This window comes from Tenrec ecaudatus, chromosome 1 (genome assembly GCF_050624435.1).
Source record: "Tenrec ecaudatus isolate mTenEca1 chromosome 1, mTenEca1.hap1, whole genome shotgun sequence".
Classification (NCBI taxonomy): Eukaryota; Metazoa; Chordata; class Mammalia; order Afrosoricida; family Tenrecidae; genus Tenrec; species Tenrec ecaudatus.
The window spans coordinates 309,451,951-310,590,776 of record NC_134530.1 but is presented as its reverse complement, the minus strand read 5'-3'; the positions used below and the strand labels follow the sequence as shown (position 1 = coordinate 310,590,776).

The 1,138,826-nt window shown below is 42.3% G+C and overlaps 23 protein-coding genes, 40 non-coding genes and 7 pseudogenes across 66 annotated transcripts; 44 read left to right on the top strand and 26 right to left on the bottom strand.

Annotated features, from left to right (window-relative positions):
- Positions 1–1,130: 1,130 nt before the first annotated feature.
- Positions 1,131–16,841, top strand: ZNF391 (zinc finger protein 391). Of its 3 annotated transcripts, XM_075532945.1 has the most exons (3): positions 1,131–1,275; positions 4,672–4,799; positions 11,380–16,841. In XM_075532945.1, the coding sequence occupies exon 3, from the start codon at positions 11,441–11,443 to the stop codon at positions 12,515–12,517; it is 1,077 nt and encodes a 358-aa protein (XP_075389060.1). In that variant the 5' UTR covers positions 1,131–1,275; positions 4,672–4,799; positions 11,380–11,440; the 3' UTR covers positions 12,518–16,841. The 3 variants fall into 3 exon arrangements, with proteins under 3 accessions (XP_075389060.1, XP_075389058.1, XP_075389055.1); XM_075532943.1 differs by lacking the exon at positions 4,672–4,799; XM_075532940.1 differs by lacking the exon at positions 4,672–4,799 and having other exon boundaries at positions 1,131–1,441.
- A 23,929-nt stretch (positions 16,842–40,770) lies between these two features.
- On the bottom strand, positions 40,771–62,878 carry ZNF184 (zinc finger protein 184). The gene is made up of 6 exons (XM_075532927.1): positions 62,762–62,878; positions 61,968–62,116; positions 57,040–57,128; positions 48,335–48,461; positions 47,949–48,032; positions 40,771–43,170 (listed from the first exon to the last, which is right to left on the bottom strand). Exons 2-6 carry the CDS (start codon positions 61,972–61,974, stop codon positions 41,195–41,197), a joined length of 2,283 nt encoding a protein of 760 aa, XP_075389042.1. The 5' UTR covers positions 61,975–62,116; positions 62,762–62,878; the 3' UTR covers positions 40,771–41,194.
- Positions 62,879–65,775: 2,897 nt separating this feature from the next.
- On the top strand, positions 65,776–65,857 carry TRNAS-AGA (transfer RNA serine (anticodon AGA)). The gene has a single exon. It is a non-coding gene; the product is annotated as a tRNA-Ser (tRNA).
- A 2,984-nt stretch (positions 65,858–68,841) lies between these two features.
- LOC142441883 (cytochrome c oxidase subunit 7B, mitochondrial pseudogene) lies at positions 68,842–70,353 on the bottom strand (annotated as a pseudogene).
- A 5,351-nt stretch (positions 70,354–75,704) lies between these two features.
- TRNAS-AGA (transfer RNA serine (anticodon AGA)) lies at positions 75,705–75,786 on the top strand. The gene has a single exon. It is a non-coding gene; the product is annotated as a tRNA-Ser (tRNA).
- A 9,796-nt stretch (positions 75,787–85,582) lies between these two features.
- Positions 85,583–85,664, top strand: TRNAS-AGA (transfer RNA serine (anticodon AGA)). Its single transcript has one exon. It is a non-coding gene; the product is annotated as a tRNA-Ser (tRNA).
- A 16,601-nt stretch (positions 85,665–102,265) lies between these two features.
- TRNAQ-CUG (transfer RNA glutamine (anticodon CUG)) lies at positions 102,266–102,337 on the top strand. Its single transcript has one exon. It is a non-coding gene; the product is annotated as a tRNA-Gln (tRNA).
- Positions 102,338–106,586: 4,249 nt separating this feature from the next.
- On the top strand, positions 106,587–106,668 carry TRNAS-AGA (transfer RNA serine (anticodon AGA)). The gene has a single exon. It is a non-coding gene; the product is annotated as a tRNA-Ser (tRNA).
- A 2,316-nt stretch (positions 106,669–108,984) lies between these two features.
- Positions 108,985–109,045, top strand: LOC142438323 (U7 small nuclear RNA). Its single transcript, XR_012782721.1, has one exon. It is a non-coding gene; the product is annotated as a U7 small nuclear RNA (small nuclear RNA).
- Positions 109,046–117,126: 8,081 nt separating this feature from the next.
- On the top strand, positions 117,127–117,208 carry TRNAS-UGA (transfer RNA serine (anticodon UGA)). The gene has a single exon. It is a non-coding gene; the product is annotated as a tRNA-Ser (tRNA).
- Positions 117,209–120,272: 3,064 nt separating this feature from the next.
- Positions 120,273–120,344, bottom strand: TRNAQ-CUG (transfer RNA glutamine (anticodon CUG)). Its single transcript has one exon. It is a non-coding gene; the product is annotated as a tRNA-Gln (tRNA).
- Positions 120,345–125,729: 5,385 nt separating this feature from the next.
- LOC142437601 (dolichyl-diphosphooligosaccharide--protein glycosyltransferase subunit 4-like) lies at positions 125,730–125,853 on the top strand. The gene has a single exon (XM_075540700.1). It carries the CDS (start codon positions 125,730–125,732, stop codon positions 125,841–125,843), a length of 114 nt encoding a protein of 37 aa, XP_075396815.1. The 3' UTR covers positions 125,844–125,853.
- Positions 125,854–140,315: 14,462 nt separating this feature from the next.
- Positions 140,316–140,421, bottom strand: TRNAL-CAA (transfer RNA leucine (anticodon CAA)). The gene is made up of 2 exons: positions 140,384–140,421; positions 140,316–140,361 (listed from the first exon to the last, which is right to left on the bottom strand). It is a non-coding gene; the product is annotated as a tRNA-Leu (tRNA).
- Positions 140,422–144,522: 4,101 nt separating this feature from the next.
- TRNAM-CAU (transfer RNA methionine (anticodon CAU)) lies at positions 144,523–144,594 on the bottom strand. The gene has a single exon. It is a non-coding gene; the product is annotated as a tRNA-Met (tRNA).
- Positions 144,595–162,133: 17,539 nt separating this feature from the next.
- Positions 162,134–162,223, top strand: TRNAR-UCU (transfer RNA arginine (anticodon UCU)). The gene is given in 2 exon segments: positions 162,134–162,170; positions 162,188–162,223. It is a non-coding gene; the product is annotated as a tRNA-Arg (tRNA).
- Positions 162,224–168,120: 5,897 nt separating this feature from the next.
- On the top strand, positions 168,121–168,202 carry TRNAS-AGA (transfer RNA serine (anticodon AGA)). Its single transcript has one exon. It is a non-coding gene; the product is annotated as a tRNA-Ser (tRNA).
- Positions 168,203–178,299: 10,097 nt separating this feature from the next.
- TRNAS-UGA (transfer RNA serine (anticodon UGA)) lies at positions 178,300–178,381 on the top strand. The gene has a single exon. It is a non-coding gene; the product is annotated as a tRNA-Ser (tRNA).
- A 1,076-nt stretch (positions 178,382–179,457) lies between these two features.
- On the bottom strand, positions 179,458–179,529 carry TRNAQ-CUG (transfer RNA glutamine (anticodon CUG)). The gene has a single exon. It is a non-coding gene; the product is annotated as a tRNA-Gln (tRNA).
- A 10,077-nt stretch (positions 179,530–189,606) lies between these two features.
- TRNAR-UCU (transfer RNA arginine (anticodon UCU)) lies at positions 189,607–189,696 on the top strand. The gene is given in 2 exon segments: positions 189,607–189,643; positions 189,661–189,696. It is a non-coding gene; the product is annotated as a tRNA-Arg (tRNA).
- Positions 189,697–195,339: 5,643 nt separating this feature from the next.
- TRNAS-AGA (transfer RNA serine (anticodon AGA)) lies at positions 195,340–195,421 on the top strand. The gene has a single exon. It is a non-coding gene; the product is annotated as a tRNA-Ser (tRNA).
- Positions 195,422–206,254: 10,833 nt separating this feature from the next.
- TRNAQ-CUG (transfer RNA glutamine (anticodon CUG)) lies at positions 206,255–206,326 on the top strand. Its single transcript has one exon. It is a non-coding gene; the product is annotated as a tRNA-Gln (tRNA).
- Positions 206,327–209,397: 3,071 nt separating this feature from the next.
- TRNAS-UGA (transfer RNA serine (anticodon UGA)) lies at positions 209,398–209,479 on the bottom strand. Its single transcript has one exon. It is a non-coding gene; the product is annotated as a tRNA-Ser (tRNA).
- A 10,388-nt stretch (positions 209,480–219,867) lies between these two features.
- TRNAS-AGA (transfer RNA serine (anticodon AGA)) lies at positions 219,868–219,949 on the bottom strand. The gene has a single exon. It is a non-coding gene; the product is annotated as a tRNA-Ser (tRNA).
- A 5,592-nt stretch (positions 219,950–225,541) lies between these two features.
- Positions 225,542–225,631, bottom strand: TRNAR-UCU (transfer RNA arginine (anticodon UCU)). The gene is given in 2 exon segments: positions 225,542–225,577; positions 225,595–225,631. It is a non-coding gene; the product is annotated as a tRNA-Arg (tRNA).
- Positions 225,632–235,766: 10,135 nt separating this feature from the next.
- TRNAQ-CUG (transfer RNA glutamine (anticodon CUG)) lies at positions 235,767–235,838 on the top strand. The gene has a single exon. It is a non-coding gene; the product is annotated as a tRNA-Gln (tRNA).
- A 1,094-nt stretch (positions 235,839–236,932) lies between these two features.
- Positions 236,933–237,014, bottom strand: TRNAS-UGA (transfer RNA serine (anticodon UGA)). The gene has a single exon. It is a non-coding gene; the product is annotated as a tRNA-Ser (tRNA).
- An 11,071-nt stretch (positions 237,015–248,085) lies between these two features.
- TRNAS-AGA (transfer RNA serine (anticodon AGA)) lies at positions 248,086–248,167 on the bottom strand. The gene has a single exon. It is a non-coding gene; the product is annotated as a tRNA-Ser (tRNA).
- A 9,681-nt stretch (positions 248,168–257,848) lies between these two features.
- LOC142441867 (interferon-induced transmembrane protein 2 pseudogene) lies at positions 257,849–258,223 on the bottom strand (annotated as a pseudogene).
- A 12,799-nt stretch (positions 258,224–271,022) lies between these two features.
- On the top strand, positions 271,023–271,094 carry TRNAM-CAU (transfer RNA methionine (anticodon CAU)). Its single transcript has one exon. It is a non-coding gene; the product is annotated as a tRNA-Met (tRNA).
- Positions 271,095–275,013: 3,919 nt separating this feature from the next.
- TRNAL-CAA (transfer RNA leucine (anticodon CAA)) lies at positions 275,014–275,119 on the top strand. Its single transcript has 2 exons — positions 275,014–275,051; positions 275,074–275,119. It is a non-coding gene; the product is annotated as a tRNA-Leu (tRNA).
- A 3,050-nt stretch (positions 275,120–278,169) lies between these two features.
- On the top strand, positions 278,170–278,263 carry TRNAI-UAU (transfer RNA isoleucine (anticodon UAU)). The gene is made up of 2 exons: positions 278,170–278,207; positions 278,228–278,263. It is a non-coding gene; the product is annotated as a tRNA-Ile (tRNA).
- A 13,837-nt stretch (positions 278,264–292,100) lies between these two features.
- On the top strand, positions 292,101–292,173 carry TRNAF-GAA (transfer RNA phenylalanine (anticodon GAA)). The gene has a single exon. It is a non-coding gene; the product is annotated as a tRNA-Phe (tRNA).
- Positions 292,174–295,188: 3,015 nt separating this feature from the next.
- On the top strand, positions 295,189–295,262 carry TRNAI-AAU (transfer RNA isoleucine (anticodon AAU)). Its single transcript has one exon. It is a non-coding gene; the product is annotated as a tRNA-Ile (tRNA).
- Positions 295,263–297,621: 2,359 nt separating this feature from the next.
- On the bottom strand, positions 297,622–297,694 carry TRNAR-ACG (transfer RNA arginine (anticodon ACG)). The gene has a single exon. It is a non-coding gene; the product is annotated as a tRNA-Arg (tRNA).
- A 6,222-nt stretch (positions 297,695–303,916) lies between these two features.
- TRNAV-AAC (transfer RNA valine (anticodon AAC)) lies at positions 303,917–303,989 on the bottom strand. The gene has a single exon. It is a non-coding gene; the product is annotated as a tRNA-Val (tRNA).
- Positions 303,990–306,619: 2,630 nt separating this feature from the next.
- TRNAT-AGU (transfer RNA threonine (anticodon AGU)) lies at positions 306,620–306,693 on the bottom strand. Its single transcript has one exon. It is a non-coding gene; the product is annotated as a tRNA-Thr (tRNA).
- A 23,049-nt stretch (positions 306,694–329,742) lies between these two features.
- TRNAL-UAA (transfer RNA leucine (anticodon UAA)) lies at positions 329,743–329,825 on the bottom strand. The gene has a single exon. It is a non-coding gene; the product is annotated as a tRNA-Leu (tRNA).
- Positions 329,826–339,515: 9,690 nt separating this feature from the next.
- On the top strand, positions 339,516–339,589 carry TRNAT-AGU (transfer RNA threonine (anticodon AGU)). The gene has a single exon. It is a non-coding gene; the product is annotated as a tRNA-Thr (tRNA).
- Positions 339,590–341,099: 1,510 nt separating this feature from the next.
- Positions 341,100–341,290, bottom strand: LOC142438069 (U2 spliceosomal RNA). Its single transcript, XR_012782534.1, has one exon. It is a non-coding gene; the product is annotated as a U2 spliceosomal RNA (small nuclear RNA).
- A 1,546-nt stretch (positions 341,291–342,836) lies between these two features.
- TRNAV-AAC (transfer RNA valine (anticodon AAC)) lies at positions 342,837–342,909 on the top strand. The gene has a single exon. It is a non-coding gene; the product is annotated as a tRNA-Val (tRNA).
- A 15,433-nt stretch (positions 342,910–358,342) lies between these two features.
- TRNAM-CAU (transfer RNA methionine (anticodon CAU)) lies at positions 358,343–358,414 on the top strand. The gene has a single exon. It is a non-coding gene; the product is annotated as a tRNA-Met (tRNA).
- Positions 358,415–370,953: 12,539 nt separating this feature from the next.
- On the bottom strand, positions 370,954–371,025 carry TRNAQ-UUG (transfer RNA glutamine (anticodon UUG)). The gene has a single exon. It is a non-coding gene; the product is annotated as a tRNA-Gln (tRNA).
- A 5,480-nt stretch (positions 371,026–376,505) lies between these two features.
- LOC142427791 (histone H2B type 1-H) lies at positions 376,506–377,079 on the bottom strand. Its single transcript, XM_075532920.1, has one exon. It carries the CDS (start codon positions 377,064–377,066, stop codon positions 376,686–376,688), a length of 381 nt encoding a protein of 126 aa, XP_075389035.1. The 5' UTR covers positions 377,067–377,079; the 3' UTR covers positions 376,506–376,685.
- Positions 377,080–377,368: 289 nt separating this feature from the next.
- On the top strand, positions 377,369–377,785 carry LOC142427758 (histone H2A type 1). The gene has a single exon (XM_075532899.1). It carries the CDS (start codon positions 377,370–377,372, stop codon positions 377,760–377,762), a length of 393 nt encoding a protein of 130 aa, XP_075389014.1. The 5' UTR covers position 377,369; the 3' UTR covers positions 377,763–377,785.
- Positions 377,786–378,853: 1,068 nt separating this feature from the next.
- On the top strand, positions 378,854–379,750 carry LOC142427747 (histone H3.1). Its single transcript, XM_075532892.1, has one exon. The coding sequence runs from the start codon at positions 378,864–378,866 to the stop codon at positions 379,272–379,274; it is 411 nt and encodes a 136-aa protein (XP_075389007.1). The 5' UTR covers positions 378,854–378,863; the 3' UTR covers positions 379,275–379,750.
- Positions 379,751–379,824: 74 nt separating this feature from the next.
- LOC142427780 (histone H2B type 1-C/E/F/G/I) lies at positions 379,825–382,059 on the top strand. The gene has a single exon (XM_075532912.1). It carries the CDS (start codon positions 380,703–380,705, stop codon positions 381,081–381,083), a length of 381 nt encoding a protein of 126 aa, XP_075389027.1. The 5' UTR covers positions 379,825–380,702; the 3' UTR covers positions 381,084–382,059.
- Positions 379,930–380,407, bottom strand: LOC142427770 (histone H2A type 1-H). Its single transcript, XM_075532906.1, has one exon. The coding sequence runs from the start codon at positions 380,405–380,407 to the stop codon at positions 380,021–380,023; it is 387 nt and encodes a 128-aa protein (XP_075389021.1). The 3' UTR covers positions 379,930–380,020.
- A 2,949-nt stretch (positions 382,060–385,008) lies between the features above and the next one.
- On the top strand, positions 385,009–400,308 carry LOC142427736 (histone H4). Its single transcript, XM_075532884.1, has 2 exons — positions 385,009–385,861; positions 400,199–400,308. The coding sequence occupies exon 1, from the start codon at positions 385,009–385,011 to the stop codon at positions 385,318–385,320; it is 312 nt and encodes a 103-aa protein (XP_075388999.1). The 3' UTR covers positions 385,321–385,861; positions 400,199–400,308.
- LOC142427727 (histone H4) lies at positions 397,351–400,336 on the top strand. Its single transcript, XM_075532876.1, has 2 exons — positions 397,351–398,260; positions 400,199–400,336. The coding sequence occupies exon 1, from the start codon at positions 397,795–397,797 to the stop codon at positions 398,104–398,106; it is 312 nt and encodes a 103-aa protein (XP_075388991.1). The 5' UTR covers positions 397,351–397,794; the 3' UTR covers positions 398,107–398,260; positions 400,199–400,336.
- Positions 400,337–405,871: 5,535 nt separating this feature from the next.
- LOC142437600 (histone H2A type 1-D) lies at positions 405,872–406,408 on the bottom strand. Its single transcript, XM_075540699.1, has one exon. It carries the CDS (start codon positions 406,406–406,408, stop codon positions 406,016–406,018), a length of 393 nt encoding a protein of 130 aa, XP_075396814.1. The 3' UTR covers positions 405,872–406,015.
- A 224-nt stretch (positions 406,409–406,632) lies between these two features.
- On the top strand, positions 406,633–411,770 carry LOC142437598 (histone H2B type 1-K). Its single transcript, XM_075540698.1, has 2 exons — positions 406,633–407,167; positions 411,126–411,770. Exon 1 carries the CDS (start codon positions 406,672–406,674, stop codon positions 407,050–407,052), a length of 381 nt encoding a protein of 126 aa, XP_075396813.1. The 5' UTR covers positions 406,633–406,671; the 3' UTR covers positions 407,053–407,167; positions 411,126–411,770.
- A 14,413-nt stretch (positions 411,771–426,183) lies between these two features.
- Positions 426,184–426,254, top strand: TRNAG-GCC (transfer RNA glycine (anticodon GCC)). The gene has a single exon. It is a non-coding gene; the product is annotated as a tRNA-Gly (tRNA).
- Positions 426,255–426,651: 397 nt separating this feature from the next.
- TRNAM-CAU (transfer RNA methionine (anticodon CAU)) lies at positions 426,652–426,723 on the top strand. The gene has a single exon. It is a non-coding gene; the product is annotated as a tRNA-Met (tRNA).
- A 9,271-nt stretch (positions 426,724–435,994) lies between these two features.
- On the bottom strand, positions 435,995–436,376 carry LOC142437597 (histone H2B type 1-K). The gene has a single exon (XM_075540697.1). It carries the CDS (start codon positions 436,373–436,375, stop codon positions 435,995–435,997), a length of 381 nt encoding a protein of 126 aa, XP_075396812.1. The 5' UTR covers position 436,376.
- A 296-nt stretch (positions 436,377–436,672) lies between these two features.
- On the top strand, positions 436,673–437,065 carry LOC142437596 (histone H2A type 1). Its single transcript, XM_075540696.1, has one exon. The coding sequence runs from the start codon at positions 436,673–436,675 to the stop codon at positions 437,063–437,065; it is 393 nt and encodes a 130-aa protein (XP_075396811.1).
- Positions 437,066–438,388: 1,323 nt separating this feature from the next.
- On the top strand, positions 438,389–438,804 carry LOC142437595 (histone H3.1-like). The gene has a single exon (XM_075540695.1). It carries the CDS (start codon positions 438,389–438,391, stop codon positions 438,797–438,799), a length of 411 nt encoding a protein of 136 aa, XP_075396810.1. The 3' UTR covers positions 438,800–438,804.
- A 12,468-nt stretch (positions 438,805–451,272) lies between these two features.
- On the top strand, positions 451,273–451,584 carry LOC142437594 (histone H4). The gene has a single exon (XM_075540694.1). The coding sequence runs from the start codon at positions 451,273–451,275 to the stop codon at positions 451,582–451,584; it is 312 nt and encodes a 103-aa protein (XP_075396809.1).
- Positions 451,585–452,844: 1,260 nt separating this feature from the next.
- Positions 452,845–453,265, top strand: LOC142437593 (histone H3.1). The gene has a single exon (XM_075540693.1). It carries the CDS (start codon positions 452,845–452,847, stop codon positions 453,253–453,255), a length of 411 nt encoding a protein of 136 aa, XP_075396808.1. The 3' UTR covers positions 453,256–453,265.
- A 2,985-nt stretch (positions 453,266–456,250) lies between these two features.
- Positions 456,251–457,200, top strand: H1-5 (H1.5 linker histone, cluster member). Its single transcript, XM_075540691.1, has one exon. The coding sequence runs from the start codon at positions 456,276–456,278 to the stop codon at positions 456,951–456,953; it is 678 nt and encodes a 225-aa protein (XP_075396806.1). The 5' UTR covers positions 456,251–456,275; the 3' UTR covers positions 456,954–457,200.
- Positions 457,132–457,813, bottom strand: LOC142441851 (histone H2A.J-like; annotated as a pseudogene).
- On the top strand, positions 457,672–458,282 carry LOC142437592 (histone H2B type 2-F). The gene has a single exon (XM_075540692.1). It carries the CDS (start codon positions 457,828–457,830, stop codon positions 458,206–458,208), a length of 381 nt encoding a protein of 126 aa, XP_075396807.1. The 5' UTR covers positions 457,672–457,827; the 3' UTR covers positions 458,209–458,282.
- A 16,249-nt stretch (positions 458,283–474,531) lies between these two features.
- LOC142437590 (histone H2B type 1-C/E/F/G/I) lies at positions 474,532–479,567 on the bottom strand. The gene is made up of 2 exons (XM_075540690.1): positions 479,031–479,567; positions 474,532–475,156 (listed from the first exon to the last, which is right to left on the bottom strand). Exon 1 carries the CDS (start codon positions 479,524–479,526, stop codon positions 479,146–479,148), a length of 381 nt encoding a protein of 126 aa, XP_075396805.1. The 5' UTR covers positions 479,527–479,567; the 3' UTR covers positions 474,532–475,156; positions 479,031–479,145.
- A 222-nt stretch (positions 479,568–479,789) lies between these two features.
- Positions 479,790–481,271, top strand: LOC142437589 (histone H2A type 1-D). The gene has a single exon (XM_075540689.1). The coding sequence runs from the start codon at positions 479,790–479,792 to the stop codon at positions 480,180–480,182; it is 393 nt and encodes a 130-aa protein (XP_075396804.1). The 3' UTR covers positions 480,183–481,271.
- Positions 481,272–535,039: 53,768 nt separating this feature from the next.
- Positions 535,040–1,081,379, bottom strand: SLC35F3 (solute carrier family 35 member F3). 2 transcript variants are annotated; one of them, XM_075532778.1, is made up of 8 exons: positions 1,081,327–1,081,379; positions 1,080,715–1,080,944; positions 687,565–687,898; positions 551,458–551,677; positions 544,482–544,607; positions 541,276–541,468; positions 540,393–540,482; positions 535,040–535,275 (listed from the first exon to the last, which is right to left on the bottom strand). In XM_075532778.1, the coding sequence occupies exons 1-8, from the start codon at positions 1,081,377–1,081,379 to the stop codon at positions 535,040–535,042; spliced, it is 1,482 nt and encodes a 493-aa protein (XP_075388893.1). The 2 variants fall into 2 exon arrangements, with proteins under 2 accessions (XP_075388893.1, XP_075388896.1); XM_075532781.1 differs by lacking the exons at positions 1,080,715–1,080,944; positions 1,081,327–1,081,379 and adding an exon at positions 712,624–712,699.
- Positions 586,928–587,109, bottom strand: LOC142437931 (small Cajal body-specific RNA 2). Its single transcript, XR_012782430.1, has one exon.
- Positions 832,283–914,137, top strand: LOC142429881 (bcl-2-like protein 13). Its single transcript, XM_075535058.1, has 2 exons — positions 832,283–832,404; positions 913,251–914,137. Exons 1-2 carry the CDS (start codon positions 832,283–832,285, stop codon positions 913,816–913,818), a joined length of 690 nt encoding a protein of 229 aa, XP_075391173.1. The 3' UTR covers positions 913,819–914,137.
- On the top strand, positions 952,444–953,151 carry LOC142429874 (elongation factor 1-beta pseudogene; annotated as a pseudogene).
- Positions 971,321–979,682, top strand: LOC142429871 (chromobox protein homolog 3-like; annotated as a pseudogene).
- Positions 1,057,757–1,058,192, top strand: LOC142427669 (RWD domain-containing protein 1 pseudogene; annotated as a pseudogene).
- Positions 1,081,380–1,132,093: 50,714 nt separating the features above from the next.
- The window catches only part of LOC142441835 (lysophospholipid acyltransferase LPCAT4 pseudogene), a 7,036-nt pseudogene continuing 303 nt past the window's right edge, over positions 1,132,094–1,138,826 (top strand).

Genomic DNA, 1,138,826 nt, shown 5'->3' with positions numbered 1-1,138,826 from the left:
AGCACTTTTGTAATCAAAGTCACTTTCATGAGGGAAAGGGAAGGTTTGGGTAGTACAGTCTCAGACAGTACACACTATCCCTGGAAAGCAGGCAAGGCGGCAAAGATGGGGTTGGTGGGAGAGTTCAGGACCGATACTACCCTGTTTGCCCGAAAATAAGACACACCCCAAAATAAGACCTACTTATAGTTTTGCCTCTCTGAAATATAAGGCATCCCCCGAAAATAAGACCTCCCGGAAAATAAGGCCCCAAACTACCATAACTCTGGACTGGAGCGGTGGTTGCCACCTCGCAGCTCACTGTTGGCCACAGTGCAGCCAGAGCAGACAGGAAGTGCGAGGTCTCTTTTAATAAAACAATAAACAATAATTGTGTACTGTATTCTTCTTCGTGGATAAATAAGGCATCCCTGAAAATAAGACCTAATGCATCTTCGGGAGCAAAAATTAATATGACACTGTCTTATTGTAGGGAAACAGGGTAGCCGATTCAAAGGAGGGCCAACAACCAGGTGGAAAGTGGAGTCCACAGACTCAAAAGAGACAGAGAGGTGCCCCTACATGGTTGCAGGTATTGGCTCATCTTAGCAACTGAGATCAAGGGCATGTTGGGTGTGAGCAGTAATGTGGAAACTAGATTTGTCAATTTTTAGTAAACCTAAAAAATTAAGCCTATTTAAGCTTTAAACCTATCTTTTACTCTTTTTCTTGTTTTTTTAAAAAACCACGTTTTTATAAGCCACTGTTTTGAGCTATCGTTTGCAGAGCGCATAAAGCCTCCAGCCCTAATCTCGCAGTTTTGCACGCAATCAAAACAAAACAAATCCACTATGGCGGAGTGATTCGGGCGTAGGATCCTGTAGATCAGGCAGAGTAGAACTGGACCTTAGGTTATCCATAGTTCTAAATCTATTTGTTTAAATTAAATTTAATTTAATTATTCTAAGTCTTTACAGAAGCCAACAGTCGTAGGAGCGATCTGGTGTGTTGAACCGCCCGCTTGTACGTTCGTAGCCACGCTTAACCCCTGCGCCACCAGGGCTTTGCAAAGACCTCCAGGAAAGCCCGTCGGAGCGCCGCCTAGCGGCCCGGAGCTTAGGCGCATGCGCACAGCCTCGCCTGCCGACCGGGACCTGCGGTTTCGACGCTCCCCTGCTGTCAACCTTGCCGGCACTGTCACGTCCGGGCGATGAAGGACCCGGCCACCACATGGAGACGGGAATGACCAACGTTCTGCGTGGAAGGGTTGCTCCGACCCTGGGAATGTTGGTGAACGTAAGCCGAACAGCGGGCGGAGGCGCGGGTTCCCCTTTAATCCTTCCGGCTTTCCCTGACGCGGCGCGCTCGGGTTCCGTCCCCGGCGCAGGTTCAGGCGCGGGCCGGGATGGGCCGGGGCGCCGAGGCCCCAGGGCCTGGGGCGGGCCTGGAGGCTCTGATTGAGGTATGGAAGCACCCGGTTCCTTTGGAGGAGACGCGTGAGCGGGCCACGGGGGCGGGGGGTGAGTTACAGATGGCGCGAGGGGCGCCTCCCCAGGTAGGACGAGGCGCAGCGTCTCCGGACAGCAAGTAGCCTGCGGCGGGCCGGCTGGCCCTGCCCAGTACCCCTGCTGGCTTTCCCAGGTGTGCCCGGAGCGAGAGTACTTGCCGCATCCCCGAGGTGTTCCCGGAGCGAGAGTGCGTGTCCCCAGCCCCCCAGGTGTGCCCAGGAACGAGAGTGCGTGCCGCAGCCCGCCAGGTGTGCCCGGAGCGAGAGTGCGTTCCGCAGACCCCAGGTGTGCCCGGAACGAGAGTGCGTGTCGCCAGCCCCCCAGGTGTGCCCAGGAACGAGAGTGCGTGCCGCAGACCCCAGGTGTGCCCGGAACGAGAGTGCGTGCCGCTAGCCCTCCAGGTGTGCCCGGGAGCGAGAGTGCGTGTCGCCAGCCCCCCAGGTGTGCCCAGGAACGAGAGTGCGTGCCGCTAGCCCTCCAGGTGTGCCCGGGAGCGAGAGTGCGTGCCGCAGACCCCAGGTGTGCCCGGAACGAGAGTGCGTGCCGCAGCCCCCCAGGTGTGCCCGGGAGCGAGAGTGCGTGCCGCAGCCCTCCGGTTAGGCGAAGGAGGGTTCAGGATGGGTGTGCCCAGGTGCTCACCGTGTGCTTCGAGTTTTTACATGCATTTCATGTATTTAATCTTCGCCCAAACCCCGTGAGATAATGTAGGGCAATCGCCTCTCCAAATTACGGAGAAGGCATCGAGACTGCGTGAGTTCCAAACTCATGTCAAATTCACCGTGTGGAATCAGTTCTGACCCTTAGCGACCCTCGCTATAAAGCGTTAGGTTATGGAGCTGTTATTTCGTGTTAGCCTTTATTTTATGTTTCTGATGCCAGTGGGTTGTTGGTGGCACTTAAATACTTCAGGTGTTATTTACAGGCGAATGCATGAACAAATAAATAATGTGTACCTTTATGCGTGCATTTGTTATTTTGAAGCAATTTACATGAGCACTGTTGTTTGAAGCTCACCTCTTGGTAGAGTCGAAACTCTTGCTAGCATGATTGAATGGAGGAAGCCAGGCCTTCATGGTGATTCCTGTATACATTTGGCTAAGGGTCCGGGAAACAGTCAACCTAGTTAAACAAGCTGAGAGAAGGGCTATTTCAGAACCTGGTGCCTTTCAAATGAGGTCACTTCTCCAGATTGAGAACTCAAGAAAACCTCAAGCTCACTGCCACCAGTCCCACACAGCAGCTAGGTTGAAGGGAGGAGGAAGTAAGGGAGACTCCTTCCTGGATCAGGAACTGATGATGGGTGGAAGGGGCACTGTCAAAAGAAATTCAGGTGAGATTGTTCCGGTAACAGAAGGTGGGCCTGACCGGTCAGAGAAGGAGCAGATGGCTCTGCTGGTGTTGCAGTGCTTGGTGATTCTTGTACTTATAGAATAATGATTTAGCAGAGATGTAGATTTATAAAGCACTGAGGGAGAGGTGGCCCAAATAACTAAAATGTGAGGAAGAACGAAGAGAGCACTTCCCACATCATGGTGGATGAACTTGGGTAAGAGTGGGGCCTTGACCTTGTGGAGATGCTGGCCTCCTGGCTTCTCTGAAATATGTTTGGAGGTCTCCCTGAGGCATCTGTCACATCTTTGAGCCCATCTGTCCCCATTCATGTACATCCTCCAAAACCAGGAAAAAGAAAGCACCTTGTGCTCTGAGTCAGCTACTTCTCAAGGGCCTTGTGAAAATTCTCTGAGGGCATCCTTCTTAAAATGTTGTTAGTTGCCACCCAGTTAGTGAGAGAGCTCTTGGTGGCCTCACGTTTAGCAGAATGAAATGCTGCCCAGTCATGCACTATCTTCATGTTATGCTTAAAGCCACTGTTGTGGCAAGTGTGTCTTTTGAGTGACTTCTCATCTAAGAGGATTATCTCCCAGCACTAATGGATGGTATTCTGTAGCCCTCGATAGAGTTCCCATTGGCAAATTTTTGGAAGCATTTCACTAGGCCTGCCTTAGATTAGAAGCACCACTGAAATCTGTCCACCGTAACTGACCCTGCTGGTATTTGAAATATCAGTGGTATAGTTTTCAGCACCAGGACAACAAACAACCCCCCGCCCCCGCCAAGTATGAAATACTGACAGACAGATGGTGGTCCTCAAATGTACACCATCCCAGTTTTCAAATTAATGTTGTAAGGTGAGCTTAGGTTAAATATGAGGCTCTTATTTTCAAAATACCGTGTCATCTTCAGGAGCCATGGTGGTATATGGATTACTCGTTGGACTGTGATCAGCTTCTCCAGAGAAAGACTGGGCTTTTTACTTCCATAAACAGCTATACTCTGGGAAACCCACAGGAATCACTACGTATGAGCCAGCATTGACTCCATGGTAGTGAGTTTGGTGTTTGGTTTGCCATCTTTTAACCTCTCATGTTCACAAAATTTTGAGAAAAAACAAGTACTGGTAATGCTTTTTAACAAAAAACAAAACCTCTTGCTATCAAGTCAGATATGACTCGTGGTGACTCCATGAAGGCTCTTCATAGGTTTTATTACCTCCTTTTACAAACGGAGGTAAATTTTTCAGAAAGCTGAGTTTTGACCCTCAGGAGGAAGTATGGGGGCTCCTGCCACTTTCCCTGTAGACTCTTCTCACATGTAAAAAAGTTGACAACTAGGTGGAATTGTATGCCTCAGATCACCTGGGAGTATAGAAAGATTTGGCCCAGAGCCAACCCTTTTACCTTCACACATTAAAGGAAATAGGAATTTAAACCCAGCTACTGTGCTTTTCTTTGTCTATAGAAGTTACTCTAGGGCATACATCTTATCTTTCAGTACTTCAGGTTGTATTCATCTGCTCCAAGGTAGACATTAACTGCTAGGCTGGAAATTCTGGGTACCTCAAAGATAAGACAACTTTTTCTCTTTCCTCAGCTCTGCCCTTGGTGAAGAAGTATGCCAAGAGGAGGCAGAAGAGGGAAGGGTCATTGTTTACCTTACTGTAAGATATCTCCTGTGCAAATTTAGGATCCTTCCCTCTCACCAGATAATATTTATTTCTATTATCCTAGAACTTCCCTTCTTTGATGAGACTGCCAATTTTTTCCCGCGTGTGGGACTGTTCCTTATTTGTCAAGCACTGTTCTTAGTGTCTTTCCCCACTCTCTTCACTCTATTTCATCAGTAGGTGGTTGAAGAACACAGCTTTATTGACCTCTATCTTGAATGGTTCAGTTGGAACATGGATGTATATCACATGCCTCTGGGAATTTGAAAACTACTAGATTCATTCCACTTGCATCCCCTTGGAAATGGGTATGTGCCTCAGATTTTAGGATATTAAATAAACTGGCAGGAATCCTATAGCTTTGGACTATACACTCAAACCCAATCTCAGATGAAGAGACACGAAGCCCAAGTTGATTGGTTTCTATGTAACTACCAACAAAGCTATGGACAAAATTCCGATTTTCAGTTTAATGCTTCTCCATGTGATGGTTCTTTGAATTGTGCTAGGAAGTTACTTGCACTGAGGTGTAACTTCAGTGGCGTGTGGAGAGTCTATGTCTTATGTTACAGAGAGAGAGATTTTGTTTATAAATAATTTTATTGGGGGCTCTTGCAGCTCTTATAACAATCCATACATCAATTGTATCAAGCACATTTGTACATCTGCTGCTATCATTTTTAAAACATGTCCTTTCTACTTGAGCCAATGATAGCTTCTCATTTTTCCCTCCTTCCATCCTCATGAATGTTTGATAAATTATAAATTATTATTCTTCACGGGAGCAAATGAATGGGGAGGAAAAGAGGGTAGAGCACATCCTAGCCCACCAGGCCTGCAGGACGATATCCCCGCTGTGAACAGCCAATGCATAGAATGGACCATATGATTGATCCCACTATGAGACACTCATAGACACTCACTCACCCATGGCCCTATGGGGGACAACATTGGAGACTTAGTGTCTGGATTGTCCCAGACTGACCCTGCAACACAGAGGCAAAACACTAAAGGCATGTGGCAGAGTATCGGAGGAGCAGAGCAGGGAGCTCCCGAGGGAGTGCAAAGGATAGTCTCAGGGGCCAGAGTGTGGCACCCCATCGGACTTGACTGGAGGACACGCCTAGAGGTCAAAAAACAGACCTTGATCTATTTACAGGGTTTTCTTTCTTTTTAAATTTTTTTCTTTTTAAAATTAATTTATTCTTTTCTGGCTCATTGGTTTTCATTTTTGTTGTCATCGTTGTGTTCTCCTTTGTTGCTTAGTCTTGCTTTGCCTTTTTTGGGGTGCATATTATTATCTCTGCACATCCATTTAGATAAGATAGGCTGGATGAACAGTCTAGAGGAGAAAACAACAGGACCAACGGTTCTGGGGGGACATGGGGGAGGGGAAGGCGGGGCAGGGGAAGGAGGTGGTGTTGACCAACCCAGGGACAAGGGAACAACAAGTGATCCAAAATTAGTGGCAAGGAGGGTGTGAGAGGCCTGGTAGGGATTCAGCAAGGGCAATGTAACCCAGAGAAATAACTGAAACCCAAACGAAGGCTGAGCATGATAGTGGGACAAGAGGAAAGTAAAAGGAAATAGAAGAAAGAAGTAGGAGACAAAGGGTATTTATAGAGGTCAAAATACAGGCATGTACATATGTAAACATTTATATAGGAGGATGGAGAAATAGATCTATGTGCATATATTTCTAGGTTTAGTATTAAGGCAGCAGATGGACATTGGACCTCCACTCAAGTACTTACTCAATACGAGAACATTTTGTTCTCTTAAATTGGCATTCCATGATGCACACCTTCCCAACATGATTGCTAAAGACAAATGTGTGCATAAACAAAGGTGGTGAAGAAAGCTGATGGTGCCAGGCTATCAAAAGATATAACGTCTGGGGTCTTAAAGGCTTGAAGATAAACAAGCAGCCATCTAGCTCAGAAGCATCAAGCCCACATGGAAGAAGCACACTAGGTGCTGAAGGGAACAGTTATCAGGCATCAAAGAACAAAAAATCATATTGCGTACTTACCTCCCAAATAAGATCACTGAAGACAAATGGGTGTATAAGCAAATATGGTGAAGAAAGCTGATGGTGCCTGGCTATCAAAAGATATAGTGTCTGGGGTCTTAAAGGCTTGAAGGTAAACAAGCAGCCATCTAACTCACAAGCAACAAAGCCCAAATGGAAAAAGCACACCCGCCTGTGTGACCATGAGGTGTCGAAGGTCTCAGGTATCAGACATCAAAGAACAAAAAATCACATCATTGTAAATGACGGTGAGTGCAGAGTGGAGACCCAAAGCCCATCTGTAGGCAACTGGACACCTCCTTACAGAAGGGGGGTGAGGAGGAGACAAGCTAGTCAGGGTGCAGTGTAGCAACGATGAAACATACAACTTTCCTCTAGTTCTTAAATGCTTCCTCCCCCCACTATCATGATCCAATTCTACCTTACAAATCTGGCTAGACCAGAGGGTGTACATTGATACAGATAGGAACTGGGAATCTAGGGCGGATGACCCCTTCAGGACCAGTGGTGAGAGTGGTATACCAGGAGGGTGGAGGGAAGGTGAGGTAGAAAGGGGGAATTGATTACAAGGATCTACATATAACCTCCTCCCTGGGGGATGGACAACAGAAAAGTCGAACAGTATAAGATATGACAAAATAATTTATAAATTATCAAGGGCTCATGAGGGAGGGGGCAGTGGGAAGGGAGGGGGAAATGAGCTGACATCAAGGGCTCAAGTAGAAAGCAAAGTTTTGAGAATGATGATGGCAGCAAATGTATAAATGTGTTTGACACAATGAATTGTGTACATTGTCTGCTGTCTCCCTTCACCCACATTTCTGTTGTTCGTTCCCCTGTGGTGGGGGAGTTTATATCAATTCTTGCAATCGGTTCCCCCACTACTCCTTCCTCCACTACCTTCCCCCTAATCTCGTAGTATCCCTATTCCCATTACTGTACCTGAGGGGTTTATCTGTCCTGGATTCCATGTGTCAAGAGCTCTTATCTCTACCAGTGTGCATGTTCCAGTCTCGCTTGGTTGGTAAGGTAGAACTGGGGTCATGATAATAGGTAGTGAGGAAACATTACAAAACTAGAGGAATGTTGTGTGTTTTGTTGGTGCTACTCTGCACTCTGGCTGACTTGTCCCTTCCTTGTGACCTTCCTGTGAGGGGATGTCCAATTGTCTACAGATGGTCTTTGGGTCTCCACCACAACCTCCCTCAATTTCATCAATATAATTGTTTGTTTTAGGTCTTCTGATACCTGATCCCATTGACACCCCATGATCACACAGGCTTGTGTGCTTCTTTTATATGGACTTTGCTGCTTCCCTGTTGGATAGCTGCTTGTTTAACTTCAAGCCTTTAAGACCCCACATGCTATATCTTTTAATAGCCAGACACATCAGCTTTCTTCACCACATTTACTTATGCGCCCATTTTGTCTTCAGTGATTATGTAGGGAAGGTGAGCATCACAGAATGGCAGGTTATTAGAACAAAGTGTTCTTGTGTTGAGGGAAGGCTTGAGTAGAAGCCTAATGTCCATCTGCTTTCTTAATACTTAATATATGTATATATGTACAATAGGCCTACATCCCTATTATTACATATTAATATATGTACATGCTTATATTTATACCTCTATAAATGTCTTTGCCTTCTAGTGCTTTCCTCTATTTGCTTTTCCTTTTCTCCTGTCCCACTATCATGTTCCACCTTCAGTCAGCTCTCAGTGATCCCTCTTGGCTACATTGCCCTTGATCGAACCCCACCAGGCATTCTGTGCCCTCTTTGTCATTGATTTTAGATCTCTTGTTTTCCCCCTGTTTGTTGACCCCCATCTCCTTTCTACTCTTTCCCCCTCTCCCTGTCCCCCCAGAACTGTCAGTTTGGTTGTTTTCTCCTTGAGATTGTTTATCTTGCCTATCTTATTTAGATAGATATGAAAAAGAAGAAGAAATGGCCTATAAATAGTTCCAAGTCTGTCTGCTGACCCTTATGTATGTTTTACGATGGAGTCTGATGAGGTGCCAAACCCTGCACTCCAAGTCTCAAGTTTATTTTGGGGATTCCTCAGGGACTTCATTCTGTTTGCTCCCTTCATGTGTGTGTATGTGTGTGTGTCTGGGTGGGGTGGAATGTGTGTGTGTCAGACCTGGCACAATTCCCACACTTTATCTCCAGGGCTGTCCCCTGAAGCACTGTGGGCCATTTGGGGGATGTCATGTCTCATGGTGGAGCCAGCGCTACAGTACTCTCTGTACAGTACTTCAAGCAGGAGAGTTGTCCTCAGGGCTTGGTGGGCTGAAATGTTCTCTCTCTCTCTCTCTATTCCCCTCCCTCCCTCCCTCTCTCCCTTCCTCTTGGTTTTCTCCTGTGTGGTCTGGGCCAACCCACCACCCTCCTCTATAGTGCAATCTTCTGGTGAGTGGTCAACATAACTGGAATTGTACTTAGCCCCACAAACCTCTCTGTTAATTCTGTGCTTCATGCTGGTATGTTGCCCTCAAGGCTTGGTGTACCAGGTTGAGGTCTGGTCCCTCTCTCCCTTCCCTCTTAATTTTCTAATCTGACAGCAGGAGCACTGGGTGGGCGATTCTACCTGGATGTCTGGATATTATCTTGGAACCTCTCTGATAGGGCTTTTAGTGATTGGTGCTCACTGTAGCATCCCAAGGATTATCACTGCTGGGATAGTTTCTTGGCCATTTAGGGACCACAAGAATGGACAGTGATGCAGGTACCCTTTCTCTTCATTTTGAGAGGCAGTCAGTGCTGAATAGTGTAGTGAATTTTTTTTCCTTTTTAAAACATTTTATTAGGGGCTCATACAACTCTTATCACAATCCATGCATTTACATACATCAATTGTATAAAGCACATCTGTACATTCTTTGCCCTAATCATTTTCTTTTTTTTTCTTTCCTTTTTTTACATTTTATTAGGGGCTCATACAACTCTTATCACAATCCACACATATACATACATCAATTGTATAAAGCACATCCGCACATTCTTTGCCCTAATCACTCTCAAAGCATTTGCTCTCCACTTAAGCCCTCTGCATCAGTTCCTCTTTTTCCCCCCCTCCCTCCCCGTAGTGAATTTGAGTCCAAAATTTATCACTCCGTGTTGGGCCTAATTAACATCTCTGTGCCTCAGCATCTTCATTTGTATTACAGAAATAATGGTAGATAATAACCCTATCCAAGTTGTTGTGATAAAGAAATAAGTTAATATTCATAAAATGCTTAAAACAGGCAGACCCAAAGAAGGGTTTATCTCAGAGACCTCACCTCTAAGTTTCACAGTTTGGCTCTTTATTTTTTTTTAAATTTCCAATGTAACAAATTTCCCCAATGGAGTTCCTATGTGTTTATCATGAATGTCTAATACTATCTGGTAATCTTGATATATATATCCTTAAGGAAGATGCTAGACAGTGTAAGACATGGCAAAAATAATCATTTATAAATTATCAAGGGTTCATGAGGGAAGGGAATGGGGAGGGAGGGAAAAAATGAGCTGATACCAAGGGGTCAAGTAGAAAGCAAATGTTTTGAGAATGATGATGGCAACAAATGTACAAATGTGCTTGACATGATGGATGGATGTTTAGATTGTGATAAGAGTTCCATGAGCCCCTGATATAATAATTAAGAAATATAAAAAGCTATTATTCAACTTGTCAAGTACCACAAAGTTTTAAAAACACTTATTCTTGGGCCTCATAAAATTTGCTAGGTCTGAGGCAAGGCCAAAATATCTGGAATAATAAGTTCTATAGGTAGTTTTGGGGTGGAAAAATATAACTTATCTTATAGAATACAATGTTAACCCCTTTCAGAGACTCCTTTTCTTGAGTCCCTCCTGCCATAATTCCGGTGAAAGTCAGACTTAACCTTTATTTGTGTATCAAAGCATTGAGAGTGAGCTGTGAATAGTTCTGTGTCTCCAGGACCAACAGCCTTGTGTTTAATCATTTCCAATTAGTAGGAATCCCAGTATGTGAATTGGACATGATCATCAACTTGAAGGGTGAACAACTGTGGATATTGAATCTTCAGAGAGCTGAAGAAAAGATGGTCCCAATATCCTATCTGAGTGAATTGTATCTTTAAAAGACCACCAAACTGACAGTTATGAGATTTGAGTTCTAGTCTCAGCTCTTAAAAAATTTTAGGTGACGTGGTAAAGTTACTTAAGTAATTGTCTATCAAGTGAGCTTGGCCAAGTTGAGCAATAACTTCAGTTAAATCTCTGAGCCTATGACTGTAGATTTGTTTAAAAGAACAACTAAACTAGTCAGAAGAGTTGAGAGGTAGATGGGAGATCACAGTGTTGTAATTAATATTTATGACATTATGTCTTCCTTCAGATAGTCCAAGAAAATAGTCGCATTTAAGTTTGATACATTTTTTGCCTTTTTTTGGTGTGTGTGTATGTGTGACTTTTCTATACTTGAGAGTCTTTACTTTTCTAATCCTTTTCCTTTTGCATTCTTGTGATTGATTAGCCTTGGTAGCTCGTTTTACCTTTTAATTGCTTAATCTCTCTTCACCAGAAAGTATTTCCATTGGAGACGGGGGTGGTGGGGGGTGGTGGGTGGTGGTGGGGGGTGTAGATAGGGGAAGAAGAGGCACTTAGCATATTACTCAGTCATTCTTCCCATATTTCTTGATTTCTTTGTGCATACCCACTGCAAATACTCTTCTACATCTTTACATTTCTTCCACGGTCACTTTTTATTTTCTCCCCAGATTAAAATTGCTAATATACTTGAATTTCAAATTTGTTGAAATATTCTGAATTTTTGCTTCTGTATTCCCACAATGGACACAGGTAACTGTGCGCTTTAAATGTCTTTCAGATTGGAGAATTTGAATGGAAACCAAAGCATCAATACTAATCAGGCTATTTTTAAAGAACTAATGTGTTCAGGAAGAACAATGGAAAGTCTACGAGGAAATATGGATGGAGACATCTGTAAAAGTGAAGGCCAATTAACAAAGCATACACAAAGTACTACACAGGAGAAATGTTTTTTTGAGCAAACAAAAGTACAAAATGTGTCAGTGACCCTGAAGAAAATTTCTACTAGCGAGAGAGACTCTGAATCCAGTGAATTTAGTCTGAGGTCACACATTGATATACAACAAAAAATTTCAAAGGAAGATAGAGCACACACATCTAGGAAAAATTCCAAAGATAATTCAGACTTTACAAAACATCAGAAACTCTTCCCACAAAAGAAACTTTGTAAATGCAATGGATGTATAAAGTCCTTTGGTTACCAGTCAGACTTCATTGTACACAGAATTTATGGTGGAGAAAAGTCTCTTGAATGCAATGAATGTGGAAAACCTTTTAGCCGAAGTACACACCTTATTGAACATCAAAGAACTCACACTGGAGAGAAACCTTATGAATGCAGTGAATGTGGAAAAGCTTTTAGTCGGAGTACATATCTTAGTCTACACCAGAGAATCCATACTGGAGAGAAACCTTATGAATGTAGTGAATGTGGAAAATCCTTTAGGCGGAGCACTAACCTTAGCCAACATCAGCGAACTCATACTCAAGAAAAGCCTTACAAATGTGAAGAATGTGGGAAAGCCTTCAGTGATCGTTCAACCATAATTCAGCATCAACGAATACACACAGGAGAGAACCCCTATGTATGCAGTGAATGTGGGAAATCTTTCAGTTGGATCTCATCTCTTATTGAACATCAGAGAATACACAGTGGAGAGAACCCTTACAAATGCAGTGACTGTGGGAAAGTGTTCAGTAGAAGTTCGTCCCTTACTGAACATCAGAGAATCCACACTGGGGAAAAACCTCATGAGTGCAGAGAGTGTGGAAAAGGTTTCAGTCGGAGTTCATCCCTTATTATCCACCAGAGAACTCATACTGGAGAGAAGCCTTACAAATGTAATGACTGTGGGAAAGCATTCAGTCAGAGTTCAACTCTAATCAGACATCAACAACTTCACACGAAGGAGTAGTACCTGAGCTTTTTTTGTTTTGTTTTTAACGTTAGCACAATAGCACATGAGACTCCTTTAAAGATTTGTGGAAAATGAATTAAATTGTGTCAGTATGGATTGACTAGAAAAACAAATTCGTAGACACTATATGTATATAAGGAAAAAAGCTTTATATAAAGCAGTGGTTCTCAACCTGTGGGTCATGACACCTTTGGGGGGGTCAAACGACGCTTTCACAGGGGTCACTTGATTGATAGCAGTAGCAAAATTACAGTTATGAAGTAGCAACAAGAATAATTTTATGGTTGGGGGGGTTCACCACAACATGCGGAACTATATTTAAGTGTCATGGCATTAGGAAGGTTGAGAACCACTGATATAAAGAGTAATTGTATATTAAAAAAATATCCCAGCCCAGATCAAGTCCATAAGTCAAATATTAGCCCATATGTCCAATACCAGCCTATAAATTCCTCTTCAGACTCATGCAACATATGTAACGATGCCCCATGCAGGAAGATCATAGGCCAGTGGGTGAAAAGACTGTGGATCCAGTGGAAAAATCTCAGCACTGGCATGGGTCTCCATGTGGCTCCTCCAGCTCCAGGGCTCTGGTTTCATCAGTGTGTCTTCATGTGGCTTGTCAACAGAAAGACAGAAGAGAGGGTGTCTGGCCTTAACAAGCTGTTTATCTCTGTCGTGCCTCCAAATGAGGTTTGACAGACTAGTTTTCACCCCTTTCTCAAGTTGACAGTAGATTATGTAACTGCCACAAAAATTAATGGAGTTTTCTCACAAATTTAAAAAATTCCTACTGTCCACATAACTCTTCACAGATGGAATATAGATAACTTTTCTAGTTAATTACAAACTAATTTTAAACTTCCTTACCTTTTAAAAAAACTAATAAATGACCAATGTGTCAATGAGATGACTTTAAAAATCCAATATATCAAATGTTTCACATGTATCTTGTAGTTTCTCACTTTGTCTAGCCTTTGCGTCTGAGGCTCCCAGAAGGAATCAAGTGGCACAGAAGAGACAGCAGTTCCAATTCACCAGCTGCTCTGTGGGATCAAGAAGTAGCAGTTTGGTTCTGTAAAGATTACAGCCTTAGATGAGGCAGTTGTGCTCTGTCCTATTGGGTCAGTATGAGCTGGAATTGAGTTGATGGCAATTGATTTGTTTGGGGTTTATGAACAAGCAGGAAACCCTGTTTCTCATCCACATTAGCTTCTTCACTTGAAATTAAATCAGTGTGTGTGTGTGTGTGTGTGTGTGTGTGTGTGTGTGTGTGTGTGTGCGTGCACTCATATTTGCTTGCCCTAGTAGAAGAGAGGGATCTGGTTTCAGAGCAGGACTAAAAACTTCTTACCAATTTAAAGATAATAGTATTGAGGTAAGTTCAATTTAGAACTTATAAAGACACATTTTTCTCTTCTTCCCTACCTCTTCTTTTCTTATGACATACCAATAATAAACCACACTAGTTGTAGTGTTATTTGATCACATTTTTACCAAAAATTTCTTGAAAAACGTAGAAGTGTTAAGCTCCTCCACTATCCTAGAGAAAACAAAAGCTTCCAGTTGTTTTTTAAAAACAAACAAAACTCCACTGTATTTTATTTACAAAATCCATTAAACTTAAGCCCTCTCACATTTACCATGGCTGTTCCCCAGTCTTATAAAGTGATCTCTCAAAGACAGACACAGTACCTACTTCCCAATCATATTCTTGCTTGAATAACCAGAATTGGCACTTTAGTCCTTCTTTGAATGGGAGAGGGCACATTAAAACGTGAGCGTATTCTGAGGTACACATTTTTTTCTACTTTCTAGCATTTGTAATTCTATAAATGATCATCTCTATGACTTTGGTCAAGGATTAAATCAAAATATCATTTTATCAGGTCATGATATTTGAGGTTATTCAACTCGAGTATAAGCTTCTTGAGGGCAGAAATCATTTTTAGATACTATAGAACTGGGGTCCTCAAACTTTTTAGACAGGGGGCCAGTTCATTGCCCCTCAAACCCATTGGAGGGCCGGACTATAGTTTTAAAAAAACTATGAATAAATTCCTATGCACACTGCACATAATCTAATTTTGAAGTGAAAAACCAAATAGGGCAAAAACACCCAACAGGCCAGATAACTGTCCTCAGCAGGCCGCATGTGGCCCGCGGGCTGTAGTTTGAGGACCCCTGCTATAGAACATTGCAGGCTGCTAAGTAGCCACTAAATTTTCTGTGATTAATATTTATTGATTCTTTAGCTCCTATCATAAATTCACTAGACTATGTTTTCCTTAATTTTTTATTGAGCTATAATTAACATATAAATTTTGGTCACATCATGAAGGACTGTGCAGTCTGTGGGATCCAGCCCACATTTTAATGGGTCCTTAGGAGTAGTGTGTGAAATTAAGGAAAACATAAAAGAAGTGATGAGGTGACAGGAGCTTCTCACCCCAATGTTGGAATAAGAGGAAGAGAGCTAGTTTATTTAACAGTGAGTATACATAGTAGCCAGTGTGAAAGTCTTCATCAAGCACATATACAATAGAAAGGGCGAAGTGTGACTCTAAGAGAGCCTATATTTTTAGAAGAACACCTCAAAGGAAGCGTCTGGCAGGTGAGTGAACAATGGTGTCAATAGCTCCTTAAGAACAGTAAACAGCGGCAGATGTTTCTAGAGATAATCATCCTCTTAACAGTGCACGTGAGAAACCCAATGTTTGTAGGAGGTAACTATTTATAGAGGTTATATGTACAGAATATGTTCCCTGGAGAGGTGAATGCATCTGGACTTCACTGTAAGCACTAGGCAAATACAGAACAAAGGAGAAGCTAACTCCTAGCATGATAAAGACAAATGGAGCTTGCTTGACTGCTTTTAAAGATGGGCATCTTTCAGCCAAGTAGCAGGAGCCAGCCACCCCTAAAAGACAGCTTTACATTAGAATCTTAAAGGAGGGCAGCTGTGAAAGTCTTCTGAGCCCGGTGGTCATGAGCATAGAGATGAGACCCTTCACATTTTCATCTAGGTTTTCAACTTCCCACACCAATCATTACAATAAACTTTGGAGCTTCCCCACACCCTTTTTTTGGTGTGACCATTTTATTAGCACTTTATCCACATGTCATACAATTAAATAATCATCAAGAGTTGTACAATTCTTTATATATGTCATATATAGCATACCAATTCCATTCTAGAACAGTTTCCTCTTTGTAGTCATTGTTATTCACGCAATTATTATTTTTCTAATTGTGGCAAAAATATACACAACAGAATATTCTCCAATTCCACAGATTCTACTTGTAAAATTCAGTATCATTAATTATACTCTGTGCTATACAGCTATTATTGATATACTGTTACAAATTATTCTACCACTATTGATATAAATTCAATGCTCTCTACACAAAAACTCCCTTTCATCTTTGGTCAAGTTTGGTTTCTTTTCTCCCCCACCCCCCATGGTTTTGTTGATACAGTATTCACATATCATATACTTCCATGGTTGGGTTAGTCCAGGTTCACAAGAGAAACAAATTCAGTGACTATCGGGAGAGGGAGGAGTTTTATATAAAAGAGCAATGTATATTGAGAAAACATCCCAGCCCAGTCCAGATCAAGTCCACAAGTCCAATCTTAGCCCATATGCCCAATACTAGTCCATAAATTCCTCTTCAGACTCGCACAGCATATGCAATGGTGCTGAATGCAGGAAGATCACAGAATGGGGATCCAATGCCAGTGGGAGTATCTAATTGCTGGCTCCTCCAGCTCTCTGGATATCTTTTCTACAGAAAGGGGAAGCAGAGAGAGTGTGACCCACCTCCAGGGAGAAAGAGAGGAAGTTTCCAGAATACTCAAAGAAGGTCATGCCCTCAAGGGGATATCATCAGGCTGTGACCTGATTGATAGTCTAGACTCCACCCCTACACCTATTTATCAAGTTGCCGTGCAATTATATAACTACTACAATGGTTAAGTCACTTTTAAATTGAGTTGTGAAATCGCAATCAGTTCTAGTGTTCCCTTCCCCAACAAATTCATTGTTTGTTCCCCAAGTCCCCTCACCCTCCCTAGCTCCTACTGCCTTCCCCCATATCCCCTATGAACCCTTGTGTCAGTTATGATCTCTGTGCTTCTACTATGTTTGTGCTTCATAAACTGGGAAACCCCCAAAAAAAACAATAAAACAAAAAATAAAGTGGTAAGAATAAAATAATAATATAAAGATAAAAATACAAATAATGAGTAAGAAAGAAAATATCACCATCAATATTTTTAAGCCAGGAAGGAAAATTTTGTCATGGAACCAGCAAGAAATTACTCTATTTCAAATGACTTAATGAGTAATTCTTTTTACTCCTACTGCTCCTGTTAAGTCCTTAGTACTTTAGGCCTAGTTTACTATAGTAGGTGTATTTTTTCCTGTTCTTGTATGTCTAACTTTATCTAGCTGCCTGACAAAGCTACTTTATTTTAAAAATATATTCCACAATTTCCCACTGTCCCCAGGAAAATGTTCAAACTCCTTCATCTTCATGGCATTCCATTCACACTCACTGCCATCAAGTCAATTATGATTCATAGTGATCCAATAGGACAGGGTAGAACTGCCCCGGCAAGTTTCCAAGACTAACTTCAAGAGTAGAAAATCTCATCTTCTCCTAAAGATCTGGCTGGTAGTTTCAAACAGCTGACCTTGAGGATAGCAGCCCAACATTTAACTACTAAGCTACCAGGGTTCCTCGGGCCGTACACATTTGGGTATGTTCACTTTATTTTCCATTACTTCTCAAAACAAAGACATGGTGCATATGAGCAGACCTATCCTTTTTCCCTCTTCTCATACTTGTTTTTTCCCCCAAAATTATTTCATGGCACAGTTGATGTGTTTTACTTTCTCCTTTACATCTCCAGAAGTCCTAGTCACTGGTTTTTAATGGCCCCACTTAAGTCCTAACTCCTTTATGATACTTTCAGTCTCATGTTTTCTTAGAAATATTTTGTAGTAATGAGCTACATTATTCTACTTCATTCCACACGTTCTTATTCTATTCTCAAATTCTTTCAAGTTGCATTTTTCCAACTTGAAACACTTGTTCAAGCTGCCTAGGAGTTAGAAATTATCTTAAATATCTTATAAGTACCAGGTAATAGTTCGATGCTGACTTGAACTCTAGTTTTAATTCAAACCAAAAGGGTTTAATTTAGCAGGGCTATCTCAGGACTTCTGAATGGAGAGAAAATCTCATAAAGATTTTGGACTCTTATTTTACATTGAATTATGGGTATTACTTCTTCTTGGACTATCTCTCCTTTAGAGTTCACAAAATACTGGGCTCTTGGCTTTCCACTTCATAAGGTTGTAAAGATTGAATTTATTCATGTAAGGTGATGAAAACAGTGCCTGGAATGTAGTAAGTGCTAAATAAATCCTAGTTTTCAATAAATGCTAGTCACTATGATTCCAGTTTCTTTTCCCTTACTTGTCTGCATGGTTTGTAACTCCATTACTAGTTAATTACTGGAAAAGTAGGACCACAGTCAAATAAATTAGATGGCATTTCTTCTGTCATAATGGTCATCTGTTTTATTTATTACAAGTCAACTATGTCATAAAATACCCAAAGACAACTTACGAGATACAATAAGATAGAAAACCAAAAACACATGCAAATCAGCATTTGAGCAGAGAGAAAATCCTAAGAAAATCAAGCTCAAGATAATCCATGTTATACTAATTCAGTTAGAGATACAAGCTGAGTATCTGGCAACCAAAGTGAGATCATTTGCTTATGTTATATTTGAGCATGGGGGATACTGAGTGATTCATTACTCAAAGAAGGAAAACTCTTTCTAATACTAAGTGTGTTAGTCAGAGTACTTGAAAGAAACGAATCCACAGCAACTCATGTATTAGAGAGAATTTTATATAAAGGTTAAGTGTGCATCAAGAAAACATCCCAACCCGGTGCTGCCCCAGCCCACAAGTCCATCATTAACCCATATGTCCAACACAGTCCACAAAGTCCTCCACCTCACAAAACAGACACAATGATGCTGACTGCAGGAGGAAAACCAAATCAGTGAATGTGTAAGCATCTCAGCACTGGCAGGGGTCTCAACACGGCTGCTCCAGCACCCAGGGCTGCATCAGGGTAGGTCCATGCAGCTTCTCCTTGGTCATGTCTTGCAGCAAGTCAGCCTTACCAGCTGAAGCAGGGAACTGCTAAGACAGCTGCACCCTGGTCCGACCATCACAAAGCAAGAGACCCCAGAACTAGAAAGGCGAGGCTCACTGAGCCATTTATCCCTCTGCTCTTCCATTTACCCCACATGTGTTTATTGGCCAGGTTGGTACAATAAACTAACTAACCCACTTAGGTTAAGACTGATTTCTCCACTGGCCTTCATAATTACATAGTAATTATATAATGGCCTCGATAGTTTATGCAAATCATGGATACACCACAATACCAAGTAAACAACAGTAGGTTCTCCAGTGAATAAATATTTAGCTCATAATAGAAGGCCCAGAGGTTAGAAAAAGTGGTGGTAGTGTATATTAGATCATCAAGTATGGTTGCAGAGGATAACGTTTTTGAGTCGTTTATCACAGGCTGAGGCGAAGAGGTTTGTTGCTACTAGTTGCTGTCAGTAATCTTTACAAGAGCAGATTGCCAGCTCTTTCTTCTACTGAGTGGGTTTGAACCACAAACCTTGCAGTTGTCGATTAAGTACTTACCGTTTATACCACCAAGGCTCTTAACTGAAATATGCAGATATTAAATAACTTAATCAAGGGCCAGAATTTGTCCTCAGTTCTGATTCCAGTATTGGACTTCAGAAGAACACTGGAAGCTGGGCAAGAGCTGGAAAGTAAAATGAATTGTATAGGTAGATGCATTAAAAACCCTTCCCTCATAAGTGGAGTAGAAATGCTCCATAAAGTTTTCAAGATTGAAAATCTTTATGGAAGCAGACTGCCACATCTTCCTCCCACAGAGAGGCTGGGAGATTCAAAGCATTGACCTTGCATTTAAAAGCCCTGCATTTTCACCCCTGCGCCACCAGGGCTCCAGTAAAGAAAGATCAGAAAATGTGTTCAAATGTACAGAGTTAGATGTTAGATTTGAGAGAGTTGATTTGTACTGCAGGCAGGGAGGGATTTCTGATTCACACTCAGCAGTTAGCCCCAAACACAAAAGTCCAGGTCGAGTGTCTTCTAAGGTGTATCTTTAACAAGAAGTAAATAAGGAGAACCAAAATTTAAAGGACTTCTGTTAAAGGACAGTAAGAGGGTAAAAGAGATGGCAAACCACACTTTAAAGAGAAACAGGTGCAGCCAAAGTCATCATGACTATTCTCACAGTGAAGTTCGGCCTCATCAAAATAATCTCCTTCAAACAGATGAAGGAATTAAGAGGCAAAGGACATTTACAAAGGGCTAAATACAGGCATGTACATATGTAAATATATTTATATGTGATGATGGGTAAATAGATCTATCTGCATATATTTATAGGTTTAGTATTAAGGTAGCAGATGGACCTGGGGCCTCAATACTCCCTCAATGCAAGAACAACTTGTTCTATTAAACTGGCATTCTGTAATGCTCACCTTCCCGACACACTCGCTGAAGACAAAGCGGGTACATAAGCAAATGTAGTGAAGAAAGCTGATCGTGTCTGGCTATCAAAAGACATATCAAGTGGGGTCTTAAAAGGTTGAAGATAATCAAGCAGCCATCTACCTGAGAAGCAGCAAACCCCAAATGGAAGAAGCATACCAGTGTGTGTGGTCATGAGGTGTCAATAGGATCAGGTATCAGACATCAAAGAACAAAAAAATCATATCATTGCGAATGAAGGGGAGTGCAGAGTGAAGACCCAAAGCCCATCTGTAGGTGACTGGACATCCCCTTTCAGAAAGATCTTGGGGAGGATACAAGCCAGGGTGCACTATAACACCAATAAAACACACAACTTTCCTCTAGTTCTTTAATGCTTCCTCCACCTACTATCATGACCCCAGTTCTACCTTATAAATCTGGCTAGACAAGAGCATGTACAGAGGTACAGATCAGAGCTGGAAACTTAGGGAATCCAGGACAGATAAACCCCTCGGGACCAATAACGAGAGTGGAGATACCAGGAGAGTAAGGGTAAGGTTGAGGAGACAGGGGGAAATGATCTACATATGAGGTAGTTTATTGTGCCAGCTTGGCTGATAAACACATGGGATTAATTGGAGGGTGGGCAGATAAATGACTCAGTGAGACCCGCCTTTCTTGTGTCTTGCTCTTTGATCATCGGACCAGTGTGCCACTGCCTTGCTTGTTCTGTGCCTCAATTTGCAAGCTAAACTACCTGTGGGACACCTAACCTGTGGACTGTGTCACTGTAATTTGAGGTTCCTTCAAGACTTGCTTCGCCACACAATTGGAATTTACATCTCTTCAGCTGGGGACTGACTGTTGGTGACCTGACTGACTGTTGGTGACCTGGCTGAATGTTGGTGACCTGCCTTGCTGTTTGCTGCCTGTGCCCGGATAGTCTGAATTTCTCTACAGAGGACTACCTGGCGGCCCTCAAGACTTGAAGGATTTCCATTGTCTCACAATTGTCTCATGAGAGTGAGTTGCACTGAGCCATTTGTACTGCTTTATAATTTAACTGTTTATTTCTTGTGTTTTATATATATATATATATATATATATATATATATATATATATATATATATATATATATATATATATATATATATTTTTGTCTCTCTAGAGAACCCTGTCTAACACAACATATAATCCCTTCCCTGGGAGACAGACAATAGAAAAGTGGGTGAAGGGCAACATTGGACAGTGTAAGACATGAAAAATATTATATTCATGAGGGAGGATGGGGAAGGGAGGGAGTAAAATGAGGAGCTGATACCAAGGGCTCAAGTAGAAAGAAAATGTTTTGAGAATGAGGAGAGCAACAAATGTACAAATGTGCTCCACACAATGGATGCATTATTGGGTTAGGCACAGGCTGGGGACATTAGGAATAGCTTGCCCTGCCTTTATTGGACTGAGACAGCTAGCTTCAGGGCTACAGGACAATGAACCATCTCCTCGGTACCAGGCAGAACACTCAAGACATCACCCCACCTTGGAATTTCACAAATGGAATGGCTTAAGCCCCTGCTGCTGTAGCTTCTTCCCCCTCCTTCTTGATTACCCTCCTGACCAGCTTATAAACCTGCTCTTCACCACAGATAGGTGCGAATTCACTGACCCCACTCTCAGGCCTGTGAACCTTGCCCGGGAGCATAGAATAAACAACTTCTTTTCTCTGGCCTGGCCTCAGTTTATTTTTGCAGAGAGCCTAATAGTTGACACCAAAACCCATGGGGGGTGTGGGGGTGTGAGCCTCCTCTTAACTTCCCAACGCAGTTTCTGGGAGCCCTCTTCTCCCATTCACCCCAGGGATCCTCAGCCATGCTCCTATCCAGCAGCACAGACGGTAAGTCCCAACCTGCATCTATTTCTGGTGACACCCTACCAGCATCTCTTGTCTGTAAATGTATTGCCACATCAGAGAGAGCCCTCCGTTTTCCTGTCCCACCCAGGGTGGCAGTGAAGACATCCCTGTCAACCCTCCAGTCCTCCTGATTCTGTCCATAGCCAAGAGTAAACGATTGGGACGCTGGTCCTTTAGCCTTGACTATTGGTGTCTGGAGATTTGCCATGGGTAATCAAAATTCTAAAATCGATCCCCAGACACTGCTAGGGTACCTCCTAGCCAACCTCGCCAAACTGGAGCTAGTGCCTGACATTTGTCCAGAGCACCTTATCTTTTTTTCCACGGTTGAGTGGCCCCAGTATAATTTGGATAATGGTTCCAAGTGACCCAAACAAGGGACTTTTGATTTCAATATTTTAACTGATCTAAGTAACTTCTGCCAAAGGACCGAGAAGTGATCTGAGGTCCTGTATGTCCAGGCCTTCTTTTTTCTGTACTCCTGTCTGTCTCTCTGTATTTCCTGTTCCCCTTCCCAAGTCCTCTTGGCTAGAGAAAATTCCTCCCACCCTCCTGCTTCTGCACCCCTCCCATGTCCACCTTTTCTGACTCATCTGAGCCCTTCTCCTCACTTCCTACTCACCCTCCTCCCTATTACATTCACCCAGAGCCCCCAGCATCCCCTTCTCCTGATCCACGTGCCTCGCCGGGTGGACCCGAGTCTTTATTCACCTTGTCAATTAACAAGTACATGCAGTCACAAATCCTCCTCTCCTTTGTCCCCTCCAGGAGGTGGCCAGGGCTGCAGAGGTGGTCCTTGTTCATGTCCCCTTTTCTCTCACTGACTTATCTCAAATTGAAAAGTGCTTAGGTTCCTTTCTAATGATCCCACTACTTATATCAAGGAGTTCCACTATCTCTCTAAAGCCTATTATTTGTCCTGGCATGATGTTTTGTGATTCTTTCTTCTACCCTCACTGCGGATGAAAGGGAATGGGTCTGTTTGGTGGCCAAACAACATACAGACCAGGTGCACCTGACTCAAGCATGACTGTCGACAACAAGGACATCCCCAGGCATGAGCCTAGCTGGACCTATCAGATCGACACCCAAGAAGGCAGAAATGGGCAAGCAGGCTGAGGTAAAATGCTTCATTGTGTCCTGGCTGGGCCCCAGGCCATTTCCCATAAGGCGGTCAATTTTGATAAACTTAAGATGACCCAGAGCCAAACAAGAATCCAGCAGCCTTTTAAAGCCACCTAAAGGAGGCTTTAACTCAGTACACCCATTTGGGCCCAGCCTCCCCTAAAGAGGTCACGGTCCTGGCCACACACTTCATCACCCATTCAGTCTCTGATATTAGGAAGAAGCTAAAAAGGTGGAGGAAGGCCCTCAAACCCCAGTCTAAGATTAGTGAATATGGCATTCAATATTTTTAATAGCCTTGAGGAGTAGGCAGAGTCAGCCTGGGATGCCAGGTTCTGGCAGAAGGTAGAGTTTCAAACCCAAGCCTTAGTAGTAGCCCTGTGGCCAGCGGCCCCCTGTGATCCCAAAGGGGCAGCATGGGGCAGGAGTGCATGGGAACAATGACCGCCACCTAGTGCCTGCTTCAACTGAGGAGAAGAGGGTCACTGGTCATGAAAATGCCCCAGACCCAGAGTTCTAACCAAACCTTGCCTGGTGTGCAGTTAGAGCAGATACTGGAAGTTGGACTGTCCTTGGAAAAGTAACGGACCCTCTGGGTCTCCAGGTGGAGTGGCCACCGTTGAAACACCCGACCTGCTGTTGGTCCTGCTGGGGTTGGCCAAAGACTGATGGGACCTGGATTTCAAGACCCCATCACCCTCGCTGAGCCTAGAGTAATGCTCAAGGTAGTAGGTAAGTAAATCTCCTTCTTAATAGACACAGGGGCTACCTACTCTGTCCTGCCCTCATTTTCAGGGCCAAGAAGTCCTTCTTCAATCTCAGTCATGGGTATTGATGGCAAGCCTACCTGCCCTGTGTACTGGCGTGCTCGCCCTGTGTTTTGTTCCTTGGATAGTACACTTTTTACTTACTTCTTCCTTATAATCCCTTCATCCCTGGTCCCTCTGTTGGGAAGAGACATTTTTAATAAGCTAGGGGCCTCCTTACACCTTACTTCTAGTCTCACAGCACCTCGGCTCCTTCCCCTTTCACCCAACCTGGAGGAATCAGCCCTACAGGCCTCATTGCTAACCGATGTTAACCCAATAGTATGGGACACCACACCCCAGTTATTGCTACTCACCACCATCCAGTTCTTATATGCCTAAAATACCCCCATGGCATTTAAGGTACTCGGGGAACCCAACTGGCACCAAATCAGCCAGGTCAAGCAGGCAGCTCGCAGCAATGTGCCCTTGTACTCCACCCAGGTCTTGGGTTGTGCTTCCTAGTTGGGCTTCCCACCCAACTCATGTGTGAAGATTCAAGGTAAGGGAAACTTACCATAGGCACAACAACCCAATCACCCATTTAACTGGAACCAAGGATTGCCCCAAAACTGGTTATGTCGCTGCTTTAACCATCTCTCTCTCTCAAACACTATGTCAGTGGATATTAAGTGGAGGACCATGGTATGTTTCCTTTTTGATCAAACTAAGTGGTACTGCAAAAGCAGGCCAGAATATGGTGGGTGCCCCTACTGTTTTTTTTCAACCCACTATATGGAAATACCAGGATAGGGGACTGAGCCCTCAAAGCACATTCAGTTTTCCTACTCTGGTTCTGGCTCAATTACTTTACCATCGTGGACCTGTGGGATCAGAGATGGGTGTCAGGAGTAGAAGGAAAGTTTTACTATATTACCATGATGGACTCCTTTTACCCAAAGGGTTCCTCTTTAGCATAAGCCAGGAATTTTACCTGTAAGGTAACATCCCAGTTCAAGTATCAACAGATATACTGGATGCTGAACAAATACTGCAGAACCAGCTTCCCCAGGCCCCTCACCGAATAGCACCCACATCATGGTTACAAATGATTTAACATACTATTTCTTTTTAAAATGAAACATCTTCTTTAGGAAACCTTTCCTATTGCTTTTAATATACCTCTCTGAACTGGCCTCTGTTGGTTGCGGTCCCAACGAATTTTCCACTCTAACCTCTTGCCCAGAGACAGATTGTGAGCATCCACTCCCTAACATCCCTCTATGGGAATCAGAGGAGGTTAACCAATCTGCTCCTTGTCGTGCCTGCTTCCAGACCACCACACACAGCCTGGCACCAGAGTCCTGGTTACATGGTCGGTGCGTTTCCAACACCACTGTCCATCCATGGCATATGCCCTCACGAGCACCTATTTTTGGTGTAATGGTACTCTTACCACATACCTTAATTCCTCTTCTCCCAGCCCATGCTTACCTACTACCATAGTTCCCCAGCTCACTCTCTTTGGAGAGGATGAACTTGCATGGTTGCTGAGACCAGTCACTGTTTCCTGCCCCCAAAGGGCTGCCTTCTTGCTTGTAAAGTTGGGTCTTAGCTTAGCCTCTTCAGTCATGGCACCAGGTTTCTCCGGTGGGGCTTTAGGCCAGAGCATGATCCAGGCACACCACTTTAAGGAGAAGCTCCAGCTGGCTGTGGAATCCACCTCGGTCTCTCTAGCCTCCCTACAGTGACAGCTCACTTCCCTAGCACAGGTAGCCCTCCAGAACCGAAGGGCCTTAGATCTCCTAACTGCAGAGAAGGGCGGCACCTGCCTGTTCCTAAGGGAAGAGTGCTGCTATTATGTTAATGAATCAGGGCTGGTAAAACATAACATAGAGACCCTCACCAAATTGGCAGAAGATCTTAAAAACTTCCAGGGAGATAATCCTCACTACTCTTTTGGCTGCAAAATCCCACTTTAACCTGGATCCTCTCTTTAATTGGGTCATTTTTGGTTATGTGTTTCTTGTTACGAATACCCCCCCTTCCTCCCTTCCCCAATTTCTTCAGAACAGAATAACGGACATAACTGTCAACCAGCTTCTTTTGCACCCCTACAGCACCCTGCCTACCGAACCTGACCCAGTCCATTCTAGCCTTTAACCCCTTGCTATCCCCATCCATCAGGAAGAAGCCAGAGTAGCATCACCCCAATATCACCAAAAATATCAGAATGTTGGGTTAGGCACAGGATGCGGACATTGGGAACAAATTGTCTTGCCCTTATTGGAACGAGACAGCTAGCTTTAAAGGGCTCCAGGATAATGAGCCATCTCCTCCATATCAGGTGGAACAACCAAGACACCACCCCACCTTGGAATTTCACGGATGGAGATGGCTTAAGCCCCTCCCTTCTTTTTTTCCATTCCTGATTTTCACATGGCCCCTCCCTTCTTGATTACCTTCCTGACCAGCTTAAAAACTTGCTCTTTAACACAGATAGGCGGGACTTCACTGGCCCCACTCTCAGGCCTGTGAATCTTGCCTGGGAGCACAGAATAAACTTCTCCTCCTCTCTGGCCTGGCCTCAGTTTATCTTTGTGGCAAGCCTAATATGTATGGATTGTGATAAGAGATGTACAAGACCCCAATAAAATGATTTTAAAAAATGATAATCTCCTTCATTTCAGGGAACTCATGTAGGTGCTTTTCTGGGAAACCCGTAGGTGGCACTGGAGAAAGACACCTCCACTCGATGGTGCTCATCGGTATGCACCATCCTCACTCAGCCTTCGGGATTCACAGTGAGGAAAGGGCTGTGTGAGTGCTAACATCATAATGTCAATAACTGGGCTGGATGTGCTCCTGCCCCTTATTGTCACCAGAGGCAGGTGGTGACTGTAGTAAACAGCCACTTGTTATAATTGCTGTGACGGTTACTCCTGGAAGCCACCAGGTCATGAGCCCAAAATAATAAAAAAAAAAAACTCACTGCCACTGAGTTGCTGCCAATTCATAATGACCCTATAAGACAGGTTAGAACTGCCCCTGTGAGTTTCCTAGACTGTAACTCTTGAATGGGAGTAGAAAGCCCTATTTACCAGAGAAGCAGCTGGTAGTTTCTAACTGCTTACCTTGAGGATGGCAGCCCAACCCATAACCATGAGTCAAAAGCTGCACCACATTTCATTGTCCTTCTTATTGGGGAGGGGGGCTGTAGCTGAAGAAAAACTCACTAAACACTCAGGAGGGGCATGGGGTACTGCAGCTTCTTCAGCAGAGACCTGCCCACAGGCTGGTGGTCCCAAATCCCCAAATCCTAATCATGGAGGTCACCCACTTCCACCCCAGGGGTGCAGACCATTGAGAACCAAGCACAGCAGGTGATCAACTCTGCCTAACACTAAATGTGATTTGTCTTTTAAAGTAACAGTTTACTGCTTAAGACTGTAAAGACGAGGATTTAGCACATGCAACTTCTTGTTCTTCAGAGAGAGGATGTGAGCATGGTTTAATTTAGGAATGCAACCAGGACTCGCGATAAAGCAAGATTTGGAATAATAAGTACATTCACGTCGTGAGAAGGAAGAAATCTTTAGTACACATATAGTTGTCAGAATCTCAGGTGAATTGTGCACTTTTCTTTCACAAGAGGACTATTGCTTCTGATTTACTGTCTGTAGTTAAAAATAGCAGAAGGTGATATTTTTATTTAGAAAATTAACAAACATATACACTATTTCTTGATGGTAAAGGTGACATTTTAACCAAGATTGAGAAAGTAATTATTTGAACAATATTTAGAAAAAGATGTTCGCTTTGTTGCCCCCAAAGCGTTAAATTGTGTCACCTACAAAGACTCAACTTAGGCAATTTAAAACATGAAAACAAAAAGTATTTTAACTTCTAAATAAAGAATTGTTGTGAAGTTTGAGACCTTTTTTGTAAAAATGATTAAAATTCAACTCCTGACTGGTTTACAAAGACAGTAACAGGAAAGATCTACCTTTACTAGCAGAATATCAACACAAACTTTTGCATATAAATTCAATTGAAAAATTAGTATAATGATTTAGTAAGCATAGGCAACAATTTAATTTTTTTAATGAAAAAACAATGCCAAAATTAATTTAATTTGGAATCAATCTTCCAAATTACAGTTTCAAGATACAGTGTTGTTGTTGTTAGGTGCCATCGAGTCAGTTCTGACCCACAGCGACTCTGTCAAAAACAGAACCAAACACTGCATGGTCTTGTGCCATCCTCACAATAAACTGTTCCTATGCTTGAGCTCATTGCGGCAGCCACTCTGTCCATCCATCTTCTTGAGGGCCTCCCTCTTTTTCACTGACCCTCCACTTTACCAAACATGATGTCCTTCTCCAGGGTCTCGTCTCTCCTGACAACATATCCACAATATGTGAGATGAAGTCTTGCCATCAAGAAGCATTTGAATATTAAAATAATAAAGAGCCATGGTCAAGTTTTCTTTTAAAATCATTTACAAGTATTCTTCATAACTTTTTAAAATATACTGATTTCATCTTTAAAACTTTCCATTTTGTATATTTTTGTAATGTACAGGATACTATGTACATAAAATGTACATGTATTAATCCATATACACACATATTGACTTGCTCAAAATCCTATTACTTATGGAGAACTCAATTGAAAATGGTATGAACTGCTGCATTTAACAAGCGGTCACTATAACTTTTACAAGTAGGGCAATATGGGAATACAAAGAAATAAAGTCTTTGGTTACAGAGCTTACCAAGTGCTCATTCCATTATCCTCAAGATAATAAGTATTAAAATAAATATACTAAGGGGCAGAATGGTTAATGCCAGAAGAGATTGTTTGTTTGTTTTTTTAATGAGTTTGACAGTTTGGAGAGAGAAATCTGTTGCTGCCTCTGAGGATTGGGCAACAGCTTCTGTGGCTAAAGATATATAGAATTAGAATGGAGTCCCTAGGTGGTGCAAACAGTTAAGACACAGTGGGACCCTAACCAAAAGTCTGGTGGTTCTAGTCCATCCAGAGGCACTTCAGAAGAACGATCCATCAAGCTACTCTCAGGAAATCAGCCATTACAATCCAGTGAAGCACAGTTAAACTCTGACATACGTAGGGTTGGCGTGAGTCAATATTTACTCCATGGCAACTACTTTAGGGCTATAATAGACACTTTCCAAGGATTACCCACTAGTGTCACCTTTGGAAAAATTCATTTTCAACTATTTTGAATTTTACCATGCTTCAAGACAAAATTTCATTTATTTTTAATTAGAAATAAATATTTACCAATAAATAATTATATATTGTCTTTGTGATGAATCACTATACTTTAATTATGCTCAATTTGCAACAATGAAAATGCACCCTGCATATCAGATATTTACATGACGATTCATAACAGTAGAAAAGTTAGTGATGAAGCAGCAACGAAAAAATGTATGGTTCGCAGTAACCACTATATGAGGAACTATATTAAAGGTCGCAGCGTTAGGAAGGTTGAGAACCACTGCTGTAGAGCAACTCTACATGGTGTCCTATGTGGACACCATGAATCTGAATAGACTAGTTTGGGGATGCTCAATACGTCGATCTTAGATCTACTATTTGATCGCCAATGCAGTGTGGGTAGATCGCATGGCATTAAAAAAATAGATGTAAGCCTATCATCAATCCCGTTATTTAGTTGATATACAGCACAGCCAATCAGATGCAACTTTAGGTGTCAAACACATGCTCAACCAACAAAGTGCAGCAAAATTGACGAGCTAAGTTATCGCGAATTTTTAGACCTTGTTTTTTTTCTCTCTTTAATGTAAGAAGACATATTAAAATGAGCAGGGGGAGCTAGATCAAGTAAAAAGACAAAAACGTATCACTTTCATACGGAATGATTTTGACAGTAGAAGCCGACATTCAGCTGAAGTCCAAAGGGCATGAACAATTCTGGAACTTACTCGCAGGGGAAAGTACCCAAACATGAGAAAATGTGCTACCTCCTTGACTCTATTCGGCTCTTCTTATTTATGTGAATCACCTTTTCCCACAAAAAGATCATTAAGTCCAGGAACTATTCCACGATGACTGATGATCATTTGGAAGTGTGCTTGAGGCTGGCTGTCAGCAGCTACTGTCCGGACTATGCATCCCTGGCTCATTCCATTCAGCGCAAGTCATCAGAGTAAACTCAGGTCATGACAAAAAATGGACATAGTTAATTGTGTTGTGTTGTGCAGTATGGACTCCTGTGGTTATACAAGGTACATAAACATGCATTGTGCATATAAAAATTCTGAATGCATTTATGAATACACGCAATAAATAAATGTTTTGCATTTTTGTAGTTGGGAGATCATTTTGACTTGATCAAAGTAGCTGGCATGCTGAAAAAGAGTGAGCACCCCTGGACTAGATGGTTGTGGGTGTATTGAGGAATCTCAGAAAGGCTCAATCCCAGCAGTTTCAGCACATGCGTTCATGTGACTCTCCAGTTGTTTCTCACCATCTTGGGTTGAAAATGTGCAGATCAGGTGTGCTCTTCCTGGTAGAGATTTGCGTTTCCTAGACACAACGCCCCACCCGTTCCATCCAGTACCACTCCCTACAGTGTGGCCTAGACGTCACCAGGCGGCATTTGTTCCTGTCGCCAAATAAAGACACCAAATACTGTTTTGGATACAGTTTGACAAAAGAACTTTCACATATCAGACTTTATAAGCACTCAGCAATATCACACAGCCTTCTCCCTGTCATCAAAATTCGATTGCTTCCATGATGGGGCTAATAATCAAAATCTGGTCTGGGTCCCTCAGGCCCTTTAGAAGCGAGAGAGAGTAGATAATACCGATGGTCCTTTCTCCAAAAGCAGAGGAGTCCTCTGAAGAACAATGAGGGAGTCACTCCCTGTAATGGCGCTGTTTCCCTGTTGTGCTGTGGCTTGTCACGAAAACACGTCTGGATACTACAATTCCCAAGAACCGCGAGCTGCGCAGGCACCGCAATGCCTAGACACCATTCCCCCCCACCCACTCCTCACCCCCAAGGTCTTAGGACCCATTTGCGTTTTCGAGGAGTCTCGCGAGATGTCTCCATTTCCAGCCCCAGTAGCCCCAGGATCTGGGCGCAGTGGGGTAGATGGTGTGCAGGGCATGCTGAAGGGGTAAGAATCCCTTACTAGGGGTGGGCAGTGTAATCTGAAATGCTTCCTGTCACTTTTGTCTGTTTAACTAACTGATAAGTCAGAGCGAAGCGTTCACCTCTTGTTCTTGGAGACTGGTGTGGACAAAAATAATTAGAAAGTCAAGATTGCATTAGGCGTTTATGAAACTGTAGCAACCAGCAACGGAGGTATGACACAGACAACCAGGTCTCCATAAAGTACTTGCAGGGAAGACTTGGATTCAGGCAACAGTGTCCCTTCGAGTTGACAAAATAAACGGTTTGTGTAGGACTGCTATCTAAGTTAAGAATCAGTTTGTGTGTTTCTTGGGCAGTCATGTAGTCCCGTGGATTGCACATGTTCTTTCCTGGCCGTGGCGCGCTCGGACGTTTAAAATAAGCCAGCGGGACCAGTGCTTACTCCACTACTAAGAACCCTGATCTTGATAAGGAAACAGTCTATGAAGGAAGCAAGATCTGAGAAATGTCCTGGAAATAAGAAGGGCCACTCTTTCTTTGAGATGAGTTGTAATTGACTCCATGGCAGTGAGTTCAGGTTTTGCAGTGGGAATGCATCACGGTGACAACAGGCTGGGTCAGACCATGGACGTCTCTGTGTGCTATGGAGATGATGATGGAAAAGAAAAATCTGCATTTGATCTCTATCCTAGTTTGACCTGTACTCGCCGCAGGACTTTGCTGACCTCACTGTTCCAAAAGGAATGCTTGTTTTAAGTTTTTGTTTGTTTTTATTACAGAAATTTTCCAATAGTACGGTGAACTCCCATACATTTACCTTTATCCAGCTTTAAACAACTACCAATACTTTGCCAAGCTTATTTTGCAACCCTTATATCCTTTATTCATTGTTTTTTAAAATAAATCCCAAACACCATGTCATTTGACCTGTCAGTATCTCTTAACAGATACTTTTTCTTCTTTCAAACATAAGCACAATGCCAGTATCACAACTAACATTAACAATAATGGTAAAGTGTTTTAAAAATAGCATACTGAAGTATTTCCCAAGGATTCCACATGAAAACACTGGTAATTTGTGAGGAAGCCTGCACAGAAATGCTGATACAGAGGACAGGACAAAATTCACTGTCAATGTGCACAGTAAACATTTTGTTAAGTATACAGTAAACATATCCTTATGTGCATTATATGATGTATATCAGGGAAGGTAGAACATAATCCAAGGTACAGAGACTATCTGGGTGGTAGGGCATTACCAAGATTAAAGGCATCTTGCTTTTTATCTCTTTCTGCTTTTCAAGGTGTGTGTGGCGGGGAGCTGTAGAGAGGGGGTTGTGGGAAAAGCAGTGGCTTCTGATGGGACTGAATTAATATGATAGTGAAAAAACCATTTTCTAGTAGTTCAGCTTTCTTCAATCTCATGATCCACAAACGTCAAAATCCAAAAATTAAAAGTGCAGACTAATAAGTGTGTGAAATGCATAACTGAATAAAATCTAACTTGAAAGAGTGATGGTTATATACAATATGCAGAGGAATAATGGCTGCCAAAATGAAATTAATCAAGGAGGCAGGCATTATATGGAGAAGTCACCGGCGGCAGAAAGGAGCACTGCAGACACTAACAGGAGCAGGTCAACGTGACTTTGCAAAACGACTTGTGTGACCTAAGAAGTCTGTACCTCTGTTTTCTAGATCACAAGCATCCTCCTCATAAATGGCTGGTTCAAGTAATGACAAAAATGACCGAAATGGGCAGTTTTAGCACTAACCCATGGTTCAAAGAAGCCTAACTAGCTATGCTAAATATCCCAGACCCCCTTGCTATAGACTCCATTTTGAAGTTTTGGACTCCAACTTGAGCAACCAAATGTAGTGTTTTCTTTTACCATCTTCATGGTGCTCAGGGATTCCTGACCCATCCTGTCATTACTCTATTGCTTTTCCACAGCACCTCCAAAACTAAACTCAATGCCATTGGGTCACTTTCTGCTCCTAGGGATCTTATAGGACAGGCTAGAACTGCCCCTGTGGGTTTCCAAGACTCTAACTCTTCACAGGAGTAGAAAGTCTCATCTGTCTCCTGGATGGTACAGGGGGTTTCACACTCAGCCAGGGCTCCTGTGCATTTCAACTTCTCCTGGAGCATCGTACTTCCGTGCCACTCCTCAGATCTTGCTCTCTGCAAAGACTGCTTCCTTATCAAGATCAGTGTTCTCATTCTCCTGAATCCAAAGATCCTGTGGCGGATAAGCCCTGGTTACATTATAGAATTTCCAATACAGTTCTGCACCACACCTTTTCTGAAAGGGCCACTTCCTTAAGGCACCGGTCACATTATGGAGCAAACCTCTTGGCTGGCATATTCTTTATCAGCCTTCATCACCATCACCTGCCGGCTCATATGCCTTTTCATGTCTTAGTCCAACCTTGGTGACATAAATGTACCTAGCCAGAAAGATAGTAAATATCTGTTGACTGAATTGGCATAGAAGAGGATGAACTATCTAACAAACATTCTGCATTCACAGGGAGCCCTGGGGTTTGGCAGGTAGTAATGCCTTTGGGTAAAGCAACATCTGCTGTTTGTGCTTTTCTACTTCCACCAGTGAATCTAAGTCTTCCTATTAAAATTCTTGTCCCCAAAGCTTGCCTCCTCTGTTAAAAGGTGCCTGCCATCTGATCCCCTCCCACAACCTTCTGTCCTTCACACTGACCACATTCATGAATTGGCTCCCATCCTCCCCAATTTTGCCAGGTATAATTTCTTCTGCCTGCTCCATGAGCTTGCTCTTCCGTTTTCAGTGCCTTCTTTTCTAGGGGCTCAATGCATGAGTGTGGTCAGTGTGACGGACAGAAGGTTGTGGGAGGGGATCAGATGGCAGGCACCTTTTAACAGAGGAGGCAAGCTTTGGGGACAAGAATTTTAATAGGAAGACTTAGATTCACTGGTGGAAGTAGAAAAGCACAAACAGCAGATGTTGCTTTATTATGCTAAGCAAGTCTAGGTGGGCCTTGGGGACAGTTTCTAATGAATAGGAGAATAGTGGGAGAGAGGGTGTGTGGCTTGAGAGGCTAGGTCATGAAAGGCCTTGCACTGTTCTCTTTGGTTGCTTTCTTGAATCACTTGAATGTCCACTGCATTATTGTGATTATGTGTGTGTGCATGCGCACACACACACACACGCATGCATGGTCTGACAGAAATTCAGATAGAATCTATGCAAAATTAAACTTGCTAGAGATTAAATTTCTTGCCACTCCGGCCTTTATGAAAAACCAAAGAACATCAATATGCAGCCATTCCATTGCATTAATTATATAAGCCCTTTTGGCAGAGCCAGAAAATCGTTGTAGAACTATTCTGCTCAAAGGCTGTGTTTCTCAACTTGGCTTTGGGTTCTTCCTTTCTCCTGAGTCTGACAGTATTGGTGCTTATTACCATCATACTACAGGGCGCCATGTTCAAGCTTATCTATTTCACACTGTACTGAAAGCTCCTTGTGTGGTGATACCACATCACCCAGCAACTCTTTGGTACCCAAACTAATGTCTTAATAAATGTAAAATAAACGAGTAAATGATTGACTGATAGCAGATTGCCTCAGCCTCATAATCCTTCATGAAATGACCTACCAGTGTAATCAACTCCATGATGAGAAGTGCCGTGGGCAGCAAAGCAGTTGTAAAAGGATTTAGGGGAAGGGGTCCAGCCTCCTTATTCATGTCACACCCCTGAGGCCACTAAAAGGACGTTTCTTTGGGAGGTGTGGCCTGCTCCTTTTCAAGCAGACTCTGTGGGAAGACATCTCTCTTCATGCTGCTCTGGGTCCTGCACCTGTCTTATCAACCTTGGTTCTTTGGACTTGTGCCAGCAGCTCACTTTATTGCCTACAGACCCTGGATTCATCAACTTTGCAGTCACAAGCCTAATTTGTTGAGCTTGGGTTCATCTGCTTTTGCCCACGCCAGTTTATGGTCTTCCTGCTTCCTGGTTCTTTTTCCTGCTTGCTGGTTCAGCAGTCCCACCAGGATGTTAGGAAAAGCCTCCAGGTTAACATCTGACCCATGCACTTGAAATAGCCTGGGCTTACCCACTTCTACAACAATGTGGACCACTTTCTTGAATTAAGTATACATATATCGTTGGTACCATTACTCTATAAGACCCAGCCTAACACATGTGACTTAAAAAGTTCATGGGAAAAAAAAGAAACTAAAGTGCAAGGGAATTTTTCCATGAACTTTTTGAAGCCAACACACACATATTCAACTCTCTATATCTACATCTGAAGAATCAACCAATTTCTCCAAAATATTGGGGTGAGGGAACCATTATGTGATCAAAGAAATCCCTCAAATGCTAAAGGGGAGCAAAAATGCTATTTATATAGTATTTAGTATTTACATTAGATTATATACTGGGCTGCAAGGTCAACAGTTTGAAACCACCAGCCATTCTTTAGCTTGTTGCAGTCACCGTGCCAATCCAGTTTGCGGAGGTCTTCGTCTTTTTCACTAACCCTCCACCCTACCAAGCACGGATGTCCTTTTCTAAGGATTGGTCTTTCCAGAAAACATGTACAAAGTACATGAGATGAAGCCTTGGCATCCTCATTTCAAATGCATTGATTATTCTTTGGTCTTTTTTTTTTCCTTGTCCAGTTTTGACATGCATCTGAGGCAATTCAAAATATGGCTTGAGTCAGGCACACTTGAGAGGAAGATGAGGTTATGTGCTCCTATAGAAATTGACAGCCATCAACACCCTGAATAGAGTCACTATGAGTCAAGATCAACTTGATGGCAGTGGGTTTGAGTTTCGGGTGCTACATTGACACCTTAGGATCGTTTCTCAACCATCCTGTGTACAATAGCACCTTGGCCTCAGCACTCTCACAAGCTGTCTTTATCATTTATAAAACGTCACCACTCAACATTATTACAATACCATATGAACTCTATGGACACAGAGACTTGGTTCTATTATTTTCTGAACCTCGACCTCCATTAATAAAGTCAGTTACTTAATAAGCACTGGTTGTGATTGAATGATTTTAAATGAAGACTTAAATATTTAAGCATTCATGACTAGGTTACATGATACTTCTCCACTTCCCTCACCTATTTATTGGTAAAAACTTACTCAAGTGGTTCAATATCTATAATCTGATGGTAGCTAAGCAATTGTCAATCCAGGTCCTAGAGTGTCAAAGTCTGCATAGCAGTGAGTTTCTCATATATGATCTGACTTTGGATATATAATGTAGCCAAAGGTGAGTGGCTGTGCCACAATCTTGAAAGGGACTGGTCCATTCCTATGCAAATAGGAGTCTGAGAATCCATCTAATATCAATGACCCTGTGCAGTCCAGCTTATGGATTGGAGTTTTAGAATCAAGGTAGGTTTATATCAGGGCCAATCACAGTGAGGGATCTCACTACCGCACGAAGAGTCTGAAGCAAAGCACATCCATTGAGCTCAGTGTCCCTGTGCTGAAAATCCCCCAGACTCAGAAGAGAGAGCTGTGACACTGTGGAGAGTTCAAGACAGTGAAAAATGTCACCAAGCACAGCAGAGCCCTACAGCCCAGAGACAGTAACAGCAGTACAAATGGTGAGAATCAAGAGAGTTGCAAAACCTGGGTCAGATGGCTGTGGTGTGTTTGCTGGCCCAGAGAGTCCAGAATTTGGAGGTAGGCTGCTTTCTGGCAGAGTAGGTTGCCTCAATGGAGCTAAAAAAAAAGATCTAAAACTTGCCCAAACAGGGCAGAGCCCCAGCAGCATAGCCACAGGACAGTGGAAAGCTACCAAGAGGGCATAAGCTGATTATGAGCTGGATTAACTGGCAGCAAAGAGGCCACAAAGCCTGATGGCAAAGAAGGGCACATGTATGGCTGAGAGAAGGGCCTCAGGTGATTGGGCTAGCATGGCTAAGGAACTGTGAGATGTCTTGGTTGAAAGCTTTTTTGATTAATAAACTGTGATGTCTCCTAAATTGCATCCTGTTGTTTCCAAGTTAATCCTGATTCTAAATTTTAACCTGTTACTTTCCTAATAAACCTGTAACTTTGCGTATAGAGTTCTGTGTGGTCACTGAAGCAAGTTATTCAACCCAGGAGAGAAGTACAGAAGGCATAATGAGATGACTGGTGTCTGAAATGGTGAAGAATATGGAAGGTGGACACACGTTTGACTTCCACCTCATAGGAACCAGTTTTGCGGCAATCCCGATTATTTGTACTAAGGAATTTAGGTATGTTCAGATACTAGTCTCTATATTCTCAATCGTGGACATTGAAAAAAAAGTACAGATATTAGATTTTTAAAACTCTGCCATCAGGTAAATTTGGACTCATAGTGACTCTACAGGACAGACTAGAACTGCCTCTGTGGGTTTCTGAGATTGTAACTCTTTACTAAGATAGAGAGCCTCAAGTTTTTGGTGATTTTACTAAATAGCAGAAGTGGAAGGTGAAAACACGATGGAATCACTTATGTCAAGCCAAGAAAAGCATGGTTGCAACCTGGTCTCACAGGGCAAATGTTTAAATAAGCAACCTAAACCTTTCACATAATTGCTTATTTTAAATCATGTGTAACAAACCCTCTTGAAATTCCAGACAAGCTGGTTATCTGCAGGCACTGATTCCTCACACCTATGATGTCTGCCTTCTTAGCCAAATACAATTCTGAGAAGAGTTTAGTGGGATGTTTTGACATCTGGCAGACTCATTGAAAGCCTCACACCTTCCTGACTTTATTTTTTAGATTATAAATACCACAAATTGCCTCATCTCAGAAGTTGCATCCAGTCTCACAGCACATCCATACTGTGTTCTACAATTTGTGAATTGTCTGATGGACTAATAAACACCTAGGCTTGTTTTACCTTTGTTTCAATTATTTAACATTTCCCTCATAAAGAAATGGCCAGCACCCCCACTTAACTTTTAAGCCCACTCCAAAAACAGTTAGCTCTGATGACACGGCCCTGCTCAATATTCACTTTATGAAATAATCACTGGATGCTAGAACAAAGTGTAGTGAAGAAAGCAGACGGTATCTGGATATCAATCAGAATAGTGTCTGGGGTCTTAAAGGCTTGTATTCAAACAAGCAGCCATCTAAATGAGGAGGAAGAAGAGTCTTCGATGAGGAGTCACCCAAGTCCACATGGAAGAGTCACACCTGCTTGTGTGATCTAAAGATGACAGTAACAAAATTCAAATGTGATGAAGTATCAATTTTGAGAATCAAGACAGTTGCAAAACCTGGGTCAAATGGCTGTGGTATGTTTGCTGGCCCAAAATTCAAATGGGAAAAGTATCAGAGCTAAATTTGTGAATATCCAATTTGTAGAAGGCCCCAATCAGATCTGCAGAGTATCTAGTCATTTTAAATTTCTGGTAGATCCCAGTTAGCCACACACATGTCACTAATAGCTTTACTATCAGAATATGGTGGGTCCTAAGTCTAATCACTTTTGAGTGGTATTTTATAAAAAGAGAACACATGCACAGAAAGACAATGAGATCACATGAAAATCTTTCTACAAGTCAAGGAAACTCAAGGATTGCCAAGAGATGCTAGAAGTTGAAGCACCAATTACTTATCTGTCAATTTGGGACACTGTCTTTCATTTTTTGTGATGCTGAAAGCTAAGTCACTGGAATGTCATGTACCAGCAGGGTCACTTATAGTGAGCAGGTTTCAGTTTATCTTCAGCTGGACTAAGAACAAATAATTCAAGAGGAATAGCAATGCATTCATTCTCAAAAAGAACAATTCAAGATTTATCTTAACGTCTAATGGTGTCTGATAGGATAATATATATGCCTATAAGAAAGTTCCGTTAATACAAATACTATTCAAATTCACACCCTAAAATTTAATCATTAAAACTAGTGATGAAGAAATTGAAGAATTCTCCTCTAACTTCTTCACTCTGAAATTGATCAAGCATATCATTAAGATGCACTGATTATCAAACATTGTTAGAAACAAAGAGAATCAGCAGTTGGAAAATTACAAACAAAACTGGAGTCACATGGTAGAATTCTGCAAAACCAACAAGTTCTTTACAAACACCATTTTAAACCACGTAACAGTGATTATTCACATGGACCTCTCCAGGAAGAATATACAAGAATCAAATTGACTACATCTGTGGGAAGAGACAATGGAGAAGCTTGGTATCATCAGACAAAACAAGGCCAGGGGATAACTGTCGAACAGATCAGAATTCAATTGCTCAGATGTAAGTTCAGGCTGAAACTGACAAAAATTAAAACAAGTCCATGAGAACCAAAATATGGCCTTGTGTAGATCCCACTTGAATTGAATGTCCCAAGAACAGATTTGATGCATTGAACACTGATAAGACCTGACAAGTTGTGGGGTGACATTAAAAATTCATATATCAAGAAAGCAAAAGGCCATTAAAAAGTCAAGAAATAAAAGACCCACGTGAATGTCTGAAGAGACTTAAACTTGCTCTAGAATTCAGAGTAGCTAAAGTCAATGGAAGAAATGAGGTAAAGAGTTGAGCAGAAAGTTCCAAAAGCTCAGAAAGATAAAATATTGTAATAGAATGTGCAGACTTGGGAGTTAGGAAGCCAACAAGGAAGAACACAAGCAGATGTATCTGAATTGTGGTGGTGGCAAAGAATACTGAGAGCATCACAAACTTCGAGAAGAACAAACAAACGTCTTGATAGTACAGTCAGAATGCTCCTAGTGATAGTATTTTTTTATGTGTGTGCCAACATGGCACCTGTTAAGATGTAAGTTGAGTTTAGCTTGTCAATAAGGTCACAACTTCATGACATACCTTGGAGGAGCAACCGAGATATATTGCTCTCTCTGCCTTTACCTTCCTGCTTGCTGGCCACCCTGAGCACTGCTGGAGCCCTGTCATGTTTCCACTGATCTTGTATCCACACGACTTTGCACCTATCAGCCTGGGATATTCCTGCATTCTGCATCACTGCATATTAATGTGTCACACTGAAGAGGGACTTATGGACTATTATTGGACTTATGAACTTGAGTTAGACTGGGCTGGGATGTTTCCTTTATATATAATTACTTCTTGATATAAAGTTCTTATACATATATGTCACTAGATTTTTTTTCTCTAGTCAACCTGGCATGACACAACCTTAAAAGTGAGGAAGGCAAGACTTCATTTCACATACCTTGAACATGTTATCAGGAGTCTAGTCCCTATAAAAAGACACCATGTCTGGTAGATGGCCAAAGAAAAAAAGGAAAGCCCTCAACCACATGAGCTGACAAAATCTTCAGTAATGTGTTCAAACATAAAAGTTATGAGGATTGTGTAGGGCGGGGCAGTGTTTAATTATGCTATACTTAGGGTCCCTATTAATCAGAACCAACCAGGCAGCCCTTAATAACAACTGAAGAGACCAAAAAAATATAACATTCCCTTAAAGAGAGAATTCAGACCTCTGAATTTAGACTCTTAGCCTCTAAATCCATAATAAATTATTGATTTTTAAAGACACATACTGGTGGAATTTGTGTTCTGAGATCACTAGAAAACTCAAATATCTCTAGGGGTTAAAATACAGTAGAAGAAATTTTTTGAAGTTTTAATATTCTTAAGTTAAATTGTTATATGCTACTGCATTATTGACTTGCAGGTATTATGAATTCTTTTTATTAGGAAATGGTTACCTATATAATTTACGTATGCTAGAACACAGTAACAAACCTCCTTTATAGTTACTGATGCACAAATGTCTTCTATTGGCAAAACATGCATAAACACACATTCAAGATGTAATATACACATTCTAGAATTTATGATATATAACACTATTCAATAATATATTGTGGACATATAAAACTCCAAAGTAACTTTGACATCATATACTCCAAATTTTAGATTTCACAGATAAGGAAACTGAAGTTCAAAGTGGTTGGGTTTCCCAATGTCACATAATTGGATTAGTTTAATCCAATGTAGTTTGCATTCATGTGAACGTAAAAACTTAAAATATTTTTTCTCAACCCATTTTGATCCCTCAGCATTTAACAAAAAGATAAGCTAGATTAAATTTATCTCCCTAAATGAATGGTATTGCCAGAACAGTCATATACCAGGATGAAGACTCTGATGTTTGCTGAGACCAGAACGATATCTAAATGCTTTTCCACAATCATTACATCCAAAAAGCTTCTCTCCTGAAGGAATTCTCTGATGCTGAATGAGGTAAGTGCTCTGGCTGAAAGTTTTCCTGCATTCATTACAGTTATAAGGTTTCTCTCCTATGTGAGTATTCTGATGTTCAGTCAGATGAGTACTCAGACTAAAGGCTTTGTCAAGTTCATTGCGCTTATAGGGCTTCTCTCCAGTGTGAATTTGTTGATGCTGAGTCAAATGTGAACTCTGGCTGAAGGCCTTATCACATTTGTTACACTGATAGGGCTTTTCTTCTGCATGAGTTTTTTGATGTTGAGCAAGAGAGGAACAATGACGAAAGGCTTTACCACACTCAGCACACGCATAAGGCTTTGCTCCTGTATGAATTCTCTTATGTTGTGTAAGGTGTATGTTCTGGTTGAACGCTCTCCCACACTCATTACACTTGTAAGGTCTTTCTCCAGTATGTATTTTCCTATGCTGAATAAGGGATGAGCCGTAACTGAAGGTTTTCCCACATTCATGACACTGATAGGGTTTCTCTCCAGTGTGAATTCTCTCATGTTTAGCAAGCGATGAACTCCGAATAAAGGCTTTTCCACACTCCTTACATTCATAGGCTTTCTCTTGGGTATGAGTCTTCTGGTGTTGATTAAGGTTTGAGAGATAACTGAAAGCCTTTCCACACTCATTGCACTCAAAAGGCTTTTCTCTGGTGTGAATTCTACGATGTTGAGTAAGAGATGAGCAATAACTGAAGGCCTTCCCACATTCATTGCATTTGTAAGGCTTTTCTCCAGTGTGAATTTTCAGATGTTGAGCCAGGGATGACCAGTAACTAAAGGATTTCCCACATTCTGCACAATCATAGGGTTTCTCTCCAGTATGGGTTTTCTGGTGTTGAGTAAGGTTTGAGTGCTGGCTGAAGGCTTTCCCACACTCATTGCATTCATAAGGCTTTTCACCAGTGTGAATCATATGATGTCGGATAAATGTAGAAGGTCCATTGAAGGCCTTCCCACATTCATTACATTTATAGGTTTTCTCTCCAGTATGAATTTTTTGATGCTGAGTAAGATGTGTGCTCCTGGTGAAGGTTTTATCACATTCATCACATTTAAAAGGTTTTTCGCCTGTATGGATTTTCTGGTGTTCCATAAAATGGCCCCTCTGACTAAAGGCCTTTCCACACTCACTACACATATATGGTTTCTCACCAGTATGAATTCTATGATGCTGAACAAGATGGGTCCTCTGACTAAATGATTTTCCACATTCGTCACATTTATAGGGCTTTTCTCCAGTATGAATTCTTTGATGTTGAATAAGAGATGGTGCCTCAATGAAGCCTTTTCCACAGTGATCACATTTAAATGGTTTATCTCCAGTATGAATTCTTAGGTGATTTATAAGGTTTTCACTTCTGCTGAAGGCTTTCTCACATTCATTACATTTGTAGGGTTTTTCTCCAGTATGCGTTCTCTGGTGGCGAATAAGAGCTGAACAATAACTGAAGGCTTTCCCACATTCATTACACTTACAAGATTTCTCTTTTTTAATTGGATTTAAATTCTGTTTGACACTTGTTTTGCGTTCATTGCACTTAAGAGGGGTTTCTTTTGAAGATATTTCTGAGTGTGCTATAGGGTTTGAACTCATATCGGTGCTTTTCTTGTATTCATTATGTATAGGGCCTTGCTCCCAAGCAGGTACTATCTTTTCAGTGATCTTTATTTCCCTTGGAAGCGTTAGCTGATTTGCTTGTTGCCAATCTAGACTGCCTTCAGGTTCGCAAGTTTCTAACAGATTGGAAGTCCCATGATGATCTATTTTGAGTTTTTCCATTATTACTGATAGAGATGGTTTTTCTTCAGAAATGTTTAACTCTGGGACGGATGCATTATTTTCAGGCTTTATCTTCCACTCTGAAACAACAAAGAGAGAGAAAATGACAGTATTTTCTGACTAGAGAAAAAGAAAATCCGCTTATAGGAATGAACTAGAAAGACTAAAAAGGAATTCTGAGGGTTTTCAAATAAAGTCCTAGTATTTAGAGAGGAAGTTGGGAAAAGCTAAAGGAGAGGGAGGAGGTTAAGGAAAATACAGAACATAAAATAACAGGAGAATGGCTAATTTGATTCTATAGATAATCTCTAAGAGCTGGTAAGGGAACATCATTTGAGATACTAATTAAAAGACAAGGACAGAATGGCTTAAGAGAGATGCAGATAAACTGAATCTAAAGGACACATTCTGAATTGGAATCATTGACAATGAACAATAAAACAAAAATCCAAGAGCCACAAATTAAAGACAGGACAAGGGCAGTTGGGGGAGGGAAGGGGAAGAAATTGGGAGCTGATATTAGGGGCTCAAATGGGAAGAGAATGCTTTGAAAATGATGGTGGTGGCATATGTGCAAATGTGCTTGATACATTGGAGAAATATATCTATTGTGATAAGAGATGTAAGAGCCCCTAATAAAAGTATTTAAAAAAATAAAATATAAATAAAGACAGGACAAATGGGGAAAACTGGCTACAGTCCCACAGTTTTTAAGCATGAAAGAATGAATGAATACTAATTTTTTTAAATGGAGGGATGTAAGCAGAATAAACAATTTAATGGGCAAAGTATATCAAGTTCAAGTCTAGAATTTTGAGAATTAGGAAAAGAAATGAAGAATTAGACTAGTTTAATTAGACTAGTTAGAATTAGACTAGACTAGTTCCCTGGACTGATAGATGCCAAAAAGAGATTAACCAAAATGTTCTCATATAGGACAAGAAGTATCAGCTCAAAACAGAAACAGAAAGAATAGCTGAAGGCTAAGGAAATATGTGAGAAAGGGAAAGCCCATGAACATAAATTTAGGATAATTGGAAGAATAAAATATACTAATAAAGAAAGCAATATTATCAGCAAACTATCAGAAGAAAGAAAAATGGGGGGAGGGGAGAGAAGTATGTAACAAGAAGTAGAAAGTTGCCCACAAGAGCAATGACTACTTAAAAAGCAGGGTATTCAGCCCTTGCAGTTTCGGTAAGGAATAATGATTATACTTAAGATAACATTTCTTTGGATCCACTGGTAACAGAATATACACCAAACCCTAGAAAGTCCGGAATCTCTCTCATGCTGCCAGCCTAGTCACGATTAGTGCAAGGATGAAGCAAAGACTCAGAGCCACTTGTCATCATTAAGCATCACCATGTAGCATGATGCATAAGCATCCATACTTTCATATCAGAACTTTTCCAGCTGGGACAAGGACATCACTGCAACTCAAGTTTGGAAACAACCAAAAGAAACACTACAAGAAATAGATATGTTTTCATCAGCAAGCAAACTAGGTTTGTAACACACTGAATGCCTCCTGGAGTATTTTAAAGTGAAGGACATGGAGAGAAAAGGAGTTTGATATTATTAAAAGAAGCAAAGAGTATAGAAGTGGTTCCTGGGTTGAAGTTCCAGCTGAAGGCAAAAATAGGGTGCAATCTGTTACCAAATTGACCACACTGTTGAGTCCTTCATACAGTGTTAGCCTGGGTAGACTAGATAAACAAATTCACTGACACTCATATGTGTGTAAGAGAGAGTTTTATATAAAGGGTACTTGTACATTAAAAAAGCATCCCAACCCAGTCCAGATCAAGGCCCTATTAGCCACTATGTCTGATGCCAATCTATAAAGTCCTCTTCAGACTCACAAAATACATGCAATAACGCTGAATACAGGATGATCCATACATATGTCCCTTGTATCAAGCACATTTGTACATATGTTGCCATCATCATTTTCTTTCTACTTGAGCCCTTGATATCAGCTCATTTACCCCTCCCTTACCCTCCCTCCATCATGAACCCTTGATAATTTATAATTTTTGTTTTTGATGTCTTACACCAACCTGTTTCCCCTTCACCCATTTTTCTACTGTCCATCCCTTGGGAGGAGGTTATCATTGTGATTGGTTCCCTTCCCTCCCCCCCAACGTCCCCTTACCCTCCTGGTTTCGCTACTCTCTCATTATTGATCCTAAGGGGTTTATCTGTCCTGGATTCCCTGTGTTATGAGCAATGTCTGTACTCGTACACAGGCTCTGGTCTATCCAGATTTGTAAGGAAAATTGGGTCATGACAGTGTGTGTACGAGGTGGGGGAGGGTAAGCAAGAATTAAAGAACTAGTAGAAAGTTGTATGTTTTATCAGTGGTGTGCCGTACCTTATTGGCTCATCTATTTCTTGTGATCCTTCTGTAAGGGGATGTCCAGTTGTCTACAGATGGGATTTGGGTCTCAACTTTGTGCTCCCCCTCATGGTTTTTTTGTTCTGGATCTTTGATGCCGGCTACCTGATGCCACTGACACCTCATGATCACACAGGGTGGTCTCATGACCACACAAGCTGGTGTGCTTCTTTGAAAGTGTTTTGTTGCTTCTGAGCTAGATGGCCGCTTGTTTAATCTTCAAGCCTTTAAGACCCCAGACACTATATCTTTTGATAGCCAGTCACCATTAACTTTCTTCATATTTGCTTATGCACCCATTTTGTCTTCAGTGATATCTCAAGAAGGTGAGCATCACGGAATGCCAGGTTATTAGAACAAAGTGTTCTTGCATTGAAGGAGTACTTGAGTGGAGGCCCAATGTCCATCTGCTACCTTAATACATAACATATAAATATATGTACATAGATCTATTTCCCTATCATTATATAAAAATATATTTACATATGTACATGCCTGTATTTAGACCTCTATAAATGTCCTTTGCCTCATAGTTCTTTCCTCTATTTCCTTTTGTTTTCTTCTTGTCCCACTATCATGTTCAGCCTTCATTTGGATTTCAGTAATTCTTCTGGGTTACACTGCCCTTGATCAAGCCCTACCAAGCAGCCTATGCCCTCCTCACAATCAATTTTAGATCACTTGTTGTTCCCTTGTCCTTGTGTTTGTTGACACCCCTCTTGCTTTTCCCCACCCTCTCCGATGTCTCCCAGAACCGTAGGTCCTGTGGTTTTCTCCCTGGATTGTTTATCCCACCTATCTTATCTAGATAGACATGTAGAGACAATAATATGCACAAAAGCAAGATAGAGAGCAAAACAACAAAAGCAAACAAACAAACCCAATGACCTCCCCGCCCCCCGCAAAAAAAGCGCCTATAAATAGTGCCAGGTCTGTTTGTTGACCTTTCTGAGTGTTTTTCAGTTGAGTCTGATGGGGTACTACACCCTCTCCCCAAAGTCTGTTTTTGGTATTCCCTGGGGACTTCATTGCTTAAAACCTGGATTTTCTCTGTAGACATTTAAATGTTTTAAAATGATTTTCTATCTTGACATGTAAGGATTTCTGAAATTAATTTTTAATTTGTAATTACAACGTGATTTTCCCAAAATTAACAGACTGTAATCACCAGTCAATAAGCTCGTATTACAAAACAGTTCCATGAAACCATTTTCTAGAAGAACAAATTTAAAGATATAGTACGAAAAAGAATGAATATAAAATCATGGTGAGAAAGGATGAAAGAGAGAGAACTACGTTACAGTCTATGCCAATCTCTTGGAAATTTACAATGCTTATTTAAAGCCAAATTCAGTATTTTGAAAATTTGATCTCCCCCACCTGTCATCTTCATTAAAAAGTGCTCCCACTCCCAGTCTTCGGAGCCCTGGTGTGGGTCAAACTCACCAGCTGCTCCGAAAGGGAAAGATGAGGCTGTCAACTCCTTAAAGATTTACCACCTTGGGAACCCTAAATAGTGTTGCTATGGGTCAGAATCAACTGATGGTCATGGGTTTGGGAGGTCTTGGTGACTCATTGGCAAATGCGCAGCTAATAACAGAAAAGTCAGCAATTTGACCCCTTCAGCCTCTGTCCTGGAGAAAGATGTGGGATTCTGCTTTTTGTAATGATTTAATATCTAACAAATGCCATGGGGCAATTCACCCTGTCTTATAGGGTTGTTATGAATCAGAACCAACCCTACAGCAACAGATTTTCCCCATAAACTCTGGCTAGATATCCCCTTGACAGCAACTTTCCAGGGTCATATCTTTAAAATGGTCTTGCTGCACAGTTTGGGAACTTAGTTGGAAAGAAAGTTATTCTTAACTTTCCAGGGTAGTCTGATAAGATGAAAGGCTCAGAATCTACACATTGACATTAACAAAGTAATAGGTGATAAAGAAATGAAGGCTACTGGAATGAAAACTCACTTTTCCTGAGTTTAATTGAGAAGGAAGAGATATCGAGTTGTGGTCATAAGGAATAACTATGTTGAGTAAAGCAAACCGGAGATCTAAATTAGCTATTTCTGTTTTGAATCCAGTAAGGGGAACTTCGTGTAAATCCTGTAGATTCAAAAGAGAAAACTGAAAGCTCAAAGTGAGATTACGAATATGAGATCAAGATCCCAAAGGAAATGCAAAGAGATGAAATACAGTGGCCAAGTTGAGGGCTGGGCTTTAGGATAAGACAGGAAGAACACCTCCTCTGTAAGAAATATAAAAATAGAATATGTATGAGGGCAATTTGTGGTAGGACAAAGCATAGTAGAGTCTAGAACAAATGACTTCCCAGTTCTCACCAGGCAACACTTCAAAAGAGAAGGCACATCAATATTTCAGATATAAAATAGTCTCTTATCAGGTTGGCAGTTAGAGCTTAAGACACTCATGTAGCTAGGATTCCATGACTTACCTTCAAAAGTACCTACTCCCACCAGCCATGGCTCTGTCCCTTGTTCTAAATGGGAAATCACATCAGGTTTGGAAACTTGAAGTCCTGCTCATACAAAGGAAAAAGAAAAAAACATTTACCTGCAATAAGGGAAAAGCACAGTATCAAAATTCTTACCACTTTGTCTTTAAAGCAGAGTGGATAACTTATTAGCTTAAATGTTACAAATTCCCTGAGAGCTCATCCGAGTCCAGAAAAGTAATTTACTTGCTCTTCTACTTGGAACAGAAACCTTTTCAAACGTTTTGAAACTAGGAATCTCTGGTTCCTAAACCCAAAAGCAAAACCTGCCTAAGCAAAAGAGACTTACCGCCTACCACCAAAGATTATCTTAGAGTCCTCCTTACCTATAGAGAGCAGGTGTGCGTAATTTTCTAGGGTCACATCTCTGAAAAGATTTCTCTGAACAGGATCCAGTTGTTTCCATTCTTCCTGGGTAAAGTCTACAATCACATCCTTCAAGGTCAATGATTCCTGAAATATCAAATATTTCTGCTTAGCATTAAGACAATTATTTAGGAAAAGGATAAAGCTAGCAATACTTAGAGAAGTGAGGGTGACATTTGAAAATTAATTTTGACAAGAGTTCTACTGCAAAATGAATATAAAAACAACTAACTCAGAGTGGTATTGTAAGAAGAAGAGATGTTCAGTATGAAATGTCTCCTTTAAGGTACAGTCGGTATTGGGCATTGTTGTTCATCACCATAATCTGTGTTAGAAAATACAGCAAGGACTCATTGTATATCTAGTTTTACTACCTCTAATGTACAGGAATAGGCAACATATTTTGCAGTTTTGTGGTCAGGGAAGGAATTTAAATAAAATAGAGTAACAAAGTATAGAATAAAAGTCAAACAACAAAAGACTCCATGTTTATAAAAATTAATAGGATTAAGTAACTTCCAAATCAAGATAAAACTAAAATAGTCAATATAACAAATGACTACTCAAGAAAAGTATCTTTTACAGCACACACAAAAATTATTTCTAAAGATGGAGGGGGAAAATAAGGAGCTGATATTAAGGACTCAAGTAGAAGGCGAATGTTTTGAGAATGATGATGGCAACAAATGTACAAATGTGTTAGACACAATGGATGTATATATGGATTGTGCTGAGAATTATACGAGCCCCCAATAAAACTATTTTAAAAAGGAAAAGAGAAAAGCTAAACTCAGTGGCAAACTTGTGCCAAGAAAGTAAGGCAACCCTGATTTGTAGCTGTGGTGCAGTGGTACATTTAGTATGGTTCTTCTAGTCATATTCTGTGTAACTCCCACCAACGGACTGGGGATTGCCGTGCAGACGGGGTGTACTTCTGGGTAAGACAAGGGGGGAAAGACACCAGTATGAATATATGATGCAATTGTTATTAAGCATTAATTGTGGTTGGAAATCTTGGAATGCTAGGATTAATTTAGCCATCCTTTCTTTCTTGAAACTAGCATATATACTCGAATATAAGCCGAGGTTTACAGCACATTTTAAAGTCTGTTTTTGTGGTAAAATTAGGTGCCTTGGCTGATATTCGGGTCAGCTTATACTCAGGTATATATGAATCTTTTCTTTTTTTCCCCTTTTATTAGTTGGAATTCAATACATACAACACACCTCTCCATACTTCAATCAAGTAAAGGAGAACTGCATAATTGCCACCACAATCCGTTTCTAACCATACTGGCTGCACAGGGCCTCCTTGACATCGCTCCCGCTTACCCCCCTGCCACCACTGAATCCTTTCTATAATTATCACATCCTGCTACAAGCCCTACACATAATTCCAGAAATCACTACACTGAAGAGTGGTTATGAATACCTGGGAACATAATCCTGGATATCGGGGTGGGGAACCTTTTTTCTATTAAGGTTATTTGGATAATTATAACATTATTCTTGGGTCATATTATTCAAACATTTAATTAACTTACCCTACTGTGATGGTTAGAACTGCTTCTCTTTGGTGAGGCCTGTGATCTTAACTGGTATTGATGCTTTCTTGGGCCAGACTTTCCCCACCCCTACCTTAGGTTATATTATACTGGCCCTAACAAAAGCTGCAATTCAACACAACCCTCAAAAGGATCAAGTAGTAGCTAAGATGAGAATAAAAAGAACTGGATTTATCATCCTGAATGAACAACCAGCAAATCTGAAACAAAATCTATGAAACCATACCTTTTCTTGGGGAATAGGAAATGTAACAGGAGCCTAATCTATGAAGCAAAAACTTCGTGCAGGGTTAGAAAACGCAAGAGGGCCCAAGCAGACTCCTTGAAATGAAGAGATAGACCAAGAGTTTGGGGGAACTAAGGTGACTAGAGTTCATAGAACAGACACTGGGGAAGACACCCAAGAAAAGAGACACAAGAACTAATACTTTCTAGAGCAGTGGTTCTCAACCTGTGGGTTGCAATCCCTTTGGGGGTCGAACGACCCTTTCACAGGGGTCACCCCATTCCTAACAGTAGCAAAATCACAGTTATGAAGTAGCAATGAAAATAATTTTATGGTTGGGAGTCGCCACAACATGAGGAAGTGTCTGAAAGGGTCTCAGCATTAGGAAGCTTTGGGAACCACTGTTGAAGAGTATTCTGCAAGGTAGCACTCAGGGTACAGGAGTGATGACATATCTGAGGTCAAGGAAAGAATCATCCAAAGGACTGGAAGAGCTAGTACTAGTCAAAAGGGCTAAAAATGGAGTACGTTCCCATTAGCCAGTCTGAGTAGTTTTGTAATGAGGCATTCAGAAGATTCAAAATGGTCTTACCTGGGTAAGTGGGGAATAAATACTTTTATATAAGACACGGTTCTCGGCTCACCGTACATCTCTTCGAAGTAAGATTTGAAAGGAGCACACTGTTTACAATTGTATATGTTAACTACAACCCACAAAAGAGCTCAAGAATATAATAGTACAAAAATATAGAGCATTCAAAGCGAGCTAAAATTCACAATGTCTAGAAATAGCACAACCAGTAATATGAAAAATGTATCAAAACCAACTTAGAAATGACAAGATATTAGAATTAGCATATATTAAAAATTAATATGGATAGACCGTATAACCAATCCGGAGGAGAAAACAATGGGGCTCCAGGGGCACATGGGAGAGGAGGAAGTAGGAGAAAGTGGGGAGCCAACAAACCTAGGGGCAAGGGAACAATAAGAGATCTAAAATAGATGGCAAGGAGGGCGCAGAATGCCTGATGGGGTTTGATCAAGTGCAATGTAGCCAAGAGAAAGTACTGAAAGTCAAATAAAAGCCAAACGTGATAGTAGGATAAGAGGAAAGTACAAATAAATAGAGGAAATAACTAGGAGGCAAAAGACATTTATAGAGGTATAAATATAGGTATACATAGTAATAAATATATAATGGTAGAGATAGAGGCCTATGTACAAATATTTAATTGTTAAGTATTAAGGTAACTGACAGGCATTGGGTATCTACTCAAGTACTCCCTCATTCAAGAACACTTTGTCCTAATGAAGATATCGTTTTGGGGGTTTTTAAGGCTTGAAGTTAAAGACTCCAAACAAACAAATATGCTGATGCAAATGATGGGGGTTGGAGTGAAGACCCAAATCCCAGCTGTAGACAATTGGACATCCCTCTCAGAAGAGTCTCAAGGAAAGAACAAGACAGCCAGGGTATAGCATAGCACCGATGGAACACACAACATTTCTCTAGTTCTTTAATGTTTTCCCCCTGCCCCCACTATCATGACCCCAGTTCTGATATACTTTAAAAACCCAACTAGACTGGAGCACGTACACTGGTACAGATAAGAGCTCTTGTCACACTGAATCCAGGACAGATAAACCCCTGGGGAAAAGTAATGGGAGTAGTGATGGCATAAGGGTAGGAGGAAGGTGGGGACGGATGGGGAGAACTGGGGAACTGACTATAATGATTGACATATAACACCTCCCCCCCCAGGGGGATGAACAACAGAAACGTGGGTGAAGGGAGACAGCAGAAGGTGTAAGATATGAAAATAATAATTTATAATTTATCAGGGGACCATGAAGGTGGAAGGGTGGGGGAGGGAGGGAAAAAAGAGTAGCTGATACCAAAGGCTCAAGCAGAAAGAAAATGTTTTGAATATGATGATGACAACATAGTACAAATGTGTTTGATAACAATTGATATATTGGTTGTAAGAGTTGTTAAGAGCCCCCAACAAAATGATTTATTAATTTTTTAAGTCAATATAACTACACTATCTAACGCCTATACTCATGTATAAGCTTAGTTTTTCAGCACATTATAAATGCATTTTTTGTGGTAAAATTAGGTGCCTTGGCTGATATTTGAATGGGCTTTTACCTGAGTATATATGGTATATAAAAAAAGATAAATATAGACATGGAAGATATATTTAAACAAAAAAATGTTTTAAAGAATCAAATGAAAATTCTAGACCTGAAAATGGCAGTGCTCTGAATTGAAAATTGCACTTGAAAGTATTAATAGCAGATTAGGCAATGTAACAGGCAACTCAAATACAAAAACATAGAAAGTGTCCAAAATAAATCAGGAAAAAAATACTCCAAAAAAAGGAAGCCCTAGGAGCTTCTACTGGTTCAACAGATGTGTAATTGGAGTCCTTTAAAGAATGGGGGAGGAAAAAAAGCAAAACAAAATCTGAAGATTTGAGAGCTCATTGTTTTCCAGATCCTAGATTCCCAACACATTATCAACACAAGAAACACAAATAAAAATGTAATCAAATTACTCAAACCCAGGGAAAGAGAGAACAATCTTATAAATAAGGGGGGAAATGACATAAAAACAAATGAAAAAAAAAGGTTCTTAAATGATAGATTTTGTTGTTAGGTATAATGCAAGTAAGAAGTTAAGTGAGAACATCATTAAATACTGAAAGAAGAAAATCAGACTTCAATCCCAATAAAATATCTTTCAAAGGTGAAGGTGAAACAAAAACAACTGTCCTTTTCCAGAAATAAAAATAGAAAGAATTCATCACCATAGACTTGCATTACAAGAAATGTTAAAGTCCTTCATGAAGAAAGCAATTATACCGGATAGAAATAGGAATCTACATCAAGGTTTTCAACCAAAGATTAATACTTTTGATATATTGATATTTTTGATATATTTATACCATATTAATACTTCAGTTTAGATAGTGCCTTTAAGTTACAGTGGAACGTTGTCCTCTGTATACTGGGCAGCATTCTTGGGTGCAAACAACTAGATGCCAGTAGCACGCCTTCCTTGCAAGTTATAATGGTCAAACATGTCTCCATGGAGCAAAACTGCTTCTAATTGAGAACCAATGATGTACCTAAGGCATCATATGCTGGAGAAAGCTGGACAATGAACAAGAAAACCTGAAGAAGAATTGATCCATGTGAATTATGGTGTTGCTAAAGAATGTTGGAAGTGGCCTGGACTGCTGGAATAAAAAATTAATCTGTCTTGTTAGAAGGACAGCCAGGGTACTCCTTGGAAGCAAAGATGGCAAGACTTTGTCTCACAATCTAGGCCAGCGGTTCTCAACCTGTAGGTCACAACCCCTTTGGTTGTCGAATGACCCTTTCACAGGGGTCGCCTAAGACCATCAGAAAACATATTTATTATGGTCTTCCCTCCTCCCCCATGATCTTAGGAACCAAGACACTGCTCCTCTATCTGTCTCCAGGAGGGACCGCCCACATGCAGACATGCCCACATACCAGTACCCAGTGTGATGACATCATGACGCCAACCCCGTTACATACACCCCATACAAATACAGGTACATGTGACAGGGTTGGCACCATATTGTACTTATGTAGACCAGTCACACGTGTGTAGAGAGCAGCTACTGTGTTGAAAGCAGCTACACTGTTAAAAGCAGTTACTGTGTTGAAAGCAGCAGTATTGGAAGTAAAATGATGTTTCATGAATTATAATTACAGGGTAAATATGAAATCGTGTACTGTAAAAAATCATCAACTACTGACAAAAAAATCTGTACTATGAGAACGTAATCTGGATGCTGATCAGTCGTTTTATATTCACCTGTGGTTGATGTGAATACTGCCCTTTGGTGACAGTAACAGGTATGTAAAGAAAAACAACAGAGAATGGTAAATCATAGGAAACTGTAATGAACTGTTTTAACTGAACTATACCATGTATCATCTTTTGCTATTAAAGCTATTGTTAAAGATTATTTTCATTAGCAAACCATCCGATGACAATGGATTGTGTAGACAAGAACATTAAGAAAAGAAAATATAGTGAGAATTTCTTAGTATATGTGCTGCATATACTAGTGCATATGCACTAGTGAGGATTTTTTACAGTATTTTTTTACAGTATGGTTTTATCTCAATAATTACAGCAGGAATTGAGAAACTGCAATGTTATTTGTTGTGAATTTCTATCAGCAGAATCTATGAAGTTGAACAAACTAAAATACCATTTTGATAGCAAGCATCCAACTTCTGCCAGCAAGGATCCAAACTATTTTAGAAGCCAAACTAATGGACTCAAGAAACCCAGACTTGACACTGGTGGCAAGTACCACAAACAAATTTAGCAGCCGTTGAAGCTTCGTATTTGATGGCACTCAGAATCACCAGAGCTGTGAAACCTCACACCATTGCTGAGGATTTACTGCTGCCAGCAGCCAAAGACATTGTTCTAGTTACTCTCTGGGATGAATCTGTTACAAATTTGAGTGCAATTTCCTTATTTAATGACACTGTCTGCAGAAGAATAGATGACACGTCTGCCGATATTCTTGATCAGGTCATCCAGTACACTAAATCTGCTCCACTTCCAATATTTAGCATCCAGCTTGGTAAATCCACAGATGTTGCAAACTGTTCAGTTACTGGTTTACGTGAGGTACATTCATGATGATGATTTTAAAGATGAGTTTCTTTTTTGCAAACCTCTTGAAATGACAACTACTGCACATGATGTATTTGACACAGTTGGTTCATTTCTGGAAGAGCATAAGATCTCTTGGGAAAAGGTTTGTGGTGTTTGCACAGATGGTGCCCCAGCTGTGCTAGGATGTCAATCTGGATTTCATCATTTGGTACTGAATGAGTCACCAAAAGTCATCGGCACTCACTGTATGATTGATCAGCAAATATTAGCTATGAAGATGCTGTTACAAGAGTTACAAGAAGTAATGAAAAGCGTCATGAGTTGTCAATTTTGTAAAGGCGAGCATTTTAAACAGGACTGTTTTTGCAACTGTGCAAGGAATTGGATGCACCAAATAATGCTCTGCTATTTCACACTGAAGTGAGATGGTTGTCAAGAAAAAAAGTTTTAAAATGTTTTTGAGCTTTGTGATGAACTCAAACGTTTTTCATCAGAAAAAGCAAGACCACAGTTTGAAGCACTTTTTAGCGATAAAAGTGAACTGCAGAAAATAGCTTACTTAGTTGCCATCTTGAATGAGTTAAATTTATTACTGCAGGAACCAAAAGCAACATGCCTAGATATGTCTGAAAAGATCCAATCATTCCAAATGAAACTTCAGCTTTGGGGGAAAAAAATTGGATGAAAATAAAATTTACATGTTGCCTACCTTATCTGACTTCTTTAAGGAACATGACATTGAACCAGACAAAAGGATTACAATGACAATTTCTGTGAAAGAACACTTGCACATGCTTGCAGATGAAATTTCATCGTACTTTCCAAATCTACCTGACACCCCATTTTCACTTGCCGGATGCCTATTCACAGTCAAAGTTAAAGATGTTCCTGATACAGCACAAGAGGAGTTCATTGAACTTACTAACAGTGATGCAGCGAGAACTGATTTCTCCACAATGGCAGTCACAAAATTCTGGATCAAGTGTTTGCAATTGTATCCTGTTCTGTCTGAGACTGTGTTGGGCTTTCTTCTCCCATTTCCAACAACATATCTGTGTGAAACAGGGTTTTCCAGCTTGTTGGTTATCAAGTCTAAATACCGAAATAGACTTGTTGTGGAAGATGATCTTTGTTGTGCTCTTGAAAAAGACTGCCCTGAGAATTTCTGATCTGGTGAGAAAGAAGCTATTTCAACCTTCGCACTGATGTTGGCTTTTTATGCATACTGTTGCAAAATGTAGCACAGTAGTTTACTGTTGTTATATTAAGAGTGTTACCCATGCTACACCATGCATCCAGACAAAATTTCATTTATTTGTAATTAGAAATAAATATTTCACAATATATCATTACATATTGTTTTTGTGATTAATCACTATGCTTTAATTATGTTCAATTTGCAACAATGAAAATACATCCTGCATATCAGATATTTACATGATGATTCATAACAGTAGCAAAATTACAGTTATGAAGTAGCAATGACAATAATTTTTTGGTTGGGGGGCACCACAACATGAGGAACTGTATTAAAGGGTCACGGCATTAGGAAGGTTGAGAACCATTGATCTAGGCATATGTTATCAGGTGCAGCTAGTCCTGAAAAAGGAAACCATGCTTGATAAAATAGAGTTTAAGCAAAAAAGAAGATGACATTGTTGCCGTCCAACACTTTAAACAGGGAGCTGCTCCTTTTTCTTGCACATCTTATCATTAGTGATGTGGACCAAATACAACGTGCAGCACAGAATTTGCTGATATTATCATTCTCAAGTTAATGTCCACAGACAAATATTTTATTTATAAAGATAATGATAATAAAAGGCAATTACAATAATGAAAAGTGAAGAAAAAATTGAAGCATTCTACTTATGTAAGCTCGATTTACAACAGAATTTACAACGGGATCCCACGGTATGTAAGATAATACCTATACTCATTTCACCTTTCTTACATGACTTGTTCTGTTTTTTTAGCAGGCGTTTTGGCCTATTCGTGCAAAAGATGAAATTTTTGTACCTCTTTTGCTCCACTACCCCCGGAGCACAGTAAAATATAAAGCCTCAGGTGAATGGCAGAGCCAGGAAGGCGCTCACAGGGCATATAGAAATTCAAGCAAACATACTCCAATGCAAAAGAAGAATATACAACCTTACTCTAAGGATTAAAATGACATTTCCGGAAATTAAAACTCACCTGAAACCTGGCTGATGGGAGTAGAGGGGTTAGTCCCTCTTTATCCGTCTGTCCCCCTTGGAGAAGGACAGGGCCTGGACAGGGCAGATCTAAAGGAAGAAGAAGTCACAATACATCCTGACCAACTGAGCTACTCCCAGCAATCCATTAAAGTCAACTTACTTTGCTATTTGAAAGTAATCCTTAATATTACGTAGGGGAGATAACTTGGCAGGCTTCTCTGTTACATATACAATTTGAAGTCCTCAGATTACAGGCTAACAGGCTTCATACACCCTCAGAAAATGTTATGAACGAAAATGAAATATCACAATCACTATCCATCCACCAGAATGGCTACAAGTAAACAGACAGGGTCAATACTAACTGTTGACAAGAACACAGAGCAATTGGAACTTGTGTATAGGTAGACCTCATTTTATCATACTTTGCTCTACTGAGCTTCACAGGCATGGTGTTTTTCCAAACTGAAGGCTTGTGGCCATCCGGCACTGAGTCTATCAGCGCTATTCTTGTATAAGCATGTGCTCATTTCATGTCCATGTGTCATCTGGGGGGGCAATCTTCACTTTTTCACAATGTCATTACTCACGTAATAGACCATAACATAGCATAATCAACCTTTATATGCACTGGGAAAAATGCACTGGCATACTTTATTGCAAAATACGCTTTATTACAGTCTCTAGAGCTAAAGCCATAGCGCTCTGGTGGCAATAGATTACATGTTGGGCTGCTAACCACAAGGTCAGCATTGTGAAACCACCAGCCTACTCCTGTAAGCCTAGTCTTGGAAACTCTCTGCCCTACAGGGTCACTCTAAGTCAGAATCAACTTGATGGTAGTGAGAGTTGGAGAGGGCTGAACCTGCCTCCCCTCTGAGATATGCCTGTACACTGCTCTAGCAGTATACATTTATCAACCATTTAAGAAAACTTTCATACTATACAAAGAGGTACCAAAAAAAACCCTATTTTTTTCAAAACTCTGCATTTAAATTTTTTACAAAACATCTTTATCACCTTCAAAGTACTCTCCATTACACTTAATACATTTTTCAAATATGAGGTTCTACTCTTGGAAACATTTTTCAAACTCATTTGTTTGAATAGCTGACAGCACCTCCCTCATTTTTTTCTTCACCTCTTCTACGTTGTCAAATTGCTGTCCTTTCATGTCCCTCTGTGTTTGCAGGAACAAAAAGAAGTCGCACAGAGCAAAATCAGGTGAGTAAGGTGCATGGGGCAAGAGAGGTATGATGTTTTTTTGCCAAAAAGACACACAAAAATGCTGAGATGGCTGCATGAGCAGGTGCATTGTCGCAGTGGCAAAACCAGGTCCTCATCTGCCAAATCAGGCCTTTTTGGTCACACACTGTTACACTATCTTATTAGAACCTCTAAATAGAAAGATTGATTAACAGTCTCACCTGGTGGAACGAACTCCAAGTGCACTACAAGTCGGCATTTTTGTCTGTTCCAGAAGTTGACAGATATCTAAATGAGGTTTATCAACAATTGATATTTCACCTTTTTGGAAATGAGAAAACCACTCATACACTTGAGTTTTCTCCCATAGCGCTGTCCTTGCAAGCTGTGTTCAACTTCAAAACAGTTTCTGTGGCATTTTCCCCAAGCAGGAAACAAAATTTCACAGCCTCATGCTGTTTTCTTAAATCAGCCATCAAACACACACACACACACACACACACACACACACACACACACACACACACACACACACACAAAACAAGGTTCGAGTGAAACCACTTTTACAAAAAATTCCACTGTGACCAGAGATATCTTCCCAGGCAACACCACTGAGTGCACTAACTCAGAGCGAGTTACTTGATACTTGCCTATTGGGGAAAATGGGTACTACAAAAGCTCTGCTCTACCCAGTGTAATTGCACTGGGGGGGGGGTTACCCCCTCATATACTCTAAAGCTAAGCAAATGCCTATTCTCTGACTAAGCATTCCACTCCTGATCATATATACTTGATGGGGTTCTTCTAGTTATATGAAAAAATTAAGCCTATTGCCACTGAGTCAATTTGATGCATAGTGCCCCTTATAGAGTTTCTGAGGTTATAAATCTTACAGGAGCAGATAGCCTCAGCTTTCTCCCGAGGAGCGGCTGACAGGTTTGAACCACTGACCTTGCAACCACTGACCCAACACTTACCACAAGGGCTACTTTTTCTAGCTATCATCTTTGCAATGCCTATCAAATGACTGGGTAGGCCTATGCAAAGGCAAGGTGTTAGTGGCCCACCAAGGGGAATGAATTGATTGCTAATAATACAACTATAGTACCCAAGTGGGATGTAGTCACACAAACAGGGCGTATAGAATTGTAATGTGGGGATTAGTCAGTTTTGACCATCCTGCCAGATTTCAAATGAGCCACCACAGCAGTAGAGGTAGGGATCTCACTACCACAAAGAAAGTAGAGCAAAGAATGACATGCATCCTTTGGATCCTGAGATCCCTGTGCTGCTGAACCTCCTTGATCGGGGAAAGCAGATCAGGCGAAGCTCGAGAAGCGGCAGCTAAGCAGCAGGGAAGTGATGGCTGCAGGAACAAGAGGACTAAGAGCACAAGACCCATAGGGTGCTTCCCAGGCCCAAGTCCAACCAGAAAACTGAGTGTCTTCTGCCAGGTGGCTTCCTTCAGGAGTTGGGTACCTTTGAGGCATGTGTCTGGGGAGCTAGCTCTTCCAACACACAGGGCTAGAGCCTTCTGGCAGAAATTGTTCCATCATTTTGCTCTGTGTGTTGGCACACCCACTGCAGCCACCTCTCTCAAGCGCAGGGAAGGCCACCACGCTACTTTGTGCTGGTCTCTTGGCTCTGCGGCTGCCACTCCTTTCCATCTCCTGTGTTGCAGATCTGCCTCTTGGATGTAGGAGGTTCTCAGAGTAGGGATCTCTGCTTCTGGCTTCTAGATACTAGTGACATACCTATCCACCACTCCCCAGGGATTAAAGAAATGGAAAAAAAGAAGACAAGTTTTTTGTTTGTTTGTTTGTTTGTTTGTTTTTAAGAAGAGTTATGATTAACCCATGGTTTCAATTTGTTAAATGAGCCTCTGGGACGGCTCATTTTAAGCTTAGCCAGATGGTAAAAGAGGCCATTTTCCTCATTAGAGTTTCATACTTTTTATTTGCATGGTCTCACCCTGGGGGGGGGGTAGTAAGTTAATAGGTTACAGATAACTAGCTGCCTAACTATACCTAAAGAATGCAGAGGCAATGCTCGTGCTGAGGGAGGTCTGTAGTAACTTGTCACCAGGCTCTGAGTACACCTTGATCTGTTCTAGGGCATCTAGGACGAAAGAGAAGGAACAGAACCCATCAAACCTGCTAGTGACATAAAGTTGGGAAGAAGAGTTAAAACACTGGATAACTAAATTATGATAGAAATTATTCCTACAGGAAGGAACACATGGCCAAAAAAATTTAAACAACACCAATGCAAATTACTCACATGAAAAACAAAACAACCTTATTACACAAAAAATGTGTAAGTCTAGTTTGCTGAAGTTTATACATAAAAGGTCTAAGATTTACAGTACAATATAACTTTTTTGTTGTTGTTCTTCCTTATTTACTGACCAACTTCAAATATATATGAGCCAACTGAAAATTCCACGACTGGGTTAGGTGCATTTTAGTCCTCAAATGGCATATTTGCTTTTTAACACTCATAATTGCCTTGAATATTTATGTTTAGATACTTCATACAATATCATTTTTAAAGCACCTAAACTGTGACATTAGTCAGCAGAAGAATTAAAATAAGGGGTGGCATCAGAAAGTTTGTGGGTAAATTCCCTATCTTTCTATTCCCTTTTCCCACAAACTTCCTGAAGCCCTCACCCACCCACTCCCCGTTAGAAAAACAGTACATCTATATCTTCAGGCATTTTTCAAAGTGTATCTAAAGAACTAGTATGTTGATTTTAGGCACTGAATTTTTTTTTGAATTTTTAAAAGAAACTGATAAGAAGGACAGTTTCCAGAAAAATCTATATATCGTATCACAGGAAGACTCATCCAAGGGAGGCATACTCTTGCATAGAAAGCACGAAGTGTCGTGATTCATATTATCTGAAGGGCAGCCATGTGAGAGAAAGAGAAGTCTCTTTTGTGTGGGGGTAGAACTTAGAGCAACACAGAAGTTACAGTAGCAGGCAGCTCTCCAAATACAATGGAGGGACAACTAAAAAGGGACAACAGGGAAAAATAATTTTGAAACAAAACAACAACAAAAACGCCTACAAGTTTGTGTTCCAAGCTACAATTCTTCAGGAATGGGCTTAAGAAGAGCGGGGGGTGGGGGGTGGAGAATACACACAAACAACAGAAACGTTGGGAGAAGGGGGAAAGCAGTTGGTATAAGATATGAAAATAATAATAATTCATCAAGGGATCATGAGGGTGGGGGGGCGGCAGAAGGGGAAAAAGAGAAGCTGATGCCAAGGGCTCAGCAGAAAATAAATGTCTAGAAAATAATGATGGCAACATATGTACAAACATGCTTGATACAATTGGTGTATAAATTGTTGTAAGAGCTGTAAGAGCCCCCAATAAAATGATCTTTTAATAAAAATTTTTTTTAAAAAACGAAAAGTCCATCTGCCAGGGATATTTTCTTAACTGATCCCTATACTTGAAGGGATAATTACCAAGGTTTTATCTTATTGCAAGATTATCATTCTCATATTTAGCAAATTTACGTACACTATGTGCAATTACATTAACTCGTCCTCCAAGTCTATAAATAAATCTCTCCTTATAAAGTGTCATTGTTTCCTTTCTTTAATCCCTAACACACTGTTTGTTCTCCCTTACAGCCTCCTCCTCTCCAAGACCATTCTCTGGGCTCTTCCCTCCGCTCCCCTCCACCCCAATCCCTCCCCACTACCTTCCATCTCAGACGCTCATCCTGCTCCTCTTGAACATTGGCAAGTTTCCTAGACAGCGTCCCTCCAGGTGGGATCTCGGTCTTGGGTTTTGATGTCCAGCTCTCCTTGCAGGGAGTCCGTGCCTTTACACACACTAAGGTTGGCGACTCTAAAGGACACAGGGTGGAATCAGCAGCATCCCTTACACTTCAGATCATTAGAGAAGGGCCAACAGGTCTCAAACTAGACAAGTGACCCGCCCCCAAGAGCATAACTAGCAAGTGACGCTCGCACTGAACAAAACCAGAACGGAGATGGGCTGAGCTGGGTCAGCCCAGATCCCAAACAAAACCACGCCTTGATTCCCACCCTAGAGTCTGGCCAGAGGCGCCTACAAACCCAGTGTCCAAGGCCCAGTGGGTTCACACTGCCGCGGGTTCGAATACAGGAAGACTCATCTGCTGCAAGGAGGAAAAGGTGGCAGGTGGACTAGTCGGGTGTGGCCTGGCTACAACGGGGCTCTCTAGAGACCAGACCAAAGAAACAAAGCCCTTCAAAGTCTCAGGGTGGGTCAGCAAAAACTGAAGGAGGAATGAGGCATCCCTGGGCTCTCTAGACCTTTCCCGCAGAGGTCACTGGGCGTTTAGCAGGGTGACGTCATGTGCCCAGAGCGCCGGCGGTTGCCATGGTGATACCTGTTCTGCCCGTCCCCTCCACGCCCCCACGGGCTCGACCCACACACTCAGATCCCTACTCCGGAAGCACGCTGGCCGTGCAAAGGGGACCAAGGCAGCTGGAGTTCCCGAGCGCCCACCTCTTGTCACGCCTACAGCCTGCTTCAACGGTCACTTCCGGTCGGGTCGAGAAGGCCCTGTCCCCACTCTCGGCCTCTTTGGAGTACGCCGGGAGGGTAGGTCGAACTACTCTTCCCAGAATCCTCCGCGACGCGCCTAGATTCCATTTCCCAGAAGCCTTAGCGAGCCTGAGAGCTTGCGCCGCGCGAGACTTGCGTCTTGCCCGCCGGAATCCAAAATGCTGGTATGCGTGATAGTGGTGACCCTTAAATTTGTCTGGTCTGGACTGATTGTAAGACATCGTATTTACATGCGTGTAATTTCAAGGCGCAAGCAGCGTTTCGCGAAATAGTACTTATCTTTACAACCTGTCCATTGTCCTTTGTGGTTTGATCTTGATTTCAGGTGCGTTTCTCAACGCACATTTTAAAAACGACCTAACGAAATCAGAAGGTGGTGTGGTCACATGTTAAGAAGGAGGCTGTGGTTTTCCACCCTTAGATTTCAAGTTCTGCTGATTTTGAGAAATGTCCCCAGGCCCACAGTGGGCTTAATGAAACCGGCATCCAGTAGACGTTTAAACTTGTGGCACATTACAATAGCTGCCATCATTTTCTATTTCCTCTCCAACCCCTGCAAAAGTAATGTTCTTTTCTCCCGTATAAAGTCATATACATTCTTTCCACTCCCTGGTCTACATGCAGCATTTGGCATTTGGCCAGCTCAGACTGAACATAGAACGGGACTAGAACAGATAGCTGTAACCTCAAGTTGAACCCAAGAGCTAATAAAATCAGGCAGAAGACTTGACCCTGAGAAATAAGCTGCCCAGTGCATGCACACCATTCCATATTAAGTAATGATAACCCTCCCAGAAGCCTTTGCCACAGTCCCCATTTGGAACACCTATTGTGAATAAACCAAGTACCATAATCCCACCTGTATGGGCTCAATTCCTAGAATGCTCTACTTTCATTCATAAACATAATACCCTTTCCACCCAAACTCCCTTAAAAAACTCTTCTTGGGACAGAACAAGTTTGCCTCGGGGCCCAAACACCTCATCCTGCAGTCTCCCCTTGAGAGGTATTTCTCTAATAAACTCTGCTTTTTTGATAAGCTTGACTCCCACTTTGGTATCCTTACTGAGCAGAGATGAACCTTCAATTGGAAGCTTGTTCATGTAACAGCATACCATAGTGTTTTGCCCTGAGGTTATATATTATATGTCTACATCAGCAAAGGGGACCCAAGGCCCGTCTTTAAGTGTTTCTTTTGACCTATACAATTGGTCAACAGCATATGAAAATCCTAACACTGATTATATGAAAAATAGCTATAGCTATAGTTAATGGGCAACAACACATGTAAGTCCGGAAAGAGCCGATTTTAGGAAAGCTCTAATATAACTACAGAAGATTTTCAGGAAACAATTTGATATTGGTAGATTGGTAAACGGCATGTTCTGTATGGAACAGGAACAGGAAGCTGTGAACAAACTGGTGGAAATAAAAACTCAGTAGTTAAAAAGGGAAGCAGTACACCAGAGTGCTCCTTAGAGGTGAGATGGAGAGACTTTATCTTACACTAGTCATGTCAGGAGAGGACAGTCCCTGGAGAAGGGCAACTTGCTTGGTAAAGAAGAGGGACAGCAAAAGAGAGGAAGGCCCCCAACAAGATGTATCAACACTGTGGCTAGAAAATTGTGCGCAAGCACAGGAACAATTGTGAGGATGGCGCAGGACCATGCAATGTTGTGCACAGGGTTGCCATGGATCACAACTGAAAGGCACCCGACAGCAACCACAACAATGGAAAAGGGAGCTGAAACAGAATAAAAACATGTAGCAATTATACTTCAAATCAAGTAACCATTCTAGAGAAGACCTGAATTGATGTTGTGGAAAATGGAAACAGATGGTCTTAAAGAAATTTTTCAAATGGAAATAGAATAAAAGCAAGTGATCCATGTGAGAGGATGGAACGTCAACATGTGGATAATTGTCAATTAACTGGGAGACCAAGGAGCCCTGTGACCCTATGGGTTACATGATATGGGCTGCTACAACTGCTCTGTGGGAGAAAGCTGAGGCTGGCTGTTCTATAAACAGTCCCAAAAGTCTTGAATGGGTTGATGGGTCAGAACTGAATGGAAGGCAGTGAGTGTAAGCAAGACCAGATCAAGTTAACTATAACCCCACAATTTGTGTGTCCAGAAGTGTTCTCATTATTGCCTTACATACATCAATGTATCTAATTCTCAAAGCTTTATAAAGTTACTTGTGTTCTTACTGTACAAAACAAACAAACAAACACCAAAAACCAAAACAAAAGCCTGAGGCACTGGTAGAGTAATTTGCTCAATTATAGAAATGTAATTCCCAGCGGACTCAGGAAAACAACAATCAATTCCCTTGGGCAAAAAAAAGGAAAAGAAAGCTTAAAACATTGGTAAATTTAGTGACAAGAAGTCCCTGCTTTGGCCAAAAATCAAACTAGCATCTCCTTCCGGAAGGTAGACCAGATGGGGGTTCACGGGAGGAACTCACTAACCACCTGTAAAGTTCACTCTTCACATGACTGGAGTACAGAGAACACTGGAAATGGCAAAGCACCATGCTAACACCCTGGAGTTGATGGTGTGGGCATACAAGGGACACCAAACGGAGGGGATGCGAGGAAATCCACAGCATTTTCCTTTCCACCTGGGCTCAAATGAGCGGAAATAGTCCTTTTCCTGAACCCCAGAAACAATACCTGGAATTTTCCAAACAAAACCTGAAATATCAGGCCTATGGAGGCCTTAGATTAGTCAGAAACGCCTTTGCTTGGGACTCTTGCAGCGCTGTAGGTTTCCGAGAGAGGTTAATTTATCCAATTCACACTTGACCCAAGGATTTCTATATAACTGGCAGAGCACACATTTCTTGCATAAAAATGCATTTATAACCCATACACACACACACACACACACATATTACATGTCAGGGAATGACACTTCCTTTTATAAACTTGATAAGCAGACACTATTTCTGTAGTCGTGGCCGAGTGGTTAAGGCGATGGACTAGAAATCCATTGGGGTTTCCCCGCGCAGGTTCGATTCCTGCCGACTACGGGTTATTTTTGCTTCCGCCACCTGTAAAAAAAACTGTGTTCTCACTGCCCACCCACGTGTAAAAAGGAAAAACTATATAAAAATAGATCTCACCTTTCGCTCCTTACATGTCTGCATCCTTTCCACACCACCACCCCACCGGCTTAGCGATGTTCAGAGATCTACTCCCTGTGTGCAAACCCCACGTAGAAGCCTCGGTGGGGTGAATGGGCTCCCGTTCCAGAGTTTGGTAGAACTGAGAAACCCAAGTTCCAAACACAATATTGGAATCAGTGGCCCATAAAGAGTGAAGCTTCTTTTTTATTCATTTTTCTTTTACAGCTCTTAAAAAGCTCCATCGGCGACCGGCCCACGGCGCTGGCCTGTTCAGGGAGTAAGGGATGGGTTAAAACGGGCTCTGGACTGAGAGCGGACACTCAGCTCAGACGCAAAGTGGCACAGTATGTTTTCAATAGGAAAGCACGCGTCGGCCAATGACGTAATGGAAAACGGCCGTAAACAACTTTAGGGACATCCTTAAGAGGCAGTTTACCGTCACTTCCTCGTTAGTATAGTGGTGAGTATCCCCGCCTGTCACGCGGGAGACCGGGGTTCGATTCCCCGACGGGGAGAAGGACTTTACATTTTTTGTAGTTTTTAATCATTTCTTGTGACTAAATATTGGATTTCTTGTTTCTTCAATACATCTACAAAATAACGATGTAATCGTTGACCAAATAACCAGCTGTAGAAATCAGGAAACAGTACTACACACCCCCTAAAAAACAAAACTCCGCATAAACAATATAACATCTTAACCAATTAGTTCAAAGTTCACATCACCAGTAGTGGGACAAATAGGTCTCTGTATGTATCTCGTGATGTAATGTATGGGGAATGAGATATGCCTGACAAAAATGCCTAGCCTGAATCTAATCAGAGGAAACGGTACAAACACAAATTGAAAGGAATTTTAAAAATAACTGGCTTGCACTTTTCAAAATTAGTAATGCTAGGTAACTCACCAGGAAAGCTGACTGCATATTCAAGCTTAAAGAAGGCCATAAATGCATACTTTGTTTTAAATACTTTTATTTAAATTGCATGTACTTAACATTTTTATTTAATCCATTTTTACACACACCGAATGATCACTATAATGAGAGGAGACATTTTCATCACATCTGAATTTTCCTGTTCCCCTTTACAATCTGCCCTTGCCTCCACTCCCAGTCCTGTAGGTTAGCTGTCCTGGTATTATGATGAGAATCACTGACTTGGAGAGGAAAACACTATTCCAGTTGCTTCATCACCTCTGCACCACAGTTGCCGAATCTAGATCTCCTACTCAAAAAGAAAGTGCTTTTTATTATGATTGAGACCACTCCCCAACCTGCTTAGCTCTTCGTAATACTGTCAATTCCACAACTTGTCCAGTAAACCTACCATGAGAATATGAGATGCTGCCACAGGATGCTCACACATATATGTTAATCATATGAATATATAATTACATATATGTATGCATAAATACATCGTATCCAAATATGTATACATATATAAACACTATAAGAGCAATTGCATTAAAGCTTAAATTCTGAGTACTCTGTTTGCATGAGCTATGAATGACAGTGAAATCCAAAAATCTATTTCCAGAGTCTCCACGTGGCTTAAACCTCCACTGAATTCCTTCTGAACATTACCCAAGGTTGTATTCAGTCTTGCCCTCAGACAGAATGCATTGTTGGTGTTATTGTTAGGTGCTATCAAGTCACTTCCGACCCACAGTAACTCTCTATCTATGAACAACAGAACAGCAGGCTGCATTGTCCGGCACCATCCTCACATCTGTTCCGCTGCCTAAACCCATTGTTGCAGCCACTGTGTGAATCCTTCTTGTTAAGGGCCTCCCTCTTCTTTGCTGTCCCTCTACTTTCCCACATATGATGTCCTTCTCCAGGGACTTAAGCGCTCCTGACAACCTAGTCAAGGTATGTAAGACAAAATCTTGCCATCCTTGCCTATAAGGAGCACTCTGGCCATACTTCTTCCAAGACAGATTTGTTTGTTCTTTTAGCAGTCCAATGAAGTGTTCTTCTCAAGTTTATCCATAGTTTGGTATGACCCATACAGCCGAATGCCTTGGCACAGTCAATAAAACACAAGTAAACATCCTTCTGGTGGTCTCTGCTTTGAGCCAAGATCCATCTGAAATCAACAGTGATATCCATGTCCTCTTCTGAATCCAACCGGGACCTCGAGTTCAGTGGTTCGCAACCTTCCTAATGCCGCGACCCTTTAATACAGTTGCTCATGGTGTGGTGACCCCCCAACCATAAAATTATTTTCGTTGCTACGTCATCACTGTCATTTTGCTACCGTTGTGAATTGAGCGACCTCTGTGAAAGGGTCATTTGGCCCCCAAAGGGGTCGCGACCCACAGGTAGAGAACCGCGGCTCTAGCAGTTCCCTGACAAAACACTGTGGCAACCATTATTAGATGATCTTAACTAAAATTGTACTTGCAGGCAATATCAATGATATTGTTCTATAGTTTCAGCATCCTGTTGGTTTTCCTTTCTTTGGAGTGGGTACTAATATGGATCTCTTCCAGTCAGTTGGTCAAGGATCTATCTTCCAAATTTCCTGGTAGAGACCAGTGAGTGCTTCCAGTTCCTCATCAGTTTGTTGACACATTTCAATTGATGTTGCGTCAATTCCTGGAGCTTTGTTTTTAGCTAATGCTTTCAGTGCAGCTTGAACTCCTTCCTTCAGAAACATTGGTTCGTGCTCAATATGTTACTTCCTAAAATGGTGGAGTGTTGACTAGTTCTTTTTGGTACAGTGACTCTGTGTTTTTTATCTACTTTTTTTTTTTTTAGTTTCAAATGCATTTTATGTCTTCAATCATGCCATAGTTAATGGGTGTGTGGTGCTTTTACTTGAATCAATTTCAAAATTGGTTTTGAAACAATTCAGTATTATACTACCAGTGGATTTGGTTACTATTCTCTCCATTCCTTTGGGGCGACTCTACCAACAGGGGACAGGTTCCATTCGATTCCAATTTGTGTTGCTGTATATGTGCATACAGCAATACAGAAAGTAGCTCCACTTGCTAAAACAACATTACTGTATTTGTCATGGAAATCACGTGCCTGTTTCTGGTGGCTGTGCCTTGCCATTGCTTGCTGAATGCTTCCCACCTGAAGATGACAGTGTGTTTTGTTTTGTTTGTTGTTGTCATTTTATTGGGGGCTCATGCAACTCTTATCATTATCCATCCATAGATCCATTGTGTCAAGCACATTTGTACATTTGTTGCCATCATCATTCTCAAACATTTGCTTTCTACTTGAGTCCTTGATATGAGCTCCTCATTTGTTCCCCTCCCTGCTTGCCCCGCCCTCATGAATCCTTGATAATTTATAAATTATTATTATTTTGTCATGTCTCACATTGTCCGATGTCTCCCTTCACCCACTTTTCTGTTGTCCATCCCCCAGGGAGGAGGTTATATGTAGATCCTTGTGATCGGTTCCCCCTTTCTATCTCACCTTCCCTCTACCCTCCAGATATCGCCATTCTCACCACTGGTCCTGAAGGGTTCATCTGCCCTGGATTCCCTCTTTCCAGTTCCTATCTGTATCAGTGTAGATCCTCTGGTCTAGCCCAAATCATAAGGTAGAATTGGGATTTTGGTAGTGTGAGGGAGGAAGCACTTAAGAACTAGGGGAAAGTTGTATGTTTCATCATTGCTACACTGCACCCTGACTGACTCGTCTCCTTCCCATGGCCCTTCTGTAAGGGGATGTCCAGTTGTCTACAGATGGGCTTTGGGTCCGCACTCCACACTGTCCCTCATTCTCAATGACATGATTTTTGTTTTTAGCTGCCTGATACCTGATCTCTTTGACACCTTATGATCACACAGGCTGGTGTTGCTTCCATGTGGGCTTTGTTGCTAGATGGCTTCTTGTTTATACCTTCAAGCCTTTAAGACCGCAGATGCTATATCTTTTGATAGCCAGGCACCATCAGCTTTCTTCACCACATTTGCTTATGCACCCACTTTGTCTTCAGTTATCATGTTAGGAAGGTGAGCATCATGGAATGCCAGTTTAATAGAACAAAGTGTTCTTGCATTGAGGGAGTCCTTGAGTGGAGAACCAATGTCCATCTGCAACCTTAATACTAAACCCATAAATATATGCACTTAGATCTATTTCACCATCATCATATAAAATATATTTACATGTGTACATGCCTGTAATTAGATCTCTATAAATGCCCTTTGCCGCCTAGTTATTTCCCCTATTTTCTTTTACTTTCTTCTTATCATGCTCAGCCTTCATTTGGGTTCCAGTAATTCCTCTCAGTGTGTTTTTGGCCAAGGGAAACACCGCCAAGAAGTTCACAGAACAATGGCAACTGCAGCAGCTGGCTAGGAGAAATTCGCTTCTGGTACCCTTTCCATCTTCCTTGATGCTTTCTGCGTCATTCCATATTTTGCCCATAGAAGCTTTCAATGTTGTAATTCAAGGCTTGAATGTTTTCTTGAGCTCTTTCAGCTTCAGATATGCTGACTGTGTTCTTCCCTTTTGGTTTTCTAATTCTAGGTGCTTGCCCATTTCATGATCACATTTGTCTTTGCTTGAGCTATGACATTTTCTGTTCAGCTCTTTGACTTCATTCGTTCTTCCATGTGTTTTAGCCATGCTATGGTTAATAGCCAGTTTCAGCATGTCTTCTGACATGCACTTTGATCCTTTCTTTCTCTACTGTCTTTTTAATGGCCTTTGCTTACTTCATGAATGAAATTCTTGATGTCCTCCTGCAGCTCATCAGGTCTATGTCATTCCAGTTCAATGTGTCAAATATGTTCTTGGGATGTTCTGGAGATTCAGGTGTGATAGTCTTAAGGTTGTGTTTTGTCTCTCCTGGACTTGTTTTAATTTTCTCCAGCTTGCCCTTGAACTTACATATAAATAATTGTCAGCCCCTGGCCTGGATTTAGCTGCTCCAATGTCTCTTCCCCCAGATATATTCAATTTTAAGTCCATATGAATCCTTTTGTGTTGTTGAAAAAGATATTTGAGGTCTTCAGCTTCTTTTCTGCCACCAAATCCATATCTTACAACTATTTTTCCTCCCTCTTTGTTTCCAGCTTTTCCATTAAAGTCATCAATAATTATCAAAGCATCTTGATTACATGTTTGATCAATTTCTGACTGAAATCATTGGTAGAATTGTTTAATTTCTTCATCACTAGCTTTTGTGGTTCACGCATAAATGTGAATAGTAGCTGTATTGATTAGATTTCCTCGAAGGCTGATAGATGTAATCATATCGAAGACAGCATTATACTTCATGATTGATTTTGCCATGTTCTTTTTGACAATGAACACTGACTTTTCCTCTTGATTGTGTTGTTCCTGGCAGAGTAAATCGTATAGTTGTTTGATTCAAAATGGCCAATACCAGTCCATTTCAGCTCACTCATGCCTAAGATATTGACCTTTATACATCCCATTTCATTTTTGATGACTTCCAATTTCCCTAGATTTAGACTTTGTGCATCCAAGTTCAGATCATTAACAGATTTTTGAAGTGGGTTCTCCTTACACTGAGCCATGCCCCATCAGCAAATGAAGATTCCCTAGGACTCCACTCCCACAAGCTTTCCCCATTCGTCATTTCCCCTCCGAGGAGAAATCAGCTCCTCCTCAGTCACATTTTGAGTGCTCGCTTACCCAAAGGGCCCCTCCTCCGGGTTCTGCTTCCATTCGTTAGGCCGTTAGTGTTGCCATGATTTTGAAGCTGTGCATCAGGTTTTCAATGACTCCTTCCTCTGAAGTGGGGAGCAGAGTCCTTCTTTGCTGTCTGTTCTTATTCTGGAAGCTTCACATTAATTCAAGGTAAAGGTTATGGCAACTGTTTCCCAAAGGGATAATCTTGACAGATTTTCTCAAACGACACAGAAAATTGAAAACTGTCTTGGTGAGGAATAGTTCAGGAAAGTCGTGCCATGGAATCTCTTTTCCATCATAGTGCACATGTTCATGCTTGGAAGGTAACAACAAAGCAGGACCAATGAAAATCTCATTGGGGAACCTTACACCATCCACCTTACAGCCCAGATCTTACCCTTTTATTTATTTAGGGTTTTTCTTTATGTTTATTAAAATTGATGACATTCCCTTTACAGTTTTTTTAAGATCATTTTATTAGGGGCTCTGGCAGCTCTTATAACAACCCATACATCAATTGTAGCAAGGATATTTGAGCATTTGTTGCCATTATTCTTTTTTAAACATTTACTTTGTATTGGAGCACTTGGTATCAATTCCTCTGGTTCCCTTCCATTCCCTCCCACACTTGTAACCACTTGATAAATTATAAAGAATTATTTTACATCTTACACTGACCGCTGTCTCTCCCCCCCCTCCCCACACGGTTTCTGTTGTTTCTCCGCCTAGGGGGGCATGTGGTTATGTGTCAATCATTGCAATCGGTTCCCCCCTTCCTCCCCTCCTCTGTCTACTTTTCCCTACCTTCCTGGTACCCCTACTCCCATTTCTGTTCCTGAGGGGTTTATCTGACCTGGATTCCGTTTGTCATAGGTCTTATCTGTATCTGTGTACATATCCCTATCTAGTCTGAAGTGAAAGGCAGGACAGGGGACATGATAGTGGGGGGTGAGGAAGCCTCAAGGAACCAGAGGAATGTTGTGTGTTTCATCTGAGCTCTTCTGTGCCCTGGTTGACTCATCCTTTCCTTGAGACCCTTCTGTGAGGGGATGTCCCATTGTCTACAGATAAGTTTGTGGTCTCTTCTCCACCACTCAACCTTCTCAACAAAGTGGTTTTTGTTTGTTTTGAGTCTTCTGATGCCTGTTGCCTGATCCTGTTGATATCTCATGATTTCACAGAGATCTTGCCCGTTTAGACTTTATTTTATTCCCCAAACTTAATTTGAACATGATTTTAATCCCTTGAGGATGTCAAAACTGCTGTATTGAAATGTGGTGCAATTGAAAAACACAAAAAACTTCCCCCCAGGGATTGGTCTCTCCTGATAACATGCCCAAAGTATGTGACATGAACTCTTGCCATCATGCTCAATAAAATAGAGGAAGACCCTCGACAACATGGACAGACATGGTGGCTGCAACAATAGGTCCAAACATAAGGACAATTGTGAGGCTGTTACAGGACCGGGGCTGTTTCATTCTGTTGTATGTCAGGTAGCTCCAGCAGAACCAACTTGGCAAGCATTGAATAACAGCAGGTGGAGAACCAGACTCACTGAACTCATCAGCCCTGCTCTGGCCTTCCTTACTAATAACCACTCTCAGTAGTAAAAGCCTTCTCGGTTTCTAACACCAGATAGATATTTGTTTTCCCTGTCCCGAACCCTATATAAACAGAATCATGTGGTATTTGACATCTTTATAGCTGACATCACATCAGTATTCTGCTTGTGAAATTCTTGCAATTTCTGCGCAGTTATAATTAATTTTGTTATTGCTTTGTATGAAGACCCACTATATATTCTATTGATAATGGGCTTTGGGTTGTTTCCAATTTGGGGCGAGAGCAGCTAGACGAATCTTGCCCCCATTCCTTCCCCCGCAGAGCCTTGATTCTCTTCCTTTACCTGGATCTGTACTTTGTTTTAGGGCAAAGATCTGAAGGGGGAGAAAAAGAAACAAAGCTAAAATTCTCAAGAGTCTGTTCATTTTATTCTAAGCGAACACAATCAAATGGGCTAAAATTTCACTTCTACCTTTCGTCACTCTCCCTTTCATTTTTCCTTTTTTGTTTGCATGTCACTAAAGACTTCAAGTCCACTTCAGTTTTACTTTTCCTCTTTTTTTAGTCATTGAGACAAATATTTAGATCGGAAGGGTAAGGAATCTGGAGGGTGCTTTTGTTTTGTTTTTCATGAGGCAAAACTTATTTTCTTTTTGATAGTTTTCTGTGCTAAATCTTCCCACCCCAGTACCTGGCCTCCTCCTCATAATCAGTTTTATCTATTGGTGTATAAACCATATTTCTTTTCTGTTTGTTTTCTTTATAACAATGGCGATATTAAATCTTTGTCTGTAAGATTGACTGCGTTTGTGAAGCATAAGTTTCTCTAGTTTTGTCCGTGTTTTGCAGTGATTAAGAGAGTTATCATTTTTTTCTTGATGTGTAAAACTCCATAGTATGAGTGGACCAGAGATTGTTTAGCCACTTTCCCTTCCTGCTGATTTTTTAAGAATGAAAAACTTCCATTATATCTCAGCACTTAATGTCCTTCAAGTTAGACATTTAAACAAATTAAACCAACATGGTGTGTGCTTGTTTAAAGTGTCTACTCAAAATCTCACCGCCAGTCTCTAGTGAATCCCCACTTCCCACGGACTAGGAGTGTATACCGATTTAATGTCAGACAGAGGCCTGTAAAGAGGTTCTTTGCAGCTGCACTTAGCCTCGAACACCTTGTCATTAGAATTCCCTTGGGACCCACTTTCAACTTATCCCATAGGGGTCCTACTGACAACAGAATGAAACCCTGCGGGTTCTTCGCCATCCTCACAATTGCTCCTATTCCTGAGTCCCGTGTGGCAGCCACTGTGTCAATCCCTTGTGGACGAGCTTCCTCTTTTTCGCTGCCCCTCCAGTTTACCAAACGTATGCATTAAAAGTGTGTACAGCAAATAAAATGGGCCTCCCGTGACGTGATTATGGCAGCATCGGTATTAAAACTTGCACTAAATCTATGCCATCATTTCCAATGATTTATAAAGGCTGTGTGTGTGATTGAAATAACAGCTAAAACACTCGACAGTCGTCTTACGGGAGAAAGACCGGGCTTTCTACCATGAGCGTGGCTTCGAGTTTGGACTCCCCTTCACTTTCCTCTCGGTAGAGACCATCTTAAAGGTGATTTTTATCCCTATAAAACAGGAAGCGCTCTTCAGCCCGCCTCTCTCTGATTCTTCGCTTTTTTCCACTTCTCCCAGTTCTCCGTTTGGAAGTCGAGGTGAGGCGGACCCTGGGCTATTTCCCGCCACCGCGGCCTCCCTCCCCTCCCCCTCCCCCTCCAGCTCCTCCTCTTCTCACCGAAGGCCCCGCCCGCCCCGCGCCCGCTCAACATCAAACGGGGGACACAAATCACAATCACAACCCCCTCCGCAGGTAGACAAAGTCAATCTCAGGCTTGAGGAAAACATTGCGACGAAGAACTTATGTGGGACAAAGAGTATCTGAGGAGAAAGAAAGGAGGGAAGGAGAAGGCGCCCGGCCAGGAATCACTCGGCTCCTCCGGGCCGCCGTGCGTGCGCGCGCAGCCTGCTCCTCCTCCCGCGGAGCCGCTGGGGGTCGGGTCTCGAACCGCCCACCTGGATGTGCCCACAGCCCCGCCAGAGATTAGCGCCCCGGTGTGCTATCACCTTGCCACTCAGAAGCAGAAGGAAAATAGATGCTTATTTTCCTTTTAAATGAAAAGATAGGGGTGCACGGGAGGCTTTCCCGCTCCTTGGCCGCGCGCTTGCCGGGAGTTGCAGATCGGCTTGGGCGCCTGGCTCTGCCGCGGGGCAGGCTGCGCGCCTGCCTTCCTTCCTTCCTTCCTTCCTTCCTTCCTTCCTTCCTTCCTTCCGGGAGCGGCGGTATCGATCGCCCTCGACAAGCCGACCTGCGGTTTGCCGGCGGGTTCCCTCCTCGCTGTCCTCTGTGCGCTCTGCGACGCGTGGGACGTGGGCCACGATGGCCATCTACCTCCGCGAGAACATAGTTTTTATACCCAAGATCATTTTCAATTTGATTTAAGCCGTGTGTGATGTACGTCAATGCTGTAGAGAGGCCACATGTAAGCAGCTGTAGTCGTGGCCGAGTGGTTAAGGCGATGGACTAGAAATCCATTGGGGTTTCCCCGCGCAGGTTCGAATCCTGCCGACTACGAGTCCCTTTTATGCTAAGACCTGGGTTTACTTTGTTTTCAAATCCACTCAACATACATTGACGACCCAGAAACTTCTCTGTCCTAATTACGAAAGTCCTTGTCCCAAACAAAATCCCACTACTACTAGCTTCCCTCGGGTTTCCTACCAAAGAAATTATTACAAAAGAAAACTTCGTAAATTTTAGAAAACAAGTTTTTCTCAAAGCTGAACGCAGGCATATAGATATTGCCACTGCATTGTCACAGAAAGTCCGCCTCGGATCTGCTTCTTCTGGGCCCTGCGTCCTTGTTGACAGAACACTAATGCACAGCGAGGGAAACCTCGTGACATGCATGACTCCCTGCTCTGTTTGGGAGTCCAGTCCAGAACTATTCCAGGACCAAGAAACCAATTCTGTTCCACTGGCTGGGCACGGTCAGGGTTCTCAGATGTGGATGCTGGGAGATTTTTCAGAATTTTCACTGTGGTTAAGTGGTGTGTTTCCCTGACTGATACCTGGGATCTAGGGGATTGATTCTCAGAGGGGGCTCTGAACCTTTTCTTTCAGTTTTATATCGGTCTTTATGCTCCAACGTTACATTCTTCTTCTTTTGATTTATTCTTTTGAGGAAAAAAAAAAACTAAACAGAATGGGAATAAAAGTGGAGAGGGGTGATGCTACTGCACAACTAATGTATCAAAGGAAATTACTCATTATGTCTTTTCAAATAGTAACTTGATTATGGATCAATCTTATAAACACCACCTTAATCAATTGATGAGAGTTGACATTGAGAGTACTGTGACCAGTCAGAGCATCATGTGCCTCCTGAGGGGATGAACGGAGGATAAGCTTTACTTCTGTGATGTTCCTGGCAAAGTGCACAACTGAGAGGAGACTTCACAGACAAATGCTGAACACTCTACAAAACACCTGTCCTACTTATCCAGTATCTCCATAAAATGAAAGATCGATCGAGCTTTCCCAGAGTAAAGAACTCAAGAGCTGTAACAAGTTACTGAGAGGCATTTTCTTGACTCCAAAGGATTGACCCAACTTAGAAAACCTTAGTAAGGCCTTTAGATGGAATCAAAGTTTAATCTTGCTTTTATAATTCTTCCAGGGTTGGGAAAGCAAGGTCTTGCTTGTTTTCTTTAATCATTTTATTGGGCTCATACAACTATTATCACAATCCATACATACATCAATTGTGTAAAGCACACTTATACATTCGTTGCCCTCATCATTCTCAAAATTCGCTTTCCGCTTGGGTTCCTGGAATCAGCTCCTCATTTTTCTTATTCCCCTCCACCTCCCTCCCCGCTCCCCCTCCCTCATGAACCCTTAATAATTTATAAATTATTATTTTATCTTATCTTACACTGCCCAGCATCTCCCTTCACCCACTTTGCCCATCCCCCAGAGAGGAGATTATATGTAGATCCTTGTGATAGGGTCCCCCTTTCTACCCTACCTTCCCTCCCGGTACTGCCACTCTCACCGCTGGTCCTAAAGGGTTCATCTGTCCTTGATTCCCTGTGTTTCCAGTTCCTATCTGTACCACTGTGCATCCTCTGGTCTAATCAGGTTTGCAAGGTAGGATTGGGACCATGATAGTTGGGGGGAGAAAGGTCTTGTTTTTAGAAAATACACAATGACGTATTTAGTCATAAGGAGACATCTAGTCTGCAATTCCTTCCTTTAATTTAGAGAAATAATATACATATGGTATGGCATAAGTGTAAGCACCAAACCAAAGCCAAATCACCAATGCTAGGCCAATCTTGATTCATAGAAACCCTATAGAACAAAGAAATACACCATGGGGCTTCAAACGCTGTAAATGTTTAGAGAAGCACATTGCCACATCTGTCCCCTCGCAGTGATTGGTGGATTCAAACTTTTCTGATTAGCAGCCAAATGCTTCAACCACTGTGCCACCAGGGTTCCTTGATTTATTCACAAACTATATAGTGTTAGAGGAATATACAGATGTGTGATAAACTGTTAACATTTGAGAATATGTGGGTAATTTATCACATTACTTTAACTCTACTTAAAATGTTTTCTGTAAATCAGAAATATTGTAAACATAAAAAGTTAAATTAAGAAAATTTTGTCAAGAAAAGAGAAGTATTCAAAAAATTGTTTTAAAAAGAGTAGTACTCACTGATTCCATGTTAGATGTAAAAACACATATACTTTATCTAGATATTGGTATTTCATATCTGGTGGCTCTTAATGATTGCTAATAAAAAACTACCAAGAATTTAAAAGTATAACCTAGAACTCACATTCAAGGCACCATCAAGGTAATGAGAAACAGCTGCAAAAATCTCCTAATGATTCTAACTTGGAATACATGAAGTATAAGGAAAATTGAAAATAGTCAAAAATGACATGGAACCCATGAAAACCAATGCTGTAGACATTAGTGAACTGAAATGGACAACTTAGCCATTAATTATATAATTATAACTATATAATTTGAATCAGAAGATCATATGATTTACGATGCCCAGAAAAACACAGTGTGGTATTTATTCTTAGAAAGGATCATGCTAAACCCATCATGAAATATAATGTTGTGATCATATTATATCTATCCACCTTCAAGGAAATCCAATGACTACAACTATTATTCAACTTTATGCACCAACCAGAAAAGCTAGTGATGAAAAAAATTGAAGAATTCTACCAACCACTTCAGTCAGAAAGTGATCAACATGCAATCAAAATAGATGACTAGTTATTGGTTGTTAGAATGCAAAAGTTGGAAACAAAGAAGAAAAAGTACTTAGAATATAGGCACTAGGTGATATAAATGAAACTGAAGGTTGCATGACAGAATTTTGCAAAACCCTTGTTCATAGCAAATACTTATTTTCAACAATAAAAAAGGTGAATACACATATGGACTCCCCCAGCTGGAGTACACAGAAATCAAACAGACTACATCTGTGGGAAGACATGATGGAGAAGCTTGATATCAGCACCTAAAACCAGACCGGGGACAACTGTGAAACTGCTCATCAATTGCTTTTATATAAATTCAGGATAAAGCGGAAGAAAATGAAAACAAGGTCACAGGAGCCAAAATATAACCTTGAGTCTATCACACCTGAATCTCAAGAAGATTTCAAGAACAGATGTGATACATTGAACACTAATGAGAGAAGACCTAATGACTCTGGGAGGACATCAAGACCATCATTCATGTAGAAAGCAAAACTCATTGAAAGGACAGAAAAGAAACAAAAGATCAAAGGTTATGTCAGAAGAGACTCTAGAACTTGCTATTAATCATAGAGTGGCTAAAGCAAATGGAAGAAATTATGAATAGACAATATCAAAGGGCAGTTCAAGAAGACAAAGCCAACTATTATAATGAAATATGTAAGGACCTAGAATTTTAAAAAAAACAAAAGGGAAGAACATATTCAGCATATCTGAAACTGAAAGAACTCAAGAAAAAAGTCAAGCCTCAAACTGCAATTTTGAAAGATTCTAAGGGCAAAATATTGAATGATGCAGGAAACATTAAGAGATGGTGGAAAGAATACAGTCACCGTACCAGAAGTAATAGTCAACAGCCCACAATCCTCATGGAAGCAACATTCAAGAGATCAAAAGATGTATTGCATTAGGTAAATAGGCTGCGCAAGATGTTTTTAGAATACTGAAGAGCCCGGGTGTTACTCTGCAGGCTAACGTGCACCTGACCCAAGGTGTGGTAGTCTCTATTGCATCATCTGCATCTGAAAGTTGGACATGGAATAAGGAAGACTGTAGAAGAATAGATACCTTTGGATTGTGATGCTGGCGAAGACTATTGAAAGTACCATGGACTGCCAAAAGGACAAACAGATTGTTTTAGAAGAAGTGTAGTCAGAGTGCTCCTTGGACGCAAGGATGGCAAGACTTCGTCTGACATACTTTGGACATACTGTCAGTAGAGACCAGTCCCTGGAGAACAGCATGATATTTGGTAAAGTGGAAAGGCAGCAAAAAAGAGGAAGGCCTAGAATGAGATGGATGGACACAGTGGCTGCATCAATGGGCTCAGGCACAGGAGCAATTGTGAGGATGATGCAGGACTGTACAGTGTTTCATTCTGTTGTGCACAGGCTCGCTATGGGTGGGAGCTGACTCAATGGCACCTAACAGCAACCACAACACTACTCATATACGTATATTAAAACTGTACCTATTCGAGATATTCTCAAATTTTTCTAATAAAATGTATATCTGACAAACTGGCTAAAATACATTTTGTTAATGCTCTCTTACACACACCCAGCAGCATAAAAAAAAAGAAACATCTTTGTCAGAATTTTGGTAAACACTCAAATGTGCATAACAACTAAACAAATGCTTGAACAAAGAAAAAAGACAAGTATTTATGCCCCCTTCTCCCCGCACCCCCACCTGTGCTTCATCAACTCCCCAGATTGGAAGCAGACTTAAAGAAGTCAGTGCTTTCAGCTACCCATCATACTCCTTGGATCCCCAGAGCAAGCAAAATAGATACTGTTCACCAATTACTGTAGTTATTATAACCCATTGAGTAACTCCCTACAGGATTGAGGCAAACCACTTGTTTCAACCATCTCAGACTTCATTACTTGAGGCCAACACTGTACATACCTGAAGGAGGAAAATGTGTAATGGGGGGCATACAATAAAATGACAAAGACAAGGAGTAAACAACAAAGAGAGAGATTTTTGGGGGGAATTTAGGACATTGTGGTAGTTAGATAATCTGTTGTCAATTTGAGAGGATTAAGGGTGAAGGAGTGGAGTTTAGCCTATCAGGCATGTCGCAGCTGGATGACCTCATTTGGAGGAGCTAAGGAGATAAATAGCTCGCTGGAGGCAGGATGCAGGCTGACTCCCTGGGAGACATTCCAGCTGAGAAGACACATGGAGTTACAGCTAGTGCCCTGAGCTTTAGGAGCCACGTAGAGACTCCTGTCAGTGCTGAGATGCTTATGCTAGCACTGGATCCCCAAGATTTTCCACCCAGTGGCCTGTGATCTTCCCGCATTTGGTGTCATTTCATATGTTTCATGAATCTGAAGAGAACTTTTTAGATTGGTATCGGACATATGGGCTAATATCAGACTTATGGAGTTGATGTGGACTGGGCTGGGACGTTTTCTCAATATTCAATTGCTCTTGTATATAAAGCTCTTTCTTATACACTTATGAATGTCTCCCTGGATTTGTTTCTCTAGTCAACTCACACTAACACAAACATTCATACCGCACAAATAAAATGAGGATCTAGAAAGACATAGTACATGTCCAGAGCAAACAAGTGCTCAGAAAACAAACAAAAAACCTGAGACTCCCCTACCTCTCACTACAGGCTGATCTCGAGGACCTGTGTTGAAAGTGTTCAAACCCTGGACCAATCTGCAGATATTTGGAAAGGTGGTTTACTTTTTTGCTTCCCCCCCAACCATTGTTTTTCTTTTGAAGTTTTGCTTTGTGTTTAACTTTTGGTATTAGGGAAATCTGTCAGAATGTTAGCTGAACACAAACTTAAAGAAAGAAAGAGAGACTACAGTGGCAACATTCATCAAGAAATCTAATCTTTTCAAAAATGTTTTGACAAGTAACTTAACCAATGTACTATAACAATCTTCAAAAAGCAAATTCTGAAGAAGGTGGAGAATCTGATTTCCAGAGTTATTTCATTATAGTATCTAAACATCTTTTTCATCAAAAAGTGCCAAGGCATACAGAGAAACAGAAAAGAGGTCTTGTTCAAGGGAACAAAAGAAAGGAACAGAAACTATTCCTGAAAAAGCACAGGCATTGGACTCACTAGTTACAGACTACAGAGCAATTCTCTTAGATCTGCTCAAAGAGTTGAAGGAAGATTTAAAAGCTAAAGGGAAGCAATGTACCAACAAAATGGAAAAGGTGGTATCAATAAGGAACTAGAAATTTTACAAAGGAGACAAAGAGAAAATCTAGACCTTGAAAGTATAATAATTAAAGTGAAAACTTCATGATAGGAGCTCACCAGCAGAGTTGAGCCAGCAGAAGAAAGAATCATTGCGCTTGAATATGAGACCATTCAAATGGTCCAGACTGAAGAATCGAATGAAAAATATAGAGCCTCAGGGAGATAACATTAAGAAAACCAACATATATTTTATGGGTGTCCTAGAAAGAGGTAAAGCAGGAAACAGAGCTGAAGAAAATATGGCCCCCCAAAGTCCTAAATTTGATGAAAAACATCCAGGAACATCAATGGACCCAAGGTATATTAACTCAAAAAGATAAACCTCTAGATAAATTTTATTCGAACTGTCAAAAGACAAAGAGAAACTCTTGAAACCAGCAAGCAAGAAGTGACCCATCACATCCAAATAATCCTCAATAAGATTACAAGCTGACTTCTCAGCCACAATTTTTATATCCAGCAAAACTTCCCCTTAAACAATGAGGATAGCATGAAGATATTTTCAGATAAACACAAAGTTAAGGAACTCATTATCACTAGACCTGCCCTTCAAGAGGAAAACCGGGGTCCTTCCGACTGAAGTGAAAGGAGGCTAGAAAGCAACTTGAAGCCCTATGAAGAAATAAACATCTCTGGGAAAGAAACTGTACATGTGGGAATAATGTACAACCCAATAGTATTGGATTTTTGTTTGTAACTTGACTTCTTTTGTACCTCTTATGCTCTCAAAGACAAATGTATAATCGTAATGATAAATTCCAAGCAATTAGCCAGTAAGGGTAAATGGTGGTCTGTGCCCCCTGGGTGCCCCCTCTCCTGCCTGGATACCAGCGCAAGAGGTGTGGGGGGTCATCTGTCCACCTCTTTCCTAAAAATAATAATTAATTTATGTTATTGCATCAGGTGTTGTTTGTGACAACAATCTAGTGATAGTGTGGGTGAAGTTGTATAGGCCTCACTTTGATATATCACTGTTATAAAGTAGGTAAAGGTTGCCTAGTGGGGCTTAATCAAGGGCAATGTAGCAGCGAGGAATTATTAAACCCGAATGAAGGCCAAACATGATGGTGGCACAAGAGGAAAGTAAAAGGAAACAGAGGAAAGAACCAGGAGGCAAAAGACATTACAGAGGTCTAAATACCAGGCATGTACATATGTAAATACATATATAATGAGAGGGGACTAGAACTATGTATTCATATCTAAATGTTAAGAATTAAGTTTGCAGACGGACATTGAACCTCGACTCCAGTACTCCCTAAAAACAAGCACAGTTTGTTCTAACAATCGGCATTCTGTGATGCTCACCTTCCCAACATGATTGCTGAAGACAAAATGGGTGCATAAGAAATGTGGTGAAGAAAGCTGAGGATAAACAAGCGGCCATTTGCTGAGAAGCAACAAAGTCCACGTGGAAGAAGCACATCAGCCTGTGTGATCATAGGCATTGATGATAAGAGCCTGAAACACAGGGAATCCAGGATAGATAAACCCCTCAGGGCCAACAATGAGAGTAGAGAAACCAGGAGGATTAGGGGAGGGTGGGGGGAGACAGGGGAAATCAATCACAAGGATCAACCTAGAACCTCCTTCTAGGGGGATGAACAACAGAAAAGTGGGTGAAGGGTGATGGAGGATGATGTACGATATGAAAATAATAATCTATAACTTATCAAGGTTTCATGAGGGAGGGTGGGTGGGGGATGGAGGAGGAAGAAATGGGGAGCTGATTTCAGGGGCTCAAGTGGGAAGAGAATGCTTTGAAAATGATGATGGCAGCATATGTGCAAGTGTGCTTGACACACTGGATGAATGTATGAATTGTGATAACACATGTATGAGCCCCCAATAAAAGTAATAAAATAAAGACCAAAAAAAAAAGATGTCAAATGTAATCCACGTGGTGACCAAAAAGAAAAATCCACGAAAAGGGAAAAGAATTCGTTACAGATAACTGAGGTTCTCAGGGACTATTTTAAATCCAGCAGTGTGATTTTTCTGGGGGAACTTGGGATTTCTGCTGTTTAATTCTCAAGGAGGCAGGGTTGACTTTTTGTTATGTTTGTGAGGAAAAAGCAGTAGACACAAACTAAGCTCATTTCAGTCCAATTTATAAATGTCTCTCGTCTGCACACTCTCCGTATTTATAAAAGTCGCTATCAACCTTCATAACCATGTTCTGAGGGTTACACGAGGTCACGGATATAAAAGTATTTTCTAGAATGTCAGAGTTATCATTACTAGGTGCTGCCATGTTGGTTCTGACGCATAGCGACTGATGCACAACCGAAGGAAACACTGCCGGGTCCTGCGCTGGCCTCACAGCTGTTCTTGTGTTTGAACCCATTGTTGCAGCCTTGAGTCAATCAATCTTGTCCAGCGACTTCCTCCTCTTTGCTGCCCCTCCTCTTTACCAAGCAGGATGTCCTCTTCCAGTGACTGGTCTCCGCTGACAACGCAGTCAAAGTGGTGAGAGGAAGTCTTACCATCCTTGCCTCTCAGGAGCATTCTGGCGACACTTCTTCAAATACAGATCTTTTTGTTCTTTTGTCAGCATGTGATACTTTATATATATATAGGCAGCAGTGTAATTGAAAGGCCTCAATTCTTTTTTGATCTTCCTTATTAGAATTGCTGGTTACTAGTATTTTTATCACATTTATGTTCATGTCATACTAAGCTTTATTGTCTTCAAACAGGTGAAGCATATGGAATCAGTGAATCATTTAAAGCGCGCATGGGGACACTTTAAATCTCAACATGGAAAGAGACATATACTTTGCTAGAGTATCTGAGAAAGAAAAGTTGAAAGAAGAAATTGGATTATGATTGTAGCACTCCAAGAGAATTAATATTATTTTCCACTTAAAATTGTAGCACCCCAAATGAATTAGTATTATTTTCCACTTATACATATCTAGCTTTTCACTGTGTGTATATATGTAACCGTACGCTGTTTTAATCTGTTTTTCATTTATGATTTTCAATTACAGAAATCAATGCTGATCAAAAGTTTAAATAATGCAAACGTAATGAAGACAGATATTTAATCCTTCACTTCCATTTCACTTTACCTTCTTATTAGAGGGCTGAGTAAGCTGTCACATATTTTACATTTATTTGTTTAATTTGGGGTTATGTTTGATAGCCATAGAATTAGTTGAATTTGTTATTTTGCATATTAATGTTTATACATAATTTCATAAGTCAAAAGAAAACCTTATGTTTTAGACAGATGTTGGGTGGACCTCTCTAATAGAAATGCATAATAAATTTACCATTTTCTCTTTTTTTTAGCTTAATATTTTCTTAGTGATGCATACGTGATACCTTCGCCACTCCCGCCACCATCACCCCGCCCACTTTTCTGCTACCCAAACTCAAAACATGTAGATCCCCAGTCGTTTCTGGTTTGTGTCCCGTTTCTGCCGGGTCCAAGCAGCGAGGTTTCCCTTCAGTCAGATGTCCCACAAGCTACCCGGTTTCCAACCCACTCTTCAAGGTGCTTACGAGTGTGTACGTCATCGAACGGCAGCTTGGAGGGTAAGGTCTGGCTTCCCTGCGGATTAAGCAAAATTCAGTAACCGCCCGAGCTTCCCACTGCTTGGTTTTCGGGGGCCGCAGCTTGCTCCTCCACATTTCTCCACTCAAAGTTCGGTGGAAATGCTGATGTCCATTGTCCCTGCGGCACGACGGGGTTGCTTTTTGCTGTCGTTTTAAACCAAACCCGTATTTTACTTGAGTGGTGGGTGCTCGACTCCCTGGGTCATTGTTTACTCCCCATTTATCACACTTTAGATTATGAATGAAATGAATATTCCATTGTAGGAGGTATAAGTAGTCGTGGCCGAGTGGTTAAGGCGATGGACTAGAAATCCATTGGGGTTTCCCCGCGCAGGTTCGAATCCTGCCGACTACGGAGTCTTTTTCTGGAAGAGAGGGAACTGAATCTCTAGGAAACCAGATCTTTTAGAAAACTGAACCAAATTCCACCGTGTCTGCTTCTCCGAAGTAAAACAATTCAAAACCCCCCACTTCAATGAGGAGAGAAGTTATCACTAGTAGCTTGTCACCTTTTAAAAAATTTTTAAATAAAAAAAAAATTTTTTTAATCAAAGGGTCCTGACCCTTTCCTTGTCAGCCGGCCGGGCATTTACTTGCTCTCTAGACCCACTTGGACCATGTTTTTTCAAGACGACTCTTTCATAACGTCTACTTCCCCCACCGAGCTGCGTGTTGTTCAGAAATGGCACGTTTTGTGGGCTAGCAGTGACTCAGTGCCCCAGGGCTCAGATGCTCTGCTCCTGCGTTTGAATTTAAAGTCCGAGAAGTTGCAAATCTCCCGCGCAGTTAAAAAAGGGAAACCCCGCAACTCGGCTTCAAGGCAGGCCCAATTCCAAAGGGACTTTGACATTGTCACCTCCAGGAAGCAGCCCAAGCTTATTTCAGAGGCACCTGCCAGTGAAGATTTGAACCACAGATGCTGGGGCTCCCAGCTCAGCGGATCGCGCCACCCAGGGACCCACCCACCCAGGGACCCAGGGACCCACCCACCCACTCCCTTCTGGAATGCACAAGGGTGAATCGGGACCAACTCGACAGTGGGTGACCCGCAGGGTTCCCGTGGGGCTCAAAACCCCAGGGGAGTTCTATTCCCTTTGAATTTCATCCGGAAGCACCCTGTGGTCACGGTGCTTCAGATCAAATACTAGATTCCCTCGTCCTTTCCCAGGAAAGCTGCCCAAATCCCTCTTGTCAGGGAGCCTGACCAGAGGGCTCATGAAAAGACTTGCGATTCTACGGGTCTGCTGCAGCATCTGCGGTCCCCGGTCTCGTTCCATGTTGATGGCCACTACTGAGGGTCAGGACCCGCACTTCTCCCTCTCTCTCAATCCTTCTGCACAGCAACAATGCCCATCCTTTTTACTCACACCTTGTTTGGCCTGTTTCGAATAGAGGAACGTTTGAATACCCTTGCAAAATAACCAACTTCAAGGTCCAAAAGAGAATCTAGGCTTAAATGATACAGGGTTTAGAATACCCACTGAGAGTAACTAAGCATATGGTTGTTTGGCATCTGCCTGCATTTGCATGCTCAAAGAGAAATTCGGTATTCCAAGAGGTCAAAGAGCTCATCCTGTCCATTAGCATCGAAGAATTCATACAATTATGTACAGTCTGGGTTGGTGAGAAGTGTCTAGGGTCTTAGAAGCATGCAAGAAGCCATCTCAGATGCAACTTTTGGTCCCTATTGTGGGGAGCCAAAGAGAACGCAGGAAACGAGAGAGGCAAAGAAGAAACACGTCTGCAGGACAATGCCTACAGAACCACAGCCTTGTCTCCCAGGAGAGCTGGACTGCATGGGGCCTTGAAATCAATGGTCCCTGATAGAATGAGGGTCCAGTGTGGAACCCAGCCTCAAATTCCTTTAAGAAAAAAAGAAGTATGTATGGATTGTGATAAGAATTGTATGAGCCCCCCAATAAAATGATGGGGGAAAAAAGAAAATGACATAGAGGAAGGGTTTAGAATTACTGGGGAATAATGCCTGAACTTGCCTTGTAGCCAAATAGCAGATCAGTCCACAAACTAATGAACATCCCCTGTGAACAGTCCTATGAGACCAAACAGTCGATGATTACTTAAAACAAAGATCTTTAAAATGTAAGGGAACAAAACAATAATAATTTTTAAAACATCAAGGGTTCATGAGGGAGCGGGGAGCATGGAGGGAGGGGGGAAAATGAGGAGCTGGTACCAAAGGCTCAAGTAGAAAGCAAATGTTTTGAGAATGATGAGGGCAACAAATGTACAAATGTGCCTGACACACAATGTGGGTGTATGGGTGGAGTGTGATAAGAGTTGTATGAGCCCCCAATAAGATGATTTTTTTTTAATGTAAGGGGATAGGGAAACTTGATTGATAGAAAGGAACAACCAGATTGGAAATAATGGCAATGCTCATACATTGTAAAGCATGGTGCCAAGGCAATTGCACATGTTTAAAGGAGATCCTAAACTTGTGTAAACTTTTGCTGAAAATACAAGATGTTATTTTTTTAAGCGCATGCAGGTGTTTAATTTTTCCATTGTCCCAGGCATCAACTCCCCTGGGATGATGACACCAGTATGTCCCAGTGTGGAACTTGTACATATTATGTCCGGCTGCATCTGCTAACCTGCGCAGCTCCAAATTGGTACAGCCTGTGGACCATAAATAACAGATCAAAGGTGTGGAGGAGGGTGACACAGCAGTCCTCAGCTTACTGGAAGAGATCATCACTCTCTATGGGGAGGGCTAACGACATGATCTGAAGTTCCCCCTGAACGTGTTTGTGAATGTAGGTCAAACTGTAACGAATTGGAGACTGGGCCTTTTGGGGAGGGGGGGAATTACAAACTATTAGTAAGCCATAGCAGTCAAGGCAATGTCTGACTTCTCAGTGACAGAGGAGTAGACAAAACAGAGCAGAAGAAACCAACCTAAACAAACCCATCCAAACACAGTTACTTGATTTAAAACAGAGGCACCACTGGAGCATAATGAAAGACTATTTTTTTACTAAATATTGTTGGCTCAATTGGATGCACATATGGAAATTGATGTAGTACCAACCCTTCCTCACCTGCATACAAAAATTCAACAAATGAAATGTATATCAAAGCATACAACGTAGCACTTCTGGAAATGATCTTCATGACTTTGGGGTTGGAAAAGAGTTCTTTAAGAGAGCACAAAAGGAAAGGTGCGCTGATGTACACACAGGTCGTCTGTTCCAAACCACAATTTGCAAAGCAAAAGGCCTTAGCTTGGCTTCTTTTCACAATAATGTTACATATTTCAAGGCAACAATGACTCTGAATGGACTCGTATTCCAAGGATGAGACCACTAACTAGCTTCCAAGCATTTGCTTAGTTGAAAAATTCTAACCACACTCTCTTTTTTAAAAAAAAAATTAAATCATTTTATTGGGGGCTTGTACAACTCTTATCACAATCCACACATCCATCCATTGCGTCAAGCACTTTTGTATGTTTGTTTCCCACATCATTTTCAAACATTTGCTTTCTACTTGAGCCCTTGGTATCAGCTCCTCATTTTCCCCCTCCCCCTCTAATCACTCTCTTGACAGTCCATTTCTACTCATTTCTGTTCTAAAAACATCTTGCTCTCAAATGATCTTGCGGTTAAACCCAGCTCCCAAACTCACTTTAAAGCCTCCTTCTTTTACTTTGAGACACTTCTAAGACTTTCAGATCTGGGTTTTCCTTACTCAGTAAGTTTAATAAACCCATATTTTTTAAGTTCAACAGACTTCCCTGGTAATTTTTATATGAAGGCTTCAACATAGCTTTTGCTTTGAGTTTTCAGATCAGAAATATCTTGGGCTTACATGGGTTGGTTTTAGCACATACCTCCTGTCACTTTAACAATGTTTCCCACGATTTGTGCTCTGAAGTTTTTAAGCTGATAAGGGATCATAGATACGGTGCTCTTTACAAATTAATCATTTAAAGCAAGCTACTCTCCCTACTACTAACTTTCAAACACAAATAAAGGTCCATTGGCAAATAATCATCCCTAAGTCCAGGTTAACAAAAGCAGTGAATGCACAATGGGCCACACCGTTCTACCCCAGACCAGCAACGCAGAGTTATCCACAGAGTTCAGATTTTGAATAAGAGACTTGGGAAATGGAGTAAAACAAAAGCACCCCTGATCTTCTTCCCCTCCTCCCTGGGCATAGACACAAGTCTAGGCAGGGTTCAAGCCCAGCCCTACATTTACTTGCTGGAGTACAGAGGCGAAATGATTGAACTCCCTCGGACCTCAGTTTGCAGATTGGTAAAATGATGGTAATGGTGTTATTTCCTTCATAAGAATGTTGGCAGGCTCATACAACTTAACTACATTTGGAAAAATACATCTATAACAAGTGCTTGACTGATGGTGCCCGGCTATCAAAAGATATAGCGTCTGGGGTTTTAAAGGCTTGAAGATAAACAAGCGGCCATCTAGCTCAGAAGCAACAAAGTCCACATGGAAGAAGCAGATCAGCCTGTGTGATATTAGGCGTCGATGGGATCATGTACCAGGCATCAAAGATCCAGAACAACAACAAAAAACATATAAATATGAATGAGGGGGAGTGTGGAGTGGATACCCAAAGCCCATCTCTAGACCATTGGACATCCCCTTACAGAAGGGTTGCAAGGAAGAGACGAGCCAGTCGAGGTGCAATATAGTACCGATAAAACATAAAACTTTCCTCTAGTTCTTTAATGCCCCCCTAACTATCATGACCCCAATTCTACCTACAAATCTGGATAGACCAGAGAGTATACACAGGTACAGAAAAGAGTTGGAAACACAGGGAATCCAGGACAGATAATCCCCTCAGGACCAATAATGAGTGTAGCAATACCAGAAGGGTAAGGAGAAGGTGGGGGGAGAAAGAGGGAACCAATCACAATGATGTAGATAGAACCCCTTCCATGGGGGATGGACAACAGCTAAGTGGGTGAAAGGAGACATCAATCTGTGTAAGACATTATATATATATATATATATATATATATATATATAAATTGTCAAGGGTTTGGGAGGGAGTAAAAAGGGAAGGGAGGGAAAAATGAGCTGATACCAATTGCTCAAGTAGAAAGAAAATATTTGAAAATGATGATGGCAACAAATGTACAAGTGTGCTTGATACAATGGATGGATGTATGGATTGTGATTAGAGCTGGATGAGCCCCAATAAAATGATTTTTGAAAGGTTCTTGAAAAATAAGGCCTGATTTTAAAACCATTATCTATGATTACACTACACTAGAATTGAGCCTGATAAACACTGGTTTTTGTTTGTTTGGTTTGGTTTTTAAGATGCCTATAGCAATTATGAAAAAGGGACGTCACAAGCATATTCAGGAAAGTCCTTAGTCTAGATGCCATTTTGCTATTGAATTTTAGGCAAGTCGGTCTTTCATCTCTACATCTCTGTAATGGACCTAATAATCCTCTGAAAATGATTATGTTATGAAGTCTTGGAGAGTGGGGGGGGGGGAAGTGGAACAGAACCCAAAATCATGAAAGAGATAAGGCTTACTCTGGAGGATAGAGAGTGTGTGTGTGGGAGGGGGCAAGACTATGGCCCTCACCCCGACTTCCACATTGTTAGAATAATCCACCATGTAAGATCAGAAAGGCAGCATTCACCCAAAGACAAAGTTCTTTGAAAGAGAAAGGAGGAATGTACACAGAGAACACAAGGAGGAAGGGAGGTGAGAGGGTGTGCGGAGAGGATTGCAGTGGGTGAGTTGGATCAGAATGTGTGTGAAATGGTGCGTGTAACGCTATGATCTTTGCAAAGCTCCACCTAATTTACAATTTTAAAGTTTTAAAAACATAAAGTAGGTTTAATAATAACTGCCTGTTGGCTCAGTGGTTACGTGTTGGGCTGCAGAACCCAGGTCAGCAAGTCAAAACTACTAGGACCTCTGCAGGAGAAAGACCAGACTTTCTACTCTCACAAAGAGTTACAGTCTGGGAAGCCCACCGGAACAGTTCTACGGTGTCTTACAGCAGCGGTTCTCAACCTGTGGGTCGAGACCCCATTGGGGGCGGGGGGGGGGGGGCAAATGACCCTTTCACAGGGGTTGCCGGACTAATAACAGTAGCAAGTTTACACTGTTGAAGTAGCAACGAAAATAATTTTATGGTTGGGGGTTCACCACAACCTGAGGAATTGTATTAAAGCATCCCGGCATTAGGGAGGTTGAGAACCACTGTCCTATAGGGTCACTGTGAGTCGGAACCAACTCAGTGGCAATGAGTTTTTAGGTAGGATTATTTTGATGACAAAATAGATGGTTCATTTAATGCCAGATCGGGACCTGACATGTTGCAAGAGTTGTGTTTCGGTTTTTGCTAGAGTACATGCTCTGGAATAAATACTGAGCTCCTAGAACAGATTGTAGCAATGAAACTGGTTCAAATCTCAGGTCGAAAGCAGACGTTTAGAGAATGAGGACAGCAACAAATGTACTTGACATGTTTGTATGGATTGTGATCAGAGTTGTACGAGCCCCCAATAAAACGATTTTGAAAAAGAAAACATCTCCACCCAGCCAGAAGAGGATGGAGTTTGATACTTTGGAGGAAACCCGTTGGCTCTGACTTGTCATTGAGGAAGAGAATCGCCTTCCTCAATCATGCTTCAAGTTAAGGGATGCTCAGACACGTCATGGTCTCCTGGGTAATATCCACCGTTACACTTGGGTATCAATGGTCAGGGACGGAAGTCTCTGGGTGTGGGACAAATGCTGCCTGATGCAGGGACCGAGGAAGGTGGAAAGGGAGGCTGAGCAGAGAAGAAGACCGCTAGTACAGAGCAGCGTTTGCTGGCGTTCGCGTTGGCAACGTGCAAATGAGCAGAAAACACAGAGGAAACTAGCTGGCAGGCTTGGGAACAGCGCGGGGAAACCTCGTGGATTTCAAGTTGGTCGTCTTTATCACGGAGTCACAGTTTCCAGGTACACACATCTCTGAAGGTACAGTAGGAGGCGTCTGCTCACACGACTACACAGACAGATCTTTCTGGTTTGTAATAACTAGGTCACCGACAGGGATTTCCCCAGCTCCTCTCCAGGCTTCCCCCGCCAGGATGAAAGCCATCACCCACCGCAGCCAGTCCGGAGTAAAGCGAAGACGATGGAATTTCAGAGAGGAGAACTCAGCAGCCCAGACCGTCTCCACTCACTGGGCCCAGTTGGCATCGTGCCTGTTTCCAGGGGCTTCTCAGAATCAGCAAAAAGGGGCATTGGGAACCCACAGGTGGTTCTTTTCCTCGCCGGGGAATTCCAAAGGGGCACAAACTGGGCTGAAAGAAATGTGTGGGAATCAGAACGTGTGCAGAAATCTACGTTTGCTTTCAGCATTGAATACTGAAACAGAAATACCTACAAACGAACGGCTTCGTCCTTTCCCTAGCTCCCAGAACTGGTTGAAAACCCACTTGAGCGGGAAGAGAGGATGCAACTCACGTCCCAACTGGAAAAGGCCTTCATCCTCCAAGGAAGCACTTACTCCTCTCAGCCTTTCCCAGCGAGGGAAGCACATTCCAAGAGAGTAGGGAGTAACAAAGAGAAACCTGGACAACAGGTTTCCCAAGACTTATTTCTAGTTTGAACACGCTGTTCTGCCCAACTCCCAGGAACATATGCATGACAGACAAACTTTAGCTAAATTAGCAGGGTTGCTTCTGGGCTAGAGCAGTGGTTCTCAACATTCCTAATGCCACCACTCTATGGTTTACACACCTCAGGTTGTGGTGACCCCCCAACCAGAAAATCAATTGCGTTGCTACTTCATAACTGTAATTTTGCTTCTGTTAGGGATCATACTGTAAATATCTGATAGGCAGGACGTATTTGATTGCTACAAATTGAACATAATAAGTAATCATAAAAACAATATGTACTTATATACTGTGCAATATTTACTTCTAATGACAAATCAGTGACATTTTGTCTTGAAGCATGGTGTAGTGTGGGTAACAGTCTTTACGCCGATATGTGGGCATATCTGCATGTATGTGGACCCGCCTGGAGATGGTTAGAGGAGCAGTGTCTTGGATCCTAAGACCATCAGAAATATGTGTTTTGATGCACCCCCCCAAAGGCTTAGAGACTAATGGTCCAGCAAGAAGCCACCATAGGATCATTTTCTTTCTTTCTTTCTTGTTTTTGTTAAAATTTTATTAGGAGCTCTTACAGATATTATTGCAGTCCATAGTTTCATTAGATCAAGCATAATTGTACATTCGCTGCCCTCATCATTTTCAATACCTTTTCTTTTCTTCTTGAACTCCTTGGTATCACCTCACCCTTTATCCCTCCCTTCCCCACTAGATGACCCCTAACAACAACAACAACAACCATATCCCTGAAGGCTTGAGAAAGTGCACACTGTTTAAAGGTGTTGGCCTAGATGGAAACACGTTACTTGTAAGCATGACCCATTGAGATGTGAAGGTTCTGGGAAATGCAGCCAGTAACTGGGAAAACGATTTCCACAGATTACATATTATGGAAGAGGGCACGTGAATTCAGGTAGATATAATTGTGGTAGCTACATAATCGCTTGTCAATTTAAGACTTAAAATTGAAGGGGTGGAGTTTAGCCTGCCAATCAGGTCAAAGTTTGATGACCTCATTTGGAGCTGCTAAGGAGATAAACAGCTCACTGGAGGTGGGACACAGGATTACTCCCTGCAAGACATTTCTGATTTCTGTTGACAAGACACGTGGAGCTATGCTAGAGCTCTAGAGCTGGAGAAGCCACGTGGAGACCCCTGCCAGTGCTGAGATGCTTACATTGCCACTGGATCCACAAGACCTCCAATGCTGGCCTGTGATCTTCCTGCATTTGGCATCATTGCAGTGTTGCATGATTCTGAAGAGGACTTTATAGATTGGTATTGGACATATAGGCTAATATTGGATTTATGAACTTGATATGGACTGGACTGGGGTGTTTTCTCATTATTCAACTGCTCTTGTATATAAAGCTCTTTCTTATACACTTAAGAGTGTCTATGAATTTGTTTCTCTAGTTAACTCAGACTAACACAATAACTGTCATTGAAATTTATATACACTGAAGAGTTAGATAAAAAGTAACAGAATTTGTGGAAGGAATTAGGGTGAAACCAAATTGTCTGCAAGATGGGAAGCCAACAATGAAATAATTGTTATTAAAAATTTATGGAAAGGCATAGGAATCGGAAGAATTGTGTAACTTCAGACTCATTCATCTCAACTGCCCTTCCATCACTCAGATTGAAGACAGGAGATTGATTTTTAGGACAAAATTCTCCAGTGATGCTTTTGACTCAATAACACCAGGCCAAGCTGAAGGTGAGGAACTGAATGCTAGGTGATATGGGCTACTCCCCCCCCCCCTACCACCCCACTATTTGTGCTTGTTTCAGAAAGCATGGCCAGTTAACCTTATATAATTTCTGACTCTAGACAGGCCAAATACTGAGATATTGAAGAAAAACTGACAGTTACAGGAAAACTAATGCATATTGATACACCAGAGGTCCTAACTGAACTATTCTAAAAAGAGAACCACCTATTGGCATGTGGTGGCCACAATACCAATTAGAATTCGTTTGGGAGGAAGACTTCCTAAATATGATTTGCCTGCTAAATATCACCAGAAATCCAAGGAAGTCACAAAAGCAAAGAAAATGGAAAGAAAGATGTTGGTGAATACAGAGCACACAAGTCAGAGACAAAAGGGGGAAGTTTTCATCTACAAGATAATAATAACAAACAAAACAGAAAGCCTAACTACTATCAAGTTAATTCTCATGCTTAACACCTATATAGGAAAGAATAAATGGGATATCATTATTAAGAAAGAGTATTATGAGAATAAGAACTTATAGAAAGATTTAAAAGTGCAATATACATGTAGAAATTTGAATTAGTAGTTACTTTTGCTGTGCATATTCTTAATAACAACAAAGGTAATAATTTTTTTGAAAAGTGACAGAAAATGCTTATGGAAGGGTTGGGAGACAAATTGGGAAATTTTCTCATAAAAAGAAGCAGAAGCCGAAGATGGAAAAGAAGACTGTATCTAAGAAAATCGGAGGACTTATGTGGGTAGTCCAACAACATCTGACTGAACAGATTCTATTAAAAAAAACACTAGAGAAAACAGAAAGAATTGCAATGAATTGTTGTGAGAAAATTTCCCAGACCTGAAGATCAGCTCTCTACCCAGTACAATGAACGCCAAAGATTAAGAATCAACAGAATGTCTATTTACAAATAGCATTTAGCTTTACTAGAGTGCTGATAACCAGAAGTCAATGAAAATCCTCATATAAAATGGTTCTCATACTAAAACTCTCTATGGAATAAGGTCATACCTAATTTATGAGGTTAAAATAATCTTTTTCCAAAAAGCATTACATTCTAGGGCATAACCAGGAAACAGAAGCCCCACGAAGACTTAAAACTCAATCTTTAATACAAAGAACTGGCTACAAAAGTTGTGGAAGATTAGAGAAGTGAAATGGGGTGCAATTCGGTCCATCTAGAAATCAGAATTTGGTGTGTGTGGTGGGGTTGTTCACCCTTTGGGAGCCAGCAATTCTGGCAAGATCTACAGCCCCACAAAGGACATGGGTGTTTCCAGAGATGGGAGAGGAAGGAAGGGAAGCCAAGGCATGTACACTGGCTTCTCTCTTGCCTCTATCAGTACTTATTCCCTACATCCCACTGGATGAACCCCGCGGACACTGGGGAGTCTGGAAATTGCAGCCTTCAGAGATTAGACGTTTGTACAACTGACTGAGGCCGGAGGTGGGTAGAGGGGAAGAAATTCCCCTGAGAACGAATTGGCCCAAGACTAACAAATGTCAGTTCTCAAAACATTTCTGCTTGTCAAAAAGCAGTGGGAGGAACTTCTCCAGGAGATATGAAATTTGGCATACACAGAGGGTGTGGTGGTGTGTGTGTGTGTGTGTGTGTGTAACTCAACATAGGAAAGAGATAAACAGACTCTTCAGCAGGTGGAAAAGATCAATCAGAACAGACTGGACCAGTTAGTTATAGATACACTTCCAAAATATAAATTTAAGAGAAAAATGCTATTTTCACTGGTTTGTTTTGGGGGTATTTAATAGGCCTGTTGATCTACTTCCCTATTAAAACCATGTATTATGTCAATTTATTACTAATGTAATAATGACTCAAGTAGTTATATGAGAGACAGAGGTCCCAAATCAACTATAGTTCAGAGGGTCATGACTGGAATGGACCACACCTCTGATGCTCAGAATTTGGGAAGTTAGTCCTCCGCGAATACATGCATAGACTACATGCATATACATGTGAATACATGCATAGAATACATGCATGTATCCCCAGGGGATCGCATCTTGTTAATTAGACAGAATCGCCACTTAAAGAGAATCATATAAAACACATCACAACAAATTATCTCAGTAATGGGGTGCTCAGAGCAAAACCTTCCCTTCCTAGCTTGCTTAGAAAAGCCCTTTTTACAACAGATCGAAAAAGACCAGCTTTTCAAAAGTGTGCTGGAGAGCAGCTCATATCCAGGGCCACTAATCCAAGGGAAAAGCAACATCTGCTTTTAAAAACCAGATGCTCTGCTCTCAGCGTTTCCACTTCATTTCACACTGTGGCTGTCATTGCGGAGTGAGAAGAAAGAAATCCAAATATTTTCTTCATATAACTTTGGGTTAAAGAAAGATAAAGAAGTTCACCATCACTAAACTGGATAGATAGATATATGATATAGATAGATAGATAGATAGATAGATAGATAGATAGATAGATAGATAGATAAACTCTTTGGGACACACCGGATCTTTAAGTGACCCCCAAGGAAGACATGATACCAGCTCTTGAGTCCAGAGCACAATGGAATGGTTGTGTGCCTTGACTACTAAACCAATTCACCACCCCCAAACACCTTCTAAATATTTTTTCACACTTTATTTCTTAATATTAATGAGGTAGTTAGTTTATTATGCCAACCTGGCTGATAAACACATGTGGGGTTAATTGAAGGGCGGAGGGATAAATGGCTCAGTGAGCCTCCCCTTTCTAGTTCTCTGGTCTCTTGCTTTCTGATGGTCAGACCAGGGTGCAGCTGCCTTAGCCAGTTCCCTACTTGAGCTTACAAGGCTGACTTCCTGCAAGACATCCCCAGCAGAAGCCACATGGACCTACCCCGATGCAGCCCTGGAGCACCCGTGTGGAGATCCCTGCCAGCGCTGAGATGTTTACACATTCACTGACTCTGCTGTCCTCCTGCAGTCAGTATCATTGGATGTATTTTGAGAGATGGAGGAGGACTTTGTGGATTGGTGTTGGACATATGGGTTAATGTTGGACTTGTGGGCTTGGGCAGCACTGGGTTGGGATGTTTTCTTGATGGGCACTTAACCTGTTTATAAAACTCTCTCTTATACATAAGTTTCTGTGGATTTGCTTCTCTAAAGTAGCCAGACTAATACAATTAAGGAAAAGAAATACCTTCAGATGGGAATGCAGTTTATGAGCTAATTATAACGTGGAGGTAGCCAGTGTCCCCGTGAATGGAAAAGACAAAGCCCAAGAGATCTAGGTTGAGTTGACACAGGATTTAGAAAACTCACTGAGGGCTGAGGGAAAGTGGCTGCCGGCCATCTGTCTTCCATTTATGTGTCCACTTCCACAAAGATATAAGAAGAAGACAAAAAAGTTAAGTGAGTTCAGTGAGTTCAGATTCTGGAGAGCATGGGTGTGAGTCAAGGAAAAGCTGCAGGCCTATCTATTTCTGTCTGAGTCAAGTCAGGCCTCCCTATCCGCATTGTCAAGAATCCGCAAATCTAGAGCCCTCTGAAAGCTACTTCTTCTGGTCTCTCGGCTTCAAACGATCACTTTTGACCTCTTTACAAAACCAAGATTAATAAAACACTCAGACATAATTAAAAGATGATGTTACTTTAGCAGCATTATGATAAACTTCTGCTTAAACAAAATGCATTCCTTTTAAAATGAGGTTAGATGGCATAGAGGAGAATCAAATGCAGCCTGGGGTCCATAGACTTCAGGTGGTTTCATGAACATCCCGAATTAGTTTGTAAATGCCAGAGCGGGCTCGGCCCCCATACCAGCTCTGTGGACAACTGCGCCTCCCCCAAGAAGAATTTACTTTAGAGGACAGCACTGAAGCTGCAGCTCAGGGAGAGGGGCTTGTTTGATCAGAGCACATGGGAGCAAATGAAAGGGGAGGAAGAGAGAGTGGAGCACATCCTAGCCCACCAGGCCTGGAGGACAATATCCCCGCTCTGAACAGCCAATCCACAGAGTGGACGATATGGCTGATCCCACTATGAGACATGCCATCCCTTGATGGCCCAGGGCCCTAAAGGGGACAACACTAGATATTCAGTGTCGGGACTGGCCCAGACGGACCCCGCGACACCTAGGCAAACCACTAAAAGCGGGTGGCAGAGCAACCGTGGGAGCAGAGCAGGAAGCCCCTGAGTGAGTACAAAGGACAGACTCTGGGGCTAGAGCATGGTACCCCATCAGACCTGACTGAAAGACATGCCTAGAGATAAAAAATCAGACCTTGAGCTATTTACAGATTTTTCTTTCTTTTTAAAAATTTCTTTCTTTTAATTTATTAAATCTTTTATGGGTCATTGGCTTTCTTTTGTGTTGTCATCGTTGTGTTCTCATTCATCGCCTATCTTGCTATGGCTTGATTTTTGGTGCATGTGTTACTATCTCTACAGATCTATCTAGATAAGATAGGCTGGATGAATAGTCTGGAGGAGAAAACAACGGGACCAATGGTTCTGGGGGGACATGGGAGAAGGGAAGACAGTGGGTAAGGAGGTGGTGCTGAGCATCCCAGGGACAGGGGAGCAACAAGTGATCCAAAATCAGTGGCAAGGAGGGTGTGAGAGGCCTGGTAGGGATTCAGCAAGGGCAAGGTAACTGAGAGACATTACTGAAACCCAAATGAAGGCTGAGTATGATAGTGGGACAAGAAGAAAGTAAAAGGAAATAGAGGAAAGAAGTAGGTGACAAAAGGTATTTATAGAGGTCCAAATACTGGCATATACATATATCAACATATTTATATAGGAGGGTGGGGAAATAGATCTACGTTCATATATTTATAGGTTTAGTATTAAGGCTGCAGATGGACATTGGGCCTCCACTCAAGTACTTACTCAATGTAAGAACAAATTATTCTATTAAATTGGCATTCCATGATGCACACCTTGACACGATTGCTGAAGACAAATGGGTGCATAAGCAAATGTGATGAAGAAGCTGATGGTGCCTGACTATCAAAAGATATAGCGTTTTGTGGTTGGAAGGGGTGCCAGCCCCTCACCACTAATCATGGGTTCAATAGGAACAATTGTACAGTTGAGATATATAAGTATTATATTAAAGTCATCGAGAGCATGAAAGATAGAAGCGATATTGAAATAATGGAGTCAGACATATTTCATAGTAGCATACTCACCTCAGTCTGGCTTGTTGGTCCACGTGGAGAGAGGAAGGAGGACAAAGGGAAAGGGAACAGGGGATCTAGGATGAGAGAGGAGAGGGGAACCAATGAGAGGTCAAGGGAGGAGCCAAGAGAGTTCTTTCTTGCTAACCCAGGCCTGTATATGCTTGGCGGGAAGTGCAAGCCCACTAATTACAGGTAAAGACATACATCACAGGAAGGGGTTGCACTATAGGTTCTACAGCAATGAGAGGGGGACAATCTAGGGATATACTCGCAATAGGAAGAGGAGGGATTGGGGGGATATATGTGACAAGATGGGCGGATCCTAGATTCAGGATGGCAGCTTAACTTTGGATGTCTTGGAGCCGGTTTTGACCTGTTCCCTGACACCAGTTATAGGAACCAAGCTAATAGTCACAAGTCTTAGTCCACTGTGCCCAGCTGCAGGGAGCAGGCCGACCCGTGGTGGGACAAGACAGCAGTCTGGCAGCTGACTGCCTCAAGGGAAGTAGCTTTTACCATGAGCTGCAAGCAGTGTCCTAAGTCTAATATATTTGGGGGAGACAACTTTGGAGAAATCTTTCTGTTTCCCACAGCATCTGGGGTCTTAAAGGCTTGAAGATAAACAAGCAGACATCTGCTCTGAAACAACAAAGCCCACATGGAAGAAGCACATCAGCCTGTGTGATCACGAGGTGTGGAAGGCATGAGGTATCAGGCATCAAAGAACAAAAAAATCATATAATTGTGAATGAGGGGAGTGTGGAGTGAGGACTCAAAGCCAATCTGTATGCAACTGGACATCCCCTTACAGAAGGGGCACAGGGAGGAGAGGAGCCAGTCAGGGTGCAGTGTAGCAACAATGAAACATACAATTTTCCTCTAGTTCCTAAATGCTTCCTCCCTACCCACTAGCATGATCCCAATTTGACCTTACAAATCTGGCTAGATCAGAGGATGTACACTGGTACAGATAGGAGCTGGAAACACAGGGAATCCAGGATGGATGATCCCTTCAGGACCAGTGGTGTGAGTAGCGATACCAGTAGGGTGGGGTAGAGAGGGAGTACCGATTACAAGGATGTACATATAACCTCCTTCCTGGGGGGTGGGCAACAGTAAAGTGGGTGAAGGGAGACGTCGGACAGTGTAAGATATGACAAAATAAGAATTTATAAATTATCAAAGCTTCATGAGGGAAGGGAGAGTGGGGAGGGAGGGAGAAAAATGAGGGAAAATGATGCCAGGGGCTTATGTGGAGAGCAAATGTTTTGAGAATGATGAGGGTAACGAATGTACAATGTGCTTTATACAATTGATGTATGCATGGATTGTGATAAGAGTTGTATGAGCCCCCAATAAAATGATTAAAAAAGAAAGAATTTGTATCTCTAGTCTACCCAAAATAACATACTAGCCTTTAAAAATGTTCAACATAAGCTTGTGGCCTAGAACTGAAGTTTCTCCCAAAGTCTGAAGTACATGTAGGTTAACAGTGTTCACTATCCTGTTTCTCACCCATCCCCACCCCCCACCCCACCCCGAGGCTTCTGGAAATCACCCTTCTTTACCAGCCTTCTTCCTCCTGACGGATTGGACTGGGGGTGGAGGAGTGGGGGGGCGGACGGGGCAGAGGTCTGGAGTGCAGGAGATGCATGGACATGTTCCCTCCAGCATCCTGAAACCACTGTCACATCACACAGGAACCCCAAGGCAGGGGCCATTACTGGGTAGTGAGGGCACCCCTTATCCAAGATAAAAGCATTGCTTTGCATGGAACCAGATACCTTTGTGCAATAAAAAAGAGCCTTGTTCAAATTATAATGCCCCTCATGGGATCTTGTTGGGGAAGGTTCAACTCCTAACATCTGCGATTGCTTTTATAAACACCTTTTGCTTCTCATACCAGCTCCTCAGCTGGACCTTTGAGGTGCGCCTGCCTCCTGTGTGGCCGAGCCCGAGTTACAATATCGTGCCTTGAAAACATTGTAATTTTTTGCCTTGTTTCACCCTGAGCTTCTCCTGGGGAAGCTTCTCCAGGAAGAAAAGCCTCCGCCCTGAGCGCGTTTTGCAAGACCAGAAAGAGCCCGGTCTGGTCACCAAGTGACATGTGCACAATTGCCTGTAGAGGGCGCTGGGCAAGCAGCATGCCTCGCAGCGCCTCCGGCTACGCAACGCGCCTGCGCAGCTCCGCCCGGGCCTCCCAGCCGCCGGGCCCCGCGGGTAGCAGGAGACGGTAGAGGCGCGGGCTCCTTCTCGGTGTCTAGAAACAGATTTGCTTTTGGATTTTCATCAAGTAAGAGCTCTGTGAGCGAGGGAAAAAGCCCTGGCTTTTTCAATGGCGACGGTGGTAATAAAATATGAATTTAAAGTGTTATAAGAACTGCATTGTTTAGAAACGGAGCTTTATCCCATCAGGAAGGAGTGAGAGCTCGCTGAGCATCTGTGTGGTTCCATGGTGTAATGGTTAGCACTCTGGACTCTGAATCCAGCGATCCGAGTTCAAATCTCGGTGGAACCTAAACTTTTTGCCTCTGCTGTTGAGTCCAAATCAATTTGATGGCAGTGAGGTTTTCCTCCACAATCCCGTTTAAGTGTGCTCGGTAAAAAATTAGGTATTAAAAAAAAAAAAAAGGTGTTACCAGGAAGCCAGACAGTGTGACCTAGAATTAGAGGTGGAGGCCCTCTGCACTCACCTATGAGAATTTTGCATTGAGTGAAACATTTTTTGGTTTGTTGCTTTATAAAATATAGAGAATTTATTGCATGTAGAAGTAAGAAGAGCCTACAGAACTCAGTGAGAAGATAAATCTTAATGGGCCATCGTGCCCCCCATCCCCCACCAACACCATCCCCCAAAGAGAGAATGAATTTATGATGACCAGAATCGTGTTTCGTTTCTCATTGAGAAGTGAGGATTTGCGAAAATCTTCCGTTTGCCTTTTAAATGTAGACTAGTTTGCTCTCTCTCAGATATTTAAACCCCACTGGATTACCACGTGAAACACTGAAGCACTGCCTAGGGTAAATAGAGTCAGACACACACAGACTATTTCCACGCAGTTCCTTCCATTCTTTCTACCCTACACCATGCACACTTGCTGCTCCTGCTGAAGATGCCCTAAAGAAACCATGCAGTTTTAAAACTGTATGCTACACTGTCTCTGTAATCATTTTGTATTAATGCCTTCTTTTTGGGACTTAGCTGATTTGGGACACATATTTAAAGCAAGACAAAGACGTTCCTGGAGTTCTCAAGAAGTCCAAAATGTTGCTCTTAGTTTAATCTCATCTACAGCTATTCCTAAAACATTTATAATCTCAGATACAGAGTATCAGCCTATAGGTAATCTTAAAGACCTTCCTTCAGTCATTATTGTATTGCCAAAATTGTTGTCATTCGTTTCACTCATGCTGGCTACAGTGTAATCAATCTTCTCCCTCTTTCCATTTCTACTTTCCTGAAGTTACTTCATTTCCCAGCATTCCATTTTATGAATGTACTGCAGTTTGATCATTCACCTGTTGAAGGGCATATGTGTTTGTCGTATGACTATGTCGCAGTTTATTCATCATCTTTTAAAAATGGGAAACCCGCAGTGTTTTACTTCATTTGATAATATTTGATCATGTTGGAGGCTACAAAAAAATTCATGCATGCACAAGTTTATTCCAAACAAAACATGTTGAAACTTGATCTATGATCAGTGGATACTTGAAGCTAGGCCGCTCTATAATTCATTTGTCTTAGTTCCATTTGAGTGCCTTCTGAAAAGAGGGGGGTTGTTTTGTGTCGGGGAAAAAGTTAACTTTATGGATAGGATTAGTATTATTAAAAAAAAAAACTTAACTAGACAGCTTCCCAAATCATTGAAGCTTTGCCACGAGTGTACAGGAATGCTGCCACACATTTAAAAACAAACACGTTTTACATGGGTCAAGTGTTTGAAGGATAACTAGAGGGCCTGAAAAAATGAATTCAGGCCAGAAAGGTCATTTCAGAAGTTATGGAAACCATTTTTGGTGGATGTCGATTTGGTAATACTGATAGATATTCTCAAAGGATACTAGGCAATCACTGGGGGTTATTATTTTTTTAATAATTTTATTGGGGGCTCATACAACTCTTATCACAATCCATCCATTCATCCATCCATCCATATTGTCAAGCACATTTGTACATTTGTTGCCATCATCATTCTCAAAACATTTACTTTCTACTTGAGCCCTTGGTATCAGCTCCTCATTTTTACCCATTGCTCCCTGCTCCCGCTCCCTCATAAACACTTGATAATTTATAAATGATTATTATTTTGTCATATCTTACACTGTCTGAAGTCTCCCTTCATCTACTTTTCTGATGTCCATCCCCCAGGGAGGAGGTTATATGTAGATCCTTATAATTGGTTTCCCCTTTCTATCCCACCTTCCCTCCACCCTCTCGTATCACCACTCTCACCACTGGTCCTGAATGGGTCATCTGCCCTGGATTTCCAGTTCCTATCTGTACCAGTTCCTATCTGTACCTCTGGTCCAGCCAGATTTGTAAGGTAGAATTGGGATCTTGATGAGGGAGGAGGAAGTGTGTGTGGGTGGGGGGGTGACGATTTAAGAATTATAAGAAATTTGTACGTTTTATCCTTGCTACACTGTACCCTGACTGACTCAATTTCTCCCCACAGGGGGTTATTATGAACAAGTTTCAAGAAAACAGAAAATGACCTTGGTGAGGACCAGGCCAGGAAAGCTGTGCCCAGAAATAGTTTTCCATGGTGACAATGCACTTGCTCATTCTTGGAGGGTAGCCAGGGAGTGTGCTGTGAGACTTTCCTTGGGAAAGCTCCCCCTATGAACCCTACAGCCTTCATCTTGCCCCTTCAGACTTGCTTTTACTCCCCAGACTTACACAATATTCTAAAAGAACATAATTCTAATGCCTTGGAGATGGCAAAATTGTTTGTTTCTTTTTTTCAGTGTGTAGAGAGAAGAGCACTGAGTGAATTCTTTGGGAAGGAGTTAGGAAATAGCATTTTCAGAAGTATAGAGACCTCGATGGAATAGATGTTGACAGACAGCAGCTTCATATTTTCATATTTTTGCTTAATTAAGATTTCTATGATTTTGTAGCAGTACTTTTTTTACTTACCCTTGTACGGGTTGCTTGATTTTTTTCCAACAAACTTTACCATCAGATGTGAAAATGGTGGTTAACTGATGGGCAGGGCACATGAGAGGAGCTTGTAGAATGCTGGTTGTGATCTAGGCCACTTGTATGTGAACATGGAGAAAAGTCTGAAAGCACACTTAGGGTCTCTGCATATTTCTGCGCGTGTTTTATTACACGCTGTCAAAGCAATTATGGTCAGGGATGCTAGAGGAAGGCAAAAGGACATTCACCATTGCATATAGAAGATGCTCCACGGTAGAGAATTTTCTAACTACTTTGCTCATATTCCACCATCTCACCCTTGCTTTAAAGAACAGGAAACTGGGACACTGGTCTTAAGGCACACACTCACAATCACAAGTGATGTTTGGACTAAGCAGGGAGAGCTGGTGATTGGACCTATCAGGGAAGAAGCCCTGGAGACCGGGAGCATCCATCTTACCCTCACCTGAGGAGCAAAAAGTCAAACTAAAGTCGAGACTGATACAGGAATGGAGGAAGAGTCTGTCTACATATGCTAGAGATGTAGTCGGCTAAGAATTTGGAGAGTTGCGGGCGAGATATGAAATGGAGGGGAAGATAAAGGATGTTGCTGATGTTATCAACCCTTGAGCTGGAGGAGAGCCGTGGGCAAAGCAATCGAAGTTGCTCAGCTTTGGAGCGAGCACGAAACGCCCCGACAAAATTCGGCTGGACTTAGAGTTCCTGGACGTTTGTCCGCTCCCCTTTTCTTTCCTGGCTTTCTCTCTCCTCATCTTTCTTTCAGACGCAGACCAAACGAATGTAGCCAACCCCACTATTTTCTTTCCCAGAATCGCCGTGATGCTTCGCAGGCGCCACCGAAGTCCCCGAGAGCCCGGGAAGCAGGCGCCGCGCGGGCGGAGGGGGCTCTCAGACGCTGATGGGGGGCAGTTCGCACAATCGGTGCTTTCTGGTTTTCCCAACAGAAATGGCTCTGCTGAATTTGCCAACACCACCTCCTGCCCATCAGTAGATACGATTTGGCTCTGTGTAATTTTGTAAATCTCCCATTGTTGGGGAAATACGAGCCATTGCCAATTACTATTCCAAACAAGCAAGCAAATGAGCCCAGTGGCCAATCGCGCACTGTTCGGTGAGACGGAAGATGCTCCCCAACAGGAAACACGCGTCCCGACTGGGATTCGAACCCGCCTGAAGAGACGCCGCGGAAACGTCCATCTCTCTCTGAGCGATTGAACCGCGAGCGCAAGACGTGCGGAACATCTCGATGGAGGACACGGCGTCGTTTGAACAGCGGCAGAAGCTTCCACGCAGGCCGTCCGGAAACGGACGGTCATTTGGAGCGTTTCAAGTCGTTTGTGCCGTGGTGGGTGGGACGCCTGGATCCTCCTCAGACACTGACAGCAGACATGCAGGTGGCCTTTGGAAACGGCCCCTTTCGTTTCTTTCTCTCAGCCCTTCCCCCAGCCCTCCCAAAGAAACGGAATCAGAAAACCTCTCAAAAGTGAGATCAAGTATTAAGAACCCATTTGGGATAGCACCATCCAAGTAATAGCTTAGGATAAGATACTATCATCCTCACCTCAGCTACTTAAGTATAAAGAGAAAGAGATGTGCCCACGTAGTCGTGGCCGAGTGGTTAAGGCGATGGACTAGAAATCCATTGGGGTTTCCCCGCGCAGGTTCGAATCCTGCCGACTACGAGGCCTTCTTATTTGGATAGGCAGCTTATTGACCCAGTTGTAGTTTCTTACGAAAATCAAGTTTCATAATCAGAGATCCACTCTAGATTGGTATATTCGTCGTGTTTTCTTCCTAGTGTATTATAAAATAGAAAGAAAAATCTTGGAAAGAATGTATCCACTGAAAAGAAATCGGCGCTTTTCAGGAATCTTTTCCAGCCATGTATGTCTTGGTCCATGTAGAAAAGAAATTCTGAAGAAATTTAGGATGACATGCAAGGGAAAGCCAAGGTTAAGGTATGGTCACCAAGACGTGTATGCGAATTGAGGATGAATAAGTAAACCACTCCACAGATCAAGAAAGTCAATAAAGCAGTTTTCATAGCAAAGGGTCAAGGCTGTCACACTGAGCCTGTCCGGGGACCCCAGGTGGTGGTGAAGTGGGAGGGACTAAAAATGAGGTGTGACTGACTCAATCTGGGAACAGAGCCAGTAGTGTTTCCAACAAATTGTTGGATTAAAAAAACAGGGGTTGGGTGGCTGCCAAAGAAATGCTTGACTCCTTACTGAGACCTAGGATTAGGAAGGATGAACTTTGCAAACCTTTTCATTGTTGCGCCTCTTCATCCACGACCACTGCTGATGCCTCTGACTGGGAGAAACAATCTAGTATAATTCCAGAGAGTTCAAAGCCAGTGAAATAGTAAGATACTGCTGCGAAATAATTTCTAATTTTAGAGTTGTGAATGTCCTGCATCTTAGTACAGAGCTATTTTTTTTTTTTTGGCTGGGGGAGGTCGGATGTGGGGACTTTCTACTCCCCCAGAGTTACCGTCTCAGAAGAGTTACAGTCTCAGGGTCTCCATAAGTCAGAATGGACTTGCTGGCAGTGAACTGGTTTGGGGTTTTGCTGGTAGCATAAGTGGGAGCCCCTCTGGGAAATTAGGCTCAAAGAGTGGGACCGGAAGTTCTTGTTCTGGAGTGATCACGCTCCGGATTTGCTCTCTCTGGAGGAACTATTGAGTGATCTGGCTTCTGAGGACTGCTGTCAGGATTCTAGAAGGAATGTTCACCCCTGACTTTTCAAACCGCTGAGGTGACTAGTAGACAAGGGAAATGAAACTGAAAACAAGGTACTGGTGGACCGAGTATAAAGAGTGGAGGTGCAGTGACTGTAACAGAGCCATCAGTGAGAAAATGGGGACCTCCTGTGCCTCATTTCCCTCCCAGCAGTCAGTTTGCTCTTCAGAGAAGCAATCATCAGTGCCTGTCAATAAAAATATATGCAAACTACATGCATAATCAAAACTCTTCTGGTCACCAGGCATAATTTCCTTTAATAATATCCTGTACTTCATCCAGGATATCTTAAATATTAATCTTTTAACATGTAAGTGGTTTGAAAATTTTGCAATGATATATTTACCTTTTTCCCTTCTTTTGTACAAGATCATCAAACTCTGGTTATTTATACTTAGCACATATGCAAGCAGGACTTAATCTCGTTTTGGTGTGAATACTCCGTATGGATTGTGGTTAGAGTGTTGTGCATCACATTCCTAGAGTGCATGAAGGGAAGTATAAGACTGAGCTGATAGAAAATTGAAACAAGGGAATAGGAGGGAGCCCATACTCGATACAAGTCTCCTTGGCTGTGCAGTGTGTGTGAATCAGAATCTGTTACAAACCAGTACTAAACTCACAACTTCTGTGTGTTAACATCCTCAGAGTGTCTGCCCAAGCACAAAGTGTGTGCAACTCCCAGAACACCATTGTGGGCAGCTCCTACTCCAGTACTGTGGGCAGGGATTATTTCTGGGCAAATAGAGGGCAAGAGGTCTCTATGCCTCCTCTATGCATAAGCTTATTTATCTTTTTTATCCATGCATAGTGTTCATCATTATTGCTTAGGTTGCTTGAGGCAAGCCAAGGTAGGGTTTTCCAACTGCAGAGACTGAGAATGGCCTTTAGTGTTGGAGTCTCTCGCGCCAAGCGTCTTCACTTTGTGAAATGGTGTACATCCTTAGGAACTGCGCTCCAGGCCTCCTACATGGAAAAGTCTTCCTGTCCATTCCTCCTCCCCTCTCTTCTATGCCCTTTGTTGTGTCTTTGAGATAACACTGTTTAGGAAGAGACAACCTGCTGCTGTTGTTAGGTGCTGCCTAAACTGTTCCAACTCAGCAACCTTATTGTAAAATAGAACAAAACACTTCCCAATCCTGAACCACCTACACCAGCATTGCTATGTTGGAACCTCTTCCTGGAGCTGCTGTCTCCATTCAGCTTGTTGAGGGTCTGTCTCTTTGTCAAGCATGATGTCCTTCTTCAAGAACTTGTCAGTGTTACAGCTCTTTTAGAATTTGTCTAGCAGGTTTTCTGGTTTTTCCGGAAAACATGATAAAAAAAAAAGAACTTGTCATAAGCACATGAGACAAAATTTTACCATCCATGCTTGTAAGGAGTATTCTGGCTGTGCTTCTTCCCAGACAGATTTGCTCACTCTTCATGGTATATTCAGTCTTCTTTGCCAACCACAGAGGACTCCAAAGGCAACAATTTTAACTGTGTGCACATACCTCTTTAAGAAGTATTACTTGCAAGCTCTTCCAGAACATAGAAAAGGATGGTAAACTTCCAAACACATTCTATGAAGACAGTATCACACTGATGCCAAAAAGCAGGCAAGAATTTCACAAGAATACAGAACTACAGGCTGATATCTCTAATGGACATGTGCAAAAATCCTTAACAGAATCATGGCCAATAGAATACGAAAGTATATAAAAAGAATAATCCATCATGACTCAGTGTGTCTCATACTTGTGGAATAGTTGAACATCTGAAAAGCCATCAACATTGTCCACCATATTGACAAGAAAAAGGACAAGGTCCACATGATGATATCAATAGATGCAGAAAACGCACTTGACAACATTCAACACACATTCCTAATTAAGACACTCAAGGAGATAGGATTGGAAGGAAATTGAATATAATAATAGCTACAAATGAAAAACCAATGGCCAGCATGATAATCAATGGAAAAAAGACAAAAACACTCCCATTTAAATAGGGGACAAGGTAAGGATCCCACTTGTCCCTAGTATATTCAACATCGTCCTGGAGGTCCTACCTAATAATAGCAGACAACAGAAAAATATCAAAGGTATATGTCGGGAAAGAAGAAGTGCAATTATCATGATTTGCAGATTATATGCTTTTATATAGAGAGAACCCTAAAGGCTCCACAATAGGAATGCCAGAAGCAATATAGGAATATGATCAGGGGGCAGGATACAAGATCAACAAGCAGAAGTCAATTGGATTGCTATATACATTGGTGGGATTACAGAAAAAGAGGTCAGAAAGATAGGACCCTTCACAATAGCCAAGCAAATATTGAAATATCTAGGCATATAACCAACCAAAAAAAATCTGTGTGAGGAAAACTGCAGAACATTATTACAAGAAGCAAAAAGAGACCTTCACAAATACAAAAATACCCCATGCTAATGGATTGGAAGACTCAATATTTTAAAGATGTCAATCCTAACAAAGGCACTATATAAATTCAATGCAATCCTATACAAATACCTGCATATTTTTTCAAAAACATGGAAGAACTGACTACAAACTTCAGATGGAAAGGGAATAAGCCCAGAATTGACAAAGAACTCCTTAAGAAGAAGATTAAAGTGGGCAGGCTTACATTTCCTGACTTTAAAACATATTATACAGTCACAAATGTCAAAACAGCATGGTACTGATATAATGAGAGATACTCAGACCAATGGGTAAACAGTAAATCCAGAAGTAAACATAGCAGCATACAGACAACTGCTCCTTGATAAGGGCCCCCCAAATATCCAAAGGAAAGTGGATGCCCCTTTTAACAAATGGTGCTGGAAAAACAGATATCAGCCCGCAGGAGAATGAAGCAAGATATTTACCTCACCCCTTAAACAAGAAGAAATTGAAGGTAGATCACAGACCTGGAGGCAAACCCCCAAAGTATAAGGATCATCGATGAGAAAATTGGGAGAAATCTAAGAACAGTAGCACAGGGAATTCGTGGGCTATCAGAAATAAGGAAAGATACGCACCCAGAGGAAGATAAAATAGATGAATGGGACATACTACAGATAAAACACTGTGTACATCTAAAGATATCATCAAGAGAGTAGAAAGAGAGCACACAGACTGGGAAAAGATATTTAGTAATGACACATCAGAAAAAAGGGCTTATTATTAAAAGCTACAGATTCCTGCAAGTTTACTAGAAAGAAATGAATAGCCCATTGAGAAGATGGGCAAAAGAATTGAACAGAAGATTCACAAGGGAGGAAACCTGAATGGCTAGTAAATATATGAGAAAATATTCCCACCCGGGAAATGCAAATCAAAACAACTATGAGATATCACCTATCACCCACAAAGATAGCCCAGTTCAAAAGAACAAAAAGCAAATGTTGGAGGGGTTGTGGTGAGATAGAAAAATCTCACTCATTTCTGGTGGTAGTGTAGATATGTGCAGCCACGGTGGAAAGAGATGTGGTGATACTTAAAACAGATGGAAATTGAGTTACCGTACGACACAGCAATTTCATTACTGGACATATACCCAGAAAAAAAAAAGAAAGAAACAGATCACGATCAGATGTCTGCCCTCCAATGTTCATAGTTGCACAGTTCCCGATCATAAAAAAAAATTGGGAACAGTCTAAATTTCCATCAATAGTCGAATGGATTAAAAATCTCTGGTATATACACACAATGGACTATTATGCATCCCTGAAAAATAGTGGTGAAATAATGAAAGACCTCATTCGGTGGAAAGAGTTGGAGAATATTATACTAGTGAAGTTAGCCAAGCACAAAAGGGCAAGTACAGCATGAGTCTGCTGAGGTAAGCTCAAACAGCGGAGCAGGCATCAGGGAAAATACACACAGCACACAATTCCCGGGCTGAGGACTGGATACTCTGACAGGAGACAGACCAAATCCAATGATTCTCACATCACCAAAAACAGATAAACATAGTACCTGTGCTGAAAGACAGGCCCCACCCCCACCCCCACCCCTCAATTGCCTTTAGGGCCCACAGAGGGGTGAGGGAAGTAAAATGAGGGGGGGTGGAGTGGTCAGGGCACTATCCCACCCAAGGGGAAGGTCTTGTTTACATCTCCACAGGAAAGGGAGATCAAGAGCAGGCCTCATTCCATGGGCCCAACCTTGAGGGCGATGTTCCTGTGTGGAGCAGCTCGTTCCATGAGATGGCTGCAGAGCCAGCCTCAGCTCAAGACAAGAGGTCCTCTCCCCAGATGACAGCACTGCAGAGGACAAGCCTTGAAGACACAGCTCGGGGAGAGTGGCCAGTCTGACCCTCACACGTGGGATCAAAGCAAGAGGGAAGTGCAACAGACCAGTGATGGGAATGAAGCCACCAAGTCCCCCAGGAATCCTGGTTGTAGACTTCTGATTGGGGAGGGGGCAGCACTTCATCTAAATTGGTTGGGGGTTACTTACAAGGGGGCCATATTGAAAGTCTAAAGGCATAACTGGTGGGAGGAGAGGTGGGGGCACCAGATGGCCCATTCCTGACTGCAGGAATAGCAGTGGGGACTTTTCAGATGTGCTCCTTCAGACAGAAATACTGAAGGGTGCATGTGTTGTTAGGTAAGGGGTCCTTCGTTATGAAACCCTGAAAGAAATGGATTATGACAGGGCCGGCTTGCTATATAAAAGAGACATAATCATCTACTCTGTGTCAGGATCCCTGTTAGACTTGGGACTATATGTATGGTTCTCTCTCTCTCTCTCTCTCTTTCTCTCTCTCTTTTATTTATACAGATAGGTAGTATATGTAATCCCATGGAGACAGCTTCAGGACCCAGAATTGAGGGGAGGGGAACATTGGACAAGGGGGTGGTGACTAATGAGCAATAATGACAGGGACAGGGGAAGAGTAAGGGTTCCAAAATGGATGCCGGAAGAGAGTGTAGTGTAACTTTTCTGGTCATGTTTGATCGATCTTATTGTAGCTGAGAGGAATTATGAGAGGTGAACGATGGGTAAGAATGATTGTGGGGCAGGAAAAAAGAAATGGAGGAAAGAAAGAAGAAGGAAGAAGAAAGTATGTATATCGGTGTATATATATGTATGTATGTAAATACAATAAGGAAGCAACTGGACTTTGGGCTTCTACTTAGCCCTTAATTAAATATAAGGATGGTTTGTTCTGATTATGTGGCATTGGATGATACTCACCTCTGTGACACGATCGCTGAAGACAAATGGGTGCATAAGCAAATGTGAAGAAAGCTGATGGTACCCAACTAGTAAAAGATATAGCATCTGAGTTCTTTACAGCTTGAAGTTAAATAAGCAGCCATCTAGCAGGGAAGCAACAAAGTCAGCATGGAAGAAGCACGCCAGCCTGTGTTAACATGAGGTGTAAACAGGAATTGGTATTAGAATTTCAAAAACAAGCAACCAAGTTAATGTGAAGGGGTGTGGATGTAGTGGAGACCCCAAAACTACCTGTCAGATAATTGAACAGTCCCTGTCATAAGGGCCACAAAGAAGGGATGATGAATCCAGAGGGCTGTATGGCACTGGTGACACATGGAACTGTCCTCTAGATCTTTAACATCTCCTCCCCTTCCCATTATGGTTTTTATTTGTTTAACGTCTTCTATCATGTTAGCCTTGTATATGTTCATTAAGATTATTTGATACATGAAAGCCAAGATAGAAACAGTGACAGGAGATATGGTTTCCTGAGGGCAGGGGAAGAGAGGAGGGAGGGAGGTGGCGAGGGGGAGCTGACAGCCTTGATGACTCTATAACCCCTTCCTAGGGGAGCAAACAACAGAATTGTTTGTGAATGAATATATTGGATGGTGTAAGATATGGCATAAAATATAAATAAATAAATAAATAAATAAGGCTTTCTGGGTTATAAGGTGGAGAATGGAAGGTTGATAAAGGGGAGATCAAGAAGTTCAAGGTGAAAGAAATGTTTTGCGACTCATTGTGGTAGCAATTGAACAACAATAATGCTTGATGTGATTTTACTATGGAATGTTATGGTGTATGTAAGAGCTCCAAATAAAATGATATTAATAATAATAATTTTATTATTTAAAATACTAATAATTTTTAAAAAGCATTACTTTTTAATTGATGCCAATGACTCATTGGCTTTAATCTTGTACATTAGAAGACCTAAAGTGCACCCACACCCAACGCTGAAATTCTGGTCAAACCGGTTCTTGGAGGTCTCTGTCTTTCTCAGAGTGTAGGCCCTGACAATACACTGTGACACACTAACAGAAGACATAGATAGGTATGTCCAGCCGAATGAAGATTGATTGAAAATGATGGAAACTACTAGTAATACCCTGAAAATATCTACCAACCAACTTCTTTAGATACATACATTTGGGAAGGTTATTGGCTACCTGGACAAGAACAGAGTCCATTTTAAATTCATAAAGCAGCAAAAAGCATTGGAAAATGCAAACAACCATGAGGCGTTTTGCCAGGAAAGATCAAGCTCATCTTCCTGAAGGCTAAGTGTCAGAACACAGAAGCAAGAGGAGTTTTGCTCCAGGAAAGCTGCTCCTGGAGGAGGCCTGGCAGGGGCGCCACATCCCGGACCCACGTCGTCTTGCATGGCCGAGCTTCATGTCTCTTCGGAGACACAAGACATAGGAAGAGATCTGGTATTTTGATCAATAGTATTTTAATGATGATTCAAAGACTCTTAGCTGCGATACAATAACGCATGGCGACTCTGGATCTCCCCAAGAGAGCAGAGGACAAAAGCCCACAAATCTGCCAAGACAGGAGGAGACTCCTGAGAATGCCCAGGCATGCACTCAAGTGTGGCTGGCTAGGCTTCCTTGGGTCACCATGTTAATCAAGGCTTTGCCCCTCATTATGGGTTGGACTGCTAATCTCAAGGTGAGCAGTTCAAAACCACCAGCCTGTCGGCGGGAGACCGACTTTCCTGAAGACTTACAGTCTCAGAAATCCAGCAATCCCAGGGCCAGCTCTACTCTGTCCTGTCGAGCCACTATTGACTCGGGGTGGGCTCCAAGGCAGCGGGTTTTGTTAGTTGGTTTGTTCAGCAGACAGTGTGATACTGCCTCTGAGCTGGGTCTGCGCTCGGAAGGTGTCACCTCGGTTTTACCTTTGTCGCGTCATCACATCCTGAACTCTAGGACAAGCCAGCTTGCCCTGCGGTCGTAGACCCTTTTTGACTGGATCTCACCAAAAATATTTCCCGCCGTAATTTCTTTAATCACATTCGAGCTTTCTTATTAGTGCCCCGTTTGATTTCACGTCTCGCTGCCTTTTTGAGCTCTTTGCTTTGGTTGGGGGCTTCCTCCGCAATGGGAACGGGGACCCAGGGGACTGGAGAGGAGGCTAAGGCAACAACACGGATGGTCCCAGATCTTGGTGCAAGAAGTAGGAAGACTTCACGCCAACTTCACCTCTTCGACCATTAGGATTTAGATAGACTTTATTTAAGGACCAAATTCACAGTGAGTATTGTTTAGACAGCACAAGGATTTTTTGAAATTTGGCATTTTTAAATGAGATTAGAAAGAGAAGACGCTACGGGTCTGTGAGAGTTTGGGTTCGCTGAGTCTAAAACATCCTCTCCTCCAAATACGAGCGCTCTCGTGCCAAGCCAGGCAGGAAAGATGCGTGGTCAGCACGATTGGATTCTGCGCGGGAAACCCCAATGGACTTCTAGTTCATTGCCTTAACCACTCGGCCACGACTACGCACAAGACACATTCCTCTTAAGCATAAAGTAGCTGTGGTAAAGTTTAGCTCTTCCTTTGATTACATTTTATGTAGAGAGTATACTTGCTATCAATGTTTAATTTAATTTAGATAACCATCTTGCTGCTGAGCCAATTTTTCAAGTGGCACTTCATCATTAAGACCGAGAAGACCTCTTATTCTTGGTGGAAAAAGGCACTTCACAGTGGCCAGTTTTCTTCTCTGTCAGTCTCTAATGAAGCTCTTCGAGATATAGCCTAAACTTACACAGGTTCTCATGTTGACTGCGGAATTTTTGAGTTAAAGCGATGATTTGAAAAACTTGAAATGTCAGTGTAAGGCATGAAAAAACAATAATCTATGAATTATCAAGGGTTCCTGAGGGAGGGAGGGAGGGAGGGTGGGAAAGAGGGGGGAGAAATGAGGAGCTGCTACCAAGGGCTCAAGTAAAAAGAAAATGTTTTGAGAACAATGATGGCAACAAATGTACAAATGTGCGGACTCGATGGCTGAATGCATGGATTGTGGTAAGTGCTGTCTGAGCCCCCAATAGAATGATTTGAAAAAAAGAAAAACCTGAAATGACCTCTAGTGTCTGTAATGGTTCTAAAGAGAACTTCATGAAGTGCATACATGCAGCAGAAGAGTCCCCATGACGAAATGAAGGAGGGGCACGTCTACTGACTGACAGGCACTGGGAGATGACTAGTCTGTAATGATATGAGGCAGGTCCGTAGTACATGAACAAAGTCTAAGGTTTGCTCCCTGAAAACACGAATATATATTTTTTTATTTAAAAGGAGGCAAAAATAATGACAACAGTTTTCTTATTAAATACCGACTTCACAATTTAATCGTGTGGGTCCCACCTATTAAAAAAATTTTTTTTTGCTTACATATGCAGGAATGGTTGTGGAACCTGTCTCAAAGAAAATAATTCCACCAAACTTTTATAAAGTAAAACATTATATAACAAGGAACTCTTCTTTATACCCCACTGTTCTTTCAAAATGACTCATAAATGCCCAATTAAATGTCCAGAGACCCCCCCCAAAGTTAAGAAATCTTTATTAATTAACAGCAAACACTAACAAACATTATTTATTTGAGTGTACATGACTTTGACGTTTCAATTCTTTAACTTGGGTAATGGTGATTACTTCACGCAGTAGAAAGACAAAACAAATAAAAATAACTCAGATTCCACAGCCCAGGAGCCTCGGCGGCGCAGTGGAGCCACAGGAAAAAGAGGAAGCTATTAGCGTGCGAATCCCTGAGTCTCAGGGAGTCAGGGTCAACTGGACAGTAGTCGGTTTCGCTCACAGCCGAACAGGCCGGCACCAACTACGTTTTGAAGAATTTCTTTCTTCCCTGCCCCTATTAAAAAATAAAATAAAAATATTTATGCAAAAAATGTGTATAACTAAAGTGATGTTTATTGGATCCTGCTACTGTCGGCGAACTTTACATTATACTGACTTTGTAATGAGCTATTAGGCACATAAGAAAGACAAAACAAAAACATATTAATGAAAAACTATCACTGTATTCCTTTCATGGTCAGAGAAATAAACAATGGTTTGTGCATTAGATATTCTCTTTGGTTAACATTATTTCTAGAATGGGTCACAAACTATTAGCTGACGTCTCATGTCACTTCTCCAAGAATGTCATAGTCCTGTAGTCGTGGCCGAGTGGTTAAGGCGATGGACTTGAAATCCATTGGGGTTTCCCCGCGCAGGTTCGAACCCTGCCGACTACGATTTTTGCTACCAAATTGCCGCAACTTTCTCGGCTTCTTATGTAATAGAGCCACATTAAACCCAAGTCCCTGAGTTCCTGTTCGTTCATCCACAATGCCCATCAACCATAAGCCGTAGGATCAGATAACACTGCATTCTATCTCTATTTTTTTGGTAGACTATTTTGTGGACTTGAATCTTAAAATGAGCATAGACTAGGAAGACCACGGGTTGCTCTGGGATTAATACTACACAGAGCCGCGCAGACTGCGCTTTGCCGCTGTCTTACGCGGAGTGGAGCCGTGGCAGCGTCTTCAGGATCACTGCCAAGGGCAGGCATGATAGGTCAAAGGGAGTAACACCGACAGCTTTTTTCTTTTAATTTTTCAAAATGGAGTTTGAATTTTTTCCGACAACTTTTTGTAAACACTTAAGATGTACCAAATTATGAGTTAAGTAGGCATCGCCCCCGCACAATTTCCATCCCTGTTTTACATTTTAAGAAATTCAAGATTAGTTTGCTTATGGCCAAATGGTGAAAGCAAGAAGGCCTTTTGGCAGCATTGTGGATTCTCGGAGAAGACGCCTAAAATCATCACGTGGTTAGCAGATCCGGGGTCGGATTAGTTGGGACCCAAATGATAAACAGTAGGTCCTATTTTTCAAAGTCTTCTTAAATATCACTGCTCCAAAAGCTTTTCCACGCCTCATCCGTGTTACCTACTCGTTCTTCAGACCCGAGAACACACGGAGGTGAACACTGGGGCTGAGCTCTCAGAGCGGGCAGGTGGCAACTTGAGCCTTGTTTGTCTGGGATCCAGGGTCCTATTGCTCAACAGGTGTCTCGGTTTGCTCCTGCCTGTGCTGGGGATTCCCGCTCAACCTGCTTCTCACATTCCTAGTTGGTACACTGCTCCGAGTCTATCCTCCATGGTAGATGAAGCCGTTGGCAACTTCCTGATCAAGCCGCCAAATGATGTGATAAAAGCTGCTGGATTTGGCCCGTGGTGGAATTTTGTAGCCTCGTCTGAAAGACTCTTCTGCTACATCCAATGCGGGGACTATTAGTCCATGAGAGTTTACTAATTTTTGAAGTGTTTCTAAACCATCTCTAAAGATCTGTCAACTGTCATAATGTGTGGGCACATTAGATATTTTCAGACTATATAGTACTAACAATATTTGTTCTGGAGAGATACGTTCTAGTAAAACTACAAACATTACACACATTACACATATTTAAAATTATCCTTGTGAGAGAGATTGGAGGGAGTGCAGAATAAAGACAAGGGAAAGACAACCAATGAAAAGGTTTTTATACAGACCAATTTTCCTGTGAGATAAGCTAAAAATCCTATAGCTGTTTAAACTCATTATAATCTCTGAACACAATTTAAAACAATGATGTATCACTTGATACCCTTTACATGGGTGAAAATTAGACTGAAACAAGTTTCAGGGTTGAAAGGGTTATAGGAATACTCAAGTACTTGTGAGCCACTCCTTGGGAATTTATAGTGTAAGTTTGGTTGCATTCAATTAGATGAAATACAAATTCCAGGCTTACGTGGGCAGCAAATGTTTTGAGAATAATGAGAGTAATGACTGTACAAATGTGCTTTATACAATGGATGGATTATGATAAGAGTTGTATGAACCCTCAATAAAATTATTTTTAAAAATCAGTGTGATAGAGAAAAACAAAAAACAAATTCCAATGAATTTTCCCTAAAGGCAATAGATAGCTGTCTGTGCCTAAGTCCTGATACTGGTGAGATTCTTAGTCAATTTGTCTAGATTTTGATGAGGTGATAAAATGAGGGTAAGTACACACATTGCAGTATCGGATAGTAAGTGGGAGAAACAGGTTAAATGTTAAAAGAGAAAATAAGAGAAAAACAATTTGTATGGAATAAAACTATGTAAACAAATTTACACATTTCATCAGAAAACTTTCTACTGGGTTATATGTTAAGTTGTGAAGTAACTGTTATTGGAGTTAGAAGCTATGGAGTAGGTTAAGGTGTGAAAGAGAAAATGTCCATCAATCATAAAATCAAAGGAGGGACTTCACATGCACTAATAATGGTCATGTGTTTTGAAGTGTGGGACACAATTAACCTAAGTGTCTATGTTTGAATTTCCCCCACCTCAAAAAACTCCCACCCAATTATAACCTTTTAATGTTTTGTGGATAGTGGCGATGTCTTCCAGTCAAAGACCAGGAGGAATATACCTGTCGTTGAGGGAGTTCCATTTGCTACTACTGCAGGGCAGGAACACACGCAGTGGGGGGGATCCTGTGGCGCTTTAGGAAGTAGGTATTAGGAAACCCTATTCTGGGCTGAGTGATTTAGAGGAGGGAGTGGATCAGAAGCTTTAATTTGGATACTATCAGAAGTAGAAACTATATTATAACTATACGTATACCTCAATTAATCTTACAAAGAGTTAAATTAGAGCAAGGATAAAGTGTAACAAATCAAAGAAGAAATAACAGTCACTCATTTTAGCTGTGGAAAAGGGATGCTTGGTATTCTGTGAGTGGCATAGCAACTTTTTTTCTGGCTGTTGATAGATACCAATATGAATGGTACTCTTTCTCCTCATTTTATTATTGTCTCAGTAACTTTGTCTGCAATTTGTGCCCTATGAGCTTGCTTATGCTCAAAAGGAGAGCGGCATGGTCTTTATCTGGATGCCCAGACAACTTATTCTTTAACCCACACTTCTCTTATGACAAAACTCTGTTTTGCCTCTTAATTTCAAAATTGAAACTCAGTGCATCAAAAAATTTTGGTATGGGAATGGGAAATTGAGTTTTACCACTCTCTAGGGTTTCATCTCATAAGATGATCAAACCAAACACCGTGCCATGCAGATGATATCCAGAATCGCATTTTCCTCTCTCAGAATGGCCGGTGGTTTAGGGTAGCAGCCCAGCACTACACTACTAAAAGAGGAAACTCACTCCAATGACAATTCTGACCCATCTTGATCATATAGAGCAGGGTCAAATTGCTCCTTTACAATTTCCAGACTGTGACCGAGAGTTGAAAGTTCCTTAAAAATACAAGCACACACAGGTCCCACCGAGATTTGAACTCGGATCGCTGGATTCAGAGTCCAGAGTGCTAACCATTACACTATGGAACCTTAGTGTCAGAGATATCATCTCTAATGTATCCAATGAAGAGGATCATTAAAATCACTGTAAATGAAAATAGAAGAAAACAATCTTAAAATGAATCATTTGTTGTGAAATGAATACACTTTGAATTAATATAAAATCACTAGACAAGAAGAAACAGGTGCAAAAAATCTAATAATTGGACTTTGGCATGTAGGAAGGATGAATCTAGGAAAACTGGAAATCCTCACAAATGAAATGGAATGCATAAAAATCGATAGCTCAGGCCTGGGTGAGCTGAAATAGACTAATATTGACCATTTTGACTCAGAAGATCATATGACTTACTATGCCAGGAATAAAAAAATTCAAGAGCAACATTGCATTCACAGTAAAAAAAAACTACATATCAAGATGTATTCCGAAGTGCAATGCAAGGGGTCAGATAGGATGGTATCTATCCACCTTCAAGGAAACTAATCAATACAACTATCATTCAAATGTATGCACCTTCCTCAAAATCTACTGAGGAAGAAATTGATTAATTCTATCGGTGTCTTCAGTCTGAAATTGATTAAGTACACAATCATGGTGAAATGATAACTATTGAAGATTGGAATGCAAATTTGGAAACAGAGGAAAGAACAGTAATTGAAAAACAAACTCTTCCCCCAAGAATTGATTTCAGAAGACAGCACTGAAGGTGCAGCTCAGGGAGAGAGACATGTTTGATCAGAGCACATGGGAGCAAATGTAGGGGGAGGAAGGGAAAGTGTAGCATATCCTGGCCCACCAAGCCTTGAGGATGATATTCCCACTCAGAGCAGCCAATCCACATTAAAGACCATATGGCCAGCCCCACTATGAGACACGACCTCCCTCACTGACTCATAGGCCTACAGGGGCAACACTGGAGACACAGTGAGGGAATTCCGCCCGATCTGATCTCACCACACTGAGGCAAAACACAAAGGGCATGGAACAGAATAGCAAGGGGGGCAGAGCAATGAAGTCCCCAGGGAATACCAAAAATAGACTTTGGGGCCAGGGTTTGGCCCCCAATAGACTCGACTGAAAAACACTCCCAAAGCCCAACAAACAGTCCTTGAACTAACTACAAGCTTTTCTTTCTTGTGCTGTGTTTTGTTTTTGTCATTGGCTTGCTGTTGTTTTGTTGTACTTTGTTGTTTGGTTTTGCTCTTTCTTGTTTTTGTGCATGTAATTATCTCCAAAGGCTGGATGAAAAATCTGGAGAAGAAAACAATAGGAACGACAGTTCTAGGAGGACTTGGGAGAGCAGGAGGTGGGGGGAAAGGTAGTTGTGGTACAAACCCAGGGACAAGGGGAACAACAAGTGATCCAAATCGGTGGTGAGGAGAGTGTAGAAGGCCTGGAAGGGCGTGACCAAAGGTAATGTAACCAAGAGGAATTACTGAAACCCAAATGAAGGCTGAACATGATAGTGGGACAAGAGGAAAGTAAAAGGAAATAGAGGAAAGAGCTAGAGTGTAAAGGGCATTTATAGAGGTCTAAATAAAGGCATGTACACATGTAAATATATTTATATATGAGGATGTGGAAATACATTTTTGTGCATATATGTATAGATTAAGTATTAAGGTAGCATATGGACATTGGCCCTCTGCCAAGACCACTTCCAACCATGGGCTTTGACAAAGTCAACACATGGAGGAGGAGCATTCACAGAAGGCTCCACCAAGGAAGGTCTCTTCCGTGAACCCTTTAAAATTATTGGCCTGATATCATTTTGATCATTGTAGTTGCTCTATGGTTCTTGATAGTTTTGGTCACTTCCCCTTTTGGGGAAACAACTGACATCAGCTGAGGAATATTCCCCAGAAGTTGAGGTTACTCCCCTTCCTATGACTTTGAAAGATCCATGTCCTGACTACGTGCAATGTGTATTGTATAATAACACTAGAAACTGGAAGCCAGAAACCCCCCTTAAGGAATTTATGTTAGATCTTGAGCAGGCTGTGCTATTGCAACCGAAACCCACGGAAATCTCAGAGGCTCATTTGGAAGCTTTTGTGCAAGACTCTAAAAAAGTTTATCATCCTCTTCCCACGGTCCCCCCTCCCCCTCCTTATATTGGTTACCCCAGAGGGGGTAGAATATGACATCCCCCTCCAGGAAATAACCCAAAGAGAAATAGAGTTCCTGGTCCTGATTTAGCTTATACAGGGGCTTATCATGAAAATGGCATAAGAATAGTAGTTTAAGTTTTATGGAAAGGTTAACAAGAGGAGAGCTTCCGAGATGTTTGAAGTCCACTGACGCAAAGCTACCTGTTGTGAGGCAACTTGAAGTCCACTGAAGCAAAGCTACCTATTGTGAGGCAACTCATGCCTTGGTACAGAAAGACTTTTGGGAGTTTAATTTATGGGAACTTAGTGGAAAAGAAAGAACAAGAAATGAAAGTCCTAGAGGAACAGCCTAAGAAAGAACAGCCAAAGCCTGTTAAGTAATTTTTGATAATGAAATGTATTAATGCTTTATTGATTTCATAGTTAGAACAATGTGCCCTAGTTGGATGAAGTGTGCTCATTTATTGTTAGAAGGTATATGTCTATCACCTTTGTAGTTGAGAAAGTTTTAGTTTTAAGATGTACTAATTTTTAACCAAGAATCATGATGTGATTTATATAACTTGTTAAGGTCTTGTGGCCTGATAATTTTCTAATGTATGATCTCAGGCCATAAACTTTAAGCCAAGAAAAAGAATATATAAGTTGGAGCTTTGCATGAATAAAATGGAAACAGTCACCCGTAACCTTTGAGTTGTGTGGTTTCTGTCTCCCACTTGTCAACTCTGTGACCCACCTTGAGGGACCCCCGGACCTTGCTGCAGCTGGACTGTGACAGCCCTCCACTCAATTACTCCCTCAATGCAAGAATACTTTGTTCTATTAAATTGGCATTCCATAATGCTCACCTTCTGGACACAATCGCTGAAGACAAAGCAGGTGCATGAGCAAATTTAGTGAAGAAAGATGATGGTGCCTGGGTATCAAAATATATAATGTCTGGGGTCTTAAAGTCTTGAAGGTAAACAAGCGGCCATCTAGCTGAGAAGCAACACAACCCACATGGAAGAAGCCCACCAGCCTGTGCAATCACAAGGAATAAAAAATATCAGCTATCAGGCATTATCAGAACAAAAAATCATATCATTGTGAATGAGGGGGAGTGCGGAGTGGAGACCCACCAATCTGTAGGCAATTGGACATCCTGTCATGGAAGGGTCCCAGGGAGGAGACAAGCCAGTCAGGGTGCAGTGTAGCAACAATGAAACATACAACTTTCCTCTAGTTCCCAATGCTTCCTCCCCGCCCACTATCATGATCCCAGCTGTACCTTACAAATCTGGCTAGACCCGAGGATGTCCACTGGTACAGATAGAAACTGGAAACACAGGAAATCCACGGTGGATGATCCCTTCAGGACCAGTGGTAAGAGTGGCGATACTGGGAAGGTTAAGGGAGGCTAGGGTGGAAAGGGGCAACTGATTACAAGGATTTGCATGTGACCTCCTCACTGGGGGACCAACAACAGAAAAATGGGTGAAGGGAGCTGTCAGACAGTGGAAGATATGACAAAACAAAAATTTCTAAGTTATCTAGGGTTCAGGAGAGAAGGGAGAGTAGGGAGGGATGGGGAAAATGAGGAGCTGATGCCAGGGGTTTAAGTGGAGAGCAAATGTTTTGAGAATGATGAGGACAATGAATGTACAAATGTGCTTTACACAATTGATGTATGTATGGATTGTGATAAGAATTGAATGAGCCTCTAATAAAATGATTTTTTAAGTAGATAGGGTTTTAAAAAAAACATAGGCTTGGTGATAGAAATGACATTGGAGATTGCACAATAGAATTTTTCAACAACTTGTTCATAGCAATACCTTTTTCAACAACACAAACGGTGACTCTACACGTGGACTTCTCCAGATGGAATCCACAGAAATCAAACAGACTACATCTGTGCGAAGAGAACATTCAGAAGCTCAATCTTAGCAGCTGAAACCAGGCCAAGGGTTTCCTGTGGAGCAGACCTTCAATGACATATAAGTAAATTCAAGTGAAGCTGAGGAAAATCAAAACAAGCCTGGAGAGCCAAAGTATGGTCTTGAAATTCTCCCGCCTGGATTTTGAGAGCACCTCGAGGGCAGACTTGCTGCCCTGAACACGCATGACCGAGGCCTGATGGGCTGTGGGAGGACATCAAGGACATCATTCACGAAGAAAGCAAAAGGTCATACAAAATAAAGGAGAAGAAAGGAAAGATCAAAGTGAACGTCAGGCACTTGCTCTCTTCATTGTACATAGCTAAAAGGAATGGAAGTAATGATGAAGTCAGAGAGCTAAATAGAAAATTCCAAAGGGTGGCTCGAGAAAACAAAGTAAAATGTTATAATGAAATGTGCACAGTTCTACAGTTAGAAAATAAAAAAGAAGGATGTGTTCTGCATATCTTAAACTGAAAGAACTCAAGAAAAAAAGCTGAAGTCTAGAGTTGTAATATTAAAAGATTCTCTAGGCAAAGTATTGAATGATGCAGGAAGCTTCCAAAGAAGATGGGAAGACTATGCAGAGTCACTGAACCAAAAAGAACAAGTCAAAGTTCCACAATTTCATATGAGCAATAACCAGTGGTCCTGAAGGAAGAAGTTCAAGCTGCACTGAACGCATTAGCCATAAACAAGCCTCCAGGCATTGATGAAATACCATTTGAAGTGATTCAACAGACTTAGGAGTCACTGGAAGCACTTACTCCATGGAAAGGTGTCTACATTGTGTTTTATTGACTATATCAAGGCATTCTACTATGTGGATCATAACAAAGTATGGATAATCTGGAAGAATATGGGAATTTCAGAAGACTTCACTGTGCTCATGTGGAACTTGTACCAGGATCAAGAGGCAGCTGTGAGAATGGAACAAGGAAATGCTGCATGATTAAAAAAAAATTGTATGTCAAAGTCCTATCCTTTCACCTTAACATAATCTGTATGAGAAGCAAAGAATCAGAGAAGTGGCAGTATATGAGCAGAGTGTGGCATCAGGATGGGAGGAAGACTTGGTAACAACCTGTGATATGCAGATAAGGCAACTTTGCTTGCTGAAAGTGAGGAGGACTTGAAGCCCTTGCTGATGAAGATAACAGACTGAAATCTTCTGTATGGATATAACTCACAACTGGACCAAAAGATATCGTCATGATAAATGGAGAAAAAGTTGAAGTTGATGAGGTTTTTGCCTTGCTTGGATCCAAAATCAGTGCTGATGGATGCATCGACTTGATGGCAGTGAGTTTAAAATCAGTCTCTTTAGGTCGCGGACCACCAAGTTGTGCGCTGAGAGCGTTGGAGCCAAGCCGGGCTGGTCAGGATGATCACGGACGTGCAGCTCACTGTCTTCGCCAACATGGTGGGCGTGTCACTCTTCTTGCTTGTCGTTCTCTATCACTATGTAGCCGTCAACAATCCCAAGAAGCAGGACTGAGAGTGGCGCTTTCTCAGCTCCAGGGTTCCAGGACGTAGTCTGAGGCAAGATGGAGGGTGTGAGGGCCCGCCCTCACCCTTCAAGTCATCCCTTCTACCCATCACAACATACAAAGCAACTATAACTGGAGTTTTCCAAACAACTTTGATTTCCTCAAAGTCTTCCTTAACCCTATGGAACAAGACGCTGCCACTGAATAGGGCCCACTATAGGGGCTGCTGGCTTTTGTACCCCCCAACATAAAAATATAGATATATTAAAAAATCACTCTGTTTATATGAGCAATACTGTATGAACACTAGGTTCCACATCCTCTGAAGGTCAACAACAGTGTAGTTAGACCATAAGCGCTAATTCCCCAGCAAAAATTCCAGAAGCATTTTACAGTTCGTGACACAATCTGAGGAAGAAAGTCCACAATCCCTGATTTTAATTAGTGAGAAGTGTTTTCATCTAGCAGGAGAAACCTGACACAAACCCAAACGGAGCCAGACCCAGTGCCCAAAATTGGATTCCAACTCCCAGAGCCTGGGGAAGACAGAGTGGAACTGCCCCTTTGTGTTTCTAAGACTGTCCATCTTTATGAGAGGAGAGAGTCTCATCTTTCTCTCTAGTAGAACCATCACAGAACTCATTTATTGTGAAGCAGAACCTGCATCTGAAGGTTTACAGAAAGTAGACAGTAAGACCAGGTGGGGAGACTATGCATTCGGCGCACTTTGGAGTTAGTATGTATGGTATGGCGCAAATATGTGCTTTAAAAGCTCGCATGCTTCCCCAGGAAGAGCAATGGGGGTGCCATGAGGGTAGGGGGAAGGCAGGGGAGAAAGGGGGAATCAATAAAAGGATCCATGTATGCACCTCCCCACCTCCCCCCAGGAACAAACAACAGAAACATGGGTGAAGGGAAACAGCAGTCAGTGTAACATATGAAAACAATAATACTTTATAATTTTGCAAGGGTTTACGAGGGTGGAAGGGAAGGGAGGAGGCAACAAAGAGGAGCTGATACCAAGGGCTCGAGTAGAAAGGAAATATTTTGAAAATGATGATGGCAAAATATGTACAAATATGCTTGATACAATTGATATACAGATTGTTGTAAGATCTGTTAGAGCCACCAATAAAATGATTTATTAAGTAGAAAAAGAAAAAAAACCTCGCATGGCCTAAATTGTAATAATCCAGGCTGCAGATGGCTATGGATCAGAGTGGGAGTCCAAAATATGTTTGTGGGAACAACATAAGGAATAAGCCTCTGGTGATCCCCCTCATCCATAACTGCGGGGTGGGAAGAAAGTGTTACTAAACAGAGTGCATTGGAGAGCTGAGTCTAGAAGATCCAAGAGATAAACCTGGTTTGAACAGTTTAAACCTTGTCAGTTGATCCCCCTCTGATGCACGCTCGACCTGATCTGGTTTTCGACATTTCTGTATTTTGGTTTGTTCCGATTAGGATTTCTCTCAGAGGCGTTTTGTGTTTGGGCCTGGTCTGGTCTGTCCCAGAAGATAGCCTGCTGGATTATGCAGCCTCTTTCCCGACATTCCAAGAAGCTAGTCTGTGAACAAGCCTCCCTTCTCCTTATTGGCACAAGCACCTTCAGCTTTCTTCAGCTCATTTGCACATCTCCCTGCCCCAAATCCTACAATTATCCCACTGCCCTACATACCTATGGGCATGATTTCCCTGACCTAACTCCTTGTGTTGTGGAACCTACGCTCCAGCTCAAGACGGTCCTGTCCCTTTCTCTGCTCTCTTTTCCCCTCCCAGGAGATCTTTCCCTACCCTAATAAAGCCGACATTAACCTCTAGTTCTTTGTCTCAATTCTACTGTCCTTCCATTGCTCAGTTTGTACCTCTCATCTTGTCCTCGGGCTCCCCCTCTTGAACTTGTACTCATTGCTTTTTCTGTTTTCAGTATATGGAACACAGAATTGATGAACCCATGGAGACAGCAAGGAGAATAAGGGGTTTTGTTTGTTTGTTTGGGGTGTGTATCTGTGTGTTGGTGTTGTAAACGAGACACGCCAAGGAGTCCAGGAAGGAAAAGAGTGTTTGGAAACTGATTGTTGTAGCAATTGTAAAATACTGCTTGACGTGATTGAACTATGGAATAATAACTCCCAATTATACAAAGTAAAGCTCACATACATAACCTGGTATTATTAAGGGTATTTTCTGGAGTGGGATCCATCCCATCCTTTCTCCAGCATGTAATATCTGTACAGTCTACTCCCTGGGATGAAAAAAGGAAAAAAGAAAGTCAACAAAATCAAAACAAAGAAACAAAATGAGCTCATTTAAACAAAACAAACAACAACAATAAAAAAACTCAGACTCACTGCCCTTCAGTCGATTCTGACTCACAGAGTGACCCTGTAGGACAGGGGACATCTGCCCCTGTGGGCTTTTGAGTCTGTAACATTTTTAGGCTGTAACTTTTTGTGGAAGCAAAAAATTGTATCTTTGTCTCACAAAGGGGCTGAAGGTTTCACAGTTAGCAGGCCATCAGGCCAAATGCAAAAAGTAAAACACATCCCTCACATTTCAGTAAAGCCATACAAGTGCAAAGACAAAAATTTAAAAAGATGATACTGGTACAAAAATGTAATTAGTCACCAGTGTGGTGGTGAGAGGAGGGGGGAGGGGAGCTGATACCAAGGGCTCAATAGAAAGCAAATATCTAGAAAGGGAGGATAGCAACATATGTACAAGTATGTACAAATATGCCTGATACAATTGATGCATGTATGGATTGTAATTAGCATTGTAAGAGCACTCAATGAAATGATTTTGTCACACGTGTACCCCCAATCCCTCCCTTCCTATTGCAAATACACCCCTAGATCGTCCCCTCTCATTACTGTAGTACCTATAGCTCCAGTACTTCCTGTGATGTATGTCTTCACCTGCAATTAGGGGGCTTGAATGTCCCCCCAAAATATATAAGCCTTTGTTAGCAATAAAGAAGCTCTCTCTCCCCTCTCGCTCGCTCCTGAAATTCCCATCTACCATATCTCCACGTGGACCACCAAGTGGGGCTGACGTGAGCATGCTACCATGAAAGGTGTCAGACTCCATTATTTCACTCTCCCGTCTATGTCTCTTAATCTCTATAACTTTACTAGAATCTTTACTTATTATCGCTGTACAATTGTGCCGACCGAACCTGTGATGATTTGTTAGGGGAAGCGGCTCCCTTGACACCCTTTCAATTTTTACTTTAAAAATGTGTCAAATATGCAGATGTTTAAATATTAAAAATTTACCCATTGCCATTGACCCACGTCCGACTCACAGCAACCCTGTAGAACTAAGTCACATTGCTCCATAAGGTTTCTGAAACTACATCTGTAGAGGACCGCTTCACCCAACAGCGACATTTTGGTTAGCAGTCTAATACTTAACGCACTGCACCAGGGGGTGATCTTTAATATAAGGAGCTTCCAAAAAGTTCATGAAACAATAGAATTAAAGATAATGCAATTCTACCAGGGACTTTGTGAAGCCCGGCATGTACTCTTCAGTCACCGAAGTTCAGTTTTTTGTATTTGGTTCCGTGTGCCTGTGCGTATAATTGACATACATATGAGAGTACACATCTTCATTTCAGAGAACATTGGGGAGGTGGCATAGAAACTGAAGCTGTCATTTATGGAAAATAAATTTGCTGCTAACTGTACATATCCTCCTCTATCATTAGGTTTATGTATACCGCATGTTTACAATATTTAACATTTCCAAACATTATTTTTAAAGTTTTATTAGCACCTTATCCATGTCATACAAGTCAGTAATTAAATTATACCAAAGAGAGTTGTACAATTGTCACCATGTTCAATTCTAGAACATTCTCTTCTTCCTTGTTCTTATTATTCATGCAAATATTTTAATTGTGGCAAAAATAGACACAACAAAACATTCTCCAATCCCACAATTTCTACTTGTATAATTCAGTGCCACTGATTATACTTAGTGTTATACAACAATTATTGATATCCTTTTCCAAATTATTCCACCACCATTGACATAAACTCATGACCCTTAATCAACAGAACTCTTTCCCCCTCCTCCATGGTAACCATAGATCAAGTGTGCTTTCTTTTCTCTTTCTCTCTCTCTCTAAGTGGCTTTCTTGATGTTACATTTATTCACATATCATACACTTCCATGGGTTAAATCACTTTTTAAATGAGTTGTATATACGCCATCACCTTCAGTTCTAGTACTTCTCGCCCCTCCCACATTCACTGTTTGTTCCCCACACCCCCTCATCCTGTCCCCCCAACCCAGATAAACCATTGCATCATTATCTCTCTGCATCCACACCAATATTGTTAGTGTATAAAGAAAATAAACTTTATTTATTTATTTATTGAAAATAAACTTTTTTTACAGACACGGCAGGGAAGAGAATGTTTGTAAATCATTTTATTGGGAGCTCGTACAACTCTCATCACACTCCATACATCTATCCATTGTTGCCTTCATCTTTCTCAAAACATTTTCTTTCTCCTGAGCCCTTGGTATCAGCTCCTCATTTCCACACACCCTTTGCCTCTCACACCCTCCCTCCAGAACACTTGATAGTGTACAAATTATTATTATTTTGTCATGTCTTGCAGTGTCTGATGTGTCCCTTCACCCACTTCTCTGTGGTCCACCCCCAGGGAGGGGGGTTCTATGTAGAATTTGTGTTCGTTTCTCCTACATTTACTTCGGTGCTTCTCCTTTCCTCCTGCATGACACGAACGGCATTAAACAATTCTACTGCTGCCTGTGTGACCGGATGCTGGTGACGCGGGGTTTGATGAAAGGGCATGGGCAATTTGTATTTCTATTTGTTTATGTGGCTTACTTTGATATTGTTTCCTTTGTGTTAATTTGATCTCACAAGTGTTTTCTTGGAGGAAAAAGACCACATCAAACTTGAACTCAGATCAGAGTGCAGAGTGCTAGCCATTACACAGGGTACGTAATAATACAAGAAAGTCTGGAGTAACTAAGCTGCTAAGTAGCTTTTTAGTTGAAATATTTCGTCTGCGCCTACTCATTCACCCTTCCAAACAAATCCTTCAAATAGTTTTTTTCTTTTCTATTTTTTTTCCTGTCAAGTACTCAAACCCACACCATCTCCCTCACCCCCTGCCAATGAACTTAGAAGCTTGGTGGTCCTGGGCTTTGATTTCTTCTTAGGAAACATTGGGTGAGATCTTCTATATGCCAGCACTGAACTTAACCTTTTATATTTATCCTATATTTAATGTTAAAACCCAGCCAGGCGGCTCATTTTACTCTTCATATAAGAATTGAAAGTGAGGCTTAGAGACCTCAGGTCTACTGTCTGTAACGCTGCTCAATTTCAGCCAGACGATTTTTCCCCACAGAGATTGTTGCGATGCTAGGACCACTGCGGGAAAACAAACTTTAGTGCGGTAGGATCTAGAACATCCACGGGAGAAAACTAGCCATAAATTCTCTTAGCGATAAAACGAAAAGAGGTGCATCTGGGGGAAGAAAAAATCAAACAGAACTCTAAATCTTGTTTCGCGGAGGTAAAGGGGACATCAGAGATTGTAGATGGAATCAAAACCACCCTACCTACCTTCATCAACAGTAGGTGCCCATTGAAGGCGCCCAAACGTTTTCTGTGGGTGCTCTGCAGACCCTCCCCCCCCCCCCCCGCTAGAAACCGCGCACTACTTCTCAGGGCGAGGCCACGTCTGTGTCTGCAGTCGGTCCTAACATCTCTGCTCTCCAGGTCTCTGGTCTTGCAAAACACATGCATACAATTTCTCCCCATTTAGTGCATGAATTCCTTTCTCGGCAGCCCTTCTTGGTTGTTCTAAGAAGTTCAAACTCACTGCCAGCAAGTCCGTTGTGACGGGGCCTCACAGGACAGCCCCCCCGTGGGTGTCTGAGCCTGTAACTGCAGGAGAGCAGAAAGGCTGGTCTTTCTCTCATGGGACAGCTCCTGGTTTCGAGACTCTGCTATATTAGTTCAGGATGACGAGAGAGAAACAGATCCACAGACACTCATATTTGTGAGAGTTGTGTATCAAAGAGTAGCCTTCACAGAGTTCAAAATAAACGATCTTTAGATGCAAATGTTCGTTATTTCGTGGAGACAAGCAGGACCAGAAACTCCTTCAAGTCCGAGATCACATCCTTGTTAAGAACAGAATATATGTATCCAATCATCTTAGAACGCCAGCCAATTGTGCTTTACAAGTAGGCTCTGTGGCTCACTGGACTTCTAGCTCTCTTAGGTACATCCTTTTGTTTCTCTTTTCTGTCCTTTTTTGGAGTTGAGGGGCTTAAATGAGTGGTTTTAACATAATGTTAACCTTTTCACTCCTTGTTTCAACCTATATTTAAAACATATTTTATGTTTACAATATATATTTTGGACTTAGTAGAGTTTATTTTCAATTAACATGGTCACTTCAGGTGTAATGTGAAAATATCATCACTGCAGTTTCGAGGCTGTGCCTAACATTCTCAGTGGCTTCTTTCTCCCAGGTGGGCAGCAGCAAGGAGGAGAAAGGGCCTCAAGGAGATGTATTGACACGATGGCTGCACCGAGGGGCTCAGGCACAGGACTGATGGCAAGGAGGGCGCAGAACCGTGCCATGTTTGTTCTGCTGTGTGGATTGGGTCCCTGTGGGTCTGAACCCGCTAGATGGCAGCTCACAACAACGTTTCAACAGAAGAACTCCATGTAACCCTATCCTCTATTGCTTTATTATGCTCTGTAGTTGACTTTCATAGGTCACGAACATTATAAAGCACTTTAATTATTATTTTGGCTTCAAATGGTTGTTTTTTAAAACAGATTTAAGAAATGAAAGAGAGTAATTTTCATATTGACCTAAACATCAATGTCTAGTGATTTTTAAAAAATCGTTTTATTGGGGGCTCCTACAACTCTTATCACAATCCATACATACACTGTGTCAAGCACTTATGTACATTTGTTGCCTGCCATCATCATTCTCAAAACATTTGCCTTCTCCTTGAGCCCTTAATATCAGCTGCTCATTTCTCCCCTCCCTCCCCACTCCCCCTACCTCATGAACCTTTCATAAGTCACAAAGTATCATTATTTTGTCATATGTTACACTGTCCGGCATCTCTCACCACCCTCTTCTCTGCTGTTCATCCCCCAGGGAGGAGGCTATACGTAGATTCTTATAATCAGTTCCCCCTTTCTACCCCACATCCCCCCCACCCTCCAGCCATCGCCACTCTCACCACTGGTCCTGAAGGAATCATCTGTCCTGGATTCCCTGTGTTTCCAATTCCTATCTGTACCAGTGTACATCCTCTGGTCTAGCCAGCTTTGTAAGGTAGAATTGGGATCATGATAGTTGGGGGAGGGGGGGGAGGAAGCATTTAAGAACTAGAGGAAAGTTATTTGTTTCATAGTTCCTGCCCTCCACCCTGATTGCCTCATCTCCTTCCCTCAACCCTTCAGTAAGGGGATGTCATGTTGGCTACCCATGGGCTTTGAGCCTCCACTCTGCACTCACCCACATTTACAATGATATGATTTTTTGTTCCTTGATACTTGATATCTGATCCCTTCGACAGCTCGTGGTCACACAGGCTGGTGTTTTTCTTCCTATGGGCTTTGTTACTTCTAAACTAGATGGTCACTGGTTTATCTTCAAGCCTTTAATATCCCAGATGCTATATCTTTTGATAGCCAGGCACCATCAGCTTTCTTCAGCACATTTGCTTATGCACACGTTTGTCTTCATTGATCATATCAGGAAGGTTGGCACCTAGTAACACAATTTTTAGTTCTTTGATGTCTGATAATGGATCCCTTCTACACTTCGTGGTCAGACAGGCTGATGTGCTTCTTCGATGTGGGCTTTGATTCTTCTAAGACAGATGGTCACTTGTTTATCTTCAAGCCTTAAAACACAGACACTATATCATTTGATAGCCGGGCACGATCAGCTTTCTTCACCACACTTGCTTATGCACACATTTCTCTTCAGCAATCTGTCAGGAAGGTGTGCATCCTGGAATGCCAATTTACTAGAACAACATGCTCTTGCATTGAGTAAGTGCTTGAGTGGAGGCCCAATGTCCATCTGCTGTCTTAATTCTAAACCTATAAATATATGCACTTAGATCTGTTTCCCCACACTCTTATATAAATATATTTACATATGTACATTCCAGTCTTTAGACCTCTGTAAATACCCATTGTCACCTCATTCTTTCCTCTATTTTCTTTTACTTTCCTCTTGTCCCACTATCATGCTCAGCATTCATTTGGGTTTCAGTAATTTCTCTGAGTTACATTGCCCTTGCTGAATCCCTACCAGGCCTCTCACACACTCTTTGCCACTGATTTGGAATCACTTGTTTCTCCACTGTGCCTGGGTTGGTCAGCACCACCTCCTTACCCCGACTTCCCCCTCTCCCATGTCCCCCCGGAACCATCGGTCTCTTTGTTTTCTCCTCCAGACTATCTTATCTAGATAGATCTCTAGAGATAATAATATGCACCAAAAAATCAACCTATAGCAAGATAGGTGATGAGTGAGAACACAGCTCTGACAACAAAAAAGGAAACCAATTACCCAAAGAAGAATAAATTAATTGAAAGAAAAAAATTTTTGAAAGAAAGCAAATCCTGTAAATAGATCAAGGTCTGATTTTTGATCTCTGGGCATGTCCTTCAGTCAGGTCCAATGGGGTACCATGCTCTGGCCCCAGAGTCTGTCCTCTGTACTCCCTCGGGGGCTCCCTGCTCTACTCCCACTGTTGCTCTGCCACCCGCTTTTAGTGGTTTGCCTCAGTGTTACAGGGTCAATCTGGGCCAGTCCCGACACCGAGTCTCTAGGGTTGTCCCTCTTAGGGCCCTGGGCCATCAAGGGATGGCATGTCTCATAGTGGGATCAGCCATATTGTCCACTCTGTCCATTAGCTGTTCAGAGTGGGGATATTGTCCTCCAGGCCTGATGGGCCCAGATGGGCACCACTCTCTCTACCTCCCCCTCCATTTACTTCCATGTCCAGTGATTTTTATCCTTTCCTGGAAATTCAAGTTTTCTTCAGAAATCTTATTCATGAAATCTGGGGCACTTCCCTTAGTATTTGCCACATAAAATCGATAGGTAATACAGTCTTCAGGTCTTTCTTTCCCCGCCCCTCTGAGCCGATAAATCTTAAAAAATTTTATTTCATTTTTAAAGTTTTATTTACACACCGTCCACATTTCACACTCAGGTCTTCTTTACCTGAGAATGCATTTATTTACCTTTATTGTCGAAAGAAAGGTGTCTTCACTGGATAGAGAAATCTAGGTACATAGGGTGGGCTTTTTGGTTTTGTGGTCCTTGGTTTCTTTGCTTTTGCTTTAAAAATTATTAATTTCCATTGCACGTGTTCTAGCCTGGCACTAGTTCTAATGGAAGTCAGTTAATATGCTTGCTATTGTTTCCCTGTGTATAATTTGTCTTTAGTTCATGGTTGTTTTACAAACTTTCTCCTTATATTTGATCTGATCAGTTTGATTCTTACTTGCTTTGGTGTGGTTTTCTTTTCCTTTATTTTCACTTGGACTTGAAATTATTCCTGGATTTGTTAACTCCTGATTGTGTTATAATTTGAAGTCCTTAAAAAAATCATTTCATTGGGGCTCATCCAACTCATCACAATCAATACATACATCAATTGAGTAAAGCACACTTATATATTCATTGCCCTCATCATCCTCAAAATCCGCCTTCCGCTTGGATTCCTGGAACCAGCTCATTTTCCTTTGGTCCCTCCCCCTCCCTACTGACACCCCCTCCCTTAATAATTTATAAATTATTATTTTTTTTATCTTACACTGCCCGGTGTCTCCCTGCACCCACTTTCCTGTTGCCCATCCTTCAGAGAGGAGGTTATATGTAGATCCCTGACATTGGCTCCCCCTTTCTACCCCCACTTCCCTCCCTGTATCGCCACTCTTACTCTTGGTCCTGAGGGGTTCATCTGTCCTAGATTCCCTGTGTTTGCAGATCCGCTCTGTACCACTGTGCACCCTCTGGTCTAACCAGATTTGCAAGGTAGAATTGGTATCATGATAATTGGGGGGAGGTGAAGTCTTTAATTCTATTATTTCTTCAAAAAGTTTATTCTGTTCCATTATCTCTCTTTTCCTTTGAGAATTTCAACTACATATATATGTTAGACTACTTGATACTGGCCCACCATGGAAGTTCTTTTTAGTAACTTTTCTCTTTTTTCTTTCTTTGCTTCTACACCTATGAGTTCTATTATTTTGTAGGGTTGCTATGAATAAGAATTGACTCAATGACAGTGTGTTTGGAATTTGGTTTTGGTCAAGTTGGGTCCTTTTTTCTCTGTTGTATCTAATCTGATTTTACTTTCAGATATCACATATATTTTGCGTAACTCAAAACTTGCTGTGTTTGCATAAGACTAGAGAAACAAATCCATAGAAACCTATTGTGTATAAATCCCCATCTATAAAGTCCTCTTCCAAATAATAAAACACACGTAATGATACAAAATGCAAGACGATCACAGGCCAGTGGGTAAAAAAGGCTTTGGATCCAGTGGTGTAAGCATTGTAGTGCTGTCAGGGGTCTCTACGTGGCTTTTCCATCTCCCAAGGCATGGGGTTTATCACCTTAGTGCTACTTGTTTTGAAGTTAGAAGGTCCCTCATAGAGTGAGCCAGAAGATTCTTCCTTCCAAGGAGGGAATCCAGGAAATTTCCAGAATTCTCAAGAGAAGGCTATGCCCACACAGAGGTCTCATTGGTTATGTCTTGATTGACAGGCCAGGCCCCACCCCATTGACATGTAATCCTCTCAAATTCCAAATTGACACCAGACTACTTAACTACCACACTTGCTGATAAAGATCAACGCTGCAGCTGTTAGTGTGGATTACAATTCAATGTAAAACCCCCAATTCTCACAACTGGACCAATAGGTAACATCATGGTAAACAGATTGAGTCAATGAACAGGGTAGAACTGCCCCTGTGAATTTCTGAGAGCCTGTATAAAGACTCCAATCTTATAAATCTTTGAGAGCAGCCTCATTTTCCTAGGTGAACCGTGAGTTTGAACTTAGCTGAGAGTCAGTTGTTCTGATATTTGGACTGCCTTCCCTAGGAGATGAAAGACTCTAAAAATGATTAGTTAGAGAAGCAACTGAGAAAACGAGTACATGCTGGTAAGAAGAGTGAGTAGTGCACGCAAAACTCTTACCTTCTCCAGGTTAGGAAAGAGGGGACAAACTGATAAGCTAGGCTGAATAAGGGTCATCCCCTCACCTTAAGTAACTGAATATAGCACCCTCTATGGTTAAAAGGGATTTTGCAGAACAAGTTAAGGCTCTTGATATGGGGAGGTCATTTTAATTATGCAGGGGGCCAGTGTAATCACAAAGGGTGCAGGAAGATCAATGAGAAGATGTGAAGATAGAACCTGGAGCTTTAGCGATGTGCATTGGAGCCGTATGACTAAAAAGAATACACGTGTCTCCAGAAGCTGGGAGTCCAAGAAAAGTAATTGTCTCCCTAAAGTCCCTGGAGGAATGCAGCCTTGAAGATGCTTCCATGGTAAGCTGCTGATTTCCAGGATGTAAGAGAATTCATTTGTGTTGTCTTAAGCCACCACATTAACAACTGGTTAAAGCCATCAACAGAGTCAAATAAACTACTCCCATAGTGATTCCAAGGCAAGGAGAAGGGTTCCTTCTGGTCCAGGGTTTCTCAGCATTTCCGGTCAGATTTTTCTCAGTAGCTGGCTAGGGTGGTTAATAGCAACCCTGTTATTCACCCACTAGATGCCAGTAGCATGCCACCGAAATATTTCTAAGCCAAACCCCAAACCCTTTGTCATGGAGTCCATATGGACTCAGTGCCACCCTACAGTCCAGGGTAAAACCATTGTTGTCAGTTTCTGAGACTGTAACTCTAACTCACAAACAAAGCAGAATGTGGTGGAAGAAAAGTTAAAATAAACATGATCCCTGTGTTATAACCTAAATTTGGAGTACTAGGTTTGTGGAAGGCTTCAGTTTAGAGGGACAGACTTAAATTCTTATAGATCTCCATAGAAATTTATCCTCCACTGAATTTGTTTCTGTCCATTAACTAACAATGGGGTCTCTAGGGTTAGGGGATTTCATGGAGCTGCTAACCTCAAGACCTAAAAACCCCAGATGCTTTATCTTTTGATAGCCCAGCACCCCCCAGCTTTCTTCATCACATTTGCTTATGCACACATTTGTCTTCAGTGATCATATTGGGTCTTAAAGGCTTGCAGGTAAACAAGCAGCCATCTAGCTCAGAAGCAACAAAGCCCACATGGAAGAAGCGCACCAGCCTGCGTGATCATGAGGCATAGAAGGGACCAGGTATCAGGCATCAAAGAACAAAAAATCATATTAGTGGGTGCCCACCTTTCTGATACAATCACTGAAGAGAAATGTGTGATAGCTGAGCAACGTCAGCTTTCTTCACCACATTTGCTTATGCATGCATTTATCTTCAGCGATCGTATCAGGAAGGTGTGCATCATGGAATGCCAATTTGATAGAAGTGTTCTTGCATCGAGTAAGTACTTGAGTGGAGGTCCAATGTCCATGTGCTGCCTTAATACAAAACCTAGAAATATGTGCACATAGATCTATTTCCCCACCATCCTATAGAAATATATTTACATATGTGCATGCTTGTACTTAGACCTCTATAAAACCCCTTTGCCTCCTAGTTCTTTTCTCTGTTTTCTTTTACTTTTCTCTTATCCTACTATCATGCTCAGCCTTCATTTGGGTTTCAGTAATTTCTCTTGGTTATGTTACTCTTGATCATGCCCTACCAGGCTTCTCACACCCTCCTTGCCACTAATTTTGCATCACTTGTTGCTCCCTTGTCCCCGGGTTGGTCAACACCAACTCCTTTCCCCCACCACCCCCTCTCCCATGTCCCATGTCCCCGTGGAACCATCAGTCCCGTTGTTTTCTGCTCCAGACTGTTCATGCAGCCTACCTTATCTAGCTAGATCTACAAAGATGATAATATGCTCCAAAAAACATAGTGTAGCAAGACAAAGCCACAAAAGAGAACATGACGATGACAACAACAAAGAAAACTAATGACCAAGAAAAAATAATTAAAAAGAAAAACCAGTAAATAGATCAAGGCTTGGTATTTTTTACCTCTAGGTGTGTCCTCCAGTAGAGTCCGATGGGATGTTACACTCTGGCTCTAAAGTGTATCCTTTGCACTCCCTTGGGAGCACCCTACTCTGCTTGGCCCACACCCATACTCACCCACCCTGAAATCTGTTACCCTGTTTTGCCTAGGTGTGGTGTCCAATTCCAACACTGAGCCTCCAGTGTTGTCCCCGAAGGGCCATGGGTCATCGAGGGATGTTGTGTCTCATAGTGGGATCAGCCATGTGGTCTGCTCTGTGCATTGGTTGTTCAAAGCGGGGATATCATCCTCCAGGCCAGATGGGCCAGGATGTGCTCCAGTCTCTCTTCCTCCCCCTTCATTTGCTCCCATGTGCTCTGATCAGAATGTCCCTCTCCCTGAGCTGCAGCTTCAGTGCTGTCTCTACAGTAAATTCTTCTAGGGGGGTGGGGGGGAGCCATGACTCCAATTTGTTACATAAATTATGCATCTCCAAATACAAGAGTTGAACAATTCCACAAAGAAGTATCATGTCCATGTTACAAAATTGAACTAATTGTTTCTTTCCTTTCCTTGTGTGCCAATCATGTATAACCTCACATTCAGTTCTCTCTCATGAAGCATACACTAGCAGCACTATCATCCATGTGCTGCCAGAGCTCCTTGGATAACAGAAATACAGTTCTTGCTTTGTGGGTTAACTTTTCTTCTACTGAGTAAATTGTTGCATTAGAAGAGATGCAAGTGATTGTCAATATCATGTGGAGCCTTTAGAAAATGTAAGTTTAAATTTTCTGAGTGGTAAACAAACAGGATTCTAGAGCTAAAATGTATTCTTAGGGTGCAAATCAACCATTTGAGAATATTTGCACCAAGAGCAAACTTTAGGAGTCAGGCAGGGTTAGAAAGGGAAGGAGGGCCGAAAACAGAAAACACAGAACAGATGTGGGATAGGTGATGTTATATTTTGAGGATTGCAATTCATGACAGAAGCCAAAATATTTGTTGTTGAATAGAAAATTGATTTGTTCTGTATATCTTCATCCTATTCCCAATAAAAAGTTTCTTGGAACCGGGCATAGTGAGGGTAAAAAAACTTGGACTAGAAGCAGTAGAAGGAGACTGAAGGAGACAGGAGACAGTGGGATGGAAAGAAAAAAATAGGAGTGTTGGGCCACCATTTGGGAGACCCAAGAAGGGTGGGGTTTAGCAGGGCGGGCGAGTGCAATAGAGTAAAACAGACCTCCAAGGCTACATAAATTGTTGAAGGGACAAAATAAACTGCTATGTCAGAAGTGGGATTCGAACCCACGCCTCCAACTGGAGACCAGAAACCCCAGATAAGGGAAGCTATGCTTGAGTCTGGCGCCTTAGACCACTCGGCCATCCTGACAAGCCTGGTGGGGATTATGCAGGATGATAACTGCAGATCAGAAGGTTGCTTCTTCCCCGTGGTGGGGCCCTAGCTAACCACTTCGCATTTTTCCTACTGACTTCCCTGAGTCAGGCTGAAACACACCCAGTTATTTGATCAACCTTAAGAAGTAAGGCACTTTGGATACAGATTTCATCCACTCTGGATTGTAACAGTCTTTCAGCAGCTTCCCAGGAAATTCACAATCTTTCACCTACAATGTATTTTAAGAAGTGATATTAGTTGGAACTGGGGTCCTGGATGAGAATAAATTATTCCTTACACAAAACTATTATGATTTTTTGTTTTGTTTTCCTGCAAAGGCTCACGATGGGCTTTAATATTATCTGCACTCTTCCAGTTTCCTCACCTGCCATCCCCCCCGCCTCTTTTTCCTTCTTGCATTCCATCTTTCCCCCACCTCTTAGTTCCTTCTTCTCCTGTTGCCGTTTTCTTGCTTTTATCCAATATAACGTCTTTTATTCTTTCTTCCGACCATGGAGTTAGGTCGTGGTTATAGGACATGTCAGAAAAGAAATAGGAAACCTCAGAGCCCAACACAACAAAAGTCTTTGTCTAAAAAGCTATACAAGGGCGGGGGGAAGCTATATTGACAGAGATGGTAGCGAGATGACAGATAGATCCTTGGTGATTGCTTAAGGTGAACGGTATTACCCTCTCACTAAAAAAAAAAAACAAAAACAAACTCCCTGCCATCCAGTGGATACTTTGTTTTTTAAGGCAGTAATCCTTCCAGATCACCCATAGTTGATTCAAATCCTCCTCACTTTCAACCAGCAAGGTTGCATCATCGGCACACAGCAGGTTATTACTAAGCCTTCCTCTGATCCTGACGCCACATTCTTCTTCATATAATCCAGTGTCTCTGATTATCAACATGCAGATTGACTAAGGATGCTAAGAGGGTATGACTCTGATGAACACCTTTCCTGATTTTAAACCATGCAGTATTCATTTCCTTGTTTTGTTGATCCATGTACAAATTCCACAACTGCCTCTTGATCCATGTACTAATTCCATATGAGCACAATGTAGTGTTCTGAGATTCCCATTCTTCTACAAGTTATCCACAGTCTGTTATGACCCACACAGTCAAATGCCTTAGCATAGTCAATAAACCACAAGGAAACATCTTTCTGGTATTTCTGCTTTCAGCCAACATACATCTGACATCAGCAATGGGGTACCTTATTCCACATCCTCTTCTGAATGTGGCCTGGACCTCTGGCAGCTCCCTGTTAATGTACTGCTACAACCATTATTGCATGATGTTTATCAGAATCTTATTTACATGCTGTGGGATACAAAAATACTTTTCTCCAGCTTTTCACCCCCAAATATAGGTCAGAACTAGGACACTGCTTAGAACTAATGTTAGACGACTGCCAAGTTTTCTCCCTGTAGGCATCAGCCATCCAGAGCAAACAGACCCTTTTGTCTGTCCCAGCACAGGTAGGGCTCACTCCCTACTGTTCAGCACAGTGGGTTGCTACCTCTGAAAGCTGAGAATAAATCATGTCTCCAGCTGAAGACAATCAAGGTTAGGCTGCCATCATGAATCTAGTATCTTCCCATCTTGTCACTTGTGTACCCTTAATCCCTCCTCTACCTATAGTGTGTACACCCCTAGAGAGTCCTCCTCCCTTTGCAGTATTGCCTATGGTACAACCCCTTCCTGTGATGTATGTTGTTACCTGTTATTAGGGGGCTTGTATGCTCCCACAAGATATATAAGCCTTGGTTAGAAATAAATCGTTTTCTCTCCTACCCTCTTCCTCCCCGCACCTCCACGTGGACCATCAAGAAGGGCTGAGGTGAGCATGTTACTATGAAATGTGTCTGACTCCTTTATTTTACTCTCTCACCTATCACGTCTACTATGACTTTACTATAATTTTATATATCTTAACTCTACAGTTGCACCTACGAACCCGTGATAGTGTTAGGGCTGGTCTCCCCTCACACCATGTGATGTTAATGATATTGTTGTATGATTCAAGCATTCTATTATTTATCTTTCTTTGGAATGGGTACAAATACAGATCTCTTCCAATCCATTGGCCAAGGAGATGTCTTCTAAATTTCCTGGCAAAGAAGAGTAAGTGCTTCCAGTGCGTCATCAGCTTGTTGAACATTTCAACTGTTGTTTCATCAGTACCTGGAGCCTTGTTATGGCTAATGCTTTCAGAACCATTTGAACTTTTTCTTCAATACCGTTGGTTCTTGCTCACATGTTACCTCTTGAAATTGTGGAGTGTCAGCTAGTCCTTTTTGGTATAGGGACTGTGTATTCTTTCAATCTGCTCTTTATGCTTCCTGCATCATTAAATCTTTTGCCTCTAGAATTTTTCAATACTTCAGCTCAAGGCTTTAATTTTTTTCTTGAGTTCTTTCAGTTTAAGAAATGCTGAACGTGTTCTTCCTTTTTGGTTTTGTAGCACTAGGTCTTTACAGATTTCTTTGTAATATTTGACTTTGTCTTTTCAAGCTGTCATTTGGAATGTTCTGTTCAGCTCTTAGACTTATCGTTGCTTCCTTTTATCTTAACTGTGTTACAATTAAGAATAAGTGCTAGAATCTCTTCGGACATTCACTTTGATCTTTTCTTTCTTTCGTGGCTTTTTAATGACCCCTTGCTTTCTTCATGTTTGATGGTCTTGATGTCATCACAGAGCTTATGAGGTCTACTGTCATTAGTGTTCAATGTATCAAATCTGGTCTTAAGATGTACTTGAAATTCAGGTGGAACCCATTCAAGGAGATTCTTTTGGCTTTGGTGGACTTGTTTTAATTTTCTTTGGCTTGAATCTGAATGTACATGCAAACAGTTGACGGTCCCATTTACAGTTGACACTTGGCTTTATTTGAGGTGCAATATAGTTGGCCATAGAGGCAGTCAACTTCATTTCTATGTACTCCATCCAGAGAAGTACATGTGTATAGTTGTCATTTGTGTTGTTGAACAACATATGTTTGTGATGAAGAAGTCGTTGATCTTGCAAAACTCTACCATGCAATTTCAGCTTCATTTTTAGCACCAAACCATGTTTTTCTACTATTCCTTCCTCTTTGTTTCCAACTTCTGCATTCCAGTCACCAGTAATTATCAATGCATCTTGGTTGTATGTTTGATCGATTTCTGACTGAAGTCTCTGATGATAGAATTCCTTAATTTCTCCATCACTAGTTTTAGTGGTTGGTGCATACATCAGAATAATAGTTTATAGACTGGATATTCTTGTATGCAGATAGATATTGTCCTATCACTGACAGCATTGCGCTTCAAAATTTATTTTAAAAAGTCTTTTTTTTAAGATGAATGTACTGACATTCCTTTTGAATCTGTCGTTCCCAGCATAGTAAACCATAAGATTTTCTGACTCAAAATGGTTGATACCAGTCCGTCTCAGCTCGGAACGTCAATGTTTATGCGTTACATTTCATCTCTTACAATTTCAAATTTTCCTAGATTCATACTTGGTACATTTCAAATTCCAATTAAAATTGATGTCTGCATCTGCTTTTTTTTGGTTTTGTTTTGTTTTGTTTGCACAGTTTGCACATAGAGGCAGCATTTACCCAAGGACAAAGTGCAGAGGGTTAGGAGAGAACGAGGAATGGAAACGGAGAACAAGAGGGATAAAAGGTTGTATGTTGAGGGGATGGATGAGTTGAACAAGATGATATGATTTGTTGAATGTACCTCTCTTTTTTTTAAAAAAAAAAGGCATGGTGACAGCTATGGGGCTGATATCGCATAGCTACCACTGAACTTTTGTCTAATTTTTATGTCTTGTATTTTCTTAGGCATGGGTTTTATAATTGGAAAAAGAATTGCTTTTAAAGAGAGACAATAGAGATGCTTTTCTAGATCTAACAAGACAGCAAGTCTCTGACTTGTGAAATCTAACAAACTCCATATTTTAAGATCAGGAAGGACAAGACGGTGTCGCTTTGCCTAACGCTTAGATAGTGTTTGCTTCTCTGGTCCTATTGTCAGGAATCTGCTACAGCCTTGGGGAAAATTTAGGAGACATCAGCTAATTCAAATAATAAACTTAGCAGAGGATGGTTTCGATCCATCGACCTCTGGGTTATGGGCCCAGCACGCTTCCGCTGCGCCACTCTGCTCCTTAACTGTGCGAGGATCTTCGGCGCATTCCTAATGTTTATTTCTCGTTGTCTTTTATGAATTTGATCTAAGGTGTTTCCTTTGCTTCCCCCCACCCCACCTTCCTCTTTCTTTTTTTTCCACCTTTATCTTCTAGCCTTGGGCTTTCGTCTCAGAGTACTCTACGTCTCCTTGCAAACTGTTACTGAAAAGCAAGTTCAAAGATGTGTGGGCTTTTGCAACTGAAGAAAACCGAAGGTCAGAATCTCCCGGGAACTCGGCGCTCAAACTCCTTAGGGTTTCGTGCATACTGATATCTCGAAGTGGATTTAGAATTTAGATGTTGAGTTTATTATTCCCCATATGGAGCTGTTAAGGTTGAGCTGAGAATTGAGTCGCGCCTTCCATCGCGCACGGACTGGCTGCAGTCGGAGAGCCCGGGGTCTTCGCGGGGGCCAGCGGGGCCTTGAACCGGGCCGTGGGTGCGCGGCAGCGAGCAAGGGAAACCGACGGTGAGCAAAAGAGAAGGAAAAGCTGGTCCTTCTGAGAATCGTCTTTCAGGAGGAAGAAGTAGCCTTGGTGACGACACCCTGCCACCAGGAAGTTCCGTGCTCCGTTTCCCTCCCGCAATGGAACTGCTTCCCCAGAGTTGTCGGGGCGAGCTCTCGCTGTTTATCGGATTGAATGAGAGACAAGGACGGAGAGAGAGTCTGAGGCCCAGGGAGGGAGGGAGGGAGGGAGGGAGAGAGAGAGAGAGAGAGAGAGAGAGTGAGAGAGAGAGAGAGAGAGAGAGAGAACGCATTGACCATCTGGGCTATAGGTATAGGATCCCAAAAAAGGTTATAATTCCTTTCTCTTTATGCTTATTGACCGGCTTTTGCCAGCGAGAGTGACGTCATTTAAAGCTTTTCCACGTTGCGTCATTTCTCAGGCAGCATCCTCCCCCACGCCCCGCCCCCTTTTCTTCCGATTCCTCCCATCTTCTCTCCAGGGGTTTGAGTCCCACCTCAGGCCTTACCTGTCAGTTGTGTTTCAGTTAGAGCTAGGTAACAGCCGGTATGGGAGCCTTTCTGGATTTGTAATGCATGGCAGTCAAAACTGACAAAGCTACTGGCCTGAAAGGACTTACATTCGAGTCCCTTTTCATGTGTTTCCCTCTCCCAGTGTTAACTGCGTCATTCCTAAGTTACCAGGAGAAATAGAAAAAAGATATCCAGGTAAAAATAGTCCGCTGGTGTTAGAATTACTAGGAAGTAGACCCCTTGACATTTCTCTTGGGGTGGTTCACTAACCTGGGGTGGGAGCAGGAGTCCAGAGGAGCCCCACTGGAAGGAACATCTTTGTTCTTCCACCTCTAGAGCAGACCCATCAATACCAAGTGACATGGGACTTGCATGACCCACCTGGTTGGTTTGGGCTTTGTGTTTTTAAGTTTTTCTTGTAAATTAGATGAAGGCTTGGAGAGCAGATCATAGTTCTTACAGTCAACAACTTACATGAACTTTCTTTCAAGTTACTACTTCTAATGGGATCCTTTCCAGAGCAGTGGGTAGCGGTCGCTCGGCACTCTCGAGTGCTGGCCTCCGGGATGTGCAGACTGAGGTTTGTGTGGTTCGTTGGTCTATTGTCTTTTCATTCGGGCTACTCTTCTTTCCTCTGGCAGAGCAGGGACCCATGTCTGCACCTTACGTGGCTGCTCCTGAGATGGTAAGATCCCAGCTGCTTCTCAATTCAATTAGATGTTGGAGCACTCGCTTTGTGAGTTACATGATACCATTTCACCTTGGTTTCCCAAGACTCTGCTTCTGATCCCCTAGGCCCTGCGACCTGTTTCCTCAAGACATTTAGTTATGTCTAAAAGTTTTCAACACTGACTGGATGGCAGTGACTGAGAAGTTTTCATAACTTTCCCTCCTATGATCTCCACCATTTTCATGGATTCATTTACAGCAAAGATAAGTACACATATAGAAATGTCCCTTGTCAAAACTCTATGTATTTGTGGGTGTAAATACACATTCTCCCTCTCCCACCTGTTTAGCCTGAGTGTCTAGCCAAGCATCTACTTATTCATAGATCTTCACTATTGCAGGATTGTGTGCAAAACGGTATTTGCCTCTGTTCCCTTTAACTCTTGCAAATCTTAGTGTCTTCTCGTGACTCCATATTTTTTCTAGCTTCCTTCTGTCTGCATATATTTTTTCAAGTTAATACTTTCATCCAAGTTAATACTTGTCTATGTTTTAGTCTAAGACTACTCCTCACTCCCTTCGCCTCTCCTCTTTGTTAATCAACACAGAATGTTTCTTTTCAGGTGAAAACCTATTCTTGAAATTTAAAGAAAATCATTTTATTAGGGGCTCATACAGCTCTTATCACAATCCATACATACATCAATTGTGTAAAGCACATTTGCACATTCATTGCCCTCATCATTCTCAAAACATTTGCTCTCCACTAAGGCCCTGGCATCAGCTCATTTTTATAATGGTGGTTTCACGGTATTTGTCCTTGGGTAGGTTCATCTATGTTGTGTGGTGTTTTGCAGAATCCTTGTGATTCTTTAACATCATGTAGTATTCCACTAAGTGTACAAAAGTTTACCTTATGGATCTTTCCACTGCTGGGCATTTAGGTGGTTCCCGTATTTTTTCTCTTGTGAATTGTGCTGCCATGAACATGGATGTGCATTTATCTTTTCATTTTGTGGCTCTTATTGCCCTAGGCTATGTACCAAATAGAGAAAATGCTGCATTATACAGTATTTCTATTCCCAACTTTTTGCCAACGTGTGGATGTGTAACACCATGAAGTGTCTGTTCATGTCTTTTGCTCATTTTCAAAATTTGTCTTTTTCTTGTTGAAGTTTTCTATACATTTTTAAGGTAGGCCCTTGTCCGATATGTTATTGTCAATATTTTCCCTAGTCTGTGGTGTCTCTTTTACTCCTTTGGTATTTTTATGCACATGTTTGTCTGACTTTTAGGAAGTTCCCAGTCATTTATTTTGCCTTGTGATGTTCGTGTGGGGTTTATTATTTTTAGGAATATATGTATACCACGAATTAAGGCCACGAAGTCTGACTCTACTTTTTTTTCATTAATGCTCTGTAGAGTCCTGGTTTTTACATTTCAGCCTTTGATTGGTTTTCAGTCCACTTTTTATATGGTGTGAGGTAGGGGTCCTGTTTCATTCTTCTGCAAGTGAATATGCCGTTTTCCCAGCACCTCTTGTTAAAGAAATGATTTCTTCCTCATTGAATGAGTTAAGGCCCTTTGTGAATGATCAGTTTTCTGTAGGTGGAGAGATTTGTCTCTAGTTCTCAATTTGGTTGCATTGGTCTATGTAGCTATCTTTGTACCAATACCAGACTGTTTTCATTACCGCGCTGTGAAATTGAGAAGTTAGAGACCTCCTCCTTTGTCGGTGTTCTTTGGTAGTGTTTTGTTTATCCAAGGTCTCTTTCCTTTCCACATGAAGCTGGGGATTTGTTTTCCATCTGTTTAAAGAATGATCTAGCAGAATTCTTAATATTAGAAGTATCTGTGAAGGAAAAAAAAGTATATTGTAAACAATTTTCCAGTCCTGATAGCAGAATCTAGAACAAGACCAATTTTCAACACATTAAATGTGTGACAGACACTGAACCCATGTAAGTCTTTCTCCAGATCTCTAATAGCTCTGGTTATTATATACCCTAAAGAAGGCTGGCAGAAAACCATGGCACTATTTCAAAAACTAGGTCTGGGTGTGCTTCTAGACCCCAATAAGCATGCATCATGTGGCCACAAAAATGTAAATGGTCATATAGCCAGAGCATACCATAAGTCACTGGATTTGCTCAGACACACTAAAGGATAAGATCAGGAATCCATTTTACAATGAGAGATTCCTCCAGGATAGGAAACATGCAGGGCCAAGAGATCTAATCTAAGTCAGCTGCATAAGCATGTATTCCAGACCAGTGTTGTCAGTCACCGTGTGTCCCCCGTTCCTCTGTCTCAATTGAAAACTGCTGATTAAAGTAAGTCCTTATGACAGCTGTTCTCAACATTCCTAATGCTGCGACCCTTTCACACAGTTCCTCATGTTGTGGTGACCCCAACTATAAAATTCTTTTCTTTTTTTTTTTCAAAAAATTATTTTCGTTGCTGCTTCATAACTGTAATTTTGCTACTGTTATAAATCGTAATGTAAATATCTAATATGTAGGATGTATTTTCCTTTTTTTAAATAGTATGCATTTTCATTGGTAAAAAATTAAACATAATTAAAGCATCGTGAGTAATCACCAAACAAAATGTAATTATATATTGTGAAATCATTCTTTATAATTACAAATAAATGAAATTTTATCTTGAAGCATGGTGTAGCATGGGTAATAATGTCTTCACGCTGGGTCTGTGTACTTTCCGCATGTGGGTGAACCAGCCTGGAGCGGACAGAGGAGCGGTGTCTCGGTTCCTAAGACCTTGGGAAAGATGTGTTTTCTGATGGTTTAAGCGACACCTGTGAAAGGGTCTTTCGAGACCCCAAAGGGGTCGTGACCCACATGTTGAGAACCTCTGCCTTTCCATGACTAGCTGAAAGAGGAAGAAATCCAAGTTGTCTTCACAAAGGGGAAGCTTGGTGTGTAAATGCAAACACACATGGTCTAGAGCGCAGTAGTCCCACCCTCCCGTCCTTAATGACACGTTGAGGGGAAACATCAAGATGGATGGCGTGTCTTAGAATTTCTTAGTAAGAAACTTAGTTTCAAAAAAAAGAAAGAAGAAACTGAGTTTATGTAACAAACACCATACACTGTGTGACTTTAAAAAAGGAAATTTTCCATCAGCAAAGCTACTCTCTTTGTCACCTCAAGGGGACAAAATCCTCCCTAGTCTCTGTCAGCTCTGCTTCTCATGGGTATTAACCGCCATTCCTGGGGAGCAAGTGGATCGGCATGGACTATTCTCTCTCCTTCAGGGTGCGACTCTCTTTGTAAGACATGACTGGGCCAGAGGAGTCTCTGAGGACCAGTGCGGCTATGAATAAAAATGCAGTGACTCAAACCCATGCCGAGGCACCTTGGAAGAAAGCGCTGATATGATCTGCATCCTCCGAAAGTTCCCAGCCTTGTAAGCCCCATGGAGTGCGGTCCTACTTTGCACCCAAGGGGTTTCCATGAGTCAGCACTGACGAAACTGCAACTGGATTATTGGTTTGATTCTCCTTAGAGAGGATTAGGGCCCTGCACTGCCACGTTGTTAACTTAGCTCATAATATCTGCAAAACAAACAAGGAAATTGATGCACTTATTTTCCAGAGCAAAGTCACATTCATGGATACAAGTGTCAAAACTTCAATATATCTTTTTTTTTTTTAACAATTTATTGGGGCTGATACAATTCTTTTCACAGTTCATACATATACATACATCAATTGTATAAAGCACATCTGTACAGTCTTTGCCCTAATCATTTTTTTCTCTTTTCTTCTTTTACATTTTATTAGGGACTCAAACAACTCTTACCACAATCCATACATATACATACATCAATTGTATAAAGCACATCCATACATTCCCTGCCCCAATCATTCTCAAGGCATTTGCTCTCCACTTAAGCCCCTTGCATCAGGTCCTCTTTTTTTCCCCCCCTCCCTCCCCATTTCTCCCTCCCTCATATGCCCTTGGTAATTTATACATCATTATTTTTGTCATATCTTGCCCTATCCGGAGTCTCCCTTCCCCCCTTCTCTGCTGTCCCTCTCCCAGGGAAGAGGTCACATGTGGATCCTTGTAATCAGTTCCCCCTTTCCACCCCACTCACCCTAACTTCAATATATCTTTAGGGGGACTTTTATGAACTGAACTGTGTAGTGAAGGACTCAGTATGTATGGAATATATATTGGTAACAGTTTTGTGGACATTGACTTCACCTATACAATTCAATAGTTCAATCACATCAAGAAGAGTTGTGTAGTCATCACCACCATCGGTTTGGAATATGTACTGAAGGCCTGACACCTCTCTCTGTAGTTATGATGTGCTCAGCATAAACATGTTCTTTTATTATACTGATGAGGTCATATCAGAATAGGCCGGGTCCGAAATCAACATAGCAGAACATACAGAGACACGTGCAGGGAGAAGACAGTTGCCATTGAGAATGGAGGCAGATGAGCCTGCAAGTCCAGGAATCCAAGAACTGCTCTCTCCTAGAGACTGGATAGATGAAGGTCTTCCCCGGGGACCCAGGCTCTGAATTTGCACTTCTGGCCCTTCTGAATAATGAGAAAATAATTTTCCATTTTGAAAGTTATGCACTTGTGGTATTTTTGTAAATCTTACTATTTGTGTTCAGAATTATCTATCACCCATGATCTTTGCTGCTTTGTTTGGCAAAAGTACTGGACTATATAAGCAGAATTTCTCAACCTCTCTCAACATCTGGCTTCGAAATTGGTTTATCCAATGTTAGGCACTGGGATTAGAGGAAAGCATGGAGCATGACATGAAGATAGTACCTCCCTGCTTGGTCTTCTATTACGTCGCTCAATTCCTGAAATATCCCATGGACAACTTGACTGGTTCGAGGTTCTTCCAGGGGACCCGGGCTCTTGGTCTGCAGTGGATTCCGAGGACTACTATTGGTGACTGCTGTCCCCCTTGTCACATCAGCTTTTCCATCAGGAGTGTAGTCCATTTACTGTTTTGATTGTTTTTTTTTTCTGTTTTATTATCTAGAATAATATATACACAGGGTCCTGAGAGATTCACATACATACCGATGAGCTTTTTTCTTTTTTTCTTTTTGACATGTATATCCTTTTGGTATTAATTTACATCCAGTTTCCCATTTTTCCCTATGAGGCTAGTGTATTTTTCTTAGATCCATTTCTTAAATTGCCACAATTCTTTTCTTACTTGACATGCCATGTCTCTTAATATACCAAATGATATGAATGCATGGATCTTTTGCTGAACACTCATTTGCCACATTAAGATTCTACTTGCCCCTGTATTGCAATACTTAATAACTAGTGTCTTGTAAGACCTGCCAGCATATTGGCAATTACCTCTCTATTTCAGTCGAACATACCTTTGCTATTTTGGGTCCCATGCACCTCCATATCATTGTAGAACCAATTTATCAACTCTATATTATATATTATTGAAATTTATATTGGAATTTCATTGAACTAACAGATCAATTTAGGAGGCTTTCATATCTTTGAGATTAATTATTATTAATAAATGTGATACATTTCTCGGTTTATTTTCATCTTGAACGTCTGTCCTGGTGTTGGCCATTCTGTCCTTCTAGCTCTTCCAACAGTACCTAACCACTCTAACAACTTCTCCTATTTAAAGAAATTTTGTGTGTTCCACCTGCTAGTTATCTTCATCATTATATAAAAACATTTTCTTCTTCTTTTCTTTAGACATTCATTTCCACCATGTAGAACACTGGCAAACATGAGGATCTCCAATCAGGTATATGAATGTTTTAACTTAGGTTGTACCATTCATATCTCAGCTGATTTTTTTTGGGGGGGGGTGTTGTTTCTCTATGCCTCTCCTTTCACCTAAGAACTTATATTTATGATTTTCACATTCATATTCCCCCTTCCAGCAAGTCCAAAGTCAATATATGCCATGTCCCCCATGACAATCACTACCTTATTAGATTCAGGAATCTTGAACTAAAGGTGGGCATGAACTAACCCCTTGGCATATTAATAAGCAGGACATTTTTGAATCCAGAATGTTTGCCAATGTGTTTCACATTTATCTAAGTTTTTGTACTCTGAAGGAGGGTCATTATGAGTCAGCATTGACTCCATGGTGAGGTTTTTTTGGAAGTTGCGTTTAAAAAGAGTTTTCTATACATCATCGCCATCAATTGTAGTGCTCTCTGCTGCCTACTACATTCATTATTTGCTCTTCAATTGCCCCTCGCTGCCCAACCCCCGGGCCCCCTCTTCATTAATCTGTTATTGGGTCTGTGCATCATTCATCCCTTCTGTGCTTCATAACCTGGGAAACATAACAGAAACAATTTTTTTAAAAATAGAATAATAATATAAAAATAAAGAGTAAGAAAGAAAAGACCATCTGCAATATTAAAATAGGGGGGGACAAAATTAATTTCTGTTTTGAATCAAGCGAGAAATATATAAGGTTAAAGCAAATTTAGGTTGGGTCAAGAGGGAGGTCACCTGACCAAGTATCATTTCATACCGTAGTTCCATAAACCATAATCAAGTTTACAATAATCTCCGTCTGATAGGAAAGCGGCTCGTGAAGGACAACTTTCAGAAGAGCCCTGATACCACACTCTTCTCCCCAGATGACAATTATTAAAGCAATCATCCTATACAGATAGAACTAGACAGATATATTTTAGTCTGCAGGCAGCAGAGCCAGTGAGCAATGGAAGCTAGAGAAGACAGGCCGCTCATGGGTGACGTCATCTCTGACACATACTCACAAAACCAAGTGCGTGTGATCACACAGTAGAATTAGGATGGACAACTTTCTAATTGATAGTTGAGTGTCAAGTCTGATGATGCTGTTCACTTTCCAAAAAGTTATAAAATTTTTAATAAATATGTACTGTTCCCTAGGGAGAGGAGAGCAGGCACTCAAGGGGCCTGTTTGAGTAAGTGAAGGAGGGGAGAGTGACCCTGTGGTTTAGTGCGGGTCATGGGTGGAAGCAGGATTTCATACGCAGACAGAACTTCTTTCCTTTGAACTGCCTGCCATGGGCAAAGGGAGGGAGGGAGTCCATGAACTTTCTTGCTCTCATATGGGGCAAAATGGAAAGAAGGAATTGTAGGCTTAAAAGTTGTCAGCAAGTTAAAGATAAAAATGAAGACAGATTGTTTTAGGACAATGCTATCAGAATATACAGCATCTTCTGTTTTCTTTTTTCATTATTACTTTGCTTATTAGATTGCATATGTCTAATTAAATCACAAGGAACCCTGATGGTACAATGTCTTAGTATTCAACTGCTGAATGTGACTTTGAATGCACCAGCCCACTCACTCGTCAGGAGAAAAGACCTGACAATTTACTTCCATAACAATTTCAGCCTGGAAAATCTTCTGGGGGCACTTCTCTGCCTGACAGGGTCCTTCTGAGTCCCAACCAGCTTGATGGCACAGAACCAAGCAGCAGCAACAGTCACAACAAGGAAGCCTCATTTAGATTAAGTAAAGCAAGGTAGTATTTTTTCAATCAAATCCTGTACAGTTAGATAGCTTGAAGCCAAAATTCTTAAGGAAAGTATTGATCCATTCACAGATAAACACCTTTTTCTCTTGCCCGTCTGTCCTCATGCTGTGCAGGGAAGAGAAAACACACTCCAAATGATGAGACCTGTTCATCGCCATAAAAGGTGAAAGTCAAAAGAGCAGTTGCAGTGAACTAGAAATATAATAAATTCATTCAAATTATAGGATACTAAAGAAACATTTGGGAAGTGACAGTATTATTATTAATAGTACTGCTGTTATCATCAGTATTTTAATAATTAAATAATTTTATTGGGGGCTTGTACAAATCTTATCACAGTTCACACCGACATCCATTGTGTCAAGCACTTTTGTACATTTGTTTTCCTCATCATTCTCAAAACCTGTGCTTTCTACTTGAGCCCTTGGTATCAGCTCCTCACTTTTCCCTTCCCCCTGCACGCCTCCCTCCTCCTATTAGTATTATCATTACTGAGAACAGGAGATAGACATTCAACCTAACATTAGATGTTAGAGAATACTAGGTCAGAGTGAGTTTGTTTTTTTTAATGAAGAAAGGGTGAGGGAGTTGTAGTAGTTTCCAAAAGAGGACATTTTTCTTAGTTCAAATTCAGAGATTGCAAAAATGTCTCCTACACCCAACACTGGTGCCTTTCCCAATAATGCCTTTAGAAACAAATTTACAGTTGTGCATTGGGTGACAGTTTACAGAGCAACGCATAGCTTCACATTCAGCAATTCACATAAGTTGTGATTCAGCTCATCATTGCAATCTCCTCCGCGTCTCATAACGATTCTACTTCTTTCCTATGTTTCTTGTATCCATTGTTCCTCCTTTAAAAACCTCCTGAACTGTGTATTTGGGTAAATTCTGCCCTTTACCTCGTAAATGAGTTCAGTTCTAGGCTTGAAGGGTGACTAAGGGCCATAGACTTAGGGTCCAACTAGTCTCTATTTAACCAAGAAGGCTGGCCTTCTGAAATTCTCCTGAAGTTTCTTCTAAATTAGACCCTTCCTCTCCTCATTGCTTTCACACAAAGAACCTGCGTCGTGTTCTTCCTATGCCATTCCCCATTGCCCCTCTGCTCTGCCCAACTACCTGCCCACCTTTCTGCGATCATGGATTGCTTCCAGTGAAAATGCCCTTGAGTGGATTCAGCCCACCCCGAGTGGGACTCTCATCTTCATTTCCTCTGCGGTTATGCACATTAATGGACTATTCAACGAATGTACAATGTAGATGTTAAATGATTTGTTTTAATTTTATTCCCCTGCAAGACAAACAAAACTAGGACCAAGTTCAAGTCTCTAGGTGTTTCATCCAATTTTGGGGGAGATGCTAAAAGCCGTCAAAGACAGAGATTTTTCTAGCTCTTCTTAGAAATCCCACCCTTTCACAAACCAAATGAGAGCGCTGGAGACAGCCCAGTGGTTCAATCCAGCGAATAGTCCATGGTTCAGCTTTCACTGTTGAAAAGCTACTTCACATTTTTTTGGTCAGACACCTCTAGATAGAGAAGATTCCTGCTGTCCAACTCTCTGGAGGAGTTTTGAGGCACTGTTTAAGGGCATGGGACCTCACATTTTTGTAGATTTCTATTTCTTTGGGAGCGATCATTTCACTCTTCTCTGGAGGAGAATTGACCTTGTAAAAATGAGATAATGCGACCCTTCTCTGCATACATGGTAACACCACATGAAAATCAACTTTTTGTCTATTAACCTTTCAAAGTCCTTCAAAAGTCCTGCACAGGAGCGGGAGAGGTGCACAGAAACCCATTTTCAAATTTAAATCATCTAAATCCCAGGCGAAGGAGAGTACTTTATAATGAAAGGACTAATGGACAACCAAAACAACTTCAAGATGTGCTTACATCTTCACTTACCAATGGTTTGTGTGCCAACTGGGCAAAGCTCTGTACTAGGATCTGGTTTAAGACCTGCTACTCATCTCTGAGAGTTCATATTCTAGTAGGTCCAACCCAATCTGCATTGCACTCACAAGAGTATTTAGCAACTCCTCATCAGTCACAGAAATTTAGTATGAATAAAGAATAATCTGATCACAAATTAACTTTTGTGTTCCCTATTGTTCAGGATCCTAAATTCCCTTGTGAAGCATAGGAGTGGTTCAGTGAGGGGAGGGGAGGAACAAAAGGCAGACTCCCAATGCCTGAACAGGGACTTGAACCTTGCACCCTCAGAGTAGAAGGCTGATACTCTATCAGCTGATCTATCAAGGGCCCTATGGGAATACCATTTGGGATGATCAAGAAGAGTTTGAGGAAGAACTGCATCTCCCCCAATGTGTGCCTGAATCTTCTAGACCCCAGTATTCCAGAATGGGTTACCACCAAGCAGACATGTCATTGCCACGTAATTCAGTCATTAAAAGTGAACTCAAGCACACAATTGCAGGAAGAATGAAGATTATTTTACAGCGCCTTGTTCTTGAAGAGGGATCATCGGTCTGGCCAGAATTCCTCAGTGGCCACATTTACTCTTCAGACTTCTTTGAGGCGCAGTCAGTGGGGGGGCGGGGGGGTTGGGGGGTGGGGGTGGGGAGAAGACCATGTCATGAACAACTGGAAGAACTGAGTCCTCGCTGAGGTTCATTCCAGTGTGGATTGGTTCTTGAGACACTTTCTGAGCACCCATGGAGACAGACCAGGAAGGCAAAATGCAGCAGCTTAAAAAGGTGGCTTGAGAGGAAGATAGGCTCAGCCTTGTTTCATGAGGAACTGTGTCATTTTGGACTGCCTAAGAGCGGGCTACTTAATTTTGAGTGAATAATGCAGCTCTCATTTAAGACACCATTTATTGGTTTTTCTCTATATAGAGACAAATACAATTTTGACAAATATGCAGAAATAACACATAAGAGTCCTTTGTTATCTATGGTGACAATGATTACAAAAACAGTGTGTGTGGCATTTAATCATACAAATTAAACACAGACCACAGGCATTTAAAATATCAGGATATATATACACCTGGGGAACATATTTTATATATTACTGTGGAAGAAGTACAGCCAGAATGCTCCTTAGAAGCAAGGATGGCAAAAGTTAGTCTTACATACTTCGGACATGTTGTCAGGAGAGATCAGTCCCTGGAGAAGGACGTCATGTCTGGTAAAGTGCAGGTGCAGTGGAAAAGAGGAAAGTGCTCAATGAACTTGATTGAGACCATGGCTGCAACAATCAGCTCAAGCATAGGAATGATTATGAGGAAGGAGCAGGACTGGGCAATGCTTCATTCTGTTGTGCGTGGGTCGCTATAGGTCGGAACAAACAACAGATGTTAATCAGAGATCATTTTGACTTGACTTAAAAAACAAATCATCGCACCTACAAGGTTGGATTAATTTAGTTTTCCCAATTTCCAAAGAGCATAAAAGATAGATGTTCTCATTCTGTTATCTGAATTTCATGATATTTCAGATATCATTTTCTTCTCTCCAAGTTACTAATCAGAGATGGAGGAAAGGATAGGATGGGAGATGAGATGGGTCTTGTGGTGGAGACATAAGATAAAGGGTTGATGAGGCAAAATAAGGGAGGAATTGAGAGGTTTTGCCTGGAATGGGCTCAAATCAGAAAATGTGTTGAATTTGGTGTATTCCTCTTGTAACCCCAATCTCCATAGCTACTTTAACTGGGAAGTGTTTCATGACATTTAATGTCTGTTGTTTCAGGATGGCCAAGTGGTCTAGGCTCCAGACTCAAGCTTCAACTTCCCATTAATGGGCTTCCTGGTCTCCAGGTGGGGGTATGGGTTCAAATCCCACTTCTGCCATGTTTATTTTTCTTCTTCTGCCTATCTTGAGAAAAATTTCACTTCTGAGTTTATAACTTCCAAAGTTTTTTCCCTCACCCTTCCCCCAACGCAATTGCTCTCACTGACCAAGACACAGCCTCTCTCTTTGGCCACATCACCGAGTATTGTTCCCACTCACATCAGGTTCCCTCCAACTCCAAACGCACTGCCATCAAGTCTACTCTGAAACTACATTCGGTGCAGGTTAGAGTTACAGCCTTGGAAAGTGACAGCAAAGGTTCTACCCTGTCCCGGAGGGTGGCGTTGAGTCGGTATGGACTCCATGACAGAGGGCTTGGAGTTTGGCTTAGAAAAATTGCAGCGGCATGCTACTGGCTTCTAGTGGGTGGATAGATAAAAGGGGTGCAGCTAACCACCCTCGCCGGCTACTGAGAAGAATCAGATTGGAAATGTTGAGAAATCCTGGACTAGAAGGAACATTCTCCTTGTCTTAGAATCACTGTAGGAGTCGTTTATTTGATTCTGTAGATGGTTTGAACCAGTTGTCGTAAACGTGGTGGCTTAAAACAACACAAATGAATTCTCTTACATCCTGGAACTCACCAGCTCACGATGGAAGCATCATCAAGCCTGCATTCCTCCAGGGACTTCAGAGAGACCATTGCTTTCCTTGGACTTCCCAGCTTCTGGAGACACGTGTATTCTTTTTAGTCATACATCTCCAAACAAGGAGGCCTCTGTGTGGCCATGGCCTGCTCTTGAGTATTCTGGGATTTTCTGGATTTCCTCCTTGGAAGCAGGAGACACTCTCTCTTCCAGCTCACTTGCTGAGGGACCCTCTACTGACAAGACACAAGGCACTATGCTGATAGACTCCTTGCCCTGGGAATTGGAGAAGCCAAGTGGAGACCCCTGCCACCACTGAGATGCTTACAGCACCACTGTATCCAAATAATTTTTACCCACTGGCCTGTTATCATCCTGGGTTTGGCATCATTACAAGTGTTTTGTGAGTCTGAAGAGTATTTATAGATTGGTATCGGACTTATGGACTTGCTCTGGACTGTGCTGGGATGTTTTCTCAATATTCATTTACTCTTGTATATAAAACTCTCTCCTATACACAATAAATTTCTATGGATTTGTTTCTCTAGTCAACCTAGACTAACACAGCATGTTTTGAGTTAAGCAAAATATATATGATATCTGAAATTAAAATTAAATTAGATAGAACACTTTAACTAATCCCGACTCAAGGTCATGCAGCTGCAAGCAAAAAATCTCCCTTCCTGTTGTCAGCGCACATCTTCCTACCTCAAGCCCTATATATCTCCCAATGCCTCACTGACAAGCTGCGATTTCCCTGACCTCACTTGTTGGGTCTCAGAACTCAAGATGCTCCTGGCCCTTTCTCTGCTCCCCCTTCCCTCCCGGGAGCCCTTTCGCTACCCTAATGAAGCCGATGTTAACCTGACGTTCTTTGTCCCAATCCTGTCTCCGTTCAGTGTCTCAGTGTTGACCTCTCACGGGTAAAACTGCCCCGATAGGTTTCCGAGAGTCTTGTTAGATGCCATTGAATTGGTTCTGACCCAGAGCAACCTTTTACACAACAGAACAAAACACTGCCCAGTCCTATAGAGCCTCCCAATGGTTCCCACGCTTGAGCCCATTGTTGCAGCCATGGTGTCACTCCATCTGGTTGCGGGCCTTCCTCTCTTTCTCTGGCCCTCTAGTTGACCTAACGTGATGTCCTTCTCCAGGGACTGGTCTCTCCTGACAGCATGTGCAAGGTACGTGAGACAAAGTCTCGCCATGCTTGCCTCCACAGAGCACTTAGGCGGATAATTGTTCTAAGATGTCTGGGTGTCCGCTCCGCAGTCATGGTACTTTCAGCATGCTTCTCCCTCACCACGACTCAAACGCACCGATTCTTCCTCAATCTTCTTTATTCAATGTCCAACTTTCACATGCGCGAATCACGACTTGGGTCAGGCATCCCTTTGTTCTCAAAGTACCTTCCTTGCTTTACAACACTCCAAAGATGTCTTGTGGAGCAGACTTTCCCAGAGTAACTTGTCTTCTGATCTTACTGCTGCTTCCATGAGCCCTGATCATGGATCCAAGCAAGACTGAAAGGTTGGCCAATTCAACGTCTTCGCCATTTATCATGATGTTAAATGTAAGTCAAGTTGTGAGGGTGCTTGTTTTCTTCACATTGATTTATAATCCACACTGACAGCTGCCGTCCTTGATCTTCATCAGCAAGTACTTCAAGTCCTCCGCAAGTACTTCAGCAAGCATGTGAAGGCATCTGCATATCACAAATTGATAATTAGCTTTCTCCAATCCTGATGCAGAATTCTTCTTCATAGAATCCAGCTTCTCTGATGATTTGCTTAACATATAGGCTGAACAGTATGATGTGAGGATAAAACTCTGATGCACATTCCTATATTTAAAAATGTTTCTTGTTATTGTTTTAAATTTTATAAATCATTTTATTGGCAGCTCTTAGAACTCTTATAAGAATCCTTACATCAATTGTATCAAGCACACATACATGTATTGCCATCATCATTTTCGTTTTCTTAATTTTGAAACTATTTTATTATCTTTCCTGGCTTGAAACCATGCAGTAGTCCCTTGTTCTGTTCTCACAACTGCCTCTTGATCCATGAACAAGCTCACATGAGCACGGTGATGTGTGATGGATTTCCCTCCTTCCCAAGGCTCCACATAGTTTATGATTCACACAAGTGCCTTGGCATAGTCAGTAAAACACAAATAAACACCTTTCTGAGATTTTCTGCTTTGAGCTAAGACCCAGCTGACATTAAGAATGATAAGCCTTGTTCCACGTCTGCTTCTGAATGTGGCCTGAACCTCTGGCAGCTCCCTCTCAATGTCCTGCTGCTACCGCTGTGAGGTAGATGATCTTCAGCAACATTTTACTTGTTTGTGATCCCCGCGGTCCTGTTCTTAATGTGAGCGTTGTGTTGGATCCCCTTTCTTTGAAATGGTACAACTTTATTGAAATGGGAACGAGCATGGATTTCTTCCAGTCACTTGGCCAAGTAGCTGCCTCTCAGATTCCTGGTTGAGAAGAGCAAATGCTGTCGAACATTTCAATTGGGGTTCCAGGGCCTTCTTTTTCCGGGGGGATCGGCTGCTGGTTTCACACTGTGGACCCTGTGAGGCAGCTCAGTGAGTAGGTCTCCTGGCAACAGCAGGAGTTCTCAATTTGTGACAACTCTCTGCAAACTTACAGTCATGCAGTTGAATTCTGATTCATGGACAGAGTACAACTGCCTCTGTGGATTTCTGAGACAGTAACTTAGCGAGGACAAAGCGCGATCTCTCTCCTGCGGAGCGGTAGGTGGTATGGAACCTTCTCTGGAAGGCCAGCTTGAGAGGACTTGAGGGCGGTGATTGACAAGGGCGCTGGTGACATTACCTAACCACTTCTCACTGCACCTGGGAGCTGGAACGAGGCACCCTAGCCCAGCACGGAGGTGGCGGCCAAATGAGCGCACCCAGAGGAAGCCGGGCACGGAGTTGAGAGAGAGAGAGAGAGAGAGAGAGAGAGAGAGAGAGAGAGAGAGAGAGAGAGAGAGAGAGACAGAGAGAGAGAGAGAGAGAGAGAGAGAGTGTGTATGTGTGTGTGTGTGTGTGTGTGTGTGTGTGTGTGTGTAAATTGTCCCTTGCGAGCTGGTGTTTTGTGCAGCACTTTCCGCATCTGTTTCTTTAATCGTTTCACCTAGGAGCTGGGTGAGTCGGAGACCCAGACCCTGCCCGCCCCATGCCCCTCCTGGACGTTTTTTGCTGGGGAGTGTGTGATCGGGCGGCGCGCGTGAAGGTGGGTGTGCAGTCACACTTGTGGCCGTCGACCTGGCCACCTGTCAGTGACCTGGCCACCTACGAGGCTTGGTGACTGGTCCTCTCTTCTCCCCACCACTCTCCTCTGTCGCGCGGTCACCGCCGGGCGCTTCCACGCTCCGGGGACGCGCTCTCTCTGGAGCGCCGGCCGCCGCGGGCGGAGCCGAGAGTTCGGGGCCCGGTCCCACCGACAGTCAGGCAAAGCAAAAGATTCTCAGCCCAGGTTTACAACCGGGACTATGTCCCAGCCACCTGGACTCCAGCGCAGGCCTCCCAGGAAGAAGGCCGCCGTGGAACTGAGTCCCAGGCCGTTTTGCTCCGGCAGCGTGCCCAGCAGACCCCGCCCGCACGGAGCCGGTGGACTTCGATGTGAGCACCTTTCGTGTCCTGAGAGAGAAAAAGACGTGGAGTTCTGGCTCCTTGTTGAAAACGTCACACGCTGGAAGTCCCTCGAATTCCGTTTAATGTAACACAAGGTCTCGAGTGTAGACTTGAAAGAGTTCAAGTAAATGATCTTTAGACCCCAAAATGTTCGTTATTTCCTTGAGACAAGAAATCCCAGAAACTCCTTCAAGTCATGGATTACATCCCGTAGTAAGAACTGAATAAGTGTATCCAAAAACCTTAGGCCTGCCGCCAAATATGGTTCTCAATTGGGCTCTGTGGCGCAATGGATAGCGCATTGGACTTCTAGCTATTCTCAATGAGGGATTCAAAGGTTGCGGGTTCGAGTCCCGCCAGAGTCACAGGTGTTTTGGTTCGGGAGGAAACATAAGTGGCAGTTCAGAATCTCCTTTCATTACAAGACTGCGGGCAATTCAATTCTGTTTGTGGGGCTTCTTTAGGAACCATTCTATGCATAACAAGACTCGTGCAATCAAATACACAACTTTCAAGACAAAGATTACAGGCACACACACAGGTGTGCACGTAATTATTTTGAGGGGGGAGTGGGGAGGGAGGGAAAAAAGAGGACTTGATGCAAAGGGCTTAAGTGGAGGGAGGATGCTTGGAGAAAGATTGGGGCTGGGAATGTACAGATGTGCTTTAGACAATTGATGTATGTATATGTTTGGATTGTGATAAGAGTAGTATGAGCCCCTAATAAAAGGTTAAAAAATAATTATTGTAATTGTTTAGTGTGAAAAAATTTCCTTGGGGAGATCGATTTTTGTGTTTTTGCTGCCCCCTGCTTGAGGAGTGAAAAATGTGCCTATAAGAATCTCCTTAAACAAAACAAAACAAAATATTTTTTGGTTGGTTAAAATCAAGACTTTAACCCTGCCCTTTCTCTCCCCTGGTCAAACCCAATGAGTGGTCCTTGGAAGCTCGAAATACCCACCTCTAAGAACACAAATTTAATTTGATTAAAAATGAAGTCTTGTGGATGAGGATCTCTACAAATTATTTTGACCTGAACAAAAAACAGTAAAAGACCCCTTCCCCTATCTGAGAGCAAAAATGTCTTCAACTGCGGGTTGCAAGTCCATTGATAGTGAAAGTCACGAAAAAAAATCACAACAGTAAAATGTTTCTGGACTTTCAAGGACCAAAAATTAATTCCAAACCAAACATACAATGAATCCCAGGCATCACTGACAGCGCATGCTCTTTTTCCTAAGCCTCAGGTTGAAAGGGGTCAAGTGGAAAAAGTTAAAGAAGCTCCATAGACCACTTCTTCCTTAATTTTCTCAATTGCCACCTACTTTTGAGTATCTTGTGAAGCATCCTGAATACTTATTTTACAAAATAGAGCTCCAGTCAACCAGCCTTTTCTCATTTCATCTGACCACTTCTGTTATGTAATTGGCGTTTTCCTTTTTCACAATAATGCAGTTCTTAGTGACTGAACTAAAGTGTATCAATTTACTATTTGTTTTCTATTTCTATGTATCATCTTTCCTCTTTGTCCTTTTGTTTCTCTTTTCTGTCCTCTTTTGGAGTTAAGGGGCTTAAATGAGTGGGGTTTTATTATTAATATACATTTTTATTGGGGCTAAATGAGTGGTTTTTAAGACAAAGTTAACTCCTTCACTACTCTTTTTAACCTATAAACTTAAAAACATTTTTATGTTTGCAATATATATTTTGAACTTAGTAGAGTTTACTTTCAATTAACATAATCACTTCAGGAATAATGTGAAAATATCACTACAGTTTCAAAGCTATGCCTAACATTTTCAGTGGCTTCTTTCTTCCAGGTGGGCAACAGCAAGGACGAGAAAGGCCCACAACGAGATGTATTGACAGGATGGCTGCCCAGAGGGGCTCAGGCACAGGAATTATGGCAAGGAGGGGCACAGGACCAGGCCATGTTCTGTTCTGCTGTGTGGATCGGGTCACTGTGGGTCTGAACCCCCTACATACATGGCACCTCACAAACAACAACGTTACAACAGGAGAACTTCATGTAACCCCTATCTTATATTGCTTTATTATGCTCTGCAGTTTACGTGCATAGGTCATGAACATCACAGAACATTTTAATTATTATTTTGGCTTCAAATGGTTAGTTTTTTAAAACAGATTTAAGAAATGAAAGACAGTAATATCTCATATTGACCTACATATTTCAATGCCCAGTGATTTTATCCCTTCCTGGAAATTCCTTTCTTCTGCAATGTTATTGATTTAATCTGGAGCACTTCTTGTAGTATTTCCTATAGAGAGAATCGATAAGTAATAAATTCTCTCAGGTCTTCCTTTTTCCCCTTGTCCTCCCGAAGCTGTCAATCTTTTAAAATTTTATTTCATTTTTAAACTGTTTTATTCACATGACATTCACATATCATATTCAGGATTTTTACTTTAGAATATAATTATTTATCGTTATTTTTGAAAGAAAGGTGCTTTCACTGGATAGAGAAGTCTAGGTAATCTGATTTTAATTTCAGATATCATATATACTTTGCTTAAATCCAAACTTGCTGTGTTATTCTGGGTAGACTAGACAAACAAATCCATAGAAACTTATTGTGTATAAAAGAGAGTTTTATATACAAGTGTAATTGAATATTGAGAAAATATCCCAGCCTTGTTCAGTTCAAGTCCATAAGTGTGATACTAGCCCATATGATACCAGTCTATAAAGTCTTCAGATTCACGAAGCACTTGCAATGATGCCAATTGCATGAAGATCACAGGCCAGTGGGTAAAAAGCTTTTTGGATGCAGTGTTGTTGTAAGCATCTCAGTGCTGGCAGGGGTCTCCACTTGGCTTCCCCAGTTCCCAGGGCAAGGAGTCTATCAGCATAGTGCCTTGTGTCTTGTCAGTAGAGGGTCCCTCAGCAAGTGAGCTGGAAGAGAGAGTCTCTCCTGCTTCCAAGGAGGAAATCCAGGACATTCCCAAAATTCTCCAGAGAAGGCCATGCCCATGCAGAGACCTCATGGGTTGTATCTTGATTGACAAGCCTGGCTGCACCCTTTCACATGTAATCCTCTCAAATCCCAAATTGACACTAGATTTTGTAACTAGCACACTTGTTGATAAAGATCAAGATTGCAGCTGTTAGTGTGGGTTACAATTCAATGTAAAATCCTCACAACTGGACCAATAGTAAACATGGTAAACAAATTGAATCAATGAACAGGGTAGAACTGCCCCTGTGAATTTCTGAAAGCCTGTATAAAGACTCCAATCTTAAAAATCTTTGAGAGCAGCCTTGTTTTTCTAGGTGAACAGTGAGTTTGAACTTAGCTGAGAATCAGTTGTTATAATATTTGGACTGCCTTCCTTAGGAGATGAAAGACTCTAAAAACAATTAGAGAAGCAACTGAGAAAACGAGTACATTCTGGTAAGAAGAGTGAGTAGTGCATGCAAAACTCTTACCTTCTCCTGCTTGGGAAAGCGGGGGACAAACTGATGGACTAGGCTGAATAAGGGTCATCCCCTCACCTCAGAACACTGAATATAGCACCCTCTGTGGTCAAAGGGATTTTGCAGATCAAATTAAGGTTCTGGAGATAGAGAGGTCATTTTATTTATGCAGGGGGCCCAATGCAACCACAAGAGGTGCAGAACATCAGAGAAAGAAAGAGGACATGTAAAGATGGAACCTGGAGCTGGAGGGATTTGTGTTGGAGCCGTATGACTAAAAACAATGCACGCATCTCCAGAAGCTGGGAAGTCCAAGGAAAGCAATGGTCCCCCTGAAGTCCCTGGAGGAATGCAGTCTTGATGTTGCTTCCATCGTAAGCTGCTGATTTCCAGGATGTAAGAGAATTCATTTGTATTGTTTTAAGCCACCATGTTTACACCTGGTTAAAGCCATCAAACCAATCAAATAAACGACTCCTACAGTGATTCTAAGGCAAGGAGAAGGGTTGCTTCTAGTCCAGGATTTCTCAGCGTTTCCGGCCATATTCTTCTCAGTAGCCGGCAAGGATGGTTAGCTGCAACCCTGTTATCTATCCACCCACTAGAAGCCAGGAGCATGCCACCGCAATATTTCGAAGCCAAACTCCAAACCCACTGTCTCCAAGTGCAAACCCACTCTATGCCACCCTCTAGGGCAGGGTAGAACCCACCCTGAATGTAGTTTTGGAATCGACTTGATAGCAGTGCGTTTGGAGTTGGAGGGAAGCTGAGTTGAGCAGGAACAATACTCGGTGATGTGGCCAAAGAGAGAGACTGTGTTTGGGTCAATGAGAGCAATTGCGGTGGGGAAAGGGTGATGGAAGAATCTTGAGATGTTATGAATTCAGAAGTTGAATTTTTCTCAAGTCAGGCAGAAGTAGAAAAATAAGCTCCTCAGAATTGGGATTTGAACCAATGACTCAACCTGGACACCAGAAAGCACATTAATGGGGAGTGAAATCTTATTAGAAATAAATATTTTACAATGTATAATTACAATTTTGTGATTAAACACTATGCTTTAATTATGTTTAATTTTTAACAATGAAAATACACCCTGCATATAAGATATTTACATAACGATTCATAACAGCAGCAAATTTCAGTTGTGAAGTAGCAACGAAAGGAATTTTATGATTTGGGGGTCACTACAACCTGAAAACTCTATTAAAGCGTCGCGACATTAGGAAAGTTGAGAAGAACTGTCTTAAGAACTTACTTGAAGCAGCAGTTTTGAATTGAGAGGGTGGATCTGGGGGACACACGGTGACTGACAACACTGGTCTGGAATACATGCTTATGCAGCTGACCTAGATTAGATCTCTTGGCCCTACTTGTTTCTTATCCTGCAGGAATCTCTTTCCTTGTACAATGAATGGATTCCTGACCTTATCCTTTAGTGTGTCTGAGCAAATCCAGTGAATTATGGGACTCTCTAGCTATATGACCATTTTTGTTCTTGTGGCCCCATGATGCATGCTTACTAGAGTCTAGCAGCACACCCAGACCTAGGTTTTAAATAGTGCCATGGTTTTCTGCCAGCCTTCTTTAGGGTACATAATAACCAGAGCTATTAGAGATCTGGAGAAAGACTTACATGGGTACTGTGCCTATCACACATTTAATGTGTTGAAAATTGGTCTTGTTCTAGATTCTGCTATCAGGACTGGCACAATTCTTTACAATATACTTTTGCTACATATGTTACTTATGCTAGGGGTGTAGTCGGCTAAGAATTTGCAGCGTTGAGGGCGGGATATGAAATGGAGGGGAAGATAAAGGGTGCGAAGCTTGTTGCTGATGTTAACAAACCTTGAGCTGGAAGAGAGCGGTGGGCAAGTTGCTCAGCTTTGGAGCCTGCACTAAACGCCCCAACAAAACGCGACTGGACTTAAGAGTCCTGGGCTTTCTCTCTCGTCTTCTCATCTTTCTTTCTTTCTTTCAGAGGCAGACCAAACGAATGTAGGCAACCCCACTATTTTCTTTCCCAGAATCGCCCGTGAGGCTTCGCAGGCGCCACCGAAGTCCCCGAGAGCCCGGGAAGCAGGCGCCGCGCGGGCGGAGGCGGGTCGCCGACGCTGATGGGGGGGCAGTTCGCACAATCGGTGCTTTCTGGTTTTCCCAACAGGAAATGTCTCTGCTGAATTTGACAACACCACCTCCTGCCCATCAGTAGATACGATGTGGCTTTGTGTAATTTTGTAAATCTCCTGTTGTTGGGGAAATATGAGCCATTGCCAATTACTATTCCAAACAAGCAAGCAAATGAGCCCAGTGGCCAATCGCGCACTGTTCAGTGAGACGGAAGATGCTCCCCAACAGGAAACACGCGTCCCGACTAGGATTCGAACCCGCCTTAAGAGACGCCGCGGAAAAGTCCGTCCCTCTCTAAACGACTGAACCACGAGCGCAAGACGTGCGGAACAACTCCATGGAGGACACGACGTCGTTCGAACAGCGGCAGAAGCTTCCACGCAGGCCGTCCGGAAACGGACGGTCATTTGGAGCGTTTCAAGTCGTTTGTGCCGTGGTGGGTGGGAACGCCTGGATCCTCGTCAGACACTGACAGCAGACATGCAGATGGTCTTTGGAAACGGCCCCTTTCGTTTCTTTCTCTCCGCCCTTCCCCCAGCCCTCCCAAAGAAACGGAATCCGGAACTCTCTCAAATGTGAAGATCAAGTATTAAGTATTCATTTGGGGTAGCAACATCGAAATAATATTTAAAGCTAAGATATTATCATACTCAACAAATCTACTTAAGACTAAAATTAAAAGGTTACTTGCATGTAGTCGTGGCCGAGTGGTTAAGGCGATGGACTAGAAATCCATTGGGGTTTCCCCGCGCAGGTTCGAATCCTGCCGACTACGTGCCTTTCCTATTGGAAAGGAAGTTTATTGACCCATTGTAGCTTCTTACGAAAATCAAGTTTCCTAGTGTTTTCTTCTGACATCGGAAAAACAAATGGTGGTAAAAATGTTTGCATCGCCAAGAAATCAGCGCTCTTCAGGGATCTTTTCCAGCCTTGTACCTCTTGGTTTACGTAGAGAAGAAGTTGTGAAGAAACCCAGGATGACATGCACCGAGACATGAATACAAATTGAGGATTAATAAGTAAACCACTCCACAGATCAAGAAAGTCAATAAAGCAGTTTTCATAGCAAAGGGTCAAGGCTGTCACACTGAGCTTGTGTGTCCCAGGATCCCAGGGGAAGTGAGAGGGACTGAAAATGAGATGTGACTTCAGCTCATTCTGGGCACAGAACCAACTGTGGTTCCAATAAGTTGTTGGATTAACAAAACGGGGTCCCGTGGCTGCCAAAGAAATGCTTGACTCTTTACTCAAACCTAGGATTTGGGAGGATGAACTTGTTCCTTTTTTGAAAAATGATCATCATTGTGCCTCCTTCCACAACTGCTGGTAAGTCTGCCTGTGGAAACAATCTAGTATAATTCTATCTAATACAATTCTAATATAATATAATAATCTATTATTAAACAATCTAATATAAATCAAAACCAGTTAAATAGTAAGCTGCTGCTGGGAAATAATTTCTAATTTTAGAGTGTAAATGTGTACTGCACAAAAACACACAGAAGTGTTTTTTTGGGGGGTAGAATGGGGATGTGGGATGTGGGGACTTTTTACTCCTCCCAAAAGTTACAGTCTCAGGAGATTTACAGTCTCAGAGTCTTCGTAAGTCAGAATGGACTTGCTGGCAGTGAACTGGTTTGGAGCTTTGGTGTTAGCATCAGTGGGAACCCCTCTGTTGTCGATGCTTCCTCTTGGCAGAACCAATGGGAAATTAGGCTCAAAGAGTGGGACCGGAGATCCTGCTTCTGGTGGGATCACTCTCCGGTTTTGCTCTCTCTGGAGGAACAATTGAGTGATCTGGCTTCTGAGGACTGCTGTCAGGATTCTAGAGGGAATGTTCACCCCTGACTTTTCAAACCGCTGAGGTGACTAGTAGACAGGAAATGAAACTGAAAACAAGGTGCTGGTGGACCGAGTATAAAGAGTGGAGTTGCAGTGACTGTATCAGACATCAGTGAGAAAATGGGGACCCCTGTACCTCATTTCCCTCCCAGCAGTCAGTTTGCTCTTCAGAGAAGCAATCATCAGTGCCTGTCAATAAAATTATATGCAAACTACATGCATAATCAAAACTCTTCTGGTCATGAGGCATAATTTCATTTAATAATATCCTATATTTCACCCAGGATATCTTAAATATTATTTTTTAACATGTAAGTGGTTTGAAAAATTAGCAATGAGATATTTACTTTTTTCCCCCTTCTTTTGTACAAGATCATCAAAGTCTGGTTATTTATACATAGCACATATGCCAACAGAAATTAATCTCATTTCAGTGTGAAAACCCCATGTGGCATATGGCTAGAGTGTTGGACATCACAGTCCTAGAGTGTGTGAAGGGAAGTATAAGACTGAGTTGATAGAAAATTGAAACATGGCAAGTGGGGCGATTCTATACAGGATATAAGTCTCCTTGGCTGTGTAGTGTGTTTGAATCAGAATCAGTTACCAACCAGATAGGAAACGCACTACTTCAGCATATTAACATCCTCAGAGTGTCTGCCCAAGCACCCTGCGTGCAACCCCTGGAAGACCATTGTGGGTGGATCCTGCTCTAGTACTGTGGGAAGGGATCATTTCTGGGCAGATAGAGGGCAAGGGGTCTATAATTCTCCTCTGTGCATCAGCTTACTTTATCCATGCATAGTGCTCATCATTATTGCTGAGGTGGCTTTAGGCAAGCCAAGGTAGGGTTTTCCAACTGCAGAGACTGAGAATGGCCTTTAGTGTTGGAGTCTCTCGCTCCAAGCGTCTTCACTTTGTGAAATGGTGTACATCCTTAGGAACTGCGCTCCAGGCTTTCTACATGGAAACGTCTTCCAGTCCATTCCTCCTCCCCTGTCTTCTATGCCCTTTGTTGTGTCTTTGAGATAACACTGTTTAAGAAGAGAGAAGCCGCTGTTGTTGTTAGGTGATGCTTAAGCAGTTCCAACTCAGCAACCTGATTGTAAAACAGAATAAAACACTTCCCAGTCATGGACCACCCACACCACCATTGCTATGTTGGAACCACTTCCTGGAGCTGCTGTCTCCATTCAGCTTGTTGAGGGTCTGTCTATTTGCCACTGATCATCTACTTTACCAAGCATGATGTCCTCCTTCAAGAACTTGTCAAAAGTGCATGAGACAAAGTTTCACCATCCATGCTTGTAAGGAGTATTCTGGCTGTGCTTCCTCCCAGACAGATTTGCTCACTCTTCATGGTATATTCAGTCTTCTTTGCCAACCACACAGGAATCCAAAGGCATCAATTTTAACTGCTTACACATACCACTTTAAAAGTATTACCTTCAGGCTCTTCCAGAACATAGAAAAGGATGGTAAAGTTTCAAACACATTCTATGAAGACAGAATCACACCGGTGCCAAAAACTGGGCAAGGATTTCACAAGAATACAGAACTATAGACTGATATATTTAATGGACATATGCAAAAGTTCCTAACAAAATTGTGACCAATAGAATACGGAAGTGTATAAAAAGAATAATGCATCACGATCAAGTGCATGTCATTCAGGAATGCAGGAATGGTTCAACATCCAAAAAGCCATAAACATTGTCCACCATACTGACAAGAAAAAGGACAAGAACCACATGATAATATCAATAGATTCAGAGAAAGCATTTGCCAGCATTCAACACCCATTCCTAATTAAGACACTCAAGAAGATAGAATTGGAAGGAAATTACTTCAATAAAATAAAAGCTATGGATGAAAAACCAAGATCCAGCATTACAATCAATGGAGAAAAGACAAACACTCCCATTTAAAAAGGGGACCAGGTACGGATCCTCTTTGTCCCTACTTCATTCAACATTTTCCTGGAGGTCCTACCTAATAATATAAGACAAGGGAAGAATATCAAAGGTATATATCTGGGGAAAGAAGTGCAATTATCATTATTTGCAGATTATATGATTTTATATAGAGAAAGCCCTAAAGGCTCCACAATAATAGTGCTAGAAGCAATATAGGAATATGATCAGGTGGCAGGATACAAGATCAACAGGCAGAAGTCAATTGGATTGCTATATACAACTTTTGGGATTACAGACAAAGAGGTCAGGAAGGCAGGACCTTTCACAATATCCAAGCATAAATTGCCATATCTGGGCATATACCTAACAACAACAAGAACAAAAGATCTTGGCAGGGAAAAGACCTATAGAACATTATTACAAGAAACCAAAAGGGACTTTCACAAATGGAAGAATACCACATGTTAATGGATTGGAAGACTCAATATTGTAAAGCTGTCAATCCTACCAAAGACTCTATATAAATTCAGTGTAATCCGATACAAATACCAGTCTATTTTTTCGAACAAATGGAAGAACTGACTACGAACTTCAGATGGAAAGGGAACAAGCCCAGAATTGACAAAGACCTCCTCAAGAAGAAGGTTAAAGTGGGCAGGCTTGCATTACCTGACTTTAAAACCTGTTATACAGCTACAGTTGTCTAAACAGCATGGTACAGATATAATGATAGATACGCCGACCAATGGGTAAGGACAGAAAATCCAGAAATTAAAATAGCAGCATACAGACAACTGCTCCTTGATAAAGGCCCCAAAATATCAAAAGGAAAGTGGATGCCCCTTTTAACAAATGGTGCTGGAAAAACCATATATCAACTTGCAGAAGAATGAAACAAGATACTTACGTCACTGCTTACACAAGAAGGAATTGAAGGTGAATCACATACCTCGAGGTAAGCCCCCAAACTATCAGGATCATCAATGAGAAAATTGGGACAAAGCTAAGAACCTTAGCAAAGGGAATACATGGGCTATCGGAAATAATGAATGATACACCCAGAGGAAGATAAAACAGACCAATGGGACATACTACAGATAAAACACTGCGCACATCTATAGACATCATCAAGAGAGTAATAAGAGAGTCCACAGACTGGGAAAAGATATTTAGTAATGACAGATCAGAAAAAGGGCTTATTACTAAAATCTACAGATTCCTACAAGCTTAGTAGAAAAAAGTGAATAGCCCATTGAGGAGATGGGCAAACATCTTGATCCGGAGATTCACAAGGGAGGAAACCTGAATGGCCAGTTAATATATGAAAAAAGCATCCTGATCATTACCCACCGGGAAATGCAAATCAAAACAACTATGAGATACCACCTAATAACCACAGAAATAGCCCAATTCAAAAGAACAAAACACAAACATTGGAGTGGTTGTAGTGGGATAGGAACTCTCACTGACTGCTGGCAGTATTGTAGATATGTGCAGCCACAGTGGAAAGAGATTTGGTGATATCTAAAGGAGATGGAAATTGAATTACCTTACGACCGAGCAATTTCACTACTGGACATATACCCAGAATGAAGAAAAAAAAGAAACAGATCACGATCGGATATCTGTGCTCCAATGTTCCTAGTTGTGCAGTTCACAATCGCAAAACATGGGAAGCAGTCTAAATTTCCATCAATAGATGAATGGATTAAAAACTCTGGTATATACACACAATGGACTACTGTGCATCCCTAAAAAATAGAGGTGAAATCATGAAAGACCTCATTTAGCGGAAAGAGTTGGAGGATATTATGCTGAGTGAAGTTAGCCAAGCACAAAAGGGTAAGTACAGCATGAGTCCGCTGAGGTAAGCTCAAACAGCGGAGCAGGCATCAGGGAAAAAGCACACAGCACACAATTCCTGGACTGAGGACTAGATACGCTGATAGGAGCCAGAACAAACCCAATGATTCACACACTATCAAAAACATATGCAGAGAGCACATGTGCTGAAAGGCATCCCCCCTAACCCCCACAATTGCCTTTAAGGCCCATCAAAGAGTGGGGGAAGAAAAATGAGGGCATGGGGTGGTCAGGGCACTAACCCACCCATGGGTAAGTTCTTGTTTACTCCCCAGGAAAGGGAGATCAAGAGCAGGCCTCATTCTGGTGTGCTGAACCTTGAGGCCGATGTTCCTGTGTGGAGCAGCTTGCTCCCACAGATGGCTACAGAGCCAGTCTCAGCTCAAGACAATAAGTCCTCTCCCCAGATGACAGCACTGCAGAGGACAGCCTTGAAGACACAGCTCGGAGAGAGTGGCCAGTCTGACCCTCACACGTGGGGTCAAAGCAAGAGGGGAGTGCAACAGACCAGTGATGGGACTGAAGCCACCAAGTCCCCCAGGAATCCTGATAGTAGACTTCTGATTGCAAGGGGTGGGGGGCGGCACTTCATCTAAATTGGCTGGGGGTAACTCACAAGGGGGCCCCATTAGAATAGAAGTCTAAAGGCATAACTGGTGGTGGAGGTGAAGCGGGGGCACCAGATGTCTCCATCCCTGACTGCAGGACTAGCAGTGAGGACTTTTAGGATGTGTCCCCTTCAGACAGGAATACTGAAGGGTGCATGTGTAGTTAGGTAGGCAGTCCTGGGTTCGAAACCCTGAAAGAAAAGGAATACAACAGGGCCGGCTTGCTATTTAAAAGAGAAGTAATCATCTACTCTGTGTCAGGACCCTATTAGACTTGGGACCACTTGTATGGTTCTCTCTCCTTTATCTATACAGATAGGTAGGATAGGTGTTCCCAGGGAGACAGCTAAGGGACCCAGGAATGAGGGCAGGGGAGAATTGGAAGCTGGGCGGTGAGCAGTGAGCAATAATAGCAGGGACAGGGGAATAGTAAGGGTTCTAAAATGGATGCCTGAGCAGAGTGAGTGTAACTTTTTTGGTCATGTTTGATCAATCGAATTGTATCTGAGAGGAATTGTGAGAGGTGAATGATGGGTAAAAATGATAGTGGGGCAGGAGGAAAGAAAAAGGAAAAGGAAGAAGGTAGGAAGAAAGAAGAAGAAAAATATATAGGTATATATATATGTATTTATGTATGTAAATACAATAAGGAAGCAAGTGGACTTTGGGCTTCTAGTTAACTCAACTAATTACAAGGGTGGTTTGTTCTAATTATGTGGAATTGGATGATACTCACTTCTCTGACACGATAGCTGAAGACAAATGGGTGCATAAGCAAATGTGAAGAAAGCTGATGGTGCCCAACTTGTAAAAGATATAGTGTCTGCGGTCTTCACAGCTTGGAGTTTAAGCAAGCAGCCATCTAGCAGGGAAGTACCAAAGCCATCATGGAAGAAGCACACCAGCCTGTGTGAACCTGAAGTGGCAATGGGATTAGGTAACAGAATTTCAAAAACAAGCAACCAAGTTGATGTGAAGGGGTGTGGATATAGTGGAGACCCCAAAACCACCTGTCAGGTAATTGAACAGTCCCTGTCAGAAGGGCCACGAGGAAGGGATGATTAATCCAGAGGGCTGTATGGCACTGGTGACACATGGAACTGTCCTCTAGATCTTTAACATCTCCTCCCCTTCCTATTATGGACTTTATTTGTTTAACATCTTTAATCATGTTAGACTTGCATATGTTCATTAAGATTGTTTGATACATGAAAGCCAAGATAGATAACCCTTCAGAAACAATAACAGGAGAAATGGTTTCCTAAGGGCAGGGAAAGAGAGCAAGGAGGAGCTGATAACCTTGATGATCAAGGTGAACAAATGACAGAATTGTATGGGAATGGATATATTGGATGGTGTAAGATATGCCTAAATAAATAAATAAGGGTTTCTGGGGGATAGGGTAGGGATGGCAGGTTGATACAGGGGATATCGAGGAGTTCAAGGTGGAAGAAAATGTTTTGCAACTGATTGTGGTAGCAATTTTACAAAAATGCTTCATGTGATTTGAGTATGGAATGGTATGATATCTGTAAAAGCTCCCAATAAAATGAAAATAAAAATAATTTATTATTAAAAATAATAATACGTTCTAAAAGCATTACCTTTGAATTGAGGCCAATGACTCATTGGCTTTAATCTTGTAAATTAGGAGACCCAAAGTGCACCCACGCCCAAAGCTGAGATTCTGGTCAAACCAGTTCTAAGGGTTCTCTGTGTTTTCTCAGAGTGTAGGCCCTGACAATACACAGTGACACACGAACACAAGACATAGGCAGGTGTGTCGAGGAGATGAAGAGTGATTACAAAGTGAAGGAAACTACCAGTCAGTACCCTGAAAATATCTACCAACCAACTTCTTAAGATACATACATTTGGCAAATACTGGCTACCTGGACAAGAACAGTGTCCAATTTAATTTGGTAAACTAGCATAAAGGCATTTGAAAATGCAAACAACCATGAGGCATTTTGCCAGGAAAGATCAAGCTCATCAAGCTGGTCCTGGAGGAGACGTGGCAGGGGCAATGTATGGCAGACCCACGTGGTCTTGCAATGCCAAACTTCATGTCTCCTGGGAGACACAAAAAATAGGAAGAGATCTGGAATGATTCAAGGACTCTTAGCTGCGAGGCAATAACGTATGGCGACTCTGTGGATTTCCCCAAGAGAGCTGAGGACAAAAGCCCACAAATATGCCGAGGCACAAGGAGACTCCTTCTCCTGAGAATACCCAGGCATGCACTCAGATGTAGCTAAATGCTTTCCTTGGGTCACCATGTTAATCCAGTTTTTGCTCCTCATTATGCGTTGGGCTGCTAATCTCAAGGTGAGCAGTTCAAAACTACCAGCCTCTTGATGGGAGACCTACTTTCCTGAAGACTTACATTCTCAGGAATCCCCAGGGCCAGTTCTGCTCTGTCCTGTCCTGTAGCTATTGAGTCGGGATGGGCTCCAAGGAAGCAGGTTTGTTAGTTGGTTTGTTCAGCCAACAGTGTGATTCTGCCTGTGAGCTGGGTCTGTGGTCCAAAGGCGTCCAAATCTCACCTAGATGTTGCTTTCTCGCTTCATTACCACCCTGAACTCTAAGACGAGCCAGCTTGTCCTGCAGTCCTAGACCCTTTTTGACTGGATCACAACAAAAATATTTCCCACCGTAATTTCTCGATTACATTCTTGTTTCCTTATTACATTCTAGAATTCTTATTTGAATTCACATCTTGGTGCCTATTGTTTGGGCTCTTTGGTTTCGCTGTGAGCTTCCTCTGCAATGGGAACGAGGACACACGTGCCTGGAGAAGAGTCTAAGAGAACTACACCAGCGATCCCAAATCCTTCTGTTAGCAATGGCGGCCTCAGGTAGGATTCGGTTGCAAAATGTAGGAAAACTTCACGCAAACTTGAACTCTTCCTATAGGTAAAGGAAACACCATTAGGATTTAGATATAATTTCCTTTAAAGAACAAATTCACAGTGACTTCTCTTTAGGCAGTACAAAGGACTTTTCCAAATTTGGTCATTCTTAATGCGATTAGAAAGAAAAGACGCGCCGGATCTGGCAGTGTTTGGGTTCGTCGACAATAAAGCAGCCTCTGAAGCACCCGCAAATAAGGAAGCTCACAGGCTGAGTCATCATGTTTTTAATGTTTGCTATACAGTGGTGACCTACGTACTCATATAAATGTCCATTTTAGAGATAAAGAAATGGAACCAAATATATTAACCGCTTCTTCTTTTTAACAACTTTTTTTGTTCAATACTTTTGGTGGGCCATGTTATTGGAGTGGAAGTAATTGGAGCGATGTTATTGGTTTTCACTCCCAGAGGAGGGAAACATGGGACCCCGGGGGTGCGATGACCAGTGTGTGGCTGCTAACAGAAAGAGCAGCACTTCAGAAGGACCAGCCTCCCCCCAGAAGAAGGACATGACAGGCGGTTTCTGTAAAGATTTATAGCCTTGGAAATCTATCTACAGGAAGAAAGAACCTGAATGACAGGGTTGGTTGCTGTTTTGTTTTATGAGAGAGAGGCTATTCCATAAATATACAGATAAATAGAGCCTACAAAGGAAGAGTTTGAAGAAACTGCTTGTGGCTAGCAGGAGAATGGCAGATGTGGAGATCATACATGAAAATTAAAATGCTCAAATGCAGATGGAAAGGAATTGTAGATGATGTTAGGGAAAAGCAGCTGTTGTTAGTCGTGACGTGCCATTGAGTTGATTCCAACCCCTTGGGACCTTCAGCCCAACAGAAGGGAACACTGCCAGGCCCTGCTCCATCTTCACAATTACTCTTGTGTCTGAGCTCACTGCTGCAGTCTCTGTGGCAATCCAGCCCCTTGAGGGCCTTTCTCGTTCCTGCTGCCCCTGCACTTCACCCTGCCCATGTCCTCCAGGGCCTGGGAGAAATGCTAGTCTGTAATGACATGAGGCAGGTGCCTAGCAGAGGAACACAGTCTGAGCTTTACTACCTGAAAACACCAATGTATTTTTTTGTTGAAAAGGAATCAGAAATAATGACAATAGTTTTCTTATTAAATACCGACCTCGCAACATAATCGTGTGAGTCCCACCTATTTAATAACTTTCTTTTATTCTGCTTACATATGCAGGAATGACCATGGAGCCTGGCTCAAATAAAAAAATGCCACCAAATGTTTAAAAAGTAAAACATGATATTACAAGTAACTGTTCTTTATACCCCACTGTTCTTTCAAAATGATCCATAAATGCCCAATTAAATGTCCAGAGATCAAAAAAATCAATTAATCTTTATTAATTATGCCACTAGCAAACATTGTTTATTTGAGTATACATGACTTTGCCGATTCAGTTCTTTAACTTGGGTAATGGTGATTACTTCACACGGTAGAAGGACAAAACAAATAAGTGACGTTTATTGGATCCTGCTACTGTCTGCGAACTTTACATCACACCGACTTTGTAATGAGCTATTAGGCACATAAGGAAAAAACAAACAAAAACATATTCATGAAAAACTATGGGTATATTCCTTTCATGGTCAGAGAAATAAAAAATGCTTTTGTACATTAGATATTCCCTTGGGTTAGGATTATTTCTAGAATGGGTCTCAAACGCTTAGCTGACGTCTCGTGTCACTTGTCCAGCAGTGTCATGGTTCTGTAGTCGTGGCCGAGTGGTTAAGGCGATGGACTTGAAATCCATTGGGGTTTCCCCGCGCAGGTTCGAACCCTGCCGACTACGGTTTTCACTAGCAAAGTGACACAAGTTTCTCGGCTTCTTATGTAACAGAGCCACATTAAACACAAGTCCCTGAGTTCCTCTTGGTTCATCAACCATACGGAGTATCAGATCACACTGCATTTTATCTCTTTATCTTTTTGGAGACATTTTGTGGACTTGAATCTTAAAATGAGCATAAACTAAGAAGACCACAAGTTGCTCTGGGGTTAAATACTAAACAGAGCCGCGCAGACTCTGCGATTTGCCGCTGTCAAACGCGGAGTGGAGGCAGCGTCTTCAGGTCAAGGGAGTAACACCGAGAGCTTTTTTCTTTTAATTTTTCAAAAGGTATTTTGAATTTATTCCGACAACTTTTGATAAACTTAAGATGTACCAAATTATGAGTTAAGTAGGCATCATGCCCGCACAATTTCTATTCCTGTTTTATATTTTAAGAAATTCAAGATTGGTTTGCTGGAAGCGAAACGGTGAAAGCGAGAAGGCCGTTTGGCAGCATTGGGGACCCACGGGGAAGACGCCTGAAATCATCACGTGGTTAGCAGATCCGCGGTCCAATTATTAGGATCCAAAATGATAAACAGTAGGTCCTATTTTTCAAACTCTTCCAAAAGCGTTTCCACGCCTCATAATGTGCTGCCTACACGTTCTTCAGACCCGAGAACACACACAGGTAAGCACGGTATCTGCGCTCTCTATCAGGATGCCAGGACAATTTCTGGATGTCGTAGGGTCACTCTATTCTTGAAGCCACATTTCTCTCATGACAAAACTCTGTTTTGTCTCTTTATTTCAAAATTGAATTTCAATGCATCAAAAGTTTTTGTCATGGGAATGGGAAATTGATTTTTACCAAATTCTCTAGAGTTTCATCTCATAAGAGGACCACACCAAACACGCTGCCATGCAGTAGGTATCCAGAACTGTAAACCTTAGAGTAGTAGCAAATGGCATCATTCTTCGTCTGGTGGTTGAGGGGAGCAAGCCCAGCACTACAACAGTAAAAGAGCAAACTCCCTCCATTGTCCATTGCCCCTGGGGCTTGCCCAGACTTGGACTTAAAAACTACAACTACATACAGGTCCCACCGAGATTTGAACTCGGATCGCTGGATTCAGAGTCCAGAGTGCTAACCATTACACCATGGAACCTCGGTGCCCAAATCATCTGTAAAATAGCTAATAAGGAGAATCATTAAAATTACCCTTAATGAAAATGAAATAACTTTAAACGGAATCATTTGTTGTGAAATGAATAAAATTTGAACTAATATATAAGAATTAGGCAAGAAGAAACAGGTGCAAAGGTCTAATAATTGGAACTTGGCATGTATGAAAGATGAATCTAGGAAAATTGGAAGTACTCAAATATGAAATGAATGCATAAAGATCGGTAGCTCAGGCCTTAGTGAGCTGAAATAGACTAATACAGACCATTTTGAATCATAAGATCATTTGATTTACTATTCCAGGAATAATCAAATCAAGAGGAACAACGTTGCATTCATAGTAAAAAAAATACATATCAAGATCTATTCTGAAGTACAACTGGGGTTCAGTCATTGATAGAATTTTATCTATCCACCTTCAAGGAAAGCAAGTAATACAACTATTATTCGTATGTATGCACCAACCTTGAAAGCTAGTGATGAATTCTATCGTTGTCTTTATTTGACATTGATTAAACACACAATCATGATGAGCTGATAATTATTGACGATGGGAATGTATGAGGTGGAAACAAAGAGGAAGAGGCAGTAGTTGTAAAACATAGGCTTGGTAATAGAAATGAAGTTGGAAATTGGATGACAAAAGTTTTCAACAACTTGTTCATATCAATACCCTTTTCAAAAACAAAAAGGTGACTCTACACGTGGACTTCTCCAGATGGAATCCACAAAAATCAAACAGACTACATCTTTGCAAACAGAGCATTCAGTGGCTCAATATTAGCAGCTAAAAACAGGCCAAGGGTTTCCTGTGGAACAAACCATCAATTGCCTATAAATAACTTCAAGTAAAGCTGAAGAACATCCAGACAGGTCTGGAGAGCCAAAGTATGGTCTTGAAATTCTCCCGCCTGGATTTTGAGAGCACCTCAAGGGCAGACTTGCTGCCCTGAACATGCATGACCGAGGCCTGATGGGCTGTGGGAGGACATCAAGGACATCATTCACGAAGAAAGCAAAAGGTCATACAGAAGAAGGAGAAGAAGAAGAAGAAGAAGAAGAAGAAGAAGAAGAAGAAGAAGAAGAAGAAGAAGAAGAAGAAGGTGAACATCAGAGGAGACTCTGACAGTTGCTCTCTTCATGGTACATAGCAAAAAGGAATGGAAGTAATGATGAAGTCAGAGTGCTAAACAGAAAATTCTAACGGGTAGATCAAGAAGACAAAGTAAAATATTATAATGGAATGTGCACAGCCCTATGGGTAGAAAATCAAAAAGAAGGATGTGTTCTGAATATCTTAAACTGAAAGAACTCAAGAAAAAAACTCAAGGCTCGAATTGTAATGTTAAAAGATTTTATAGGCAAAGTATTGAATGATGCAGGAAGCATTCAAAGAAGATGAAAAGACTATGCAGAGTCACTGAATCAAAAAGAACAAGTCAAAGTTCCACAATTTCATACGAGCAATAACCAGTGGTCCTGAAGGAAGAAGTTCAAGCTGCACTGAACGCATCAGCCACAACCAAGCCTCCAGGAGTTGATGAAATACCATTTCAAATACTTCAACAGTCCTATGAGTCACTGGAAGCACTTACTCCATGGAAAGATGTCTACATTGTGTTTTATTGACTATATCAAGGCATTCTACTATGAGGATCATAACAAACTATGGATAACCTTGAGGAAAATGGGAATTTCAGACGACTTCATTGTGCTCATGTGGAACTTGTACATGGATGAAGAGGCAGCTGTGAGAAAGGAACAAGGAAATGATGCATTGTTTAATTTTTTTTAAATGTACATCAAGGTCCTATTGTTTCACCTTAATTAATTGGTATGAGAAGCAAATAATGAGAGAAGCGGCCGTATATGGAGCAGAGTGTGGCAGCAGGATGGGAGGAAGGCTTGGTAACAACCTGTGATATGCAGATAAGGCAACTTTGCTTGCTGAAAGTGAGGAGGACTTGAAGCGCTTGCTGATGAAGATAACAGATTGAAATCTTCTGTATGGATATAACTCACAACTGGACCAATAGGGATCATCGTGATAAATGGAGAAAAAGTTGAAGTTGATGAGGTTTTTGCCTTGCTTGGATCCACAATCAATGCTCATGGATGCATCGACTTGATGGCAGTGAGTTTAAAATCAGTCTGTTTATATGAACAATACTGTATGAAGACTAGGTTCCACATCTCTGAAGGTCAACCACAGTGTAGTTAGACCATAAGGGATAATTCCCCAGCAAAAATTCCAGAAGCATTTTACAGTTCATGACACAATCTTAGGAAGAAAATCCACAATCCCTGGCTTGAATTAGTGTGAAGTGCTTTCATCTAGCAGGAGAAATCTGACACAAACCCAAACGGAGCCAAACCCAGTGCCCCAAAGTGGATTCCAACTCCCAGAGCCTGGGGAAGATGGAGTGGAACTGCCCCTTTGTGTTTCTAAGACTGTCCATCATTAGGATAGGAGACAGTCTCATCTAATAGAATTGCCACAGAACTCATTTATTGTGAAGCAGAATCTGGATCTGAAGGGTTACAGAAAGTAGACAGTAAGACCAGGTGGGGAGAATATGTATTCAGAACACTTTGGAATTAGTAGTATGTGTGGTATGAGGCAAATATGTGCTTTAAAAACTCGCCTGGTTGGTTCCCCAGGTACAGCAATGGGGGTGCCATGAGGGTAGGGGGAAGGCAGGGGAGAAAGGGGGAATCAATAAAAGGATCCATGTATGCACCTCCCCACCTCCCCCCAGGAACAAATAGCAGACACATGGGTGAAGGGAGACAGCGGATGGTGTAACACATGAAAACAATAATACTTTATCATTTTGAAAGGGTTCACAAGGGTGGGAGAGGAGGGAGAGAGAAAAAAAAGAGGAGCTGATAACAAGGACTCAAGCAGAAAGGACCTGTTTTGAAAATGATGATGGCAACATATGTCCAAATGTGCTGGATACAATTGATATAGGGATTGTTATAAAGAGTTCTAAGAGCTCACACTAGAACGATTTATGAAGGAGAAAAAGGAAAGAAAAAAAAAAAGCTCGCATGGCCTAAATTGTGATACTCCGGATTGCGGAAGGCAGAGTGGGAGTCCAAAATATAGTTGTGGGAACAATATGGGGAATAAGCCTCCGGTGATCCCCCTCATCCATAACTGCGGGGTGGGAAGAAAGTGTTACTAAACAGAGTGCATTGGAGAGATGAGTCTAGAAGATCCAAGAGATAAACCTGACTTGAACAGTTCAAACCTTGTCAGTTGATCCCCCTCTGATGCACGCTCGACCTGATCTGGTTTTCGACATTTCTGTATTTTTGTTTGTTCCTATAAGGGTTTCTCTCAGAGGTGTTAAGCATTTGGGCATGGTCTGGTCCATGCAGCACCTTCCCGGGGCTCTCCCGGAAGATAGCCTGCTGGACTGTGCGGGCCCCTTCCCCCACATTCCAAGAAGCTGCTCTGTGACAGACTCAGACTCTGCAGCTGCAGCACCAGGAAGCCAGCCTCCCTGCTCCTTAGGCGTGCGCTCAAGCACCACCAGCTTTCTTCACCTCATTTGCACATCTCCCTGACCCAAAGCCTACAAGTATCCCACTGCCCCACCTACAGGCGAGATTTCCCTGCCGTAACTCTTTGGGTTGTGGAACCCACCTGGTTTTATTAGCACCTTATCCACATGGCATACAATTCAGTAATTCAAGAAGAGTTGTACAATTGTCACCATATCCAATTCTAGAACATTTTCTTCTTCCTTGTACTTATTACTATTCATGCAATTATTCTTAATTGTGGCAAAAATATACACAACAGAACATTATCCAAACTCACAATGTCTACCTGAACAATTCAGCGCCACTGATTATACTTAGTGTTGTACCACCATTATTGATATCTTTCCCAAATTATTCCACCACCATTGACATAAACTCATGCCCCTTAATCAACCACACTCCCCCCGCCGCATGATAACCATTGATCAAGTGTCCTTTCTTTTTGATTTCTTTCTCTCTCTAAGTGGTTTTCTTGATGAAACATTTATTCACATATCATACACTTCCATCGGTTAAATCGCTTACCGCTTTTTAAATGAGTTGTATATACATCATCACCTTCAGTTCTAATAGTCCTCGCCTCTCCGGCACTCATTGATTGCTAGCCAAATCCCCTCACCCTATCTCCCACCCCCACGCCCCATCTCAGATAAACAACTACATCACTTATTATCTCTATGCATCCACACCAATATTTTTAGTGTGTAAAGAAAATAAACTTTATTTAGAGTCAGAGCAGGTAAGAGCATTTTTTTAATCCATTTATTGGAGGCTCGTACAACTCTTATCAGAGTTCATACACACACCCACTGTTGCCACCTTCATTCTCAAACCATTTTCTTTCTACTGACATCTTGTGTCCGTTCCACTTTTCCACCGTCCCTTCCACCCTCCCTCCCAAACCCTTCGTAATGTATAAATTATTATTATTATTTTGTCATGTCTTACAGTGTCCGATGTGTCCCTTCACCCACTTCTCTGTTGTCCACCCCCCAGGGAGGGGGTTCTATGGAGAATTTGTGTTCGTTTCTCCTACATTTACTTCGGTGCTTCTTCTTTCCTCCTGCATGAAATGAACGGCATTAAATCAATTCTACTGCTGCCTTTGTGACTGGATGCTGGTGACGCGGGGTTTGAAGAAGGGGCATGGGCAATTTGTATTTCTATTTGTTTATGTTGCTTACTTTGATATTGTTGCCTTTGTGTTAATTTGATCTCACAAGTGTTTTCTTGGAGGAAAAAGACCACATCAAACTTGAACTCGGATCAGAGTCCAGAGTGCTAACCAATATAATAATACAAGAAAGTCTGGAGTAACTAAGCTGCTAAGTAGCTTTTTAGTTGAAATAGTTCGTCTGCGCCTACTCATTCACCCTTCCAAACAAATCCTTCAAATAGTTGTTTCCTTTTCTATTTTTTTTGGTCAAGTACTCAAACCCACACCATCTCCCTCACCCCCTGCCAATGAACTTAGAAGCTTTGTGGTCATGGTCTTTGATTTCTTCTTAAGAAAATTGGGTGAGACCTTCTATATGCCAGCACTGTATTTAACCTTTTATATTTATCCTTTTTAAAAAATAGTTTTATTAAAGGCTCATACAACTCTTATCACAATCCATGCATACATCAATTGTGTAAAGCACATTTGTACATTCATTGCCTTCATCATTCTCAAAACATTTGCTCTCCACTTAAGCCCCTGGCATCAGCTCCTCATTTTTTCCCTCCCTCCCTGCTCCCCCCTCCATCATGAACCCTTGATAATTTATAAATTATTATTTTGGCATATCTTGCCCTGTCCAATGTCACCCCTCACCCACTCTTCTGTTGTCCATTCCTTAGAGAGGAGGTCACATGTAGATCCTTGTAATCAGTTTCCCCTTTCCAACCCACCCTCCCTTCACCCTCCCAGTATCGCTACTCACACCACTGGTCCTGAGGGATCATCTGACCTGGATTCCCGGTGTTTCCATTTCCTATCTGTACCAGTGTACATCCTTGGGTCTAGCCAGATTTGTAAGGTAGAATTGGGATCAAGATAGTGGGGGAGGAGGAAGCATTTAGGAACTAGAAGAAAGTTGTATGTTTCATCGTTGCCACATTGCACACTGACTGCTCCTCTACTCCCTGAAACCTTTCTTAAAGGGATGTTCAGTGGCCTACAAATGGGCTTTGGGTCTCTACTCCGCACTCCCCCCATCATTCACTATGATATAATTCTTTGTTCTGATGATGACTGATACCTTATCCTTTCAACACCTCTTGATCACACAGGAAGGTGTACTTATTCCATGTGGGCTTTGTTGCTTCTGAGCTAGATGGCCGCTTGTTTACCTTCAAGCTTTTAGGACCCCAGACACTATATCTTTTGATAACCGGGCACCATCAGTTTTTTTTCACCACATTTGCTTATTCACCTGCTTTGTCTTCAGTGGGTGTTTCAGGATGCTGAGCATTATAGAATGCCAATTTAAAAGAGGAAAGTATTTTTGCATTGAGGGGGTATTTGAGAGGAGGCCCAATATCCTTCTGCTACCTTGATACTAAACCTATAAATATATGCACAGAGATCTATTTGCCCTGCCTCATATATAAATATATTTGCATATGTACATGACTTTACTTAGACCTCTATAAATGCCCTTTGCCTCCTAGCTCTTTCCTCTATTCCGTTGACTTTTCTTGTCCCACTATCATGCTCAGTCTTCATTTGGGTTTCAGTCATTCCTCTTGGTTACAATACCCTTGATCATGCCCTACCAGGCCTCCTACACCCACCTCGCCACCAATTTGGATCACTTGTTGTTCCCTTGTCCCTGGGTTTGTTAACATCACTACCTTTCCCCCAACTTCCCCCTCTCCCATATTCCCCCGGAACTATTGGCCCTGTTCTTTTCACCTCCATATTGTTCATCCAGACTATCTTATTTTGACAGACCTTCATTTTTATCCTATACTTAATGTTAAAACCCAGCCAGGCGGCTCATTTTAGTCCTCATATAAGAATTGAAAGTGAGGCTTAGAGACCTCAGGTCTACTGTCTATAATGCTGCTCAATTTTAGACATATGATTTTTTTTCCCAAAAGGGATTGTTGCGATACGAGGACCACTGTGAGAAAATAAACTTTAGTACGCTGGTTTCTAGTACACCCAAGGGAGAAAACTAGCCATAAATTCTCCTAGTGAGAAAACGAAAAGAGATGTGTTTGGGAAAAAAGAAATTAAACAAAACTCTACATCTTGTCTCAAGGAGGAAAAGGGGACATCAGAGATCACAGACACAGTCAAAACCACCCTGTCTATCTTCATCAACAAGTGCACCTTGAAGGCACCCCAACGTTTTCTGTGGGTGCTCTGCAGTCCCTCCCCCCGCTAGAAACCACATACTCCTTTTCAGGGCATGGCCACATCGGTGTCGCAGTTGGTTCTAAATATCTTTTCTGCTCTCCAGGGCTCTCTTCTTGCAAAACACGGACATACAACTTTCCCTCATGCAGTGCATGCATCCCTTTCTCGGCATCCCTTCTTGGTTGTTCTAAAAAGTTCCAAACTCACTGCCATCAAGTCAGTTCTGACTCTTGGTGACTCCACAGGGCTTCCCAGACGAGCCCCTGTGGGTGTCTGAGACTGTAACTCTTTAAGAGGGCAGAAAGCCATGTCTTTCGTGGTTTTGAGATGCTGCTGTGTTCGTTCAGGTTGACTAGAGTAACAAAATCATAGACACTTATAGTTGTGAGAATTTTGTAACAAAAAGTAGACTTGATAGTTTCAAACTAAATGATCTTTAGACCCCGAAATATTCTTTATTTCATGGTGACAAGAAGGCCCAGAAAAAGAACTGATATGTATCCAATCACCTTAGGACTCCAGCCAAGTGTGGCTACATCTGGGCTCTGTTTCCCAATGGATAGCGCATTGGGCTTCTAGCTCATCTCTATAAGGGAATCACAGGTTGCAGGTTCAAGTCCTGCCAGAGTGAAGGGTTTTTTGCACCTGAAGGACGCTTTAGTGGCAGCTCAGAATCTCCTCTCTGTACAAGACTCGCTGCAATTCAATTCTGTTTGTGAGGTTTCTTTAGGAACCGTCTTACGAATATTAACAATTATTTAATCAAATAAATAACATTCAAGAGAAAGAGTACCAGCACACAGTAGAATGTGAGAATAATTATTGTAATTGTTTAGTATGGAAAAATGTCCTTGGGGACATCAGTTTTGTGTTTTGCTGGATTTTGAGGATTCAAAAATGTCCCTGTAAGAATCCACTTAAAAAAAACGAAATAGAGTATTTTTTGGTTGGTTAAACTCAGGACCCTAACCCTGCCCTGTCTCTCTCCCTGTCAAACCCAACAAGCGCTCGTTGGAAGCTTGAAATTCCCACCTCTAAGAACACACATTTCATTTGCTTAAAAATGAAATATTGTGGATCAGGATGTTTACAAATTATTTTGATCCAAAACAAATATCAGTAACAGACGCCATTCCCCCTATCTATACTAATCGAGAGCAGAAGTGTCTTCACTTGCGGGTTGCAACCCCAATGATTGTGAGGGTCATGAAAACATTCACAACAGTAAAATGTTTCTGAGTGCTCAAGAACCAAAAATTAATTCAAACCCAAAATGTATCCCAGGCATCCTTGTCACGAAGATAGCACCAAGGCGAAGCAGGACGCTCCTGTCCCTCCCAAAAAGGAAGCCAAAGCAAAGGCTTTAAAAGCCAAGAAAGGTGCAAAAAGAAGATCCGCAAGTCATCCACCTTCCGGCCGTCCAAGACCTTGAGACTAAGAAGGCAACCCAAATACCCTCAGAAGAGAGCCCCCAGGAGAAATAAGCTGGACCATTATGCCATCATCATGTTCCCCTTGACCACAGAGTCTTCCATGAAGAAGATCGAAGATAACGACACACTTGTGTTCCTTGTGGATGTCAAAGTCAACAAACACCACATCAAACAGGCTGTGAAGAAGCTCTATGACATTGACATAGCAAAGGTCAACACCTTGATCAGGCCTGACGGGGAGAAGAAGGCATGTGTTCCACAGGCTCCTGACTCTGACGCTTTAGATGTTGCCAACAAAACTGAAATCATCTAAAGTGAGCCCAGCTGGCTAATGCTAAATATAAACTTTTTCAATATATATGTAAAAAAATGAATCCAAGGCGTCACTGGCAGCGCATGCTCTTTTTACTAAGGTTCAGGAGAAAGGGGGACAAGTGCAAAAAGTTAAAGAAACCCCGCAGCGTACTTTGTTACTTTTCTCAATTGGCGCCTAATTCTGAGTATGCTGCGAAGCTTCCTGAATATGTATTTTACCAAATAGACCTCCAGCCAAGGAGTCTTTTCTCCTTTCATGGGCTCACTTGTTATGTAATTATCATTTTAGTTTTTCACAATGCCGCAGTTTTTGATGACTGAACGGAAGTGTATCAATGTGCTATTTGTTTTCTATTTCTATTGATCATCTTTCCCCTTGGTCCTTTTGTTTCTCTTTTCTGTTCCCGCTCACCTCAACTCGCCTCCAACTCCAAACGCACTGCCATCAAGGTGGCTCCCAAACGACTTTGGGTGCAGATTAGTTAGAGTCTCTGGAAACTGAGGGCAACGCTTCTCCCCTGTGCTAGAGGGTCGCATCCACTCGGTACGCACTCGATGACGCTGGAGTACCGCTCATCTGTACAGATCGTTTCCGCATCGGGTTCTTTCCTCCTTGCACCAAGGAGCTGGGCGAGTCGGAGACCCGGACCCTGCCCGCCTCACGCCCACCCTCGCCGCCCTGTTGCTGGGGAGTGTGTGAGCGGGCGGCGCGCGTGAAAGTGGGCGTCCCGTCACACTTGAGGCCGTAGACCTGGCCACCTGTCAGTGGCGATCACCTACGTGGCTGCGTGGCTGGTCCCATCTTCTCCCCACCACTCTCCCCTGTCGCGCAGTCACCGCCGCGCGCTTCCACGCTCCCGGGACGCGCTCTCGCTGGAGCGCCGGACGGGGCGGGCGGAGCCGGGGATTCAGGGCCGGGTCCCACCGACAGCCCGGCAAAGGGAGAGCGTCTCAGGCCAGGTTTAAAATCTGGGCTACGTCCCAGGCCACCTGGACTCCAGCGCAGTCCTCCCAGGAAGAAGCCCGCCGCGCAACTGAGTCCCAGCCCTTTGCTCCCGGAGCGCGCCGAGCAGATCCCGCCCGCACGGAGTGGGTCGCCGACGACGGGAGCGCAGACCCAGGTGTGAGCACTTTCCACGTCCGGAGAGAGAAAAAGGCGTGGGGATGCGGCTCCTTGTTGAAAAGGTCACGCGCTGGAGTCCCCGGAATTCTGTTTTGTGTAACGAAAGATCTCCAGTGTAGGCTTGACAGAGTTCAACTAAATAATCTTTAGACCCCAAAATGTTCGTTATTCCTGGAGACAAGAAATTCCAGAAACTCCTTTAAGTCATAGATTACATCCCTTAGTAAGGACTGAATATGTGTATCCAATAACCTTAGGCCCGCAGCCAAATATGCTTCTCAGTTGGGCTCTGTGGCGCAATGGATAGCGCATTGGACTTCTAGCTATTCTCATTGAGGGATTCAAAGGTTGCGGGTTCGAGTCCCGCCAGAGTCGTAAGTGTTTTGTTGCAGGAGGACACTTTAGTGGCAGTTGAGAATCCCCTTTCTTTACAAGACTCCCTGCAATTCAATTCTGTTTGTGGGGCTTCTTTAGGAACCATTCTATGCATAACAAGAGTTGAGCAATCAAACACATAACATGCAACACACAGATTACAAGCACACACAAAGGTGTGAAAATGACTATTGTAATTGTTTCATATGAAAACATTTACTTGGGGAGATCGATTTTGTATTTTTGCTGCCCCCAGCTTGAGGAGTCAAAAATGTGTCTGTAAGAATCTCCTTAAACAAAACAAAACATTTTTTGGTTGGTTAAACTCAAGACATTAACCCTGTGCTTTCCCTCCCCTGGTCAATCCCAATAAGCGCTTATTGGAAGCTCCAAATTCCCACCTCTAAGAACACAAATTTAATTTGCTTAAAAATGAAGTCTTGTGGATGAGGATCTCTACGAATTATTTTGACCTGAAACAAAGATCAGTAAAAGCCCCCCTTCCCCTATCTGAGAGCAAAAAATGTCTTCAACTGCGGGTTGCAACTCCATTGATAGTGAGGGTCATGAAAAAATTCACAACAGTAAAATGTTTCTGAACGTTCAAGGACCAAAAATTAATTCCAAAGCAAACATACAATGAATCCCAGGCGTCACTGACAGTGCATGCTCTTTTTCCTAAGCCTCAGGTGGAAAGGGGGCAAGTGGAAAAAGTTTAAGAAGCTCCATAGATCACTTCTTCCTTATTTTTCCCATTGACGCCTATTTTTTAGTATCTTGTGAAGCTACTTGAATATTTATTTTACAAAATATAGCTTCAGCCAACCAGTCTTTTCTCATTTCATCTGATCACTTCTGTTATGTAATTAATGTATCAGTTTTCACAATGACGCAGTTGTTTTGACTGAACTGAAGTGTATCAATTTACTATTTGTGCACTATTTCTATTTATCATCCTTGCTCTTTGTCCTTTTATTTCTCTTTTCTGTCCTTTGTTTGAGTTGAGAGGCTTAAATAAGTGGGTTTTAAAACAATGGTAACCATTTCACCCATTGTTTTAACTTATATATTTTAAAACGTTTTTATGTTTTCAATATATATTTTGAACTTAGTGGAGTTTACTTTCAATTACCATGGTCACTTCAGGTGTAATGTGAAAATATCATCACTGCAGTTTCGAGGCTGTGCCTAACATTCTCAGTGGCTTCTTTCTCCCAGGTGGGCAGCAGCAAGGAGGAGAAAGGGTCTCAAGGAGATGTATTGACTCGATGGCTGCACCGAGGGGCTCAGGCATGGGACTGATGGCAAGGAGGGCGCAGGACCGGGCCATGTTTGCTCTGCTGTGTGGATCGGGTCCCTGTGGGTCTGAACCCCCTGGATGGCAGCTCACAACAACGTTTCAACAGGAGAACTCCATGTAACTCCATATCCTATATGGCTTTATTAAGCTCTGCAGTTTGCTTTTATAAGTCATGAACATCACCGAACATTTTAATTATTATTTTGGCTTCAAATGGTTGAGTTTTTTAAAACAGATTTAAGAAATGAAAGAGTAATTTTTCATATTGACCTACATATTTCAATGCCCAGTGATTTTTATCTCTTCTTGCCAATTCAAGTTCCTTCTGCAATGTTATTGATTTAATCTGGAGCACTTCCTGCAGTATTTCTTATAGGGAGAATCGATAGGTAATAAAATCTCTCAGGTCTTCCTTCTTGCCCCTCTGAGGCTGTCAAACTTTAACATTTTTATTTCATTTTTAACTGTTTTATTCACACTCCATTCACATCTCATACTCAGGATTTTTACTTTATAATATAATTATTCATCTTTACTTTTGAAAGAAAAGTGTTTTCACGGAATAGAGAACTCCAGGTAATCTGATTTTAATTTCAGAAATGATATACATTTTGCTTAACTCCAAACTTGCTGTGTTAGTCTGGGTAGACTAGAGAAACAAATCCATAGAAACTTATTGTGTATAAAAGAGACTTTTATATACAAGAGTAATTGAATATTGAGAAGACATCCCAGCCCAGTCCAGATCAAGTCCATAAGTCCGATAGTAGCTTATATGTCTCATACCAATCTATAAATACTCTCCAGACTCACAAAACATATGTAATGATGCCGAACCCAGGACAATCACAGACCAGTGGGTAAAAAGTCTTTGGATCCAGTGCTGTTGTAAGCATCTCAGTGCTGGCAGGGGTCTCCACTTGGCTTCCCCAGTTCCCAGGGCAAGGAGTCTATCAGCATAGTGCCTTGTGTCTGGTCAGTAGAGGGTTCCTCAGGGAGTGAGCGGGAAGAGAGTGTCTCTCCTGCTTCCAAGGAGGAAATCCAGGAAATTCCCAAAATTCTCCAGAGAAGGCCATGCCCATTCAGAGACCTAATGGGTTATATCTTAATTGACAAGCCAGGCCGCACCCCTTCACATGTAATCCTCTCAAATCCCAAATTGACACTGGATTATGTAACTAGTACACTTGTTGATAAAGATCAAGATTGCAGCTGTTAGTGTGGGTTACAATTCAATGTAAAATCCTCACAACTGGACCATTAGGTTACTCCATGGTAAACAGATTGAGTTAATGAACAGGGTAGAACTGCCCTGTGAATTTCTGAGAGCCTGTATAAAGACTCCAATCTTATATATCTTTGAGAGCAGTCTCATTTTCCTAGGTGAACTGTGAGTTTGAACTTAGCTGAGAGTCAGTTGTTATAACATTTGGACTGCCTTCCTTAGGAGATGAAAGACTCTAAAAACGATTAGTTAGAGAAGCAACTGAGAAAACGAGTACACACTGGTAAGAAGAGTGAGTAGTGCACGCAAAACTCTTACCTTCTCCAGGTTAGGAAAGAGGGGACAAACTGATAAGCTAGGCTGACTAAGGGTCATCCCCTCACTTTAAGTAACTGAATATAGCACCCTCTATGGTTAAAAGGGATTTTGCAGCTAAGGCTTGGGAGGTGGAGGTCATTTTAATTATTCAGGGGCCCAGAGTAATCACAAGGGGGTTAGGGGGGGCAGGCAGAAGGTGAGAGAGAGAGAGAGAGAGAGAGAGAGAGAGAGAGAGAGAGAGAGAGAGAGAGAGAGAGAGAGAGAGAGAGAGAGAGAGAGAGAGAGAGAGAGAGAGGAGATGTGAAGATGGAACCTGGAGCTGGAGCGATTCGCGTTGGAGTCATGTGACTAAAAAGAATACACGTGTCTCCAGAAGCTGGGAAGTCCAAGGAAAGCAATGGTCTCCCTGAAGTCCCTGGAGGAATGCAGTCTTGATGACGCTTCCATCGCAAGCTGCTGATTTCCAGGATGTAAGAGAATTCATTGGTGTTGTCTTAAACCACCACGTTTACAACTGGTTAACGCCATCAAACCAATCAAATAAACTACTCCCATAGTGATTCTAAGGCAAGGAGAAGGGTTGCTTCTAGTCCAGGATTTCTCAGCATTTCGGCCAGATTCTTCTCAGTAGCCGGTGAGGGTGGTTAGCTGCAACCCTGTTATCCACCCACTAGATGCCAGTAGCATGCCACCGCAATTTTTCCAAGGCAAACTCCAAACCCTCTGTCTCCAAGTGCAAACCCACTCAATGCCACCTTCTAGGAGAGGGTAGAACCCGCTCTGAATGTAGTTTCGGAGTCCACTATGACATCAGTGCATTTGGAGTTGGAAGGAAGCTGAGTTGAGCGGGAATAATACTCTGTGATGTGGCCAAAAAGAGAGGCTGTGTTTGGTTCAATGAGAGCATTTGCGGTGGAGAAAGGGTGACGGAAGAAACTTCGGATGTTATGAACTCAGAAGGGGAACTTTTCTCAAGCCAGGCAGAAGTAGAAAAATAAGTTCATCAGAATTGGGATATGAAAAGGCTTTACCTGGAGACCAGAAAGCACATTAATGGGTAGTGAAAGCTTAAGTCTGGCGCCTTAGACCAGTCGGCCATCCTGACACAGCAGACTGAAAGTACTGAAATCCGTCCCTGTAAATAATAGCTATCGAGCTTTTAATAATAGCTTTTGGGTACCTGGCATGAAGATTGTCACCCGTTACACCATGCTTCAAGACAAAAATTCATTTATTTGTAATTAGAAAGAAATATTTCACAATGTATAATTATATTTTTTGTTATTAAGCACTATGCTTTAATTAGGTTTAATTTGTAACAATGAAAATATACCCTGCATATCAGATATTTACATGACGATTCATAACAGCAGCAAAATTTCAGTTGTGAAGTAGCAACGAAAATAATGGTATGGTTGGGGAGTCACCACAACATGATGAACTTATGAAAGGGTCGCGGCATTAGGAAGGTTGAGAACCACTGCCATAAGGACTTACTTGAAGGAGCAGTTTTGAATTGAGACAGAGAAACGGGGGACACATCTTGACTGACAACACTGGTCTGGAATACATGCTTATGCAGTTGACTTAGATTATATCTCTTGGCCCTGCGTGTTTCTTATCCTGGAGGAACCCCTTTCCATGTACAATGGATTCCTGATCTTATCCTTTAGTGTGTCTGAGCAAATCCAGGGAATCAGGGGACTCTCTGGCTATATGACCATTTACGTTCTTGACTCTCTGGCTATATGACCATTTACGTTCTTGTCGCCACATGATGCATGCTTACTAGGTTCTAGCAGCACCCCCAGACCAAGGTTTTTAAATAGTGGCATGGTTTTCTGCCAGCCTTCTTTAGGGTATATAATAACCAGAGCTATTAGAGATCTGGGGAAAGACTTACATGGGTGCAGTGTCTGTCACACATTTAATGTATTGAAAATTGGTCTTGTTCTAGATTCTGCTATCAGGAGTAGCAAAATTGTTTACAATATGGTTTGCACCGTATGCTACCTGTACTAGAGGTGTAATCGGCTAAGAATTTGCAGAGTTGCGGCGAGTTATGTAATGGAGGGGGAGATAAAGGATGTGAAGCTTGTTGCTGATGTTATCTAGCCTTGAGCTGGAGGAGGGCGGTGAGCCAGCAAGAAACGCCAGGACAAAACGCGGCCGGGCTTAGCGTTCCCGCACGTTTCTCCTCTCCCCCTTTCTTACCTGGGCTTTCTCTCCCGTCTTCTCATCTTTCTTTCTTTCAGACGCAGACCAAACGAATGTAGGCAACCCCACTATTTTCTTTCCCAGAATCGTCCGTGAGGCTGCGCAGGAGCCACCGAAGTCCCCGAGAGCCCGGGAAGCAGGCGCCGCGCGGGCGGAGGCGGATCGCAGACTCCAATGGGGGGCAGTTCGCACAATCGGTGCTTTCTGATTTTCCCAACAGGAAATGTCTCTGCTGTATTTGCCAACACCACCTCCTGCTCATCAGTAGATACGATTTGGCTCTGTGTAATTTTGTAAATCTCCTGTTGTTGGGGAAATACGAGCAATTGCCAATTACTATTCCAAACAAGCAAGCAAATGAGCCCAGCAGACATGCAGGTGGTCTTTGGAAACGGCCCCTTTAGTTTTTCTCTCCGCCCTTCCCCCAGCCCTCCCAAAGAAACGGAATCAGAAAACCTCTCAAAAGTGAAGATCAAGTATTAAGAACCCATTTGAGGTAGCCACGTCTAAATAATATCTAAGGATAAGCTACTATCATCTTCACTACAGCTACTCAATGGTAGCAAGCATAAATCATCTGCGTGTAGTCGTGGCCGAGTGGTTAAGGCGATGGACTAGAAATCCATTGGGGTTTCCCCGCGCAGGTTCGAATCCTGCCGACTACGAGGCTCTCTTGTTTGGAAAGACAGTTTACAGACACATTGTTTCTTCTTACATCAAAAGGAAAATCTTGGTAAGGATGTTTGCATCTCCAAGAAATCAGCGCTGTTGGGCGCCTTTTCCAGTCATATACGTCCGCTGAGAGACATAAATAAGTTGAGGATGAATAAGTAGTAAAGTCTGTGTGTCCTGGGATCCCAGGTGATGGGGAAAGCAAGAGGGACTGAAAATGAGCTGTGACTTGGACTCATTCTGGGCGCAGGACCAGCCGTGGTCCTGTGTTCCAATAAACTGTTGAATTAATAAAGCAGGAGTGGCAGGGCTGCCAAAGAAATGCTTGACTCCTTACTGAGGATGAACTTGTTCCTCCTTTGCAAATCTTTTCATCGTTGCCCCTCTTTCTTCCATAAATAACTGCTGGTGCGTCTGCCTTGGAGAAAAAAATTTAGTATAATTCTATCTAATATAATAAAATAATCTATTATAAAACAATCTAATATAAATCAAAACGAGTGAAATAGTAAGATGCTGCTGTGAAATAATTTCTAATTTCAGAATTGTGAATGTGTGCCGCACAAAAAAACACAGAGGTGTTTTTTGGGAGGGTACAGTGGGAGGTGGGATGTGGGGACTTTCTAGTCCCCCAGAGACCAACAGTCTCAGAAGAGTTAAGGTCTCAGGGTCTCCATAAGTCAGAATGGACTTGCTGGCAGTGAACTGGCTGGCAGTTTTGGTGGTAGCATAAGTGGGAGGCCCTCTGTTGTTGATGCTTCCTTTTGGCAGAATCCATGGGAAATTAGGCTCAAAGAGTGGGACCAGAGCTCCTGCTTCTGGAGTGATCACGCTCCGGATTTGCTCTCTCTGGAGGAACTATTTGAGTGATCTGGCTTCTGAGGACTGCTGTCAGGATTCTAGAGGGAATGTTCACCCCTGACTTTTCAAACTGCTGAGGTGACTAGCAGACAAGAGAAATGAAACTGAAAACAAGGTACTGGTGGACAGAGTATAAAGAGCGGAGTTGCAGTGACTGTAAAAGAGCCATCATTGAGAAAATGGGCCCCTCCTGTGCCTCATTTCCCTCCCAGCAGTCAGTTTGCTCTTCAGAGAAGTAATCACCAGTGCCTGTCAATAAAAATATATGCACTCTATATACATAATCAAAACTCTTCTGGTCACCAGGCATAATTTCCTTTAATAATATCCTGTATTTCACCCAGGATATGTTAAATATTACTCCTTTAACATGTAAGTGGATTGAAAAATTGGCAGTGAGATATATACATTTTCCCTTCTTTTGTACAAGATCATCAAACTCTGGATATTTATACATAGCACATATGCCAACAGGAACTAATCTCATTTAAGTGTGGATACCCCGTGTGGCATGTGGTTAGAGTGTTGTACATCACAGTCCTAGAGCATGAAAGGTAGGATAAGATTGAGTTGATAGAAAATTGAAACAAGGGAAGTGGGGCATTCTCTACAGGATATAAGTCTCCCGGCTGTGTGGTGTGTGTGAATCAGAATCTGTTACCAACCAGATACGAAACTCACTACTTCTGCGTGTTAACATCCTCAGAGTATCTGCCCAAGCACCCTGCGTGCAACCCCTGGAACACCTTTGTGGGCAGCTCCTACTCTAGTACTGTGGGCAGGGATTATTTCTGGGCAATAGAAGGCAAGAGGTCTCTATGTCTCCTGTAGGCATCAGTTTATCTTATCTTTTTTATCCATGCATAGTGTTCATCATTATTGCTTGGCTTGCTTTAGGAAAGCCAAGGTAGGGTCTTCCAACTGTAGAGATTGAGAATGGTCTTTAATGCTGGAGTCTCTTGCTCCAAGTGTCTTCATGTTGTGAAATCATATACATCCTTAGGAACTGCGCTCCAGGCTTCCTACATGGAAAAGTCTTCCAGTTGATTCCTCTTTCCTCTCTTCTATGCCCTTTATTGTGTGTTTGAGATAACACTGTTTAAGAAGCGACAACCTGCTGTTGTTGTTAGGAGATGCCTAAACAGTTCTAACTCAGCAACCTTATTGTAGAACAGAATAAAACATTTCCCAGTCGTGAACCACCCACACCATCATTGCTATGCTGGAACCTCTTCCTGGAGCTGCTGTCTCCATTCAGTTTGTTGAGGGTCTGTCTCTTTGCCACTGATCATCTGCTTTACCAAGCACAATGTCCTCCTTCAAGAACTTGCCCCTCCTGAGACCACTGCTGGTGGTATTGTAGATATGTGCAGCCAATGTGGAAAGGTCAAGTACAGCATGAGTCCGCTGAGGTAAGCTCACACAGCAGAGCAGGCACCAAGGAAAAAGCACACAACACACAATTCCTGGGCTGAGGACTAGATACTCTGACAAAAGGCAGAAAAACACCAATGATTCTCACACCAGCAACTGTGCTGAAAGGCAACCCCCCCCCCCAATTGCCTTTAAGGCATTCAGAGGGGTGAAGGAAAATGAGGGCAGGGGGGAGGGGGTTAGGGCACTAACCCACCCATGGGTAGGTATTGTTTACAGCTCCACAGGAAAGGGAAATCAAGAGCAGGCCTCATTCCGTCCGCCCAACCTTGAGGGCGATGTTCCTTTGTGGAGCAGCTCTTTCCCAGAGATGGCTACAGAGCCAACCTCACTCAAGACAAAACATCCTTTCCCCAGTTGACATCACTGCAGAGGACAGCCTTGAAGACCCAGCTCGGGGAGAGTGGCCAGTCTGACCCTCACACGTGGGATCGAAGCAAGAGGGGAGTGCAACAGACCAGTGATGGGACTGAAGCCACCAAGTCCCCTGGGAATCCTGATTATAGGCTTCTGATTGGGGTTTGGCAGCACTTCACCTAAATTGGTTAGGGGTTACTCACAAGGAGGCCACATTGAAAGTCTAAAGGCATAACTGGTGGGGAGGTGAGGCGGGGCCACCAGATGTCTCCATCCCTGACTGCAGGGATAGCAATGGGGACTTTTAGGATGTGTCTCCTTCAGGAAGGAATACTGACGGGTGCATGTGTAGTTAGGTAGGCAGTCCTGGGTTCGAAACCCTGAAAGGAAAATATTACAACAGGGCCGGCTTGCTATTTAAAAGAGAAATAATCATCTACTCTGTGTCAGGATTCCTGTTCAACTTGGCACTATTTTTATGGTTCTCTCAGATTCTATTTAACCCTTAACTAAGTACAAGGACGGTTTGTTCTAATTATGTGGCATTGGATGATACTCACCTCACTGACATGATTGCTGAAGATAATGGGTGCATAAGAAAATGTGAAGAAAGCCGATGGTGCCCAACTAGTAAAAGATATAGCGTCTGGGGCCTTGACAGCTTGGAGTTAAGCAAGCAGCCATCTAGCAGGGAAGTAACAAAGCCAACATGGAAGAAGCACACCAGCCTGTGTGAACCTGAAGTGGCAATGGGATTAGGTATCAGAATTTCAAAAACAAGCAACCAAGTTGATGTCAGATAATTGAACAGTCCCTGTCATAAGGGCCACAAGGAAAGGATGATGAATCCAGAGGGCTGTATGGCACTGGTGACACATGAAACTGTCCTCTAGATCTTTAACATCTCCTCCCCTTCCCATTATGGTTTTTATTTGTTTTACCTCTTTAATCATATTAGCCTTGTATATGTTCCTTAAGATTGTTTGATACATGAAAGCCAAGATAGATAACCCTTCAGAAACAGTAACAATAGTAATGGTTTCCTGAGGGCAGCGGAAGAGAGGAGGGAGGGAGGTGGCAAGGGGGAGCTGACAGCCTTGGTGACTCTATAACCCCTTCCTAGGGGAGCAAACAACAGAATTGTATGGGAATGGATATATTGGATGGTGGAAGACACGACTAAATAAATAAATAAATAAGTCTTTCTGAGGTATAGGGTCGGGGGTGGAAGGTTGATAGAGGGGATATCAAGGAGTTCAAGGTGAAAGAATTTGTTTTGCATCTGATTGTGGTACCAATTGTTACAATAAAGCTTGATATGATTTTACTATGGAATGTTATGGTACATGTAAGAGCTCCTAATAAAATAATAATAATTTTATTATTTAAAATAAGAATATTTATAAGCATTACCTTTTAATTGAGGCCAATGACTCATTGGCATTATTTATTTATTTATTAAACATTTTATTAGGGGCTCATACAACTCTTATCACAATCCATACATATACATACATCAGTTGTATAAAGCACATCTGTACATTCTTTGCCCTAATCATTTTCTTTTTTTTCCCTCCTCTTTTCTTTTTTTACATTTTATTAGGGGCTCATACAACTCTTATCACAATCCACAGATATACATACATCAATTATATAAAGCATCTCCCAGGGTGGAGGTCACATGTTGATCCTTGTAATCAGTTCCCCCTTTCCAACCCACTCACCCTCCACTCTCCCATCCAGGGTGGAGGATACCTTCAGGACCAGGGGTGTGAGGGGCGACTCATTGGCTTTAATCTTGTAAATTAGGAGACCCAAATTGCACCCCCACCTAAAGCTGAGATCCTGGTCAAACCGGTCCTTAGAGGTCTCTGTTTTTTCTCTGACAATGAACAATGACACACTAACAGAAAGCTTAGATAGATATGTCCAGATTGCCGGAGCTCATTGCTGCAGTCACTGTGGCAATTCAGCCCCTTGAGGGCCTTTCTCATTCCTACTGCCCTTGCACTTCACCCTCCCCATGTCCTCCAGGGCCTGGGAGAAATGCTAGTCTGTAATGATATGAGGAAGGTACCTAGCAGATGAACAAAGTCTAAGTTTGGCTACCTGTAAACACGAATATATTTTTTGTTTAAAAGGAGGCGGACATAATGACAATAATTTTCTTATTAAATACCATCCTCACATTGTAATTATGTGAGTTCCACCTATTTAAAAACTTCCTTTTTTTTTCTGCTTACATATGCAGGAATGATCATGGAGCCTGTTTCAAATAAACTATTTCCACCAAAGGTTTAAAAATAACACATTATATTACAAGTAACTGTTCTTCATACGCCACTGTTCTTTCAAAATCACCCATAAATTCCCAATTAAGTGTCCAGAGAAAAGAAAATGTTAAGAAATCTTTATTAATTATATCACTAGCTAACAAACATTGTTTATTTGAGTATATATGACTTTGCCTATTCGGTTCTTTAACTTAGGTAATGATGATTGCTTCACACGGTAGAAAGACAAAACAAATAAAAGTAACTGATGATCTGTGGGAGGACATCAAGAACATCTTTTACGAAGAACGCCAAAGGTCATGCCAAATGAAGGAGAAGAAAGGAAAGATCAAAGTGAATGTCAGAGGAGACTCTGACACTTGCTCTCTTCATTGTAAAGTAGCTTCAAGGAATGGGAGTAATGATGAAGTCAGAGAGCTAAACAGAAAATTCCAAAGAGTAACTCAAGGAGACAAAGTAAAATATTGTAACGAAATGTGCACAACCTTACATTAGAAAATAAAAAAGGACATGTCCTGCATATCTTAAACTGAAAGAACTCAAGAAAAAAATTCAAGCCTCAGTTATAATATTAAAAGATTCTATTGGCAAATTATTGAATGATGCAGCAAGCATCCAAAGAAGATGGAAAGACTATGCAGAGTCACTGAACCAAAAAGAAGAAGTCAACGTTCTACAATTTCATACGAGCAATAACCAATGATACTGAAGGAAGAAGTTCAAGTTGCACTGAACGCATTAGCCATAAACAAGCCTCCAGGAGTTGATGAAATACCATGTGAAATCTTTCAGCAGGCTTATGAGTCACTAGAAGCACTTACTCCATGGAAAAATGTCTACATTGTGTTTTATTGACTATATCAAGGCATTCTACTATGTGGATCATAACAAACTATGGATAATCTTGAGGAAAATGGGAATTTCAGAAGACTTCACTGTGCTCCTGTGGAACTTGTACCAGGATCAAGAGGCAGCTGTGAGAAAGGAACAAGGAAATGCTGCATGGTTTTAAATTTTTTAAAAATGTACGTCAAGGTCCTATCCTTTCACCTTACGTAATCTGTATGAGAAGCAAAGAATCAGAGAAGCGGCAGTATATGAGCAGAGTGTGGCATCAGGATTGGAGGGAGGGTTGGAAACAACCTGTGATATGCAGATAAGGCAACTTTGCTTGCTGAAAGTGAGGAGGACTTGAAGCGCTTGCTGATGAAGATAGCAGATTGAAATCTTCTGTATGGATATAACTCAATACTGGACCAATAGGGATCATCATGATAAATGGAGAAAAATTTGAAGTTGATGAGATATATGCCTTGCTTGGATCCAAAATCAATGCTGATGGATGAATAGACTTGATGGCAGTGAGTTTAAAATCAGTCTGTTTATATGAACAATACTGTATGAAGACTAGGTTCCACATCCTCTGAAGGTCAACCACAGTGTAGCTAGACCATAAGCGCTAATTCCCCAGCAAAATTCCAGAAGCATTTTACAGTTCATGACACAATCTGAGGAAGAAAGTCCACAATCTCTGGCTTTAATTAGTGAGAAGTGTTTTCATCTAACAGGAGAAATCTGACGCAAACCCAAACGGAGCCAGACCCAGTGCCCCAAAGTGGATTCCGACTCCCAGAGCCTGGGGAAGACGGAGTGGAACTGCCTCTTTGTGTTTCTAAGACTGTCCATTTTTAGGAGAGGAGATAGTCTCATCTAGTAGAATCGTCACAGAACTCATTTATTGTGAAGCAGAACCTGCACCTGAAGGTTTACAGAAAGTAGACAATGAGACGGTTTATTGTGCCAACCTGGAAAATGAACACAAGTGGGATTAATTGAAGGGCAGAGAGATAAATGGCTCAGTGAGCCTCGCCTTTCTTGTCTCTCGCTCTTTTATCATCGGACCAGTGTGCGGCTGGCTGCCTTGCTTGTTCTGTGCCTCAATTTACAGGCTATACTAACTGTGTGACGCCTAGCCTGTGAACTGTATTGCTGTAAGTTGAGGTCCCTTAAGACCACACGATTAGAATGCATATCTCTGGAGCTGGGGACTGATGGTTGGTGACCTAGCTGACAGTTGGTGAGCTGCCTTGCTTTTAGTCCCTGTGCTAATATAACCTAGCTCACTCTATAAAGGACTAACTGGTTGCCCTTAAGACTTAAGGACTGCCAGTGTCTCACAACTGTCTCAGGGAAGTGAGTTGTTCTGAGCCATTTGTACTGCTTTATTATTTAACTGTTCATTTCTTGTATTATATAACTATGTATCTGCATATAATTTAACAGTTCATTTCTTGTGTTATCTCTCTCTCTCTCTCTATCTATCTATCTATCTATCTATCTATCTATCTATATATATATATATATATATATATAATTACTAGCAATCTGATTTTGTCTCTCTAGAGAACCCTGTCTAACACCGACAGTAAGGGCAGGTGACTGATCGGGAGGATCTGCATTTGGAGCACTTTGGAGTTAATAGTATTATGGTATGATGCATATATGTGCTTTAAAATCTTGCATGGTACCCCAGGAACAGCAATGGGGGTACCATGAAGGTATGGGGGAGGCAGGGGGAGAAAGGAGGAATCAATAAAAGCATCCATGTATGAACTTCCCCACAATCTCCCAGGAACAAACAACAGAAACATGGGTCAAGGGAGACAGCAGACGTGTAAGATATGAAAACCATAATAATTTATAATTTTGCAAGGGTTCACGAAGGTGGGGGCGGGGGGAAGATGGAGGAAAAACGAGGAGCTGATACCAGGGGCTCAAGTAGTAAGGACATGTTTTGAAAATGATGATGGCAACATATGTACAAATATGCTTGATACAATTGATATATGGATTATTGATCTTTGATCTTTCCTTTCTTCTCCTTTATTTTGTGTGACCTTTTGCTTTCTTCGTGAATGATGTCCTTGATGTCCTCCCACAGCCCATCAGGCCTCGGTCATGCGTGTTCAGGGCAGCAAGTCTGCCCTTGAGGTGCTCTCAAAATCCAGGCGGGAGAATTTCAAGACCATACTTTGGCTCTCCAGGCTTGTTTTGGTTTTCCTCAGCTTCACTTGAAGTTACTCATATGTCATTGAAGGTCTGCTCCACAGGAAACCCTTGGCCTGGTTTCAGCTGCTAAGACTGAGCTTCTGAATGTTCTCTTCGCACAGATGTAGTCTGTTTGATTTCTGTGGATTCCATCTGGAGAAGTCCACGTGTAGAGTCACCGTTTATGTTGTTGAAGAAGTTATTGCTATGAAAATGTTGTTGAAAAGTTCTACCGTGCAATCTCTAGCTTCATTTCTATCACCAAACCTAGGTTTTTCTCCTTTTTTAAAACCCTGTCTACTTTTAAAAAAATCATTTTATTTGGGACTCATACAATTCTTATCACAAGCCATACATGTATCAATTGTGCAAAGGACATTTATACATTCATTGCCCTCATCGTTCTCAAAACATTTGCTCTCCACTTAAACTCCTGGCATCAGCTCCTCATTTTTCCCCTCCTTCCCTGCTCCCCACTATCTCCTGAACCCTAGATAATTTAGAAATTATTGTTTTTTCATATCTCCCACTGTCCGACATCTCCCTTCACCCATTTTTCTGATGTCCGTCCCGCAGGGAGGAGGTCATATGTAGATCTTTGTAATCAGTTTCCCTTTTTGTCCCTACCCTCCCTCCACCCTTCCAGTATCACCACTCTTACCACTGGTCCTGAAGGGAACATCCACCCTGGATTCCCTGTGTTTCCAGTTTCTATTTGTACCAGTGGACATCCTCTGGTCTAGCCAGATTTGTAAGGTAGGATTGGGATCATGATAGTGGGCAGGGAGGAAGCATTCAGGAACTAGAGGAAAGTTGTGTGTTTCATCATTTTTACATTGCACCTTGACTGGCTTGTCTCCTACCCATGACCCTTCCATTAGAGGATGTCCAATTGCCTACAGATGGGCGTTGGGTCTCCACTCCACACTCCTCTCATTCACAATACTATGATTTGTTGTTCTGATAATGCCTGGTAGTTGATCCCTTTGACACCTTGTGATCGCACAGGCTGGTGGGCTTCTTCCATGTGGGTTTTGTTGCTTCTGAGCTAATTGGACGCTTGTTACCTTTAAGCCTTTAAGATCCCAGATGCTATATCTTTTGCTAGCCGGGCACCATCACCTTTCTTCACCACTTTTGCTTATTCACGCACTTTGTCTTCAGTGATTGTGTTGGGAAGGTGAGCACCATGGAATGCCAGTTTAATAGAACAAAGTGTTCTTGCATTGAGGGAGTACTTGAGTGGAGGCCCAATGTCCATCTGCTACCTTAATACTAAACCTATAAATATATGCACATAGATCTGTTTCCACATCCTCATGTGTAAGTATATTAACATGTGTACATGCCTCTATAAGTGTCCTTTAACTCCTAGCTCTTTCCTGTCTTTCCTTTGACTCTCCTCTTGTTCCGCTATCATGCTCAGCCTTCATTAGGGTTTCAGTAATTCCTCTGAGTTACATTATCCTTGGCCACACCCTATCCGGCCTTCTATACCCTCCTCACCACCGATTTGGATCAATTATTGTTCCCTTATCCCTGGATTTGTTACCACCACTACCTTCCCCCCCCCCACCTCCTGCTCTCCCATGTCCCCCCAGAACTGTCAGTCCCGTTATTTTCTCCTCCAGATTTTTCATCCAGCCTATCTTATTTAGACAGACCTTTAGACATAATAACATGCACAACAACAACCCGATGACAAAAACAAAACACAGCAACAAGAAAGAAAAGCTTGTAGTTAGTTCAAGGATGCTTTGTTGGCCTTTAGGAGTGCTTTCCAGTTGAGTGTGTTGGGGTGTGAAGCCCTGCCCCGCAAATCTTTTTTGATATTCCCTAGGGACTTCATTGCTATGCTCCCTTTGCTGTTCTGTTCCACGCCCTTAATGTTTTGCCTTGATGTGGTGTGATGAGATCAGGTGGAATTCCTTACCTGTGTCTTCAGTGTTGTCCCCTCTAGGGCTATGGGTCAGTGAGCGATGCCATGTCTCATATTGGGGCCAGCCATATGGTCTTTTCTGTGGATTGGCTGCTCTGAGTGGGAATATCATCCTCAAGGCTTGGTGGGCCAGGTTATACTCCACTCTCCCTTCCTCCCCCTTCATCTGCTCCCATGTGCTCTGATCAAACATGACCCTCTCCCTGAGCGGCAGCTTCAGTACTGTCTTCTGAAATCAATTCTTCTTGGGGGAAGAGTATGTTTTTCAATTACTGTTCTTTCCTCTGTTTCCAACTTTTGCATTCCAATCTTCAATAATTATCTATTCATCGTGATTGTGTGCTTAGTCTATTTCAGACTGAAGACACCGATCGAATTAATCAATTTCTTCATCATTAGATTTTGAGGAAGGTGCATACATTTGACTAATAGTTGTATTGATTAGTTTCCTTGAAGGTGGGTAGATATAATCCTATCTGACCCCTTGCATTGCACTTCGGAATACATCTTGATATGTCGTTTTTTTTCTATGAATGCAACGTTGTTCTTCTTGATTTTTGTATCCTGGCATAGTAAGTCATGTTATCTTCTGATTCAAAGTGGTCAATATTAGTCTATTTCAGCTCACTCAAGCCGGAGCTATCGATCTTTATGAATTCCATTTCATTTTTGTGGACTTTCCGTTTTCCTAGATTCATCCTTCGTACATTCCAAGGTCCAATTATTAGACTTTTGCACTTGTTTCTTCTTGCACAATGATATTATATTAGTTCAAAGTTTATTCATTTCACAGCAAATTATTCCATTTAAGGTAGTTTTCTTTTATTTTCATTTAGGGTGATTTTAATGTTCTGTATTATTAGATATATTAGAGAGAGCATTTCTTATGGCAAGGTTCCATGGTGTAATGGTTAGCACTCTGGACTCTGAATCCAGCGATCCGAGTTCAAATCTCGGTGGGACCTGCATAGCCTTGTAATTTTTTTCTTTTGTACTTACAATCATATGGATGTCAAAATTTCTACTTCTCTCTCAGTCACAGATTGGGAAACGCACAGAGGCAATGCGACCCTGCTGTCTATGATCAAGATGTGTCAGAATTATCATTGGAGTGAGTTTGCTCTTTTAGTGGTGTAGTGCTGGGCTGCTAACCACCAACCATTCTGAGAGAGAAAGATGCGATTTTCTACTCCCCTGAGATATACAATTCTGGATATCCACTGTATGGCAGGTGTTTGGTGTGGTCCTCTTATGAGATGAACTCTAGAGAGTTTGGTAAAAATCGAGTTGCCATTCCCATACCAAAACTTTTTGATGCATTGAGTTTCAATTTGAAATAAAGAGGCAAAACAGAGTTTTGTCATAAGAGAAATGTGGCTTAAAGAATAGAGTGACCTACGACATCCAGAAGTTGTCCTGGCATCAAGATAAAGACCATGTCACTCTCCTGTTTAGCATAAGCAACCTCATAGAGCACAAATTGCAGACAAAGTTACTTTGAGAACATAATAAAGTGAGGAGAAATATTACCATTCATTTTGTTATCTATCAACAGCCAGGGAAAAAAGTTGCCATGTCACTCACAGAATATCAAGCATCCCCTTTCCACAGCTAAAATGCATGACTGTTATTTCTTCTTTGATTAGTTACTTTATCCTTGCTCTAGTGTGCCTTTTTGTAAGATTAATTGAGATATACATATAGTTATAATACAGTTCCTACTTTCTGATAGTACCCAAAATAAAGCTTCTGATCCACTCCCTCCTCTAAATCACCCAGCCCAGAATAGGTTTTCCTAATACCTACTTCCTAAAGTGTCACAGGATCCCCCCACTGCGTGTGTTCCTGCCCTGCAGTGAGTAGCAAATAGAACTCCCTCAACGACAGGTATATTCCTCCTGGTCTTTGACTGGAGGACATCGCCACTATCCACAAAATATTAAAAGGTTATAATTGGGTTAATTGTGTCCCACACTTCAAAACACATGACAATTATTAGTGCATGTAAAGTCCCTCCTTTGATTTTATGATTGATGGACATTTTCTCTTTCACACCTTAACCTACTCCATAGCTTCTAACTCCGTTACCAGTTAATTTAAAAGTTTTCTGATGAAATGTGTAACTTTGTTTACATAGTTTTATTCCGTACAAATTGTTTTTCTCTTTTAACATTTAACCTGTTTCTCCCACTTACTATCCAATACTGCTAAGTGTGTATTTACCCTCATTTTATCAACTTGTCAAATTCTAGACAAAGTGACTAAGAATCTCACCAGAATGGGTCATATAGTCACAGATAGCTTTCTATAAGCTTTGGGGAAAATTCATTGGTATTTTTCTTTTTTTTCTATCATACTGATTTTTTAGAAATCATTTTATTGGGAGTTCATAAAACTCTTGTCACAATCCATCCATTGTATAAAGCACATTTATACATTCATTACCCTCATCATTCTCAAAACACTTGCTGTCCACGTAAGCCCGGAATTTGTATTTCATCTAATTGAATGCAACCAAACTTACACTATAAATTCCCAACGAGTGGCTCACAAGTACTAGAGTATTACTATAATTCTGCCAACACTGAAACGTGTTTCAGTCTAGATTTCACCCATGTATAGGGTATCAAGTGATACATCATTGTTTTAAATTGTGTCTCAAAGATTACTTTGAGTTTAAGCAACTATAGGATTTTTAGCTTATCTCACCAGAAAATTGGTCTGTATAAAAACCTTTTCATTGGTTGACTTTCCCTTGTCTTTATTCTGCACTCCCTCCAATCTCTCTCACAAGGATAATTTGAAAGATATGTAATGTATATAATGTTTGAGTTTTATTAGAATGTGTCCCTCCAGAATAAATATTATTAGTATTATAGGCTGAAAATATCTAATGTTCCCACACATTATGACAGTTGACAGAAATTTAGAAATAGCTAAGAAATAATTGAGAAATCAGTAAACTCTCATGGACTAATAGTCCCCGCATTGGGTGTAGCAGAAGTGTCTTTCAGACGAGGAAACAAAATCCCACCACGGGCCAAATGCAGCAGCTTTTATCACATCATTTGGCGGCTTGATCAGGAAGTTGCCAACGGCCTCACTTACCACGAAGGATAGACTCCGAGCAGCGTACCAACTAGGAATGTGAAAAGCTGGTTGAGCGGGAATCCCCAGCACAGGCAGGAGGAGACCGAGACACCTGTTGAGCAATAGGACCCTGGATCCCAAAGCAAACAAAGCTCAAGTTGCCACCTGCCCGCTCTGAGAGCTCAGCCCCAGTGCTCACCTCCGTGTGTTCTCGGGTCTGAAGAACGTGTAGGTAACACGGATGCTACAAATTGCGAGGCGTGGAAAGGCTTTTGGAGGAGTGATATTTAAGAAGATTTTGAAAAATAGGACCTACTGTTTATCATTTGGGTCCCAACTAATCCGACCCCGGATCTGCTAACCACGTGATGATTTTAGGCGTCTTCTCCGAGAATCCACAATGCTGCTAAAAGGCCTTCTCGCTTTCATAGTTTGGCCAAAAGCAAACTAATCGTGAATTTCTTAAAATGTAAAAAGGGATGGAAATTGTGCGGGGGCGATGCCTACTTAACTCATAATTTGGTACATCTTAAGTGTTTACAAAAAATTGTCGGAAAAAATTCAAACTGCATTTTGAAAAATTAAAAGAAAAAAGCTGTCGGTGTTACTCCCTTTGACCTATCATGCCTGCCCTTGGCAGTGATCCTGAAGACGCTGCCACGGCTCCATTCCGCGTACGACAGCGGCAAAGCGCAGAGTCTGCGCGGCTCTGTGTAGTAGTATTAACCCCAGAGCAACCCGTGGTCTTCCTAGTCTATGCTCATTTTAAGATTCAAGTCCACAAAATGTCTCAAAAAATAAAGAGATAGAATGCAGTGTTATCTGATCCTACGGCTTATGGTTGATGGGCATTGTGGATGAACGAACAGGAACTCAGGGACTTGGGTTTAATGTGGCTGTATTACATAAGAAGCCGAGAAAGTTGTGGCATTTTGGTAGCAAAAGTCGTAGTCGGCAGGGTTCGAACCTGCGCGGGGAAACCCCAATGGATTTCAAGTCCATCGCCTTACCCACTCGGCCACGACTACAGGACTATGACATGCTTGGAGAAGTGACATGAGACGTCAGCTAATAGTTTGAGACTCGTTCTAGAAATAATCCTAACCCAAGAAAATATCTAATATACAAAACCATTGTTTATTTCTCTGACCATGAAAGGAATGTACCGACAGTTTTTCATGAATGTTTTTTTTCTTATGTGCTCATTACAAAGACATTATGATGTAAAGTTCGCAGACAGTAGCAGAATCCAATAAACGTCACTTTAGCTATGCACATTTTATTTTTTGCTATGCACATTGTTTTTGCATGTGAAATACTAGGGGCAGGGAAGAAAGAAATTCTTCAAAATGTAGTTGGGCCGGCCTGTTAGGCTGTGAGCGAAACCGACTACTGTCCAGTTGATCCTGACTCCTGGAGACTCAGGGGGTTCCCAAGTAAATAGCTTCCTCTTTTTCCTGTGGCTCCACTGCGCCGCAAGGCTCCTGGGCTGTGGAATCTGAGTTATTTTTGTTTTGTCTTTCTACCGTGTGAAGTAATCACCATTACCCAAGTTAAAGAATTGAATCAGCAAAGTCATGTATACTCAAATAAACAAATTTTGTTAGTTAGTGGTATAATTAATAAAGATTTCTTAACATTTTTGGTCTCTGAACATTTAATTGGGCATTTATGGATCATTTTGAAAGAGCGGTGCAATATAAAGAAGAGTTCCTTGTTATATAATGTTTTACTTTTTAAAAGTTTGGTGGAATTATTTTCTTTGAGACAGGTTCCACGACCATTCCTGCATATGTAAGCAAAAAAAAAGAAAGTGTTTAAATAGGTGGGACTCACGCAGTTGTGTTGTGAGGTCCGAATTTAATAAGAAAACTATTGTCATTATTTCTGCCTCCTTTTAAATAAAAAAAATATATTCGTGTTTTCAGGCAGCAAACCTTAGGCTTTGTTCATGTACTAAGGACCTGCCTCATATCATTACAGACTAGCCATCTCCCAGTGCCTGTCAGTCAGTAGGCGTGCCCCTCCTTCATTTCGTCATGGAGACTCTTTTGCTGCATGTATGCACGTCACGAAGTTCTCTTTAGAACCATTACAGACACGAGATGTCATTTCAGGGTTTTCTTTTTTTCAAATCATTCTATTGGGGGCTCAGACAGCACTTACCACAATCCATGCATTCAGCCATCGAGTCAGCACATTTGTACATTTGTTGCCATCATTGTTTTCAAAACATTTTCTTTTTACTTGAGCCCTTGGTAGCAGCTCCTCATTTCTCCTCCCTTTCCCACCCTCCTTCCCTCCCTGCCTCACAAACTCTTGATAGTTCATACATTATTATTTTTTCATGCCTTATACTGACATTTCATATTTTTCAAATCATCGCTTTAACTCAAAAATTCCGCAGTCAACATGAGAGCCTGAGTAAGTTGTAGGCTATATCTCGAAGAGCTTCATTAAAAACCAACAGAGAAAAAACTGGTCACTGTGAAGTGCCTTTTTCCACCAAGAATAAGAGGTCTTCTCGGTCTTAATGATGAAGTGCCACTTGAAAACTTGGCTCAGCAGCAAGATGATTATCTAAATTAAATGAAACATTGATAGCAAGTATACTCTCTACATAAAATGTAATCAAAGGAAGAGCTAAACTTTACCACAGCTACTTTATGCTTAAGAGAAATGTGTCTTGTGCGCAGCCTAGTGGTTAAGGCGATGAACTAGAAGTCCATTCGGGTTTCCCGCGCAGAATCGAATCCTGCTGACCACGCATCTTTCCTGCCTGGCTTGGCACGAGAGCGCTCGTATTTGGAGGAGAGGATGTTTTAGACTCAGCGAACCCAAACTCTCACAGACCCATCGCGTCTTCTCTTTCTAACCTCATTAAAAAATGCCAAATTTCAAAAAATCCTTGTGCTGTCTAAACAATACTCACTGTGAATTTGGTCCTTAAATAAAGTCTATCTAAATCCTAATGGTCGAAGAGGTGAAGTTGGCGTGAAGTCTTCCTACTTCTTGCACCAAGATCTGGGACCGTCGGTGTTGTTGCCTTAGCCTCCTCTCCAGTCCCCTGGGTCCTCGTTCCCATTGCGGAGGAAGCCCCCAACCAAAGCAAAGAGCTCAAAAAGGCAGCGAGACGTGAAGTCAAACGGGGCACTAATAAGAAAGCTCGAATGTGATTAAAGAAATTACGGCGGGAAATATTTTTGGTAGGATCCAGTCAAAAAGGGTCTACGACCGCAGGGCAAGCTGGCTTGTCCTAGAGTTCAGGATGTGATGACGCGACAAAGGTAAAACCGAGGTGACGTTTGGACGCCTTCCGAGCGCAGACCCAGCTCAGAGGAAGTATCACACTGTTTGCTGAACAAACCAACTAATAAAACGCGCTGCCTTGGAGCCCACCCGAGTCAATAGCGACTCGACCGGACAGGGTAGAGCTGGCCCTGGGATTGCTGGATTTCTGAGACTGTAAGTCTTCAGGAAAGTCGGTCTCCCGCCGACAGGCTGGTGGTTTTGACTGCTTCCCTTGAGATTAGCAGCCCAACCCGTAACGAGGGGCAAAACCTTGATTAACACGGTGACCCAAGGAACCCTAGCCAGCCACACCTGAGTGCATGCCTGGGCATTCTCAGGAGTCTCCTCCTGTCTTGGCAGATTTGTGGGCTTTTGTCCTCTGCTCTCTTGGGGATATCCAGAGTCGCCATGCGTTATTTCATCACAGCTAAGAGTCTTTGAATCATCATTGAAATACTATTGATCAAAATACCAGATCTCTTCCTATGTCTTGTGTCTCCGAGGAGACATGAAGCTCGGCCTCGCAAGACGACGTGGGTCCGTGATGCGGAGCCCCTGCCAGGCCTCTTCCAGGAGCTGCTTTCCTGGAGCAAAACTCCTCTTGTTTCTGTGTTCTGACACTTAGCCTTCAGGAAGATGAGCTTGATCTTTCCTGGCAAAACGCCTCATGGTTGTTTGCATTTTCGAATGCTTTTTGCTGCTTTATGAATTTAAATTGGACTCTGTTGCTGTCCAGGTAGCCAATAACTTTGCCATATGTATGTATCTTAAGAAGTTGGTTGGTAGATATTTTCAGGGTATTGACTGGTAGTTTCCATCATTTTTAATCAATCTTCATTCGGCTGGACACACCTGCCTATGTCTTCTGTTAGTGTGTCACAGTGTATTGTCAGAGCCTACACTCTGAGAAAGACAGAGCCCTCCAAGAACCAGTTTGACCAGAATCTCAGCTTTGGGTGTGGGTGCAATTTGGGTCTCCTAATTTACAAGATTAAAGCCAATGAGTCATTGACTTCAATTAAAGGTAATGCTTTTAAATATTACTATTATTTTAAATAATAAAATTATTATAATTTTATTGGGAGTTCTTACGTATATCATAACATTCCATAGTAAAATCACATCAAGCATTATTGTACAATTGCTACTACAATCAGTTGCAAAACAATTTCTTTCACCTTCTCCTTGATATCCTCTTTATCAACCTTCCATTCTCTACCTTATATCCCAGAGAGCCTTGTTTATTTGCTTAGCCATGTCCTCCACCATCCAATATATCCATTCCCATACAATTCTCCTGTTTGCTCCCTAGGAAGGGGTTATAGAATCATCAAGGCTGTCAGCTCCCCCTCGCCACCTCCCTCCCTCCTCTCTTCCCCTGCCCTCAGGAAACCATTTCTCCTGTTTCTGTTTCTGAAGGGTTATCTATCTTGGCTTTCATGTATCAAACAATCTTAATGAACATATACAAGTCTAACATGATTGAAGAGGTAAAACTAATAAAAACCATAATAGTAAGGAGATGTTAAAGAACTAGAAGACAGTTCCATGTGTCACCAGTGCCATACAGCCCTCTGGATTCATCATCCCTTCCTTGTGGCCCTTCTGACAGGGACTGTTCAATTATCTGACAGGTGGTTTTGGGGTCTCCACTACATCCACATCCCTTCACATCAATTTGGTTGCTTGCTTTTGAAATTCTGTTACCTAATCCCATTCCCACTTCAGGTTCACACAGGCTGGTGTGCTTCTTCCATGTTGGCTTTGTTACTTCCCTGATAGATGGCTGCTTGCTTAACTCCAAGCTGTCAAGACCGCAGACACTATATCTTTTACAAGTTGGGCACCATCAGCTTTCTTCACATTTGCTTATGCACCCATTTGTCTTCAGCGATCATGTCAGTGAGGTGAGTATCATCCAATGCCACATAATTAGAACAAACCACCCTTGTAATTAGTTAAGGGTTAAGTAGAATCCCAAAGTCCATTTGCTTCCTTATTGTATTTACATACATAAATACATATATATACACACCTATATATATATACTTTCTTCTTCCTATTTTCCTCCTTTTTTTCTTTCATATTGCCCCACTATCATTCTTACCCATCGTTCATTTCTCACAATTCCTCTCAGATACAATTTGGTTAATCAAGCATGACCAGAAAAGTTACACTACACTCTCTTCGGGCATCCATTTTACATCCCTTACTTCTGCTCACCATCATTTGTCCAATGCTCCCTCCCCTCAACCCTGGGTCCCACAGCTGTCTCCATGGGATTGCCTATCCTACCTATCTGTATAAATAAAGAAGAAAGAGAGAGAGAGAGAGACAGAGAGAGAGAGAGAGAGAGAGAGAGAGAGAGAGAGAGAGAGAGAGAGAGAGAGAGAACCATACAAATAGTCCCAAGTCTAACAGGGATCCTGACACAGAGTAGATGATTATTTCTCTTCTAAATAATGAGCTGACCCTGTTGTAATATTTTCCTTTCAGGGTTTCATAACACAGGACCGCTTACCTAACTACACATGCACCCTTCAGTATTCCTGTCTGAAGGGGCTCATCCTCAAAGTCCCCATTACTATCCCAGCAGTCAGGGATAGAAACATCTGTTGCCATTCTCAGCCCTCCCCTCCCACCCCCCCACCCCCCCGCCACACACAGTTATACCTTTAGACTTTCAATATGGCCCCCTTGTGAGTAACTCCCAGCCAATTTAGATGAAGTGCTGCCCAACCCCAATCAGCAGTCTACAATCAAGATTCCTGGGGGACTTGGTGGCTTCAGTCCCATCACTGGTCTGTTGCACTCCACTCTTGCTTGATCCCACGAGTGAGGGTCAGACTGGCCACACTCTCTGAGCCCAGTCTTCAAGGCTTGTCCTCTGCAGTGCTGTCATCTGGGGAGAGGCAATCTTGTCTTGAGCTGTAGCCATCTCTGGGAATGAGCTGCTCCACACAGGAGGATCACCCTCAAGGTTGGGCCCACAGGAATGAGGCCTGCTTTTGAGCTCCCTTTCCTGTGGAGATGTAAACAAGATCTTACCTTTGGGTGGGTTAGTAGTTCCCTAACCCTCTCCCCACCCCACCCTCATTTTACTTCCCCCATCCCTCTGTGGACCTAAAAGGCAACTGGGGGGAGGGGAATGCCTTTCTGCTGTCTGCATTTGTTTTTGATGGTGTGAGAATCATTGTTTTATTTCTGCCTTTTGTCATAATATCTAGTCCTCAGTCCAGGAATTGTGTGCTTTTTCCTTGGTGCCTGCTCTGCTGTTTGAGCTTACCTCAGCGGACTTACGCTGTACTTGACCTTTTGTGCTTGGCTAACTTCACTCAGCATAATATCCTCCAACTCTTTCCGCTAAATGAGGTCTTTCATGATTATTTCACTACTATTTTTTAGGGATGCATAGTAGTCCATTATGTGTATATACCAGATATTTTTAATCCATTCATCTATTGATGGAAATTTAGACTGTATCCAATTTTTATGATTGTGAACTGCACAACTATGAACAGTGGAGGGAAGACTTCGGGTCGTGGTCTGTTTATTATTTTTTATGGGTATATGTCCAGTAGTGGAATTGCTGGGTCGTAAGGTAACTCAATTTCCATCTGTTTTAGGTATCACCAAATCTCTTTCCACATTGGCTGCACATGTCTACAATACCACCAGCAGTGAATGAGAGTTCCTAGATCAACACAACCCCTGTACCATTTGTTTTGTTTGTTTGTTTTTTGAATTGGGCTATTTTGTGGGTGTTCAGTGGTGCCTCATAGTTGTTTTGATTTGCATATACCGGTGGGAACGTTTTCTCATATATTTACTGGCCATTCAGGTTTCCTCCCTTGTAAATCTTCTGTTCAAGACTTTGGCCCAATCTCCTCAATGGGCTATTCATTTTTTCCCCAAGTAAGCTTGCAGGAATCTGTAGCTTTTAGTAATAAGCCCTTTGTCTGACATGTCATTAGTAAATATCTTTTCCCAGTCTGTGGGCTCTCTAAGTACTCTCTCTTGCTGGTGTCTTTAGATGCACACAGTGTTTTATCTGTAGTATGTCCCATTCATCTATCTTAACTTTTTCTAGGTGTGTATTGTTCTTATTTCTGATAGCCCATGTAGTCCCTATGCTAAGGTTCTTAGCTTTGTCCCAATTTCTCATTGATGATCCTGATAGTTTGGGGGTTTACTTCGAGGTCTGTTATCTACCTTCAATTTCTTCTTGCGTAAGGCTTGAGGTAAGGATGTTCCTTGATTCTTCTGTAAGTTGATATCCAGATTTTGAGCATCATTTGTTAAAAGGGGCATCCACTTTCCCTTAGATATTTTTGGGGCCTTTATCAAGGAGCAGTTGTGTGTATGCTGCTATTTTTATTACTGGATTTTCTGTTTGCCCTTTGGTATGAGTGTCTATAATTATACCAGTACCAGGCTAATTGGACAACAGAGGCTGAATGATATGTTTTAAATTCAAGTAATGCAAGCCCACTCACTTTAATCTTGTTCTTGAGGAGTTCTTTGTCAATTCTGGGCTAGTCCCCTTTCCATATGAAATACATAGTCAGTTCCTCGAAAAAAATATGCAGGTATTTGTATAGGATTGCATTGAATTTATATAGTGCCTTTGGTAGGATTGACATCTTTACAATATTGAGTCTTCCAATCCATTAGCATGGTGTATTCCTCCATTTGTGAAGGTCTCTTTGGTTTCTTGTAAAAAGGTCCTGCAGCTTTCCTCACACAGATTTTTTTTTTGGTTAGGAATATGCCTAGATATTTCTATTTATGCTTGTGAAGGGTCCTACCTTCCTGACCTCTTTTTCTGGAATCCCACCAATTGTATACAGCAATTCAATTGACTTCTGCTTGTTGATCTTGTATCCTGCCACCTGATCATATTCTTGTATTGTTCTAGCATTCCTATTGTGGAGCCTTTCAAGTTCACTCTATATAAAATCATATAATCTGCGAATCATGATAATTGTACTTCTTCTTTCCCCAGACATATACTTTGATATTCTTCCATAGTCTTATATTATTAGGTAGGATCTCCAGGATGATGTTGAATAAAGTAGGGACAAGGGGGCACCTTACCTGGTCACTTTTTTAAATGGGGGTGTTTTTGTCTTTCCCCCATTGATTGTAATGCTGGCTGTTGGTTTTTCATTTTTAGCTTTTATTATATTGAAGTAATTTCCTTCCAATCCTATCTTCTTAAGTAGTGTTTTAAGTAGGAATGGGTGTTGAATGTTGTCAAATGCTTTTTCTGCCTCTATTGATATTTTTTTTGTTCTTGTTGTTGTCGAGTCGTTTCTTTATTGAGAGGGAATGTCCATTTTAATCTTCCTGGACTGGTTTTTAAATTTTTTTCTTTTTCTTAGTGCTGTTGCTCTTGCTGCTAGCAGCCTCTATTGATATTATTATGTGGTTTGTGTTCCTTTTCTTGTTAATATGGTGGACAATGTTGATGGGTTTTCAGATGTTGAACCATTGCTGCATCACTGGTATGACACGCAGTTGGCCAGATGGATTATTCTTCTTATATACTTTTGTGTTCTATTGGCCCCGATTTTGTTAGGGATTTTTGAACATGTTCATTACAGATATCAGCCTGTAGTTCTGTAGTCTAGTAGAATCCTTGCCCAGTTTGGGGCATCAGTGTGATACTGTCCTCATAGAATGTATTAGAAAGTTTACCATCCTTTTCTATGTTCTGGAAGAGCTTGCAGGTAATACTTCTTAAAGAATAATGTGCAGGCAGTTAAAAATGTTGCCTTTGGAGTCCTGTGTGGTTGGCAAAGAAGACTGAATATACCCTGAAGAGTGAACATATCTGTCTGGGAAGAAGCACAGTCAGAATACGCCTTAGAAGCGAGGATGATGACACGGTGTCTCATGTACTTTAGATATGGTCTCAGGAGGGGCAAGTTCTTGAAGGAGGACATCGTGCTTGGTAAAGCAGATGATCAGTGGCAAAGAGACAGACCCTCAACAAGCTGAATGGAGACAGCAGCTCCAGGAAGAGGTTCCACCATAGCAATGATGGTGTGGGTGGTTCACGACTGGGAAATGTTTTATTCTGTTCTACAATAAGGTTGCTGAGTTAGAACTGTTTAGGCATCTCCTAACAACAACAGCAGGTTGTCGCTTCTTAAACAGTGTTATCTCAAACACACAATAAAGGGCATAGAAGAGAGGAAAGAGGAATCAACTGGAAGACTTTTCCATGTAGGAAGCCTGGAGCGCAGTTCCTAAGGATGTATACGATTTCACAACATGAAGACACTTGGAGCAAGAGACACCAGCACTAAAGACCATTCTCAATCTCTACAGTTGGAAGACCCTACCTTGGCTTTCCTAAAGCAAGCCAAGCAATAATGATGAACACTATTCATGGATAAAAAAGATAAGATAAACTGATGCCTACAGGAGACATAGAGACCTCTTGCCTTCTATTGCCCAGAAATAATCCGTGCCCACAGTACTAGAGTAGGAGCTGCCCACAAAGGTGTTCCGGGGGTTGCACGCAGGGTGCTTGGGCAGACACTCTGAGGATGTTAACACGCAGAAGTAGTGAGTTTCATATCTGGTTGGTAACTGATTCTGATTCAAACACACCACACAGCCGGGAGACTTATATCCTGTAGAGAATGCCCCACTTCCCTTGTTTCAATTTTCTATCAACTCAATCTTATCCTACCTTTCATGCTCTAGGACTGTGATGTACAACACTCTAACCACATGCCACACGGGGTATCCACACTTAAATGAGATTAGTTCCTCTTGTCATATGTGCTATGTATAAATATCCAGAGTTTGATGATCTTGTACAAAAGAAGGGAAAATGTATATATCTCACTGCCAATTTTTCAATCCACTTACATGTTAAAGGAGTAATATTTAACATATCCTGGGTGAAATACAGGCTATTATTAAAGGAAATCATGCCTGGTGACCAGAAGAGTTTTGATTATGTATGTGGAGTGCATATATTTTTATTGACAGGCACTGGTGATTGCTTCTCTGAAGAGCAAACTGACTGCTGGGAGGGAAATGAGGCACAGGAGGGGCCCATTTTCTCAATGATGGCTCTTTTACAGTCACTGCAACTCCGCTCTTTATAGTCGGTCCACCAATACCTTGTTTTCAGTTTCATTTCTCTTGTCTACTAGTCACCTCAGCAGTTTGAAAAGTCAGGGGTGAACATTCCCTCTAGAATCCTGACAGCAGTCCTCAGAAGCCAGATCACTCAAATAGTTCCTCCAGAGAGAGCAAATCCGGAGCGTGATCACTCCAGAAGCAGGAGCTCTGGTCCCACTCTTTGAGCCTAATTTCCCATGGATTCTGCCAAAAGGAAGCATTGACAACAGAGGGCCTCCCACTTATGCTACCACCAAAACTGCCAGCCAGTTCACTGCCAGCAAGTCCGTTCTGACTTATGGAGACCCTGAGACCTTAACTCTTCTGAGACTGTTGGTCTCTGGTGGACTAGAAAGTCCCCACATCCCACCTCCCAACCGTACCCTCCCAAAAAACACCTCTGTGTTTTTTGTGCGGCACACATTCACAATTCTGAAATTAGAAATTATTTCACAGCAGCATCTTACTATTTCACTCGTTTTGATTTATATTAGATTGTTTTATAATAGATTATTTTATTATATTAGATAGAATTATACTAAAATTTTTTTCTCCAAGGCAGACGCACCAGCAGTTATTTATGGAAGAAAGAGGGGCAATGATGAAAAGATTTGCAAAGGAGGAACAAGTTCATCCTCAGTAAGGAGTCAAGCATTTCTTTGTCAGCCCTGCCACTTCTGCCTTATTAATTCAACAGTTTATTGGAACACAGATCCATGGCTGGTCCTGCGCCCAGAATGAGTCCAAGTCACAGCTCATTTTCAGTCCCTCTTGCTTTCCCCATCACCTGGGATCCCAGGACACAGACTTTACTACTTATTCATCCTCAACTTATTTATGTCTCTCAGCGGACGTATATGACTGGAAAAGGCGCCCAACGAGCGCTGATTTCTTGGAGATGCAAACATCCTTACCAAGATTTTCCTTTAGATGTAAGAAGAAACAATGGGTCTGTAAACTGTCTTTCCAAAGAAGAGAGCCTCGTAGTCGGCAGGATTCGAACCTGCGCGGGGAAACCCCAATGGATTTCTAGTCCATCGCCTTAACCACTCGGCCACGACTACACGCAGATGATTTATGCTTGCTACCATTAAGTAGCTCTGGTGAAGATGATAGTAGCTTATCCTTAGATATTATTTAGACGTGGCTACCTCAAATGGGTTCTTAATAGTTGATCTTCACTTTTGAGAGGTTTTCTGACTCAGTTTCTTTGGGAGGGCTGGGGGAAGGGCGGAGAGAAAAACTAAAGGGGCCGTTTCCAAAGACCACCTGCATGTCTGCTGGGCTCATTTGCTTGCTTGTTTGGAATAGTAATTGGCAATTGCTCGTATTTCCCCAACAACAGGAGATTTACAAAATTACACAGAGCCAAATCGTATCTACTGATGAGCAGGAGGTGGTGTTGGCAAATACAGCAGAGACATTTCCTGTTGGGAAAATCAGAAAGCACCGATTGTGCGAACTGCCCCCCATTGGAGTCTGCGACCCGCCTCCGCCCGCGCGGCGCCTGCTTCCCGGGCTCTCGGGGACTTCGGTGGCTCCTGCGCAGCCTCACGGACGATTCTGGGAAAGAAAATAGTGGGGTTGCCTACATTCGTTTGGTCTGCGTCTGAAAGAAAGAAAGATGAGAAGACGGGAGAGAAAGCCCAGGTAAGAAAGGGGGAGAGGAGAAACGTGCGGGAACGCTAAGCCCGGCCGCGTTTTGTCCTGGCGTTTCTTGCTGGCTCACCGCCCTCCTCTAGCTCAAGGCTAGATAACATCAGCAAACAAGCTTCACATCCTTTATCTCCCCCTCCATTACATAACTCGCCGCAACTCTGCAAATTCTTAGCCGATTACACCTCTAGTACAGGTAGCATAAGGTGCAAACCATATTGTAAACAATTTTGCTATTCCTGATAGCAGAATCTAGAACAAGACCAATTTTCAATACATTAAATGTGTGACAGACACTGCACCCATGTAAGTCTTTCTCCAGATCTCTAATAGCTCTGGTTATTATATACCCTAAAGAAGGCTGGCAGAAAACCATGCCACTATTTACAAACCTAGGTCTGGGGGTGCTGCTAGAACCTAGTAAGCATGCATCATGTGGCGACAAGAACGTAAATGGTCATATAGCCAGAGAGTCAAGAACGTAAATGGTCATATAGCCAGAGAGTCTCATGATTCCCTGGATTTGCTCAGACACACTAAAGGATAAGATCAGGAATCCATTGTACATGGAAAGAGGTTCCTCCAGGATAAGAAACACGCAGGGCCAAGAGATATAATCTAAGTCAACTGCATAAGCATGTATTCCAGACCAGTGTTGTCAGTCAAGATGTGTCCCCCGTTTCTCTGTCTCAATTCAAAACTGCTCCTTCAAGTAAGTCCTTATGGCAGTGGTTCTCAACCTTCCTAATGCCGCGACCCTTTCATAAGTTCATCATGTTGTGGTGACTCCCCAACCATACCATTATTTTCGTTGCTACTTCACAACTGAAATTTTGCTGCTGTTATGAATCGTCATGTAAATATCTGATATGCAGGGTATATTTTCATTGTTACAAATTAAACCTAATTAAAGCATAGTGATTAATAACAAAAAATATAATTATACATTGTGAAATATTTCTTTCTAATTACAAATAAATGAATTTTTGTCTTGAAGCATGGTGTAGCGGGTGACAATCTTCATGCCAGGTACCCAAAAGCTATTATTAAAAGCTCGATAGCTATTATTTACAGGGATGGATTTCAGTACTTTCAGTCTGCTGTGTCAGGATGGCCGACTGGACTAAGGTGCCAGACTTAAGCTTTCACTACCCATTAATGTGCTTTCTGGTCTCCAGGTGAAGCCTTTTCATATCCCAATTCTGATGAACTTATTTTTCTACTTCTGCCTGGCTTGAGAAAAGTTCCCCTTCTGAGTTCATAACATCCGAAGTTTCTTCCATCACCCTTTCTCCACCGCAAATGCTCTCATTGAACCAAACACAGCCTCTCTTTTTGGCCACATCACAGAGTATTATTCCCGCTCAACTCAGCTTCCTTCCAACTCCCAATGCACTGATGTCATAGTCGACTCCGAAACTACATTCAGAGTGGGTTCTACCCTCTCCTAGAAGGTGGCATTGAGTGGGTTTGCACTTGGAGACAGAGGGTTTGGAGTTTGCCTTGGAAAAATTACGGTGGCATGCTACTGGCATCTAGTGGGTGGATAACAGGGTTGCAGCTAACCACCCTTGCGGGCTACTGAGAAGAATCAGAGCAGAAATGCTGAGAAATCCTGGACTAGAAGCAACCCTTCTCCTTGCCTTAGAATCACTATGGGAGTAGTTTATTTGATTGGTTTGATGGCGTTAACCAGTTGTAAACGTGGTGGTTTAAGACAACACCAATGAATTCTCTTACATCCTGGAAATCAGCAGCTTGTGATGGAAGCGTCATCAAGACTGCATTCCTCCAGGGACTTCAGGGAGACCATTGCTTTCCTTGGACTTCCCAGCTTCTGGAGACACGTGTATTCCTTTTAGTCACATGACTCCAACGCGAATCGCTCCAGCTCCAGGTTCCATCTTCACATCTCCTCTCTCTCTCTCTCTCTCTCTCTCTCTCTCTCTCTCTCTCTCTCTCTCTCTCTTTGACCTCTGCAATCCTTGTGATTGCATTGGGCCCCCTGCATAATTAAAATGGCCTCCTCCATCTCCTAGCCTTACCTTGATCAGTAAAATCCCTTTTAACCATAGAGGGTGCTATGTATTGTCAGTTACTTAAGGTGAGGGGATGACCCTTATTCAGCCTAGCTTATCAGTTTGTCCCCCTCTTTCCTAACCTGGAGAAGGTAAGAGTTTTGCGTGCACTACTCACTCTTCTTACCAGAATGTAGTCGTTTTCTCAGTTCCTTCTCTAACTAATTGTTTTTAGAGTCTTTCATCTCCTAAGGAAGGCAGTCCAAATATCATAACAACTGACTCTCAGCTAAGTTCAAACTCACGGTTCACCTAGGAAAATGAGGCTGCTCTCAAAGATTTATAAGATTGGAGTCTTTATACAGGCTCTCAGAAATTCACAGGGGCAGTTCTACCCTGTTCATTGACTCAATCTGTTTACCATGTTTACTATTGGTCCAGTTGTGAGGATTTTACATTGAATTGTAACCCACACTAACAGCTGCAATCTTGATCTTTATCAACAAGTGTACTAGTTACATAATCCAGTGCCAATTTGGGATTTGAGAGGATTACATGTGAAATGGTGCGGCCTGGCTTGTCAATCGAGATATAACACATGAGGTCCCTGCATGGGCATGGCCTTCTCTGGAGAATTTTGGGAATGTCCTGGATTTCCTCCTTGGAAGCAGGAGAGACTCTCTTCCCGCTCACTCCCTGAGGAACCCTCTACTGAAGAGACACAAGGCACTATGCTGATAGACTCCTTGCCCTGGGAACTGGGGAAGCCAAGTGGAGACCCCTGCCCGCACTGAGATGCTTACAACAACACTGCATTCAAAGACTTTTTACCCACTGGTCTGTGATTGTCCTGGGCTCGGCATCATTACATATGTTTTGTGAGTCTGGAGAGTATTTATAGATTGGTATGAGACATATAAGCTACTATCGGACTTATGGACTTGATCGGGACTGGGTTGGGATGTCTTCTCAATATTCAATTACTCTTGTATATAAAACTCTCTTTTATACACAATAAGTTTCTATGGATTTGTTTCTCTAGTTTACCCAGACTAACACAGCAAGTTTGGAGTTAAGCAAAAATATATATCATTTCTGAAATTAAAATTAGATTACCTGGAGTTCTCTATTCCGTGAAAACACCTTTCTTTCCAAAATAAAAATAAATAATTATATTATAAAGTGAAAATCCTGAGTATGATATGTGAATGGAGTGTGAATAAAACAGTTAAAAATGAAATAAAAATTTTAAAGTTTGACAGCCTCAGACGGGGAAGAAGGAAGACCTGAGAGATTTTATTACCTATCAATTCTCCCTATAAGAAATACTGCAGGAAGTGCTCCAGATTAAATGAATAACATTGCAGAAGGAACTTGAATTGGCAAGAAGAGATAAAAATCACTGGGCATTGAAATATATAGGTCAATATGAAAAATTACTCTTTCATTCTTTAAATCTGTTTATAAAAACCAACCATCTGAAGCCAAAATAATAATTAATTTGTTCAGTGATGTTCATGACCTATGAAAATAAACGGCAGGGCCTAATAAAGCAATAGAGGATAGGGTTACATGGAGTTCTCCTGTTGAAACATTGTTGTGAGCTGCCATCTAGGGGGTTCAGACCCACAGGGACCCAATCCACACAGCAGAACAAACATGGCACGGTTCTGCGCCCTCCTTGCCATCAGTCCTGTGCCTGAGCCCCTCGGTGCAGCCATCCTGTCAATACATCTCCTTGAGGCCCTTTCTCCTCCTTGCTGCTGCCCACCTGGGAGAAAGAAGCCACTGAGAATGTTAGGCACAGCCTCGAAACTGCAGTGATGATATTTTCACATTACACCTGAAGTGACCATGTTAATTGAAAGTAAACTCTACTAAGTTCAAAATATATATTGTAAACATAAAACATGTTTTAAACATAGGTTGAAACAAGGAGTGAAAAAGTTAACATTATCTTAAAACCACTCATTTAAGCCCCTCAACTCCAAAAAAGGACGGAAAAAAGAAACAAAAGGACATAGAGGAAAGATGAAAAATAGAAATAGAGCACAAATAATAAATTGATACACTTCAGTTCAGTCAAAACAACTGTGTTATTGTGAAAAACTGAAACACCAATTACATAACAGAAGTGATCAGATGAAATGAGAAAAGACTGGTTAGCTGAAGCTATATTTTGTAATAAATATTCAGGAAGCTTCACAACCTACTCAAAATTAGGCGTTAATGGGAAAATTAAGGAAGAAGTGGTCTATGGAGCTTCTTTAACTTTGTCCAGTTGACCCCTTTCCACCTGAGGCTTAGGAAAAAGAGCATGCGCTGTCAGTGATGCCTGGTATTCATTGTATGTTTGGTTTGGAATTAATTTTTGGTCCTTGAACGTTCAGAAACATTTTACTGTTGTGAATTTTTTCGTGACTCTCACTATCAATGGAGTTGCAACACACAGTTGAAGACATTTTTGGCTCTCAGATAGGGGAGCTTTTACTGATCTTTGTTTCAGGTCAAAATAATTCGTAGAGATCCTCATCCACAAGACTTCATTTTTAATCAAATTAAATTAGTGTTCTTAGAGGTGGGAATTTGGAGCTTACAATAAGCGCTTATTGGGTTTGACCAGGGGAGGGAAATCACAGGGTTAATGTCTTGATTTAACCAACCAAAAAATGTTTTGTTTTGTTTTGTTTAAGGAGATTCTTACAGACACATTTTTGACTCCTCAAGTAGGGGGCAGCAAAAATACAAAATCATTCTCCCCAAGGAATTTTTTCATACTAAACAATTACAATAATCATTTTCACACCTTTGTGTGTGCTTGTAATCTGTGTGTTACATGTTATGTGTTTGATTGCTCAACTCTTGTTATGCATAGAATGGTTCCTAAAGAAGCCCCACAAACTGAATTGAATTGCAGGGAGTCTTGTAAAGAAAGGGGATTCTCAACTGCCACTAAAGTGTCCTCCTGGAACAAAACACTTACGACTCTGGCGGGACTCGAACCCGCAACCTTTGAATCCCTCAATGAGAATAACTAGAAGTCCAATGCGCTATCCATTGCGCCACAGAGCCCAACTGAAACGCATATTTGGCTGCGGGCCTAAGGTTATTGGATACACATATTCAGTCCTTACTATGGGATGTAATCTATGACTTAAAGAAGTTTCTGGAATTTCTTGTCTCCAGGAATAACGAACATTTTGGGGTCTAAAGATTATTTAGGCGAACTCTGTCAATACTACACTGGAGACCTTTCGTTACACAAAACAGAATTCCAGGGACTCCCAGCGCGTGACGTTTTCAACAAGGAGCCGCATCCCCACGCCTTTTTCTCTCTCCGGACGTGGAAAGTGCTCACACCTGGGTCTGCGCTCCCGTCGTCGGCGACCCACTCCGTGCGGGCGGGATCTGCTCGGCGGGCTCGGGGAGCAAAGGGCTGGGATTCAGTTGCGCGGCGGGCTTCTTCCTGGGAGGACTGCGCTGGAGTCCAGGTGGCCTGGGACGTAGCCCAGATTTTAAACCTGGCCTGAGACGCTCTCCCTTTGCCGGGCTGTCGGTGGGACCCGGCCCTGAATCCCCGGCTCCGCCCGCCCCGTCCGGCGCTCCAGCGAGAGCGCGTCCCGGGAGCGTGGAAGCGCGCGGCGGTGACTGCGCGACAGGGGAGAGTGGTGGGGAGAAGGTGGGACCAGCCACGCAGCCACGTAGGTGATCGCCACTGACAGGTGGCCAGGTCGACGGCTTCAAGTGTGACGGGACGCCCACTTTCACGCGCGCCGCCCGCTCACACACTCCCCAGCAACAGGGAGGCGAGGGTGGGCGTGAGGCGGGCAGGGTCCGGGTCTCCGACTCGCCCAGCTCCGTGGTGCAAGGAGGAAAGAACCCGATGCGGAAACGATCTGCACAGATGAGCGGTACTCCAGCGTCATCGAGTGCGTACCGACTGGATGCGACCCTCTAGCACTGGGGAGAAGCGTTGCCCTCAGTTTCCAGAGACTGTAACTAATCTGCACCCAAAGTCGTTTGGGAGCCACCTTGATGGCAGTGCGTTTGGAGTTGGAGGCGAGTTGAGGTGAGCGGGAACAGATAAGAGAAACAAAAGGACCAAGGGGAAAGATGATCAATAGAAATAGAAAATAAATAGCACATTGATACACTTCAGTTCAGTCATCAACAACTGTGGCATCGTGAAAAACTAAAATGATAATTACATAACAAGTGAGCCCATGAAAGGAGAAAAGACTCGTTGGCTGGAGGTCTATTTGGTAAAATACATATTCAGGAAGCTTCGCAGCATACTCAGAATTAGGCGCCAATTGAGAAAATTAACAAAGTACCCTGCGGGGTTTCTTTAACTTTTTGCACTTGTCCCCCTTTCTCCTGAACCTTAGTAAAAAGAGCATGCGCTGCCAGTGACGCCTGGGATTCATTTTTTTACATACATATTGAAAAAGTTTATATTTAGCATTAGCCAGCTGGGCTCACTTTAGATGATTTCAATTTTGTTGGCAACACCTAAAGCGTCAGAGTCAGGAGCCTGTGTCTGACACATGCCTTCTTCTCCCCGTCAGGCCTGATCAAGGTGTTGACCTTTGCTATGTCAATGTCATAGAGCTTCTTCCCAGCCTGTTTGATCTAGTGTTTGTTGACTTTGACATCCACAAGGAACACAAGTGTGTCGTTATCTTCGATCTTCTTCATGGAAGACACTGTGGTCAAGGGGAACTTGATGATGGCATAATGGTCCAGCTTATTTCTCCTAGGGGCGCTCTTCTGAGGGTATTTGGGCTGCCTTCTTAGTCACAAGGTCTTGGACCGCCGGAAGGTGGGTGACTTGCGGATCTTCTTTTTGCAGCTTTCTTGGCTTTTAAAGCCTTTGCTTTGGCTTCCTTTTTGGGAGGGACAGGAGCTTTCTGCTTCGCCGTGGCGCCATCTTCGTGACAAGGATGCCTGGCATTCATTTTGGGTTTGAATTAATTTTTGGTTCTTGAGCACTCAGAAACATTTTACTGTTGTGAATGTTTTCATGACCCTCACAATCATTGGGGTTGCAAACCGCAAGTGAAGACACTTTTCTGCTCTCGAATAGTACAGATAGGGGGAATGGCGTCTGTTACTGATATTTGTTTTGGATCAAAATAATTTGTAAACATCCTGATCCACAATATTTCATTTTTAAGCAAATGAAATGTGTGTTCTTAGAGGTGGGAATTTCGAGCTTCCAACGAGCGCTTGTTGGGTTTGACAGGGAGAGAGACAGGGTAGAGTTAGGGTCCTGAGTTTAACCAACCAAAAAATATTCTGTTTCGTTTTGTTTAAGTGGATTCTTACAGGGACATTTTTGAATCCTCAAAATCCAGCAAAACACAAAACTGATGTCCCCAAGGACATTTTTCCATACTAAACAATTACAATAATTTTTCTCACACTCTTCTGTGTGCTGGTACTCTTTCTCTTGAATGTTATTTATTTGATTAAATAATTATTAATATTCGTAAGACTGTTCCTAAAGAAACCTCACAAACAGAATTGAATTGCAGCGAGTCTTGTACAGAGAGGAGATTCTGAGCTGCCACTAAAGCGTCCTTCAGGTGCAAAAAACCCTTCACTCTGGCAGGACTTGAACCTGCAACCTGTGATTCCCTTATAGAGATGAGCTAGAAGCCCAATGCGCTATGCATTGCGAAACAGAGCCCAGATGTAGCCACACTTGGCTGGAGTCCTAAGGTGATTGGATACATATCAGTTCTTTTTCTGGGCCTTCTTGTCACCATGAAATAAAGAATATTTCGGGGCCTAAAGATCATTTAGTTTGAAACTATCAAGCCTACTTTTTGTTACAAAATTCTCACAACTATAAATTTCTATGATTTTGTTACTCTAGTCAACCTGAGGGAACACAGCAGCATCTCAAAACCACGAAAGACCTGCCTTTCTGCCCTCTTAAAGAGTTACAGTCTCAGACACCCACAGGGGCTCCTCTGTGAAGCCCTGTGGAGTCGCCATGAGTCAGAACTGACTTGATGGCAGTGAGTTTGGAACTTTGTAGAACAACCAAGAAGGGCTGCCGAGAAAGGGATGCATGCACTGCATGAGGGAAAGTTTTATGTCCTTGTTTTGCAAGAAGAGAGCCCTGGAGAGCAGAGAAGATATTTAGAACCAACTGCAGACACCGATGTGGCCCCGCCCTAAAAAGGAGTATGTGGTTTCTAGCGGGCGGGGTGGGAGGGACTGCAGAGCACCCACAGAAAATGTAGGGGCACCTTCAAGTTGCACCTGTTGATGAAGGTAGGCAGGGTGGTTTTGATTGGGTCTATGATCTCTGATGTCCCCTTTTCCTCCTTGAGAAAAGATGTAAAGTTCTGTTTGATTTCTTTTTTCCCAAACACATCTCTTTTCGTTTTCTCGCTAAGAGAATTAATGGCTAGTTTTCTCCCTTGGGTGTACTAGAAACCAGCGTACTAAAGTTTATTTTCCCCCAGTGGTCCTTTTATTGCAACAATCTCTTTGGGGAAAAAAATCATGTGTCTAAAATTGAGCAGCATTACAGACAGTAGACCTGAGGTCTCTAAGCCTCGCTTTCAATTCTTATATGAGGACTAAAATGAGCCGCCTGACTGGGTTTTAACATTAAGTATAGGATAAAAATAAAGGTCTGTCTAAATAAGATAGTCTGGATGAACAATATGGAGGTGAAAAGAACAGGGCCAATAGTTCCGGGGGAATATGGGAAATGGGGAAGTGGGGAGAAAAGTAGTGTTGCTAACAAACCCAGGGACAAGGGAACAACAGTGATCCAAATTGGTGGCGAGGTGGGTGTAGGAGGCCTGATAGGGCATGATCAAGGGTAATGTAACCAAGAGGAATTACTGAAACCCAAATGAAGACTGTGTATGATAGTGGGACAAGAGGAAAGTCAAAGGAAATAGAGGAAAGAGCTAGGAGGCAGAGGGCATTTATAGAGGTCTAAGTAAAGTCATGTACATATGCAAATATATTTATATATTAGGCTGGGGAAATAGATCTCTGTGCATATATTTATAGGTTTAGTATCAATGTAGAAGAAGGATATTGGGCCTCCTCTCAAGTACCCCCTCAATGCAAGAATACTTTCTTCTTTTAAATTGGCATTCTATGATGCTCAGCATCCTGAAACACCCACTGAAGACAAAGCGGGTGAATAAGCAAATGTGGTGAAAAAAGCTGATGGTGCCCGGTTATCAAAGATATAGTGTCTGGGGTCCTAAAAGCTTGAAGGTAAACAAGCGACGATATAGCTCAGAAGCAACAAAGCCCACATGGAAGAAGTACACCAGCCTGTGTGATCAAGAGGTGTTGAAAGGATAAGGTATTAGTCATCATCAGAACAAAGAATTATATCATAGTGATTGATGGGGGGAGTGCGGAGTGGAGACCCAAAGCCCATTTGTAGGCCACTGAACATCCCCTTAAGAAAGGTTTCTGGGAGTAGAGGAGCAGTCAGTGTGCAATGTAGCAACGATGAAACATACAACTTTCTTCTAGTTCCTAAATGCTTCCTCCTCCCCCACTATCTTGATCCCAATTCTACCTTACAAATCTGGCTAGAGCAGAGGATGTACACTGGTACAGATAAGTACTGGACACCAGGAATCCAGGTCAGATGATCACTCAGGACCAGTGGTGTGAGTGGCGATACTTGGAGGGTGAAGGAAGGGTGGGTTGGAAAGGGGGAACTGATTACAAGGATCTACATGTGACCTCCTCCCTAGGGAATGGACAACAGAGGAGTGGGTGACGGGAGACATCGGACAGGGCAAGATATGTTAAAATAATAATTTATAAATTATCAAGGGTTCATGATGGAGTGGGGAGCAGGGAGGGAGGGAAAAATGAGGAGCTGATGCCAGGGGCTTAAATAGAGAGCAAATATTTTGAGAATGATGAGGGCAATGAATGTACAGATGTGCTTTACACAATTGGTGTATGCATGGATTGTGATAAGAGTTGTATGAGCCTTTAATAAAACTATTTTTAAAAAAAGGATAAATATAAAAGGTTAAATTCAGTGCTGGCATATAGAAGATCTCACCCAGTTTTTCTTGAGAAGAAATCAAAGCCCAGCACCCACGAACTTCTAAGTTTATTGACATTGGGTGCGGGAGACAGTGTGGGTTTGAGTACTTGACCACAAAACAAGAAACTATTTCAGGGATTTGCTTGGAAGGATGAATGAGTAGGTACAGACTAAACATTTCAACTAAAGAACTACTTAGCACCGTAGTTACTCTAAACTTTCTTGTATTATTACGTACCCTGTGTAATGGCTAGCACTCTGCACTCTGATCTGAGTTCAAGGCTACATGCACTTGTGATCTTTTTCCTCCAAGAAAATACTTTTGAGATCAAATTAACACAAAGGAAACCATAACAAAGTAAGCAACATAAACAAATAGAAAAACAAATTGCCCATGCCCTTTCATCAAACCCTGCATCACCAGCATCCGGTCACACAGGCAGCAGTAGAATTGATTAATGCCGTTCGTGTCATGCAGGAGGAAAGAAGAAGCACCGAAGTAAATGTAGGAGAATCGAACACAAATTCCACAAACAACCCCCTCCCTGGGGGGTGGACCACAGAGAAGTGGGTGAAGGGACACATCAGACACTGTAAGACATGACAAAATAATAATAATTTATACATTACCACAGGTTTGGGAGGGAGGGTGGAAGAGACAGGGGGGAAATGTGGAACGGACACAAGACGTCAGTAGAAAGAAAATGGTTTGAGAATGATGGTGGCAACAGTGGGTGTGTGTATGGACTCTGATAAGAGTTGTACGAGCCTCCAATAAATGGATTTTTAAAAAATGCTCTTACCTGCCCTGACTCTAAATAAAGTTTATTTTCTTTACACACTAAAAATATTGGTGTGGATGCATAGAGATAATAAGTGATGTAGTCGTTTATCTGGGATGAGGCGGGGGAAGGAAGATAGGGTGAAGGGATTTGGTTGGCAAACAATGAGTGCCAGAGAGGCGAGGACTATTAGAACTGAAGGTGATGATGTATATACAACTCATTTAAAAAGCGATAAGCGATTTAATCGATGGAAGTGTATGATATGTGAATAAATGTTTCATCAAGAAAACCACTTAGAGAGAGAAAGAAATCAAAAAGAAAGGACACTTGATCAATGGTTATCATGCGGGGGGAGTGTGGTTGATTAAGGGGCATGAATTTATGTCAATGGTGGTGGAATAATTTGGAAAAGACATCAATAATGGTGGTGCATCACTAAGTACAATCAGTGGCGCTGAATTGTTCAGATAGACATTGTGAGTTTGGATAATGTTCTGTTTGTATATTTTTGCCACAATTCAGAATAATTGCATGAATAATAATAAGTACAAGGAAGAAGAAAATGTTCTAGAATTGGATATGGTGACAATTGTACAACTCTTCTTGAATTACTGAATTGTATGCCATGTGGATAAGGTGCTAATAAAACCAGGTGGGTTCCACAACCCAAAAAGTTACCGCAGGGAAATCTCGCCTGTAGGTGGGGCAGTGGGATACTTGTAGGCTTTGGGTCAGGGAGATGTGCAAATGAGGTGAAGAAAGCTGGTGGTGCTCACGCACTGCTAAGGAGAAGGGAGGTTTGCATCCTGGTGCTGCAGCTGCAGAGTCTGAGTCTGTCACAGAGCAGTTTCCTGGAATGTGGGGGAAGGGGCTGCACAGTCCAGCAGGCTATCTTCCGGGAGAGCCGCGGGAAGGTGCCGCACGGACCAGACCATGCCCAAATGCTTAACACCTCTGAGAGAAACCCTTATAGGAACAAACAAAAATACAGAAATGTCGAAAACCAGATCAGGTCGAGCGTGCATCAGAGGGGGATCAACTGACAAGGTTTGAACTCTTCAAACCAGGTTTATCTCTTGGATCTTCTAGACTCATCTCTCCAATGCACTCTGTTTAGTAACACTTTCTTCCCACCCCGCAGTTATGGATGAGGGGGGTCACCGGAGGCTTATTCCCCGTATTGTTCCCACAACTATATTTTGGACTCCCACTCTGCCTTCTGCAATCCGGATTATCACAATTTAGGCTATGCGAGCTTTTTTTTCTTCTTCCTTTTTCTCCTTAATAAATCGTTCTAGTGTGAGCTCTTAGAACTCTTTATAACAATCCCTATATCAATTGTATCCAGCACATTTGGATATATGTTGCCATCATCATTTTCAAAACAGGTCCTTTCTGCTTGAGTCCTTGTTATCAGCTCCTCTTTTTTTTCTCTCTCCCTCCTCTCCCACCCTTGTGAACCCTTTCAAAATGATAAAGTATTATTGTTTTCATGTGTTACACCATCGGCTGTCTCCCTTCACCCATGTGTCTGCTATTTGTTCCTGGGGGGAGGTGGGGAGGTGCATACATGGATCCTTTTATTGATTCCCCCTTTCTCCCCTGCCTTCCCCCTACCCTCATGGCACCCCCATTGCTGTACCTGGGGAACCAACCAGGCGAGTTTTTAAAAGCACATATTTGCCTCATACCACACATACTACTAATTCCAAAGTGTTCTGAATACATATTCTCCCCACCTGGTCTTACTGTCTACTTTCTGTAACCCTTCAGATCCAGATTCTGCTTCTCAATAAATGAGTTCTGTGGCAATTCTATTAGATGAGACTGTCTCCTATCCTAATGATGGACAGTCTTAGAAACAGAAAGGGGCAGTTCCACTCCATCTTGCCCAGGCTCTGGGAGTTGGAATCCACTTTGGGGCACTGGGTTTGGCTCCGTTTGGGTTTGTGTCAGATTTCTCCTGCTAGATGAAAACACTTCACACTAATTCAAGCTAGGGATTGTGGATTTTCTTCCTAAGATTGTGTCATGAACTGTAAAATGCTTCTGGAATTTTTGCTGGAGAATTATCCATTATGGTCTAACTACACTGTGGTTGACCTTCAGAGATGTGGAACCTAGTCTTCATACAGTATTGTTCATATAAACAGACTGATTTTAAACTCACTGCCATCAAGTCGATGCATCCATCAGCATTGATTTTGGATCCAAACAAGGCATATATCTCATCAACTTCAAATTTTTCTCCATTTATCACGATGATCCCTATTGGTCCAGTTGTGAGTTATATCCATACAGAAGATTTCAATCTGTTATATTTATCAGCAAGCGCTTCAAGTCCTCCTCACTTTCAGCAAGAAAAGTTGCCTTATCTGCATATCACAGGTTGTTACCAAGCCTTCCTCCCATCCTGCTGCCACACTCTGCTCCATATATGGCCGCTTCTCTCATTATTTGCTTCTCATACCAATTAATTAAGGTGAAACAATAGGACCTTGATGTACATTTAAAAAAAATTAAACAATGCATCATTTCCTTGTTCCTTTCTCACAGCTGCCTCTTCATCCATGTACAAGTTCCACATGAGCACAATGAAGTCGTCTGAAATTCCCATTTTCCTCAAGGTTATCCATAGTTTGTTATGATCCTCATAGTAGAATGCCTTGATATAGTCAATAAAACACAATGTAGACATCTTTCCATGGAGTAAGTGCTTCCAGTGACTCATAGGCCTGTTGAAGTATTTGAAATGGTATTTCATCAACTCCTGGAGGCTTGGTTGTGGCTGATGCGTTCAGTGCAGCTTGAACTTCTTCCTTCAGGACCACTTGTTATTGTTCATATGAAATTGTGGAACTTTGACTTGTTCTTTTGGTTTAGTGACTCTGCATAGTCTTCCCATCTTCTTTGGATGCTTCATGCATCATTCAATACTTTGCCTATAGAATCTTTTAACATTACAATTTGAGGCTTGAGTTTTTTTCTTGAGTTCTTTCAGTTTAAGATATGCAGAACACATCCTTCTTTTTGATTTTCTACCCATAGGGCTGTGCACATTCCATTATAATATTTTACTTTGTCTTCTTGATCTACCCTTTAGAATTTTCTGTTTAGCTCTCTGACTTCATCATTACTTCCATTCCTTTTTGCTACGTACCATGAAGAGAGCAACTGTTAGAGTCTCCTCTGATGTTCACCTTCTTTTTCTCCTCCTCCTCCTCCTCCTCCTCCTCCTCCTCCTCCTCCTCCTCCTCCTCCTCCTCCTCCTCCTCCTTCTTCTTCTTCTTCTTCTTCTTCTTCTTCTTCTTCTTCTTCTTCTTCATGATCTTTTGCTTTCTTCGTGAATGATGTCCTTGATGTCCTCCCACAGCCCATCAGGCCTCGGTCACGCGTGTTCAGGGCAGCAAGTCTGCCCTTGAGGTGCTCTCAAAATCCAGGCGGGAGAATTTCAAGACCATACTTTGGCTCTCCAGACCTGTCTGGATGTTCTTCAGCTTCACTTGAATTTACTTATATGTAATTGAAGGTCTGCTCCACAGGAAACCCTTGGCCTGGTTTTAGCTGCTAATATTGAGCCACTGAATGCTCTGTTTGCAAAGATGTAGTCTGTTTGATTTTTGTGGATTCCATCTGGAGAAGTCCACGTGTAGAGTCACCTTTTTGTTTTTGAAAAGGGTATTGATATGAACAATTTGTTGAAAACTTTTGTCATCCAATTTCCAACTTCATTTCTATTACCAAGCCTATGTTTTACAACTACTGCCTCTTCCTCTTTGTTTCCACCTCATGCATTCCCATCGTCAATAATTATCAGCTCATCATGATTGTGTGTTTAATCAATGTCAAACTAAAGACACCGATAGAATTCATCACTAGCTTTCAAGGTTGGTGCATACATACGAATAATAGTTGTATTACTTGCTTTCCTTGAAGGTGGATAGATAAAATTCTATCAATGACTGAACCCCAGTTGTACTTCAGAATAGATCTTGATATGTAGTTATTTTACTATGAATGCAACGTTGTTCCTCTTGATTTGATTATTCCTGGAATAGTAAATCAAATGATCTTATGATTCAAAATGGTGTGTATTAGTCTATTTCAGCTCACTAAGGTCTGAGCTACCGATCTTTATGCATTCATTTCATATTTGAGTACTTCCAATTTTCCTAGATTCATCTTTCATACATGCCAAGTTCCAATTATTAGACCTTGGCACCTGTTTCTTCTTGCCTAATTCTTATATATTAGTTCAAATTTTATTCATTTCACAACAAATGATTCCGTTTAAAGTTATTTCATTTTCATTAAGGGTAATTTTAATGATTCTCCTTATTAGCTATTTTACAGATGATTTGGGCACCGAGGTTCCATGGTGTAATGGTTAGCACTCTGGACTCTGAATCCAGCGATCCGAGTTCAAATCTCGGTGGGACCTGTGTGCAAATGTGCTTTTTAAGTCCAAGTCTGGGCAAGCCCCAGGGGCAATTCCACTCAGAATTGGTCGGACACGGGAGGGAGTTTGCTCTTTTACTGTTGTAGTGCTGGGCTTGCTCCCCTCAACCACCAGACGATGAATGATGCGATTTGCTACTACTCTAAAGTTTATAGTTCTGGATACCTACTGCATGGCAGGGTGTTTGGTGTGGTCTTCTTATGAGATGAAACTCTAGAGAATTTGGTAAAAATCAATTTCCCATTCCCATGACAAAAACTCTTGATGCCTTGAGATTCAATTTTGAAATAAAGAGACAAAACAGAGTTTTGTCATGAGAGTAATGTGGCTTCAAGAATAGAGTGACCTAAGACATCCAGAAGTTGTCCTGGCATCCTGATAGAGAACGCAGATACCGTGCTTACCTGTGTGTGTTCTCGGGTCTGAAGAACGTGTAGGCAGCACAGATGTTACAAATTATGAGGCGTGGAAACGCTTTTGGAAGAGTTTGAAAAATAGGACCTACTGTTTATCATTTTGGATCCTAACTAATTGGACCGCGGATCTGCTAACCACGTGATGATTTTAGGCGTCTTCCCCGTGGGTCCCCAATGCTGCCAAAAGGCCTTCTCGCTTTCACCGTTTCGCTTCCAGCAAACCAATCTTGAATTTCTTAAAATATAAAACAGGAATAGAAATTGTGCGGGCATGATGCCTACTTAACTCATATTTTGGTACATCTTAAGTGTTTATCAAAAGTTGTCGGAATAAATTCAAAATACCTTTTGAAAAATTAAAAGAAAAAAGCTCTCGGTGTTACTCCCTTGACCTGAAGACGCTGCCTCCACTCCGCATTTGACAGCGGCAAAGCGCAGAGTCTGCGCGGCTCTGTTTAGTATTTAACCCCAGAGCAACTTGTGGCCTTCTTAGTTTATACTCATTTTAAGATTCAAGTCCACAAAATGTCTCCAAAAAGATAAAGAGATAAAATGCAGTGTGATCTGATCCTCCAACCAAGAGGAACTCAGGGACTTGTGTTTAATGTGGCTCTGTTACATAAGAAGCCGAGAAAGTTGTGTCACTTTGCTAGTGAAAACCGTAGTCGGCAGGGTTCGAACCTGCGCGGGGAAACCCCAATGGATTTCAAGTCCATCGCCTTAACCACTCGGCCACGACTACAGAACCGTGACACTGCTGGACAAGTGACACGAGACGTCAGCTAAGCGTTTGAGACCCATTCTAGAAATAATCCTAACCCAAGGGAATATCTAATGTACAAAAGCATTTTTTATTTCTCTGACCATGAAAGGAATATGCCCATAGTTTTTCATGAATATGTTTTTGTTTGTTTTTTCCTTATGTGCCTAATAGCTCATTACAAAGTCGGTGTGATGTAAAGTTCGCGGACAGTAGCAGGATCCAATAAACGTCACTTATTTGTTTTGTCCTTCTACCGTGTGAAGTAATCACCATTACCCAAGTTAAAGAATTAAATCGACAACGTCATGTATACTCAAATAAACAATGTTTGTTAGTGGCATAATTAATAAAGATTTATTGATTTTTTTTTGGTCTCTGGACATTTAATTGGGCATTTATGGATCATTTTGAAAGAACAGTGGGGTATAAAGAACAATTACTTGTAATATCATGTTTTACTTTTTAAACATTTGGTGGCATTATTTTATTTGAGCCTGGCTCCATGGTCATTCCTGCAAATGTAAGCAGAATAAAAGAAAGTTATTAAATAGGTGGGACTCACAGGATTATGTTGTGAGGTCGGTATTTAATGAAAAAACTATTGTAATTATTTCTGATTCCTTTTCAACAAAAAATACATCGGTGTTTTCAGGTAGCAAAGCTCAGACTTTTTCCTCTGCTAGGTACCTGCCTCATGTCATTACAGACTAGCATTTCTCCTAGGTCCTGGAGGACATGGGGAGGGTGAAGTGCAGGGGCAGCAGGAATGAGAAAGGCCCTCAAGGGGCTGGATTGCCACAGAGACTGCAGCAATGAGCTCAGACACAAGAGTAATTGTGAAGATGGAGCAGGGCCTGGCAGTTTTCCCTTCTGTTGGGCTGGAGGTCCCAAGGGGTTGGAATCAACTCGATGGCACCTCACGACTAACAACAGCAGCTTTCCCCTAACATCATCTACAATTCCTTTCCATCCACATTTGAGCATTTTAAATTTCATTTATGATCTCCACATCTGCCATTCTCCTGCTAGCCACAAGCAGTTTCTTCAAACTCTTCCTTTGTAGGCTCTATTTATCTGTATATTTATGGAATAGCCTCTCTCTCATAAAACAAAACAGCAACCAACCCTGTCATTCAGGTTCTTTCTTCCTGTAGATAGATTTCCAAGGCTATAAGTCTTTACAGAAGCCGCCTGTCATGTCCTTCTTCTGCGGGGAGGCTGGTCCTTCTGAAGTGCTGCTCTTTCTGTTAGCAGCCACACACTGGTCATCGCACCCCCGGAGTCCCATGTTTCCCTCCTCTGGGAGTGAAAACCAATAACATCGCTCCAATTACATCCACTCCAATAACATGGCCCACCAAAAGTATTGAACAAAAAAAGTTGTTAAAAAGAAGAAGCGGTAGAATTCCCCATGACCCCACTACCCTTTTCTTCCTTGTATTCATCCTTTTGTTTTCCTTTCCCCACCTCCTCCACCATTGTCTACCATGTACATCCCTGGTTTTGGTCTGGTCTCTTCCATACTACACCGTCTTCACCCCTAAAATGTTTGTATACAGTAGCTTTTTTCCCTATGCCACTTTTGCTTTTTAAAAAAAAATTTTTTAATTCTTACCTCAGCGGACTCATGTTGTACTTGTCCTTTTGTGCCTGACTTACTTCGCTTAGCATGATTTCCTCCAGCTCTTCCCATGCTGCTATGTGCCTCATACATTCATCACTGCTTTTTAGTGATGCGTAGTATTCCATTGTATGTGAGGGCGATGCTGGGAGAGTGGAGGGTGAGTGGGTTGGAAGGGGGGAACTGATTACAAGGATCCACATGTGACCTCTTCCCTGGGAGAGGGACAGCAGAGAAGGGGGGAAGGGAGACTCCGAATAGGGCAAGATATGACAAAATAACGAGGTATAAATTACCAAGGGCACATGAGGGAGGGGGGAAAGGGGAGGGAGGGGAAAAAAAGAGGACCTGATGCAAGGGGCTTAAATGGAGAGCAAATGCCTTGAGAATGATTGGGGCAGGGAATGTATGGATGTGCTTTATACAATTGATGTATGTATATGTATGGATGGTGATAAGAGTTGTATGGGTCCCTAATAAAATGTAAAAAAAAGAAAAGAGGAGAAAAAAATGATTAGGGCAGGGACTGTACAGATGTGCTTTATACAATTGATGTATGAACTGTGATAAGAATTGTATGAGCCCCTAATAAATTGTTAAAATTAAAAAAAAAAATTTTTTTAAGATAAAAATAAATAAATAAATAAAATGATTAGGGCAAAGAATGTACAGATGTGTTTTATACAATTGATGTATGTATATGTATGGATTGTGATAAGAGTTGTACGAGCCCCTAATAAAGTGTTTTTTAATTTAAAAAAAAGAAGCGGTTAATATATTTGGTTCCATTCCTTTATCTCTAAAATGGACATTCATATGAGTACGTAGGTCACCACCGTATAGCAAACATTAAAAACAGGATGACTCAGCCCGTGAGCTTCCTTATTTGTTGTTGCTTCAGAGGCTGCTTTATTGTCGACGAACCCAAACACTGCCAGATCCGGCGCGTCTTTTCTTTCTAATCCCATTAAGAATGACCAAATTTGGAAAAGTCCTTTGTACTGCCTAAAGAGAAGTCACTGTTAATTTGTTCTTTAAAGGAAATTATATCTAAATCCTAATGGTGTTTCCTTTACCTATAAGAAGAGTTCAAGTTTGCGTGAAGTTTTCCTACATTTTGCAACCGAATCCTACCTGAGGCCGCCATTGCTAACAGAAGGATTTGGGATCGCTGGTGTAGTTCTCTTAGACTCTTCTCCAGGCACGTGTGTCCTCGTTCCCATTGCAGAGGAAGCTCACAGCGAAACCAAAGAGCCCAAACAATAGGCACCAAGATGTGAATTCAAATTAGAATTCAAGAATGTAATAAGGAAACAAGAATGCAATCGAGAAATTACGGTGGGAAATATTTTTGTTGTGATCCAGTCAAAAAGGGTCTAGCACTGCAGGACAAGCTGGCTTGTCTTAGAGTTCAGGATGGTAATGAAGCGAGAAAGCAACATCTAGGTGAGATTTGGACGCCTTTGGACCACAGACCCAGCTCACAGGCAGAATCACACTGTTGGCTGAACAAGCCAACTAACAAACCTGCTTCCTTGGAGCCCATCCCGACTCAATAGCTACAGGACAGGACAGAGTAGAACTGGCCCTGGGGATTCCTGAGACTGTAAGTCTTCAGGAAAGTAGGTCTCCCATCAAGAGGCTGGTAGTTTTGAACTGTTCACCTTGAGATTAGTAGCCTACTGCATAATGAGGAGTAAACCTGGATTACCACGGTGACCCAAGGAAAGCATTTAGCTACACCTGAGTGCATGCCTGGGCATTCTCAGGAGAAAGAGTCTCCTCCGGCCTTGGCAGATTTGTGGGCTTTTGTCCTCAGCTCTCTTGGGGAGATCCACAGAGTCGCCATATGTTATTGCCTCGCAGCTAAGAGTCTTTGAATCATCACTAAAATACTATCGATCAAATACCAGATCTCTTCCTATTTTTTGTGTCTCCCAAGAGACATGAAGCTTGGCATTGCAAGACCACATGGGTCTGCCATATGTTGCCCCTGCCACGTCTCCTCCAGGACCAGCTTGAAGAGCTTGATCTTTCCTGGCAAAATGCCTCATGGTTGTTTGCATTTTCAAATGCCTTTATGCTAGTTTACCAAATTAAATTGGACTCTGTTCTTGTCCAGGTAGCCAGTATTTGCCAAATGTATGTATCTTAAGAAGTTGGTTGGTAGATATTTTCAGGGTATTGACTAGTAGTTTCTTTCACTTTGTAATCACTCTTCATCTCCTCGACACACCTGCCTATGTCTTGTGTTCGTGTGTCACTGTGTATTGTCAGGGCCTACACTCTGAGAAAACACAGAGAACCCTTAGAACTGGGTTGACCAGAATTTCAGCTTTGGGTGTGGGTGCACTTTGGGTCTCCTAATTTACAAGATTAAAGCCAATGAGTCATTGGCCTCAATTCAAAGGTAATGCTTTTAGAACGTATTATTATTTTTAATAATAAATTATTTTTATTTTCATTTTATTGGGAGCTTTTACAGATATACCATTCCATAGTCAAATCACATGAAGCATTATTATACAGTTGCTACCACAATCAGTTGCAAAACATTTTCTTCCACCTTGAACTCCTCGATATCCCCTGTATCAACCTGCCATCCCTACCCTATCGCCCAGAAACCCTTATTTATTTATTTAGTCATATCTTATACCATCCAATATATCCATTCACATACAATTCTGTCATTTGTTCACCTTGATCATCAAGGTTATCAGCTCCTCCTTGCTCTCTTTCCCTGCCCTTTGGAAACCATTTCTCCTGTTACTGTTTCTGAAGGATTATCTATCTTGGCTTTCATGTATCAAACAATCTTAATGAACATATGCAAGTCTAACATGATTAAAGACATTAAACAAATAAAGACCATAATGGGTAGGGGAGGAGATGTTAAAGATCTAGAGGACAGTTCCATGTGTCACCAGTGCCATACAGTCCTCTGGATTCATCATCCCTTCCTTGTGGCCCTTCTGACAGGGACTGTTCATTTACCTGACAGGTGGTTTGGGGGTTTCCACTACATCCACACCCCTTCACATCAACTTGGTTGCTTGATTTGAAATTCTGGTACCTATCCCCGTTGACACCTCAGGTTCACACGGACTGGTGTGCTTCTTCCGTATTGGCTGTGTTGCTTCCCTGCTAGATGACTGCTTGTTTAAGTCCAAGCTGTCAAGACCGCAGATGCTATATCTTTTACTTGTTGGGCACCATCAGCTTTCTTCACATTTGCTTATGCACCCATTTGTCTTCAGCTATCGTGTCAGAGAAGTGAGTATCATCCAATTCCACATAATTAGAACAAACCACCCTTGTAATTAGTTGAGTTAACTAGAAGCCCAAAGTCCACTTGCTTCCTTATTGTATTTACATACATAAATACATATATATACCTATATATTTTTCTTCTTCCTTCTTCCTACCTTCTTCCTTTTCCTTTTTCTTTCCTCCTGCCCCACTATCATTTTTACCCATCATTCACCTCTCACAATTCCTCTCAGATACAATTCGATTGATCAAACATGACCAAAAAAGTTACACTCACTCTGCTCAGGCATCCATTTTAGAACCCTTACTATTCCCCTGTCCCTGCTATTATTGCTCACTGCTCACCGCCCAGCTTCCAATTCTCCCCTCCCCTCATCCCTGGGTCCCTTAGCTGTCTCCTTGGGAACACCTATCCTACCTATCTGTATAGATAAAGGAGAGAGAACCATACAAGTGGTCCCAAGTCTAATAGGGTCCTGACACAGAGTAGATGATTACTTCTCTTTTAAATAGCAAGCCAGCCCTGTTGTATTCCTTTTCTTTCAGGGTTTCGAACCCAGGACTGCCTACCTAACTACACATGCACCCTTCAGTATTCCTGTCTGAAGGGGACACATCCTAAAAGTCCTCACTGCTAGTCCTGCAGTCAGGGATGGAGACATCTGGTGCCCCCGCTTCACCTCCACCACCAGTTATGCCTTTAGACTTCCATTCTAATGGGGCCCCCTTGTGAGTTACCCCCAGCCAATTTAGATGAAGTGCCGCCCCCCACCCCTTGCAATCAGAAGTCTACTATTAGGATTCCTGGGGGACTTGGTGGCTTCAGTCCCATCACTGGTCTGTTGCACTCCCCTCTTGCTTTGACCCCACGTGTGAGGGTCAGACTGGCCACTCTCTCCGAGCTGTGTCTTCAAGGCTGTCCTCTGCAGTGCTGTCATCTGGGGAGAGGACTTATTGTCTTGAGCTGAGACTGGCTCTGTAGCCATCTGTGGGAGCAAGCTGCTCCACACAGGAACATCGGCCTCAAGGTTCAGCACACCAGAATGAGGCCTGCTCTTGATCTCCCTTTCCTGGGGAGTAAACAAGAACTTACCCATGGGTGGGTTAGTGCCCTGACCACCCCATACCCTCATTTTTCTTCCCCCACTCTTCGATGGGCCTTAAAGGCAATTGTGGGGGTTTGGGGGGATGCCTTTCAGCACATGTGCTCTCTGCATATGTTTTTGATAGTGTGTGAATCATTGGGTTTGTTCTGGCTCCTATCAGCGTATCCAGTCCTCAGTCCAGGAATTGTGTGCTGTGTGCTTTTTCCATGATGCCTGCTCCGCTGTTTGAGCTTACCTCAGCAGACTCATGCTGTACTTGACCTTTTGTGCTTGGCTAACTTCACACAGCATAATATCCTCCAACTCTTTCCGCTAAATGAGGTCTTTCATGATTTCACCTCTATTTTTTAGGGATGCACAGTAGTCCATTGTGTGTATATACCAGAGTTTTTAATCCATTCGTCTATTGATGGAAATTTAGACTGCTTCCCACGTTTTGCGATTGTGAACTGCACAACTAGGAACATTGGAGCACAGATATCCGATCGTGATGTGTTTCTTTTTTTTCTTCATTCTGCGTATATGTCCAGTAGTGAAATTGCTCGGTCGTAAGGTAACTCAATTTCCATCTCCTTTAGATATCACCAAATCTCTTTCCACCGTGGCTGCACATATCTACAATACCGCCAGCAGTCAGTGAGAGTTCCTATCCCACTATCACCACTCCAACGTTTGCTTTTTGTTCTTTTGAATTGGGCTATTTCTGTGGTTATTAGGTGGTATCTCATAGTTGTTTTGATTTGCATTTCCCGGTGGGTAATGATCAGGATGCTTTTTTCATATATTAACTGGCCATTCAGGTTTCCTCCCTCGTGAATCTCCGGATCAAGATGTTTGCCCATCTCCTCAATGTGCTATTCACTTTTTTCTACTAAGCTTGTAGGAATCTGTAGATTTTAGTAATAAGCCCTTTTTCTGATATGTCATTACTAAATATCTTTTCCCAGTCTGTGGACTCTCTTATTACTCTCTTGATGATGTCTATAGATGTACTCAGTGTTTTATCTGTAGTATGTCCCATTGGTCTGTTTTATCTTCCTCTGGGTGTATCATTCCTTATTTCCGATAGCCCATGTATTCCCTATGCTAAGGTTCTTAGCTTTGTCCCAATTTTCTCATTGATGATCCTGATAGATTGCGGGTTTACCTCGAGGTATGTGATTTACCTTCAATTCCTTCTTGTGTAAGCAGTGAAATAAGTATCTTGTTTCATTCTTCTGCAAGTTGATATATGGTTTTTCCAGCACCATTTGTTAAAAGGGGCATCCACTTTCCTTTTGATATTTTGGGGCCTTTATCAAGGAGCAGTTGTCTGTATGCTGCTATTTTAATTTCTGGATTTTCTGTCCTTACCCATTGGTCGGAGTATCTATCATTATATCAGTACCATGCTGTTTAGACAACTGTAGCTGTATAACACGTTTTAAAGTCAGGTAATGCAAGCCTGCCCACTTTAACCTTCTTCTTGAGGAGTTCTTTGTCAATTCTGGGCTTGTTCCCTTTCCATCTGAAGTTCGTAGTCAGTTCTTCCATTTGTTCGAAAAAATAGACTGGTATTTGTATCGGATTGCACTGAATTTATATAGAGTCTTTGGTAGGATTGACATCTTTACAATATTGAGTCTTCCAATCCATTAACATGAGGTATCCTTACATTTGTGAAAGTCCCTTTTGGTTTCTTGTAATAATGTTCTATAGGTCTTTTCCCTGCAAAGATCTTTTGTTCTTGTTGTTGTTAGGTATATGCCCAGATATGGCAATTTATGCTTGGATATTGTGAAAGGTCCTGCCTTCCTGACCTCTTTGTCTGTAATCCCAAAAGTTGTATATAACAATCCAATTGACTTCTGCCTGTTGATATTGTATCCTGCCACCTGATCATATTCCTATATTGCTTCTAGCACTATTATTGTGGAGCCTTTAGGGCTTTCTCTATATAAAATCATATAATCTGAAAATAATGATAATTGCACTTCTTTCCCCAGATATATACCTTTGATATTCTTCCCTTGTCTTATATTATTAGGTAGGACCTCCAGGAAAATGTTGAATGAAGTAGGGACAAAGAGGATCCGTACCTGTTTCCCTTTTTAAATGGGAGTGTTTGTCTTTTCTCCATTGATTGTAATGCTGGATCTTGGTTTTCCAACCATAGCTTTTATTTTATTGAAGTAATTTCCTTCCAATCCTATCTTCTTGAGTGTCTTAATTAGGAATGGGTGTTGAATGCTGGCAAATGCTTTCTCTGAATCTATTGATATTATCATGTGGTTCTTGTCCTTTTTCTTGTCAATATGGTGGACAATGTTTATGGCTTTTTGGATGTTGAACCATTCCTGCATTCCTGAATGACATGCACTTGATCGTGATGCATTATTCTTTTTATACACTTCCGTATTCTATTGGTCACAATTTTGTTAGGAACTTTTGCATATGTCCATTAAATAGATCAGTCTATAGTTCTGTATTCTGGTGAAATCCTTGCCCAGTTTTTGGCATCGGTGTGATACTGTCTTCATAGAATATGTTTGAAACTTTACCATCCTTTTCTATGTTCTGGAAGAGCCTGAAGGTAATACTTTTAAAGTGGTATGTGCAAGCAGTTAAAATTGATGCCTTTGGATTCCTGTGTGGTTGGCAAAGAAGATTGAATATACCATGAAGAGTGAGCAAATCTGTCTGGGAGGAAACACAGCCAGAATACTCCTTACAAGCATGGATGGTGAAACTTTGTCTCATGCACTTTTGACAAGTTCTTGAAGGAGGACATCATGCTTGGTAAAGTAGATGATCAGTGGCAAAGAGACAGACCCTCAACAAGCTGAATGGAGACAGCAGCTCCAGGAAGAGGTTCCAACATAGCAATGATGGTGTGGGTGGTCCATGACTGGGAAGTGTTTTATTCTGTTTTACAATCAGGTTGCTGAGTTGGAACTGCTTAAGCATCACCTAACAACAACAGCGGCTTCTCTCTTCTTAAACAGTGTTATCTCAAAGACACAACAAAGGGCATAGAAGACAGGGGAGGAGGAATGGACTGGAAGACTTTCCATGTAGGAAGCCTGGAGCGCAGTTCCTAAGGATGTACACCATTTCACAAAGTGAAGACGCTTGGAGTGAGAGACTCCAACACTAAAGACCATTCTCAGTCTCTGCAGTTGGAAAACCCTACCTTGGCTTGCCTAAAGCCACCTAAGCAATAATGATGAGCACTATGCATGGATAAAGTAAGCTGATGCACAGAGGAGACTTATAGACCCCTTGCCCTCTATCTGCCCAGAAATGATCCCTTCCCACAGTACTAGAGCAGGATCCACCCACAATGGTCTTCCGGGGGTTGCACGCAGGGTGCTTGGGCAGACACTCTGAGGATGTTAATATGCTGAAGTACTGCATTTTCTATCTGGTTGGTAACTGATTCTGATTCAAACACACTACACAGCCAAGGAGACTTATATCCTATATAGAATCCCCCCACTTGCCATGTTTCAATTTTCTATCAACTCAGTCTTATACTTCCCTTCACACACTCTAGGACTGTGATGTCCAACACTCTAGCCATAAGCCACATGGGGTTCTCACAATGAAATGGGATTAATTTCTGCTGGTATATGTGCTACGTATAAATATCCAGAGTTTCATGATCTTGTACAAAAGAGGGGGGGCAGAAAATATCTCATTGACAATTTTTCAAACCACTTACATGTTAAAAGGATAATATTTAAGATATCCTGGGTGGAATACAGGATATTATTAAAGGAAATTATGCCTGGTGACCAGAAGAGTTTTGATTATGTATGTAATTTACATGCATTTTTATTGACAGGCACTGGTGATTGCTTCTCTGAAGAGCAAACTGACTGCTGGGAGGGAAATGAGGCACAGGAGGTCCCCATTTTCTCAATGATGTCTCTGTTACAGTCACTGCAACTCCGCTCTTTATACTAGGTCCACCAACACCTAGTTTTCAGTTTCATTTCCCTTGTCTTCTTGTCACCTCAGCGGTTTGAAAAGTCAGGGGCGAACATTCCCTCTAGAATCCTGACAGCAGTCCTCAGAAGTCAGCGCACTCAGTAGTTCCTCCAGAGAGAGAAAATCCAGAGCGTGATCCCTCCAGAACCAGGACCTCCGGTCCCACTCTTTGAGCTCAATTTCCCAGAGGGGCTCCCACTTATGCTACCAGCAAAACTCCAAACCAGTTCACTGCCAGCAAGTCCATTCTGACTTATGGAGACCCTGAGACCGTAACTCTTCTGAGACTGTAAGTTTTTGGGAGAGTAGAAAGTCCCCACATCCCACCTCCCCACCCTACCCCCCAAAAACACTTCTGTGTGGTTTTTTTTGTAGTACACATTCACAACTCTAAAATTAGAAATTATTTCGCAGCAGCATCTTACTATTTCACTCATTTTGATTTATAATAGACTATTATATTATATTAGAATTGTATTAGATAGAATTATACTAGATTGTTTCTCCCAGGCAAAGGCAGCAGCAGTCGTTGGGGAAGAAGGAGGCGCAACGATGAAAAGTTTTTCAAAGGAACAAGTTCATCCTCCCTAATCCTAGGTCTCAGTAAGGAGTCAAGCATTTCTTTGGCAGCCACGCACCCCTGTTTTGTTAATCCACCATTTTATTGGAACCACAGCTGGTTCTGTGCCCAGAATGAGTCCAAGTCACATCGCTTATTCAGTCCCTCTCGCTTCCCCATCACCTGGGATCCCGGGACACACAGGCTCAGTGGGACAGCCTTGACCCTTTGCTATGAAAACGGCTTCATTGACTTTCTTGATTTGTGGAGTGGTTTACTTATTCATCCTCAATTTGTATTCATGTCTCGGTGCATGTCATCCTGGGTTTCTTCAGAACTTCGTCTCTACGTAAACCAAGAGGTACAAGGCTGGAAAAGATCCCTGAAGAGCGCTGATTTCTTGGCGATGCAAACATTTTTACCACCATTTGTTTTTCCGATGTCAGAAGAAAACACTAGGAAACTTGATTTTCGTAAGAAGCTACAATGGGTCAATAAACTTCCTTTCCAATAGGAAAGGCACGTAGTCGGCAGGATTCGAACCTGCGCGGGGAAACCCCAATGGATTTCTAGTCCATCGCCTTAACCACTCGGCCACGACTACATAGAAATAACCTTTTAATTTTAGTCTTAAGTAGATTTGTTGAGCATGATAATATCTTAGCTTTAAATATTATTTCGATGTTGCTACCCCAAATGAATACTTAATACTTGATCTTCACATTTGAGAGAGTTCCGGATTCCGTTTCTTTGGGAGGGCTGCCGGAAGGGCGGAGAGAAAAACTAAAGGGTCCGTTTCCAAAGACCATCTGCATGTCTGCTGTCAGTGTCTGACGAGGATCCAGGCGTCCCACCCACCACGGCACAAACGAACCGCCACTGTGGATTGACATGTAGAGCAACCACTTGAAACGCTCCAAATGACCGTCCGTTTCCGGACGGCCTGCGTGGAAGCTTCTGCCGCTGTTCAAACGACGCCGTGTCCTCCATCGAGATGTTCCGCACGTCTTGCACTCGCGGTTCAATCGCTCAGAGAGGGACGGACTTTTCCGCGGCGTCTCTTCAGGCAGGTTCGAATCCCAGTCGGGACGCGTGTTTCCTGTTGGGGAGCATCTTCCGTCTCACCGAACAGTGCGCGATTGGCCACTGGGCTAATTTGCTTGCATGTTTGGAATAGTAATTGGCAATGGCTCGTATTTCCCCAACAATGGGAGATTTACAAAATTACACAGAGCCAAATCGTATCTACTGATGGGCAGGAGGTGGTGTTGGCAAAGTCAGCAGATCCATTTCCTGTTGGGAAAACCAGAAAGCACCGATTGTGCAAACTGCCTCCCATCGAAGTGTGCGAGCCACAGCTTCGATGGCGCCTGCGAAGCCTCAAGGGCGATTCTGGGAAAGAAAATCGTAGGTTTGCCTACATTCGTTTGGTCTGCCTCTGAAAGAAAGAAAGAAAGATGAAAAGACGAGAGAGAAAGTCCAGGACTCTAAGTCCAGTCGCGTTTTGTTGGGGCGTTTAGTGCTCGCTCCAAAGCTGAGCAACTTGCCCACCGCTCTCTTCCAGCTCAAGGTTTGTTAACATCAGCAACAAGCTTCACATCCTTTATCTTCCCCTCCATTTCATATCTCGCCTGCAACTCTGCAAATTCTTAACCGACTACACCCCTAGCATAAGTAACATATGTAGCAAAAGTATATTGTAAAGAATTGTGCCAATCCTGATAGAATCTAGAACAAGACCAATTTTCAACACATTAAATGTGTGACAGACACTGAACCCATGTAAGTCTTTCTCCAGATCTCTAATAACTCTGGTTATTATATACCCTAAAGAAGGCTGGCAGAAAACCATGGCACTATTTCAAAAAACTAGGTATGGGTGTCCTGCTAGACTCTAGTAAGCATGCATCATGGGGCCACAAGAACATAAATGGTCATATAGCCAGAGAGTCACATAATTTACTGGATTTGCTCAGACACACTAAAGGATAAGATCAGGAATCCATTGTACAATGAGAGATTCCTCCAGGATAAGAAACATGCAGGGCCAAGAGATTTAATCTAAGTCAGCTGCATAGCATGTATTCCAGACCAGTGTTTTCAGTCACCGTGTGTTCCCCAGATCCACCCTCCCAATTCAAAACTGCTGCTTCAAGTAAGTTCTTATGACAGTTATTTTCAGCCTCCCTAATGCCACGACCCTTTCATACAGTTTTCAGGTTGTGGTGACCCCCAAACCATAAAATTATTTTCGTTGCCACTTCGCAACTGAAATTTTGTTGCTTTAATGAATCATCATGTAAATATCTGATATGCAGAGTGTATTTTCATTGTTAAAAATTAAACATAATTAAAGCATAGTGATTAATCACAAAAAATGTAATTATACATTGTAAAATATTTCTTTCTAACAAGATTTCACCACCACCACCCGCCACCCCCGTTAATGTGGTTTTAAGTGTCCAGGCTGAGTCGTGGGTTCAAATCCCAATTCTGATTAGCTTATTTTTCTACTTCTGCCTGGCTTCAGAAAAGTTCCACTTCTGAGTTCATAACATCTGAAGTTTCTTCCGTCACCCTTTCCCCACCGCAAATGCTCTCATTGACCCAAACACAGCCTCTCTCTTTGGCCACAATCACCGAGTATTATTCCCGCTCAACTCAGCTTCCCTCCAACTCCAAATGCACTGATGTCGTAGTCGACTCCGAAACTACATTCAGAGTGGGTTCTACCCTGCCCTAGAGGGTGGCATAGAGTGGGTTTGCACTTGGAGACAGAGGGTTTGGAGTTTGGCTGCGAAATATTGCGGCGGCATGTTACTGGCTTCTAGTGGGTGGATAAATAACAGTGTTGCTGTTAAACACCCTAGCTGGCTACTGAGAAGAATCAGACCGGAAATGCTGAGAAATCCTGGACTAGAAGCAACCCTTCTCCTTGCCTTGGAATCACTATGGGAGTAGTTTATTTGAATCTGTTGATGGCGTTAACCAGTTGTAAACGTGGTGGCTTAAAACAACACCAATGAATTCTCTTACACCCTGGAAATCAGCAGCTTGCGATGGAAGCATCATCAAGACTGCATTCCTCCAGGGACTTCAGGGAGACCATTGCTTTCCTTGGACTTCCCAGCTTCTGGAGACACGTATATTCCCTTTAGTCACATGACTCCAACGCGAAATGCTCCAGCTCCAGGTTCCATCTTCACAACTCCTCTCCCTCTCTTTGACCTTCTGCCCGCCCCACTCCCCACCCTTTGTGATTACACTGGGCCCCTGAATAATTAAAATGACCTCCTCCATCTCCTGAGCCTTAGCTGCAAAATCCCTTTTAACCATAGAGGGTGCTATATTCAGTTACTTAAGGTGAGGGGATGACCCTTATTCAGCCTAGCTTATCAGTTTGTCCCCCTCTTTCCCAAGCTGGAGAAGGTAAGAGTTTTGCGTGCACTACTCACTCTTCTTACCAGTATGTACTCGTTTTCTCAGTTGCTCTCTAACTAATCGTTTTTAGAGTCTTTCATCTCCTAGGGAAGGCAGTCCAAATATTATAACAATTGACTCTCGGCTAAGTTCAAACTCACGGTTCATCTAGAAAAATGAGACTGTGCTCAAAGATTTATAAGATTGGAGTCTTTACACAGGCTCTCTGAAATTCGCAGGGGCAATTCTACCCTGTTCATTGACTCAATCTGTTTCCCATGGAGTGACCTATTGGTCCAGTTGTGAGGATTTTACATTGAATTGTAACCCACACTAACAGCTGCAATCTTGATCTTTATCAGCAAGTGGGGTAGTTACATAATCCAGTGTCAATTTGGGATTTGAGAGGATTATATGTGAAGGGGTGCAGCCTGGCTTGTCAATCAAGATATAACCCATGAGGTCTCTGCATGGGCATGGCCTTCTCTCGAGAATTTTGGGAATTTCCTGAATTTCCTCCTTGGAAGCAGGAGAGACTCTCTCTTCCAGCTCACTTGCTGAAGGACCCTCTACTGAAGAGACAAAAAGCACTATGCTGATAGACTCCTTGCCCTGGGAACTGGAGAAGCCAAGTGGAGACCCCTGCCAGCACTGAGATGCTTACAACACCACTGGATTCAAAGACTTTTTACCCACTGGCCTGTGATCTTCCTGCAATTGGTGTCATTGCAAGTGCTTCATGAGTCTGAAGACGACTTTATAGACTGGTATCATAGGGGCTGCTATCGGACTTATGGACTTGATCAGGACTGGGCTGGGATGTCTTCTCAATATTCAATTACTCTTGTATATAAAACTCTCTTTTATACACAATAAGTTTCTATGGATTTGTTTGTCTAGTCTACTCAGAATAACACAGCAAGTTTGGAGTTAAGCAAAATATATATGATATCTGAAATTAAAATCAGATAACCTAGACTTCTCTATCCAGTGAAATCACCTTTCTTTCAAAAATAAAGATAAATAATTATATTCTAAAGTAAAAATCCTGAATATAATATATGAATGTCATGTGAATAAAACAGTTTTAAAATGAAATAAAATTTTTAAAGATTGACAGCTTTGGGGGGAAGAAAGGAAGACCTGAGAGAATTTATTACTTATCGATTCTCTCTATAGGAAATACTACAAGAAGTGGTCCAGATTAAATCAATAACATTGCAGAAGAAAGGAATTGCCAGGAAGGGATAAAATCACTGGGCATTGAAATATGTAGATCAATATGAAAAATTACTCTCTTTCATTTCTTAAATCTGTTTTAAAAACTAACCATTTGAAGCCAAAATAATAATTAAAATGTTCTGTGATGTTCATTACCTATGCACGTAAACTGCAGAGCATAATAAAGCAATATAAGATAGGGGTTACATGGAGTTCTCCTGTTGTAATGTTGTTGTTTGTGAGGTGCCATCTATGCAGGGGGTTCAGACCCACAGGGACCCGATCCACACAGAAGACCAGAACATGGCCTGGTCCTGTGCCCTCCTTGCCATCATTCCTGTGCCTGAGCCCCTCTGGGCAGCCATCCTGTCAATACATCTCGTTGTGGGCCTTTCTCGACCTTGCTGTTGCCCACCAGGAAGAAAGAAGCCACTGAGAATGTTAGGCATAGCTTTGAAACTGTAGTGATATTTTCACATTATACCTGAAGTGATTATGTTAATTGAAAGTAAACTCTACTAAGTTCAAAATATATATCGCAAACATAAAAATGTTTTTAAATATATAGGTTACAAAGAGTAGTGAATGGGTTAACTTTGTCTTAGAAGCCACTCATTTAGCCCCAATAAAAAGATTTATTAATAAAAAAACCCCACTCATTTAAGCCCCTTAACTCCAAAAGAGGACAGAAAAGAGAAACAAAAGGACAAAGAGGAAAGATGAAAGATAGAAATAGAAAACAAATAGTAAATTGATACACTTTAGTTCAGTCATTAAGAACTGCATTATTGTGAAAAAGGAAAACGCCAATTACATAACAGAAGTGCTCAGATTAAATGAGAAAAGACTGGTTGACTGGAGCTCTATTTTGTAAAATAAGTATCCAGGATGCTTCACAAGATACTCAAAAGTAGGTGCCAATTGAGAAAATTAAGGAAGAAGTGGTCTATGGAGCTTCTTTAACTTTTTCCACTTGATCCCTTTTCACCCGAGGCTTAGGAAAAAGAGCATGCACTGTCAGTGACGCCTGGGGTTCATTGTATGTTTGGCTTGGAATTAATTTTTGGTCCTTGAACGTTCAGAAACATTTAACTGTTGTGAATTTTTTCATGATCCTCACTATCAATGGAGTTGCAACCCGCAGTTCAAGACGTTTTTGCTCTCAGATAGGGGAAGGGGGGCTTTTACTGATCTTTGTTTCAGGTCAAAATAATTCGTAGAGATCCTCATCCACAATATTTCATTTTAAATCAAATTAAATTTGTGTTCTTAGAGGTGGGAATTTTGAGCTTCCAAGGACCGCTTATTGGGTTTGACCAGGGGAGAGAAAGGGCAGGGTTCAAGTCTTGATTTTAACCAACCAAAAAAATATTCTGTTTTGTTTTGTTTAAGGAGATTCTTACAGGCACATTTTTGACTCCTCAAGCAGGGGGCAGCAAAAACACAAAAATCTATCTCCCCAAGCAAATTTTTTCATACTAAACAATTACAATAATTATTTTTTAACCTTTTATTAGTGGCTCATACTACTCTTATCACAATCCAAACATATACATACATACATACATCAATTGTCTAAAGAAAGGGGATCCAACACAATGCTCACATTAGTGAACAGGAACGCGGGGATCACAAACAAGTAAAATGTTTCTGAAGATCATCTACCTCACAGCGGGAGCAGCAGGACATTGAGAGGGAGCTGCCAGAGGTTCAGGCCACATTCAGAAGCAGACGTGGAACAAGGCTTATCATTCTTAATGTCAGCTGAGTCTTAGCTCAAAGCAGAAAATCTCAGAAAGATGTTTACTTGTGTTTTACTGACTATGCCAAGGCACTTGTGTGAATCATAAACTATGTGGAGCCTTGGGAAGTAGGGAAATCCATCACACATCACCGTGCTCATGTGAGCTTGTTCATGGATCAAGAGGCAGTTGTGAGAACAGAACAAGGGACTACTGCATGGTTTCAAGCCAGGAAAAATAATAAAATAGTTTCAAAATTAAGAAAAGAAAACGAAAATGATGATGGCAATACATGTATGTGTGCTTGATACAATTGATGTAAGGATTTTTATAATAAGAGGCCCCCAATAAAATGATTTACAAATTTAAAAAGATAATAAGAAAAATTAAAATTTTAAATATAGGAAATTGTACATCTGGGTTTTATCCTCACATCATACTGTTCAGCCTATTTATTAAGCAAATCATCAGAGAAGCTGGATTCTATGAAGAAGAATTCTGCATCAGGATTGGAGAAAGCTAATTATCAATTTGTGATATGCAGATGACTTCACATGCTTGCTGAAGTACTTGCGGAGGACTTGAAGTACTTGCTGATGAAGATCAAGGACGGCAGCTGTCAGTGTGGATTATGATTCAATGTGAAGAAAACAAGCACCCTCACAACTTGACTTACATTTAACATCATGATAAATGGCGAAGACGTTGAATTGGCCAACCTTTCAGTCTTGCTTGGATCCATGATCAGTTCTCATGGAAGCAGCAGTAAGATCAGAAGACAAGTTAGTCTGGGCAAGTCTGCTCCACAAGACATCTTTGGAGTGTTGTAAAGCAAGGATGGTACTTTGAGAACTAAGGGATGCCTGACCCAAGTCGTGATTCGCGCATGTGAAAGTTGGACATTGAATAAAGAAGATTGAGGAAGAATCGGTGCGTTTGAGTCGTGGTAAGGGAGAAGCATGCTGAAAGTACCATGACTGCGGAGCGGACACCCCGACGTCTTGGAACAATTATCCGCCTAAGTGCTCTGTGGAGGCAAGCATGGCGAGACTTTGTCTCACGTACCTTGCACATGCTGTCAGGAGAGACCAGTCCCTGGAGAAGGACATCACGTTAGGTCAACTAGAGGGCCAGAGAAAGAGAGGAAGGCCCGCAACCAGATGGAGTGACACCATGGCTGCAACAATGGGCTCAAGCGTGGGAACCATTGGGAGGCTGTATAGGACTGGGCAGTGTTTTGTTCTGTTGTGTAAAAGGTTGTTCTGGGTCAGAACCAATTCAATGGCATCTAACAAGACTCTCAGAAACCTATCGGGGCAGTTTTACCCGTGAGAGGTCAACACTGAGACACTGAACGGAGACAGGATTGGGACAAAGAACGTCAGGGTGTTTCCTTTCTATCTCACTCCCCTACCCCAGCCCCATTACTCAGCCTCATGTATGATCTTTGGAAGACACTGAACCACTCCTAGGCTTCCCAAGGGAATTTAGGATCCTGAACAATAGGAAACACAACTTAGTTTGTGATCAGATTATTCCTTATTCATACTAAATGTCTGTGACTGATGAGGAGTTGCTCAATATTCTTGTGAGTCGGTGCATTGGGTGGGATCTGCTGGAACATGAACTTTTGGAGAGCAGTAGCAGGTCTTAGACCAGATCTGAGTACACAGTTTTGCCCAGTTGGCACACAAACCATTGGTAAGTGAAGATGTAAGCACATCTTGAAGTTGTATTGGTTGTCCATTAGTCCTTTCAGTATAAAGTACTCTCCTTCCCCTGGGATTTAGATGATTTAAATTTGAAAATGGGTTTCTGTGCACCTCTCCCGCTCCTTTGTGCAGCACTCTGGACTTTTGCAGGACTTTGAAAGGTTATTACACAAAAAGTTGATTTTCATGTGGTGTTACCATGTATGCAGAGAAGGGTCGCATTATCTCATTTTTACAAGGTCAATTCTCCTCCAGAGAAGAGTGAAATGATCCCTCTCAAAGAAATAGAAATCTAAAAAATGGTGTGGCCCCACGCCCTTAAACAGTACCTCAAAGCTCCTCCAGAGAGTTGGGCAGCAGGAATCTTCTCTATCTAGAAGTGCCTGACCAAAAAATTGTGGAGTAGCTTTTCAACAGTGAAGGCTCAACCATATACTGTTCTCCACATTGAACCACTGGGCCATCTCCAACGCTGTAACTTGATTTGTGAAAGGGTGAGATTTCCAAGAAGAGCTAGAAAAATCTCTGTATTTGACGGCTTATAGCATCTCCCCAGTGATTGGATGAAACACCTAGGACCTTGAATTTGGTACCAGTGTTTTTGTCTTGGGGTGGGGGGGGAGAAAACAAATCATTTAATATCTGCATTGTACATTCATTGAATAGTCCATTAATGTGCATAACCGCAGAGGAAATGAAGCTGAGAGTCCCACTCGGGGTTGGCTGAATCCACTCAAGGGCATTTTCACTGGAAGCAATCCATGATCGCAGAAAGGTGGGCAGGTAGTTGGGCAGAGCAGAGGGGCAATGGGGAATGGCATAGGAAGAACACGACGCAGGTTCTTTGTGTGAAAGCAGTGAGGAGAGGAAGGGTCTAATTTAGAAGAAACTTCAGGAGAATTTCAGAAGGCCAGCCTCCTTGGTTAAATGGAGACTAGTTGGACCCTAAGTCTATGGCCCTTAGTCACCCTTCAAGCCTAGAACTGAACTCATTTACGAGGTAAAGGGCAAAATTTACCCAAATACACAGTTCAGGAGGTTTGTAAAGGAGGAACAATGGATACAAGAAACATAGGAAAGAAGTAGAATCGTTATGAGACGCGGAGGAGATTGCAATGATGAGCTGAATCACAACTTATGTGAATTGCTGAATGTGAAGCTATGCGTTGCTCTGTAAACTGTCACCCAATGCACAACTGTAATTTTGTTTCTAAAGGCATTATTGGGAAAGGTACCAGTATTGGCGACAGGAGACATTTTTGCAATCTCGGAATTTGAACTAAGAAAAATGTCTTCTTTTTGAAACTACAACTCCCTCACCCTTTCTTCATTTCCAAAACAACTCACTCTGAGCTAGTATTCTCTAATGTCTAATACAAGGTTAAATATCTATCTCCTGTTCTCATTAATAATAATACTAATAGGGGGCGGGGGAGAGGAGGAGGGGAAAATGAAGAGCTGATACCAAGGGCTCAAATAGAAAGCACAGGTTTCAGAATGATGAGGGAAACAAATATATAAAAGTACTTGACAGAGTGGATGTAGGTGTGGATTGTGATAAGAGTTGTACAAGTCCCCAATGAAATGATTTATTTATTTAAAAATATAATAACAGCCTTACTACTACCACTACTAATAATAATACTGTGGCTTCCCAAATGTTTCTTTAGTATCCTTTCATAGGAATGATTTCATTATATTTCTAATTCACTGGAACTGCTATTTTGACTTTCACCTGCTAAGGAGATGACCAGGCCTTACCTTTGGAGTATGTTTTCTCTTCCCTGCACAGCATGAGGACAGACGGGCAAGAGAAAAAGGTGTTTATCTGTGAATGGATCAATACTTTCCTTAAGAATTTTGGCTTCAAGCTATCTAACTGTACAGGATTTGATTGAAAAATACTACCTTGCTTTACTTAATCTAAATGAGGCTTCCTTGCTGTGACTGTTGCTGCTGCTTGGTTCTGTGCCTTCAAGCTGGTTGGGCCTCAGAAGGACCCTGTCAGGCAGAGAACTGCCCCCAGAGGATTTTCAAGGCTGAATTTTTTTTTTTTTTACAAACCAGGGCGCTTTATTGAGCTTGCTGAGAGATGGAAATACATGAAGGAATGGCTGTGGACAGGAACGGCAGCAGGCAGGTGAGGGGTCAGGTCATCCAGCAGGTTCAGGACACAGCATGGTGCAATGGCTAGTGGCCTTGCTGGCCCATCATCTGTGACAGGGCTTGGAAACTCATCCCTGTGCCCGTGGTGAGAAGAATGACGAAGATGAGGATTCCCAGGAGGCCGAGGACCGTAGAGAAGATGTTCAAGTACTTGGCAGTGGACGCATGGCTCTGGGCCCCAATCATGTTGCCCACCATCTTCTGATCCCTAGACTTCACGGAGTAGACATAGGCCATGAAGCCCAGGCAGCAGCAGTTGAGGAAGAGCGTGTTGAAGAGGGACCAGACGATGTGGTCAGGCACGTGGGGTTCACTCGGGATGTTGATCATGGTGGACTGCATGGGGGCGGCCTGGTATGGGGTCCGCAGCCCCCCCATCTTGAGCTCCTCTTGAGACATCTCCTGGGTGTGAGGACACAGAGACCTGCAGAATGGGAAAGGCCCAGGCTGGAATTTTTATGGGAGCAAATTGCCAGGTCTTTTCTCCTGAGGTGTGAGTGGGCTGGTGCATTCAAAGTCACATTCAGCAGTTGAATACTAAGACATTGTACCACCAGGGTTGCTTGTGATTTAATTGGACATATGCAATCTAATAAGCAAAGTAATAATGAAAAAGAAAACAGAAGATGCTATATATTCTGATAACATTGTCCTAAAACAATCTGTCTTCATTTTTATCTTTAACTTGCTGACAACTTTCAAACCTACAATTCCCTCTTTCCCTTTTGCCCCATATGAGAGCAAGAAAGTTCATGGACTCCCTCCCTCCCTTTGCCCATGGCAGGCAGTTCAAAGGAAAGAAGTCCTGTCTGCGTATGAAATCCTGCTTCCACCCATGACCCGCACTAAACCACTGGGTCACTCTCCCCTCCTTCACTCATTCAAACAGGCCCCTTGAGTGCCTGCTCTCCTCTGCCTAGGGAACAGTACATATTTATTAAAAATTTTATAACTTTTTGGCAAGTGTACAGCATCATCAAACTTGACACTCAACTATTAATTAGGAAGTCGTCCATCCTAATTCTACTGTATGATCACATGCACTTGGTTTTGTGAGGAGTATGTCTCAGAGATAACGTCACCCATGAGCGGTCTGTCTTCTCTAGCTTCCATTGCTCACTGGCTCTGCTGCCTGCAGACTAAAATGGATCTGTCTAGTTCTACCTGTATAGGATGATTGCTTTAATAATTGTTGTCTGGGAGAAGAGTGTGGTATCAGGGCTCTTCTGAAAGCTGTCCTTCACGAGCTGCTTTCCTATCAGATGGAGATTATTTTAAACTTGATTATGGTTTATGGAACTGCGGTATGAAATGATTCTTGGTCAGGTGACCTCCCTCTTGACCCAACCTAAATTTGCTTTAGCCTTATATATTTCTCGCTTGATTCAAAACAAAAATTAATTTTGTCCCCCCCTATTTTAATATTGCAGATGGTCTTTTCTTTCTTACTCTTTATTTTTATATTATTATTCTATTTTTAAAAATTTTTTTCTGTTACGTTTCCCAGGTTATGAACCACAGAAGGGGTGAATGATGCACAGACCCAATAACGGATTAATGAAGAGGGGGCCCAGGGGTTGGGCAGCAAAGGGGAATTGAAGAGCAAATAATGAATGCAGTCAGCAGGAGAGAGCACTAGAATTGAATGCGGCGATGTATAGAAAACTCTTTTTAAACGCAAGTTCCAAAAAAAACCTCACCATGGAGTCAATGCTGACTCATAATGACCCTCCTTCAGATTTCCAAGACTGTAAGTGTTTACAGGAGTACAAAACCTTAGATAAATGTGAACCACACTGGCAAACATTCTGGATTCAAAAATGCCCTGCTTATTAATATGCCAAGGGGTTAATTCATGCCCACTTTAAGGTCAAGATTCCTGAATCTAATAAGGTAGTGATTGTCATGGGAGAGGCTTCTAACCCTGAATATATTGATTTGGAACTTGCTGGAAGGGAAATAGGAATGTGAAAATCATAAATGTAAATTCTTAGGTGAAATGAGAGGCCTAGAGAAACAATACCCCCGCCAAATCAGCCAAGATATAAGGGGTACAACCTAAATTAAAACATTCAGATACCTGATTGGAGGTCCTCATGTTTGCCAGTGTTCTACATGGTGGAAATGAATGTCTAAAGAAAAGAAGAAGAAAATGTTTTCATATAATGATGAATATAACAAGCAGGTGGAACACACAACATTTCTAAAAATAGTAGAAGTTGTTAGAGTGGTTAGATACTGTTGGAAGAGCTAGAAAGATAGGATGGCCAACACCAGGACAGACGTTCAAGATGCAAATAAACCGAGAAATGTATCACATTTATTAATAATAATTAATCTCAAAGATATGATATCCTCCTAAATTGACCTATTAGTTCAATGTAATTCCAATATAAATTTCAACAATGTTTTATATAGACTTGATAAATTGGTTGTACAATGATATGGAGGTGCATGGGACCCATGCAGCCAACATGATAGTCAATGGAGAAAAGACTAACACAATCCCACTGAAAAGGGGGACCAGACAAGGATGCCCCTTGTCTCCACTCTTATCTAATAGCTGGAGCTTTTAGCTAACAGCATAAGGCAAAGAAGAGACATCAAAGGTATTTGTCTGGGGAAGGAAGAGGTGAGCCTATGGTTATTTGCAGATGATATGATCTTATATATGGAAAATCCCAAAAGTTCCACAAGGGGAGTGCTGGAAGCAATAGAGGAGTTTGGCAGAGTGGCAGGATACAAGGTCAACAAACAGAAGTCCATCAGACTGTTACATACATCAGATAAAACCACAGAAGAGGAGAACAAAAAGGTGGTACCCTTCATAATAGCCAAATACAAATTGAAATATTTAGGGATATACCTGACTAAAAAAAACAAAACAAAAGATCTATATGGGGAAAACTACAGAACGCTATTACAAGAAACTACAAGCGACCTCAACAAATGGAAGAATATCCCATGCTCTTGGATTGGAAGACTCAATATAGTCAAGATGTCAGTTCTGCCAAAGGCACTATATAAGTTTAATGCAATCCTGATACAATTACCCTCATCTTTCCTCAAAGAAATGAAAAAAACTGATTACCAATTTCATATGGAGAGGGAAGAAGCCCAGAATTAGCAGAGAACTCCTCGAGAAGAAGGACACCGTGGGACAGCTTGCTTTACCTGACTTTAGCACATGCTATGTAGCTACAGTTGTCAAAACCGCATGGTATTGGTACAATGACAGCTACTCAGACCAATGGAAAAGACCTGCAAACCCAGATATAAAGACATCAGCATACAGACAACTGATCTTTGATAAGGGCCCCAAAAATATCAAATGGGAAGCAGATGCCCTCTTTAAAAAGTGGTGCTGGAAAAAAATGGATATTTACCTGCAGAAAAATAAAACAAGACCCTTATCTTACTCAGTGCAGAAGAATAAACTCAAGGTGGATCACAGACCTTGAAGTTAAACCCCAAATTATTAGGGCCATCAATGAGGGAATTCGGACCAATTTGAGAATTTTGGCACAGGAAATACTTGGCTATCAGAAATAGGGAAGGACACACACACAGAGGAGGCACAAATTGACAAATGGGATATACTGAAGATAAAACACCTGTGTACATCGAAAGAATTCACCAAGAGAGTAATAAGAGAGTCCACATCATTAGCAATGACACATCAGACAAAGGCCTTATTACTAAAATCTACAATACTCTGCTAGCTTCCAAAAAGAACAAAACTAATAGCCCACTTGAGAGGTGGGCAAAGGACTTGAACAGAAGTCTCACGGGGCAGAAATCCGAATGACCAACAAACATATGAGAAAATGTGCCCAATCTTTAGCCATAAGAGAAATGCAAATTGCAACAACAATGAGGTACCACCTAACACCCTCAAAGGTAGCCCAATTCAAAAAAATCAGAAAGCAACAAGTGTTGGAGGGGCTGTGGGGAGACAGGAACTCTCATCCACTGCTGGTGGACTTGTAAGTATGTGTGACCACTATGGAAATCGACCTGGCGATATCTAAAACCGATGGAAATCGAGTTACCATACGATCCATTAATCCCCCTCCTGGGCATATACCCAGAGGAAGCAAGAGACAAACCAAGGCCAGACATCTGTGCTCCAGTGTTCACTGCGGCACAGTTCACAATTTTAAGGAGTCGGAAGCAACCCAAATTTTCATCAACTGATGATAGGATTAAAAACTGTGGTATATACATACAATGGAGTACTACACATCACTAAAAAGCAGTGATGAACGTATGAGGCACATAGTGGCATGGGAAGAACCGGAGGAAATCATGCTAAGTGGAGTAAATCAGGCACAAAAGGACAAGTACAACATGGCCCTGCTGAGGTAAGCATTAAAAAAATTCAAAAGGGGTATAGAGAAAAAGCTACTGTATACAAACATTCTTGGGGGAGGACCATGTAGTATGGCAGGGACCAGATCAAATCCAGGGATGCACATGGTAGACAACAGGGTAGGAGGTGGGTAAAGGGGGAAAAAAGGATGAAAATAAGGAAGAAATGGGTAGCAGGGGCATGGGGCACTAACCCACCCAAGGGGATGGTATTGTTTGTATCTCCACAAGGAAAGAGGGACCAGACTTCAACCCAGTGTCCCAAGGTGTGAATGCAACTTTCTGGTGTGGAGTAGGGAACCAGTGGAGAGGTCTTGGGGGCTGGCCCCAGTACCAAATACTAAGTGGATGCCTGCCCCTCTCCCCAGAAGAATTTATTTCAAAGGACCGCATTGAATCTGCAGCTCTGGGAGACAAATGTATCTGATCAGAACACACGATGAAGATGAAGGGGTAGTAGGAGAGAGTGGAGCACATACTGGCCCACCAGGCCTTGAGGATGATAAACCCAATTAGATTATCCAGTCCACAGAGAGGACCATATGGCCAGCCCCACTATGAGACATGACGTTCCTCACTGACCCATGGCCCTGCGGGGGACAGTACCGGAGACAAAGTGTGGGAATTGCGCCCGACCTCATCCCACCACACCGAGGCAAAGTACTCGGGGAGTGAAGCGGAACAGCAAGGGAATGGAGTGGCAAGGTCCCCAGGGAATGCTGAAGGTGAACTTTGGGGCCAGGGCATGGTGCCTCATCAGACTGGACTGGAAAATACTCCTAAACTTGAACAAATGATCCTTGATCTAACTACAAGCTTTTCTTTCTTGTTGTGTTTTGTTTTGTTCTTTGTCAGTGGTTTGTTGTTGTTTTGTTGTATATTGTTGCTTGGTTTTGCTCTGTCTTGTTTTTGTGCATGTTATTATCTCTGCAGGTCTGTCTAAATAAAATAGGCTGGATGAACTATCTGGAGGAAAAACAATGGGACCGACAGTTCTGGGGGGAAATGGGAGAGGGGGAGGTGGCAGGTAAGGAAGTGGTTGTTGAAGGCCATTAGGACTCAGCCTTGAAATGGCCGAGAAGTCTCATGACCTATGTGTCAGTGTTTGCTGATTTCTTCTGTGACTTTACGCTTGGAACAGACTGTCAAGGACAAGAAAGTATGAAAGGCCTCGGAAAAACAAGTGGCTTAATTTTCTCAAGGATGTCTGCCTTGGCAGAAAATAGGGTTGCTATGTGTATCAAATGTGCTTGCTTAACAATGAGATAATTAACCCTGGGTTATTTCTGCATGGATATGAGGAGCGTGTAGAATAAACTCGGGTGCTTCAGTCCATCAGACCGTTGCTCTCCCAATACTTTCTGTCTCTATTTTTTCCTTAATCTTCACTTCCCCTTTCAGGACTGTTCGCTGAAACCCAGGTGGGGACGGAGCATGATAGTGGGACAGGAGGAAAGTCAAGGGAAATAGAGGAAATACCTGGGAGGCAAAGGGATTTATAGAAGGTTAGACAAAGACATGTACATATGCAAATATATATGACGATGGGGAAATAGATCTATATGCCTATATTTATAGTTTTAGTATTAAGGTGGTGGAAGGACATTGGGCCTCCACTCAAGTACTCCCTCAATGCAAGAATACTTTCTTCTATGAAATTGGCATTCTATGATGCTCACGCTCCCGACACAACCGCTGAAGACAAAGCGGGTGAATAAGCAAATGTGGAGAAGAAAGCTGATGGTGCCCGGCTATACAGTGGCTGGTGTCTTAAGGGTTTGAAGATAAACAAGCAGCCATATAGCTCAGAAGCAACAAAGCCCACATGGATGAACACACCAGCCTGTGTGATCACGAGGTGCCGAAGGAATCAGTTATCAGACATCAAAGAACAGAAAAAAAATCACATCATTGGGTGCACACCTCCACGATACGATCGCTGAGGACAAATAGGTGCTTAAGCAAATTGTGGCAAAGAAAGTTGGTAGTGCCCGGCTATCAAAAGGTATAGCGTCTGGGGTCTTAAAGGCTTGAAGGTAAACAAGTGGCCATCCAGTTCTGAAGGAACAAAACTCAGAAGGAAGAAACACACCAGCCTGTGTGATCACGAGTTGTCGAAGGGATCAGGTATAAGGCATCTCAAAGAGGGAACCGATTACAAGAATCTATAATTGACCTACTCCCTGGGGGACAGACAACAGAAAAGGGGGTGAAGGGAGACGTCAGACAGGGCAAGATATGACCAAAAAAATTTATGAATTATCAAGGGCTCATGAGGGAGGGGGGAGCAGGGAGGAAGGGGAAAAAAAGAGGACCTGATGCCAAGGGCTTCAGTGGAGAGCAAATGCTTTGAAAATGATGAGGGCAATGAATGTATAGATGTGCGTTACACAATTGATGTATGTATGGATTGTGATAAGAGTTGTATGAGCCCCTATTAAAACATTTTTTAAAAAGAAAAAAAGAAATGGAACTAAGAAAAATATGCTAGACTCATAGGGAAAAATGGGAAATTTGATGCAAATTAATACCACAAGGATATACATGTCAAAAATGAAAAAGAAAAGAAAAAGAGCTCATCGGTATGTTTGTGAATTACTCAGGACCCTGTGTATACATTATTCTAGATAATAAAACAGAAAACAATCAAAACAGTAAATGGACTACACTCCTGATAGGAAGCTGATGTGATAAGGGGAACAGCAGTCACCAATAGTAGTCCTCGGAACCCACTGCAGACCAAGAGCCCGGGTTCCCTGGAAGAACCTCGAACCAGACAACTTGTCCATGAGCTGTTTCAGGAATTGAGAGATGTAATCAAAGGCCAAGCAGGGGAGGTATTATCTTGATGTCACGCTCTTTTCTTTCCTCTAATCCCAGTCCTTAACATCCAATAAACCCACTTCAAAGCGAGATGTTTAGGAAGGTTGAGAAATTCTGCTTACATACTCCAGTACTTTTGCCAAACAAAGCAGCAAAGATCATGGATAATAGATAATTCTGAACACAAATAGTAAGATTTACAAAAATACCACAAATGTATAACTTAAAAAATGGAAAATTCTTTTCTCTTTATTCAGAAGGGCCAGAAGTGCAAATTCAGAGCCTGGGTCCCCGGGGAAGACCTTCATCTATCCAGTCTCTAGGAGAGAGCAGTTCTTGGATTCCTGGACTTGCAGGCTCATCTGCTTCCATTCTCAATGGCAACTGTCTTCTCCCTGCACGTGTCTCCGTGTGTTCTGCTATGTTGGTTTCAGACCCGGCCTATTCTGATATGACCTCATCAGTATAATAAAAGAACATGTTTATGCTGAGCACATCATAACTACAGAGAGAGGTGTCAGGCCTTCAGTACATATTCCAAACCGATGGTGGTGATGACTACACAACTCTTCTTGATGTGATTGAACTATTGAATTGTATAGGTGAAGTCAATGTCCACAAAACTGTTACCAATATATATTCCATACATACTGAGTCCTTCACTACACAGTTCAGTTCATAAAAGTCCCCCTAAAGATATATTGAAGTTTTGACACTTGTATCCATGAATGTGACTTTGCTCTGGAAAATAAGTGCATCAGTTTCCTTGTTTGTTTTGCAGATATTATGATCTAAGTTAACAACGTGGCAGTGCAGGACCCTAATCCTCTCTAAGGAGAATCAAACAAACCAATAATCCAGTTGCAGTTTCGTCAGTGCTGACTCATGGAAACCCCTTGGGTGCAAAGTAGGACCGCACTCCATGGGGCTTACAAGGCTGGGAACTTTCGGAGGATGCAGATCATATCAGCGCTTTCTTCCAAGGTGCCTCGGCATGGGTTTGAGTCACTGCGTTTTTATTCAGAGCTGCACTGGTCCTCAGAGACTCCTCTGCCCCAATCATGTCTTACAAAGAGAGTCGCGCCCTGAAGGAGAACAGTCCGTGCCGATCCACTTGCTCCCCAGGAATAGCCGTTAATACCCATGAGAAGCAGAGCTTGGCTGATGGAAAGAAATTTCCTTTTTTAAAAGTCACACAGTGTATGGTATTTGTTACCTAAAGAAACTACTGGTAAGTTTCTTACTATGAAATTCTAAGACAAACTATCTTGATGTTTCCCCTCACCATTGTCATTAAGGATGGGAGGGTGGGACTACAGTGCTCTAGACCATGTCTGTTTGCATTTACACACCAAGATTCCTATTTGTGAAGACAACTTGGATTTCTTCTTCTTTCATCTAGTCATCGAAAGGCAGTGGTTGTCAACCTGTGGGTCGTGACCCCTTTGAGGGGCCGAATGACCCTTTCAAAGGGGTCACCTAAGACCATCAGAAAACACATTTTTCCAAAGGTTTTAGGAACCGAGACACCGCTCCTCTATCATCTCTAGGCAGGTCCACCCACATGGAGTTATGACCACTGATGAGTACCTGGCGTGAAGACTGTTACCCATGCTACACTGTGCTTCAAGACATTTCATTTATTTGTAATTAGAACTATTTCACCATATATAATTATGTTTTGTTTTGTGATTAATCACTATGCTTTAATTAGGTTTAATTTGTAACAATGGAAATATATCCTGCATATCAGATGTTTACATGATGATTCATAACAGTAGCAAAATTACAGTTATGAAGTAGCAATGAAAATAATTTTATGGTTGGGGGTCACCACAACATGAAGAACTGTATGAAAGGGTCGCGGCATTAGGAAGGTTGAGAACCACTGTCATAAGGACTTACTTGAAGCAGCAGTTTTGAATTGAGACAGAGGAACGGGGGACACATGGTGACTGAAAACACTGGTCTGGAATACATGCTTATGCAGCTGATTTAGATTAGATCTTGACCCTGCGTGTTTCTTATCCTGGAGGAACCTTTCCTTGTACAATGGATTCCTGACCTTATCCTTTAGTGTCTCTGAGCAAATCCAGTGAATTATGGGACTCTCTGGCTGTATGACCATTTATGTTTTTGTGGTCACATGATGCATGCTTACTAGGGTCTAGAAGGACACCCAGAACTAGGTTTTTAAATAGTGGTATGGTTTTCTGCGAGCCTTCTTTAGTTTATGTAATAACCAGAGCTATTATAGATCTGGAGAAAGACTTGCATGGGTGCAGTGTCTATCAAATATTTAATGTATTGAAAATTGGTCTTGGCCTAGATTCTGCTATCAAAACTGGCAAAATTGTTTACAATATATTTTTTTCTTCCCAGATAATTCTAATATTAATAGTTCTGCTAGATCATTCTTTAAACAGATGGAAAACAAATCCCCAGCTTCATGTGGAAAGGAAAGAGACCTTGGATAAACAAAACACTACCAAAGAACATCGACAAAGGAGGAGGCCTCTCACTACTCAATTTCATAGTCCGGTAATCAAAACAGTCTGGTATTGGTACAAAGATAGCTACATAGACCAATGCAACCAAATTGAGAACCAGAGACAAATCTCTCCACCTACAGAAAACTGATCGTTTACAAAGGGACAACTCATTCAATGGGGAAGAAATCATTTCTTTAACAAGCAGTGCTGGGAAAACTGGTTAGTCACTTGCAGAAGAATGAAACAGGACCCATAACTCACAACAAAAGGACTAAAAATCAATCAAAGGCTAAATTGTAAAAAACCATAACTCTAAAGAACATTAATGAAAAAAACAGAGACAGAATTAGGGGCCTTAATACATGACAAACATATATTCCTAAACATAATAAACCCCACATGAGCATCACAAGGCAAAATAAATGACTGGGATCTTTCTAAAAGTTAGACACTTATGTGCATAAAAACACCAAAGGGGTAAAACAGACACCACAGACTAGGAGAAAATATTGACAATATCATATTCAACAAAGGACTAGCCTTGAAAATGTATAGAAAACTTCAACAAGAAAAAGACAAATTTTGAAAATGGGCAAGAAACATGAACAGACACTTCGTGGTGTTACACATCCACAACAAGTTGGGAATAGAAATACTATATGATGCAGCAATTTCTCTATTTGGTACATACCCTAGGGCAATAAGAGCCACAAAATGAATAGATAAATGCACATCCATGTTCATGGCAGCACAATTCACAAGAGAAAAAAGATAGGAACCACCTAAATGCCCAGCAGTGGAAAGAACCATAAGGTCAACTTTTGTACACTTAGTGGAATGCTACATGATGTTAAAGAATCACAACGGTTCTGCAAAACACCACACAACATGGATGAACCTAGCCAAGGACAAAAGGACCAATGCTGTGTGAAACCACAATTACAAAAATTCAAGAATGGGTTTTCACCTGAAAAGAAACACTCTATCAAGGAGGAGAGGAGAAGGGAGAGAGGAGTAGTAAGACTAAAACATAGACAAGTATTAATTTGGATGAAAGTATTGACCTGAAAGACGACAACATCCAGTCAGGAGGAAGCTAGAAAAAAATATGGAGACATGAGAAGACACTAAGAGATTTGTAAGAGTTAAAGGGGGAGGGAGGGAAAAAAAAAAAGAGGACCTGATGCAAAGGGCTTAAGTGGAGAGCAAATGCTTTGAGAATGATTTGGGCAGGGCATGTATGGATGTGCTTTATACAATTGATGTATGTATATGTATGGATTGTGATAAGAGGTGTATGAGTCCCTAATAAAATGTAAAAAAAGAAAAGAGGAGGAAAAAAGAAATTGATTAGGGCAAAGAATGTACAGATATGCTTTATACAATTGATGTGTGTATATGTATGGACTGTTATAAGAGTTGTATGAGCCCCTAATAAATTGTTTTTTAAAAAAGAGTTAAAGGGAACAGAGGAAAATACCATTTTGCACACAATCCTGCAACAGTGGAGATCTATGAATAAATAGATGTTGACTAGACACTCAGGCTAAACAGGTGGGAGAGGGAGAATGGGGATTTACACCCACAAATACATAGAGTTTTGACAAGGGACATTTCTATATGTGTACTTATCTTTGCTGTAAATGTATCCATGAAAATGGTGGAGATCATAGGAGGGAAAGTTATGAAAACTTCTCAGTCACTGCCATCCAGTCAGTGTTGAAAACTTTTAGACATAACTAAATGTCTTGAGGAAACAGGTCGCAGGGCCTAGGGGATCAGAAGCAGAGTCTTGGGAAACCAAGGTGAAATGGTATCATGTAACTCACAAAGCAAGTGCTCCAACATCTAATTGAATTGAGAAGCAGCTGCGATCTTACCATCTCAGGAGCAGCCACGTAAGGTGCAGACATTGGTCCCTGCTCTGCCAGAGGAAAGAAGAGTAGCCCGAATGCAAAGACAATAGACCAACGAACCACACAAACCTCAGTCTGCACATCCCGGAGGCCAGCACTCGAGAGTGCCGAGCGACCGCTACCCACTGCTCTGGAAAGGATCCCATTAGAAGTAGTAACTTGAAAGAAAGTTCATGTAAGTTGTTGACTGTAAGAACTATGATCTGCTCTCCAAGCCTTCATCTAATTTACAAGAAAAACTTAAAAACACAAAGCCCAAACCAACCAGGTGGGTCATGCAAGTCCCATGTCACTTGGTATTGATGGGTCTGCTCTAGAGGTGGAAGAACAAAGATGTTCCTTCCAGTGGGGCTCCTCTGGACTCCTGCTCCCACCCCAGGTTAGTGAACCACCCCAAGAGAAATGTCAAGGGGTCCACTTCCTAGTAATTCTAACACCAGCTGACTATTTTTATTTGGATATCTCTTTTTCTATTTCTCCTGGTAACTTGGAAATAATGACTCAGTTAATATTGGGAGATTGAAACAAATTAAAAGGGACTCGAATGTAAGTCCTTTCAGGCCAGTAGCTTTGTCAGTTTTGACTGCCATGCATTACAAATCCAGAAAGGCTCCTATACCGGCTGTTACCTAGCTCTAACTGAAACACAACCGGCAGGTAAGGCCTGAGGTGGGACTCAAACCCCTGGAGAGAAGATGGGAGGAATCGGAAGAAAAGGGGGCGGGGCGTGGGGGAGGATGCTGCCTGAGAAATGATGCAACGTGGAAAAGCTTTAAATGACGTCACTCTCGCAGGCAAAAGCCGGTCAATAAGCATAAAGAGAAAGGAATTTTAGCCTTTTTTTGGGATCCTATACCTATAGCCCAGATGGTCAATTCGTTCTCTCCCTCTCTCTCCCCCTCCCTCCCTCCCTGGGCCTCAGACTCTCTCTCCGTCCTTGTCTCTCATTCAATCCGATAAACAGCGAGAGCTCGCCCCGACAACTCTGGGGAAGCAGTTCCATTGCGGGAGGGAAACGGAGCACGGAACTTCCTGGGTGGCAGGGTGTCGTCACCAAGGCTACTTCTTCCTCCTGAAAGACGATTCTCAGAAGGACCAGCTTTTCCTTATTTTTTTGCTCACCGTCGGTTTTCCTTGCTCGCTGCAGCGCACCCACGGCCCGGTTCAAGGCCCCGCTGGCCCCCGCGAAGACCCCGGGCTCTCCGTCTGCAGCCAGTACGTGCGCGGTGGAAGGCGCGACTCAATTCTCAGTCCAACCTTACACAGTTCCATATGGGGAATAATAAACTCAACATCTGAATTCTAAATCCACTTCGAAATAGCAGAATGCATGAAATCCTAAAGAGTTTGGGTTCCAGGGAAAGATTCTGAGCTTCGGTTTTCTCAAGTTGCAAAAGCCCACACACATTCCAACTTGCTTTTGAGCATCAGTTTGGGGCAGGAGACGTAGAGTAGGCCGCGACGAAAGCCGAGGGCTAGAAGAAATAGGTGGAAAAGGAAAAAAGAGTAAGGCAATAAAAAGAAAGGAAATACCTTAAATCGAAGATAACTAGAAATAAGCCTTAGCCAGGGCAGACAATACAGCAGCAAGCATGTAGCAGAGTGGCGCAGCGGAAGCGTGCTGGGCCCATAACCCAGAGGTCGATGGATCGAAACCATCCTCTGCTATCTGTATTATTTCAATGGAGTCCTACTCTCCTTTATTTTCCCTAATGTAGTTGCAGATTCCTTGCAATAGGACCCGAGAAAGCAAATACAATCTTAAGACTCCTGCAAAGCGACGCCATCTTGTTTTATCTGATCCTCAAATTTGGAGTTTGTTAGATTACTTTTTCTTAGATATACAAAAGCATCACTATTGTCTATATCTTTAAAAGCAATTCTTTTTCCCAGTTATAAAAACCATACCTAACTTAGAAAATATGAGACATAAGAGCTAGACAAAAATTCAGTGGTAGCTGTGCCATATCCACTCCCATAACTGTCTCCATGCCTTTATTTTTTAAAAAGAGAGGTATGTTCAACAACTCATCTCCTTCTTTTTCAACTCATCCATCCCCTCAACATACAACCTTTTATCCCTCTTGTTCTCTGTTTCCATTGATCTTCCTTCCCTAACTCTCTGCACTTTGTCCTTCGGTAAATGGTGCCTCTACACGCAAACTGTGCAAACAAAACAAAACAAACGCAGACGCAGACATCAATTTTAATTGGAACCTGGAATGTACCAAGTATAAATCTAGGAAAATTTGAAGTTGTAAAAGATGAAATGTAACAAATAAACATTGACATTCTGAGCTGATAGAGACTGGTTTGCATACAGCCAAGATGCATTGATAATTACTGGTGATTGGAACACAAGAGGAAGGAATAATAGAAAAACATGGTTTGGTGAAAAAATTAAGCTGAAGATTTCCTGATAGAAATTGCAAGATCAACGACTTTTTCATCACAAACATATTTTGTTCAACACCACAAATGACAACTATACACATGTACTTCCCTGGATGGAGTACATAGAAACCAAGTTGACTACATCTGCAGCCAACTCTATTGCAGCTCAAACAAAGCCAAGTTTCATCTGTAAATCAGACCATGGATTGTTCACATGTACATTCAGATTGAAGATGAAGAAAATTAAAATAAGTCCACAAGAGCCAAAATAATCACTTTGAATGTACTGAATTTCAGATTTGATACATTGAACACTAATGACAGTAGACCTCATAAGCTCTGTGATGACAGCAAGACCATCAAACATGAAGAAAGCAAAAAGGGCATTAAAATGACAGGAAAGAAAGAAAAGATCAAAGTGAATGTCCGAAGAGATTCTAGAACTTATTCTTAATTGTAAAGCGGTTAAGATAAAAGGAAGCAATGATGAAGCCTAAGAGCTGAACAGAACATTCCAAATGACAGCTTGAAAAGACAAAGTCAAATATTACAAAGAAATCTGCAAAGACCTAGAGCTACTAAACCAAAAAGGAAGAACACGTTCAGCATTTCTTAAACTGAAAAAACTCAAGAAAAAAATTAAAGCCTTGAGTTGAAGTATTGAAAAATTCTATATGCAAAAGATTTAATGATGCAGGAAGCATAAAGAGTAGATGGAAAGAATGTACAGTCCCTATACCAAAAAGGACTAGCTGACATTCCACCATTTCAAGAGGTAACATGAGCAAGAACCAATGGTATTGAGGAAAAAGTTCAAATGGTACTGAAAGCATTAGCCATAAACAAGGCTCCAGGTACTGATAAAACAACAGTTGAAATGTTCAACAAGCTGATGATGCACTGGAAGCACTTACTCATCTTTGCCAGGAAATTTGGAAGACAACCAATTGGCCAATGGATTGGAAGAGATCTATATTTGTATTCATTCCAAGGAAAGGTAACCAATAGAGTGCTCAAATTATACAGTATCATTAATCTCACATGTTGTGAGGGGAGACCAGCCCTAACACTATCACCGGTTCGTAGGCGCAACTGTAGAGTTAAGATATATAAAATTATAGTAAAGTCATAGTAGACGTGATAGGTAAGAGAGTAAAATAAAGGAGTCAGACACATTTCATAGTAACATGCTCACCTCAGCCCTTCTTGATGGTCCACGTGGAGGTGCAAGGAGGAAGAGGGTAGGAGACAAAACGATTTATTTCTAACCAAGGTTTATATATCTTGTGGGAGCATACAAGCCCCCTAATTACAGGTAACAACATACATCACAGGAAGGGGTTATACCATAGGCAATATAGCAAAGGGAGGGGGACTCTCTAGGGGTATACACACACTAGGAAGAGGAGGGATTAAGGGTACACAAGTGACAAGATGGGTGGATCCTAGATTCATGATGGCAGCCTAACCTTGATTGTTCTTCAGCTGGAGACATGATTTATTCTAAGCTTTCAGGGGAAGCAACCCACTGTGCTTAACAGTAGAGAGTGAGGCCCACCTAGGACGGGACAGACAAAAGGGTCTGCTTGCTCTGGATGGCTGATGCCTATAGGGAGAGAACTTGGCAATCATCTACCATTAGGTGCAAGCAGTGTCCTAGGTCTGACATATATTTGAGAGGGAAAAGCTGGAGAAAAGTCTTTTTGTATCCCACAACATGTAAGTAAGATTCTGATAAACATCATGCAATAATGGTTGTAGCAGTACATTAGCAGGGAGCTGCCAGAGGTCCAGGCCACATTCAGAAGAGGATGTGGAACAAGGGACCCCATTGCTGATGTCAGATAGATGTTGGCTGGAAACAGAGAATACCAGAAAGATTTTTACTTGTGTGTTTTTGGCTATGCTAAGGCATTTGACTGTGTGGGTCATAACAGACTGTGGATAGAGATTTTTTCTGCTGTGGATTGTTTAACAGTCTTTCAGCAGCTTCCCACGAAGTTCACAATCTCTCGCCTACAATGTATTTTAAGAAGTGATATTAGTTGGAACTGGGGTCCTGGATGAGAATAAATTATTCCTTACACAAACTATTTTGAGTTTTTTTGTTTTGTTTTCCTGCAAAGGCTCACGATGGGCTTTAATATTATCTGCACTCTTCCAGTTTCCTCACCTGCCATCCCCCCCGCCTCTTTTTCCTTCTTGCATTCCATCTTTCCCCCACCTCTTAGTTCCTTCTTCTCCTGTTGCCGTTTTCTTGCTTTTATCCAATATAACGTCTTTTATTCTTTCTTCCGACCATGGAGTTAGGTCGTGGTTATAGGACATGTCAGAAAAGAAATAGGAAACCTCAGAGCCCAACACAACAAAAGTCTTTTTCTTAAAAAACTATACAAGGGCGGGGGGAAGCTATTTTGACAGAGATGGTAGATAGATGAGAGATAGATCCTTAGTGATTGCTTAAGGTGAACGGTATTACCCTCTCACTAAAAACAAACAAACAAACAAACTCACTGCTATCCAGTGGATACTTTGTTTTGTATTTTAAGGCTGTAATCTTTCAAGATCACCCGTAGTTGTTTCAAATCCTCCTCATTTTCAACCAGCAAGGTTGCATCATCGGCACACGGCAGGTTATTACTAAGCCTTCCTCCAATCCTGACGCCACATTCTTCTTCATATAATCCAGTGTCTCTGATTATCAACATGCAGATTGACTAAGGATGCTAAGAGGGTATGACTCTGATGAACACCTTTCCTGATTTTAGACCACACAGGATTAATTTCCTTGTTCTGTTGATCCATGTACAAATTCCACAACTGCCTCTTGATCCATGTACTAATTCCATATGCACACAACGTAGTGTTCTGAGATTCCCATTCTTCTCCAAGTTATCCACAGTCTGTTAGGTCAAACTAACATCACTTCTTAAAATACATTGTAGACGAGAGATTGTGAATTTTGCAGGAAGCTGTTGAAAGACTGTTACACTCCAGAGCGGATGAAATCTGTATCCAAAGTCCCTTACTTCTTAAGGTTGATCAAGTAACTCGGGGTCTTTATGGGTGTGCTTCAGCCTGACACCAGGAAAGTCAGTAGGAAAAAGGTGAGGTGGGTAGTTTGGGGCACACCACAGGGAAGAAGCAACCTTCTGATCTGCAGTTCTCATCCTGAGCATGCTGCATACAGGTTGTCAGGATGGCCGAGTGGTCTAAGGCGCCAGACTCAAGCATCGCTTCCCTTATCTGGGGTTTCTGGTCTCCAGTTGGAGGCGTGGGTTCGAATCCCACTTCTGACACAATGTTTTGTCTCTTCAACAATTTATGTAGCCTTGGAGCTCACAGAATTTTGTCTGTTTTACTCTATTGCACTCTCCCACCCTGCTAAACTCCACCCTTCTTGGGTCTCCCAAGTGGTAGACCAGCACTCCTATTTTTTTCTTTCTGTTGTCCTACTGTCTCCTGTCTCCTTCCATCTCCTCCTACTGCTGCTCCTAGTTCAAGCTTTTGACCCTCACCATGCCCAGTTCCAAGCAACTTTTTTTTATTGATAGTTGGATGAAGATTTACAGAGCAAATCAATTTCTATTCAACAGCAAATATATTTTTTCTGTCATTGAATTGACCTCCTCAAAATATAACATCACCTATCCCACTTCTGCTCTGTTTTCTGTTGTCGGCCCTCCTTCCCTTTCTAAGGCTGCCTGACTTCTAAAGTTTGCTCTTGGGCAAATGTCACCTTTTATTCTCAAACGGTTGATTTGCACCCTAAGAATACATTTTAGCTCTAGAATCCTGTTTGTTTACCACTCAGAAAATTTAAACTTGAATTTTCTAATGGCTCCATGTGATATTGACAATCACTTGGATCTCGTCTAATGTAACAATTTACTCAGTAGAAGAAAAGTTATCCCACAAAGCAAGAACTGTATTTCTGTTATCCAAGGAGCTCTGGAAGCACATGAATGATAGTGCTGCTAGTGTATGCTTCATGAGAGAGAACTGAATATGAGGTTATATATGTTTGGCACACAAGGAAAAGAAAGAAACAATCATTTCAATTTTGTAACATGTACTTCATACTTTTTTGTGGAATTGTTCAACTCTTGTATTTGAAGATGCATAATTCATGTAGCAATAGGGAGTCATGACCGCCCCTACCCCAGAAGACAAGCTTTTAAGCCTCTAGACTCTATTCCTTCTGAGAGCCAGGCACCATCTGGTTTCTTCCCCACACTGTGCTGTAGCACCCATGTCTTTAGTGATCTTTTCATGAGATAGAGCATCAGGCAGGGCCATGTCATAAAAACTAATGGCTCTTAGATTGGGCTTAGCATTAAGTGCAAGCACCAAATCCAATTATATATGTATGCTTTATATATGTCTTTGATTCATCTCATGGGCATCATTGTCATTTTACCTTAAAAATATTAGCCAAAATGTTATTCTTATAAAGCCTATGTGGTGCCACTGATCTATCTTCCCTGAAGAAAGCTGTTATAATGTCCGGTGACATATAAATGCCTGCGAGTCTCTTAAATGTCCACTTGTTGCAATCAATCATATCTATTACTATCAGGGGTTCTTTTTTAGTCTTCCTTATTCAATGTCCAGCTTTCACATGCATCTGAAGCCATTGAAAATCCCATGGCTTGGGTCAGGCACCCTTGATTTCTCAAAGCAACATTCTTGATTTTCAGTAATACAAGTAGGTCCTGTGCAGCAGGACTGGTAAGTGGATAAACAAATCTGTCTCGGAAGAAGTATGGCCAACGTGATCCTTACAGGCAAGGTTCTCAAGACTTCGTCTCATATTCTCTGAACAGGTTGTCAGGAGAAACCAGTCCCTGCAGGACATCGTTCTTGGTAAAGTTGAGGGGCAGCCAAAAAAAAAAAACAGAAAAGAAGGCCCTCCAGGAGATCGATGGACACCGTGGCTGCAATAATGGACTCCAGCAAAGGAACACTTGTGAGATGGCACGAGGCTGGACAGTGTTCCATTCTGCTGTGCACAGGGTCGCTATGGGTGGAGCTCATTTGATGACCCCTAACGCCATTAGGGTCAATGGTCACCTACTTTCCTTACCTTCCCAAATGTTGGTTCTTTTTACCTAGACCTGGGCTGGGAAAATAACACCGTAACCGTTACTGGGAGGTTTGTAGGGATCACTTAGAACCGTGCACCACCCTTGGTGAACCCTATCCAAATGTTAGCTACTCTGGTTATTTAGAGAGTGAGTGATCTCTAGCGCGCCAGGCAGTCAAATCTCTCCCAGAGGAAGAGTGAAAGTGTAGGTAAGACGCTGGCCAACGTGCGGAGGGGATTTCTGGTGAATTGATCATTTACCAAAGAGCTTGCGTTGTTCCTCATTGTACCCCACTTTTGTCGTCGTCATAAAAAACCCCAAGCACCATCTCAAGTCCAGTCGTTACAATAGTCGCTGAGACTCTACTTCCTCCTCCTGCGCCGCATGGGAAATTTGTGATAGTTACTACGTTCTGGTTGTCAGGTACTAGGCCTGCTATCCCTTCTTGTACACAATCTCGTTGACAGGGACTCTTCTAGAAGAGCCGAAAGACTTTCGTATCTCGGAGGTGCATTCATATCCTGACGGTCGCAGGCTTTCCCAGATCAAAAACCAACCAACCAAAATGACTTAGCATCAGGGGTCCCAGGAAGGGGAAGCTAGTGTGGGGGCACTTTGTCGCAGACGCCAACTGCCCGTGATGAGCCTGTGAAGGTCAACTACGAGGTGGTGGGCGGTGGTTAACTTCTGCACCGAGGGTGGCTTCGAATAAGGTTTCCAGTCTGACGGGGGGGGGCGGGGGGGGGAGAGCATTTGAGGCAGACCCCCAAGGGATTAGGCGGGGTGGGCTGGCGAGGCTAGGGGCGGCCCGGAGGGCTGCGGGTGGCTGGAGACGCGCAGAGGGCGCGCCGCAGGCTCGGCCTTTCCCAGGCCTGGTGTCTCCAGAGGCCTCGGGGTGATGCGCGGTGACGCCACGCTGCAGCCGAATAGTCGGCGTCTCGCACAGCGGCCGCTGCTGCCGGGAGGAGGAGCTGGAGTCCGCTCGCCCTCTCTCCTCCGCTGCTTTCCCGGGCTTCCAAAAGGAGCATCCGGAGAAACGGGGACACCACGTGGCCCAGGGGGAGGATCAGACACGGCTCTCAGAGAAGATGTGCAGCGCCTGCTCAGAATGTGTTTGATTTGTACAGCCAGCCGGCGCCGGGGAGGGTTTCCGGCGGCTCCTCGTGCCCAGGCCTGGGCGCTAAGCGAGGGCTGCAGTGGGGTGCGGGGCGCCGGGCGCTCGTGACTGTGTAGAGAGCGCACGGAGGAAGTAAGGAAAGCATGCTCCAGTGGCGCAATCGGTTAGCGCGCGGTACTTATACAGCAGTATATGTGCGGGTGATGCCGAGGTTGTGAGTTCGAGCCTCACCTGGAGCATGTTTTCTTTCCGGTGAGATTTTTAGATCTAATCTTTATCACAAAGGAACAAGATGACTATATACATCTTTTCCTTCTCCCCAAAGAAAACGCTACAAGGAGTTTACTCAATTGTCTAGGACGAAACCGCGGAGATACCTGTGATGGAGTAAGGCTATTTGGATAATTTCAAGGATGGGAAGAAGACTGCAGACCGGAATGAGGCAAATTGAATTCATACCAGCAGATTCATTTCTCTTCCACGAGGAGACTGAACAGCGAGGTTGTACAGCGTCCAGGAAGCCTCTCTCCCCCTTTCCACTCCTTTCTTTACTCAGCTATTTGGGGACTGACAAAGGAGGAACTAGGCACTATGCTCTGCGATGTCTTACAGCTGTCTCTGGGACTCACCAATGTGCCTACTCAGCCCTGATTTCTAGGAAGTTTGCGGCAAGGGGCTTGCTGAGCTAGCCTAACCTAATCGTGCTGGCAGGGGAACGCCACTGCTTTCTTCACACAGATCCAGGCGGAAAACAGGAAGTGTTGATTGCTCACACCATAGAAACACACGACAGACCAGGGACAGTATGCATTTCTTGCCATTTCAAAGGGAAATACACTGATTTCTTTGAAGAACTACATTCATCCCAATGCTCGCGAAATAAATAAGTCAAGGTTGCTTTGAATTTCTTCTGTGTCGCAGGATTTTCCTGTTCTTCTGAGCCCTACATGCACCTCCAGCCTCCAACATCCGGAAAGTTCCCACAATTCTGTCCTTGGCTTTCTTCTGATGTAATATACACAGTGCTTAGATTATTGTGATGCTAACAACTTTGTAAATACAGGGGAAAAGCCTCCCACCTGGTCCTCTCATTTGAATCCAGGTCCATGCATCCTGCTGACCACTGGGCATTTCTGGCTGAGAATTCCCACAGGAATGTAATATGAATTCATTGCCTGCAAAAACGAGTTCATAATTATCCACGCTCCCTTTTGCCCTCTTTATCTCAATGAAGCCTGCTTGTTTCCTGATCTATTGTAGGTGCTGAAGACACAGTGGCTTAAAAAAAAAAAGTCTGTGTTCTTTGCAGCTTAAATTCTAATGGGGAAAGGTAAATAGTAACCAAATTATATATAACCCCACATAAATTGTTTTAGATGTCATCATGTCAAGTCTGACTCAACAACCCCATGCACAACCCAATGAACCACTGCCAGTCCACATGGTCCTCACAATCATTGTTATATTTGAGTCCATTGTTCCAGCAACGGTGTCAATCCATCTCATTGAGCGTCTTCCTTTCTCGCTGACCCTCTACTTTACCAAACATGATGTCCTTCTCCAGGGACTAGTCTCTTCGATAGCATGTAGAAGTAAGTGAGACAAAGTCTTGCCATCTTTAATTCTTTTTTTAAAATCATTTTATTAGGGCCTGATACAACCCCTATCACAATCCATACATACATCAATTGTGCAAAGCACATTTGTACATTCACTGCCCTCATCATTCTCAAAACATTTGCTCTCCACTTAAGCTCCCGGCATCAGCTCCTAATTTTTCCCCTCCCTCCCCGCTCCCCCTCCCTCAGGAACCCTTGATAATTTATAAATTATTATTTTGTTATATCTTGTCCTGTCCGACATCTCCCTTCACCCACTTTTCTGTTGTCTGTCCCCCACGAAGGAGGTTATATGTAGATCCTTGTAATCGGTTTCCACTTTCCAACCCACCATCTCAGTATCGACACTCTCACCACTGGTCCAAAATGGATCATCCTCCCTGGATTCCCTGTGTTTCCAGTTACTATCTGTACCAGAGTATATCCTCTGGTCTAACCAGATTTGTAAGGTAGAGTTGGGGGGTGGGGGGGAAGAGAAGCATTTAAGAACTAGAGGAAAGTTGTATGTTTCATTGTTGCTACACTGCACCCTGACTGGCTCATCTCCTCCACAAGACCCTTCCGTTAGGGGATGTACAGTTCCTACATATGGGCTTTGGGTCTCCACTCTGAACCCCCCCTCATTCACAATGATATCATTTTTTGTTCTGATGATGCCTGAAACCTGATCCCTTCGACACCTCGTGATTACACGTGCTGGTGCGCTTCTTCCAAATGAGCTTTGTTGCTTCTGAGCTAGATGGCCGCTTGTTCACCTTCAAACCTTTAAGACCCTAAATGCTATATCTTTTGATAGCTGGGCACCATCAGCTTTGTTCCCTACATTTGCTTATGCGCCCATTTGTCTTTAGCAATCGTATCAAGAAGGTGAGCATACAATGATATGATTTTTTGTTCTTTGATGCCTGATAATTGATCCCTTTGGCACCTCGTGATCACTCAGGCTGGTGTTCTTCCATGTGGGCTTTGTTGCTTCTGAGCTGGATGGCCGCCTGTTTACCTTCAAGCCTTTAAGACTCCAGACGCTTTATCTTTTGATAGCTGGTCACCATCAGCTTTCTTCACCATGCCATCCTTAATCCTAAGGAACATTCTGGCTGTACTTCTTCCAAGACAGAGTTGTTTGTTCTTCTTGCCAAATAAAACCAAAAACTCACAACCATCAAGTCAATTACAATTCATAAAAGAGTAGAACTGCTTCTGTGAGTTTCATAGCTGGTAATTCTTTATGAGAGTGGCAAGCCTCATCTTTCTTCCATAGAGTAACTGGTGGTTTCAAACTGCTTGCCTTGTGGTTAGCATCCCAACACGTGACCCATAAGGGCCAGGGCTCCTGTGATAATTTCAATGTTCTTCCTCAACACCATAACCATAACTCAAATGGACCTATTGTTTCCCCTTCTTTATTACTCATTGTTTCATTTTTACATGCATATAAGGTGATAGAAAATGCCACATGGCTTGAGTCAGGTGAACATTAGTTCTCAAAATGACCTCTTTACTAACACCTTAAAGAGTGGTCTGGGGGTGGGGGTGGCAGCAGATTTGCCAAATGTGACCCATTTCTTGATCGATGTTTCCATGAGTGTTGGTTATGGATCCAAGTAAATGAAACCCTTGACAACCTCAATATTTTCTCCAGTTACTATAATGTTGTTTATTGAGCCAGTTGTGAGGGGTTTTGTTTTCTTTACATTGATGTATAATCCACTCTGAAGGCTCTGGTCTTTGATCTTCACAAGTCAGTGCTTCAATTCCTACTCGATTTCAACAAGCAACGTAGTATTAGCTGCATATTACAAATTATTGATGAGCCTTCCTTCATATCCGGATTCCATGTTTTTCTTCATAGAGTTTAGTTTCTCCGATTATTTACTCAGCATGCAAAGCGAACAAGCAAGATAAAAGGATATGACCCTGATGTCAATCTTTCTGAGTGACTACCTCTTGATTTATGTTTAGGTTCCACATGAGCAAAAATAAGGTATTCTGAGGTTCCCATTCTTTGCTATGTTTTCTATAATTTGTTATGATTCACACAGTCAAATGTAAATAAAACATGTATGAATATCTCTTTGGTATTCTCTGCTTTCAGCAAAGATTCATCTGATGTTAGCAATGATATCGCTTGTTTTACATCCTCTTCTGAACTCAGCTTATATTTCCAGCAGTTCAATATCATCAGTCAAAACAAGGCCAGGAGTGGACTGTGAAACAGACTATAAATTGCTTATATGGAAGTTTAGGCTGATGCTGAAGAAAATTAAAATAAGTCCATATTTAGTCTAACCTATAACAACCCATGAATCACTGCCAGGCACGCACAGCCCTCACAATCACTGTTTCAATTGATCCAATTGTTGTAGCAACTGTCTCGATCCATCTCATTAAGGGCCTTCTCTTTCTCACATGACCCCTTACCAAGCATGATGTCCTCCAGGGACTGGTCTCTCCTGAGAGCATGTAGACGTAAGTGAGACAAAGCGTTGCCATCCTGGCTCGATCCTAAGGAGCATTTTGGTTATACTTCTTCAAAGATGCATTTGTTTTTCGGGCCAAACGAAACTAAAAGCAAAAATACAACTTCAAGTATATCCCACTTACATTTAGAGAAAATCTCAAGAACAGATTTGAAATATTGAACATCAATAAGAGAAGATCTCATGATGAGCTGTGGGATGACATCAAAGACATTAAAGATCATGTAAAAATAAAGGAAAGAGAGGACTAAATTGGACAGCAGTAGACCCTGTGAAACTTGCTCTTTAACTTATAGTAAAGTTTATGGGAGAAATGATAAAGAAATGAACAAGAAATTTTGAAGGGCATCTCAAGTATTAGTATTCTATGTCCTGCTTTCAAAAATTATAACATTTCAAGTATAAAATTTTATAATAAAATATGCAAAGACTTATATTTAGAAAAAGAGAGCATGCTCGGTGTATTTTTTTTATGCTCAGTGTCTTTAAAGCTGAAATAACTGAAGCAAAAACTCAAGCCTTGAATTACAATATTGAAGGATTCTATTGGCAAAGTATCGAACCATGCAGGATGCATCGAAAGAAGATGGAAGGAATACACAGAGTCACAGTGCTAAAAAGAACTGGTCAACATTCAGCCGTTGGAAGAGGTAGCATAGAATCAAGAACCAATGGTATTGAAAGAAGAAGTCTAAGCTGCACTGAAGGCATTAACAAAACACAGCTCTAGGTATCAGCAGAATACTAATTAAAATGTTTCAACACATTGGTGCAGCCCTGGAAGCACACACTAATCTATGCCAATTAATCTGAAAGACAGCTACCAAGCCAACTGACTAGAGGAAATCCATATTTGTGCCCAATCCAAAGAAAGTGAATCAACAGGATGCTATAATTTTCAAACAATATAACTAATATCATATACTAGTAAGATTTTACTGAAGTTAATTAAAAAATGATGCAGCGGTACGTAGACAGGAAACTGCCAGAAATTCAAGCCCGATTCAAAGAAGTGGCATGAGGAATAAAGTCCTTGATGTTAGATGAGCGGTGGCTAAAAGCAGAGAATACCAGAACGATGTTTTACTTGTGTTTTATTGACTGTGCAGGGCATTCAGTGGTGTGGATCACAAGAAACTATGAATAACACCGAGAAGACTTGAAACGCATTGTGCTCACGAGGAACGTGTACACGAACCAAGAGGCAATCGTTTGAACAGAACTAGGGTGTATTACTGTAAAGAGGTCTTGTGCAGCAGAGTCAACTAACAAAATGTGGCATTTGATCTCTGGACTGCTACGTCCATAAGCATTGATTGTGGATCAAAGCAAGAGAAAATCTTTAACCACGTCAACTTTTCCTCCATTTGTCATGATGTTACCTATTGATCCAGTTGTGAGAATGTTAGCCTGACTTACATTGAGCCAAAATCCATACTGGAAGTCGCAGTCAAGAGATCAAAAGACAAGTTGCATTAGGTAAATCTGCTGCACGAGACCTCTTGAGAGCACTGAGAAAGCAAGGGTGTTACTTTGAGGCCTAAGGTGCCCCTGACCCAAGCCATGGTATTTTCTTTTGTCTCATGTGCATGTGACAGCTGGACACCGACTAAAGAAGACTGAAGAATTGATGGCTTGCATTACGGTGCTGGAGAAGAATATTGAAAATCCCATAGACTACTGTAAGGACCAATCTGTCTGTCTCAGAAGAAGTACAGCCAGAGGGTTCTTTAGAGGCAAGGATGGCAAGATTTCATCTTACATACTCTGGACATATTGTCACGAGAGACTAGTCTCTGGAGAAGGGCGTGCTGCTTGGTAAAATGAAGGGACAGTGAAAAAGAGGAAGGTCAGTCAAGGAGATGGATTGACACCGCGGCTGTACCAATGGGCTCTAGCACAGGAATAATGGTGAGTTTGGCTCAGGACCATGTGGTGTATTGTTCTGTTGTGCATAGGGTCACTATGGGTCAGAACCAACTCCATGGCACCTAACAACAACAGAGACTGCTGGTTGTTTTAAAATCAGTTGGTGGACCAGGTAGTTGTTTCCCAAATTTCTAGGCAGTCTAATGAAGGCTTCCAGGAAAGCATCAGGTAATTTGTTGTTAGATGCATCAAATTATTGAAGCAATTGAGTTGGCATTCTTCTTACTTCTGTAGCCTTTTTTTTTTTGCAAGTACTTTCAGTGCAGCTTAGATGTCTTCCTTTAATACCATCATTTGTTGATCATATTCTACCTCCTTCAAATAGTTGGATTCTCATTGATTATTTTTGGTAACAGTGACTTTGTGTCTTCCTTTAATTTTCTATGGATGTTGCCTGTGTTAGGCCGTATTTTTCCTGAAGAATTTCTTAGTATTACGACTTGAGACTCAAGTTTTTTTCTTCGGTTCTTTCAGCTCGGGAAATGCTGAAGCATGTTCTTCCCATGTAGCTCTCTAATTCCAGGCCTGTGCACACTTCGCGACACTAGTTTACTTTGTCTCCTCAAGCTGAGGTTTGAAATCTTCTGTTCAGCTCTTTGGCTGAATTATTTCTCCCATTTGCCTTATTTATTCTATGTTCAAGTGCAAGTTTCAAAGTGTCTTCTGACATCCATTTCTTTCCTGTCTTTTTCATGACCTCTTGCTTTCTTCATGTATGATGTCCTTGATGTATTCCCACATGTCTGGTCTTTGCTCATTAGTGCTCAATGAGTCAAATTTGGTTTTGAGATGGTCTTTAAATGCAGGTGGGATACATTCCAAGTCATACTTTGTCTCTCTGTGGACTCACTTGTTTTAATTTTCTTCGGCTTCAATCTGAACAAGATGAGAAGTTGATGGTCTATTCTGTTATCAGTGCCTGCCCTCGTTCTGACTGATGGCATTGAGCTTCTTCAGTGTCTCCTTCTACATATGAAATTGACCTGATGCCTGTGTATTTCATCTAGCAAAGTCCACATTTATCGTCATTGTTCATGTTATTGAAAAAGGTATTTGCAATGAAGAAGTTGTTGGTCTTGCAGAATTCTACCATGTGATCTCTGGAGTTGTTTCCATGACCAAGGTGTATTTTCAACTATGTGAAGGGACTTCAAAAAGTTCTTAGAACCAAGCAATAGTTTAACTTAACCAGTAAAAAATTTCTGTCCTTTACATAATGTCATTTTTAGAACCATCAATATGGGTTAAAATTGGCCTCAGCAACTCAAAGGATGGGATGGGAACCTGAGATGGCAGTGAGGCTTTTTACAATTAAAATTTTTTTAATATTATTTTATATTTTTAGAGGAGGTGGCAGGAGGTTCTTCATAGGGAAAGATTTTGACACAACAAGAAAAATGTAACTATTATTATTAACCAAATTATGTGGAAATTGTCCAACAGAAACCTAATTTGTTGGGTAACTTTCACCATTTTTATTTTTTGATATTATTTTTGTTTTAAAAAGTTATGAGTCTTCAAATTTACTAGTGTTTACCAGGAGTAGGAGGGAGGGGAGAAAGGGGGACTTATTGTGTAGAAAATATTGAATTTCTGTTTATGGTGAAGGAAGTTGACGATGATTGCACAACATAATTAATTGGTATCACTGACCATACCCAAAAGAATGCTCAAACTATAGAACAATCACTGATATCACATGTAATATGTTAGTCTCGATAGACCAGAGAAACAAATTCATAGACATGCATATGTGTATAAGAAAGAGCTTTATATACAAGTGCAATTGAATATTGAGAAAACATCCCAGTCCAGTCCAGATCAATTCCACAAGTCCGAAATTAGCCCACATGTCCAAAAACAATCTATAAATTCCTCTTCAGACTCACACAACACATGTAATGACATTGAGTGCAGGAAAATCACAGGCCAGTGAGCGGGCAGTCTTGTGGATCCAATGGTGTTGTAAGCATCTCAGTGCTGGCAGAGGTCTCCATGTGGCCCCTTCAGCCTCTCTCCATGTGGATTGTCAACTGCATTGTCTCCCAGGGAGTGACCAGAGAGAAAGAGTCTACCACGTCCAAGGAGAAATACCAGAATTCCCAGAATTCTCAGGAGAAGACCTTGCCCACACATAGCCCTCACTGGCTATGTCCTGATTGACAGGTTAGATCCACCCCTTCACTCTTAATCATCTCAAATTGACAAACAATTACATAACTACCACAACATGCAAGTAAGATTTTGCTGAAGATTGACAGGGAGCTGCCAGGAGTTCAGGCCAGATTCAGAAGAAAACAGAACAAGAGGTATCATTACCAACGTCAGATGGATCTTGGTTCAAAGCAGACACTAATAGAAACATGTTTTCTTGTGTTTTATTGACTATACAAAGGCATTTGGATCATAACAAACTATGGATAACCTTGGGAAGAATGGGAATTCCAAAACACTTCGTAATGCTCATGTGGAACTTGTTCATGCATCAGGCAGCAGTTGTGGGATGAGAACAAGGAAATCATACATGGTTTAAAATTAAGATATAACTCGTGGAGGAGCCCTGGTGGTGTAGTGGTTACACACGGGGCTGCTACTGCAAGGTCAGCAGTTTGATCCACTCCGCAGAAGAAAGAGGAGGCTTTCTACTCCCATAAAATTAAGATATAACTCAGTCTGACTGCTGATCAAACAATCAGAGAATTATATGAAGAAGAATGTGGCATCAGGATTGGAAGAAGACTTAATATGGCCTTGTGATATACAGATGACACGACCTTGCTTAATTAAATGAGGAGGACTTGAAACACTTGCTTGATGAAGAATGAATGTAGCCTTCAGTGTGGATTACAATTTAAAGTAAAGAGGACCAAATTCCTCACAACTGTAACATCATAAGATTGCAGGTATAAAGTTGTTTTGCTTGGATCCACAATCAATACTCATGGAAGTAGCAGTCAAGAGATCAAAAGATGTGTTGCATTAGGTAAACCTGCTGCACAAAACCTCTTTAGATCGTTGAAGAGCAAGGATGTTACTTTGAGAACTAAGGTGCGCCTGGTGTTTTCCATTGCCAAATCATGGTATTTTCATTGCCACAAAGCTTGTGAAAGTTGGACATTGAATAAGAAAGACAAGAGAAGTATTGATATATTTGAAGTATGGTACTGGAGAATACTGAATGTACCGTGGGCTTCCAACAGGACAAACAAACAAATCTGTTTTGGAAAATATCTGGCCAGAGAGCTCTTAAAAGATAAGGATAGCGAGACTCAGTCTTTCATACTTGGGACATGTCAGGAGAGATTGATTACTGGAGAAAGACATCATGCTTGGTAGAGGAGAGGAACAGCAAAACAGAGGAAGGCCCTCAAAGACCTGGATTGACACAGTGGCTGCAACAATGGGCTCAAGTCTACGAACAATTGTGAGGATTATGCAGGACTGAGCAGTATTTAGCTCTGTTGCTCATAGGGTTGCTATGGGTCAGGATTGACTCAATGGCACCTAAGATCGATGGCAAACTATATATGTGAAAAATGCTACACTGGCTGACGCTGGGATATATAGAATGTATTTTTTATAATAAAGAATTTGGGGGCCTTTGGGGATTTATTAGGGTCCACACCACTAGATAAAAGCCACTCCTGAACATCTTTGGAATAAGTCCTTCTTTCATCTTGGGCTTTTGCTGAGATACTAAAAAAATGTCCTTAAAATCCGTGGAAGTCCTTTAACCTTTTAAGAGAACCTTTGGTCAGATTGAATAGAATTCCAAGTTTTTCCTAAGGTCTTACCAAAGAAGTTACAGTCATACGCTCAACTTCATCTTTGGTCGCTGGATCAGTTCTCTGGATTTGATCTTTGATAAGAATCTATTTCTTAATTTAGGAATCAGTTTTCATCAAGAGAGGATGGTTATTTCCACAACCACAAAGTTTTTTTTCTCTTGTTGAACAGTATTTTTTTTAATGTCCTTCTCTCCACCAAAAACAGATTATATATTGAGTCTAATCCGAGTCCTACCAAAAAGGCCATGCTAACTGAACCTCCTGGTGAACCTTACTCAGACCCGATGATTACTCATGTTTTGATGGTTCTGAGGACGCTTCCAGTGACAGTGACATTGTAAGACCAGTAAAGAAGCATAAAGTGGCAGTGCTTTCAAGTGATCCTGACTAACGATGAAGGTGATTCTGTTTTTGTGAATGATTCATTTTGTAATAATGTTACTAACGATTGGTGTGAAATTGACATTCCACCACGTTGGGAAATGTTTGAAGGTCATCCTGGGGTTATTACATTTCCAACTCAATGTGACTCTGTAGCCTCTGTGACTAGCCGCGTGTTTGGTGATGACTTGTTTGAATTGTTTTGCCAGGAGTTGTGCAGTTATCCTGATCAAACCTCAGTGACATGTAAAACATCACCTACATCGATCAAGTGGTCTCCCTTCACACAAAAAGACATGAAGAAATTCTTAGCCCTAATTCTTCTAATGGGACAAACAAAAAGATAGCTGGAAAGATTATTGTTCAACAGATCCTCTAAAAGCTACCCCAATATTTTCGCAGACTATGAGTCATAATAGATTTTAACAAATATGGACATTCTGGCACTTGAATGATAACACGAAAATGGACAAAAGCTCTGGAAAACTCTTTAAAATTCAACCTGTGCTGGATTATTTCCTCAATAAATTCAGGACACTTTACCGACCAAATCAACAGTTGTCTTTGGACGAGGGGATGATTCCGTGGAGAGGATGCCTGAGGTTTTGAACCTACAACCCAGCAAAGATTACAAGTGTGGCTTACTTGTTAGGATGGTGTGTGAGAGTGACACAGGCTATATCGACAATGTGGAAATGTATACTGGGGAAGGGAAGAAATTGGAAGAAACTGCTCTCTCAGTTCTTGGCCCTTATCTTCGTATGCGGCACCATATCTACCAGGATAATTACTGTAACAGTACCTCTACTGCCGATTTACTACTGAAAAACAAAACTCAAGTCTGCGGTACGATTAGAGTGAACAGAGATTTACCGCTAACCCTAAAAGCCAAAGCATCAAGAATGAAGAAAAGGTGACACAGTTTTCCGTAGAAAAGGTGACATTCTTCTCCTCATATGGAAAGACAAGCGAGATGTCAGAATGATATCACCAATTCATGACACTTCTGTCTCAAATACAGCAAAGAACAATAGAAAAACGGGAGAGGATATATTGCAATCTGTGTGTATATATACATCCATATAATGGCCACCTGAAGGGAGTTGATTGTGCAGATCAGTACCTCTCATATTATCTTATTCTAAGGAAAACAATGAAATGGACAAAAAAGTCATCCTTTATCTCATAAACTGTGAACTTTTCAATTGTTATAGAATTTACTATGCCCTGAATCCAGAGAAACAAATGAAGTACAAGTGTTTTCAGTACCAAACTACTGGATTACTGACGATGAAAATGAAGGCTCTCCAGAACCAGAGAGAGATATGTCCAGCCCAACCCCTAGGAGAGCAGGGAGAGCACCGCGTAAAGATCCACCAGAAGACTGTCAGGTGACATGAACCTGGGTTCATTTCAAGCAATGGTAAAAAGAAATTTCCTACCAGAGCCTGTAGAGTTTGTGCTGCCCATGGAAAAAGAAGTGAAACCAGGTATATTTGCAAATTTTGTAAGGTACTGCTTCACAGAGAAAAATGTTATATAAAGTTCCATACATTAAAAAAGTACTAGGAACCTTTGTTTATATATAGGTCCTATGCTAATTGCAATATATGAAATAATTATAACTGTTTAGGATAAGGTCTCCACAACGAATCAAAGCAAAGGGCTAGGAGATCAGTTTTGCACAGTGTTTCAGGGATGATATTTGCCCACTGTCTTTGGTTCTCAATGTAGCTGTATAGTACAGTTGTAGTACAGTAACAATAGTACCTTGCATAACAAAGGAACATATCAACAAATGAACACTGGGGAACAAAAAATGTATTTTTTGTTTGATATGCTGCATTTATTTTTACTGTTTTTCAAAGTAATATGGATTATGTTGATCATTTTTACAAGACGTTTATAATTTCATGAAGATTATAGTTAATAAAAGTTATAATGTTCCGCATACATTGCAACATATTGTTTCATAATGTGCGACAATGTTTTATATTCAAAAACTGAAAGTTATGAATAAATATGATGAAAAGTTGATTAGATGTAAACCCATTAATGGTTCAATGCAAAAACAAAACTAACAGCCCCAAAATACAAGACCACTTGGATAAGTTGGTAAAAAAGATATTCGGTCTTTAATGTGTAAGTATGGGTAGACTAGAGAAACAAATCCATGGGCACCCATATGTGTATAAGAAAGAAAATTATATTCAAGAGCAATTGAATATTGAGAAATCATCCCAGCCCAGTCCAGATCAAATCCCTAAGCCCGATATTAGCCCATATGTCCGATACCAATTTATAAAGTCCTCTTCAGACTCACAAAACACATGCAATGACACCGAATGTAGAAGATCACGGGCCAGTGGCTAGAAAGTGTTTGGATCCAGTGGTGTTGTAAGCATCTCAGCACTGGCAGGAGTCTCTACATGGCTTCTCCATCACCCAGGGCTGCATCAGGGTGGGTCCATGTGGCTTCTCAGCTGCTATGTCTCCCAGGGTGTGAAGTAGTGAGAGAGTCTCTCTTGCCTCCAAGGAGGAAAATACCAGATTTCCCAGAATTCTCAGGAGAAGGCCATGCCCACATAGAGGCCTCATTGGCTGTGATCTGATTGACAGGTTAGACTCCACCCCTACATTATCAATCCTCAAATTGACCAATGATTATATAACTGCCACCGGTGTATTTTTAGGAGGTTCCAGTTCTTTACTTTGTCTTCTGTTGTGTGCGCATTTCCATTATGTTTACTAGTATATTTTTGCCTTGTATTAGGGCCTTGATGTTTGTCCCGTTCCCCACCCCACCCCCACTGATGATTTTTACAATTTTTTAGTTTGTGTTTTGTATATGGTGTGAGGTTTGAGTCGTGTTTCACTTTTCTGCAAGTGGAAAGTCAATTTTGTCAGCACCTTATGTTGAAGAAACTATCTCTTTCCCATTTATCAAAAGAAAAACAAAAACCCCACCAATTGTTTTTAGGTATATTATTCTATTCCTGAGTTTTCTAATCTGTTCCATTGGCTACTTTGACTAACGTGGGTATGTAACAGATTGTAAAGTCAAGAAGTGAGAAGCCTCCTACTTTTTTTGCATCTTTCTTTCTGATAAATGAGTGTCATGTGCACTTAAAGCTAAGTATAAGAATGCTCAGGGACTGCTGGAATCCCAAAGTCCGTCAGCATTAGAATGAATAAATAAATTGTGGCATCCATTCAATAGAAGGAAATGCTCCTATCGAAAACAGATCAATCTCGAAGAGTATTGAGTTTAAGAAGTCAGACAGAATGCAGATTTTCTTTGTTTTGATGTATATGAAGCTTTTTAAAAAACAGGATATTTGTGATAAAAGAGTATTGAACGGTGGGAGGTATGGAATGAGAGCGAGCATAAGATAGCCAACTAACTCATGGAGGTTGTGCACTGGTAGAACTTAAAATTTGTCTACTTTACTGTATTTAAGTAATACTTCTTTAGACCAGCGGGGAAATGGAATTAAAACAGCTGAATGAATAAATGATAGTTGAGCACCAAATTAGAACTTACCCGAAATGGAGATGGTAATTTAGTGAATTCTGGGAACTTTCCCAATCTGACCAGAAGCTACTCAATTCATATCATTAGGAACTGTATATAAAAATTTCTCTGTCACTTAAAGAAATTATTATTATCATTCCAAGTAGAAGATTCCTCACTGTGTTTATTTATTTTAATAATTTTCATCTTGGCAGAGCAATTATTTCTCAATAGCAAAATCTTGTTTTCGGAAAACAAGAGTTCTCTAAAATGTGAAGTCCAAAAAAAAAAAAAGAGGGGAAGGTGGGGGAGCTGATGAGAAAAAGCTATTTGGATGTAATTGATAGATCAGGAGGAAGCAGCGGGCCGAAATAGCTCAGTTGGGAGAGCGTTAGACTGAAGATCTAAAGGTCCCTGGTTCGATCCCGGGTTTCGGCAATTTGCAGCTAAGCCTCAGCTTTTGCATGTGTTTGCATTCTCAATACTGACTCGTGGAGTTCGAGAATGGGAGCCAGTACCAATCGCTACCAAATACTAACTCCAAACAGTGGGGAGTTTTTAATTATTATTTTTTAAAAAGTGAATTCTTGATCCCTTAGCAAACGTTATCTGTAAATAAACCCCAGGTTTAAAAGGGACTTGCTGAGGGAAGAAAGGGAGAACCGATCACAATGATCTACATATAACTCTCTCCCAGGAGGATGAACAACAGAAAAATGGGTGAAGGGAGACAGCGGTCGGTGTAAGATATGAAAAAAATAATAATTTATAAATTATCAAGGATTCGTGAGGGAGGGTGGGAAAAATGAGGAGCTGATTCCAAGAGCTTAAGTAGAAAGAAAATGTTTTGAAAAAGATGGTGACAACATATCTACATATATGTTTGACACAATGAATGGATTGTGTGATAAGAGCTGTATGAGCCCCAATAAAATGATTTTTAAAATGGGGGGGACTTGCAAAAGCAGTTCCGTCCACAAAGTTACAAGTTTCTCTACATCCTATAGTCAACTCCATGGAGAGGAAAATAAAACAATTCAGTAATTTACAGAGCATGTTCTCATGCGTTATCAAATGTACCTATAAGAATCAGGGCAAAAAGGGGGAAAAAATCAGGGCAAAATGTGAAAAAGTTCTCTACTTAACGCCACTTAATCCTGCATGCAATAAGGTTTACCTTGATAATTCCTAACAATATTACCAATACTCCTAATGCTCTAACAGAAAGTTTTGCACATCTTATAATTGTAGTTGTTTTCATTTCAGGGAGAGTCCTAGTTTGGGGCCAGGTATTTTGCAACATAAGAAAGGGTCCAGAAATTGACACAATGCCAATTGGGATGCTTCAGCAAATAGATGAAACTCTGGAAGCTCTTAGCCATCTATGTCAAGAAATATGGTCAAACAACTGGAAGAGATCCACAGTCATGTCCTACCAGACAGGTGATAAAACAGAATACAGAAATTATCGAGCAACATCATTAATATAACCTACGAGCAAAATCTTGCTGCAGATCATTCAAAAACTTACTGCAGATATACAGCCACAGGAAACGGTCAGAAGTTCAAAGTGAATTCAGAAACAATCATGGAACAAGAGATATTATAGCTGATGTCAAGAAGATGGATCTTGGACAATGGTAGAAAATGCCAGAAATATACTTATAATACTGTGCATTATTGACTCTATAGAGGCAATCAACCATATTAATCATAGTAAATTAGAGACAACATTATGTTGGTGGCGGTACCATTGAGTCAGTTCTGACCAATAGCGACCCTTTGCACCACAGAACCAAACATTGCCCGGCCTTACACCATCCTCACATTTGTTACTGTGCTTGAGCTCACTACTGCAGCCACTGTGCCAATCCACCTTGCTGAAGGCCTTCCTCCTTTTCATTGCCCTTCTACCTTTCCAAGCACGATGTCTTTCTCCAGAGACTTGTCCCCCATAACATTATGAAGAATGGGAATTCCAGACCACTTAATTGTGTTCATGTGGAACTTGCAGATGCATCAAGAGACAGTTGTTCAAACAGATCAGGAAAATACTGTTTATTTCCAAAGTGGGAAGGCTGTGTTTTGCAAGGTTGTATTCTTTTCAATCACTTATTCAATCTGCGGGCTTAACAAAGACTATGAGAAGGCAGACTACTTAAAGAAGGATGAGTCATCGGAATTGAAGGCAAACTCATTAGCCTGAAAGATATGGATGTCACACTTAGCTTGCAAAAAATGAAGATGAGCTTAAGCTTACTTACTTATGGAGGCCAAAGACGTCCAACATCTTCACAACTAGACCCATGAACACCATCTTGATAAAGAAGCAATTGAAATTGTCATTGATTTCATTCCATTTGGATTAGCAACTAGCATCCAGGGAAGCAGCAGTCAAGAGGTCAAGTAATGTACTGCATTAGGCAAATACACTGCAAAATTCGAAGTTTTAAATAGTAAAGAGGTCACTTATCAGACTGAGGATCTCTGGGCCCAAGCCAAAGTCTTTTCTATCGCCTCACATTCATGTGAAAGCCGCACAATGAAAAATGAAGATAACAGAATTGAGGCATCCAAACTACGGTGTTGGCCAAGAATATTATGCTAAGTGACAGATTCTGGAGTTGATTGATAAAAACACACGTTTCACCAAACAAAAGGATCTTCAAGTGTCAGAATGGACTTCACTTAGACCTGAGAGGAGCGCCTGTGATTGCAGAAGACTTATGGAATAGTTTCCTTTCATTGTGTTTTTGAGCATTCTTAGCCCTTGAACTCAGAATGAAGAGCTCCTGAGACCCTGGTAGCCTGGAGTTCCCAACTTTTCAACACCTTTAGAGTAATACCACAAATCCAACATTTCTCTTAGTGCTGACTTCTGATTTAGACTCAACAAAATAATTACTTGCTGATTTATTTAGTTGCTATATTAAGATATTCATTGAAAATGTACTAAGTATCAGTTAACAAGAAAGTTCAAGCCAAGGGCTCAAATGAAAAATAAATGTTTAGAAAATGATGATAGCAACATATGTACAAATATGCTTAATAAGGTTGATGTATGGAATGTTATAGGAGCTGTAAGAGCCCCAATAAAACAATGTTTTAAAATAATTAATTACAAAAAAAATAATTAATTACAATTCTTCAGCATTTATGTAGCTGAAGGCAAAGCTTTAAAATTAACGAAGCGAAAATAATAAAACTACAAACGTCTTAAAAAAATAAAGTACGAAAAGATACAAAAGAAATAATACAATCCCAGGATCATGTACCATTCAAATTTGAAGGATTGAAATGGATTAATACTTCTCCATACAGTTTGCGAATACATTTTAAAAGTCTCTTTTATGGGGAGAAAATAAATTCCCCTTTTATCTAGGTCTGATTTTTTAATACAAAAGTATCATTAATGACCTTACTAAACGATTTAAAAATCTCGAGTATTTGTGTGGCCGGTTAGCTCAGTTGGTTAGAGCGTGGTGCTAATAACGCCAAGGTCGCGGGTTCGATCCCCGTACGGGCCACTAGAAGTCCGTTTTTATAAGATGTTTTACTTTCTCCATTCGTTCTCTTTACAAACTGAAGTCTCCACTGTTCAAAAATTAAAGTGCAGTCTTTCTCCTACCGTGCCTCATCTGCACTGATCGGAAGGACACTCTTAGTTTCACTTTTTTTAAAACTAAAAGTTTCATACAAGTCTTCGGAAGAATTCCTTGGAAAAAAACTGAGTCAGGGCTGGATCGAGATGAGTGTGTTTACGGAAGGGGAATTTAGAAGAGTCAGAGATTTATCTATTTAATTTTCAGAGAAACTTGAGAGACAATGCTATTTTTCTGCTTTAAAAGAGTGTCGGGAGCAGGTTGGTTCAAGTGTACGTTATTTCCGAATGGCCATGACCATGCTTCTTTCTCCACCCTCTGACCCCATCCTCATTTATTCCAAGCGATGTTCAAGGCAAACCTCCACTCCTCACTCCTCGTGAGGATGCCACTGATTATCTACCTTTACAGGAAACCTTCTCGTCCCTTTAACTGTGCAACAAGCCGAGAACTGCCCTCCCCCCAGAAGAATTTATTTCAGAGGACAACACTGAAGCTACTACCTACAGCTCAGGGAGAGGGACGTGTCTGATCAGAGCACACAGGACCAAACGAGGGAGGAGGAAAAAAGTGAAGCAGATGCTGGCACACCAAGCCCTGAGGACAATATTCCTGCTCAAAGCAGTCAATGCACAGAGAGGACCACAGGGCCAGCCGCACCATGAGACCGGACGTCCCTCACTGACCCATAGCTGCTAGGGGGACAACACTGGAGACACAGTGCCGGAATTGTGCCCCCTCAGACCTCACCACCACGCCAAGGTGAATTACAAAGGGTGTGCAACAGAACATCAAAGGAAGCAGCGCAATGAAGTCCCCAGGGACCACCAAAAATAGATTGGGACCAGGGCAATACAACAAATTGACCTTGAAGTATTTAAAGGCTCTTCTTTTGTTGTTGTTGGCTTTCGTTGTTGGAGCTATTGTTCTATTTTCCGTTGTTGCTTTGTTTTGCTCCGTCTTGTGTTTGTGCATATTATTATCTCTGCGGGGTCTGTCTAGATAAGATAGACGGATAAACAAGCTGGAGGCGAAAACAATGGGATGACAGTTCTAGAGAGACATGGAAGAGGGGGAGGCAGTGGAAAGGATGAGGGGTGTCAACAAACCCAGGGACAAGAGAACAGGTGACGGAAAATCGATGATGTGGACGGTGTAGGAGGTCTGGTAGGGCTTGATCAAAGGCAATGTAACCGAGAGGAATTACGGAAACCCAAATGAAAGCTGAACATGATAGTGGGACAAGAGGAAAGTAAAAGGAAACAGAGGAAAGAACTAGGTAGCAGAGGGCATCTATAGAGAGCTAAATAGAGGCATGTACATATGTAAATATATTTATATATGAGGATGAGGAAATAAATCTATGTACATATATCATATGGACATTGGGCCTCTACTCAAGTACTCCCTCAACACAAGAACACTTTGTTCTAATAATCTGAACTGAATGCTACGCTTTAATAATCTGCCCTTTCGTCTTTCCACCTGCCCAAAGCCCAAATTAGCGCGTTTAGTGGTTTCCTTTTGTGCAATCCCAGCGCCCCCAACTGCGCACATAGTGGAACTTCAATACCGACGTCTGCGGCACCGAGAGAGGGGGCTCGCTGCACATTTGAAAAATGCACCCACAGTTCACGAAGCTCCATTGACTTGGTTTCTGGAGTTTGCCCCGCTGGAGAGTGATTGGCCCCCCCACCCTTTGTCCGCAGTCCCTGACAGGTAGCTGAAAACACACGGCTGGCTGCCTCCTCCGTCTTCCCTGCACCCGCATCCTTTCCTGGGGCGGTGTCTCCTTCTAAGGAAAGGATCCCTTCTGGTCCTGTCTCCTGCGGACAGATTTGTCGGCTCCTGCCTGTCTCAGGAAGGTGGTGGGACCAGGTGGGGAGCTCGACATTCTGCTGGCTCCCGAGAGACGTCCCTTTTGTGCACGCCAGCAGTTATCACCGGACAGGGAGCCGTGTGTGAGAATTCTGCACAAAAATATTGGAGGAGATACTTTGTTTTTATTTTTCCTTAAATCTTCCCAGAGTTTCCGTCTAAGGAAAGTCAGCCAACCTCCTTACAAGTTTAAGGAGATCAGCGAGGTAGAAAGCTCATCTTGGAGGGTCTCTCCTTCCAGATGTTTAAAGTCTCGTGGAGACACAAATGACCTCCGAAAGGTGCCAACATCACCGCATTAGTTCAAGTAACGTACATTCAAAGGATTATAATATCACTTTTTAAAAAAAGGTATTCACAAAGAGTGACGGGAAAAAGCGAAGGGACGGGAAAAAAGTGAACGGAGCGAGCCAGCCAGGAGTCGAACCTAGAATCTTCTGATCCGTAGTCAGACGCGTTATCCATTGCGCCACTGGCCCACACCTGCAAGTAGTTTTCTCAATATTCATGTTGTCATGTGACTGTAAATAACCATAGCAGAGTTGTTTGATTCAAACATTTTTGAAGTATTGGTGCAGGGAAATCATGATTGACTTTGTAATTGGTTTGCACTATGTACATTCATGCATGTTGAAAACAAGTCAATTTTCACCTCGGCGTATGTAATAGAAGAATTGTCTACCCTCCAAAAATATTCGTTTGTATGTGTTTTCTCTTTTGTGTCTTTTTTTTTCTTGAAAATTTATTAATTTTGGTCTCGAGAATACACACAGCAAAAGAGACCCCAACGTTACAGTTTCTACAAGGACAATTGAGCGATGCAGGCTCCATTGCTTTTGCTTTCCATTTTTCTAAGTCATTATTATTTTTCATCATTTTATTGGGGGTGCTCTTACAAGTCTTATGACAATCCATCATTCCATTGTATTAAACACACTTGTACATTTTTCCATCATCATTACCGAAACATTTTCTTTCTAATTGAACCCTTGATATCAGCTCCTTTCTGTCCCCTCCCTCTCCCACCCTCCCATCCTCGATCAATTATATATTATTGTTGTTAGTTCATATCTTACACTGTCCATTGTCTCCCTTCACCCACATTTCTTGAAGTGCTGTTCTCCTTGTGTGAAGATAAACTTGCTGACTGCTGTTTCCTATCTTATCTTTTCAGTTGCTTTTGTCAATTTGTACCTGTATAGATAGTTCTTAAATAAATATAGTGCTCAAGACGGACTTAAAAAACAACTAATTAAGCTGAACTATTGCCTAAACTAAACCTTAAACCAAAAATATCGGGAAAGTACCAAGATATTGGTTTAAGGTTTCAAGAATATCTGGGTGCACTAGTTTCAGGGATGTGTCAGTTTTTAAATGCTTCACTTTAAAAGTGTATTTATCTACCCTCACTTGAACGTATTGTTTTTTGTACACCTTGCACTGGACATTGTTGATGTTTGTGGATTGGTTATAAACAATCTGCATTCTTTTAATTTAGAAATCACACATAAAATTTTTTGGAATGTATTTATTTAGGTGTTTATCACACTAATTCCCTCCTCCCGCCCAGAATGCAAAATTAAAAAAAACAACGCACTCTGGAGAAATTTACTGTAAAATAACCTTATAGCTCAATATAGCAGATGCAATCGAAGATAAACCAAGAACGCAATATGAAGTCAAGAACTTAGTAAAATAATTTTAAAAGAATTTAGTAAAAGTCACGTTTTAAGAATCAGTTTTAATTTAGAAACTCATTTATGATATAACTGACTTAAACAACCAGCGTTTTTATGTTTGTTTTAAATCATTTTACTGGGGGCTCGTGCAACTCTTATCACAATCCATCCATCCATCCATTGGGTCAAGCACATTGGTACATTTGTTGCCAGCATCATTCTCAGAATGTTTTCTTTCTACTTGAGCCCCGTTGGTATCAGCTCCTCATTTTTTTCTGACAGCCATCATGTTTACTATCTTCTAAGCACCAAGTTCCTAAAGGAAGCACCACCGGTTGGCCAGCTGGGTTCAAGACTGTCAGGTCCGACCGAGCACGGTAGAAAACTGAACACGATAGAAACCTGGGCTTGTGAGGACGTGTCCGGGTGTTGGTTTGTTTTTAAGCGTCGTGGGAAGCCGCTCAGAAAAAGACAGCCAAGGTCAACGCATTGAGCAGGATTTGGACCTGCAGGAAACCCCACTGAACTTCGAGTCCAACGCCTTAACCGCAGCCCCCAGAGTTTCTGACTGAGGACAAGTATAGGTTGTTTGCCAAGCAGCGCGGAAGAAATACGGGGAAATCCTTTCCCTGGAAAAGATTTCACCCACAAGTTGACCACCAAGTTCACGCAGAACAATAAAACCCACACCACCAAAGCAACGAGTCAAACGTTCACATGTGTAATGTATGTTGTCCGCCTGCATTGCTTCTTCCTAAAAGAACTCCAAGTCTAGCGACAAATTATGTTTCCAGCTAGAGATGTTAGCATGTGCGCTAAATGGAATTACCACTGCACCCGTAGAAAACGCCTTGCAACTTGCGTGGCTTCCTAGACGTGAAGAGTGTCACATAGGTAGACTCTGGACAAGTATATCTTGAAACGCGCTCCTTTATCTTCAAATCCTTGGTAGAATCCAGACTTAATCCCGCGTCACTTCGTAGAGAACGGGCTTCTCTGCTCATAGAAGAAAGGGGGATGGTTTTTGCTATCAAATCGAGCACTTTCTGCAAAAGTGCTAACTAGAATTTCCCTGATGGTCACCTTCAAGTGCTTCAATGTGGAAAACTTGCTTTAGACAACCTGGTCTCAATATTAGTTGTCATTGTTCATACTCACACCCTCCCTTAAATGAACAGATTCAATTTCCTTTTTGTCCCGAAATACGTTTTTCCCATTGCAGCCAAGGGGAAGGCGGTGTCTATAGCAAACGCAGTTTGTGAGCGCGATCTCTGGTACACCTGAACTTCCTTAGCCTTCTGATAGCTGGCTTTTTAGCCAGTCACAAAGCCACTTTCCGATTATCCGCCTAGTTTCGTTTCTTCACATATATGGCGTTCCCTCGCTCGCCACTATTTCTTCCTAGAAACCTGAAGTAGTCAGAAAGATTCTGCCACCCATTCAAATGGATACAAATATTAGCTCCAATTATTTCGACTTTAGTACGTTTTTTTAAAAGTCGTCGTTCCGCCGCTTCTACATCTGTAAAACAAACCAATAATTTAAAACACAACAGCACCGACAGCGATGGCTTTGCTGATTGGTTACATAAAGGGGCGCCCAAAAGTTTGTGAAAAAAAATTTTTTATCGTTCGACTGACTTCTCTCTGCAAAGCCATCTTTGCGTTGACCCCGCTGTACGGGGTCACCAGCGCTCCTACCACGTCAGACGACGCGGCGGGGCCACCCGCTGCGAGAGGGCCACCAAGGACTTCCAGAAGAAGGAGGTGGAGGAGGCGGAGAACTGAAGAGAGACCCCCGCTAACACGAACGCTAACGAGGAAAATGGGGAACAGGGAACAGGAGGCTGACAATGAGGTAGAGGAAGAAGGTGGGGAAGAGGAGGAAGGTGATGGTGAAGATGATGAGGATGACCATGTGGACACCTAGAATCAGAAGACGGACGAGGATGACTAGACAGCAAAAGGAAAAGTTCAACTTAAAACAATCAAACAAAACCACACAGGGCACCGTGACCTAATCCCCTTCCGCTTCCGTCTCAGCCACGGTCACAGAGTCCCGCCTGCCCACCTCCGGCTGTGCCTCTGCAGACACGCACTCACCACCACCCACCAGAACCACACCGTGAAATTGCAACAGGGGAGGCAAAAAGAATCCAAACTTCCCAGGCCCTGCTTTTCTTAAAAGTACTTTATAAAGGAACATGTGTTTGTATTGTTTATTTACATTTAATATTTTGTACCTGTTATTAGGCGTCAGCCATTTTTAATGATCTCGGATGCCCAAACCAGCCTTTGGAGCGCTCTCTGTCCTACTTCTGACTCTACTTGTGGTGTGACCGTGTTCATTATAATCTCAAAGGAGAAAAAAAACTTGTAAAAAAAAGCAAAAACAACAACAACAACAAAAAACAATCTTATTCCGAGCTTTCCAGTAACTGTTTTGTTTATGTAATTAGCTGTCCTATAAGTAGTTGGTTTGTATGAGATGGTTAAAAAGGCCAAAAATAAAGGTTTCTTCTTCTTCTACCCTTTTTTGGTCTATGAAGTTGCTATATTTTTTATGTATGTGAAACAATGTTGTCCAACAATAAGCCAGAATTTTATTTTGCTGAGTTCTAAAAAAAGAAACAAAAAAGTTTTTTATCTCTCAATTCCATTTTCCACAGAAAATATGAAAAATCACTAAGTATTTGATTTAGTGGTAATAAACTACTGTGTGTCTACATCCTAGCTATTTTTTTCCAGTTATTAGTTTCAACAACATGACACGGCTATCACTTTGGGAATTTGAAAGCAAACTCTTGAGCAATGTGCGATGAAGGAATGAACAGCATAACTCACATTCTTACGATTCCACAGGCAACGAACTAGGACAACTCAACTAATACATTCCTCAGAGAACCGTGGGAAAGGTTCATTCTTACATTCAACCCGTATCCACTGAGTGTCTGTTGTGTATGAGATACAGAGCAGTTTGTCTTCATTGATAGGCAAGAACAGATTCTGCTCCGTCTCTTCAAGCAACTTCCGTTCCAGAGAGAGCAGCGTTGGCCAAGCCACCACACGAAATCAGAAAGTACACATTTCTATGGGGGTTATGGGACATTCTCTCGCTTGGGAGAGTTCAATTTAGCTCACATCTAAACCCAAGCAAGACATAGCTAGGCAAAGCGGCCATGATAGGGCTTATCAACCAGAGGGATATCGCATGTACAAAAAGCTTCATGGTGAGACATATGGCAGGGAGGCCTGTGTGTATGGAAGATAGATGGCAAGGCGTGACATATAGGAGAAGCGTTCAAGGGTCAGACATGCTGGGCACTTTCAGCAACTGCAACAGACATAAAACGATCATAAAATGTGTTACATTCTTCCAAATGTTAGTTTCTATTTCTTCCCTTTATCCTATCAAAATACCCAGAATCTAAACTCTGACGACTTAACCTCTATGGGAAAGCCAGTTACATTTCCTCCTATAAATTAGATAGAATTCACATGATCAGGAGAATGCCTTGATCACTTGATCAGAGTCCTTCTTAGCCCACCCTGGAGCTCTAGGCAAATTCTGAGCGTTGGCTTCTCATCTGGAGAGCGCAGTCTCTGCTGCCCCGATCTGGCCAAGTACTGCAGGTGCGGTTGTCATAACACTAGGCCCAAGCCAAAAAATCCTCTTCTGGTGGGTTGTTCGCAACTCACAGCTCCCACGGCGGGCAGAGCAAAACCAACTGCCTCGTGGGGTTTCCAATGCTGTACCGTCTTTTACGGGAGCGGACAGCCACATCTTTCTTCCGCGAAGCAGCCAAAGACTTTAACCACTTAATTTTCGAATCGTGTTTCCTTGAATTGGAGGTAGGAAAGTGTTAGGCTTATTTCAGAAGAAGAAAAAAACTGTCCGAAAATTCGTTATTTTTAGCAAAATCTATGCTAAAATTTTTAAATGTTTCCTTCTCTTGTATCCAAGAAAGCCAGCAAACGGCGCTAACACTAAACTGATTCTACTAAACTGATTCCACTGCCCCCTTCCACTTGGGATCTTCTTTCTCCTTAGGGTGCCTACGTGGAGCAACGCCAGAAGGGGGTGGGGTGGGGCTAGACGCTGTGCCCTGGGAGAACTTTGCGTTAATCCCTTTGCAATGGAGCCTGAAATGGGGCGTCGGGGGTCTGCCATAAGCCTGACGAGGTGGGGGGTGGGGGCAGAGCCCTGCAGAGATATTAAGTGGGGGGACACACTAGGACCCAGTCCCTAGGACGAACAGGAGCTTTTTTTTTTTGCCCCATGCCCCACCCCCACTCCCACCAGGCAAACTCCTAAAACCCTACATCTGAGACGCAGAGGTGGGGCCCGTGTGCACTGGGGGGCGGGGGAGGACTGGAACAGGCCCAGGTGGCGCCGTCAGGATCTCTTGTCCCAGGAAGAGCAGAACTCTGCTCGGTCACCTATCCTATCCCTTTGCCTACAACCAGGGCCCCCTGGCCCCCTCCCCCGCCAGGCAGAGCTCTAGGAACCCCCGCCCTCCCATCGCACTGCTCCTAGTTCCCACGCTTCGCTTAGCACGCCCCGCCCCATGGGTGTCCGGTGTCTCTCACTTGGGTGCATTTGTCTGTAGGGCAGGTGTTCCCTGGGCCGGTGGGCCAAAGTGAGAGTCAACACCCTGATGGGTTCTCTATGACAGGGGCCCTTCCTCCTCCTCCTTGGCCGCATAAGTCTTATTCCGCTCCACGCCTGGTGGTTTCGGAACTATGTACACGGTAATAAAAATGCTGGAGACAGCTTTCATTGACAACCGGCGCCGGTCGCTGCCAGTTTTGAATCTAAGAGAAAGTCATTTTGTAGAAAATATGCGGGTCCTATTTTTGAGATGCCAAGATCCCTCAGTCCTTTCAACTTGCTAGGGCCACTTGGAGCCGTGGGGACACAGAACCTTTTACTGCATATAGGTTTTCATAAATCAGATGGTAAACAATCCTTGTCACACTGGACACTGTACTGGAGCATCTCTGAAACAAAATCATAACAGGATGTTTCCGCCCGGTCTCGAACCGAGGACCTTTCGCGTGTTAGGCGAACGTGATAACCACTACACTACGGAAACACGGCGCTGTAAGCTGGTTTCCTCCTCATCAGGTAAAAGGTCACTATGGCTTGATGTCCTTGATTGAGAAACACTGCTTTTTCCTCATAATTACTTCATCGTAGTTCTTGTCTTTTCCTTCAAATGTCTTCCTTTATTGGAATTAAGCGTATCACAACCTGATGACTTTTACGAGGGGGCTTCAAAAAGTTCGCGGAAAAAATAGAAACGAAATATAAGGGAAAATGTCCACGGACTTTTGAAGCCCCTCACGTTTACTAGCAGAAATATGTTCTTCTACTATATTTACCATCATGTTCAGAGCACCCTGTCCAGGACAGCCAGTGTTTGGGAATTACCCCCGTGTCCATCAAGGAAGACTTCCTTGAGAAAAGTGACACCGGATCTGATATTCGAAAAGAAGTGTGATAGCTGTAGAGAGATTGTGGAAAGGGGGATTTTGTCATCGGAGTGACTGTACTGTTGTGGAGTGCAGGAGTCCGAGGGTTTGAATCAGGGAGTAAAATGAAATTAGATTACATGGGAACATATAGATAGGCCGATCAGGAGGGAGGTTATTTATTTATCTTTTTTTTCAATTTAAGGGAGATTATTTATATAGATATATAAATCGTTTTATTGGGGACTCTTACAATTCTTATAAAATTTGATTGAGACATCAATTGTGTCGAGCACATTTGTACATATGTTGGGAAGTTATATTTTAAAATATAACTATGTGATAAAAGAAATTGGAGAGATTCAGAGATTAATCCTTATTTCTGGGGTTGTATCATTCATTGTCTTGGTTGTTTTTAACTCACAGCGTGATTTACATACGTAAAAATGTTCACATCTTAAATGTACAGCATGTACAGCCTAGTGGGAGGGGGGGAGGGAGCTATCTATTTACAGATTCAATAAGCTCAGCAAACATAAACCAAGGGGATAAAAAGAAAACTTTAATTAGCCAAGTCATATTGAATTGATTGAAAATCCAAGATAAGGGGGAAGAATTCTTAACAGCAGCTGGAGAGAAGAATGCATTACATTCAGTGAAATAGTGATTGTGGCGCACTGTGTAGAACATCAAAAGAAATTTTTAAAAAATACAACAAAATGACTGCCATTGGGTCAATTCTGTCTAACAAAGACCTTATTGGGCAGGATAGAACTGCCCGGTGAGTTTCAGCGACAGTACTCTTTAGAAAGTAGAAAGCCTCGTCCTTCTCCAGTGTGGCGACTGGTTGTTTTGAACTGCTGACCTACGGTTAACAATTCAACACGAAAATAGAGCAGATAAAATAGAAAAACCTTAGTTTTCAGAGGTCAATATAAATTTATATACCTGCTATTTCTAGATGTATTTTCACATTTAGAAACTATGCTAAAATACATCTAGAAATAGGTTTAAGACTTCAGGTCTCAAGATATTATTCTAGATATATAGTTTTATTGGTGATAGGATTCATATATCATACCCTTCCATGGTTCAGGCATGTTAAAAGGAGTTGTAGCAAGAGAGTTTCTTCATTTGTCTTCCCTCCCCTTTTAGTTTTGTGCTGTATCACCATTTTTCTAAGAGGATACCATTACTTTTTTCTTTTCAAAATTCCCAGTCTTGGCCCAGACTTCAGAATCATGTAAAACAGAGAAGCAGCACTTACAGTACTTAGAGTTTTAATTACAGTACTTAGAATTTTAATTAGATGTTTTAACCCTTTGTTATTTTTCCTTACCTCCTTTTGCAATTGGTCCAGGGCCTAAGATACCAAGGGGAACTTCACGTATACCAGGAGGTCTAGAGACTCATTAGGAAGATTCAAAGATAGAGAATGTAAACTTGTCACCTCTTTCCATGCGCTAGCCTTTGCTGTTCAAAGCTAATTAATGCACTCTTCTACACATTGCTTTCAAATGAGACATGGTTATTCGAAATGGCACGTTCTAAAGACAGACAACCAAAAAAGTAAATGCCAGCTCGTTTTAGTTTTGTTGAGGATTTGGAGTTTGGAAAGAAAATGAAATTTTTTGCAGAAACCATGCAAGTCCCAAGATGACCTGGTGGGACCTGTTTGTAACGATGCTGGATTGCTCATCCCTAGTTCTCACAGGGTAGAAGGGCAAACCCCACTGAGGCTCGGCTGCCTACCCACTCATAACCTCCTGCTGTTAGGGCACGTAGTATCTGAGCCCTGAAATTGCTGCTGGCCTAGGTTTTTGTTTGTTTGTTTTTTATTTGGCCTTTGTTTTAAGGATACTTTTCACCACACAATGCAACTTGTGAGGGCCAAGGAATTGCATTGTTTTCCTGCCTCTTGAGGCTTTTCCTCCTTTACAGGGTGCACTCTTAACCACTTTGGTATTGTTTCTTTTAGTGGTCCATGTGTTGGTTTTCCATGGTATTCTACAAAGTACCTTAGCTATCAGAAGCAAAGGTCAAGGCCTGAATATTGAACGCATTTTTTCTTGCAGGCAATAAGCCAGCCATTAAGAAAACCCAAAATCACTGCCATTGAGTTGACAGATGCCCTATTGGACAAGGTAGAACTTCATGTAGAGTTTCTGAGCCTAATTCTTCACAAATGCGAATTACATTAATCTTTCGATTAACCAGTCACAATCTCACAAAAAACCTGGAACTGAAGACCAGGCCCCGCTGGGATTTGAACCCAGGATCTCCTGTTTACTAGACAGGCGCTTTAACCAACTAAGCCACGGAGCCCTCCTGAGGGTGCGTTGGAGAAAGACTTCATTTCAGATTTCTGTCAATATGGAAACGCGAACTAAGTCGCTGCTGTATTTCCCGGAATTTTTCAGATTATGTTGACGCTCTCTCTGCTTGCACATCTGTAATAGGGAATAAGTATGTCTACTCATAATAGTTGTTGAAGCAATGAAATTTGCTGAGTTTTGAAACTACTTTCCCAGAAGAAACAGGGTTAATTCAGGTTGAATATAGAACTTTCCCCCTTTCATCTTGTTTTCTGGTAGTGGGGAAGAATGGAAGAAATACATGCATATATTAAAGCAAACGTTAACAAAGAAACACCGTTCAGGGCTAATTTGCCAAGGTCGCGAGTTCAATCCCCATTCGGTTGCCCCTTCACTCAGTTCTTTCAATCTCTCGAGTTACTTCGCGCCGAATCATTTCAATTCATCCTGAGTTTGCTTTAATTTACATATATATAAAGACAGAAGTGAAAATTATATCTAAGAATATTGGAATGGGAATTGATGCTAATGGAAATTAGTGCCTCTTGTTACTTTTTCAGAGCAAAAACTTTCTCTCATGCTTCCTCTCAAAAGCGAAATGAAAATTTATTGTGTGTGTGCTTTATTTTGTTTTGTTCTATACTTCTAAGGTGAATATAAGCATAACTCCTCTCTCAAATGTTTTTTAAGCTTAAACTGAGTTCATGTGTGTGGAGATGTATTTGTAGATATCAGATAATCTCTGACAGGGGAGTGGATGAGTGTTAACTCTGATATCATGAACGACAGTAACCCTCAGAGGGAGAAGACTTATCAAGGAGCAAGTGATGTTGATTACTAATTTAAACCATTGAATACAAAGTTGAGGATCCAATAAGAAATATAAATATTCCACATTTGAAAAATCATATCTAATATAGGAGAGACCTTAAAATTTGGGTAATGTGGAATTAAAAGATAATTTAATTTCTCCATGAACTTTTTAAAGCCCTCTCATATAATAAATCATATATGTCATTTAGGCACAAGGGTCCCTGGTCGCTCTGTGGTTAAGCACTGGACCAGGAACTGAAAAGTGTTGATGTTTTGAACTCTCCAAAGGCTATACGGAGAGAGATGAGGTACCCGGGGTCAATAAATTGTCATAGCCTTTGAAGTCCTTGTGTGTCTTACAAGGTTGCTTATGAGTCAGAACCATGTGTATGGTAATGGTTTGGGTTAGTTTGCCATTCAGCACACTTTTTCCAGCAGGTATTGAGCCAGTCACTATTTCTGAAACTAGGGGTGCAGGATTGCACAGAAACTATGTTTTTTCTTCAGGAATTCATAGATATGTTTCATAAAATGCTAAGGGCGCTTGTAGCATAACAAAGGTTTAGAACGCCTTCCCTCAAGCAAAGCTGACTCACCAAAATCGTCCTGCTCCCAACATGCAGACTCCAGAGTGACCATCCATACAGGGCAAAACTGGGTAGTTAGCAGAATCATTGACCAGCACATAAGAGGCTGAATTAAAATTCAGTTTATTTCTTCAATGGACAGCCAAAGAAAGGGCCGGGCCATCAAAGGTGTTAGCCCCACACCCTAAAAAAAAAAAAAAAAAAAAAGATGACTCCCAAACTAAAGGGGTCAATGGCTACAACAGGAATCAGGGACAGACCTTTGTAGTGAGGAGCCAATTTTAGACAAAACCTAGGTAAATGGGTTTTTGGTGTGTGTTCTCTTTATAAATCTGAACGTATACTCTGAGCAAGGGTAGGGTAGGGTCCCATGCCTCATTATAATCTGGGAGTTCAATGAGAAACTTTCAAACAGAGCCTCCCATTCTCTTGTATTCCAGCAGGATCACAGGCATTCATTCTGTGACGATTGTGATCCAAGTCACTTGATTCGGATCCAGGCCTGAATGGCCTCTGTGGATACTGGCATGGTCTCCAAGGAGCCGCTCTTCCTCCTGCAGTCACATACTCACCCATCTGCAAAGGACCCATGCCACCGAACCAGTATTTCTGGGTTAAATATGATATAGCAACCACGTATATTATGTGACCATGGAATAAATAGACAACTCTTAGAATAGAGGATACTTAAAAAATACTCAATTTAATACGCCTGGAAATATTTAGAAAGCCATCAAATTCATCTGATAAGAACATCACACACACACACACACACACACACACACAAAGAGAACAAGAAAGTTCTTAAAGCCTCTTCTCCCTCCCCACTCCCCTAAATAAAGAGAACAACTGGGAGATGTGGTAGAGGACCGTACTGGTTCGTATATGCCAGAGATAAACTATGAGAACATATACGGGTCAATTCTGGAGTTCTAATGACCCACTGAAAAAAATCCCAGAAAGAAATGGAGGGAAGGAAATGATCAAATACTACAACCCACTCAATTTCTCAGCGCCCCCCTGGCTGAATACATGTACTTGTGCAAAACCTGGAGAAATTAAGTGTGAGGTGAATGATGGGCAGCTCTTGTGACAAGTGTGTTTCTTTGGGGGGTTTAGTTTATATGCAGTTATTTTTCAGGAGAAATTCTACCACGACCATTCCTAGCCTCTCTACGACAATAACTTCATATGTGTCATGATCTGATGGGGTATTTCTCCCATCTTGGTGATTCAAGCAGTATTCATATAGTACCTATGCTCGGCTCTGGCTCTGCCAGAAATTCTCTGAACTTATAATGTGTTTTTTGATATATACTAGCTGGCATGGATTCTGTGTTCTGGAACTAAGAACCCTGAGGAATTATCAGCATTCTCTGCTGGGATTAAGGTAGAGAGTGGGAAATAAAGGTTTACAAAGATTCTATTTTAAAAGAGTGCATGTAGGTCAGATTCATTATAGGATTCAGTCTACCTTTTTGTATGTATATGTACTGTAGAAGCCTTTCTGTAGAATTTCTCTGGCTAAAACTTGAGCCCTTCCCCTTCCAGTTCTGGAAAGGCACAAATCACCTTAGGTCAGCTGTTCTCATCATGTGGGTCATGACCCCTTTGGGGGTAGAACGACCCTTGCACAAGGGTCAACTAAGAAACACCTACTTCCAATGGTCTTAGGGACCGAAACACCGCTCCTCTATTCGTCTCCAGGAGGGTCTGCCCACATACAAATACACCTACATACGAGTACCCAGCATGATGACATCATTGCGCCAACCCCGTCACATACACCCCGTACAAACACAGGTGTATGTAACAGGGTTGGTACCATAATGTACTTATGTGAACCAGTCACACATGTGTAGAAAGCAGCTGCTGTGTTAAAAGCAGCAGTATTGGAGGTAAAACGACACTTTATGAATTATAATTACTGGGTAAATGTAAAATCATGTACTGTAAAATCTTCAACTACTGTTTTATATATATATATATATACCATGGGAACTTAATCTGGATGCGTTTTTATATTCAGCTGTGGTTGATGTGAATACTGCCCCCTTGTGATAGTAACAGGTATGTAAAAACACAACAGTGTTAAATCATAGGAAATTTTAATGAACTGTATTTACTGAACTATGCTATGTATCACCTTTTGTATTATTAAAGATATCGTTATATATTATTTTCATTAGCAAACCATCCCATGACAATGTATCGTGTAGGGAAGAATGGTAAGAAAAAATATATAGTGAGGAATTTTTACAGTATGGTTTTACCTCAATCATTACAGCAGGAATTTAGAAACCGCAATGTGTTATTTGTTGTGAAGTTCTATCAGCAAAATCTATGAAGTCGAACAAACTAAAACACCAATTTGATAGCAAGCATCTGAGCTTTGCTAGCAAGGATGCCAATTATTTTAGAAGCACAGCTGAGGAATTAAGAAAGCCAGACCTAGTACTCGTAGCAAGTGCCACAAAGAAAACGTACCAGCTGTTGAAGCTTCCTATTTGGTGGCACTCAGAATCACCAGAACTATGGAACCTCACACCATTGCTGAGGATTTACTGTTGCCAGCGGTCACAGAGATTGTTCGAGTTATGATCTGAGATGAATTTGTTATGAAATTGGGTGCAATTTCCTTATCGGATGATATGTCTGCTGATATTCTTGATCAGGTAATCCAGGAAATTAAATCTGCTCCAATATTCAGCATCCAGCTTGGTGAATCTACAGACGATGCAAATTGTGCAGTTACTGGTTTACGGGAGGTATATTAATGATGGCGACTTTAAAGATGAGTCTCTTTTTGCAAACCTCCTGAGACAACAGCTACTGCACGTGATGTATTTGACACAGTTGGTTCATTTCTGAAAAAGCATAAGATCTCTTGGGAAAAGGTTTGTGGTGTTTGCACAGATGGTGCTCCAGCTATGCTAGGACATCGATCTGGATTTAAATGTTTGGTACTGAATGAGTCACCGAAAGTCATCGGAACTCACTCTTTGATTCATCAGCAAATATTAGCAATGAAGATGCTGCCACACGCGTTACAAGAAGTAATGAACAGCGTCCTAAGTTCTGTTGATTTTGTAAAGGCCAGCACTTTAAACAGTGGACTGTTTTCACAACTGTGCAATGAGTTGGATACACGGAATAATGCTGTGCTATTTCACACCGAAGTGAGATGGTTGTCAAGTGGAAACGTTTTAAAACATGTTTTTGAGCTTCGTGATGAACTCAAAACGTTTTTTAAATCGGAAAACAAGTTTGCAGTTTGAAGCACTTTTCAGTGATAAAAGTGAACTACCTAAAATAGCTTACTTGATTGACATCTTTGCCATCTTGAATTAGTTAGATTTATCACTGCAAGGACCAAATGCAACATGCCTCCATTTGTCTGAAAAGATCAGATCACACCAAATGAAACTTAAACTTTGGCAAAAAAAATTTACATGTTGCCTACCTTATCTGCTTTCTTTGAGGTACATGACATTGAACCAGACAAAAGGATTACAATGACAATTTCTGTGAAAGGACACTGGCACATGCTTGCAGATGAAATTTCATTGTACTTTCCAAATCTACCTGACACCCCATTTACACTTGCCAGAAACTCATTCACAGTCAAAGTTGAAGATATTCCCGAGACAGCACAAAAAGAGTTCATTGAACTGATTAACAGCAACACAGTGAACACGGATTTCTCTACAATTCCAGTTATAAAATTCTGGATCAAGTGTTTGCAGTCATATCCTGTTCTGTCTGAGCCTGTATTGGGCTTTCTTCTTCCATTTCAAACACCATATCTTTGTGGAACAGGGTTTGCCAGCTTGTTGGTTCTCAAGTCTAAATACAGAAGTAGATTTGCTGTGGAAGATTATCTTTGTTGTGCTCTTGCAAAGACTGCCCTGAGATTTTCTAATCTGGTGAGAAAGAAGCTATCTCAACCTTTGCACTGATGTTGGCTTTTTATGCATACTGTCGCAAAATGGAGCAGTGTCGTTTACTGTTGTTGTATTAAGACTGTTACCCATGCTACACCATGCTTCAAGACAAAATGTCATTTATTTGCAATTAGAAATAAATATTTCATAATATATAATTACATAATGTTTTTGTGATGAATCACTATGCTTTATTTACGTTCAATTTATAACAATGAAAATACATCCTGTTACATATAAGAGCCTGAAACACAGGGAATCCACGACAGATTACCCCCTGAGGGCCAACAATGAGAGTAGAGGGATCAGGAGGACTAGCGGAGGGTGGGGGCAGAAAGGGGGAACCGATGAAAGGATCAATCTAGAAACCCCTCCCAGGGGTCAAATAACGGAAAAGTGGGTGAAGGGTGAAGGAGGACGATGTTAAGCTATGTAAAAAGCAATCAATAGCTTATCAGGTGTTCGTGAGGGAGGGCAGGCCGGGGAGGAAGGGGGAAGAAATGGGGAGCTGATATCAGGAGCTCAAAGGGGAAGAGAATGCTTTAAAACGATGATGGCGGCACATGTACACATGTGCTTGACACATTGGAGGAATGTATGGATTGTGGTGAGATGTAAGAGCCCCCAATAAAAGTATTTAAAAAATAATTTATAGGACAAAGAATAAAATGTAATGTATGTTACTGTAAAAAATACATCCTGTATATCAGATATTTACATGATGATCCATCACCCTAGAAACATGTTATGAAGTAGCAACGAAAATAATTTTATGGTTGGGGGTCACCACATGAGGAATTGTATTAAAGCAGATTTAGGAAGGTTGAAAACCACTGCCTTAGGTGCTGGAACTAACCATAGAGACGTGGAAACCTCCGAGCTTCCTAGAGTGAACCCGGAAATGCTGGAAGAGCTCGGAACCAGGGTTTTGGTTTGGTTTTGCGACACCCGGTCCCCAGGGGCCCTTAGTCCTTGTGGTCTCGAGTTTCCGGAAGTGGACCCCTGCGGTTTGGAGGACCAACAGGCCCCAGGTCCAGGGGTGCCAGGCACAAGAGGGCTCGGACCTCGCAGCCTCTAGCCAGGGGAAGATGGGGCTTGCTTGGGGAAATGTCGAGAACCTTAGGCCTGGAACAGGAGTTGGCCCCCGGGGTCCACAGAAGAAGAAAACCATTGCAAGAATTCGGAGGTGACAGGCGGAGATGAAGGCACACGAGCGCCACGCTTCGCCTCCGCGCCGCCAGGCGCCACCTCCGGGGAACAAGCCGACGAGTCTGCAGCTTGACCTGGTCCAGGGACTGACGACCCTGACCTTGTAGATGAGGTACCTCCGGAAGCAGCTAGGCCCTGGGGACGGTAGTAATAAGTCACTACTTAGGGGTGAGCTTGTGAGGGACGGACGCTTGCAGGGGAGGATTCGGGTTCTGGGGCCACATGCACGGGGGAATTGATTTGCCCGGGATAACAAAATCTTGTGGAACAGCATCACCTGGACGCCAAAAATGCCGTGACTGTGTTAGCGCACCGTTTGATGATTCTGAGCCTCAGGTGCGTTTGGAATGCGTAATGGGAGGTGGGGCGTTGTTAGAAACAGCAGCGCATCCCAACAGCCTGGCTCTGCCAGGGGTCGACCTGAAGAACTTTCGTCACCTCCTCGCTAATATAATACTAAGGTGCAGCCAGTGGTGATGGACGCCGGACTTTGGGGATCAGTCAGAGCCAAGGCAGGAACTATTCTCCTGTCACTACTCAGCCCTTTTTGTATGACCGTGCCCTCGGATAGGCAAACAATAAAGCGCTCTTTGAATGTGAGGAGTCAGAAAACGTTTGGACAACAACAAAGGCTACCTGCTAATGAGGGAGCTCAGACCAGATACATTACTACTTTATACAAATCCTGCTCGGAGATGTTTCAGACCAGCGTTCACATCTTGGCATTCTATTTAAGGAAACGGTTTGTGTTAACATTTGACAAATAGTTTTAAGATAGTCCCAAGTCAATTTGCCATTGCTGCTCTACACTGATGGTTAAAAAAAGCAGGAGTTCCGAGAGCCAAGTGTGGATCGGTGGATTTTAAAACTTCAAAAAACTTGTATTTCTTACCAAGGAGATTGATGTTTGAAAGCAGCTACTTTCCCCAAATTTCCTTAAACTAAAGTGAAGGCCAATCTGAGGTAACTAAGATAGGGACATGTATGTGCTAACTGTGAATCTGGACATCTGAACTTCAAAAGAAAACTTCAACTTGATTGAGATATTAGTTGTTTCAGTGTTGAAGCTTGGTATAAAACTATGGAAAGCAAAAAAATAAAAAAAACTGATAGGCATTACACTGTTGGGACAAAACCAATTTTATTTAAGGATTGACTTTTTTCACTGTTTAAAAAAGTGTCCTTTGTTTCTTATTAACCAATTGTTCTCTACATACAAACCCCATTCTCCTGGCTGGTTTCTATGAAATTCAGGCTTATCTGCTTTGGGAAGTGAACTTTTTAGCAAACATTAACTTTCTGGAATTATTTTTCCCGAATTTTAAGCTGTTTGACATTCTTTAATATCTGTACACTTCTAAATTCCTAAGTGGATTCTCTTTACTCCTCTAATTTATACAAATGAAACAGGAAGACAATTCCAAAGAAGTCTTTATGTTGGAGAAATATCGATTGTACTTGGCCTCGAGAAGAGGTTCAGTATGAGGCCAGGTAGGTTGAAATAGCAAACTTTATTTCTCAGCTGGGTGCAGGCAGGCTGAGAGTGAACAATGAATCTCAGAGACTAGTGCTCTTATATACTGTACAGCAATGAGGAATGGGCCTGGCCCCCCTGAGGTGGAAAATACCTGCTGAGGTCTTGATTAGTCAGTGTCATGAGAGCTCCAGAGTGTCATTTTCGGGCATCATTGTCATGGTTCACTGGCACCTTCATGGTCATACTGTCCTTGGTTCGCTGGTTTCTGACAAAGGCACATTCTTTTCCTGTTTGTGCAGAACTTTTACAGGCTCAGCCTTGGGACAGAACTTTATAGGGTGGGCTCAGGGACAAACATGGAGGCACTTTGGTTCTTAGCAGACTCTATTAAGCCTTATACATGGCAAGTCATGTTTTTTTTTAAATAACAATTTATAGGACTACTTATAAACAAGTATTCATATAATAGAAGCAACATTTACAACTAGTGCAATAGACCCCTTTCAAAGAGGGAGACCCCAAGGAAAGAGAGTCCATGTCCTCAGGTTTCAGGGCTTCACGTGGTTGCTAGGATGGGGGAGGGGCGCCATGAGTAAGCATCCTTTTTGCTAACATATTCTGAGCCCAAGTCAAGAAATATGGGCATGTACATCATAACTTTCTAGTTCTGGAATATTTTTGTGAATAACCATTTACAATAATTTCTCATTTCCCTACCCACTGCCGGCTGTGCATCCACAAAGCTACTTTGCCTGCATGGATTTGCTTGAACAATTCATATAAATGGAATCATATAAGCAATTTATGGCCATTGGTGCCTGACTTCTTTGACTTAGGTTTCTGTTGTCAGGGTTCATCCATACCATAGCCTGGATCAGTGCTTAATATATTTTTTGGTGTGAAAATATACTTAATTGTATAGCTTATGCTATATTTTGTTCATCTATTCCTCTGTTCATGGACACCCATTATTTCCACTTTTGGGCTCTGATGAATGCTGCTGCTTTGAATATCCATATAAAAAGAAAAAGTCAAGGAATAGAGACTTGAGGGTTGTTGTTTTTTTTAAAAGACTTTCTAAGAATCTGAAGAAAACCATGGACCAGTTCCTCAGAAAACTACACATGTACTTGACATTTTGACATTGTGCTTGTGTAGGCACCTTTAGGGCAGGTGCTCAGGATTATTTATTCCAAAAAGCCTTTCTCCGATGACTTCCTCTTTTATGGCTGCTGGAGGCCCAACTTCTTCCTCTGGGTGACTCGACTGGGTAAGCCCCGGGTTGCTATCTGCAAGCTGGGTGTTCAAACCCACCAGCCACTTGTCAGGGGGAAAATGAGGTTATCTGCTCCTATAAGGATTTACAGCCTCAAAAACCCCATATTGGGGTCACTGTGAGTCAGAATCAACCAGATAGCAGTGGGCTGCTTTTGTTTTTAAAATTACAGTGGAGGTCACATGGGACCTGGCTGTACCACTAGGATTCAAATGAAAGTCATTGTGGGGTTTCTTGAAGGACTTTCTTAAAGGGGGCATCTTGGCTGGCATGCCGCTTTACCCTGCCCTTCTTGACCTTTCTCTCTCTCTGTCTGAAATGCAGAGATGATTCCCCAGGAGCAACAGCTATTACGGGACCATATTGATGAACCAAAGAAGATTGAGGATGAAGACAGAAGGAGCCTGGGAACTAGATGACATTCTTGAACAATGGAATCAGCCCTGGATGATTTGCCTCTGGACTGCTTATTAGTTCCATTTTATTTAACCATCCGGAGTAGAATTTTTACAGTGATTTTAATCCTTTCTGATAGAGTTGAGCACCTCGTGTGTGCCAGGTACAATTCTAAGTAATTTACTACCTCACTCCTTATGGGAGCCTTTTGAGATGGGTTGCTGGTTCTCACAGCGTGGCCTCCAGGCCAGCAGTGTCTGCCTCACTTGGCAATGTGTCTGCAGTGCCAAATTGGAGGCCTTACTCTAGACCGGTGGTGCTCATACTTCCTACTGCCTTGCCCCTTTGATACAGTTCCTCATGTTGTGGTCACCCCCAACCGTAAAATTATTTTCATTGCTACTTCATTGCTTACTGTAATTTTGCTACTGTTATGAATCAGGCGACCCCTGTGAAGGGGTCATTCAACTCCCAAGGGGGTCGCGACCCACAGGTCGAGAACTGCTGCTTAAGGAGCCCTGGTGGCTTAAGGAGCCCTGGTGGCGCAGTCAGGTAAGTGGTGAACTGCTAACCACAAGGTCGGCACAGAAACTACCAGCTGTTCCTCAGGAGAAAGATGGGGTTCCCGAAGCTGTAAATCTTTTTTTTGTTGTTTCTTTTTTTTTAATCTTTTTTTGTTGTTGTTGGGAAGCTGTAAATCTTTACAGAAAGGGAAAGCCCCATCTTTCTCCTGAGGAATGGCTGGTCAGTTTGAATTGCTGACCTTGAGCTTAGCAGCCCAACACATAACCTACTACCCAACAAGGATTCATACAAGGAACAAGCCTTTTATAATATGTTTGCACTGTGCATTTTTTTAAAAATATGAGCTCAGGATTTTATCACCCTGCTTCAAGAAATAAGTCATACTGTCATGTGGCTGGTTTGGGGTTTTGGCTAATGTCAACGGAAGCAGTGGCAGTACATTCACTGTCACTTTCCTTGTTTTCTTGTACTCAGGAGTATCAGTGTTGATGCTGTTGTGCTGTTATTTTAACCTTTTATTGTGAATCAAGTGGTCTTGCAGAGCTGGTCCGTTTTCTGTTGAACAAGGAACACTTTGTTCCATGTACTTGATTGCCATCCTCTAAATGTAGCATCTCTGATCCCACTTCCGCCTCATGTTTCCTGTTTCTATTCCTCCTTTCCTAAACCAGCTGACCTTTGTCCTTGGACAAACGCTGCCTTTGTTTTCTCTCAGATGGTTGATTATTCTGACTAGTGTATTGTTCCCCTTATAGACTTGTCTAAAGTCAACCAGTTTCAGACCTATGAGCGATTTATGTGTATGAATTGAATATAAGACTGATGATCTATCCTGCAAACCTTCACCTAATTCCCAATAAAAAGTTAAAGGAAAAAAAAGTGAGGTGGGGCAAAGTGTGTGTGTGTGTGGTGTGACTAACTTAGGGCCTAATTCCCAATAAAAAGTTGAAGGGAAAAAAAGTGAGGTGGGGCAAACTGTGTGTGTGTGTGTGTGTGTGTGTGTGTGTGTGTGTCCCTAACTTAGGGTCATAGTATCTCTGCGATGCCGCCAGCCTCAAGCTAACCAGTAAACCTGGTCTCTTTTATGTTTGGAATTTTGTTCCACTGCCGGCCATTTGTGATCTACCTTAGTGTGCTTTTCTGAAGCACAAAAGCATCAATGTCGAACTTAATTTTTTTTAACTTAATTTTACAGAAATATTGTGATGTATAGCTTTCAGAGTTACTCACTTCTGTTCTCGCTTCCATTATTGTACTTTTCCATAATATATAATCAGGCTGAATCTATTTTGATAACTTGATTTACAAACACACTTCCTAAGGATATGAATGGAGTTGAGATTTTTCTAATTCATGAATCCATGGATGAATATTCCCTTTGGGGAGAATGAGAGACAGAGTCACCATTTCTTTGCTGTCTGTTTTTCATATCACATTCTGGAAAATTATGTTCTCATAAATGAGTAGATTAGGAATGAAAAGAGTTTTGAAACAGGAAAGCAGCTCCAAGTTTTCAAATTCCTGTGTTGCATACTGGGATCATGCAAGGACCCCTCATTAAAAAAAAAAAACAAAAACTCTTAAAAAGGATCTATTGCTATCAACTAGATCCGGCCTTCCTTCACTTCTGTGGAAAGTCAATGTCATCATGAGAAACCACCTGTCTTGCAAGATGATCTTGGTACCCAGTCATTTAAGGCATTCACTTTCTCACTAATACTCGTTTTTGTGAGTTCTTTTGTTTGGTGTCTCCAGGAGGGCTTGTTTCTTGGGTGAGTATCTGTGCTCACATATTTCCAATGGGAAACTAAGTCGATTCCACCTCATAACACCTCTATGTGGGGCTTCTGAGGCTGTAAATCTTTACAGAAGCAGATTGCCTCAGCTCTCTCCGGGGACCAGTTGGCATATTTAAACTATTGACCCTGTGGTTAACACATTGTGGATGGATCCCAAGTTTATGCGTGTTTCTCGTGCCTTCTGTTCCGGACGGATCATGAGATAACTCGTGATTTCTACTCGCTGAATTCAGATGCCATCTGCTTGGATATATTGTAACTACTTCATCTATGTAGGTGTTTACATCAGTGGTGAATGTATCAAACTCGATTGTCTTCCTGTTCTTTTTGTTTATTTAGCATTTTAATGCATTTTGGCTAAATCAAACAGTCACTATTTGTTTGAATTGTTTTGCAAGGAGTTGTATAGTTGTAGAGTATAGTAACAATAGTACATTGTATAACAAAGGAACATTTCAACAAATGAACACTGGGGGACGAAGAATGTATTTTTTGATATACTGCATTTATTTTTACTGTTTTTCAAAGTAATATGGATTGTTGATTATTTTTACAAGTTTATAATTTCATGAAGATTCTAGCTCATAAAAGTAATAATGTTCCACATACATTGCAAAATATTGTTTCAAGATGTGAGACAATGTTTTATATTAAAAAACTGAAAGTTATAAATATGATAAAAATTTGATGAGATATAAACCCATTTATGGTCTAATGCAAACAAACAAACAGCCAAAAAAATACCTGGCCACTTGGGTAAGTTGGTACAAAAATACCCAGTCTTTAATGTGTTTTAACAATTCAACCCTTACTGTACAGCACTGCCAAGGCTCAAGAGGCACTCCTTAGAAACACCATGGTGACGTTCCATACCTACTTCATCAGAGAGACTGTTTTAGCAAAAAGGCCCTATATTTTGCACAGATGGAGCCCTGGTAGCATGGTGAGTTAATGAGTTGGGCTATTAACTGAAAGGTCAGCAGTTCAAACCCACCACCCTCTCCTCAGGAAAAAGAGAAGGCTTTCTGTTTCTATAAAGAGATTTCAAAGAAACAAAACAAAAAAAACAACCCTGTCCTGTAGAAGTAGACTTGATGGCAATGAGTTTGATTAGCTACACAGACTCCATGGCTGAGCCAGAATGCCCAGTCATTCCATTAGAAGGTGGGGATTAAAACAGTCCTTGAAGTGTATATTTGAGAACATTGGGTATTAAGTTATTTTCAGATAAATATCCAGTTTTCCTGAATGTCTTCTAAATTTAATTGAATCCTTGTCCTGGAAGCAATAGGCCCAGCCTGTGTCTTTGGTCTCAGGAGATCGTATAAGGAGCCCTGGTGGCGTGTTGGGCTACTAACCACAAGGTTTGGGCAATTTTAATTTTGAGTCTTAAATGTATGCTTTTTATCTATGGAGAGCTGACATGAGTGAAGGGTTCATTCATTTAGGAAGACGGTTGATGATCTGCTGGACTGTTTGAGGCCTTGGGGAGACAGACAGGCCCTGCCCTCATGGAGCTTACATTGTTGGCAGAAGGCGGTAGACCACAAAAACCTCTGCTACGTGGAAGCTCTGGATGCTATCTAAGTCAGGGGCAAAGGAAAGACAGAACTGAATGTCAGGTTTGATAAATTATAGAACGGCTCACCAAATTCAAGGCAGCTGTATTATAGCAAGAAGTATACAAATTAGGCCCAGCATAAAGAGCCATCATAGAACAATGTCAGGAATGATCCCCAATGTGGCACTTCTGTGTGCCCAAGGACATGTCACCTTTCTGGTGTATTGCTGTCTCACCAACTAGGAAGCTCATTTGGCAGTGTCCAGGGTTTATGAATGTTTCAGTGAAATATAGGCAGGACTGACTCACTCACTCAGCGCCTGTTTGGCTGAGCTCAATCTTCGCAGCCCCTTCCTCTCATTAGACTGACAGCACAGCCTTTCTGGCACAACCAGGCCACACGTGGGAACTCATTAACTCATTGCTTCAAGTTGGAAGCCCTTCTGTGAGTAGAAAAGACACCGCCGTCACTGGAGTGCGCAATGACTGCAGTTAGCTTCACAAAACCAAATTCTTCACCTAAAGTAAATCTCACCACAGCTATCCACCTGCCCATGAGCCCAGGGGGTCCAGAAGTCTTTTAACATTCTAGTGTTAGTACACCTTCCTGTCCTCCCACTCATCCCTCCTCAGTCCAGAACCTGCCAACTGTTTGCCATGTTCTGCTCTCTCCCTAAAGAACCCTGACATCTCTTTAGTTGCCTCTGGACTTTATTCCTCAGCATTAGTCCTTGTCCTACTTTTAGAAAACACAAAGGACACCTTCATGTTGAATACAAAGAAAGCCAAAAAGGACCTCTCTTGTCTGTTAGCAAGGGCAGATTAAACTGTAATTGTGGGGCTAGGTTTCACACTTTTATGACGTCACTTAGGGATCCCGCCAATCAGGAGGCAGGACAAACTACCTAGCTTCTCAGTCACTTCAACTGTTTCTTACCTGAAACCCGGTTCTTCTGTACCTCTTGTATCACTGGACCTGGAGGTGGCAGCTTTTCCACTCACTCTGCATTGTCTCTAAAAAGATAAAAAAAGAATGTATCCCTCTCTCGCTCTAGTCCTTATTCCTGGGTTAGCCTACTTCATGTTGGGTGGCATGTTCATGGTCAGCGGCCTTCTCCTCGCACTCTGCTTGAACTTTTTGTTGCTGACCTTCTCTCCGACATTCCCTGAGACCCAGAAGCAGGTCATTGTCTGTGTTTTTAATCTGTGACCATCACAGGTAAAGAGAGGCAGGAGTGGATGCTGGAAGCCTTGACTGTGGGGTGAGGGTGGACCTTGAGTAGTCCCTTGGAAAGTGTAAGGGGAAAGCAAGACCTTGGAGCGAATATGATTTCCCAAGAGCGGGGAGAAGGAGAGGAAGGGACTCGGAAGTGCTTTGGGTTCACTGACCATAAAGGCAAGAGTCAAGGCGTTCATTAGGATGCACTAACCAGAAGGTCTCTCTCCCTCCTTTGACGGTTGCTGATGGGTGTTTTTGTGTTCCTCTCTCTACTGATGCACTACCTGCAAATCTTGGAAGTGACCCAGAAACCATCTTGAGCAAAAGTCATTTTTAAGCACCATACTTTCAGCCAGTTTTATCTTATTTCTACTCTCCGGTAAATTCTGTGAGATTGAGGAGAGAGAGAGAGTTAACCTCCAGCTAAGGATTTCAAGGCTATTTCTTGGCTCTTCCCTTTTTCTTTTTGTGAAACAGTTCCCAAGGGTGGGGATGTTTACAGCAGTGCTCAGTCATTACATAGGTCCCTTTCCTGTCTGGTTTCTGGACATGAATATCGCCTATGATATTCCTCCTTGACTCCTTCCTCCTTCCTCTAACCAGGTGACCATAGATATGTTTTCTCTCTCTCTCTCTCTCTCTTCTGCACTACAGTTGGACAGTGTCAAGCCCAATCAGGAAGCCATGTCCCCACAGCAAATGTATTTTGAGCAAGGAACAGAATGCAGGGTGCAGGGTAGAATCAGTTCCCCTTCTTGACAAGGGACTCTTGTGGCGACCAAATCTGTGGGCTCAGTGTGGAACTAGAACGCAGGGTGTCTTGTTCTGAAGCTACTAACAATTCCCTAACCATGATAGCAAGCGCTGAGCCAAGTGCAGGGCCCTTCAGACTGCACAGGCAGCACACCGGAAATCAGACAGTAACCATCAAGACTGAAATGGGTCGCTCTAGTTTACGGAGCCAAGTTGACACACTAGATGAGCACCCAGCTGCTAACTCAAAGTTCTGCTGTGCAAACTCCCTGCCCCTCTGCGGGACACCATTGTGGCTGTCTGCTTCCTTAAAGGCAGCAGCTTAGGAAACCTCCTGGGCAGTTAGTTCTACTCTGTGCCAGAGGGCTGCCCAGAGTTGGAATTGAAGCCACGGCAGTAGGGAGCCAATGTTTTTGATCTCTGAGCCTCCTAAGCTCTTTTAAATGGAGAGATTGTCATCAGCATAATTATCATGTCCTTAGGAGGCCTCTGCCTTTGCGATTCCCAGGGCGTCAAAGCTGTGAAATCTCAGTCCAGCCACGTGGGCGCCATTTCATTAGGAGAGAAAAAGCTGAGCTTACAACCCAGCACCCCAGAATGAACTTGAAGAACAGGCCTCTCCATCCACACCTCAGGAACCCCCAGCCAGTCACGGTTCTGCTGAGCGCAGAGGCACTCACTGAGATGAGAACTGACCTCTTCCCTGGTTTGCTCACTCCTCTTTCTAGAGCTCAGGCTCGGCTTGTGAAAGAGAAACATGAAGAAGAGTGGAACTGGAGGGGGAGGCGGGGACAGACAATCTTTGGGTCCTGGCACTGCTAGCTGCCTCTCCTCTATCACCTCCATACCTCCGCTCATCCTGGGCTTCCTACCTGCAGGGGAATGTCATGGTTTCTGACAAAGCTCCTCTCCTATCTGTGAAGTGTACATGGTGATAAAAATCCTCTTTCCTCTGGAATTGTACCTGCTCATTCCTCTCCCCTCCCATCCCAGACCCCTAGTCTTGCTGTCCCTAGTGCTGCTGAAAAGGTCATTCTCACGCTGCTATCTAGCTATGTGGTGTCACCAGAGGGCCAGTAACCAGTGACCCTACTTCTCTGACTACCATTGTCCAGGACAAACTGCAGCATGGGGAGCTAGAATCCAAATTTAAGATGGGTGGCTGGACGATTTTCCCAAGACTCCGGGAGCAAGATCTCACCTGTTCAATTGAGACCATCAAATTCAGGTATTTGGTTAAAGAAAGTATTCATATAGGATGGCCATTTTTTAGAAAGCTACATCAGAAGTGAATACCTAGGACATTTTTAAAACTATAGATTGAAGAAAAAAACAAACAAAACCTCAGCAATAAACAAGACAAACAAAAAATAACTAGATTGGACAGGAACATACTCATGAAGGGTAGCTTATAAAGGAAGAAAGTGGTTTTCACTTAAGGAACAAAGAGATGGACATTTATTGAGCACTTACTGTATACCATGTACTATGACTGATCGTTCAAATACACAAATACACCCAGTAAAGTAACCCCAGAGGAGAAACAGCTAGAGGTCTGCTTCCATAACGATTGCAACCAGGAAAGCCTTATGGGGCAGTTCTGGTCCGTTACATGGGGGTGCTGTGAATCGGAATCCACCCAATGGTCCCCAGTAGCACTGTATACAACACAGAGCCTCTGGGTGATGTCAACAGTTAATGCTGTTGACTGCTCACCAAAAGGTCTGCGTCTAACCAGATTCACCTTGGGAGAAAGGCCTGGCCATCTACTCAGAAATCAGCCATTGGAAACCCTGTGGAGTCCTGGTCTACTCTGATGCCCGTGGGGTTGCCATGTCTGAGGTGACATGGTAGCTACCGGTATGAGCAAAAGATACATGATCAATGCGTCATCTGCTCTCCCTTCAGCCCCAATAACTCCACACTTTGTCCTCATTTTCTTCGTCAGAGGCACAGCAGGAAAGACATTTTCAGATTCACCTCCTGCCTAGCTGGATATACCCATTTGGAAAGAGAGCAGATTTGTACAGTATGCAAAATCAGAAATGCCATAGGTAAGTCCACTATTAATACAACAGAGACCTCCAAGATGTATTGAGTGAAAATAAAAAATCAAACTGTAGAATACTATGTAAATATTTTTCCTGTTATGCAAAATTATTGCCAAAATAAGACTTAAGTTCTGTTTTAGGTATCAGAAAGGATGCAGAAGAAACTCAAGTAGAAGTGGTGAGAGAGCTGAGAAGGTGAGGGGGCGGGAGAAGGAGCCCAGGACTTATCTCTTTGTCTTTTAATGATTTTCTCCTTTTTGTGCTCTGTGGGCATATGACTCATGCAAAAGCATTTGAATGACACAACAGAACATTCTAGCTTCAGTTTCATTCTTACTATGGTTGGTGAGAGTTGCTCTTCCTAGCTTTTGATTCATGTTTTCTCGTACATTGACTTGTTGATGACAAGCCAACTCAAAGTGACGTGGGAGGGTGTAGGTGGTATTGTAATTGCTGTAGAAAGGCGACATGGTGCAAATAACCTTTTGCCCACCTTCCGGCCTCCTTGAACCCCTTTCCTGTTGAAAAGAGAAGCCGCCTGTGCAGTCTCTCCCTGTGCCCGCCAAGCCTGGAAGGGCTCACGTTTCTGTGTTCATCTGCTTTCAGTGCTACAAGCTTAGGGTCACGGTGCATGTTAACAACAAAATTCAGTTTAAGGATTGAATGAAGTTATGGGCAGCGATTATTAAATGATGTGTTAGATATGAAATTGATATGGATGCACATATATGCTTGCATTTATACTTTACATATAAAATGTGCTTCCATCCATCTAAAATATAAATTAATATCCATTTCTAATTATCCATGATGAAGAAGTGTGAGAGTCACTCAGTTCAGATCAGGACCCCTACTACTCCCACCCCCAAAAAAGGGGGGGACAGGAAGAGCAAGGTGCTCAGATGGAGAGCAGATCCCTAAAAACCACATGACAGCTCCTATAGCCAATTTTCTATGATAATGTTTCCATATTAGCACTTCTGTGTGACTTGCTTTAAACAACCCAGTAAGAAATCCATTCATTTTCTGTGATCACATTATCACAAGTAAGCCATGGACACCAGTACCCTTTTACTCAGTCAGTTCTGTAGGTAAGAATCTGGGCACCAGGTGCTTATGGCCTCTGCCCAAGATCTAAGAAGGCCAAATGCCACTGGGCTGCCTTCTCATGTGGAGCCTGGAATCGTCTCCCAATCTCTCCTGGTCATGAGTGTATCCGGTTTCTGTCAGTGGGGTGTTCTCAGCAACGAGAGAGCTCACCAGTGGTCCTTTGGCTGCCTCTACAATCAAAGCTAGCAACAGAGACTCTTTCCGAATTCAGATCACTCAATTGTGACTCCATGAACTGCCCAGCCCTTTGTAAGGGCTCACCCGATTTGGGCAAGGCTCACCTCTGGCAAGCTCCTTTTCTTGCAATCGACTTTGCCAGAGATAACATCACCTAATCATATTCAAAACCCAAGGGGCTTATGTAGGGCTTGCACACCAGGGGAAGGGAATCTCAGAGGGTGTTTTAGAATTCTGCCTACGACAAGAAAAAGCAGGAGCAGGTGTTGTAGAAATTTCCAGCATCAACAATTATGGGAGGAATTGAATAAAAACCACACACTCGTACAACAGATTCATATCCTTCTTGGGCAGAGGTAGGTGGGGAGTGGTGACTTTAGGTCTGCAGTTGATTCTCCTGTGGACAAAGGTCACATAAATTAACTCCCCCAGGGATTGAACCTGCAACCTTGGCATCATACTCTAACAACTGACCTAATCATCCACTTAAAGATCACTGCTTTTTGTTGTTGTTGTTGTTAGGCACTGTCACATCAGTTCTGAATCACAGTGACCCTATGAACAACAGAATAAAACCCTACCCAGCCCTGCACCACACTCAATTGTTCTTGTTTGAGTCTATCATTGCAGCCACTCTGCCAATCCATCTTGTTTAGCTGGGCCTTCCTCTCTTTTACTGCCCCCACTACTTTACCATGCATGGTGTCTTTCTCCAGGGACCGGTCTCTCCTGACAGCATGTCCAAAGTTGTTTGTTTAGTTTGGGGGCAGGAGAGGATGTTCAATTCAGGTAATTTTCTTCACCCTCTGGAGTTTGATTTCAGAAAAACAAAACCAAACCACCCCCATCCCCACATCCAGATTCATTCCATCGGATGAATCTTGCCTTTCCAGGGTACCTTAGTCTTTCTCAGACTCACTTAATGTTTATAGGAAGCGCTTCCTCCTTTCTCTCCAGGTAAAGTCAGACACAGACACAAAGCTGATGGCCCCTTGAAACCAGAGACAGCTTGTAAAAAATGACCCACTGAGGAGATCCCTGGGACTAGAGAACTTTCAAGTGTGGAATCTTGGTGCTTGCTCTCAAAAATAGAAGCAATTTTAACACTTAGGGCACTATTTACCCGATTTCTGGGTTTCTGAAGATGGGGCTTTCTACTCAAAGAGTTACAGTCTCCGACACGCATGAGGGCAGGTCTACCTTGTCACCATGAGTCCAAATCTATTGGATGGTGGTGAGTTGTTCTGTTTTTTATTTCTTTTTTTTGAGAAAGGAAAGGTTTGGGTTTAGTGTCTTGGAGAAAAGGGAGCTTGCCTGTAGAGTGACAAAGAGCACTTCATGCTTGCCAGGCACCTTCTTTGATAAATTATATCCATCATTTTCATTCTGATTACTGCTTTCCATGACGTAGGGTTTATGATCACCATTTAACAAATGAAGTCAAGACTTAAGATATCAGAGGCAAACCCAGAATTGGAACAAATGAATCTTGAGTTTCAAAGTTCATGGTCTTGCTCTGCCAGGCCCTGGTCCTTGAAAATTTCAAGTGAACATCATTAAGTATGCTGGCACTTCAAGCAGTGGGGACAACACCCACAATGCCATAGAGTGGACACTGCCATAGAGTGGACCGGGGAGAAGGGCTCCCCAGGGGTTCCAAGCAGACAGCCTCATCTCTCCAGAGAGGAGCAGCTGGTGGGTTTGTGATCCACTGCACTACCAACACTCCTTAATGGGGCAATATAGGTCATTCAATAATGGGTGTTGGAACTGCCAGCTCATTTGTTGGAGATAATGTAGAGCTGGATCTATAAAAGCTCACATAAATCTAAAAGATGGGTGCTCTAAAAGATCTGAGTTATTTTGTCAAGTGACTTCATAGTGAGGAAAGGCATATTGAAGTTATACGAAAAAAAAAGAAAAATATTTTCAGTTTCTGGGGTGGCTTACCTCGGTTCTTCACAAGGCTGAAAGAATTCACATGGTCCAAGCACTTTTGTAATCCAAGTGACTTTTATGAAGGACAGGGGCATTTTCAGGTATTACAGGGTAAAGGCTGCCTGGTGGGAGGTGTGGTGGGGCCGTGGGAAAGTTCATGACTGAAGATGGCTGTTTCAGGGGAACATGGAAAAACACGTGGAAGAAATGCCAGAACAGGAGTGCAGAACCTGGTTCTCGAGCCAAGAAGAGGACATTGCAGAACCTGGTTCCGGAGCCAAGAGGAGGACATCCCCAAAGAGTGAGCAGGGCTACACCTACGCAGCAGCATGTACCTGAACAAGAGGAGGGGGAAATTGGGGTCTCCTGCCTGCAGTTGCTCTTATTCTTTCCCAGCCACACTGGCTGAGGAGGCCATGGTTGAAGGTATTGGCTGACCTTATTGGCTGAGTTTAAGCACACCTGTGTGATGTCATGTGGCTGGTGTCTAGTCTGTGCGCCCAGGTGGACCTTCTACCTAGGCCAAGGTGATTTGGGTCTGAGCATGCTCAGTTATGGGTTTTTCTCATAAGGGTCTAATTAATGTGCCTGATTTCTTTCCAGCGCCTTTATTGTGACACGGACAGCTAATTTTCAGTTAGCCTAGTCATTGGGGAGACAGCCACCCACTTTACCCCTAATTAGCGACCTGTCAAAAAGACGGGCAACATTAACTGAATAAAAATAGCAGTTTTCTACATATCCAAAATCACCACAAAGTTCAAGTCAAGTAAAAAACACGAGCATTTGGGATTCATCAAAGGAAAGATTAAGACAAGCCAGTCAGGGTGCAGTATAGCAACGATGAAACATACAACTTTCCTCTAGCTCCTAAATGCTTCCTACTCCCCCTTCTCCCCCATTACCCCTCTATCATGATCCCAGTTCTACCTTACAAATCTGGCTAGACCAGAGGACAGTACTCTGGTACAGATAGGGACTGGAAACACAGGGACTCCAGGACAGATCATCCCTTCAGGACCAGTGGTGAGAGTGGCCATACTGGGAGGGTAGAGGGAGAGTGGGTTGGAAAGAGGGAAGCGATTACAAGGATCTACATATAACCTCCTCCCTGGGTGAAGGGCAACAGAAAATTGGGTGAAGGGAGACATCATACAGTGTAAGATATGACAAAGTAATAATTTACAAATTATTAAGGATTCATGAGGGAGTGGGGAGGGAGGGGCTTAAGTGAACAGCAAATATTTTGCGAATGATGAGGGAAATGAGCGTACAAATGCGCTTTACACAATTGATGTATGTATGGATTGTGATAAGAGCTGTAAGAGCCCCCAATAAAATGATCTTTAAATAAAAACATTAATTGACTCGTAATTAATTGGTCATCAAGTCAGTTCTCACTCACAGAAACCCTAGAGGAAAGAAAGAAATGTCCATTTTTGTTTCTAAGGCTGGAAATCGGTACGGAAGCAGAAAGCCTCATCTTTCGGAGCGGGCGGAAGGGGAGGAGATGGGAGGGGCAGACACCGGTGGTCGCGGACACCCGACCTTGAGGATTCCCAGCCCAGCACGGTACCCGCTACGCCGACAGACTGACACTTCCTTTCATATTTAAGGAGCTCGGGTAAATCATGAGCCAAACCTATCAACGAAGTACCACAGACGCGAGTACAGGAAATTCACCAGCAGTTCACAGAAAAGGAAGGAAATGCAGGTACAAAAAGATGCTCAGCGGGACCACAATCAGGAAAAGGAAGAGAAAGAACATTGCTGTTTGTTAACCCAGGCTGTACCGGTGCGGATTCATTCATTCATCGGACCTTCTGCATGCTGCTCTCCGGAGTGAGCCGCTGGAGAGGGTCTTGCAAAACTCTGAGCTTTTTAAAGCACAGCTGTTTGGAAGCAAACGAGTGCCTTGGCAGGCCTCCTGGGGGCTGCAGGAAGCTAGAGGTTCTTGGTTGCCTTAGGAGAAAATAGCCTCAGATTGAACACAGCCGAGAGTAATTGATCACCTCTTTAGGCAGGCCACCGATTTAGGCGCTTTTTTCTTCTGTAAAGAAGCTGACAAAGCCGCGTTGAAATTCATTAAAGCGCTTACTGGTTGAGGTACTTCTTATAGGTCGTTGGACAAAATTAGGGAAGCTAACTTCCCTAGGGAGCATGGCAAGTTAGATATATGCAGAAACAGAACCGCAAGTAGAATCCTAGATCTGAAAAACCAACCTACCGAGAGTGGGGTTCGAACCCACGCGGGCACTAGCCCATTGGATCTTAAGTCCAACGCCTTAACCACTCGGCCATCCCGGTGGCACAGGTAGTGTGTTAGTAATCATTTCTTTATTCCAATCATTTGCCACCAACTTGTAGGCGGCTTTAAAAAGCATATTTAAAAACATCTTCTTAATGTTCCTTAGAAAGAAGTGAATGGAAAAGTTCGTTTGCAACAATGGTCTCTCTAACTGTTCGTATCTATCACGCATGCTGAGCATTAAGGAAGAAACAGGCAACGATGTCCAGGAGTCCTGTTCTTTTAAAATCATTAAACTATGAAGGAGGGGTAGGAGAGTTAGTGAAGAAGCCCCTGGAAATTGCAAACGGTGACACTCTTGCCCGCGAACTGAAATGGTGAAATTTGTGTCCACCCAGTTCAAACACACAGGCCGCTCTGGGGGAGAAGGTTAAGGTTCCCGACTGCGGTGAAGATTTCTCCCGCAATGATTTCCAGCCTCGGAACTCCTACGGGTCACTGTGAGTCAGGACTCACTCCAGAGCACGAGCTTGTGTTCCTTAGAGGCACCTCAAACGAAAGACCTTCCTTCCTCTACGTTCCCAAAACACCAGCATTAAAAATCCCATGGAGTGCACTTCTACTCGGACACTCGCGGGGTCGCTAGGCGTCAGAATTCACCTGATGGCAACTGATTGATGAGAGAAAGCATAGAATCCTTTTTATCTATCTATCTATCTATCTATCTATCTATCTATCTATCTATCTATCTATCTATCTATCTATCCATCCATCCATCCATCCATCCATCCATCCATCCATCCATCCATCCATCCATCTATATCATCTATCTATCTATCTATCTATCTATCTATCTATCTATCTATCTATCTATCTATCTATCTATCTATCTATCTACCTACCTACCTACCTACCTACCTACCTACCTACCTATCTATCTATCTATCTATCATCTATCTATCTCTATCATCTACCTTTTTTTTCCCCACAGAATCTTTTTTTTTTTTTTGTGCCTTCAGAAAGCGCCTACTTCTCCTGAGTCCCTTTATTTGATTGCCATGTCGGTTCAAAAAGTCTTGGTTTTACTTGATCTGAAAGAAAAAGCAATTGGGGCAGAGTGCAGTAGACACCACAATGTTAGTACTAACTTCGACTTCAACTACACCAAAAGGGCTGTCTCCATTTTCCTTCAGGGCCTTTGTTTGCATCTTGCTGGTTGAATTCAAGGTTCTATTTCAGCCCCACTGAAACACTGAAGTCTTCAAAGGAGGAGCCAGAGCTGAACTGAGATTGTGAAGGTTTGCATTTAATTCATATAAATCAAGAATGCACTTAATGTATATGACAATACTGAATCTACAGCTGTATCTGACAAGCAAGCATCGGAACTCACTGCCATCGAGTCAATTCTGATTCACAGTGATCTTGTAGGACAGAACTGAACTGCCTATGTGGCTTTCTGAGACTCTAACCCTTTACAGCAATAGAAAGCCTCATCTTTCTCCCACAGTGTCTGGTGGTTTAAAACTGCTGTCCAACAGTCTCATCAATTGATGGAGAAATTGCTCAGCGATGGTTGGGAATGCTCAGGGGAATGTTGGGAATGCTCAGCTCTTGTTGGGAATGTTCGCCTTGACGCCCATTTTTCTCATTGTGTCATAAGACTATGTGCAAGAAAGGACCCCTCCAAGTCTGCTGGGTGTCCAGCTGTGGGTTCTATCTGCAGCCCGTTTGAGGTTTGATTCCAGGGAGAGGAAAGATGACCTGCAATATCCCTGCCTCTAGCCAGCACCCGAGGAAATCGAGACCTGCCAATGCTGGGGCCAGAAGGAAAGCAGGAAAGGCAGATATGTGACTGGAGGAATTTACAACAAGTTTAACCAGGAGAGGACTCGTCAGACATAGATGAACACAAACATCTTAAGACGATTGAATTACAGTTATTCTGAACAGGGACTAGGGTTGTAGAATCAGCTATGAAGTTATATATAAGTATGTGTGTGTGTATATATATATATATATTCATAGCTGATTCTATACTTTTCTCACACCAAAAAACTCATGCAAATCAAGTTGCTTGTGGCTCACAGTTGGTTTCCAAGGCTATAAACTTGTATGGGAGCAGACAGCCTCATCTCTCTCCATCAAAGCATCTGGTAGCTTCAAACTTCTGACCTTATGATTAATAATAGCCCGATGTATATATAACCCACCACACCACCCAGGCTCCTTGTATATTTATCTAGAGACTTTAAAGAACTACTACATAAAGCTATTCAAAGTATATCTTTATGTTTTCTGAGGCTTGCTTAGAAAAGGCATCACGGCTTCAGTCTTGATCTCTTGAGTGGTATGCTCTGGGAGAAGCTAGGTATCTTGCCGCAAGAACATCCACCTAGACTCATGGAGACACATACCTGGGGCCTCTAGGTGATGTCAGCACCAACTTGCCACCTGAGTCCCTGAGCCACATGAGAAGTGACGTCCTTTAGATTGTGGCAGTTTTAGGCAAAACCTGATTAGAATCTCAAAAAAACAAAACAAAACAAAAAACCTCCGCTCAAATTTCTGCCCCACAGAAAATGATAATTATGTTTTGCTTTAAGCCACAGGCTCAAAATGATGGGTTACGCAACCTGGGTAATCAGAGCCAATGTTGCTTTTTGAACGGGAGGGAGCTGAAGTAACAATGGCTTAGAGATGAGGGGATGGGTAAAAGTTGGAAGAACACTGAAGTCACTGTTATGAGCCCAGTGGGCCTCAAGTAGTCTATCTGGGGGATGGGATGTTGGGCTGGAGGGGCAAATAGGAGGAGCTGATACCAAGGGCTCAAGATGGAAGCAAATATTTTGAGAAGGATGATGGCAATAAATGTACAAATGTGCTTGACACAATGGATGGATGGATGGATGGATTGTGATAAGAATTGTATGAGCCCCCCAATAAAATGATTTTAAAATAAATTAATTTAATTTAAAACCGTGAACAGTAAAAGAAATTATTATATGACCTTGGGTGAAAAGGAATTATTTTATTGTAGCCATAGGAAGATTAGAAACATTGTGGCCTGGAGTATCCTCACGTAAGAAACTGAACCGATGAACTTAGCTTGGATCCATAAGCTTAGGAGATTTCCAGACATAATTTTGAAGATACTGCTAGCAACGTCTTGATGTTTGTAACACAATGTGAGAGAAAGAGGCAAATTAAAGAATGAACTGTTGATGACACCATTTTGACCTCATGCTAAAGGCTTTTTTCAGGATGATGGGTCTTGTCTTTGTGTTGTCTTTGCCTCTTCTGAGACTTAATAAAAGTTCTCCTTAAATTAAAAAAATAAGAAGAAAGAACTTGTTGGCTTTGAAAGGGACACTATTTTTTCCCAGTCTTTCCAGATGGCAAAATGATACTAGAGATAAGAAATGACTTTCAAACTCTTCCACTGAGGAAAAAGAACACACATTCAAATATATTTTATAGAGACCCTTTATTAAACCTTAGAGCAAAGACAAATCATCTTTGTTGAGGATGAGGGAGAACATCAGCACAAGGAGAAAGATTCGTGACCATGCTGCTAATTATGGAAGATGGAAAACAAAAGCAATTCATCACAAAATCTGAGTACTCAGAGTATAATATGCCTGTAACAATCAACCTCAGTGTTGTCCCTACAATATTACATTCTGCGAGTGTCATTCTGTTCCGTTTCATACCGATTTTTAGTGAGACTCTAAGGCAAACAGTGTAAAAGAAGATTTGTCAGTTGTACTAAATCCCATTATTCACTGTGATTTAAATATGATACATCTTCATAGAGTCTTGAGATCTTTTTGGACTAGCCTTTTATTGGGAGAAAACATTGTTCAACATAAGGGGGAACTGATTACAAGGATCTACATATAACCTCCTCCCTCGGGGGTGGAAAACAGAAAAGGGGGTGAAAGGAGACGTTAGACAGTGTAAGACATGACAAAATAATAATAATTTATAAATTATCAAGGGTTCATGAGGGAGGGGGGATCAGGAAGGGAGGGGGAAAATGAGGAGTTGATATCAAGGGCTCAAGTAGAAAGAAAATATTTTGAGAATGATGAGGGTAACAAATGTATAAATGCACTTGACACAATGGATGGATGTATGGATTGTGATAAGAGTTGTATGATTAAAACAACTCTTTGTGGGGGGTATAAAGGGGAACTGAGGAACAGGGAGGAAGACAGACATAACTGACAGGACAAGGGAGAACAGAAACAGAAATAGCTTTATTGGGGGAAGCTCCCAGAAGAGGTTACGGTGACCTAGGCCAAAAGTCAGGGAAGTGGTGCTCAGTAACTGGGCCGAGGATTTGTAAAGGGGGGTTGAGGAATGTAGGGCAATTAGTATATGGAGTCTGGAAACTGGGAGAATTGTTTGTGGACTCCTTGAGGGCTTTCTTGGAACCTGGAAAAGCTGGTTTCACTGGTTATCTTATCTGACTGTTATCTTATCTGATGCTGGCTGCTGCTGACCTTTGGGATGTGCAGGGAAGGACGTGCAGGGCCCGGACCTGTTTCAGCTTAGTCCAAACAGGGCTGCCTAGTTCAGACCTGGGCCAAACATTCCAAACTTCTTAATATTGGTAATGGGGCGACGTGAGATAGGACGAATAAGGGGGGGATTAAAAATTGGAAGGTTCGGGGCTGGGCCGGTTGGCAGTGGACTGTAAGGGTGAAGAAGCTCATTGAAGGTCAGGTTGGAGATATCTTTCATCTATTCCTGCAAGAATCTAAACACACAAAGAGCTAAAAGCAAAAGTACACAGATTATCATCAGAGGTCCGATGAGGGGCATAACCCAGGCTATGGCAGGATTTTGAAACCATGAGAAGCTGGTGGTGCTTCACTGACATTTCCTGATTTCATTGGCCATGGCGCGGAGTGCCTTAGCATTTTGTTTAATTATGCCCAATTCATTAATATAATAACAACAGTTTTTATTTAGAAACAAGGATGTTCCTCTTTCATCTGCTGTTAATAAGTCAAGAGCTTGACGATTTTGTAGGGTGATTCGTGCTAAGGATAACTGCCTTTGGAGGGAGACAAGAGAGTTATCAGTTTGATGTTCTTTGCAATGGATGATGGCTACTTTTGCTGGCAGCTGAAGAGCCTGTAAGGGATTAACTATTAATTTGCCATTTACTATGGGGGGCCCTTTGGTAGTCAGAAAATCCCCGCAGCTTTCCAGACTTAGTCAAGTGAGAGGACAGCATATGCAGCCTGCCATTGTCCCTGGGCATCTACGACAAAATTGCCATCAACAAACAAAGTTAAATCTGGGTTAGGAAAAGGTTGATCAGAAAGTCTGAGTGGGGCAGTGTTAGTTCCGCAACTGCTTGGGGGCAGGAGTGACCGCTAAGATCCAGCGAGTCTAAGAGCTGAGACAAGAGGGCTGCTGGGTTTAAAGAGGGAGCCTGGCGCAGAGTTATGTTAGAGTTTTCAAGGAACATGAGATAGATTTCCTGAACGCGGCTTGGAGACAGCAAAGACAGCACTCGGTGTGAGAGGAGATCCTGGATCCTGTGGGGATAGGCTTTCTCCGGGTTAACTTTAGGGCTCTTTCCGTGAGGGCAGGGCAGTGACTGTCACCAGGGCCTGGAGGCAGGGTTACCATCCTCTGACTGTCATATCTAGTTGCTTAAACTGAGAAGCTATAGGAGATAGAGCGGGCTCCAGGGGCTGAGCCAGGACTCCAACTGCTAGACCTTGTTTATTGCCTGTGTAGAGTAAAAAGGTTTGGTAGATGTAGGGGTCGGGGTGAAGGAGGGCATGCTGGAGTTTGTTAAAGACAGCTTTGACTAACTGGGGAAAGTTTAGGGGCCAACAGGAGTGGCCTTGTTTTTCTGTCCCTTTCCCACGAGCTATCAGGGGAACTATCAGCTTGATGTCCTTTACATTTTTTTTACACTATAATCTTTCTTATCATGAACACATTCACTTCTTATTTATTAACTTCTTGGCAAACAACTTTCCGTAACTTTCCAATTTCTTCACATTCTGGCATAGCCAGACATTTTTCCAACTCTTTTTCTGATGGCTTTGACCTTCTGAAACTTACTGTTTCCATCTGGACTTCAACATTCACCGAAATGAAAATTGTATTAACTAAGTGTCAGCAAAGGGTTAAAGGTCTGTTGGGAGTTGCTTCTGCTGCATTGCATAAAGGCTGCTGCGACCACTCCCCACTCCAAGAGTTTAATGGTTTATTTCTAAGGGAGAAAATGGGGACTTAATGTAAAGTATTTGTTCACTCAAAGTCAGTGGTAGGAGATACTTTATGACTTAATGTTTATTGAGAGTTAAACTCTGAGTGAGGGTGGGGTGGGGCACAGGCTTAAACAGATAGCAGAATGAGATGAGTGTGTCTTGGAGGGAGAGAGAAGTAAAGGGAGTTGGGTTGTGTCTGCTTTAGAACTGTTTTAGAAGGGGCTGCAGGTAAAGGCAAGAGAATGTTGACAAGCTGGGTTAAGGGGGATGGTGGAAAAGGTATGGTGGAAGGGGGAATGTGGGACATAAGCGTATAGGGTTTGGAACTACCGGGTGTATGGGGATAACAGCTTTGTTAACTAGGTACAGGTCCTGGACCAAGCGATAAGTACCATTTGGTTTCTTACTAGTAAGATTGGAGTGTTGCAGGGAGAGTGGGTAGGAGTAATGAGGTTGTTAGGAAGGAGGCATTGTATGATGGGTTAACATTGGGAAGCAATGGGGTTTGCAGGGCCAGTCCTTCCAGATCGGGTGAAAGAAGGGGAAGGAGCAGAGGTGCTCTGAGACCAAAAGTAAGGTGTAAGGAGGTTCTTAACAAAAAAATGTGCTGAAAAACTGGGGTTCAGCTTATACATGGGTCAGTGGTACCCCAGCGAGGGGTAACATCTCGCTGCCCCCCGCCACTCCCACCCCCAACCCCCTGTAACGGGACAAATTCCGGTTATCTCACGGGTGATTGCCATTTCTCCACTGTTCATTCAAAGCCCTGCTAACACTGCAGGGCTTTGAATGTTTGTTTAGTCATATCTAACCAATCAGAGCTGTCCTATGACGTGGACGGCTCCAATTCCCAGAAGCACCCATAGTGATTCACTTACACCTGCAGCTGAACTAGTAGGATGTGTCTGTGACTATGCTCTGTCTTGTCTCTCCCCTATGGTTTGTGTTAGTTCACATCCTGCATCCCCTGCCTGCACGGACTCCCCCCACCACCTCCCAGCTAACACGCCATGGGGGGTGGGGGTGAAGGCATCACCATGAAATCTTTTTCAAAGTCTTGTTTTTTTATCCTATTAGAAATGGATACTCTTGAACAAAAACAAAAACGCCGGTCATATGAGGCTGGTTTCAAAATGACGGTTGTGTCAAGAGCAGAAGAGAGCAATAACAGTATTGTAAGTAGGGGATTCTGTGTTGACGGAAAGTAAGTGAGGGAGTGGCGGACAATGAAGGCTGACTGGGAACAGATTCCAAAAGCTAAAAAAGCTGGTCTCGGTTTAACGTCTTTTTATGGGGCTCTAGAGAGTGAATTGCAAAATGGGTTATGGAGTGTTGTCAAAATGGTTACTGCGTAACACGCATGGGAATCTGCATACGTGCTCTACAGATGGCTAAGGATGACAAATATAAAGCACCCAGCATTGAAAAATTTGTTGCGTCAGCAGGATGGTGTACCCGCTTCATGAATAGGTTTGGCCTACTATGTTTGAGACAAAGACCAAAGATTTCCAAGAAATTGCCACAAGACTTTGAAGCAAAACTTATATCATTCCAATCATTTATTATAAAACAAAGAAGGATTTATAATTATGACCTGGCAGATACTGGGAATATGGATGAAACTGTCATGACTTCTGATCTTCCAAGCAACAGAACTGTGGAAAGTTTAGGAGAAAAAGGCATTTTTCTCAAAACCACAGGAAATGAAAAAAAAACACTTTACATTTGATCTATCATGTTTGGCTAATGGAACTAAGCTGCATCCTGTCATTATTTTGAAAAGAAAGACCTTGCCTAAAAAGATAAATTTCCCACCAAGAATTACTGTGTGTGCATATGTTAAAGGCTGGATGAATGAAGACAGAACTAAAAAATGACTGGAAGAAATCTGGAACCGACGACTAGGAGCAGCCTTAAAGAAAAAGCCATCATTACTTGTTTGGGATATGTTCAGAGCCCACCTATCTGATGACAATATATTGGCAAAATCTAGTAAAGTTACTTTAGCCGTTATTCCAGGTGGGCTTACATCTATACTGCAGCCTCTGGATGTATCTTTGAATAAGCCTTTTAAAGACCGTGTGCTAAGGATGTGGCATGAATGGATGTCATCTGATCAAGCCCGATTAACAAACGAAGGAAATCTCATGAAGCCTGACATAGAGTTAATAGCAAAGTGGGTTCGAGATGCATGGGAAGACATTCCAGAAGCCTTGGTGTGACGTGCCTTCCAGAAATGTAGTATTAGCAATACTATGGATGGCAGTGAAGACTGCGCTTTGTATGAAAATGACAGCAGTGATGGTGATGATGGCGATCTCAGTGAGGACAGCGTCTATGATGACCTCACACCAGCTGAAGCTCTGCATTGGGATACGGATGATGATGAAGAATCCAGTGTTGAAGGATTTTAACTTCTTACATTTGAGCTTGGTTGCTGATTGAGCTCAGGGAATAGTACTCTTAAGGCATCATTGTTGATACCTTATTGTTTTTGTTGAACCTATTTTCCACTTATTGTGCTGGTTTACTAATGTTAAATGACTTGTCCTTTTATTTAAAATAAATATTTAAATACATTACCCCACTGATGTCTCAATTTTTAGTAATTTTATTTTCATTTCATTTGATTATTGAAACTCACCAATAGCTTGTGCATTTTCCACCCTAGGCTTATACTCGAGTCAATCAGCTTTTCTGGTTTCCCAGGTAATAATTAGGTACCTCGGCTTATATTTGAGTATATACGGTAGTTCTCATTTCAAAACTAATTTCTGCTATGTTTTCATGTTTCCTCCTGCCATGAAATGGGTGTGGCCATGTTGTCATTACATAGCATTGTGAGGAATGTAAAGAAGCTGGGACCAGGTTGTTTTTGTTTTTTTAGGGGGGGTACACAGACACCTTAGAGTTAGCATCTGAACCCAGGTAGACTGACACTAAAGTCCTTCTCTTAAGAAACTGAATGCAAGGATCCATCAGAATATGGTAACCCACAGATAACAGTTACGTACTTGCTCTTTCATATAATAGTGAGCTGTACTTACAATGCCATGTAATGTTACAAAGAACCAACCTTGGAGAAGGTCAGTATATTTTGCATGTAGGAAAGCGACAAGCACTGAGTACTTAATCAGAGAAAAATTAGAATTAAATTCAGAATGTAGTTCCTGATATCACTCAACTATTGGATAAATTTAAAAGTAAATAAAAATTTAGAATCAGACAAGGCCACTGCGAGGTGTTGGGGGATATAATGCTGCTCAAAGTCACGGGAGGTTATTGTTCACCCAGCAGAGCTTCCAGGCTAGGGACATCCTTGGCGTTCGAACAGATTCCCAAGGGATGGTGTTTTCAAACCAGGTCTCGTTCTATAGGAGAAATGTTCATTGTTCTTTAGTATCATCCAAGTACATCATCTCATTTTGTTACATGAAAACCAGAGTCAAAAGAGATGAAATATGTTATGTTACAAGATAATATATGACTTTCAGCCACTCATTATGGGGCTCTGTGGCTTAGTTGGTTAAAGCGCCTGTCTAGTAAACAGGAGATCCTGGGTTCAAATCCCAGCAGGGCCTTGCTTTTTTCTTTTTCTTCACACTTTAGCCAGTTGTTGCGGGAGCAGGTTATTGTAGCAAGTGCGGTAGCGAGAAAAACTTGAATCTGTACCCGATGAAGCTTCTAATACCAACACCTTGGGCAGCTGAGGTACCTTGAAGAAGATTAGAGAGGGGAGTTAGAAATTCAGTCGTGATTAATGACCCGCATTTGGTGTCTCATTGGGAGAATTCTGGTCTCCCATGGTGAATTACCAAAGTCTCGTCCGCAGAACCATCACCTAGAGTCACATGTTAAACTTTTTAGATTTAAACATTTATGGCTACTTTCCACACATCCTCAGAAACTTGCAGCTTCACCCAACATTTGTGCTGAGCCCAATTCACAAGAAGGTAAGAAAAAACATGAGATTAAACACACATACTATATTAATTGACTGCTATAGTAACCGTTCTTCCTCCTTGATAGTCAGAGAAGTGGAGTACCATGATGACATTCTGAAAGAAGGTAAGAAAAACAATTCGGGATTAAAATGTGCAAAAATACGCAATAAGAGCTGGAGTTAAAGGAGACTCGAAGTCTTGAGTCATTTCATGGATTAAAATGAAAAGCTGTGTGTGTGGGGTGGGGTGGGGGGGATAGCTCAAACCCGGGACTAAAGTGTTCATGTTATTTGCCTTTTTTTGGTTCATCATTTTAGGACATGTTTCCTTAAGTGTTTATCCCATTCTACAAATATATCCCCTCGTTCTTAGGCACAATACATTCCTTGTCAGGAGAGGGTGGTATTACTAGTCTGCCCGTCCTGCTCCCTGTAATGAGTGCTTTAACCGGGATGATTGTTCCTCTGGTGAGCATTGGCAAGAAAACCCGATTACATCATATTGGGTCCCAAGCTTCCGTCAATAGTAACAGTGTGCAACCCAATAGGTCAGTTCTGCTCTGCTCCATGGGGTCGCTAGGGGTCAGAATGGACTCAGTGGCAGTGAGTTTGGTTTGAAGTTGCGTATAAAATGAACATGTGCTACAAAATAATAATTTATAAATTATCAAGGGATCATGAGGGAGGGGGGAATGGGGAGGGAAAGGAAAAAGATGAGGAGCTGATGCCAGGGGTTTAAGTGGAGAGCACATGTTCTGAGAATGATGAGGGCAATGAATGTACAAATGTGCTTTACACAATGGATGTATGTATGGATTGTGATAAGAGTTGTCTGAGCCCCTAATAAAACGATAAAAAATGAACATGCGCAACCCCTTGTTTTCAAATATATATATATTAAGAATTTCAAAACAGCTATCTTATGGCATGCATACGTCACTCAGTGAGGAAGCCAGTCCTGCTTCTCCGAAGACTGGATTCTAAATGACACCTTAAAATGAAATGGAATCAGTGAATCCTGGAGAACATAAGCGAACTGAGTAAGAAATTCTTTTTTATACTATAAGAAAAATGTTTAAAGCGATGGACTTTGTTAAAGTCTCTCCCACTGATATAATTTTTTCTTTTCTTTTTTTCATAGATCCCCCGAGAGGGTAACCATTCTTGGAAGTACTGCAATACCAGGTTGGTGAGTGGAGTGGACGGAGCAAGCTCCTACTCCATCTCCCTGCTCCAAAAATCCATGTAATATATTGTCCTCGGATAGAGGACGTATCAGATATTAAACTGATAAGAACAGATATGACACTTGATGTTAGGCAAAAGGCCGAGAAACGATGATATATTTTTTTCCTGATCCAAGTTATTTTTTTCTCAAGCAACTTCTCAACAAGAGTGCAGTTAAGGATCTTGCGATGATCTTATCTGGGAGCATCCTAAATCCACTGGCAAGTGTCTCTATGACAGACAGACTAGGAGACACACACGTAAGAGAAGGCCATCGGAAGATGAGGACTGGGACCAGAGCAGCCACTGCAAGATGAAACAAGGAAAAGACTCACCCCTCAAGCTCCCAAAGGGGGTGTAGACATCTCAACTCCTAGATTTCAAACTTTAGCGCTGCAGAACTGGAAGTGAATGTCTGTGGTTTTAAGCAACCGAATTTATGGCGATTTGTCTTGGCAGCTCTAGGACGCATACAGATGTGTGCCGTTAAGATTTGTGCCCTGTGCTTCATGTAAAATGACATCTTAATTTTAAAATAAAACCTAGGGGGAAATGAATGTACAAATGTGCGTTACACGATTGATGTATGTATGGATTGTGATAAGAGTTGTATGAGCCCCTAATAAAATGATTAAAAATTAAAAAAAACACCTAGGAAATGTCTACATTAAGATTAATCATTCATTGATTAAGAAAAACCTCTCTCAATACAGCACATCAAAACACGATTTTCCTTCTGTGAATGATCTTGGGCTTTGCCATTATGGCTCATTTATTCCTATTGGGTCTCATGCTTCCTTCAAATCTCTCACCTCCACCTATCTCCAATGCTGGAATCCTCCGTCCTCTTATCCCCTCTACACTCAGTGCACCTTCTTTCACCTAGGAACTAACCTGTGTATTTTCCTTAATATTTAGGCCTGGAGGTGACGCCTCTCCTCGTTTCTCATATCATCTCCTTGGATATTTGTTTCTGTTGTTATGCTTTGCAATTTAATAAGTAACCATTTGTGGGCATTTAAAATGAATATTTAACTTACATACTACTTTATACTTTCTAGTCTTTCAATTCCTTCACACAACTTCTACTTCCTTTCAGTACCTAACATAGGATTGGACATAGTAGGCTTTTCAGTAATTTATTTAAAATAAACAAAAATAAATGCATGTAATATAAAGGCAAAGTTTGTTGCTGAGCTGATCTCAGAAGAAAAAAAGTAGCTAGGTATTACTTTACTCAGCTGTCAACACTAGCTCACCAGCAGGATGTCAGGACTTAAACGTGTAAGAGAAATCATTCTCCTTGTGACATTTTTTAAATGACTGGTAAGTAAGCGCAAGCACCATCGCTTCTCGGGACATCTTAGGGATTTATTCATTGTAAGAAGGCAACTAGTTTCGATTGAGGAGTGTGTGGAGGGACGTTGGGGGCTGTGATGTAAGTAATGAAGTGAACGAAAAAACAAACAACAGACAAGTACTTCCCTAAAATCACACTCATGCATGAAACCAGATGAATGGTTACTAGAACATTAGGTAGTAAGTAGATATCCAAAACTACAAATGTGAAGGATATAGAGTAAAAAATTCTGAATCTGAGGGCTCAACCCAGAGCTTGAAAACATATTCTCCTTCATTCGCGGTTACTTTCTGTAGTTGTTTCCGTAGTGTAGTGGTTATCACGTTCGCCTAACACGCGAAAGGTCCCCGGTTCGAAACCGGGCGGAAACAGTACTTCCTCAAAGTTTTGCATGTTTTTTGAGAGTTGGTCTTCCCACCTCTCCAAACCGCTCTGTCTTAAGACACAATTTAAAGCAAGTTTTTCCCGAGATTTCTAGAAAGGAACTTTGAGCAGTGTCGGCGATTTACAGCAGAAAGCAAAAAAGGTATTCCAAAGAACAGATGAAGGGACCTTATGTGGACTGGGCACTTAGCACAGAAACTGTCTGAAATATTAAACAACAACAAATCAATACAATGCAATACATCACACCCCCTCAACCTCCCCCCCCCCCCCAATGGTTAAAGACCTAGGTGGTATGGAATTTTTTTCAATTAATCATTTTATTGGGGTTCTTACAAATCTTATAATCATCCATCATTCAGTTGTATTAAGCACACTTGTACGTATGTTCCTAATCAACATTTCCAAAACATTTCTATTTGAGCGTTTGGTATCAGCTCCTCAGCATCAATAACATAAAGCTTTAATCAACTAAAATTTCTCTTTCACAACTCAAGCATTGTCACTTAGTTTCTCTATAATAAAGTTCCCCTCTAATAACCCCCCCCCCCAACTCTTTGATTTCCCCTTCCCTAAACCACCTAATTTCAACAAACTCTCTGGGTGAACGGCAGTCAGTTATTTCTTTTAACAACAAACCCAGCAAGTGACAACAAAAGCCTTTCACGAGTGGAAAAAGCTCTTTGAAGAAAATGTGTGTGTGTGTGTGTGTGTGTGTGTGTGTGTGTTGGAAATAGGTGGGGGAGAGTCTATTTCCTGCCTTGCACCATATCTACCTAAAAAGAGAGATTTCTTCACAGAAAACCAAAACTCACCTGTCAAACTAAGTTGGCAAGCTTGAAGGGGAAGGTGAGCGTGGTTTCAGTTCCATGGATTTGGCATCGGAAATGGAGAAGTTGCTATGGTGAGACTTTCTTCCACATTTCCCGACTCATCCTAAAGCAAATAGACACTACTTCTTCCCAAAGGGAGGAGGTGTGAGTTTCTCTGGGTGCTGTCACAGAAATTCCTCCAGCCGGTGGGTTTTACAAGCATTCCCTTTGCTCACAGGCACAGCATCTGGGCCACCAGCTCCCGGGAAAGTCCTCTTTGGGGGGAGACTCTGGTTTCAGTTTCTCCAGGTTTCTTCTCAGCCCTTTTTGAAGAACCCTAAGAGTTTGCTTCTGTATCTAATCTCTTTGTATCTCAAAGGCAATTAGATCTAGTTCACATTCTTCGCTGCTATGACCTCATTTATATAAAACAAAGATAACTCTTCCCAACACATATCACAACCATGAATATTATTAGGGTTAGAGCTTACAGCACGGATTGGTTGGGGTGGGGGGTGTCCACATGGTGGGAGGTGCTGGGTCTGACCACTGGACTACTAATGTGTACCGTGCTCATTACTGAGAGGGGTAATTTCTGTGGGGAGGATTTGCAGGCTTGCTTGATTTTTTTTCTTTATTGGATTTTGCAATACTTCCATTGATAGTAACATTTACATATCACACTTCCATAGTTAAGCCGCTTTTCAAAAGAGTTGTAACCAGATCCAACCAGCAGCAGCAACAACAACAGCAACAACAAAACACTTGTAAATGTCAACCAATTGTACACTTACACAGCAAATGCTGATCCTTTGCCATTTTAGCCCATAAAGAACTCTTGGTTCTCTCTGTACTTGGAGGGAGGACTGTGTGTGACTTTGAAGACTAAGGTTCTCCCCAGTCTGAATGATTCTAGTCCTTTAGTAAAACTCATTGCTTTCATTAAAAACAAAAAGTTGTACATGCATCATCATAATCAATGCTAGTGCTCCCTCCCCGCTTCCACATTCATGATTTGCTCCCCAATTCCTCTTCCCCTCCCTTAAACCATCGCATCAGTTACTGTGTTCATGCATCCACTACTTCTGGACGTCATAAGCGGGGAAACCTAACAGAAATAAACATGAAAACAAGAGAAAGAAAAAATAATATAAAGACAATAATAAAAATAAAGAGTAAGAAAGAAAAGACCATCAGCAATAATACTAGCTAACTAACTAAATAAGCCAGAGAGGAAATTTCTGTTGTGGAACAAGAGAGATCCATTTAAACGAAGAGCCAATTCAGGGTGAGTCAAGAGAGAGGTCATCTGAACAGGCAGCTCTTTGTTTGCTGTTGTTTAGCTTGTGTTTCATAATCATAAACTTAACTCTGCTTTCCAGCTAGACTGAGAGGGGGTAAGGAATATAGGAAATCCGAAAACCTGGAGCGAGAACATGAAGATGAACTGACACTTCAAGCGCATGGGGACTAGAAGGGTGATTTCCCAAGCTACACAAGGAATGTTCTGGTGTTTAAGATAAAACGTGAAAATGCAGATCAAATTTATGAGTTGTCCACAGTCAGCAATGGTGATCTTCCTGCTGGTCTTGCCATTCCTGGATCCCAAACGCCCCGTCTTCCACAGTGTTCACGCCTTCTTCCACCTGACCAAAGACCACGTGCTTCCACCCAACCGTCCGTCGGAGTGGGGCAGATAAAACACTGGGGACCATTCGCTGTAGGCCCGGCGTGTGTCAGGGACAGGCTGCCAGGGCCCGTGTGCCCCAGTGAAGTTCTCATCCTCACACATCTCTCCGTGGATGGACTTGCCAACAGTGCCATGATGGTGTAAGTGTGGCAAGTAACCCCCGGGATGATTCTGTGAGAGCAGGAACCTTTGTAACCAAAGCATTTCTCCCCGGTGCTCAGAGCATGGGCGTTTCCTGCCGTCTTTGGAAATTTGTCTGCAAACAGCTCGGCTATCAAAAGATACAGCATTTGGGGTCTTAAAGGCTTAAAGGCAAACAAGCGACCATCTAGCTCAGAGGCAACAAAGCCCACATGGAAGAAGCACACCAGCCTGCGTGATCACGAGGAGTCGAAGGGATCAGGTATATCAGGCATCATCAGAATGAAAAATCCTATCATAGTGAATGAGGCAGGGAGTGTGGAGTGGAGACCCAAAGCCCATCTGTAGGCAACTGGAGATCCCCTTATGGAAGGGTCCCAGGGAGGAGATGAGCCAGTCAGGGTACAGTGTAGCCACGATGAAACATACAACTTTCCTCTCCTTCCTATATGCTTCCTCCTCTCCCCACTATCATGATCCCAATTCTACCTTAGAAATCTGGCTAAACCAGATGTACACTGGTACAGATAGGAACTGGAAACACAGGGAATCCAGGATGGATGATCCCTTCAGGACAAGTGGTGAAAGTGGCGATACCGGGAGGGTGGAGGGAGGTGGGGTGGAAAGGGGGAACAGATGACAAGGATCTACATATAACCTCCTTGGGGGATGGGCAACAGGAAAATGGGTGAAGGGAAGCATCGGAGTGTGTAAGATATGACAAAATAATAATAATAATTTTAAAATTACCAAGGGTTTATGAGGGAGCGGGGAGTTGGGAGGGAAGGGGGAAATGAGGAGCTGATGCCAGGGGCTTAAGAGGTGAGCAAATGTTTTGAGAATGATGAGGGCAATGAATGTACAAATGTGCTTGACACAATTGATGTATGTATGGATTGTGCTAAGAGTTGTATGAGCCCCTAATAAAATGATTTTTTAAAAACAGACATGGCTTCGGGGCTTGCTGTTGATGGCTACGTCGAAAAGCACAGTAGGGTTGACCATGGCTGGACGCAACAGGGCCAGACAGAACTACACATTCATGCAGCGGTGGCTGCAAAGCCCAGGTATCTTATTATAACATAGTTCTATCCACCATAATCAAGTTTACAATAATCTCTATTGATAGCAAAGCTGTTTGAGTGCCTAGACTGTGACCAGAGGGGATCTGAGAGAGGCTTAAAATCTGACTAGATACGCTCCAGATAGATTTAGGGCTCTCACTGTCCTGCACAGCCTTCTACAAACCAGGTATTCACAATTGAAGCACCGCTACTTTCCCCTGTATCATATTTGGATTTTGTTATTGCCATCTTGGGATCACACAGCAGTCCTGCTTGATTTTTGTCTGATCAGATGATGTTCCTGGAGACTTAACCAGGGTGTCTAGTGCTAGGCTTGGGTCGCCCACCCTTTGGGCTTCCAATCTCCACAGTAGTTTCAAATCCTGTTCTGCAACACTGTGCCCTCTTGCCTCTCAGGCGGCGCCCCCTCCTTCACTCAGACACCACGCCATGGCTCCTCTCCTCGTTCCAAACACGGTCAGTGAGGGTTTGCTCTGAGGACAGAGTTTCTCTTTCTATTATTATGGGTTTATAAAGTTTTCCCCTATAATGTTCCCCCCAATTTTAATTTTCCTCCTTTTATAACCACCCAGACCAGTGCTTGGATCTGATGGGCAAGGAAACTGGAGGTTTTCCCAAAGCTGTAGCCTCTTTCTTGTCAGGGGAAGCCAGCCCCTAACACATCATTACGGGTCCGGTAGGTGCAATTGTACAGCGATAATAAGTAAAGATCATAGTAAAGTTATAGAGAGCATGAGAGATAGAAGTGAAGTATTGAGGGGAGGGAGGGGGGGGGAAAGAGGACCTGATGCAAAGGGCTTAAGTGGAGAGCAAATGCCTTGAGAATGATTGGGGCAGGGAATGTATGGATGTGCTTTATACAATTGATGTATGTATATGTATGGATTGTGGTAAGAGTTGTTTGAGTCCCTAATAAAATGTAAAAGAAGAAAAGAGAAAAAAAATGATTAGGGCAAAGACTGTACAGATGTGCTTTATACAATTGATGTATGTATATGTATGAACTGTGAAAAGAATTGTATCAGCCCCAATAAATTGTTAAAATAAAAAAATTAAAAAAAATGATTAGGGCAAAGACTGTACAGATGTGCTTTATACAATTGATGTATGTATATGTATGAACTGTGAAAAGAATTGTATCAGCCCCAATAAATTGTTAAAATAAAAAAATAAAAAATGATAAAAAAAAAGAAGTGAAGTATTGAAATAAATGGAGTCAGTCACAATTCATGGTAGCATGCTCACCTCAGCCCCACTAGATGGTCCACTTGGAGGGAGAGAGAGAGATTTAATGCTAGCACAGGCTTTTTATCTTCTCTGGGGATGTGCAAGCCCCCTAATTACAGGTGAGGACATACGTCTTAGGAAGGGGTTGTACTATAGGTAATACAGTAATCAGAAGGGTGGTCTAGGGACATACATGCAATAGGAAGAGGGATTGGGGTATACATGTGACAAGATGGGTGGACCCTAGATTCAAGATGGAGACCTAACCTTGATCATCCTTGGGTGGGTTTGACCTCTCTGGGGTCTCCTACAAGGAAACAGACAACTACTATCCTTATCAGAAGGGAGTGGGCCCTATTTGTTGTGGGATAAACAGTGGTGTCTACTTGCTCTAGATGGTTGATAGCTCTCAGGGAGAATAACCCCTGACCTACTTCTGATGGCCTCCAATTGTAGACATTCCCAAGCAGCTGTCTGGCATATATTTGGGGGAGACAGCTTGGGAGAAATCCTTCTGTATTCCACACTTTCTTCTTCTTTTTTTTAATAATTGTCTTTAGGTGCTTGATTAACTTTGCTGAGCAGGATGTCTCCCAATTTTGTCCATGTCCTGAGGTATTTGATAGTCTCAGCACTGGTTTATCGATGCATTCTATTCCATTGGTTGCCTGTGTCAGAATTTCTTTTTCTGTGTCTCCACAGATGCCTTTTGTTATTTCCATCTTTTGCTATTATAGAAATTTCTGCAATAAACATGGATATACATTTATCTATTTGTTTTTATTATTTATGTTTTGAGGAGTACATACTTAGTAGAGAGACTGTAGGGTCGTATGGTATTTATATTCACACTTGTTTAAAATAATACCACACAGTTTTTCCACAGTGACTGGACACTTCTGCAATCCTACTATCATTGTGTGAGTGTTCCAATGCTTCCACGTCCTCTCCAGCATGTTATTTGTAATTTAAAAAATTTACATGTTGATGCGAGGTGGTATCTCATCATTTTTTATTTTGCATTTCTGTTATAGCTAATGATTTCTTGACATAATTTCTTTACATATTTGTTGGCTGCCTGATGTTATCTTTAGCAAAATTTTTATTAGTGTCTTGTGTCCATTTTTTTTATTGGCATGGAAAGACATGAAGTTTACACTGCCTTCCTCCATCTCTCTTTCTTTTGCCATGTCCATGGCCCGTCAGTAGCTAACTGTTGTCATGAATTTTTGGTTTTAAATGGTCTTTGCAGAGATCTTTAAAAGTGCACACACAATCAAATGCAAGGATGTCTTCTTTCTCATCCCACTCTTCCAACTAACGTTCCTCTCTCATATTAACGTTCTGAAAATGCTATTCTGTGCTTTGCTTCCCTCCACTTAATGTTATTGGAAATCTTTAGAATCATGCACATAATTCTACTCTTAAATATTACACTGCATCGAGGAGACCAGGTCTCAAACGACAAAGGGGGGGGGGATCACATCACCGTGAATGAGGGGGAGTGCGTGATGGGGACACAATGCCCATCTGTAAACAGCTGGACATCCCTTCCAGAGGGGTAGTGGGGAGGAGATGAGTCATTCAGGGTTCAGTGTAGCAACAATGAAACTCAAAACCTTCCTGTAGTTCTTGAACGCTTCCTCTCCTCCCAATTATCATGACCCCAATTCTACCTTGCGGACCGGGTTAGACCAGAGGATGCACAGTGGTGCAGTAGGGATCTGGAAACACAGGGAATATAGGGCGGATGAACCCCTCAGGACTCACAGTGAGAGTGGCGACACCGGGAGGGAAGGGGGTGTAGAAAGGGAGAACTGATCTTGGAGATCTATGTGTAACCTTCTGTCTGGGAGATGGGCAATAGGAAGGTGGTTGAGGGGAGACGCCGGGCAGTGTAAGATAAGATAAAATAATTATTTATAAACTTTCAAGGGAGCAGGGGGAAGGGGGGAGCGGAGAAGGAGAGGGGGGGAAAGGAAACCGAGCTGATTCCAGGAACCCAAGTGGAAAGCGAATTTTGAGAATGATGAATGCAATGAATGTATAAGGATGCTTTGCTCAATTGATGTATGTTTGGATTGTGATAAGAGTTGTAGGAGCCCCAATAAAAAATTTATTAAAAAAGTATTACACTGCATCTTGTAGATGTGTCATCACCTACTAAACAAATTATATTATGGTGATAACTAGGCGCTGATGAGATTTTGCCTCCTGTGCTTTGGCCATGTTGTCAGGAGGGACCACTCCCTGGAGAAGGACATCATGCTTGGTAAAGCAGAGGGGCAGGAAAATAAAAAAGAGGAAGCAACCGGTGACTAGGAGGGATACCTTGGCTGCAAGCAGAACAATTGTGAGGAGGGTGCAGGACCGGGAGGGTGCAGGACCGGGCAGCTCTGCATCCTGTACACAGGGTGACTATGAGACACAACCTACTGAACAGGGCCGAACAAAAACAACAAGTTCTGTCTGGTCTTCCTGTGACAAGCGGTGCCGCAGTGAATAGCGTGCCTATCACATTTCATAGGTGTGCTTATGAACATGCTCATCAGTGAAACACCGTGTGAAATGTAGGTAGATGCTGCTTTCAAACTGTTCTTCCCGGAGACGGAAGAGCACAAGTGAATAGCATGAGGACTACACGCAGTACCGCCACACCCATTTTATGGATTTCCTGACCTGGTGGTGTAATGGATTGTGAATGGACCGGCTAATCCCAAGGTCAGCAATTCAAAACCACCAATTGCTCCTGGGGCCAAGAAAAGGTTTGCTACACTCTAGAAGAGTCGAAGTCTCTGAAACCAGCAAGGGGCAGTTCTACTTTGCCTTGGAAGGAATCCATTGATGGCAGTAGCTTTGTTGTGTTTTCAGCCACAAGAATAGAGCGAAGCCAGGCAATTTCGGAAGAATCATAGGTAATCTTGCGATGAGGGAACACATCATTTCCGTCGGAAGGCTGTTACTTGTACAGACTCCAGTGAAAGACTACACATAAACTGGAAAGATTGCAATGTACAAGCAAAATAAAAAAGCTTCTCTTTCCTGGGAATGAACAAAATATTCATAGGATTTAAGGCAAAAGTGGGATTTTTGCCTCCTTGCCAGAGTCTCACACATCAAACTGCTATTTCATAGACAGTCAAGCATACTTGAGATTGCAGTAACAACAACAAAAAGCTATAATAACCAAAAAAAATCTTTAAAAGATCATTTTATTAGGGCCTCATACAACTCTTATTACAATCCATACATACATCAATCGTGTCAAGTGCATTTGTACATATATTGCCATCATCATTCTCAATACACCTGCTTTCTACTTGAGCCCTTGGTATCAGCTCCTCATTTCCCCCCTCCCTCCCTGCTCCCCCCACAAAAAAATTTTATCCACACATTTTGTTCTGGGCTTTGTCAAGAGATAGTTACTGTAAAATTCAGTAATTTTCTCCAGCTGCAGAAAAATTTTAGGTTCTATAAAACAAATGTCCTCATGTTAACTTGAAAAGATAAAAATGGCAGCCTAGCATAAGATTCTGTCATTACTGAAAATATGTTTAGGCCATTGCTAGCAACACACGTGGATCTCTGGTAGTGCTATGAGTTAAGCATTGGGCTAGAGGCTCAAACCCACCAGATGTTCAATAGGAAAAAATATGCAGCTGTCTGCTCCAGTAAAGATGGAGAGCCTCAGCAACTCTTAGAAGCAGTGTACTTTGTCCTAAGGTAACTGAGTTCAAATCACTCCATGACACTAGGTTTTGGGGTATATATTCATATTTATACATACTCATAGAATTAAAGATGATGAAATTTCTCCACAAACTTATAGAACCCTCCCCCACTTCCAATATTAGTCCTCTCATCAAGGGCTTCCCTCTTCCTCACTATCTCCCTCCCCACCCCCCCCCCATGATATTCTTCTCCAGGGACTGGTCTCTCCTGATAATATGTCCAAAGTAAGTGGCTCAAAGTCTTCCCGTCCTTGCTTCCAAGGAGCAAATGTTGGCTGTCCTTCTCCTTTTGGCAGGTCACGGTACCTCCAGTGGTATTTGCCAATACCACCATTCAACAGTGGGCTCAAACATAAGTACTATCCCGAGGCTGTTGCAGGACCCGCTGGAGTTTGTGCTGTTTTACACAGGATCACTACACGACTTCGAACTGACTAGAGAGCACCTGGCAAACAACAACCTATATTAGTAGCAAAAAATGCATTGAACTTGAAAAACCCGTTCAATTAAAAAATACCTTCTCTCCTCTTCCATTTTATGGTAGATTTACCTCAAAGATCATCTTCCCCTGGAATTTTCTCTTGTCAGTGTACTTTCCTCTGTTTCAGTTTATGATGATTTAAAAACAGACCAAACGATGAAACATACAACTTTCCTCTAGTTCTTAAACACCGTCCCCCCGCCCCCAACTATCATGATCCCGATTATACCTTACAAATCCAACTGGACTGGAGGATGTACACTGGTACAGATAGGAACTGGAAGCACAGGGAACACAGAGCAGATAAACCCTTCAGGTCCAGTGGTGAGAGTGGTGATACTGGGAGGGTGGAGGGAGGATGGGGTGGAAAGGAGGAACCGATTACAAGTTCTACATATAACCTCCTGTCTGGAGGTCGGTCAACAGAAAAGTGGGTGAAGCGAGACGTTGGACAGTGTAAGATATGACTAAATAATAATGACTTGTAAATTATCAAGGGTTCATAGCGACTTTATTGGACCAGGGTAAAACTGTACCTGTAGGTTTCTGAGACTGTTACCTCTTTAAGGGGTAGCAAGTCTCGTCTTTCTGTCCCAGGGCAGCTGGTGGGTGACTGGTGGTTCCGAATTGCTAACCTCTAAGGCAGTGGTTTCCAACCTTCCTAATACTATGAACCTTTCATACAGTTCCTCATGGGGTGGTGACCCCAACCATAAAATTATTTTCGTCATTACTTCATCACTGCCATTTTGCTACTGTTATGAATCATCATGTAAATATCTGATATACAGGAGTTATTTCATTGTTAAAAATTGAACGTATTTAAAGGATAGTGATTCATCACAAAAACAGTATGTAAATACATATTGTGAAATATTTATTTTAATGACCAATGAAATTTTGTCTTATAGCATGATGCAGCATGGGTAACCAACCGTCTTTACACCGGCTACTAGTATGTGCGTGTTATCTGCATGTGGGCGGGCCTGCCTGGAGTCAGATAGAGGAGTGGTGTCTCGGTTACTAAGACCGTCAGAAAGATGTGTTTTCTGATGGTCTCAGGCGACCCCTGTGAAAGGGTTGTTCAACCCTCAAAGGGGTCTCGACCCACAGGTCGAGAACCACTGTCCTAAGGCCTGAGCCATTGCACTTCCAAGACTCCTTCTCTTCTTCCTAGGGAACCTTTTAGTTCCCCATTGCCATCAAGTTGGCTCTGACTCAGGGACCCCGCAAGGTGGAGGAATGCACAGAAATCTTCGTTAAAGACCAAGATACCAAAGTGTGAAGCTGTTCTTTCTTAACATGTTCTCATTATAGGTAAGTACACATTTCTATAACTCTTCCCAGAAGAACTCTGCTTTCTCCACAGTTTCGGCATTTGTGAATCTATAGGGGAGTAGACAGCCCTATCTTCCCCCAGCAGAGCGGCTGTAGGGCCCGAACCGCTGACCAGGCGGTATGTAGCCCCTGCTAACCAGATAGTGCCTCCAGGGCTCCTCGATGGAGCAGCCCTCTCCCCTATTACTGAATTGATTTTCTTTAGTCCTTAGGAGTATGGACAAAAGACCGGTCTAGCACTTGCAAAATAGAGTCTATCAGTGGCCAATGAGGTATGTGTGTTAACGCAAAGAATCCTTTAAAAAAATTTAGCGAGCATCTTTGACTACCTGGCAGAAAGCATTAAGTGTTATTGGCATCTGTATCTTCTTGCTAGAGGTATTTCCTTCCAGAACTCTCCGGTGATGGTTGTGTGTCTGTGGCGGTGAGGTGGGAGGTGAAGGAAGGTAGGTGATGGATGCATTGAATGGTAGAGGGAGGCAAGATTTCTACCTTCTGCATCTACAAAATGCTGTAGCCCTTCCGAAGCAATTGCTAAATCGGACTCTTTTCATCCCCTTTCTCTATTTGTCTCTTCTAATCCTCCCATAGCTCTTCTGAAAGACTGTTTTAGAAATTTGGTCCTTCACTGAGCTGGATCTAAGTTTTGGGCGCTCCATTGAGGGCTCAGTGGCGCCGGAGAACAAGATGCTTGGACACAGTGCGGGGCACTGAAGGAGCTACAAGGTGTCCCTCCAGGCTTGTGGTTCTCTGAGCTGCCTGCTCAGTTGCTTCCAAGAGCTGGTGAACTAGGATACATGAGCGGTGAGATGTCTAATATTTTAAAGAGACGACCTGGCCACTCCTTGTTGCTTATAGTAAAATCCTGCAAGGAGAAATGCGTGGATGGAAAAAGAACTGTGACAAATGAAGAGAGAACTTCAAGATGTGGGAGATTATGTAGTAATAAGTAAGGACACGTGTCCTAGAGCATTTACCAAGGAGATGGCTTAGGCGATCTTTTGTAAAAGAGGGTCAATCTAACCTATACCACGGCAGACAAGCCCATCTGCTTACAAGGAAGGGGACAAAGAATGAAAGAGGTCAACCACAACAAACCCTGAAATGAACAGCGCAGTGGTCAGAGAATTGTGAAAGCAAACACGGGAAGCAGGGCTTTCTTTGTGTCACGGGAATGGGGGGAGGGGGGACCACCATCTCTTGGGACTAAAGGGTGGGCCACAGTGTACCCCAGAGTCAGCTCTTCTACGACTCAGTTCAGGAGTATGAGACTGCTCACTAAGGAGTGCCAGGGGGACTGGGTTGCAGCCCAAAGCTAAGAGGGGCACTGTGGGGGCTTCTCTGCCCAAGGGGTAGAAGAAAGCGATAGGCCAGGCCTGGAGGGGGTGGGATTGTCATTCACATGGCCTGAGAAAAGAGGGACATACAAAACTGAGGGAGCTGAGCTGCCTCCGTTAGGTCTGGAAGGTGAGGTGAAATCCCAGGGCCAGAACCCAGGGATGTAGCCAGTCCACAGGTCTGGGGAGTGGAGCCTTCACCTAGATGGTCTCAAAGAGAAGAGTGTCTTCAAACCTGGAGAGCTAATGTGAATCATTTTGCTGCATTTTGGATGAGCTTGGTACCTATCATCCCTTCTTTCGTTCCAATTGCTCCCATTTACAGTGGAAGTAGCTACCTTGTGTCTGCAGGGACAGTGAATTGTTGAAGGTGGCTCTTCTAGCCAGAGTCTCTAACTGCCCCACATGACCTGACCCTTTCCTGTAAGAAGGTGGGGGGAGCTCCGAAGAGGATTCACCTGAGTAAATGTGAACAGGCTTCTCTGGAGTGCCAACCTGTTGTGTGTAAAATGAACTTTCTGCTGAGGGAGCGGGGCGGGATCTTCTTTCCAGCAAGAGCCAGGAGTGGAACGTATCCCCCAGGGTCTGAGAATCCTGTGAATCTCCTGGATCCAGATGGCAGTGGTAACATCAAAGGGGCAGCAGCAGACCCAAGAGCCAGAAATCAGAAGAGAGTGCTGGTGAAGTTGAGTGCTTTTGTGCAGAATGCTGGTTTGCAGAGTGGGGTGCCTCTGGGCACTTAGTTGGGGAAGCTGGGCTTGTGGAACCACCCAAGTGGAGCTGAGTGCCTTCAGGCTGAGGCTTACTGGAGGTTTAAAGGAACTGAAGTCCCTTCCATGGCACTTACTTCAGGAAGCTGAGTCTGCTGACTCACAGAGCTTGAGCTGAATGCTTCTGGGTTGAGGCTTACAATACAGTGGTCTGCTCCTTCCGGCATTTATTATCAGAACTGAAAGAACTTTGTAGTATGTCTTGATAAAAATTATCCTGAGTATTTCACACTGGCATTACTTTTTAACTTCCTTAATAAACTCTTGCATCATGAATTTTCATCTGTGAGTTCTGTGTAGTCATTTCAATGGATATTAGAAACCAGAGAGGTAAAACAGAGAACACTAATTAGATACCTGAGTGTCTATTCACCATTGTACTTTGGAAACAGATACTTTTGTAATGTAGATTTCACAGGTTCACAACAAAGAGGAATTTTGTCCCAGAATAGAATCTGCCTAAAGTCAAATGTGTGAATCATCCACATTTGAGTTAGATTGTTTTGAAAGATGAGGTTTTAGACTGTGGTTGATTTAAGACTTTGGGGATGATGTGATGGGGTGGATGTGTTTCACATTAGGAAGGATGAGAACCACTGCTCTAGAACTTAAAAAATGCCTTCCCCTAGTACTGGGAAACTGACTTCCAACTCCTAGCTGCCTAAACTATACACATTACCCCTCCCTCCCACATACATACAAACCCCCCATTCGCGGTATTTCTGTTATAGTAGTACTAGGTAACGAAGACATACATCCATGTCTTATCCCTTTCCAGAAAGAGGCGAGATAAGGAGAGAAATGTAACAGGGAAAATATCTGTGCTAGTGGAATATAAAAAAGAAAAGAAGCAATCATTTGTAAAGAATCTTCAGTTTTACAATGCTAGAAAAATAGATTAAATGAAAAACTTTGGAGAGGACAAATTGCTCTGACTCACATTGCTAGAAAAATAGAAAAATGCCACAAATTTAGAGCCACAAGTACTCTTTCTAAAATGTAGTCTAGAGAAGGAATCATACAAAAAGGTTTTATCAGCATCTTAATACGCTTTTACTTTAGTAAACTACATTAGTAAATGTGTAATAATAAAAGACGTTTCTTGATTAGTCCTTTTCGCTACTTAGTCATCTTGTTGAAAACAAATTACGATGAAGCTCCGAAAGCATTCCCTAAGTGGGAGGAAGGGTTTGCAGTCAAGGAGAACAGTGAACTTGCTGTAAAATTTTATAAAACTTTCAGTGTATCGATGTATATCCCCCAAATATGCTATAAATCCTAACCCCTATATCTGTTGTTACAATTCCATTTAGAAATGGAGCTTTTTTGCTATGTTAATGAGGCAGTACATTAGCTAGGATGCTTTAACCATACATATATATAATATGAGTGAATAGATTGGGCAAGCAACCAAACACAATGGGGGAAGATGCTATATGCCACATGAGATCTCCAGGGAACCAAGAAACAAGCTGACAGGTTCCAATGATGGAGTATCAGGATCACCAGCTCAGGGGATACCAAGGTCAGTTGGCAAAGACAATGCTGCTCTGAGGAGCAGCCACTGGGGTCTTAAAAGCCCACGATCAGCTGTCTAAGGTTCAACTATTGTTGCCCATCCTGAGGTAAGAAGGTCGATGAAAATCAAAGTCTTCTGGAAACAGTCCAGTGACCAAACACCAGTCTCCAGTATCCTGAGATTATAAGAACTAGAAGATGCCCGGCTATCACCACCAACTGCTCTAAAACCAATCAGGACCACAAGACCCTGAATCGACTGGGAGAAAGAATTGAAAATTGAAATTCTCAAAAATTGAAAGATTTCAAAAATTGAAATCACAAGGCCAGAGGTAAACTATGGTTCTCACCCTCAGGTCTGGACTGAGCTCAACCCCTTGTTAGAATAACGACTCGTTTAAGATTTTAAAAGCAGCATTTACTCAAGGACACAGTTCAGAGGGTTAAGACCCAAAAAGGAGAAATGGAAACAGGCAACCCAGCGATACCTCATGGCACACCGACTGAGGAGATCGCAGTGAATGAGTTGAATCAGAAAATTGTTAAATATAAAACGATGGTGTGCTCTGTAAACTTTCCCAATTCACAATAAAACGTTGAAAGAGATAGATAGAGGGAGGGAGGGAGGCGTGAGAGGGAGAGAGAGAGAGAGAGAGAGAGAGAGAGAGAGAGAGAGAGAGAGAGAGAGAGAGAGAGAGAGAGAGAGAGAGAGAGAGAGAGAGAGAGAAAGGACCTGTACAAGAGACACCCTTTCTTCAAGAACTGCAGGGTGTCACAAGCCTCTGTCCAGGCTCCTGGCTTGCGAGAACCAACTGTCTGCAGAGAGAGGCTGTTTGCGGAGCTGAACACCCTCCCCATCCCCCACCTTGGGAGCGGAGGTCCGAGGGTGACGCCGGTAGACTAGGTGCCCGGGAAGCTGCGCACAGCATTCCGTTAGTTCATACACAGACACGCGCATTCTGGGGTTCCGAAGGAAGGCGTGAACTGTTGTGTCTTCATTCTTTAGAGGCAACAAATCCCACTTCACGCCTCCCCAGAGTCGGCTTATTGGCGTGTTGCTCCTCGGAGCACAGAGCAGCTCCTGAAAGAAAGATGCTGGAGTTTGAAGCATCGTTGACCACTGGGGAAAGCGACTCGGAGGAAAGCGCGAGGGCATCTCGGTTGAGGAGGTTGGAGAGATTGGAGGCGGCAAAAGACACTACCGGGAAAGAGGGCACATTGGAAAACACAGATTGCAGCAAAGTGGCTGAGCCTTTCAGGATGGAGAATAACAAGGACGCTGCGGCAGCTAGCAGAGTGGCGCAGCGGAAGCGTGCTGGGCCCATAACCCAGAGGTCGATGGATCGAAACCATCCTCTGCTATGTCTTTTCCAGCGGGAGATTTAGTGTCCTAGGATTATCGCACCTCGGAAACGCCCGGCTTGGCTTATCTTTTAGCATTGAGGAAAATAAAAGCAGAAGCCTCTGGCTTAAAAAGAAAAATAAACATCATTGAATTGACAGGTTGCAGCCTCTAAAGAGCTAAAAGCTGTCATTTAATCGGTTAGGGAGAGATCCATGTCGTTTAAATGCTTGTAAGAAAATGGACCTTAAAAACCCAGAGCCATTCCGAATGACTGTTAAGGGTTTGCGAGGTTTTCTGGGAGGAGCAGCGAGCAAGGTTGGCCCTGCTGGCGTTGCGGTTAGCTGCGCAGCGCTGCTCCCTGGCTCCCCCAGGACCCCCTGAGTGCCAGGGAAGGGCACAGCAATGAAATAAAGAGGCTGCACGACAAAGAGAACCACCCTGCGGAGAATGCTGCTCTAGGTAACTGTATGTAAAATTGGGGGCGATTCTTCAAGTCGATTTAAATTTTTTGCTATAGAGACAAATTAACCACTTGGAGTCCTGTCCGTTTTCAAAATGATCTTTTACATTGTGAGTTAGGGGTATGTGGGTGTTTACACTTCAGACAGAGTCCTAGCAGTTTTTAACATTGTACCAAGGTTTGCCAAACTTGTTGCCGGTAACTTTGCGAAGTCAAAATCGTAGTGCTTTCGTTGCACTTGTGTGTCGCCAGCACTTCGGATGCACCCCAGCCTGCAAGGAACTTGGACTTCTCCCCACATGAGTTCTTTGATCCGTCCACGTTATTAAAGCCGCAAGGTGATAACAGTATTTGAAACTACCGTTGAATCAGTAGACGTCTTCAGCGGCAGCCTGTTATGAGCTAGCTTACAGAAATTAAAATGCCCTGACCGTTTTAAAATATAGATACAGGCCTTCAGTTTACCTTAACAAGACAACAAACTAACACTTTGTGGTTAGTTTACTTCTCAAGTAGACAGGAAAGACTATCAAGGGAAGAAAGAAGAGGAACAAAATAAAAACCGCAGTGCAAAGGGTTGAGGCCGTGGTTACTCACCCAAATGCTGGCAGTTCCAGCTCACCCAGAGGCCTGGCGGAAGAAAGAGCTGACTGCCTGACTATCTTCTTCCAAAATTTCTCAGCCACCGAAAGCCTCAAGGAGCCTCAATAACGTCTGCTGGATTCTTTATCAGGCAATGCCAATGACATTTCTTAGTTTGAGCCTGTCTGTCTTGTTTTCTGTGGACTGAAATCAATTGCTGTCTTGGGGGCATTGGGGTGGGGGCGGGGGCGGGCGTATCTATACGTAATTAATGGTTGCATGACGGTATGTCTCCTGGCGGGGGCGGGGCAGTGGGGGCAGAGGGATGTAAACTGTCAGTGTGCAGTGTGGAACCGTCAGGGCAGGTTTCGCTGCAGTCTAGTGATGATCAGGTGGAACAGGAGTGTGTGTGTGTGGGGGGTGCCCTTGTCCAGGAGGTGGGTTGCAGGACGGACAAGTGTTGATGGGACATCTCTTGCTGTCTCCTGTTTTGTGGGACAAGAAAAACCAAGCAAAACAAAAAACAGCCGGAGGAAGGCAGGCAAACAGCAGCAAACAAAACAACCGCCACCGCCCCCCCCCCTCCCCAGCACACAAATTTAAGAACTAAAAATAAAAATTTAAAAAGAGAACAGGAAAATAAACACAATAAGTAAGACTGGACGGGGTTGGAAGAAGAACAAGAAAAAAACTGAAAAAAGAAGAGGAAAGCAGAGAAGGGGAAAAAAGGGGGATAAGAAAGGGGGGGGGTGATAATAATAATTTATAAATTATCAAAGGTTCCTGAAGGAGGGGGGAAATGAGAACCTGATACCAAGGGCTCAAGTAGAAAATGTTTTGAAAATGATGATGGCCACAAATGTACCAAAATGTGTTTTGACAAAATGGATGGATGTACAGATTGTGATAAGAGATGTAAAAGCCCCTAATAAAATGATTTTAAAAGAAAAGCAAAGCTTGTGTGTGGGGGGGGGGGGGGTGGGCAGGGAAGAGAAAATTGGATCAGGGGCAAGACCCAGAGAGCAGGAAACTGTGAGGGGCAGGACACCCCAAATGCTGTGGCATCCTCTGCCAGCCAAGGAGCTGCCAGGGTAGAAGCTGGGGAGCTAGGATGCCCAGTCCTACCTAGGTGGAGTTTCTTTGGGCCCAGATGATGTCTGGGATGGGGGCAATTGTTCTGGAAGTAGTTCATGCCAGCTCTGGGATCTTTATTCCCAGAAGAAACTCTTGTAGGCCCGGAAGACATTTGGGGGAAGGGCAACTGGCGATGTAAGGAGTCCTGGCCTGCCCCACCCCGTGGCCGCCATGGATCGGGTACTACCTGTTCTGCTAATCTGATGGCGTGAAGTTCATGTGTCGCCAGCCTTGGGAACCTAACCTGTGAATGTGAGACGCTAGCCTCATGCAGAGCAAGGGCTGTGGTCGGAGTGTGCCACCAGCAGCTGGGGTGGGTCGGTGTTGGCCATGGTTCAGATCACCGTGTTTGTTGAGCCCTGCAGGCTTTGAAGCGATCCAAAGAGACAGGGTGGGCTTAATGGCACCAAAGCTTCACTATGCGTAACCTAGCAGAGGCATGAAGAACTGGGATCCAAATTCAGAAATTTCTCTCCCCGGGGTTACTGGTTCACACATGTGCTCATCATTAGCACACTTTGATTTCAGGTCTTTACTAGAAGTTGGAAATTATAAAATAAAACATTATTTGTGTCCTTGACCTCTTTTATGTCCTTATTTGCCTATGCTTGAAAGTTTTGAATAGTTTAAGGGACGAATGCTCTCAAGGAAGTAAAATGTACTCATAAGACAATGAAGGGAAAAAGAAAAAGATTTTGTATGATATCTGGATCAACTTCTAATAAAATGGTTTGGGGAAAAAAAAGATTTTTAGCACTATCTCAAGTACAAATAGCATAAAGTAAAACTGAATGTAGAGTTAAAAAGCAGATAGGAAATGAACATGGCCAAGTCACGACTTCAATGTAGTAGACAAAGGTCACTTTTTAATACTTATGAAGACACAACAGACTTTGCCTAAGGAAGAAAAATAGAGTGATATGTACTCTTCAACCGCATACGGACAAGGTCTAGATGAACGACTTTAATACAAGATAGAAAATAACACATCACGTAGACATTTAGGTTAAATTTAATAAGAAAACTCAGAACAACAACAACAACCAATATTTACTTGGAAGCGCTAAGAAATGTTTTGAGTAGCAGAATCTTAAATAAGAAATTCTTCAAAGCAGGTTTAGCCATTCATAATTTTCAAAAAGCCATCTTAATGGACATGTACACAAATGGAAAACTCACAGGAGCAAACCCACTTGAACAGCACGAAGTCTGAGCCTGGGATGATGGGAGTCAGGCTGCTGGTTTGAGATGTCATTGCTTCTAGGTTGTTCCTCCATGGAGACCACTAAGACCTGTACCTTCAAACTATTGTAATCATATGGAGCCTACAGATTGTCACAGTATTTTATGCTTTTATCCATTATTTTCTAGTGACTTTTTAAGATTCTTCTTCCTGACCTGAAATCAGTCCAAATAGCGTAATTGTCGGATTTTGTAAAATTTGCACTTTAAAATACTCCAATCACTCATTGAATATGGGTCCAATCACTCATTGAATATGGGTCAGAGAATCTAATATGACAAAATAAGTCCAAAATGATGTTTTTGTTTTTATTAATCATTTTTATTGGGGGCTCTTACAAATCTTATAACAACCCACCATTCAATTGTATAAAGCACACTTATGCTGTCATCTATCAGCATTTCCAAAACATTTTCTTTTTACTTGAGCCCTTGGTATCAGCTTCTCTTTTTTCCCTTCCCTCCCTAACTTGAACATTAAAAAAAAATCATTTTATTGGGGGCTCATACAACTCTTATCACAATCTGTACATCCATCCATTGTGTCAAGCACATTTCTGCATTCATTGCCCTCATCCTTCTCAAAACATTTGCTCTCCCCTTAAGCCCTTGGTATCAGTTCATTTGCCCCCTCCCTTCCTGCCCCCTCTTTCATGAACCCTTGATAATTTATAAATTATTATTGTTTTGGAAAATGATATTAAAGGCCGTTATTAATAATCCTATCATACCATCCTAACAGAAAACACATGTTCAAAAAAGATATATGAGTTTTCATTATTTCCAGTAACCTTACTGCTTTAAGTTTTTGCCCCTTTCTGGTTTGAATTATCTGTACATTCAGTAGTAGAATACAATTGGTCCACCAGCCATTGGCTAGTTTGCTGTACTGTGATGGCTTGCATGTTGCTCAGCTGCTTGAAACTATGCCACTGGCGTTTCAAGGATCAGAAGGGTCCCCCACTGTAGACAGGTTTCAACAAATCTAAAACAGAGAAGGAACAAAGGTCTGGAGATGTTTGCCAGTGAAAAGTTTAGGGATTAAAGAAAAGCAAGAATGTGCTCCACTTGCTTTGCTTTGGGCACGTCATTAAGAGGGATCAAGCCCTAGAAGACATTATCTTCCAAAAAATCAGAGATGGGTTGGCAGAGTAGCTGTAGGGATACACTCACACGTGGGGCAGGAGTAGGAACTGGCTCCCGAGTAGGGGGCTTGGTTTCGGCCCGGCTGTACATTGCAGTCCTGGAGGCGCAGTGGCTGTGTTTGTTGTTGGGCCGCTAACCAAAATCACGGTAGTTCAAAACCCTTCTCCTCTCCATGGGAGAAACATGAGATTTTCTTCTTCGGTGGTAGAGCTACAATACGGCTCTTTGCTTGAAACTGAGATGTGCTGGAGGTGCCCTTTGTGGACAGAGCACCTCTTGCACACATACGATGAAGCGCAAAACCCAAACCAAGCGCTTTATGGCGTCCCTGCTAGATCATGCTGAAGACGATCTTCAGGAATTTATTTCAAGGTGACCCTCTGGGTGTAAGGGAGCCCTGGTGGTGTAGGGGTTATGAATTGGGCTGCTAACTGCACATACGGCAGTTCAGAGCCATAACCTGCTCAATGGGAGAAAGACTCTATCATACTTTATTTAGGCTCTCTATTTTCTACTCACATAAAGACTGTATAAGGGATTTACTGGGGGCAGCTCTGCCCCATCCTGTAGGCTATGAGTCAGTCAGAATCGACAGATGATTGGCAGTGAGCTTGGTTCTCTGGGTGGACTCCTGACTCCAATATTTTCCCAGCGGGTTGGCCCCTCTGGAATTTGCAATTTGGCTGGAAGCAGAACAAATCACCAGGAGTTCTCTTGGTGATAGCCAGGCTCCATTGGGGCAAGTTCCATTGTGGCAGAACATCCACCAGGTGGCTCTCATTTAACTTTCAGTCTTTTCTGGAAAGTTGGTTTATGAGAAAGTCTTGGAAGGCCAGGAAGTCCCCATTGCCTGCACAGAGGAAGCAAGCTCCAGGACTAAGCTCTGCCCTCCGGGGCGATTCCTCTTTCTCACAGCCTGAAGGAGACAAGAAGGGTTCTTATCATGGAGATGATTTTGAACCTGTGCAGTGGGGATTGTAGCTTTCGCCTCCTGCTCTTCACATTAGTTCTACCCCACTTTCAAACCCCAATGGTAAAAAAGGTTCTTCAAACTGCCCTGGCCCTGCTGCTATCAAAAGCATGTCCAGGAAGGTTTGGGCCTGTGACTGGAGGAACGGGAGCTTCAGGTCTAGCAGGTCCAGCAAGGGCACATCCCTCATATCCTCACAGACTCTTGTCCAGAGGTCAACTATGACAATAAGGGCCCCAGGTAAAACTATGACAATAAGGGCCCCAGGTAAAACTCTCTCCCCTATTAGAAAACAAAAAACAAAACAAAAAACCCCCCGACAAATCCAAACACTTTTGCAGGTGAAGTTGATTCCGACTTATGCCAATTCCTGTGCTCCATCGCACAATTTTCTTCCCAAGTGCCTGTTGGTGGGTTGGCTTGGAATGCCACCCTTTTGATGAATGAATGCAAACTGTTTACAACACCCGAGGGATTACTCCTGCTTGGGGAAAGAATGAATTGGAAATGTACCTTCAACCTAAATAGCTGTCCACTGTGACGGTGTGCCCCCGGTTAGTGTGGTTTTGAGCTAGGGTGCTGTGTGAGACCAGGTTAACTGGAGAAACAAATCCAGAGCCACTCATATATAAGAGAGAACTTTATATCAAGAAGTAATTACGCATCAATAAAACATCCTAGCCCAGTCAGATCAAGTTCATAAGTCTGATATTAGCCCATGAATTCTTCTTCAGGCTCACACAGCACATGCAATGATGCTGAATGCAGGAAGATCCTAGGCTGATAGGTGGAAAGTCCTGTGGATCTAATGGTGGTGGATATGTCTTCAGTGCTCTGGCTGCCATCAGCATGGCTCCCTGTGGTTGGTTAGCAGGAATGTGTAGGAGAAAGAGAAAGATGAGAGAGAGAGAGAGAGAGAGAGAGAGAGAGAGAGAGAGAGAGAGAGATCCCAGAATCCTTATGAGGCCACACCCAAATGAAGGGTTCATCAGGCTGTGACCTGATTGACAGCCTAAACTCCATCCCTTCATTCTCTTATCAAGTTTGTGTGTGGGGTGGGGTTGGGGGAGGTCAGACGCTTATAGGCATCCTCCCTGAGGGCAATCAGTTGCCACTGCAGTGCCCCCCCCACCTCCCTGCTGTTAAGGACAATGGACAGGCATGTAGGTGGAGCTCAAACCCTACTGAGAATGGTTCTTATGGAGATCCAGAGAACAGATCAAACCGCTCATCCAAAGTTAAGCTGCCATCCGGAATCTAGGATCCACCCATCTTGTCACATGTATACCCCCAATCCCCTCTTCCTATTGCATGTATGCCCCTAGACCACCCCCTTTCATTACTGTATAACCTACAGTGCAGCCCCTTCCTGCGATGTATGTCTTTACCTGTAATTAGTGGGCTTGCACGCCCCCAAAAGCATATAGGCCTGGGCGAGCAATAGAGGTCTCTCACTCTCTCTGCTCCTCCCCTGTTCCATTTCCCTTTCTCCTCCTTCCCTTCCCTCTCTCCATGTGGACCACCAAGCAGGGCTGAGGTGAGCATACTACCATGAAATGTGTGACTCTATTACTTCAATATCTTTCTATCTCTCATGCTCTTAATGACTTTAATGTTATATATATATCATATACATATATATATATCAACCATACAATTGGGCTTTACTGAACCCGTGATTAGTGATGGGGGGCTGGCACTCCAACTCATACCACACAAGTTGACATAAATTGGTGTAACTACTACAGCTGCCAACCACCAGATGAGCATTTCTGGAGAAAGACTGTTAGATTCGGGAAAGGAAGGTGAGCTCACCTTGGGCGCACGGAGTAATCACGACCAGTTGAGATGCAAAAACGGCAAAAGGAGTTTATTTTCTAGCTCGAGCTAGGGCTTTCCTCCCTCCACTGCCCTGGCGCAGTGGGGACCCAGCCTGCAAAGGGAATCAGCCCCGAGTCCTTTGTTGGCTGGGCTTTTATGGGGCCAGGGACAGGGGGCAGTCCAGTGTTGTTCTTTGAATTCATTGGAGAGCACTTCTGGTGCCAGCGATGTCCAGTGATGGTTGGTAGGCCGTTCTGCGTGTGATTCCCGGATTGATCAGGTGGTGGTGGGCTGCAGTTTGAATTTTATTGGTCAGCCGATGGGTTTCATTGGCCAGTTTGAAATAGGCGATGTCTCATCCGGCGGAGTTGCATCAGAAACCAGGAACTTAAAACTGAAACTTAGGCCTAAATGGGTTTCAGGCTTTTAGAAGCCTGTCATGGCAGAAGGTCAGGCAAATACAAACAAAAATGCAATCTATACAAACAAAAATACAATCTAACAAGATGAGGCTGTCTGCTTCTATAAAGGTTTCTAGTCTTGGAATCGACTCAATGACAGTGAGTTTGGTGTGCTGGTCATCATCGCGTTGATATGAGTTAGGTTCGTTTTGAGCTTTTGGTGTAACGTTCAAAAACAACCAAAAAGAAAACTTAAATTCAGGAACATACATGCAGTTAATGCCTCCCAGAGGCTAAGCGGTGACAGATGTTTGGCTCCCTGCAATCAAGGGGTACGCACAAGGAGCAGCACAGACTTCCAGGGTCACTGGCCAAGAAGGTTGTGAAAGGACTCTTGTTTCCTGGAGATGAATTCTCACCCCAAACATGGGAAATACAGTAGACCTCATTAAGACAGCCATACTTGGTATACATTGCCATGGGGACTTCTGTTCCAGTCTTGGGCACAGACGAGTGTAGATTTGGAATCAATAAAGGAAGAAGAAAGAGCATTCTGGGAGAAAGCAGACCAGGCAGATGGGTTCTGGGCCAACCAGATTAGATGAATGTTCATGCACTCGACAAGTAATTTTGAACAGTTAACTGTGAGGCCCACCACTTGCCTGTCAGTTTGTGGTACTGGGGTGGCTCGTGATGTTTCTGTGATGCTGGAAGCTATGTCACTGGTATTTCAGATGCCAGCAGGTCACCCGTCGTGCGAGGTAGGTTTCAGCAGTTTCCAGATGGAGAAGACTAAGAAGCAGGACTAGGCTGCCGAGGGAGTGAGCCACTAAAAACCTTATTGGATAGCAGGGAAACATGGTCAGTCATGGAAAACCTCTTGAGTAGAAGCAGAGCATTGTCCGAGATGGTGCCAGAAGATGAGTCCCCCGGGTCGGAAGGCACTCAGTAGTATATGACTGAAGAAGAGCTGTACTCAAAGCAGAGTTGACCATAATGACAAGGGCCCAGCGAAGCGTGTGGGAGTAAGGCCTCTGGGTGATCACATTTGCTGGTGATTACGGCTCAAAATGTGAAGAAACAGGTGTAAACATCAATTAATAATTGGGACTTGGAATATATGAGGTGTGAATACAGGAAAATTGGAAGTTGTCATAACTGAAATGGAACTCGTGCAGATCGACATTTAGGTATCCGTGAGCTGAAATGGACTGGCATTGGTCATTTGAGTCAGAAAACCATATGGTTTGCCATGCTGAAAATGACAGACTCGAGAGGAACGGCATCAGATTCATAATCAAAAAGGTTGGTTCAAGATCTGTCTTGAAGTACAATGCTGTCTGTGGTTGAATAATATCTATCAACATACAAAGAAATCCAGTCAATATAACTATTAAACACATTTATGCACCAACCGCTAAAGCAAGGGATGCAGAGGAAGAATTTTACCAATGATTTCAGTCTGAAATGGATCAAGCATGCAATCCAGATGCATGGATAATTATTGGTGTTGGGAATGCAAAAGTTGGAAACAAGAAGGAAGGAAGAGTAGTTGGAAAACACAGACGGTCTTCTTGACAGAAAGGCAGCTGGACATCTCATGACAGAATTTCAAACGACTCATTGATAGCACATAGCTTTCTTCAATAACACAAATGGCGACTATGCACGTGGATTTCTCCAGATGGAGTATACAGAAATCAAACGGACTGCATTTGTAGGAAGAGACAATGTTGAAGCTGAGTATCACCAGGTAAAACAAAGGCAGGGGCTGACGGTGAAACAGTCCCTCAGTTGCTCATCCAGAAACTCAGGTTGAAGCTGAAAAAAATGAAAGCCAAAAAGAAAGAAAAAAGAAAAAGAAAAGTCCACTAGAGCCAAAATATGACCTTGAGTCCATCCTACTTGAATTTTGACCATCTGTGTTAGTCTGGGTACTTTAGAGAAACAAATCCACAGAAATTCATGTAGAAGAGAGTTTTATATCAAGGTTAAGTGTGCATCCAGAAAACATCCCAACCCAGTGCTGCCAAAGCCCACAAGTCCAACATTAACCCATATGTCCAACACCAATACAAAGTCCTCCTCCATCTCACAAAACAGACACAATGATGCCGACTGCAGGAGGAAAACTGAATCAGTGACTGTGCAAGCATCTCAGCGCTGGCAGGTGTCTCCACACGGCTGCTCCAGCACCCAGGGCTGCATTGGGGTAGGTTCATGTGGCTTCTCCTCAGGGATGTCTTGCGGGAAGTAAGCCTTGCCAGCTGAAGCAGGGAACTGCTAAGGCAGCTGCACCCTGGTGCGACCATCACAAAGCAAGAGACTTGAGAACTAGAAAGGTGAGGCTCACTGAGCCATTAATCCCTCTGCCTTTCAATTAGCCCCACATGTGTTTATCGGCCAGGTTGGCACAATAAACAACTACCTCACTATCTCGAGAACAGACCTGACTCATTGAACACTAATGACAGCAGACCTGATGAGCTGTGGGAGGACATCAAGAACATCATTCGTGAACAAAGCGAAAGGTAATTTAAAGGACAGGAAATAAGGATTTTATGGTATTTTCAATGGCCTGATATGCATGTGAACATTGGACACTGAATGCAAAAGAGCAAAGGAGAATTGACCAATGCGGGGGATGGTGCTATTGAAGACTATAGCGAGTCCCCTGGACTGCCAAAGAAGCAGATCTGCCTCAAGAGAAGTACAGATAGAAGGCTCCTTAGAGGCAAGGATGGTGAGACTTCACCTCAAGTACTTTGGACATGTTGTCAGCAGAGAGCAGTGCCATGCTTGGTAAAGTGGACGGACAGAGAAAAGGAGGAAGGCCCGAAACAAGGTGAATCGAACCATCGCTGCAGTAATGGCCTCCATCCTCAGGACCATGTTGAGCACGGTGCAGGACTGGACAGTGTTGCACTCTCTTGTGCACAGGGTCACTGGGATTTGGAACTGACTTGCTGCCGGTGAGTTTTAACCTGATCCAAAGTAAAGATGAGTCTTTCTACGTCCAGAAACTGTTATAGCAGTGATTGTATGACTCTCCCTAATATGACTGACATTGAATAGTATGCTCTATGAATTAAATGCCAATCTACATAGCGTCGCTATGAATCCGAATAGACTTGATGGGCTTGTTTTTGGATGGACATAATCAAGTCAGTGGGAGCTGAAAGATAAACAAGGCCACAGAATGGGCTCCCGCTCTGGGGAGACTGGCAGTCTAAACTGAGAGAACTTAATTTGTTTAGTTGTAGCAATTGATACATGAGGTGTTATGGGAAAGGACACTTACCTGAGGTACCAACTTCCCTAAGCCCACCTGAAGGGAGCGAACTTCATTTTCAATAAGAAGACTGGGAGGTTGCAGTTACCATTGGAGGAATTGGTGGAGAGGAGACCTGTGAGGCAGGAGGGTAGGCGTGGTGGTGGAGGTGGCGGTGCTCAAAATGCTCTGCAGGCAGAAAATGAGAACAACAGAATAGATTATAGTGTTTTGGCTTTTGCTTAGAGACCAATTTGAGTAGGTGGGCGGTATTCATGCCCAATGAGGCAAGCGGTGGGCTGGTGAGTGCTGCCCCCAATCCTGTGTGAGATCTCTCTAAGGCCTGCTCACCAGGGTCCACAAGCACAGCCCTGCATGGATCAACCGATGTGCGGCAGCTTTGCTTAAAAAGGAACCTAGGACTAATGCAGTGAACTGCTAATGCGGTGTGCTCTGTACGTGCGCTTGGATCCCACCTGCCTTTGCCGTCTGGCGCGACTCTCACAGAAATACCACAAGTGGGCATCTCCAAGCCACGGCTTTATTTTCTCACCGTTCAGGAGACTGATGTTTGAATGCAGGGCACTGGCTCTCAGGAACGGCCCTCTGTCAACTCTGGGGAGAGATCTGGGACTCAGTTTCTGTAGCCCCCGGGTCCTGGCATGCTTGGCAGTTGTCATGTGGTATCCAGTTCTTCCTGAGTCTGATCTGCTCTTTCTATCACTCAAAAATGCCTGACTTTAGGACAAACCCTACACAAGTCTGGGCTACTGAGGGGGATTACAACCATAGGTATAACCCCAAACCCGAGTGCGAGCCTCCTCTTTCTCCAACAGAGCAGCTGGTGGTTGCACTGAGCAGCCCCACACTTAACCCACGACACCACAAAAAGTACAACTGGTATAACCCCCCCCCCCCAATCCACTGCCTTCCCGTCTGTTCCTACTCAATAGGTGTAAGCCAAACAGACAAAAAACAAACTGCCATTGAATCAATTTTATCTGATGGAGACCCTCTAGGGCAGAGTAGGACTGTCCCTGTAGTTTTTTGAGACTGGACAAAGCCTCTTCTTTGTCCCTCAACAGGTACAGAGGCCAACAGTTCAACACAAACATTCCTTTGGGGGAGGGACACAGCTCATGCACAACATCATCCTCACTGAGCTATGATCCAAGAAGAGTAAAGTCAAGGCAGGGGGTTGAGCAGATCACCGCCAGGTCGACTACTCTCAGATCAGCTAGCTATCACTTGGTTTAGACTTCCTTTTTCAGTTAAAAATTTTTTTATTGGGGGCTCATACAGCTCTCATCACAATCCATACATACATCAAGTGTGTAAAGCACACTTGTCCTTTTTCAGCTTTAATTTAAAAACAAACATACCTCCCCCAGACAGATCTTTCCCTTTTAGCATGTGTACTCCATTTTGGGAATGCAGCTGAGAGACAAAGGAAAAAAAAAAAAATCCTCCACCCCATTACAGGATGGAGGGGCAAATAGATTCGTATTGCTGAGAGACAAAATCCTGCAAGGTCCCACCGAGATTTGAACTCGGATCGCTGGATTCAAAGTCCAGAGTGCTAACCATTACACCATGGGGCCACCACACCACAGCAACTAACAAGCTTGTCTAGTGAGTACCATTTATCTTTGAGTCACTAACCCTTATCCACCAGATTTTAAAGTAGTGGTTTTTTTACGAAACGTTACTGCCCTCTAGTGGGTAGTTTTGGAAACGTTTTGGTTGTCTCAACAATCAGGGAGGGACCCAATTGGTTAGAGAATAGGAATTTTGGACGCTGGAAGTTTTGCAATGCTCAGGAGTCTCTCTCTCTCTCTCCCCCCTCCCTTCTCTGGCTTTAACAAATTAATTAACTTTCTCACTGTTTAGGAGGCCAGAAGTCTGAATTCAGGGCACCAGTTCTAGGAGCAAGTTTTCTTTCCATTGCTCTGAAGGAAGGCCCTTGCCTCCTTTCAACATCGGTGGGCCCAGTGTCCCTCAAGATCTCCATCTGTCTTGTTAATCTTCCCCTGGGTCTATGAGGTTCTCGGAGCAGGGACACACCCTCCACCCTCCAAAGGATGGGCTCTAGAGTCTTGTCCTTCGTGGTTGTCCTGAGCCCCCTCTCCTCTGGGTAGTGTAGCACAGTGAATTCTTTGAGGGTTGAATGGTTTCTGTAAATCGGCCTTGGGCAATCCTGTTGGGCTTTCTGGAACCTCTTCTAGTAGTTCAATTCTTGCTCCTGTCCTTTATGTAACCTCCCACTGAGTCACCTTCATGTTTATGTAGGGTTTTGCGTAGCATTTTGATTCTGAGATAGAAAACCACAGCTGCCGCCTGGGGGTCTGGTCTTTGAAGTGCTGAGCCACCGTATGAGAAGTCAGACGCTGGGTGGCCACCGCTCTTAGGGAAGTCCAGTTCCTCCACAGGCAGCACCAGTTTCCAGATAGGGGAGTGAAAATATCCTGGGCCGCCACCCCAGGAAGCGCTCTGAGCCTGTAAGTCCCTCCAGGACTTTTTGGAGCAGACAGCCACCCCAGCTATACACTTGCCTGAATTCCTGACCCAGAGAAGCCCACAAACATAAGAAAGTTTGACATTACTAACATCTGGGATCATTCGTAATACAGTAATAGTAAGTGGTACAACTATAGCCACAGGAATTTTGTTCTCTCCAGTCCCTACGTGGTGCATAGTAGGATTTCTCTAATTTTTACTCCCCCATAAGTAGGCTGCCACAATCAACTCCTGTGAAAAGGATCATGCTAGAAGGTCCTAGAGAGAATGGAAGAAAAATGTGGACCAGAACTTAGCATCATAGAAGGAAACAGATTTATAAGTTGGACACTGGTGGAGCCCCAGACTATGGCTCTTAGTTAATCTTATATGACAATAATTGACCATTTAAGGTCCAAAGGGCAGAGTTTTTCCAAGGACCACGGGCAAGGATAGAAGAGGGAAAAAGGAAATACAGGTGTAATCGGGATAAGTGAGGATACACTGAGGGCATTGAAATGGATTAGTGGAATTGTTTGGTGGGGAATTCATGATCTGCTCTGTAAAGCTTCATCTGAATCACAATTTAAAACAAAAGGAGAGGAAGAAAGAAAGAAAAGAAACTTTAGCTGTGCCTGTCCTGCCCTGGGTATCCTCCATGTAGAGTAGTGCCCTCTAAGCCAACAAATACCATAAAGCCGGTGTTTTAATAGTTGCTCAATCTTTTATGATTCATTACAGTACTTTCCTTTAAGCTGGTCAATTAAGCCAAAGAGAAATGTCACGTGCTCTACACTGACTTTTATCTGGCATTTGCAATCATGTCTCTATTCTTCAATTTCTCTATCACACACACTACCTCACTGAATTGATAAAAACTCAGCAAACGCTACTCCCACTGTTTCAAGTAAGGAGAGGGCCATAACAGGTGTCGCTGAATTGTCTGTGACTTCGCCGTGGCCAGAATGGCATTTGTCTTGCGCTGGTTGTGTATCATGCCTTTGTAACATTTATTGGGGGTGGGTGGGGAGATCAAAGAACCGGGGTTCTAAGACTTACCCTAACTCCTACCTGTATTGAACGGAGAGGGATAGGAAGATGTGGGAGTCCCCAAATGAGCGGTTGGGAGTGTCTGCTGGGCTCAGCCCCCAGTCCTTGTCCTGGTGGCATGGCTGTGTTTTCCCATCCTGAGTCTGAGGGCTTCTTGTCCACACAGATGTTAAGATGGCAGATCAGCACACTGGAGAGCGAGGTAGCCTCTTCCATATACCACTGCCTCCTTCGAGGGCTGCCACCCAGTCGCCAGGGATGTAAACGTCAAACTGGGGTCCCCTCCCTCAGATTTTGAAAAAAGGGTTTCAAAAATGGCATGGGTCACAAAATAACCAGAAATCCAACAGACAAGATTAATCAAAATACTTCCATAAAGCGATAAGTACTGTGTGTTTTGCATACAACATGCCCACATAAATAACACACACATGCGTGTAACAAGCATAGGAAACTAACATGGGAAGGGAGGTCTGCAATTGGCCAACACTGTATTACACGGCTGCCAGAATTCTGTCCTTACGCTGTCGGCAAGCCTCTAGTGTTTTTCCAGGATAAAGCCAAGTGAAACGGAACCAGTTCATGACAAGATACGTGCGTAGAGCGGAGGCAGCATATTTGGAATCTAGAAGGAAAAAATGATGGAGCAAAAAAAATAAATAAATTCATGGGAGATTGGCAGCACGATTGCTTAAGTCACACCTGTACAGAGTAAAGAAACAACTTAAAACGCCATTACAGATTTATGGAAACACTCCTTAGGAATCCGGCCACTTCGTTTGTTTTTGATTCTTTGCTCCTGAAAGCAATTTCTGATCAATTGTTTGTGATGGGAGCCACTCACTGGGGCAAACCGTTAACAGACAAGAGGTCGGAGGTTTGAGTCCATCCAGAGACACCTTGAGAGAATGGCTGACAGATCTGCTTGGAAAACTGCGTCCCTGGAAGCTCCACGGACAGAGTTCTACTGTCATTCACATGGGGCCTACTCGGCAGCCGGATTGGTAGTTTGTGACCAGTTCTGAGAACAGAGCTCTGGTAGGCTAGTGGGTCACATGGTGGGCTAGGAGGTACGGTCAGCAGTAGCAAACCGCTAGCTCGAGGGGGCACGATGAGGTTTCTACTTCTGTAAAGACTTCCAGGCTGGGAAACGCGAGTGGGCAATTCTACTGTTGTCCAGGGTCACTAAAAACCAGAATTGACTTGATGGCAGTGAGTTTTTAAATTTTCCTCAGAACAGCTATATATCTCTTAAGATAAATATTAGTGAATTCTAGTATGAAAGTGATTTGTGAGTTTTGTTATCACGATTATTTTCCTCAGAAAAACAGCACCCGAATAAAGGTCCTACTTGAGGGAGCCTAGGATCACAATCATTTATTCCACCAGATTCTGGTAAATGTTGGCGAGGCACACAGCTTGGGGAGAACGTCACGGTTGCAGGACCGGCTGTCCGCTTTAAACCTGATGGATGATTCAGACAGACCTGTGTGACAGCTCATCTCTTGGGGATATATTTTGAGACACACTGAAGAGCACGTTCAAATAAGAGACTGTGAAGTTATGGTAGACGAAACTAATGTACCTGCACTGCAAACCAAGCCCGATACAGAGTTTCTAAGACTAAACATCTTTATAGGAACAGGGAGTCTCCTCTTTCTCCCTTGAAGCAATGCTGACCCGTGGTTAGCTAGGCAATCCCATGTTTACCTGGCGGTGCCCCTCCAGGGCACTTCAAGTACTATTGAAGTATGCTAAAAACAAACAGAAAAACAAATGAAATCTCTTGCCTTCAAGTTGATTTCAAGTCAAGGTGACCCCAAGTCTTGGAGGAGAGCTCAATCTTGGGTTGCCAAGTCTTGGGTTGCCAAGGGCTTCAGGGTAGGTTTGAACTACCAATCTTTAGGTTCACACTCAAGCATAAACCATGTCCATCACCCTGAAGCCTCACCGAAGGATGCTACATGGCTGCTCACGCTCTTGCTATTAAATAAAATAATCTTCAGACATTTTCCTATTTCTTCACGTAAAGCAGAACCCCATCAAGGCCTGCTCTTCCTTATATCACAGACTCACATGTTTTAGAATGTAGCTCTTCATTCTTCAAAACCTTGGAAGCATAAGCAGAAGGAGAAAATAAAGCAGTGAATCTGTTCAGGAAAGTGGGAAGGCCTGTTGTTGGCTAGTTAGTGTGGGTTATGTTCTATGAGCAAAAGGCAGGAGGTTGCGTGGTGTGAGAGCTCTCGTGGTGTCGTGGGCTACATTGCTAACAAAGCACCACAGCCACTGGCGCCCATGAGCAGCTCCCTAGGAGAAAGAAGAGGCCGTCCACTCCTGTATCCATTTAGTCTTGGAAACCTGAAGGGCTCCCTTTGAGTTGGAATTGACCTGATGAGAGTGAGTTCGGTTTTGGATGTAGAATCAGATGCCCATCCCGGACTCTCGCACAGGGTATACGGTTAACACAGGAGGGCTTGGTGGCATGTTAATTAGTCACCACACCAAATTCATTTCTTTAGAGTTGATGCAGACTCAAAGGGACTCCACAGGACAGGTCAAACTGCCCCTGTGAATTTCTGAGACTAACTTTGTCCTGGAGTCCAAAGGCCCTTCTGTCTCTCACAGAGCCTCTGGGGACTGACATTGTGGGCCTAGCAGATCAAAGCCTCATGTGTCAGGACTATACCACTTTGATTACTGACCAGCTTTTCCTCAGTCCAAGAATAGATACATGTCCACGAATAAACATTTCTGTTCTCAAAAATGTAGGGTACGGTGTGACTACTGACTGGGAGCCATGGTGGCATAGAAGTCATACATTAGGCTGCGGTCTGCGATATATGGGGCTGTTTTCTACAAGGGAACATCCTACATTGCACAAGGTATTTACTACCGTTTTGTTTATTCTAGATAAAGAAATGCCCAGTGTTCGAGTTAACGCATTTACGGCCATACAGCAGATGAAGGAGCTATGGGGAAAAACCAGTCCATCATAAGACAATTAGTGCTGGGAACTTGTCATGAGCCCGTGCCTACGACGGGACAGCTGTTTGCTTAAAACCAGAGGCTCGTTTCCATTAGCTTCCTCTCCGCCCGCTAAAAGTCTAAAAAAAGGCTGGGTCTACAGCACCCTTTCCTCTCTCCAGAGGATTTACCGCACAACTTACCAGGATCCTTAGAGCCTCCAGCACCCTTTTCCTCCCTCCAGAGGATTTACCGCACAACTTATAAGATCCTTGGAGCCTCCAGAGCAGCTTGGGGCAGCTTCCGCTCTGGTTTGGAACAGGACAGGGGCGGAGCTATAACTACCAGTTTTCCCGCCCAAAGCTACTGGTTTTCAGTTTGGTCCGGTAGATTAAATAAAGGAACCATTTCTAGGTTGGCGCTACTTTTGAGTTTTCTCCGCATCCTTTTTTTTTGGCGCAGTCTAGCCGTGTTGAGGGTGGGAAAAGGGGCGCCAAGCGCCCACCGCAAAGCGCTCCGGGCATCACCAAGCCCGCCACCCACCACCCACTTGGGAGACCCACCTGAAACAAAGTCAAATTCAAGGTGCAGGAGTTTGGATGTATGGAGCTTAAATACATCTTATCCACGTATGAAACAAAGAAAAAAAATACTAAGTATCGAAAAAAATGTTACACCTCTTTAAGATGAAAAAGGAGGGGGCTCTGAAAAGAGCCTTTGGGTCTTTAGTGGAGTTAGGCAATCTGTTAGTTTACTTGGCGCTGGTGTACTTGGTGACGGCCTTGGTGCCCTCGGACACGGCGTGCTTGGCCAGCTCCCCGGGCAGCAGCAGGCGCACGGCCGTCTGGATCTCCCGCGACGTGATGGTCGAGCGCTTGTTGTAATGCGCCAGGCGGGACGCCTCGCCGGCGATGCGCTCGAAGATGTCGTTGACGAACGAGTTCATGATGCCCATGGCCTTGGACGAGATGCCCGTGTCGGGGTGGACCTGCTTCAGCACCTTGTACACGTACACCGAGTAGCTCTCCTTGCGGCTGCGCTTGCGCTTCTTGCCGTCCTTCTTCTGCGCCTTGGTCACCGCCTTCTTGGAGCCCTTCTTCGGGGCGGGCGCGGACTTCGCTGGATCAGGCATGTTGAAAGGTGAGCGACACTGGGAACAGTGCAGAAATACAGATGAGCGCTTCTTTATCAAGAAAGTTATATGCAAATAGAGAGGCGTGCAAACCTTTGATTATTGGTGAACTCACATCCTGACGTCACACTCCAGTTTTCGTCCAATGAAAATACGCCGATTGTAATATAGCGTTTTCATTGGGTAAAACGAAATTAACTACTAGCCAATGACAAGGCATTCCTTTCGCACCCATAAGATGCTATAAATGATGTTTCCTGCACATTTTCACCAGTCACTGGCATCGACTGATCACTCGGAATAATGTCTGGACGCGGCAAGCAAGGCGGCAAGGCTCGCGCCAAGGCCAAGACCCGCTCCTCCCGCGCCGGCCTCCAGTTCCCGGTGGGCCGCGTGCACCGCCTGCTCCGCAAGGGCAACTACGCCGAGCGCGTCGGGGCCGGCGCGCCCGTGTACCTGGCGGCCGTGCTGGAGTACCTGACGGCCGAGATCCTGGAGCTGGCGGGCAACGCGGCGCGCGACAACAAGAAGACGCGCATCATCCCGCGCCACCTGCAGCTGGCCATCCGCAACGACGAGGAGCTCAACAAGCTGCTGGGCAAAGTCACCATCGCGCAGGGCGGCGTCCTGCCCAACATCCAGGCCGTGCTGCTGCCCAAGAAGACCGAGAGCCACCACAAGGCCAAGGGCAAGTAAAAGATGACCTTGCTCTGCGGCAACTGAGAATTCCATCCAAACCAAAGGCTCTTTTAAGAGCCGCCTATGATTTCCTATGGAGAACTGAGCACTGTCTTTGGACAAGTGGATTAGATCAAGCAATTTGCTTGGGTAAAAGGAAACCCGTCCCCCATATCACCCCGTCCCCCACACCACCCCATGTGTCAGCCCAGTTGCTAACTAGTCGTTTCCTGTTTCATGAGGGGTCGATTTATGAGGATCACATGCTTGGGCTTTTCTGAAGTGTTCTAGGTTCCTTTCCATCCCCCGTTCACAAACAAAACTAGGGCAGTTTCAGGGAAATACATAAGTGAATTCTATTACCCTTAGTCTTAACTGAAAATATTAGCCCCTGATGCACTGGTGAAAAAGTTTTTGAGAGCAAAACCATGCTTTGGATAGTGAAAAATACTTGATACGGGATTATTGTGTTATCTGAGGTAAAACAAGTTGAAGGATCTGTCACAGACAATATTAGTTCTTGAACTCACATGCCAAGTAAAAACTTTCATGCCCGCAAGGGAAAAATTTAAGAATTATTAATTTGGAGGGTCAATTGAGGCTGTGCTGTGGGATTCAGTAGCCATTTACCAATGACTGAAAAATAATCTCCAAACAAAGATGTTCTCTACATAAAAAATACACACTAGAATTTAAAGTGAAAACCAAATCTACAAAAAATCCAGGAATGATAAATATTGAATTAATTTCTACATGGAATACATTTTAAAATATTTTGCCTATTAAAATATTAAAATTCATTCCACCTCGTTTTATTTCTAAAATATGGCCCCTAGAAATTCAAACCTATATAGCTTACTTTTCTACTATAAAGTGGTGGTAGAGAATGAACAAATTTGTAGGGAAACAAAAAAATTAAAACCATGGACTAAAAAAAGAATTTGGAAAAAGAAATTAAAAAAAAAAAAGAATTTGGATCAAGGGAGTTCATAACCAATCCAGTTACAGAGAGTGTAATCCTGAATTCCTTTTGTCCAATCAGGTCCTTACTCTCACTATAAATACGCTGCTTTTAGAGCGTCTCCTCACTTCGCTTTTCCGCAAGCCACTTAACCTACCATGGCTCGTACCAAGCAGACCGCTCGCAAGTCGACTGGCGGCAAGGCACCGCGCAAGCAGCTGGCCACCAAGGCGGCCCGCAAGAGCGCGCCGGCCACGGGCGGCGTGAAGAAGCCCCACCGCTACCGGCCCGGCACCGTGGCGCTGCGCGAGATCCGGCGCTACCAGAAGTCCACGGAGCTGCTGATCCGCAAGCTGCCCTTCCAGCGGCTGGTGCGCGAGATCGCGCAGGACTTCAAGACGGACCTGCGCTTCCAGAGCTCGGCCGTCATGGCGCTGCAGGAGGCGTGCGAGGCCTACCTGGTGGGGCTCTTCGAGGACACCAACCTGTGCGCCATCCACGCCAAGCGCGTCACCATCATGCCCAAGGACATCCAGCTGGCCCGCCGCATCCGCGGAGAGCGGGCATAAGTTACCTGTTATTACCAACTTCCTTCCCAAAGGCTCTTTTCAGAGCCACCCACTTACTCTGGAAGACTGTACTGCGCAATTACAGTTTCATGGGAAATAGGGTCTAGGACTTGTACGAAGTCTAGGATTCCAGTTTTACATATGGAAGCGATTTCCCTTTACGGAGGCAATGGTGGTGGCGGCGGTGGCACTGGGCTGGATCTTGGCCAAACCTTTACTTTGTCAACACTTGCTTCCGTGGAGCCAAAATTGATCGTAAGGCAAACCCTTGCTACTATTTGCTGGCGGCAGTCTTGAAATGAAGAGGGTGAGGAAGCACCCCAGGAAATGCACGATTAACGGTTTTCTTTCACATCTAATCAGGTCTAGGAGGTAAGGGTAATTTTTGGAAGTCCCATTAAGTTTCCCACTTCATTTTATATTCATGAACCTCCTGGCGTAAAATTTGAGTCTCACATAAGTGAAATTGCTTGAAGCATCACATGACTGAAGGGAGGTTCACCCATCTATAGGAACAAGTCACTATCAATGAGCCCCAAGTTACCTGTAACTAAGGAAACTGGTAAAATGATCGACCAAAGGGTATTGGGGTTCATACAATCCATCCCTGTTTGCCATCATTTTCAGAAAAAACTTCTTACTTGACCCTAGATTCAGTTCGTTATTCGTAACGTGTCCAACCCCTTTTTGATTATGGAAGTGGCTCTGAAAAGAGCCTTTGGTTTGGGCTTCTTCAAACTTGCTTCCTACTTGGCCTTGTGGTGGCTCTCGGTCTTCTTGGGCAGCAGCACGGCCTGGATGTTGGGCAGGACGCCGCCCTGCGCGATGGTGACTTTGCCCAGCAGCTTGTTGAGCTCCTCGTCGTTGCGGATGGCCAGCTGCAGGTGGCGCGGGATGATGCGCGTCTTCTTGTTGTCGCGCGCCGCGTTGCCCGCCAGCTCCAGGATCTCGGCCGTCAGGTACTCCAGCACGGCCGCCAGGTACACGGGCGCGCCGGCCCCGACGCGCTCGGCGTAGTTGCCCTTGCGGAGCAGGCGGTGCACGCGGCCCACCGGGAACTGGAGGCCGGCGCGGGAGGAGCGGGTCTTGGCCTTGGCGCGAGCCTTGCCGCCTTGCTTGCCGCGTCCAGACATAACGGCTTCAAAAGTTATAAAGAGTTTACCTTGCCTCTAAAACCCCTTTTATAGGCCCCAATGGGCGCGAAAACAGCGGCAGCCTACTGGTTAATATGCTATTTTTGTTTAGACCAATAGAAAAGCACGTTCGTAGACGCAAACTGGGGCTAGAGAAACCTGGCGGGAAACGTCATTTCAGAGAAGACCAATCATTAGAGGAGCTTTAGTTACCTAATTTGCATAGAAGTCTATAAATAATGAGACAACCGTGCCATACTCTCGGTATCGGACTTGTCTAGCCCACTGTTCAGCTATGCCTGAGCCAGCGAAGTCCGCGCCCGCCCCGAAGAAGGGCTCCAAGAAGGCCGTGACCAAGGCGCAGAAGAAGGACGGCAAGAAGCGCAAGCGCAGCCGCAAGGAGAGCTACTCGGTGTACGTGTACAAGGTGCTGAAGCAGGTCCACCCGGACACCGGCATCTCGTCCAAGGCCATGGGCATCATGAACTCGTTCGTGAACGACATCTTCGAGCGCATCGCCGGCGAGGCGTCCCGCCTGGCGCATTACAACAAGCGCTCGACCATCACGTCGCGGGAGATCCAGACGGCCGTGCGCCTGCTGCTGCCCGGGGAGCTGGCCAAGCACGCCGTGTCCGAGGGCACCAAGGCCGTCACCAAGTACACCAGCTCCAAGTGAACAGCGAAGTGACCCCAAAAACCCAACGGCTCTTTTCAGAGCCATCCATGTTTTCTTTGAAAGAGCCTGTTCTCATATTTCCAGTCTGCTTTTGTTTCTTTGTAAGCAAAGCTCTTTAGCCATCAACATGCCAGCCTGAAAACTTAGAATAGCCACTAAGGTGTCCTTAAGCACTGGTAGGTAGTTGGTGTTCTGCTTCAGATAAACAGCTTTGGGGACGCTTGTGCTTTACACTCTGTTCTATGGGGTTAGCAGAGGAAGTGAGTTGTATATATTAGTCTTATAGGCTAGTGTTTTTCTATGGTAATTCCATATTTAAACTCAGCAACAAGTTTGAAACAAGGCTGACGGCCCAAAATTCACTCTAGTTTCCACATAAAGTGCTAAGTTGAATGAGTATTTTTAAAAAGACATTTAATTGTACATCTGTTGCCATCATTGTCCATGCATACATCCATTTTTGTTAGATTCATTTAGAGTATCAACTGGTACTGTGAATAGCTTTGTCCTCAGGTGGAGTGTATTTAGAGTGAATTGCTATCCCTCCCTAATCAGCCCTAGGTGTCCTGCAGCCAGTCTCACCTTGAGGGGCTTTCCTGGCTGTGCCCTTGATGGAGTTTAGGGATTGAGGGTTGCCAGGACAGGCCGGGATTGCCATGTTCAGAGGGCTGGTGCCTGGGAACTAATCTTGTAAACATTTTGATCTGGAATAGTGTATGTATTTATACCTATCATGGTCCCATTCCCGCTTCTGCGTATTGATCGATCACCAATTACGATTTCTGATCGATTCAGAACCTACTTAAGTGGCCGAGTTTCTTCGAATCCTCAGGCTCCGTTTGGGCCTCCTGTTGATTGTCTTCCTCATTTGGACAGTTGTCTTTCTTTGTGTTTGCCATGTTTTGAAGATTTCATAAATATTAAGACTTAATAATTTGCGTTGGAAAACTCCTTTGGGCATTTTTATTCAATCTTACTGAGTGACAATGATTTGGAATGGATTTGATGATAGAATTTGTGTGTGTGTGTGTGTGTGTGTGTGTGTGTGTGTGTGCTGGTGAATAGGCTGACCTAAATTATATTTTAATTTTGGGCACCCCTTTGAAAAATAATATTTCAACCGATTTTTGTATCCTATGGTTTGGAAGCTCTAGTTGGTCTGTTTATATGGTAGCTATTACTTGGAATTGATTCACTGGCAATGGTTTCATAATTTGGAACTTGGAAAACTTGCAAAAATGACAACAACGTTTTAGAGAAAGGCAGCCTAACCAGGCATTCAGTGATTAGGGAAAATACTCAGGATCCCTAAAAAAATATTTTAGGTTATCTGACCTGACTAGAGATAAAAACAAACAAACAAACTTTCTTCGCAACTTCTGTGTAAACCGTCTTGAGTTTATAACTGTCCTCTGATATTCCAAATTTAATGTAATTTTTATATATTAAAAAGTATTGTGGAGCCCTGTAGGCTTAATGGGTTAATTGTTGGGTTGCTCATCACAAGATCAACAGTTCAAAACCACCAGCTGCACTTGGAGATAAAGAGGTTTTCTACTCCCATGCAAATTTACAGTCTTGGCAACCCACAGGGGTCCAGTTCCACTCTGGACTACAGAGCCACTACGAGACAGCATCTACTGGATGACAGTAAGTTTTTGTTTTTTAAATAAAAATCCTCTATTGATATAGTTACTGATACTGTTTCAAAGTGGGGAAACAGGAGTATCATTGATTGTATCCTACTACAGGTTAACTACTACTATACTGTTGAGAATATCCTCCAAACATACAATTTGACATAAAGATTTAAACAAACAAACATGTATGCAATAAGATTTATTGTGGTGAGTACTTTATTACACTGAAACGCAGTATAATATATGTGCATTTTATCATTTCACACTCAGCTTTCTAATAGTTACAATCTCTGTGAAAAGTTAATCAGATATAAGAGTATTAATAAGCAAATTCTAAATAGAAATTTTAGTTCTTATATTATTAGGAAGATCTTATTTATAAGCTGGCCTATGTAGTTTGATAAATGATCCCCGCTAATTCTTAGCATATCTTTATATGGTATTCTTGTCCCTACCATCATTGTATGGACGAGAAAACTTATATATAAAGAGGAAAAGTAACTTCTCTAAACCTACAATTTAAACCCACATTTGTGTGATCGCAGAGACTGAAAACCAAACTTCTTTCCAAAGCACAGATCTACATGGCAATAGCAGAACATGAAACGTGTAATTTAAAATGGTATTGGGTTTATTATCATTTGTTTACAATTAAAATAATGTCACATACTATCTCCATGCATGGAAAAAATGTTACATATGAAAGCAAAATCAGTGTCTCCATGGTTAGAGATCATAAAGTTAAGAATCATGTCTTTAGACTATGAAATTATTGCTTATTTTTCCAATTTAATTAAAAAAGATTAACCATGTGCATGAATTACCTTTATTAGCAAATGAAATGCAGTTTGTAATAAATTTTTAAAAACATAATATTTTGTATATTTAGAGATACATTTCTGAGAATGGAGAAATTCAACATGGGCCAAAATTGAAGATTTGAATTGCTCTCAGGAGAAATTATCACACGGTTATAATAGTGAGAAAAAGACAGTTTTACTTGGCATAGGTCAAAACGAAAATTCATCAGCAGTGAAGAAACAGTGGACAGTGTAAGATGTGACATTATAATAATATATCATTTTTTTTCAGCTTGGCCAATAGAAACTTTATTACTTTTTACATCAGCGCGTTATGTTTTCTTGCCGGTTGTCTTCGGGGCAGGTGTTTTCTGGGCTGAGCTTTCTGAGCTTTTGGAGGGCCGGCCTTCTGACCCGCAGTTTGCTCTTTCTGGGCAGAAGCCTTCTCTCTTTGAGCGGGAGCTTCTTCCCTCTGGGCGGCAGCCTTCTTGCCGGAGGAGGGGCAGCAGCCTCCTTCTTAGCTGGCGGTGTTCGGCGAGAGGAATAATAGATAATTAATGAGGGATTCACCAGGGTCAGAGTGGGGGGAGCAGGGGAAAACAGCCTAGCTTAAAGTAGAAAATGTTTTGGAAATGATGATGGCAACATATGTACAACTATGCTCGATACAATTGATGTATGGAATGTTACAAGAGGTATAAGAGCCCCCAATAAAATGATTTTTAAAAAGCTTTTTATTGGGGGCTCATACAACTCTTATTACAATCCATACATAACAACTCTTATTACAATCCATACATACATCAATTGTGTAAAGCACCCTTGTACATTCATTACCCTCATCATTTTCAAAGCATTTGCACTCTAATGAAACCCTTGGCAAAAATGATTTTCTTTAAAGAAAGGTTACGCGGGCATTTATCTGTTCACAAGCATATTAGCAGATAGTTATGGGATAGTAGCAGGACATTGGGTTGTAATTCAGTGAAAAGATAAAATCGAAAATTCTGGCTTGTCATGAATTGCTACGGAGCTGTTATTAAGGATAAATCATAAGAAGGAATAATTATCCGTCACTGAAAAATAACTTTTTGGAAATCTTAGAAAAGGTTAATTGATAAAAATACAATCGCTTTTGGAAAAATGACAAAACGACTTTCAGTCAGACAACACCAGGCATTTATCTGTTCACAAATACATTAGCAATAGTTACTTATTGTTGCTGGATAACGGGTTGTAATTTTCTTGTTTGTATTCCTAATTTTCACAATAATAAGGGTTTCCTTCTAAACCAATTTTAGTTACAAAATAAACGGAAAGAACCACGCCTCTTTCCCCGCCCCCTTAGGTTTCCCTGCCCCGCCCAGGCGGGCGAGGTTTCCCGCTTCCTCTCTGGTAGTTCTCAGTTCGGTCCGCACACGGACATATAAAGGCCGGTTTCTGTTAGCTTCTCCCACAGCTCTCTGGGGCTCTGACTTTCTCAACATGTCTGGCCGCGGCAAAGGCGGGAAGGGTCTGGGCAAAGGCGGCGCCAAGCGGCACCGCAAGGTGCTCCGCGACAACATCCAGGGCATCACCAAGCCCGCCATCCGCCGGCTGGCTCGGCGCGGCGGCGTCAAGCGCATCTCGGGGCTCATCTACGAGGAGACGCGCGGCGTCCTCAAGGTGTTCCTGGAGAACGTGATCCGCGACGCCGTCACCTACACGGAGCATGCCAAGCGCAAGACGGTCACGGCCATGGACGTGGTCTACGCGCTCAAGCGCCAGGGGCGCACCCTCTACGGCTTCGGCGGCTGAGTGCTGTATGATTTTATTGTAGAAACACAAAAGGCCCTTTTCAGGGCCGCCATCTAATCACCTCTAGAGCTGTAATGCTGATTTTACTTGGTAGACTTTGCAAACTTGGGCGATGATCCATGGGGGAGTTCCTTTTCAAGGAAACGCTTTTTATGTGTGCGCTTGCGGGAATTCTTAAAGCTTTGTCTCTAAGGCGTGCATAACCATCCGGCTTATGGCCTCCAGGCTTGTCCTCTAGGCAGTTTGAAGAGAGTTTTATTCCGGGAAACACTGGTCCCAACATTGTGGGCAGCACCTTCCATTTAGGAGCCCCCTTGCTGTGGGGTTTCCACCTGCAGTAACCTTGTCCAGTTTACCTCTTGCCAGGAGCTCTGGGTTGAAAAAATTGACCTTTTATTCACCTCCAGGTTAATCAGTGGCTGGTTTTTCAGGGAAATTGAGAGGCCTTCCTTCGGAGTCACCTTTGGCTGCACTGAATCTGCAACCTCTACTGTGAGCAGTTTGCCTTAACCCGGGGTCTTGAGTGACCACAGTAAAGACAGTAAGTCATTTGGTCTTTACAATTTAGACTATTTCAGGCTTGATCATTCCAGGAGAGCACAAAGGTGTGCATGTGAGTGTCTTTCTGAACAATTTTTTAAAAACCCTGTTTAGTTGTCACGGAAGTTTGCCTAAGTTAAACACGTGCATCTGGGCAAATCAGAAAAGATGGATTGGCATTATTGAAGAGGAAAATAGTAATCAATAGCAGACATCTTTGATTTGTCGGTTTTTCTGTCTCCATTAAAAAAACCTTATTGGTATATAATTCACATAAAAGTCAATAGTTCAATAACATGAAGAGTTACACATTCATCACTACATTAAATTTTAGGACACTTTCTTCATTGATAAACTGTTATTAGCATCCCTTTTCAGCCCAGTTTCCCCTGCCGGGCCCCAAGAAAGCATTAATCCAGTTTCCGTCTCTATACATTTAACCAACCTAGACTTCATATACAGAAAATACCTTTAAAACAAAAAACTATCAACAGTAAGTAAAATGACAGGTCGATAGATTAGGGATCAAGGGGCATTATCTTCCCTAAGGCCTTCACTAAGCAAGAGTTAGTTGTGCATGCCACAATAAAGGGGTTGGAAAGAAATCAGAACACTGATTAGGCACCTCGGGGAAAATCCAGAACTGAGCAGGTTCCGACCCAAGTCACCAAGGCCCAGGTGGGAAGTCTACCTGGGCACATACTAGGCACCGGCAATGTGACATCACACAGATGTTCCAAAAGTCAGACAGTAAGATCAGCCACTACCCCCAGCCATGCCTCACTAGCGAGTGGTGATTTAAAATAAAGCCACTGCGTAACCACCCCTGTGAGGCAGGTTGGTCACAGAGACTCCACTTTGTTGACTGCTGAACGACATGCTTTCTTTTTTTAAATTTATTTTTTAAAAAACATTTTATTACGACATGCTTTCTTCCCCCTTCCCTTCTCAGGAATCCTCACTAGTGATTGATTTTAGGATCTACTTTTATATTCCTGGAATCTGAATGTTGTAATTAGTAATATTGTTCCTTTTGATTATGTAACCAGGATATTACTATATGATTATTAGCCAGGATCTTATAATCAATCCTTTACTCTGCAATACTCATAAACTCTAAAGAATGTTAACATTAATTTTGCTTTCTACTTTTGTCCTATGCTTGCTTAACTCCCTGATAAATGAAAAATGATAAATGTGTCTTTGCCTTTATAAACTTACTGAGATGCCCTCTTGGATCTGCAATCTAAAAGTCGCTTTTAGGTGAAAAGACCGGAATAAAAGACTCTTCTAAATAAACAAACAAACAAGGAAACAAACAAAACAGATTTAAAGCAGCCTGTTAATGTAATCAGTGATTCAGTGTTTAAAAAAAAAAGACTTCTAAACCTCAAGGCATTGAAGTGGTTGTTATTTATTTGAACCCGCAACATCTGCCTCCCCTATAAAGCCCTATCTCAGTTATTACCAGCATGCATCCACTCCTCCTGAGGGTCGCAAACTGGGTAACCCAGCAGAAACAAAAACCAAATTCTAAATAAGGTGGTAAGGACAAAATCATAATAATATAACCCCTTATTAGTTTCTATGCTTATTTGGGGCACCGATTTCCCCATTCGCCCAATAAGCTGTTTCATTATTCGACCAGATAATCAGTACTCAATAAACCTCAGTAGTATCAATTTGTGTGATGTTGAAAGGTTGGAAAAGAAAGCAGGATGTAGGCCAAATTAACAAAGCCATCCAGATTGTTTACCATATCAAGTGATAGTAATCCCCAAACCAAACCCATGGCCATGAAGCTGTTTCTGACTTATAGCGACCCTGTAGGACAGGGTAGAACAGGCCCTGTTGAGTTTCCAAAACTGCAACTGTTTGGGGAGTAGAGAGTCCCATTCTCCTGAGTGGTTGGTGTACTCGAACTGCTGACCTTGCATTAGCAGCCCAACCCGTAACCACTACCATCCCAGGGCTTGTGATACTGTTATTAGGTGCCACTAAGTGACTTTCTGTGCACAAAGGAACTAAAGGCTTCCCAGTCCTGCGGCAAACCCCACAGTTGCTTGCAGATGACACACTTGAATTTCCATAGGCTGATTTTCCACAGTTAAATTCTTTCCAACGGTTTCAATCCCTCTGATCGCGATCTTAAGGCTACACCATTTTTGCTTCACAGCCTCCACATTTTACTCTAAACCTGTGGGCTCCCATGCAATCCCAAACATGCCAATGTTCAGCTTGTTTTGCTCACACTCATAGGCGGCTTTATCAAGCACATGAATGTTACAGGGCAGGAGGTTGAAAGGCAGAGTCCAGGGAGGCAGCTCTAGGGGAGCTCTCTCTGTTCTATTCTCTTCAGCTTCTGTTCCTCCGTGATCTTCACGTGGCCTGGCAGCCTCTGCCTCATCTTGCTTGCTGATTTAATCTCTTTTATATCTCTGAATAGCGCTCCTTAAATCACATCCTGTCCTACAGTAATCATGCACCATTAATATTAAAAAGAAAACCCTTTCCCAAATGGCATTCTAACCACTGGCATAGCGATTAGGAATTACAATACATTATTTTGGAGGACACAATTCAATCCATAATTCACTAACAGTGAACTTTATCTCTTATGAAAATGATTTTGTAGTACCAAATAAGTACTTTCTACAGGGTTCTTCGGGGTTTATATGTAATTAGAACTGTGTGCACAATTTTAGCAAGACTTTTTGGAAATATTATTATCTTTCTAAAAACAAATTGTTTATTTTTCAGATTAAGCATATGGTTTATTTCACACATAAAGGTTATGAAAACAGCAACCAGACCTCTGTCGGGTTGGTTCAGATTCATAGGGACCTGCAGGTAGAGCAGGACTCCCCTCTGGGTCCTAGGGCTCTAACTACAGGCCTGGAACGCCTGGTCTTTCTCCCTCAGAGGGCTGGTGCTTCCGAACTTGGTCACCATTCCCCTAGGAATGCGGGCATTTTGTTTAAGGCGTGTGCGTGGGAATCTTTACACTACATGGCATGACTATCTAAACTTTGTTTTGCTATTTAATGCTCTCCATCACCATTCACATAAATGCTTTTATAAATGAATTTTTTCATCTCCAACAACTTTCCAAAATGCAGCTCTTTGGCTTAGGGCTCATCTGTGACATGCTAAGTCTTAGAAAGGGGGTTTGGGGGTGTGGGGGAGGAAGAGGACAGTTTGACTTTAGCGTTTGCAGCTACCCCCCCCCCCCACTCCCCACACACACACTCTCAGCCCTGCTGCAGCTCTACCCAGATCAAGTCCTCCTGGGAATGAGGAGAAGCGTCCTTCTAGCCGTGATTAAAGTAATAAGAATTACAGGGTAGAATTTTATTCAACCCCTCATTTGTGAAAATTTCTAGAGTTTTCTAAAGGAACCATTTGACAGGAATTACAGGGCAGTGTTGCGGGTTCAAATAAGTGACAGTCACTATAATGTCTTGACATTTGGAAGAGTCTTTATTCAGCGAGCTGGGCTACCGAGAAACCAAGACGTTTCCTTTCAGAGCAGCCCTGGGTGAACTCGGTCCATCTTTAAGGCCAACACAATCATTGATCACCTTTCTAGGGTTCAAGCAAGCGTGAACAGAAGCAGGAAGCAAACTTAATGGATGAATTGTAATTTCAAGAAGAGTAAGCATACGTTACAAGGTACATTCTGTTAGGCAGCTAGACCAGAGACTGGGGAGTCCATTGTGCATGCTAAGAGGTTTGAACTTGCGGCCAGGAAGGGATGGTAAACCTAGGTGGGGCTTACACCTGGATTGGCCCTTCTGAGCCCAGTGAGTTTAATGCAGCCAGTGGGGTTGACCAATAGCGTCAACCACGCCTCCCAGCGGAGGAAGTGAAAAGGCAGGATCCAAGGCCACTGTGGGACTTTGTTTCTTGAGCAACATCTCCCTGGCAGGGTTGGGTGGTGGATGGGGTGAGGGGCGCTGAGGGTGCCTATGTAAACCCAAAACTTCTTATACCTTTCATAAAACTCACGTGGATCACAATCCAGGCTTCGGAGTGAATTCTTTCTCGTGAGAAGTCAAGGTCTGAGGTATTTCCCCCATGAGAGAGATCTAACAATTCCTTATAAGAGAAACAATACCAAAATTGATTTGTCACATCCTGGTTATCTTGACAACATTAACTATACCCTTCAGATGATAACATCAAAGGGAACAACATTGAAATACAAACAAAACAAAGGATAAATTGAAGAATAATCGAAACTAATTGTAGTGTCCAGAACCTGAGAACATGGGGATACATTCTAACATTAACCACCAGCAGAGACTTTCCAGTAAGGGGAGGGGGAACGGGCAGGTCACCTGGCAGTCACCTTTCTGAGATGGGAGGGAGGGATGGGCAATCACTTAGCAGCTAACAAAAATGAAGCGTCTTTTGCTAGTCTGTATCAGAGACATGTTAAGAAAGAACAAGGCTACACCTCAAGCTGAAGGTCAGCTCGCTCGGGAGAGAATTGTGCTGCAGGCTCAGCGTTTGCTCGGGCGTTGGTGGGGTGTTTGGTAGCTGACTGCAGGCTAAAGTCAGATGGGAGGAGGATGTGTGGGGGTTGGGGGGGGATGCTGTATATTTTTCTGCGTTCTCACTCATTTTAAATTTTTGTATTTTCACCATCCTGTCATGCCTTGAAACTGTAATACCCAAACTCCCCTTTTCCTCATGAAAGTCTCTTGGATTATAAACATGCTTCCTCTGCACCAATTCTTTCAGCACTGCGAAGCCAGAGCCAAGGTAGCCCAATCCAGAAACCTAACGGAGGACAAAGGGGCGAGTGGAGAAGACAACAGTCTTCTGTAGAGGCCTTTCTCCTCAATTCAGGTCACAAGGGTTACCATCCCTTCAGTGATGGGATTTTCAGTAGCTTTTACCCACAAGGCTTGAAAACTACTTGCGCGTTAAGCAGCCTTCCTTAAACCGCGTCCTTGACACACTTGAATCCAGGACCTTGCTCTCATCCATAAGGACAAATTCAATGATTTACTCGCTGTCCCATTTGCTCAGTAGTTTCGTTTGCACGTCTTGGCAAGGGGAAAAGGAGCATTCATTCATTGTTATGAACTCCCCCTACGAAGGCTTCAGAGTCTTCCAGGACACAGTAATTTTGGGAGATACAGATGGAGGCTTATTTTAAATGTAGTTAAAGGTTTAGTAATGGTGGCGTAGTGGGTTCCTCCTTGGTTTGGTCAGCACTTTGAAACCACCAGCGTATTTGTGGGAGAAAGATGAGGTTTTCTACTTCCCTTGGAAACTCTCGGGCAGTTCTATGAACTCGGATTATTTGCTAATGAGTTTGGTTTGGGGGATTTGTTAGGAGTATGTTTGAGTCTAAAAATCAGAGTTAGAAGAAGTCAGAGAAAGAAGTAAGAGAAAGGAGCGGTCAGGTAACAGGGGGACTGCTACCTCAAGGTCTGTGGTTCCTACTCAGTCATCCCACAGGAACAAGATGAGGCTGTTTATTGTCCTGTAAATATTTACAGCCTCAGGGCTCACCTGAAGGTCAGCAGTTCTAAACCACCAGCCACTCCAAGGGAAAAAGATGAGGCTTTGTAGGATAGAGTTCCTACAATCTTACAAACCCACAGAAGCAGTTCTTTCCTGCCTTATAGGGTTACCATGACTCAGAATTGACTTGAGGGCAGTGAGTTTGGTTTTTAAATCCAATAAAGGGTTGCGATGATTTGGAGTCAATGTGACAACAGGGCTTTGGTTCTCCACCCCCCCCTGTTTCTTTGAGCTGGGGAAATTTTATCCAAACTGATAGCCTAATAATTCTTTGAGGTCCACCCAAAGAGGCCTATTGATCTGCATCCCCAAACCAACTGTCTTCTTAGAAATGAACAAACCAAAACTTATTTTGAAAAAATTACTCTGGATGCTTAACATATAGGAGAAAGAGGACAGAAACCAATGGAATATGTTGTCTCATTGTTTGGCACCAACTAAAGTACCGTCTTATAGACTTGAGTATAAGCCAACTCGAATATCAACTGAGGCACCTAATGTTACCACAAAAACGGCATTAAAAATGTGCTGAAAATCCCGGCTTATACACTAGTACATATGGTATATATTGAAAGAAATTGTTAGGTAGCTGGATAGTGGTTTTTTCTCTCCATGTCTCGGGCCCCCCTACAGGAAGTTAGAAGACTATAAAGACTAAAGGGCATGCGCCAATTCAGGCTCTGAGTGGGGGCAGTACACCTGGGTGGGCAGTACACGTGGGTGGGCCCCAATCTAGGCTGGGTGGGCTTAATTCATCCAAGGGGGTCAACCAGCACCGTGGATCACGCCTCCCAGTGGAGGACCCTAGAAAAGTCTGAACCGGAGACAGCGGTCTTTCCCATCTGCTCTTCCAGGGTTCCGGAGGCTGGCTGCGCAGCCGGGCCAGGGGCTCAGGCTCTCTCTCTCTCTTTCTCTCTCTCTCTCTCTCTCTCTCTCTCTCTCTCTCTCTCTCTCTCTCTCTCTCTCTCTCTCTCTCTCTCTCTCTCTCTGGTCTCAGGCTGCTATGTGGGTGTGCAGTGCCACAAGGGTGCTGGTGTTCAGTTTACTGTCATGTCTGAACCTTCTGTCCTTTATAAAAATCCTCTTGGATCACAAACCAGGCTTTGGCGTAAATTCTTTCTTGTGTGAAGCCAAGGACCAAGGGATTTCTCATCTAAGAAATCTAACAAAATCTATCTCCATCTTACAGAACATAAGTGGAGGAAAATGAGCTTTATCTTTTATTTGCTTCCTTAGTAGGATTAAAAAAAAAACTCCCAATCAATGTACTCGGACCTGAAAACTTATAGGAAATTTATTACTCTAATGCATCACTGCTCAATAGAAATATGTTATTTTCAAAAATTAATGTAGTAAAGCTTACAATCTAAGTTCTTGATTTGAGGAAGGTTACAATTTACACCGAAGGTACTGTTAGATTTCTCAAGTGGGTAATACCTCGGTTTTTGCCTTTCCACTAGAAAGAATTCACGCTGAGGCCTGGGTTGTGATCCAAGTGGGTTTTTATAAAGGACAGAAGAAGTTGCAGGTTTTAGTCTCAAAAGAGTACACGCTATTTTAGCAAAGTGTGTCAAACCGTGAGTAAACTTCGCCAGGGCTTGCTATGGAACACGGACGACCTCATGGGACTGCTCACCCATACGTGGTGACCTGAAGTCAGAGAGACCTTGGCATGCCTGAGTGAGCATAGGATGGGAGCCAAAGGGCAAGGAAGAAGCGGAGGAGGGGAAGGGTGACTCGAGGTCAAGGTATTTGAGGCCTCTGACTGGGACGTATACTTGAAGGTATTGGTTGACTCCATTGGCTGAATTAAGCCCACCTGGGCCTACTTTGGGCCGCCCAGTTGGTCTTTATGACTGTCTCAAGGCTCCCTGATTCTCCTTCAATATCCTGTAGGGGCCTTCAGGCAAGGAGAGGGACAATCCCCATCCTGCTACCTAAGAGTACAGTAGACTGCCAAAAGAACAGACAAATCTCTCTTGGAAGAAGACCAGCCAGAATGATCCTTAAAGGCAAGGATGGCGAGGCTTTGCCTTACATACTTTGGACATATTGTCAGGAGAGATTAGTTCCTGGGGAAGGACATTGTGATAGTTTGGATAGACTAGAGAAACAAATTCATAGACACACTCGTATGTGTATAAGAAACAACTTTATATACAAGAGCAATTGCATATTGAGAAAACATCTCAGCCCAGTCCAGATCAAGTCCATAAATCTGGAATTAACCCGTATGTCTGATACCAATCTATAAATTTCTCTTCAGACTCACAAAATACATGCAATGATGCTGAATGCAGGACGATCACTGGCTGGTAGATGGAAAGTCTTGTGGATCCAGTGGTGGTGTAAGCATCTCAGCACTGGCAGGAGTTGGCAGGGGTTTCCATTTGGCTTCTCCAGCTCTGAAGCTCTGGCTGCCATCAGCCTATCTCCATGTGACTTGTTAACAAGAAAGTCTAGCAGGGACTAGGCATGTGTCTTTCTTCCAGTGAGCTATTTATCTCCTTAGCACCTGCAAAGAGGTCTGCAAGCTTCGACCTGATTCACAGACTAAACTCCACCCCTTCACTCTTTGAGGTTAGAAGCCTCCTGTAACCACTACGCCAGCTTCACTCTTAATCCGCAGGTTGACAACAGGTTATGGAGCTACCACAGACATCATGCTTGGAAAAGTATAGGCGCAGCAACAAGGAGGAGTCTCTTAATGAGATGGATGATACAGTGGCTGCGTTAATGGACTCAGTCATTAAGAACAATTGTGAGGATGTGGAAGGACCGGGTGGTGTTTTGTTCTGTTATATATTCGGTTCCTATGAGTCAAATCTAACTAAACAGCAGTTTACAGTGCCAGCCCTATGTCTACTTTTGGTCTGGACATATCACGGTCCGTCTCCATTGACTTTATTCTGATTATTGACCTGCAATATAGAAAGCTTGCCCTCAGGCAGAGTGTGTTTGAAAGGGGATTACTCCTCCCATAGCCAGCCCAGGCTTGCCTGAGTGTGCCCCTACTGGATATCGGAGGACCAAGGTCGCTCAGTCCTGAGCCACAGCTCCAGGCCAAGGAAGAGGTGGTGGCGGTGCTGCCAGAGGGAACTGGAGACATTACTGGTCTGCAAAAGTGCCCTTATCCTACTCGCGGCCCTTTTCCTGCTTCCATGTCCTACCTTTGTCCGTGATGATTTTATCTGATGCCAATTCTGATGCTGTGATGAAGTTCTGGTATTTTCTATGTTCCATAATTAGCAACATGGCTGCGATCCCTTTGGGCATCATTAGGGCCTCACCACAGGCCTCTTCATTCTGATGCATTCGCTTCAGCTTGTCTTCGGTCTATTTACTGTTAGGTGGGTAACTGCGGCCTCAGGCGGAGTGCATTAGAAAGTGAGTCGCTACCCCTCCCATACTCAGCGCAGGGTGGTGCAGGGACTGTGCCCTTTGAGGGACTGAGGGTTGCCCGCCAGACCCTGACTGCCTGTTCAGTGGGGCAGTGGGTGGGAATTCCCTGATAAACTTTTCAATCTCTTATGGTTTACTTACACCAATCATGCTCTTTGTCCCGCTTCTGTAGTCCTGCCTGCAACTGTGTTGTTTTGATTGCTTGCCAATCATGATTTTGTGACCATTCCAGAGCCTCCTTAGTGCCTGAGTTTCTGTGAATCCTCAGGCTCCAGGATGGCTTCATGTTGATGATCTTCCTAATTTTTTGTTGTCGTCACTGTGTTTTCTTTTGTTGCTTTGTCTTTTTTTGGTGTGTGTGTATTATTATCTCTGCAGGTCTATCTAGATAAGATAGTCTGGATAAACAGTCTGAAGGAGAAAACAATGGGACCCATGGCTCAGGGGGCACATGGGAGAGGGGAAAGTGTGGGGAAAGAGGTGGTGTTGACCACCCCAGGGACAAGGGAACAAAAAGTGATCCAAAATTAGTGGTAAGGAGGGTGTGAGAGACCTGGTAGGGATTCCTCAAGGGCAATGTAACTGAGAAATTACTGAAACCCAAATGAAGGCTGAGCATGATAGTGGGACAAGAGGAAAGCAAAAGGAAATAGAGGACAGAACGACGAGGCAAAGGATAATTACAGATCTAAATATAGACATGTACATTCATAAATATATTTATGTATGATGATTTGGAAATAGATCCACATGCATAGGTTTATAATTAAGGTGGCAGATGGACATTGGGCCTCTACTCAAGTATTTACTCAATGCAAGAACACTTTGTTCTATTAAATTGGCATTCCATGATGCTCACCTTCCCAACACGATCGCTGAATACAAATGTGTGCATAAGCAATATGTGGTGAAGAAAGCTGGTGGTGCCTGGCTATCAAAAGATATAGCGTCTAGAATCTTAAAGACTTGAAGGTAAACAAGTGGCCATCTAGCTCAGAAGCAACAAAGCCCACATGGAAGAAGCACACCAACCTGTGTGATCACGAGATGTAGAGATGCATCAGCTATCAAGCATCAAAGAACAAAAAAATCTTATCATTGTAAATGAGGGGGAGCGCAGATTGGGGACCTGATGCCCATCTGTAGGTAATGGGACATTTCCTTAAAGAAGGGTCTTGGGGAGGAGATGAGCCAGTCAGGGTGCAGTGTAGTAGCTATGAAACATACAACTTTCCTCTAATTCTTAAATGCTTCCTCACCCCGACTATCATGATCCTAATTCTACCTTACAGTACACTGGTACAGATAAGAACCGGAAGCACAGGGAATCCAGGACAGATGATCCCTTCAGGACCAGTGGTGAGTGGAGATACGGGAAGGTGGGATAGAAAGGGGAACCAATTATAAGGATCTACATATAACCTCCTCCTTGGGGGATGTACAACAGAAAAGTGGGTGAAGGTTGGGAGATGTCGGACAGTGTAAGACAGCAATAATTTATAAATTATCAAGGGTTCATGAGGGAGGGACAAGCAGGGAGGGAGCCAGGGAGGGGGAAAATGAGGAGCTGATATCAAGGACTTAAGTGGAGAGCAAATGTTTTGAGAATGATGAGGGCAACAAATGTACAAATGTACTTGACGCAATAGATGTAAGTATGGGTTATGGTAAGAGTTGTATGAGCCCCCAATAAAATGATTAAAAATTTTTTTTACTGATATGCACCAATTGCCATCAGTAGCAAATGAAATGTAGATTGTAATAAACTTACATAACATAATCTTTTGTATGTTTGCAAATACATTTCTGAGCAGTAGAAAAATTAGAGGTGGGCCAAAAATGAAGATTTGAATTGTCCTCGAGGAAATTATCACAGAGTTATAAGAGTTAGAAAAACAAAATTTTATTTGGCATAGGTCAAAAAGAAAATTCATTAGTGAAAGATGAAAACCCGAGGTGCAGAACGGAGACAGATTAGCCAGGAATGTTAAATTGAGAAAGATTTTACTGAGGGAAAGAACTCCAGGGAGGGAAGGGAGAGCAGAGAAAGGGACAGGAGCATTTTGAGCTCACAGGCAGGCTCTGCAACTCAATGGATTAGATCAGGGAAACAGACACCCGTTGGTGGGGCAGTGGGATAATTCTAGGTTTTGGGTCAGGGAGATGTGCAAATGAGGTGAAGAAAGCTGGTGGTGCTTGTGCGCACTCATGAGAAGGGAGGCTGGCTTCCTGGTGCTGCAGCTGCAGAGTCTGAGTCAGTCCACAGAGCAGCTTCTTGGAATGTGGGCAAGAAGCTGCACATTCCAGCTCTGGCCTTGGGAGCGGGGGGAGGGGGCTGGGGTAGAGGGGAGGGGGGAGGGACCACATAGTCCACCAGGCTATCTTCTGGGAGAGCCGGGGGAAGGTGCCGCACGGACCAAACCTGGCCCAAATAGGGACCAGACTGGTCCCAAACAATTAGCAGTGAAGAAATAAATTTTAAAATTCTGGCTGGTTATGAATTTGCTAGAGAACGGGTACTAAGGAGATTTAGAAGAAGGAATAATTATCAGGCACTGACAAACATGTTGCAAATCCCCTTAGAAAAGGAAAATTGGTAAAAATATGTTCCCACAGACAAATGACAGCGACCTGCACACAGACAGCACTGTAAGAAAGGTACGCGGGCATTTATCTGTCACAAACCTATTAGCAATAACGACCGGATAGGAACAGGATAGCTGGTTGTAATTTTCTTTTTGTCAACACTATTGTTTGTAGTGTTCTTAATTTTCACAATATTGCTTTCTAAACCCATTTTAGTTACCTAATTACAAACCAAACCAAAAGAACCACGCCTCTTTCCCCGCCCCCTTAGGTTTCCTTGCCCCGCCCTGGCGGGCGAGGTTTCCCGCTTCCTCTCTGGTGGTTCTCAGTTCGGTCCGCACACGGACATATAAAGGCCGGTTTCAGATAGCTTCTCTCACAGCTTTTTGGAGCTTTGACTTTCTCAACATGTCTGGTCGCGGCAAAGGCGGGAAGGGTCTGGGCAAAGGCGGCGCCAAGCGGCACCGCAAGGTGCTCCGCGACAACATCCAGGGCATCACCAAGCCCGCCATCCGCCGGCTGGCTCGGCGCGGCGGCGTCAAGCGCATCTCGGGGCTCATCTACGAGGAGACGCGCGGCGTCCTCAAGGTGTTCCTGGAGAACGTGATCCGCGACGCCGTCACCTACACGGAGCACGCCAAGCGCAAGACGGTCACGGCCATGGACGTGGTCTACGCGCTCAAGCGCCAGGGACGCACCCTCTACGGCTTCGGCGGCTAAACGCAGTTTGCGAGTCATCCTTCCAGCAGACACACAAAGGCCCTTTTCAGGGCTACCATTTTCTCACGGGAGGAGCCGTAACGTTGAGTTACTTGGTAAACCTTGCTATACAATTTGCATTTGAAAAGATTTCACGTTTGGTGTTCCTTTAAAGGTAATGCTTCCTAAGTGTTCGTGAATTCTCAAATCTTTGCGTCTAAGGTGGTAGTATGTATTGTGCGTGTGGCTGTCTGCTTAATCTTCCCGAAGTTAGCGAAATGTCCTGGTTTCTAGCATTGTGGCCCAAACACTGGGCTATCATTAAACTTTTTGTATCTCCGTGGTGACCACGCATAGTCCGAAGCAGCAGTACTCTATTTTAAAATGTTTTAAAGTGGCAAACGACCATTTCAAGCTGTTACACAAACAGGAAGGCTGTGTTTCACCGTGTAGACCAAATTAGTTTTTCTAAACATGAGACAAAGGGCTGTAATGCTTTGAAAATCTTTTGAAGTTTCAAATTGTTAACTCCCTGTTCCAGACAATGGAGATGGTGCACTGTCGGGTTTTCAGTGGCTGGTATTTCAGGGAAATTGAGAGGCCTTTCGGAGTCACCTTTGCCTGGACTGAATGTTCAACCTCTTCTGTGAGTGGTTACCCTCAACCATTTGCTCCACCCAGGGACTTGAGTGATAACAATACGTTAAGGCAATAAGTCATTTGTTCTTTGTAGTATAGGCCATTTTAGGAAAGCAGAGGATTGAGGTCATCCCAGGAGCGCACAGGGGTGTGTTTGTGTGTGGGTATCTGTCTATCTGAAGGATTTTTTTTAAAAAAGGTCTTAAAGTTCAGTTTTCATGTAAAGATTCCTAAGGAAAACACCTGGATCTTGTCACATCAGAAAAGAGGTATGGCATTTTCGGAGAGAAAACTACATAGCAGCCATCTCACTTTGGTTGGAAGTTTTAAACAGCTTTATTAGTATATAATTCACATCATGAAATTCAATAGTTCAATCACATCAAGAATAGTTATACAATCATCAACAAAATCAATTTAAGAACATTTTCTTCATTCTCACAGTGGTATTTGCTCCCCATCTCCCAACCTTCCTTTCCACGCCCCAGTAATGTGATTACTGCCTATAGATTTATTTACGTTAGATATCATGTAGAAAAAAGTTGAGACAAAAAACTAACAATAGTAACAAAGTACACAAAATTAAAAAAAAAAACAGAAAATATCGAAACTAGAACAAATTTGAAATGGATCAGAAAAACTCAGAGTCCATGCCTATGTCTAGTGACTACAAAGCACAGTAGACCTGCCCTTGTGGGTTTCTGAGATTATTAACTTAAAAAAAGTTATTGGGTGTTCTTACAGCTCATCATCCATCCATCCATCCATCATCCATCCATCCATCCATCCATCCATCCATCCATCCATCCCTCCATGCATCCATCAGCCATCTATCCATCCATCCATCAGCCATCCATCAGCCATCCATCCATCCATCCGTCATCCATCCATCCATCATCCATCCATCATCCATCCATCCATCCATCCATCCATCCATCCATCCATCCATCCATCCATCCATCATCAATCTATCAACCATCCAGCCATCTATCCATCATCCATCCATCCATCCATCCATCCATCCATCATCCATCCATCCATCCATCCATCCATCCATCCATCCATCCATCCATCAATCCATTCATCCATCCATTGTGTTAAGCACATTTGTACATACGTTGCCATCATTTCAAAACTCTTTCTCTTTGAGCCCTTTTCCCCCACCTGCCTTCCTCATGAACCTTTGAAAACTTATTTAAATTTTTTTCATGTCTCACATGGACTGCTGTCTCTCTTCATCTGCTTTTCTGTTGTCCGTCCCCCGGGGAGGGAGCTATAGAACAATGACTGCCGCCATGGGTTTCTGAGACTATTAACTGTTTGTGTAGGAGAGCAGAAAGCCTTGTCTTTCTCCCTACCAGCAGCTGGTGCTTTTGAAATTCTAACCTCTGGTTAGCAGCTCAATGTAGGGCCCATTATGCCATCCCGGCTCACTACCTCTCTATTAATGCCATCTTTTTTTTTTTTTTTCCAGCATAGCACAGAATTTAATTGCCAAAAAGAAGCCTAGAAATCATGGCGAGCAGAAAGTCTTTGATCTGACAGCAAGTTAGAATCAATGATGAAATGTTTGGTTTGTTTTGCATGTGAAGAACGGATTCTTCCCCTGGCTAATTACATCAGAATCTCTGGGATGGCGGTACCACAAATGAGCCTCATTAGCATTTCTCATCGACACCTGGCTTCATGGGCCTTTTCAAATCTGGGGCTGGGCCAGGGTGGTAATTAGTATCTTAATGCCAGAGAAAAGAAGTCACTGGGAGGCCTACGATGTGTCCAGCTTCTTCAACCACCTCATACGTACGTGCGAGCTGGACAGCGAATGAGGAAGACAGGAGGAGAAATCATGCACCTGAGTGATGGCATATTGGCAGTACCATGGACCGCCAAAAGAACTTCACACATCCGCGTGAAACGTCTCATGCCCCCTGGACATGTTACCAGGAGAGACCAGGCCCTGGAAAAGGAGACCGGGCTAGATTAAATAGAGACTCATCACAAGAGGAAGACCCTTCATGAGATGGCTCGGCACAATGGCTACCAGAGTCAACTCAAACATGAAAATGCGGGGAAGGCGCAGGACTGAGTGGACATGAGTTGGAACCAACTTGGTGGCACCTAACAACAACAGCAATCTTATGAATATCAGTTTTGAAAAATGGGAGTGGCAATCTATAGGCCTCAACATCAAGGTCATCGTGAGAGACAAAGAAGATTACATACTGAAGATATAAGTGAAATAAACATTTCTGCACCCAATATCAACTTTAAAGAAAAGAACACATGCCAAGGCCGCCACACCCTGCAATGAGTCTTTTAAAGAGAAAATCCATACTCCATCAGGCATTCAAGTCATCCTGGACTCCTTGGCACTGTAGTGGTTCTCCATTGAGCTGGGAAACACCACCAGGTCAAGGGTTTGAAAGTACAGTTGTTCTGAAGGAGAAAGATGGGGCTTTCTACTCCCATGAGGAGTTGCAGGCCCGCTTCTACCCTGCCCTATGGGGTCCTGAGGAGTCAGCATGGACTCCATGGCAGAGGAGCCCTGGTGATGTAGTGGGTTGTGCATGGAGCTGCTAGAGGACGTCAGCGGTTCACACGGGCACACCAAGCATTGGAATCGACTCCATGCCAGTGGGCATCACGGTGGTATTTGTTTTTCTCCGTTAGTTCCCCCAAGAGAGGCTGCAGTTAATAACTCCTGGGTTCCTCCTATCTATAGTGGATTGCTTAGATGTTGCTGTAAAATAAAAGGTCTTGCTACAAACAAGTGTACACGGATTTCCAGAAATTCAGCCTTAAAAGGAAGGGGAGGGCAAAAGAAACAGTCACAAAAGCGTGGTTGGACGTTGGTCAAGAAATCACAGTTGGAGACAGGACTCATTTACAGGAGTGGCTCAGGGCCATCTGACCATGACAGTCAGGGTGTACCTCCTAACCCAATTCCATCAAGGATGCACCTAGTCACTTCCCTGTGGCTGGCTCTGAGAGTGACGGTCATCATGTTCAAACTGTGATCGTTAGCCTAAGTGAAAGCATTTTGTAGCAGCTTCCATTTTGTAAGCAAGCTGTGGAAATTCCCTGAAGCCTCCCCGCCTGTCATTTATCAGGAATTAAAAGCTGTGATAAGGTCCGGGAAGCAGGGTGGCCCACCCAGATACTGGAAAAATTCCAAGAATGTTAAAGCTAACTGCAAGCTCTGCTTCTGTTCCTGCTTGCTTGCACAGCTGCAAAGACCCATGGTTTATCCCGCCCCCCAAAATCTGACTCTAAGCAAACAGGGCCATTCTCTGCTGAGAGAACTGGTCCCTGGGCAGGTCTCTTTCTTTCCTATCCCTTTCCAATAAACTGTTCTGCTTTTAACCAGAATCTGAGTTGTTCTTGTCCAGTTCATGGACAACAAAACATACTCTGCCAAGGGCCACGATAGTCCTGATGCTGTTTAATGGTCCCTAAGGAATTCAATTGCGGCTTAATTTGCATGGAGGCAAAAATGTGTTTTCTAACTCATGGATTTTCCAGTCTCAAAAACGTTGAGTTTATATTGACTCACGTGGGCCTGGGTGTAAGAGCAGGGTAGAAGTGCTCTTGTGAGTCTCTGCTGTTTAGGAGAGTAGAAAGCCCTTCCTCCCAGGGACCTTCTGGAGGTTTTGAATGGATGACCTTACCCATTGCAGCCCAATGCACAACCATGGTAACTAGATTTCAGCAAGCCTCGTGCTCAGGTTTGAGCTCTCATGCAATAAATAGGATGTGTCTTCAAAAGTTAGTGGGAAAATTACATGATCTTTTAATTCCTTTTCCCATGAGCTTTTTGAAGCCCCCTTGTTTTTATACCCTATTAAAATGTTGTATCTCTCTAAGCAGGAATGCAATTTCAGGTCTTGTTGGAGGCATTTATTTTGGTAAGTGAAGTTCTAATATGAATGAAACATTTAAAATCCTATAACCAAAAAATAAAATAAAATCTTATAACTTCTACAGCAACCTCTTGCTCTACAATTGGTTGTTTTAGAAATTAGTAGCTTAAACTCTGGGGTTAGAAAAAAAATGTGTTTTTGAATTAACCCTCTACTGACTTCAGCTAACTTGCCTTTTGCTTTCTACATCTTGGCTACTCATTTGTAAAGTGATATTGGCATAGTAACAAATACTTTAACCTCTTGAGCTAATATCGAGCAGAGGTTGACAAACTTTTGAGATGGAGAAGCCAAGCTTGTGTCTCACGATTTAAAAATTATTCAAAAGCCATAAATATATTGTTATAAACGTGAAATTACCATTATCTGAATATCTTAAAAAAAAACTTCAATTTTACTTCAAAGCCACATGTATGTACCAAAATAGCCACGTATGGTTGGAAAGTCACAGACTGGGAGAATCCCAGTTGGTGTAATGATTAAGCTTTGGGCGTAAAAATGCAAGGTCAGCATTTTGAAATCGCCAGCAGCCAAGAGGGAGAAAGATGAGGCTTTCGACTCCTATAAAGAGTTACAGATTTGGGACTTCACCTGAGTATTTCGACACTGTCCTATACTCGCCATGAGTCAGCATTGCCTCGATAGCAATGAGTTTGTTTGTTTCTTTGGGTTATTATAAGAATTAATAATAATAATAAAAGAATTAATAAAGGTAATTTAAACAAAATGCTTAGCACAGAGACTGCTTCTTTCTAAATTTTTACTACAAATTAGAATTAATCTATGTTATCACTTATTATTAACACAGTCAACTTTTATTTTAAACTTGTGCTTATAGATTTCTAGTGCATTTAACTTTTTAATATAAATGTACACATACGTTTAATGTTTATTAACCTGAAAGAAAAGAAACCTCTAAGATTTCAATTGTGAACATGTAAATAGTTTAATAAATATTATATATTTCAAAGCAACTTTTAATTATCATTGTAACAGCTAAAGTGAGTGTTGTCATCAAATGATTAAACATTGGACTACTAGTTGAAAGGCTGGAGGTTCAAATCCAACCAGAGCCATATTCAAAGTCTGGCCTAGCACAAGCTCAGGTGCTTTGCAAACTCCATGGAGCCCTCCTATTCTGACCCACAGGGTGTGGTGCTTCCATGGATCACAATCAACTTGAAGGGACGGCAGAACAACAGAGGTGGACATGTAGTTAGGAGCTAAATATATGTGGATCGAGATCACTTTAATGGGCTCAATGCTGCTCCCTCACAGCCCAAACCCTACCCTCAGGCACTACCACCACACCAGTACAGCTACTGTTTGCATGATCTCATTGCAACAGCAAGCAAAGAGAAAGTTACAGAAGCATCAAAAGCAACCTTAGGGAGAAGGGAGTTAGAAAGGCATTTGGGGGGAGCTTCATAAATTTGCATGGATTGCTGGAGGTTCCTTAATCTGGACCCCTCATTCCTACCCCTTATTAGTTTCTATGCTTCTTCAGAGCACCGATTTCCCCATTCACTCAATAAGCTCTTTCATTATTCGACTGGATAATTAATACTCAATAAACCTCAGTAGTATCTTTTGAAGCTTGATATTGAAAAGTTGGAAAAGGAAGTAGGATGTAGGACAAATTAGAAGTCATCCAGATGACTTAACATCTCAAGTGACAGTTATTCAAAACCAAACCACTCTCATGATGTCGTTTCTGACCTATATCAACCTTGTGGGACAGGGTAGAACAGGCCCTGTTGAGTTTCCAAAACCAACGGTTTGGGGAGTAGCGAGCCCCATTCTCCTGAGGAGCGGTTGGTGTATTCGAACTGCTGACCTTGCATTAGCAGGCCAATTTCGTAACCACTACCACCCCAGGGCTTGTGATATTGTTATTAGGTGCCACTAAGTGACTTTCTGTGCACAGAGGAACTAAAGGCTTCCCAGTCCTGCGGCAAACCCCACAGTTGCTTGCAGATGACACACTTGAATTTCCATAGGCTGATTTTCCACAGTTCTTTCCAGCAGGTTTTTGTCCAGTTGATCTCTGATCTTTTTGCTTAGTGGACTCCATTTTTTTGTTTCTTCTGGTAACCCCCTTTTTTTAGCCTACACATTTTACTCCACTTTTACCTGTGGGCTGCCATGCAATCCCAGACATGCTTTCAAAAAAACATTTAAAAAAACATTTTTTTGCCTTTAGTTTATCTTCCTTCATGAAGATTTTTACTGTGCACACAATTTATTGACTATGGTCTGTGGGCTTGTGAATTGCTCGGAGGTCTAAAGCAAAACAAACTCACTGCCATCAAGTCCACTCTCATGTAGCAACTCTATAGGAAAGATGAAAACACTGCCATGGAGCTGAATCTGACTCATAGGGGTCCGATGTAAGGGTCAGAGGAAGAACTCCCCTGGGTCCCCTACTGCACGGTCCTCTTACTAAATGACTAGTGTAATCTAATAGGACAGATTAGAACTACTCCTTTGGCTTTCCAAGGCTGGAAGTCAATCATTATGAGAGCAGACAGTCCTATCTTTCTCCTGTGGAGCAGCTAGTGGTATCGAACTGCTGACTGTGGTTAGTAGCCCAACTCATAACCATCATGCACCATTACTCCCGATCTAGGGGCCTGGGACCTAGGATCTTAGATGGAACAAATACAAACAAAATCCAGTCTCTGGCATGAGGTTTCTAAACTTGCATGAAATACACAATAACTAATATGGGAAGATACTTCAAGGTGCCTTTATATTTATGTAGATTGTGCTGAGAAATTAGTGGTGAGAACTGGAAATGCTTCCATAAACTGATGGTCATTGTCAGTTATCTGTCTAGCACTATAACAGGTACCCCATAAATAGGTGGCTTTATCAAGCACATTAATGTTACAGGGCAGGAGGCTGAAAGGCAGAGAGCCCAGGGATGCAGCTCTAGGGGCGCTCTCTTGTTCTATTTTCTTCAGCTTCTGTTCCTCCGTGATCTTCATGTGGCCTGGCAGCCTGCCTCATCTTTTGCTTGTTGATTTTATCGTTTATCTCCAAAGAATGTGGCGAGAAACACACTCCCCTAACCATGTGCCATTAAGAGAATACTTCCAAATAGGATTGTAACCACTGGCATGGAGATTAGATTTTATGATATGTAACTTTGGAGGACACAATTCAGTCCATAACCACCTCTAACAGTGAACTTAAATAACTACCACCTTCTTTAAAAATCTGTAACGTAAGTGTGTGTGTTATAATCGCCTAATTTCCAGACATAAAGCAGGTTAGCACAGCTCACTCTAGTGATTGAAGTGCGTGGCTCTGAAAAGAGCCTTTGGTTTGGATGGGCAGTGTATTTATCTGCAGAGCAAGGTCATCTTTTACTTGCCCTTGGCCTTGTGGTGGCTCTCGGTCTTCTTGGGCAGCAGCACGGCCTGGATGTTGGGCAGGACGCCGCCCTGCGCGATGGTGACTTTGCCCAGCAGCTTGTTGAGCTCCTCGTCGTTGCGGATGGCCAGCTGCAGGTGGCGCGGGATGATGCGCGTCTTCTTGTTGTCGCGCGCCGCGTTGCCCGCCAGCTCCAGGATCTCGGCCGTCAGGTACTCCAGCACGGCCGCCAGGTACACGGGCGCGCCGGCCCCGACGCGCTCCGAGTAGTTGCCCTTGCGGAGCAGGCGGTGCACGCGGCCCACCGGGAACTGGAGGCCGGCGCGGGAGGAGCGGGTCTTGGCCTTGGCGCGAGCCTTGCCGCCTTGCTTTCCGCGTCCAGACATGATGAAGTAGCAGTCAGACTCCTGGAGAAACTAACGGAACCGGACAGGAGCTGCTGCTTTTATAGCCATTGCAGGGCGCAAAAAGGAAGCTCTGCCATTGGTTAGGAATGAAACTGTTGCGTGGACCAATGGAAACGTGGTTTTAATTACACTTGTTTTGATTGGACGAGGGGAAAGTTAAATACGGACGTGTAACGCTGCTCAGAGAAAACTGATCTCAGCTTTTCCTGTGTGGTCTGTTTCGTCGCTCTTGTGGTTCCACCATGCCTGAGCCGGCCAAGTCCGCGCCGGCCCCGAAGAAGGGCTCCAAGAAGGCCGTGACCAAGGCGCAGAAGAAGGACGGCAAGAAGCGCAAGCGCAGCCGCAAGGAGAGCTACTCGGTGTACGTGTACAAGGTGCTGAAGCAGGTCCACCCCGACACCGGCATCTCGTCCAAGGCCATGGGCATCATGAACTCGTTCGTGAACGACATCTTCGAGCGCATCGCCGGCGAGGCGTCGCGCCTGGCGCATTACAACAAGCGCTCGACCATCACGTCGCGGGAGATCCAGACGGCCGTGCGCCTGCTGCTGCCCGGGGAGCTGGCCAAGCACGCCGTGTCCGAGGGCACCAAGGCCGTCACCAAGTACACCAGCGCCAAGTAAACGTGCCACCGGTGCGGGGGCGTCAGCCCTGCTCCATCCAGACCCCAAAGGCTCTTCTCAGAGCCACTCAACTCTTCCAAAGAGAACTGGCACTCGCCCGCTTTTAAAAAGCCGGGTAAGTTTTGTATTTGCCACCAAACTACGTAGAAAGTGCAGCCGCTACAATGTGGAAATTGGTTTGCTAAGGGTTTTCCAGCATCCTCGTTTTTGCTCACTAAAGATTAGCCAGTAATGTCAGTTATTTGGAGAATGATCTGTTCACTTTTTGTTTGCCGTACTGTTGAATCCCTGGTGGTTTAGCCCTTAAGCATTAAGGTGACCTTGCTGTGGGCGGCTGAACCGCCAGCTGGGCGCTGCGATCCCAGTTCCCGCGCTAAGGGACAAAAGCGCGCGTTGGCAGTTGGCCTTTCGTTCAAGGAACCCTTGATGAGCGGAAAGGGATTAACATGGCTGTTTACCAGAACGTTGGCGGTCGGAGCTTGAAGCCGCGGGGTACAAACGCTTCCCATCTCCCGTAGGAGGCCCGCCTGTCCCACGGGGTCGGTATGAGTCGGAATAAACGCTGAGCTTGCCAAGCCTTTAAGGGGACAGAAGATCTCTTCCTTTCCTAAGCTTTTCCTTTCAGCTCAGCTTGGGGTTGCTGCAGGCTTCTCCCTTCTGGAGCTCGGCTGTACAGCGTCAACAGAAAACGAAGGACAGGAAGTTGGAACGGGATTTCAAATAGTCACAAGTCAATCCTGTGACGAACTGGTGTCGTGGCCAATCCCGACGCCGCGCGGGCTTTTTAAACTTGTCCACCGGCTTCTTTTCATCCCACCAGAGGTCGCTTTTAAAAATTGCAGCCATTAAAAAAAGAATTAACAGGCTGAATGTGGTGGGAAGAACACTGATTCTCGTCTCCAGCACACGTATCTGCAGTGAAAGTTTATGCGGAGGTGGGATCGCTTTTTACCTCCCATCTCCCTTTACATATTTTCCACATTTTAGAAAGTGTCTGCTTTGGGGGAACAGGTTTTCAAAGAACACTTTCCTGGCAGGATTCACTCCACGTTCTATCACCACGTTACTACTGCATTTATTGTTTGTAAGTGAAAGAAATCTCACAAGGAGGGAGAAAGCAGGAGGAGGACTGGTTTCCACTGTCCCACCTCACTCCAGACTCAAAAATCAAAGTCCATCTGGATAAAGAACAACATTTAAAACCACTTTGACCTTCGCCAGCTATAAGCATTAGCACTGTTGGATATAGAATTTTATAAAAATGAAAAGTAAAGCCAAATTGTCTACTGTTTAAGTGGTTCCAGATGCATGTGTGTGGTTATAAAACTACTTTTATGGAACTGGTTAATACAATTTTAATTCAGATCATTGTTGTCTCTGATGAAGGCAGAGCTGGGGATGTGGGGAAAGTACCAAGGCAAAGAAACCTTGGTGCATTTGACTTTCCTCAGTAGGCATGGAGTCCTGTGTGCTTGATAGAACATAGGAGGAGGCTTCGAAGTTTGTGGGAAAATGATTATATTTTATATTAATTCCTTTCTCCCATACATATTTTGTTACTCCTTCATACACTTGCATATGTGTGTTTATATTTCTGAATAAAAACGTGTGTTACATGCAATTATTTTCTTTTGACAGCAATTCATTGAGGCGAGTCTCCATTGTGCAGAAGCAAATGGATTAAATTGCTTGCTAAGGTTATGGAGCTGATAAAATACACAGCTAGGATTCACACCCAAGTCAACTAACTCTAGTATGCCCTAGACTGTTTTTACAACATATGCATTAAAAACTGTACTGAACAAAAGTGAGCGGAGGGGGAAGCTCATTAATGCAAGTATCACCTTGTTTATTAACAAAGACAAACCTGCAAGCCAGAGCCCAAATCTATAGCATTTCTCGAATATGCGTTTCCTTTAGAGAAGAGGAGGTGGAGGAAAAGGCAACAGAGAGACCATCAAAAGGCTTGTGGATTCAGAAAGTGAAACGTTTTGGCTGTAAGAAGAGTCGGCAGCCAGTCATAAAAATCCTTGCTCTTGTATCTATTTACTAATTCCTTAGTCTGTGAATCCTGAGCCCCAGAAAGTATTTACAGTATTGTGTAGAGTCTTAATTTCAGTTTGATTTCATCACATTAATGATGTAATTGTATCTGCATTCAGCCTAGAATTGATAGAAGCTCTACTTGGTGGAAATGTCACTTTGTTCAATGCTTTTTGTCACTGCATGACCTTTTCCGTCTTCCTCCAAAGTTCATTGTTGCCTTGACTGAAGCCCTCTTTCTGCCCTGACCTGCCTGAGCTTTGTCCTTTCAGGGCCTCCACCTCTCCTTAATCTTAACAGCTCTGTGATAGCCTTGTGATGGCTCTCTGGCAGTTGGTAGATATATGTTTGCAATTTTTATAGTTAGTGTGTGCATGTATGTTACTTCCTCCATTGTTAAGGACGGATTTTACTTTCTTCATTGACATGTACCTTACTCATTCTACCAAATCCCAAATTGCTTGAGGATGGTAAGTTAATCAGATACCCCTTTGTTACTAGTTGTAACAATCCCCCTCCTGAATGTGCACAATGAGCAGTTAATTCTAGCATTGCTTTTACTTTACAGAATGAGCTAATCAGCAAACCAAATTTAAAGAAGATTCTAGAAGATGTAGAGAGATTGAACTACCTAAACACCTTCTCCAAACTCAGAATAATAATTGCAGAGGCGACTGCTTATTAAAGATGCATACAGAAGATGAGGATGTATTTATATTTTAAACCATTGTCTATCAGAGGCTGCTTTGTTAGAGATACCTATGACTTCTTTTTTTAAAAAAAATTTATTAGGGGCTCATACAACTCTTAACACAATCCATACATATACATACATCAATTGTATAAAGCGTATGTGTACATTCTTTGCTCTAATCATTCTCAAAGCATTTGCTCTCCACTTAAGCCCTTTGCATCAGGTCCTCTTTTTTTTCCCCCTTCCCTCCCTGCTCTCCCCTCCCTCATGTGCCCTTGGTAATTTGTACATTGTTATTTTGTCATATCTTGCCCTATCCGGAGTCTCCCTTCACCCCCTTCTCTGCCGTCCATCTCCCAGGGAGGAGGTCACACGTGGATCCTTGTAACCAGTTCCCTCTTTCCAACCCACTCACCCTCCACTCTCCCAGCATCGCCCCTCACACCCCTGGTCCTGAAGGTATCGTCCACCCTGGATTCCCTGTGCCTCCAGCCCCCATATGCACCAGTGTACAACCTCTGCCCTATCCAGTCCTGCAAGGTAGAATTCAGATCATGGTAGTTGGGGGTAGGAAGCATCCAGGATCTGGGGGAAAGCTGTGCTCTTCATCGGTACTACCTCGCACCCTGACTGACCCATCTCCTTTCCTAAACCCCTCTATGAGGGGATCTCCAGTGGGGCCTTGGGTCTCCACTCTGCACTTCCCCCTTCATTCAATATGGTATACACACACACACACACACACACACACACACACACACACACACATATATATATATATATTTTTTTTTTTTTGCATGATGCCTTATACCTGGTCCCTTTGGCACCTTGTGATCGCACTGGCTGGTGTGCTTCTTCCATGTGGGCTTTGTTGCTTCTGAGCTAGATGGCCGCTTATTCACCTTCAAGCCTTTAAGACCCCAGACACTATCTCTTTTGATAGCCGGGCACCATCAGCTTTCTTTGCCACATTTGCTTATGCACCCATTTGTCTTCAGCGATCCTATCATGGAGGTGTGCAGCCAATGATATGATTTTTTTTGTTCTTTGATGCCTGATAACTGATCCCTTTGGGATCACTCGATCATACAACTGGTGCCAAAGTGGGTGAACAAGTAAATGTGGCGAAGAAAGCTGATGGTGCCCGGCTATCAAAAGAGATAGTGACTGGGGTCTTAAAGGCTTGAAGATAAACAAGCGGCCATCTAGCTCAGAAGCAACAAAGCCCACATGGAAGAATACCTATGACTTCTTATGGAGAAATGAAGTGCCCTGTATTGTTTTTAGTCTGCTTCCGGTAATCAACTGGATCACTCCCATTTTGTTTATTCTACAGATAAATAAATCCCCAGATTGGTCGAGCTAACACATCTGTGATCATACAGCGCATCTCAAGCCTCATCTACAAGGAGACTTGAGAAGGTGACCTGAGGTGCTGAAATGTGAGAACACAGGTGGAACTGGTCATCAGCTGGTCTGCTACAGTACTGACATTGGGTAAGCTTGCAAGCAGCACGTGAGTGCGACAGTGACTGCATAACCCACTCCACTGGATCAGGATCACACAATTGCCTACCTTGCTGGTTGGTGACTAAGAGGGAGCAATTACTCAAAGAGACACTATGTGGCTCTTTCCTGGAGTACCAGAGTGGATATTGGCATAGTCTACACATCTAATTCAGAGCTCACCAGCTTTACACACTCTAAACTGTGTGTTTATGTGTATATGCATGCATACGTAGTCTTGTGTGAATTTAACACTTGTGTAGATTCATGTAACCATTACCACAATCAAGACGCACAAGTGCTTCATCACCACAAATATCCCTGATGTTTCCCCCTTACATTCACATCTTTGCTGTCTCATTACCCCATCCTTAACTTCTGGCAGCCAGTATTCTGTATCTCCGTGTAATTTTGCTTTTGGAGAATGTTCCACGAATAGAATTACACTGTATGTCGCCTTTTGAGACAGCCTCTTCATTCCCACTCATGGTAATTCCCGTGATGTCCACCTAAACTTTTGTGTGTATCAATATTGTATTACTTTTTTAGGCTGAGTAGTATTTTGATGTATGGATGTACCACAGTTTATTTAATTTTTCACCCACTGAATGACATTTAAGTTGTTTCCATGCATTGGCTATTACAAATAAAATGAACAATGCATATGCTTTTGTGTGAGCATAAGATTTTTTTATCATTCTATTAGGGGCTCATACAACTCTTACCACAATCCATTCATACATCACATTATGTAAAGCACATTTGTACATTCATTGGCCTCATCATTCTCAAAACATTTGCTCTCCACCTAAGCCCCTGGCATCAGTTCCTCATTTCCCCCCTCTCTCCTTGCTCCCTCCTCCTCATGAAACCCTTGATAATTTGTAAATTATTATTTTGTCATACCTTGCCCTATCCGGAGTCTCCCTTCCCTCCCTTCTCTGCCGTCCATCTCCCAGGGAGGAGGTCACATGTGGATCCTTGTAATCAGTTCCCCCCTTTCCAACCCACTCACCCTCCACCCTTCCAGTATCACTTTTCACACCACTGTTCCTGAAGGGATCATCTGCCCTAGATTCCCTGTGTTTCCAGTTTTTATCTGTACCAGTATACATCATTTGGTCTAGCCAGATTTGTAAGGTAGAATTGGGATTATGATAGTTGGGGGGGGGGGAAGCATTTAGGAACTAGAGGAAAGTTGTATGTTTCATCTTTGCTACAACACACCCTGACTGGCTTGTCTCCTCCCTGAGACCCTTCTGTAAGGGGATGTCCAGTGGCCTACAAATGGGCTTTGGGTCTCCACTCCGTACTCCCCCCTCATTCACTATGATATGATTTTTTGTTCTGATGATGCCTGATACCTGATCCCTTCCACACCTGGTGTGCTGGTGTGCTTTTTCCATGTAGGCTTTGTTGCTTCTCAGCAAGATGGCCACTTGTTTACTTTTAAGCCTTTAGGACCCCAGACGCTGTATCTTTTGATACCTGGGCTTCATCAGCTTTTTTTTTTTGCCACATTTGCTTATCCACCTGAGCAGAAGTTTTCTTTTTCTAGGATAAATACCGGGGCATATATTAATATTGAATAAAATAGAATCAGAACAAGGAATAGTGCTAGGAATAAACATGGATGATTACATGATGATAAAGAGGTGGATTTATCAAGATTACATAATACTTCCTGTCCTGTTATGAACGGCATAATTGAGCTTCAAAATATGCTAAACAAAAACTGATAGACTAAAAGGACAAGAAAAATCAATTATAGTTAGTAATTTAACGTTTTATTCTAAGCAATTAAAAGGAAAAATAGGATGATAAAAGACTTGAACAATATCAACTAAATTGATATTTATTTATAGTACATTCAACAGAACTTTAAGAAAACATATTCTTTCCAAGTTCACATTTGCCGAGATATAGAATATTTTAAGCCACAAACCAAACCTCAACAAATTTAGAAGAATTATAATCAGAAGAGGTATGTTTTCTGACTATAATAAAATTAACCTATAAATTAATCATTTAAGCCTATTTAGTAAAGCCTTCAATACCAAACAATTCTAAATAACACATGGGCCAAAGAAGAATTTATAAGGGAAATTAGAAAATATCCTGAAATACATAAAAATGAATAAACAACATATAAAAGTTTATAATATATAGCTAAAGCAGTGTTGAAGGAAAAAACAGCCCATTAAATGCTTATATTAGAAAAAAGAAAAACAATAATTAAATAGCATAAGCTTCTATCTTAAAAAAAACTAGAAAAGAGAGGACAAAGTACATGGACACCATGTGTTTATCTTAATAGATAATCTAAGAAGTGTTTAAAAGCTGTAGAACTAATGAATAAGCTTTTAAGGGTCATAGATAGAAGGCTAGTATTGTTGTTGCTACAGTTGGTTCTGATTCATAGCAAATCCAATAACAACTGAACAAACACAGCCAAATCCTGAGCCGTGCTCACCACTGCTAGGGTTGAGCCCATTGCTGCAGCCACTGTGTAAATCCACCTTGTCCAGCGTCTTCCTATTTTTTGCTGCCCCATCTATTTTACCAACTAGATGTCCTTTTACAGGGAACAGTCTCTCCTGATAACATGGCCAAAGTACGTGAGACAAAGTCCCACCATCCTTGCTTCTAGGGTACATTCTGGCTGTGATTCTTCCAAGACAGAGTGGTTTGTTCTTTTGGCCGTCCACGGTACTTACAATATTCTTTGCCTGCACCACAATTCAAATCCATACACTCTTCTTCGCTCTTCCTTATTCATTGTCCAACTTTCACATGCATATGAGGCGACTGAAAATCCCATGGGTCAGGTGTATCTTAGTCCTCAGGGTAACATCCTTGCTTTTTCATACTTTAAAGAGGTCTTGTGCAGTCTATTTACCCACAGCAATATGTCCTTTGGTCTCTTGACTGCTGCTTCCATGATTGTGGATCTAAGCAGGACAAAATCCTTGATAACTCGTCTCCATTCATCATGAAGTTACCCATTGGTCTAGTTGTGAGGATTTTAGTTTTCTTTACACGGAATTGTATCCACAGTGGAGGCTGCACTTCTTTATCTTCCTCAGTTGGGACTTCAAGTGTTTCTCACTGTCTGCAAGCAAGGGTGTGTCGTCTGCATATTGCAGGTTGTTAAATACACCTTCCAATTCTGGTGCAGTATTTTTCTTCATATAATCCACTTCCCTGATTATTTGCTCATCATATGGATTAAGTAAGTATTGTGAGAACATACAGTCCTAATGCGTACCTGTCTTGACTTAAAACCATGCATCATTCCCTTGTTCTGTTCTCACGATTGCCTCTTGATCCAGGTACAGGTCCCATGTGAGCACAATGTAGTATTCTGGAATTCCCATTCTTCTCAAGGCTATAATTTGTTATTATCTATACAGTTATCTAAACTATGGATAATTTGTGATTATGGATAAAATCATGGATAATTTGTTATTACCTATCCAGTTGAATAACCTTGCATAATCGATGTGTCACAAATAAATTCTCTGATTTCATTCCAGATACCTGCGACATCGGCAAGGATATCCCATGTTCCATGTCCTCTTCCGAATCCAGTCCACACCTGACAGCTCCCTGGCAATGGACTGCTATAAGCATCGGGTGATCTTCAGTGAAATTTTACTTTCATTAATATTAATGCTATTGTTCTGTAATCTTTGGCTTCCATTGGGACACCTTTCTTTGGAGTGCGTGCAAACGTGACTCTCTTCCAGGAAGTTGGCCTGGTAGCTGCCTTCCAAATTTCTTGGCATAGACAAGGGAGTTCTTCCAGTGGTTCATCAGCTTGCTGAACCTCAATTGAGATTCCATCAATTCCTGGAACCTTCTCTTGGGCTGTGTGTTCAGTGCAGCCTGGAGTTCTTCCTTTAGCACCATTCCTCATTCTTTTTTTAAACCTTTTATTAGGGACTCATACAACTCTTATCACAGTCCATACATATACATACATCAATTGTATAAAGCACATCCTCACCCTCCTGGCCCCACCATTCCTCATTCTTACGAATATGCTACCTCTTGAAATGGCGAAATATCAACTAGCTTCCTGGTACAGTGACTGTGTATTCTTTCCACGTTCCTTTGATGCTTCCTGCATCATTTAATATTTTGCCCAAAAAAATCTTTCAATAATGTAACTTGAAGCTTGAATTTCGTTGAGTTCTTTCAGATTAAGATACTCGGTGCAGGTTCTTTCTTTTCTGTTTTCTAAACTCTAAGTCTTTGCACATTTCATTTTAATATTTTACTTTGTCTTCTTGAGCTGCCCTCTGAAATTTTCTGTTCAGATCTTTGAATTCAGCGATTATTCCATTCGCCTTAGCTACCGTAGGAGTAAGAGCAAGTGCAAGCCTCTTCTGACATCCACTTTGCTTTATTTGTTTCATCAGTGGCCATTTGCCTGCTTCATGCGCACGTTGTTGATGCCATCCCACTGTTCATCACGTCTTCTGTCATAGCGTTCGATGCATCACCCTGTTCTTCAGATGGTCTGAAAATTCAGGCAGAATACAAGGGGCTACCCAGAAATACCCGGAATTTTTTTCAATGATATGTATTTAAAGTTTTTTACAAGACAACCTTATCACCTTCAAAGCACTCTCCATTACACTTAATGTATTCTTGCAAAACTGCAATTCCATTCTTGGACACATTTTTTCAAACTTACCTGTTTAGATAGTTAACAGCGCCTCCCTCATTTTTTTCTTTATCTCTTCTGCTTCCTCAAATCACTGTCCTTTCATGTCCCTCTGCATTCTCAGAAACAGGAAGAAGTTGCAGGGAGTAAGGTCAGGTGAGTAAAGTGTGTAGGGCAAGTGAGGTATGCTGTTGTTATTTTTTTTTTGCCTAAAACTGACACACTGAGATGGCTGCGTGAGTAGGTCATTGTGGCAAAACCAGTCCCCCATCTGTTACAAATTGCCTGCCACAACAGGCCTTTTTGGTGGCACAATGTTATGCAATCTTTTGAGAACCTTTAAATAGAAAATTTGATTAACAGTCTGACCTGGTTGAGTGAACTCCAAATGCATTATGAGTCAGCATTTTTGTCTGTCCCAGAAGTTGACAGATTTCCAGAATGAGGTTTGTCATTAATCAACATTTCACCTTTTTTGAAATGAGAAAACCACTGTACACTTGAGTTTTCCCCATTGCATGGAGAAGCTGGGTTCCACATGGCAGCAGTTTCTGTGGCAAATTGGACCCGAGCAGGAAATAAAATTTCACAGCCTTATGCTGTTCTCTTAAATTGGCCATCACAAAAAGGAGGTTTGAGTGAAACTGTTTTTATGTGCCTAGAGAGAACCTTCCCAGGTGATGCCACTGGGTGCACTAACTCAGAGCAAGTTGCTTGCTGCTCACCTAGTTGGAAAAATGCATACTATGAAAACTCTGCTCTGCCCAGTGCAATTCTGTTTTTTGGGGGGTACCACTCACATGCTCAAGGTTGTATTTTGGCTCTCATGGACTTGTTCTAATTTTCTTCAGTTTCAATCTGAACTTAACATTTGAGCAATTGGTGGTTTTAGCTCTGATATTGAGCTTTGCCATCATCTTTTTCCACACATGTAGTTAATTTGATTTCTGTGTATTCCATATGGAGAAACCCACATGTTTAGTAACTGTTTTATTCAAAAGTAGTACTTGCAAAGCAGAAGTTGTAGGCCTTGCAAAATCCTATCATGCGATCTCCAGCTTGGTTTTTATCACCAATTCCATATTTTCCAACTACAGTTCCTTCCTCTCTATTTTCAACTTTTGCATTCCAATCACCAGTATTTATCAGTGCCTCTTGATTGCATGTTTGATCAATTTGTACCTGAAGGCATTGGTAGAATCCTTCAATTTCTTCATCATTAGCTTTAGTTGTTGGTGCATAAATTTGAATATTATTTGTATTGACTGGATTTCCCCATATGCAGATAGATATTATTCTATCACAGACAGCATTGTACTTCCAGACAGACCTTTAAATATCCTTTTTGATGATAAATGCAACGGCATTTGTCTTAATTCTGTCATTCCGAGCATAGTAAACCATGTGATTTTCTGATTCTAAATGGCCAATAGAAATCAACTTCGGCTCACTAATGCTTAGGATATCAATCTTTATGCATTGCATTTCATGTTCGATGACTTCCAATTTTCCTAAATTCATACATCATACATTCCAAGTTCTAATTATTAATAGACATTGGCAGTTTCTGCTTGTCATTTTGAGTCATGCTCCATCAGCACATGAAGGTCCTGAAGGTTTTTCCCCAGCCATGTCATTATGACTGACTACTTTGAGAAAGCAGCCTTCCTGACTCATAGTTTGAGGTCCTTTTGACCGGAGTGGCTCATCTTATAGACTCCTACCTCTGGCTATTCTGCTATTATTGAGCTTTTCAATATCTGACAATGTTTCATTGCTATCTTTAAGGTTTTCCATGGCTAATTCCCCTGAAGTTGAAAGTCCATTCCTTCTTTATAGTTTGTTCTTAGTCTAGAAAGTTTGCTGAAACCAGTTATCTTTGTGTGACTGGTATTTGAAATACCAGTGACACAGCTTCCAGTATCGCAGCAACACACAAGCCACCACGGTACGACAAACTGACAGACAAGTGGTGGAAGGCTAGCTTACAAACGTAATTGTTTGCTATTATAATCCCAAACCCAAACCACTGGTATTGAGTCAATTTTGACCCAGAGTAATTCTATAGGGCAGGATATAACCGCCCCTATGAATTTCCAAGATTGTAACTCTCGATGGAGTAAAATGTCCTGTCTTTCTCCGGTGGACTCGCTTGTATTTCGACCTGCTGATCTTGTGCTTAGGTACACCACCAGGATGTCTGTGGACGATTGGAAATTAAAGTATGTATTAAAAAATGATTTAGCAGAAAAACAATAATTAGGGAGAAACAGTGTATGCACCAATTATTATAAAGCAGTGTTGAATTAAACAAAAGAAAACATAATAAATAGAGAAATATACCATGTTCAAGGAGCAGAAGAACTAATATTGATGAGTAGTTCATTCTCCCTAATGGACCTTCACTGTCTTTAGTTAATAAAAAAAAAATCCCAGTAGCTGGGTATGGTAGTTATATAATCATTTGTCAATTTGAGGATTACGAGTGCAGGGGTAGTGGCTACCCTGTCAATCATATCATAGCCAATGAGGCCTCTGTGTAGGCGTGGCCTTCTATGGAGAATTCTGGGAAATCCAGTATTTCTTCCTTGGAGGCAAGAGACAATCTTCTCTCTGCTCACCCCCTGGGAGACATTGCCGCTGACAAGATACATGGAATTATGTTAAGTGTCCTGAGCTGGAGAAGCCACCTACCCAGACCACTGAAGCCAGAGAAGCCACGTGGAGACCCCTGCCAGTGCTGAGATGCTTACAGCGCCTCTGGATCCAAAGACTTTCTAGCCACTGGCCTGTGATCATCCTGCATTCGGTGTCATTGCATGTGTTTCGTGAGTCTGAAGAGGACTTTATAGATTGGTATCGGACATATGGGCTAATGAGCTTAAGTGCTTGGACTTGACTGGGCTGGGATGTTTTCTCAATTTTCAACTGCTCTTGTCTATAAACCTCTTTCTTATTCACATGTAAGTCTCCATGAATTTGTTTCTGTAGTCTACCCAGACGAACACACGGGGACATGGGGTGGGAGATGCGTCTGCTCTGACCCCATCACACCGGAGTGAAACACTAAGGGTGTACAGCGGAACAGCAAGGGGAGCAAAGCCACCAAGTCCCAGAGGAATGCCCAATGTAGACTTTGGGACCAGGCTGTGGCACCCCAGCAGACTTGACAGGAAAATACTCATAAAGGCCAATGGACAGACCTGGAACTGTTGGAGGACTTTTCAGTTTTTGCTGTTGGTTTTATTTTTGATTATTTTTTGTTTTGTTGTATTAGCTGTTGTTGATTTGTTTTGTCTTTCTTTTTTGTTATGTTTTGCTTTGTTTCTGAACGTATTATTGTCTATGCATGTCTATCTGGACAAGTTAGGTGGGATGAACAATCCAGAGGAGTAAACAATGGGACTTATGGTTCCAGAGGGAAAGTAAAAGGAAATAGAGGAAAGAACTAGGAGGCAAAGGACATTTGTAGAAGTCTAATACAGATAAGTATATATGTAAATACATTTTTATATAATGACAAGGGAATAGACCTATGTACATATATTTATTTATAAAGTATTACGAAAGCAGATGGACACTGGTGTGGGAAACAGAAAGACTTCTCCAAGTTGTCTCCCCCAAATATATGCCAAACTCAGCTGCTTGCTACACATGGTAAATGACTATACACTTGGAAGTCAACAGAGTAGATCAGGGGTTATTCTCTCTAAGGGTTATCAGTCATCCAGAGCAAGCAGACACCACTGTTTATCCCACAATAAGTCGGACCCAGTCCCTTCTGATAAGGATAGTAGTAGATTATTTCCCTGAAGGAGAGCCCAGGGAGGTCAAGCCCACTCAAGGGTAACCAAGGTTAGGCCGGCAGCCATCAAGAATCTAGGGTCCGCCTTTCTTGCCACATGTGTACTTTTAGGTCCACCCATTCCTATCATGTGTACACCCCCAGCTCATCCCCTCCTGTCATGCCCATTGTATATCCCCCTCACATTGGGTCTCCACTCATGTACTCCCTCAACGCCAGAATAATTTGTTCTCCTAACACAGCACTGCGATGTTCATCTTCCCTGACCCAATTGCTGAAGACAAATAGGTGCGTGAGCAAATGTGAAGAAAGCTGATGTTGCCCGTCTATCAAAAGATATAGCATCTGGGGTCTTAAAGGCTTGAAGGTAAACAAGTGGCCATCTAGCTCAGAAGTAACAAAGTCCACATGGAAGAAGTCTGTGTGATCATGAGGTGTCGATGGGATCAGGTATCAGACATCAAAGACCCAAAACCAACCAACCAAACAAACAACAATCATGTCAATGGGAATGAAGAGGAAGACAGTGGAGACCCGAAGCCTATCAGTAGTCAATTGCCTACCCCCTGTCAGAAGGGCCACAAGGAAGAGATGAGTCAATCAGGGTACAGTATAACATCGATGAAACACAACCTTCCTCTAGTTCTTTAATACGTCCCCCCGCCCCCCAACTACCATGACCCCAATTCTATCTTACAAATCTGACTAGTCCCACTTTTCTGTTGTCCGACCCCAGGGAGGAGGTTATATGTAGATCCTTATAATAAGGTTTCCCCTTTCCACCCCACCCTTGCTCCACCCTCTCAGTATCACCACTCTCAACACTGGTCCTGAAGGGATCATCCGCCCTGGATTCCCTGTGTTTCAGTTCCTATCTGTACCACTGTACATCCTCTGGTCTAGCCAGATTCTTAAGGTAGAATTGGGATCATGATAGTGGAGGGTAATCGGCGAGGAGGGGCGGAGGAAGCATGGAACTAGAGGAAAGTTGTATGTTTCATCGTTACTATACTGGCTCATTTCCTCCCCTCGACATTCCAGGATGTCCAGTTGTCTACAAATGAGCTTTGGGTCTCCACTCTGCACTCCCCCTCATTCACAATGATATGATTTATTTTTTGTTCTGATGATGCCTGATACCTGATCCCTTCGACACCTCATGATCGCACTAAAAAAATAAATATAAAAATACTAAGTATAATCCTGCCTCACATGAAAGTACACTCTATAATAACTATTAATAATTGTGAGTGTTGAATATTGACACTGAGGCATTGAATTCCGGATGGAGAGTCATGGAAACAACATAGAACAATTTCTTGAGTCTCCCGTGGCTTTGCAGTTATCGCATGTCCCATTTAGAACAGCACAAGAGGCTCATGTAGATATGAAGTGCCCTCGACAGCTGCGACGCTGGGACTTGATAATTCATTCTAGCCATTCCAAGTAGTAAATCTCAATTCCAGTTTTGTGTAAACCTTTTAGGTAATAGTGGATATTAGGGCATTATTTAATTCAATTTTTAAAAATCTTGTAAAATTCAAATTACCTTGTAATTTAGAAGTCACAAAAATGTACACATTTGTCTTGTTTTCTGTACTATAATGATAAATTTCATCACTACCATTAAAATTAACATGTATTGTACTTCTGAGCAAACCATCATGTCACTGGAAGCCATTCTATTAATATTATTAGCTTCAAATAAGGACAGACACACTGACAGCATATTTAAAAGATTATTCTTCGCAAACAAAGGAGCTGTTAGTTGATTTGAACATGCAAACATGCAGACCTCACAAAGGGAAGACCTGATAAAGATTAGTGCTTGAATGTTGACGTGATGATCTGAGGAGAAAGGCATTGAATGGATGGATGGTTTCCTTCAGGAAAACCGGGAAGCAGAATAACACATTCACAAGGTCAATCCTGGCTGAGCTATCTTGTGTTTTGTGGGCTCATCACTTTATTGGGAAATGTTAAAGTTGATAATATAGCTTGGGTTTGTTCTGTACTTTTTGGCTGATAAACATTGACATACATTCTTGAATACAGTCGCAGAGAAAATGAGACAGTCATAGCGGGATAGTCACTTCCCTGTCAATCACACCTGCTCTGCACTCTCCCCAGACTACCTCTCAGGCCCCCACCCCCAAGGAGGTCCAGGTGATTCCAGGCATAGACGAAATCTGGCTCAATGTACTCAGAGTGAACAAATCTTAGCTAGCAAATTTGAACTGTATTTCTCTTTTTTGGAATAAAAATGTGAACAAAACTCATCTATACCTTTGCTTGTAAAATGATAAGAGCTAACTGTCTTAATGTATAAAAATAACTTTTTATAATAAACACTGAAATGCATTCAAAGATATGCATTCCAGTCTCAAGTTTACAAAATATCTAGTTTCTTGACACTCAGATTTAATGTACGTAGCGAGCTGTCTAACTCTACAGCTAGAGTTGTGATGAATGGGCTGAGCTCTGGAATAAAATTTCAGGGGTTCCGGTCACAGCTGCACATGCCAGCTGCAGAATCTGGGCAGTTGCACAAGAGGCCGACTGACCAAATTAACTCCAGTTTGTCTACCGCTGAATGACCTCCCTGTTCACCCATCCCTTCTAGGAAAGCCCCGCTGGTGATTGATTTCAGGACATACTCATATGTACCCGGACGTTGTGATCCATCTTGTTATTCATTAATATGGTTCCTTTTGATGTTGTACACAGGATTCTATAATCAATCCTGCTTGAACAGATGCACGGACGCGTTCGCTTGCTCTAAAGAAAGTTAACATTAATTTTGCTATTTTTGATTCTGTCACCCAGACTGGCTTCATAAGGAAGTCTTTGATAAATGGGCCAAAATGTGACTTTTGTCTTTATATTCTCACTGGGAATTTCACTCAGAGCTGCACCTTAGCTTTTAGCTTCCTCGTAGCACAGCTATCGCCGAATAAAAACTTTTCTAATACATGAAAACATTATAATGTGTCAGGGGAAGCCAGCCCCTAACACATCATTACGGGTCCGGTAGGCGCAATTGTACAGCCATAATAAGTAAAGATCATAGTAAAGTTATAGAGAGTATGAGAGATAGAAGTGAAGTATTGAAATAAATGGAGTCAGACACGATTCATGTAGCATGCTCACCTCAGCCCCGCTTGATGGTCCACGTGGAGGGAGAGAGCTCTTTAATGCTAGCCCAGGCTTCTTATATTCTCTGGGGACATGCAAGCCCCCTAGTTATAGGTGAGGACAAACTTCACAGGAAGGGGTTGTGCTATAGGTAATACAGTAATGAGAGGGGGTGGTCTAGGGACATACATGCAATCGGGAGAGGAGGGACTGGGGGTATACATGTGACAAGATGGGCGGATTCTAGATATAGGATGGCAACTTAACTTTGGATGTCACAGAGCCAGTTTTGCCTGTTACCTGGCTCAACTGATAGAGACCATTATTGGTAGGGTGTGAACACTTGGTCACAGGCCTCAGGGAGAAATAGTTTATTGTCCCCCACAGCAGGGACCGAGGCCTACCCTGTAGTCTGGGGACTAACTGCCCTCAGGGAGGATGTCTGTAAGTCTGACCTCCCCCCACAATAATGATTGTAAGGTATTTGAACCCCAAACACACACACACCAGCTGTATGATCTGGGGAAGGTACATCCACCAAATCTATAATCAGGGGCAGCTACACACACTAGCTGTATAATCTGGGCAGTTACACACGCCAACTATTTAATCTAGGGCAGCTACACACATCAGCTGTATAATTTTGGGCAGCTGCAAGCACCAGATGTATGTATACTCTGGAGCAGCCACAGGCACCAGCTGTATAATCTCGGGCAAGTATACTAACCAGCTGTATATTCTCGGGACGTTACGTTCACCAGATGTACAATCTGCTGCAGCTACACACACCTGTTGCATAATCGGGGGGCAGTTGCACATACCACCTGCACAATGTGGAGCAGTTACACCTGAGCTGTATAATCTGAGGCAGCTAGCTCCACATACCAGCTCTATAATCCGGGGCAACCACACACACCAGAAGTATAATCTGCGGCAGTTACACAAGACAGTTGCGAAATCTAGGGCAGCTACAGCGACTAGCTGCATAATCGTGGGCAGTTACACACACCAGCTGTATTATCTGTGGTGATGCACACCCCAGCTGTATCATCTGTGGTGATGCACACACCATCTGCATAATCTGGGGCAGATAGGCACACCAGCTCTACAATCTGGGGCAGGTAAACAGAACAACTTTATATTCTTGTGAAGCAACTTGCTCCAGATATATAATCTCAGGCAGCTGCACACACCAGCTGTACGGTCTAGGGAAGCTTCACACTCCACCTGTATAATCTGGGGAATTTTTTTATGGTTATGGATTAATAGCAATCATTTTAATAGAGATCATTTTCTAAAATCATTGTTTTTTTAAAACATGTTTATTGTTAAAACAGCTTGAATGTGACTGCTAACGTTTTCAACAAATGTATAGTGGTGAAAGTGAATTATAGCTCTCATGATGCATACAAAAAATTTTTTTTTAAATCGTAGCATGTTCACCTCCTGGATGGCCATGATTTTACCCACCAGGTCCGCGCACAGTGTGGGCTGAGGCGAGGTGGGCGGAGAGCTGGCTGGATGGATGCTCACGAACCCCGCAGGAGGCTGGAGAACCCTGTTTATTGTTAACCAAGGGTTATATCTACTTAGGGGGTCGTGATTACAGGTAACCACACGTCACAGGAAGGGGCAGTACAATAGGCATACACATCATAGGAAGGAGATGCTCAATAGGTATACGTGTGACAGGAAGGGGATGTGCTAGGAGTATACACATAGGAATGGGAGGGACTAGGGGTATACATGTGACAAAATGGGCGGACCCTAGATTCATGATGGTGGCCTAACCTTGGTCAAACTTTTTTTTTGAAAGGAAGTCAAAACCAACAACAAAAATAACAAGCAATAAAAAGAAAGGTACTGACAAAAGTGGAAAACCCTATGGTCTGTTTGATGGCCTTTACGAGTGTTTTCCAGTCGAGTCCGATGGGGTACCACGCTCTGTCTCCAAAGTCTAGTTTTGGTGTTCCCTGGGCATTTCATCCCTCTGCTCCCCTTGCTGCTCTGTGGCCATGCCCTTAGTGTTTCGCCCCAGTTAAGATCTGGAGCACAGATCTCCACAATGTGTCTGCAGAGCTGTCCCCTGTAGCGATAGGGGTCAGTGAGGGACGTGGTGTCTTGGGGTGGGGCGAGCCCCATGGTCCTCTCTGTGCATTGTCTGCTCTGAGCAGGAATATCATCCTCGGGGCTTGGTGGGCCAGGATGTGTTCCCTTCCCTCTCCACCCTCTTGTTTCTCCTGTGTGCTCTAATCAGACATGCCCCTCTCCCCAAACTGTAGTTTCAGTGTTGTCCACTGAAGTGCATTCTTCTGGGAGCGGGGGAATCTTGGGAAATTACACACGCAAACTGTATAATCTGGAAGAGCTCCACAAAGCAGATTTATAATCGGGGACAGGTAAACACACCAGCTGTATCTTCTGGGAAACTGCATGGACCAGCTGTATAATCTGGGGCAGGTAAACACACCAACTGAATCATCTCAGGTAGGTGCACACACCAGCTATGTACTCGGGGGGAGTTACACCCACCAGCTACATAATCTGGGGCAGTTACACACAGCAGCAGTATATTCTTGGAAAACAACCTACCCCAGCTGTATAATCTGAGAATTCTACACGCACAGGCTGCATCATTTTATCAAGATAGGCACACCCACTTTATAATCTGAGGCAGCTGCACACAATAGCTGTATAATCCCGGGGAGCTAATTACAGCAGCTATTTAACCTGGGGCGGCAACACACACCGGTTGTGTAATCTGCGGAAGCTACACACCAGGTGTATAATCTGGGATAATTACACATACCTGCCGTACAATCTGGAGCAGCGACCCACACCAGCTGTTTGATTTGGGGCAGCTACACAGACCAACCGTGTAATCGTGGGCAGCTACTCACACCAGTTGGTGATTTGGGGCCTCTAGAAAGTCTGGGTCGTGCAGGTCCGCAGTTGGGTTGCCCAATGGCGGCTCGGTGGGGGCGGCGGGAGCAGGCGAGGGCGCCCGGGTTCCTCCAGGCTGAGATGCTGGCTGCGCAGGCGCCGCCGAGACGCTCCGGGACCGGGCTGCAAACATAACCGCGAGGCTTCAGCATCGCGGAAGTTTGCTTTGAATTTATGAAAACTTTTTCCTCTTACGAAAGATGGAATTCTGCACGGCAGTATTTAGTAAAAGCGAAAAGTGGCTTAAACAGTTCCTTGAAAAAAAAGGTTCATATAAATTAAAAGGAAATAGAAGTCTACATGTAGCGTTAGAAACAAGGGCTGAGCATGAATGCATTGGTGGTTCAGTGGTAGAATTCTCGCCTGCCACGCGGGAGGCCCGGGTTCGATTCCCGGCCAATGCAGCTCGTCTCTTTTAGCTTCTCTTTTTAAATTTGATGTATATCTCACATTTTATAAAAGTCGTACTTCACAGATCAGATACTTTCATAATCCAATTTAGTTGTTGGTAATGTTATTCATACATTTTGTGACTGTAGCATAAAGACCTGCAATGGCCTCTTCCAGGTGAGCGTCTCCTTTCCTACAGAGATACGGGGTGTACTGTATTTGGGATCAATATTACTTGTTTGCTGAACTCATTACTTGTTTGCTGAACTCATTTTTATACGTGAATCATAAACAAAATCAGCGAATTGAAGGCAGGAGGATAGATTATATTTTAATTTGTTTCCTTTTGGTTTGGAACAACCTTTAGCGCCATTTGAAGTATATACACCAATAGGCCATTTTCACCGCTGTAGCAGAGTGGCGCAGCGGAAGCGTGCTGGGCCCATAACCCAGAGGTCGATGGATCGAAACCATCCTCTGCTAAGTGTTGATTTTTAATCCTTCCTGAAAGGAATAAAGAAAACTCTGAGTGGAGCTTTATAAAGTACATAGAAAATTCCTATTATCTTTCAATTCCATTTACTTGCTATCCTTTTTTTCAATTCCATTTACCAGCTATCTTTTTAAGCTCTCGAATATGGAAATCAATGTGAAAATATCCACTAATTTTGCATCTACTCCGTAAACTACAGTTTCCAAAACAGCAGAGGCAGGTTTTCATTTCCCAGGGATGTTTTGAAAATAATACACAAATCAGAAAGCAACTTCTAATTAAGGAATTTCCCTCTCAGGAAGCAGAGAATTTATGTAAAACCCCTCAGCCAAATGACCTCCACCTCAGTCTATTCCCACATTGTAAAGGAGAATATATTTATAATTCAAAACCACCCGCAGAACCAAATGCATCTTAAGTATTTTGTAAATATTACTTAAAAGCCACAAGTTTTAATTAATCAGATACAAGCTTTTAGCATTCTTCTTCCATTCCTTTTACTTTTTAAAAAGTTAATGAAGAGAACAAATGATCACGCAGAACTTGTTAATTAATATCATGCTAGATTCCGTACAAAACTGTCTTATAAATAAGGGGGAGCTACATATGCAACAGAAATACGCTTCTGGGAACCTTCCTGAGGGCAAGCTTATAACACATTTGGTGAGTATCCCCCTTATTTGATTTTCCTTCTTGCCCACATGACTATACAATTCCCCTTGGAAATGAATTTTAAAACACTATTCTCTAAAGCAAGTTTCCTAATGTATTGGTCACCTGGTGGCAAGTGTTATTTATCTCAAAGAGTAAAACTGCGAAGAAACATTATTTTTGTTTGAGTCCTGTGTCAATCTGCCTTGGAAGAAGTGCAACCAGAGTGCTCCTTGGCGGCAAGAATGGCAAGACTTTGTCTTATATACTTTGGACATGGAAACCAGGCCCTGGGGAAGGACACCATGCTTGGTAAAGTTGTGGGGGCAGTGAAAGAGAGGAAAGCCCTCACCGAAATGGATCGACGCCGTGGCTGCAACAAGGGGCTCTAGCGTGGGAACCATTCTGAGGATGAAGTAGGATCTGGCAGTGTTTCCTTATGCTGTGCACAGGCTTACTGTGGGTCGGGCCAACTTGCTGGCCCCTAAAAAACGATATCAGAAATAGATTCCCAAAAAGAATAAAAAAGAAATAGATTTGCAGTTTGTTCTTTGATTTGCGACCGTAGATAAAACTTTCCCTCAAAGTAGTGAATTCCACGTACATCATCATTTCGACGAACCACTAGTTCTGCTCTCTGTAAAAAGACCTGCCTAGTAGCAGCCACTGTTTAAGAGAGGATGATTTGGTAAGCACCAAAGACACTGGGTTGGCAGCACACCCTCCTGTCTACACCCACCGCTGTTGGCGCCCATTCCTGCACACAGCGACCCTATGTGACAGAATAAAGTTCCACAGGGTTTCCAAGGCTGCACCATCTTAATGGCAGCAGACCGTCTCAAGGGTCACTGTTTCCAAGACTAACAAAAATCTTGTCATAAGTTGCATGGTTAGTGATAGCTAACACAACCCATATGGAAGAGGTTTCTTGTCAGAAATAGGCATGGCTGAAAAAAACTTTAAAAATCACATTGACTTAAGAAAAAGGGAGACCAGAGCTATCAGACAATTCCATAAGTAACAAGGACAAGAGTTGGGGTTGGCAGAATTCAGATCTTCCAGTTCTTCATAGCTTGGAATGGCAATTTTAGAGATTTCCCAAAGTTGGATCTTCTTGAGAGCCCCAGACACTGTTTTGTGAGACCACATTCCTATGACAGTGAGCCAAGGTGAGGTTTAGAGAAACAAGGGAGACCTCCTCTGTTCCCCATATTCCTTTTGATATTTATCACCAAGAATCATGTGCATTTTATCAGTGTTCTATAAATTAAATTAAATCTCCATTGAGTTGTGAAATAGCCTAATCAATCAAAGATGCATGAATCCAATCATCCCAGAGGTTCCAACACACAGCATCTGGTGCACCATTTAAAGCATACCCTTGTCCATTTCCAAGTCTTTGGTAATTTATTCGGGCAACCTATACCCCTTTTGTTTAGTAATAGTTTTATCTTCTAATTCCATATCCTAAATTGTCTTTTTTCGCTGTCCAGCCTTTATTCTCTTGATAATAACCAGTGATGTTTCAACCCCCAGGCTTGAAAAACAAATTCGCTGCCACGGGGTCAATTCCAAGTCATGGAGATCTTATAGGAGAAAGTAGAACTGCCCCTGTGGGTTTCTGAGTGTGTCAATCTTTAGGAGAGTTGAAAGCCTCATCTTTCTCTTGAAGAGTAATGGGGGATTCAAACTGTCTACTGTGAGGTTAGAAGTCCAGTGGATAACCCACTGTGCCACCAGCGTTGAAAACCAAAAAGACACTAATTCCATTGTGACCCTATAGGACAGAATGGGCCTCATCTTCCTCGCCAAGAGTGACTGGTGGTTTTGAACTACTGCCCTTGAGGTTAGCAGCCCAGCAAAACCATCATGCCACCAGAATGTTGCCCTTAGGTAAATGCTGCCCTTTGGATTTCAACAGCTTGGTTACTGTAATGAACCTCATCAGTGTTATAGTTCCCTTTACAGACTTGTCTATTGTTTGGTGAACCTTGAGCCAAGGGGGCAAGTTCATTTCCAGATCTAAAAGGTGACTAAGTGAGTTTAGGATCCTGTGGTCTCTTGACCTCTTTTTTTCTTTTCTTTTATACTCATTGTAAGTAAGCCAAGAAAGATGGGAGCAATCACCAAGGAAAAGGGGGGAAAGTCAACAGAAAAGAAGGTATCACCACAGACAAATATAAAATAAATGGGTATTTATCCAGTTAACTATTCAACCCATACTCAACACCTTTCATCCTGTTTACTTCATTTTTAGTGATGAATTTAAAGAATTTTATTTCATTTTTTATCATTTTATTAGGGGTGCATACAACTTTCATCACAATCCATACATACATCAAATTATGTAAAGCACATTTGTACTTTCACTGGTCTCATCATTCGCAAATCATTTGCTTTCCACCTAAGTCCCTGGCATCAGTTCCTCATTTTCCCCCTCCCACCCCACTCCCCTCTCCCTCATGAACTATTGATAATTTATAAATTATTATTTTGTCATATCTTGCCCTTTCCGACATCTAACTTCACCCACTTTTCTGTTTTCTGTCCCTCAGGGAGGAGGTCACATGTAGATCCTTGTAATCGGTTCCACCTTTCCAACTCACCCTTCCTCCATCCTCCCAGTATCACCGCTCACACCACTGGTCCTGAAGGGACCATCCACCCTGGATTCCCTGTGTTTCCAGTTCCTATCTGTTACCAGTGTACATTCTCTGGTCTTGCCAGATTTGTAAGGTAGAATTGGGATCATGGTAGTGGGTGGGGGCGGGGAGGAAGCATTTAGGAACTAGAGGAGAGTTGTATGTTTCATCGTTACTACATCGCACCCTGACTGGCTCCTCGCCTCCCCAAGATTCTTTTGTAAGTGGATGTCCAATGGCCTATAAATGGGCTTTGGGTCTCCAGTCCATACTCTCCCCCTCATTCACTGATATGATATTTTTTGTTCTGATGATGCCTGATACTGGATCCCTTTCACACCTTGTGATCACACAGACTGGTGTGCTTTTCCAAGTGGGTTTTGTTGCTTCTAAGCTGGATTGCCGCTTGTTTACCTTCAAGCCTTTAAGACCCCAGATGCTATATCTGTTGAAAGCAGGACACCATCAGCTTTCTTCACATTTGCTTATTCATCCGCTTTGTCTTCAGCGATTGTTGTCCCGTCCCCGCGGGACATTCACTGTGGACCCTGGAGGAGAGAGTGGGAATTGGGGGGGTACAAGAGGCACAGAGAATGAGTACAAGACAATATCCTGATCAAGTCCTGTTTTAATGAACAAAGAGTCACAGCTTATAACGGCCAGCCAAGGGGGGAGCCTCAGCCACACATGCAGATTAGGCTACCTTGGCAACAGGCCAATCAGGGAGTTCAGGGGAGCACACCCTGCCCGTGAGTCAGTAAGGGCTTACAGTCTTCAATTAGGTACGCAGAGGAGTGGCATGTACACGCAAATCAAGCATAGGGGAGGATGATCTTTTGCCCAATCAAGGGGATGCAGGACATGGTGCTTATCTAAAGAGCATCACACCTTGTTTGCTCAAGCTTTACAGCTGCAGTGCTCTGATATGTAGGCTGGGGTAGAAGAATGCCTAGAGCTCAGGCTAATAAATTCCAAGTAATGGCCGGGCCTCAGGGCTCCGGGCAAGTCCTAATAAATTCCAAGTAATGGCCAGGCCTCATGGCTCTGGACAGATTGTGTTGGGAAGGTGAGCATCATAGAATGCTAATTTAATAGAAGAAAGTATTCTTGCTTTGAGGGAGTACTTGAGTGGAGGCCCAATGTCTTTCTACTACCTTAATACCAAACCTATAAATATATGCACATAGAGCTATTTCCCCATCCTCATATGTAAATATATTTGTATATGTACATGCCTTTATGTACACCTCTATAGAATTTAAAGAATTTTTAATGTTCACTTCTCCACGTGTCTTTTTTTTTTTTCATCTCACAAATCAGATCTTTTGTCACCACTAAAACTGAGTTTTAAATAGATTCCTGACCTGGTGCCTCATATCCATCAGTTCATTCCACTGTAGAACCTGTCTCCTCTCCAGTCACTTTTCCAGAACTACCACCTTCCCTGTGAAGCTCCAAGAGTCTTCCCAATTCAAACTCGGCCTTCTTCAGCATTTTTACTTTTCTGGTGAGCACATCATGAGTGGGGGGAGGTCAGACTCTTACAGACATCCTCCCTGAGGGCAGTTAGTCACCAGACTACAGGGTAGGTCTCTCTCCCTGCTACTGGGGACAATAAACTATTTCTCCCTGAGGCCTGCGACCAAGTGACCACGCGTTCACACCCTACCAATAATGGTCTCTATCAGTTGAGTCAGGGAACAGGCCAAACTGGCTGTGACATCCAAAGTTAAGTTGCCATCCTATATCTTTGATCCGCCCATCTTGTCACATGTATGCCCCCAATCCCTCCTCTCCCTATTGCATGTATGTCCCTAGACCACCCCCTCTCAATGCTGTATTTATTACCTATAGCACAACCCCTTTCTTTGACGTTTGTACTCACCTGTAATTAGGGAGCTTGCATGTCCCCAGATAATATAAAAAGCCTGAGCTAGCATTAAAGATCGCTCTCTCCCACCACGTGGACCACCAAGCGGGGCTGAAGTGAGCATGCTACCATGAATCGTGTCTGACTCCATTTATTTCAATACTTCTCTTCTATCTCTCATGCTCTCTATAACTTTACTATGGTCTTTACTTATTATCGCTGTACAATTGCACCTACCGGACTGTAATGATGTGTTAGGGGCTGGCTTCCCCTGACAATCATGGAGAGGATAAATCGATTGGCAAGCCTTTTCTATGTCTTTCCCAGTGCTGCCTGGAATCCCTTTATTGCTCACTTCCTTTAAGTCATTTGTCTGCACCTCCCAGGACATGATTTCCATCATTTTCTTTAGATTTGGCAGACCTGTTGGTGCTGAGTTTAAGAGGTCTTCATACTCTGATGGTTTCGTTTTTCAGTGAAACCAGCACAAACCAGATGAAGCAGATACCCATTGGCAGCCTTGACATCAGTATGAGTTTCAGTCACGATTCGCCATGTTTTGACCTTGGAGCACATCTTGCCACGTGTAAGATCCGTGTCATGCAAGTTGATCTGGAAGTTTTTGCCCCGAAACCTCTTCAGCAGTTAGTTTGCATTTTCTAAATGCAAATTTATTCTGCAGGTCAGCAAGGCTCGCTAAGAAACTCGACCCTTGAGGCCATCAGATGCAATTTGGTTTCCTTGCCTCCTGGTGACTGCTAGTTTTCCCACATTTATTATACTGAGCAGACCTGGTGGTTTTGTTAGGTAGCTAGCATAGGGACTGGGGCGTCCGTTGCATATGCTCAGAGGTTTGGGCTTCAGGCCAGGAAGGGGCGGTACACCTGGATTGGCTCATCTGGGCCAGGTGAATTCAATTCAGCCAATGGGGTCGACAAACATGGTCAACCACGCCTCCCAGTGGAGGACCTGAAAAGCCAGAATCCAGAGCCTTCGGGCCCCCTTCTGCTTCTCATGCTGTTGCTCCCTCTGAGGTCTTGCAGGGATCTCCTCTGGCCTCAGGACTCCACGTGTGGGTGTGAAGTGCCCTGAGGTGCCTGTGTAAACCTGAAGCTGCTTTAACCGTTAATAAAACTCCCTTGGATCCCAAACCAGGCTTCCTCACGAATTCTTTCTCATGCAGAGCCAAGGACCGAGGTATATGTGTACCACGAGAGAGATCTAAGTTTCACATCACACCAATCCTCCTTCTTGCCACCGCTTGTAAGGCGTTTGTTCTTGCTGACTGCCATGGTGCTGCCCAGAGAGCCAAAAGGTCTTCTCTGCTTCTTTACCCATTTATTCAACTGGCAGAAAGTATCTGCTGTGTGCAAGAACTCATGATCTGTCCCAAGTGGCTGGGGGAGGAAAGGGTTCTTTGTAGCGGAGGAGCTAGGAAATCCAGAAATCCTGGGCACTTGGCCTGGGCTTGGGCCTGGAGTAGAGTGGACGGCTTAATGTCCCCACAGACATCGTTGTTTTTGGCTAGCGGTCTCCATCTGGAGCATCAAGGCCTGATGGAATTTGCAGACATTTTATTGTTCAGTCTGAACTAGGCTATACCTCATGTATGGGTCCCCAGTACCAAGAATGTAGATTATTTCCTATTAAAATTAATATACTAAAAAATAAGATGACTCTCTTTCATCTACATTTCGATAAAGCTGCACTCAGATGAACCAGCAGTGTACAGGGTGCGTGTTCTGCGTTCTTCTGTTTTCTGGTTCCCTTAGGTTCTGAGGTAGTTGACATTCATCAGGACACCTGTGCTGTGGTGTTTTTAAGACACAATTAGGAGAACACTGAAATTTATCATGATCCACATCTCTAGCAAAACTGGGACATATGTGATAAGAGTGTCAGAAATTTGCAGAAAAATAGTGAAGGGCGTGCTTCTTAGGACACAGGAAAGAAGCTTACAAGCACCCCAGTTTTGCTATTCTCTCCTATGCCTCTGTGGGCACCTGACTTCTCTCTCCGGTTTATGGAATATGCCAACTGCCCCTTCAGCTACAGTTCACAAGAAATGTAGACATCTTATGAAAGAGAGTTTGGAATACCAGGCTGTGACCAGAGCAGTAAGACATTTGGTTTGGCTGTGAAGTAGGAACTGTTAAAGAAAATCTAAGAAACATTTGAAAAGGAAAAAAAAACCTATGGGAAGTAAAACATACAAGGGTAAGTCAAAGTATTGCTATAAAATCACAAGGGTGGAGGTTTGAATCCACAGAGAGACACCTCCAAAAACAGACATGATGATCTGCTTCCGAAAGGTCCTATCCTTGAAAACCGAGTTTTCTACTCGACATGTCATGTCACCAACCATCAAAATCGACGCAATGGAAATGGCTTGGTTTCAAGTTTGAATATATTATTTGACTCAAAAAAAAAAAAAAAGGAAAGATAAATTCTCCTTGCAAGGATGGCAAGAGACTTTGAGAAAAAAACTAACCAAAGAAACCTTGCAGAATGACCAAGGTAATCAAGTTTACATAGACCTGTTCCTGGTGGGAAAACTGCAAGGCACGTAATTATCATTTAAAAGCCAGGGTAGATGTTCAAACAGCAGCCTAGCTGTTCAGGTTCCTAAGGAACATTCAGGTGTTGAGGAACAGAATTGTAGGACAAGGCTCTACTTTGGTTTGTTTGTTTGTGTGTTTGTTTGTTTACTACAAAAAAAGGAGCCCTGGTAGTGCAGAGGTTAATAAGGTAAGTAGCTTGAAACCTCCAAGTGCTCCAAGATGAGACTTTCTACTCCCCTGCAATCTAGGAAACCCCCAGGGAAGTTCTGCTGTGCTTTTTAGGGTAAGGCCTCTACAAGTCAGAATCGACTCAATGACAATGAGTTTGGTTTTATTATAGGCGTATACATTACATTACATTATATTGTATTACATTACACTACACTAGATTATATTATATTTATTATATATTAAAAGGGAGAGCTCTTCACAGGCTACAGGCTGCAACTGTAACATGCCAGCAACTCACTGGAATTTTTTAGTTGATCCCTTAAGTGTGGGAGAATGGGAAAAATGTATCTTGGGAAAGGAGCGAAAAATAAAAAACAGACATACAGGAGACACTGCTGTGTTCTGAAATGAGAAGTACCTCTTCTCTCCACCACACAGGGCATCTGTTGGGGAGCTGACTCAAGGCACTGAGCCTCAGGCGAGCGCAGAGACAGGAAAACTTCATTTTCATAACCTTGGGGGACTTTATTGCCATCAACCTATTCTTTGGCAATAGAGAATCCCTGCTTCTAGCTTTAAGGGGAGAGATAATAGGAAAAAACGAAAAGGGGAAAGGGTGGGGTGGCAGGGCCAGGAGGAAAGAAGCCTAGAATGGATAAAGGTGGTGCTTATTTAATGCTTCAACAGTAACAAAGATATACATTATTTATCTGAGGGGGATAACAGGTCATTATACAATGCAAGAACGCGTTTAGACACTGATAGATCATGCACGGAATGGGTGGGAGTTGAAGTGCTTTTAACATCATTCCCTGGAAGTCTCCACTAATTAGTCCGCGCTATCGCCCCACTTTCTACGTTTGAGCCTGCTTCAACTTACTCTACCGTTTATGTTTCGACATTCCCGTTTCCAAGACCATGCTCTTCGTGGAAGTAGAAAGACCACTTTCTCCGGCAGAGCAGCGGATGCTTTCCAGTAGTAGTACAACGGGGAACCACTACAGCTCCAGGGCTGGAAAGATAGGGTTAACCCATTGCAGCATTTTGGCGGGAATTTTGAATAGTGCCGCTGCGGAATACAGGGGGCGCTACCTTAACGGGTAATTTAGTCTACAAGACCTGAGGCTTTTTACTGTCGCAGCTGAAAACAAAGCTTCAAGACACTTGCATGTAAAAGGGCACCATGAGAAACATTTTACGGTACCAACGTTCAAAGTCCCCTTTGCACCTGCCCCTTCCAAATTGTTCAAATCGCCGTGCCCTCTCCAAAGGGACAGAACTACAGGTAGAGTGTGACAGCTTGTTTTCTGAAAATATGGTTGGCTCTGAAAAGAGCCTTTGGGTATGAACTGCATGCAACAGGGGCTCACTTGGCGCTGGTGTACTTGGTGACGGCTTTGGTGCCCTCGGACACGGCGTGCTTGGCCAGCTCCCCGGGCAGCAGCAGGCGCACGGCCGTCTGGATCTCCCGCGACGTGATGGTCGAGCGCTTGTTGTAATGCGCCAGGCGGGACGCCTCGCCGGCGATGCGCTCGAAGATGTCGTTCACGAACGAGTTCATGATGCCCATGGCCTTGGACGAGATGCCCGTGTCGGGGTGGACCTGCTTCAGCACCTTGTACACGTACACCGAGTAGCTCTCCTTGCGGCTGCGCTTGCGCTTCTTGCCGTCCTTCTTCTGCGCCTTGGTCACGGCCTTCTTGGAGCCCTTCTTCGGGGCGGGCGCGGACTTGGCTGGCTCAGGCATGGTGAAAACCAAGAAAGAAAGAGCACACAGTGGATGGGCCGTGTTCCTTCTAATTTATAGCGTCGTATGCAAATGAGAATGCGTAAAGTGTTGTCTGATTGGCGCTTTTAAGGAATGAGGGCAATATCAAAACTATCCAATCAGAACACACACACGGTCTTTGGGAAGATTAAAATGAAACTGCTTTCCAGCCAATGGTATAGCTTTCTTTTGGCGCCCAGCAGTCGCTATAAAAGTGCGGTTTGCTCACACTTAAAGATATAGTCCTTCCCTGAGGCTACCTACCCCTAGTTAGCTATGTCTGGACGCGGAAAGCAAGGCGGCAAGGCTCGCGCCAAGGCCAAGACCCGCTCCTCCCGCGCCGGCCTCCAGTTCCCGGTGGGCCGCGTGCACCGCCTGCTCCGCAAGGGCAACTACGCCGAGCGCGTCGGGGCCGGCGCGCCCGTGTACCTGGCGGCCGTGCTGGAGTACCTGACGGCCGAGATCCTGGAGCTGGCGGGCAACGCGGCGCGCGACAACAAGAAGACGCGCATCATCCCGCGCCACCTGCAGCTGGCCATCCGCAACGACGAGGAGCTCAACAAGCTGCTGGGCAAAGTCACCATCGCGCAGGGCGGCGTCCTGCCCAACATCCAGGCCGTGCTGCTGCCCAAGAAGACCGAGAGCCACCACAAGGCCAAGGGCAAGTAAAGTTTGGATTCACAGCACTGTAAGGTTCAACTAAAACAAAGGCTCTTTTCAGAGCCACCCACTGCTTTCTTCAGAAGAACTGAGCACTTTAAGTCGGCTTTAAAAATAAGGGAACACGAGTCAGTTTTGAAAAGTACAACAAAACTCAAGTTTTCTTGCACGCTAACCGATGCCCCACCCTGTCAATCACTTCCCAAACAATATCCCTGTCTTAACCGTGAGAGCCTCACTAACTGCTCACAGCAAACTCGTTACTGTAGGTGTACTCCGTACCTGTTTGTGTTATACTCCAATCTGCTTGTGAAACACGGTAATGCAAAAATAATTGCTGATGGGTCCTTCGAAAAGCACACCAAATCCTTTCCCAACGCCACCCCGGAGGGTAAATAAAGTTTACTGTCCCTGAGCACTTTTTTCTTTAACCCTTTAAGCTTAATGAATTTTTAAGCTGTTTTCTCCGAGTTTGGATAAGGCGTTTAACAACCATGTTGAGACGATGAACTCAGAGTAACAATATTATGGAAACCGCCTCCCGCTACCCTCAACGCACACACCATCTGAAAAAAAAAAAGCTCCAGTGATAAGGTTGAATTTCCACAAATCCCTAACCAGAGTGGCTTATCAGTAATGGAATCGTAATAAAGCGAACGATCGAGGGCAGTAAAGCCAAACAGGATGGAGCGCAACTATAATCATTTGTAAAGCTTGAAAAAAATTTTTAAACAATTTATTAGGGGCTCATACAACTCATCACAGTTCATACATATACATACATCAATTGTATAAAGTACATCTGTACATTCTTTGCCCTAATCATTTTTTTCTCCTCTTTTCTTTTTTAACATTTTATTAGGGACTCATACAACTCATCACAATCCATACGTATACATACATCAATTGTATAAAGCACATCCATACATTCCCTGCCCCAATCATTCTCAAAGCATTTGCTCTCCACTTAAGCCCTTTGTATCAGGTCCTCTTTTTTTTTTTCCCTCCCTCCCCTCTCCCCCCTCCCTCATGTGCCCTTGGTAATTTATACATCGTTATTTTGTCATATCTTGCCCTATCCGGAGTCTCCCTTCCCCCCCTTCTCTAATGACTTCTTCTCTGGAAGAGGGACAGCAGAGAAAGCTTGAAAATTTTAAGTTAAAATGAAACATGAAAAACCCTTCAGAGGGTGTGGCAGGAACCAAATGAAGATCGAAACATTAACCAATCAGATTACTACAGTTAACCGTTCTGACCAATCAGGCTTGGAGGATGAGTATAAAGTGTGGTCTTGCACGGGTTACTCATTCACTGATCACATCTCCTACTGTAATGGCTCGTACCAAGCAGACGGCCCGCAAGTCGACCGGCGGCAAGGCGCCGCGCAAGCAGCTGGCCACCAAGGCGGCCCGCAAGAGCGCGCCGGCCACGGGCGGCGTGAAGAAGCCCCACCGCTACCGGCCCAGCACCGTGGCGCTGCGCGAGATCCGGCGCTACCAGAAGTCCACGGAGCTGCTGATCCGCAAGCTGCCCTTCCAGCGGCTGGTGCGCGAGATCGCGCAGGACTTCAAGACGGACCTGCGCTTCCAGAGCTCGGCCGTCATGGCGCTGCAGGAGGCGTGCGAGGCCTACCTGGTGGGGCTCTTCGAGGACACCAACCTGTGCGCCATCCACGCCAAGCGCGTCACCATCATGCCCAAGGACATCCAGCTGGCCCGCCGCATCCGCGGAGAGAGGGCATAAGTTACCTGTTATTACCAATTTCTTTCCCAAAGGCTCTTTTAAGAGCCACTCAAAGTCTCAATGGAAGTAGCTGGGCATACGATGTAACCAATGTACTGTAAGCTAAATGTTTTTAGAAACTTTTAGGCTGCGAAAACAGCAGTTTTTGAAAACTTGCCTGAAGCTTGCAAACGCCTATACTGCCCTTCTGAGCCTCACAGAAACTAAATTTGTTCCTCTGCACTCTAGTTTATCCCCTTCCTGTTGCACATGTACAGGTAATTAGGGCGGCTTGCACGCCCCTCCCCCTTGTGAGTGCATATAATCCTTGGCTGAAAATATATTCAGTCTCGGGAGGATCTGCCTCCTGAAGTCATAGTGGTGATGCCGGTGAGCACTCACATGCTGGATCTTTGTGATGTCTCAAATTTACCCCTCAGTGAACCAAATGCCCCTTGTACCCGTTGCATGGTGGAGGCTTGGACCCCACATATTAGGATAACACGACCTTGCCCTGAGTCCATGACCCACCAGGTGGTTGGAGACGTAATCCTGTAAACTTCTCGGACCGGCAATTGTGTATATGAAACTACTCCCCAATCTGCTTATGTCCCTCAATCAGCTCAGGAACCTGTCCTTAGGGTGTGAGGTGCTGCCACAGGATGTTGGAACAGGTATAGAGACAAATTCCTGTGGTGTAATGATCATGCATTGCACTGCTAGCCTCAAGATAAGCCGTTTGAAACCATGAGCCTCTCCAAGGGGGCGTGAAGAAATGGCTTCCTTCTCTGGTGAGTAGAGTCTCAGAAACCCACAGGGACAGTTCTACCCTGTCCTAAAGTATCACTGTGACTGGGAATACACTGGATGCCAGTGACTTGTATAGATATTCAATAATTAATATATATTACTAGCTTTTTACATATAGTCTGTGATTTATATATCTATATATATGTCTGTTTGATTTGGCAAGATTCATAACCCCTAATATGTATTCATGAGCATTCCTGAGACAAGTTATACATTCATAATCCCCTGAATTTACTTCCATATATACTCCTTAATTAATATATTGCCTATAATTGACCTGTACTTTCCTTCCTGGTCACCTGTCTCTTGAAGCCCCTTCCTCCCAAGAAGGCATACTGTCACAGCAAGGGCGTGTCCGTTGTGACCAGATCTGGGCCCGCTGAACATGAGCCGAAAGGACAGTCACAACCATCAGATCACCTTAGAACAAAAATGTTTTGTACAAGCAGCCTAAGGTCTCAGGAAAGAGGCCACGAGATCAACTTGGAAGACATTTGAGAGCAAGCGGTACAATCATTTGTATTCCCCCCCAAGAATCAGGGCGCCCTCTCCGCCTAGTGGTTACACGTTGGGCTGCAGTCTGAAAGCACCCGTCCTCTGCTGGAGAAAGAAGCTTCCTCCTCCCACAGTGAGTCTCAGAAACCAACAGGGGGCAGTTCTCCTTTGTCTCACAGGGTTCAGGCCGGATTCCGAAGAGGACACGGAGCAAGCGATATCATTGTTGATGTCACCTTGAACTTGGCTCAAAGCAAAAAATACCAGAAATATGTTTGTGTTGTGTTGACTGTGTGAAGACATTCAGCTGTGTGAATCTTAACAAACCACGGATAACCTTGAGAAGAAGGGGAGTTTAAGAAGAGTTCATTGTCCTCACGCACAACCTGTACATGGATCCAGAGGCTGTTGACAGCAAATTGTCAAGGTAGACCAGGTGTACAGAAAGAAATGCATCGTCTACATCGAGCAGGTGCCTGGTGAGAAAATCAACAGCGCAACTCTCCATGTGGGCATTTACCCAAGCAAGGTAGTCAGCACTGGGCTGGAGTTGGACAAAGATCAGACAAAAAATTCCTGAATGCAAAGCCAATTCTCAACAGTTTGGAAAAGAGAAGAAAAGCCAGAAAGAATTTATTGAGAAAATGCAGTAATGAACATAGTTTGTGGTGGAACCACAGGTGAGCCTAGCCTGGTGAACCTTTCTTGGTAACTTTTCTCAAGAGGAGTCTGGAACGTTTCTTTTCCCCCTTGTTCTGTGATGGATGCCCGGCTCTGTAACTCCGCCTTTGCAGTGTCGATTGATTTTATGAACAGAAAATAGAATTTGTACGCATTAAAAAAAGTCAGTCATGTGAACAGAACAAGGGAATATTGCATGTACACCAGCGTTATGTCCTCTCACCATGCTTCTTCAATCTGTATGCTGAGCCAATCACCAGAGGAGCTGGATTACATGAAGAAGAGTGTGGCCTTAGGACTGGAGGAAGGCTTCGTAAGAATCTGTGATGTGTAGATGACACAACCTTTCTTGCTGAAAGTGAGGAGGGTATGAAGCACTTCGTGATGAAGGTCAAGGCTCCATCCTTCAGCAGGGATTTCAACTCAATGTAAGCAAGACACGAATCCTCACAGCTAGACCAGTAGGTCACATCATGATAAATGGAGAAAAGGTTGATGTTGTCAAGGATTTTGCCTTGCTTGAACCCACAATCAATGCTCATGGACGCAGCAGTCAGGAGATCAAAAGATGTGTTGCATTAGGTAAATCTGCTGCACAAGACCTCTTTAGAATTTTGAAAAGCAAAGATGTTACTTTGAGGATTAATGTGCGCCTGATCCAAGCTATAGTATTTTATTTGCTTTTCTTTTTGTTGCCATGGTATTTTCAATTGCCTTGCATGCAGGTGAAAGTTGGACATCAGATAAGGAAGACCAACGAAGCATCAATGCATTTCAATTGCAGCGCTGACCCTGAATATTATTGAAAATACCATGGACTGCTAATAGTACATACTATTAGCAGATTGGCCAGATTACTCCTTAGAGGCAAGGATTCATCTTACATACTTTGGACATGTCAGGGACACCAGTCCCTGGAGCAGGACATCAGGCCTGGTAAAGAGGAGGGGCAATGACAATGAGGCAGACTCTCACTGGATGGATTGACACAGTGGTTGCACCAATAGGCTGAGATTTAGAAGGACTTGTGAAGATGGTGCAGGACCATGCAGTGTTCCCTTCCGTTGTGCATATGGTCTCTACGGGTGGCAAATGACTCCCTGACACCTAACAACAACAAGAGTCCTAATGGCCTCAATAGCAGGGAATTTGGTTTGCTTTGTCAAGATTCATAACCCTCGCCGAATACGCATTTGTTGTGAGCTTTTCTGAGACAGCCGTAACGATTCCCTTCCATTTACTGCCTGGTGCGCACATGGAAACGTGCAGATCCACTTTCCCCAGGAGTTTGCCTTGGCTTGCTAATCCTCCCTTGTTCCTTCCTTGATCAACCAAAATAAAGGGTTCCCTACTCACTTGCCTTCAGTGTTTGTCTGCATTTTTTAGCCGTTTTCTCCAAGGGGAACCTATGTTGGTACCCCTTTCATGACTCTTTCCCCACTGCCTCAGTCTGGTGTGTACCAGTGCGGAATTGATCAGCTGCCAATCAGGATGTTGTGATTTCCTGTGTCTCGTAATTAGCCACGTGGCTAGGAATCTCTGGATATTATTATGACTTCACACTGATGGGAGAGAGGTGAGGCTTCTGCTCCCACGGAGATTTACAAACTCTGAAGCCCACAGGGCAGTTCTACTCTGACCTATAGGGACTCTAAAAGTGCTAGTCGATCAACGGTAGCATGTTTGCATGTTGATGCTCTCTTTCATCCGGGTGATTTGTCTTGTCCCATTTAAGACTTCATAAAGGGGTCTTTATAAAATCAGTGTTAATTTGGAGTCTTTTTACTCCTTGGACAAAAGGAAGCCCAGAGAGGAGCAACCCAGTTTTTGTTCAATAAAATTATTCTTCATAAATATGCATGGGTTTATACCAAAGAGATATAGTGGTCTTTTATCCTCCATATAATACTTCCTCAGATTGTCCTATTTTAAATTTCTTTAAAAAAATCATTTTTTGGGGGGGGGCTCATACAACTCTTATCACAATCCATACATACATCAATTGTGTAAAGCACATTTGTACATTGGTTACCCTCATCATTCTCAAAACATTTGCTCTCCACTTAAGCCCCTGGCATCAGCTCCTCATTTTCCCCCCTCCCCCTCTGCTCCCTCCTCCCTCATGAACCCTTGATAATTTATAAATAATTATTTTGTCATATCTTACACTGTCCGACATCTCCCTTCACCCACTTCTCTGTTTCTCATCCCCCAGGGAGGAGGTTATATATAGATCCCTGTAATCGGCTCTCCCTTTCCACCCCACCCTCCTTCTACCCTCCTGGTATCACCACTCTCACCACTGGTCCTGAAGGGATCAGCCATTCTGGATTCCTTGTGTTTCTAGTTCCTGTGTGTACCAGTGTATATCCTCTGGTCTAGCCAGACTTGCAAGGGAGAATTTGAATGCTGATAGTGGAGAGGGGAGGAAGCATTTAGGAACTAGAGGAAAGTTGTGTTTCATTGTTGCTGCACTGCACCCTGAATGGCTCATCTCCTCCCTGCGACCCTTCTGTAAGGGGATGTCCCATTGCCTAGAGACAGGCTTGGGTCCCTACTCCGCATTCAGAATGATGTGATTTTTTTGTTCTTTGATGCCTGATACCTCATCCCTTTGGCACCTCGTGATCACAGAGACTGGTGCTCTTATTCCATGTCAGCTTTGTTGCTTCTGAGCTAGATAGATGCTTATTTACCTTCAAGCCATTAAGACCCCAGATGCTATATCTTTTGATAGCCAGACACCATCAGCTTTCTTCACTACATTTGCTTATGCACCCATTTGTCTTCAGCGATCATATCGGGGAGGTTACCACACACCTATTTTAAATTTCTAACACTCCCTGTAATCTGCTTTCACTTTTATGTCGGAGCCAGCTGAGGAGAAGAACAGTCCTGAAAGGGGGAGTGAGGATTAAGGAAAAAGAGAGACAGAAAGTATAGGGAGGGCAACAGTCTGATGGACTGAAACACCCGAGTTTATTCTACACACTCCTTATATCCATGCAGAAACAACCCGGGGTTAATTATCTCATTGTTAAGCAAGCACATTTGATACACACAGCAACTCTATCTTCTGCCAAGACAGACATCCTTGAGAAAATTAAGCCACCTGTTTTTCTGAGACCTTGCATACTTTCTTGTCCTTGACAGTCTGTTCAAATTGTAAAGTCACAGAAGAAATTAGCAAACACTGACACATAGGGAATGAGACTTCTCAGCCGTTTCAAGGCTGAGTCTTAAAGGCCTTCAACACTTTTATACAGAAGATAGCTCCTACTCACCCTCAGGTTTCTGTGAGAGTAAAGCTAACCTAATTTCCTCTTGTTATGAAACTCTTCCACCAATATCCCCTTTTCTATGACTCCCCATTTGGTACACTGAGTCACCCTTCTATTATCTAAATCGTCCATCTTACAAATCCTTGTCACCGTTCTACCCCAAAACCAGTGGTCAAGTGAAATTTCTTAACATTTCTCTTATACCCAAGTCCCTGTATCTCCCACCAAATGATCGGATGGGATTATGTACACAGGGTGTGTGGAACTAATTAAAGGAATTAGTCAGTTTTTATTACCTCTCCCCTGGAGATACGGACGAGCCATCTTTGAAGCAGCAGAGGAGAAACCCAGTGGACCTTGGAAAAACATGTCCAAGATCTGTGTGAAGTGTGAGGTCCTCGAGACCACATGCGTCACACTGTGTCATGCGGACTCAGGAACAGTGCAGAGACCACGGCTACCTTGTCCTCATCTGACAGGAGCCTATGTAACTGTGGGACAGAGTGACAGGTGGGATGGCTTTCCCGCCCATGGAGGCAGAGGCCAAGTAACCATATGGCTGAGATACTGTGAACTGGAGGGAGACTTGGCTGCTGGCTAAGGGAACCAAGAACTGTATCCTTACTGTTTGCTGAGCCTGACGATCAACTTCCCAGGAGCCCTGATGATGTAGTGGTCATGCATTGGGCCGTGACCTGCAAGGTCAGCAGTTCAGGAGCACCAGCAGCTCCAGAAGAGAAAGATCGCTTTGCACTCTCCTCCCCAGGGAGTCACTGTGCGTCATGGCAGTGAATTTGCTTGTTTGTTTGGAATAAGTTCCCCAGGAGCTTTAGTGGTATGGTACTTGCGTATTGGACTGCTTACTGAAAGTCCAGTAGTTCGAAACCACCAGCACACTTCTGGGGAGAAAGATGAAGCTTCCTTCTCTTGTGGGGAGTTGGGGTCTTGGAGGACCCAGGGCAGATCGATCCTGTCTTACAGGGTTGATATAAGTCAAAAAATAGATTCTATGGTAGTGAGTTTGGTTTTGATATCAGCTTCTCTAATACACTGTATCTCTCATACACTGATACACTTTAACTGTATCATCTGTGTGGCTCTGGCAATGCATTGTTGGACCCAGCATACAGCTGGAGAGTGGCATGGGAGGAATGGTTGTTTGCTGCCAGAGTCAGTAAAGGAGAATGGGGCACGGAGGCAGGTCTGATTCCTTCCTCTTGGCAACCGAGAAGCCAGAGGAAGTCCAATATGGTCGTCACTGCTGTTGTTTGCAAGGGGGCCTCAAAGACAAAGGTACATGCCGGGGTCCCCTCACCTGAGGCCAGCAGCGGTGCTGTCCTGAACCCCTCAGGGGAATGGTGTTCATCATCTGGAGTCTGCAGGTCAGAGCTGCTGCCGTTGAAGCTTTCCTTCATGCCCCACCCATGGACCCCAGCACAGAAACACTTCCACACAGAGGTCCTGTCTGCTCAGGCCCATCAGACACCCTGCCAGCCCTCTTGGCCCATCAGACACCCTGCCAGCCCTCTTGGCCCATCAGACCTGGACTGTGCGGGGCTACAGGCAGGGCGGGCTGTGGGAGCAGCTGCTGTTCTGGCTGTTGGATCCCCAAGAGGATCAGGACAGGAGGAGGGACAAGTGTGGGAAACAGAACCAGGAAGAGAGTGCATGCAGATAAACTCTCGATCGTCATACTGGGAGCCTGGGGCTCCTGTGGAGGGAACCTTTACTCTCATGGGTTGGAGAAGCGTCCCACTGACATTCTTCTAAGTAAAAGTCATTCCTCTCTATGTCCCCCCACAGCAATGCCAATTTTAAGGTGCTGTTTGCAAATACATGGTCGCTTATACGCTTGAAGGTCAACTGCTTGAAGGCTATTTGCCTCAAGGTTGTCTGCCATCAAAATCAGTCAGACCCTATTGCCTGTCCCCGTTCCACCCTTATTAGGACCCATTCCCTTCCGATAAGGCTCATAGCTTGTTCCCCTGGAGAAGTGCTCAAAGACATCTAAGGTCACGCCAGCTCAGAGATGACCAAGGCTAGGCTGCCACCTTGACTCTAGAGCCCACCCAGCTTGTAATGTGTGTGCCTTCCTGTCACAGGGATTACTCTAGTGCCTCCCCTTCCTGTTGTGTTTACCCCGAGGTCATCCCGCTCCTGTTATGTGTGTGCCTGTGGTACATTCCCTTCCTGTCACATATGCGGTAACCTGTAATTAAAGGGGCTTGAAGCCCCCCAAGAGTATCAGAAACGATGATAAAGCACAGCCTCTCTCTGCACAGTTCTGGTTCCTGAAACCATGATGGCAGTGGACCCTTGCACGCTTTCTCTCGTCTGATGTCTCTTTAATTTAGCCCTCAAGTACACAACCGCCCCCTTGGGCCCACCAGGCTGTGGGGCTGGCTCCCACAGACAAGGGCTAAGGCAGGGAGACTGCGCAGACTCTTCCCTGTCCCATCTGACTGGCCACATACCATTCGCACCAGGGTGGGGGCTCAGCAACATGCCTGCCACCTCCCAGCCTCAGTCCACAGCCAGCACAATCCTTGCCGGAAGTCAGGAGCCTGGGCAGGGCAAGGTGAAGAACACAAGCCTTCCTGGGGACCAGTGAGGCAACTTCTTGCTGCTCCCCAGCAGGAAGAGGAGGGCAGAGATGAGGATGGGGCGGGAGTGGGAGAAGGAAGTTCCTAGACAAGGCTGATAGGCCACCTGCAGCGCCCTTAGTACAGGCACTTGGGGGCAGGTCGTGTCCTTGAAGTCACTGCTGAGGCCAGGGATTAGACAACAGCCCCTGGTGAGAGAGGGCGGGTGGCAGAGTTCACCTGCTGCTAGTGAAAATACTAGAAACAGGACAGCGTTTCAGATTTAGGCTGTTGGAAATCCAAAACGGAGTTTTCTGTAGCAACGCGTACCAGCCTCCTCCCTTGCAGTAAAAATTCCTTGTAAGTTAAGCCAGTAGGGACGCTCTTTACTTTACAGGAAGCAGGGCCATTAAGATAGCTAGCCAGAGATGAAGCAGCCCACACTTACATGAGCAGTGGAACACAGTGCTTCAGGGGATGGTGGTCTAGTAATGCACAAAGTCATGATAAATATAACCCCTAGAAAAATGCATGTACAGATCATGGCCTCCTTCCAATTGTGGCAAAAACTGCTTTTTGTCATTAGTGCGGAGTGTACAATGTGATTGACTTTCAGTGGATTTTCAAAGCAGTTGGGAGGCAGTACCCTACTGTTCCCTTCAGCCTGGAGCTTGCAGAATATACTTAGAATTTCTTTCTTTCTTTCTTTTTTTTAAGAATTTCTTGAATCAACCTGGTGTCTGTCTTTGGCTGAAACACTCCTGGACCCTTGGTTCTGGTCTTAGCTAAACAGGGAAAAGAGGTGAAGACAGCAAGAATCCCAACACAAAGGTGAGGTGGAGATGTTATCGGCTCAAGTAAATGACAGCCGCTGTAATGTCTTCATAATTCAGAAGTCTTTATTCAGTTATAACCGAACTGCTAGAACCTAAAAGTGATTCTTTGATTGCAGTTCCAAGTCAACATTTCAATCCACCTTTAAAGACGAAAAACTCATTTATTGTTTGTCTAAGACTTAAGCAACCGTGGATAGAAGCAGAAAGCAAAATTAATGTTACTATTCCTTAGGGTTAGGGAGCATAACAGGGTACCGCATTAGTTATAACATTCTGGTACCTTCAAGAGGAGCAAGCAAGCGTTACAAGGTACTTTCCTTATAAAAAATACAGTGCCAAAATTGACTAGAACATCTTGGTTATCATAACACGATTAGCTACACCATTCAGATTATAATTTCAAAAGGAAAAATATTAAAACAAAGATATATTGAAGAATAGTCAAAACTAATTGTAGTGTCCAGAACCTGGGACCAATGGAGTCCATTCTAATATTAATCACCAGCAGGGCCTTTCCCATAGGAGAGTGGGAACGGGCAGGTCAGCCAGCAGCTAACAAGAAGGGAGTTTCTTTTGCTGGTCTATCTCAGAGACGTGTTTCCCCACATGCCTCTCTAACACAAAGAAGGTGAAGAGAAGCTATATTTCTTACCAATGCAGGAGACCAGAGATGGTGAAGAGGCTGGATGGGAAAGGCAGGATTCTCACACCGCCCCCACGATGACTGAGTAAACAGACTCTGAAAGCCAGCCAATGACAAGAGGTCCCCCATTAGCCGAACCGAAATTCCAGCTTTACATCCCACCAGGCCTTTAGACTAGCTAAGGACCCGTTGAAGTGTGTGTCCAAAGTAATGCCTTGATAAGCTCGCTCCTGCTGTTCCACTCTTTCCTGACTCTGGTCTGAACGTTGTCTTTCTCCTGAAAACAATCTTTCTTGCAAGCAGAAGAAGAATGGAGGAGTGGAGAGACTCAAGACTGGGAGACACCTCCTAGTGACCCACCAAGGTCACATCCCATGAAGATGAAGCCCTATACCAAAGTCCTTAGGATGTTCTATGGATTTGGCCGTGATGGTCTGCTGGTAGTTTGGACACACCATCTGAATGGGCATACCCTTGAAGACCTCCTGCAATTTGGTCACCATGGTAGCCCCTGAAGGGAGTCAGCCCAGGGACCACAACTGGGCAGGGGAAGGGGTGTGTGTGTGTGTGTGTGTGTGAGAGAGAGAGAGAGAGAGAGAGAGAGAGAGAGAGAGAGAGAGAGAGAGAGAGATAGAGAGATAGAGAGAGAGAGAGAGAGAGAAAGAGAGAGAAAGAGAGAGAAAGAGAGAGAGAGAGAGAGCGAGAGAGCGAGAGAGAGAGAGAGCATAGGGCTCTGGTAGGTAGCAGCCCATTGATGTGTGGGGGCCTGAACATGGGTAGAACAGCCTGGCAGCACGTCGGCACTCTCTGTGTTCATGTGCTGGGGGACAAAGGCAGGCTGAAGGGGCTGCTCGAAGGCAGAGGCCCTATGATGGCTGCAGGCAGAGGCATGCCTGGTAGGTGCTGCACCAAGGCTGGCAAGGTGGTGAAGGCAGCTCTTTTCCTCCAGAAGAGGGGCTCTCAGGCCCCCAGTATCGAGAGTGGGTGGCTTGTTAGATATCTTTGCTAGTTCTCCTGCATTCAAGTCCCTGGTACTGAGTCTGAGGAGTGGAGCAGGTGAGGGCACGTCAATGTCTATCGTGGACTTGGGAGCTCAAGAGGCTGTGGCATCCTTGGCCAGCAGGACTCAGGCACAGGTTGGGGCATAACAGACTGAACTTTGACATCACACTGACCCTTGTCATGTGGAGCCAAGGTGACCTTTACATAAAACCAAGATGGATAGCTGGCAAGCTGATGTAAACGACCTTAAATCTTTATAGTGTTTTGCCGTAAAAGCGCAAATAATAAATCTCAGATATCATTTAAGAACATTGATTAAGTCTTAAATAAGACAAAGCCCCAACACTCAGATGAGACCATTAGCCCAAGATCATAATGGTGTCCAAGGATTCACAGAAATGCCGCCACTTCAATGGGACACCGGAAGGCAAAGGGAACTGTCTTCAATACAGTTAGTGGCGGAGCAATACCCCACAGTTGCAGGTGAAGCTGCAGACGTGGAGTGGCTCCGTGATTGGCATACATACATAATAAGAAAGAAGAGCTTACAAGATAGACTCGGGGCCCTGTGCCTAAGGAGCATGCAACCTTGGCTTCCCAATTGGGCACATTCAGGGAAGTTCTCAAGGCGGTAGGCCAATTAGGCCAACTTCATCCCCTCACTGGTTATGTGAGTGCTAGGAAACCACTACTCCACGGTGCCTGAAGGCAGGGCCAGAAGAGCCCTGGTAACATAATGGCTACCTGCAGCTTCCCAGGAGAAAGACAGGGCCATTTCCTCCCATAAAGCTTAACAGTCTCGGAAACCCGGGCCAGTTTTACCATGTCCTATAGGGCTGAGTCAGTATTGGCTCGATGGTAGTGACCTTGGTTTTGTAAGGACACTGCTAGCAAAATGATCTGAAAGAATTCAGTGGAGGCCGGATTTATGTGGAGACACAAAAAACGGAGTCAGGGCACCGGTGGCCCAGTAGGGTTGTGTGCGCACTGGGGGTAGCAAAGGAGATGATCGCTCCTCAGAACTGCTGTACTGATGAACGGCCTTGGGAACATCTGCGTGCGATTCTACTCTGTCCTATAATGTCACTATTAGTTCACATCAACTCCACTGGGATGCGTTGGGTGTGGTTTTAATGCCTGGACCAGGCTGCCGCGTCTTTTTCCCACTGAGCAGCTGGTGGATTCAAACCATCTACCTTTTGCTTAGCAGTCAAGTGCTTAGCTCCAAATTCACAGATCAACCTTCGATTTCACTGAGAGCAGACAAGAAATGGATTGAGACTGTATCTTCCATCACTGAAATTGAACCGTAACTACAAGGGACCCCCACCTAGCGTGAGCCATGGTTAACATTTAATCCTGTTATAGGGGGAGAGACCCCAGATTCAAACGCATCTTATGGAGAGCCCTCCCTTCACTAAGTTTTAAGGAGGACAAAGGCAAAGACAAATCAAATGAAGGAGCCTATCCACATTAGAGAGTACCGGTGTCCAAAGGAGTCAGAGCTACATGGCTAAAGACTCAACTCACTGTCACCTGTCAATGCTGACTCATTGTGGGTGGAAAAATGGAGGCCCGGATCAGATAGAATTTAGCCAGATGGACTGTGACCGCGTAGGACCGAGTATAAATTAACCAATGAGTTTCTGAGGCTGCAAATCTTGACATGGTTCGAAAGTCTAAATCTTACTCCCTTGGAGCCGATGGTGGGTTCGAACTGCTGGCCTTATGGTTAGCAGTCTCAGGAATAACCCTTATGGCCAAGGACTCCGCAACATTCTATGGAAAGTATTTAAGAGGCACAAATAGCTAAAATAAATGCCATCCTCCTCCAGGGACGTTACTCGATGCCAAGCGCCAGTATGACTGTGGACAGCAACCTGCATAGTTTGACCTGAACAGTGGAAGGTCCTTTCATAAAGGCAAGCGCAAAGTAAAGAAAAAAGGCCAAGTTTAAAAAGCGGTTTGCCTCATAGTAGTTTTTGCACAGACATGTGTTTGAAGCTAAGGTTAAGGACCTCCCCTTTCTGCTCCTTGAAGAAGTGGGCAGGGCTTGATGGCTTGAACTAATTCTACTCACGTGACCAGTCTCCAAACAGGTCCGATTCGTTACTATATAAATTCCTACCCCAAGGGTTACTTCATTGCCTATTTGGTAGCAGACATGTCTGGTCGCGGCAAAGGCGGGAAGGGTCTGGGCAAAGGCGGCGCCAAGCGGCACCGCAAGGTGCTCCGCGACAACATCCAGGGCATCACCAAGCCCGCCATCCGCCGGCTGGCTCGGCGCGGCGGCGTCAAGCGCATCTCGGGGCTCATCTACGAGGAGACGCGCGGCGTCCTCAAGGTGTTCCTGGAGAACGTGATCCGCGACGCCGTCACCTACACGGAGCACGCCAAGCGCAAGACGGTCACGGCCATGGACGTGGTCTACGCGCTCAAGCGCCAGGGACGCACCCTCTACGGCTTCGGCGGCTGAGCGCCCCTTCCTTACCCAATTATTCGCCAATCCACCCAAAGGCCCTTTTCAGGGCCACCCACAAAGTCCACTGAGGAGCTTGCTGCACATTTTTCATACTCCTTAACATTCTCGCGTGGAATTTATTCCTTGGTATGTTAAGCAAAAAGTAGGCAATCTGCTGGTTTATTCAACTCGGTAATGTGGGAATTTAACCCTCTCAGGCAATGTGTCCACTTTGAGAATGCGTGGAGAACTCAGGGCATAAGGTAATCAAGTGGTCAGAATTCCCGTTTCATGGATCCTTTGTCCTTTCAATGCCTCCTCGCCATAACTGCAGAGCATGCTGTGCAGCGTGGCTTACAGAACCACAGGTTCTGGATTGTCTTCAATAATCTGAGGGACATTAAATTTCATAGGTACAAACATTACTTTGTCCAATTGTGAATCATGTCCAAACCTATACTTTTATTTTTATATTTAATCTTTTTCACTTCCAAATTATCCTTGACCAGAATACTGGTTTTGCTGCAATCGAGAGCCATGATGCACTTCACAGAAAGGTTTTTGAGAGATTAAACATAATACATGAAATTAGATGCTACCACTTATGAGTCAATACAGTTACACAGTAAACTCTTTAGATAGAAAGTACAGTACCTACATAAGCTAGCACACAGGTGTTTATTGATTCAAGTTCATGCTGACTCTGTTCCTATAGGACACAGTAGAACTGCCTCTGTGGGTTTCATTTTTAAACATTTTATTAGGGACTCATACAACTCTTATCACAATCCACAATACATCAATTGTGTAATGCACATCTGTACATTCTTTGCCCTCATCATTTTCAAAGCATTTGCTCTCCACTTAAGCCCTTGGCATCAGGTCCTTTTTTTCCCCCTCCCTCCCCGCCAAACCTATATTTCTAAGTAATTTTTCATTCTGTTCCTTTTAATGTTCATAAACCGCGTCACCAGTCCAGTCATATAATTTACGTACAATAGTGGAAGGCACGTTCAGTCACACAAGAGAAGAAAAGCCAAGTAATCTTGATATATAGAAAATGAGAACTTTTTAAAATGCTGAAACGTTGCCTAGGCAGACGTGAGCGCGGGAAAATCTGCGCAGTAATTAGAGAGTTAACCCAGAAGTCAATGCGGTTGGTCGGGTAATGAAGAGCCGCAGCGCATTATCCAATCAGAACCCACGAGTTCCTACAAATACGGCGCCAATGTTGCACCGACTCTCACTTTTCGATCCAAGTAGCTGTAATCACTCATGGCTCGCACCAAGCAGACGGCCCGCAAGTCGACCGGCGGCAAGGCGCCGCGCAAGCAGCTGGCCACCAAGGCGGCCCGCAAGAGCGCGCCGGCCACGGGCGGCGTGAAGAAGCCCCACCGCTACCGGCCCGGCACCGTGGCGCTGCGCGAGATCCGGCGCTACCAGAAGTCCACGGAGCTGCTGATCCGCAAGCTGCCCTTCCAGCGGCTGGTGCGCGAGATCGCGCAGGACTTCAAGACGGACCTGCGCTTCCAGAGCTCGGCCGTCATGGCGCTGCAGGAGGCGTGCGAGGCTTACCTGGTGGGGCTCTTCGAGGACACCAACCTGTGCGCCATCCACGCCAAGCGCGTCACCATCATGCCCAAGGACATCCAGCTGGCCCGCCGCATCCGCGGAGAGCGGGCATAAGTGACCCGTGTTCAGGAACTCAACAAAAGGCTCTTTTCAGAGCCCCTCCCTTTTCACCGGAAGAGCTGCTCCTTCGAAAAGCTGCACTGTGTGCCGCCAGTTTGAAACGGCCTGCAGAGCTGTGATCAGTTAAGAGCTTGAGTTGGGACTAGGTTGAGCGAAAGCCTGGTTTCACTGTAGCACTGTGCTTGAGGTGGGATCCAAATTGGGCAATCATTTCCCGTTGAGTTAACCCTGCACCGGACACTCCTGTGTGTTAACGGTCCCTTTTGGGGCCTCGTTTGTGCCATCTACTGACTTTTTTACTGATATCTGCCCCTATAGTTCTCTATACTGTCCCCCTTGGGGTTCAGCCGTCTTATATTGCGAGATTGCTTTCCCCAGCCTCGAGTCTTGGGAGCTTAAAGTCCACCAGCATTTTGATTCTGTACTTCATTGGACAGATTAAGGTTTTAGGGATTGAGATTAGCTAGCTTTCCCTCATGATCAGGTTCTGGGTTGGATCCCTTGACATTTAATAGCTCAAGGCTTAACCTGAGCTGTCCCAGAGGAGCCTTTCTAAACAGCTTTGGGTTCTCGAACATGCTCTATTGATTTACCTATGCGATTTTTACCTCTTATAGTCTCCGTTCCCCCTTATGTACTCTTAGCACTTCATTTTCTACTTGTTTATGTTAAAAGTTGGTTGACTGATTAAACAATTCTTTACTGGATCATTTAGTGCCCCTTAGATCTTACTTTGACTTACTGTTAGGTTGTAGTTTTTCTGGTCTAGAAAGTATCTTGATGTCACGATTTCAGGATTAATTTATTCAGTTCTTTTAACTTGAGAAATGTGGAGCATATTCTCTTGATTTTGCACATATTTTGTTGTAAGGTTGTTTTTAGTTTAATAATTTTATTGGGGGTTCATGCAACTCTTATCACAATCCATACATCCCTTGTGTCAAGCACATTTGTACATTCGTTACCCTCATTCTCAGCACTTGCTCTTCACTTTGCCCCTGGCATCAGTTCCTCAATTTCCACCTCCCTCCCTGCTTTTCCTCCCTCATGAATCCTTGATAATTTATAAATTATTTTGTCATATCTTGCACTGTCTGACGTTTCCCTTCATCCACTTTTCTGTTGCCTGTACCCCAAGGAGAAAGTTATATGTAGATCCTTGTAATCGGTTCCTTCTTTCCACCCCAAGCTTTACTCTTTTAAAGGCCTTAAGGTGGACTCTACTTTGAGGTTGCCCATAGGCCATGGTTCACAGGCCTTCCACTCCTGAAAATAGATCAAGAAGGAAGACCAATTTGACCTTCCAAACGGTTTTCAGTGGCAAGAATTGACTTCATTCCATCAGAACTGTGAATCATCTCCTGATCCATTAACGAGCAAGCTGGCACGCTTTCATTTTCCTTCTGAAATAGTAAAGTGCTCCAACCTCTTCGTCTTCTTCTCAGCTCTCTTGGATGTTAATGTTTTGTATTGTTTTGAATTATTCAAAACCATTCTAAAACCCTAGTCCTGCTGTAGTAGTGTGTTACAAATGGGGCTGCTAACTACAAGGCCATCAGTTCAAATCCCCCAGAGGCAGTCCTATATGGCCACCATGAGTAGAAAATAGACTCAATAGTAGTGTTTGCTTTTGATTTTCTCTAAAATACAGTCCCTTGACATACAACCTGAAACCAACCCAAACTCACTGCCATCGAGTCATGCTGACTCATACTGACCCCATAGGACTACCTCTGTGGGTTTTCCGAGCTAGTAAGTCTTCCCAGGAGTCGCAACCCTCAATTTTCCTCCCCCAGAGTGACTGGTGGTTTTACTCTACAGACTCAGCGACCCTATAGGACTGTATGGAAGTGCCCTCACTATGCCACCAGGACTTGCATATCCAGTCTACCCTTCTTAAAACAGACAACCATCCTTCTAAAAGGAACTTTTTCTAGCTTACACACACAGATATCCACACTGATAGTTCCTCGCTGCTTGCAGAAGATAAACTTCCTGGCAATTCAACAGCTGAAATGTGGATGGCAATAAGGGTTTTTATGTAAGTCCTGGGAAACGTGTTTTGGAAATCTGTTAGGATCCAGGGTCATGTGAGTCGCGTGTGCTTTACTCTGGGATGGGTGGTTGGTGGTGGGTGGTGCTGCTGGAAGCCTGTGGAGAATTTCCCGCAAATCAATGAACTGTTTCATAAAGTGAATTATCTGACACACACTTTTGGGGTCCTCATTTTAATGGACAGCATCCCAAATAGATGACATACGGCATTTCAATGAAAGTTTCCATCTGAGCTTCTGAATCTGAAATCAGAGATTTCCATTCCTCTGGCAACAAAAGGAAAGTAGCCACTCTGTCCATTTGCATCCCAAGCTGCAAATTCCCTGTTCTCTAAAGACATGAGCACATGGAAACTCAGAGAAGGCAGAACCGGTTTTGAAACAGGGTCTAGGTTGTCGAATTAGGGCAGTGAGAAATCCCTTGTCCTCTGCCTGTGTTACTTACTGCACTTTGAAACAAAGTTTATATCCAACCCAAGAAACGTTGCGTCTTTCGTGCGGTGCAATCCAAAAGCTCAACTGGGACACAAATCGTATTCAAAAATATTCGTTCGATGCTTATAAAAATGCATCGCCACCGACAGCTAACTATCACGATGGCTGCAGGGGGGTGGCTTCTAAGGCAAAACTACAGGGGTTTTAAAGTGTATTTCTCATCTGTCCCGCACGGTTCATAAAAACACAAGGAAGTTTGTGAATCTGAAAGCCCTTTTCCTCCTTTGGAGCTTCAAAGAGCCAAATGCTGTCGCGTTGTTCGTCTCATTTAATCAAATTTGGTAAACTAACAAACACAACTTGGAAGTCATCCCCAGCGGTGTCCTCCTCAAGGCGGAGGGTTCGCCGCTCCACCAATCACAGAGCAGCGTCCGCCTATATAAGGCCGGGGCCCCAAGCAGACCAGCATTGCGAAGTTTGCTCTCCTTAGGTTCCAGCTCTTTCCTCGATTTCCTCTTAATCGCCATGTCTGAAACAGCTCCCGCTGAGACCGCCGCCCCGGCGCCGGTGGAGAAGTCTCCCGCCAAGAAGAAGACCGCGAAAAAGGCTGCTGGTGGCGCTGCGAAGCGCAAGGCCACCGGCCCTCCTGTCTCCGAGCTGATCACTAAGGCGGTTTCGGCCTCCAAGGAGCGCAATGGCCTTTCCCTGGCCGCGCTCAAGAAGGCGTTGGCAGCTGGCGGGTACGACGTGGAGAAGAACAACAGCCGCATCAAGTTGGGCTTGAAGAGCCTGGTGAGCAAGGGCACTCTCCTGCAGACCAAGGGCACCGGCGCCTCTGGCTCCTTCAAGCTCAACAAGAAGGCCGGCTCCGGCGAGGTCAAACCCAAAGCCAAGAAGGCGGGCGCGACCAAAGCCAAGAAACCTGCCGGCGCCACTCCGAAAAAGCCCAAGAAGGCGGCAGGGGCTAAGAAGGCCGTGAAGAAGACTCCGAAGAAAGCCAAGAAGCCTACCGCGGCGGGTGCTAAGAAAGTCGCCAAGAGCCCCAAGAAGACCAAAGCTGCGTCTAAGCCGAAGAAGGCCGCCAAGAGTCCTGCCAAGCCGAAGCCCGTGAGGCCCAAAGCCACGAAGTCCAAGGCCTCCAAGCCGAAGGCAGCTAAGCCTAAAGCGGCAAAGGCCAAGAAGGCGGCGCCTAAAAAGAAGTAAGATGCATAACTTGCTTTCAGAACAAACCCCAAAGGCTCTTTTCAGAGCCACCCAAATATATCTGACAAATAAGCTGTACGCAAATCTGAATTGCCTGCATGGTAGTTGTTACCTTGTAACCTGGTTAAAAGACCGAGCTAAAATTTCCATTCGCCAAGCCTCTAGCGACACCTTTCGTTCACAAGAGGTACTGCAGGGCTGACCGTGAGGTTGTGAATGAGCCTTGTGTTTTGAAAACTTTCCCCTTGGCCTTGGGGGAGGGGGGGACGCCACCCTACGCGATGGTGACTTTGCCCAGCAGCTTGTTGAGCTCCTCGTCGTTGCGGATGGCCAGCTGCAGGTGGCGCGGGATGATGCGCGTCTTCTTGTTGTCGCGCGCCGCGTTGCCCGCCAGCTCCAGGATCTCGGCCGTCAGGTACTCCAGCACGGCCGCCAGGTACACGGGCGCGCCGGCCCCGACGCGCTCGGCGTAGTTGCCCTTGCGGAGCAGGCGGTGCACGCGGCCCACCGGGAACTGGAGCCTGGCGCGAGCTTTGCCGCCCTGTCTGCCACGCCCAGACGTAATACTGTACCAGGGAATTAAACAAAGTGAAAATTTTGGATCTACCCTACTTATAGGTATTGCAAGGCGCGAAAAGGAAGTGGTGCAGTAGGCTAAAATTACATTTTTACTTAAACCAATGGAGTCATAGTTTTGAAGTACAGGTGTTTTGATTGGGCAATGTTAATTTAAACGTCATCCAGGGTTTCTCACCAATCAGACACATAGGTTAACCGAACCACTGCTTTGCATAAGACCTATGAACAAAAGGGCCACGCGCCACGACCAACTTCACTTTTCTCTCTGTCTCTATCGACATCCGTTGCCTCCACCATGCCTGAGCCGGCCAAGTCCGCGCCAGCCCCGAAGAAGGGCTCCAAGAAGGCGGTGACCAAGGTGCAGAAGAAGGACGGCAAGAAGCGCAAGCGCAGCCGCAAGGAAAGCTACTCGGTGTACGTGTACAAGGTGCTGAAGCAGGTCCACCCCGACACGGGCATCTCGTCCAAGGCCATGGGCATCATGAACTCGTTCGTCAACGACATCTTCGAGCGCATCGCCGGCGAGGCGTCCCGCCTGGCGCATTACAACAAGCGCTCGACCATCACGTCGCGGGAGATCCAGACGGCCGTGCGCCTGCTGCTGCCCGGGGAGCTGGCCAAGCACGCCGTGTCCGAGGGCACCAAGGCCGTCACCAAGTACACCAGCTCCAAGTGAGCTGCTAATAGGTGAATTTCTGCAATCGACTGCACTCATGCACAACGGCTCTTTTCAGAGCCACTCATGTTTTCAAAAAAGAGTTGGCACCTATTTATCTCCACCTGCCTGACTGAACACAGGCTTGTTGCAAGTTAGAAATTTGTTTATACCATTTTACTCTTATAAAGACCTGCTGATTTGGTTAGTGTGTTGGGCTGCTAGTTGCAAAAAAGCTAAAAGGAGCTCATCCCTAAGTTAGTCCCTTCCCTCTACCCTCCACCCCTTTTAAAATTTAGCCCAAATACTGGGGAGTATCCAACTGGGGATATAAATGGGAATCAAACCAGGGGAATAAACTAGGATCAAATTACCTGGTGTCACCGGCCTAGAGACAAATAGTAGATCCTTACCAGATGGCTGGTGGGTGATTTGAGTTTTTCTTCAGATTAATATTGGTCCTAATTCTAGATCCCCCCCCCCCCCCATTCTTGAGAAGACGGAAGTATTCCTCACTCCTCGCTATCCCCGCTCCAGTATTCGTGAATTAAAATGCAAGTTCATCCTGCTTTGTGCCTCCACTCACCTTTCAATGTTTCACCCCTTTGGGGCTGTGGGGGGGGGGGGGACACAGCATTTCTGCCTTTTGAAATTATAGTATAGGATACAATTTTATTATGGTATAGGATACCACATAGGAGGCTTCAAAAAGTGCACAGTATAATTTTAATTCTCAAAAAAATTTTAAAGCCCCTGTTGGCATCTGAGATTTATACATTGTTGGAGGAATTTATACATTGTTGGGGAAGACCTCGGGTTTTTTTTTTTTTTTTTTTTTTTAAGTCCAACGATTGGTGCTTTCAAACTCCTGTCCTTGTGGTTGGCAGCTCAATGTCGTCAGGGCTCCTTATATGTATTTATATAAGGAATATTTTAATTCCTTTTAAAAAACGTGCATTTGAAGATCTAGCCACAGTGGGTGGGATAGCACGTTAAGTCCACAGTTCGAAACCATTCGCTGCTCCGAGGGAGAAAGGGCTTAAGGCTCCCGTCAGCAGTTAGTGTCTCAGGAAACTCGGGGACAGTTTCACCTTGTCATATAGGGTCGCTTTGAGTCTGCATCCCTCCACAGCAGAGTTTGGCTTCCTGTCCTCTGTCGGGTAAGCGCTGGACTACCAATTCAAACCCACCAGCCATCCATGGAAGAAAGACGATGCTATCGATCTGCTCCCACAATCATTTCAAACTCACACTCGCTGCCACCCAGTCAATTCCGACTCATAGCAACCCTGAAGAACAGGCTGTAAGGTTTTACCGAAGTAGAAAACCTCCTTTTTCTCCCATGGATCAGCTAGTGGGTCTGGCCTTGTGTTTAGCAGCCTAATAGGGATCCGACGACACCACCTGAACCACTACACTACACCCTTTGGAATCGTGTTCCCCTAAGTGGGCAATACCTTCCCTGGGCGCTGGAACATTGGGGGGCGAGGGGTGGGGGGCTGAAAAAGCAGAGATCTACCCTTTATCCTGCACTCTAGACTCTAGTACATAAAAAATAGTCTTTTCTGAGGAGGGGGCGGTCTTCTTGAGCCAGAATTGACGCACGCGGTGGCAATGAGTTTGTTTTAAACCACACAAGCGCTGGAAGCCTACACACTCCGGGTCAGTATGAGGCCGAATGGACCCCAAGGCAGTGCGTTGTCATTGCGGTTTGGTGTTTAGTGTGACACAGCCTCACGTGTGTTACATTTCTCGTCTCAGGGTCCTTTTCTGCTCTTATAAAGGACTGAAGGTGTAATCAAGAAATTAATTAAATAGTTCTGAGGATCCAGAGATGGTGATTATGTGTGTGAAAACTATCGACATTTACTATATTAGAAGTTAAAACTAGGGAGAGGGGAGCAGGGAGGGAGGGAGAAAAAAGAGGACTTGATTCACAGGGCTTAAGTGGAGAGCAAATGCTTTGAAAGCGATGAGGGCAAAGAATGTGCTTTATACAAGTGATGTATGTATGGATTGTGTTAAGAGTTGCATGAGTCCCTAATAAAATATTTTTTAAAAAAAGTAGTTAAAACTGAACAAAGTAAAATACTTATTTTAATTCATTAAACATAACAATGGTGACTGCATTGTCTAGCAATTAAATAATATTTTATTTTTAAAAGCTGTATTTCTCAAAGTGGCCCAAAAGTGTTAGTAAAAATAGTAACTTATCTCTTTAACGTCTGACAAAATACAAAACAGTTAGATTCTTGTATTTGTTTCTGCATTCGATTTAACATGTTGCAATATTACTGTCATGCAAAAATGAGTGAAAAGGGCACGTTTTAGAATTTACATGAACATTTCAGCACCACAGACCCACTGACCGGGTGTCAGAGAACCCCGGAGGTTCCCAGACCACGACATGAAAATCATTACCCTGCAGGCCTAGAGAGGCAACACCATTCCACTGATTCACTTAGCCACCTCATTCGTGGCGGGGTCACTCTGCTGCACTGGTGAAGCGTTGGGCTGCAACCAACAAGACTCGCTATTCCTGTGAACAGTTACAGGCTCCCAAACCCAGCAGGGGCTGCTCTGACAAAGCATTGCCTGGAGGGCAGGGTGTTTGTTGCTTTTTGTTCATCTTGATGGCGGCACCCTATTGGGGGTGGTTGTGGTAGAAACGAATGCACAGGACAATCCAAAAAATGCCTTCCGAATGAAATTAGGATTTGGATTCCCAGCAGTGACAGTCTTTTGGTGGGAAAACCATTTTTCTGGGGTTTTTCTCGTACTGGACCTATGCAATATTTGTCGTTATGAGATTAACTCACTTTGCTACACACAATAATGTTTTCCAAACTCCAGGTTCCTGAGTCATATATTATATTATTTTTTTTTGAATTTGCTTAAGGAAACAGCATACCATTTTCCATAACGTCCCTACAATTCTGCGACCTGCCACCAGTGGATGAAGGTTAGAGTCTCTCCACACCCTTGCTAACATTTGCTTGTTTTTGTTTTTTGTAAATCTTCGTTATCAGTGGTGGCATATGCTGTTATCTCATCTTTGTGTTAATTAGCATTTCCTTCATAGTTAATGATCTCAAGCATTCCTTCACATGCCTCTTTTTTGGCCACTTGGAGTCACCATTTCTGGTGAATTGTTTATTCGTGCCTTCTGCCCATTATTTATCTATCTATTTATTTATTTATTTTTTTTCTTGTTCGTCCTTTAAAAAAATCATTTTATTGGGGGCTCTTATACAGCTCCTATCACAATCCATCCATCCATCCAGCTCCTATCACAATCCATCCATCCATCCATCCATCCATCCATCCATCCATCCATCCATCCATCCATCCATCCATCGTGTCAAGCACATTTGTTCATTTGTTGCCATCATCATTCTCAAAACATTTTCTTTCTACTTGAGCCCTTGGAATCAGCTCTTCATCCCCCCTGCACCTCATGAACCCTTGATAACTTATAAATTGTTATTATTTTTTCATTTCGTCCACTGACCGAAGCCTCCCTTCTTCCACTTTTCTGTTGCCCGTCTCCCAGGGAGGGAGTTATATGTAGATCATTGCGATAGGTTCCCCCTTTCTTCCCACACCTTCCCCCTTCCCCTCCTGGTATCGCTACTCTCATTATTGGTCCTGAGGGGTTTATCTTTCCTGGATTCCCTATGTTGCCAGCTCTTAACTGTACCTGCGTACATGCTCTGGTTTAGTGCATTTGTAAGGTAGAATTGGGATCATGATAGTGGGGGGAGGAAGCATTTAAGAACTAGAGGGAAGTGGTATATTTTTCAGTGCTGTACTGCACCCTGACTGACTCATCTCTTCCTTGTGACCCTTCTGTAAGGGGATGTCCAATTGTCTACAGATGGGCTTTGGGTCTCCACTCCGCCCTCCCCCTCATTCACCTTGATATGACTTTTCGTTCTGGGTATTTGGCACCTCATGATCACACAGGCTGGTGTGCTTCATCCATGTGAACTTTGTTGCTTCTCAGCTAGATGGTTGCTTGTTTATCTTCAAGCCTTTAAGACCCCAGACACTATATCTTTTTTTTCTTTTCAAAATTTTATTAGGGGCTCATACAACTCTTATCACAATCCATACATATACATACATCAATTGTATAAAGCACATCCATACATTCTTTGCCCTAATCATTCTTAAAGCACTTGCTCTCCACTTAAGCCCTTTGCATCAGGTCCTCTTTTTTCCCCCTCCCACTCCACTCTTCCCCCTATATCTTTTTATAGCCTGGCACCATCAGCTTTCTTCACCACATTTGCTAGGAGCCCATTTTGTCTTCAGCGATTATTTCCGGAAGGTGAGCATCATGGAATGCCAGATTAGAACAAAGTGTTCTTGAGGTGAGGGAGTTCTTGAGTAGAGGTCCAATGTCCGTCTGCTACCTTGATACTTAACATATAAATAAATGCACATAGATCTATTTCCCTATCATTATATATAAATATATTTATATACATGCATGCCTGTATTTAGACCTCTATAAATGCCATTTGCCTCCTAGTTCGTTCCTCTATTTCCTTTTACTTTCCTTTTGTCCCACTCTCATGTCAAGCCCTCATTCAAGTTTCAGTAATTCCTCTCAGTTACATTGCCCTTGATCAAGCCCTACTAGGTAACCGATGCCCTTTCTCGCTGTTGATTTTATATCACTTGTTTTTCCCTTGTCCCTGGGTTTGTTAACACCCACTTCCTTCCCCCACCTTCCCTCTTCCATGTCTTCCCCCACCACTCTCAACAATTGGTTGGTTGGTTGTTTGCTCCTCCAGATTGTTTATCCCACCTATCTTATCTAGATAGGCCTATAGAGACGATAATAAGCACAAAAAAGCAAGGCAGAGCAAATCAAAACAACAAAAGAAAACAAAAAAACCAAGCAACAACAATAACCAAAGACCACAAAAAGCCTATAAATTGTTCAAGGTCTGTTTGTTGACCTTTAGGAGTGCTTTTCAGGGCAGTTTGGTGGTGTAATAGTTAAGATTTATTGTGCCAACTTGACCGATGAACATATGTGCGATTTCGTTGAAGGGCAGTTTAATTAAGAGCGGTGAGATAAATGGCTTGTCTAGCCTCACCTTTCTGGTCTCTTGTTCTCTGATGGCCGGACCAGTGTGGGGCTGCCTGAATTACCATGGCTGGGTAATGGCTTGTGAAATCAGGAAGTAAAAGGCCTACTCTCATTTTGGATTTTTTAGTACTTTTTCGATTATCCTAGGTTTCTCTCCTTTCCATATAAAGTTGGTGATTAATTTTTTCCCATTTCTTTGAAGAATTATGTTAGTATTTGGGTTAGAATTGCATTTTATTTATATATCTTATTTTGGGTAATATCGACAGTTTCACTACATTAAGTCTTTGAACATTCTCCCATGTATGTAAGTTTCTTTCCATTTCTTAAGACAGTGGTTGTTGTTCCCCCCCACCCCCAACAGTTTTGTTGGCATGGAATGTACACATCCTACAGTTCAGGATTTCAATCATTCAATCATATGAAGGACAATTGTACAATCATTACCACATCAATTTTAGAGGAAAGCCCCCACCCCCATGGCTGCATTGCCTTTAAAGAGTTATATACTCCCAGTCCCAATCCGTTCTAGTGTTCCCTTCACCACCTTAAATTTTTTTTACTCCCCTAATCTCCTTTCCCTTCCTATCACCCACCACCCTGTATTTTCTATATCACTTTACATCAGTTATTATCAGTAGCTATCCACCCCTCTGCTTCACAGCTGGGAGACCCAACAGAAAAAAAATAAAAAACAAAATTGCACTCAGGTGGTAAGGATAAAATCATAATACCACAAAGACAGACTGCAAATAATGTGGAAGGAGGAAAAGACCCCCATCAACATTCAAAAAACCCGGGACGAAATTTCTGTTATGAGACACTTAGTAGGGGTGGGTGGGTAGGGGGAGTTGGAGTAGGGACCCAAAACCCATTTGTGGCCAATGGAACATCCCCCCACAGAGGGGTCCCAGGGAGGGGTTGAGTCAATCCGGGTGCAGGAGAGCACCAATGGATCACGCCATATACCTCTGTTCCCTTGAGGCCTCCCCACCCCCCACGATCATGACCCCAGTGCTGCTTCCCACTCTGACTAGACAGGAGCATGTACTCACAACACATGGAACCCAGTAAAAGGAATGGGAATATTGATACCAAAAGGTTAGGGGGAAGTGGGAGAGAGGTGGGGAGGGAGGGGGTCATCGACCACAATGAATGGCACATAACCACACACCACAATCCAGGGGGACGAGCAACAGAAACCAGAGGGGAAGGGAGACAGTGGTTGGTGTGTGATTTGAAAATAATTAACAATCTATAATCTATCAAGGGGGCATCAGGGTTGTAGGTGGGGAGGAGGGAGGGAGGGGGAAAAAGGAGCTGATCCCAAGGGCCCAATGGAAAGTAAATGTCTAGAAAAGAATAGTGGAATATATGTTCTAATAGGTCAGATACAATTGATGTATGGATTGTAACAAGAGTTGTAGTAGCCTCTAATAAAGTGATCTAAAAACAAAACGAGAGATACTTGCACTCAGAATAAATTCAGGGTGCATCTATAGTATAGGGTGGACAACTGGCCAAGTGACCAGCTCAATCGAGCATCATCAAGATGACCATGGTCTCTGCCTGATAGGAAGGCTGTTCAAGGCTCTCGCCTGTGGCTAGAGCGGATCTGCCAGCGGCTCAGTCTGACTAGATACTCTGCAGATAGGGTTTGGGCTCCCACTGTCCCCCAGAGCCCTCTACAAATTGGGTGTTTATAATTTTAGCTCTGATCCCTTTCTTCTCAATTGTCATCTTTGGATCCCACCAGCTAGTGTGCTTTCTCTGCGTGGACTTAGTTGACTCCTTGATTAGATAGCTGCTTGTTTGAATACAAGCCTTTAAGACCCCAGATACTATTCTGATTGATTGCTCTTGGGGGCACCATCTGCTTCCTTCACCACACTTTGCTATAGCACCCTTATCGTCAGTGATCATTTCATGAAGGTGAATATTGACCAGGGACATGATGCAGAACTTATTTTTTTTAAGTTGGGCGTAGGATTTAATGTGACCCTCAAACCCATTCTTAGATCTGTGCTTTAAAAAAAGAATGCTGCAATTTGGGAGTTAATACGGATGTCCTATCATTCCATATTTCTATCATGTCAAGCAGAGTGGTACAAATGCTTTTATTCTCAGTCTCCAAGCAAGCTTCCTTCCTGGACTTCTTGACATCATCTCCCTCTTTCCTCTCCCAGTCTTCTATATCCCTCCACCCTAAAAACAAACAAACAAAACAAACCCTTATTAGTTTCTTTCCATACAGGCTCGACAGCCCTGGGTTTCATTTACTGAAAAACAACACAGCTTCAAGAGGGTGAGCCCCAATGGCGGCACACCTGACTATGAACAAGCATCAGTAGAATACAATAGAATGGCTGTCACAGGATTGCCAGAATAATACGTATCTCAAGAAAGCATACAGGGCATCGATGTAGCAGGACCTTGTTTGTTTGCCAGCCATTGGGACCGCTGTCTTCTGCTTCCTCAGATATCGTGTGCTTTCTAGCTTATGTTCTCAGATTACAAGAGTGTCTGGAGTAGAGTCAAGGTCACCCAGTGGAGTTCCCTGATGGGGTCTCCCTGCTGCAGCCTCTGGAGCATGATGTGCACCCCGAAGATCCAGGATTCAGTGTTCCAGCATTCTGTGGCACCCTGACTAGGTTCCCAGGATACCCCAGATGGCCTAGGTCAATTTTGCCCTCTGGATGCACACCAGTAAAGATGCTCCCCACCTAGTGATCCTAAGAGCATCCTTAGTCTGTGTTTTATAGTTCTCTTTGCACAAGTTTTTTTTTTTTGTCTCAAGTTAGGTTTATTCCTAAGTATTTAATTTCACCCGTATTTCTTCATTTACCCAGTGGGTTGTAAGTAAGGTTTTGTTCAACTTTCATGTAAGCAATTTTTTTGCTTCATCCTCCAAATTGACTACAGAGCTCCTGTGAATTGATTATTGATTTCCAATATCACAGCACTGTTATCTGTAAAGATAGATTGTAGTATCTCAATGTTTTAAATTTGTTGAGGTTTGCTTTGTGGCCTAATACATGATCCATTCAGGACTTTGTTCCATATGTACTGTTGCGTGAACTGTTCTGTATCTATCTAAGAGATCAAGTTGCTTAATTATATTGTTTAATTCTTCTGTATCTTTCTTGACCTATCTTTTCCCAGAAACAGTATATTGAAGTCTTCTACTGTGATAGTTATATAATTATTTGTCAATTTGAGGATTAAGCATGTAGGGGTGGAGTCTAGACTGTCAGTTAGATAAAAGCCAATGAGGCCTCAGCGTGGGCATGTTCTTTCCCCTGAGAATCTGGTTTTTCCTGCTTGGAGGCAAGAGAGACTCTTGGTTCATTTCCATGGGAGACACTCTACTGACAAGGCACATGGCATTATGCTGATAGACCCCATGCCTTGGGAACTGTAAAAGCCATGTAGAGACCCCTACCAGAGCTGAGATGCGTACAGCGCCACTGGATCCAAAGACTTTCTAACCACGGTCCTGTGATCAACCTGCATTCAGCATCATTGTATGTGTTTCGTGAATCTTAAGAGGAATTTATAGATGGTATCAGACATAGAGGTTAATATAAGACTTAAAAAAATCATTTTATTGGGGGCTCATACAACTCTTATCACAATCCAGACATACATCCATTGTGTCAAGCACTTTTGCACATTTGTTGTCATCAGCAGTCTCAAAACATTTGCTTTCTACTTGAGCCTTTGGTATCAGCTCCTCATTTCCCCTCCCTCCCTGCACCCCCCTCATGAACCCTTGATAATTCATAAATTTATTATTTTGTCATATCTTACACTGTCCGACATCTCCCTTCACCCACTTTTCTGTTGTCCATCCCCCATGGAGGAGGTTCTATGTAGATCCTTGTACTTGGTTCCCCTTTCCACCTCATCCTCCCTCCACCCTCCTGGTATTGCCAATCTCACCACTGGTCCTGAAGGGATCATCCGTCCTGGATTCCCTGTGTTTCCAGTTCCTACCTGTACCAGTATACATCCTCTGGTCTAGCCAATTTGTAAGGTAGAATTGGGATCATGATAGTGGAGTGGTGGGGGCGGGGGGCGAAGGAAGCATTTAGGAACTAGAGGAAAGTTGTATGTTTCATCGTTGCTACACTGCACCCCGACTGGCTCATCTCCCCGTGACCCTTCTGTAAGGGGATGTCCAGTTTCCTACAGATGGGTTTTGGGTCCGCAATCTGCACTCCCCCTCATTCACAATGATTTGATTTTTTGTTCTTTGATGCCTGATCCCTGGTCCCATTGACACCTCGTGATCACACAGGCTGGTGTGCGTCTTCCTGGTGGGCTTTGCTGCTTCTGAGTTAGATGACTGCTTGTTTGCCTTCAAGCCTATAAGACCCCAGATGCTTTATCTTTTGATACCTGGGTACCCTCAGCTTTCTTCACCACATCTACTTATGCACCCATTTGTCTTCAGTGATCGTATTGGGAAGGTGACCACACAATGACATGGTTTTTTGTTCTTTGATGCCTGATAACTGATCCCTTTGGCACTTCATGATCGCACAGGCTGATGTGCATCTTCCATGTGGGCTTTGTTGCTTTTGAGGTAGATGGCTGCTTGGTTACATTCAAGTCTTTAAGACCCTATCTTTTGATAGCCAGGTTCCATCAGCTTTCTTCACCACTTTTGCTTAAGTACCTGCTTTGTCTTTAGCGGACGTGTCAGGAAGGTGAGCATCATGGAATGCCAGGTTAATAGAACAAAGTGTTCTTGCATTGAGGGATTACTTGAGTGGAGGCCCAATGTCCATCTGCTACCTTAATACTAAACCTATAAATATATGCACATAAATCTATTTCCCCATCCTCATATATAAATATATTTACATATGTACATGTCTTTATTTAGACCTCTATAAATGCCCTTTGCCTCCTAGTTCTTTCCTCTATTTCTTTTTATTTTCCTCTTGTCCCACTATCATGCTCAGCCTTCATTTGGGCTCCCTAATATAAGATTTGTGGGGTTGGACTTGACTGGGTTGGGATGCTTTCTTAATATACAATTACCCTTTATATAAAACTCTCTCTTATACACATGAGTGTCTATGGCTTTGTTTTTTAGACTACCCAGATTGACACAACTACTATTGTATTCTTGTCTATTTTTCTCTTCAAGAAGTCGGTAAAAGTTTCATTAATATACTGTGAGGGTCTTACATGGGTGCAAAGATAGTTATTATGGCTATGGTTTCTTGTTCAATCATGTCACAAGCTGCCATAGCCTTTAAAATGGAATTTTCTTCTCTGAATTGATCATTCAGTGAAGAAAGCATCAATGAGTTTCCCAGGGAGCTCTCATTTAGGTCCTCATCTAGGATAAACTGTAGGTGAACATTGCCCTTTTTAAAATACAATAGAACCGCAGCAGTGCCCAATCAGGGAGTTTCTTACAGTAGACGATGCTAATCTCCACAAGGCAGGGCTCAATGTCACATGTGTGTGGTATGAGTTGGGGGTGCCATCCCCCACCACTAACCATGGGTTCAGTAAGCAAAATTGTATGGTTGATATATATATATATATATATATCATCGAAAATTATATGGTTGATATATATATATATTTCATCGAAAGCATGTGAGATGGAAGTAATGGAGTCAGACACATTTCATAGTAGCATGCTCACCTCAGCCTGGCTTGATGGTCCACGTGGAGAAAGGGGGAAGGGAAGGAGAGCAAGGGGAAAGGGAAACAGGGGAGAGGAAGCCAAGGCAAAAGGGGCACAGGGATCAGTGAGAGAGACCTCTATTGCTAACCCAGGCTTATATACCTTTGGGGGTGTGCAAGCCCACTAATTACAAGTACAGACATACATCACATGAAGGGGTTGCACTATAGGTTATACAGCAATGAGCGGGGTGATCACTACATGTAATAGGAAGAGGAGGGATTGGGGGTATATATGTGACAAGATGGGCAGATCCTAGATTTGAGATTGGGGGTATATATGTGACAAGATGGGCGGATCCTAGATTTAGGATGTTGGCTTAATTTTGACCTGTTCTCTGGATCTCCATAGGAACCATTAGCAGTAGGGTGTAAGCCCCACCTACAGGAACCAAGCTAATGGTTGCAAGCTTCAGGGAGAAATAGTCCATTGTCCCCAGCAGCAGGGAGCAGGCCCTCCCCTGTGGTGGGGTGGGACAGTAGTCTGGCAGTGATTGCCTTCAGGAAGGATGTTTGTAAGCCTCTGACCTCCCCCCACACATGTGAAATATTGAGATATATTTTATATTTGGGAGCAATACTTTTCAGCCGTGAAGGAGTATCCTTTATAACCAAGTGGGTTTACAACTTGCCTTTTAAAATGAAAATTAGCACTTGGTTGATCATGTGGAAATAAGAAACCATGAATTATTTACATCTTGACAACTTTTAAAAAAATTTATGAACTACTGTAGCCATAAGTGTTGTTGCATTTTTTAGGTATTATTTTGCAAAACATTGAGGAGGTATTGACATGTTTTCCCACCTCTCCTAGAATACTTTTTGAGTGTCCTTGATGCTAAACTAACTATATTTTTTAATATGACTTCTTTGAGAAGTAATAGTGAAAGGTCAAGCAGAATATTTCAGCAAACAGAGGGACATTGAGAGGATAAATTTATGCAATTCATATAAAATTCTAATCTGTGTTTGGCACATAGTCAACAATCAAGTAACAACTAGTCATTAGTATCAATATATCAATAATTTCATTGGTATGTGTGCCTTTTATTTGACTTTTAGAAATTTCCATGAAGTTATATATGCATGTGTGTGTGTGTGTGTGGTTTTTCAAATTGCACCAGACAACATTAAAACAGTAAAAATGACTTTATTCAAAAGGATTATTTTAAAGGAGGGTGGGGGGAGGGAGACTGTGGTGGATGGGGGGTGAAAACTAATGTAATGAGGAGAGAGACTAGAATGAATTCTGAGCTCAATTCCTTTGAAGAAATCAAGAAGGTTGAAAAAAACCCAAAAACAAATCAAGAAGGTTTCCACGCTTAAAACGAGCTAGTGGAAAACTCCTAGGTGACTATTAGGAAAAGTTGGGTAAAGGAGTGTTTCAATGACATGGAGTTATCTCCTGCAGTTACTATTAAGGCCAAATGGAATATATTCCATCTGGGCTCTATAGGACCAAGGAAAGAGAGGAAGATCATGGAGTAAGGCTTTGAGCTAGTTCATTCTTATTTCACACCCTGTATTGAAATTGTCTTAATATCCAAGATACTATGGATCAGAATCTATTTTAATAAGATTCCCAAGGTTTAAAAAATTTTTTTTAACTTTTTTTCAAGGTTTTATATATATTGCATATCCAACTATAATTATAGGAGTGGTACTTACAGTTTATTGCTTATGCAAAGGCATCCAACTGTATGGCTCATCACCAACTATAATAACATTAAGAAGGATGTGAGTCCTAGAACACTTCATCGCGCTCATGCAAAACCTGGACACAGATAAAGAGGCAGTTGTGCAAACCGAACAAGGGAATGCTGCCTGGTTCAAAATCAGAAGTAGATGTCACGGTTAGATCCATTCGCCACACTCATTTACTATGTGTGCCGGGCACATCATCAGAGAAGCTGGACTATAAAAGAGGGGTGAAGTTTCAGGGTAGCAAGAAGGCTTATTAACACCCTCCCATACGCAGATTGCTTACTAAAGGTGAGGAGGACTTGAAACACTTTGCTGATGAAGATCAAGGGCTGCAGCTTTCAATACGGATTACAATTTCATGTTTGCTTGTTTTTGAAATCCTCACCCTTGGACCAGTAGGTACCACTTTGATAAATGGAGGAAAGATTGAAGTTGTCAAGGATTTTCTCTTGTGTAGATCCAAAACCACTGTTCATGGAAGCAGCAATTAGTCAGGAAGCACATGGCGTATTGCGTTGGGTAAGTCTGCTGCACAAGATCTCCTTTAAAGTGTTGAAGAGCGAGGATGTCATTTCGAGTACTAAGGTGCACCCGACCCAAGCCATGTAATTTTCAGTTGCTTCAAATAGACGCGCAAGTTGGGCATTGAATAACGTAGTGTGGGGAGAGGTCAGATGCTCACAGGCATTCTCCCTGAGTGCGATTAGTCACCAGACTACAGGGTAGGTCTCTAGGGCAGTTAGTCAACCAGATTATATAGCAGGCCTCACTCCCTGCTACTGGGGACAATAAGCAATTTCTCCCTGAGGCCTGCGACCATACCAAGCGTTCTCACCCTACCAATAATGATCTCTATCAGTTGAGTCAGGGAACAGGCTAAACTGGCTCTGTGACATCCAATGTTAAGTTGCCATCCTATATCTATGACCTATAGCACAACCCCTCTCTGTGATGTATGTACTCCCCTGTAATTAGGGGGTTTGCATGTCCCCAGAGAATATAAAAAGCCCGGGCTAGCATTAAAGATCGCTCTCTCCCTCCACGTGGACCATCGAGTGGGGCTGAGGTGAGCATGCTACTATGAATTGTATATGATTCCATTTATTTCATTACTTCACTTCTATCTCTCATGCTCTCTGTAACTTTACTATGATCTTTGCTTATTATCGCTGTACAATTGCGCCTACCGGACCCGTAATGATGTGTTAGGGCCTGGCTTCCCCTGACAAGGTAGACTGAAAAGGAACATCGTGTTTGATAAGAGGGAGGGGTAGCGAAAAAGAGATGAGATGGACTGATTGACACAGTGGCCAGGCTCCAACTTACAAACAATTGTGAGATGCTGCAGGATGGGTCAGCGTTTCAGTCGGTTGTGCATAAATAGGGTCACTATGAGTTAGGACTCAACAGCACCTAACAACAACAAACATCTGCCCTGTAAAAATTTACAGCCCAGGCAGAGCGCCAGTGGCCAGGCAACTTAGCTTCGAGAAAGCTTTCTGTGTCCTTTGGTCCGCAGACATCCGCCAGCGCTCTCCAAGCCCAGATGCCTAGAAGGAGGGTCAGCTGGGCGGAAGGAGGGGCAAAGGAGGTGCCTAAGTCAAAAAAGGCAGCAGGAAAGGATAAATCTTCAGACAACAACAACAACAACAACAACAACAAACAAGGAAAAGAGGAGCAAAGGGAAAACCGGCTGAAGTAGCTAACCAAGAACCTAAAGAATATTTGCCTGCCGGAAATGGAGAAACAAGAAATGAGGAGAGTCCTCCTTTCGATGAAGCAGGAGGAAAAGAAGTTGAGTCTGATCACTGTTTATCTACCATGTCTTATCCGGGGACCCTGCCATCTCCCTTCTTGTACAATCCAGAGGAATATTTTTATCAACGATTTGGTAAATGCAAGTTTTTCAGTAGCTCTAGAAACATTTTTAAAAAGGAGGAAATCCCACTTCACCCCATTTTTCTTATGTGTAAATGGTTTTTTAAGACTTGAAATCAGTTACTGGTTGTTCATTTATTGGTACAACCAGAAAATAGTGGGAAGACTTGACTGTGGTGGGTGTCCACATAACATTCCATGCGATGGGGGACAGTTGGTGTGTACCTAATGCAAAGCATACTTAATGGAAATTTGGAATCACTGCCATGCATTTGTATGACTTGAACATTTAACATTTTTGCTTCCTTTCTTTTTCTTAATAGGATTATGATGTCCGAAAAACATTCTGTCATCACGGAGTTCTTGTGAGAACGGTGTGTATTCTGTAACATCTTTGGGCATGGTAGTCCAGTATTCCCGATAACTTTGTTATGTGCTGTGAAGAGTTGAACATTGGAGTGTGTATGCCAGTTACAAAAGAAAAAATATATTACAGTCTTAGAGACTATAAGTTAAAACAGACTCAGTGTTAGTGGTGTTTGGTTTGGGGCAGATCTTATGTATGGCTGTTTGGCAATTGGCTCTCATAGAGATATGACCTTGGAAACAGTCCGGGCCCTATAATGTGCCTCTTGGATTGGAATGGGGTCAGCAGCACTGGTTTTAGTGGGTTTTGTTTTGGGTAAAGGCCTGTTACTCTCTCCACTGAGAGTATATTATTATCTTGCCCTCGATTAAAACCAATTTTTTCCCATCTAATTTGCTTTTCTGTAGGAGTCCTAATGGCATGGTGCGTTATGCATTTGGCTGCTGTGGAGAATTGGGTTTCAAGGCTGTCATCTTAATGGAAGCAGACAGTCTCATCGTTTTCCAGGAGGGCTGCTGATGGGTTCAAGCCACTACTTTTGATTGACAGCTGGTGTACAGCTAAGGACTGAACCACTGCTCCACTAGGGATCCTATACCCACTGTCATCCAGTCATGCTGACTCATAGTGAGCTATTACTTCTCTCCCCCCACCCCCCACAAAGCTATTACGTTTTGCAGGTCCTCTGGTGGGTTTGAACAACTAACCTTGTGGTAGTAATCTAGTGCTTTTGTGACAGTACACCAGGGCCCCTTATATCATACTCCCAACATACATATAACCCAACCTACTACCATTGAGTCACTTCCAACTCATAGCAACTCTTTTAGATAGGGTTCAAGAGACTAAATCTTTGTGAATGCAATCTCATCTGTCTCCCACAAAAGTTGAAGGGTTCATGCCACCAAACTAAACCCTGCTTGGGGCCTGTTCTTTATGATTCTAGGTACCAGAGCCTGGAAATTGACTAGGTTTCCCTATGGGAGACATGAACTTTCATTCATGGGGAAACTTACTAGAGGGTTAGTCCCATGTACAACCTATGGTGGCGGGCAGGGTCAGGGTTTGGTGTGACTGCTCTCTCCCACCACCTACCCCTGCTAGTAAGGGTTTTTATAGTGTTTAAGGTTGAGCAGGGGGAAAGGGTGAGACAGGTCTGGAACACTGGAGCAGCTTTGCCAGATTATTTTAAACTTGATTAGGGTAGATCGAACCATGGTATAATATGACACTTGGTCAACTGACCTCCCTTTTGACCCAAGCTGAATTTGCTCTAGGCTCAAATATTTCTCATCTGTTCCACAACAGAAATTTCTTTGTCTTTTTCACTATTGTTGGTGGTCTTTCTTACTCTTTATATAATTATTAATTTATTCTTTCTGTTTTGTTGTTGGTTTTCATTGTTTCTGTTATGTTTCTAAGTTTACAAAGCACGGGAGTGAATTCATAGAGAAAATAACTGATGCAATGGTTTATCAGGGATGAGGGGAATTGGGGAGCAAACAATGAATGTAGGAGAGGGAGGACTAGAACTGATTGTGATGATGTATACACAATTCTTTCAAAAAGTAATTTTATCATGGAAGTATATGACATATGAATATATTTTTATCAAGACAACTGAAAAAAAAGGAAAGAAACCAATTTTGACCAATTGTTACCATGGGTTAAGGAGGAAGAATTTTTGTTTAGAGGACATTGAGTTTATGTCAATAGTGATGGGATAACTTGGAAAAAGATATCAATGTTTGTTCAATATGGTGAAGGCAAAGGAGCTTAAGTGTCAGTACCCAGAGCCTGTGCTGGGTAGGTCCTCTGGGATAACTTACCTGGTAGTATACTTAGAGGCTACCTGAGTATCAATTGTATGATGATAGTAAGGACCCTATCTCATCATCCAAATATGGGCGATACCACTTAGACAGCAACATGCAGAAAGTGGGGGAAATAGAAGAGGAACATTCTGGCTAGAGAAACTAGTACAAAGAAGTTGGTGCTATTGAGTAGTTCACGTTCATTGAGACATACAAATATTTGTGTGTGCTCACATTTGTAGAAGTCAAAGGGAAAAAGTCTTTTATAATCCATCGCATCTGGAAAATTGTCCTCATTTTGTCCGCCTTTGGGACTATACACCTGCTGTACCTTGTTAGTCTTGCAATAGGTGCCACCTTTGCGACTTGGAGACGATATCAAGGAAGGTGAGCCTATGAAATAGAAGTAAAAGGGTATTAGAAACATAGATCAACTAGTCATCTGCAGATGACACATATCTTTGAGATGACAGAGATAAGTGTTGAGTTCCAGGTGTTTGTCAATCAAGCAATCTAAAATGCAATGAAGGTGATAACTAAGTTGTAATCGAAATAATACAATGTGCTCAATGCAATGTGCTTGAAATCAAGAACTAAGTCTAGCTATCTCCCCTGCTGACAATATCAGGTCATTTATGCAGCCTCTGATCGCCAATGGTTTCAAATATACAGAAATCTACATCTTCTGTCTGCATTTTTAATAAACAGTAGCCTCTGCAATTGTTATTCTGTATAGAGAAGGTGTTTAGGTAGTTCAATCTCTACATCTTCTAGAATCCTCTTTAAATTTGGTTTGCTGATTCGTTCGTTGTGTAAGGTAAAAGCAATGCTAGAACTCACTGCTCATTGTGTGCATTCAGGTGGAGGATTGCAGACAACTTCACTATGACAAACAGTAACGAGGGGGAAGCTGATTAACTTCCTGTCCTCAAGCAATTTGGGATTTGGTAGAATGAGTAAAGTATGTGTAAATGAAGAAGGTAAAACGTTGTTCCTCCTAACAAGGGAGGAAGTAACATACATGCACACACTAACTATAAAAATTGCAAACATAAATTATATATACCAACTGCCTGAGAGCCGTCACAAGGCTATCACAGAGCTGTTAAGATTAAGGAGAGGTGGAGGCCCTGAGAGGACAAAGCTCAGGCAGATCAGGGTGGGGAGAGGCCTTCAGAGAGTCACTATGACATCAGAAGACTTTGGAGGACAATGGAAAAGGTCATGCAGTGACAAAAAGCATTGAACAAAGTGATGTTTCCACCAAGTAGAGCTTCTATCAATTCTATGCTGAATGCAGATACAATTACATCAATAATGTGAAGAAATCAAACTGAAATTAAGACTACTCAATCCTGTAAATACTTTCTGGGAATCAGGATTCACAGACTAAGGAATTAGTAAATAGATACAAGAGCAAGGATTTTTATGATTGGCTGCTGACTCTTATTATAGCCCAAACGTTTCACTTTCTGAATCTGCAAGCCTTTTTGTTTTTTAACAGAACAAGTCATTTATTATTCAAACAAGCTTCATTTGTGTTTATTTAGCTTTCTGACTGCTTGTGCCTTCAACACTTTCAGAACGATTTTCTGCTCCTCAATAAGGAAAGCACGCTTGATCCTGTCTCAGACACATTTAGCGCACATGGATCCACCTTGCTGACGTGTTTTTTGGTTTTGGACCTCATGAGAACTTTGGGTCTCACAGCACGGACCCCTCGAAGTCGGCCCCGGCACAGGCCACATGCAGATTTTGGCGCTTTCCCAACCTTCCTTGTATACAGGTAAATGATTCTGTTATCACGGGCTCAGGACAGCCAACGCAGGGTAGGTCAGAGGCTAAACCATTTTGAATGCCTCCACACAGTGTCTCTGGAAGAGGAAGAAGCTTTGTAAGCCTTTTGATGGTCTCTCTGTTGCCTTCTTCTCGACCTCCTCTTTAAAGGAAACGGATATTAGAGAAATGCTATAGGTTTGGGCTCTGGCTTGCAGGTTTGTCTTTGTTAATAAACAAGGTGATACATGCATTAATGAGCTTCCCCCTCCGCTCACTTTTGTTCAGTACAGTGTTTGATGCATATGTTGTGAAAATAGTCTAGGGCATACTAGAGTTAGGTGACTTGGATGTGAATCCATGACCTTAGCAAGCAATTTAATGCATTTGCTTCTGCACAATGGAGCCTCGCCTCAATGAATTGCTGTCAAAAGAAAATAATTGAATGTAACACACGTTTTTATACAGAAATATAAACACACGTATACAAGTGTATGAAGGAGTAACAAAATATGTATGGGAGAAAGGAATTAATATAAAATATAATCATTTTCCCACAAACTTTGATGCTTGCTCCTATGTTCTATCAAGCACACAGGACTCCACTCCTACTGAGGAAAGTCGAATGCACCAGCATTTCTTTGCCTTGGTACTTTCCCCACATCCCCAGCTCTGCCTTCATCAGAGACAACAATGATCTGAATTAAAATTGTATTAACCTGTCCCATAAAAGTAAAGTTTTATAACCACACACATGCATCTGGAGCCACTTAAACAGTAGACAATTTGGCTTTACTTTTGATTTTTATAAAATTCTATCTCCAACAGTTTCCACAAAATATAGCTCAGTGTGGAGACATGCTAATGCTCATAGCTGACGAAGGACAAAATGGTTTTAAATATGGTGTTCTTATCCAGAGATGGCCTTTGATTTTTGAGTCCGGAGTGAGGTGGGGCAGTGGAAACCAGTCCTCCTCCTGCTTTCTCCCTCCTTGTGAGATTTCTTTCACTTACAAACACTAAATGCAGTACTAACGTGGTGATGTAAGATCTCTCTCTCCCGGCTAGATTTACACTTTGGTCCTTGGATCCACACGAGAAAGAATCCACTCTGAAGCCTGGCTTGTGATCCAAGTGAATTTAATGAGAGTTAAAAGAAGCTTCAGGTTTTACGCGGCACCCTTAGGATTCCTTTCGACCGTGCAGCGTGGCAGAGACTGCTCAGCGCCATGCAAAGATCTCTCTCCCAAGTTTTTCCTCCGAAAAAGACCCGTCTGAAGTTCTCTCCCCAGTTTCTTTCCCAGTTCCTCTGGTTTCTCTCTAGTTCCTCCCCGTCTCCTGTCTTTTCAAGGATTCCCGGGGGAAGGCTTGGTGAACGATCCCAGGTCGGTCCCATTGGCTGAATTGCAATCACCTGGCCCAGGTGGGCTGATCCAGGTTTAACGCCCATCCTGGCCCACCGGCGGGAAAACCCAGGCCGCCTTTGTTCTATGCTGGCTCTCCTGGGCATGCGTCAATGGACATCCCATCCCTGCCTATGTGTCTAACAGTGAGAGAACATGGAGGGAATCCTGCCAGGAAAGAGTTCTTTGAAAACCTGTTCCCCCAAAGCGGACACTTTCTAAAATGTGGAAAATATGTAAAGGGGAGGTGGGAGGTAAAAAGCGATCCCACCTCCGCATAGAACTTTCACTGCAGATACGTGTGCTGAAGAGACGAGAATCAGTGTTCTTCCCGCCACACTCAACCTGCAATTTTTTTTAAATGCCTGTAATTCTTAAAAGCGACCTCTGGTGGGATGAAAAGCCGGCAGACAAGTTCAAAAAGCCCGCGCAGCGTCGGGATTGGCCAGCGACACCAGTTCGTCACAGGATTGACGACTCGTATTTGAAATCCCGTCCCAACTTCTTCTTTTCTATGTTGAAACTGCACATCCGAGCTCCAGGAGGGAGAGCCTGCAGCATCCCCAAGCTGAGCTTAAAGGAAAAGCTAAGGAAAGAGATGTTCCCTTAAAGGATTGGCAAGTTCAGTGTTATTTCTTTCGACTCATACCCACCCTGTGGTACAGGCAGGTTTTTTTACACCCGAATTTGGGGGAGATGGGAAGCGTTTGTCCCACAGGGCTATGTAGTTCCACCCGCTAACCTCTGGTAAACAGCTATGTTAATACTTTTCCGCTCCTCAAGGGTCCCTTGAACAAAGCCCAACTGCGAATGCGTGCTTTTGTCCCTAAGCGCGGGAACTGGGCTCACAGCGCCCAGCTGGCGGTTCAGCCGCCCACAGCAAGGTCAGCCTCACGCGTAAAGGCAAAGCCACCAGGGATTCAACGGCACGGGGTAAACAGGTCACTGTCTAAGGAACTCATGTTTAATGGTTAAACCTTTGGGGACAAAGGACCTGTTGTGAGGCGACGCTAAAAACCCTTAGTATGAAACTACATTTCCCTCTCGTGGCTGCATTACGTATGGAGTGTAGCAAATGCAAAACTTACCCGGCTTTTTAAAAGTGAGCGAGTGCCAGTTCTCTTTGGAAGAGTTGAGTGGCTCTGAGAAGAGCCTTTGGGGTCTGGATGGAGCAGGGCTGACGCCCTCGCACCGGTGGCACGTTTACTTGGAGCTGGTGTACTTGGTGACGGCCTTGGTGCCCTCGGACACGGCGTGCTTGGCCAGCTCCCCGGGCAGCAGCAGGCGCACGGCCGTCTGGATCTCCCGCGACGTGATGGTCGAGCGCTTGTTGTAATGCGCCAGGCGGGACGCCTCGCCGGCGATGCGCTCGAAGATGTCGTTCACGAACGAGTTCATGATGCCCATGGCCTTGGACGAGATGCCCGTGTCGGGGTGGACCTGCTTCAGCACCTTGTACACGTACACCGAGTAGCTCTCCTTGCGGCTGCGCTTGCGCTTCTTGCCGTCCTTCTTCTGCGCCTTGGTCACCGCTTTCTTGGAGCCCTTCTTCGGGGCGGGCGCGGACTTGGCTGGCTCAGGCATGGTGGAACCACAAGAGCGGCGAAACAGACCAGACAGGAAAAGCGGAGATCAGTTTTCTCTGAACAGCGGTACACGTCCGTATTTAACTTTCCCCTCGTCCAATCAAAACAAGTGTAATTAAAACCACGTTTCCATTGGTCCACGCAACAGTTTCATTCTTAACCAATGGCAGAGCTTCCTTTTTGCGCCCTGCAATGGCTATAAAAGCAGCAGCTCCTGTCCGGTTTCGTTAGTTTCTCCAGGAGTCTGACTGCTGCTTCATCATGTCGGGACGCGGCAAGCAAGGCGGCAAGGCTCGCGCCAAGGCCAAGACCCGCTCCTCCCGCGCCGGCCTCCAGTTCCCGGTGGGCCGCGTGCACCGCCTGCTCCGCAAGGGCAACTACTCGGAGCGGGTCGGGGCCGGCGCGCCCGTGTACCTGGCGGCCGTGCTGGAGTACCTGACGGCCGAGATCCTGGAGCTGGCGGGCAACGCGGCGCGCGACAACAAGAAGACGCGCATCATCCCGCGCCACCTGCAGCTGGCCATCCGCAACGACGAGGAGCTCAACAAGCTGCTGGGCAAAGTCACCATCGCGCAGGGCGGCGTCCTGCCCAACATCCAGGCCGTGCTGCTGCCCAAGAAGACCGAGAGCCACCACAAGGCCAAGGGCAAGTAAAAGATGGAATTCCTCTGCGGCAACTGAGAATTCCCATCCAAACCAAAGGCTCTTTTCAGAGCCACCTCCTTAATCACTAGAGAGCTGTGCGGCACTTTCAATGCCTTTGCAGAACTCTTGGTTGCAAATTCGTAGAGCAAGGTACGAGGTAACTCATGTTTTCCTAGCAAAATTTGAAAGTTCCCTGGAGAGAAAACTAGGTCTCTGCAAAAGTCAATGCCCTCACTCATAGGTATTGGATAACATCCCTGCCTCAGTTTACAGGACTAAGTACTCCAAAGGCCAGGTCACAGCAGTTGTGAAGGGGTGGGGTTTCTTTCCTGTCCTATAAGGGCGCTATGGTTCAGAAACTACTTCCTGGCAAGAGTATGGTCTTGGAATAACCACTTGTTATAGTAAGCCATCAGGATGACCATATTTTGGCTTGCCCTGGGCTTATCCTTTCAATATCGTGCTAAACTAGATACTAGCCTTTACTGAGTATCCACTTTATGTTTGAATAATGAGACAGTTTTGTTGGATGGGAACATTTTCTGAGGAAGCATAGCATTTAATAAGGCATAGGAGGTAGAAGTCAAGATTAAGTCATGTCTGGCAATGCATACAAGTTTATGAAGCCTCCCATAAATATCTTTCTGACTTCCTTCTCCCTAAGGTTTTGATGTTTCTATAACTGCTTACTTGTGCAATGAGTCCATGCAAGTAGCTGTGCTGGTGTATAGTGTTTGAGGGTAGGGTTAGGGCTAAGGCCAGCAATGAGTCCATTGACATGATCTCACTGCACATATATTTAGCTCCTACATGTCCACCTCTGTTCTGACTTGCCTTCAAGTTGATTGTGATCCATGGAAGCACCACACCCTGTGGGTCAGAATAGGACTGCTCCATGGAGTTTGCAAAGCACCTGACCTTGTGCTCAGCCAGACTTAGAATATACCTCTGGTTGGATTTGAACCTCCAGCCTCTCAACTAGTAGGCCGATGTTTAACCATTTGATTACAACACACTAGCTGTTACAATGATCATTAGAAATTACTTCAAAATATATACTACTTTATCAACTAGAAAAATATATATGCACAATTCAAATCTAAGGGTTATTTTGTTTCAAGTGAATAAACATTTAAAATAGGTATCATTATGTAAAAAGTAAATTGCATTAAAATCTATAAGCACAAGTTTACAATAAATGATGCAGTGTTAATTAGTTATGGTAAACGTAAATATTATTTGTAGTAAAATTAAGAAAGTATGCTAAGCATTTTGTTTACATTACCTTTACTCTTATAGTAAACAAGCCCTACTGCCATCGAGTCAATGCAAACTTATGTCAACTATACTATAGAAATACTCCTGTAAAATTCTAAGACTAACTCTTTACAGGATTCAAAAGCCTTATCTTTCTCCCTCCTGGGTGCTGGTGATTTCAAACTGCTGACCTTGCAGTTAGCAGTCCAACTAGTAATCATTACACCACCTGGGATTCTCCATAGTCAAGGTTGGCCAACTGCAACTCTCCAGCCAGATGTGGCTCTGTTGGTACGTACATGTGGCTCTGAATTAAAATGGAAAAATGTTAAAGGATATTATTCAGATAATGGTGAGGTCATTTACTTGTAAAAATATATTTATGGCCCTCAAATAATTTTTAAATTCTTGGAAGGAGCATGATTGGCTCTTCCATCTCAAAAGTTTGCCAATCCCCGCTCTGTATATCATTTAAGATATTGCAAGTTTTTTAACATAGTTTTCAGATCTTTGTTCTGAAAAATGAAATTCATATGATATGCACTTCTCACGACACTATGCAGAATAATGGTGATGTGAGAACGGCTGCTAACAGTAACGTCAATGGTTCAAAACACCAGGAGTTCCATAGGCAAAAGATGAAGTTATCTGCTCTCATAAAGATTTTGATTGTCAGAAACTTTGATAGTGTCTTCTCTATGAGTTGGAATCAACTTGATGCCAGTTGGGCTTGGTTAGTCAATAACAGTCGTATAAAACTTTTGTCCTACTGTACTTATTACCATTCCAATACATATATTAATAGAAATCTATGATAAAAAATTGGCAACTATGTATAGGGGAGTTGTCCCAAAGTTACAAAACTATCAGTTTACTTATTTGATCTTCAATGATCTCATCTAAAGAATTTTTTCTCTAACTGAAGATTACTTTTCACAGGTATTTGTTAGATTGTATGATTCCTTTAACTCATTGAAACACAATGGGCATCCTCCTGTTTTGTTCACACCTCAAGCAGCCTCAAGACTGCTTGACCATTGTAATCTTGATTATGCCAGAACGAACTGAAACTTGGCCAGCTGACTACCCTATAGACCTGAATCTGTTCTGGGTACAAGTATCTCTTACTGGTTCCGTGACGGAAATTTCTTCCCTGATGTTTTGAATGTCATTGGGGGGTCTTTTCCTTCTTGCCCCTTACTTGTATTTTTGTCTGAATACTATTGTTCTTACCCTTACCACCTGAGCGTGATTTTGTATGTTTTCTTCCCGGCTGTGAAGCAGAGGAGTGGATGCATAATGATAACTGATACAAGGGGATATAGGGAATACAGGAGTGAGGGCTAGGGAGGGAAGGGGGATTTCAGGAGTAAATAATGAAGGCGGGAGGGGAGAGGGAGCATGGGAAGGAACTGTGGTTGCAGAACTCATTTCAAAGGCAACTTAGCCCTGGAGGTAGGGGGAGGGGTCCTCTAAAATCGATGTAATGATTGTATAATTCTCCTTGATGTGATTGAACGATTGAATTGTATGATATGTAAATTACATGCCAATAAAACTGCTGGGCCGTAGTTTGGGGACCCTTGTAAATCTCTGGTATGAGGACCTGATGTGAGCCTTTACACAAGGTGTATTCTTCAATCAGTTATCATGCTTAATCTATGTAGAAGTCTCAGTTACTTGACAATAAATCCATTCTCAAGTGCTTTCTACTAAGATGATTGTAAGTTATTTTCAGTCTCAGGTATGATCTTTGTCTTTCAGATTTCAATACTTCAAGAACAATCAGTAGCCATTGCTAACTTTGCTAAATACAAGGAACTGCCAACTCAGCCATTCAAGCATATATCAAAGAGAGGATGACACTTTCCAGTTATTTGTTAGTAGTTTCCAGAAGGCGCCCTGGTGACACAGTGGCTTATGTGTTGGGTTGTTAGCTACAAGGTTGGTGCTTCAAAACCCACCAGGCACTAAAAAGGAGAAAGATGAGGCTGTCGGCTTCCTCCCAGAAACCATAGAGATTAGCTCTATTCTGTCCTAGAGGGCCACTATGAGTCAGATTCAACTTGTGGCCGGGTGTGGGTGGGTTATTTTCCATAGTCCTTTCTAAACAAAGTAACCTCTTTACGACTATATTAGGAACATGAAGCTCTGATACTGTTATGTTTAGGCCAATGAAAGTGAAAGGATTGGAAGGCAGGTCTTTCTTCCCCTCCATAAACAATTCAATGACAATGTAGAAAGATGGAGTGGGCACAACATGGTTTATGTCTGATGTCATAAGAACTTAAAGGAATGCTGGTGGCAGTAGGTGCCACAAGGTCGGCGGTTGAAACCCTCCAGCGCCCGCCAGGAAAGGGGAAGAGATGAGGCCCATTTACTGCCTCGGAAACCCTATGGAGCAGTTTCACTCCGTTCTATAGGATCACAATGAGTTGAAACAGACCCTGGGCAACTGTTTTGTTTGATGCTTGTTTTGTTTTGTTTTTAAGGTTAAACATTCAGTGAGCGTTAGAACAGATTGTTGAAAACTCTCATCTAATGATTTAGTTTCTCAAATAATAGTCTCCCAGAGATTTCTGTTTATACATGGTGGTTATTTTGCATAAATATTTTATAATCAATATACAAAAATATGAATGCATATGAAACATCCCAGCCATCTGTAGTCATTAACAAGTTAAGCTGCTGACCACAAGGTAAGCAGTTCAAATCTATGAGCTGTTCCATAGGGACCATCAGACTGTCTGCTCCCATACATATGTACAGCCTTAGAAATACTATGCAGGGTCACTATGAGTTAGAATCAACTAGGTCAATGAGTTTGGTTCGGTTTACGTGGTAAATGATTTCATGTCATCTATATTAACACACACATAGAAACTCACTGCCATCAAGTTGACACTGACTTGTAGCAACCCCCTAGGCAGAGTAGAAATGCCTGCCCCTGTTGAGTTTCTGAGACTATAACTCTTAAAGGAAGTAGAAAGCCTCATCTTGCTGTCAAGGAGCAGCTAGCTGGTGGTTTCCAATTTTGGACCTTGCAGTCGGCAGTCCCAATGTGTAACCACGATGCAACCAGGCCTCCACATGTGTCCACGGGGGTTTCAGAAAGTTCGTGGAAAACCAGAATTTTGGCACAAACTTTTTGAAGCACTTTCATATATGATTCGTAGCCTCTTAACATTTTGTTTAATTTCTTTCTTGGTTTTACTTTGGCATACAATAATTTCAGAGAGAAGAAAATCTGCAACATATGTATTCTTTCCTACTCTATTTGAATTTTTTTTCTCAGTTTTTCCTAAATTAAGTCAAGGACTTAAAATGCAAAGATTGTGGGGACCAGAAAATTTATTCCCTAGGTTGTGCACCCATAATGTATGCCAAACCTAAGGTGTTTGCAAACACATGGTCACTGACTATTCACTTGGAGGAAGTGCTTGAAGGTTATCTGCCTCAATGTTGTCAGCCACGTAGGGCAACCAGACCCTGTCGCCTGTCCCACACTAAGTAGAACCCACTCACTTCTGATAAGGATAATTGATTGTGCCCCTGAAGCTCTCCTAAAGACACTTAAGGTCAAGCCAACTGAGGGAGGACCAAGGTTAGGCTGCCATATTGATTCTGGAGCCTGCCTATCTTGTTACATGCATGCCTATTGGGCAACCCCTTACTGATATGTATGTGGGTACCTGTAAGTAAGAGGGATTGCAGGCCTTTAGGTCTATGTAAGTGTTGGCTAGCAATATAGTCTCTCTCTCTGCTTGGAGCTGGCTCCTGAAGTCATGGTGGACTCAGAGATAAGCAGTTGCATGTTTTATCTTGTCTGATGTCTCTTTAATTTTGCGCCTCAACTACACAACTTGCCCTTGGACCCATTCATGTGTGGAGGCTGGTACCCCATACAAGTATGTCTCCAAAACAACTTGTCAGTAAATGAAACACCTCTTATCCATTTTTGTTACCCAAATGCACTTTGAAAAAAATTGTATGAAATTATAATATGACTCAGAAGCAGATTATTAACAAGAATTAAAGTAGGATCTTTATATCTGTGGAGAAAAACTATTTAGGTAGTACAAATATTGATGACAAGTTATCTATGTTAAAAATACATTGAAACGGTTGAGGTTAAGTAAAACAGTATTTCTATTAGGGTTTTCTTCATAGATGCATTGGTTTATTCCACACAAAACATTTTTAATGTGTCTCTTGTCATCAGTGAAGGGCTGGGGACAGGTTGTCTTAGCCTTCTTAGGGTGTCTTAAAAAAACAGGAAAACTCCAATGAGCGCAGTCCTAGAGGGATCTGTTAGGCCAGTTAAAATTACGACACAGAGATCAGCTCAGAATTTATGGTGACTGTTTTTAGGGATTCCCAAGAGGCAACTTTGAAAAAATTTCTCAAAAGAAACAGAACAACCAGGAGGGTTTATTCGGAATGCGTTGTCAAGAAATGGTTTTAAAAGGCCATGAATGTTGCCATGAGATTTGGAAAAGCAAGCAACATGCCTGACGGTTCTGGGGGAACATGGGAGAAGGGAGGTGGGAGAAAGGAAGGGGGTGGGGCTTAATCAAGGGCAATGTAACAGTGAGGGATTACTGAAACCTGAATGAAGGCCAAATATGATAGTGGGACAAGAGGAAAGTAAAAGGAAATAGAGGGAAAAACTAGGAGGCAAAGGACATTTATAGATCTAAATACAAGCATGTACATACATAAATATATATAACGATAGGGAAATAGATCTATATACTTATGTTTATATGTTAAGTATTAAGGTAGTAGATGAACATTAGGCCTCAACTCATGTACTCCCTCAACACAGGAAGCACTGTGTTCTAAGAACCCAGCATTCTGTGATGCTCACCTTCCCTACACAAAGGCTGAAGTCAAAGTGGTTGCTTATGCAAATGTGGTGAAGAAAGCTGATGGTACCTGGCTATCAAAAGATATAACATCTGGGGTCTTAAAGGCTTGAATACAAACACACAGCCATCTAGTTGAGAAGCAACAAAGCCCACATGGACGATGCACACCAGCCTGTGTGATCATGAGGTGTTCATGTAATCAGGTATCAGGTATCAAAGACCCAGAACCAATGTGAAGGGAGACGGGGGTGAGGGCCACAGAGTGCAGACCTAAAACCCATCTGTGGACAATTGGACATCCCCTTACAGAAGGCTCACAAGGAAAAGATGAGCCATTCAGGGCATAGTACAGCATCAATGAAACATAAACTTTCCTCTAGTTCTTTAATGCTTCGTCCCCCAACTATCATGACCAAAATTCTACCTTACAAATCTGATTAGACCAGAACATGCACACTGCTACAGATAAGAACCAGCAACACAGGGTATCCAGGACAGATAAATCCCTCAGAACCAATAATGTGAATGGAGATACCAGGAGGGTAAGAGTCAGGTGGGGGAGAAAGGGAGTATATCACAAGGATCTACATATAACCCCATCTCAGGGAGTCAAACAACAGAAAAGTAGGTGAAGAGAGACCAGGGATGGTGTACTATATAAAAATAATAATTTATAATTTATCAAGGGTTTATGAGGGAGGGAGGGAAGATGGGGGAGAGAGGGGAAAAAATGAGGAGCTAATATCAAAGGCTCAAGTAGAAAGAAAATGTTTTAAAAATGATTATGGCCACATAGGTACAAATGTGCTTGACACAATGGATGTATGTATAGATTGTGATAAGAGCAGTAAGAGTCCCCAATAAAAGTATTTAATAATAAAAAAAGAAGCTGTCCTGAGGAATTTTTCCCACCATGAGGCTGCACCTTCGTGCTTTGAGAGGAGCAAGGTAGCGCTGTCCCCTGCGATATTCCTCAGGCAACTTTAGTCCATGCCCCTTACAATATTCATTGCATTGCCCTTCCAGACTACTATTTATTCCTAAAACGTAAAGACCATTTTGAATAAACACAATTGGAGTCCCTCAAGGATGCCAACACTGTCATTTTGATGTGGCTGAAATTCAAGACCGTATAATTTGGCAGTGTTAGAGAAATGAGGACAGTGTCCTCAGAAGCATATCGACCTAAGTGGTAGACATGTGGAGAAACAGCTCCTTCACATCTTAATAAAGGTTTCTATGATTGACCAAGCAATACTACTTTTACTTCTCCTCATATCAATATGTCTATAGAAAAATTTCTTCCCCCCAAAATCTTCAAACATTCACTTCTATGACACTGATAAAATGTCTGTCCTGCAATTTAAGATGATACTAACGTTCAAAGGTGTGGATAAAGATACAAATGCAGATTTTCCTTTGCTGGTTTATACGTCTGCTTCTAGGGTGTACGTCTTTAGGATGACATTATCAGTCCACAGGCTAATGTAACTTTAGCTATACAACACTTGTCACACTCAAATGAGCTAGAAGCTATACATACCTCTGCCTTAGCACACAATTGTTGGGAAGGATTATCGTTTGGCCTATTGCAGATAAAGTCTATGGTTGGTAGGAGGATACTACATTTACTATAGAAGGCTGGATCTTTTGATAAAGGTGCATGTAGCAGCTACTAAATCATTTCCTCCCAAATTTTCAACCTTGGGTCTGGTTTTACAAATTTAGGGATGGCATGGCATCGTCTTATTTTCTCTTTATGTTTAGCAACAATATGTTGAATGTCATTGGCTCAGTGCAACTCACTTCTGTGGGGCAGTCCTCTGTGGAGCCATTCAGGCTATCCTGCCACAGGCAGCAGCAAACAGCAAGCAGGTCACCAACAGTCAACCAGATGACAGAGGGGACAGTCCTCAGCTCAAGAGATGTACTTTCCAGTAGCACGGAGAAGCAGGTCTTGAAGGAACCTCAAGTTGCAGCGACACAGTCCATGGGTTAGGTGTCCCACAGATAGTGTAGCTTGCAAATGGAGGCACAGAACAAGAAAGGCAACGGCACACTCGTCTGATGATCAAAGAGCAAGAAAGAGAGGTGAGGCTCGCTGAGCTATTTATCTCTCCACCCTTCAGCCAATCTCACATGTGTTCATTGGCCATGTTGGCACAACAAACCTACCTACCACACTGGCAATGTAAAAAGAGTTGTCTCAGCCAGAGTGTGTTTGAAAGTGGTTTAATAAAACTCCCCCAGTCAACACACAGAAGAGAGGTGTTTTACCTCTTGAATTGTATTCTGGGAGTTAAATCATGGGGGACACAGCCAAGTCAACTGGTATAAAATAGTGCACAAAGATGAAGCTCGACACTCTTCTTTGGTGAGTGGTGACTGGAGTCTCAAACGTTCATGAGAGGTCATTCAAGGAACAATCATTGGTCTCTCGTTACTGGAAGGAAAGAAGAATGAAGGAAACTGGAAACAATTAATTCAATGAACTAATGGAGCAAGCAAACATCAACCTCCACCGAGACCAGAACTAGTTAGTGTTCAGTTACCACCACCTACTAACTAACTGCTCTGTACAGGATCGCAGTAGAAGGGCTGAGTAAAGTGGGAGAAAAATGCAGACCAAAATTATAAATCATAAAAACAAAACCCTAAGTTTATAGGTCATACGCTTGAGTCTTGAACTGAACCAGCCGCATGACTCAGTTTCCATCCCAACAACTGGCCGGTCTCTAAGGGAACAACACCACCAGGAAGGTATGCACTTCTTAGAATTATCAACAATTTGAGATTAAAAAAAGGGCAGCATTTCCCCAAAGACAAAGTTCAGACGTGTTTGGAGAAACAGAAAGCACAGTGTCAGAGTGGGGTAAATGATGTTTCACGGGGGGATGGCGATCGACGACATGAAGCGGAGGTTCTGTGTCTCTCACTCAGGCTTTCAGTCTCCAAAATGATGAAATAAGAGGAATTCAGGCAGGAGACCAGCCTTATCACTAAAGAACTTACCCAAACCTATGTGGTTCCGGAGTTCTAATACTGACTACTTCCTGACTGGTGAATCATTATGTAACTGAGGAGCTCAGGCTCTTAAAAAATTAGGCTGTGGTCATATAGGAAATTCCACAAACTAAAAATAATATTCTATATTATGCTCGCTCATCCTAAAACTCCTTAGTCGAACAGCTAAGCTTCTGATGTACTGAGTTTGATATAAAAAGCCTTACCTGTTTGGCTTTTGAGGTCTTCTCACTTGTACTTCCATCCACTCCTCTAAGAACACTGATGAAATCTCTCTTAGAGACGGCTGATATCAACTTCGCACGCTTTCTAATAGAGCCTCCGGCTTCTTTCACCTTTTCATCCACATTCATTTGATGCTTCTGAACAGCATTAAATAATTGCACCACACCCCTGTGAAATAGGAAATAACCAAAACAATGCAGTTATGCAACAATCCCACTAGAATGTAAACCCTATTAGGCCTTGAACAAAGTATTCTCACTGTGTAGAAGAGAACACTATAGTATGTACTCAAATGGCAAAATGAATTGCTAAATACATGTGAGTGAACATGCATCTCAATGAATGAAAATACATTTCAAATGCAGAGGACAAACAGGTAGAATGGTGCATGACTTTTGTCAGTCTTGGTCTTTCTAAACCAACTTCTGTGCAATTTCAACTGACAATTGCTTTTAAAGCAAATATTTGAGAATGATCAGGGCAATGAATGTACAAATGTTCTTTACACAATTGATGCATGTATGGACTGTGATAAGAGTTGTATGACCCCCTAATAAAACTTTTTAAAAATCCCATTTCTTTATACAGATTACACTTTGACATGTTACAATTTTGAACACATTGGGCTAAGTAAGCTGCATTATCGGAATTAATTTTACTTAATGTGGGTTTTGAGTTTGGTGCGTTGTATAGGGGAGTGGGGCTGGCCATAGGAACTAGACACTTAAATGGTGTTTATTATGGGCTGGGGTGGGGGCATATCTGTATCTATATATTTCAATTATGAACACCCAGTAAAGCAGTGGATGTGTGTGATTTCACCAAAGTCTGCCGCCCACAGTGTCTGCTGCCTCTGTTCCCAAGAGTTGATCGGAGTGGTCCTGCATTGTGAAGTGACTTCCTTCCTTGCTCTGTGAGTTCATGTGACCGAAAAACTGGTGATCTCATTTGCTCAGCATCAGACCCACTGGGGCCAGCTATCCCCATAATACTAGGGCAAAAATCCTTCCCTCACCAATGGGGTCCAAGGTGAAGAGGAGGTGAGCAATACAATTACATATGTGGCTCATAAGCGATTTCTACTCAAAGTCACTGCTGTTGAGTTGGTGCCGACTCACAGCGACCATCTATAACAGGGTAGAACTGGACCGTGAGTTCCTGAGACTGCCACTCTTTACACGAGTAGAAAGGCGCTGGCTTGAAACAGCTCATCATCGTGGCCTGCTGCTCTTGACGTGGGCAGCCCGGCACAGGGCCATGACGCCACCGGGGTTCCCATCTATCCCCTAGACAGTTCTTTACCCCATGGCGATCTCCTCTAGCTTTAAAGTGAACAATCTATGAGGTTTCTCCCTCTTAGTGCCCCTTAGACTAGAGGAGTTTCCAAGATTGTAACTCTAAATGGGCGCAGAAAGTCCCAGCTTCCTCCTATCGAGTGGCTAGCGGTTTTGAACTGCTGACTTTGCAGATACGATTCACAATGTTGAGAATTCTAATGTGGCTGTGGTGGAGGAGGGTCGATATGAGTCAGAAATGACTTGATGGCAATGAGTTGTCTGAGTGGTGGAATAGGAGGACGAAGAAAGCAACGCCACCATAACTGCCGGGTGGCTGGCAATCTTGGGGAGGCACGTGAAGTTCCACGGCTTTCCATGGAAGCTTTCTAGGCCAAACACTACAGTGGTTAAGAGCTCTGAGCCCAATTAACATCCCTCTATGTTCTAAGAGCACAGTTATTGATCCTTTCTGTGTCTCAGGGTTCGTTTGTTTTTCTTTAGTAAGGTATCAGAGCCGTTCTTTCTCATCCCATTCTGGGTTCACCTAAGTAAAAGCATCCCATACTGATTAAAAGCTCTCTAAAAAAGACCGCTCCCTGTTCCACTTGTAAATCATTGATGTTGCTCTGTTCCATGGCCTTTCCTGCCAATTATTACAACATTTTAGAAAATTTAAAATGGATGCTGCAAAACATCTTACAGACCTTTGGGCGGGGGGGTTATAGATGAATAGCTGAAAATAAAATTAAAGTGCTACCCTGACAACACGGTCAGATATTATTACATGGGCAATCGGGACAAACCAAAACAGACATAAATTGCTAAGCCCCTGAGGAGGAACACAATATGCTTCATTTCTCATGCTGTTCCTCTGCTGTTTTAGGCAACTTACACGACGGACGCGATTAGCTACAGTTGGCTGTAAAGCACATTTATCTGCTAGCTTCTTATGCCTTAAACACCGCTTTGTAATTTATCAAAATGAAGAGCTACCTCCCAGGACCTTCTAAACTGGATTGTTGTCGAGTCTTGTATCAGAAAAACACGGTCATTGTTCATGCGTATGCCCACAACAATGCAGCCTTTTTAACTATCCAGAAATATGAAGTTACCATCCCTCCAGAGTAGGTTAGAGCCACAGGGCACTGTCTGTGAGGGAGGGGCAAATCACCTCATGGCACTGCGTGACGGCCAGGCTTTTCCCACTAGAGGTGATTTACTGACCGCAGTAGCTTATTTATTTATTTATTTATTCATTCATTCATTTATAGACTACAAAGTATAAAAACCATGCTGGCGTTATGTGTAAACCTCCAATGGACAACTCAATAACTCTGAGAAATTCAAGGTTAACTCAGAAGGTATGACCCTCCCATTTAAAAGAGTTGAGATCATCAGACATTATATTTCCACCTGAGTTCCTTTACTCAAGGGCTCTGATGGCTCAGTGGTTAAACACGCAGCTGCTAACCTACAGGCTAGTGGTTCAGAGCCCACCAGCTGCTCCAGGGAGACAGAGGAAACTCCGTGGGGCTATTCTATTCTATCCAACAGGGTCACTGAGTCAGAATCAACTCAATGGCAGCAGGTTTTTAACCTACTTACACAAAATCCACACAGAACTGCCCCTTTGTGTTTCCGAAGCTGTATATATTCTTTCTTCTTGGAGCAATTGGTGGGTTCAAACTTCTGACCTTGCAATTAGCAGCCCAACAGGCAATATACTATGCTGTTCACAAGAAGCCTCAAACTCACTGCCATCAAGATGATCCCAACACGCAATGACTATAGAGCAGGGAACTGTCTATGGGACAGGAACTCTGTAGGGGAAAAACCTGTCCCTGTGGGTTTTCAGAGTATAACTTTTTATGGGACTAGAAAGCCTCATCTGTCTCCTGAGGAGCAGCAGGTGGTCTCAATCTGCTGACCTAGTGGTTAACAGTCCAGCATGTAACCATTGCACAGCCAGGGCTCTTTTCCTACACCACTAGGGCTCCTTACCTTTTACTTACTAGGAAGGATTTTGTTGGCAGTCGTGTTTTTAAGATAAGAACTTAGTATCTAAAACCCAAACCCCATAAAACTGCCCCACAGGGTTTCAAAGGCTGCATCTTTCCAACATAGAATAGTGAGTGGATTCAACCACCAACCTTACAATTAGCAGTGGAGCACTTAAAGTTTCACCAAGGCACTTTGCTGTATCTAAACTTCCCAAAACTATCAATTCAATAAATCTGAATAGTCAGTGGATAACTCAGATAGAGTGGTCATCTTCTCCTTTATAAACCCCAAACCAATTCATTGCCATTGAACTGATTTCGATTCATACGGAGTCTATGAGCATAAGGTGTCCATGATTCCAAATCTTTACAGGAGTGGAAAGCCTCCTCTTTCTTGCCTGGAGCAGCTGGTGGGGTGAAAGTACCAGCCTTATCCTCACACACAAACCAGAGCAAACCAAACCCTAATAAGTCAATGCGGAGGCATGGCAACCTTTCAGGACCAGGTAGAACTGCCCCTGTGAGTTTTTCGAGACTGTAACTCTATATGGGAGTAGAAAGTCCTGACTTTCTTCCATGGAGCGGCTGGTGGGTTCCAACTGCTGACCTTTCTGGATAGCAGCTCAATGGACAACCACTACCAGGGCCCCCGTATAATGCTTGACATTTACATATTACTTAAGCTCTTGATTGAAGCATTTCACATTCTTCATATCTTTGGTTCATAAGAACTTGAGATTTACTGACTATGACTAAGTTTTAATTCCTATTTGGGGGAAACTGAGGACTGGGAAGAGAGTGTATACTGACAAATTCTCTAGTGGAGAAGAGTCACATTCTCCTAATTAAACATAATCCCGACAATATCCTCCCATAATCGTGCTACCTTAATGTTTGTTGTTACTGTTCTCCCCGCTTAGGGGACAGTCACTCCCCTTACCTGCCCCCAGCACTGGTGTTTGGTGACTGCCCACCTTGTAATGTACGTGGGTGTCTGTGGTGGGGCGGGGTGTGTGTGACTTGCATGCCCCAGGACAATATAAGTTGGTGAAAGAATACATTCTCTCTCTCCACCACTCGGGCCTGGCTACATGGAGGAGGTAAGCAACCCAAAACATTTGTCTGTCTTTTTATTTCTTCCCTTCAGTTATACAATTGTCCTTTAGAATCCTTCTGGACGTGGGCTGGCTCCCACATCTTCTAGATTGTTATAATTTGCCAGAAATTCAATCTGAGATATTTGTTGTCATTCAAATGAACACTTCTGAAAATATACAACTTCTGCTAATTTTACTGTATACCGGCGGGGGGGGGGCGGGGGGGAACATGGGGCGGGGGGGGGCGGAGAGCCTATAAGTCACATTGAGAGAACTTTCCAATTTATTCAGCGAATACACAGATATTGAGTACCAATTCATAGTTCAATTCGGATGTTATATTGACTACCATAAACTCTGCTCTGATAGAACACATCTTCAAAGTCTGATAAACAAGTTTCACTCTCATTAAAATGTCCTACCTGTCTTGCACAAAATATCAAAGAATTTAAAATCATAGGGTGGAAAGTAAAGCTCAAACAATCCATCACTTATAGCTGTAGGTTTTCTGTGAAATGTAGTTAGCATCTTGCTAAAAGAAACAGTTTCTGTTTAAATGTGGCTATGACAAGACATTCCTATCCACGGTTAAGATCCAGTTAAAATTCAAAGACAAATCTGATTCGAATTCCCGATATAAGTAGATGCTCTTTAATAATGTACAAGTCTATAATTCCCATGTTCTATGGCCAGCAAACATATGAGAAAATGTCCCCGATCTTTAGCCATAAAAAACGCAAATTAAAACAACAATGAGGTACCACCTGACACCCTCAAAGGTAGCCCAATTCAAAAAATCAGAAAGCAACTAGTGTTGGAGGGGCTGTGGGGAGACAGGAAATCTCATCCACTGCTGGTGGACCTGTAGGTATGTACAGCCACTATGGAAATCGATCTGGCGATATCTAAAACAGATGGAAATCGAGTTACCATATGACCCAGCAACCCCCCTACTGGGCATGTACCGAGAAGAGAAACAAACCAAGGCCAGACATGTGTGCTCCAATGATCAATGCGGCACAGTTCACAATTGCAAGTAGTTGGAAACAACCCAAATTTCCATCAATTGACGAGTGGATTAAAAAACTGTGGTACAGACATACAATGGAGTACTACACATCGCTAAAAGGCAGTGATGAATGTATGAAGCACATCGCTGCATGGGAAGATCTAGAGGAAATCATGCTAAGCGAAGTAAGCCACGCACAAAAGGCCAAGTACAACCTGAGCCCACTGAGGTAAGCTTTAAAAAAATGCAAAAGGGTATAGGAAAAAGCTACTGTATACTAACATTCCTGGGGTGAGGACCAGGTAGTATGGCAGGGACCAGAGTAAATACAGGGATACATATGGTAGCCAACTAAAAAGGAGGTGGGGAAAGGAAAAAATAATAATAAAAAAGAAATGGGTAGCAGGGGCACAGGGCACTAACCCACCCAAGGGGAGGGTGTTGTTTGTATCTCCACAGGGAGAGACCAGACTTCAACCCAGTGCTCCAAGATGTGAATGCAACATGCCGGCGTGGAGTAGGGAACCAGTGGAGAAGTCTGAGGGGCCGGCCCCAATCCCAACTATTACGTGGACACCTGCCCCTCCCCCCCCCAGAATAATTTATTTCAAAGGACGGCATTGAATCTGCAGCTCCAGGAGAGGGACATATCTGATCAGAGCACATGGGAGCAGATGAAGGCGGAAGAGGAGAGAGTGAGCACATCCTGGCCCACCAGGCCTTAAGGACAATGTTCTCGATTAGAGCTGCCAGTCCACGGAGCGGACTACATGGCCAGCCCCACTATAAGACATGACGCCAATCACTGACCCATAACCCTACACGGGACAACACCGGAGACACAGTGTGAGAATTGCACCTGATCTGATCCTGCCACACCAAGGCAAAACACTAAGGGGTTTTGCAACAGAACAGCAAGTGAATGGAGCGGCGAGGTCCCCAGGGAATGCTGAAGGTGAACTTTGGAGCCAGGGCACAGGCCCCAACAGACTGGACTAGAAAACATGCCTAAAGGCCAACAAACAGCCCTTGGACTAACTACAAGCTTTTCTTTCTTGTGTTTTTTTTTTTTGTCACTGGTTTGTTGTTATTATTGTATATTGTTGCTTGGTTTCTCTGTCTTTTTTGTGTGCATGTTATTATCTCCGGAGGTCTGTTTAAATAGGATAGGCTGAATGAACAATCTGGAGGAGAAAACAACGGGACTGACAGTTCTGGGGGACATGGGAGATGGGGAAATGGGAGGAAAGGAAGTGGTGTGAACAAACCCAGGGACAAGGGAACAACAAGTGATGCAAATCAGTGGTGAGGTGGATGTAGAAGGCCTGGTAGGGCACGATCAAGGGTAATGTAACCAAGAGGAATTACTGAAACCCAAATGAAGACTGAGCATGATAGTGGGACAAGAGGAAAGTCTAAGAAAATAGAGGAAAGAACTAGGAGGCAAAGGACATTTATAGAGGTCTAAATAAAGACATGTACATATGCAAATATATTTATATATGAGGATGGGGAAATAGATCTATGTGTATGTATTTATAGGTTTAGCATTAAGGTAGCAGAAGGACATTGGGCCTCCACTCAAGTACTCCCTCAATGCAAGAATACTTTCTTCTATTAAATTGGCATTCTTTGATGCTCACCTTCCCAACACAACCACCGAAGACAAAGCGGGTGAATAAGTAAATGTGGTGAAGAAGGCTGATGGTGCCTGGGTATCAAAAAATATAGCATCTCTGGTCTTAAAGGTTTGAAGGTAAACAAGTGGCCATCTAGCTCAGAAGCAATAAAACCCACATGGAGGAAGCACACCAGCCTGTGTGATCACGAGGTGTCGAAGGGATCAGGTATCAGGCATCACCAGAACAAAAAATCATATCTTAGTGAATGAGGGGGGAGTACGGAGTGGAGACCCAAAGCCCATTTGTAGGCCACTGGACATCAGCTTACTGAAGGGTCTCGGGGAGGAGACAAGCCAGTCAGGGTGTGATGTAGCAACAATGAAACATATAACTTTACTCTAGTTCCTAAATGCTTCTTCTCCACCTCCCCCACACTATCATGATCCCAATTCTACCTTACAAATCTGGCTAGACCAGAGGATGTACATTGATATTGATAGGATCTGGAAACACAGGGAATCCATGGCAGATGATCCCTTTAGGACTAGTGGTGTGAGTGGTGATACTGGGAGGGTAGAGGGAGGATGAGTTGGAAATGGGGAACCGATTATAAGGAGCTACATGTGAACTCCTCCCTGGGGGATGGACAACAGAAGAATGGGTGAGGGGAGACGCCAGAAAGTGTAAGATATGACAAAATAATAATTTATAAATTATCAAGGGTTCATGAGGGAGAGGAGAATGGGAAGGGAGGGAAAAATGTGGAACGGGTGCCAGGGGCTTAGGTGGAGAGCAAATGTTTTGAGAATGATAAGGGCAATAAACAAACAAAAAAATTCCCAGGTCTAATAATGTTTAATAATTAACTAGTTCCATCAAAAGTCACATGTACATCTGAGCTAGAAAGGCCACTTTCCATAGAATAGCTGATTTCCAGAAATAACTGGTTTCACTAGGAAAATAGCAATTCCTTATATTAAATAGTAAGTTCTGAGGTCAAACAAGATATTTAAGGAACAACGCTCTAATGAACCTAACCTGTAAATGTACATTTTCAGTCCTGAAAGAAGAGGTGGGTGGTGGCATCAGAGTTGAAACTACAGAAACCTTAGTGATGGGAAATAAAGAGAGAATACGAGCGTGCTAGAAGAAGAAGGGCGTGAGTCTGGCTGTGTTAGTCTGGGTACAAATCCACAGAAACTCGTGTATGAGAGAGAGTTTTATATAAAGGGTAAGTGCGCATCAAGAAAACACCCCAACCCAGTGCTGCCCAAGCCCACAAGTTCAACATTGACCCATATGTCCAACACCAATCCACAAAGTCCTCCTCCATCTCACAAAACAGACTGCAGGAGGAAAGCCAAGTCAGTGAATGTGTAAGCATCTCAGCGCTGGCCGGGGTCTCCACACGGCTGCTCCAGCATCCAGAGCTGCATTGGGGTAGGTCCATGCGGCTTCTCCTCAGGGATGTCTTGCAGAAAGTGAACCTTGCCAGCTAAAACAGGGACCTGGCTAAGGCAGCTGCACCCTGGTCCGACCATCAGAGAGCAAGAGAGCCAAGAACTAGAAAGGCGAGGCTCACCGAGTCATTTATCACTCCATCCTTCAATTAAACCCACATGTGTTTTTCAGCCAGGTTGGCACAATAAACTAACTACCTCACTGGCTAAGAGGAACAAGAGCATCCTGTGTTCAGGAGCTCCTGCTGAGAACGCTCCATCACTGGTGAGCCGGACGATGGCAGTGCTTGAGCCTGGAGAGAGAGACAGATTTCTGATTGGGTCAAGAATGCAACTGGCACAGTCTGCATGTAACAATTCTGTAAACGGAGGCAAATCATTGAGAAACAGCTACAGAAATTACATCGCCCTGATACCCAGGCATGCGTTCCTATTTCTGGTCATTCTGCTTATTGGTCCTTAAAAGTCCCTTTCCATGACTGATCGAAAATTTAAAAATAAAAACACAAATGGTTCTCCATGACTGGCAGATTAAGGGGCAATGCCTAGAGGGCACATTGTAGTGAGGGAGGCTGCGGACATGCACCTTTGTGGTAAAATAAGCAAAAGCAATATGGGCAAGAAGGAAAATAATTGCAGAAGGCGAAACGGAAAAACAAAACCGAATGGATGTGGAAGGAGAGGGAAGCGCGGAGGGAGGAGGATGCCAGCATTTTGGACATGGGTTGATGGTGCAGCCATTTCCAGGGAAAGAACAAATGGCTTTGGGAAAAGGTCATAAATGCAATTTTGGAAATGTTGAGGTGCTACGGGATAACAGATATAATAGATATTAAAATCATTATCATTAATCCTGAATTTAATACAAATAGAAATAAATTATTAGATTATGAAATAAGACAAACAGGGACAGCATCCTGAATCAACAGGGGGCAGTTTTCCAGAAAGGCATGATGGCATAATAGAAGCAGCACCTCCATGCCTGGTCCCCATCTGGGCGAAAGAATTGCCGTCAGGCCCCTTCCAGGGTACGTCTCTTCTGGGGAAAGGCCAGTTTGTACATCGAACAGGTGAGAGGATTTATTTGGAAAAGACAAAACAGCATCCCCCTCAAAGTTAAGAGTCCTTGATGTTCAGCTACCAATCAGAAGGTCAGTCAGCGGTTCGAATGCACCAGCCACCCCACAGGAGAGAGCGACATGGCAGCCCGTTTCTGAAAAGATGACAGCGTTGGAAACCCTACAGGGCAGGTCCACTCCGTCCCACGAGGTCACTGTGAGCTGAAATCGATTTGACAGCAACAGGCTTGGGTTTGGGTGCCGTCTATTGTAGGGTGCGAGGAGCCCTCTGGTATGAAAGATAATTAAGCACTTGGCTGCAGGCTAAAAGGTCAACAGTTTGAACCCGCCACGCAGCTTTGTGGGCAATGTGCTTCAGTAAAGAGTGAAACCAAGAAAACTCCACGGCACGCGGGCAGGCTATGAGCCGCAATGCATTTGATGGCAAGCAGAGGCCCCCTGTGGTGCGACAAGTACTAAGTGTTTTATAGACAGGAGAACTCAGTGTGGACAGCAATCCTGCGCTACACCATCATCATTCCCATTTCAGAGTTAAGGAAACGGAGGCAACTAGTAATAACTACCTGGCCGACAGCCACCCCAACAGGAAGGGCAAAAACTGGTATTACTTATACGACTGAGTGAAAGAAGGGCTGTGTCTTTAGAAATAAGACATTTAGAAGAAAAAGTTGAAAGAAAGGAAAGGGGGGAGGCGGAGAGGGGAAAGACGGAGGAACCCAGCAAGGAAACCAGCACGCTGCAACTCTTAATATTAGAAGCTTTAGAAATCCGATCACACAAATACCCCTTAGTGATGGAACTCTCTTGACTATGAGAGAAGTTTGTCTCAATCTCAAAGTTTCTTGTTATCAATCTCTTCCTACATCTCTTCAGATTCTATGGTCCTGCCCTTCCACTCTCTACAGACAGTTTGGTTTTTGTTTCTGTGCACGATCTCTGTCCTCCTGGTCCCTTAACTGTATCAGGGTAGGGGTCAAACATGCAGGCTCCGGAGCCACACTGCTAGTAATGGGTATGTCACTTACATGCTTGCTCATAACTCCAACCTTAACTCTAACCCTAAGCCTAACTCTAACCATAACTATACTCCTGAGTTTAATCACTAACCCTGACCCCTGAGGCTGAGCCTAAACCTGAATCTAACACAAACCCGAACACTAATCTGAACCTCAAGTCCAAAAGCAATCCTAAACCCACCCCTCACCACACCCCAAACCCTGACTGTAACTCTCACTCCAACTTTAGCACTCATCGTAAACCTAACCCCAACCCCAGCCCTAACTCTAAGACCAACCCTACACCTCACCACACCCCTAACCCTGACTGTAACTCTCACTCCAACTTTAGCACTCATCGTAAACCTAACCCCAACCCTATCCCTAACTCTAATACCAACCCTACCCCTCACCATACCCCTAACCCTGACTGTAACTCTCACTCCAACTTTAAAACTCACCCTAAACCTAAGTCTAATACCAACCTTAATCCTCACCGTGATCCTAAATCGAACACCAACTCTAATTCTATCACTAACTCTAACCCTAACCATAATGCTAAGTCTAATAGCAAATCTAACCTAACTCTAAGTCTAACACCAACCCTAACTCTATCACTAACTCTATTCCAACCCCTAAGTCTAAAACCAACTCTTACCCTAAATCTAATACCAAGCCTGACCCAAATTCTAAACCTAAGTCGAACACCAAGCCTAAACCTGTCCCTAACCTAACCATAAGTCTAATTCTAACCCTAAACCTAACCTGAAGTCTAACACCAACTGAAACCCTAATGCTATCCTGAAACTTGTACTTAACTATAAGTCTAGCATCAACACTAACCCTAACCCTAACAGTAACCCTAACCCTAACCCTAACCCTAACCCAAACCTTATCCTAAACTTAACTCTCACCCTCACTCTAACCTTAACTCTAACCCTTACCCTGTCTAACAATGCCTAACCTATCCCTGGCCCTAGTCTAACACCAACCCTAACAGTAACCTTAAAGCTAACCCTAACCATACCTCTAACACCAACCCTAACCTTAAACTTAAATCAAAGTCTAACACCAACCCTAACCGTAAACCTAACTCTAATCCTAACCCTAAGTCTATCACCAACTCTAACTCTATTGCTAACCCGAAATCTCACCCTAAACCTAACGCTAAGTCTACTGTAAGCCAACACCATCTGTAACCCTAATATAACTCAGTCTAACACCAACCCTAACCCTAACCTTATTCCTAACTCTAATGCCTACCCTAACCATACCCCTACCCTTACCCTAAGTCTAACACCAACCCTAAACCTAAACTTAAGTCTAATAACACCAATCCTTAACCATAACCCAAATCTCAAGCTAACACTCACCCTGTCTAACACCACACATAACCCTTATCATAACCCTAATTCTAACACCAATTGTAACCCTAACCTGAATCCTAAATCTAACACCAACCCTAACTCCAACCTTAAGTCTAACACTAACACTTATCTGTAACCCTTACTCTAAATCTAGCATAAACCGAAATTTAACCTAACCCTAGCCTTAAGATAGCCCTACCATAATCCTAAATTGAAGGCTAACACAAACCATATCCCAAACCCTAAGTCTAACACCAATCTGAACCCTATCCTGAAGTCGAATTGTACTAACACAATTTTCTGTGTGTCCATGCAGTTGAGAAGCACAGGTACCTTCAAGATTGACCATTTCCCTTAGACACACGGTCTCCAGAAGATAACGTGGAGCTGAAAGGTTTCAGGGGAAACAGGAATCTATAGGGGCCAATACTGATCTGAGAGATAAGAGGCTGCTGGAGGCATGCTGGAACTAAGAAACTGCATGCCTCGGGAGCCACGTTTCAGAATTTTAAGGAAACTCCGCCAAACCCACTGAAGTTCACTTTCCTCTGAAACAGCCATGTCCCTAGTACAGTCGGTTCTGTGACACCTGAACTTACACGACCGAGCATGAACCTGCACAATTCTCTGCTTTCCAGAGGCTTATAATGAATCTCCAGAAAGTAAAGTGGAATTAAGGGAAATGAAACTGCTGGAAACACCATTGGCAGATGCTCGTTAAACTCAGAGAGGCAACTTTGGGGTGAAACACCTGGACTTCCAGGAACAAAAATTTTCATGAGAATAAAAAATCCTCAGGGAACATGTTGATCTGAGAGGAAAGCGAGTGTTTGGAGACACGCTTGCACTAAGAAACAGCATGCTGCAGGAGCTGAGCTTCTCTCACGCTCTAGGCTAGAAGAACTACGATTCAGAATTTAAAGGAAACACCGCCAAACTCACTGAAGTTCACTTTTCTCCAGAAACATCAGCGTCCCTAGGAAAATTTGTTCTGTGACACCTGAACTTACGTTTTTTCAGAACAGGCGTACATCCTGCTCACTTGCCCTCAGGCGCTGGAAGGGCCATGACTCAGCATATTAAAGAAACTAGGCCAAACTCACTAAAGTTATTTCCTCCGCAATCATCTATCTCCTTGGTGAAGTTTGTCCTGTGACGTCTGCATATCCACAATAGAACGTGAACCTGCACGATCCACCATTTCCCTTAGACCCATGAAACTCCAGAAGGTAAACATGCGCTCAGAGAAATGAAACTGCTGGGGGCTCCATTGAACAGAGGCAGGCAAATCTTGGAGAGATAACTTTGTGGTGCAACACCTGAACTTCCATGAAAAAAGATAAGGGATGTTAAGGGGCCAAGGTTGATCAGAGAAATGAAACTGCTGTGCGCACCATTGTTGTGCCAAGCAGACACCTTTGTGAGGCCATGCAGTTGGGAAGCACAGGACCCTGCGCGATCCACCGGATCCATAAAGCAAGGCATCTATAAAAGGGATTGTTGAGCTGAGAGAGATGACACTGCTGGAAGCATCACTGTACACAGCCAGGTGAACCTCACAGAGGCAACGTTTCTGTGAAACAACTGAACTTCCAAGACAAAGAGTTTTCAGGAGACTCACGAATCTCACGGGGCAATATTGTTCTGAGAGAAAAGAAACTGCCGGTGGCACTTTTGAAGAAGAAACATCCTGCTGCAGGAGGAGCTCAGTTGCCCTCAGGCCCTAGAAGTGCCAGGACTCAGCATTTTATGGAAACTCTGCCCAACTCACTGAAGTTCAGTTTTCTCCAGAATCATCCATCTCCCAACTTAAATTTGTTCTGTGACTTCTGAAGTCCCACAATACAGAGAGAACGAACCTGCACAATTCACCGTTTTCCTTGGATTCATGAATCTCCAGAGGGTAAAGTGGAACCGAGAGATATGAAACCTCTGGAAACCCCCCTGAGCAGAGGCTCTTTACCCTCAGAGAGGCAACTTTCGACTTCCGCGTCAAAAAGTTTTCATGAGAATAAGGATTTTTTTTCCACGGGGCAATGTTGATCTGGTTGAAAATAAACGGATGCATGTACGGTTGTACTGAGGAACATAATTCTTGAGCTTCTGGGCTCCTGCGCTCCTCGAGGATGATGTTTGCAAGTACAACGGCGCCTCCTGCAGATAGTTTCTTTTCCATCAGCATTAAATGGCTTCTGACATTCACGTTCTAAGGGAAAAATGTGAGCCTGCAGGTTGGAAAGTACAACAGCGCCACCTGCAGATAGGTTCTTTTCCTTCAGAATCACATTGCGTCTGTGAGATGAGTGGGTCTAGGGGGAACCCTTGGATCCTGCAGATGTCTCAGTTCAAGCGTTCCCCCAGCAATTTCTTTTCTCTCAGAACAATATTGCCCCGTGGAATTCGCGAGTCTCCTGAGAACTCTTTGTCATGGAAGTTCAGTTTTTTATTTTCCACAAAAACGTGGCCTCTTTGAGGTTTAAGGTTGAGTCCAGAAGTTTCAATGCTCTCAGTTCAATTCTTTTTTTTTTTTTTTTTAGATTCATAGGTCCCAGGTGAACGCGCAGGTTCCGGTGCTTCACTACTGCACGACCTCACGAAGATGTGTGTTTACAAGTTCAATGTACACCCAGCAGTTTCATTTCTCTCAGATGGACCTTGCCCCATGAAGTTCCTTATTCTCGTGAAAACTTTTTGTCGTGAAAGTTCAGGTGTTTCACCACCAAAGTTGCCTCTCGGAGGTTCACCTGCCTGTGTTCAATGGTGCTTCGAGCAGTTTCGTTTCTCTCGGTTCCATTTTACCCTCTGGAGTTTCGTGAGTGTAAGTAAAACGGTGAATCGTACAGGCTCACTCTATTGTGAAGTTCAGGTGTCACAGAACAAATGATACTGGAGAAGTGGATGCTTCTGGAGAAAAGTGAACTTCAGTGAATTTGGCGGAGTTTTCTTTAAATTCTGAATCAGCCTGAGGGAAACAGATCTGGCAGCTTGCTGTGTCTCAGTGCCTCCAGCAGTCTTGATTCTCTCAGATCAGCATTGCCCCCTCAAGACTGCTTTCTCCTGAAAACTTTCAGTTCCGCTTCATCTTCTGGAGGAGACTCATGAAAATTTATGTTAGTCAGTACAAGCATACATCCAGCAGTTTCAATTCTCTGAGTTCAACTTTACCTTTGATAGATCCATTGGTTTACAGAAATTGTGGACTCTTGCAGGATCCTTGTGCTTCACAAGGATTTGGGGATTTCAGTACAATGAAATCCTGCTATCTCATTGCTCACAGGTCAAATTGCCTTGCAAAGATTCCTGATTCTCATGAAAAGTTTTTGTGGTGAAAGTTCAGGTGTTTCACCACAAAGTTGCCTGTCTGAGGTTAAAGAGCCTCTGCTCCACGGGGCTTCCAGCTGTTTCATTTCTCTGAGTTCCACTTTATCATCTGGAGATTCATGAGTCCTAGGAAAACAGTGCATCTTGATGGGTCACTCTCGATTGTGGAAATGCAGATGTCACAGAAAAAAACATCTCATGGAGGTTGATGGTTCCCAGGAAAATGAAACTTCAGTCAGTTTGACAGTGTCCTTCAACTTGTGAGTTGTGGCACAGAAGAGCCTCAGGTCAACAGAGCTTCTGGAGCATGAACTTTCTCAGTTCAAGAGTGCCTCCAGCACTTTCTTTGCTCACACCCAAGAGCCTGCAGGATTCATGATTCTCCATAGACCCAGGAATCTCCAAGGGGCAGTGGTGTTCAGAGAGAAAAGAAACAAACCGCAGGAGGCACAGTTGTACTTGCAAACAACCACCTCCAAGAGCACATTAGCCCTTGAAGCTCAAGGATTTCCATTAATCTCCATTAATGCAGACACATGAGTCAATTTGAGTCAAAGATCTGCTGAGACCCTAACCCTAACCTTAACCATAACACTAGCCATAACCCTAACCCTAACCCTGACCCTAACCCTAAATCCGAAGTCTAACACAAACCTAAACCTAAATCTTACTCTAATTCTAACGCTAACCCTAGCCTTTACCATAGCCCTAACTTGAAGTCTAACCCTAACAGTCTAAAACAAACCCTAACCCTAATATTTGCCGGTACAGCGGGGCATCCTCCAGTTAATTTCTCTTCATCATTGTACAGAGGTAAAAAAAAAAAAGCAAAAAACATAACTGAATGTCCTGGGCAGAGTTTTCAGGAGACTCACCAATCTCACGGGGCAGTATTGTTTCGAGACAAAAGAAACTGCCTGAGGCACGCTGGAACTGAGAGGTCTGCAGGGTTCAGGGTTTCCCCATAGACCCTTGAATCTCAGAGGCAAAGTAATTCTGAAGAAAAGAAATTACCTGCAGGGGGCACTGTTGTACTTGAAAATACCAACCTCAAGGCACATATTAACTCAGAAGCTTAAGAATTCCACTGATCTCCATTTTATGGAAACGCAGGGAAACCCTGTGAAGTTCACTTTGTCCAGCAACATGACCCTCCAGAAGGTGCAGTGGTTTTGTGACACACGAACCTTCAAGAACCAATGGAGATCGGAGACCCAGGAAGCTACAAGATTCACTGTTTTATCTTGACCCGTGACTCTCCATGAGGCAATGTGTTTCTGAGAGCAGAGAAACTGCCCCCAGCCCTTGTAGCAGTTTCCTGAGACAGTTGAAACTCCATGGGGCAATGCTGTTCTGAGACGTTTGAATTCCCATGTGTCCTTAGACACATGGAGCTACATGATTCAATGTAGTTCTGAGACACATGATCTTGAAGGTTCACCTGCCTCTCTTCAGTGGAGACTCCAGCCATTTAATTTCTCACTTCAACTTGAACTTCTGAAGCTTCATGGGTCTAAAGACAACCGTGAATCCTGTAGGTGCCTGTGCTTCCCAACTGGATGGACTTACGGATATTCATGTTTCTCAGTACAACCGCACATCCATCCATTAATTTCTCTCAGCTCAACATGGCCCCCTGAAGAATCCTTATTCTCTAGAAAACTTTTTAGGTGGAAGTTCAAAGTTGCCTCTCTGAGGGTAAAGAGCCTCTGCTCAGGGGGTTTCAGCAGTTTCATTTCTCTCGGTTCCACTTTACCCTGTGGAGATTCATGAGTCTAAGGGAAATGGTGAATTGTGCAGGTTTGTTCTCTCTGTATGGTGGGACTTCAGAAGTCACAGAAGAAACTTAAGTTGGGAAATGGATGATTCCGGAGAAAACTGACCTAAGTGAGTTTGGCAGAGTTTTCATAAAATGCTGAGTCCTGGCACTTCTAAGGCCTGAGGGCAACTGAGCTCCTCCTGCAGCAGGATGTTTCTTCTTCAAACGTACCATCAGCAGTTTTTCTCTCAGAACAATATTACCCCGTGTAACTCGTGAGTCTCCTGAAAACTTTGTCTTGGAAGTTCAGTTGTTTCACAGAAACATTGCCTCTGTGAGGTTTACGTGGCTGTGTACAGTGATGCTTCCAGCGGTATCATCTCCCTCAGTTCAACAATCCCTTTTATAGATACCTTGCTTTATGGATCCGATGAATCATGCACGGTTCTGTGCTTCCCAACTACATGGACTAGCAGAAAATTATATTAGTCAGTACCATTATACTTCAGGATAGGATTAGGGTTGGTGTTAGTCTTAGGCTTTGGCTTATGGTTTGGTTTAGGCTTCAACTTAGGGTGATGGTAAAATAAGGATTAGGGTTGTCTTAAGGTTAGGTTTAGGGTGAGTGTTAGTGTTAGGTTTAGACTTGGTGTTCTATTTAGGGTTAGCCTTGGTGCTAGACTTCGGGTTAGTGTAGGATGAGGTTTAGGGTTGGTGTTGACTTAGGTTTAGGGTTAGAGTTAATGTGAGGTTTGGTGTTAGACTTAGGGTTCAGGTTTGAGTTAGGATGCGGGTTAGGGTTAGTTCAGGTGTTAAACTTAGGGTTAGGTTTGGTGTTAGACAGCATTAGCATTAGGGTGAAGGTTAGGGTTAGGGATACAGTTAGGGTTGGTGTTACACGTAGTGTTAGGTTTAGAGTTACAGTTACGATTCGTGTTGGGGTTAGGGTTAGATTTAGGGTTAGGGGGTGGGTTAGGATTGGTATTAGACTCAGGCTTAGGGTTAGCAGTACTGTTAGGTTTAGGGTTAGAGTTAAGGTTGGATTTAGATTTTCGGTGTTAGTTTTAGGGTTAGGGGGAGGGTTAGGGTTAGTGCTTGATTTAGGGTTAGGGATAGAGTTAGTGTTGGTGTTAGATTTAGGGAAGAGATAAGATTAGGATTAAGGTTAGGGTTGGTGTTAGAATTAGGTTTAGGGTTACAGTTAGGGTAGGTTTATGGTTAGGGTTAGGATTTGTGTTAGACTTAGAGTTAGGGTTAAGTTTAGATTTTGTGTTACGGTTGGGTAAACTTTAGTTTTAGGTTTAATGTTAGGCTTGTTATACTTCAGGTTAGCATTTGCTTTAGGCTTAGGGTTCGAGTTAGTGTTAGACTCAGGGTTAGGGTTAGGTTTAGATTTAGGTTTAGAGTTAGGGTTAGTTTTAGTGTTTGTGTTAGGGTTAGGGCTTGTGTTAGACTTAGTGCTAGGTTTAGGGTTAGGATTTGTTTTAGACTTAGGGTTAAGGCCAGGGTTTGTTTGATGTTAGACTTATGGTAAGGGTTATGTTTATGGTTAGATTTGTTGTTAGATTTAGGGTTAGCATAGAGTTAGGGTTTGAGTTGACGTTAGATTAAGTGTTAGGGTTAGGGTTAGTGTTGCAGTTAGAGTTATGGTTGATAATAAATTTAGGGTTAGGATTAGTATTAGGGTTAGTGTTAGAATTATGTTTAGAGTTACGGTTATGTTTAGGGTTATTGTTAGGGTTGGTGTTAGACTTAGATTTAGGGTTTGGGTTGGTGTTACAATTAGGGTTACCATCTTGTTTAGGGTCAGTGTTAGACTTAAATTTGGGCTTTGGGTTAAGGTAGGGGTTAGGATTACACCTGGGGTTAGGAATAGGATTAGGGTTAGGGTTACAGTTAGAGTTGGTTTTAGGCTTAGGGTTAATGCTAGCCTTGGTTTAAGGTTATTGTTAGGTTTCGGGTTACAGTTGTTGTTAGACTTAAGTTTAGGCTTAGGGTTAGGGGTAGATTGGCTTTCGAGCTAGGGTTAGAGTTTTGGTTCAGGTTAGGGCTAGGGTTGGTGTTAAATTTAGGGTTATAGTTTAGGGTTAAGGTCTGTGTTAGACATAGGGTTTGGGTAAGGTTGGTGTTAGGCTTAAATTTAGGGTTATGGTTTGTGTAAGGGTTAGGATTATGTTAAGGCTGGGGTTAAGTTTAGGATAAAGGTTACCTTTAGGCTTGGTATTATGCTTAGAATTAGGATTAGTGTTAGACTTTGGGTTAGGGTTGGTGTTAAACTTTAGGTTAAGCTTAGTTTTAGGTTTAGGTTTAGGGTTAAGTTTGGTGTTTGACTTAGTGTTAGGGCTAGGTTTGGTGTTAGACTTAGGTTAGAGTTAGGGTTAGGGTTGGTGTTAGACTTATGGTTAGGGTTAGGTTGGAGTTAGGCTTAAGGTTAGGGTTAGAGTAAGTGTAAGGAATATGGTTAGATTTAAGTTTAGGGTTAGGTTTAGGGTTAAAGTTAGGATTATGCCTTTATTAGATTTAGGATTCAAGTTGGTGTTACACATAGATAGGGTTAGGGTTAGGTTAGGGTTAAGGTTAGGGTTAGAGTTAGGGTTAGGGTTATGGTTAGTGTTAGACATAGGGAGGGTTATGATTACTGTCAGAGTTCAGGTTAAGGTTAGTTAGGCTTAGGGGTAGGGTTAGTGTTAGACTTAATGTTAGAATTGAGGTTATGGTTAGGGTTAACTTTAGGTTAGGTTTGGTGGTAGGTTTATGGTTATGGTTAGGGTTGGTATTAAACTTAGGGTTTGAGTTATGGTTTGCATTAGGCTTAAAGTTAGGGTTATGGTTAAGTAAGTGTTAGGGTTATCTTAGGGTTAGGGTTAGGTTTATGTAAATGCTAGGTTTAGGCTAGCTTTTGTACTTGGGGTTAGCCTTGGTGTTAGACTTAGTGTTAGGGTTAGTATTAACTTAGCTTTAGGGTTAGGGTTGGTGTTAGATTTAGGGTTAGGTTTGGTGTTAGACTTAGTGTTAATGTTAGGTTTAGAGTAAGGGTTGGTGTTAGACTTAATGTTAGGGTTAGGTTTAGGGTTGGTGTTAGACTTAGGGTTCAGTTGATGTTAGACCCAGGGTTAGGGTTAAAGTTAGGGTTAAGTTTAGGGTTAGGTTTAGGTTTGGTGTTAGACTTACAATTAGGGTTAAGGTTAAGGCTCATTTAGGAATAAGTTTAGAGTTAGGTTTGGGTTAGGGTTAGGGTTGATATTAGACATAGGTAGGGTTAGGGGTAAGGTTAAGGTTGGTGTTAGATTTAGGGTTAGGAATACGGTTTGGGTTAGGTTTAGGGTTAGGTTTGGAATTGTACTTAGTGTTAAGGCTCGTGTTAGCCTTAAGGTTGGGCTTAGTTTTAAGTTTAGGGTTAGGGTTAAGGTTGGTGTTAGACTTAGGGTTAGGTTTAGGGTTAAGGTTGGTGTTAGACTTAGGGTTAGGGTTGGTGTTAGATATACATAGGGTTAGGGTTAGTTTTGCTTTTAGCTCAAGGTGGGGGTTAGGGTAAGAGTAAGAGTTAGGGTTAGACTTAAGGTTAGAGTTAGGTTTAGGGCTATGGTTAGGTTTAGCATTAGTGATACTCTTAGGCCTTGTGTTAGATTTAGGATTAGGGTTATGATAGGGTTACAGTTAGGGTTAAAGTTAGAGGTAGGTTTGGTGTTAGAATGAAAGTTATGTTTAGGGTTAGGGTTAAGGTTAGATTGAATATAAGGGTTAAGGTTAGGTTTGGTGTTAAATTTAGGGTGAGGATTAAGGTGAGAGTTAAGGTGGTGTTTGACGTAGGGTTAGGGTTAGGCTTCGTGTTAGACTTACAGTTAGGGTTAGGTTGGTGTTAGACATAGGGAGGGTTAAGGTTAGTGTTAGAGTTTGGTTTAGGGCTTTGTTTGGAATTAGATTTAGGATTAGTGTTAATTTTAGTTTGAGGGTTAGGGTTTGTATTAGACTTAGGTTTAGGTTTAGGGTTGGTGTTAGATTTAGGATTTAGGGTTAGGGTTAGGCATATGGTAGGGTTAGGTTTTGTTTTAAACTTAGCATTGTGGTTCCTTTTTGGGTCAGGGTTATGCTTTGTTTTAGACAAGGGTTAGGGCTATGGTTTATGTAAGACTTGGGGTTAGGTTTTATGTTAGACTTAACATTAGGGTTAAGTTTAGCATTTGGGTTAGGGTTAGGCTTGGTTTTAGACATAGGTTTAGGCTTAGGAATAGGGTTTGTGTTAGACTTATGGTTAGGATTAGGGTTGGTGTTAGACTTAGGCTTAAGGTTAGTGCTAGAGTTCGGGTTGGTATTAGACTTAGGGTTATGGATAAGGTTAGGGTTAGATTAGGGTTTGTGTTAGACTTTGGGTTAGGGTTAGGTTTAGGGTTGGTGTTAGAGTTAGGGTTCAGCTTAGGATTGGTGTTACACTTAGGGTTAAGGCTAAGTTTAGAAAGAGGAGTAGGGTTAGGGTTGTGTTATCTCTATGATTATGGTTAGGGTTGGTGTTAGATTTACGGCTGGTGTGATGGTTAGGATTGGTTTTAGACTTACAGTAAGGTTTAGAGCTAGAGGTAGCGTTAGGTTGAGGGCTATTGTGAGACTTAGAGTCAGGGTTAGTGTTAAGGTTATGTGTAGTTTTAGGGTTAGTTTTAGGATTATGGTTAGAGTTTGTGTTAGACTTAAGGTTAGGGTTAGGGTTAGAGTTAGGGTTATGGGTGGGCTTAGTGTTGGTGTTAGACATAGGTTTACGGTTTTGGTTAGGGTTACGTTTACAGTTACAATTGGGGTTTGTTTTAGATTTAGGGTTAGGGTTAGGATTAGTGTTAAGATTAGGGCTATGTTTAGGGTTTTGTTAGACATAAGTTTAGGGTTAGGGTTAGAATGCGGTTTAGATTGGTGTTAGACATATGGTTAGGGTTAAGGTTGCTGTTACTCTTGGATTTAGAGTTAGGGTTATGCCTGTGTTATGTTATGGTTATGATTAGCATTAGGGTTCGGGTTAGGTTTGGTGTTAGGGTTAAGGTAATTTTTGTTTTAGAGTTGGTGTTAGACTTAGGGTAGGGTTTGTGTTATACTTATCTTAAGGTTATGTTAAGATTAGGGTTAGTGTTAGGTTTAGGGTTAGTATGGCTGTTAGGCCTAAAATTAGGATTAGGGTTAGAGTTGGGTTTGTATTAGACTTAGAGGTAGGACTGGGGTTTGTGGTTGATGTAGGGTTAGGGTTATGTTAAATTCAGGGTTAATGTTTGTGTTAGCCTTTGTTTTGGTTTAGGCTTAGGCTTAGGTTTATGGTTAAGGTTAGGGTTAGAGTTGGTTTTGGACTTAGGGTTCGGGTTAAGTTTAGGTTAAGGTTGTTTTAACATAGGGTTAGGGTTGATGTTAGACGTCGGGTTAGGGTTGTGGTTAAGATTAGGATTAAGGTAGATTTTAGACTTGGGTGAGCGTTAGGGTTTGTGTTGGTGTTAGAACTAAAGGTTGGGTTAGCATTAGGTTTAGAATTAGGTTACTGTTAGGGTTGGTGCTAGCCGTAGGGAGGAGTTAAGGTTTGGGGGTGGTGTTAGATTTAGGATTATGGTTAAGTCAGAGTTAGGGTTAGGGTTGTTGTTAGACTTAGGGTTAGGTTTGGTACTGGACTTAGGGTTAAGGTTAGCATTATGGTTAGCGTTGCGGTTAGGGTTAGGATTTGTGTTAGGGTTAGGATTTGGGATGGGTTTAGGGTTAGTTTTAAACTTAGGGTTATGGTTACGGTTAATAGTAAGCTTAAAGTTAGGGTTAGGGGGTTGGGGTTAAGGTTAGGGTTAGGGTAGGATTTGGACTTAGCGTTAGGGTTAGGGTTAGTGTTGGTGCTACATGTAGGAGTGGGGTGAGAATTAGGGTTAGGTTTAGGGTTGGTGTTATACATTGGGTTAGGATTAAGGTTCAGGTTGGTGTTAGACTTAGGGGTAGGGTTAAGTTAGGGTTAGGGTTGGTGTTAGACATAGGTTTAGGGTTATAGTTAGTGTTAAGGTTATGGTTATAATTAGGGTTTGTCTTAAACTTAGGGTTAGGGTTATGGGTAGTATTCTTGTTGGACTTAAGTTTAGAGTTAGGGTCAGGGTTGGTGCTATCCAAGAGTTAGGGTCAGGGTTAGGATTGGTGTCTGACCTAGGGTTAAGGCTAGGATTATTGTTAGCATTTTTGTTAGAGTTATGGTTAGGGTTAGTGTTACTCCTAGTGTTAGAGTTAGAGTTAGGGTTGGTGTTTGACCTAGGGTTAGGGTTAGATTTATTGTTAGACTTAGGGTAAGGGTTGAGGTTAAAGTTATGGTTATGTTTACGGTAAGGGTAAGAGTTAGTGTTAGGGGTGGGGTAAGTGTTAACTTTAGGGTTAGCATTTGTGTTAGATTTAATATTACGGTTGCGGTTTGGGTGTGGAATAGATTATGGATATGATTATGCTTACGGTTGGTGTTAGACAGTTTTAGGGTTAGTGTTGGTGTTAAATAGGGTAAGGGTTAGAGTTAGAGTTTGTGTTATTCTTAGATTAGGTTTAAGGTTAGGGATAAATATAGAGTTGGTGTTAGACTTAGGGTTAGGTTAGTGTTATATTTACATTTTAGTTTAGGTTAGGTTAAGGGTTAGCATTATGGTTAGTGTTAGGGTTGCTTTTAGACCTAAAATTCAGGTTTAAGTTAGGGTTAAGGTAAGGGTTTGTGTTTGGCTTAGAGTTTGTATTTGACATAGGGTTAGATGAGGATTAGTATTAGATTTAGGGTTAGGGTTTGTGTTAGACTTAGGTTTGGGTTAAGGGTATGGTTAGGTTTATGGTTAGGGATAGAGCATAGGGTTACAGGTAGTGTGGTAGGGGTTGCAGTAGGGATAGGGTTGGTGTTAGATTTAGGATTAGGGTTAGCTTTAGAGTTTGTGTTAGACTCAGAATTAGGTTTAGGGTTAAGTTTGGTGTTAAGAGTGAGGTTATGGTCAGTGTTATGTTTGATGTTATATTTAGGGTTAGGCTTTTGTTACACTTAGGGCATGATCAAGGGTAATGTAACCAAGAGGAATTGCTGAAATCCTGGTGGGGAGTGAGCATGATAGTGGGACAGGAGGAAAGTCAAAGGAAATAGAGGAAAGAGCTGGGAGGCAAAGGGCATTTATAGAGGTCTAGATAAAGACATGTACATATGTAAATATATTTATATATGAGGATGCTCAAATAGATCTATGTGCATATATTTATAGGTTTAGTTTTTTTTGGCTTTTTTATTTCTTTGAGGGGAGGAGAGTGGAGGAGAGGAGATGAGAGGGAGAGAAGAGAAAGTAGAGAAGCAGTGGGGGTTATAGGTTTAGTATTAAGGTAGCAGAAGGACATTGAGCCTCCACTCAAGTACTCCCTCACTGCAAGATTACTTTCTTCTATTAAATTGGCATTCTATGATGCTCACCTTCCCTACACAACTGTTGAAGACAGAGGGTGAACAAGCAAATGTGGTGAAAAAGTTGATGGTGGCTGGCTATCAAAAGATTTAGCGTCTGGGATCTTAAAGGTCTGAAGGTAAACAAGCGGCCATCTAGCTCAGAAGCAACAAAGCCCACATGGAAGAAGCACACCAGCCTGTGTGATCACGAGGTGCTGAAGGGATCAGTTATCAGGCATCAAAGAACAAAAAAATCATATCACTGTGTGCTCACCTCCATGATACAATCGATGAAAACAAATGGGTGCAAAAGCAAATGTGACAAAGAAAGATGATGGTGTCCAGCTATCAGAAGAGATAGTGTCTGGGGTCTTAAAGGCTTGAAGGTAAACAAGCAACCATCTAACTCTGAAGCAACAAAGCCCACATGGAAGAAGCACACCAGCCTGTGAGATCACAAGGTGTCGAAGGAATCAGGTATCAGGCATCATAAGAACAAAAAAATCTTACCATAGTGAATGAGGGGGACAGTGCAGAGTGGAGACACAAAGCCCATTTGGAGGCCACTGGACATCAGCTTACGGAAGGGTCTCGGGGAGGAGACGAGCAAGTCAGGGTGCAATGTAGCAAGGATGAAAAATACAACTTTCCTCTAGTTCCTAAATGCTTCCTCCCCTTCCCCCCACCCCCACTATCATGATCCCAATCCTACCTTGCAAGTTTGGCTAAACCAGAGGATGTACATTGGTACAGCTAGGAACTGGAAATACAGGGAATCCAGGGCGGATGATCCGCTCAGGACCAGTGGTGTGAATGGCGATACTGGGAGGGCATAGGGAGAGTGGGTTGGAAAGGGGGAACCAATTTCAAGGATCTATATGTGACCTCCTGCCTGGGGGATGGGCAACAAAAAAGAGGGTGAAGGGAGACGTTGGATAGTGCAAGATATGACAAAATTTATAAATTATCAAGGGTTCATGAGGGAGGGGGGAGCAGTGGGGAGCAGGGAGGGAGGGGGGAAATGAGGATCTGATGCCAGGGGCTTAAGCAGAGATCAAATGTTTTGAGAACAATGGGGACAATGAATGTACAAATGTGCTTTACATGATTGATGTATGTATGGATTGTGATAAGAGTTGTATGAGCCCCTAATAAAACAATTAGAAAAAAAAAAGAATTAGGGTTGGTGTTGGACTTAAGGTTAGGGCTAGGGTTTGGCTTAGTGTTAGAGTTTGGGTTTGTCTTAGACTTAGTGTTAGGGTGAAGGCTTGTGGAAGACTTAGGTTAGGGCCAGGCTTAGGGTTCTGATTATGGTTTGTGTTAGGTTTAGGGTAAATGTTCTTATTAGACTTAGAATTAGGGTTAAGGTTGCTGTTATTCTTAGTTTAGCCTTAGGGTTTCTGTTAGATTTAGGGTTACTGTTAGGGTTAAGGTTGGTATAAGAGTTAGGTTAGGGTTAGGGTTTGTGTTAGGTTAGGGTTAGTTTTAGTGTTACATTTAGAGTTAGGCTTGGTGTACCCATAGGGTTAGAGTTAGGGTTGGTGTTGGACTTGGCAAAAGGGTTAGGGTTAAGGTTGGTGTAGGATGTAGGTTATTGTTAGGGTAAGCGTTAGGTTTAGGGTTGGTTTGGGACTTAGGGTTAAGCTTAGGGTTAAGGATAGGTTACTGTGTGTTAGTCTGAGTACATTAGAGAAACAAATCCACAGACACTCATATGTATAAGAGAGTTTTATATAAAGGATAGTACACATCAAGAAAACATCCCAACCCATTGCCGCCCAAGCCCACAAGTCCAACATTAACCCATATGTCCAACACCAATTCACAAAGTGTTCCTCCATCTCACAAAACACATGCAATGATGCCGACTGCAGGAGGAAAGCCCAATCAGTGAACATGTAAACATTTCAGTGCTGGCAGGAGTCTCCACACAGCTGCTTGGCACCCAGGGATGCATCAGGATAGGTCCATGTGGCTTTTCCTCAGGGATGTCTTGCAGAAAGTTAGCGTTGCCAGGGAACTGGCTGAGTCAGCTGTACCCTGGTCCAACCATCAGAAAGCAAGAGACTCGAGGACTAGAAAGGCGAGGTTCACTGAGCCATTTATCTCTCTGCCCTTCAATTAACTGCATATATCTTTATAGGGCAGGTTGGCACAATTAACTTTAACTATCTCATATGGTTAGGATTGGTGTTAACATTAGGGTGAGACTTAGGGTTCCAGTTGGTGTTACACTTAGGGTTGGGATTAGTGTTAGGTTTGGTTTAAACTTAGGGGTTAGTGTTAGACTTAGAGGTAGTATTAGGGTAAGGGTTTTGGTTAGTGCTAGACTTAGGGTCTAACAGCAACCCTAAACCTAACCCTAGCCCTAAGTCTAACACCAACCCTTATCTGTAACCCTTACTCTAAATCTAACATTAATCCTAAATCTAACACCAACCCTAACCCTAATCCTAAATTTAACACCAAGGCTAGCCATAAGTATAATACCATGCCTAAACTTAACACTAACCCTAAACCTAACCTTAAAATAACCCTAACGCTTACCTAACTACAACCCTAACTTTGAGCCCTACACAAACCATAACCTAAACCCTAAGTCTAACACCAACCATAACCATAACCCTAAATCCAACACCAAACCTAACCCAACTTAACCCTAACCCTAACCTTAAGCCTAACACCAACCCTAAACATAACCCTGACCTTAGCCCTAACTCTAACACCAGCCACAATCTTCCATCAATCTAATACCAACCCTAAACCTAACCCTATTCCTAACCCTAAGTCTAAAACCAACCGTAAATCTAACACCAACCCAAATCCTAGCCCTAACCTTATGCCTAACCCTAAGTCTAACACTAACACTAACCCTACCCCTAACCACACCCTAACAGCAACCCTTTCCCTAACCCTGAGTCTAACACTAAACCTAACCCTAATTTTTTTTTAACATTTTATTAGGGACTCATACAACTCTTATCACCATTCACACATAAATCAATTGTACAAAGCACATCTGTACATTCTTTGCCCTAATCACTTTCAAAGCATTTGCTCTCCACTTAAGCTCCCTGCATCAAGTCCTCTTTTTCCCCCTCCTTCCCTGCTCTCCCCTCCCTCATGAGCCCTTGATACTTTATAAATTATTATTTTGTCATATCTTTCCCTGTTCTGCGCCACCCTTCACCCCTTTTCTGTTTCTGTCCCCCAGGGAGGAGGTCACATGTAGATCCTTGTAATCGGTTCCCTCTTTCCAACCCACTCACCCTCTACCCTCCCAGTATCGCCCCTCACTTCCCTGGTCCTGAAGGTATCATCTGCCCTGAATTCCCTGTGCCTCCAGCTCCTATCTGCACCAGTGTACATTCTCTGCTCTATCCAGACTTGCAAAGTAGAATTCAGATCATGGTATTTGGGGGGAGGAAGAATTTAGGAACCGGAGGAAAGCTGTATTCTTCATCAGTGCTACATCACACACTGACTGACTCATCTCCTCCCCTAGACCCCTCTGTGAGGGGATCTCCAGTGGCTGATGAATGGGCTTTGGGTCTCCACTCTGCACTTCCCCCTTCATTCACTATGGTAAGATTTTTTTTTTTCTGATGATGCCTTATACCTGATCCCTTCGACACCTCGTGATCACACAGGCTGGTGTGATTCTTCCATGTGGGCTTTGTTGCTTCTGAGCTAGATGGCTGCTTGTTCACCTTCAAGCCTTTAAGACCCCAGTCACTATCTCTTTTGATAGCCAGGCACCATCAGCTTTCTTCGCCACATTTGCTTATGCACCCATTTGTCTTCAGCGAGCCTATCATGGAGGTGTGCAGCCAATGATATGATTTTTTGTTCTTTGATGCCTGATAACTGATCCCTTTGGAGCCACGTGATTACACAGACTGGTGCGTTCTTCCATGTGGGCTTTGTTGCTTCTGAGCTACATGGCCGCTTGTTTATCTTCAAGCCTTTAAGAGCCCAGACGCTATCTCTTTTGATAGCCGGGCACCATCAGCTTTCTTCACCACATTTGCTGGTTCACCGCTTTGGCTTAAGCGCCTAACCCTAATCTTAACCCTAAACCTAACTCTAACCTTAACCCTAATTCTAAGTTTATTACCAAACCAAACCCTAACCCTAAGTCCAACATTAAACCTAACCTGAGCCCTGAGTCTAATACAAACTCAAACCCTAAACTTAAGTCTAACACCAAAACTACCCATAAACATAACCTGTACCCTAACCCTAAGTCTAACACCAACCTTAACCCTAACGCTAATGCCTACCATACCCTAAGTCTATACCTAACACTACCCACAATCGTAAGTTGAACACCAACTGTAACCATAAAATTAAAAAACCTAACCCTAAAATTATCCCTAACCATTTATCTAACACCAACTCATATGCTACCACTAAACCTATCCCTACATCTCACACCAACCCTAACTAAAAACCTAAACCTAAATCTAACACAAAACCTAACCCTAAGTCTAACCTTAACATAACCTAAACCTAACCTTAAGTCTAACACCAAGCCCAACCCTAGTCCTAAGACTAACACCAACCCTACCCCTATCCCTAAGTCAAAAAACAAACCTAACTCTATCCCTACACTAACCATTAAGTCTAACACCAATCCTAACCTTAACCCTAAATTTAACACCAATACAAACCGAACCCTAACCCTAAGTCTAACACCAACTCTAACATATACCTAAGCCTAATACCAACACTATCCATAACACTAAACCTTAACCTAACCCTAATTCTAACCCAAACCCTAAGTCTAAGACCAACCCTAACCCTAATATCAATCTTAACCCTAGCCCTATGTCTAACCCCAACCCTCCTAACTGTATGTGTAACACCAACCTTAAACCTAATTCTAACCCTAATTCTCAGCCTAACACTAACTCTAACCATAATACTAACCCGTACCCTAAGCCTAATTCTAGTCCTAATCCTAATGTTAAATCTAACTCCAACCCTAACCCTAAGTCTAAAACCAACCTTTACCCAAATCCTAACACTAACCCTAATACCAACTCTATCAGAAACAGTAAAGCCTAATACCAACTCTATCAGAACTAAGCCTAATACCAACTCTATCAGAAACAGTAAACCTTACCCTAACACTAAGTCTAACACCATCCCTAACCCTAACCATAACTCTAACCCTAACCCTAAACCTAAGCCTAACCCTAACTCATAACTTTTAATCCTTAACACATATGTTATCACTTAACCCCTAACTGTAACCCTAAACCTCCCCCTAACTCTAACCCTAACCCCTTACTCTTAATAGATAGCACATGTGTTAACATTTTAACACTTAAACCTACCCCTAAGTATAATCTTACACTACCTCTCCCCCTAACTATGATTCTGACCCTGATTCTGACCAAAATCCCACTCCTAACCTTAAAACACCCCGAAATCTAACCCTAACCTACCCCTACCATAACATTTTCCCTAACCCAAAACTAATCATAACCCTAAACCTATCCCTCACTCTAAACCTAACCCTGTCCCCCTAACCATAATCCTAACCCATATCTAACCCTAATTTAACCCTAACCATAAAACCTTAATACTTAACCCTAACCCTAATGCTAACCCTAACCCTAAATCTAAACCTAAATCTAATCCTAACACTAAACCTGAATTTAACCCTAGCCAACTCTAAACTGAATCCTATCCACAATTTAATCTTTACTCAAGCTAAAACTAACCCTATCCATACACTAAGCATACTTATAAGCCTACCCTTACACCTAACACTAGCCCTTAACTCTTTTTTAAGACAAAATGTCATTTATTTTAAATTAGAAATAAATATTTCACAATATATAATTACATATGTTTAGTGCTTAATCAATATGGTTTCATTATGTTCAATTTGTAACAATGAAAATATATCCTGCCTATCAGATATTTACATTACGATTCTTAACCGTAGCAGTTATGAAGTAGCAACAAAATAATTTCATGGTTGGCGGTCACCAAGCATGAAGAATTGTATGAAAAGATTGCGACGTTAGGAAGGTTGAGAACCACTGCTACAGGACAAGGCATAACTGGCCCCTTTGGTTTTCTGACACTGTAAAACTTTAGAGGATCATCTTACTCTGGAACCCTTAACTCTTAATAGTTAATACATGTGTTATTACTTAACACTTAACCTAACTAAGCCTAACCTTAACACTAACTCTAACAATAACACTTAACCCTTAATACTTAGCACATGTTTCATCTCTTAACACTTAGCCCTAACACTACCACTATCCTAACCCTAACCCTAGCCCTAATCCCTCTCCTAAACCTAAATATTTAATAATTCACATGTGTTAACACTTAACACCTAACCCTACCTTAACCTCAACCCTAACACTAATCATAACCCAAACTCTAACCCTCAACCTTACCTGACCCTAACACTGACCCTAAGCTCAATTCGAACACGTCCCTAATCCTAATTCTAACCCTGTCAAAACCCTAACCCTAACCCTAACTTTACCTTAACCACAACCCTCTGTCTCGGCGGACTTGTATGAGTGCTTCTATGAACTCCCTGCTGGCAGCTGTGCTGAGGGTTCAGGCTACTGCTATATCTTCCGGTGGTTTCACTCTTACCTTAGCCGACCTGCACTCCATTATTTGGAATGTCAGTTGGATAGTCCTCTCATGTGACGCTGGTTGGGTTGTTGTGGGCCTACAAGGATATCATTTCACTGGCTGATCTCTAAGTAAGCCTCACGATGCTTGAAGCACTTCAGTTGGAGTGTGGTGTTTCCCTCGGCAATTGGAGTGCCAAGGAGGGCATGTGGGTGTTCCTTCCTTGGTGTACAGCACTGTAGCTGTCAGGGGAAATTACCCTAGTCCGAGAGATCGCCTTGGAGGTTGAGTTAATGTTCCTGAAGCAGTGTTCGGGAGCCCTATCAGTGGTGGGAAGGAGTCTCGGGTTTAGGCTGAAGTTCCCCAAGCCATTTGAAGGGAAGAACCCCCTGTTGCTTGGCATATGGAAGATGGCTGCCATGATTCTCCCAGCTGCATGTACAGCCAACAAATGCGGGTGGGAGCTCCCCTAGTTTCTCCTTCAGGGTTTCCCTAGGTGGAGGGGAATGGCCTGGAGGCTGATAGTGACTTGTCAATGGAAATACAGGGAGAGGAGAAGAAAAAGAAAACAAAGACGGGAGTAAAACTGCCAAGCAAACTAACACAAAATTCATAGAGAAAACAAAAGTAAAAACAGTAAAAAAGAAAACTGAATCTGTGGAGATTTTGGCAGGATATAGAGAAGAGAGACAAGAAGAGGAGAAAAGAATAAAAAGTAAAAATAAGAAGAAAAAGCAAAGGAGAGAAAATAAAAAGAAATAGATAAAGAGATAGCTGAACCCCATGCCGTGCCATCTGTATCACTGCCTCATGCTGTGTGCAGCAATGTCATAGGGAGAAGGCTGTAGCTCTCCCCACTGGTTGGGCAGAGTTGCCCTAGGCAGAGGGTAGGGCTCTGGAAACCAGCAGTGGCGTGTGGAAGGAAAGAGAGGGGGAGGAGAGAATCATAAAAGCAGGTAGAGAGGAGAACAGAACAAAGAAAGAGATTAAAGAAAGAAAAAGGGAAAAAAGAGAAAGAAGGGGAAAACACAACTGTGCTCACAAAGATAGGCTGTGCTGGTAAAGAGAGAAGGAAAAAAAAAGAATAAAGTGATAGCTAATCCCTGATTGCCTGAATGTGGGGCTGGAGGGATTTAAAGCCTTCCCCTCAATGGCAGGTTGGTTTGCCCTTTTAATGCAGGGACCCAGTGGTGCTGGGCGGAATTGCCCTAGTTGACGAGATCGCCTTAGGGGTCCGATGGAGGTTTCCTCAGCACCGCAGCGCACTGTGGATGGCTGTCACAGCTGCCGTGTGTGGTGTGAAGCACTCCCACAGAAGGCAAGTTGAAATTCCCCCTGCTATTTGGGTTGATTTGCCCTAAGTGGAGGGCAGTGGCTTGAAAACCAGTAGTGGTGTATGATAGGAAAGAGAGGGAGAGAACAGGAAAAAGTGGGGGAAAGAATAAAACGGAAATAAAGAGAGAAAAACAACAAAACTAACCCGAATCCACCGAGACCAACTGCGGTGAGAAAGATAGAAGGGTGAGAGAATAAAGAAAAAAGAAATAGTGGTAAGTAAGGAGATAACTGAGACTTGATCACCTGTCCGTGAGGCTGGAGGAGTTCCAACTCTTCCTCAAGGTACGGGGTGGTAGGGTTCCACAGATGCAGGGAGGGATTACTCTTGACAAGATCACACCAGTGGCCAGGCGTCAGTTCCCACCATGGTATTGAGTGCTGAAGTTCACTGGCATACCTGCCTTGTGCTGTATGTCCAAGCCTAATCTTAACTCTAGCTCTAACCCTAACACTTAACCCTAACTACTTAACACTGTTTTTGTTTTTTTTTTTTAATGTCAAGGAGAGTGTTTATTAATTCTTAAACAGGAAGAAGACAACTGCCACAAAAGTATGATCAGTGGCAGATCAATATATCACAGCTACAAGTGTGACTATAGAAATGGAAATGGGACCGTGATTGGGACAGGTGTATTATGCTTGACAGGAGAATTTACACGTAGGACTAGGACCCCTCTGACCAAGGCTGTCAGGGCATGAGTCACGACTATGTGACTCCAGTACTGTTGACTCCATCAAAGGCACACCAGGAAAGTCGCTCGGAAAGATGCCTGTGCCTGGGGTGGTTAGGGGAATGGCAGTAATTCACTTCCTAATGCATCTGTCTGAAGGCAAGATTGTTCGATTTCCTGGCTGGTGGTCAGGAGTTCAGCGGAGGCTTAGCCCACATGAAGAATCCTGCAAATGGATTCTGAGCTTTCACTTTTATATGTAGCCTTCTGGAGCCATATTCTTCAGACTTTAAACCCTAGTACAGTTTTTAAAAATCGAAAAAAAAGAAGAAAAAGAAGAAAGACAACTCATTGTTATCGAGTTGATTCCAACTCATAGTGACCTTATAGGGTAAGGGAGAACCGCCCCTCTGGGTTTTTGAGATTTGAACTATTTACCAGAGTAGAAAGCCTCACCTTTCTCCTGCAAAGCGACAGGTGGGTTCAAACTGCTGATCTTGCAGATCACAGGCCAATTAGCAAGCCACAATGGTTACCAGGGCAAGGCTGAAATTCCATCAGTTTGGTAGTGGTAGGGAGGGCCAGGACTCATTTTGATGTTAACCAAGATTTTGATTTGGTAATTTCCTTAACCTTAACACTACCCTAACCCTTACCCTTATCCTTACCTAATCCCATCCTAACCTTAACTTTAACCCTAACCTTACCCTAACCTTAAACCTGGCCCTAACCCTAACTTTGACTCTAACCCTAATACTCCCTAACCCTCACACTATCCCTAACCCAACCCAAACCCCCAACTCTCACTACTTCACACATATGTTAACACTTAACCCTTAATCCTGACCCTAACCTTAACTTTTACTACTTCACACATGTGTTAATATTTAACACGTAACCCTAACTAACCCTAACCCTAAAGAAAATCATATCCCTAATTCTAACATTTACCCTAACCCTACTGATAACCATACAAAAACATAACCTTAACCCTAACTCTAATACTAACCTTATCTCTGATGCTAACTTTAACATTAACCCTGACCCTAGCCATAAACCTAAACCTTATCCTATCTCTAACCCCAAACATAATCCTAATAATAACCCTACTGTAAACATAATCTTATACCATCCATTACCCTAACCCTAATCCTAACCCAGCCCCAAATCTAACTGTAACCATTATCCTAGTGTAAGCCTTAACCCTAACCCTAAAGCTAGCCAGAACTCCAACTGTAAACCTAACCCTAACCTCAACCCTGACCCTAACCCTTTCTCTATCCCTAAACCTAACCATTATCTAAACCCTTATGCTAACCCCAATCCTAAACTCTAACTCAAATAACCCTAATCCTAACCAATCCCTGAATTTAGCTGCAACCCTAGCCCTAACCTTGGCCCTGACACTCTCCCTAGCCCTAAACAATGTTTAACCCTAATTCTAAACCTAACCCTAGGCCTACCGTAACCCTAATTCTGAATCTGACCCTAACTCCACCCCTAACCCTAACACTAGCTCTAACTTTAACCCTATCTCTAATACTGATCTTTATCCTAAACTTAAACCTAACCCTATCCTTAGCCCTTAACCTAACCCTAACCCCCATATCCTTAGCCCTATTCTCACTCTAACCCTATGCTAACCCTGATCCTAATCTTAACCCCAACCCTAACCTTAGCTTTAGCCCTACCCCTAACATAACCCTTACCCTAAATCTAACCCCAACCCTATTCTTAACCTTAACCCTGTCTCCAACCTTAATCCTAAACCTGTTCCTAATTGTAACCATAATCCCAACCCTACCTTTAGTGCTTACCCTAAACCTTTTCACACCAAAGTCTGTGGTCTTCCTGTATTCAGCATCATTGCATGGACTGTGTGAGTCTGTACAGGAATTTATACACTAGTATCAGACATATTGGCTAATGTTGGACATGTGGACTTGATCTGAACTGTGTTGGGATGTTTTATCAGTATACAATTGTTCTTTGATATAAAATTCTCTCTTATACCCTTATGAGTGTCCCTGGATTTGTTTCTCTAGTCAACCAAGCTTAACACACCAACCTAATCAGGTGACAGTCTAATGATACTATTCCAAGGTGCTACTTTTTTTTTTTAAGAGACCAAGAACTTCTACTTCTCACTTGCCCTTTGCTTCCTTGGTTTTTCTGTCTACCTCCAGAATTTCTCCTTCTCACTTGCCCTTCCTTGCTTGGTCTACCTCCAGCAGTGGCCCCAGGTGGGCTAACAGCCTTGGGAGCTGTTGGTGCCCTGGGGCTGACAGACACCCTACATTGGGGTTGTCACACAACCCAAGAGCTCCAAAAAGTATAGGTACCTGAGGTCCTGGGCAACCACTGGGTCAACCTAAACAACTGCCTACCTCCGCCTGAAGTTTGCTGCACAAGTAGAAGCAGAGAGAGAGGTTCCAGACCCTCTAGTTCACAAGCCTCAACTCTGGTCCCCAATTTAAACTTAAACACTTTGGAACCTGAATACACCCATCAGGACCTAGAAAACTGCTGAGAGAAGATTCAACATCAACTGGAACAACATGGCTCTGTCATGAGCCCCATGAGGACAGACCTCCCACCTGCATGGAAGTTTCCACACACCTGAGGACAAATTACATCTCAGCTTTCAGTCGCTTCACTCGTTATAGAAGGGATGCCACCTGTGTGACTCAGAAAGCTCGTTATTGAGCTACACACAACCAAGATCTTCTAGAACCTGGGAGGTTGTACAGATTGAATTCTTGAATGATTGAGCTCTGCTTACATTGAGCATGGGTTGGTGCTAGGGGGAATATGTCCCGTAACATTCTTTTCAAGGGCAGATCCTTGCCTATCAGATTAATACCTGTCATATTAATGCAAAGGGAGCATTGATGCTAAATATATGGTGATCCAGGCCCCTTTCATTGGACACCCTTTAAGTTAGGGGTCCCGTCCAAGGTCTAACAACTGCCATTTCCACAATCTTGGGGTGGCCATCTTTGGCAAAACCAGACAACTCTAACAAAGCTATAGACGACTACAGAAAAAATGCATACTTTTGTTTCGCCATTTTTAAAGCTTGCAAGAATCAACGGAAATGATCTCTCTGGCATCTTTTCTTAGTGGAATTCTCATTCCACGCAGTGAGGAAATATATATCTTTCCCTCTTCTCATTTATTTAAAATTAGGCAGGAAGCATGGGCGAAAGCGTGTCAACACCTGCTGAACGAGAATCCACTGGTCGTGCCACAAATGCAGGGGATCCTGGGAAAGGAAATCAGACACACATTAGAACCCTATGGAGAAGATCTATGCACGAAGGACCCAAAGCTTTGACTTAGGGAGGTTAAAGCCACCTGGGCATATGCACTAGAAACCAGTAACACACACTTGAGCACAGCCACTGAAAATCTGCCATATCCCAAATTATGCCTGTGTTAGTCTGGGTAGACGAGAGAGACACAAATTCGTAAACACACATATGTATATGAGAGACAGTTTTACAAAAAACATAATTGTACATTCAGAATACATCCCAACCCATTCCAGTCCAAGGTCATAAGTCTGATATTAGCCCTTATGTCCAATAACAATCTATGAAGTCCTCTTCAGACTCACAAAACACATGCAATGAAGCCAAATGCAGAACGAACACAAGCCAGTGGGCAGAAAGTCTTTGGGTCCAGTGGCGTTGTAAGCGTCTCAGCTCTGGCAGGGGTCTCTGCGGCTTCTCTGGCTTCAGAGGTCTGGTTGCCTCCATGTGGCTTGTCCGGCTTAGGGCACTAGGGTAATTCCATGTGTTTTGTCAGCTACATTGTCTCTCAGGGAGTAAAGTAGTGAGTCTCTGCTGCCTTCAAGGAGGAAATACTGCATTTCCCAGAATTCTCAGGAGAAGGCCATGCCCACAAAGATGCCTCATTGGCTATGGTCTGATTGATAGGCTTGACTCCACCCCAACATTCTTAATCCTCAAATTGACAAATGATTATGTAACTACCACAATGCCCTACATGTAGGGTTGGGAAGGAGTGAAAGTGGAGGCAGGTCCTCAGCTTCCCCTCTTCCAGTTCATCAGCCCTCCTTTATAAATAGGGTCCTGTATGATTCATTATGGACTCCAGGTGGTGTAATGGGTTATGTGTTGGGCTGCTAACTGCCAAGTCAGCAGTTCAAACTGACCAGCTGCTCTGTAAGAGAAAAATGAAGAATTATCCCCATAAAGATTTTGAGTCACAGAACCCCATAGGGACAGCTCCTTTGAACTCAAATTGATTCAATGGCAGTGAGTTTAGTGTTTGAGCATTGTGAGAGTCCTACATTATTGGTTAACAACAGATTTCTAATAAATGCTCAGAGTCTTCTATGTCTAGTGAGGAATAGATATCAGAAATTGCTGAGATTTCCTTCTGAAGGTTTTTAATCCCTTTCTAAATTTTAATATTTCTTAATGGCAACATGCCTCTTCTTTAGTGTGTCTTTCTATGATGATACAAAACTAGGCTAAAACCAGATTAATTTTTCACTCACTGTAATAGAGTCGATTCCAATTCATAAAGACCCTACATTACTGCGTCGGACTCCTCCTGTGGGTTCTCAAGACTGCCAATCTTTACTTGAGTGGAAAGTCTTATCTTTCGCCCACGGAGCAGCTGGTGGTTTCAAACACCTGACTTTTTGGTTAACTGCTCAAGTGGAGCTCTCTATGCCACCAGGGCTCCTACTAGATAAATAGATAAAATTAATGTCTTTATATGCAAGCCTCGCCCTCACCCTTAGGAGAACAAAGTTCTCAAGAGGTTACCAAAGTTCTGCTTGGTGGAGTTGCCTGAGCTTGTGTTACCCCTATCTCACTCTAACATCATCATGGGAAATACTTGTTAAATTTTCTATAGTTAACAAACACACACACACACACACACACACACACATTTATTTATTTCCAGTAAGAGAAAATCATCTGGGCCAAAATTCACAACAAATTAAATTAATATGTAATTAATTCCATTTATTAAGACTTTGCTAATTTTGGGTAAAAATATAATTCAGAGAAACTTTCCCTGAAGTCCACTAAGGTACAGCGGTAGCACACGCAGGCTACGCTGGATGACAAACACAGATTGGCAGCTTGAGCTCACTCAGCAGCCCTTGAGAAGAAAGACCTGGTGACATGCTCCCATTGAGTCAAATGACCTTGTTTGAAACTCACCTCATGAAGAGATTCATAAATATAGGTCCTATCGAAAAGTGTGGTGAAGAAACTAGATGGTGCCCAGCTATCAGAAAGAATCGTGTCTGAAGTCTTAAAGGCTTGTCTTCCACAAGCAGTCATCTATCTAATTGAGGTGTAACTAAGTGCACATGGAAGAAGCACATGAGCCAGTGTGATACAAGGATTGTAGACAATCCAAATCTGAAGGAGGGATTGGTATCATAGCTTCCATTGTAAACACCCAGTTTGGAGAAAGCTATGGACAAGATTGGAAGCACCAAATTCATTTTCCGGGCTCCCACATGGATTAAATCTCCTTGAATCCTTTCTGACCATAATTGAAGGATGTGAATAGCCCTGTTATTAGATTTATTGTATTGCATAATCAATTATGTCAGATGTAGCTAGGTCAAAATGTAATATCTTATTGATCTCCCTTTTGTCCTATTCAAAAAATGCTTGTTTATTTTTTTAAGTGAAGGGGAAATACATGGGCATTAAGTCTCCAGTGTATGTCCTCCGACCATGGTCCAGGGATGAAAATAGTCTTGCTGTCATGCAGAGTGATTGGAAAATGGATTATGGTAGATGTAGTTAGGTTAAAGTTTAACACCTTATCACTTGATCTCTCTTTTGATCTGTTTTAATTTTTTCTAGCTTTTAATATTTTCTGGTTTCTTTCCAATTAGTTTTTCTCTATTTTATTTTGTTAGCTTTTTTGTTTCTTTGATTTTGCATGTTTTTCAGGATATGAAATCCAGCATGGGTGTGGTAGCTGCATAATTTCATACTAATTTTATATATAAAAGTGTAGAGATGGAGTCTAGCCTGTCAATCAGGTCACAGTCTGGTGGTGATGCCTTGTGGACATGGCCTTCTCATAAGGAGGGTCCTGAGAACATCCCTTTCTCTCTGCCTTCACCTCATGCCAGTGAGCCACTCAGAGACTTGCCAAAGACCTGCATGAGCCCTGGAGATGCATACACCACCATTGGATCCACACAATTTTTCACACACCAGCATGTGATCGTCCTGGATTCTGTATATTTCATGAGGCTGCATGAATCTGAAGAGGGACTATGGGCTAGTATTGAACTTACGGGCTTGATCTGGGCTGGGATATTTGCTTGCTATATAATCACTTCTTGATATAAAGTTCTCTCTTACACATATGAGCGTCACTGGATATTTTTCTCTAGTCAAGCACGATGGGTGAATCTGCAGAGACTGTAACTGGATTAATGATTTTTCGTGGGTATGGCAGCGGAGGTTGGAGGCAAAGGGGGAGCTAATAGCAATGAGTGCCCGAAAGAAAGAAATGTTCAAAAACTGATTGTGGTGATGACTGTACAACTCTTATTGATATGACTGAAGTATTGAATTGTATGATATTTAGATGATACACGAATAAAACTGTCTAAAAAGAAATTAAAAATGACAGTCAAAAAAAACCTCATAAGCAGTCGTACTCTGAAGCACTGGGGTCAAACGTGAGCCAGAGTAGACTTGACTCGACAGCAATGGGCTTTGTCGCCTCTGTTGTCATAAAAGCCACCCATTTAAAGTGTCAAATTCTCTATAATTTAGTACACGCGCTGCATTGTGCTATCCCCAGTATGCGCTAATTGTAGAATTAACCTCTCTTTAGTTCTAAAAATTAAAGATAGAGAATCGCACATTCTCTGGGAACCCGTCGGTTCTACAGGGCGGTGCATCGCTGACCATGCTTTCTTTGTCCTGGTCTCTGTGAAAACTCAGCCCACAGGCTCTGACAGCCAATCAAGCTGTTGTCCTTGAACTTTCTGGCTCCAATGGACTGCATTCCGAAAGGAAGGGGACAGGGACACTGCAGAAGGCAATTGCTTCTGGTGCTCCCTGGTCGACAGCAGCCAAAGATCCCATCTCTCCTTTACTTCTTAAAAGAGGAAGAAATTATTTTAGCGTAACACTCCTGCTGGCCTGTACAAGGCAGACATTTTCCCAGGCAGAGCAAGCATGGAGACCCATGTTTCCCCAAACCGCTTCCACGATCTGATCAAGGAAAAGCACCTTTCTAGAATTTTCTGTTTATAGGTCTGGTCCTAGTTCTTTGCAAGTCATCCCAGTCCTGCAAACCTGTGAGGGGTCTGCGTGCTTTCTGGAAATTATATTCTCCAATGTTTGTTTTTCTTTTCTTTGTTTCCTTTTCCTGGACAACTCAGGTTTCTTATTCCTCAGAGGAACAGAGTTTTATCTTTTTCATTGTCTGACTTGACGTTGCACATTTCTTACAGAGTGGGAGTTCACAAACAGAGCAGCTCTAGTACACAGCTTCCCAAGTTTTCGTGCTACGGCTTCCCAGGGATGTGATATTTATCTCACTCCCTGAAATGAAGTGGTGTGGAGCCTGCCTGGGCTGCTCAACACAGGTACTCCAGGTTCCCTGGCTGAACAGATTCTGCCTCACTTCTTATCCTCCAAGACATGGCTACTCTCTACTCTGCAGGTTTTGACTCAGGTACGAGTTATTAGTTGTTGGATCCACTCTGACTAGAGATGTGTGCAGTAGGCTGGGGTTGCGAAAGATGCTCCTCATTTCTTTTCTGCTCACACTTCTTTGGAGAGTCAGTCCCTCCACAGTCTTAGAATAGGTGTACTGTGTTCAGAATCCCTTGCCCAACTAGCAATGCGCATATAACCCAAGCGGAATTATCAATGAAACTAGATCTGGGTTAAGACACAAGAAGCAGTCAGCCAATTGTGGGAATCTGAGCTCAATAGCCATGTCCAATAGCTACGAAGAACTGTTCATGTTGAGCTCAGGAAGCCAGTCAGAAAATAAAGGAGAGAATGAAGCAACATGCTGAACTCAGTGGAAGGTGGGAGGGAGAGAAGGAATGGGTGGTTGTGAGAGTTAGTGTTTTTTTGTGCCAACATGGCTTTGGTAGGAACATGTGTGAGGAGTTTAGCCTGTCAATCAGGTCATAACATGGTCAGAGGGCGACTGAGATAAAAGGCTCACTGGAGGCGGGCCACTCGCTCTTGCTGCTTCACCTTTCTGTTGACGAGTCACTTCAAGCCATGCTGATGGCAGCCAGAGTCCTGGAGATGCGTCCACTACCATTGGACCTACAAGACTTTGCACCCACTGGCCTGTGGTCTTCCTGCCTTCTGCATCATTCCATGTGGCTGTGTGAGTCCAAAGAGGGATTTATGGACTAGTACTGGACTTATGGAGTTGTATTGAACTTATGGACTTGATGTGGGCTGGGATCTTTTTTTGATACTCAATTGCTAATTGATCTAAAGCTCTGTCTCATACATGTATGAGTGCCACTGGATTTGTTTCTCCAGTCAATCTGGCTTATCACAGTGGTTCAGGGGTAGAATTCTCCTCCCTTGTTTGTAGGAATCCTGGCTTCACTTCCTAGCCAATGTGCCTAGTTTTCAGCCACGGCCCCTCTGTCAGCAGAGGTGTGAACGTTATTGTGTGGCTAAACATATTTCAGTGGAACTTCCAGACTTTTAGATGTACTAAAAATAAAGACTTGACAAGTTACTTCCCAAAATCAGCCATCGAAAACTCCGTAGATGACAATGGTCCAGCCTTCACCTCTTTATGGGGACAGCACAGGCCCTGGTTGGTTGTGGGTGAGGCAGCCATGACTCCCAAGTCTACCTTGCAGCAGCTAAAAGCCGAGCCAACTAGAAAAGTGGAAAAAGTGGAAAGGGGCGGGGGAATGCTGCTGGTGGTCATCTCACATTTTGTTTTGTGAAATTCGACTTCATCATTATAGTCCAGGTTTTCTTCACTTGAGGTGGCTTAAAAGAGCTCTGGTGGTGTCATAGGCTACCCATTGAGCTGAAAACCACAAGTTCAATGGTTGAAACCCACAAGGGGTTCTTCAGGACAAAAAGAAGATGGTCTGTTCCTGGGATTATTTGAGAGTGTCTAAAACCCATGGTTACAAGAGGGTATGCCCCCAAAAATGGAATTTATTTTTTCAAAGCTATGTATTTATATTAAAAAAATTTTCCCCAAATACTCTCCAATACACTTGATACATTCATCAAATCTGTGATTCCATTCTTTTTTCCCTCTATTGTTTTACTGGGGGCTCTTACAGCTCTTATAATATTCCATACATCAATTGTGTCAAGCATATTTGTACACATGCTGCCATCATCATTTCCAAGACCTTGTCAGCTTGAGCCCTTGATATAAGCTCCTCTTTCCCTCCTCACCCTCACATCTCCTGTATCCTTGATCAATTATATATTGCTATTATTATTTCATATCTTTGTCTTCCTTTACAAACATTTCCGTTATCTGCCCCCTTTGCGGTGTGTGTGTGTGTGTGTGTGTGTGTGTGCATGCGCTCACTGTATATCCAATTTTGTGGTGTGTTCCCTTCTCTCACCTTTCATCCTCCATGACCATCTCCCTACCCTCATGATATTGCTATGTCCATTACTGTTCCTAAGGGGTTTATCATTCCTGAATTCCCTGTGATAATAGCTCTTGTATGTACCAATGTGTGTTCTCCAATCTAGCCAGAACTGGGTCATGGTAGTGGGCCACGAGGAAGTATTCAGGAACTGGAAGACGGATGTGTGATTCAGTGCTGCTGTACTACATCTTGGTTGAACCATCCCCTCCTTACACCACTTCTGTGGGGGGATATTCAATTATCTACAGATGGGCTTGAGCCTCCACCCCAACACCCTTCTTTCACATCAATATAGTTCTCTGTTTTGGATCTTTTGATTCCTATTGCTTTGTCCCGTCAACACCTCATGACCACACAAGCTGGTGGGCTTCTTCCATGTGGACTTATTTGCTTCTCTGCTAAAAGGCAGCTTGTTTTACTTCAAGCCTATAAGACTCCAGGTGCTACATCTTTTGATAGCCGGGCACCACTGGCTCTCTTCATCACATTTGCTTAGGCACCTATTTTGTCTTCAACTATTGTATCAGGAAAGTGAATGTCAAAGAGTGCCAGGTAATCAAAGTTGTGATTCCATTGTTGGAAACCTTTTCCAAACTTATCTGTTTGAATGGCTGACTGCGCCTCTGTCATTTTTTCTTCACCTTTTCTATGCTGTCAAATTGATGTCCTAACATGTCCCCCTTGATTTGTGGAAACAAAGAGAAGTCGCATGGCGTGAGGTAAGGTGAATAAGGTGCATGGGACAAGAGAGTATGCTGGGTTTTTGTTTTGTTTTGTTTTGGCACAAACCTGTGCACTGAGAGGGTTGCATGAGCAGATGCATTGTCCTGGTGGCAAAACCAGTCACTCATCTGCCACAAATCAGGCCTTTTTTGTCCCACACTATTCACAGTTTTTCCAGATCCTCTCAATAGAAAGCTCCATTAGCAGTCTGATCTGGTGGAATGAACTCCAAATGCACTACAGATCGACATTTTCGTTGGTTCAGGAAGTTGGCAGATGTCCAGAATGAGGTTTGTCATCACTCAACATTTCATCTTTTTTGAACCAGAAAACCACTGTACCCTTCAGTTTTTTCCCCATAACACTGTTCTTGTACGCTGTGTTCAACACCACAACATCACATCACAACATCTTGTAAGCGGTGTTCAACATCAACCAAGCAGGAAACAAAATTTCATAACCCCACACTGTTCCCTTGAATCAGCCACACAGACAAATGAGGTTCGAGTGAAACTTTTTATGAAAAATTCACGGTGACCAGAGAGAACCTTCCCAGGCAATAGCATTGGGTGTACTAACTCAGAGTTTGAAGCTCATTTAGTGGGGAAAAAATGCATACTAGAAAGCTCTGCCTAGCTGAACTTAGTTCCAGGTTTCTTTCTTTGGTATTCCCTCGTTTGTCTTGTAGGGTTGCTATGGTTGGCATCAACTCGACGGCAGTGAATTTGGGTTTTGGTTGAAGTGTTTGGGTGGTGGGGGAAAAGGGGGGGACACGTGCATTTTATGCCTTGTAGGTGCAGGAGGGTGGTGCTTCTGAGAGAGATGGGTGAGGTCAGAGTCAGGATACGTTGGGTCTTGTTTGAAAACAGAACACCACGTTGGTGCAGAGAGAAAGTAACAAAGGAGCCACCGAGACAGCACTTTTCTTTTTAAAGGTTTTATTAACTGGCCAAACAGGAAATGGAATTTGAGAATAATAATTTGCTAAAAATTCAGGTCATGAATGCCCAGTTCCTCTATGAAACAAAAGACTCCATGGTTACAGATGTACCATTGGGTTATGGCAACATTTCAAAATAAAGTCTCCAATTTGTATGTAATAATGTAAACTTCAAAAATAGTAAACTCTAACCCTCTGGTCCCTCTTTACAGATATATCACAGAATTTTCTGGTAAAACTAAATTGTGTAAGTAAATAGCCTGGTGCTTAAAAGTTTCATAAAAAGGTATACAGATATAGATTTTTTTTTCATTTTGACCATGAAGTAAAAGCAACCAGCAATTCACCCCTCACATAGTCTACCTCCCTGCAGATTATACACCGTGAACAATGTTCCACATAAAAGGTTCACCAGGTTTGTCATTTGTGTACACATATTTTTATTTGTTTCTTAAGATTTCTATGCCTAAATTATAAGACAGAGCCAGTGACTCATAATGCCACCTCGCGTCACATAGGTAAAGAAAAATTCTGTAGAAGGCACTGTAATTTCTCTTGCATGATCTTACCCAGACACCTGGGTGCAAGCCAGTGGAGGCTTGACTGGTCATTCCCTTTCTATTCCCTGGTGCAAGGACTGTCTTTCTTGAAATGTCATCTCTACATTAGCTATATTAGATGGTTTTGGTGTTCTATTCATACTATCCACCCCTCCAGGTTAATTTACAGTTCGTTGTCTTTTGGTACAATTAAATTCTTTGAAATTAAGAGTACAGCTCTGGTATAAAGCGAAGTATGACCTACCTCAGCTTAAAAATAATCACAGTGTGCAATGTAATCCCCAGTCGCTAAGATTCCAGACATTTGCTCTGGCTTGTCAGGAATAGTTGTCATTCAAAACAATCTATGCAAGGATACTTTAGACACACTTCACATCATCTGTAAAGAGCTAAGAGGTTTGTTTTCTCTCTCTCATATTGAAGTGGTACCCTTAAGTGAAAGGTCTGATGTGGATAAAGTGCAAGCAAATTGGACATGCCAATAAATACCATATAACTTACTGCAAATTACCAAAACTGTACAGGTATGTACACCTCATACACGCAGGCTCCTCTTCTCAGGAAAAGGCTTCCAAATTGTTACCATAATGAAATCACTACATGGTTCTGAGATGATATTATCGGGCAAAAGAAGGGTGAGTTCTTCGATTCTTGCTCTGGAGTCCTGAGCCCAGATCGGCGCTGCCCTCTGCCGTCTCCTCCTTATTCCTCATTTTGCGGTGGGTGAGTAGCTTAATTAACCAGCCATCCCACTCCTCAGGCAACAGCAAGAGAAGGAAGCCCAGGCCGATAATGATGATGGCAATTACGCGCACTCCGTTAAAGACGATCTTACTTGTGTAGTGATCGACCACTGCGTATGACAGAGAGCGCTGGTTAGGGAAGAGGAGTTAACTTGTGTGTCCCTTACAGAGTGGACTGGGTCTTAAGCATTCTTTGCTTCCCGGAGGGGTCTTCACTGACTAACGCTTCTTCTTGGGTATGATTTTGTACCAGAATAGCTAGGGATGCCTTCCGTAAATCACCATCTCTGATAGGAGTACTTGTCTTTGTATTTCACTTCTCTCAAAGGAACGAACATGCTAGTGCAGCCATTGCTTTGTGTGATAAATGAGGGGCAGTTTGGGTTATCGATTACTAATTAATCGATCCACTTGAAAGAAAATACACCAAAATTTATCTGTGGCTAATTATGAGTGTTAGAAAATGAAAAATGTTATTTCTTCCTGTGTATTTTTGGGACATTTACTTTATCTACAATGACATACTTTGTTTTTATTAATTGAAACATTACTGTATATATATATATATATACACATATTCTGTATACATATATTTACATATCTATATATTTAAAAGACTAAGCAAACTTTTCTTTAGGGTAGTAAAGGTAAATTCCCATTCTACCTCAAGGCATTGATGAATGTAAGGCACTGATGTCAAGCTATTAAAGAACACTAAAGACCCAGGGTGCTTCTATAGGATAAGCACTGGGTTGCTAACCACAAGGTCCTTGGTTCAAGCCCACGAGCTGCTCTGTAGAAGAAGGATGAGGCTGTTTGCTCTCATAAAGATTTAAAGTCTTGGAAACTCTACACAGGGTCACTATGCATTGGATGCATCTTGATGGCAGTGGGTTTATACTTTGCTTTGGTTAAAGAGGTGTCATTCCTGACTCACATCACAGAGGGAACAAAATGAGATACAGGATTCATGTCAGTTCTTAACTCCAGGGACCATCTACTCTCTTAATAGCTAAAAGGTTGCAGCATGGTGACCAGAATATTTCCTTCTTTCTTTTTTAAGCCAAACCAGACAAAATCGAACAAATTTGGAGACTGTTTTCTACACAACAGAGAAATCGATCACTCTTATTTACCATTACATTCAAGAGGGTGTGCACATTTTAAAACATTTTTGAAACCTGACTTGCTCCACAAGTGCCCATCAAGCTCCAGCTGAGGGGTTTGTTGTTTGTTTTTATTTACCTGAGCTTGGCCTCATCTTTCTCCACTTTCTCTTGCCTCCCTCTCTGCTCCCTCTCCCTACTGAATCTCACTCTTTTCACCTCATTTAGAGCATGGGCAAAGAAAAAGAGGGAAAAGAGGTGAAGTGAGAAAACCCCCCAATTTTGATAGCAATCCTGTTAGTGGGATTTCTTATTGTGGTGGTTGGGTGTCATTGGTCAATTCAGACACAGGGGACAAGAGAAGAACTGTCCTGTAAGACAATGTTTATGGGGTACATCTTCAGGTATTTCTTCTCTCTCTCTCTCTCTCTCTCTCTCTCTCTCTCTCTCTCTCTCTCTCTCTCTCTCTCTCTCTCTCTTTCTTTGTTTTTGTGCCAAGCAGCTGAATGGGGTTGCATCACTAACCTTTTGTTTAGCAGCTGAATACAACTGGGGTTGGCTCTTTAAGTGCAATTAGTATGCCTCTTTCATCAGACATACTTTAAACTTTAACATCAAACTCTTTTCATGCAACTGATATGGATAGTCACCACATGATTTTCACTAGAGAGAGATATCAGAGCGATTCTAAACGCCCCTGCTCAGATCATTTAGACGATAAGTAGAGTTCTTGTTTTCCCTCTCTCCCAGGCAAAAATTAAATATAATCCCTTCTTTGACATGTTCTTCAACCTCTTATGTCACAAGGAAATATTTCTTGTTAATAGAAATTATTCTTGTTAATCTCTCAAACACACCTGGTAATGTGGTTATTCAAACTAAGTGTCTATGAGGCTAAGTAAAAAGTATTGCTATTAAAAATTCCAGTTCATACATATCAACAAAACCTGTTGACACACGTTCCTGTGATCAGTGGGTTGCTGCAGCCAAGATCTCTCAGTGTTCTGTCTAAGTTTTGTTGGAGTGTTTCCCACAAAATGTCTAATTAAAACAATAGCATCAGACAGGATCTGGTAGGCAAGTGAAAGGCAAGGCAGAGGGTCAGCTCATAGGTGATAGTGACTGCTGAGGGCCTTCCAAAGAAGTCATCTTGATAGATTTTCTTGAGGGACACAGAATGATCACAGAGAGTTATTGGGAAGAAGTTTCAAGAAAATTTAAATAGATATTTTATTGGTGAGAATAAAAAGGGCAGGAAAGCTGTGCAGTGAGGAATAATTTTTTTCTTTCACAACAATGTACCTACTTATACTTAGCAGGTAGCAAGGGCTATCTTATGAGAACATTTTAGGCACTCTAATTCCATTCACCCTTCAGCCCTGATCTTGTCCCTTCAGACTTCTTTTTGCTCCCCAAACTCAGAGAACATTTAAAAAGAGCCTGGTTAGACTCCCTTGAAGACATTGAAACATTGACACTGACTGCGATCCTTTGAAAAATCTTTGAGGAAAGATTCAAGAAATGGAAACCTTTCCTTTAGAAGTGTGGAGACCTAGGTGGAGGATATGTTGAGGATATGTTGCATTTTGATATTTCTGCTCAATAAAGATTTCCCATGATTTTGTAACAATACTTTTTGATTTACCCTCATATATAAGAACTATAGTCTTGGCGAGCTCCATCTTTCCACATCTCTACCAATGTATAGACAATGAACCCTAAGCCTCAGCTATTGATTCCCTATTTTTTGAACAATTTCATCAAAAGTTTTCCACTCACCTTTTTGAAGTGGTTAAATATATGTGTTTATTTGAAAATACATATGTGCAACTCTATGACTTTTTATTGCGAGTTGAGTGAAAGTTTACATAGCAAATTGGGTTTCCATCCAATAATTCATGCACATTTTGTTTTGTGACATTGATTGCAATCCTCAGAATTGTAACAACATTTTTTCTACTTCTTCCAGGTGTTGGATGGAAACTCTTATAGATCAGGCTCTAGCAGAATAGCCACTCTTTATCATTTGCCTCCTCAATAGAGAATAATGTCTCTTGTTGCAGCATTCCAGTTGAGACGGCTCAAAAGAAGACTTCAAAAGCCTATAACTTATTCACCACCATCAAGTAGATTCCCACTCATAGTGACCAAACAGGACAGGGTAGAACTGCCACTGTGAGTTTCTGAGACTGTACATCTTTGCCTCAGTAGAAAGCCTTGTCTTTTTACTGCAGAGCAGCTGATGGTTTTGAACCGCTAACCTTGAGGTTAGGAACACTAGGTGTAACTACTCCACTACCAGGGCTCTTCCAAAGCCTGTAGTGTGTGGAAGTTATTGGCTGCGTAACTTTTAACTAGCTTTCTTGATGTTCAGGGGCTTGATATAGTTTTAAAGCCGGTCTCAGAAATTCCATTTGGTCTTGTATCACCATACAGAGTGGGGTATATGCTATCCTCTTATTATTTGTATCAAAGGCCCAGATCAATGAAAATCTGGGACCACAGTTGTCCAGACGGGTGGAGGTAGTGTTGGGTCCACATTTGATCTCCTAACTGTAGCCTAGGAGACTTCACATCTCCATCATGAGGACCTCTTCCTAATGGGGTGAGTGTAGCCTTGGAGAGGCAAGGATGAGGAGCCGTACATGAAATGGTCTCAGTCAAACTGAAAGCTCCTTTTCTTCTGCTTCTAAGGAGATTTGAATGGATAAGGGTTTGTCATGCCTGGAGGTCAATTCTCAGTGGCCTGGCTGTGGGAAGATCAAGGAAATGGCAACGGAGCAGGGGATGGGGGTGGGGGGGAGATGCTCTAGAGAAAACTTATATACAAGCACTTCTTGGTCTGGAGCAGGCTGTATAGGGATGGTATAGGATGCAGGGGCAATCTGGGGGAAAATACAAAATGATATTCATTCCAGAATGAACCAGAAATAGGGAAGCGCTGATGGGCAGGTAATCATAAGCTTTTTGAAGAGCTGCCAACTACGTGCTGGCCATAGACTCCTAGTGCAGTGGTTCTCAACCTTCCTAGTGCCACGACCATTTAATACAGTTCCTCATGTTGTGGTGACCCCCAACCATAAAATTATTTTTGCTGCTACTTCATAATGGTAATTTTGCTATGAATCGGGCAACCGATTCGATTTTGCTATGAATTGGGCAACCCCTGTGAAAAGGTTGTTTGACCCCCAAAGGGGTCGCGACCCACAGGTTGAGAACCACCACCCTATTGGAACACAGTGGCTTCCGTGTTGTCTAAGACAGAGAAAATACTGCTCATGATGGTTTGTTTTTTAAACATGTTTATGTTGTTTTTAAAACATGTTTATATGTTATGTTTTTAAAACATGTTTAAATGTTATGTTTTTAAAACACGTTTAAATGTTATATGTTTTTAAAATCATATTTATGTGTTATGGGTATGTTTTCATCCCCAGAAAGTCACTGATTCTCATAGTAACCAAGGTATCAAGGGTGGGTACCACCAGCATGACCTGTCATTGAATCAACCCTACCCCAGGGCAAGCCTAGATATGTCAGGGTCAAACTGTGTACCCCATAGGTTTTTCAATGAATGATTTATCAAGAATAGACCATCAGGCCTGTCTTTAATGGCCTCTGTGGGTCCACTCACACACCCAACCTTACCTTTATCAGCTGAGCACATTTTAACATTGGAGCGCTGCCACTATATGAATTTCTAGGGAAGATAAGTGAAGTCCCAGAGGGGTGGGTCTTGGGATACCCAAGAGGGCAATGGAATTCCATTGCTCCAGGGGTGAGCACTTTAATGCTGCAAAGTGAGACTGGAAGGGCTCTCATTCTATCTGGAATGCAAATGACCAGAAAGAGTCGTCTTTAACATTTATTAAGAATACAGTAATTTTTGGCTGTCACACCAGTTAGAACTAAGATTGCTTTCAACTTTCTGCCTCTTGGTGGAAAAGTAAAAACCAATCAATTATGAAGAAAACCTTACCTATAAAACAAGCACTAACATTTTACTTTAATAGTTTTTCTTTGTAGAAAGTTAAAGATGTGTTCTATATTCGGTATAGCAATAATATTTTTGAGTGTGCATATGGATATGTGTGTGTAGCCAAGAGATATAGAAAATTTACCTGCATTTACAAGTACACTGAGGACGATTCCAAGAGACATCAGAGTAGGATATGTAACCGCAATTCCAAAATTTAATATAATATTGAATGCTGAAACAAAGAATAAAAAGAGCGTTTTTCTTTGCATCTGAACTTATTTTTGCATTATTCGTGACTGGCTCTCAGCTTGATTTCCCTTCTAGGTTATCCAACCCCATTTTCTCGGAGGAGCTTTAAGCCCTATGAACTTCAGTTGCCATCTGCTATGATTCAGTTCTGAGAACAATAGTGAACCCAGGGTGTTTGTAAGGGCTTCAAGGCCTGGGTCCTGGGGCAAACACATTGAATGCGCAGCTGTTTTTCTCTTCCCTGGGCTTTGCAGAAATGAAATCCGGAATAGGTAGCCAGAGAGAAGGCACTCAAAACGGGGACTGTGGCCCTCCTCCTCACTTCTCTCTTCTCTGTAAAGGAATAAGAGCTTTGGGATTTGTTTTTAGTTTCTCTCTTCCCAAGTACTAGCATGACTTCACTGTGAGTAATGGTAGTGGTGATGGTGCCATGAATGGTCATTGATAGGACTAATTGAATATTGGTATTTACCGGGCAAGGTTCTCAGAACTCTGCATTTACTCAGAAGCCACCGGGAGTCCATTAGTAGAGGACTCGCAGTGCATTAGGCTTAGTCTAGTTACTGCGATCACTGCTTTTGAAAGGAGAATCCAGTGCTGCTCTTATAAAGGCATAATGCAGCGCACTGGGAAAGCAGCGGGAACATAATGGTGAAAGAAATGGCTTCTCCTCGGGGGTACCACTTTCCCAAGCTCGCCCCCCCCCCCCAAGCCACACAAATTCTGCTCCGTTGGTGGTGTTTTGAGGGGAGTCCAGCAGGGTGGCTGCCACTTACTCAATAAGAGAACTGAAAATCCACAAAGGTTTCCCCATGGAATGTCATCAAGCGAACTCCAGTATTCCACTTTAGTGAAGTAGAGAACGACAGGAATACAGGTGATGAAAAGGATGTTAAACACACCCAGAATGGACAGAAATAAGGCTGCTTCTCCAAATTTAGCACTGCCAAGGAGAAGCTTAAATAACACCTGCAAGAGAAAACAGAACAGATGGCCGGTGAAGCTTCATCCCAGACTCCAGCTTCATAGAGCTAAGCAGAGGGCATGTGATAAGGTCGGGTTTTGCCCACGCGACTAACACCCACATTACCTGCCTAGGCTTTCCATAAAAGAACAAAGTAATTCCACTTACAGACATTTAAACGTGTGTTCAAACCTAAGTAGCACCATGATGGGGAGTTACTTTCTGACTTTAGAGCAAACATAAGCATCAGGAATTCTCATTGACTTGTCAGTGTGGTATTCATGGCCTCACACCCCGACTTTAGCGAGTCTGAAGATGAAGCCAAATACCAGGTGCCATCAAGCTGACGATGGCTCATGCCAACCCCACTGGGTCACAGTGGACGTGTGCTCCATAGAATTGTCCATAGCTTATATTTTAGAAGTAAACTTTTCTTTCAAGGTAACTTTGGTAGATTCCAACCTTCAACCTACTGTTTAGCAGTTGAGCATGTTAGAGGAGCCCTGGTGCTATACTGGTTATATGTTGGGCTGATAATCAAAGGTCAGCAGTTCTAATTCACCAGTCACTCCCTGGGAGCGAGATGGAATTTTCTACTCTTATAAAGAGTTACAGTCTGGGAAACCCACAAGGACAGTTCCACCCTGTCCTGTAGGGTTGCAATGAGTCAGAATCCACTCAGTGGCAGTGAGATTTTAAGTTGAGCATGGTAACTCTTTATACCAGCCAGAGACTTTAAAAATTTTTTTATTAGGGACTCATACAACTCTTATCACAATCCACACATACATTAATTGTCTAAAGCACATCTGTACAATCTTTGCCCTCATCATTTTCAAAGCATTTGCTCTCCACTTAAGCCCTTTGCATCAAGTCCTCTTTTTTCCCCTCCCTCCCCGTTCCTCTTCCCTCATGAGCCCTTGATAATTTATAGATTATTATTTTGTCATATCCTGCCTTGTTCAGTGTCTCCCTTCACTCCCTTTTCTGTTGTCCATCCCCCAGGGAAGAGGTCACATGTGGATCCGTGTAATCGGTTCCCTCTTTCCAACCCACTCACCCTCTATCCTCCGAGTATCGCCCCTCACACCCCTGGTCCTGAAGGTATCATCTGCCCTGGATTCCCTGTGCCTCCAGCTCCTATCTGCACCAGTGCACATCCTCTGCTCTATCCAGACTTGCAAGGTAGAATTCGGATCATGGTAGTTGGTGGGGGAGGAAGCATCCAGTCAGGGACTTCTGAAGATGAGGAAATCATATACATCCAGGGAGCCCTAAAGTTCATCCCTGATCTGAAGTAACACACTTGGAAAACATTACCCTCAAAGGAAAAGGACTTTGGGTCCACAAACATTTATATGAATCATGCAGCACTCCTAGCTGTCTCTGCTCCATCCCGCCACTCTGATCCCAGAAATGGCATGGGTTTTAGGGGAATGCTCCAAGCTTTACTTCTTGCACAGGTTCTCATTTGTATATTAGGTCAAGCTCCTGGGAGGCTTGTAGGAAGGGGACAGATGGGGCTGGACCCAGTGGTCCAATGAAGGATATGCATTACTGTGTCTCCTACTTTACCTGCTTTCCTTCTCAGTCATTTCACAAAGTCCATGCATTTCTTGCCGTTTATAGGTTGCTCTAAGTTAGAATTGACTGATGGCAGTGAGTTTGTATACAGCGAGCCATGCAAAGGGAAGTAAATAGTTTTCACTCACTCATCTACTGGTTCTTCTGTATCAGGCAATGGGAGAGGAGACAGAAGCCTAAAGCTGAATAGTTATGCTCATTGTTAAGTGTATTTCTTCCTGATCTCGACTTCTTATCAGCACACAGCAGAGTGGTGTCTGCGTGGCCCTTGACAAGTTTTCATTTGGACAGAGACTTCAGAGTTGTAGAATGTTGCCAGACCAGGGCATCCCCTTGGGGACGTGTTTCAATGTGATAGGATGATGTATGTCTCTGTGAACAATGAGGGGGAATTGGTGTACGTCAAGAAGCTATTTTGCAAAATCGTAAAACATGTTGCTTCCAAATCTAAAAAACAATTTTCTTGAAACTTTTTATAGTACTTATTTTTTTTCTCTGTTCTACTGTTTGGATCCGCAAAGGATTAAGAAGCCTCAGAGCTAAAATGTCATCTCTCACTGCATGTTGACTCATGGTGACCCATGTGTAAGGGTGGCTATGTTGTGTTGGCTTCTCAATGGTGAGGTTTGCGGAAGTAGATCGGTAGGATTTCCGGGTGGATTTGAGCCTTTTGGGTAGCAGTCAACCACATTTACTGTTTGCATGAGACAGGGACTCCAGTTCAGATTTAGAGACTAGAAATACTTACGTTCTCTTAACAAAGAGGAGTATGAGGGATCATCCAGAAGGGCAGGGCTTCTAGAGAGCCAAGACGGAGTAGGAAGTTTAAGAGAGGGAGGGAACAGCTTGTGGAAAAATGATTTGTTTCAACTAGACCTGCAGTTAGAAAGTGCTTTCTAATTCTTCCCAATGTTTAAAATACAAAATATTTTATACTTCCCATGCTGTAGCAGTTGTGCTTTACTCTCTTAGGCTACAAGCAATGCTTGGCATGCATATGGATTTGTGACCAGTACACATGGTCCCAAATGCTGTGTAATTAAAGGATTTAATGACAAAGCCATGCCAGATATGTATGTCTTCATGTTCAATCTTGTGAGATATTATCTGACCAAATGCTGAACCAGCCGTTTAGGCTTCCCAATCCTTCTTCTGGCCAAAGTCAACAATTTCGTTCCTTATATGCTTCTGCTAATCATACACTCCACCCATTTATCCTACATGCTGCAAACATATGGCCACTGATGAGACAGTCCTCAGAACCAAGGCCAGGAGCGTTGTGACAGCCTTTGGTGGATGTCTCCACTTGTCTAGTTGACCTCCTCAGAGACACCATCAAAGGCTCTTTGAAAGTCATGAACCAGCCCTGCTGCGACCTGCTGTTCTTCCCAAGGATGACCAAGCCCGGGGAGAGCTCGCCCCAGGTAGGCTCACCTTATAGAGGGCAGACATGGATGCTGATCCTACCACCAGTGCTATGCCGATCACTGAGTGGCTGTGGAACCCATCCGCGTAGGTCATCATCACAATCCCAGCAATGGCAAGGATGGCGGCCACAATCTGGGTGGAAAGAAGAAAATGGCAGTATAGTAGTGGGGGAATCGGGTGATGTGTCAGGGCCAATGAACTAAAAATGTTGTCTCACTCAACTCACTGCCGTTGAATTGATTTCAAATCATAGTGACCCTGTAGGACCCAATAGAACTGGCCCTATGGATTTCTGAAACTATAAGTCTGCCTGGGAGTAAAAACCTCATCTTTCTCATGTAGAGGGGTTGGTGGTTTTGAACTGCTGAACTTATGGTTAGCAGCTCAACGTGTAACCACTATGCCACCAGAGTTCAGCTAAAAATTTTATAGGAGTACAACATTCTCAAAGGAAAAATGGTACCTCTTTTTCAATCCTCACAGGACAATGGGCAAAGATTCGCCCTGTCTACATTGTTTCCCAATGCTTAGAGGGGTACTTAGCAAAATTTGGCATGACCAAAGAGTTAGGAGCAATGAGGAGTTGTTTGGCTTAGCGTCAGAAAGTACCTAGGACCAGTTATTGTGATTCTTGGACACTTGGAGAGGTTGAGTCATCATTCCAACAGCAGATGACTTGGCCTGGTAGATAATCCTAGCACCTGGGAATCACCTCTTGGTTCTTTCCCAAGCTTTTGAAAGTATCTCTTAGAAACATAACTTCAGTTATTTCATGTCCCAACTGAGAAGGCATAATGAGGACAGCAATGGCGTCTAACAGGGTGATGCTTGCCAATCAGGACGGTAGACAATGTCCTAACTGTGCAAGGGAACCACTGTTCTAGTCCCAGCTGTTGCAGAATCCTTCGCCCAAACCTGATGGAAACACTACTGTCCAGAGTCAGCTTCTCCGAGAGAAGGAGCCTCCATGGAAATGCACACTTTCCTGTTGAGCTTAGTAAAATGGCCGGAATAACCAGAAGATAAATTACATAGGACAACATTCCCCAAATGAGAAAATGCATTGGCAAAGAAAATAAAAGAACTGAGAAGTGGGGAGCTATGTACTTGATATTGGCACTCAAGCTGAAAAGTGAGGTGGAGGTATTGTCTGACCACAGGGAAGGCCGACTATGTGTGTGCAAAGTTTTCACTGTTGGATTTACTAAGCGTTTTCTTCCTCTTGTACATCATTTAAAATTGACTTTACTCTGGATAGCAATATCAAATGCTTACATTTCCTGAGTAGACACTGCTCAAGTGTTTTCTACATTTTTTTTTCATTTTATTCCCCAAATAGGGAATTATCATTTTCTTCAATTTTAGATGTGAAAATGCCATCACAGAATAGGACATTAACCAGCCCAGAGTCACACACCCTATAAGCAGCACAGCAGGGACACAAATTTCAGGTCTATTGATTGCAAAATGTAACAAGCTATTGTCAACTATATTCTTGCACCTAAGCTGAAGTCTCAGTGATTGACATTTGAACTTTTTAGGTGAATCAATAATAACATGATTGAACCTCCCACAGTATGGTTGACTTACAGGCACTACCTAGTGCTTATCCAGGACATATTTTCATGTAAGGACACAGAGTCCCTAGAAAGAGGTAATGGCTTTCCTTTCATGGAGGGCATCTGGCCCTAAGGCGTTCACTTGTTTTTTATGCTTTAATGATTCACTTTCAGTCAACGGTGTCATTCTGCATCACACACATTTCATGCATTTGCCAATGCTATGCGGATTCTTTACAACCAAGGGAAAGAAACAGATATAGAAACAGGACAATGCACACACGTGTTTCCCCACAAGAAGAAAGAAATGGCCAATGGACAATTGGGAAGGAGAGGTGCGGGTCTGCTCTAGAGGACAAAGATCTTGCTTGGGAGCAGCTCAGTTTGAGAGGCAGCTGAGGAAGAAGATATCGAGATAGATTATTATTAAACCAAGGGAGGGAGGGAACAAAAGAGCTAAGGGCTGGTGAACCGCTGGAGCCTAATTTGAGTCCTTCCAAACCCAGGGCTGAAGTGTGAGGGAAAGAAAGGTGAGGCAGGGGCTATTTTCTTATGGCAGATTTCCCAGTACCTCCTCTCTCTCTTTTCCATCGATTAAACATCAAACAGCTACAATTTCAGCCTCAGCTGTGCTTCAGTGTTGAGTGAAGGGGCTAGAAGATATAAGAACAGAAAGAGCTAGATGATCCCTGGGCAGCTTGAGAGGTAGAAATTTGAAAAGCGCAGGCCCAGGCACTTGTTTTGAGAAACAGGCAATGGACAGCATCAATGCTCTGTATATACACTGCTAGGTCTCCTCTTCTGAGGGAATGTCAGTCAAGAGTCACAGGATCATCCAAAACGACATGAGCACAGTGCTGCTGGTTCAGCTACCCTAATCCCTTCAGCACTTCTTAGCCAACAAGTGGACCTCACCTTTCCCTGGAAATGCTCCCCTGATAGAAAACATCATCTGACAGCCCAGCATGGCTGATGGCTACTTGACAGTTGGGCGTATAGCTCCAAAGTCCTTTCTCAAACTCAAAACTCCTTTGGAGATTCAAGTTCTATCTTTAAAATAATAGGTATACATATTACATTTTATACCACAATGTTCCTGGGTTTGTCTGCTTTAGCTGGATAATATTTCTCTGTTTCATGTAACGTCAACCTCTTCCAGATGATGGGTCCCGTTCAGCCACACCACCACATCACTTTATATGGCTGGTGTCCCTGGGAGATGCCTCATCTGAGAGTGAATGAAGAAGAGGGAATATTTCTCATCTCCTTGTTCCCTTGCTCTTTGATCACCCTTTCTGCCCTCACCCATAATGTACTCCACTAGACTGCTGAAGAATACGTTTTCAGGAGACAGGGGTCCAGATTTCTGGGAAGCAAGAGCCCCGAGACTGCGAGGGGTGAGCTCTTTTTCCTCTTAAGGAGTATGATTTGGAGGTGTGGACGTCATCAGTCTAGTGAAAGCAGAGTCCAGAATGCTGTCTTTGAGTCTCTCCTTGGGGCCGTCCCCTAGCATGGTGCCCCACTGCCATCACCTGCCTAGCTCCAAGGGCTCGGGGAGACCACTTATCTCCTCCAATGATGCTGTCCCTAGTTAGATAGGAAAGGGAGTAAACAGGCACTCTGACACAAACATGAGCTGGGTGCAGCATCAAATTAACTTCTTGGATTTGAGCTTCTTCCGACTTATGCTACAAAGGGGATGGCTGTTTGTCCTTTGCCAAGGAGAACGTTGTCACGGTGCATTTTAGATTTCTAGTTGGATCAATTTGAAAAGGGAGATCAGATGAACTTTTCTACGTATTTTCTTCCCAACGCTTTCCTTCCCAATGTCTGAACTCAGAGAGTGGGGACAGAATGCAGAGATCATCTGTGCCCCCTCTTGATTCCAGAAGTGCGGGGTCCGGGCTACGAGTGTGCTCAGAACTAGGGAAAACACAGCCTTCATGAAAAACAGGAGAGTTTTAGCTCAGGAATTTCCAGTTTTTCAAAAGCTGCTCTTATTAGGAACATCAGCTGGATGCTGGGCGAGATGGGAACAGACAATGGAACATGCGTCTCTTCTCCCCAAAATATCCTATTGGAATTCTGGGACCCACCTAGATTTGTAGGCTGGGGTGGCCCCATTCAATCAGCTTCGACCTCACCCAACCTGTCCGGGAGGCAAGGTTGGGGTGCCTTCATTCTACCAGTGCTTGTCCTAGTTGAAACTGCCTCTTTGTCTTTCTTAGACTAGGACACACTCAATGAAATACCTGGGACTAGCCCCTCAAGCCCTCTCCTGAGAAGAAATAAGCATAAAATCAACACAGAAAGGAGGTAGCATTTGTTTAAAGGTATGTGCCGGCCACACCTCATTTTCTTTGGCCACCATGCTTCTGAGACGTGAGTACTACTAGCATTCTGTCCACCCTAAACATGCGACAGCAGGGGATCAGAGTCCAGAAAGTGAAGCCAAGATGCAAACCATGGTCACCATCACCCTGGAGTAGAACATCCATCTGGGCCTTCAAACCCTGGGTCCTGGGGAGAGCCCAAATAGGGAAGACACAAAAAGTAGCATCCAAGTCACAATAAGCACAGTACAGGTTCCCTTCAGATAGACAGTCTGATGCTTCTCACCCTCTGATGGTGTGGTAGTTACATAATTTCATATCAACTTGATAAATAGGGTGTAGGGGTAGAGTCTAGACTGCCAATCAGGTCACACCCTGATGATGCCTCCTGGTGGGCCTGGCCTTCTCATAAGGAGGGTCCTGAGAACATTCCCCCTGCCACCTCCCCATCTATCTGCCTTCATCTTCCTGACATTCATCCACCACCAATGGATCCATGGGACTTTGCACCCCAGGCCGGGGATTCCCCTGAATTCTGCACCGTTGCATGTGGCTTTGTGAGTCTGAAAAGGGATTTATGGACTAGTATCAGACATACGGACTAGTGTCCGATTGATGGACTCAGTCTGGACTGGGCTGGGATGGTTTATTGATGCACCATTACGTCCTAATATAAAGCTTTTTCTTACACATATGTGAATGTCACTAAATTCAGTTCCCTAGTCAACTCAGCCTAACACAGATGGCATAGGGTGAGATCGCCCAACCAGTGTAAGCTATATCTGCTTATTTCTGGATTTTTCTGGCACCAACTGGACCTGCTGATGTTGTTTCAGGATCCTCTGCCCTTGGACTTTGAATCTTAGGAAGCCAAGTATTCCATGGAATCTGTGACTTAGTGCTCAGGCTCTGCCATGCTCCTGATAGCTGTACTGGCCCAAAGCTTGCAGGCTCGGTCCTCCAGGAAGGGACACAGTGTGAATTCCCTTCAATCTTAGGAAATTACTCAGTGGAGATTGGAGATAACCTAGCAGTTTGAGAGAGACCTAAGAACGCCTCTCTGTACCCGTGACATATTATCTTATAACTCAATCTCTGTTGACCAAGGAGAAATTTCTCATCACTCTGGCAAGTGGTCACTCTCTGATATATTATGTCATTTCTGTGAACTTTGGGAAAGACTGTGGAACCTACCAACTTTTGTGGTCAGAATCTCTTAGAATACGGCTATAGACATCTCTGAGGAGTAATAGTGATTAGTAACCTGCACGCTGCATTGCAGATGACACCATTCTGTCTCAAACCTTGCATCATCATCATCCCAGAGCTGACCTCATGCTGAAGGCTTTCAACACAAAGTTCTTTAGTGTGCAGTGGTCAGCAAAAGTCAAACTGGACGTGTGTTGAGCATGGCTAGACTTTGTCATGGTCCAGAGTCACTAGCGGGTGGGAAGGTGTGTGTGTGTGTGTGTGTGTGTGTGTGTGTGTGTGTGTGTGTGTGTAAAACCTCTCCTGTCCATTGAAACCACCAAGTAAGTGATCTGGAAGACCTTCATGTTCTTTACGATTCTAGGAATATTTCAAGGATTTTGTGTCTCCTCTTACCATCAACAAATTTCTGTTTTCTTCTGCCTAGTTGTAGGATTAACGCTAAAGGTTCTCTTCACCGTAACAAGGTCTCATTTGTAAGTTGCTTGGGGTACTAGGTTCAGCATCAGAATTATGCCCCAAATTTCACAAGTTCTCTTGGTTCTTTGCACAGAAAAATCCCTAAAAATGTGGCCTCGACCCTAGGTCCATAGGGTCTTCTCATAGAGTCAGGCACGAAATTAGGTGGGCACTGCTTAAAGTGTCTGCATTTCTTGCAGAGATGTAGATTATTTATTTGCAGAAAGCGTTCCTGAGAGATAAGACAATGAATAACCTTTTATTCCAAAATCAACACTCAGCCTCAATACACATTTCTCCCTATTGCAGGTGAAAAAGCTACTCAGCAGTTGACTCATGTCCTCACTGCTGTAAATCAATAGGTGGGCATGAATCCCCAATTAAGATGATGTTATTATTCACAGGACAATGCAAAAGAACAGAAGCACTGGGCCTGGAGTTTGTCCCTTGCTGGTTGCCAGAATGGCTAGTTTCTCAGTTCCTACATGGCTAGTGTATTCCAAGAGTGGAGGACACAGTAAGCGATCTAACTAAAACACAAGAACACAACAGCAAGGAGGAATCTCTCTAGTGACAGGTGATAGCATGACAGTAGCAGAGCTGGGTTTCCAGAGGGAGACATGAAAAAGGCACATGGTTCTGGCAGCTAAATGTCACCAGTTCTTCCTGTTCGAGGAAGAGCCCTCTCTGTTTCCGTGCATATGCAATATTTGATTTATCCTATTTTATAACACGGTTACCAAATTGAACTAGCTAAATTTTGATGGCTTCTGTGTAATTTGCTGACACAACGAAAGGTCCTTTATGGGATATAATCTCTCTCTACCCTTCATCAGTGGCATGAACAAAATACACGTGTCCCTCCACAGTTTGAATTTCATGCAAATGTGTCTGGCCCACTTGGGGTTTGCACACACAGTTCAGAACAAGCACTCCTAAGAATGAATGCTCATGAATGTGGAAGGATCTTGGCTGTAGGGAGCCCCCAATCCAGACCGAAGTGTGGCAGAGCAGGGGGTCAGGGTTCAAAGATAGCAGGAGATGGAGCCACAGTCACACCCTGCGCTGTAGACTGGAAGCTGCCATGAAAGGGGGCGTGAGCATACAAAGGGAACTGATCATCTACTGCCAGGCTGGGATCCCAGCTATACACTGTAGGGAAAGCTGGTGACATTGCTTGAAATAAAAGGCGCTTCAATGAAGGTTTGCCCAGGATGGTTTGCAAGCAAGAAGGTTTGCAAGGCACATTGAGAGCTGTTGTGAGGCACACCAAGAACTGTGACCCTTGCTCTGTTGCACATCAGAAGGAAAGTGGTGAGTAGCTTATGCTTATGGCGGGGCACATGGAGCAAAGCAAGCCAAAGGGCATACGTTGGCTAGTATAACTGAGTGAAAGAGGAAGAGAGAGAATAAGAGACTTACCCTCACTCCCATGAACCTGTCCCTGAGCACGATCCATGAAAGCAAGAACACAAAAGCTTTGTTGCAGCAGAACAACACGGAGACATCCGTAGTGTTTATTTTCTTTATTGCATGTAAGTATAGGTAGTTTGTGAGTGTCCAAAGAACACCAAAGGGTGCTGCCTTGGTAAAAAACACCTTCAAAGTCAAGCCATTGTCTCCAAATAACCGACAGCATTCCCTAAAACAAGGAGAGAGAGGGAGTGTTATTACATTCTTCAGTTACACCGACCATTGGTTTTGTTTTATTTTCCCTATGCACAGAAGGGGAAGGCTTTTAAAAACTTTGCTGTTAATTTTTATCAACATATTTCTATTCCTGTTCTTCAGTCTACTGCTTTGATCCATGGGAAGAAATGACATATCATGGCACTGCTGTTGTTTTGATAAAGTCCATCGAGGTGGTTCTAAGTCATAGCTCCCGTATGCACAACAGGCCAAAGCACTGCCCGGCCCTCTGCCATCCTCACAATTGTCCTGTGCTTGAGTCATTATTGTAGCCACTCTGTCAATCCATTTCATTGAGAGTCTTCCTCTTTGTTGCTGCCTCTCTACTTTACCAAGCATAATGTCCTTCTCTAGAGACTGGTCCCTCCTGCCAGCATGTCCAAATACATGAGATGAAGTCCCGCCATCCTTGTCTGTAAGAAGCATCCTGGCTGTACTTCTTACAAGACAATGTGGAAGTTACATAATCTGGTGTCAATTTGGGACGTGAGAGAATTAAGAGTGATGGGGTGAAATCTAGTCTGTCAATTGAATCATAGCCAATGGGGCCTCTGTGTGGGCATGGCCTTTGAGAACTTTGGGAATGCCTGTATTTTTCCTTCTTGGAGGTGGGAGACACTTCTCTCGCTACTCACTCCCTTGGAGACTCTACTGACAAGGCAGACTCCCTGAGACACTGTATTGACAAGGCACATGGCACCAAGCTGATAGACCCCGTGCCCTGGAAACTGGAGGAGCCACATGGAGACTACTGTCAGCACTGAGATGCTTACAATGCCACTGGACCCACAAGACTTCCCACCCACTGACCTGTAATCTTCCTGCATTTGGCATCATTGCATGTGTTTTGTGAGTCTGAAGAGGACTTTATAGATTGATATTGGACATATGGGCTAATATCGGATATATGAACTTGATCTGGATTGGGCTGGGATGTTTTCTCAATATTCAACTTCTCTTGTATATCAAGCTCTTTCTTATACACATATGAGCATCTATGAATTTGTTTCTCTAGTCTACTCAGACTGACAAGACAGACTTGTTTATAACACCATGACAGGTGTTATAAATAATTTCTCTTGTTTATATTCCATTTGGAATAGATGGGTCTACACAAAATTATACACAGAACATAATGTTAGGATTATCTGATCTGAACTTCCAATAACCTGACAACTGGTTGAAGTTTTCCCTGTTTTGGTGGGGGGAGGGTGTGTGGTGGTGGTGGAGGAGGATACTTGAAGAGAACAAATTTAAATTTATTTCTAACTTTTATACCAAACTCGGGTTATCTCTGTGATCAGGTAGGGTAGTTATTTCTTAGACATATCTAACAAATTTGAGTCATGAAACAGTGTAAATGAATCCTATCTACATATCTTCTCCATGAAGTCATCATTAGGGTATATTAATTCACTATTTGTAAATACAAGGCTCTGCTGGATTTAAGAGAACCATACAGGAAGAGTAAATAGATGCAGGAGTTCAGTAAAAAATTGGTAGATGAAAGTGTTTCAATGACATGGGTCCTACGATTAGGTTGTAGGTAAATAATCATTGATATTTGAAGAATTGTTTTAAAAAGAATAAGATTACATATGTAGAAAGACAAACTGAAGTGTAGGCAGCACATTGAGAGCCCGGTAGGATAGAGCTTGGACCACTGTTTATCAACTTGTATGAGGGAGAGTGAAGATGGATGTATGGGCGTGAGCCCAGGCAAAGGAGAGACAAGTAAGGAAGTTCCTACAGAGTCCAGCTCCTCGGCCTGATGCCTCTAGAGCAGAATCAGCAGTAGAAGTGATGGCAGCTGGCTCAGGAATTAGTTTGACAAATACTTGGGTTTGATTCAAATGCCACAAAAACAGAAGACACTAAGAGGTGGGAATAGCTGCAGGGTATGTCACTTAATATGTGAAAGCATCAGTAAAGATGCAAAATTAAACACAAGAATCAAAGGCGATGTGGTGCACATTTTAATTTATTTTATAGCTTGTTCTTTCTGTCGATCCCAAATGATATCCGTCTTTGCTCTTTCTGAAAGGAGACAGAACACTCATCTGGAAAATGGATGGATGACTGGGCGAGTGATGGGGAAGAAGCATCCTCACAGGTGTGTTCCATTCATTCATTTGTTTCACAGTCCTTTGTTGTTTCTAACCACCCAAGCACTGGAACACTACATTAAAATAATGGGATCTAATGTGAAACCAATGGAACTGAATGGGTTTCATGTTGGCTCATTTATGGTATGAGAAGAAAATCGACGTTGTATGCTGATGTTTCTATTTGCTGTTTCACATGCATAAAGCATCTGAGCTGTATTTTTCCTGGGAGTTTTCAAGGACCTTCATCACGGAGTGCTCTTCTTCACTTCAGGGACAGTGGCCACAGATGGCTCCCTTCCTGGGTATTATTACCATGCCTGGAAAGTGATTATGAAGACCTTAGGTATTATCAATGCTTAATGTGCATGAGGTACTTCAGGAAAATGTTCATGTGATTTATATAAACATATCGGACATTGAAACCGTATAGAGAACCGTTCTTCTTTGATGTATTTGGTTAAAATGATATGAGTCTCTCCAGTATGATCAACAAAAAATAAAGGATCATTTTATGTCAATAATACACCACATCTAAATCTAGAGACATGTGAAATCTGCCTCATCACGAGCACCAGAAGAGTGTAGTGCCAGATGGGTGGTCTGTTCCTGGCCACTCCTGAGTAGGCAGAACTGCTTCAGGAAACATCTGCCCTGACCCTGGTTGCCTCCTGAGCCCATAGGTTCCCTTCTAGGAATAAGCACCATGACCTTACCACCTACTGACCTGGCAGGAACTATGTCTAAATCAGGCACCTTGATTCTAGATAACATCTAAGCTATCAGGAACTCAGTCTAAGACCAGTCATCTCAACCTCACCATGAGCTCCGTGATGGGCAGAGAGCCAGTATAGACTGGTTAACCTGGTCTTCACAGTGTTCTCCTTTGTTGTAAATATTTATTTCCCCTTTCTGCTATCTTGTTCTCCTTCTCAGATATCCCCTTTCCTTCTTTTCACTTCCCCTGTTTTTTATTAGATTTTTAATCTTTCCCTAAATTTTTTGCTAGTAGCATCTCGTCCTTTCCTCCCTATTTTTTTTAGTGATTAAATTATTTTTCTTGTTTCTTGCCTGTTTTCTCAGCTTATTATTATTTTCTTGCTAGTTCCTCTTTCTCTTTTTGTCCCACCCAATGGAACATAGCAACTATTCACACACTGCCCAGCCACAACCATACTTTTTTCAGTCCCACTAAATGAGTGATGAAAATGATATATTTTTGCATTGATACTTGATAGATGGCAACCAATACTATCCAAACCCACCCTCAAATGTGCTATACAAAGAGCACACAGAACTGTACACACACTCACATTCTTTATCACATTAGTCAAGAGACAGGTAATGAGAGCCGAATAATACACCAAATTATAACAATTGATTAAATATACATACAAATCAGTGAGAGAAACCAACATTAAAAAAAAAACAAAAATTTAAAATAGCAACATAGGAATCAGACGAAAGCATAAGAATGATGTAGGATATTATCAAGAGAAACAACCTAGGTCTCATCAGAATCCAAGAAGAAGAAGGTACTCCAAAATTGCAGATAAAATAGTATGAGAATTCATAGAAGAAAATTTCCTAGGGGGGAGACTGAGAGAAACCCAAATAGGAGAGATGTCAAAAGAAAAGCAGAGCATATCATAGTCAAACAACCCAATTTGAAATAAAAGGAGAAAATTATGAGGGCAAGGAGAATAAAAAGAATAGTCATCTACAAAGGAAAACAAGTTGAAGCTCAGACTTGTTATAGGAACGATGAAGACAAGAAGTGAAGTGGCATATACAAAATTCTGAAAGAAAAAAAAAAGAGCCAACCAAAAATTCTGTATCCAGCAAAATAATACTTCAAGTACAAGGGAGAAATAAAGGTATTTCTAGAGAAGGAAAAACTAAATGGATATGTAAAAATAGACCAACACTATAAAAAATGCTAATGGGATCAGATCATTAAGAACAGAGAGTCAACATAAGCAAACCTAAGAGCATTGGCAAGACAACATAACCAAGAAACCAATATGATGGAAGCAGCATCAAAACAACGCCAAAATAGAGGAGAAACAAAGACACTGATAAATTTACCACCAAAAGGGATAAAAGAACTGAAACACAGCAAAATGACATCAACAATACCATCTATAGCAACAATGACACTGAATGTCAATGGATTAAATGCACCAAAAAGAGTAACAGACTGGTTTAGAAAACAAGGCGTATCTCTAAATTGCCAAGAGACAAACCTTAAACTCAAAGACAAAAATAGATTAAAAATAAAAAGATGGTGAAATGTCTACCAAGTAAATGGCAACCATAAAAGTGCAGTATTAGTGAAATGAATCTCTGATAAAATAGATTTCAAGGTGAATAACATAAGGAGAGACAAGAATGGACATTATATCATGATTAAAGGAATAATACACCAAGAACATATAACCTTAATAAACATGTACACCTAATAAAAGACCTTCAAAATACATCAATCAAATGCTCACAGATTTGAAAATAGAAATAAACAGCTCGACAATAATTATAGCAATCAACAAGTGGGATTTACTAAGGATAAAACACCTGTGTGCATCAAAAGACTTTACCAAGAGGGCAACAAGGCAACCCATAGACTGGGAGAGGATTTTTAGCAACGACACAACAGATAAAGGGCTTATTACCAAACTCTTCAATACCCTCCTTGCCTGCAAAAAGAGGAAATCAGTTAACCCCTTGAAGAAGTGGGGAAAAGAACTGAAAAGTAGTTTCACAGGAAGAAGACTAGTATGGCCAATAAACATATGAGAAAACACTCTCGAACATTAACCATCAGAGAAATGCAAATGAAAACAACCATGAGATATCATCTCCTAACACATTTGAGGCTAGTCCAAATCAGAAAATCAGAGAGCAACCATGTTGGAGGTGATGTGGCAAGATAGGAACTCTCCTACATTGCTGATGGTCTTGTAGTTATCTACAACTGCTATGGAAAGTGACCTGGCGATACTTAAAAAAAAAGTAAGGAAATTGATCTACTTTATGACCCAGCTATCGCTCTACTGGGCATATACCCTGAAGAGGTAAGAAATAAACCTGTCGTATGTGCAGTGTTTATTGCAGCACAATTCACAATCACAAAGAATTGGAAACAACCTAAATTTCCATTGGTAGACCAGTGAATCAGTAAACTCTGGCACCTACACACAATGGAGTACTAAGCACTGATGAGCCCATGAAACACGTCTTTTCATGGGAAGAGTTGGAGGAAATTATGCTAAGCGACGTCAGCCAATCACAAATGGAGGAGTACAGCATGAGTCCCCTGAGGTAAATGTATTTAGCACAGTAGGTATAGAAGAGAAGCCACAAGACAAATGGGTGCATAAGCAAATGTGGTGAAGAAAGCTGATGGTGCCCGGCTCTCAAAAGAGATAGTGTCTGGGGTCTTAAAGGCTTGAAGGTGAACAAGCGGCCATCTCGCTCAGAAACAAATAAGCCCACATGGAAGAAGCACACCGGCAAGTGCGATCACGAGGTGCCCAAGGGACCAGATATAAGGCAGCATGCAAAAAAAAAAAAAGATATAAGTGTGTGTATGTATGTGTATTTATGTGTATATGTATATATGTATGTGTATATATATATTATATTAAATGAAGGGGGAAGTGCAGAGTGGAGACCCAAGGCCCAAGTGTCAGCCAATGGAGATCCCCTCATAGAGGGGCTTAGGAGAGGAGATGGGTTAATTAGGGTGTGAGGTAGTATCGATGAAGAACACAGCTTTCCCCCAGATCCTGGATGCTTCCTCCCCCCAACTACCATGATCCGAATTCTACCTTGCAGGGCTGGATAGGACAGAGGCTGTACACTGGTACATAGGAGGGTTGGAGATACAGGGAATCCAGGGTGGATGATACCTCCAGGACCAAGGGAGTGAGGGACGATGCTGGGAGAGTGGAGGGTGAGTGGGTTGGAAAGGGGAAACTGATTACAAGGAGCCACATGTGACCTCTTCCCTGGGAGAGGGACAGCAGAGAAGGGGGGAAGGGAGACCCCGAATAGGGCAAGATATGACAAAATAACGAGGTATAAATTACCAAGGGCATATGAGGGAGGGGGGAAAAGGGAGGGATGGGGGGAAAAAAAGGAGGACCTGATGCAAGGGGCTTAGGTGAAGAGCAAATGCCTTGAGAGTGATTGGGACAGGGAGTGTATGGGTGTGCTTTGTACAATTGATGTATGTATATGTATGGATTGTGGTAAGAGTTGTTGGAGTCCCTAATAAAATGTAAAAGAAGAAAAAAAAAAAAAAAGAAAATGATTAGGGCAAAATATGTACAGATGTGCTTTATACAATTGATGTATGTCTATGTATGGATTGTGATAAGTGTTGTATGAGCCCCTAATAAAATGTTTAAAAAAAATAAAAAAAAATAATAATAAAATAAAATGTAAACATTGTAAAAAAAAAAGAAAAGGATGAAAGCCCTTGATCAGATGGAGTGACACATTGGTTGCAGCAAAGGACTAGAAAATAAGGACAATGGTGAGGATGGAGCAGGACCAGTGGTGTTTCATTACATTGTACAGAGGGCGGCTGTGAGTCAGATCTGACATGACAGCACCTCACAGCAACAACGAGATTTCCTTTGTAATAGCTGTTCTCTTCTTCCAGCCTATGATCCATTTCAGCATATCCCACCCTGGCTTCTCATGGCTCTGATTCTTTTACATCAGACCTCCTAGACAGTAATACTGCAAAAATCTTGAAGACTTGGTTGCAGGCCCCCACAATAAAGCTGATATTACACTAAAAAAAAAAAAAAAAAAAGAAGAGAAGCCACTTATATCACAATATTTGGGATGAGGTACAGGGAGTCAGGAGGAGGCTAGACCAAACCCAAGGAGGTACATGTTGGTCCAACACAAAGAAGGGGAAAGGACGGAGAGGGGAGGGAGAAAAGGGGGGGTGGTGGTGAAAGTGAGATGATGATGGGGGGAGCAGGGCACTAACTCACCCAGGGGGACAGTATTGGTTTTGTCTCCACAGAATTCGCAGTGGGCATGCAGATCCTACCACGGTGCACAAACCATGAGGGCAACGTGACCACGTGGAAGAATGCATGAAAAGAGAGTGCACCAGGGTTGGCCCCAATCAGCCAAACTGCCCCCCTCTGTAAATATAGGTGTGACAGAGAACAACACTAAACCTACAGGTTGGAGAGAGGGGCCAGCATGCCACACCCATATGGAAACAGACCAGGAAGAAAAAGAGACAGCCAGACTAGACCTCATGCTGGCACACCAGGCCTGGAGGACGAGAGCCCTCAGGTATCAAAGAGCAAAAAATAATATCATTGTGTGCTCACCTTCCCGATATGGTCACTGAAGACAAATGGGTGAATAAGCAAATGTGGTGAAGAAAGCTGATAGTGGCCGGCAATCAAAAGATATACCGTCTGGAGTCTTAAAGGCTTGAAGGTAAATGAGTGGCCATCTAGCTCAGAAGCAACAAAGCCCACATGGAAGAAGCACATCAGCCTATGTGATCATGAGGTGTTGAAGGGATCAGGTACCAGGCATCATCAGAACCAAAAATCATATCATTGTAAATGAGGGGGAGTGCAGATTCGGACCCAAAGCCCATCTTTAGACAACTGGACAACCCCTTACAGAAGGGTTGCAGGAGGAGATGAGCCAGTCAGGGTGCAGTGTAGCAATGTTGAAACATGCAACTTTCCTCTAGTTCTTAATTGCTTCTTCCCCACTACTGTCATGATCCCAACTGTTTTTCTTTTTAATGACTTTTGCATTCTTCATGCGTGATATCCTTGAAGTCATCCCAAAATTTGTTTGGTTTTCTGTCATTAGTGTTCAATGTGCCAAATCTATTTTTGAGATAGTTTTGACATTCAGGTAGGATAAACTCAAGACTGTACTTTGGGTCTTATGGACTTGTGTTTAATTTTCTTCAGTTCCAAGTTGAACTTGTGTCTCAGCAACTGACGGCCTTTTCCAAAGTGACCCACTGGCTGATGATATCGAGCTTCTCTGCTATCTCTTTCCACAGATGTACTTGGTTGATTCCTATATATTCAATCTTGTGTATAGTATACAGTGTATAATGCATGGTATGTACAATAATAGTATGTATGTCATTGAGAAAGGATATTTTCAAGTAAGTGGTTGGTCTTGAGAAGTTCTATCATGTGTACTCTGCCATTGTTTCTATCACTAAGGAAATATTTTCCAACCACCAATCAATCTCTTATTGGGCCCGAACTCAAACTTATTTTTCCATGGCAGAAAAAAAAATATCCTTTAAAAAGGATGTCCTAATGAATACCCTTTATATTTATAGCCACCTGGAGCATGTTGATACCTTCCTCTCTAGCATTCACCCTTCTCTCCACCCAAATAGTTTAGTAATCTTAAAGGTGAAGACATTTGTAACCTACATAGCACAGTGTCTAACTCATTTTATATACAGTGGAATCTTTGAAACCATAATTTTATGGAACTGTCTTGTTGTTTCAGCTTTCCTGCATAGACAAGGTGCAGTCACCACTTCTCTGTAAGTCTCTATGTAGGGGGAAATATTTGTTTTCCTTGTCTCACAGGTTTCCTCCTTACACAGGTTTTACTTTGCCGATTCACTGTGTAGGTGTGTGTGTGTGTGGGGGGGGGGTTGGAGAGGTATGAGTGTGAATGTGTTTATGAGAGTGAGAGAGTGAGAGTGAGAGAGCGAGAGAGCAAGAGAGACTTGTATCCAAGTGACTATCCAGTATTTCCAAAGATGAAATCATTCCATCACACTAAGGCTAAGTAGGACAATCCTACAGAAAAGCCTCAAACATGCTGTGCACAGTAATAGTATTCTTATAATAGTATAAAAATCACAACATGAAGATGTGGAAAAGGACCATATCTCACTGGAATTATATTACAATAAACTTTAAAATTAACTGTATTGTTTCACATTCTAGCACAAACAATAATAGATGTTCATAACGATAAATATATGTCATTAAGATTAAATTGCAAGTCATGTATTGTTTACCATTAAGCATAACATATGATTGTAAGCATAATATATAATTGTGAAACAACGCCAATAGAAAGGCTAAATGATTACAAGCTTTAATGCTTAAACTTCAGTTATCTAAAGAGTTTACTTTGTAAGATTGCTGTCTATTTTCAAATGTCTTATGCTCCTTCTATCCTGGAATAAAATCTTCAAGTCCAGGTACAAAATGTCTACTACCTCTGCAGATGCACTGGAAGACACCGTCACACACCCATCAGAGATTTATCTGATAGCAATAAGACAGCTAAAAGAGAAATTATGATGATTATTTATGTAATTACTATTTCTTTTTGGATACTAAATGTAATATACAGAGGTTACTACAAACATCAGTTTCTGAAAACAGACTACCCACCAAACTCACATGAACTAAATAGAAAATCTTGAACCAACGCTTAACAAAAGAAGAAATTAACCAGGTCATTAAAAAACTCCCAGCAAAGAAAAGTCTGTACCCACATGACTTCACTGGTGAGTTCTATTAAACATTCATAGAAGATCTGATGCAAATTTTAAAAGCATGGAAAATGCATGTATTCATTTAATGAAGTGACTATATCCCTGGTACCAGAGACAGCACGGAAAAAGAAATTTATAGATCAATATCCTTCATGAACATAGTTGCAAAATTTGTCCACAAAAATCCTAGCCAATATAATACAACAATAAACTAGCACAACAATATGTCATTATCAAGTGGGATTCATACTAGGGATGGGAGGATGGTTCAAATTAGAAAAACAATCAATAAAATCCATAACAAATACAATAGAAAAGAACCACACAATCATATCAACTGACACAGAAAAGGCATTTGACAGAATCCAATACTCATTCCTCATAAAAACCACTCAACAAAATAGGAACAGAAGGGAAATTTCTCAACATAATTCAGGGAACCTATCAGAAAACAACAGTCAATATTAGTTTCAAAGGAGAGAAACTGAAAGCAATTCATTTGCAAACAGGGACCATACAAAGATGCCCTTTCTTTCTTTTTAATTTATTTTTATTATTTCTTTTTCCCCTCCCCCCTCTTTTGTTTTTCTTAACCCTGACCCTGACCCTGACTCTAACCCTGACCCTGACCCTAACCCAAAGATGCCCTTTATCACCACTCCTACTCAATATTGGACTGAAAAACTTAGCCAGTGATTTAAGTGAACAAATGGAAATTAAAGGTATACAAATATGCAAAAAAGTAAGTAAAACTCTATTTGCAGATGCTACAATCGCTTACATAGAAAATCCCAGACCCAGAAGCAAATGGTTGGAATTAACTAAAAGGCTCTTAAACAGCTTTATTATTAGACAAATATTATTGTAAACTTGATTATGGTGGATGGAACATAGTATAATTTGATGCTTGGTCAGTGGATCTCCCTCCTGATCCAACCTGAATTTGTTCTAGATTCATGTATTTCTTTCTTGTTTCATGACAGAAATTTCTTCACTGGGTTTTAAAATATGATGGTGTTTTTTCTTTCTTACTCTTTATTTGTATTTTAACCTTATATTACTATTATTGTTTTCTTCTTGCCATCTTATTTTTTGTTTTTATTGTTTGTGTTGGGTTTCCCAGTTGCGAAGCACAGGAGTAGATGCATTAGATGCATAGAGATAACACCGAAGCAATAGTTTATCAGGGATGTGGAGTAGGGGTGGGGTGGGGAGAGAGTAAGGGGATTTGAAGAGCAAACAATGAATGTAAGAGGGGAGAGAGAGCACTAGACCTGATTGTGATGATGTATATACAACTCATTTTATAAAGCAAGTTAACCATGGAAGTATGTGATATGTGAATACGATATCAAGAAAACTACTAAATAAAAAGAAACCAAACTTGACCAACGATTACCATGGATGAAGGGAAAAGAGTAGTTTTTTAGATGGTATTTGGTTTAATGGTGGTAGAATTATTTGGAGAACGATTTCAACACAAAGAGTACAGTCAATGTCACTGAATTATACAAGTAGAAGTTCTGGAATTGGAAAGTGTTGTGTAGATTTTGGCCACATCTAGGAAAAATTTACATGAATAACAATGAGTACAAGGAAGAAGAAAATGTTCTAGAAGTGAATATGGTGACGATTGTACAACTTTTGTTCTTGGTATTATTGAATTATTGAATAGTATGACATATGGATAAAGTGCTAATAAAAAACTTTTATTTTAAAATAGGAAAGACACCCCCCAAAAAAATGATCTTTTTTTTTTTTTAAAGAAAGAACTGATTCAGCAAGGTGGGAGGTACAAAATAAATGTACAAAAAAAAAAGTTGGATTCCATCAGAACTCTGAAAAGGAAATCAGGAAAATTATTCCATTTCAACAGTCACCTAAAGATTATATAAAACCAACCAGATTTATTAGGAATGATTCTAATCAGAGAAACAAAAGATTGATACAGAGAAAACTACAAAACACTACTACAAGAAACCAAAAGACTGACCCAACTGCAGCCAAGCTGACCCCCACTCTAGACGTATGTGTGACAGAGAACAACACTAAATCTACAGGTTGGGGAGAGGGTCCGGTATACCGTGCCCACACGGAAGCACACTAAGAAGGAAAAAGAGAAAGGGTCAGTCAGTCTAGAGCCCATATTAGCATACCAATCCTGAAGGATGACGTCCCTGCATGGAGCTGCTAAGGCACAGAGAGGTCTGTAGGGCTGAAAACAGCTCAAGACATGCTGTCCCCTTACTGGAGTATATCACAACAAAGGACAATATTGGGGACACACGGTGGGGAGGTAATGCGGTCTGAACCCCCTGAAGTGGGCTGAACCAAGAAGGGAACATATCAGATCAGCAACTGAAGCAAAGCCAAGCCACAAAGCCCCCAAAGAGCTCCCTAAATAGACTTCAGGTGAGGAGGGGTTACTCCCAGAATTGCCCCAGGACCAGAGGGGAGATAGTCATAAAGGTCAGTGGGCAGACCTGGAATTAGGTAAGTTTTTTCTCTTTTTCTTTTCTTTTTTAATCTTTTGTTTGGTCTATTCATTGTTGGTGTGCCTATTTATATAAGACAGGCATAAGAAGCAAGCTTGAAGAGAAAGCAACAATGGGACCGATGGTCCCGGAGGGGCTTAGGGGAGAAAAGGTGGTGGGGGAAGGGTGCAGTGAGCAAATAACACCATAGGCAGAGGAACAACTAGGGAATTAAATCCAACATGGATGCAGTAGAGATACTGGGGGTGTTGGAGCAACAGCAATCTAGCTGAGAGGAAGTGCTAAGAGTAAGGTAAAGGGAAACAGAAGAATGATACAGGAAGCAAAGCTATGGGTAGAGGTATAAGCATAGGTGTATACATATGTAAATACATTAATCCATAAAAATAGAGGTTTTGGTCTATGTGCATATATTTATAAGAAAATAAACGGAGGCAATGGATGTACTTCAGGCCTCTGCTCATACCCTCCCTCAATACAAGAACACTCTGTTCTAACAAACTGGCATTCTGTGATGCTCACCTCCCGGGACAATTACTGAAGACAAAATGGGTGCATAAGAAAATGTGGTGAAGAAAGTGGATGGTGTCTAGCTATTTAAAAATATAGCGTCTGAGGTCTTAAAGGTTTGAAGTTAAACAAGTGGCTATCTGACAGAGAAACAATTAAGCCCACATGGAAGAAGCAAAGCAGCTGATGCAATCATGAGGTGTTGTCGGGACCAGGTAACAGGCATTAGAAGACCCATAACAAATAAACAAACAAATAAAAACATATTGTTGAGAATGAGGGTCAGAGCAGAGACCCAAAGCCCATCTATAGACAATGGGATATGCCCCATAGAGGGATTATAGGGAAGAGATGAGTCAACCAGGTACAGGAAAGCACTGATGAAACACACAATATTCCTCTGGTTCCTTGAGGCTTCCTCATCCCCCATTTTCTAGACCAGAGCATGTACACAGGTACACATGAAATCCAGGAACAGGAATGGGAATAGCAATACCAGAAGGGTAGGGGGAAGGTGGGGAGGAAGGGGGAACCGATCGCAAAGATGGACACATAACCATACACCCCACCTCCAGGGGGAAGAACAACAGAAATCATGGGGGAAGGGAGACAATGGTCAATGTGGGATATAAAAATAATAATAATTTATAATATATCAAGGGGTCACGAAGTGGGGAAGGGAAAAAAGAGGAGCTGATACCAAGAGCTCAATAGAAAGTAAATGTCTAGAAACGAAGATGGCAACATATGTACAAATATGCCTGACACAATTGATGTATGGATTGTAATAAGAGCTGTAAGAACCCTAAATAAGATGATATTTTAATTAAAAAAGAAAGAAACCAAGAGAGACCTACATAGGAGACCCAGTGGCAAAGGTGTTACACACTAGGCTGCTAACCACTCAAAAAGACCGTCACAGATTGAAGAACATACCACGTTCATAGATAGGAAGACAGCATTGTTAAAGTGTCAATACTGCCCCGAATTAGCTATAAATATAATGCAATCCAAATCTAGATCCCAGCATCATTCTTTAAAGAGATGGAACTCTAATCACCAACTTTATATGGAAATGAGAGACCTCAGGTAAGCAGAGAACAAAGTAAGGCACCTCTCTCACTTTCCTGATCCCAAAACATACTATACAGCCACTGTGCTAGTCTGGGTACATTAGAGAAACAAATCCACAGAAACTCATATATATAAGAGAGAGTTTTATATAAAGGGCAAGTGCACATCAAGAAAACATCTCAACCCAGTGCTGTTTAAGCCCACAAGTCCAACATTAACCCATTTATTCAACACCGATCTACAAAGTCCTACTAAATATCACAAAACACATGCAATGATGCTGACTGCAGGAGGAAAGCTGAATCCAAGAATGTGTAAGCATCTCAGTTCTGGTAGGGGTCTCCACACGGCTGCTCCAGCATCCAGGGCTGCATCAGGGTAGATCCATGTGGCTTCTCCTCGGGAATGTTTTGCAGGAAGTGAGCCTTTCCAGCTGAAGCAGGGACTGGCTAAGGCAGAGGCACCCTGGTCTGACCATCAAAAAGCAAGAGACCCGAGAACTAGAAAGGCGAGGCTCACTGAGCCATTTTGGCCAGGTTGGCGCAATAAACTTTAACTAGCTCAGCCACATTCATGAAAACACCCGGGTAACGGTACAATGATAGTCACATAATCAATAGAACAGAACCCAGAGGTAAATCCATCCACATACAGACAATTGATTTTTAAAATGGGCCCAAACACATAAACTATAGAATAGACAGTCTCAAAAAAAAAAAAAAAAGAATAGACAGTCTCTTTAACAAATGGTGCTGGCAAAAGTGGATATTCACATACAGAAAAATGAAACAGGACCAATATATCACACCATATACAAAACTAACTAAAAATGGATCAAAGACCTAAATGTAGAACTTGCAATTATAATGATTGCCAATGAAAAAATAAGGACAAACTTAGGGACCTTAATAAGAGGCATAAATACATTATCAAACACAATAAAAACACACAAATAGCAGGAGACAAACTAGATGACTGGGAATGCTTAAAGATTTTACACTTATTTGCATAAAAAGATTTCACCAAAAGAGTAAAAGGAGAACCCATAAACTGAGGGGAAAGTTTGGCAATGACTGAAAAAAGGAATTAATCTTTAAAATTTGTAGAAAACTTAAAAACACCTCAAAATAAAATTACAAATAATCAAATTTGTAAAATGGGGAGAGGCCATAAACAGACAAAGAAGACAGTCAGGTAATCAATAAACATATGAAGAAATGTTCAAGGTAATTAGCCATTTGAGAGATGCAAAGCAAAATAACAGTGAAATGTCACCTCACCCCTGCATCAGTTGTAAAGAAAACAAAACGCAAAAACAAATTAAACAAACCAACCCAAAACAGAACAACAAATTCTAGCGAGCGTGCACACAGGCTGGAAGCCTCTTACACTGCTTATGGGACTGTAACACCATGTAACCATGGTGGAAATTTGTATGCTGCTCCCTCAAAAAGCTGGGAATAGCTTCATGGACCTGTCCCCAGAAGAATGCACTACAGAGGACAGCACTGAAGATACAGCCTGGGAAAAAGAGTGGGTCTGTTCAGAACACACCAGAGCAAGCTAAGAGGGAAGAAGAAGGAGGAGGAGAAGAAGAAGAAGAAGAATCACATGGTAGCCCACCAAGCACCAAGGACAATATTCCTGCTCAGAGCTGCCAATGCACAGAGAGGACTGTAGGGCTGGCTCCACCATGGGACACGGTGTCTCCTCACTGACTCATAGCGCTACGGGAGACAACATTGGAGACATAGTATGAGAATTGTGCCTCGTCTGAGCACCTCTCCTCCCCCACCCCCACACACATTTAGGCGAAACATGAAGGTTGTGCAACAGAACAGCAATGAGAGCAAAACAATGAAGTCTCTGAGGAATCCCAAAAATAGATGTCGGGGACAGAGTTTGGCATCTCATCAGAATCAATCAGATAATGTTCAGAAGGATCAACAGACAGAGCTGGAACAATTGATAGGCTCCCTACCCCAACCCCGCCCCCCCCATGTCTGTCTATATAGGGCCACTTGGTTTGGAGCTGGGTACCAGTCCACTGCTTGGTGGGCGCCATAGCTGGATGACTTGGCTTGTGTGACAGCAAAGTGAGGCGAAGCTGTTAAAGCCACCTGTTTATAGCGAGAGCAAGAACCTGGTTGGATAAAAGGAAGTCAGGACTTCACTGCTATAACTGGATTGGAGTCAGAATTAACTCGCTGCAACGAGTCAACTACTGCCCATCTTCCTGGTGGTATGGATAATAGGTTGCCCTTCGGGCTGCTAACCACAGGGTCAGCACTTTGAGCCCACCAGCCCAGCCCTTGGAAATCCCAGGGAGCAGTTCCACTCTGTCCTTTGTGGGCACCAAGGGGCAGAACTGATTCTCTGACAGTTGTTTTTTGTTTTCCCTGTGAGAGCCATGGCGGAGTCGTGGTTAACCTTGGGCTGCTATTCAAAACCGCCACCTGCTCTGCGGGAGATACGACGGCTTTCTACTCCAGTCTCAGAAAAAAAGTCACTTCTCTCACACTTTACAGGCTGAGGTACAGGCAATCGTGTGGTGGACAGACAAAACCCAAGGATGTACATGTCATCCTAACACAAAGAAAGGGAAAGGGAAGAGGGGGAGGGGAGGGGAAAAAGAGGGAGACAATGGTACTGCGGGAGTAGGGCACTAATTCACCCAGGGGGGGGGTATTGTTTATGCTCCACAAAAATGGGGAGTGTGAGTGCAGACCCCACCACGGCGTGCCAAACCTTGAGGGAAACTTAACCACATGGAGCAACTCATGAACAGAGAGGTCCACAGGACTGGCCCCTATCAGAGTCAAATTGACTCCCCCACCCTAGAAGTACATATTTCTATAGAGGAGGATAACACTGGGGAGAGGAGTTGGCCTGCGAAGTCCATACAGAAGCAAACCAAGAAGGAAAAAGAGAGAGTGAGGGCCTAGACCCCATATTGGCACATGAAGCCCTGAGAATGACAATCCTGCCCAGAGCTGCGAAGGCACAGAGAGGACTGTAGTGGCAACAACAGCTCGAGACATGATGTCCCTTCACTGGAACATACTGTGACAGAGGACAATACTGGGGACACACGGTGGGGAGTGTGTCCATTCTGACCACAGCCACAGTCGGGTGAACCAAGAAAGGAACATAACAGATCAGCAACAGGAGCAAACAAAGCCACAAACCCCTTGAAGGTCCCCCCAAAATAAACTTCAGGCTAGGAGGGACAGTTTCCAGAACCTCCAGGACTGTAGGGAGATAGTCATAAAGATCAGTGGACAGACCTGGAATTATGTATGCTTTTGGTTTTTGTTTTGCTAGTTTTTTTCTTACCCCCTCTTTTTATTCAATCTTTTGTTTGTTTTCCTTTTGTTTTGTCTCTGTTATTGTTTTTTTGCCTACCATTGTAAGATAGGCATGGGAACCAAGCCTGAGAAGAAAGCAACAGTATCAAAGATTCCAGAGGGACTTCGGGGAGGAGAAGGCAGGGGAAAGGAGGAGTGAGCAAGCAACACCATAGAGAGGGGAACAACTAAGGAATTAAAAGCAACAACGAGGAGGATGCATAGATTCTGGTGGTGTTGGAGCAACAGCAACTTATTAAAATTATTAAAGGCAGAAGAAGAGCATGCATGATGGTGGGGCAGGAGGTAGATAAAGGAAATAGAGGAAAGCTCTATGAAGCAAAGCTCTGGATACATGTAGAAACATAAGTGTGCACTTATGTACATATATTCATTCATTAAAAAAGGTATTGGCTTATGTACATATATTTATATAGCAACACATTGAGGAAGTGGATGGACTTTGGGCCTCTGCTCAAGCCCTCCCTCAACATAAGAATCCTTTGTTCTAACAACCTGGTCTTCTGTGATGCTCACCCTCCCGACACGATCGCTGAAGACAAAATGGATGCACAAGCAAATGTGGTGAAGAAAGATGATGGTGCCTGGCTAACAAAAGATATAGGATCTGGGGTCTGAAAGGTTTGAAATCAAACAAGCGGCCATCTAGTTCAGAAGCAACAAGCCCACATGAAAGAAGCACACCAGTCTGTGCGATCATGAGGTGTTAATGGAATCAGGTAACAGACATCAGAGGAACCCTCCCCACCAAATCCCCACCCCCCAAAAAAATCCACAACAAAAAACACATTGTTGAGAATGAGAGGGGTCAGAGCAGCGACCCCAAACCCACCTATAGACAATGGAAAGTCCCCTCACAGAAGGGTCACAAAGAAGGGATGAGTCAACCATGGCACAGTATACCACCGATGAAACATACTCTGGTTCCTTGAGACTTCCTCATCCCCTATGAGCATGACTCCAGTCCTGCCTTTCAGTTCTGCCTAGACTGGAGCATGTACACTGGTACAGATAAGAGCTCACAACATGTGGAATCCACGTCAGATAAATCCCTTGGGAACAGAAATGGGAGTAGCGATATCAGGAGGGTAGGGGAAAGGCGAGGGGAAGAAGGTAGAACTGATTGCAATGATCGACGAATAATCCACCACCCACTGCCCCACCAGGATGATGAACAACAGAAACATGGGTGAAGAGAGACAGCGATCGGTTTAAGCTATGAAAATAATAATAATTTATAGTTTTTCAAGGGGTTACAATGCGGGGAGGGAGAAGAGGGGAGGACAAAAAGAGGAGCTGATACCAGGAGATCAAACAGAAATTAAATGTTTAGAAAATGATGACAGCAGCATATGTACAACTATGTTTGATACAATTGATGTATGGAATGTTATGAGAGCCGTAAGAGCCCACAATGAAATGATTTAAAATATATATATATTCAGAATAAATGTATATTTACATTGCCAACTTAGATTCAGAATTTTATTTGATATAAATGAATTTTATTCAGAATTTTTAAAAAAAGTTACAGTCTTAAGAATCCACAGGGGCGAATGTACAGATGTGCTTTACACAATTGATGTATGCATATGCATGGATTGTGATAAGAATTGTATGAGCCCCTAATAAAATGTTTTTTTTAAAAAAGAATCCACAGGGGCAGTTCTGTTCTGTCCTATAGGGTCACGATGAATAGGGGGTTACTCTAGGTGGCAGTGAGTGAGGTGTTAAGTGAGATAGTGCCCACAGAGCATTAGAATATTCCCTGGGAAGCACTTGATGAACACAACTCAGCAAGATCAGTTAAATTAGACCCTGGTGATGTAAACTTTAAGTGCTCACTTGCTAACTGTCAAGTGGCTCAAACTCACCCAGCAGTCTCATGGAGGGACATGTGATGATCTGCTTCCATAAAGATTACAGGGTGAGAAGGACATGAAAGTCCTATAGGGAAGTTCTATGCATTCCGGCTTCCTCCTCTCGACTCCCGTCTTCCTTCTCCTCTCTGTCTGTCTGAATTTTTCTCATGCTTTGTTGTCCAGTTTAAACCCTCTGGAAGATATTTGCTACCATTCACGCAGTGTCTTCCCACCCTAGAACTGTTAAGGTATTCATTGTCTCCACAATAAAATTTGTTTAGTATTTCAACTTTCAACATTAACCAAGGAATTACCATGTGTCTAGCATGTGAAATGTTATGTCCATGGGAGTTTTGTGTCTTTTCTGCAACTAGATTGCAAACTCTTTGGTTGACATGGTCTGTGTCTAAAATAATGATTTTTAAAAATCTTTCAGAGTTGGGCATCAGAATACAGGATCCCCAAGTCTACCCCATCCGACTGGGTCAGCATCTGCTGAGGCAAGGGCTCAAGAACCTGTTTCCAACTGCATTTCGACATGACAATCAAGCTCTGAACTCGGGCTTTCTTGGAAACCACTGCTGGACAGTGTGTGGCCCAGTGCTTCGCATGTGTAAGATTTCAAGTAAGTATATATTAGTGCATCAGTCAGTAGGAAACACTAAAGTGCTTAGTAGGAGGACCTGATGGATTGACTGTTGTACTCTAGGGCTTTAGGTCTAAATCCTGTGATCTAGTTTTTCAGTTCAGAAACAAACCGAGGATTTTCACGAGCTACTCTGAATTAAGAAACTGATATTCTCTAAATGGCTGACAGAAAACTGAGAAGCAGCTCATGGTGCTAGTTTTTTGGGTCTTTTTAAATGTGTGTTTATTTTGTTTTTCTTGATGGTGAAATGGGAACCTCCAATGACCAAGACACGGCCTGAGCTCGGGAACTAAACCAGAAAAGGCATTACTGGGACAAGAGGAGACCTGCCTGTGGCTCCAGGAAGGAGCCCGTTGCTTGCCCTGGCTGAAATTACTCTTCTTTGTTCTGATGAAAGAGTTTGCCTGTTAGTTTAGAGGTTTCTAAGTCACCCTACTTCCACATTCTGATAGATACTCATAACAATCCAGGCTTGTGTTTTCTCACACCTGTATAATTATAAAGTGGCCTTTGATGTTTACATTTCATATAGCCCATTCTAGAAATGAACCACTTCCCACAAACAGGGTTTTTCAGGTCCCTCTGCTTAAAATCTTTCATTGGTTCCTCAATGCCTAACAGATAAATGCAGGAGCTTGACGTTTGAAGCGTTCTTCAGTAAGAACCCCACCTTTGCTTCTGTGATTACCACACACACCGCCTGACCTTGTTTGCTTTCCCTCTTCTCTGCTCCATCACTGACCATTTGTTCAAGTTATTTCCCTGCTTGGACAGCAAAGCCGGTGAGAATTGGAACTCAACCGGGCTTTGCTGAGTCTTGCAGGCTTCCTGCATTTGACTGGGTACAAACTTGTCACTTTTCGGTAGCTTTGTATTAAGAATCTTATCATAGACACTCAGTTTTCCTAGCATGTTTCTGGCTTTCACAAATTTTAGGCTACTTTCTGGTCTTTCCCTCTCATAACCGAATCAACTGTACAACTTAGTTTGTAAATGACATTTTCCCTGACAATCTCAGTCCACTGTCACCTTTCAGATCTTTGACCATATGAACACATCAATCATTTTTCTCTTTTGTTCCACATTTTGTATGATTTATTTACAATCCAATCATAGATTACTTGTACATATTTCATATTCTCAAAATTTACTGCCAGAGAGTCCATTCCAACTCAAGCGCCCTTACAGCACAGAGAAGAACTGGCCCTCTGGGTTTCCTAGGTTGTAAATCTTTAGTGGATCAAAAGCCTCATCTTTCTCTCTCAGAGCAGCTGGTGGGTTTGAACTAAGTACTTTGTGATTAGCAGCCCAACACATAACCCACTATACCACCAGCACTCCCTATATTTTATTTTTCTAATGTAAATTATCTTACTTTTTAGCTACTTTGCAATAGTAGTCATTTAGCAGTTGAACAGCACAGAGAAGGTCTCTCAGAACTAAGTAAATGCTACTGTATGTGGACAGCGATTGATTTTTTTACCCCCTGCTGTGGTCTTTCATCCTCTGAGGCATTAATCGTAATTTTTTTTTTATTCCTCAGGAAAGATACTGAAACTAAAGAAGACACTTTCCAAAGCAGACGTGGATTTCCCGATCACATATTCTAACTGAGATGGAAACAGAATCAAAGAGAGCCGTGCCCCAGAATCTTCAGACTCCGCAGGAGGAGGACGGCCTTCTGATAATGAAAGTGGAAGAGGAAGATTTTACCTGGAGGCAGGACACTTGCCTACAGAGAAGTGACCCTCTCAGACAGGAGCTCTGCCGGCAGCTTTTTAGGCAGTTCTGCTACCAGGATTCCCCCCGGTCCCCTTGGGTCGCTGAGCAGGCTCCGGGCGCTGTGCCGGCAGTGGCTGCGGCCCGAGCTGCACACCAAGGAGCAGATCCTGGAGCTGCTGGTGCTGGAGCAGTTCCTGACCATCCTGCCCGGAGAGCTGCAGAGCTGGGTGCGGGAGCACTACCCAGAGAGCGGGGAGGAGGCGGTGACAATATTAGAAGATTTGGAGAGAGGCACTGATGAAGCAACGCTCCAGGTGCATAAAGATGGGAAACGTGATACCCCAGAAGAAACGGGTTCTCAGTGGGTCTAGAGGGCCTGAGATCACATATCTGCTGAAACTGTCTTTGTATGTATTCATGTTTCCTCTCCTCTCTATCAGACGCCACACGATAGGTTACAGTTGAAGCAACCGTAATTCATCTCTTGTTTTTATATTCTGCAAGACACTCCCCTTCTTGTTTTCACTAAGATGTTTGTCTATTTACTATCGGGAGACCCCGATAAGTATGAAAGTACTTTCTTTTTCTCAGGTGCCAGCCCTTGGACACGGAGAAGAAATATTCAGGAGGAAGGTAGCGGCATCCCTAGGACCACCACTTAATGTCCAGTTCCAGCCAGTGGAAAGCAAGAATCTCCGAGGCTCTTCAGAATCCCAGCTGGTACTGAACTGTGGTAAGGGGCAGGATTTCATACCATGAGTGTGAGAGGGTGAGTGTGTTTTGGACATGGGAAGAACACTAATTTTGGAAGGCCAAAGCATGAAACTCTGGATGTTGATACAGGCCCAGCCTTGCTGATTATTACTGATGGCCTTTCTAGGCTGAGGTGAGAGAAAGGCTTTCAGGGAGAGCAAAAGGCAATGGATGGTTCCAGGTTTCACTTTTGAAACTGTGTTCTGTGTAAGAAACCACAGGTGACATAGGGATAGTGTCTGCCTGGTTTCGGTCATGTTAAGGTGCTGGGTAGCTACCATGGCAGCTCTGGAGAGAGAGTCTTGATCAACCCCTCCAAGACTGCACCTATCATGCCCTTGGAGGTCTGGTGCTCACCAGTGCCATTTCTTCGCAGGTGGTGAAGTGGGAAAGGTGGCATCTGCCTTGGGAAGAAGGGGTTTTCTTTTCTCCAGCAACACAACTCTGAGAATAGGAGGACTTATAATAAGTCATCTCATAAGTTCCAGAGTATAATGTTAATTCCTTTGCCTTTAATTAACTCAATGAAATTAATTAACCAATAGAATTTTATTACAAACTGAAAAAATGTTTAAAGTTTGAATCAATTAGCTTCACAAAATTGGAGGAGATTAGCTGTCCATTATAAAGTTGAAATGAAATATGAGTCAGTTAAGTCTGAGATATAGTCAGCTCACATGGCCCTCTGGTCATGATTCCTTCTGTGATGTATGACAGTTCTGGACTTGAGGCCTGTGGCTATGGTCTCATTTGGAGGACATTCTCCCACCCTCAGTGACCTTCAAACAATGATGCTTTCTTGACTTTTGGTAAACCTTTGCTTGACTTTTTTACACTATGGTCTCATAAACTATTTGTTTTTTTTATTAAGTAATTTCCCTTAGAATACTATCTTGTGCCTTCACCTATTTGATGAGGTATTCAGCAAACTCCTCATTATTCTTTAATGTTGTGTAGTATTCCACTGTATGCATGTACCCACCAATCTGTTGATGGGCACTTGGTTGTTTCCATGATTTTCCTGTTGGGAATAATGATGTGATGAACCTGGGAAAACATATACCTCTTCATACAGTGACTCTTATTTTCTAGGCTAGGTATGTAGTAGTAATATTGCTATATAACTTGATATTTTCATTTCTACTTTTTCTGAATAGTTCCATATAGTTTTCCACCATGACTTGCATGCTAATTTGCCACAAGGTGGTTGTTTATGTGTTGCTATGGTGCTGACAGCTATGTCACCAACATTTTAAATACCAGCAAGTTCAGCCCAGGAGCAGAGGTTTCAGTGGATCTCCCAGACTAAGAACATAATAAAAAGATGTAATAGACTGTTGACTTCTGAGGGACTGGTCATGGGCAGCTTCATAAACAGTGCCAGACAGAGTGCTGGAAGACAAATCCCTCAGGTTGGAAGGCACTCAAAATACACCTGGGGTAAAGTTGTCTCTTCACAGTAGAGTTGACCATAATAATATGGGTAAAGTAAAGTGCTGTGGACTTTCATTTGCTACTGGGCCCTACTTAAAATGAGAAGAAGCAGTTTGAAACCACCAGCCAGCTCCTCAGGGAAGAATGAGGCTTTCTTTCCTGTGAAGACACAGGCTCAGATTCACAGGGTCAGTTCCACCCTGCCTTGTAGGGTCACTCTGAGTCAGCATTGACTTGATGCCAGTGGACGTGAGGCCCCAGGGGGATGATTGACAATGTTCTCTCACTTAAAATGGTGATGCTATCTCCAAGGTGAACCAAAGACATATATAATCCATAGATGCATGACTGGATTTTTGGACTTGCACTACAAATCCAAACTAAGAACAATTCGTTCTTGTGACAAGGCCCTGCTTGATGCTCACCCTCATGAAGAGATCACTGAAGATAGAGGTGCTATAGCAAAATGTGGTGAAGAAACTAGAGGTCCCCAGCTATCAGAGAGGACAGTGCCTGGGGTCTTAAAGGCTTGTTTTCAAATAAGCAGCCATAGAAGTGAGACATCAACTATGCCACGTGGAATAAGCATACCAACCTATGGGATCCAAAGATTGTAGATAATATCATCCAAATCTAAAGGATGGAAAGATGTCAGAGCTTAGATTGTGAACATCTGGTTTGCAGAAGGCTATGGATGACAGTGGAATCCCCAAATCCATTTCAGGATACACATGTGCATTCAGCCTCTAGCGAATGACCTCTGATCATCGTTGAGGGAGGTGAATAGCCCTATTTGCAGACTGAGAGCATTGTAAAGTTGATTATGACGGATGTAGTTAGCTTTAGACCATTTGAAAGTGGTGTCAAGGATATATATACAGAGAGAGAGAGAGAGAGAGAGAGAGAGAGAGAGAGAGAGAGAGAGAGAGAGAGAGAGAGAGAGAGAGAGAAGTGGATTAAGTCCTGGAGAATCCCCTCTGACCATAGACCAAGGATATGATTAATATTGTCAACATTCAGAAAGCACTGCAAACTGGACTGATGCACGATAGTTAAGTTAAAATTTAGCACCTGATCATTCGTTCTTCCTTGTGATCCATTTAAATTTGTTCGAGTTTTTAATATTGTCTGATTTCTTTTTAATTGAGGCTTTTGCCTGGTCTTGGCAAAAGGGACTCCATTTTGAATCCGGTGCCTTCAGCTTGCCTCTCAGAATTCACCTCTCATAGACCTCCCTTTCACTGACCTCCCTCTCTCACTGATCTCCCCCTCCCCTGCTCAACCTTCAAATTCCTGGAGCCGGCTCCTCCTGGAGCCAGAATGTTTTCTGAAGATATGCACACTCCACTCTAGCCATCCTTGGCATATAGATAAGGTCAAAGACCTTCTCCCTTCTGAAGCACCTGTGTGCACAGATCCTCCCCAGCTTGGACCCTTCCCAGTTGTGCCTGCCAGCAGGGGTATAAAAACCGCAGCCTAAATTTCCCAAAGCGCGGTTACAATAGCTCAATTCCCTGAGTTGCTGAATCCGCCCGCAAACCTCCCAATAAAGCCTGCTTCTAAATTTTGCCGATTGGATCTTTGGTTCTGTTTCGCGCCCCAAAATTCCTTACAGTTTTTACTTGTTTTCTTAGTTATATTCATTAGTTTTTTGTTGTTGTTGTTTGTCTGTTTTTAAATGTTTTTCTGTACATGACATTCAGAATATATAATTTTGTAGAGGCATTAACCGCTTTAAGGGTACCTTAGGGGTATGGCGGGGTAGACTGGGGGGAAATGAGCAGATTAAAGAAAATATTCTATAATTGATTGTGGTGATGGTTGTACAACTTTTCTTGAAGTGACTGGACTACTGGGTTGTATTTTATGTGAACTATATGCCAATAAAACAGTTTTATTAAAGAATCAAATCCTTTGTAAAATCATCCTTCAAATATGGCAAAGAAATTACATTTCCAGAGAGACAGAAAGTGAAGACATTTGTAAAAACTTGATCAACCTTATAAGAAATTTTAATTTGGAGTTCTTTGGACAGAGAACCAACAATAGATTGCAACCTTCCATTAAAATACATACAAACATAATCCAGAAGTCAACTCAGATGTAGAAGTATTCAAAGTAAAGCAAATCTACAAGACTGAAAATAGGCAACAAGATATCATTGAGTAGCAAATGCAATTATATCATAAAAAGAGTGTAGTGCGACTATAGATCTTCTAAAATAAAAGGGAGGTTGATTAGATTTTAAGACACAGCAGACAGTTTAAACTTGGGAAGAAATGAATAAGTTATAGGATAACCGCAAAATATGAATAAATGCCATCAGATTAAGAAAAGAAAACTATAAAAACTTAGTAAATGTTAATGTAGCAACAATGAGGAAAATTACAAGAAAGCCAATGAATACAATTAACTCAGAAAATAAAATTATGTAGAAGGAAGAAACCAGCAGCACCACACCTACACACACCCACACTCCAGTAAAATAACAGCAATATTAATATCTAATAACATTTATACTGAATGTTAATATATTAAATCCACTAGCGATAGATCATAGCAGAATGAGTAAGAAATTAAGACTCATCAACAAGCCGTCTACAAGAAAAACATTAAAAGCAAAAACAAAAGCAAAAAAATACCCTAAGTATCAAAGGATAAAAAAATGTCACTGGCTCATATTTTTATTAGCCTACATGGACAGAGAGAGAATCCATAACCCTGAGATTAGCACACATGACAACATTACTGTGAAACCAACCCAGATATAAAAGTGTTCCAGGTGAAACATACCTACCTACAAGGCTGACAAAAGGAAGTCGGGCTATCCATTTGTAAACAAGAGCAACCACAAAGCAAAAGGAAGCAATAAGTAGGATAATTATAGAGCTTCCAAGTCAAAAGGAACGCAAGACAATGTCAAGATATTAAACCCTGTTTTAAACTTGTGACAAAATATAAAAATTACAGGGTAAATGCAAAGAAAATGAATGAAATGTATCACAAGTAAATTAAAATAAAATAAGGAAAATAAAAAAGGTTTAGCTGTGAAACAACAGGAATGAAGAAAATGATAAGATTCCTAAAGAAAATGAACTCAGCATAGAAAATTATATGAAATAGAGAAACCAACAGCACGATATAAAACCACACCTGGCAAAATGACCGAACTCAAACTCATTGCCAGGAAGTCAATACTGACTCATAGCCGCTCCCTGTGGGTTTCCAAGACTGCAACTGCTTACCAGAGGAGAAAACCTAGTCCTTCTCAGAGCTGCTGGGGGTTTCCATCGCATACCCAGTGCTAACCAACCATCGCATACCCACTGCTAACCAACCATCGCACATCCACTGCTAACCAACCATCGCACACCCACTGCTAACCATCGCATACCCACTGCTAACCATCACACACCCACTGCTAACCAACCATCGCACACCCACTGCTAACCAACCATCGCACACCCACTGCTAACCAACCAAAGCACACCCACTGCTAACCAACCATCGCATACCCACTGCTAACCAACCATCGCACACCCACTGCTAACCAACCTTCGCACACCCACTGCTAACCAACCATCGCATACCCACTGCTAACCAACCATCGCATACTCACTGCTACCCAACCATCGCATACCCACTGCTAACCAACCATCGCACACCCACTGCTAACCAACCATCGCATACCCACTGCTAACCATCGCATACCCACTGCTAACCAACCATCGCATACTCACTGCTACCCAACCATCGCATACCCACTGCTAACCAACCATCGCACACCCACTGCTAACCAACCATCACACACCCACTGCTAACCAACCATCACACACCCACTGCTAACCAACCATCGCATACCCACTGCTAACCAACCATCACACACCCACTGCTAACCAACCATCACACACCCACTGCTAACCAACCATCGCATACCCATTGCTAACCAACCATCGCACACCCACTGCTAACCAACCATCACACACCCACTGCTAACCAACCATCGCACACCCACTGCTAACCAACCATCGCATACCCACTGCTAACCAACCATCGCACACCCACTGCTAACCAACCATCGCACACCCACTGCTAACCAACCATCGCACACCCACTGCTAACCAACCATCGCACACCCACTGCGCCAGCAGGACTCCCAGCAAAATGACAGCACCGCTCAATAATTACACTAAGCATAAATGGATTGTGCATACTGGTTAAGAGACAGAGTAGCATAATGGATCAGAAGACATGACCCATTAACACACAGTTTAAGAGTACACACCTGGCACACAAATATAAAACTAGATTAAAAAAAATCAAAGGATGAAAAAAAATCTCAAACAAATTGGAATTAAAAAGAACAAGCATGAGAATCTCCGTTTCTGATAAAACAGTTTTAAGGCAATAAGCACAGTGAGAAACAAGGAAGGACATTACACAATGATTAAAGGTTAATCTAACAGAAGTATCTGTTTACACAATGAAATAACCCCAAACTACATGTGAAACTCTGACAGAATTAAAAATAGAAATAGGTGGTTTTACAATAACAGCAGAAGACTTTAATACATGCCATTTGATAAAGATCAAAAGTAGAAAAACAACAGGCTAAACAACATAGTTAGCCAACTGGAGTTCATATATGTACAGAACATTTCATCCAACAGTAGTGTGGTGCACATTACTACCCAGCACATATGAAACAGTCTTCAGACCACACAGCAATGCTATGTCACCCAAAACCGAATACGTTTAAACACATCAAACCACCACAAAGCACCTTTCTTAGATCACAATGCTATGTCATTATAAATAAACAATAGGATGATCAATGAAAAAGAAACCAAATATATGGCAACTGAATAACACCCTGCTTAAAAAATTATGGCTACTAATTTTTAGAACAAATTTTAAAAATGCCTTGAATCAAATGAGAATGAAAACATAACATACCAAAACCTTTGGTACAGCAAAAGCAGTGTTCAGGGGGAAATTTATAGCAATAAACAAACACATCTGAAAAGAAAAAAGGAATCAAAATTAACACCTTAATTCAGCATCTCCAAATGTTAGAAAAAGTAGCAAAACCTACAGCCACCAGACGAAAGGAAACCTAGATTGTAGCAGGCATAAATGAAACAGAAAACATTGAGACTGGAAGTTGTCTCTTTGAAAGGATAAAATTGGCAAACCACTTATAAATCTAACAAGAGAAATCAAGGAAGAAATTAAAATAACATGTAGAAGAAATTAAATGCGTAAAATCACAATAGAAACTACTGAAATTAAAAAGGTAACAACAGAAATCTGTGGAAAGCTGTACGCCAACAAAATCGAAAAACCTAGAAGAAATCGACAAATTTCTCAAAACCCACTAGCAATTTAAATGAACACTAACTGAAGTAAAACACTTGAACAGATGCACAACCAAAGAAGGAATGGATTAGGTCATTGAAAAAATTCCCAACAAAAAAGTTCATGCCTGAAAAGCTTACTTGTGAATTCTACCAAACATTCAGAGTGAGACCAATTCAACCCAAACTATTCCAGAATATGGAGAGGCGGGGAATACTTCCGAATTAATATAAAGAAATGACCTGATACCAAAGCCAAGCAAAGAAATAACCATAAAAAACAATTATAGACTAAAATTCCTTAAGGACATAGACACAAAAATTATCAACACAATTCTAATGAACAGGATTTAGCAACACATAAAAAATAAAATAATACATCAGGACCAAATGAGATTCACACCATGCATGCAGGAAGGATTAAATTTCTGAAAAAATTTTGGATATCAGTTTCTCAAAAAATGAGACAGAAATCATATCTTACACTGGACTTCAAAAGTGAACTCAAGATGGGTGATGGACCTAAAACCCAAACCTAAAACTATGAAAAATTATCAAAGAAAAAATAGGGACAAACATGGCCATAAACTATGGAATAAAGTTATTATCAAACAGAAATAAAAATGTATAAACAACAGAAGACAAAATAGATAATTGGGACCTGCTAAAAATAAGACATTGTGTGCATCAAAAGATTTAAAAGAGAAACCACTGTGGGGTCCTGGTTTACAATTGCTGGTACAAGCACCATGACAGGCTGAATAAAACCAAAGTCTGGGGCAGGCTTAAGCTCTAATTTCAGATTCCTGGACACTGAGGTAATTCCGTCAGAGAAGGCATCACCTGTCCCAGACTGACCAGTAGGGAGCAGTGACCCCACCCCCACTGACCAGTCAAGAAAATACGCGTGAAACTGCTTGCCAACCACCACTGGACAAGGCTGGCACCAGAAGTTTTCTCCAATAAATTTAAAGAACAGCAACACTGGACTGCCCCTGGTCCCTAGCCCCATAAAAGCCCAGGGAACAAAGAACTCGGGGCTGATTCCCTTTGGACGCTGCACTGGGCAGTGGAGGGAGGGAAGCCCTAGCTCGAGCTAGCGAATAAACTCCTTTTGCCACTTTTGCATCTCAACTGGTCGTAATTCTTCCGGGCGCCAAAGGTGAGCTCGCGTTCCCTTCCTCAATCCAACACCACATACTGGGGAAAAAAACCAAAGCAAAACTTGGCAATGACATATCAGAGAATTAGTCTCGACAGTGTAAGAAAACACCACCTAAAAAGCGAAAACACCTACATTTTTAAAGATACACAGTTAACAATGAATGCACCGGACTCTGATAAGCCTACACGTGTCATATCCTCTGCTCAACAGGGCTTTAACCTTTCTATCCAGCACCCCGTAACCCAGCCAGTCTGTTGGGGTCAATTCTGACATTAGACTCTTTGATTTCAGAGTGCAAAACGCCCTTCATTGACCACATCAGAAGGACTTAAACGGGAGTTCCTACTAAGCAACCTAGCTGATAGCAGATCTAAGGACTGGAAATACGCCCTTGAACTCACAACTGAAATGCCCTCGTGGGAGAAGGAACAGGGGACTACTATCCCAAGTTGAGGGGATTGAGGGTCACAGGACTTTGATTTGGTTCAGATATATTGCCTTGAGGGTGCTCATCGAATGGCCATCTGGAATCACCATATATTTGCTGTTCTCCTGCGCTCTCTGCTTTTTTGTGACATGTTAGTCTACCATGCGCGGTTCTGCCGTTATAAATGAGTGTTACTGGAAGTATTGGGCTATCTCCAACCCTCTAAGTTTGTATAACTAGTATCCAGTCACCTACGTTTTGAAACTGTACAAGTCACCAATTCATGTATTGTGATCTAAAAAGCTATCCTACATATGTATAAATTCCTTTTATCAACTGTGATTTAATTCTCCACCACTGGCTAAAATAATGATACTATCAACAGAATTAACTTATGCACCATGAGGATGATTTATGATGTACTCCAATACAATGACAATTAAATCTTTAAAGTGAACCAGAGTTATGTATAAATCACAGACATATGAAGGGATTTTTGGATCTCACTTTATCATTGACCTAATATAAGAAGAATTACGTCTTGTGATATGGCCCAGCTCGGCAGGCACTCACCTTCCTGAGAAGATCACTACATATATGGGTGCTATAGGCAAGTGGTAAATAAATAAGGTGGTGGTCAGCTATCAGAAAAAACAATGTTTGAGGTCAGGTCTTAAAGGCTTGTCTTAAATCAAGCAGCCATTGAAGTGAAGTGTCAGGTAAGTCTTCACAGAAGCACACGAGCATGTGCGAACCAAAGATTGTAAAGAATAAAATCCAAATCCTGAGGAGCCTAGATTTGAAATGCCTGGGCTTCAGCACTCCATGGATACTAGTGGAAATTCAAACCCATTTACATGGACCCAGCACAGACTGAGTCTCCAGTGGCTACCACCTGATCATCAGAGGAATGTGAATCTTGTTCAAATCAAAGTGCATCGTAAAGTGGATTCCTGTAGCTGTCTTTACGCAAGAGCATGACACCTTGCTACCTCATCTCCCTTTGGACCCATTTTGAATTTCTTCTCATTAAAAAATTCTTAATATTTTCATTATTAAATATTCTAATATTTAATATGTCTCAGCATTCAAAAATTTTCACCTGATATTGTTCTTTTTTTCTGTTTTATGTGGTCATCGTTGTTTGGTCCTTTTTTGATTTCTGGTTTTTTGCTTTGTATGTTTTTCTGTATAGGGAAGTCAGGGTAGGTAGGTCTATGAAGACAATAGCAGGATTAGCTATTATCTGGGGCACAGAGGGGAGCTTGAGGGGAGCAGGGAGTCCACATCAGTGGACACAAGAAGGAAGAATATGTCCTGAAGTTTATTGTGGTTGCGCAACTCTTCTTGATGTGATTGAATTGTATAATATGCTCATTATGCCTTTTAAAAATATTTTTAAGGGAGAGAGCTTAAATGAAGTATAACATAAAATGTATAATTAAACAAAATGTCTATTTTGGGCTTTTGAGAGGTAGAAAGAAGTTTGTTTAGCTCAATGCATGGAAAAACTCTCTATTTAATTGTTCAATAATAATAGAACGCATAGCTCCAAAATTCTGTTGCATTTTGTTCTCTTACACCATCTATCAGGGACCTGGGCTGTGATGGGTGGAAAGTATTAATCCCCAAACTTTAGGATTTTTACCTGATTTCCTATAGGCCTTGGGTGAGTGACGCTCTTCCTCAGTCCCTCGCATGCTAAACTAACATTCTTCAGAGCCCACACTCTGTAAGGGTCTAATAAAGCATATGAAGAGATAGTTCTCATACTGACCCACTCCGCAGAATCGAATTATCCTACGGGAATTCCAAAAGGCTACAGGGACTTTGGTAACTTCATCACCTGCAGAAAACCTTCATCGTTTTGTCAGCTGATATTCTAGGTCTTTGTGAGAAGAACATGGGTGCTATGTTTTCTGAATGACTGGCCTCTGAAGCTGGCCGAAGGAACACAGGGCTCCCATTCCCAAGAGCCCGTTGATGGCACAGGCCACCACCTTCCCTGGGAATCTGGGCTTCCACTGCACTGGGATGAACTCAGTTTCTGCTCAGGGCCCTGATCCCCTGTGCTTCATAAATGTTGAAACACATGCCACCTGCCACCGTATGGGGCTGCCAAGTCCTTCCTCCCTCAAGCCTTCCTCTGCAGACTCCCCCTAAATGCCCTGCAAAACAGTACCCCCAAATGCTCCGTGCCTAGTTCCCTCCACCTCTTCAGGGCTATGTAGCTATCTCTTTAACAAGATCACAGATGAAGAGACCTGGAAGACAAGGCTTGTGTCTTAGTCACCTTGGTCTCCATAGCATCTTACATAGCGCCTCACTCGAAAACACTGTTCAGCCAATACTGGTGCAGACATACACAGCCCCCAACTTTCAGACAGAATGCACCGGTTTACTGGGTTTACACGAATCTAAAGGTTAGGAGGCCAGCGTTATATAGCAGTGACATCCCAGCACTGGAAGGAATATCAGGGAGCCAGCTTCCTTATTCTCTATGCAGGAAGCTCAAGCACAAATCAGATGATTGCTGCGTAGGGCCCCGGCATTAGTTAGCAGCAAGGGCTGAGTCTAGAATGAATCCACTTGCCTACTCTCTGCATTACTTTTGTTGTTAGCTACCATCCAGTGGGCTCCTAACTTAAGGCCAACCCAAACACATCGGAAGGAAACATGGCTCCGTCCTGCACATGACCCAGGATTAGTTGCAGATTGGATTATGGTGAACTATAGGGCGTTCACTGGCTGGTTTTCAGAAGCATATTGCCCAGCCCATGTTCCTAGTCTGGAAGCTTCTTTGAAACCCATTATGCATCATAGTAACACAAAAGCCTCCCCTGACAGATGGGCGGGGACTGGGCAGCAGGTGCACCAGCTAGGTCTCTGCACAGAATGCAGGATTTTTTACCACTGAACCACAAAGGCCTCACACTTTCTTTTACCTTCATGACAACTCAATTGTGGCCGATGTGCTGCTTCAGTAGAGTATCGTTATGGGGTGGGGGTGGGAGCGAGTATTCATTAGGATGCCAAAGCCTTACCAAAAGAATGCTGAGGCCACAAACATCTCTTCCCTCTTGGGAAATGATCTCGAATCATCACGAAAAGTCAAGATCATGATGTGACAATTCTTTCTTAAATCCTACACTTTGCCTTGGGAGAGCCTCTAAGCTGTTTTCGTTTTGTTTTTAATTTTAATAAATCACTTTATTGGGGACTCTTACAGCTCTTATCACAACCCAGACACCAATTGTATCAAGCACATTTGTACATAGCTTGCCATCATCGTTTTCAAAATATTTTCTTTCTGTTTGAGCCTTTGGTATCAGCTCCTCTTTTATCCCTCCCTCCCCACACCCTCCCACCCTTATGGCCACTGATAAATGATAAATAATTATTGTGATTTTCATATCTTACACAGCCCACTGTCTCCCTTAGCCCACGTTCCTGTTCTTTATCACGTCTTGGAGTGAGAGCGAGCTTGCTCCCCAGCACCACCAGTCAGAGCAGAAGGAGAGAACACAAAAGACCCTGCTTTAGGGATCCTCTTGCCATTTCAGCCTCCCTGGTTGCTGCGGAGGTCTTATAGTTACAGACAAAAATTCCATCCCACCCCACCCCCTGATTTTCCAGAATAGGCATGTGGATTTAGGGCGTGTTCCCTGTAGCTTGTCATGCAGATGTGTGGGCAATGCTCTTTGCTATATTCAGAAACGGTGCAAAAACTATTTAAAGTCATGGGTACACGTTTGTTTTTAGAAGTAAATTTAAGGATAAACATTTGGCTTCACCATTGGGTTTACCAACAGTTTTAGGCTTTTGAAAGTGAGCTTCAAGCTGAAGACATGTGAAAATTAATTTAATGCAGCTTTAGAGGTACATGCTGGGTTTTCCTGATTTCAACCCTGAAGCAAAACAGAGATACCATATATTCAATAGGATGTGAGAAATCAAGGGTATTACCAAGGAAATGAGAATTTGTAACGGTAGAAATAAAATTTTGTCAGATCGCAGGGCTCATGAATAGGTTTAATTTCATAATGTCAATTCAGATAAAAATCAATTTTTTTATCTGTCTTATTTCACTCAATAGTTTCCAAGGCATCTTAGCCACAGACTGTATCATGACTACATTTTCTTTATGGCTGAGTAATATTGTATATTTATAGGACACTGTTGGTTTTTTTAAAATTCATCTGTCCATGGGCACTTGGATTGCTTCCACTTTTTGGCTATTGTGAGTTCTGCTGAAATGAATATTAGTTCAAAAGTATCGGTTTGGGTTCCTACCTTCAAGTCTTTGGAGTATATACTCAGAGTGGAATTGTTTGGCCATATAATAATTCCATTCTCAGCCTGAGAACTTGCCACATTGTTTTCCAGCTGCACCAGTTTGCATTCCTCCCACCAATAAATGAGGGTGTCAATTTCTTTCCATCCTTGACAACATTTCTTTTTAACTTTTGCTCCCTTTCTCTCTCTCTCTCACTCACTCTCTCGCTCTCTTTCTGTATACAATGTAATCCCAGTGGCCTAGGGGTATAAACTGATCTTATTATGATTTGCAATTCCCTAATAATTTCCTTTTTTATGAGGAGGTACCCCCCAAAACAGATTTTTTCAAAGCTATGCATTTAATTTTTATTTTACAAGACAAACTTATCACCTTCAAAGTACTCTCCATTACACTTAATACATTTGTCAAATCCGCGATTCCATTCTTCTTTTTTTTTTTTTTCCAGATCAGAATCGCCTCGATAATCAGAGGCCCAGGACAAGCCCGGCCTCGTCTATCTGATCAATTCATCATTTCTGAGCGCCAGGCCCATCGGACCAGCTCCGGGACCTCAGGGACCACAGCGTTGCTGCCACCCAACAGGCCTCGCTGCACAGTGCCCCATAGGCTTCGCAGGAGGGGATCATTTCATTTCGGGCGATTCCATTCTTGGAAACATTTTTCTTTATTTTATTTTTTGGAAACATTTTCAAACTACTCTGTTTAGATGGCTGACAGCACCTTTATCATTTTTTTCCCTAAACCTCTTCTACATGGTCAAATTGCTGTCCTTTCAGGTCCCTCTTCATTCACGGAAACAAAAAGAAGACACATGGAGTGAGGTCAGGTGAGTAAGGTGTGTGGGGCAAGAGAGGCGTGCTGATTTTAGCCAAAATCTGGCACAATGAGATGACTGTGTAAGCTGGTACATTGTCGTGGTGGCAAAACCAGTACCCCATCTGCCACAAATCAGGGCTAATTTTGTCACAAAGTATTATGCAATCTTTTCAAAACCTCTAAAATAGAAATCTTCTGATAATAATCTGACCTGGTGGAACAAACTCTAAATGCACTGCAAGTCAACAGCTTTGTCCTTTGGGAAGCTGATGATGTCCAGAATGAGGTTTGTCGTCAATCAACATCGCATCTTTTTGAAATGAGAAAACCACTCGTACACTTGAGAAGTTTCCATAGCAGTGTCTTTGTAAGCTGTGTTCAACATCACAGCAGTTTCTGTGGCACTCTTCCCAAGCAGGAAACAAATTTCACAGCCACATGCTGTTCTCTTAAATAGGACATCACAAAAAATGAGGTTCGAACAAGACTGCTTTCACACACAAAAATTCACTGTGTCCAGAGAGAACCTTCCCAGGTGATGCCAATGGGTTCACTAACTCAGAAAGGTGCTGGATGCTCACCTGGTGGGGAAAATGCATACTGTGAAAGCTATACTCCGTCCAGTGCAATTCTGCTTTTGGGGAGTATGCTCTCCTATGATATTGCTGTCCACTAATTTTTTTTAATGTTTTATTGTGAGTGAAGTAGGGGTATATATCAGATTATCACATTTGTACTCAACGATTTACCAAATTTCCCAATAATTTTCCTTGGCCTCCTTTTTCTCTTTTCTTCCTTGTTGAATATTATCAAGCTTCCCTTTCACCCAGGTTAACACCATCTACCCTCTAGCCAATGGGACGGAAAACTTTTGAGATGGAAGAGCCATTCCTTTCCTGCATACTAATTTAAAAATTATTCTACAGCCATAAGTATATTTTTATGAAATAGCCTTTATCTGAAAAAAATCCTTGAAAAAAGTTTCCATTTTATTTTAAAGCCACGTGTATGTACCTGTGGTAGTCACCTAATCTCGTGTCAATTTAAGGATTCAGAGTGTAAGGGTGGAGTCTAGGCTGTCAATCTGGAGATAGCCAATGAGACTTCTCTGTGGGCATGGCCTTCTCCTGAGAATTCTGGGAAATCTGCTACTTCCTCCTTGGAGGCGGGAGATACTTCTCTCTCTCTGCCACTCTCCGGGAGACACTGCAGAAGACAAGCTACATGGACGCAACCAGACCTCAGAAGCTGGAGAAACCACAGAGAGACCCTTGCCAGCGCTGAGATACTTACAATGCCACTGGACCCAAAGACTTTTTACCCAATGGCTTGTGACCTTCTACATTCAGTATCATTGCATGTATTTCAGGAGTTTGAAGAGGACTTTATAGATTGGTATCGGGCATAGGGGCCAATATCGGACTTGTGGACTTGATCTGGACTGGGCTGGTATGGTTTTCTCAATGCTCAATTCCTCTTATAGATAAAACTCTTTCTCATACACACCTGTGTCCATGGATTTGTTTCTCTAGTCTACCCAGACTAACACAGTAAGTACCAAAAGAGCTGCATATGGGTCGAAAGCTGCTGTTTGCCACTGGAGCCTATTGTCCCTTCGTTTGTCCCTTGATTTTTGAAGGCAGTGGTTCTCTTAGTGTCTACTTCTTTATTCCTCTCTCCTTTGCACAAATCGACAAAACCACCTCCAAGAACAGCACTGTCTTCTTCAGCGTTGGATGCATGTCTATGACACATACTGATGGTTCCCTTTTAAAAATAAGTGAGATCTGATCTTAGAGTGTGTCTAAATACATATCATCTGGCCCTGCAATGCTAACGGGAAACATTGCTCAACCTTGGAGCAGTCACTGATGACTCACCAAAATTAAAATATAGCTGAAAGAGAGTTATGCTTGCATTTGGGTGTTTGTGAGAGAGGACTCCAGGTGTGATGCAGTGAATTGCTTTTATATGCCATTTCTAGATATGAATTTTAACTCCCACAATCAATTAAAATGATGGATCAGTTTACTAGGCAAATTGGATTATCTTATGGTCCACTGAGGAGGACTGATGAATCAGTTTAGGATTGAATTGTGTTTCCTTAAAATCCAGTAAATCCTAACCCCTATACCTGAGGCTAAAATCTCATTTTTTAAATGAGTTTGTAAATCCTAACCCTTATACCTGTGGCTAAAATCTCATTTTTTTAGTGAGTTTGCTTTGTTATATTAAGGAGGCAGTATTAGGGTAGGGTGTGCTTAAGCCGATCTTCTTTGAGGTATATCAATTAATGGGGCAATCAAGAAAAGAAGAGCAGCACAGGTGGAAGAAGATAGAGGCCACACCTTTAGGGTTGACCAGGAACCAGAACCAGAAACTGCGAAGGGATAAGGGGCACATCTCAAAGCTGTCAGAGCCTTCCTCTTCCTGTCTGTTCCGAATTTGAAAAGCATTTTCTCTTTGTGCTACTGCAACACGAGATAAACAAGACAGGCTGTTTACTACGCCAATGAGTGACTTGCAGTCCACCAAGGAGAGTGGTCAATATGTGGGCCTACAGGGAGGGTCAGCCTTCACACTGATGAAGAGTTTGCTTAAATGAGAGCCAAGCCCGCACAGCATGTGTGAAGAATGCTACCATCAAGGAGAGTCTGAAGCAGAGCACACTGACCCAAGGACTTGGGATCCCTGAATTGAGAAGCTTATAAGCTCAAAGAAAGGGTGACCACTATCTATGATGAGAGTCATTGGCTGGTGGTGGGCTTGCTGTTCGGTGAAACAAGGCCATTGTGGTCAGCTTACCAGCCCACAGAGATAAGGCTGAGTGCATCTGGTCAGAAGATTTACTGGCATAGTTAAAAGAGCTATGAGACATGCCAGTGGAGGGGAGTAGTGTGTGTGTGCCCTGTACAGGGATCACCTTGGAAGATTCTCTGTGGGGATCTTACAAAATAGTGAAGCCAGTCACCTCTGGGCAGGAGATTTGCCACCAGAGCTAACACTTATTTATGCAAGATGAGAGATGCTGGAGGATGACCAGTACAGGGTTGTACAACTCATCTTCCATGGGCAGCAGGGCGCTAGGTTGTGTGAACCATCAGGTTCAGTTAGCAAGGTGGGGACAGTAGAGCAGAAACCTCAAGTGCCGTGTAGGTCCCCCAATCAGGGTGGTAGTAGCTGGAGGCCGTGGTGACATGAACACAACATCCGACCTAAACAGCCTGCCCAACAAAATAAGGATGGACATGATTAATATGGGGCAGGATAAGAGTTTATACTTTGAGAATCTGTAGTTGTTGTTTGCTATTTGCTTTTTTATAAATAGATATCATTGGCTTTTGCTTTCTCAACATTGCGTGTCTTATTCATTTGGCTCTATTCACAGATGAACGTGGTGTTGTTAGGTGTCTCAAGCTGGTTCCGACTCAATGGAACACCATGCACATCAGAACGAAACAGTGCCCATCCTGCTCTAGCCTCACAATGGGTCTGATATTGGAGCCCCTTTTTCCAGCCATTGTATCAATCCATCTTGCTGAGGGTCTTCCTCTTTTTCTGCTGCCCTTCTACTTTACCAAGCATGATATCATTCTCCAGGGACGGGTCTTTCCTGACAATATGTCTATAGCACGTATCACCAGCCTTGGTTCTAAGGAGCATTCTGCTCTATTTCTTCCAAGACGATCTGTGGGTTCTTTGGGCAGTCCATGGTACTTTCAATATACTTCATCAGTACCGTACTTCAATGAGATTCTACTTCGGTTTTCCTTATTCACTGTCCAACTTTCACATGCACATGAAGACAATAGAGGACTAAGGCTTCAATGCACCTCGGTGCTCAAAGTGACATTTTTGCTTTTCAGCTCTTTGAAGAGGGTTTGAGCAGCCTACTCACCCAATGACATATATGGTGTGATCTCTTAACTGCTGCTTCCCTGAGCATTGGCTTGTGGATCCAACCGAGATAAAATTCTTAACAACTAAAATCTTTTCTCTATTTATCACAATGTTACCGATTGGCCCAGCTGTGAGGATTTGGGTCTTTTTCACATTGAATTTCAATCCATATTAAAGACTGTAATCCTTGATCTGCATCAGCAAGTGCTTCAAGTCCTCCTTACTTTCAGCAAGCAAGGTTGTATCATCTGCATATTGCAGCTTGAAAATAAATCTGCATCCCATCTTGATGCTGCATGATTTTTCGGATAATCCATTTTCTCTACTTATTTGTTAAGCATACCGATTGAATAGGTGTGGCAAAAGGATGCAACCCTGACACACACCTTTCCTGAGTATAAGCCATGCAGGATGCCCTTGTTCTGTCCGCACAACTGTCTCTTGACCCATGTACAAATTCTGTAAGATCACAGTGAAATGAAATGTTCTGGAATTCCACTTCTCTCAATGGGTATCCATACTTTGTAGATGAATGAAGCATCCATGGAATGGTTGATGTCCGTAGCTATTCCTGCCTCATTCCTAGTAGTCTTTAAGCTGCCTGGAATTTTCTGGCATGGCCTGTCTGCACGTGCAATGCAAGTAGACATACACACCAGAGTGCATTTGAGTCTTAGTTTCTCATGTCTTCCACACTCAACTCAGACCCGTTCCTCAGGATCCAGCCGACCAGGACTCCTGCTGGCCTTCCTGGTAGACTGTCCTATTTCCCTCTCCTACCACTGTGCCCACTTACAGTTCTAGTTTGTTGCTTACCAAGAGTCGGTAGGTACACCAGTACAGCCAGAACAAATTGTGAGATTGGTAATAAAAGTTCTGTTGGAAAGGGGAAGTTTTCAAAGTAATACTAACTGTCTGCCTGGGTAGTTTAGGGTGTAGATGCAGTGCAGAACTAAGACACTATTATTTGCAGACCACCCCTGCTAAAAAATACATATAACCTCCACCAAAGAATACCTCTATAGCCAGACTGCACTGATAGTGTTAGCCAGCCTTCCAAGCAGATAACCACCTCGATGCTTGCAATGCTTGTTTAGCCAAACATATGGAAACTAATTCTTTTACTATAGCTAACCTAATTTACCACATGCTTGCCTTCTCCTCCACCTTAGTCCCTTTGGAATTTGTATAACATGTTCAATCGCTCAGAGTCAAACATGATACTTCCAGAAACTCCAGATAACTCAGAGCCATCCTCCGAATAAAAAACAAAGCCAAACTCAATGCCATCAATTTGATTTCGATCCATAGCAACCCTTCAGGACAGGGTAGAACTGCCTCCGTGGGCTTCCAAGAGTGCAATTCTTTACCACTTAGAAAGCTTCATCTTTCTCCCACAGAGTGCTGGTGGTTTCAAACTGCTAACCTTGAGATTAGCAGCCCAATGTGTAACCACTAGGCACCAGCGCAGCAAAGTCAATAGTCATCCCATTATCAAGATAGTCCGAGGGCCCCAGAACCATTCCTGTTTCAGAGGGCTCCTGAAAACCATCCCAAAGAAAGCTAATCTTGCTATCTTATTAGTTCATAAAGACACTGTGAGACTGCCCGAAGTCTATCATTTATTGCCAAAGAGCCTTATTATTTTATCTGCTTGCTCATCAACTATTGCATCCCACAATTGTTCTGAAACCCTAGTTAATGTGAACTGTATGTGAATCCCTTAGGGTGTGAATTCAAAAGTAAAAAGCATATACTCTCTCTCTGTTCTGATTTAAAATGAAGTTCCATCAGGATAGCTTGTATTTCTGTCAGATTCCCTACTGGTGTTAGCATCTAATAAACTTCTCTTTTTCTCTCTAAGTTGGAGTTAGTAACTTAGCTCTGCTGCTCCAGGGCACAGACTCTTCCTACAGTGTTATGGTTCTAAATGGACTTAGATGTCAGGACGCAGCACAAAAGGAAACAAACAAGAATTTATCAGTGCTCCCAGGAATGATGAACCAAGGACCCACATATCTCCAACATCTCGCTCTCAAGATACAGAACCACACACAATCAGATCTTCAAAGGAAACCCACTCACATGCAACCCCTGTAGTCAATGCTGGGCAGTTATAGCAAGACTCCTCTTTCTGACAATTTCTACCTCGAGCCCCACTGTTACATTTATTCAGTGGGGAAGACAAAGACTCCAAATTATAATATATTTTATAGAGATCCCTTTATGAAGTTTTAAACAGGGCAAAGACAAATAATCTGGTTAGGGAAACCATTAGTATGAGACCATACTGGTGTCTACAGGATTCATAGCCATGGGGCCAATTGTAGAACACGGGAAACAAAATCAATGCATTACACAATTATGATTTTTGGCAGATCAACTCATTACGGTTAGAGGTGGAACTACTGAAGGGGGACAAGGACAAGGATTGTGATACATACAAGATTACAGATTCCAAAAGTTTACCAGATTCTTTCTGGGGCCCTCGGACCATCGGGGTCAGGGTGTGAATTTCAATTTTGCTGATACATCAACTTTCATGCAAGGTGATGTGGGAGGCTGTTCTACCTGCGCCGCCTAGGGAAATGATAACATTCTACTTTCAAATATTCCATGGCCAAGGGCAAAGTTTTTCACCTTGCTGATTAAGGACCAGAAATAATTCAATGGAAACTGAATTTATGTTAAGACTCGTGCAGTGGGTTCCCACTGTAAAAGTTGTTAGATGCCTTCAAATTGGTTCTCATGCACAGTGACCCTATGTTCAACAGAATGAAACACTGTCTACCCCTGCCCCATCCTCACAATTGCTATGTTTGAGCCAATTGTTGCAGCCTCTGTGCCAACCCGTCTCCTTGATTGTCTTCCTCTGTTTCTGGTGGCCCTCTTTTTAAAGCAAATCCCAGAACATATACAATGACATTGAATCATCTTTGTTATGCTTGGATTTTATTCACTGTGACTGACAGCCACACATCCATAAAAGGACAAAGGTTAAAACACAATGTGCGCACGCTCCCACTCCTCATAGGTTATTAGTTGCGATATCTCACAAAGCGGGTGTGCCATAAGTTCTCTGAGGAAAAGAGTCCCATTTTCAAATCTAAAAAGCAAATATTAATCAAAAGAGTCTAGGTCACCAGCCTGAGATAGATGCCTTGTCAAAGTCCGGCAAGGAAGACAAATGTCTTTAAAGGTTGTTGGCTCTGGGGAACCCGTGATCAGCATTAGGCAAGAAAGAGCGCTTCGCTAGGAAAGTCATGGATTCTGGGGTCTGTGGTTAGTGACACTTCCTCCAGTGAAGAAACTCTGCCTGAGAAGGCCTCTCGATCCTGGGAACTCATAGTCACCAAGTGCAGGAAGAGGTCAGCATGAGTATCTCTAGCTGGGAGTCTTCAGCATCTTCAGCAAGGTTTCTGCTAAGATGCCTCTTCATCCCATATGATCAGCAGCCACCACGTGCAGGAAATAGCAAGCTCTAACTCTCTTAAGGAGAGAGTGATGTTCAGTGCTCTTGTTCTGCTGCTTACCAGTCTGTTTGATCAGAAAGTGCTTTCTAAGAGATGTGCCTGGTTTTGCGATGTGTTTTGGGTGTGTTTCCCTTACACTTCAGGAAGTGTCTTACTTTGCTCGGACTGTGGCTTTTCTGACTTCTCAGGCTCACAGTCTAGTAATGTGTATTTATTAATTATTTTTTAAAAATCATTTTATTGGGGCTCATACAACTCTTATCACAATCCATACATACATCAATTGAGTAAACCACCCTTATACATTCATTGCCCTCATCATTCTCAAAATTTGCCTTCCTTTTGGGTTCCTGGAATCAGCTCATTTTCCTTTTTGCCCTCCCTTTCCCTTCCTCCTTTCCCCTCCCTCATGAACCCCTAATGATTTATAAATTATTATTTTATCTTATCTTACACTGCCCGGCGTCTCCCTTCACCCACTTTCCTGTTGCCCATCCCCGCTAGAGAGGAGGTTATATGTAGATCCCTGAGATCGGGTCTGCTTTTCTACCCACCCCTTCCCTCCCGGTATCGCCACTCTCACCGTTGATCCCGAGGGGTTCATCTGTCCTAGATTCCCTGTGTTTCCAGATCCAAACTGTACTGCTGTGCACCCTTTGGCCTAACCAGGTTTGCAAGGTAGAATTGGGATCATGATAGTTGGAGGGGAGGAAGCGTTTAGTAATGTTTATTTTTTAATTCATGGGTGCAGCACCCTCTACTTTACCAAGCATGAAGCCCTTCTCCAGAGACTGGTGTCTCCTTATAACATGTCCAATGTATGTGAGACACTCTTGTCATCTTGCTTCTAAGGAATATTCTGGCTGTACTTCATAGACAGATTTGTTGCTTCTTTGGGCAATCCATGGTACTTTCTTAGCCAGCACTACAATTCAAATGCGTTGATTCATCTTCAGTCCTCTTTATTCAATGTTCAACTCATGCACACGAGGCAAATGAAAAATACCAAGGTTTGCATCAGGCCTCATGCAAATCAAATGCTTACAATTTAAGCTGTTATGTCCCGGATGTCCTTTTTAGGAGTGGGGCTGCATAGTGGTTCTCCATGCATCAAGGACTTCTGTGTTCCTTGTTTGCTCCCCAGAAAGCAAGAATCTCTACTAGCTCCTGATGCTTATTTTTTGCTTGCGTCGTAAAGTGTGTTTGAAACGACCAAGTCCAAACTGCTGTTACTTTTGCCTCCTGTCTGCAAGAAGACTCTGATTTTGATTAACAATCACAAAAATCCCTGTGTTGGCCAGGTCTGTACTACCTTATTTTCCACTGTATCTTATTTAAGATTCTCAGTGTGCGGTCTTGGGATGGCAGCATGAACTTGTTCTTGGAATATATCAGGTATGCAGAATCTTAGACATCACCCTAGACCTCTTGGATCAGATTCAATTGGCTGTCCAACACTTAACTCACTGCAACACCAGGGATCCTGATTGAGTGCCAGGTGCTGCCTATTAACTTCCTGAGGGTAGTGGTTGGGGTGGTGGGGGCGGAGGGGGGCATTATTAGGCATGGGATGGTCACATGAACCAAGCTGGGCTATAGTTCCTCACACCAACAGCCAGAATTAACCCTTGTGTTTCTACAATCTTTACTGACAGATCTGAAAAATTTATGAGTTGGGTTACTACCTGCAAGGTCAGTGGCTCAAAGTCCCCAGCTGTGCTTTGGGAAGAAGAAGAGACTGTCTCACTCAAAACTCACTGCCATTGGGTCTGTACTGACTCATCGCGACCCTACAGAACAGAATAGAACTGCCTCTTTGGGTTTCTGAGGCTAGAATTTTAAGGGAGGGGGAGCCCCATCTTTCTCCCTCAGATCGGCTGGTGGTTTCAAACTGATGACCATATAAATTGCAGCCCAACGTATAACCACTGTGCTTTCTCCCTTAAAATTTACCTCTCAGAAACCCATAAGAAACAGTTCTACTCTGTCCTGTAGAGTTGCTATGAGTTAGAATCAACTCAATAGAAGAGTTTGATTTTTTTTTTTTTGTATTTGTAACCTACAAGTACCCCCAACCCGACGTGTAGTAAGAGAGAATAAAGCCAGGACTATGGGAGTAGCAGAGTTGAGAGAGACCAAAAGATGGAGAGAGAGAAGAAGAAGAAAATCAGTTTCATTAGGTTTCAAGGTTCTGGTTTCAATGGTCTTGAATGTCCTGGTTCCTTCTAAGTGATGGCCCCACTGTTCGACATCTCTAGAAAGTCTCCGAGTAGCTACACTACTATTATAGAAAACTTACCTTTCACAAAAAGCAAAGAAAACCCACCTTTTTTGTTAAGCTAGTTTGAAGTAGTTTCATTAGGGTTTGACCCAGTGGGTCCCATTGAGTTCCCTCTGTAGCTCCCAGGCCTCTCTAGCTCCATCCAGGCTAAATGAGAGAAGCTGGAAAAGTTTCTCAGAATCTAGGTGAGCTAGGGTTGGTGAAATGTCCCTTCCAGCCATGGTTCCTTAGAGCATAGATTATGGCTCTGGACTCAATGCACCACCAGTGGCTGCCGTTTCTGTGGAGAGGGTTCTCTACTGTGCTGAATGATAGGAGTAGGATAGCACCGAGAGACAAGACCTTGGTGAAAGGTATGGGCCAAGATACACCCTTTGTTTCCTTGAGGGAATTTCCTTAGTCTTGGCTGTGAACCAAGGCACACCCTTTGATGTCCTTAGATACATAATAGTACCACCATCGCCTCACCTGGAAAGCCAGACCTCTGTGACCAGAACATTTTAAACATTAAGCTTCGGTAGAAGTGCGTTGATCTGCTGTGACTTTTGGACTCTTGGGGTCCTGGCTCCATCTCTGGATCCTGAATTTGGCTCTCCTCTGACTTTTAGATTTTGGACCGAACAGCACCCACCACCATTATTTCCCCGAAGCTTTGTGAGTTTCTGTGGAATGTTGCAGTGAAACACGGAGCCCAGGGACGTGAGGAAATAGACTCAAGGGAGGAGTGGGGAGAAAAGAGAGCAGAACTGCATCGTGGAAGGATTGGACAATTGGGACATCATTAATCTCCTCTCCTTGGTACTAACCTTGTATTCATTCTGCTCTAAGAAATTGTCACCACATTAGACTATTCATGAGTATTCTTGCCCTTGACACTGGACTCCAGGAAATGAGGTGGTGTAGTCATCACTTCTATTTTTGACTCTCTCACAAGTATGCCAGCACTGATTCTTTTCTGGAGCCATTCGATCTTCCTGAACAAGGGGACTCTGGGGTTACTGTTTAACTACAACATGTCTCAGTCTGAATATATTCTATTTACCTTTCCCCTGGTTTTGATGTGCTGTTTAGTATAATGATTCGTATTTTTCCTCATTTCTGAAAAAAAAAAAAAAGTCTTTTTATTCTTTTGAAACACTTCTCCCTGTTTTCTCCATTCTCTCTCTTTTGGAGTTCTTCTTATTAAATGGCGATTGTAGCTTTAGATTATGCTGTCCCTTCATATTTTATTGTTTCTATAGTTTTATATATCTTTTCTTCTTTATGTCTATCCACACTTCTGTGCTACATTCTGGGTTATTTCCGAAGAACAATTTTCCAATTTTCCAATTCTCTTTTCAGTTGAATCCGGTTTACTCCTTAACTCACCCATTTTAAGAAATATTTAATGACTGTTTTTTAATTTGTTGATGTTCACATAGCTTTAAAATGTCGCCACCTTCCCCAGTCCTCTCATGCACAATGGTACAAAATCCTTTTCTCTTTGAACATTTTAAGCACATTTAAGAAGATTCTTTTGTTGTGTGAATCCCATGACTTCTTATAGTCTTCTTTTACTTATTTCACTGCGTGATTTACATGTTTTGACTCTGATTTTATTTTTAGTGGGAGGCTTTGGTTTGCGTTGATAGCACCACATAGCTATCCTGGGAGATTTCCCCAGGAGGCAGTTTCATGTCAGTTTCCATTGGGTCCCGTAGGCTTCTCTAGTTTCAGCCTAATTTTTCTGTTCTTCTCTAAGCCTATTTTTTGGGTTAGTTTTCCCTGCCTAAGTGACTTTGGACTCACCTTGGTACAGTTGTTTTATTCAGTTATTCATGGGTTGCTATGAGTCAGAATTGACTTGATGGCACTCAACAACAACAACAAACACACACACACATCATGGACTTGGGATTCTGGTTCCTAGGCAACTGTTAGTTCTCAAGTAACAAGGGGGTTGGGGTGGCCTTTTCTGTGCCACATTCCTAGTCTAACGAGCAGTTTTTCTCGTCTCCTTTCACTAAATGGAAAGCTGCTCGTGCGTTATCAGCATTTTTAGGGAGACTAAGAATCACAGTCTCAGAAACTCACAGTGACAATTATGCCTTGGCCTTACAGGGTCGCTACGAGTCAGAATTGACATTGAGTTTGAGGTTTTGATTTATATCGATAGTCTCTTATTAGCCTTCTAGGCTTCACCTCATCCCAGTGCTTATATTTAATTCTGATATCCCTGTGGGCAGTTTGATTATTTGATACTTTTTATTTCTGTCTCCCCTACCCCTGAGTGAGGGGGGCGGGGGGCAGAGTAGGTCCCCTCTTCCTTGCTTTTGAGGACATTAGTCGTTTCCTTAAAATTTCTGTGGCATTTTATCCAGCATTTTAATGCGTCGGAGCAAGTTAGGGAGAGTTTTCCATGCCAACTCAATCAGAAAATGAAGGGGAAAGTCTGGTGGTAACAGCTTCCTAGTGTCTTTATCAGGATCCTTGGGAGAGTAGCTTTTTAGGGAGTTCTACTGAGGAAATTCAAATAGAAGACATCATTTGGACATTTATTCATTAGCCTTTCTAGGTTCTGGACACTACCTTTGATATACAGAAATTTGCTCATCAGGCATCTATTTTGTCTCTTGCCATTTTTTCTTTGGATTATTATGAATAATATTTATAATTCTCCTTCCAAACATTAGGAGTCCTGGTGGCCAATGTGACAGGTAGATAGATTGGGATAAAGTGGGTTGTCTCCACCAAATGCCCACCCTAAACAAAAATCAGGGAGGCATGCCACAATGAAGGGGTTGGAAAGGAATCAGGCACACCTTAGATACCTGTCCAAAGCAGACCATGCTTGGACCCTGGGATGCAATCTGTCACACAGGTGCGCCCGAATGTAGCCACCAATCCATCAAAAACTGAGCATGCACAGACTGGGGCCACCTAGGGGCCGGTGAAGGTCAACCTTAATAGATCAATGCCACAGGTGTGCCTGAACTCAGCCACTAGGATTGGCCAGTGCCCTCAACGAGGCCCCCTCAGCCAGGGGAATAGGAGGGGATAAATAGACTGAGGACAGTCCTCACCCTCGCTTGCAGGTGCTCTCTTGCAGGGGGAATGGTGGGATCCCTTCCCGGTGCACAATGAGCATGCAGATGCCCAGTTGCACACACTCCCACACTCTCCTGTTCTGCTCTCTGGCTCCACTCAGGTTCGGCTCTCTCCTTCTGGTGCTCTTTTCACAGGGCTTTCCGTGCTCCCCTGAAACGGCCACTTTCATTTACAAACTTTCCGCAGCCCCCACCATGTGGCTTTATAAGCTTCCCAGAGATAGCATGTACTAGCTGAGACTATAATCCCTGAAACTTCTCTTTCCCTCATGCAAGTTAGTTGGATTCCGCTGCATGAATTCTTTCAGCATTGAGAAGCAAGAGCCGACGTAAATCATCCCAGAAGCCTAACAAATGGTTATGCATCAGGCTGCTAACTCAAAGGTCAGCAGTTCAAAACCTCTAGCAGCTCCGCAGGAGAAAGATGAGGCTTTACACTCCCATGAAGAGTTATATAGTCTTGGAGACCCACAGGGGCAGTTCAACCCTGTCTTACGGGGTTACCATGAGTCTGAATAGACTGGATGGCAGTGACTTTGGTTTGGTTTTGGTCTAAACAATTGGGAAGCCAGAGGCTTCCCCACTGCACTCCACAGGAAACACCCTATTTATGATAGGTTACACCAGAGCCATAAGAAGCCCTGGTCACCTAGTGGGTTAAGTGCTGAGCTGCTAACTTCAAGGTTAGTAGTTCAAACCCACTAGCTGTGCGCGAGGAGAAAAATGAGGTTGTCTGTTTCTGTAAAGATTAACAGTCTTGGAAACCAAACGTGTTGCTGTGAATCTGAATCAACTCAAAGACCGTGTGTAACCCCAGAGCCATAGTCACCTGTGAGGGTTCAGTTACTCCCATTTTGATTGGAGAGGCAGGGCATACGGCACAATTGCCTGAGAAATACAGTTTTGAACTCTACTTACCAATGATAGGTCCTTGAGCGCTTTATGGAATCTTTGGACTCCTTGGTTTCTTCATCAGAAAAATAAACGTTTAATAGCAAATTTACAGAACTAAAATGGTGGCTAAGCCAAGATAGTTGACATGGGAAACTTAATCAAATTGGTGGCCATAATGTTGTTTCTGCTGTCAAAGGGCAAGCAGGAACTTCTATTAAGATGAAAGCAAAGAGTTTTATAAAGGTAATTGTATAATCTCGACTGGGCAGCGCTTGGTAAAGGTTCACAAGAGTATGGTAACCAAAGGAAATTTTCACAGTAAATACAGAAAACTAAGGGTTTATAAAGGGAAAAAAATCCTGATTGGCTAGATTTTTTCCCATAATTTAACATACATTAGATCAACACTACATTGTTTATTGTTTTGTTAATTATAAAGTCTTGGTCTGTTAAAATTTTGTTGATCTAGGGATGGAGGGGATGGTACACTTGAATAAACATCCTTCCTGGGACCATGCTGTGAAAGGAAGGGGAGAGGCAGGGGAGGGGAGCCTGCAGGCTCCCTGAGTTGTGCTGGTGAGTTGACTACTCAAAGCCAGCTCAGAAGGAGCAGTAAGCAGCAATATGGGAACCTGGCTTGCCCCTTTGGCAAAAGCCATTCCTTAGGCAAAGTACAACAGAATCATGGCTACTCAACCCGTCTCAGAGCAAAGCTGCCTCCACAGGCTCCCAATGGCTTTGATCTGTGGGAAGTAGGTTACCAGGCTTTTATTTTTCTTCAGAGGCCCGTCTGGGTAAATTTTGATATAGGAAAAATCGATATTGGAAATATAACAATTTAAGCTGCAGTTTGTTAAAAATCCAAAATGTAACAGTTCCCTCCATTGCAGTAAAAATTCCTTTCCAGCTTAATTAGAAGGGATATTCTGATTTGGGAAGAAGCTTAATAAGGTTAGAAAGATAAGTAGCAAGACAGGAAACATCATCTCAATTTGGATAAACAAGTGCGTATGAGGCTCCAGGGATGGTGAGCTAATGACCCTTGGAGAAATGTAAGTATAGATAATTTTATAATAATTCTTCTAGAACTGCCACCACTGTACCCCAACACCCCAAAACACTTATTCTACTTGCTATCCCTATAAATTCATCAATCCTGGGTTTCATTACTGAGAAAAACATATAACAAAATTCAAGAGGGTCATCCCCAATGACAATATACATGTGAGATAACCCCAATATGAAGAAACGAAACAAAATTACAGAAAATGTTGAAAACTAGATCAGATCTAGCATGCATCAGAGGGGGGATTAACTGACAAAGTTTTAACTGTTCAAGTCAGATTTATGTCTTTAGTCCTCAATACTCATCTCTCCAATGCACTCTGTTTAGTAACCACTTTCCTACTCTCCCTCACCTGTGGCTAGAGGGAAATCACGGAAGCCTCATTTCCAGTGTCGATCCCCCAAATGTATCGTGGGCTCCCATTGTCACCCATAGCCTTCTGCACACCAGATTCTCACAATGTAGGCTCTGATACTATTCCCCCCATCAGTTTTGGATTGGAAGCCACCTTGGTAGAATATCAAATTGTATCCTGTGACATTGTGACCTGCTCATCTCCTCCCATAACCATTGTGAAAAACCGGTTTCTTGTATATAAACTTGTGGGTCATGTCTGAGCTCTGAAAGAGCTCAGAGGAGAAGCCTGGCTGTTTTCCTTCTGCAAGTGTATGCAGGAATAAACTTTGAATTTCCTGACCCAACCTTGTCTAAAGGGCTAGGGTGACAGGCTCTCCTGGGCCCCCTGTTGTCCCACAACATTTTAGGGACCACACCCTGGGACTTTATGGAGGCCTTCCAATATTAGACCCACTGTATTAGGCTGAATTGACTAGAGGAACAAATTCAGAGACACTCATATGTGTTTAAGAGTTTTATATCAAAGAGCAATTGTGTATTGAGAAAACACCTGAGCCCAATCCAGATCAAATCCATAAGTCTGATATGAGCCCACATGTCCGATACTAGTGCATAAATTCCTCTTCAGAGTCACTCAACACAGGTAACGATACAAAATGCAGGAAGATCACAGGCCAGTGGGTGCAAAGTCTTGTGGATCCAGTGGTGGTGGAAGAATGAGTGTTGATCCTCAACAGGAAGGTGAAGCAGAGAGAGAGCGAAGTTCCTGGACTCCTCATGAGAAGGCCACATGCGCAAGGCGGCATCATCAGTCTGTGACCTGATTGACAAGCTAGACTTCACCCATTCACTCTTAGGACCCTCACATTGATAAGAGATTATGTAACTACCACACCCACTGAGGGGAACCTTCCTTGCTGGGAGACACAAGCGGATTGCCTGGACTAAGGGGACCATGGGTGGAGGTACCTCTAAGGACCTGAAAGTCCTTTTCCTTCATGAGCTTCAGGTTGCCACTCACTCACTGTCCCCCAGTCACCACTTCTGAAATTCTAAATCTCCCTCTGGCCACATCTGGTAAGTGCATGCTCAAATGAAAGTCCCTGAAATTGCAACTAAAAGGGCTTGACATTTGTATCTGTATCTGTGAGATCTCACCTGCGGTCTGAAATTTTGTTTGCCTGGGTGGATTCGATTCAAAGGGTGCAAGGACCCAGCTGTCTATAGCTGTGTCTGAGAGTTTCCTCATCCGTGGCCTTTAAATCTGATTGATGAAAACTGTCAGTCCAGGGAAAAGGCCTCCTATGGTATATTCATCCCAGTTGGTCTTCTGTAATCTATAAGTTTGTCTCTTCTAATGGGCTCCAAATTGTTTGTCCTGGAGGGGGGCGCACTAGGATGAATACAGTCCAGCACAGCCCGTAACTAAGGACAAATGATGGTATACTGCAGCACCATTTGGACATTATATAATCTGGATTCAGGGGAGAGATGGCCCCTCAATAGTTCTTAAAATGATTATGCTATTTTACAGTGGGAACTGAGGTAAATGAGTCTCCCACATATAAGCCTTTGTGTACAGTATGTTTGTGCTTGTGAATTAAGCCATTTGAATGGTTTGGGGAATTATGAAATAGTGTGACATATTTTTTTGTATCGTGTAACAACCTTAAAATCTTTGCAAGTGAATTGAATTAGGTATAAGCATGTGGTTCGTAAAGGGAAAGATAAAATATGGGACTCTTAGAAGGAAAAACCGTTTTTCTACTTTGCTGAACCTGAACTAGTTCAGATACATATATGAGCATGGTCAATTTTAGAAAATTCTAAGTAGATAAACTAAGGTCACAGTGAATGTGAGCTGCTAACCAATTCCAGCCAAGAACAAGAGGAAAAAACACAAACCAGCCTTTTTCTCTTTGAATTTTACAACCTCAGAAAACTTGGGGAGCAGTTTCTACTGTATCCCATGAGGCCACGTGCTATGAGTTAAAATCAGCTTACTAACCACGTTTATTTAAGTCATAATGTAGAAAACTTAAAGAATTTTTAAAAGCTAACTAGTACACAATAAAGAAAACATTCAAAATTAATTGTATTTTGAGGTAGTTAGCTTATTGTGCCAATCTGGCTGATAAACACAGGTGGGGTTAATTGAAGGGGAGAGGGATAAATGGCTCGGTGAGCCTCGCTTTTCGAGTTCTCGGGTCTCTTGCTTTCTGATGGTCGGACCAGGGTGCAGCTGCCTTAGCCAGTTCCATGCTTCAGCTGGCAAGGCTCACTTCCCACAAGACATTCCTGAGAGAAGCCACATGAACCTACCCAGATTCAGCCCTGGGTGCTGAAGCACCCATGTGGAGACCCCTGCCAGTGCTGAGATGCTTACACATTCACTGACTCGGCTTACCTCCTGCAGTCAGCATCATTGTGTCTGTTTTGTGAGATGGAGGAGGGCTTTGTGGATTGGTGTTGGAAATATGGATTAATGGGTTAATGTTGGACTTGTGGGCTTGGGCAGCACTGGGATGGGATGTTTACTTGATGAGCACTCAACCTTTATATAAAACTCTCTCTCTTATACATGAGTTTCTGTGGATTTGTTTCTTTAAAGTACCCAGACTAACACATATTTCCACAGTGTCTTGTGGTACATAAATAATTTAGAAGCTTTTAACTGATGTACTAATATAATTGGGCAAATGGATGTTTGCTGTTATTAAAAATTCACATTTAAAATATATGTACATATATATATTTATGAAGCCCTGGTGGTGTAGTGGTTATGTGATGGGCTGCTAACTGGAAGGTCCACAGTTCAAAACAACCAACTACTCCAAGGGAGGAAAATGAGGCTTTGGACTCCCATAAAAAGATACAGCTTGGAAACCCGGGGTAGGTCCATTCTGTTGGATAGGACCACTATTAGCCAGCATTGACTTGATGACAGTTCTTTTTAGATAAATCTATATATGACTAATTGATGTGTACCCCTTCCTAACTTTAAAGGGTTTTTATAAGATAATGAAAAACACCTGTCTGACTAAAAATTTAATTAGTAATATTAACAAAGAATTAAGTTTATTGGCATAAAGTTTTAATTTTTTTATTACTAGCCTGGAAATCTAATCCATTCTTTGAATGGTTTGGCTTCCTGGGTAAAAACAGGTGGATTGAATTCAATAAACCATAAGGCCTCAGGAATAGTTAATGCTCTGGAATTTCTTTTTTTTTTTTTTTAATTTTATTTTATTGGTAGCTCTTACACCTCTTATCACAATCCATACATATATCCATTTGGTAAAACACATCCTTATATATAGTGTCATCATCTTTTCTAAAACATTTTCTTTCTACTTGAACCCCTGGCATCAGCTCCTCATTTTCCCCCTTCCTCCCCCACCTTCCCTCCCTCCCCCAAGCCTCCTTGATAATTCATAAATTATCTTTTTTTTCATGTTTTACATCAACTGCTGTCATATTTCACTCACTATTCTGCTACTCCTCCTCCTGGATGGGGGCCATATGGCGATCATTGTGATCGGTTCCCCCTTACTCTCCCCCAACAGTTACCACCCTAGTATTGCTGTTTCCCTGATTGGTCCTGAGGGATTTATCTGTTCTGGATTCCCTGTGTTGTGAGCTCTTATCTGGATCAGTATACATGTTCTGGCCTAGTCAGATTGGTAAGACAGAATTGGGATCAGGGTAGTGGACGGGGGTGGGGGTGGAGGGTAGGGTGGAGGAAGCATTAAAGAACGAGAGGAAGGGTGTGTGTTTCATCAGTGCTATACTGCACCCTGACTGACTCATGTCTTCCTTGTGGCCATTCTGGCAGGGGGCTTTGTGACATTACTTCTGACATCACTCTTAACTACATGCGATGCTCTCCTTGGTTTCTCACACCACCATTCATATAAATGATTCTGAGTTCTATGGAAGATACATCTTGTATCATGTTTAAAATAAGGTATACTTTTGACTTAGTGCTTTTCCTTGATTTAAAATGTGCGTAACATTTAGGGTGACCGATCCATGTATGAAAAAAACAACAACTCGGTGTGGCATGGACTGGAAACCTAGAAAGATGGCAAAATGACTGGCAGTGGGTTTTTGTCTGTCTATTTATTTTAAGAAGGGGGAAAAAGCAGTCTCGTCTTAGAGTCGAATGGCTGGCTGCACTGGAATATGAAAGAGAGCAAAAGCCCCGGTTATGAGTCTGTAGTACGCTGAAGAAAGAGTGAAAGTTAACTTTGCTTGGATAAAAGAATAAGAAGCAAGGCCATGACTTAAACGTGGTGATATTGGATCAAATTGAGTGGATCCAATCTTTAAAAAGAGAAAGGCTGGTGAATCACCATAAAATTGCAGCTGAGATACTGACAGAAAGTTTGGTAAGGTAAGTTTGGTTACATGTGAAACTTTTACTAATGAACTTTGTTTGGCTTGGGATTAATCTGTGGGGTTTCCCCTTAGTCTCTGTGTGTATATATGTGTATATTTCACTGTGATGGAACCATGGCTACTCTCAAGCTTTGCCACTGGCTGACAGGCTTTTGCTTTGTGGGCCCACTGAGGCACTTAACCAAAAACTTCCAATGAAAAGTGGACTATAATGAACTTATTAAATGGAGTAATATCCTGAGAAGGAGCCCATCAGCCCCAATCAAGATTTCTAGGACCCTAGAAGGTGACAAGTTTCATAAGTTAAATCAGATAAGAAAAATTGCAATGAATAGAAATAAGTCACTAAACAGACCAAATGATTTGATGAATTCTATATGAAGGACTATTGTGGACATTTTAAAAGTATCTATAAGGCCTATATGTGAGAATACCATAGGGATTTTAAAGGTATCTGTAAGTCCTACATGTGAGAATATTATGGGCATTTAAAAAGTATCCTCTGCCTATAAGTAACTACTTTTCTCATTTCTCTCAGATTGTTTAACTTGTGGATTTAAAATGTGACTCTCAAATTGAAAACTTGTATGAGCAGATTTAACAAATTTATAAAATAAGGATTACAGAAACTAAGAAGATTTGAACTATAAAATAGAATAACATATTTCATGCGAAGATCCTTATTCATATACAACCTGAGGGGTTTTTTTGCTTTGTTTTTTTGTTTTACAGAATGTAGCCCCTACTAGTGTCATTTAGATAGAGACAACTGTCTTATGATACTTGGTCTTAGTTCTTAGTCTTATACGTTATTTTCAAACATCTTGTTAGCATCTCTGTTCTGTCTGTGGCATCCTTAGAAGTTGAGATTGCCCTTTGTGGATGATTTGTTCCTAAATCCTTTTAACTTTGGGTCTAATTCAGTCTGGCTGAGGGAACAGACTAAAAATACTTGGTATACTTCTAAGAAAAATCTAGACCAAGAAAGGTGAGAATTAAATCAATGTCTGAGAAAGCAAATCTCAATTCTGTTAGTGGGAAAACTGGAGAAGGGCACTTCGCCTTTAGAGAAAACCCTAGTATTCCTAGTACAGGCCCCCAATTTAGAAATCTGCCCTGGCTGATGAAACTAATCATGCATTTTTGACTTAATTTGTTTTCTGCCGTTTGGTGACCCAGTCTTCGTACTCTAGGCTACCTGGATTTTGCAGTCTGTCTTTTAGAAATGTACAGCTTTCTTTACGGGTCCTAAAGCGAGATTTGTATTTAGGAACTTCCCAAACGGAACTGGACTTTTCCTTAAACACACCTGTTGTGGATTAAAGGATCTGGAACACTGCTTTGGACTTTAAACTGAAACGCCCCAGTGTGAGAAGAAGCAGAGGACTACTCGTCTAATGTCATGGACTTTGAAGCCACTGGACTCTAGTTTGAACCTCTATTGCTTTAATTACTGCAATAATTGACAACTCAAGCCTACCGTCTATTTGCTCTTTTCATTGCTTTCAGTGATGTGCCCTAGTTCTGTAGACAAACAGTTTTGGCTTAATGTTTTATATATAGGCCTATTGCTTCCTTAAATACTATATAAGTGAATGTCTCAGGTGTTTTAATATATAAAAAGTATATATGTATACACATACACCCCACACACACATACTTTTTCATATTCCTTAGATGCATGACTGAATTTTGAGCTTACACAAAATCTAAGCCCTAATCTAAGAACAATTTGTTCTTATGATGTGGTCCTGCTCAATACTGAACCCTGATACATTGATTACTGCAGATATGGATGAATAGCAAAGTGTGGTGAAGAAACCAGATGGTGCCGAGCTCTCAGGTAGAATAGTGTCTGGGGGCTTACGGCTTGTTTTAAAAGCAGTAGCCATGCCAGTGACGTGTCAGTTGAGTCCACATGGACAAAGCACACCAGTTCTGGGTAGTCAAAGGATTATTAATAGTATAACCCATAATAAGAGGGAATAACTGTACTTGAGTTAAAATTTGGAGCACTTTGGAAAGCTAGGACAGTGGGGCACAAATTCCATTCCCTGACACCCCATATAAATTGAGCATCTACTAATTTCTTTCTGATCATTAACCAAGGATGTAGCATGTTAAACTAATCTCATAGCTATGAGGTAATTTAGATGAGGAGCTGGGAATAATATAGGAAAACTCAATACTACAAATATGATAATTTAAGATTCAATTTGTTAAAAATCCAAAATGTAACAGCAAAGATTCCTTTTAACTTCAATCGGCGGGGATGTTCCAATTTGGAAAGAAGGCTCATAAGGGCAGAAAGATAAATAGTCAGACAGGAAACATCGCTCCATTTGGATAAACAGGGACGCACGACGCTTCAGGGATGGTGACCTAATGGACCCTGGAGAGATGTAGGTGGAGGTCACTTAGTAATGGTCATTGTATAACCTGCCTTTTTAGCGTATCAGTTGCGTCTTGTGACATTGTAAAACCTTGAATCTCTTCTTATACCCATAGTAACAAACCTGATTCTTGTATATTAACTTATAGGGTCAAAACTGAACTCTGACACAGCTCAGAGGACAAACCTGGCTGTTTTCCTTCTGCAAGTGCTTGCAGGAATAAACTTAGAATTTCTAGAATCAATTTGGTCTCTGTTTTGACTATGGTGACAGGCTCTCCCAAAAGCCCTGCTGTCCAACAATAATTTGAAATGCCAAAATTCTGGTTATTAGTCAAGTACTTAACTTGCCTGCATAATTCAGGGACTCCTGAAGAATCTCTTCATCTTTTCTACCCCCCACCCCCCTCATACCTTTATTTAGTAATGATGTACTTTAACTTCGGGAAAATAATTTGAGGTTTGCATTTAATTTCTCATGCTCTCAACAGACACAGACTGAAAATGTACTTAGCATTTTGTGCTGAAGCGTAGTGGACACAGCTGTTAGACTGACTACATTTCAGAAATTGTATTAATAGTCCCTAAACCATAAAGTCATAAAGGGCTTTTTGAAAAGCATTAAATATTTTATCTGTATCTTGAGCATTTAATTAAAGTTTCACCAAATTTCGATCAGATACAACAACGTCTTCATAATGAGGAATTTACCCTGGTTATAAACAAACAAACACAAAAAACAAATAAATAAGTGGAGGCCCAAATTGCCTGATTCCTTTGTGTGAGTAGAAAATTTCACAAAGGTCGATGGCCAAAGTTTATGTTTTGTTTTCTACTTTAGAGTAAGAGAAACTGCAAATGAATTCCTGTTTGTGTACTATATTTAATCATATTTTTTGTTTTGATTATTGTTTCTAGCAGCTGGAAAGTACCCCAGTGTTTAGGCTTAATGCGCTAGTTCTGTAAATAATTTAGCTAACCTAACTTAAGATAAAGGATCAAGCAGAGAGGAAAACAAGGAGGCTGTCATACTAAAGAAAGAATACAATTTAGTCAGATGCTTCCTTTAGAAAATGAATACTGTCTGAAGAGGTGTTCTGTTCTGATAAATATTCACAGCTCGGGAAACCCTCAAAGGCACTTCTACTCTGTCCGATAGAGTCACCTTGTGTCAAATCCAAATGGCAGCAGCGAATGAGTAAGTGATTAGAATAGGAAGAGGTGCAGAGAAAATGGCGAAATCTGCTGAAAGAAAATTTAATAACATAAAAGGCAAGAAAATATGCACTCATGAGACTCAATAAACCTGCATAGGATAGACTCCCTACAAAATCACCAAACGACCTCATGAAACTTTCCAAAATCAAAGACAAAGAAAGGATACTGAAAACAACTTGGGAAAAAACATGAAAAGTTAGTGGCAAAGGAGTATTAATACGACTAAACTCTAATTTTTAAGGAGAATCATGCAGCCAGGAAGGAAATGGGATGACATAAAATGCTGGGCAAAAATATACTGCGTCTGTAAAGATAAACGTTCTAAAGAAAACCCACAGGTACTATATAGTGGGGGGAAAGTCCCTCAAATTCAGTGGCAAAATTAAGACACTTCCAGATAAACAGACAGTAAAAACCAACCTTACAAGAAATGCTAAAGGGAATCTTTCAAACAAAGAATCAACAATGGTAGGCAATACAAAAAGTAAGAAACATAAGCACATCACCTGGAAATCAAGCAGAGATAGAAGTTTCAAAAATAAATGTACTGCACTAAAATAGAAAACCAAAACTGAAAACCTAACTCACTGCCAACAAGTCAATACTAATTCATTATATTATAACCCCATTGGACAAGGCAGAACTGCCCTTCTGAGTTTCTGAGGCTGTGATTGTTTCAAAAGTAGAAAATCTATCTCCCAGAGTGGCTGGTGGTTTTGAACTGCAGACCTTGAGGATTGCAGCCCAATGCGTAACCCAATATGTTCACCACAGGATAGAAAACCAAAGACATAAATTGGTAAATGATGACAACAACAAGATAAAGGGGAAGAATAATTGATATACTTGCAGGACTTGAAATAAGAGGAAGCCAAGATTGTCTCAAAAAAGAATAAATTGTTTTAAACTAGGGAAGATAATAATAAATGATGGGGTAATCATAAAGAAAATTAGTAAACCACCTTGTCTAAATTTTAAAAAGCAGAAAACGATAAAGTCACAGTACACACTAACCAGCAGCAATGAAGGAAATCAGTAAACAAAATTTACTCAGCACAGGAAAATATATGGAACACAGGAACTATAAGTACCATACACACATGTGGAAAAAACCACAGTAAACTGACAGCAGTAGATTCATATCTATTGATAATTATATTGAATTTAATTGATTAATAAACCAGTCGTAAGAGAATGGATTAAAAAATATAACCCATAGATATGTGTCTGTAAGAAACACGCCTTAGACCAAAAGACAAGGCCAACCTAAAAATCAAAGGATGGGGGAGGTGGGGAATGAGGAGCTGATGGCAGGGGCTTCAGTGGAGAGCAAATGTTTTGAGAACAATGAGGGCAACGAATGTACAAATGTGCTTTACACAATGGATAGATGTATGGATTGTGATAAGAGTTGCATGAGCCCCTAATAAAATGATTTTTTTAAAAATCAAAGGACGGAAAATCATATATCAAACAAATGGCAACCAGAAAAACAGAAGTGCCAATATTAATTTCTGTAGACTCTATGGCTAATGCCAGCAAAAGAGAAAAGGAAGGACATTATATAATGCTTAAAGGGTTATGCCAACCAAAGTACATATCCATAATAGACATCAATGTAGATCATGATAGAGACTCCAAATATATAAATCAAACTTCAACAGACTTTCAAAGAGAAACAGACAACCCCACAACAGCAGTGGAAGCCTATCACAACATGTTTAATGAGAGACACAACTAAAAGGTCAACACAAATATAGAATATCTCAACAACACAATTAATTGCTTAGACCCAAACAAACAAAATTCTTAAATCACATAAAATGAATACGGCATACCAAAATTGTTGGGATATAGGAAAAGCATTGCTTAAGGAATAACTGATAGCAATACATACACACATCAATAAAGAAAAAAGAATGAAAATCAACACCTTAATCCAATATCTCCAATAATTACAACAGAACAAAGTAAAAACTAACTCACTGCCATCATGTCAATGCTGCCTCATAGTGACCCTTTAGGACAGAATAGAACAGGCTTGTGGGTTTCCCAGACTCTAACTCTTTATAGGGGTAGAAAGCTTGCCTTTCCCCCACAATTCTAAAATGAGCCTCCATTTACCAGAAGAAGGGAAATTAGAAACTTTTGAAAGTAAATAAATGAAGCTGAAAATAAAAACATAAGAGACTTAATAAGAATAATAAGTGTTTTTCTAAGGATTAATAGAATTGACAAGCACTGGCAAATTTCACAAAGAGAAAAAGAATACACAAATAATGCAAAAAAAGAAATAATGCAGGCAATGCCACAACAGAACCACCCGAGAATACAGTATACAATAAAGAAATGTATTGCCCCATCGGTAGCCAACCGGACACCCCTTACTGAAGGGTTGTGAGGAGGAGATGAGCCAGTCAGGGTGCAGGGTAGCAACGATGAAACATACAACTTTCCTGTAGTCCTTAAATACTTCTCCACCCCACCCCCATTATCATGACCCCAATTCTACCTTATAAATCTGGCTAGACCAGAGGATGTACACTGGTACAGATAGCAACTGGAAACACAGGGAATCCAGGACAGATGACTCCTCCAGGACCAGTGGTCAGAGTGGTGATGCCTGGAGGGTAGAGAAAATGTGGAGTAGAAATGGGGAACTGATTACAAGAATCTACGTATAACCTCCTCCCTGGGGGAGGGACAGCAGAGAAGAAGGTAGGGGGAGACATCGGACAGTGTAATATATGACAAAATAATAATAATTTATGAATGATGAAGGGTTCATGAGGTAGGGGGGAGTGGGGAGGGAGGGGGGAAATGAGCAGCAGATATTAAGGGCTAAGGTAGAAAGCAAATGTTTTGAGAATGATGATGGCAACAAATGTTCACATGTTCTTGAAACAATGTATGTATGTATGGATTGTGAAAAGAATTGTACAAGCCCCCAATAAAATGATTTAAAAAAAGAAATGCATTGCAAAAAAGTTAAAAATCTAGAAGAAATGGACACATTTATAGAAATATAATTTTTTATTTATCCAAACTAACACCATCTGAGGTAGAGAAATTTTTTAAAAATCCATCACAAATTAAGAAATTGAAGCAGTTGTAATAAAATTCTTAACAACAACAATAACAACAAAATTCCTGATCCAGGTAGCTGCACTGGTGAATTCTACAAATCATTCAGGGAAGCATTGACACCAGCTGTACTCAAACTGTAGCAGAACATATAAAATCATGGAATGCCCCTAAATCCATTCAATAAAACAAGCACAACCTTGTTGCCTAGGTCACGAAAAGACACCATTAAAAAATAAAACTACAAACAATACTCCTAATGAATTCAGATGCCAATAATCTCAACAAAATCTCAGCCAAAAGAATCCAACATTTAAAAGAACCTCATTATGACCAATTGGGATTCAGAGAAGGTAGGTAGGGGTGGCTTAATATTATAAAAACAGTCAAGTAAGCCACCATAGAAAACCAAACAAAGTGATTTTGTTGCAAACCACAATGCACCGCTCACGGCCTCGGTTGCCCGGGAAATGAACCGCACGCGGTCAGGCCCACACGCCTGGAAGGTGGAGCCGGGCGGGTCGCAAGAACCTATCCCGCTGAAGGGGCGCGAGTGGGAAAAACCGAGAAGCCAACCACTGTCTTCGAATGGGTTCCGACTCCTTGCCACCCTTCGAAAGCACCTGCCCCTCCGCGGGAGAAAGATGTAGCTTTGTACTCCGGTCTCGGGAAACTCCAGGGGCACTTCGGCCTTGCCCTGTAGGGTCGCTATGAGTCAGAATGGACTCCGTGACAGTGAGTTTTGAGTTAGGTTTCCACAGGCGTCATCTTTAGGGAAGCAGAGCGGCTGGAGGATTCCAACCGCGGACCTTTGCTTCTTAACTACTGTGCCGCCTGCCAATTAGGCAGCTGTTCTGCAGTGGGCTCTTTGCTTATTTGTTTGGGTTGGTTTCTGAGAATCGAGAGGGAGGACTCGGGATGGAGGTGGGTTTCAGAAATGGTGGCGCATGATTAAGTTCTAGGCTGCCAACCAAAAGGCCAGCGTTCAAACCCACCAGCCACTCAGTGGGAGAAATGTGGCCCTCGGCTTCCTTAAAAGATGTCGACTTGGGAAACGCTATTGGTCAGCTCTACTCTGCCCCATAAGGTCGCCGAGAAACGTTATCAACTTGATGGCAGTGAGTGGGTTCGGGAATGGGAAAGTTTCCTTCTTAATGAAGAGATTTATCCCCAAGGGTAGGGACTCCATGCCAGCAATACTGGGCATCTTTAAGGTGCAGAAGGCTCTGTTTGGGTGAATTTGGGTGTGTGGATCCCAGAAAAAAAAACAAACCAAATAAAGCAAAAACCACAAAGGAAAAGAACCATACAGTCATATCAATTGATGCAGAAAAGGCATTTGACAAAATCCAGTAACTACTTTTGATGAAACCTCTCAGCAAAATAGGGAGAGTAGGGAAATTCTTCAATATAACTAAGGAAATATTAGCATATGACCAACCTATTCTAATTGAAGAACAACTGAAAACACTCCCTTTGCAGATGGGACCCAACAAAAGAGCAAAAAGAGAACCTATAGATTGGGAAAATATACATATACATATACATATTAACAACAGTTTGGAGAAGAAGTGCATATCTAAAATTCATACAAATGGCAACATATGAACAACATAAAAGATAATCTAATTAAAAAGTACATGAAAACTGTGCAGCTAGAATGAGGGAATATTACATGGTTTGCAATCAGGAAAGATGTGTTTCAAGGCTGTATCCTCTCACCATGTTAATTCAATCTGTAGGCTGAGCAAATCACCAGAGAAGCTGGATTCGACGAAGAAGAACACAGCATCAGGATCGGAGGAAGGCTTGTTTAACAACCTGTGACATGCAGGTGACACAACCTTGCATGCTGAAAGTGAGGGGAACTTGAAGCACTTGCTGATGAAGATCAAGGATTGCAACCTTCAGTATGGATTAAAACTCAATGTCAAGAAGACCCAAATCCTCACACCTAGACCAATAGGTAAGATCATCATAAATGGAGCAAAGGCTGAAATTGTCAAGGATTTTGTCTTGGGAACCACACTCAATGTTCATGCACACAGCAGTGAAGACATCAAACAATGCATTGCAGTGGGCAAATCTGCTACATGAGACCTCTGTAAAGTGGTGTAAAGCAAGGATGTTACCTTGAAGACTAAGGTGGACTTGACCCAAGCTATGGAATTTTGAGTTGCCTCATGTGCATGTGAAAGTTGGGGCATGGGATGCAGAAGACCAAAGAAGAAGCAGTCAATGCATTCAAATTAGGGTGGTGGCTAAGACTACCAAAGTAACCAACAATGTTAGTTGGAAGACGTACAGCCAGAAAGCTCCTGAGAAGCAAGGATAGTACGACTTCATCTCACATACTTTGGACATGTTTTAGGAGAGACCAGTCCCTGGAGAAGGAGAAGGACCAGTCCCTGGAGAAGGACATCATGGTTGGCTCAGTAGAAGGGCAGCCAAAAATAAGGGCCACCACAAAATGAATTTACACAGCGTCTGCAACAATGGGCTCAAACATAAGAACAATTGTGAGGATGGTGCAGGACTGGACAGTGTTTTGTTCTGTGGTGCATCGGGTTGCAATCAGTACAAATGGACATGGTGGCACCTAATCACAACAATAATTAAAAAGTGAATGGAGGATGTGTCCATACATATCACCAAAGAAACACATGAAGAAAAGCTTGCGATGATTACGTTGTGATGATTAGAGAGATTCAAATGAAAACAACCATGAGCTCTCACCACAGGAAAGTGATAAAGAATAGAAAAGATATAACTAGATTATAGATTGTTATAACAGTATCTGTAAGAGCTCACAATAAAATGATTTAAAAAAAAGAATAGAAAAGAACAGTTGGTGACGGTGTGGAAGGGTTTAAACCCTCAAAGACTGCTGATGGGAGTGTAATATGGTGCAACCAACGTGTGTGCCAGCCACTCATGATGACAATTGTTATACTTAAGCCCATTGTTGAGTCACTGTGCCAATCTATCTCCTTGGTGGTCTTCCCTCTGTTCCAACGACCATGTGCCATGTATGATGTTCTTTTCCAGGGTCTGGGCTCTCATGACAACATGCCCAAAGCACGTGAGGAGCACAGCATTCTGTCTGTGCTTTTTCCAAGAGAGATTTATGTGTTTGTCTAGCTGTTCAGGGTGATTTCACTACTCTTTGCCAACACCAAAATCCAAATGCATCAATTTTTCTTTATCGTTTTACCATTAGCATTAGCTACTCTACCTTCAAGAGCAAGTTGCAGTCTCTTCTGTCATTCGCTTTCATTTTTCTTTCTTGTCTTTTTGCTTTCTTCATGGATGATGTTTTTTTCCAAATAAGTTTTATTGGCACTTCATCCACATGCCATACGATTCAATAGTTCAATCCTATTGATCAGAGTTGCACAATTATTACCACAATCAATTCTGGAACGTTGTCTTCTTCCTTGTGTTCACTGTTATTCGTGTAATTATTATTTTTTAATTGTGATGAAAATATACAAAACAAAGCATTCTCCAATTCAGCAACTTCTACATGTATCATTCAGTGTCACTGATTATACTCTTTGTGTTATACACACAACTAGTCATGTCTTCTGTCATTAGTGGTCAGTGTGACAAGTCTGTTATTCAGATGTTTTTTGAAGTCTGGTGGAATATATTCAAAGTTGTATTTCAAAATTTGGACATGTTTTAATTTCCTTCAACTTCAACCTGGACTTAAATATGACCAATTGATGGTTTGTTCCACAGTTGGTCCCTGGTTTCCTTATGGATGGTAATATTGAGTTTCTTCACCCTGTCTTCCTGAAGATATAGATTTTTTCCTATATATTCCATGTGGTGAAGTCCATGTGTACATTTGCTACTAATGCTGCTGATTTTAAAAAAGGTACTTGTAATGAAGAAATTGTTGGTCATGCAAAATTTTAACATGACATCCTGCTTCATTTTTATCAAGAACATATTTTCCAACTACTCTCCCTTCCTGTTTCTAACTTTCACTAGCAAATTGCCAATAATTATCACTGTTCCTTGATTTCATATTTGACTAAATTCAGACCGAAAATTTTGGTAGAATTCTTCAATTTTACATGACTAGCATTTGTAATTGGTTCTATTAATGGGATTTTCCTGTAGCCATATAAATATTAGCTATCATAGATAGTGTTGCACTTCAAGAGAGATCTTGAAATGTTCTTTTTTGATGATAAATATGATGACATTCCACTTAAATTTGCCATTCTGGCATAGTAAATTATATGATCCATTAACAGTCATCAATACCCATCCATTTCAGCTCTTTAACGCTTAGGAAATCACTTTTTATGTATTCTATTACATTTTGGATAACTTCCAATAATCCTAGATTCATACTTGGTACCTTTCATGCTGTGATGATTGATGGATATTTGCAAGTCTTCTCATTTTTCCAGTTTTATTAGCATGTAATTCACATTTCATACACTTCCATAATTCAACCCCATCATGAAGAGTTGAACAACCATCATCACGATCAGTGTTAGAACGTTTTTGTCATTCTTCTACTCCTTGTTATTTGCTTCCCATTTCCTCCTCCCAGCTTCCCTGCCATACCCCCAAGGAACCCTTAATCCACTAACTGTCGCTATCGACTTACTTAACCTATATTTCATATACAAAAAGTGGACAGCTTAAACACCTCAATTGAAAGAAAGCAGAAAATATTAAAAAATAGGACAAAGAGGGATCAAATAATAGAGTGCTAAATTTTAACCTAACTGCAGCCACAATGGGACTTAAGGCACATGTACTTCCTCTTCACTTTTCTTTTTCTTTCTTTCTTTTTTTTTTTTTTTTAAAGGGAAACAGCTTTAACAAGGGCCCAAAAGGAGATCAAATGATAAGACATTACCTTTTGGCCTAATTACATCTGCCACAGTTGACATTACAATGCTCCCTGTCTGCAAATAGGGCTATTCACGTCCCTCGACTGTGATCAGAGGTGATTCACTGGAGGCTTAATTCACGGGTGGACCCTGCAAATGAATTTTGGGCTTCAACGCTCATCCATAGCCTTCTGCAAACCAGGTGTTTGCAATTTAAGCTCTGATATCATTCGCGCCTTTAGATTTGGATTATATTATTACAATCTTTGGATCCCATAGGCCACTGTGTTTCTTCCGTGTGGACTTAGTTGATGCCTCATTTAGATGGTTGGCTGCTTGAAAACAAGCCTTTGAGACCCCGGCCACTAATCTTTCTGCTAGCTGGGCACCTCTAGTTTCTTCACCACATTTTGCTATAGAACCTATATTTTCAATGATCTCTTAATGAGGTTAAGTATCAGATCAAGCATGAGATCAACTATCAATTGTTCTTAGATTGGGGCTAGAATTTAGTGCACACCCAAAATCCAGTCATGCATCTATGGATTATATATGTCTTTGGTTCACCTTGGAGATATCATCGCCATTTTATGTGAAAGGACATTGTCAATCATCCCCCTGGGGCCTCACTTCCACTGACATCAAGTCAATGCTGACTCATAGCAACCCTCTAAGGCAGGGCGGAACTGACCCTGTGAATCTGAGCCTGTGTCTTCACAGGAAAGAAAGCCTCATTCTTCCCTGAGGAGCTGGCTGGTGGTTTCAAACTGCTTCTTCTCATTTTAAGTAGGGCCCCAGTAGCAAATGAAAGTCCACAGAGCTTTACTTTACCCAATATCATTATGGTCAACTCTACTGTGAGGAGGCAGTTTACCACAGGTGTTTTTTGAGTGCCTTCCAACCTGAGGGACTTGTCTTCCAATACTCTATCTGGCCCTATTTACAAGGTTTTCTGTGACCAATCACTCAGAGGTGGACAGTCTATTTCTTCTTCTTCTTCTTCTTCTTCTTCTTCTTCTTCTTCTTCTTCTTCTTCTTCTTCTTCTTCTTCTTCTTCTTCTTCTTCTTCTTCTTCTCCTCTTCCTCCTCCTCCTCTTTCTTCTCCTCCTCCTCACCCCCCCTCCTCCTTCTTCTTCATCTTCCTTTTTAAATTAAAAAATCATTTTGTTGCGGGCTCTTACAGCTCTTATAACAAACCATACATCAATTGTATCAAACATATTTATACATATGTTGCCATCATTATTTTCTAAACATGTACTTTCTATTTCAGCTCTTTTTTTTACCCTCCACCTTCTTCCCACCCTCATGACTCCTTGATAAATTACAAATTATTATTCTTTTCATACCTTACACCGATCACTATGTCCCTTCCCACTGGTTTTTGTAGTTCATCCCTCTTGAGGTGGGGGGACCTTCTCCCCATCTTATCCCATCCCTTATTGGATTGCTACTCTCATTCCTGTTCTAGAATTCTGTGTGTCATGAGCTCTTATCTCTTATCTGAACCTGTGTACATGCTCCGGTCTAGCCCACAGTGAACGGCAGGAATGGAGTCCTGATGGTGGAGGGTGAGGAAGCCTCAAGGAACCAGAGGAATATTGTGTGTTTCATTGGTGCTATACTGTGCCCTGGTTGACGCATCCCTTCCTTGCGACCCTTCTGTAGGATGATGCCCCATGGTCAACAGATAGGTTTGGGGTCTCTGATTTGATCCCAAATGGTTTTTGTTTGCTTTGGGTCTTCTGATGCCTGTTACCAAATCCCATTGACACCTCATGATCACACAGGCTGGTGTGCTTCTTCTATATGGGCTTGTTGCTTCTCTACTAGATGGCCACTTGTTTAATTTCAAGCGTTTAAGACTCCAGACACTGTATCTTTTGATACCCGTGCATCATCTACTTTCTTCACCACATTTGCTTATGCATCTATTTTGTCTTCAGCAATCATGCCAGGAGGGTGAGCATCACAGAATGCCAGATTGTTAAAACAAAGTGTTCTCTTCCAGACCCCCTGCTTTCTCTTTTTATTCAATCTTTTGTTTTCTTTTTGGTTTATCCCCGTTATTGTTTGTTTTCCATACCTATATAAGATAGGCATGAGAAGCAAGCTAGAGCAGAAAGCAATGGGACCCATGGTTCTGAGGGACTTGGAGGAAGGAGTAGGCAGGGGAAGGGAGTAGTGAGCAAACAACACCACAGACAGGAGAACAACTAGGGAATTAAAATCAACAACAAGGAGGATGTAGAGATCCTGGGTGTGTAGAAGCAACAGCAATCTAGCTGAGAGGAATTACTAAAAGGCATAAAGAGGGTTAGCATGAAGCTGGGGAAAGAGGAAGGTAAAAGGAAACAGAGGAAAGATCTAGGAAGCAAAACTATGGTTAGAGGTATAAATATAGGTGTGTATATATGTAAATACATTGATTCTTTGAAAAAGATGTATTGGCCTATGTTCATATACTTATATGGCAATGTGCTGAGGTAGTGGACAGACTTTGGGCCTCTGCTTAAGCTCTGCCTCAAATTAAAAACCGTTGGTTCTATCCCTTCTTTTTAATGTGTTCTTAGTCTGGGAGATCCACTGAAACCTCTGCTCGTGGGCTGAACTTGCTGGTATTTAAAATATTGGTGACATAGCTGTCAGCACCATAGCAACACACAAACAACCACCTTATGACAAACTAACAGGCAAGTCATGGAGAAAACTGTACGGCTCTATTTTATAAAGGTAGAAGTAAAAATATCAAATGATACAGCAATCTTCCTCCTACACACATATCTTGGCGAAATTAGAGTCAGCATGAGCAGGTACATGTTCACCACATCATTAGTCACAACAGCAAAAATATGGAAACAACCAAGTGCCCATCAACAGATCGGTGGGTACATGCATACACAGAATACTGCACAACATTAAAGAATAATGAGTTTACTAAATACCTCATCAAATAGGTGAAGGCACAAGATAGTATTCTAAGGGAAATCACTTAATCAAAAAACCAAATAGTATATGAGACCATAGTGTAAAAAGTCAAGCAAAGGTTTACCAAAAGTCAAGAAAGCATCATTGTTTGAAGGTCACCGAGGGTGGGAGACTGCCCTCCAAATAAGACCATAGGCATAGAGTCCAGAACTGTCATACATCACAGAAGGAATCATGGCCAGAGGGCCATGTGAGCTGACAATATCTCAGACTTAACTGACTCATATTTCATTTCAACTTTTTAATGGACAGCTAATCTCCTCCAATTTTGTGAAGCTAATGGTTTGAACTTTAAACATTTTAAAGTTTGTAATAAAATTTCTATTAGTGAATTAATTTCATTGAATCAATTAAAGGTAAAAGAATGAACATCATACTCAGGAACTATACACTTATGAGATGACTTATCATCAGTCCTCTTATTCTCAGAGTTGTGCTGCTGGAGAGAAGTAAACCCCTTCTGCCCAAGGCAGATGCCACCTTTCCCACTTCACCACCTGTGAAGAAATGGCACTGGTGAGCACCAGACCTCCAAGGGCATGATAGGTGCAGTCTTGGAGCTGTTGATCAAGCCTCCCTCTCCAGAGCTGCCATGGCACCTGCCCAGCACCTTAACATGACCGAAACCAGGCAGACACTATCCCTATGTCACCTGTGGTTTCTTACACAGAACACACTTCAAAAGTGGAACCATCCATTGCCTCTAGCTCTCCCCGAGAGCCTTTTATCTTAGAGTGGCCGCTTAGAGTGGCCATCAATAATAATCAGCAAGGCTGGGCCTGTATCAACGTCCAGAATTTGTAATGAGCACTGTGGGCTCTGGGAAATAGGGCTAAAATGAATGTCATTTGAACTGCAGCCATCAGAGTTTGAAAGCTTCATGCTGTCATCGCTGACCACAATGAAATGGTTAAGTGAACCTAAGATTATTTATTTAGATCATTGATTATCACCCACAAACCCTTCAATGTGTGAACAACGCATGCTATTTTAATTTTGAGAAATGGCAATGATCTGATAATTCCTTTCTAAAGTTTTAAAGGATAGAACCTTTTCCTTAGACTTGTTATGTTTTCTGGTTCACTAGCAGACGCACAGCAGTGGAAGTTGGTATCTTCCAGTTGGATGAGTTGAGAAAGACGCACCACCTTCGTGACCAGTATCAGATAAAACACAATCAACATCTAACAATGAGGGTACATATTGAGAAGTCTAACACGTAAATGAAGTCTCTAGGTAGCGCAGCTAACATGCTCAGTTGCGAAAGGAGATGTTAATGCTAACTAGAGAGTCTTTGGAACAGAGGGCTAATGATTTAGTTCTTAAAAAAAAACAGCAAATGAAATCCCAATGGGGCACAGTTTGACTTGAGGGCAACTGGTTTTTAACACTGACCGACGCTCTGTTACTCAATTTATCATTGGAGAATGAGTGAATAACGAGAATAGGTTTATGGGCTTCAATGAAGAAGTGATAGGAAGGCATACACCACAGAGTGCCAGGAGAATGGGCAAATCTGTTTTTGAAGATCTGTTAGGTTGGATTTTCTAGAGAAAAAATAAAACAAAACAAAAAGAGGCATACCCACACAAAATAATTACACATACACACAAATAATTCTATAGAAGTAAATTTATATCAAGGAAGTATCTGAGCTCAATCCAACTAAAGTTCATGAGAACTACATGCCCCCTCCTGAGACTCATGGAGCTGCCAGAAGGTAAGGTGGGAGTTGGAGTGAACACAGGCCAGTGGGTGCAGAGTCACATGGATCTAAGGCCAGCAGGGACATGGCAGAGCACTGACAGCCCCCATGCATGGTAGGCTATGTGGGGACCCCTGGCCTCAATCCCAAAGCCCGAAGCAGAATCCATCCAAGTAAGAGCAAAGTGAAGAGGGGCAATAGGAAGAGGCCAGTTCTCCATGGCTGTCGTGGAGTGCCATTGAGGTAGTTCTGACCCATAGTGACCTACGCACAACAGGATGAAACACTGCCTAGTCCGGTGCCGTCCTCACAATTGTTCCTTTGCTTGAGCCCATTGTTACGGCCTCTGGGACAACCCATCTCCCTGACAGCCTTTGTCTTTTTCACTCCCCTCGACTTTATCAAGCATGATGTACTTCTCCAGGGACTGGTCTCTTCTGATGTTCTGACTGGTCTCTTCTGTTCAAGTATGTAAGACAAAGTCTTGCCATTCTTGCCTCTAAGGAGCACTCTGGCTCCACTTCTTCCAAGACAGATACATTTGTCCTTTTGGTCATCCATGGTCCTTTCAATATTCTTTTCCCACACTGTACTTCCAATGTATCAATTTATTTTTTGGGGTCTTCTTTATTCACTGTCCAACTTTCACATTTACAAATATCATTATTTGGGTCGGGTGTACCTTAGTCCTCAAAGTAACCTCCTTGTTTTTCAACACTTTACAGAAGTCTTGTGCAGCAGGTTTGCCCCCTGCAATGCGTCTTTTGATCTCTTGACCACTGTGCCCAGGAGCATTGATTGCGGATCCAAGCGAGACTAAATCTTTGACATCTTCAACCTTTTCTCCATTTATCATGACGCCACCTACTGGTCTAGTGGTAAAACTTTTGATCTTTTTTACACTGAGTTATGAAATTCATACTGAAGGCTGCAATCTTTGCTCTTCACCAGCAAGGACCTCAAATCCTCCTCACTTTCGGCCAGCAAAATGGTGTCATCTGCATATTGGAAGTTGTTAATAAAACTTTCTGTAATCCTGATGTGGCATTCTTCTTCATATAATCCAACATCTCTGATGATTTTCACTGCACACACACAGATTGAACGAGAATGGTGAGAAGATATAACTCTGATGCACACCTTTCTCGATTTTAAAGCATGCAGTATTTTCTTGTTCTGTTCACATACCTATCCTTTGGTCCATGTACAAGTTCCAGATGAGCACAGTGAAGTGTCCCAGAACTCCGATTCTTTCCACGACTGTCCATATTTGTTATGATCCACACAGTCAAATGCCTTTGCATAGTCAATAAAACCCAAGTAAATGTCTATCCGGTGTTCTCTACTTTGGGCTATGATCCATCTGACATCAGCAATCATATCCTTTTTGTCCACGTCCCCTTCTGAACCTGGCCGGAACTTATGGCAGTTCCTTGTCAATGTATGTTGCAAGGCTTGTTAAAGGAGCTTCAGCAATTTTTTTACCTGCATGTGAAGTTAATAACTGTTCAATAATTAAGCTTGTTTGGGGTTACATTTATTTGTAACGGACACAACTATGGATCTCTTCCAGTCAGTTGGTCAAGTATTTGCATTCCGAATTTCTTGGCACAGACTAGCATGTGCTGTCAGTGCTTCATCAGAATTTCTTATAAAAAGGCCTTCGGGGGTAAAAAAGGCCTTAACATCCAAGAAGACTTCATTAAGCTATATCTAGATTGAGAGGTTAGACACCGCTCATATGTTCGTTCACACAGGTGCATCGAGGTGGCATAAAATCCAGCCAACACAGAATAACCAGAATGCTCCTTACAAGCAAGTAAGGTGATTCTTCGTATGGGCCATGTTATCATGAAGAATCAGTTCCTGTGGAAGGACATCGTGTTTTCTACAGCAGAAGGTCAGTGAAACAGAGGAAGGGGCATAGTCAGATGGCTTGATACAGTGGCTGCAACAATAAATTCAAACATAGAAGTGACTTTGATGACAACACAGGCCTGGGCAGCATTTTGTTCTGTTGTACATGGGATTGCTATGAGTCAGAACCAGCTTGATGGCTTCTAACAAAATTCTCCAGAGTCAGTCATGAGTATAGGACTGAGGGTCCTTCAATTTCACATAGTAAGGTAGAGCCACTTTTGTGGTTGTTTTCTTATTATAAGCATTGTGCTATGAAATTATGTTCATGCCTCTGGAACATAAATGAGGAGTGGAGTTGCTAGGTTATAGGGCAAAGGACCACTGCTCATTATGATCAAGTTGATTCCAACTCATAACAGCTCTATAGAATACAGTAGGCGTGTGGTCCATGATTTCAGACGCTATGGTCTCCCTTGGAGAAGATGGTGGGTTTTCATTAGGAACACTAAAAATAAATGTCTGGCATAAGGAAATGTTTAATTTAGGATTTGAGGCTAGACTCCATTGCTGCTTTTGCTAATCAAGAGTCTTTCTTTTGTGGTCATGTAGATTCAGGATGACACATCTTGTTGCTACAGTGGGGCAAGATGCAAATAATTATCTGCCAACCCCTTAGATAGGATGTTTTTCAAAAATGTATTGTAAAGAGATGATTTAACTTATCATGTTAAACATGATAGTTTAATTTATATGGAATAATCTTAAGAAACCCCTTCAGTATGCACTCTCAGGAAGCTTATGTCTTAAGATATGTTAATCAATACCTAGTAAACTTGTTTTGCTACCTGATTGCTGAATAACCTCTATCTTGACTTTGTCCTTTCACTGGTCTTCAGACCCAGTTGTCAGTTTAGTTTTTTACCCTCTCAGCTAGGAAGGCTTGGTAATCTATTTCAGTCAATGAAGCATTATGGGTATTTTGACTTTTTTTCCTGAATGAAATGAGAGGGCACTTTAGGGTTTGAAGAGAAAAGTGACAATGTGTTTTATGTTTGGAAGGACTTGCTTGATGAATCTAGAGGGTAAATAAGAATGGAGAGCCATATAGGGGCTAATTTCCTACTCTATGGAATAGAGAATTGCATTCTGTATGGAGTAAAGGTGGTGAGCTTGTAATCAGTCTCAACATATATAATGAAAGTAGACTCAACAGATTTGCCTAAGAGATTGGAAGAGGGGCAATGTAAAAGAAAGACATCAATAATAATCCTCAGATTTGTAGTTCAGAGTTGCTATACCCTGTAGAGAAAGACTCTGGGAGGCAGAGATTTGGGGAGGGGGGGAGGGTGTTGGATAAGAAATCTTATTTTTGACATGTTCTATTTGAGATGTCTATTATTTATTTAGAAAACAATTGGACAACTGGACTGAGAAAAGCATGAAGTCACAAGGATTTCATTTTACTTGAATCCACTCTTTGAATCCCTCCTGCCTATTCTGGTGCTAGCTCATCTCTCTGGCTCACACCCTGCCTCTCTGCCACTCCTAAGCACTCTTGCATTCTCCTAAATAGTGCTGATGATCTCCTCATCTCAAGGTCCTAAACTTTAGCCACATCTGCGGAATCTCTTTTGCCACGCAAGATAACATACATAGTCACAGGTTCTGGGGACTAGGATAGGATGTCTTTGGAGGGTCACTCCTCTGCCTACCACATATGTTGTTCTTATGGTATCAACATTTCTTATCTCTTGGACCATATTATTTATTGATTATTTAGTTTTTGTTATTTAAAAAAATTGTGGTCAATATATACATAATACAATATTTGTTAATTCAACATTTTCATGTAAATACAGTGGCATTCATTGATTGCATTGGCCATGATGTGCAACCATCACCAGCATACATTGCAAAAATTCCCACGACCATGAACTGATACTTAATGCTTACTAACCAATGACTCTTCTTTCACCCTTACTTCTTTCCCCTGATAGACTGTAATAAACTTTGGTCTCTATACATTTATCTAGTAAAAATATTTCATGCATGATAAACACAATATTTATCCTTTTATGACCAATTTACTTCACTTAGTATAATATTTTCACAGTTTATCTATATTACAGCAAGTACCAGGACTTCATTTCCTTTTATGGTACGTGCATACCATTGTACATATATACCCAGTTTTGCTTATGGGTTCATGTATTGATGACTATCTAGACTGCTTCCATATTTTAGCTACTGCGAATGGTACTGCAATGAACATTGATGTACATGGGTTGAAGCGTGCCTGCTTACAAGTTTCTTAGGTATATATACACTTGGAGTCTCTTACTACTTTAAACATACTTGGGTGAGACTACTTTTCCTGTGACACAATTACTTGAACTTATAAAGCATGACTTCTCTCACCTGCTGCATCTTACCCCCAGCACTGAGCTCATCTTCAGTGGACTTGTCTTACATGGGAGAGACTCTTGGGTGTTGAGATCTTAAGAGGTACTTTAGCATTTGTCACTGCCAAAGCTCTATGGGATTTACTGTCCTAGATTAGTTTTCCTCCTGGCCTCTTGAATGAACAGAAAGTTAGAATCCTGACTTCTCACATGAATGTGTAAGAAAGCTTTGGTGTTTCCATTTTTGTGTATATTTCCTTTTTTTTTTCTTTGACCCTATGTCCCAGGGCAAGTAGTATGCTTCTAAGCGTGCTTCATCTGTGCATTGGAAGCACATTTTTTCTAGTGCCCCAGTGTTTTAAGCTGGGTTCTCTAGAGAACAAAAGCAAAGAAGTTAGAGAAAAAGAGAGATAGGAGTAGAGGAAACTATAAGAGGCGAGGAATGGGAGAAGATGGGAGAGCTCTCAAGGAAATGGACCACATGGTTGTAAAAGCTGACAAGTTACAAATCTATGGGTCAGGTGTCAGGCTGGAGACTTCTGACTCACATAACTTCATGTACTGACGACCCCAAAATTAGCAAGTCAGATACCAGAGTGCTTTCTCTTAGGCTTCAGCAGCTAACGAATACCAAGGTCAGTAGGCAATATGGCAGGTAGCTGGCTGAAGTTAAAGGAACCAGAGGTCAGATGATGATGAGCCATGCTTTAGGCTGAGTTAACTAGAGAAACAAATCCAGTGACACTCATATATGTGTAAGAAAGAGTTTTATACCAAGAAGTAATTGTGTAACATGAAAATATCCTAGCCCGGTCCAATTCAAGTTCCTAAGTCTGATACTACATTCATAAGTCTCTCTCCAGACTCATAGCCACATGCAATGATGCAGAATGCAGGAAGATCACAGGCCAGTGTGTGCAAAGTTGTGTGGATCTAAATGGGGTGGTTCTGGCATCAACCAGGGTCAGCAGGCAGGAAGGTAAAGGAAGAGAGAGATAGAAGAGAGAGAGAGAGATTCCCAGGACTCTCCTTATGAGAAGGCTACCCCCACAAAGAGGCACCATCAGGTTGTGACCTGATTGACAGGTTGAATAGCACCCCTACACTATTATATATCTTCAAGTTCACATGAAATTATGTAAATACAGGAGATGGAAGAAGATGGCATCCATCCAGTTAAATTTACCCCCGCCCCCACGCCCCGGGAGCTCCTGCTGCCAGACCAGAAAATTGGGAGGTAAGGTGAAGGAGAGTGGGAGGCAGAATCCTGAAATTAGAATCAGGGTACTTAGGGTCTGTCCTGAACACCACTTTTTAAAATGTTCACTCATAAGGTGAACAATAACACACTAAATCGCTCTAGGCTTGGTGCGTTAGGATCACGGGCTCCAGCCGAGCAACTACCAGGCCCCTAGTTCAGCAGCGAGTAGTGAATTCCCCAGACTGACGCCCTAAAGGAGATATAATCCCAGACAGGAGAAGAATCTATAAAAGCTAGTCACAGGACCCCATGCCAGAGCTCCCCATGCTGTTAGCTGTGTTGAGCTCATAGCGTGGGGTTCAGGATCAACAGGTAGCCATAGATTTGGGGCAATTGAAGAGGCGTCAGGAAATTTACCTGGGACAGATGGCGGCGTGGCAGAAAATAAGCAGGTAGTCATAGCCCAGGAGGCAAATTCAGTTCCAGCTGGCTGAGAAGAAAACAACCTCTCTGATAAGCTACATCTCCTCCTCTGGGGGGTCATCGTGACAGCCCCAAAATCAGGGCACCCCATAAGCCCAAAATACAAAAGAGAGAACAAATGTTTTCTCTGTAAAAACTGCAAATCCCAGGCTCATTGGTTGAATCCAAGACAGCTGGTCGAAAATTCCCTTTAACATCCATTAGCATAATAAGGGAGCACATGCAAAGGAATGAGAGAAATTAGCTACAGAGGCCAGAGGCTTTCAACATAACAAAGACCCCCTGGAACACGCCTCAGTTTCAAAATAACTTAATTCAATTCCAGCTTGGGGGTGGGGGACCCTCTGAGTTATTAGGATATCAGTGGTCTTGGCACAAGCTAGAACAAAACCACAAGGCAACGGGGGAGCTACTGTCCACCCTTAGTGTTCCTACATGCAGCTGGGGATGTCCTGTCTGTGCTCCATGTGACTGGGTCACTCCCTACCTGTCCTGGGGCCCACACAGGGCTGAGAGACACCCCGCCCACCACTGCAGGGCAGCATGCAGCACAAGGCAGCTATACCAGTGATCTCCAGTGCTCAATACCACTGTGGGAACCACTGTCTGGTCTCTCCTGTGAACTTGCCTTCGAGGGTAATTCCCTCCAGCATCCGTGGAACCCTACACCAAGCAAGCACACCACCCCGCTACCTTGAGGCAGGGTTGGGACTCCTCCAGCCCCATGCAGTTAGCTCCTTATTTACTACTCTTTGTCTTCTTGCTTTATTCCCTCTCCCTTCTATCTTTCCCACTGCAGATGGTCTCAACGGGCCCAATTTTGTTGTTTTTTTCTTGCTTTTTTGTTTTTGTTTTCTCTCTTGCTCCTCTTCTCTCCCTCTCTTTTCTTTCATAAGCCACTGATGGCTTCCAGTCCACTACCCTCCACCTGGGGGAACTCCACCCAAACATCATAGGGAACTCCAGCCTGTGAGCACAGCACACCACACAAGGCAGTCGTGATAACCCTCTACAGCACTCCACGCTGCTGAGAAAACTTCAGTCTGGCCTCCACAGTGATCTTGCCAATGAGGGCAATTCCACCTAGCATCTGTAGGTCCTGCACTAAAAGGGCACACCAACCTGCCACCCTGGGGCAGGGTTTAAACCCCTCCGGCCCCATGTTCAGGCAATCAGGTATCAGCTATCTCTTTGCTCTTTATTTTTTCTTTCTTTCTTCTCTGTCCTACCACAGTGAATCTCAGTGAGCACAATTGTGTTTTTCCACCTTCTTTCTCTTTCTTTCTTTCTTCTTTGTCTTTTCCCCTTCTTTTCTGTTTCTTTTACCTTTTCTTCTTTTCTGTTTCTCTCCTTTCTCTCTTTCCTTCCACATGCCACTGCTGGTTTCCAGGCTCTTCACTCAGCCTAGGGAAACTCCACCCACCCAGTGGGGAGAGCTCCAGCCTTCCCTCTGTGACAGTGCTGCACACTTCACGAGGCAGTTTTACACACACCATAGCATGGAGCTCAGCTATCTCTAGCTTTTTACCCCTTCTCTTTTTTCTTTCTTTTCTTCTTCCTTCCTCTTCTTCTATCTCCTCTATCTTTCCCACCACAGTCTCAGCAGATTCAGTCTCGATTATTTTTAAAATTTTTTTTTTACTGTTTTTACTTTTGTCTTGGCTTTGCATTTGTTTGCGTATGTGTATTAGTTAGTTGGTTTTTGTTTTGTTTTTTTTTTGCTCTGGTCTTTGTTTTCTCCTTTCTCTTTTTCTTCCGTTCTCTATCTCTTTCCTTTCACAATCCACTACTGGCTTCCAAGCTACTCCCCTCTGCCAAGGGCAACTCTGACAGCCCAGTTGGGGGGCTCCTGCTTGCACTTGTTGGCTTTACAAGCAGTTGGGGAAATCACACTAGTCCTCCACCATACCCCAAGCACCTGGGGGAATCTCTCCTTCAAAAAACTAGGGGAATTCCCCTAGGAAGGTATTTAGATGAAACAGAATTGTTGATGGTTGTTGAAGTTGGATAGTTACGTATATGGGCTCACTGTACTGTTGTGTCTTCTTTCATAAGTATTGTAGTTCTCCAATAAGAATTTAGAAATGTTTGTCTGCAGCAAACATTTGGATTTAGTCCACAGGCTTAGGAAGGCCAGAACCCAGACTTGAGTCAATGTTTGTTGGTGTCACTGAAAGTGCAGAGTGCTAATCAAGGGACCCAGGTGCTAGGAGCACAAAGTTATTCAAGTCCCTCCTGGTAATCTCCACCTGTTGGAGATGATGCCTACAGGGCACTGTCTAGTAGGGCCTGAAACCCCCACCTTAGCTGAGCATGCTACAGCCTTCTGCATCAGTAAGCTGCTTTCAGTGTGTGAGGAAAGAAGCCAGCCATCAAAACGTCATTATTTAATATGTATTATTTAGAGAACAAAAATCACTCTCCTGCAATTATTAAAATGATGGTTATAGCATTACAAAATGAGCCCTGGAGCATCACACACACACACACACACACACACACACACCCCATACACACACACACACACACACACCATGCACACACATGATAAACGATAAGAACCAGGATATGATATTTTACATACCTATCATTTCAGCCTAGGAAGAGAGGCTGGTGATCTACTCCCAGAAAATCAACATTGAAAACCCCTGGAACATATATGGGGTCAACATGAGTCAGAGTCGATGTGAGGACAGTTGTTTTTTTAATTTAAAAAATCATGTCCTAATCATTTTCTTTTCTTTCTTTCTTTTTTTTTTTAGAATGTACAGATGTGCTTTATACAATTGATGTATGTATATGTATGGACTGTGATAAGAGTTGTATGAGCCCCTAATAAAACATTTAAAACAAACAAACAAAAAAAATAGAAAAGAAACAAATAAACAATGTTGAGTATATAAAAAAAATCATGTCAGCTATATGAACCTATGGAAACAAAGAAGCATATGAAAACACCAGTGAGAACAGCATGATGATTTATGATATTTTCACGGTCATTTTTTCTTTATTCTAATTTGTCATTTCCTTGGAATAAAAACGGGTGTTTATAATTCAAGACAAGTTCATTATTATAAACAAAAAGCCAAACCTTGCCCAACCTACCCAATACACTTCTGGCGTTCTGCATAGGGTGGTTTTATCAGCAACGATTCAATATGAACTTTGTTGGTCGCCTAGGCCCATGGCCCACCAAACATTATCTAAGAAACTTCCCTCAGAGACATTCTCTGATTGAAAGGCTGCAATTTCTAACCTTTAATGGATCTTTGCTTTCTCTAATTCTAGATCAAAAGACTCCAAATCCTACTCTGGACATTTACTGCCTTGGTAGTACATTGAAACACACATTGAAACACGTCGGACAGGGCAAGATATGACAAAATAATAATTTATAAATTATCAAGGGCTCATGAGGGAGGGGGAAGTGGGGAGGGAGGGTGAAAAAAGAGGACCTGATGCCAAAGGCTCAAGTGGAGAGCAGATGCTTTGAAAATGATGAGGGCAAAGAAAGTACAGATGTGCTTTACACAATTGATGTATGTATGGATTGTGATGAGAGTTATATGAGCCCCTAATAAAACATTAAAAAAAAAGAAAGAAAGAAACACACTTCTTTATCCCTTCTTCTGAGCGATCCTAATCATTTCCGAGTGTTACGTTTTCTGGGTGCAGTTTCCAGCGCATCACCACACACCACTGCACCAGAAGCAACCAAAAGGCTGTCCAAACACAGATTTTTGGGCCCCAGAATTTTTGATACAGAATGTCTCAAACAGGGTCTGAGAATTTGTATTTCAATAAGATCCTAGCAGGTGTACAAGTAATTGGTCTGAGGATCCCACCTTGAGAAGCAGGCAACCTTACAATTAGGCTGGAAACACTCCTGCATCCTCCCTTGAGCAAAGGGGTCCACACCATAGAAGTAAACAAGACACATTTTACTTTATAGCCTGGTGCAAGAGAAACTTTGTTCTGCGCTGGAAGCAACAATCTTAACATTCTCGTGAGAAATTTCTATTCTTTAAAATTTCTCCAGCTATCAGATTTTCCTCTCTTTTAACCATCCTTGCCCCCATCATCAATGGACACTGGATATTCCTTTGCTTTCAGTCTAGCTCCCAGCCCCCCGTCCCAGCCCCCTGTCCCCCACCCTTTTGCTTCCCAGGCCTCTCACCTTTTTTCAGCCTACTCAGAAGCCAAGGTGAGCAGGGTTTACACTTTGAGTTGTTGTGAATAGTAACAATAGTAACTTTTTTCTTTTACAAATAACTGTGTGTGCCTGTGTGGAACTGTATCCCATCAGGAAGATACCCAAGCACATGATGCTGAAAGTCACATGGAGTTCACACACCTGCTCTTGAGAGGGCCTGTGTCCCAACACTGTGGCAACATAGGAAGGTCAGCTTCCTGTTCTGGGTCCAAGGCCAGACCCATTCGTCAAAAGGCTATTTGACTAAGAAAAACTCTTCAATCTGGCTAGCTACATGGTCTACCATAAAGAGTTCTGTTGTTTTAAAGCAGGCTGGTTTCTAGTAGCTTCCATATGGGATGCGGAGTGGTGGACAGGAGCCAAGCCAGGTGCTTTACCCATGCAGGAGGTCTCCCCACCTGCCTTCCCTCTGCTGCAGCCGGACTCTCCTGGAGTCGGTACCTGAAGCTGCATGCTGTAGTCCACCCACAGAAGGGTGTAGATACGCGAGGCTTCCATTGGCAAATTGTGTGCCCAATTCTGCTAAAGTCAAATACCAGAAAGCCTCCCAAGGACAAGAAAGGGAACAATGGAAATAACTCACTTGGAAAGAAATAGAGCTTCTTCTTTCTCCTGTAAGAAGCATCCAATCCTAAAGCTGCTACATGTCCTGAGTGCCAGCAGTGGGCACAGGCTTCAATATACGAGGGGGTACCCCCCCAAAACCACAATTGCGCTGAGTGAAGCAGAGCATTCATAGGATGCATATTTCCCACCAGGAAGCATCGAGCAACTCGTCTGAGTTAGTGCACCCACTGGTGTCACCAGAGAAGGTGCTTTCTGGTCCCTGCGAAGTTTTTCATAAAAGCAGTTTCACTCAAACCTCGTTTTCTGTCGATGGCCAATTTAAGACAACGCAGTGCAGCTTTGAAATTTTGTTTCCTGCTTGGAAAAAATGCCACCGAAACTGTTGTGGTGTTGAATACAGCTTATAAGGACAGCACTATGGGAAAAAAAAAACTCAAGGGTACGAATGGTGTTCTCATTTCCCAAAAGGTGAAATATGGATGACGAACCGCATTCTGGACATCCGTCCTCATCCTGGACAGATAAAAATGTCAACTCGTGGTGCATTTGAAGTTCATTCCACTAGGTCAGGCGGTTGATCAAGCTTTCTAGTTAGAGGTTCTGAAAAAATTGCTTAACAATGTGCGACAAAAAAAAGGCCTGATTTTTGGCAGATGGGGGACTGGTTTTGCCATCATGACAATGCACCTGCTCTCGCAGCCATCTCAGTGTGCCAATTTTGGGCAAAAAACAGCATGCCACTCTTGCCCCACACACCTTACTCCCCTGACCACACTCTGAGTGACTCGTTTTTGTTTCCACGAGTGACGAGGAGCATGAAGGGGCAGTGATTTGAGGACATGGATGAGGTGAAGACATAGATGAGTTTGTAAAATGTTTCTAAGAATGGAACACTGCCGATTGACACGTGTATTAAGTGTAATGGAGAGTACTTTGAAGTTGCTAAGATGGCTTTTAAAATATATACAGAGTTTTGAAAAAAATGTTTTTGTGTGTTTACCCCTCATATATTCTTAAAATAAAAATAAACAAAACCTCAAACTACTACTATCATTATTTCATTGTGTTGCGGTTAAAGTTTACACAGCAAATTAAGTTTCCCTTTAGTGCTTCTTACACACATGATTCCATACCGTTGGTTACAATGTGTCCATTGTGTCAGCAGTGGGAATGCTTACATTGCGTTCCTTGTTTCCATTCTGCTCGTTCTGCGTCCATTGTCCAGCTTCCTCTCTCCTCCTTGCCTTCCCACCTTTGCTTTTGGGTAAATGATGACTTTTGATCTTGTGAACTTAATTGTTTAAGGAAGCAAATTACTTAAGTGGGCTACCGTTTATTTTATAAGCCTATCTATCCTCTGGATGTAATGCTACCTGTCACCATTACGTTTTCAAAGGTTATCTTAGTGTAATAGTCTTAGAGCTTCTTCCATCCTCCATTGATCCAGTAGGTCTGGTCCTTTAAAGTATTTTAAGTTTTGTTCTATAGTTTTATTCCATTTTATTGTGCCTCTGGTTAGAACAGTTGATGGTTGTAGTTGGGCACTATCTAGTTCTTCTCATCTCAGGTTAGGAGACGCTGTGCTTCCTGTGGGCTATTAGCCCTGTGGATTAGTTAGATTCTTCTTTGAGTCTTTGTTTTCCTCCATTCTCTTTTGCCCCATATGAGTAAAGACCAGTAGTAGTATGTCCTAAGTAGATTCTGCAACCTTTTAAGATCCCAGAACCGACTCACCAAACTGGAACGTAGAAAGTTACCTTTGTGAACTACATTATGCTAACTGACCAAGTTGTCCCTCTGTCTTGAGTCTTCGAAAGAAGGAAAACTGAGATACTTATAAATGTATATGTTGAAAAGTAATTTATAACAGGGAAGCAAAGAGAGGGAGAGAGAGCCCAGTCTACTGACTCACATTTGAGGGTCAGTTGATGAGCTGAAAGTCTTTTCAACACACTTAACAACTAGGCTCAGGGGTAAAGAAGCAGAAGAGAGAAGTGTGAGGTGTGTTGATGTGTAGCAGGGCAGGGGGCACCATGTGGAGAGGTGAGGCACTGTGGAACCTGACAGTGTGGCAATAAACTGTGGTTGATCAGGAAGCACAGCACAATGATGCGATGTGGTGGTCCAGGCAGTACAGCAGGGTACGATGAGATGTTTGCATCAGGCAGAGCAGTGGGTCCAGGCCAGAAATAAAGAGAAAAGAAGTGGCCAGGCCTCACTGAGTCTTCTGCTGTGTAGGCCACACCCACAAGCAGATACTCCTAGACTGAGACCTGATCACTCAGTGTCATGTTGGCACAAAAAAATCTAACCATTACCCCCAAAGACTGTGGTACCAAACCTTTCAACTCTGTAAAACAAAATAAAAGTTGTTTGGGAAGTTGTCTAGGAAGCTCCTTTAACTGCCAATCGCACATTTTGTTACATATGTTATGTTTGTGCGGGTTCTCTAGAGAAGCAAAAACAGTGACACTTGATAAGCTTATAAAGAAAGAAGTTTATATCAAGAAAAAATGACTCACACACTTGTCAGAGTGGGTAAGTCAAGTCCAGTTCAAGATCTTGGGTCAGAGATTAAGCAGGAGAGGCTCTTTCTGAGCCATGCATCTGCCAAGGGCAATGAACCACACAGCAGGAAGGTGAAGCAGGTAACCACAGGCTGGTGGATGTCAGGCCTGTGGCTCACAGAGTTGAGCAAATCCCAATTCATCAGGCTCTGAAAGCCCCCAAGGTTGGCAGACATTATACCAGGTCATTAATCACTCCCAGAGTGGACCAGCAATGGGTGGGCTGACAGCTCAAAACTGGAGAGCAATGTGAGAGATGTGGGACACAGACCAGTACGTGCTTAGTAGGCATTAGTGAAGTGGATCCCAAGAACTCCTTTACCAAGGAAGGTGCTGGTTAGTCCTGGAAGGAGTCTTAGAAGCCAGAGAGAGCGAACCCTTGTGGAGACACAGGACCATAGGATCCTGTGCTAGCCCAGGTGTGAGACTGCCCTGCTCTCTGTTGGCTGTAGAACACTGGTTAAGCTTTTTAATTGTCCTCAACTACTTCCTAGGTGCAAAGAAAATAAATGTGCTTCTCAGACCTTATCTTTAAAGGTTCAATAACAGTGCTCTAAACAATAACCCATCCCTCCTGCCAGCAGAACCGCAATAGGGATTCTAAGCTTGCCAAGCCTCGTTCTCTGACTTCAGAGAGGGAATGGGAGGTGGCCTGGTGGTTTGCCAACCAGACCAGAATGACCCATTAGGCAAAATTGTACTTAGTAAGAATATTTTTATTTTTTAAAGGGAAGACAATTTCAGTTCCAAAACCTTTGCAATTTGGGAGGGGGTCAGCTTCAGGTAACAAAAGAAAAAGAGTCCACTAGCAATGTTCCCGGGTTTCACTACTTCCCTCTAATGAAGGAACTGTGGAGGCACAGCGGTGAAAATGAATGACTGGTAACTGCAAGGTCAGTGGTTTGAACCCACCCACTGTCCCACAGAAGAAAGGTGTGGCAGCCTGCTGTCACAGAGAATTACAGGCTTAGAAACCCAGAGAGGAATTCTGCTCAGCCCTTTCGGGGCCTCATGAGTCAGTATAGACTCAAGGACAGTGGGTTGCGTTTGGCTACCTTGGGGCGTGCTCTGGTTGCCACCATCCAGGGTAATGGAGGGAAGTGAGGGAGAGGCAAGGGGCTGGCACGTGAGGAACTCCCTGAAAGCCACATGCTGTCCTCACTAGATGTGTGCAAGTCAGCGACATGAATTATACCCATCAGGTGTTGAATCCTTACATTCATGTTGCGCAACCACCCACACTATACATTTTCATCCCTCCTAACAGAAGAAAGGAAATGCCCTTTCTTTCTCCCTCAACCTCACATCAATGTTGGTTTCTGCATTTGTCTATTCTAAACCAATGGCACGGGGCAGTCTTTGGTAGCTGACTTGTTTTACTCAGCATTGGGTTTCCAAGGTTCATCCACGTTGTAGCCCATGTCAGAACTCTACTTTTCTCTTCCTGGCTGAGCAATATTACATTTTGACAGATGACCAGAATGAGGTTACAAAGCAAATGACTTGCTCACAGTACTCAGGCATTTTGAATTCCATACCTTGAACCCCAAACAACAAAAATGTTTTTAAACATTAAAAAATTTACCAGTTGATTGACATATAATCCACATACCATACAATACAATGGCTTAAATATATTTTTAAATGTCATGTAGTGATTAATACGATCAATTTTAGAACATTTTCTTCATTCTCATACTCATTATTATTAGCTCCCTGCACCCCCACAGCCTCCCCTGCCACAACCATAACAATACTATGTTATGGTGATCATGAGGATTACTCCAGTCACCTCTTCTATGAATTTACCTATCCTGGGTTTCATAGAAAATTACACAGCCCACAAAACAATAACAAAATCAAACACAGAAAACCCCAAATCCAAAAGAAAGCAGAAAATAATAAAACCTAGAATACATTAAAAAGAGTCAATAGGGAAAACAAATGATAAACTGTCCACTTTTAACCTGGCTACATATTCATGAATCCACTTTCCAAATGCACTCTACTGATAGCAAGACTATTCACATCCCTAGTCAATGGTCAGAGGGGATTTTTTGGAGGTTTAATACACACGAAACTCTTCAAATCGACTTTGGGCTTTCACTGTCACCACAGCAAACGGAGTGCTCATCATTTAAGCTCTAATACAATTCCCTTGTTTGGTCTTGGATTTTATTGTTTCCTATTTTTTGATCACATAGGCTGGCGTGCTCCTTCCATGTGGACTTAGCTGATCCCTCTTGAAACCCCAGATGCTGTTCTTTCTGGTAGCCAGGCAGCATCTGAGATCTTCACCACACGTCAGTGATGTTTTTATGAGGACAGTTATTGAGTAGGGTCCTGTCAAAAGAATCAATTGTATAGCACCGATTAAGCACACAACTTTCCTCTAGTTCTTCAGTGCTTCCTTCACCCCACTGTCATGACCTCAATTCTACCTTACAAATTGGATTAGACAGGAGCATACACACTGCTACAGATAAGAGCCCACAACACAGGGAATCCAGGATAGACAGACCCTTCAGTGCCAACAAGGAGAGTAGAGATACCAGAAGGATTAGGGAGGGTTTGGGGAGAAAGGGGAAATCGATCACAAGGATCAAGCTAGAACCCCCTCCCAGGGGGGTGAATAGTGGAAAAGTGGGTGAGGGGCAACAGAGGACAATGTAAGACATGGAAATAATAACCCATAACTTCACAAGGGTTCCTGAGGAAGGGTGAGAGGGGGGAGGGAGGGAGAAGGAATGGGGAGTTGATATCAGGGGCTGAAGTGGGCTTTGAAATGATGATGGCGGCATGTGTGCAAATGTGCTTGGCACATTGAATGAATGTATGCATTGTGATAAGAGATGTAAGAGCCCCCAATAAAAGTATTTTTAAAAAAGAATTAATTGTTCTAGATTAAAGCTTACAATTAAATATGAACTCAAGATCCATTCATCTATCTATGGTTTGTGTATGTCCCAGGTCTACTTTACAGATAGAATTATATTTTATTGGGGAATATTATAAATAACCCCTATGAGGAATATGGTAATTCTATTAATAGTAGCATTAATTTCACCAGTGATATAGAATTTAAAATTCTGAGACAAAATTACTCTCAGTGGGAGGGGGTCTAGGTTTGGTATACATGGTGTATACTTTGTATACATGTATAGGACAGACTTTTGGACTAAAGTATATGGATAGTTGACGTGTATAGATTAAAAATTTAGGTGACTGGACACTATTAATGTAAGCAATGAGGGTTGGAGCTAGGGCAACGATGCTCATTCACTAAGGTAGACTATGCCTAATGGACTAAGTTAACATGTTATAAAACAGAGAGTATGAAAATCACAAACATGTGGCAGTCTTAAATTGCCAATTATTGGGCACTCTTAAAACAAGAATTATGAATCAAAATCAAATCCACAGCTTTGGGATCATAGTCTTCTGCTTCTTCTCCCATGAGGGCATTTCAGCCGTAGGTCAAGGGTACATTTCAGTTCCTTTAATCTGCTACAAATGTGTTTAAGGTAAAAGCCAACCCCCCCAAATTTCCAGCCTAGTCTTATCATCACAACCAAAACAAGTATAAAAGGATCAGACACCGATGCTTATGTCCAGTGGGGTATCTGGTGTTTAGATCAGAATTCACATAAAGCCAATCGCAAAGTAACCAAATTTTATCTTAACCTTAGATCGTCTTCAACTGAGACCATTTCTAAATTACAAGGTAATTTACAACTAAAAAGCTCCTCTGGTTTAAATGGTTTTGTCTTTTCCATTAAGAATGTGTTAAGAAAGTAAATGAAGGCATACTTTGACTCCCAATTCCATCTAGCAATATGTCACTGAGCACAGGCTCCAGAGTCCTGGGAGCAGTTAAAATGCAGTCATCCGTCGACTCTAGGAAGAGGAAGGCTAACTGATTCAAGGTGGAGCCTCAGAGTCAGCATTTTTCACAAACATCTTGAGTGATTTTCTACACATTAAATTCTGAAAACTGTGAGATACGGGGAACAGTACTAAGCAGTTGCATTTATAGATAAGATGATATTTAATTATGACGGTACTATGAGCCTCAAAAAGGGGTAAAAGCTTGTATACTTTTAAAAATAGAGATAAGTGCCCACTAATTTTCATATACCATCTGTTTCCTTGTAGAACATCCCCGCACCCCCACATCCATCCATGAGTTTCTTGAACAACTCGAGTTCGATCCTCAAAATTTATTCTCAGTAAGAGAGGTTGAGGTGGATTGAAATTGTGATTCATTGGTTGAAAGAATCAGCAGCAAAGCAAAGGTCTAAATAGAGCAGTGTGACTAACAGAGACACAGCCACCAAAGAATAAAACTAATCCACAGAGAAACTACCCCAACCCCTCGTTAGACAACCGTGTCAGGATAAATTGGGAAATGGTGTCTTTAAGTGGAAGCAAGTCTGCGAAAGAGAAGCTAAGCATCCCAGCCTGAATCTGGAGAACGCTTTGTGCATCTGTGCTTAGGAGCTAAGTTCTGGCAACTTGGATTGAGTAAAACCCACTTCCTTTCTCTCTTATTATAGTTGGTTTTAATTAGCTAATGAAAGGTGGGAATTGTTTGCTTGCTACTCAAAGCTTTTGTTTCAGGCCTAATCAGTATTTAGCAGGAACAAATAGAATATATGAGATGAGACCCTTGAAAGATTCGGTGAACTAGCCAGAACCAGAATCTTCCAGGGGAAGGACTCAGAGGTCATCTTAGCCAGCAGCCAAGTGCTTTCTTTTTCTAAGTTTGATGTGAAGACAGCTCGCTGGCTCTGCTGACACCTTACTTGGTTGAGGATAAATTTTCTCAGTTCTTTCAACCTTCCTTTATTTTAAAATGCCTTCAGACTCCTCCTTCACCCCCAATTATCACTCTCACAATAATTTATCAAAATCCTTCTAAGAGTGCAGCTCTCAGAATACCAGTTGATTCCACATGGGGTGTGTTCAGCACAGCCCAACTCAGCTCCTCATCAGTCAGGACAGTCCACTTCAATGAACCCAGACAAGAATGACCGAGGTTCTTAGTAGGTAGCTGTCTGACGCTGTGGACTTGTCCTCATCTGGAGATGATGTAAAACATTTCTCTTAGGTTTAACCTACAGTGAACATCTATGTGTTAGTCCAGGTAGACTACAGAAACAAATTCATAGACAGTCATCTGTGTATAAGAAAGAGCTTTATATAAAGAGTAATTGTACATTAAGACAACGTCCCAGTCCAACTCAAGTCCATAAGTCCTATACTAGCCCATAGGTCCTTTACCAGTCTATAAATTCCTCTTCAGACTCATGCAATACATGCAGTGACGCCAAATGAAGGAAGATCACAGGCCAGTGGGTAAAAAGTCTTGTGGATCCAGTGGTGGTGGAAGCATCTCAGCATTGGCATGGGTCTCCACATGGATCCTCTAGCTCCGGGCTCTGGTTCCATCAGCATAGCTCCATGTGGTTTGTCAACAGGAATGTCAAGCAGAGAGAATCTGTGCCCCACATCCAGAGAAGAATTCCCAGAATCCACATGAGAAGGCCATTCCCACACAGAGGCCTCATTGGCTATGACCTGATTGACAGGTTAGATGCCACCCCTTCACGTAAGTCGATAGGAAATGATATAACTGTCACAATCTATAATGAGCATTTTCAGTTTAACTGGTCATGCTTGTTAAATTTCTCCATGGTTAAGCCAGCTTTTTCCAACTTGACAACATCTTTTTTCATCTTGATAGGGCATCCACTGTGTTCACCAGCTTGGTGGCGTTCACATATTTAACTTTTAAAAGGCCTACTCTTTCGCTAAGGTATTCCTATATCTTTATTATGAAATGCTTGCAACTACAAAGTTGTGTAGGAAAAAAAGTCAACCAACAGAGTATTGGTCCGCTGTGAACCAACTAATATAGCTCATCTTTCATCTGAAGAGTGTGTAGTGATTTTACACTGCTGACCGTGTGGTTTATAGCCCCTATGCATAACCACAATGCCAGCGGAAGAGCCTTAATGGAATAGTGGGTTACACATTAGGCTGTTAAGGGGAAGGTCAGCAGTTCAAAACTACCGGCCACTCCAAACGAGACAGATGAAGCTTTCTACTCCCATAAAGAGTTACCATCTCTGAAACCCAGAGGCCAGTTGTACTCTGCCTTATAAGGTTATTATGAATTACACCTGCCTCAAGGGCAGTGAGCACATTGTCATACTGAGCACAAAAATGGTGGAAGCAGAATGGAGGAGGAAAAGGTTAAAGTTTAGATGAGAGGAAGACATACACACAAATAGACTCTCACTCTGTGTGTGTGCATGTGTGTAAGTGTAATAGAGCAATGATTTTAAACTTGTGCTTGGTGGCATTTCATTTTATAGCCATGAAAAAGTCTATTGTTTTCCACTAACAGAGTTGATATTGCTGAAAAACAAACCCAGAGTCTTATCATACGAATAACTGAATTACAATGCCAGCCTCATTTTCAGCCAAGAAAAGTGTCTGATAGGACAGTAAGACTGCTGATAGGAAAGAAATGGAACCCTGGAAACCTGGGCTGCTAATCCAGAAGATGAAGACATTGAGCTTAAAATTCCATTGAGCCCCTCTAGCCATCAGCACCACCCCTCCCATCGGAAGAGATTAATCCACTCCCAGTAAAACATTACTCACCCCTCCTCCTCTCTCCTCTCCCGCCCCCAACAACACACTCTTGAGGAAATTAGTTTAACTGTGCATGTTCATATGATAAGGCACCTGGGGCTGTATCTGAAGCATTACTGACAAGGGAGTGCTTCAAATTTCAGGTAACACCCTCTCCACCCATAATTCCCTCTAGAAACTAGACTTAAATCACATCAAATCTCCAAAATTGAAGTCCTGGTGATGACCCAGAAGGCAGTACGCTATATACTTAAAGAACAGTTAGAGGATTCTGTTACTTACAGACAGAAACCTGGAGAACACGTGAGGGAATGTTTACTAAGGGTATGGGATAACGGTGCAGGGACCATAAGCTTGGACCCATCTAAGTTTATCCATATGGCCCCACTAAGCACAAACTCTTAAATCAGTGTTTCAGCTAGAAAGGTTAAGAGAAAATCAAATCATTTATTTGGTGGTTTGCTGAAACAGGGATTCGGAGATGGCCTACACTAAGTCAAGTTGAAGTAGCAGACCTACCTTGAAAGACCATAGAAGGCGGCTTAGGGAAATTGGCTTGTTACAGTGGATTTATATGGATAAAATCATAGGAGCCAAGTTGCAGCACTCAACAGAGACAACATGGATGTGGCTATAGTAATGGACAGCAGAGTCAAAGTAGTAGTCCAAAGAGCATGGCCCAGCTACTCTGTGGCATTAGCTACCTAGGCAGGTTGTCCCTAGGAATGAAATGGATGGGAAGCCTACTAACTATTTACTTGACCTATGCAAGCAGAGGCTCTTCAGATCTGCATGTGCTAGTTCCTAAGAAAGGACTACTCCCTCATGGAAACACAACATTGATTGCATTGAAATGGCAGTTAAGAAGGACAACTCATAAAGACCCTATAGCAGAGAGTAGAACTAGCCATTTGGGGCATCTGGATCAACACAAAGATGTTACTGTATCCTGATCACCAAGGGGCAATTGGATTTCTGTTATATAATTGTGGTACAGAAGACTATGTCTGCAATCCAGGAGATTCCCCAGCTCATCTCTTAGTACTGCCATCTAATGTGATTAAAGTCAATTAAAGTCGTCTGAATTCTGACATAAATACCAATAACCCAGACTCTTCGGGAATGAAGGTTTGGGTCACCTCACCAGTTAAAGACACACAACTAGCCAGGGTACTCACTGGACATAAAGGAAACACAAAATGGTCAGGGAGTAAAAAGGCAGTTCTAAATTAATTATTATGAGTAAATCCTATTTGTATGTATGTTTTGCTCAATGATAAAACCTAAGCAAAAAATAGGGTTAGTGTGGTTTTTATTGTATGTGTGTTAGGCAAAGGTATTTATTAGTGTCGTTGGCCATTATATATGGTTAAAGAGTTATGTACAGAGTCAAGTTGACAAGGGCTGGTTGATGATGGTTAAGGATTATATCAACTAGATCCTCTTGGGTAAGGGTAGTGCTGGAGCCCGACTTATCAATTGGGCACAGCCTGGTGACATAAGTCTTTTTGTGTAAGAGAGAGAGACCTAGCAGAGTCAGATCCTCTTTGATGCATCACCTTCTTCTGAATCTGGATCTTGTGTCTGGTTCCTCACTCAGTCTCCGGTTGCATCATCTGCCCATCTCAGCAGCCATAGTGGACTACTGGTGGTGGATTTATTTGACTGACTTCAGGCCTCTGAATCCACCAGCCTGTGACCCCTGCTGTCTCTGATTCTTGTTTGTCAGCTCCCATGAGTCAGGAAACATCTGACTTGAACGGATTGGCCAGACCTATCTCTACAACTGTGCAATCCATTCTTGGGATAAATATATTTCTGTATACATACACATACAAGAGTCACTGGTTTTACTTGTTTAGAGAACCAAGCTAACACAATGGATGTTCCTATCAATGTGGCTCAGGCTGGCTCAAGAGTTTACAATTCTGAGGCCACATCCCCTGCCATGTGCTCCTTGGAATGTTAACACTGCAAGGGCTCGGTGAAGGTTCTGTGGCCAAACCTACTTGTGAAATATATGTTTTACTGCCAGCTTTTCAGTCTTTACAGAGCTGGTATGCACTGGGCCCTACCAAGTGGAACATGTATTATATACTATTTCCCAAACACACTAACCAAAGCTAGTTGTCATCAAGTTCACTCCATCGATGCCAGAATTGTGCTCCAAGGGTTTTCAATGACTAAATTTTGAGAAGTAGATCATCAGACACTTTTTCTGACACCCGTTTGAGTAGACTTGAATCTCCAACTTTTCCATTAGTGACCAAGCACGTTAACTGCTTGTACCACCCAGGGGTCTATTAGTCATATATCCCCTTTTCCACTGGAGGTAATATATGACCCTAGTGTTCTACGAAGCACATGTCTGAAGATGTTGGTCGAATGATAAAGAACAAATGGATACTACCCTAAGCTAAGAGGATTTGAAGTGTATGGAAATTAGTGAAGTCTGTGGTAGAAAAGAATAGAGCATTTGTTTGGGTTGAAAGCAAAGGAGAAACAAAGCAATAGACGGAGCTGGAAAGTGGGTCCCCAAGATGAGGACTTAAGATGAGCCCCTCTTGGTGACATTGCCAATGCTGACAAACTCTACAGGCAACAAATACATAGGAGCATTAGACTATTTCAACTCTTGGACAGTGCCGGTGCCTCGTTAAGCTAGGTTTTGATCCTAAATACATCTTTGACCTTCTTTGGGGTAACTTAATTGCTCAAAAGGTACAGGAAAAAAACTAGGATTGCTGCTATTCTGGTTGACAAGGAAAAACTGCCTAGTGAGTGATAGCTAAAATATATATAAGAAAGTGACTGAAAAAATGGAATTGGGGTAGGGGGCCACATTAGACCTCCCCCAACTTCAGAAAGAAGAAGAATTCAACAACACACAGCCCAAGACCAAATGCCACAAGGCAGAGGCCAGGCATGCCTCCACTCCCATTCTTCTTTACCTTATTCTGACACCAACCATCCCTCCTTCATCAATTTAGTCTCTGCTGGGTTTGATAATCCATTGGATTGGCCACATAGAATTTACAGACAATACTCACAATTACAGGGGTTTATTAGGTTACAGAATGGTAAGGATACAATTCTTTTATCCAGAGTGTCTTTTCTCAGTCATACTAGCAGGTATGTCTCTCTGGTCCTCAGCCTCTGGATCATTGGCCAGCACAGCTCCTCTGATTGTTTCAGGGACAATTGCCTCTATTCTAATTGTCTACTCTGTCTCTTGATCTTAATTCAGCTCCTCTGCTGTGTCTCATGATCTTGGTTCTGGTGCTTATAATGTCTCTACCACTTCAGACAGGAATCTCAAACATGCTCCACTGTTGGCTCTTTCTTGATAGTCATGTGAATCTCTCTCTCTCCATCTGAGATGTCTCATGTTTATATATTCAGTGATCAATCCCTCTCTTAGTGTTTCATACAGCCTATTTGCATGGTCCTGCCCTATTATTTGGTGGGAATTGCAAATACATGGAGAGAGGAAGCATTCCAAGTAATTTCACATCATTATAGAGACCTTGCCATCCTGAAATGCATGAAGGGGTAGAACTTGATTAGTGGACTTGGTGATAATTTAAACTGAGATAATTTTAGTTCAGACATAATGATGGAAATAAAAATAGCATAAAGAAAAAGGACCATATACAATTTCCTCAACAATCCATATGAATAAGCATAATAAAAATGTATAGGACATCCATGGAGAAAATTTAAAAATTATCCTAAACCAACATAGAAATTTTCATCTCCCCCATGTTCATTTATAATAGTGTTATCCCAATTAAAATAGCAAAATATTTCCTTGTTGTTAGGTGTCATCAAGTTGGTTCCAACCCACAGAGATCCTATGTACAGTAGAACAAAACACTACCCAGTACTGTCCACCCTCACAATTGTTATGTTTTAGCCCATCAATGCTGCCACTACATCAATCAATCTTGTCGAAAGCCTTCCTCTTTTTTGTTGCCTTACCAAGCATGATGCCCTTCCGCAAGGAGCGGTCTCTCCTGACAACATGTCCAAAGTACATGAGACCAAGTCTTGCCATCCTTGCCTCCAGAGCATTCTGGCTGTACTTCTTCCAAGACGGACTTGTTAGTTCTTTGAGCAGTCCATGGTACTTTCAATATTCTCCACCAGCGGCATCATTCAAATGCTCAATTCTTCTTCAGTCTTCCTTATTCGATGACTACTTTGCATATGCATATTCAAAACAAAACAAAATTACTACCCAAGTCCATGATGACCCGTCGAAACCCTATAGGGCAGGGTAGAACTTTCCTGTGAGTCTCTGAGACTATAACTGGGTAAAAGGAGAAAGCCCCATCTTTCATCGACAAAGTGGCTAGTGGTTTCAAACAGCAGACTTGTTAGGATCAGAGCCCCACATGCATCTTAGGACATTGCAAAGAACATAACTGTGTCAGACTCACCTTAGTCCTCAACGTTATCTCCTGACTTTTCAAAACTTTTATATCAATTTTGTGGAGCAGATTTTTCCAAGGCAATGTGACCTTTGATTTCTTGACTGTTGCTTCCATGAAAATTGATTGTGCATCCAAGCCAGATGAAATCCTTGACCATTTCATCCCATTCCCCCACTCCATTTATCGTGATGTTAACTATTGATACAGTTGTGAGAACTTGGGTTTTCTTTATATTGAATTGTAATCTCTATGGAAGGCTGATATCCTAGATCTTCATCAGCAAGGGCTTCAGCAAACAAGGATGTGTCATCTGCATGTCACAGGTTGTTAATAAGCCTTTCTCCAATCCTGATACCACATTCTTCTTCATATAATCCAGATTCTCTAATTATTTACTCATAGAAATTGAATAAGTGTGGTGAGAGGATACAAGCCTGATAGACTAAATATGTAAGAATTCTGCTATGGGATAAATGTTATGTGGACCAATGAACTATTGGGGTAATTACACTGGAATAAACTGTAAGCCTGGATATTTTTCTGGATAGAATTTAGGTGTAAATATTTAACCTTATAAGTACCAGATAAAAAAATGAGTTGATTTCCCCCCACAATTTATTCAATTATCTTATTACTACAAAATTATAGAAACCTTTAGTGAAAAAGTTTTCAAGCTGTGAAGCTGTTTTTTCTCAGCAAGTCCTCAATCTACAGCTGAAGGTGGTATCTTTATATCTTTAACTCTTCCTCAAAGAATTCTGTTGTCTTTGATTTATGTCAAGACCAAGATTTGATCATCCTCAAGGACTCAAGTTGTGTTCCTTTGAACTGTACTTTGTGAGTATGAAGACCAAAAAAAGAAGCCTACATATCATGGTGAATGAGGGGAAATGCAGAGTGGAGACCCAAAGCACATCTATAGGCAACTGGACATCCCCTTATGGAAGGGTACAGGGAGGAGACAAGTCAGTCAGAGTGTAATGTAGCAACGATGAACCATACAACATTCCTCTAGTTCCTAAATGCTTCGCCCCACCCTCTGACCCCACTATCGTGATCCCAATTCTACCTTACAAATCTGGCTAGACCAGAGGATGTACACTGGTACAGACAGGAACTGGAAACATAGGGATTCTAGGACAGATGATCCCTTCAGGACCAGTGGTGAGAGTGGCGATACCGAGAGGGTGGAGGGAGGGTGGGGTGGAAAAGGGGAACCGATTACAACCTCCTCCCTGAGGAACAGACAACAGAAAAGTGGGTGATGGGAGCCATCGGAAAGTGTAAGATATGACAAAATAATAATTTATAAATTATCAAGGGTTCATGCAGGAGAGGGTAGGGAGGGGGGGGGAATAAGGAGCTGATACCAGGGGCTTAAGTGGAGAGAAAATATTTTGAGAATGATGAGGGCAATGAATGTACAAATGTGTTTTACACAATTGATGTATGTATGGATTGTGATAAGAGTTCTATGAGCTCCTAATAAAATGATTAAAAAAGAAAAAAGCCTAAATGAATAAGAGCCAAGCTGTAGGGTAAATTGAATAAGATTTCTAAATGAAATTCTTGTAGGACAGCCCTTGGTAACATGGGTTACTAGCTGTATTACGATTTGGTAACTTTCTTGCTTTGATATAAAATGTAGAAGTCATTAAGATAAATGAATTCAATATTAAAATACATGGTAAAAACAAATCCAGCTGCCTAGACTCGTGAATGACTGAAAAAGAATTTTAAAAATCACCTGATTAGAGTGGAAAAAAAACTGACACACTAGAGAAAATATTTGGAATTCATATAAGAAAGTGGGTAAATCTCTCTAATGAACAAAGTTGGAAGAAACACACGGAGCCACTCTACCAAAAAGAAAAGAATTTGTCCTCAACACCTTACCACTGTAAGTGGTACTGTGTTCCAGTAAGTGTGTACACAGTAAGTGCTTAATAGACATTAAGGGTAGTTGGTTCCCAAGGGACTTGTAAGCTACACTACCTGTGGAACAGCCAACCCATGGAACATGTCGCTAGAGCTTGAGATTTCTTTGAGACCTGCTTCACCATGCTACTTCAGCTTGAGATTGTCGGATCCTGTCATCTGCATTGCTTGAGTTTGATATCCACCGGGGCTGCTTCCCTAAACTCCTGAGCTGCTGACTGTTGGTGACCCTCCCTGCTCTTTGCTGCCTGTGGTTGGACTGCCTGCATTGCCTGAAGGAAAACTCAGCTGTCTGCTTCCTTGTCCTTGAACCCAGAAGCCCTCATGAGTTGAAAGACTTCCAGTATATTAACTGTTCCAAGAAAGTGAGCTAAACTGAGCCCTCTGTACAGCTGTGTGGACTAATTAGCTGTTATATTCCTTTGTGCTGTATATATATATTTATATCTATATATATATACATATACAAACACACACATCTATCTATATCTATATCTATATCTATATCTATATCTATATCTATATCTATATCTATATCTATATCTATATCTATATCTATATCTATATCTATATCTATATCTATATCATCTATCTATTCATAAGTGTCCTGGTTTTGTTGATCTAGAGAACCCTGTCTAACACACTCCTTCTGGACTTCTCATAAGGAGGGCCTTGGGAACATCTCCCTCCCTCTCTGCCTTCACCTTCCTGTTGCTGGCAAGCCACTCTGAGACCCACCAGAACTCTGAAGAAACATCAACCATCGACAACAATTAGATCCACAAGACTTTGCACCTACTAGCCTGTTATCTCCCTGCATTTTGCATGATTGCATGTGGCTGTATGATACTGAAGATGGATGTATGGAGTAGTATTGAACTTCAGTTGCTCTGGGATGGGATGTTTTTCTGATATATAATTACTTCTTGATATAAAGCTCTTTCTTACACATGTATGAGTATCACTGGGTTTGTTGTGTGGTCAAACAGGCCTTACACAGTAGCACAAAATGTAATGTGCTTGGTTGCTAACTAAAAGTTTGACATTTCGTGTCCACTTAGATGCTCCTCAGAACAGAAACCTACTCATGAAAATATGGCCATTAAAACCCCTACAGTGCAGTTTGATCCTGAAACATAAGTGATCTTTACAAGTTGGAGTTGACTTGACAGCAGCTAATGAAATCATAATAGGGCCAGAGATTTCTCAGTAAAACAGTCTCATCTCTGATAGGCATAACTGGGCTTGCTTCCTGGCCAATGAACTTCATACACCAGACTAAGGTAGAGCAGTGAAGAACTTTCCTTTCTACTTTCCAAAGTCAGCCAATGGCACTCTTTGATACTCACTTTCCCGACACAATAGTTGCAAACAAAATGGGTGCATAAGAAAATGTGTTGAAGAGATGATGGTGCCCAGCTATCAAAGGATATAGCATTGGGGGGTCTTAAATGCTTGAAGTAAAATAAGCAGCCATCTAGCAGGGATTCAAATAAACCCACAGGAAGAAGCACAGCAGCCTGTGTAATCATGAAGTGTAGACAAGAACAGGTATCAAAAGATCCAAAACAACTATATTGAAGCAAATTGGGGGTGGGGGGGTGGAGTGGAGACCCAAAGTCCATTGTAGATAATTGGATATCCCCCCACAGAAGGGTTATAAGGAAGGGATGATTCAACCAAAGTGCAGTGTAGCACCAATGAATGACACATCATTCCTTTAGTTCCTGAATACTTCCTCCCGACCCCACCCCCTGCCCACTACCATGTCCCAGTTCTACCTTAAACACCTGGCTAGACTGGGGAACACATATTGGTACACACAGAATTCAAGAAAGATAAATCCCTCAAGAACCGTAGTGGGAGTAGTGATATCATGAGGGTAGGGGAATGATCCGGAAGGGGGAAGGGTGAGAAAGGGAAAACACATCACAAAATTGGATATATATCTCTACTCCCCTCATTCAAATAACAGAAATGTGGGCGAAGGGAGACAATGGACAGTGTAAAATATGAAATAATAACCATATAGTTTATCAAGGATTCACAAGGGTGGGAGGGTGGGGAAGGGAGGGGGGGAAAGAGGAACTTATACCAAGGGCTCAAGTAGAAAATGTTTTGGAAATGATGATGGCAACATATGTACAAATATGCATGACACAATTGATATACGGAATAGTTTAAGAGCTGAAAGAGCCTCCAATAAAATGACTTTAAAAATATCGGCCAATGGACCGCAGTGATCCAGTCTAGAGCCAGTCGTGAGGATGGCAAAGACAAGGAAACATTTTATCTCACTGTCCATCGGTCGCCATGATGACAACTAACAACAGGAACTTGTGTGACTGGCTGCCTAATTCTTGTGCTCTGCCCTGCTCCAAAGACAGTGCCACAGTCTGGCCTTACATCTTACCCACGCCAACACACTTGACCTTATAGCAGACAACAAAGACTCCTGAGCCTCCAAGCACCAGTAGCACATTGTTCCACTGCGCCTGCTGCTTCTGGGAGGGATTTTCTACTCATTTTAAGTCATTATACGGCTCCTTTGGTCTTATGTGTGGTTTGTATCACCGCTGGAGCCTCTGGCAGTTCAGTGCATAAAAATACATGACTTGGGTTATAAGTTACTGTGTTGTCAGTCGCCTATGATATTGCAATTTTTTGGATAATACTTGCATTAAAATAATTCAAATCGAAGAAGAAAAATGAGCATCAGGAGGACACTTGGCCAGTAAACACATTATACACTTGATAGTTGGCAATTTCAGGGTAGTTCTTCATTCTCTAATACGGTATCACTTTGATAATTATCTGTATTCAGGTTATCTACGTTACTTATAAATTCCTTGTTTCTCAGAGACAGGAGAAAGGCCAAAGCTGCAGTCGAGGGTGTGGCTAGAACAGTCACCTGGTCTTGAAGGTCCCAAAGTGGTCAGATGACCTTGAAGGTTTGGCATGTCTGAGCTCATCACGTCAGGAGAAAGTCAAGGTCCTGACCCTCTCTAGAGGAGTCCAGGTGGTATAACACCTGGTTCAGCATGGGTTCCTACTGCACAATCAGTGCTTCACACCTACTAGCTGGTCACAGGAGAGAGATGAGGCTGTCTGCTCCTGGAAGATTTGCAACCTTGAGAAGCTTACTGTGCAGTTATGCTCTGTCCTATAGGGTTACTATGAGCAGAAATCAATGATAGTGACTGGTGGGAGTAGGGGTGACCTTTCCAAGGCCAAATAGAGAGAGTTTGCCTTGCAGAATCATTGTCTCCGGGTAGAGTCCTCCTCCTGAACCATTTCTCCCATCTCTTAAGCCTGTGCATCCTTTTGTAGCATCTCTTTTGAACAGAGGACAGTGGACTATTCTCCTTTCACACATATCCTCTGGCTCCAGATGCTGTGCTAGATTTCATTTTCCAAAGATGGTCATACCTTCTATCCACTCATCCACAAAGAGATTTTGCTATCCTCAAACTGAGAGGTTGGAGTTGATGGCCTGCTCCCTTGAAACTGGAATAGTTAGTCTGACAGAGGTGAGATGGTGCGATTCTAAGGTTAGAAAGGGAGGGGTCTTTCCTCCATTCTTCTTTGTCCACTGGGACTTTCCCTTTTTGAGTATTGAGTCACCATGAAGACAACTGACTACCCTGGGCCAGGCACCATGCTCTAAGGAAGATCAAGGTTCATGGAGAGGGCAGGTATTGCTGCTCAGGTGAGCAGACCCAATGGGATATCAGGTGATAGGGAACATCATCAACTGGCAGATTTGTGAAGGAAGATTTCCAGATGAATCTAGTTCCCAAGTATTAAATTAACCTTATCCATTGCCTCTAATCAGTTGAGAGGCACTCATTGAAGCAGAGAAAAGCCAGTCCTGATGTCCAATCTAATTACCAGGCCTACAGAATTGCAAGTATAACAAGATAGTTGTTTCATGCCCCTAAGTTTTGGAATAGATTGCGAGGCAGCAATAGTAACTGGAACAGATATAAAATCTCCAATCTCACTGTGGGTTAAGATGTTGGCAACACTTTTAAGACTCTATATAAACAATTTCCTATGTCTCCATTTGCTATGACTCAGTGAGGGTATAGTTGTAGAAGAATGTAACATTCTGGCTAATGGAGTGAGGCACTGAGAGTTCTTAAGGATGGGTGTTCACTCTAGTTCAATCAGACATGGAGTTCACAGGGACAAACCTCCATTCTGCAGTTAACAGATTTCAGACGTGACTCACCATTCATCCTGGCCAGAACAAAGGCAAGTAATTTTCCAGAAAATCCCTGGTGATAATAATTTCTTTCCCTTAAATCTACCTTGTAACCAGAAATAGATCAGGTCATTTTTCTGGAGCAGAGAACCTTGATTGTTTTAAGGAAAGAAGGCCTTTTCCTATATTTGCCCTGGCAAGTTTGCTCTGAAGGTGAGAATAAGGATGACAGCTAATCATTGATGAGGTTTTCCCTTTATCTACTACCCCTGACCTCCCCCCTCCAATCAACATCCATTAAGGTGATGCTCTGGTCCAGCCATTGTGTTAGAAGATGGCATATGCAGTGAGCAAGACAGACATTGTCTCTATCCTTGTGCCATTTAAAGACTACTGTTTTCTATCCAGATCCTCTTTTAAAATTTATTTTACATTCAGAATAAAAATAACACATGAACACTTTTTAGTAATGAGGATGTTCACCGGCTCACATTTCACCAGTCTGTGTTTGAGGATGGAAAGAGGGGACCTGTATTAATTAGTATAATGGAGATGGTGGATCAACCCACAATTACAGAAGTTTAGCAACAGAAGTTTATTTTTAATGTATTTAATCATAAGCAGTGTCCATTGCTAGATGGCAGGTAGCTTTTCACAACTTGCTGGTTTCCTTCTGCCTGTGGCTCTGCCACTTCTTGAATGCCATGACACCTCTGCCAAGGGAGTTGGAAAGGGAGAGTAGCAAAGTGACCCTGCTTATCATTTTCCTGGGTGGAAAGTGATTTCTGATAGAAATCAGTTATCTTCATTGAGATGCCCAGGGAAGCTGGGAAATGTAGTCTCTGACTGGGCAACCTCCTCCCTGCAATGGCTCTACACCCAGGCAGGAGAGACAGGGATCTCTTTTACAGAGATCTCTGCCTTAGGGGGATAACAGAGTGCCTTAATAGTCCACTGTACCAAAACGAACTAGTCAACGATCAACCATTTCAAGAGGTAGTATATAATCAAGAGCCAATGGTATTTAATCAAGAAGTCCAAGCTGCATGGATGACATAAGCCAAAAACAAGACTCCAGGAATTGATGGAATACCAATGAAATGTGTCAATAGCTGATAAAGTACTAGAAGCACTCATTTATCTATGCCAAGAAATTTGTAAGACAAGAGATCCATGTTTATACCCATTCTAAAGAAAAGTGACCTGACAGAGTGCATAAGTTATAGAACAATGTCATTTATATCACATGCTAGTAACATTTTGCGGAAGATAAGTCAACAATAGTTGTAGCAGCATATTGACAGGAAGCTGTCAGGCCAGATTTAGAGGGTGTGGAACAAAGGGTATCATTGCTGATGTCAAGTGGATTTTGGTTCAAATCAGAGAATACCACAAAGATGTTTATTTGTGCCTTTATTGACTATGAAGCGGTATTTGGCCGGGTGAATCATAATAAAGCATATGAGCAAGAACCAATGGTACTGGACAAAGGCATTCCAGCTTCACTGAAGCATTAATGAAAAACAAGACTCCAGAAATTCATGCAATTCCAGTTGGAACCTTTCAACAAGCTGATGAAGCACTGGAAACACTTACTCATTTTTGCCAGGGAATTTGCAAGATTGCTACTTGGCCAACCGACCGAAAGAAATCTATATTTGTACCCATTCCAAAGAAAGGTAACCCAACAGAATGCTCAAATTATAGAACAGTATCATTGATATCACATGCGAGTAAAATTTTGCTGAAGATCACCCAACAGAGATTGCAACAGTACATTGACAAGGAGCTGCCATATTCAGGCTGGATTCAGAAGAGAACTTGGAAAAAGGGATATCATTGTGGAAGTCAGATGGATCTTGGCTGAAGCCAGAGAATAATAGAAATATGTTTACTGGTGTTTTATTAATCACTCCAAGGAATTTGACTGTGTGGCTCAAAACAAACTATGGATAACCTTGAGAAGAAAGGGAATTCCAGAATATTTTATTGTGTTTTTCTGGAATGTGTACATGGATCAAGAGGCAGTGATGCAAACATAAAAAGGTTTTATCGTATGGTTTAAAATAAGGAAAGGTCTGCATCAGGGTTGAATCGTCTCATCATCCTTACTCAGCTTGCATGCTGAGCAAATAATCAGAGACGTTGGATTATGGGAACAAAAATATGGCATCAGATTTGGAGGAAGGCTTATTAACAACCTGCAATATGCAGATGACATCACCTTGCTTGCTAAAAATGAAGAGGACTTGGGGAACTTGCTGATGTAGATCAAAGATTGTACCCCTCAGGATGGATTACAATGTAATGTTGTTTAAAAAAAAGACTATCACACCTGGACTAATAATACCATGGTAAGTGGAGGAAAAAAATAAAGTTGTCAAGGATTTTTGTCATGCTTGGATACACAATCGACGCTCACAGAAGCAGCAGTCAAGAGATCAAAACACTGGTTGCATGAGGTAAATTTGCTGTAAACACCTCTTCTGGGTATTGAAAGCAAGGATGTTATTTTGAGGACTAAGGCCTGTCTGACCCAAGTCCTAGTGTTTCCAATGGCTTCATGTGCATGTGAAAGCTGACATTGAATAAGGAAGACCAAAGGAACATTTAGTATTTGGATTATAGTGCTGATGAATAACCTTGGAAGTACCATGAATTGCCAGAAGAACCAACACACCTGTCTTGGAAGAAGAACAGTCAGAAAACTCCTTAAGTGGGAGGATGGTGAGACTTCATCTCATATACTTTGGACATGTTATCAGGAGAAACTGTCCTGGAAAAGAATATCATACTTTGTAAAGTCGAGGGGCAGTGAAAAAGAGTTAGACCTTCAACAAGATTGGGTGACACAGTGGCTACAATGATGGTCTTGCACATACCAAGAATTGTGAACATGGTCTAGGACTGGGCGGTGTTTCATTCAGTTGTAAATGGGGTTGCTGTGAGTTAGAATCCACTTGGTGGCACCTAACAACTGACCTTGAAGTTAAGCCCCAAACTATTAGGGCCATCAATGAGGGAATTGGGACCAACTTGAGAGCTTTGGCACAGGGAACACATAGGCTATCAGAAATAGGGAAGGACACACACACAGAGGAGGCACAAATAGACAAGTGGGATATACTGAAGATAAAACACCTGTGTACATCAAAAGAATTCACCAAGAAAGTAATAAGAGAGTCCATGGACTGGGAAAACATCTTTAACAATGACACATCAGACAAAGGTCTTATTACTAAATTTACAATACTCTGCTTGCTTTCAAAAAGAAAAAAAACTAATTACCCACTTGAGAGGCAGACAAAGGACTTGCACAGAAGTTTCACAGGGGCAGAAATCCGAATGGCCAACAAACATATGAGAAAATGTTCCCGATCTTTAGCCTTAAGAGAAATGCAAATTAAAACAACAGTGAGGTACCCTCAAAGGTTGCCCAATTCAAAATATCAGAAAGCAGCAAGTGTTGGAGGGGCTGTGGGGAAACAGGAACTCTCATTCACTGCTGGTGAACTTTTAAGTATGTATGACCCCTATGGAAATCGATCTGGCGATATCTAAAACCGATGCGAATCGAGTTACCATACAACCCAGAAGTCCCCCTACTGGGCATATACCCAGAAGAGGCAAGAAACAAACCAAGGCCAGACATCTGTGCTCCAATATTCATTTCAGCACAGTTGACAATTGCAAGGAGTTGGAAGCAACCATAATTTCCACCAATGGATGAATGGATTAAAAAACTGTGGTATATACATACAATGGAGTACTATGCATCACTAAAAAGAAGTGATGAACATATGAAGCACACCACAGCATGGGAAGAACTGGAAGAAATCATGCTAAGCGAAGTAATTCAGGCACAAAAGGACAAGTACAGCATGAGTCTGCTGAGGTAAGCATTTAAAAAAAATGCAAAAGGGGCATAGGAAAAAAGCTACTGTATACAAACATTCTTGGGGTGAGGACTGTGTAGTATGGCAGGGACCAGATCAAATGCAGGCATGCACATGGTAGACAACTGGGGAGGAGGTGGGGAAAGTAAAAAAAATGATGAAAATAAGGAAGAAATGGGTAGCGGGGGCACAGGGCGCTAACCCACCCAAGGGGAATGTATTGTTTATATCTCCACAGGGAAAGAGGGACCAGACTTCAACCCAGTGCCCCAAGGTGTGAATGCAACATTCTGGTGTGGAGTAGGGAACCAGTTGAGAGGTCTGGGGGGCTGGCCCCAGTACCAAATACTAAGTGGATGCCTGCCCCTCCCCCGAGAATTTATTTCATAGTACGGTATTGAATCTGCATCTCCTGGAGAGAGACATATATGATTGGAGCACACGGGAGCAGATGAAGGGGGAGGAGGAGAGAGTGGAGCACATCCTGCCCCACCAGACCTTGAGGACGATGACCCCAATTAGAGCAGTCAGTCCACAGAGAAGACCACATGGCCACCCCCACTCTGAGACATGACCCCCCTCACTGACCCATGGCCCTGCAGGGTATAGCACCGGAGACACAATGTGAGAATTGTGCCCAGCTTGATCCCTCCACACCAAGGCAAAGCACTGGGGGAGTGCAGCGGAAGAGCAAGGGAATGGAGTGGCAAGGTCCCCAGGGAATGCTGAAGGTAGACTTTGGGGCCAGGGCATGGTGCCCCAACAGACTGGACTGGAAAACACTCCTAAAGGCCAACAAATGATCCTTGAACTAACTACAAGCTTCCCTTTCTTGTGTTTTGTTTTGTTCTTTGTCAGTGGTTTTTGTTGTTCTGTTGTATATTGTTGCTTGGTTTTGCTCTGTCTTTTTTTGTGCATGTTATTATCTCTGCAGGTCTGTCTTAATAAGATAGGCTGGATGAACAATCTGGAGGAGAAAACAACAGGACCAACAATTCCGGGGGTACATGGGAGGTGGGGAGGGAAAGGTAGTGATGTTAACAAACCCAGGGACAAAGGAAAACAAGTGATCCAACTTGGTGGTGAGGTGGGTGTTGGAGGCCTGGTAGGGCATGATCAAGGATAATGTAACCAAGAGGAATTGCTGAAACCCAGGTTGGGACTAAGCATGAGAGTGGGACAGGAGGGAAGTCAAGGGAAATAGAGGAAACAACTGGGAGGCAAAGGGCATTTATAGAAGTCTAGATAAAGACATGTACATATACAAATATATTTATATATGAGGATGGGGAAATAGATCTATGTGCCTATATTTATAGGTTTAGTATTAAGGTAGCAGAAGGACATTGGGCCTCCACTCAAGTACTCCCTCAATCCAAGAATACTTTCTTCTATTAAATTGGCATTCTATGATGCTCAAGTTCCCGACACAACCACTGAAGGCAAAGCGGGTGAATAAGCAAATGTGGTGAAGAAAGCTGATCCTGCCTGGCTATCAAAAGATACAGCATCTGGGATCCTAAAAGCTTAAAGGTAAAAAAGCGGCCAACTAGCTCTCAAGCAATAAAGCCCACATGGAAGAAGCACACCAGCCTGTGTGAACACGAGGTGCCGAAGGGCGTCAAAGAACAAAAAATCATATCGTTGGGTACACACCTCCATGATACGATTGCTGAGGACAAATGGGTGCATAAGCAAATGTGGTGAAAGCTGATGGTGTGATAAGAATTGTATGAGCCCCTAATAAAATAATTAAAACAAAAAAATATATAGTAGTGCAACCACTTTAGCCTAGTGGCTTGCTTGGGACTTCTGCGAGTTAGGAGTTAGACTTGGATGCCTAGCACTTTTATCCCTTCTCACATGGGAAGGTTTACCAAGTCTCACAGATCTCATAAAGGATTTTACAAGATGCCCCTCAATCCCATTTGTCAGTATCTTTTGCTTTCTTCACAGGAGTAAATGCCTTTACTTAGAAAGAAGGTACTCCTTAAACAGAGCCGAAAAAAACAGCAACTTTCACCCAACTTTAATAGAACTGAATATTTTACCAAAACAGATACTAAGAAAACAATTCCATTCACAGTAACCACGCAAAAGATGAAATGTTTAGGAATAAACCTAACCAAAGAAACAGAAGATCTGTCCAGAGCAAATTACAGAACGCTATTATAAGAAACTCAAAATCCCTTACATAAATGGAAGAAGATCTCATGTTCTTTTTTTTTTTTAAATCATTATGGGCACATACAACTCATCACAATACATACATACATACATTGATGTGTAAAGCACATTCATGTATTCATTGCCCTCATCATTCTCAAAACATTTGCTCTCCACTTAAGCCTCTGGCATCAGGTCCTCACTTTTCCCTCTCCTTCCCTGCTCCTCACTCCCTCATGAACCCTTGATAATTTATAAATTATTATTTTGTCATATCTTACACTGTCTGACATCTCCCTTTATCCACTTTTCTGTTTTCCGTCCCCCAGGGAGGAGGTTACATGTAGATCCTTGTAATCAGTTCCCCCTTTCCACACCACTGTCTCTCCACACTTCTGGTAGAGCCACTCTCACTAGTGGTCCTGAAGGGATCATCCGCTCTGGATTCCCTCTATTTCCAGTTTCTATCTGTACCAGTGTACATCCTCTGGTCTAGCCAGATTTGTAAAGCAGAATTGGGATCATGATAGTGGGGCAGGAGGAAGCATTTAGGAACTACAGGAAAGTTGTATGTTAAATTGTTGCTACACTGCCCCCTGACTGGCCCGTCTCCTCCCCGTGACCCTTCCGTAAGTGGATGTCCAATTGCCTACAGATGAGTTTTGGGTCTCCACTGTGCACTTCCTCTCATTCACAATATGATTTTTTGTTCTGATCATGCCTGATACCTGATCTCTTCAGTACCTCGTGATTGCACAGGCTGGTATGCTTCTTCCATGTGGCCTTTGTTGCTTCTGAGCTAAATGGCTGCTTGTTTACCTTCAAGCCTTTAGGACCCCAGATACTATATCTTTTGATAGCCGGGCTCCATCAGCTTTCTTCACCACATTTGCTTATGCACCAATTTGTCTTCAGTGACTGTATTGGGAAGGTGAGCACACAATGATATGATTTTTTTTTTTGTTCTTTGATGCCTGGTAACCGATCCTTTTGGGACCTTGTGATTATACAGGCTGATGTGCTTCTTCCATGTGGGCTTTATTGCTTTAGCGCTAGATGGCCGTTTGTTTACCTTCAAGCCTTTAAGACTCCAGATGCTATATCTTTTGATAGCTGGGCACCATCACCTTTCTTCACCACATTTGCTTATGCACCTGCTTTGTCTTCAGCAATTGTGTTGGAAAGATCAACACCATGGAATGCCAGTTTAATAGAACAAAATATTCTTGCATTCAGGGAGGAAGATCCCATGTTCATGGATAGGCAGACTTGATATTATGAAACTACCAATGTCATATAGCAATTTATGGATGCAATGCAATTCCAATCCAAATCTCAAATATAATATTTAAATAAGTGGAATAATAATTACCAACTCCGTATCAAAATGAAGAACCAACTAGGAAGCTGTGCACTACCTTACCTAAAAACCTGTTAGTCATGGTAGTGAAAAAAACAAAACAAAACCCTGGAGCTGGACAATGATGGATACATGGACCAAATGGAACAGAACAGATAACCTAGAAGTAAATGCATCCACTTACAGGAATCTTATGCTTGACAAAGGACCACAAAGTATCAAATGAGATACAGACAGCCTCTTTAACAAATGGTGTGGCATAAATTGGGTCTCCATATGCAGAAGAATGAAGCAGGACCCATATATCTCCCTGTGCACAAAAATGAACTCAAGATAGATTAAAGACCTAAATGTAAACCTAAGAGCTATTGGGATCATCAATGAGTACACTGGAATAAACTTAAGAACTATATTGCTGCCATAGACTACCAAGTAAAATAACATAAGCACATATAGAGGAAGGAAAAATAGATGGCTGAACTTTTCTAAAAACAAATCACTTATATATATCAAAAGATTTCATGAAAAGAGTAAAACAAAAACCTACAGATTGGGAAAAAATATATGACACAATGCCATAGCAGACAAGAGTCTAATGACCAGATTTACAGAACTCTGTAACACGTCAGTAGAGAATAAAAAATGACCCAATAAAAAAATTGGGCAAAGACATGAACAGATAGAGCACCATAAGTGACACTCACAGGCTAACAAACATTGAAAAAATGGTGGTCAGGATCACTAGTCATCCAGAATATTAAAATTGAAACTACAATGAGATGCCACTTTGTACCACAACAATAGCCCAATCAAAGTGATAACGACAAAAAGACAGGAAACAACACATTCTGGAGAGTATGTTGAGAAAATAGAACTCATATACCCTCCTGGTGGACTTGTTAATACATACAACCAAGATGGAATGCAATATGGTGCTACCTAAAACAATTGTGAATGGAAATCCTATACTATCTAACAATACCACTATTAGGCATATGCCCAAAGAAAAAGGGATGGTACATGAATATATGTATGGGTCTCCATGTTTATTGCAGCTTAGTTCATAGTATCAAGAAATTGGAAGCAGCCCACGTTCCCAACAGCAGAAGAATGGGTAAAGAAACTACAGTACATACACACAATTGAACACGATGCATCCATAAAACACAGTGGCGAAAGCACAAAACACTACATGTCATGAAAGGACCTGGAAACCATTATGTTGAGTGAAGCTAGTCAATCACAGAAAGACAAATGCTGTATGAGCCCACTACTATCAGGGAAAACACCAAGACATGGCTCTACTCTCAGACCATGCTAATGTCCAATCTGGTCTCCCAAACACATGGGTAGAGAGCTTGGCTAGTGTCTATGAACCACACATTATCTCCTATCTATTCCTATCTTAAGAATCACCTTGAAAGAGGAATCCTCACCTCAGCTCGGGTCACTCCTTCAAGAAGAAGGAAAAGGAATAAGACCGTTCATTTGGTGCCATACAATATTGGGATCATGTTGTGCCTAATCAACAGACACTCCCATAGGAGTGAGAAGGGAACTTTACTCGAAAGTCAAGTTAAGATAAAGAGAAGGGAGAATCTAGTGTTTGAGGAAGTCTTTTCACTTACATTTACACTTCTGTTGGTGGGTAAATGGAGAGGAAAAAAGTGCCATCAGGAACAGATGCTCAACAATATTCAACTCCTGGGGAGAAAAATCCTGATACTACATTCCTGATGAGACACATTTGACCTAGTTTCCATCGAACTTTCGGTGACTCAGGCTCTACTATGGTGACCTTAGACTCTGTTCTTTCAGGGAACACACCAGCCTTCATAGACCACATCAGAAAGACGAGACGTGGAAATCCCACTGAATGAACTGGGCTTTACCTCAAAATTACCTGCAGCCCTTTAACTCAGTACTGAAATTCCTGGTTGTGAGAAGAGACAAATGACTGACACCCCAAGGTTGTGGAACTGTCAGTTGCTGTACCTTGGTTAGGACCCCTTGTATTGTGGGTGCCCAATGAATGGTGTCCCAGAAGCACCATATAGTTATTAATTTAATGGCCTCCTTGCTTTAGTATGGCATGCATTAATCTGATAGAGAAGGTCTTGCAGTTATGAATGAATGTTACTGGAAGTTTTTCCCTATCACCCCCACCCCCCACATGTTCAATATATACAGAGTTTGCTCATTTACCAGTTCAAGCTTTACAAATCAACAGCTCATAGATTGCAGGTTGGAGCTGGTCTAATACATGCATAACTTCCCTTTCTCAACAGTGTGTTAAATTCTATGCCATTGGATACATTAATGACATTATCACTAGAACTACCTTATCTCCCAAGAAGATGGTGGTTAAGTGCTCTTTGTCATAGAATGAGAGTCTCTAAAGCAGTGGTTCTCAACCTGTGGGTCATGACCCCTTTGGGGGATCCAACAACCTTTTCCCAGGGGTCACCTAAGGCCATGGAAAACACATTGTTTCCAATGGTCTTGGGAACCGAGACACTGCTCATCTATCTGTCTCCAGGTGGGTCTGCCCACATGCAGATATGTCCACATATGAGTACCAGGCATGATGACATTATCCCGCCAACCCCAACACATATACCCCATACAAATACAGGTGTATGTGAAAGGTTTGGCACCATAATGTACTTATGTGGACCAGTCATACAGGTGTAGAGAGCAGATACTGTGTAGAAAGCAGCTGCTGTGTTGAAAGCAGCTACTGTGTTGAAAGCAGCAGTACTGGAGGTAAAATGACACTTTATGAATTATAATTACTGGATAAATGTAAAATCATGTACTGTAACATAATCAACTACTGAAAAAAAATTCTAGACCATGGGTGCTTAGTCTGCATGCTGATTGGTCTTTTTATGTTCAGCTGTGGTTGATGTGAATATTGTCTCTTTGTGATAGTAACGGGAATGTAAAAAACCAGAATGGTAAATCATCGGAACTTTAATGAACTGTATTAACTGAACTATGCCATGTATCATCTTTTATGTTATTAAACCTATGTTATATATTATTTTCATTAGCAAACCATCCCATGAAAATGGATCATGTAGAAAGAATGCTAAGAAAAGAAAATATAGTGAGGATTTTTTTTACAGTATGATTTTACCTCAATAATTACAGCAGGAATTGAGAAACCACAATGTGTTATTCGTTGTGAAATTCTACCAGCCAAATCTATGAAGCTGAACAAACTAAAACACTGTTTTGATAGCAAGCATCCAAGCTTTGCCGGCAAGGATACCATCTATTTTAGAAGCAAAGCTGATGGACTCAAGAAAGCCAGACTTGGCACTAGTGGCAAGTACCACAAACAAAACGTAACAGCCCTTGAAGTTTCATATTTGGTGGCACTCAGAATCTCCAGATATGAAACCTCACACTGTTGCTGAGGATTTACTATTGCTATCAGCCAAAGACATTATTCAATTATGATCAGAGATGAATCTGTTATGAAATTGAGTGCAATTTCCTTATCTAACAACACTGTCCACAGCAGAATAGATGATCTGTCTGCTGATATTCTTGATCAGGTCATCCAAGAAATTAAATCTGCTCCACTACCGATCTTTAGCATCCAGCATGTATTGCAAACTGTGCACAGTTACTGGTTTACATGAGGTATATTAATGACGGCGACTTTAAAGATGAGTTTCTTTTTTGCAAACCTCTTGTAATGACAACTACTGCACATGGCGTATTTGACACAGTTAGCTCATTTCTGAAAGAGCTTAAGATCTCTCGGAAAAGGGTTTGTGGTGTTTGCACAGATGGTGCCCCAGCTATGCTAGGATGTCGATCTGGAGTTCAACGTTTGGTACTGACTGAGTCACCAAAAGTCATCGGAACTCACTGTATGATTCGTCGGCAAATATTAGCAATGAAGATGCTGCCGTAAGAGTTACAAGAAGTAATGAAAAGCGTCCTAAGTTCTGTCGGTTTCGTAAAGGCCAGCACTTTAAACAGTCAGCTGTTTTTGCAACTGAGCAGTGAGTTGGAGGTGACTGATAATGTTGTGCTATTTCATACTGAAGTCAGATGACTGTCGAGAGAAATGGGTTTCAAATGTACTTTTGAGCTTTTGTGATGAACTGAAACGTTTTTTAATCAGAAAGCAAGACCACAGTTCAAAGCACTTTTCAGCTATAACAGTGCTCTGGAGAAAATAGATTACTTAGTTGACATTTTTGCCATCTTGAATGAGTTAAATTTATCACTGCAAGGACCAAATGCAACATGCCTCAATTTGTCCGAGAAGACCCAATCATTCCAAATGAAACTTCAGCTTTGGCAAAAAAAAAGGGGGGGGGGCGATGAAAATAAAATTTACATGTTACCTACCTTATCTGCTTTCTTTGAGGAAAATGAAATTGAACCAAACAAAAGGATTACGATGATAATTTCTGTGAAGGAACACTTGCACATGCTTACAGAAGAAATCTCATCAAACATTCCAAGTCTACCTGATGGCCATTTGCACTTGCCAGAAGCCCATTCACAGTCAAAGTTGAAGATGTTCCTGAGACAGCACAAGAGGAGTTCATTGAACGTATTAACAGCGATGCAGCGAGAACTGATTTCTCTACAGTGGCAGTTACAATATTCTGGATCAAGTGTTTACAGTCATATCTTATTCTGTCTAAGATTGTGTTGAACCTTCTTCTTCCATTTCGAACAATTTATCTTTGTGAAACAGAGTTTTCCAGCTTGTTGGTTATCAAATCTAAATACAGAAGTAGACTTGTTGTGGAAGATGATCTTCATTGTACTCTTGCAAAGTTTCTGATCTGAGAGTTCCTGATCTGTTGAGAAAGAAGCAATCTCAACCTTTGCACAGGTTTTGGCTTTTATGCATACTGTTGCAATATGTAGCAATGTAGTTTACTGTTGTTATATTAAGACTGTTACCCATGCTACACCATGCTTCAAGACAAAATTTCAACTATTTGTAATTAAAAATAAATATTTCACATTATATAATTACATACTGTTTTTGTGATTAATCACTATACTTGAATCATGTTCAATTTGTTACAATGAAAATACATCCTGCATATCAGATTCATTACTGTTATGAGCAGCAATGAAAATAATTCTTTGGTTGGGAGGTCACCACAACATGAGGAACTGTATTAAAAGGTCGTGGCATTAGGAAGGTTGAAAACTACTGCTGTAAAGTAAACCAGAAGCATACGCAATCCAAAAACAACTCTATCCAATTCTCGGTGATCCAGGCCATGTATTATATACTATGAATGGGTTTTTGGCTTCCACTTAACTCTAGCCCAAATCCAAGAACAATTATTTCTTATTACACGTGTTAGATGGGGTTCTCTAGAGAAACAAAGTCAGGACACAAATAATTTTATATATCTTTATAAAGATACATGGATAACATAAACAAACAGCTAATTAATCTATAAAGCAAATAGCTCAGTGCAACTCACTTCCATGAGACAGCTAGTATATTGGCAGTCCTTCATGTCTTGAGGGCCACCAGGTAGTCCTCTGTAGAGCAATTCAGGCTATCCAACCGCAGGCAGCAAACAACAAGGCAGATCACCAACAGTCAGCCAGATGACAGGGTCCAACAGTCTCCAGCTCAAGAGATGTACTTTCCAGTAGCATGGTGAAGCAGGTCTTGAAGGAACCTCAGGTTACAGCGACATAGTCCATGGGTTAGGTGTCCCACAGGTAGTGTAACTTGCAAATGGAGGAACAGAATGAGCAAGGCAGCCACACACTTGTCCAATGACCAAAGAGCAAGAGAGAGAGGCGAGGCTCATTGAGCCATTTATCTCTCCACCCTTCGATTAATCTCACATGTATTCATTGGCCATGTTGGCACAAAAAACCTACCTATCACATTACATGTCCCTCTTGGATCCTTGTCCTCATGAAGAGATCACTGAAAATCTGGATGCTACCACAAAATGTGGTGAAGAAAGCAGATGGTGCCCAGCTATCAAAAAGAATAGTGTCTGGGGTCTTAAGGGCTTGTATTGAAACAAACAGCCATCCAAGTGAGATATCAACTACATCCACAATGGGAGAAGCACACCAGCCTGTGTGATTCAAAGATGATAAATAGCAAAATCCAAACCCAAAGGAGAGAAAGATATCTGAGCTTAAATTGTGAACAGTCACTTTGCATAAGGCTATGGAGGACAGTGGGAGCCCAAAATTCAGCTGCAGGGACCCTTCATAGATTAAACCTCAACCAAGGGGCATGAATAGTTGAGGGGCATGAATAAGCTAGCTATGAGACAGAAACTATTATAAACTTGATTGTGGCCGATGGAATTAGGTTTATAATTTATACCTGCCATTTGATACCCCTCTTGACTCATTTTAGTTTCGTTTTAGTTTTCAACATTTCTTGCTTTATTTCTCCATGAAGGTTTTTCCCTCTGGTTTATTTTAATACGCTCATTGGTCTTTTCTTTCTTCCTTTAAGTTTATTTACGGTTTGGGCTGTTTTTAAAAAATGTTTTCTAACATATGAAGCACAAGATAGACAGATATATGGAGGGAATAATTGGTGTATAGCTTATTGGGAATATGAAGGGAAAGCAGTTGGAAAGAAATAAGCAAATATTGAATACAGGAGAGGGATAGTGTTTTAGAACTGACAGTGATGATATATATAGAATTTTTTAAAGTGTGTCTGAACTCTTGAATACAAGAGAGGGATAGTGCTTTACAACTGAGAGTGATGATATATATATATAAATTTTTAAGTGTGTCTGAACTATGGAACTGTATATGATGTGATATATATCTCAATAAACGTATTCAACATAAAATAAAAGTGAAGCGTAAAAAAAAAACATTTCAAAGATTCATCCCTGCCCCCCACCTGCCTTTACAATGATTCATAACAAATTACTTATAAATCTATCCTTATTCTGCTAGAGGAGCACTTAAAGCCATTCTTTCATTCTTTGAAGACATATGCACATACGTGGTAGTTACGTAATTTTTGTGTCACTTAAAGCTATAAAAGTGTAGGGCTGGAGTCTAACCTGTCAATCAGGTCACAGCCCGATGTTACCTCCTGGAGGGCATGGCCTTCTCAGAAGGAGGATCCTGGGAACATTCTCTCTCTCTCTCTCTCTCTCTCTCTGTCTCTCTGCCTTCACCTTCTTGTTATTGAGTCACTTCTGGAGACCTGTGAGGCTTCCACAGCCACTGGGTCCACAGGAGTTTTCACTCACCAGGCTGTGATATTCCTGCATTCTCCATCATTGTATGTGGCTCTGTGAGTCTGAGGAAAGATTTATGGACTAGTATCAAACTTATTGACTTAGAGGGGCACCCACCAAAAAATGGCATAGCAAAGGGCAGAGTGGAGCTTATGTATTAGGCATTTCTCCCACTCGCTCTGAATTAGTGCACACAGTGGTGTCACATGGGGAGGTCCCCTCTGGTCACAGTGAATTTTTCCATAAGGCAGTTTCACTGGAACCTTGCTTTTTGTGATGGCCAGTTTAAGAGAACTGTGTGCAGCTGTGAAACTCTGTTTCCTGTTTGGGAAAAATGCCGCAGAAACTGCTGTGATATTAAACACAGCTTACAAAGACAGCGGTATGCAGAAAACTCAAGTTTAGGAGTGGTTTTCTCATTTCCAAACGGGTGAAATGTTAATCGATGATAAACCTCATTCTGGATGTCCATCAATTTCCTGAAAGGATGAAAATGTTGGTTCAGAGCGCATTTGGAGTTCATTCCACCAGGTCAGACTGCTAATCAAACTTTCCATTTAGAGGTTCTTAGAAGATTGCATGTAAGTATGTGACAAAAAAAAGGCCTGATTTGTGGCAGATGGGGGACTGGTTTTGCCACCAAGACAATGCAACTGCTTACGCAGCCATCTCAGTGCACCAGTTCTTGGAAAAAACAGCATGCCTCTCTTGTCTCACGCCTCTGACTCACCTGACCTCGCTCCATGCAACTCCTTTTTGTTTCTGTGAATGAAGAGGGACATGAAAGGACAGCAATTAGACCACGTAGAAGAGGTGAAGAAAAAATGAGGGAGATGCTGACAGACATCCATACAGATGAGTTTGAAAAATGTTTCCAAGGATGGAATAGCAGATTGACAAATGTATTAAGTGTAATGGAGAGTACTTTGCTGTGATAACATTGTTTTGTAAAAAAATTATATATATGTAAATTCTGATTTATATTCACACATATATGTACTGTGTTAAGACATATTGACTAAAGAAACAAAATCCAAAGACACTCATATATGTGAAAGAAAGAGCTTTCTATCAAGAAGGAATTGTATAACAAGTAAACATCTCAGCCTTGTCCAGAATACAAGGGGGTTTTCCTCACCCCCACCCCCCAAAAAGTTCTGCTTGGCAGAACTCTCGAAGTGTGCATTTTTCCTGCTGGGCAAGCATTGAGCAATGCACTTTGAATTAGTGTACCCAGTGGCATCACTTGGGAAGATTCTCTCTGGTCACAGTTAATTTTTTAATAAAAGTAGTTTCACTGAAATCTCATTTTTTTGTGATGGACGATTTAAAAGAACTGCATTAAGCTGTGGAATTTTCTTTCCTGCTTTGGGAAAAATGTCACAGAAACAGTTGTGATATTGAACATGGTTTACAAGGATGTGTTATGGGGAAAACTCAAGTGTACAAGTGGTTCTCTCATTTCCAAAAAGGGGAAATATCGATTGAAGACAAAACTTCTTCTGGGTGTCCGTCAACTTCCCAAATGGATGAAAAAGTTGATTCACTGTGTATTTGAAACTCCTTGAACCAGATCAGACGATTAACCAGATTTCTATTTAGAGGTTGTGAACAGATTATGTATTGGTGTGCGGAAAAAAAAAAAAAGGACTGATTTGTGGCAGACCGGGGACTGGTTTTGCCACCACAATGCACCTGCTCTCTTTGCCATCTCAGTGAACCAGTTTTTGATTAAAACAAACAGCATGCCTTGATTGCCCCATGCACCTAACTCAGCTGACCTCACTCCGTGTAACTTCTTTTTGTTTCTGCGAATGAAAAGGGATGTGAAAGGACGGCAATTTAACCATGTAGAAGAGGTGAAGGAAAAAATGGAGGAGGCGCTGTCAGTCATCCAAACAGATGAGTTTTAAAAAATGTTTCTAAGAATGGAACCACAGATTTGACAAATAGATTAAATGTAATGGAGAGTACTTTGAAAGCAATAAGGTTGTTTTGTAAAAAGAAAAAAGTTAAATACACAGCTTTGGAAAAAAGTCCAGGTTTTTTTGGAGTGCCCCTTTGTATATGTATTAGAAAATAGCACAAATGATATATTTAATTATAATCATTCTATCTTGAAAGGTCCATGAAGGAAGAGAGTAGAATTTATGCAAACATCAGAAGAGGCAGTTTCCTCAGGCTAGATTTCCCTTTTTGTGATGAACCCATCTACATAGTATGGGGTATGGCCCTCAAAATCAATACACACTTTAGAAAGCAGATGTTTCTAGGACCAAGTTCAATGTCTCTAAGGCACAGGAAACTCACCAACACCTGGGGTCTCTTTAGAGCATCATGACCTGAGCTAGAAAATACATTTGGAGTTTCCCAGGGCCATTAGTCTAGAGCTCCTCATCCTTTCAGGGCCTGTTTGCAGGGACTTAGAATCAGTGGATGTGTGGGATTGATGAGAGGGGACTTGGGCCTATTTCTTTTTCACAAATCCTCTAGTTTACCAACCATGGTGCGCTTCTCCCAGTGTTGGGTCATCCCGATAATACATTTAAAGTAAGTCAGACAACAATCTCGCCATCATTGCTTCCAAGGAGCATTCTTGCTTTACTTCTTCCAATATACAATTTTTCATTCTTCTGGTAGTCTACAATATTTTCAATGTTCTTTGCCAACAGAAAAGTAAATTTACCAATTCTTCTGTTTTTTCATTGTCCAGGTTTTGCATGTATATAAACCAAACTCACTGCCATCAAGTCAATATTGACTCATAGCAACTCTGTAGGACTGGGTAGAACTAACTGCCCCTGTGAATTTCCAAGACTAAAAATTTACAGTAGTATAAAGCCCTGTCTTTCTCTCACAGAATTGTTGGTGGTTTTGAACTACTGACCTAGTGTATCTCAGCCCAATGTATAACCACTATGCCATCAGGATTCCTGCATTGAGTGCATATAGACATGTAAACTGGCCATGGCTTGGGTCAGGTGCACCTTGGTCATCAAAGTAACACCGTTGATTTTTAAGATCTTTAAAGAAGTCTTTCATCCCATATTTGCCTGAAGCAATACATCATATGACTTTACTACTTCCACGGTCATTGATTGTTGATCTATGTAGAGTGAAATCTTTGACAAGTTTAAACATTTTGGAATTTCTCCAATAAGTAATCACAAATATCTCTTATGAGGGCTTCGGACCACACTTAACTTAACTTGCTATACTAATGAAATGGCCCTCAAATTGGGATGCCCAAACCAGAAAAAACACACTGAGTGATAGCAACTATGAAATGATCTAGTAATATTGACTATCTTCAGGGGCTCCTGGTTGGAGAAAGACACTGATTCAAATGGGATTGTGATATATACTTTGGGTGACAGAAGCGCTGTACTGGGAATCTTCCCAGACCTCACGCTGTATGTCTCTTAGAGCTGATCCTCATGTGTATTCTTTATTATAAAACTGTAATCATAAATGGTGGTATAGTTGTTATATATTTGGCTGCTAATTTCAAGGTCAGCAGTTGGAACTCACCATCTAAGGGAGAATGATAAGGTTTCCTACACCCATGAAGAGTTACAGTCTCGTAAACTCACAGGGGAAATTCTACCCTGTCCTATGGGGTCCCTATTGACTCAATGGCAGTGAGTTTGGTTTTGGTCTATAAGCATAAGTATTTCTCTTCCTGTGAGTCCAGTGAATCATTCAAGATAACCATTGAGATCAAAGGAGTAGCAGGAGTCAGCAGATCAAAGTGAAGGAACTGGAGATACCCAAAGTATCAGTTCCTCCCGAGAGGCAGTGGGAAATGCCGACATTTGTAACCAGCAGGTCAGAAGTGAAGGTTTTATGGAGCTGCCTAAACTTTCAGCTAGTGTCTGAGATATTAGGCAGATTTCATAGTATGAAGTCTTGGATTGACACTGCAGTTGGGGAAACTATGTCCTCTAACTAATTTGATCTGACCAAAATCCAAATGGCTAAGGTCAGAGAAAGACGTGCTGCATGTGCAATCAATGTCAGAACAGCGGAAGAAAGGAATTGGAAAGTGGGGGGTTGATGCTATTTCCTTGCAAGCACCCAGAATAGACACCAGCTATGCAAAGGATTTGATTTCATTCTGATTTGAAAATCAACCATTATAATTTACAGTGATTCCTTTTCCTCCAGACTCAGAATTCTTTACAAAAGGAACAACATTTTGGAATGACGTATTGTGAAATAGGAGAGAAAATGAAAATGTTCCCAAATCCCTTTACCCTGTGGCTCAAGTGAACATGAAGTAACCCAAAGAAATACAGTGTGTGTGGTAGGCCTAATAAGACAAAGCTGTACAATTCACGGTCGTTGAAATGGGTAAGTTCAATCTAGGTCAAGACAGGCTTCTCCTGACTCCTTGAAGCTGATGAAGCAGAGACAGCAGAGGGCACAGGCTGGTGGACGCATAGATTCAAAGTTATCCAAATGAATCAACCATTGGTATCCTGGGATGGGCAGACAACACAACAGGAAATCATCAAGGAATCAGATCCAAGATCCAGCTCCAGCAGAAGGTAAAGGTCCAAGAAGGATTCATTTCTGCTTAGTCTCTCCATCTTATACAAAAAGCTTTATGACACCAAGGGGGTGTAATGAGGCTGTGATCCAATTGATAGTTAAAAAGCAAATAAACAATCTTATTGGCATCTGATTCACATATCATACAATTCAATAGTGCAATCGTATTAAAGAGTTGTACAATCATCCCCACAGTCAATTTGCGAACATATTTTTCTTTCTTGTATGCATTGTTACCATTTCCCCTCAACCTCCCCAGCTATACCTTCCAAGAAACCACGAATGCAGTCACTGTCCCTATAGTTTTATCTATATATCATATACAGATAAGTATACCAAAAACAAAACAAAACAAAAAACCCACTGCACTCTGCATGATAGCAAAACCAGTCTATGGCCAGAGGGGTTCACTGGATGTTTAAACCCTGTGTAGATCCTGAAAATGGATTTTGGGCCCTTACTGCTATCCATAGTCTCCACAAACCAGGGGTTCCCAATTAAGCTCTGATACCATTCCCTCCCTCAGATTTGGATTTTATTGCTTGTAATCCTTGGATCACACAGGCTGCTGTGCTTCTTCCATGTGGACTTAGTTGATGCCTCACGTAGATGGTTTTTGTTTTAAGACAAGCCTTTAAGACCCCAAACACGATACTTTCTGATGGCCAGGCACCATCTGGTTTCTTCACCACATTTTGTTATAGCTCCTATATCTTCAGTGATCTCTTCATGAGGATGAACATCAGAAGGGCCATGTCATAAGAACAAATTGTTTTTAGATTTGGGGTATAATTAAGTGGGAACCCAAAATGCATTCATCTATTTATGGTTTACATATATATGGTTCACTTTAGAGACAACATTGTTATTTTATGTTATAGCGCATTATCAAATCATCTCCCTAGAGCAAACTGTTATTCTATTACTAGTATCATTAATTTAGCCAAAGGTATAGAACCAGAGTCATTAATTTTTCCAATGGCATACAAGTATAGGAGAGCTTCAGAGGGCAACACATGAATTGTTGACTTTTGCAGATTAAACCCTTAAATAATGCCTGAGCATTATTTATACAAACAATGGGGGTTGGCAATAAGGCAAAACTTTCCTTCATATTTATTGACAGTGGCAGAACCAGGCCTACCAGATTAATACAATAAACAAAGCCAATAAAACAAAGCCAGAGAAATAAAATATTTGTGAAGTGAAAACTATAAAAACACTTCATAAAAAAAACAAAAGAGACTAACACAAGGGCTTCTGAGAAGATGGAGACTAAGTAACACATACTAGAGGGACACTGAAGAAATCAGCGCAGGAGAGTTATTAAGAGGGAAACTCCACACTGCCGGGTCACAGAAGGAGCATCCTAAAGATAAGTAGGCACAGTGGATTTTGAGGAGCTGGGGGCTTTTGGCTTACCACAGTGGAGTCCAGCTAGGTTTTGACCTTATTCCCACCATGGTCTCAGCAGGAGCGGGGATCATTTGGAGCCAGTGCAAGGGCTTTATCTCAACACAGCCACAGCTTGCCACTGCCTCAGGGCAGGTTTAAAAAAAAACATTTTATTAGGGGCTCATACAACTCTTATCATAATCCATACATACATCAATTATGTTAAGCACATCTGCACATTCTTTACCCTCATCATTTTCAAAGCATTTGCTCTCCACTTAAGCCCTTTGCATCAGTTCCTCTTTCTCCCCCTCCTTCCCGAATCCCTCCTCCCTCATGAGCCCTTGATAATTTATAAATTATTATTTTGTCATATCTTGCCTTGTCCAACATCTCCCTTCACCCCTTTTTTAATTTGTCCGTCCCCCAGGGAGGAGGTCACATGTAGATTATTGTAATTGGTTCCCTCTTTCCAACCCACTCTCCCTCTACCCTCCTAGTATCGCCACTCACACCCCTGGTCCTGAAGGTATCATCCATAGGGTAGGGTTTAAACAACCTCCAGCCCCACGGTCAGGCATTGGAGCTCAGCGATATTGTTACTTTTGCTTCCCTCTCTTCTCTCTGTCCCCACACAGTCTCAGGGGATTTACTTTTCAGGTATTTTCCCTTTGTTTTTATCTTCCCTTTTCTCTCATACATCACTGCTGACCTACAGATCACTCCCATTACGCCTGCCATCTACCCAACTGGGAGAGCTCCACCCTTTGAAGCATAACCAGATGCTGGGGAAAGCCCACCCACCCTCTGCCAGAAGCTATTTTTCCCAACTTCTTCTGTAGAAAACTTGGCCTACCTTCTTCTGCAGGAAAGTCCGCCCATCTGCCCTGTGCAGTGCTTAACACGTGGCTGGGGAAATCCCACCCACCTTTTCCCAGGGAAATCCTGCCTGCATGGCTGGGGGAGCTCCTACCCATCCTCTGTGGTCCCATGTGACTGAGGGAACTACCTCTCACCTGCCGTAGTGCCTCACAAGGCTCAAGGCAGCTCAGCTAACACAAGTTAATACTCCATGCTGCTGCGGGATCCTCTGCGCAACATCCGCAGTGATCTACCTGACCAGGGAAATTCTGCTCTACACCAAAGCAGTGCTCTACACAAAAGCGGGCAACCCACCTGCCTTCTGCCACAGTCCCCTTTCAGTAGGCATCCCCACACACCCTCTGTGGCACCCCAATCTGTTGTGGGTCACACAATCACAGCTTCTTGTGAGATCACCTAGTACAGCACCATCCTTGCAGGTCCACAACCTGGCAAGCAGCGTCCCCTGAGAGGACCATTCAACTTGTCCTCCAAATAGAATACTGGTTGACTAGGGAAAGAGTGAAGCCACAGGAGGATAAAGTGGTAGGCCAATTCCATAGTGCACTTAGCTGTAGGTGGTTAGAAGAAGCATTCCTATGAGTCTCCCAGAGAGAGCCAGTGCTCTTTGACTTTCTGGAAAATGGTACTAGGCTCCTATAAAACAACGCAACGCAAATAACAATCAGCCCCAGTGACCTCAACAAAAAACAGGGAAACAAAAGATTTCAAAGAAGTCACCTGCAACAATAATGAGATAATTTTTGGAGGAAAACTTCCCCACCTTAATGAATGAAAACCAGGCAACCATTCAGGAGGCTGAAAGAATACAAGCTAGATTGATCCCAAGAAGTCACCAAGGTGTATAATACCAGTAGCTAAACTATCCAACTTTGAGGAAAAAGAGAAAATCATGAGAGCAGTTACGGAAAAACAAGCAGTCACAAATACAGGCTCCCAAATATGAATATGCTCAGAGCTATCAGTGGACAATATGAAGAGGAGGAGAGAGTGCAGTAACATATTCCAAAAATTGAAGGAAAATAAAGCAAACTAAAGAATACTCTATCCAGCCAAATTATCTATAAAAATAAATGGAGAAATAAAAGTCTTTCCAGACAAGAAAAACTCAAAGAAAATGTTAAAAGAAACCCAGCCCTACAAAAGGTCCTTGCCGACCCAGTATTGGCAGCACTCACCGAACATAAATAAGAGACTGCCACATAGAACAACTCCACTCAGAGGGCAACAAAGGAAAAACAGCCCCCGAGATAGCATTGGTTTAAGGGTGGAAACAAGCCAAGAAAACACACACACACACACACACACACACACAGGCACAACTCACTGATAAGAAAGGGATGTAGGAAAACACCCAACACAAAAGGTATAAGATTTCACAGAGTCCACAGATGGAGGTAATAACTCTGAATATCAATGTTGTTAACTCAGGCATTAAAAGACTGAGGCTAGCAGACTGGTTTAGAAAAACACAACCCATCAATCTGCTGCCTCCAGGAGACACATCTCAAGACCAAAGAAAAAAGTAGGCTGAGAATCAAAGGCTGGAGAAAAACATACCAAGCAAATAGCAATCCAAAAAACAGCAGAGGCTGCAATCTTAATCTTGCATAAAATTGACCTCAAAGCGAAAACCATAAGAAGAGATAAGAAGGGACACTATATAATGCTCAGGGAATGGTAGGCAAAGAACCACTAAGCATTTAAAAACATATATTCCCCGAACGAAAGACCCACTGAACATGTCAACCAAATGTTTCAAAAGATGAAAAAGAAATCATAGCCTCAACAATTATAGTATGTGACTTCAATATATAGCTCTCTGAGAAAGGTAGACCACAGGAAAGAAACTCAGCCATGATATCTAACACTATATTTTGACTCTTTGACCTGATAGATGTTTACAGAATTCTTCACCCAAATAAAAATAAAAAACCACATTATTTTCAAGCCCACATGGCACATATTTGAAGATTGATCACATGCTGGGCATAAGGTGAATGTGCATAAATTTAAGCACATTGTTATCAAACAGACCTCTCTCTCGGTCCACTGTGCCATAAGGCTGGAAATCAACTAAAGATGAAGAAAACAAAAGCAAGCCATTGGAGGATGAATAACTCTCTATTGCAAAAGGAGTGTGTACTGGCCCAGTTTAGAGATGAAATTAGGAAATTTCTAGAAACCAATGAAAATGAGAACATGACGTACCAAAACTTATGGGACACAGCAAAGTCAGTTATCAGAGGAAGTTTCATAGCATTGCATGCACACATGAACAAGGAAGAAGGACTTATGACTGATATGCTGGCACAAAATTTACAGCAACTGGAGCAGAGTCAACAGGACAATCCTGCTAGTAGCAAAAGAAAAGAAATGATAAAAATTAGGCTGAGATTCCAGAGAGGGAAAATAAAAAAACTATGGAAAAATTAATGCTGCTAAAAGTTGGTTCTTTGAAAGGATAAACAGAATCGACAGACTGCTGGCCAACCTAACCAAAGACAGGAAGGAACACAATTCACTAGCAAGGATGAGGGATGAAAGAGGGGACATTACAACAGACCCAAATGAAATCAAAAGGATAATTACACAGCACTACAATGAACTGTATTCCAATTAATTCAACAGCTGGGAAGACATGGACAAATTCTTGGAAAAACAATCCCTCCCCAGTGGATGTCAAGAATCTCAACAGACCCATAGCAATAGAAGAAATAAAAAAGGTTATCAAGGGATTACAACAAAAAATCTCCCAAGCTAGATGGCTTCACTGGAGAATTCTACCAAGCGTTCAGGTAAGAACTGACACCAATCCTACACAGACTCTTCCAGAACATAGAAAAAGATGGCAAACTCCCAAACACCTTCTATGAAGCTAGTATAACTCTGATACCAAAACCACGCAAGGATCCCACAAGAATAGAGAGCTACAGACCAATATCCCCAGTGAACATCGATATAAAAATCCTTAACAAAATACTGGCCAATGGAATTTGAAAGTATATAAAACCAATAATTCACCATGACAGAGTGGGATTCATACCAGGGATGCAGGGATGGTTCAGCATATGAAAGACCATTAGTATCATTCGCCACATTGACATGAAAAACTATAAAACCACATGATAATATCAATGGATGCAGGAAAAGCATTCAACAACATCCAACACTAATTTCTGTTTAAGACACTCAAGTAGATAAAAACGAAAGGAAAATTCCTCAAGATAATACAAGCTACATATGAAAAACCAACCATTAACATGATAGTCAATGGAGAAAAGACCAATACAATCCCACTGAAAAACGGGACCAGACAAGGATGCCCCTTGTCCCCACTCTTATTTAACATTGTAGTGGAGGTTTTAGCTATCAGCATAAGGCAGAGAAAAGACGTCAAATGTATTCGCCTGGGGAAGGAAGCTGTGAGACTATTGTTATTTGCAGATGATATGACTTTATAAATGGAAAATCCCAAAAGGTCCACAAGGGGAGTACTGAGAGCAAGAGAGGAATATGGCCGAGTGGCAGGATACTAGAACAATAAACAGAAATCCATCGGACTGCTACACACATCATATAAAACCACAGAAGAGGAGATTGAAAGGGTGGTAACCTTCACAACTGCCAAGCACAAGTTGAAATATCTAGGGATATAGCTGACGAAAAGAACAAAAGATTTGTAGGAAGAAAACTACAGAACAGTATTATAAGAAACCAAGAGTGACCTCAACAAATGGAAGAATATCCCAGGCTTGTGGATTGGCAGACTAAATATAGTAAAGATGTCCATCCTGCCCAAGGTACTACATAACTTTAATGCAGTCCTGATACACTTACCCTCATCTTTCTTCCAAGACATGAAAAAAAATGATTACCAACTTCATATAGAGAGGGAAGAAGCCAAGAATTAACAGAAAACTAAAGGAGAAAGACAGAGTGGGAGGGTTTGCTTTACCTGACTTTAGCACATATTATACAGCCACAGTGGTGGGCAAAACCTCATGGTATTGGTAATATGACAGGTACTCAGACCAATGGAAAAGAATTGAAAACCCAGAAATAAAATCACCAACATACACACAACTGTTCTTAGATAAGGACCCCTAAAATATCAAGCAGATGCCTTCTTCATCAAGTTGTACTGGGAAAAAAATGGATATCTACCTGCAGAAAAATGTAACAAGACCCTTATCTCATTCCATGCACAAGTATACACTCAAGGTGGATCACAGACCTAAAAGTAAAACCCCAAACTATTAGGGCCATCAATGAGGGAATTCAGACAAACCTGAGAACTTTGGTGCTGGGAATACATAGGCTATCAGAAACAGGGAAGTACACAAATACAGATGAGTCACAAACTGACAAGTGGGATATATTGAAGATAAAACGCTTGTGTACATGGAAAGAATTCACCAAGAGAGTAATAAGAGAGGCCATGTACTGGGAAAGCATATTTAGCAATGACATATCACACAAAGACCTTATTATAAAATCTACAGTACTCTGCTAGCTTCCAAAAAGATAAAAACGAATTGCCCACTGAGGAGGTGGGCAAAGGACCTGAAGAGAAGTTTCACAGGGGCAGAAATCTGAATGGCCAATAAACATACAATAAAATGGTCCTGTTCATTAGCCATAAGAGAAATGTAAATTAAAACAACAATGAGATACCACTTAACACCCTCAAAGATAACCCAGTTGAAAAAATCAGAAAGCAACAAGTGTTAGACGGGCTGTGGTGAGACAGGAACTCACATCCAATGCTGATGGACCTTTAGGTATGTACAGCCACTATGGAAATGGATGTTGTGATATTTAAAACAGATGGAAATTGAGCTACCATACGACTCAACAATCCCCCTACTGGGCATATACCCAGAAGAGGCAAGAAACAAACCACGGCCAGACATCTGTGCTCCAATGTTCATCACAGCACAGTTCACAATTACAAGGAGTTGGAAACAACCAAAATTTCCATCAACAGAGGAATGGATTAAAAAACGGGTACAGACATACAATGGAGTACTACGCATCCCTAAAAAGCATTGTTGAATGCATGAAGCATATTGCCACATGGGAAGAACTGGAGGAAATTATGCTATGCGAAATAAGCCAAGCACCAAAGGACAAGTACAACATGAGCCAGCTCATGTAAGCTGAAAACAAAATTGCAAAAGGGGCACAGGGAAAAAGCAACTGTATACAAACATTCCTGGGGTGAGGTCCAGGTAGTATGGCAGGGGCCAGACCAACCCAGGGACATATATGGTAGCCAACTAAAAAGGAGAGGGGAGGAAGAAAAAAAAAGACATGGGTAGTGGGGAAAACAGGTCACTAACCTACCCAAGGCAAGGTTGTTGTTTTTTATCTCCACAGGGAAAGAGGGACCAGATTTTCAACCTGGTGCTCCAAGATGTGAATGCAACATACCTGCATGAAGCAGGGAACCCAACAGAGAGGATTGAGGGGCTGTTTGGATGAGATGGACTGGCCAACTTCATATTGTATATTTTCATTGTATATTTTCACTGTACAAATAAAAGAGGAAAATAAAATGGATTGTTGTTGTTGTTGTGTTTTAAGAGACAGAGAAAGACTCGCAGCCTTAAAAATCCTCCAGAGTATTTACTCCTCAGACCTAAACCCTGGTTATAAAAGGAGAAAAAATAAACTTTAAACTGACTTAATTTCTCTTTTGATACACAGGTTAATTTTTTTTAAGACACATGTAGATTTTCAAGGAATTCCACTCCCATGGGTGTTAACAAGTGATAGGGACGTGCCTGCAGAGCCAACAGCGTCTTCCCCAAGTGAATTCAGACTTGCCACTTCCTAAACTGAGAATACATATCTGTTTGCTAAAGCCATCCGCTTGTGGCATTTCTATCACTGCAGCAAGACATCACTAAGATAGGTGCATGTTTTTATTCATTCAACTTATTGTTCCACTGCCTCCAAAATTAAACAAATAAGCCACCACTCCTGTTCCAATTTTGCTTCCTTGGCCATAACTGAACACATTTGAAGCCCTGTCTAAAACTCTGATTAACATTCTGGGGCTATACTATAAACCTGCTACTTGGGTGGCCACCATGTATGTTTGTGTGGAGGTGGGGGATATTTTGCCTCAGTAGAAGACTGACCAAAATCATCTGGCAAGAAGATAATTATGTATAGTTTCCATTGCTTATCACCAAGCAAAAGATATGGGTCACATAAAAAATTACAGCCCCAAACATTTGGCCACTTCTAAACTAGTTACAAAAACAAACAAAAATGAGAAAACATCAAGTGTGGTGGTCTTGGATGTAGCTTGCTACCAGGTCTGGGTTGATGATCCTTGGAAATAAGATAGGAAATGAGACTTAGAGAAACTGGAGATGACTCCTTCAGGACCAGTGGTGAGAGTGGCGATGCCTGGAGGGTGGAGGGTATGTGGGGTAGAAAGGGGCAACCGATTACAAGAACCTACATAGAGCCTCCTCCCTGGGGGATGACGGCAGAGAAGAGGGTGGGGGGTGGGGCATTGGACAGTGTAACATATGACAAAATAATAATAATTTATGAATGATGAAGGATTCATGAAGTATAGGGGAGTGGGGAGGGAGGGGGAAAACGAGCAGCTGCTATTAAGGGCTCAAGTAGAAGGCAAATGTTTTGAGAATGATGATGGCAACAAACGTACATATGCGCTTGACATAATGGATGGATGTATGGATTGTGATAAGAATTGTACAAGCCCCCAATAAAATAATTTTTTAAAAAAGCAAAAAAAAAAAGAAATTGGAGATGATATAGGAAACAAGGAAGGACAAAAAGAAATCAAGCACTAAGCACGGGCTATTTCACTCCTCCCTCCTGCACTCGGAGCTAGTGAGTAGGGCAGGGGATTTGGATCATCCTAGAGAATCAGTAGGTTCGGCCTTCTTCCCACTGTACTTCCATTTCTGGGGGCACCAGGGTAGCTTTGCCTGAAGCATGAACTTCTGAGGAACAAAATATGCTTGAGAGAGAGAGCTGAGCACTCCCAGGGGAAGAGCGGGAGTCATCGAGTGCAGGGAGGAGTGAGCCAGCGAGGAACCCCATGTGAGGCTTGGGTGTAAAAGAGACTGGAAATACGAGGACAGCCAAGAGCACCTTCACACACACAGAGGAAAGGCCAGCTGCCAGCACTCCTCCTTGTTTTAGCTTTCTCCACAGCACACAGCACCGACTGACATTTAACTGGCTCGTTTCCCTGCTAGAAGGTAAGCACCGCAAGGACAGGGATTTTCAGTGATTTGGGTCACTGGTACACAGAAGATGCTCATTAGTTTATGGAGGAAAGGGTAGCTCTAATCTTGTAAGGAGGAGGGAAACTGCTGCCTAATGCTATCAAGAACTCTTCACAGGAGCAACACTCAAGAGCCTCTCTATGGCCCAGGACAAACAAAGACCAGCCTCAAGCATATATTTCAATATCTAGACCCAACACTCCCAGGAAGCCAGGGCCCTTCTGGAGCACAGGGAATCAGGACACTGGCTCGGTATTCATCATTTCCTGAAAAGAGAGTCTTCATTTTCAGAATACTTGAAATTGGTGAGAAAAAGCTGTGGGCCGAAGAAGAAAATGCTGATGGTTCAAAGCAAGAACCTTGGATCTGTCATACTTGAAAATTTATGCTCTGAGTTCTTAATATTGCCCAGCAACTTATTGCACCCCTCCCCAAACTGACGGCCACAGCATTTCTGATGTCTCATAAGAACGTCATCTATCACCAGTTGTGTGTAGCATTGTAAATCGTAAGATGGCTGTAGCTCTAATTACATCATCCATCTATGTTCTATGCTTTGCCTGACAAAACTCTAACCTCGGATAGAGCCCTTCTCACCCTGGTCTCAAGCTGACTTTCAGTCTTAATATCGGCTCTGCTCTGTTCTTGTCCCCAGGCTGCAGCCAAGGCAGATGCTTCCTCCTTGCGATATTCCACCCTGTTTAGACAGAGGTCTTATTCCCATGCTTAGTGAGTACCTCAAAGTAATCATCAGTCTCTGTTTTATTTAAATCTTTTCCACCACTCTCTACACACAAACCCAGAGGAAATGCTTGCTCCCCTTCATGGTGCCCCCTCATTCTCCCGGCACTGCAGTAATGGCATTTCCAAAGATCAAATCTGTCCATGCCTCTACTCTGCCTAGATCCTGTGACAAGCAGTATTCACCTTAGAATTCAAACCTTCTGTGTGGCGGAGTCGGCTTGCCAAGATCTGTCCTCTGCCTAACTGATCAGTCTTCTCTCTTCCCTCATCCACTACCCTATTGCCTCTGTGCCCCAGTCAGGCCAAATGACTCAGAGTTCACTTGCCTTTTCAAAGTTACTCAATATGACTGGTAAGCTCTTGCCCTTGTCCTCTGTCACTTAGAAGACTATCTGCTCATCCTTAAAGAAACGGTTCCTGTCATTCCCTCTAAGGAATCTTGCCCTGCACCCCTGTATCTAACTCCACTTTGTTTTCTCTTTAACTCCTTTACCAGACTCTTTGAGGACAGGGATCATGTCTTACTCATTCCTAATTTCCAGCCCAGAGTAGATGGTTAGGCTGAACAAGCTTCCATATTGTGATTGTTCTCTGTCCTTAGACTTTGTTTGTTGGATGGACTTTCTGGCTAGCAATGCCATATATTTCCTAGGTAAGTCTGGGAACTTCTACGTACTCATCTGAGGAGCTGTCTTCCTGGATCAGAGGCATTAGGAAATCGAGTGTGCTCACACCTGCCTTCTGACATCCTCTCTTCCATATTCCTCCCCCGCCCAACTGAACAGATGTCTGGGAGAGTCTGGGGAACAGAATTCTATTTTTGGTCCCTAAGTCCTGGGCACTTGTGCTTCTTCACAGTCTCTCTGGCTGATGTCAGTGGGAGACTTTGATAGGTAAGTTTATTGTGCCAACATCGCCAATGAACATATGTGGGATTAATTGAAGGGTGGAGAGATAAATAGCTCGGCGAGCCTCGCCTTTCTTGTCTCTTGCTCTTTGATGATCGGATCAGCGTGCACCTGCCTTTGCTTGTTCTCTGCCTCAATTTGCAAGCTACACTACCTGTGGGACACCTATCCCGTGGACTGTGTCACTGTAGTTTGAGGTTTCTTCAAGATCTGCTTCGCCACACTACTGGAGTATACATCTCTTGAGCTGGGGACTGTTGGACCCTGTCATTTGGCTGACTGTTGGCGACCTGGATTGCTGTTTGCGGCCTGTGGCTGAATAACCTGAATTGCTCTCAAAACATGAAGAAGTGCCAGTGTATTAGCTGTATCATGGAAGTGAGTTGCACTGAGCCATTTGTACTGCTTTATAGATTAATTAACTGTTGATTTCTTATGATACATATAAAATCATTAGTGTCCTAGTTTTGTTTCTACAGAGAATCCTGTCTAACACAGAGAACACGTAACCGCACTTGGGTTACTGACCTTGTGGGAGAAGGAAGCATCCACCTGAAGACTCCAGGCAGTGGGGCTTGGCAGTTTTCACATTGACTCTAATTCCAGACAATGGGACATGGCCACAAGGAGGCTGGCCAGTGTTCTTGGCTGTCCTGTGCAGTCACAGGGTAATAAGCTGATTTCTCCAAAACCAAGACTCGCCCAATGCTGGAGGAAAGCCACTCCATAAATTAGATCCACTGCTCAGGTGGGAGATGAACAAGCACCTTAGGTTCTTCAATATGGCTCAGACTGGATATCCTCAGGCAAAAAGGGCTCCTCTATATGTGTAGACGATGTCTCATGCAGTCACATGCCAACCCTTAGGGCCAGGTAGTGCCAGCACCCTTCATTTTCATAGGGGTCTTGGAATGTTCCAGTGGCTCCCCAATAAGGGGATTCCCTAGCTAAGGGCGAAAAACCAGGTAAGAACAGACCCCAAACCAACTTACACATCAGGACTCTATTGCCTAGAGAGCCCTCATTCTTCTCATTGGCCAGATTGGCAACATTTAAGAATATCTGTACCCGAGACTTAACAACTCCAGGGCTTTCACAATCCACGTGTGGTCCCTGGGCCAGCATCCCCAGCACCCTTAGGGAGCTTGCTAGAAATACAGTCTCTCAGACTCCCCACCATGCTGGACTTCTGGAACAGTATCTGTCTTTTAGCAAAATCCCAGGTAACATGTAGGATGTGACAGCAAGGAGTTCAATGCCAGGCAATATTCCCTTATCTATCTGCTCAGGTTTCCTCTTCTAGCTCCTACCAGGTCGTAAAGGACCTCCCCTCTGAGTGCTTCTGAGACCTGGATTGTCTTCTCTGTGGAAATTGTCTCTGTGTGTTTCATTTTCTGCTAAGATACTTTTATTCAAAGAATCCATCTTCTCAGCTGATTCTAGAATTTCTGCAGTATGAATTTGGACAAAAGCATAAAGATGTGCATTTCATTTCTTCCTAAGAGTCCTCAAGTCTGTTTAAAGAGCTCCCAGTCTGCGTGCTGATAAAGTTGTGATTTTCTGAGGCTGGTCGGCTATGCCTTTTCCTCTTTTTTGAGACTCTTTCTTAACCCCTTCAATGGTGTGCGTGACTGAATGTATGTATTCAAGAATCTTCCCAACTTCCGTGTGAACGCAGTTTAAAATCAGAAGGGCTTTCAAAGGTAGAATCTGGACAAGGTTTTAGCCTTCAATAAACAAGTTATGATTATTTAAACTCCCACCCCCAATTCTCCTGACTCATTCTAGACACTTTTATCTTTACCATAAAAGGACAATGGATTGAAATCAAGGTGTTTATGTCTTTCTCTCTGTATAAACTAATCTTCTTCAATGTCCCTTCCTGTTTTCCAACCTTGACCTTCAAAGCACCAGTGAACACTGTTCCTTCAGAGTTGTGTTTTCAGCACAAAGAAGTGGTGTTAGCCCCCATGTAGGTGACAGCACAACCAATTTTGTCCCCAGGTAGTGATGGCACATGTATAGCAATGACGGTGCTTCTGTTCAGGTGAGGCCTGCTTGGGCAAAGGAAGCAGAAGTAGAATATTTCAACTTCTCTCCCAATAATTCTTTATCAAGAAAGTAGCACACTCAACCCTTTTTTAGAGGCAACAGTGGACAAAGAAAGGCAATCATATCTCATTTGTACAAAGAAGAGCAAACTCCAAATTACAAATTAAATACACTTATGGCTACCATTCCTTCTTCTTTGACTAGAAAGCCAATATTCTCCTCTTGTCTTTGGGACCATCTTGGGCCTTATTTGTCCATTTTTTGTGCTGTGATTCAGAAGAGGTGCTGTAAGTGCCTCTTTAGCAACTTTCACTTCTCCCTGAACAGCTGGTTTACATCAACAGTGAGAATGCCCAGGCATGGGTAGGATGCCATGACATGCAGCCTTGTCCCCCGCATTTGCTGTGAATCCCTTTCACCAAGGGGAGGAGAGGCTGGCCTCTAAGGCTCTGTCCAAGTTCATCAGCCTCTCCCTTTAGAGAGATTATTCCTCTGGTTTACAACCTAGACGTTTAAAGGAGTCAGAGCAAACCCTTCTGAAGGTTAAGCAAGCAGTGCCTACTTTCAACTATACCACAAAAGGGCATTCTGGGTAGTCAGCAAAAGGGAAATTCTGATCACCTAATTTGCTCCTTGTATCCACAGAAATGACCCCAAGCTCTTTTTACTTATTTTGTGCCTACTAAGGCTCAACTTCAGAGCAAGGTTGGGGTTTCAAGCAGATCATAACAAAATGAACGCAGCAATTTAACAAATGCATGAGTCTGGTGGAGGTGGATAATAAAGGTGTGTTGGGGAGAATGACAGCGGTGAAAGAGTGAAGAATCTTCAAATTCCAATTTTTATTTTTCTCACATCTAAGACTAACAAAGGTAAGTTTCCAGGGCCTGCAGTGTCCCCCGGCCAGCACTCTCTCCTGGGCTGTTCTGACTCATCCTGACGTGGACCACTGGCCTCTGGCACAGCCTACATTGATCCTTCAGCTTGCACACTGGGGACTCAAGAATGGGACTGTGCAGGAAGGCAGGCGATCCCTGCTCCATGCAGAGGTAAAGGTCGGGGCTGGTACTTTGGGTTTTTAAAGGAACATCATTTCCCTGGACTTAGTATTAAAAATAAAAGTACAATCAGTCAAGTCTTGGCACTACTTTGGACTTGATGTCCACCCAGCCAAGTGTGTGATTAGACACAACAAGGACTATCTCTGACTGAGAAGTGAATTCAGCAACAGCGTCTTTGAAATAAGCATCTCCATGAGGGGAATTAAGGCACAGGAAACAAATGACACCTGGTCCTCACCTGGACTAGTGAGGAGTAAGGAAGTTGCCATTCCAGGCTTCCAGGGGACGCCAAATGTTCATATTTCAGAGCAATGGGTCAGGGGCCAAAGGAACAAGGATTTGAACTTGTGAAGACCCCACTTCCATCCCACCTTCAAGTCCCTGTGCCATGTCTGACTCCTTCCCTTGTGGTCCTTCTCGGGACCCTGCTACCGGAAGCAGGTAAGCCTCCTGCAAGAAGGCACCTGCAGGCCAGGCTGCGCTTACCTGTAGCTCTGCTTCAGAGACTGCTTCTCTGTGGACTTGCAGATGTGGCCCACGTAGTACAGTGGGAAAAAGAGAACGTTCCAGTTGGTTGCAAACCAGGTGAGGGTGAAGGGCGCATCGAATATCTTGAAAGTGAATTTGGCAAGTTGCGTGGAACCCGCCCAGGAGGCGCACACACACAGCACCACCGCCACACCCCAGAAGGCTTTCTTGAGCTGCACGCTGGAACATTGCCAACAGAGGTGGCCAGTCCTTCCGCCGGTCTCTGTCCCGGCCGCCGCCTGGGCCTCCGCAGCCGCTGCCGGGGCCGGAGTGTCCTGGGACCGTTCTTCCCCTGCAGGGAATAGAGAGTATCCTTAGCCGGTGCCTAGACCACACAAAACATAACTCCACCAGGGCGTTGCATTGGTCAGAAAAGCAAGAGGAAGCTCCTGTGTAGCTACTACCCAGCGCCCATTGGCAGCAAGGCCAGTTCTGAGTCAGCAATGTGGTCCACAACTCACACCAAAAATGCCAGCAGGCTCCTCTTCCCCATCAGAATCTTCCTATGCAAAGAGCGGCCCTGGCCCAGCAGCAGTCACCGCTGGGCGCTCCCTGAATACGATGATTCTCAAGATCCATCCCAGAGGATTCACTTACTAAATCTTCCTTTGGACAGGTGACCTAAGGTGTTCACCATAGAGTAGCTGAAATACTTGTACAACGGTGTGTTTCAGCACACGCTTACTAGGGTACTGGGGATGCCCAGAGAAGAAGGTCATAGGCCTTGACATCTAAGAGCTTCCTCCCGCGGTGATTTAAAAAGTCTTGGAGTCAAGATGTTTGTCTTCTTTTACATGTACAGCAACACAGACCTGGTCTCTGTCTGTCTTTCTATGTATATATAGTCTCAAAACTCAAATTCACTGCCATCAAGTCAATGCTGACTCATAGTGACGCTGTAATACAGGGTAGAACCGCTCTCTGAGTTTCCAAGACTGTAACTTTTTGTGAAAATAGAAAGCCCCATCTCTCTCTCTCTCTCTCTCTCTCTCTCTCTCTCTCTCTCTCTCTCTCTCTCTCTCTCACACACACACACACACACACACACACACACACACACACACACACACACACAATGGGGAAAACCTCCGCTGGGCAGAGTTTCATCGTACAAATTTTTCCCGCTAGGCTAGCATCGAGTAATTTTCTCTGAGTTAGTGCACCTAGTGGCATCATCTGGGAAGGTTCTCTTTGGTCACGGTGAATTTTTTGTAAAAGCAGTTTCACTGGAACCTCGGTTTTTTGTGATGGCCAATTTAAGAGAACAACATGCAACGGTAAAATTTTGTTTCCTGTTTGGGAAAAATGCTACAGAACCTGTTGTGATGTTGAGCACAGATTACAAGGGCATGCCATGAGGAAAACTCAAGTATCAGAGAGAGTTTGTCATTCCCCAAAAGGTGAAATGTCAAATGATGACAAACAATTCATGCACTTGTGCTCGAAGACTGATAAAGGAAGGACCCTGGAAGAGATGGGGAAATTATCTGAAGTAGGGCTTGCTGCGAAATTTGTTCCTTGGGTTCTGTCTGGCCACGAAAAAGAGCATCAAGTGGAAGCAAGTGGTGCTTTGAAAGAACAGTTCGGAAGCAACCCAGACTCGTTTCCCCAAGGTCATTACTGGTGACAAGACCCGGTGCTAGTCTTACGATCTCAAAAGCAAACACCAATCAAACCAGCGGAAGATGCCATCATTCAAGACGATGCTTCTTTGTTTTTTTGATGTAAGGGGAAGGTGCATTTGGGATCCATACACCAGGTCATACTGTTAATCAAGCTTTCTATTTAAAGGTTCAGAAAAGATAGTGTACCAGTGTGTGACAAAAAAGACCCGATTTGCAGTCGTCTCAGTATTCTAGTTTGGGTCAAAAACAAAACAGCATGCCTCTCTTGCCCCACACACCTTACTCACCTGACCTCCCACAGTGCAACTTATTTTTGTTTCTACAAATGAATAGGGACATGAAAGGACAGTGACTGACTACACAGAAGTGATGAAGAAAAAAACGAGGGAGGTGCTATCAGTCATCCAAACAGATGAGTTTGGAAAATGGTTCCCAGAATGGAATTGTAGGTTTGACAAATGCATTAAGTGTCATGGAGAGAACTTTGAAGGGTATAAGGTTGTTTTGTAAATAAAATAAAATAAAGACATAGCTTTGAAAAACTAATTCCAGTTTTTTATGAGTACTCCCTCATATATGCAGGTACACACACACACACAAATATGCATATACATAGAAGCCCAGTGGTATAGTGGTTACAAGTTAGGCTGCCATTGAAAAGTCAGCAGTTCAAAACCACCAGCTGCTTCCAGGGAGAAAAAGGAGTTATCAACAGTTACAAACAGTTATAAACAGTTACAGCCTCAGCCGCCTCACTGGCAGGGGTCCTCAAACTACAGCCCGCAGGCCACATGTGGCCCGGCCAAGGACATTTATCCAGCCCGCTGAATGTTTTTGTCCCATTTTGTTTTTTACTTCAAAATAAGATATGTGCAGTGTGTACAAGAATCTGTTCATAGTTAAAAACAAAACAAAACAAAACTATAGTCCGGCCTTCCAATGGGTCTGAGGGACAGTGAACTGGCCCCCTGTTTAAAAAGTTTGAGGACCCCTGCCTCAGATGCTCACAGGGGCAATTCTACCCTGTTCAATAGGGTCACTATGAGTCGGCGTTGATTCAATGGCAGCGAGTTTGTCTGTGGATCCACTTGCACACACACACACACACACACACACACACACACACACATTTCCTATTGATCTCCTCCAGGCCCACTTCAAAGGTCTACATAAACGTCTCTGTGAAAAGTCATTCTGGAACTGCCCTACTTCCGAAAACTTGACAGCCAGAGCTTGCCTACAGAAACTATGCTGCTGCCTTATGCCAAGTAAGGCATAAAAGATGTGAAAAGAACTATTTGTTTTTCATTCATGAATGAGTATGCGGTAGTCAGTTGGAAATTCAAACAGAGCCTTCTGTCTGTATAGTGTGCAACTAGGAGTAGATGCAAATTTCCAGAAGGCAATGTAATTGCCTTTTATGTTTGTATGTCACAATTTCAGGAACACAATCATCCAGCGAGGTAAATCTGGGTTCAATGTCACTTATTACGCAGGTGTTAGCTAATCCTACTACCAAACACCAGCTTTGGTAGTATCTAGCATAATACAAAGCATAGTGTTATGTTGCTAGTAAAAAAGAATAAATGTATTTTATTTTCCCAAAACCTGTTTGCTGTTATAAATCGCATTTGATGCCGTCTGAACTAGAAGTCTAACCACAACCACAGTATTTTCAATTACCTCATATATATGCAAAAGGTGGATAAAAAAGAAAGAAGATGTGCTGTGTAAGAATGATGGTTTGGCAAAGACTATACCACAAACTGCCACGAGATTAGTTTTAGAAGAAATATCACTAGAATAGTCCTTGAAGGTGTGGCTGGTTGAGACTCTGACGTACTTAGTCATCGGAAAAGATCGCTTGCTAGAAAAGGATGGCGCGATTGCTAAAGTAGAAGATGACAGAAATTGGAGAAATGCTCCTGGAAATGGAGAAGCGCAATAGCCGAAACAATGGAAACTCACACTTGCCGATCATGACGATAATGTAAGAGGAGGCCATGGTTCCTATGTAAGGTAGCCATGAGTCCGAGCTGGCGTGATAGTCACTAAGGGTCAGCACAGACATATTGTGCTTCATTACCTGCTTCCTTAATAGTGAACCTCCCACTTCTCTTACTTTTCATGGGTGGATATCTTAGTTGGAAAAGCCTGGTGAGGGGTGAGGGGTGGGGGGTAGAGGGGGAAGAAGGCGAAAGCCTGGGAAGATTATTAAATATTTCACTTCTCTGGGGCTTTAGAAGGTGTGGTGGTAAAGCAGTTGGCTATACAGCGGGCTAATCGCAAGGTCAGCAGTTTGAACCCACCAGTAGCTCATCGGAAGAAAGATGAGGTTTTCTACACTGGCAACGATTTACACCCTTGGATACCAAAAGGAATAAGCTACTCTGTCCTATAGGGTAGCTGAGTTGACATCGACTTGGTGAACTCACTCACTCACTCTCTCTCTCATTCACTCTCTCACTCACTCACTCTCACTCAAAAAAAACCAAACAAACAAGAAAACACAATTAAAAAAAAAAGAAATCGACTTGGTGGCAGTGCTGTTAGATTTTTTGGTGTTGACTATCTGAGCAGCTTCTGTGCCCAGTCAGGCCTACAGGAGAGGGTGAAGCACCTTTTGTATGTGCCCTTGCTTGCTTTTGCTCATGGTGAAATCCATTTTAGACAGAAGCAAAAACATCCCAATGAACACATTAATCATCTGCCACTTTGGATTAGTGTCTGTAACCTTTCATTATTGAAATAATCTGTAAAGAGTGCTGGAGGCAAGGGTGTGTCTCAAATAACAACATCCCTGCCAAAAACTCATACTGGAAAGATATTTGGGGATAGAACGTTAATGTCATAATAAAATGTGGATTTTCCTACATGAAAATGGACTCCTGTGGAGATGCAATAAATTCAGATTTGCAGGACATTCCTTCATCTAGTGTTTTCATTGTAGCAGATAACAGCTTAAAATGTGAATAACTAAGCAATGATGGATGCTGCATCCTTATTACAATGCAGGCGATAAATCACCAATCGTGTAATTTGCATTGCTAAAATGTGCCCACGGGCTTGGATTAAAGGAAATACTCTCTAACTTGGCAACCATTCTATCGTAACCAAAGGAAATATTGGTAGTACAAAATCAAAATAAACACATGCCTAACTAAAATCAATAAGTCCTTATTTAAAACACTAAAATATCCAACAATGTTTCTCAAAAAGTAATGCAGTTAACAAGGATGCTGAAAAACAATGGACTTCGTGGTCAGTTATGTTTGGAAAACATGAGGTAGATCAAAGATAGCTTATGTTGTAGGGCTATCCAGACCTACAGGACAGAGTAAAATTTCAAGATGCAGCTACAGACTGTGGTGATTCTCAAACTATTTGAATGAGTAACACGTTCTGGTCGCTTGACACTTTGGGAAAACACTGGAATCAAAGTCAGCCCAAACTGATAGAGTACAACACCTTCATTTTACAGTGCCGAGCCTCCTATAAAAAAATCACTTATTTTCTTGTTCATTAGCACCCATAGGACTGCCCGACTCCTACCTCATGTGAACTTAGCAGCATACTTTACAACAACATTCTGAAAGAACATAGCATTAAAAAAGTAATCTTATTGCAGAGAACATCTTATGATCCAAAGCTATCACTATTGACAATTTGCTTCAATTTTTCCTCTTCAATGTACACACACACTCCTCACACATGCACACCCATATTCCTATCAACCCATGGTAAATTTACACATGAACCGTTGCCCGATCCCATGCCGTACCACAATCTCTCATACTCACATGCATACCTATACTCATATTCACACCACACTCACACACACACACACACACACACAACTCTCCATACCCACCACATTCACACACACTTCCTACACATGCACACATACACACCTTTATAGTAATACCCACACTCATAGGCTTCCATAAGGACACACACTATGCTGAACACACACACACACACATCACACCTATACACACCAAATTCACATTCACCCCAAACCCATACTCACTGACACATACCACACACACAATATACACACAGAGGCATTCTTAAGCACACGCATCACACCACACACCACCATCACCCATGGATACATTCAGTGATGGGATTCATTCGGTTTGAACCGGTTCGGCAGAACTGATACCTGCTTTTTGGTTTAGTTTGGTGAGCGGTTGTTAAAATGGCACTTATAATCAGGGTTCTCCCTAATGTGCGCAGTGCCCAGCCACCCAATGTGGAAATCACAGGTTTGCATCCCTTACTCGATCCTAATGTTTATCTGTGCAACAGAGTATTCCTAGAACCCATAGTAAAGTTCATTGCATCCACAGGTATAAAAATTAGCCAGAACTCTGCTCGCAGTTTGTATTTCATAAAACTCGTTGCACGTTTGCTGAAATGCTACATTTTCATTCGCGGTGTTTGTCACGTTAGTAAACAAGCCTGTAATGTAAAGAGGGTGCGTACCCAACAGCCAGCGGGTGACGCGCTGTCACTCGTTTCAGCAATGTGTTATGCCTCAAATTCCCATGAGACATTGTGAGTGGGTCAAGCAATTCTTGAGAGGCTTCAAAGAACTAAAAATATTGTCAGAAAATGGCTCTGAGTTCAGTCGAAACTGAAAGGTGTTTTCAAAGATGAACGCATTATGTTCAGAGAAGCAAAGTCACCTGCTTCTAACATATCAAACGCAATGACTATTGTCTGATTGGCCTATCTCTAAAAGAAATGGCATCCTACACCTACAGTGAGATGGTTAAGGATAAATTACACGGCCGAGGATGATCAGATAAAAGCGAAGACTACTGCACGTGAGGATGTCAATCAAGAAGCAATATGGAAATATCTTAAATGATAGCTTTTACCACATCTTACTTAATATTTTTCATCCATATTTTAAAGCCTCTTCTTATAACAGAATCTGATTCGGTGTGCCTCTTTTATTGTTATTTAAGTATTAACTGTATGAAATAATAAACTACCTTCCAGAGTGTCATTTTTTAATACTTAAAACCGTCATCAGGGAAGTGAACCAGTTGCTAAGTTATTTGAATCCCACCACTGGATACAGTCATGTATCCACTACCCAGCAAAAATGGGATTGTATTATGTTTTCATATTGCATTTCTTACACACTAATACAAGAAGGCATGTACTTTTCATGCCTCCCGGGTCTGTGCCCAATTCATGTATCCAAGGATCATTTCAATTAGTCAGATGCAGAGCAAGTATCTGTCCTGAGTCAGTCCAGAGCTCGGGGCAGACAATAAATAAACAAAAATATGATTATTATTGTTCCAGAACACCCAGACTATCTGTACATGACAAAACTGTGAAAGAATTGTGCAACAGAGTTAGACTACAAGCATAAGAAGAATTCTGAAAAGAAAATGGCCAACGTAGGCTGTAATAATAGTTTTAAAAAGAAGAAGGAGAAGAAGAAGAAGGAAGAAGTCCAAGGCTTGGCCTGGTCTTTGAAGGATAAATTGGCTCAGAGTTAAAGGAGGAGCCGAGTAGTGTGTAGGAAATGCATCAGTCTGCAGAGAGCCACAGACAGTTCCTGGGTTGTGCAAACATTTACATGTTTGTCTGCTAACTGGAAGGTTGGTGGTTCAAGTCTATCAGAAGCATATGGCTGGAAGGCCTGCTGATCAGTTTCCCCGAAACCAGCCATTGACAATTCTACAAAGGACAGTTCTATTCTGACAAAAATGGGGTCACTATGAGTCAGCATCAACTCAACAGCAAGTGACAGAAGGGCAGAGAAGACAAGGAGAGTGGAATCCAACTCCCCACATCAGTCACCCAATCTCTCTGCCTCCAACCTTGTTTTCTTAGTCAGGTATTGAGGGGAGGAAATGCTTATATTAGCTGAAGGCACTGGAACAAATTATGATGTTGACCCTACTTTATTTAAAAAGTGAAAGTCCTGATGTTCAAACCAAAGGGGAAATTTAGTTGGATGTGTACAGGTGGTATGCCAAATGCATTTCACACCACGCGTCTTCCAGCGTTCAAATTCCGCCCTTGTTTCTCATCAGCAGTCCTGTTTATTCTCTGGAAAGACTCAAGTTGCTTTGAAACATAAGGTACTATAATAAAAGGGTAATGTTTCTTATCAAAAGTGGGAAACTATTGTTTATTTTCCACTCCCCTTCTAAACTGCATAAAATCAAGAAATCCCTGTGTTTGAATTCACTCTTCTGTTACAATTGAAAATAGTATGTGCATATATTTATAGGTTTAGTATTAAGGTAGCAGAAGGACATTGGGCCTCCACTCAAGTACTCCCTCAACGCAAGAACACTTTGTTCTATTAAACCGCCATTCCTTGATGCTCATCTTCTGACACGATCATTGAAGACAAAGCAGGTGCATAAGCAAATGTGGTGAAGAAAGCTGATGGTGCTCAGCTATCAAAAGATATAGCGTCTGGGGTCTTAAAGACTTGAAGATAAACAAGTGGCCATCTAACTCAGAAACAACAAAGCCCACATTGAAGAAGCACACCAGCCTGTGTGACCACAAGGTGTGGAAAGGATCAAGTATCAGGCATCAAAGAACAAAAAATTCAAATCATTGTACATGAGGGGGAGTGGGGACCCAAGACCCATCTGTAGGCAACTGGACATCCCCTTACAGAAGGGTTGCGGGGAGTTGACGAGCCAGCTATGGTGCAGTATAGCACCGATAAAACATACAATTTTCCTGTAGTTCCTAAATGCTTCCTCCCTCCCCTCACTATCATGACCCCAATTATACTTTACAAATCTGACTAGACCATAGGATGTACACTGGTACAGATAGGAAGTGGAAATACAGGGAATCCAGGACAGATGATCAGGACCAGTGGTGAGAGTGGCGATACTGAGAGGGTGGTAGGAGGGTGGGTAGAAAGGAGGAACCGGTTACAGGGATTTGCATATAACCTCTTCCCTGGGGGATAGGCAACAGAAAAGTGGGTGAGGGAGACGTCGGACAGGATAAGATATGACAAAATAATAATAATGTATAATTATCAAGGGTTTATGAGGGAGGGGGAATTGGGCAGGAGGGGGAAAATGAGGAGCTGATACCAAGGGCTCAAGCAGAAAGCAAATGTTTTGAGAATGATGATGGTAACACGTGTACAAATGTGCTTGATACAATGGATGGATGTAGGGATTGTGATAAGAGCTATACGAGCCCCCAATAAAATGTTGGAATAAAAAGAAAAAGAAAATAACTGTGCAGATTATCTCGAAGAAATCATTTTCAAATTAGCTCCCAGTTCCTTGCTGTTTCATCTCAGTTGACCATTTCTACACTCGCAACACTGTCTTTGTCGTCCTCATATATTTCTTCCCACAACAACTCCTCTGTTTATGTTCAGTCATCTGGCACCTTACATTTTGACCTTGTGCTTCAATCAGGACTTCGGGGAGCCACCCAAAGCTAGTTGCTCTGCCTCAATGGTCATGGTCACAGGTGCTGTAATTGAGGACGGAAACATCTACCTCCCTGCAGCTGTGTCATCCACATATGCTCGCTTGATGCTGCTTAATTCATTGAGAAATGCTGGGTCACAGGTTCACAACCCACCCACCCCCAACACACACACACACACACACACACACACACACACACACACACACACACACACACACACTAGCTCTATTCCTCATGCTGCTTTCAGTGAAAGTTTTGGAGGAAGTTGAGGATGTTGGTGGCTGGAGAGAGAGGAAGGTTGTTCTCTTGGACACAATGGGTACTCACTCCCTGGGGCATGATGGGAACTGAATCCGGAGTGCACTTGAGCTTCCATGTTGAACTCTGCCTCAGAGTCAGGTGCAGCAGAGGGCAGTTGGGGACGCTAATGAAACTGCATCGATTCGACCATTTGCCAAACCACTCAACCCATGTCTCCTACCTGAGATTTACAGAGCAGTTCACACCCTTGGATCAAGCAGAAGCAAGGCCTAGGGGCAAAGCTCCTGAGCAGAAGGAAATTCCAGGTCATAACAGGTGAGATGAAGGTCTAGTTTGGTTGCCAGGCCACTTTAGGACCATAGCAAGTTCTTGGTCTTATGAACTATATACCAGTTTTTCTCGGTGTGTGTGTGTATGTGTGTGTGTGTGTGTGTGTGTGTGTGTGTGTGTAGAATTCTAGATAAATCGGGGGCAGTGACAGACTGCTATGGTGCTAGACAAATGTCACTGGGGCTTCCTGACTAAGACAGCGCAAGAAGAAAGTTCTAGCAATCTGTTTCTGAACATCCACCAATGAGAACCCTATGGATCATAACAGTCTGATATACAACCAATAAGGACAACATAAGAGCAGGGAACATTTTGTTGGGAGATGGGAAAATACCAATTTGGTTCCAAAGCAGAATTATTTCAATAACTTCTTCTGCCTACCACTGAGTTGACTACAATCGTAGTGACCCAATCAGACAGGATAGAACTGTCCTTTCAAGTTTGTGAGAATTTAAATCTTGACCCGAGTAGACAGCCTTACTTTTTCCTGTGGTTAGCAGTCAGGGCCTGGCCCACTCTGCCACCAGGGCTCCTGATGGCCCATTAGGAGAAAAATGCCTGCATTTGATTATTAAATTAGACGTATTAATTACTATTTCACGCGTTTACCACCTGTGAATCTCTTAAGCGTTTGTTGTAAAATGATCCCCGGAGGCAGTGTGAAGAGATGAGAGAAAATATGGCAGGTAGAACGTTTTCAAAAACAAAATGGATATTTTGCACTTGGGAATTATTTCCCTGACAGGGGTACAGAAGGAACAGGGAGGGAAATGACGGCTACCCTGGGGCACCATAAGCGAGTTTCTCTGAGAGCCTCTCAATGTTCTAACAGCAGCATGAGTGCTGGCCTGAGGTAGCGCTTCTCTGTTATCACTGCTGACGCAGCAAACAGGCAACTATATCAACATTGGCCAGCCACCCTCCCATCTCCTGGGGGTGTCCCGAGACCTCTGAATAGAAATCACACCCCAACTTGCACCACTGTCCGACAGTCCTGGAATGTGGATGGGCTAAGCTGCACTTCAAGCTGGTTCCCCCTGGGGGAAGAGCCTTCTGCTTCTGGGAAGGGAGCAGAGTTCTGCGCTTCAGCGTGTGAACAAAAACCTCTGAGCTTAAGGGGATCAGTTTTAATCTGTCCGACCTGGCTAGTCATGGCTAGTGAGCCTCCTAAAATCCAAGCTTCTCCTAGCCCAGGCACAGCACTCCAGCGTTCACACAGTTGTCATGCTGCACCTGCAAGCTCAGTGGGATTTTGGCTTACTTAATGACCTGCACAGAAACACATACAGACACCCTCCCATTTGGGGAAGATGTATCCTTTTTGGAAAGTTGCTATCTCCAAGTTTTTGGATTTCTATGTGGCTAGAGTTGAGGCTGTTGGAAATTCATGGGAAAGCCATCTTGCAAGAAAGACTTAGTGTAGCTAAGACAGCGGCACCCATTCCTGCCACCTGCAGACTCCAGGAAAGATGCACTGGAATGCTCTCCTGTGTGGGGCCAGCTCAGCCCGGCCCCACTCCGAGCAGCCCCTAGGCAGTTGTTGAGTGGCAAGACATCTCTGGCCCTCTACTTAGAAGGGGGAGCATATTCTGGTTGGATAAAATATCTTAAGAAAATGAGCCAAGCAAGCCAAACTCATTACACAACTTACCTTGCTGAGAAAATACTGTTTTCTGACATAGACGTTCAGTTCTTAGTAGACAACTTGTATCCATAAGGCAAAGAGGGGTGCACCTGCTGACTTCTCCTGTACCCCCTGCATTTTTATTTCCCACCATGGTTAAGTGACGAGTTCTGACTAAGGGTAGTGTGGCCACGATAATTCCCAGGAGGGATTCCATAATAGAGTCGCTATGAATCAGAATGGACTCCATGGCAGTGAGTGTGGGTTTGGGTTTCTTAGGAGGCAGTGATGATAAAATAATGGGGCTGTCCCCAGAAAGCTGTGAAGTTACACAGCTTCTCATTTATGTCTTCCCAGAGTCCAGAGGCCCTGCCCAGTGTCCAATGCTGGCTGTCTGCAAAGATCTGCACGTTGCTAGTGTAGAACCATCATGTTCAAACCTGCCTCACTCCCCCTGTCCTGAGTAGAAGGTTTGCATCAGACAAACCAATTGCAGCTAACGAGGAAGCGGTTTAATAGACTCAGATCATGTTTCAGAGAAAGGGCCAATGGAAATTTTATTCTAATCCAATTTCTGTTCAGCAAGAGAAGCCCACGTTCAAAAACAGGAAATGAAGCGACATGGGCTGACACCTAAGCCAGTGTTCTTCCCTTTAACCCCTGGCCCAAGTGACACAATGTCTTCATCAGTGAACATGCATCCCTTGCCAAAAAGGCTTTTAAGAATTGAATCACTTCTTGGCTGTTCTGATGTAGCTCCTCGGCTCTGTCTCCCAGCTCTCCAAGTCTTTCTCCCCATGCAGCAGCACTTCCTGCAGATGATCCCCAATCCTCCTTCGGGCGCCTCTGCATCTCCATATTTCGGTGTATCTCCACCTTATCATCTCCTTTCAAAGCATTTCTCCTTCCTCACTTTGGCTTTCTTCCTATGCCACCCTTCCTCTGAAGGCTTTCATTGCATTAACCTCCTGGGGTAACCAAAGACCAGCCTTGCTTCCTTCCTCTGGGTCACAAGATCAGCAGTCCCGTCTCACTTTTAGATTGCACACCTTCCCCAAGTCCGACAGCCAAACTCCTCAACTATGACCTGCTCTGGTTTTTGCTGTTTCCTCGCTAAGCACAGATCCTCAGCACCACTTAGAACTGTTTCTATGAAGTCCTCCTGTCTTTGTGGCATCTGACATCACTGGCATTTTTTTTTTAACTTTGATGTCACTGCATTACCTGAGCCCTTTTTGGACTCAGCTGTTTAGACTCCCCTGGTCTCTCAAGTATATGTAGACATCCTCACGTGCAGGCTCGGCACCATTCTCAAGGGGCATTCCCGTCCTCTCTCCCCCACCTCCTGGCCAGCCGGACACCTGATCTGGCTGCCAACCCACATTGTCAAAACTTGACTTCCTCTCCTCTCTCTCAACGCTTGTTTTCCCTTCTGTCTTTGTTGCCAGTCTGATTGACATCTCTCGTTTCCCACTGTCCAGGTCCTCCAAACTTACAGTCTGTCATGACGGTCTAGTGAGTTATTTTCTGTTTTGTGCTTGTCCCTGCCATTCGGTGGAGTGTGGTGATGAGAGAAGCCGAGCACGAGGCCGTTATTTCATAGAGTCAGTTGCTTACTCCACTTCGTCAGATGTGTGGCCGATAATACAAGGACCCACTGCAGGAGGTGTTATGAGGGCTAGAGGAAAGAGCTCCAGGAAAGAGCACATGGCCAGCCATGCCAACAGCCATGATGCTAATCTGTGTCCTCTGCCTGGTTATGTTAGGCAGATAGGCAGGGATGGGATGTCCATTGACGCATGCCCAAGAGAGCCAAGCACGGGAACAAGGAGTGGTGCACTGCACATGCTCAGAGGCTCAGGTTTCCCGCCGGCGGACCTGGGTGGGCGTTAAACCCAGATCGGCCCACCTGGGCCAGGTGAATTCAATCCAGCCAATGGGTTCGTCCACCACACCTCCCCCTGGAATCCTTGGAAAGGCAGGAGCCAGGGGGAGAGAGGAGGAACTGGGGAGAGAACTTGAGAAAGAACTTGAGACAGGTCTTTGGAGGAGAACTTGGGAGAGAGATCTCTGCCAGGCTGCATGGTCGGGAGGAATCCTATGGGTGCCGCGTAAAACCTGAAACTTCTTCTCTCATTAAACTCACTTGGATCACGAGTCAGGCTTCGGCATGAATTCTTTCTCCTGCGGAGCCAAGGACCGAGGTGTAACTCTATCCCCAGAGAGATCTTACAGTTCCTGCGGCCACTTCCCTATGTGTCTCCTTGCCTTAACTATTATCCCCAGCAGCACTTTTAAAATCTTTTTTTGCTGTGGTCTTCAGTACAACTTACACACCCATCTGAAAAAGGAGTGTCACCGATCAATACTGGTGTTTATTATGCATAACACACATTGGTATTTGTGAAACGGGAATTGGTATGTGGATTCAAATTCCTGTATTAAAAACATTTCATGTGTCTATGAACTAGTCATGTTACAGCAGGGAACAGCCCTGCAACCTGTGACTGTCTTATTCTTCCTGGACTTGGATCATGTCTTTCGCCTCCTCTGTTCAACCACAACCTATTTCAATTCATTCTTCCAATCCCAGCAATGAGGATGCCCGAGAGTCTGACTTCGGTCTGCCTTACAACCTTGCCCTCCCCAGCCAGGCTTCCTTAGGGAACCAGAACTCCAGTCACATTTGGCGAGGCCCTGTGTCCAAGAGCCATCCTTTCCAAGCTCTGCATTTTTTCCCATGAAACCTACACAGCAAGGAACTGTATACTTACCCCCATCTCTCACAGGTGAAGGCACATTCACCATCTCCGCTTTGTCTCCATAAGCTCCCAGGAAAGCAATTACCAATGGAGGAGGAGTCATTCCTGGAGTCTTGTGAAAAACACAATTTTAACCACACTCAGGTTTCCAGCGCCTCGGGAACACGTGTCCTGTTAGACAAGGCTGTCTTGACAAAGGCGGGAATAATGGTGGCCAATGGGCTCAAGCATAGGAACAGTTATTAGGATGGCCCATGACCGGGCAGTGTTCTGTTCTGTTGTGCACTAAGGTCACGATGAGTCCCTGGTAGTTAGATGATTTTATGTCCACTAGACACTCCTGACAAAAGGGAAGCCACGCCTGTCAATCAGGTCACAGCTGGATGCTATGTCCGTGGAAGCGTGGCTTTCTTATCACCAGGGACCCAGGGGCCCACCCTCTCTGCCTCTTTCCCTTTGCCTTCCTGCCTGCTAGGACTGTGCCCTTGACCCTGAGAGCTGCTGGAGCCCCCTCATGTTTCCACCAGCCTTGGATCCGCACGACTCTGCACCCACTGGTCTGTGGTCTTCCTGAATTTGGCATCATTGCATGTGGCTGTGTGGATCCAAAGAGAGGTTTATGGATGGATATTGGACTTATGGACTTGAGTTGGACTGGGGTGGGATGCTTTCTTGATATATAATGACTTCTTGATATAAAGCTCTTTCTTATACATATATGAGTGTCACTAAATTTGCTTCTCTCCTCACCTCGGCCTGACATAGTTCAGAGCCAACATAGGGTCATGTTAGACTTAAGACACTGCTTGCAGCTAATAATTATCAAGTAACTTCCCTGTAGGCAGTCAGCTGCCAGCCTACTGCCTCTTCCCACTATGGGTAGGCCTGCTCCCTGCTGCTGAGGACAATGGGCTACTTCTCCCTAAAGGCTTACAGTCATGGATTTGGTTCCTGTAGCTGGAGTTCACAGCCTACTGATAATGGTGCCAGGGAACAGGTCAAACCCGCTCAGTGACATCCAAAGTTAGGCTGCCATCCTGAATCTAGGATCTGCCCATCTTGCCACATGTATAGCCCCAATACCACCCCTTCCTATTGCGAGGATACCCCTAGATCGTCCCCCTCCCATTACTGTATTACCTATAGCACAACCCTTTCCTGTGACGTATGTCTACACCTGTAATTAGAGGGCTTGCATGTCCCCAGAGAATATAAAAACTTTGGTTAGCATTAAATATCTCTCTCCATCCACGTGGACCACCAAGTGGGGCAGAGGTGAGCATGCTACCATGAAATGTGTCTGACTCCATTATTTCAATCTCTCTTCTATCTCTCATGCTCTCTATGACTATACTATAATCTTTACTTATGATCGCTGTACAATTGTGCCTACCGGACCCGTGATGATGTGCTAGGGGCAGGATTCCCCTCGCAGGGGCACAACAACAACAACAACAACAATGGAAGCAGGAGTGTCTCATCTCAGCCAATGGCAGCCCAGCCTCAGTGACTGACCCTCTGCTGATGTGCAACACACGTTTTATACTTCTCTCATGGATTAAAAACATACTATTCTCAAATAGCATCATGTGTCTGTGCCTTTCTGACCTACCCCATTGGTATGGAAGCTCTGTCAGGCCCAGGATTCTCTCTTATTTTATTAGCATCCCCAGCAGCATCTGATTCCAACTCTTTTGCAATATTGGACAATACATTGGACCAATACCAATCTAGTACGATATTAGGTAACATTATTTGGTCAACATTGATAATAGAGTCGACAATGCTTTTTGTCATTGAAATTGCAGATCTAAGGCAAACCAGTCAACATATTTGGGGGCCTGGGAACCCTTTGGCAATACGTCTCTTCTCCCTCCTCTCACACTGGACCAACAATACTGGGTCCCCATATAACAACCGAGGGTCCCCCCGATGGCTGCTCTATTCCATCGACAGACCCAGAGGAGCTGGGATTACTTTCTGAGTAGCTTACAGTCTCATTCGCCTGAAACAGAGGTAATGATAATAGATTTGGCCATCCCAGCTGCAGTCCAGACTAAGCCATTCTGTGGCGGGGGCCTTAGAAAACAAATACTTGTTGAGTGCCTACAAATGCCACCAAACCTGTCGCCATCAAGCAGATTCTGACTCTTGAGGAATCCATGTGTTACAGGGTAGAACTACTTCATAGAACGGTCTTGCCTGAGGAAGCAGATTGCCAGCTGTTTCTTAAGTGGTGCTGTTAAGCTGGCTCAAACAGCCAAATGTTTAGTCAAACTAGGGAACCTTTCAAAATGCCACCGACGCATTTCATTTTCATGGCTTTGCTTGTGATGTCATGTGTTCTCGAGTTGCTCCAGACTCATAGTGGCCCCACAGGAAAAAGAACTGTCCCCATAGGATTTCTTTACGGAAGCAGGCTGCCACATCGTTCTCCCTTGGAGCGGCTAGTGGCTTTGAACCACTGGACTTTTAGTTCAGCAGCTGAGCACTTACTATTGTACCAATGAATGCCTTAATTATCCCCAGAACTCAGTTGATATGCAGCTGTGCAAAGGCTTTGCATGGCTTTGTAACCAGGCAGGAAAATGTTTGAAGCCTAGCATGCTGATTTTCTAACTCCAAAACCTTGAGTGAGGATGGCTTCCCTAAGTCTCGGTTTCCTCAGCTGTCAGTTAGAGTACTGTTGTCAATGTTTCTTTGTGGAGGATTGGAGATAAGGTAGCAGCCTTTTTCAGAACAGTGCCTGCACCATGACAGGCCCTCGGCAAACTTTTCTTCTCATTGGGAAGAGGTATGTTTTGGCATCTCTAGGGTTGGATTGTTAACTTCAGGGTTGGCAGTTCAAATCCACCAGCCGGTCTGTTGGAGGAAGATAAAGCTGTCTGTTCCCATGAAGATTTCCACACACACCCCAAAACCCTACCTAGGGTCACAATGAGTTTGAATTAAGTCCATGGCAATGAGTGTGTTTTTTCACACGAGAGGATGGGATTCTGAAGAGCTTATGTCATTAGTTGGAGTCCCGTTGGTAAGCATGCGAGGTGACAGACACTACACCAGGCTGTGGAACTCCACAGTACTTCTTGCCTCATGGGGAATTCAGTGCGCGTTCTCAACTATAACTGATTAAATGTGATCTTATTGAATAGAGCTAGTTGTGAATCTAGACGGTCTTTGGAAATATTCCTCTGCGAGAGGTGCATCACTGGCCACCAATCAGGAAATTTTCTGCTAGGAAAATTTGGGAAAGAGGATGAACTGCTAAAAGGTAACAGAAAACTTCAACTCTTTCTAGTTTCAGCCCACCTGAGGTCAGGCTTTCCACACTTTCTCGCCCTTTCTGGGCAAGTCTGTGCATACAGTCTCCCCTCTGCTTCAAAAATCACCCCCTACTCCTCAAAGCCTGACAAATCTCTTTAGATCCCCCCAATCTCCTCCTCCAGAAGGCCTCCCACAACTGATCGATCTTCAGTATCCTGGAACCATTTTGTTCTCAGCACTGAACTTGATCTTACCACCTTGTACTCAAGAATAGGTCTCTTTCTCAAGAGACTGGGTCTGAAGCTAGTAGAGTTCATCTTTTGCATCTCCAGGGCTTCATGAAGTCAACCCAGGACTCAGGATAGGCCAGGAGGAAACATTTGTTGGATAAATGATGTCATCTTGTCACTTCCTATGTTGTGCTCACTCAAGCACCACATTTTCAATTTCAGTTTTACATGTACTACATGCCTGTGCCACCTTGCCTCCTTTTAGAAGAAACCCTCCATCGGCTCATAAAGACTCTGTGCTGGCTGAATTCCCTCGCCGCAGCCCATCTGCTGTCCGCACAAAAACAACCACGGTATTGGGACTACTGAGTCTGCACACCCAACACAAAGCAAAATGATTCCAAACTTCCAAAACAAGCACGCAGGATGCAAATACGTCCAAAAATAGACCCAAAGCCAAGCTAAATAAAACACAGTAAGAACAAGAGAAAATACAGGCAGAGAGGTTTGTATGTCTGCACTGGCAGACAGGGCAGGTTTCTCAGTCCAGATCAGAAGGTTTATTTTTGCTCATTTATACTCATGTCTCCTATGCAACTACCACTTGTCGGTTGGTTTGTGTGTTGCTGTGATGCTGGAAGCTATGTCACTGGTGTTTCAAATACCAGCAGGGTCACCCAAAGTGAGCAGGTTTCAGCAGAGCTTCCAGACTAAGAATAGACTAGGGAAAAGGAATTAGCCACTGAGAACCTTATGGGGAGCAGTGAAATCCCCAAACCTTCACGAATAGAGCAGAACACTGTCAGAGACTGCCAGACGATGAGCCCCGCTGATCCAAAGGCACTCAAAATACGACTCAGGATGAGCTGCCTTTTTAAAGTCAAATCAGACCCAAACAGAGTCATCATGGATGGAATCAAATCATTAAAAGTAAGCCTTTCTGGCCAGCATTTCCAGTCACAAGTCAGAAAGAGAAGGAACCACTGCACACATCTACTAATAATGGGAAATTGGATTATACAACCAATAAAATAGGAAAATTTGAAGTTGTCAAAAATAAAATGGGATGCATAAATATTGATCTTCTAGGTGTTAGTGAGCTGAGATGGACTGCTACTGGCCACTGTGAATCAGAACATTGCACGGTTCACTCCTATGGCAGGAATGAAAGACTCAAGAGAAAAAAAAAAAGACTCAAGAGAAATGATATTACATCACATTTGAAGACCTACCTTCAAGCACGATGCTGTCTGTAACAGGATAATATCAATCCAAATACAATCGATCCAAACCCAGTCAACACAACTATTATTTAAATTAATGATGCATCAACCACAAAAGCTACTCTGCAGAAATGGAAGGATTTTACAAATGGCTTCCGTCTAAAAGGAATCAAACACACGATCAAAATGCACTGATAATTATTTGCAATCGGAATGCAATGTTGGAAACAAAGAGGAAGTAAAAGGAGTTAGAAACCATGGCAATGGGGATGGAAATGAAACTGGGCATCACATGATAGAATTTTGCCAGATCAACCCCTTCTTCATCACAATTACCCTTTTATCATTTTTTCAACAACACAAACAGCTACTATCCATGTGGACTTCCAGATGGAATATACAGAAGTCAAATGGACTACATCTGTGGGATGAGATGGTGGGGAAGGTCAATGTCAGCAGGTAAACCAAGGCCAGGGTCCGACTGTGGAGTAGTCCTTCACTTCCTCATATGTAAGTTCAGTGCTCGTACGCTTGTGTAAGTCGGCCATTGATTATGAAAGACAAGCAAGATCAATGCATTTAAACTATGACGTTGGCAAAGAATACTGAAAATGTCATGTATGGCCCAACGAACAAACAGACCTGTCTTGGAAGAAATAAGGTCAGAAAGCTCCTCAGAGGCAAGCATGGAGAGAGTTGGTCTCAAGTGCTTTGGACATATTATCAAGAGGGAACAGTCCCTGCAGAAGTACATCACATTAGTAGAATGGAGAAAGGCCCTTGACAAGCTGGACCGACACAGTGGCTGCAACGATGGACTCAAATATAAGAACAGTTATCAGGATGCTGCAGGACCAGGTGGTGTTTTCTTTTGTTTCACATTGGGTCTCTGTGAGTCAGAACCAGCTCAACAGCACCAGCCAATAACCACAAAGTGCAGGTTAAAGCTGAAAAAAAATTAAATCATGTCCATGAGAGCCAAACTATGACATTAAGCCCATTTAAATATTAAGAACATCTCAAGAACAGAGTTGAAACGTTAAATATCAATGAGAGAAGATCTGATGAAATGTGGGATGATATAAAAAATATCATACGTGAAGAAAGCAAAAGTCATTAAAAAGACAGCAAAGCAAGAAAAGATCAAAGTGGATGTCAGGAGAGAATGAATTTAGCTTCTAATTGTGAAGTAGCAAAGACAAATGGAAGAAATATTGGAGTGAAAAAGCTGAACAGAATCCAGGAACTGGAATAGAAATAGTGATACCAGAAGTGGTGAGGGAAGGTGGAAAGAGGAGGGGAGGAAGGGAGAACTGATTGCAATGATCGACATATAAACATACACACTCTACTCCAGGGGAACGAACAGAAACCATGGGGGAAAGGAGACAGCGGTCAGTGTAAGATATAAAAATAATAATAATAATGTATACTTTATCAAGGGGTTACAAGGGCTGGGGGCGGAGGGAAGGGAAAACGGGGGACTAATACCAAGGGCTCAATAGAAAATAAATGTCTACAAAAGAATGATGGCAACACATGTACAAATATTCTTGATACAATTGATGTATATGTAAAAGTTGTGAGAGCCCCCCCAAAATGATCTTTTAATGCAAAAAACAAAACAAACCAAAACACTGAACAGAAAATTTCAAAGGGCAGCTTGAGGAGATAAAGTGAAAATTATAATGATAGGTGCAAACAACTAGAACTAGAAAGCCTCAAAGGAAGAAACATGCTTAGCATATCTTAAACTAAAAGAGCTAAAGAAAAAATCCAATATTTTGAGTTGCAATATTGAAATATTCTATGGATGAACTAATGAAGGATGCAAGAAGCAGCAAAAGAAGATGAAGAATTTATACCAAGTCACTGCACCAAGAATAACTAGTTGACATTCAACCATTTCAAGAGGTAGTATACGAGCAAGAACCAATGGTACTGAAGGAAGAAGGCCAAGCTGCATCAAAGGCATTAGTCAAAAACAAGAATGAATTGATGAAATACCCATTGAAATGTTTCAACAAAGTGATGAAGCATTGGAAGCACTCACTGGTCTGTGCCAAGAAATTTAGAAGGCAGCTACTTGGCCAGTTGACTAGAAAGGATCCATATTTGTATTTATTCCAAAGAAAGGTGATTCAAGAGAATAAACAAATTATAGAACAATATCACATGCAGGTAACATTTTGTTGAACATCATCCAACAACTACTGCAGCAGTACACTGACAGGGAACTTCCAGAAATTAAATTCAGGTCAGATTCAGGAGAGGACTTGGAACAAGGAATGTTAGATGGATCATAGCCGAGAGCAAAGAATACCAGAAAGATGTGTCCTTATGTTTTATTGACTAAGCCAAGACATTATACTGTGTGGGTCACAACAAATTATGGCCATCTTTGAGAAAAATGAGAATTCCAGAACACTTCATTGTGCTCTTGGGGAGCCTGTACATAGATCACGAAGTAGTTGTGTGAAGAGAACAAGCAGATGCTACTGGTTTAAAATCAGGAAAGGTGTGCATCATGGGCATATCCTCTCACTACATTTATTCAATCTGTATACTGAGCAGTTAATCAGAGGAACTGGATTACATGAAGAAGAATGAGGCATCAAGACTGGAGAAAGTTTTATTAACAACCCGAAATACGCAGATGACACAGCCTTGCTTAACTGAGAGTGAGGAGAACTTGAAACATTTGCTGAGGAAGATCAAGGATTTCTCCCTTCAGTATGGATTACAATTCAATGTAAAGGAGATAAAAATCCTCGCAATGAGACCCATAAGTAATGTCATGATAAACAGGCTAAAGAATGATGTCAAGGGTTTCATCTTTGGTACACAGTTCATGCTCGTGGAAGCAGCAATCAGGAGGTCAAATGATGCCTTGAACTGGGTACACCTGCTGCGCAGGAGCTCTTTAAAGTGCTGAAAAACAAAGACGTGACTTTGAAGACTAGGGCGGTCCTGAGGCAAGCCATGGAATTATCCACTGCCTCATATCCATGCGAAAGCTGGACATTGACTAAGGAAGGATGAAGAAGAACCCATGTATTTGAATCACGATGATCAAGAATACTGAAAGCATCATGGACTGCCTAAAGAACAAACAAAATCTATCTTGGAAGATGTATAGCCAGGATGCTCCTCAGCAGCAAAGACAGCAAAACTTTGTCTCAGATACCTTGGGCATATTAGCAAGAGAGACCAGTCCCTGGAGAACGACATTATGTTGGTGAAGTACCGAGGCAGGGTAGAGGGAGACCTTGGACAAGATGGATTGACCACACAGCTACAATGCCGGGATTAAATATAGCAACAACTGCGAGGTTGGCACAAGGCTGGACAGTGTTTTGCTCTGTTGTAAACAGAGGCACCAGGAGTCAGAACAAACTAGATGGCACCTAACAGCCACCGCTACCTCCTCTTCCAGGGGTGTCTAGCGGATGCATACTGTTAACGTGCTAGGTTAATAGCGAAACTTGGAGTTTGGAGTCCACCCAGAGGCCCATCAGAAGAAAGGCCTGGCATACTTCTGAAAAGCAAGTCACTGAAAACCCTCTGGAACACAGTTGTACTCCGACCCACATAGGACGAGCAAGAGTTGAATGCCAGGTACACAGCAACAGGTTAGCATACTCAAAAAAAGTAACTGTGGGCTTCCTAATAGTGCTGAAAGATTCTACAGAAGCGTCTAGATCAGCGGTTCTCAACCTGTGGGTCGCGACCCCTGGGGGGGGGGGTTGTTGTCGAACAACCCTTTCCCAGGGGTCGCTGGATTCATAACAGTGGCAAAATGACAGTTATGAAGTAGCAATGAAATAATTTTATGGTTGTGGGGTCACCACAACATGAGGAACTGTATTAAAGGGTTGCGGCTTTTAGGAAGGTTGAGAACCACTGCTATAGACACTGTCCCCACATCTCTGAGAGCAGCAAGAAGATTTCCTGCAGAAGCAAGGCTGTTTGAGACTGCGGTTGGACATGCGTTTGTGAAGCATGACTATTGTGAATTGCTCTATGTTACTAGGCTTGTCACATACCTGTGCCTCGCTGCATTCTCCAACAATACGTTAAAAACGATGATTATTAGTATTATCATTTTACAGATGACGAAACTGAGGCTTAGCAGGTATGATTTATACAGATTACTCTGAAAAAGTGGCAGAGCCTAATCTCGATGCCTAATTGGCTCAATTCTCAATACAAGACACTCTGTAGTATCCAAGGACATTAGTGTGAAAATGTTGGCTAAAAGGTCAAGTGTTAAGACTCAGGGCTCATCTGACAGCTACCCTAAGGGCCCAGCAGCGGAAAGAGGATTGTCATTTTCAGTCTCTGATCACAAATCCCCAACCGTGGCCCCAGGGTCATTCCTGTGTCTGATGATTCCTTACTGCCCCTTCTACCACCTCTGAAGCCACAGTGCGCAACACAAGTGGGCTCACCATTCTCGGCCAGCCCACTGAGCTGAAGCCTCATCTGGAAAGACCTACACGGGGTCAGGCTGCGCACAAAGTAGACTCTTCTGCTTAAGAGCAAAGCTGCCTTGCTTTTCTGAAGAGGCAGGGAGGGGGCAGCTTCCGATTAGGAATCCATGAGTGAGCAGACCCTGAAGCTTCCCTCAGGGAAACACATAGCCAGCCTTTGCCACAACTTGCACATACTTCCGGGGGCCATCTTTTCCCCCGCAGTCTGGAAGATGACTTGAAGATGGAAACAGCTCTTGGAGAGGCCCCTTGTGTACCAAATTCAGGGGATGTGGATAATGCTGATTTTGATGGGTACGGAAAGGAAACAGTCACACGAGGGGAAAACAAGGCAAGACAAAACAAGACAGAAAATAATTAGACTACCGGTCTGTGAAAAATGTTCTTTTTTCTGAAGAAAAAGGAAAGCAGGGTGCTTGAACCAGAGGATGAGCCTCTTCCCGTGTTGCCCCCTGTGAGCTCTGAGGTCTCCAACAAATGCCCATCTTCGGCGGAAGGTCTGTGCTGAGATCACCTGCTGCTTTCCAATCCTCTGTCTTGGCCTCACTGGTCTAAGTCCTGACCAAATAAACAGGAAACCACAGGTGGGACACAGAACCCTCCAATGCCACCATCTGGAGGTCCCACGTGGACAGCAGAGGTGTGGAGGTGTGGCCTATTCCAGAGCCCGAAACCACTTCACACACCTCTTGCACTCAGGAACTGCTGAGGGCAGTTCCTGGGACACAGGCAGGTCTGCTCTCCTTCCACTGGTGTCTACCTGGCCAAGGACTCTGACTGAGTGACAATCATTCCATCTTATTCTCCTGGGAGTTGGATGGACCCTGAGATTAGTTTCTCTCATCTCTAACCCCTTCCCTGGCTTCTCAGTTCTAAAACAGCCCCTTCCCTCCACTCCAATAGAGGAAAAGCTTATGCATTCTCCAGTTAAGTCTGTGGTCTCTATTTTGTGGCCCTTCCTGGCCTCCTTGGGTGGGGCAGTCTCATTTAAAAGGAATGACCGCAGGACAGGACACAGTCTGGCGCCCTCCCAAGGGTTTGCGAAGGGACGGGTTTACAGGATGGCGTTAGCTTTTTAGAAGATGCAAGTGGTTACTTATGCGACCTCATCAGCACCAGGAGATTGCCTACCGACCAGTCCCCACAGAGCCATTTCCTCTCCCTTGAGCGCACAGAAGACTCCCGAGGCAGCGAGATTTATCTACCCTAGCCTCACCATCTGTCCTAGGTCCACCAGGAGGAACACCCCCTCTTAGGGAAGGGAAGAGGGTGCTCTAAAACCCAGGCAATCTAAGTGTGTGGGGGTGGGGTGTAGGGGGGCGGCAATTCTCGGTTTCGTAGCTCCCCCTCCTACCCAGCTTGAAAGGGACTCAGGATAGGCCACGCCGCCAGAGCGCAAGGCGTTAGGTGATAGGTCTGGGCCGCATTCCAGCTAGAACTGCGGAGCTCCGGCACACCCACGGCACCCTAGGAGCCCACCAGACCCCGCACCAGTGCACCCATCGCTGGGGTGTGCTGGCAGCCAAGGCGCCAAGTTACCCAGCCCACGCAGGCCGCGCTGGGCACTGCACTGCAGACAGCTCGCTTCCTTGGGGGCGCAAACTGAGTGCCAGCATCCACAGCAGCAGCCAGAGGGCCCGGTGGTGGGCGGGGACCTGGGCCCCTCGTTCCCGGATAACGTCGTCCCCCCTGGGATGCAGTGACCGCCTGCGTGCCCCGAAGCCCCCACGCTTCCAAGTCTGACAGCGCTCGTTACCTTCCACTTTGGTGAGGGTAAGCACCGGACTGTTGCAAGCGCTGAGCGGGGCTACCCTGGCTGAGTGCTTCTTCATGGTGAGACGTCCGCTCCCCACCGCTGCTCCGCCGATCGCCTACATCCTGGAGCCGGCCGAGCTCTCCCTTGCTCTCGGGTTCGCAGCGAGGCAGGTCCGCGCTCCTCCGTGGGAAGGTGGCAATGCGCTCGGGCCCCGGGTCAGCCCCGGCGGAGCACCGCTTTCGCGGGCGCACACCGACGACCTACAGCCGCGCGGCCCCTCCTCTGCGAACCTCGCCAACGCGCAGCCACACTCCAGACACAAGCGCCCTTGCTTTGGATGTTGAGGTTGCTGCAAACTACCACGTCACATGCAAATCCCTGCCCGCTCCCGCCCTGTCTCACCTGCTCCACCCCCAGCCCCGGGAAGCGGAGCCGCACAGCAGCGGGGCGTCTCTGGGAGCCCCAATCGGGACTGCAGATTGGGGCAGCGGGGAGGGTCTCTCCACTGGCCCTCTGCCCTGATTTCAGACCAGAGAGAACTGCGGGCTTCCTTTTCCATAAGTTCGGGGTGGGCGTGGGGTCTGGGGTGGGGTAGGGGTTGGGGGACCGGGTGTTTGCCTTTGGAAGAAGCGTTACCTCTTCTCTCTGCCGAGGATTGAATGATTATTGCCTTACATGGAGAATCGGGACAAAAGCAAAGGTACCCACATTGGAGATTCCGCCGCATCTAAGGGGCATTATTGCAACTGACTCTGTGGACCACTCTTTTTGGGGGGAAGGGAGTAAGAAACGGCATCAGTGCAGATACAGGAAACCAGCGCTCGAGGTGATTTCCACTCAGTCCCCCAGCTGCCCTCCACAGAGGGCACCCGGATCGGAAGTGCAGGGCGCTCAGTTCCTGCGAGACACCAGTGAGTGTCTTGCTGCAAGGGCAAGCCTGGCTCTTGCCTCCGAGGCACCGCTTTGCGGCTGGGCGCCCCCCCCCTTCCCCCCCCCCCCCCCCCCCCCCGCCTCTGGCTGAATGAAACGCGAGCTTCACAAGGCCAATGACACGTTTGGAAAAGCCAGGACCCACTGACTGCATCACTGGCAGAGAGGATCAGGGCGACCACCAACCAACTCTCGAGGAACGTGTATCCTATGACAGTGCACCCTGGAGTACTCTCTACCGCCTCCCTGCAGGCCAGCAGGAGAAAGCCTACTATGCACACAGGTTCAACCATCAGTCTGGTGATTCTCCCCTCACCCCAGCCCCCCCCGCCCCGCCCCCCCCCCCGTCATGTGAAGGTATAATGGTGAATCAGGGTGGATTCTGTCCTTATTCAATTTCTTATCCAGAGTTTCCTACCCTCTAATTCGACCTAGATCAATCCCTAGCTTGGCGGAACAATTCCACAGTAGGGATCCCTGGGTGTAGGAAGCATGAACACGCTCAGCTGCTCACCCAAAGGCTCAGTTTGAGTCTCTCTGGAGGAGCCCTGGTGATGTAGTGGTTACACGTTGGTTGCGATCCGCACGTTCGGCAGGTTGAAACCACTAGCAAGAGTAAAGATTGGACTTTCTACTCCCATAAACACCTATGACTCAGCATTGAGTAGATGGCAGTGAGATCAATTTCTGAATAGTCAGTCACTGCTAACCTTAGGGAACAATTCTACTCGGACACACTTCCGGTCATCATAAATTGGTGTTGAGCTGATAGCAATGGGTTGGCTTGACGTTTAGCAGGTGTTTTCGGCTGCGTCTACCTGAACAGCTCCAGTTACCTGGCAGAAGTAGCTTTCTTGCATATTCTTGATGTCAAATGCTATGTGATGAGCAACCACGATGAACAGAATAGCTCCTGGGTCTCCCTTTATAAGCTTTGGCTCGTCAAGGTCGTTCCCCAGTCACTACACCCAAGTTGAGATTTATGGGATCCCTGCAGAGCCCTCCAGCTACATACTTGTCTGCAAGCCCAGGAGATTATTCAAATAAGCCATACTTTCCTTGGAAAAATTAAACATCAGTAAACTTAATCTGAAAGGAGTGTTTTTAGCATAATATTCCTACATATTGCTTCATAAAAAACGAATTATTATAATTTAACAACCAAAACAAGTGTCATAACAATGCCATTCTTTGCACTTACTATGTATAAGGGAGTGTGTTAAGTGTTTTACACAGATTATTTTCTACTCACCAAATTAGATACGATCACTGTGAATCCATTTCATAGATGAGGAAAGCTTTAGGGGGTTCAATAAAATGGAAAAGGTCACAGGGTGAGTCATTGAGAGGGTAGGGGTTTGAATCAAGTCTGAATGTTTCAAACACCTGAGCTTATAATCACCAGCTTTTTGTCCTACAATTTGTAAAGGTGAATGCCCAAATTCCTCACATTCATTCCAAGTCAGGTGAGACAGAAATGCCAGATAACTGATCATGGTACCTTTGAGTTTAAATGCTATGTGATAGATTTCTTCATGTTCTGGCTTCTGTGAGCACCTGGAAGGCCTGCTCTTGAGCATGTTTGGGTCTCCTGCTGCCCTGCAAATATGATTGTGTGCACACTTATCTTACTGGGCATGTTACAAATAAAAACATGCAATGAATATTTATCTTGTTTTAAAAATCAACTATGTATTGCAATGTATGTACCAGCTAAATAAATACCAAAACAAAATAAACCCCAAAGCAGTGTTGACCAGTTGATACCAACTCATGGTCATTCCATGTATCCATAGGAGAACTACTCACTGGCTTTTGTGGTGGGGGGTGGGGGGGAGTGGTTCCACCTCACTCTCTTCCTTTTAACAAACTTGATTGTACAGCTAAAGAAATGTGTGTGTGTGTGGGGGGGGGTCAGGCACAGATGGGGAAAGAGTAAGACCCGCATCAGAAACTTCCTGAACACGCAGATACCAGGAACATGTATGTCTAACAGTTATTAACCTCCTGTGACCGGGGAAAGACATTTTGTGATCTCATGACTAGCCCCCGACACCCCTTCCCCAAGCACATACTTTTGCAATGATATACTGTAGTCAATCCTTGCAGCCTACATATACGTTTAAACCAATCCTAGGGAAAGCCCAGCTTTGAGATGTCTTGCCTCTTGCTTCTCTGATTGCGTATTCTTCAACCAAAGTGTCTTAAAACAAAGTTTCTGATATAACCTATAAAATGTGCCCTGTGTTCCATGCCGTTCCATGGTTTAAAGTGCGCCTCGATAAATCTTTTTACTTCGAGTCTGAATTTTTTAACTTTTTCTTTAAATACGAGTACAAGTTTTTCCTCATTACCAACTATTACAAGATCGTGGTTCATGTGAACTCGGATTGTGTTCCTTATTAGGGGCATTAGCTGAGCAAATAGCTCGGTCCTGTCTGTCTGCTCTGAGGATGTCTGCTTACAGTGCCAACTATGCAAAACAATCCATGGAGATTAAAATCACCTACTTCAGACACTAACTTGTGTGGTGGATAGCAAATCCCATTCCCCGTGGCAGCGGTGTGCCGTAGAAACCCGTTTCTTTCCATATTCAGTGTGGACCCCAGTCACTCTCCAGCCTTTCTCACTCTTCTCCTCAGCCACCCTGGGGCTTGCTTAGCATGTACTGACCACCAGCCTAGAAGTCCAGCAGAGCTCTCTGGCCATCCCATGTCACAAACCACACCCCAAGCTGGGAATTTTCACTACTCCCTCAGGGTACCAGCTGCAACCTCCAGAGTCCACTCCCTACCCCACCCCCACCCCATTTCCACTGGGCGGACTCCTCCTGCTCCTTTGGGGCTGGTAATTCACGGTAATGAGTCCCAGAATTCATGGAGAGTATACTAGGCTCACTACAGATTTATTACAACCCAAAGGGATCAAAATGGAGAGGACTCGCAGCATCGATAGATATCACAGTGCTGTGATAGCTTCACTCATGCCTGGTCACCAACCAAGGGATGTCTCCCATCTCCATCTTCCAAAGCCTTTCTTGCCTTCTTAAAGGTAGCCCTGTGTTACACAGCATGGTCTGCTCTGTATTTGGCCTGGTCTTGTACACTGGTTACTCTCTTTAACGGTTCTGAAGTTTCTCTTGTTCTTTTGCCCTGTATTAAAAATGTTGGAAATCTGAAGTAGAGAAGCGGTTGTTGAATTTCAAGGTTTTTTTTAAGTGAATGGACTTCATTCTTCAGTGTAAGAAAAGCAGTCATTGAATGTAGTCTGCTTAATTTTGTTCTTTCTTTTAAAGACTAAATATCCAAGATGGTGACTGCAAAGATGCCTCATGTGGAAAACTTCATAAAATAAATGGTTCCACTATGGAAATAAAATTCCTCCTTTATCGAATAACCAATGGTCTAAAGAGTGTATGATTTATTTAATTGGGCTAAAAAGGCCTTCTAAAACAAAATGTTGGTAAAATATAAGTTGTAGTTCTGAATATTAATTAGATGATATGTATATGCATTTGTTTACTTAAAAGCTTAACTTTGATTTTATAATGTGTTCGCTTATGAATCAAACTGGCTTATAACAAATTTAAGGTCAAAATCTATAAATTATCTGCTACATAATGGTCAAAATCTATAAATTATCTGCTAAACAATATGTACTTATTTGTATGTTTCACAGGTCATTTTTATGCATCAAGCTGTTTAAAACAGTGAAAAAGTTTTATTTTTTAAGTTTTTATAAAATTAGATAGAATTTAGTAGATTCTAAGAACAATTCTAGTGAGCACAAGAAAACCTCTCTGCCTTTTTATCCATCTCTTCAGGAAGCAGAGAAACCTGTTAGTTCAGAGCAGCCCTGGCTGCAGTGGTTAAGGTAACTGCAAGGTTTCAGGAGCTGCAGTCTCAGAATTCCTTCCCCCCCTATCCTGATTCAGAACTGACTCCATGGCAGTGAGTCTATAAATTACATCATGGTTAATTTGTAACAATAATCGGTTCAAGTACATAGTAATTATCAAGGACATAGTGCGACTGAAAAACAACAGAAGGTTTAATAATATAAATAAGATGTTATATTCGAAACTGGTAAGAGTTGTATATAATATTACTTTTGGAGACTCAGGGCCTGGACTGGCCCAGACTGACCCTGTGACACTGAGGCAATACACTAAAAGCGTGCGACACAGCAACCATGGGAGCAGAGCAGGGAGCCCCTGAGGTAGCACAAAGGACAGATTCTGGGGCTAGAGCATGGTACCCCATTGGACCTGACTGAAGGACACGCCTAGAGATCAAAAATCAGACCCTGAGCTATTTACAGGTTTTTCTTTCTTTTTAAAGATTTTTTCTTTTAATTAACAAAAATATTTACTTTTGGGCTGATGGTCTTTCTGACTTTTGATTAATCTTGTGAATTTCCCATTAAGTCTTTCAAACTATATGTACTTAAATGTGTATTTTGAGATGGCTTAACCTTTTCCATATTGACCTGTGTCACCAACAAATAAGCCTTTGCTTTTGTAGACACATTAAGATGTTTATAAAAATTTTCGGCAGCCATGAACTTATGAAAAGTTGGAACCCATCAGACTAAATCAAAATTTGTAGAAATCTAAAAGATGACAAAACACAGGAGTTAGAGCGAATACTAAGAGTCAGAGATCGAACCCACTACTAAATGTCGAAGTTCTTTATGTGGAAATAATGTAGGCCACTTAAAGGTATCTCCGTATGAGAGTAACTATTTATAGAAGGTCTGCTATAAATTGATCCATTCAGATCTGAGTAAAGCTATTATACGCTGAAACACCGTAGACATCCAACCAGTGTAACATTCAAAAGATCACAATCATTTAGGTCAGCATAAATATCACCCAGTCCCCCTCCCACCACAAGCCATCAGTTCTGATGCGTGCCAAGTATTATCCTGCAGAAGCTGAGGATCCCAAAGACAGTTGTCTGCCACAGAGAAATACCTCTATCCAGAATGTAATATTCCCTCAAGAAAAGGGCACAACACTAGTCAAGGATGTCCTTTAGGTTGGCGCCCAGGACCCTGCAGCTTAAGGAATTGTATTTAGTGGAAGACCCAATAGCAGGCATATCTGGAAATGACGTGCCCAAAAGTGAAATACACTTTCCTAAAACAAAACAAAGAAATCTCCTTCTCCTTAATTGTCAAGTCTTGCAATGAAACTCTATACTATACTCCTCTCAATAAATATCTGCACCAATAGTAATTGCTCCTCATTGGTAGGACCCAGGGTATATGGGATAAGAGCAGCTATCACTGGTTTTGACACAATAGGTAGATTCAAGCTTCAATTGTTTTCATTCCTGAATAAGAATGGGAATAACATGAACAAGACTGCTCTTACCTATAGCCTCTGTCAATGATCCCACGAAAGTAACAGTAGTCAAAGTCAAGGACCTTACGCAAATGCTAAGAATAGAGGCATGGTTTCAGAATGCTGTGGGATATAAAATGACTTTCCCCCCAGCTTCTCTCCACCAAATATATGTCAGACCAAGGATACTGCTGGCAACTAATGGTAAATGATTGTCAAGTTCTCTCCCTGAAGGCACCAGTCATCCAGAGCAAGCAGACCCTATTGTCTGTCCCGCCATTGGTGGGTCTCATTCCCTACTATTAAGGACAGTGGATTGCTTCCCCTGAAAGCTTAGACTGAATCAAGTCTCCAGCTCAAGGACAATCAAGGTTAGGTCACCATCATGAATCTAGGATCTGCCCATCTTGTAAACGTGTATCCTTAATCCTTTCTCTTCCTGTAGCATGTACACCTCTAGATCACCCCCTTCCCATTAATGTATTACCCATAGTACCACCCCTTCTGGTGACGTATGTGTTTACCTGTAATTAGAGAGCTTACACGCACCCCAAAGATATATAGGCCTTGGTTAGAAATAAATTGTTCTCTCTCTCTCCTGCCCTCCTCTCCTCCCGCATCCCCAAAAGGACCACCAAGAAGGGCTGAGATGAACATGGTACCATGAAATGTGTGACTCTTTCATTTACTTTCTCTCTCTTATTTTTTATGGTTTTACTATAATCTTTACATATCTTAACCATATGATTGCACTTACAGGCCCGATGACAGTGTGAGGAGCTGGTTTCCTCCACAGGATGTGAACGCTTAGATGGAATGGATTTAACCTTTTTTTTCTCCTACCTGACTCCCCCACCAAACCTTTCTATTAGTAGCTAATCCAGACAGCATACCATTTCATAGTTCAATCACATCAAGCAGTGTTGTACAATCACTATCACTATCAGTTCCGAAATATTTTCTTCCTTGATATCAGCTCCCCCTTACCTCCCCTACCTCCCCTGCTTTCCTCTCAGTAACCTCTATTCTAGCTGTTATCTCTGTCTGTAGATTCACCTCTCCTGGGTTTCATATACTGAGAAACATAGAAAAACACATAACATCAAGAGGCTACCAACAATGACAAAAGAGAGTGGAGAGAAACCCCAATATGAAAACGAACATAGAAAATATGAAAAACAAAACAGATCAAGCACAAAGTATATCAGAAAGGAGATCAAGTGACAGGGTTTTAACTGTTCAAGTAAGATTTATCATTTTCATCTACTGTAGTCGTCTCTCCAATATGCTATGATAACCAGGTTATTCCCATCCCTCAGTTATTTTAGAGGGAAATCATCAGAGGCTTATTCCCTGTGTAGATTCTGCAAATGTATTTTGGTCTTCCACTGTCATCTGTAGCCTTCTGCATACCAGTATCTCACAGTTTAATCTCTAGTATTATTCCCTCCTCCTGATTTGATTACATTATTTACACAGATTAAATATTCTGCGTGTAATTTTAATAAAAGTGATGGTTACGCTTGTGCCACAGGCAGACCAGAGGCTTAAATAGTCTCTCCTCCACTTGGATGGACATCAGATCCAGAGGACATGAACTGTATGATGGCTCAATTCCAGAGTCCCGAAGCTGGAAGACATCAAAGCTGCAGGTCAATATTGCTACTATTCCCTGAAAGCCAATGCCATGTGGGTCAGCCCCCAAAGGCCATTTGGTCCCCAATGAAGAGTGACAATTTCACTTTGTGCCCTTCTAGGTCTGGGTAGAGTTCACTGTTTTGGGGGAACCTGACAGGTGTGGTAAACTGAGGGATTGGATGAGAATTTAATGCAGTTAAATCTTCCATGCTCATAATTAGCGGTCTGGAAAACCCTCTTTCGTGGGGAAAGACACTCAGTTATTAGATATAAATAAATCTTAATATACATTCATGTGACTGAACACAGTCCCTCCCCAAACCCCCCATATAGGAACTGCCATAAAAGATGAACCATTTCTGCATCTGGCTGTTCCCTGTGCCTGAAGGTTATCTGTAGATAAGAGCAATCAGGTTCTATAGCCCAACCCACGGTAAAATGTAGCAAACCTTCTTCTGACATCTCTTGCTAATATGGATCATAGATTGCTCCCCTGGGGAGGAATGAGAGGGGTTCAAGGTCAACTAGCATTAGGTCAAGACAATGAGTTATTTCATCGCTTATTCCAGTGGTTCTCAAACTTCTTCTTAATGCTGTGACCCTTTAATATAGTTCCTCATGTGTGGTGACCACTCAACCATAAAATTAGTTTTGTTGCTACATAATAACTGTAATTTTGCTACTGTTATGAATCAGGTGACCCAAGTGAAAGGGTCGTTTGACCACCCCCAAAGGGGTCATGACCCACAGGTTGAGAACCACTGGCTATCCATTCACCATGTAGTATGTTCACTGTATGACATGTATGCCTTTTGAAAGATCTGTAAGCACCATTGTATATATACCAATTGAAAAATACATTCATTCTCTTGGTCCTGACATGGGACAAGGAGCTCTTGTGCCCTACTGTCTGCCTGTCTGTCTGTATTATTTTCCATAGTTGAAAAGTTGCTCTAAGGACCCATTCAACTGCTGGGACCTGTACCCCAGCAGACAGAGTGCAGTGGATGCTGATCATTCAAGCAACTGGAAAATCAGTCTCCTCCAGTCATCATCTAGCAGATGTCTGGTTCGTAGGAGGGGTTGATTGAAACCCTCCCAGAAAATTGGATTGGCACCTGTGCTTTGCTGCAACTGGCCATCCCTGTTACCCTAGCAATTCTCCCCTCCCATAGGAAAAGGAATTTAGGTCCTCAAGGATCTTTCGATCCTCATGTGTACATTGATTCTAGAGGAGGTCACCTAGGAACCCCAGATAAATTTAAAGCAAGGAATCCGATAGTGGCAGATCGTTGTTCTGAATCTGCTCTGTTCTGGTGGTCCACAATAAAGGAAATGTAAACTGGGCAAATTACGTATATTATAACCAGCAAGGGTTCGTCAGTGATATCCAAGTTAAAGTTATAACTAAACATTTAGGGCCCACGAGCAACATGGCATGGGAAAATCGCCTGGATTTAGACATGACATGGAAAAGGAGGTGTCTGTGTGATCATCAAAGTCAAATGTTGCACCTACATCCCCAGCCACACTGTCCCTGATGGGACTATCACCAAAGCATTGCACGCACGGCTTCACAACCCTATTCAATGAGTTAGCTGAAAATTCAGGAATAGACGACTCCTTTCCAAAGCCTAATAGGAGGAATGGTTTGGCAAATGGAAAGGGCTCATGACCCCTGTGCTAACATTTCTAAAGGTTGTTATAGGAACATTCGTTCTACTGGGATGCAGTATCATTTCCCTGTATCAGAAATTTAGCTCAATGATGTATCCAAACCATCCTCAGCCCACACCCATCTCCTCCTTATACTCGATCTTTCACCTGGAGTCCTATGACCAGCAAAGTCAGCAATTGCTAGCTAAGTTTGAGGAGAAGAGTGAAGAAGTGTGTATTAGTCTGGGTATGTTAGAGAAACAAATCCACAGAAACTCAGGTATAAGAGAGAGTTTTACATAAAGATTAAGTGTGCATCAAGAAAACATCCCAACCCAGTGTTGCCCAAGCCCACAAGTCCAACATTAACCCATATGTCCAATACAAATCCACAAAGTCCTCCTCGATCTCACAAAACAGACACAATGATGCCAACTGCAAGAGGAAAGCCGGGTCAGTGAATGTGTAAGCATCTCAGAGCTGGCAGGGGTCTCCACATGGCTGTTCCAGCACCCAGGGCTGCATCGGGGTAGGTCCATATGGCTTCTCCTCAGGGATGTCTTGCAGGAAGTGCGTTTTGCCAGCTGAAGTAGGGAACTGGCTAAGGCAGATGCACCCTGGTCTGACCATCAGCAAGCAAGAAACCGGAGAACCAGAGAGGTGAGGCTCACCAAGCCATTTATTCCTCTGCCCTTCAATTAACCCCACATTTGTTTATCGGCCAGGTTGGCACAATAAACTACCTCAAAGTGTAACCTTAAAGAAAAAGTCTGGGGGGAGCAGTAAGTGATCCAAAATCAGTAGCAAGAAGGGTGTGAGTGGCCTGGTAGGGATTCAGCAAGGTCAAGGTAACTGAGAGAAATTACTGAAACCCAAATGAAGGTTGAGCATGACAGTGGGACAAGAGGAAAGTAAAAGGAAATAGAGGAAAGAACTAGGAGACAAAGGGTATTTATAGAGGGCTAAAGACTGGAATGTACATATGTAAATATATTTATATGAGTGTGGGGAAACAGATCTATGTACATATATTTAGAGGTTTAGTATTAAGGCAACATATGGACATTGGGCCTCCACTCAAGCACTTACTCAATGCAAGAACACTTAGTTCTAATAAACTGGCATTCCAGGATGCACACATTCCCAAAACGATTGCTGAAGAAAAATGTGAGCATAAGAAAGCTGTCGGTGCCTGGCTATCAAAAGATATAGCATCTGGGGTCTTAAAGGGTTGAAAATAAACAAGAGGCCATCTAGCTGAGAAGCAACAAAGCCCACATGGAAGAAGCACACCAGCTTGGCTGACCACGAGGTGTAGAAGAGACCAGTTATCAGACATCAAAGAGCTAAAAACCATATCAGTGGGTGCCCACCTTCCTGACACAACTACTGAAGACAAACATGTGCATAAGCAAATGTGTTTGCTGGAGTTTTTTAAAGGCTGCTGGGACCACCCTGGGGGAGTCTAAAGGTCTGCTGGGAGTTGCATTGTAAAATGGCTTAGCTATAAGGGAGAAACTGGGGATTTAATGTTTGAAAAAACCCACAAAGCCAAGAAAGGAGAGTATTTACTTAGTTGGCAGTTAGAGGTCCTTTAGGACCTGAAGTCTGTCCAGAGTTCATCCCTGAGTGGTGGGGGTGAGGCACAGGCAGGAATAGACGATGGTGGGAGGAGAGATACTTGTGCCTTGGAGGCAGAGACTCTAATGCATAGAAGGTAAGAAGTTAAGGAGCTGGGCTGTGTTTGCCTTAGAACTGTTTAAGGAGGGGCTGCAGGTAAAGGCAAACAAACACTGAGAGCTGGGTTATGGGGGATGGTGGAAAAGGGGTCCTTTAAATCAAGGACTGAAAAAATGGGTAGTGGAAAGGGGGAACGTGGGACAAAAGAGTCTAGGAGTTGGGAACTACTGGGTGTATGGGGATAACAGCTTGGTTAACGAGGTGCAGGTCCTGGACCAAGTGATAAGGACCATTTGGTTTCTTTATTGGTAAGATTGGAGTGTTGCAGGGAGAGTGGGTAGGAGTAATGAGGTTGCTAGTAAGGAGGTGCTTTAGGATGGGTCTTTAGGCCTTTGCGGTGAGTTACTGAAATGGGGAACTGAAGCCAAGATGGGAAAACAGCGGGGTCCTTGAGGCATATAAGAACTAGACAACACTGAAAAGGGGGGGAAAGGCATGGGTAGCCGAGGGAACAGGGCACTAACCCACACAGGCAGAGGGTGTTGATTGTGTTTCCACAGGGAAAGAGGGACCACACTTCAATCCGGAGCTCCAAGACAAGAACACGCTGGGAACGGATAGAGAGGCCTGGGGGCCAGCCCAATTACCAACTAAGTGGACAGCTCCACCCTGCCCCGCAAGAAGAATTCACTTCAGAGGACGGCACTGAAGCTACAGATCAAGGAGAGGCACACAGGAGCCAACGAGGTGGGGAAGGGGGAAAAAATAGAGTAAAGCTTGCCTTACCAAGCCCGGAGGACAATGTTTCTGCTCAGAGCAGCAATGCACAGAGATGACCACAGGGCCGGCCCTACCACAGGACACAGCGTACCACTAGGGACAACACTGGAGATACGCAGAGGGAACTGTGCCTGCCCTGAGCCCACTCTGCCAATGCCAGTCACTGGGTTTTGCTGTTGTTGTTGCCATTTGTTGTTGTAGCAATTGTTTTACTTTCTATTGTTGCTTCATTGTACCAAGTCTTGTGTTGGTGCATGTCTACCTGGAAGGGAAGACAGTTCCAATTCCGGGGAGACTTGGGAGAGGGGGAGGGGGAGGAAGGGAAGTGGGTGTTAACAAACCCAGGGACAAGGGGAACAACAAGTGATCCAAAAAGAGTGGCAAGGAAGGTGTAGGAGGTCTGGCAGGGCTGACCAAGGACAATGTAACCGAGACGAATTAGTGAAACCCAAATGAAGGCTGAACATGTAGCACAACAAGAGGAAAGTACAAAGAAATAGAGGAAAGGGCTAGGAGGCAAAGGGGCATTTATAGAGATCTATATGTACATAGATCTACTTCCCCCTCATCATATATAAATGTAGTTACATCTGTGTATGCCTGTATTTAGGTTTAGTATTAACGAATCAGATGGACAGTGAGCCTCTACTCAACTACTCCCTCAACACAAGAACACAGGGTGGTGCTGGGTCTGGAACCAGGCATCACGGGCTGACTCTGCTCCATGCAGCTGTTAAAAACCTTGAATGCCATATTCATTAAATCTCAGACCGGGGTTTGAGGGCCTTCCTCTGCCTTTTTAAGCTTTTTCCTAATGTCCAGGTTAACTGGGCGATAAAATGGGTAGTGAGGACTGTAGCCCCAGTTAGGGAAGCTGGATCTAAGGGAGTGTATTGGGTTAGAGCAGAGGTTCTCAAGCTGTGGGTTGTGACCCCTTTGGGGGTCAAACGACCCCCTACAGGGGTCACCCGATTCATAACAGTAGCAAAATTAAAGTTATGAAGTAGCAACAAAAATAATTTTATAGCTGGGGATGGGGTCATCACAACATGAGGAACTGTATTAAAAGGTCGCTGCATTAGGATGGTTGAGAACCACTGGGTTAGAGCATCAGTTAAGTGGCTTTGGAAGGTGGCTGGATTCTCCGCAGGCTTTGGAGTGATCTCCCTCCTAAGTTTATTAAAATTGACCTCCATATGGGAAATGGCCTGGAGCCCAGCTAGGAAACACTGAAGCATTTTATCGTGGCAGGTACGACTGTCCTTGCCTGCTTGAGTGGCAATTCAATAACCCCAACCAGGTTCTTGTCTGGGATCCGCCTCATTGCCAGCTGGCCTGTCAGGTCGGTCAAATGAACCTGGTCGGCAAGCTGCTGAGCAACGAGAAAAACATGTTTCCTTTCATCTGCGGTTAGGGTAGAGGAAAGGATGACAAAAATATCATGCCGGGACAAATTATAAGCTTGAGTTAAATATCAAAACTCCTTAATATAGGTGGTGGGATCATTATAAAGGAGCCAAAATGCTTTTCAATCTGAGATAAATTCGTGAGAGAGAAGGGGACATGAACCAGAACCACTCCATCAGTGACGCCCACTTCCCAGAGCAGAGAGAGGGGAATCTGCGATCCCTTTGCTTGCTAACCCGCTGAGGTGAGTGCAGACTCAGGATCACCAGGCAAGATCAAGACGGGTAGATCAGGAGCAGAGGACTTGAAGGGCTCTGGGTGGCTGGAATAGGGAGGAGGGCTAGTGGAGTGTGGGGGGGGGGGGTTGAGGAGAGGTGCTCAGCCTGGTCTGAAAAGGTAGACACAAGAGGTGGGGCAGAAGCAGGAAGAGAGGGGGAATTTTCTCTAGCCAAGAGGACTTGAGTAGGGGAGCAGGAAACAGAAAGACAGGAGTGTAGAGAAAAGGCCTGGACATACAGAACCTCGGACCATTTCTCTTCTTGGTCCTTTGGCAGAAATTATTTAAATCGGTTTAAAATATTGAAATCAAAAGTCCCTTGTTTGGGCCACTTAGATCCGTTATCCACATTGTACTTTGGGGCCACTCGATCGTGGAAAAAAAGGTGAGGTGCTTTGGAAGAATGTCTGGTGTCAGCCCATTTAGTGAGGTTGACCAGGAGGCACCCTAGCTGTGCCCAGGGGTTGATTTTAGAATTTTTATTACCCATGGCTAATCTCTGGAGAACAATAGTCAAGGCCAAAGGACCAGCGTCCCAGTCGTTTACACTTGGCTACGGATAGAATTAGGAGGACCGGAGGGCTGACATGGATGTCTCCACTGCCACCCTGTGACGGTCGGAAAAATGAAGGGCGATCTGTGAGGTGGCCACGCATTTAGGGACAGAGAGGCTGGCGGGGGTCACCAGAAATAGACATGGGTTGGGACTTACCGTCTGTGCTGCCAGACCTGAGCGCAAACGGGAGAGGAGGGCTTCCTGAAACTGCTCTGGGCAGTTATGAAGGGGCTCCCTCCTCCTGGGTTTCCAGCACCATGTATGAAGTTCGCTGCAGAGATAAACCGAGATCAGGCCAGAAAGAATGAAAAGGGGAAGTTTATTCTGTACTTCCCGGGCAGGATTCATGGACTCCAGCAGGGAGTCAGAGATTCTGCTTGCTCCCTGGGATGGAGAGGAGAGGAGAGACGGAGAGAAGGAGAAGGAGCACTCATCTGTGGTGGAGAGCAAGTTTTAAGCTAGTCTGGGGGGGAAGGGGGGTAGAAGCCTCAGGTGGGTAAGGGGGGTGGGTAGAAGCTGCAGGTGGGCAAATAAGGAAGGGGTAGGGGTTGCAGCTGCAGGGCCTATAACGGCTTCCAACCATAAAGATTCCAAGGGACTGTGATACCTTAATCTTTCTGTTTGAGGCCAAGGCGGAAGATGGCTCATTGACCAGCAGCCCTCTGGAGTTATCTGCCTTGGTATGATAGGGGCAAGCAGGCTTTTTCTAATGTCTGCGGACTGATACCTGACCCAACAAATAGTATCTATCTTACGGGATCTTAAAGGAGTTAATATCTATAAAGTGCGTATAACAGTACCTGGCATATAGTTAGCCTTCAATATATACCAAACTCTCTGCCATTGAGTCCGTTATGACTCAGACTAGCCATTGTGTCCTGTCTCTCCTACCATGTTCCTTAATGGGGAGGAACCATCATTTATTTATTTATTTTGTATTTTTCTATCTGAATGCTGAGCAAATAATCCAAGGAGCTAGAGAAAGAATGTGGCATAAGGATTGGAGAAATGTTTATGAGCAACCTGCAATACACAGATGATACAAACTTGGATGTTGAAAGCAAAGAAGACTTGAAACACTTACTGATAAAGACCACACTCCAGCAAAGGACATTTATAGAGGTCTAGATAAAGGCATGTACATATGTAAATATATTTATACATGAGGATGGGGAAATAGATCTATGTGCATATATGCATAGGTTTAGTATTAAGGTAGCAGATGGACATTGGACCTCCACTCAAGTACTCCCTCAATGCAAGAATACTTTCTTCTATTAAACTGGCATTCTATGATGCTCACCTTCTCAACACAATCGCTGAAGACAAAGTGGGTGAATAAGCAAATGTGGTGAAGAACACTGATGGTGCCTGGCTATCAAAAGATATAGCATCTGGGGTCTTAAAGGCTTGAAGGTAAACAAGTGGCCATCTAGCTCAGAAGCAACAAAGCCCACATGGAAGAACCACACCAGCCTGCATGATCATGAGGTGCTGAAGGGATCAATTACCAGGCATCAAAGAACAAAAAATCATATCATTGTGTGCTCACCTCATTGATACGATCGCTGAAGACAAATGGATGCATAAGAAAACGTAGCAAAGAAAGCTGATGGTGCCCAGCTATCAAAAGATATAGCATCTGGGGTCTCAAAGGCTTGAAGGTAAACAAGTGGCCATCTAGCTCAGAAGCAATAAAGCTTACATGGAAGAAGCACACCAGCCTGTGCAATCATGCAGTGTCAAAGGGATGAGGTATCAGGCATCACCAGAACAAAAAAATCATATCATTGTGAGTGAGCGGGGAGTGCGAAGTGGAGACCCAAAGACCATTTGTCGGCCACTGGACATCACCTTACAGAAGGGTCTTGGGGAGGAGATGGGCCAGTCAGGGTGTGATGTAGCAAAGATGAAACATACAACTTTCTTCTAGTTCCTAAATGCTCCCTGCCCCCACCACTATCATGATCTCAGTTCTACCTTACTAATTTGGCTAGACCAGAGAATGTACACTGGTATAGATAGGAACTGGAAATGCAGGGAATCCAGGGCCGATGATCCCTTCAGGAGCAATGGTGAGAGTGGCAATATGAGAGGGTGGAGGGAGGGTCGGGTGGAAAGGGGAACCGATTAGAAGGATCTACATATAACCTCCTCCCTGGGGTACCAACAAGAGAAAAGTGGGTGAAGGGAGACGTTGGACAGTGTAAGATATGACAAAATAATAATTAATAAATTATCAAGGGTTCATGAGGGAGAGGGGAGGAAGGGGAAAAATGAAGAGCTAATGCCAAGGGCTTAGGTGGAGAGTAAATGTTTTGAGAATGATGAGGGCAATGAATGTACAAATCTGTTTTACACAATTGATGTCTGTATGGAGTGCAATAAGAGTTGTATGAGCCCCTATTTAACAAATTAATTTAAAAAATTAAAACGAAACAAAAAAACTCCAGCCTTCACTGAGGATTATAATTCAATGTCAAGAAAGCCAAAATTCTTACCATTGGACTAAAAGACAGCGAAATAATCAGAGAAAAGATTGAAGTTTTCAAGGATTTCCTTTTCCTTGGGACCACAATTAACAGTCAGGGAAGCAAGGCAGGAAATCAACGGACATGTCTATCACACAAGGTCTCTCTTTAAAGTGTTAAAACCAAAAACAGAATTTTGAGAGGAAGGTATACAGACCCTAAACCATTGTATTTTCAATCACCTCCTATGCCGGGTAAGGAATGAAGAAGCCCAAAGAAGAATTGGTGCATTTGAATTAAGTGTTGGTGAAGTTCATTGAAAGTACCATTGAGGAAATGACTTGGGCACCCATCTCACCTCCCCCGGCTTCAGTAGGAAAGAGAATACAATTTCACAAGACAGAGGTCAGATATTGCCTCCACCCTCCACCTTCCTTAATCCTAGTCTGACACCAACCCTGCCTCCCAGCACTCTACTTCTCGGCTGGGTTCCACAACCCATTGCAATGGTTATGCAGAAATCAACAGCAACATTCAAACAGGTTACATAATCTTAAGGATTCTATTCTATTGCCCACAGCGTCTCGGCTCAGGCATGTTGGTGGGCACGTCTTTCTCTGGTCACATTGTCCCTCAGCTTTTGCTCTGCTCAAGTGTGGCAAAGATTCTGGAGCACCTGCCTCAAGCCCAATAGCACACAGTTTTCTTGGTTTCTTGGTCCGTTGGGCTGGATGGTCTTAAAGGGATGGAATGATACAGTGGCTTCAACTATAAGCTTAAACATAAGAGCAATTGTAAGGCCATCACAGAATGGAGCCGTTTCATTGTGTTGTACACTGGGTTGGTATGTGTCAGAACCAACTTGAAAGCATCCAACAACAATGACAACACTGTTTCTACAGCTCTGGTGGCCCGGAGGCGAAGGACTCAGCTGCAAACTAAAAGACTGGTGCTTTGAACCCACCAGAGAAAGACATGGCCACTATTTCTATCAATGGGTTCAACCTTGGAAACCTTATGCTTCCAAATCAGCATGGGTTAGGTAATGATAGGTAGCCAGAATAGGGACTGAGTGGGGTTGTCTCCCCCGATGCCTGCATAGGGTCACAACAAAGGAGTTGGAAAGAAATCACAAGCACATGAATTAGACGCCTATGGAAAGATCCGAACTGAGCATGCTCACACACAAGCCCCCTAGACCCAGGTGGGAGGTCCACCTGGGTGCACAGACGAAATCAACCAGGTGCATTTGAACTCAGTCAATGAGGTCGGCCAATACCTTAAAGCACACCTCCCCAGCTGGAGGAGATTAGAGACTGCCACAGGAAGGCCAGGTCTCTTTGATTCCTCTTTGACTCCATTCTTACTCTTCTCTTGTTCTGGTGTTCTCTTGAAGGCTGGAGTGGGGAGGGGGGAAGTGCACACCTGCTGCCCTTGCTCTGGGGCCCACGCTCCCTCTCAGGTCTCTCTCTCAGGGCATTCTTTTGGGATTTCCTGATCTTGGTCCCTAGGATTTCCTGTGAATACCTGAAACTTCCGTTTTCCTCCTAAATGTTGCTTGGATTGTCTTGTGAATTCTTCAAGTATCTTGATGCCTCGTGGATTCTTCAAGTAATCTCGATGCAAGAATCTCCGGACCTAACAGTCTTAGATTGTTTGTTTTTAAACACACCTGGCTGATACACTCTGCTCAAAACTAGAATACAAGAATGAAAAAGTATATTTACAGGGCTCAAAATTCTAGAAGGTTTGTAGATTTCTCTGTGTCACTCTTCTCTGTCTAGGCTTCCCTACCTATGTTAGCAGATCCCTTGCACTCAGGTCTCTGCCTCTTCCCCCAGTCTTGATTTCACTGAATGTAATTTGGAAACCAGGAGGCTGGACTCAAGGTGAGGAGAGAGTCTGGTGCCATTTAGTTCAGAAATAGCTGCCCGTGTATGTTCCGGATGATTCATCGACCACAGCTGGCCTCAAGTCCGATTCCTACCCTCTTCATCCTCTGTGTAGCGGGGACTAGAATATTGACCTAAATCCGATCCCTTTGACACCAGAAGCAGATTGCCTTGCCTGGAGTTTGAGTCCAAGGGCAAGTCAAGGGGATCGACTGCCAACTCAGCTTGAATTAAAGGAGGATGTGTAGAGCTTGGGGAAGATTCTCTTTTCTCACTTTGTGGTACTGTGCATAGGACAATAATCCAAGTAGACTGAGACAAAGATGGCATTCGCTGAGGACAGTGGAGGCTCGGGGCTTTAATCGAGGCAGATGGAGTATCAGCTAGTTTGATCGGCACACTCAGCACCAACTCTAGATTCTGAGCACACATGTACCACTCTGAAGGCAATACTCACCTTCTGCTGTTCGTGGTTATCTGTACGCGTGCTTCCTTTTTCTGCTGAGCTGTCAATTCTGTAAGACAGGACTTGGCTCATGGGTGCCTTTTGAAAATGCCCTTGAGTCGACCTCGGATTGATTACAACCCTTTGCATGACAGCCGAAATGCTGCTGGGTCCTGCGCCATCCTCATGATTAAGTGCAGATCAGACTGTTGTAGTGGGTGGGGTTTTCATGAGATGATATCCAGAAAGAGATCACCAGGCCTTTCTGCCTCGTCTCTCTGAAGATCTGTTGAAACGCGTTCAGTGTCAGAACAGCACTCCACTGATAGCAGATGGTAACCACACATGAGAGATATTGAATCTAGATCTGGAAACGAAGAATTCTGCTGAACAACCACCGCCTTCTCTCCATGGGCAGGCTTTCCACAATGACCGATGAGTATGCAAGGTGTCACGAAAGGCAGGAAGAAAGAGGGGCATGCCTGTGGTTTCGGTAGACAAGGAGTTCATTTAGAGCCGATGTAGCAGATCTCCGGAGGCAGGTCCTGGCAGGTCCCATGTCCTAAAACAGCCTCAGAGGCAGTCCTTCAGGAATCAGGAAGTTCTGTTTATAAAGCAAGGAGCTTATAAAGTAAAACACCTTTTGTGTGGGGAAGGTACTTCCAGGCAGCCTGTTCTTTCTGTGCTGTCTGATCCCAGCCTGTGTCTTTCTCTCTCTGAGCACCCCTCTTTCCTCTCAAATTTCCTACTCCAGTTTGTTAGTTATTTTCTTTTTAATCATTTTATTAGGGGCTTATACAACTCTTATCACAATCCATACATACATCAACTGTGCAAAGCACATCTGTACATTCATTACCCTCATCATTCTCAAAACATGTGCTCTCCACTTAAGCCCCTGGTATCAGCTCCTCATTTTCCCCCTCCCTCCAGGTTCCCCCCTCCATCATGAACCGTTGATAATTTATAAATGATTATTTTTCCATACCTTGCCTTGTGAGACGCCTCCCTTCACCCCCTTTTCTCTTGTCCATCCCCCAAGGAGGAGGTCACATGTAGATCCTTGTAATCAGTTCCCCCTTTCCACCCTACCCTCCCTCCACCCTCCCAATTTTTCAGTTATTTTCAAAGTCACCTCCAATTCATGGAACCCTTATACACAATGGAAAAAACACTGTCCAGTCCTGTGTCATCCCACAAGCTGAGCATGTTTGCGTCTGCAGTGGGGTCATTGTGTTAATCTCATTGAGGATCTCCCGGGCTGGAACTCTACTTCACCAAACATGATGTCCTGCTCCAGAGACCTATCCCTCCTGGGGGATGTGTCCAAAGCAAGAGAGTGACAATGTTCCATTGGGATTCAAAAAGTTCGCATTGCTAATTTTTTGAAGCAGACCACCAGGCTTTTCTTCCTAGTCTGACTGACCCTGTGGTATTTGAAATATCCATGGCATAGCTTTCAGCATAGTATAAGCCCCCACACCACAGCAACCTGTCAGGGGTTGCTGTGTCTAGGAAATAGTGAGGCCTTTGTAATGCCCATCCCAGCTCTGATTATCCAGGCTAGACACCTTCAAGCATCACAGAAACTGTGTGACATGTACAGAATTCCAATATAGAAAGGGGCCTGAAAGCTTTCTGATACGCCCACTTGCCACCCACCCTGTCCAGTTCCACATTTCCTCACTGACATGGTTCCCACACCACTGGCTATATTCTTCCATCCGCACTTCCTTTTCCTACTTACTCCTCAGTTCTGACCTGCGATCCTTACAAAACGAAGTCTCCCTGGAGTGGCCTCAGCTAACCGGCTGGAAAAGGTGTAACCCCCCTGGAATCCATGACTAATAGTCTTTCTTGCTAAACTTCCCTGAAGCCTTGGTCACGGTTGGCTTGATCACATTCAATGAACTTTTCTTTGCACTCAGAACCCTTCCCAAAGAACACACCATTTTGCTCCAGGCAATGGGTTTGATTCCTGCAAAATATCTCACATCAGAAAACCTTAGGTTTTGTCCGAGACTCTGACCTGCTTTCTGCCTTCTCAGGCTGACTTCAGAGAAAGGTGGGGCTCTTAAGGAGATTAGTAAACCCAGATTATTGGAGTAGGAGGGAGTCAGAGTTGAATTCTACTGCTCTCTGTGTTGGTTATGGTGGTAGTTAGATCATTTTATGTCAACTTGAAGATGTATGAAAGTGTAGAGGTGGAATCCAACCTCTCAATCAAGTCATAGCCTTGGTTGCCTCCTTGTGGGTGTGGCCCTCTTATAACTGGGGACTCTGGGAAAGTTCCTCTCACCACTTGGCCTTCCTGCCTGCTGGGATGCTGTCATCAACACTGAGAGCTGCTAGCAGGCTGTCATGTTTCTATTGACTTTGGATCCACAAAACTCTTTGCCCACCAGCCTGTGATCTTGCACTCCCCCCCCCCCCCCCCCGCCACCCAGTTTATTATGCTCCATCAACGGCATATGGCTACATGAGTCTGAAGAGGGACTTATGAACTAAAATCAGACTTATGGACTTGACTTGGATGGAGCTGGGATGCCTTCTCACTATATAGTTAATTATTTTCTACCACAACAATTTTATTGGCATAGAATTCACATATCATGCAATGAAATAGTTTAACGGCATCGAGAAGACTTGCACAATCATCACCACAATCAGTTTTGGAACACTTTCTTCATTCTTGTCCTCATCGTTATTAGCTCCATAACTTTCATGTCATACCCCCAAGGAATACCCCAGCTTCTGTCTCTATAGATTGACTTATCCTGGACTTTATATATGCAACACACAAACCAAGAAAAATGAACAACCATAACAAAAGCCTCAATAGAAAAGAAAGCAGAAATATTCAAAACTAGAGAAAATTTAAATGGATCATAAGGGAGATCAAATGATAGGGTGCTAAATTTTAACCTAACAGCACCTGCATCAATCCACTTTCTTAGACATTCTGCAAGATAGCAAGAATATTCCCACCCCTGGTCCATAGTCAGAGGGGATTAACCAGGGGCTTAATCTAGATGCATTTACCCTTCACTTTTGTTTAACGGAAACAGCTTTAAAATGGGTCACAAAGGAGATCAAATGATAGGATATTACGTTTTGACCTAACTACATCTGCCATACGTGACTCTAGAATGCTCGCTCTCTTGCCTGATATCAAGGCTAGTCATCACTCCATTGTGATCAGAGAGGAGTCTTAGTAATTCATGTGTGGACCATGCAAATGATTTGGGGCTTTTACTGTCATCTATAGCCTTCTGTACAACAGGTGTTTACAATTTAAGCTTTGATACCAGTCCCTCCTTTAGATTTGGATTATATTGTTTAGATTCTTTGGATCACACAGGCTGGTGTGCTTCTTCCATGTGGATTTAGTTGATGCCTCACTTAGATGGCTGCTTATTTTGAGACAAGACCCCAGATGCTATTCTTTCTGATAGCCCAGCACCATCTAGTTTTTCACCAGTTTTGTATAGAATCCATGATCTCTTCATTAGGACAAGCATCAATCAGGGCATGTCATAAGAACTAGTTGCTCTGAAATAGGGGCTAGAAGTAAGTGCAAGCCCCAAATCCATTCATGCATCTATAGTTAAATAAGTCCTTCTTGATATACAGTTTTCCTGTATACATAGATGAACGTCACTGGATTTGTTTTTCTAGATAACCTGGCCTACCACAATGATTACCTAGCATGTTCTCTCTGACCGTGTCTCTTGATTTATTCTGCAGTAATGTGGCATTTATAGGCACTACTGGTGCTGTACTTTGAGTGACAGCCAAGTGAGTTTTGACCCAGCAGGGATATTCCTTGTAGACATAATGAGCTGAAACCATCACTATATCAAAAGCTGCCACCAGTCAACAGTAAGGCTCCATGAACTCACTGGGTAAGAATACACATTCCATTTGTCAGTGATGACAAATGATGCCACTGGCCGAAATATATAAGGAAACAATTGTGCTTTCCCATAAGTAGTCTTGAGAAGCGCTAGCTTTCACCTTCTTGGTTTGGGTATGATGTCTTTGACTGTGCTGGGCATTTGGAGTCATGCGTATTTGGCAGAAGTTGCAATAATGAATATCGGAGTGAGTGCAGGACAAAGGGAGAGAGATGTTCCATAATTTCCTCCGAGACATGACTCGTCTTTTGCAAAGAAAACAATTCAAAACCCTACTTAAGGTAAAGGCTACTCTTTGTTTTGAGGCTGAAAGGGAAGATTCCACAAATATTGGACAAAAGTAAGCAGGAACCAGAGGTCTGGAGGCGCATCTTGTCCTGATTCAGACCGTGCTAGCCAAGCTCTCCCAATTTGAATAGGGAGGCGACTGCGGGGATGGCTAGTGTCGTGGGGCAGCCAAAGAGAGGAATACCTTCAACAGGATGGATTGACGCAGTGAGTGCATCAATGGCTCAGACCTAAGACCCATGTGAGGACGGTGCAGGCCTGGGCAGGGTTTCATGCTGTTGTACACAGAGTTGCTATGAGTCTGAACTGACTTAACAGCACCTAAAAGCAACAGTGTAGGGAAGAGGTCACTCGCCCAGAATTAGCTAGAAATCCAGTGGGGTTCGGAGATTCATAGAAGGAGAGAAATTTAAATATAGGATGATGTATTCCTAGAATTATCTAGCTAGGGTTAGAGAATTTCTGGTTCGTGGATTCCTAAACTATTTTCTTTTATTTTTAATTTAATAAATCTTTTTATTGGGGCTCAGACAACTCTTATCACAATCCATAATCCATCAATTGAGTAAAGCACCCTTATACATTCATTGCTCTCGTCATTCTCAAAACTCGCCTTCCAATTGGGTTCCTGGAATCAGCTCATTTTTCTTTTTTCCCTCCCCCTTCCTCCCCGCTCCCCCTTTCCCCCTCAACCCCTAATAGTTTATAAATAATTATTTTATCCTTCCTAAACTATTTTCTAACAAATTCCTCTTGAGAAACTTTGCAAAAGGTTGGTCTGTCCGTGCTCCAAAGGTCCATTGAAGGAACTGTGCTGGAACACCCCACTTCCCCCAGGACCCTCATCAGGAGAAGGTGAAGCTCAGGTTTCACTTGTCATCGCACATTAATATAAGAATAATTATCGTAGAAGCTCAACAGGAACCTTCTGAAATTAGCAAACATTTGCTCTTATATTTGGACACCCTCATGTTGGTTTTAAGATGCCCATTCCTAGAAATTCCATGCTCTGTTAATGGCTGCAGTAACTAATACACAGCTCCTCCCTAATCAATAATGGCTACATGGCAGAGGGCTATATGCGCAATCAGCATTATTCAAGAAGGAGGATGGTTTGAAGGTTGCCCCAACTTTTGGAACTACTATAGCCCAGTGCCACCATCATCTGGACCCCAAGGCCCTGCTCTCAGGTCTGCTCATCCCCCAGATTGAGGGCCCAATCGCCAGACTGGGGAAACCATGGGTGGCTCTGGGGCTGAGGTACCTGGTGGGCTAGGGGTTAAAATAGTCATTGGGGCGTTGCTGCCCACACCATGCCCATGTCCATGCCTCCTACAACAGCTCTCTGCAGCCCCATAGGAACGTTTCTGTCCCACAGGCCAGGGAAAACCCCACAAAAACCAACAACATGCTGCTGGGAGTCAGACTGAGGCCAAGGGGTTGGGGCAAGCAGCAACAACTCCCCCCTCCCCCACCCCTCTTGCCCCATCTCCTTTTTCACCCCTTTGACCAATCACAGACCTTTCTCAAAAAAGAAAACAAAAACAAAACACACCAACAAAACCTCAAACTCACTGTCACAGAGTCATGCCGATGCATAGCGACCCTATAGAGCAGGGACGAACTGCCCCTGCGAGTTTCTGGGAATGTCAGTCTTCATTGGGAGCCCCTCTTTCTCCATCGGAGCAGATGATTTTGAGCTGCGGGGCTTGCGGTTAGCAGCCCAAGTAAGCACTACAGCACCAACCAGCCTGTCTCCTCTTTGGTACAGAGAGCACAGTGGGGTTTCTGGCCTCAGGAGACTGTCGACTTTCAGGAGGCGCCCTGAAAACTGGCGCATCAGCTTTGGGTCTGGCACACATGGTGGTTCAGCAGTTCAGGAGCTGGATAGGAGGAGGAAGCCCAGGTTAAGGTACAAAGTAGTCCGCTAGGAAATGTGAAATGCTGGACATGAGAAACACTTTACAATTTGTAAAAAGAAAGATTTGCGCCTACTATTAGCTAGTGTGTCCATTTTTAGAAAATTTTCTCAAGAAATTATCAGATATTACAGATAGTCATCTAAGTTTTATTAATAGTGACCAATTAGAAATAACCTCAATGTTTAACAGTAGGGAAATGGGAAATAAAGTATGGTGTGCTTATATAATAGAATATAATAACAGGGAAATGTTGAGGAAAAAGGCAATTTATATCTAATATGTACTTACACATTCCACCATTTATAAAGACATATCATTCATATATAGAGAAAAAAAGAAAATAGACTAAATTAGCTACTATTTTAGTTTGGTTTCATTTTGCCCATATATCACCAATGAAAACAGTGATTCATTCACTTTTTTCTTGAAACTTTTCTAAAAGAGAAGATTATCTACTTTTAGAAGTTTAATTTACTGAGGAATGGGAACGAGGCCAATTCAGATGATTAAGAAGAATATAAAGAATCTAAAAAAGTCTCTTATAAACTGATACCAATGCTAGTAAAATTAGGAAACGTTTGTATTAACAAGAATGTATAAGATCTTAATGTAAATACTTCTGGCACAGATATCCATGACTATATGATTTTCTTTAAAAATATGTCATTTCTGTTCTTTTTATATAAACTTCTTTGAAGTCCATGATTTCTAAAGTCATTGCTTCTCCTTCAAAGTGTCTCTATTATAATACAAAAGTAAATATGTACTTCCATTATTCATATTTCATGTATTTTCTTTTTGTGTGACTTTAATATTTTTCTGACTGTATACATTTTCCAAAACGTGCTAATACTAGTAGAGAGCGGTGAGCACGTGCACTTGGTTGCCACCCAAAAGGATAACAATTTTAACCCAGTGGAGCCACCGCAAGAGAAAGATGTGGCATTCCGCTTCCATAAAGAGCACAGCTTTGGACGACATACAGGCTTGTGATGAGTCAGAATCCATTCCACAGCAAAGCTCTTTCTTACTTCTTCTTACTGAAAGAGAGCCCAGTGGGGGCTCAGTGATGGAATCCTTGCGGGGAAATTGGGGCTTGACTACCCAGTCAACACCATTCACGTGCAACCACCATTCATCAGCCAGTGGAGAGTTGTGTGCTATGATGATGTACAACAGGTTCCAGTGAGCTTCCTAGTTCAGGCACACTTGGAAGAACTGTTTGGTGATGTACTTCTAGAAAAAAAAATCAGCCATTGAAAATGTCATGGATCACATGGTCCAATTGATACTCCATCACAGAAATGGCCCAGGACCAAGTAGCATTTCATCCCGTGTGCCAACTTCATGGCAGCCAACACTGAGACCAATATGTTGACTGAATGAAGCAGTGAATAGCTAGGGATAAACCTGACTTGAACAGTGAGAACTTTGTTAGTTGACCCCTCTCTCCTGCACACTGAGCCTGATCTGGTTATTAACATTTTCTGTATTTTTGTTTTGCTTTGTTTTTTTCATTTGTTCATATTAGGGTTTATCTCAGAGGTGTGATGCCATTGGGGGGGGGCACCCTCTTGAAGTTGTGTCTTATGTTTTTTTTCTGTTTTTCAATATTGGAAACCCAGGATTGATGAACGTATAGGGACAGCAAATAGAATTAGAGTTTGGGAGTGGGTCGGGGTTACGGTGGTGGTGGCAGGGGGTGGGGTGGTGTTGGTGTCGAGAAGTCCAGGAAAGGAAAGAATGCTTGGAAACTGATTGTGGTAGCAATGGTACAATCCTGATCAACATGATTGAGATATGGAATGACATGATTTCTATATTAACTCCCAATTAATAATAAATGTTTTCAAAGGAAGTGAATAATGAAAGTGCTGTGTCAGTAAGAGTGACTGGTCCCTTTCCTGTCTGAATGAACTCTCCATTGGTTTCTGATTGCTCCGTTGGTCTTTGTTCCAGTGTCAAGACCTCCACACCTCTCTTCACTCCATCATGAATGTGCATTTAAAATTTTTCCCTTGAATTCACAGGGGCAAGTCCAATACTCCAAGTGTTTTCTGTCTTACTCAAGCAGACGGGGTACTTCCACACACCTTGACTGAATTCCAGGGTGTCCCTGACACCCCCAGCATGTAGGAGGGAGCTTTAAAAAAGTTTGCGGAAACTTCCCAACATGTTTTATATCCATTTTCCCGCAAACATTTGAAGCGCCTTCCCATCTGCAATACAAAAGGCTCTAGCCTGTCAGTGGGATGAGCTCTAGCAGGGAAGGACAGTCCCTCAATGAATCTTGCTCATTCTCTTCAGCACATCAACTAGTCACCAGCTTCAGATGACTCGTTAAACATTATTATTACCAGATGATAGCTTTTTAATTAATTAATTGATTCTCTTTTAATTAATTTAAATATTTCTCAGTGTGCTTTACCTCGGTCCGATAAACCAAAACCCAACTCACTGTCATAGAGTCAATTCCAACTTGTAGTGAACCTCTAGGGGAGAGTAGAATTGCCCTTGTGGGATTCTGACATAGTAATTTTGTACAGGAGTATAAAGCCTCATCTCTCTCCCACAGAGGGCCTGGTGATTTTGAACTGCTGATCTCGCATTTAGCAGCCCGTTGCATGACTTCTACACTACCACGGCCCCACGGGGTCTGATAGGTTCTCTTAATTCCTGAAAGCCCAGACAAATCATAACATACTTCTGGATTTCTTCTTCTCCCAAGACCTGTTTCTTTGCTACGTTCAAATACTTGCTCCTGTCCATAAGCGTTTGAGCTGTCACCTGCCCTTTAAACGAACTTTCTGTGAGACTACAACAAATGAGAAAGGGGAAAGGAGCACTGCCTTAAAAGGAGCATCACGCACACACTCCCTCAAGCCTCCCACTCACAGATCCTGAAGGTCAGGAGCTCTCCTACGAGCAGCTCAGTGTAGAGCCGAACGGATGGGAAGCACTTGGGAGATGTTCACTGATTTTCATTTTGACCTTGATGACTTATTCAAAGCGAGCTGGCTCCAAAGTCTACTTTTGGTCATCCCAGGGGACCTCATCACTCTGCTTCCCCTACTGCTCTGCTGCAGGGCACCCCATCAGACTTGACTGGAAAATACTTGTAAAGGCCTAGAAACAGACTTGGAAAGATTTATAGGCTTTCCCATTTTTTGTCAGTGACTTTCTTTTTGTTACTGTTATTTTGTTGGTTTTGACTTCCTTTTTTGTTTTATTTGGCCTTGCCTGGTATTTGCACTTATTAATGTATCTGCATGTCTATCTAGATGATACATGGGATAAATAATTTGGAGATGAAAAGAACAGGACCAATGGTTCTTGGGGGACACGGGAGAAGGGGAGACAGGAGCTAAGAAGGGCGGGTGGTGGAGCCAACCCAGGGACAAGGGAACAAATGAACTAAAATCAATGGAAGGAAGGCCACAGGATACCTAGTGGGGCTTAATCAAGGGCAATGTAACTAAGAGGCATTACTAAATCCAAATGAAGGCTGAACATGATGGTGGGGAAAGAGGAAAGTAAAAGGAAATAGAGGAAAGAACTGGGAGGCAAAGGATATCTATAGAGGCCTAAATACAGGCATGCATATATATATAATGAGAGGGGAATGGAACTGTGCACTCATATCTATATGGTAAGAATTAACATTGCAGATCAACATTGGACCTCAACTCAAGTACTCCCTCAACACAAGAACATTTTGTTCTTACAATTCGGCATTCTGTGAAGCTCACCTTCCCGACACAATCACTGAAGGCAAAATGGGTGCATAAGCTATGTGGTGAAGAAAGCTGATGGTACCCCGCTATCAAAAGAGATAGTGTCTGGGGTCTTAAAGGCTTGAAGATAAACAAGTGGCCATCTAGCAGGGAGCAACAAAGCCCACATGGAAGAAGCACACCAGCCTGTGTGATCATGAGGTGTCAATGGGATCAGGTATCAAGCATGTAAGACACAGAACAAAATCATACCCAAGGTGAATGGGTGGTGAGGTGAGAGGCATGGAGTGGAGACACAATGCCCATCTGTAGTCAATTAGACATCTCCTCACAAAGGGCGTCACAGGGAAGAGATGAGCCAGTCAGGTGCAATAGAGCACCAATGAAACACAACTTTGCTCTAGTTCTTTGGTGCTTCCTTCAACCCATAATAACCTCAATTCCACCTTACAAATCGGATTAGACCAGAACATGAACACTACTACAGATAAGAGCCTGCAACACAGGGAATCCAGAATAGATAAACCCCTCAGGACCAACAATGAGAGTAGAGATACCAGGAGGATTAGGGGAGGTTGGAGGGAGAAAGGGGGAATTGATCACAAGAATCAACATATAGCCCCCTCCTAGAAGGACAAAGAACAGAAAAATGGGTGAGGGGTGACGGAGGATGATATAAAATATTAAAATAATCATCCAAAACTTGCCAAGCATTCATGAGGGAGGAAGGGCTGGGGAGGGACAGGAAGAAATGGGGAGCTGATATCAGGGGCTCAAATGGGAAGCGAATGTTTTGAAAATGACGACGGCGGCATCTGTGACAATGTGCTTGACACACAGGATAAATGTATAGATTGCGATGAGCTGTAAGAGCCCCCAATAAAAGCATTAAAAAAAAAGAAAAGAAAAACAAAGTGATCTGGCACTAGGTGGTGTATTGATAACAGGATCTTAATTTGGCATTTGTGGAAACTAAGACAGCTACGACACGAAGGATAATTGTAATGTGAAGATCTGTCAGTAGCAGTGTCATTCTTAGAATGTAAGACTCACAAAAGAGAACCACAAAAAAAGCAAGATATTCAATATGTAAACGGAAGGTGTTAACATAGATTGGATTCGATGAATTACTTTCATTGCAAAATATTTCTCTTCCACCCTCCCCAGAAATGATATATGTAAGCACATGCTAATTAGTAGGTGTGTAAGGTTGAGGATTCTAGAGAAGCAAAACCAGTGACGCATATATGTATAACAGAGACGTTTATATTGAGAAAGCAATTTAGATCAAGAAAGTGGCCTATCCGGGGGGAGGCTTTTCTTGACTTGTGTAGTGGGCAGTGTTGGGACCCCAGTAAACGACCCCAGAAGCAGGAGGATGAAGCTTGATCCCAGCTTGCGGCAGAGAAAGACTGGGGGATCGGATATTACGGCAGGCCATAACTAGTTCCCAAGATCATCAGACAAGATCTTGGGCATCTGGCCCACATCCCAAAAGACCGAAGGAGGCAAGGGCAATGGCAAAGGGAAAGAAAGTAGGAGTGAATTCTAACACGGAGTCAAGTCCAGAACCAGTTTGGTCAGAGCTTCGACCTCTAGTCTCAGTGTCAATTCAGGAAGAAACTAATGTGTTACAGCAACAGGAAGCACCTTTAAGACCACTGGGTATCGAGATGGTAGTCCAGAAGGGGAACAGAGTAAACCAAGAAGTGACTGAAAGCAGGCAGATAGTGTGAAGGAGCTCTTTCAGTTTGTAGACTGGTAGGGTTGGCTTCCAGAGGAACCATCACAAAAAATGGATGGTGAGAGTGGCTAATTTAGGGGCAACGTCTTTGGTTTCCCTGCTAAATAGAAGGGTACGTTTGGGTGACTGCAAGGCCCAAAGCTCACTTTGGCACAGTCAGAAATGGGAATCCCAGATTCCTTCACAGGGGATGTTAACCCAGAAGGGACAGCCACCTGATGGACAGGATAAAATCTGTGGTGAGCCTTGTCTACCTTGGGAAGGGCAACTGTCCCTCTCCCTCCTTAGATAGTCACTGGAACACTCCAGAGAAAGCAGCTACTATGTTGCTGTTGGAGGCAATGTCAGAAGGGCGTCCTGGTGATCAGGATAGTCATCCCATGACTATGTCCCTTAAACAGGTCATGGCAGATATGGTGAGCAAGGGAGCCCTTTCTACATGGGCACCCATGTAACTTTACTACTGCAAGGCAAAGCAACCATCAGACAAGCGGTATCAGATCTGTTGGCACTACTTCCCTGTGTGGAATTTATAAATGCAAGCAGCATAAGGATAATTAATAGGAGAATGGGAAGAGGAAACTGGGAAAGAATTTATCCTAGTAGGAAAGAGATTCTTAGATGGCTATTAATAAGTGGAATGAGCATAACAGGCATTGAGGGAGTCAACACAAGGATCCTAATATAACACTACAAGAGACCAATGGCGATTTCTACTGATTTCCCAATGTTAAGGAATTTTATACAAGTCCTTTCTATTCACCCAAGCTGGACAGCATTTAATGATGGGCATTCTCACCTGAGACCATGTGAAGCAGAGACACACCTAATTGATAAATTAAGAACTGACGGAGGGGCCAGGGTCTTCTGGTCCGGAACCCAGCAGGAAACTTGAGACTATATGCAGTTGTGTGGGTAAAATGGTCTGGGGGTGGGGAAGAGACCTTCTGGGAGTTCCTGGACATTGGAGCCAATGTACTACAATCCCCAAACCTGCCAATAAAATATTGAGGGGGCCTAAGGTCAGACTCATGGGGATATGGAGTTGAGGGGGCTAAGGCAGAAGTTTGGAAGATTTCCACAGGTCTTGTATGAAGTGGTTGCCTTTCCCTTACTTGAATGTATTAATGGTGTGGGTATCATGTCTAATTGGGGAACACTCTGTCTTACTGTCATTACAAAATTGAAGGCATCTAAATCTGCCCTCAGGCCAGTATTGATTGAACATGCTCAATGGGGACCATTAAAATGTCCTGATCACATTCAGAGTGTTCATCTGAAACAGTATAGGATACATGGTAGACAAAAGATGACTGCTCGGGAGAAAGACATATTAAAGGCTGGAATGTTGGTATCAACAAACTGCATAACATTTCTGTATGACCTATGAAAAAGACAGGTGACTAATGAGGATTGGCGGTAACTGATGGAGGCCTAACTAGAGTGGGGCCACTTGTGGTGTCAGCTGTTCCAGACATGGTCTCAATGGTGCAGAACACACACCTAAAGGAGACTGGTACTCAGCGACTGGGCTTACAAACACCTTTTCTTCACCCAAATCTCAGAAAAGGGTCAGTCACTGCTTCCACAAGGAAATGATCACAACATGCTTCCCACACATTAGCCCGGGATTACTCAAATGCTTCACTTTTCAGTCATAGTTTGGTTAGAAGAGGTTTGGACTTAGTGCAGATAGCAAGTATTATATTATAAGATATCAATACAATATATTGATATAGCAGGCTAATATGAAATATAATATACAGGGGTACCATTTAAATATATAAGAAATACATTATACAATATATTAATAAATATATTATAAATAATATAATAAAGAACAATGCATAGTGCTATATTTTATCATATTCATATCAAACATGGAAGAACAGGCTAAGGCAGATTTTAAAACTGGTGACACACATGACCAATAGAGGCTGGATAATAAATCCAGTGTAAATCCAGGGCCCTGCCCAAATGGTAAAGTTCTTGGGAGTAACTTGAGCATATGGCTCTTGTGACAGTCCATAGGCAACCAAGGACAATTTGTCACAATTTCTACTGCCATTATCTACTCCCAAGACTAAGCAAGAGGCCAGCATTTGGTTGGTCTACATAGATTTTGGAAGACTCATATTCCACACCTGAGAATATTGCTAACTCCCATAGCAAAACTACTTGGAAGAAAACTGCATTTGAAGGGGGGCCTGAGTGATGGCAGGCTATGTCTGAGCTACAGAGAGCAGTCTCACTCTGCTTGCCTTTAAGCTTTTTTAACCCACATTCAGACATGACTTTGGAAGTGTCTTTAATATGTGCTGACGTGAACTTCAGCACATGGCAAAAACCTGACAATGTTGCCCTACAACAACCGTTGGGGTTCTGAACTAGGAAATTTCCAGTAGCTGCAGCATAGCTGAGTTAGTGTGGGTACTTTAGAGAAACAAATCCACAGCAACTCATGTATAAGAGAGAGTCTTATATAAAGAGTCTTATATAAGAGAGAGTCTTATATAAAGAGTCTTATATAAGTGCGCACCAAGAAAACATCCCAACCCAGCACTGCCCAAGCCCACAAGTCCAACATTAACCCATTAACCCATATGTCCAACACCAATCCACAAAGTCCTCCTCCATCTCACAAAACAGACACAATGATCTGACTGCAGGAGGAAAGCCAGGTCAGTGAATGTGTAACCATCTCGGCGCTGGCAGGGGTCTCCACATGGCTACTCCAGCACCCAGGGCTGCATCAGGGTAGGTCCATGTGGCTTCTCCTCAGGGACGTCCTGCAGGAAGTGAGCCCCGCCTGCTAAAGCAGGGAACTGGCCAAGGCAGCTTCACCCTGGTGCGACCATCAGAAAGCAAGAGACCTGAGAACTCCAAAGGTGAGGCTTGCCAAGCCATTTATCCCTCCGCTCTTCAATTAATCCCACATGTGTTTATCGGCCGGGTTGGTACAATAAACAAACTAACTCAATAGTGCACACAAGTTGAAAGGGAATTCCTGGTGTGCTACTGGCCATTCATTGATTGAGATGGCCTGAATGATGGCAGAACATAAAATGATTATGAGAACTGAGATACTCCTATGGTCTTGGGTGATGTCAGAGAAACATTCTAACACAAAAAGTGCTGCCTAAAGTAGTCCCATAATAAAAGGAAATGCTTCACACAGGAACAAGTTACTGGAAGGATGCAGGGTGACACCCACTGTATTCACGAGCAAGTAGTCTCCTTCCCCAGAGGTTCTACACTGGAACCAGAAACTTCCAGAGCCTTTGCCACATGGACAGTGCCCTGTGAACAAAATCTGAACCAGCAGAGTGTGGCTTGGGTTCCAGATGGCAGTTTCAGAGTACACGGAGAACATCTAATGTGCAAATCTGCTGCATTAAGGTCAGCAAATGGAAAGACTTTCATGAGCTGAGCGGCATGCCATTATCCTAGCCATGATGGAAGAACTGGCCAATGGTGAGAGCTCGTATGTTTGATTTTTACTGATTCGTGGGCAGTGAGTGGCCAATGGCCTGGTTACGTTTTCAGGCAAATGGGCAGTAGAAAACCTGATGATTAACGGAACACTGTGTCTTGTCTGCAGCATCCATTCATTGCCAACTGTGAACACGGTGGTTTACTCTCCATGCTTCCCACCCGCTATCTTCTTCACCCAATCTCAGTACTTGCACAATTCAGGGCACAGAATGGGCTACTTAAGCAAATGTGGTGAAGAAGGCAGATGGTGCCCGGCTATTAAAAGATATAGTGTCTGGGCTCTTAAAGGCTTGAAGTTACACAAGCCACCATTCAGCAGTGAAGCAATAGGTCTTCATGGATGAAGCACACCACCGGTGCAATCATGAGGAGTCCTAAGGACCAGGTAAAGGCATCAGCAGACACATAACAAACAAACACATATTGTTGAGAACGAGGAGGGCTGGAGCAGAGATCCAAAGCTCATCTGTAGACAGTGCAACAATCTCCCCACAGAGGGGCCACAGGGAAGGGATGAGTCACCAGAGTGCACAGGAAAGCATCAATGAAGCACACTATATTCCTCTGGTTTTTTGAGGCTTCCTCACCCCCCACTACCATGACCCCAGTTCTGCTTCTCAATTCAGACTGGACCGGAACATGTACACAGGTATAGAAAGGGATGGGAGCTCGTGACACACAGAATCCAGGAACAGGAGTGGGGATAGCGATGTCAGAAAGGGAAGGGGAAGAGGGGGAGAGGAAAGGAGAAAGGGGAAACTAATCACAATGATCAACATATAACTATACACCCCTCTACAGGGGGAAGAACAACAGAAAATATGAGGAAGGGAGACAGCAGTCGGTGTGAGAGATGAAACTAATCCCATGTACAATCTATCAGGGGGGTAGGGTGTGAGGGGAGGGAGGTGGAGAAAAAAGCTGATACCAAGGGCTCAATAGAAAGTAAATGTCTAGAGAAGAATGAAGGCAACATATGTACAAATATGCCTGATTCAATTAATGTATGGATTGTGATGAGTTGTACAAGAGCCCCCAATAAAATGATTTTTAAAAAAAGATGGAGGATGGAATCCTGCCACTTGCTTACTTAACCTCCTTGCCTGCTTTATCATCTCCAGAGGGAGTTTTGACCTTGGGTGCTCATTGGAGGTCATTGAAACATACAGATGCCATGCCCCTGCCTGCCAAATGCCCCAGACCCACAGAAGAATTTCTGAGAAGAAAACCTGGACATCTTTGTTTTTATAAAACACCTGGCTAACTTTTCAGACATCATTTCCCACCGCCACATCCCACAAACTCCATTCTGACTGTGGGAGAAAATTCTTTCTCCTCACTTAGGAAAATCCAGAATTGATGTCCCTCCTCTAAGATGCCTGCTCTCTTTTCCAGACTCCTAATCCCACTGTGTACATGCATCATGATCAGAGGTCTTGCGGCTCTGAAAGTGCATTCCTGGAAACACTAACTGTATTAGCTACCTAGAGGTGGGTAGCTGACAGGAAATTCTGCCCAGAGATTTTGGGGAAATAAGTATAATGGGCTTCAAAAATTTCATGACAAAAATCCATTGTCTTTTAACTCTTCCTTTACACAAACTCATCATTATTCATTTAATCCATTGACCCTTAATATTGGATCCCAGAGCCATTTCTTCCCCTGCGATAGTTAGGAAGTTGATGTAGTGGCTACAGATACTACTGCAGTTGTTGGTTTAAATGTAATTCTCTCTTAGACTAACCTATGAACTCCTGCAGGTCAGAGATAATTGCTGCTAAGTAGTCCATCTGGGTTATTAGACAGATTTTTAGTTTACACATAGTTCTTGAACAAATCATTGAACATCTTTTGTTTCCTTTTTTATTCCCTTTCTGAAAAGTTGAAACTAATGGAGTTTTTACATTTGCTTTTTCAAAAATATTCGAGCATAAATAATGTCCTCAAACTCCATCCATACTGCAGTCTGCATCAAGACTTTGTTCTGTTGGCTGAGCAGCATTCCATTTATCGGACTTTGACAAGTCCTTAAATTGTCTTCATCTTCTGAGTTCTGGGAATAAAGCTGCCATGAACGCTAGTGAACAAGTTTCTTTTTGAGTCTCTGCTTCCAAGGTTTTTAGGGATATGCTTCAGAGTGGATTCCCTGGGGCACACAGCCAGCAAATTCCTCTTTTTAGTTTTTGTAGGAATTGCCACCTGCTTTCTAGAAAGGTTGTACCATTTTGCATGCCCACCAGCAATAGATAAGGGTTCCAGTTTCCAAACATCCTCACCCACATCTTTTTAAAAAATCAGTTTCTTTTTCTGCTTGCAGCGCCGCATGGTGAGGAGCTTGTGCCTAAGCCGCCAGCCATGCCACAGCAAAATGAGGCAATGGCCTCCTCAGGGTGAACAGGCGGCCTCTGGAGAGGATCAAGCTGTGTCCATTGTAGTACAAGCTTCTTGAATCCGTTCTGCTTCTGGGGAAAGAGCCATTTGCTGGTGTGGACATCCGAGTCCGGGTGAAGGGTGGTGGCCACGTGGCCCAGATTGATCCATCCGCCAGTCCATCTCCAAAACCTTGGTTGCGTGTTATCAGAAATATGTGGATGAGGCTTGTAAGAAGGAAATTAAAGACATTCTCATCCAGTGAGGTAGTTAGTTGATTGTGCCAACCTGGCCGATAAACACACGTGGGGCTAATTGAAGGGCAGAGGAATAAATGGCTCCATGAGGCTCGCCTTTCAAGTTCTAGGGTCTCTTGCTTTGTAATGGTGGGCCCAAGGTGCAGCTGCCTTAGCCAGTTCCCTGCTTCAGCTGGCAAGGCTCACTTCCTGCAAGACATCCCTGAGGAGAAGCCACATGGACCTACCCCAATGCAGTCCTGGATGCTGGAGCAGCTGTGTGAAGACCCCTGCCAGCACTGAGATGCTTACATGCTCACTGACTCGACTTTCCTCCTGCAGCTCGCATCATAGCATGTGTTTTGTGAGAATGGAGGACTTTGTGGATTGATGTTGGACATAGGGGTTATTGTTGGACTTGTCGGCTTGGGCAGCACTGGATTGGGATGTTTTCTTTATGCGCACTGAACCTTATATAAAACTCTCTCTTATACATGAGTTTCTGTGGATTTGTTTCTCTAAAGTACCCATACTAACACATTCACTATGAGATGACTGAACCCTGCTCATAGCTGACCCTGGCGTGGCGAGTCCAAGAAGTTCAGTGGCCCCTTGCTACCAGAAGTCCTACCGATAAGCCCACTTCCAGGACAGGGCTCTACCTTTATAATAAACAGAAGTTCTGGGGAGGGGAAAATTCATAGGCATCCTACTGGGTGTGTAAGGACAGTTCATTGTGGTTTTGATTTGCATATTTCTGAAACTTGGAGACATTATGCTAGCAAAAAGAGTCGATCAAAAAGGGATAAATACTGTGTGACCTCACATAAACCTATGAGAAAAAGCAAATGTATAAAGACCACAGTGGTCTCGAGGGATACTCTTTAAGTTGTTGAGGAATAAAGAAACTACGTTGAGAACTAAAGTGCGTCTGAGTCAAGCCATGTATCTTTAATTGCCTCCTATGCAGATGATAGTCGGACAATGGATAAGGAAAACCATGGAATAATTGATGCATTTGAATTCTGGTGCTGATGAAGAATATCAAAAGTGCCACCGACTGGCAGAAGAACAAACAAATCAGCCATCAAAGAGTACAGTCACAATGCTTCTTTGAATCGAAGATGGCAAGACTTGATCTCCCAAATCTAGGACAGGGAGAGAACAGTCCCATCTTGGTAAAGTAGATAGTCAGAGAGAAGGAGAAAGACCTTCAGAAGATGATTTCGACAGTGGGCTCATGCATAACAAGGACAGGAGGGAGGAGAAAAGGTGGGAGAGAGATAACGGTAATGGAAAAATCGCACTGATTGAGAGCACAATAAGTAATATGCCTGTGAACTGAATTGGCAAAAGTTGTGCAATGAAGACATTCATAACAAGAAAATAGGAGCTGCTAAAATTGCTTGTGTATAACCAAAATTTCATGGAATATGGTACCTTGGTTTGGAAATTTGGGGTTATGGTTTTATGGAGCATCCCTGTTAATCAGCCTAACAGTCTGGTTAGTACTTTTGTTCTACCTCCTCCTTTGCTGGGTAGTACCTGGGATCTTAAATGCTTGCAAGGAAACATCCAAGCACAACGAATTATCTTAATTAACTTGGAGCCACAGGGAAAGCAAGAGTCAGAAATGGAGGGCATGGAATGTGCGGCTAATTGCCAACAGGAACTACTGCCTCCTTTGCCATGAGACCAAAAGTACTGACCACCATTATTGAATGTTTTTATCACCGATCCCATAGAAGACTCCTGATCAAAAGAGGAACATCGCAAATTCTTTTGTAGTCTAGACTTCCTGAATCCATGGAGCGTGAATAATAATCCATGGAGGGTGAAACTATTGTCTTGAGATACTCTTTAAACCTTAAACCAAAAATATGTCCCTGAGTCTATGTAAAGCCAAACAGCGTGGTGAAGAAATTAGATGGTACTCAGCTATCAGACAGAATAGCGTCTGGGTCTTAAAGCCTTGTTTCCAAATGAGCAGACATCTAAGGGAGAGGTCAACGAAGTGCACATGGTAGAAACGCACCAATATCTGTGACCCAAGGACTGTAAATGATATAATCTGAATCTAAAAGAGGGAATGGTATCAGAGCTTACATTGTGCACTTCTGGTTTGCAGAAGAGTATGGATGACTGGGAACCAAGATACATTTGCAAGATCTACCCAGGGAATAAGCCTCTGGTAATTTCCCTCTAACCAAAATTGAGGGATGGGAATAAACTGGTTACCATCCGAGGGTATTGATGAGATGATTATAGTAATATATTAAAAAAGATAAACCTGACTTGAATGCTTCAAACCTGGTCACTTGATCTGCCCTCAGATACATATTGGGCTTGATCTGGTTCTCAATATTTTCTGTGTGTGTGTTTGTGTGTCTATATGGGAGTTTATCTCTGATGTATTTTGTGATTGGTAGTAGCCTACTTGAATCTGTTATGTGTTTGCATGTTTTTCAGTATATGAAACCCAGAATTGATGAAACCGTCAAGAATATAACCAGAATAAGAGTTGTAGGGGGTGGAAGGTGGGGGAGGTGGGAGAGGTGGGGGAGGAAGGGGAGCTGATGTCAAGTAATTCAATAAGGAAGAAAAGGTTTTGAAACTGATTGTAGTGGCAATTGTACAATATGGCTTGATGTGTTTGAAGTATGGGATGATATGATGTCTGGATTGTCTCCTAATACAATGGTTTGGAAACAAACAAGAACAAACAATTTAGCTCAGAGGTTATCGAGCTGTGGCTCGAGAGCCATATATGGCCCTTTCAGTACAGACATATGGTTCTGAAGTAAAACTGAAAAAAAAATTTTAAGCTTGTTATTCAGCAATGGTAATTCCAATTTTTTGTAAATATATATTTATGTCTCTCAAATAATTTTTAAATTGCTGCGAGGGACAGGATTGGCTCTTCCCTCTCCAAAGTTAACCAACTCTTAGTTCAGCTTCACTAGCAAAATTGGTCTGCCTTGAGCAGTATCCTAGTTTAAGAACTCTCTCTGAGAGCTCTACCTGACAGTAGTCACTGGAAAGATTAGATGGAAATGTTAGAGGACAGTGCGTGTATGTGATTGAATGAGGAACCACTCTGGGAAGGAGGATGAGAATTGCCGCACAACTCAAAGACGGTGATCGATGCTACTGAAGTGTCTAAGTAAATGTTGTTGAACTGGTGTTTGCTTTTCTGTGTATATTCTCAACAAGATGCATAAATAGATTTTAAAGAAAAATCATGCAAAGAATATTTCCTTAGAAAAAGAACACCGAGTTTTTCTTTTATTACTACAAACAACACACCCCTGTCATTTACCTACTGGAATACAGTTCCCATCTACCTTGTGTACGGTCTTTAATACCTGTTCTTCCATCCAACACTCTTTCCAAGGAACAATTGAATCATCTTTAAGAAACACATAATCCTGATTAGGAACATGGAAATGACCAAAAACTCCTTCACAGGAACTAGTTTCTTATGTAAGCAAAAGGTGTTCATCAATGATTGTTCTAGGAATTAATTACAAGTATAGTGGTTGTAGATAAATTTCCTTTATTTTGCCCCTGCAATGGCTCAGCTGCCAAAGTTGGTATTCATCAGATTTATCAAAGGGCCAAGCTATCTCAGCTTACCACGGAATGCAAGTGAGTTTCTACCTGCCAACCCCCTTTCCTGTGTTTGTATTGACAACAAATCACAGGTGCTGGGTGGCAGGGTGTGGCTACTCACAGCTACATGTGAATTATGTCTGATGTAGCTTATTGGAGGAGTAAACCTATCCAATCTCATCAAGAATAAAACATGTGGGTGTAGTTCAGCTGCTTCTGTGTTTCTGGCAGGTCTTTCAATAAAAAGATATGTTATTGCTGTAAACACACTCATTACACTCTAGTGCTGGTTCTCTGGAAAGTTATTTTCCCCAAATCAATCATATTGAGCCAAGGTCAATAAAGATCTTTGGGCTCGTAAGCACACACCCAACCATACCAGGATGTCATTCGTTAGTGGGAGAGAATAAAATCATATGCTGAGCTGGACTTTCATGGGAGAGAGAACTTGCCCCTCCACTTCTCAGGCAAGCCAGGGTAGGAGATTGAGGAGTGGGCTCCCATCCTTCTGTGATTCATTCACTCATTGATTTATTCAATAAATGCTTTTTGAGCCCTTACTGTGCACTAAGCATCATGGAGTTGCTAGAACAGAGTAGCAAACAGAAGATTTCCAAATAGAACTAAACCAGCTATTAGTGAGTGAGATGGACAGTGAACAAGTAGAAGAAGAAACGGGAGTGGTGTGTGGGAATCCATGGCTGTAAGCAGTAATGAGGCTTGATTGTGAACTGAAATGTTGGAGGTTCAAGTCCACCCACAAGCATGTAAGACAAAAGACCTAGTTCTCCACTTCTGAAAACTCAACTGTTTAAAGTCCTGTTAAAACGATTTAACGTTATGTAGTCAGAAAACTCACTAAGTGAGCTGGACTTGACATTAAACACACCTGTTGCAGATTAAAGGAACTAATACACTCCTATACCCTTAAAGCTGTACCAGCCTAGGGAGAGACTGCTATTTCAAGGTCGTGGAATTGAAAGACATTGGACTTACATTCAAACCTACTGTTTTTGAAGTACCCAATAATAGACAACTTAAGACTATATTTGACACGTTCATGTTTTCTTAGCTTTCTAAGACCTAAGTTCTGCAGCTATAGTTCTGAAGCAGTGAATGAGTGTTATTGAACTTTGTGCCCTGTGTCTAATCTTCATTGTTTTCTTTTTTTTTAAAGCATTTTATTAGGGGCTCATACAACTCTTATGACAATCCATACATATACAAACATCAATTGTGTAAAGCACATCTGTACATTCTTTTTCCTCATCATTTTCAAAGCATTTGCTCTCCACTTTAAGCCCTTGGCATCAGGTCCTCTTTTTTTTTTCCTTAATGGTTTTCTTAAACAGGATTCAGTCACTTAAGTTGCTAATATGTATAAGTGAATGTCATGTATTTTAGTCTAAAAAGCTTTCTCACATATCGATACAAGTATCCTCCCTCTCTCAGTAGTATTCTCAGTTCTATATCGTGGCTAGTTGAATAGTACTATTATTAGAATTACTAAAGACCACATGGAGGTCAAAGGAGCCCTTGGGCCACAGTGGTTACAAGTCGGGCTGCTAGCCACAAGGGCAGCAGTTTGACACTGGCAGTAGCTCGGCAGGAGCAAGATGAGGCTTTATACTTCTGTAAAGAGTGACAGTCTTGGAAACCCACAAGGGCAGTTCTACCCTAACCTAAAGGGTCACTATGAGTTAGCATTGACTCTGGCAGTGAGTTTGGGCCATGGAAGTCACTTACTGTATCTATCAAAAAACTGATAATTCTGTCCCTAGTGGAACAGGCATATGTTGAATAAACAAGAATAAATGAACAAAGTGGAACCTTAGGTACATACATGGATTTTGAGCTTGGACTCAACCCTAAGCTCTAAGTTATGAACAATCAGTTCTTATAATGCTGCCCCATCAAATAATTACTCTCATGAAGAGATCACTGGACATATGGGTGCTATACCAAAGTGTGGTGAAAAATCATATGGTGCCTGCTCATCAGAATGAATAGCATCCGGGTTCTTAAAAGCTTGTCTTAAAATAAGCAACCAACTAAGTAGGGTGTTAGTCCGCATGGAAGTAGCATGCCAGTTTCTGTGATCCAAGGATTGTAAATAACAAAATCCAAGATCAGAGGAGGGAAAATGTGTTAGAGCTAAATTCTGAGCACCTGTATACAGAGCACAGTGAAAACCCAACATTCATTTGCAGAGAGACCTCACACGGAATAAGACTCCATGGAATTCCCTTGGACTATTGAGGAGGAATGTAAAAAGCCTTTCCCTCAGATAGCGGGCATCAGAAAGTGAATGAATGCAATTATATGCCAAGAAACGAAACCATAGGTCACTACCTTACCGGACAGGTTAGAATTGCCCACTATGTTTCTGAGAATATACACTTTACAGGAGTAGAAAGCCCCATCTGTCTGCAGAGGAGCTGGTCACTAAACCAGCTGGTCACTTAGCAGTTAGCAGCCCAATGCATAACCACTACACAACCTGGGATCCTCAATGCAAATGCAATTAGGTTAAAGTTTAACATCGTATCATTTCTATTCCTTTTTGACCCAGTCTTAATTTTTCCATTTTTTAAAGTATTATCTGCTTTCTTGTGGATTGGAGCTTTTCTGTGTTTTGTTATTCTCCTTGGGGATTTTATGTATGATTTTCTTCTATGAAATCTAGGATAGGCAAATAGATAGAGACAGTAACTAGATTAATAATTTCTTAAAGTTATAACAATAGCAGTTTGGGGGAGAGGGAGCTAATAATGATGTACAAACTAATGAAGAAAATGTTCTACTGAAAAAAAAGTCCTGTGGAGCACAGTTCTACTCTAACTCATTTGGGGTCACCATGGGATGGTGTGTACTCCATTACTGATCAGTGGTGGGTGGGAGGGGTAGTTTAGTTAGGTTTCACAGGTGGTCTCTTTGAGAATGTGAAAATTGTGCTGAAATTGAAGGAATAATAAACCTGTCATTTAAAGAAAAATGTTCTAGCCAGAAGAGGCAGAAAAAAATTGAGATTGATATGGCAAAAATGGAGCCAGCAAGAGATACATTGAGAAACAAGACTGAAGAAGTTGGTAGGAAGGCAACTGCACGGTCGGCGGGGGGGGGGGGGGGGGTGGTGGTGGTGGTGGTGGTGTGTGTGTGTGTGTGTGTATGCAAGTGTATACAGGCGAGTAGGAGAGAGTTTTAGGAATAAAGCCAAGTTTGAAATCAGTCCTCAAGAAAGTGTGATCTGGGAATTCGAGCAAAAATTAAATCTGTATTCTGAGCAAATCATCAGATAACCTCAACTATATGGAAAAAATGTGGCATCAGGATTGGAGGAAGGTTTATTAACAACCTGTGATATGCAGGTGACACATCTTGCTTGCTGAGAGAGGAGACCTTGAGGGACTTCCCAATGAAGAGCAAGGAATTACTCACTGTAAAGAAGACTCAAATCCTCACAACTGGACCAATAGGTGATGTTGAGATGAATAGAGAAAAGTTTAAACCACATGCTGGGACACAAGTCAAGTCTATGTAAATTCAAGCACATAGAGGTCACTTAGATTTCCCTCTTGGACCACTACACCATAGGGCTGTAAGTCAATAGAAGGATGATTAAGGAAAAAGGGGCAAACAATTGGAGGGCAAAAAACTCTCTACTACAGAATGCGTGGGTATTGATCCAGATCAGAAACGAAATCAAGAAGTTTTTAGAAAAGAAGTTTAAAAGCCAATGAGAATGTGAATGTGCTGCAAAGGCCTCTGGGACACAGGAAAAGCAGTTATCAGAAGTTTGATAGCGATTGTTACACTGGCACAAAACCCCCAGTAATTAGAGTGGAGCCAACCAGAAAATCCTACTAATAGCAAAAGAAAAGAAATAATAAAAATGAGGGCAGAAACAAGCGAGTGGGAAAACAATAAAGCAATGCAAAAAATCAATGTGGCAGAAAGCTGGTTCTTTGAAAGGATTAAATAGAATTGATAGACTGCTAGCAAACCTAATCAAAGAAAGGAAGGAACAAATGTCAATAGTCGAAATGAGGAATGAAACAGGGGAAATTACAATGGACTCTAATGACATTAAAAGAGTAATTACACAGTGCTACAAAGACCTGTAGGCCATTGAATTCAACGACTTGGAAGACATGGACAAAACTTGTAAAACAATCACACCATAGACTATCCAAGATAGATTTCAAGAACCTCAACAGACCCATAGAATTAGAGGAAATAGACAAGGTTATCAAGGAAATACCAATTTTAAAATCCCCTTGGCCAGATAGCTTCACAGGAGAATTCTACCGAGCATTCAGGGAAGAACTGACACCAATCCTACACAAACTCTCCCAGAGCATAGAAAGAGCCGGGAAACTCCAAAATCCTTTTAATGAAGTTAGCATAACACTGATACCTAAAGTGAGCAACGATCCCACAGGAATTAAGAACTACAGGCTCATATCTCTAATGAACATTGATGCAAAAATCCTTAACAAAATACTGACCAATAGAATTCAAAATTTATAAGACAAATAATTCACCGTAACCAAGTGGGATTCATTCAAGGGATACAGGGATGGTTCAACATCTGAAAGTCCATCAGCATTATTTGCCACATTAACAAGAAAAAGGATAAAAACCACATGATCATATCAATAGTGCAGGAAAGCATTCAACAACATCCAATACCCTTTCCTGTTTAAGAGAGTCAAGAAGACAGGAATGAAAGGATAATTCCTCAGTATAATACATGCTAGACATGAAAAGCCAACAGCTAACATGGTAGTCAATGTGAAAAACACAAAAACAATCCCACTGAAAAGGGGACCAGACAAGGATACCCCTTGTCTCTACTTCTATTTAACATTGTACTGGAGGTCCTGGCTAACAACATAAGATAAAGGAAAGACACCAAAGGTATTCATCTGGGGAAGGAGAGGTGAAAGTATCATTATTTGCAGATGATAAGATTTTGTACATGGGAAACCCCAAAAACTCCAACAGGGAGTGCTGGAAGTGATAGAGGAATATGGCAGAGCAGCAGGTTACAAGATCAACAAACAGAAGTCTATTGGACTGCTATCTACATTGGACCAGTCCACCAAAGAGGAGATAAAACAGGTAGTGCCCTTCACAATAGCCAAGCACAAATTGAAATATATAGGGATATACCTAACAACAAAAAAACCACAAAAGATTTGTACGAAGGGAACTACCAAACACTTTTACAAAAAACCTAGTGACCTCCACAAATGGAAGGATATCCCATGCTCATGCATCAAAAGACAATATAGTAAAATATGTCAATCCTGCCCAAGGCACTATACAAGTTTAATGCTATTCCGACACAAATATCAACATTCTTCTTCAAAGAATTGGAAACACTGTCTACCAACTTCATATGAAGGGGGAAGAAGGCCAGAATTAGCAAAGAACGCCTCAAGAAGGACAAAGTGGGATGCCTTACTTTGCCTGACTTTAGCACCTATTATACAGCCACAGTAGTCAAAACAGTGTGGTACTGGTCCAATGACAGATATTCGGAGCAATGGAAAAGAACTGAAAACCCAGAAATGAAATCATCAGCATACAGCCAACTAATCTTTGATAACAGTCCCCAAAATATCAAATGGGAAGCAGACAGACTCTTCAACAAGTGGTGCTGGGAAAAAAAATGGCTTTCTACCTGCAGAAAAATGAAGCAAGACCCTTTCCTCACTCCATGCACAAGAATAAACCCAAGGTGGATCACAGACCTCGAGGTAAATCCCCAAACTATTAGGGTCATCCATGAGAGAATTGGGACAAACCTGAGAACTTTGGCACAGGGAATACATAGGCTAGAGGGGCATAGCACAAATACACAAGTGGAATATTCTGAAGATAAAATACCTGTGTAAATTAAAAGAATTCGCCAAGAGAGTAATAAGAGTGGCCACAGACTGGGAAAACATCTTTAGCAATGCCACAACAGACAAAGGCATTATCACTCAAATGTATAATACTTGGCTAACCTACAATTAGAAGAAAAAAAAAAATCCACCGAGGAGATGGGCAAAAGACCTGAACAGAAGTTTCACAAGGGCAGAAATCCAAATAGCCAACAATCATATGAGAAAATATTCCTGATCATTAGTCATAAGGGAAATGCAAATTAAAACAACTATGAGATGCCACCTAATACCCTAAAAAAATAGCCCAATTCAAAAAATCAGAAAGCAACAAGTGTTGGAGGGGATGTGGTGAGATAGGAACTCTCATCCACTGCTGGTGGACCTGTAGGTATGGGCAGCCACTATGGAAATCAATTAGGTGATATCGAAAACAAATGGAAATCAAGTTACCATATGACCCCTAAATCACCCTACTTGGCATTTACCCAGAAGAAGTAAGAAACAGGCCAAGACCACACATCTGTGCTCCAATGTTCATGGCAGCACAGTTCACAATTGCAAAGAATTGGATGCAGCCTAAATTTCCATCAACCGATGAATGGATTAAAAAAACTCTGGTATATACATACAATGGAGTACTACACATCCCTAAAAAGAAGCAATGGATGCATGAAGTACATTATCGCATGGGAAGAGTTGAGGAAATTATGCTAAGCAAATAAGCCAAGCACAAAAGGATAAGTACAACATGAGTGTGCTGAGGTAAGCTTAAAAAGCTCAAGGGGCATAGGGGAACAGGCAACAGATGCATAAATTTCCGGGGTTAGTTCCAGGCACTTTGGCAGGGGTCATACCCAACTCAGGGATGCATATAGCAGCCAACTAAAAAGGAGGGGAAAGGGGTGGGAGAGGAACTGGACAGTGGTGAACAGGGTACAACCCCACAAACAGGGAGGGTATTGTTCATGTCTCTACAGAAAGAAACCACACCTCAACCTGGGATCCCACGCCTTGAAGTTTGCATACTGGCCTGAAGCAGCAAACTAGACAGAGAGAGAACAGCATCCTTGCCTAATAAGCCTTGAGGGTGACATTCCTGCTCAGAGCAACCAATGCACAGAGCGGACCTTGGGGCTGGCCCCACCATGAGACACGATGCCCTTTCACTGACCCGCAGGGCTACAGGGGACAGAAGTGGAGACACGGTGCAGGAATTGTGCTCAGTCTGACACCACCACCACCACCCTTCACCCACTGGAGCGAAACACAAAGTGAGTGCAACAGAGCAGCAAGGGGAGCAAAGCAATGAAATCCCTGAGGAATCCTGAAAATAGGCTTTGGAATCAGTGGAGGAAGGCTTGGCACTTCACCAGATCTGTTGGAAAATATTCAGAAAGGTCAGCAGACAGACCTGGAAATAGTTATAGGCTTTTTCATTTGAATATTAAATTTTGTTTGCATGACGATCATGTAAGATAGGAAGGATAACCAATCCTAAGGAGAAAATAACAGGGCTGACAACTGCGAAGGGACCTGAGGGAGGAGGTGGGAGAAAGGGAGTGGGGAGCCAACAAACCCAAAAACAAGGGAAAAATAAGAGATCTAAAATAGGGGGGGGGGAAGAGATCTAAAATAGATGGCAAGGAGTGCATAGAATGCCTGATGAGGTTTGATCAAGTGCAATGTAGCCAAGACAAAGCACTGAGAGCCTAATGAAGGTGGAACATTATAGTGGGACAGGAGAAAAGAAAAATGAAATAGAGGAAAAAGACATTTATAGAGGTATAAATATAGGCATGCACATATGTAAATAGATTAATATATTATGGTAGGTCTATGTTCATTTTTAAAATGTTAAATATTAAGGTAAAAGATGAGCATTGGGTCTGTCCCTGAATACAAGAATACTTTGTTCTAATAACCTGGCATTCTGTGATGTTCACATTCCCGGCATGATCATTGAAGTCAAAACGGGCGCATAAGCAAATGTGGTAAAGAAAGCTGATGGTGCCCAGCTGTTAAAAGATATAGCATCTGGGAGGGGGGTGTGTCTTAAAGACTTGAAGTTAAACAAGTGGCCATCTAGCAGGGAAACAGCAAAGCCCACATGGAAGAAGCACACCAGCCTGTGTGATCACAAGGTGTCCACAGGATCAGGTATCAGGCATCAGAAGACCCCGAACAAACAAATATATCAGTGCAAATGATGAGGGTCAGAGTGGAAACCCAAAGCCCATCTGTCGACAATTGGACATCCCCTCACAAAAGGGTCACAAGGAAGGAATGAAACAGCCAGGGTTCAGCATAGCACCGACAGAACCCTCAACATTCCCCTAGTTTTTAATGCTTCCTCCTCCCCACTATCATGACTCCAGATCTACCTTACAAATCTGGCTAGACCAGAGCAAGTACACTGGTACAGATAAGAGCTCTCAACACATGGAATCCAGGACAGATAAGCCCTCAAGAATAGAAATCAGAGTAGTGATACAGTTAGGATAGGTGGAAATGGGGAACCGACTACAATGATAAATGTATTACCCACCCCCTCTCCACCCCCACGGGAATGAACGACAGAAACGTGGGCAAAGGGATATAGTGTGAGGTGTAAGATATGAGAATAATAATAATTTATAATTAATCATGTGTCCATGTTGGTGGGAGTGTGGGGGAGGGAGGGGAAAAAAGAGGAGCTGATACCAAGGTCTCGAGTAGAAAGAAAAGGCTTTGAAATTGATGATGGCAACATATGTACAAATGTGTTTGATACAATTGATGTACGGATTGTGCTAAGAGCTGTAAGAGCCTTCAATAAAATGATTTATTAACATTAAGAAAGAGATCCGATCCCAGTAGACTAAAGGCATCGCAGTGATGAGCTCAGTTAAAGAGGCCATGACTCCTAAACCATCGGTGCTATATGTGACAGCCAGCTGTCCCAAGTCCACAAAGATCACAAGCACACCATAATTTGCACACACAAAAACAGTAATTATCTTTTCGAGGAGTTAACTTGCGGAAGGTGGTGTGCTCTGACTACTAAAATATTAACCTTCCTAAAACATTTTGGGAATTCCTCAACTAGAACAAGTGTTCGGGGTCCTATGTTCATATTCTCCGAGTATGAGTTTAATTTCTGGAAAGGAGAGTTTCATGAGTATAGGTTGCCCCAAAAGTGGTGGGATTATAAAGTAATGGTGGTCTAACCTTGTTGGTTGTGAATAGTTAAACAAATATCCTAAAAGGCAAAATGATACAATAACTTGCAAAAGAGAAAAAAAAAGCGAATTTGAACCATGACATCACAAAAAACATCTGAGCCCTAATTGTTTTCATGTTAACTTGTCAGACCAATATATTTCATAATACGATTTTAGACACACTAATTCAGCCGCCACTTCACATGGAGGCGTGTATCTCAAAGACCACTGACTGACCGGTAGCTCTTCTGATTCACACTTTCTTTCCAATCTCGGCTAACCAACTCTTACCAACTTGGACTTTGAAACGGTTCTATCACTAATCACGGTCTTTAAATTTTCTAAATGCATTTCTTAGTTTCCTCCCGTAGAGATGCAGAGACACTGAGAAGGGGACCACCACTTGCTCAATAAATTTAATAAGCCCTGGAGGTACTTGGTGGTGTCTGCATGGGGTCTTCCACAATAGGAAGAGCCAGAGCTTGTTCATGGATTTTCTGGTTCTTAAAGCCACTTACTTTCTCACTTAACACCTTCTTCCTCCCCACCCCATGCCCAGCCCCACTAGATTCCCCACTCACAAGAGTACAAGTCTGGCTCCTTCTTTAAGGTTCTCTCATTCAGATGTCTTCAATGTGACATTAGGATGTAGACTAAAGAAATTCTCCACTCAAGAATACTTAAAATAAACATTTTTTAAAAAAGAAAAGAAAAATGCAAAAGGGGCACAGGGAAAAAGCTATTGTAGACAAACACTCCAGGAGTGAGGTCCAGGTAGTATGGCAGGGGCCAGATCAAATCCAGGGGTACATATGGTAGCCAACTAAAAAGGATGGGGGGAGAGGAAAGGGAAAAATTAAAAAGATAGAGATGTGTGGTAGGGGAATAGGGCATTGACCCACCCAAGGGGAGGGTATTGTTTGTGTCTCCACAGGGAAAGAGAAACTAGACTTAAATTCAGTGTTCCAGGATGTGAATGCAACATGCCAGCATGGAGATGGGAGTCAGTGGAGGGGCCTGAAGGCTCAGCCTCCATGCCAGCTACACGGACAACTGCTTCTATCCCCAGAAGAATTTACTTTAGAGGACAGCAGTCAAACTGCAGCTCCAGGAGAGGGACATGTCTGATCAGAGCACATGGGAGCAAATGAATGGGGAGGAGGAGAGAGTAGAGCACATCCTGGCCCACCAGGCCTGGAATACGAGATCCCTGCTCCGAACAGCCAATGCACAGAGTGAACCACATGGTTGATCCCACTATGAGACACGCCGTACCTTGCATGACCCAGCAGATGGACATTGGACCTCCACTCAAGTACTTCCTCAATGCAAGAACCCTTTGTTCTATTAAATTGGCATTCCATGATGCACACCTTCCTGACAGGATTGTTGAAGACAGATGTGTGCATAAGCAAATGTGGTGAAGAAAGGCTGATGGTGCCCGGCTATCAAAAGATATAGCCTCTGGGGTCTTAAAGGTTTGAAGATAAACAAGCAGCCATCTAGCTCAGAAGCAACAAAGCCCACATGGAGGAAGCGCACCAGCCTGTGTGATCACAAGGGGTCGAAGGGATCAGGTATCAGGCATCAAAGAACAAAAAATTATATCACTGTAAATGAGGGGGAGTGCAGAGTGGAGGCCCAAAGCCCATCTGTAGACAACTGGACATCCCCTTACAGAATGGTCGTGGGGAGGAGACAAGCCAGTCAGGGTGTAGGGTAGCAATGATGAAACATACAACTTTCCTCTAGTTCCTAAATGCTTCCTCCTCCCCCACTGTTATGATCCAAATTCTACCTTACAAATCTGGCTAGACCAAAGGATGTACACTGTACAGATAGGGACTGGAAACACAGGGAATCCAGGACAGATGATCCTTTCAGGACCAGTGGTGAAAGTTGCGATACCGGGAGGGTGGAAGGAAGGTAGGGTAGAAAGGGGGACTGATGATAAGGATCTACATATACCCTCCTTCCTGGGAGATGTACAACAGAAAAGTAGGTGAAGGGAGACATCAGATAGTGTAAAACATGACAAAATAATAATAATTTATAAATTATCAAGGTTTCATGAGGGAGGGGGAGTAGGGGGCGGGAATGAGGAGCTGATATCAAGGGCTCAAGTAGAAAGCAAATGTTTTGAGAATGACGAGGGAAACAAATGTACAAATGTTCTTGACACAATGGATGGATGTATGGATTGTGATAAGAGTTGTACAAGCCCCCAATAAAATTATTAAAAAAGAATATTTAAAACAAGAATATTTTAAACAGAAGTCATGAAATGCAAAAACTGAAACAAATAACCCAAAGTCCCAAAGACAAATCGCCAATGCCAAAAATCTCAGGCGTGCTTCTATTCTGATTTGGGAAATAATCAACTCTGAACTTGAACATCAGTTATCAGGTTTTAGAGAGCACAAGAAGAGCCCAGAAAGATTTTTAAAAGCAGCTTCCTGGTCTAGACATTCTAACTAAGTAAGTCTGGGGCTGATGTCCCTAGATGGCACAAATAGTTAAGCAGCAACCACTAGCCAAAATGTTAATGGTTCAAACCCATGTAGAGTTAGTTACCCGGAGAGATCGGCATGGGGATCTGTTTCTGAATGGGCACAGCCTTGAAAGTCCTCCTCCACACACACGGAATCTCCACAAGTTAAAACTGACTTGTCAGAAACTAACAATGGCAACATATCTGAGATAGGTCCAAGGAATCTGCATTTAAAAGTCCCAAAGCCCAACAGGATCCCTCACAAACAGATGGGGTTCAGCTAGAAGAAATTACCTCCTCTGTCTTTTGGTCAGTACCCAAACTAAGGATTCTCTTCTAGTGGCATGAGCAATAACTTAAAACTGTCTCAGTGAACTTTCTGCGTATGTTCCAATGGGACTCGCTGTACTTACTTTATTTTATGGAATATCAACGCTGGAAAGAACCCGAGAGACAGGCTTGCTTTCCTATGTGCAGTCAGAACAAAACTAAGTCTAAAGTCTTAACTGTCTATACCATGTGGCCTGGGCCACCAAGGGCTACATAGAAACTGGGTCCAAGTGCCCACTTAAGAGCATCATTCCTGAGATATCCTCCCAGTGCGTGGGGGTGTCTATAAGCAATGCTAAGCATTTTCCCAATGGTAGGGTTTCCAACCTGATTCATCCACCAAGAGAAGTGAAATCACATCCCATGAGATAGACATGCCCTCCAGTACCATTAAGGGTCACTAACATGTGTCTGTTGATTTGGGGTGGCCAGACAGAAATGCTATGTGGCATGAGCAGGTTAGACATCTCCCTCTCCTCATCACAAAAGAAACTGACCCCAGCTGAGGTGGGGCTTCCCTTGTTGAAGTAGTTTTTCAGGTGTTCAAATAAAGGGGTGATGGGTGCTTTATGAGAACTAGGCTGGTATACTACCCCCTTTCTTGGGAAACCGACTTCAAAGATTACAGGACCTGAGAACAGAAGCCTGCCTTTGTCATGGTGTTTTTCCTGATAGCAGTGGTCTCCTATCACATTTGTCTGTTCATGAGTGACTCACCACTCAGCAAAATGGTTTCCAGGTATATCCATGTCATGAAGTGTTTTGTGGTTTCCTTACTGTTTTTTGAGGGGGTGTGCATAGTATTCTATTATATGTATGTACCAAATTTTTTATCCATTCTTCTAGTGATGGGCATATGGCCTGTATCCAGCTTCTTGCTATTGTGAACCGTGATGCAATGAACACATGAGAGCATAGGTCTGCCACTGTTGTTTCTCTTAGTTCTTTGGGGTGAATACCCAGCAGGATTATTGTGGGATCACAATGGTATCTGGAATCTTATATTCCCAGTTGTTTCAGGGAGCACCATAACCCTTTTCACAATTGTTGTAATGTTTACAAGCTCACCAGCCATGCGGAAGATTTCCAGACTTTCTATACCCTCTGCAGCATTTGTTGATTTCTGTTTTTTGAATTGGGCAATTGTGAGTGTAAGGTGATATCTCATCATTATTTTGATTTGCCTCTCTCAGGGGACTAGCGGTTGTGAGCATTTCCCCCCACGTGCTTGTCAGTCATTTGAGTGGCATTTTTGGTCAGCTGTTTATGTCTTTTACTCACTTTTAAATGGGATTATTATTATTATTATGAATGAGGCATGCCAGGTTTATTGTGCCAACTAGGACTCCATAGGAACATATGGGTGGAATTTAATCAGGTCACAGCTTGATTGGAGGGCAACCAAAATAAATAGATTCTGTGGCCAGCATCCCTTCTCGCTTCCTCCCTGGTGATCAACTATCGTGCTGAGGCTTGAACTAGTTCTTTACCTCAACTGTGTGCTGTACTACCTGTGGGCTGAGCCAACCCATGGATCCTGTCAAGGAGCTTGAGGGTCCTTGGGAACTGCTTTGCAGGTCTGTTGGTGATTACATCACTTGAGTTTGAGATCACATTGGGCCCTGCTTCACTAAGCTCCCAAGCTACTGACTCTTTTTGCCCCAATATGTTGTCTGCTGCCTGTGGGCCAATTCTGCCTGTCTTGCTTGAGGGAAGACTCAGCTGTCTGCTTCCTTGACCTTCAACCAGCAGCCTTCGTGAGTGAAAGGACCTTCAGTATATTAACTATTCTATGAAGGTGAGTTGAACTGACCCCTCAGTACTGCTGTGTAGACTCATTAGCCTTTATATTCTTTCTCACTCTGTAGTTTCTATCAATCTATGTAATCATAAGGGCCCTGGTTTTGTTTCTCTAGAGAATCCTGCCTAACAAAAGAGATATAGAATTCTATAGATTTGAGTAATTAATCCCTTGTCTTTTGAGTCATTGCTAAGGATTTTTTCCCCCAGTCCATGGGCTCTTGTTTTGCTCTTTTGATAAAGCCTTTTGATGTTCATAAGTGTTTTATTTTTAGTAGGTCTATGTCATCTATTTTGACTTTGTGCCTCTCTCCTTTTTTATATTTGGTAGTGTTATATACATGCTCTGCAATAGAGCGCTTAAGTTTGTCTTCCCTTTCTCAACTGATGATCCATCTTGCGGTTTTTGTTTTTTGGGATTTTTTTTTTGCATGGGAAAATGGTCCTATTTCATTCTCCTGCTGATGTAGATCTCATTTTACCAGTACAATTTGTTGAAGAGGTTTTCCAATTTACTGTTTTTTTTGTTCCTTTGTTAAAAATTAGTTGCCAATAGGTAGATGCATTTATTTCTGGATTTTACATTCTGTTCCGCTGGTCTATATATCTGTCATTGTACCAGTAGCAGGCTGATGGCGTATAATAGGTTTTGAGGGAGAGTAATGCGAGGCCTCCTACTTTGTTTTTATTTTTAAGATCTTTGCTTATCCTATGTCTCTTTCCTCTCTATAGGAAGTTAGTAATTAGTTTTTCCACTTCTTATAAAAATGAAATTAAGATCAGAATTGCTTAGAATCAGTGCTCTGACAAATGTGCATCCCACCCATAATTCTTTTGCAACCGATTAGCTTATCATAAGAGAGGTTATAAGTGGGATCATTATACAACTTCCAATTGGAGAATCGCGATCTAGTCAAGTTGCAACATATACTGGGGGGACATAATTCAATCAAAAACAAATTATGCCTCTTCCCCTCATGGCTTTTTTTTTTCCTCAGGAAAATTCTTCACCACCAAAGCTATATGGTTTTTGGACCCTTAATCAAAGTACCAACGTGCTCATTTATGAACTATGCATCAGTGCCATTCTCTTTCCTAATCGCTGTGGCTAACACTGGGTAAGCACAAACATGATTCCCACTTGGGAAGGCATTTCCATTGATCTCAGAATAAACTATATCATGCTACTCCATGGTGCAAAAGCTTCAAAAGAGCTCATCTTTCCAGAATGCCTATCAGAGTTATAAGGGACACTGCTCAAATCCAGGAGCCCCAGACAACGAAACCAGGACTGGAGCACCAGTTCTGCACAGAAAACTGGGTGATGCCAAGGGTGGGAACCACACTGTAGACCCTTCTGGGAGGCTGAGTTCCACCTTTGAGTTTCTGTGATGGAGGTCTGTGGCGTGGACATTCCTTTAAGATTCTGCATGACACTAAGTTGCTAGTTTAAGAACCACATGCTGAAAACTAGTGAGTTAGGAAAGAGTCAACGAGAGCAAGAGATTCAGAATCCAGTCTCACAGTTGTGAGATATTTTATCTATTTATAGGAGGCATGACAACTTCTTGCAGGGAGCTAGCAGTGATTCTGCAAATTAAATTAAATTTACTAATTGCGCTTTTGGCTTTGCTCAAAGAAAAACATCTTGGCTTGCCAAGATCCTGAGAAGGCCATTGTCCCCATGACAGGGACACCTGAAAGTGACTTTGGATGAAGAGAATAATGCTTTAGTATGACTGTAAGTCAGGAGCATAGGTCTTCTAGCCCACAGGCTGGATTAGGCCCATGAAATCATTAATTCCAGCTAACCTCACACACCCCACCAAGGAGAAGCAATTGAAGCCATTACCGTAGGGGTGAATTAATGAAGTGTCTCACCATTGTGGCCTGTAGATGGTGTTATAAATATCCAATGGCCTTAACAGTCAAAAGGTTCCCTCTTCCTTGAGTAGTTCCTGCAATGGTGCTTTCCCAGACAGATTCTAAATGAACCCCGAGGTTGGACGGGGCAGCCTGATCCCCTCCTCTGCTGTTCTGGGACCAACTGTGGTTTTCAGCTCAGGGCCTTGGGCACCTTTTGGTTGTGTATGTTGTGGACTTTGCACCTATAGACGCTTCTGGGAGGGAGGGCTGGACAAACTGTGGATTCCAGTAAAGACGGTATGAAGCATGAGACTGCAACTCTCCGGAAGTGAGGGGTGGGTAGGCACTAGGAAGGATCCACCTGCCACTTGGGGGTTGACCTTGGGTTGGAATGGCTGGTCCCAGTGTCCTAGTGTCTGAGCCCCAAAAGCCCCCAAAGGACATCTGGATAAATTCCTCAAAGCCATGGCAGCATTCTCTCCTCTGTGCTATAGCTTGCAATTTAATTTGTGCTCTAACTTAGGAAGAAGTACAGGGAGACAGACTTGACTATGATTTTGAAGTCTATCAAGCTTGAGCTTAAGCCCTAGCTCCTGCTTTTGCTAGCAAGCAGTTTAGCCAATGCTTCCCTCTGTAAAATGGAGACACTCCCTGTTTCATGAAGTTCCAGGAAGAAGTAAATGGTAGAGTCACGCCCAGGAGAGGCACACACAGCTCTCCATGTCCGTACACTCTTCTGATAATGTTCTTTCCTGCTGTGTCAGGGTAGGGGGATAGGAGAGGAGTGGGGTTCCAGAAGAAGGGAAGAAGCTATGATGTTCCCTCTGGAGAATATGCCTCATATTCCCTTCAGGGGCTCCTATACATCCTGCATCCAAATGCTGGACCACTGGAAGCCAGGCAGCCTCTAAGACCACCCTCTTTCAAGAGCAGGTTCTTAGATGCCCCCAGCACGGGGACTGACATTTGTGGTTCACGAGGTGTCACGTGTGGCAGGATGTTCACGTGAAGGTTACGCTCTCTAGTGGGCTAGGCGGGGAAAACTTGGCACTCCGTGATGAGCATTCTGGTCAGAGACTATTGCTACCAGAGCCACCCATTACCGCAGGTCAGAGCCACTGGTTGAGCATCATCCAAGATAGACATCTGACTAAAATCAGTCCTCCAGGACCCTGTCTGGGAACCTGGAATGAAGGCCACAGAAACGAGATGCACAACTAGGAGGCTCTGTGGCTAGATTTCATAACGACAGGCATCAGCTGGAATTGATGATCCACAGAAGTGTCTCTGCCCCTTCCCCATGAGACGGGAATTCCATCAAGGGTCCCGGAGTCCTCTCAGTAAAACTTGCTCCGTGCTAAAGCAGCCAGAACCAAAAGCCTCAAGTTCTCCTGAGAACCATGAGTGCTGAGCAAGAAAGCTTGTTTCCCGAGCAGCTGGCAGGGACCCAGCAGATCCGTTTCTCTGTTCGAATGGAAGTGCTGAGGCTCAGGAGGTGCTGTGACTGCTCGGGCTGTGCCAGGCCTTTCTTGCATGGACGCGATCCCTGCTATCTTTTATTTAATAGCCAAACTCAGTAACAATTTGCACCACTGAGGTAAACTGAGCGACAGGACCCAGGCAGTGCATCTCTGACTCTCAGGGATAATATGAAGGTCATCTTCCAGAGATTCCAGGCACAGGGCTCTGGCTTGTGGTTCCAATACCACTCTAGTGAATTATGTGCACAGTTGACCCTTTCAGAGGCTACAGACTTCAGACAACAGCATGGAGCAGGGCGGGGTTTGGCACATGCTGACAACAGTCTAGGCATTCTTGTCATTGATTTTGACAAGCACTTGTTTATGGGCACACAACCGTACCCATTTGTTCAGTATTGCCCATGACTGCTTTTGTGATACAATAGCAGACTTGATAAGAGACTATAGGATCCACAAGATTTTTTTTTAACTCTCTGGTCCATATCAAAAAAGTTTTCCAATCTGTGCATTATGAGACAGGGCAGATACCTTGGGAAACTTTGAGCAAATATCCTAACTACATCTTTTTTTATCCCTAAAATGGAGTATGCGAGGGTGTACCCACCCCCCCCAAAGAAACCCCCCTAAAAGAAATGGAACAGAGCTGTGCAGAGTGGAGCTTTCGTCCTATGCATTCCCCCCACTCCCACAACCCAGCTAGGAGTTAATTCACCCAGTGGCATCACCTGGGAAGGTTCTCTCTGGTCACAGTGAATTTTTTTGTAAAAGCAGTTTTGCTTGAACCTCCCTTTTTGTGACGGCCCATTTAAGAGAACAGCATGCAACTTTGAAATTTTGGTTCCTGATCAGGGAAAATGCCGCAGAAACTGCTGCGATGCTAAACTCGCCTTATAAGGGCAGCACCATGAGGAAAATCCAAGTGTACAAGTGGTTTTCTCATTTCCAAAAATATGAAATGTAGATTGATGACAAGCCTGGTTCTGGACAGCCGTCGACTTCCTAAACGGATGAAAATGTCAACTCCTGGTGCATTTGGAGTCTGTTCCACTAGGTCAGACTGTTAATCCAGCGTTCTATTCAGAGGTTCTGAAAAGATTGCATCACAGTGTGTGACCAAAAAGGCCTGAAGTGTGGCATGTGAGAGATTGGTTTTGTCACCAAGGCAATGCACCTGCTGACACAGCCACCTCAATGCACTAGTTTTTGGAAAAATGCAGCATGCCTATCTTGCCCCCTGCACCTGGCTCGCCTGGCACCTCACCTGTGATTTCTTTTTGTTTCTGCAAATGACGAGGGACATGAAGGGACAGTGATCTGACCACAAAGATGGGGTGAAGGAAAAAAAATCGAGGGAGGTGCTACTGTCAGCCATCCAAACAAATGAATTTGAAAAATTTTTCCAAGAATGGAATTGCATATTTGACACATGGACTTTGAAGGTGGTAAGGTTGTTTTGTAAAACAAATTTAAATACAAAGTGTTTTTTTTAATTCTATTTTTTGGTGGGGAGGGGTTCCTCCGTGTACAGTTACCTCCCCAAGTGGTGGCAGGGATTAAGTGACGTGAGTTCCTGGCCTGGAGAAATGGGAATTACTAACCTTTCCCTCTGTTTGTTCTAAAGCAGGGCTTAGGTGGCTGCCTTATCAACTTTGAAAAGTTGTTATTTTACAATGGAGGCCTTACGTCGTGCAAATCATGAAATCCATGGCTGCTAACCAAAATGCTACCTGCCAGTAGGAGTCCTTCCAGATTAACTCTGGAAAACCAGCAGTTGAAAATGCTGGGGAGCACAGTCCTATTCCGACACATCATCCTGAGTGGAATCCACTCCGTGGCAACCGGGACTGGGCATTTTAGGATGGTGTGGACTGAAGCATTCTGAGGAGTTAAAGATGATCAGAAATGGTAAGGCAGCCCTTGGGAAGAGAAACCTGAAACTCCCGTCCAGGTGATTAAAGTTACCTGCATTGATTGACTCTCCTTTGGAGGCTGGGGCATGAAGGAGGTCCCAGGCTACCTCTGTCACTACTCATTTGCATCTTGACTGGGCATTCTGGGATGCTGCCAAATTCTAATCAGAGCTTCTGCCCAGATGGTGGCTGATATACCTAGCTTCTCTGAGTTCCAGTTTTACCCCTTTGATAAACAGTGACCACAATCGTAATGTTCTCAGAGAAGTTCTATACGATGTAATAATGCAGAACGGTATTTTAAAAGGTTCACACAAGAGGTGCTAACAAATGCTAGATACTGTTTTCATTTTAATTCCAGTTACAGATGGAGTAAAAAATTGAGGCAGGATGACGCTGAGGTGGTCATGAGAAATACGAAAATGAAGACACTGGAAAGGCAAATGACCTTTACCCTGGCCTGAGAACTGAGTAACCTCCAGAGAGAATGAGGGTGGAGACCCACTGTCCTGGAACCATGACTAATAGAGGACATGCTATTGGCATTCCAGAGTGGTGGTCGAACCAATAATGGAAGTGATGAATCTTCTAAAATCTTGCTTCCACCAAGCATTGAACTATTGCTGAAACTTAGTACACTTTCAGCTTTTCCAGAAGGTGGGTAATATTTCTTAATCTATAAAATAACCATTGTTCTTTTAGTTCAAGAAGTAAAAAAACCAAAAACAAAAATCCTAAACAACAAAAAAAAAGCAAAAAATCTAAATATCCCTTTGAATTGAGCCAAGCAGACTTTTAGCAAAAAATGGTTCAATAGTCCGTACATTTGTGCCATCAATACAACTCTCTATATGATGACGGTCTGGAGGGACTTTGTATGTCCCCAGTTCTGACAAACTTCATGGGGCAGCTGCACCCTGGGGTCCTGACCAGGGCCTCTCCCAGCCGCTCTCCTGGGCATGCTCTGAGAGCAGAAGTAAAGTCTGGGCTCAGGAGGTACACTAAGACAGGGACACTGCCTGCCAGAAAGCACTCTTGTGTTGTCTCTTATTTTAAAACTGAGGTTAGAGATAAGCTGACCGAAAAGCCAAATAATACTTTCCAGCAACCGCACTGAGCAGATGCTTGGGATGGCACTTCTCCAAGGCAGAGTTTGGTCAACAGCTGTAACACCTGTCTGGTTAGATATAATAGGATACTGGAATAATTTTGTACTATTTGGCTTCTCTCCCCCCACCTCCCACCCCCACCCAAGGAGCCTTTGTGAAGATGTTGTTTTCTGTTTCTTGTTTTTCAAAATAGAGGAAAGATTGCCCCCCAAATATTACAGTGTCTTCTTCCAGATGTTGAAAGACTATCTTTCTCACTGTCTCAGTGAACACAAGCACCCTAAGTGATACTCTTAAAATGTTGCATGCCCTACCTCATACTCCATTCAGATGAGAGAGCTCTTTCATTCCAGCTAACTGAGACGGGCAGGCCTACAGTAGTTAGGCAGCACAGTGCTCTGCCAAGCAGGAGGGCAAGTACAACAAAACAGCCTTGACATCTGTGTTTTAAGTAGCACAGTCTGTAAGCCATGCAGCCACTGATTTACACGACTGTACTTGGGATGACTGCATGGTGTGAATGGCACCATGACCCCTGACACTCAACTAGAGAGAGAGAGAAAGTGTGTATGTGTGTGTGTGTGTGTGTGTGTGTGCGCGCGCGCGTGCAGGTTGAGAGAGACAGAATGGAAGGAGGAAGACAAGGAGGAGGAAAGGGGCCTAAGATCAAGGTCCCTTCCCAACAGTCTCTACTGCATTCTAATTTGCTTTTTTTTTTTTGCATTAGGACTGAGAGATTGTTTTTCCCTTTTGTCTTTAAGGAGAAAGATCATCACCTTGGTTCTTAACATGGAGGTGAGAAAGCTGCCAGGATTTCAGAATAAGCTCTTTCCTCTGGTGCAGTGAGCAAAGGGAAGACAGGAAGTCCTTCTCTCTTAGGCAACAGAGGGGAAATCATTTCTTAGGAGGCTGACATGGCAGATATGGAAGAGAACCAAAGTCTATTTTACAAGATGACTCAAGCAATAAGCCAGGGCCTTGCCAAATCCAGTGGATGGCATTAAAAAGAAGACTCTCCGTTTGCTCAGTTCATGTTCTCCTCCCCTATGGCAAGGATTTGATTTTTAAAATCCAGCAGGATGAATTTTAAATATCAAATTTGGAGAGGGCATTGTTCCTGGCTGCCATCCCTCCTAAAGATTGATCATAGTTACCCATGGTGACACTCCTCAACCACCACAATGTGCATGTCACCTCTTTGCCCTCACACAACCTCTGTGTCTAGGCAGAGCTGATCTTGCCAGTTGGGACCTTAGCCCACTCTGCCTGTAATGATTCCGCTGTGCTAAACAGCATTGTCCCTTCCATTTTTCCCCAATATCCAGTATCTCACAAATAATTATATAAGTGCGTAGGTACCTATGTGAGAATGAACGTATTTCTCACCAAATTCCAATCCAATGGAGTGCCTTGTTATACACACAATACCGAGAGAAAACACACACACACACACACACACACACCTCACAGATACTCAGAGAAATTTAAATTTTGTGAGACGTTAGAAATAGGGCAGTCTCTTTAGTACAAGCATGGGACAACCTACAAGGCAAAGAGAGATATTCTCCCAAGAGCAAAGCTGTCTTAGGAAACAGCTAGCACAAGTGATAAGCCTGCTTTATGAGTGATCCATGGGATCCAACATTGTTGTTGCTGCTTACCATTTATATTCTTACAGTTGACTTTAGGGAGAATGTTACACTCAGCGATGTGTGATATTCCAAGAGAAAGAACATACAGGTCCTCTCATTGTTGATCTGGATACATATGGTCAAGAGTGAGCTTCACTTCAGATGGACATTGGACCTCCACTCAAGTACTTCCTCAATGAAAGAATATTTTGTTCTATTAAATTGGCATTCCATGATGCACACCTTCCCGACATGATCGTTGAAGACAAATGTGTGCATAAGCAAATGTGGTGAAGAAAACTGATGGTGCCTGGCTATCCAAAGATATAATGTCTGGGGTCTTAAAGGCTTGCAGGTAAAAATAAAAGCATCCATCTAGCTTAGAAGCAACAAAGTCCACATGGAAGAAGCACACCAGCCTGTGTGACCATGAGGTGTAGAAGGGACCAGGTATCAGGCATCAAACAACAAAAAATCATATCAGTGGGTGCCCACCTCCCCCATATGATCACTGAACAAAAATATGTGCATAAGCAAATATGGTGAAGAAAGCTATGGTGCCCTGCTATCAAAAGATATAGCATCTGGGGTCTTAAAGGCTTGAAGATAAACAAGCAGCCATCTGGCTCAGAAGCCCACATGGAAGAAGTACATCAGCCTGTGTGACCATGAGGTGTCAAAGGGATTAGATATCAGGGATCAAAGAATATAAAAAAAATCCTATCATTGTAAATGAGGGTGAGTGCAGAGTGGAGACCCAAAGCCCACCTGTAGGCAACTGGATACCCCTAAATGAAGGGTTATGGGGAGAAGACAAGCCAGTCAGGTTGCAGGGTATCAATGATGAAACATACAACTTTCCTCTGGTTCTTAAATGCTTCCTCCTTCCCCACTATCATGATCCCAATTCAACTTTACAAATCTGGTTAGACCAGGGGATGTACACTGGTCCAGACAGGAACGGGAAACACAGGGAATCCAAAAGAGATGAGCCCTTCAGGACCAGTGGTGAGAGTGGCAATATCTGGAGGGTGGATAGAGGGTGGGGTGGAAAGGGAGAAACGATTACAAGGATCTACAAATAATCTCCTCCCTGGGGGACGGACAACAGAACACTGGGGGAAGGGAGATGTTGGACAGTGTGACATATGACAAAATAATAATAATTTATAAATTATTAAGGGTTCATGAGGGAAGGGGGAGCAGTGAGGGAGGGGGGAAATGAGGAGCTGATATCAAGAGCTCAAGTAGAAAGCAAATGCTTTGAGAATGATGATGGCAACAAATGTACAAACGTGCCTGACACAATGGATGGATGGATGGCTTGTGATAAGAACTGTATGAGCCCCCAATAAAATCATTTTTAAAAACCCAGAGTGAGCTGCACTTATACTCTGGGTTCCTAAGGGAAATCTGTGGAGGGAGCCCAGGTATGTAGCACTTGTTGACAACTGTAAAGCTTTGCTCTCTTTATTTCTGGGATCTTTGCAGGAAACTGGTTGGGCCTTCATAATTCCTTTGACTTCCTCATTCCTTCCTTGACCCATTCTCTACAAGCTGAGCTAATAGGTCTCTGAAGACTCAAAAAAACAAGTGAACAGCATCCCAAGAGGCATGTCTTTTCTCATAAGGCTTTGGGCACAAATACCCACACTCACAGCAAGTTGCTTTAACCAGGCTTCATTCCGGTTGTGCTGGCCATCGATGGGTGTGGGAAACAGAAGTGAAATAGGTGGGAAAATGGAAGAGAGTCGAGTGAGGTTGGGAACGAGAAGGCAATATGAGTCTAGGAAAGACCGTTTCCTTACAGAAAGGAAAACACCTCAAGAGGGTGTTTGCCCAGCAATTTTCCTCCTTGAGTGGATGATTCTTTTTCTGAGCAGGGGATTCCAGTGTTGCTCCTGGAACCTCTTAAGAACCTCTCTTCCGAGAACAACATGGCTGGCCCCACTATGAGAAATGATGCCAATCAGTGACTAAGGGCGATACAGGGGACTGCACCGGAAACACAGTGTGGGAATTGCACCTGACCTGATCCCACCACACCGAGGCAAATCACTGGGGGAGTGCAGCGGAACAGCAAGGGAATGGAGTGGCAAGGTCCCCAGGGAATGCTGAAAGTGGACTTCGGGGCCAGGGCGTGGTGCCCCAACAGACTGGACTGGAAAACACACCTAAGGGCCAGCAAACGATCCCTGAACTAACTACAAGCTTTTCTCTTGTGAACTGTTTTGTTCTGTTCTTTGTCAGTGGTTTGTTTTTGTTGTTTTGTTGTCTGGTTGTATACTGTTGCTTTGTTTTCCTCTGTCTTGTTTTCGTGCATGTTAGTGTCTCCACAGGTCTGTCTGAATAGGACAGGTTGGATGAACTATCTGGAGGAAAAACAACGGGACCAACAGTTCCGCAGGGACTTGGGGTGGGGGGGTAAGGAAGTGGTGTTAACAAACACAGGGACCAGGGAACAACATGGGACCCCAAAAGGTAGAGAGGGGGGAGTGGCAGGCCTGGTGGGAAATGATCAAGGGTAAGGTTGCTTAGAGAAGAGGTATACTCTAGCCCAGGTGGCGACGAAGCATGGTAGTATGGCAGGAAGAAAGTCAAGGGAGATGGAGGAAAGAGCTAGGAGTCAAAGGGCATTTATGGAGGTCTAGACAAAGACATGTACATGCAAATATATATAGGAGGATGGGGAAATAGATCTATGTGTCTATATTTATAGGTCAAGTATTAAGGTGGCGGAAGGACCTTGGGCCTCTACTCAAACACTCCCTCAATGCATGAATACTTTCTTTTATTAAATTGGAACTCTATGATGCTCACTCTCCCGACACAACTGCTGGAGCCAAAGGGGTAAACAAGTAAATGTGGTGAAGAAAGCTGATGGTGCCCGGCTATCAAAAGAGATAGTGACTGGGGTCTTAAAGGCTTGAAGATAAACAAGCGGCCATCTAGCTCAGAAGCAACAAAGTCCACATGGAAGAACACACCAGCCTGTGTGAGCGAGTGGTCCCGAAGGGATCAGTTACCAGGCATCAAAGAACAAAAAATCATATCATTGACTGCACACCTCCATGATAGGATCGCTGAAGACAAATGGGTGCATAAGCAAATGTGGTGAAGAAAGCTGATGGTGCCCAGCTATCAAAAGAGATAGTGTCTGGGGTCTTAAAGGCTTGAAGGTGAACAAGCGGCCTTCTAGCTCAGAAGCAAATAAGCCCACATGGAAGAAGCACACCGGCCAGTGCAATCACGAGGTGCCAAGGGACCAGGTATAAGGCATCATGAAGAAAAAAAAAAGATATATGTGTGTATGTATATATATGTGTGTGTGTGTGTATGTGTATATGTATATATATGTATTTATATATACCATATTAAATGAAGGGGGAAGTGCAGAGTGGAGACCCAAGGCCCAAGTGTCGGCCAATGGAGATCCCCTCATAGAGGGGTTTAGGAGAGGAGATGGGTTAATTAGGGTGCGAGGTAGTACCAATGAAGAACACAGCTTTCCCCCAGATCCTGGATACTTCCTCCCCCCAACTACCATGATCCGAATTATACCTTGCAGGGCTGGATAGGGCAGAGGCTGTACACTGGTACATATGAGGGCTGGACGCACAGGGAATCCAGGGTGGATGATACCTTCAGGACCAAGGGTGTGAGGGGCGATGCTGGGAGAGTGGAGGGTGAGTGGGTTGGAAAGGGGGAACTGATTACAAGGATCCACATGTGACCTCTTCCCTGGGAGAGGGACAGCAGAGAAGGGGGGAAGGGAGACTCCGGATAGGACAGATATGACAAAATAACAATGTATAAATTACCAAGGGCACATGAGGGAGGGGGTAGAGGGGAAGGAGGGGGAAAAAAAGAGGACCTGATGCAAAGGGTTTACGTGGAGTGCAAATGCTTTGAGAATGATTGGGGCAGGGAATGTATGGATGTGCTTTATACAATTGATGTATGTATATGTATGGACTGTGATAAGAGTTGTATGAGCCCCTAATAAATTGTTAAAAAAAAAAAGAACCTCTCTTCCTGTGAGGGTGGTTACCTGGAAATTGGGGATGAGTGAAGTAGTGTGTTCATCTGGGCACTTTAGAAAAACAAATCCACAGAAACTCATGTATCAGAGAGTTTTATATAAAGGTTAAGTGTGCATCAAGAAAACATCCCAACCCAGTGCTGCCCAAGTCCACAAGTCCAACATTAACCCATATGTCCAACACCAATCCACAAAGTCCCCCTCCATCTCACAAAACAGACACCATGATGCCGACTACAGGAGGCAAGCCAAGTCAGTGAATGTGTAAACATCTCAGCACTGGCGGGGGTCTCCACATTGGTGCTCAAGCACCCAGGGCTGTATCAGGGTAGGTCCATGTGTCTTCTCCTCGGGGATGCCTTGCAGGAAATGAGCCTTGCAAGCAGAAGCAGCGAACTGGCTAAGGCAGTTGCACTCTGGTCCGCTCATCAGAAAGCAAGAGACCAAAGAACTAGAAAGGCAAGGTTCACCAAGCCATTTATCCCTCTGCCCTTTAATTAACGCCACATGTGTTTATCGGCCAGATTGGCACAAAAACTAACTACCTCAAGTAGGAAGGAGAAAAAACTTTAAGCTTCTGCTAGAGAAAAAACTTGTAGCCAATACCTGCAATCCCACTCGACCACCATCTTGACATTCTGTTACTATGTGCTTACAAGTCCTCTTAGTGTTCATGTCACTATTGTGGAAAGACGCAACGGTACCCATTAGAGCTTGAATTAGGTGGCAGGTGTGAAATAAATGCATAGGATGGAGACCAGGGGTTAATGCATAGACATGTTTAGATTTCATGAAAGAGTCACTGTAAAATCCTGGGAAGAGGCACAATCTATATGATGGTGGACATCAGAGCCTTATCGTGTGAAGAGAGTGAGTTCTGGGAAAAGATCTGGATTAGAATCCGTACTCCGTAATGTATTACCAACTTAATCTCAGGAAAGTAACTTAACCAAGGAAATAATATTATCTACCTCATGGAGCTGTTGTGTGAGACAAGGCGATAATGGCAGATCATTGGTAGAATACTTTCCAGTTTATGATCAGAGCAACTCATGTGTGGCTGCCACATGAGTGGGGGTTTGTATGGTTGCTTTGATGCCAAGGCTAGACAGGCTTCAATAAGGCTTCCAAACTAAGATTGTTTGGTTAAAAAAAGTCTGGTGATCTACTTGCAAGATTCAATCAGTGAAAATTGTATAGATTCCAACAGTCTGATCTGCAATCAAATGTAAGCATAAGCTAATGTGCATGTGGTCATCATGTATTTGGGGCAGCAGACTTAATGGCAGTTATCATCAAGAATAATAAATAGGATTACCATATATCTTGGATTTCCTGTGACAGTATCGGTGGTATAGTTTCTCTTTCACTTTCATGTGTACCCTGGTGTGTCAGTCTGCATTGACTAGTGAAACAAATTCATAACACTCATACGTGTGTAAGAGAGAGCTTTATATCAAAGAGCAATCATTCATTAAGAAAACAGTCCAGCCCAGTCCAGATCAAGTCCGTAAGTCCAATATTACCCCATATGTCAATACTAGTCCATCAATTTTTCTTTTGACTCACACAGCCATGCAATGATGAAGAATGCAGGAAGATCACAGGCTAGTGGGTTAAAAGTCTTGTGGATCCAGTGGTGATAGAATCATCTCAGCACTGGTGTGTGTCTCCATGTGGCTCCTCCAGCTACAGGGCTCTGGCTCTGTCAGTGTAGCTCCATGTAGCTAGTCAACAGGAATGTCTCACAGGGAGTGAGCATGTTTGTCCTGCCTCCAGCGAGTTATTTATGACCTTAGTGCCCCCAGCTGAGATCATCAAGCTGCTACTAGATTGACAGGCTAAACTCCTCCCCTTCACTCTTAATAGTCTCAATGTTGACAACAGATTATGCAACTACCACAGACCACCCCTTGTCAACCTGACACTTTCACACAATTCATTAGCCATAAGTAATTTTCAAACAAACAATAATAAAATCATATCTATACTTAACAGGATAAAACTAAAATGGATACAGTTAAAAATGTGCCACCTTATTTAAACATACCATTCTGTAAGTGAACAAAAGTATTCTATACTTATGTGAGCACCTACACCTGAATCCTATAGTCCTATGATTACATTCCAGTACCTATGAAAAGTTTGTAAACCAAATACTTCATGCCTTTATGCTCTCAATTTGGGGTATACAATTTTTATACTGCCCACTTATATCAACCCAGTGCTCTGAGGAGACAATCACATTCTTTGCTGTGAACAATCTTCATCCCAGTTGGAACCTTGTGAAATCACATCCATAAGCAAAGTCAAATCAGAACAGGACATCCTTAAAGTTAGCAGCAAGATGCACCAGTCCATAGGCTCAAAAACCTTCTCTTCATCTGGTCAGGTTCTGGTCAGCTCAATGTGTGCTGCCTCACTTAGCCTTACCAGGGTGCCCATTGGTCTTGCCTTAAGGCATGGACTCATAAAAAATTCTCAACAAGCCCAGCCCCCTTGTGCTAGGTCATGAACTTCAGACTAGTCAACCTGCTCTCATCTTCTCCTTTAGTCCCTATAAACCAGGCCCAATGGGTGTCAGTAGACAACTCAACTCGTCTCTTTATTGCTGCATTTCTCCCACTTCAACTCAACAAGTGGATCCAGGTGGTCACTTGCAAGCATTTCAGCTGGCTCGCAGGCTCCCTTTAAAATGAAGTCCTAGAGAGGAGTTTTCCTCATGGTTCCAGATTTTTTCCAGCTTCTGACAAAAAACACTAGTTAAAAATTTTAAAAATCCATAGAGTTCCTTTTTATTTTTTCTTCAATCTGTCTACAGCCCCTAGGCAAGTCTCTTCACCTTCAAATGTCCCGAGCACTCAAGACACTGGATGGGGCTTATATTTTCAGAGCCTTCTTTGCATGAGTGTCCTAAACCCATTAATGATCCCATTTTAATGGCAGGAGACAAGTGGGCTTACAAGCTCTCTATTTTCATACTTCACAATAATCATTACCATTACATCAATAGTAATAAGCATAAGAAATCAATATAAGTACAGTAGAATCAGGTCCTAAACTCAATTCTTACAACTGTCAAGTTCAATCCTTATCTACCTTATCTTAATCCTTATCTAAGCAAGTCCATTGATACAAATATGGAAATAGGTCTCTGACAGCATCAAACCAGAGCCAGGCTTTTTGTCAGCCATTTTCACCTTCTGTCAGCCATTTTCCCTAAGCAGCTCTGAGAAATTCAAGGGGTGATTTTGTACCCTAAGCTCAAAATATTCATTAATCACATTCATTTTCTTCATTTCACACAGGAATAACCAAAGACTACAACCAATGAAAAGAATCAAAACTTTATCTTCCCATGTTCTTTCCAGAAAACAACCCAGTAAACCTCTCCCTTGTCAAAGAAGAAAACTACCACAAAGCAGAGGTCAAACAAGCATCCAGTCTCTATCTTTATGATTTATTTCTCCAGTACTCCACTCCCAAGGTACAATGTGTTAGTCTGGGTTGACTAGAGAAACAAATTCATAGACACTCATGTGTGTATTAAAATAGTTTTCTATACAAGACCAATGGACTATTCCAGCCCAGTTCAGATCAAGTCCATAAGTCCAATATTAGCCCATATGTCTAATACCAATCAGTAAGTTCCTCTTCAGACTCACGAAATACATGTTATGATGCCGAATGCAGGAAGATCACAGCCCAGAGGGTGGAAAGTTTTGTAGATCTAGTGGTGGTAGGGGCATCTCGTCACTCGTGTGGGTCTCCACATGACTCCTCCAGCTCCAGGACTCCAGCGTAGCTCCATGTGGCTTGTCAACAGGAATGTCTTGCAGGAAGTGTCTGTGTTCCAGAAACTGTTGAACTCTTTAGTGCCTCCAACTGAGGTCATCAAGCTGCGACCTGATTGAGAGGCTAAACTCCACCCTTTCACTCTTAAGTCTCAAATTTACAACAGATTATGTAGTGACCACAACTAGAGAAACAAATTCATTAACATATGTGTTAAGAGAGAGCTTTATATGAAAGAGCAATTGGACATTAAGAAAACATCCTAGCCCAGTCCAGATCAAGTCCATAAGTCCAATACTACCCCATATGTCAATATTAGTCCATCAATTTCTCTTTAGACTCACAATGCCATGCAATGATACAGAATGCAGGAAGATCACAGGCCAGTGGGTGAAAAGTCTTGCGGATCCAGTGGTGGTTGAACCATGTAGCACTGGTGTTTGTCTCCATGTGGCTCCTCCAGCTACAGGGCTCTGGCTCTATCAGTGTAGCTCCATGTGGCTTAACAGGAATATCTCACAGGGAGTGAGTGTGTGTCCCACCTCCAGCGAGCTATTTGTCTCCGTGATGCCTTCAAATGAAGTCATCAAGCTGCTACTAGATTGACAGGCTAAACTCCACCCCTTCACTCTTAACAGTCTCAATGTTGACAACAGATTTTGTAACTACCACACCTGGTTGGTATGAAAACTTATTCTTTCCGATATCTGAGCACCATCTGCTTTCTTCACCATATGTTGCTATAGCACCATATCTTCAGGGATCTCTTCAAGCAGGGCCATATCATAAGTAAAAATTGTTCTCAGATTGGGGCTAGAATTAAGTGACAGCCCAAAATCTTCAACTTCTTTTTATGGCTGAGGAATATTTCACTGTAAGTATAGTTAACAGTTATTGTAACTCCATATAAATGAATGCCACGTGATATAAAATGTTTAATACAAAATGTTCAAGAAAAGTTTCCATAAAAAAGCAGTTTTGGAACAGTTATAAAATGTAGAAAATTTTAATATGAGTTAAGAATATAAATTTATATATCATGAATGCTAGGCCAACTCGATTAAACATATATATCATCCCCTTGGACATATGGACTTGATCTGGAGTGGGCTGGGATGTTTTCTTGATATACAATTGCTCTTTGATATAAAATTCTTTCTTATACAAATACATATATGATTTCTCTCTAGTCAAGAGAAACAAATACGGACACCTATATATGTATAAGAGCTTAAAAGTTTGACATTAGCCATATGTCCAATAGTAGTCCACACATTCCTCTTTAGATTCATGCAGCTTATGCAATTATGCCTAGTGCAGGAAGATCACAGGTGGTGGAAACATCTCAGCCCTGGTGTGGGTCTTTATGTGGCTCCTCCAGCTCCAGGCCCTGGGTGTCATCAGCATGACTCCATGTGACTTGTCAACAGGAATGTGAGCAGAGAGACTGTGTGTCTGACTCCAGGGACATGAGAAGGCCATGCCTACAAGGAGGCATCAATCAGACTGTGGCCTGATTGACAGGGCTAAACTCAACCCGTATAATGTATTTATCAAGTTGACATGAAATTATGTAACTACCACACCCAGGATAGGTAAGTCCATAGGAACAGTAATGGTATTAATGCTTTGTTAGGGGGTACGTAGCAGAGGAGGTTGAAGGGAAATGGACAGCTAATAATCATGAGTATAAGAACAAAGAAAGTATTCTCAAATAGATTGCAGTGATGACTGCACAACTCTTATTAAAATGATTAAATGTTGAATTATATAGTTTTGAATAATAGGCCAATAAAATTGTGTAGGTATATGCATTTATAAAAAAATCTTGAAAACCCAATTCAAACCAATTCCATAGAGTTGATTCCAACGCTTCTGATAGGACAGAGTATAATTTCTCCATAGGGTTTGCAAGGCTAAAGTTTAATGGGAACAAACAACCTCGTCTTTCCCCCACAAGAGTGCTTGGTGAGCTTGAACTTTTGGTTAGCAGACAAAGGATTATCCCACTTGGCTGCCAGAGCTACTAAAATATTGTTGGAGTAGAATTGTAACCTTGTTCACATGTGGATTGAACGTTGGACTTTGAACTGCAAGGTCAGCAGCTGAAATTCACCTTGAAGTTCCATGGGGGAATGAGAAGGATGTCTTCCCTGTAGGGATTTACAGCATCAGAAAACCATAGAGGCAGTTCTTCTCTGCGGGTCCCAATGAGTCAGAATTGACTTGATGACAGTGAGTTTCGTTCCTGAGTTCTAGTTGTCCTTTTACTTATTTTGTAAAATTTGCAAACTGAATACTCATCTGTATTACTTTCACAACTCGGAAAGCAATAAAATCTATTTGTTACAGAGTTCTTTAATTGAAATGACATTAGTCCAAGGCTAGGTTTGCTAGTGAAGCAAAACCAGTGATGCTTTAATAGGTATATAAACAGAGAAGTTTATATCAAGAAAAATGGCACACACACAGTTGCTGTGGCAGGGAAAGCCAGTCCAGTTCAAGTCTCGGGTCAGGTGCTAAGCAGAAGGGTCTTCTTGAACTGTGCAGCTGCCACATGCTATTTAAGGACATCCGTGCTGAAAGTGAATGGGGAAGACTTTCCAAGAGGAAACACCCAGGCTTGTCCTGCGTCTTCAGTATCAGGGTTCTCTAATATAAATATTAACAGTTGAATTAGGTCCTTAAAATTCTATTTTTAATTTAAATAAAACCTGTGGCTCCACACCTTGTTATGGGGCTCAGAGGGCCCCTCTTTCTCAGATGACAGACATCTTTCAGCCCTTCCTAGGTTACTGTGGTCAGCGAGTGCAGATTCATCATTTCCTTCATGAATTCAAATAACTGAAGAATCACTCATCTGACTAAAAGAGGAGACAGTGGAATATAGCAGGCATATAACAAGCAGGGAGAAATCCCTCAGCAACTCGGGGAAGAGGTTCCACTAGGAGAGATGCCCTGTACTTCCTGGCATAGATAAAAGCAACTTTAAACTAGACCCTACTTCCTTAAAGTGGAAGAACAGCAATCTCTGCTGACAGGCTCCCCTTTACCGTGACAGTGACATAGGGTGCCTTTGTGAGCTCCACTCCTCCCCAGCACAGCCAATTTCCCCCAGTCTCTGAGGCAACCCAGCCCACCAAACTTCTTACTTGGATGGCCTCTGGGGGCCCTCCGTGGACAGCAGATCCTATGGGCAGCTTGTTGTAGAGATTCTCGGTCCTTAAGCTTTTTGCTATTTTTCCCTTCCTAATTCTTTCCTGCTTTGTTCACTGGTGCCCTACCCCTGACATGCCCCACCTCACTCCATGTGGCACAATAACACTCCCGATGAAGAAGAAATCAAAACCCACCAGGCAGTCTTATTTGTTTATTTGATTTTGCTTTTGTACTTTTGTTCTGTTGGTTGTCTTTTTCGAGTACTCTCCCACGTTCTCTTCCAATGTCCTCCTTCTGTGCACCCCACCAACCTACAAATGTGCATCACCCCCAGACACAGACAGGCAGGCTTTTAGATTCCGGCACAATCACCCAACAAGGGCTTTCCCCTTCTTCTTTTTTCGACCTGAGTGCACACTCACACTGCCATAGCAATAGAACTTCAGACTCACGCCAAAGCTACACCCAAGTCTTTGGTTGTCATCTCCCCTGAACATCCACCCATCATCTCCTTCTGCTCTCTCTTTTTCCTCATAAAATACAGGTGACCTATTATTTCTGATTACCCTTCCAATAATATACTTCCCCATTATCTTTAAAAATCTGTTGGCCTACCAGACAGACAGCTACTTATTATTAATATTATTACTTTCTTTTTATTCTCGCTCTTCTCTCTTCCCCCATCCCTGTCCCTACATACTCATCTCCTTTTCTCCATTTCACCACCATAGGTTTTCCTACTGTACTAGACAAAGCCAACTACTTCCACCTGAGGATCAGTCACAATAGACCACAATTGTACCACAATGATGAAGAAACAGCAGTCAACCACAGTAAACCCAAAGGATAAAACAAACAAACACAAATGAATGAAAATCCCCCAATGGAATATTCTGAAAAAGAATCCCTGGAACCATCAGAACCAGTATTCAGAAGAATGGTGCTTAGGTCCTTTCAAGAGATGCCAGGTACACTCATGAGAAGAAGAGAAAAAAATTGAAATCCTTAAATCAAAAGTAATCCCCAAAGATAAACAATGAGATAGCATAATTAGGCTAAATAACAAAAAGATCTGAGGATAGACCATCACGACAACCAACAACAACAAAAAAGTGAAGGAATCAGAAGAAATCTTGAGAATAATGTGGGGCACTATCAAGAGAAACAACCTATGCCACCTCATCAGGATTCTAGAACAAGAAGAAACAAACAAAAATCTACACAGAAAGCCAGACAAGAAATTATAAAGGAAATATCCCCCCACATCACAAAGGAAACGATAACTATTCAAAAAATAAGAGAACCCTGAATCAGATCCGAAAAGAAAAAGATCAGAAAATACTATAGTCAAAATCGCCAATTTCAAGGACAAAGATAATCCCAAGGGCAACAAAAGAAAAAAGAAAGTCACCTACATAGGAAAGTTGATAAGCATGAACAGACTTCTCAGCAGAAACTATGTAGGCAAGGAAACAATGGAGTGGTGAATATAAAATTCGGAGAGGAAAACAATAACAACTTGTGGACCAAGTATTCTCTATTCAACAACATTATCCATCAAATATGAGGGAGAAATAACGATGTTTCCAGAAAAGGAAAAACTAAAGGAATTCATTAAAAACAAGAGCAGCACTACAAAAATATTAACCGAATCACTACAGATAGAGATTCAACAACAGCAGACAAACCGAAGAACATCACACAGCAGAACACCACTCAGAAACCAATACAATTAAACCTTCACTCAGAGCAACACATAAATAGAGGATGAACAAAGAAACCAATAAAACCACAAAAAGGAGGGTGAAACTAAACACACACAGAGCACAATGACATAACCCCTCCCCACACATATGTCAGTAATAACATCTGAATGTCAATGGATTAAATGCACCAATAAAAATAGAGAGTTGCAGACAGGATTATAAAACAACATTACTATATATATTATCTTGTAAGACACAGATCTTAAACTCAAAGACAAAAATAGACTCAAAATCAAAGAATGGTGAAAAACCTATTAGGTCAATGGCAATTATAAAAACCCAGGAGTGGCAATATTTATCTCTGATTATAGAAAATAGATTTCAAGGTGAGCAGCAGGATGAGATAGAAGAATGGACACTATATAATGATAAAAAGAACAATACACAAAGAACATATCTTAATCTTAATAAACATATACACACTCAATGTAAGACCCTTGAAATATATCAATTAAATTCTCCCAGAGCTGAAACAGAAATAAACAACATGACAACAATTTCAACACACCACTACCAAGGAAAAACAGATCCACAGGAAAGAAACTCAATAAAGAAACATAAAAACTAAACAACACCATCTACTATATACAGACATATACAGAGTATTCCACTCAGCAACACAAAAGTACACCTTCTCCAGTGGACATAGCAGATACTCTAAAATTGAACAGATGTTAGGTAATAAAGCAAGTCTTAACAAATTTTTTAAAACATGGAGGTCGCAATGCTTTAAAATTGGAAATCAGGAACATAAAGGCAAACACCTAGAGACTGAACAACATATTACCTAAAATACACTGGGCAATAGATCAAATAAGGAATGGAATGAATAAACAAACCCATAAGAAAAGAAAGAATAGAAGTCATCAAAAAAATTTCCAACCAAGACAAATCCAATACCAGATGGCTTCACAGGGGAATCATGCCAGAATTCTGGCAAGAGCTGTCACTAATTCTACACAGCCTATTCCTGACTATAGAAAGGGACAGCGAACTTCCAAACTCATATTATGAAATGTATATAACACTGACACCCAAACCAGGCCAAGGCCCCACAAAGACAGAAAGCTACACACCAATATCCCTGATGAACACAGATGCAAAAATGCTCAACAAAATTCAAGCCAATAGAATCCAAGAATAGATAAAAAAAATAATTCATCATGACCAAGTGGGATTCATACCAGGGATGCAAGGATGGTTCAACATTAGGAAAAGATTATGTATAATCCAACAGATAAACAAGAAAAAGAATCAAATGATCATATCAGCAGATGTTAAATTCATAAACATAATAACAAAATAAAGGCCATTTATGAAAATCATACTCATTAGGGAAAAAAACCTGAAAGCATTTCCCCTAAAAATTATAACTAAGCAAAGGTGCCCCTTATCACCGAATCTTATTTAATATTGTCCTGGAAGTCTTAGCCATAGACATTAGATCAGTGGTTCTCAACCTTCCTAATGCCATAACCCTTTAATACAGTTCCTTATGTTGTGGTGACCTTCCAACCATAAAATTATTTTCATTGCTACTTCATCACTGTCATTTTGCTACTGTGATGAATCGGACGACGCCTGTGAAAGGGTTGAGAATCGCTGCATTAGATAAAAGGAAGCAATCAAGGGAATACAATTAGGCAAAAATGTGAGATCCTATCATTTTATATATAAAAAAATCTCAAGGACTCCACAAAAGTTGGAAAAAATTGGTGGGGCGGGGTTGAAAAGGTATCAGGATACAAGATTAGCAAGCAAAAAAAATCAATCAGATTCCTGTATACCAGTGACGAGAGCTCCGAAAGGGAGACTTGTCTTTAAAGGAGCAGCATCTGAGTGAGGTGCCAACCTGCCCCTTACAGAAGAAGCACATGAGCCTGTGTGATCCAAAGATTGAGAAGTATAAAATCCAAGCCAAAAGGAAGGAATGACATCCTAGTTAAAACTGTGAATGCCCAGTGTGCAGAAGGCCATGGATGGTAGTGGGAACCCCACACCCATTTGCAGGGTCCACACGTGGATTAAACTTCTGATGAATTCCGTCTGCCCATAAGCAGGAATGTGAAGAGCCTTCCTATCCGGCAGTGATGTTTGTTTGCTTTCCCCTATGTTTTTCAGCACATGAAATCTGATCGGCCTATAGACAGTGAGTACACTGATGGTTTTTTGGGGGTTATGGTGGGGGAGGTTGGGAGAAGGCAGGAAGCTAATGACCATGAATACAAGAAAGAAGTAGATATTCTGAAATTGATTATGGAGATGATTGTATAACTTTTTAAAACATTTTACTAGGAACTCATACAACTCTTACCACAATCCATACATACATCAATTGTATAAAGCACATCTGTACATTCTTTGCCCTCATCATTTTCAAAGCATTTGCTCTCCACTTAAGCCCTTTGCATCAAGTCCTCTTTTTCCCCCTCCCTCCCTGCTCACTCCTCCTTCAGGAGCCCTTGATAATTTATAAATTATTATTTTGTCATATCTTGCCCTGTCCGGCGTCTCTCTTCACCCCCTTTTCTGTTGTCCGTCCCCCAGGGAGGAGGTCACATGTAGATCCTTGTGATCGATTCCCTCTTTCCAACCCACTCACCCTCTACCCTCCCAGTATCACCCCTCACACCCCTGGTCCTGAAGGTATCATCCGCCCTGGATTCCCTGTGCCTCCAGCTTCTATCTGCACCAGTGTACAACCTCTGCTCTATCCAGACTTGCAAGGTAGAATTCGGATCATGGTAGTTGGGGGAGAGGAAGCATTTAGGAACTGGAGGAAAGTTGTATTCTTCATCGGTGCTATGTTGCACCCTGACTGACTCATCTCCTCCCCATATAACTTTCTTAATATGCTGAACTATTGAATTGCATGATATGTGAAATATATTCAAATAAAACTCTTTTTAAAGCCCCCATTGTTTTTGGAAATAATGTCCAGCCATGAAAGGATTCATGATTAATTCAGATATTGTGATATGGAGTTAGCCTACATTGGCCCAATAATCCTCTCTCAACAGGGTTTAAAAAATTAGGACCAGGGGCTAATAAAAAACAATATTATAGGAAGATCGTGATGCCCCAGTGGGACACTTGATAAGACTCTCTACCACACATCAATAGGAGGTGTTGAAAGGGAGCCAAAGGCAGATGAAAAAACAAACCACCAACAACAAAGGAAAGCATAGATTCAGGAATGGGTTTTGGGCCCCCACTAAATCCGAGCTCCAAATGAAGAACAATTGGTTCTTATATCATGGCTCTGCTCAATACTCGCCCTCAGGAAAGGAACCCAGAAGATATGGGTGGTAGAGTAAAATGTGGCAAAGAAATTAGATGGTGCCCAGTTAGCAGATAAAATAGTGTTTGGGGTCTTTAAGACTTGTCTTCAAAGAAACAATCGTCTAAGTGAGATGTCAACTAAATCCACATGGAAGAAGGAAACCATCAGCAGGCACCAAAGGATGGTAAATCATATAATCCAAAGTTAAAGGAAGGATTAGTATCAGAGAGACGTGAGAATCTGGTTTGCAGAAGGTTATGCATGACAGTGGGAGTCCAAGATTCATTTGTCAGAACTACATAGGAAATAAGTCTCTGGTGAACTCCCTGTATTCATAATTGAGGGAGGGGAGGAAAGTAGTTACTAACCAGGGTGCCTCAAAGAGATGAGTATAGCAGATGAAAGGCATAAAATTGAACCGTACGGTTACACCTCTGTCAGTTGAGACCTTCTTTGATGCACCCTGAACCTGATCTGGTTTTTGACATTTTCTGAATTTTTGTTTTGCCTTGTTTTCCATTGTTCGTATCAAGGTCTAATCTCAGATGTGTTATGTCATTGGGGGGTCACCCTCTTGAAGTTGCGTTATATATTTTTTCTGTTTTTTGGTATATGAAACCTAGGATTGATAAACTCATAGGGACAGCTAATAGAATGAAGGTTTCAGGGGTGGGGGGTTACAGTGGTGATGGGGGACATAAAAGAGAGATGATGCCAAGGAGTCCAGGCAGAAAAAGGATGTTTGGAAACTGATAGTGGTAGCAATTGTACAACTCTGCTTAACATGATTAAACTATGGAATGATATGATATGTTATATCATTAATATTAACTTCAAATTGATAATTTTTTAAAAAGTAACACCATTTACAATAGCCACACAAAATATGAAATACCTAGGAATTAATGGACCAAAGAAACAAAAGACCTGTACAAAAAAATTACAGAATATTATTGCAAGAAACCAAAAAGATCTAAATAAATAGAAAAATATCCCATGTTCATGGTTAGGAAAAGTTAATCATGTGAAAATGTCACTGTTACCTAAAGCAATCTACATAGACGATGTAATTCTGATCCAAATCCTGACTTCATTCTTTTAAAAAATGGAAAACCAATTGTCAACTTCAAATGAAGTGTGAAGAAGCCCAGACTAAGCAAGGAGTTTCTCAAAAAGAAAACTAAATGGAAGGCAATGGTGGGATTCAGCCTATTTGAACCAGTTCAGCAGAACCAATGCCTAAATTTTGTTGAGTTCAGTGAGCCAGTTGCTCAAATGACATTTGAATCAGGGCTCTCTCGAACATAGGTGTAAATCACAAACTTACATTTCTTACTCTTTTTTAATGTCCAACTACACAGCAATGTATTCTAAGAGCCAGTAGTAATGATGATTTATAGGTATAAAATTAGATTGCACTATGCTTGTAATATTTATTAATTTCATAAGCCTCGTTGTACCTTTGATGAAATACCATATACTTGTATTTCTTTGTGTTTGTTAATTTAGGAAACACATAAAGAGAAAAGGTACCCAAACCAGAAGGTGACCTGTCCTTCGTTTCAGCTTTGTGTTATACCCCCATGTTCCCACAAGACATTGTGAGCCTTCAGGATCTTCATTTGTTGATGGAGCATGACTCAAGTTAAGAAAAACAGCTGCCAAAAGCCTGCTAAAAGTCAGTACTTGGAAAGTATAAATATGAATCTAGGAAAATTGGAAGTAGTTAAAAATGAAATGGAACTCTTAATGATGCTGGGGAAAAACAATCAAAAGGAATGATGTGGCGTTTATTGTCAAAAAAGGACATGCAGTACAATGCTGTCTGTGATAGGCTTATATCTAGCTGCCTTCAAGGAAATCCAATCAATACAACTATTATTCAAATTTATGTACCAACCACAAAAGCCAGTGATGAAGAAATCGAAGAATTCTACCAATGACTTCAGTTGGGAATTGATCAAACACTCAATCAAGATCCATTGGTAATTATTGGCAATTGGAATGAAAAAGTTGGAAACAAATAGGAAGGCAGAGTAGCTGGAAAATATAGACATGGTGATACAAACGAAGTTGGAGATAGCATTGTAGAATTTTGCAAGATCAATGATGTTCATCACAAATATCTTTTTTTCAACAACACAAAGTTGACTTGTACTTCTTCAGATGGAGTCCACAGAAATCAAATAGAGTACAACTGTGGGAAAACTTGATGGAGAAGATCAATATTAGCAACTAAAAGCAGGCAAGGGGTTGACAGTTCAGGATAAAGTTGAAGAACTCTAAACCAAGTATATGACCTTGAGTCAATCCAACCTAAATTTTGAAAACATCTCAAAGGCAGATTTGATATGTTGAACACTAATGACAGAAGATCTGATGAGCTATGGGAGGACATCAAGAATGTCACTCATTAAGTAGGGAACCAATAGTGAGGTCTGAGGGGCCAGCCCCAATCCCAACTACATGGACAGCCCCACCTACCCAGAGAAGAATTCACTTCAGAGGACAGCACTGAAGCTACAGCTCAGGGAGAGGGGCAGGCCTGATCAGAGCACACGGGAGCAAATGAAGGGAGAGGAAGAGAGAGTGGAATGCATCCTGGACCACAAAGCCCTGAGGACGACATTACTTTTCAGAGCAGCCAAAGCACAGAGAGGATCATAGGACCAACCCTACCATAAGACATGACATCCCTCACTGACCCATAGCACTACGGAGGACAGCACTGGAGCCTAATCTGACCCCACCACACTGAAGTGAAACATTAAGGGTGTGCAACAAAACAACAAGAAGAGAGCAATGAAGTCCCCAGGGAATATGAAAAATAGACTTTGGGGCCAGGCAGACTTGACTGGAAATTACTCCTAAAGGTCAACAAACAGACCTTGAACTATTTACAGGTTTTTCTTTCTGTTGCTGTTGTTTCGGTTGTTATTGTTTTGTTCTGCTGTCTTGTTTTTTGTGCATATTATCTCTGCAGGTCTATCTAGATAAGATAGGAAGGATGAAAAAGCTGTAGGAGAAAACAAAGGGACCAACGGTTCCAGGGGGGTGGACACGGGAGAGAGGGAGGCAGGGGAAAGAAACTTGTTGCTACCAAACCCAGGGAGAAGGGAACAAGTGATCCAAAATCAATGGCGAGGAGGGTGTAGGAGGCATGGTAGGGATAGCTCAAGGGCAATGTCACCAAAAGGAATTACTGAAACTCAAATGAAGGCTGAACATTATAGTGGGACAAGAAGAAAGTAAAAGGAAATAGAGGTTAGAACTAGGAGGCCAAGGGCATTTATAGAAGTCTAAATACAGGCATGCACATATGTAAATATATTTATATATGATGATGAGGAAATAGATCTATGTGCATATATTTATAGGTAGCATATGGTATAAAGGCAGCAGATGGACATTGGGCCTCTACTCAAGTACATCCTCAACACAAGAACACTTTGTTCCATTAACCTGGCATTCCATGACGCTCACCTTCCTGACACAATTGCTGAAGACAAAGCAGATGCATAAGCAAATGTGGTGAAGAACGTTGATGGTACTGAGCTATTAAAAGATATATGTCTGGGGTCTTAAAGGCTTGAAGATAAACAAGCAGCCATCTAGCTCAGAAGCAACAAAGCCCACATGAAAGAAGCACACCAGCCTGTGTGGTTACCAGGTGTCCACAGGATCAGGTATCAAGCATCAAAGAACAAAAAAGCACATCATTGTGAATTAGGGGTATGTGGAGTGGAGACCCAAAGCCCATCTGTAGGCAACTAGACATCCCTTGCAGGGAGGAGATGAGCCAGTCAGGATGTAGTATAGCACCGATGAAACATACAATTTTCCTCTAGTTCTTTAATGCTTCCCCCCACCCCCACCCCACTATCATGATGCCAATTCTACCTTACAAGTCCAGCTAGGCCAGAGGATATATACTCTTACAGAGAAGAGCTGGAAACACAGGGCCTCCAAGACAGATAAACCCCTCAGGACCAATAATGAGAGTAGTGATACCAGGAGGGGAAAGGGAAGCTGGGGGAGAACAGGAGGACTGATCACAATGACCTACATATCCCCTGGGGGACGGACAACAGAAAAGTGGGTGAAGGGAGACATCAGACAGTGTAAGACATGAAAAAATTATAATAATTTATAAATTATCAAGGGTTCGTGAGGGACAGAGGATGAGGGAGGGAGGGGGAAACTGAGGAGCTCATACCAAGAGCTCAAGTAGAAAGAAAGTGTTTTGAGAATGATGATGGCAACAAATGTACAAATGTGATTTACACAATGGATGGATGTATGGACTGTGATAAGAGTTGTGCGAGCCCCCAGTAAGATGATTTTTTTTTTAAAAAACGGACATCAGGTCCCTAATAAAATGTAAAAAAAGAAAAGAGGAGAAAAAAAATGATTAGGGCAGGGACTGTACAGATGTGCTTTATACAATTGATGTATGTATATGTATGACTGTGATAAGAATTGTATGAGCCCCTAATAAATTGTTAAAATTTAAAAAAAAAAGAAAAAACAAAACAAAACAAAAAAACAGACATCAGTCACGAAGAAAGCAAAAAATCATTAAAAAGACAGGAATGAAAGAAAGGATCAAAGTGGATATCAAAAGAGGGCTGAAACTAGCTCTTATTTATAGAGTAGCCTAAAGCAAGTGGAAGAAAGAATGAAGTCAAATAGCTGAACAGGAAATTTCAAAAGGCAGTTTAAGAAGACAAAGCCAAATATTATAATGAAATGTGTAAAGACTTAGAATTAGAAAACAAAAATGGAGGAATACACTCAGCATATCTTAAACGGAAAGAACTAAAGAAAAAAAATTCAAGCCTTCAGTTGCGATCTTGAAAAATTCTATGGGCAAAATATTGAATGATGCAGGAAGCATCAAGAGAAGATGGAAAGACTACACAGAGTCACAGCACCAAAAAGAACTAGTTGACATTCTACCATTTCAGGAGGCAGCATATTAGCAAGAACCAGTGGTACTGAAGGAACAAGTTCAAGCTGCACTGAGTGTATTGGCAAAACAAGACTTCAGGAACTGGTGGAATAGCATTTGAAATGTTTCTTAAAAAGTTGATGAAGCACTGGAAGCACTCTCTTGTCTATGTCTAGAAATTTGGAAAACAGCTACATAGCCAACTGATTGGAAGAGATTCATATTTGTGCCCATTTCAAAGAAAGGTGACAACAGAATGCTCACACTATACAACAATATTTTGCTGAATATCATCCAACAAAGGTTGCAGCAGTACATGGGTAGGGAACTTCCAGAGTTCAGGCTAGATTCAGAAAAGGATGTGGAACAAGAGATACCATTGTTGATGTCAGATGGCACTTAACTCAAAGATACCAGAAAGATGTTTGTTAAAAGACAAACTCCATAAAAATTGAATATACAAAGGCATTAGACAGTGGGGACCATAATAAACTATGGATAACTTTGAGAATTTCAGAACATCTGATTGTGCTCTTGAGGCACATGGAAGAAGTAGTTGTGGGAATATAACAAAGGTGACTGTGAACTAAAAGCTCGGGGATCCCACTTATCTCTCTCCAACTAGAAGACCTGTTTTAGAATTAGGAAAGGCGTGCACCCAGTTTGGACCCCGTTACCATACTTGTTTAATCTGTCTGCTGTAAACACAATCAGAGAAGCTGGATTATATGAAGAAGAATGTGGCATCAGAATTGGAGGACGTCTTAATAACAATCTGCAATATGCAGATGACACAACCTTGTGTGCTGAAACTGAGGACTTGAAGCACTTGCTGATGAAGATCAAGGATTGTAATCTTCAATATGGATTATGACGCGATATAAAGAAGACCAAAATCCTCACAACTGGACCGATAGAAAACATGGGGATATAGAGAAAAGGTTGAAGTTGTCAAGGATTTTGTTTTTGCTTGATTCTACAATCAATACTCATGGAAGCAGCAGTCAAGCGATCAAAAGTCATCACATTAGGTCAGTATGCTGCATAAGACCTCTTTAAAGCATTGAAGAGCAAGGATGTTACTTTGAGGATTAAGCTGTACCTGACCCAAGCCATGATATTTTCAATAGTCTCATTGGCATACGAAAATTAGATAACTGTACAGTGATGCTGGAGAAGAATATTGAAAGTCCCATGGACCACTAAACAAACAAATCTGTCTTAGAAGTGTCGCCAGAATGCTTCTTTGAGGCAAGGATGACAAAACTTCATCTTACATATTTTTGACATATTATCAGAGAAAGACTGGGTAAGTGGAGGGGCACTGAAAAAGAAGGCGCTGAAACAGATGGATTGACATGGTGGCTACAAAAATGGGATCAGACACAGGAGCCATTGTGAGGATGGCACAGGACCATGCAGTGTTACATAGGGTTGTACAAAAGGTCACTATGGTCAGTACAAACTCAATGGCACCTAACAGCAAACCACAACACCTGGTGGTGTAGTGGGTTACAAATTGGACTTCTAACCACAAAGTCAGCAGTTCAAACCCATCAGTCGATATGTGTTAGTTTGAGTACATTAGAGAAACAAATCCACAGAAACTCATAGGTATAAGAGAGAGTTTTATATAAAGGGTAAGTGCATATCAAGAAAACATCCCCATCCAGTGCTGCCCAAACCCACAAATCCAACATTAGCCCATATGTCCAACACCAACCCACAAAGTCCTCCTCCATCTCACAAAACACACACCATGATGCTGACTGCAGGAGGAAAGCCCAATCAATGAAAGTGTAAGCATCTCAGCGCTGGCAGGGGTCTCCACACAGCTGCTTCAGCACCCAGGTCTGCATCGGGGTAGGTCCATGCGGCTTCTCAGGGATGTCACACAGGAAGTCAGCCTTGCCAGCTGAAGCGGCGAACTGGCTAAGGCAGCTGCACCCTGATCCGACCATCACAAAGCAAGAGACCTGAGAACTAGAAAGGCGAGGCTCATTGACTCATTTATCTCTCTGCCCTTCAATAAGTCCCACATGTGTTTCTCGGCCAGGTTGGCTCAATAAATTTAACTATCTCACGATACTTGAGAGAGAGGTGAAGCTTTCTGGTTCCATAAAGATTTCCCTCGGAGACTCAATGTGACAGTTCTATAGGGTTCTATGTGTTCGACATGACTCTATGGCAGTGGGCATGTTTTACATATAGGGAACTGTGAGGAATCGAGAAATAATGGTGAGGGGTATTTTGCACTCGTGAAGCTTAAAACTTCATGGGAGAATGAGTCTGAACTTCAGATTATACTACACCCCCTTTCTTGTCACGATCTCACTTCTCTCTCAAAATCTCTCTCTGGTTCCTTTCCTCCGTGTCTTAGTCTGGAAACTTCACTGAAGCTCATTGGTATTTGAAGTAACCAGCTCCACACCTTCCAGCTTCATAGCACTATACACTTCACCACAGTACAACCGGATGATGGTGGTCTCTGGGTAAATGTTTATTGAAGGAAAGGGAATAGCTAGCCATTAGAATGAGCTCATGCTACGAGCAGCAGATTCAAGAAATGGTTATGCTCTAATATTCGATTCTGAATGCCTAGGTGACATTTAGGGAACATCAAAATTGACACTGCAGTATTGGTGGGTCTTGTTCAGACCTCATGTGGGACAGTGGGCTACCTGCGTGGGAAGAATGAAAAATCCTTGGGGGAACAATTAGCAGAATCTCACCTTGTGTTATCTGTTTCCATTTCTCCTTATTTCCCAGTTCTCAGACCTTTATTTTGGGGGGAGGTGCTGCACCTCTGTTCCTAAATGGTTGATCTTAAATGGAGTCCATTCTTGACCTAAAGGGCGACTGTGAGCTATAGTCTCAGGGATCTCACTTATGTCTCTCCAACGATGCTTACTCATTTTACTCATAATGAGTAAGCCTGGTTTCCTTTATGATTTTGAGTTTCTCCGACTGTATCCATGCCAGGACTTTATTTCTCTTTATGGCTGAATAATATTACATTATATTACACAATGCATTTTGTTTATCTATTGTTATCATTTTGTTTATGGATTATGATTGCACATCTATTGATTGTCCATCTATTGAGGGACACTTGGGTTGTTTCCACCTTTTGGCTACTGTAAAAAAATTCTGTAATGAACATTAGTATAAAAGTATCTGCTTACATTGTTGCTTTCGAGTCTTTTGGCTGTGTATCAAAAAGTGGAATTGCTAAATCTGACTAGATTCCTTATTATCTCTCCCTCTTCTGTCCCTCTTCTTCCCACATTTAACTCACACACTCTCCAGCTGTATGTTATCTTTCTTTTTAAAAGTCATGGGATTGTTGAAGGAAAAGTTCACTCTCTCCTTGACCTCCCACCACCTGTTTTTAGCACTACCGCCAGCTCTATTTACTCTTCCCATGGTCGCCAACTGCATAGAGATTGCAAAACCAATGCCTGCTGTTTGAGGCTTATCTCATTGACCTCAGAGACAGATCTGAAATTCTGGATCCTTCTGCCTTCTTGGTTTCCCCGATCTTCTTCCCACTTCTTTGACTGTTCATTCTCAGTTTCCATTTCAAGTCCCTCTTCCTAATTAACTTGTTGTGTTAGTCTGGGTACTTTAGAGAAACAAATCCACAGAAACTCATGTATAAGAGAGTTTTATGTAAAAGGTAAATGCACATTAAAAAAAATCCCAACCCAGTGCTGCCCAAGCCCTTAAGTCCATTAACCCATATGTCCAACACCAATCCACAAAGTCCTCCTCCATCTCACAAAACACACACTATGATGCCGCCTGCAGAAGGAAAGCCAAGTCAGTGAGTGTGTAAGCATCTCAGCGCTGGTGGGGGTCTCCACACAGCTGCTTCAGCACCCAGGGCTGCATCGGGGTAGGTCATGTGGCTTCTCCTCAGGGACGTCTTGCAGGAAGTGATCCTTGCAAGCTAAAGCAGGAAACTGGCTAAGTCAGCGGCACCCTGGTCCGACCAACAGAAAGCAAGAGACCTGAGAACTAGAAAGGCGAGTTCACTGAGCCATTTATTCCTCCGCCCTTCAATTAACCCCACATGTGTTTATCAGCCAGGTTGGCACAATAAACTACCTCACCTGCCAAACCTGTTTACCCAGGATTACCCCTTCATACAAAAGCAACCATCAAAGGTCAGGCTCATGAGCATGTATCTATTATACAGCACTATATAGATTCATGGCTTGTCTATCTCAATTATTATGCTTACTCATTTTACCTAATCACACTGAAGTTGGGGCAATGTCGAATAATTCATATTGGTAATTCCAAAAGTTAAACCCAAACTTGGAATCAGATGCAAGGACTCAGTAATATTTGTTGTATGGATAATGAATGAGTTTCTCTCCCCGCACCCTTCTCTAACACATGTACATGCACATACACTTTGAGGGTGTGTCCCCAGAAGAAAGAGCCATGAAGAGGCAGTAGAAGGCTGATACCTCGAATCAGCCCTGAATTCCCTTGGAGCTTTAGCCGTGTTGTACAACTGCTGCAAGTCAACAGTTTGCCTGGATGTCGCGCGCTCAGTCTCACCAGCAAGAAGGACGCGCCACAACAGGATTCTTCCACAGGCGTTTAATGAGGGTCCGACTTGCAGATGCGGAAAAAGACCCCAAGCCCCACACTACTGCTGCTTATATGCGCTCTATGGGGACGTGCTGTGCATTGATCGGTGCGTTCGCCAGAACCCTTATTAGCATACTCCAGGGTGGAGTTATGACTACGTCATCTAAGCAGTGCGCATGCTCTAAGTGGTTGTTTACCACTTAACTGGGCCACCGCCCTGACTGCCCGGCGCCATCTTGTAATGGCGGCGAGAGCTGCGGCTTCCCACACCTGGATCTACACAAGGATGCCTCAACTGAACCTCCAAAGCCAACTCACATTCTTCCCCAACCCGATTACTCATCTTCTCACTTACTGTGCATCCAGTTGCTCACTAAATAAGCATTTTTATGCAAGCGTTTTTTATGTGCTGAATAAAGCTTTCAAATCAAGCTTGAACATTTAAAAATTTATAAAATAAAGTTTTTGGTAGAGTTAACTGACTGCCATTGAGTTGATTCCATCTTTCACCCTCAGAGCCGACCTTGCTGAGGCGTGCTTGCTATTAGCAGCCTTGCGCTTAACCACCACACAACCATATCTCCTAACCCACGAGTTAGGGAGTTCCAAATCAATTACTTGTGTGATTTCTCTTTAGTGAAGTATAAATGTAATGCATTCCATCCAAGGAGGATGGAGGGTGCTATGGAGGAAGGCTTAGCCTTCCTGGTGGGTCAGAGAAGGCACCCTAAAGGAAAACTTAAAACATCTCTGAAGACCAGAGGTTCACTCCTCACATCTGATCAGTTACAAAATTCTCTGATATCTCCATTTCCTTTCTGTTCCCATTTCTGATGTCCTTTGGCCCTTGGTGTATGGCAAGTTGCCACTATCCATGCATTGTTCATAAGTATTCATGTACTAATGTAGCTCATTCATCCTTTATTCATACATTCATTTTCTCTTTCATAACCAATAAATGCCAAGTATTTGGTTAGATGCTTAATCACAGTTCTGCTTAAGTGGGCTGAGAGTAAAACTTCTCCTGATGTTAATTTTGTCTGTCTAGAAAACTTGCTCACAAATCGTTAAAGCTTCCCTTGATATGCATAATTATGTCAAGCTTGATTTCATTGCATGGAAACACCAGAGATACCAAGCATGCTCTCTTCTAGTAATTTACAACTATGGGTTCCCTGGAAAGCTCTGTCCCCAGATAGCTACATGGTTTATTCATCCCCCTCATTTATACACATCACTTCCCAAATACAGATTTTCTGAACAAACTATTTCTTTTTTAATCATTTTATTAGGAGTCCATACAACTCTTATCACAATCCATACATACATCAATTGTGTCAAGCACATTTGTACATTCATTGCCCTCATCATTCTCAAAACATTTGCTCTCCACCTAAGCCCCTGGAAGTATTTAGGAACTAGAGGAAAGTTGTATGTTTCATTGTTGCTACATCGCACCCTGACTGGCTTGTATCCTCCCCGAGACCCTTCCCTAAGGCGATGTCCATTGGCCTACAAATGGCCATTGGGTCTCCACTCCGCACTCCCCGCATCATTCACAATGATATGATTTTTTGTTCTGATGATGCCTGATACCTGATCCCTTCTACACCTCATGGTCTCAGAGGCTGGTGTGCTTCTTCCTTGTGGGCTTTGTTGCTTCTGAGCTAGATGGTCACTTGTTTACCTTCAAGCCTTTAAGACTCCAGACATTATATCTTTTGATAGCCGGGCACCATCAGCTTTGTTCACCGGAACAATCTATTTCAATAGCATCATTCTTATTCTCTGTCTTTATGATTCTCTGCTGTGGCTGTGTGCTTGAAATTCCAGGTTTTCATTTTCTTGTCCCAGAGTATTTCTTTTAATTATTTTATTGGGCACTCATACAACTCTTATCATAATCCATCCATTGTATCAATCACATTTGTACATTTGTTGCCATCATCATTCTCAAAACATTTTCTTTCTACTTGAGCCCTTGGTATCAGCGTCTCATTTTCCCCCTCTCTCCCTCATCCTCTGTCCCTCACAAACCCTTGATAATTTATAAATTATTATTATTTTTTCATGTCTTACACTGTCTGATGTCTCCCTTCACCCACTTTTCTGTTGCCATCCCCGAGGGAGGTGGCTATATGTAGATCATTGTGATCAGTTCTCCCTTTCTCCCACAGATTCCCCTTACCCTCCTGGTATCCCTACTCTCATTATTGGTCCTGAGGGGTTTATCTGTCCTGGCTTCTCTGTGTTTCCAGTTCTTATCTGTTCCTGTGTACATGCTCTGGTCTAGCTGTATTTTTAAGGTAGAATTGTGCCAGAGTACTTTAATGTTCAAGCAGAATTGAGGTTTAGGAGCATCCTGTTTTATGCTTTTGAAGTTGCGCTTACCATCATCTGATAAACTACATTTTCATATATTTGTCCTCCTCCCTATAAAGTATGCTTCATACAAGCAAGACCTTACCTTTGGTAGAATTTTAGCAAAAATGAAGAAAATCCTGCACTCTCAATAAGATGGACTTACACATAACAAAGAGAATCTACTTAATTATAACCATAAAGAAGGTGTGTACAATCAGGAAATGTTTCATACTATTAAAATTAAAACTTAAATAACCCCCCCGAAAAACCTTACTACCATTGAGTTGATTCCAATTCATATTATCCATATAGAATAGTGTAGAACTGACTGGATTTCTAAAACTTTAACCCTTTATGGGAGCAGAAAGTCTCATCTTCCTCCCACAGGGCATCTGGTGGTTTCAAACTGCTGACCCTTAGGTTAGTAGTCCAGTGTGTAAGCTCTACACCACCAGAGTTGCTATAAACTCAGTATTTATTTGTTACATGAAAAAGCAAAGGATTCCTTCTAACATGGTATTTAAATCTTTCCATAAAAACTCAACTTGCTAATTTCTTTCTCTAACAGATACTCCAAGCATTATGTATTATTGTGTTTATCTTGAATATTTTGCACATCATGGACTCACTGCCATTGAATTGATTTAGTTTCTCTATAGCAGTGGCTCTCAACCTTCCTAATGCCACAACCCTTTAATACAGTTCCTCATGTTCTGGTGACCCTCAACCATAAAATTATTTTCGTTGCTACATCACAATGGTCGCTTTGCTACTGTTATGAATCGGGTGACCCCTGTGAAAGGATCGTTTGACCCCCAAAGGGGTCGCGACCCACAGGTTGAGAATCGCTGCTCTATAGTCATCTGGGAATGACTAGTATCTGCATACCCATCTACTTCTTCCATCAGACTGAATATCCTGAGACTGTATCTTCTGGGGTTTAATAACAGGGCCTTGTTTCTAGCAGGTGTTCATTACATGGATTGCACTGAAGCTTTTCTGGATCCAAAGAATCAAAGATATTTCTGAACAAGGGATAATTAACCAAGTAGTTTTAGTACTATTCATTAGAAGACATGAATGGCTCATGAGAAGAGACTTACTACTGTTATCTTACTCCTAACTTGGTACCGTGATTAAAATTTCCAATGCCTAAAATGTCTGATATTGTTGTTCAACCCATGCTTTGCTTTTTATATATTCAACTCTTGATTAGTCTGATTGATCACTGATCAATCAATGCTCAAATCCCGGTAGGGAAAATCACATGTGATCTGGACTTCCAAAGTAGTTGTTCCAGCACCAAATCTTTTTTTAAAAATCTACTATTTATTTGCTGATTATGAAGAGTTGGGCCTGCAGCTCTCTGTAGGGGAGGGCTTTTTGCTTTTAATTTTGTATGGCTTATTCTTCAATAGTGCAGATAATGTCCAGTTAGGATTCTGGATGTCTTTAAACATATACCAAAGAAAGCTCTGAAGTGGCATTTTACTTCTGTGACTCTCATAAAGGTTTAGGATGCTAATTTTTTAAAACTATACTCTTCCAAAATATTCTGGCTATTCTACAAATTTTTATAATTCTTTGAAATTTCATCCCCTCCAAAAATTTGTGTGAAGGATGGTAACTATGTTTGATATTATGCTATTATCTTTGTAAATATCAATGAAATTAATATATTTTACAATATAAAATTGTATAACTACCTAACAACAAGAAGAGTTAAACGTTACAATGATGGTTGAGGGAATTTTTAAAAAGAAATAACTAACTGTCAAGGAGCTATCTCCCAAGTCCCTAGCCTAGGTAGTTTTAATGAAGAAAAAAAAGTTTACAGGCATCAAAATTTAAAATTATTAGAGGCTAGAAAAAATATGGACATCTCTCATTTCAGTGTTTAACACGATAATAACCTTGAATCCAAGGCAGGCAATAATAGCATACAAAAATATCAATCACATTTATTTTAAAAAATCTTAAAATTATTTTCTATTAAGCCATGAGTAGACTTTGATCACTTACCTGACATGATTTAGATCCTAGAGGACAAAATGTTACATATGCCAGTATTTCAAAAGGTTTAAAAATGTCAAGAAAAGACCAGAAAGTCAGGATTTGCAGGCATATGAGTTCGGGTCTGTGGCAGGTACATAATCTACTGTCAACTTGCAAAGGGGTGGAGTCTAACCTGTCATTTGGAGGTGCAAAGGAGATAAATAGTGAACTGGAGGCTAGATACAGTCTCTGTTTCTTCCTGCTGACAAGACACATGGAACTACCCTAGAGCCCTGGAGCTGAAGGAGCCACATGGGAGACCCAAGCCAGTGCTTACACTACCACTGGATCCACGAGATTTTGCACACATTAGACTGTGATCTTTCTTCCTGCATTCATTGTCATTGCATGTATTGTGTGAGTCTGAAGAGGAATGTATAGAATCATATTGGCCATGTGGGCTAATATCGGACTTATGGACTTGAACTAGATTGGGCTGAGATGTTTTCTTAATATACAATTACTCTTTAATATAAAACTCTTTCTTATACACACATATGAGTGTCTATGAATTTGTTTCTCAAGTCCACCCAGACTAACACAAGGTCCCATCATGTTTCATTGCCAAATGCAATTTTAAAAAGCAGAAAACAAAAAATAAATAAATAAAAATTGGGATATTTAGACTTACTTGGATTTTAGTATTTCAGATAGAATAATATAAGCCTAACTTATGCAAATAAGACTATCTACCATATGACTAAGTATACTTTCTTCCAGGAATGTGATCCTGCTTCATTACCAGAAACTGTATTGATAATGTTAAACTTATCAATAGGTTACAGATCAGTGATTAAGACCCAAAGCCCAACTGTAGACTATTGGACACCCCCTTATCGAAAGGTCACAAGGAAGAGATGAGCCAGTCAGGGTGCAGTATAGTACCACAAAACATACAGCTTTCCTCTAGTTCTTTAATACTATCCCCCTACTCCACTATCATGACCCCAATTCTACCTTAAAAATTCGGCTAGACCAGGGGATGTACACTGCTAGAGATAAGAGCTGGAAATACAGAGAATCCAGGACAGATAAACCCCTCAGGACCAATAATGACAGTAGCAATACCAGGTAGGGGAGAAAGTGGGAACCAATCACAATAATCTACATATAGCCCCCCCTCCCTGGGGATGGACAACAGAAAAGTGGGTGAAGGGAGACATCTGTCAGTGTAAGGCATGAAAAAATAATAATAATTAATAAATTTTCAAGGGTTTGTGAGGGAGGGGAAAGTAGGAGATGGAGGGGGGAAATGAGGAGCTGATACCAAGGGCTTAAGTAGAAAGCAAATGTTTTGAAAATGATGATGGTAACAAATGTACAAATGTGCTCGACACAATGGATGGATGTATGCATTCTGAAAAGAACTGTAAGAGCACCCAACAAAATGGTTTTTTTAAGAAAATAAAAAAAGTGTTTCATAAAACTCATAACCCATCACTCATTTGGAACACTTTTACTTAGAAGACAAGAGTTCACTGGATTGAGAGAGAAAGTAGAGGTCCACAAGAGAAAGAAGAGCAAGAGGGATCGGGGAGGAGGGTAGGCTACCTGAGCAGAGCGTCGTTGAGTGGCTTGAACTGTTGAATACAGAGATGTTGATTTGAAATGTCAAACCCCACCTAATGCAGACTCAATAAATCACACGCAAAAAAAAGAAGAGAAGAAGCCAATTTAAAAGTCGTGGAATTGTTGTTTTGGTAAGCTGTTGTTGCGTGGGCCCCCACGTCAGTTACCTCGTTGAAAATAGACTGCCTGGTCCTCTGCCATCCCTATGATGAGTAGGGGAACAGACCATTGTACCCCACTGGGCTCACTGACTGAATCCTGGAAGTAGATTTCCAGGCCTTATTTACTTATTTTTTGAAACAGTTTTATTGGCACTTAATCCACATACCACCCAATTCAATAGTTCAGTATCAAGAAGTGCTGCACAATCATCACCACAATCAATTTTAGAATATTCCCCCCCCCCACAATGGTTAAATCACTTTTAAAATGAGTAGTGTAATTACCATCAGTTCTAGTGCTTCTTCTCCCCTTCCACATAATTTGTTTGATCCCCCAGCCGCCTCATGCTCCCTATCTCCCACCCTTGCCTACCTCCCCTATTAACCCTTGCAAATGTTCTTTGCATCAACTCCTTCTGTGCTTCAGCAACTGGGAAGCCCAACAGAAACAATAAAAAGCAAAATAAAGTGGCAAGGCTAACACAATAATAATACAGAGATGAAAATATGCATCATGAGTAAGCCAGGACAAGACCACCACAGATATTTAAAAGGTCAGGGAGGGCATTTTTTGTCCTGGAGTAAGCAAGAAATACTTGCGCCTAGGACAATTTCAGGTTGGGTCAAGAGGGGGGTCGACCGACCGTGTGTCCAGTCCGATCTCGTATAATCACAATGACCATGATCTGTTTTCTAATCTAGTTCAGTCTGCAAGCCCCACTGAAACCGGGTTGGCGTCTTAGAAGCATGCAATGCTCCACTGACAGATGGGTGTGGGGGCAAGTGGGGTGCACAGACCAGAAAGAGAACTCAGGTCTCCAGCATCCAAGGCAAGCATGCTACCACGGAACCACCAGTGCTGTCGATGCAATATGCAGTACTATTTTTCAAAGTCACTAATCGTGTAGAAGTAATACTTACACACACACACACACACACACACACACACACACCGTTCCCCCCACCCCCCATAAGCATCAACTATGTTTTCGACAGTTTCTTTACAGGAACATCTCTGATTGATTGAATAATCCTATCAGCCTTCTTCCCCAGAAGATGAAATATGTTCATACTCTAGATACCAAACCTTCTCTGGTTGTTTACTGTTCGACCTCTGCTTAGGCAATGTTTATGAAGCTCCACGCCTTTCCAACTTCAAAGTGAAAGAACTGTGTACCCTTCTAGCCTCATCTCCGTCTTGCTTTCCCCAGCCTATACATAGTCTAGAATAAACAAAAACTTTGTCTGCACCAGCGAACCATGTTATTATTACGTATTTTTGCCAAACATCAACAGTGCTTTGTAAGAAAAGACAAATCATCTCTTCTAAATTGGGCAAACTAATAAGTGCCTGACACCCCGGAGCACAGCCACCTGCCAAGTGCTTTCTAGTGTTTGATTCTATTAAAAGCCACCCCCTCCAGACTCCTTATTCCAAGCAAGAGAAAGAGACTGGGTGAATGGCATTATTGAATGTGTTAAAGAATCTAGTTTTCTAACTATAAGGGTCCTCTCCTTCCTTCTCTCTACAACAGTGAACCTAGACAGCTGTATGGAGACCAGTAGTGTTTAATCCTAATCCTATCTCTATTTTTCTACTTAAGTTATTCAACAAAGCAGTGTGCATTCGTATACTATGAGTCTTTCAAACAAGAAAATAGCTGCTACCGAGACAAAGCTAGGGAGGAGGGGTGCTGGATGGGGAAATATTGACCCTGCGCTTAGAGCAGGATGTGGAGTTGGAAGAGATGGGGGCAGTGACAGTCATCGTTCTGTGACCTTTTCATCTTTAAAATGCCAAGTTTACACTGCCTTTCATTGTGGTCAACCAGGAGCACAGACATGCAAATAATTATTTCCCATAGTTCCTAAAATCTTCAACACGTGCTTTAAAAACCTGCAAATTAGATGAGAGTTTACATAACAGGTGTCCTGGTATTGTACTGGGTTTATGCTTTGGGCTGCTAGCCTCATGGCCAAGTTTGAAATAACCAGGCTGCTCTGCAGGAGACAGATGACACTTTCCACTCTTGTGAAGAACTCTAGTCTCAGAAACTCTCTGGGGCTGTTCTGCTCTGTTCGATAGGGTCGCTGTGAGTTTAAATGGACTCAGTGGCAGTGAGCTACATATCAGATCATCATTTTAATTTTTGTAGCTTGTCCTGCACTCTCCCCTCCTATTTTTCATCTCCCTTTCATCAGGTATGATCTCTCCCTTTATCAAGTTGACATCTGTCTACCCTTCCCCTTTTCTCCCCTTCCCTCCTTTTTTTCTCCCACCCTGAACAACCATCAGTCTATTTCGTTTGGTATCATGACTTTGATCTTAATTTTTTAACATAACAGTGATCTCATACAATATTTATCCTTTTCATTTTGATTAACTGCAAGACATTCCTGAAAGATATTCGGCATAATATCCTCCAAATTGATTTATGTCAGGAAGTGTGTTTTCATAGAAACATCATTATTTTTCAAGGATGAATAGTATTCCATTGTGTGCATGTACCAAAGTTTATTTGTTTATTTATTCATTTATTGGAGTTGGTGCTCAGAGTTCAGGGGCTGAGGGCTTATTAAGAAGATGTTTTAAGAAAATTGAAAACGGCATTTGTGAGACAAAGGTAGAAAAGATGTAACAAGGACTTTTTCCATTAAGACAATGTACCTACTTATTCTTCAAGAGCAGCAAGATCTGAGAGCTATCATATGAGAAATGCATTGGGAAAACTTACTCCATCCACCTCGATGCCCCAATCATGCCCCTTCAGACTCTTTTTCGCTCTCCAAAATGTATGGTAGTTACGTAATCTGTTGGCAATTTGAGACTTAAGGCTGAGGGGTAGCGTTTAGCCTGTCACTCAGTTTGTAGCTTGATAACCTCGTTTGGAGGTGCTAAGGAGATAAATAGCTCCCTACAGGTGGGGCACATGCTCACTTCCTGCAAGACATTCCTGCAGACAAGACACAGGGAGCTACACTAGCGCCCTGGAGCTGAAGGAGCCACATGGAGACTCCTGCCAGCTTTGAGATGCTTCCACTGCCACTGGATCCACAAGACTTCCCATCCACTGGCCTGTGAGCTTCCTGCATTTGGCGTCATTGCATATGTTGTGTGAGTCTGAAGAGGACTTTATAGATTGGTATCAGACATACGGGCTAATATCAGACTTATGGACTTGACCTGGACTGGGATGTTTTCTCAATATACAATTGCTCTTTTATATAAAGCTCTTTCTTATACGCACATGAGTGTCATGAATTTTGTTTCTCTAGTCGACCCCGACTAACACAGTGAGTTCCTCGAGGATGCTCAAATTGCCATTTTGATGTGAAGCAAATAGAATAGCTCTTCTCTCTTAGTCTGCAAGCCCCTCTTAAGCCTGTGCACCATGGGTGACCTGCTGGCATTAGTTCCAGCATGACAGCAACATTCGAGCCACCATAACATGACCAACTAACAGATAAGTGGTGGTGATGGAAGGTCAGAGAGATGGAAACCTCACTCTCTGAAGAAGAGAGATGGAAACCTCACTCTCTGAAGAATATACTCATAGACGGAGGATATGCTGAGAAACAAGAGCTTTACATTTTGATATTGTTTAACAAAAGTTCCTATAATTTGTAACAACGCCTTATGATTTACTCTTGTTCTTGTGCTTGTTTTCTGAGCTCTCTAGCTCTTACTTCTTGGTCTGGCCTTGAGGCTGGTTAATGTTTTCCAGGTTTGGCTCTTGCCAGTTTGGAGGACTGTGTGGGTACTTGGCTTCTCGCCATTTTTTCCCTGGTAACCAGCTCGTCCTTCGGAACCCTCACTCCGGGATTCCACCCTAATGTTAAACCTGCATTTTCCATGATCCTATTGAGGAATCAATGGATAAATGATTCCGGCTGAATGACACACTGAAAATCACCCAGTATATTTGACTCATGCAAACTTTAACTACGGTGCATGTATAATGTTTAAGAAATATTTATTTGGACACTTCTGGCATACAGGTAGGCAACATGTTATATGTCCAATTTTCTGCTAAAAGGGAGCACTACAAATTTATACATACCTTCTGCTGTAAGCCTGTGTTCCATTTATTCCCTTCAAAGAAAATATGGGATATCATAATTAAATACTCTCTCTTATTCTGGTAACACTTGTGTGTTTGTTGCCTAAGTTACCATCCCCAAAGGAAGGCTTTAAATTCATTTGTTTATGGTATTCTCTTACTTTTAAAGTTTTCCCCCCTGTTTTATAACTTTTATTTTACTTAGAGTCATGAATAAATACCTCCACCGCTGTATCAAAATGATAACATTACTCACAATGCTAGAGATATCTGCAGGAGAAGACATCATATAAAAATGTCCCTAAAAGTCTATCACATTCAACCATCATGGACACCCATTGCGAGAAGTGCACAGCACTTTGCCTCTGAAATGAGAGGAGAAAGCATGTCTTCTGCTTCATCAAGATGTGTACAAGGATGCGAGGGGAGCCAGTATAGGAACTTAACTGAAATAATGTTTTCAAAAGTACTTTATAAACTCTAAAGAGTTACGCAACGACAAAAATGGAGTGATGAAAGATTTGGAAGTGAGCACAGAAAATAGTTCCACTTCAACAAGGGCAGTCAAGGAGATGTGCAAGAAATCTTAAAAGAGGAGGCAGCAGCAATAAATGTGACTAAGTCATCGATGCTCTCCACCACTCTGTTAGACTGTTGTGTCTACAACATTAATTACTGTGATGCTGCAGGCATGTCACTGGTATTTTAAATGCCAGCAGGGTCACCCAGGGCAAGTAGGTTTTGGAAGAGCTTCCACACTAAGAACGATTAGAGAGAAAGGCCTGATGGTCTATTTCGGGGCGGAGGTGGAGGGGGATGGAGGATGGCCACTGAAAATGATATGCCTAGCAGCAGAACATTATCTGGATCAACAACAACACTGTGATAGGCCGAGATCACTTAACTTGGATTGACAATGTCGCAAAAGTAGCTGTCAAGAAATCAAATGATGCATTTAGAAAATCTGCTGCTGCAGAAAAAAAACCCACCCAAAACCTTGATAAATAGCAAACCTGTCACTTTGAGGACATGGCCTTTTCGATTGTTTCAGATCCATGTGAAATCTAGGGAATGCACAAAGAAGAGCAAAGAAAATTCCTTGGAATTGTGGTTCTGGTGAAGAAGATTCATTCCGTATCCTATGTACTTGGAGACGAATGAACAAATTTGTCTTGGTAGAAGTATCTAATACACTCTCTAGGAGGAAGGAGGGTGAGACTTCATCTTAAATACTTTGAGCAAAAAATCAGAAGGTCCAGTACCTGGAGAAGGACATCATGGTTGGTAAAGCAAAGGGCCACCAAAGAAGAGAAAGATTCTCAAGGGGATGGATTGATGGTAGCTATAACAATGGGCTCAAGCACAGCAATTGAAAGGAGGGTGGAGGAGCAGGCAATATGTCAGTCTACTGTATATAGGGCCTCGATATGAGTTCAGACTGACTCCGTGGACCCTACCAACAACAAACAATATCTGCAACAACTTAGTTGAATCTCCTGGAAATTGAACTGCATGGAAAAAGCTCACCTTGGAGAATTGTATTGTTGATCCCACTTCTATGACATCTTTTTTGATGACAGAATGATTAGTTTTTGCCAGGGGATTAGGGAAGATGTACAGAATACGGTGGGTATGGTCATCAAGAAGCAATACAAGAGACAGTGGATTTGTTCTTGATTTGTATCTTGATTGTGGTGGTGGATATACAACCAAACATGTGACAAAACACGTGGAATTTATTGAATACACACACACATACACACATTCACACTCCCACATACACTCACGTGTTCTCATATATAGACCAGACACGCATGCAAAGACGAACACTCTCACAGACTGTCTCTTATACATGGCACGCACGCATGCACACAGTCTCCGTCCTAGAACAATGCATCTGGGAACTCGCAATTTCTTTACCTTCATTCTTTGTCTAGAATTCCCTCATCTCTGGTTTCTGCTGTCTCTGTTTTCATTACTTTCTCACCTGTATTTTGGGTACATGACAATAATTGATTTCTACTGCCAAAGGAAGATGTTTTGGGCTTAACGAGGGAAGGGGAAGCAGGAAACCAAGTTGGACAGTTGCCCCCTAACTTTTCTTTATTGACTTGCAGGTGTGTACAGAGATGAACTATGGGTGGAGCTCAGCTAGAATATTGACGATGTTAGACGATGTTTGATTAATCATTGTCATTTCAGAGTTTGGAGGAAGTATCCTGCTTTTCTGCCTCACCTCATCAAGTGAGTTACCTTTAATTTATTTAGGACCTTAAGTTTCCGTGGAGGGAATGGGCTGGGGTGTCTAGTTTATTGATGGTAGAGACCAGTAATGGAGCACCATGATTAGCCCACAAAGTTAGTCACATCTACATTATTCATAAAAATGAGCACAGAAGGCCCAAATGCCATCTTTTCAATGTCACCGATTACACAACACGTCGGATACCAGCTCATTACACGTGATGCCTCCAATGCTAAGAGGTCAAGCTCACAGGCGGCAACCTTCAGAGCCAACAGTCTGGGAGAGCACCTTCAAGTGCGCAAACATTGTGACAACGAAACTCACAGGGTGGCTCAGCAACCTCAAATCTCTGAAGTGTGTAAGTGAAGAACGGGCCACTTCACAGTGCGCATGCTCTTCAATCACAGCTGTGCAACCTCCTCACCAGGGCTCAGGATGTCTGATCGGTGAGTCTAAAAGTTCAATGACAGGAAATCAGACTCTTCTCTCCCATTTCCAATGTGCTATTTCAAATTGCCTTCAAGGATAGAGCGGAGACTATTCCAAGGATCATAGGACGAGAAATCAAAGCTTGATGTTCCTGGTAATATATTGTTAAATATATACATAGTTTCAAATACGAGATCGATGCCTATTTGGAGTGCTGTCTTCTAACACCATGACTGGATCAATGGCACTCACACGATCTATGGATTTCAATGGCACCGCTCAGGTTTGGTAAGAATGCTGGGAAACAGGGGAGCCTATAAAAGAAGAAACTAACTGCTCAAAGACAAAGGCTTCATGATCTACCATTCTAACACATGAATGAAAACATTTCTTCCAGAGTTCTATTTATGTGTATTGACACCATTACAAAATAAGCTAAACGTTACCACTTAGCAGAAATAAAGAGCGTTGGTTTTCCATATCTGAGGGTACGTACCCTCAGATCATGAGAACGAAGATAAAACAAGAAAGTAAGTAGAACTAAACTTTACATATTAATATGAAAAGATGCTAAAAATAAGCAAATGTTTAAGAATATCTTTTATGCTGAACTCACATAAGCAAAGCATTCAAATGAATTGCAACCTCTTAGGAGATAAATTATAGAAATAACACAACTATTTAAATTTATACCTCGGCAAAATGTTATTATATCTGTCACTGTATTTGTATAGGAGCCTTGGCGGCAGAATGGGTTATGCACTGCTAACCACAAAGTTAACAGTTCAAAACTACCGGTTCCTTTGTGGAGAAGGGTAAGGCTGTCTCCTACTATAAAGAGTTACAGGCTTGGAAACTCACAGGGGCAGTTCTATCTTGTCCTATGGGGTCACTAGGAGTCAAAATTGACTCGATGGCAGTGAGTGAGCATGCATGCTTGTTGCTTCTACATTACACAAATTCGACAGTTATCACCTGTGATAACGTTATAACTAATCTGTGCAAGCTTGCAAATTGACTGTGCTCCACTCAAATTAAGAAATTCAACCCAGGATCGACAAGACCTTTCGATTGGGGATCCAGCTTTCTTATCTGTGCTCATGTCACACACAATTGTTAAAGTCCTCTTTTTGACATATCTAGTATGCAAATTGCATACGATATAGCACCTGCTTCATCATTTCTGACATTTTACAATTAATTTTTAAAAACAGCATAAATAAGGAAATTATGCTTCAAATTCTGAACCTGCAATCTGATTCTTGCACTTCAATATACTCCACCAACACAGGGCCACCTTTTGCTTTATTATTTGGCCCCGAAGGCACTTCTAGATTGTTTAACTCTGGTTAGTTGGCAGCCTAGACAGTGAGGATACTTAAGGCCAATTGGATTTATCAATCCCCTCTCCTTATTTTACTATGGAAAATAGCATGTTCTTGCTTCTTTTCTCCCCTCTTTTTCTTTTTTCCTGCCACTAGGTCTGCAGGCTTGTGCTATTATTAGGGGGACACAGTGGATTCTGGCTTTCAACCCCTTGTCGGTAAAGCTGCATTGTTGGCTGATCCATATTTCTTTTTTTTTTTACCAAACATATTATTTTATAAGGGAGACAGAAATGAATAGCATGAGGTTGTACAAATAAAATTCCAGAAGTGTACAATTCCAATCGTCCAATTACATTTGTACAGGTTGTACTAATACAATAAGAAATTTCTGGAAAATATTGAATGGTTGACACCTTGATAATTAAGGAAGCTTCAAAGTATTGTTTTTTTTCATATTTTACATTTTATTTAATGCAAAAGGGGCCATAATTTAGATTTTTCATAGAAAATTTCTTCATCAGCCTTTGTTAGCAGGTGTTAGAAGAGAAAAACACAGACGTATGGCCTCCAGAGACTGTATTTTTTAAAAATCTGAGTCATATACAACCTAAAACAGTAATGTTTAAAAAGGATGATCCTTATTTCTTAACAACTCTTTTTTCAGTTGCTTGTGTTTTCTGAGTGGTCTGTGGATTCAGCTGCTTTCATTCTTTTTCTCCTTTGTCTCTAACTTCCTCTTTCTCACTCTCCTCTATTTCTTCTTCCTTTCTTTGAAAAGCGTTCTTTTCCGCATTGTGCTCACTCTGCCCATCACATGCTTCTTGCCTCTCTCTTGAATGTATTCTTGATCAGCACAACAATCTCTTTCTCTCTGTTATCTCTGACACTCGTATCTGGCTTTTTGTCCTTTAACTCACTATCAGAATGCTTGGCCAATGTACAAGTCTACCCACTAGTTCTTTTTTTTAAAAACTAAAGCTAATCATTTATCATTGGTTTCTCCTGAAGTATGTTTGCATGCAATCTCTTAACGTTTTTTAGTCAAAGTATATGCATGTTTGATGTTACTGACATTTTTTACGAAATGTTTTTCTTTTTTTTTTTAGTTATATTTATTAAACAATGTATTAGGGTCTCATACAACTCTTATCAGAGTCCATACATATACATACATCAATTGTATGAAGCACATCTGTACATTCTTTGCCCTAATCATTTTCTTTTTTTTTTCTCCTCCTTTCTTTTTTTACATTTTATTAGGGACTCATACAACTGAAATGTTTTTCTTTCAGAATGTTACTCCTTAAAAAAAAGAGAGAGAACATTTATTAAGTTTTAAACCAGACCAAAACAAGACAATTACAGAGACATATCCTCCAGATAAGGAAGACTATTGTAGAAGGTCATAATGGTGTCCAAGGCTCCGCTGGGAGACATAACTTTAAAAAGGACATGGGAGAGCAAGCAAGATGTCACATAAACATGGTTAGTGGCAGATCAATATTATATAGTAATTGGTGGGACTCCCAGAACAGGATATGGGCCATGCTGGGGACACTTGCATTATGTAAATCAGAGCTTACAATTTTGGTACAGGTCTTCTTGAACTAAGATCAAGAGAAAACGCAAAGTCCATTCATATATCAAAAGTTTATGTATCATCATATTCTTGAGGGAAAATATAGGTAACCTATAGAGGACTTCGGTAATCCTAATAATAAAATCATTAATCTAGTCAACAATATAGAATTTAAAATACTAGTAAGGAAGGGATATATATATATATATATGAAAGCTTCCTAGACTAAAATACATGGAATGTTCACTGCTTAAGTAAACAATGAGGGTTAGATACAGGTGGAATTTTCCAGAATCCTCATTCGCTAAGGCAAAACTATGCCTGCTGAGCTAAGAAATATCACAAAAAAGCAAAGAAAATATGAAAATAGCAAGTATGTATATAGGTCTTAAGTTGCCAACTATTGGGCAACCTTGAACGCAAGAGATGTAAACTGAAGCCCAATGGGATAGTAGTCATCTTCTTCTCACCCTACAGTGTTTCAGCCCAAAGGATTATTTCAGTTCCTTTCATCTGCAACCAGTGCGTATAAGGTAAAGCCCGGTTTCCTCAGTGGGGTTTCCAAATTGTATGTTTCTAATGTAGCCCAGGAAGAGTGCTGTACACCTTGACAAGCCCAGATCTAAAGCCCAAGCATGACCATGGTCTCTTCCATTATTTGGATTCTTTTTGTCCAGTTTCTTGGAGTTTTCTTAATTTTGCCAAATTCTCAGACTTCGGATTCATGGCTGATAATGTATACCTGTGTAACGTAATCCTTGGTTCATCCTGTAACTTGTCCCTTCCTAGAACTCTATTTTCTTTATTTCTTTTTCCATTTTTTACTTCTTTCTTCTTCCTTTTGTCTTTTTTTTTTTTTTTTTGGTTCTTGTTGTTCTATTTCTTGCATCCTTCACTCTTTTTTCTGGAAACTCACACATGAGTTGTCCTTTTAGCTAATAATTTCTATTTGGGGGGCTTCTATTCCCCGCCAACTGTGTCGCTGGAATAGACGTCCTTTTCTCAGTATCTGTTGCATTTCTTCCCCAAAGTTCTATATCCATCAGATCTCCATCAACATCCCCCACTTTGCACGTGCTTTCTCTCTGTCATCTTTCTGAAAGGTGCAAGGTCCACTATACCAGAACAACCTTCACTTGTATGGTTAAGAATGCATACTCAACGAAGCAATCCCTGACAAGGAGAATGGCCTCTTGGGCTTTAAAGTTGATGTATGTGCTGGCATTCATACGACGATGCAGACTAGTATTATTAGAGAAAGAAACCCTTATAGAAGTTATGCTGTGGCTGAAGATGTTACAGAAGTTGCTTCTTGGTCGAAGTGGGAGATCAGCTCCAAATTGCCACCTCTGTTCTCTCTGCTGTGACATTGCTTGTCTTTCCTTCTGGCCACTTTTCCCTGAAGCGGCACCTGCACACCATGCTGACTAGCCTCGGGGGCATGAACAGGGTTCTGTGTGCGCATGCTCCTTGTCCTCCTTCATGGCCTACCCCTGTCTTAAGCAGCCCGCAGATCTCATTGGACGCCAAGAAGCCCACCTAGCTTCCTTTGTTCTCTGCCTCTAACTAACAGAAGATACCAGCCCATCCTGGCCCCTCTGTCTGAGAGGAAGGACACCAATGATGCCTTCAGCTTCAGCTTCTCCACCTGCCAGGCCAGGTGCTTTGTCTTGTTCCAGAGGTGAAGGGTAACTTGGTTTCTTTGGGGTCTTCGTTTCTATTCTCCCTGTACTTGTGTGTTTGGCTATGCTTGGCCCTAAAGGCTCAGAAGCACTCCGATTCCGAGGGGATTGAAATGTATGTATAAATATGCCAAACGTAGGTCCTGGATTGTTGCAGGTACTCAACACACGAGGCTGACCTGCTCCAACCATTACGATGACTGAAGGAAAAGGTGACTTCACTGTAAATTTCTGGCTGACTTCCAAATACCTGAGGTGTGGGGAGAAGATGTCGAGGCTGTGTTTTCCACCTACAAGGAGAGGGAACACCGTGTCTTCAGGACCAAGAAGATGGAAACACAGGAGGGGGGATAAAATGGAGACAGACCCACCCGAGACGGAGGCAAGAGTGGGTCCTTTGTATAACTGCGTAGGACTAGAACTCAGAGCTCGTGTCAAACCTTCCACGGAATGAAAGCTTTACATTTATTTCCACGGATATTGCCTCAGAGACCGAGAACTGGCACCATGTGGTGGGTTACTTTTCACTCGAGACGGCATTTCTCACAGTCCCTTGCACCCAACACCATCAGGTGGGAACAAAGCACGAGATTCTTAGAATCTCTCACACCCTGCAGGAGCCCTTTGCCCTTCCACATCTGCTGGCCATTGCCAATGCCATGACTGCATGGTGCTTCGGATCAGGGCTTTCCTCCTGGACCCTCTCATTTAACAAACTTCCCCAGTGTTGTCTCTGTATCTGACTAGAATCATTCTTTCTCTAGGTATAAGGCAAGAACTTGAATCTGATAACACGAACACAACCTAACAGCCATTATGATTTCCCTGCTGTTTCTTTTAGATACAGGGAAGCCACCGGAAGGTGCTATTTCAACCGTTGGCCTTCATGCCTTCCGGTGGGAAATGGGATTCTACTATGAGGGGGCTTCAAAAAGTTTCATGGAATAATTCCATTATCTTTAATTCCATTTTCCCATGAACATTTTGAAGCCTCCTGTATTTGCCAACCTTTGCAACCATCTATTCCAGCTGCACGCACGTGTGTGCATACACACACACACACACACACTATAAGCTGAAAATACTAAAAGCAGGACAGTGAGGCTTATGTGTCACAAAACCTTCAATGGTCCAGGGATAGCACGGAGAGCAACAAGTGAAGGTAGAAACCACAGCCCGAAGAAACCTGCTTGCTCTTTAAATTGTGGAGGAGGGTGGAGTGTACACAGGAAGAAAATGGGATGGTGCATGTTGCTGCCTGGTGGAAGTTCACTTCTTATGTAATAGGTAATTATTTTTAGCTTCTCCTCTTGTTACCTTCTAATGTTTTTAAAGACTCTGCTCATAGCATCAGTCGCGGTACTAGCAAGTTCGGCTTTTCCAGTTAAAACAGGGTGTAACAAGATCATCTAACATCACATTCTCAAAGAGGACTGTTTCTACCAGGAGTGCATGTGGTATATCAGCTAATGATTGGGCAGAAGACTCACAGAGGAAGAAGCAGAGCATAGATTCCCTTTCACATCAGCAGAGGACATAGACAATATTAACTTCTCACAATCAGAAATATATGTGAGGCTATGATGACATATGAAAATGGCTCTTCGGCTTCGGACCCATCATGCTTTATCATAACCAATTCATTAAGGGTTGCATGAGTCAGATTGTTTTGTGGTTAAATTGATTTTCTATCCCTAATGTCTTCGTGGCACTGAGGAGCAAACATTTTGTTTTAACTTTGTGACAAAGAAAATTCTACCATGACCTATGAGATACTGTGAGATTAAGGAGAAGCCCTAAGATTAGTGTTCCGGGACCAGACCATAACGGTAATTATTTGTGTTCTGCATTGTACTGTGGCTCACAAGTATTTACTTCCCCTGCCCTGAACAGAGGTGCATGTCCTCTCTTGCCAGCTGTGTGATTTGCTGTGACTCTTGAGGAAAGGGTGTGACTCTGAGCTCAGTGATGGGATGGACTGCTAATGACATACATAGATATAACAGACACTGGGTTTGAGCAGAACCTTCAAAGGTGTCTGTCATGGGATCTTGCCAGTTTTCTGGTTTCTGTTTCTTTTCAAAAAGCAACCTAGTGTGATATAGTTTAGACAATTCACTCAAACTTTCCCCGTTTAATTTTTATCACTTAGAAATTTATTCTCAAAAATAAATAGTGTCCACTTCTAATTAAGGAGGTAGGGTATCAAACTAAGCAAGCTGGGCTATAAAAAAAGAAGAATTGGTTTAGTTTACGTTCTTCCAACTGTTATTGTGTGACTTTAGGAAAGTCACTTGACTTTCCCTTCGTTTTGAAATGGGAAGATGAATTTCTCTGGCTTACAGAGCTGCTACGAGGGTCAACTAGAGCTGACAAGTATAAAAAAAGTTAGGTGGTATCCTATTAATTTATTATTTAGCATGCATGACATATTAAAACTTCTTCATAATGACACATGAAGTGGTTATTGTTTTATCTTCTGGAAAGTGATATATTCCTTAATTTTAAAAAGAAGGGAGGGGAAAATGAAGAGCTGATAAATATTTTGAAAATGATGATGGCAACCTATGTACAAGTGTGCTTGACACAATGGATGGATGGATGGATCCTGGTAAGAGCTATACAAGACCCCAGTAAAATGACTTTAAAATCTGAAAAAGGAAAATGTTCAGTGGCAATTTCAACAGAGTTTGGATAGCGTGTGCTTTATCATGTCCCACTTAATGGAAGTAATTCTGGGCTTATAAGAGCTAATCCTGGTACACCTGGTACACCTCACAGTTCATGTGGCTTCTAATCTGTTATATTAAGATATGCTACAGCTACAAACTATTTAAAACAAAATTATTCCAGTGTTGAGATGCAAAAATACAAAATATGCCTGACATGTCCTGGACTAAAAAATAAATAAGCATGGTGAGAACATGTTAAAAGAACATAAGAAACATCTGTGTTGTGGTTCATTGACTAAATCTGGAATCATTTGAACATCAACAACGATAACAACAGATTATAGCCCATAATATTGTATAAGAATCTGTGGGCTCATATTTATCTGTATTTCTTCAGAGTAAAAGAGAAAGAAAGAAACCAAAGATTCAGAGGAGAAAACTAGTCTAGAAAACTAACAGTATACATAGAACCATATCCTCATCTATCCTGAGATCAGAAGAATTAGATGGTGCTCTGCTCAAGGTCACAGTAGTTAGACCCTGATAGAATGGAATTACGCTGTGGAATAGAACTTAAATTCTCAAAAAAAACAACACAAAAAACCTTATTGACCTGGTCAAAACTAGAGGGCTCCTCAAAACTATCGCAGTAAAATACCCTTTAAACCTTGTAATGAAACAATCTGCTGTCAGGTTTTAGCTAAATAACACTTTGTTCCTAAAATAAAGAATACCACCTGTGAGTACACTAAACACCTTAAGAAAATAATCTAAAAGATACTAAAGGCTCAGCAGTTACTTTAAAGTAAATATCGAACAGCAAGGGGCTAGGGAAACTTGACTACCAGAAACAGAAGACCCAAAATGAAATCACTGAGCATGTTTAAAATGACACGATGTCACTGAACAATTTTTGCAATAACTGCTCAATGGAAAGCCGGTGTTCTATGTGAATCTTTTCTGGAGGCCCATCTTTCTTCCACAGAGCGGTTGGTGGAGACTTGAACAGCTGGCCTTACAGTTAGCAGTCCACCATTTATCCCACAGTGCCACCAGGGCTCCAATGACTGTAGTGGTCGTTGAGAGTTGTTAAGTGCCCTTGAATCTGTTCTGGTGGCCCTCAATACAATGGAACAAAACATCACCTGGCCCTGTGCCATCTTACAGGGTGTCTCATAGCTGAACCCATGGTTGCACCCACTGCGTCAATCCATTTTTTAAGTCTTCCTCGTTTTGACTGCTCCGCCACCTTATCGAGCATGATATCCTTCTCTAAGGACTAGACTTTCCTAACAACATGTCCAAAGTATGCAAGACAAAAGCTTGCCATCCTTGCCTCTAAGGGGTACTCTGGTCACCCTTCTTCCAAAACCAATTGGTTTGGCCTTTTGGCAGTCCATGGCACTTTGAATATTCTTCTCAAGCACCATAATTCAAATACCTTGATTCTTATTCATTCTTCCTTATTCAATATCCAACAGCATATGAGGAAACTGAAAATAATATGGCTTGGGTCAGTGTGTTAGGCTAGGTTGACCAGAGAAACAAATCAAGACCCTCATATATGTATAAGAAAGAACTTCATATCAAAGAGTAATTGTATATTAAGAAAACACCCCAGTCCAGGTCAAGTGCATAAGCCCAATATTAGCCCATAAGTCCAATACTAGTCCATAAATCTCTCTTCAGACTCACATAGCACATGCAATGATACAAAATGCCGGAAGGTGACAGATCAGTGGGTAGGTCTCAGCAAGTCTCTGCATGGCTCAAAGTGTCTTGTCAACAGGAAGGTGGAAGCTTCTCAGCACTGGCGCAGGTCTCCACATGGCTCCTCCCACTCTATGAGTGTGGTTCTTCAACAGGAAGGTGAAGCAGAGAGTTTGTGGCCCTCCTCCAGGGAGAAAGAGAGGAAGTTTCTAGAATCCTCATGAGAAAGCCATGCCCACAAGGAGGCATCATCGGCCAGTGACGTGACTGACAGGCTAGACTCCACCCCTATACTTACTTATCAAGTTGACATGATATTATATAACCATATATAACTTTATATATATAACTCAGGAACACTTTAGTCCTCAAAGTAACATCGTTGCTTTTCAATACTTTTAAGATGTCTTTTGAAGATTGGCCTAATGCAACTCTTTATCTCTTGACTGTTGCTTCCATGAGTATTGATTGAGGATTCAAGCAAGACACTATCTTTAATAACTTCAATCTATTCTCTCTTTATCACGAGGCTACCTATTGGTCCAGTGGTATTTTTGTTGTCCGTGCAGTGAGTTATAATCCTTGCTGAAGGCTGCAATTCTTGATCTTCATCAGCAAGTGCTTCAAGTCCTACTCCCTTTCAGCAAGGGAGGTCGTGTCATCTGCATCTTGCAATTTGTTATTAAGTCTTCCTCCACTACTGATGTCACATTCTTCTTCACATAAACCAGCTTCTTTGATGATTTGCTCAGCCTACAGATTCAATAAGTGTGGTGAAAAGAGTTGACCCTGATGCAACCTCTTCCTGATTTTAAACCACACAGTGTTTTAAAATGTTTCAACAAGCTGTTGAAACATTAGAATGATTCACTTGTGTATGCCAGTAAATTTGGAAGGCAGCTAGTTCACCAACTGAGAGGAAGGTTCCATATTCCAAAAAAATGACCCAACAGAATGCTAGTAAAAATTTTCTGAAGAGTATCCAACAGTAATTGCAGCAGTACATTGACAGGGAGCTGCTTGTTCAGACCAGATTCAGGAGAGGAGATGAACAAAGGATATCATTATGGATTTCAGATGGATCTTGTCACAAAGCAGAAAATACCTGATTGGAATGACCTGTGTGGTTGTTTTTGTTTGTTTTTTTTTTACTATGCCAAGGATAGCTAGCCATGAGAAGAATGGGAATTCCAGAACACTTAATTATCTTCATTTGGAATTTGTTCCAGGACCAACAGGCCGTTGTACAAATAGAACAGGGGACAACTGCATGGTTTAAAATCAGGAAGAGTTTGTATCAGGGTCAGATCTTTTCACTATACTGAACTGCCTAAGGCAACTGAACCCTGGTCCAACCATCACAAAGCAAGAGACCCAAGAACTCGAAAGATGAGGCTCACTGAGCCATTTATCTCTCCGCCCTTCAATGAACCCCACATGTGTTTATCGGCCAGGTTGGCACAATAAACTTTAACTAACTCAGGATATATTCATTTTAAAATAATCATTTTATTGGGGGCTCATACAACATCACAATCCATATATCCATCCATTGGGTCAAGCACATTGGATGGATGTTGAACTTGTAGGTTTGGGCATATTTGTTGCCATCATCATTCTCAAAACCTTTTCTTTCTACTTGAGTCCTTGGTATCAGCTCCTCATTTTCCCCCTCCCTCCCGATGCCCCTTCCCTCACCAACCCTTGATAATTTATAAATTATTATTATTTTGTCATGTCTTACACTGTCTGACATCTCCTGTCACCCATTTTTCTGTTGTCTATCCCCCAGGGTGGGATTATATGTAGATCATTGTGATCAGTTTCCCCTTTCTACCCCACCTTCTCCTTACTCTCCTGGTATTGCTACTCTCATTCTTGGTCCTGAGGGGTTTATCTGTCCTGGATTCCCTGTGTTTCCAGTTCCTATATGTACCAGTATCCATCCTCTGGTCTAGCTAGATGTGTAAGGTAGAATTGGGATCATGATGGGGAGAGGAAGCATTTAAGAACTAGAGGAAAGTTGCATGTTTCATCATTGCTACACTGCAACCTGACTGGCTTGTCTCCTCCCTGCAGCCTTTCTGTAAGGGGATGTCCAGTTGCCTACAGATGGGCTTTGGGTCCCCAATCTGCACTCCCCCTCATTCACAATGATATGATTTTTTGTGTTTTGATGCCTGACACTTGATCCCATTGACATGGATATATTCCTTTTTTCAGTGCTCTGGGTAGAATTATTGTTTTCATTGTGCTTTAGGTGGAAGGTTTACTCCCACCTCAGAAAAGTTTTAGTGGCATATAATTCAATAGGTCAATCACATCAAGAAGGGTTTTACAATCATCTCTATAATCCATTTCAGAACATTTTCTTCCTTCTTGTATTCATCATTAACTCCCCATGTCCAACCCACTTCTGCTGTCACAACTCCAAGGAACCATTGATCCAGTTACTGTCTCTATAGAGTTACCTGTATTGGACTTCATACACAGAAAACATTAAAAGAAAAAAAACAAATAAAAACTAACAATAATAAAAAACACAAAACAGATTAAAACTGCCATTGAGGATGGTGACCCAGTAGCACACATGGGAGGATTCCACAGAGAACAGCACAGAGATGTCACAAAAAGGGATAGCCTACATTTGGAAACCACCGGATTCTCAGCGTAAAGATAAAGTAGATACAAATTTGTCCGAATGAATGAACAGCATCCCAATTCTACCTTACAAATCTGGCTAGACCAGAAGATGTACACTGGTACAGAGAGGAACTGGAAATACAGAGAATCCAGGACAGATGACTCCTTCAGGACCAGTGGTGAGAGTGACGATACCGGGAGGGTGGAGGGAAGGTGAGGGAGAAAGAGAGAACAGATTATAAGGATCTACATATAACCTCCTCCCTGGGAACCCAAGAGGTGAATAAATCCAATTTTATTTTCTGGGGGTGACACTACAAATATGTTTCTACCAAACATCATGCCAGGGACAAAGCACTACAATGACCTTACCTGCTGGCTTTTAGGGAACATGTAATCCCCCAAGGGCCACACCAGAAGGACTCAGTGTGGAAGCCCTACTGAACCAACTGAGCCCTAACTTAAAGCTCCCTGTACTCTGGACTTAGGACAAAAATACTCTGCCGGGAGAGGAAGCAAAGGATGGCTGGCCCAAGACTGGGGGAATGGTAGTCACTGGACCTTGGATGGGACTTCTGGCTTAGTGGGTGTTAATGAAAGAGGAACCAGAAACACCATATACTAAGTACCTCAGTGTTCCTCTTGCATTGATATGACAAGTTTGAATCTCATAGGCATGATCCTGATATAGGAAATGATACAGGAAAATTTCCCCTAGCACCTACCTCCATGCTCAGTGTAAACACAGCTCAATCAATGAAGAAATCAATCTGTACAAATAACAACTCACAGACTGCAGCTCACACTTGGACTGTACTTGCATAAACTCCTCACGACCACAGTAGATTACATTCTAGGTCACTGGATAAATGACTGATATGATGAACGCAATTGAATTATACCCCAAGGGGGATGATAGACAATGTTTCTCTCTTTTATTTTTCAGCCTTTGTTTCTGTCACCACTGAAGTAAATAGAGTCATTCATAACACGTGGACAAGTAGATGGATTCTGGGCTCCCACTTAACTCTAACCCCAATCCAAGAACAGTTACTTCTGAGAACATGGCCCTGATCAATAATTGCCTTCATGAAATTATCACTGAAGACAAGGGTATAACAGTAAAGTGTGGAGAAGAAAGCAGATGGTGACCAGCTATCAATTGGAATAATGCCTGGGGTCTTAAGGCCTGTTTTCAAATAAGCATCTACCTAAATGAGACAACTAAATCCACACCAAAGAATCACATCAGCCTGTGTGATACCAAAATGATGACAACAAAATCCAAATATGGTGAAGGGAAAAGTATCAGAACATAAATTGTGAGTACCCAATTTGTAGAAGGCTGCGGAGGACAGTGGGAGCCGAAAATCCATCTGCAGAGCATCTAGTCAGATTAAGCCTCTGGTAGATCCCTTCTAGTCACAGGATAGGCACTCAAAAAGCTTTACTATCAGACGGAGATTATTGTAAACTTGATTATGGTGGATCGAACCACGTGGCATACTGTGATACTAAGTTAGCTCACCTCCCTCTTGACCCAAGAAGAATCTGTTCTAGGCCCAAATATTTCCCACTTGTTCCATGACAGAAATTTCTTCTCTGGCTTTTAAAAAATTGATGGTGGTCTTTTCTTTCATACTCTTTATTTTTATCTTTATATTATTATTATTTTCTTCTTACTTTGTTTTTTATTGATTTTATTGGGTTTCCCAGTTTGTGAAGCACAGAAGGAATGGATGCATAGGAGACAATAACTGATGCAATGGTTTATCAGGGATGTGGAGGGGCTGGGGTGGGAAGTTGAGGTCATTTGGGGAGCAAACAAATGCAGAAGAAGGGAGCATTAGAACTGACTGTGATGATGAATATAAAACTCATTATAAAAGTGATTTAACTATGGAAATGTATGATAGGTGAATATTATATCAACAAACTACTAAAAATAAAAAAGAAACCAAACTTGACCAATGGTTATCATGGGTGGAGGAAGAGTTTTGGCTAACAGGGGTGGGGTGGGGCAATGAGTTTATGTTAATGGTGGTGGGAAAATTTGGAAAAGGAAATCAATAAAGTATAATCAATGACACTTAATTATGCATGAGAAGTTACTGAATTGGAGAATGTTTTGTTGTGTTTATTTTTGCCACAATTAAAAATAATTATATGAATAACCATGAGTACAAGGAAGAAAATGTTCTAGAATTGATTGAGGTGATGATTACTATTCTTCGTAATATGATTTAATTATTGAGTTGTATAACATGGATAAAGTGCCAATAAAACAGTTAAAAACACTAAAATGAAAAAAGGAGAAAACATTAAAAACTAGAACAAATTCCAAAGGATCTTAAAGGAGATGAAGTTATAGAGTGCTAAATTTCACCCATTTAAGCATGGCTGTTCACATCCTTGGCGCATGGTCAGGGGAGAGTCACCAGGGACTTAATCCATGTGTATTTTCCCCCTTCACATTAAAACAAAACAAAACAAAAACTGGAAAAGCTTTAAAATGGGCAAAGGGGAGATCAAATGATGTTACATGTTGCCCTTACCACATCTGCCATTAGCGATTCTGCAATGATCCCTGTCTGATAACAAGCAGTTAACATCCCTAACTACGATCAGACTCTGAAAATGGATATGGGGCTTCCACTGCCATCCATAGTCTGGCTCTTCCCAGTTTAAGCTCCGGTGTCATGCCCTCCTTTCAAGTTGGATTATATTATTTACAATCCTTGGATCACACAGGCCAGTCTGCTTCTTCCATGGGAACTTAGTTGACAACTCACTTAGATGGCTACTTGTTTGAAAACAAGCCTTTAAGACCCAGCCACCGTTCTTTTGGATAGCTGGTCACCATCTAGTTTCTTCACACTTTGCTAGAGTGATCTCTTCATAAGGGCGAGCAGTGAGCAAGGCCATGCCATAAGAACTGATTGTTCTTAGATTGGGGCTGGAATAAAGTGCAAGCCCCAAATCCATTTATGAATCTATAGTCTATATATGTCTCTGGTTAACTTTACAGACATCCCTGTCATTTTTATGTTATGTTATGTTTTTATGTTATGCCCTTCTACTGCCAGTAAGTCTATGTGAACTTGTATCTTTTTAATTAAGAAATCATTTTATTGGGGGCTCTTGTACACATTATAACAATCCATACATCAAGATATAATTCAGACATGTACAATTGTTGGAATCAACAATTCCTAAACATTATCTTTCTTCTTTAGTCCTTTGATATCAGCTCCTCCTTTTCCCCTTCCCTGCCGCACTCTGCCATACCTATGAACCCTTAATATATTGTGTATTGTTATTATTATTTATACATATCTTACACCACCCACTGTATCCACCCCCCTCAAGGGGGGGGCATTATTTTGCTGTCATTCTATCCATTTCCCTTCCCCCCAAGGTCTCCCACCTTCCCCTTACATTCCTGGTATGGCTACTCTCATTGTTGGTCCTGAGGGGTTTATCTGTCCTGGATTCCCTGTGTTTCCAGCTCTTATCTGTACCGGTGTACATGCTCTGGTCTAGCCAGATTTTTAAGGTAGAATTGGGTCATGATAGTTGGGAGTGAGGAACCATTAAAGAACTAGAGGAAAGTAGTATGTCTCATCGGTGCTTTACTGCACCCTGACTGGCTCATTTCTTCCTTGTGACCCTTCCGTAAGGGGATGTCCAATTGTCTACAGATGGGCTTTGTGTCTCTACTCCACAATCCTCCTCATTCACATTGATAGGATTTTTTTGTTCTGGGTCTTTGATGCCTGATACTTGATCGCATCGACACCTCATGATCGTACACGCTGGTGTGCTTCTTCCATGTGGGCTTTGTTGCTTCAGAGTTAGATGGCCGCCTGTTTGGATTCAAGCTTTTAAGACCCCAGATGCTATATCTTTTGACAGCTAGGCACCATCAGCTTTCTTCACCATATTTGTTTATGCTCCTAGTTTTTCTTCAGTGATTGTGTTGGGGCAGTGGGCATTGCCCAGTGTCATGTTATTAGAACAAAATGTTCTTGTGTTCAGGGAAAACTTAAGTAGAGACCCAGAATCCATTCACTGTCTCAATGTGTTGCCATATAAATATATGTACATAGACCAATACCCCTATTTTATGCATTAATGTATCTACATATGTACACTTCTAGGTTTACACCTCTGTAAATAGTCTTGCTTCCTAGTTTTTCCTCCATTTCCTTTTACCTTCCTCCTGTCCCACTCTCATACTCACCCCTCATTTGCCTCTCAGTAGTTCTTTGTGGCTAGATTACAGCTGCTCCATCACTCCCAGGAACTCTTCGCCTACCCACCCCCACCATCTAGTTTAGATTTCTAGTTGTTCCCCTGTCCATGGCCTTGTTTGCTCACTGCTCCCTTTCCCCCATCTCCTTCTCCCCCAAGACCCCCCAGAACTGTCAGTCCTGTTGCTCTTCCCTCAGGCTTGTTTCTCGTGCCTATCTTATATAGACAAAACAGATACAGTGACGGCAAAACACCAACCAACCAACAGACAACCAACCAACCACAACAGCAACAAGAAAGAAAGAAAGCAAAAACCCGATAGATAGTTCAGTCTGTTCACTGACCTTTATGACTCTCTCCCCACTGGTCCAGCGGGGCTCCGGGCAGTGCCCCTCTGAGTCTGAAGTCTATTTTGGGGATTCCTCAGGGACTTTGTGATTTTACTTCCATTGGTGTTCTGTTGTTTTCCCTTCTTGATCTGCCCCACTGTGTGCAGGGGGAGGGGGACAGAACCTGTTCAAACCAGACTCACTCCTCAGGTGGTTTCCTGCTTCATTCAATATTTTGCCCATGAAATCCTCCAATATTGCAATGTGAGACATGAATTTTTCTTGAGTTCTTTCAGTTTAAGATATGCTGAAAAAAATTTAATAAAATAAAAATTTTAAATGATATGCAGAACCTGTTCTTCTGTGTGGATTGTCTAATGCTAGGTCTTTGCACACTTCCTTATAATATTTATTTTGTCTCCTAGAGCTGCCCTTTGGAATTGTCTGTTCATCTTTTTACATAATCATTTCTTCCATTTGTCTTAGCTACTTTGCTATTTTTAAAATTTTTAAAAAATATTTTTGTGTTATATGTTTTATATAATGTATTCTTTTTTTTCTTTTTTAAAAAATAATTTATTAGGGGCTCATACAACTCTTATCACAGTCCATACATATACATACTTCAATTGTATAAAGCACATCTGTACATTCTTTGCCCTAATCATTTTCTTTTTTTTTTTCTCTCCTCTTTTCTTTTTTTACATTTTATTAGGGACTCATACAACTCTTATCACAATCCATACATATACATACATCAATTGTATAAAGCACATCCATACATTCCCTGCCCCAATCATTCTCAAAGCATTTGCTCTCCACTTAATCCCTTTGCATCAGGTCCTCTTTTTTTCCCCCTCCCTCCCTACTCCCCCCCTCCCTCATGTGCCCTTGGTAATTTATACATCATTATTTTCTACTTTGCTATTAAGAGCAAGTTTCTGAGTCTCTTCTGACACCCATTTTGATCTTTTCTTCCTGCCTTGTCTTTTTAAAGACCTTTTGCTTTCTTCATGCATGATTTGCTTGGTGTCCTCCCACCACTGTTCAGATCCTCAGTCATTAATGTTTAATACATCAAATCTGTTCTTGACATGTTTTAGAAACTCTGGTGGGATATATTCAAGGTTGTAATTTGGCTCTCATGGACTTGTTTTGATTTGTCTTGGTTTCCACCTGAAATTACATATGAGCAATTGATGGTCTGTTTCTCAATCAGCCCCTTGGCCTGGTCTTAGCTGCAGATATTGGGCTGCTCCATCATCTCTTCCCACAGGTATAGTCCATTTGAAGTCTGTGGATTTCATCCTGAGCAAGTCAACGGGCATAATTGCCTTTTTGTCTTGTTAGAAAATGGTATTTGTGATGAAGTTACTGGTAGTGTAAAATTCTATGAGGTAATCTACAACTTCATTTCTATCACCCAGACCATATTTTCCAACTACTGTTCCTTCCTCTTTTCCCCCCCCAGTTTTTGCATTCCCTACACCATGCATCTTGATTGCATGTTTGATCTATTTCACATGGAGGGCATTGGTAAATTCTTCAATATATGTATCACTAGCTTTAGTGGTTGGTGCATAAATTTCAGTAATAGCTGTATTGACTGAATTTTCTTGTATGCAGATCAGCCTATCCTAGGCAACATTGTATTTCAAGACAGAGCTTAAATGTCCTTTTTGATGATAAATGTGACAATTTCTCCAGAATCTATCATTCCAGCCATATGCTTTTCTGATTTAAAATGGCCAATACCAGTCCATTTCAGCTCACTGAAGCCTTTTTGCATTCAAATTCTTTTTGGACGACTTCCAATTTTCTTAGATTCATACTTTTACGTTCTGAGTTCCCATTATTAATTGAGGTTTGCAACTGTTTCTTCTCATTTGGAGTGCACCCAATCAGCAAACGAAAGTTCCGATGACTTTATTCCTGCAGTTTTACACCTGCAAGCTTGACTTCATTCGTGCCATTGTGGTTAAGAAATCCAGCAACACGCATCTATGTGCAAGAAAGAGCTTTATACCAAGAAATAATTATAGATCAAGAAAATATCCCATCCACTCCAACTCAAGACTACCAGGCCAATACTAGCCCATCAGTCCCTCTTCAGACTCAGGCCGGCACATGCAATGATGCAGAATGCAGGAAGATCACAGGCCAGTGGTGCAGGGTCACTAAGGTGGATCCAAGGTCAGTGCAGGGTTGCAGCAGCTCTCTGGGTGGCCAGCAACAGGAAGGATATGGGGGGTGGGAGCGGGGAGAAAGAGCAGAGTTCCCAGGACTCTCCTTATGAGAAGACCACACCCACAAGGAGGCACCATCAGACTGTGACCTGATTGACAGGTTGGATACCACCCCTGCACTTTTATACATTTCAAGTTAACATTGAATTATCTATCACAGCTGTGCTGAAACTTGTTCACTTTGGGTGCCTCTGGTACTGCTAGGATTTAAAATACCAGTGACATAGCTTCTAGCCTCACAGCCACCCATGAGTCAACACAGGAAGGCAAACTGACAGACAAGTGATGGTGAAGAGGTATTAGGAAAATGCAAATGAAAACCTCATTGAGATATCACTTCATGTTCACTAAAACGTCTGCGGCTTTTTAGAAAAGTAAAATGATAGCTATAAGTAACATTGTGGAGAAACTGGATTGCTTCTCAATTGCCAGTGGTGGCGTAAAACTATTCAGCCAATGTGTAAAACAGTTTGGCAGATCCTCAAAGGTTAAAGATAGAACTACCATATGACTCAGTACTCCTACTCCTGGGAATAGTTCCCAAATAATTGAAAAGCAAGACTCAAATGTATGCTTGAACAGCAATGGCCACTGCAGCACTATTGATCAGACTAAAAAGATGGCCACATCAGAAGATGAATGGATCAACACGGAATATCAGCCAGCCAGGAAGAGAAGTGAACTACTGATACATGCTACCATCTGGATTAACCTGGTAAACACTGTGTTGAATGAAATACGGTAAGTTAGTCATCGAAGATGAAGTATGATCTCAGTTAGATGTCACAGTTGTACTCTGTCGGGGGGGGGAGCGGGGGTGGACAATGAGTCAACGGATTCGATGGCAGTGTGTTCGGTTTTGTATGTGTCATCTCTAGAACAGGCGAGTGTTTAGGGAACAACGTTTTTGTGGTTTCCAGGGGTTGGTAAGAGAAGCATTGAAATGAAAAATAAAAACAAGCAGCTACAACTTTTCAGTCCCTCATGCAACTTACTATATCGGAGTAGTGCAAACCCCAACTTACTGCCACCAAGTTCATTCTGACTTAAAGGGACCCTATGGGGCAGGGTAGAACTGCCCCAGTGGGGCTCTGAGGCTGTAACTCTTTTCCCTGTTTGTGGCTTTCTTGATATAGGATTCACATACCATGTGTTTCCATGGTTAAATTGCTTTTACCATGAGTTGTATCTATGTAATCACAATCAATTCTGGTGCTTCCACCCCCTTCCTGCGTTCATTGCTTTCTCCCTTTCTCCTACCCCCAACCCCACGTCCCAAAGAGACCATGGCATCAGTTAGGAACTTTATGCATCCACCCCTTCTGCTTCGCAAACTGAGAACCCAACAGAAACAAATAAAAACAACCAGAAAACAAAAGAGAGGGGTAAGCATAAAATAATCATAATATAAGGACAACGATACAAATAAAGAGTAAGAAAGGAAAGACCAGCATTAACATTTTAAACGCCAGGGTTGAAATTTTAGTCACTGGACAAGCACGAAATACGTGATCCTAGAACAAATTCAGGTTGGGTCAAGGGGAAGGTCAACTGACCAAGTGTCAAATTAGACCATGTTCACTCCACCATAATCAAGTTCACAATGATCTCTGTCTGATAGTCAAGCTGTTTGAGTCCCTTGCCTGTGGCTAGAAGGGGTCGGCCAGAGGCTCAATCTAACCAGATACTCTGCAGGTGGATTTGGGGCTCCCACTGACCCCCATAGCCCTTCACAAATTGAGTATTGACAATGTAAGCTCTGAGACATTTCCCTGTGTCATCTTTGGACTTTGTAATCATCTTCGGATCACACAAGCTGGTGTGCTTCCTCCACGTGGACTTCGTTGACTCCTCACTTAGCTGGCTGCTTGTTGGAATACCAGCCTTTAACTCCAGGCATTATTCCAATTGCCAGCCAGCCACCACCTGCTTTCTTCACCACACTTTGCAAGGGCGCCCTTATCTTCAGTGATCACTGTATGAAGGTGAGCATCGAGCAGGGCCATGTTATCAGAAGTAACTTTCTTGGGTTGGGGCTACAGTTAAGTGGGGGCCCAGCATCCATCTGCTTGTCCGTGGGTTATGCACGACACTGGTTTACTTTGGCGGTCCCATTATGGACAAAATGAAAACACACAAGGCCAACAGCTGAAGCCAAACCAACCAACAAACAAAAAGGCAGGAAAAAAGAAAAATAGTGTTCATCCTCTTCCTGGGGTGCAACATTTTCCCTAATGATACAGAGCTCCTGAGACTGATGGCATGAGGAGTCTATTCGAGTATAATTCCATTGTGAGAGCACCTCATGATTTGTTGTCCTTCACAGTTTGATCTCCCAAACCATTGAGCTCTGTTTACACTGAGCATGGGGATTGGTGCCAAGGGAAAACTCTTTGTGTCATTTATGACAAGTGCAGATCCCTGCCCAACAGATCAAAACCTGTCCTATCAATGCAAGTGGAGCATGGAGGTACTAAATATATGTTGATCCTGGGTCCCTTTCCATTGGACACTGTGTTACTCTGGGTGGACTAGAAAAACAAAATTCATAACCACTCATATTTTATGAGAGTTTTATATAAAGGGTAAGTATACATTAAGAAAGCATCAGCCTGTGTGACCATGAGCTGTCAAAGGGATCAGGTATCAAGTATCAAGGAACAAAAAAAATCCTATTATTGAAAATGTGGGTGAGTGCAGAGTGGAGACTCAAAGCCCAATGGTAGTCAACCGGATACCCCTTATTGAAGGGGTGTGGGAGTAGATGAAGCAGGCAGGGTGCAGGGTAACAACAATGAAATATATAACTTTCCTATAGTTCTTAAATACTTCCTCCCCCATCCCCCCCAACTATCATGATCCCAATTCTACCTTACAAATCTGGCTAGACCAGAGGATGTACATAGGCACAGATAGCAACTGGAAACACAGGGAATCCAGGACAGAGGACTCCTCTTGGACCAGTGAGGAGAGTGGCGATGCCTGGAGGGTGGAGAGAATGTGGGGTAGAAAGGAGGAACTGATTACAAGAATCTACGTATAGCCTCCTCCCTGGGGGAGGGACAGCAGAGAAGAAGGTCGGGGGAGAAGTCAGACAGTGTAATATATGACAAAATAATAATAATTTATGAATGATGAAGGGTTCATGAGGTAGGGGGCAGTGGGGAGGGAGGGGGGAAATGAGCAGCAGATATTAAGGGCTCAAGCAGAAGGCAAATGTTTTGAGAATGATGATGGCAACAAATGTACATATATTCTTGACACAATGGATGTATGTATGGATTGTGATAAGAACTGTACAAGCCCCCAATAAAATGATTTAAAATAAAGAAAAGAAAAGAAAGCATCCCAACCTAGTGCCGTCCAAGCCCATAAGTCCATCATTAGCCCATATGGCTGACACCCGTCTACAAAGTCCTCCTCCATCTCACAAAGCACACACCATGATGCCAACTGCAGGAGGAAAGCTGAATCAGTGAGCATAGGTCTCAGAGCAGGCAGGAGTCTCTACGCGGCTGTTCCAGCACCGAAGGCTGCATCAGGGCAGGTTCATGTGGCTTTTCCTCAGAGATGTCTTGCAGAAAGTGAGCCTTGCAAGCTGAAGCAGGGAGCTGGCTAAGGCAGCTGCACCCTGGTCTGACCATCCGAAAGCAAGAGACCCGAGAACTAGAAAGGTGAGGCTCAGCCATTTATCTCTCTGCATGTCAATTAATCCCACATGTGTTTATCAGCCAGGTTGACACAACAAACCTTAACTATCTCAGACACCCACTATGGCAGTTATATAATTGTTTGTCAATCTGGGAAGATTAGGAGTCTAACCTGTCAATCAGGTCACAGCTAATGAGGCCTCTGTGTGGGCATGGCTTTTTCCTAAGGATTCTGGGAACGCCTATATTCCTCCTTGGAGGTGGGGAGACACTCTCTCTGCTCACTCCCTGGGAGACAATGCAGCTGACAAGACACATGGAGATATGCTAGTGCCCTGAGCTGGAGGAGCCACGTGGAGACTCCTACCAGCACCGAGATGCTTACAACACCCCTGGATTCACAAGAATTCCCACCCATAGGCCTGTGATCTTCCTGCATTTGGCCTCATTGCATGTGTTTTGTGAGTCTGAAGAGGACTTTATAGAATATCATTGGACATGTGGGCTAATATTGGACTTACGAACTTGATCTGGACTGAGCTGGGATGTTGTCTTAATGTACAATTACTCTTTATATAAAGCTCTTGTACACATATGAGTGTCTATGAATTTGTTTCTCTAGCCCACCCAGACTAATACACCCACCAAGCCAAGGGTCCACCAAAGGTCTATGAGACTGTAACTCTTTACAGAAGTAGAAAGCCTCATCTTTCTCCTGAGGAGCAGCTGGGGGTTTTGAATGGCAGGCCTTTGATTAGCAGTCGAATGGGCGACCACTATGTCGCCAGGGTTTCTAACTGCATACAGGGATAGGACAATGAAAGACCCAAGTTAAAACGACAAATTCCTAAGTTCCACAAGACTAGGCACATTCTTGGACCAGATGTTATAGGCAATGGTAAAGAGGTAAAGCTAGAAAAGGGTAAAAGGAGGGACCCACTCGTTGCCATCCAGTTGAATCCAGCTCATTGTGGCCTTTTATAGGGTTACAGAGGCTTTAAATATTTACTGGAGCAGACAGCCTCATCTTTCTCCCCTGGAACAACTGGTGGGTTTGAACTACCAGTCTTGTGGCTAGTAGCTCAGTGCTTATCCCACAGTGCCACAAACCTAAGCAAACCTACTGCCATCAAGTCAATGACGACTCACTGAACCCTCCTGTCACAGTGACCCTCCTGTGCATTTCTGAGACTAAGGGAGTAGAAAGCCTTCTCCCACAGAGCGGCTGGTGGCTTTGAACCGCCAGCCTTGCAGCTTGCAGCCCAGCTTGTAACCACTATACTACCAGGGTCCCTTATATGCAGTGTGACAGAAGCTCCTCCAAAGCAAGGAAATGGGCAGAAATCTAACCTGAAGCCAAGTAAGCTGTAAGGTGCCAGAGAGCCAGAGAGAAGCCTTGCTTGTCAAGGTTGTGGCTGGGAAACTCTCAGATAGTTCATTTGTTTGTCACTCATTCATTAGTGGCCACCATCAAGTTCATTCTGAATCATGGTGATGTCATCGTGTACCAAATAGAACTGAGCTTCACGGGATTCTCAATGGCTCTTATTTGCCGAAGTAGATCAGACCTGGTTGGGCTGTGCCTCCAACTTTTGGTTAGCAGCCAAGCATGTTACTTGAGCCATCCGGGAATGCCATACATGTTTCAGTATTGAGCAGAAGCCAACCTAAATATCTAGGCCCGGATGAACACACGCATCTGCCGAAATGTGAAGCTGGCGCCACAGAGCTAGAGCCAGGTGACTTCTTCACATTTTGATCTCTGTATAAGACAGACCATATGTAAAATTTCCTATTACATTAAAAAATCATTTTATTGGAGGCTCATACAACTCATCACAATCCAGACATGCATCCATGGTGTCAAGCACATTTGTACATTTGTTGCCATCATCATTCTCAAAACATTTGCTTTCTACTTGAACCCTTGATATCAGCTCCTCGTTTTCCCCCTCCCTCCCCATTGCCCCTCCCTCATAAATCCTTGATAATTTATAAATTATTATTATTTTGTCATATCTTACAATGTCCAACATCTCTCTTTACCCACTTTTCTGTTGTCCATCCCCCAGAGAGGAGGCTATATGTAGATCCTTGTAATCGGTTCCCCCTTTCTACCCCACATTCCCTCCACACTCCTGGTATCACCACTCTCACCACTGGTCCTGAAGGGATCATCTGACTTGGATTCCCTCCTGTTTCTTGTTCCTATCTGTACCAGTGCACATCCTCTGGTCCAGACAGATTTGTAAGGTAGAATTGGGATCATGATAGTGGAGGTGGGGGGAGCATTTTTATATGAACTCAGTTCCTCTTCCCCTATTAAAGGTCCCCTTTCTAAGGGAAATGATGCAGCAAAACACGTTACATCTTCTACGTTTAAAATCACACATTTCCAGATATTGCTTTAAAACTGAGAAAGTCGTCCTCAAAAGGAATTCTTTTAGCACCATCTTGTGCTTGCTGAGAAATTACTCTTGCTAACTTCCTCACATGTGAAGTAAAGGGGAGATTCCGCCTTCATACAAAGCTAAAAGGTAGCTAGATTTTTAAATTACTTATTAGGGGCCTTGAGACTTTTTAAAAACACACTAAAACTATCAGATCAGCAGTCATGGATATAATTTTAAATGCCAAAGGCACATGGACACAGAACATCCTGTTCTGTTCAAAGCAGACTAGAAAACCACACTAATCATGGCTCACAAATACTTAAATTATTACACAGAGTTTAGAAATTCTCCCCTCGGACTAATGGTCCTCATTTAACAGAAAGCCTCCGGATGTCAGTTTGCAATGAAAGATAAATCAGCCTTATCGAATAGGTAGTTTTATTCATTCTTCTTTCTTCACATTTAAAGGATCAAATAAACTCTCTTTATTTAATAACAATTAAAAAAACAAGCTCGGGGTTTGTAAGCCTCTCACTAAAATTTAAGGGCATTTTTTGGGAAAAGTTATTTTCCTTTCAGAATGGAAGCAACAAATCAGAACATCTGCAATAATTAAATATTATATAATCTCCCAAAATAACAGTAGAAATCTATTAGTGGCACACAACTAGAGCTGACTCACAGTCTCCGTGAACTCACATAACTGGAAATCAGGCCCGGTGGAAGAATTTACATCAACTCCAAACCTCCCTGCCATTGAGTTGACACCATCCAGAGACCCCTGTAAGATAGAGTAGAACTGTCCCTTTGGCCGATCGTACAAATCCTTAGGGAGCAGAAAGCCTCACCTCTCTCTAGGGAAGTGGCTGGTGGTTTAAACAGATCTTGTGGTTAGCAGCCCAACGGGTAAGCCACGACACCACCAGGACTTCTTATTTAAACCACAGATTGGTTTAATCAGGATATCTCCCACCTCCTTCCGGACAGCTGGCTGTTAAGCCTATGCCGACACAATAGTGCATAAGTGGGACAAGAGAACATTTGCATCAGGACCTCCCTGCTTTGGTAAGCAAGTGCCATAGGATAGCCAAATTCATAGTAAAGAGAAAAGGTTCATTGAACAACTGGGAGTCCTGGTGGCATACTTGTTGTGCATTGGGTCGTGAACTGCAAGGTTGACAGTTCAAAACCACCAGGTGTTCTCCAGGAGAAAGACAGAGTTTCTACTACTGTAATGAGTTACAGCCTTGGAAACCCACATGGCAGCTGTACGCTGTCTTATAGGGATGCTATGGGTTGGAATCAACTCACTGGGAGTGAGTTTGAGTTTGAGCTGAGATCATTAAACTAGTGTTGACATCTCTCTGTCATCACTGCAGTGATTTGAGTGGTGATGTGATGCTGGGCCAGCATTACAAGTACCAGCATTTCAAGTACCACTACATCCCCCAGGATCAACAGAACTTCCAGACTAAGACGGATGAGGAAGAAAGACCCAGTGATCTATTTATGAAAATTAGTCAATGCTGTCAACAGACTATTATCTGAAATCGTTCTGAAAGAGGAGCCTGCTCGACTGAAAACACTCAAACTGCGCAGTGGCAATGACAATGGTGTTGTGTTTAAAGGGTTTAACAACAGTTCTCATAAGGAAGAGACCAAACATTGTTGTGAGTCTATTCACAACTTTCCTGAAAACACAAATTCCTGGAGAAACGAGCCACAAGCACACAGTAAAGGGGTCTGCAGAGCTTTGGGATTTCAGCAGTCCCACTGGGTCCCTGTGTGCTTTCTTCAATGACCATTGCAATCATGTCATAGTCAGACCAAGGCGACACGTTGGGATTATCATTGGTCCCTAAGACTTCCCTCTCTCTCTCAGAACTCATAAGCATGGAAAGTAAAAGTATCCACGAAAGATTGGGTAGCATTGCCAAATGAAATCCAAAGAATAGTTTCTTAAGATGACATTTAATACTTGATTTAAGTGACCCCCAAAATGGGAGCCGACTAGTATATGCATTGCTTTAATTATGTGAACACATTTCTGTGTGTCCTTAACACGTATTTTACCAGAAAATCCATACTGAGGAGAGGAGAGGGGTTTGAGGTACTTCAAGACAGCCTAGCTTGTAACTTAACTCCATTTCAAGTCACTTCTCGCCAAAGAAACTTGATGGGGTTCAATGCCATGAAGAGACAGCTTTTCTGGAACGTTGTTGCTATGCCCTTACAGTTCCATCTCATTATTTTTCCTATTTTAAAAGGAGTCTTCTTCTCACCCACTTGTCAGAGCAATTCTCAACTTGCTTCATTTCTCAGCTCCCAAGCTTTTTTCTTGGGGAAAACCCTTTGTTTAAGCACTGGTGACAAACCACTTGGATAGAGTGTGATTGTAGTGCCTGCTATCGCCAGCAGAGGGAGCACAGGTCTCACAGTGGAGCAATTCCTGGGAGCAGGACTGGGCAGAAGGAGCTCTGAAAGAATCTGAATCTCTTCTCAAACACATTGAAAAGTCTATTAACACAGACCTTGAGGCTAATTTCTCGAGGCTAAATGTTCTCTCTGCATATATGCAGGGACTTCAAAAAGTTAGTGGAAATTGAATTAAAAGATAACAAATTTCACACAAGATTTTTGAAATCCCATGTGTATATACCGTATATACTCGTGTATAAGCTGAGTTTTTTCAACACAAAAAATGTGCTGAAAAACTGGGGTTCAGCTTATACATGAGTCAGTAGTACCCAAGCAAGGACAGCGTCTATGATGACCTCACACCAGCTGAGCTCTGCATTGGGATACGGATGATGATGAGGAATCCAGTTGTGAAGGATTTTAACTCTTTACATTTTAGTTGCTTGCTGATTGAGCTCAGGGAATAGTACTCTTTAGGAATCATTGTTGATACCTTATTGTTTTTGTTGAACCCATTTTCACTTACTGTGCTGGTTTACTAATGTTAAATGACTTGTTGCTCTTTTATTTATGTTTTTTATTTAAAATAAATATTTAAATGCATTACCTGACTGATGTCTCAATTTTTAGCAATTTTATTTTCATTTATTTTGATTATTGAAACTCACCAATGGCTTCTGCATTTCCCACCCTAGGCTTATACTCGAGTCAATCAGTTTTTCTGGTTTCCCAGGTAATAATTAGGTACCTCGGCTTACACTCGGGTCGGCTTATATTTGAGTATTACGGTAATTTTCTTTTCTTTATTTAAAAAAAGTCACCTTTGTTCTGAAAAATTTCCCTGTATTCCAAGTTTATATTCCAAAGTCATTACATGTGGATAGAGAACCACTATTAACACACTGTATTATAAGAATTATAAGAATTATAAGAATAAGAACCATTGTAGCTACTTAATGAAGCTATGACACAAATCTATTGTATGCTTTAATAATTAATATTCTTTTAAATTGTTTGGAATTTTTGTTAGTGCAAGAAAAAATGTTTCTGTGCTTAGGATTTCTCAGGACAAATTCCTAGAACTGTGTCAAAAGATTGGATTTCTGTAGTTAAAAGGTCTCCCCATTTATGTTTCTGCCAGTTGGGGCTGAAATTGTCTGTTCCATAGCATCCTAATCAGTATTTAAATTTTGACTCATTAAAATGCTATATGTGGTCATTATATTTTGCATTCTTATCATTGCTAGAAAGATTGGAGCTATGGAATTTTTTCTTCATACGTCACTTATATATTCCAGCCACAAATGTATCTGTCCATTCAGCAAACATTTGTCAAGTACCTGCTAGGTGTCATTTACTGTGACAATATGTAACATGTTATCCAAACCAAGTTTGGATCTCAACAGCCCCTGGCTTCCAGACCATTTCTTTCACGGGATCTTACAGGCTTTGCCATCTCTGTCAGCCAGACATCTTGATGCTTTAGTCATCGTTCCCTTTGATCAACTGCCACGTGCTATGAAATTCGCCCTGGAAACGTGTCAAGGAAGCATTTTGCTTCTATTGCAACAGGCGCCAACTCTTGTACAGGAACCCAAAAACGTTTGCAAAGACTGAAGAATCTAAAGTGATCTTCCTGCTACTTCTCCAACTCGCAACTTGATGATAGATATCATTCTAGCTTCCATCTACACAGAAACCTCCCTTTTACTCCGTGTGATCTTTATTTTGGCGCTCTGGCGGCGCTTTTGGTTAAGCAGTGGATCACGAGCCCCAAGGTCCTGCCTCAGAAGGACCCGTTTTCAAGGATTCCCATATACTGCTTCTCCGGGGCGATCAGGTGGGGCAAAGAACTGCGGTGCAAAGGGTTTTCAATGACTGGGTGTTTGAAAGTAGACGGCTGGGCCTTTCTCCTGAGTTGTCTCTGAGTAGGCGCTGGGTAGTCAGTCTCTGGAGGAGCCTTCTGCTTACATGCCACTGGCTTCAAGCCACAGGCTTCGCTCCAACCAACTACCAGCAATGTTCACAAGGCATGCTCGCAGCAGTTTAAATTCACAATGAGAGGGAAGTGGTCACGAAACAGAGATCTTGGGAGAGAGGCGTATAGAAGATCACAGGCACAAATCTCACCTGAACACTTAAAACTTTGTCTGTAGATCTGATGCGGGCTGGATCTGATCTGATTTCCAAATTTTTCTGTATTCCAAAATTGATTGCATTGTTTGGTTTGGGTTTGTTCATCGTAGAGTGTATCTCAGAGGTGTTATGTCAATGGAGGTCGCCTTCTTGAAGCTGTGATATATACTGTTCCATTTTTCGGTACAGTATACGAAACCCAGGATTGATACACTTATAGGGGGCCAGTAGAATAAGGGGCTCAGACGGATGAGCAAAAGGGAGACAATGTCAAGAAGTCCACGTAGAAAGAGAATGTTTGGAAACGGATGTGGTAGCAATTGTACAATTCTACTGGGCGTGATTGAAATATGGAATGACAAGATATATGTATTAAGTCCCAACTAATAAAAATAAAGTCTGATTTGGTGTGTGGAGCCCTTGTATGCGCTACTGTAGGCGCAGAGTAATTTTCACAAGTAGAATATTCCCTCTTCCCCTGTGAGTTCTGGCAGCATTTCACAGCTTTCCTGAGCGAGAGGCCCTGTCAGGCTGCCTATTATCCACAATGAGGTCCACAGAGTAACTGTATTCACGTAGCTAGCACCCACGGCAGCAACCAATCATCGGGGATTTGTGCCTGAACAACGAACGAGAGAGAGATTTACAGAAACCGAGTAGCAGTGTCCTAAGGAATAACCACAGACGGGGCTAGATTTTTACCCCCTTTGTTCAAAGCAGCAGCAGCAACAAAAATCGACTGAGGTTTCTGGACATAAACAGGAAGTGTTTCATTTTGTTTCAACCGTTTAACGTGATTCCAGTGGAAATTTACAGAGCAAATTGGTTTCTTCCTCAGCAACGCATACGCATTTTGCTCGGTGACACTGACTGCAATTTCCACGGGGCCACAGCACACATGCTGGCTCCTCGCTGTGTTTACTGCTTCCGTTCATTCTTTGCCCCCGTCTTTCCTGCTTTATGAGTGTGACTCCGGGAAAAATGATGCCATTTTGATCTTGAAGGGTTGATTGTTCTAACAGTGCATGGCTCCCTCCTCTCGGGTTCACTTCATGGGCCTCATTTTGGGTTGAAATTAGAGCCACAGAGGCAAGTTCCTGGACAGCTTGAAGAAGGGTTAAGGGCCATATTCTTGGGGAGTCTATCGATTTCTATCGGAACAGCATGCCCGTTTTGTGTGTGTGTGGGTTGGGGGGAGGGGCTGTTTTAAAATGTATGATTTTGAGTTTTCTTCCGCATTTGTATTCCGTTCTCTCCAGAATTTCCTATTCTTACGCCTTTTGGGGTGATCAGCAACTGATGCAGGGATCATCTGGTTCTGGTCTCAGGGGTAAGGAGCCTTGGAATCACGCGGTCCACCAGTGCTTTCTACAGATCTTTTGTGTACTGCATCTTCTTTCTTCCAGATGGGCTTAGATAGCCAGTCACTACTCACCAAACTAGAACGCAGAACACTGTCTGGGTAGGCTATGTTATGCCAATGAACCGTTGTGTCCCTGAAACTACAGTCCTGAGCACCCTGGCCCAGCCATTCATTCCCTCAAGGTTTGGGGATATAGCCAACAAGTTTCCATAACTCCATCCCTATGCGCTCTACTATATTCATGGCTATGTTTGCAGAAGATGTAAACACATATGTAGTACGGACAGTCTTCTGTTAGACCCATACCCATTAGTGGTCATGTCCCAGTTGTGTCCCTACCCCAGTCAGCTTGTCAGTATCTTCTCTGTCCACGCTAGAGGATGTGTTATGGCAGAAGTGCAGGTGTAATAGTCTGTCACTTTGCTGCCTCTATCACTGGTCCTCCATTGCTCATTGTAAGCTGACTGCCCCCTTAATATACAGAGCTTTTCTCTTCACCCAAGTCCATGCATGGTTGTCTGCTAATAAGTGATTTACCTTGTGTGGCACTCACCTAATCTCCTGTCAACTTGAGAAGGGGTGGAGCCAAGCATGTCAATCGGGTCGCAGCTTGATGACCTCATTTGGAGGGCCAAAAGAGATAAATTGCTCACTGGAGGCTAGCTACACTCTTTGCGTCATCTTCTGGCAAAGCATTCCTGTTGACAAGTCACATGGAGCTACACTGATGGAGCCAGAGCCCTGGAGCTGGAGTCATGTGGAGACCCACATCAGCACTGAGATGCTTCTACCACCACTGGATCCACAAGATTTTCCACCCACTGGCCTATGATCTTCCTGCATTCAGCATCATTGCATGTGTTGCATGATCTGAAGAGGAATTTATAGACTGGTATTGGACATATGGGCTAATATCAGAGTTAATGGATTTGATCTGAACTGGGCTGGGATATTTTCTCAATATACAATACTCTTTTATATAAAGCTCTTTCTTATACACATGAATGTCTATAAATTTGCTTCTCTAGTCTACCTGGACTAACACACCTTCCCTTCCTCATTTACCTCTGGTGATTTTCAATGGTTCTTCTCTCTCTGTGTGGAAACCTTTTCTTCACTTATAACAGTATTGGTGTATAAAATATTTGTCCTTTTTATGTTGACTAACTTTACTTGATGAAATATTCTCTAGGTTAATCAGTGTGATGAGTATTTTGGCAGATGCGTTGTTATTCTTTAGCCTTACAGTGTATCCCATTGTGTCTTGCACCAGCTTATTTATCCACTCATCTCATGATACGCATTGAGATGGGTTCCATCTTTCTGCTAATGTGAATAATGTTGTAATGAGCAGAAATGTGCATATATCTTTCCATGTTGTGGCTCTTGTTTCACCATGATACATACCTAGGAGTGGACTGCTGAAACCTAGGGTGCAATGTAGTAAATTATGTAATATGACTCTTCTTTCGAGCCAGAGCTTTTGTTACCCTCACCAAATGACCTTGGCTTTCCTGATGGGTCCTAGGTAAGAAGGTGAGGGAAGATATTGATGGATGACAGGATTCAGCTGTGAGTGGTCTCCTGCTGGCTCTAAAACGAGCCATCTCAGGAGTAGAAAAGAGGAGCCACTACCAGCAAGAGAAAAGGGTCAGGAGTGGAGTGGATCCTTTGGACCCCAACATTCCTGCACACTGAACCACCTGGACCCAGGACATCACTTTGACACCCAAGGCAGCAGTGGAGCCAGGAGCCAGAGAATGAGTTAGGACAGCAGAACTCCCAGTCAAGCAAACCAGTAAAGGTCAGTACTGTAGGGCAGGAGACTGGATTGTGGAGTGGGGTGCTCTAATTGTAACCTGCTAACTTCTGTACTAAGCCCCATATTGTGAGCATCATATGTGAGTTCAATGTGGTCATTACAGTGCCATAGGATGGACTCTTGGTATCAGAATTGTTAAGGAAGGTTAGGGGCTGGGAGCAGGTCTGGCCTTAGCTTCAAAGTCATGGGCACTGGGCAATTGGTGCTGAAGTTGTTGATTTTCCTTCTTGCTTGTGTAGCTGGACGAGGTGAGGTGCCATCCCACATTCCGTATCACCTTCACTTTTTGCATCCAGCATTTCGAGCTCCACTATTTCCAAATGAAGTGGTATACCACTTTCCATAGTGCCCACACCGTTTTACAGTCCCACTGGCAATGTATGAAGGTTCTCGTCTCTCCAAATCCTTGCCAGCATTGGTTGTTTCTGTATATCAGAACTTGGCGACTCATGTCGGGATAAGATGATATCGCTCTGTTGTTTTGATCTGCATCTCTCTAAGGACTGATGGAAGAGGCGGTCAAGAAATCAAACAGCATATCGTATTGGGCAAAGCGGTTGCACAAGACCTGTTTAAAGTGTTGGAGAGTAAATCAACTTTGAGGATTAAGGTGTGCCTCGCCTAAGCCATGGTATTTTTCATTGACTCGTGCAAGTGCAAGTTGGCCATGAATAAGGATGACCACAGAAGAACCGCCGCACTTGAATTCTGGTGCTGACAAAGAATCGTCAAAGTACCAAGGACTCCCAGAAGAGCCAACAAACCCGTCTAGAAAGAAGTATAACCAGAAGTCTCATTTGAAGTGAGACTTTGTCTCATGTTCTTTGGGCATGTTGTCAGGAGAGACAGATCCCTGGAAAAGGACATCATCAACTGTCAAGTCGAAGGACAGCATAAAAGATGAACTTGGATGGGACAGACTGACGTGGTGGCTGCAAGGATGAACTCCAACATAACAGTTGTGAGGCTACCGCAGAACCAGGCAGTGTTTCCTTCTGTTGTTTATGAGGTTGCTCAGAGTCAGCATTGATTTAACAGCACCTACTTAACAACAACAACAACGGCTAATGAGTGTGTGTTTGTTGGATGCCTGAGGATTCTCTTCTCGTGTTCTCTGTCCATTTTAAAATTGAATTGTTGTTCTCGTTGATGTTATGCTGATGTTTTCTATAAATTTTAGAAATTAGTCCCGTGTCCAATTAATCATTGCCAAATTTCCCCCAGTATATGGGTTATCTTGTTAATCTTTTGATAAAGCCTTTTGATAGTCATTTATGGTTAATTATTGGGAGGTATGTCAGGCCTGGTTGACTAGAGAAACAAATTCAGTGACACTCATATATATGTAAGAGGGAGTTTTGTATCAAGAAGTAGTTATATATCAGGAAGACATCCCAGCCTGGTACAACTCAAGTCCGTAAGTCTGATACTAGTCCATAAGTCTGTCTTCAGACTCATGTAGCCACATGCAATGATGAAAATGCAGGAAGATCACAGCCTGGTGGGTGCAAAGTCTTGTGGTTTCAATGGCAGTGGATGCATCTCCAGGGCTCTGGCAGGTCTCGGCATAGCTCTTCAACAGGAAAGTGGAGGCAGAGGGAAAGGAAGTTCCCAGGATCCTCCTTGTGAGAAGGTCATGCCCACCAGAAGGTACCATCCGACTGTGACCTGATTAACAGGCTAGATTCAACACATAGCTTTTAATGGGTGCCATATTGTCACACACAAAAAACTAACACTCACAGGAGGTCATCTATTTTGCCTTCTACTGGTTGTATGGGTTTAGTTAAACCTATTGCTCTTTAAAATTCTGGTAATAATTTATATATTTAAGTCTTCTTTCTGTGTGTGTATAAATATTTATTTTGGTTATGTCCTCTTGATGGATTAACCATTTAATCATTATATCATGTCTTTTCTGCCTCTCTTAATCATTTTTTCCTTAAAGTCTATTTTATCAGAATTTACATTGCTATTCAAGATCTCATCTGGTTGACATTTGCTTAACATATGTTGACCATTCTTTGATATTGAGCTTATTTGTATCTTTATTATCTAAGGTGTATCTCTTATACATAGATGGCATTAATATTGATAGGTCGTGTTTCCTAATCCATTCAGTTACTTTCTGTGTCTTGACTAGTGCATTAAATCCTTTATGTACCATTTAATTATTGACAGGTATGAATTTACTAAAGGATCCCTGATGGTGCAATACACTAAGCATTGGACTGCTAGCCAAAACGTTGGTGGTTCAAACCCACCAGCTGCTCTGTGGAAGAAGTTGAGCTATCTGTTTCTTTAAGATTTACAGAAACCCTAAGGATGAATTCTATGCTGTCCTACTGGGTATCTATGAGTTGGAATCATTTGATGTGGTGGGCTTCTAAATTTACTGCTCTCATTTGTTTTCAATTTTAGCATTTCCCTTTTCTTTTTTTAGGTGTGTGGTAGTTACATAATATATCATCAACTTGAGAAGGGCCAGAGTCTAGCTTGCCAATCAGGTCGCAGCTTGATGACCTCATTTGAAGGCACCATGGAGATAAATAGCTCAGTGAAGGCTAGATACACACTGACTCTCCCTAAGGGACATTCCTGTTGAAAAGCCACATGGAACTACACTGATAGAGCCAGAGTCCTGGAGCTAGAAGAGCTACATGGAAACCCATGCCAACGATGAGATGCTTCCACCATCACTGGACCCACAAGGTTTTCTACCCACTGAGCTGTAATCTTCCTGCATTTAGCATCATTGCATGGCTGTGTGAGTCTAAATAGGAATCTATGGAGTAGTATGGACATATGGGGTAATGTCAGACCTATGGAGTTGATCTGGAGTGGGCTGCGATACGTTCTTAATGTATGATTTCTCTTTGATGTAATGTTCTCTCTTGTGCACGTATGAGTCTCCCTGGAGTTGTTTCTCTAGTCTACCTGGACTAACCCACTATGGTACCTTGGGTGTGGGGTGCCACAGAAACAAATCATAGAGATGGAGAGTGGCTGCTTGCTTGACCTCTGCCTCACGGTAGTGTTTCTTCTTTGGCTAGCCAGAGACCAGATGTGGCCATGCAGTTTACTGAGTTGTTTTCTGGAAAGAATATGGTAAATTAAAGTTTTGATTATTTTGTTTGGTTGTTGTCTTTGGTTGTTCCTGTTTGAAATGATGAACATAAATGTGGTTCATGTATATTTTGAGCTCAGGGGTAGAAATCACCCCTTGAATTCCTCAGAGACCATGCTGCTTAATGAAAATGGCTATTCAATTTTAATGGTTGAAGACACGTGGGTTTATAAGCTCTCTATGTTTGTACTTCCCAATAACCGCATCTTCCAAAATCAAGTTTACAATACCCTCTGGTAGAAAGGCTGTTCACATCCCCTGACCGTGGTCAGAGGAGATTCACCAGAAGTTTAATCCATGTAGGGACCCTGAGAATGGATTTTGGCCTCCCATTGTCATCCATAGCCTTCTGCATATTGAGTGTTTATATAACTTAAGCTCTGATAGTAGTCCCTCCTTCCGATTTGGATTTAATTATTTATCATCCTTGGATCACAGAGGCTGCTGAGCTTCTTCCATGGAAAGCTAATTAACACCTCTCTTAGATGGCTGATGGTTTGAAGAGAAGCCTTTTAAGTCCTCAGACATTATTCATTCTGAATAATGGGCACCCATCTATTTCCTTCACGACACTTTGCTGTAGCACCCATATCTTCAATGATTTCTCCATGAGGGTGAGCACTGAACAGCGCCATGTCATAAGAACTAATTGCTTTTGGATTGGGGCTAGAATTAAGTGTAAGCTCTGAATCTATTCACATATCTATTGTTTATGTATCTCAATGGTTCACTTTAGAGACCTCATTATCACTTTTGTGAGAGAAAACATTATCGATCATCCCCAAGGGGTATATAAAGTAATTCTGATAGTGAAATTAATTTGTCCAATGGTATAGAATTTAACACACTTTTGAGAAAAGGAAGTTATACGAGTATAGACAAGCTCTGAAATGCATTCCATGAATTGTTATTTTGTACAGATTAAACTCTTAAGTGATTGCACATTATTGACAGTGACAAAGGAGGTGGGTGATAGGGCAAAATTTCCAATATCGGGGTAGAGCCATGCCTATCATATTAATACATGTCATAGGACAACAAGGAAGGCATTAAAATTATAAATACATGGTTGACCTAGGCCACCTTTAATTGAGCACCCTCAAACAAGGGATTCCAACCAAAGTCCAATGATTGCAAATTCCATAGTCTTGGGTTGGTGTGATAGTTTGTGTGTGTGTGTACATGTGCGAGCACACATTTGCACTAACATGGCACCTGCAAAAAGATATGGGAAGAGTCTAGTATTTCAATCAAGTCACAGTCTAATGGTGCCTCCTTGTGAGCATGGCCTTCTCATAAGGAGGGTCTTGGGGACCTCCCCCCACCCCACCCTCTCTGCTCCACCTTCCTGCTGGTGACTCACCTACTGAGAAATGCCAGATCCTTGTGATGCTTCCACCGCCATTGGATCCACAAGGCTCTGCACGCACCAGTCTGTGATCTTCCTGCATTCTGCATCATTGCATATAGCTTCAAGAGTCAGAAGAGGGATTTAAGGACTAGTATCAGATTTATGGACTTGATATGGACTGGGCTGAGATGTTTTCTTGATATATAGCTAGCTCTCTCTTGCACATATATGCGTGTCTCTGGATTTGTTTCTCTAGCCCACCCAGCCTAACACAGGTGGCAACTATCTGTTTCTTCTCATACCAGGGAATTTTAGTCTTAATTCTAAGGGCTACAGGTGAGTTTGAGGTAAAGCCCAGTTCATTTAGTAGGATTTGTACATCTAGTCCTTTTGGCCTATGAAGGATCTTGTGAGCCTCCAAAGGGCAGAATCTAAAAGCCAAAATTATTTATAGCAAATGACCTGGGTCACCAAGGGTAGAAAGTAGGTCAAGCGTGTCTAATTAAGAGCGTAGTACTGGGTTTATTTTCCTCTTAGGTTTTATGCAAGAATTATAAAGCTTTTTTTTTCTTGATAGGAAGTTGCTCCTCTCTCCTTACCCACCAAGAGAAATGTAAATGCCTCCTCCAACACACACATGGAGGCTCCCCTCCCTGCATCTTGATTTGACTCGCTAGTAAGTTTCCTTTATCATTCTTGTAAGAATGTCTGTTGATTTGGCATGGCCTCATTACAATGCTGTATGGCAGCCAATGAATGGTCTTCTTCCTTTCCCCCTTCTTGAAGGGGTGACCCTAGTTGAGGTGGGGTTTCCTCTGCTGAAGTGACTTTTAAGATGTGTGCAAACAGGGGAGTGATGTATGGTTCATGGAGGCTAGGAAAGCTCTCTACTTGTTTCTTTGGGAGATGGGATTAGACGTTTATGTGAATTGAGATCAGGAGCCTGTCTACATCTTGGTATTTATCCTTGTAGTAGAGAACTCACACAATATTGGTCCCTCCATAACTGACTAACTTCACTCAGCATAATGGTTTCCAGTTTCCTCCATGTCATGAGGTGTTTCCAATTTGGCACTCTGATCACGCAAAACTTATTCTTCCCGATGGTGTCCCACCTAATTCTTAGGCTTTCTTCATTCGGGGGGCAGTTTTTTTTTTTTCTGAATATTCCATTAACAGATTAGTAGTGAGACTTGTCTTCCATTTTAAACTAATATTATTTTATATGGATTCAATACTATTCCTTTGTCCTTCCAATCTTCTTGATTTTCACTTGCTGCTATTGTATGATTTCTAATTTCCTATTTTTTCAGTTTGTTTCTTGACTGTTTTCCTTTAATTTTTCTGTATTTTCCTTGACCTTTCTTTTTGAATACATACATATATGTGTGTGGTAGTTATATAATTGTCAATTTAAGAATTAAGTGTGTAGGGGTGGAGTATAGCCTGTCAATCAGGTCATAGCCAATGAGGCTGCTGTGTGGGCATAGCTTTCCCCTAAGGATTCTGGGAATTCTGGTATTTCCTCCTTGGAGGTGGGAGAGTCTCTGCTCACACCCTGGGAGACAAAGCAGCTGACAAGACACATGGACCCACCCTTATGCAGCCCTGGGTGCTGGAGAAGACATGCAAAGACCCCTGCCAGTGCTGAGATGTTTCCAATGTCATTGGATCTAAAGACTTTCTACCCACTGGCTTGTGATCTACATTCAGCATCACTGCATGTTTCTTGAGTCTGAAGAGGACTTTATAGATTGGTATTGAACATATGGGCTAATATCGGACCTGTGGACTTGATCTGGACTTGCCTGGGATGTTTTCTCAATGTTCAATTACACTTGTATATAAAGCTCTTTCTTATACACATGAGTGTCTATGGATTTCTCTAGTCTACCCAGACTAACACAATGTGTGTGTATATGTGTGTGTATATATGATCCTTTTGAGTTTCTGATCATGTAGTTCCAAAAGTATTTCCCCATAGGATATTTGTTGGCCTCGCATGTTTGTTGATCCATTTTGTCATGCCGTGTGTGTGTGTGAGTGTGTGTGTGTGTGTGTGTGTGAGAATGTGTGAGTGTGTGTGAGTATGTGAGTGTGTGTGTGTATTTTGATGGTTACTATTGTCTCTGAGACAATTTGGTGACTATTTTGATCTGCTTCTCTCTGATTTTTAGTTTCTTTGCTTAACTCTATGTGGTAAACAAGGCAGGCTTGTTACAGTCAGTGCTAATTTGATAGCAATGGGGCCTTCCTCACCTGGCTTCAGGTGGATTTGGTAGCAAGTGGAGTGGGGCCACAGGACTCTGATCAGTAACTGACTGCTGAGGAGCTGGGTCGAGGCTGGGCTATGCTTTTGGTTACTGGGAGATTGTGTAAGAAAAGGAAAATTGGGTTATTGGGTGATAGTCCTGGAGATTGGATGATGATTGCATCTCTATGATAGATGACTACTGATGTGGGTGCTAGTGCAGTCATGGAAAGAGCTGGTTAGCTGGCTCCTCCTCCAATTGGAATGCTTTTTGCATAATTCAACTGGCTATGTTATGCCAGTTGGTCGTTGACTGTTTGTATGCCTCCTTGTTCTTTGTCTTCAATTAGTCTCTTCCTCTCATTAATACTGGATTACAAATGGGTACCCCCCCCCACAAAAATTACAGATTTTTTAAAACAATATATTTAATTTTTTTTTACAAAGCAGCGCTACCACCTTCAAAGTACTCTCCACTACACTTAATACATTTGTCAAATCTGTGATTCCATTCTTAGAAACATTTTTCAAATGTATCTGTTCGGATAGCTGATAGTATAGCCCTCTTTTTTTTTTCTTTCTTCACTTCTTCTATGTCCTCAAATTGCTATCCTTTCATGTCCCTCTTCATTTGTGGAAACAAAAAGAAGCCCCATGGAGTGAGGTCAGATGAGTACAGTGTGTAGGGCAAGAGAGGCGTGCTGTTTTGTTTTTTTTTTTGCCAAAAGCTGGTGCACTGAGATGGACAGGTTTTGTTGTGGTGGCAAAACCAGTCCTCCATCTGCCGCAAATCAGGCCTTTTGTCTCACACCGTTACACAATCTTTTCAGAACCTTTAAATAGAAAGCTTGATTAATGGTCTGACCTGGTGAAATGAAGTCCAAATGCACTATCCCCCTCACCTCAAAAAAAAAAAGCAACAAATGAGTATCATCCTGATCTTTGATTTCACTTGCCAATATTTTTTTTTGACAGGGAGGCATGAAGTGATGATGGCATCTTACACTAGCTTGATTGATGTTTGCTTTCCAGATCATAAGAAGAGCCCCATGTCTTGTCACTAGTCATGACCTTGGGGGGGAAAGTCCAGGTTGTTTCGGAGCTGTCTTTTCAAAGCATAGCAGGTTTCCACACAGTGTTGTTTTTCCTGGTCGGTCAGATCATGGGCCACAAATTTCCCAGTGACCCTTCTCACTCTCAAATCTTCCATTAAAATATGCTGAACTGAGTTCCAAGATTATCCAGATAATTTCCCGATCTCTTCAATGGTCCAATGGATCATGTATTTCCATTGTATGTCATTCTGGATCCTTTCTCAAACATGATCTTCTATTGGAAGTGAGAGATATTTTAATTAAAAATTAAGAATAACAGATTCAATGCTATTATTTACTGAAGTAGCAACTTACTTCAGTAAATAATAGCATTAAAAGAAGTCCCCTCCCATACTTAAGGAGTTTACGCTTATCACACTCACAGCCTGCACCTAAGAGGAAAAAAAGATGTAATTGTAGACACTTTTGATTAGAATTGTTTGCACCAGACAAATGTATGTCAGATATTCCCAATATTATATATACTGAGAAAGTAAAATACTCTGTCTGCCTGGTCATAGTCACTTGTAATTTGTAGTATGCCTGTTCGTTATAAGCTGTTAAATTGTAGCACTGGCTTTATAGATCAAAAGAATTATGTTCAGAGAATTTTAATAAATTGACTAAGGCCATAGAGTTGGAAATAAATGGGACTGGCATTTGATTCCAGCTCTCTGTAAACAGAAAATCTATACCCCTACTCTTATGTACTGAGCCTAGTTATTTCCAGCATGTTGAATCGATTAAGATGTTTTCTGCTGTACATAATACAACCCCTGATGACCATATATTGGATTATTGGTCACAATTCTTCACCCCATTCTCATAAGATGAAGCAGATACATTTCTGACATGTAATGTGCAGTGCTCTCTTCACAGTGTACCTCAGAAGACCCGTAAGAATGGTTGAGTTGGGCCATTGACTACCTTTCCAAGGAGAGCGTTCTTACTGGCAAAGGGCAAGTGGAATCAAGTGAGATCTAACTTACAGCCTATTGCTCAAAACAGAAGACCTGCACCCTGAAGCAAGAGACACTAGTCCAGGCTAGTTCTAGTATAGGCCTGGTCTAGTTCTGCCAACCTGCTGACCTGAATGTGAGAATATATATATATTTTTTACACCAGACAGTGAAGTCTGAGCTTATCTGTTAGACAGGATTAATGTCAATATTAATCAGTCTCACATACCAAGAAACACGGAGGCCACTATAGTGCCATGGGGCAAACATAGAAGAGTTGGTTTGGTGGATCCATGATGTTAACAAAAACCATTATCTTTTCCCTTCAGCTACTCTACTTTCCTTAATATCTCCACAATATTTCCCCTCATGGGTTCCCAATAATGCAACAGTTCCATGTATTAGATTCTCAAATGACATCATTTCAAGAAGAAGAAAATGGAGTGACTTAAATGGGGCTTCATTTCCTAGATATCCCCAGCACATTCATGGACTAAGGCCCAATGCTCAGAACTGGGTCACATGCCCACTCGAGAGCAATGCACTTGCAATGAATAGTGTATACCAACCATGATTAATTAGCTATGGCTGGGAATTAAACACTGATAGCCACCAAAAAATATTTTTAAAGATGTATATGTTTCAGAACTATCACCCATATGTTAATTGACTGTTTTAGTGGCTGTCCGTTTGGCTCACTTTGGTGGCTTGGACTTTGCTATGATGCTGAGAGCCATGCCATCAGTATTGCAAACACCAGCAGCATCACAGGAAGAAGGCCAGCCTTCGGACAACCATAATCCCCCCTGTCCACCCCCCAACTAACCTGCCCCCATCTAATGTCCAAAGGTTTCAGAAAAAGTCACAACTCTCCCAGAAACCCTATGTTTGTCTGTGATAAGGCAGCAGGATTGAGGAGATAAAGCTGGATGTCAGGCCGGGGGAGCATTGGCTGGCACCTGTGCCTGGCTATGCCAAGGCCATAATCACATAAACCTCCTTAGGTTCTTAAGCCAGAAATTTAAAAAAAAAACCAACATTTTATTGTAGGCTCATACAACTCTTATCACAATCCATACATACATTAATGTGTCAAGCACATTTGTATATCCGTTGCCCTCATGTTTCTCAAAATATTTGGTCTCCACTTAAGCCCTTGGTATCAGCTCCTAAGTTTTTCTGCCTCCTTCCCCGCTCACCCCTCCCTCATGAACCCTAGAAAATTTATAAATTAACATTATTTTGTCATGTCTTACACTGTCCAACTTCTCCCTTCACCCATTTTTCTGTTGTCCATCCCCCAGGGAGAAGTTTATATGTAGATGCTTATAATCAGTTCCCCCTTTCTACCCCACCTTCCCTCCACCCTCCAGTATCAACCCTCTCACCACTGGTCCTGAAGGGATCATCTGTCCTGGATTTCCTGTGTTTCCAGTTCCAGGCGGATTTGTAAGGTAGGTTTGGGGTCATGATAGTGGCGGGGGGTGGGGGGGGGCAGAAGGAAGCATTTAAGGATTAAAGGAAAGTTGTATATTTCATTGGTGCTACACTGCATGCTGACAGGCTAGTCTCCTCCCCATGACTCTTCTGTAAGGGGTGTCCCATTACCTACAGATGGGCTTTGGGTCTCCACTCTGTACTCCCCCTCATTTACAATGATATGATTTTTTGTTTTGATGATGCCTGATACCCAATCCCTTTGACACCTCATGATCACACAGACTGCTGCACTTCTTCCATGTGGGCTTTGTTGCTTCTCAGTTAGATGGCCGCTTGTTTATCTTCAAACCTTTAAGACCCCAGATGCTATATATTTTGATAGCCAGACACCATCAGCTTTCTTCACCACATTTGCTTAGGCACACGTTTGTCTTCAGCAATCGTGTCAGGAAGGTGTGCATCATGGAATGCCAATTTGATAGAACAGTGTTCTTGCATTGAGTAAGTACTTGAGTGGAGGTCCAATGTCCATCTGCTGCCTTAATACTAAACCTATAAACATATGCACACAGATCTATTTCCCCACCATCCTATATAAATATATTTACATATGTACATGCCTGTATTTAGACCTCTATAAATGTCCTTTGCTTACTAGTTCTTTCATGTATTTCCTCTTACTATATCCTTTTGTACCACTATCATGCTCAGTCTTCATTTGGGTTTCAGTAATTTCTCTTGGCTGCATTGCCTTTGCTGAATCCCTACCAGGCCTCTCACCCTCCTTGCCACTAACTTTGGATCATGTAGAGTCAGAAATTTTTCTGCTCTGCTTATATCAGTGAATCCTGTAATCCCTATAGAACCAGATGGGTGTGGGACTTTGTGGTATCTCTGCTGTGGTATAATGGACCCTTCAAAGCCAAATGTTGTTGTGATTAGAGGCAGATACTCTCTTAACTATCTATACCCTCTTATAGAGGCAGCATACTTCTCTTATGAGTAGTAATGCAATGAAATTGCTAAGACAACAACAGGAACATACTGGAGATAGGTTATAAGGAAGAATGGAGGCAGAGTCATATCTACATCCTGTAGGCAGTCACCTGGATTTCACTCATGTTTGTCTGTCTCGCTCTCTCTCCCTCTCCCTGCTTCACGTCATAAAAACAGTCCCCACAATGTCGAATAATCTTTTTTGCCTTTCTACCAAACTCTGTCTAATCATAGAAAGTCTAATCTTACATTTATGTTATATATTTTTACCAGAGTACTTGAATGTCTGAATAAAGTGTTAATTTGAAAGTCAGATAATACTGATGTCGGTTAATTTTCCCATGGCCTGTTCATTTAACTTTATTTCTTTCCCCTTTGTTTGGCTTCTATTTCAATTAAAGTAGATAGTTTGCTTGTTGGCCATCTGTATGCATTTCTTGCCAACCATTTTTTCAGAAATTCAGGCTTCAGCTGCTGCGGTTTGGAAGTCTTCGTGTGGAGAGCCATGAGCCAAGTGGATCAGTTTGAATGATTGTTTAATGGAGATTTTATTGCCAAAAGACTAAGAGGGGTGCTTGAGAAAGTTGGTTTTGTTAGGTAAGACACAGCAATCACAGTTTGGACAGTATCTTGGGCTTTTGAAGTTTTTCTCCCCTTTTCACCCCCTCTCAATTTTATTTATTTTGTTGTTGTTGTTGTTGTTGCTGAGAAGATACACAATAAAACATGCACCAATCCAGCAGTTTTATTCCCACCTCTTAGATGATACAACTTGTCATTCATCTTTTCATAATACACAGATCAAGGTATCACTGGGGCCAGAAGATTTCTATCATCTGAACAAAAGTGAGCCCAAACTGATCAGATAAAACCCTGATTTCAAAACCAGGCAAATATCACAAAAAGCAGAAAACTACATAAACATAGATGCAAAAATTATCATCAGAATCCTGGCTAATAGAATCCAACAACATATTAAAAAAATAATTCATCAAGAGCAAGTGGGATTCATATCAGGGATACAAGGATAGTTCATCCTTCAAAAGAGAATCCATGTCATCCACCATATAAACAAGACAAAAAGTAAGACCCACATGACATATCAATAGATTTATAAAAAGTATTTAACAACTTTCAACACCCATTTCTATTGAAATTACTCAATAAAATAGGAATTCCTCTATAATAAAGGTCATATACAAAAATCCAACAGCTAACATCAGGTTTAATGGGGGAAAAACTGAAAATCTTTCCCCTGAAAATGAGTAGACAAGGGGACTCCTTACCCTGACTCTTATTCAATATTGTACTGGAAATATTAGCCAGAACCATTAGAAAGCAAACAGAAATCAAGAGAATAAAATTGAACAAAGAAGACATTAAGTTTCCCTATTTGAAGATGATGTAATTTTATGTGCCAAGAATCCCAAGAATTCCAGAAAAGACCGTTGGAAACAATTGAGGCATTTGGTTAAGTAGCAGAATCCAGAATTAACAGGAAGTAATCAACCACATTCCTATATACCAGAGGAGAGAACTTCTAGGTAGACATCAAGAAAACATATCATTTCCAATAGCCACAAACACAAAATGAAATACCTAGGGATCAACTTACCCAAAGAAATAAAAAGTGCCTGGCTATCAAAAGATATAATGTCTGGGGTCTTAAAGGCTTGAAGGTAAACAAGCGGCCATCTTGATGGACAGAGAAGACCTACCTCAGGTAGGGTCAGTTTTTCAAGATGTGGGGTGAAGAAGAAATCCATTTAGATGCTACTATACAATGTTGTGCTGAGGCTATGCCAAATCAACAGACACTTTCTAAAAACAATAATTTGATTGGGGGCTCATATAGCTCTTATCACAATCCATCCATCCATCCATTGCAGATACTTCTACCTTACTGGAAATTCAAGTCAACATGTGGGAGGGAGGCATATATACTTCAGAGGACACAATCGCATTTCTGTTGGTGGGTAAACTGGGAGGAGAAACCTCCCATCAGGAAAACAAACACATGCTTAACAATATTTACATAGAACTCCAAGGGAGAGAGATGATGTCTGCTATTATATTACTAATTGGACATATTTGAGCTACTCTTTTCTGTCTAGCTCTGGGTGACCCAAGTCATGTGCTTGCTGTACACTGCTGTGAGTTTCGATTCTGTCCCTTGAAAGAGCACAACAGCCTTCATGATCACGCCAGAAGGATTCAATGTGGAAACCCCACAAAGTGAACTGGGCTCTACTTCAAACTCACCTGTAGCAGGTTTAAGGAACCGACATACTTCCTTCCACTTGTGGATTTAACGCCCTATTCTGAGAAGATTTAGACAACTGCTGTCCCTGGGTTATGGAATTGGCGGCCGTGGATCTTCAGTTCAGATTCCTTGCTTTGAAGGTGTCCAATGAATGGTGGCCTGAGACTACCATTGATTTACTATTTTAATGTCCTCCTTGATTTGTTATGACATATATTAATCTTGTAGGCATGGTTCTATCTTTGATAATGAGTGTTATGGAAAAAAATTTTCCCTATCACCAACCCCTATAGCTTGTGTAAATAGTGTACAGTCACTTAACGCTTCATCTGTATAAGTCAACATTTCATGTAGTGCAATATGAAGCTTGCATAATTTCCTTTTCTTAATAGTCTTTTAAATTCTCTATCACTGACTAATGTAATGACACTATCTATAGAATTATCTTATGCCCTAGGGAGATAGTTCACAGTGCTATCTATCATAAAATGATAATGATGTTTCTAAAGTAACCAGAGACATATGTGTGTATGTGCCTCACTCTCTATATAATTGATTTATGAGTGGTTTCGAACTCGCACTTAAATCTAGCCCCAATCTAAGACACTTAGTTCTTATGACAAGGCCCAGCTCAATGCATGCCCTCATGAAAAGATCACTGAAAATATGAGTGCTATAGCAAAGTGTGGTGAAGAAACCAGATGATGTCCAGCTGTCAGAAAGAATAGTTTCTGGGGTCTTAAAGTCTGATCTTAAAACAAGCAGCTATCTAAGTGAGGCATCAACTAAGTCCACATCAAAGGAGCACACCAGCCTGTGTGATGCAAGGATTGTAAATAAAATTCAAACCCAAAAGAGGGAATGGTGTCAGTGCTGTGAACCCCCGGTTTGCAGAAGGCTGTAAATGATGGTGGACATCCAAAATTCAGGAACAGAGTCTCCATATGGTTTGTCTCTGGTGAATCTCCTCTGCCCATAGTTGAAGGATGTGAATAACCTGGCTATGAAACAGAGAGCATAGGAAAGACAACCACGGCAGAGGTACTTGGCTAAAATGTAATACTTTATCCTTTGACCTTCCTTCTTATCCCTTTCAAAGTTGTCTCCATTTTTAATATTTTCTGCTTTCTCTTTTATTAGGATATTTCTATGTTATGTCTAGTCATGTTGCACATGGAATAAGGACTGAAGAAAAATATCAATGTATTTGAACCAAGGTGCTGGCAAGGAATATTGATATTACCATGGACTTCCCAAAGAACACACATATTTGCCTTGGAAGAAGAAGGGTGAGAATATTCATTAGAAGCAAAAGTGGAGAGATTTTTGTCTCATGTACTTTGGACATGTTGTCACGACAGCCCAGTCCCTGCAAAAGGACATCATGCTTGGTAAAGACGAGGGGGAGTGAAAAGAGAGAAACCTTTGAAAAGATTGATTGACACAGTGATTTCAACAATGAGTTCAAATATATGAATAATACTGAGGATGATTCAGAAGTGAGTGGTGTTTCATTTTGTACACGTGGGTCGTTATGAGTTCTAATCAACTTGACTGCCCCTAACAACATCACCCAGCTCTGATTAAAATACCCCCAAAACAGGAATAGGAGGGACTTTTCTCAATACAAGTCAGCCATATACATAAAACCATCAGTCGACATCTCACTCAATGGGGAAAAACTGAAAACATTTCCCCTGGGAATGGAAAGCAGAGAAGGATATCCCATCACCACTCTTATTAAAGATCATGCTGGAAGGCTTAGCCAGAACAATTAGACAACAAAAGGAAACCACGGGACTACAAGTGAACAGAGAAAAAGTGAAACTCTCGCTATTTTCAGGTGATATGATTTTATATATAAAAGATCCCAAAGACTTCACAAAAAGAATGTTGTAAACAATTGAGAGATTCAGTAATGCGATAAGATATAAGATTGATAAACAGAAATCAACTGGATTCCTGTACACCAGAGAAGAGAGCTCTGAAGAAAACATAAAGAATTACCCTATACAATAGCCACAGAAAAGATGAAATAGTCAAAAATAAACCCAATCAAGGAAACAAAAGACCTGTACAAAGAAAACACAGAACACTATTAAAAGATACAAAAGGATACCTAAACAAATGGAAGAATATTGTATTTCATGAATACTCACTGCGATAGAGTTGATTCAGACTCATAGAACTGCCTCTGAGTTTCTGAGACTGTAACTCTTTAACAGGAGTAGAGAGACTCCTCTTTGTTCTGAAAGCAGCCAGTGGTTTGGAGCTGCTGAACTTGAGGTTAGTGACCCAATGCGTAACCTACTCCACCACCAGGAATAGCAAGGCTTAATCTCGTGAAAATATCAATAACACGGAGAAATCTATAAATGCAACACAATTCCAATCCAAATTCCAACTTCATCCTCTAAAGAAATGAACACTTAATTGCCAACTTCATGTGGAGAAGGAAGAGACCCAGGATAAGGAAATACTCATTTAAAAGAAGAACACAGTAGGAGGCTTCACACTGCCCAACTTCAAAACCTATGGTGCAGGCATAGTAGACAAAACAGCTTGGCACTGGTACAATGATAGGTACATTGAGCAGTGGAATAAAATAGAAAACTCAGAAGTAAATGCATCCACCTACCAGCAACCGATGTTCACCAAATGGCCAAAAGATATAAAATGGGAAAGAGACAGCCTCTTCAACAAATGATGCTGGCAAAATTGGATCTTCATCTGCAGAAGAATGAAATAGGACCCATCCATCACACCATGTGCATGAATGAACCCCAAATGGATCAAAGTCCTAAGTGTAAGCTCAGAACTGTCAAGAACATCAATGATAAAATGGAGCAAAGTAAAGGGCCCTGGTGCATGGCATAGATAAACTACTAAGTATACCAAAGGAAGCACACATAGTAAAGACAAAACACCCGCCAATAACTGATAATTAGTAAGATCAAGACAGTTATATACATCAAAAGAGGCTGGGAAAAAATCTTTAGCAACTTACTCCGACCATGACAGCTGTAGTAGTTACATAATCTGGTGTCAGTTTGGGACTTGAGAGGATTAAGAGTAAAGGGGTGGGGTCTAGTCTGTCAATCAGGTCATAGCCAATGAGGCCTCTGTGTGGGCATGGCCTTCTCCTGAGGATTCTGGGAATTCCTATATTTCTTCCTTGGAGGCAGAAGACGTTTCTCTCTCTCTGCTCACTCTCCTGAAGACTCTCTACTGACAAGACACATGGTGCTATGCCCTGGGAAGTGGAGAAGCTATATGGACGTACCCTGATGCAACCAGACCTGTGAAGCCAGAGAGGCCACATAGGGACCCTGCCAGTGCTAAAATGCTTATAACCCAACTGGATGCACCAGACTTCCAACCCACTGGCCTGTGATCCTCCTGCATTCGGCTTGGTTGCTTGTGTTGCATGAATCTGAAGCGGGCTTTATAGATTGGTCAGACATATGGGCTAATATTGGACTTATGGACTTGATCTGGACTGGGTTGGGACATTTTCTCTATATTCAATTGTTCTTGTATAGAAACCACTGTCTTATACACGTATGAGTGTCTATGGATTTGTTTCTCTAGTCTACCCAGACTAGGACATTAGACAGCTAAATTAAAAAATGACAACGAAAACAGAAAACAAATGCTGGAATGGGTGCAAAAAGAATGGAGTACTAGTGGGTTTGTAAGTTTCCATTGTGGAACACAAAATGATACTAACTCAAACAATTGGGAATAGAGATCCCAGCAATACCTCTGCTGGATATGCACTCCAAAGAAGCACAAGAGATGGCATGAGCAGACATGTATTCTCTCATGTGCATCACAACACGGTTCATAACAGCAAGAAGTTGGGCCAAATAGCCATCAATAGAAGAATGGATAAAGAAATTTTGGACATAAACATACACACAACATCACTACAAACAACACTGATGAAACCACAAGGTACCTCATGACATGGACAGACCTGAAAAACGTAATGTTGAAAAACACAGATGACTCAGAAAAGGACAAATATAGCCTGAGACCACTCCTAAAAGGATAAACACCATCACTAAGATAAACACTCATTCTTAGGCCATGTAATCTTTTAATCCGGTTTCCCAAGCAATGACATGATGTCTACTGCTATGATTCAGCTATCACTCCCTTATCTGCCCATCTTTAAAATCATTTCATCAGAGGAGGCTGCATCTCAGTTGGGGTCAGTTTTTCATTTAGAGGAGAGAAAGAGAAGGCCAGGCAGTGCCCTATCATACAGCATTGTCCCATGTCCATCTCAAAAGAGCAGACATTCCTACCATGGGGTTCGGTGAATTTGCATGGAAATTCAAGATCAGAGGGGGTATGTCTGTGTCTGAGAAGGTGATTTCTTTTCTGTTGGTGGGTTCGCCAGTAGGGGCAACCTGCCATTGGGGAAAATGCTTAAGATTATATAGATCTGCAGTCGGAGGATGTGCCCTGGATTGTTTCTAGTCACGCTTTTTACACTTGATCTTAGCCAAAAGGCCGAGAAGCGATTCTAGTCACGCATTTTTAACTGAGTTTCTATTCAGGCCATGGTGGCGCAGGCTGATTGCCAGAGGATGCCTGAATTTTAGAGTATCTTGTCCAGGTGCAAAGCCTTCTTCAGAGGCCATAACAGAAGACCCAATTTGAGAACCCCACTAAGCAAAGTGGACTTTTCCTTAAGCACACCTGTTGTAGCAGATTAAGGAAACTGAAGTTCTCCTTTAGACTTAGGCCTGAGGCACCCTAATGTGAGAAAAAGCAGATGACTGCTATTCCAATGTTGTGAATCTGGAAGTCGTTAGAATTTGGTTAAAATCTGCTGCTCTTGAGGTTGCCCAATAACTGGTTATTTAAGACTACTGCATATATTTGCTATTTTCATACTCTCTTTGCTTTTCACGACAAGTCTTAGATGTTTAGACAGTTTTGCCTTAGTGAACGAGCATTATTTAAAATTTTGCCTGTGTCCAACCCTGACTGTTTTCATAAAGTGTTCAGTCACTTATGTTTTTAATCTCTACACGTGAACAGTCCGTGTATTTTAGACTAAAATGCTTTCCTTATATATTTTTTCTCAGTGGTATTTAAAATTCTATTCCATTGGCTAAATGAAAGTCCCATGGAGATTATCTACATTATTTCTCAAGCAACTGATCATGTTGTCTCTAAAGTGAGCCAGGGACATGGAGATCATTGAAAAACTGAGTATGGAAGATCAAAGGCATAAATCTGAACCGAACATTTAAAAGGTTGTCGATTAATCTCCCTTATGATGTATACTGGACCTGATCTTGTTTTAAACATTTTCTGAATTTTTCTTTTGTTTTGTTTTTTGGTTGTTCATATTAGGGTGTATCTCAGAGGTGTTATGTCATCAGAGGTCAACCTCTTGAAGTTGTGCTTTTTGTTTTTCTGAGTTTCAGTATGTGAAATGCAGAACTAATGAACCTATGGGGACAGCAAGTAGAATCAGGAGCGGGAAGGTAAAGGGAGACAATGTCAGAGTCCAGGAAGAAAAAGAGTGTTGGGAAACTGATTTGGGTAGCAATTGTATAACTCTGTTTCATGGGATTGAACTATGGAATGATATGATATATTTATTAACTCCCAATTAATAATAAACTTTATAAAAACTATCAAAGCAAATATGGAACTATCTGGATTGTCACTATACGTAGAATGAGAATGGCCTGGTAATTGACAGAGAAATACAAAGAAGAAGAAGCAGCTTCTGTGGTGTAATCAGCACCAGACGCTGTAATTTTAGGGTTTATTCCCTCTCCAGGAAGGGCTTTACCACTGGATATTTTATCTGACGTAAAACTGAGGGAGAAACTGGCCACTCTCCAGGGGGAAGCTGGGACATAGGAGGTGTAAATGTGCTGTGGAAAATAAGTGATGTTCTTTTAATGTTTTCTGACTAATTGAGAGGCAAGAGAGTTCAGGAAAGACCCAAAGGTGCTGCAGGATGCGAAGAGAACATTGTGAGACATCAAAGAGAACAGGTAGCCTGCCTTGGTAAATGTAAGTCGTATTGGGTTCTGCATACAGCCTGTCTAGTTTGCACTAGAAATGCGTAAGATGAGATAGACTCAAATATACAACATGGATGACGGCTTAGCAAAATTTCTGCCTATGTTAAGACATAAGTTGAACTATGAAAGCATTCATTGATAATAATAATAGCCAATACTGGCTAGATTAGCATTTGCTAAGTGCCAGGCACATTCCTAAGTAATTGCTACACATTAAATCATTCATCCTCACAATCTCCCTCTGATGTCCAAACCCCCAACTGTGAACTCACTGCCAATTCTGGCTCCCAACAGGCCTACAGAACAAAGCAGAACTGTTCTCCAAGCTTCCCAAAGTGGCAATCCTGACAGAAGCAGGCTGCCCCTTCTTTGTCTTGTGGAGCCGCTGGCTGATGGTTTCTCACTAATACCTCTCATTTCCCAGCCAAGGGCTTTCACTTCTAGACCATCAAGGCTCCTGTCTCTGAGACCATTAGTGTCCCGATTTTACAGGCGAGAAATCATAAACACGGAGAGGTTGGACAACATGACAACATTCCTCCAGTGAGTAAGGTGGCCCAATTGTAATTTGACTCAGAATTGGGCTCCTGGGGTCATATTAACTGTAATCAGGTATCATCCTTCAAGATATCAATGCACTCAGTATTCTTCACTTTTTAATTTTCCCTTTTCATGATCTACTGTGAATTTATTGAGGGGTTACAGAGCAGATCATTAGTCTTACTTTCAACACCAACTCAGACATTGTGTTTAATCTCATTGATTGCAACCCCTTCAAGAGACTCGTTCACTTTGAATTACTGACAACAAATTTTAAATTAAGAGGCCGGATTACATGGTCATGTCATCTTTAACATATATGCCCCGGACTACATTGCATACTCTTTTCTCCTAAGGTAATATCATGTCCAACTACAAAAGTTCATGAGCGACCACAAAAGAATTAGAACCACTGTGGATTCAGTACCCCTAGTAATAAAAATTGAGTGACCTCATACAGAATTCCTATGATGAGAGTGAAGGGTGAGGTAAAGTGGACTGGATAGTGTAAGAGAGAGTTCTAAATATTAGCTACAATCTCAATTAAAAACCAATAAAGCAGGCATATTTTCTTTCTTCTCTGGTATGTAGGTATGTGTATAACACAGGCAAAAAGACAACTGCTGTCCAGATAATTCCCACTACGATGATGCCCGTTGTGCGTGAGTAGAACGTTGCTCCACGGGGTTTTCAATGGTTATTTTTGGGACTTGGCTCCCTGAGCCTTTCTTATGCATTCCCTCTGGGTGGATAGAACATTAAACTTTGGGGTTGGCAGCAAGTGCATAAATGTTTTCACCATCCAAGGCCTCCATCAATACGTATGTTTCTGTGTATGTATTTATCCATCTAGATAGTTGTACATGTAGATAAAGGTGCCCTGGCATTTCTGTATACATGTTCATACACATGGACACAGATTGATGTACATATCAAGAAGCCCTGGCATCTGTCTATATGTACATATAATGAAGACAGATAGATGTACATATAGATAAAGGAGCCCTGGCATTTATATATACATCTATATATGTGTGTATGTTCATACACATGGACAGAGATGATGTGTATGTATATAAAGGAACCTGGCATTTCTGTATATATGTACAGACACATGGAAACAGATGGATGTACATGTGTTAGACAGGGTTCTCTTGAGAGACAAAACCAGATTGCTAATAATTACATATACATATATATATACACACATATATATAACATAAGAAATAAACAGTTAATTAAATTATAAAGCAGTACAAATGATTCAGTGTAACTCACTCCCGTGAGATAGTTGTGAGACACTAGTAGTCCTTCAAGTCTTGAGAGCCACTGAGTAGTGCTCTGTAGAGCAATTCAGGCTATCTGGGCACAGGCAGCAAACAGCAAGGTAGGACACCAACAGTCAGCCAGATGACAGTGTCTGACAGTCCCCAGCTCAAGAGATGTAAATTCCAATGGGGTGGCGAAGCAGGTCTTGAAGGAACCCCAAATTAGAGCAACACAGTCCATGGGTTAGGTGTCTCACAGGTAGTGTAGCTTGCAAATTGAGGCACAGAGTAAGCAAGGCAGCCTCACACTGGTCCGATGATCAAACAGAAAGAGACAAGAAAGGCAAGGCTCACCGAGCCATATATCTCTGCACCCTTCAACTAATCCCACATGTGTTTATTGGCCAGGTTGGCACAATAAACTAACTCCCTCAGTGCATATAGATAAAGGAGCCTGGGTTAAGTACTCAGTGGCTAACCGAAAGGTTGGAGGTTGCAATCCACCTTGTGAGAAAGATCTGTTAACTGCTCCTGTAAAGATCACTGTCCAGAAACCACAGGGGAAGGGAGACAACAGTCAGTGTAAGATATGAAAATACCAGTAATTTATAATTTAGCAAGAGGTCACATGGGGGAGTGGGGAAGAGGAGCTGATACTAAGGGCTCAATAGAAAGTATATGTTTAGAAAACGATGGCAACACATATACAAAGATGCTTGATACAATTAATGTATGGATTGTTATAAGAGCTGTAAGAGGCCACAATAAACTGATCTTTCATGAAAAAAAATCACATCTTAGAAAACCCCTTAGGTCAGATCTTCTCTGTCATATGGGTCCTACAATCCAAGTGGGCTCATTGACCCACAAAAATAAATATACCCAGATAAAAGATAGATAAATCTATTGATCTTTCCTATCTCCTAAAGTCATTTCCTGCCATTTCTGTCCCCTCCAGATAAAAACCTACTTCTGTAATTAACACAAGAGTCAGCTAGCCTCCACCCAAGACTTGGGCTGTTTCATTGTCCTGATTCCCATGCTGCCATGAAAGTCATGAGCAGCTGAGACAGAGAAGGTTCAGAAACCAGTGACATGTAGACCTGGAGCTCATGGTCAGCTCTTGGTTCCAGTCATGGTTAAGTGGTCCTATCCTGAAAAATGAACCATCCCCTTACACACAGTATCTAGAGAAATAGCTAACTAAAAGATACACAGAACACAATAAGGCATAAACTGGGGATTGGATGTAGCACTCCAGAAGTCCTCTCTGATAACAGTGTGTTCACTCTTCTGGTACACACTGGATTAAGAAATGGCCATGAAGTTAGACAAGCAGCCATCCAGCAGGGAAGCAAATATGCTCACATGTAAGAAGAACACCAGCCAGTATGATCATGAGGGATCAAAGGGATCGGGTAACAGGTATCAAAAGAGCCAAACAATATTGATGTAAACAAGGGGGTTTGGAGTGGAGATCCAAAGCCCATCTGTACACAATTGGATATTCTCCCACAGAAGGGTTATAAGAAAGGGATGGTTCAGCCAAGGTACAGTAGAGGACTGACGAACCACACATCATTCCTCTAGTTCCCGAATGCTTCCTGTCCGCCACTACCATGACCCAGTTCTACCTTACAAATCTAGCTAGACCAGAGTACACATATTGGTACAGATAAGAGTTCTTGACATGAAATTCAGGACAAACCCCTCAGGAACAGTAGTGGGAGTAGCAATATCATGAGGTTAGGGGCGTGATCGGGGGGTGGTGTGGGAGGGGGGAATCCACCACAAAGTTGGATATATAGCCCCACTCCCCCAAAGGGGACAAATAACAGAAATGTGGGTGAAGGGAGACAATGGACAGTGTAAGATATGAAATAATAATAATATATAATAAAAGAATAAAGATATAAAATAATAATATTAATAATAATAATAATTGATCAAGGATTCATGAGGGTGGGAGGGTCGGGTGGGGGGAAGAGATGCTTATAGCAAGAGCTCAAGTAGAAGAAAATATTTTGGAAATGAAGATGGCAACATGCGTACAAATATGATGGAAAGAAATGATGTATGGAATGTTATAAGAGCTGTAACATCCCCCAATAAAATGATTTTAAAAAGAAAATGCCATGGGCATATAGAGTGCTCTTCTATATGAAGCCCAGCTTCAAATACTTCACTGCATGAAGCATGAAGTTAGAGAATTTAAAAAGAAAAGCAGTGTCCTACCAGTTCCAGTTGGATTCTAAACCTGAATATTTTAGCTGATCTCCCTCTGGAAATGGAAACAGCGGAGTGATCTGCATTGATTTCATCAGCTGTCTTCAATTTAACACACTTATAAGACTTCTATCTACCGATGAAGCTTACAATTTTCCCCTGTTCTTTAATGTTTCCTCCCCTGCCCCTGTCCTCCCTCACCAACTATCATGACCCTAAATCTACCTTACAGAGCATGTACACTGATACAGATAAGAGCTCACAACACTGCGAATCCAGGACAGATAAACGCCTCAGAACCAATAATGAGAGTAGGGATATCAGGTGGGTAGGGGGAAAGTGAGGGGAGAAAGGGGGAATGGATCACAATGATCTACATATAACCCCCTCCCAGGGGGACAGACAACAGAAAAGTGGGTGAAGGGAGGCAGCGGTTGGTGTAAGGCATGCAAATTTTAAAATAAATTATCAAGGGGTCATGAGGGAGGAAGGATGGGGGAGGAAGGAAAAACAATGAGAAGCTGATACCAAGGGCTCAAATAGAAAGAAAATGTTTTTAAAATGATGATGACAACATATGCACAAATGTGCTTGACATAATGGATGCATGTATGGATTGTGAGAGCTGTAAGAGCCCCCAATAAATGATATAAAAGAAAAAAAAAAGGCTTCTTTCTAAACTAAGATTACTGGTAGAAACAGACTGAACCAATCCTGGGCAGCAAATCAGCCCCAGAGGAAAGGCAAGTTGGATTCCCTAGGACTCTATAGACCAGAGGCATGTGTTTGTGTGCAGTCCCCCCCACCCAAATCTGCCTTCACACCTGAGCGTATTAGCAACTGCAACCCATGTGCTTGAGAAGGCTGACCACACAGCTCCTGGGCGGTCTGATTCTTGGACAGTGCAAAGAGCAAGCATTGCCTCAGCCAACATGTTTGCATCTGGCAAAAACAGCCCACAGCTGCAGACCTTCCACCCCTGGCAACAGCGTTCCAATTTCCCTTGCATATCCCAACACATTTTTATCATTTTGTGCACAAGGGATATGGCAAAATGTAAAGTAAGTTGTCCTTATTTCTGCATACAGGCATGATCCTTCTTTTTACAGCTATAGTATGGTTTCCTTTTAAGTGGAGGGTCCACCGAAGGGAGGAAGAAAGAACAGATTTCCATCCAAGTCTTACAGGTGTCTCTTCTACCCTTCTGCAGTGTCTGGATACATGGATAGATCCTCCTGAAGGAATATTTGCTGCATGACTAGCTGGACATGAAGTTACTTTAAGGAGGAAGGAAGGAAGTGTGGTTCCTGATAAACTCTTGCTTTAAAAAAAAACCATTTTATTAGGGGCTCATACAACTCTTATCATAATCCATACACAGACATACATCAATTGTATAAAGCACATCTGTACATTCTTTGCCCTCATCATTTTCAAAGCATTTGCTCTCCACTTAAGCCCTTTGCATCAGGTCCTCTTTATTTTGCCCCTCCCTCCCTGCTCCCCCTCCCTCATAAGTCCTTGATAATTTATAGATCATTATTTTGTCATATCTTGCCCTATCCGGCGTCTCCCTTCACCCCTTCTCTGTTGTCTGTCCCCCAGGGAGGAGGTCACATGTAGATCCTTGCCTGGGCTCCACTTCCAGGCAATGTGCCTTTTACACAGATTCCATCTATCCGTCAGTGAAGACTTGTATGAGACTAATATATTCCTGGGAGGCTGAACGGGTGTCAGTAGAACATCCAGACTACAACAAACTGGAAAGAAAGGCCTCGTGATCGATTTCCAAATTAAGCCAATGAGCATACCAAGAATCAATGGGATTTGATCTATCACCACCCAGAGGAATGGTGCAGGACCAGGCAGCAATTCATTCGGTGATGCATGGGGTCACCATGGTTTCAGACTTTCTTGTAGCCAGCAACCAAAACAAAGGGGACAACTTAGAAACTAAAGGCTCGTTCATTGTCAGCTAAGTGGCTGAGAGTAATCACAGACTAACACCGGAGGGAAATAAGCTCATAACTGGGTGATGGAAATGAAGGGTTTTGAGGAGGAGCGCCTGCCCGAGGAAATATTGGGTTAGGTCACCCCAGTGGGTGTTTTTATAGTAATTTCCATTTGCAGAGTACTTCTGTGCATACGCTATCTCATCCGTAAGGGGTGAGAAGCAGTTAAGAACATATGTTCAAAAAGAGATGAAGTTCTTTCCTCTCAAATGTATATGTGGCAAAGGGACCGTGTCTAGAGACATGCTGTGAGCTGTTCCTTAAGTTTACATGGGTTGGTCTTTGTGGTTCAACATTGTTTAGATACACATTGATGTTGTTGGGTGCTTGTGTTCGACCGGGTTCTCTAGAGAAACAAAACCAGAATGCTAATAATTTTACATATAGTTATAAAGATAGATAGATATACATCCTAAGAAAATAGTTCATTAAATTATAAAGCAGTACAAATGGCTCAGTGCAACTGACTCCCGTGAGACAGTTGTGAGACACTGGCACTCCTTCAAGTCTTGAGGCCGCTGGGTAGTGCTCTGTAGAGCAATTCAGGCTATCCGGGCACAGGTAGCAAACAGTAAGGCAGGTCACTGAAAGTCAGCCAGATGACAGGGTATGACAGTCCCCAGCTAAAGAGATGTAAATTCCAATAGTGTGGCGAAGCAGGTCTTCAAGGAACCTCAAATTACAATGACACAGTCCACGGGTTAGGTGTCCCACAGGTAGTGTAGCTTGCAAATTGAGGCACAGAACAAGCAAGGCAGCCGCACACTGGTCCAATGATCAAAGAGCAAGAGACAAGAAAGGCGAGGCTCCCCGAACCATTTATCTCTCTGCCCTTCATTAATCCCACATGTGTTTATCGGCCAGGTTGGCACAATAAACTACCTCAATCCTCCCCTTGCCAACTTGGCACCTGTACACAATTCTTTTTGTGTATATAATTATATATAATATATTTTATATAATTATATATACTTTCTATAATTTCTGGACATTAATGAAATCACACTTATACTTATCATCAAACATCTATCATACATATAAATGAGAACACACTGAGTCCATTTGTATCTGATATATTATACATGAACAAAGGAAAGATATTCAATAAGCACATATAAAGAATATGCACAGACAATTACAAACCTCGCTTTTGTAATTGATCACATGATCGTAACTGATAAGTAGAACTACCTTCTTCTACTACCCACTCTGTATTACCTTTGCTTCTGCAAGCACCTCACCTGGCTGTGGTTTTTTGCCTGGCGGGGCTCCCCAGACCTTCATTCCTGAGGGGTCTGGGTCATTATAAGTCCTGTCAGGATTGGGTTGCTGTAACTTACCATTTACTTTAATAACAGGGCATGGTAACACTAAGAGTCGGCCTATGGGATCTCCTGGATTCCAGACATATTCTTTACCTCCATTATGTAACACCAGTCCAATTTCTCCTTGGTAATCAGGATCAATCACACCACTCAGTACAGTGACATCCTTCCTGAGCTATTGATCCAAAGGCATAAGAATCCCAAAGTGGCCAGGGGCATTCTCAGCTGCCAGTTCAGTGGAATCCGTGCTGTGTTTCCAGGTGGGAGAGTTCCTTCCTTTGGGCCCAGGACCTCCAGGCCTGAGGCAAAAAGTGTTGTAGGGACAGGAAGCAAAAATGCCGCAAGTGGATCATGAGGAATAATAGTGAGTGGTGCCACTCCAGCTTCCACCACTTGATTCCTGGACCCATGAATTCTGGCTATTGGAGACACAGCACCATATATTGGCCGCTGGTTTAGAGCGTATACAGCTTTCTGGAGAACATGGCCCCAGCCCCACAAGTTGTTGCCACCTAGTGGGTGCCATAATTGTATCTTTAGGAGCCCATTCCATCGTTCTACCAAGCCAGCAGCTTCAGGATGATGAGGAACATGATACAACCAGTGGATTCCATGGGAATGGGCCCATTGCCGCACTGTATTTGCTGTGAAATGCGTTCCTTGATCTGAAGCAATGCTATATGGGATGCCACGCTAGTGGATGGAGGCATTCTGTAAGTTCATGAATGGTAGTTTTGGCAGAAGCATAGCATTCATGGAGGGCAAATCCATATCCAGAGTAGGTGTCTATTCCAGTAAGAACAAAATACTGTCCCATCCATGATGGAAATGGTCCTGTCTAATCAACCTGCCACCAAGTTGATGGTTGATCTCCCCGAGGAATGGTCCCATATCTTGGACTTAATGTCAGTTTCTGCTGCTGGCAAATGGGGCACTCAGCAATGGCAGTGGCCAAGTCAGCCCTGGTGAGTGCAAATCCATGTTGCTGTGCCCATGCATAACCTCCAACCCTGCCATCATGTCCACTTTGTTAATGTGCCCATTGTGTGATGACAGAAGTGGCAGAGGAAAGAGGAGGACCAGTCTCCACAATGTGTGTCATCTTATCCACTTGATTGCTAAAGTCCTCCTCTTCAGAAGTAACCCTTTGGTGAGCATTCACATGAGACATGATTATCTTTACTTTCTTGGTCCATTCAAAGAGGTCTATCCACAACCTCTTCCCCACACCTCCTTGTCACCAATTTTCCAATCATGTTCCTTCCAATTCCCTGACCATCCAGCCAAGCCATTAGCCACAGCCCATGAGTCAGTATACAGTCTCACATCTGGCCATGTTTCCTTGCAGGCAAACTGAATGGCCTGGTGCACTGCTCAAAGTTCTGCCCATTGGGAAGATTTCCCCTCACCACTGTCCTTTAGGGCGATCCCAGAAAGGGGCTGTAGTGCTGCTGCTGTCCACTTACGAGTGGCACCTGCATATCGTGCAGAGCCATCCGTAAACCAAGCATGACTTTTTTGGTCTTCACTTAAAGTATGGTAAGGAACTCCCCAGGAGGCCATAGGTGCAGACTGGGAGAAAGGAGGCAATGTGACAGGAGTGGAGACTGTGGGCATTTGGGCCACTTCCTCATGCAGCTTACTTGTTCCTTCAGATCCTGCTTTGGCCCAATCTCATATATACCACTTCCATTTAACAATAGTGTGTTGTTGCACATGTCCAACTTTATGATTCTGTGGGTCAGACAATACCCAGTTCATGATAGGTAGATCAGGCCTCATGGTGACTTGGTGGCCCATGGTGAGGCGTTCAGTCTCCACCAAGGCCCAGTAACAGGCCAACAGCTGTTTTTCAAAGGGGGAGTAGTTGTCTGCAGGACTTTACTCCCAAATCTCAATAGTCTACGCTGTGATTCACCAATAGGGGTCTGCAAAAGACTCCACACTGCACCTTTATTTACAACTGACACCTCTAGCACCATTGGGTCAGCTGGATCATATGGTCCCAGTGGCAAAGCCATTTGTATGGCAACCTGAACTTGTTGAAGATCCTTTACGTGTTCTGGGACCCAGTCAAAGCTGGAGGCTTTTCATGTCACTTGATAAATAGGTTGAAGTAGAACACCCAAGTGAGGGATATGTTGCCTCCAAAATCTGAAAAGGCCCACTAGGCATGGTGCCTCTTTTTCAGTCATTGGGGGTAGTGGGAGGGGGGGCAAATGCAATAGCTTATTCTTCATTTTAGTAAAAATATCACGACCTGCCCCACACCACTGTACCCCTACAAATGTTACTGAGGCGAAGGGTGCCTTAATCTTTGTTTGGTTAATTTCCCAACCTCTTGTACACAGATATTGTACCAATTTATCTAGAGTCTTTGATACATCCTCCTTACTAGGTCCAATCAGCATGATGTCATCAATATAATGGATCCGTGTGACATTTTGTGGAATAGACAGGTGATCAAGGTCCCTTCTGAGTAAATTATGACATAGGGCAGAAGAGTTGATGTACCCCAAGGGAAAAGTTGTGAAAGTATATTGTTGCCCCTGCCAGGTGAAGGCAAACTGCTTCTGGTGGTCCTTCAACACTGGTATTGAGAAGAAGGCATTTGCCAGATCAATAGCTGCATACCAAGTACCAGGAGAAGTATTAATTTGCTCAAACAATGAAATAACATCTGGAATGACAGCTGCAATTGGAGTCACCACCCTGGTTAAGTTTACTACAATCCACTGTCATTCTCCAGGATCCATCTGTCTTCTTTACAAGCAAAATAGGTGAGTTAAATGAAGATGTGGTAGGCATCACCACCCCTGCATCTTTCAAGTCTTTGATGGTGGCACTGATCTCTGCAATCCCTCCAAGAATGTGGTACTGCTTTGGGTTTACTATTTTCCTAGGCAATGGCAGTTCTAATGGTGTCCACTTGGCCTTTCCTACCATGATAGCTCTTATTCCACATTTCAGGGATCCAATATGGGGGTTCTGCCAGTTACTAAGTATGTCTATTCCAACGATACATTCTGGAACTGGAGAAATAACCACAGGATGGGTCCGGGGGACCACTGGACCCACAGTGAGGCATACCTGAGCTAAAACCCCATTGATAACTTGACCTCCATAAGCCCCCACTATGACTTGGGGGCCTTCGAAACATTTTGGGTCTCCTGGAATTAATGTCAGTTCTAAGCCAGTGTCTAGTAATCCCCAAAAGTTTGATCATTTCCTTTTCCCCAATGAGCAGTCACTCCTGTGAAAGGCCACAGGTCCCTTTGGTGAAGGCTAGAAAAAAGACTAACAGTATAGACCAGGTGTCCTCAAACTACAGCCCACGGGCCACATGTGGCCCACCGAGGACATTTATCAGGCCCGCTGGGTGTTTTTTCCCCATTTTTTTACTTCAAAATAAGATATGTGCAGTATGCATAGGAATTTGTTCATAGTATTGTTGTTTTTTAAACTATAGTCCAGCCCTCCAATGGGTCTGAGGGACAGTGAACTGGCATTCTGTTTAAAAAGTTTGAGGACCCCTGGTCGTAGACCTTTGGTGAGGTAGTAGGGTTCTCCTTCAAAGGGACCCAGCCTTCCCCTCATTCAAGGGGTTGTGGGTCTGTAAACTGGCTCAGGTCTGGGAATTGATTGAGTGATCATGACTGTTTATTCTGCTGTTCACCTCATCTATCATTCGTTCGCCTGTATAGATCACATAAATATTTAGTAGGTTTCCCATCTATTTCACTCTTAGAGACACCGTGGCTAAGTAGCCAATGCCATAATTCCACATGAGGCAGGTTGCTTTGATTACATCAGAAACCTTGTTATCTATTATAACCATGTCCACCCTGTCTCTGTTGATTCAGTGCTGACGCCTGCCCTCTACCATCACAGAGACCAATCAGCCCCATTGTGGGCAATTGTCAGAGTTCGCTTAGGACAGTGCCCGCTATTAATCCTGGTGCACATAAAATAACAATTTTACAGGAGTCTTCAGAGATGCTGGGGCCCACTTCACAAACTTGTTCCTTATGGTTGTGGTAAAGGGTATGTCCTCAGGACACCCCCTTTTTGGGTCTATGGGAATATCCCGATAGATCCATTCCAACATACTAATTTCTCTAAGCTTTTGGATGCCTTCCTCTACAGTGTACCAAGGTAGGTCACGTACTTCAAGTTGGTCTAATCTAGGCCATCTGGCAGTCCATGCTTCAGTGAACAAAGAGTCTGCGCTTAGGGGTCCCATATCAGAAACTCAGACTGGTCTGATATTACGTTTCATGCACCAGTATCCCACACCCATAGTAACCATTCCCAGGGATATTCCCCAGGCTTCTGCTTGTACGCATTTGAAAACTCGAGCAGATCTTTGTGAGTATATCATGCTTCTTCTTGGGTAATCATCTCAACCTCACTTTTAGGAGCTTTCTGAGCCTTAATTTTAGTGACAGGTCTAGCGGAAATAATGGGTGGTAAGGGTGTTTCCTGGGTGCTCTCAGCAATATCTTGTAAGGCATCTCCCTCAGGCAATTCTACTGATGCAGCCCCACCTGGCATATCAACTTGAGTAGTTTGGCTAATCTGCTCAGGTATGGATTGTTTTATTTATAGCAAATTAATACCCTCAGCTGGGAGGGGTGGACCTATTGACTGGGGTGGGTCAATTGTTTCTAGGGGTTCAATATCATCTTCTGGATCATCAACCCGTATGTTCCCATCCCTTGTTTTAGGGTCCCAACTTTTTCCAAACAATGCCCTCACTTTCGTATTAGACACTGCTCTAGATGTGAAATTCAGCTGACGTTGTAATTCAGCCACTCGCATAATGAGACTAGACCTGGTTCTTAGCAATGTCAGCTCTTTTACTAGAGGAGAAAAGCTCTCCTTTGTAGCACAGATGGAAGCTTTCAAATCTGTTAGTCTGCACCTGAGGTGCGCTTCTGAGACTCTCCTTAAACACACTTTCCATTGTAAGAAGGACCAGCCAACCAGCTTCCCTATACTTGTTATCCTGACAAAACTCCTGGAAAATATCAAACATATGTTATACTGTAGGTATTAACTTTGCTATTCACACCATGGATTAGTAAGAGTAGCAGGCTTATCCATGCTTTGTGGCATTGAAGTAGCATTATTAGTGCTGTTAAGACTAATCAGGCTGGAGAGCCAATTCAAGAAGCCCATATATATGATTTTATTTCTCTAGAAGCACTCCTGGTACCAAATGTGTTAGACAGGGTTCTCAAGAGAAACAAAACCAGAATGCTAATAATTGTGTGTGTATGTATATATATATATATATATATATATATAGATAGATAGATAGATAGATGTATAACCTAAGAAATAAACAGTTAATTAAATTATAAAGCAGTACAAATGGTTCAGTGCAACTCACTCCCATGAGACAATTGTGAGACACTGGCAGTCCTTCAAGTCTTGAGGGCCACTGGGGAGCCTCTGTAGAGCAATTCAGGCTCTCTGGGCACAGGCAGCAAACAGCAAGGCAGGTCACCAACGGTCAGCCAGATGACGGGTCCAATAGTCCCCAGCTCAAGAGATGGAAATTCCAATGGGGTGGTGAAGCAGGTCCTGAAGGAACCTCAAATCACAGTGACACAGTCCATGGGTTAGGTGTCCCATAGGTTCAATGATAAAAGAGCAAGAGACAAGAAAGGCGAGGCTCACCAAACCATTTATCTCTGCGCCCTTCAATTCATCCCACATGTGTTTATTGGCCAGGTTGGCACAATAAACTAACTATCTCAGCGCTGTTGAGTCGATCCTGGTTCAGAGTGACCCCACATGACCAAATAGAAGTGGGGTATTCTTGGAAATAGATCACCAGGTCTTTTTCCCTATTAATCTACTGAATGTGTTCAAATTGCCAAACATCAGTGAAAAGTAAATTGCCGAACTTTCGGTTAGCTGTGAAAAAGCCCCATTTGGGGCTCCTTAGTGCAAACATTGCCTGGCGCTAACGTTCATTTACAGGGAAGCCTGAGAAACATCACCAATTATGGAACCAAGTGCCAAAGATGTTAGATGAGCCTCCCACATCTAAAAACGCTATGTGACAAAATCAAGCCAAGGTTCTGGCTTTGCCCAAAGGAAGAAATCTCAAGTGTCCATATGGCAAGCCCAGGAATATCAAAGGATGAAACTACACTCATTCCTGAGGGAGCAGAGGAGAACTCACAAGCCAGAGAGCAGAAGAGCCTGAATTTGTCCCTATCCATTTTTATCTGCAATGCTTTGCTTTCCAAATGAAACAGATCCGTAGCCTGGATCCCAAATGTTTTCACAAGATTATGCTGGTTCCAAACATCATTGGCCATAAAAGCAGGAGCCCCTCTGGTGTGCAGAAATGGCAGACTGTCCCCAAGTCTTCCTTCAGTTGAACAATGACCTGGTCTCAGAGAGCTCTGGTCCAGGTAATAGAGACCAAGGATGCATCTAAGAATAATACTCTCTTATTACCTTACTACATGCTTTTATAAAGTCATATAAAGCAAGGCTGAGCTATAGGGACAGAAAGAAAATCTAATAACCTACCTGACTGTAGGTTTCAGAAGAGGATGTGGAACAAGGGACATCACTGCTGATGTCAGATGGACCTTGGATGAAAGCAGAGCACACCTAAAAGATGTTTACTAGTGTTTTATTGACTATGTCAGGGTATTTGACTGTGTGGGCCATAACAAACTATGCAGAGTCTTGAGAAGAATGGGAATCCAAGGACACTTGGTTGTGTTCATGCAGTACCTGTGCATGCATCAAGAGACAGTTTTATGAACAGAGCAAGAGAATGCTGAATGATTTAAAATCAAGGAGGATGTGCATCTGGATGATATGCTTTTACCATACTTATTCAATCTATATCTGAGCAAATAATCAGAAAAGTTGGATTATATGAAGAAGAATGTGGTACTGGGATTTCGAAGTCTTATTAAAAATCTTTGTGTGCAGATGACACACCTTGCTTGCTGAAAGTGAGGAAGATTGGAAGTCTTACTGATTGAAGAGCGTCGATTCAGCCTTCAGCATGGATTACAACTCAATAGAGAGAAAACCAAAATCTTCACAACTGGACCAGTAGGTACATCTCGATTAATGCAGAAAACATTGAAGTTGTCAATGATTTCATCTTGCTTGGATCCACAATAAATGGTCTTGCAAGCAGCAGTCAAGAGTTCGTGTGTCATTGCATGAGACCCCTTTTTTTTTTCATTCACAATTTCTATTTCTTGCAGTTATTTGTTGTGTCTTCAAAGTCAGTTTGTCTAAAAAATAATTTAGACTTCTTACTTGTGATTCACTCTCCACACCCCCATCTCCCACAAAACCTCTTTAATTCACAAGGATCTATATATAACCTGGGTCCCTGGGGGACAGACAACAGAAAAGTGGGTGAAGGGAGACATCGGACAGTGTAAGACATGAAAAAAATAATTTATAAATTATCAAGGTTTCATTAGGGATGGAGGGAGGGAGGAGGGAAGAATGAGGAGCTGATAACAAGGGCTCAAGTGGAGAGAAACTGCTTTGCAAATGATGATGGCAACATATGTACAAGTGTATTTGAGACAAGGAAGGATGTATGGATTGCGATAAGAATTGTACAAGGCCCCAATAAAATGATTTAAAACAAGCAAAGAAGAGAAGTACCATATATACTAGAGTATAAGCCAACCAGAATATCACCTGAGGCACCTAATTATACCACCAAAGCTGCCCAAAAATGTCCTGAAAAAACTTGGCTTGTACAGAAGTGTATATGGTAAGCAACATGCGTTACTGTGAGGATTAAGATTCTCTTGAACCAAGCCATGATATTTCCGATTGCCTCATATGCATGTGGAAGATGGACATTCAATGAAAGAGACCAAAGAAGGATAAGCATGATTGAATTATTACACTGACAAAGAACCTTGAAAATACCACAGACTGCCAAAAGAACAAACAAATCTGTCTTGGAAGAAGTACAGCCAGAATGCTCCTTAGAAGCAATGACAGTGAGACTTCCTCTCATGTATCCTGAACATGTTATCAGTAGAGACCAATCCCTGGAAAATAACATCATGCTTGGTAAAGTGGAGGGGCAGCAAAAAAGAGGAAAATCCTTGACAAGATGGATGGACACAGCAGCTGCAACATGGCCTCAGACAATTATAGGGACGGCAAAGGGCTGGGTGGTGTTTTCGGCTGTTGTACGTATTAGGGTTGCTATGATGTGAACTGACTTCCTGTCATCTAAGAACAACAACAACAACCAGAAAGGTGTCAGAACTCAAATTTCCAGATAGTCCCTATGTATTCACAGGGAAACTTAAAGCTCCTTCCATAAGGCAAGCCTAGCCCCCGACTCTAGGAGTGGAATTTTAAAATGAAGAGTGAGTTCTTCAGTTTCTTGGCACTTGGGAATTAAATAATATCTCAGACTTAGCATTAGTGAAGCAGGACCTTGATTCCCCAAATAAAAGAAAGTCCAGTCAAGCATGTCCCTTTGCAATCTAGTGAAGCAATGAGGGACAAGACAAGCATAAGGCTGCTCAAGGGAAACAATTCCCCAGTGTTGAATGAGGTAGAAATGGGGCCTGTATTAGATGAGAATTGACCAAGGGCATCTGACACCTGGTTTAAGTGAGGTGGGTCAATTATCATAACATAATAATGTTATGATGGCATTGTCTCACAGAATTCTATGAGAGCAGTTTGAGATAGACACATGGAAACATTGCAAGTGAAGACCGTACATGTGAAAAAATACCCACGTTATCAATAATGCGTATTGAACAATCTCTTTTAACTATTAACACACATCCAAATGGGTCACTTATTTCTGGATACACATTTTTAAAAAAACAAAAAATCCAAAAGCATTGTTTTTTTTCTATAATAAGTCTACTGTCATCGAATTGATTCTGATTCATAGTGACCCTATAGGACAGAACAGACCTTCAGGTTTCTGAAGCTCTAAATCTTTGTGGGACAGTGGGACAGAAAGTGTCATATTTCTCCCAAGGAGCTTCTGGAAGATTCAAACCGTTGACCTTAGGTTATCAGCCCAACATGTAACTCAGTATGTTGCAGGGCTCTTTTCTGAACGCACATAAACAATAAAGATGTCTAGACACAGGAACCCAAATGAAATTAATAATGATGTTACGTCTGAGGAATGGGCATCTAGTTCATGAGAGTAGAGAAAGAAATTTGTGCTATTATTCTGTTTGTTTGTATTGGCTGGATATTTTACAATGCAAGTATAAAGCAATCGACTCTGATTCATGACAACTTCATATGTGTCAGAGTAAAACTGTACTCCGTGAAGCTTTTAATGTTTGATTTTTTTCACATATAGGTCACCAGTATTTTCTTCCAATAACAACTCAGGGTGGATTTAACCTTCAACCTTTCAGGTAGCAATTTAGGGCTTCAATCTTTTGTAGCATACAAAGACTCCTATGCAAACATACTTGTGGGAAACAGAAAGATTTCTCCCAAGTCCTCTCTCCCAAATAGGGTACTGCTTGCAGCTAATGGTAAATAATTGTCAAGTTACCTCCCTGAAGGAAGTCAGTTGCCAGACTACTGTCTGGTCCCACCAGGGATAGGCCCAGCTCCCTACTGTTAAGGACAATGGGCTACTTCTCCCTAAAGACTTGCAGTCATCATTTGGTTCCTGTAGGTGGAGTTCACACACTACTGATGATGGTGTCTATCAGTGGAGCCAGGGAACAGATCAAACCCATCCAAAGTTAGACTGCCATCCTGAATCTAGGATCCACCCATCTTGCCACATGTGTACCCCCAACCCCTCCTCTTCCTATTGCACGCATACCCCTAGATCATTCCCTCCCATTATTGTATTACATATAGCACAACCCTTTCCTGCGACGCATGTCTTCACCTGTAATTAGGAGGCTTGCATGTTTCCAGAAAGCCTTGGTTAACAATAAATATCTCTCTCCACGTGGATCACCAAATGAGGCTAAGGTGAGTATGCTACTATGAAATGTGTCTGACTCCATTATTTCAATCTGTCTTCTCTCTCTCATGCTCTCTATAACTTTACTATAATCTTTACTTATCATTGCTGTACAATTGTGCCTACAAGACCCGTGATGATGTGCTACAGCCTGGTATACCCTGACATATGGTGCCCATTACGCGTGGCCTTATAGGAAAAGAACTCTTTTCCCGGGTAACAGTTATACGGCCTCATCGGACAGAGAGAGTGAATTAGGGAAAACATTTTTTGAGTTTATTTTTTTAAGTGTGTTTTTTAGTCTGAGTGAGATACGGGTCAGGCAAAGAGCAAGGATACAGAGTATGGCATCACTCTTTGCCACCTCTTGAAGAAACAAAATGTAGTGGTAACAAATAAGAGAATGAAAGAGTTTCTTCAAGTGGTAAAGAAATGTAATCCTTTTTTGTGGAGTCAGGAACCTTTGATATGGAGATCTGGGATAAATTAGCCATTCATTTAAGAAAAGCTCACGGAGAAGGACAGAGCATACCCATGGAGACCTGGGAGCTGTGGGTGCAGATTAAAGCAGTGCTGGAGCTGCTGCAGGGTGAAAGAGCAAAGGAATCAGACCAGGAGAGCAGTGAGAAGCCTCTAAACTCCGCAGACTTAAGTCAGGTGAGAAACAGGCAGATTTTAGGTGTAGCTGAGAAAACGAGGTCTGAATCAGAAGGAAATCACAGAGTAGAAAAGCACCTGTCCTGCCAGAGTATAGTTTAGGGAATTACAATACTATCAAGCAAGTCAGTGCTGGAGGCAAAGAGATTAGATCCAAAGAAATGCAAATGAAGAGATTTAACATAGAAGGTGATGCTCAGAAAGTGAGAAACTGAGAGTCAAGGAGTAGGAAGGCACCTTTGCTCTCACAGGTGGAAGAGCATATAGCTCAAGAGGCAAATTTAGAATTTACAGTGGCTTCTCCCATTAGAGTTATAGGCAGGCAGCATTACAGGAAACACCCACAAGGAATTCACAGTGTTTCCTATAAGGAACAGGGAATGCTGTTAGATTATATCAGGATATGCAGGCATGTAGGGTCAGATGATCATAGAACCAGCCTCATGGCTGCTGCTTTGGCAAGTTACACCAGGCCTAAAGGGAGATGCTTTACATGTGGAGCAGAGGGACATTACCAGAGAGACTGCAGGCGGATATTACAATAGAACATGAGGATTCACAGAGGAAAAGACCCAGGGAAAGAGTCCAGGGAAACCGGACTTTGCCCTGCTGAAATAGAGGGAGTCACTGGGCAGAGCATTGTCATTCAAAGTTTAGCAATAGAGGAAATTTACCTGAAGTAACACCCAGCCATAAAATGCATAGCAGAGCGTGCTCGGAGCCCCTCTGAACAGAATGCAGGGAATAGAGGAAGGAGCGTGATCCAGACCCCGCCCAGCAGAGCTCCATAGGCCAAGCCTCGGCCTAACCCAGCAAAAGAATCTTTGAAAGGCAGCAATCACAGGTATCCCCCAATCTCACAGCAGGAGCCTCTTGGTGAAAGAGTAATACAATTTTAATCAGGAAGTTTGAACCTAAATAGTCAAGGAATTCAAATTGATATTGGAGTTGATCAGCGTTGTGAGGAAAAGTCAAAAGCTGGGATTAAATCAGAAATTATTAAGAGCGGTAATTAGGGTCTACTACCTAAAAGAACTATAGGATGCTTACTGGGAAAGTCTACTATAAATTCTCAAGGTGTTCAGATTTTTGCTACAATTATGAATCAGGATTATGAAGAAATTAAGGCAGTGATAAAATCTGATATACCATGGTTCATAAGAAAGGAAGATCGCTTAAGCCAATTTTTGCTTCCTTGCATTCCTAGAGTTAAAATTTATACCTGTCAGGAAAGAGTACTTAAGAAGTCTGACCACCCTTCAAATAAAGGGTCTTTTGGAATGCAGTTGTGGGGAAACAACAGCGCCCCCACCTGGAATTAGAAATTGGAGGAAAAAGGTTTTTAAACTCTGGCTATGGGGTCATTTCCTTAGGGCATCCAGGAGGACCTAAGACCCGCCCATTAACTTCCTGTAAATCCAGTTTTGAAGGAATGAGTGAAATTAACCATATCAGAATATTGCAAGATTGTAAAATCCCACAGTGTAAAGAGTCTGTAACCTTATTGGTGAGCTTGGAGAAAAAATGTCTGTTTGGTAAATTACTTCAAGAACAGCTGAACCAATTTATTAAGAACCTTTTCAGTCTTTCAAGTCATCCAGAGTGTGGTAAATTCTTAAAATTAGTGCTCTTAATTCTCTGAGAAGGGGGAGCTGAAATTTGCATGTCAGCTCTCCAGATCCTCTGAGAGCTGGGAGCCTATATTTACATAACAATAACAAGTTAACTGAGATTGCTAGCAATGCCTTAAAATCTGCATTTAAAAGAGAAGGCGGGGAAGAGGAATCTTATGTGTGACAAAGTTCATTTAGTCATTTTAACTAAAGAAATTTTCTCCTTACTAAAAGCTTGTAAAAAAAATTAGGGCAGAAAAACACATTTTCACTTCTACAGAGAGAGCTGATCCTAAGATGTTCCAGGAAGACTGAAATCGCGTTTAGGATCCAGGTCCCTTTGTCACTTGGAGAAAGGGTAAATACATTTATGTTTTTGCAGAATAAAGCTGATGGACTTCCCTTAGAAGGACGCAACCACAATTGGAGAAAGATGAACGACAAGAAAGAAATGAGGAATCCATCCAATCTTAATCATAATCCTTTTTCCAGGTCACTGACACCTGGAAGAAGAGAGGGGCTTTTGGTTTATGTTTTCAGGGACAAAGGAGATAGGTGGATTTCTCTTCCGCCGGCAAGGCCCAGAAGAAAGGAGGGAAGCTGATGCTGTGGCCTGACCCCTGTCCTTCTACTGAGTTTATCCAAAACGTCAAGAAGACCTCGCAGATTCCTGAGAATGGCGATTGCTGACTGCTGAGATATTTCTTCCATTGTTGACACTCTGGGACTCTATCATAACTGAACATCTTATACAATAATGACTGGATTATTACAACAGACTTGTTTTGCTGAAAGATCAAGATTTTGGACTTCTCAATTAATACCATAATGTAATTGGAATTTAACAGATTTTTGTATAACTCCTTACCCATATAGTAACACATTTCATGATTGGGATTTGATAAGCAAACATTTGCAAGGGTTTAAGGGGAATATTTCAGTAGATGTGATTCAGCTAAGAGGATATTTCCTATACATTCAAGGGAACATTTAAGGCATTCCACTAGCTGAAGTATTTAAACAAATGGTGGTTGGCATAGAACGAGGCTGGATCCCATGTGCTTGGGTTAAAAGTATCTCACATGGCTTAAGTTCCTGTCTGACTGTGCTGTGTATCTATCATTTTGATGCTTGCAGTCTCATGTCGCTTCTATAGGAGGCAAAGAGATATGAAGAGGGACCATATTGCCTCCTTGACACTATTGAATCTTAAACGTAATGCAGAAAGTGAAATGTGGGATACTAGCACTAAGGTAAATAGAACTGGGACTTATTCCCTGAGTGGTAGGAGGGAATCTGGCAGGCCAGTGTTCCACAGTAGGAAGGCCGTCACTCTGGTAGTTGGAGATATAGTCCAAGTACATGTTCCTGCAGTTGTCTATCTTTCCCACAGTTTCTCCCTCTAAAGCTGTGCTGCCTTAAAGTAAGCACATGGTTGATTCATTCTCCCTGTAGAAGCAGACATTCCTATTGGTACTATTACTTCCCGCCATGGCATCCAAGCCCCTCTCATACCTTCCTCCAATAGCAGATGTGTATAGTGGGTCTTTATCCCCTGTTCCTGAATTCAAAATGTTTACCATCAGCCTGACTTTGGGCTATTATTACTTGGATCACAAAGCTTTTCCTTGACAGCTTTGAATATATAGAAAATCACAAAGTTGCCAATGTGGCTCTTTTGAATTATATATATAAAACAAAAGGGGAAATGTGGGAAACAGAAAGATTTCTCCCAAGTCATCTCCCCCAAATAGGACACTGCTTGCAGCTAATGGTAAATAATTGCCAAGTCACCTCCCTGAAGACAGTCAGTTGCCAGACTACAGTCTGGTCCCACCACTGATAGGCCCAGCTCCCTGCTGTTAAGGACAATGGACTACTGATAATGGTTTTTATCAGTGGAGCCAGGGAACAGGTCTAACCCACTCAGTGACATCCAAAGTTAGGCTGCCATCCTGAATCTAGGATCCACCCATCTGGCCACATTTATACCCCCAATCGCTCCTCTTCCTATTGCATGCATACCCCTATGTCATCCCCTTCCATTATTGTATTACATATGGCACAACCCTTTCCTGCGACGCATGTCTTCACCTGTAATTAGGAGGCTTGCATGTCCCCAGAGAATATAAAAGCCTTGGTTAGCAATAAATATCTCTCCCCACGTGGACCACCAAGTGGGGCAGAGGTGAGCATGCTACCATGAAATGTGTCTGACTCCATTATTTCAATGTCTTCTATCTCTCATGCTCTCTATAACTTTACTATAATCTTTACTTATCATCGCTGTACAATTGCGCCTACCGGACCCATGATGATGTGCTAGAGGCTAGTATACCCTGACACATACTCATGTATTACTTAAGTAATTAAAACAAAAAACAAAATAAACAAAGTGAAAGCGCAGTCACTATGGTGCATACAACTTTCTAACGCCCGAACAACTCTATAGCATGGTAGGGATGCTTGAAAGACAATAGCTTATGCAGCTTCCCAAGCCTCCAACCCCCAGCAGTATAAGTGTACCTCTTTTATAGTTCTTATTCCCTTGTATATCAAAAATGTCTCTGCCTTCCCGCCAGGTTGCTGAACCAGGAGGTTGCTATGACAACAAGTCTGACTACAATCTATCTCTCCAGCACATAGCACATAATGCCTAGAATGAAGCTATAATGACTGACTGCCTGTGGGAATGAATGAGATCATGCTAACTCTCTTACAAAGTTCAAGAAGGTCTAAGGACTAAAGAGCAACAACCTAATAATGTCCTCTGAGACCAATGGCATCCTGCCAAGCTGTCAATTCAAGGGCTTGTTTATAATTTAGTAGTTGTTTCATGCCTAGGTCCTTCAAACAAGATTTTATAGCACTTTACCTTTCCACATAATTAAAAATATATGCAATCTATAAAGGAAGGCATGTTTTCAAAGGAGTTCTGGTTTCCAAAGGCTGAAAGCATAGAGTTATCATTGATTTATCTTTCATCTTTTGCACTTTTTTATCTAGTAAATCAGCGTATCCCTTCTCCCTTCATCCTGATCCTGCATCTTCCCACCTCACTATCTACCTTCCTGCCTGAGTGAAAAGGGTGCCAAGATATTGACCACTGGGCAGAGAGGTGGTGCCTGGTAAGTCAGAGTCCAAGCTAGTTGCCTCCCTTGCATGATTGGTGTGATGACAGATCCAAAGATCATCATCTTCTCTCCCATTTATACTTGGGCCCCTACCTGGTCCACCTCCCTGGCTGGACAGGATGACCATATCTGTTTCTCAGATTTGTGATAGGAATTCTCTCTCACTTATCTTTCTATTCCATAAAGTCTTCCCTGAAGCCACTTCCCTGCACCATGAGTCCTGCCTTCTCTCCATCTTGATAATCCACATTGGCCTTTCAAACAAGACCAAACACTGATGCTACTAGGGCTGACTAAAACCCCCCACACTCATTGTCATGAAGGTGATTTTGGGTCAGCGTTATAGAGCAGAGCTGTTTCATGGTACTTTCCTATCTCTAATATCTATGGAAGTAGATCCAGCCATTGCTGCTGCTGCTGGTGAATTGCCAACCATTAGACTTGTAGTTCCTTGAAAATTGCTTGCCATTTAGAGTTTTCTGATTCTGACCAGGCAATTTAAATGAGTGAAATAACACATATTATGGCAGGAAATGGGGATAGGACTATAGCCAGAGGGGAAGTGCACTCTCTATATGAGGACTTGCAAATTTGCATTTGGTTAAAATACTGATTAAAAGGAAAACAACAACAAAAAAAACTAATTGCCATCCAGTCAATTCTGACATATGATGATGTCTCTGTGTGTGTTAGGGAAGGACTGATCTCACGGGATTGCCAATGGCTAGGGACTTATGGAAATGGGTCCATGGCACTATTGCATCCAACACACCGACTTTTATGTCAGTAGTCAAGCTCAAAGAGTTTATACTACCAAAGGACCTTTAAATACTGACTATGTGCTGATTAATCATGACAATTTAGTTTGAGACCACTAGCTTTTCATCAATTTATACGAAGAATTCAATTCTACAATGCTAATTGACTGAAAATATCTTATTCATTATTGATCTTGCACTGATCTTCCTTATGAACAAAGACTATGATAGCTCTCTGTTAACTCAAAACACAAAAATACTGAAAAAACAGCAACATAATATTTGCTCCCAAAATATGAGATACGCTAAACTGAAAAAGTTTAGGCTTGCAGCTTCTATTAAATTACCTAATAAATTAAAGTAATAGGTTCTGAGGAAACTTTAGAGTAAATGAATTCACTTTACCTATAAAAGATGATGATATAGACAGATGGGCTACTTCCCATTCCTTCTACAACAATGAATACAGAAAGTGAAGGTGAAGGAGAAACTTGGAGCCCTGGATCTCTCATGATAGGGTGGCTGAATGGGTCACATGCACACCTGTGGGGAAATTGGGGAGCAGAATCCACAAAGAGTCATTGGCAAATCTTCTACTTGCTGAAACTGAACAGGCTCTGCTATAGCACTCAGTAAACCCCAACCCAAGAACCAGAAGCAAACAACTGCAATTTACCCCCAGGACAGCTAACAGAACAACTCCTCTGACATCACAGAGCTAATGAGAATCAGCTATGCCCACAAGACCCAGCCATATTGACACTTCTAACAGTCACATCATCATGTCTGGGGGACAACAGACAATCACAGTTCCTTGGAAAATAAGAGATGGGATGATGCAAACATGTGATCAGTATACATAGTCAAGACCTGCCTGGGGTATAAATTGGAATGATCAGAAAAAGGAACTCAGAAAAGTGAAATTCAGACACTTTCAATGGAGAGCGATGGAAAAATAAATAAAATATTAGAAACCATATAGATCAGAAGATTGATACTCAAAAAATAGAATTAGGTATCATGTAAAAGTAAAAGGCTGAATTAGTGTGTTTGAAGATACATGCGTTGGGCTGCCATCTCCATGGTCAGCAGTTTGCAACCACCAGCAGTAAGGAGGGAGAAAGGCTGGGCTTCTTAATCTCCTAAACAGTTACAGTCTCAGAAACCCACAGGGGGTCACTACACTAAGAGTCAACCTTGACTTGATGGCAATGAGTTGGGTTTCACGAGTACTGTGCTCTTTTAATAATCATCTAAAAGAGACCCAATGGTCAATATCCATCCACAACCAAAAATGAGAAGGTAAGGGGTGGGGATGAGAGATTAAGGAAAAAGAACATCCAGAATAGAAACACAAACACTGACACTTTGAAAAATGCATCTGTTGCTCACCTTCCAGACACAATCACTGAAGACATATGAATGCATAAGCAAATGTAGTGAAGAAAACTGATGGTGCCCAGCTATCAAAAGATACAGTATCGACTCACTCTCACTCACTCACTCACTCACTCACTCACTCACTCACTCACTCTCTCACTCACTCTCTCACTCACTCTCACACTCACTGTCTCACTAATTCAATCACCTACTCTCTCACTAATTCCCTCACTCACTAACTCACTCTCTCGCTCTCTTACTCACTCACTCACTATCTCACTGTCTCACTCACTCTCTCACATTCACTCACTCTCACTCTCTCTCACACTCATTCACTCTCTCACTCACTCTCTCACTTACTCTCTCATTAATTCACTCACTCAACTCTCAAAAAAAAATAGATACAGTATCTGGGGTCTTAAAGGCTTGAAGGTAAACAAGTGGCCATCTAGCTCAGAAGCAACAAAGCCCACATGGAAGAAGCACATCAGCCTGTGTGATCACTAGGTGCTGAAGCGATCAGTTATCAGGCATCAAAGAACAAAAAATCATATCACTGTGAATGAGGGTGGAGTATAGAGTGGAGACCCAAAGCTCATCTCTAGGCAACTGGACATCCACTTTTAGCAGGGTCATGGGGAGGAGATGAGCCAGTCAGGGTGCAATGTAACAATGATGAAACATACAACTTTCCTCTAGTTCCTAAATGCTTCCTCCCCACCCACTATCATGACCTCAATTTTACCTGACAAATCTGGCTAGACCAGAGGATGTACATTGGTACAAATAGGAACTAGAAACACAGGGAATCCAGGGCAGATGATCCCTTCAGGACCAGTGGTGACAGTGGCGATACTGGGAGGGTGGAGGGAGGGTGAGGTGGAAAGGGGAACAGATTACAAGGATCTACATATAACCTCCTCCCTGGGGGACGGACAACAGAAAAGGGGGTGAAGGGAGATGCCGGACAGGGCAAGATATGACAAAACAATAATTTATAAATTATCAAGGGCTCATGAGGGAGGGGGGAGTGGAGAGGGTGGGGGTAAAAAAAGAGGACCTGATGCCAAGGGCTTAAGTGGAGAGCAAATGCTTTGAAAATGATGAGAGCAAAGAATGTACAGATGTGCTTTACACAATTGATGTATGTATGGATTGTGATAGAGTTGCATGAACCCCTTATAAAATGTTTTTTTTAAATAAAGAAAGAAAAATGTATCTGTTATGGAATAAGAGGTATAGAAATGGCTAAATGATGACCTAATTGGCTGTGTAAACTTTCACCAAAACACAATAATATATTTAAAATTAAAAAGTCAGGAAGCAAGCCTAAGCAGAAAGCAATGAGACTGATTTTTCCAGAGGGACTTGGGGGGGGGGGGAGATGAGACAGGGGAAGGGAGCAGTAAGCAATCAACACCATAGACAAGGGACCAACTAGGGAATTAAGAGCAACAATGAGGAGAACACAAAGATCCCATGGGGTTGGAGCAGAACCAATCTAGCTGAGAGGAATTACTAAGAGACAGAAGAAGGGCAAGTGTGATGGTGAGGCAGGTGGAAGGTAAAAGGAAACAGAGGAAACTATCTAGCTATGGATAGAGGTATAAACATAGGTGTGCACATATGTAAATATATTGATTCATAAAATAGAGGTATTGGCCTATATACATATATTTATATGGTACTACATTAAGGAAATGGATGGATTTTGGGTCTCTGCTCAAGCCCTCCCTCAAAACAAGAATACTTTGTTCTTACAACCTGGCATTCTGTGATGCTTACCCTCCCTACATGATGGTGGAAGACAAAATGGGTGCATCAGCAAATGTGGTGAAGAAAGTTGCCTATCAGAAGTTATAGCACTTGGGGTCTTAAAGTTAAACAAGTGGCCATGTAGCAGAGAAGCAGCAAGCCCACAAGGAAGAAATGCACCAACCTGTGCAATCATGAGGTGTCTAAGGAATCAGGTAACTGGCACCAGAAGACCCAAAACAACAAAAACATATTGAGGATGAGGGGGTCAGAGCAGAGACCCAAAACTCATCTGTAGATAATAGGACATCACCTCACAGAAGGGCCACAAGGAAGGGATGAGTCAACCAGGGCACAGTTTAGCAATGATGAAACTCACAATGTTCCTCTGGTTAAATGAGGCTTCCTCACCACCACCCCCACTCTACCCCATCATGACCCCAGTCCTGCCTTTCAGTTCTGGCTAGACCAGAACATGTACACTGGCACACATAAAGGCTCACGGCACATGGAATCCAAGTCAGATAAACCCCTCAGGAACAGAAATGGGAGTAGAGAAACCAAGAGGGTAGAGCGAAGATGGGGGAGTAGGGGAGAAAGGGGAAACCAATCGCAATGATGGACGCATAACCCCACCCCCAAGGGGAGGAACAACGGAAATGTGGGTGAAGGGAGACAGTGGTTGGTGTAAGATATAAAAATAATAACTTATAATTTGTCAAGAGGTCACAAGGGTGGAATATGGGGGAGGAAGGAAAAAAAGAGGAGGTGATACCAAGGCTCAAATACAAAGTAAATGTTTAGAAAATGATGACGGCAACATATGTACAAATATACTTGATACAATTGATGTATGGAATGTTATAAGAGATGTAAGAGCCCCCAATACAATGACTTTTTTAAATTTAAATATATAGCTTTGAAAAAATTTTAATAAAAAGAAGTCATATAACAATTGGGGAACATATCTGTAAAAAAAAAACATTTGTACAAAGGAAAAAAGATGTACCCCAACTTTGTATTTATAATGAAGGTGTTCCCAGGCCATGTCCAAAGAGATTGTCTGTCTGCTCATTTTCCCCATCTTTCTTCAAGAGTCTGTGGCAGGAATGTTTCAGAATCCAATAGATACCTGTGTCTGGAAAAGTTGGAGTGATGGAGATTTTCCCCACTAACATGATAATTAGCAATTCTCAGTACTCAGATCTCTATGGTTCAACAAGCCGATGAAGCAGTGAAAGCAGTCACTCATCTATGCCAAGAAATTTAGAAGACAGCTCATCTTGGCTGAAAGCAGAGAATACCAGAAAAATATTTACTTTTGTTTTAATGACCATGCCAAGGTTTAGAATTATGTCACACAAGTAACCAGTTTACACTCTAGGGAAGCAGTGAGTTAAAATTTTGGAATCAAATGATGCGTTGAATAGTGCTATTTACAGGGATTCTTGTTACTTAGGTATAAAAACATTTAATGTACTCCTGTGACAACGCTCCCTATGTAAAGTTGCACAAGATATCCTAAGGGAGAATAAGAACTACAGAAAAGGTAGTAACAATTTACCAACTTTTAAAAGAACACCCCTGTTGGCAGACAGACGTTATTATATGAATCTAGTTTATAATTAATATTACAACCAACCCCCTGTTGCCTCATTGAACAAAACAGACAACATTGCACTGAAGGGATGCTCATTACCAGCCTGCCCAAGGGGCCCAACCCAGATGGAATATACTCTGAAATATTTTTAAATGGAATATATTAAAGTAGAACAAAGAAAATCTCGTACGAGCAACATGAAATGAATAACAACAACAATAAAAAACTTATTGCCTACACTTGAAAAATCTCACTCAACTCACACAGACTCACTGCAGTCAACTAGATCTCTCCCTTTCCCATCTCTCCATCCTAAGAACTGATTCTAAACTTCTGAACTGAACTCAGGAGTTTGGAACATGGAGTGCCTATTAGAACTCTGAGGTTTTCTGATAATAACATTGAATTATAATAATTAGGCTCCCAACTATTAGAATAGTCAGTCATTTGAAAATGAAAATGCTTGCATGAAATGCCTGGTGTCTAACCTCTATTTCTAATATGGTTTCTGTGGTAAAATATGCTACCAATGCCAACCAACCATGTCAAAATGGACTTTTGGCTTACACGCCATCTTTAAACTGGCCGCAGTCGGTAACATTGTGGCAACGGCATAGGTTCCTATAGGGTTGAAAAACATTCGGAGGTGTGGGTGGGAGCTTTAGAAGGATTTGACCATGCTCTGCGGGGATTGTTTGTTGGGGTCAACAGATTGAGTCGGGGAGACCAGTGAAAAGGTGATTACTTTTCTTAATTTCCTCTTAATCTTGCTTATCACTGATACATGAAACTTCTACTGGTTTCTGTGGGATGGACTTGTATCCTGGCACTTTGCTGAATGAATGAATTGATCAATTCCAAATACTTTCTTGTGGATTACTTGAAGTCTTTTACATAAAGGCTAGGTTGTGCAAAGAATCTGAGTAACTGCATTCATCTGTAAAGAAGAAAACAACATCTGGATCAGAGGAAGACTCAGGAACAACTTGCCAGATGCAGATGACATGCAGACGATAGCCTTACTTGCTGACAGTGAGGAGGGCTTGAAGCACTTATTAAAGAAGGTCAAACACGACAGCCTTCAGCATGGATTACACTTTCACATAAAGAAAATGAAGAGACTTCTAATGGTATCAATAAGCAATGTCACAATAAATGGAGAGCGTATTGAAGTTGTCAAGGATTTGATCCACAATCAACAGCCATGGAAACAGTAGACAAGAATTCAAAGAACCTATCTCATCGGGCATGCGTCATGTGAAAAAGACCTCTTTAGAGTGTTACAAAACAAAGAAGATCATGGTATTTTCTAGTGCCTCGTGTGCATGTGAAAACAGAAAATGAATAAGGAAGACCAAAAAGTAATGAATGCTTTTGAATGATGGGGTGGCCAAAAATATTAACTATAGTATAGACTTTCCAAAGAATAAACACATATGTCATGGAAATAAAGTCAGAATGAATCTTAGCGTTCTCCAAAGTATATCATTTAGTAAGTTATAAAACTTTTTGGAAATGCTTGCTTTGATAGTTATTACAGAGAGGGAATGCAGAACAAGAAAAAGACTTAACCTGGTATTGGTGTAATAGCAGACATATATACCGATGGAACAGAAATGAAAACCCCAAAGTAAATGCACTTTATAGATGGCTGATCTTTAAAAAGAAGGTAAACTCGTCAAACAAGGAACGTTTACGTTAAGCTACGTTAAACTCTGTAACATGTGGTGCTGGCAAAAATGGATCACATTTCCAGCAAATTGAAACCGAATCCATATCTCTCACTGTATGCTAAAACTAAATCTAGAAGGAACAAAGACTTACATGTAAAGCCTAAAACTTATAAATACCATCAAGGAAAGAAAATTAGGGTAAACTTGGGTGCATAATATATGCACGTATATACTATGAAGCACATCTAAAAACATACAAACAACAAAAACCAAACTGAATGGGTGGTTCCTAAAAATTAAAAATTCACGCACATCAAAAGACTTCACTAAAAGAGTATTAAGATAACATAGATCGGTAAAAATGTTTGGCAATGACATATTGGACAAAGAACTATCACTAAAGTTTATTTAACACATAAATAACATGGGGGGTGGATCAAATTCTAAAATGGGCAGAAGACAAAAAGAGACACTTCACCAAGAAGACATTCAAAGTCAACAAGCATATGAAGAACTGCTAATGACCATTAGCCATTAGAGAGATGCAAATGTAAAAAAAAAGAGATATCGTCTCACCATAGTATGAAAAGTAAATTAAAATAAATAATAAGCAAATAGATAAACAAATAAGTAAATATTGGTGGAGGTGTGGCGATATTAGAACCATCCTATACTATTGGTGGAACTATAACATGGTGTAACCAGTGAGGAAAAAAAGCATGGAGCTTCCGTTAAAAGCTTTCTCCCAAGCCTATTCCTAGTTTGTTAAGATCCATACCATCAAATATCTTTGCATAGTCAATAAAACATAAATTAATATCTTTCTGGGGTTCTCTGTTTTGAGGCAATATCCTACCAATATCAACAATGACGACCCTCTTGCCATGTCTTCTGAATCCAGCTTGAATTTCTGGCAACTCCCAAAGATGTAGTCAATTTGATTTCCATTCATTCAATTGATGTATTGCTATAACTGTTGTTGAATAATCTTCAGCAAAAATTTGATGCATGGGATATTTATAACACTGTTCAATAATTTCCCCAATCTGTTGGATCAGCCTTTTTTGGTACCCCAATCAGTTGGATAGGTAGCTGTCTTCCACATTTCTTGGCACAGGTGAGTGAGTGCTTCATCAGCTTGTTGAAACATTTTAATTGATATCCTACCAATTGCTAATGTCTTCAGTGGACTTGGACTTCTTCCTTCGTTATCTTTGGCTCTTGATCATATACTACCACGAGAAATAGTTGAATTGCAACCACTTCCTTTTGGTACAGAGTTTATTTGCATTCCAACTTCTTTTGATGCTTCCTGCATTGTTCAATATTATGTCCATAGAATCTTGGAGCACTGCAACCTGAGGACTGATATTTTTTTTTTCTTCAATTCTTTCAGCTTGAGATATGCTGAGTCGTTCTTCCATTTGGGGTTTTATAATCCAAGTCTTTGCATGTTTTGTTATAATATTTTACTGTGTCTTCTCAAATTGCCCTTTGAAAATGTTCTGTTCAGCTTTTACTTCACCATTCCTTGCTTTTGCTTTAGCTACTTTATGATCGAGAGCAAGTGTCAGAGCCTCTTCTGACATTCACTTTTTTCCTTTTTGTCTATTAATCATGTTTTGTTTTATGATGTCTTCTGTCATTAGTGTTCAGTGAATCAAATCTATTAGTGAGATGTTCTCAAAATTCAGGTGGGGTATACTCAACATCATATTTTGGCTCTCATGGACTTCTTTTGATTTTTAAAATTTCAACCTAAATTCACATAGGAGTAATTAATGGTCTGCCCTATAGTCATCCCCTGACCTCATTTTGGCTGCTTATATTGACATTTTTCATCATCTATGTCCAAAGATGTAGTCCATTTGATTCCCATGCATCCCTTCTGGAGAAGTCGACATGTATAGTTGCCATTTACATTGTTGGAAAAAAAACGTATCTTCTATGAAGAAGTCATTGGTCTTGCAAAATTCTGTTATGTGATCCTCTCTATTACCAAGGCCATGTTTTCCTCTTTATTTCCTACATTCACATTTCAATTGCCAATAATTATCCGTGAATCTTGATTGTAATGGAAGTCATTAAAAACTTAATATCCTAGATAGTCGGTGAGCTGAATTCTAAACACTTCTTCAGTTTGAGACACGCAATCACATCATGAGAGGAAATGTTAGCGTGGTTTGGCTTTGTTTTTGAGGAAGAGGCGGAGTCAAGAAAAGTTTTTATTACATTTAATTGATTTTAGTAAGAAAGACTTGCTGCCTGATTAAGTGCTAACAGAAAGGAGCTGGCAGGGGCAAGGCTAACGGCATAGGGAAAATAAGTTACTAAGAAAACCATAAAATGTATTAAAAGATGGAAGGGACTGAGACCTCTGTCGAAGGATCGCCCTCAGATGGAGGCGCCCTTACTCCTCGGCAGTAGGAGGGGAGGAAGAGATGGTGGAAGAAGATGAAACCAAGCTTGTAGACGCAGAAGCAATGACACCTGCCAAACGCTGACAGCTTTCATAGTCTCTGCGGGTCAGTGGATGACCTCAACCACAAATGGAGGAACCAAACCAAAAACTCCAGAAGTGTGCCAGGTACCACTAAAGAGCTAACAAGGAACGTGACTATGTTAGCAGCAAACCTAAAGCTATTCGCCATCTCATAGTACACGTCGCTGTTGCGTTTATGTCAGCAGTCATAGACATAAATCTAACTCCGAACACCATTCTGCCATCAGAGACTAGTGGTAGCTTCTCTTTTGTGTATGTGTGTGCGTGCGTTTCCATCTGATCTGAAGAGCTGAGCTCTAAGTTTGCAATTATTTGTCTTCTAAGAAGGATGCAAATAATAAGAGGAGACAACTGTGGCCACGAGATTCTTTCTGTCTTTATTCAAATGCATAGATAGAATTTCTGTTAGTCCAATTGCCTGACCATTCATTAAGCAATGTTTTCTGAGCATCTATCAAATATTGATCAAAACCCCTGCCTTTGTAGGTGGAGGGTGAAAAGCACTAACCAAATGTGCAACTAAATATGTAGCACCTTATATTTAGTGATAGAAGTGGGAATGGGTACATCAGATTCTCCTGTTGGTACACTTGTCTTATTTCAGGAACCTTCCTTCTGATCCCATGGTCTGAAAATCACCTTCTCTATAGCTGTTAGTTGTCATTCTCCTCTCTGCATGTGATGTCCCCACTTCCAGTGCTTCCTTTGTAACATAAGTCAAGGTCACACGGCTAATCGGAACCATGCGTCTTTAACTTCACTTCTTTTTTCACTACCCCCTGTTAGTGCTTCTGGATCTACTGCTTTGCATATAACGAACACGTGATCTTTTAATTTCATTGCTCTTAACAATGATATCACTAAGAGCACTACCAAAAGCAACACAGCGGAAGCAGCTGTCTTCAAGAGATGTGTCTTATACTGGAAGGTACAAGGCAGAAAAGCAAATCATAGAATCTGTCACCATCATCGTGACTAACTCTAACTGTGCAGAGGAGTTCCTTTTATCCAAGTTGGTAGAAGCTGAAGAATAATGTGGGTGGAATGATTTATAGAAACCCTGGACCCCCGATGGGACTAGCCAGAGAAGGCAGGTACCTGAGGGCTGAAACTCAAGCAGAATTTTAGAGAAGTCAACTCTTGTGATCATCTAGAGGCAGGAAGTGATCTATTCCTGAAAAACTGAGAAAATTCAGAGGGTGGAGAAAGGAGAGTTCACAATTAGGTGCCATATGCAATAATTTAATTGAATTGGAAATGTCTTTAGAAACTGCATAAGATTAGGCAAAGGCATTTAAAGTTTCTGACAGAGTTCCATGTAGGAGGAAAAGCAACGAGAAGCCACTGTCTTAGTTTAAGAACAAAATAAAACCTCTGCAGTGGTTTGGCACAAAGCTGGAATTAAAAGCAATCGATAGAATCCATGGGGATGTTGACCAAAAGATGACTATCAGTGCATTTCAGTTTATCCATATTGGGATAGGAAAAGGGGATTTTATTATCCCCAAAAGATAAAGGATTTTTTTCCTTCTGCTAACCCAGATACATCTAGATTGATAACCAACAAAACCAAACTCCTTGCCATTGAGTTGATGTCAACTTATACCAACCTTTTAAGACAGGGCAGGGTAGAAATGGCCCCTGTGAGTTTCTGAAATTATAATTGTTTCCAAGAGTAGAATGTAAATTTCATTTGCTGTGTATATTCAGACAAAACCCTTAGTGGTGCAAATAGTTAATGCGCTCAGCCTCTCCCTGAAAATTTGGAAGTTTGATTCCATCTAGAGGTGTCTGAGAAGAAAGGACTGCCAATTAACTTCTGAAAATTCCGCTCCTAAACCCCTTGCTTTTACTCTGAAACTCATGGGATCAATAGTCAGTATGCTGGGCAGCCTCTGGTGTAGTGTAATCAGAGAGACTCTGGTATAGGTAAGAGAGGCTATGAAATACCCTCAAGTCTATTTCCTGATTTTCCCAAACAAGAAGCTATTAGGCCCTTCACAGCTCCGATAGATGGATAAACCTCTTGGTGCAAATTTGGAAAGTTTAGAGTAGTATTAGCAAGTTATTTTTAGGTGCCACACACATACAGCCATGTAGTCCATAGAAAAGATGTCAATTATAACAGGAAAACCAGACCGCAGGAAATAGGCAAGTTCTTTACCTACGGAAAAAATAGAAAAGTATTTTGGTTGTAAAGACAATTCTTTGGACCTGATTAGGCAAAAGTACATATAGAAAGGTTCTAGAAAGTCAAGTAGAAATTTGATATACAAACAATGTAGCATCCTCATGTATTTGTCCATGGAATACAGGAATAATATAGATCTGTGGATCTTATTTTCAAAACCATAAATCAGTCAGTATGATCTGGAACCTGGAAAAGTATTTGCAATATGGATTTTTTTTAATCTGGGTTATATGACAGGCATCTATAAGTAAGTTCCTCAGCATATAGACAACAATAAGTAATTTCAGAGACTACTGAGAAATTAAGGGATATGGATGCACTTTCAGATTGGTGTGCACTCTCAGATTGGTGTGCTGTGTGTGCTCTCATGTAAGTAGAGAGTTGGATCAGTTGGTCGACCAGCCATCTGAAAGAGACATGAGAATGCAGTGGCCTCCTGAGTTAACTCAGTCAGAGGCAGCAGGACAAGCCTTCCAGGAACCTCTGTCTGAAAGAATACCCCACAGTATTCTGGGTGGGGTGGAGGGGTGGGGGAGGAATCATCCTTTTACAAATGGATGCTGAGGCACACATAAAGCTCACTCTTTTTTTAAAAAAAAACTTTTTATTAGGGACTCATATAACTCTTATCACAATCCATACATACATCAATTGTATAAAGCACTTCTGTACATTCTTGGCCCTCATCATTTTCAAAGCATTTGCTCTCCACTTAAGCCCTTCGCATCAGGTCCTCTTTTTTTTTCCCCTCCCTTCCAGCTCCCCCCTCCCTCATGAGCCCTTGATAATTTATAAATTATTATTTTGTCATATCTTGCCCTGTCTGGCGTCTCCCTTCACCCCCTTTTCTGTTGTCTGTCCCCCAGGGAGGAGATCACATGTAGATCCTTGTAATCGGTTCCCTCTTTCCAACCCACTCACCCTCTACCCTCCCAGTATCGCCCCTCACACCCCTGGTCCTGAAGGTATCATCCACCCTGGATTCCCTGTGCCTCCAGCTCCTATCTGCACCAGTGTACATCCTATGTTGTATCCAGACTTGCAAGGTAGAATTTGGATCATGATAATAGGGGGGAGGAAGCATTTAGGAACTGGAGGAAAGCTATATTTTTCATTGGTACTACATTGCACCCTGACTGATTCATCTCCTCCCCTAGACCCCTCTGCAAGGGGATGTCCAGTTGTCTAGAGATGAGCTTTGGGTCTCCACTCTACATTTCCCCCTTCATTCACTATGGTAAGATTTTTTTTTTTTGATGATGCCTTATACCTGATTCCTTCGACCCCTCGTGTTCACACAGGCTGGTGTACTTCTTCCATGTGGGCTTTGTTACTTCTGAGCTAGATGGCCGCTTGTTCACCTTCAAGCCTTTAAGACCCCAGACACTATCTCTTTTGATAGCCAGGCACCATCAGCTTTCTTCGCCATATTTGCTGTGCACCTGTTTGTCCTCAGCGATCGTATCATGGAGGTGTGCACCCAATGATATGCTTTTAGGTTCTTTGATGCCTGATAACTGATCCCTTTGGAACCACGTGATCACCCAGGCTGGTGTGTTCTTCCATGTGGGCTTTGTTGCTTCTGAGCTAGATGGCCGCTTATTTATCGTCAAGCCTTTAAGACCCCAGACGCTATATCTTTTGATAGCCGGGCACCATCAAAAGCTCAGTCTTACAAACGACACCCACACATACCCTTGAGAATGTTTCCACTTTTCCTTCCCTCAGCCTTCCACAACAACACTGGCCTCTCTGGCATTTTCAGACACACCGGGACTGCTATAGCCTCAGAGTCTCCCTTTTTCTGGTCCCCCTACCTGGAATGCTCTCCTCCAGAGAGTCACATGGCTCTAATCCACATCTCCTTCTTATCTCTTTGTAAAAAAACCAAAACAAACAGATCCAGGAATGGGTTTGGGACTCGCATTAAATAAATCCTAGCCCCAATTTTAAAACAATTAGTTCTTACATTGTGGCCCTGCTTGATACTTACCCTCAGAAAGGGAACACAGTAGGTATGTGTGCTACAAAAAAGTGTGGTGAAGAAATTAGATGGTGCCAAGCTATCAGATAGAATAGTGTCTAGGGTCTTAAAGCCTTGTTTCCGAACAAGCAGCCATCTAAGTGAAATGTCAACTAACTCCACAAGGGAAGAAGCACACCAACATCAGTGACTGAAGGATTGTAAATCATATAATCTGAAGCCAAAGGAGGAAATAATATCAGAGCCTGAATTGTGAGACGCTGGTTTACAGAAGGCTGTGGATGACAGTGAAAGCTCACAATACGTTTGTGAGATCCACACAGGAAATAAGCCTCCGGTGATTTCCCTCAGTCCACAATGGAGGGGTGGGAATAAACCAAATAGCGTGCACTGGAGAGATGACTATAAAAGAACAAAATGGTAAACCTGACTTGAACAGTTCAAACCTTGCCAGTTGATTCCCCATCTAATACACGTATGGAAAGAAAATTTTAATTAGAGACTCCTAGAAAGCAGGACAAAAAACAACAACCAGCCCTGTTGGCCTCATTATTTCGTGATTCCATATCAAGGATTCATAAGGGTTCTCCTGTGTCCTAAACTAAGATTCTCAGAAATTTCCATCAGGGCAGCAAGGGATTCTGGGAAATGTAGTCCCAAGCTTTTGTCAGGGCCTTCACATGTGCTTTTCCAAATCTCCACCTTCATTCCTTTGTTGTCTCATTGCCTCTCCTGAGAGATTTCTTTCATACACATAATTCTCTATAGGATCAGGAGAGGAAGGCTTCCCTGTAGCTGCTTACTGCTTATATAGAGCACAGAGTATCATCACCTTACCTATCTGAGTAGAAATATCTCCTATTCGACTCTACATTATGGGGAGCAAACTCTCTCACGTGACTTGAAGCTGTGAGTCAAAGAAACTCTTTCTCTTGACTTGAAGCTGGGAATCATTCCCAGGTGCAGGCTTGCTCATGGTCTGCCATCTAGGCTTTCTCAAGATTGACTGGATCCCTTATTTCAGAAAAATCTTTGCCGGTCACACCAAATGTTGCACAGACTCTTTGCTGGGCCAGTGAGAATGAAATCCAAAGCTCCTGTTGTTCAGGGACACTTTGGGTCAAAGGACTTAAGCTTTGCTGCTGGCCTCCCCTCTCCTCAGTAGCTCCATCTGCTATTTGTCCCACGGTGACCGATACATTTCTCAAAGATTAATTAAAATTCAACAGTAACACAACTAGAGATTAAAGCTCTAGGAAATGACTGGTTCCAAGCTGAGTGTTGGACTAAGATGTGTCTTGCTTACTCTCATTTTACAACATGCAGCGCTGTGGTTTTAACTAATTTGCACTAATTTCTTGATACCACCCACCTAAATCTCAAGGAAAACTTCAGTGTATTAATACAAAATATGTATTTTTCCTGAGAGGCAAGTGAGGGTATTGTTTTAGAAACTGAGTGTCATATAAGAATTTGTTCAATGAGACTCCCAGTGAGAATAAGAGGTACTGATGAAAATCAAGGATTGCACCCTTTGGTCTGCATTACAACTCAGTGTAAAGAAGACAAAAATCCTCACAACTGGACCAATAGGTAACATCATGAAAAATGAAGAAACGATTAAAATGTCAAGGCTTCTGCCTTGCTTGGATCCACAATCAATGCTCCTGGAAGCAGCAGTCAAGAGATGAAAAGATGCCTTGCACTGAGGAAATCTGCTGCACAGGACTTCTTTAGAGTTCTGAAAAGCAAGGATGTGACTTTGAGTACTAGGGGCACCTAAGCCAAGCCACAGAATTCTCAGTTGCCTCATATACATGTGAGAGTTGGGCATTAAATGAGGCATAATGAAGCGAATCTATGCATCTGAATTGTGGTGCTGGAGAAGAATGTTCAAAATACCACGCACTGCCAAAAGGACAAACAAGTGTGATTTGGAGAAAGAATGGTCAGAGTGCTCCTTAGAGGCGAGGATGGTGAGACTACATCTTACACACTTTGGACATGTTGTCAGGAGAGACCAACTGCAGGAGAAAGGCAGCATGCAGCCCTCTGGGTAAAGGAGAGGGGCAGGGAATCAGGAAGACGCTCAAAGAGATGGACTGACACAGTGGCTGCAGCAATGGGCTCCAGCATGGGAACTATTGTCAGGATGAAACGGGACTGGGCAGTGATTGATTCTGTTGTGCACAGGGTTTCTATAGGTCCAGACAGACTCCATGGCACCTACCAAGAACACCAAGAAAAGATTTTGAGGGGAAGTCCATAATTTCACCTTATTTGCACAGGGTAAAAGCTTGTAAGAGCAGAATTAAATGACAGTTTAAAATGGGGGTTCTTGTGGAAAATCCAACACTGTATCAGATCACCAGCACTTACCATACATTTTAACAGCTCAGCAGAAACATTCTTAATTCAAGTATCTATCCCACGAAAAGATAACAAGTAGCTAGAGAGGTAAGCAACGTAATGTAGATGCAACGATATAAAAAGTAGCACATATGGAAATAATAAAATTGTATTTGCAGATGAGTCATCTATCAGAAGGGAGGCTGCTGGGTGGCTGACACTGAAGAGCACATGAATTCGAGGTTCAGGCTTTACAATTAGCTGGGATGGCCAGAGAATATCAGTGACCCACATACCAGTGACACATACATGCATAAGAAAGAACTTTATAGCAAGTCCCAGGCCAGTCCAACTCAAGTCTGTGGGTCCAATGTTAGCTGGAGCACTTTCAGACTCACATAGCAGAAGGCTGATTATGCAAAGGCGAAGCAGGAAGCTGGGAGATCACAGGCTGGTGGGTGCAGAGTTGAGTGGCTCCAAGGTCATCAGAACATGTCAGGGCACAGACAGCTAGGAGGTTGTCTCCCAAAGTCAGCAGCATGTAGACTGCTGGAGGCAAGTACAGAGTTCCAACAGGGAGGAGGGGGAAGGGCCACAGGGAACAGAGAAGTTCCAGCTGTCTCCTTTATTAAAAAGGCCACACCCCCACGGAGTCATCACGAGGCTTCAATCTGATGGCTATGTTGGACTCCACCCCTACATTTCCAAACAGGTGTAACTTACATTAAGGGGAACTGCCACCGTCCTGTAGCCACCCTGGTCACCAGGTCAGGAACTTGGCCTTCTTTTCCAGAGAAAGAGGCACTTACGATTTTATGCATGGTAATTTAGTAGTATTTTTGAGTTTTGCACTAGGACAAACATAACCTATAAGACTAGGGTAGAAGAAGAGAGGCAAATGTATGACGGACGTAAGTTGGGCATGGATCCTGGGACCCTATGGATGTCTAATAAGATTTGAAGAACCCGGGGGAGGAGGGGCGGGAGAACAGGGGAGTGGTGTGCCCACAAAAAAAGAAGCTTTATAGAACTTGGCCTGCTTATCATTAGACTCATTTCTTATAGGGCTGAAATACTTCTTCACATTTTTAAAGCTGAAATGCCTACTGCAGGAGAAACAAGGATATTCCTAAGGGATTTAAAGTCATTAGACTCTGACAACTTCAAATTGATCTAAAATCATAAAAGTTAAAAAAAAAACATGTCATTGCTTTAAACAGTTCTTAGAATAACCCTTTATAAATACAAAAAGAACCTACTTTAAAAAGCTATTGTTAGGTAGTTAGAACGGAGACTAGGGTGTCCATTGCGCATGCTCAGAGGTTTGAGCTCCTGACCAGGAATGGGTGGTATACCTAGGTGCGCAATATACCTGGATTGGCCCATCTAGGCCAAGTGAATTTAATTCAGCCAAGCCCAATGGGGTCAACCAGTATCATCAGCCACGCCCACCTGAAAAGCGAGAATCCAGAGCCTGTGGCCCCTTCTGCTTCTCAAGCTGCACCTGGGAGGCCATGCAGAGATCTCCTCTGGCCTCAGAACTCCACGTGCGGGGGTGAAGTGTCTGAGGACGCCTGTGTGAAACCGGAAACTTCTTCTATCCTTTACACAACTCACTTGGATCATAAACCAGGCTTCAGAGTGAATTCTTCCTCACTTGAAGCCAAGGACCAAGGCATTTTTCTTAGGAGAGGCCTAACTCTATGTGAACTTCCAATTACAGGGAACATTGTAAATTTAATTTCAGCACATACCTTAGAAATCTTGATCTTAAAGTTGTATATATTTTTGTATCTTTGGTATATGTATAAATACCTTCATTTGTTCTTTAAATTGCTAAAAGTTTGATTCATAAAAAAATGAGGAGCTGGTGCCAGGGACTTGGGTGCAGAGCGATGTTTTGTGAATGATGAGAGCAATGAATGTACAAATGTGCTTTATACAATTGACGTATGTGTGGAGTGTGATAAGAGTTATATCAGCCCCTAATAAAACAATTTAAAAATGTGAATGTTATAAAGTCAAAGTTGAGCTCTTAAGTAATGGAAACATATCCATAAACACATCATCGAATTATCCTCCAGATGTAAAATTTTAAATTTTATCAACATTTTGTTTTAGAAGGTCTTTTTATGCTAATTAAAATAAACAGTGCACTCTTCAGAAGGACTGTCCTATTTAAAACATATAAAGTTGCTTGTTAGCAGAGAAAGAAAAAATCTGAAAGTGTTTCTAAAGTCAGAAGGGATTGCCAATATGGAGGCTGATCTACACTGGAAAAAGCACAGGTTTCATCCTGCTGGTCACGATCTTGGCTAAAGGGACAAGTCCATGGATTTGGTTTTCATTCCCCTCCCCCCCCCAAATTAAATAACATTCACTGCCTGTTTTCCATCTACCTAAGGATATTGTCAACTGAAGTCATTTTAAGATATTCAAATCCAATGTCATCTTCTCTACTTCGGACTCACAGGCTTTTCAATAGAGGACAAAAGAACAGAAAGACCAAGCTCAAGGAAATAACAGCCTCGTTTTCAAAGTCAAGACAGAGAAAGTCTGAAGAAAGGTAGTCTCATAGACAAGGAAAAGCATTCCATCCTAAGGAGACCTTACAGAGGTCTGCTAAGGGAAGATCTCAAATCCTACACAACCCACAGAAGTCCAACCAAAGTGAGAGAAGTAAAATTCCTGAGTAACCGAACTTTCACCTCAGGGATCTGGCTGGAGTTTTACTGTGGAGGCCAAGAATATGTAGAACTGCAAGAGATTCTGGTGGTCACCATCTTCCTGCCTGGATAAGACTCTGGTTAGATCCCATCATGGTGAAGAAGGGCACTTTTTGGGGGGCAGGGAGTGGGGGATGGGCGTCGTAATCCTGGTTTGGCTTGCTAGATATATTCCTGGAATTCAGAAATATTTACTTTTGGAAGACATGGGGCATCCAAAGCGAATTCTATTTAGAGATTCCATGGAGGAAGAAAACCTTACCAATAAGCCTGGCTAGCCTTGTTATTTCTTGTCCCTTGTAGGCATATCAAGCATTTTTATGGGTTCCTGTGAGCCCTAATGGAGTAGTAGTTATGTGTTGGGGTGCAATCGTAGTTGTTGGTAGTTCAAAACTGGCAGGTCTGACTGAATAAAGAACAGCTCCCCACCATTTATAAATGTATTTTTCTCTTGCTGTCCTCCTTCCATTTGCCCATCCCCCAGAGAATCCCTGTGCTGGTATAAGGACTGCATTCCTTGCCTCATTCAAACTTCCCAATCAGGGTAGCACTTTTATAATGTGCAGTATTTTTACAGACATAATGATTAATTAATCCCCCAGGGGCTTGAAAATCTGGGGATTTATTTGTTCAGCTCTCTTAAGCCTCCTCCTCTCTTTGTTTCTCTCCCTCTGGCTCTGTCCCTGACCAACCCAGCTTCTGTTCCACTGGGCTCTGCAGCCACTTGACTTTCCACCATATCTTGATCTTTTCTGCCAGGCTGGGGTTTCTGTTTCCTCCAGCCCCTAGGTAGCTCCCTCCCTCCTTTCACCTGCCTAGCCATCTGGCTCCAGGCTTAGTGTGGACTCTAGCTAATTCCTTTCACCCTACTTCCTTTGATCCCCCTCTAGTTTGAATAAAGTCCGGAAAGTTCCATTCCCCGAAATAAAACCTATTAACTGATACTCTCCTTTAGTCCCTGTCTCTAAATTTCTTTCTCCAGGGGAGAAAGACTGGGCTTTCTACTCCCATAAAGAATTAGTCTTGGAAAACCACAGGGCGTGGGGGTCTAGGGGTCTCTATGAGTCAGTATTGACTCAAGGACTTTGAGTTAGTTTTTGTTTGTTTGTTTGGTGTGTTACAACAAACAGGTTCTTTGGAATTTCCATCGGAGTAGCAAGGAGTTCTGGGAAATGGAGTCCCAAAATGTCATGAACTCTATCTACATGCTCTGTCCAAATCTCAACTTTGCCCCTTTGCCTGTGTCAGTAGTTTATTGTCTGTGCCTCTCGCTAAAATTTACCTCCTTGGGGATAGGCATGTTTCTCTCTTTTGCTCACTGATGTGCCTCCAGTGGCCAGGTGAGCAGCTGGAATGTAGGTGCAGCTCTGACATAATCATTGGGTGGATGAACAAGTGCATACAGATCATGGAGCCATTTTCGTTTGCTAAAAATTTATTCCATTTTGATCACTCCAGAAATAAGCTTATTTTTAAAATCATACTTAATTAATGTTAATTAAACTATCAGGAGAGTGCCCTAGGCTTATATGGCAATATTTACTTATAGGACCCTAATCCCTTCCTGCTGATTGGGAAGAAGACAGGCAGCTCCATGCACTACTAGGCTATTTGGGAAATTATTTCTAGTCCTGAGGTTTGGGCTGAAAGCAAGATAAACATGGGACAGAAAGACAAAGCATATAAAATAAGCATTAGAAACTAAAGTGGCTTTGAGTTCTTTCATTTAGCCCACCCCTTTTCTATGCTCTAGTAGATTCTGTAATCCTGGGTGGAGCAGATGAGGTGTGGGACAATGAGCTAAATCTATGTAACCCTCGGCCAAAATGTACTCTATCTTCAAATAGTTATCACTATTTTGTGGGGGAGACTGGAAGTTGCTTATCAATAGCTATATAGTGATAGGCCATTACTTTCCAACAGGGGGGGGACACTGGTTGTTCAGTGGTAGAATTCTTGTGTGCACATGTGTGAAAAAGCAGGATCCATTTCCCATATGTGATAGATGATGTTATGTCAACTATTTTATGTCAACTAGACACACTGACTAGGGGCAGAGTTCATTCAACCTGTCAATCAGACTGATGTTACCTCCTTGGAGCGATACGCCTTTTGATACGAGTTGGAGAGAGTGGAAACTGTTCTTTCCCTTCCCTTTACCTTCTTTGCCTTCTGGCTTGCTGGGACTTTGCTGCTGACCCTGACAGCTATTGATGCCCTGCCCTGTGTCCACCAACTTTGGATCCAGGCGACTCTGCACCCACTGGCCTGTGATCTTTCTGCTTCCTGGTTCAAGATTCTGTGTCACTAGCATAAGGCTACATGAGTCAAAAGAGGGACTTACGGACTTGAGTTGGCCTGGGCTGGGTCACCTTCTTGATACATCATTACTTCTTGATCTAAAGCTCTTTCTTACACATATATGAATGTCACTGAGTTTGTTTCTCTAGTTAACCCAACCTAACATACCATACAAGGTACCTCATGAACACCCACCACCAGCTGCGAGTGGAGACTTGCCTATTGCTACAATCCTGAGCAGATGTTAGCTAAGCTTTTAGATCAAGTCAGACTCAGAAGAAAGGCCTGACAATGTACTTCTGAAAAGCAGCCAGTTAAAATCCTACTGATCTTAAGGCAATGGATCCTGGGAATGGGGACATTTTGTTCCTGGGTGTTGGGTCTCCAGCTGAGTTGCATTGTGCATAGGGTTGCCATGTGCTGGAGAACAATACCAGGGCAGTTGACAGCAGCAATACTCCAGCGGAGGGTTCGCTCCAAAAAGCCTGAACTAAACTCTGTCTTGGTTCTAGGCAATTAGGTTGCTCCCTAGACTGAGTGGTTGCTCCCCGTAGCAGGAGCTGGTTGACACTTCTGATCTTGAGTACTGAGCCTCCATCCTGAATATCTGATGAACTGTGATAAAATCTCATTAACTGAACAAGCAAGAAGGGATGTGGGGCTAGAGTATGTCAGCGAGGGAGCATGAGAAAGTTGAGTAGTTGAAATTCTTCACTGAACTGACTACCCCTGGAGAAAGTGGTGACAGCTCATCCCAAGTTACTACGGGTTTACATTCGATCCGCACAGTTCTAAATCAGTTCTGACTTAAAGAGGTAGTTGACTACCTCTTTCTTTTGAGTTCTCATTATTATCGCGGTGGTAGTTAGTAATCAGTGTCACCTTGAGGAGATTAAGAGTGAAGGGGTAGGGCTAGTCTGTCAATCAGGTCACACAGCCTGATGATGCCTCCTTGTAGGCATGGCCTTCTCATGAGGATTCTGGGAACTTCCTCTCTTTTTCCCTGGAGGCGGACCCCACTCTTCCTCTGCTTCACCTTCCTGTTGAGGAGCCACACTCACAGAGTTTGGGAAGCCACATGGAGACCCCACACCTGCACTGAGATGCTTCCAACAGCATTGGATCCACAAGACTTTTCACATCGAGTTATGACCTTCCTGCATTTGGCATGATTTTATGTGGCTGCGTGAGTCTGAAGAGGAATTTATGGACTAGTATCAAACATATGGGACTTACGGGTATGGTCTGGACTGGGCTGGGATGTTTTCTCAATATACAATTGTTCTGTGATATAAAGCTCTCTCTTGCACATATATAAGTGTCTCTGGATTTGTTTCTCCAGTCAACCTGGCCTAACATAATTGCCTTTTATTATCTAAATCTATCTATCTATCTATCTATCTATCTACATACCTATATCTATATCTATATATTTTAATTACCTTTCATTTTCTTTGGGAGCTGGTACGAAAATAATAACACCAAAAATTATGTGCTGCAATACTGTGTGCAGTATATATTAAAGATAAAGCACACAGCAAAGAACAGAAGTAGCTAAGTGCTATCTCCAATACACTTTAAGTTGGATACTGCCCGTATTGGGTCTTCTGCGTGTTTAAAATGCTCTTTTTATACTGCCACGATCTACTACAAGGAGAGTAAGCGTAACTTCTAGTATAGCTCATGACTGATTTGGTTGTCAACATGTTAGTGTTCTGCGTTAGTTTGTTTATTGTGCCAACCTGTCTGATAAACACATGTGGGATTAATTGAAGGACAGAGGGATAAATGGCTCTGTGAGCCTCACCTTTCTAGTTCTCAGGTCTCTTGCTTTGTGGTGGTCGCACCAGGGTGCAGCAGTGTTACCAGATCCCTGCTTCAGCTGGCAAGGCTGACTTCCTGCAAGACCTCCCCAAGGAAAAGCCACATGGATCTACCCCGATGCAGCACTGGGTGCTGGAGCACCCATTTGGAGACCTCTGCCAGCGCTGAGATGCTTACACACTCACTGACTCGGCTTTCCTCCTGCAGTCGGCATCATTGTGTCTGTTTTGTGAGATGGAGGAGGACTTTGTGGATTGGTGTTGGACATATGGGTTAATGTTGGACTTGAGGGCTTGAGCAGCACTGGGTTGGGATGTTTTCTTGGTGCACACTTAACCTTTATATAAAACTCTCTTATACGTGCGTTGCTGTGGATTTGTTTCTTTAAAGTACCCAGACTAACACATGTTCCATTATAGACCATGAGTGAGTGTCTCTGACTGTATGGTCCAGAGGACTTGGCTAAACTCTTCTCAATAGGTAAGTGTCAAGTTAGAGTCGAGCCCCAGATGTCAGGGGCATGAGTGCATTTACTGTCTCTCAAAATGAGGTACATACAAACATTTTACAATTGAATCCCAGGTTCACAATCAATTATCTTCCTATTTATAGCTGTTTCCTTTGCACTTCTGATTGAACTTTACTTAGCATTTTTATGCTTTTATGTCTCTTTTGTAATATCATAATAAAGTAAATATGCGTAAAATGCATAAACATCCCTAGACTGTCCTTGAGTTTTGCAATGGGGGTTATTTAGCTTCTCTCTCCATTCCTTAATTTATCACTCAGCTACCTGAGGCCCAGCCCGGAATTTGGGACTAAGCACAGCCCACCTATGACAGTCAAACAAGCATGTGTTTCTACAGATTTACATTCAAACCCGCACTTTGTCTGCAGGCAGTGACAGTCACCTTTGGTTTCCACTGCTGCATAATGGGACACCTCAGAGTGGCTGGCCATTATATGTCATAAAACAACATTGTATTTGCTCATGATTCTGTGGATTAACAAGGGAGGGTGTCCTCAGCTGGGTAGGCCTCCCTCCGGTTCATGCCGTTGACTTTAGTCATCTGGTGGCTCAGCCAAATGGGTGGATGGCCTACAGTACCCACAATAACGTATCTGATATTGGAATTGCTACTGGCCAGACCTCTCTCCCCACATGATTTCTCATCCTCCACGAAGATAGTCCACTCTTCTCCAGATGGTGTTTTGGGGGATTTGAAAGAGCAAGGGTGGAAACTCAACAGTTTTCTGACACCTAGACCCAAAAGATGCACAATGACCTTTCTGCACTTGTGTCATCCTAGTCCAAGTGAACTATCTGATCGAACCCAGAAAAAGACGGCTCAGGACTGTTTAGGATAGGGAGCAGACATGCAGTGGCTATATTACAACCTATTGTAACTTCAGTGAGAGACTTTGCTCCAATGTTAGAGACAAAATTCTAATAAGATATGTATTTAACTTCAACTCACATCCGATTTTATTCTAAGATAGCAAATCAGGATCATCAATAGGCATTGTTTCTTAGCAGGGAATAGTTGGGATATTGAGGGTAAAAAGAGTAGCCAGTGAAACGTTTCAGAACCAGAGGAAAGAAAGTGAGGCCACCATGAAAACCTATGTTGAGATGTCAAGAATCCCAGTATGTAAGTAAAGAGATCATGATTGCCCTATAATATTCTTGGAAAACCAGGATATAAAATGGTGACCCTCTTGATGAGCTTTGACAATCAAAATGCACAAGAAAGCAGCGCAGAAGAGCATACATTTTTAGATAAGTTTTCATGATGTGTTATTTATAAACAGGTTGGTGTGTTAAGTGGCACGTTTTATACCCATACAAAACTTAACTCCTAAAGTAGGTGTCCCATATGATCTGCGAGAAAGCCCTGTGAGAACACAAATTTGAATACAACATGCAGACTGATGCACACACAAGGGTAAGTAAAATAGTATTGCTACTAAGGTTCCATTTCACACATTGATGGTGTTTTTCCACACAGAACTTGTTTAAACATATCTCTATGATCAGGCTGCAGATGAATTCTCTCAGCTATACTTTCTGCCGCTCATTGGGATGCCTTGTAAAAGAAATCCAATCAGAACTGTGGCATTGAGAGGGACCTGTCAGATTAGTTACATTTAAGGCAAAGGAGTCAGTTCAGGAATTCATGGCAAATGTGCTTTGCGTGAACTTGATAGATTTTCGCAATGTACCAGAATAAATAAGACAAGGTGTATTTGTGAAGACGTTTTAAGAAAATAGAAAAATGAATTGGTTGCGGTGGGGGGTGGGGGGGGAGGGGTAAAGCCAGGAAAGTTGTGCCAAGGATTTTTCCCCTTGATCGTGAGAATGCTTCTGCGTGTCTTTTTATGGAAGCCCAGGCTGTCCTAGGAGAATTTTATTGGGAAATCCTATTCTAATCATCCTATAGCCTTGAGCTCACTCCTTCAGATTTCTTCCCGAGTCCTGGCAGCAGATTGCAGTGGATCCCGAAGAAGTGAAGAGCTTGGACAGCAATGGAGCGGGAGAGAAGAGTGAGAACAACTCCTCCAATTCTGACATCGTGCACGTGGAGAAAGACGAAATCCCCGAGGGCCTGGAGGGGGCCGCCGCGGGGCTGCAGGCAGCGTTCCCGGAGACCCCTGAGCCCCTGCTTCCACTTAGCACTGCCCCTAACCTGCTGCACACCAGGGAAGCCCACCCAGGAATGGCTGCAGCTGAGAAAACCAGCCCCGCCACATCTTTGTTTGTGGAGTTTGATGAAGAGGAGGTGAGAGCTGCCACCACGGAGCCTGGGCAGCTCGATACAGGGGCAGAAGTGGAAGTGGGCCCTGCCCTGGAGCCCACACCGACCCCCCTGAGCGCCCTCAAGAGCAGAATCGGGAAAGAGCCCTCCGGGGCTGCAGAGAAAGCCATGCCGCTGTCCGAGGGCAAGTTCATACTGCTGTTTGGAGGGGCTGCTGCGATGGCCGTCCTCGCGGTGGCTGTTGGGGTGACACTGGCTCTCAGAAAGAAATAACCGATTTTTCAAAGAGAAAGAAGACAAAAGGGCTCAACGTTTTTTGTGCGCTGGCTGGAACTTGACCCACTGGCGGCTGCCTCGGGGGACACTTGTAGAATCTGGGTCATGGGGGCTTCCATTCAACAAAGTCGTGGATGGAGCCACACCCAAGGGCTTGTGGCAAAGGGAGTTTGGCATTTGATTACGCATCCCCGGGGTTGTGGGCTCCTGCTGGCTTCAGACCCTCGGCAGTGCAGTGTTCCCTGGTGAGCAGGGCTCCTCGGCCGGCCGCGGACGGGTGTTTTTGACAGTTCCTTGTGAGTGGCTGTCTGTACATCATAGGATATTGAGCAACTTCCTGGCCTTACCCACCACTAGATGCCAGTAACTCCTCCCCCCCAACTCCTTACTTATGGCAACCAAAAATATCTCGACATTTCCAAATGTCCTCTGGGGGCAGGAGTCCCTGCTGGTGGAGAGCTGCTGCTTGGGAGGGAGAGGGTGCATGTAGGAAGCTGGATTCCTAGGCAAGAGGGCTTAGCTGTGGGCTTGTCCACTGCTGATCCCTTTGGAATATCAGCGTTCCTGGGGAACAGGCTGGATTTGTAGCCGCTTTTTTGCCCCTTCTCTCTCCCCTGTAGCATGAGGGGTCCTCCCCTCTGTCTCAGCAGCCTCTTGGTTTCCGCAATGTTGCTCTCGGGAGAGCCTGCCAGGGCCTGCTCTCTATTCCTGCTTAGACTCACCTGGGAAAGATGCCGCCTTGAGGAAGCCTGAAAGCCACTCAAGTACAGAGGCCTCAGGTCCCCTGCCCACACGAGCCAAGGCGAGCTTACCCCTTGCAGGGAGAGACTTATCTTGTGTAGAGGCAGGAGGAGGACCTTTTTGTCTGTGTTCACCTTAGATTATCTGCCAGGCGGCAGCATTTGTAGTATTGGAGGTCACTGCTGGGAACCCTGGGGTAGTACACCCCATGCCCTCAGCTCTCTCCCAGTCTATCCTCAGTCACCCGGGCTGCTTGCTCTGTGGTCAGCATCTTCAAATGGGGGCGTGGGGTACAGAACCTTTTGAAGCATAACTTCTATTACATAAGAGAACGTCTCCTTAGAATCATCAAAATAAAAGTGGGAAAAGAGGCTCCAGTCTCAACCTCGGATTTCTCGTTTGGCTGTCAGAGTTCACGGACAGCCCCTCCTCGTCATGAGCCAGGGTGAGCCAGGGTGATACACCCAAATGAGCCTGTGTCCTCTAGTGCCCAGGAACCGCAGGGCCACTGGGCGGACACATGTGGGACAAAAGAGCACTCAGATTATTCTCAGTTAATGTAACAAATTGCTTTTAGGTTCTGGAATCTATAATAAAATTATTTTACCTACCCTGATCACACCCCCCAAAAAAAGAAAATAGAAAAATGAATTGGTTGCGGTGGGGGGTGGGGGGGGAGGGGTAAAGCCAGGAAAGTTGTGCCAAGGATTTTTCCCCTTGATCGTGAGAATGCTTCTGCGTGTCTTTTTATGGAAGCCCAGGCTGTCCTAGGAGAATTTTATTGGGAAATCCTATTCTAATCATCCTATAGCCTTGAGCTCACTCCTTCAGATTTCTTCTTGTTCCCCAAACTCAAACAACATTTAAAAGGAACATGATTTGAGTCCCTCAGAGATGCCCACACTGCCTGCTAGGAATGGAAGACGGCAAACATTCTCAGGGAAGGCTCAGAAAGACTGAAACACTGTCTTTACAGGTATGTAGACCAAGATGGAGAATATCTCAAGAAACAATAGCTTGGCATTTTGATATTGTGTTTAATAAACATTCCTAGGATGTTGTAGAAAGCCTTTTTGGCATTATGTATTGGTGATTGGGTTCATTTTGCCTCCATGAGCTCTTATTTGAGAAGTAGTATAGTGGCTAAAGATTTTATCCTTGGTGGGGGTGAGGGAGGTGGATGTGTTGGGTGGTGGTGGTGGGGGAGGTGGGGAAGGTCAGATTAGGTAAGTAATAGAAGGCAACCCTATTGCTCAAGTGGGAAAGTAGAGGAAGGTGGACCCCCATGTCCCCTGTGTCTTTCCAGCCCTGTATCCTGGGTCTCTTGGGGGAAAATCAAAAGAAAACAAAACAAGTCCCATTAGATACCAAGATGACTAGATGTTTTGCTTCGGTCTGGAGCCCCATTCAGTGAACTGTGGGAAACAGAAGGATTTCTCCCAAGTTGTCGTCCCCAAATATATGCCAACTTAGCTGCTTATGAATGACTATACATTTGGAGGTCATCAGAAGTAGATCAGGGGTTATTCTCCCTAAGGGTTATCAGCCATCTAGAACAAGCAGTCACCACTGTTTATCCCACAACAAGTAGGGCCCACTCCCTTCTGATAAGGATAGTAGTTGTCTGTTTCCTTGTAGGAGACCCCAGAGAGGGCAAGCCCACCCAAGGGTGACCGAGGTTAGGCTGCCATCATGAATCTAGGTCCACCCATCTTGTTACATGTACACCTCTAGCTCCACCCATTCCTATCATGTATATAAGCCCTAGCTCATCGCCTTCCTGCTATGGCAATGCCCATTGTACATCCCCTTCCTATAATGTGTATGCCTATGGTACTGCCCCTTCCTGTGATGTGTGGTTACCTGCAATCATGCCCCCCCCCCAGTAGATATAACCTTTGGTTAACAATAAACAGGGTCCTCCACCCTCCTACAGGGTCATCGAGCCTCCTGCCAGGTCTCTGCCCCAGCTCGCCTTGCCCACGTTGTGCACAGACCTGGCAGGTAAGATCAAGGCCATCCAGGAGGTGAGCATGCTACTATGAAATGTGTCTGACTCTGTTATTTGACTCTCTTCTCTCATGCTTTCTATGAAGGACTCGCGAGAAGTGCACTAGGGCTGGGGAAGTGGGGAGGCCAGGAGAGCGAAGTGAGGGCAGGATAGCACATCGGAGGGCGTTGGAGACTCTTACTGGGGGAGGACAGGAAGTACAGCCACAGATCTTCCCTGAGATCTATGGGAAAGGGTCATTCCAGCAGCTGTGCTGATAAAGATACAGGTAACAGGCAGCTAGAGATAAGCCCAGGGTCCCAGCAATTCGCAGTGGTTCTCTTTATCCAGCCTTAATGAGAAAAGCTGTGGAATCTTCTGCTCTTTGGGATTGCAAATAAATTTATTTTTCTTTTGTAAGAGTGCCAGTCACTCACTCTCACTGCCACCAAGTAATTCCAGCTCATAGTGATCCTATCAGACACAGTAGAACTTTTTTTCCCTTTTAATGTTTTTTTGGGGCGCTCTTACAGATAGAATAACATTCCACTGTTTAGTTACATCAAGCAGGATTATAGATTGGCTACCACAATCAGTTTCAATCCATTTTATTTCTATTTGAGCTCTTTGATATCAGCTCCCCTTTATCTCCTCCCGTCACCACCATACCCACCAGGGACCCTTATTCTGTGTTTTAACCTTTTCTTTTTTTCTATAATAGTTATTTTGCTTTCCCCATATCTGACACAATCCTATCTATGCATTCACATACACTTCTGCTGTTTGATCTGAAGGGTTATCTATATCTTAAATATACAGATGAACATATGAAAATCTAACATGCCTAATAAGGAAAGGCAAATAAAAGTCATAATCTTAATCACCCCTTACTATGTAATATTAGAGAACTATAGTATAGTTACATAGTTCATTGGAGCCATACTGCACCCTGGATTTATCATCCCTTCTGTGTGGCTCTTCTGGGAGGAATGGTCCAATTATCTTACAGGTGAGTTTAGGGTCTCCGCTACATCCACACTCATTCACATTGATTTGGTTGCTAGATTTTGAGTTTCTGATGCCTCTTTCCATCCTCGCCTTATGATCACACAGGCTGGTGTGCTTCTTCCATGTGGGCTTTGTTGCTTCCCCGCTAGATGGCAGCTTGTTTAACTACAAGCCTTTAAGACCCCAGAAGCTCTATCTTTTGATAGCCGGGCACCATTAGCTTTCTTCATCACATTTGGTTATGCACCCATTTTGTCTTCACTGATCGTGCCAGGAAGGGGAGTATCATACAATGCCTCAATGCTGCATTATTAGAACAAACCATTCTTGAACTGAGGTAAGATTTAAATAGAGGCCCAAAGTCCATCTGCTTCCTTGTTGCATTTACATATATGTACATATATAAACAAACACACACATATTTTAAACTCTTTTTTCCTCTTTTCTTTCCTCCTACCCCACTATTATATTTACCTATTGTTCACCTCGCAGATACAATTTGATTGATCAAACATGACCAAAAAAACCCCACACACCTTCCTCACCATCAATTATAGAACAATCACTGTTCATCTGTACCCATCGTTGTTGGTTGTTGCCCACCAGTAACCGTCGGACCAGTCACTGTCTCTGTAAGACTGCCTATCCTGTCTATCTTATATAGATAAGCACCAAATAATAATAAGTAAACATAAATATCTCTGTTAGTCTTGTGACATAGGGATCCTAACATAGAGCAGATAAATACCTCTCTGTTAAATAAAGAAAAGGGCATGTAAATCAATACTGTAAATCTTTTATAGGAGTGGAAAAGTTCATCTTCCTCCTGCCAAGAGACTGGTGGTTTCAAACTGCTGACAGTGAGGTGACTGGTAATCAAGTTGATGCTGACTCATCATGACCCTATAGGTCACAGTAGAACTGGCCCTGTGAATTTCTGAGACTGTAACTGTCAATGGGAATAGAAAGCCTCGTCTTTTGCTTGCAGAGCACCTGGTGGCTTCGAACTGCTATCCTTGCAGTTAGCAGCCCAGTGCATAACCACTAAGAGGCACTACACCACCAAGGCTTACATTAAAAATATGTCATGAAGCAAAATACTGCTGGTCGTGGACAAAAACTTTTGTAACAAAAAAACAGAATTCCCAGATGTTCTCATTTCTAAACTATATGATTTATACAGGAATCATCTAGAACATGGTTTCTTAAGGCAATTAAATCAAAGGATTACCATGTTATAACTTGACTTAATAGAACATACCAAAATCCTATTAATTTATTACATAAAACAAGCACAATTAACTGTAGTACAGCTATTATACAGAAAGGCATAATGTGATGAGACCAAAACCCACAAAGGGAAAATGAGCAGCATTAACTGATAATTTTGGAGAATTAACTGTGCCAACTTCACGGAAATGTAAAAGCTTTAACAGAACGTAGAAGGACCTTGTACGTTTGTGCCAAAGAAATTCAAATTCAAATAAGAAAACATGTTCTATTAAGTATCTAATTTAGTAATTTGATGGTTTGCCCTAAATCAGCGGTTCTCAACCTGTGGGTCACAACTCCTTTGGGGGTCGAATAACCCTTTCACAGAGGTCACCTAAGACCATTGGAAAACACATATTTCCAATGGTCTTAAGAATGGAGACACTGCTCCTCTATCCCCCTCCAGGCTGGTCTACCCACATGCAGTTACGCCCACACGCGAGTACCAGGCGTGATGTCATCATTGTGCCAACCCCATCACATACAATCCCATACAAATACAGGTAGGTGTGACAAGGTTGGCACCATAGTGTACTTATATGGACCAGTCACACATGTGTTGAGAGCAGCTACTATGTAGAGAGCAGCCAGCTACTGTGTAGAAAGCAGCTGCTGTGTTGAAAGTAGCTACTCTGTTTAAAGTAGTTACTGTGCTGAAAGCAGAAGTATTGGAGGCAAAAGGACACTTCATGAATTATAATTATATAATAATTATTAGGTAAATGTAAAATCATGTACTGTAAAATCATCAACTACTGACAAAATCTATCTAGATAGAGATAGATAGATATAGATATAGAAATAGATAGAGATATGTACCGTGGGAGAACTTAATCTAGATGCTGACCGGTCTTTTTATATTCAGCTGTGGTTGATGTGAATACTGTCCCTTTGTGACAGTAACAGGCATGTTAAAAAAAAACAAAACCAACAAAAAATGATAAATCATAGGAAATTTTAATGAAATGTATTGACTGAACTACGCCATATATCACCTTTTGTATTTTTAAAGCTATTGTTATATATTATTTTCATTAGAAAACCTCCCATGACAATGGATCATGTAGAGAAAAACATTAAGAAAAGAAAATATACTGAGAAATTTTTAACAGTATGGTTTTCCCTCAACAATTAAAGCAGGAATAGAGAAACCACAATGTGTTATTTGTTGTGAAGTTCTATCAATCAAATCCATGAAGCTGAACAAACTAAAGCACCATTTTGAAAACAAGCATCTGAGTTTTGCCGGTAAGGATACCAACTATTTTAGAAGCAAAGCTGATGGACTCAAGAAAGCCAGACTTAACACTGGTGGCAAGTACCACAAACAAAACATTGCAGGCCATTGAAGCTTCATATTTGGTGGCACTCAGAATTGTCAGAGCTATGAAATTTCACACCATTGCTGAGGATTTACTGTTTCCAGTGGCCAAAGACATTGTTCGAGTTATGATCAGAGATGAATTTGTTATGCAATTGAGTGCAATTTCCTTATCTAACGACACTGTCCCCAGAAGAACAGATGACTTGTCTGCTGATATTCTTGATCAGGTCATCCAGGAAATTAAATCTGCTCCACTTCCAATATTTAACATCCAGCTTGGTGGATCTACAGATGTTGCAAACTATTCACAGTTACTGGTTTATGTGAGGTATATTAATGATGGCGACTTTAAAGATGAGTTTCTTTTTTGTAAACCTCTAGAAATGACAACTACTGCATGTGATGTATTTGACACAGTTGGTTCATTTCTGAAAGAGCATAAGATCTCTTGGGAAAAGGTCTGGGGTGTTTGCACAGATGCTGCTCCAGCTATGCTAGGATGTCTATCTGGATTTCAATGTTTGGTACTCAGTGAGTCACCAAAAATCATCAGAACTCACTGTATTATTCATTGGCAAATATTAGCAATGACGACGCAGCCACAAGAGTTACAAGAAGTAATGAAAAGGGTCCTAAATTCTGTCAATATGCCCCCTCCCCCCTTTTGAAAGCAATTTATTTGATGAGTATAATCTTTAAAATCTACAGAAGAACGCCACAACAAAAAGATTTTTTTGAATGGTCAAGGACATGAGCAGAACCTTCATTAAAGAGGACATCCAAGCAGCCATCCAACATATGAAAAAAATATCCCCTGTCATTAGTTGTCACGGTTGCTTTTGTTAGACTCTGTAGAACCGGTTCCAGCTCACAGCACCGTGTGTACAGCAGAATGAAGCCCTGCCTGGCCCTGGGTCATCTTCTAATCGTTACGTTGCAGCTCATTGTGGAAGTTGGCGTTACTCTATCTACTTGAGGGTCTCCCTCTTTTTGAGTGCTTTACTAAGCATGATGTCCTTCTCCAGTGATCGCTCCTGATAACATGTCCAAAGAACACATGATCAAGTCTTACTAAGAAGCCTTCTAACTGCTCTTTTTTCTAGATCGATTTGCTGGTGCTTTTGGCAGTCCATGGTACATTTGATATTCTTAAAATGCAAAGACTTTTCTTTAGTCTTCCTATTTATTGTTCAACTTTCACCTACAGATGAGGCAGCTGCAAACGCTATGGCTTGGGTCCAGGCACCCAAGTACTCCAAAGGACATCCCCCTTCCTCCACACTCTAAAGAGGTTCTTGCAGCAGATCCGCCCAATGCAATGTGCATTCGATCTCTTAATCCCATTTCCATAAGCATGGATTTTGAATCCAAGCACAATGAAATCCTTCACAACTTCAATCTTCTTTTTGACCGTTTTATTGGCGTACAACTCATATCATACAATCCAGGAGTTCAATCATCTTACGAAGAGTTGTGCAATCATCGCTGCAATCAATTTTAGAACATATTCTTCCTTCGTGGACTCATTGGACTCCTCCCATATCCTCCTCATCACAAAATGGACAATTTTCTGCCCCCATTTTCTTAGTCCAAAAACCTTGTCCTTGAAAAAGAAAATGTTCTAAAATTGATTGTGCTAAAAATTGTATAACTCTTCTTAATATGATAGGTGGATGAAGTGCCAATAAAAACGTTTAAAATAAAACAAAACAAAACCTTGTCACTCCTGATGTCAATCTTTCAAGCCCCATTTCCCATAGATGAGAAAAATGAATGGATGTGTCATCTTCAAATACATCTAGCATCTCTTCTCCCCACTGTTACCACCTAGATCTCATTTTATTATAAACAGTCAAAAATGGATCAGCCAGAATGGATCTTTGAAAATTCAAATCTGATCGAGTTACTTCCTTACTCAAAACCCTTCATGGTTTCTTATCAAAATGTGAATGTAAAGTCCACAGTCTATTTCAGCTAGCAAACTTTGGCAAAACCTAGCTCATTGATTATGTAGAACATAGGTTCCCACGCTTATTTCACCTACTCCTCCCTTTCCAGAAAAAAATTACTCTTGGCCCCCATGGAATTTTTTTTAAATTGTACAATATCCCATAATCCAGGATGAAGTAAAAGTATCTGTTTTATCAGTCCCCCTGGATCATTCTAGATCTCCCCAGGGGCTGGTATCACTCACTCTGGGAAACTCTGCCTTAAACCTCCACCCAGTGACTACAGGTTATGATCAACAACTGTTTGATGAGTGAATGAATAGATGAAGTAGCACTTACTTAAAAAGAAGAAGAAATTAAGATCGTAAGAGCCAAGTTGAAGGTAGGGATCAAAGGTAGGAAAAGACTTCCAGGTGCAGGTGTTAGGCTGAAGACATGTATCTACATTCTCCCCTCTGCCACCCACCTCCAAAAAATTTAAAACGCCTCTACAAATAGAAGGGTGCTCTACAACAGATAGACCTGTACTTATGGAGTGAACAGGAGAGGAAGCAATAGAAAGAATGTCAGGTAGAGTGGAATGCGGCCAACTCATAATAAACCAGTCATAAAGACATGGTTTTGCACATCTGAGAGAAAAAAGGAATTGCAGGCCAGCAGTGGAGAAAATAGAGAGAAAAACACTACAGAATATCTAAGAAGGCCCTAAAAATTATGGTAGTGAGTGAACGAGGAAATAATTATATATGAAAGAACAGAATTTGGAGAATATTATTTTCCCTGGTGAGTGACTGGTGAGTTTGCATTGCTGACCATTCGGTTAACAGCCAAGTGCCCAAATGTGCCCCTGAGCACCACCAGGCTCCTACTATGACTTCTTACGCATGGAGTTGATTGCGACCTATAGGGGGGACAGAGTAGAACTCTTCCTTTTGGTTTTTGAGACTTTATGGAAGTAGTTTCATCTTTCTCAATCTTGTAGTTCAAAATCTTAGCATAAAAACTAAGTCTGCAGAAAGTAGAAGAAATGCACACAGAGATAGATAAGAAAAGTAAATTTACTTGAGAAAAGTAAAGATAATTAGGAATTCAGACCAGGAGACCCAACTTCAAATAATAATAGCTACATAGAAGAGAAAGGATTAGATTTTATCTGTGATACAATTCAAGAAACTTCACCATAACTGAAGTGCATGACTTTCCATATTGAAAAGGTCTTCTGAGTTATGAAACAAACCTTTAATTCTTTTCTTTTTAATCATTTTATTGGTGGATCTTACAGATACAGCATTCCATAGGCCTATCACATCAAACAGTGTTGTACAATTGCTACCACAATCAGTTTCAAAACATTTCTTTCTTCTTGACCTCTTTGATATCTGCTGCCCTTTGTCGCCTCCCTCCTGCACCATACCCCCCAAACCCAAATTATTATTTCCATATCTTACAAATCCAATATATCCACTCACATTCAATTTTGTTGTTCAACCTCGAGTGGGGTTACACAGTCATCAGGGCTGTCAGTTCCCTATTCCCACCCCACCCTGTCTCTTCCCTGACCCTCAGGGAACTGTTACTACCTTTACTGTTTCTGAAGGGTTATCTTAGCTTTCATGTATCAAACAATCTTAAATATGTAGATGACCCTACACAACTCTGACATGACTGATGAGGTACAACAAATAAGAACCAAATATTAAAGAACTAGAGGATAATTATGTGGTTCATCCATGCTACAGTGAACCCTGGATTTTCAACCCTTTCCACTGGCCCTTCTGAGATGGACTGTCCAACTATCTTACAGGTGCATTTTGGTCTCCACTAAATCCACACCCCTTCACACCTATTTGGTTGCTTTAAACCCTTAATTTTTTAAGAGAAAATTGAAGAGAAATCCTTGTCAAATTCACTATCTTTCTCTTCTCTGACCTGATCAACTTCCCACTTCTGGTTATTCCTTTGATCCATACTTACTCAACATGTTTGTTATCACTCTCTGAAATTATCTTGCTTTTATTTAAGATTATGTATATATATTATTTGTTTCTCCTCACTAGAATGCCAGATGATATTGCCTGTTTTGTTTACTGCTAAATACTCAATGTTAAAACATAAAACTCAATGCTAGAACCGAGTAAATGACTAAATGAGTAAGCTTCTTTTGCTTCATCCAAGTGACTAGTCACCAAGTTTTATCTAGTTTAGTTCCTTAATATCTGTCATATCATGTATTTCTCCCTATTTAGGCTCTCATTTTTGCTGCTTACTTTAGAGAACAGTATTCTGGTCTACCTACTCTTAGTTTAATACTTTGCTCTTTATTCTTTAAGCTACTGTTAGCTGACTTGAACTATAAGATCATCGTGTTGCTGTTTTGCTTACCCCCTTTCTAGCTTCCAATTGTCTGCACTAGGTGAGGACAGAGATCCTGAGCTGGGCACATGCGTTCACCTTGTACTCAACCTCCTCCCTCACCATTGTCCACCCACTTTCTATCTGCTCCCTAGAGGCACCGTGGTTACTTGTTGGGCTACTAAGTGCAAATTCAACAGCTGGAAACCACCAGCCAGCTCCTTGGGAGAAAGGCGAGACTTTCTACACCCATAATGGTTACAGTCTCAGAATCTCACAGCGGCAGGTTTACCCTGTCCGTTAGACTAGCCATGAGTTAGAATTGACTCAATGGCAATTAGTTTGTTTGTTTGGTTAGTTTGGTCTGTCTGCTCCAGTCAACTCCAGTCAAAAAACCCAACCCAATCTCATTTCCATTCTTCAATTCTGACTCAGAACAACTCTGTAGACAGGGTTGAACTACTCCCATGGATTTCTGAGACAGTAGCTCTTTACAGGGGTAAAAAGCCTCTTCTTTTTCCTGTGAAGCAGCTGGTGGGTTTGAACTGTTGACCTTATAGTTAGCAGCCCAGCCTATAACTGCTACTAGTCACCAAAGCTCCCTAGCCCGCTCCAGCTATACCTTAAATATATATATATATGTCATTGCTGAGAATATGTACAATTAAACTTTGTACTATCTTTGCAGCTATTCAGTAAAAATATGATTATATGATATAATGCCTATTTAAATTTAAAAAGCACAACATAATAATGAACAGCAGCCAACTCCAGCCATCCCTTAATGCTCTGTGCTTTTTTATTAAAATAGACATTTGATCATATAATTGGGTTTTTACAGAACAGATTCAAAGACAGTACAATAGTTCTATTGTGCATATTCTCAGCAACAACAAAATTAATTTCAGAGTATTTTAAATTATAAAAAAACATCTGTAGGATACTCTGACAAGATAGGATCTAGTTTCTGTGGAACCAGCACCCACGTTCACCCTGTTGTTAAAATGATACATTAACGTGACAGGTATTTTGTAGAATGTCCCCCAGTTAGTATTTGTCTGATATTTTTCTCACAACTTGATTGGGGAGAAAAACCACAAAGGTAAAGTGTCACATCAGATCAACACAACACATTCTTCACATGTGACCTGGGTAACATACCATCGACATGATTATCATGTCATGACATGACATCAAGGCAACATACTATCGACATGACTATCTGTTCATTTTGACCTGGTTGACATAGCTGTAATGGTATTTCCAGGTCTCTCCTCTGGATGGTTACTCATTTTTATTTTTCTCCCTCCCCTTTCTTTTCCCTTTGGAAGGGAGTCATTATGTTCAGCCCACATGAAAATAGAGAGGATTCGTGTTACATTTCCTTGAGGACAATCGCTACATAAATTACCAGAGTAATTCTACACAGGTTTGCAAATTCTGATGCACTTGTAACTCAGTATGGATTCATATATATTTATTATATACTTTGGGATATAAACCAACACTATTATTTATTTGGTGGCTAAAATGGCTTCTGGCTTTGTCCATTTAAATTTTGTTCCCTTGGCTTCTGGACCTGTCAGATGTACTTAAATCAATATTTTTGTTGTGGTTTTGTTTTTGAGCACTTCTTCAATTTCTGGCACATCAGGAGCATCTCTGTGACTCTGTTCTCACCCTAGAATCACCCATTTCTCCAAGGAGCCTTTGATCATTTTACTGGAGAATGGCAACGGAAACCAATACATGCGTGCCAGGAGGATCCGTGACAGCTGTGTTTCTCCTGCGTGACCTCTTATTGAAACCCTCCCTTCTCTATCCCTTTCCTAGCTGAAATAACAGAAATTTCCTCAAACACAATTCATGCATCCACTTTTCAAAGAAAACTTCTCTGACTTCCTTGCCATCCTCATTTTCCACCACATCAATTTCCCTGTATTCCACTCATGTGTTCGCTCTTTTGCTTTCTCGGTTACAATGAACTACTTCGGGCCACAGGCTATGCATTTATCTTTTAATATAAAGCCTCTTGTTAAGAGTTAGAGGACAGACGCTCAGTAAATTTGTCTTTTGGTAAATGCAACAATAAATACCTAAGGAAATGTCTTCTACTTAAAACATTTCAAAGCTCCCTGTTGATTTGGGGGAGAAAAATGAATACTCTGAACCCCAGAAACACTTATCAAAAAGGCCAGGAGTTGACTGGTGAGTTCATCATGAGGTTCAACAGCAGAATCTAGCTAGATGCTGTGTGATGACTGTGAAGTTGGACACAAAACACAATCACAGGAATATATCAGCCTAAACTTAGTGAATTTTATTACATTGGTGCTCCGCTGGTAGAATCCTTGCCTTCTAAGCAGGAGACCCAGGTCGGAGTCCAGCCAGACTACCACAGATGCAGCCATTACCCATGTGTCAGTGAAAGCTCACGAGTGGCTAGGATGCTGAACAGATTTCAATGGAGCTTCCAGGCTAAGATGAACTTCGGAAAAAGATCTGGTGATCCATTCCAAAAATCAGCCAATGACAACCCTACAGATCACAGAGATCTGATGCTCAACCGATCCTGAGGATGACACAGGATTGCACAATGTTCTCTTCCATAGTACAGGGACTGACTCTACAGCAGCCAACCACAGTTATGTGATGTATTATCAGCTCCATTGTTCTTCACTGTGCTCCACTCTTTTTGTGTGAATTAAAGTTTGAAAAGGGGAGATATTAGGATTATCCCTAAATTGGAAAAACTCAACCCAAAATAAAAGTCTGCAGGGTGTATGGAAAGGAAAGGCCAGTAATGAACAAAGGAAATTTCTAAGACCCTATATTACCACGGACAACAATAAAATCTTCAAGAGTTTTGCTCCCCCCCCCCATGCTTTAAACAGCCAGATGTGCTTCACAGACTCATTCAAACATTGAGTGTCTGTGTTGGCTGACTTACATTACTGGGCGTGGTAGACCTGGTGTTCATGCTAATCAATAATATTAGCAGGCTTTCATGAATAGCTTTTCTATATAAACAAAGACAATGACTAATCATTTCATCATTACAAGTTGAGTAAATAAAATACTGCAAAGAGTAGGGGACCTATAGAAAGCCTTTTATGTTCTCACTTCAAAGACATCAAGTGGAGGGAATCGCCAGGTTGGAAGCTTGGTGTTGGGAAGATGGTCTGCCAAAGTCCATGTGCCTCCTCCCATTTGAGTCACCTAATCGAAGGCCTTGGGCCAAGAAGCCTGATAGCAGAGGCTGAGAACTGGGTTTCCCTCTTTTCCCCAGTTCCTGTCCTGATCGGGAACCTCTCTCTCTCTCTGTTCTGGGCACATAACAACTTTCTGTCTCTAGTTCGTGTGAAGGTCATAAATTGAATCCTACTTCTGCAACTGTTCACAGTTGGGAGGAGACTGTGTCCAGTGCAAGAAGGGACTGCTGGCCATAGGGGACAAGCTCTTGCTAGTCAAACAGACCTTGTTGCATCTCTTCTGAATGTGAGCCAAGAATTGTTTTATGCTCTGTCTTGTGTAAGCAGCTTCTTATGACCACCTCTGGTTCAACTATTTTCATTAGAAATGACTAAGTGTGATCAGAGGTTTATGGGGTCTATTTTAGAACCCAACAGTGGAATTCCTCCCTTGCCTCTACTGCCTGCTTCCTGCCACCAGGTCCTGTTTCAGGAACACAACTTCCCAAAGCATCAAACAGACATGATTAACCTGCTCAGCAGTAATAACTGTGCCCCAAGTCCTGAGGGTACAGTGGGTTAAGCACATCTTGTAGGGAGTAAGCTTTGTCTCAGTATCAGAAGAGTTAGGGGCCGTACAGTCTAGGTTTTCTGAAAAGGCACAACGTTCCCTGGGCCTCTACTTTCAAACTGCAAAAGTTCTTTTCACCCTGTAAAACCTCCATAGCCCTGCCTTAAAGAGACCTTCCTTCTTTACGGTTGTTAAATGCCACTGAGTCTGTTCCAGCTCATAGCAACAGTACGTACAACAGAGCAAACACTGCCTGGTCCTGCTCTGTCCTCGTAATTGTTCTTATATTTCAGTCCACGATTGCAGCCACTTTGTCAATCCATCTTCTCAAGCAGCTGCCTTCTTTCTGTGCCTGTACACTTTACCAAGCGTGATGTCCTCCAGGGACTGGTCTCTCCTGACATGTCCAAAGTATATGACACTAAGTCCCATCATCCTTGCCTGTAAAGAGCATTCTGGTTGGACTTCTTCCAAGAGATATTTGTTGGTTCTTTTAGCAGTCCACAGTCCTTTCAACATTCTTTGCCAGCACCATAGTGCAAAATGCATCGATTCTCCTTCAGTCTTCCTTAGTCAATGTCCAGCTTTCAGATGCATATGAGGTACTTGAAAAGAACATGCCTTGGGTCATCCATACCTTAGTCCTCAAAGTAACCTCCCTGATTTTCAACACTCTAAATCAGTCTTGTGCAGCAGATTCACCCAGTGGAAGGCATTGTTTGATCTCCTGACATCTGCTTCCATAAGCATTGATTGTGGATCCAAGGACAATCTTCGACAGCTTCAATCTTTTCCGTTTAGCATGATGCTACTTAATGGACAGTTGTAAGGATCTGGTCTTTGTTTACACTGAGTTATAATCCATGCTGAAGGGTACAATCCTTGATCTTCATCAGCAAGTGCTTCAAGTCCTCCTCACTTTCAGCAATCAAGGTGGGTTAATAAGCATGCTCCCAATCCCGCTGCTACGTTCTTTTTCACATCATACAGATTCTCGGATTCTTTTCTCAGCATACCAGTTGAATAAATATGGGGAAAGGATACAACCCTGATGCACTCTTTTCCTGATTTTAAACCAGGCAGCATTCCCTTATTATGTTTGCATAACTGCCTCTTGATCCATATACAAGTTGCGCATGAACACAACAAAGTGCTCTGGCATTCACATTCTTTTCAAGCCTATCCAGAGTTTATTACGATCCATGTAGTCGAATGTCTTTCCATAGTCCACAAAACAAAAGGAAACTCTTTCTGGTATTCTCTGCTTTCAGCCAAGACCCATCTGACATCCGCAATGATATTTTTTTGTTCCATTGCCTCTTCTCAATCCAACCTGAACCTCTGGCAACTCTTCTTGGATGATCTCCATCAGAACTTTACTCACATGTGAATATCAATGATAATGATCTGTAATTTTTGCATGGTGCTGGGTCACTTTACTTTGGAATGGGTGCAAATATGGATCTCTTCCAGGCGATGTGTTAGTTTGGGTGGACTAGAGAACCAAAATAATGGACACTCTCATATGTACAGGAAAGAGCTTTATATGCAAGAGCAGTTGAACACTGAGAAAACATCCCAGCCCAATCCAGATCAAGCCCATAAATCCAATATTAACCCATATGTCCAATACCAATCTATAAAGCCCTCTTCAGACTCACAAAACCCATGCAATGACACCGAATGCAGGAAGATCACAGGCAGTGGATGCAGTCTAGTGGATCCAGTGGTAGTAGAAGCATCTCAGCACTGGCAGGGGTCTCATTGTGCTGAGTGAAGTTAGTCAGTCACAAAAGGATAAATATTGTATTACTCCACAACTATAAGCATAAACACCAGATAAAGGCAAACTCATGTTTTCAGAACATGCAATATGATAACCAAGTCTGCCAATCAATTCGGTAGAGAGCCTTATTGGTGCTCATGAAGCATACACCATCCCCTCTAAAAGTATATTTTCAAAGCCACTTTGACAAAGGTGTTTTCACTTCATCTGGGATTAGGCTTTCAGAATCAGGACAAAGGAAGATGACCCTTTAATGACTGCCATTTAAAAATGTGATCAGACCCCTCCAAACCAACAGACATTCCTACCAGAGTGATACATTTTCCTGTGTAGGAAAATCAAGTCCAGAGGGGGAAAGGGAGCATACACATCCTGGAGAAGACAAGTGCATCTCTGTTAGCAGAAAAAGGGGAAGGATCAACCTCCCAGCGGGGGAACATGATGAACAGTACTTATACAGACTCCAAGTGGAGAGCATGCCTGGTTCTATTCTCCTAAAAGGGCACATTGGACCAAGTTTATGTGCAGTCCCTGGGGACACAGGACATTTGCCATAGAATACTGGCACATTGAACTTTGAGTGTCTGAGGCACACACATACTCCTAAGGCTATACCAGAGGGGTGTGATGTAGAAACCCCAGTAGGTGAACTCGCTCTACCTCAAACACACGTATAGCCTGAGAACTTAAGGCTAAAACTACACAATGTGTGAACAAAAAGAAGACAGCTATGCCAAGTGTATTGAACTGTCAGTAGGTGGACTACCCTTTACTTAGTACTTCAATGCTCCACTTGCTTTACTAAGATATGGACTATTTTGGCAGACCTGGGTCTAATATTGTTAGTGAATATTTTTATAAGGTTTGCCTAACCACCAACTCCCATTATTTGTGTAAAGTGTGTCTAGTCACATGAGGATTTAATATGTACAAGCCAATAATCCATGTATTGCAATTTGTAGCTAGTCTATACTTGTGAAATCTCCTTTCATCTATTGTGTTTTAAATACATTACCATGAGCTAAATCAGTGACACCATAAACAGCTCCAACCTGAACTTACATATAAGCAATTGATTGATGCTTTGTTCCACAGTTAACCTCTGGCTTGGTTTTTGCTGCTGATATTGAGCATCTCCATTGACTCTTCCCACAGATATAGTCGATTTGATTTCTGTGGGTTCCATCTAGAGAACTCTATATGTATAGTCACCATAAGTAGTTGGTTTTATAAAATTTTATCATGTGATCTCCAGATTTATTTCTATCACCAAGACCATATTTTCCAACTGCCATTCCTTCCTCTTTGTTTCTGACCTGTTCATTGCAATTGCCAGTAATTATCGATAGATCTTGATTGCATGTTTGATAGTCTGGAGATGTTGGTAGAATTATTGAATTTCTTCATCACTAGCATTAGTGGTTGGTGCTTAAATCTGAATAATAGTTGTATTGATTAGATTTCCTTCAATGAAAGATATTGTCCTATCACAGACAACACTGTACTTCAAGAAAGTGCTTGAAATGTCTTTTTTGACAATGAATACAAAACCATTCCTCTTGATTATGTCATTCCAGGCATAGTAAGTCGTATGATTTTCTGATTCATAACGACTAATGTCTAGGATATCAACCTTTCTGTGTTCCAGTTCATATTTGATGACTTCCAGTTTTCCTACATTCACATTTCATACACTCCAAGTTCTGCTTATTGGTAGATTTTTAAAGTAATTTAATATAATTTTGAGTCATGCCACATTAGCAAATGAAGATATTACCAGAGAAATTATTACGAGTACATTCCAAGTTTGATTATTACTTAATATTTGCAGCTGTTTCTTCTTATTTTGAGTCGCTCTTTGTCAGCAACTAATGGTCCCAAAGGCTTTACTAGCACAGGCTTTTCTCCTTTCATATCATCATGGTGGACTCTACCTTGAGAAGGCGGCTCTTCTTCAGTCCTATTTTGAGTGTCTTCTGACCTGACAGGCTCATCTTCTGATACTACCTCTCAAAAATGTTCTGCTTCTTCTCCTTAGGCCTTCAGTATCTGACAATGTTTAGATGCTGTCCATAATTGTTTCAGTGGTTAATTCTTGACAACCTCTTCCTACTCCATAATCGGTTCTTAGTCTGGAAGCTCCAGTGAAACCTGCTCACTTTGAGTGACCCTACTGGATTTGAAAGATCAGTGACATAACTTCCAGCATAACAACAACAAACAAACCACCAGAGTATAACAAACTGAAAGATAAGTAGTCTCCATAGCTGTGTCTATAGGAAGCATTCGGAGAACTAGTTGGTCAGCAGCAATTTCCTAAATGGTACGCTTAAAAACCATCTAAAAGAGGGAGACCATGAATGTTATGTGTTGGTAGAGCAGTTGAAACAGAGAGCTGAAACCCAGCAATGACTGTGAGGGTGGCACACAGACAGATATGGAGTCCCTGTGAGTCAGAACCAACTCACCAGCACTGCCTACAAGAAAGGTCTTTCAAAAGTGAGCCTGAGATCACTCAGTTCAGCCCATTAGTCACTTTTACTGAGTTGCCTGGGAACTTATAGCAGAAGTAGAGAATTTTTGCCCAAATTATTTTGCATTTCTTCTTCTTACACTTTGTTAAATGTACATGTGTAAATAAAAAATTTAAAAAACAGGAACTGCAAACTAAGAGGAAATCTAGCAAATGTGTCTCTATATCCAATTATAATAACTGATAGGGGTTATAAACAGCCAATAGAATATGTCCAAGGCAGTTTTTGCCTTATGGATGCGAACGGATTTTCTACTAAACCAGCATGTACAAGCAATATCATGAATAAATGCCCAGGATTTAATATTGCATCGTGAAGGTTACAGATTGGTAACTGGCCAATTACAAAGGAAAACCAAATTGTGCAGGGCTGGTATTTCCTAGAAAAATTATTTTCCTTTCTGTCTTTTAAACTATAACTTTTATCACAGCCACAATACTGCATTTTGATAGTAAAAATTAGTTTTTAAATTCCCTATCATATCACATAGAAATCTTTTTCAGGGTCATTTTTCTTTCTTCCCCATCCTCCTGTACTTCTTGAAAAGGCTATTCTTAAATAAACTATATTGGCAAAATTTCCTGTAAACATAAGCTCCAAATATACTTACATTGTTTTAATTTATTGTTAATGAATACATTTATTTTATAAATAAATAAAAGTGAGCCTGCTTTTACTCAGTGCAAGGACATGCCTAGGAACACTGCAGCAGTTTCCAAGGATTGGGAGAGAACCAGCTGTCAGAAACCAATTCTAGCCCTCAGTCTTTGGCTCCCACTTGTAATCAAAAGAGAAAAAAAACTCATAATATAAAACCCCCGTAGCACTAAAAAAATGCTGCTAATTAGACTCTCCTCAAGGTTGAGGTTCCTCGGGGAAACAAATCTCTAAAGAGTAGTAATATGAAGTTCTAGCAAGCTCTTGTTCTACTGGTAGCTTTGAATATGGGAAAACACAATTTCTAAAAGGGAGGATAAGAAAGGAAAGGAGGGCCAAAAGAGAGAGGAAAGAAGGAAAGAGGGAAAGAGGGAAAGAGGGAAAGAGGGGCAGGAAGGGAACAGGAAAAAGAATGTGCATCGCAAATAACTGACTTTTTAACTTTAAGAATAAGGACTGTATCATAATAACTTGTTACTGCCTGTGGCTTTTAAATTTCTAAGAACAAAATGAGCAATTTTTTATAATGAAAACGGAAATATATCAGGCAAGGCAATTCACCCAAGGGTAAGTAAATAACGACAGAGAACATAAAAATTTCTGAAAGCTAATAAATAATGAGCACAAATTCAAACCATTAAAAGTTTAGTCAGAATTACTAAAAACCCAAGTGATAAGATCTCTGAAACTAAAAAAAAAAGGTAACTATTCCTTTATAAATGGGGATTTATGGCCTTTTTTGAATGGATTAGAATGACTTGCAGGAGCATACACTGGGGCCACCCTTCTTTTTTTTGGGGGGGGAGAGGATTTTTATTTATTTATTTAGTATTTTGTAGTGATCCTTTATTTTTAACTTTTTTTTATCCCGCCCCCCTATTTTTAACTTTTAAGGTTTAATTTATTACAGGAACTTTAAAAAAATAAAGAATACATTTTCACATGGTTGGAAAATCAAAACAATATAAAATAGGTCTCCATGTACTCATATGTGTTATGCATTTCTTTTATTTTTAATCATTTTATTGGGGGCTCGTACAACTCTTATCACAATCCATACATACACCTATTGTGTCAAGCACATCTGTACATTTGTTGCCATCATTATTCTCAAAACATTTTCTTTCTACTTGAGCCCTTGATATCAGCTTCTCATTTTTTCCCCTCCTTCCCCCACAAACCCTGGGAGGGAGTTATATGTAGATCACTGTGATCGGTTCCCCCTTTCTCACTCACCTTCCCCTTCCCATCCCCTACTCTTGTTATTGGTCCTAAAGCGTTTATCTGTCCTGGATTCCCTGCATTTCCAGCTCTGGTCTGTACCAGTGTACATGCTCTGGTCTAGCCAGATTTGTAAGGCAGAATTGGGATCATGATAAGGGGTAGGGCGTGGGGAGGAAGCATTTCTTTTTTGGGGGGGGGCATTAAAGAACGAGAGGAAGGTTGTTTTATCAGTTTTATACTGACCCTGAGTGGCTCGTCTCCTCCCTGCAACCTTTCTGTAAGGGGATGTCCAGTTTACCTATAGATGGGCTTTGAGTCTCCACCCCGCACTCCCCATCATTCACATTGATATCATTTTTTGTTCTTTGATGCCGGATAACCTAATGCTATCGACACCTTGTGATCACACAGGCTGGTGTGCTTCTTCCATGTGGGCTTTGTTGCTTCTCAGCTAGATGGCTGCTTGTTTATCTTCAAGCCTTTAAGACTCCAGATGCTATGTATTTTGATAGCCAGGCACCATCAGCTTTCTTCACCACATTTGCTTGTACACCCAGGAGCGAATGAAGAGGAAGAGGAAGAGAGTAGAACACATCCTGGGCCACCAAGCCTTGAGGACGATATTCTGGCTGACAGCAGCCAAAGCACAGAAAGGACCATAGGCCTGCTCCCATTATGAGACATGCTGTCCCTCACGGACCCATAGAGCTAGGGGGACAACACTGGAGACACTGTGTGGGAATTGCACCCGATCTGACCACACCACACTGAGGCAAAACACTAAAGGTGTGCAACAGAACAGCAAGGGTAACAGAGCAACAAAATCCCCAGAGAATACCAAAAATAGACTTTGGGGACAGGGCTTGGCACCCCATCAGACTGGACCAGAAAACACTCCTAAAGGTTAACAAACAGACCTTTGTTATAGGCTTTTCTATTTCTTGTCATTGGTTTTTGTGGTTGTTGTTGTTGTGCTTTGCTCTGTCTTGTTTTTATGTGCATATTATTATTTCTGCAGGGCTATCTAGATAAGATAGGCAGGATTAATAAGCTGGAGGAGTAAACAAGAACGGGACCAACGGTTCTGGGGGACATGGGAGAGGGGGAGGCGGGGGAAAGGAAGTGATTGTTAACAAACCCAGGGACAAGGGAACAACAAGTAATCCAAAATTGATAGTGAGGAGTGTGTAGGAGGCCAGGTAGGGCTTGATCAAGCACAATAAAACCGAGAGGAATCACTGAAACCCAAATGAGGGCTGAACATGATAGTGATTCAAGAGGAAAGTAAAAGGACATAGAAGAAGGAACTAGGAGGCAAAGGGAAGTTATAGAGGTCTAAATAAAGGCATGTGCATATGTAAATATATTTATATGTGAGGATGGGAAAATAGATCTGTGTGCATATATTTCCAGGTTTAGTAGTAAGGTAGCAGATGGACATTGGGCCTCCACTCAAGTACTCCCTCAATGCAAGAACACTCTGTTCCATTAAATGGGCATTCCATGATGCTCACCTTCCTGACATGATCGCTGAAGACAAAGCGGAGCCACCCTTTGAGTTGTTACATTTGAACCCATCCTTGCAGCCTCTGTGATGATCCATCTCATTGAGAGTTTTCCTCTTTCTTCATGACCTACGTGACTAAGCATGATCTATATCCTTTTCCAGGGACTGCTTCTACCTAATAATATGTCCAAAGTATATAAGATGAAGTCTCACTATTTTTGCTTGCCGGAAACCTTCTGGTAGTACTTCTTCAAAAATAAATTAGTTGAGCCCTTGCACAACATTATAATTCAAATGCATCAGTTTTTCGGTGCTCTTCCTTAGTCATTGTCTAGCTTTCACATGGATGTAAGGTGATTGAAAACAGCCTGGATGGCTTGGGCCAGGAGTACCTTAGACCTCAAAGTGACATCTTTGCTATTTAACATTTTTAAAAGGTCTTTTGAAGTGGATTTGTTCAATGCAACACATTTTATGATTCCTTGTCTGTTGTCCTCATGTTTGTTGACTGTGGATCCATGCAAAATGTAATCCTTAACAACTTCAATCATTTCTCCATTTTTCATGATGTTCTCTATTGATCCAGTTGTGATTTTTTTCTTTACATTGCGCTGTAATCCCTATTGAAGACTGTAGTATTTGATCGTCATCAGTAAGCGCTCTAGGTCCGTGCTCTAAGTCCGTGTTGCTTCCAGCAAGCAAGCTTGTGTCACATGTATATCACAGATTGTTAATGAAGCCACCTCTAATCTTGATGCTGAGTCATTCTTCATTTAATTCACCATCTTTGATTATTTGCTCACCATACAGAATGGATATATATGGTGAAAGGATATAACTCAAATTTTAAACTATGTAATATCTCATCTTGTGTAAACTACTGTTTCTTGACTCATATACAGGTTACCCATCAGCACAATTAAGGGTTTGGGAATTCCCATTCTTCACAATGTCATCCATCGTTACCACGCGGTTGGATGTCTTTGCATAGTCAATAAAACACCAGTAAACAGTTTTCTAGTATCCTCTGCTTTCAATCAAGATCCTCTGATGGATCTTGAATTCACATCTTCTGCACCCAGCTTGAATTTCTGACCTCTCCCTGTTGATATAATAATCAAACCGTTTTTGAACTATCTTCAGCAACATTTGATTTTCATATAAAGTTCCTTTGCATGCACTAATGATAATGCTCTATAATTTCTATGTTATGTTGGATCACCTTTCTTTGGAACAGCCACAAATATGAGTCTCTTCCAGTCAGCAAACCAAGTAGTTTTCTTCCAAATTTCTTGAGCTAGACAAGTGAGTCCTTTCAATGCTCCATCAGTTTACTGAAGCATCCCAGTAAGTTCTCTGTCAATTCCTGGAGTTATGTTTTCTGCCACTTCCTTCAGGAAGTTTGTATTTCTTCCTTCAGTATAATCAGTCCTTGATCATATTTTTTAGGAAAGAAATAAAACCCCTCCAAACTCACTGCTATGCAGTTGTTTCTGACTCATAGTGACCTTAGAAGACAGAGTAGACCTGCCCCCTTGGGGGTTGCCAAGATGATAATTCTTTTCAGGAGTAGGAAGTCTCATTCTGGTCAAGTGAATGGATTCTGGGCTCACATTTAATGCTAGCCCCAATCCAAAAGGAGTTCTTATGACATGGATCTGCTCCATACTCACCTTCATGTGCTACAGTAAAGCATGATGAAGAAAACAAATGGTGCCCAGCTGTCAATAAGAACAGCATCTGGAATCTTAAAGGTTGGTATTCAAACAAGAAGCCACCTAAGTGAGGTGTCAACTAAGCCCACCTGGAAGAAGCACACCAGCCTATGTGATTCAAAGATAACAAAGAACTAAACCCAAATATGATGGAGGAAAAAGTACCAGGACTTAAATTGTGAACACCTAATTTGTTCAAGGTTATGGAGGATAGTGGATCCCAAAATACATCTGCAGAGCACCTATCCAGACTGAGGCTCTGGCAGATCCCCTTTGAATACAGACAAGGGATGCAAACAACCATACTCTCAAACAGAAATACTTGATTATAATGCATGGAGCTACAGTATAATAGGGCACCTGGTGAGCTGATTTCCCTCTTGACACATTCTAAATTTGTTCTACATTTAAATATTTCTTTGTTGCTGTTGTTGTTAATAAATCATTTTACTGGGGGCTCTTACAACTCTTATAACAATCCATGCATCAGTTGTATCAAGCACTATATCTTGATTATTTCTCAACAGGAGTTCTCTGTCTTATTTTAATACTGACAATGGATATCTTTTTTTTCCCTTTGGGGTCTTTGGTATGCTTCCTAGTTTATGCAGCGCAGAAGAGGCAGATGTATAGAGAACGTAATTAATCTCATGGCTTATCAGGGTGTGGGGACAGGAGGTTGAAGGGAATTGGGGTGCAGACAGTGAATATGGGAGGGGAGAGGGTACATTGGAACTGGTTGTGGTGATGTATATACAACTCTTTTAAAACATGACTAAACTCTGGCAGTGTATGATATCCTGTGTTCCCGAAAGTAAGACACCCCCCAAAATAAGACCTGCTTACAGTTTCTCTCTCACTGAAATATAAGGCATTCCCCGAAAATAAGACCTCCTCAAAAATAAACCCCACGCCCCTGAAGCTACTGGAACTCTGGACTCTGGACGGTAGTGGCGGTTGCCGCCGACGCGCAGCTCACTGTTGGCCGCAGCACAGCCGGAGCAGACAGGAAGTGCTAAGTCTCTTTTAATAAAACAATGAACACTACATGTGTACCGTATTCTTCTTCATGGAAAAATAAGACATCCCTGAAAACAAGACCTAGTGCATCTTTGGGAGCAAAAATTAATATAAGACACTGTCTTATTTTTGGCGAAACAGGGTATGTGACTTTTACCTCAATGAAACCATTTGATTTGAACTGCTGACCTTGCAGGTAGTAGTCCAGCTTGTAGCTAACTACATCATCAGGGCGATTTTCTGGATCACATGCTGCCTCTTAAATTGGTTGAATGTTGAAGAGTTCTTTTTCTTACAGTGATTGTGCTCTTCCATCTTGTTTAAAAGGCTGTAAGCTTATTTATGTTGTGCAAAGAATCCCTAAAGATTGCAACTTGGGGCTTAATTTTGTTCTTCAGTCTTTCTGTTTGAGAAACGCTAGCGTGTCTTCATTTGGGGCTCTCTAGCTCTAAGTCTTTGCATACTTCAATATAATAGTTTAGTTTGTCCTCTCAAGCCACTCTTTGACATCTCCTCGGAGCTCTTTCTCTTCATCATTTCTTACACTTTTTAAATCTATTCTACATTCAAGAGCAAGTTTCAAGATCCCTTACAGCCTCCATTTTGGTCTTTTTCTGCCTTTATTTTTTCTGCCTCGTGTTTTCTTTATACCTGATGTTCTTCATGTCGGTCCAGAATTCACTTGGTCTTTGGCCATTAGTGTTCCGTGCATCAAATCTGTTTGTAAGAGCTCTCTGACTCTAGGTGGAACGCACTCAATGCCATGTTTTGTCTCTCATGGACTTCTTTTCATTTTCTTCTGCTTTAAGCTAAATTTACAAAGGAGTAATTGACGGGTCTGTTCCAGTCAGACCCTGACCTTGTTTGGGTTGATGACATTGAACTTCTCCATCATCTCTTTCTACATATATAATCGATTTGATTCCAGTGAGGTAAATGTGTCTAGTTGCCATTCAGATTGTCGAAAAAAAAAGATATCTGCAATAAACAAGTCTTGCAAGATTCTGTCGTGTGGTCTCTAGCATCATTTCTATCATGAAGGTCACGTTTTGAAATGACTGATCCTCTTTTCTCCAACTTTCGAATTCCAATCACCGGTAATATTAATGCATCTTCATTGCATGCAGTTTCAGACTGCAAACGTTGGTCAAATTCTTCAATTTCTTATTCTCAGTCCTGTGTTCCAGTATGATATGGTTATGAGAAACAGCCTGCTAGGAGTAGGGGCACACCCAACATCTTGATGTCAATCTAAGCTTCCTGGAGTAACAGGGAGCAGCCAACCTTGCTGTTAAATTTTTCCAAAATGAACCACCAGAAAATAGAAATTCACTAACACTTTGGATTCACCATATCATTCCAATCTCTGCCTTCATCACATGACCTCCCCCATGTCTCACTGTTCTGCCTCTAAATCTCCCCGTTCTTGAAAAGACACAAGATTTCAAATTTAGGACCTAGCATAATCCAGTGTAACTAACTATAATTTAACTAAAGCTATAAAGACTGCATTTCCAAATAAGTTCGAGTTCCAAGGTTCGGCGCAGATATGAATTTTAGGGGAACATATTCAACCCAATACACAGTAAAGTTGTGTACTTTTCCAGAGGCTTGCATTTTTGTACCCTTTGCTGAGCCACAAGTGTTAGAGCTGAAGATATATCCTGAAGGCATGGCCCCCATTCAAGAGACCTCCTCGTTCCTTGCATGTGATCACCTGGAACTCTACCAGAAAATCTGAGTTGCAAAGAAGAGGAGAAGGCAGCTGGAGCTGTCAGAAAGCCCCACCCCCACCCCCTTAGCTCTATGGAGTGAGCCTCTCTGGGATTGAAGGAGAACATGGTCTGCAGACATATGAGGGGTGTCTTCTGTGTAAGTCAAAGGACGCTGCAATCTGGGTAGGTTTGAACAAGTGTCAAAGTGAAGTTCATTTTGGTCTTCTTTCGGCTTTGAACATCTATCATGCTTTGCATTATGAATACAAGCGATGAATGCACTTTATTCATCTCCAGAGAAAAACAACATAGGATTGATATGGATCAGCAACATGGAAAATCTAATAAAAGAAAAAAAAATGAAAAGTTTAAATTCATAGGAAATTGAAAGACGTTCCGAAAGGACTCACTGCTGTATGTTATCAAGATGAATTCTGTGTCGAGAATATGCACACGGAATTGGTACTTGGTAGAGATGATGGAGTCATTGCTGTTTATGCAAATGTCTTATTATCAAGCACAACCCGGCAGGTTATTACAATGTAGTTTGGGACTCCCTGACTAGACTGAGCAACATGTGAGCACTGTTCCTAGGGCACCTGGAGTCTTTAGCTATCACTGTCTTATCACCATGGTATGTGATGACATAAATCCCTTTTACACATCAGTTTAAAGTTGGTGAATTATTGCCTGCCTCCCTCTCTCCCACCCCACTGGCTCTGACTGCCCAGAGTAAGAAGATGTGAACCAGCCCATGTCAGGTTGGACTGAGGCAGCTGCCGAGAAGGAGAGGGTGGGTCAGATGATGATCTTTACCCCAGAAGCCACTTTTGCTATCTTTCTTGGCTTGTCTTCAGTCTGGAACAAACAAACTAATCACGTGCTGTCTGATTAACTCTAACTTTTAGCAAACCCGCGTGTGTCAGAGGAGAACTGCGCTCTGTAGGCTTCTCAATGACCCATTGTTCATGGTATACGGCCAAGACGCTCTTCCAGGGAACCTCTGGACGGACACTAGCTGCCAGCCTTTCCTTTTACCAGCTGATCACACACACACCATTTATTCGTTGGGACTCCCCCTACCTCGTGATTCCCCTGTTTCATACAGTCCTCCGTAGGGTTTGAAAGACTGAAAAGGATGAATCCGGAGAGGGTGGCCTGGGGGATGGGGCCTTGTGTCACCAATTCAAAATTTCCGATCTATGAAGGATTTCTAGAAGGACGCGTGTGTCTTGGTGCGAGGTGAGAAAGTCATGCCAGGACTCCACACCTCAAATGAACAGGGTGAGCAGGACCTGCTAGCAAACTAGAAACCAAAGGGCTCTCCTGATGACCTTGGCTCATTTACCCACACAATTTATATAAACAAGTACTTGGAATTTTGATAAAGTTTATTACAACTTCAGGGCAGATTTGCATCGTGCTGAAAATCACTGAAATGTGGATCTATCTCTAGGACTCTCCCCCACCTCTGTCTCTTGGACATGAGCAGTCCAGCATTACCCGATTTAATTTTTTGAGGAAAGAGAGGTATTTGAGTAGAAAGTGCTACTAAATTCTCACAGTGAATAGTGATAGTTTTTTTAAAGGGTAGTAGTTACCAATGGGCTGCTGACAAATGGGAAATTAAAACAGGCCTCACAGGCTCACAGGGATTCTCCAGTTTGGGGAACCTTGGATGCTTTTATTCAGCAAAGCTCAGTACACTCGCTACGATGTACATTTTGCCTCCCTGAGGTGGAGCTGGTGGATGAGTCATAATTTATTTGCCTAGATCAAAACAGCGGAAAACAATCTTGGGCTGTGAAAAGCAAATTAAAAACAAAGTCTTACCGAAGCCCTGGATGATTAAATGGCATGTTTCTAGCTAACGGGAGAACAATCAAAAATTTAACGGGATTATGAGCACTGTACTTGAGTGGACTTAAACGTGAAGTGACTTCTTAAGAATCATCCGAGCAAATGAAATGCTACCACATCCGCAAACACAGATCTGCCAGTGCCATCAACCACAGCAGTGTGGAGTGTTTGCAAAATATATTTGGACAGAAGGAAAAAGAACATTTACTTTCACTTTCTACTCAAATGCCTCTTCCTTCAAAAAAATTAAATTGGATAATGCTAGACTGCTCGTGTCCAATACACAGAGGTGGGGGAGATTTAAAGATCTACAGATCTACATTTACGTACATCAATACATCCACTTTTCAGTGATTTTCAGCACCATGCAAAAGTGCCATGGAGTTGTAATAAAATCGATCACATTTCTAGGTATTTACTTATATAAATTGTGGTGGTAAGGGATATATTAAAAATGAATTTTTTAACCTTCGCCTCAATCAGCAAGGCGGTGGGGATGCACGCAGGTCTCAGAACGTTTCAGAGTAGTGCAAATGTTGGCACTCAGGTACTAAGTGAACGATTGTAGTTTCAAAGCCACCCAGTGGTGTCAGGGAAACAAGGTCGGGTGATCTGCTTTTATAAGATTACATCCTTTGAAACTCCTAAAAAGTAAATTTTACTCTGACTCACGTGGGTTCACACTGAATCAGCACGAGCTCAGTGGCAAACTATTATCAGTCTAGTAACTAAATGAAGGTGTTGTTCCCAACCCATTCCTCCGTGTTTGTTCCCAATTTGGGAAAAGAAATGGACCATGCACCAACTCTGGCTTCTGGAGTCACTGTGTGAAGATGGCAGAAAACAGATATACGAAAAACTCCTGGGGGTGGTGGGGGGAATGAGTGACGGTCAACGGGGGTTGAAAAAGCAACTGCCATCTGAGGGACACACATAAGAACGAGCAGCGATCGAACTTTCAGATGTTGCCCTAAAATATGCACTAGGAAAACCTTTGTAGAACACACACCTGTGTTTCAGAATAACATGGTGGCCTTGGAGGAACAAGGGATTGGAGGAGACAAATGGTGGCGTGAAAGCAGGGGCTTCCATTGCCAGAGAAAGGGAGCTTTTGCAGCAAACATCAGTGGCTTTAACCGAGACCTTGGAGAGAAGAGGAAAAAAAAGAATGAACAACACACATGCCCTGGCCACAGATAGGTCCACTTCTGTCTAGGAAAAGTTGCTCTTCTCTACTCCAAAGCATATAGTTCTAGAACATGGGCTCATTGGGACCACTTGTTCATACATCATAAATGAGTATCTGGAAATAATAAAACAAGCTGGCAGTATGTTTGCCAACTGTTGATACTTGAGCCCTCCTGACCTCCCGTGGGGCCTATCGGATGCCCAATGGCTTCTCTAAAGTGTTGAGAGCCAGCTTTGGGGAGAAACTGAGTAGGTGGGAGAGAAAGGATATGCAAGCCAAGAAGAAAAGACATTTCCATGAGTTCATCCAGGACATTCTGATTCAAAGGCAAGTGGGACCACAGTCCCAGGGTGTCTGCCAGGTTTTGGACCTGGAATCTGCAGAACCCAGCAGAAACATCATATCTGTTTTTAATTACTAACCCTGATCTTTCCTTAATTGCATTCACTTATTTTTCGTGATCTGCTTCGCATCCTCAGACCTAACCTTCCCTAAACCACCTATGAGAAAGCATGTTACACCAAAGTGTTTTTTCAAGTGGGCTCCATGGGCATCTTCAGGAGAAATCTATGAATTCTCTATGAAATATCTTAATAATTTTGTACTTCATTTTTGTAATAATCGTTAAAATGAGGACAGATTTTAAAAGTATTGCTACTAGAGTTTCGGTACATACTCGCACAGGTTTATTACAAACAAAATATGTTTATATTTATCTCAGAGATCAACTGATCTGCTCATACCCATGCCTTAGGGTGCCTTCAGGAATGGTCCCGTCAAAACATTGGCTCTAGGGGATCTGCCTGGGCAGTTAAATTCAAAGCAGAGAGGTCAACTCACAGGGATTGTTTTGTCAGATTTCCAAGGAGCAATTTTGATATGTTTTCTTGAAGGATACAGGACAATCACAGGGGCTTAAAAATTCTTTTAAGAAAATTGAAAACTTCATTGATGGGAAAAAGCCCACTAAAATTGCACTGACCATTTTCCCATCACAACAGTATCCATGTTCATTCTCCCTGGATAGCACAAACTCTCCTATGAGAATTTTGTTGGGATACCCTATCCTATCCATACTACAGCCTTGCTATTGGCCCTTCAGACTTCTGTTTGTTTCCAAACGCCAAGAACACTTTCAAGGACCATGATGTGAGTCCCTCATGGATGCCAAAACTGTTGTTGTTATGTGTGTAAATTGAAGAGCACAGGAAAGAGTGAGAAATGGAAACATCACCTTCAAACGTGTATAGACCTAGATGGAGGACAGGTCTAGAAACAGACATTGCACACTCTGTTGCTTGTTTTTAATAAAGAGTTTTATGGTTCCGTAGCAATATTATTTTACTTTATCTTTGTGGGGCCCCAAAGCCCATCTGTAGGCAACTGGACATCCCCTAACAGGAGGGCCGCAGGGAGGAGATGAGCCAGTCACAGTGCAGTGTAGCAACGATGAAACATACAACGTTCCTCTAGCTCCTAAATGCTTCCTCCCCCCCTCCCCCCACTATCATAATCCCAATTCTACCTTACAAATCCGGCTAGATCAAGGATGTACACTGGTACAAATAGTAACTAGAAACACAAGGAATTCAGGACAGATGAACCCCTCAGGACCAGTGGTGAGATTGCTTATCTCCTTTGGGTAGATACCCAGTAGAGGGATGGCTGGGTCATAAGGTAGATCAATCTCCATTTTCTTTAAGTATCGTCAGATCGCTTTCCACAATGGCTGTACAAATCTACACGATCACCAGCAGTGGAGGAGGGTTCCTACTTCACCACAGCCCCTCCAACACTTGTTGCTCTCTGATTTGCTGATTTGGACTAACCTCAGGGGTGTTAGGTGGTATCTCATGGTTGCTTTAATTTGCATTTATCTTATGCCTAATTAACAAGAACACTTTCTTATGTAACTTGGCCATATGGGTCTCCTCCCTAGTGAAAGTTCTTTTCAGTTTTTTGCCTACTTCCTTAGGGGGTTAACTGTTTTTCCTCTTTTGTAGGCCATGAGAGTTTTATAGATTTTAGTAATGAGCCCTTTGTCTGATGTGTCATTACTAAAAAATCCTCTGTCAGGCTGTGGGTTGCCTTGTTATCCTCGTGGTGAAGTATTTCGAGGCACACATATGTTTTACTCTTATTAAATCCCATTTGTTAATTTCCAGTTCATCAGTAATGTGTACCCTTCCCTATTGCAGTGAGTCTATGATTTCCCTCGGCCAATGAGCTTAGGTGTGTCCCGATTCCTTCCTTGATGGTCCTGATGGTTTGGGGTTTTATTTCTAGGTCTATGATCCACCTTGAGTTTTTCATTGTGCATGGGGTGAGGTGACCATCTTGTTTCATTTTCCTAAATGTGGATATCCATTATTTCCAGCACCACTTGTTTTAAAAGGGCATCTGCTTCCCACTTGATGTTTGTGGGACCCTTATCAAAGATCAGTTATCAATATGCTTATGGTTTTACTTCTGGGCTTTGTAATCTTTTCCACTGCTCGAAGTATCTGTCATTGTGCCAGTACCACGCTGTTTTGACCACTGTAGCTATGTAATAGGTATTAAAATCAGGTAAAGAGACTCCTCTAACTTTGTCTTTCTCCTTGAGGAGATCTCTGCTGATTATGGGCTTCTTCCTTCTCCCTATGAAATTGGTGGTCACTTTTTCCAGTTCTTTAAAGAAGGTTGTTGGGATTTGAATTGGAATAGCATTAAACTTGTAAAGTGCTTTGGGTAAGATTGACATCTTCACTATGTTGAGCCTTCCAATACATGAGCATGGGATGTTCTTTCTTTTGTGGAGGTCGCTTTTGGTTTCCTGTAGTAGGGTCTTATAGTTTTCCTTGTATAAGTCTTTAGTTGTTTTTGTTGTTGTTGTTAAATATGTTCCTAGTTATTCCAGTTTGTTCTTGGCTACTGTGAAGGGTAATGCCTTCTTGATCTCTTCTATGGTCCTCTCTGATGTTTATAGCAAACCTACCGACTTCTGTTTATTGATCTTGTATCCTGCCACTCTTCCATATTCCTCTATTGCTATAAGTACTCCCACTGTGGAACTTTTGGGGTTTTTAAAGTACAGGATCATGTCGTCTGCAAATAGTGACAGTTTCACCTCCTCCTCTCCCCTCTGGAAACTGTTAATGTCTTTCTGCTGTCTTATGTTGTTAGCTAGGATCTCCAGCATGACGTTGAATAGAAGTGGGGACAAAGGGCATGCTTGTCTGGTACCCTTTTTCATTGGGGTTGTTTTTGTCTTTTCTCCATTGTCTATGATGATGACTGTTAGATAACTTGTATCAGCTTGAGGAATTTACCTTCCATTCCTATCTTCGTGAATATTTTAATTAAGAATGAGTGTTGAATGTTGTCAAATGTTTTTTTGGATATTATCATGTGGTTCTTATATTTTTCTTATCGATGTGGTTATATTGATGGATTTTCAAATGTTGAACCATCCCTGCATCCCTGGGATGAATCCTACCTGGTCGTGGTAGATGATATGTTTGACATACTTTTGTATTCTATTGGTCAATATTTTGTTAAGGATTTTTGCATCTATTTTCATTAGAGATATCAGTCTGTAGTTCTCTATACATGTGGGGTCTTTGCCCTGTTTGGGTATCAAAGTTATGCTGGCTTCATAGCCTGATTTGGGGAGTTTGCCATCCTCTTCTATGTTATAGAATACTTTGTGGAGGAGCAGAACTCCTCGATGATTCGTTGGCCCACAGTCGTGAGAAGTTTCAGTGACTGCAGTGGGGGCTGGAGACTACATGTATGCCCCTGGGTGCTTTGACCTGATCTGTCAGGGCACACTTAGCAGCCTTTTTTCTTTTCTTTTTAAAAAGAGAGAGAACGAAAAGAAAAGGAAAAAGAGAAAGGAAAAATTAATTAAAAATTTAAAAATAAAAATGAGTAAAACACTGTTTTCCCATTTCCCTCCTATTTTTAAAGATGCCCTAATAGAAGGTGGAGGTGGGGTTGGCCTCGCTGCCAAGGGAGGTGGTGCTGATCTAGGGCTCTAAAGCCAGAATATGTGAACGGAATGAATTCTCTTCAGATCAAGCATGCACCCCCCCCCCCCCCCGGGCTACCTGCAGGCATGCAATATCGAGCCAGTAGACAGAAGCTGCACCAGTAGGAAGCACACTTCTGCTGTGAGCCTCCTGCACCAGCTGGAAAGGACTGGGACAGCAAGGGGCGCTGCAGTGGCATGGGTCGGCCCAGGAGCAGGTCGAAGCAGCTCCTGCAGGAAACGCAGGGTCGAGGCACTAGCCTCCTCAACTAGCAGGAAAGGGCGGGGGGCAGGAAGGCATTTGGGGACACTGGCACTGGGAATACTGCAGTGTACCACAGTGGCGTGGGCCAACCCGGGATCGGACAGAAGCAGTTCCAGCAGGAAACACAGGGCAGTGGTGCTAGCCTTCTGCACTGACAGGAACCGCCTGGAGCAGGAAGGCTTAGAGTTCAGGGATGAAGGCGCTGGGAACACTCCAGAGCACTGCAGTGGAGTGGACTGGCCTGGAGCAGACAGAAGGGGCTCCAGTGGAAACGGAGGGCCATGAGTAGATGCAGTATGAGCTCAGGCAGCAGGTGTGTTGCCTGCGGGAAGTGCCCAGGGCTGCCAGCTCAGAGAGTGTGCCAGAGGGAAGCTTCCCAGGCAGAGAGCGGTAGTGAAGCTGGTGGGGGCCGGCCAGGCAGGCAGGGACACGGGTGGAGGGGTCCCCGGCAACAATGGGCTTAGATCATCCCCAGTCACAAGTCACCCAGACAGCTAACTGTAGACTTCAGGTCAGTTACGGGGGCCCTGGGTGATGGCAGGTGGGACCCATATCCAGGAGCGGATCACTGCCATGTGGGGAGAGGGAAACTGCAGAAAGGGGAAACTTCTCTCCTAGTGGGGTCCCACGAGTGGCATCTGCTTCAGGGGGTCCCGCCACAGCTGCGTGTGTCTGAGGGGCAGCCAAGCAACTCCTGGCATGGAGGCCCGCCCTGGGGGTGGGGTGCGTCAATCGCTGCTAGCAACAGCGTGGCTGCTCAGCACACAATACTATGAAAAACTGTAGTCCAACAAATTTTAAAAACCAGAAAAATGCATACGTTTCCAGAAACAAACTGCCTACCTGAATTAATTCAGACTGATAAAGAAAGCCTTAACAGATGTATAGCATAAAGAGGAATAGAGCAAGTCATTAAAAAAAATTCCCAGCAACAAAAAGTTCAGGACCAGATGGTTTTACTGAGGAATTGGACCAAGCATTCAGAGAATATTTGACACAAAGTTTACACAAACTATCCCTGGATGTAAACATGGACAACACACCATCAAACTCATTTTTATGAAACAAGTATCACTGTGACACCAAATCCAGGCAAACACAAAACCAGAATAGAAAATTGTAGGCCAACCAACACCCTTATGAAACAGATGCAAACCGTCTCAAAAAAAAGCCTAGCTAATAGAATTCAGCAAAACATTAGAAAGATAACAAATACACCATAATTTAGTGAGATGTATACCAGGTATGCAAGGATGGTTCAGCATTAGAAAAACAATTAATGTAATTCACCATATAAATAAAACAACAGAGTCGTATGATCGTGTCAAATACAGAGAAACATTTCATGAAATTCACTTTTCATTTTACATAAAATATTCCAAAAATATGAACAGAAACCCTCTTGGTATTTTAGTCTTAATTAAAAGCAAGTCCCCCATCATTCTAATCCCCATGTTCTAGTTAATCTTTTTTTCTTCTTCTACTGTCTCAGTAGTTGTCTCAGGAAATAAACCCAGAAAGGGAAGATTTGAAGATTGGTATGGTTAGGTCTTGGCTTAATGTAGTCTGTATTAAACTCCCTTTTCCTACTCAAAAAAAAAATATGAACAGAAGAGAAAGCCCTCAGCATAATAAAGGTCATATACACAAAGCTAAGTCAGCATTTTCTTGAATGAAAGGAAACTGAAAGCATTTCTGAGCCAAACAGGTACTAGAAAAGGAGGCCCTTTATCACCACTCCTGTTTAATATAATCCTGACACTTTAACCAGAGTTATTAGATCTCACAGGGAAATCAAAACCATGCAATTTGGCAATGAAGAAGTAAAAATTTCCATTTACATGACATGATTCTAGAAAATACAAAAGATCTGATCATAAATGGCTGGAATTAATTGAAAATTTTGGCAGTCTTCCAGGCTACAAGAAAAGATACAAAAATCAATAGGATTCCTGTATACAAAGGAAGAAAACTATGACAATGAAATTAAGAAAACGATACCATTCATAATAACCACTCAGAAGAGGAACTATTTAAGGATTAAACCTAAGAGAGGTATAAAACACTTGGACAAAGGAAACTAAAGCATTAGAAACTAACAATTGTTGTTGTTGGTGCCTTTAAGTGAGTTCCAACCCATCGTGACCCAATGTACTACAGAACTCAACACTGCCGGCAGGTCCTACCCCATCCTCACAACTGTTCCTATGTTTGAGATCATTATTGTAGCCACTCTGTCAATCTTCCTTATCAATGCATTTTGGTTGCACGTTTAATCAGTTTCAGACTAAAGATATTGGCAAAATTCTTCAATTTATTCATCACTAGCGTTAGTGCTTTGTGCATAAATTGAAATAACAGTTGTATTGACTGATTTTATTGTTCAGCTAGATATTATCCTACAACAGACAACAGTCCTTCAAGTAGATCCTGAAATGTCCTTTTTGATCATGAATGCAATGCCATTGCTCTTGAATCTTGGCATAGCACACCATAAGATATCCTGATTACAAAATGGCCATTACCAGTGCATTTCAGCTCACCAATGCCTCGTACAACAATCTTTATGCATTCCGTTCATATTTGGAGACTTCCAACTTTCTTAGATTCATACTTCATACTGAAAAATAAATACTGAAATGGGAAAAGGCTCCAGTTTCATAGACAGGAAAATGTAACAGGATGCAAATGTCAATCTTACCTAAAGCAATCTATAAGTATAATGCAATGACAATCCAGATCATAGCATCATTCTTCAATGACACATAAAAACGAATCTTTACATTATATGCAAAGAAGAGAAACCCAGATAAGCAAAGCACTACTTAAAAAAAAAAGACCAAAGTAGGTGGTCTCTTACTACCTCTTTTCAAAACCTACTACATAGTAATGGTACTCAAAACAGCTTGGTAAAGTTACAAGGATAGAACCTTGAATTATAAAGGTTATCAATGAAAATGTAGGAGCAAAATTAAGGGCCCAGCCATTAAAAGATAAAGCACCTAAGGTCTTAAAGGCTTGAAGATAAACAAAGGTCCATCTAGTAGGAAGCAACAAAGGCCACATAGAAGATGCACCCCAACCTGTGTGATCATGAGGTGTCGATGGGAATAGGTATCAGAAGGTCAAAAATAAGCAACCAACTTGATGTGAAGGAGCATGGATGTAGTGGAAACCCCCAAACCACCTGTAAGACAACTGGACAGTCCCTCCCAGAAGCGCCAAAGGAAGGGGTGATATATCCAGGGTATGAAATAGCACCAACGAAACACATAACTATCCTCTAGTTCTTTAGCATTCCCTCCCCCTACTATTATGATTTCATTTCTACCTCATTAACTTTGTTTGACTTGTGTATGGTCATTGGCAAAATTAAGATCAATGAATGCATGAAAATCAACGTAGGTAATCCCTCAGAAAAAGTAATGGACGTAACGGTTTGCTGAGGGTATGAGAAGAGAGGGTGGGAAGGAGGGGACTGTGGAGCCGATAGCAATGATGACTGTACAACCCCACTCAAAGGGAGTGAACAACAGAATTGTAGGTGCATGGACATATGAGGCAGAGTATGATAGAGCAATATATATAATAAAGTAGATATCTATTATATATAAAATAACAATAAGGGTGCAGGGGAGAGGAGGAGATGATAAAGGGGAGTGGATATCAAGAAGAAGGAGATTGATTTAAAACTGACTGTGGCTAACAAGTGTACAATATTGCTTGATGTGACTGAACTATGGAATGTTACAAAATCTGTAAAAGCTAACAATTAAAATAATAATAATAAATCAAGAAACGTGTTTTTCACACCAAAAGAAGCAAACCATAGTGGTTAAAGAGAAACATGGGTGAGCGGGAGTGAAAAGAAAAACTAATAAAATTCTCACCAGAATATCTCAGTGCTGTTCATTTCCCCCATTTTATACTTCAAGACTAAAAAATCTTTAATTTCATGCTAAGAATTTCTCTCAGAATCCCTTTAAAAATTCCTTTTGTTTGAGGAGTATTATTAATTCTATGATTAATGAATTTCTATCTTAATGTGTATTGGACCAGCTGCAAATTTGTAAGTGAGGGTAAAATTCAGGAACAATAAGATAGAAATACCTTTTGAAAATAAGGAAGAAAAGAAAGTTACAGTGACTCATACCATGACTATGAAATAGGTGTACTTACCAGAATTTTATTTCTAAACAAGGAAACTAGTTTCTCATCAGCAATAAATAATAACTCTTAGAACTTTGGCAAAGTGTGTAGAAAAACAAGTCTCCTTTACAAGCTAAGTCCCTCACCCCTTTTTCTGTAAGTTATCTTTAATACAAAAGGTATGTTTTCTTCACTTTCATAATTAATTTTGCTATTAATACAGGGATATTTCCACCTTATTAAAACTTAGGCCAACGCAAGATTTTATTTTCCCTAACTCCAATTCCAGTTCCCATCATCACCCCAATTATAACCAATTTTATGGTACTTTGAGTGCTAATTCTCACAGCAACAACAACAACAAAAATGTTCCCTCATCTTCGGGAACCTAGAAGTACAAATTTAATATGAAGTGAGTCTTTTGTTAAGTTATTGCCAAGCACGCACACGCACAAAAACCAAACCTGCAGATCATTTGTTATTTAATTCAGGGCTCGAGATTTTACATTGAGAAATGAGAGTGCGTTCTACCCTTTCGTCTGTGACTCACTTTCCCTCCACTGCCACCCGCCTCCTGGTACAGCCGACACCATGGGTTTCTGAGGCTTGAAGAGCCCTGCCGGCCTTCAGGTGCTCAATGACTACCTGGCCGTCAAGAGCTACATCGAGGGGTATGTGTCATCACAAGCAGACATGGTGGTGTTTGAAGCAATCTCCGGCCCTGCGCCCGCTGACTTGTATCATGCCCTGCGTTGGTATAATCACATCAAGTCGTGTGAAAAGGAAAAGGCCAGTTGCCAGGAGTACAGAAAGCTTTGGGCAAGTGTGGCCCTACTAATGTGGAAGACACCACAGGAAGGGGCGCTGCAGACAGTAAGGACGATGACGACATCGATCTCTTTGGATCTGATGAGGAGGAGGAGAGTGAAGAAGCAAAGAGGCTGAGAAAAGCACGCCTTGCACAGGATGAGTCAAGGAAAGCCGAGGAGCCTGCACTTGTTGCCGTCTTCCATCTTACTAGATGTGAAACCGTGGGACGATGAGGCCGATAAGGCAAAATTGGAAGAGTGCGTCAGGAGCATTCCAGCAGACGGCTTGGTCTGGGGCTCATCCAAGCTCGTTCCGGTGGGGTATGGAATTAGAAAACTTCAAATACTGTGTGTAGTTGAAGATGACAAAGTTGGTACAGATATGTTGGAAGGACAGGTAACTGCTTTTGAGGACTATTTGCAATCCATGAATGTGGCCTCTTTCAAAAGATCTAAAATCCCACCTGGATGTTTGCACTTAAATAAATGACTAAAAGACAAAAAAATGTTTGCATTCGTGTGGACATACAACTAGAAAGCACATTCAATGATTCAGTGTCATTCTACAGCTTGTTTTTGTAACTGAAAAATGTTTTGAAATATATGTCCATCATCCCCTCAAAGAGGAGTCACAGGGAAGAGATGAGCCACTCAGGGTGCATATAACACTGATAAAACACAAAACTTTCCTCTAGTTCTTTGGTGCTTCCTTCTCCCCACTATCATGACCTCAATTCTACCTTACAAATCTGATTAGACCAGAACATGCACATTGCTACAGATGAGAGGCTGCAACACAGGGAATCCAGGATAGATAAACCCCTCAGGGTCGACAAAGAGAGTAGAGATACCAGGAGGATTAGGGGAGAGTGGGAGGGAAAGAGGGAAATCCATCACAAGGATCAATCTATAACCCCCTCCCAGGGGGATGAATAATGGAAAAGTGGGTGAGGGATGACGGAAGGTATGAAAATAATCTATAATCAAGGGTTCGTGAGGAAGGGTGGGTGGGGGAGGGAGGGGAAGAAATGGGGAGCTGATATCAGGGGTTCAAATGGGAAGAGAATGCTTTGAAAATAACGATGGCAGCATATGTGCAAATGTGCGTGACACACTGGATCAATGCATGGATTGTGATAAGAGTTTTAAGAACCCCCAATAAAAGTACGAGGGGGGCGGGGAGAGAAATATGTGTCCATTTAGAAAATACATCAAATGGGCAGAAGCTGTCCATCTCTTTTGAACCCGGTCCAGTTTTCCAGAATAAACATCTTCCACATTTTATTGACAGACATGAGTTGTTTCTATATTTTACCATTATAACGCTGCAAGGAATATTCTTATTCATCCTATTCATGGGAATCCATGTTTGATTTGGTTTTTTAAGGGCAAATGGTTTAAAGTGAAGTTTACAGATCATTAGATAACTATGTTCTTGTGGTTCGGTGCAGTCTAGCCAGCTCTGACCCATAGCTGCCCTGTGCGCAGAATGAACCCCTGACCAGTCCCGGGCAATGCCACTGGGTGAACTAACTCAGAGTGAGTTTCTGGATGCTCACCTAGTGTGAAAAATACATACTATGAAAGCTCCACCCTGTGGAGTTATTTTCCTTTTTTTTAGGGGGGGTACTCCCTCATATTCCTTCGCCATTAGTACAGATCTATTGCCCATGACTGTGCTACCTCAGACCCCACCATGGCCACCACCAGCCAATCAGCCCCTTCAGCTTGATTGCTGCACTCGGAGCTAGCCAGTTGTCCCACTGAGTCCCCCACGACCGTGGCTGGACACCCACACTCTGACTCTCTGCCAGCAGCACTCTCGACCGTGAGCTGCTCCCTTCTCCCAAGACTCCCTTCTCCCCATGTGGTGGTGGGTTTCCACCACAGAGCTCCACTCCCTCCTACCACACACCCGTGACCCCAGCAGCCTTGGCTAGACACTGTTCACAGTCCACCTGCAGTAAGTTCAGTTACCTGCTGCGGTTCTCCCCGCCATTGCCACACACACACACACCTTGGCAGCAGTGGGGGCTCCTTTCCTCCTGCCACTATCAGTGCCCCCAGCCTCAGCAGCGGTGGCCTGTACAGCAACTGGTCATAGTCCCTGCCCGCAGCTTCAGCAGCTTATCCTGCCACTGCTTGGTGCCCCCACCAGATGCTGCTGCAGCTGCCCCCAATATTTTATAAAATGAATAATTCACCATGACCAAGGAATGACCAGGGATGCAGGGATGGTTCAGCATCCGAAAGTCCATCAGCATTATTCATCACATTGATAAGAAAGAGGATAAAAACCACACGATGCTATCAAGATGCAAATAAAGCATTTGACAGCATCCAACACCTATTCCTGTTTAAGACACTCAAGAAGACTGGAATGGAAGGAAAATTCCTCAATATAATATATGAAAGCCAACAGCCAACATTGTAGTCACTGGAGAAAAGAAAAAACCAACCCCACTGATAAAGGACCAGACAAGGATGCCCCTTGTCTCCACTTCTATTTAACATCGTACTGGAGGTCTTAGCTAACAATATTAGGCAAAGGAAAGACATCAAAGGTATTCGTATAAGAGAAGAGGTGAAATTTTTGTTATTTTCAGATGACATGATTTTCTGTATGGGAAGCCCCCAAAAGCTCCACAAGAGGAGTGCTGGGAGTAACAGAGGAATGTGGCAGAGTGGCAGGATACAAGATCAACAAAAAGACGTCTATCGCACTGCTGCATACATCAGACGAGTCGACAGAAGAGGAGATCAAAAAGGTAGTACCCTTCACAATATCCAAGTACAAATTGAAATATCTAGGGATATACATAACCAAAAAAACCCCAAATTCTGTACAAGGAGAACTACAGAAGACTAGCACAGGAAACCAAGAGTGACCTCCACAAATGGAAGGATATCTCATACTCATGGATTGGAAGACTTAATATAGTAAAGAAGTCAGTCCTGCATATGGCGCTATACAAGTTTAATACTATCCTGATATAAACACCAACATCCTTCTTCAAAGAATTGGAAAAACTAAGTACCATCTTCATATATTGAGGGAAGAAGGCCAGAATTAGCAGAGAACTTCAAGAAGAAGGACAAAGTGGGGAAAGGGGCTTGCTTTACCTGACTTTAGCACCTACTGTACAGCCATAGTGGTCAAAACAGTGTGGGGCTGGTATAAAGATAAAGACAGACATTGAAACCAATGGAAAAGAACTGAAACCCCAGAAATGAAATCATCAGCTTACAGACAACTGATCTTTGATAAGGGCCCAGAAAATATCAAATGGGAAGCAGATGCTCTCTTTAACAAGTGGTACTGGAAAAAATAGATATCTACCTGCAGAAAAATGAAGCAAGATGCTTACCTCACTCCATGCACAAGAATAAACTCAAGGTGGATCACAGACTTCAAGGTAAAACCCCACACTATTAGGGCCATCAATAGGGGAATTGGGACAAACCTAAGAACGCTGGCACAGGGAATAGATAGGCTATCAGAAATAGGGACGGGCACAAATACAGACGATCCATGAGGGTAAGAGGGTGGGGGCAGAACGGGAAAAAAAAGAAGCTGATACCAAGGGCTCAAGCAGAAAGAAAATGTTTCAAAAATAATGATGGCAACATATGTACAAATCTCCCACACAATTGATTTATGGATTTTTATAAGAGCTGTAAGAGCCCCCAATAAAATGATTTATCAATTAAAAAAACTCAACAAACAAAAACGTCTTGGACAAAATGTCATCTCATAGTGCATCTGTAATTCATTCCACCAGGTCAGGCTATTAATCAAGCTTTATAGTTAGAGGTTTTGAAAAGATAGTGTGACAGTGTATAACAAAAAAGGCCTGATTTGTGGCAGACGGGGAACTGGTTTTGCCACCATGACAATGCGCCTGCCCAAGCAGCCATCTCAGTGCATCAGTTTTGGGCAAAAACCAGCATGTCTTTCATGCCCCATGTACCTGGCCTTGTTCCAAGTGACTTCTTTTTGTTCCTGAGAATTCAGAGCTACATGAAAGGACAGTGATTTTAAGATGCAGAAGAGGTGAAGAGTGGTGTTAACCAACCAACTCACGGACAAGGGAATAACAAGTGATTCAAAACCAGTGACAAGGAGGGTGTGGGAGGCCTGGTAGGGAGTGAGCAACACAATGTAACCAAGAGGAATTACTGAAACCCAAATGAAGGCTGAACATGATAGTGGGACAAGAGGAAAGTAAAAGGAAATAGAGGAAAGAAATAGAGGCAAAGGGCATATATAGAGTCCTAAATACAGGCATGTACATATGTAAATATATTTATATATGATGATGGGGAAATAGACCTATGTGCATATATTTATAGGCTTAGTATTAAGGTAGCAGATGGACACTGAGCCTCCACTCAAGGGCTCCCTCAATCCAAGAACACTTTGTTCTATTAAACTGACATTCCATGATGCACACCTCACTGAAGGCAAATGTGGTGAAGAAAACTGGTGGTGCCCGACTATCAAAAGATATAGTACCTGGGGTCTTAAAGGCTTGAAGGTTAACAAGCGGCCATCTAGCTCAGAAGCAACAAAGTCCACATGGAGGAAGCACACCAGACTGTGTGATCACAAGGTGTCAAAAGGATCAGGTATCGAGTACCAAAGAACAAAAAATCATATCATCATGAATTAGGGTGAGTGCAGCGTGGGGACCCATGGCCCATCTGTAGGCAACTGGACATCCCTTTGCAGAAGGATCATGAGAAGGAGATGAATGGTCAGGGTGCAGTGTAGCATCAATGTAACACACAATTTTCCTCTATTTCTTAAATGCTCCCCACACCCCCATCATGATCCCAATGCTACCTTACAAACTTGGCTAAATCAGAGCATGTACACTGGTACACATAGGAACTGGAAACACAGGGTAATCAGGACAGATGAACCCCTCAGGGCCAGTGGTGAGAGTGGGGATATCTGGAAGGAGGAGGGAAGGTGGGATAGAAAAGGAGAACCAATTACAAGGATCTACATATAACCTCTTCCCTAGGGGATGGGCAACAGAAAAGTGGGTGAAGGGAGACGCTGTTCAGTGTAAGATATGACAAAATAATAATAATTTATAAATTATCAAGGCTTCATGAGGGAGAGGGTGCATAGAGAGAGGGGATGGAAATGAGGAGCTGATTCCAAGGGCTCCAGCAAAAAGCAAATGTTTTGAGAATGATGAGGGAAAAATATGTACAAATGTGCTTGACACCATGGATGTATATATGGATTGTGATAAGAGTTGTACGAGCCCCCAGTAAAATGACGTAAATTTTTTTTAAAAGGAAGAAGTGAAGAAAAAATAAGGGAGGTACTGTCAGCCATTCAAACAATTGAGTTTGAAAAATATTTCCAAGAATGGAATCGCAGATTTGACAACTGTACTAAGCTCAATAGAGAGTACTTTGAAAGTGCTAAGGCTGTTTTGTAAAAAAAAAATTAAATAGCTTTGAAAAAATATTCTGTGGGGGTATGACCTCTTAATTCAGAAAAAGAGAGTGAAAATGTTTGCACAACTCAAAGAATATAATCATTATCACTGAATTGTACATGCAAACATGATTGAGTGGTTGTATGTTTTGCTGTGAATCTTCTCAATAACAATAAAATTTTTAAAAAGAAGAGAAAGCCCAATGGAGTGCATTCTACACTGAACTAAGAGACAGCTGTGAAAAATCCATGGACAATGGAATGAAAAGACACCATCATTTTCTCATGAAGCTTGTGAAGCCCTCCTGTCCACAAGGTTGGCATGAATCGGTGTCAACTTGATGGGGATTGGAACTTTTAACCTTATACCACAATATCTCTCCAGTCCTCACTTTTGATGGCATCATGGGATGAGAAAAAAGAAGGAAAAAGAAGCCTCATGGATCTCCTCTGACCCAGGAGGCTCCTGTCTGTTCTGGAAAATTACCTAACCAGTGGCAGGTGATTTCAGACAATAGACCTCGTGTTTTCTGGGTCGGATGCATTGATAATCACTCTACTGTAGTTCGCGAGAGGTTGTATAGTGTTGTCATTAAGAGCTGGCACTTTGGAGTTACTTCACCCTGAACATAAATTCTACGGGACCTGTCTCCTCGGATGATCTTCTCATCTTCAGTTTGTTTGTTTTTTTCCATCTGTAAAGTGGCAATAATAAGAGTGTGTACCTCATGCTGTTCTTGCTCATGCCAGGCCTAAAGTCCAAGTTCACACAAGTTTACTTGTCCTGATGATTCATGTCAATATAACTGGCTTTACTGGCCTGGCACCGAGCGGTGCTGTGGGCTGGTGCACACAGAACAGCCAGCCCAACTCAATCACTATAACAAACACGTCCAATCTAATGAGGGGCATGGCCTTTGCCTCCATGTCACTGTTACCACTAACAATTAAGTATCCTTCACTTTGGGGCCATAGAGAAGCCCAATCACATTAATATTTTTCACTGTAGTAACCAGGCAACGGACAGTTTTTTGTTTTGTTTTTTCACAAAATGAAAATGTTCAATATCCTGCACTCTATTTAAGTGTTCACCAGGTTGGGCAGCTGAGTCAGCTGTACTTCCCGAGAGGTTCAATTAGGAGCCCTGGCTTTTAGCACAGCTCACTAATTATTCCATGTGTATTGAACTGGGGGAACAGAGAAAGACTTGCAAGAGCAGATAAAACTTTACTCTATTGGGCCGAGATTATAGCTCCTCAGGGGACAGACGTGTGTTGTTGAGAAAGGCTGGCTCTTGTCTCAACTCTGCCATGTTATTCTTAACAAGCAAGCTGGCCCTCCGTTTCTTTTTTGGGGGGGCGGGGAGGAAGGGGAAGGAGTCCTGGTGGCATAGTAGTAGTGTTTACGAGTTGGGGTGCTAACCACAAGGTCGTCAGTTTGAAACCACCAACAGCTTCTCCGGAGAAAGATGAGGCTTCCTGCACCTGTAAAAAGTAAGTCTTAGAAACGCACAGTGGCAGTTACACACTGTCCATTAGGATCACTTTGAGTCAGAATGGTTTGGATTTTTAAAATAAGGGTATGAAGGTTGTTTGTGCTAGTGGCCACCAAGTGGGCTCCAATTCCCGGCAACATTTTCTATAAACCAAAACCAAGCACTGCCGTCGGGTCGATGCCAACTCACAGGGCCCCTGTAAGACAGGGTAGAACATTTCCCAGACTGTAACTGTGTGGGAAATAGAAACAGTATGTAGAGTGGAACAAAAAATGCCTGGCCCTGGGCCATCTCCATGGTTTTTGCCACCTTTGAACTCATGGCCGTGTCCATCTGACTCAGGGAAGGATTCCCTCGTTCTCACTGACCTTCTGCTTTGCTACTTCTCTAATAAGTGGTCTTTCTTAAGGACATGTTCAAAGCATGACAATCCCACCATCCCCACATCTAAAGCACATTCTGTTTGATTTTCTAATGATGTTGTTGGGTCGGTCTGTCTAGCATTTCATGGTATCTTCATTCCATAGTCTTTGCTCCTATCACAATTCAAACTCATCCATTCTGAGCCTTGTTACTTCATTTTTCCAGTTTATGCACGCATATTAGGGAACCATGATATTTACCTAACGGTTGAGTTTCTCCAATGTCAAGCATTGGAATATCCATTACAGGAAATTTTTCAGATTAAAAAAAATAAAGAATTTTGACCCAGTGCCCATCTGTGGGAAATTGGACATCTTGCAGAAGGGCTGTGGGGAGGAGATGAGCCCATCAAGGTGCAGTGTAGCAACGATGACATATACAATTTTCCTCTAGTTCTTGAATGCTTCCCCCCGTCCCCACCCTCTATCGTGATACCAATTCTACCTTACATATCTGGCTAGACCGGAGGATGTACACTGGCACAGATAGGAATTGGAAATAAAGGGAATAATCCAGGACAGATGAGCCCCTCAGGACCAGTGGTGAGAGTGGCAATATCAGGAGAGTGGAGGGAGGGTGAGGGAGAAAGGGGAAACAGATTACAAGGTCTACATATAACCTCCTCCCTGGGGGACAGACAGCAGAGAAGTTGGTGAGGGAGACATTGGATGGTGTAAGAGATGACAAAATAACAATAATTTATAAATTATCAAGGGCTCAGGGGGGAGGGGGGAGGGAGGGAGGAAAAATGAGGAGCTGATACCAAGGGCTCAAGTAGAAAGCAGGTGTTTTGAGAATGCTGATGGCAACACATGTACAAATGTGCTTGACACAATTGACGCATGTATGAATTGTGATAAGAGTTGTATGGGCCTCTAATAAAATGTTTTTTTAATGAATTTTAATTGTATTATACATAAACCTGTGGTTTTTAGTTAGTGAGCTGGAGCTGCAAAGCAAATCCCTCACAAATGTGAGGAAAGAAAATGTTCAAGCTCAAAACATTTATTGCCCTTCCAGTCGTTAGCTCTGCTCTCTACCCTGGGTCCAGAAGACCTGGTCAAGCTGTGTTCACTCAGAGTTCGGAAATATGATCAGCAGTACCATTGGGATCTTTTTTCTCCTTCATGTGAAGTGAGTTGTGGTTTTGACATGCTAAGAATTCTCAATGAGCAAATGAAGCATTAGGTGAGGCACAGGCTTGCTAAGTACATTCAAGTCTATCAGTGAAAGGGTCGCTAGTCCAGATATCAGGCATTGTGGGCAATGATTGACAGGAGTTTCCAAGTCACCTTTCCACTGCACTTTTTTCCTTCCCTCCCTTATCCCCAGCTGCCATCTCAATTCTGTTTTCTAAAATGCTGTTGTAATCCCAGGCCTATCATGGTGCAAACTTAGACAACTTGTGTAAGATTGTTTCCATAAATGAACTTTGAAAGATGCCTTAATATTAGATAACTTTAAGAGAAAGTAAGCCCTACTACATGCATGTAAGCATTATGCTTACAGGAGGGAATCATGATAACTTCTTAAACATGACCAAAGAACTTGAAACGAGTCACTGTATCTCAGGGTTCTGTGTCATCATCGTGGAGGACATGAAGGACGATTAACATAACATAAGCCACAAAGCACAATGTTGTAATCCCTATTTTGGTGAGCAGTGAATTGAGGATTAAGTATTCCTGGGCGGCATGCCATGTAAGGGCCAACTATTGATATTGCCTGGTCTGGGGAAATCAAGAATAAAGAAAATTGAAAGCCACATGGAAACAATGAGTCCAATGCACTGATGGACCAGAGGAACATCAGTATCCATGACCAGAAGACAAGAACGACTGTACGGTGCCTCGTTATTTATTAGGAACTGCTCTGAAAAAGATCGCATTAGAAGTTTCTGCACAGAGTGGGAGGAAAACATGGAACAAAACTCAATATCACCAAAAAGACCAGTTGAACTGGCCAGATTGAGACTGGTGGAGCCCTCAAACTATAGCAAGAAATCACCCTCGAGGTATGGAAATGAGCGGGCCCCAGGTTTCAATTTCCAGCCAAACCATAGGCAGGTCTATAAGGGGAACAAGAACATTAGTGAGGTACAGAGACTTTAGACCAGTCAGTCATCTGACATAAAAAGGGCAGCGTTAATACAAGGGCAACTTTCAGAACAGTTAAGAATGAAGAAGACAGGGAAAGAAAAACAGGGAGGAAGTATAATACATGATCCATACATGAAGCAAAATGTGTATGAATTATTGAATGGAAAAACCATCGGCTCTGTAAACCTCCATGCAATTCATAATAAAAAGGTTTTAAAAATTACCCTCAATAAAGTGTGTAAGTTCATCACAAAACATGAAATTATCCGTGATCTGGCTTATTTGAAATATCTAGAATAAGCACATGTATGATAAAGATCGATGTTTATGAGTAGCTACCTGCATTTAGAGACAATGCAATGAGTGCTAATGATGTAAGACTAGACAAGTTGTGGGATGACATGAGGACAGCATACACGAAAAAGCCCAAAGCTGTTAAAATGACAGGAAAGAAAGAAATGACCAAATGAATGTCAAAAAAGACCCCGAAAGTTTCTCTTGAACCAAATGCAAGTATTCATGAAATAAAAGAATGGAATGGAAGAGGGCAACGGGTGACTCAGTGGATGAAAGGAAGTAAAAAATGTATTGCTACAAAATCATAGACTTTTACTATAAACAATAATATCAAAAAGCAAAGCAATTGTTTCTCAACATAGCCTCCATTTAGCAAGTGAGGAAAAAGAGGTATTCCTCTCTGTAACCTTTCCTGGAAGAATTCTTGCTCTTCAATGTTCACCACATCAGAACTATAAGTTTGACATCCTCAAGGGAATCTATTGCGTTCCTTTTATATTTTCTTCAAGGTTCTGGGCAAAGTAAAGTCTGAAGGGGCAAGATCAGGGCTGTGGGTTTTGGGGGAAGGCTTCTCAATGGAATTCTCGTAGGAATGCCCTTGCTATTCTGGAAGAATGAGCAGAGGCATTGTCATGATGGGGGGCGGGGGATTCCTCAGTGCAACTTTCCTGACCTGTTTCTCAACAATGTAGCTTTCCATTTATTAAAACTTCTTCATCATAAGTCCCCATGATATTCCTATATCCTCCAAAAAATCTATTAAGATTACCCTTTCAGAATAAAAAAAGAAAATGAAAGACGCCATGACTTTCTGAGTTGATCCTCTGTCTCGTGTCTAATTCAGGGGTCCTCAAACTTTTCAAACAGGGAGCCAGTTCATTGTCCTTCAGACCCATTGGAGGGCCAGCCTATAGTTTTAAAAAAAACTATGAACAAATTCCTAGGCACACTGCAGATATCTTATTTTGAAGTAAAAAAACAAATGAGGCAAAAACACCTGGAGGGCCGAATAAACGTCCTCAGCGGGCCGCATGTGGCCCACGGGCCATAGTTTGAGGATGCCTGGTCTAATTGGCCCGGCAGATCCTTTCTGAAGGCAACGTTTTAATGGGATATCTTTCTGAAGGCACCCTAATGAGACTAAGACACATGTACTACTGAGACTGTCTCTGATCATTTACTGATCACAGAGACAAGTTTAAGCAATTTGCTTGGGGGAAATCTAATCACTTATGAACTTAGCAGCAATACTATTTCACTTACCCTCTTATCATCATGCAATGTGCAAAGACCGAGAGCTAGAAAAACAAAAGGAGTGAGCGTGCGTGGCATTTCTCAAGCTGAAGAAGAAAATAATCGAGTATCAAGTTGAAATATTAAAGCTTTCTATTGGCAAAACAGAAGTCCTGTTCTTAGACCGTGACTCTTTATGAAAAGAGAAAACCTTGGTTTTCTTCCATGAAGAGGCTGTTGGTTTCAAACTACCGACTTTGCAGTTAGCAGCCCACCACATAAAAACTATGCTATGCCACCAGTCTCAGAAGTTGACAGGGTCACTTCCACCCTGTCCTATAGGGTTGAGATGAATTAGAATCAACTTGATAGCAAGGACTTTTTTGAGTACTGACAAAATATTGAAGGAAGCAGAAAGCATAAAAAATATATACAGAGCCACTGGGGAAAAATTAGCAGATATTTAATGATTTTAGAAAGTAGTCTATAATCAAGGACAGCTGGTGCAGATGGTCCAAGACGCATGAAGGCATGGGTGAAACGCAAGGCTTAAAGAATCGATGTCATACTAACTGAGCTGTTTCAGCACAAGAATGAAATGCTGGAAGTTCTTGCGTGTTCATGACAAGGCATTTGGAAGAGAGCTACGTGGCAAGTGGACTGGAAGAGATCCATATATGAACTATATGAAACAAAATATTTTCATAGTAATTCTGGCCTACTTACAAATGCAGGAAGCATTCTACTACTTAACCTTTGTTTGTTTAAAGTTAGCCAGATTGAAATAGCACCGTTGAAAGGCTATGTCAATATACCAAAAGAACGGAGGATGGAGCGCTTACCATGTTGTGGAGCCTCTTCTACCCTCCTTATCAGGAAACCCCTGTGCATCACGTGCATCCAAACCCACCTTGACAAATATATTGAACCAGTATGCAGCGTTATGTTGAACATGTAACCATATTAATAACAGAGTTTGCGTTTGCTTTTTTCTTTCACATCAAGAGCATAAGTAGGCATTTCATGACCTTGCTCTTCACACCAGTAGATCATCTTTGTGGTACTTACATACTCTCCTGTCAACCTGCGAAGGGGTCGAGTCTAGCCTGTCACTCAGGTCACAGCTTGATGACCTCATTTGGAGGCGTGAAGGAGATAAATAGTTCATTGGAGGGCAGACACACTCTCTACTTCATCTTCCTGCTGAAAAGTCAGATGTGCTACATTGATGGAGCCAGAGCTATGGGGCTGGAGGAGCCATGTGGAGACCTAGGCCCATGCTGAGATGCTTCCACTGCCATTGGATCCACAAGACTGTCCACTCACTACCCTGTGATCTTTCTTCCTGCATTCAGCATCATTGCATGTACTGTGTGAGTCTGAAGAAGAATTTATAGACTAGTAACAGACATATGGAACAATATATGATTTATGAACTTAACCTAGACTGAGCAGGGATATTTTCTTACCATACAATTTTTTTATATATAAAGTTCTTTCTTATACACATGTGAGTGTCTATGAATTTGTTTCTCTAGTCAACCCTGATTAACACAATCTTGTTCACCTCCAGGATATGATCTCTACTCCTGAGACACTGCTGCTCCAGGCTGCCACAATCTGCTGCCTCCTGACCAGGATCACTGCTTTGACATCCAGTCAGACAGCATAGAGTTGAAGATTTCTCCTGAATATTAAGGAGAGACTTCTGGCGAGAACAAGCCCGTAATTTATCTTATATCCTTTGGAAATCTAGGACCCTCGAGAGACAATCATAAAAAAAATGAACCCTCCATAACATCTTGAAATCAGAACAACAGATGGATAAATGGCAACTGACTTAATGGACTAAATGCTGAAATGTTTTATGTGGTGGAGAATGGATGATATACATGGAGGAAAAGAAGATTAAGTTAGGAAGAAACCACATTTGAGTCTCCGGATCCCTGGGGAGCTTAATAGTACCAAGTGCTTTTTGGAAGTAGATGGGAATGAAAATGGGAAATTTGGTACAACACCTACATCAGAAGCAAGGAGGCCTTAGATCACTGTGCAACCAGACAAGATGCCTACCATGCCAATCACCACTTGCTAAAATGAAAAGGGAGAAGTTGAAGTTTAGAGATTCAATGGTAGCACCCTGCCCAACCCCTTCTCCATTGACTTCCTAAAAATAAGCCTCCGCTCAGTTCTTACTTCTCAGTCAAAAAACTAAATGATTGCCTTTGGGAGAAACTGACCCAAACAAGAGAGAAGATCCAGGTCTCTGGATCCTTGGAGTTCCTCAGGGAAACCACCCATTCCGGGCTCCAACACCCTCCAGGAAAAGTTACCGTTTGAGAAATAAATACTATCCAACCACTCGGCTTTTACACAGTCTCTTGTGCCTCTATCTTAAATAGGCCAGTGGATAGTCCAAAGAATTGTGATCCACTGCAAACATAAAGGTTGGCAGTTCAAATTCACTCAGCAGTGCCTCCAAAGAGCAACCTGGCAAAGAGTACAGCAATGAAAACCCCTACCAAAAGCAGTTCTGCTCTGTAATGCAGGGGATCACAGGAGTCAGAATGGATTTGTCTGAAAGGAACAGTAAAAATCATCAATAGAAGAAGCATCCTAACATACAGGAGACCACAGCAAACAGAGTTCTTTGAAAGAAACAGATCCAATACAGGAAGCAGGAGCAAACTTAAAAACTGTTTCCTCAATCAGTAACTTTAAGATTTTGAGAGCTTAGAGACTGTAACAATAATAAGCAAGTTATTTAAAATTAATATTATTTACTTCTTCAATCTGAAATTAATAAATAAAAATAATTAAAAATAAATTTAGATAAAGCTTTTATTTAAATTTAATAAATTAATTAATTTAAAAATAAATTTAGATAAATCTTTCTAGAAGATAGAATTTTAGAAAGTAGAAGGAATTGCCCAGGGGCTTCAGCATCTGAGTAACAAGCAGCTCCAAAAGGGGGAATTTAGGTTAAGAAAATACTATTTAAATCTTTTAAAGAACGTGAGTTTCTAGGTTGAAAGATGTCACTGAGGAGCAGCAAGCACATGTTGAAAAATACCCCAACCAAGTCACACAGTTGTAACATGAGAAAAAGTGAGAAACAAAACTAATATATTAAAAACTTATGGACAGGAAAATTGGATCAAAATCAAAAAGTCACAACAGTTTTAGATTTCCCACTAACAAAATAATAATCCAACAAGAGCTCAAGGGGTAAGTTCCTTTAAAATTCAGGGGACGGCGGTGGGGGGTGGGGGGCGTGAGGTTGTTATCTAGAATTCTATACCTAGGAAGTCTTTACTAGAGCAAATTTTATACCCAGCCAACAGGTGTTTATTGTTAGGGGCTGACGAATTGGTTCCAACTTATAGTGACCTTATGAAATCCAGAGCAAAACACTACTCGGCCCTGGCCGTTCTCACAATCGTTCCTGCACTTCAACCCATTGTTGCAACCACTATCAATACATCTTGTCTAGGGTCTTCATCTTTTTGCCTGACCCTTGACTTTACTTTGTATACTGTACTACAGAGATTGATCCCTCATAAGCCAAGAAGCCAGTAGCAAAAAGCCATTTTCATAACACAGATTCACAAAAAGTATACCAACCTTGCATCATTTCTCAAGAAGTTGCCTGAAAAACATGAATCAAGAAAATGAAAAGAAAATTGAGAGGGAAAAGAAATAGAGGGTGAAAAACAGAAAAAGTTAAAAGAATTCCCAGGATGAAGATGAAGATGATGGTGATGAAGAGGGGAAATCACAGGAGGAAAGGAAAACAATGGATCCAGATAAGAACAGAACACCAAGTTCTGGAAGGGGTGTGTCTAAGAAAAAAGGAAAACCAATGGACAATCCAGCATGTTTGAACACATCGGGAGAGATTTCATGTTCACTGAAGAAAGCAAGCTGAGTTAATCATTTGTAAGTTTCAAAGTCAGTAAATGTTAAACTACACCAGTTATAAACTTCAAGGAGAAAAAGTTAAAACAAAAGGAAATACAAGAATACAGGCCTTATCTATGTGTATGTCTGTATGTATTCAAAATAATCCGAAGTCTACATATTGACATCATAACTTTTGATCTGAGTCAAAAGAATGTAGGAGAGCTAAATCCTTATTAAATGTTCTTTTTCCTACATCTGGAAGCTAACCGGTTATTTTAAAACCTAGAAAAAATTTCAAGATAAAAGTTTATATTATTTTTGAAAGTTTATATTATATGAAACCACTATGATAAAAGAAAATTCAAGGTGAAGATTTTCATACGCAAAGACACAGACTTTGAAGGCTACCAAGGCTGGGAAGTAATTAAGAGGAGCAGAGTCATGAGCTAAAGAGCAGGCAGATTGTAACATGGGAAAAGGGTAAGGTAACATCCTAAAAGAGGGAGAAGAGGCAAAAAGAGGGATGGGAGACAAAGCAAGCATTGGGAGGTTTATCAAGTTGTTTACATTGTTGAATACAAAAAGCATTTCCTGAACTGTGAACCCCCACCTAACTAACAATCTTTTTTTTTTTTCAAGTTCATGGAGGTAAATAACAAAAAAAAATTACAAGGAAAAGAGTTGAGAATGGCAGTTTTCACCGGTGGGAAAATGAAGTGGAGAGAAGTTTGATGAAACGGTGCAAGTTGAAGGAATGATTTCATTTTTTAAGGGCACATGTATTATTTTAATCAACATCATATAATTTAAATTTGCAAGAACAAACAAGAATGCTAAGAACAGGATAAAAATGAGAATCTTTTCACATATTGACTCCTTTTGTTTTTCCAATAACTCTACAAGGTAGGTACTCCTATTGTATGCTCATTTTATAAATCAGAAAGCACTTGTCCCGGGAACCTTACGTAACTTGCCTCAAGTTGCCAGTTAGAAAGCAGTCACAGTAGAATTGTAACCCACACAACTTGGCCTGCATTCCCAACCACCTCAACAGCATTTGCTGTTCATCCAGCTACTCGAGTGCTATCTGCGTGCAGGCCCACCATCTTTCACAAAAAATCACTTTTGATTTTATCCATTCGGTGTGCTTCCAGGACCCTAGTCTCATGCTTTCGTTGCAGCGATTCTAGCTTAGAAAATTATTCAGCATGGCTAATAAAAATGTCTTCAGAATGCACTCATACACAATGTCTATAAAGAAAGGCAGATTGCTGCAAGGTTGTGCTGAAAATATCACCTTGTGCATGTACCACACATACCACTGAGAGTGAGAATCATGGGAGGATCAAGAACTGTGCCGACCTCAAAAGGTTGCAAGAATCTAGGTCGGTTTTTGTTTTCATTAATGTCTTATCATCATGTGCGTGAAAGTTTATCGGGGGGAAAAATAGGTTCCGATTCAATGATTCATAAACATGTTGCTTCTTGACATTGATTGCAGTTCCCAGGTACCTTTTCACTTCTTCCCTGGGGTTGTGGTTCCATTTGCTCTGCTCCCCTGCCCTTCCAGCTTCCCCCCTGGGTAAAGGCCAAGTGTTTTGAGCTCGTGTGGCTGTTTGTCTGAAAGATGGGCCACGGAATGAGTTCTGATTCAGGTTCAAAAGGGGTGGTAATCTGGTCTGTTCACAATTTTTAACTTCATTCCACATTTTTATCCTGCTCTTCGCAGCATCTTCCGTGGTGATTCCTTTCAGATTGGTCAGCAATGGGCGCCAGGTACCATCTACTTCTGGTCTCAGCCAAGGAGACAAAGGCTTACGTGACCCAGCAGTTCTCTGGACTAATTGTTTCCATGCGTCTTTGACTTTCTTCGCTCTGCTTTGCTTCAGATAGGGAGAGTTTTAACTTGGGTGGTGTGGTAGTTCTTGTCGATGTGAAGATATTTAAAAAAATTATAAAGAATGTCGGAGTGGGGTGTAGCCTGTCAATCAGGTCACAGTCGGATGGTGACTCTTTGTGGGTGTGACTTTCTCATAAGGAGGGTCCTGTGAGTCTCACCTTCTGTCTCTACTTCACTTGCATGCTCGCTGACCTTGTTGTTGTCAGAGCCACTATCGTTGGGTCCACAAGACTTTGAACCCATCAGTGTGCGTTCTTGCATTCTGCATCATTATCTGTGACTGCATGAGTCTGAAGAGGGATTTCTAGACTAGTATAGGACTTATGGACTTGAGTTGGACTGGGATGTAATATTTTCTCAATATATAACGACTTCTTGATATAAAGCTCTTTCTTGCACATATATGAGTGTCACCGCATTTGTTTCTCTAGGCAACTCAGCCTCACACAGTTGCCAACTCACACGCTTTTAATACCACAGACACTACTCATCAAAGTGGAATATAGAAGTATTGAAGAGCAAGGAGGTTACTTTGAGGGCTAAGATGTGCTTTACCTAAGCCATGGCATCGTATGGGTGTAAAAGTTGGACCCTGAACGACTGTAGAATGCATGCATTTGAATTGTGGTGCTGCAGAAGAACACTGAAAATACCATAGACTGCTACAGAACAAACCACTCTGTGTTGGAAGAAGTAAGGCCGGAGTGCTCCAAAGATGGCAAGACTTCATCTTGCTTACTTCGGACATATTGTCAGGAGAGTCCAGTCCCTGGAGAAGGACATCATGTTTGGTAAAGTGAAGGAGCAGTGACAAAGACGGCCCTCAGCAAGATGATGGACACAGTGGCTGCACCCATGGTCTCAGGCATGGAAACAATTGTGAGGATGGCGCAGCACCATGCACTATGTCATTCTGTTGTGTGCAGGGTCCCCATGGGTCAGAGATGAATCAGAGATGAGCACTGGCTTCCATGATGCCATGACACAGAAAGCTATGACATTATTATTTCAAGTACCATGAGAGTCACTCCTCTTGGACATGTCTCAGCAGAGCTTCTAGACTAAGAAATAGAGTGGGAAGAAAATCCTGAAACTGTAGCTTCCAAATTGAGTCCGTGGAAACCCTCTGAACCACAACAGAGCACTATCTGCAACACAGATGGGAAGACATGATAACCACACCAATGGATTCAAGTGTACCAATGGTCATGGAGATGGCACAAAGGCTGTGTCAAGAAGGTCCTGAAGCATTTTCCTTACACACGGGGTCTCCTTGATTTGGACTAACTAACACCAGCAGCATATGGAATTTTATACTATTTCTTTTCCTGGGGTTTTGCCCAACTCAACAGAGAGTTGACAGCAGCATACAAAGGAACATCCACAAACCTACAACATTTGGAAGTATGTGTGTCATTTTCAGCAAATGACCATTGAACGTCTTGATCTAGGGCTGTACTCTTTAGGGAAGCATGTCACCAAGTCTTTTTTTTTTTTTTTCCATTTTGTGCTAGGTGGATTTGAACACCCAACCTGGAGATTAATAGTAGTCAAGTGCAATTGTCACCAGTCAGGGACCTTTGATGATAGGTTAAACCAAAACTAAAACGATTGAGATGAAGTGGACTAGGAATCACAGTATCCCTGTAGGACAGGGTTTCCAAGGATGTAGATCTTTATGGAAGCACATTGCCTCCTCTTTCTTCCCAGGAGTGGCTGGGAAGTTCAAATCCCTGACCTTCCCACTAGCAGCTCCACAAGGAACCCACTACACTCTTAGGGTTCCTTGGTGGCAGGTCAGAAGGGGTACATTACTGAGCGAAGGCTAAGAGAAGAAAAGCACAAGCAGGAATGGGGAACGAGTTCAGGGTTATTATGAAGCCCCACGCCTTGAATACGGTTATCCTACGTCTAAATCATCCTGCCGTCATCTGGATTCTAAATTTCGGTACCGGACCACAAAGTCGTGTTTTATTTCAGGAAGTATTGCTTCAAAGTGTAAAAGAAATCCACCCCTATTTAGATATTCCAAATCATGTGTCTCTTTTATTTCTTCATTCGGAAATTTCAGTTGGGAGAAACTGACCCAATTGACTGCTTCCAGTATAGTGAGAGAACCACTTTATTTCAAGTTATGAATATTACATAATGGCTCTCTTAAGTTCTGTCAATGGAGGACTTTTCTAAAGGAGCCATTTACTAAAAATTGCTCAGAAGGGAACGTTAAGTGAGCAACCTCACTTGTTGCATTCAGGTGAAGAAAATGATAAAAGAGAAAACATCTGGAGTAATTCCATCTGTAAAAGAGGGGGGAGTTAAATAAAGTACATAAAAAGTATGGTTTTTCATACTTTATACTTAGGGAATTTGTAAAGTTTTTATGGGAGCTTTGAACAAAAATAATTACTAGACATTTTATAAAATTGCTCAATTTAAAAATAATACATTTTCATCACAGATGTTATTTATGAATCCAATATGTTCCACATGAAATTGTCACTTTCCTTCTCTAGTGGAGGAGCTGTTTGGTTCCAAGTTTAATCAGGAATCATGTAATGAAAGAAGCAGTACTTCTGTTGATTTGATCGCGCTTGGGTAAATTTTTTTCATTTTAATAAGACAAGGTTTCTAAAACTGCGAGTGTACTTCTCATTTCGGGGTGAGAAGACAGGAGGAAAGCGGAAAGGAGATGAAGATAGAGGCTGGTGAAGGAGAAGGGTGGGTAGGAATAGAATGGAGGAAAGAGGAAAAGGAAGTGGGAAGAAAAAGAGAGAGGGCAGGAAATCCAAGAGGGAGAGAGAGTGCTCTAAGAGTCAAAAGTATCGGCACTTCTGTAGTTTCTTTGTTGTTATTTGCTTCGGTCCTCATCAAAGACTGAAGCGTAGCTCCTACCAAGAGCAGGGGAAAATGCAGTCACTAGAAGAGCTATAGGTTCATCAGCACAGATAGCAATGCAATACATACCTTCCTGTTTCTACCCAACCACCTGTTCCTGTCCATCTCCCTTTCACACCTGTGCCTGCCCATCTCCTCTCCTTTCAGACCAGGGCTAAATCCTCAGGGGTTCTCTAAGTGACTCAAGTATCATTGGCTGCACCCACAGTGCTAACTCATTCCCTCAGAGAGCTCCTCCCATACCAGTTCATAGAGAATCCTGAGTAATATTTATTACAAATTTTATTCATGGCATATGTGATAAACATACTGAAGTATTTCTTAAATTCAATTATTTTCTATTTTATGAATGCCAATGACAAAATTGTCTCATAAAGTCTTCTTAGACAAATAAATTTTTGGCACTAATTAGATTATTTGTAGTTGAAAGGATTTTTTTGCATTTTTCTTTTTTTACTTACCACTTTATTCTTAAAAAAATAATTTCATTAATGCTACCTACTACAATATTGCAATAAAACATAAGATTTGACAAAAGCAGCGACTATGAAAACACCAGTAGAAACAAAAGCACCATGGTGTACCAGCATCATGCACACACAAAACCAAGTGCCTCAAAGCATCACTGTAACTGGGCAATAATGAGAGCGCTGACAAGAGCAGATTAGAATGTTTTAAAAGAAAATGAGCAGAGTGTTTTAGCCCTGAAGGTATGCATTGGAATGTCATCTGGGCTTACAAAAAATATTTTATTTTTATAACTAAGTACAGGAATATTTATATGTAAAAATATATAATTTTTGTAAATTGCATACAATTATATGTAAAATATAATTGTATTTGATATACAATTTTATATAAATATATCTGTATTTTATAAATATAAATGTATGTTATATAAATATAGGCCCTCACCGCAGCTAATTCTCTCTGCTTTTGTAAGTAGTTGTTGCCGTCTCCCTTCCTACTAGAGCATAAACTCTATGAGGGCAGGGATAACGCTATGGTCACTGCTGTGTCTCTGTCTCCTTGCATATAGTCAGTACTCAACAAAAATTAACAAGGGGAGCTGACAGAGGGCTCACCCCTAGAATCTACAAAGAACTTTCAGCATGAACATTTTTTGTTTGTTTTTATTTATTAAATCATTTTATTGGGGACTCTTACAGTTCTAATCACAACCCCATACATGCATCCATTGTGTCAAGCACATATGTACATATGTTGCCATTATCATTTTCAAAACATTTTCTTTCTACTTGAGCCCTTGGTATCAGCCCATTTCCCACTTCCCCTTCCGGTATTGCTATTATTATTGGTCCTGAGGGGTTTATCTGTCCTGGATTCCCTGTGTTTCGAGCTCTTATCTATACCAGTCTACACCTGGTCTAGCCGGCTTTGTAAGGTAGAATTGGGATCATGATAATGGTGGGGGGGGAGGGGCAGCATTAAAGAACTAGAGGAAAGTTGTAAGTTTCGTCAGTGCTATACTGCACCCTAACTAGCTCATCTCTTCCTTGTGACCCTTCTGTAAGGGGATGTCCAATTGTCTACTGATGGGCTTTGGGTCTCTACTCCACCCTCTCCCTCATTCACATAGATATGATTCGGCATGAATTATTTGTGGTGGTTGGATTTTGGGCCACTGTGGCACCCATAAAAAGATACAGGTACAGTCTAGTCTGGCAACCCAGTTGTAGCCTGGTAAATCTCCTTGGGGTTGTAACTTATATTTAAGAAGACCCTGTGGAGGCCCAGTCACCCATTTGTCTCTTTCCTTCTTGCCTGGACCCTCCATGATACCTGATCCGGCGTCCTTACATCATTACGGTGATCCACCATGTCCCACTAACTCACGTCATCATGTGGCATGGCCTGGCTGATCCCCTCTCATTGCCTCCTATGAGGTCCCACTGTTTCTTGAATCACTATAGCGATCCCAGGTGACTGAACTTCAACAGGCCTCACCCTTTACTGCCTCTAGCTTCTTTGGTCATTGGGCCCACCAGCCACAAGAATTAAAAAGATCTTCGGTGCATCAATTGACTCGTGAATCAAGTCTGACTGGGCTCTCTCTCCCTCTCTCTGCAGCTGTGGGTTGCTTTCCTTTTAAAAATTCCTTTCTTGGGGGAACTGATTACAAGGATCCACATGTGACCTCTTCCCTGGGAGAGGGACAGCAGAGAAGGGGGGCAGGGAGACTCCAGATAGGGCAAGATATGACAAAATAACGATGTATAAATTACCAAGGGCACATGAGGGAGGGGGGAGCAGAGAGGGAGGGGAAAAAAAAGAGGACCTGATGCAAAGGGCTTAAGTGGAGAGCAAATGCTTTGAGAATGACTGGGGCAGGGAATGTATGGATGTGCTTTATACAATTGATGTATGTATATGTATGGATTGTGATAGGAGTTGTATGAGTCCCTAATAAAATGTAAAAAAAGAAAAGAGGAGAAAAAAATGATTAGGGCAAAGAATGTACAGATGTGCTTTATACAATCGATGTATGTATATGTATGGACTGTGATAAGAGTTGTATGAGCCCCTAATAAATTGTTTTAAAAAATTCCTTTCTCACTATAAACTTCTCATCTTACATACATCTATGAGGGTCCTGGTTTTAATGCTCTAGTAAACTCAGCCTAATACAGCATTAAAAATAAGTCCAATCGGCAAATGGGAAAAAGAAAAACACGACATCTCACCAAAGAGGATATATTGATAGCAAATAAACCTATGAAAAGATATCCAGTATCATGATGTATCATTAACCATTAGATATATGCATATTAAAACCGTGATGACATATTACTACACCCCCATTAGAACATCTCATAAAACAAATAATGACAATACCACATGTTGGAGAGAAATGGACTGTATGGCAGATGGAAATTTAAGATGGAATACCCATTCTGAAATCTGGTTTAACAAATTCTTTTTAAAAAATGAGGAGCTGATACCAAGGGCTCAAGCAGAAAGAAAATGTTTTGTAAATGATGATGGCAACAGGTGTACAAAAGTGCTTGACACAATGGATGTGTGTATGGATTGTGCTAAGAGTTGTATGAGCCCCCAATACAATGATTAAAAATAAAACCTAAGCAGACACTTAGCACAGGACACAGCAATCACATTACTGGACTTGTTTATTCCAGAGGAAAGAAAAACTATGTCCACACAGAAGCCTATAATAAATAAAATCCAAACCAAACCCACTGCAGCCAAGTAAATTCTGGCTCACAGGGACCTTCATAGACTCATAGAGTAGAATCGCTCCTCAGGGTCTTAGCCAGGACATCTTTACTGAAGCAGACTGCCACATGTTACTGTTCACAGGATCCAGAAATTGAAAATAACACTCATGTCCCTCAGTGTTAAATACAGTGTTAAATCCTACTTGGCAAGAAAAAGGAAGGAACTGTTGATGCGCGTAAGAAACCAGACAAATCTTGAAGGTATTATTCTAAGAGGGGAGGTGAGGGTGCAAAGTCAATCTCAAAATGTTAGATACAGTAGGATGTTATTTGTACAACGTTCCAGAAATTTCTCAATATGGAGAGCCAATTAGTGTTTCCCAGGAACTAAGGAAGGTGGGAGAAAGGAGGTGGGTGTAACTATAAAAAGGGAGCACCAGCAGAGCTCTGTATGAAGGAGCCACTTTATCACTTGTCCTAGTAGGGGTTAAATGAATCTAGATGTGATAGAATCAAACAGAAGTATGGACAGATAAACATGTGACACGGATGGCATCCGAAGCAGGCCCAGGGATTATAGGAAAGTGAATCAGAAGTCCCGCTACTAGGGTTCCAGATCACACATGACAAGGCTAATGCGACACAAAACAGGAATATGCGTGTCTCCATGATCAGTCCACCCCGCGTACAAGAGCTTGCTGTACTATGGTTGACCGGGTGTTGCTTTGATGCTGATATCCGTGTCACTGATATTTCAAAGAGCCGCAGCATCACTAACTGATTCCAGAGGAGCTTCCAGTCTCAGAACAGAATGCGAAGAAGGAAGAGCTGTTCAGTTCTAAGGGACTAGCCACTGAAAACCAAAACATTGTCAGGGATAGTGCTGGAAGGCACACCCCTCGTGCTGGAAAGTGCCAAAGTACGACTGCCCAAGAGCTGCCTTCTCAACGTTGACCGTAGTAATGTGGATGGAGCTAAGCTTTCAGGACCTACACTTGCTGATGGGGCACGGCTCAACATAAGAAAAAACATCTACCGATATACATTTGAAATGGAAGTTCATTCCATTTATTTCATTGAAAATTGGAATTCATGAAATAGGAATCGAATAAAATGAAGTGGAAAGCACAAAGGTTGGTCTCCTAAGCCAGGGTTGCAAAATGTCCAGCCTCAAAAATGCCCTTGAAATCAAGAGCAACTAGCATCGCATGCCTCACCAAACAGAAGCAGTTCCAGCCATCATATTAGAGGGTGAGTTAGTTAAATGTTTGACCAGTATGGCCCCAAAATGTTATAAGTAGCCAAAACACACATGGCAGCAAAAGGGTTTGCCACCTGTCCTAAGCATCAGTGAACTAAAATGGACTGGAATTGATCATTTAAATTCAGATAATCATATGGTCTACTATTCCAGGAAGGACAAATTCAAGAGGAATCAAGTCACATTGATTATCAAAATGACTGCTTTAAGATCTATCTTGAAGGACAATGCTGTTGTCCTTGACAATAGCTATATGTCTACAAAGTACGGTTAAAACAAATATCATTCAAATTTACACAACAACCACTAAAGCCAATGTGAAGACATTGAAGAATCCTACTAACTTCGTCCATCTAAAATTGATCAAACATGAAATCAAGTAACATTGATAATCATTGGTGATTTGCAATGCAAAAGTTAGAAACAAAGAGGAAGGAACAATAGTTTAAAAATATGATAGAAATGAAGTGTGGGATTGCATAATACAATTTTGCAAGTCCAACAACTTGCTTATAGTAAATAACTTCTTTTAACAACATAAACAGCAAATACACACATGGACTTCTCCAGATGGAATATACACAGAAATCAAATTGACTACATCGGTTGGAAGAGACTATGGAGAAGCTCAATATTAGCTGCTAAACCTAGGCCAGGGGCTGACTAGAGAACATGCCATATCAATTGCTCAAATATAAGTTCAGGTTGAAGCTCAAGAAAATTAAAACAAGGCCCGCAGAGCCAAAATACGACCTTGAGTGTACCCCATGTGAATTTTGAGAACATCTCATGAACAGTTTTGCTGCACTGAACACTCATGACAGAAGACCTGATGAGCTGTGGGAGGACATCAAGACCATCCTTCAGGGAGAAAGAAAAAGTTCATTGAAAAGACAAGAAGAAAAGTCAAGGTGGATGTCAGAAGAGACTCTAAACCTTGCGCTCAAACGTAGAACAGCTGAATCGAATAGGAGAATGGTGATGTCAAAGAATTGAACAGAAAATGTCAAAAAGGCAGCTCGCAAAGACAAAGAAAAATATGACAGTGAAATGTGCAAAGGCTTCTAGAGTTACAAAAACAAAAGGAAGAACACACTCACCATATCTTAAACTGAAAGAATTTCAGAAAAAATGCAAGCCTCACATTGCTATATTAAAATATTGTATGGATAAAATATTGAACTATGTTGGAAGCATCAAAAGAAGGTGGAAAGAATACATATTCATTGTATCAAGAAGAACTAGTTTATCTGTCTCCTACTCCCATCCTCCTTAACCCTCCACCCCCTACAGTGGCCCAGTGTGCGGTTCCCCAGCCTCCTCCTCTTCATTAGATGTGATTCCATCTGGAGGCACATATGGCCAGGGATACCATAGACCTGCGACCCAGAGCAGCTAGGAAGCAGTGAATTCTAGCTCTTCGAGTCTGCAATGAAAACATGGGAGAAGGGAGACAGTGGATGGTGTAAGATACAAAAATAATAACTTATAATTTACCAAGTTTTTGTGAGGGTGAGGGGTGGGGGAGGGAAGGAAAAATGAGCAGCTGATACCAAGGGCTTAAGTAGAAAGAAAATCTTTTGAAAAGGATGGTGGCAACATATGTACAAATACACTTGACGCAATTGATTTATGGATTGTTGGAACAGCTGTAGCAGCCCCAAGAAAATGATTATTTTTAAAATGGCCACCAATTAAAAACTATAGTGCAAAAAGAGAACAAGCAGAGTCGAAGGAGTTGAAAATTCTAAGAAGATTGAACCCGAGGGATGTGTGGTAGAAAAAGTGCTGGAACAACGGGTTGGGAATGGGAAGGTAGACCATTTTCTAAAATGGAAAGGATTTCCCGATGCTGATAATTGTGGGAACCTGAAGAAAATTCCGATTATCTAGAATTAAAGCATTTTTCAAAATCATTTTATTGGGGGCTTATACAACTCTTATCACAATCCATACACACATCCATTGTGTCAAGCACATTTGTACATTTACTGCCATCATCATTCTCAAAACATTCACTTTCTACTTGAGCCTTTAATATCAGCTCATTTCCCCCCTTTCTTCCCATTCCCCACTCCCTCATGAACCCTTGATAATTTATAAATTATGATTATTTTGTCATATCTTACACTGTCCAACGTCTCCCTTCACCCACTTTTCTGTTGCCCCTCCCCCAGGGAGGAGGTTATATGTAGATCTTTGTAATTGGTTCCCCCTTTCTTCTCCACCCTTCCAGTATCACCACTCTCACCACTGGTCCTGAAGGGATCATCTGTCCTGGATTCCCTGTGCTTTCAGTTCCTATCTGTACCAGTGCACATCCTCTGGTCTAGCCAGATTTGTAAGGTAGAATTGGGATCATGAAAGTGGGAGGAGAAAGCATTTAGGAACTAGAGGAAAGCTGTATGTTTCATCATTGCTACACTGTGCCCTGACTGGCTCCTCTCCTCCCAGTGTCCCTTCCGTAAGAGATTGTCCAGTTGCTTACAACTGGCTTTGGGTAATTAAAGCATTTTTTATACCTCAAAAAACTGGTAAAGAAAAAGATGGTACAAAAGAAATTCTTCAACTGACAGGGAATCTAATGGCAGCAAATCAAAAGGGAAAGAGACGCTGCTAACAAACCAACGAGCTTTGCCAAAAGTCTGGATCCCAAATGAATAATTGGTGCCACAGACAGCAGTGGGGAACTAATATCTCTCATGAAATGCATAGATTCAGATGAGGCAGATATAGTGCTGGTAATGAGGTGAACATGAAATGCCCTCAAATTGTAATTTTGTTTTATAAAGAGAGCTTAAATTGGTATTCTTGTCCAGAAGATGAAGTTCAATCACTGTTTGCATTGATATCTAGCTAGCTAGCTATCTGAGTCTTGTTTTTTTGCTTTGCTTTGAATTATTAGTGTGAATAATAACTACATTCTAATAGAAATTAATTTGATATACTTGTTTTGAAATAGTATTGGGAAGTTATTGGAGTTATCTTGTTGTTTTGTTGTTGTTGTATCAATATCACCAGTTATTTAAAATATCATAAAGTTTTCTGTAGTTGCTTCATTTATCAGAAAAATGTATTTGATACTATAGTATATTATTTCCTCTGCATTAGAGAATAGCTTTTTTAAATATTGGAAGTTTTGACTTAGTCTTTACTGAAATCAAACTTGTTTAACCTATCATGTATGCTTAAGGATTATTCTTAGGTTCTATAGTTCTTTGTGTGTGTGTGTGTGTGCATGTGTAAATTTTATTTTATTTTACATTCATCAAAAACAAAACTATTCTAAACAAAAATGGCATGTAACAACAATGGTTATCTTGCTGTTGGTTCAGAAAGGCTATCAACAAACTGATGAAGAACTGGAAGCACTCACTCTTCTATGCCAGGGAATTTGCAAAACAGCTATTTGGCCAACTGTTTGGAAAAGATCCATATCTGAACTCATTTCAAAGACAGGTGATTCAACCGAATGGCCAAATTATAGAACAATACTATTGATATCCTCAGACCCCAAACCAAACTCACAGTCATCGAACCAATACCCATGCAGAGTGGTATCACATTTAAGTAAAATTTTGCTGAAAATCATCCAAGAACAGTTGCAGCACTGCATTGACAGGTAGCTGCCCAAGGTTCCAGCGGGATTCAGAAGAGGACATTAACAAGGGATAGCATTGCTGAGGTCAGAAGGATCTTGACTGAAAGCAGAGAATACCAGAAAGATGTTTACTTGTGTTTTACTGACTATGCCAAGGCATTCGATCATGTGGATCATAACAAACTATGGATATCCTTAAGCTTAACCCTTCATTGTGCTCATGTGGAACTTGTAAATGAATCAAGAGGCAGTTGTAAGAACAAGGGAATACTGCATAGGTTAAAATCAGGGAAGGTGTGCATCACAGTTGTATCCTCTCACCAAATTTATTCAGTCTGCATGAGGAGCAAGTAATCTAAGAAGCTGGATGACATGAAGAAGAATGTGATATCAGGATCAGAGGAAGACTTATTAACAAGCCGCCATATGCAGATGACACAATCTTGTGTGCGGAAAGTGAGGAGGACTTGAAACATTGGCTGATGAAGATCAAGGATTCTACCCATAAGTGTGGATTCCAACTCAGTGTAAAGAAGGCCAGAATGTTTACAGCTGGACCAATAAGTAACAGCATGAGAGGTGCAGAAAAAGCTTGACTCCACCATCATTGCTCTTGGGAGAAGCAGTCAAGAGATCAAAAACACATGGCGTTCAGTGAATCTGCACAAGACATCCTCAAGTGTTAAAAAAAAAAAAAGCAAAGACGTTCCTTTGAGGACTAAGGTGAACCAAACCCAAGCCATGTATTTTCAATTGCTTCATATGCATGTCAAAGTTGGACACTGAATAAGGAAGCCCAGAGGAGAATCAATGCGTATGAGTCATGGTGCTGGTGAAGAATATTGGAAGTACCATGGACAGCCAAAGGGCAAACAAATCTGTCTTGGAAGAAGTATGACCGGAGAGTTCCTGAGAGCAAGGGTGCAGAGACTTCATATTACATATTTTAGACATATTGTCAGGAGAGACCCGTCCCTGGAGAAGGGTATCATATTTGGTAAAGTGGAGCGACAGCAAAAAAAGGAAAAGGCCCTTGACAAAATGGATTGACCCCGTGACAACTGAAACAATGAGCTCAAGTTCAAGCTCAAGCATAAGAACAACTGAAAGGATAGGGCAGCATTTCCTTCTCTTGGGCATAGGGTCACTATGAGCCAGAACCGACTGGGGGGCACCCAACCACCACAACAAGGGTGGATTCCTTACTCCTCTCTCGTAGCAAGGAGCATGTACTTAGAGCAGGAAGAAGAGACAAGAGGGGCTCTAGAAAGAAGAACTGGCCAGACCAGGGAAACCATTGCAGGCAAACCCAGAGCTGTGCCATGCTGGGTGATAACAGAGTCTGAGGCAAGATGGAAACCAGCATTGGCTTGCTTGTGTTTGTTGGGACAATTCTCTTCCATGGTGACCCCCTGTGTCACAGGGAATAACTTCTCCACGGGGCTTTTTCAGCTTTATGCTTCATGGAAGCAGATCACTGGATCTTCCTTCCATTTAGTAATATTTGATATTTTATTCTTTATGATTTGAGGGGTAAATTTTTGTTTTCCAAATATGTCATTAAAATATTATTTATTCTGATCATAGAGCTTTTTTTTCACCTAGGTGAGCAATAAATCCCTTCACCCCATTTTCTGATGCTAGAGGGCTATGGCTTGGATTTCCTAAACCAAAGTTCTCCCCAAATATTGGGAAACAACATAAGCTCGCTATCATTTTAGTCTGGTCACTGACTTGGAAGAATAACCAATCCCTGGTAGCACACTGGATAAAAGCATCATTTCTAACAGTAAGGTGAGCATTCTGAACTCAACGGTTCAAAATGAGAAATTCCTAACAGTCAGGTGTGCATTTTTGACCTCACATTTCAAAATGAGAAAAAAGACATAGGTATATGCTCCCATAAAAAATGACAGCCCAGGACACCTTATGGGGCAGCTCTAGTCTGTCCTATAACTCTATTCTGTTCCATTCTGTCCGGTAAGCTGGAAGGACCGGGTGGCCCAAAACAACTATAAGATCTATACTGGCCATGTATCCAGTGACTGTATATTTCACCCAAAATTAAAATGTGAAGAAGTTGTGCCCTTCTACCTACGCAGCTCCTGCTTGTTACATTGTTGATTATTCTGATCCCTCTGAGGCTAATGACAAGACAGTTGATCTTCCTACAAAAGATTATTGAGTATCTTTCCACCTTGGTCAGGTCTCCATAAGATGAATGAGCTGTCATTTCTATAGACGAAGGAACAAAAATTGGCGGCTAGCCTAAAGGACAAGAATCCTTTCTCATCGAGTCAAGCTGCCTGACAGACAGGCTGAGGCTTTGTGTCTCCTCAATAATTCATATACCATATTATGCTTTCATTATTCCTGGGGGCTTTTGCACTGAAATAGCTTTTGCTATCATTTGGGGAATTAAGAATCTTCTGAGGTTAGGAGAGATGGGAAGGCTCACTTGTTTCATTTTACAGATGTGAAAACTGAGGCGAGCATTGGCCATGTGTCTGCTTGAAGTTCACGGAGAGGGGCAGAGATGAGTCAAGATTCAAATCCAGGTCTCCTGAGACCACCTCCTATGCTCTGTGCCTTCCATTACACTATTAATTTCATTTGGGTTTTTTTGTCAATAACTACACACATAGAATTGGCCTTCTTTCTGGATGAAGTGGCCAGAAGTGATACTGCATAAACTTTAAACGGTGTAGGGATTCATGCAGAGCATCTCAAGCGCCACAGTCTGGGATGTGAAATCATTCATAAACCAGCACCCAATCATGCAGGCTCAGTGTCACAGAGGATATGGCCAGGGACACTCTAGCTATTTACAGAATCATGGCCTGTTTTATTGCCCTAGGGGTAAGGAGGACTTCAAATGCTAATCAGGTCCATTGGAAGGCTTATCTACTCTACACACACAGTCTCTGCAGAAAAAGATTTGGATGTTGCTGGATAACCCCAGGTCACTCTGTGCCCAATGTCCCTGCTCCATCCTTCCTCTGAGTTTTGTCTCGCCAAGCAGCACGCTCCTGCAGTCCTCAAGCCACTGTGATCAAGGTCTTCAGAGCCCAGCACAGGAGAATCCCAGACGCTTGCAGAAATAGCATGCTAGACTGCCAAGGGATCTTGTGGAGTGCCTGACTGTAACAATTAGAAATAACTTTCAGTGGCTTCTCAATTCTGGGCCTGCACACATGTCACAAATGCCTTCCTATTTCCATCAACCAAAGTCAAGCTGAAAAACATTCACTGATTCAGTCCTGTAGACCTGCCCCTAAGATCTAGTAAGATTTAGAACTGTATCCAGAGGATAAAACAGTATCTACAATAGGATAGTCACTTTAGTCACTTAACAACTGAAGGACAGACAGGCAGGTTGGACAAACATGCCTCATGAATAATGATCATGATACAGCATGATCTACTAGCACACAGGGAGAAAAATGGGACATTCTATTCCCATAAAGGGTTGCAGTCTCAGAAACGCACAAGAACAATTCTACCCTGTCCCACAGGGTCACTGTGAGTCAGCATGGACTCCATGTCAGTGAGTGTGGTTTGGTTTTATTAACACACAACATACACAACACCTAGGAGCCTCCAGTAAATGTTATGAAAGCAGGGGCTTCATTCTCACAGAACTGAACAAGAAAATCCGACTGCTAGACCTCTATTACACCCTGCAGCTTGTCCCTTCCACATCAGATGACAACAAAGTACTCTGTCATCCCGGCAGATGGAGAGCCAGGCTTCTTAAGCCTGTGACATTTCTTCAATATGAGAGCAGTGATCACAAAGGTTAGCCTTCGATGTGAATGCTCTCCTCTAAAAGTCAAACCTGAAACTTCGCAATCCTATTATACACTCAGGGAGGTGGGTGATTGTTTTTAAAGCTTCTGGAAAAGTTATTTGCAAGCAGTAGCTATAAGGGGACAATAAAGCAATTCTTCTACCTAAGGAAAATACCATGACCCCCAAATCACAGGCCCCTGAAAACACAGCGGACATGGGTACAGTGTGGACAGCCATGCTTAGAGCTATGCAGAGATGCAAGCGGACTGGGCAGACATGAGCTAAGCTAAGGCGCATGAACAGAGGCCCAGGCTTCATGGAGCTGGTTTCCATATTGGATGGAAGTCCAGTGTCAAATGGTCAAAATGCTACCAGCATCACACTCTTAATAACTTTTTTAAAGTGTGGTGCCAACAATGAAGTATGTTGCTCATCTCTTTGACGTCATCGTTTCTTCCCTTTCCCTTAGCTACTCTACGATGAAGAGCAAGTCTTAGACCACTTTGATATCTTCTTTCTTTCCTGTCTTTTTAAGGACCTTTTGCTTTCTTTATGTATGTTCTTGATGTTGCCCCATAGTTCATCTGGTCTTCTGTCACCAGCGTTCAATGCACCAAACTTGTACTTGAGTTGTTCTTAAAAGGAGCCCTGGCAGTATGGTTGCTAAGCATTGGGCTACTTACCAGAAAGAAATCAAGGGACTACAAAGGTACAAAGAAGAAGTGAAACCCTCCCCCTCCCTATTTGCAGATGATCTGATTTTATAGGGAGAGAATCCCAAAGATGCCACAGAAACACTGCTGCAAACACTCAAGGGGGTTGGTCAAGTAGCAGGATAGAACATTAACAAGCAGAAATCAACTGGATTCCTGTATAACAACAAAGAGAGCTATGAAAAAGACATCCGGAAAAAATATCTTCAAATAATATCCACATCTAAAGGAAGGGGTGGAATCGTAGCTTAACTTGATAACACCTGGTTTACAGAAGGCTATGGATGACAATGGAAACCAAAGATTCATATTCAGGGTCCATATGTGGATTAAGCTTCCAGTGGACCCCCTATGATCACAGCTGAGGGATGTGAACAGCCCTCGGATAGAGAACACTATAAAGTCAATTAGGCTTTAGATGACGTTAGAGCAAAATATAATATCATCTCCCCTTTGACCAGTTTAAAGTTGTTTCAGTTTTTTTAAAAAGTGAAATGGAAATACATGTGGAATAAGCACCCTGGAAACCCCCTCCAACAATGGATCAGGGATATGAATAGTCTTGCTATCATGCAGAATACATTGGAAAGTGGATAGTTGCAGGTGCAGTTTGGTTTAAATTTGGCACCCTATCAATTTATCTCCCTTATTATCCATTTAGATTTGTTCTTATTTTTAATATTTTCTGCTTTAGATATTTATCTGCTTTACTTTGTTATTGCTGTTCGTTTTGTTTTTGTTTTTTAAATCATGGTTTTCTGTATATGAAACCCAGGATAGGTAAATCTAGAGAGACAGTAAGTAGATTAATGGTTCCTTGGAGGTCTGCCAGGGGCGGTTGAGGGAGAATTGGGAGCTAATAATGATGAGTACAAGAATAAAGAAAATGTTCTTAAACTAATGGTGGTAATTATTGTGCAACTCTTCTCGATGTGATTGAACTATTGAAGTGTGTGGTAGGTGAATTAGATGTCACTAAACTATTGAGATAAAAGGAAACTCAACAGCCACACAAAAGATGAAAACCAGTAATAAATGGACGCAAAGAGACAAAAGATCTATACCAGGATAGCTACAGAACACCCTGACAAGCAACCAAAAGAGACCGTCACAAATGGAAGAATTCCTGTGTGTGTGGATACTAAGAGACAACCAAACTCACCACCATAGGGTCCAAATTCACAGTGACCCTATGGTAAAGTGACCTAATAAGACATGGTAGAATTTCACTTGTAAGTTTCCAAGACTGTAACTCTTTACAGGACTAGAAAGCCTCTTCTTTCTCCCAAGGAGCATCTTGTGGTTTTGAACTACTGACCACTATGCCAGCAGGGCCTTTGTTCATGGTTAGAAAGAATTTATACTGTGAAAGTGTCAATACTACCTAAAGTAATAGGCAATGTAATTCTAATCCACTTCTCAGCAACAATCTTTAAAGGCATGGAAAAACTAATTACCAACTTAAGCAAAAAACTCCTTGAAAAGAAGAACGAAATAGGAGGTCTCAAACTACCCAACCATAAAACCTTAGTAGACAAAACAACCTGATGCTGGTACAATGATAGCTATACAGACCAATGTAACAGAATAGGGAACACAGAAATAAATTCATCCATCCACAGACAAGTGATTCTCAACAACAGACCGAAAAACATTAAATGAGAGAGGGACACTGAGGTAGTTAGTTTACTGCGTCAACCTGGCCGATAAACAAATGTCGGGTTAATTGAGGGCAGAGGGAAAAATGGCTCAGTGAGTCTGGCCTTTCCAGTTCTCAGCTCTCTTGCTTTTTGATGGTCAGACCAGGGTGCAGTTGCCTTAGCCAATTCCCTACTTCAGCTGTTAAGGTTCACTTTCTGCAAGATATCCCTGAGGAGGAGGAGTCACATGGACCTACCCCGATGCAGCTCTGGGTGCTGGAGCACCCATGTGGAGATCCCTGCCAGCGCTGAGATGCTTACACATTCATTGACTCGGCTTTCCTCCTGCAGTCAGCATCATTGCGTCTGTTTTGTGAGATGGAGGAGGACTTTGTGGATTGGTGTCGGACATGTTAATAGGCTACTGTTGGACTTGCGGGCTTGGCCAGCACTGGGTGGGGATGTTTTCTTGATGTGCACTTAACCTTCATATAAAACTCTCTCTTATCCATGAATTTCTGTGGATTTGTTTCTCTAGAGTACCCTACCCGACTAATACAATCACCTTTTCTAACAACTACTGGGAAAATGGCATCTACATCTGCAGAAGAATGAAACAGGGCCCACATCTCAATACATGCACAAAAATAAACTGAAGATGACCTAAACCCCTAAACATAACACCAAAAGCTATAAAGATAGCCAATGAGAAAAGTGGGACAAACTTAAGGGCCCTATTGAAGTATGTACACATATTATCAAATCTAATCAAGGTAGCACACACAATGGAAGACAATATAGATGATTGGAAAAATAAAACGCTGAAGCACATTAACAGACTTCATCAAAAGAATAAATGAGAGCCCATGGAATGGGGACAAATCTTTAGCAATGACACTATGGACTAATGACTAGAATCTATAGACTTCTGAAACACCTCCATAAGGAAAAAGAATCCAATTAAAAAGTGGGCAAAAGCCACAAATGGACAGTTCACTAAAAATGGTCATAATCACTAGCAATCTAGGAAACAAAAATCAAAACAATAAAAATATATCACCTTATACCTACAACAATAGCGTAACTAAAAACAAACAGAAAACAACAAATCCTGGAGAGTGAGGAGAGAGTGTCACTTTGAGGTACTAATTGAGGGCTCGTAAACATGGAAAGCCATTTTGGAAAGCAACATGACACGACTTAAAACAACTGGAATAGAAATGCTATATGACCCAGCAATTCCTCTCCTGAGCATATATCCCAAAGAGTTAAGAGGCATAACACAAACAAAGGTATGCTCTCCCATGTTCACTGTAGCGCAGTTCACAATAGTAAGTCCAAATAGTCCAAATGCCCATGAGTAAAAGAATGAATAAAGAAAATTTGGTACATAAACCATCGACTACAATGCATCCTATGAAAACACAAAACAACTCATGACAAGGACGGACTGGGGAAAACATGCTCTGCAAAGTTGGTAATTCACAATAGGACAAACAGTGTATGAGACCTGTACTCTACAGACAAACACCAAGACAAAGGCAGGGTTCTGGTCTCGGGTCATGTAATTTTCTAATCAGGTCTCCCAAGCAAGGAGGTAGTGTGCCTACCTGTAAGCCATATACAACCACCTGATTTGTATATCTTGCAAACCACTTCAAGAAAGGAGGTTTCACCTGAGCTGGAGTCAGTGTCTCATGTTGGAGGGAAAAGAAAAGGACCCATCAGTTGTTACCATATAACATTGTTCACCCCAAATCAAAAGACGCACCAACAAGAGTGATTTGGGAAACTTACTGTAATTCAAGCCAGATATGGGGATGAGTGTGGAGATACCTGCCTTGCAGAAAGTGATTATAGTGTTGTTAGAGGGTAAACCAGATGGGGCAACTGGCCATTGGGACAAACACTAAGTATGCCCCATATCATGTTGCTAATTAGATACATTTGACCTAGTTTCTATCCAGTCCTTGGTGATCCAGGCCAAGTGCTTGAGAAAACTGAGACTTCAGGCTCGGTGCTTTTGAGGTGTACAACATCCTTCATGGACCACACCAGAAGTATCTGATTTGGAAACCCCCTAAACTTTGCCTTAAACTCCCCTGTAGAAGATTCAAGTAACGGACATTCTCCCTTGGACTTAAGATTGAAACACCCTAGTGTGAAAAGAAGCAGATGACTGCTACTGTGAGGTTATGGAATTGGAGGTCATTGGACTTTGGTTCGGATCTCTTGTGTGATGGAGCCCAGTGAATGGTGGCTTGAGACTACCAAATATTTAGTAATCTCATGCTTTTTTATTTTTTTACAACATGTGTTTAGTCTAGCAGTCATCATTCTGCCTTTGTCAATGTGTGTTATGGAGAGTTTAATCTACAAGCTTCTTTGTGTAAATAGCATCCAGTCAGTTAAATGCTTAATCTGTTCAAGTCAGCAATCCATGTTCTGTGATCTAGAAAGCTGTCATATACATGCAAGCAGGAGTCCTGTGGTATACTGGTTATATGTTAGGCTGCAAAGGAAAGGTCAGCAGGTTGAAACCACCAACTGGTCCTTGGGAGAAAGATGAAGCTTTCTACTCCTGTAAAGAGTTACAGTCTTTAAAACAAAAAGTGAGGAGCTGATACCAAGGGCTCAAGTAAGAAAGAAAATATTTTGAAAATGACGATGGCAACATATGTTCAAAAGTGCTTGACACAATATATGGATGGATGGATGGATGGATTGTGATAAGAGCTGTAAGAGCCCCCAATAAAATGATTTTCTTAAAGAGTTACAGTTTTTATAATCTACTTTTCTCTACAGTGTTTTATATTCTACACCAATGACTAAATAATAATTTATAAATTATCAAGGATTTATGAGGGAGGGAGGAGCGGGGAGGGAGGGAGAAAATGAGGAGCTGATGCCAGGGGCTTAAGTGGAGAGCAAATGTTTTGAGAATGATGAGGGCAATGAATGTACAGATGTGCTTTACACAATTGATGTATGTATGGGTTGTGATGAGTTGTATGAGCCCCTAATAAAATGACTTTTTTTTAAAAGATATAGAGTCTGGGATCCTATAGGCTTGAATATAAACAAGTAGCCATCTTACTGAGAAACAACAAAGCCCACATGAAGAAGCACACCAGCCTGTGAGATCACGAGGCATCAAAGGGATCATGTATCAGGCATCAAACACTAAAAATAAGTTATGGCATTGTGAATGAGGGGGAGTGCAGAGTGGGGGCCCAGGGCCCATTTGTGAGCAATTGAGTATTCCCTTGCAGAAGGGCCATGGGGATGAGACAAGCCAGTCAGGGTGCACTGTAGCAATGATGCGACATACAATTGTCCTCTAGTTCTTGAATGCTCCTTTCCCCCGCCCCACTATCATGATCCCTATTCTACCTTACAAATCCGGCTGGACCGGAGGATGTACACTGGTACAGACAGGAACTGGAAATACAGGGATTCCACACAAATGAAACCCTCAGGACCAGTGGTGTGACTGGCAATACTGGGAGGGTGGAGGGAATGTGAGGGAGAAACGAGGGACAGATTACAAGGATCTACATATAACCTCCTCCCTGGGGGATGGACAGTGGAGAAGTGGGTGAAGGGAGACGTCAGACGGTGTAAGATATGACAAAATAATAATAATTTATAAATTATCAAGGGTTCGTGGGGGAGGGAAGAGAGGGGAGGGAGGGGGAAAATGAGGAGCTGATATCAAGGGCTCAAGTAAAAAGAAAAGGTTTTCTGTTTTGTTTTTGTTTTTTAAAGAAAATGTTTTGAGAATGATGACGGAAACATGTACAAAAGTACTTGACACAATGGATGGATGTAAAGTTTGTGATCAGAGTTGTATAAGCCCCAATAAAATGATGGAGATGTGGTGGTGGCAGGATGGAGCCCACATCAACAACCATGGAGCAGACCGACAATGAACACCCAAGCCTGTGATAACATAGTAGTCCGTTACCCTTACTTTCCCATCCTGCAAATGTCTAGCATTCGTGTCACATGAGAGTGAAAGATACTGATCTGTTGAGTCATTCTGAGTCCGGTCCTCTGTTAGCATTCAGAACCTAATTAACTGTGGCACTTGTGTGGCAATTATTTTGGAAGAAGCAGGGGAGCTACAGAGAGAAATTAATTCCACAAGACGATCCTCCTCCCACTGCCAAAACAGTGGGGTGTAGGGACAGCAGGAGAGAGAACAGGAGGTGGCCACAGACAGGCAGGAGAGGTACTGAGAAGAGAGAAGGGAAAAGGCCAAGTGTAGCCATACCTAGGGTCGGGGAGAGGGAAGACCACGCACAGACGTGCTATGGGTCAGAGGAGAGAAGAGAGTAGCAATGTCCAGGGTCAGAAGAGCTGCCATCCTAGTCTCCAAACCAAGCCAGCTCTTCACCAAGAAAAAAAAAAAAGACACAAAAATAAAATCAAACCAGTTACTGTGGAGACTCCTTTGTGCCTGAGTAGTATTGTGCTCCAAAAATTTTCAATAGGCTGACTTTTCAGTAGAAAAATATCAGGTCTTTCTCCTGAGGTGTCTCTGAGCAGACTTGACTCGCCAACCATTTGGTTAGCTCTTTAACCCTCTGCATCACTGAGAACTCTATCTCTCCACAGACAGGGGCAATTAGGACTGGATACTTGGCCACAACTTGGAGGGCAGGGAAGTCTGAAAACTAGCCCGTATTGTACTTCTTGCTATCGAGTCAATGTTGACTCACAGCGAGCTGCTGTTTATGGGAGCAGAAAGCCCAGTCTTTCTGCCTTGAAGATGCTGGGGGTTTTGAAGTGCTGACCATGCAGATCACGAAGCAGAGCTTAAACACTGCACTATCAGAGTTCCATAGCCCCTACTATAGCTTCTCTGAATGAAATGGTGTTTCTGGCAAGTTAAACAACCCATCAGAAATCTGTGAAAACAGGCATTGTCGGGTCATATAGATTGTAATCTGAACATGGAAGATGAGGAGTTCTGAAAAAATAGAAATAGAAAAATAAAACATTTTGTTAAGTTTTGTTTGACTGCAGTGAATATATTTTAAAGCTCTTCATTCGGTGGGGAAGCTTTAGTTTCCATTTGGAAGTGCAGTTGGTTTTCATTTTCAAAAAAATCCAGGTTTATACTGAAAGTCGTGTCTCACCGTGTTGCACCCAGGGCTGCTATGCGTAAGAACCAACTCATGACACCCAACAACAACAGCAAGGACTCTGTACCATCTGACGGAGGCGAGTGGAAGGGGACGGGGCTAGTGACACCATAATTGAAGGTGATCCTGACCCCAGGGATGCCACTGGATAGAGTCAAGGCTAATCCCATCCTGACATGGCTCCCCTGCTCAGCTTGCTGTGCTCATTTATGTTTCTCTGTCTTAAACTCATCATTAGACCCTTTATGTGGCTGGTTTCTTTAATCACCGTGTAACCACCACAGGAAGTGATGTATTGTAGACATTTGAGAGCATCCTGGAAATGTAATGTCTATAGTCTACCTGAGCTGTTATACATCGTACGTTCAATGGTTGTTTGTCATTTCTTTCTATTTCGGTGATCAAATAAACTATCACAGATGCTTGTGTCACCTATAAAATAGTGGATTAAACAGTTTCTGCAATAAGAAATGCACAAGGAAAATGCACAGAATAAAACTATAACACAGACCCTGGGCATGTGTAGAAGTATCCAATCAGCCTAATTTATTTTACTAAACACTACCTGAATGCATACTTAGAAAAACAAGGTTCCATTTGATTTAATTTTGTATCCTAGCAATTAAAATTGGCCAACATTCAAACATATGCTCAAGAACCAATAGTACTGCTTTCAGACAAGATGCTTATTTAGTCATAAGCACAAGCGAGTGGCCGCTGCATAAACCAGGAGAAGACCAACAGGAGGGAAAGCAAAGGTCCCTGGAAAGTTGGAGAAGAACTGAAAGCTAAATTGTTGGTGCACTGAGGTCTTCCCACCAGAGACCGTGAGCGTGGCTGGAGAGGGGGACGAAGGAGTAAAGCCTGCCACAAAGTGCTCAGTGCTCTATCCTGGCTGCCCATCAGTGATGCTGAGTGCTCCCTAACCAAGAGCCACCATGCTGCCACACCATCCTTGGCCACTCCCTACTTTCTATACAGCAGGTTGCCACAGTCACAGCTGAGACACATGTGACCTCACCTGGAGCACTGTCATCACTGCACCCTTCACCCCTTACAGGCTACACTTGCTGACACGCACATACCCACCCTATAGTCCTGCTGCCAATTTGCCCTGACCCCTACCTGCACCACCAGTGCTGCTAAGACGACACAGTCACACACAACAGAGTACTGCCACAGCTGTACCCTCCCCTCCAGGATATGGCCACTGCCTGTGATGCCGCTCTCATGTGTGTGCCCAGCCACAGACCCACAAGCTTCAGACACCTTCCCTCATGCCTCATACCCACCCTGCCTGCCCTTCTGAAGCCTGCAGTAGCAGCAAAGCTCCTGGTCTAAGTGAAGATCCCAACCAAAAAGTGCTTTCTGTTTTATCTCCCATTGCCCCTTTATTTTCTTTCTCTCTTAATATCTCTAATTTCCATTATTTTTATTATCTGTTCTACGTGTTTATTAATTTTTATTTGTATTCTTTATTTCATTTCTTCTCTCGCTTCTTTTCCTCCTCAATTCCCCTTTGAGTTTTGTGGCTCCTATTAATCTTCAACTACCCCCACATGGCGCAGGCTCCCTCCCACCCTATGGATACATCACGATGTTGTGGATTGAGCAGAAAGTATTGATACACATGAACAAAAGAGAAATAGATACAAGCAAATGAATTATACCCAATTCCAAAGGAAATTTCTGAAAATAAAATATCCTGCAATTACCAAAAACATAATTCAGAATAATCTTCGGGTACTTCTAATAATTGGAGAAAGAGATCAAGAGAGCTTCAGGGAAAAAATGAGGAAAATAGATACCTTACCACCACCACAACAAGCAAATAGAAATTTAGAATATGAATATTAACAAAACAGAATAGAATAGACAATACATTAAAAGAGTAGGGTCACGAGACTAAAGAAAGGGAAGGCTGAATCAGCAAACTTGAAGACAAATCTCTAGACAGCAACTAATGAGAGAGTAAAGAAATCGTAATGGTTATGTGGGACACTACAGAGAAGAACAACATACATCTCATTTGGATCCTAGAGTGGGAAAAAGAAAAATCTACAGAGAAAATATTCAAAGAAATCCTGGAAGAAAACTTCCCTAAAAGCATTAAAAGTGGAGAAAATAATTATTTTAAAAAGCTGAGTGACCCTCACACAGGATAGACTCCAAAATAAAACATTGCGATACATTGTATCAAACTCTCCAATGTGACGGACAATTAGAAAATCCTGAGCGTTCCTAGGGAAAAATGGAACAGTCGCCTACTAAGGAAAAATCAATAAAAATAATCTGTTATCTTTTTAGAAGAAACCATGCAAGCAAGATGAAAATGAAAATAAATAAATAAGATACTGAAAGAAACAAAACTGCCAACCAAGAATCTTCTATCCAGCAAAATCTTCCCTCAAATAGGAAGTGGCAATAAGGATATTTCTAGACAAGGAACCATTAAAGGGATTTGTAAAAGCATGATTGGAATTACAAAAAAAAAATTAAAGGAAAAAAATTTGTACAGAGCACCAACAACAGCAGACAAGCCTGATATCAACACACAGGATGACACCTTCCAGAAATCCCACACTTATAGGAAACCATTCTTTATGTGTGCAGGTGGAGTAAGAAATTGACCCCTGAATTTTAATTAAAATTAGAATATTTAAAAATATATTCAAAACAGTACAGAAATATAGGAAGAACAACCAAACCAATAACATAACAATTACACAACACACAAAACTGATAGCAACAAGTCCACACATATCAATGACACTAAATATTAATGGATTTAATGCCCCAGTCTAAAGATAACAAGATCTATCAATATGCTACTTACAAGAAACAGACCTTAGATACAAGACAAGGAGATATAAATATTATATAATATATATATAAAGGTAATGCTAAACATATAAAGGTAATGCTAAACAAAAAAGGTGGTAGTGGCAATAAAAATCTCCAATAAAATAGACTCCAAGGTAAAATACATCATGAGAGACAAAGAAGAGCACTACATAATTATTAAAGGAATAGCAGTACAAAAAACATAACCATAATAAACATGTACGCACCCATGAAAAACCCTGAAAGTGATTCATCAAACTCTTAGCTGAAAATGGAATAAACAGCACAACAAAAATATTAGGAGACTGCAATACACCACTCATGAGACAGGACAGAGGATCAGGAAAGAAACTCACTAAAGACAGAGAAGATCTAAACAACACAATTAACCAACTTGACTTCCTGGATATACACAGAGGACTCCATCCAAGAGCAGTGCAGTATACGTTCTTGTCCAGGATATATGGAACATTCTCTATAACAGACTATATTTTAGAACACAAGCAAGTTTTAACATATTTTAAACTATTTAGATTTTAAAATCCATTTTCTCCAGCCACAATGTTATAAAATTAGAAATTGACAATAAGAAATAGCAAGGGTTTAAAAAATTAAATGTGTGGAAACTAATAACTAACTGTGTTAGTCCAGGTAGACTAGAGAAACAAATTCATAGACACTCATCTCTGTATAAGAAAGAGGTTTATATACAAGAGCAATTGAACATTGAGAAAACATGTCAGCCCAGTCAAGATCAAGTCCATAAGTCCAATATTAGCCCATATGTCTGATACCAATCTATAAAGTCCTCTTCAGACTCAAGAAACACATGCAATGACGCCGAATGCAGGAAGAGCATAGGCCAGCGGGTTGGAAATCTTGCAGATCCAGTGACGTTGTAAGCATCTCAGCACTGGCAGGGGTCTCCATGTGGTGGTTCCTTCAGTTCCCAGGGTACGGGGTCTATCAGCGTTGTATTATGTGTCTTGTCAGTAGAGAGCATCCAAGAGAGTGAGAAAAAATTTTGGCAATGACACAACAGACAAGAAACTATACTCTAAAACCTATAGAAAATTACAACACCTCAGTAAGAAAAATGACAAATAATCCTATTGAGAAGCGGGTAAAAGACTTGAGAAGGCAATTCACCAACAATGATGCTCAAGTGTCCAAGAAACATGAAGAAAGTAGCCATCTGGGTGATGCAAATCAATGCAATGAGGAGATACCACCTTACACGGACAATGTGAGGCAAATTAAAAACAAAAGCTGGAGAGATCTGGGAGAGCTGGGGACCCTCATACACAGTTAGTGTGACTGTAAACGTGGACAACTACCCTGGGAAAAGATACAGCGTTACCTCAGACAACTGGGAATAGAAATCCCACAAAATCCAGCAATACCTCTGCCGGCTGAAAAAAAACGAAGAAGTAAGTCATAGCACAAAGAGACATATGCACGTTCATTTCACCACTGTTCACAATAGCAAGAAGACAGAAACAACTTAAATGTCGACCAGTAGGAGAATGGACAAAGAAACTTTGGTACATATACACAGTGGGATACGATGCATCCCTTAAAAGCACCTTTGACCCGGCTTCACAAAGCACATCTTGGCCTGGATCTCTATGGAAAACATTATGCTGAGTGAAGCTCATCAAACTCCAAAGGACAAATATGTGAGACTGCTGTGATAGGGGCCAGGGGAGGACACTTTTATACCAAAAGGAGCAGACTTTGGAGGTTACCAAGGTGGGGAAGGAGCAGGGAACAGAGATGAAGCAGTAAGTTAGAGGGTTGATAGGTATTGACTTGGGGGGATGGCAGGGATAGTAAACCACAAGAGAGAGCAGAGAAATCAAAGGAGGGTCGTGGGTTGTTACTGAGGGGTGTGATAAGTAGCTTAAACTGTAGAATTTGAAACTGACCCTGTAAAAAGTAAAAACTCAATCTAATTCACAATAAAACATTTGTTCAAAAAAAGGAAAGCACGGCATTGAAGGAAGAAGCCCAAAGTGCATTGAAGGCACTGCAGAAAACAAGGCTGAGGGAATTGACAGGCTACAGATTGAAACTTTTCAACAGACTAATGGATCTCTGCAGGCACTCAGTGGTTTACACCAAGACAGTTGGAACACAGTTAGCTGGCCAAACAGCTGGAAGAGAGCCATATCATGTCCATTCTAAAGAAAGGTGACCAGAGAAAGGATGTGTAAATAATCAACTACTATCAGAATCAGATGCAGGTAGAATTTTGCAGAAGATCAGGGCAGTGTTTCATGCTCTTGTATTATGAGTTGGAACTATGAATTGGAGCCGACTCTTTGGCACCTAACAATGAAGAAATGTTGCGTTTTAAGCCAGATTCATAAGAGGATTTAAAATGAGAGGCATCGTTGCTAACATTGGATATGCTAAGAAAGACTACCAGAAAGATGTTTACTTGTGTTTTATTGTCTATGCGAAGGTATTCAACGGTGTCGATCATAACAAACTATGTGCAACATGGAGAAGAAGTGGAATTTGGGAACATTTCATTGTGCTCACAGGGAATTCATCCGCAGGTCCAGACAACCCTTTAGCCCAAACAAGTGGCTATTGGACGGTTGAAAATCAGAAGAGTGTGACCTGACTCACACGGTATCCGTTTACCATAATTACACATTTTGCATGCTCAGCAAGTAATCTGGGAAGCTGAACTATATGAAAAAGAATAGGGCAGCAGGATTAGAAAAAGGCTCATTATCCGTCACTATGACACAAGCTTGCAAAGAATGTACAGATGATGTGCTTTATACAATTGATGTATGTATATGTATGGATTGTGATAAGAGTTGTATGAGCCCCTAATAAAATGTTTTTTTAAAGTAAAGTAAAATAAATAAAATATTTTTAAAGATTTTTTTTAAAAGAGTAAAGATGTCACTGTAAGGATTAAAGTGCACCTGACCCAAACCGTGATATTTTGAATCACTTTATATAGATGGGAAGCCTGACAACATACAACAAAATTGCAGAAAGATTGATACATTTGAACTATGATGTTGGCAAAGAATATTGAAGATGGCATGGGTTTCCAGGAGAGTGAACATGTCTTGGGAAAAGCGCAGCCAGGATGCTCCTTAGAAGCAAGGACCGTGGTATTTTACGTCATGCATTTTTGAAGAATGAGGACCCCCAATCCCAATTATTGTCACAGACTCAATTGTGACTCATGGTGACCTTGTAGGACGGAAGAGAACTTCCCTTGTGGGTTCCCGGATTATTGATCTTTATGGAAGTACAAAGCCTCCTCTTTCTCCCTGTCAAGGCTGATGATTTCAAACTACTGACCTTGGGGTTAACCGCCCAGTGCACAACCTAATACACTACCAGGACTCAGAGGGGGATGAGTCATTGTAAAAGGACATCATGCTTGGCAAAGAGTCAACCAAAAATAGGAGTATCCTCAATCAGATGGACTGATAAAGGGGTTAAAACAGTGGGCTCAAGCAAAACAGCAATTATGAAGAGGGTGCATGACCGGATAGTGTTTCGTTCTGTTGCACATCGATGATGACATCGCTAACAATAACAAACAGCAGAGTGGGACCGGACCCCCAGATGACACAAGTGGGTTGCTCTTGCTGGGTCAAAATCACCCAGCAGTGTCCTGATAAAAAGGACCAGCTTCTATAAAGAGTACAGCCAAAACAAACAAACAAACAACAACAAAAAAAAAACCCACCATGGAGCAATTTTATTCTGTAACACGTGGCCTTTATGTGATGAAATTAACTCGAGAGAATTGGTTTTAGGGTGAGGCAGCTCTACATTCCAGAGTCTCACCTCCTGGTAGAACATTGGGTTAATTAAACCAGTTGGTTAGAGTTCAAATAAATCATCAGGTAAAGTTAAAAATAACTTAAACCTAAGAAGGGCAAGAACCAGCAATCTTCAGCTGAGCAGGCGGAGTGGGAAGAGGTAAGTTTTTCACATGGTTTCTAAAGCAGAGAGAGACGCCTGTGCAGGCCTTTAGGGAAAGGATGCTGACCAGGATGACCTGATGATCTCAGAAGTCCCTTCCCACTCCAAATTCTTTGTTCTAAAGTGACACAGGGCTACCCTCTGAGGGTAAGAACATGTTTCTTTGTGCTTAAGAACAAAGATAAAAAAGACAAGTGTTTAATTGCCTCACCTGACTACAGAAGGGGGAGCTCTCATTTTGTTGTTGTTGTTGTTGTTGTTGTTTGTCATCTCCTGACAAGATAAGAGGTTGGGGGAAGGAAAAGCATGCAATGACAGGCCACCACCATTTATTTCAGCTATATTCACTTGGCCATCCGAACATATTCACATCAAGCTCCAAGTACTAATTAGTGTATTGCGCTAAGACAAAAAAAACACCATATTTTTTATAATCATTTTATTAGGGGCTCATGCAACTCTGATCACAATCCACACATACATCAATTGTGTAAAGCACATTTGTACATTCATTGCCCTCATCATTCGCAAAACATTTGCTCTCCACCCAAGCCCCTGGCATCAGGTCCTCTTTTTTTCCCCCTCCATCCTCACTGCCCCCTCCCTCATGAACCCTTGATAATTTATAAATTATTATTTTGTCATATCTGGCTCTGTCCTACGTCTCCCTTCCCCCACTTTTCTGTTGTCTGTCCCCCAGGAAGGAGGTCACATGTAGATCCTTGAAATAGGTTCCTCCTTTCCAACCCCCCTCCCTATGCCCACCCATTATCGCCACTCACACCACTGGTCCTGAGGGGATTATCGGCCCTGGCTTCCCTGTGTTTCCAGTTCCCATCTGTACCAGTGTACATCCTCTGGTCTAGCCAGACTTGCAAGGTAGAATTGGGATCATGATAGTGGGGGCGTGGAGGAAGCATTTGGGAACTAGGGGAAAGTTGTATGTTTCGTTGTTGCTCTACTACACCCTGACTATCTCGTCTCCTCCCCAAGACCCTTCTGTAAGGGGATGTCCAGAAAACACACAATCTTAAATGGGCATCTGACCCATACCTAGAAAGATCCTCTGTGGCTGACATTGTGGCGACCTGTTCAAACCCCAGGCCCAGGGAAATATCCAGAGAGGCAAAACTGGAAAAGGGCAAGTGCCTTCAGGAGAGAGCACATTGTCGTAAGGAGTCCACATGGTAGCACCAACAAAACTTTGGGCAATCATGTGATATTGGGGGGATGATGGGGTTGTGACCAAATGCACTGCAAAACAAGCCTGGAAATTCAGGCTCTCAGACTAGCCCAATGTTAAGGTCATATCTGGTCAATTAAACCGGTGCTGGGTCGGGTCTGGGTATATCTGAAGTCCATCAGGAGATTGCAACAGGAAGCCAGGGTTGAAGAGCAGGTATCTAGTTCGGTTTCACAAATAAAAGAAGCACTTCACCTCTACGGAATAAACTCAATCCATTAGAGCTACCATTGCTAAGATCTCTTCCAGCTATAAAAGTTCTATTGTTCCACGAAGCATTTAAAGCTTATCACGATTTCTTCCCATTCAGTCTTCAGAATTTGACTGGCACTCATTATGCCCACAGGAACCAAACTACAGAATTCCATTAATTTCCTAGCGTAACTTCTCACTGGAAGAAAATTCTATCTTTTTTCCCCTTTAATATTCTTTGCCGCTAGCCCTTTCTATGGTCACTAATCTCACAGACTCTACCCTGCGTCTAAAGGAAATGAAAAGGCCATTGGGCAGAGATTTTCATTATTTGCAATTACGGCTTTTTTTTTCCCCCCTGTAGCAGCTGCAGTTTAGCACAAAAGCTATTTAAGTATTTTGACATATCTGGCCGATAAACTATGCATTGATGGTACTGCAGGTCAAGCCTAACTTGCCTTCTTTAAACTAGAAATCAGTGATAGGAAATGTGACGCATGACTACCTTACACTGCTTTACATCTGGAAATAAATTAGGTGATTCAAAAATAAGAAGCCTTCGGGTTAGTCACATTAAACAGTATTAATCCAGCTAATTCAAACCTGCCTTATTTTATAATGGCCTCTAGCCATGACTGGCAAGTGGAAAGGTAACTGCTCTCCCTAAGGAACCTATGATGTTTTCTTATTTGTTCATTTCTGAGGTAACTGATCACATAACAGTTCAAGAAATAATAATATAAACAACTGTTTGACAGGCTTTTTAATTTTAGATCATGAAAAAAGGGCAAACTCACATGTTTATTTAGTATTCAAAGGTCAAGTAAAACATTAACGAAGTTGAAAGGAGTTACTTGTATTTTTCTTATTTTATATTCGGTATATTCATATTTAAAAACTAAGTAAATATGGACCAAAGATCTGAATGTAAATCTGAAGCTATAAAGATCATCAAGGGGGGAAAATGGGGATAAATTTAGGGACCCTAATATGTTTCAATAAAATATTTTCAAACATAACAAAAATGCAAAAAACAGCAGAGGATAAATTAGATGACTGGGGCCTTCTAAGAATTAAATACTTAATGAGCGTCAAAAGGGTGTTTAGAGAAGAGTAAAAAGAGGATCTTCAGTTTAGAACAAAAATTTTGGCAGTGACATACCAGAGTAAGGACGAATCTCAAAAATCTATGAACTGCTGCAACACCTCAACAACCAAGGAAATCTAATTTAAAATCAGACAAGGACTTAGACACTTCACCAAAGAAGACTTTCAGGCACCTGCCCTAAGCCATGATCTTTTCCATCAATACAGATGCTTATAAAAAGTTCGCAATTAGAAAAACGAGAGAAAAGAATTCATGTATTCAAACTATGACTTTTTTTTTAAGAAGACTGTTGAATATACTGTAGAAGGGCAGAAGAATGAACAAAGTCTTAGAAAGAGACAACCGGAACGCTCTTTAAAAGCAATGATGGTATGGCTTACGGCATTGTTTACTTTGGATAGAGCCTTCGGTCTAACCAATGACTGGTAAAATGACTTCACATTAGGTAAAGTAAAGGGTCAGCCCAAACAAGGAAAACTCTCAAGGACATGAACTGACACAACTCAGCACCATAACAAAGACTATGAAGCTGGTGCAGAACTAGGAAATGTTTTATTCCTGTATGTACAAGTGTATCCCACACACACAAGATGGATATTTTTTTCAAAGCGATGTATTTACATTTTTTACAAAACAACTTTATCACCTTCAAAGTACTCTCCATTACACTTAATATATTTGTCAAATCTGCAATTCCATTCTATAAAACATTTTTCAAACTCATCTTTTCTCTTCACCTCTTCTGTGTCATCAAATCACTGTTTTTTCATGTCCCTCTTCGTTGGAGGCAACAAAAAGAAGTCACACGGAGTGAGGTCAGATACGTAAGGTGCGTGAGCCAAGAGAGGTATATGCTGGTTTTTGCAAAAAGTTGGCTCACTGAGATGGCTGAATGAGCAGGTGCATTGTTGTGGTAGCAGAGCCAGTCTCCTGTCTGCCACAAATCCACCTTTTGTGTCGCACACTGATACACAATAAAATAGAAAGCTTGATTAACTATCTGACAAGGTGGAACAAACTCCAAATACAATATCCCCTTCACGTCAAAAACACAAATGAGTATTGTCTTGATCTTTGATTTTACTGGAATATCTTTACTGGGAGAGGTGACAATGGGATGACATCTTCCACTGGCATGATTGATACTTGCTTTCTGGGTCCTAAGAATAACACCACGTCTCATCACCAGTAATGACCTTGTTGGGAAAAAGTCTGGGTCACTTCAGAGCTGTTCTGTTCAAACATGGCATGTTGCCACGCAACGCTCTTTTTCCTGGTCAGTCATTACCTGGGGCATAATTTTCCCAGCAACCCTTCTCATTCCCAAATCATCTGTAAAAATTCACTAAACAGACCTCCAAGAGAATCCAGATAACTTCCCCATCTCTTTGATGATCCGGTGTCAGTCGTTGAGCACAGGTGCATGAATTTTGTCAACACTTTCACCTATTCAGGAACTTGACGGACGTCCAGAACAAGGTTTGTCATCAATCGGCATTTCACCCTTTTGGAAATGAGAAAACCACTCATACACTTGAGTTTTTCCCATAATGCTGTCCTTTTAAGCTGTGTGGAACATCACAACCGTTTCTGTGGGCATTTTTCCCAAGCAGGAAACAAAATTTCATAGCCACATGCCATTCTCTTAAATTAGTCATCACAAGAAATGAGTTTTGTTGTTTTTTTAAATAAAAACCATACAAACATTTATTCTGTCCCAGCCCAGGGAAAGGGAGGGAACTGGGCACCGGAGGGGTGGGGGTGGGCTCTCCAGAAGTCGAAAGACAGTGTCAGAGACGGAGGAGCACAGGGCAGGGCAGCTTGGGTTCTCAGTGGTCCCGAAAGCCCAGGAGGTCTGGCGACGAGGCAGAGGTGCCCACCTGGGTCCCAGAGGATCCTGGCCTGGGCAAGGACATCAGTCCTGGCAGCGAAGGGCTTTCAAGGTCTGGGCAGACCACTCCCCTGCCCCTGGCCACCCAAGGGAAAGCCAGGGCAAGGGACTGCTCCTCCGGGCAGGGGCACAAGAAATGAGGTTTGAGTGAAACTGCTTTTAGGAAAAAAATTTGCTGTGACCAGAGAGAACCTTCCCAGGTGATGTCACCAAGGGCGCTAACTCAGAGCAAGTTGCTGGATGCTTGCCTAACAGGAAAAAAAAAATGCATACTATGAAAACTCCGCCGAGGGGAGCTTTATTCTGGGGATACTTTGGCGGGGTACCCCTTGTATATGGTCACCATGAGTCAATCAGTTTGAGTATAATTAAAACAGCTACAACATGAACTGAAGGAAAGAATAAGATAAAGAAATGCCTCACAGAATATAAATAGCTATTAAATATGAAAAGATGCTTCCCTTCACTCATAAAAAGAGAAATGCAATTAAAAATCCACCAAAGTCCCATTTTTCACTAACTATGTTGGTTAGGATTCCTATCTGGCTCTATTTCAACAATGACATAGGAGAGAGACACCCTTATTGCTAGTGGCAGTGTCAATGGGTGACAGAAGTCTTACTAAGGACATTTCAGCACGATATCTGAACATTAACCAAAAAAAAACATAGCCATTGAGTCAATTCTGACTCCCATATAGAGTTCCCAAGGCTATAAATCTACATGGGAACAGATAACTTTATCTCTCTCTCCCTGAGTGGCTGGGAGATTTGAACTGCCCACGCCACAGTTAGTAATCCAGCATGTACCTACCAATGTTACCAGGGCTCCTAACGTTTGACCCAGCCATTTAAAATCTAGTTGTATGTCCTACAGATAAACCTATCAATATGAAAACACCCTATGTACAAATTAGGCTTTGTGATAAGTGGAGACAATCTAACAAGGATGAGCCGATACATCAGAATATCATGTCGCTAGGAAAATGAAGAAACGGGCTCTGTTTGGGTGTGTGTAGTACCATCTTATATGATCAAAAGCATCTCTGGTAGGATAAGTCAAATAATATTAATGATATTACAGGTTCTTTTGTACCCCGAGATTTTAGATATATGAACGATTACTCGCCCAATAAATAAGTAAACTTGAGATGTTTTCAGATGCGCAGTCTGAAATTCAAAGTTCTCTATTCTGGACACAGACTTCTCTCTTCTCCATTCTTCTTCACAGCATGCGTGCTTTCATCAAAATGGCTCAATCACAGCCCTCTTCACGGACCTATAATCCTGTTTCTTATCTTCTGTATAAAGCTCTGTCCTGACATTCCCTCTTTTCTTTGTCTACTTGACTCTACTCGACCTTTCAGTTTGTCTTCATGGTCCTTGAAGTGTTCCTTGGCCACCTTAGGTCTTAGAGCACTCTGAACTGCTGACATATACTGTCTGATCTAATTTCACACTTACCACTTACTATCATTTTTAAGTTGACTCTTTCTTAAGAATTTCCTCTGTTCATACATGTCTCTGCTCCTTGGCTAACCTGTCCTCCCTAGAGTTAAAACTCGTGGCCATCAGGTCGATTCTGACTCACTGTGACCCTATAGGACAGAGTAGAACTGCCCCTGTAGTTTCAAAGACTGTCATTTTTCTAACCTTGTTTTTCCATTAAACCCGATTGGCTCATACTGGTTGGTACATAGGAGATCATTGACAAATGTTTGCTATTTTGAGAATTGGGTCATTCTCATGTGGTAGGCTGGGAATTGTTTCCAAATATATGTGCACAACATAATTCCGGAAATATGTGAATGTTGCAGATGCTGTTTGGTTTAGGGTTTAAGATGAAGAGATTACCATGAACATACAGATAGACTCTAAAATCTATCACAAAGGGCCTCATAAGAGAGAGGGTGCTGGAGAGCAAGACTGGATACAGAAGACAAGGCTCTGGGAGGACTGAAGCAAAGATTAGAGGGATGTACTCACAAGCCAAGGAGAGCCCGCACCCATCAAATACTAGAAGACAAGTGAAACATTCTTCCTTAGTGCCTCCAGAGAGAATGAAATCTGTCGATACCCCAGTGAACCTAATGTTAAAGACTCAGCCTCCAGAATTGTGAGAGGGTGTGTCTGTGGTTTAAACCACCAACCAAAATGAACCAGTTGCCACTGAGTCGATTCTGACTCAGGGCAACCCTATGTGTTAGAGAGTGGAACTGTATTCGTTCGGGTTTTTCAGAAATAGATAGCCGGGCCTTTCTTCTAAGGAGTCTTTGGGTGGGTTCAAGCATGAAACCTTGTGCACCAGCCAGGGCCTCGTTATGTTGCCAGTGTATGATGATTTGTTATGGGAGCTCAGGAAGCAGACATACCTGGCAATAAACATAGAACTTGCCACAATACACTGCCTGCCCCAAACTTATCTAAGTATTGTTCCTCCAAATTATTCTTTCAAAGCCTTCATACAGCATAGCTAGATATCCTTGATTTAGCAGACTTAAATTGTTACACGTTATAGAGGGCTATAATGTACTATTGAAAGCATTTTTTTCCAAACAAAATTACATCTGCACTCTGCCTTTCCCCCTTCCACTAACACTATCCAGAAATAATATGTTATTCAGAAACTTTGCCTATTTCCTTATTTTTGGTTACTATCACTAGAGTTTATATTACTCAGAATGGGAATAAGATTTGTTTAGAAAATATTTAGAAGCCTGACACCCCTGTAGATACTGGGGTGTTACAAGAAACAAGCAGAAGTTTATATTCTAGTGAAGGAAAACAGACAATTAAAAAATTGTTTTAATTGTTTCAAGAGGATGACAGGTACAATGAAGAAGAGTAAGGCCGGATAAATGATGCAATTTTATACAATTTCATCAACAGAAGCCTTATCAGATTGGCTTTCTGTGATGTTTTTGGTTTGAGGTGGCAATAAGCACATGTAGAACGAAAGAGAGAGTGAGGGGGCGGAGGAAGAAGGAAGGAGAAAATCGTTGTGGACTCATGTCGTTTACTTAATCCTGACAATTAGCTATCTGCTCCTCTTTTCATTATTTTCGTTAGAGTGTTCCCTCCACAAGCGGACCGAGATGATAAAGAGAGACCTCTCCCTATTTCCAGATGCCAGTGGTCACAGGCCTGCCACCACGTGTGCAAAGAGGCCCAAGAAGACCAGGGTTGGATAACTGGAGGCTGCTCTGCACAAATCTAACTAGAAGCTGCCTTTGTGGAGACTGATAGCGTTGCTGCTTGCAGGCTCCTGGGAGCTCTGATTGGACATTGCCATGTGCTGTCTCACAGAGGTTCCTGGCTAGCATTTGGTTTGGGTTCCCCATCACAGGGTGGTAGTTTGGGTCTCCTGGAGTCTTTCATTCTTCAAACTCATCTAATTTGGACTTAGCATCCAAACTACCTGGCTGCTAGCCATTCTCATATAATAATAAACAGTATGAGAATTGGTAAGTACTATGGGAAGGCCACTAAGACCAGGTACAGAGTCCTCCATGTCATCTGGCCTACAGATTTTGGGACTCCCCAGGCTCCACAATCCCACAAGCTAATCTCTTGAAGTAAAGGTCTCTCTCTAAGCAAATATATTTCACTGGCTTCTTTTTCTTTTTTTCTCTTAAATACTTTTACTGGGGTTTCTTACATCTTTTATCACAACCCATATATTCATCCATTGTGTCAAGCACATTTGCACATATGTCACCATCATCATTTTCAAAGAATTCTCCTCCCACTTGAGCCCCCGATACCAGCTTCCCATTTCCTCGCCCTCCTTCCCTCTCCCTCCTTCTCTCATAAACCCTTGATAAATTATAGATTATTTTTTCCATATTGTATATCGTTCTCTATCATCCCTCACCCCCTTTTCCATTATTCATCCCCCTGGAGGGTGGGTTCTAGTTGATCCTTGTGATAAATTCCCCCTCTCTCCACCTCACCCTTCCCTAATTTCTCCTGGTATGTCTACTCTCCTTCTTGGCCCTGAGGGATTTATCTATTCTGGATTCCCTGTGTTGCAGGCTCTTATCTGTAGCAGTGTGCATGTTCTGGTCTAATCAGATTTGTAACGTGGAATTGAGGTCATGATAGTTGGGTGAAGGAAAAGGAAGCACTAAAAAACTAGAAGAAAGTTGTGTGTTTCATTGGTGCTATAGTGCACCCTGGCTGGTTCCTCTCTTTCCTGTGAACTCTCTGTAAGGCGATGTCCAATTATCTACAGATGGACATTGGGTCTCCACTCCATGCACCACCACCACCCCCCATTCACCTTGGGTCTGGTTTTGTTCTGGGTCTTAGATGCCTGATACCTTATCCCATCGACACTTCGTGATCACAATGGCCGGTGTGGCTCCTTCCATGTGGGTTTTGTTGCGCCTCAGTTACATGACCGCTTTTTTACCTTCAAGCCTTTAAGAACCCTGATGCTGTATCTTGTGATAACCAGGCACCATCAGCTTTCTTCACCATATTTGCTTATACCCATTTTGTCTTCAGCAATTGTGTCAGGAAGGTGAGCAGCACAGAATGCCAGATTGTTAGAACAATGTGTTCTTGTGTTAAGGGAGTATATCAGGGTTGCTTTAATTTTTTTTTTCATTCACAACCCCTTTTTGCCCCCAAAATTTGCAACATGGGTAAATGCTGCCAAAAGCACCGCAAACTCATAATACATTTGATCTTGGATTAACTTTTGCTTATTGTATGTTCAGAAGCTTTTATTGTTGTCAAATTTTTCATGACCATCATATTCAGTTACATAACCCCACTTGGGGTCTTGGCCCACAGTTTTAAAAAACTTTGCTCAATGTGGTGAAGAAAGCTAATGGGGTGCCCGGCTATCAAAAGATATAGCGTTTAGGGTCTTAAAGGCATGAAGATAAACAAGCGGCCATCTAGCTGAGAAGCAGCAAAGCCCACATGGAAGAAGCACACCAGCCTGTCTGACCATGAGGTGTAGAAGGGACCAGTTATCAGACATCAAGAAACTAAAAATCATATCAATGGGTGCCCACCTTCCTGATACAATCAATGAAGATAAACATGTGCAAAAGCAAATGTGGTGAAGAAAGCTGATGATGGTGCCTGGTTTTCAAAAGATATAGTGTCTGGGGTCTTAAATGCTCAAAGATAAACAAGTGGCCATCTAGTTCAGAAGCAACAAAGCCGACATGGAAGAAACACACCAGCTGGTGTGACCACAAGCTGTCGAAGGGATCAGGTATCAAGCATCAAGGAACAAAAAATCATATCACTGTAATTGTGGGTGAGTGCAGAGTGAAGACTCAAAGTCCATCGGTAGCCAACTGGACACCCCTGTACTGAAGGGTTGTGAGGAGTAGATGAGCCAGTCAGGGTGCAAGGTAGCAATGATAAAACATATAACTTTCCTCTAGTTCTTAAATGCTTCCTTCTCACCCTTTGCCCCCCGCCCTAGTCATGATCCCAATTCTACCTTACAAATCTGGCTAGACCAGAGGATGTACATAGGTACAGATAGCAACTGGAAACACAGGGAATCCAGGAAAGATGACTTCTTTAGAACCAGTGGTGAGAGTGGCGATGCCTGGAGGGTGGAGAGAATGTGGGGAAGAAAGGGGGAACTGATTATAAGAATCTACATATAGCCTCCTCCCTGGGGCATGGACAGTAGAGAAGAGGGCAGGGGGAGACATCGGACAGTGTAACATATGACAAAATAATAATAATTTATGAATTATGAAGGGTTCATGAGGTAGGGGGTGTGGGGAAGGAGGGGGAAAATGAGCAGTAGATATTAAGGGCTCAAATAGAAGGCAAATATTTTGAGAATGATCATGGCAACAAATGTACATATGTGCTTGACACAATGGGTGGATGGATGGATTGTGATAAGAATTGTACGAGCCCCCAATAAAATGATTAAAAAACAAAAGAAACGTTGCTCTAGGGAACCCTAAGACAGCCTGTCAGTCAGACAGGGGATCTTCTAATGCTCCCCTCATGCTCTGAGTCCTAGGGTGATCAGGGGTATCCATTGCATCATCTAGAGTGGCATCCTTCTTTCAGCATATCACCCATCTCATTTCTTGCACAAATAAATATCCCAGTTTGGAGCTGGTTTTCCTGAGCCCCTGAACATTTCATTCTCCGAACACTGTCCCTTAGGCAGTGATAATTTACAGACTTGTCATATTTATCATTGGCCTTGGGGATCCCATTGTACTTACATTAGGGTATGAGACCAATAATTAAATGAAAATGAAAAAAAGAAAAATAGAGAGAAAATGAGGAAATTGAGGAAAAATCAGAGAACTCAGGGAAAATAAAAATCTGAGCTTACTATCATTTTCTAATTTTATTTTTATGCATATTATATTAGAAAGTTTTAAAAGTTGTAGGCATTTGGAACGTGTGTTAGTCTGGGTAGACTCGAAAAACAAATTCATGGACACTCATATGTGTATAAGAAAGCTTTAAAGGCTTGCAGGTAAACAGGTGGTCATCTAAGACAGAAGCAATAAACCTCACATGGAAGAAAAACACTAGCCTTTGTGATCACAAGGTTTTGAAGGGATCAGGTATCAGGCATCAAAGAACCAAAAAACATATCATTGTAAAGAGGGGGAATGCAGAGTGAAGAGCAAAAGTTCATCTGTAGGTAACGAGACACCCCTTACAGAAGGGTCGTGAGGAGGAGACGAGCCAGACAGCATGCAGGGTAGCAACAATGAACATACAACTCTCCTATAATTCTTAAATGCTTCCTTCCCCCAACTATCATGATCCCAATTCTACCTTACAAATCTGGCTAGACCAGATGATGTACGCTGGTACAGATAGGAACTGGCAACACAGTGAATCCAGGATAGATGATCCCTTCAGGACCAGTGGTGAGGGTGGCAATACTGGGAGGGTGGAAAAGGGTGGGGTGGAACGGGGAATCGATTACAAGGATCTACATATAACCTCCTTCCTGGGGGACGGACAACAGAAAAGTGGATAAAGGGAGACGTTGGACAGTATAAGGCATGACAAAATAATAATAATTTATAAATTATCAAGGGTTTATGAGGGAGTGAGAGTGCAGAGGGAGGGGGAAAATGAGGAGCTGATACCAAGGGCTTAAGTGGAGAGCAAATATTTTGAGAATGATGAGAGCACAAATGTACAAATGTGCTTGACACAATTAATGCATGTACGGATTGTGATAAAAGTTGTATGAACCCCCAATAAAATGATTTAAAATAAAAAGAAAGAGCTTTATATACAAGAGCAATTGAATATTGAGAAAACATACCAACCCAGTCAAGATCAAGTCCAAAAGTCCGATATTAGCCCATATGTCTGATACCAATCTATAAAGTCTTCTTCAGGCCAAAAAAAGACATGCAATGATGTTGAAATGCAGGAAGATCACAGACCAGCGGGTTGGAAGACTTGTGGATCCAGTGGTGTTATATCATCAGAGTCCTGACAGGGGTCTCCATGTGGCTTCTCTAGCTCAGGGCACTATTATAGTTCCATGTGTCTTGTTAGCTACTGTGTCCCCCAGGTTGTGAGCGGAGAAAATGAGTATTTCCCACCTCCAGGCAGGAAATACAGCAATTCCCAGAATCCTCAGGGGAAGGCCATAACCACACACAGGTCTCATTGGCTATTCAATGATTGACAGGCTAGACTCCACCTCTTCAAGCATAGTCCTCTCAAATTGACAACAGATTATATAACTACCACAGAAAATCAGCAAGCATTGGCTGTGCCTCTGTAAAGATAGTTGTGGATATGCAAGTCAAACATGAGTCCTGAACTTTACAGAAATTCTGACTGAAGGAACTTTCACTTCAAAAGGCAATAAAACTAACCATTTGTGGTAGTTACATGATCTCCTGTCAACTTGAGCGAAGGGTTGCAGTCTAGCCTGTCAATCAGGTCATAGACAATGATGCTTCTGTGTCTACATGACCTTCTCCTGGGGATTCTGGAACTCCTGTCTTCCTCCCTGGAGGAGGAACACACTCATTCTTCTTGACATTCCTTTTGACAAGCCACACAGAGCCACCCTGGTGGCAGCCAGACCCCTGGAGCTGGAGGAGCCCCGTGGTGACCCATGCTAGCACTGAGATGCTTCCATCACCACTGGATCTTCAAGGCTTTCCACCCACTGGCCTGTGATCTTCCTGCATTGGGTATCACTGCATGGCTGCATGCGTCTAAAGAGCAATTTATGGACTAGTATCGGATGTGTAGGCAAATTTTGGATTCATGGACTTGATCTGGACTGGGATGGGATATTTTCTTAATATACAATTACTCTTTGATATAAAACTCTCTTATAGATATTTGAATGTCCCTGGATTTGTTTCTCTGGTCAACCCAGGCTAATGCAATATTCAATAGCCTCCTCCAGAAAAATGCTGAGATTAAGGAGCTTATACTTTGGTTCCACTTGTTAGAGAGTCCTAAATATCATACTCCAAATAGCAACAAAACTCAGCAACTGTTGGAAGAATCAAGCATTCAACATTCTGGTTGTTTGTACTAACTACAGTTTGCTCTCCTTAAGCAATTCTGAAAAATCAACTCTCACCATGAAAAGCTACAATATTTTTACCTGCAGGAGTAGTTCTAAGCTATTCAAGATACTTAGCACGTCTAAGATATGTGGCCTGAGGCTGAGCAAACCACTTGGAGCCTTCATAATAACCCTTTTCATCCCTGCATTATTAGTGTCCTGAAGAAACCTCATCATCATTTTCAAAATACCTTTCCTTCCACAGTTGTGGAAGCTAGAGATATCCTTGTGGAAACGCAGTGTTACATTTAATGCTTGTTTCCTCTTTAAAATGCTCTGGGAAAATGTACTTATTGCCCACAGTATGACTGAATTAGCAATTTTCCCGTTTCCCTTCATGCTGAAGCAGAATTGGAGGCACATTGTGGGCCACCAGTTGCACTCCATGAACAAGGCAGCATGCATCTCATCTCTCCAGGGCAGAATCTTTTCATTCAATCAGCAGTGACCTTTTTATTTAGACATCTCGTACCTGTTCTATCAGTAATGATTCTCAATCACCTTCCCTGGTCTACATTGGAACTCGCAACTGAATCACAAAGTGAATGAAAATTCCCATCTCCTACTATGAATGTTCAAATAAAAAATACAACCCTCCTAACTGCCTACTCCCAAATATGAGCTTTTCTCCATCAAATAAACCTTTGGGTACAAATTTGCAATTTCTCACTTTAGACAAAAGGAACTTCATCCACTGACAAAGCAAAATACCTTTTATGGTGCACAATTGACAGTCATTGTTCTTTCAATTAAATCCCTTGGGGGTGGAGTGATGAAGCACTCTGGTAGAAACACAAAGCTCATTTTGAACCTGCTAGTCCCCTCCAAGGGAAAAAGATGTTGTTCTGCGCTTCCACAATGATTAACTGTGATGGTTAGAAAGTATGTCAACTAGATACCCCTGAGTAGGGGTAGGAGCAGAGTTCAACCTATCAGTTGACTCACAGCTTGATGACACCTCCTTGATGTCATGATTTACTTATATGAGAGAGAGTCTGAGCAGAGTTGAATCTTCTTTGGCCTTTGGCCTTCTGCCAGAGCTGGATCTTGTGCCTGGTCCCTCCATCTCCTACCAATCCCAGGAGCTACAGATGGTGGATTCATTCAGTCAAATTTGGGCTTCTGCCACCACTAGCCTGTGCTCTTTGCTGTCATCTTGCTTCCTGTTTATAAGTGTCCATGGGTCAGGAGACGCCTAAGTAGAACCGGACTGGATGTAACTATTTCAAATGTAAAACCTTCCTTAATATAAATCTCTTTCTATATACAAAGCATACAGTGTCACTGTTTTGCTTCTCTTGAGCACCCAATCTAATACAGAATTCTTAAGAGGAAGTTTTTCTCTTGTCATATAGGGTCTCTGCGAATCTGAATTGATCTGACAGCAATGAGTTTTGTATATCATGCAAGTTCCAGATATGTCTCCTAAGGGATTTTCCCATAGTTTCTTTTGTCCCCTTTGCAATAAAGAGTGTGGTTTATTATAAACTTTGCAGCGGGTTTCATGAGTTTCTGCTTCTGAGATGAAGAAGACATTTCCAATACTTTTAAAGTTTCAATTTATTCTCAACCTTTAGCAACACAATGGAACTGTCTCATGCTGGAGTTGGGGTAGGGGATCCTGAGCTTATGGGGAAATGCTTCGTCTATCAAAACTCACTGCACTTTGTTTGAAACTGACCAATAATCTTGGTCTTTGGATGTCATTGGAGGGAGGAACTGGTCGTTCTAAACTGCACCTTTGAAGATAGAAGGCTCAAGTTGTCACACGACCTACCTACTAGATCTGGAAGAGTTTGCCCAGAATCTATATAGAAATTTTGAAATATTTAGATGTGAATGATAATCCTGCACTACCAATCAAGACTTGGACTATAATTAAACTACTCAGTCAGTTGTTGTCAGTTTAACTTCAACTCATGGAGACTATGTGTGTGTCAGACCATAACTATATTCCTCAAGATTTTTTTATGCTTGTGACCTTTCAGAAGTATTTCTCCAACTTTTCTTCCATGACACCTCTGGGTGGAAACAGACCATCAACCTTTCAGTAAGCAACTGAGTGCTTAACTATTTGTGCCACCAAGAAAGCTAATTAAAGTGGTTATTGGAGCCTTAAATCCATACAGTAAAGTAAAATATGTAGCAATAAAGGTAGGGGGGTAAGGAAGTGGTGTTAGCAATAAATAATACACATGTTCATCACAGGAACTGGAAGAACAAAAAATATCTCCCAATAGAGGAAATGCCACAGAAAACAAGAGACAAAATAAAGAATAATGCTGATGAAAACAACAATGACAACAAGACTCATTATTTGGTGAATTTGCATCACAACACTCTTCTCTAGAGGCAAATAGGTAAGTTAGGTATTAAATTTGCATGCTTAGCTATACTGGAGCGTTCACTTTTTACACATTTCTCTTTACTCGATTTTTGTGGAGTTATCACATTAATAGATCTAAATGACCCAGCTCATATTTCTACAGGATTCTATATTTGTACTGAAGTCTCGAAGGTTCTTTTATCTTACTTTTTCATCCCTGCTTTCTATACTTTGATAAATAAAAGTAGCATCATGCATTCATTTTTTATAAACCAAAAAAATAACAAAGTTTTTGTTCTTGAGTCATGAGGTAGTAAGTTTATTGTGTCAACCTGGCTGATAAACACATGCGGGGTTAATTGAAGGGCAGAGGGATAAATGGCTCAGTGAGCCTCGCCTTTCTAGTTCTCAGGTTTCTTGCTTTCTGATGGTCGGACCAGGATGCAGCTGCCTTAGCCAGTTCCCTGCTTCAGCTGGCAAGGCTCACTTCCTGCAAGACATCCCCGAGGAGAAGCCGCATGGACCTAACCTGATGCAGCTGTGGATGCTGGAGCAGCTATGTGGAGACCCCTGACAGTGCTGAGATGCTTACATGTTCACTGGCTCAGCTTTCCTCCTGACGTTGGCATTATTGCATGTGTTTTGTGAGATGGAGGAGGACTTTGTGGATTGGTGTTGGACATATGGGCAATGTTGGATTTGTGGGCTTGGGCAGCACTGGGTAGGGATGTTTCCTTGATGTGCACTTACCCTTTATATAAAACTCTCTCTTATGCATGCGTTTCTGTGGATTTGTTTCGCTAATGTACACAGACTAACACAATTCAATTCTAATTCATAGCAACCCCATAGGGGGTAATAGATTTGTCTCATAGGTTTTCAAGGCAATAATCCTGAAGGAAAAGAGCCATGGTGGCACAGTGAGTTAAGCACTGGACAGCATATCAAAAGATTGATAATTCTTTTAAGTCCTATAGGGTCATTAGAAGTTGAAATCAACATGAGGGCAGTGAGTTTGGAAATCTTTATGGAGCAGAGTAAACATATTTCTTCTATGAACATGCAGCATCTGATAGATTTAAATAGGTTAGCAGCCAAGCAACAACTCATCATGTGCCATCAGGACTTCTCATTTCTTTAATATTAGGGATATAATAGTACATAATAAAAACAATGAAAATACAAACAATAGAAATAACTGGAAAATTATGTGTGCAAACATATTGGTAAAATCTACTTGCAAACCCCTAACTAAGCATGATTTCTGCATTAGGGGCGAAGAAGAAGAAGAAGAAGAAGAAGAAGAAGAAGAAGAAGAAGAAGAAGAAGAAGAAGAAGAAGAAGAAGAAGAAGAAGAAGAAGAAGGAGAAGAAGCAGCAGTTAATGGTGCCTTGAAGGTACAGTGAGTTAAATGTTGGGTTGCTAACCATAAGGTTAGCTATTTAACTCACTGGCCACTCTGGGGAGAAAGATGAAGCTATCTGAAAAGGTTTAACATCTATGAAACCCTAAGAAGCAGCTCTGCTCTGGCCAATAGGGTCGCTATGAGTTGGGATCTACTTGATGGCAATGGGGTTAGTGTAATAAGTAGGTTTATTGTGCCAACCTGGCCAATAGGAATATGTGGGATTAATAAGGTCACAGTTTGTTTGGAGGGCAAAGAGATAAATGGCTCAGCAAGCCCTGCCTGTCACTCTCTTGCTCTCTGGTGATTGGACCAGTGTGTGGCTGCCTTCGTGAGTTCTCTGCCTCAACTTGCGAGCTACATACACTACCTGTGGGACACCAAACTGTGGATTGTGTTCCTGGAGCTTGAGGTTCCTTTGAGACCTGCTTCACCATGCTGCTGGTGTATACATCATTTGAGCTGGGGACTGTTGAATCCTGTCATCTGGCTGACTGTTGGTGACCCACCCTGCTGTTTGCTGCCTGTGGCCGGACTGCCTGCATTGCTCTACAGTAGACTCAGCTGTCTGCTTCCTTGAACTTGGACTCAGCAGCCCTCGTGAGTTAAAGGCTTTCCAGTATATTAACTGTTCCACGGAAGTGAGTTGAACTGAGCCCTCTGTACTGCTGTGTGGATTAATTAGCTGTTATATTCCTTCATGCTGTATAAATCTATATCTATATAAAATCATAAGTGTACTGGTTTTGTTTTTCTAGAGAACCCTATCTAACACAGTTGGCTTGTTTGGAAGGGCTAGAGAATGTAGGCATTCCAGTGGCAGTGGTTAAATTGCTCGGCTAATAACTGAACAAAAGGCTGGCCATTGAAACCCATCAGTGTCTCCATGGGAGAAAGATGTAGTGGTCTGCTTCTGTGCAGATTTACATCCTTGAAGATCCTACAGGGTAGTTCTACTCTGTCCTATAGGTTCAGTATGAGTGAAATCGTCTTAGCAGCAGTGGGGTTTTTGGTTTTAGAAGATTTTAATGAGACTTGGTAGACTCTTTAAGTGTTGGACTGCTATCCACAAAGTAAGCAATTCAAACCCATCAACAACTCCTCAGGGAAAAGATGAGGCTATCTGTTCTCCTAAAGATGTATAGTCATGGCAACCCTATAAAGGATCCTATGAGTCAGAACCAACTCCATGGCAGTGAGTTTGGTGGGTCTGGTTTGGGATATAAATGGAATTCTGCTTTTCAAAAGTGCTGTGGTTTGGAACAGAGATATCTCATTAGCCGTCTACCTAGAAGCAGAATCTTTGATGTGGTGAAATATATGTGAAATTATTTACTACAAATTAGTAAGAAAACACACACACATCCTATTTACCTTGCTATTGAGTAGTCTGACATGGCAGAGTGGCTGGTGGCTATCAAATTACCGATCTTTAAGTTACTTTGGGGTTCTCAATGGTGGACAAGCACTTTGACCATGAACCATCCTAAAACTCACGGTTATTGAGTTGATTCCAACTCAGTGACTTTGCAGGACAGAATATAACGGATGAGTAAGGTTTGCAAGACCTTAAATCTCTATGGAAGTAAACTGCCACGTTTCCCTATCCCACAAAGTGACTGGTGAGCTCAAAATGCTGAGACCCGTAGTACCACCAGTGCTTTTAATTCACCTACAGGGATTCTAAAAGAAAGTGGAAGCAATGGGAGAATAACTAAGGAGGAGTTTCAACTGGACCAAACTGTAGAGCTATGATATTAAATTATAGTATAACTGGCTTTTTAAAAACACACACATTTTTAAAAACCATTCATTTACTCCAGAAATGTATTGTAAGCACACTCAATGTGTCAACTGCTTTTCCACATGCTGGTGGTGTAACAACTTCCTGGAAGAGGTACCCTGGGTTTCTAGAGGATTCTTTGTGGGAAATGGAAGAGACACAGTTAAACTAAATCAGTAATTATTTTCTAAAGTTATTATACATAATATATGATATATGACATTATATAGATTATATGATATGACATTATATAAATGATCACTCTGGAAAACCTTCTTACAAGGTTCTAGAAGTCCAGTGCACTATCAAATGTGCTACAGAGCCAAATTTAGTTAGAAGATTCTAAATCTGCTCACTTACTCCAGTAACAGATACAGCACAAGATTCCAGCAATACAAATAAAATTCGTTTCCTGAATAAGGCCCTGTGTGAGTCTGGGTACTTTAGAGAAACAAATCCACAGAAACTCATGTATAAGAGAGAGTTTTATATAAAGGTTAAGTGTGCATCAAGGAAACATCCCAACCCAGTGCTACCCAAGCCCAAAAGTCCAACATTAACCCATATGTCTGACACCAATCCACAAAGTCCTCCTCCATCTCACAAAATAGACACAATGACTGCAGGAAGAAAGCCGAGTCAGTGAATGTGTAAGCATCTCAGCACTGGCAGGGGTCTCCACATGGCTGCTCCAGCACTCAGGGCTGCATCGGTTTAGGTCCATGCGGCTTCTCCTCGGGGATGTCTTGCAGGAAGTGAGTCTTGCCAGCTAAAGCAGGGAACTGGCTAAGGCAACTTCACCCTGGTCCGACCATCACAAAGCAAGAGACCCAAGAACTAGAAAGGCAAGGCTCACTGAGCTGTTTATCCCTCAGTGCTTCAATTAGCCCCACATGTGTTTATCCCTAATATATTGTGAGGAGTAATTGAAGTACCAGTAAACTCAGCAAGGATCAGAAATACCATAATTATAAGTACATAATTGCAAAAATGAGAGAAAGAGACTTGGCAATTTAGCTCCAACCATGAAAGGTACAAGGAAGAGAGCATTTGAGTCTCCTGTCTGTTCCAACGGCCTACTTTAAAGAAAGCACAATGTGGCAGGTATGCAAGCGAATATAAATGGGGGAAAGTGGCAAAAAATAGCTAAAAATAAAATAAATGTGTTATGTATCTAGCACTTGAGCAACTACATGCTTCATGTACTACAGGTGAGAGGATTGTAAATTAGTCCATATTTAAGGCATTTATCTTGACAGTATCTTATCAATAATATTAGTGTACATTCTCAATTGATCTAAAATTGGATTTCTAAGAATCTATCAAACATCAAAGAAAAATCCACAAGATAAGTGTGCAAGGATGGAGTCTGATTAAATAGTCAATAATACTGAAAAACTGGAAACAACGTGACTCACTATGCTGCTACCCATTGCCTTTCAGTTCATTCTGACTCATAGCAACCCTGCAGGACACAGTAGAACTGCCCCATAGGGGTTTCAGGGCTATAATCTTTATGTAAACAGAGTATCTTTTTCCAGTGGAATAGGCTAGTAAGTTTGAACTTCAAAATTTTCAGTGAGCAGTCAAGCACTCACTAACTGCTCCACCAGGGCTGCTGTCTCAGAAAAAGAAGAAAATTAAATAAGTGACAGCATAATACACACAGGGGCACACATGGAAATCCATGCTTTGTGGGAACTGGATGTTATTGTCTTCAGAGTTAGATTAGCTGCTGTATTTTGCGTTGAGAACCAGATTAAGGAGTTGATTTCTGCTCAGAAATCGTGCCAAAGAATCCATCGTGGGATGCTGCATGGAGGCACTGCACTTAGCAAAGGAAGAGTGGGCGGCATGGGAGGCATGCGGGATCAGCAGAACCATTTAACTTGCGTTTCATTCCTATTGTGTGTGCGTGCGCACGCGCGCACGCATGTGTGTACATAAGTGTTTGTACCTTTGGCTTTTTGTGGGCCTCTTTCTCTGCAGGCCAAAAAATTAAAAGAAATAAATGCAATACTCATTGGATGCTAATTCAGCTCTTTCACTGTATGAACATTAAGTATTTGCATTGCAAAATGCATATCTTTTTGAGAATGATGGCAACAAATGTACATATGTTCTTGACACAACGGATGTATGTATTGATTGTGATAAGAATTGTACGAGCCCCAATAAAATGATTAAAAAATAAATAAAATGTTAAAATAATAAGTAAATAGAAAAATGCATATCTGTATACAATTATATATGTAGACATATAAATTTAAATATCAAAAGCAGTTGCCTTCATCTCAATTGTAATTTATGGTGTGTCAGAAAAGAACTGAGCTCTGTAGGGCCATGATTCCGCTTTTGCTGAGTGTTGGGTTTTTTACATCAGAAATGGTGTTATGTAATGTGAAATGCCTTTTCTGGGTCTATCAATATGATCATGTGGCTCATATTCTTTGTCCAGCTTATGTGGTAAATTATATTGACTCTTTCTATTGCTGACCCATCCTTGCTTCCCCGGTATAATCCCAATTGATCACGGTATTTTAATATGTTCTTGAACTTGTTTGATTAGAATTTTGTTGAGAATTTTTATGTCTATGTTCATGAAGGCAAGTGTTCAATAGTTTTCTGACATGTGGGGTCATTGCCCGGTTTGGGTAACATAGTTATGCTTGTTTCATAGAATGAGTTCAAGGGTGTACTGCCACTTCCTATATTCTCAAATAGTCTGTGTTGAATTGGCCATAGCTCTTTCCTGAATACGTGGTAGAATTCACCCGTGAATGCATCTGGTCTTGGGTCTTTCTTGCTTGGTAATTTCTTGATGACCTGCTCTATTTCTTATTTTGCGATGGGTCTGTTCAGGTTTCTTTATCCATTTGTGTTAATTTAGGTAGACAGTATCTTTCTAAGTATTGGTCCATTTTTTCTAGGTTACCAAACTTGTTGGAGCAGAGTCTTTTGTAGTAGTTTGCTATTATTATTTTGATGTTATTATTCTAGTTGGTGGCGGTGTTGCATTAAGATGTTAACTTTGAATTTCTCCTCTTCTATCATCTGTGCATTGATTGGCTATAAAATATCCTCCAGACCTGATGCAAGGGGCTTAAGTGGAGAGCAAATGCTTTGAGAATGATTGGGGCAGGGAATGTATGGATGTGCTTTATACAATTGATGTATGTATATGTATGGATGGTGATAAGAGTTGTATGGGTCCCTAATAAAATGTAAAAAAAGAAAAGAGGAGAAAAAAATGATTAGGGCAGGGACTGTACAGATGTGCTTTATACAATTGATGTATGTATATGTATGAACTGTGATAAGAATTGTATGAGCCCCTAATTGTTAAAATTTAAAAAAATTTTAAAAAAAGAAAATGATTAGGGCAAAGAATGTACAGATGTGTTTTATACAATTGATGTATGTATATGTATGGATTGTGATAAGAGTTGTATGAGCCCCTAATAAAATGTTTTTTAATTTAAAAAAATGAAAAAAAAATCCTCCAATAACTATTTTTAATGTGTCCTTAAGGTTTTGGCATGATGTGTTGTGGTTCTCATTTGTTTCAAGGAATTTCTTAATTTCATCCCTTATTTGATCAATTATTACCCAGTCATTTTTAAGTTGTATGTTGTTCAGTCTCAGTGTTGTTGGCTTTATGATCTTGTTCTTTCTGTTATTGATTTACAGTTGTAAAGTGTTATGATGTGATAAAACAGATTGTAGGATCTCAATGTTTTTAACTTGTTAAGGTTTACTTTGTGGCCTAACATTTGATCGCTTCTTGAGTATGTACTGTGTGTACTAAAGTAGAACGTACACTTTGTTGTTCTCGGGTGGCATGCTTTGTAAATGTCTAGGAAGTTGAGCTGGTTGATGGTGTGGTTTATCTCTTCTGTTTCTTTTTTTGAGTAACTTTCCGGACCTGTCTTTCCCTGCGCATGGTATATTGAATCCCCTACTATTATCATTGAGTCATTTCTCTCTTCAACTCTGTGAGGATTTGATTAATGTATTTTGAGGGTCTTTTATTGGAAGCACTTATGTTTATAAATAGGTATTCTTAGTCTACTACTCCTTTAATCTTTTTGCAGTGTATATTCTTGCCTCTCGTTACATAAAGTCTGTTTTATGACACATTAGTCTTTCCACTCCTGCCTTTTCATGGTTTCCAGTGACTTTGTAGATTTTTCTCCAACCTGTGATTTTTAGTCTATTTTTGCCTTTGGGGTGTGTCTCTTGTTTCTAGCATATAACTGGGCCCTGTTTTCTAATCCAGTCTCTGTATTTTGATTAGAACATTTAATCCACTGACATTCATTCTCATTATTGATATACACAGGTTTGTTGCGGGCAGTTTGCTGTTTGGTTCCTTTTCCTTTTTTTTTTTTTAATTGGTGTCTTTGTTCTTCCTGTATTCTTTTTTTTTTTTGATAACTGCTTTAATTGTAGTGGTTTCTGAATGGTGACTCCCTATATGTTTCCCTCAGGATTATCTACTGTTTTTCATTTTCTGCCCATAGTGATCCCATTAAAATATTTTGTTATTCTAGTCTTGTTTTTATAAATTCCTTTACTTTGTCCTTTTCTTGAGATACCTTTATTTCCCCTCACAATTGAGAAATAATTGTGCTTGATACAGGGTGCTTGGTTGTTAGTTTTTCTCTTTTAGAATTTGATATATAGCACTCCATTGTCTGCTTACTAGCATAGATTCTGTTGAAAAGTGTGAGCTTTTCCTGTTCTTTTTTTCCCTAGCTGCACTCATAATTCACTCCTTATCCTTGAAATCAAAGGGTTTGACTACAATATGTCTTGATGTTTTTCTTTTCTCCCATTCTATTTTCAGGTCTTTTACCTGAGTTATCTGATTCTGTTACCTTAGTGTGGTTTTTTTGTTGTTGTTGTTGTTGATTGTTTTCTAGTTTATCAATTCTTTCCTTTGTGTTCATGAAAACTCTCACATCTTTTGAAAATACCTAAACATCTTTTTTTTATTCTATTTTTTGTAGTTCCAGGACTTCTTTTTCAGAATAGTCTATTGGATTTGGGCTATTTGGGTTTTTGTTTTGCTTCGTTTTGTTTGGTAGTGTGGGTTTGTTTTCCTTTATTTGGAGGGGGCATGTAGAGTGCAATTAACTGCTGTTTCCATGGCATCATGGTGTAGCTATTATTAGTGTGTGAGCTGCCGCGTCATGTAGGAGTAGTTACCTCTGTTGAGTTATGGGAGAGATGTCTAATGGGAGTTAGGAAAACAAACAATGGGGAAATGGAAAAAGAGGGAGCAAATAATAGGAGGGACAAAATAGAAGTGGGGAAACATATGGGGGCTTGATTTGTGTGTGGATCAAGTTCTGTTGCTATAGCAGCATGGAATGGGTGTATCTGCATCCTCAGAGTAAAGGAGGCAAAAAAAACTGGCTTATAAAACAAAAACCTGGCTTGAGTGGATGTGATTTGCCTGTGTCTGCCGGGGAGACCTATTTACAAGGAGGTGGGACTGGGCAGAAAGAAGTGACGTTCAAAAAAAGAAAATAGAATAAGATTAAATAAAAGAAGAAGACCAAAACCTAAAAATAAACAATAAACCCATGGTTTGGATGGAGATTACTACCCTTTTGGTGGAGTTGGTATGTGTTCAAGGTCTCTTCACAGGAGAAGGAAGTATATATGGAGAGAGGGGTGCTGGAGAAGAAGAAAGAAAAGAAACGGTGAAATGTATTGGTTGGGTAATGAGGATGTGTGCACCACACTGCCCATGCAGTCTGTTACCCACCAAGGGGTCCCAGAAGCTTGCGAGGCAAGAGGTTTTACTAACCAGGTGCCCTAAATACACATACGCAAAACAACAGAGTCAATTCTGACTCTTAGCAATCTTATAGGACAGAGTAACAGTGCCTTTTAGGGTTTCCAAGGCCATAATCATTCAAGAAGCTGGCTGCCACATCTTTCTTCCATGGAGTGGCAGGTGGGTTCACATAACCTATCTTTCAGTTATCAATTGAATTTTTAACAACCGTACAACCAAGACTGATCCCAACTGCTTCCTCTTTGTAGATACACACATATAAATATATATTATTCAGTGAAAAATAAAAGCAAGCTATCAATTAATGTGTATATTATCCTCCGAGGCTAGTAAATGTAATTTTATGTGTAAGTGCATGTGTCTTCTCATGCTGCTATAACAGAAATATAAAATGGGTGGGTGGCTTTAACAAAGAGAAATTTATTCTTTCATAGTATAAGAGGGTGTAAATCTAAACCCAGGAACTAATTCTAGAGGGAGACATTCTTTCGGTTGATTCACAGTTTAAGTAGGTTCTGCTTTCCCTTCTACATCTTCAGGCCAATCATTCTTAGATATTTCTATGTGCCCTGAAATCAATCTCAAAGATCTTAGTGGTTCCCAGTGCAGATCCTAGGTCCAAAGGATGTACCTCACTCCTGGCTCTTCTTTCTTGGTGGTAGTCAGTACTTCCATTGTGCTCAGTTTTCTCTTATGAAATAAATCATGATGCTGGCCACACCCCAGAAAAGCTCCCCTTACCTCACACCAAGGCTGCGACCTGATTCAAGGTGTTGCATCCCACCTTAATGATCATGGGACATCATTACTTAACTGCCAACTCAATGAAAATCATGGCCCACTCAAGTTGACACATATTTGAGGTGGGGGGACATGATTCAATCCATGACAACATGTGTTGAAGTATGTATGCCTTACTAAATTTCTTATGTGTGTGCATGTGTAAATCCATACTGTCATGGAAAAGCAGTGAGTAAGTAAGTGGTCAACTGCTAAATGAAAGGTCAGAAGTTCAAATCCACCAGTGGCATCACAGGAGCAAAGACCTGCCAATCTGCTTCTATAAAAATTATAGTATATAAAAAGTATACTGAAAGAGGTACAAACAGCTGAAAATGAGATAAATGACTGTGACATGCTGAAATTACATCACTTAATTGCCTGGTCTTGGCAAAAGGGACTCCACTTTAAATCCGGTGCCTTCAGCTTGGCTCTTAGAAATTCACCTCTCATCGACCTCCCTCTCACTGACCTTCCCCCTCCCCTGATCAACCCCAAACACCTGGAGCCGGCTCATCCCGAAGCCAGAATGTTTTCTGAAGATAAGCGCAGTCCACTCTACCCATCCTGGACGTTTAGATAAAATTAACGAACTCTTCCCTGCTGAAGCCCGGTGTGCACAGATCCTCCCCAGCTTTGATCCTTCCCAGCTGTGCCTGCCAGCAGGGGTATAAAACGCAGCCTAAATTCCCCAAGGTGCGGTTTCAATAGCTCAATACCCTGAGTTGTTGAATCTGCCTGCAAGCCTTTCAATAAAGCCTGCTTCTAAACTTTGCCGATTGGATATTTGGTTCTGTTTCGCGCCCCCAAATCCTTACATTCTTGGTGCCTGAAACCCGGGATAGGATGTGGCTCCCCCCTCCTTTGGGGGTCCCCTGAGAGCCCCCTGTCTCCCCCAAATCTCCAGGACCTTTAGGCGCGGTGCCCGGAATAGGCGTGCGGCTCCCCCCTCCTTTAGGGGTCCCCTGAGAGCCCCCCTATCTCCTTACCTTCCGCGCTTGGACGTGTTCAAACCAGTCTATGGCTGCCCTGATGAGTCTCTTCCTCTCCCGCATCCCTCTCTCCCTTTTCCACATTCTCTCTATCTCCCTCTCACTCCCTTCCGGCTTGGTTTCGGCTTTTGAGCTCCGCCAGAGTCTTCCTGCCCGAGATGCGGCTGCGCAGGGAATGCTCCTTCTGTTGGCCCCAGGGGCCTTGGGGAGTGATTGTTCTTGAGACATCTTGCCCATCCCTCCCTCCGTCCTTCACTGCCGTCCCAGCCAGGACTCACTTGAGGACACCTGGGTGCCTTCTGCCTGGTCCAGCTCACCAAGAAAGCTGAAACCTTGTCTCTGCTCACTCCCTCGCCCTCTTTCCGTGTGGCCTTTTGCCTAATGCGCTTTCTGTCACTCCCACCGCTGACGGGACTGTTGGCAATAGGCCTCGGGGCAGCTGCCCCCTCACTCTGGACTAACTCTCAGAGGGTTAGCCTAGAAATGTTTCACCTGGCTGTGTGTTTCCTACTCACACCTCTGCGGTGTCTGTAAGCTGAATCTCTTTGTCTTCTCCTCCCTCTGACTCTCACCATGGGCACCAGGCAGTCCAAAATTGACCCATAGACTCCATTGGGCTATCTCTTAAAAAACTTCTCTAGCCTGGGGTACACTCAGACCTTGCAAAAGGTAAAAAACTTGTTTTTCTCTCCCAAGTTGCCTCACCCCAATACCAGCGTAACATTGGCCTCCGACTGGCACTTTCAATTTCAAAGTTCAACAGGACCTGGAAAATTTCTTCAGGAGGACTGGTAAGGATTCTGAAGTCCCCTATGTGCAGGCTTTTTTTGGGACTTGCATTCCCCCCTCCCACCCCAGCTCTGTAGCCACTGTTCCACCGGTCAAATCCTCTGAGCGCAGACCCCCAAACCAGTAACCCCCCCACTCTCGAGGAACTACCTGAGCTCCTCAGCACACTGCTCCCACCACCTTACCAGTCCCCTCCACCCTCTGTGCTGCCCAACCATTCATCCAAAAGCTCTCCCCTATCCTCACAGGTTGCCTCTCATACCCGCTCCCACAGCCCTCCTGCAGCCCGCTGAGGGAAGCCACAGGCCAGGAGGGACTCGTTCGAGTCCACAGCCATGTTTCCTTACAGGACCTGTCACAGATAGAGACCCGCCTGGGCTCTTTCTCGGCAGACCCCTCTAAGTTTATTAAAGAATTTACCTATATTTCCCAAACGTATGATTTAACCTGGCATGACATCCAAGTAATTCTCGCTTCCACCCTAACCTCTGAGGCACGCGCAAAGGTGACCAATGCTGGACGCCAGGTAGCAGACAAAGACCACACCATTGATCCAGACGTCCCTCTGGGGGCGCAAGCCATCCCACTAGAGGACCCCGGTGACCCCGGTTGAAATTACCAGCCCAGACAGGGGTCTGAACTTCCTCATAGAAACCTCATGTTCCTGTACCACATTAGAGGTCTTGAAACAGTCTCCAACAAGGTTGTCAACTATGACAAACTGAGAGAAGTTACTCAAAAGGCAGATGAGAACCCTGCTCTTTTTCTTACCCGCCTCCAGGAGGCACTCACAATGTACACTCGTTTAGACCCAGGGTCTAAAAGTGGGGCTTCTATCTTAGCCTCTCACTTCATCTCTCAGTCAGCCCCTGACATCAGAAAGATGCTGAAAAGGGCCGAGAGGGGCCCTGAAACCCCAATACAGGATCTGGTAAAAATGGCATTTAAAGTCTTTAATGCCCGAGAGGAGACGGCTGAGGCCACTCGCCAGGTGAGAGGCCAACAGATGGTTAGCCTCCATTCCCAAGCCCTGGTGGCAGCCTTGAGGCTAGCAGGCAATCCCGTCCATCACCGCTCTCCCCAGGGGAGTCAGCACCTATCGCCAGGAGCCTGTTTCAAATGTGGTCACGACAGCCACTGGGCAAAGGCTTGCCACAACCCCAAGCGTCCTACCAAACCATGCCAGCTGTGCAAACGGCCAGGCCACTGGAAGTCGGACTGCCCGACCCTGGCTCTGCCCCCGGCCCCGCAAAGCCGAGGCGCCAAGATCCAGGAAGCTCCAGGCACAGAGCTGCAAGGTATGGAGCTGCTGGGATTTATGGACTGAAGAGGCCCTGGCTCCTTGACTTGGGTAACCCTCGCTGAGCCCAAGGTCACGCTCCAGGTAGCAGGTACGGGGGCTACCTATTCTGTAATCCCCTCTCACTTGGGCCCTTCCTTTCCTTCCCAGATCTCTGTCGTGGGGATTGATGGGTCCCCCTCAACCCCTAGGCAAACCCTCCCCCTGTCTTGCACATTCAACAAAACTCCGTTTTCACACTCCTTTTTAGTTATCCCCTCATGCCCTGCTCCGTTGCTGGAAAGGGATATTTTAACCAGGTTACATGCTACTATCTCCTTCTCCAGCAATCGCCTCTTAAGTCAGGCCACCTCCACAACCTCATGCCCGTCCCCAGTATCCAATTTCAAAAACCCACTGACTAGGCCTAAGATTACTTTTATTGCAAACAAAACTAAAATTGTTAGGCAGACCCAAGCAGAAGTAAGGAAAGAGTTAAAATTTGTGCAAGATAAAGTTAAACTGAGTCAGAAAACTGAGTAGGCCCCCAAACCAGTAAGGAAAAATAAGGATGTGGCAAAGATGTTGAAAAAAATATAACGAATATGTAATAAGGATGTGATGAGGATGTGATGTGATGGAGAAGGTAATAAAGAAGCTGAAATTGTTCTGAGTGATAACGAAATTGAGAATGTTCTAGGTGGTAAGGAAGGTGCGATTGTTCTGGGTAAATCTACTCTAGGTTTGCAATAAAAACAGAAAAGAGCAGGATAATCCCAACCTTGCATAAGTTCAGCTTAACCAAATGTTCTGCTTCTGTACCCTGCAGCTTTGGGGAGAAACCACAGCTTCAGCAGATAACTGCCTTTTAACACTTCCCTGTTAGCAATAAATTTTTCTTAAAAGGCGGGATTATAGAGAATCACTGAGTTTTAACTGAAGTGTATTGATGACTCTCTTAAGACACTGTGTCTTTATGTTTTCCCAAGTTCCAAAACACATTAAGTAAACTGAGAACACAGCTGCCCTTGTTAAAATAAAATTAATCCCAAGGAATTGTTTGTGCTTTCAGCAATTTTATCAGGATGCTGTTGTTACACTATGCAAGCTATACATCCTTGCCTCATTCATATATAAAGCTGTACTTTGGAAATAAAATTGGCCTTTGGATCATCAATCCACTGGCCACTCTTTTTCTTCAGGTCGCCACTTCCCGTAGCATTGAGTAAAAACGCCACGCTGCATACCACCCACAATCCTCAGGCAAAGTGAAAAAAGCCCATAATAGACATTAAAACAAGGTCTGCTCATCCCTGTAAACTCACCATGTAACACCCCTGTTTTGCCAGGGCAGAAACCTAATGGACAATACCGCCTCGTGCAGGATCGCTGCCTAATCAATGCTGCAGTGGTCCCCGTCACCCCTGTGGTCCCTAACCCCTACACTCTCCTTTCTACACTACCCACTTTAACTTCCTGTATCTCAAAATGTTTTTTTTTACTATTCCTATTTACCCAGACTCCCAGTTTCTGTTTGCATTCACATGGCATGATACTGTTACTGACTTAGCCCAACAACTCTCCCGCTCCTAGCTCAGTATGCTTTTTACCTCCCACTTACACTCCAACTTACACTGATCAGGAAAACACCCAGTATTGCTCTCTTCCTCAACGAAAAGGGTGGGTATACATACATAACTTACTCATTCTCCCAAAGTTACAACAGGAAACAATCATCACCGATATTCACAATTCTCTACACATAGGGCCAAAAGCTCTCTACAAGTTTCTAACCCCCATGTTTCACCCCCACTGGACTATGAAGCCCTATCAACACAGTACATGCAAAATGCAACATCTGTGCCCTCTCCAATAGCCAGAAAGCTTAACACACTCGTAAACAGCTCCACCAGATGCAAGGGCACCTACCGGGACAGGACTGGAAGATAAACTTTACCCACATACCAAAGCTTAAGTGGTTTAAATATCTCCTCACTATGGTTGACACATTTTCAGGATAGATCGAAGCCTTTCCCACTTCCTCTGAAAGTGCAAGCATACTTGCCGCTCACCTTCTTCAAAACACCATTCCTTGTTTTGGCCAGCCTGCTTCAATTCAGTCGGACAATGGCCCAGCCTTCATATCTAAGGTGCAGCAGGCAGTTAGCGCCTCACTAGGCATCTGCTGGAAACTCCACGCAGCCTACCACCCCCAGTCTTCTGGTAAGGTTGAGCGAGCTAACGGTCTCATAAAACAACAGCTCACCAAACTCTCACTAGAACTGAAACTTTCTTGGCCTCAACTATTATCCTTTGCTTTTACTCGCCTTCGTGCAGCCCCCCAGAAGCTGTCCAGCCTCAGTCCTTTCAAAATACTCTACAAACGACCTTTCCTTTTCTCGCCTCTTCCTGCAACTGATTGCCCTCTGCTAGCTTCATACCTTCCACACTTGTCCTTGCTCCGCAACCTTCTTAGACATCCAACCATAAAACACTCAAGTGCCCTTCTTCTACTCCAATGCATCTACACAGACATGTAATGTCACCCGAATCCCCTCCAAACCACTAACAGCCCCAGAAGAACTTTTCTTTTGGTGCAACCATACACTCACTAAGCATTTGAACATCAGTTCTACCTCTACCCTTTTGTGCCTGCCTGTCACTCTGGTTCCGCAGCTCACTATATACACTCCGACTGAGTGCCGGGACAAATACATCCAGGTATACAGTCGCCGTAATAAAAAAGCAGTTTTTTTCTCCCAATAGCAGTGGGCATCTCCTTAGCCTCAGGAGCACTTGCAGTAGGAGTAAGCGGTGGGACCCTTGGACACTATCATCACAGCAGACAAGTTATCCGCACACTTCCAGCTGGCAGTCGATGCCTCTGCCAAGTCTCTAGCCTCCCTGCAGAAACAAATAACCTCTGTTGCCCAAGTTGCCTTGCAGAACCGCCGCACTTTAGACCTCATCACAGCTGAAAAAGGAAGAACCTGCCTCTTCCTCCAGGAGGAATGCTGGTATTACATCAATGAGTGGGGAATTGTGGAAACTACAGTCCAGACCCTTAACAAGCTAAACTGTAAGCTGCAAAACACCAGGTTCAGAACAGACGGATCCTCTTCCTGGTGGAACTCTTCTCTGTACTCCTTCCTAGGACCCATAATTTTAGTTATAATTTTGCTTCTGTTTGCCCCTTGTCTCATCCAGCTCCTGCAAAACCGGCTCCACAAAATCACCTGTATAGCAGTCCACCAGATGATGCTGCAGCAATACCAGCCTCTCCACCCTATGCCAGGTCAGGCATTCCAGTACTCTGCTTGAAACCCCCCTCCCTGGTATGAGTTCATCGTCCTTGTGTCCGCAGGAAGAAGTTACAGAAGAGACTGACTCCACCCCTTTTCACTATAAGGCAGAATTGGGTATGCCTGGTCTTGTCAAAAGGGAGCCCATTTTAAATCGGGTGCCTTCAGCTTGGTTCTTAGGATTCACCTCTCATTGACCTCCCTCTCACTGACCTTCCCCCTCCCCTGCTCAACCCCAAACACCTGGAGCCGGCTCATCCCGAAGCCAGAATGTTTTCTGAAGATAAGCGCACCCCACTCTACCCATCTTGGACGTATAGATAAAATTAATGAACTCTTCCCAGCTGAAGCCCCGGTGTGCACAGATCCTCCCCAGCTTTGATCCTTCCCAGCTGTGCCTGCCAGCAGGGGTATAAAAACGCAGCCTAAATTCCCCAAGGCGCGGTTTCAATAGCTTAATACCCTGAGTTGCTGAATCAGCCCGCAAGCCTCTCAATAAAGCCTGTTTCTAAACTTTGCCAATTGGATCTTTGGTTCTATTTCACGCCCCCAAATTCTTACATTAATCACATAAAAAGACTTTGTCAGGAGAGTAAAACAAGAGCCTAGAAATTGGGGGGGGGGGGAATTTTGCCAATGGCACATTGGACAAGGCTCTGGCTACCAAAATACAGGGCATTCTACAACAGCTCAATAAGAAAATAATAAACGATCCAAGTAAGAAATGGGAGAGAGAAAAAAACACGAACAGAGTTCACCAAAAATGAAATACAAAAGGCTAACAAACACATGAAAAAAAAATGCTCGCTATCACTAGCCATCAGGGAGATGCAAATTAAAACCATCAGAAGATACAACTTTACATCCACAATGGTAGCCCAGTTAAAAACAACAACAGCAACAGAAAACAAATGTTGGAGATGAAGTGGGGAGAATGGAACTCGTATACAATGTTAATGGGCTTGTAAATATCTACCTATGGAAAGTGACATGGCGATACTTAAAGCAACTGGGAAGTAAAACTCCATTTGATCCAGCAGTACTACTATTAGGCATATACCCCCCAAAATAAGAGCCTCAACGCGAGTGGATGTATGCTCACCCATGTTTCTAGTAGTACAGTTCACAATAGAAAACAACTGGAAGCAGTCAAAATGCCCAATAGTGGAAAAATGGATAAAGAACTATGGTACATACACACAATAGAATACTGCACATCCCTAAAAAACAATAATGAAACATCACAGGACATAGAAATGGGAAACATTATGGTGAGTGGAGTTAAGTCAATCACAAAAGGATAAATATTTATGAGTCCACCACTAGAAGGCGAAATACCAATTAAACAAATCTAAGAGACTAATTTCTAAACAAAAGGTTGAAAGTTTGCCAACTGGTTATGAACCATACATAAACCCTCTTATGTACACTTCATAAGAATCACCAAATATACACTGGTACAGATAGGAACTGGAAACACAGGGAATCCAGGGCAGATGATCCCTTCAGGACCAGTGCTGTGAGAATGGCGATACCAGGAGGGTGGAGTAGAAAGGGGGAACCAATTACAAGGATCTACATATAACCTCCTCCCTGGGGGATGGACAACAGAAAAGTAGATGAAGGGAGACATCAGACATTGTAAGATATGACAATATAATAATTTATAAATTATCAAGGGTTCATGAGGGAGTGGGGAGCGGGGAGGGAGGGGGAAGTGATGAGCTGATGCCAGGGGCTTAAGTGGAGAGCAAATGTTTTGAGGATGATGAGGGTAATGAATGTACAAATGTGCTTTACACAACTGATGTATGTATGGATTGTGGTAAGAGTTGTATGAGCCCCCAATAAAATGATTTTTAAAAAAAGAATAACCTCAAAAGAAGAGATCACACATTGGCTGGGGTCACTCCTTCAAGAAGGTGGAAAAGGGAGAGTACCATCCACTTGATGCTATATAACATTGAGACAAGACTGTGATGAACCAACAGACCCTCCACGGGATGAAGAGGAGAATCTTACTGGAAAGTCAAGTTCAGACCAGGGGAGGGGAGCATCTACATTCAGAGGAGGCACTGATGTTTCAATTGGTGAGTATGGTGGGAAAATGGAGAGGAGCAACCTCACATCAAGAAGGGATGTTAAATAATAATTGTAAGGAACCAAATGGGAGAAGAAACCCACTTTTATTTTCCTGGGTAGACACTATAAACATGTTTCTACCCAAGCCTTGGTGAACCTCAACCTGGCCAAACACTATGATAACCTTAGATGCTGGCCTTACAGGCAACATAGCTTACCCCAAGGGCCACAGCAGAAGGACTCAACATGGAATCCCGACTGAATGAACTGGGCCCAACCTCAAAACTGCCTGTACCTTTGATTTAGAACTTAAATACCCTAAGAGAAGAAGCAAAGGATGGTCACCCCAAGACTGTAGAAGTGGCAGTCACTGGGCCTTGGGTGGGACCCCTGGTTTAGAGGGTGTCCAATGAAAGTAGAGCAAGACCACTGCATATTTAATGCCTCAATGCTTCCCTTGCATTAATATGACAGGTTTTAATCTGATAGGTAAGGATCTGCGTTATAAGAAATGATACAGGAAAATTCCCCCCAGCACTAACCCCCATGTTAAGCGTAAACAGAATTCAATCAATTAAGAAATCAGTCTGTACAAAGCAACAACTCATGGATTGCAGCCTGCAGTTGGACTATATTTGCATAAACTCCTCATATTAACAGTATCTTAAATTCTGTGTCATTGGATAAATTATGGAGGGTATCAATGCGATCATCTTATACTCCAAGGGGATGATTGGCCATGTTTTTCTCTTTTGTTTCTTTGGTTCTTCAGTTTTCTGCCTTTTGTTTATTTGCTTTTGTTTGTACTATTGCTCTTTCGGTTTTGGTTTTTGTCATAATATGACCACAAAAGTAAACCAGAGTCTTTGATAACTCATGGACAAGCAGACGAATTTTGGGCTCGCACTTAATTCTAACCCCAATCCAAGTAGAGTTAGTTCTTAAAACAAGGCCTTGCTTAATACTCACCCTCATAAAGAGATCACTAAAAATAAAGGTGTTAAAGCAGATGGTGCCTGGCTATCAATTGTCGTAGTTTAAAGGGTGTCACAGGTTTGTATTCCAACAAGGAGCTATCTAAGTGAACCATCAAATAAGTCCACATAGAAGAAGCACACCATCCTGTGTGATCCAAAGATGAAGATAACAAAACCCAAATCTGATGTAGGGGAAAGTGTCAGAGCTTAAATTGTGAACACCCAATTTTTAGAAGGGTATGGAGGACAGTGGGAACCCAAAATCCATCTGCAGAGTATCTAGTCAGTTTAAATTGCTGGTAGATCCCCGCTGGCCACAGGTCAGGGAATTTAACAATTTTACTATCAGGCAGAGATTATTGTAAACTTGATTATGGTGGATTGAATCACATGGTATAATGTGATAGTCAGTTGACCTCTCTCTTGACCCAACCTGAATTTGTTCTAGGGGCAAGTATTTCTTGCTTGTTCCCTGACAGAAATTCCTTCTCTTCTTTTTAAAATATTGTTGGTCTTTTCTTTCTTGCTCCACATTTTTATCTTGATCTTTACATTGTAATTATTACTATCATCTTGCCATTATGTTTTGTTTCTGTTGTTTTTCCTGTTTGTGAAGCACAGAGGAGTAGATGCACAGAGGAGTAGATGCACAGAGGAGTAGATGCACAGAGGAGTAGATGCACAGAGGAGTAGATGCACAGAGGCAATAAATAATGCAATGGTTAATTGGGTGTCCCAGTCTGGGTAGACTAGAGAAACAAATCCATGGACATGCATATGTGTATAGGAAAGAGATTCATATACAAGAGCAATTGAACATTGAGAAAACATCCCAGTCCAGTCCAGATCAAGTCCATAACTCCGATATTAGCCCATATGTCAGATACCAATCTATAAAGCCCTCTTCAGACTCACGAAACACATGCAATGACACCGAATGTGGAAGGTAACAGGCCAGTGGGTGGAAGAAAGTCTTTGGATCCAGTGGCATTGTAAGCATCTAGGCACTGGCAGGGGTCTCTATGTGGCTTCTCCAGCTTCAGATATCTGGTTGCATCAGGGTAAGTCCAGGTGGCTTCTCTCGTCACTAGTGTAGTTCCATGTGTCTTGTCAGCTTCAATGTCTCCCAGAGAGTGACAGAAGTGTCTCCCGTCTCCAAGGAGGAAATATCAGATTTCCCGGATTTCTCAGGAGAAGGTCACGCCCACACAGAGGCCTCATTGGCTATGATCTGATTGACAAGCTAGACTCCACCCCTACACTCTTAATCCTCAAATTGACAAACGATTATATATCGACCACATTGGGGAGGTGTGGGGGTGGTGGGGAAGGTGAGGGGATTGCGGAACAATGAATGCAGGAAGTGGGAGGGAGTATTAGAACTGATTGCCCTGAGTATTTGCAACTCTTTTTTAAAAGCAATTTAACTATGAAAGTGTATGATATGTGACTATTATATTAATACTATTAATATATGTGACTATTATATTAGTACTAAAACAAAAGAAAACAAACTTGACCAATGGTTACTGGAGGTGAAGGAGGAAGAGTTTTTGCTTAGAGGGCACTGAGTTTGTGTTAATAGTAGTACAATAATTTTTTAAAGGATATCAAGTATGGTTGTACAACTCAAAACATATAATGGCACTGTATTATATGTGCAGAAGTTGCTGAATTGGAAATGTTTTGTTGTGTATTTTTGCCACAATAAAAAATAATTACATTAATAATGTAAAACGAAAGAAAAGAAGAAGAAAATGTTCTAGCATTGATTGTGGTAATAAATGTACAACTCTTCTTGATTTGGTTGACTTATTGAATTGTACGACATGTGAATGAAGTGCCAATAAAACTAAAAAAATTTTTTAAAGATTACAGTATAGAAAAACCCTTGAAGAATTCTGCTCTGTCAGATTAGGTCTCTAATAATAGAAATAGTAGCCCCCCAAACAGCAACAATCTTTCCACAAAGTCGTTTTAGAAAGTTAAGTCTGGGTGTCACAATTATTTCCTATCATTGTGTGTATTGTTTAAATTTCATAAAATACTTTAAAAATGGAGACAATCATACTATTCGATCTCTGAACTTTTGATGGTTTCCATAGTTTCTCAGGCTCCTTTATTCTTTCTGAGATTATCATGCTAGGCCTGGCTTCAGAAAGCATTCATATTCAAAAGATGTTAAGGAATCATTTTTCTAAGCAGGATGCATGCTGATTTCTGTAAGAGGCTCCCCCACAAGTGAGCCGATGTGTCAAGAGAAATGGCTGTGATTAATGCATTCTGACATCTCTCAGCTGTGGGAAATGGTGCTACTCAACTCCCTGTGACACATACTTTTTCATTATTCTATTTTAAATAAAAATTCCTAACACGAATTGATATTTTACCTCTTTAGCAACAGGCGTTCACAAAGTTCCCAACAATACCTAATTGCACTAGTGTCCAAGCCAATTAGTCACTAAATAGTATTTACTTATTTTACTTGATGCTTTAAGAACTAGATTCTAGTAACTAGAATAAACTTGAAGCATCAAACCAAGGACTAACAACAATAGATATGCTTTTAATTTCAAATCCTACAGTACGTAAGGGAGAGTGGGTGTGCAGAGATCCAAAAATCTACTGAGGTAAACAAACTCCAATGGATGCTTTCTAGATCTCATCTCTCTTAATGTCTACATTGCCTTTGACATTGATACCCAGCCCTGCTTTGTTCTCACATGTTCCTTTCCATGTGTCGTTGATCTATGTTCTTTTTTGTTGCCCTTTTGTTCTTCTGAAACATTTTCATACATCTCTGGTCACCCATCCATGCAACTATTCATCACTCTTTAGACCTTTTTACTCACCAATTAGGCATTTTGCCTTTCTTAAATTCAACATATCCAATTATGAGCATCTTTTGAGGGAATCTCCCACTCTGTGTAACCTTGACAGAAGTCAATATTCTGAGATGCCAACAAGGCCAAGGGTACACGATTCTTAAACACCCTTCCTCTTAAATCTTGAACATTTTTAACACGCGCAGGAACCAGTCTGCTTCAGACTTGAGGTATAAATGTTACTGTGGCCTCTACATTCTATTATCCGGACCTCTATGTCAGAGCTGCTCAATACAACAATCGCGATCTAGTCGATCGCAAACGTAGTGTGGGTATATCGCATGGCATTAAAAAAATAGACATAAGCCTATCATCAATCCCGTCACGTAACTGATATACATCGCAGCCAATCAGATGCGATCTTAGGTGTCAAACGCATGCACAAAAAACTCGCTAACTGAAGCTAAATTGACAAGCTAAGTGATAGCCAATTTTAGGCCTTGGTTTTTATAAGAAAGGGTATTAAATGAGTGAGGGAACTGGACCAAGTAAGAAGACAAAAACGTATCACTTTCACACGGAATGGGAGATTTTGACACTACAAGCCGACATTCAGCTGAAGTCCAGATCGCATGAAGAGTTCTGGAACTTACTCGCAGAGGGAAAGTACCCAAACATGAGAAAATGTGCTACCTCCTTGACTGCGTTATTCGGCTCTACTTATCTATGTGAGTCAGCCTTTTCCCACATAAAGATCATTAAGTCTAAATACAGTTCCACCATGACTGGCGAGCATTTGGATGTGTGCTTAAGGCCGGCTGTCAGCAGCTCCTGTCTGACTATGCATCTCTGTCTCATTCCATTCAGTACAAGTCATCGGAGTAAACTCAGGTAATGACAAAGAATGTACATAGTTAATTGTGTTGTGCAATATGGACTCATGTGGTCATGTAAGGTACATAAACATATGAAGAATTCTTAGTGCATTTATGAATAAATGTAATAAATAAATTAAAATAAATATGTGGGTTGCATTTTTGTAGTTTTGTAGATCATTTTGACTTGATTATTTTAAAACTAGCTTGCATGCTGAAAAAGTGTGAGCCCCCCTGCTCTATGTTCAGGTTTCAGGCATGGCCATCTGACCTCGGTTTCTGTAAATCTTCAGTTCTCTTTTAAATATTTGTTTCATATATCTCCTTTACTTATAGGGATAACTGTAGTCAATCCAAATATCAACTGGATTTGTTAACATATATCGAACTAATTAAATGGATGTCACTACGTGAAGAAAACCTGCTCATCTGAGACAGAAATGTGAGGATGTCTGCTCATCCTTCTCCTGCCAAATTCTATAAATATCTAAATTCATCACATCTGCTTATCTTCACGTCTACTGACATCCTCACTGACACAATCTCAATTTGGGCCTTCATTTCCTTTTGCCTACGTTATAGCATTAACTCCCTGAGGAGACAATGATTTCAGTCAACTGTGAATTCTGCTTTCAGAATAGATTGTTCAAAATCAACTGGCCACATAGGTAAAATCATGATAAATGGGAGAAAAGAGTGAAGTTGTTAAAGACATTGTCTTCTTGAATCCACAATCAATGCTCATGGGAGTGACAATCAGGAGATGAAACATTGGGTAAATTTGCTGCACAAGACCTCTTCAAAGTGTTGAAAAGAAAAGAGATTAAATTGCATCTGGCCCTAGCCATGGAATTTTCAGTGCCCTTGTATGCAGGAGAAAGTCAGATGAAAATTTAGCACCATATCATTTGATCTCCCTTTTGATCCATCCATTTAAATTTGTTCTAGTTTTCAATAATTTCTGTTTAAAATTGAGATTTTTATCTGTTTTCCTTTGTCATTCCTGTTTGTTTGTTTTAATGTGAAATCCAGGATAGGTAAATCTGTAGAGACAGTAACTGGATTGATCATTCCTTGCGGGTATGGCAAGAGAAATAGGGAGCTAAAAACAATGAGTACAAGAATGAAGAAATGTTCTAAACTGATTGTTGTGATGACCGTACCATGCTTTCGGGTGTAATTGAACTACTGAATTGTATGATATGCTAATTATATGCCAATAAAACTGTTTTAAAAAACAAAACAGGAAAGATTTAAAGCAAGAATAAATGTAAACAGATCATAGAGAGGTCAAATTAAAGGATGCTAAATTTTAACCTAAATGCAGCTGCAACAACCCACTTTCCAAAGCATTCTGCGTGTTAGCAAGCCTATTCACATTCCTGGTCCATGGCCAGAGGTGATTCACCAGGGACTTAATCCATCTGTATTACCCCTTCACTTTCCCCCCAAGGACTGTAAATACTATAATCCATATCTAAAGGAGGAAATGGGATCAGGGCTTAAATTGCTTTCACCCAGTTTGCAGAAGATTATGGATGACAGTGAGAGCCTAAACTCCACTGGGAGAAGCCACGCATGGACTAAGCCTCTGGGGAATCTCCATGGACCATAGTTCCGGAGGGTGAATAGCCCTGTTTTCAGACAGAGAGCAGTGTAAAGTTGATTACAGCATTATAAAATCAATTAGTTAGGTCAAAATGTAATATCTTTTCATTTGATCTCCTCTTTTACCACTTTAAAGCGGTTTCATTTTTAAGCTATTCTTTTGCATTTTATTATTATTTTAATTGTGAGTTAATGATACTTATAACATTCCATAGTTCAATCATGTCGAGCAGTAATGCACACTTGATACCAAACAAAAAAAGTATTCTTTTTCACCAAATTTAACTGAAATATCACTTTGTTTGCTCTTCTTGTATAAACAAGAAGAAAATTAGTATGGAAAAGACCGACAATTTTTCATAAATTGGGAATTTCTATTTTCGCTAAACTAAGCCACAACTGTGGGGAAGCCATTGGAACTAAGGAAAATTATGCTGGTAAGTAATAAGATCTAGTGCATATTCCTTTGCTTTTACCAATACCCTAAAAGGGAGCTATATTACTTTAAACCTTCAAACAAATTTCCTCTTCTACCTTGGATGTAGAAGATTTAAAAGAACATTACTCTCTCCAAACGAGAAGAATCTGATAATCTACAAAATCATAACATATTGTGCCCACCGGAGAAATGAGGTAAGAAGGCACCCAAATGTCACTAACAAACGGAATGGGCACATCCAAAGAGAGCCAGATCATACTATGTGTGTCACCTTTACTGGAACATAAAGTGTTCATACCTGTGAGTGAAAGAAATACGCTAAATTTTTAATTAAAAATCTAAAGGCAAAGTAGGCTATGTGCCAATTTAGAATAGCTAGAAGTGTCTGCTGCATTCATTTAACAGTATCTTTCCCTGGTATCTACTAAGTGACTCGCTAGAAGAAGTGGGAACATGACAGATTAGAAAGAGCTGTCCATAGAAGCATTGATTTGCAGGGGGTTTTCAGCTGTGGAAGTGGAGCCATGGTGGTATAGTAGTTACAGTTGGGCTGCCACTCGGATGGTCAGCAGTTTGAAACCACCAGCATCACATTGGGAGAAAGTCTGGGCTTTCTACTCCTATAAACAGCTACAATCTTGGAAACTCCCGAAGGGTTGCTATGAGTTGGCATTACTCGATGACAGTGAGTTGGGTTTGTTTTTGTTTTTTTGCAGGGGTATTGGCCATGGCTAGGGACAGACACAAAACCCTACATACTTTACCATTCCCCAACACTTCTCTCATGTAAAGTAAATGTCAAAAGCCTCTGGAGGAGAGACAGGATATTCATTTATGCCTTAGAAATAGCTCACTTGTGGGCAATGGAAAGGATATCCTCATGTTCCTATGTTATAGGTAAGATATGCTACTCTTGGGGGAGGTTTATTAAGTAGAAAAGCCAAAGCCAAGTCAACCCATAGCTAGATGGACTCAATCTCCAACAATAATCCAATATACCATATTTGAGCACAAATAATATTCTTTCTCTTAAGTTCTTATACACAGGATATCCAGTATGTGATCAGACATTATAAAAAATGCGCAAACCTCCCAGAAACATCCCAATTCTACTTTACAAATCTGGCTAGATCAGAGGATGTAACTGGTACAGATAGGAACTGGAAACACAGGGAATCCAGGACAGATGATCCCTTCAGGACCAGTAGTGAGAGTGGCGATACTGGTAGGGTGAAGGGAGGGTGGGGTGGAAAGGGGGAACCAAGGATCTACATATAACCTCCTCCAGGGGGGACGGACAACAGAAAAGTGGGTTAAGGGAGACATCGGGAAGTGCAAGATATGACAAAATAATAATTTATAAATTATCAAGGATTCCTGAGGGAGAGGAGAAGCAGGGAGGGAGGGGAAAAATGAGGAGCTGATGCCAGGAGCTTAAATGGAGAGCAAAGTTTGGGAGTGATGAGGGTAATGAATGTAAAAATGTGCTTTACACAAGTGATGTATGTATGGATTGTGATAAGAGTTGTATGAACCCTTAATAAAGTGATTTTTAAAATCAATAGAGCTATATGAAGATATGACTCAGACAATATTTCTATCACACAAGCCAAAAAAACCCAGTCATTGAGTCTATCCTGATTATTTACGACCATATGCAAAATTTCTCTCATAAATCTTTATAAGAACAGAGAGTCTCAATTTTCTTCTGCAGGTGGATTTTGCTGCTGCTCTTGTAGTTACAGGAAACTGCCACTAGGGGCACCAAACTGAAAACCAGACTCATTGCTATTGAGTCGATGCCAACTAATAGCAATACTACAGAACAGGGTAGAATTACCCCCTGTGAATTTCTGAAACTGTAACTCTTCTCGCGAGTAGAAAGCCTTCTCTTTCTCCTCTGAGCGGCTGGTAGTGTAGAGTTTGCATTTAGCAGCCCAACATGTAACCACTATGCCACCGGGGCTCCACTTCTTTCAAAGAGGCATTAAAATTTTACTGTAAACTTAAAGTTTCCAAGAAGCAGGTAATGCCCATTGTTGTTTTAGGGACCATCAACTTGGTTCCAACTGATAGCGACCCTATGTACAACAGAAGGAAACACTGCCCGGCCCTGACCCGCTCTCAACACTGTTCCTGTTTGAGCCAATTGCTGTAGCCGTCCATCCTGCCAAGGATCGTCTGCTTTTTCACCTCCCTCCAACTTACCAAGCAAGCTGTGCTTCTCCAGGGGTTGCTCTCTTATAATACCAATGCCCAATGTACGTGAGATGAAGTCTCGCCATGCTTGCTTCTAAAGAGCATTCTGGTTGTACTTCTTCCAAGACAAATTTGTTCATTTTCTTGCCAGTCAACGGGACTTTTGATATTCTTTTGATATAATTCAAATGCATTGATCCTTGTTCAGTCTTCCTTAGTCAATGCTCAATTTTCACATACATATGAGACCATTGAAAATTCCATGGCGATGCACAAAGAGAGCCATAGGGCTGACCCCACCACAGGGCACATCCTCATTGACCCATAGCATTACAGGGGACAACACTGGACACACAGTGTGGGAACTGTGCCTGATCTGACTACATCTCACTGAGGTGAAACAATAAGGTTGTGCAGCAGAGCAGCAAGGGGAGCAAAGCAATGAGGTCCCTGGGGAATAAAAAATGTAGATGGGGGGGTCAGAGCGTGGCACTCCATCAGACTGACTGAAAAACACTCCTAAAGGTCAACCAGACCTGGAACTATTTATAGGCTTTTCTTTTTTGTCGTTGGTTTTATGTTTTGTTTTATTGTTGTTTTGGTTTAGGTTGTTGGTTTTCTTTTGTTGTTTTGCTCTGTCTTGTTTTTTGTGCATATTATTGTCCCTTCATGTACTATCTAAATAAAATAGGTGGGATAAACACTCTGAAGGAGAAATCAATGGGACCAACGGTTCCGGGAGGACACAAGAGAGGGAGAGCTGGGGGAAAGGAAGGGGGTGTTAACAAACCCAGGGACAAGGGAACAGTAAGTGATCTAAATTCAATGGCAAGGAAGGTATAGGATACCTGTTGGGGCTTAATCAAGGAAAATGTAGCTGAGAGGCATTACTGAAACACGAATGAAAGTCAAACATGATAGTGGGGCAAGAGAAGAGTAAGCAGAAATAGAGAAAAGAACTGGGAGGCAAAGGACACTTACAGAGGTCTAAATACAGGCATATGCATGTCAACACATTTTTATATGATAGGAAATAGATCTGTGTGCATATATTTATATGTTAAGTATTAAATTAGAAGACTCTAACCTGGCATTCTGTGATGCTCATCTTCCAGACATAATCACTGAAGACAAAATGGGTGCATAGCAAATGTGGTGAAAAAAGCTGATGGTGCCCGGCCATCAAACGATATAGCATCTGGGGTCTTAAAGACTTGAAGATAAACAAGTGGCCATCTAGTTGAGAAGGAACAAAGCCCACATGGAAGAAGCACACCAGCCTGTGTGATCATGAGGTGTCAATGGGATCACGTATCAGGCATCAAAGACCCAGAACAAAAAAAAAATCATATCATTGTGAATGAGGGGAGCATGGAGTGGAGGCTTAAAACCTATCTGTAGACAATTGGGCATCCCCTTACAAAAGGGTCACAAGGAAGAGATGAGTCAGTCAGGGTGCAGTATAGCGCTGATGAAACATACAACTTTCCTCCAGTTCTGTAAGGCTTCCCCCCGCCCGTCCTCCATTATCATGACCTCAATTCTACCTTACAAATCTGGCTAGACCAGAGCATGTACACTGGTACAGATAAGAGATCAAAACACAGGGAATTCAGGACAGATAAACCCCTCAGGAGCCATGATGAAAGTAGCGATACCAGGAGGGTAAAGGGGAAGTGGGAGGGAGGTGGAGAAAGGGAGAACCGATCACAATGATCTACATAGAACCCCCTCCAAGGGGGACAGACAACACAAAAGTGGGTGAAGGGAGAGAGTTGTCAATGTAAGACATGAAAAGAGAACTATAAATTATCAAGGGTTCATGAGGGCGGGAGGGTGGAGGAGGGGGGAAATGAAGAGCTGATATCAAGAGCTGAAGTATAAAGAAAACGTTATGAAAATGATGATGGCAACATATGCACAAATGTGCTTGACACAATAGATGGATGGATGGTTCATGTTAAGAGCTGTAAGAGCCCCCAATAAAATACTTTTTAAAATAAAAAAAATTCCATGACGTGGATCAGGTGCACCTTAACCTCTTTGCTTTTCAACACTTTAAAGAGGTTTTGTGCAGCAAACTTGCCTAATGCAAAGAGTCATTCAATCTCTTGACTGCTACATCCATGAGCATTGATTGTGGGTCCACGCAAGACAGCATCTTTGACAACTTTAATCTTTTCTCCATTGAGCATGATGTTATCTACTAGTTCAGTTGTGAGTATTTTTATTTTTTGATATGGATATGAGACCATTGAAAATACCGTGGCTTGGGTCAGATTCACCTTGGTCCTCAAAGCAATATCCTTACTTTTAATACTCTAAAGAGGTCTTGTGCAGCAAATTTACCCAAGGCAATGTGTCATTTGATTTCTTGGCTGTTACATCCATGAGCATTGATTGCAGATCCAAGTAAGATGAAATCTTAGTCAACTTCAATCTTTTCTCCACTTATCATGATGTTACCTATCGGTCCAGTTATGAGAATTATGTTGGTTTGGGGTTTGTTTGCTTTTTTCAACTTTTAGTAGATTGGAGGGTGCACTCCTTGGTCTTCAGCACTAAGTGCCTCAAGTCCTCCCCACTTCAGCAAAGAAGATTGTATCACCTGCATATCACAGTTGTTAATACGCCTTCCTCCAATCCTGATGTCAAATTCTTCAAATATTCCAAGTTATCCAGTTACTTTCTCAGCATACATATTGAGCATACATACATAGTATGGTAAAAGGATACCAACCCAATGCATACCTTTCTTGGTTTTAAACCAGGCAGAATGCCCTAGTTCTGCTTGCACACTGCCTCTTGATCCCTGTACGGGTTCTGCATGAATACAATTAAGTGCTCTGGAAGTTCCCCTCTTCTCAAGGCTATCCACAGTTCATTATGGCCCTCCCATAAGGGCATTGGCATAGTCAGAAAAACACAAACAAACATCATTCTGGTAATCTTTGCTTTCAGTCAAGATCCACCTGACATTAGCAATGACACCCTTTGTTCCACATCTTCTGAATCTGGCTGGAGTCTGTGGTGGTGGTGAACGTTCTTTGGCAAAGTTCTACTTGCATGTGATATTAATGATATTGTTCTGTAATTGAAGCATTCTATTAGGTCACCTGTTTTTGAAATGGTGCAAACACATATCTCTTCCAGTCACTTGTCCAAGGAGCTGTTTTCCAAATGCCGTGGCTTGAAATTGTGCGTGCTTCCTATGCTTCGAAAGCCTGTTAAAACATTTAAGTGGACATCCCATTTAAATGGATATCCCAGTTCTGAAGCCTTGTTTTTGCTAAAGCCTTCTGTGTAACTTCTTCCTTCAGTCCCATTGGTTTTGATCATAGGCTACCTCCTCTTGAAATAGTGGGATGTCATTTATTTCTTTGTGGTACAATGACTGTGTATTCTTTCTATCCTCTTTGGGTTTTGTTTATTTAAAGGGGAAAAAACACAAAATAATCCTGTAGCTCTGGGAATTCAGGTTGCACACCTGATTTCCCAGAGTCAGATCCCTACTTGTTGGATTCTGGCTAGGACAGGGAGAATTCTGGAGAGCAGACACTATATGTCCACCATCTTCCTGGAGTCTCAATCTTCTTTTTTTTTTTTTGTTCTGTCTCTTTAAATATGTTTAATATATATGTATCTAAATATTTTTCCTTCCCTCCCCAGCCCCCTCTAAGTGCTTTTTTTTAAATGCAAAGAGAAAAACATATTTTTAAAAATTAGTTGCATTTTCAATCTTCTTTTGATGTTTTCTGTATCATTCAAAATTTGGCTCATAGAATCTTTCAATACTGTAACTCAAGACTTGAACTGTTTTAGCCTTTTCAGTTTACAATATGCAGAACATGTTATTACTTGTTGGCTTTCTAACTCTAGGTATTGACACATTTTATTATAATATTTAGTTCATCTTCTAGTACAGCTTACTGGAATTTTCTGTTCACTTCTTTTCTTTAATTATTATTTCCATTTTCCTTAGCTACTGTACAAACTCTACCAAAGAGCAGGTTTCAATATCTCTTCTGGCTTCCACTTTCTTTTCTGTCATCTTAATAATCTTTTGCTGTCTTCATGAATGATGGTCTTGATGCCCTCCCACAGAGCATCAGGTCTTCTGTCATTAGTGTTCAATGTGTCACATCTGTTCTTGAGAAACTCTTGAAATTCAGGGGGACACATTCAAGGTTGTATTTTTAGCACTCAGTGACTTTATATTTCTTCAGCTTCGAACTGAACTTACTTTTGAGCAATGATGGTCTGTTTTACAGCCAGCACCTGGCCGAGTTTGAGCTTCTGCTTCATCTCTTCCCCCAGACGTAATCAACTTTATATCTGTGTATTCCATCTAGAGATTTCCAAATGCATAGTTATCTTTTGTGTTGTTGAAAAGGGGTATATGCAATGAAGAAGTCAAAGGTCTTGAAAAAGTCTACCATGTGGTCTCTAGCTTAATTTCTTGCCCCACAGACATAGTTTCCAACTGCTATTCATTCCCCTTTGTTCCCAGCCTTTGCCTTCCAATTGCCAAAAATTGTCAATGCATCTTCATTGCATGTTTGATCCATTTCAGACTGAAGATATTGGTAGAATTCTTTCATTTCGGCATCACTAGTTTTGGTGGTGTCGTGGTTACACTGTGGGCTGTTAAACCCAAATTCTGCTATTCTAAACCACCAGCTCCGCGATGAGAGAAAGAACAGGTGCTCTCGTTCTGCAAAGAGTTAGAGTGTCAGAAATCCACAAGGGAAGTTCTACTCTGTCTATTGGGTTGTTGTGAGTTGGCATCAACTTCGTGGCATTCAGAAATTTGATGATTGAATTTAATCCAGTTGGATTGATTGGATTTCCTTGAAAGCAGAGAGCTGTAACGCTATCACAGGCAGCATTGTACTTCAAGATGGAGCTTGAAATGTTCTTTTGGACAATGGATGCTACATTATTCCTCTCCATCCCGTCATTCCCAGAAGACTAAACCATATGATTCTCTGACTCAAAATGGCCTATCCCAGTCCATTTCAGCTCACTAACCCTAGGATATCAATCTTTTATGGGTCCTGTTTCATTTTTCCACCATGTATCTGTCAGTTTGTCAGACTGTGGTGGCCTGTGTGTTGCTGTGATGCTGAAAGCTATGTCGTTGGGATTTCAAATGCCAGCTGGGTCACTCAAAATGAACAGGTTTCCATGGAGCTTCCAGACCAAGAAGACAAGAAAGAAGGACTTGGCTCCCCACTTCAGAGGAAGAAGCCCTGAAAGTCTTGTGCAGAGCTTTGAAGCATTGTCAGATACTGAAACTTAAATAATGGAAGCAGAGCATAGTTTGAGATAGTGATGGAGAATGGGTCTCTCAAACCTGTGGGCACACAAATGGTGACTGAGGAGGAGTTGATTTCTCTGAGTGAAGTCAACCATGGTGACATGAGTCTGGTAAAGCCTATTGGAATGGAGCATTTGAGATCTTCATTTACAGATAGGGAACAACCAAAGGCAACGAGAAACGACTACAAAAACCTGCCATGATCAGAATTTGCAATGTGCATAGTATGGATCCAGAAAAATTGAAAGTTGTAAAAAATGAAATGGAATGCATGAAAATCAGTTTCCTAGGCATCCGTGAGCTGAAATGGATTGGTATTGGCCATTTTGAATCAGAAAATCATACAGCTTACTATGCTGGGAAATCCAATCGATACAACTATTATTCACCGATGATTATTGGTGATTGAAATACAAAAGTTGGAAACAAAAAAGGAAGGCTCATTAGTTGGAAAATATAGACTTATAAATGATGATATAAGTAATATAAATGAAGCTGGAGATCGCCTGATAGAATTTTGCAAAATTAACAACTTATTTAGAGCAAATACCTTTTTTCAACAAGACAACATGGACTTCCCCAGATGGAATACACAGGAATCAAACTGAATGCATCTGTGGGCAGACACAATGGAGAAGTTCAATATAAGCAACTAAAACCAAATCAAGGGCTGACTGTAGAACAGATAATCAATTGGGAATACATAAGTTCAGGATGCAACTAAAGAAAATGAAAACAAGCCCACGAGAGCCAAATGCGACCTTGAATCTATTCCTCCTTAATTTCAAGACCATCTCAGGAACCCACTGGAAGCATTGACCACTAATGACAGGAGACCTGATGAGCTGTGGGAAGACATCAAAACGATGACTTGTGAAGAGAGCAAAAGATCATTAAAAAGACAGGAAAGAGATTGGGATAAGAGTCGTATGAGTCCCTAATAAAATGTTTTTTTTAAAAAAGACAGGAAAGAAAGAAAAGACCGAAGTGGATGTCAGAAGAGACTCTGAAACTTGCTCTTCACCATAGAGTAGTTAAGCATATGAAGAAAGGATAAAGTGAAAGAGCTGAACAGAAAATTCCAAAGGGCAGCTTGAGAAGATAAGGCCACATATTATAATGAAGCATGTAAAGGTCTAGGAATAGAAATCAAAAGGGAAGAATATGCTCAGCATATCTGAAACTCAAGAAAAAATTCAAACATCTAGTTGCAATCTTGAAAAAAAATCTGTGGGCAAAATATTGACTGATGCGAGAAGATGGAAAGAATATACAGTCACTGTACCAAAAAGGACTAGTCGACATTCCACACTATTTCAAGAGGTAGCATATGAGCAAGGACTAATGGTGCTGAAGGAAGAAGTTCAAGGTGCACAGAGAGCGTTAGCTAAAAAGAAGGCTCCGGGAATTGATGAAATACCAATCGAAATGTTTCAAAAAGTCATTGAAGCACTGAAAGCAGTCATTCGTCTATGCCAAGAAATTTGGAATACAGCTACTTGACCAACTGACTGGAAGAGATACATATTTGTGCCCATTCCAAATAAAGGTGACCAAACAGAATGCTCAAACTACAAAACGTTTTCATTGATGTCACACACAATTAAAATTTTGCTTAAGATGATCCATCCACGGTTGCAGCCAGTGAATTGACAGGGAACTGCAGGAAGTTTGGTCTAGATACAGAAAAAGATGTGGAACAAGGGATAGCATAACTGATGTCAGATGGTTCTTGACTGAAAGCAGAGAATACCAGAAAGAGTTTACTTGTGTTTCATTGGCTATGCAAATGTATTTGATTGTGTGGACCATAATAAACTGTGGATAACCTTGAGACGAATGGGAACTCTTGAACACTTCATTGTGCTCTTGAGGAACTTGTACATGGATCAAGACGGAATTATCTTAACAGAATAAGAACATATGGCATGGTTTAAAATCTGGAAAGGTGTGCATCATGGCTGTATCCTCTCACCATACATGTTTAATCTATATGCTGAGCAAATCATCAGAGAAGGTGGTTTCCATGAAGAAGGATGTGGCATCAGGATTGGAGGAAGGTTTATTAACTACCTACAAAATGCAGATGACACAACCTTGCTTGCTGAAAGTGAGGAGGACTTGAAGCACTTGCTGATAAAGATCAAGGACTGTAGCCTTCGGTATCAATTACAAATCCCAAATCCTCACAACTAGACTAAAAGGTAGTAACATCAGGATAAACAGAGAAAAGGTTGAAGTTGTCAAGAATTTTGTCTTGTTTGGGTCCACAATCAATGCTCATGGAAGCAACAGTCAAGAGATGAAAAGGCATATTACATTAGGTAAATCTGCTGTACAAGACCTCTTTAGAGCACTGAAGATCAAGGATGTTACTTTGAGAACTAAGGAGCTCCTAACTCAAGCAATGGTATTCTCCATTCCCTCATATGCATGGAGAAGTTGGACACTGAGTGAGGAAACCCGAACAGAATCGATGCACTTGAATTGTCGTGCTGGAAAGGAATGTTGAAGGTACCATGGACTGCCGGAAGGAAAAACCAATCTGTAGTAGAAGAAGTAAGGCCAGATTGCTCTCTGGAGGCAAGCTGAGGGGACTTCATCTTACATACTTTGAACATATTGTCGAGAGACTGATCCCTAGAGGACACCATCCTTGGTAAAGTGAAGGGACATCGAAAAAGAGAAAGGCCTTCAACAAGATGTCCTGACATGGTGGCTGCATCAATGGGCTCAGGCACAGGAACCATGGTAAGGATGGCGCAGGACCAGACCACCGGGCAATGTCTTGTTCTGTTGTGCTTGAGGTCGCTATTGGTCGGAGCCTCCTTGATAGCCCCTAACATCAGCCACAATGACAGCATTTCATTCTGGACGACTTCCAATTTCCGTGGACTCACACTTCGCACATTCCAAGTCCAAGTGTTAGTAGATGTTTGCAGCTGTTTCTTCTCCGCTTGAGTTAAGCCTCCTCATCAAATGGAGGTCTGGAGGCTTTTGCTCCATCCACATCATTCTAGTGCCCTCGACTTTGAAAAGGGTACTTCTTCCTCAGGCATATTTTGAGGGCCTTCTGATCTGAGGGGCTCGTCTTCTCGCACTATCTCTGCTGCTCTTCATAGAGCTTTGGGCAGCTAATGCCTGCAAAGTGGACAGTCTGCTCTTGGTAGTCTGTTCATAAGGTCTGGAAGTTCCGCTGAAGCCTGTTCACTTTGGGTGGCCCTGCTGGTCTTTGAGATACTAGTGACATAGCAACGCACAGGCCACCACACACTGGCAGACGCTCGATTTAGGATACATGAGGCTGACAGATGTCTGTTTTAGGATACATGCAAGATAACAGGACGGCATATGCCTGTCTGAGGGTACATGTAAGATAACAGGGTAACAGATGCCTGCTTTAGGATACATGCAAGATAACAGACCGAGAGATGCCTGCTTGAGGATTCATGTCAGATATCAGGTTGGCAGATGCTGTTTTAGGATACATGTAAGATACTTTGATGATCGCAGCAGTGAAATACTACTCACAATTACCTTATAAAAGATAGGATAGAGCTAGATTTTAATTTAAATATCTTTAACCTCTACTTTCAATTGAAAGCTTAAGATTTCTTTGATTACTTTAAAATTCACATAGATATCCTATACTTACTGCCTACTAGTCAATTCTGACTCTTAGTGGCCTACAGAACAGAGCAGAACTGCCCCTGTGGGTTTTCGAGGCTGGAACTCTCGAGGAGTAAGACGAAGAGTACAAAGCTTCATCTTTCTCCCAAGATATCTTTTTTTTTAATTTTATTGAAAAAGTTTATATTTAGCATTATCCAGCTGGGCTCACTTTAGATGATTCCAATTTTGTTGGCAACATCTAAAGCGTCAGAGTCAGGAGCCAGTCGAACATATGCCTTCTTCTCCCCGTTAGGCCTGATCAAGGTGTTGGCCTTTGCTATGTCAATGTCATAGAGCTTCTTCCCGGCCTGTTTGATCTGGTGTTTGTTGGCTTTGACACCCACAAGGAACACAAGTGTGTTGTTATCTTCGATCTTCTTCATGGCAGCAGACTCTGTGGTCAAAGGGAACTTGATGATGCCATAATGGTCCAGCTTATTTCTCCTGGGGGCGCTCTTCTGAGGGTATTTGGACTGCCTTCTTAGTCTCAAGGTCTTGAGCCGCCGGAAGGTGGGTGACGTGCAGATCTTCTTTTTTTGTGTGGCTGTGGATGCCTTTCAGCACAGCTTTCTTGGCTTTAAAAGCCTTTGCTTTGGCTTCCTTTTTGGGAGGGACAGGAGCTTCCTTCTTCGCTTTGGCGCCATCTTCGTGAAAAGGCCCAAGATATCTTATAGTGGTGTTAAAAAGAAATCATTTTTTCATGATAATGGTATTCTATTTCTTGATCTAGATGCTGGAAAAACGAATATGTTCATTTGTTCAAAATTCATCGAGATTTTATACTGATAACTTACACTATCTTCCTTATAGATATTTTATTTCATTGAGCAGTACATATTTTTAAAATAGTTAATTAGAGCATGTCTGGTATAAATTTCTTTACTTTGCCTAATGGGGTCTGAACAAATGCAAGGTAGCCAAGAGGAAGTACTGAGAGTCAAATGAAGGTCGAACATGATAGTGGGACAGGAGTAAACTAAAAAGAATTAGATGAAAAAAGTAGGAGGCAAAAGACATTTATAGAGGCATAAATTTAGGTGTGCACATATGTAAACATAGTAACATATAATGATAGGGATATAGATTTAAATGTTAGGCATTAAGGTAGCAGACGGACATTGGGTCTCTACTCAACAGGGTCTTAAAAGCTTGAAGCTAAACAAGCGGCCATCCAGCAGGGACACAACAAAGCCACATGGAAGAAGCACACCAGCCTGTGTGAACACAAGGTGTTGATAGAATAAGATATTAGGCATCAGAAAACCCAAAACAAACAAATATTGATGCAAACGATGGGTGTCAGAGTGGAGACCCAAGGCCCATCTGTAGATAATTGGACATTCCCTCACAGAAGGGTCACAAGGAAGGAATGAGACAGCCAGGGTGCAGCACAGCACAGACAGACACATAACATTCCTCTAGTTGTTTAATGTTTCCTCCTCCCCACTATCAGGACCCCAGTTCCACCTTACAAATCTGGCTAGACTGGAGCATGTACACTGGTACAAAGCAGCGTTCTTGACACACGGACTCCAGGACAGATAAACCCCTCAGGAACATGAGGATAGGGGGAAGGGGGAGGAAGAAGCGGGAGAAGCAGGGTACTGACTACAATGATGTATAACCTCCCGCCTCCCCAGGAAGACAAACAACAAAAATGTGGATGAAGGGAGACAGCGGGTGGTGTAAGATATGAAGTAATTTATCATTTATCAGGGGTCCATGAGGTTGGGAGGCGGGGAAGGGAGGGGAAAAAAGAGGAGCTGATACCAAGGGCTGAAACAGAAAGAAAATAATTTGAAAAGGATGAAGGCAGCATATGCACAAATGTGCTTGATACAAGAGCCCCCAATAAAACAATTTATTTTTTAATGTACTTATTTTGTCTGAAGGTAATTTTCAAAAAAGATAAAACCATATGCATTATTCTCAATAATATAACCCTTCTGACTAACTCATCGTTATCAAGAAAATCACCTAATTACATGAGTGGATTTGTGACTGTTTCTTTTAAAGTATGCAAACAATGTGTGGGAAACTCAGTCTAAACGCTTTGGAAGAGTAAGAAATTGAATATCAACTCTGGACATTTTCTGTCCTCTAAATCATCACTGAAGAAACTCACATGGACAAAATTCACTTTACATTTGAATAATAAAAAAACACTCCCGTTTAATAGTCAAGACACATCTGAATCCAAAGACACACTGCTCTAAATGAACTTTGAAGGAAAATCAATATCCTACAATTTTGAAAAACTGAGTAGTGTTCCAAATAAAATAAAGCATTTTGTGCTGAACTCTGTTTATGCTAACAAAAGAGAAAAACAAAATGAGTTGATGAGTATCAAAACAACAGATTATTTCAATTATATCTATGTGCTTTGGAAGTAAACTAAAAGTCTTACACCGCCCAAGATAACCATTATATTTTATCTGTGCCCTGATCCTTCTCAGCGATCTTATTACTTTCCAACCATTGGCATCTTCTCCTTCTCTAGTTCTACTGCCCTCAAATCAAGATCAAGTTCAAAAATCAAGTCCTTTTTCAGCACATTATACTAAGTTGTTCTGTTATTGGGTTGACTTTGTATTAGAAGGAGGAAAATTATTACAGCCCAAAATACAATAGTAGTGAGCTTGAAATGAACTTCCACTTTGATTTTCAATTTTCTGTAGACCAAAATTCATAGAGACGACAGTTATAAATTATAGTCAAGCCTGGAGGGAGGGAGAGGGGGGAAAAAGGAGAAACCGAGCTGATTCCAGGAACCCAAGAGGAAGGTGAATTTTGAGAATGACGAGTGCAACGAATGTATAAGGGTGCTTTGCTCAATTGATGTATGTATGGATTGTGATAAGAGTTGTATGAGCCCCAATAAAAAGTTTTATTAATAATAAAAAAAGAAAAGAAAAAATATATAGTCAATAATAACTTTGTCATTCTAGTTGGAATTAATCAATAATAGAATTTAATTTTTAGTTTTATTATTGGGAGTTAATACATATAACTATCATATCATTTCATAGTTCAATCATGTTAAGCAGTATTGTAGAATTGCTATCACCATCAATTTCCAATCTTTTCCTTCCTGCACTTTTTGACATCGGCTCCCTTTTACCCCCCACCTCTACCCCCAAACCCTTATACTTCTTGCTGCCCCTATAGATTCATCAATCTTGGGTTTCATATACCAAAAATCAAAAAATCTATATAGCACAACTTCAGGAGGGTGACCTTCAATGGCATAACACCTCTGAGATAAACTCTAATATGAACAAAGCAAAAATACAGGAACGTTTAAAACAAGATCAGGTCCAGCATGCACCAGAGAGGGAATCGACTGACAATGTTTTAACGATTCAAATGTGGCTTATCCCTTTGATCTTCTATACTCATCTCTCCAATGCAGTCTGTTTAGTAACTACTTTCTTCCCAGCCCTCTATTCTGGATAGAGGGAGATCAGCAGAGACTTATTCCCCATGTAGTTCCACAAATGTATCAGGCTCCCACTGCCATCCACAGGCTTTCACAGACTAGAATCTCACAATTTAGGCTCTGACACTATTTTCCCCTTCAACTTCAACTAATGTGATTTACAATCTGTCGGTGACTAATGATGGTGTGCTTCTTTTTTTTCATCATTTTATTAGGGGCTCATAAAACTACTATCATAATCCATATATACATCAGTTGTGTAAAGCACATTTGTACATTCGTTGCCCTCATCATTCTCAAAACATTTGCTCTCCACCCAACCCCTGGCACCAAGTCTTCATTTTTCCCCTCTCTCCCCAACCCCTTCCCTCAAGAACTCTTGATAATTTATAAATTATAATTTTGTCATATCTTGCTCTGTCCCACGTCTCCCTTCCCCCACTTTTCTGTTGTATGTCCCCCAGGGAGGAGGTTACATGTAGATCCTTGTAATTGGTTCCCACTTTCCAACCAACCCTCTCTATGCCCTCCCAGTATCACCACTCTCACCACTGGTCCTGAAGGGATCATCTGCCCTGGATTCCCTGTGTTTCCAGTTCCTGTCTGTACCAGTGTACATACTCTGGTCTAGCCAGACTTGCAAGGTAGGATGGTGTGCTTCTTAATTGACATCTTAGTTGACTTAGCTGACATCTCACTTAAATGGCTGATTGTTTGGAGCAGATCCTTTATGATCCCAGATGCTATTTTATCTGATACCCCAATACTACCTAATTTCTTCATCACATGTTGCTATAGCGCCCAGATCGTATATGTTCCCTTCCTGAGAGCAAGTAGCAAGCAGGGTCATGATGTGAGAACTAATCGTTCTTAAGTTGGAGCTGGGGTTTAGAGCAAGCCCGTTCCTGCATCCATGGTTTTTGTCTGTTCGCTTGTTTATCTGCCTTTGACTCCCCTTCAAAATCTCCTTCTTCATTTATGGTAGAGTCTTATCAATCAATCCTCCCGGGACATAATGATCTGCCATTCATATGATCTTTGATTAGCCCCTAGTCCTAATTTTTTGAAGCCCTGTTGGGAAGGGGATATTGGACCAGTGTAGGCAAACTCAATACCACAGTACCTGGGATAAGAAAAAGCGCATCAGAATTTCCTATATGGTTTCCGATTCCTCACACCAGCCTTCTGAATCCATGGGATGTCACGTAGGAAATGATGACGAGCTCTTTAAGATGAAAAAGAAAAAGGCAGCAACCATTGCTCTCCTTCTCCAAGATATGAAAACGGATCCTCGTACTGCAATAGCAGCAGCAATGAAGGCGGGGGACAGCCGGAAGCTTTCCAGTCTAACCTGTGGTGACCTCCCCCCCGGAATACCGCTGATCAATAATATTTTCCAAGGGTAGGATAAAGCGCTTTACATCTGGGGCTATAGCAGTCTCCTTACAAACGTATAAAGGGTTCACTGACAGAAGCTGGTCTCCGTTTAACATTCTTTGAAGACTTCTCCATTGGCTATCTTCTTCACCTGCAGATATATTTTCCAGCCAGATTTATGTTCTCAGCTCCATCTCCAGAGCCCTGCTCACCACTATCACCGGCTGATCTTGCAAGTAGCTTCCATGGATTCAAGGAACTTATTCAAAGTTGTTGGGGGCCAACAAACCTTGGTTAGTTTCGTGGTTACCCCTTCAGTTCCTGTCTGTTCTGTAGAACGTGTGAGCCCAGGACCAGATCCCCTGTGGTCAGCAGACATCCGCAAGCTCTTTAACGATTACATCGGAAACCTAAATTGATATTTTCTCTTACTTGCAATGTTTTAAAATGCAAACATTGGGTAAGCAATTAATGGCCAGCCTCGAAGTTGGTGGTTCAAACACACAGGACGAGGCGATCTGGTCCTGGAAAGTTTTACAACGCCTCAGAACCCTGTATGAGGTCACTTTGAGTCAGAATCAACTTCGTGGCAGTTGGCTGTCAGACGAACAAACAAATCTGTCTTCAAAACAAATCCTTAGACATGCAGATGGTAAGACTTTGACTCAGTCATTTTGGACAGCTCATTGGGAAAGACTAATCGCTAGAAAAGAACATTCTATTTACTATATAATGTGTCAACAACAAGGAGAGAAACAAGACTCAAATTGGCACAATGACCATAACAACGGGTTCAGGTATATCAACTATTATGTAGATGACAGAAGACAAGGCAACATTTTGCTTCCTTATCCACAAAGTCACCGTGAGTTGACACTGGCTTGGTGTAATGAGTTATGCTTTGGGGTGCTAACCACAAGGCCAGCAGTTCAAAACCACTAGCTGATTTGTTGGTGAAAGAAGAGCCTTTCTAGGCCCATAGAGATTTACAGCTCTGGAAACCCACAGAGGGCCTCCAACTCCATCCTACTGGGTCATTATGAGCCAGAATTTACTTGATGGATGTGAGCTGTGAGCTGAGCAACAACAGCAGCAATATTTTTAAAGCCATAGTTGTGAGGAGTGGTGAACGTTTATAAAGTTACATATTCCTTTATCATTCCACACATGCCTGGAAATACACAAAATTATTAGAAAATGTCTTGTGTGTTCCCCTATCAATTAGACTGATAATGCTTGCAGTGATAAATCAAGACAGTGGGGTTTTAATTAAAGTGATCTCTCTCTGAAGACGGTAATATTTTTCTATTTTTCCTCTACTACTAGCTTCCTCAGCTCCTAAAAGGGCCCGGTAGAAGACCCTTCACTGAGGTGTAACTCCAACTAATTTACTGGACTTCTAACATGACTCTGTTTACTGGAAATCAATAAACCCATTGCTGTCACCTTGTATGCAATCTGCTTCTCATTTTAACCTAAGCTAGGATTTGTCATTCGCACTAAATATGGTTGTAATACACTATGAAAGAACAGATACTATATATAATTTGGGGGTTATTGGTGCTGTTACTGCCATGGATTCTGTCACAAAGGTAAAGACATTTGTTTACTTTTTGTGTGTCTCTGGATTATAATAAATATATAATATATAATCTCCACTTAATAAATGTTTATTGAATGACTGTATTAAGTATTATAAGAATTGGATTTTGCTTCCAAAATGATTCTATTTTGGAATAAATCTTTAAGCCCTCAGAAAGTCTGTGTAAAATATCAAGGGGAGTAGAGTCAGGGTGTCCTGAGGGAGTACCAAAAATAGACTTTGAGGCCAGGACGTGGCACCCCATCAGATTCAACTGGATAATACCCCTAAAGGTCAACAAACAGACCTTGAACTATATACAGGCTTTTTTTTTTGTCATTGCTTTTTGTTGTTGTTGTTGTTGTTTTATTTTCTTTGGTTGCTTTGTTTTGCTCTATCTTGATTTTGTGCATATTATTATCTCTGCATGTTTATCTAGATAAGATATACTGGGTAAACTATCTGGAGGAGAAACAATGGGAATAACAGTTCTTGGGGGACATAGGTGGGGGAAAGGAAGTGTTGTTAACAAACCTAGGGACAAGGGAAAAAAATAAAAAATAAAAAAAAATGCAAACATTAAGTACTTTTGTTCAACAAAATGAATCAATGAAGATTTAACTCAGCACAATTTTTGTCAATGTACCTAAAGAAAAAAGAGTAATGAAATAAAAAGTAACTCCTATTCATCTGGTCCCTTCCCAGTGACTGAGTATCAGAGAGTTTAAAACGTGCATTCCCTCCAAAAAACTGAACAAGTGAATCCGAGTTGGCTAATTTTCTAGATAGAATTAGATCCTTGATTAGACCCTCCAATTTTTGTTATCCCCAAACTGTCACTAACAGAACTGATTCCTTTCTAAAATAGTGGAAGTACATCCTAGATTCATGAAAATGGTAGTTCTGGTGCTGGCGTGGAGCTATTGCTCAACAAGCCTGGCCTAGCTTTGGGCCCTGGGCCTCTCAGCCCAGCCTGCGCCTCTGCCCGGCCAGCAGCCATGGACTTTCCAGGAGCAAGCACAGTACCAGCTGCAGCGCGCCGCCTCGCTGTCCGGGCCAGCCATGGGCAGCGGCTAAGGTCACGGTGACGGATGACCGCGATGAGCACCGGAACGAGCTAGAGGCTCTGGAGTCCCTCGACCCTGACTCCTTCACAGCAGTATCCAAACCCCAACCCAGCTTCACCATTACTGTGACATCGGAGCCCGGGGAAAATAAAACTGTCCAGAGCACGGTCAAGTAAACATACAGTGAAAATGCCCAGATGATGCTCCCCTTTATGAAATATTCTCACATGAAAATCCAGCAGAAAATGATGTTTCAGACATTTTAACATTACTAGCATTACAAGGCAGAAGAAAACCTTGGCATGGTAATGATCTTTATTCTAGTAGCAGCTGTGCAAGAACAATTAAATGAAAAGTAGACCAAATAAAAAGTAGGACAAAAGACCCAAAGGAAACAAAGAAAAAGAAAGAAGCCAAAAAGCAACTGTGTCATGGCACTCCTGTTCCAATGGAGAACGTCTGAAGCTGGAGGGCCAAATTTGATGCAGAACTCTTGGAAGTGAAAAAAGAAACGAATGAAAGAGGAGGAACAGCAGGAAAAAAAAATAAAGTAAGTGGGGAACAACGGAAACAGATCATAATCTTGACACATCTGATATCCAGTTCTTGGAGGAAGCTGGCAATAATGTGGAAGTCGATGACTCTTTGTTCCAGGAAATGGATGATTTGGAGCTAGCAGATGATGAGGCTGAGCCAGACTCTCGTCCTGCTGATCCAGTGAGTGACTCCACCGACTAAAGGACCGGCCTGTTTGCAGAGAGGTGTGACTGCGACCGCATCTGTGGCTATGCCAGAGGGCTTTGATTTCCCTTCCTTTTTTCTAAGAAAATTTCACTTTCAAGAGAATATTCTTCTGATAACTTTCATCCCTGAACTTAATAAACGGACTATGAAATTTTTAAAAAATGATAGTCCTGGGAGGAATTTAGAATATGATCTTATCATATTCCCTCATTGTCTATTAAAGGTAAAACACTGCCAGGCTGGAATTAACCAGGAAAATCCAGTTAGTAAATGGCAGAGCCAGGACTAGAAATTAAGTAAACCTATTGCAAAATTCTACTTTATTTCACTTGTGGTAGGTTTCATTGCTATCCTGTAAGTCTCTGTACACATCTACCTCTTTATTTGAACTTGGCCATGGTATCCTGCTGTGCTGATGTTTTATTAAAAGATATGTAGTAGAATATAGGCTTAAAACATATTTTGTGCATCTGGATTCATTCCTCTTACACTCTATTAAAAGGACATTGTGTTAGCCTGGGTGAACTAGAGAAACAAATTCATAGACACCCATATGTGGATAAGAAAGAGCTTTATATACAAGAGCAATTGAATATTGAGAAAACATCCCAGTCCAGTCCAGATCAAGTCCCTAAGTCCAATATTAGCCCATATGTTCAATACCAGTCTATAAAGTCCACTTCAGACTCACGAAACACAGGCAATGACGCAAAATGCAGTAAGATCACAAACCAGTGAGTGGGAAGTCTTGTGTATCCAGTGGCATTGTAAGCATCTCAGCGATGTCAGGGTTCACCACGTGGCTTCTCCAGGTCCAGGACTCTGGGTGAGTCAGGGCAGCTTCACGGGCTTCTCCTGAAAAATGTCTCACAGGGAGTGAGCAGAGAGGGAGTGTGTCTCCCACCTCCCAGGAGGAAAATACAGGAGTTCTCAGAATTCTCAGAAGGCCATGCTCACACAGAGGCCTCATTAGCTATGACCGGATTTACAGACTAAACTCCACCCCTTCACTCTTAATCCTCTCAAGTCCCAAATTGACACCAGATGATGTAACTACCACAGACATGTACTTGATCATCACTGCCCCTTCAATCTTTTTTTTTTTGCTAAGGATCAACAGACAGCAGTCTTGAGTATGTATAATCCATATCTTGGGGCCAAGTCCAGTTGAGTTAGAGCCTGAAATAGAGCAGATCTACTGGAGCCAGGCCAACAAGCAGAGTAGTGAGTATGGAAATAAGTCATCATTGTTGGAAGTCACGGAGATTTTATCATTGTCTGTAAGGAAATATTACACAATAACAGCTTGTTGATATAGCAATACACAGCTTTGTCCAGATTTTTAAATTCTAATTATATTAAAGGCATAACTGAAAAGGTTTCTCTTTAAAAGGGTCCTATAAGGAATCCTGTTGACAAGATTCTTTTCAAAAATACTTACAGCAACAATATAAATAATATAACCATAGGAACTGTGTATGCGCCAGGACTGCGTTAAAGCCTTTTCATGCATGGTATCATCTCATAATCTTTGCAGCACCTGGAAAGTGGAGTGGTCACTGTAGGTTCAGAGAGAGTGAATCATTTTCCCCCAAGAAGTAAACCAGGTGCTGCTGTTAGCTGCCATCAAGATGGTCCTGATCTAGAGCAGGAACATGTATAAAGGGGTTAGAACATTGAGATCCAAAGTGATTTTACTAGATGATTTTGGGTAGGCAATGGGCAATAGTTGTTCCTACTCCATCCTAGCCTGCAAGTTCCACTGAAACCTAGCATCATCTTTAACACACAAGTCCCCACGGATAGATGGGGGTGGCTGTGCATGAAAGCAATGACTGGGAATTGAACCAGATCTCCTGCTTGGAAGGTAGGAATTCTACCACTGAATCACCACTACACTCCCTTCAACTGGGATTGGGATTTAAACTCGGCAGTGCTTGACAAAAATCCGTAATCTTAATCCTTCTATTATACAATTTCAGAGTGAAACTGCAGATTCAAGTAAGGGGTCTGCTTGAAGTCTGCATAAATATACTATTATCACAATTATGTCAAAGTAAGGCTGAGTGACTGATTCATAAAGCAACTATGTAGTAAATCACCTCAGAGAGAGCCCTTCTCTGACCCCAGTGCACAGGAAATGTCCCACTGCACCCCAGCTTTCTGAGCAAATTAACTCACCATGGGTTCGCTATACTTTCATGATTGCTGCCCTCCATTATCATACACTGGCAACCTACCAGGAGACAGATGACCAGAGACAGTGCACAAGATGCCCAGTCAACAACAGAAAAGAGAGAGGTGCTCATCACAGTCTGCAAGTATTTTGCTCCTCATCAATGACTTTTGAAAGTAAATCTGTATCTTCGCACTCTACTTAACTGAACTTTCTCCCAAATTTTAAAGTTATAAGAGAGGTAATTTCCAGAATTTTGAAATATTAAAGTGTTACATTAAAGTGGCATCGCTTTTTAAATGTATGTGAGAGAATCTCACTATCATACTGATTAGGTATCTACACTCATCCAATACATGAACAACGCTTCTTAATAGTCAGATATTGCTAGTGTCCCCTTCCTCCCTTGCCTACTTCTCTGTAAAACACGGGCTACCCATTGGTCCCCCTAGCATACTTCTCTTAGGTACAAATAAGTATAAAAATAAAAATGTATTGTTTGTGTTTCCTGTGAGCATATATCTCTAAGTGTTCAAAACTATCTTCTGAGTGGGATATTTATTTCAAATTTTATCAATACTTAACACTCTAAATTATGAAACATATGCATAATTATTAGATTGCATGTCTTAAATAAATTTTTCACATAGTATAATGTTATTCATAAGTTTTACTGCCAGAGAGAGAATTTGGCATATAATCTCTTTTATGAATAATGTTAGTTGTTACAGGTGTCAACACTAAAAAAAATCTTTTTGAAAATAAGCTACATGATGGAAATGTAAGTGGCTTTGCTACTTGAATTGTTTGTTACATGATCCATTTGCTGACTTCTTTCCTGGTTAAAAATCAAAATTAACATCCTGATCTATCAGTAGGCTTTTTATGGATTTTGTCCTTCGATTTTATTAAAATCAAATCATTAGAAAGGATTCTATCCCCAATTTTATCTTACAAATCTGGCTAGATCAGAACATGTATACTGGTACAGATAAGAACTCACAACACAGGGAATCCAGAACAGATAAACCCCTCAGGACCAATAAGGGGAGCAGCAATACTAGGAGGGTAAGGGGAGGGGGGTGGGGAGTAAGGGAAAAACAATCACAACAATCGTTGTATTGTCCCCCACCCAGGAGGATGGAGAGCAGAAAAGTGGGTGAAAGGAGACAGCGGTTGGTGTAAGACATGAAAAAAGAAGAAAAATTCGTATATTATCAAGGGGATATGGGGAAGGGAGGGTGGGGGTGTGGGGCGAAAAAATGAGGAGCTGATACCAAGGGCTCAAATAGAATTCGGATGGTGCAGTTGGACACTCCTGGCTCACCTTGTCTTCGTTATCTATTGCCACCTTGTTGCCATCGAGTGGGAATGAGAAGAGTCTGGCTCATGAGTCATGGAAGGCCCTGGAAATGATCAATATCAACTAATGTCACACACCTCACCCAGGAGAAGCAGTTCCAGCCAGTACAACAGGGTCGAGTTAATGAAATGTTTGACCAGTGTAGTCTGTGAGTGATTTATAAAAATCCAAATGGCTCTTGGCAAACAAAAGGCCCCCTGCCCCTGATATAAAACCCCCCACCTTGATTACCTCAGTTTCTGTGAGTCAGTAGCCTGGGTACAAAATGAACGAGCCCTGCTTAGAGTCTTACAAATCCAGGTGCTGACCAGTCTGGGTTCATATCTGAAGGGTAAGCTTGACAATGATTCACTGTTCTTCTTGACTTGTTTTCCACAGCATTGACTTCCTTGTGGTTAGGGGACTGAGAAATTTCTAATGTTTAGCTAGCTGTTAGAGCCCTCTGAGCTCTTAGAAGCCTCTGGAAGTTCGTTGCCACATGGGCCTCCCAAGATAGCCAACTGCCTCCTAAAAGTTGGCGAAGGCGAGAGGATGTATTGAGGGACTTTACTAACAAGGTGGATATGATACGTTTACTGTGCCAACCTGGCCAATAGGAGCATGTGGGATTAATCAGGATGCAGTTTGATTGGAGGGCAAAGAGAATTTTTTTTCTGAAAGGCCCGCCCGATCTTTCTTGCTTTCTAGTGATCGGACCAGTGTGCTGCTGCTTTAGCAAGTTCTCTGCCTCAACCTCTGTGCTACACCACCTGTGGGCCAAGCCAACCCGTGGATCATGAATCGTGTTGCTAGAGCTTGAGATTCCTTCAAGGCCTGCTTCCCCGTGCTGCTGGTGGATCCTGCTCCTTTGCATTGCTTGAGGTCAATAACCCATCCAGGCCTGCTTCGCTGAGCTCCTGAGCTAGTGACTGTTGCTAACCCACTCTGCTGTTTGCTGCTTGTGGGCAGACTCTGCCTTCCCTGCCCGAGGGAGGACTCTGCTGTCTTCTTCCTAGACCTTGGACCCAGCAGCCCATGTGAGTCAAAGAACTTCTAGTATATTAACTGTTCCATGAAAGTGAGTTGAACTGAGCCCTCTATACTGCTGTGTGGCCTAATTAACTTATGTTCCTTCGCCCTGTATAAACCTATTTATACAGATATGGATATAGATGATATAGACAGATATTGAGATAGAGATCATTGTAAGTGTCCTGGTTTTGTTTCTCTAGAGAACCGTGCCTAACTCAGTTGAGATAGTTAATTCTTATTGTGCCAACCTAACTGCTAAACACTTGTGGGGTTAATTGAAGGGCAGAGGGATAAATGGCTCAGTGAGCCTCCCCTTTCTAGTTCTTGGGTGACTTGCTTTCTGATGGTCAGACCTGGGTGAAGTTGCCTTAGCCAGTTCCCTGCTTCAGCTTGCAAGGCTCACTTCCTGCAAGCCATCCCCAAGGAGAACCTGCATGGACCTACCCTGATGCTGCCCTGGGTGCTGAAGCAGTCATGTGGAGACAAACCCCTGCCAGTGCTGAGATGCTGACATGCTCACTGATTCGGCTTTCCTCCTGCATTCAGCATCATTGCGTGTATTTTGTGAAATGGAGTAGGACTTTGTGGATTGGTGTTGGAGATATGGGCTAATGTTGAACTTATGGGCTTGGACAGCACTGGGTTGGGATGTTTTCTTGATGTACACTTACCCATTATTTAAAACTCTCTCTTATACATATGAGTTTCTGTGGATTTGTGTCCCTAGTGTACCCAGACTAACACAGCAGTGGAAACACATGTAGCACAACATCATCACTGTACTGATATCACCTTACGTGTCCTGGTCCACTGGTCAGAAGCAAGTTGCAGGTCTGCACACCCTTGAAGGGAGGTGAGGATATAAGGGAGTAAACACAAGAACGCAAGAGTAACTGGGGGCCACCATGGACCACAGCTCCACATCCCAACACCCTGAAATGTCCTAGATAGATACCCAACATAAATAAATGCTTCAATAAGTCGAAGAGGTTCACAAAATGGTCTACAGAAGCTTCATAAAGCAGTTGTCATCTCTCTTCCCTAAGAATTATCAGCTTTACTCACGCAGCTTCTTACACACAAAAAAATACTGTTTGAAATTCAAGCCCCACTCTTGCCTTCCCCTCAATACTCCTTGCTCAGACCTCGTGGAGAATTTATTCTGAAATCAATCAATTGTTCCCACTCCCAGTTCAATGAGTAATAATATATATTAAAAAATCAAACTCGTTGTCCAGTCCATTCCAGTCATATCAATCCCCATAGGGTTTTCAAGCTGTAACTTGGATGAAAACAGGCTGCTGCATCTTACTGCCGTGGAGCCAACTGCAGGTTAGAGCGGCTGGCTTTCGGTTAGCAGCTAAACGCTTGACCACTCCACACCAGGGCTCCATTGCTCAGTGGACACTTCCCCCTTAATCCATTGTAGCATGCCAGCACCCTCCCTGTGTCCATTGTGGATGATATCTCCTTTTATTAAGAAGCAAATCTTCCTTGTTTAAACAAGGAAACCCCATGAGGTACTACCTTATCTCCATCACTCTTTTTCATCTGAAAGCAAAAATCATCCTCTCTTTGACTAGACCTCTTTGCTCCTTTGTTGTTTCTCTATCTCCAGGCAGCAACAGTGGTGTTTTCATTGGAAAACTCAGGAGGTGAATGATGCTCATGGGCTGCTCAACGCAAATGGAAGCTCTTGGTAGTTTGTGGTTTGCACTCAGGCCACATAAAGCCCCTTGGTTCTTCCTGCCTCGCCACCAGCTTCATCCTTCTCCAGGAGCAGTGAAAGAGTAGTAAATACTCCCATAAAGAGTTACAATCTCGGAAACGCACCGGGGCAGTGTTACCCTGACTTGCAGGATCGCTATGATTGGGAATTGACTCAATGGCATTGGATTGCGCTGAAATAGAGAATGAAATGTACCTAGCATAGCTTTGTGACAAGAGACGGCCAGTAGAAGGTAAACACCATCTGTTATCAGGCAGAAGGTGGCCAGGGGACCTTGGCTTACTAAGACTTCTTCTTCTCCACAAAGGACCCCATCAACTAGAAAATAGGGACATTCCGGGGCACTGCATGCTGATTTCTACCACCTCAGATCACAGGCTGACCATTAGGAACTATTCATTTCAGAGAGATAACCATCTTCTCACAGTGTCTGGATTTACATGTGCTCAGAGCAAAGAATGAATGAGGGTGGAAGAGAGAGGCTGGCAAGCCGGGTAGAGAAGGCTAATGTGGTAGCCCTGTGAGCAAACCATGTCCTCCAACAGGTCAGCCTTACTCGACATTTTAGTTACTGTAGTTGCACCCTGATTCTTAGATGTATCCACATGGGGTAAGTGGGTGTTTCAGGCCAGGTTGACCAGAGAAAGAAATCCAAGGGCACTCCTATGTGTAAGGAAGAGCTTTCCATCAAGAAGGAATTGTTTATTAAGAAAACATCCCTGTCCAGTTCAGATCAAGCCCATAAGTCCATAACTGCCTCTTCAGACTCACGCAGCTACATGCAGTGGTGGAGAATGCAGGTAAATCACAGGCCAGTGAGTGTAGCCTTGTGGATCCAATGGTGGGGGGAGCATCACAAGGCTCTGGCAGGTGTCAGCCAAGTGGCTCACCAACAGGAAGGTGAAACACAGAGAGGGGGAGGTGCCCAGGACCCTCCTTATGGAAAGGCCGTGTTCACAAGGAGACATCCTCATGCTATGACCTGGTTGACAGGCTACACTCCACCCCTACACTCTATTTATCAGATTGATACGAAATTATGTAACTCCCACAGTGGGTATAGGATCAACAAAAGAAAAATGGTGCTGGGGGTAAAAAAAATGCCCAAATTTTTACTATTGCTGACATTATGTAAAATAAAGTCACAAGGATCAGAACATTTTTTTTGTATTAATGGATTTGAGTAGAGGGGCCCTGGTGGTGTAGGCGTTAATAGTTGGGTTGCTAACGGCGAGGTCAGGATTTTGAAATCACCGGCAGCTCCTCAGGAGAAAGACGGGGCTTTCTACTCCCATAAAGTGTTGCGGTAACAGAAACTCACAGGGCAGTTCTATCCTGTCCGTCCTACAGGGTTGCTATGAGTCGACATTGACTGGATGGCGGTGGGCTTGGTTTGGGTTTGGTTAAATTCGGGACGCCCTTGCAAATAGCATTCCCGGCAAATCCATATGAATCAGACTGTTACTGCTCTTAGGCAGAGAAGTCAAGAGAAAGACTATTTCTCTAGACAAGGCCTCTTATTCCTAAGTAAGGGGAGCCCATGGGAATGGGAAACAGTGTAGGAGAACAGAAGTCGAGCTGAGAGTCATTCCCAGCTCTTTCCCCTTCTGGTCCACGGTTATTTCTGCTACATCTCCAGTTAGGGGAACAAAATCTCTAAAGTCATATTTTTTTAATGGTTGAAAAGTAACAGAATGTCCAGTAGCATAAAACATTAGAGAAGAAAGATCCCAGTTTAGCAGCAGAACACTGCCAGCATCATTTGAAATCCTCCGTGTTGCGCACTTTCATGAAATAGCACAAAAGTTTTAATGGTTGAAATACACCAAATAAACAAACCTGAACTCTGATTGCAGTCATAAGGAGCAAGTTCCCAAAGCGAGAAAGAACCTCCCTGAAATTTAATACCTATACCAGTTGCTGATTATGGTACCCAACAAAATAGGGTACAGAATTATGTATATAACGGGGAGTTTAGCTTAAGGCAATTCAATGTGGCTTCAAAACACCCCAAGATCTTTGGGAAGAGAAGATACTAAAAGGAAATGTGTGGTGCATCTGGGAATAGGCCCCAAGACATAGGCAAGCCCAAGAGCGAGGACAAGACGGCGACATCACTGAATGCATGATCAGGTCATGTCTCCTTTCCTTATTCTATAGTTTTATAGGCAGTAACCACTATGCCACATTCTCAGTACATGCTTACATCATGCATGAGTATATTTATTGCCCTTTGGAAGGACAGAACTATGTGATAGCTAGCTAATGGAAAGAGAATTGACTGAATAGCTGCATGGGTGATTCATAAATAAGTCCATGCACATTCACAGTCATTTCCACTTGCAGATTTTCTTCTCAGTAGTTCACAAGTAATCTCTTCCTGAGAAGGATCTAGAATTTCATGGTTTTCTAAGCCCTTGCTTGGTCCATGGGCTTCTCAGGTTATGAAAGTGGCAGAGTCTAATTTGAAAGTGTTCTTCCACCTTCCAGAGGCCCACCTAAAATTCACATATCTATTTATCACAAAATACATGATCCGTACTGGGTGATGCAATTACATCAACACCAGTTCCCAGAGGTCCTTGCTGTTGTTAGTTGCTGTAGTGTGGGCGTCAACTCAGAGTGCTCTGTGCATAACAGAAGGAAACCCTGCTAGGCCTGGGGCCAGCCCCACAGCTTCATATGTCTCTTTGGTGCAGCCGACATATCAGGTCATGTCACACGAGGTTTCTTGCATTTCCACTGGTACTCTACCCTACAAAACATGGTCTGGCAATTGGTTGTTCCTGAAAAGGAGGAAAATAAGAAAGATAAAATCTTACTATCCCCACTTCGGAGGAATATTCTGGCTGTATCTCCTTCTCAGATGTACTAGGTCGTTTTCCTAGTGTGCTTTTTTTTAGTTTTCCTAATGTTCAAAATGTTGATTTCATTTATATCAATTTTATTGACACAGAACTCTGAAAACACACCCACTGCATAAAATCAGATAAATCTACGTAAAAAGTTTCCACGTAACAGTGAGTAAAATAAATTGCTTGCCTAATGTAAAAGGGGTTTCTGTGCCTGCCAAGAATTTCTTTTAAATGTGGACACATGCAATGAAACACTATGCAGCCAGAAAGGGTAATAGGTTTTGAAAACATGAATGAATTTGAAGGACATGATGTTTGTTGGAATAAGTTAATCACAAGACGTATATAGTATGACCTCACTTTTATAACCAGACAAGAAAAAGTATAGTAAGAAATGAATATTCATTAGTGGTTGCCAGAGATGGTGGTGGGGCAGAAGATGGAATCACACTCGAAAGAGTAGAAACCTGTTATGTTTCTCTTTCTGCCTTATTGACTTGCTTGAATTTGAAATTTTGAGGAGGGAGTGGTGTGTGATGGGACGAGGAACATTAAATGGATTAAAGAGAGCAGAGTTGGACCAAGGTCGATGATGTCAGTAAGAAGCACACAAGAGAAAAGGATGCTGTCAATAAAGGATATGACACATATCATCCTCCAACAAGCAAAAGTTATGTATGTATATATGCTTCTATGAGTACAAGTGCGTATATGTGTATGCATGTAAATGAAGTTATGTGTTTACATGTGTATATAAGTATACACATATGTATATTCACATTCATAAGAAACGCAGTCATGGATACGCCATAGACATAACCAAGCGCCTCATAGATTTGTTATTCTGGGTTTAAAAATTCAGGACCATAGTTTCAAGGAACAACTCAGTCAAATGGCATTATAGAGTTCAGAAAGCTGATACGGCACATCCCGATTTTATGAGTACTGTCTGGGTTTTAAAAGCTGGGAGTGGTCACCAAGTTACAACTATTGATCTGTGCCTTTCCAGAGCCAAAGGGAAAACAGGAACCCGAAGACACTGTAAGAATAACAGTCTACACTCTACACAAACCACGGCCTTCTCCACTCGAAGACCAGAAGAAAGAAGTGCTGCTCAGCTACCCCAAGTGGCCGCTGTAATAAACATCACGACATATGGACGCTGATAGGATGGAAGAAAAATATGGAACAGAACTGAAGTTTTTAAAAAGAATTCTCACTGGACTGGTTGAGAAAAGAAGACTCCCTGAGACTATACGGAGGTACTCAAACTTTGAACTGAAATTACTACCTGAGTTCGTCTTTAAGTAAATAACAAATTGGCTTTTTAAAAAAATAAAGAAAGAATAGTGTCCATGAGCACCATGCATCTTTAAAAACTAATCAATAAGGACAAAGGTGTAATGGGGCGGGGGGCAGGGGGTCACTAGACCACTCCATCCCTGATTTCAGGAAAAGCAATAGGGACTTGCAGGAGGCCTACCTTCCAGTCATGAATGCTGAGGACTAAAGGGGTGTGAGTGGTGTTAGGTAAGCGGGTCCCAGGATATGGAACCCTGAAAGAAAAGAGGATTGGACTTATGCATTATAACGGGCCTGCTGGCTAGCTAACAGAGAGATAACCATCTACTCTGGGTCAGCATAACAGGTAGACTTGGAACTATTTGTATGGTATTTATCCTCTTCCTCCTCTCCCGCCTCCTACTCCTCCTCCTTTTCTTCCTCCTCCGCCTCCATTTTTGCTGTTGACATCTATCTACAAGAATAGGCAGGATAAGCAACCCCAAGGAGACAGCAATGCGGTTGAAGGTCCCTGAGGGTGAGGGCTGTGGGAGGGGAGAAGGCGGGAGGAGGGAGCAGTGAGTCAATAGTGACTGGGATAGGGGACTAGCAAGGGTTTTTAATTATTTTATTGGTTTAATTTTAATCATTTATGGACACATCCATCCATTGTGTCAAGCACATTTGTACATTTGTTGCCATCATCATTTTCAAAACTCTTTCTACTTGAGCCCTTGGTATCAGCTTCTCATTTTTTCCCTTCCCTCCCACATCCTCCCTCTCTCATGAATCCTTCATAATTTATAATTTTTTTTCATGTCTTACATTAACCAATGTCTCCCTTCACCCACTTTTCTGTTATCCATACCCCTGGGAGGAGGTTATAGATAGATTATTGTGATCAGTTTCCCCATTCCCCACGCCCCCATCTTCTACTTACCTCCTGGTATCGCTACTCTCAATATTGATCCTGAGGAGTTTATCTGTCCTGGATTCCCTGTGTTTCCAGCTCTTATCTGTACCCGTGAACACGCTCTGGTCTAGCCATATTTTTTAAGGTAGAATTGGGGTCAAGATAGAGGAAAGTTGTAAGTTTCATCAGTGCTATACTGCACCCTGACTAGCTTGTCTCCTCCCCGCGACCCTTCTATAAGGGGATGTCCAATTGCCTACAGATAGGCTTTGGGTCTCCACACCACACTCCCCCTCTTTTATAATGACATGATTTTTTTGTTCTGGGTCTTTGATGCCTAATACCTGATCCCATTGACACTTCATGATCACACAGGCTGGTGTTCTACTTCTATGTGGACTTTGTTGTTTCTCAGCTAGATTATGCTTGTTTATCTTCAAACCTTTAAGACCCCAGATGCTATATCTTTTGATAGCCGGGCACCATCAGCTTTCTTCACCACATTTGCTTATGCACCCGCTTTGTGTTCAGTGATCATGTTGGGAAGGTGAGCATCATGGAATGCCAGGTTAATAGAACAAAATGTTCTTGCATTGAGCGAGTACTTGAGTAGAGGCCCAATGTCCATATTTGACCTTAATACTAAACCTATAAATATATGTACATAGATACATTTCCCCATTGTCATATATAAACATATTTACATATGTACAATCCTGTATTTAGACCTCTATAAATGCCCTTTACCTCCTAGTTCTTTCCTCTATTTCCTTTTACTTTCCTCTCGTCCCACTATCATGCTCAGCGTTCATTTGGGTTTCAGTAATTCTTCTCAGTTTCATTGCCCTTGACCAAGCCCTACCAGGCTTCCTACACCCTCCTCATCATCAATTTTGGATCACTTGTTGTTCCCTTGTCCCTGGGGTTATTAACACCCACTTCCTTTCTCCCACCTTTCCCTCTCCCATGTCCCCCCCGGAACCGTCAGTCCTGTTGTTTTCTCCTCCAGATTGTTTATCCTGCCTATCTTATCTAGCTAGACATGCAGAGATAATATGCACAAAGCCAAGACAGAGCAAAACAAAGCAACAAAAGGAAACAAAACAACAACAACAAAAGAAAAACCTATAAATAGTTCAAGGTCTGTTTGTGGACCTTTAGGACTGTTTTCCAGTCGAGTCTGATGGGGCACCACGGACTGGCCCTAAAGTCTATTTTTGGTATTCCCTGGGGACTTCGTTGCTCTGTTCCCCTTGCTGTTCTGTTGCACACCCTTAGTGCTTTGCCTCAGTTTTGTGGGGTCAGATCAGGTGCAATTCCTGCACCGAGTCTCCAGTCTTGTCCCTGTAGTGCTGTGGGTCAGTGAGGGACATCAAGTCTTGTAGTGAGGCTGGTCCTATGGTCCTCTCTGTGCTTTGGCTGCTTGCTCTGAGCAGGAATATCATCCTTATGCTTTGCTGAGCCAGGATGTTCTCCACTCTCTCTTCCTCCCCCTTCATTTGCTCCCGTGTGCTCTGATCAGACATTTCCCTCTCCCTGAGCTGTAGCTTCAATACTGTCCTCTGAAGTGAATTATTCTGCAGGGAGGGGGATTGTCCACGTAGTTGGGATTGGGGTCAGCCCCTCATAACCTCAAATTTTTATACTCATACTATGCTGCTATAAAGCAGAAGATGAAACAGGATGAAAATAATTTCCTAAATTGAACTACTGTATAACCCAGCAACCCCCCTACTGGGCCTATACCCAGAAGAGACAAGAAACAAACCACAGCCAGACATCTGTGCTCCAATGTTCATCATGACACAGTTCACAGTTGCAAGGAATTGGAAACAACTCAAATTTCCATCAAAATACAAATGGATTTTAAACCTGTGGTACATACATACAATGGAGTACTGCACATCCCTAACAAGCAGTGATGAACACATGAAACACACTGCTGCATGGGAAGAACTGGAGGAAATCATGCTAAGTGAAGTAAGCCAAGCACAAAAGGACAAGTATAATATGAATCCACTGAGGTCATTTTAAAAAAATGGCAAAAGGGACATATGGGAAAAGCCACTAAATAGATACATTCTCGGGGTGAGGTCCAGGTACTATGGCAAGTTCCAAATCCAGCCCAGGGATACGTATGGCAACCAATTAATAAAGAGGTAAAGAATAAAAAGAGGCATGGGTAGTGGGGGAACAGGGCACTAACCCACCCAAGGGGAGGGTGTTGTTTATATCGCCACAAGAGAGGGAGAGAGGGACCAGCCTTCAACCAGGCATGCCAAGACATGAATGCAACATACAGGCATGAAGCAGTGAACCAATAGAGACATCTGCGGGTCGGTCCCCAATCCCAATTACGTAGGTACCCCCTTCCCCCCACCCCAGAGGACATTACTGAAGATGCAGCTAAGGAAGTGAGGCGCATCTGATCAGGAGCCAACAAAGAGAGAAGAAGACCCCCAGCCCACCAAGCCCTGAGGACAATATTCCAGCTCAGAGCAGCCAATGTACATAGAGGATCACAGGGCTGGCCCCATCACGAGACACTACGAAGTTCCTCACTGACACAAAGCACTAAGGCAGGCAGCACTGGGTACACGGTGTGGGAGATGTGCCCTATCCAACTTCACCACACCGGGGTGAAACACTAAGGGTGTACAGCAGAGCAGTAAGGGGAGCAAAGCAACAAAGTCCCCAAGGAATGCCAAAGGTGCACTTTGGGGCCAGGGCGTGGTACCCCAGAGGACTCAACTGGAAAACACTCATAAAGGTCAATGGACAGACCTGTAACAATTTGGTTTTTTGCTATGTTTTGCTTTGATTTGTTTTTGAGCATATTATTGTCTATGCATGTCTATCTGGACAAGATAGGTGGGATGAACCATCTGGAGGAGAGAACAATGGGACTAACAGTTCCGGAGTGACACAGGAAAGGGGAAGATGGGGATAAGGAGGGGGATGCCAACAAACCCAGGGACAAGGGAAGAACAAGTGAACTAAAATTGATGGCTAAGCTGACATAGGATGCTTGCGGGGGTCTTGATCAAGGGCAATGTAGCCAAGAGAAATTACCAAAACCCAAATGAAGGCTGAACAGGATAGTGGGACAGGAAGAGAGTAAAAGGAAATAGAGGAAATAAATGGGAAGCAAAGGACATTTGTAGAGGTCTAAATACAGGCATGTATTTATGTAAATACATTTATATAAAATGACAGGGGAATAGATCTATGTACGTATATTTTTAATAAAATATTATGGTAGCAGATGGACTTTGGGCCTCAAGTACTCACTCCCTCAACACAAGAACATAGCACTCTGTGATGTTCACTTTCTCTGACACAATCACTGAAGACAAAATGGGTTCATAAGCAAATGTGGTGAAGAAAGCTGATGGTGCCTGGCTATCAAAAGATATAGTATCTGGGGTCTTAAAGGCTTAAAGGCAAAAAAGCAGCCAGTCTAGCTGAGAAGCACCAAAGGCCACATGGAAGAAGCACACCAGCCTGTGTGACCACGAGGTATTGATGGGATCAGGTATCAGGCATCAAAGATCCAAAACAAAAGAAACAAACAAACAAGCAAAAAGCATATAGATGGGAATGAGGGGGAGGGCAGAGTGGAGATCCAAAGCCCATCAGTAGTCAATTAGACACCTCCTGTCAGAAGGGCCAAGAGGAAGAGAAGAAAACACACAACCTTCCTCTAGTTCTTTAATGCTTCCTCCCCGCCCTGCCCCCCACTACCATGATCCCAATTCTATCTTACAAATCTGGCTAGACCAGAACATGTATTCTGGTACAGATAACAGCTCAAAACACAAGGAAACCAGAGCAGATAAACCCCTCGGGACCAATAAGGGGTGCAGTGATTCTAGGAGGGTAAGCGTAGGTGGGGGGTGGGGGTGGAATAAAGGGGAACCGATTACAATGATTGACATATGGCCCCTCTCCCAGTGAGATGGACAGCATAAAAGTGGGTTTAATGAGACAAGAGTTGGTATAGACATGAAAAAAATAATAATGACTTATAAAGTATCAAGGGGACACAGGGGAGGTGGAGTGGGATGGGGGGAAATGAGGAGCTGATGTCAGGGACTCAAATAGAAAGAAAATGTTTGGGGAAAGATGATGACAACATATGTACAGATGTGTTTGATACAATGGATATACGTATGGATTGTGATAAGAGCTGTAAAAGCCCCCCGTAAATAAAATTTACAAATAGGAATTACCTAATAGATTCTTATCTAGTCCAGAACTACATGATGATGCATAGTAGATTGACAAGAAGAAAACTTAAATGTCATGAAAAACACTTATCCAAACCAGAAAATTGTTTGAGAAGTTACACTGAACATCTCTGTCTCAAGAATCCAAAACCGCCTCCATCCTTCTGTACTGCAAATCATTTGAGTCCAGCAATTTATTGCCTAGAGTCTCAGATGCTGTGATAAATTAAGGTATCCTAAGCTATCTGAGAGGAAAATGTGTATCCATGTTCCAGGAAATGTTCAAGGGCTTATCACCGTCAGTAACCAAAAGAATTCACCAGGTCCCTCATTGTTCAAGTGTCTTTCTAGGCTTGCAATAAGATAATGAAATAAAATCCGTCCTTTATTCTGCTCATCAATACACATTCACCCCTGGATGGAAACAAAGGAAATCATGGAGGGGGTGTCTAGCTCATTCCTCAGTAACACGGATCAAGGGGATATTTAGTCCAGCTGAGTTGTCTGGGTACCCACTCCTCCCAGACACTCTCCAGAAATGGTGGCTCCGGAAGTTTATTGTCTCCGCAATTAGGAAATAATTTCTTTTGAACTAAAAACGCTTCGGTCTGTATACGTTTGCTCTGCATGGGCCTGAATAGACAGTCCTCAGAAATCTTGGTCAGAGAGGCGTCATGAGCTGTTAGAAAGAAGCCAGCCTTCGCAGGAGAGGGAGCTACTGCCTTTGCAGCGGTTGGTCTGGTGGAGTTTAGAAGATCTACAGAAACGCCTTGTCTGAGAGAGAAGCATGAAATCTGGAACTTTCTAAAGCTCTCTCCAGCCCACCTTACACACCTGCCGGATGCTTCTGCGCACACCTTTTTTTGGTTTGGTTTCTAATCTCTCTGTTTACATGAAAGACAGAATAATTCTTCATGGTTTCTTCTCCACTCGAAAGACTAACCCAGATCAGATCGAAATCTCTTGGATTTATTGTCAAGCTCCTAGGTGAGGGTCACCGTCCGAGTCAGTGTGGTCCTGGAATCTATCATAGTCTCTTTGGCAGTGTCGAGGAGGAAGGTGTGACCTGATGTAAGCCTGGTGCCAAGGGCCTACCTGTGTATGTGATGCAGGGCAGGTAAGTGGGTCACTGGGAACTAGGAAGACATTCCACAAGTTGTCTGCTCCAATTTTTCTCATAAAGACCCATCCAATTGTGATTTTTATTCTTGCTCACTTTCCCTTCATAGCCCTATGCAAAGGCTTTATAACCCATCATCCATGATTTGAGGGGACTCAGGGGTACATTGCTTCCTTAAAAGATAATCGTTCAGCACTTTCACTTCATCAACTCTCAGAAAAATACTGACTAAATTGTTATACTCTATTTATATTCAGAAATGAGATCTACTCTCTGAGACAGGAGAAAATACTGTGTTTGGATCATTCACCACCCCACCCCCTAACTCTTTTCAAATCTTTTCAGTCTTGTATTTCTTATGTTCCACTTTAGAATAAACTGGTGCAACCAAATTATAAATCTCTTACAAGTGGGTCATTTTTGAATAGCTGGCCTGACCTTTACTATTTTGGAAAGATCAGAGGAATCAAACGGAAGTTGCTCACCACGAATTCAATTGTACTATGGGCCGTTCCAGTTGGGACTAGTACTTATATCAGCAACCTATGCTCACCATTCACTTTGAAAGCATGTGGAGAGGGGAATTGTAGTCTTTCTCCACAAACCCCCCCCCCACCTCAACTCACACAACTCCTCTGTAACATTTAAACCTGGAGGAGCCTAAAACATGCAATAACCCGGTCACCACATGTACTATCCAGTGCCCGACATGTTTTCAGTGTGAACTACAAAATCTCCACTCAGCGAAGCTGGGCTTTGCTTGATACTCTGTGCTGGTAGGGACCCCATCAACAACAGCAGGCTGATGAGAGCTAAAAACGGGGTGATCGGACATTTCCCAAACGGCTCACTTGGGACTCACTTACCCTCCATTCGATGTGTAATTTAAGATTCAACCCACTGCACGCTAAAAATAGCCAGTTTTTCCCCTTCAGAACAAACCAGAGCCATGTAGTGCTAATAGATCCACTCAAAAGACAGCTGGTTCATTTTAACGCTACAGACAAGACCTCCTCCCAGATCCCCAACCAAAATAGCAGTTTCGAAAAAAACAAAAAGAACCAGAAAGTGATCGAAAGCAGCTTTCCACGGAACATTTTGCAAAGACAATCACCCCTCCTAATGTAAGCGATCGCCCTGTGGCCACCTACTTGCTCCACTCAGAAGGTTCATCCTGGCCAGGGGCCCACCCACCTACCTTTCAACAGTCCTCTCCTCCCCCACAGGGAGAAAGGGAAAGGAAATGGGGGGGGCAGAAGGTATTCCAGCTGGTAATTTGTCTTCTTTGTGAAAAAGTGAGAAGAGAAAGGAAGTCATTAAGGAAAACTGCCCAGATTGTTCTGGTTTCTAAAGCGTGTTCTACAGGGCAGCCTTATTACTGCCTGCATGCATTACCGGTTTAGCGGTGGAAGCAACAGGCTTTTTTAAAGCATCCGATGACTGTGCACACCGAGCCAGTCACAGAGGCCTGAGAAAGGGTCCAAAATGATAGGCAGAGAGAGGTGAGGAGTGTGGAGGGCAGGTCCGGCAGTCTAGCACTACTGCGTGGATAAGGAGATACATGTGGAGCACAGATTTGGGGGGTGCCCTAAAGTAGGGGTTCTCAGCAGGAGATTTTACCCCCAGGGGCATTTCACAGCACCTAGGTCATATCTTAGCATTGTGGCATATGTGGCTAAATTCTGGCCTAGTAACAGAAAAGTTGGTCGTTTGAATCTACCCAGAAACTCCTCAGAAAAAGCCCTGGCACCCTACTTGCCAAAAAAAAAAAAAAAAAAATCCGCCATCACTGAAACCCTATGGAGCGCGCAATCTCCTCAGCACATCCGGGTACCATGGGTTAGACATGACTCTACAGCAACCGACTCATCAGTTAGACACAGTTTTGGTTTTTACAACTTGGTGGGTGGGAGTAGTACTATCATGTTGAGTTAGTCCAGGTAGACTAGAGAAACAAATTCTTATACACTCATATGTGTGTAGGAAGGAGCTTTATATAAAGAGTACATTAAGATAACAGCCCAGCCCAGTCCAGAGCATGTCCATAAATCCAATATTAGACCATATGTCCCAAAACAGTCCATAAATTCCTCTTTAGACTCACGCAATAATGTCAAATGCAGGAAGATCACAGGCCAGTGGGTGGCAAGTCTTGTGCATCCAGTGGCGGTAGAACCAGCTCAACACTGACAGCGGTCTCCCATGTGGCTCCTACAGCTCCCAGGGCTCTGGTTGCATCAGCATAGCTCCATCAGGCTCGTGGGTCAGTTATGTCTCATAGGCAGTGAGCGTGCTTGTGTCCCACCTCCAATGAGTTATTTAATCTCCTTAAACCTCCAAATGAGGTCATCAAGCTGCAACCTGACTGACAGGCTAAAACCCCACCCCTTCACTCTTAATAGTCTCAAATTGACAACAGATCATACATAATATAGGGAGAGGCCAGGGATGATGCTAAATATCCAACACTGCCCAGAACAGCCCCTTAAGGCAAAGAGTTATGGGAATAAATGTCAGTAATGTTGGGGATGAGAACCCCTGGTATAAATCAAAAGGCGTCTTCAAGAATTCTGCTCTTAACTGTGGTTCAGAAAGCCGGGGTAGCATTTAGGACAGAAAAGCAAGGAAGGAGTCAAGCAATCCCAAGCTAACAGAAAGTCCCCGCCCTACTCCCAGCAAGTCATTCCTATAAGACAGGGAAGAACCACCCAATATGGGCTTCTTAGCCCGTAACTCTTTACAGGAGTAGAAAGCCTCATTGTTTTCCCGAGGAGCCGTTGCTGGTTTTGAATTGCTGGCCTTGTGGTTACCAGCCCAATGTATGACTAGCACACATTAAGAATTAATTACACAAATCACCAAGGAAGGTACATTCAAAAGCTCCCTCTCCCAGAAGTCCATATTCCAGGCAGCACCCAGTCATTCATTCAACAAACATTTATTGAGCAACTACTGCGAACCAAGTGCTTTCTGCACTGGGAACACACAGCTGGGAATGCAAACATTGACGAAAAATACCCTCAACGGACTTAGTTGTAAGAGTGTGGAGCTTCTGAAGACATTCGCTACTGAGAGGAGGAATTCAAACTGCCCTACTTTCCTCCTCAGGGAGTCCTGCTCACTTCTAACTGAAAAGTCTGCGAATCAAGTCCACCAGTCTCCCCGCAGGAGAAAACGAGGCTGTCTGCTCCCATCAAGACATCAAAACGTACAGCCTCAGAAGCTCTTAAAGGTCAGAACTGACATGATGGAGGAGAGGTTTTATGGTTTTGTGTTGTTGTTTTACTTTTTTTTAGAGTTTCATTCGCCATCCCATAAAAACCACCCCTCTCAAACCCAGGAGCCTTAAGGGTTTTTTTTAACTTCTTACAAAAAGTCTCTTGCCCATAGAGTGACACTCTTGATTTTCCCCGATTGGGTGAGAACACGGAGCAAATGTAATGTCCACAGTGTATCATACTACTCACCAAGAAGATTGTTTTACTGGCTACAAAGGCCGCTGACTTGTGCCCACCCACCACTCCGAAAACCTACCTGGCAGCTCCTGCAGTTGGGAAACAAATCAGTGGCATAACTAACGTTCACAATTCAGTTTGCAGCACATAATAACTTGCTCCGGAGATAACAAAACAATATTCCCTCATGATCATTATCTCTCTGTTTATCAAATGTGATCATCAATCAGCAAATAAAATAATTAGCTAATAGCTACCTCCCCCAAAAAGGAAAACCAAGTCACTGCCATCAAATTGATGCCAACTCATAACAATCCTATAGGGGATAAGGTAGAACTAATTGCCCCGATGAATTTTTGAGACTGTACTCTTTACAGGGGTAGAAAGTCCTCTCTCTCGACAATTGCGTGGTGCTTTCAAACTGCTAGCGTTAGTTATGACTTGGCAGCCCAACATGTAAACCACTAAGCCACCAGGGCTCCTCAAAACTGATCATTTGCTTTATTTTTTTTTTTCCTACTTGGGAAAAAGTGGCAAACAGAAAAAAAAAAGTTTCTCTGGAACGTCTTCAGATATATTAATAAAACATTCACTCACTGCCATTGAGTAGATTGTGGCTCGCCGTGACTCTATAGGACAGAGTAGAATTGACCCTGTGGCTTTCCAAGACTGTCACTCTTTAGAGGAGTAGAAAGCCTCATCTTTCGCCTGAGGAGAAGTTTGTGGGTTTGAACTGCTGACCTTGTGGTTAACAGCCTGACACATAACTTACTATACCGCCAAGGCTGTTAGTCTCTCGACATTTAAACTTTAAATCCAGCTAGTTCAATCAATATGCCAGCTGTGCCCTAAGATATTGTAGAAACATGAAGATACACTGGAATAAGAAGAATCCTCACAAGAATAGAGACATGAATTGAGTCATATCACTGTGATCACAGAGCCTGCCTTCCAATATTTGCACCTTAAAGAAGCACAGAAAGGGCTCTTAAGCATGCCACTGGTGGGTGGAGGGGCTCATTTCCATAATGTCTTTTTCCTGCCTTATATACAAACCATGTTTCTACCAACTTGGTTGGTAGAATTTGAGTCATCACTGTCTCAAGTCCCAGATGGGCCCCAAAGTAACAAGGAATTCCCACAAAGCATACAAATGTACCACTTAGTGTCATTGATGTCAATGGGTTTGGATGTTTTTTATTCTATACCAGGTGTTTTCAAGAAGAAAGGAGGATTGGGTCCTTTGTCTTCCTTCAGAATAATTCCAAACCAGTATATTTGTTACAGTTTCAGCAGTAGAGGCGAGGGCATAAGCATTTAAAAGTTTATACCAATGAAATGTAATCACCACAATTCTTCCCCAAAAATCTACATTTCTTCCTGCACATAAATGAAAATTAATTTGCCAACTGCTAGTATTATGCTTACCTTTGCTTAGACCCCAGAGTATTAGGGATAATCAATAGACATGTAACTGTGACTATAATTAGATTTTGAAATTCTGAATTTTCTCCTAAAGACCAATAACTTGTGTTCCAAATCAAGCAATGAGGGAAAAAGGCACATCTCAAAATCACCAAGTCATTCTTGTTTATAGCAAATGAAATAAAAAAACAAAACAATGTTTCCTCCCTGAGGAGGTAAATGACCACTTATTTTCTGCTGGGTCAAATGAGAGTAGCGGGACCTCCTTATTATGATTACATCCATCACTGCAAGATCATTGTAGCCAACATGTCTCTCCTAGCATGAAAAAAAATAATTAAAGTTCCCTTCCAAGGCATACGCTCACTGAGGTATGTCTGTGTAATTAATTGCAGCATGGCCAAAGAAAAGTTTTGGAGGCTCCACCGAGCACCAACAATGAATTCACCTGGCAGTCCCTAGAAGGAAGCACGTCATCTCTGCACAGAAAGCAAGGAAAGTCCTAGGCCAAAGGGTGCCAGCGAAATTTGAAATGCAGGCCCCAGATTTGTGCCCCCATAATCAGGCCACGGCACACAGAGGGCAGCTGCCTCCACCACTTCCAATTCAGCCATCGGAGTACCAAGCCGGCAGAGACACTGTTTAAGACACTTTGAGTTTCTGATGGGGTTCTCAAGGCTCGTCAGAACACCACCCAACTCCTCCCACTCCCTTTTTGTGAATGGGGATAAAGAGAGCAGAGTGTGCCACAATGGATCAGAGAGCCCCACAAGACAACTCCATCTCCTAGCGTCCACCTACAAGTTGCAAACTTTGTTCTGTCTCTGCTAGGATACAAAGAGGGCCAGCGCACACATCACTGAGCTCGCTCCCCTTGTCTGCCGCGCTAACCAAGAGGGAGAGATCCAGCAGGCAGAGAAAGGGGTGCGGAGAGAGGGTGAGGGGGTAGGGGGGCTTACTTTTACAGCTCGCTGCCCACGGCTGGTAGCCATAATAGCCGGTAATGCGAAGGATCCGCTCTTCGATGGAAGTCAGTCCCACGGGCCCGCTGCTGAGGTCCTCCACTGAGCGAGACCATTTCAGGTCCTCTTTAATGGCCTCGTCCACCACCAAGTACTTGAGCTGCCGGAGCTGGGGGCTGATGTCAGACAGTCTCCTGGGGCTTACGTCCGGCGACCTCCTCATGCCCCTGCGGCCGGGAGCACCGGGCAGGGGGCAGGGGTGGGGAAGAAAGACAGAGCGGTGGGGTCACGTCAATGGGGAGGGACGCCTGGCAGCGCTGCCAGGGGCACGCAGGTGCAGCAATGGCCGGGACCAGTCTCCTCGCGTCGCCTGCGCCCACCCGGGCTCCTGGGCGGTCGTTAGCGTCGGGTTCCGCTCCGCGACCAGCCGGGGCGCCCGAATTGGGGGAGCCCGGGGTGCAAAGAACGGCTTAAACTTCCGGGCCGCTTTGGCCGCTGGAGTTCCCCAGTGCTAGGCTGCCAGGTGCCAGGGCCCGACCTCAGGACACCCCCACCCGCACCCCCACCACGGCACCCCCAGCCCCGCGCGCCCGGCCTGTAGCTACTCACGGGGAGATGTTCTTGCCCCTGGGTGCGCCTCCGGGAAACTCTCGGATCCCCATGAGCAGCTGCCGAACGGGACTCGGAGCCTGCAGACTGGGTGCCACCGGAGCCCGCAGACTGGAAGCAACCCCCCGCGCAGGGGGTGGGCCCGGAGCCGGGCCCTGCAGAGAGACCCCGGCCGCCGGCGCCCGCGAGCCCCGCGAGCCCTGGAGGCGTCTGGCGAAGTGGAGCGCGGCCCGTGCTGTCTCGGTTCCCAGCCGGCGCGCGCTGCCGCGAGCAACGGGACTGCAAGTGCGCGGGCGCCGCGCGCCCCTCGCCGCGCGCTCGGCCAGCGGCCGCCGTCCCCGCCAACCCGCGTCCCCGGCACGGCCGCAGCCCGGGAGCGGCCCCGAGCTGTGCATTCACCAGGCACCTGGGCCGGCGTGGGGGCACCTTCGCGGCGCCCAGGCACCAGGCGAGGGCGCTGCTGGCACTTTCCACTGTGCTCGCGCTGCGCTGCGCGGGCAACCTAGTCCAGCCGGGCTGCTGCTCCTCCCGCCACCCAGGCAGCCACTTGTTAGCTCCCCAAACTCCTGCTGTGCACTGGACAATCGCTGCCCAAGACGGCTGCACAGTGGGAACGACCAGGAATGTCGCTTTACCAGCCGCGGGATTTTCAGTCCTGTGCACGTGGAAGTTTAATGGTGGGCGCATTTGAATTAAAAAGAATATTGATGTAGAGTACTGAAAGTATTTTGGGGGGCTGCCAGAAGATCGGTCTTGGAAGAAGTACATCCTTAGAATGGAGCATTGGTTAGACTTCATCCTTGAGCTGGGACATGCTGTTAGTTGAGACTAATCCCTGGGAAGGGGCATCAAGTTGGATAAAGTGGAGGTTTCCTGGGAAAGTGGAAGGTCCTCCAGTGAACAGATTGACACAGTGACTGTAACAATGAACTCAAGTATAAGAATTTGGAGGATGGAGAAAAGCCAGGCAGTGTTTCAATCTCCTGTACAGAGTTGTCATGAGGCAAAACCCACCAGGAATAACAACTGAGCTCCTCCTGCAGGACCTCAGTCTCTTTCCACCTCCCATTTGCCCCAGGCCTCTCTTCTTACCAATCTCCTTGTCTCCATACTCCACCCTCCAGTCACTACTGTCCCTTCCCTCATGAAGGCATCTGCAGCACCACTTGGAGAGACAGAAACTTACCACAAAGCAAGATTTCATCTGTTGGGCTGTTTCTAGAGAAACAAAAGCAAGGAAGACATTTGTAGCAGGAAAGTGGCCTAAACCAGTAACTCAAGTCCATGAGTCAGACAGATGCTAGATGGATGCCCTCCGGCCATCTGCAACTGCTTGAAGATGAAGCAAATCAGCAGGATGATGGGTGCAGTCTTAGGGATCCAAGGTGGGCAGGAACATGGCAGAGTACCACACTCTCACAGTTGCCAGGCCATGTAGGCAGCTAATTTCAGAGGCAGATGTACAATCCAGGCAAGCTGGAAGGCAAAGAGAAGCAAGGCAGAGACCTGTTCTCTTCAGAGTCTTACAAAAGACCCGCCCCCACCCCCCCCCAAGGATTTGGCATTAGGGTGTGTGCTGATTGAGAAACTGGATTCCACCACAACCTTCACAAGTACATCAAGTTGAACAGAATCTAAGCATCACATCCCACATACATAAATGTCATTTTATCCCATGCTTAGACACTGCACTGCCTAGATGTAGTTAGTCAGCCGTGTTCCTCAGAGAGCTTATATTCTTAATGGTGGTACAATGAAGGAATCCGTTCTCACTACATAGCTCTCTGTTTTAGTGTGCCTCTATCAGTTGTGGTAGTTCCATAACTTCATGTCAACTTGAAGTGTAGGGCTAGAATCTAACCTGTCAATCAGATCACAGCCTGGTGGTGCCTCCTTGTGGCTGTGACATCCTCATAAGGAAGGTCCTGGGAACCTCCCCTTTCTCTCTGCCTTCATCTTCTTATTGATGCTTCATGGAGACTTGCACAAGCCCTGGAAATGTATCCACCTCCATTGAATCCACAAGACTTTGCACCCACCAGCTGGTGATGTTCCTGCATCATTGCATGTGGCTTCGTAAGTCTGAAGAGGCACATATGAGCTAGTATCAGGCTTATGGACTGTAGTTGGACTGGCCTGGGATGTATCGTTGGTGCACAATTAGTTCATGATATAAACTTCTCTCTTACACATGTATGAGTGTCTATGAGTTTTTTCCTCTAGTCTACCCTGACTAACACAACACTTGACATGCATTTGTCAAAAGCTATAGGACTACTGGGATTCCTTATATACAACACAACTAATGAACTTCAATGTAAATTATGGACTTTACTTAACAGTAATGAGTCAACATTGATTCATCAGTTATAATACATCATCACATGAATGAAAGGGATTAATAGAAATAGATAGCCTCGAAACACTACATAGGGTCCCTATGAGTCAGCATCCACTTGACAGTAGTGTGTTGGATCATTAGTGGGAGATATAAAAAGACTCTTCCCCAGCTTTGTCTCCCCCAAAGATATGCCAAAAATTAGAGGCTATTTGCCAGAACATGATGGGAGGTCAGATGCTTAGAGATAACCTCCCTGAAGGCATTCAGTTGCCAGACCACTGTCTGGTCCACCACAGGTAGGGCCCACTCCCTACTGTTAAGGACAATGGGCTACTTCTCCCTGAAGGCCATCAGTCTGGTCACTGTAGGTGGGGTTCACAGCTACTGTTAATGGTTCCTATAGTGAGCCAGAGAACAGGTCAAACCTGCTCAGTGACATCCAAAGTTAGGCTGCCATCTTGAATCTAGGATCTGCCCATCTTGTCGCATGTGTGCTCCCAATCCCTCCCCTTTCTATTGTGTGTATATCCCTAGATTGTCCCCCTCTCATTGCTGTATAACCTATAGTGCAATCTATTCCTGTGATGTGTGTATTTACCTGTAATTCGTGGGCTTGCACACACACCCCTTGGTTAGCAATAAAGAAAGTCTCTCCGTTCCATCTTCATCTCCCCCTATCCTCGCGCCCCTGTTCCCTTTCCCTGTGCCCTCCTTCCCCTCCACCTCTCTCCTGCCCTCCAATCTCCTCTCTCCACATGGACAACCAAATGGGGCTGAGTTGAGCACGCTACTATGAAATGTGTCTGACTCCATTATTTCTATCTCTCTTCTATCTCTCATGCTCTCTATGGCTTTATTATAATCTATATGTATATATATATAGTAGCTGTACAATTATGCCTACTGGACCTGCAATTAGTGGGGGGCTGGCCTTTCCCCCACACATTAGTTACTTTGTTGACTGCTTAGAACAATATACAGGGGCAGAGGGCTATGTGGAAACTCTATGAATAATTTCTCAGCAAACCCAAAACTGCTCTAAAAAATTAAGCCTAACTTCAAATATGTTTCTACCCAATCCTCGGTGAACCACACCATGACCTTAGATGATGGCCTTACAAGGGCCACACCAGAAGGATTCGATGTGGAAGCTTTACTGAAATAACTGAACCCTAACTCAAAACTACCTGTACCCTTGAGCTTAGGGTGAAATACCATTTTGGGAAAAGAACCAAAGAGTGGCCACCCTTAGATGTGGAAATGGCAGTCGTTGGACCTTGGGTGGGACCCCTGGCTTAGTGGGAATCCAATGAAAGGGTACCCGGAATGACCAGATATTTAGTACCTCAATAATTTCCTTGCATTAATATGACAAACATTGAGGTAGTTCGTTTATTGTGCCAACCTGGCCGATAAACACATGTGGGGTTAATTGAAGGGTGGAAGGATAAGTGGCTCAGTGAGTCTCACCTTTCTAATTTGCATGTCTCTTGCTTTGCGATGGTCACACCTGGATGCAGCTGCCTTAGCAGTTCCCTGCTTCAGCTGGCAAGGCTCACTTCCTGCAAGACATCCCTGAGGAGAAGCCACATGGACCTACCCCGATGCAGCCCTGGGTGCTGGAGCACCTGAATGGAGACCCCTGCCAGCGCTGAGATGTTTACACATTCACTGGCTTGGCTTTCCTCCTGCAGTCAGCATCATGGCATGTGTTTTGTGAGATGGAGGAGGACTTTGTGAGTTCGTGTTGGACATATGAGTTAATGGGTTAACGTTGGACCGGTGGGCTTGGGCAGCACTGGGTTGGGATGTTTTCTTGATGTGCACTTAACTTTTATATAAAACTCTCTCTTATACATGGGTTTCTGTTTTGTTTCACTAAAGTACCCAGACTAACACAGGCATCTATCAATTAGGATATCAATCATACAAAACAGCAACTCATGATTGCAACTGTCCGTGTGACTATTAGCCCATAAACGCCTCATATCAATAGTACCTTAAATTCTATGCCAATGGATAAATTATTGATGTTATCAATGCCATCACTTTATACCCCAAGGGTATGATTGAAAATGTTTTCCTTTTTTTGTTTCTTCATTTTTTTTTTGTTTGTTTAGCCGTTTTTGTGCTTTGGTTGGTGCTGTTGGACACGTTGGTTTGGGTTTGGGTTTTTGTCATGACATGACCACCAAGGTAAACCAGAATCTTTCAGAACCCATGGACAAGCAGGTGGATTCTGGGCTTCCTTTAATTCTAGTCCCAATCCAAGAACAGCTACATCTTATGACATGGTTCTGTTCAACACGCACTTTCATGGAGCGATCACTGAAGGTAAGTGTCAGAGGAAACCAGCGTCCAACAACCAAATGGTCAGAAGGCACAAATGTACAGCAATAATATATGAAGGTGATAGTAAAGTCATAGAAGATGAGAAAGATAGGAGAGAGTAGAATAAAGGAGTCAGGCACATTTTATAGTAGCATCCTCTTCTCAGCTCCTCTTGATGAACCACGTGGAACTGGGAGAAGTGAGAGAGAACCTTCACTATCTTGGAACATTTACACGTAGCCTCAAGACATGCATATTCAGTAGTTACAGGTGTCAAAAAGTGGGTGCTATCTACATTAAGGTCCCAGAGCTCACAGGTGAGGAAACCTAATACCTCATTGGGGCAAGCTACAAGGGGGTGGTGGGGGTGTCACCGTGGGAAGAGAGACCAAAAGGATAATTGATGCCTTTTTCTATAGGGAGATATAATCAACCATGTGCTCACTTTAATGAAGCATAGCTGTTAAGGGGAGGATCTGTGGGAATGATTTTTAAAGCAGGATCATGCACTTGGAATTTGCCTCTAACTTACCGAAGTGGAGACTTCCCTACCATGGAATACCAACTTTCCAGATTCCCTGTGTAATAAGTTAGGGGATATAATCCTTGTCATATTTCCCTCAGTGTTAGTTTCCCACATTTCCCCCTTCTGGATTATGTTTGAAATGTAATAGAGCTATGTGGTTTCTTTGCATATCTCTTAGCTTTCTATAAAAGCACCATGAGACTGCGAGTTTCAAAATTGTGACAAAGAAGAGCAGAGTCAGACTAGAACTTAAGCTATATGAAATACTTTGAACCCAAGCATGTGGATCCATCCCCTTTATGCCATCTATCAATTATTTAATCACCTCAGAGCGAGGGGATGATTTAAGTCAACCCTTGGCAAAATAGAAAATATCCTTTTTTAGCTGAATCACATTTAGAGAAAAGTTTCCCTTAAATTCTGAAAATGCTTTCTAATCAAATCCCAATTGTGTAAGGCTCCATTGTATGGATAAGGGGTTACACAGAAATCAGTTGCATTCCGATCAGATTTTAACATTAATTAATGTTTCAAGTCCATAATCTTGATCTTTTAGCAAATGAACAGTCTGTTGTAACAGTAAAATGTTCAGTTATGACCGAGTCCCAGAGCGTCTCATGGACAGCATCAGCAATGGTAGAAGTGTCTCAGGAAGCAACAATTGCCATTCTCATGAATCTATGAGGTTTTGTTGACATTTTAGATAATTTCAGCAACAGGAAAGAGGTCTCTGGGCTGTTTTCTCAACTCTCACCTCATGGCATCTTGTCTTTTTCCCTTCTGAGCCTTGCTGGCTAAGCAAAATCCACCTATCTCCTTTGCCTGTGAAGACATAAACAAATGCCTGTTAGCTACCTGGAAGCAATCATTGCTAAGATTGGGTGACTTCTTCATCTTGTCCTGTTCTTCATCTTTCTCCAAACATGGTTGCCCCCTTCTAAGGGGAATCCATCTGCTTTCACTTCCAAAAATATAAATGAATGGCCCTTCCTGCAGGTGATTAGTAGACCTGGATCCCAAACATGGTGTGCATCTTCCTGGGACTTCTTAAAGATCAGCTTTTTGTGTAGAGGTGAAAATGTGCTTAGCTTCCCTGATTTTGTTAGAAGCTCTTAGTAAGGAGGGAAAAAAATTAGTTAAAACCACTAAATGAAGTTTGTCATGAATAGAATTTCTCTTTATCTCTCCCCTTCTGTTTTAACAATGGAGATTTTAAGGCACTATAAGCAATCTCAGGCAACTTGCTTGGTTTTAAGCCTATTAAACTAGTTATATAGACTTCATTATTATGGAAATCATGGCTCCTGGGTCTCAGAGAATCAAGGGAGCTCATTACCTGTAGAGGAAGCTTACAAAAAAACTGACATCAGATGGAAGTGCTGAGTTTTCTTAACACGCTCAGCATAATTTGAAAGACAAAAAATTCTTAATACATTTGTTCAGTTGTTTTTTAACGAACTTATAAAACAGATTTTTTCCCCCATATGTTTAAAAGTGTGACTACAGGCTTAATTAAGTCGTGTTGTCCTTTAGGTCTTTTATGGTATAGAATTTTACTATTTTGCAATATTCTGTCTTGCTTATTCCCTCCATGCTGGATTTGGGGGAAGTTAGTGGACTGGCCTTAGGTCCGTGTGGATGTCTTACAGGAGTGAACCCATAGCCAGAATGTAAAAATGTTTTTTCTTCAATTTCTAATTCCATGTGGGGGCCCTGTTGTTTTCCAAAAGACCTCTTGATTTATAGGGTGGTCAGACTTCTCAGGTGCTCTTTTGTTATACGTATAAGCTTTAACTCTAAAAATGCAAGGAAGCAAAAATAATTGGCTTAAGCAATCTTTTTTCTTTATATACCATGGTACATCAAATTTAATCACTGCCCTAATTTCTCTTTCATAATCCACATCAGTAACGCCAGTAACCATCTGAAAGCCTTGAGAATTTAGGTTAGATCTTACTAATAAATGGTCTATAGTTCTTTTAGGTAGTGGACCCCAAGAACCAGTTTTAATATTTTCTGGTTTAATTGTAGCTTTTCCCTTTTCTTCACAACCTTGAATAACTCCAGTAGCAATTTGAATGCCTTGGGTCCTTAGATTAAATTTCCCTGATAAAAGCTGTACTGCTCTTTCATGCAGAGGCTCCTGCTTTGGGGTAGTAACAGATTGCTGTGGGGGCTCCTGAATCATTTCTTGGTTAGTCCAAGAAGTTTGGTTAGGTCTGGTCCCTTGCTGGCAGCCTGGGGGAGGGGTGTGATTGATGTTTAAGGATTCCTGTCCAGAGCTAGGTCTGAGTCTTGCCTCCCTCCCATGCTCTGGTGGGAGGGACTTGGAGCAAGATTTGTTCCCTATCTCCTGACATCAGATTATGTAAATACCACACTGTACTATACCTTGTTCTACCTGTGAAAGCAAAGCACCTTTGTACACTTTGCCTCTGTGCCTTCTGGTTTTCAGGACTGGCAGATTCCTAAGCTTCACGTCATCCCCAATCTCATTTTCTGTGTTGGCTCTCTCAAGTTGCTTTTCCTTGGGACTAATCTTCTAATCTCCATCGCCTATGCTGGCTTGCTTTATAGTCTTATGTTCACTAGGCTTTTCCACACTATATTCGGGGTGGGTGGTGGGTGGAGGGGGGGGATGCTTTTACTGTCTAAAATCCTTTCAGCTGTCTGATCTCATTCTGACTGCCTTTCACCATATTTAAATTTGGTAGGCTCAGAAGCTTCTCACAACTCTGATAGCTCTGTAAGTAGGGACAGCTCAGCTCAGACTTCTCAATGCTCTGCTGGTTGTGTTTCTTTGCTTTCTCTACCTGCAGAGGTTCCAGAATAGCTTTAATCGGTACCCACTGAGCCCCATTTTCCATATGCTCTGTCCTTCCCTGTGAGTCTTTCTTTGGTTAATAGTTACCATGCCCCAGATCTCCACCTCAAAGGTTCTTGACTCAGGAAAAGGAGGATTAAATTTCTTTACCTCTTGAAGAAACTCTTTCACCCTTTTGTTACCACTATATTTTGTTTCTTCAAGAGGTGGCTGAAAATAAAAACTAAAAAAGAGAGAGAGAGATGGCTAAGATTGACACAGTAATCTGTATCTTTACCCTTATCATGATCCATGTCTCACTCAGACTAAAAACACTCTACTCTAATTTCCCTGATTCACCCTCTCTGTCCAATGAAACTGCAATTGTACATAACTCAAAAGCGTCCATCCCCTACTGTCCCTGTCCGAGTGCCATTGGTCAGAGGAAACCAGCCTCCAGCAACCAAAGGGCTGGAATATACAAATATATAGCAATTATCTATACAGACTATAGTAAAGTCATAGAGGATGAGAAAGATAGGAGAGAGAGTAAAATAAAGGAGTCAGATGCATTTTATGGTAGCATGCTCACCTCAGCTCCTCTTGATGGACCACGTGGAACTGGGAGCAGTGAGAGAGAACCTTTACTATCTTGGGACATTTACACATAGGTTTAAGACATGCACAAGGTGGGTGGTGTCTACATTAAGGTTTCTGAGCTCACAGGTGAGGAAACCTAATACCTCATCAGGGAAAGGTACAAAGGGGGTGGGGGTGTCACTGTGGGAAGAGAGACCAAAAGGATAATGTCTGTTTCTATAGGGAGATATAATCAACCATGTGCACGCTTTAATGCAGCATAGCTGTTAAGGGGAGAATCTGTGGGAATGATTTTTGAAGCAGGATCATGTACGTGGAATTTACCTCTAACTGACCAAAGTGGAGGCTTCCCTACCTTGGAATGCCAGCTTTCCAGATTCCCTCTGTAATAAGTTAGGGAATAGAGTCCTTGTCATATTTCCCTCAGTGTTAGTTTCCCACAGATAAGGGTGCTACAATACAGTGTGGTGAAGAAAGCAGATGGTGCCCCGGCTCTCAAGTGGACTAATATCTGGGGTCATAAAGGCTTGTGTTCAAACAAGAAGCCATCTGAGTGAGCCATCAACAAAGTTCACATGGCAGAATCACACCAGCTTCTGTGACCAAAGACTGCCATACAAAATCCAAATATGATGAAGGGAAAAGCATCCGAGCTCAATGGTGAACACCCTGTTTGTAGACGGCCATGGAGGACAGTGAGAGCTGAAAATCCATCTGCAGACCATCCAATCAGAGGAAGCCTCTTGCAGCCCCCTCTGACTACAGTCAAGGGACCCGAACAGCTTTACTCTCAGACAGAGATGATTGTGAACTTGATTATGAAGGATCAAACCATAGTATGTAATATGATATTTTGTCAGTTGATCTCCCTCTTGGCTCAAATTGAATTTGCTCTAGGCTCAAATATTTCTCATTTGTTCCACGGAAGAAATTTATTCTCTTGTGTTTTAAATATTATTGGTGGTCTTTTATCTCTTACTCTATATTTTTCATTTTTATATTATTATTATTATTCTCTTTTCTCCATTTTGTTATGTTTCGGTCTTTTATTTGTTCTGTTGGGTCTCCCAGTTTGTGAAGCACAGAAGGAGCGCATGCATAGAGACAATAACTGATGGGGACAGTGGGGAGGGGAGTATGAGGGGAACTGGGGTGCAAACAATGAATGCAGGAGTGGGGAGGGAGCACTGGAACTGATTGAAATAATATATTTACAACTCTTTCCTTTCACGTGCAGGTGTTGTTGGGGTGAGAAAATTGATAAACTCTAAACAGAATAAATTAATTCTCATCACTGACACTAGCAATATGACCCAGATCCATTACTTAATTTGGGACGGGGAGTGTTTCAGAAGAAGAATATTCTTTAGAAGAAGAGAAGAGATTCTGGTAGAATATGAACACTTTCAGGAAATCAGTGAACTAAGAACTCAGCTAGAAATAACCTAGCAAAGTTCCAGAGTAGACCCATGTGCCTTTGATTGTTGTGTCAGGTTGGAGTCTCTAAAGAGGCAAAACCAGTGATGTTTGTATGTATGTGTTTATAGAAAGAGAAATGGCTATAGATTAATTTCCCCTGACATCAGATATGTTGTATGAGATTTCTTTTTACAATCATTTTCTAAGAAACTGTGGCTTGTTCTATTATTTCAGTAATTGTTTTTTGTTATTATAGCTTATTTTTCTACTTTATATATGAAGAACTAAAGATACTTGGGGTGGGGGAGAGAAAACCCAGATCATAGATTGCAAGAACAGATTTAATACTAGCTCATAATCAGAAGAGGAAAAGCCTTTAAATAAATTACCTAGCACTGGTGGGTGGGGACTGGCTGGTGTATTTTTCTTTTGTCTCTGTTGTTGTTAAATTCACTCAAGTCACTTCTACCTGAAAGGGACCCTGTGTGCAACCGAATGAAACACTGCCCGGCCCTGTGCCGCCCTCACCATTAATCTTATTTTTGAGTGCATTGATACAGTCACCATGTCAATCCATCTTGGCAAAGGTCTTCCAATTTTTTTTGCTGTCCCTCTCCTTTACCAAACATGACATACTTCTCCGGGGTCTGGTCTCTCCGAACATGTCTGAATAGATGTGACAGAGCCTCGCCATCCTTGCCTCTAAGGAGCATTCTGGCTGTACTTCATTTAAGACAGATTTGTTTGTTCTTCATGGTTCGTGGTACTTTCAATATTCCCTGCCAGCATCATAATGCAAATGAATTGATTCCCTTTGGCCTTCCTTATTCAATGTTGAACTTTCACATGCATATGAGGCAATGGAAAACACCATGGTTTGTGGCAGGCACACTGCAGTCTTCAAAGTAACCTTGCTTTCCAGCACTTTAAAGATGGCTTGTGTGGCAGTTTTGCTCATTGTAATGCATACTTTGATCTCTTGACTGCTGCTTCCATGATGATTGACTGTGGATCCAAGCAAGAGGAAATCCTTGACACTGTCACTCTTTTCTCCATTCATCATAATGTCACCTATGAGGCCACTGGTGAGGATTGGGGTTTTCTTTCCATTGAGTTGTAATCCACACTGAAGGCTGCAGTCCTCCGGCTTCCTCGGCAAGTGTTTCAAGTCCTCCTCACTTCCAGCAAGCAAGATTGTGCCATATGCCTGTCACAGGTTGTCAACAAGCCTCCTCCCGATCTTGATGCCACATTCTTCTTCATAGAGTCCAGGCACTCTGATTATTTTCTCAGCATATAGATGGAATAAGTATGGTGAGGGGATACAACCCTAACGCACACCTTTCCTGATTATAAACCATGCAGTGTGCCCTTGTTCTGTTTGCACAGCTGCCTCTTGATCTGGGTACATGTTCTGCATGAGCACAATTAAGTGCTCTAGGCTTCTCATTCTTCTCAAAGCCAGCCATAGTTTGGTAAGGTCCACACCGTTGAAGCCCTTAGCCTCATCAATAAAACATAAGTAAACATCTCTCTGGATGCTGGAGCACCCGAGTGGAGACCCCTGCCAGCGCTGAGATGCTTGCATACTCACTGACCAGGCTTTCCTCCTGCAGCCAGCATCATTGCATCTGTTTTGTGAGATGGAGGAGGACTTTGTGGATTGGTGTTGGACAGATGGGTTAATGTTGGACTTGGCTTGGGCAGCACTGGGGGGAGTATGTTTTCTTGATGCGCACTTAACCTTTATATAAAACTCTCTCCTATACATGTGTTTCTGTGGATTTGTTTCCTTAAATTACCCAGACTCACGCAGGGAGAAATAAGTTACTTATCAAATTCACCTGTGATTGTGGGTAGTGTTTTCTCTTAACAAACTAACAACCAAACAGAAAGTAACCCTCTGCCGCAGTAGCTGAGTTTAACTCACAGAAACCCTATACAGGGGTTCCCAAGATTGCAAATCTTTATGGGACCATACAGCCTCATCTTTCTCCCATGGAGTGATTGATGGGTTTAAACCACTGGCTTTTTTGGTTAGCTGTCCGGTGCCGAACCCATAGTGCTACTGGGGCAGTCAATCTGTTTTAAAAATTCCTTGGCTGTAGTATTCAAGAGATGATCTAGCTCCTGATATAGCAAGAGGTATAAAAGAGTTTGTTTCCTGACTTCTATATGTATGCGCACACACTTCATACATCTACATGCACACACACTCTTATCTCACCATTCCAGTCTTTTCTCTATGAGTGTGTAACTGTGTTCTACACTAGGTAATGCATATGCCTGCTTCCAGTCCAAGGAAGGGGAATTGGAAATAGCTTGCCCTTCTTATGACCTGTGTCTTGCTGGGTGATTTAGCCCTAATACTCCTTAACCCTACACAAACTTGGTATCTTGCTGTAAACTTCCCCTGTACTTAAAGTTTCCAGGAATAAAGCTACTCTGAGAGTGGGACGTTGCTCTTGCCATCGTATTTGACCTATTTCTTTTTCATTTCTCTCAGTGTTGGCGTAGAACATGTGCCAAGACGGCAGCATGTTAAAAACCAAATTCAGTGGCCTCGAGTTGATGCCAATGAACTCAAAGCGACCTTGTAGTCCTGGTGGACTAGTGGTTAAGCATTGGGTTGCTAACGGCAAAGTCAGCGGTTTTAAATCACCAGCCGCTCTTCGGGAGAAAGACCAAAGTTTCCATTTCTGTAAAGAGTTACAGTTCCAGGAACCCACAGGGGGGATTCTTCTCTGCTTCATAGGGTCGCTATGGGTCAGCAGCAAGTTAGGGACTCCCCAAATTAGGTATGAGCATCCTCCTGATCGCCAGGCCTGGGACAGGACCTGTTATTTGACTCGTGCTCCCTCTAGTGGTGCTGCAAGAGCACAACGCAGATGTTCAGATAACCAGAGACCAGTTACTATTTTGCACCTTGCTCTTAAAAGCTAAGTGTGTGTTTTAGATTAATCATCCATTTCAAATGTTATCGACAGCAGTTGGAAAACACTAACCTGGAATTTAAATGATGGTTAAATATGTGTTTAAACTTTATATATGCTTTATAAAAATGATTTCACTTTGAAAAAAAAAAAGAATTAAAACTATTGTCCTGAGAAATATTTAAGACTTCAGCCAAAATATCACCTGAACTCTTAAAAAATATTTTTACTGTAAATTAGATGAGGGTTTAGAGGTCAGACTGTCAGTTTTACATTCAACAATCTGTGCACATTTTGTTTCAACTCATCCATTTTAATCCCCTCAGTTTAACACACTTCCATCCTGAAATTCTGGTTGCCATCCCTCTTTCTTTCATAACCCTCTCAACTTTGCCCTTGGGTAAATCTGCCCCTTTGATCTCAAATGTCCCATTGTTCTAACAGGGCTGAGTCCACTTCTAGACCCGAAGGGTAATTAAGGACCCCATACCTACAGGACCCCACCTATCTCCATCCGACTAGTCAGCCTGGTCTCTTTTACAATTTGGGATATGTTCCACATTTTTCTCCCACTCTATCCAGGACACCTTTGTCCAGTTGGCAATGGCAGCCAAGTATCATCTAGCTCTTCTGGTCTCAGGTTTGTGGAATTTGGTCCATCAGTCCATTGGACAAACTGTGTTCGTGTGTCTGTTGATTCTCATGTCCCTTCCTTCATCGGGGTAAGGAGAGACCAATAGTTGTTCCTTAGCTGGCTGCATGCACAGGAGCTTTTAAGAACCCAGTCACCACACACCACAGTAAGATAGAGTATTGTTGTGAATTATTTTCTGCCAATTGATTTTCTTCTTCTTTTTTTTTGAATTAGTGAGAGTGAGTGAGTGAGAGAGTGAGTGAGAGAGTGAGTGAGTGAGTGTTTTTCTTCTTTTTAAAAAAAAAACATTTTATTAGGGGCTCATACAACCCTTATCACAATCCATACATACACATACATCAATTGTATAAAGCATATCCACACATTCCCTGCCCCAATCATTCTCAAAGCATCTGCTCTCCACTTAAGCCCTTTGCATCAAGTCCTCTTTTTTTTCCCCCTCCCTCCCCACTGCCCCCTCCCTCATGTGCCCTTGGAAATTTATACATTGTTATTTTGTCATATCTTGCCCTATCCAGAGTCTCCCTCCCCCCCCCCCTTCTCTGCCCTCCATCTCCCAGTGAGGAGGTCACATGTGGATCCTTATAATCAGTTCCCCCTCTCCAACCCACTCACCCTCCACTCTCCCAGCATCGCCCCTCACACCCTTGGTCCTGAAGGTATCATCCACCCTGGGTTCCCTGTGCCTCCAGCCCTCATATGTACCAGTGTTCAACCTCTGCCCTATCCAGCCCTGCAAGGTAGAATTCGGATCATGGTAGTTGGGGGGAGGAAGCATCCAGGATCTGGGGGCAAATTGATTTTCTTATCCCCTGAGACTATGGTACAGATAATCTTCAGTTCAATGATGCATTCCCTATTGGTGTTTGGTTAAGAAGTCTTATAACTTGGCCAACGTATGCTCCACTCTATTCATGGGTACAAGTATATATATATATATCTCTCTCCTCTGTCCAACCTCTATGCATTTGTGATTTCACTCCCATCCTCCCTTCTTCCCTCCCTCCCACACTTGTTTGGATTGCCTCTAGCTCTTTTCTAATAACAAATTTTAATGGTACATTAGGTGGGAGGTTTACATTTCAGGCAGCCACTTTGTATTCAAGAGACTACTAATGTGCTTCCTCACCCAGTCATTTACCCTTCATCTGCTCTTTAACTTCTCTTCTCCCTCTTTTGGACTTCGAGCTTCCATTTCCCCCTAGGTTAACACCCGAGATCAGTCTAATTCACTGCTTTCTTTCCCCTCCGTTGCCTTCCCCCACTAGACAATCTCCAAAGTCTATTGCTTTGGGGGTGAAATCCTTATCCTGTTTCCCCCCCTTGTGTAATAGTGGTCTCACCTAAGAGTTATCCTTTTGTGATTGAATAACTTCACTCAGCATCATATTCTCTAGGTCCATCCATGTCGCAAAGTCCTTTGTAATGTCCTCATTGTTTTCAGGGAGGCACCGTGTTCCATGGGTGTACGTACCAGAGTTTCTTCATCCATTCTTCCACTGATGGCATTTAGGGGTGTTCATGTTCTCGCTGTTATAAACATTGCTGCACTGAACATAGATGTGCACATGTTGGTTCATATTATGACTCTTATTTCATCAGGATGTATGTCCAGTAAAGGGATTGCTGGATCATATGTAATTTCTATTTTGGTATGTGAGGTAGCATGGCATTGATTTCCATACTCCAGTCCCAACAGCAGTGTATGAGGGTTCCAATCTTTCAGTACCCTCTCCAGAATTTGCTATTTTCATTTTATTAACTTGCCTCTCATCATCCATGTAGGGTGGCATCTAATCATTGCTTTGATTAGTTCACATGAATGGCTAATGATTGTGAGCATGAATTCACATGTGTGTTGACTAGTTGAATACCATTGTTTGTAAACTGTGTTCATGTTCTTTGTCACTTCAAATTAGGCTTTCTATCTTTTTGTTATGGAGATATTGCTGTTTTTCATGGGATGTAAAGATTAGTGTCTTGTCTCTTGTGTAATTGTCAAAAAATTTTCCCACTCCATGGGTTCACTTTTTCATGTTTCCTTAAAGTCAGCACCATTTGTTAAAGAGGCTATCTTTTTCCCATTTAATATTTTGTTATCTTTTATCAAAGATCAGCTATATAGAGTTGATGAATTTATTTCTGGGTTGTCTACTCTGTTGCATAGGTCTACCACTGTACCAATACTTGGCTGTTTTAACATCCTTAGCTGTAGAATGCCTTTTCAGGTTGGGAATTGAGAAGTCTTTTACTTTGTTCTTCCCCTTAATTTATTTGCTTATCTTGGGTCTCTTCCTACTCCATGTAAATTTATTCATTTGTTTTTTCATTTATTTAAAGAAGGAAGGTAGGATCTGGAATGGAATTGTGTTGTATTTATAGATTGCTTTAAGTACTAATGACATTTTGACAATATTAAGCCTCCTCATTCATTAACATGGACATTCTTGTCATTAGCAGCTCAGAGCATAACCACTACGCCACCAGGGCAGTGTGAACATTCTTTTATTCATGTAAGTCTCTGGCTTCCCTGTAGTAGTGCTCTGTAGCTTTCTTTGTACATTTCTTTTGTTGTTGTTGCCCTTGTTAGTTTTATGTCTATGAATTTTATTTTCTGTGTGATTATTGTAAATAGTTTTGGTTTCTTTTTCAGATCTCTCTAAATTATTTTTATGTTAATCTTGTATCGGTCATGCTGCCTAATCTCTCAGTTGCTTCTAATAATTCATTTTGTCAAGTCTTTGGGATTTCTTACATATAAAACTATGACATCTGCAAATAGAAAGTTTTACTTCTTTGCTTATTTTGATTACTTTGATTTTCTTTTTGTTGTCTATTAGCGCCACTTAAGACTTCATGTAGACTGTTGAATAAGAGTGGTAATAAGCAACATCCTTATTGGGTTCCTGTTCACAAAGGCAGTGCTTTCAATTTTTTCCGCATTAAGTGAAATGTTGTTAGCTGTTTTGTTTTTTTAATGTATGGCCTTCATTGTACTGAGAAATTTCCTGTCTACTCCTATTTTGTTACATATTTTTATATCGGGTATTGACCTTGGGCATTTGTGCATTGGTTGATATAATCATAGGCGTGTTAGTCTGGGTTGACTAGAGAAATAAATTCATACACACGCATATGTGTAAAATAAAGAATTTTACATTCAAAAACATATATTTGCCAAATGAGAGCCCTGCTGAATACGTCAACCAAATATTCCAAAAGATGAAAAAATAAATCACAGGCTCAAACATTATATTAAGTGACTTCAATACACCGCTCTCTGTAAGAGATAGATCACAGGAAAAGAAACTCAACAATTATGCTAGAGACTGAAACACTACAATTAGACAATTTGAACTGGTAGGTATTTACAGAGGTCTTTCCCCAAATACAAAAATATTCACATTATTTTCGAGCCCACATGGCACATATTGGAAGATAGACCACATGCTGGGGCATAAGGTGCATAAATTTAAGCACATTGATATCATACAGACCTCTCTCTGACCACTGTGCCATAGGCTGGAAATCAACAAAAGGAAGATGAAGAAAACAAGAGCAAACAATTGGAGGATGAATAACTCTCTACTGCAAAAGGAGTGCGTACTGGCCCAGATCACACATGACATAGGAAACCAATGAGAATGAGAACACCACATGCCAAAAGTTATGGCACACAGCAAAGGCAGTCATCAGAGGAAGTTTCATAGTAATACATGCGCACCTGAGAAAGGAAGAGAGACTCGTGATTGATATGCTGGCACAAAATTTACAGCACTGGAGAAGAGTCAACAGGAATCTTACTAATAGCAAAAGAAAAGAAATCATAGAAATTAGGGCTGGGATTCAGGAGACAGAAAATAAGAAAACCATGGAAAAAATAATTCTGCTAAAAGTTGTTTCTTTGAAAGCATAAACAGAATTGACAGGCTGCTGGCAAACCTAGCCAAAGAAAGGAAGGAACACCTTTCAATAGCAAGGATGAGGGATGAGAAAGGGAACATTACAACAGGTCCTAAGGAAATCAAAAGGATAATGACACAGTACTATGAAGGACTGTACTCCAATGAATTCAACAACTTGGAAGACATGGACAAATTCCTAGAAAAGCAATCACTCCAAAGACTATCTCTGATGGACGTCAAGAATCTCTACAGACCCATAACAATAGAAGAAATAGACAAGGTTATCAAGGGATTACCAACAAAAAAAAATCCCCTGGACAAGTTGGCTTCACAGGAGAATGCTACCAAGCATTCAGGGAAGAATTGACACCAATCCTACACAAACTTCCAAAAGAACATAGAAAAAGATGGCAAACTCCTGAAATCTTTCTATGAAGCTAGTATAACTCTGATACCAAAACTGGGAAAGGATCCCACAAGAATCAAGAACCACAGACCAATATCCCCAAAGAACATCGATGCAAAAATTGTTAACAAAATACTGGCAAATAAAATACAAAAGTATATACAACAAATAATTGACCATGATCAAGTGGGATTCATACCAGGTAAGATAGTTAAGGTTTATTGTGCCACCCTGGCTGATAAACACACGTGGGATTAATTGAAGTGGGGAGAGATAAATGGCTCGGTGAGCCTTGCCTTCCCTTTTCTTGTGTCTCTTGCTCTTTGATGGTTGGACCAGGGTGCAGCCACCTTAGTCACTTCCCTGCTTCAGCTGGCAAAGGTCACATTCTGTGAGACATCCCTAAGGAGAAGCCACATGAACCTAACCTGATTCAGCCCCGGGTGCTGAAGCAATCATGTAGAGACCCCTGCCAGCACTGAGATGTTTACCTGCTCACTGATTTGGCTTTCCTTCTGTAGTCAGTATCATTGTGTATGTTTTCTGAGATTGAGGATATGGGCTAATTGAACATATGGGCTAATGTACTTATGGCCTTGGACAGCACTGGGTTGGGATGTTTTCTGAATGTACACGTATCCTTTTTATATAACTGTCTTGCTTACACACATATGAGTTTCTGTGGAATTGTTTCTCTAGCCTGATCTAGACTAACATACCAGGGATGCAGGGATGGCTCAACATACAAAAGATCATTAGTATCATTCACCACATTGACATGAAAAACAATAAGAACCATATGATAATATCGATAGCTACAGAGAAATCATTCGACAACATCCAACACCAATTCATGTTTAAGACACTCAAGAAGATAGGAATGAAAGGAAAAGTCTTCAATATAATACAAAGTATATATGAAAAACCAACAGCCGACGTGGTAGTCAATGGAGAAAAGATGAAAACGATCCCACTGAAAAGGGGACCAGACAACGATGCTTCCTGTCCCACTCTTATTAATATCGTACTGAAGGTTCTAGCTAACACCATAAGGCAAAGAAAAAACATCAAAGGTAGTTACCTGGATAAGGAAGAGGTGAACCTATCATTATTTGCAGATGATATGATCTTACATATGGAAACTCCCAAAAGTTCCAAAAGGGGAATACTGGAAGCAATAGAGGAATATAGCAGAGTGGTAGGATACAAGAGCAACAAGCAGAAGTCTATTGGACTACAATATACATCAGACAAGACCATGGTAGAGGAGATCAAAAGGTGATACCCTTCACAATAGCCAAGCACAAATGGAAATATCTGGGGATATACCTGACTCAAAGAACAAACTGTTTGTATGAGGGAAACGATAGAACAGCATTACAAGAAACCAAAACTGACCTCAACAAAAAGAATATCCCATTGGAAGACTTACTATAGTAAAGATGTCAGTGTTGCCCAAGGCACTATATAAATTTAATGCAATAGAATTACCCTCAACTTTCTTCAAAACAATGGAAAAACCGATTACCAACTTCATATGGAGAGAGAAGAAGCCCAGAATAACAGAGAACTCCTCGAGAAGAAGGACACGGTGGGAGGGCTTACCTTACCTGACTTTAACACATATACATCCACAGTGGTCAAAGCCGCATGGTATGGGTATAATGGCAGATACTCAGACCAATGGAAAAGCACTGAAAACCCATATATAAAATCGTCAGCATACAGACAAGTGATCTTTGATATGGACCCAAAAATATCAAATGAGAAGCAGATGTCCTCTTCAACAAGTGGTGCTGGAAAAAATGAATATCTACCAGCAGAAAAATGAAGCAAGACCCGTATCTCACTTCATGCACAAGAATAAACGCAAGGTGGATCACAGGCCTTGACGTTAAAACCCAAACTATTAGGGCCATCAATGAGGGAATTGGGACCAACTTGAGAACGTTGGCACAGGGAATACACAGGCTATTCAGAAATAGGGAAGGACACAAATACAGATGAGGCACACATTGACAAGTGGGATATACTGAAGATAAAACACTTGTGTACATCGAAAGAATTCACCAAGAGTGAAATAAGAGAGCCCACAGACTGGGAAAACATCTTTATCAATGAGATATCAGACAAAGACCTTATTATTAAAATCTACAATCCTCTGCTCACTTCCAAAAAGAAAAAAACTAATTGCCAACTTAGGTGGTGGGCAAAGGACCTGAACAGAAGTTTCACAAGGGCATACATCTGAATGGCCAATAAACATATGAGAAAATGTTCATGAGCATTAGCCATAAGAGAAATGCAAATTAAAACAACAATGAGCTACTACCTAATACCCTCAAAGCCTAATTAAAAAAATCAGAAAGCAACAAGTGTTGGAGGGGTTGTGGTGAGATAGGAACTCTCATCCACTGCTGGTATATACAGACTTGTAAGTATGTACAGACACTATGGAAATCGATTTGGAAATTTCTAAAACAGATGGAAATCGAGCTACCATACAACCTAGCAATCCCCCTACAGGGCATATTCCCAGAAGAGGCAAGAAACAAACCGCGGCCAGATATCAGTGCTGCAATGTTCATCGCGGCACAGTTCACAATTGCAAGGAGTTGGAAACAACCCAAATTTCCATCAAGAGATGAATGGATTAAAAACTGTGGTACAGACATGTAATGGAGTACTACGCTTCCCTAAAAAGCAGTGATGAATGCATGAAGCATATCACCACATAGGAAGAACTGGAGGAAATTATGCTAAGCAAAGTAATCCAAGCACAAAAGGACAAGTACAACATGAGTCCTCTGAGGTAAGCTAAAAAATGCAAAAGGGACATAAGGATAAAGCTACTTTATAAAAACTTTATACCTGGTGAGGTCCAAGTAGTATAGCAGGGGCCAGACAAAATTCAGGGATACATATGGTAGCCAACTAAAAAAGAGGCAGAAAAAAGAAGAAAAAGGGCATGGGTAGCAGGGGAGCAGGGCACTAACCCACCCACGGAGGGTATTGTTTATATCTCCACAGGGAAAGAGGGACCAGACTTCAACCCGGTGCTCCAAGACATGAATGCAACATGCCGGCATGAAGCAAGGAACCAGTAGAGAGGCCTTAGGGGCCGGCCCCAATCCCAACTATGTGACAGCTCCATTCCCTGCAGAATAATTCACTTCAAAAGACAGCAATGAAGCTACAATTCAGGGAGAGGGACATGTCTGATCAGAGCACATGGGAGCAGATGAAGGGGGAGGGAGAGCAAGTGGAACACATTCTGGCTCACCAAGGCCTAAGGATGATATTCCTGCTCAGATCAGTCAAAGCACAGAGAGGACCATATGGTCGGCCCCACTACTAGACATGATGTCCCTCATTGACCAATAACACTATGGGGGACAACACTTGAGAAACAGTGTGGGAATTGAGCCCAATCAGCTCCCACCACACTAAGGTGAAAGACTAAGGGTGTGCAACAGAACAGTAAGGGGAACAGAGCAACAAAATCCCCAGGGAATATAAAAATTAGATTTTGGGGCCGTGGCATGGCACCCCATGAGACTCAACCAGAAAACACTCCTAGAGGTCCACAAACAGACCTTGAGTTACTTATAGTTTTTTTTTTGTTGTTGTTGTTGGATTTGTTGTTGTTGTCTTATTTGTTTGTTTTGTTGCTTTGTTTTGCTCTGACTTGTTTTTTGTGCATATTATTATCTCTGCATGTCTATCTAGATAAGAGAGGTGGGATAAACAAGCTGGAGGAGAAAAAATAGGACAAATGGTTTTGGGGTGACATGGGAGCAGGGGGTGGCAAGGAAGTGGGTGTTAACACACCCAGGATACCAGGAGGGTAAAGGAAAGGTGGGGCAGAAAGGTGGAACCGATCACAGTGATCTACATATAGCCCCTTCCCTGGGGGATGGACAGCAGAAAAGCGGATGAAGGGAGACATTGGACAGTATAAGACATGAAAAATAATAGTAATTGATAAATTTTCAAGGGTTCATAAGGGAGGGTGGGAGAGAGAAAGGAAAATTAGGAGCTGATATCAAGGGCTCAAGTAGAAAGAAAATGTTTTTCAAAATGGTGATGGCAACAAATGTACAAATGTGTTTCATACAATGGATGGATGGATGGATTGTGATAAGAGATGTAGGAGCCTCCAATAAAATGATTTTTTTTAAAAAGAAAGAAAAGCAAAGATGCTACTCTGAGGATTACAGTGTGCCTGACCCAAGCCACGGTTTGGTAGTTACATAAGTGTATGTCAACTTGAGTGTATTAAGAGTCAAGGAGTAGCATTTAGCCTGTCAATCAGGTTAGTTTGATTGGAGAGCTACTGAGATAAATGGCTCTCTGGAGGCCAGCCCCCTCGCTCTCTGCTTCACTTTACTGCTGTTGAGACACTGAGAGAAGCGGAGGAGCCACATGGAGACCCGTGCCAGTACTGAGATGCTTCCACTGTCATTGGATCCACAAGACTTTACACCTACTGGCCTGTGATCTTCCTGCATTCAGCATCATTGCCTGTGCTGCATGAGTTTGAAGAGGAATTTATAGACAAGTATTGGACTTATGGGCTAATATTGAACTTATGGACTTGATCTAGACTGAGCTGGGATGTTTTTTCAATATGCACTTGCTCTTTGATATAAAGCTCTCTCTTACACACATATGAGTGGATTTGTTTCTCTACTCAATCTGTACTAACACACATGGTGATTTTGATCACCTCACATGCATGTGAAAGTTGGGCATTGAATAAGGAAGAGTGGAGAAGAATTGGTGTATTTAAATTACTGTGCTAAATTATGATGGAAGGATATTGAAACTACCATGGACTGACAAAGAACTAGCAAATCTGTCTCAGAAGAAGTACAACCAGAATGCTCCTTAGATACAAGGATGGCAAGACTTTATCTCAGACACTTCGGACATGTTATCAGGAGAGACTAGGCCCTGGAGAAGGTCATCATATTTGGTAAAGTGGAAGGGCAGGAAAATAGAGGAACGATCTCAAGGAGATGGGCTGACACAGGGGCTGCAACAGTGAGCTCAAACATAACAGCAATTATGAGAGTGGCGTGGCCTGGGCCGTGTTTCATTCTGCCGTACATCCGGTCACTAGGAGTCGGAACTGACCCACAGCAACATAACCGAGTACCAGTAGCCCATTCAAAGGTGTAACCGACATTCTGGAAAGATGAAGAACAGAGTTGGCAAAGTAAATTCATCAGTCTTTGGTCCTAGATCAACTGCTGAACTCTTGAGGAAATTACGCACAATTATGTGATACAAAACGATATGCCTTGCTCAAACAATTGATCAATTGTTTCCCAAATAACAAATAGTAAATAGTTAAATAATTGAAAGAATTCAAAAAAGTACTTTCACTCCTCACTGATGGCCAGGTCATTATAGGAAAATCAACTTCATGTGAGAATGGAGGATTTCCTTTGTCTTTCTACTTTCTGGTCATCTATTTGTCCTACTATTCTTTTCCGGTCAGAAACTACATTCATAGAAATAATAGCAGCTAAGATTTCCTCAAGTACTCACCACTGTGGTGAGGGAGCCTACTGACTATTCCTGTATGAAAAAAGATGCTTGGAGAAGCGAGTGCTAGATAAAGCTGGCCTGTGTGACTAGAAGGCCAAGAGCTTAATCACATTAATTTTCTCCTCTGCTGAGTTACGGCTTCCCTCTTGGAGCCACCTATAAGTCATGGTGAGCCACTGAAGCTCAGGGATCCCTGTGATGCTGTTGGGAATCTGAAAGAACACCTGGCCCCACCAGCGTGGAGGCTTCAGGCCTAATTGGCTCACTTTGGACTCTGATTCAACTCACACTTGTTTCTTGTGTGCTCACTTTGGAATGCCATTCAACTCACACTTGTTTCTTGCAAACACCTTCTTTCATGCTCTCTTCCCAGTTCACAGGAGTTTTTCTCTTTAGAGCCTCAAGCTGCACAGGAATTGGGAACTGAACCGTTTCCCAGAATCCATGGCCATGGACAGGTCTGCCCCTGTAAGCAGGAGGGAGTAGAGGACACGGAACCAAGCCACCCAGCTTCCAGAGGCAACGTAGAGGGCTCCCTAAAGGGAGAGGGTGGTCTGCAGACATTGCCATTATGCTCACCACCTGCGTAATATACAAAATAACTGATAGTAGATTTTTTACTATTGTCATATGCATAAACTGTAGGATACTCAGATAGTCCCTCTAAGTGAGGAGGAAGTATAAATATGAATATGCATGCAATCCTGGAGCAAAATAAGCATATAAAATATTTTTTAATTAATGGAATGTTATTAAAATGAAATGCATCTTAAGACACCCCTAAGAATAAGAAAATACTTAAACTGCTAGCAAAGAACATTAAATTAAACTTGATATATACCTAGTCAAATGACTCCTTAATATATTGTTGTAAGACAATAGACTAATTTGAACTCTTGAAGAAAATTTGGAATATCTAAAATGGTTATACTAAAATATGAAGTAATGCGAACCATGTTCTTTATATGGTTTATTTGGGATAGGATGAATTTGGGTAAATGGGAGTGTTGATATGGTAGGATGGAGGTGTTGAATGAAATAGGAGCCAAAGAAAAAGAAAGGTGCACTAAAGTGGATTAAATTCTTCACTGCTAGCCAAAAGATTGGTAGTTCAAACCCTCCATTAGCATCATGTGAGAAAAGGCTTGGGATCTTCCAAAGAATGTAGCCTAGTGTCTTAGACAGGATTCTCTAGAGAAACAAAACCAGGACACTTATATATATGAAATCCTGTGGGTGTAGTCAGCCCCCCACAACTAAAGGAGTACAGTAAGCGCAATTGTACGGTTGAGATACATAAAGATTATAGTAAAGTCATAGAGAAATGGGAGAGATGGAGTAAAATAAAGAAGTCAGACACATTTCCTGGTAGCATGTTTACCTTAGCCCCGCTTGGTGGTCCGTGTGAGGATGTGGAAGGTGGAAATTGCAGGAGCGAGTGAGAGTGATTTATTACTAACCAAGGCTTATATATCTTTTGGGGGCATGCAAGCCCCTTGATTACAGGTAAAGACATACATCACAGGAAGGGTTGTACAATAGGCATAAGCGTGACAGGAAGGGGATGAGCTAGGGTTATACATGCTATAGGAAGAGGAGGGATTAGGGGTACACATGTGACAAGAAGGGCAGATCCTAGACTCAATATGGCTGCCTAACCTTGGTCACCCTTGAGTGGGCCTCACCTTCCTGGGCTCTCCTTCAGGGAAGCAATCTACTACTATCCTTATCAGAAGGGAGTGGGCCCTACTTACGGTGGGACAGACTATACAGTCTGATTGCTCTAGATGGCTGATAACCCTTAGGGAGAATAACCTCTGACCTATTTTCGTTGACCTCCAAGTGCATAGTCATTTACCATGTGTAGCAAGTAACTAAGTTTGGCATATATTTGGGGAAGACAACTTGGGAGAAGTCTTTCTGTTTCCCACAGAATAGCACAGCTAATTAGTCCACACAGCAGCACAGAGGGTTCAGTTCAACTCACTTTTATGAAAGTCCTCCAACTCACCACAGCTACTGGACCAACATCCGGCAGAATATGCCCTCAGACAAGAACAGAGTTGGCTGCAGGCAACAGATATAACAGGTTGAGGCGGCAGCAACAGGAAGAGGAGACATTGAGGTACAGCAGCGGCCAGTAGCACAGCAGCATAGTGAAGCAGGTCCTGATAGAGTGTCAAGTTCTAATGATGCAAGATGTGATGCAGAGTTTAGCCTGGCCCACTGTAGCGCCACTGTAGCACGTGCTTGTGGCGGAGGACTAGCTCAGGCAGCAGTGTGTTCTTCAGATCACCAGGGAGAAAGAGAGAGGGAGGCTGGCCTTAGAAAGCCATTTATCTCAGTTGCCCTCCAATCAAGTGACGACCTGATTGACAGTCTAAACCATGCCCACTTGTTCCTATGGGAGCCATGTTGGCACAGAAAATCTAACGATCACGCTTAGTAGATACTATGAGGCAATTCTACTGTGTTGTCTGAAGTTGCTTGCTTAGACAATAACATGCAGGTGTGTGTTAGTGTGTGAATGTAAATAGAGGGGGAAGGTGAATGGGTAAACTTGGCTATAGACTTTGGAAGGGATTATGTTTAAATTCTATTTTAAAAACACTTCAAAGTCGTGCCTTTGGATTTAGAGATTTCGTTTATATGAATTTATTCTAAAGAAATATTCAGGGATTACTTCAGAAAGCCCTGCAGGCCCCCAGGTTAGGGTGTCCTCCTTCCCCAAAATGGACTCCTGGCTGCTGACTTTGCCTTCTCACCCCTTTGGGGCATCAGGACCAGAGCTGTCTGGGCTAACCGTTGGACCTGGATGAACATCCAAGGCATCTCAAGTGGGAGGCTTGGAGACCCCTCAGTGAGGGGAAGGTACGGAGGAGGAGAGGAGGGGTGGTGTTGAGCACTTCCCCTCCTGGTACCAGGTAGAGGGACCAGGGGACGATGATGAGAAACCTGAGGAGTCCCTGGACATCAAAACTCTGCAGAGAGACCACCAGCAATTTGCTAACCTTTTAAGGTAAAAAAAATCGGATGACCTTAGGGCATACCCAGGCAGATGTGGAGCTAACTTTGGGGGTTCTCTTTGGTAAGGTGTTCAACCAATGCACCATCTGCAGGTTTGACGCTCTGCAGTTCACTTTCAAGGATGTATGTAAGCTTGGGCCACTGCTACAGGAGAGCATGGAGGAGGCAGGCAACAGGGAAACCTCCAGGAGATAGGCAAAATGGAAACTTTCCTGCAGCAGAGGAGCATTGAGAACCAAGGGAGAGGCGGCCTGGGGAGCCTGTTCCCTTGATACCCCAAACCCTCACAGTAGCAGAGAGGCCACATCCCCCTACAGCTCTGGCTCAAGAAGCAAATGATTCAAGCGTGTAATCAGAGTCAGAAGGAGAGACATCCAACTGTACCCTCTCCCAGTGGGAGGGTATTGAGATGGCTGCATCTCCTTTGCTGGGACACCAATGTTTTTCCTCTAGTACCAGGCTCCCATTTGGTACCCTGTGGTCTGGATGCCTTCACTTTTATTCTGCATTTTTCTCCGTGTTCCCTTCTGTTCCCAGCGCCCCCTCTGGACTCTTCCCTGCATTCAAACTAAGATGCCTTCCCCTCCCAGGAAAAGGTGGGAGAGGAAAAGAGAGAAGCTGAGAAAACAGGATCCTGTGATTTATACCCGGGCTGTGGAGGTTAAGTTCTTCATCACTAAGAAAGAAATTGGGAGCACAAAAGGTGGGGGCAAGTTAGAAGGAGATAATTGTTTGGAGGGAAGGTGAAGTTCAATGACAGACTTGATATTAATTTCCACATCAATTCATCACTTCCTTTTTAAATAAAGAAGACTGGGATGCAATATATATATAATGAAAGATGAAAAAATATATTTATTTGAAATAATATTGGTTTTATTTATTATCTTAATAATGTGCTAGAAAAAATACATGGGAAGCATGACTTGTCATTAGATGAAATATTGTGCCTCCACAAGATGGACTACTTTGCAGCCATGGAAAGTTATAATTTGAAATGATTTAAATATGTGGGGAAAGGCTTACTATATGTTGTTTAGAAGTAGTGTTCAAAGCTTTGCACAGGACTATACCAGTTTAATAAACATCTGTACATGTCAATATGAGAAAGAAGAGATGAGGATATCGAGGGAGAACTTAATAGTGGTTGTCTATTGATGTCCAGTTCAAAATTAGCTTTTAAAATTTCTTCTGTGTAATTTTTTCTGACAAAATTATAGCTATTGCATGCTCTTCGTATAACATCCAAAGAAAACTGAAGACAGATTACAAAAGAGAGAGCAAGGTAAGAGTACAAGAGGCGTTCCGTCGGTGATTTAAAGAAGAAAAGCGCCCTTTATCAAAATGACGCCAATGAATGTCACCAAGTTCTTGTATCTGGGAACTTTGAATTGTGCCAGATAATTTAATATAAAAGCAATTAAAGATTCCGGCCTACACGCCCCCTTGGGTAATAAATCATTCCGAGACTGTTTCCCTTGTAAATGAGCACACTGGCTAAGCTTAGTATCCAAACTTCCGCCTCGACTTTACCAAAAGCTTATAGCGTCCACAACCAAAATGAAATGCATAATTTCCACTTCATTTCTCCCAGGGGAGATGGGAATCAGAATAAGTAGGAGAAATATTTGTGTGTACTTATTTATGCATACATACATTCTAAATGTGAAAACTGGTTCTTTGGAGGGTAAAAACAAGCAGATTAGATTTGGTTAAAAACGGGTGTGCTTGCCAAAACAAAAGAAAGGTGTGCATCCTCTCACCTGTAACGAGGGAATCCAGAGTCCCTAAGTAGTGCAAATGCTTAATATTCCACTTTTTTTCCTTTTTTCTTTTTTTTTTTTTTAGCCCTGTGTTCCTCCATGCCACCTGGACAGAGACCGGGGAGAGTGACCTCCCTGGAGTATCCACATCGGGGAATATTCCACTTCTAACACAAAGCTTGGTGTTTTAAAATGTCCCGGACACACCCCAGGAGAAAGGCCTGCCAAACTCGTTCTGAAAAATCAGCCATTGGAAACCCGATGGAGCACAGTGCTCTAGCACCCGTGGGTCCGAGTTAAAGTATGTTCAGTTCAAGGACAACTGTTTTTGTTTGTTTGCTCTTAATTGTTGTTGTTATATTTGTGACTCTCGCTTTCCCCCAAAGCTTAATTCAATGAAATTCTATTCCTTAGCATTTTAAGTTTTTTCACTAGAGAGAAACTAAATTTAACTTAATTATTTTAAAATTAGGTTAAAATTAAATTTAGGTTAAATATATTTTCCCCTGGAGAAAGGCAATAAAGAGAAAAGGGCCAAGAACATTAGAATAAAATGTTGAAATGCAAATAGAAAAACAAAGGTTAAATAATTCAGTAAAGTAGTGTAATAGCAACCCTACTCAATAGGGCAGTAAAACAGAAGTAGATAGATGCAGGAGGGTATGTGGTGCAGGTGGAGAGGCACTTCCGCTGTATGATTGATGCACATCTGACATACCCATCTCCCCTGACACCCATTTGCTTTTCTTAGCGGGAGAAAGATGCATCTGTTTCTGTAAGGTTTACAATCCCAGAAACCTGGAGGGGCGATTTTCTGTCTTATACGGGAAGGCTATGAGTCAGAAGCAACTCAACAACAGTGGGCTGTGGGAACAAATTGACAATAGCAACTCAAAAAGAGCACACAGGAAACTTAGGGGCCAGTGAATTTATGTTAAAGGTAAAGAAAAAAAAGAACCAGAAAGTAACCATGTCCCTGAACTGTACATCAAGAAGTGACCCGATTGTTGTATGTTGGGCTGTGCATATTCTCAACAACAACAAAATACAATTAGTTTTATAAAAACACCTTCCCTCACTATGAGTCCAACTTAAATCTATGTTAGTGGAGTTTTATTTGTTTTGCTTTTAAATTATTTCTTTAGGCTTTATTGGGACTTCATCCACATGTCATACAATTAAATAATTAAATCAAATCAAGAAGAGTTGTGCAATCATTACCACAATTAAGTTAAAGCATTTTCTTTTTCCTTGTACTCATTGTTATTTGTGCAATTATTATTTGTTAATTGTGGCAAAAATATACACAAGACTTTCTCTAATTCAACGTTTCCATGTATAATTCAGCACCATTGATTATAGTCTTCATGTTGTACAACCATTATTGATATCCTTTTCCAAATTATTTCATTACCATTAACATAAGCTCAATGTCCCCTAAGCAAAAACTCTTTCTCCTCAAGCACGGTAACCATTGGTTTGGTTTCTTATTTTTCATGATATAATCTTCACATATTATACACTTCCATAGTTAAACCTCTTTTAATAAAAGCTATGTATACATCATCACAATCAGTTCTAGTGTTTCCTCCCCCCTCCTGCATTCATTGTGTACTCCCCAAATACCCTCACCCCCTTTCCTGATAACCCATCGCATCAATTGTTGTCTCCATGCATCCACTCCTTTCGTGCTTCATAACCTGGGAAGCCTAACAGAAAAAAAAAAAAGAAGAAGAAAACAGAAAGAAAATAATAATATAAAAAATTTTCTTTTCAGGCATAAGAAATAAAAGATCATCAACAATATTTAAAATGCCAGAGAAGAAACTTCTGTCATAGACCAATTTAGAAATATTTGAATGCAGAGCAAATTCAGATTGGGTCAAGAGGGAAGTCAACTGGCCATGATTCGAACCACCATAATCATATCCCTGTCTGATAGTGAAGCTGTTCAAGTCCCTCGCCTGTGGCCAGACGGGGTCTGCCAGAGGCACTCTGACTCAACATTGACGATGGATTTGGGGTCCCATTGTTGTCCATGTCCCTCTACAATTTGTGAGTTCACAATTTAAACTCTGATACATTTCCCTTCATCATATTTGGGCTTTCTTATTGTCTCTTTGGATCTCACAGCAGCCTGTGTGTGCTTCTTCGATGAGGACATTGGTGACACTTCACTTAGAGGGCTGCTTGTTTAAATTCCAGACTTTATGACCTCAGATGCTATTCCCATTGATAGCCAAGCACCTTCTGCTTTCTTCACCACACTTTGCTGTAGTACCCTTATCTTCAAGACCTCTGTGGGATTATAAAGAGACTTTCCCCCAGATTTGTCTCCCCCAAAGACATGCCAAACATTACGGGCTTTTTGCCAGCATACGTTGGGAGGTCAGATGCTTAGAGACATCCTCCCTGAAGGCAGTCAGTTGACAGACAGGTAGGGCCACTCCCTGCTATTAAGGACAATGGGCTATTTCCCCCTAAAGGCTTGGTCCCTGTAGGTGGGGTTTATACCATACTGATAATGGTTTCTATGGGGATCCAGAGAACAGGTCAAACTGGTTCAATGACATCCAAAGTTAGGCTGCCATCCAGTATCTAGGATCTGCCCATCTTGTCCCATGTATACCCCCAATCCCTCCTCTTCCTATTGCACGTATATCCCTAGATTGTCCCCCTCTCATTGCTGTATAATCTATAGCACAACTCCTTACTGTCACATATGTCTTCACCTGTAATTAGTGGGCTTGCCCCACATGGAAGAAGCACACCCACCTGTGTGATCACGAGGTTCCAAAGGGATCAGTCATCAGGCATCAAAGAACAAAAAATCATATCACTGTGTTCTCACCTCCGTGATATGATCGCTGAAGACAAATGGGTGCATAAGCAAATGTGGTGAAGAAAGCTGATGGTGCCTAGCTATCAAAAGATATAATGTCTGGGCTCTTAACAGCTTGAAGGTAAACAAGCAGCAATCTAGCTCAGAAGCAACAAAGCCCACATGGAAGAAGTACACTAGTCTGTGCGATCACGAGGTGTTGAAGGGATCAAGAATCAGGCATCATCAGAACAAAAACCCTTACCATGGTGAATGAGAGGCTGGGTGCAGAGTGGAGACCCAAATCCCATTTGTAGGCCATTTGAGATCCCCTTGCAGAGGGGTCTCAGGGAGGAGATGAGCCAAGCCAGACAGGGTGTGATGTAGCAATGATGAAAAATACAACTTTCCTCTAGTTCCTAAATGCTTCCTCCACCCAGCCACCCACCCACTATCATGATCCGAATTCTACCTTGCAAGTCTGGTTAGACCAGAGGATGCACGCTGGTACAGATAGGAACCAGAAACACAGGGAATCCAGGGTGGATGATCCACCAAGCAAGGCTGAGGTGAGCATGCTACCAAGAAATGTGTCTGGCTCAATTATTTCAATCTCTCTTTTACCTCTCATGCTTTCTAGAACTTTAATATAATATTTATATATCTCAACCATACAATTGCTCCTATCGAACCTGTGATTAGTGGTGGAGGGCTGGCACCCCTTCCAACCACAGACCTCTTCATGAAGGCAAGTGAGTATCAAGCACGGCCATCTCACCTCCCATGGCACCCACTTACTTCTCTGTGGAAGAAGGATGCACTCTGTTTCTGTTCCTGAAATGGGGCTAGAATTAAGTGGGAGTCCAGAATCCTTCTGCTTGTCCATGGGTTAAGAATGACTCTGATTTACTTTGATAGTCACACTATGTCAAAAACAAAAGCCAATAAGAAGAATAATAAAACAAAACAAAACAACCCCCCCCAAAAAATATTTTTGTAACCTAAAGAAATAAAAACATTGCTAATCATCCCCCTGGGATATAAGACAATTGTCTAGATAACATCAATAATTTATCCAATGGCATAAATTTAAGCAACTCTTGATGTGAGGAGTTTATGTGAGTATAGTCCAACTGAGAACAGTAATCCATGAGTCGTTGCTTTGCACAGATTGATTTCTTAGGTGATTGACTTCTGTTTATGTTGCGCATGGTAGCTGTTACTGGAGACATTTTCCTGCATCATCTCCTACAAAGGCAGACCCTTACCTATCAGATTGATTCCTGTCATAATAATGCAGAGAAAACATTGAGGTTCTAAATATATGTTGATCCTGTGTCCCCTTTCATTGGCCACCCATTAAGCCAGGAGTCCAACTCAAGGTCTACCAACTGCCATCTAATGTGGGGGGAAATGCCAGCCCCCACAACTAATCATGAGTTCGATAGGTGCAATTGTACGGTTAATATATATAAAGATTATAGTAAGGTCCTGGAGATTATGAGAAATAAAAGAGAGATCGATATAATGGAGTCAGACACATTTCATGGTAGCATGCTCACCTCCTCTGCGCTTGGTGGTCCATGTGGAGAGAGAGGCTGGAGGGAAGGAGAGAGGGGGAGGGGAAGGAGGACAGGGGAAAGAGGACAGGAAAGAGAGGACCAGAGAGGCAGGGGAGCTTTATTGCTAACTCAGGCCTATATACCTTTGGGGGTATGCGAGCCCCTAATTACAAGTAAAGACATATGTCACAGGAAGAGGTTTTACTATAGGTAATAGAGCAATGAGAGGGGGACAATCTAGGGATATATCCGCAATATGAAGTGGAGGGATTAGGGGTATACATGTAACAAGAAGGGCGGATCCTAGGATCAGGTGGCAGCCTAACTTTGGATGTCACTGAGCAGGGTTGACCTGTTCTCTGGATCCCCATAGAAACCATTATCAGTAGGGTATAAACCCGCCTACAGGGTCCAGACTAATGGTCACAAGCTTTAGGGAGAAGTAGAACATTGTTCTTAACATCAGAGAGCAGGCCCTACCTGTGGTGGGACCAGACAGTAGTCTGGCAACTGACTGCCTTCAGGGAAGTAACTTAATCATTTACAATTAGCTGCAAGCAGTATCCTAAGTCAACATTTATTTGGGAGAGACGACTTGGGAAAAAATCTTTCTGTTTCCCACTATCTAAGGTCATCATAGTGCTTAGTCCATGGTGTGGTTCACCAGGGGTTGGGTAGAAACATAGCACCACCGGGTTTAGTCTTGCTTGGGTTCCCTACAATTACTGTTTAGCATCCCTTCCCAATGTGAGCTTGCTCCTCCCCATTTACTCACCATACCCTGCTCTATTTCTTCTATCGTTATGTGTCTGTTGAGTGTTTCAATATCTGCCTGCATTAATTTGGGTGGGTGATACATTTCTAGATTCTGTCCAGCTTTTCTAGATTGTCAAATTTGTTTGAATACAGTTTTTCGTGGTAGTGTGTTATTACTGTTTTTATTTCATTTGGATCTGCTGTAATGCCACCCTTTTCATTTTTGTTTTTTTATACTTTGGCTTTTTTTTCAACCCTTTTCATTTTTAATTCTGGGTTTTGGTAGCTTTTCTTTTTTTTCTTTGTTAAGCTAGCCAGTGGTCTATTTTGTTAATCCTTTCAAAGAACCATCTTCTTGTTTTGTTCATTTTTCCATCGTTTTTATTTTCCATATCTTTTTATTTCTGTCTTGAGGCTTATAATTTATATACTTCCTTTCTTGGAAGGTTTTATGTTTTGTCCTTGTTCCAGTTCTTGAAGATATGTTAGATTGTTGATTTGGAGTTCTTTTTTCTTTGTCTTTTTTAATGTGTGTATTGATTACTATAAATTGGCCTCTGGTTACTGCTTTTGCTGCGTCCCAAGGAAATTTTTTAATTTACTCCTTTATTTGCTTCATTACCCAATCATTTTTTAGTATAACATTGCTCAATCTCCATGTGTTGTGTTTCTAGTCATTTTATTGTTGGTTTCTAACTTTATAGCATTGTGATCTGAGAATATATATTGTAGGGCCTGATACGTTTTTTAAAATTTGTTATGACATGCTTTGTGGCCTAGTCTGGGGTCTGTTCTTGAGAATGTTCTCTGTGTGTGTGTGAGGTTGAGATGGAGGCACAGAAAGGAGAGAGCTCAGCCAAGAATGAAAAGTAAAGAAAGACTTTCTTAAGACAAGGAAAAACTCCCGGGAGAATTCCATGACCCAATGAGTAGGTCAGGAAAGTCTCAGCTTGTTGGTGAGGCGGTGGGGTACATGTAGGGCTCGAGTCAAGGAAGAATAAGTTGACAAAAGGACGGGAGGCTTTTTTGTGTGTGTTTTGTTTTAAATGCTTTATTAGGGGCTCGTACAACTCTTATCACAATACATACATACATCAATTGTGTCAAGCACATCTGTACATTCATTGCCCTCATCATTTTCGAAGCATTAGCTCTCCACCTAAGCCCTTTGTGGTCCATGAGAAGTCATCTTGTTGTTTGCAAACTTGCTCCCTGGAGTGTTGGGAAAGAGGCTATACAAACCCAGCCTGGGCAGATAAATTTCTTCCTGGTGTGCTGGGGAAGGGGCTAAGCAAACCTGGCCTGGAGAGATAAGCTCTTTGGAATGTTGGGAGCAGGGTTGCATAGTTCAACAGGTCATCCATCCTCCTGAGAGGCTGGGAAATGGGGAATGCCTGGTCCAGACCCGGACCAAACAGTGTGTTTTCGTTGACTGGAGCTTTCTGTATATGTGTATGAGGTCGATTTTGTTGAATGAGTTGTACTTTTTTGTTCCTTTTTTAAGTTTTGTTGTTTGCTTGTTTGTTTTTAATGTGTTGTCTTGTTGTTTTGAAATCTCCTGTTATTATTGTCCAGGTAACTATATCCTTTTTTCAGTTCTGTAAGGATTTCATTGATGTATTTCAAGGGCCTTTCACTGGGTACATACATGTTTATTATAGTTATGTCCTTGATCATTATGTAGTGTTTGTTCTTATCTCTGATGATGTTGTTTGCCTTGAAGTCCATTTTCTCAGAGATTAATATTGTTACCCATGCTTTCTTTTGGTTGTTGTCTGCTTGGTATGCTTTTGTCCAGTCTGTTTCTGAAGTGTGTTTCTTGTAGATAGTATAATGATGCATTTTTTCTCATCCATTATGCTACTTTCGGCCTCTTTCTGATGCATGTGGGAAACTAAAACTGAGGGAAATATGATGAGGACTATATTCCTTGACATACAGAGGGAATCTGGAAAGCTAGTATTCCATGGTAGGAAAGCCACCACTTTGATAAGTTAGAGATAAAGTCCAAGTACCTTATCCTGCTTTAAATAGCATTCTCCCCTAACAGCTATGCTGCCTAAAAGTGAGCACATGGTTGATTGTATCTCCCTACAGAAGCAGACATCCTTTAGCTATTTCCTCCTACCATGTCACTCAGCACCCCCTCCTTCATTCCCCAAATGCAGGGATTAGGTTTCCTTCAGCTATGAGCTCAGGGACCTCACTGTGGTTACCACCTACCTTGTGTTGTATGTAACTTCTGAATATACATGTCTGATGGCTACCTAAGAATGTCCCAATATAGTAAAGACAGTCTCTCTCTCCTTCCACTTCCACATGGACCATCAAGAGGGGCTGAGGTGAGCATACGACCATAAAATGTGTCTGGCTCCTTTATTTTATTCTCTCTCCTATCTTTCCTACTCTCTATGACTTTACTATGATCTTTATATATTATAACTGTACAATTGTGCCTACTGATTGTTAGAGGCTGGCCTCCTCTGAGAGGTACATCTAATCCACTAACATTCAGTGAAATGATGGATATATATGTATTTATTACTGTCATTTTGCTTTCTATTTGTTCATGTTGTGTATATATGTGTGTTGTGTTTAGTTTCTTGGTTCTTCCTGTATTACTTCATTGTTTTGGATGTTGCTATGTGTGTTGTTCTTGGTGGGGAATGTCTTGAATGTTAATTCCAGGTTTGTGTGTTGTTGTTAATTTTTTTGGACATAGTACTTCATTAAGTGGTTTTTGTGGTAGCGATCTTGTTTTTGTGAATTCTTTTAATTTCTCTTTGTCTTGTAATGCTTTCATTTCTCCATCATATGTGAGTGATGCTTTTACTGGGTACAAGATTGTACATTGACAGGGTTATTTTTTACCATGAGGACTCTTTATAGATCACTCCGTGTCTTCTTTCTTGCATGGTTTCTGCCTATAATTCTGAAGTTATTCTAATTGATGACCCTTTGTGTGTAATTGTTCTCTTTTCTCTGGCTGCTCTTAGAATTTTTTTTCTTCATCATTAATGTTAGACATCTTGATTACAATGTGCCAGAGACTTTTCCTTTTGGGATCTCTCCTGATTGGGGTTCTGTTGACCTCCTAGATAATTATCCTTTCATTCTTTAGGCATTAAGAAAAGTTTTCTTGGAGTTCTTGGACTATTCTCTGTGTAAATTTTTCTTGGTTCTTCCTCTATAAGATACAGATTGTTCCTCTTGGTTGTGTCCCACATTGTTCTCAACCTTTTCTCAGTCTCGTTTTCATTTCTCATTATTTGTTCTTCTTTTAGACTGGAGTCTATAGATTTGTCTTCAAGTCCACTAATTCAGGTTTCCATCTCTTCAGTTCTGTTTCTCTGCTCCTTTATAGTATTGTGTAATTCTTCTGTGGTAGTGTTGGGCTTTCGTGTTTCTGTTTGGAGAGTTTCTTGTAAGGCATGTAATCAGTATTCTTTTTTCTATTTTCCACTTTTCCTCTTGGACCTTTCCTTTATCTGTTGCATGAATGCAATTATCATGTTTTCATTTCTTTTCTTGGTAGGCTGTTCAATTTCAGGCTTTTCATTTAAGTCTGTTTGTTGTTTCTTTGTGTCTGTTTCTCCTGTGTTGTGCGTGTGTGTGAACTGATGTGTTCTGTTGTTTTCTATTAGGGATAGCTATTAGGGGCGTTATGAAGGTGGGATTATGTGAAAGTAGTTAACTGATAGGTGACGCAGTAGAAGAATGGTAGACACTTAACATTAAGTCTCTAGAGTGTGTTAGATTAGTATTTGGGGAGATCAAACAGTGGAAGAAGAAGTGTTAGAGGAGGGAGCTAGAAAGCTATCAAGAAGCAAAAAAGAAATAGATCAGGTAGTGTGTGGCAGTTACCTAAGCTGGTGTTAATTTAAGGATTAAGAGTGTAGGGGTGGAGTCTAGGTTGTCAATCTGGAGATAGCCAATGAGACTTCTGTGGGCGTAGCCTTCTCCTGAGAATTCTGGGAAATCTGGTACTTCCTCCTTGAAGGCAGAAGACACCTCTCTCTCTGCTACTCCCTGGGAGACATTGGAGAAGATACGCCACATGGACACAACCAGACCTCTAAAACCAGAGAAACCACAGAGAGACCCCTGCCAGTACTGAGATACAACACCACTGGACGCAAGAGCTTCCTTCTACTCACTGGCTTGTGATGGTCCTGCATTTGGCTTTATTGCATGTGTTTCGGGGGTCTGAAGAGGACTTTATGGATTGGTATCAGACATATGGGCTAATATTGGACTTATGGCCTTGGACTGAATTAGGTTGGGATGTTTTCTCAATGTTCAATTCCTCTTGTATATAAACCTCTCCCTTATATGCACATGCATGTTTATGAATTTGTTTCTCTAGTCTACCCAGACTAACACATAGTGTGAATTCATAGACTAAAGGAAAGGAAATTAGCCCAAAAAAGATGCCTTGTTTTGCAATGATGGAGGAATGGGTAATAGTATTTGAGAGAAAAAAGAAAAAATATTGTAAGGGTAGGGTCAGCTTTTGGCTTTACGAGGATGAAATGTAAATAGAAAGATTAATGAGAATAAAAGAAAAATAGGTAAAAGGGGCTATGAAATAAAAGTTTAAATATTAAAATTAATGAATCAAAGGGTAAAAGACCAAAGTCTTAAAAATAAAAACAGAAAAAATAATACTAGAGTTAGAAGTTGAAGAGCTGTTATTGTATATTTGCTTGGGCTCTAAGCTTTTCCCAGGAGCTTTGTCTCTGATATGGGTGCTAACTTGTGGATTGATGATGTATTGAGGGACTAGAAAACAAAATAAATTGAAAACAAAAAAGTAAAGTAATATGTATTTTTTCCTGTACTTATGTATACCAGCAGGATGAATTAGAAGACTAGTGTACAACTATGTGTTCCAGAGAGGGGGCATAGAGGAATGATAGATCACTGAGCAACAACAATACCAAGAAAAGAACAAGTAGGAACCACTGTCCTTGGAGTAAATCAGCATTGTGTGGAGCAGAGGTCTTCTGATCAGTTGGTAACAGTCTCTGGTAATATGTTATTTTACTACCTTGTGGTCTTTTAGGATGTCAGGGAAGGGTTGAGATTAAGGTTAAGGGAATGAGTGTGGTGTCTGATGTGTCTGAGAATCTTGTATTCTTATAATTTAATTAAAGAAATAGACGTCTGTGGATCAGGTCAGAGAGGACGGGTATACTGTTTGGGGATGGTCCATGTGACTAATCAGGGTGTGGGAGTGGGAGCTATGCCTCCCAGCTACCTAGGTGATTTAGGAGGGCGGACTGAAGCAATAACCTACTCAGAGGGCCGGGTGCTTATCTGAGTGACTAGGGGTGCTGACCAGGGCCTAGTGTTATGGGACAGCTGGTGAATTGCTAGGTCTGTCCAGTAGGTCAGCCAGGGTGGCTTCTGAGCCCATGGGCTTTTAGCCTTTGCCTCACACCCAAACTCCCTGCCTGTGCTTTGTAAAACTGCTGCTGCCATGACTTCTTTTGTTATTATGCGAATGCATTGCATAGGTGGTTTCCCGCTAACAAAAGAAGAAAAAAGCCTTTACATGGCAGAGTTTTTTAAGAGCCTTAAGAGGGGGGCCAGGCAGACCTGTACCTCAGGGCTGGGGCACTAGTTTTGTGGAGTGGGACCCGAGCTCCCCTGACTTGTGTGGAGAGTTAATTTATTCACGATGTGCGCCCCCTCCAGGCTGCCCTGTAGAATTATCCCCACCCAGTTTGGTCATCTGTGTTATCCCTGCTATTGACGAGGTAGGGCTGTGAGTAGGTCAGGCGAGACTTCCCTTGGTTTAGGCCTAGACTCTCAAGCCTATTTGTTCCTATATCCACTCCAGACCGGTCACATAGAATGTTGTTCCTGCAGCTTGTTTGTATCTACTTATCTTTATGCGGAGAATCTTTCAGTCTCAGTGTGTAGGATCTCTCTCTCCATGGCCCCTGTGCATTGGTCTCTGTGGAGCCCCTCTCATCTTGTTCTAACTCTAGCTGTTTCCTTTGATCCTCAAATTTGAAGTCACTCATAATACTTTTAAACCAGCACTATATAAAACTCATTTAAATCTGTGTTGATGCATAGCAACCTGTTTTTAAATTTTGCCCCATATCTACCACCCTGTATTTCTGCTCCAGCAGCCAGCTCTCATCCTTCTTCCGTCCCTCTCAGCAGTTCCAACCACCCCATTCTCTGGCCACAGCAGACAGCCCAGAATCTCTTACACACAATATACATGTAATGGCATCTACACCTGTCTTCAGTCTGTTTCTTCCTTTCACTTAAAAACAAATTAATTTATTTACGCTCAAAAAGTTCTTTCCTCTCAAACAAGTTACATACTGTCAAACAGTGTTAACTTTGCTCTGGATATTAGCGATGGGCTCATTATTCACAGATTTATACAAAGGGATGAAAATTTTTTTGAAAGATTGTTGCTGAAAAGATTCACCTTTCATTAGTATTCTATTATGAAATAAATGAATCACTAAACATAGGCAGAAAGGATAGAGAAGGGCAATATTTATCTTTTATGTTCAGAAAAGAATAGGCATGATCTGTTCACTAGAAAGTTTGTGTGAAGTTCAACATCATTGTTTGATAATAAGCAGAGGGGTAATTAATGATCCCTTCTAGTCACGTTAGTGCAAGTTATGGGATAACTGGCTTCTGCTTTACAAAGACTTATGTCACCTCCATCTGAAATGAAATTTACAATTTGTACTTTAGGTATTTCTGAACAAAGTTCAGCATACGTATGAAAAAATTATTTGCGTGTGTATTCCTTGTTTTCTAAGAAAACACCTCTATTTTCTAGTGAAATTCAACCCAAACCTTTTGGATTCAACTCAAGGTCCCCTTCTAGAGGGATCCATATTGAAATTGCCCTTCCCCTCAATTTCTTATTAAAATCTCCATTTCCGGTCCCTTTGAGGCTGGGCAATTGCCCTTATCACATTCTTCTTACTTTAGATTGATACCAATACATATCTCTCCACTTGATCACAACAACTTTGCAACCAGGATCAATGCTTGTTCTTTTTGATACACTGTTTCTGTATAGTCCCAGACTGAACAAACATTTGGTCAATCACCTTATTTTATTTCTAAGAATAGGTAGTTCTTGTGTTAGTCTGGGTAGATTAGAGATTCATAGACACTCATATGTGTATAGGAAAGAGCTTTATATACAAGAGCAATTGAATATTAAGAAAACATCCCAGCTCAGTCCAGATCAAGTCCATAAGTCCAGTATCAGACCATATGTCCAATATCAACCTATAAAGTCCTCATCAGAATCACAGAACACATGCAATGACATCGAATGCAGTAAGATGACAGGGCAGTGGGTAGGAAGTCTTGTGGATCCTGTGGTGTTGTAAGCATCTCAGTGCTGGCAGGGGTCTCCATGTGGGTCCTTCAGCTCCCAGGGCTCTGGCTGCATCAGGGTGGCTTCACGTGGATTTTCATCAGAAATGTCTCCCAGTGTAAGTGTCCTGCCTCCAGCAAGTTATTTATCTCCTTAGCACCGACAAATGAGGTCACTAAGCTGTGACCTGATTGACAGGTAAACTCCACCCCTTCCCTTGTAAGTCTCAGATTGACAACAGATTATGTAACTACCACAGTTATTTAGTTATAACTAACAAACAATTTTTTTTTAATCCCAGGAAAAGGAGTTCCATAAGGGTGGTTCAGTAGTGGAAAACCTTGCCTGCCTGGCAACAAGTGATGTCACCACCCATCTGTCAGTGGAAGTTCCTATTTTCTATGATGCTGAACAGGTTTGAAAAGAGCTTCTAGAACACACCAGTCTGTGTGACCACGAGGTGTAGAAGACACCAGGTATCAGACATCAAAGAAAAATATATCATATCAGTGGGTGCCCACCTTCCCAATATGATCACTGAAGACAAATGTGTGCATAAGCAAATGTGGTGAAGAAAGCTGATGGCGCCCTGCTATCAAAAGATATAGTATCTGGAGTCTTAAAGGCTTGAAGATAAACAAGTGGCCATCTAGCTCAGAAGTAACAATACCCACATGGAAAAGCACACCAGCATGTGTGACCACGAGGTGTCGAATGGATCAGGTATCAGGCACCAAAGAACAACAAAATCATATCCTTGTAAATGAGGGTGAGTGCAGAGTGGAGACCTAAAGCCCACCTCTAGGCAACTGGACACCCCCTTACTGAAGGGTCGCAGGGAGGAGATGAGCCAGTCAGGTTGCAGGGTAGCAATGATGAAACATACAACATTCCTTTAGTTCTTAAATGCTTCCTCCCCCCACTATCATGATCCCAATTCTACCTTACAAATCTAGCTAGACCAGAGGATGTACATTGGTACATTTAGGAACTGGAAACACAGGGAATCCAGGATAGACGACCCCTTCAGGACCAGTGGTGAGAGTGGCGATACCTGGAGGGTTGAGAGAAGTTGGGTTAGGAAGGGGGAACCGATTACAAGAATCTTCATATAACCTCCTTCCTGGGGGATAGACAACAGAAAGTAGGGGAAGGGAGATGTTGGACAGTGTAAGATATGACAAAATAATAGTAATTTATAAATTATCAAGGGTTTATGAGGTAGTGGGTAATGGGGAGGAAGTGGGGGAAATGAGCTGATATTAAGGGCTCAAGTAGAAAGCAAATGTTTTGAGAATGATGATGGCAACAAATGTACCAATGTGCTTGACACAATGGATGGATGTGTGGATTGTGATAAGAATTGTACAAGCCCCCAATAAAATGATTTAAAATATAAAATAAAAGAGCTTCTAGACAAAGATGAATGGGGAATAAAAATTTTGTCATTTACTCCTGAAAACAAGTTAATGAAAGCCCTATGTACCACAAAAGTCCAATTTACAACCAATTGTGAACATGGCATAAGACCAGACATGTCTCCTCCCATTGTACGTGAGTTCCCAGGCCTAGGGGACTGATCTGATGGCAGTTAACAACAAAACTTTCTGAATCATGAGATGGTGAGTAACTTGGCTTTTTGTTTGTCTGTGTTTCCCAGCTATTTAACGGTGATTTAAAAAAAATTTAAGAACATAAATGACTCATTTGGTTGTTCTTGTAAGAAAGGATAAAAGGTTGTATACTCAGGTGTGCAAATCTTTGTCAGACCAAATATGGTCTTTAGCCAGTATCAATGGGCCCAATGAATGGTATCTGTCTAGCAGCAGGTGTGAGAAATCACTGTGAGAGATGACAGTTTAACTGGGAGCGTATTGTGTTGATGACACCTGGCTGTCATAGAGGAGTGTCAATAGCACAAGTTAAGTGGTGGACTGCTAACAGAATATCCAGTTTGAGCCCACTGAACACTTTATGGGAGAAATATCAGGCAATCTTCTTCCATAAAGATTTACAGATTTGGAAACCCTAAAGAGCTACCTACAGGGCCTCTGTGAATGAGCCATGGTGGTGTAGTGGTTACTCTTTGGGCTGCTATCCCCAAGAACTGCAGTTCCAAACCACCAGCCACTCCATGGGAGAAAGAGGAAGCTTTCTACTCCTGTAAAGAGACTTGGAAACCCACTGGGGTAGTTTTATAGGGTTCTGTAGGGTCACTATGAGTTGGCATCAACTTGATAGTAATGAGTTTGGTTTTCTTGGTGAGCGCCATTGTAAGTGAGAATTAACTCATTAGCAGTGTGGGCTTGTGTTGGGGATGTGGCTACCTTGGGATTAGAGATGACAACTAAGGTTTGCTTATTGCTCCCTAGCAGTGCCAACAGGTCACCCAGGTGAGGTAATTAGTTTATTGTGCCAACCTGGCCGATAAACACATGTGGGATTAATTGAAGTGTGGAAAGATAAATGGCTCAGTGAGCCTCACCTTTTTAGTTCTCAGGTCTCTTGCTTTCTGATGGTTGGACCAAGGGTGAACCTGCCTTAGCCGGTTCCTTGCTTTAGCTGGCAAAGCTCACTTCCTGCGAGACATCCCTGAGGAGAAGTCACATGGACCTACCCCGATGCAGCACTGGGTGCTGGAGCACCCGTGTGGAGACCCCTGCCAGCACTGAGATGCTTACATGCTCACTGACTCAGTTTTTCTCCTGCAATCACCATCATTGCATGTGTTTTGTGAGATGGAGGAGGAATTTGTGGATTGGTGTTGGACATATGGGTTAATGTTGGACTTGTGGGCTTGGGCAGCACTGGGTTGGGATGTTTTCTTGATGAGCACTTAACCTTTATCTAAAACTCTCTCTTATACATGAGTTTCTGTGGATTCGTTTCCCTAAAGTACCCAGACTAACACATTGCTCCCTAGCAGTGCCAACAGGGCACCCAGGTAAGCTAATCAGGTGGCGTCAGTAGAGTGCATGGTGTCAGCGAAGAGCATCCTTAAACAGAAGGCCAGGCAGAATTACAGTGGCTCATTAGATGGAGTGCTGAGAGGCAAGGCTGATTGTGAGCCCACGTCAGGACAGGTTATTGCCCTTTCCTTGAACCTCACAGCAACCTGAGGAGATGATTGCTGTTTTTGATTTTCAGAGAACACTGGAATTAAAATGACTGTTTCAAAATCCCCTAGAGAGATCATTGTCTAGCTCAGTCTGACTCCAGAATGTCTGGAGCCACCAAACCTGTCCTCTGTGTGTTCCTGAGCTGTGCAGGTAACTCCTTTTGGAAGGAGTAACAAATACCGTGCCTACCTGAGATGTTAAAAGAACAAAAAATCATATCATTGGGTGCACATCTCCATGATACGATCGCTGAGGACAAACAGGTGCATACGCAAATGTGGTGAAGAAAGCTGATGGTGCCCGGCTATCAAAAGAGATAGTGTCTGGGGTCTTAAAGGCTTGAAGGTAAACAAGCAGCCATCTAGCTCAGAAGCAACAAAGTCCACATGGAAGAAGCACAAATAGCCTGTGTGATCATGAGGTGTCGAAGGGATCGGGTATAAGGCACCATCAGAAAAAAATAAATCTTACCATAGTGAATGAAGGGGGAAGTGCAGAGTGGAGACCCAAAGCCCATTTGTCGGGCATGGGAGATCCCCTGGCAGAGGGGTCTAGGAGAGGAGATGAGTTAGTCAGGGTGCGATGTAGCACCGATGAAGAATACAGCTTTCCTCCAGTTCCTAAATGCTTCCTCCCCGCCAACTATCATGATCCGAATTCTACCTCGCAAGTCTCGATAGAGCAGAGGATGTACACTGGTACATATAGGAGCTGGATGCACAGGGAATCCAGGGAGGATGATACCTTCAGGACCAGGGGTGTGAGGGGTGATACTGCGAGGGTAGAAGGAGAGTGGGTTGGAAAGGGGGAACCAATTACAAGGATCTACATGTGACCTCCTCCCTGGAGGGACAACAGAAAAGTGGGTGAAGGGAGACATCGGACAGGGCAAGATATGACAAAACAGTAATTTATAAATTATCAAGGGCTCATGGGGGAGGGAGGGAAAAAAAGAGGACCTGATGCAAAGGGCTTAAGTGGAGAGCAAATGCTTTGAAAATGATGAGGGTAAAGGATGTACAGATGAGCTTTACACAACTGATGTATGTATGGATTGTGATAAGAGTTGTACGAGACCCTAATAAAATGTTGGTTTTTTTTTTTTAAGTAACTCTGGAAAGCTCAGTCTCAGCACTGTAAATAAACATCACAGATAGCAGGCAATTGCACACTTTTAGTACCTGATACTTATTTTCACAGAGGAATCTTAAGAGCAAAGTGGTGGCCTTTCCTTTTCTCATTGGTGAGATTGGACAGAAAATGCCATCTCTACACATGAGCAATAAATGTCAGTATTGTCACTTTAACCTCAGCACTGAATCCAGTTATTCTGCCTTTTAAAAACAGAGGGAAGCGGGACATAAAGGAACTCTTGATGAAAATATTTTATATTTGTACTATGGCAGTTATTGTAAGCCTGTATACATTTTCTAAAATTCATCAAATTTTATGCTTAGGATGGGTGAATTTCATTAGATGTAAATTATGCCTCAACAGAGCTGCTAAAAACACATTGAGAAAAGCTTACATGGTTTATCAGATTCAAGTAAACATGAAGTAGAGTTCTTTGCTGTAAGCTGAAGAGCATAAACTCAGTAAACTGACCACATGGGTGTCGTCTCTGGATGGTGCTCATGAGTTTCTGTCCTGACTTCTTTATCAAAAGATATACATATCAGGATTAAAGGCATGGTGACAGTACTTTATGGGTTTTCAGTGGTTGGGTCTTTCAGAGACAAGAGACAGAGTGAGACCTTTAATTAATAGATTTATTGAGGGAGGTGAAGTTTGTAAGGAACAGGAAATCAAAGGAAATTATGTGAGAGGAGTTTAGAATAGCCAGATAAAGAAAGGTTAGAGTTGGCCCTTTGTCTAAAGCCAGAGAATTGGCGAATGTAAAAGGTATAAAGTCCATGAGAGCCCCTATTACATAAAGGAAGAGGAAATAGTTTTAATACAGACCCAATGGCAAACTACAACAAAGTCTGAAGAAGAAAGAGTTAATGGGTTCTTCCCTGGCTACAGTCACTGCCAGCCTGGTTCTTGCAAAGAGCAACTTTATTGCAGAGAGACAGCATGTGAGGAATAAAGGTGCTAGCAGATGGAAGTGGAGTAAGGAATTAAAACGAGGGCCTGCAGGTCGAGAGCAAAGAACAGTAAGAAAGCGAACTAAGAATAAGAAGAGCAGTAAGTGAGAGAGCAAAGGATGCATTTGGGTATCGTAAGTCTTTGGGATGTCTATAACTCTATTAGACAGGAGGGTACCTGCGCATCTTTCTGGTTGGCGCTGATAACTCCAGTGGGCGTCTCACCAGCTTCCGCTAGCTGACATCACTGAAACAGGCAGGAAGATGGGCAGAGTAGGCTTTGTAAACAGAATAAATGTCTGCTGCTGTCCTTAGTAACGCTGCCACCGAACCTTACATCAGAAAGTGCTGATTGCCTATGCTTATTTCTTTTTAAGTTCTTTCTATAAGATTCTGCCAATTCAAAGGGATAATATTTTTGGTGTGTTTTTATATTCTCAGATATTGACTAGAAATCTACCTCCCAAGACCCTGTTTTTTAACCTTTTAATAAAATTGTGCAGGAAATAAAACCTATTCCTGACAGATTGAGAAAGAATACGTAACCATGTGCGTTGCTGGGCTCAAAAAAAAAGGCTAAAATTCTTCATTCCAGTGAGAGATCTTGTGTTTATAAGACTATGTTGTCCCGTTCTCCTCTCACTTTTCTGAACAAGCAAATTTTAATGTCTTTATAATATTGTAAATTTAAACCCAATTTAATGTTTTGCCACTCCTAAAAGCAGTTTCGGTGGGGACTAAAGAATAAGCTAGCACATTTTGAGAGGAGGCTGCACGATTCTATCACTTGAGTATCATCTTTGGATACAAACATGATCTATTGAGTGATAGGTGATGTGGTTTTCTCTAGATATTTTTCTTTCTTCAACAATGTGTTTCATAATAGTATCCGTGAGTTTGCAAGCAGACAACCAGTTGCCATAATGACCTTGAAAGAGGGAACTTGAAGATCAATCTGCTATTATTTTATGATGAAAATAATCATACTTAGAAGAATCATGTAGTTTGTTAAGACATAGCTTAACTAGAAGTCCTCCATAGCTGTGACCTTTATTTGAAGCCCTTATGCTTTCTACAGAGAATCCTGTGATTGCGTCCAGGCTTGAATTCCGAAGGATACTAGCTAAGTCAAAGATCCGCTCCTTATCTCCATGTTATGAGTCTTCCCCAGATTTTCTCTGCCCCCTAATTAAAAGCCAGTGTGTCAAGATTTAGAGTCTATAAAAATATAAGTTCTGTAATATACAGTCTTCATTAAAACAAAACATTGGTTTCCCAGTTTATATCATTCAAAGATTGGTGCATGTCTGAAAAAAAAATAACCCCATTTCACTCAGCCTGCATATGGGCTGTGAGAACAAAGAGAAGGGGCAATGGCCAATAGAGGAAAATGTCCCAGCTGACTCCTTTTCTGTGCATGTGAAATAAAACTCAGAGTCTGTCATGTCCAAGTGGTTCCTGTTATACAAAAGCCAGTAATGAAGAAATCAAAGAATTCTACCAACAACTTCAGCCAGAAATTGATCAGACATGCATCAAGATGCATGGATCATTATTGGCAATTGAACTACGAAAGTTGGAAACAAAGAAGAAATGAAAAATATGGACTGACTTGTGATAGAAAAGAAGCTGGATATCATGATATAATTTTGCAAGACCCACGGCTTGATCATTGTTTCACAAGCTGATGAAGCACTGGAAGAATTCACTCATCTGTGCCAGGAAATTTGGAAGACAGCTACGTGGCTAACTGACTGAAAAGTTCCAGATTTTTACTCATTCCAAAAAAAGGTGACCCAACAGAAAGCTCAAATTATAGAACAATATCACTGACGTCCAATTCAAACAAAATTTTTCAGAACATCCTCCAACAACAACTGCAGCAGTATGTTGACAGGGAGCTGCCAGAGGTGCAGGCTATATAGAGAAGAAGATGTGGAACAAGGGATATCATTGCTGATGACAGGTGGATCTTGGCAGAAATCAGAGAATACTAGAAAGATGTTTACTCGCGTTTTATTGACTATGGCAAAGCATTTGATTGTGTGGATCATAATAAACTATGGATAACTTTGAGAAGAATGGGAATTCCAGATCATTTCATTGTGCTCATGAGGAACTTGTACATGGATCAAGAGGCTGTCATATGAACAGAACAAGGGGATGCTTCATGGTTTAAAATCAGGAGAGGTGTGCATCAGGGTTTTATCATCTCACCATACTTATTCAATCTCTATGCTGAGCAAATCTTCAGAAAATCTGGCATATATGAAGAATAATATGGCATCGGATTTGGAGGAAGGCATATTAACAACCTACTCTATACATCTAACACAACCTTTCTTTCTTTTTCTTTTTTTGTATGTTTAAGGCAGAGCTTTATATCTTTTTAAAAAAACATTTTATTAGGGGCTCATACAACTCTTATCACAATTCATACATACATCAATTGTGTAAAGCACATCTATACATTCATTGTACTCATTATTTTCAAAGCATTTGCTCTCAACAACCTTGCTTTCTAAGAGTAAAGAGTACTTGAGGCACTTGCTGATGAAGATCAGGGGTTGCAGCCTTCGGTATAGATTACAACTCAATGTCAAGAAGACCAAAATCCTGACAACTGGACAACATCATGATAAATGGAGAAAAGGTTGAAGTTGTCAAGGATTTTGTCTTGCTTGAATCCACAATCAATGTTCATGGAAGCAGCAGTTAAAAGGTCAAAAAACATACTGCATTAGGAAAATCTACTGACAAGATATCTTTAGAGTATTGAAAAGAAAGGATGTAACTTTGAGGGCTAAGGTGCATTGACCATTGTATTTTCAAATGCCTCATATGTACGTGAAATTTGGATATTGAATAAAGAAGACTGAAGAACCAATGCATTTGAATTATGATGCAGGAGAAGAAAATTTAAAGTGCCATGGGCCATAGGACAAATAAATCTTAGAAGAAGTATGGCCAGAATTTTTCTTAGACAAAAGGATAGAAAGAATTCATCTTACAAACTTTGGACATATTGTCAGGAGAGACCAGTCCCTGGAGGCCATCGTACTTGATAAAGTGGAGGGCTAGCCAAAAAGAGGAAGGCCCTCAATGAGATGGATCGACACAGTGACTGTAACAATGGGTTCAAGCATAGGAACCACTGTGAGTATGGTGCAGGATTGTGTGGTGTTCCATTCTATTGTGCATAGGGTTGATATGGGTTGGAACTGATTTGATGGCACCTAATAACAACAATGACTTTATCATAGCAAACACTTTATGAACAAGACAGAAGGCGACTATACCCAAGTACTTCTCCAAATGGAAGGCACGGGGATCAAATTGACTTCATCTGTGGGAATAAACAATACTGAAGCTCAATATCAGCGGCTAAAATTAGGCCAGGTACTGACTTTGGAACAAACCACCAGTTTCTCATATGTAAGTCAGGTTGAAGCTTAAGAGAATGAAAACAAGTCCACGTGAGCCAAAATAGGACCTTGACGCTATCCCATGTAAATTTTTTAAATCTCTCAAGAATAAACATGATGCATTGAACACTAATTACAGAAGATCTGACGAGCTGTGGGAGGACATCAAGAATATCATTGATGAAGAAAGCAAAAGGTGGTAGAGCATCGATGAAACATACAACTTTCCTCTAGTTCTTTAATGCTTCTTCCCCCTCCCCCTCCACCATCATGACCCTAATTCTACCTTACAAATCTGGCTAGACTAGAGCATGTACACAGGTACAGACAAGAGATGGAAACATGGAATCCAGGATAAATAAACCCCTCAGGACCAATAATAAGAGTAACGATACCAGGAGGGTAAGAGGAAGGTAGGGGAAGAAAGGGGAAACAGATCACAATTATCTACTTATAACCCCCTCCCTTGGGGACAGACAACAGAAAAGTGGGTGAAGGGAGACATTGGTCAGTGTAAGACATGAAAAAATAGTAATAATTTATAAATTATCAAGGGTGAGGGTCAGGGGAGGGGGGGATGAGGAGCTGATACCAAGGGCTCAAGTAGAAAGAAAATGTTTTGAAAATTATGACAAGAAATGTACAAATGTGCTTGGCACAATGGATAAATGTATGTATTGTGATAAGAGCTCCCCAATAAAATGATTAAAAAGAATTTCATGACGAAAGCAAAATTTAAAAGATAGAAAATAAATTAAAAAGTATATGTCAGAAGAGACTCTGAAACAAATGGAAAGAAATATTGCTCTTATAATATATAATTTCTTAAAGTAAAATGAAGTGCCCTAAAATTCAGAGAAAGAAGCAACAGCTTTAATCAATCTTTGGGTGAGGGTGAGGTTTGGCATAGTATTTTCAGGGTTGGGGAGATTTCTGTGTTAGGCCAGGTTAACTAGAGAAACAAATCCAGAGACACTCATATATGTGTGTAAAAAGGAGCTTTATATCAAGAAGCAGTTATATATGAAGAACACATCTCAGCCCAGTCCAACTCAAGTCCATTCATTAAGTCCAATACTAGTTCATAAGTCTTCAGACTCATGCAGTCATATACAATGATGCAGAATTCAGGAATATCACAGGCTGGTGGGTGCAAAGTCTTGTGGATTCAATTCCAGGGAAATGCAGAGGAAGCATCTCCAGGGGTCTGGGAGCAACCAGAGTCAGCCAGCAGGAAGGTAAAGGCAGAAAATGGGGAAATTCCTAGGACGCTCCTTACGAGAAGGCCATGTTTGTTAGGTAGTTTAGCTTCAGGACTGGGGCATCCATTACACATGCTCAGAGGTCCGAGCTACCGGCCATGAAGGAGTGGTACATTACGCATGCTCAGATGTTCAGGCTTCTGGCCAGGAAGGGGAGGTACACCTGGTTGGGCACTACACCTGGATTCGCCCACCTATGCCAGGTAAATTCAATTCAGCCAATGGGGTCAACCAGGGTCGTCCACCATGCCTCCTGTGGAATAATTGAAAGAGGCAGAATCCAGGAGCTGACCTTACTGACCAGCTTCTAGGGAGGCTGCACGGGGTGAGGGGCCCTGTAGGTGCCTGTATAAACCTGAAATGTCTTCTAATTCTCATAAAACTCACTTGGATCACAAACCAGGCTTCGGGGTGAATTCTTTTTCGCATGGAGCCAAGGACTGAGGTATATCTCTCCCCGAGAGATCTAATATGCTCACAAGTAGTCAGCATCAGGATGCGACCTGATTGACAGGATGAATACTACCCCTACACTTTAATAAATCTTCAAGTCGCTATGAAATTACGTAACTGCCAAAATATCTATGAGCATGGCTACTCACTACATCTAAAGCCACCATGTAGAATCACAAATTAAATAAAGTATTATTTCCCAAAGACTAAATCCTTATAACTAGACATTTTTCAGAAATGATTCAAACACATGCCATAGCTTGCAGGAATTCAAAAAGTATAAATCTAAGCCACATGTCAAACATTTAAATATTATCTACCAATGCAAGAGATTTTCATAAAATATTATTTCTCAGGAACAGAAAGCACATACCTTAACAATGTTCTGGAGACCAAGCCCATATTAATCATTTCTAGACTTCTCAGAATTCTGTGTTAGAATGCTCATAGAACAAGGAAAACTGGTTTCAGAGCCACAACCCTAACTTCCTCCTCTTTTCTTCCCACACAGTTTTCACCCCACATTTGGGGTCCCACCGCTCCAAGTCCAAGTTTCCTCAGATACACCATGCTTGATACAGGGACTGTGCATGCCAGGAATGCAGTGTGCTATTGGGAAAATGAGCCCAGGAAAATGCAAGTCCCAGAAATGGGGTTAACTCTATATGGACAGGGAATTCTCAACTCTCAGACACTTGGAGCTCAGTCTAAGTGGAGGTGACCCAGAGTCCAGGAAGCCATACCCATTAGTCTTACAGACTCCTCATTCCATGGGGGAAAAAAATAGCCAGAGAAGTCATCGGTAAGGTGATCTATACCTTGGGGCACAGAGGAAGGGTTGCCTCTCGTGGCTGGACCTAGAACTGGAACCAGAATATACTTTCTCAAGACATTGTAAACACAGAACCAAGAGACAAAAGAAAAGTAATGCTCATTTCACTGAAGGATTCAAGGATACAGAAAGACTAATCATCAAAAGACTTATAATAAAAGTCACATGCTCATGTGGTTGGGTCCTACAGCTCTAGCAAACAACGATCCTGTGTACAGCAGAAAGAAACACTGTCCAGTACTATGCCAATTGAAATTATTGTCACGCTTGAGCCCATTGGTAGAACCACTACGTAAATCCATGTTATCAAGAATCTTCCTTTTTTGTTGATCCTCTACTTTACCAAGCATAATATCCTTTCCCAGGGGCTGGTTTCTCCTGATAGCATGTCTAGAGGAAGTGAGATATATTACCACCATTCTAGCTTCCATGGAACATTCTGGCAGTATTTCCTTTAAGATAGATTTGTTTGTTTGTTAGCTTGTTCTTCTGGACCTCAGGTCCTGACCACTTTAAACAAGCAAGGTGGTGATATCTGTATATCATGTTATTAGTGGGCCTTCCCCCAATCTCGTTGTTGCAATTATCATATAGTAAACTTCTCAGATTATTTGCTCCACCTACAGATTAAATAAGAATGATTAAAGGACACATCGCAGACACACACAATTCCTGATTTTAAACCAAGCAGTATTCCATTATTATGCTTGAACCACCACCTCTTGGTCCATGTTCCAGGTTCCAGTGAGTACAAGGAAGGATTTAGAATTCCCATTCTTCCTAATATAATAGATAGTTTGCTTTACCCACACAATCAAATGCCTTTTCTTTTTTTATGATAAGGAATATTTCATTTACTTAACATAAATATTTTCTAGCTTTACAGAACTTGAAAGGAGGCTACCAGAAACAGTCATTATGAAGTTTTTAACAGTGAGGTAGGTGGTTCAAACCTATCAGTCTGCTCTTGTAAAGATGTACAGATTCTAAAACTCTAAGAAGCAACTCTACTCTGTCATAAATGGTCTTTAGCTGTCTACTTTAGATGATAGTGGGTGTGTTCTGAAATGTTAAAATGGAATAACCCTCATTCCTTTACACTCCATCTAATTTTTCCTTCTATTTATTTATTTTTACTTTGATGATGTTTTTTTAATTTAATCCTTTTATTGGGGGCTCATACAATTCTTATCACAATCCATAGATACATACATTGTGTCAAGCACATTTGTACATTTTTTTGCCATCATCATTCTCAAAACATTTGCTTTATGCTTGAGCCCTTGGTATCAGCTCCTCGTTTTCCCCCTCCCTCCCTGCCCCCCCCATGAACCCCTGATAATTTATAAATTATTATTATTTTGTCATATCTTACACTGTCTGATGTCTCCCTTCACCCACTTTTTTGTTATCCATCCCCCATGGGGGAAGTTATATGTAGATCCTTATAATTGGTTCCCCCTTTCCAACCCACCCTCCCTCCACCCTCCTAGTATCGCCACTCTCACCACTGGTCCTGAAAGGATCATCTGTCCTGGATTCCCTGTGTTTCCAGTTGCTATCTGTACCAGTGTGCATCCTCTGGTCTAGCCAGATTTGTAAGGTAGAATTGGGATCATGATAGTGGAGCGGGGAAGAAGCATTTAGGAACTAGGGGAAATTTGTATGTTTCATCGTTGCTACACTGGACCCTGACTGGTTCCTCTCCTCCCCGAGACCCTTCTGTAAGGGGATGTCCAATTGCCTGCAGACGGGTCTTGGGTCCCCAATCTGCACTCCCCCTCATTCACAATGATATGATTTTTTGTTCTTTGATGCCTGATACCTGATCCCTATGACACCTCGTGATCACGCAGGCTGAAGTGCTTCTTCCATGTGGACTTTGCTGCTTTTGAGTTAGATGGTCACTTGTTTACCTTAAAGTCTTTAAGGCCCTAGACATAATATCTTTTTTTTTACCCACCTGGGCGCTTTATTGAGCTTGCTGCAAGATGGAGATACATGCGCAAACAGCTGTGGACAGGAGCAGCAACAGGCAGGCCAGGGGTCAGGTCATCCAGCAGGGCAAGGCTGGAGAGTTCAGAACAAAGCATGGTGCAGTGGTCAGTGGACTTGCTGGCCCATCATCTTTGACAGGGCCTGGAAGCTCATCACTGTACCTGTGGCGAGAAGAATGATGAAGATGAGGATTCCCAGGAGGCCGAGGACCATAGAGATGTTCAGGTACTTGGAGGTGGATGAGTGACCCTGGGCCCCAATCATGTCTCCCACCACCTTCACCACCTTCTGGTCCCTAGACTTCAAGGAGTAGGTGCAGACCACGAAACCCAGGCAGCAGCAGTGGAGGAAGAGCATGTTGAAGAAGGACCTGACAATATGGTCAGGCATGTGGGATTCACTCTGGATTTTGATCACAGTGGACTGCATGGGGGCTGTTTGGTATGGGACCTGCAGCCCACCCATCTTGAGCTCCTCTTAAGCCATCTCCTGGGTGTGAGGACACAGAGATTTACAGAATGGGAAAGGCCAATACTATATCTTTTGATAGCCCGGCTCCATCAGCTTTCTTCACATTTGCTTATGTACCCGCTTTGTCTTCAGCAATTGTGTTGGGAAGGTGAGCATCATGGAATGGCAGTTTAATAGAACAAAGTATTCTTGCATGGAGAGAGTACTTGAATGGAGCCCCCATGTCCATCTGCTACCTTAATATTAAACCTATAAATATATGCACATAGATCTATTTCCACATCCTCATATATAAACATATTTACAATGTACATGCCTTTCTTTAGATCTCTAATAATGCCCTTTGCCTCCTAGTTCTTTCCTCTATTTCCTTTTACTTTCCTCTTATACCACTATCATGTCAGCCTTCATTTGGGTTTCAGTAATACCTCTCAGTTACATTACCCTTGATCCCCCCCTTACCAGGCCTCCTACACCCTGCTCACCACCAATTTGGATCACTTGTTGTTCCCTTGTCCCTGTGTTTTTTAACATCACTCCCTTTCCCCTCCAACTTCCCTTCTCCCATGTCCCCCAGGAACCATCAGTCCCGTTTTTTTCTCCTCCAGACTGTTCATCTACAAATGCCTTTGCATATCAATAAAACATAAGTGAACACCTCTATGGTGTTTTCTGCTCTCAGCCAAGATCCATATGATATCAGCAGTGATATATTTTGTGCCACTTCCCCTTCTGAATCTGGCTTAAATTTCTGGAAACTCTTTATGGATGTATTGCTGCAATCACTTTTGAATAATGTTGAACAAAATTTTACTTGCATGTGATATTAATGATGTTTGATAATTTGCGTATTCTATTTGGTCACCGTGTTAGTCTGGGTACTTTAGAGAAACAAATCCACAGAAACTCATGTATAACAAAGAGTTTTATATAAAGGTTAAGTGATCATCAAGAAAACATCCCAACCCAGTGCTTCCCAAGCCCACAAGTCCAGCATTAACCCATATGTCCAACACCAATCCACAAAGTCCTTCTCCAACTCACCAAACACACACAGTGATGCCGACTGCAGGAGGAAAGCCGAGTCAGTGAACATGTAAGCATCTCAGCGCTGGCAGGGATTTCTAAATGGCTGCTCCAGCACCCAGGGCTGCATCAGGGTAGGTCCATGTGGCTTCTCCTCAGGGATGTCTTGCAGGAAGTGAGCCTTGCCAGCTGAAGCAGGGAACTGGCTAAGGCAGCTGCACCCTGGTCTGACCATCAGAAAGCAAGAGACTCGAGAACTAGAAAGGCGAGGCTCACTGAGCCATTTATCGCTCTGCCCTTCAATTAACCCCACCTGTGTTTATCGGCCAGGTTTGCACAATAAACCTTAAATATCTCAATTGGTTTAAAATTCATGTATCATGCAATTCAATGATTTAATTTTATTTTAAAAGGGTCTTGCAATCATCACCTGCATTCATGAAAAAAGAATCGTTCTTGGTTCTTCTACTCATTTTTCTTAGCTCCCCATTTCCCTCAACCTCTCCTACTGCAATTATAAGCAAGTATGACTCCAGTTATACCGTCTCTACAGATTTATGTATCCTAAATTTCACATGAATAAAAGCATATAACGAAAAATACCAAAACTTGCAAACATAACACACAGAAATACCTCAATAAAATTTTTTTTAAAAAGAGGAGATTTTCCGGACGGAGCAAGAGGACTGCCAAGCAGGAGAGCAGCCTGGCCGTAGGAGAGACTAGCTCCCGCGTCTGGCTGAGGCAGAACAATGGCCCTCCTGGCAGGCACCCAGAAGTCGGGCTCAGGGGCGCTGCAAGCCCCGCCCCCGGTGCCCTGCCCCTTGGCCCTCTGCTCTGCAGAGCTGGGTCCCTGCCTCCCTTCTCCTGCCGCGTGAGCCAGAGAAGTCCTGGGGACTGTGTTCCCCTTGACCCCACTGTCAGACTCCCTCACCCCTTCGTGCATGTGTTATATCTCTCCCGCTTCCACAGGGTTAAGTTCTGCCTCCTGGGGGCACTGCTGGCCCCCCATCCGAGCGCTCCTGGCCTTGATCATTCATTCTCTTTCTCCTGTGGTCCTTTGCCTGGCTGCAAGCAGTCAGTCTAACGGAGGAGCGGCTCTTCAGGAGTCAATTACAGGACGGAGGAAGACGGTGTGCCACAATGGGGTGCTGGGCCTGCGCCGCATACGCTTTTTCCTACTGGGCTACCTCCGGATTCAAGTTCGAGGTCAGCGGGCCTCTCGCCTTCAAACTCCTGTTCTTGTTGCTGCTCCCCAGTCCGCTTTCTTCAACCCCATTGTCCTGCCGCCCTGTGACCTGCCCGCGGCTGTGTCCCGAGCTTCTCACTGGAGTCCTTCTTTGCTTCAACCAAGCCATCCTAGCATCCTAGCATCCTGGCATGACCCAGTAGAGGAGGTTGGAAGACCGGCAACTGCAGGAGGCAAGTGCTGTTCTTTCCTGAGGGCATTTGTTCCAATAAGAAGGCCCAGCTTAAGTTCGAACCAGGAGCCTTCATTGAGGGGATGCCTATAGAGCCTGTCCTCATCCGCTACCCCCACCAGTCTGGACACCACCAACTGGGCATGAAGGGCCCCTGGAGGACTCAGTCCTCTGGCTCCCCGCCCCTCAGCCCTGCAGCATCGTGGATGTGGAGTTCCTCCCTGTGGATCACCCCAGCCACGGGGAGAGCAGAGGCCCCACCCTCTAAGCCAACAGCGTCCAGAGAGTCTTGGCACAGACCCTGGACACTCCAGCACCGAATGTGTGTTTGTGGGAAACGTGCCTGTGACTGTGATGGGCCCGCTGAAGGTGGCGGTGGAGCCGCAGCTCTGGGAAATGGGGAAAGTGCTGTAGAAGGCGGGACTGTCCCCCAGCTGTGTGGACGCTGGGGCAGAGCCAGCACGGAGTTGAATGATCAACCAAGCATACAGCTCTCTGATCCTCAGACAATGGCTGGTGCCTTTAGCTACTTCCATCAGGACGCCAGGGGTCTGGTGGACTTCTGTGATGTGGCCCTCGCACTGGCTGCTCTGGATGGGACTAGGAGCTGACACGCCTGGCCTTTGAGCT

What these genes read in the sequence shown, in the direction of transcription:
- LOC142437600 (XM_075540699.1), bottom strand. Translation starts at nt 406,408, where the DNA reads ATGTCTGGACGCGGAAAGCAAGGCGGCAAGGCTCGCGCCAAGGCCAAG.
- H1-5 (XM_075540691.1), top strand. Translation starts at nt 456,276, where the DNA reads ATGTCTGAAACAGCTCCCGCTGAGACCGCCGCCCCGGCGCCGGTGGAG.
- SLC35F3 (XM_075532778.1), bottom strand. Translation starts at nt 1,081,379, where the DNA reads ATGGGGATCCGAGAGTTTCCCGGAGGCGCACCCAGGGGCAAGAACATC. An exon ending in AGGGGCAAGAACATCTCCCC is followed by an intron (nt 1,080,945 to 1,081,326) that starts GTGAGTAGCTAC and finishes TCCCGGCCGCAG; the next exon opens with GGGCATGAGGAGGTCGCCGG. An exon ending in CCATGTCTGCCCTCTATAAG is followed by an intron (nt 541,469 to 544,481) that starts GTGAGCCTACCT and finishes TTTCTCTTGCAG; the next exon opens with GTGTTATTTAAGCTTCTCCT.
- LOC142437598 (XM_075540698.1), top strand. Translation starts at nt 406,672, where the DNA reads ATGCCTGAGCCGGCCAAGTCCGCGCCGGCCCCGAAGAAGGGCTCCAAG.
- LOC142427747 (XM_075532892.1), top strand. Translation starts at nt 378,864, where the DNA reads ATGGCTCGTACCAAGCAGACCGCTCGCAAGTCGACTGGCGGCAAGGCA.
- ZNF184 (XM_075532927.1), bottom strand. An exon ending in CGCACACCTGCTCTCTATAG is followed by an intron (nt 48,033 to 48,334) that starts GTAAGGAGGACT and finishes TTGTATGAGCAG; the next exon opens with GACTTCAAGTTTCCAAACCT. An exon ending in GGGAGTAGGTACTTTTGAAG is followed by an intron (nt 43,171 to 47,948) that starts GTAAGTCATGGA and finishes TTGTTGTTTCAG; the next exon opens with AGTGGAAGATAAAGCCTGAA.
- LOC142437595 (XM_075540695.1), top strand. Translation starts at nt 438,389, where the DNA reads ATGGCTCGTACCAAGCAGACGGCCCGCAAGTCGACCGGCGGCAAGGCG.
- LOC142437594 (XM_075540694.1), top strand. Translation starts at nt 451,273, where the DNA reads ATGTCTGGTCGCGGCAAAGGCGGGAAGGGTCTGGGCAAAGGCGGCGCC.
- LOC142427770 (XM_075532906.1), bottom strand. Translation starts at nt 380,407, where the DNA reads ATGTCTGGACGCGGCAAGCAAGGCGGCAAGGCTCGCGCCAAGGCCAAG.
- LOC142437592 (XM_075540692.1), top strand. Translation starts at nt 457,828, where the DNA reads ATGCCTGAGCCGGCCAAGTCCGCGCCAGCCCCGAAGAAGGGCTCCAAG.
- LOC142429881 (XM_075535058.1), top strand. Translation starts at nt 832,283, where the DNA reads ATGGCCACATCAGAAGATGAATGGATCAACACGGAATATCAGCCAGCC. An exon ending in ACTGTGTTGAATGAAATACG is followed by an intron (nt 832,405 to 913,250) that starts GTAAGTTAGTCA and finishes TCACTCCTTCAG; the next exon opens with ATTTCTTCCCGAGTCCTGGC.
- LOC142437589 (XM_075540689.1), top strand. Translation starts at nt 479,790, where the DNA reads ATGTCGGGACGCGGCAAGCAAGGCGGCAAGGCTCGCGCCAAGGCCAAG.
- LOC142437590 (XM_075540690.1), bottom strand. Translation starts at nt 479,526, where the DNA reads ATGCCTGAGCCAGCCAAGTCCGCGCCCGCCCCGAAGAAGGGCTCCAAG.
- LOC142427758 (XM_075532899.1), top strand. Translation starts at nt 377,370, where the DNA reads ATGTCTGGACGCGGCAAGCAAGGCGGCAAGGCTCGCGCCAAGGCCAAG.
- LOC142437593 (XM_075540693.1), top strand. Translation starts at nt 452,845, where the DNA reads ATGGCTCGCACCAAGCAGACGGCCCGCAAGTCGACCGGCGGCAAGGCG.
- ZNF391 (XM_075532943.1), top strand. Translation starts at nt 11,441, where the DNA reads ATGTGTTCAGGAAGAACAATGGAAAGTCTACGAGGAAATATGGATGGA.
- LOC142437596 (XM_075540696.1), top strand. Translation starts at nt 436,673, where the DNA reads ATGTCTGGACGCGGAAAGCAAGGCGGCAAGGCTCGCGCCAAGGCCAAG.
- LOC142427791 (XM_075532920.1), bottom strand. Translation starts at nt 377,066, where the DNA reads ATGCCTGATCCAGCGAAGTCCGCGCCCGCCCCGAAGAAGGGCTCCAAG.
- LOC142437601 (XM_075540700.1), top strand. Translation starts at nt 125,730, where the DNA reads ATGATCACGGACGTGCAGCTCACTGTCTTCGCCAACATGGTGGGCGTG.
- LOC142427736 (XM_075532884.1), top strand. Translation starts at nt 385,009, where the DNA reads ATGTCTGGCCGCGGCAAAGGCGGGAAGGGTCTGGGCAAAGGCGGCGCC.
- LOC142427727 (XM_075532876.1), top strand. Translation starts at nt 397,795, where the DNA reads ATGTCTGGTCGCGGCAAAGGCGGGAAGGGTCTGGGCAAAGGCGGCGCC.
- LOC142427780 (XM_075532912.1), top strand. Translation starts at nt 380,703, where the DNA reads ATGCCTGAGCCAGCGAAGTCCGCGCCCGCCCCGAAGAAGGGCTCCAAG.
- LOC142437597 (XM_075540697.1), bottom strand. Translation starts at nt 436,375, where the DNA reads ATGCCTGAGCCAGCCAAGTCCGCGCCCGCCCCGAAGAAGGGCTCCAAG.